The sequence below is a fragment of the Triturus cristatus genome, chromosome 4_2, assembly GCF_964204655.1.
Source record: "Triturus cristatus chromosome 4_2, aTriCri1.1, whole genome shotgun sequence".
NCBI lineage: Eukaryota > Metazoa > Chordata > Amphibia > Caudata > Salamandridae > Triturus > Triturus cristatus.
Genome location: NC_140586.1, coordinates 433,365,613 through 434,403,572, shown reverse-complemented (window position 1 = coordinate 434,403,572; position 1,037,960 = coordinate 433,365,613). Strand labels below are relative to the sequence as shown.

The following is a 1,037,960-nucleotide window of genomic DNA, read 5'->3' as shown; positions in this document are numbered from 1 at the left end:
GTTTTTAGGTCCGGCTTGACAGAGCAACTGTCACTGACCTTATCCATATTTATTCCCGGAATACAGAATTTGTATGCTTCCACAAATCGACTGTTTATTGGATGCCTTTTGGCTCTGACAAAGTTGATACTCTGAAGCAATGACTGAGTTGCTTATGCTGGCAAGAGAAAGATGACACCTGTAATGTTAAAGGAACTAGGTCCAATGTGTTTCTTGTGAAAAGCATATGTTGAAGCCCATATATGTTTAGGCTTTATTATAAAGTAATAACAATCCACACTTACAGATAGGTATTTTGGTACATGGTAAATGCTTACACTCAAACCTGTAGGCCTGAGCTGGATATGGTGACAAGGTATAGGCCTGATGAGAGAACTGGAAACGTTATGCCTGATGCAATAGGTCTGGTATGCATATTATGAAACATTTTGACAAAGGCAGTTGGTCTAGCTTTTTAATTGTGAAAAGCAGGTGTTCAAGCCAGTAAACCTTTAATAGTTGGTTGTTATCACATTGTGTTGCAGGCTAGCTTATAGACAGGTATGTTGATAAATGTAATCTCGTAGATTTGTTAAATGTAATCTCTTGGATTACCATAGTAGTTAAAGGTTTTGGTGTTGGTCACCTACTCTGACAAACGTTGAGGGTTTTCACTGTTATGATTCTTGTTAGGCCCTTCTGATAGGGGCTATATATTTTTCTACATATTTGTAATTTTAGAACTGTATACACAAGGCCACTGGAATTATTTGGCTGGGGTGGGTCACATTATGCGACAGGGTTGAGTAAATTATGCAGCAAGAAAAGGAAAATTATGCAGAACATTTTGTGATAGTATTATTTCATTATTTTGTCACTTTTAGACTTAACACTGTCTAGGCATTGGTTGCACCTCATTAGCTTAACCCACAAACATAGCAGTAAGTTACAGAAAGGGTCCAGTCAACCTTTGCAAAGAACCTTCCGCTGCGCTGCAGCACGTATGGCTGCTTTTTAGGTCGAGCCTAGAGTCAGCGTGCAAGCGCTGCTCTGGCGAAGATCTGTGGTAGTTCAGTACGGGAGAGAACCTGAACGTTTCAGTGCAAGACACAAATGTTTTGCCCGTGCACGTCTTTTACTTTTTCATATATGCAACTTGCATTTTTTTTTATCATGTAAAGGTTTTAATTAAATGTAAAATGAATAAATACAAATGCTATACCTGCACAGAAAATAACGTGCACGGGCTGAGCCCACAACCTGCTCAAACGGGGAGATCCTGTAAAATCTAACTGGGTAAAAAATAGCGAGGACACAATATAAATGTAAAGGAGTATTCCTTTTTGAAACCATATACTTAACTAGTGCGTCCATTCTTGGGGAAGGGGCTTTCGGGGCTCTCCCGCATATGATGTGTAGATAATTGTGCACATAATGACGCTACTGCCCTTAAATGTGCGTAGACAAGGGTGCATACTTACTAGCATGTGCTAGCACCCCCTGTAGCCCCTCTTTTGGCGTATTTAAATGGGTCTGTGCTGGACAAAGCTGACTGTAGCATGAATAAACATGTCCATAGAAGCAAAATAAAGTAAACAGTTTCCTTTACGAGGTAGATGTGGGTGACCCGTCCAAACTCTCGTCGCCTAGTTGTGCCAGTATTGTAAAAAAAATACATTCTAAAACCTACCAGTGCTCAGAGGTGTTTTTTTAGGTCTCGCCTAGCGTGACCGCGCATGCGCTGCTCGCTCGGCGAGATTTATTGGCAAGGAGGACTTTGAGAGAAGTACTTGAAGCCCCGCCCCTTATTTCCATTGGCTAGCGTCACCGTTTATGGTAAACAGTGGGCCGCCATTGGAAATAAGCTTTCTTGGTTGCCCCCCTTTCGCTTTTTGGTCCGGCCCACCCGGACTGGCTCATCTGCTTTCCTTCTGTCATGAAGCAGTTTCTTATCGCAAGGAGGCGTGTTATATAAACAAGCCCTGCGATCCAGTCTGGATGGGCCGTCCCAAAAGTAGACAGAGCGCCGTGTGTTTATTTTTGCATCGCGCTTTCACTTTAAAGTGAAAGCGCAATGCAAAAATAAACAGCGGGAATGGCGAACGCTTGTTTTACAACTCTTCATAGTTTTTGGCCTCACGGTTTCTTTTTAGGCGCTTCGAGGCCACCCGTGTCCCATGTAACGCTATGTTAAATTAAATGTAGTTGTTAACCTGTTGCTACCGTCCGTCTGCCCGTGTCTCATTCAGTCACTCCACCTTTCCTCTGTCTTCTTATCACGAAAGGCAGCAAAGCCTCTCATGTGTCTCTCCCTGTGCGCAACACACGCCTCATTAGGCACTATAACAATACTTTCCCCCAAAGGAATCCTCTCTTTCTCTCCTTCAGGTTCATCATTCCTCTCCTCGCTAATTATCCTCTGTTAGAAATGGGATCTCTGGTTGGCTAAGGCTTGCGCCAAAGCCAGACAGAGACTATCACTCTAGTCAGGGCAAGGGAGTTACACGCCAAAGATAACCCCTGCTCACCCCCTTGGTAGCTTGGCACGAGCAGTCAGACTTATCCCGGAGGCAATGTGTAAAGCGTTTGCGCAACACACACAAACAGCAGCAACACACAAGGCACACCACAAAAGGAATTCCACACAAGGTTATATCAAAAATAGCCTTTGTATTATCATAAAACACATTAGATGGTAATCACACAATATACACTGTGCCAACTGGCACTGGGCAATATTTACAGGGGATTATATTCAAATGACAGGGCCACATGGACCACTGTCAGAATCATCACTTAGTAGAAATAGTCAAAGTAAGATTTTTCATAAACGTAGAACACAAACAGTAATTGTAGCACACATAGTTAGTGTAGCACAACCAGTAATTGTAGCACAAATAGTAAGTGTAGCACAACCAGTAACTACTGGCACAATAATGACCTCTGCATTATCACATTAGGCATAAAACATATTAGGAGAACTCATTGCGCAATCTGCATCACAGTAGGCATTACCAGCATAAATACATTATGCAATAACCAGCATAAGCACAGTGTGTCCCAAGCGGGGGCACCACACCTTGAACTGGCCCCAGGCCACTGGCCACTCTCAGGGGCTCCAGCGCCCTATGTCTAACAATGTCGGGGCTGGCTGCAAAGCTATACCAAAGGGGATGATGGACGGAGCGTTTGAGCAAATCAAACACTCACCCCCAGTCAAATGATCTGGGTTTAATCCATCATCATTCTTTAGCTCACTCCACCGCCCCAGTTCAGACATGGCCATATGCAAACCAGTCTGACCCTGTGCCTCATGGGAACAGTTCAAACCGAACTGCCAAGCCATGTCTTCCCTGGACTGGAAACAAGCATCCTGGGACCGGTTTCGGGTTCATAACCCTCATCAGCCAGGCTATCTTTAATCCAGTGGCAACGTGAGCAAGGGACCCACGTCTGGGCATACCCTGCCAACTTAGGGCGCACAAAGCGATACCAAAGGGGCTGATGGACCGAGCGTTTGAGCAAATCAAACACTCTCCCCCAGTCAACTGATCTGGGTTTAATCCATCATCATTCTTTAGCTCACTCCACCACCCCAGTTCAGACATGGCCATATGCAAATCAGTCTGACCCTGTGCCTCATGGGAACAGTCCAACCCGAAATGCAGCAAAGCGCGCAGATGCACAGCCTAAACGTGGCAGCTGCCCACTAATTGCTGGGCAGCTGTGAAAAGGAGCATGGGCACCAGCGTGCCCTCTGAGCCCCTCTCTGGGACTCGAAATGCAAAGATGGCCCACACGTTGCAGCTGCCGGTATCTGCTGCGCAGCTGTGGCGATAACAAACTGCCCTGGCACTCTCTGTACCTCTGGTGCCCAAAACAATGCCCCACAAGCAATGAGGACGGGCACTGGGCACAAGGGAGTCCCGAGACTCGCTATTCCCCAAATGTTGCAGTTGCCCACTGTCATGCGGGGCAACTGTAAAGAAATGTTGGCAACACGGGAAAAGCACGGGCCTCTCGGGGGCCCCGCTCTGGGTCTCCGTGAACAACAATCACCCCCTACGGTGGAGATAGGCACGCAGCTGCCCACGACTGAGGGGCAGCTGAGAACAGACAGAAAGCCGCCACCAACAATGCGAGAATGGAGCCCCACTCACCGGGACTCCACGGCGCTCTCTCCGGTCTCCTGCGGCGGGACTCCTCCGGACTTCTCCTCAGCTGGGGAGGCTTCGGCGGCATCTCGCTCCTTGGTTGCGGGCCCCCTCCGCCTCACTCCTTGTCAGCAGCGGCACTTGCGGGACTCTGCACTTATGGGAGCCTCGCACTGCAATTAAGCCTCGCTTCACCCGGTCCCCCTCCTCGGGACCGGGACTTCGTTCTGGAGCCCGCGAGGCTCTCAGACTACTTCCGCCTTGTCACGCGGCCCCGCCCACATCCAGGCAGGGCCGTCTGGCTTCCAGGTCGCGTCGGCAGCGGCCCAGCAACCTTTCTGCAACTTCTGGGCCGCGGCGGTGACTTCCACGGCAGAAATGCGGGGTGGACACCCGCCTGTAGAAAGTACTTCACAAGGCGGCCATAACACAGGATGGGCTCCCGCTAGCGGAGCACAGATGCGGGATGGGCTCCCGCTAAGAGGACATCAAAGCGGCATGAATTCGGGGTGGGCTCCCACCTTTCCACGAAGCCCGGGGGAATCACTACGCTGAGGATTCCCTCCCAAGGAAGTGTAGCTCTCGCTGTAGAAGCCCCCACACGCTCCCGTTTCCTCTGGGAATAAGAAAAAAAAGCGCTCTCTAAAATGGAAAACAAAGCGCTCACAAGGCGCTAGAGCTTGAGTCCGAGGGGGGGCAGAGGATAAGCCCAGGCACGCCAGCACACGGGGTCCTCCAGCAGGGAGGCAGTCCCTTTTGTCGGTTCCTCCTGGAGTCCGGCAGCAGCAGGCCCCCCTCAAGTCAGGAGAACAACACAACATTTCCATGGGGTCACAGCCCCTATATTTATATTACAAACTCCCTTTGTATCGCAGCACAGGGCTTGTGGATACCAGTCAGAACTGGTTTAGGGGGTATTTGGAGCACTTTGTTTTGCCCAGCTCCTCTCCCCTGTGTCAGGTGGGGGCTCAGTGATCAGATGCACCACAGGGGGCGGAGCCAGCATTGTGGAGGGAAGGCACAGCCCTATTCAGGTCCCAGGTGCAACTCCTCCCTCCCATTTGCATGCAGATCTCTCTATTCATCACTGGGCTGACTCACCCTGTCTCCTGGAGCCACCCACACCATCCAGCCCCTGTCACTCACAAGCCAGACATGCAATTTACATCAGGCAGGCAGACACATAGCACACAGAAATGCCAACTTCTAAAAGTGGCACTTAATCCACCAGTCACCATAAATCTGCGCACACCATTGCACAGCATTTATTCTCACAACCTCCATACATACTAAACTCGCCCCTGCACTCCTCTCATACCAGGAATAACCATGGACACACATATTCCCCCATGCATTCCTATCGGAGGGCAGGCCAATCTCACCACACGCCCTCAGAGCGCTCACGCACTTTACACTGGGCCACAGTGCTAAAGTGCGCAGAGGCCAAAAACTATCAATATCCGGTCACAGAAAAGGCAAAAAGTTGAGGGGTGAACCTGTCAAAAGGGCCAAGTCCAACATCCTCCCTCTCCGCCTCCACCTTTATTCCCTTTTCCTTGCCTTCTCTTTAACACCCCGTATCCCTTTCCCACCTGCACTGGTTTTATTTCCCCCTCTCCCGAACTGTTGCTCTCTTCTGTCTGTCTCCGTCAGACCCTCTTTCTCTCATTTTTTCTTTATCCCTTTCACTCGCTGACACTCTTCTGCTGCACTCTTCTTCCCTCATTCACTCCTCCACCTCTGCCTTTGCCTTTCTAGCTTTCTCCTTTCCCTCCCTTTTACTTTGCATATCTCCTCTGTATAAACTCTGTGCCCCTTCAGTGTGTCTCTTAACCCTCTTTCTCTAGCTCCTCTCTTCGTTTAGTCTCTCCTGCCCGTGCCCTTTCTTTCTTCAGTTTTCCCTTTATTCAATCTCTCTCTCTCTGAATCATCCCTCGGCTTTCTCTCCTTCCCTCCCATCTTGCCCCTTCCCTTTAGCTCCTCCTTTCTCTACCGCGCTCTCTCTCTCTCTCTCTCTCTCTCTCTCTACCGCGCTCTCTCTCTCTTTCCCTCTTCCCTCTCCCTTCTCCCCTTTATTCTGTCTCCTTCTTCGCCCCTTCTTTCTTGCTCCCTCCTTTATTGCTCCCTCCTTTATTGCCTTCTTCCTTTCCCAGTCCTTAGTCCAAGTTTCGATTTAAACTTATTTTGTGGGAAATGGCACCGTTCCGGGAGGAGCTGTCAGGAGACAAACCACACTGCTGTTGGAGCCTTCGAGGCGCAGGGCCCACACCAGCGTGTGGTGGGGGTTGAGTGGGGGCAGTGGAGGGAAAGATGTAATGTAAACACCGCCTGCCCCCGCAGCGTGCACCTCGGCCTCTGTTTAAGGAGGGCCGGCTGTACCTCAGGGCGCTTCCTCACAGTAGGCAGCAGCTGTCTAGAGCCCAGTCTGCGAGGCTGTCGCAGTGGTGTAACACGAAATGACAGCTCCCCAATGCAGAATGCAATGTGGGCCCCAGAGTCTCTCAAATTGAACAGATATTCACTTGTCTTGGGCTCAATAGGGCCCCCGAAGGTGTGAGGTCTCCTCTAAAGGGTTGGAGGTCCCCTGTGCCCCTCCAGTGTTACGCCCCTTCCATGCACTTTCACTGGGCCTCTGTCAGGCAGCAATATTTACTTACCAGATTTGTAATTCTGTTTGTTATTGCTCGGGAAAGCAGATTGGCTTTCCTGAGCTCTAAACTGTTTCATATTGCTTGCCATTTTACACTTTCTGCTGGCATGCAATGGCAAGGCTAAAAGGGCTGAGGGGGCCCTCTCCAAAACAAGGTACTTAGGGCCCCGCTTCCCTTCGCACCTCGGAGGCTGCAGAGGGGTCTCCATTATGCCCACTGGTCGAAGTGGGGGAAAAAAGTAGGGGAACTGTGGGCGGAGAATCAGAGGGCAGGAAAAACCCGTGTATTGGGTCAGTGGGCGGAGTCAGAGGTGGGGCAGAAAGAGCAAAATCTCAATTTTTTGTATTTGTTTCCCATTTTACTAACCAGTTACAGCGTATTACGTTATTTAATTTAACCAATGGATACACATGTTTAATTAAGATTTAATATGAGTTATAGACATTAAAATACATTCATAAAGTGGCACACGTTTCCAATCACAGAATGTCCCAAACATCCTTAAAAGTGGAATCGCAAGCCATTTGTCTCTCAGCCATGGAGTTTCTGTCATCAGCACTTCAACTCCCTTTTTCCACAAGAGCAGTTCAAATATGAATGGCTAAATATCCTAGTTTGCAAATGTTTGCACATAAATATGGCTCTGCCACATAATACATCATTTGCTGCATAATCTGACGATTTCAATAGATTGTTTATACCTCAAATGGATGAAAAGTTCCTAGAAAACGTGACTTGTGCTGCTGTGAAGTGGAGGGCCCTTTGCAAAGGTTGACTGGTCACCTTTCTCACTGCTGCAGTTGTATGTTCTACTGGTACTCATAAGGAAAAATCTTTGCATAGTGTTAGCATGTGTAACAAGCATTTGCAATGCAATATGTCTCGCATTTACACGCGTTTAAGCTATTAGCATTGTAAATCACAATGCTTTTTATTTATGTTTTAAAAACGAAAACATAAATAAAAGGCATTGTTATTTTCAATGTCAATAGCTCAAACTTGTGTAAATGCGAGACCTATTGCATTGCAAATGCTTGTTTATAAATTAGGCGGCGCCCTGAGATCGGAACACCCTGTACGGTTGCAAGTAAACAGCTTAGAGCTGCAACGGAAATAAATGCACAGATTCAGGAGTTGCTTGTTATGCGACACCACTTTTTAGTGGTGTTAGAAAAGGAGGGGAGGGGCGTCACGTTTGTCAGCTAAGATCAGGCACGCTGGTTGTTAGCTTCCGGCGAAGTGCCTGGTGAGTATTATCAACATTTTTATTTTATGGTAGGTTTAGATAATGCAATCAAAAACGGAGTTGGAAACTCTGCTTGAGACACAGGTTTTACTCCCAAGGCATTTATAGGGATCCACAGGATGCACTGGAGCGGAGGCCAGTGACTCGAACTTGGGCCCAGCAGAGGAACCGTTCTTGTAAGTGTGCTGCTGCAGGACCGGGTGTCAGATCAAAGGCACAATAACTTGCTTTTCCCTTACCTGGAAGGCAATGCGCACTCTGGCAGGCAGAGAAGGCGAGACAGGGGTTGTGCCCTGTACTAGCAGCTCATGGACTGTGCATCCTCTGAGTCAGAGGAGACCAGTCTCTATCGCTCCTGGCACAGCGTGTGACGGCTCCTCCCATGTTTTTCCTGGTCGGCCATCGCACAGAACAGGAGTAGTATTTCACCCATTGTTCCTTCATACCGTTCCTGCTTGCAGGTAATTCAAATTGGTATTTTCTTGCCATTTTGTAGTGACCCCGGAGCACTCACCCTTTATAAAATGACGGCTGTTTATAAGCCTCTTGACTTAACTCAACTGGGTCGTGGTTGGTCAAGATAGCCACTGAAGAATGCTGCTGCAATATCCAATGCAGGCTTTAAAAGCATCCTTTCCAGCGCAACATTCTAGACAAAGATCTAATGCCTACTCAATGGTACATGTCTTTTACATATGGATTTCATTTAAGTGCAAGTGTTTGGTTTTTTAAAGAATTAACACCTTTCGCCTTTTAATTTCTTTCCTATTTACATATACACATAGTTCTCTGTAGGACACTCTAGTGTCCAAGATGGCAGCCCCTCGAAGACGTCCTGTTTTAGTCCTTTGCCTTTTGTCTATGGCAGAATCCGAGGCTCTCATCTCCCAGCATGCACCGCTCTTTTCCTTATTTTTACCTCCATCTTGAAGATCAGATTCAGACGGATGAGCGTAGTCTGTGGTTCTCTTGTTTATGTGGGTCAGGCTGGTACTCGGTTGGACATTGAGTTTTGGAACTGCTTAATATGTTTTGTCCTGTAGTTGAGTGCAGAGAGCACTACTTCTCATGTGGGCTCCTAATGTCGTTTCTTTTCATTTATCTACGGGGCTGCCAACAGCCATACTATAACGTAACAGAATCTCTGAAAGATAGTAAAGCACCAACTTGTTAACTAAATAAATAAAGTGGTTGACGATACTGGCGGACTTTCATATTATATGGCAGAATCAACCTGCCGCACCCATTCGCTCCTCTGACAGAGATGTGTCCCGGACCTGAGTAATATAACCAGACCGCATATTGCGCATCACTACCCTGCTCAGACATCTAAATGCAGAGTCAAATGCACCGACCCTCACTGACTGCTATCCAAGTAAACTCACATAATATCTGGCAAGTGGCCATTGCGCGATGTGCATGATGTCCGACAGGAAAAACTCTATTCACAACAAACCGGCGCGCAATAAGCCAGCGAGTACCAGTAGCAACAGGAACTTGGAAGTGCATCGCACTATCACGTGACAACCGTATAGTTATTACTACGCACAGGAGTCAATATGAGGATCCCTTTGGTTTATGTTCATGTTGTGGTGTGTACAGTTCAATTCATCATCTCCCAGGCTGCTTACTTTGCACCAGGCAAGAGTACCGCCATGTTGATAATGTACTATTGGTTAAACTAGATATGCATTGTTGGAATGCTACAGTAAATGTACTGATATGGGTGATTAAAAAATGTGTGATCATAATACTGTCTAAATTGTACTGAAATATTGTAAAAGTGCATACCCTCCAAACTTCAAAAATTAATAATTATAAAAACACATTCAAACAAAACTTAAATAAAGTGGTTGTACATTAGTTTTTGTCTAAACCATCTCAACAATCCCAGAGGCACCTTGGAGGCGAGAGAGGATGTTGCTGTCACTCTTGGATATTAGTGTGCAAACCCCAGCAGCAGTGTTATTGGTTTCTAATAGGGATTTGACATATTTGTTGCATCTCTTCTCTTTCGATGCTCATCATTCATCTACTGGTCGAAGTTCTGCTTTTTATCAAAGTTACAGAATGCATTTTAAAATCCTGTGTGGATGATGAATGCAGTATCAACTCAAGAATACTTTTAGTTTTGATGTCTTCTAAATAATTCAGACTGTGAAGCAAGGACAATTTTGCTCACTATAAACGTGGTCTCTGAAACCAGAAGGAGCACACAGCTGTTCTGAAAATAGGAGTTTAGTCACAGGATGAGACAGAATTCTACCTGGGAGAGCGATGCGCTCATGGTAGTGCTGGGTCGTGTGCTGGCTTTATCACATATCAATTAGTTTATGGTTGATCACTCTAAATGATTTCAGGTATCCTGGATCTTCTCAACTACTGCCATCTATCTCACTCTCCCGCCCCCCTCCATTGTCTGAACGATGTTTTATCGTTTCACAGGATGGGGTAGTGTGCTGAATGGCTAAACACTCGAAAGGTCCCAAAGAACCTATTGGCTATGCCAATGCCTGTTTACTAACTTTTAAACTGTTTGAGATAGAAACAATTCTTTTGTAATGTAATGTAATGTAAAAATTATTTGTAGAGCGCGACATTCACCGGACGGTTTCTTGGCGCTATTCACTTTAATCAACGAGAGGCAGAAGCAAAGGCAAGGAGAAAGAGATTTATGAATAGATACCGAGAAAGAGGTGGGTTTTTAGGAGGGACCTGAAGTGAAGATAAGAGGAGGAAAGTCTCAATTCCAGCGGTAGAGAGTTCCAGAAAGAGGGTGCCAGAAAGGAGAACCTAAGACCGCCGTATTTTTTGCGCTTGAAGCGGGGAGTCTGAAGGAGCGCAAGATGAGAGGAGCGGAGATTCCTAGAGGGGATATAGGGGTGCAGAAGGGAGGAAATGAAGGAAGGGCCGGTGCCTGCCAGAGATTTATGGGTTAGGCAACCAAGTTTAAACTTGCAGCGCTCCGAAATAGGAAGCCAATGGAGGGCCTTGAGGAGGGGACGGACGTGGTGGTGTTTCGGTTGGTGATAGATAAGGCGAGCTGCTTGGTTCTGAATAAGTTGTAGTCTGTTGATTTGATATTGAGGGATGCCAACGTATAGGGCGTTGGCGTAGTCGATTCGGGAGATGACTAATGCCAGTAGTACCAGGGTGAGGGCTTCAGTGGTCAGAAAGTGGGCTATTTTACGAATCTTCCGGAGCTGGAAGAAGCAGGAGGATACGGTGGCACTGACCTGATGCTGCATTGAGAGGTCGTGGGAAATGTAAACCCCAAGGCTTTTCACTTTATCAGCAGGGTGGGGGGGAGGGCCGAGGGAGGAGGGCCAGAAGGTGGAATTCCAGGGATTGGAAGGGCCTCCGACAAGAACGAGCTCCGTCTTGTCGGGGTTAAGTTTGAGATGGTGTGTGCCCATCCAATTACTGATGTGACAGAGGGTGGACTGGAAATCTAGAGCTGCTTCGTCCGAGGAGTCGAGATTGAAGACGAGCTGAATGTCATCTGCATAATTAAATGCTGTGACATTCCTACCGCGGAGGGAGCGGATCAGGGGGGTGAGGTAGAGGTTAAAGAGAAGGGGTGACAGGGAAGAACCCTGCGGGACACCGCAGGTGACTCTCGTCTGGTTTGCCGTGAACTGAGAGAGACGGACCGATTGATGACGGTCTGCAAGGAAGGAGCGAACCCAATTAAGGGCCGTCCCGCTAATGCCTGCCTCTTCGACACGGTCGACTAAGATGGAATGATCGACCGTGTCGAAGGCTGCTGACAGGTCTAAAAGCACCAGGGCTTGACTGGTGTTGGAGTCGGCGCCTCTGCGGAGTTCCTCCATAACAGAGAGGATAACAGACTCTGTCGAGTGGGCAGGTCTAAACCCAGCTTGCTGAGAGTCTAAGAAGTTGGAGTCCTCAATGAAGGAACTGAGGATGGTGGTCACGTGCGTCTCGAGTACCTTGCTTAGGTAAGGCAGGAGAGAAATAGGGCGGAAGTTGCCCAAGACCGTGGGGTCGGCATTGGGTTTTTTTAATATGGGGATAACTTCGGCGTTCTTGAATTGGCTGGGGACCACGCCGAGCAGCAGGGAGTTATTCAAGAGGGCCAGTGGGGGGCCAGGGCAGGACAAAAAAGCAGTCCGTAGAATTGCTGGGGGACAGCAATCAGTGGGGGAACCGGATGAGACTTTATGAAGCAGGGGGAAGAAGACTTCATCAGATATAGGAGGCAGCTGTGACAAGGAGTGAGAGTTAAAAAAGGGAGCAGCCTCTGAGGGAGACATTGCTGGTTGGCTAGAGGAAATACTGTTTTTGATTTTACTGATTTTGTCAATGAAAAATTGGTTAAGGGAGTCACAGAGTGCCTGAGAAGGGAGGGGTTTGATGGTCACTCTGTCCGGGTGTGAGAGTTCCTCCACAATCGCAAAAATGTCTTTGGATTTATTCACAGAGTTGAGAATTTTTGTGGAAAAGTAGATAGATTTTGCGGATGAGATTGCGAGTTTGTAATCTCCAGATAGTTTGAGGAAATGGGCTTTATCTAAGGGGTCGTAGTTTCGACGCCAGCGGCGCTCAGCTTGGCGAAGTCCTAGTTTAAGAGATTTGAGGCTATCGGAGAACCAGCGGTGAGCGTCGTGAGGACGCTTGGTTCGGATAGACTTGAGAGGGGCGACTATATTACTGGCAGATTCCAACCAATCGACGAGAGCAGCTTCCTGGGAATCTGGAGGGCCTAAGCCGGGTGGGACGGAGGATGTTAGGGAGGAAAGGAAAAGGTCAAGGTTGGCTTTATTCCAGTTGCAAGCCAGGAGGCTAGCGCCACGGCTACGGGAGGGCGGTGGGGGGACCAAAAGAAGGAAAGAAATTAAGGAATGGTCCGACCAGGGGCAAGGGAGGATTGTGAGTGCTGTAATGTCGAGGTTGTAGGTCCAGACCTGATCTAGGGTGTGGCCTTTAGAGTGGGTCGTCATGTGGACGTGCTGACAGCCATTGAGGCTACTTAGTAAGTCAGTGAAAGCCAGAGAGTGGGGGCTTTCAAGTGGATCAGACGGCCAGTAATTGAAGTCTCCTAAAACCAGGAGTTTGGAGTTGTTGAGTGTGAGCTGGGATAGAAGGTCACCAAAAAGGGGGAGGAAATTGGGCATGGGTTGAGGGGGACGGTATACCAGAACGCAGGTGAGCGGGGACACCGAGGATTCGAGTCTGATAACCAGGCAGTCGGCCTGGGGGATAGTGAGTAGAGAGAGGGAAGAGAATCTGAGAGGAAATTTAATAATAGCGGCTACGCCACCTCCGGATTTACCAGCTGGACGGTTGGCTTGGAGAATGTAATAGCCAGGAGGAATAGCTGCCAGAATGTCAGGAGAGGAGTCCTCTTTCAACCAGGTCTCGGTTAGAAACAGGATGTCGGGGCGGTCTGAGTCCAAAAGGTGGTATATATCGTGTTGGTGGCTGATAAGAGACCCGGTGTTGAGATATACAACTGCTAGCTCCATGTTAGCAGGTAACTGGGCAGGCTGAGTGATGGAGGATGGAAGGGCCCTGAGCTCAGGGAAAACGCGATGAGTGTTAAGAATCCCCAGTTGAAGGAGTTTTGAATGGCAGGAGAGGTCTAGCGGGAAATGTGAGTGTAGTGCAATCAAGTCCCTAGGGGCGTAGGAGGTAATTGGGGCAGAGTGACGGGCCCCGGGCCCCTGCCGGCCGCGGACGGGCGCATACGGGCTTGCCTTATGCGCGCCTTCGGCGCGCATTCGTCGCGCCCGCTGCGCTCGTCCGCTGCGCTGCCGGGAGTGACACATTTATATACCAGTGAAGGGAAGGGTTTGGGAGGGGGTGTGGCCTGCGCGAGTGGGCGTGGCCTAAGGCTCGCGGTAGAATGGCGGCAAGAGTGGTTCAAACACCTCACCCGAGGCAGCGAAAGCAGCGCTGTGCGGGGGTGTATGAGCCAGCAGGAAGAGAAATGCCAGGGGGGAGTTCCAGCACACAGGTATGGAGCACACAAAATACAACTTTTTTAAAATTAAATGCAGCGAAGCGCGCTACTCCCGGCTGTGCCTCAGGAGAGCAAAGTGAATCTGGGGGTGGCGCTCGTAGTCAGCGCTTAAAAGCAGTCCTGGTGGAGGGGGCGTGGCCTGCGTGAGTGGGCGTGGCCTAAGGCTCGCGGTAGAATGGCGGCAAGAGTGGTTCAAACACCTCACCCGAGGCAGCGAAAGCAGCGCTGTGCGGGGGTGTATGAGCCAGCAGGAAGAGAAATGCCAGGGGGGAGTTCCAGCACACAGGTATGGAGCACACAAAATACAACTTTTTTTAAAATTAAATGCAGCGAAGCGCGCTACTCCCGGCTGTGCCTCAGGAGAGCAAAGTGAATCTGGGGGTGGCGCTCGTAGTCAGCGCTTAAAAGCAGTCCTGGTGGAGGGGGCGTGGCCTGCGCGAGTGGGCGTGGCCTAAGGCTCGCGGTAGAATGGCGGCAAGAGTGGTTCAAACACCTCACCCGAGGCAGCGAAAGCAGCGCTGTGCGGGGGTGTATGAGCCAGCAGGAAGAGAAATGCCAGGGGGGAGTTCCAGCACACAGGTATGGAGCACACAAAATACAACTTTTTTAAAATTAAATGCAGCGAAGCGCGCTACTCCCGGCTGTGCCTCAGGAGAGCAAAGTGAATCTGGGGGTGGCGCTCGTAGTCAGCGCTTAAAAGCAGTCCTGGTGGAGGGGGCGTGGCCTGCGCGAGTGGGCGTGGCCTAAGGCTCGCGGTAGAATGGCGGCAAGAGTGGTTCAAACACCTCACCCGAGGCAGCGAAAGCAGCGCTGTGCGGGGGTGTATGAGCCAGCAGGAAGAGAAATGCCAGGGGGGAGTTCCAGCACACAGGTATGGAGCACACAAAATACAACTTTTTTAAAATTGTTGTGAAAGCACACAGATTATGCGTCAGATGTTGGATTATGTTGAAAAAGCAGCAAATCTACAGTAATGCGAAAATTGCCCCACAATCGCATAATTCAGGCGGCCCTGTGTAAAGATGATGTTTGCCAGTTTATGTGCAGTTGAATAGGCAGTGTTGGATTAAGTGTTAAGCCAGTGTTAAAGGCTTATTTGGGAAACGTTGATGCTAGATTTCATAAGTTTGATCTGTTTATTATGAAACGTTCTACCAAAGACAATAGGCATGACCTACCTTTTGTGAAAAGCATGCATTAAAGACGATAAGCTTTTAAGGACTGACTGTTGTAACAATGTGCTAAAGCCTGTTGGCAGGTATTTTTAACATGGAATTTCCCAGATAACCTTAGTCGGCAAGTGTTCTGGTGTTGGTGATCCACCAGAAAAACTGTGGCGATAGAGTATATTGAAGTACTGGGTATTTTAAGCCCAGCGGTGCAGGGGAACACACCCTATGACTTCGGGGTTCTTCCTGTTTCAGACCTACAGAAACACAGAGTCTTCTGGGTGAAGTCAAAGATCAGTTTATTGGCTGCAGACCAATTACAGGTATCCTAGAAGTACAACAGCGTGTATGTTCTCAGGAGACTGCTGAAAATCACAGAAACGGGCTTCTTCTTAAATACAGAATATCCTGCTTCAGGCATACATTCCTTAGTTTACGATATGGCCATTACATGTATACATTACAAACGAAAAAAGGCATAGTCATGATGACCATCCCACATTCCAGTTAAGCCAGCCCGCAATTATTTACACAGCAAGGCTCAGATCCCACATCAGATATCGATAGGCCCCAATAAACATGAGCATCTCCTGTTTGGAAAACAAGCCATAAAGCAGGAACAGTCAGGTGAGAAAGAGATTAGCTGGAGGCTCGTGTAGGATGAAAAGACTTTATGGTGTGTCAAGCCCTGATGCTAATCACAGGTGGCCAGAGGACGGGGAACTCGTGGGACCAGTTTGACCTGGGGCAGCGGAGCCAAGCTGCCCAGGTCACAGAAAAGTCAAAGAAAGGCACATGTGCTCTAAAAGGCCCGTTTTCGCTTCATGCTATATAGCCAATGTGAGGGCAACCATAAGATGGCCACCGCTACAAAATGGAACCCACGTAGTGATGTAAAATAGCGTATACACAGTGCATTCATAGCTAAAACGTTACACAAAGCACTTGTACATACCGCATTAACCATTCGCGGTACACTATTACCGGGATAGACAGGGGTAGGGCCCTGCCTCCTACGCGGTCCCAAATTCTAAAGTACGACAGACCCTCCTTTTGGCCTTACATAGGCAATAACTATACTCATTTCAATCCGAGTCTAGGTCAATATTCACGAAGTCATGGAGATGTTGCTGTAGCATCATCCTATTACTTAGCTCGTCCCTCGATACAGGTTTCCTTACACATAATGTAGCACAGAGGCCACATATCGCAGGAGCACACTGTATGCACAGACAGAACAGGAAAAGGATGGCTAAGATCATTCCAATGACCATCAGAACTTTCCAACCCCAGGCAGATATCAGTTCCCAGAACCACCCCACCAGTGACCAATCTCCTTTACCCACGTGTATGGACTCAGATATTTTATGTAGTTTGGAGATGGCTTGATAAACTGTTGGAGCGTTGTCTGGTATGAAAATGCAACAACTGGATTGGATAACCTTACATACCCCACCGCGGTCTGCAAGTATGACGTCTAGAACCATGCGGTTCTGCAAAGTCATGAGGCGATCCGCTTGGAGCTCAGCTGTCAAATTACCAAGGGCACCAGCCGTAACATTAACAGTGGATTCAACCACACGAGTCAGCTGTCTCAGGTTCCTACTATTGACCATAGGTCCCCAAAACGGCAGGAAACCCAAAAAGAAATCTCCCGCTTCCTGACCGGCAGTATCCTCCTTACTAATCACGCCTCTCACAACTCTGGTCTTGTGATAGTCGGAGGCGGCAGTACTTGTTGGCGGTAGCAGATTTGCAATATAACATGTGCCCGAGAAGTCAGGGGGCAACCATGTATATGCTCGATCATTGCAGATAAAATATGTACCCTTGGCAGCCAAAAACGCAGGGGAAAACTTTAACGGAAAAGTGTACGTTTCAGTACAGTCACTTCTTCCCAGTTGAGCTCTAGGATTCTGACCATTACCTTGCAAACAGAACCGACCTATGTGGGGTACGACCCAGATTGGGGATGAGATTTTCCGCTGTCTTTCACCTAGACTGATTCTATACCCCGTCGCGTTCCACCCTACATAAGCTCTCAACTCTTCTTTGGGAATGGATGAGTATGCATCGATATCTCTGCTCATATCGGCAACTCCTTTCATTAAAGCTTTATTATTGGTGCTAGGTCTGATGGAACGCGGTTGTCGCGGGGAGTAGGCATCTAGAGCATAGAGAAACATGGTCTGGAATGCCCCTGACGATCCATTGTAACTATACGGCAGCACTAGATAGGGAATACCCTTATTAATGGTATGTGGCATTAAACCGCACACCCAACAATTTGTTGTATTCATGACTAGTTGGTGCTGGTGCAGGAGCTGAATAAACAAGTTATTCACAAACTCTGATCGTCTAGCTTGTTCATGTTCAGGCAGAGGGTGAAAAGAGTGTGAGGAGATAGTAGGAGGAGGTATAGGCTGTACAGTGGGTGCAATGGGCTCTTGAGAGGAGAAGAATACAAATCCTACAGTAAACACTACCATACTACATAATACAAACAGGCATAAAAATACAAAACGTTTGCGCTTCATTATTTTACACATTCTTGTTTTAAAGTTCATTTCCTCAGCGGGTCTCTCCATCTTAAAAAACTCCATCCTCTAATCGTGCCGCTCGCGGCGGGTGAGTATCTTCTGCTAAGGAGTACGCCTGTCAGTCCAGGGAACGCCCTAGACCAACCAGAACCGTCGACCTAACGTCTTCGGCCTGTACCCCAAAGTCTTGGCACCGCCACCCTGCGGCTGAACCCGGATGGTGGTTCGAAAAACAAAAAATCAAGAAAGTCCTTCAGATGGGAGAGCTCTGGTTATCAAAAAATAAAAAGGTAAAAGGAAAAGAATATTTATTTGTCCATAGGCCTTGGTCTTAGATTGTAATGGAGACGGCCAGGTACTGTTTGATCTTGGAACAAGAGTTCAGGCTCTGTGGTGTCCAATCGAATTGACGGTGGCACAGCTTCTTGCAAAATATCGTCACTCTCCTGTGCTGAAGTTGTGCCTTTTATGCGTGCATCACTGAACGGCACGAAACGAGGTACAGTGTCTGTTTCAGAGTCAGCGATACCCTCCTGGACCCACTGGTCATACGGCAGCGGCAAAGGGATCCTCTTCACGTGGGCGCCGTGGATCCAGTTCCTTTTCCCCTTTACTCGAACAGCTGATCTTGTAGATAGTAGCACGAGATGAGGGCCAATCCAGCGGGGCTCATCGTTGGTTTTCCACTGGAAGTTTTTCACAAGGACCCACGTGCCAGGTTCGATAGGGTGTCCAGGAGCTTCAGAAGCCGGGGGGAGAGTATCATGCACCTGTTGGTGTACAACACGCAGTTTAACCGTCAAATCATACAAGTAATCAAGCAGTACTGGGTGTTCGATTTCACTGAATTTCGTCGGTCTTGGCACACCCCATACATTGGCCGGGCGGCCAAAAACGACCTCGTAGGGACTAAGTCCCACCCGTGAATGCACGGTCATTCTGGTGGACAGGAGTGCTAAAGGCAGAGCGTCAGGCCATTTAAGACCTGAGCTCGCTTGGATTTTGGCCAGTTTGAGTTTTAGAGCGCCATTGTAGCGCTCCACTAATCCAGCTGATTGGGGGTGATTTGCAGCGTGAAATTTCTGCCTTATACCTAGTCCCTCACACACATTCTTCATCACTTGGCCCACAAACTCACTCCCATTATCACTCCACACCATTCTTGGCATTCCAAACCTAGGGAAAAATTCCTTCACAAGGGCTTTGGCTGTGGATAGAGCAGTGTTATCTTTTAGAGGATTGGCCTCTATCCATTTTGAGAAAGCGCAAACAACCACCAATACATATTTCAGGTTGTTGCATCTTTCCATGTGGATAAAATCTAGCTGCAAAACTTCAAATGGATATGATGGAGGCGCAAAATGACCAGCTGGAGTTGGGGTTCCCCTACCAGGGTTGTACTTCAAGCATACCATACAATTCTTGACCACATTCTCTGCACACTTAGGAATTCCAGCATTCTGCCATACTGGAGCCAACAACTTACAGATTCCTTTCGTACTGATATGTGCCATTCCATGTGCCATAGTAACCACTGGAAGCACATATGCATCAGCTAACAACCATCGCCTATGTTCTGACAAATCAATCCAACAACCATTCTCATCCAACTTACCCATACTTTCTCTCCACTTGCTCAACTCTTTCTCTGTGGCTTCAGCTTGAAGGGACTTTACACTCTCTATTGTGTTTTCATACATTCCAACATCACCAACCCATCTGGCAGGGCCTGCAACATACTTTCGAGTCTTTACATCTTTTGCTGTTTCTTTCGCGGTTTCATCAGCAAACGCGTAACCACGACCAACATCATCAGTGATTTTCTTGTGCGCACTGCATTTCATAATCGCAACTTGTGACGGTAGGGTCAGCGACTCAAGGAGATCATTCACCAACTTGCCATTCTGAATCTTAGCTCCATGCGAAGTCAGGAACCCACGTTCCTTCCACAATCGCCCAAAACTATGAGCCACGCCAAAGGCGTACTGGCTATCCGTATATATGTTCACTTTCATTCCTTCAGACAACACGCATGCTCTCGTAAGGGCAATTAATTCTGCTGCTAGAGCCGAATTTTGTGGCACACGTGCAGTTTCAACAATCGTGTGCAAAGTCGTGATAGCATATGCAGCAGTCGTATCACCATTTGGAAGCTTGAAACACGAACCATCCACCCATAAAGTACCATCACACTCAGTCAGGGGAGTATCTTTAAGATCTACTCTCCCTTTCGTCTCTTCTTCTGTTCTGAACAGACAATCATGTTACTCAATCTCATCTAGGTCTGCTGGGATTGGTAATAGTGTAGCTGGATTCAACGTGTTGCATCTCTTTATGTGTATATGATTTGCTAACAGTGTCAGCTCGTAACCAGATAATCGCGCATTAGTTAAGTGTTGTGTCTTAGTCCTGTTTAACAATGTGTCCACAGCGTGTGGAACCATAACAATCAATGTGTTATCCATCACTAGGCCAGCAGACTGTCGAATAGACATAGCTGCGGCGGCTGTGGCTCTCAGACAACTTGGCAATGCCCTCGCTACCGGATCCAAGGTTGACGAAAAATATGCGCATGGACGCGGTCTGTCGCCAAAAGGCTGTGTTAACACTGATAATGCGCAACCATCTTTCTCATAAACATACAATGTAAAAGGCTTGCTGTAGTCAGGGGTACCCAATACAGGAGCTGAACACAATGCATTACGCAATTCCAAAAAACTTTTCTGACACTCTTCAGACCATGAGATAGGATTCGGTGTGTCTTTGCATGTTAATGCTAACAACGGTTTTGCCAACAAGGAAAAATTAGGAATCCAATGCCTACAGTATGAAGTAATGCCCAAGAAAGCACGCACTTCTCTCTGTGTTCTTGGCACACTCAACTGTGCAATGGCTTGAATTCTTTCTGGGGTCAGTTTACTTCCCTCCTTCGATAAGAGATGACCTAAGTAGGTCACTTCTTGTCGACAATATTGCAGCTTTGAGAGAGACACTTTGTGATGGAAGGCAGACAAATGACGCAACAATGACAAGGTAGCGTTTTTGCAAATCTTTTCAGTATCCGCGGCGATTAGTAAATCGTCAACATACTGAATGAGGATAGTGCCACTGGGTAAAGCCAGTGCATCAAGCTGCGCTTTTAAAGCCTGACTGTATATTGATGGACTCTCACAGTAGCCCTGGGGAGCGCGTTTAAAGCGGAAGCTTCGGCCTCCTAAACTGAAGCCAAAAATGTCTCTGCTCTCCTCTGCAATTGGGATGCTAAAGAAAGCATTCTTTAAATCGATCACTGAGAACCATGCAGCGGAGGCTGGAATCATAGTTAACAAGGCAGTTATATCAGGGACAACTGGAAACTGTGGCACAACAATCTTATTAACCTCTCTAAGATCAATCACAAATCAGTAAACAGGTGGCTATGAAGGGTCCGTTCGTTTTAAGACAGGTAAAACAGGACTATTGCAAACGTTGCCTCTTGTCTCTTCAATCACACCCTTTTTAATCAAATCGCTGACAATTTCTAACAACGCTTTCTGACCTTCATTGGAGATCTTATACTGGGGAATACGTGGCAATCTGACATTGGCCTTTAAAGTTACCACATATGGCGGTATTTCCAAGAGACCCACATCATTGGGCCCAGTAGCCCACAGGACATCCGGAAGGGATGACAATTCAGGCGGCATTGCATTTTTAGACAAATACATTGGGGAAATCACTTTCTTGCCTAATGTAAGTTGTACTCCTGAGGGAGAACAATACAGCGTGTCATGCAATCTTTTTAGCAAATCTAATCCTAGCAAATTCTCACCACAACCTGTTGTTAGGATGAGAGGTGCTTTTAGCTCGCAAGGTCCAACAGAAAGAGACATAGGACTAGAAATCGGGTTCCTAACTGGGGCACCAGAAAAACCTACTGAAACATTCAATTCGCCAGACAAAGGCGCGCCAGGGAGTTTTGAATGCATAATTGAACTCTTTGCAGCACCAGTGTCCAGCAGAGAGGGCTCCGTTACATTTGCTGTAGTTACTTTAACATAAGGTCCGCTCTGATCCACTGGCACTGAAACAACTCCCTCTCTCTGTCTACGGCTGTCCTAGTAATCATCATCTTCTACATTGTCGTCTTCCGCATAATAATCGTTATTGTAGTACTGAGCTGTATTACCAGTCGTGTTGGCTTGCTGATCAAAGCTATTTATGGTATTTTGAGGCGGAAGAGGACGCGCGTTCTGGGGAGCATTTCCACGCCCTCTGCCTCTAGGAGCTTGCTGACCACCTCTACCTCTTGCGCCATACGCATTACTGTTACGCTGCATTAATTTAGGGCAACTATATTTAAAATGACCTTCCTCTTTGCAATATGAACATTGGTTGGGACCTACAGGGATTCGTGGTTGATAATACCCATTCATTTGCTGACTATTCTGAAATTGTTGGGGTTGCTGATAGATACCTTGTGTTTGCCTATAATTACTCAGTCCTCCACGTGGTGGATAAGCCTGCTGCAAAAGGACCTTTGTCTTTATTTCTTTCGTTTTCTTATCTGTTCTATCCTTCTCATCTTTGTCTCTATTCTCATAATACTGTGCAGTAGCCAGTATTTGCGCTGAAGAGGAAACAGCCCAAGAACTTTCTGAGTCTTTTAATTTCTTACACAACTCAGGAAGTAGATTCTGCACAAATTTATCAACGAATAACCGTTGGCCACCTTCAGTGCTCATGTCTTGACCACTGTGGTCGATAAACGTTTCTTCAAACCTGGTGAAGAAATCGGACACTGTCTCATCTTTCTTCTGCTTGCATGCAGATAGTTTGTCCCAATTTACGCGCATCGCGGGCATTATGGTCTTCATGTATGTAATAATTCGACCAGGGAGTTCTGCCACTAAAGGGTCAGGCTTTGCGCCACCAACTTGTCTAGCGTCTGCAGCAACGAGATTAGCCCATGTATCACCCAATTCTGCAGCGTGATCTACATTACGAATGGATCCCCCTAAAGGCTGTGGAACCACATTCCCAAACAGCATATCTATGTCAGACAGATTCATTACACAAGATTCTGCAGTTTGTGACAACTCCTTATAATATCCTGCAGGGCTTTTACGGGGATCAGGCAATGTCTGTTTAAGTGCTAACACCTCAGATCGCTTCCATGGGACATGTACCCAAACACGCTGAAAATGTGCTGGAGCAGCAGCAATACCTTGAGCGGCATCAGCCGCAACGGCTTTCTTCCATACCGGAGGGACTTCTCTCATGGGGTATTGTCGCGCTTTTCCCTTTCTCCCCACAGGGAAATCTGGTTCAAACAACGACTGTTGACAATCATCATTCCTCAAGGATAATAAGATCGCAACTGCTCTATTGACATCGGGGCCCACAATCGTACCTTTTCCAAAATCGAATCTCACTCGACACAACTCCTGCGGGCTTGGATCTCTACCATGATCATCCAATTCCTCACAGAGGATTTCACACATTTTTTCGAACACATACCTCTGTTTCGGGGCATCCCATTGATGAAAAACATCAACAACTGATTCCACATCATAGAGTGATGAAAAAATAATCCACCTACGCGCCATATGATCTAATGTCTTTTTCTCTTCAGGATCAGGCAGCTGACTGCGCAATTGCTTACGCTGTATGGCAGGAGTCGCACTAGATGGCCCAAAGAGAGGCGACATTAGACTAGTAACTACATTAGCTAGTCGTTGTCGTGCTGAAGGAGAAGTTGAGGCGAAAACGGGGGGATAGACAGAGGGAAGAAAAACGGATTCAGATACAGGTACCGGGGTAGTGCAAGAAGAAGCGCCAGAGGAGGCCGCTGGCGTGCTAGGCAAAGTCGCAGGAAGCGCAGGGGTAACAGGTAACAAAACCGGCGGCCCTTGAGAGGGCTGCACTGCAGGGATAGGAGCCAGCTGAGGAGGAGCTGGCGGCTGTGGGAATGCTTGCGGCATATTTACTGGAGGCTGCGCATTTACAAAATGTGGAGGTGCGGTGGCATTTTGCGCATACGGGGGTGGCGAGCTTAACAAATGGGACATTAGGGAATCTTTCTCTTTCTCTTTTGTCTCATCTTGCACAAGGGGTGACAAAACAGGGTAACATTTATCAATCCCTAGTTTGCGCTGTCTATGTAACTGTTCCTTCATTTGTTCCTCCTCATTATCTTTAAATTTCACAGCTGCTTGCATCACTGACATACCTCTTTCTCTCTTATTTCTCTTCGCTAGCTTAATTTCCTTCTGTTTGGCTTCCTTTCACCATAGGCGGAAAGAATCAAACATCGCCGGCCGGGCTTTCTTTTTAAACAATTTAACTTCCAAATTATCTAAGATATCTGTATCGAAACTACCATTTTGGGGCCATTGTAAAACACCATCCTTTCTGGTGTATCGGATCCATACTTCATTATATGCAATGGGGCCCACGCCATGTTTTACATAAAGCTCATAAGTAGGAGTTCCAATTGGAGGAACCGGACATGAATCCTCTAACTGGAAATCCCTTCCACAACCCAAACAAACAATCTACAAAATACACTAGAACCAGGCATCTTCGCTCACTAGTCTAGTTTCAAACGTCAAAGGATTATCGAATACGATAGTTTCGTGAATACACGAGTCCTCTGGCTTTGGGACTTGCAAGCACCAAATCAAAATGATCCCGAAGGATACCAAATTCAAACTGGGAGACGCTCCACTTATACTTAACTGAATATTGATGATCGATGGCGTCACCAGAAGACTCTCTCGATTGTTTCGCTCTACCAAAATATCGTCAAGGGTCCAAAACAGGGCGATTAATCAGGGCAGCAGTCCTTCGTAGCCGTCGGGACGCGGAGAACCTCGCAGAAAAGACTTTTGGACCACGTCGACATGCAGGGGTCGATGAAGTGGCGGCCTTCCTCCAGAATTTCCACACGAAGCTCCTCACGAACCTCTGGCTTGGACCGGTACCGCTGAAATCGCGCCGAGTTGGGCGCCAACTGAAGTACTGGGTATTTTAAGCCCAGCGATGCAGGGGAACACACCCTATGACTTCGGGGTTCTTCCTGTTTCAGACCTACAGAAACACAGAGTCTTCTGGGTGAAGTCAAAGATCAGTTTATTGGCTGCAGACCAATTACAGGTATCCTAGAAGTACAACAGCGTGTATCTTCTCAGGAGACTGCTGAAAATCACAGAAACAGGCTTCTTCTTAAATACAGAATATCCTGCTTCAGGCATACATTCCTTAGTTTACGATATGGCCATTACATGTATACATTACAAACGAAAAAAGGCAGAGTCATGATGACCATCCCACATTCCAGTTAAGCCAACCCGCAATTATTTACACAGCAAGGCTCAGATCCCACATCAGATATCGATAGGCCCCAATAAACATGAGCATCTCCTGTTTGGAAAACAAGCCATAAAGCAGGAACAGTCAGGTGAGAAAGAGATTAGCTGGAGGCTCGTGTAGGATGAAAAGACTTTATGGTGTGTCAAGCCCTGATGCTAATCACAGGTGGCCAGAGGACGGGGAACTCGTGGGACCAGTTTGACCTGGGGCAGCAGAGCCAAGCTGCCCAGGTCACAGAAAAGTCAAAGAAAGGCACATGTGCTCTAAAAGGCCCGTTTTCGCTTCATGCTATATAGCCTATGTGAGGGCAACGCTACAAAATGGAACCCACGTAGTGATGTGAAATAGCGTATACACAGTGCATTCATAGCTAAAACGTTACACAAAGCACTTGTACATACCGCATTAACCATTCGCGGTACACTATTACCGGGATAGACAGGGGTAGGGCCCTGCCTCCTACGCGGTCCCAAATTCTAAAGTACGACAATATGCACTAAAATCATCCTTGTTGGGCTCTTGTAGGAGAGATAGCATTTTGCTTTGCCATATGTAATTTTGTGTTCTACGTAATTTTATGACTGTATGTCTTATGGAAAAGCTTACGCTCAGTAAAGGCCTTAGTTGGTTATGGTGATAATCCAGTGATAACAGCTGCTGGACTGGTTTGTTCCCTAATGGTATAGCTGTTGGACTGAAAAATCGTTCACTTTGTGATACAAAGCTAAAGTTTGTACAGTCATTTTTGTAATAGTATTCATATAAGAGCAAGACCCTAAGTGGATCTTGCCTATGATATCATATAGTCTAATCTACTTACTTCCTCAGGAAAGTGGTCATATTTGCCACAGTCCTCTCCCGTATCGATTACTGTAATGCACCCTTTTTGGGAGTTGATAAGCATCAACTGTCAAAACTTCAATCATTGCAAAACTCAGCAGCCCGAGTGTTGCTGAACATTCCTAAATACCAACACATCTCAAACCTCATCAGGGAGCTGCATTGGCTACCGATCAAGAAATGCATTGAGTTTAAGGCTTTGTGCTTGGTGCACAAGGCACTGTATGGGGGAGGGTCGGAGGATTTACAGAAACTCTTTCAGTGGTATTTACCAAAGCGGAAGCTTAGATCGGCAAACAAAGGACTAGTTCAGATCCCCAGGATCTATAAGGCCAGACGGCGTGGGAGAAGTCTTTTTCCGAGCAGCGAAGGTCTCAGAATTCATTGCGCTCTATAATGTCCTACTTACTTACTTTTAAAATCCATCATGGCAGACAAATATAAAACAAGCATTGGCAGGGCCAATAGGTCTCGCTTTTGGGACCTTATAAGTATTTAGTTATGCAGCACAATATCCTTGGTGCAACAACATCAACCGTTGCATGACTAAAGACTTATAAGGTCCCAAAGGCGAGACCTATTGGATATGCCAATGCTTGGGGGGTGATGCTGGGGCTATAGAGAGATGCTGTGGCGAGAAGGCGGCGCTAGGAAGAGGTCCTGTGGCTGTGGGGTGATGCAGCTGTGGAGAGAAGGCGGGGCTAGGAAGAGGTGCTGTGGGGTGATGCTGGGCTCTAGAAAAATGCTGCGGCGAGAAGGTGGGGCTGTGAAGAGGTCCTGTGGCTGTGGGGTAATACTGCGGCTGTGGAGAGAAGGTTGGGCTAGGAAGCTGTCCTGTGGCTGTGGGGTGATGCTGGGGCTGTAGAGAGATGCTGTGACATGAAGGCGGGGCTGGGAAGAGGTTATATGGCTGTGGGGTGATGCTGGGGCTGTAGAGAGATGCTGCAGCTGTGGAGAGGAGTGGCTGGGAAGAGGACATGTCGTTCTGGGGTGATGCTGGGGCTATAGAGAGATGCTGTGGAGAGAAGGTGGGCTAGGAGGACGTCGGGCGGCGGGCTGATCTTGGGGCTGTAGATAGATGCTGTAGTTGTGGAGAGAAGGTGGGGCTAGGAAGATGTCCTCTGGCTGTGGAGTGATGCTGCAGCTGTGGAGAGATGGCGGGGCTAGGAAGAGGTCATGTGGCTGTGGAGAGAAGGCAGGGCTTGGAAGAGGTCCTCTGGCTGAGGAGTGACCCTGGGGCTGTAGAGAGATGCTGCAGCTGTGGAAAGAAGGGGGGCTAGGAAGAAGTCCTGTGGCTGTGGGGTGATGCTGGGGCTGTAGAGAGATGCTCCAGCAGTGGCGAGAAGGGGGGCTGGGAAGAGGTACTGTGGCTGTGGTGAGAAGGTAAGGCCCAGAAGAGATCCGGTGGGTAGCTGTGGAGAGGAGTTAGGTTTAGGAAGCGGCCCCATGGCTGTGGGGAGATGATGCTACATAAGTGGGTGACAAACAACTGTTGGGCAGTAAAGAGCTGCCTGGATGGCAGGGATTAGGCAGGACTATAAACACAAGCAAGGCCTGTGGAAAGAAGGATGGAGCAGAGGCCGTGGAGACACAGGACAGTGGAGAAATGTGGCAGCTGTGGAAAGAAGGATGGAGCAGAGGCCGTGGAAACACAGGACAATTGAGAAATGCGACAGCCGTGGAAAGAAGGATGTCTATGGAAACACAGGACAGTGGAGAAATGCGGCAGCTGTGGAGAAATGTGAGAGTCAGCAAGACCCATCCCTGAAGTCTGTGCATGTCATCCTTGTGAATGAATAATTTAAAGTCAAGTTAAAAGTGGACATTTCTGCAGATCTCGGTGTAAATAAAAGGAACAAGAAAGTCTTAAGATAAACTATAATGTTGTTTCTGAGGGTAGTTGCCCCCCTCAGCTGAGGGCAGTTACAAGAATACGCCGCCCCCTCCGCTGAGGGCAGTTACAATAGCATGCAGCCACCTCAGCTGAGGGCAGTTAAAATAATACGCAGCCCCCTCGGCTGAGGGCAGTTACACAACCCCCTGCATATTATTGTAACTACCCTCAGCAACATCTCTATAGTTGTTAAAACAACTTGTCTCACATGACCTCCCCCGCACCAAAAGAGTTTATCAGTATCGGGCATGAGCTGAGCGGGGTAACATGGCCACGTCCCCCTAAAGGAATCCCAAAAGAGCAGTTCTACTTAAAGGACACATCCCGCTCTTCGGAAAGACCCACACAGTTATATTTTCCTAACTTCTTGTTAAGCCGGGCGTTTGGGGTTCAGATGGGGTCCAAGAGTCAATTTTAATTCAAAGCGTTCTCTACGGGAAGCGGGTACGAGTGTTTTCTGCACACCCAGCAGAGGTGCTCGTTGCATCCTAAAATTTACAGATTATAAAGAGAGCAGGGACTATAAAGAGAGCAGTGACTGGGGCAGGCAGGGGAAGAGGCAATCCTCTCCTCTGACCTCTCCGAGGGCAGGGCTGGGCTTTTTCTTGAGCTCCTCACACTTCCTAAACTTGCAGATCTGGTGTCCCGTCTTGCGGTTCCTGCTGCTGCTGCAGACGCCGCAGTAGTTGATGAGCCGCTTGCAGGGAACGCATACCCCGATTCCGCCAGGTTGGCAATCTGGAAGGCGCTATCTGTGACGGTGGCGGGTGAGTGCAGGCCTGTGAAATAAACAAGTGGGAGGCGTTGGGGGAGTGCGGCCGAGAGCAGGAACTGGGGCAGGCAGGTTGGCAATCTGGAAGGCGCTGTCAGTGATAGCGGCGGGCGCGTGCAGGCCTGCGAAATAAACAAGTGGGAGGGGTGGGGGGAGAGCACAGAACAGAATTGACGCCCTGGGAATGCTTTGTAACGCGCGCCCACAAAATACACAAGTGGGAGGGGTTGAGGAAGTGCACAGGCAAATGTGAGCCACGCTAATTACAAACAGATGGCCCCTGCGCGCCGCTGCTCGCTCCTGCAAGGTGGATGCCGCCACACGCACGAGTGTGAGGAAAAGTGCAGACTGATGTCTAAAGGTCATCTCCTAGGGCAGCGCATGCGCGTTGCGCTAGGCTCGACCTAAGAAGAATTTCCAAACCAGTATAGCTGCCAATATAGATGCCAGGAATAAGTAACACACACTGTAGTGAAAATAAACTTATAATTTGCATCATGTGTAGTCTTACAACACATACTATGAACATGGGGATAATGTTTTCATTGTAATTAAACAATACAAGATATATTAAACCCTGATAAAATTTCTATTATATGAAACAGTGATAATTCGAGTTTGCATACTGTCTTAATCTTGATAAGTTTCCGCTGCAAAAGCAAAGGTCGGTGCATGGGAGGCTTGCCTTTGAGCATTTGCATTGATATCAACACAACCTTTTGCACCCACATCAAATGGGTTCTATGCATGCCTTAGATGCCTCTGGAATGGTTGTTCAATGTTTTACCATTACTCCATTAATCTGCTTTCAGCCCCAATTATTTAAATTTGGCAATTCTTGCATGGGCACTGATGTCTAACCCCAAACATGGCCCCCTAGGTATGCTGATAGTTTAACACATTGAAGAAGAGCACCTTGTATACGTCGGATGTTTTCAATAGCTCTATTGCCACTTGCAGATATGCAGTGGCGAGCACCTTTTAGTCCATGCATGGAAAAATAGCAAAGACTCACATATATCAACACCTAAACTTGCGACAATACTTGAAGCTGGTATGTAGAGGAACTTTTTTCCTGTACCAAATTCTAACCACATTTCTTGACATCCAGTGTTTTTTTAATTTGCAATTGCAAGAACGACTACACCGGTGTCTACTGTACAAATTATTTTGGAATGACCTTCAGTTGCTGCATGGAAAGAATGAAGCATTACTCGTGCGTCTACTTCCTCATAATTGCGAGGCGATATCATTTTGAAATTCGTAATTGGTGTGGAACTTGCTACTTTATCCTGACAGGTGACAATTACTTGTTTCCCTTAGATGTTAATAAGTTGCACATGCCTACTCAGTAAAAAAAACTCTGTCTTGTTTTCGTCTTGTCTAAGGAAACTATGCCAATTTTTGGTTACAGGAGCATTAGATTCAACTTGCTCGCGAAGACCCTCACCTTTTTTTTTTTCTCTCCAACTCTTAGCTTGATGCAGCAGTACGCAAGATCTAATAGTTTCACGTTCTTTGCTTGAGTTTCTAAGTAGAGCTTTAAAACCGTTGAGGCGAATCATCAAATGTTTTATCAGACCTGGGAAGTAGCATATTTACTACAGCTGCACCATCTAATATATTTACATCCACCTTTGGAGTAGTGTTGTGTATGGTGGTGGTTCTTCTTGCGCTTGAAAAATTATTCTAAATTACCATTTCTTGCCTGATAACCGATATATAATTCAAACTGAATGCAATTACTCTTTAATGAATATAGTTTGTCTTGGTACTCAGAATTGTTCCGCAGGCTGGTCCTGAGTAGTTGAAGTTTGCTCCTTGGTATTGTATCTATTATGGGCTTTGAATACGTTTGCAACACTTTATTCAAAAACAACAGAAGAGTGTGCCTCTTTATTAAATATATGAATAGAGCACAAGTGAAGAATCTGAATAGGTTCGTGATAAAGCCCTCACTCACCAACCTGGTTGGTGACATACTTCCTCATCGGGCCCTACCAGGAGAGGCCGAATGCCACTCTGGTGTGCTTCGACGCCAGAATTACTGCGGAGCTGGTTTTTTTGTGTGTTCAGTGAAAGTGAGTTAAAAATGTCTAGATTGTGTCACAAATTACATTTTATTAATAGCCAATCAGACATGTATAAAAACAACCTGCGCAATCCCTCGTGTAACCGGACCCTGGAGGGATTGCGCAGGTACCAAGCGGGTGCCTAGCAGCGAAGGCGGTGTGCCACTGTGCTGCCACCCCCCTCCCGAGACCCATGGTGTATTTAATATTTACATCCCATAATAAACTCGGTTTCTCTCAACATGAGATCCCTTGAAATCGGCTCCTCTCAACACGAGGCCGCCTAAAACTATTTTTGTTTTAATATTTTTCATAGTTATAACCTATGGGCAGGGTGGGCCTTAGCGCGCCCACACCGCCAAGGTTCACCTTTTTCCGGTCCTGCGAATGCCTCATTAATGATTACACATAGGCTGAAACATGTTGACCAAACACTAGTGGATATTGCTGAACAATTTATTTAGTCACGCCGGCTCCTGCTAGCAGGACCCTGGAGCATTGAGCTCTCCCTTTTCAAGGGTTATTTGTTACTTTTCAAGTGATTTAAAAGTGTTAGTAAAGTCCTTTCCTTCTGGTGTTGTCAGCATGCCTGGCTTGTTCGACAAGTGTCCTGATTGTGAAAGGAAAAAGGCTAAGTCAGACCCACACAGGGTGTGCATTGTCTGCCTTCCCCAGTCCCACGTGCCTGAGGAGTGTGAGATCTGCCGCTCTTTTTCAGCCAGGACCCTGAGAGAGAGGATGAAGATCAGGCTCCAGGTCCTGGAGGACAGAAGGTTGAAGGCACGAGGTGGGTCTGGAGGGGCTGATTCTGCCCATGCTGAGGCCTCTGGGGGGCTCCCCAGGGGCAGGAAGACCAGCAAGCATCCCCACTCCCCGTCGACGTCGAAGGCGTCGATGGCGGCGTCGAGAGGGATGACTACGGTCTGTTCGCCGTCTCCCCAGGGCTCTGGGGAGAAGCGGCGTCGACGAGCGACGTCAAAGGAGCTGAACAGGCCGCCGTCGGCGACATCGGCATCTTCTGCGACGACGCCGTCGATGTCGCCGTCAAGCCATCGGCATCGAGATCAGGCCCGGCGTCGGCGCTCGCCGTCGAGGGGAGAGCGCCGATCACCGTCGGCGAAGAGAAGAAGGTCGCCGTCGAGGCGGCGGTCACCGCCGAGGCGATCGACGTCACGAAGATCGACGTCACGAAGATCGACGTCACGGAGATCGACGTCAAGACGGTTGCCGTCGAGGAGATCGACATCGAGAAGATCGACGTCAAGAAGATCGACGTCAAGAAGATCGACGTCACGAAGATCGACGTCACGAAGATCGACGTCAAGAAGATCGACGTCGTGGAGGCGGTCTCCGTCGAGGCAGCGGTCGCCGTCGAGGCAGCGGTCGCCGTCGAGGTGGCGGTCGACATCGAGGAGGCGGCTGTCGCCGTCGAGGCGGCGGTCGATGTCGAGACGGCGCAGGGGGAGCCCTGACGCCAGGAGTAAGAGGGGAACGGAGTCGCCGGGATCGGTGTACTCCGTGGTGTATACACCTCCTCGGAACCCTACGCCATCGCCGCCTCCGCCACCACCACCACGACCACCAACTCCTCCTCCACCGCCGCCACCACCACCGCCACCACCGCCTGCGTCACCACCTCCACCTCCCCCTCCTCGCTCTATACCACCTCGCACTCCGTTGGGGCTGCCTGCAGTTCCGCCGCGGTCGGTCTCCCTGCCCAGGTATCCGACTCCGCCGCAGGGGACGCCGAGGCCGCGACATCCACGGTCGCCGGGCCCGGCTAGACCGGCGGACAGGCCGAAGCCGAGGAGGTCGCGCTCCCGCTCCGTCAGGAGGAGAAGGTCGCAGAGCCATAGGAGGTCGTCGTCGTCGACATCAGGACGGCGCCATAGGAGGCACAGGTCGAGGTCATGCACACGGTCCTCGGCCAGGGATTTCTCACCGACGCTGTCAGACTCACCGGGGACTAGGGTGTCTGCTGTGGACGATCTAGTCTCCTTCCAGGAGGTGCTGCTGAGGGGGGCAGCCAAGTTGGGAATCACGGTGACGGTGCCGACACCCACGACGTCCATGATATTCGAGACTCTACACAAAAAACACCTGTCTCGCCCCCTGCTGCCTCTAGTGCCGGGACTGGTTGAGCCCGCATTGGAGTTGTTCCTCACTCCCGCGGTTACGAAATCCGCCCCCTCACGGCTCCTGAAAAAGTATCGGGCCCCGGACTCGGACCCTGCTTTTTTAAGGATGGACCTGAAGCCGGACTCTGTCATCGTGACGGCGGCGAGGAAACAGCATGCGACCGCACCTTCATCGACGGTTCCGCCCGACAAGGAAAGCCGCTGGCTGGACTCGGCGGGCAGGAAGGTGTGTGGGACCGCGTCTACCACCATGAAGGCGGCGAGTGCGGGGGCGCTGTTGGGGCGTTACGACCGTGCCCTGTGGGAGTCCCTCCAACAGTATGCGGAGTTGCTGCCTCGGGACAGGAAGGAGGACTTCCTGGAAACGGTACGAGAGGGTATGCTGGTTTCGAACCAGGTCATCAGTGCGGCAGCGGATGTCTCTTTTTTGGCGGCGCACGCCTACTGTCATGGCGTCCACCAAAGGCGTCACTCGTGGCTGCGCCTGACGTCGCTCAAGCCAGAGGCTCAGCACAGAGTAGCCAATCTGCCCTTCTCGGGGGAAACCCTGTTTGGTAAACATGCGGATGATGAGATGGCCCGCATGAAGGCGGAGGCGGAGACCCTGACGGCTGTTGGGTTGGAGAAGGCCGAGAAGAAGAAGCGCCCGTTCCAGAGACGGTTCGGGTCTACAGGCAGAGGGCGTGGGCAGGGTTCGGGACAGCAGCAGCACCAACAGCAGCAGTTCCGGAAACCCTTCCAGAAACGCCAGAGGGGTAGAGGATGCCAGCAGGCCGCTACCACTACTAAGGGCCCGGCCGGGTCTCGGCCCTGAGCGACTACTTCCCCTGCAACCGTTACCCACTCCAGTGGGGGGAAGCATTAAATTTTTTCCGGCAGAGTGGAGAAAAATTACTCAAGACAAGTGGGTGCTGAATATTGTTTGCAATGGATACAGTCTTCGGTTTATCAGCTCGCCTCCAGCGATTCCGCCGGTAAGCTCTCAGTTTCAGCTGCGAGAGCTCCAGGCGGAGGCAGACATCTTGTTGAGAAAAAAGGCGGTAGAAGAGGTACCTCTGTCTCAAAGGGGAAGAGGTCTGTACTCTCGGTTCTTCCTCGTTCGCAAGAAGGACAAGAACGAGTTCAGGCCCATTCTGGATTTGCGACAGGCAAACAAATGGATTCGCAGAGAGAAGTTTTGCATGCTATTGTTGCATCAGATTTACCCTCAGCTGCAACGGGGAGACTGGCTCTGTGCCATAGATCTACAGGATGCGTACTTCCATGTGCCCATTGCATGGAAGCACAGAAAGTTCCTACGATTCCAAGTCGGCGCCAATCACTATCAATACACAGTACTGCCGTTCGGGCTAAAGTCTGCGCCCAGGACCTTCTCGAAGTGCATGGCGGTGGTGGCGGCACACCTGCGGAGGAACAAGGTGTTTGTCTACCCGTACCTGGACGATTGGATGATCAAGGCCTCATCCTTCTCGGAAGCGCAAGAACACTTCCGGTGGACGTGCGTTCTCTTGCACAAGCTGGGGTTACACGTCAACATGTCCAAATCGGTCCCGACTCCGGTCCAATGCATTCAGTACTTGGGAGCCTCCATCGATACGCGGTCAGCAAGCGTGTCTCCTTCGGAGGAGAGACGGTTATCACTCCTTCGGAAGGCTCAGGACCTCAGGACTGCTCCATCGACGACGGTGAGGAAGGTGTCTTCACTGCTGGGATCGATGGCCTCCTGTATCTTCCTCACGCCTCACGCACGGCTGCACATGAGACCACTGCAGGAGTGCTTGGAGGATCAGTGGGATCAGAAGACAGGTTCTTGCGACGACAAGATACGGCTGTCTCTACATGCTCTTCAGTCTCTGAAGTGGTGGTGATCGGCGGAAAACCTCCTCGGGGGGGGTTCCCTTCCACAAGGACATTCCCACGAAGAGTGTCGTGACGGATGCGTCTCTCCAAGGCTGGGGAGCGCATTCCGGGGACTTGCAGATTCAAGGAAGGTGGTCCCCGTTGGAATCGACGTACCACATCAATTTCCTGGAACTCAGAGCTGTCTTCCTGGCACTGAAGGCCTTCCTTCCGTCCTTCCAGACCAACTCGCTGCTGATACAGACGGACAATACAACCACTATGTATTACCTCAACAAGCATGGGGGGTCGAGATCGCGCACTCTGTAGCAGGAGGCGCAGGCGATCTAGCACTGGCTTCTGGCCCAAGGACTGACGATTACGGCCACGCATCTGTGGAAATATGGATTTTCATGATCAGTTATGTCCCCTATCTTGGACCCCAACGGTTCTATATGCATGTTACAAGTACATGTATGTTCCCTCCAGTTCCAGTTTTTAAGACGCAAACACATGTGCGTCCACCGTTAACATGTCCTCTGTCAGATCCGCCATGAATGGGCTGGATATTCAATTCCTAAGTATGAAAGGCCACCGACTTTATATGGCTCAGTTACTTCATTTTGCAATTCAGGCGAGTAGGCCCTGATTCTGCCATCAAGCTTTTCCTTGCTCTCTGCCTCTGACAGCTTCAGCTTGAGCTCGCATCTGTATCCATGAACTTTGTCCTACTCCCTGTGCGGCTAACGGTGCCTGCCTCGGCCAGTTTTGCCTGCCTGCCAAGAACTGTATTTCACCTTCGAGTTATCTGCTTTGCTCCTCAGCCGATGCATTCCTGTCTAGTAGTTTAGGTAAACATTTCCTTCAGCTACCAAGCAAAGGGCCCGACTTCTCTGTCTTTATGAAAAGTAATTCATAGCCCTGACGTTATGGAAGATTTCTACTCTTGCATTTCATGTAGACACTTAGACGCTTGTACACGCACTCACAGTCAGTATAGAATAGATTCCGTCCAAGAGACCTTCTCTTTTGGATAACATAGTTCTTTAAACATAGGATGTTAGATATGATTTGGGATTAGGTTGACTTGACCCCCCAGACTTCTGTCTCCACATGTAGAGCTAAATGTCAAGTCCTCTTCACCCCCTAGTTGTACGTCAATCACACGTCATGCTGCTGCGCGCGCATCTCTGCCAAGTATTTCTGCTGACATTGCGAAATTTTTTCATAGACACGCCCATTTGTGACATCACATCTAAATGACGTTTCCTAGTTACACCCAGTTACACCCACTTTTTATTACGTTTGTATGGTTTATCAGTAACTATCAATTGTTACGCCTCCAGCATCTGCTTCACTGTAAAGATTATTCTATAAAAACGATTGCTTGTTAATAAAGTATTGCTCTTCACTTCCTGAACCTCCGTGGTGATGGAACATGGAGAAACCAACTCGAGTTGTTCATTGGAATAAAGCCCGTTCTTAACCTCTAATACCACGGATTCTGCCTCTTATTTTACTGAGCTGTTTTATTAATTTTCCGTATCAAATTAAGTCCAGGTAATTTCAAAATTTACCACATAAATGGCGCCCGAACAGGGACACTTTCTCATCTCACGCGCCGGCGGTGCGTTGCAGGCCCGGTCTCCTGCCACAGCTGGACGGACACTAACGCGTACCAGCAGGATTTCCTGTAGCTCCCTCCGGTCAAGCGGGGGCGACTGAGGCTGCGATCAACACCCAGACGAGGCGGTGAGAAGTGCGAAGTATCCCGACCAGAGCCTAGCTGAGAGAGCAAGATCCGAGGTATACAGAGGCCCACCAAGTTCCGATGTCCTGAAGCTTCCGAAGTTTTCGAGTCGAGTCCAGTCCAGGTCCAGGTCCAGTTCAGTTCAGCTCCGCTCCGAGGCCTTCCGTTCCGAGCTACCCGGTGAGTACCATTACTGGGGAGGCGTTCTGACGTGCACACAGGTTGTGCCGGTCAAGACGGATTTGGGTACACAAATCCGGTCTGCACTGTTTCAGCAGTGTATATGTACTGTCTAGCAGTATATCAAGTATTCCGAAGTATCTAGTTATTGTCGAGAATTATGCTTGGTGATTAGTTACGCAGACGATCATCATTGTTGTTTCAGTTAAATGTTTAAGGTTTAATGTTTAATGTGTTAAATACGTTCTGCATATTGTGGTATGAATGACTGTTCATTATTGTGTTTTTTGTATTAAGTGTGTTCAAGATTAAGTATCAGATCAGTTGTCAATATGCCGCTCTTTTCGAAATTAAGACAGATCACAACTAGAAAAGGGGTACTCGAAGAAGCTGTTCCCATTCCTCCTAGGGACACTCCAGGGTACTTCATGTATCATAAGCACGGCTTAGACGCCATATTATTTCTTGATTTATGGGTAGACTACACCAAGGAATTACCAGAAAGTCACAGGTGGCCCGCAGCTGGGACCTGGGATGCAGAGTGCATCATGAAAGTCGAAGAAGAGTTATGGAAAAGGAAAGTTAGACAGTCGCAGAAAGACGCCGTTGAATTATGGCGTAAGGAATCTCATAGACGTACAGAAAAAGCACTCAGACAAGAAGGGAAAAGTAAGGAGAATTCAAATAGAGTCCGAGAAAATCTATTGATTGAAGAAGGTACAAGAGTGAAATCAGAACAAGTGGTTAGACAAAGAAATGCCCTCATAAATGGCATGTATCCCCTTATGGCCGAAGGATTACCTAAGGCTACTCCGGAGATACCAAAAGACTTGCCACCTCCATTGTTTCCGATAAAGGTACACCCCAAAGGGCATCCCAGAACCGCAGAAGATGTTTTTCTTTCCTCATATTTAGACGATGCAGTTCCCGAGTATGCTAATCCCGTACCACATAGACCGTCTGCTGAGGGGGTTCAACGCCAAGACCCTATGTCTGTACCTCAGCAACAACAAATTTCAACACAAGTTCCGGCAAGCACATCTGTTTCCACACCCGTCCTTACAGCTGCTTCTACAGCTGTGTCCACACCCATAGTTGCTGTATCACGTTCAAGAAATCCTTTCACGTCCAGCACCCCAGAAGGTGCAATCGGAGGTACAACAGTCCCTCCAATACCCTCTTTGTTTTTTTCCACGCCACCCAGAACAAATAAACTTGCCTTTCAAGACTCAGTACATCAACGTACGCCCAAACTCATAAATTCCCGCACACTTAAGGAACTCCTTGTAGATTGCAGATATGATCCTGTACCCGGCCAAGAGGACGAAATGATCCTGGCATCATTACGTATCCGACGAGCTGCAATGTATTTAGGGAAGCTACCAGGAATGACTATACACTTAGATAATATATATCATTACGTCCAGTCAAGGCGAGATCCTGAATGTATTAACAGAGCTATGGAATACCAGAAAGTAGAGATACAGGGGGAACTGTTACGTTTCCTCATAAATTGTGTGATCAGAAATCAAGACCGACCGGGGGTAGATCCGGAAACAATGCAAACTCTTACCAGATTGAGCCAGAATATATCAGAAGGGAAACATGATAGGCAAGCATGTATAGTAGCCATGTGCCGAAAGATCCGTAAAGAAATAGAACGCATACACGAAGAGAGATTAGCGGTAGACCAGTTCGAACAAAACGAGGAGGAAGAATCAGAACTACCCACGAGACAGTCAGAAACCATAGCCTATGTAGGCAGAGGAAGATCCGGTAATAATACTAGATGTTTTGCTGATCCGATACGTCCGATATGTACAGATAATAACAGGAATTTCCAAACACCTATAATAAACCTAGACGTTCCCCACATGGGAGATACAAGAAATATAAGGTCTCCCGAGCATTCGTTCCAGGCCGCTGACAAACTACTCCGGGAACGAAGGGGTTATCATTTACTCGATTCTATGGATGAACAAGAATTAGCCAGGTCAGCCGTTCACTGGGTTGACAGTCCCGGAAAATATGGTGATAATACAGTAGCACACACGTTTTTGAACCTTACCCCAGATGAACAGCGTTTAGCTGGGATTTACATGATTCAACAACTCCTTATATTATACAAAAGTCAACATTCCGATCCTGGTCCTTTACCCGATATATTGACTGAACTACTCACGAATAGATGGAGAGGTTCAGGTACTAAGTTAATTAGAGAAATACTAGAATTCAGAAAGCAGTACGTCCTTTTTATATGTCCAGACCCTGTCCCACTGCCCATCAAGGAAAGACCGACGTACTACATGGATAGACAGAATCCCTTACGAGAAGTGCACCCAATAAAAGGGGAAGACAATGAGTTTAAACGTGTATTTGTATATACGCCTATATCTAAAATAGAATTGTTAGAAATGAAGAAAGTGGTACCCAGTCATGACAAAGACCCAGCGGGTTTCCACCGTGAAATTAAAGATATGTTACTCATGGGAGAATATACCTATCCCGACATTATGACAATATTAAAGGTATTAATGCCTGCTGGCATTTATGAAAAACTCAAGGAAAAAGAGTGGGAGGTGGGAGATCAAAAGATAGATTGGACAGCATTAGAAAATGAAGAAAAGGCCCGAGGTCCAGGTTCAGGACTTGGGGAAAAGACTAAAATGTTACCAGGTTTACTAGTACAGGTACTGCCACGTTTATTAACTACGAAAAAGGAAGACTGGGGTGCAATCTCAGCCTGTAAACAAAAGCAAGATGAAGACACTAGTGATTTCTATGCCAGATTCGAAAAATGTTTTGGTATTAATAGTGGCATAAAAGCCAGTAGCGAATCATATCCACATTTGTTTGTGACTAAGTTAGTTGAAAATTCCTTGCCCCAAGTGAAGAATAGAGTATTGAAATTTGAAAGTACCTGGCAAGGTAACACCCCGTCACAAATGTTACAAATGTTACAGTATCATCACAATAGAATTAGAGAGGAACACGAACATGAACAAAGACGCATGAAAGACACGAAAATGAAAATGCTAGTTTCCCAGACAGTTCCAGCTGACAGTCATAAAAAGGGAGTGACACAGTCTAGTGATTCAGCAAGTTCTGTGAAAGGGACATGCAACTATTGTAAACAGCCAGGTCATTATATACACGATTGTCCAGTCTTAAAGCGTAATATTGCCTCAGGTATAACAAAAGAGAGACCGCGTCCACCTAGATCAGACCAGAATGAACACGGAGCTCCGCAGCATGCACAGTCAATGCCAGCTCCACAACAGTTTGTGCCAGCTGCACCACCGTTGCCTGTTACTGCCGCACAAACAACGACACGACAATTGTACCAGACCGCACAGTACGACTATCCTGATTATCAGCGATACTCATGAAACAGCCTAGAGAGGGAAGTTGACTTACCCCTTATCGAGGTCCCTGTAGATCAGGAGGGACCTTATGTACATAGTGAATTATTAGGCCACGATAGAAATTTTTTACTCGATACAGGGGCAAGCCGAACGACCATAAAACGTAGTGAAGTCCCAGGGGCACCCCTCTCAGGCTCACAGAATATTTCCCTTGGTTTTTCAGGAAAACCTATTGTTAATGAAGTATCACAGCCGCTTCCACTTACGATTGGACCCTTGACACGAACTACAGATTTATTGCTTACTAAATCATGTCCAGAAAACCTGTTAGGTATAAAAACATTGAAAGCTCTAGGAGCTATAATATGTTGTTCTCCGGAAGGAGTAAGATTGTTTTTACGTGATTTTAAAGGTCACTATGTGTCCCAAGACATGGATCACCGACTACAGACTTTACCCACACATTTATGGGCACAAGGCCCCACTGATGTTGGTTGCATGACCATTACACCATATCGCGTTACACTAAAGGCAGGAGTGGTACTACCACGAATGCGACAATACAAGTTACCCCCAGATGCTGTAGTGGCTTTACTGCAAATCATTGACGAGCTTATTGCCCAAGGAGTGGTTGTGGAAACAGACTCCAATGTATGTAATTCCCCGATAATTCCGATTCTTAAACGAACTGATCCAAAGGCCCCGCCAGTATATCGATTGGTTATTGATCTGCGCGAACTAAACAAATGCATTGTGCCACAATTTCCTGTGGTCCCAGACATCTCGTCATTACTGACAGCTATTGATTCCGAAGCAACGTTCTTTACTGTAATTGATCTCAAAAATGCCTTTTTCAGCGTCCCAATAGATCCGGAAAGCCAATACCTGTTCGGATTTAGTTTAAATGGACGAAGTTTTAAATTCACACGCGCACCTCAAGGATTTACAGAAAGCCCCAGTATCTACAGCCAAGCACTGAAACGAGAACTTGACAGTATACACATGCCAGTCAACACTGCACTGCTTCAATATGTCGATGATCTGCTGATCACCGCCCGAAGCGAATCAGAATGTGAAAAAGCATCACTGACAGTTTTACAATTTCTGGCTGAAAAGGGGCACAAGGTGTCCCCTTCTAAGCTGCAATTCTGTGTCCAGCGAGTTGTTTACCTTGGTCACTCGCTGTCCAAGGAGGGAAGGCAGCTTACACCAGACCGCATTCAGTTAATTGCTAACATGCCGATACCCAAGACACAAAAGGAGGTGCGGGCTTTTATAGGCCTCACTTAATATTGTAGACAGTGGATTCCTCAATATGCATTTCTAGCAAAACCACTCATTCAGTTGACAACACAGGAGGCAGCCACATCGACTGTCCTCCCTTGGACTCAAGAACATACACAAGCCTTTAAACACTTGAAGAAAGCTTTATGTCAAGCACCTGTTTTAGCAACACCATGTTATAGGAAACATTTTACACTATTTGTTACAGAACGCGAAGGTACTGCCTTGTCAGTACTCACACAGGAACAAGCAGGATCACACAAACCATGTGCCTATTTCTCTAGTACATTAGATCCCGTAGCCCAAGCTTTGCCCGCGTGCCTAAAATCAGTGGCAGCAACAGCTTTAGCAATCAGACAAAGCGATGCCATAGTGTTAGGACATCCATTGACAGTACAAGTCCCACATGCAGTAGAGGTTCTTGTGAACAGAACGCAAACACAACATCTGACCATAGCAAGACTTACAGGGTACGAACTGACATTGTTTCAGCTACATATAGAAATCAGACGTTGTAACACATTAAATCCTGCCACACTTTTACCAGTAATCGGAATAGACCCACTAGCCCATGATTGTATTGAAGTTATTACTGTCACGACGAAACCCAGACAAGACTTGACAGATGTCCCATTGTCAGATCCAGACTTAACATTGTATGTAGACGGTTCATGTATGAGAACAAGTACAGGAGATTTAGTGGCCGCGTATGCAGTCACCACAGACACTAAAGTCATTGAAGCAAACTGTATAAATACTTTGTCAGCTCAAGCAGCAGAGCTCACTGCTCTGACACAAGCCTGTATTCAAGCTACGAATAAGAAAGTCAATATATATACTGATTCACGTTATGCATTCGGAGTTGTACATGACTTCGGCGTGCTGTGGCGAGAGAGAGGTTATCTAACTTCTCACGGTGCCCACATTCAGCACGGACCCCTCATTCATGCTTTATTAGATGCAATACATCTACCCACTGCAATATCGATTATGAAATGCAAAGCTCATACGAAAGTTACTGATGTCATTTCTCAAGGCAATGATTTAGCTGACAGAACAGCTAAACAGACTGCTCAGACTCACACATCTGACATGACAAAGACAATAGTTCAGACACCAACACATTGTATGACGATTAAGGATCCCGCTCTTGACGTAATTGACATACAGACACATGCTACACCAGACGAGATAAAGAAATGGACTGAATTAGGAGGGATCCAAACGGACCAGGGATGGATGACGAAGGGGAAATCTGTATGGTTTCTTCCTGACTCTATGGTACAAGTAATCATAAATACGATACACAGTCCAGCGCATCTAGGAGAGAAAGCTATGCTAGACAGTATTCAACACATTTGGTTCAACAAACATTTACGAACAGCAGCTAAGCAAAAAGTCCGTACCTGTATGATATGTTGTCAGTTTAACCCAGGTAAAAGCATTCCAGTAGAGCAAGGTGGATTTCAGCCTCCTGATCACCCTTTTGAAGTCCTCCAGATGGATTATATCCAGATGGAACGATGTCGAGGATTCAAATATGTTCTCGTAGTTGTCTGCGCTCTCTCTCGTTGGACAGAAGCCTACCCGGTTTCAGATTACACTGCCCCGACCACTGCCAAACAGTTAGTTCGAGAATTCTTCCCACGGTACGGTTTACCACGTGTCGTCTATTCAGATAACGGCCAGCCGTTCTCATCCGAACTGATGAAACACGTTTCACTTTTGCTAGGATATCAGTGGAAGTTTCATTGTGTCCGACACCCCGAGGCAGCAGGTCTCGTGGAACGACATAATCAAACTCTGAAAATCAGATTGTCTAAAATATGTAGGGAGAAAGGAGTTGATTGGGTAGTAGCTTTACCAGTTGCACTATTTTATATGAGAATGGTAGCACACTCTCGAACAGGGCTATCCCCGTATGAGGTGATCTTTGGTAGACCACCAAATATGTGGGGGACGCCTATACCCCGTAAAATAACTGATGTTGATTGTAATATGCTGACAGATTACCTGGCTTCCTTGATGTCTGCACTACAATCTTGTCGTTCACAGGTAGCTGCAGCCTTTCCCGACAACACTGAGGTGAAACCCCATGATGTAGTTCCGGGTGATCTTGTATTTGTGAGGAATTTTGACCGAAAGACTCAGCTGGAACCTAGGTGGAGGTCACCCCAGCTTGTTTTGCTAACAACAAGGACAGCCGTGAAGATTGAGGGCCGAAAAGGTTGGGTCCATTCAAGTCATATCAAGAAATTTTATGGACTACCTTCAGATGTGAACATTACGTCCTGCATTTCTTCACAGACAGACTCAAAACTTCCCCTGGTTGAGAAAACTGAACAAGAGACTTATAAACTAAAACTGCGGTCCAAGCAGTCAGACAATTTGATTGTTTAAGTCCTCTCCAAGGTGAAGCGGTTGAATTGTCTCTGACATGTATCCCTTGGACCTGCATAGAGAAAGAACTCGAAAAATGTTGAAACGACATACGTACTGTAAATCACTGCGTAGTCATTGCACAGTGACGTTATTAATTTTGTTTTTCTTAAGTCTTATAATAATTACTGCAAGTATATTGTTGCACATATATCATCCTATTTCTAAACATGTTTACAATGTTACTGTTGAACATTCTTTTAGTGAATTACCGCCGCATGAGTTGTCCTATAGATTTGCGCTGCGCAATAACACTTTCATTAGTATGTTACATCATTCCCATCAGACTAGTAATGCTACAAATTGTTGGATATGTGGCCGACTTCCTCCCTATCAGAATTATAAGGGAGTCTTGCCCCTCTTTCCATATCCGTTCACACACAATGGCTCCTGTGGAGCATGGTTTAGTTTAATTAATTCTTTAGATTCAAACTCAGTAGTTTATCAAGATAATTGGGTATGGGGAAACTTGAACTTAGCTTTACTCAAAGTCTGCTACCCTGACAAGGAGGGTCGTCCCAAAAGAACAGGAACTGATCTAGAAAATGAAGTATATGGATTAGGTAATTTTACACTTAATCTCATGATCCTGAATGTCGAATCCGAAGCTGCACCAATTTTGCCCGCTATGTCAGTATTTCCAGTTAAAGGTGAATTATGTGTAAGAAAGAGTGGTTCCATACATATGGGCCATAGTAGATGCACCACTGTAATAGAATTCAGTGATCAAGGCAAGTCTTCATTTAGAGCTTCTCGCCATTCCTATTTCATATGTGGTCAGACTGCATATATACGTCTGCCTCTAGATTGGGATGGTACCTGTTACATTGGATTCCTTTTACCACCTGTTTTTCTAGCTCCCCCTGATTACCATAGAAATATTCATTTAGTACACAATAGAGAACGGAGAGATCTCCCAATTGTCGATTACACTGAGACGGCATGGGAAAAATATACCGATTTTAATAAAGGACTCTTTCCCTATATAGGTACCGTTACCAATAGCAAGCTGATACGTAGATTAACTAGGACTCTTGAAGCCGTAGTAAATGAAACTATTTCCGCCTTAGGCAACTTGACAGAGGAGCAATCTGCGATGAGGATTGTTGTCCTTCAAAATCGTCTTGTCCTTGACGTCATCCTGGCCGATAGGGGCGGAGCCTGTAGGGTCATCGGATCAAGCTGCTGCATATTCATACCAGAAAATTCACCATCTGTATATAAAGCTATAACTCGCCTTCATAAGATTGTAAGCCAGATACACCAGAATCCAGGCACTTGGACTTGGTCCGGGTGGTTTTGGAGTGTGATATCAGCCTGGGGATGGAGAGTTCTATCCTTCCTAGGTATTGGCCTCCTTATACTATTCAGTTGCTGCTTATGCCTGCAATGTGGACCAGCGATTTGTGGTCTGTGTGCCACATCGTGTATTCCACATCAAGGTTTTTACTCAAGATCCCGAAAGAAGAAAGAAGAACAAATGATGCTATATGAACAGATCAATGGATTAATGAAGATTGATATTTCTTGAAGGGCAAGTAGGGGACAAGGAGGGAATGTGGAAATATGGATTTTCATGATCAGTTATGTCCCCTATCTTGGACCCCAACGGTTCTATATGCATGTTACAAGTACATGTATGTTCCCTCCAGTTCCAGTTTTTAAGACGCAAACACATGTGCGTCCACCGTTAACATGTCCTCTGTCAGATCCGCCATGAATGGGCTGGATATTCAATTCCTAAGTATGAAAGGCCACCGACTTTATATGGCTCAGTTACTTCATTTTGCAATTCAGGCGAGTAGGCCCTGATTCTGCCATCAAGCTTTTCCTTGCTCTCTGCCTCTGACAGCTTCAGCTTGAGCTCGCATCTGTATCCATGAACTTTGTCCTACTCCCTGTGCGGCTAACGGTGCCTGCCTCGGCCAGTTTTGCCTGCCTGCCAAGAACTGTATTTCACCTTCGAGTTATCTGCTTTGCTCCTCAGCCGATGCATTCCTGTCTAGTAGTTTAGGTAAACATTTCCTTCAGCTACCAAGCAAAGGGCCCGACTTCTCTGTCTTTATGAAAAGTAATTCATAGCCCTGACGTTATGGAAGATTTCTACTCTTGCATTTCATGTAGACACTTAGACGCTTGTACACGCACTCACAGTCAGTATAGAATAGATTCCGTCCAAGAGACCTTCTCTTTTGGATAACATAGTTCTTTAAACATAGGATGTTAGATATGATTTGGGATTAGGTTGACTTGACCCCCCAGACTTCTGTCTCCACATGTAGAGCTAAATGTCAAGTCCTCTTCACCCCCTAGTTGTACGTCAATCACACGTCATGCTGCTGCGCGCGCATCTCTGCCAAGTATTTCTGCTGACATTGCGAAATTGTTTCATAGACACGCCCATTTGTGACATCACATCTAAATGACGTTTCCTAGTTACACCCAGTTACACCCACTTTTTATTACGTTTGTATGGTTTATCAGTAACTATCAATTGTTACGCCTCCAGCATCTGCTTCACTGTAAAGATTATTCTATAAAAACGATTGCTTGTTAATAAAGTATTGCTCTTCACTTCCTGAACCTCCGTGGTGATGGAACATGGAGAAACCAACTCGAGTTGTTCATTGGAATAAAGCCCGTTCTTAACCTCTAATACCACGGATTCTGCCTCTTATTTTACTGAGCTGTTTTATTAATTTTCCGTATCAAATTAAGTCCAGGTAATTTCAAAATTTACCACACATCTGCCAGGGGTGCAGAATGCTCAGGCGGACGCACTGAGCAGACTGATTCAGGAAAACCACGAGTGGGTCATAAACGATGAAGTACTAGGAGAAGTCTTCGCAAGGTGGGGGACTCCAGACATAGATCTGTTCGCCACCGCCGAAAACAGCAAATGCCGAGACTTCGCATCCAGGTACTACCAGCGGGGGACGCTGGGGAATGCGCTATGGATCGACTGGTCGAACAGCTTTCTGTACGCTTTTCCACCCATTCCCCTGATTCCGGCGGTGCTCATCAAACTGTCCCGGTCAGGGGCTCGGATGATCCCGATTGCTCCGGAATGGCCCAGACAGTGGTGGTTCACGGACCTACTTCACCGGTCGCTCCTTCCTCACATACGGCTGCCGTGCAGGCCGGACCTTCTCACGAAGTTCGGGGGCAGATGGTGCACCCCAACCTCTCGTCTTTGAGTTTGGCGGCATGGCTCCTGAGATAGTGCAATATGGCCATTTGAATCTACCAGACGATTGTATGGACATACTGAAGGAGTCTAAACGGCCTTCCACGAGGACGTCCTATGCCTACAAGTGGAAGATGTTCTGTATCTGGTGCAAGTCCAAGAACTTTGACCCTACGACATGTAAGGAAGATGTCATCCTTCCATATCTTTTACATTTGGCGCAGTCCGGCCTTAATTTTCATTCCATTAAGGTTCATCTGGCTGCTTTGACTGCTTACAGGAAATGCCCTTCACAGACTTCCTTCTTTCAGATCCCTGTGGTCAAGGATTTCTTGGAAGGCTTGAAGAAAGTGTTTCCTCCTGTCAGACTTCCCTCGCCTTCCTGGGACTTGAATGTGGTGCTGTCCAGACTGATGAAGGAGCCTTTTGAACCCATTCACAAGGCTTCGTTGCAGCACCTATCCTGGAAGGCGGCGTTCCTAGTGGCCATTACATCGGCCCGCAGGGTGAGTGAACTTCAGGCATTATGTTGTCAAGAACCTTATACTGTATTTCATGCTGCTAAGGTTGTTATGCGTACTCACCCTAAATTTCTTCCTAAGGTTATCTCTGATTTTCAGGTCAACCAGACCATAACTTTACCTACGTTCTTTCAGAATCCCTCTTCGCCAGCGGAAAGGTCTCTCCATTCCCTGGATGTTCGGAGGGTGTTGAAATTTGACCTTGATAAGACCAAGGATATTCGTAGGTCAGACCAATTGTTTATTAATTATGGATCAGTCAGGACCGGTCTCGCGACCTCTAAGCAGTCCATCTCTCGGTGGATTGTGTCCTGCATACAATTGTGCTATCAAAAGGCTAATAAGACCTTAGGGGGCAAACCTAAGGCTCATTCCACCAGGGGCAAAGCTGCCACGACTGCTTTGCTGTGTAATGTTCCGATTGCAGAAATCTGCAAGGCGGCCACTTGGAAGTCGGTCCATACCTTTGCTGCGCATTATTGTCTGGACTCGGATGCCAGGGCTGATGCTCAGGTTGGGCAGGCTTCGCTGCGGAATCTGTTCGCGCAGTAGTGGTATCGTCTTGTATCTTCTCCACCGCCTTTTTTGTGTGGGGATGGGCTTGCCATTCTATTCACTAGATTATGACTATACACAGAGATCCCCTACTACAGAAAGAGTAGTTTCTTTTCTGTAACTCCAGTTCTGTAGTAGGGGTATCTCTGTGATAGTCATAAGCGCCCGCCCTCTTCCCCGGTGGAGAGATGATTATTCATGTGAAGAATGCTACAGGTCTGGCGTGCTACGCCGTCAAAAAGAACTGAAAGTAAAAGGGACCTGCTGTGCATTCTGGGATACTGGGAAAGTTCTGGAAAGTTTTCTTAAAGGCACAGTATCCTGTTCTGAGCCACATAATGGCAGCCTATGGGGCTTGTCTGTCCATGCCTTCCTCTCTATCATTCCAAAGGCTTTTGCTGGAAGAGGCAGGTTTCTTTCTCTATGGAAAAAGCTGGGCAGGCAGTGCTGTTAGTGGTTGCTGGTGGAATTCTTTCTAGTTGACGTTCTGGACAGTGTAGCCTGTGGATATAGGCTGCATTATCTGTCTTTGAAATTCTCTCTTAAGTGTGGATGCAGGTTTGCATGATTTGACAACTTAAGAGATTATTTGTATTGCTCCGGGGTCCGCGCACATGGGCGGGACTATTCACTAGATTATGACTATCACAGAGATACCCCTACTACAGAACTGGAGTTACAGAAAAGAAACTACTCCTTCCTTGTGAGTGGGCCCTACTTCAGCGTATATTCTGTGGGTCAGAGACGATCACATGTGCGATGGTACCGTAATGTGATTGCACGTGCGAAAGCATTTCACTTGCTGTGGTGCAGTACTTCAGGCTTTAGGTGCAGTGGCGCCCGACTTCAAGGCTTATTCCAAGGGCTGGGGATTTACAGCGCCGTGATGCCGTACCTCGACACTAAGTGAGGTGTCCACTTGCTGTTTAGACGCATGGTAGTGCGGCTGTCAATGAGGCGGCAGCTGAGTGCCTTTACTGTGCTTCCACATTCGACGACAGCGAGGGACCGCAGACGCTGTGGTGCGGTGATGGATTTGGCAACCAGGAATGAGGGTTGGGGGAGTGTTTGGGGGAGCACATCAGATTACCTTTGCAGTGGTGCTGTACTAAATTAGTGAGCGTAGCACTGGACTGTAGTGGTAGTGAGTGCACGCGGTACACACTTGTAGTCTAGGCCCTGTTGTTCTGTACTATTTGATTGTCGTGATATACACAGCACCAGTTCAGTCTGTAAAAGTGACTTGCAGGTGTCAAAGTACCGGGTGCTGCATGTTGTACTTGTATGGGTGTGCCTGTAAACACTCAGTGGGCTTCAATCCTCCCCGAAGAGCGACAGCAGGTAACACGGACAAAGGCTGCTTTATTCCAGAACGCTATAAACTTGAAATCTCCAAATTAATGTAAGATAAAGGTGCATGTTTATATGAAATCGACCCCCTTATGTTTACAGCCTGTCACCTTTGACCTGAAGCCCTCCACCCTCAGGATAGGCCTAGTGCTCTACGGTGTGGGGCATTCACCGACCGCTGAGGGGCTTTGCACTCTTTCTTGGGCCAGGCACTACGCACACGGGCTCTGCAGCGGTCACTGGAGGCCAGATGAAGAGCTGCTGTGGGCTAGACCGGCCTGCACGCTGCACTGTTCGGTTCAGGTCGATATCTCCCTCACTGACCTGGCGAGAACCTCTCCCATCTGCGAACCAAAATCCAACTTTCACAGTGCTCGATGTTTCCGGGCCTGGTGCGCTCTACATCATCAGGCACCCTTCTGAACCCCTGGCCACAACCCTGGGCCAGGCAAAGCAACACTGATTATCGAGGCTAAATCTCATCTGAAAAACACGTGCAGCAGAACAACGAGAAACCTGGGGCCGGCAGACCAGACGAGCTTCAGGGGCTGCTGTGCAAGTTGCTCGGCAAGCGCAATGTAAGTGGTTTTATTTATTTAAGTTTACCTATCCCGTGGCTATCGATTTCAAGCACTGCCCCTCCTCCCCACACCCATCCCCTTACCTTTGTCTGCAGCCACTGCATGCACCCCTGTGCTACAACTATATGAGCTCCATCAGATCCCTGGCTGATGCATAGATCACCTCTACAGGGCTGTTCCACAGGACCTCACAGTCTAAGCTCCTAAGCAAGGAACAGAAACTGACCAATCACTGGAGCCACGCCTCGGTCCACACTGCTCAGCATCACCTGTATTGCCCAACCTGAATATCTTAGTATTTCTTGTCTTAGGCCCCCATCTAGAGATTGCTAATGTGTAAACAAGGATGTTAAACTGGTGCAAAGTGGATTTCTGGTTGTGGAACTCGTCCAGGAGAACACAGGGAGTCAGGGGTTACTGCGCTCCAGTTGTGTCTATTGGAGCCTTTCACCATTGGTGCCCAGGGGCCACTTTCCCATTTGCCACAGTATTGAGCAGCAGGCACTGAACCTCAAGACATCGTGTGTGGGGAAGGAGAAAGGCCCCCTGCATGGCTCTAGAGAGCGTGTCACTCTGCCTTGGTTCATCATGCCAAGCAGATTCTTTGATCCCCACCTTAGCACCACAATGTAATACCTGTGTGCTGGAGGCACATGTGTAACAGGGTTTGGATGGGCTCACCATGTGCGTCCTCTTGAGCGTTACTACTGTCACCTCACTGAGCCATCGGGAATGACAGCAGTGGCTGTGATGATGGTTTTAGTGGCACGTCAGGCCGCATTACCTTTCTCTGCCAGGGGAGTCCCCTACTGGCCTCTCACATATGATTTAAATGGGCCTCGCTCTCCCCTGTGAACAGATTCTTCATCCATCCTTGTGGGAAATCGGTGTAGGGGGGCGTTTTTTATAGGGGTGGGCGGAATTTGCGTAATCGCGTTACGCAAATCTCCGCGAAACGGTAAAAAATCTCCGCGAACACGCAGAAATTCCGCGAACACGCGGAATTGATCGCGATACTTTTTGCCTGTTCGCGATCGCTGTGTGCGTGCTTGGGGTGAAATATCTCGCGAACACGCATATTGAGAACGCGAACAAGCAAAAAATTTCGCGAAGTCGCGGAACACAGATTTTTGGGCAATTTCGCGTTCTCCGCGGAACGCGAAATTACCCAAATTCCGCAAATTCCGCGAACGGAACGGAATTTACCGCCCAGGCCTAGTTTTTTACACAGCAATAACTCAGTAGCAGAAGAGGACGCATACAAACAGGAACAAAGGTAAAGCTGCGAATATCACTGAATCTCAAAGGTACAAGACTGCAAGGTACACAGGCGGGGTGCTTCCTTAAGGCAAGGTAAAGCAGCAGCTACAGAGCGCCACATACTCTCAGCACCGAATGACATCAATGAACCCAACGAAATGGAGCACTGAAAACCCCTCTCTGTCCCTGAAGGCAGACAACAAACGAGCAGAAAGAAGCAAGTGCTTGCACTGGCTATGTCTATGCCTTCTGGAACGTGAGAGAATGAATACTGGACAAAAATCTGGAAGAAATTAAGTTGCACATCAACTTGCATTAGACAAAGGAGTGTACATATAGATAGCGCAGCAGGTGAACATGTAATGTCATTTCAGCTTGCCATACATTGGGGCAAAGGCCACCAGAGACTGTTAAAAGGGTAATTTGGACAGGGCGTCAGATGCACGATTTGATGATCTGGTGGGGGCGGGGGGAGGGGGGCAGGTGGGTTGAAGGAGCAAGAGATGCCAACAAAGCTGAACTTATATGCTGATTTCTAATTAAGTAATGTATCCACAAGACCCAGAACATGGTGGTAACGTGTAGATGAGTTGTTCCAGAGACCAGTGTGGGAAGTGAGGGAGGCCTGTGCGTATTTGTATGTATGTGTGTGTGCGCATTACTGGGTGCATTTATGTGTGAGTTCTACATAGGTGCAGAGATAAATATCTTGAAATATGTTGGACTTGGTCCGGTTGCTGGCCGCTGAAACAAAACCGGAAGAAAATCCGCCGTGAGTGCAGGCATTGTGTCTGATTCCACGTGCGCTGATTGGTCAACACAGCACCCGTTTTGAACTTGACTAGTCATAATATAAATCTAGATGCATACACAGGTTACAGTCTGAGATGGACTGATGCTGTTGAGTGACGAGTATTTTAACAACTCGAGCAAGCAGGGCAGGTGGGGTACAGAACGAGGTACACCGACCCGAATCGGGAGTGGTAGGGTAATTAATATCCATCCTTTGTTAGTACTTGTCCTCTGGAAGGAAGTGAGTGATGTAACGTAGGTTGCTGCTGGGTTAGGGTACAAGTTGTTAAAGTTGTCATAGTTGGTTTCTTCCATCCTTTTTTCACTTGTTCAAAAGCTAACCTCCACATGTTCTCACTGGTGTTGACACGTGTCTGCACCGGTGTGCTTTTGGTGGTATCGTTGCTAGTGCTTCTGTCACTGCTCATGGTGTTGTGGATGGCGGTGTCTGCATTGGTATTGTAGATGTGGTGTCTGCACTGGAGTAGTGTATGGAAGTTAGCGATGTATATTTATTGAGTCTGTCTCATGCCTTTATGTGTGTCAGCTCTGTTCCAAACTCAGTTGTCTTGCACCTGTGCGCATCACTGCTTATTACATAACATAAAACGCAAACACTGGCTGCACATTTGAGACAGCTGTTGTAATCATTCAAACATTTCCAAGTCACCGTTTCACAGTGTGCCATGCAACAATTTTTAGAACTGGATATAAAATGTTTATGTAGCTAGATTAGATGTAATGTTTCGATAACTTTGAATATACCCTTGTATTCCACTTTCGGGAAGAGGTGTAGAGCTCAATGCATTATTAGTAATTTTTGCTGCTATTCTCTTTGTCATTATATGAAATGTGTAATATAGAAATATTTGCACTGTATCCCAAGCATATCAAAAATACATGGTTAAAAAAAAAAAAAGATGTGCCGGCTGGTTGTACGCACACTTAACATATACAAACCTGGAAACACTGTCCAATTTCCTTAATAGTAACCCTGGATAACGTTTGCTCAATTGGCTTGGTGTTTTCTTTGTTTTGTATTGATTTAAATGTTTGGGAACTTTTATGGCTGCAGACTGTAAATGTTCTGTTTGTCTTTTCATTCCAAGAGTAGTGCAAGACACTGGGCAAGCATTCATTTTAAAGGGCTGAAGTTGTCATGCAGAACAATTGACATATTACAGTAACTGTTGAACAAATTAATGCAAGAAGATACGGGGCAGTTTCTAATGTGTTTAATATTTCAAGACTATACGTTGCCATTGCTGCTTAAGCCTTGCTTTATCGCTGCATTCATTTGCTTTAAAATGCACCATTTGCCAATCTTTTTTAAAAAACATTCTCAGGAGAGGGACTCTCCCTAGACCCCAGGTTTGTCCATTGAACTTGTTCACATCGCTAACTAGTGTTTTCTATTGGAAAGGGTAGAGCCAAAGCAGTCTTGCTTTGCTTAGTACCCTATCCCTCTTCAGAAGTCAGACTTGCATGGCAACTCATAAATTCTCTGCAAAAATGTATGAGTTTTCTTTTATGAATGCCTAGAAGAACTGAATTTGTAGTCCATTTATCACAGAAATAGTGCTGAAACTCGCACCAAAAAGATGTCAATTTTTTTTAAATGTCTTCACGGGGGAGAACTCCCCCCCCCCCCGAATCCCCCTTATTACCGTCGGGCTCGCTCGCTGCGCTCTCTTGCATACGTTGATTCGTTCTGCATACGCCTCATCAGTTTCAAATTCCACCAGCCGCCCCTGCTCGTGGTATGTGTTCACAATGAACCTAGATCTTTGAAACCTGATGGGCCATTTTCTTTACTGCACAACCAGATGATGTGCATTGTGCATTCTGCATTTTCTGCTTTCAGAATTGAATAGGTTTCACATTTATTTGTTTTGGTGAAGTTTCCTTAAATAATATCTATTAAGATAGATGGGCAGAAGCCTTGTGACATTATAAAGTCCAGGCTATGAATTTCACTGTCTTTCCAACGTGCACCACCAGTATTCCAGATTTAAAACTTTCTTGGATCTATTACAATGTTAGCATGGGTTCCATCCATTGCTTAATACACTTTTATCATTCAGTTGCTGGTATTAATAATAGGGACTCAAGGGTAAATGGGACATTGTACTTTTTCTAAAGCTGTTCTACCAAGAGACAGTTGACCAGTTAAAAAACAAAACTGGCATTTGCAAACCCAGTAGATCTCAACTCTAAAGGCCAAGCTGTTGCTTTTGCCAAATCTTGTTTGCATTAGCATGATGCATGCACTTGCATGACTCGCAATTGCACAGTGGGTTTCCAGCCTGAGTGTATGCATGCATCATGAAGCATGAACACAAGAGTAGTGACATATAGCAGACTTTTTATTTTGAAAAAATACTGTAGAATACACTCCAGTTCTTCAGAGTTTATAAGCTGCTCAGAAGCAAGGATGTAGGGCGTGCTACCTTGGATCTTGCTCTGTCCCTGCGGGAGAATATATGAAACAACGCTCAAACCTCCTCAGGCTCTTCGGGCACCAGGATGTACAGCAACGAATTGTTAGTCAATATAACGTTCAAGCTTTTTTGGTTTATTTATCCTTTTTAATCCATAAGTACTCCAGTATCATTCATAAATTATTCATTTAATTCAACAACTGTTTCAAGAGGTGTCGGTCAGGCTTTCCTCTAAACACACTTAAGTCCACTATTCTTTAAAGCGCAGAGTGGGAAATTAACCCAGTGCTTTTCGGGTAAAACTACCCTTCCTCAGGGGTAACTGTGATCAAAGAAAAAAAAAATCCCGCTAATATCTACGGTAACTTAAATTTCAACATTAAACCTCTTGATGTAATTTCTGTCTAATTCAGTCAACAACTCAAATGCTTGCTGTTCAACCGCACGTCTTATGCAAATAATAAATGTGCATGATTGATAACTACCAAAGACCCATCTACTAAGAAAAATTGTGTGCTAACAAGTTGATGCCAACTCGAAATCAAACCAATTTCGTGCCAAAAACATTTATCAAATAAGTGCACGAAATACATGAAACCCGTGATTTGTCCAAACAAAACCTATAAGTGAATCCAATGAAACACAAAAAAAGGAACCTTAAATGTGCCCAAGTTTTAAATCGGTGTTACCTGGAAAAGCGGAAAAAAAACTGTGACATCCCATTCCCGACTCTGTGCTCAATTGAAACATGCTCAAATAGAACAAATGTGATGGTTGATAGTAAGCAGTTCTCATCCATATACATGGTGTTGAAAAAAAAAAGCTGAAAGAAAAATGTTACTGTCGATCTACACAATATATCCGGCTATGACTAAGAGTGAACTTCATGTGTTGTATTTTCAATATTTCAACAATGCATTAACTCTAGATGTTAACTATGGGCCCAAAACTAAAGAGTGGACGGGCAATATATAATCATGAAAAAATACTGTAGAATATACTCCAGTTCTTCAAAGTTTATAAGCTGCTCAGAGGCATGTATGTAGGGCGTGCTACCTTGGATTGTGCTCCGTTCGTGCGTGAGAAAATTTGAAGCAACACTCAAACCTAGTCGAGCTCCTCAAGCGGCAGGATGCACAACAATGAATAGTCAGTCAATAATGATCAAGCTGTTTTCGTTTAATTGTCTTCTTTAACCCGTTTGCCGCTAGGCCTTTTCCCCCCTCCTGTGCTAAGCCTTTTTTTTGGGCTATTTGGGGTAGTTTGCACTTAGGCCCCCGTATCTTTTTGTCCACATAAGGTATTCACGCCAAATTTGCATCCTTTTCTTCTAACATCCTGAGTATTCCAAAGGTACCCAGGGTTTGTGGATTTCTCTGGAGGGGCCCGAGAAATTAGCCAAAATATATCTAAATGTTGGATTTTGGGGGGGAAAGTGCTGCAGAAGAAAGCAGCTGTTTTTTTCTCCCTGCAAATGATACCAGCAACGAGTTTGTGGTGCTAAAATCTCCATCTTCCCAGCTTTCAGAAACAGGCAGACTTTTGTCAGAAAACAAAAATGTTCTACAGTTTTGGCATTTTACTAGCCAATTTTTCCTAGTTTTTGTCCTTTCAATCTCCTTCCAGTTATTGGTAGAAATGGGTATGAAAGCAATGATGCATCCCGGAAAGCTATTCATATTCGAAAAGTAGACAAAAGTCTGAATTCAGCAAGAGGTCATTTATGTAGATCCTGCAAGGCTTTCCTATGGAATCTAACATTTGAACTAAAATAACATTAAAATTGAGTTGAAAAAAGCAGCCAATTATGCCAACGTTTTCACCTGTAACTTCTTGTAAGTATGGCAGATTTTTTAATAGCGATGTACTGTTAGGTCAGCTGAAACCTTCTGGTTGCGTGGATATATAGGACTTGTAGGTTCAACAAAAACCCAAATTACCCAGAGCCAATAACTGAGGTGTGCCTTGCAATGGTTTTTCATTGTGTACTGGGTATATAGCAATTCATTTAGTAAAATTTAAATAGTGAACAATAGGTGTCAAGGAAACCTATGAATTTCCCAAATGGGAACAAAATATAGAGTTGAGAAGCAGTGGTTATTTGCACATCTCCGAAATTGTGGGTACCCATGCTAGCATGTAAATTAGAGGACATTTTTCAAACTACTTCTTTTTACACATTGTCTTACATTTGGAAGGCAGAAATGCATAGAAATTCAATTGGTAATAACGCTTGTTCCACTGTTCCGTGTTCCCCCAAGTCTCCTGATTATAAATTATACCTCCCTTGTGTGGGTAGGCCTAGTGCCCGCAACAGGAAAGGGCCCAAAACACAATGTGGACCCATCATATTTTTGTGAAAACTGACTCTTTTTTCACAATGTGACTAGCTGTGCGTTTTGGACCCTCTCTCAGCTGGCACCTAGGGAAACCTAGCAAAGCTGCACATTTGTGAAAACTAGACACCAAGGGTATCCAGTATGGGGTGACTTGTGTAGCTTTCACCAGGTTCTGTTACCTGGAATCCCTTGCAAACATCAAACTTTGTCAAAAAACACATTTTCCTCACTTTTCTGTGATGGAAAGTTCTGGAATCTCTGGGAAGCCGCAAACACCCACACACCCAGCATTCCCCCAAGTCTCCCAATAAAAATGGTACCTCACTTGTGTGGGTAGGCCTAGTGCCAGCGGCCGGAAACGTCCCAAAAAGCAACATGGGCATATCACATTTTTCCAGTGAAAACTGACCCTTTTTTCGCAATGTGACTAGATGTGTATTTTGGACCCTCTCTCAGCTGGCACCTAGGGAAACCTAGCAAACCTGCACACTTGTTAAAACTAAATACTCAGGGTATCCAGGATGGGGTGACTTGTGTGGCTCTCATCAGATTCTTTTACCCAGAATCCCTTGCAAACCTCAAACATTGTCCGCAAAATAAATCCTCACTTTTCTGTGATGCTAAGTTCTGGAATCGGGGGGAGCCTCAAGCTCCCACCCACCCAGCATTCCCTCAAGTCTCCTGATAAAAATGGTACCAAACTTGTGTGGGTAGACCTAGTGTCCGCGACAGTAAAATGCCCCAATACGTACTGTAGAGACTTCAAAATTATCAATCACAGAAAGACTTGGGTTTGTGAGGGAGACACCTGCGTTTTTGGTCCTGGGCTTGGCGGGCATCTAGGGATACATACCGAACCCAGATATTTCTGAAAACGAAAGACCCAGTGGATCCAGGGAGGTGTGACTTGCGTGAATCTCCCAACATCTTCCTACCCAGAATCCCCTGCAAACCTGAAATTTAGCTATAAAAAAAATCACATTTTCCTCACTTTTCTGTGTGCGAAAGCTGTTGGATCACCGCCTGAGACAAATTTCTTACCACCCAGCGTTCCCCCCAGGTCCCCCGATAAAAATGGTTCCTCATTTGTGTGGGTAGGCCAAGTGCCCGCCACAGGAAATGGAGTAAAACGTACTGTGGAAACTTCAAAAGTATCGATCGCTAAACTATCTGGTTTTGCGAGGGAGTCGCGTTCGTTTTTGGTCCCGGGCTCGGTGGCCATCTAGGGAAACCTACCAAACCCAGACATTTATGAAAACTAGACACCCAGGGGAGTCCAGGGAGGGGTGGCTTGCATGGATCTCCCAACATTTTCCTACCCAGAATCCCCTGCAAACATCAAATTTAGCTAAAACAAAATCACATTTTCCTCTCCTATCATTGTGGGAAATGTGTGGGATGGACCGAGCTGAATGCTAAACTGCATTGTTAGTCCTTAATATCTGCTTCATACCAGAACCATCATCAAGCCGTTTTAGTTCGATATTCATAGGTACTGTTACACCTGAACTTTTTGCATTGCTATCCTCAAAAGTTTTGCCTTCATTCACCTGTTTTTTCTGACCTTCTTTTTGTTAACGTTAGGACTCTGGCCATATTACCACTGCTAAGCAGTGCTAAAGTGCATATGTTCTCTCCCTAAAATGCAATGGCAATTGGTTTCTCCATGATTGACACATTTGATTTACTAGTACTCTTCTAGTACTAGTGCACCACATGTGTCCAGGGCCTGTAAATCAAATGATACTAGGGGCCTGCAGCAGTGTCTGTGCTACCCTCAAGAGTAGCCCTGCAAACATGTCTCAGGCCTGCCATTACAGAACCTGTGTGTACAGTTTTACTTTGACAAGGGCACCCACTTGCCAGGTCCAACCCTTCCCTTTTATTACATGTAAGCAACCCTAAATTTGGCCCTAGGTAGCACCATTGTTATATTGCGCAAGTAACATTGCAACCTTTCACCTATATTCTTTCCTACATTACATACATAATGGTTCTTAGGGACTGACCTTTTACCTAGATACGAAACTGCAATCAGAACGCAGGTTTTCCTTAGTTCCGATCTCATACATTATGCAAGAGGTTTCTTGGAAGCATAGCAGGGTTACCATCTCCTGTATAATATCTCTCTTTAAAGTTCAGGCCCAACGTCATCCTCTAGGCCGACACAGTAACACAGCAAGGCAGGACCCCTGGGGAGACCTGTGGGTATATATACATCATGCCTTGCTTTAGAAAGACAGAGGAGACCGTGACTTCCTGGCTGACACACTGACAAGAAACGCTGAGGTTCCTGCATGCAGACACTCCAGCTCGTAGTGGTCTAACATCCCTCGTGGGGTGTCCAACTCCGGACCAGAACGGGGTCCCATATTCTCTCATTCTTAGGTAATGGGGTTGACTAGATCCTAGAGGGATTCTTGGCATAACACCTACATAGATGCTCGGTACATTTAGGTACATCTAGTTAGGGAGGCATCGTAGGAGTATGCACTTATTATCATATATTTTATGTACTTGTATATGTTCATGATTACTGCAAAATGGTAGCACTGTATCATCCCTTTACTTTCGTAATACTGCTAATCATATATCTCTGCTACTCTCTAACGGTTGTTGCAGCTCATCTATTCTACACTAGAAAAGCAACTGTTCAATAAATTCTTATTGACAAACGCCCAGTATGTTTATTCTGTGCATCTCTGAGACCAACTAAGTGAGCACGAGTGACTGAGCGAAAGGTAGTATATTGTTTCCATGATTCTGAGGGATCAGGGTTGTCATGTTCTGAGGTTGCCAAAAACTATTCTCTCCCCAATAAGAGGAGATTCTAGTGACACTTGAGCTAGCTGATACAGACAGGCTAACGTATCCAGTGGGTATGCACGGAATCAGTCCGCCACCAATCCCACAGTTTTTATGTTATCCAAACACGCAGATCCTGTATAGGGTATATAGGAACTACACGATATGGTGCCGCCAACGTTGGTTGGGTACTTATTTAACAGTAGAATCTGAGTAGTTCAGTCGTGCTATTCTCAGAGACCCCTACTCGCAAAACACCAGAGACGTCTGGAATGGGTAGGCACAAACTTCGCCACAGCTGAGTAGGCGAAAAATCCTATTTATTAGCTGTTGGTTAATCAAGCTTGAAGGACACAGTGTTACTAAAATTGTGAAAAACACCTTATCTTAGTTTCCTGAAAAATACTTCTTTCTCTGAAAAACAATTACTGCAGGCGTCGAGAACGCAGGGGGAGTTGGGTGATATGAACTGCCATTTATGCCCCTTATTGTTCCCCATTAACGCTAATTGGTCAAATTGCCCAGTGGAAAGAGGCCCCCATTTTAGTCACTCATCGAATGGCGTAGAATTAGGAAAGCTTATTTCCTCTCACGATCTGGAGCATACGATCGACTTAATCTCATTGGGGCAGGATGGCACTTTACCACCCACCTTTAAAGGCAGAGGGTGCTCTTCCTTTATTGATTATATTTTTGTCCCCAGAGGCCTAAAGCACCGTATTACCTCAGTGGGAATTGAATGGAGCCCCTTTAGCGACCATAACCCTTTGGTTATGGAGTTTTTCTATTTGCCTAAACGAAAGTGGATCCCAGTTGAGGGCATCGCCGAGAAAGTAACAGACCAAGGAAGAAGATTAAGGTGGGCGAAATTGGACGGCGAAAGATTTTACCGATCCTTAATGGACAAAGGTCAATCATGTATTGAGAAATGTTTAGATTTGTCAGTTGAGGGGGTTAGTTTAACTCACGCTTTTGGCCAATTAACTAAACTGGTGGATGGATTGTTGCGCACTAAGGCCCCAGCAAAGACTACCCCAAATTTCCCGAGATGGTTTGATGGGGGTTGTACACGAGCCCTGAGGGAATTAAAAAAAGCTATCAGCAGCAAACCCAGGGACCCATCAAAAGTCCACTTGTGTAGACTCATTTATAAGAAGGAACTTAAAAGAAGGAAAGCTGCGCTGCAGGGGGAAGCGTGGGCGGCTTTGAGGGAGGCCTCTGAAAATAGGGACATAACGGAATTTTGGAAAATAATAAATACTCCTTGTTTTCAGGACAAAGCATCTCCCTCAGCTGCCACAAATATCCTCCCGGAACAGTGGACAGCGTACTTCGAGGGTTTATATAACCACGGGGAGGGGGACAGTATAGAGGAGAGGTGGGTGGTTATGCAGGGAGAGTCTCTAGAGTTTACCCTCGAAGAAATAGTTTTGGGCATAGAGGGATTAACTAAAAACAAAGCCCCGGGCCCTGATGGGACGCCCCCGGACCTGTTTTTGAGCAACGTGGAATTATGGGCCCCCATTTTAACCAGAGTAATAAATGCTGCTATCAGGGGGGGCTTGCCTAGGTCCTGGTCGTCAGCCATTATAGTACCCATTTTTAAGAAGGGCAACAGAGATAACCCCCAATGCTATCGCCCAATCTCCCTGATAGACATCCCGGCTAAAATTCTAGGAAGAGTCACACTGAACCGACTGATCGATTGGGCTGAGGATAATAATGTTATCTTGGATGTCCAGTATGGCTTTCGGTCAGGTAGGTCCACTACCGATCAATGCTTGAACCTTTATATGTTGGTTGCCAAATACACAAAGGCCAGTAAAGAACCCATTTACTTGGGATTTATGGATTTGGCTGCGGCAATTGACCACGTAAATAGGAACAAGCTCTGGTTAATGCTGAGTCATCTAGGGGTTGACCCGGGTATCATTTGCACCCTGAGGGAATTGCATAGAGAGACCTCTGCCAGAGTGCGCTATAATATGGATGGGGGGTTGACCGATCCCTTTAAATGTACTAGTGGCGTCAGGCAGGGTTGCATACTGGCCCCTTTTTTATTTTCTATATATATAAATAGTCTGGAACAGTTCTTAATTAATTTAAAAACAGACTGTCCAAGGGTAGGAACACGCAACATCCCGGTGCTATTGTATGCCAACGATGCGGTCCTTTTGGCACGCACCCCCAAAAGTCTACAGAATTTAATTGACGGGTTTGTTGAATTCATGAGTGCGCTAGACCTGTCCGTCAATCTAAAAAAATCCTATGTGATGACAGCAGGTCATAAACCACGGACCAGCTTTGCCTACAAAATTGGGAATCACACGCTAGATAGGGCGCAATCTTTTTCATATCTAGGTGTGCTGTTTGATGAGTCCCTGAAATTTGCCCCACTGATACAGGAAAGATGCGGCAAATTGGCGGCATCAAGCGGGGCAATAGCAGGATATGGGAGGAGAGTTGGCCGATGGTCCCCGGAACAATCAATGAACCTGTATGGCTCGATGTGTTGTTCCAGAGTCACGTATGGCTCAGAAGTATGGGGTTTCATAAATCTTGACCCGCTGCAGAGGGAAGAAAACAAATTTTTTCGCTCTATTTTAAAAGTGCCCAACTGTACACCTGCCTATATAGCACACAGAGAATTGGGAAGACCCTATCTAGAGGATCTGATTAAACTCAGACCAATCCTGGCGTGGTTAAAAATTTGGTGTAATCCGGAAGCTGCACTAAGCAGACAGATCTTAACAGATTGCCTAGGGAGGGACAAAAGCCTAAACATCCCATGGCTGAATTATGTGAAATCTAGTCTGGATAGTATGGGTCTAAACGATATGTACCTAAACCCGTTAAGGATTACTCCACAGGACAAGACGACCCTAAAGAGAAATTTCTGGGACCAAAGAGCTTGCGCCAGATCCATTGTGGAAGGGGCTAAACCCTCAGTGATTATTTACAGCAGACTTGAAACCAATGATGGGATTGAACCTTACCTTTGTGTTGTGCACAATGCCCAAGACAGGTTTTTAATGTCACGTTTTAGGCTCAATTTTTTACCATTTCTATTAGCTGAACCAGCTGGTTTTAGTCATTCAATTGAGCAGAAGGGTGCCTGCGGCTGCGACAATAAGTCTCCGCAGGACACCCTTCATTTTGTACTTTTATGTCCCTGGTACGCAACCCCTAGACGCAGATTTTTAAAGGAGATTTTAAAAAAGTCTAGGTTCACCCATGCTAAAGATGCACTGATCTTTCTACAAAGGGCCAGTGACCCGCTAACTTTATGCTCTGTTATTAGTTTCTTGAAATTTGCACTAAGACTTAGGACAACTAGAGAATAGCTCTATTAAAGATTCTCACAGGATTCCTCACTCACCAACTGTGATTAGGTTTTATGATGTTTGTACAGTGACAATGAATTTTATGTTTATAGTTTCATTCAATGTTCTTGTATATTGATTTAATGCTTTTTTTAAAAATTGTATAATGTACTCTTTTATGATTGTTTTTAACCACCGAATAAAGAACTATTGAATTGACACATTTGATTTACTAGTACTCTTCTAGTACTAGTGCACCACATGTGTCCAGGGCCTGTAAATCAAATGATACTAGGGGCCTGCAGCAGTGTCTGTGCTACCCTCAAGATGAGCCCTGCAAACATGTCTCAGGCCTGCCACTACAGAACCTGTGTGAACAGTTTTACTTTGACAAGGGCACCCACTTGCCAGGTCCAACCCTTCCCTTTTATTACATGTAAGCAACCCTAAATTTGGCCCTAGGTAGCACCATTGTTATATTGCGCAAGTAACATTGCAACCTTTCACCTATATTCTTTCCTACATTACATACATAATGGTTCTTAGGGACTGACCTTTTACCTAGATACGAAACTGCAATCAGAACGCAGGTTTTCCTTAGTTCCGATCTCATACATTATGCAAGAGGTTTCTTGGAAGCATAGCAGGGTTACCATCTCCTGTATAATATCTCTCTTTAAAGTTCAGGCCCAACGTCATCCTCTAGGCCGACACAGTAACACAGCAAGGCAGGACCCCTGGGGAGACCTGTGAGTATATATACATCATGCCTTGCTTTAGAAAGACAGAGGAGACCGTGACTTCCTGGCTGACACACTGACAAGAGACGCTGAGGTTCCTGCATGCAGACACTCCAGCTCGTAGTGGTCTAACATCCCTCGTGGGGTGTCCAACTCCGGACCAGAACGGGGTCCCATATTCTCTCATTCTTAGGTAATGGGGTTGACTAGATCCTAGAGGGATTCTTGGCATAACACCTACATAGATGCTCGGTACATTTAGGTACATCTAGTTAGCGAGGCATCGTAGGAGTATGCACTTATTATCATATATTTTATGTACTTGTATATGTTCATGATTACTGCAAGATGGTAGCACTGTATCATCCCTTTACTTTCGTAATACTGCTAATCATATATCTCTGCTACTCTCTAACGGTTGTTGCAGCTCATCTATTCTACACTAGAAAAACAACTGTTCAATAAATTCTTATTGACAAACGCCCAGTATGTTTATTCTGTGCATCTCTGAGACCAACTAAGTGAGCACGAGTGACTGAGCGAAAGGTAGTATATTGTTTCCATGATTCTGAGGGATCAGGGTTGTCATGTTCTGAGGTTGCCAAAAACTATTCTCTCCCCAATAAGAGGAGATTCTAGTGACACTTGAGCTAGCTGATACAGACAGGCTAACGTATCCAGTGGGTATGCACGGAATCAGTCCGCCACCAATCCCACAGTTTTTATGTTATCCAAACACGCAGATCCTGTATAGGGTATATAGGAACTACACGATATGGCGCCGCCAACGTTGGTTGGGTACTTATTTAACAGTAGAATCTGAGTAGTTCAGTCGTGCTATTCTCAGAGACCCCTACTCGCAAAACACCAGAGACGTCTGGAATGGGTAGGCACAAACTTCGCCACAGCTGAGTAGGCGAAAAATCCTATTTATTAGCTGTTGGTTAATCAAGCTTGAAGGACACAGTGTTACTAAAATTGTGAAAAACACCTTATCTTAGTTTCCTAAAAAATACTTCTTTCTCTGAAAAACAATTACTGCAGGCGTCGAGAACGCAGGGGGAGTTGTGCACAATTTGCGACTCTCGGATGAAGAAGATGCAGACGCAATACAAATTGCAGAAAAATTCAGAAACACAGTCACCCGGAAACTGCTAGAGTATGGTTTAACACCTAGGGGTGGCTTAGTAGGTTTCGTGATTGAGGCACACAAATCAAACAGAACAGAGGTATTTTATTTGTGGGTTACATTCCCAGCGACAAATGCAAGAACACAAACATTTCACTCATACACAGAAGGAGATGCATCAGCGGAATACTATCCATCTGAGGACATTGAGGTTCCGCTCACGTACCGGGAACACTCATACTGGTTTAAAGGTGCACTACCCCATAAAAGAAGAAGAGTAAGATTCTGCCCGCTCGGAGGAGAAGGGGCATCATGGCTGATATTAGCGGGCTACACAACACATCCTGACATTGAAACAATGCCAGCAGAAGACTTAGTCACACAACACAAAGATGTAGTTAAAATCTATAGAAACTTGACGCAATTAGTCATGAGGACATTTACAGTCCAACCAGCAATAGTTGCAACCAATGGAACTCAGGCTCAGGGTACAACAACTAAAATCACACCACAAACATTACACGCAGTGGGCAAAATGCCCACTAAACGTGAACAAATGGCATTCTGGGTAGCTCAGAAAATAACATAGCTTGAGGCAATATTCCCGAATACTACCCTGTGTGAGAAACACAGAATTCTATCAATCTGCTTGCCCATGGGAATAACACCACAAGTAGAGGATTGTACCACTTGGGGTACAGTCTTTGCTGGCATTTATACCAGAACTCATGGTATTCCGTCATATGCTGTGATACCAGATGTATTAAGACAAATACAGAACGTGTACGGAGCGGAGCCTGCTCTGAACATAGGGATGAAGTTACTAGGTAACTATGCCCAGGTATCAGCCATAATATTAGCTAATATTAAGGGGGAAGCAGCTTTGGTGGCTATCCGCCAACGCCTAATGCAGTTCAGTCCTTTAGAACTGGAACACGAACTACCAAAAATAATTGAAACAGCATATGCAGAATTAGGCAGAGACAGTGTGGGTGGGAAAGCTTTAAAACCACAACTGATGGCCAGTTCTGAAAAGGACTCTTCCAGCAGACACCTGCTTCAAATAAAAAGAAGTGGGATAATAAAAAACAACAAACATATAAAGAGAACAGATCTCAAGCCCAAAGTAGATCTCCTCCACAGTAGCCCTCCGAAAAGCGGTATAACCTCAGGAATCGTGATAATAGCAGGAAACCTGACAGGTATCAGGATACTGATACACGTTCCTCTCGTTCCTTACAAGGTTCATCGAAAAACTCATAGAGGGAAGGACGATCAGAAAGACTAGAAGAGCGTACAAAGTCGAGAGACAAGCAGCACGCTCAAGATTACACTTCTAAGAAAGAAGAGAAGCCAAAGCAAAAGCAACAGTTAAAAAAGAAGAAGGTTGTACGTCTAAAAGATCAGACATGCCCAGAATTTTGAGGACTCGACTACTGAACGGGGAATGGGCTCTGACGATGCTAGACAGTGCCAATCAAATTAACAAAAGGGGGAGGGAAGAGGTAGTGCTCGAAGAACATAAGAGGTGGATACGTCCTCCTCAGTTCAATATGTAACAAAATAAAGGGATCCATCCTTAAAGGAAAACAAAGAAGTGTTCCTCCAGATGTTGTGTGTCTCCTACAGTGGTGAAAAGCACACAACTTTTGTCAAAATACCCCTCACCCACCAAAAGGGCCCTTGGTGGCATGCTTCATCATCGGGGTCTTCCCGCCCCGCTGCTGGATGAGGCGTGCTACAACCTGCAACTACGCGGGAGCACTGTTTGTGAAAAAACTATGTGTGGTGCAGGAGTGTGAGTGGAAGGGTCAAAAGTGAGTGAAAAGTGGTCTAGGGTTAAAAAATACCTGGCTCGGCAGAAAAAAAGCTTAAATGTCCCTTTGAGCTGGTATTATTAAAAGTGGGGAATCAAATGGAGGTACTGTGCTTCAATGGGCAGTACTTCCTGTGTCAACATGTTTCAAAGCCCCCCTGTCTTCTCATCAGGACCAATAAAGATCCTTTCTACACTCAAAAAATAATAATGTTTTAAAAAGAAAATTGAAAAATCTATTAATGTAAGATCAGTACTAAGTGGTGCACATAACAATCCACATGCACAGTATACTATACCCCAGTAGGTATAATGCATCTCCATAGAACCAGAGCCGCAGTGAGGTAATGTCCAGGTGAGGTAGTGACCTTGATGACTGTCTGACTATAGGTGCTCCTTCCCTCCCGTTCTAAAGGCTCAAGGGGCATTATATGAGCTAAATGTAAACCCTTATCTGCATTATACCTACTGGGTTATAGTATACTGTGTATGTGGATTGTTATGTGCACCACTTAGTACTGATCTTACATAAATAGATTTTTCCATTTTCTTTTTACAAAAACATGCCACCAAGGGCCCTTTTGGTGGGTGAGGGGTATTTTAACAAAAGCTGTCTGCTTTCCACCACTTTAGGAGACACACAAGGTCTGGAGGAACACTTCTTTTTTTTCCTTTAAGGGTGGATCCCTTTGTTTTGTTAGATGCTAGACAGTGCGGCAGAAGTAACAATAGCTCGCCAGAACCTGATGGAAATTCTGGTGATAGCGGACTTAAATGATTATATCACAGTAGAAACACCGATATTAGGGTAAGTGTCCCACATAAAGTATATGAAAAAACGCCCCAGATGGAGGGGGACAAATGTAGAACAGTGAGAGGTCTCTTTTGGGACAACCTGATGTTTGGCTATGACATTTTGTTGGCTGAACGTGATTGGCCGCCAGCATTAGTCATGGATTGTCCTAAGGGAGAAATGGTAATTTTACAGGCATTCTCAGGTCATATTCCCAGGCACTTAAAACACACACATGCGCAGGAGTGGACGGTAGCCCAAGATCCAGCATTATACAAAAACCATGTTGGATGGGATGAGGATTCAACCCACCACATAATTCCTTTAAATAATACTCCTACTGCACAGAGGCAGTATCCACTAAAGCAAGAAGCTACAAAAACAGGTCAGTGAGATCATAGATCAACTTGAATACCAAGGGGTGATCGAAAATTGCACCTCATGAATGAACAATCCTTTGTTTCCGGTCATGAAACCTGACAATTCATATCGTCTAGTTTTAGGTCACAAACATTTAAACACTTGTACTAAGACATTTGCAGTTCAAAATGCACATAGTGCCGCATTAATGAATAATGTTATGCGGAAAAAATATAAAACGACACTTGATATCTTAAATGGATTTTTCTGCCAAAATATAGCACCTGGAAGCCGGTATTCAACAGCATTATCAGCGCTAGGGCCTCATGGTCAATTTTGTTGACTTCCCCAGGGGTATAAGTACCGCTTGGGGTTGATTTGGCCACAGTAACCGAGTTACTTCAGAAATTGTTCTACATGGATGATTTTTATCTGACGGACGATGACCTAGAGGAGCACTTGAGCAGAGTGAATACTATAATTTTGGGATTCGCATCTGAGGGCTACGAATTCAACTTTAAAAAATCAAAAATAGCCCACCTCAGTGTCCTGTTTTTCGAATGAGCTTTCAAGTGAAGGGAAATGCCTGGCAGCCAATTTTTTCAAAAAACACCCGCTGCTCCAACCTCCTAAATCATTAAAAAATTTACAATAAATCCTGGGATTCCTACATTTTGGTAGAAAAAACATTTTAGATGTTGGAAATATCCCTAAACTTTTTGCTTTTTCATCCTATTTTCTCCTGACCTGTTTGTGTTGGTTTTAGGACTCTGGGCACTTTCCCACTGCCAATCAGTGCTAAAGTGCATATGCGCTCTGTGTAAACTGTGTTATGGATTGCTATTTCCACTATTGGCCTATTTGATTTATGTGTCAGTCCCTAGTAAAGTGCACTGCGAGTGCCAGGGCCCATAAATCAAATGCTGTTGGTGGGCTGCAGCACTGGATTGTGCCACCCTCGCAAACAGCCCGTAAAGTATAACTCTGGCCTGCCATTGCATAGCTTGTGTGCAGCCTGGGGCTGCCATGTCAACTTGGCAAGTGCACACACTTGCCAGTCCCTAAACCATCCCTTTTCTACATGTGAGTCGCCCCTCAGGTAGGCCCAAGGTACCCCCATGAGCAGGGTGCATTGTATATGAAAGGTAGGACATGCCCTGGTGTGTGGCATGTCCTGATAGTAAATTACAGTCTACTTCGTTTTTCACTATTGCAAGGCTACCTGTTCCCCATTGGCCAGAATGGGCAGTTTGATTATAACATCCTATAATCCTAACTGACCCAGGGAACATGGTAGGAATTCAAGTTTAGTATGCCTGAACTCGGAATGATAAAATACATCTTTTAGTGAAGTTGGTTTTAACATTCTGTGTTTGAAAATACCACTTTTAGAAAGTAGGTGTTTTCTTACCTAACCATCCAGTCTGCCTCTGCTAGCTGTGTATTGTCTGTCTGGTTTGTGAGTGACAGGTGCTGGGGGATACTCCAGGAGACAGGGTGAGTCAGCACAGGGCTGAATAGACCTATCTACATATAGATGGGTGGGAGGAGTCGCACCTGGGTCTGAATAGGGCTGTGCCTGCCTTCCACAATGCTGACTCTACCGCCTGTGGTGCATCTGATGACCCTGGCCCACACTGACAAAGGAAGAACGTGCACACTGGCAGAATGCACCCAGAACTGGTTTGAACTAGGTGCAGGCCCCTCTGCCTTCAGAGGACAAAGGATCTGCAGATATAAATATTGGGGCCCAGAACTTTAGATTACTTCTGAACTAAGGAACCTGCCAGGAAGAAGGACCGGGAAAGCTGGAGGAGTACTGCCCCTATGCTGCGTGTTGTGGGGTTGGCCTGCAGTGGTTGCTTCTGTCTTGGGTAGGGAAAGGACTGGACTGTGATTTCATCATCCTGCTGTTAGAATTTTCTCCAAGGGCTTGAAGTCGAGCTTGCCTCCTGTTGGAAGTCTCAGGGATAGAAAAGACTTCAGTGAACTCTTTTGGATCAAGAAGACTGCCAAGAAGAAGAGCTGGAGAAGCTGTGAGGAGATCTACCACTTTGCTGTGTGCTTTGCAGTGTTGGCCTGCAGTGTCTGCTTCTGTCTTGGGCAGTGAAAGGACTGGACTGAACTTTCTGTAATCTACTTTTGTGAGTTTCTGCAAGGGCTTGAGGTAGAGCTTGCCCCCTGTTCAAGAAGTCTCAGGAACAGCAAAGACTTCAAGCCCGACGCCGTCTACGACGCTGCTGCAGACTACATGGCCTGAAGGCACCGCAGAGGGCGCCGCCGCAACATCGCACCGCAACCTTAGTGTCACCAACGATGCCTGTTGATGCCGCCACCGAGCCGCTGCTTCCACTGCGACCTGTGGGCACTGCACTCCGCACCGCCTTGCTTCACGCCGAAGCCTTGGCACCACAGAGAGCACCGCCGCAACGCAGCACCGTGACCCTGGTCTCACTGACACCCGCTGACGCCGCCACCGAGCCGCTGCTCGCACCGCGACCTGTGGGCACTGCACTCCGCACCGCCTCCCTTCATGACGACGCCTTGGTATCCCTAACGACGACGCTCCACGCCAGCCTCGACGCCACTGCTTGCATCGTGGTTCAAGGGCACCGCTTGTAAAGTTACACGACGCACAGCCCTCATCCCGCTCTGCAGCCTTGGCCTACCGACACCGGTGCCATTGACTCCAGTTCATCAGCCAACGACAGCGCTTCAGCAACGACCATGCCGCTGCTGCACCGTGACCTGCCAGCACCGTGACAAGCACCGCCTTGATCTCACACCGCGACCCTGGTCTCACCGACAACGCCATCTGACACCGCCACCGAGCCGCCGCTCGCATCATGACCTGAGGGCACTGCACGCCGCACCACTGAACTTTGCAATGCAGCACCAGACGCCTGCCGATGCCAGCGCTCCTGACTCCGTCAGAGAGGAGATCGACCTGCAACGCGAGTGACAACGAGGGGTCATCGCCGTCCTGAATTTTTGAAAGGTACTGTTTGCGGGTCTTCCTGACACCATAGCTGACCCACGACGCTGTGGTCAGCCAGAACTGTTTGGATTTGTTTGTTCACGACGCCGTGATAGCCCCGGACAGAGCTATCAACATCAAAGAACTGTTTTTCTTGGATACCTTGTTAACTGAAGATCTCTAAGTACTGTATTGTGGATTTTTATCATTTTGGTGTTGTTTTAAGTATATAAAAATATTGGCTATTTTTCTAAACTGGTGTGGTGTCCTTTTGTAGTACTTACATTATAGTACTGTTGGTATTGTGCAAATGCTTTACACACTGCCTCTAAGATAAGCCTGACTGCTCGTGCCAAGCTACCAAGGGGGTGAGCAGGTGTTATTTTAGGAGTGTAGCTTCCTTATCCTGACTAGGAAGAAGGGTCCCTATTTGAACAAAGGTGTAAGCCCTTGCCAACTAGAGACCACCATTTCTAACATTCGATTACACAGAAAGAGTAAAACCTTTGTACAACTTAATAAAACCTGATTTTTCAGTGAGAGAATGGACACAGGTACACACAGATAAACTTTGTTTCTTATAAGCTGACATGATAGCTTCCAAACACTTACAGACGCGTAAACGTACGCAACCTGGTGATCTGTATAATTGCTGGTCAATCTAGGTACACCTATCTGACATACAATGAAGGTGAAATAGTACCAATTGCATACAAATCACATTTGTACACAAATGCTGAGATTCGCTTCGCATCTACAGAAAAGATTCGGACGGCGGTACAGACTGCTGTAGTGCAAGAAAGAGCACTGGCACAGGGGAAACGAATGATAGTAGTGACTCCGGATCCAGCCTTAGAGGCTACGACAAAGGCAAGCGTTCCTAACGCTAAAGCCTCTCAGCCGAAATGGATACAATGGGCTAATTCTATCACTGTAACAAATGTAGAATACAGGTACAACCCAAATTTAAAGACACAAGCATTCCTGCAATACGAACAAGAATATCCTCTATCAAATGAAATAATGCCTCTAGATCAGTATGAATACATAATTTACACTGACGGATCTGCTCAACCGGCCATAGGGAGTAAGCAGCAATATAGCGCAGTATGTGCAATCGTTAAAGGTCGCATGCGGAATGGAAAGTTCCATCCAAGTTGCACAAAACGCAATTTCTAGGAGACTGCACAGCACAGTTGGCAGAGTTAAAAGCCTTGATACTGGCACTGGTAAATACGGATCGAGAATTCCCCACACTAATTGTGTGAAATTAGTTTTACTGTGTACAATCATATAATGAATACTTGCAACACTGAATTCAGAACGCGTTCAAAGATGCACAAGGTGGCACAATTAAGCACAAAATGCTATGGGAACAGGTAGTGGAGTTGAAAACCGAACTACCAAGGGCTCAGGTAATACATACACTGAGTCATCAGAGTCATCAGCATGAAGGCGTTCACGTTGAAAGGAATTCATTGGCTGATGAAGCCACAAAGGGGGCTGTACGCACGGCATCCAAAGCTGCAATCACTCGTTCTAAAATGAAAATAGACGGTGAGATTATGGTAGCTGTTATTGCTTCACGCAAAAACAGCGGCGCAGTACCAAAAAGATTTCCACTCAAATACTCCTACAAGTTAGATGCAAATAACATTCCATTTGCTCAGATTCCTGGAGTGGGGGATAGAGTAATTCCAAACATGGATCGTAGGTTAGGTTTAGTTCTAGCAGCACACAATGGGATAGGTTCTGCACATGCAGGAGTCATGGCGACAGTTTCTTTATTGAAACAACGTTATTGGTGGCCTGTATTAACAAAACAGACTAAAGACTATGTCTTAAAATGCGACATCTGCCAGCAGATGAAAGGTTCCACCGTAACATGCCCAGCGCAGACACCATTGGTAATATCTGACAAACCACTAGCATGTGTTTACTTGGACTACTGCGGCCCCTTAAAAAGAGATGGGGCTTACAGATATATCATGGTTGCAGTGAATTCCTGCTCAAGATTCCTATGGGTGTGGCCCCATCGCTCGGCTGATGCTCAAACTGTTATAAAAGATTTGCAAGTCTTCTAGGGACGTAGGCAATTGGCACATTACATTCTGACCAGTGCCCTGCGTTTAGCTCGCGGGCTTACAAGGAGGCCATGTGAGGATTGGGTGTAGCATTGCGGAACTCCTCTCTGTACCATCCCTAGGAAAATTTGGTCATGGAGAGGAAAACCGAGACTTAAAGCAGTCTTTAACTGCTAGAGTATTAGGCACGGGTGAGAGCTGGGTAAAACATCTGTACAATATGCCAAGAAGTTCGCTGGAGGGGGGCACTCCATATAAGTACCTATTTGGGACAAGAATGTGGGTACCGGATCTTGATTGTGAAGGCACAGTGGCGGACTAAAAACCTTTTGACATCCATGATCGTTTGGCTGTTTTAGAGGATCTAAATGAATCCAGGACACAACAAAGTAATGTCCACCTGAAGCAGACCGCCACTGGGGAAATCAAATCAGTCACGGCAAGACCCGTCTGGATCCCAAAAGTCGGGGATCTGGTCGGAGAGAATATAGCGGACAAGAAGGAGTTTGGGCCATCCTACAGAAAGCCTTTACAGGTCCTAGCAGTGAAAAGAACAAGAACTGTGCTTCTACCGACTCCTACTGGAGAAAAGGAGAAAAGATTTGTATCAATCGACCTAATTAAAACACACTACGTGGTCGATCCTGAGTAGTAGGCCATGTGGACTCCAAAGTAGCAGACGTCCTCCTCTCGCTATAATTCATGTTCGAAGAGTCGCCTATACGGAATGAAGGACTATGCAATAATGCTATGAAACTAGTTACCCTTGAACCTGAAATTCAAATTCAGAATCAAAATGAAACACAAATTGCTATTCGACCAAATACAGACGTCTAAGTCAACACGCCTCGACAAGAGCAAAGTACGATTTCTACAAATCCTGATGCAATAGCAACAATTGATCGAACTGCTTCTGGCTACTTCATAAACTTTGATACATTTTCTTTGGATCGCAGTGAACGTGAAACTATGCCAGCCCAAAAATCACACAAGAAGTGAAGAACCAGAAACCTTATGGGTCTGGCGGCGCAGGGTACGCCTTAATCTCCTGGGTTCACTTGCTTTATCTAACGGAGACACAGGACACTCTGTTGGGCGTAGAAGATCAGATTTATTAGCTGCAGCCAAGTACAGTTGTCCTAGAAGTACACTCGGTATGTTCACAGGAGACTGCCACTTCAATCCGTGGCGCACAATCTTTTATAGTACATGGATGACATACAGATTAACCAAGAACACTCCCAATACATACATAAAGAGCCAATAAGAAGAGCTCGAAAAAGTTTTACCAATGAAAAGAAGTTGAGAAATAAGGTATCGAGTAACTCGAAGAAGCCTCTCCTCCAACTGTGTTTGTCACCCCTCCCCACAGGTTAATTCATTAACGTGTCTGCAACTGACTTGCAGGTGGCAAGATACGTTTGTGTGTTTTGGAGGACAGTTGTGAAACGAGAGAATACGAGCAGAGAACGGCGAAGGCCAGAAGATAAGATAAAGTCAGGAAAGAATGGTGCGAACCAACAAATAGTTGAGACAGGGATTAGTCAGACCAGACAGGGATTAGTGGACTCGGCCAGTCCCTGACACCAGTTCGTAAACAGAGGCAGAAGGCTATTTTGACACGATGCCGCAGGAAAAGCAGAAAAGACCTCGTTCGCCGTGCTGCCTGAGTGAGGGCAACACAAAATGGCGGCGAAACACAAAATGGCGGCTCGATACGATCGAGATCGAAAATCGAGTTTCCTCAGACCCTCCTTTTGCCAGAACTCAGGCAAAATACACAAACTCACGTTAATCTGAGTCGATGTTGATGGCCATGAGGTCATCAAGCTGTTGCTGTAACATCATTTTAATGTTCTCTGTTCTCTGTGACTTAGGTCGTGGGATGCATACAGAAGCACAAAGGCCGCAGATGGCGTGGCCACAGTGCATATAGAGACAACAGGAGAAAATGATGGCCAAAACCATTCCAAGAAATGTTAATACCTTCCATCCCCATTTTGACAGTAGTCCCCAAAACCATCCCAACAACGACCAATCTCCTTCGTCCTGATGAATTGACTCCGAGATTACATGTAATTTAGAGATGGCTTGGTATACTGTTGGAGCATCGTCAGGTATATAAATACAGCAACTAGATCCGATCAATGTACAGACTCCACCACGTTCCGCAAGAATAACATCTAAGGCAACTCGGTTCTGTAATGTCATAAGACGATCCGCCTGTATTCAGCCGTAATATTACTTAAGGCTCCTACTGTGATGTCTATAGTAGTCTCTACAACACAAACCAGTTGTCTCATATTTCTGCTGTTGGCCATTGGACCCCAAAAAGGAAGAATTCATTTGAGGAAATCTCCTCCCTCTTGTCCTGCTGTGTCTTTGGAATCAATAATTCCTCTGCCATATCTGTTTCTATGGTGAATTGAAGAGGCAGTGTATGTAGGGGGAAGAAGGAAAGCTATATAGCATGTTCCGGAGAAACCAGTCGGCAACCATGTATAGGCTCTATCATGACAGATAAAATACGTGCCCTGAGATGGGACTAACGGCGGCGAATTCTGAGACGTGTAAATGTATGTGTGGGAACAAAAGCTCTTTTCTTGTCCAGTGTTAGCAGTCTGACCATTTATCTGCAAACAGAAATTACCTCGATGAGGTACAGTCCAAATTGGTGGAGAATTTCCCTGTTTAACTTTATCACTAAGGCTAGTGATGTAATGAGTGACGTTCCAATTAGTATATGCTTTTCTCTCATCAACAGAAATTTTACTATTCTCCATGATTTTAGCCATAGCTACCATTCCCTTTATCAACGAACTATGACTAAAATCTTGTCCACCAATATATGAACTGACAGGTCGTTTAAATCGGCTCTGATATGCGTTAGAGAATATTACAAAATAAGCCCAAGCGGAACCTTCATAAGAGAACGGAAGGACTAAGTATGGCATCCCTTTATCTGTGGTATGAGGCATAAGTCCACACACCCAACAGTCGGTTGTATTAATTACTAATTGGTGCTGGTGCAATAACTGGACAAATGAATTATTGTAGTATTCGGTTCTTCTTATGAATTCATGCTGAGGAAGTGTATGAAATAGATGTGGAGAGACAGTAGAATAAGAAGGCAAAGAGATAGAAGTAGGGACAACTTTTTGCTGTATAGCATAAACAATCCAATCTATACACGTCAATAAGATACACAATAATATAAAAACACATAACGTTACACCACAACGACTGTACATTAATTTACAATACTTTTCTCTCATTTTGTTCTTCTTCTCTCTTTCTCCTAATGTAGTCTCCATCTTCTAAGTGGATGCTCACGGCAATCTTCCTCAATCACTTGGTTATGATTATCTGCCGTCCTATGACACTGCACGTCCTGCAGGCCTATTGCCACTACTCAGGTCACAATCAAGACTCCTACCGTGACCCTAAAACCGGGATAGAAACTACATGGAAGAGAGAATCTCAAGTTTTCTTAATTATTCTTGGTCTGAGATTATAACGGACTTTATCAGGTACAGTCTGGTCTCGAAACAATGTTTGTGGGTTTGTAGTGTTCAAGCGGAGATGTGGTGGTACAGCTTCTTGAAGAATATCATCGTCTTCTTTTTCCGACCGAGTTCCACTCAGGCGTGCATCGCTAAAAGGTATGAACTGGGAACCTTTTCGCTTTCAGAGTCGCGTATACCCTTACGGACCCACTGATCAAAAGGCAAAGGCACCTTCTTGCAGTGCACGCCGTGTATCCAGTTTTTCTTTCCTTCAAACTTTATTGCTGCTCTTCGCGTCGCCAGGAGGACCTGCCGAGGTTCCCTCCAACGAGGCTCCAGATTCTTTGTCCTTTGGAAATTCTTCACGCAAACCCAGTCACCTGGTTGGATGGAAAGACCTGGGTCTGTAGCGGCCTCTGGCAAAGCGTTCTGAACCTGTTGATGGAGAACACGCAATTTTAGTTGTAAGGTCGTGCAAATAATCAATCAGCATCGGGTATGGTATGTCGGAATACTTTTTAGGGCGAGGGACTCCCCATACATTAGCTGGGCGCCCAAAAACAACCTCGTATGGGCTGAGTCCCAAACGAGAATGCACAGCTGTTCTGGTGGACAGAAGAGCCAAAGGTAAAGCAACGGGCCAGGCAAGACCTGTGCTGGCTCGTATCTTTGCAAGTTTAAGTTTGAGAGTGCCATTATAACATTTTACCAAACCCGCTGACTGGGGATGGTTTGCCGCATGGAACTTCTGCTTTATACCAAGACCTGCACAAACTTTTTGCATGACTTGGCCCACAAATTCACTCCCATTGTCACTTCTGACAATGCGCGGCAAACCAAACCTAGGAAAGAACTCTTTCAAAAGAACTTTGGCAGTGGACAAAGCAGTGTTGTCTTTCAGAGGGTAGGCCTCTATCCATCTGGAAAAGGCACATACCACCACTAGAACATATTTGAGATTAATGCATCGCTCCATGTGAATATAGTTGATTTGCAACACCTCAAAAGGATATGTCGGAGGAGCAAAATGACCTGCCGGAGTTGGGGTTCCTTTTCCCGGATTGTACATCAAGCAAATGATACAATGCTTTACCACATTATCTGCACATTTTGGAATCCCTTCATTCAGCCACACTGGAGCCAGAAGTTTACATATACCTTTCGCACTGATGTGGGCTGGACCATGCGCCATAGTAACTACAGGTAGTACATAGGCGTCTGGTAACAGCCAACGCTGGTGTTCTGACAACTCTACCCAACATCCCATCTCATCTAACATTCCTGTACTTTCTTTCCACTTTCTCAACTCTTTCTCTGTAGCATCGGCCTGAATCAATCTCACACTTTCTATTGTGTCCTCACACATCCCTCTTTCCCTAACCCAATTCGCAGGGCCCGCAACATACATGCGACTTGTAGCATCTCTGGCTGTCCTTTTTGCTACCTCGTCCGTAAAAGCATTTCCGCGACCAACATCGTCAGTAATCTTCTTATGCGCACTACATTTCACAATTGCTATCTGGGTAGGCAGGGCAAGTGACTCAAGAAGGTCAGTTACCAATTGACCATGCTGTATTTTAGTTCCGTGGGAGGTAAGGAATCCTCTTTCCTTCCACAAACGACCGAAGCTATGCGCCACACCGAACGCATACTGGCTGTCGGTATACACATTCACTCTATTTCCTTTAGATAACACACACGCTCTGGTCAGAGCTATCAGTTCGGCCACCTGAGCTGAATTATGTCTGATGCGTGCTGTTTCCACAATTGTATGCAAGGTAGTAACAGCATAAGCTGAAGTTGTCTCACCATTCGGGAGTTTGAAACAAGACCCATCCACCCATAGGATCCCATCTGGATCCGCTAGCGGCGTATCTTTCAAATCAATTCTACCTTTTGTCTCCTCCTCAGTACGGAGAAAACAATCATGTTGTTCTTTAATACCTTTCCCTTCCGGAAGAGGTAACAAAGTGGCTGGATTTAAAGCGTTACATCGTTTGATGTGCACGTGACTAGCCAAGAGCATCAGCTCATATCCAGACAAGCGAGCACTTGTAAGATGCTGCGTTTTTGTCCTATTTAGCAAGGTATCCACTGCATGTGGTACCATGACAATGAGAGTATTATCTAGCACCACTCCAGCAGACTGACGAATAGAAATGGCTGCTGCTGCTGTAGCTTTAAGACAACTAGGCAATGCCTTGGCTACTGGATCTAACGTAGCTGAAAAATAGGCACATGGCCGTTGTTTATCTCCAAATCGTTGTGTTAAGACTGACAACGCACAACCCTCTCTTTCATGGACATAGAGCGTGAAGGGCTTACTGTAATCCGGAGTACCCAACACAGGAGCAGAACACAGAGCAGCACGTAAATCAGTAAAACTCTTCTGACATTCGTCAGTCCAAGGAAGAGGTTGGGGTGTGTCTTTCAAAGTGAGTGCTAACAAAGGTTTGGCCAACAAAGAAAAGTTCGGGATCCATTGCCTACAATACGAGGTAAAGCCCAGAAAGGCACGCACCTCTCTTTGTGTGGATGGCACAGACATTTGCGCAATTGCTTGAATTCGTTCTGGGGTTAATCGCCTTCCCTCCTTTGATAAGAGATGACCCAAATAGGTAACCTCTCGACAGACATATTGTAGTTTAGAAGGCGAAACCTTATGATTAAGATCAGACAAGTGACGTAACAATGCAACAGTCACATTCCTGCAGACATCCTCTGAGTCGGCAGCAATTAACAAATCATCCATATATTGGATAAGAGTAGCACCTGGAGGCAAAGGGAAAGCATCAAGCTGACATTTCAGAGCTTGACTATAAATGGAGGGGCTTTCACAATAGCCTTGGGGTGCGTGCTTGAACCGGAAACTTCGGCCTCCTAGAGAGAAACCAAAAATATCCCTACTCTCTTCGGCAATAGGAATGCTGAAGAAAGCATTTTTCAGATCAATAACAGAAAACCAAGCCGCTGAGGCAGGTATCATAGTTAACAGGGCAGTAATATCTGGGACAATAGGAAACTGTGGTACAACAATTTTATTAACTTCCCGGAGATCAATCACAAAACGATAAACAGGAGGCTTAGAAGGGTCGGTGCATTTAAGAACAGGAAGAATAGGACTATTACATACATTTCCTCTCGTTTCCTCAATCGCACCCTTCTGAACCAAATCATAAATGATATCCAAAAGCGCTCTTTCACCTTCATTGGAAATTCTGTATTGAGGAATGCGTGGCAATTTAACATTGGGCTTGAGAGTAACAACATAAGGCGGAATCTCAAGACAGCCAACATCATTTGAACCCGTAGCCCAAAGCGTTGCAGGAAGAGAGTGCAATTCAGGTGGGAATTGATCTTTAGACAAATACATTGGAGAAGTCAATTTCTGCCCCAAAGTAAGATGTACACCAGAAGGAGAACAATATATCGTTGCATGCAATCTTTTCAATAGATCCAAACCCAACAGATTCTCGCCGCAACCAGTTGTTAAAAGAAGAGGAGCTTCCAAATCATAAGGGCCAATTGAAATAGGCAGAGGGCTAGAGACCGGATTACGAACTGGGGCGCCAGAAAATCCTACTGATACATTCGTTGAGCCAGACAAAGGTGCCCCAGGGAGTTTAGAGTGAATGATAGAACTTCTCATCGCACCAGTATCTAAAAGAAATGGCTCTGAAACACCCATTGTAGTGACATTAACATAAGGTCCACTCTGATCTACTGGAATCGATACAACTCCCTCACTTTGTCTATGGGTGTCCTAGTTAGCGTGAAGGCTTTCATTTTCACCCTCAGCATGATAATCATCATTGTAATACTGTGTAGACTGAGTATTTTGTTGATCAAAGTTGCTCATAGAATTTGGAGGGGGAAGAGAACGATGTTCTTGGGTCAACACACCTCGACCTCTACCCCTGGGCGCTAACTGATAGATTCCTCGACCTCGTAGAGCAGATAGTCCTTCACTACGCTGTAATAAAACCGGGCAACTATTCTTAAAATTACCTTCCTCTCTACAATAGGCACATTGGTTAGGACCTAATAAAGGTCGCGGAATAAAAGGCTCAGGCTTTTGATACACCCTCTGGAACTGTGGAGGCTGATGAAACTGGCGCTGAGCAAGACGAGGAGGATAAGCCTGTTGCAGAAGAACCTTCGTTTTTAATTCTTTAGTCTTTTTCTCTTGCTTATCTTTCTCTTCTTTATCCCTGTTCTCATAATATTGAGCAGTAGCCAATATCTGCGCAGAGGAAGAAACAGCCCATGAACTTTCAGAGTCTTTCAACTTATGTGACAGCTCAGGAAGCAAATTAAATACGAATTTATCGACAAATAATCGCTGTCCACCCTCCGTAGTCATATCCTGACCACTGTGATCAATAAACGTCTCCTCAAAACGAGTGAAGAAATCAGAGACACTCTCATCTTTCTTATGTTTACACGCAGCTAGTTTATCCCAATTAACTCTGTAGGAACCTGGGGTCACCAGGCCCTATAGGCGGTAACGTGGCGCGAGCCGGTCGGGCAACCAGAGGGCTATGTGCTAAGCAACCATACACCACACGCTTCTCATGGACTAGGGACACACACAATAAGGGACGCCACACCGTTCAAATTATGCAAATACTTCAAGTTTATCCAAGTATAGCTGGTCAGATGCAGTTCAGGAAATCACAAGGTAATACATGAATTATAATACCATCATAACATTACATTCGACACTCTGGGTGGTATTTATGCAGTGCCTACCCTTGTTCTAGCGCTGTGCGCGCTTACGTGAAGTCTTTCCCTGAACGAGCCGTCTAACTAAGCATGATACCTGAACGGGGACACCTTGGGCTCACTAACATGGCGCCTGTGGAACTGAGCGCTCCTCGTAACCGATGGCCCCTGATCCTGTGAAGTAAGCATATAAAACAAAGCGCTACGCGCAACCATTTGCAGGTAATTACAGTCGAGCAGAGCATATAATACAATACGTTACTCGTGATCCTGGTATGGCATTACCTTCGTGCAGAACATATGGTACACTGCGCTACGCGCATCCCTTGGCATGTAATTACTGTCGAGTAGAGCATATAACACAAGGCGCTACTCGCATCTCCTGGCAAACAATTACTTTCGGGTAGAGCATATAACTACTGTCGAGTAGAGCATATAACACAAGGCGCTACTCGCGATCACTGGTGTGTGAATACTTTCGAGCAGAACAGGTAACACAGTGCGCTACTCGCATCCCTTGTCACTCCGGCGGGGGAAGCAGGGTCGGTGGCGGGAAGCGCCACACGAGGGTAAAGTTAGTCAGTTCTTTAGGCGGCTTCCAGCGGGGAGACTGACCGGACTTGCGGAGCGGGTCCCTATGCTCCGTTGCAGTTCACTTAGCACCGCTTTCAGTCTTACAGAAGGGGGGACACGGACAGGATCCCTCGGCGGGGTCTCTCCGTCGCGCAGGCAGGGGAGGGGATTCCCACGGAGGGGACGACCCGGGCCAAGTGCGGTGCGGTTTCCGGACCAGCAGGGGGCGCACCAGGGGGGATCTCGGCCTCCGGGCTTACCTCCGTCTCGGCGTCAGCAGGCGTCCGTCCTCACGACGTTGGGGGAACTCGGCCCCGACCTTGCGCACCTCCTCACTCGGCTGCGACGGCAGCGACGGGGCCCCGGGCTTCTCCTGGGCCTCGCGACACAGCAGGGCACTCCTCCAGGCCTCCAGGCCGCAGCGGTGAGCGCGCTGGCTTCGTCGTCGCAGGGGGGGGGGCTCAAGTTAAGGATGGGGTAAAGTGCTCAGCGGAGCACGCTGCCGGGGGTCCCAGACCAGGGTAGGAAGCGCGGGGGTCACAGCGCTGGTACCTGGTCGATCCCCGGTGTCTTGGCAATAGGCTTAGTAGTTTGTTCACTAGGGTAGCTTGGACACGCAGTCTCAGCTTTGGCATTCACGGCTTACAGCTCGCTCTTGTCATGCAGTCTCAGTTCTTAAAGTTAGATTTCAGTTCTCAGCTGACAGATGAAGTCTTTTGGCGCAGATGTATCTGGCGCCCTTAAGGGGTTCTGTTACAGGGGTAGGGATGGAGAGGGCGACTAGATCCTTCCTAGTCAGGCTGGCAGAGAGTCTCTGGGTCCTCCTACTACTGGGCAAGATCAGTGGGATTCACAGGGCACCTCACTCACTTAAGAGGCAGTACCTAAATCCTGTCACTCTCAGAGGCATAAGTCCCTGGCTAGGCCCTACCGCCTACACTCCTGGTGGATTCTTCCAGCTCTGCTTCACCCCAATGGCCAACTCACCACACAAGTTTCCCTCCCACTCTTAAGTAGCCCTAGGTCAGGTGACCTCTAGCCAAGGCGGCAAAAGTAAAACCCCACCTCCCTTCTAGAAGGTTCCAGCTTCTTCCAGGAGCTTCCCCACTCTAACTATGGGACAAAAAGGCGGGCTGGTATCGCAACATTGTTGTGGGTCCCAGCCAGCTCCTGGCAGCTAGGGTGCTACTATGAAAAACGACCACCCTGCAGTAGCAGGGGTCTGTGGCAGCCATCTTGGGAGAAGGGAGCACCTGCACCTTAACACTGCCTGGCAATGAAAAGGCGCCCGGAGACCTAGTCCAACATAAAAATGAGGGTGGAAAAAATGAGGCACGATACAAAAATAGAAGGGGAGACCACCCTAGGGCTGACAGGTCCAACATGCGTCCCCCCCAGCCGAAAGAGGGGAGAGCTACCCAACCTCTAGGGAGTTCTCTTCACTAAGGCGGAAAAACCTGGAGAGACCGTCAGCATTGGCGTGGTCAACTCCGGGCCGATGTTCCACCCGAAAGTCCATCCCCTGTAGGGAAATGGACCACCTCAACAACTTGGGGTTTTCGCCTCTCATCTGCATGAGCCAGCGAAGGGGGCGGTGGTCGGTCTGGATAAGGAAGTGAGTGCCAAAGAGGTATGGCCTCAACTTCTTCAGAGCCCATACCACCGCGAAGGCTTCTCTCTCAATGGTGCTCCATCGCTGTTCCCGAGGGAGGAGTCTTCGAGATATGAAGGCCACAGGTTGGTCTTGGCCCTCGGTGTTGAGTTGCGAGAGCACCGCACCTATGCCGTGCTCTGAGGCGTCGGTCTGTACAATAAATTCCTTGCTGAAATCGGGTGTTGCTAGTACTGGAGCTGTACACATCGCATTTTTCAGCGTATCAAAGGCTTCTTGGCATGCAGCTGTCCATATGACCTTGCGAGGTTGTTTCTTTGAGGTCAACTCCGTCAAGGGGGTCACGATGGTACCATATCCCTTGACGAACCGGCGGTAATACCCAGTGAGGCCGAGGAAAGCTCGGACCTCTGTTTGGGTCTTGGGGGCTCCCAAGCCAAGATGGTTTCAATTTTGGCCTGGAGGGGTTGCACCTTACCTCCGCCCACCAGGTGTCCCAGGTACACGACAGATCCCTGTCCAATCTGGCACTTGCTGGCTTTAATAGTTAAGCCAGCGCGTTGCAGCACCTGCAACACCTCCTGGAGGTGTCGCAGATGGTCCTCCCAGCTGCTACTGAAGACAGCTATGTCATCCAAGTAGGCCGCTGAGAAGGACTCCAGGCCAGATAGTACCTGATTCACTAACCGCTGGAATGTGGCCGGAGCATTTTTGAGCCCAAAGGGCATCACTCGAAATTGGTAGTGGCCCTCTGGGGTGGAGAACGCTGTCTTCTCCCGTGCTCCGTCGGCCATGGCAATCTGCCAATATCCGGATGTCAGGTCAATGGTGCTGAGGTACCGGGCTGCTCCCAGCCGGTCCACCAGCTCATCTGCACGTGGGATGGGGTGAGCATCTGTCTTCGTGACAGAGTTCAACCCCCGGTAGTCCACACAGAACCGAAGTTCTGGCGTCGTACCCGGTGGGGCCGCTTTCGGCACCAACACCACTGGACTAGCCCACGGGCTGCTGGACGGTTCTATCACCCCCAGCTCCAGCATCTTTGCCACCTCACGCTGGATGCTATCCTTCACTCGGTCAGAAAGCCGGTAAGACTTGTTCTTTACCGGGGGGCTATCCCCTGTGTCCACATCATGGGTACACCAATGAGTGATTCCAGGCGTGAGGGAGAACAACGAGGCGAACTGTCCCAGGACATGGCGACAGTCCCTCTGCTGCTCTGGGGTCAAGGATGGGGAGAGGACTACACCTTCCACCGAACCATCCTTCTCTTGTACCGCAAGAAGGTCAGGAAGAGCTTCACTCTCTTCCTCTTCGCTCCCATCCGTCACCATAAGGAGAGCAAGCTCCGATCGCTCATGGTGCGGCTTCAGGCGGTTGACGTGGAGCACCCTGAGGGGTTGACGGGGGGTTTTTACATCCACAACGTATGTGGTCTGGCCTCGCCGCTCCACAATGTCGAAGGGGCCAGTCCACCGGTCCTGGAGGGTACAAAGCTCTCCAGGTTCCATAACCCACACCTTCTGTCCAACGTCCAACTCGACCGTCCGAGCGTTGCGGTCATACCACTCCTTCATTACGGTCTGGCTAGCCTCCAGGTTCTCTGTGGCTGCCTTCCACAGCTTGGCCATCTGGCTGCGGAATGCCAGCATGTAGCTGACAATGTCACGGGGAAGCTTCTGTGAAGTCTTCTCCCACCCCTCTTTCACTAAACTGAGGGGACCCCTAACGGGATGGCCATAGAGCAATTCAAACGGGCTGAACCCGACTCCCTTCTGCGGTACCTCCCGATAGGAGAATAACAAGCAGGGGAGGAGGACGTCCCATTTACGCCTCAAGCCTTCGGGAAGGCTTCGGATCATCCCCTTCAATGTCTTATTGAAGCGCTCTACAAGTCCGTTAGTCTGGGGGTGGTAAGGGGTGGAGAACCGGTAGGTCATTCCACACTCCTTACACATGGCCTGCATGTAGGCCGACATGAAATTGGTGCCTCTGTCCGACACCACGACCTTCGGGAATCCCACTCGGGTAAAAATTCCCAACAGTGCCCGCGCCACCACCGGTGCAGTGATGGTCCTCAGAGGAATAGCCTCTGGGTACCTTGTGGCGTGGTCCACCAAAACTAAGATGAACCGGGGTCCCGCTGCGGTCGGAGGGTCCAATGGCCCAACAATATCGATACCGACCCTCTCAAAAGGGGTCCCGACCACGGGGAGCGGTTCCAACGGGACTTTCAACTTTGTCCCAGTCTTGCCACTAGCCTGACAAGACTTGCAGGTCTTGCAAAAGGCGTCTGAGGCAATCCTCATCCTGGGCCAATAAAAATGGGGGACTAACCGTGCAAAGGTTTTGTCCTGGCCCAGGTGTCCAGCTAAGGGGATCTCGTGCGCTAACTCCAGCAGGAAGGCCCGGTAACATTGGGGGACCACTATGGCCCTCGAAGATCCATGTACCGGCACCCTGGGCTCACTGTATAGGAGACCATCCTCCCAATACACATGATAACCTCCCAGTTCCTGACTAGCCACTTGAGCGTCGGCCTGCCGCCGCATACCCTCAAGAGTGGGGCACGCCCTTTGTGCTTGACAAAACTCCTCCCGGGTAGGCCCTCCTTCCACTTGCCAGTCAGCAAGGGTCGGCAAGTCCTCCACAGGAACGACATCTACCTCCGCGGACTCCGGGGGCACCTCTGCGGCCTCCCCATCCGACTCACGGGGCATGTCCTCTACCTCCTTCTTCTTCCCACGTTTGGGTTTGGGTTGGGCCATGATTCCAGGCTCCAACTCCGGGTGAGTTCCATGCCGGGCAGCCATGGACCGCGTGCTCACGCAAGTCCACCCTGGTAATCCCAGCATCTCAGTGTGAGCGTGAAACTCGACGTCCTTCCATTTGGTGTGCTCCAGGTCGTTCCCTAGCAAACACCCCACAGGCAAGGCAGGGCTCACAGCAACTCGCAGTAGGCCTTTGACTCCTCCCCACTCGAATGGAACACGAGCCACTGGATAGTGACTCAAACTGCCGTCAGCCAATACGGCCGGATGGAACTCCTCGGGGACTACTTGGTCTGGGGACACCAGCCGCCGCACGACAGTGGTCATGCTGGCCCCTGTGTCCCTCAGAGCTTCCACCTCCTCCCCATTAATTTTCACCTCTGCTGATATTTAGCAGTGTTCGGGGGCAGGGACACTACGGGGACCACCTCTCTATCCCCGAGTGAAACCAGTGTCAGGCCTGTCCACTCCCCTTCCCTATCTAAGGGCAGCTCCAACCCAAGCGCTATACTACTCACCGCGGGACTCTTCACGCCCGATGGGGCTGGTGGTCGCTTGCGACACTTGGGATCTCCTCTGTAGTGTCCAATCTCCCCACACTCGTAGCACCGCACAATCCTTGGCTGCTGACTCCTGTCAGGGTAAGTGGGTCTTGTGGAATTGGACGGGGGTGGGGTTCCTACTCCCTTCCCAAACTTATTTTGGGGACCTTTCGAGAACTCCACCTTTTTATCTCCCCCCTCTTTCTTCTGGGGGAAACCCTGTCCACCCTTCGAGCCATCTCCCCCGGGGCCCTTGTGAGACACCCGGGTGCTCACCCAAATATCTGCCTCCTCCGCAAGCTCTCGAGGATCCTTCAGCTTGCGGTCCACCAGATGTTGGCGCAGCTCCGGAAAGCTCTTATCCAAGAGGTGCTCCCTTAAAAAAAGATCGTACAACCCTTGGTAGTCCTGTACCTCGTTGCCACGCACCCAACCATCTAGTGCCTTCCTTGCGTAATCAAAAAAATCTACCCATGTCTGGGTGGACAGCTTATGGCTGCCACGAAACTTCTGCCTATACTTCTCGGGGTTGAGGCCAAACTTCTTTAACAAGGCCTCTTTCATGGGGGCGTACTTAACCTGATCCGCCTTGGCCAAATATAACAGGGTGTCCCTAACAGTGGGAGGTATATACCGGTAGAGACCACCTCCCCAGTTACTCTCGGGTACCCCATGGGCCGTTAAGGCTACCTCGTATGCCTCCAACCACTTCATGATGTCATCCCCTAATGTATAATTGGCTATGACTTCTTTGGGTAGGTAGAATTTTGGTTCTTGAGGTTCCCTGGGTATGCTGCCACCATTGTCTTTGTTAGACGCATTCAATTGGAGGGCGCGTAGCTCCAGCTCTTTTAACTGAAGCTCGTGCGCCAGCTTCTTCTCCTCCATTGCCCATTTCTTATTCTCTCTTTCTTGTTCCAATCTGGCCAGCTCCCATTTTAATTGCCTCTCCTCCCTTCTGTCCTCGTACTCTCTTGGAGACGCGCTCCTGCTAGACCCTGTCTTACTACTGGCCCCAGAACGTCTTCCTGGGGGCACATTCTCGGACATGTCTACATTCAGGATATCTAGGACTTCCTGGGCGCTCTCCTCCTGAGGTGCATCTGGCGCTTCCTGTCCCTCATCCCCTCTCCCTTCTGGGTGGGCTTCTACCCATGCCCTAATGGCGGTACGGAGTTCCGGCGCTTTGGCCCTCCGCATCCCAGGCACCCCCAACTCCTGCGCGAACTCCCTCAGTTGCTTTACTGTGTACCCCTCGAGGTCAGCTAACCGGGAATCCATTCTGGCAGGTGGGGACCTAGACTCTAAGGAGAAAATTCCTAGGGTGTAGGCAACAGTCAATAGCTAACCAGGCTTCTTGCACTCTCTACCTGGACAGTGGAACTAATGATCCAGCAACAATGGTTTCTGAGCTGTGGAACAAAAAAAAATGTAGGATAGGCGTTTAATTGTGGCGCCCTTCGCCTCACGGAAGGGTGCTGTATGGTCACAAGTCCCAAGGATCCCACCGCTGGCCAACAATGTAGGAACCTGGGGTCACCAGGCCCTATAGGCGGTAACGTGGCGCGAGCCGGTCGGGCAACCAGAGGGCTATGTGCTAAGCAACCATACACCACACGCTTCTCATGGACTAGGGACACACACAATAAGGGACGCCACACCGTTCAAATTATGCAAATACTTCAAGTTTATCCAAGTATAGCTGGTCAGATGCAGTTCAGGAAATCACAAGGTAATACATGAATTATAATACCATCATAACATTACATTCGACACTCTGGGTGGTATTTATGCAGTGCCTACCCTTGTTCTAGCGCTGTGCGCGCTTACGTGAAGTCTTTCCCTGAACGAGCCGTCTAACTAAGCATGATACCTGAACGGGGACACCTTGGGCTCACTAACATGGCGCCTGTGGAACTGAGCGCTCCTCGTAACCGATGGCCCCTGATCCTGTGAAGTAAGCATATAAAACAAAGCGCTACGCGCAACCATTTGCAGGTAATTACAGTCGAGCAGAGCATATAATACAATACGTTACTCGTGATCCTGGTATGGCATTACCTTCGTGCAGAACATATGGTACAATGCGCTACGCGCATCCCTTGGCATGTAATTACTGTCGAGTAGAGCATATAACACAAGGCGCTACTCGCATCTCCTGGCAAACAATTACTTTCGGGTAGAGCATATAACTACTGTCGAGTAGAGCATATAACACAAGGCGCTACTCGCGATCACTGGTGTGTGAATACTTTCGAGCAGAACAGGTAACACAGTGCGCTACTCGCATCCCTTGTCACTCCGGCGGGGGAAGCAGGGTCGGTGGCGGGAAGCGCCACACGAGGGTAAAGTTAGTCAGTTCTTTAGGCGGCTTCCAGCGGGGAGACTGACCGGACTTGCGGAGCGGGTCCCTATGCTCCGGTGCAGTTCACTTAGCACCGCTTTCAGTCTTACAGAAGGGGGGACACGGACAGGATCCCTCGGCGGGGTCTCTCCGTCGCGCAGGCAGGGGAGGGGATTCCCACGGAGGGGACGACCCGGGCCAAGTGCGGTGCGGTTTCCGGACCAGCAGGGGGCGCACCAGGGGGGATCTCGGCCTCCGGGCTTACCTCCGTCTCGGTGTCAGCAGGCGTCCGTCCTCACGACGTTGGGGGAACTCGGCCCCGACCTTGCGCACCTCCTCACTCGGCTGCGACGGCAGCGACGGGGCCCCGGGCTTCTCCTGGGCCTCGCGACACAGCAGGGCACTCCTCCAGGCCTCCAGGCCGCAGCGGTGAGCGCGCTGGCTTCGTCGTCGCAGGGGGGGGGCTCAAGTTAAGGATGGGGTAAAGTGCTCAGTGGAGCACGCTGCCGGGGGTCCCAGACCAGGGTAGGAAGCGCGGGGGTCACAGCGCTGGTACCTGGTCGATCCCCGGTGTCTTGGCAATCGGCTTAGTAGTTTGTTCACTAGGGTAGCTTGGACACGCAGTCTCAGCTTTGGCATTCACGGCTTACAGCTCGCTCTTGTCATGCAGTCTCAGTTCTTAAAGTTAGATTTCAGTTCTCAGTTGACAGATGAAGTCTTTTGGCGCAGATGTATCTGGCGCCCTTAAGGGGTTCTGTTACAGGGGTAGGGATGGAGAGGGCGACTAGATCCTTCCTAGTCAGGCTGGCAGAGAGTCTCTGGGTCCTCCTACTACTGGGCAAGATCAGTGGGATTCACAGGGCACCTCACTCACTTAAGAGGCAGTACCTAAATCCTGTCACTCTCAGAGGCATAAGTCCCTGGCTAGGCCCTACCGCCTACACTCCTGGTGGATTCTTCCAGCTCTGCTTCACCCCAATGGCCAACTCACCACACAAGTTTCCCTCCCACTCTTAAGTAGCCCTAGGTCAGGTGACCTCTAGCCAAGGCGGCAAAAGTAAAACCCCACCTCCCTTCTAGAAGGTTCCAGCTTCTTCCAGGAGCTTCCCCACTCTAACTATGGGACAAAAAGGCGGGCTGGTATCGCAACATTGTTGTGGGTCCCAGCCAGCTCCTGGCAGCTAGGGTGCTACTATGAAAAACGACCACCCTGCAGTAGCAGGGGTCTGTGGCAGCCATCTTGGGAGAAGGGAGCACCTGCACCTTAACACTGCCTGGCAATGAAAAGGCGCCCGGAGACCTAGTCCAACATAAAAATGAGGGTGGAAAAAATGAGGCACGATACAAAAATAGAAGGGGAGACCACCCTAGGGCTGACAGGTCCAACAAACTCGCAAAGCGGGCATCATCGTTTTCATTAAAGTAATAATCCTACCAGGCAGTTCTGAAATCAAAGCATCAGGCTTAGCACCACCCACTTGGGCTGCATCTGCGGCAATTATAGCATTCCAATCACCACCTAATGCTAGGGCGTGATCGTCTCTCCGAATTCGAGCCCATAATGCTTGTGAGACTACATTCCCCATTAACATATCAATATCGGCTAAATTCATAATGCAGGCATCAACAGTCTGGGACAACTCTTTATAATAACCAGCAGGGTTTTTACGGGGGTCCGGTAGAGACTGTTTAAGAGCCAAAACTTCAGATCTTTTCCAGGGGACATGTACCCATATACGCTGGAAGTGCACGGGAACATCTAGATTAGCACCTGCTGCTGGAACCTCTTCTCTCCATACTGGAGGAACCTCTCTCATTAGATAATGTCTCGATGTCAGTCTAACAGCAGGATCGGAGTCAAGGAAAGTCTGCGAGGAAAATAAGGATCTAAAAGAGACAAGTGTCTTTACTGCGTCCTCAATCTTAGGACCCACAATGAGTCCCTTGTCGAAATTAGCCTGAACATCCAACAAACCTTGAGGGACTGAACCCAAATCCATATCCTCCCATCCTTTAACAAGAGTGTCGCACATAACATTAAAAACATCTCTGCGTGGGCGCTTCCCACTGTTGAAAGGTAGCCAAAATATCGTTCACACTATATAAGGGACCTTTCTCCATCCATTTGCGAGCGAGAGAGTCCAATACCACCCGTTCATCGGAGGCTGGAAGCTGACTACGAGACTGTCTTCGAGAAAAAGCCGGAGACATATTAAGAGTCTCAAAGAAAGGAGACAGAAACCCAGAAACAGTATCTGTGATCCGTTTTCGGACAGTAGGAGAATTGGACATAAGGACAGGGGACAAGGTATTGGGCGAACTAATAGGAGAAGAACTGGCAGTTATAAGAGGAGCCGAAGGCAAAGGAGATTGTGGCTCAAGAGATGGAGGTAAAGCAACCGGTGGCAAAGGAAGCGGGGGCGGTAATGCTTGAAGGGGCAAATGCGGAAGAACCGGAGCAGGCGGAGGCGCAACTAATGGCTGAACCGGTTGTAATAATAGGGGTGCATTAGCACCTTGTACATAGGGAGGAGGCAATCTCAATAGGTGAGACATCAAAGGGTCTTCCTCCACTTCCTTACTTTTATCAGAAGGGGAAATAGGCAACACCGGATAGCATTTATCTATCCCCATACGATGCTGTCTCTCTGAAATTTCCATTTCACGATCGATCTCATTATCTTTAAATTGCTGGGCAGCCTGTATAATCGTTATACCTTGTGCTTTCTTATCTTGTTTTGCCTGCTTAATTTCTCTCTGTTTGGCTTCCTTACGCCAAAGGAGGAAAGAGTCAAACATTGCCGGCCGGGCTTTTCTTTTAAACAAAACTGCTTCCAAATTATCTAATATGTCAGGCTCAAAGCTACCATTCTGTGGCCACTTTGAAACACGATCGTTCTTTGTGTATCGGATCCATGCCTCATTAAAGGCAATGGGACCAACACCATGTTTAGAATAGAGCTCATAAGTGGGAGTTCCAACCGAAGGAATCGGACAAGAGTCCTCCAGCCGGGAGTCCCTATCACAACCAAAACAACAAAGTTTCCTAAACTTAGTCAGACCAGGCATCGTTATTTCACTGGACTGTTCACAAACATCAAGGGGGTTAAATCAATTAACACAGCACAAATGTACTCACCCCTCGGATTCCGCTTTTGCAATAGCCGAATCAAAGACCCAAAGGACCAAACAAAATAGTGGGAGCTACCCACCACCAATACTTAACTAAGTGTCTTCTTACGCCAACAGAGACCTGTCTAACGTCTCGCCTTACCATACATCACCAAAGAAGGGCCAAAGCAAGGCGGCAGTCAGGGCAGCAGTCGTCAGTAGCCGTCAGGAAGGAGTAACCGTGCTGAAAAAGACCTTCGGACCACTTCGACATACAGGGGTCGCTTGACGTGGCTCGCGATTCCTCTGGTTTTTTCTTGCGGGGCTCCTCACGACCTTCAAGCAGAACCACTACCTCTGAAGCCGCCCCACGTTGGGCGCCAGTTGAAGATCAGAAACCTTATGGGTCTGGCGGCGCAGGGTACGCCTTAATCTCCTGGGTTCACTTGCTTTATCTAACAGAGACACAGGACACTCTGTTGGGCGTAGAAGATCAGATTTATTAGCTGCAGCTAAGTACAGTTGTCCTAGAAGTACACTCGGTATGTTCTCAGGAGACTGCCACTTCACTCCGTGGCGCACAATCTTTTATAGTACATGGATGACCTACAGATTAACCAAGAACACTCCCAATACATACATAAAGAGCCAATAAGAAGAGCTCGAAAACCAAGTTTTACCAATGAAAAGAACTTGAGAAATAAGGTATCGAGTAACTCAAAGAAGCCTCTCCTCCAACTGTGTTTGTCACCCCTCCCCACAGGTTAATTCATTAACGTGTCCGCAACTGACTTGCAGGTGGCAAGATACGTTTGTGTGTTTTGGAGGACAGTTGTGAAACGAGAGAATACGAGCAGAGAACGGCGAAGGCAAGAAGATAAGATAAAGTCAGGAAAGAATGGTACGAACCAACAAATAGTTGAGACAGGGATTAGTCAGACCAGACAGGGATTAGTGGACTCGGCCAGTCCTTGACACCAGTTCGTAAACAGAGGCAGAAGGCTATTTTGACACGATCCCGCAGGAAAAGCAGAAAAGACCTCGTTCGTCGTGCTGCCTGAGTGAGGGCAACACAAAATGGCGGCGGAACACAAAATGGCGGCTCGATACGATCGAGATCGAAAATCGAGTTTCCTCAGAAGCATGTTAAAGACTATGGGTAATAACAGGGATACTTTTCTTTTTTTTCTGGGTAGGCTTAGTAATAGTTTTTAGATTGCTTGTTATTGGGAAATATGTTGGACAAAGCTCTATAGCCCAAAAGGGGAATTTAATTATGAAACCACATCAATCATCTCATCGAGAACAAAGAGACCTGTCATCAATAAACATTACAGCAGTTGCTAAACCAGATGGTATAGTTTGGGACTAGGTTGATTTCGATATATTTGGCCCAACAGAAATTTTAAAAATTCCACACTTATTTAAAATATCGTTGAGTGAGATCATTACCTCAAGTACATTCTCCGATGATTGGGACTTTGAAACTGTAAAAAACCTGTTGTCTGATTTAGAAAAATCTGCTGCATTTTCTAATATTGAAACATTGGAAGGCACATCAGATTTTGAATCAATGTATTGTTATCAACATTTTGGTCATCATTTTCTGCATAAATCTGTTAATCCTAGAAATGTGTTCACATACCACCAGTGGGAACATTGTCCAACACTGTCGAAGGGCAGTTAAAAAACATTTACACAAAGGTTTCCATATTTTTCAGGGTTTAATATGTCTGACCCAGCCTCATATTATTATAAGGTTGCACCAACATCAGCACAGCTAAATATGTTGACAAACACCAAACAGATTTACCCTGCATCCTTTATTCCCCAGTTGTCTGAACGTGGTTACGACTTATGGAAAGACACCATAGACTTGAAATCAGTATGGGGTACTAGAGAATGGCAAGTTCAGGGAACAGAAGATTTGTTTGGAGCATGTCTTATCCCTCAGCAGATCATGTTTTTGAATGAGACAGTGCAACAGACATCTTGCCTTGGACTAGCCAAGAAGAAAGACTTGAACACATCTCGGCTGCAAATGCCATCACTGACTGACGGTAATGAAACATCACAAAAAGCGGTTACATTAGATGACTTCATACAATACAATAGATCAGACCACCATTAGGAAAAATGGTTGATTTGTCCCACAGACACCAATAGTTTTCAGGCAAGATTCATGGGTAAAACCGAAGGGTTACCTATTCATAGGCCAGATCCGCATTATGTACATAGAGAACATCCATGGGTAGTGACATCCTACAGTGTTTGGAAGTTGTGCATTGATTGGCTAAAAGCCTCAACACTCAGAGGTGAAACAACACTTATCCTTACTGTCAAAGGATGTGGATCTTCGTGATTTTTAACTAGGTCCCAGGAAGCCACGTCAGAAAAGTTTCATTTATGCTTGCATTTATGCTACCTACAATGAAATATAGAAAATATCACAGGAGGCCGCAGAGAGATTATGGGAAATAGACCGTATAAACCTAGAAAAATCTCTAGCAGTGGTAGACAATGGGTTAACAACATTGACCTCCAGGATATATTCTTTAGGCAACATTGTATCTTCTGTGATAGACATACTAGAACAAGATGTGGCCATATTACAACACGGGTAATCACAATTATGTTCCATCATGTTGTTAAGTTGGACACTGCAATCTTTGTGTGCAGACTATGTACCTTGGCGTTTTATCAACAGCACGTCTCTGTTTTCTGAATACAATCTAACGAATTAACAGATAGAAATGGCACAAAGGGGAGCAAAATATACAAAGTTGCATCTCGAAAAACTGGATAGATTACTATTTACAGTGTCAGAATCACCGTCCACAAAATGGCTAATCCATGGCCACATAACTCTACCGGTCACTACTTTTCAATTTCAATATTGCCTAGAACAAAAGCAGGAAGGCAGATATGAAAAAATGGGTAAGGAATACATTAAGGAATCATGGGAATTACCATACAGATTTCGATTTAGGAGTGGGGATCGAGAAGTGTTTCTAAGCGGTACAAACTGTGAGAACGCTTTAAGTGGATCACTCATATGTCAGAATATAATGCTGCACGGGGCTTGTAATGGTTCTGTAGCGAACCTCTCTTGTCATCTGAGGGGTGCCCCAGCTGCAGTGATTACTCCAGCATTTGGGATACTTTCGAATGGGAGTTACTTGATGCTGAACAGTCAAGGCTGCTGTGGAATGCTCCTGGGCATCGCATATCTGGTAACCGAGAGTTCCAGGGTTACTTGTTGTATGCAAGTATTGTTTCCACCGACACATACAGTCAGGGAGGTGCCGTTATGCCGTTCGCTGAAGGTTTCTTTAATACGGTTTGATACTCTAAGCAGAATGAAAGCCATGCTTTTACAGAAGTTTGTGCCCATATCCTCTGCTCGAGAAACTTTTGATCTCCAGATCGCAATGTCTTTGGCAGAGAGACACGCTCTTATCCATACAAACTGCCCTTTCCATTTCGTAGAAAGGGTAAATCGTATCTTTAACATGTCTGATACGACTGGCTTTATCCACCTATTTAAGACCATAGGTTCTGGACTTCTAGGCACCTTTCAGACGGTACTTGGAGTTATACCAAACTTCATACACTTCTTTTTCGGAAGCATCTTTGGAGGACTTCCGCTAATCCTGTTTCTAATAGCAGGTATCCTGTTTATATTCTATCTGCTACGCAATGGACGTCCTAGTCACCAAGGAGATGGAGAAAGCACTCCTTGAGTGTAAATACCGTGATCGCATGGTACAAAATCTAGGCATGCCTCACCTAAGGGAACTAAGCGCATCTTGGTTCTTGACATTTTGACCAGTCTGGATGGACTGCATCTTAACTGTCCTTTGATGACTGTTTTGCGGAGGAGAATACATGTTAGACCTATGTTTGACACTCCCATCATGTGCGTAAACGAACGTGAATGCTCTACTGGAACCAATAACGGCCCACGTTCTGCAGTGTACCTAGCGTATTCCTGTGTTGATGGCGGCATTCCTTGAGCCACCGCAGGTAGTAACTGCACCGATTGTAGGGACACTGCCTCCATTGGTATGGACACTGCCTCCTCCACGGACACCAGGCTTTGGACAGCGCACAGGCTACCCCAGCACCAGCTGCGGACAGCGTGGAACATCATCTGTGCTCAATTGATGTTCTCTGCGAGGTGCTACAGGGGCCGTCTACTGCTGAAGCAAGCAACAAAAATGTTGCGTCTACCAGCCAGGACACAAACAATTGACTCATTTTGGCTAGTCGTGTGCTAGAAGAAATTCGCCCTTTTTGAAACAAGCTCAAAATCTGGAACTCGAAAACAAAATTGACATTCCTTTCATTTATTGGGCCTAAATGGCTTTCTAATGCTTATAGTGGTTCAGACCATAACTACGGACACTTTTAGAGCTATACTTTGCAAACATTTTCTTTTAACATTTTTAAAGTTTTTTTTAGAAGTTTTAAACATTTTTAGCAAAAGGAATGTTTTATGTACTTTGAGCATACCTATATCTAGTTAGGCTAGTAGTACAGTAATAAGTTACATATGCCATCCAGTTGGAAGAGGAGTGGGTGTTATACTCCATATAGGAAACCTATATAGGCGCCGGTAACATTGCAACCTTTCACCTATGTTCTTCCCTACATTACATACATAAGGGTTCTTAGGGACTGACCTTTTACCTAGATACGACACTGCATTCAGAACTCTGGTTTTCCCTAGTTCGAATCTCATACACTATGCATGAGGTTTCTTGGAAGCACAGCAGGACTACCATCTCCTGTATAATATCTCTGTATAAGGTTCAGGCCTGATGTCATCCTCTAGGCCGTCACAGTAAAACCGCAAAATATGACCCCTGGGGAGACCTGTGGGGATATATACATCATGCCTTGCTTTAGAATGACAGAGGAGACCATGACTTCCTGGCTGACACACTGACAAGAGACGCTGAGGTTCCTGCATGCAGACACTCCAGCTCGCAGTGGTGTAACATCCCTCGTGGGGTGTCCAACTCGAGACTAGGAGGGGTCCCATATTCTCTCATTCTCAGGTAATGGGGTTGACTAGATCCTAGAAGGATTCATGGCATAACACCTACATAGATGCTAGGTACATTTAGGTACATCTAGTTAGGGAGGCATTGTAGGAGTACGCACATATATCGTGTATTTTATGTACTTGTATATGTTCATGATTACTGCAAAATGATAGAACTGTACCATCCCTTTACTTTCAAAGTACGGCTAATCATATATCTCTACTACTGTCTAGTGGGTGTTACAGCTTATCTATTCTACACTAGAATAACAACTGTTCAATAAATTCTTATTGACAAACGCCCAGTATGTTTATTCTATGCATCTCTGAGACCAACTAAGTGAGCATGAGTGACTGAGCGAAAGGTAGTATATTGTTTCCACGATTCTGAGGGATCAGGGTTGTCATGTTCTGAGGTTGCAAAAAACTATTCTCTCCCCGATAAGAGGAGATTGTAGTGGCACTGTGAGCTAGCTGATACAGACAGGCTAACGTATCCTGTGGGGGTGCACAGAATTAGTCCACCACCAATCCCACAGTTTGTTATCCAAACGTGCAGATCCTGTATAGGGTATATAGGAACTACACAACACCATGGGTAGGGTGCAGTGTATTTAAAAGGTAGGACATGTTCCAGTCCTGGTAGTGAAAAACTGCTTTATTTGTTTTTCACTACAGCAAGGCCTATCTGTCCCATAGATTAGCATTGGAGTTGCCTTGTACCATCTCCCAACTGGCAGCAGATTACAATGTGGAGTTGATGTCTCTGGACTCACAATTTAAAAATACATATTTTAGTGATGATGGTTTTTTTTAAGTTGCAGGTCTGAAAATGCCACTTTTAGAAAGTTGCAAAAACAACAGTTGATAGACAGAATGCAGAACAATGTAATACATTCACCCCAGTGAAGAGATCTGGGCCTAAATCCATTGTTTTTTTGCTCACCATGCCGTTACAGTTTGAACCCAGCCATATGCAAATCAGTCTAGACCCTGTGCCCAATGGGAACAGTCCAGCCCGAACTGCCAAGCCAGGTCCTCCCTTGACTGGAAATAAGCATCCTAGGACCGGTTTCGGGGTTTCACCCCTCTTCAGCCAGGATAGCTTGATTCCAGTGGCATGGAGAGCATGGGACTCACGTCTAGGCATACCCTTCCCATTCGGGGTGACAAATGCAAAAACAACAGTTGATGGACAGAATGCAGAACAATGTCATACATTCACCCCAGTACAGAGATCTGGGCCTAAATCCATCGTTTTTTTGCTCACGGTGTCATTCCAGTTTGAACCCAGCATTATGCAAATCAGTCTTGACCCTGTGCCTCAGGGATATAGTCCAGCCCGAATTGCCAAGCCAGGTCCTCCCTGGACTGGAAACAAGCATCCTAGGACCGGTTTCGGGGTTTCACCCCTCTTCAGCCAGGATAGCTTGATTCCAGTGGCATGGAGAGCACGGGACCCACGTCTAGGCATACCCTTCCCACTCGGGGTGACAAATGCAAAAACAACAGTTAATGGACAGAATGCAGAACAATGTCATACATTCACCCCAGTAAAGAGATCTGGGCCTAAATCCATCGTTTTTTTTGCTCACCATGCCGTTCCAGTTTGAACCCAGCCATATGCAAATCAGTCTTGACCCTGTGCCTCAGGGATACAGTCCAGTCCGAACCGCCAAGCCAGGTCCTCCCTGGACTGGAAACAAGCATCCTAGGACCGGTTTCGGGGTTTCACCCCTCTTCAGCCAGGATAGCTTGATTCCAGTGGCATTTTCTTACTTTAGCCATTCTGTGCCTCTGCCTGTCTCTGCAATACACGTCTAGATTGGGTGACAGCTGGGCTTTGTGCATTCCCTCTAGACAATCACTCACAAAGGGATCTTAGGTGTGCCCCTTGTATCCTGATTTCCCATCACCAGGCTTTTGAGCCTTCCTGAGCTAGAGTGGTGGAAGGAGTTGACACACCTGAACAGGGCTGGACCTGTTCCCACCCAAAGAAGTCTCCACCCCCTGTAGTGTGTCTGGAGCCAGGGCAAAGAAGGACAGGGTCTTGTGCACTACAAAGACCTTTCTTTGAAGTCTCTCTACTTCAAAGGCCAAAATGGGTCTAAGTATTGGACCCCTAACACCATATACTGAGAACACTTCTATACTTAGGACATGATGCTAGGAAGAAGAGCTGTTGTGTTGCCAGGAGGGACTGCCACTTTATTGTTTGCGTCGCTGTGTTTGCCTGCTGCTTCTGTCCTTGGAGTGACAGGACTGAACTCTCTACATCCTGCTTTCTAAAGTTTCTTCAATGGCTTGAGTTGCGCTTGCCTCCTGTTGGAAGTCTCAGGGCCATCAAAGACTCCACCTGTAGCACCTGGGATACTCTGCTGAGAGCCCTACTCACCAAGTTGTGCCAAATCCAGTTCCTGGGCCCATGGGATTGAGTTTCAGTGCTACAGGAAGAAACACGATGCCGAGCGACTTCGGAACCGGCGCCTGTCTGCAACTTTGATGCCGTGCTTCTGCCTGCACCGAAGCCATGGTCCTCGCTCTACGCAATGACTGGGACTTACAATGCAGGCCCTGACGATGACTCAGTGACACTGAAGAACCACCACTGTGGGAGTCCTGAGCACCGTGCCACCGACATCTGTGATTAACCGCTCCAACTCCGTGTCTGTGACCTAGTGGCTCGACCTCGATGCTGTAAACCGAAGCCTCGCAGCTTGACCTGCAATGTCTCATCGACGCTGCCCAGCAATAAAGAACCGAGGGTCATCTCTGCAATTGCTGCATCACTTCCCCTGTGCCTAGCAACTCCACTACTGCAGTGCCACCGGGAACCAACACCTCACTTGCTTCAGTGGCGCCTCACCGCCTTCGTGCAACGTGCTGTCCTTGAGTGATGACATGCCAATGTCCTGTATAGGAGTAAGGAAGCGACACCGTACTTGCTTCCCCCAACTCTTCACATTCCCTGCGTCTTGCATCGTCTTTGATATCTGATTCTCTATGCCGGCCCTTGCTCCATCGAAGTCGGACTGACATGGTGGATTTGCTGACATAAACCGTGACCAGATAGCCCTGTTGGAGCCCTTGTTTTCTTAAAAGCTATACTTGATTTGATCTTTGAAAATTCATATCTTGACTTGTGTATGTTGGATTTTTGTCATTTAGGTCTTGTTTTATTCCGATAAAAATTGGCTATTTTTCTATGGTGCTGTGGAGTACCTTTGTGTTTTTCAACTTTGTGTGCGTGTGTGTGTGCACGCGCAAATACTTTAACATTCCCTCTGGGGATAAGTATGACTGTCTATGATCAGCATACTAGCCCTAGTTAGCTGTGATACACCAGTTGCCTCTCTTGACCTACCAAATCCTACACCTCAGCCTCAGTTTCACTGACAGCTTTGTCCACCATCTCCAGATTTTTTTCTAACATGCTGGCTCATAGTTCCTTATTGTTGTGTTTGAATTTTCCTGTAGCCCTTACTGTACACATTGTCTCTTTCTACACCCAGAAATACCACCCCTCCTCATCCCCTGTTTACAAACCCAACTTAGATAGAACGAATTCATAAATGAAACTACCTTGGTCATCCCGGTACTCTGACATTGATAGAGCCCACCTAGAGCCATTGAACCACCATTCCTTCAACATAAACAATCCAACAGTGAGCGATTCCCTGCACTCGAACGTTAAATGAGTGATATCCCTTTTATATTACTCACTATAGTATTTTGCTGCCATGTGCCATTCATTCTTACGTACTTGTAATCCATTTGATGTAACTTCAGCACAACATTTATGCTCCAGTTACAGACAACAGCGGAAGCATACCCGGACGTCTTCCTTACGAGTGGCGGTATTCCACCCAGAGCAGTAACTAATTTCTGCTACTTGCAATTCTGAGTTGACCGGTGTCTCCAGGCCTCGAAATCCTAGGTATGCAAGCAAACTCCGTACTCGTTATTTCCAGGCCAGGTTTCTCAGTGTGTTGAATTTCACCAGTGAACCATTCATTCCAGGCGACATGGCCGGGCTAGGAACAATGCTTGGCCCCTGTCTGCCCCCTGCAGCATCAGAGAGATAAAACATTGCTCCGCCCAAGCAGGCACTGGACACCTTTATCTCCCGAAAGAAGAGCAGCTAATTCCAGGGTCCGGTGCGGAGTTACGGAATTCAGGGCAGGCGCTAAACACGGGCCGTGTGGGCAACTACTCAGGGCTTAGCGCTCAGCGATTAAACAGGGGTCCAGATTCACTGTGAAATGCCACACTTTCACAGTTAGCCCACCTGCTCCTCCAGGGCTCCCTGCCCCACACAATCACATTATAAATGCAAGGTGTCTTGAACTTGCTGGTCAGGACGTGGTGGCATTCCTGGGGGAGCAGGGGTGGGGGAACGGACAAACAGAGTGGGGAAGGTACAGCAGCCGGGCCAGCAATTATGTTGGTTCACAGTGTCAGGGGCGGGGCAGCACCTCTGTTAAGCACGGTCATTCCTTTTCTGCATTTTGTTTCTAGGCGACAGAAGACCCCTTTCTTTCAAGGACCAGCCAGATACAGGTAAGGAGAGGTGGGTGAGGGGAGGAGGGAGCAGCCAGATCCGCTGGCTTTTGTTAACATTTGCATCACCCATTTTTTTGATGAGAATGTGCATTTAAAATGTATGTAGAACTGTTGTGACCGTGTTTTACGAAATTCCTCGTTAAAGATTTGAGGCGGGGGGCGGGGGGGGGGGCGCCTTTCCCTGGGCCTCTAAGTACTAGAGCAAGCTCAAGGTCCAGGTGTGTGGGCCTCCTTCCCTGGGCCTTGTAGCCATTACTTCCTCTTTCCTTTCCTTTATTTGTTCCACTGTGAAATGGGTCCAAAAAAGAAAAACACTTTTGCTGGAAAAGGTAGTCTTTTTCGGACATTTTTCACTTCCCAAGTGCAGCCTGGGAACGGAGAGAAATTAAAGGTTCAAAAAGTGAAAATAACTAAAGCAAGACAGAGTGGGTCGAAAAGGGGCCAGATTGTTTCTATTCACACCCAAAACACATTTGCACCACTTTACAGAGTTTGCCAGTGAAACGCTACTTTTGTTTTCTTGTCTTTCTCCTGAACAGCATAGTTTTCCCTGGGTGGGGAAGTGCAGCATTCCTTGATGTACTGCAATACCAACTTGAATGGTGGATTGGAAAATAAATGCATACCGTGGCTCTGTAGTTACGAATTTGGTCTTTTTAAACCATACTGCTTTTGTTTTGTAAGGATATGAGCAATGGATATTGAAACTGGACCCTTCTGTCCCTGTAGTCATGTCCTTAACTTTTCATGCGAAAGCACTCATTGATTTCTGAATAATGAGTGCAAAAGCGTTAAGGTAACCAATTTGTTCTTTCTTACATTTCACATGCTTTACTTAATCTTGCAATCCCTATGAGTGTTTGATTTTTCGAGGGTGTTTTCTATTTGAATTGAGTAGCATCCAGGTGTTTATAGCAGGGCACAATTGGGGTGTAGTTGAAGGTAGTGCAAGTTTCTCTCAGTGGGGGAGAGGATGTGGCACTATGGTCAGAGCTGCTAAATTTGGAACTGGGGAACCAGGTTCCGCCTTCATGACCAGTCCACAGGACCACTCTCCTGAGGGAGCACATTCCTGTGCTAGACCTTAGAAGGCCCCTCATGACCTTAGAAGCCCTTATGTCTTAGCACCAGCAGGTGCACACTAGCGGTGGCAAGTGTGGGTTAACCTTGAAGGCCTGTCCACCATAACCCTTATTGAAGCTTACCTCAAGTCTTTTGGGCAGACCTACGAAGCAGCACACCCTAGAGCAACAGTGACTCTGTCACTGAGGTCACAGGACCCTTGAACAGGGAGTCTCTAGGGCGGTGCAACCAGTGAGATCGCACTGAGCACTGACTTCAGGTGGGGGCACGATGCTTGCAATTATATAATGTTTTCAAAAGCACTAGCTACCTCCTTCCTGGCCTGCAGCAATTTTCGGCAACAATAAAAAGGTCATGATAACTCCGGTGATTAATATTCTTCCTAAAGAGAGATGGAGTTTTAAGTGAAAGTTTTGACTCGGGGAAAGGTAGCGCAGAGGGTTAATGTGCCTGCTGCAAAGAACATGTACCATGCAGATCACAAAGTGCATATAATGTAAATAGGTCAGTGGGTTACTGCTTTTGTCTGTGAGATCCTTTTATTACTTGCAGTTTATAGGTCAAAATCCTAACATAGAACAATGAGCAATTAACTGTCATCTGAGATCTGCATGCAAACTGCAGGTATAAATTAGAGCGTTCTGTTTTTTTCCCAGTCTTTGATTATCCTAATGTTGCAAAAACGGTTCATTTGGATAGAAATCAATTCTGGTTATTAAAGAGAGCTCCCAACCTTGGTATTACGTTCTAAATTCAGAGGTGGTGTTTCTCCAGAGCAATCTTTATTAAACTATACTGCCTGCAAGTATGATTGTCATGTGACTCCTACACGGTGTTGTCCTTTGGCTTATGCAACATTTCCTATACAGTGGTTTACACATGTATAATTGATTGTCTTTGTGTAATGTGTGTGATATAAAGTTCTCTGACTCTCTACACTGGTATCAGTGGCACTGTAAATCAAATCAAATGCTTCTTAGCAGAAATGTGGTTATGGAGACTTGAGGGGCACTGTTAAAGGGTGGTAGTGAGGGAATCTGTGGCAAAGGGACTCATTAGGGGGTACAATCAAACATTGTCGCACAGGGCTCCACCAGCGCTAAAGCCGGCCACTTCCATTTCCTACAGTTCTAACACCAAATCAAAAACGTTGATTTGAAAACCCCTTGAATCTGCAGCATACCTTCAAGTCAATGTATGATTTGGCAGTGGTCTTGGTTGTTCTAAGTCTTTTCTTTATATACGCACAATCTTTATTTGTTTGCAATGGTGTCTTGTCATTTTGTATTATTTGTGTTGTGTTTATGCACTTAACATAATTCTGGCGAGTAAAGAGCCCACACACAAAATAGATTGTCCTACGACTCTTGGCATGTGCGTGTGGGATACTGGTGAGATGATTTATGTTAAAACAAATTTCTAAGTATTTATTGTCATACTAAGGTTGCACAATTATGGCACAGAAAGATAAGGGAGCCTTTTGAAATTTTAGATTATATCCATGGGGTGAGAGGTTTTCTCTTGTGTAATTTTATATTTTGAATGGTCCCGCCCCTCATTACCTCAACAGGATCTCTCCCCTTTACGAGACAGAACTGGAATTTTTATCATGCACTCATCTGGAAACAATCAGTTAACATGGAGTAAAAAATATCCATCTTTGTGAGACCTGCACCTAGCTTTCCCATCCAATGCGACAAATGTAATCTGTTTAATACAGTTTTAAAATATATGGACTTATTTCATTTTGTATATTTATCTTTTTGTCCATTTTACTGATATCCACGGTAGGTCTCTTCAGGGATGCCAAATAAGATGAATAGACCTGCTATGTCACTTTCTGTGATGTCACTTCTTGTGATGTCACATAGAAATTAGAGGGGCCTCACATCTTCCCTTTCGCCTGGGGCCCCAGAAGTTCTAGGACCGGCCCTGGCGGGATGCAGCATAAAGCAGGCAAACAGATCTCCACTCAGACCGCCCCTACCCAGCCCTGACCACGCCATCCTGCTGGCATTTCCTGTCTGACTCAGAAGTTGGATAATGGCAGCGGATTTGCTCCCAGAATTAGACCTAAGCACACAGAAGAGGACCCGTGGGGGTTTATTATTTTCCATTCTGGGGATAAAACTTTCCATTGCCAGAAATTGAATTCGGGATGGATCCCAGCTGAAATAGGATATTCCTGCCCCTGTGTCCTTGCACCACATTCAGGCTAGCCAAAAGGTGTATGCTATGAGTCATATAATTAACTTGTCCTTTCCCTGCACTACCAGTCTTCCCGGTCTCACTACCTGCAAGTCGCGTCAAACGCTGCAGGTATGGAAAAAGATGACATGACACTTTTTTGAATTTACTAATCTTTTGCGACACCTTCAGACTACTGAAAATGGCTCTGAGCAGAAATACAGAAACAGAGGAGAAGTATGTGTGCGAGTTCTATTTGCACATCAAGTATCTGGTTCGACCGTTTTAAAGAACTAGTCATTTAGAATGTGTTGAGATAATGCCGGATGAGTTGTGTAAGAGAGGGACGTGTATCTAAGTCCTCGTTTGCTATTCTTTGCGGTTTTCATTACCACTTCTTAATAAAAGACGTTTCCACAATTCACAACTATTTCTGCAAACATATGTTTTCTGAAGCTCTTCTATTCCTGACACTTGTGCAGTTTTTTTTTTAATGTTATTGATTTTGTTAATTAGCACAATTTGCAAGTGGAGTTTTGTGTTGATCATGCTTGTTAGCCTTCAGGTTGTTCGATGTAATCCCTGCTTTCTCTTCCTTTATTACCAAACAGACTATTCATGCTCCATTTACCATTCTGATGTGAATTGTCTGCACACCGAGTCGGTGAAACTGTTTCTTTTTGACACTTAAACCCTTTACTTTGTGCTCATGGTATTTGTTCACAATAAACCCAGATCTCTAATATATTTTTGCATTGAAACCTGATGTGCCATTTTCTCATTAATTTACTGCACAACCAGATGATGTGAACTGTGCATTCTACATTTTCTGCTTTCAGAATTGAATAGGTTTCCCATTTATTTGTTTTGGTGGAGTTTCCTTAAATAATATCCATTAAGATTGATGGGCAGATGCCTGGTGACGTAAACTCCAAGCTATGAATTTCACTGTCTTTTCCAACGTGCACCACCAGTATTCCAAATGATACCTTTTTCTTGTATCTATTACAGTGTTAGCCTGGGTGCAATCAATTGCTTAATACACTTTCGTCAGTCAGTTGCTGGCATTAATAATAGGGACTCAAGGGTAATTGGGACATAGTACTTTTTCTATAGCTGTTCTACCAAGAGACAGCTGACAAGCTTAAAAATAAACTGCCATTAGCTAAACCTGTAGATCTTGTCTCTAAAAGGCAAAGCTGTTGGTTTTGCCAAATCTTTTTTGCATTAGCTTGATGCATTCACTTGCATGACTTGCAATTGTACAGTGAATTTCCAGCGTGCGTGTATGCATACACCGTGAAACATGAACACCAAGAGTAGTGAGATATGGCAGGATTTTTTTTACCATTCTGACATGGTAGACGACCATTTTAGGAGAGTAAATTCAAAGTTGAGGTGTAGAAATGAAGTGAATGGCATGGGAGCGCTTTGCGCGCTGCCTGGCCCATGAGTGCTACCAGGCCCTTATAGGAAAAAAAAGACAAGATAGCAAAAATATTTTAGCTATGTTAGCTGGGAGCATCATGGAGGGGAGTAAAAAGATAGCAAGTGAGGAAAAGAGGAAGAAACCAATACATGCATGCCTATAGAGTGCTGAATGCAAAATTTAAACAAGCATTTGTAATGCAATAGGTCTTGCATTACTCAAAGTTTGAGCTCTCCCATACCTAACTGCATCTCCATTCGGCAGCTTCTTTTCTGTTGGTAACACTTTGATGCCTATGAGCGTAATGTGCTTTATACATTTAAATACAAATAGCCTGAATATTCCAGACTCATTGCTCCACAGTATAGGTGCGGAACTGCACTGTGTCCAGAATGGCTCCGATAAATAGAAGCGTCTGAGAGGGAGTCAGGTGCAGCTTTGACATGTTGATGGTTAACCCTTGTGAATGCAGAAAGGTTAAACACAGCCTGGAGGTGCACAGCGATGACTGGGGTGAGCCTGCCTTTAACAGCCAGTCTTTGAGGTAGGGGACAACTGGAACCCCCAACCTTCGCAGATGGGCTGCAATCACAGCTATCACTTTTGTGAACACCCAGGGGGTACTGGTGAAGCCAACATGGGAACACATCGGGTTGGCACCCGTTAGCTGCAGTTAATGCGGGGACTGGCTCCTGTGTTCTTTTTGGGCTCCATGGTCCAGTCCTCGAAAGGACTGAATAGGTTGTTGGACTGGGTGTGTTTGGAACTACAGACACCCGCAGTTTCCCCTTCCACATCCATGGTAGAGGTAGAAGGACTGTTGCAGCTGGGTAGAGAGGGAGAGGCCAAGAGATCTGGCAGTGACTCTGCTCTCTTGAGTGCTACATCAGCCTTGTCACCAAATAGGTGGGGGTGATCGAAGGGCATGTCAGTCAGTGCAGACAGGACATTCCCCGAGAACCCAATGGAACATAACCAGGAGTAGTACCACAGCACCACCACAGAAGCAATGGTTCTTCCCATGGAGTCTGAGGTGTACAGTCCACACCAGATGGCGAACTACGCTGCAACACTGATACCTACTCTTCAGCTCCCCTTTCAGGAAGTTAGGGCCTGTCAAGAGTTGGAAAGTCCAGAGGATTATGAGGCCTGGGTGGCGCAGGAATCTGAATAGTATCGGGATGATAATTGGCTCATCATCTAGCGTCACCAGCAGCGACTAAAGGGATGGAGCTGGGGTGGGTGGAGGTACCTATGGCACTCTAGTCCAGATAGGGTGCAGATCCAGAGGGCCTAGCTGGTGTCGAGGACACACCCACCGATAGTAACTCAGCAGGGGCACCTCTGGGCACCGTGGGGCCCGAAAGTGCTCCAGGACCAGGAAACTCAGGATAGTGCGGAGCAGACCCTGGCACCGACTTCGCATCTAGAGTCTGTAAGTGGGGCCTGGAAGCAAAATGCAGAGAAGGTGAAGCCAAAGAGCACTTAAACTTTTTCTTCTTGTGCTTTTTAACTTACCTGACTTCAACAAGGAGGTGCTAGGGCGGCAAGATGATCGACCACTGGAATGGGTCCAGGAATGACTTGAGACCTTCCATTGGACAAAGAACAAGACTGGGAGTGGTGTGAAGCCTTAATTTGCTGCCCAGCCAGGAGCTTCCTCGCCCGCTCGTGAATCGTCTTGGGGTGCATCGACTTGCACTTGACGCAGTCCCTAGGGGTCGTGTACCAGTACCAGGCACCAGAGATAAATCAAGTGTGGATCAGACACAGACATATGCCTGTAGCAATGCCTGCAAGGCTTGAACCCTCAAGGTTTTACAGGGGACTTTATGCCACATCACACTGGGAGCAAAGATGAAAAATGTCGACAAACATTTTTATTAAGTTGGCCAAAAAATTACTGAGGTATCTCTCTGGATCTACGTTGTAGGCACAGAACGAAAGAAACTCTTGTCTGCATGCTGGGGGGGGGGGGGGCACCTGTATAAGCACTGAAATGTCACTTCTGAAGCAGATGACGCCGAAGCAGACCTGAATAATGCTGCCTGCCGGCACGCGGAGGTACTCATCAAGATTCTCTGGATCTAGTGAATATTCTAAAGAGGAATCTGCAGTTAGAAGTCTCTATTGGAAACTAGGTTATACTCAAAACTCATACAGTACTATGGCTATCATTTTAGCATGATGATCGCAACATATTTACATTGGACCTCAACAGCTCTAGCTAGTTCTACATCCTGTGTGGACCCTCTAACATTTGAAGACTAACTTATTACCTGGGTCACTGAAAAAATGTGATTTTGTGGCCACAGCGTTTTTCGTAAATTTATTGATTTGCCACATTTGATCCATAATCTGAAGATTGTTTTAAAAAAAATGTTGTTTCGAGCTCACACAGATCAAACGTTAGTAAAAATATGGTGACATGTTTCTGTTCACCGGAAGGCCCTTCGGAAAAGATGCCTAAAATGACAAAATAATGAAATAATATCACAAAATATAACATGTTTTACTGCATACCTCACCTATTTTTGCAGCCAGTGCTTAATTTGTCAAATAATAAGTGGCAGATCCATAGTCAGAATGCCACTTCTGCTTGCACCACCCAGTGCCACAATCAATGCTGCCAGTTACAGTAACAACACAACTAAAAGCCATCACACTCATACTAGTGTGGTAATTCTGACAAAGGCCCAAAAAGTTGAAAGAATGGCTTTGGCAGTAAGTATTAGTCACTCATGGTGTAGATTGAAATAATAAACAATTCTTGTTGTGCTTGTCTCAAAATGAATCAAACCACGCCTCCATGTAGCTGACTGTCATAGTACCCGTGCTGACAAGTGCCGGTGCTGAGCACAGGAAACCACTGGCTCGAATTAAACACTATTTGCCGCATAATTTAGTAAACCTTGTGCAATAATTAGCTCCTCCTCTACCACATAATCAAGTGGCCCTGCTTATTACCTTTTACTCCTCTGTGTGGGTGGACGGGTATGCTTCCACCCTAGGTACCCCTTTGATCATTACTTACAGCGACTAAAAATGTGTCAAGGAGAAGCTTGCCACCTGCGTTCTATACAGGTCATGGAGCACAGGCAGCGAAGAATAGGTCAGGCCTTACTTTTGCCTGCAATGGAGTGTATTGTAATGATCAGTTTATATACAGTGATCAAATCTAACGGATTGCGTGCTGCCTAGTGCCCCCAGATCTAGACTAAAAGAGAAGCACACACTTCCTCCTTGTACCTCGTTCTGTCCATCATTTTCAAGTCCTTTACTTACCTCTCTTGTTGCTTAGCAGCGTTTCTAAGACGCCTAAATGTGGACAAAATTCTATCCAAGAAACCATCATGACATATCGTCAGGTACCCACTTCTCTCTCTTGTTACTCCATAGCATTTTGAAGTGGTGCCAGGGTGACCTAAGTCCTAAAAGACTAGCATGCAACAACTTACGGGATTTTACCAGCCGGGCTTAAAAAAACGCCCAGTTAGTTATTTTAACGAATCCTGTAAGCAAGCACCTGTCAGTCCCGTGTTGAATTTGCTCGGGCAGATAGTTGTCTGTGTTTCTTTTATGTGATTCGCACCAAGGGCCTTATGTAGGTGGGCTGGCATTTACCACTTCATAAATACCGAATCATACCGATTCGGTATTTATGAAGTGGTAAATGCTATGTAGGTAATTGGTCGGTAAATATTACCGATTCGGAAAAATTCGGTAATTACCGAATCGGTATTTACAGATTCGGTAATGAGGCATACCTTCCCATTGATGGGAAGGTATGCCTCATTACTGAATCGGTAAATACCGATTCGGTAATGGGGGAGCACATGCAAGGGTGGCAGGGTGTCACATTGACACCCTGTTGCACCCCTGATTCGGCCATGTGTGCACATGTGGCACACATACATGCCCTGAGGGCATGTGTGTCTGCCACATTGCACACATCTACGGGCAAAATATTGCATTTACACACATATTCGTCATTTACCACCAACTAATAGTTGGTGGTAAATAACGAATCCCCACACACACCACACAGTCCCCCTACATCTCATTTCTGTATTCGGAATTTACCGAATCGGTAAAATTACAGAATCAGTAATTTTACCGATTCGGTAAATTCCGAATACAGAAATTCTCCCCCTACATCTCAAAAGCCAAAATACCGGTCGGTAACGGTATAATTACCGAAAATCGGCCGTTACCGACCGGTATTTGGCTACCTACATGAGGCCCCAAGTCCTTTGCAAACAGTATGTGATTGACATGTTGCAATGTTTGTCAGACTATCGTGTACAGAAATATCCAATGGCATACTCCCCATGTTTCCGAAAATATCTTCCAATCGGATGTAAATTTGACCTAATGGAATTTCACCAAATGATGAGGCCTCCTACAGAATGGGATATGGGGTACTTGGGTCTCCCGTATCTCACAGATATTCATGGACTTTGTGCTGAATGGGGCCCCCCATGAAAGGTTGGGGAGTCCTAGAGGGGTCGGGGTGAGCCGCAGGGGCCTTCGTTACGCCCCTGCATTTAACTGCCCATTACACGTTCATTGTTGGTGGACGACAGACGCATGTTCAGCATGGAATGCAGTGTGTCACGAGGAGTCCAGGCTGCAGCGACGGTGTGCTCAGGCGCACACGGTTCGTTGGCAATGCTGTCAGAAGACATACGGCATGTGTTCCAGGGCTAACCTTTTCCTTGTGACACAAAATTGATGCCCGAATGGGCGGCACGCGCCAGCTGCGCCTAGTGGCAGGTGTATAGAAGCAGCTGCTAGTGCCCTTTTTACGCGTGTGTACCTGTTTCTTTGGTTAAAATTTGGACTTAGAATAAAATTAAGCCCTTCGGGATGGTCACGTGCGGCAGTAAGGAAGAACTCGCCACCAGTTCGTGATGCTCTATGCATCGGCCGGTGCACAATCATCCTGCACAGTACATGGATGTGCCTTACACCCAGTGCACACTAATAGCACAGCAGACATATGACGTGTATGGTGGGCATTCGTGCATGATACCCAGCAGAGGCGCAACTAGAGCCAAATTTCGGTGGGGGGGGGGGACTAAGAAAAAATTTCGGGGGGGGCTGAATCTTTTCAGCCATAGGCAGAGTGGAGCTGCAGGGGCTCTTAGAAGGGGTGAAACAACAGCGAGGCCTCATTAACATGCAAATGGTCTTTTAAAGACCTGTGAAGTGCTCGGGTGCGGCTGTGATGCGCCGGGAAGCTGTCTCGGCCCGCGCTGACACACGCGACAGGGTGGGGGGGGGGGCTGAAGCCCTGTGAGTCCAATGGGTGTTGCGCGCCTGATACCCAGTGTTCTAACATGCTTTAAGAAGAAGGTTGTAGCCATCCTGAACGCGTTCGTGTGCAGCTAATCCTACTGCATATGGTCTGGTACGGCCTACCGCCCCCCTCCTCCCCTGACTGTGACAAACCAAGATAACCTTCTTGTTTGGAATAGGGGGTTGTTGACCCCCGATCGTATTTATTAACAAACAAAACAAGTTATATTCATAAATACAATAACGCAGAAATGACAAGACAGGATTCGGTACATTTGCTTCGATCCTAGCTTTAACAAAAAACTCTAATACATAAATGTTCCTATCCTAGTCTAAAACATTGCTGATCACATTTCTGCATATTCCTCTGGGCCTACGGCAAGGTCAAAACGCTGGCCCCTCCCCTTTTACACCGAATTGTCCCGCGCACCCCAACCGGGATGCGCATGCGCAGGAGGCCCAGCTGACCCGGAAGTACTTACCCCCAGGCAACCCCCAAACGTTCAGGACTTACTCCATAAAGGGGCCATGCAGACAGCGCAGCTTACTTACGCCCGCGTGCGGGGTGGCCAACCAGCCAATGGAAAGCGTAACCCCCCCTTTGTCCCCGCACCGTTCCAACCAACCGGTTGTAACTGCCCCTGGAGTCTGGTGAGAGCCATATGTCCCTCCCCTCTGGGCGGCCCACGTAATAAGACGCCCCAAAAGATGAGTCAATTTAGTCTGTCCAACCTATGACCTTACCGCCCGCACATGGAATATCGCCTAAAAACACGACAAAAAAGGCGTAAACAACATATCTACAATTGGCATCCTGTGGAAAAAATACAGAAAACACACATTCTTCAACAAATTCTTATTTCAGGGCTGGTGGGTGGGGAAAAAACGATTAAAGATCCTCCCGAGGGAGGGGGTGGCACATGCAACGGATGTGCTGCCGAGGGGAGGAAGAGATCGTCTCTTGTGCTCCCCCCGGCCTTTAAGGGTCCCTGAGTGAAGTTTTCCTTCCACCGTCTATATCATCCATATGAGGGGCATTCTCTCGAGTCCCCCCAATGTGCGCATTCACAGATAAGCGAACCACATGTGAATGTAAGATGTTACGTGGTTGTGTCTTGTTGCACAGCCTGTATTAGTGAGAGGAGGTCACGGTGGGTGGGTGGTCGAGGGCCCTTTATGCGTATGCTGGTGCACCCACACGTCACCTGTGACAATGTATGGATGTAATTGTGTGGGGACTATGGCCTAGAAGGGTGTTGAGTCTGTGTGCAGACAGTGCTCAGAAGTGAAGGTGTGCGCCGCCAGAGCCGAGCATGGTATAGGAGGCGAACAGCTTTTTAGGTCTCGCCTGCGCATGCGCTGCTCTGGCGAGACATTTAGTGAGTGGGCTTTAAAAAGCCAACCACAGCTTTTTGTGTGGCCTAGAGCGTGTGGTTACTTGCACAGTAAAGCGCGTTCCTCGCATCGCTCGCGGGCCCCCTTACAGCACGCAATCAGGGCCCATCTGGCTTTCCTCTCATGGCTCATTAAGCGCATCCCTCACGGCGCGTGATCACTTTCACTTTTACTTTCGCGGCCGCGTCACTTTCACGGCCGCACGCGCGGCCAATGCTTATGTGACTTAACTTGCTGTAGCTCCCTAGCCCCTCAACTGCTGTGTCTGCTTCCCGACTTCTTCTCTGGAAGAGGCGTTTTAAGGATCTGTTCAGAAATTTATTTTTCTTTCTTCAGGAATACCACCCATTTTTCTTTTACTGTTGTTTTATGGAATTTAGCTCACTGGCTCCTCCCATGGGGGCACGCGGCCGTGCCATTTTCACGACCACGCGGCCAATGCTTGTTCTGGAAGGGCGCCTCATACACGCACCTCTGTCCTTGGCACTATGCCCTCACCTGAGTCTGGCGCCCACTGCACCAGAGTATAGCTCTGCCTCCTCACTGTCAATGAAGTTTCCTTCACTCACTGGTTCGCTCCCAAGAGGAAAATAAATCTTGAATGGAGTGCTTTCATTACTGACCTCGAAGCTACCTTGTGCAACCTCCGGCGGCGCCAAGGCGGTAGAACCGGGAAGGTGAGATCTGTTCTTTTGCTATAGGGTTGTGCACATTTTTCAGGTTTGTTTACCCCTTCCACGCCCCAAGGAACTTCCTGTTTGTTGGAGAGGTTCTTAAGGGTCTTTACTCTTCTGTAACACAACATCTAAAACACGATTCTCTACGATTAACCAATCAAGCTTTCTAACTGGAATCTGCTCTGGCTAGTACTCCGTTCGCAGCGTTGTAATGTATAAACCCAGCAGTCGCTCAGTCCGTCGCGCCGCTTCCTTACCCTCTCCGATCGCTGCCGTTCAACACGAGCTCCCAGAACCTCGAGCAGTGTGTGGCTGGGCGCTGCATCAATGTTGTCAGTGCGATCAGGCGCGTGCTGTGGAACCTGACAGACCAGTGTCGGGCCACAGCTCTGCAACTTCCACCTCATCTATGTCTTCACGTGCCACTTCCCGCCCCCCCTCCCCCCGGCCTGTGCCCTCCCTTATCCCTGGAAAGTCCCCAGCTCGTCTCCCATGCCCTCTCGCTAGAACAACTGGCATCATGTGCTCCTGGACAGACTGTGTTCTCCCTCAGACTGAGCTCACGCCCACCACTCAGGACAAGCCCGCTTCTTGTCACCCCCTTGCCCCTCTTTCCACCCCGGCAGCCTATGGGACCCCCTGAAAATGGCTGACTCCATGGTGTGTCCCCGCTAGATTACCTTTGCCCAACACCCACCCGCAGCCACACTGTGCTAGTCTCCCTTCCGTGCCACCCCATTATGCCTTGTCTAGGAATAGCTTGGTATCCGCCTGCTGCCAGCTTCGTGCCCCTCCGAGCCTCCACCCCCTCCCCTTCACTGCTTCCCTGCCGCCTCTCTGTCCCCCTTCTCCCGCAGTGCCACTCTTCCCCTCCCACTCCCCCACCCACCCACCACGCCACCCCTTTCTTTTCCCGTATCTTTCACCATATTTCTCCTGAGCCCCTGTCCTATTCTCTCCCTCATCTTCCCAGTCACCCACCGGCTCTCCCTTCTCTTTCAGCCCCTTTGTTCGCAACTGCTTCCTTCTACTCTCCGATCCATCTCCCCCTCTCCCCCTCATTGTATTGCTCTTCGCCTATTCATACCTCTTTCCTTCCCTCACTCTGTACACCGCCCCACCCGCCAGTCCCCACTGCCTCCTCCGCTCAACCCCCCCCGCACCCAGGATTTTTTATAATCGATAGGGTATGTTTTTGTCACAGCAGAAAGAGTCACCACCGAGGAACAACAATAAACACCTACCAGTGATGTGATTTTTGCATTTGACTAGACAACTATAGAATTCGGTCACGGTTAAATTACAGGTTGCAAGTAGAGTTCCAGTCATGCCTTTTGTGTAGGGGCTGTGGTGTAGGTTGAGTTTCATACTTTCATTAAAACCTTTAATGATACGGAAATGTGCAAACAACGCTTTTTGTGCCTAACAGCACGTATTTGTAGTGCATAGGACCCCCAGAATATTGTATCTCTCACTTCTTTTACTCCGTTCGGTCACTAGGTTGAAGTAAGATAATTTTTGGCCAATAGAGGTGAACTTTGTTTTAATTGAGATGTAGAATGGATGAGCGGCTGATCTCATTGGCACGTACAAGGGCATAACCTTGCTGGTAAATAGGGCTTAAATGTTTGACTTAAAGCAAGAATTTAATTGCAAGCGTTCACTTTCAGCATATTTAACCTAAGTAGTACAAAATACAATATTTACAGATAAACATTTGGCAGTATTTTGTTTATCTACTCTTCATGTTATGTACTCTTCATGAGAAGCTGGCGAGGCAGGAAAGTGATGCTGCGACCCATTCTAGAAAACAGAAACAGGTGTGAACCCGTTTACCCAGTTGAGACCGGGTAAGTATAGTAGCAAAAAGACAATGTCTCAACTGGTCAATCATGTAAGGGAACAATTACGTATCAGAATTAATCATATTGCACAGGAAAGGGACAAGGGAGACCAAGGAGAGGGTGAAGGGTTGTTATTTGTAGATAGAAGCACAAAATACAACTAAATTACAGTAACCATAACAACCATATGTGCACTGAGGGTGTCGTGGTGAGTGAACAGCGCAGTGACACAAGTGTGTAGGAAACAACGTGGGGTGGCGCATGGCAATCGAACAATGGGGGTCAAACAAAAAGATATTGACAAGATATTTACAATTACAAACATAATTTCATTATTTGTGAATGACCCTTCTCAATGCCGCAATTGGGGTTGTAGAGTCGACGGCGTTTTAACCTCTTTAGCTTGAGGTCATCATCAGGACTATGGTTACACGATTCATTAGGTACTTCTATAGGAACAGGAGGAAAAGGAGGGAAAGTAATTGGTAGTGGGACCCAGAGAAGTAAATTGCTACATAGATGAACCTGGGAGAAAGGGTAGAAGGTTACCTGGTGACAAGGAAGGGAGGGTAGAAAATTCCAAGGTAAGTCAATCACGGGGGCGCTGTGGCATCAGAGCGACAGTAGTCGGGTTACTGTGGTGCGTATCTGAACAAGGAAGGAAGTGAACAGGACGAATTACCTATAAACCTGAGGCCAAGAAGACCAAAATATGGAGGGGGAGCGGCGTCACGAGCTTACCAGTTAATGTGGGTTCAGGTACTTGTGAGGAGCTAGAGCGTGCGGCGTACTTGGCGGCGCTCTGAAAAGAAATGAATGGGCTCCGTTAGTTACCGTGGTGGCGTGTCTGTGTGGAGTTGGGGAGAAGTTAAAAGAGCAGTTAGTAGCTTACCAGGAGCGTTGGTACGAGGGTGAAGGATCCAAGTCCAGTTGTGGAAGGAGTTTGCGATAATCCAGAACAAGGGAACCGGGATCAGTCCGGTGGTGAGGGGCCGATTAGGCGAGTGAAGCGTCTCGGGCGTTCTGCGCAGGGCGAAACCAGGTTCAGTTGTGGCAGGCAGTGTCACGTGAGGTGTTTATGGGCGGGTCAAGTCCGTGCACTAGGGCAGGACTAGAGCGTGAAATGGCGATATAAGTGCCCCGGGGGATAGGTAGGGTGAGAACGGCACTTAGGAAGATGGCTGACAGTAGGTACCGTGATCAGTAGAAAGAAATACACAATTAAAGTTTGGGACATTTGAAGTACTTGAATTACGATGAATCAAGCTGTAAAATGTACATTCACGAGAATAAGCATGAGAAAAACATGAAAACACGTAAGAATTATATCGGACATTACAATAAATCAATGTGTACAGTGGGACATTCAAAGGAAAAACAAGAATTGTATACATAACTTGGAAGAGAATTTAAACAGAAACTAGCGATTCAAAGTCAGATTTGTTGAAAGGTAAACATTAATTTGGGACAATAAGGGTAACACTGTACAATCGGTGTAAGGCGGTTGCTGAAAACTGGTAAAGCAATTACTGGGGTTAACAAATGGAGAACCACAGGGTCAAAGGGAGGCTGACAATTGCGATCAAGGGAAAAATCAAGGAAAAATCTTTTGTCAAAAAATCATAGAAGGTAGGCATAGGTTGTTCGATCAGCATTAGGTGGAAAGGTGATCATGTATTGAAACAGTGTAACTACGTGCCTATAATGCTAAGCCAGGTGAAGGTAGAAGGCAGTTCCTATGAGTTGGTAATAACTGTATTCCACTCATCGAGTGAATTCAGACCATGTGACACAGAATTACAACGTGTGATCCATCTACATTCACATTTGTTTAGTAGAAGTTGAAGGTTTCCACCACGGATGGGTAGTAGTGGACAGTCTATGACCTGCCATGTCATGTCTGTCTCAGAGTGATTGTGTTCTTTATAGTGTGCTGCCAGTGGTGCGGTAGTAACGTTGCATCTAATGCGGCTCTTGTGTTGTGAGATGCGCTGCTTAACCATTTGTGTAGTCTGACCTATGTAAAGTTATTTACAAGGGCAGCGGATCGCATAAATAACGTTGTTGGTACGGCAATTGGAAAATTGTTTGAGTGGGTATGTGCGATCTTTGGTGACACTTGTGAGGTCACAGACATTACAGTTTTGGCATTTAAAATGTCCTATTATGGGTGGAAGACCCCACATGGTTGTTACTGATTGGTCATGTCTTTCCTTGGCGGGCCATGTAATGGCATGAACCAATTTGTCCGAAAGGTTGTCACCCCTTTTGAATGATAGTAAAGGGGGATCTGAAAAGTGTGGAAAGGTGCGGAGCAATGTCCAGTTTTTTCTGATTATTCTCCCATCCTTGTTGCTGGAAGGACTATAGGTTGAGACAAAAGGAATGCGTGTGTTGTTGTGTTTGATGGACGGGGCCAAGATGACCTCCCTGTGACTGTACCACGCACGTTTGAGAGCTCTTTTAACCAGGTGTTTAGAGTACCCTCTGTTGGTCAATTTATCCGAAAGGATAGATGCCTCCCGGAATTAATCCTTGTGCCATTTGCAACTACGCGATCCATGCTAGAGCCAGTCTTTAACACCAATTCACCAATATGCCATAGGTAATGTGAATTTACATACCTTATGACCCTAATGACCTCGGAGAAGGGTATTCATTCTCTCATGTGCCTTTACATTTTTCCAGTTTCAGACTCCATTTTCATGATGCTCATACACGACATTTACAACTGTGGCCTTGATGTGGTATATCCTCCAGACCCCTTGTAAAACATGCACAATAACACACCCAGATGTCAGTGCTCACCGCGTTGATATGTCAATCACTCTTCATTCATGCATGATCATAGAATACCTTTCTATAATAGACAGTGCCATAAGTCTGACTGTAGATCTCGCTCCAGTGTAGCTTTTTACAGAATACAGACTGTAATCGGTGTAATTAATGTTTGTGAACAGGGAGGGGAAGAGTGGCGACCCCGTGGTCAGAGTTCTGTGAATCAGCGCTCCGCCATTGAGCCGACGTTTGTGGGAGTTGACAAGACTTCATCAGAAAGACAAGCGTGAGAATGTCACCTATCGAGCCCCCTTCTACTGTCGTAATGTGGGACGGAGGTTCTGCAACCGGACTGACAATAAATGCAAGACAACGCGCTCATGACTCGTCGCTCACACCTGTGGCCTTCTTCCACCCTTGGAAAAATATTTCCTCTTGTATTAGTCTGGAGTACAACTCTGACCATTTTCATCAAACCGTTTAAGGAGGGTGTAGAATATGGTTTCTGATTACCCAGCCTGAAGAGTTTGTGGGTCTGCACCAGTGCTTAATTTATAGAAGAATAAGTGCTGGGGACCAAAGGTTTTCTCAGAAGCCGTCTACTAACACGGCTGAATTTCGGGGCTGTGAATACCAAGGCGGTCTAGTCCTTATTCCACCACATTACTCTCATCAACCACTGTACACTCCCTGCCCCTTTATTTCTCATGCATGTTCTTTTTCATCCCTTAGTTCTTCATTTAGCGCCGGGACACCCCTATTTGGGGTAGCCGCGTGCTTTATAAATTGTACTAATAATAATAATAATAATAATTTGTCACTGTTTTCCTGAATTTTTCTTCATCTGTTTTTCTCCATTTTCTGCAGCTTCCTCCTGCTCTTGGTCAAAGTCTTACAGTAAACAAGCATTGGCATAGCCAATAGGTCTCGCCTTTGGGACCTTATAAGTGTTTAGCCATGCAACGGTTGATGTTGTTGCACCAAGGATATTGTGCTGCATAACTAAATACTTATAAGGTCACAAAAGCGAGACCTATTGGCTATGACAATGCTTGTTTAATCCTCCAACTGCAACAAAAGAAGAGTGTCTGGAGAAACAAACACTCACACCCCCTCCCTCATCTCAATCCACTTACCTGCTACTGATCGAACAAAATATTTCAACGAAGGGTCGGACGCTGCGCCTAGGAAAGAGAGACCTGCTTTAGCAGGAGAGAGGGACAATGGAGAAGGAATGGCAGCACCAGCTGAAACATGCAGCTTGCGCGTCCCTGCTCGCTCCCGCAGCAATACCCCATGAACTTGCCAGAAAAGGTGGGACATGCACTCACCAGTAGCTATTTGTAGGCTACGACTTTTAAAGGCCACAAAAAAAGGCCAATCCTAATTGTGGGAGGAGTCAGACCCCACACAGTACAGACAACAGATCGGCTTACAGCGCTGTAAACTGGACCTAAAAACATTAGTATTAAGTCAGTGGTGGAAGGATACACCTCATCCAATCAGAACTATGTGTGACAAAAATGTTCTTGGGTGGAAAAAATGCAGGAATAGGGAGGAAAGCCGTCCAATAAAGAGCAGACATCTCAGATAGGCAACACAGTCCACTTGGAGTACATTTTATGCACTTTAAACAACAGGTCTGTCAAACAGCAGGGTTGTCAACAGACCGCTAATCCCCTAACCAATGGAATTACAAGTATTTGTAAAAAATTAAAATAGGTAATCCATCTTCATTAATAGTTTGAGTGACTCTAAGGATGTGAGTAGGGCATGAGGGTGGCACAGCGTTTTACCAACAATTAGTTCTGTTGCACTCAGAGCATACAGCATAATTTTAATGTTGATCTTGAACAATGTTATATTCTAACCAGAATCATTCAAGTGAGGAGTCTCATTAAAGTCATCCACAGACTAAAATGGCCAAACGTTTTCTCACTCAGAAGACCAAGATCTATGAGCTGGGAGAAAAAACTGGTAACCACTTTTCCCATTTCATCAAAAGGAATAAAAATTCCGCTACCATAAAGGCAATTATTCTTATTAGTATGTTGAAAACTAGCACCACAGGGGGTGTGGTCTGGCTACGAAGAAAGATGGCCGCTTAAATCCGGGTCTCCACGCTGTGGGGAGCCCCGGACGGCGGCTTGACAGCTTTCTGGTACAGGTCCTGATTTAAGACTTGCAGCACTTACAGCGGAGACAGTCCTGATTAAAATGATATTGGGCTCGTTCTCCGTGACCTCTCTTGAGCGATATTTTAGTTAAAGGAGCTGCGGAGGACTACGTAGCGGAAAATGGCGGCCTGACGACATTGCGACTTTGACCGGTGAAGTGTGCACACCGGTCTTGTGGAATTGACGCTGCCCAGGATCTACGCCTCGCTTCTCTTTCTCTTCATTTCCTGCATTTTTTGAAGTAGCAGTGACATTCTCCTCCACTAAGCAGTGTCTTTGCATTTCTGATGTGTTTTAAGGCTCCTGAGGTAATACAAGATGGCAGCCACTAAGATGAGTGCAATGAAATGCTGTTTGCACCTTTAAGCTTTCCCTGGCACAAAACGAAATAAGGTGTCTAAGTCTGGCTATTCTTGTGGCTTTTGTTGGAACTTTGAAGAACTTCTTAATTGCCTCAATTCTCTTTTGGTGATTTAGTGATATTTTTACAATATTCTTTATTTTTGTCATAATCATTTACCACTTGTCAGACTTATATTGGCAATCCAAGTCCCTTGCTTAATTTAAAATACGTTATTGCCAACAAAGCCTCCATATCACAACTCTGTCTTTTGAAGGGATAGTCCATGCTCCTGCATCCATATAAATTTCAAATATACTGTTTGTCATTGACTGTAGCAAAAGCAGGATCTGGCACTACGGCAAGATGTCTATTTGCAATAATAAGTAACCTTTACCTTTATTAGGAGGCTTAAAAGAGGTCCTCTTGTTAGAACTCACCCTTGATGAAAGTATACAGGATATCATTATTTGATTTAAAAATGTCATAGAATTAATCCATTATCTAAAGCATCAACTTATTCATACGGCGGAACATTATATTTACGCCTATAAACGATCATTTATCGCCAAATACTCCAGCTCTGCAACCACACTTACGTATCTAAAAACTGTGTAAAAGATCTGGTGATTCCTTCTGGCAAGGCGTCTAGTAAACCTGCTAGACAACTTATCTTTTCAGAAGCTTTAAACCAGGGCTGTCCTACTATAGACACAAGGAGAACTACTACTTTGACTCAGAAATCATCCATTTCTACGATGGCCACTTCGTCGGACACCCCCATGGAACGGATCCTCCAAGAAATCACTGCTGTGGGCCAAATATTGGAGGGTCTGGAGACCTCTATATCCACCCCCTTTTTGCATTTGTCACCCCGAGTGGGACGGGTATGCCCAGACGTGGGTCCCCTGCTCTCCATGCCACTGGAGTCCAGCTATCCTGCCTGATGAGGGCTGAAAGCCCAAAACCGGTCCGAGGATGCTTGTTTCCAGTCCAGGGAGGACCTGGCCTGGCAGTTCGGGCTGGACTGTTCCCATTTGGTGCAGGGTCAAGACTATTTCGCATATGGCTGGGTCCAAACTGGAATGGCATGTTGAGCAAAAAAACGATGGATTAAGGCCCAGATCTCTATACTGGGGTGAATGTATGACATTGTTCTGCATTCTGTCCATCAATTTGTTGTTTTTGCACTAAATCTATTCGTACAGACATAGCTGCATTCCAGAGCCAGATCGATGGCCTAACAACTCAAATAATAACGGTAGAGAATAGTCTTGATGTTATACCAGACTGAGACCAAGAGCTTCTCTTTCTCAGGAGCAGGATTGTGGATTTGGAAGATAGGAGTCGTCGAGATAATGTCAGTCTCTCTGGCTTTCCTAAAAAGATAGAAGGTTTAGATGCCAAATCCTTTCTTAGAGAAACTCTCTCAAAGCTTACTGGTTTTACGTTTGTCCCACCATTGAAGATGCAGAGAGCTCATCGTATAGGACCACTCAACACAGGGAAGAATGCAAGACCGTAACCGCTCATCGTTTGCTTTCTTTGTCATGAACAGGCCCGTCAATTGATTACTGCGGCTGAAACTCATGGCCCGTATGCATTTGAAGGCCACAACAGTAGAATGACAGCGGATTTTTCAAAAGAAACCAATGAACATCGTAAAGCTTTCCTCTCCCTGAGACCTCTGCTACGGCAGCTTGATATCAAATATGGCCTTTTTGAACTGGCATGTTTGCGAATCACTAAAAATGGGATATCTAAGGAATTCTTTATTCCAGAAGATCTTTGTCATTTTTTGGACAGTCTTTCTCCTCTAAATATTGAATGTACTACATCGTTACTAGAACATGGATCCCAAATACAGTCTTTGAACTCTACAATACCCTCAGTTGAGTCCTGACGTAACCCGGGCCGATCCCAAAGCAGAGGACGAAATCCAGATCAGGAGATCATGGGAGATCATGCACAGGCCCTTCAGGCTGTGGCTGACCTTACACAGGAAAAAGATAGAGACACATCTCTTTCTCCCCTAAAGCCTTGCTTATCGGAGGAAGGTGTGTCCTGATCTAGTTTGTCTAAAGGTTCTTTCGACTGTCGTGTAGTTCCTATATACCCTATACAGGATCTGCGCGTTTGGATAACATAAACTGTGGGATTGGTGGCAGACTGATTCCGTGAACCCCCACCGGATATGTTAGCCTGTCTGTATCAGCTAGCTGACAGTGCCACTAGAATCTCCTCTTATCAGGGAGAGAATAGTTTTTGACAACCCCAGAACATGACAACCCTGATCCCTCAGAATTGTGAAAACAATATAATACCTTTTGCTCAGTCACTCATGCTCACTTAGTTGGCCTCAAAGAATACACAGAATAAACCGTCTGGGTGTTTCAATAAGAATTTATTGAACAGTTGTTATTCAGGTGTAGAATAGATGAGCTATAGCAACCATTAGACAGTAGCAGAGATATATGATTAGCAGTACTACGAAAGTAAAGGGATGGTGCCATTCTACCATTTTGCAGTAATCATGAATATATACAAGTACATAAAATACATGATAATAAGTGCATACTCCTATGATGCCTCCCTAACTAGATGCACCTAAATGTATCTAGCATCTATATAGGTGTTATGCCAAGAATCCCTTTTGGATCTAGTCAACCCCATTACCTGAGAATGAGAGAATATGGGACCCCATCTTGGTCTCGAGATGGACACCCCGCGAGGGATGTTAGACCACTGCGAGCTGGAGTGTCTGCATGCAGGAACCTCAGCGTCTCTTGTCAGTGTGTCAGTCGGGAAGTCACGGTCTCCTCTGTCTTTCTAAAGCAATACATAATGTATATATACCCACAGGTCTCCCCAGGGGTCCTACCTTGCTGTGTTACTGTGTCGGGCCTGAACTTTATACAGAGATATTATACAGGAGATGGTAGTCCTACTGTGCTTCCAAGAAACCTCATGCATATTGTATGAGATTCGAACTAGGGAAAACCAGCGTTCTGAATGCAGTGTCGTATGTAGGTAAAAGGCCAGTCCCTAAGAACGGTTATGTATGTAATGTAGGGAAGAATATAGGTGAGGGTCATCTCTCTCCCTGGCAGCTCCACATTACTGTCACCACGCCGCAGTGCTGAGCCCTCCTCCTGGTGAGGGTTCGTGCCTGCAGTCTGATTCCTGTCTCCTTACTCAGAGCTGTTCCTTTCTCCGCCTCCCTGGTGCCCCCTCCTCGCCCTTTCTCATTTTAAATTCCTCTGCCTTTAATTTAATTTCCTCTGCCCTTATTTTAATTTCCTCTGCCCTTATTTTTACTTAATTTCCTTTGCCTCTTTTCCATTTATTTTCCTCTGCCGCGCTAGGTGTCTTATTTCCATTAGCCTTTAATTCCACCTAATTCTATTCACTGCGGTTTTCCCGCTGCTGCTGCCCCTGCGGCCCCTCACCCTGCACAGCCCCCACTCCCGCCTCCCAGCCTCTCGTCCCACCCCCTCCCCTACTTAATTGCGGCAAGCCTGTTTGTGCCTGACTGCGGCCAGCGCCAGGGACCCTGGATCTACGACCCCCCCACCGCCACACCATCGCCGCCCTCCTCTCACTCAACCTCTGGAGAAATAACAACTGCCAGAGATCATCGCTGAACACCACCAACAGCCAGTTCTCCCACTGAACCCACGCCTGATGTACACACCACCAAAGACCTGACGTGCATCCTCCTCAACGTGCGCTCACTACACAGACACGCCATGGAGATCTGGGACCTCCTAGACACCCTCTCGCCAGACGTAGTCTTCTTCACGGAAACAAGGACCAACGCCACCTCTGCCCCTGACATCGCCACCACCATCCCCGACGGATACAAAATCCAAAGAAAGGACCGCCCCACCGCCCAGGAGGAGGACTTGCCATCGCACACAAGAACTCCCTCCGACTCTCCACCTCCAACACGAACGACCCCCTCTCCAACACAGAGCACCTCCACCCTCCTAACCTCCCCCAGAGCCACAATACTCTGGACCCTCGTATACAGAACCCCTGGGCCTTGCGCCTCTTCCGCCACCACCATTGCTGAACTTGTCGCACCCCGCGCCATCGCCTCCATGGACTACATTCTCATTGGAGACCTAAATTTCCACCTCGAAAGCCACAGTGACCCTGACTCCACCACCCTCCTTGACAACCTCGCCAACCTCGGTCTGAAGCAGCTCGTCACCACCTCCACCCACAGAGCCAGACACACCCTCGACCCCATCTTCACAGGAGGGACTAACATCCACTTCAGCCACCCCACGCAGCCCCTCTGGACAGACCACCACTGCGTACACTTCACTTGCAACACCACCACTGCACCCAATCCCACCCTGTGCCCACCACGAAGGAACTGGAGCAAAATCACAGAGGAACATCTCAACACCACCCTCCTCCACGACTCCCCCAATGCCTCAACCAACGCCAACTCAGCTGGATCACTGGCTGCACTGACAATCTCGCACCCTTCTGCCATCCCATCAAACTATGCCCCCCGAAGGCTGCCTGGTTCACCGCCGACCTCCAAGAAGCCAGGCGCTCCTGCAGGCACCTCGAGAAACTCTGGTGGAACCAGAAAACCACCAAAGACCGGAACAACTACAGGAACGCCATGACTGAATACCAACAGCACATAAAACTCACCAAGCAGAACTTCATCAAGAACAAAATTCACACCAAAGAACTCTTCAACGTCATACAGCAGTTCACCAAATCCCCCAGCGAAGCCACTCATGTCACACCTTCTCAGGACCTCTGCAACAAGCTCAGCACCTACTTCCACCTGAAAATTAAGGCCCTCTAGGACAATTTCAGCGAACTGACGCCGGACACTACCCCCTCCCCACCACTGACAACCAACCGACCATCACCACCTGGAAACCTGCCACCACCGAAGACACCACCACGAGCATGAAGAACACCCACTCAGGAGCCCCCACAGACCCCTTCCCACCGCACATCTACCACAGAGCCGCTGCCGCCATAGCTCCCGAACTAGGCCAGACCATCAACACCTCCCTTGAATCCCGCATCTTCCCCGATGTCTGGAAGCGGGCAGAGGTCAAGCCCCTCCTCAAGAAACCCTTGGCCGACCCGGCGGACCTGAAAAACGATTGGCCCATCTCTCGCCTTCTCTTCGCAGCCAAAGTCAGAGAGATTCGTCGTCGCCCAGCTGACCACCTTCATCGAAAACCTTTAAGTGGATCCCCCCAACTGCAGAAAGACCGTCACCCATGCACTCATAACCAGCATATTGAACTACGGAAACACGCTCTATGACGGAATCAACAAAACTCTGCTACACAAGCTCCAGACCATACAGAATACCGCAGCCAGACTCGTCCTCGGAACCTCACGACACAAGCACATGACCCAGCACCTACAAGACCTCTACTGGCTCCCCATCGAGAAGAGAGTAACTTTCAAGCTACTCACCCACACCTACAATTCCCACCACAACATCGGACCCAAATACCTCGACAAAAGAGTCTCCTTCCACGTACCCAAAAGGAACCTCTGCTCCGCTTAACTCGCCCTAGCAGAGATCCCACACATCCACAGAACCAGGGCAGACGGAAGAGCCTTCTCTTACCCCACAGCAAAGACCTGGAACAAACTCCGAGTCAGCATCATACGCTCCCCCACTCTGAACACGTTCAGAAAAAGCCTCAAGACCTGGCTCTTCGACTGATCCGGAGCTGCATTCACCCCCCCCCAGCGCCTTGAAACCCTCACGGATGAGTATCCCGCTTTATAAACCCCTATGATTGATTGATTGAATGTTACCTGTGCCTATATAGGGTGCCTATATGGAATATAACACCCTCTCCTCTTCCGAATGGACGACATATGTAACTTATTACCGTACTACTAGCTTAACTAGATATAGGTATGTGCAAAGTGAATAAAACATTTGTTTTGCTAAAAATGTTTAAAACTTCTAAAAAATGTCTAAAAAAACTTAAAAAATGTAAAAAGAAAATGTTTACAGTATAGCTCTAAAAGTGGCCGTAGATATAGTCCGAACCACTACAAGCATTAGAAATCCATTTATGCCCAATAAATGAAAGGAATGTCAATTTCGTTTTTGAGTTCCAAATTTTGAGCTTGTTTAAAAAAGGGTGAATTTCTTCCAACACACGAGCCAAAATGATTCAATTGTTTGTGTCCTGGCTAGTTGACGCAACATTTTCGTTGCTTGCTTCCGCAGTAGACGGCCCCTGTAGCACCTTGCAGAGTACGTCAATTGAGCACAGATGATGTTCCATGCTGTCTGCAGCGGGTGCTGGGGCAGCCTGTGCACCGTCCAAAGGTTGGGTGTCAGTGGAGGAGCCGGTGTCCATACCAACAGGTGCAGTTACTAGCTGTGGTGGCTCAAGAAATGCCACAATCAACATAGGAATACGCTGGGGACACTGCTGAACATGAACCGTTATCGGGTCCAGTAGAGCATTCACGTCCGGTTGCACACATGATGGGCGTGTCGAACAAAGGTCTAACACGCATTCTTCTTTGCAAAAAAGGCATCGTAGGACAGGTAAGATGCAGTCCATACAGACTGGTCAAAATGACAAGAACCAAGATGCAGTTAGTTCTCTTAGGCGAGGCATGCCTAGATGTTGTACCATGCGATCACGGTATTTACGCTCCAGGAGTGCTTTTTCCATCTACTTGGTGACTGGGACATCCATTGTGTAGCAGATAGAAGATAATCAGGATACCTGCTATTAGAAACAGGATTAGCAGAAGTCCTCCAAAGATGCTTCCAAATACAGAGTGTATGAAGTTTGGTATAACTCCAAGTACCATCCGAAATGTGCCTGAAGTCCAGAACCTATGGTCTTAAATAGGTGGACAATGCCAGTCGTATCAGACATGTTAACGATACGATTTACCATTTCTACAAAATGTAAAGGGCAGTTTGTATGGATAAGTGCCTATATCTCTGCCGAAGACCTTGCAATCTGGAGATCAAAAGTTTCTCGAGTGGAGGTTAAGGGCACAGACTTGTGTAAAATCATGGCTTTCATTCTGCTTAGAGTATCAAACCGTATTAAAGAAACATTCAGTAAAGGCCATAACGGCGACTCACTGACTGTATGTGTTGGTGGAAACAATACTTGCATACAAGTAACTCTGGAGCTCACAGTTACCAGATATGCGATGCCCGGGAGCATTCTGCAGCAGCCTTGATCGTTCAGCATCAAGAAACTCCCATTTAAAAGTAGCCCGAATGCTGGAGTAATCACTGCAGCTGGGGCACCTCTCAGATGACAGGACAAGTTCTCTACAGAACCATTACAAGCCCCATGCAGCATTATGTCCTGCAATATGAGTGATCTACTTAAAGCGTTCTCACAGTTTGTACCGCTTAGAAACACTTCTCGATCCCTACACCGGCATCGAAATCTGTATGGTAATTCCGATGAGTCCTTAATGTATTCCTTACTGTTTTTTTCATATCTGCTTGCCTGCTTTTGTTCTAGGCAATACTGAAACTGAAAAGTAGTGACCCGCAGAGTTATGTGGCCATGGATTAGCCATTCTGTGGACGGTGATTCTGACACTGTAAATGGTAATCTATCCAGTTTTTCGATATGCAGCATTGTATATTTTCCTCCTCTTTGTGCCATTTCTATCTGTTTCTCCGTTAGATTGTATTCAGAAAACAGAAACGTGCTGTTAATAAAATGCCAAGGCACATAGCCTGCACGCAAAGATTGTAGCGTCCAGCTTAACAACATGATAGAATGTAATTGAGATTGCCCGTGTTGTAATATGGCCAAATCTTGTTCTAGTATGTCTATCGCAGAAGATACAATGTTGCCTAAGGAATATATCCTGGAGGTCAATGTTGTTAACCCATTGTCTACCACTGCTAGAGATTTTTCTAGGTTTATACGGTCTATTTCCCGCAATCTCTCTGAGGCCTCTTGTAGTGATATTTTCCATATTTCATTGTAGGCAGCGTAAATGCCAGCATATATGAAACATTTCTGATGTGGCTTCCTGGGACCTAGTAAAAAATCCTTAAGATCCACATCCTTTGACAGTAAGGATAAGTGTTGTTTCACTTCTGTGAGTGTTGAGGTTTTTAGCCAATCAAGGCACAACTTCCCAACACTGTAGGATGTCGCTACCCCTGGATGTTCTCTTTGTACATAACGCAGATCTGGCATGTGGATAGCGAACCGTTTGGTTTTACCCATGAATCTTGCTTGACACCTATTGGTGTTTGTGGGCCAAATCAACAATTTTGTCCCAATCGGGGTCTGATCTATTTTATTGTATGACGTCATCTAATGTAATCTCTTTTTGTGATGTTTCATTACCCTAGGTCAGTGATGGTGTTGGCAGATGAGGTGTGTTTCAGTCTTTATTTTTGGCTAGTCCAAGGCAAGACGTGTGTTGCACTGTCTCGTTCAAAAACATGATCTGTTGAGGGAAAAGACATGCTCTAAACAAAGCTTCTATTCCCTGAACTTGCCATTCTCTAGTACCTCAGACTGATTTTAAGTCTATGGTGTCTTTCCATATGTCGTAACCACGTTCAGGCAACTGGACAATAAAGGATGCAGAGTAAATCTGTTTGGTGTTTGTTAACATATTTTTTTGTGATGATATTGGTGCAACCTTATAATAATATGAGGCTGGGTCAGACATATTAAACCCTGAAAAATATGGAAACTTTTTTGTAAAGGTTTTTGAACTGCCTTTTGGCGGTGTTGGACAATGTTCACACTGATGGTATGTGAACACATTTCTAGGATTAGCAGATTTATGAAAAAAATGATGACCATAATGTTGAAAACAATACATAGTTTCGTAATCTGGTGTGCTTTCCAATGTTTCCCGATTAGAAAATGCGGCAGATTTTTATAAATCTGACTACATGCTATTTACAGTTTCAAAGACCCAATCATCGGAAAATGTACTTGAGGTAATGATATCACTCAACAATATTTTCAATAAGTGTGGATTTTTTTTTATTTCTGTCGAGCCAAATATATCGAAATCAACCTTGTCCCAAACTATAGCATCCGGTATAGGAACTGCTATAGTGTTCACTGATGACAAGTCTCTTTGTTCTCAATGGAATGACTGATGTGGTTTCAAAATTAAATTCAACTTTTGGGCTGCAGAGCTTTGTCAAAGATATTTGCCATTAACAAGCATGATAAAAACTATTACCAAGCCTACCCAGAAAAGAAAGAAAAGTATCCCTGTTATTACCCATAGTTCTACGCAAGGTGATACCAGGTAAATCTTTTTAAGAAAGTTCAGAAAGTCTTTAACTTGCTGCTTGTGAGATTTTAGGGCTGCTATAGTTTCTGGTTCACTTGGACCCAAAGAAAACATATCAAAGTTTATAAAGTAGCCAGAAGCAATTTGATCAATTGATGGTATTGCACCAGGATTTGTAGAAATCGTAGCTTGCTCATGTTGAGGCATGTTGATGTAGACATCTGTATTTGGTCGAATAGCAATTTGTGTTTCATTTTGATTCTGAATTTGAATTTCAGGTTTAAGGGGAACTAGTTGTAGGAGAGTAGGATCTCCTTCACATGTTTACCCCCACTTTTTCCTGGTGTTTCACTGTTTTTCGACTTTAGTCTGGCTGGGACCCTGCTATTCAGGGCCCCAGCCTAAAGGCTTCCTCTCTAAATTGATTGCATGTACTTTAGGTACACTCCAGATTGGATTCTGGGGTAGTCTTGTGTGTCCCTAGTATATGGTATACTATGTACCCAGGGCATAGGTACCCCAGAGGCCTACCAGGGGCTGAAGCATGTATTGTGCCACCCCTGGAAAGCCATTCAAAATGACACCACAGGTCTGCTACTGCAGCCTGGGTAAGGTGGTGCATTCACCCCTTACTGAGGTACAGGTTCACTATACCTCACCTATCACTGCACATAGTAACCTATCAGTCACCCCTATGGCAGGCCTTATCACTCCTGAAGGCAGGGTGCTTGGTTATATGTGAGAGGGTGCCCAGGCATGAGTTGAGCCCCTCTGCAGCCTTCGTAATCTCTTCTCCGGTATTGTCAGTGGTGCAGCCTGACCATATACTCATGCATCATAGCTTAAACTGTTAATGCTAACTTTGGACTGGCTGCACGGAAACATGTCGTGTTTGGTGTCAAACACCTTGGAATCATACCCCCACATCAGTTCTTGATGTGAGTATATGATTTTACCCTTCTAGAGGGAGAGACATGGCAGTACTGGTATACCCGGTAGAAATCTAATGGAGCCCTGGCATCACAAAATGGATGCTGCAGCCACAGACACGGGTCTGGCCTCCTGGTGCTGACCAAAACTCCGGCAGGGGAGGCCTAGACAATAGCTTTTCTGTCACAGGGAGGTGTAACCACCTCCCAGACAGGCTTATGTGTATTGGGGCTGGGAAATCCGGAACTGGGGGCACATTTGGTGTCCCTGTGCATAGTCAAGCTCAAACCGATTCAGGGGCTTCCAGCTCCTGCTCTGGCACGAAACTGGACAAAGGAAAGGTGTGTAGCAACCCCTCTTTCCAAACCCTCCCATAGGTGGGTCCCCAGAGTTAGTCCAACCCCTTCCTTAGGTATAAGTGCGGAACCTCTGTAACCAGAACTTTAGATATCCCGGGATGGAACTCTGAAGCTGAATCCTGGAACTTCAATGCTCTACTAAAGACTAGAGGACAGAAGAAATCTCCCTTGGGGTCAAGGAGTGACTCCACTGCTTGGCAGGCACCAATGAAGCATTTTGTCGGTTTGCATCTCCGAAGCTCCCGCCGGATTCTGAAGTATTTTCCGCCCAGGAAGAGGATTTCCAGACATCTCAGAGGCTGACCCGAGTCCCCAGCAAAGTTGAGACCTGCAGCCCTCGTGAGTAGCGGAACTCCTGGTCACCGTGCACTTTTGCAAGTGCATTGACTTCTTGACGTCTCTTGAAGTCGTGCTTGGGGTTACTTGTAGCCCCTACCTCAAGCAAAGAATCCACTGAAGCTTGTTGGCCTAGTCACCCGAGTAACCCGTGGGCTGCCATTTTGTGTTTTTTCTCGAGGTCCCTTCGCGATCTCTGGTCCGTCAACTCGTGGGTCCCTGAGGGGGTAACTTTGAATTTTCTTGGGCTTCCTTGGTTGCTCCAGGCATGCCCAGACTTCCCACCAAGTGGTGAGTCCCTCAAACCTTGCTGGTCTGCACCAAAGCATCTTTCTTCTTTCTGTGTGGGTTGCTGTTGCCAAGGCTTGTTGTGTCTAATCTGGGCACCGATGCTGCAGCACTCAACATCCTTTGGGGGACAGTTTGAATCCAGCTCCTGGTTGTCCTCGACGCCTCCTGGTCCTCGTGGCTGAAGAGTCAAGCTTCACCTTCTTCCCCTGAAATCACCCGACATCGGTGGGCATCCGCCTATCGCCTTCCTGGTCACTGGCAAGTGACCCAGACTCTGTCCCCTCTGCTTTCATGTTCTTCTCGACTTTGATACAGGCTTGGATCTCTTCGGACACTTCGCATCTTCCCGGCAGCAGCACTTCTTTGCCAGCTCCCATTGAAATCGGCAACCCGACACCATTTGACACCTATGCACCCGGCTTCCCTGGGTGAGGTAACACGAGTACTCCGGTGCTCCCGTGGGTATTGGCCCTAGAACTTCCTAAAGTCCCAAAGGGTTTGGTCCTGACTCGTTTCTAAGTGTCCCTAATCTTTAAAAATCTAACTGCGACTTTCCCCATAGAAGCTAACGGGAGCACGCAGCTGTGTTCTCACACTGCACACGGCCCGTGTTTCCCCTGTGTCACTACCTTGGGTGTTTCCTTGGGTTCCCAGCGATTCTACAGGCTCTAGGCCTTGTGTTTAGTTAAGTTGTAGTTCTTATACCAATATTTTAGTATATGGTTTGGCTCGCCCCTAGGGCCTAACGTGTATTTGTGCTAGTTTACTGTCATATTTGAAGTGTAACTTCTGTGTTTTGACCTCTAGCCTCATAAAGAGACTAGGAGGGTGTGTTTAGAAATAAAAACATATATTTTATATATATACCTGGTGTGGTTGTCTTTCATTTAGCCACTCAAGAGATTATAGACTGGTAAAACAAGCTGCTTTACATTCTTTCAAGACTTAGCCTGAAGGCTGCTCTCCATAGCTACCACTAGGATAGCTTTCAATAAAGGTTGTCTTTAACCTATAACCAATAAGGGGTTGTTTGGACTGGTACAGGGTGCCCACTATAACTAGTGGACAGCATATACCAGGCCAACTTCTCACACTAGATCCATAGCATTATTGCATAGTCCTTCAATCCGTACAGGGGACTCTTCGAATGTGATGAGTCTTTCCGTTTGAACTTCTTGAATTGTAGCGAGAGAAGGGCGTCGGCTACTTTGGAGTCCACGTGGCCTACTACTCAGGATTGGCCACATAGTGTGGTTTGATTAGGTCGATTGAGACAAATCTTTTCTCCTTTTTTCCGACAAGAGGCGGTAGAAGCACAGTTCTTGTTCCTTTCACTGCTAGGACCTGTACAGGCTTTCTGTAGAATGGCCCAAGCTCCTTCTTGTCCGCTATTTTTTCTCTGACCAGATCTCCAACTTTTGGGATCCAGACAGGTCTTGCGTGACTGATTTGACTTTCCCAGTGGTGGTCTGCTTCAGGTGGATATTACTTTGTTGTGTCCTGGATTCATTTAGATCCTGTAAAACAGCCAAACGATCATGGATGTCAAAAGGGTTTTCTTCCGCCACTGCGCCTTCACAATCAAGATCAGGTACCCACATTCTTGTCCCAAATAGGACCTCATATGAAGTGACCCCCCCTAGAGAACAGCTTGGCATATTGTTCAGAGTCCACTGCACTCCATACAGATGTTTTACCCAGCTCTCACCCCTGCCTAATACTCTAGCTGTTGAAGACTGCTTTAAGTCTCGGTTTTTCCTCTCCACGACCAAATTTCCCTCGGGATGGTACAGAGAGAAGTACCACAATGCTACACCCAATCCTCGCATGGCCTCCTTGTAAGAACTGGAGCTAAATGCGGGGCCGCGGTCAGAATGTAATGTGCCAATTGCGTATGTCCCTGTGAAGACTCACAAATCTTATATAACAGTTTGAGCGTCAGCCGAGCGCTGGGGCCACACCCATAAGAATCATGTGCAGGGATCCACTGCAACTATGATATATCTGTAAGCCCCATCTCTTTTTAAAGGGCCGCAGTGGTCCAAGCAAACATACGCTATTGGGTTTGTCAGATATTAACAATGGTGTCTGTGTTGGGCGTGTTGCGGTGGAACCTTTCATCTGCTGGCAGATGTCGCATTTCAAGACATAGTCTTTAGTCTGCTTTGTTAATCCAGGCTATCAATAGCGTTGCTTCAATAAAGAAACTGTCATCGTAACTCCTGCATTTGCAGAACCTATCCCCTTTTGTGCTTCTAGAATTAAACCTACCCTACGATCCATGTTTGGAATTACTCTATACCCCACTCCAGGAATCTGAGCAAATGGAATGTTATTTGCATCTAACTTGTAAGAGTACTTGAGTGGAAATCTTTTTGGTACTGCACCGTTGTTTTTGCGTGAAGCAATAACAGCTACCATTATCTCACCGTCTATTTTCGTTTTAGAACGAGTGATTGCAGCTACGGAAGCCGTGCATACAGCCCCCTTTGTGGCTTCATCAGCCAATGAATTCCCTTCAATGTGAACGCCATCACGCTGATGACTCAGTGTATGTATCACGTAAGCTCTTGGCAGTTCGGTTTTCAACTTCATCACCTGTTCTCATAGCATTTTATGCTTAATTGTGCCACCTCTTGCATCTTTGAACCTGTTCTGAATCCAGTATTGCAAGTATTCATTATATGATTGTACACAGTAAAACGATTCACTCACAATTAGTGTGGGGAATTCTCGATCCGTAATTACCAGTGCCAGTATCAAGGCTTTTAACTCTGTCAACTGTGCCATGCAATCTCCTAGAGATTGTGTTTTTGTGCAACTCGGATGGAACTTTCCATCCCGCATGCAACCTTTAACGATTGCACATGCTGTGCTACATTGTTGCCTACTTCCTGTGGCCGATTGAGCAGATCCGTCAGTGTAAATTATACATTCCTACTGATCTAGAGGCATTATTTCATTTGGTAGAGGATATTCTTGTTCGTATTACAGAAATGCTTGTGTCTTTAAATTTGGGTCATACCTGTATTCTACATCTGTTGCAGTGAGAGAATTAGCCCATTGCATTCATCTCGGATGCCATGCTTTAGCGTTGGTAACGCTTGCCTTTGTCGCAGGCCGGAACCTACTATTATTCGTTTCCCCTGAGCCAGTGCTCCTTTTCTCACTACTGCAGTCTGTACCGCTGTTAGAATTTTTTCTGTAGATGCAAAGCGCATCTCAGCATTTGTGTACAAATGTGATTTGTATACTATTGGTACCGTTTCACCTTAATTATATGTCAGATAGGTGTACCCATATTGACTCGCAATTATACAGATCACCTGGTTGTATACGTTTACGTGTGTCTGTAAGTGTTTGGAAGCTATCATGTCAGCTTGTAAGGAGCAAAGTGAATCTCTGTGTTCCTGTGTCCATTGTCTTACTGAAAAATCTAGTTTTATTAAATCGTAAAAAGGTTTTACTCCTTCTGCATAATCTAAAATGTATGTTCTACCAAAATTTAGAAATCCCAGGATTCATTGTAATTTTTTTAATGATTTTGGAGGTTGGACCAACGCTCATTTTTCTACACAATTGGCTGCCAGGCTTTTTCCTTCACTTGAAAGCTCATATCCTCAAATCAGGACACTGAGGTGGGTGATTTTTGATCTTTTAAAGTTGAATTTGTAGCCCTCAGATGCAAATCCCCAAATTACGGTATTTACTCTGTTCAAGTGTTCCTATAGGTCATTGTCCATTAGATAGATATCATCCACATAGAACAATGCCTCTTCATCCAATTTTTGAAGTAATTCAGTTACTCTGGCCGAAAACAAACCCGGGCTGTTCTTTTACCCTTGGGGATGTGACAAAATTGCTGTTGAGACCCCAACACTGAGAATGCAGTTAGATACCTGCTTTCAGGCGCTATATTTTGGCAGTAAAATCCATTTGAGATATTAAGTGTTGTTTTATATATTTTTTCACACAATGTTATTCATTAATGCGGCACTGTGTGCATTTTGGACAGCAAATGTCTTAGTGCAAGTGTTTAAATGTCTGTAATCTAAAACTAGACAATATGAATTGTTGGGTTTCATGACTGGAAACAAAGAATTATTCATTGATGAGGTGCAATTTTCAATCCCCCCTTGGTATTCAAGTTGATCTAAGATCTCCCTGACCTGTTTTTTAGCTTCTTGCTTTATTGGATACTGTCTCTGTGCAGTTGGATTATTTTTTAAAGGAATTATGTGGTGGGTTGTATCCTCATCCCATCCAGCATGGTTTTTGTGTAATGTTGGAGCCTGGGCTACTGCCCACTCCTGCGCACATGTGTGTTGCAAGTGCCTGGGAATATGATCTGAGAATGCTGGTAGAATTACCGTTTCTCCTTTAGGGTAATCCATGACGAATGCTGGCGGCCAATCTTGTTCAGCTATCAAAATGTCATAGCCAAACGTCAGGTTCTCCCAAAAGAGACCTCTTACTGTTCTACATTTGTCCCCCTTCATCTGGAGCGTTATTTCATATACTTTATGTGGACACTTACCCTTATTGTGTGTTTTTACCGTGTTATAATCATTTAAGTTCCCTGTCACCAGAAGTTCCATCAGGTTCTGGTGAGCTATTGTTACTTCTGCCGCACTGTCTAGCATCATCAGAGTCCATTCCCTATTCAGTAGTTGAGTCCTCAGAATTCTGGGCCTGTCTGATCTTTAGACCTGCAACCTTCTTCTTTTTGAACTGTGGCTTTTGCTTTGGCTCCTCTTATTTTTTAAGAAGTGTAATCTTGAGCGTGCTGCTTGTCTCTGGACTTTGTATGCTCTTCTTGTCTATCTGACCGTTCTTCCCTCTCGGAGTTTTTCGATGAACCCTGAAAGGAACGAGAGGAACATGTATCAGTATCCTCATACCTGTCAGGTTTCCTAATATTATCCCTATTCCTAAGGTTATACCTCTTTTCGGAGGGCTTTTGTGGAGGAGATCTATTTCCTTTAAAGTTTTGTTGTTTTTTATTGTCCCACTTCTTTTTAATTGAAGCAGGTGTCTACTTGGAAGTGTCCTTTTCAGAACTGCCCACCAGTTGTGGTTTCAATGCTTTCTCACCCAAACTATCTGCCTTATTCTGCATATGCAGTTTCAATTATTTTTGGTAGTTTGTGTTCCTGTTCTAAAGGACTGAACTCCCTTAGGCGTTGGCGGATAGCCGCTGAAGCTGCTTCCCCTTTAATATTAGCTAGTATTATAGCTGATACCTGGCCATAGTTACCTAGTAACTTCATCCTTAAGTTCAGAGCAAGCTCCGCTCCGTACTCGTTCTGTATTTGTCTTAATACAGCTGGTATCACCGCTAATGACGGAATACCATGAGTTTTAGTATAAATGGCAGCAAAGACTGTACCCCAAGTGGTACAATCTTCTACTTGTGGTGTTATCTCCATGGGCAAGCAGATTGTTAGCATTATGTGTTTTTCATAAGGGGTAGTATTCAGAAATACTGCCTCTTCTGCGTTATTTTCTGAGCTACCCAGAATGGCATTTGTTCACGTTTTGTGGGCATTTTACCCATTACTGCGTGTAATGTTTGTTGTGTGATTTTAGTTGCTGTACCCTGAGCTTGAGTTCAATGTGTTGCAACTATTGCTGGTTGGACCGTAAGTGTCCTCATGACGAATTGTGTCAAGTTTCTATAGATTTTAATGAAATCTTTGTGTTGTGTGAGTAAGTCTCCTGGTGGAATTGTTTTAATGTCAGGATGTGGTGTGTAGGCCGCTAATCTTGGCCATGTTCTCGAGTGGGCCAGGTCTTACTCTATTTCTTATATGGGGTAGGGAGCCTTTAAACAGTATAAGTGTTCCTGGTACGGAGGCGGAACCTCAATGTCCTCAAACGGACAGTATTCTGCTGGTGCATCTCCTTCTGTGTAGGAGTGAAATGTTGTGATCTGGCATTTGCTGCTGAGAATGTAACCCATGAATAAAATACCGCTGTTCTGTTTGATTCGTGTGCCTCAATCATAAAAGCTACTAAGCCACCCCTAGGTGTTAAACTATGCTCTACCAGTTTCAGGGTGACTGTGTTTCTGAATTTGCATTGCATCTGCACCTTCTTCAACTGAGAGTTGCAAATTATGCACAACTCCCCCTGCGTTCTCCACGCCTTCAGTCATTTTTTTTTTAGAGGAAGAAGTGTTTTTCAAGGAAACTAAGATAATGTGTTTTTACACAATTTTAGGACCACTGTGTCCTTCAAGCTTGATTAACCGGCAGCTAATAAATAGGATTGTTCCCCTACTCAGCTGTGGTGGAGTCTCTGAGAATAGCACAACTGAACTACTCAGATTCTACTGTTAAATAAGTGCCCAACCAACTTTGGCGGCGCCATGTCGTGTAGTTCCTATATACCCTATACAGGATCTGAGTGTTTGGATAACATAAACAATGGGATTGGTGGCGGACTGATTCCGTGCAGCCCCACCGGATACGTTAGTCTGTCTGTATCAGCTAGCTCACAGTGCCACTAGAATCTCATCTTATCGGGGAGAGAATAGTTTTTGGCAACCTCAGAACATGACAACACTAATCCCTCAGAATCGTGGAAACAATATATTACCTTTTGCTCAGTCACTCGTGCTCACTTAGTTGGTCTCAGAGAATACATAGAATAAACCATCTGTGCGCACTGGGTGGTCCTCTGTACAACCTCCCACATGTACCATCCTTTCCTTAAGCAGGCCTCCCTGCTATTTTGAGGCTCCCCAGCCTCAACCCCTTTTGACACCATGTTTTGTGGGCATCCCCACACTCCATAGGCTCCCTTGCCTCGACCCCCATGGACACCATCTGTATGCAGTCTCCCGCTGGATTGGCGCTCCTTGTCTGTGATCTCTTGTGGCCCCAGTCTATGTTTGCGTAACTCATATTTCATCTTTCATACCTGGCACCACACTAAGGTCGGTGCTCGCTCGGGGGCCCGCCATTTCACCGTATGTTGCTGCCAGGTCCTGTCTCATCCTGCCACTGTTGCCGAGCCCTTGATTCCTGGAATATACTAGGTACAGATGGATTAGAAGACCCCCCTGTAGCGCCATCCTGAGCTCATTGTAAGACTTCTGCCTGTGTATCTGTGACATCCCTCTAGCAATGACTACTCAAACTGAACACCTGGTTCTCTACGCGTAGTAGCATCAATTCAATCTAGAAATAGGTCAAGTACAGTCACATGGTAGTCCCCTGATAAGGGGGCCCTAACTTGCTCTCCCTACCTTCTAGCTGATGCGGGACGCATAGTCCCATAATCCAGCCTGGCGGAGTATGCCCTGCCTCCTTCCCCTGGTTACACCGCCACGGTTGTGCTGGACCTTCCTGTGGCTGTGATCTTGACATCCAGCACTGAATTTCAGCTAGCCTCAAAGGTGCGCTGTCTCTTCCTGTCTGGTCTGTTGAGCCGCACAAAATTCTCCCGAGTCTGGCCCCCAGCCAGCGCACCTACCTGAATCACAAATCTTTTGCTGGTAGCTGTAACCCCTTCATCTGTAAACTCTCCAAACCCCTCCCCCGGCCACCTACCTGGTGGGGCACTGTGGTTATGAGAAAGGCCCCAGCCAACTAACTTATCTTTACCTCCCCTCCCTTCCCACTGTGACCAGCCCTCTTATAAACCTTTCCCAATGGTTTCACTGCAAAAACACTCACTGCTCTGTGCCACCCTGAAACTGACCCCCTCTCCCCTTTAACTTCCATCTCCCCCTCCTCCTCCCCTTCACTCCATACTAAACTCTCCAGTGTAGCTATCTGGTAGGGCTTGCCCCCAGAGGTCCCCCGTGGCCTCATGTGCTTCTCCCTGCACTCTCCAGGGGCCCCTCCAACACCCTTCGATTACCCCTGAGCCCAAAATAGCCCGGCCCCAGGTGGGGCCCTGGCCAGCCATGCATCTTTACCCCAGCCAATATCATTTAGCCCTCCTGAAAGTACCTCCTGGCCAGCTGTCTGCTTTTCCCCACCCTCTGCCCTTGCTTCTTCAAGCAGCTTTTGCTGATAAATCTCCCGAAACCATGCCCCTGCACAGCTCCTGTATTGTCTCTTCTAACCCCCATGCTTCCCTGCCACAGAACTGGGCCTTTGCTGACCCTCCGCAGTCAAATCCAAAGCCCCTGCCCTCCCTCTCTCCAGCCCCTTCCTGTACTTGTGAGGCCTCTCGCTCACTCACAAAGGCCTCGAGCTGTGCTAAGGAATTCAGACCCTGCGACGACTCAAACATGGCCTGGGAGGTCTCGCCATGCTTAAGTCTGGCGGCCGGTGCTACGTGGCCCCCACACTGGGTCGTGGCCATGTCAGCTGACACCTGCCACTTAACGCTGGGGCCAGCCAAACCTGCTCCCCTGCTCGGGGTCACTGTTCTGGTACGAGAGCAGCCCTGTCTGCCTACCTGCTTTCTTGGCCCTGCGCTCAGACGCGCAGGCCAGAATCGCTGCCACTACATCACCGGCGTCCTTCCGAGAGGGCGGCCCCCTGCCAAGCTGGGCTCCGTCCCACAGCAGGTCGAGCTGACCAGCCTCTGCAAGCAGCTTAATGGCTTGGGTCACCCTGAAATCTCCTGTCTCTGCAGCCATAAGGTATTCTAAACCTAAAACTCACCACAGCCGCCCTACACAGAGGACATTATGGAAAGAAGGATTGGCACTTGCAAAATAAAAAAAAATGACAGCAAAGTGATATTCAGTGGACAGCGTGCAACAACAGACCTACCCGTTGGCTGCTGCCCCCTATCATTAAAACTACCTCAGAGGTGGCACCTCATGATGAGATCAGGAAAAACCAGAATTTGTGCACTAGACGGCCCTAAAAAAGACAGCACAAGCCTGCTCATTCTGAGCCAGTTCATTAAAAAAGAAATGCAAAGCGTCAAATGGCAAAAAGTACCTAAACTAATTGTAAGCTTCCACTAACTGAAAGGAGCTGTGGGAGTGAAGGGAGCAACCCCCGGAAGGGGCCGTGTGACTTGTTGGGGATTCTCCACGGCCCTCAGGGCTGGGAAGTCCCTCAAAGCTTTAAAGATTTCATATTTTTTCATATCTTTAAATGTCGACAACAAAAAGTACACTGACCACAACAGAAGCATTAGGATCGAGGACAGCCTGATAGTGATAACCCAACCCTTGAGTCCCACACGGATATTCCAAGTCAAGGGAATGGCCCTAAGGATAGTACAACAGAACTTGACCTTAGGTATTACCCCCTACCCTTGTCCCCAAAGGTTTTGCTTTTAAAAAGAAAGACTCTCAACCTGCCTACCAAGAAGGACATTAATTGGGGGCAGCATCCTAGGATGCCCTTTCGATATCCCAGGTCTCCTGCTGCCCGGCAACTAGACCAGGATGCTAACCTTCTCTCAACCTCAGGCCCAGTAACTTTTCCCTTTACCCTGAGCTAGTTTCCGGCATTTAGGGAGGTATTTGCCAGTTGCTTTCCTCCTCCCGCATATGCGTATGGATCTGCAACTTTTTCAATCTGGATCTTTGAGAATGGGTGCTTAGCACATTGCCTCTTTCAGGGTGTCAAAAGCCTTTTAGTAACTATCTGTCCGTTTTACCTTTTTAGGCATTTTTTGGGAGGTGAGCTCTGTGAGGGATGCCGCAATGGAACAATACTCCTGTATTTACCGAAATGTCCTGACTTGGGTCTGAGTGATTGGAGCTTCCCAATCCAGATTGGTCTGGATTTTGGATTGTAAGGGTTGAACTTGGCCTCCACCAACCAGGTGGCCCAAGTATCCAACTGCGCCCTGCCCTATCTGGCACTTGGATGACTTGATAGTGAGGCCTGCAGTCCGCAAGGCCTGCAAAACCTTGCCATGGTGGGTCAGGTGATCCTGCCACGTGGAACTGCACTAAAAGCTTCCAGCCCAGCAAGACGTTTCTTCACCAACTGTTGGAAGGTAGCAGGGGCATTCTTTTAGCCAAAGGGCATAACAGTGACCTGATAATGTCCATCTGGTGTGGAGAATGCTATCTTTTTTTTTTTTTACTCCTGGGGCTATGCCAATCTGCCAGTACCCTTATGTTAAGTCAAAGGTACTAAGAAATCTAGCTGTACCCAATTTATCTTTCAACTTATTGCCTCTAGGTATGGGGTTAGCATCTGTCTTTGTGGCACATTGAGACCTCTGTAGTCCACACAAAACCTCATTTCTGATTTTCCACCCTTGGTGTGAGCTTTGGGGACTGAACCCACTGGGCTAGCCCTGGGGCTGTCAGATGGTTCAATAATCTCTAACTCTACGCATCATGGGTACACCAGTGTGTCTGTCCAGAGGTTAAGGAGAAGTGCTCAGCATACTGCTCCAGGACTTGCCTTAAGTCAGCTTGCTGTTGGGCAGAGAGGGTGTTTGAGTAGACACCTCCATCCTTTGACCCATCTTTGGGGCTGTTGGAGAGGAGGTCAGGGAGAGGTTCACTCTCTGCTTCCTGATCCTCATCAGTGACCATCAGCATAGTCACTTCAGCCCTGTTGTGGAAACGTTTCAGGCGATTAACATGGATGACCCTCTTGAAACTCCTTCTAGTGCCAAGGTCCACCAAATAGATGGCTTCGCCTTTCCTTTTAAAGATAGGGTAGGGACCATTCCATTTGTCCTGGAAGGTCCTAGGTGCAGCAGGCTCCAAAACCCATACCTTCTGTTCTGGTTGGGATTCTACCTTGGCAGCCAGAGTTTTTGAAGCTCTTGGCTGGCCTTAAGCGTTTAGTTGACTTACCAATGTAGTTTGCTATCTGGGAACATAGGCCTAGTACATAGTCTACAGTATCTTGTTGAGGCTCTTTGAGAGGTCTCTCCCAGCCTTCCTTAACCAGACAAAGTGGTCCTCTCCCAGGATGGCCAAACAGAAGTTCAAAGGGAGAAAACCTATTCCCTTTTTGGCACTTCCCTGTAAGCAAAAATCAGTCATGGCAAAAGGAATTCCCATCTCCTTCTGAGCTTTTCAGGGAGTCCCATGATCATGCCTTTAATGGTCTTGCTGAATCTCACAACCAGGCTATTAGTTTGTGGGTGAAATGGGGTAGTGAACTCATAAGTCACTTCACAACCAGTTCACATGTGCTGCAGATAAGAAGACATGCTGTTTGCACCTCTGTCTGATGCCACCTCCTTAAGGAAAACCCACCTGGTAAAAATACCAATTAGGGCCCTAGCCACTGCAGGAGCAGTGGTAGTCCTAAGGGGAATTGCCTCAGGATACCTGGTAGCATGATCCACTGCTACCAGTGTAAACCTGTTTCCTGGTGCAGTTGGAGGGTTCTGGGGGCTAACAATGTCAACCCCCACCCTTTCAAAAAGTACCCCAAACATTGGTAGTGGAATTAAGGGGGTCTTAATGTGGCCACCTGCTTTGCCAATGGTGTGGCAGGTGGCACAGGAATTGCAAAACTCCTTCAACTTCTGGGACATGTTTGGTCAGTAGAAGTGGCTGACAAGCCTGCTCCACGTTTTAGTCTGGCCAAGATGCTCAGCTAGAGGGATGTCATGTGCCAATGTTAGGAGAAACTCTCTGAAATACTGAAGCACCACCACTCGCCTGGTGGCACTAGGTTTGGGGTGCCTGGCCTCAATGTACAGGAGCCCTTTCTGCCAATAGGTTCAGTGGGATCCACTGATATCTCCCTTTTCCTGTGCAGCAGTTTGTTGTCTCAGACTGTTAAGAGTAGGAGAGATCCTCTGTCCTTGGCATAGCTCTTCCCTAGAGGGTCCCCCTGGGCCTAGGAGCTCTGCTGTGTAAGACCCAAGTTCCTGAGGCTCAGTTCCGTCTGGGGCTGACAGGTCTTATCCCTGTGGAGAGGGGACCTGAGCTTGTGGCTGTTTAGAAGCAGTTTTCCCAGGCTTGTTACCTTTTCTCTTGGAGGGTTGGTCCATCATTTTAGGCTCCAACACCTTGTTTTCACCTTGGGTTTTGCTGTGTTTTGGGGTTTTTACACACACCCATTCAGGTATTCCCAGCATGGCTGCATGGGACCTAAGCTCCCTTCAGCCCATGCTGAAGAATCCAGATCATTGCTAGAAGAGACCACTACCTGTTTCAGGCCAGTGACATGTTAGACTTGGCTTTTTCAGCGGATTTTCCCCCTGACTTTGTGCTTTTTTGCCTCCTGTTTTTGACCCTACTTTTGTTTATTTAAGACTCTGACCTTTTTACCACTGCTGTTGAGTGCTAAAGTGCATATGCTCTCTGTGTATATTGTTATTATGAATTGGTGTTTCCATAATTGCCCAGTCGCAGCCGGCATGACTCGCGGGTTGGGGCTCGGGGGTTGGGCAGGGAGGGGGTCGTGTGGAGGGGGGGCGGTTAATTTAACCCCTTCAGTGCCCGCCCCTTTCCCCGCCCTGTGCCGGCCGTTTCATTAGCGGGCGGGGTTTATGACGAGCTGGTCTCGTCATGGGCACAGCGCAACCGCGGCCCATGACGAGACCAGCTCGTCATGGCCATGGGCATTGAAGAGGTTAATAAAATAAAAATAAAATAAAACGTACCTTCGCCTCCGGTCTTGCGTTGCATTTCCTGCTCTCTCTCTGCTCACAGGAAGCAGAAGCAGGCAGTCCCCAGCTCCTCCCCATAGCCAATCACAACACTGCAATGGCAGCGTTGTGATTGGCTAGGACGCCATCTATGGGGAGACCATTTTCTCCATGCAGGCTGCATGCAGCCTACATGGAGAAAACGGGAGAGTGCTCATGACTGGTGTGGTTGGCCCTGGGGCCGACCAAACAGTCAACGTCCATAACTTTGGGCTAGCCACTCCTTCCCACCCCGCCCCCAACCAAACCCTTCTTCTGCTTTCTCGCAGTGCAAGAAGCAGAAACATAAAATGTTATTTATACCATTTTAGGTTTCTGCTTCTCATACTGCGTGGAGGAGCCGCCCCTGTAACTGGCTTATTTGATTTACTACTAAGTCCCTAATATAGTGCACTGTGTGTGCCCATGGCCTGTAAATCAAATGCTGCTAGTGAGCCTGCAGCACTGATTGTGTCACCCACACAAGCAGCCTTTCAAACAGTTCTCAGACCTGCCACTGCAGTGTCTGTGCGCAGTTGTGGCTGTGATGTCGACTTAGCAAGTGCACCCACTTGCCAGGCCCTAACCTTTTTTATTAAATGGAAGACACACCTAAGGTAGGCCCAAGGTACACCTGTGGGCAGGGTGCGTGTATGTGAAAGGTAGGACATGTACTGGTATGTGTGACATGTCCCGATAGTGAAATACAGTGTATTTCGTTTTTCACCATGGAAAGGCTATCTGTCCCATAGGATAGAATGGGAGATACTTTGTATCATCTTACAAGTATAACTTCCCATTGGGACGAGATAGAGAAATGCAGCTTAGTATGCCGTAACCCAGAATGTAAAAATGCATCTTTTAGTTAAAATTATTTTCATGTTGGGTGTTTGAAAATACTACTTTTAGAAAGGGGATGTTTTCTTTCTTAGCCATCCTGTGTGCCTCCACTGCATTGGGGAATGACTGTCTGGCTTTGGAGTGACAGGGGCAGTGATGTGCAGTCACTGTAGACAGCCACTGGGGGGGTTGAGGTGTGCCCTGGCTTTCCTGGATGAGTCAGGGCTGGGCTGAATGGACCTAGGCTACATTCAGAGTAGTGAGAGGAGTTTCACTAGCACATGATGCCTGGTCTGCATTCAGAGTGATAGGAGGAGATTTCCCTTACACCTGAATAAGCCTGGTCTGCCTTGGACAATGCGGTCTTCACCTCTTGCCGGGAAGCTGGACCAGAGAGGGCAGAACTGGTTTGGGATGAGCACAGACACCCTCTGCTCAAAAGAACAAAGGGAAACAGAGTATAAATATTGGGGCCCAGATTCCAAAACTTTAGATTACTGCTGGACTAAGGAGCCTGCCAGGAAGAAGAGCTGGAAAAGCTGCCACGGGGAACTGCCACTTTGCTGCGTGCTCTGCTGTGTTGTCCTCCTACTTGCTGCTTCTGTCTTGGCCAGTGATAGGACTGGATTGTACTTTCATCATCCTGCTGTTTTCGTCAAGGACTTGAAGTAGAGCTTGCCTCCTGTTGGAAGTCTCTAGGAGATAAAAGACTTCAGAGAACTAGCTTGGATCAAGGAACCTGCCAAGAAGAAGAGCTGGAAGAACTGGCAGGGGAAGTACTGCCCCTTTGCTATGTTGTTGCTTTGCTGGGTTGGCCTGCATTTGCTGCTTCTGACTTGGGCAGTGAAAGGTCTGGACTGAGCTTTCTTCACTTGTTGCTGATGATCTCCAAGGGCTTGAAATAGAGCTTGCCTCCTGTTCACGAAGTCTCAGTGACAGCAAAGACTCCACTTTCCTCGGGGTACCGCCTTTGTGACCGTGTATCTCAGTTTCCACAGAGGGAAATTGCAACAGGAAGCCGCCAACAAAACCGCCGGCCGGTCTGTGACCTGAAAGCACCACAGAGGGCACCTCTGCGCTCTGCACTGTAACCCTGGTCACACCGAAGATGACTACTGCCGCCGCTACTAAGCCGCTGCTTGCACCGCGACCTTTGGGCACCGCCTCGCTTCACTCTGCCACCCTGGTCTCTCCGACGACGCTGTTGCCAGCTGACATTGCTGCCATGGTCTGCACCGTGGTCTAGGGGCACCACTCGTAAGCTACACGCAGCACCAAGCCATTCCACATTGCAGCCCACCGACACCAGCCCCTTCGACCGCCGATCCGCGACGGTCCGTGTAGCTTGCACCATGACCACCAGCCCCGCAGAGGGCACAGCTGCACTTGGAAATACAACCCTGGTCTCACCAACGACTGCCTCCACCACCGAGCTGCTGCTTGCACAGCGACCTATGAGCACCGCACTCCGCACCACTCCGCTCCGCTTCACAATGCAGCCTTGCCAACCGCCGCTGCCGGAGCACATCACTGAGGTCTGCCGGAACAAAAAGGTACTGTTTACAATCTTCTGACACTGACGCCGGTCCGCACTGACGCCGGTCCGCACCGACGCGGTCGACCTACCCTGGTGAATTTGGTCATTTTCAGCACTGCAGTAGCACCAGATGGAGCTACCGCCTTCAAGGAACTGCATTTTGAAGGTAATTCTTGCAGAGTACAGATTCTTATGATTGTATGTTGGACATTTATTGCTTTGATCTTGTTTTGCACAGACATAGAATGGTTTTTTTCTAAAACTGGTGTGATGTCCTTTTGTAGTGTTTTCACTGCATTACTGTGTGTTATGTGCAAATGCTTTACACATTGCCTCTGAGATAAGCCTGGCTGCTTGCGCTAAGCTACCAAGGGGGTGAACAGGGGTTATTTTAGGAGGGTATCCCCCTTATCCTGACTAGATGGAAGAGACCATATTTGGACAAAGGTGCAAACCATTGCCGACTAGAGACCCCCATTTCTAACATAACCCCTCCCCATTCTAAGGTCACCATTGCACTGAGATGGACCTTGAGACATTGTCAGTGTTGGTGACTGGATAAGTCTGTCCAGTCAGGTATTCTCCTGGAGAAATCAGTTTCTCTGTCACCATGGTCACACTTGCACATGTATTTTGTAGGGCTTCTACTCTAATTCCATGAATCAAGTGCTGCTGTTTGTATTTTTCAATGTTGGTAGGCCAAACAGCTATGGTTGCAATATCCACCCCAACCTCAGAGACTAGTGTAGCATCTTTGTGCACCTTGATTTGCTCAGGGAACACTGGGGATCCCACCTGGAGACTTGGTATACCAGTGCTAACTGGAGTAGTACTATTGCTGCCACCATTTATAGGTCCTAAACCCATTTCTGCCCTTTCACTTTCTATGGCCAGTATCCTGTCCTCCAGGACTATTCTGCGGGCCAATCTTGCCAACATGATTTCCTCCTTGGAGAGATTTTCAGGGAACCTTGAGCATCCTGACCCATCCTTACTAGAGGCAGGGGCCCTTGGCACTTTGGTTCGGTTTTGAGGGAGATGTACTGGGACCTCTACTTCAAGTGGGGGCATGTTTGGGTCATCCTCCTCACTCTCTCCACCCTGGTTCTCAAGGTTGGTGTTCTCATCCGTAGGATGGGCCAGCTCATACTCTACCAACAGCTTCTGAAACGTTACAGTGGTAGGGTTTGAGCCTGTTTTTATTTTATACCCTTTGCTGAGGGTCCTTAACTGCTTGAACGTAAATTGCAGATAAGGGGTAAGGTTGAGCTCCTTAACCATATCCTCTGCAGTATTCATCACTGTACTAAAATTGGGACCTTTTTGGAGCTAAAAAAATCCTAACGCAGGTTTTCTTAGTCCTAACTATAGTAAGTTTTTAATCGTAAACAGTTTTAAACTACAGGGAATTAACCAAGGCCCTAACAGTTAATTAAAAAAAATTAGAAAAATCGAAAAATTGAAAAAAATGCTATTCTAACTAAAGGCATTTTGGGGATTTACTCATGTACTTACTTATTGACCAAGTGGTATCAGCAAACGCAAAGTCTCAGACCCCATCAGTGATCCACCAATATAGGAAGCTGGCTCTTTATATAGTGTAGTAAAACAAAGTATTGTCCAGAGTCCAGTGGGTCCCCAGTTGGATTACAGAAGCAAAAGTAGATAACACTAATGCTTTCTTTTGTGGTAGTGTGAGAGAGAAGTTATGCTTATCAGAGGGTAGTGCTAAGCATTTGTTGTACTCATAGAGGCAATAAATGACACACACACTCAAAGAATACTTTTGAGACTAAATGAGAAAAATAACAACTCTTTTTATATATATATCTTTCTAATTCAAGAACTTTGTTTCAAGGTAAGTACAGTTTTCAATAAAAAATATTCACAGGTAAGTAAAGTGTTCAGACCCGTGCACTTTTACGCCCAATGTAATCCTATGGGAGGAAAAGTCAATGTGCAAAAAGATTAGATATAGTCAGTTTCAGTGGGTTCACCTTCTGAGACTGAAATAGTATTGGGCCAAGGTTCAAAGTACTACCAGCGGTTCGTCAGGAAGCACCCGGGGTCTACTAGGAACAGAGTGGTAGTGAGGCTCATAGCTGGTGCCCTATGGAGAAGGGGGGCCACCTGGAAAGCGGATGTATAGGGGGACTTGCGGGCAAATCCGAGGGCACCCAAACTGGGGCTCAGGTCACAAGGGATCTTGGAGCATAGGTGCAAAGCCGGTTCATCGCGAACCGGGCCGGAAGCAGAGTGGTTTTGGTCAGCTGGGCTGGTGCGCAAAGATGGACCTCGTAGTCAAGGACAAACAGCTGGCAGGAGCAAAATCAAAGCAGTTTGGCCATTCTCTAAGTGGGTCTCAGTGATGCTCATGTCCCTTGATGCTAGGTCCTGGTACAGTGCGAATCCGGACTGGACTCTTTCTGTTGATGTTTAGTGTAGGGTGTCCAGTACCCCGGGGGTTGGTGTTGCAAACTCCGGTTGGTCCTGGTGTCTTCAGCCTTGGTGGGGAGACAGATCTGACCTTCCAGAATAGGTGTACCTGCTCCTGGTCATCTGCAGCGTCGGTCATGCTGGGGAGCTGCAAAGCGGGGGACCTGACTTCTGCTGTCAGTGCCCTCAGACTGCAGGGGAGTAGCTTCCTTACTCCAAGGGAGACTTTTATATTTGCTGAAGTCCTGGCAGGCTGCCCAAGACTTTGATAGTTTTCCAGCTAGCAAGGCAAGTCTCTCTGTCATGATTGTCGAGAGAGGGCTGAACACAGCAGGATTTCTCACTAAAGTTCAATTTCTGCTGCAGTTCTTGCCAGGCAGTGACTCTTCTTCATCCTTTTTCTGTTGATCCGTCAAATCCCAGTTCTTGGGTTCAGGTGTGCCACCTAAATACTCCATTTAGGGGCATTCATGGGGAGTGACAGGTAGTAGCAATGGGCTTGCCTGCCTTAGGTTGTCTACACCCTCTACATGGCCACTTCCTGTGGGATGTGGGCATAACCCTGGACCTAGAGTCCTAATTCCATCCAACACAATTTGGAGGAATCTGAAAAGTGGGGTCCACATCAGCTGGCCCACCCTAGGAGTAGTGCTGGCTGAATGTAGGCACACCTCCTGATCTTACAAATGTTCCCACCTGTCTTGCAGCCAAATGTGGGTGCAGGGCATTGTGGTGGAATGCCTATCCTGCTTGGAGGCGGTGTGAACACCTCCGTCCAGAGAAGACTTTGTTCCTGACCTCTGAGAGCGTAGGCTCTCACCTGAGGAGATCAGAAACCTGTCTAGGGTGGCTAGGTGGTTGAGACCAGTCAGTCAACAAACTAGTAGTTGGTAGGCTTTCAGTGGACACCTCTAAGGTGCCCTCTGTGTGCTTTGTCTAATACATGCATCACTGGGGCATTAGTAAGGATTTATTAAGACAAAATGTTTGGGACCGAACATCTTGGGGTACAGTGAAGACATCATGTAGCTGGGGAACTGGTAATAACGGGTGTACAGCCCATGTACTCGTATGGCTTCTCTGCAAGCTCGTAATATCAGAGGGTGAACTTAGATATCACGGGGACACAATTGCTCAGGCAGATATGCCCACACATGGGTATAGTGAACCCTGCATCTGGGCTGTAATGCCTGCCGCAGTTATGACTTACCTATACCACATGCAGTGTTTTGCTCGCATGGCACATAGTGGTGTGTGCCATGTTGAGTCTTCGACTTTCTCTGCACTAAGACACACAGGCTGCATTGGAAGTTCGCATGAGCTTGGTGAGTGGCCCATAAATGTGCCACAATTCATGCTGCAGCACTTAGCGGCCCTCTTAAGGTCCAATGTCCTAGGTGCCAGGGGTACAATTTACAATGGACTTACATTGGGCCTAAAGGGGATGCCAATTGTATAACTAAATGTAGATTTTAGAGAAAGGACATTTGTGCTGGGGTCCTGGTATGCAGGAACCCAGCACACTCTTGGTAAAGTTGCATCAGATACCAGGCAAAACGTGGGAGGTAACCATGTCAAAAGGGAACTTTCCTACAGGGTTCAGCATACGAGATCTACCTACCGCATGTTCATAATGAGGTCCATGATGGGAGAACAGGAACTGTGCTGGCAGACATTGAGTCAGCCAGGATGGACCAACATGAGAGTAGCATGGAGTCACTGCCTCACAAAGAGGAATGTGGTCAGTCAAAGGCTTCCGATGAAATTGCAGGGTCTCTTGCAGTTGACCATGATAATGGGGAACAAAGGCAAGCACTCCGACCTCACGGAACAGAATGGCCACAAGACCAGTCTATTATGGATTCCACAATCCAAATTCAAGGGTATACATGCAATCCTAAACCGAGCGAACATCCTTAAATAAATTAAGGCCCTCCCAGGGCTGGTGCAGGTGGAGTCACAAGATATTTTCTTTACTAAATTCCTACCTGCCCGAGGTAAGTAGGCTCAGAACCCACCCTGGGTACACTTAACTCCCCATACTTTCAAGCAAAAATACTAGCAAATAAGGACTTGTTGAAGAGTTGGGGTATGAAGATAGTAACATGCTAGGAGGATCTCTACCCTTCCCTACTCTTACCACAAGATCAACCAGAAAAGGGACAAGGAACAACAACTTTAACAACCTCAATGCTGAAATGCACAGTGGGCTGCCTACCCACCTCCCGGCTCCTTGGGCTGGTGATTCAAGCATCAGCAGATCAAACGGCCACAGCTTTTAGAAGATCTGGGATCAAGCAAAGTGAAATGGATAGCTGGAGTTGGCTTCCATCAGCCCTAAGAGTGAAACTTCCCAAGGATTGACAAGAGAAGCAGTCGATATGTACAACAGAGCAGGGTAACTTGAGCATATGCTACTGGAACCTGGGAGGTCTTTTATCAAAATTGGAGTATACTTCCCTGTTGGAATACCTGAAAAATGTTGACATAATAGCGGTCCAGGAGACGTGGGTGCACTCGAGCATTCCATTAATAGGGTGCATAGAATACAGTAGGTTCGCACATAAAAGCAGCCCCGTTTGGAGAGCAAAAGGCAGTCTTGCCAGTCATGTGAGTTCCAATTTAACCGATAAGGTCACAGTGATGGACTTATAGGAGCCATGGCTATTGGCCATATGTTTGGATGGCTGGACGCGGCAGTTGGCAAATCCCCTGATTTTAGTCAACATCTGCATTAACCCAAGAGAAAAGCCTATGGCAGTGAAAACGTTGATTAAGCTTGTATTGGAGCTGAAAAGGGACTGCATGGCAGCCAACTTGCTACTCATCGGTGACTTTAACCTAAACCTTTCTTAACCCCCAGATGAGAACCATAATGATGAGCTTTGTCCCATTCTAATTCAAAGTTATCGATTCTATAGGTAACAAGCTAAAAACCTGCTGAGAGCCTGTGAATTAACTGGACAAATAGTTCTGAATGGCTGCCTCTCAGGGGATACCCCACTAACATGGACAAGGTCCTCGGACAAATCGTTGTTATACCTCAACTACACCATGGCAAGTTTTAGTCTATATAGTCGAGTCATTGACTTTAAAATTGATCACCGTGTTGAGAGTGATCATCAACCACAAAACTTTTGGATTAGAGAAAACACTAGTGTAGGAAGCTGACTCTGTATATACTATAAGAAAGTAAGGTATAGTGTGCACAGAGTCCAGTGGATCCCCAAAGGTTGGTAGAGGCTTAAGTAGATAATACCTTATGTTTAATCAGGGCATGAGAGCAGTTAATGGGCGTACAAAATCTGACAGGATGGGGAGGATGACTTTTGACAATGGCAGAGCAGGAAGCCGAATTGACTATATATTAGTCAATTTGGAATTGTGGGCGCTCATAGACGACATGGCGGTAGTAAGTAGAGTCGAGAGCGATCACAACCCTCTTGCACTGAGTATTAAGGATAATAGTTTTGCTGTCCCCCCTATTCCTTTAGATGGCCGTACCCCTATGGATGTTATCCTTACTAATGATCTCAGAAGGGTGAGATGGCCTAAAATTGCTATTTGTGAAATCTCACGGGCAGCCATTAGAAATTTAATTAATAATGCTGTGGTCTCACTTAATCAATTGAAGTCTCAAAGCTTGATTAAGGATTATATTCGGGATATCCATAATATGCTCTTTGCTGAACTCAAATCCTTCTTTGTGAAAACTTATCCTGCCACTAGTAAAGGCAAAGAGTTGAGACCTCGTACATGGTTCAACAAGGACTGCAGATTGGCCCAAAGTGCCTTGATACAGGCCATCAAAACTGGCCCTCCCTCTACGCTTCTAAAATGTAGATCCGTATATAAAATTGCCCAAGTCAAGGCTAAGCAAAACTGGGATGAGGAACGCTGGAGGGACCTATACCAGGCTTGCCACGACCGTAACATGGTCCAATTTTGGCACCTTCTTAAATGGGGTAACTGCCCCTCGGATATTCGTCCCACTAATCATGTTGAGCCACAACAATGGGTCGCGTATTTCGAGGAACAGTTTAAGGTTGGTGATATGATGGCTAACCACATCTTTTTTCCATCTGGTGTTGAAAACGCTTTAGAATTTACCCCTTGTGAAGTTAAGTTAGTGCTAAGATCGATCAAGAATGGTAAAGCCCCGGGTCCAGACTGTATTCCTTCTGATCTTTTCACTCAAGAGCAAGATGTATGGATCCCGTACTTGACCATGCTGGCTAATGCCATTGCGGATGGTGCTGCTGCCCCAGATTCGTGGCTCGGGGCAGAGATATTACCAATCTATAAGAAGGGTGATCGCTCTGCCCCGGGCAACTATAGACCTATTAGTCTTATTGACGCAGTACAAAAAATTATAGCCCGTCTTGTTCTGGGTCGTATACAAATCTGGATGTCTGATTTTGATGTGTTGTCACCACTCCAGGCAGGGTTTCGCTCACATGTTGGGACCCTGGACCAAGTATTCAGGGTAGTACTCCTTTACTGGAAGGAAGTTTTTGTAGGGGGTGGAAAGTTGTATGCGGCCTTCGTGGACCTAAGGTCCGCGTTTGACCTTGTGCCGAGGAACAAGTTATGGAAAGTACTCTCGGATATGGGCATGCCAAAAGAATTGTTATCCGTTCTGGTTACCATTCATGATAATACGTATGCCCGTGTTCGTTGGGGTAAACCAGGCGAGGTGACGGATAGATTCAAAGTGTCTAAAGGTGTTCGACAAGGGTGTGTGCTTGCTCCCACTTTGTTTTCATTATTCATTAATGGGGTTATAAATTATTTTTCCAACAACCCTACTGATGCACCCACCTTGGCAGGAATGAAGACTCCCCTACTCATGTTCGCAGATGACACCCTCTTGATCTCGAAGATGAGACAAGGCTTGCAGCTAGCCCTGTCTCGCTTCGAGATCTTTTGTCGCGAGCATGAGTTGGAGATAAATGTTGGGAAAACCAAGTTTATGGTTTTTCGTGGTTCCCGACGTATCAAGGCGCAGGTGTGTCTGGGTGGTGTCAACTTGTCCCAAACTGCTGTGTTTACTTATCTTGGTGTCACTTTCAGCGAGACATGCAGCTGGTCTCACCAGCTGGATCTTCTCGCTCTCAAACATGCTCAATTGGGGGGTGCTTTGCTGAAAGAGCATAAACATTCTTTAACAAAACCAATAGCTCCCCTAATGAAGATCTATGGCTCCAAGATTTTACCTGCCATTTTATATGGTGCTGAGATTTGGGGTTTCAGCAACCTGTCCAAGTTGATGACCGCCCAGAATAAATTCCTCCGGTCAGCTATTGGGCTCCCTCAATCCACCCCGCGCATCCCTTTATTATATGATCTGGGAATTCAGCCTATAGAGGATTGGGCAGGGTACAGACCCTTGGCGTTTTGGCGTCGCCTGTGGACAACTCCTGAATTAATGATTTACGCAAAAGCCCTCCTGGAGATCAAAGGGCTGGAGGGTTCTCACAGGATACCATGGCTGTCTAGTATTAAAACCCTGTTGTTTGATCTTGGGATGCGTGATCTATGGGCTAACCCAGATTCCACGGTCTTTCTGTCGAAAAAGGCCCTTAAGGATGCATACTGGTCCCTTATTAAGAACAGGAGATGTGCTTCCCTCACAGGTTCCACGATGACTGCCACTTTTTTAGTTTTTAAGGACGAGTCTGTTTTTGAAAGTTACTGGGATACTATTTTGAAGTATTTTGATCGTAAACTGTATCACCAGTTTAGAGTGGGTGCCCTACCACTGCGAGGACTCACCAAGAGCTGGAGTCCTCTTGGTAGTGATAAGTGCCCATTCTGTGTAGATAAGATCGAAACCATGGACCACTTCCTCTTTTGTTGCCCAACTTACCAACTTCCTCGACGTGTTTGGCTTCGACCTGTCTGCAGACTAATGAGTACATGTTCTGCACAGGTTGCTAGTAGATTATTGAAAACAGATACCTCAAAACCTATTGTAATAGGTGCTGCCAAATGTATTAGTTGGGCATGGATCCTTAGGGCAAAGAAACTTAAGTCGTGATTTGTGTTTGTTAGCTGCTATTAATTGACATCATATTATGGACTATTAGGTTTCTGGCATGTCCCTCATTGCATTTTACTGAATTTGACTATGTCGTGATTATTTTTAAACTTACTGTTTTTATGTAACATTTTATAGGTCTTGGAGTTTTATCTTGTATTAGAAAAATCAATTGCACTATATATGTATTGTTTTAACATTGTAGAATGTCTTTTATGATGTGAATCGAATAAAGACTTTTTGACTGACTGATAATACCTTATTCTCTATTTGTGGTAGTGTGGGCAAATTGTGAGGCTTTATCAGAGGGCAGTGTTAAGCATTTATTGTACACACTCAGACAAGAAAGGATGTCACACACTCGAAGACTGAACTCAGACCAATTTGTTTTTACACAAATATAATTAAGCTGTATTTTATTTCTAGAACCAAGTTTGGCCTGGTACAGGTAAGTTTAATAGCACTTTGCAAGAATAATGCAGTTTGATACAATTTGAATGCAGTTGAATGCAGTTGGATTGGGTACAGGTAAGTCACTTGTTCATAAACAGTTGGAATTACTTTTCAGTTACTATTGAAATTACTTTTTAAGTAACTTTTCAGAATACTTTTAAAGTTATTTTCTACTCAGTGTGATATGTCTAGATATCACACTGGGATGTTGCTTAGATAAAAGGTGAGTAAAACAGTTTATTGTAAGAATACAGATTCTTAAGGTTTCATACAATTTTCCAACTCCACACTTAGAACATTTTTCACAGAAAAGCAGTCAATCCAGCCTTTTGGGAGGACATGAAGTTATCAATTTATCTGTATGTACTTAGGTTTGAGAGTTGGTTTTCTTGGGTTAGAACAAGGGTTCCCTCAGGGTCAGGGATGCACTCTCAAAAACCCTCATCTGCACTAGGGTGGCCGGGTGTAGAGTGCTGAGGCCCAATGTTATCCAAATGGGGATAGGGGGCCTCCGGTTGGTGGCCGCTGCTCACGAGCAGGCCACAAGGTTGTGGGAGCAAAGCTCCTGGAATTAAATTTAGGGCAAAAGGAGGTTCAAGTGAGTACCCAAAGTGCACCCACAGTGGCAAAGGAGCGGCTGGGTGCAGGATGCTGTTTTGGCATCAGGTGACCTGTTGTTTTCAATGGGGATTTTCCAGTTGCAACAAACACTGCAGGCTCGGGATGAAGATCTTATGGAGGCGACTACCGGTTGGAGAAGTAAGTTGGGATGTCAATGGATGCCGGGACACTGTTGGTTGGGCCTCCCAAGGCCGTGGGGCATCCCATGCAGGGGTGTCTTTTGACATCAGGTTCTCCTTACCGGCTCCAGTCACGGTTGGGGGAATCATCCAGAAAGGCGCTTCACGTGTCATCGGGAGACTTGAGGCAGGTCAGGGATCACCAGATCCCAAGTCAGGATCGCTGGGGAGACCTCCTCATGGTGTTGGGCCACCTTGAACTTGGGCCATTGGCATCAGATGCAGAGTGGTGCAGACTCGTGGATATGGCCGGAGCGAGAGTCTGTTGGTGAGCAAATCCGGTGCTCATGGGAGACAAAGTCTGGTTGGGGAAAGCAGGGCAGATCCTCTGGATTCTGGGAGGGCTTCTGACTGCAGGACACACTGGGAAGATTTTGCTGGAGCAGGTCAAGGTTGGGACAGGCCGGTAGGGCCGGGGACAAGTGAGTTGGTGTTCTCCTCTTCTTCCTTCAGCATGGCTCCAGCCCTGGTGTGGTTCCTGAATGGCTGCCACCACCAGACAGGTTTCTGGACCCCTGGGTCGACAGCCTCTGCTCTATAGGTCCAGAAACAAAGCCCATCCTGGACAGATATGTGATACCTTCTCCCACAGGATGGGTTGGTCCACGAAGGGTAAGCTTCAAAGGCCTGCCGCCTTTGGTAGCTGTCTCTGCCTCTGGCTGCCCGCAGCAACTGGCTCCTGCCAGTTCTGGCCTCCACTTTGGGTGGGAGAATTGGCTGGAAAACCAAGTTAGGAAAAGAGGTGTGCCCACCTTTGCCGACCCCACCCCTTAGGTGGGGGAGCAGAGGTGAAGCACACAGCTCAGTCCCCTCCATCTTGGAGATGGGGGGACTCAGCCAATTAGGTGGAAGCTCCTGCCCCCTCCCACTGGAGGGTGGCATAATAGGGGCTGTACCCACTCCGCAGAAGGGATCCATTGGTCCTGACCTGCACACCCCTTTATCGCCCCTAAATGTAGTATTTAGGGACAACCCCAAACCTTGCCTCCTCGGATTCAAGAAAGAAAGAAGGACCAAAGGCATGCGGACCCAGGAAGAAGAGGACAACTACAGCTTTGGCCCCAGCCCTTCCAGCCTGTCCATCTCTGACCTGTCTACAACAAAGAAACCTGAGTCTCCAGCAGCCATGCAGAGCCTGGAGGACCTGCCCTGCACTCACCTTACAGACTCTTTCTCCCGTGAGCACTGGATTTGCTCAACAAAGACTCCAAAACCAGAATCCGATACCAGTGGCCCCGCCTTTCTGCACAACTGTGCACCCGACGCCTATGGACCAAGTTTGAGTGACCCAACACCACGAGGAGGTCTCCCCAGTAATCCTGACCTGGGATCTAGTGATCTCCAGCCTCCCTCAAGTCTCAAGATGACGCCTGCAGCCTCAAGCTGAAGGGTACCCCCGACCGCGATCGGAGCTGGTGAGAAAACGCAATGCCAGAAGACACCCCTCCACCCGATGCCCCACAGCCTTGGGTGGCCCAACCGACAGTATCCAGGCATCCCCCAAGAATCCAACTTACCTCTCCGGCTGATGGTCGCCTTCAGGAAGTCTCGCTGCCTGAGCCTGCAGCAACTTTGCCAAACCAAAGGTCCCCATTGAAAAGCACAGTGCCCCCAACATCTCCTTGCCACCCTGCACCCGGCCGCCACAGTGCCGCTGGTGGTGAAGTTCCTGTGCTGATCCTTGGACCCTGCAGTGCTGATCTTATTGCCCGGAGCTTTGCTTCCACAACCGAGTGGCCTGCTCGTAAGCAGTCCCTAACCAAAGGCCCCCTTAGCTCCACTAGCTAACATTGGACCCCTACATTCTGCACCTGGGTGCCCGAGTGCCACTGGTGGTGCAACTCAAGTGCCTATCTAGACCTTGGGAAACCTTGGTACTAGCCCCCAAAACTCCTATTTGTAAGACGTTTACTTACTTGCAAAACTGATAACCATTTTTTCTCACTGGAACTCATGTTATGAGATTTAGGGCCTAACATGTTCTGTGTTGAACTGTTGTTTTATATGGGAAAACAGAACCTTTAACCCCTTCTGTGACCATGACGAGATGGTCTCGTCATGGAGCACAGTCGCGCTGTGCCCATGACGAGACCATCCCGTCATGACACCCACCCACGGGGGAAGCACTGGCGCTCCCCCCGTGAGTGGTCAATCTTTTTTTTTTTAACTGGGAAGGCAGGGGAAGACCTTCCCCTGCCTCTCCCACCCCCTCCCCCGCGTCATCAATGACGTCAGCACGCGAGGCACGCTGACGTCATTGGAGGTGTCCCCTTTGCTCTCCGAGGCGCAGGAAGCCATTTGCTTCCTGCGCGTCGGAGAGTAAAGGTGAGTTTTGGGGCTGGGGAGGGGGGATTTTAGCGATCGGTGGGTGCTGCTAGCGTGGGGGGTGGGGGGCGAAATACAGTAAGACAGAGGGGTTGCAAAGTGCCCAGATTGATTTTATTTGCATCCAAATACACCAGCATCACAGAGTTTGCCAGTGAAGTGCTACTTTCGTTTTCTCGTCTAACTTTGAACAGCATTGTTGTTCCAAGGGGGGGCGAAATAAAGTAAGACAGAGGGGTTGCAAAGTGGCCAGATTGATTTTATTTGCATCCAAGTACACCAGCATCAGAGTTTGCCAGTGAAGTGCTACTTTCGTTTTCTCGTCTTCCTTTGAACAGTATTGTTGTTCCCAGGGGGGGCAAAATAAAGTAAGACAGAGGGGTTGCAAAGTGGCCAGATTGTTTTTTTTAATTTTGCATCCAAATACACCAGCATCACAGAGTTTGCCAGTGAAGTGCTACTTTCGTTTTCACGTCTTCCTTTGAACAGCATTGTTGTTCCCAGGGGGGGGGGGGGGGTGAAATAAAGTAAGACATAGGGGTTGCAAAGAGGCCAGATTGATTTTATTTACATCCAAATTCACCAGCATCACAGAGTTTGACAGTGAAGCGCTACTTTCGTTTTCTCTTCTTTCTTTGAACAGCATTGTTGTTCCCAGGGGGGGCGAAATAAAGTAAGACAGAGGAGTTGCAAAGTGGCCAGATTGTTTTTTTTTATTTTACATCCAAATACACCAGCATCACAGAGTTTGCCAGTGAAGCGCTACTTTCGTTTTCTCTTCTTTCTTTGAACAGCATTGTTGTTTCCAGGGGGGGCAAAATAAAGTAAGACAGAGGGGTTGCAAAGTGGCTAGAGCATTGTTGTTTCCAGGGTGGGAGAGTGTACCATTCCTGGAGGTACTGCAATACCTGGTTGATGGGTGAATTGGAAAACACAATGTGCACCATGGCTCTGTGTTTAAGGATGTGGTCTACCATACTGCTTATGTTTTGTAAGGATGTAAGCAATGGACAGTGAAACGGTTCCCTTCAGGGCCCTCTAGTCATGTCCATAACTTTTCAGGTGAAACCACTCGCTGATTTCTGAATAGTTAGTGAGAGATCGTTTAGGTAACCATGTTGTTTCTGCTTACATTTCACATGCTTTGCATTCCCTATGAGTGGTTGCTTTTTTTAGGCAGCATATTACTCTTATCAAGTGCATAATTTGAATTGAGCCACATCCAAGTGTTTATAGCGGGCACAATTAGGTTACAGCTGAAGGCAGTGCGAGTTTCAGTGGGCAAGTATTGTGTTCAGTGGGTTTGTGGCACTATGGCCAGAGCTGTGGAATTTGGAACTGGGGAACCGGGTTCCGCATTCATGACCAGTCCACCACACCACTGTACTGAGGGAGCACATTCCCATGCTAGACCGTAGAAGGCCCCACTAGACCTTAGAAGGCTTGATGTCTTAGCACAAGCAGGTGTACCCTAGTGGTGTCAATTGTGGGTTAACCTTGAAGGCCTGTCCACCACAATCCATACTGAAGTCCATCTCAAATTTCCCACCTCCCAGCGTTCCCCTGGGTCTCCCGGTAAAAATGTTGCCTCACTTGTGTGGGAGGCCCAAGTACCCGCGACAGACAAGGGCCCAAAACGTAGTGAGGTGACATCAAAATTGCCTATCTCAAAACCACCTGGTTTTGCAAGGTGGGACCCCTGGGTGTTTGGCCCGGTGCTCGGCGGCCATCTAGGGAAACCTACCAAACCCATACATTTCTGAAAACTAGACACCCGGGGGCTTCCAGGGAGGTATGGCTTGCGTGGATCCCCCAATGTTTCCTTACCCAGAATCCCTGCAAACCTCAATTTTAGCTGAAAAAATCACTTTTTTCATACATTTTTGTGTGGGAAAGTTGTGGCATCACCGGGCTCCCTCAAATTTCCCACCTCCCAGCATTCCCCTGGGTCTCCCGGTAAAAATGGTGCCTCACTTGTGTGGGAGGCCCAAGTACCCGCGACAGGCAAGGGCCCAAAACGTAGTGAGGCGACATCAAAATTGCCTATCTCAAAACCACCTGGTTTTGCAAGGGGGGTCACCTGGGTTTTTGGCCCGGTGCTCGGCGGCCATCTAAGGAAACCTACCAAACCCATACATTTCTGAAAACTAGACACCCGGGGGCTTCCAGGGAGGTATGGCTTGCGTGGATCCCCCAAAGTTTCCTTACCCAGAATCCCCGGCAAACCTTAATTTTAGCTGAAAAAATCACTTTTTTCACACATTTTTGTGTGGGAAAGTTGTGGCATCACCGGGCTCCCTCAAATTTCCCACCTCCCAGCGTTCCCCTGGGTCTCCCGGTAAAAATGGTGCCTCACTTGTGTGGGAGGCCCAAGTACCCGCGACAGGCAAGGACCCAAAACGTAGTGAGGTGACATCAAAATTGCCTATCTCAAAACCACCTGGTTTTGCAAGGGGGGTCATCTGGGTTTTTGGCCCGGTGCTCGGCGGCCATCTAAGGAAACCTACCAAACCCATACATTTCTGAAAACTAGACACCCGGGGGCTTCCAGGGAGGTATGGCTTGCGTAGATCCCCCAACGTTTCCTTACCCAGAGTCCCCTGCAAACCTCAATTTTAGCTGAAAAAATCACTTGCCGCCTGACTCGCACCGGCCAGCTTCCCCCAGACGATTTATTCGACTCCTCAAATCTCTTCCATTGATTGCCTCCTCCCTCATGAATTACCCCCTCGGACCTGCCCGTAGTCCTAATTGGCTTTTGCCTGCTTTCCGGCTCCGTAATTCACTGCCCTAAATATGTGTAACCAGTCCTGATGATGGCCTAGAAATACTACAGGCCGAAACGCCGTCGACTTCCACAGCGTTATTTCTGGCGCATTGTATCATGGGCTTTTACTCTAATGTTCCTTTATAATTTCTTCATCAATTGTGTAAATGCCCTAAAACTTTGACATAACCAATGTACCATTGTTCTTTTTGTTGCGCCCTCTCACCGCTGTATATACCACTTGATGTGTCACTTGCGCCGTCACAAACTCCACGAGCACTTGTGCACAGTATTTTGTTGGTTACACTTTCACTAAGTGTCACGCAGTGCTTCAAAACTTAATTGATATGTACATATGACGTAATATGTCTATCTTGTGTTGACAATACAACTCCCTTTCTGCATTCTTGGTCTCCCTGTGTCCTCTCTGTATGGATTCATTCCTCCGGTATTTGTTGATATGGTTCGCGTTCAAATAACTTGTCCTCCCAATGAATCCCATTATGAGACACTGTTGTTAGATATCATGTACTGCCCCAGTCTCACTATGGTATATGGGCTACCTCCTGTGGTCTGATACTGTCACTTGTGTGGGAGGCCCAAGTACACGCGACAGGCAAGGACCCAAAACGTAGTGAGGTGACATCAAAATTGCCTATCTCAAAACCACCTGGTTTTGCAAGGGGGGTCACCTGGGTTTTTGGCCCGATGCTCGGCGGCCATCTAGGGAAACCTACCAAACCCATACATTTCTGAAAACTAGACACCCGGGGGTTTCCAGGGAGGTATGACTTGCGTGGATCCCCCAACGTTTCCATACCCAGAATCCCCCTGCAAACCTCAATTTTAGCTGAAAAAATCACTTTTTTCACACAAGTTGTGGCATCACCGGGCTCCCTCAAATTTCCCACCTCCCAGCATTCCCCTGGGTCTCCCGGTAAAAATGGTGCCTCACTTGTGTGGGAGGCCCAAGTACCCGCGACAGGCAAGGACCCAAAACGTAGTGAGGTGACATCAAAATTGCCTATCTCAAAACGACCTGGTTTTGCAAGGGGGGGTCACTTGGGTTTTTGGCCCGGTGCTCGGCGGCCACCTAGGGAAACCTACCAAAGTCACACATTTCTGAAAACTAGATACCTGGGGGATTCCAGGGAGGTATGGCCTGCGTGGATCCCCCAATGTTTCCTCACCCAGAATGCCCTGCAAACCTCAAATTTAGCTGAAAAAATCACCTTTTTCACACATTTTTGTGTGGGAAAGTTGTGGCATCACCGGGTTGACACAAATTTCCTACCACCCAGCGTTCCCCCGGGTCTCCCGATAAAAACGGTGCCTCAATCGTGTGGGAGGCCCAAGTACCCGCGACAGGCAAAGACCCAAAACGTAGTGAGGCGACATGAAAATTGTCTATCTCAAAACGACCTGGTTTTGCAAGGGGGGGTTACTTGGGTTTTTGGCCCGGTGCTCGGCGGCCACCTAGGGAAACCTACCAAACCCACACATTTCTGAAAACTAGACACCCGGGGGATTCCAGGGAGGTATGGCTTGCGTGGATCCCCCAACGTTTCCTTACCCAGAATGCCCTGCAAACCTCAAATTTAGCTGAATAAATCACCTTTTTCACACATTTTTGTGTGGGAAAGTTGTGGCATCACCGGGCTGACACAAATTTGCTACCACCCAGCGTTCCCCGGGTCTCCCGATAAAAACGGTGCCTCACTCGTGTGGGAGGACTAAGGACCCGCCAAGGGCAAGGGTCCAAAACGTAGTGAGGCGCACTACGTTTAGGACCCTTGCCTGATGAGGCGCACTACGTTTTGGACCCTTGCCTGTCGCGGGTACTTGGGCCTCCCACACGAGTGAGGCACCGTTTTTATCGGGAGACCCGGGGGAATGCTGGGTGGTAGGAAATTTGTGTCAGCCCGGTGATGCCACAACTTTCCCACACAAAAATGTGTGAAAAATATGATTTTTTCAGCTAAATTTGAGGTTTGCAGGGCATTCTGGGTAAGGAAACGTTGGGGGATCCAAGCAAGCCATACCTCCCTGGAATCCCCCGGGTGTCTAGTTTTCAGAAATGTGTGGGATGGGTATGTTTCCCTAGGTGGCCGCCGAGCACCGGGCCAAAAACCCAAGTGACCCCCCTTGCAAAACCAGGTCGTTTGGAGATAGGCAATTTTCATGTCGCCTCACTACGTTTTGGGCCCTTGCCTGTCGCGGGTACTTGGGCCTCCCACACGAGTGAGGCACCGTTTTTATCGGGAGACCCGGAGGAACGCTGGGTGGTAGGAAATTTGTGTCAGCCCGGTGATGCCACAACTTTCCCACACAAAAATGTATGAAAAAGGTGATTTTTTCAGCTAAATTTGAGGTTTGCAGGGCATTCTGGGTAAGGAAACGTTGGGGGATCCACGCAAGCCATACCTCCCTGGAATCTCCCGGGTGTCTAGTTTTCAGAAATGTGTGGGTTTGGTAGGTTTCCCTAGATAGACGCCAAGCCCGGGGCCAAAAACTCATGGGACCCCCTTTGCAAAACCAGGTTGTTTTGTGATAGGTAATTTTTATGTCTCCTCAATTGGTTTTGGGCCCTTGCCTGACACGGACACTAGGCCTACCCACGCAAGTGAGGTACCATTTTTCTCGTAAGACTTTGGGGAACGCAGGGTGGGTGGAAATTTGTGGATCCACGCAGATTCCGGAACTTTCCACCATAGAAATGTGGGGAAAATGTGTTTTTTTGGACAATTTTTTAGGTTTGCAAGGGATTCTGGGTAACAGACCCTGGTGGGAGGCAGTCAAGTCACCCCATCCTGGATTCCCCTGGGTGTCTAGTTTTCATAAATGTATAGGTTTGCTAGGTTTCCCAAGGTGCCCGCAGAGCTAGGGTTCAAAAACTACAGCTAGACATTTTGCCAAAAAAGGGTCATTTTTCACTGCGAAATTGAGGTGTGACCACGTTGCGTTTTGCGCCGTTTCCTGTCGCGGGCACTAGGCAGACCCACACAAGTGAGGTACCGTTTTTCTCGTAAGACTTTGGGGAACGCGGGGTGGGTGGAAATTTGTGGATCCACGCAGATTCCGGAACTTTCCACCACAGAAATGTGGGGAAAATGTGTGTTTGTTTGACAATTTTTTAGGTTTGCAAGGGATTCTGGGTAACAGACCCTGGTGGGAGGCAGTCAAGTCACCCCATCCTGGATTCCCCTGGGTGTCTAGTTTTCAAAAATGTATAGGTTTACTAGGTTTCCCAAGGTGCCCGCAGAGCTAGGGTTCAAAAACTAGAGCTAGGCACTTTGCCAAAAAAGGGTAAATTTTTACTGCGATATTGAGTTGTGACCACGTTGCGTTTTGCTCCGTTTCCTGTCGTGGGCACTATGCCTACCCACACAAGTGAGGTACCATTTTTATCGGGAGACTTAGGGTAATTCAGATTTGTAAAGGAACTGTTATTATCTATTGACTTTCGATGCATTTCTGCCTTCCAAATGAAAGATATTGTGTAAAAAAGAAGTCATTCTAAAAAATGACTGATAATTCTCATGCTAGTATGAGTATTCCCAATTTCAGAAATGTGCAAATATCTATTGTTTCTAAACTCTATATTTTGTTCCCATTTCAGAAATACATAGGTGTCTTTCATACCGATTTTTCCATGTACACATTTTTACAGAATAATTACTATATACCCGGTCCATAATAAAAAACCATTGCAAGTTGCTGCTCAGTTTTTGGCTCTGGGTTCGTCGGGTTCTTGGTGAACCTACAAGTCCTATATATCCCCACAACCAGTAATGTCCAGCGGATGTAATGGTATATTGCTTTCAAAGATCTGTCATAATTAGACGAAGTTACAGGCGAAAACGTTGACACAAAATGCTGTTTTTTTCAACTAATTTTCAATTTATCCTATATTTAACTGTTAGTTTCTATAAGAAAGCCTTGATGGATCTACACAAATGACCCCTTGCTGAATTCAGAATTTTGTCTTCTTTTTGAAAATGTATAGCTTTCTAGGATCCATTATTGCTTTTGTACCCATTTCTGCCATTAACTGGAAGGAGGTCAAAAGCACAAAAAATAGCAAAAATAGGCTATGTCCCAGAAAAATGCCAAAACTGTGTAAAAAATGTTGGGTTTCTGACAAAAGTCTGGTATCCCCGAAAAGCTGGGAAAATGGTGATTTCAAACCCACAAACCCTTTTTTGATAACATTTGCAGGGAAAAACCCAGATGCTTTCATTTGCAGCCCGTTTTTCCCATTTTTCCGAAAAAAAACAAAATTTTGCTGTATTTTGGCTCATTTCTGTAACCCCTCTAGGAGAATCCACAAACCCTGAGTACCTTTAGAATCCCCATGATGTTGGAAGAAAAGGACGCAAATTTGGCATGGATACCTAATGTGGTCAAAAAGTTACAGGGGCCTAAGCGCACAATACCCCAAATAGCCAAAAAAAGGCTTGGCACAGGAGGGGGAAAAGGCCTGGCAGCGAAAGGGTTAACTCAAAGCCAAGAAAAGTTTTACTTACCTTGTATTGTGAGATCCTTAGGTGTAGTATCTAGGCATACTACCCCAGTACACAAAGTAATCTAAAAGTAGCTAAAACGTATTCTAAAGGTAATTAATTGTGTAATTTAAACTGCTTTTTAAAGCGATACCAACCTGTACCAATCATAAATACATCCTCAAAATAATTTCTGTGTAAAGGTTTACAATTGAAAGTATATTTTACCTACCTGTACCCAAGTCCGGTTTGGTTCGAGAAATAAAATACAAGTATACCTTTTTATACTTACCTAATTGGTCTGGATTCAGTCTCTGAGTGTGTGTATCAGTCTTGATTGAGTGAATACAATAAATGCTTAACTCTGGATAAGCCTAACTGCTCACCCACACTACCACAAAGAGATCTGTTAGCACTTACCTAATTTAGCCTCTGCTATTCGGCTGGAGTCTCCCTGGCCTCTGCACACACTATACCCTACTTTGGTGTAGTATATACAGAGCAGGCTTTCTACAATAACCATAAGTAATGTGTACATTTGTTGAGCAGAACTAATGAATATCTATATATTTATTAATATAATTAATATACACGTTTATACAAAGAAATACCCGTATCTAGGTACACATATAATCCAAATAAATGCTTATATACACAGGGATGTGCTGTATATTTATGTTTAAGTATGGGGGTTATGTGGAGAAGAGCTAACTCTTGAGTAGACTTCTGAAGATAAGGTATTTATCCACAGATCTTATGTTTGGGGGTAAAGAATTCCATAGTTCGAGTGCTTGAACAGAGAAGGATCTTGCTTGGTGGGATTTTGAGATGAGGTACCAATCTAGAGCGGATGTCCCATTGTTGTATGCATTTGGTGATTTTATTTCTGATTAAGAGTGGTCCTGTTCCAAGTATTGCTTTTTGGGTGATACAAAGCAGCTTGAATGCGGATCTTCGGCCTACTGTAAACCAATGGAGGGCCTTCAAGGCAGGGGAGATATGGATTTGAGGCTTTATATGTAAGAGTAGCCTGGCAGCAGAGTTCTGAATCCGTTGTAGTTTTTTCATAGTTGTTAAAGATGATCCGTGGTAGATGCTTTGGCGTAATTGAGTTTAGACAGAACAAGAGACATAGTATCCTGGACATTGTACGGAAATCCCAGGTAGGGAAAGATGCATTGCAGAGTTTCTCAAGAAGCTTGATCTTCCTAGTTTGTCAACTTGGGCATTTATTGATAGCTTGGCATCCATGGTAATTCTGAGGTGTCTTACTTCCTTAGATACTTTAGGCAGTGTTTCCAGATCGTAAAGCCAGGCGGCGAGTGGGTCATAATTTGTCAAAACGCCACATGTGAGTATTTCTGTTTTGGAAGCATTCAATTTGAGATGACTCTATGTGATCCAATGATCAACATCTCTGGAGCAACTGTGTGTGTTTCCAATGGCTTTGCGGCTTTCAGGTTTAAGGAGAATTTGTGTGTCAACTGCATAGTTATACCATGTGAGGTGCAATTAATTGATCAGTGCAGGTAATAACTTCATGTAGATGTTGAAAAGCATAGATGAGAAGATAGAGCCTTGAGTGACCCCTGCTTTTGTGAAGTACGGTTTGAATGAAAAAGGGAGAATATGGATGACAGCAGTTCTGTTTTGAAGGCAGGATGTGATCCAGTCTGGAGCAGTTCCCTCTATGCCAGCTTCGTAGAGTCTTTGTATTAGAGTGTAATGGTCAACTGTGTCAAAAGCGGCTGAGAGGTCCAAGAGAAGTAGTGCTGCAACTCTGTTTCGGTGGGCTGTGTCCTTAAGGTAATCCAAGATGGCAATGAGGATAGATCTGTGCCTCTTCCTTGATGGAATCCTGTTTGGAAGTCTGATTGTATCCAATGAATTGTGACATCTGGGTAAATGCTGCCTTTTCTATCAGTTTGCTCAGGAAAGGTCCATTAGTAATTTGTCTTTAGTTGTCGGGTTGAGTGGGTCCAGGTTTGTTTACTTTAGTAATGGGCATCTGTATGACTTTTTTAGGTTTTCTGGGAATATTCCCGTAGTTAAGGAATTGTTGATGATTCTTCTATCTGGTGTGACAGCAGAGTTAGTTAGGAGCTTATTCTTGAAGGCTTGTGGTGGACACGCTTCAGAACGGCTGCCAACAGGCCTGCTTGCTTTGATAAGTCCATTAATTCATTGTGGGATATTTGTTGGGAGTCATGCAGAGGCTGAGTTAGCCTACTCTTGGAGTGTTTTTTTGGGAAAAGGGTTGGTGCTGGTGGTTTATCTTTGTTTTAAATAGGAGTCCAACATGTCTGCTTCGGTCCTATAATGATGAGTAGTTTGTCTGTGAAATCTTGAGTAATGGGTTGAGCTCCTTCTAGGCAATTTGGCTTACAGAATTCGGTGAGAATTTAATACAATTATTTATTTGCACATTTAGCATTTGGAATACTATCTGAATAGGATTTTTTCTTAGCTTTTTGATTGCTGACTTGTATAATATATTAAGTAGGTGAAGTTTATCTTGATTGGAATTTATTTTAAGCCAAGTGCATTGCAGCTCTCTATTTTTCAGTGTTATCTCTTTTAGCTCTTCATTTCTCCCTAGTGCCTGTTTTCTTCGTTCTGTTGTGTTCTTCTTATTGGTATTAGGATATCAAAAGCTTCCTGTAGCCACTCATATAGTTTTTTAACTAAATTTATTGTGCCTAAATCTGTACTGGATGTTAGTTGTGTTTCTAAATGTTCAAATTGAGTTTCTTCCACGATCGATAGGTGGATGCAAGTGAAGTGGCTTTAGGTGTGTTGCTTTGTGTTGTTTTATGTTGGAAAGCTAGCAAATAGTGGTATGACCATGTGACTGGAGTAAATGTTTGAAAGGTAACTAGTTCTGGATTTGCAAAAATTACATATAGGATGTGTCCAGCGATGTTACAGGAGGAATATGGTGTACAGTTGCATCTGGGGAAGAGGGCCTCACAAAATTGTATGGAGATGTTGTCAGCTTTAATGATATTTAATGTTTGCTTGAATACAACAGCTAGGCTCCCTTCTCTTTTGCCTATATGATTTTGGGTGATAGTTTGATAGCCTAGCGGAATGGCTTCATTCAACACTTGAGCCATGTCCTCTCCCAACCATGATTCATTTATGAAGAGTAAGTCAGGTAGTGTGTCAATGAGGAGGTCGTAGATGTGATGCTTGTTTTTTTTAGAGTGATCGAGCATTTATTAGTAGGCAGTTTAGAGAATGTGTTTTGGTGATGGTGGGACTGTTTTGTAGAAGAGTGAGCAGCGTTTTGTGGACTTGGAGCAGGTGTGCCCTTAGTGCTCGTATTAGCTGTATGAGGATAGCAATAGTGTAGCTGTTCTGTATCGTATTCCTCATCTAGCAGGCTAAGAAGACATTTTGATGGGTCTGCATGTGTTGGTGGTGGAGATGGCAGTTGAGAGTGAGTTGGTGAGCTGTGTTGTTTTTGTAGATTAGAATAAACACAAGGAGATGATGGATGGAGCGTGTAAACTTTGCAGACACTCACCCTGTCACTATTAGATCGTGGTTGAATCCATCATTGTTCTTTAGCTCACTTCACCACCACAGTTCAGACCCAGACATATGCAAATCAGCCTTGCCCCTAGTTTTCATGGGAACAGTCCAGCCCGAACTGCAAATTGAGGTCTTCCCTGGACCAGAACCAAAACATTCTGGGACCGGTTTCAGGGTAACACCCCTCATCAGTCAGACTAGCTTGAATCCAGTGGCAAAGTGAGCAAGGGACCCATGTCTGGGCATACCTTGCCAACATAGGGTAAACAAAGCAAACACAAGGAGATGATGGACAGGGCACTGAAACTTTTCAGACAGCTACCCCAGTCACAATTAGATCTGGGTTGAATACATCATCGTTCTTTAGCTCACTTCGCCAGTTCAGACCCAGCCATAAGCAAATCCGCCTTGACCCTGTGTCTCATGGGAACAGTCCAGCCCGAACTGCCAAGCCAGGTCTTCCCTGGACCAGAAATAAGCATCCTGGGGCCAGTTTCTGAGTAACACCCATCATCAGCCAGGCAAGCTTGAATCCAGTGGCAAAGTGAGCAATGGACCCACATCTGGGCATACCCTGCCAACTTAAGGTGAACAAAGCAAATACAAAGAGATGATGGGCGGAGCGCTGAAGCTTTTCAGACACTCACCCCAGTCACTATTGCGTAAGTGTCTAAAAGGTTTCAGTGTTTCAAAGTTTCAGAAATCCTAACACAAACAACTCACAACACTAGTCCTAAACCCTATGACCAATAGGAGATTTGGCCCTTACAACCAATCACAGTCCTATTCCTAGCAGTCAGTCATAAATTAAACCCTAAGCCCTAGGTCCAAGAGATACCCTAGCTCCAGGAACCAATCAAAAACCCTAGACCTATCCACCAATTAGAAGACTAACCCTAAGCCCTACGCCCAATAGAATCACTAACCCAGGGACCAATCCGAACCCTAGACCTATAAGTCAATCAGAACACTACCCCTAAGCCCAATAGAAACACCAGATAACAGCAGTCAATGAGAGCACAGATATAGCGTCCAATAGCAAACTTATGTAAGGTGCGTGTTACCTCAAGCACAGGCTGATGGCCAGGGGGTCATTGAGAGCTGCTCCTGAAGTCAGAATCTCCTTGGATACAGACAAGCTCAATCCACACTTTTCAGGTCCTGTTTTAGCCAGCAGGTAAGGCACAAATCTAAATCTAAAACCACTGAAAAGTCTGCTTTTCGCACACTTAAACAAATCACTTTTCCAAGCCAAAAACGAGTGCTACATACACTTTCCAAATACAGTTTGAACCATGAAGCAGATTATGTAGTCTCTTACAAAAACTCTGCTTAGCCTCTGAGGGTGTAGTTTGCCTTTTTCTAACTTTAAGACACAAAGTGGGGGCTGGAGGGTTGCCCCTGCAGGCCTAAGCACAGTGCAGAGAAAACTAGGAGAGAAATTCAACAGTCACAGGTAGAGAAAAACGAAGTTTTAAAAGTACAGAGTGCATAGAAACAAAGAGTTCAATTTAAGCAGTCATGGGTAGAGAAAACTCAGCAGTTTTAAAGTATCAAGAATACACAGTACATACGTTCTTACCACCTTTTCTGTTGTTTGCTCAATGGACTGTTTAGGGCACAGAGAGGCTGGAGCGACAAGATGGAGGTGGCTGTCCTGGGGTTCCCTATACATACCTTAAGGGCCTACAGGTGTAGGGGGGTCATGGTTGCTTGGGAGCTAGATGGCCCATCAAGTAAGCACAGGATGATGGCCAGGGGGGCAGGGAGAGCTGCTCCTGAAGTCAGAATCTCCTTGGATACAGACAAGCTCAATCCACACTTTTCAGGTCCTGTTTTAGCCAGCAGGTAAGGCACAAATCTAAATCTAAAACCACTGAAAAGTCTGCTTTTCGCACACTTAAACAAATCACTTTTCCTAGCCAAAAACGAGTGCTACATACACTTTCCAAATACAGTTTGAACCATGAAGCAGATTATGCAGTCTCTTACAAAAACTCTGCTTAGCCTCTGAGGGTGTAGTTTGCCTTTTTCTAACTTTAAAGACGCAAAGGGGGGGGGGGGGCTGGAGGGTTGCCCCTGCAGGCCTAAGCACAGTGCAGAGAAAACTAGGAGAGAAATTCAACAGTCACAGGTAGAAAAAAACGAAGTTTTAAAAGTACAGAGTGCATAGAAACAAAGAGTTCAATTTAAGCAGTCATGGGTAGAGAAAACTCAGCAGTTTTAAAGTATCAAGAATACACAGTACATACGTTCTTACCACCTTTTCTGTTGTTTGCTCAATGGACTGTTTAGGGCACAGAGAGGCTGGAGCGACAAGATGGAGGTGGCTGTCCTGGGGTTCCCTATACATACCTTAAGGGCCTACAGGTGTAGGGGGGTCATGGTTGCTTGGGAGCTAGATGGCCCATCAAGTAAGCACAGGATGATGGCCAGGGGGGCAGGGAGAGCTGCTCCTGAAGTCAGAATCTCCTTGGATACAGACAAGCTCAATCCACACTTTTCAGGTCCTGTTTTAGCCAGCAGGTAAGGCACAAATCTAAATCTAAAACCACTGAAAAGTCTGCTTTTCGCACACTTAAACAAATCACTTTTCCTAGCCAAAAACGAGTGCTACATACACTTTCCAAATACAGTTTGAACCATGAAGCAGATTATGCAGTCTCTTACAAAAACTCTGCTTAGCCTCTGAGGGTGTAGTTTGCCTTTTTCTAACTTTAAAGACGCAAAGGGGGGGGGGGGGGCTGGAGGGTTGCCCCTGCAGGCCTAAGCACAGTGCAGAGAAAACTAGGAGAGAAATTCAACAGTCACAGGTAGAAAAAACCGAAGTTTTAAAAGTACAGAGTGCATAGAAACAAAGAGTTCAATTTAAGCAGTCATGGGTAGAGAAAACTCAGCAGTTTTAAAGTATCAAGAATACACAGTACATACGTTCTTACCACCTTTTCTGTTGTTTGCTCAATGGACTGTTTAGGGCACAGAGAGGCTGGAGCGACAAGATGGAGGTGGCTGTCCTGGGGTTCCCTATACATACCTTAAGGGCCTACAGGTGTAGGGGGGGTCATGGTTGCTTGGGAGCTAGATGGCCCATCAAGTAAGCACAGGATGATGGCCAGGGGGGCAGGGAGAGCTGCTCCTGAACTCAGAATCTCCTTGGATACAGACAGGCTCAATCCACACTTTTCAGCTCCTGTTTTAGCCAGCAAGTAAGGCCCAATTCTGAATCTAAAACCACTGAAAATACTGCTTTTTGCTCACTTGAACAAATCACTTTTTATTGCCAAAAAAGCAGATTAAGCAGTCTCTTAAACACTCTCTGCTCAGCCTCTGAGGGTGTAGTTTGCCTTTTTCTAACTTTTAAAGACACAAAAGAGGGGACTAGGAAGTGCAGTAGAGTTGAATGGCATAGTGTCATAGAGTGAAGTGGTGTAGAGTGTCATTGAGTAGATGATCCTAGAGTGTCGTAGAATGGAGTTGGATAGAGTGACCCGCCATGGAGTGGAGTGTTGTAAAGGGGGGTGTCATAGAGTAGGTCAGCTTTCAGTATGTCCCCAAGACGTCTTTAGCAACCAGACAATTGTGCTGTCTGGTAGGCTTTGACCTACAAGTGAAGGTTTATTCCTGGTAGGAGGTTTATTTTGCCAGGTTGAGTTGGCAGTATCTCAAACTGCATACCCAGGCTATAGGGGCAGGTCAGGAGACATACTTTTCATTTTCAATTTAGTGGTGGCACAATATGTGCTGCATTCCACTAGTGGCAGTATACTTACAGGCCTTTGGTACACTTTTGTACTATATGCAAGGGACTTACAGGCAAGTTGAATATGCCCATCAGGACTATAGGCAATTTTGACATCTGTTAGGGGTTAGAGCACATGCAATGTGGCCTGGTTAGCACTATCCAAGTGCAGAGTAAAAATTAAAGAATAGAACCATCAATCCAGAAAGGATTTGGGTGGCTGTATAACAATAGGCACTTTTCTACATTTGTACACCCTGAAGCTCTCCTGTGTGCTACAGTGCATCAACCTGGTACCCAAATTCCAACAATAAATAAATATAAACGTTGAACAAGACCCTGCAGTCAACCATTATTGTCATGGCTGTAGGGCATCTGCAGTGGTGGCGGTTAGCTGACCATGATGGGTAAGGCATAGAGCAAACACTATGCTGCTAAAAACTGAAGACTGTGAGCAGCGACAAGGTTGGCTGGGGTTGGGCGTAGGTTGCCCATGGTGGAGGCCAGACCCTCCTGTCAACTCTGCTGCACATGGCCGAAGGCCGCGCACAGTGTGGCAGTTGAGTGCAGGTTGGGAACAGTGGCCGTTCGCAGCATGGAGGTTGTACACCCTCACAGGTGTTGGATGGATGCTTAAATTAGAACATGCACAAAAGAAACACTGAAATTCACTGAACCAAGCAGAGGTTACCATTATTTTATGGTTAGCTATGGTAATAAGTTTGTAACATGCATGTTTTTTTTTAAAGCTGAAATTCACTAAAATAACCAAAGGTTAGAGTGACCTTATCGTTAGGTGCTGAAATGAGACTTTTTTTTAATGAATAAAGACTATTATTCACCAGTTATAGCTTAGTTAGCTAACCAGAACCTTTGCCCCCATTGTGCACTGATTATGACCTCACATGTTACATCACTCATGACATGTTAAATGGTATCATTAATGATGTCCCTGATAACAGGAGTACTACTTCACATACTTGAGAATGCCTTTGTGAATAGGCTGAACTTTGCTCAGCATGGTAGACACTCACAATGATTTGCTAAAGGGGAGAGAACCTCCGGTGCCTGGAACGTTGGGCTGTCACAGCATCATGTCCTTTCGCTTCAGAGGTGCTCAATGAGAATTGCAGTGGTGCTCCATGTGTTTGGGGGCTGTTGTGTTTCTTTTGTCCTACATTTAAATCCAGCAGACTCTCCATCAGAGCCTACAAAAGATAATTACCTCTCTAATATTAGGCTTCTTAGCCTTGATGTATACAAAATGACTGCTTAAAATTCAATTTAAAATAAACTGAGGTCCAATAATTATGCAGAAAACACTAATAAGTGTGTCAAATATTGTCCCAATATTATGAGTCAAAAAAATCTTGCAATGTACCAGACCTCACAGATTTCCCAATCCCATAACATATTTAGTCCATTGAAGTTTTTAGGTTGAGCCTTCTAGACAACGCATGTCCTACTGCTGAGCGGCATAGTGTGGCTCACCTAGAACAGTAAGGGGATTGGAGCTTGCCGTTTGCTTATCATTGGTTGGCTCCAGAGGCGCAACTAGAGCCAAATTTCGGGGGGGGGGGGCTACTACAAATTTCAGGAGTTGCTGATTCTTCCAGCAATATGCAGAGTGGAGCTGCAGGGGCTCTAAGAAGGGGTCAAAACACAACAAAGCCTCACTAGCAAGTAAATGTGAAGTACTCGGGTGTGGCTGTGTGTGTGCCCGGGAAGCTGTCTCAGCCAGGGCTGACGCACATGATGGGGAAGGGGGAGGAGGCAGAAGCCGTTTGAGCCCAATGGGCGTTGCCCACCTGGTTGGCTCCAGGGTTGGACTGAAACAAAAAATAGGCCTAGGCACCAAAATGAAAGTGCCTCCATTAGCTAAGCACATAGCGAAAAAAGTAGTAATACATGGGAAAACAGTAAAACAAAATGCCCCACAACTGCTGCACACTGTCCCTCACACTGATCTGTCAGACCAGCCCATTGGGCACTGCCTGATTGCCCTATTGAGTAGTCCGACCTTGGCTGTCTCTCGTTCTCACTCTCATTTGCCTATTTGTTATTCTTGCTCTAGCTTGCCAATCTTGTGGTTTTCTTTCCCATTGAGCATTGCCCCTTTAACATCACATTGATAGTCATGCATCTCTTGTTCTAATGCATACTATTCACGCACCACTTTTTTCTTTTGTGTTGAGCATTCCATGAGAGTAAATGTGTTTTTGAGCCATATCCTTCATGCCCTTTCCTCCCCCTGTGTTATTCTCTATCACCCTAACCCTCCGTGTTGCGCTCGCCTTCTGCATGTTGTGCTGTGATACCCACCCACTCCCTTTTGCACTTTCCCTCAAGCTTCTTCTCAATGCTGGCCGCCATCTGCGCTGTCCATATTGGTTACCTGTCCCTTACTCTCCCATTTTGTTTTCATGCCCATCCCCCATCCTCCCGTGTTGCTTTCACATTCATCCCCCACTTCCCCGTGTTGCTTTTGCGTTCTTGCCCCACCCTCTCCTGTGTTGCTTTCTCTTTCATAACACCCCTGCCTAGTGTTGCTTCCACACTCCCTTGTTGCTTTGGCTCTCACACATTGCTTCCGTTTCTCACCGTAGCCCCGACTCACTTAAATCACTTTAAAAAATGCCTTTGCCCACTTTAACCAACTCTGATATGTAACTAAATAGAAAAGAAACCCACAAAAAAAGCACCTCTTTCATTTTGTAGGCACGACATGCATGGTGCTTGCACGTCAATGATGATGTGGGCAGATGCCAAAGGCTTTTTTAAAAATTAAATATAACTTTAGCCACTCAGCACAGCGTCAGGGATGCTGTTCAGCGAAGCTAAAAAAAAATTGGCAAAGCCAGTAGTTCAGAATGACGAGACCTATTGGTTTTTGTCAATGCTTGTTTTCTCTGTATTTAGGTATTTGTAGACTAAATTCAGGATTATAGCTGCTGGAATTTAAAGCAAGCCCCCTGATAGGTTACTCAATGATCAGTTTGGGAAACGTTTAAGCTCTTTTCGTCTGTGATGCAGACCTTAGTATTTTCAGTGCTCAATTTCAGTCCGTGGATGCTGGTGTGGGCCTCGTTTTGGGGGACCAGCGCTTATTTTTTAGGTTTCGCCTGAGCCAGCGGATGCGCTGCTCGGTGAGACATTTAGTAAGTGGCATTTCAAAGTGCTTCCAAAGGCTTTTGCCGGCCACCATCTTGCAGTTACGCGCACAATGACGAGCAGAGGTGCCAAATGGCTTTCCCCTCTCGTCATGGTGCGCGCACATCGCACACCACTCACCAGCCTACTTTCACTTTTCCCATCGCGCGCGCACCACTCGCGTCCACTTTTTGCTTGCCCGCGCACCACTCGCGTCCACTTTTTGCTCGCGCTTCTTGTTTTTGTTGCTATTTGTTTTTAAAAACTACTTTCATTGTGGCAGGGCCATATTTTGTCACACGTGCCCCTTTGACCAGAAATGACTTGCAGTATGCCGGTGCCAGGATGTTGCCGTCAGTGGCATCCATTGCCATGGATGATGTCTTTTTTCAAAATATATTTTATTTGCATTTATTCATTCAAACCGGTTCCATCTCAGGCCAGTTTGTCTGCCCCATCTTAAGTCACTGTGGGTGTAAGGCTTTCATGCAAACATTTGACGTCAGTCGTCGAGTATGTTGTCATGCGTTCGTGTAATCTCATTCTCCAGTCACAGCGCTTCATATGATGACTTTCCGTTTGGTGTCTCTGCCTATCAAAGATTCCCAACTTCATTCGGACTGGGACAGTCAGAACCTGGTGTCTGGGCTTTCTCTGAGCTTGTCTCGTATCACAAGCCCCATAGGACTCCTAGTCAATGCCAGGGGAGTAGGGAAACAGCGAGTAAATAAAAGACAGAGGTGTAAAAAAGAAAAGAAAAACCTGAATACCACAAGTAAGGCTCTTGTGTTTTTTTTTTGTTTACGGAGTTTTATATAGTGCGAACTTGACAGGTGGTATAGGGTATCAGAGCTCTTTACACGAGCACCAGTTGCGTTACATGAAGACACATTAATTTTTTTTTTTAGGCACGGGGAGATTAAGTGATTTGCCGAGAATCACAGGATGTTGCGTCCCTGCCGAGACTCTAACCCGGTTGCCCAGTTTTGAGGACGACCACCCTAGCCATTAGGCCAACTCCTCTCCCCTGGCTGTCGACAATACATTTTGTGCAGTTTTGTCAACTATTAGATCCGTCTATGGGGGAGGTGACGTGTGTGTCCCATGTCGACCCAGTTGTGCGCTTGTATGGTATACGGTACGGCATTCAGCTCCGTCATCTAATCTCCTATTCCCTTTGGTGTGGCTCCCCATCACCTCTCTCCCCTGTGTTACCCCCTCCCTCCTCTCTGTCCTATTCATCCAGGGCACTTTCTTCAGGATCTGTGTCCAATCCCTTCCCCCCGTGCTCCCTGCGACCATGGCTCTGCCATAGGGTGCCTCCGGACTCCCCGACGTATTCTCGATACTATAGCTGACCCTTATGTTATAACATACCCCTAGTCTTGGAGGGCCACCAGTTACTCATGGCTGTCCTCCCGTATGCCACGAATTTCATCCCGTATGCCACGAATTTCATCCAGCATGCCAGGGTGCCCCATACAAAGAACTTGCCCCAGAATGTCAACACGAGCATTTCCCACAGATGCCTCTTTGCCAAGTACTTACTTCCTCTAGTGTGCCAGTGGGTCCAGTGACCGACCTGCAAGGATGACAGCTTTCTCACTCCCTTACGTGAACTCACTCATTCGTATTTACTTGAACTCATGTATTCATTGTAATTCACTTTCACTTTTTTGTGCACTCACTTATTGACACTCTGACTCAGTCATACTTTCTCACTCGCGTCCACTCCCTCTCATGCTCACCGTCTCATTCTGACTCTCTCATTGTCACTCATTTATTCGCACTCACTTATATTTACCTAGTCTCACTCTCCTATACTTTCTCACACAGTGACTTGCATTCGATGTTAAACTCACTCGTTCTCACTTATTCTTACTCACTGACCCACTCGATCTCACTCCATTACGCTCACTGTCACGCACTCCATCTCAGCCACACCACCTTGCACTCTTTAACACTCCCTCACGGTCATTCTAATGCCTTCTCACACTTGCAGCCTCTCTTTCATTCAATCAAGCTCACTAACACTCAGTCTCCCTCATTCTCACTCACTGCGTGTTCATTCTCTCATACACAAATTCTCGCATTTAAAGTCCTGTTCACGCATTCACGTGCTCTCCCATCCACCAGTATGTACACAATATTCACTGTATTTTACCTACCTCCGCTTCCAACCAATGTCCCGTCCCAGCTTCTGATGCTCCAGTTTAATTCAGCTATTACCTATTAGTATAATAACAAGCATTGGCTTAGCCAATAGGTCTCGCCTTTGGGACCTTATAAGTGTTTAGTTATCCAGCACAATATCCTTGGTGCAACAACATCAACTGTTGCATGACTAAACACAAATAAGGTACAAGGTTTAGCCATTCAACAGCTGATGTTGTTGCACCAAGGATATTGTGCTGCAAAATGAAATACTTATAAGGTCCCAAAAACGAGACCTATTGGCTATGCCAATGCTTGTCTACATGAGACATTTACCTGGGGCAAAAGAGCGTAAAACAAACACCTAGGAAGAGAAAGGTGGACAGTCACGAAGGAGAAGACAAGAACCTGCAATACTGGGATAAAAGGAGCAGGGAGTGTCCGGTAGGGGTAGGGCTGGCCTTGGGCATGGGCGAGCTGGGCCCCGGCCCGAGACAAATTTTCCGAGGGCTGCTGCAGGGAGCTACCTGACTTAATGTCATGCAAACAGCAGCTCCTCCCTTTCACGGGGTCTCAATAAATACATTGTAATCTCAGCCCTTAATGTGGCTCAGCACTCCATCAACCCCCTGAAACCTTCCCATTTTCCTGACACCTCCGGCCATCACACCCCATGGACTCCTCACCCCCACAACAGACAACAAACGTTGTTTCTGCCCAGGGAGTCTGTGCTCAATCTGATTTAGGGCCCGCCCTTGGGCCCTTGGTATTGGCTGCTGACATTTAATAGCTTTAGACGCAAGCTGCTACGGAGCAGTGCTTTTGGCACCGGCACTCATTCTTTGACAGATTAATTTGTTAGCACCTAAAATTACAATGAGGCCAGAACATCTACTTTTACAGGGACAGTTATTTACGAATATTCTATTGTTCATCCCAAGCGATAGTCACATTATTGAAGAGGAGCCATCGGAAACTGCGCTCACACCTTTCCGGTTTGTCCTCATTCCACACTGCACATTTGCAAAGGATTCAAACTACATCTTAGCATTTGTTTTTCCGTGCGTGCAAACATGAGTTGTTTCTGCCTTGCTGCAAGAGGCTACCCAGACTGCTGAGTCACGTAACGTTGACTTTCAAGTTTCTTTACCTTGTGTTCTCGTGCCTTCATGAATATCACACTTTACACATAATATTAAGTGCAGGGTATGGCTTAACCGCCTGAACAGCTGACCCTGGAACTGGGGATCCCAATTCGAGCCCTGGCGTCACCTCACCATCTGTAATTCTGGGCGAATTACCAAGCGTAAAAATAAACCAAAAGTATTTAAAAAATCTAAAAGTGTAAAGTAATCTGGTGCACATGTAATAGGCTCTGGTGTCTTAGGGCCAAGAAAGCGCCATATAAAAATAATTATTTAATGATCAAAAGTAAGTTACTTTGTTATGCCCCCCCCTCCGAAATAAAAATCTACTTTTCCAATATCTGAAACTACTGGATCGGGCAAGACACGAAGAGGCAGATATATAAGAAACTGTTTCATCTGTAGAGATGCGTCAGTTTCCCTGCGTCAGCCTGTGAAACCCTTGCACCACCATGGATGCGCCGTATGGCGCAAGGATTGACTGATGCATCAGAAATTCTGGCAAATCTGTTGGCGCAAAAGTCACACATTGCTGAAGTTGCGTCGTAAGCACGACGTAACTCCAGCAATGCTTGTTGAATCCTATTCTCACTGCACTGCGTCTCTCCTTACACCTGCTTCAAGCAGGTGTATGGTTTTGACGCAGTGGCATCCTAGAAGTGGTGCAGTGAAATCTTGTAGATTTCAATGCACCACTTTTACGAGTATTTCCTGAGTGGGAACAGCCACCCAGCATCATTATACGTGACGCAGGTATAATGTGATGCAGGGCTTTACAACGTGATGCATCTCGCTAGATGCGCCACGTTGTAAATTGGCCGCAATTTTAACGTCACTAAAGTGACACAAGGGCAGCGCAAAAGTGTTGCAAGGGGCTTGTAAATCTGCCCCAAAATTTGTGGAGAAATAAGGCAGGTGTTTTCTGTGCTGGGTCCTGGTTCGTAGAACGTTCCTGTCCACGGCATCAATGCACAACCTCTGATCTCATTTCGCAAACTGTTTAGAAATAAATATTGCTTGCTGGTGGGTAGACTCATTCTATCTGCTTCAACCTGCCAGAAAACAGTTATGTATTTTTTTTTGTAGTGTGCGCTCTAGTTAACTTTATTGACATTTGGTTTCGATAACAGCGTTGCCAAAAACCCAAACACATTATTAACAGAAATTCACAATACAATGTAAAATAATTTAATAGCCCCATAAGCAAAATTAACAAAATGTTCCTTAAAGACATAAAAGATTAAAATAATGTAAAAGTATTGCCGCAACTTGTCTGGTACTTATCTGGTACACATGTAGAGTTGAATTCATATTAAAATTTAGATCAAACATGCACATACATCCTGTTGTTACTTCACAATCTTACAATAGAGCCAGGTGTACAGATCCATAGTTGTCAACGTGCCCCATATCATGAGACAGACATCCAGAAAGCCATGCTATTAGGATCAGCTGCACCACGCCTGCTGGAGCTGATATGGCCACACTACAAGTACCAGCATGCTTTGTGCTGTTGACAGAAAGCAATGATTGGCTGAAGGACACCATCGTGGCAAAGGACAAGTTCACTTTGGCAACTGCATAGAGTTGGAAGGTATTGTGAAGCATACAAAGGCATTGTCCAAACTAGAGTAAAAGACACACAATTGATGGACGGAACGCAGAACTAATCAAAACATTCACCCCCAGTCAAAAGATCTGGGTTAAATCCATCATTCTTTTGCTCACCATGCCACCCCAGTTTAGACCTGGCCATATGCAAATCAGTCTTGACCCTGTGCCTCATGGGAACAGTCCAGCCCGAACTGCCAAACCAGGTCCTCTCTGTAACATTGATGACTATAATGCTTCTAGGCACCTCTGTACATACAATTGAGAATCAGTAATACGAGTTCAATTTGGTTATCTGAGTGGGATTCGTTGGATATCAGCTGTCTCCTGTTTTCTGGGGGCCACTTCTGTTTAAGACGAGAAACAATTAAGTAAAAGGTAAACGAAGTGCGGCTAAATTTACAGAAAAACACTACCACGTGCCACTGTCTCATTCTATCACAACTATTCACTCAAGCACTCGGAGGTATCCTTCTTATCTCCAACCAATTAGCTGGCGATAGGCGTTGTGGCCCCGCCCCTCGAGATTCTTTTATACGGGTGAGGCAGACAGAACAGTCAGGCACTGACCTCCAGGTTTCAAACGGGACGGGGTTTGTGCTTTTGTAGAAGATGACTGACTGACTGCCTCAGAAAGGTGAGCTTTACAACGACTTGCTAATAACAAACATGACCCGCACGTGTCGGCGTTGGCTACGTTTTCAGGTGTTGAGCTCTGATGTAATCTAGTTTGTTTGAAAGTTTAGCTCATGAGAATTGGTCAAAGCTGCAAGGAAGGGCCTCGTTATACCAGTTCCGTTGCCTGTCCAACTTGCATATTCTTGCGTGTAGATACCGTATTTTGTTTGCTGGTAGACCTCTTTAAATTACACGTACATTAAATACATTTATAACCGCTTTGATTTATTTCCACGTTCCTGTGGACTTTTTAACTAGCGGGCTGAGTTGACTTTTTCTTTCCGCCTTACTTGATGAAAGGTACCGTCTTTGTTTTGATGATGAGCAAAAATCAAAATATTTAATCCACCCTGGAATATTCTTTTGCTCGTCATAATTAAAACCAAAAATTGCACGGACGTTTGTCCTTTAAGTTTAACTTGAAATGGGCTTCTAGTGTTCAGAACACGAAGGGGAAACCAGTAGTCTACAGAGCTTTCACGTTTCTCAGTTTCATGTGTGGGTAGTAGTTAATACAGTCCAGGTTTATTCTTTTATTTGATGCAATTTTATATAGCGCAAAATTTACCCAAAGGTGTCGGAGCGCTTTACAATAGAAACAAGTAAGGTACATAAATTACTCGTGATGGAATTTACATATTAATAAGTTACATATACAATCGCGATTATAAAAATGAAAGGTGGCATAATTATGGTAATACAAGTATAGAATACATATTTACAATATTCAGCTCCCTTGAAGTCCCTGGGGCCATGAGGTCCTGGACATGGGTTGAATTATTCCTGGAAGTATTTTCGGACGAGAAGAGTTTTTTTTTTTTTTTTTTTTTTTTTTTTTTTTTTTTTTTAGATCTGTTTTGAAAGTCTTTGCTGTCTGGCATTTAGAGCATGTGTGTTTTTTTTAATACAAGGGGATTATTGGGAAACCAAGAAACTCGGCAGCTCTTAGATTCTTGACACTAATATTGGGCTTGCCTTGTCTTGGTCGGTCAGCTGGCCTGGATTTCATGCTTTACTATCACCAAGCACCATCTCAAATGGTCCATTTTAGCCAATCTTGCTTTTTCAACAAACCACACTGAGGCTGCTAAAGCGTGCCGGCTCGTGTACACATCAGTTTGCTGGTTTCTGTTGGTAGCAGAACCGGTTTTTGTTGATCAAATTTTTATAAACTGCAACTTGTGGTCCATTACTGAAACACAAGCCTCGAAGGAGGTATTGGATTTGGCGTTTTGTGACAGCAGGGACGACGTGAAAGGGGCAGGGCTAACCATTTTTGTCTTTCACATTTTACTTAGTAAACCCAGCAACTAATGTTTGAAGCAGGGATTGCTAAAGTGATATGCCTGGAGAAAGCTTCAGTTCAGATGTGTGTTTGTTGTGTGCTGCGCAGTGAGTGGGCGCCTTGACTGCTCGTGAGGCGGGTTCTGGTTCGCTGTCCCAGCTGTTTTTTCCTGAGTGCTTTATTACTCCCGGCTGCCGCTGCCCGAGGGGTAAGTAGTACATCAAGAATTAATGCTGCTGGTGTTAAACACAAGCAACGTGCCATTTATGACAGCATGGGGGGTAAAGCGCGTAAAGAAGACACATGCTGTCTTATTATTGTTACATAAAAAGTGGTAGTTTACAACTTTTATAACTAGATGCGACAGCTGTTTTACATCACTGCACGCAGATATACTCAGCATCAATCCTATTTCAACAACGGCCATCTTACTCAGAAAACGTATGCAGCAATGTACATTTTCATAGGATGGGCAGAATCAGCAGAGACGTCACACACTTTTTCAGGCATGGTCAGCGGTAGTGCATGCTTTCCATCTATTACCACAACTAGTACAGCGGACAATCTACCATTACTAGGTAGTACATGAGATAGTTTAAATCATTTTTATTCGTTTCATTAAGTAGACCTTATTGCAATAGTGACGAGTATATAATACAGATCATAAATGATGTGCACTACATATTCAGCAATTTGCATTAAAATGGTACACAGAGGTAGTACAGGAGATAAGACAGATGTGGATGTTCAACTAACCCCACATCCTACCTTTCGTTGACATTAGATATTACCAGCAGGGTAACCCTGGTGCACAAAATGGAGTAATATGACCAACAACTACAGAGAATGCACAGTTGGTGGTTGGTCTAATATGGTGTTGGCACTCCTAGGCAGTACGCAGCTACTATTGGGTGCAATATAGTACGAGTGTTGTGCAAAGGGGTAGGGAAGACCACCCCTCTCCCTATGAAGTGGTGAAGCCACAGACAGAAAACACAACAATCCCCTGCACACGCCTGCAGTTTAACCACAAATTGATGACAGTATAGTGATAACAACAATCCACTGCTTGGTTTTATATTTCAGTGTAATGTTCTTCTTGTATACGGTTTATCATAGTCTTAGCCAACACGTGTTTTGTTGTGTCTCATGGCAGTAAACCGTGACTTCTTCAGGGCTAAGAAAAATATAAGTATACACTTTGATTGGAGTGGGTGTAGGACAATTACAGTCATTGGAAAATCCCACTGTGACATGGTATCAAAAAGAACTCGCTTCATGTTTCCTAGTTGAAATAGTGAAAACCCATGCTTGGTAGTCCATGCCATGGTTGGGCGACCGGATAGTGATCTTATTTTATACTTAGTCATTCTATGGATAAACACAATGGTGATTGTGCAGTAAGCCAATTGCATGTCTTCTTTAAGGAAAAAACAACAGTGCTGCAACCAATGAAATGACTTTCCTCGATTTTAAACAATGACAGAACTAGGGGTGGGCAGAAAACTACGCTCCACCAGCGTAGCAGATAAAGCCAGCCATCCCTGCTCACCGGCACGGTCCCTGCTTCTGAAAGCAGCCAGGCTGGGGAGAGCCTACCCGGGCCCTGGTGGACCCCTGTCTCCAGCGCCCGGACCCTCAGCTGGCTTGCGGGACGGGGAGCTCCCGCAACCCCGGGGCCCACCGGACGGAGCATGGTCCCAGCTTCCGAACCCTAGCCAGGCCGGGGAGAGCCTCCCCGGGCCCCAGTGGACACCCTTCCCCAGCGCCCGGACCCTCGGCTGTCTTGCAGGACGGGGGCTCACGCACCCCGGTGACCGCCGGACAGACCACGAGCCCCGGGCCCGGTCCCAGCTTCTGAACCCTAGCCAGGCCGGGGAGAGCCTCCCCGGGTCCCGGTGGACACCTGTCCCCAGCGCCCGGACCCTCGGCAGGCTTGCAGGATTGGGGGCTGCCGCACCCTGGGACGGGGCACGAGCCCCAGGCCCAGTTCCAGCTTCCAAACCCTAGCCAGGCCGGGGAGAGCTGCCCCGGTGGACCCCATCCCCAGCACCCGGACCCTCGGCTGGCTTGCAGGACGGGGGGCTCCCACACCCTGTGACGGAGCACGAGCCCCGGGCCCGGTCCCAGCTTCCGAACCCTAGCCAGGCTGGGGAGAGCCTCCCTGGGCCCCGGTGGACCCCCATCCCCAGTGCCCGGACCCTCAGCTGGCTTGCAGGGCAGGGGCTCCCACACCCTGGGACACTGGGACGGAGCACAAGCCCCGGGCCCAGCTTCCGAACCCTAACCAGGCCGGGGAGAGCCTCCTCGGGCCCCGGTCGACACCCTTCCCCAGCGCCCGGACCCTCGGCTGGCTTGCAGGATGGGGGCTCCCACACCATGGGACCCTGGGACAGAGCACAAGCCCCGGGCCCAGCTTCCGAACCCTAGCCAGGCCGGGGAGAGCCTCCCCGGGCCCCGGTGGACACCCTTCCCCAGTGCCCGGACCCTCGGCTGGCTTGCAGGACGGGGCGCTCCCGCACCATGGGACCCTGGGACAGAGCACAAGCCCCGGGCCCAGGCCCAGCTTCCGATGCCCTAGCCAGGCCGGGCAGAGCCTCCCCGGGACCCGGTGGAACCCCCGTTCCCAGCACCCGGACCCTCGGCTGGCTTGCAGGATGGGGGGCTCCCACACCATGGAACCCTGGGACAGAGCACAAACCCCGGGCCCGGGCCCAGCTTCCGAACCCTAGCCAGGCCGGGGAGAGCCTTCCTGGGCCCCAGTGGACCCCTGGTCCCCAGCGCCCGGACGCTCGGCTGGAACCAAGGAGGGTTAAGCCCAGGCCACGTCCTCTCCCCGACAGCCTACCCGGGGTGCCCATTTTTCGTGACTATTAAGCCCCCACATAGTTTGGGGAAGGACAAAAGTTGGAGTTAGCCCGGCCGCCGGCCCGCGGGGCCATCTGGACACCCAGCCCGCGGGGCCATCTGTTCGCCCGGCCCGCAGGGCCATCTGGTCGCCCAGCCAGCAGGGCTATCTGGTCGTGCAGCCAGACGACCAGATGGCCTGGGTGGGTGCCGTACCCAGTCGCCCTTGCAGTCCAGAGAGGGTGGCCAGGCGCTCCGAGGCAGCCGCTCGGGAGGCTCCTTCCCCCGGGGCTGGGGCTGCCGCTGCTCGCTTCTCTGCTCGACTTGTCCGGGAGAAGCCAAAAGGCGAGACCCGATCGGGCCAGGCCATCTGGTCACCCTGCCGACCCGCAAGGGATGGTGGCCCCCATCCCCGCATCCCGTGGGGCAGGGCCGGGAGGGGGAGGCCCCTGTGCCGGAGGGCAGGTGGTGGAGGCAGCTTCCCGCAGGCCTGTGTTACCCCCCCGCACCTTCCGTGCGCACCCCAGCGGCCCTCCTACTCGTCGTGGCTTAGCCCCCGCGGCTCTCTGCGCTGGCGACAGCCGGGTATGGGCCCGACGCTCCAGCGCTATCCATTTTCAGGGCTAGTTGATTCGGCAGGTGAGTTGTTACACACTCCTTAGCAGATTCCGACTTCCATGGCCACCGTCCTGCTGTCTATATCAACCAACACCTTTTCTGGGGTCTTATGAGCGTCGGCATCGGGCGCCTTAACCCGTTGTTCGGTTTATCCCGCAGCGCCAGTTCTGCTTACCAAAAGTGGCCCACTAGGCACTCGCATTCCATGCCAGGCTCCACGCCAGCGAGCCAGGCTTCTTACCCATTTAAAGTTTGAGAATAGGTTGACATCGGTTCGACCCCAAGACCTCTAATCATTCGCTTTACCAGATAAAACTGGGGGCTCCGAGCGCCAGCTATCCTGAGGGAAACTTCGGAGGACACCAGCTACTAGATGGTTCGATTAGTCTTTCGTCCCTATACCCAGGTCGAACGACCGATTTGCATGTCAGGACTGCTACGGACCACCACCACAGTTTCCTCTGGCTTCGCCCTGCCCAGGTATAGTTCACCATCTTTCGGGTCCTATCACGCACACTCATGCTCCACCTCCCCAACGGAGCGGGTGAGACGGGCCGGCGGTGAGCTCGCCAGTGGAAATGCGGCGGGATCCCACCTCAGCTGGCGTACACCGGCCCTCACCTTCATTACGCCACAGGGTTTCGCTCGGCCCTCCGACTCGCGCATGTGTTAGACTCCTTGGTCCGTGTTTCAAGACAGGTCGGGTGGGTAACCGACATCCCCGCAGATCCCTGGTGCCCGGCGTGGGCCTCCCCGCCCAGCAGCGTGACACGGTCGGGGCGTACTGAGAACAGTTCGGCCCAGTCGACAGTCGCACCGGGAACAGGGGGCCCCGTCCCCCCTTCAACCGCCCGGCGCGCCCCGAAGGGGTGGCCGAGCACGTGTGCCTGGGGGAGGGCGCAGAGGCGGTCGAATCTCCCTCGGCCCTACGGACACGGCGAAGCTGCTGCCAGGGGTGCTGTAATACCCTCCGCCGGAGCGGAGGGCCACCTGCCACCCCAAAGCCTTCCCAGCCGACCCGGAGCCGGTCGCTGCACACCGCCGCAGAGGAAATGTGCCCTGCTGGGGCCAGGTAGGGCCTGGGCGCCGGTCCCGCTGAGGGGTCCGGATCTCCCAGACCACCGACCTTCCCGCCGTGTTGAATCCTCCGGGTGGACTGCACGGACGCCATCCGTTTATCTCCTGACGGTTTCACTCCCTCTTGAACTCTCTCTTCAAAGTTCTTTTCAACTTTCCCTTACGGTACTTGTTGGCTATGGGTCTCGCTCCCGTATTTAGCCTTAGATGGAGTTTACCACCCACTTTGGGCTGCATTCCCAAACAACCCGACTCTGAGAATACCTGATACCGGGGGCCGCTACCGGCCTAACACCGTCCGCGGGGTGAGCCTCGATCAGAAGGACTTGGGCCCCCTGAGCGATGCCAGGAAGTTGGTCTTCTGTACGCCACCTTTCCCACGCCCGGCGTCAGGCAGGGATTCGGCGCTGGGCTCTTCCCTCTTCACTCGCCATTATTGGAGAAATCCTGGTTAGTTTCTTTTCCTCCGCTTAGTAATATGCTTAAATTCAGCAGGTCACCACGTCTGATCTGAGGTCGTAGTTGGAAGAATAACGCCGGAGCGTCAAGGGGGATGCTGGGGAAGGCCAGACCCCTGCCGGAGCAGGGGCCTGGCAGCGTGTGCCCTCTTTCCCCAGATCGCATCTGGAGGGGTATCGTTCTCACCGGGAAGCCGGCAGCGGAGGTGGGCGCCCGAAGCACGTGCACACGGGCACCCGGTGGGACACCACAGACAGCCACGCGCGGCACACAGCCAGCCGCACCGGGACGGGCCCAGGGCGGACCGGTCACCAGACCCCTTCTCGGGGCCAGGCCCGCCGGCGGCGTACCTCCGTGGCTGGACCCGGCGAGGGACCCTGCCACGGGCGATCAGGGTTTGAACTTGTGGGGGGATGAAGGGGAAGCGGAGCTAACCCTGCGACGGCCCCAGCCGTGTCCCGGGGAAGCCCCGGGGCGATTGATGATCGAGCGACCCTCGGAGTAGCCCCGGGAGGAAACAGGGGCCACAAGGTGCGTTCGAAGTGTCGATGATCAATGTGTCCTACAATTTACACTAATTCTCGGAGCTAGCTGTGGTCTTCATTGACGCGCGAGCTGAGTGATCCACCGCCAAGAGTCACAGGCAACTTTTGGAAAACGTTCGCCCACCTGCAGGCGCAGGAGAGGCGGGAGGAAGGCGATGCCGTTCATCCGCCGCCCGCGCGGCGAGACGGCCCAGGCGCCCCGTTCAAGGCTTCCCCTCTGGGAGTCAGACTGCACTGTTGTGAGAAAAAAACAGCCCAGGAGTCCCCCCACCCACCCGCAGGTGAGGAAGGGTGCTCCCGGTGCATCAGGAGCAGGCAGCCCCACAGCCACCGGTCCCTCCCGGAGTAACCGGGAGGGTCCGCACGATTCTTCAAACCCCTCGGCCCGGCCGCACGGGACCAGGTCAAACTGGGTACCTGGCATCGAGGGAGGATCGCCCCACCTGCACCTCAGCCGGGCGGCCTCGAGCCATGCACCAAACTGGCTTGTACAGCCCACCCCACCCTTGCCCGTGCTAGAGGAACCGGAAGGGAAGAGCTAGGCAGCTCCCCATCCTGCATGCCTCCCACCAAGTGGAGACGGGGTCCCCTCGCAGGCCCTTGGCCCCTTCTCTTCCAGGCTGCCCTGCCACACAAGAAGGGCCCAACCTCAGTCGCCCGGATCTCGGTCGGGCCGGGACATTGGGCGAAGGAGGGCCCAGCCAGCAGCAGGTTCTTCTGGGGGGGTGGTACAAGCCCACTGCCATTTGGTTTACCCCCACCGCGGGGGTGGTGCCGGGTGAGCTTGGGTTCTGTCTCGGGATGGCCTACCGCTGTGCCCCTCCCAGAAAGGGAGAGGGGACTGGGGACGCCCCCCATCCCCTGTCCCTCACGCTTTGGTCGGGTCGTCCCCGATAGAAGGGCCCCGCTAGAGGCCCGGTCCTCACCCGAGTTCCCCCTGCGGCCGCAGACCGCTCTGCCGGCTGGGGTGCGCCAGGGCAGGGCTGGGCACCTGTGCCTTTGGTGTGTGTTTCCAGGAGGCGGCCGTGGGCTTTGGGCTGGCGCCGTCGGTCGATTGGGCCCCTCCGCCGTTTATTATCCTTCAGCAGGTTCAACTACGGAAACCTTGTTACGACTTTTACTTCCTCTAGTCAAGTTTGATCGTCTTCTCGGCGCTCCGCCAGGGCCATTGCCGACACTGGCGGGGCCGATCCGAGGACCTCACTAAACCATCCAATCGGTAGTAGCGACGGGCGGTGTGTACAAAGGGCAGGGATTTAATCAACGCAAGCTTATGACCCGCACTTACTGGGAATTCTTTGTTCATGGGAAATAATTGCAAATCCCAATCCCTATCTTGAATGGGGTTCAGCGGGTTACCCGCACCTGTCGGCGAAGGGTAGACACCCGCTGATCCCTTCAGTGTAGCGTGCGTGCAGCCCCGGACATCTAAGGGCATCACAGACCTGTTATTGCTCGATCTCGTGTGGCTGAACGCCACTTGTCCCTCTAAGAAGTTGGACGCCGACCACTGGGGGTCACGTAACTAGCTAGCATGGAGGTTTCTCGTTCGTTACCGGAATTAACCAGACCAATCGCTCCACCAACTAAGAACTGCCATGCACCACCACCCACAGAATCGAGAAAGATCTATCAATCTGTCAATCCTTTCCGTGTCCGGGCCGGGTGAGGTTTCCCGTGTTGAGTCAAATTAAGCAGCAGGCTCCACTCCTGGTGGTGCCCTTCCGTCAATTCCTTTAAGTTTCAGCTTTGCAACCATACTCCCCCCCCCCCCCCCCCCCCCCACCCCGGAACCCAAAGACTTTGGTTTCCCAGAAGCTGCTCGGCGGGTCATGGGAATAACGCCGCTGGATCGCTAGTCGGCATCGTTTATGGTCGGAACTACGATGGTATCTGATCGTCTTCGAACCTCCGACTTTCGTTCTTGATTAATGAAAACATTCTTGGCAAATGCTTTCGCTTTGGTTCGTCTTGCGCCGGTCCGAGAATTTCACCTCTAGCGGCACAATACGAATGCCCCTAGCCGTCCCTCTTAATCATGGCCCCAGTTCCGAAAACCAACAAAATAGAACTGGATTCCTATTCCATTATTCCTAGCTGAAGTATTCAGGCTACCGGCCTGCTTTGAACACAATTTTTTCACAGTAAACGCTTCGGACCCCCAGGACACTCAGTCAAGAGCAGCAAGGGGGCGCCGAGAGGTAGGGGCTGGGACAGGCTGTAGCTCGCCCCGCGGCGGACCGCCAGCTCGATCCCAAGATCTAACTACGAGCTTTCTAACTGCAGCAACTTTAATATACGGTATTGGAGCTGGAATTACCGCGGTTGCTGGCACCAGACTTGGCCTCCAATGGATCCTCGTTAAAGGATTCAAATTGTACTCATTCAAATTACAGGGCCTCGAAAGAGTCCTGTATTGTTATTTTTCGTCACTACCTCCCCGAGTCGGGAGTGGGTAATTTGCATGCCTGCTGCCTTCCTTGGATGTGGTAGCCGTTTCTCAAGCTCCATCTCCGGAATCGAACCCTTATTACCCATGGTCACCATGGTAGGCACAAAAAGTACCATCGAAAGTTGATAGGGCAGACATCCGAATGTATCATCGCCATCATGGGGACGTGCGATCGGCCCAAGATTATCTAGAGTCACCAAAGCAGCCGGGCGAGCCCGAATTGGTCTTGGTCTGATAAATTCACGCATCCCGGGAGGTCAGCGCTCGTCGGCATGTATTAGCTCTAGAATTACCACAGTTATCCAAGTAACAGATGGAGGGATCAAAGGAACCATAACTGATTTAAATGAGGCATTCGCAGTTTCACTGTACCGGCCATGTGTGCTTACACGTGCATGGCTTAATCTTTGTGACCAGCATATGCTACTGGCGGGATCAACCAGGTAGCTGCACCTGCTGACGGGGTGGGGGCCACGTGCCCATCTCCCCGACCGGCAACCTTCATGAACCCTTCCCTCTCGGAAGCCTGCCAGGAGCCCACCCGCCTGGGCGGGAGGGCTCACTGGAGGGGTGTGGAGAGGTACAGTCGCATGGGCACCGGCAGGCCCAGCTGTCTTTCCCCGGGAGGGAGAGGCAGGCCGAGGTGCAGCCTGAGTGAGACGCAGGGGTGCCGGAGTCTGGCGGCAGCGGCACCCCTCGGAACAGTTGTTCCGAGCTGCTGTGGAAATGTGCTGGGCAGAGAGGGGTGACGGCGTGGCGTGCGTGCCTTCGGTCGGTCTGCAGCAGCATCCAAGGGCCTGGCGCCACCCGACCCCTCCCGCTCTGGTCAGACATCTGGGGGGCATGAGCTGCCGGGGCCGCTCGGCCTTCGCTCTGCTGGGTGGGGTCTCCCACCAGGCGGCAGGCCCTCGAGTCGGACGGTCCACGCGGGGTGGAAGCGCTTTGCTCGAAACAGCAGCCGAGGCTGGCCAAGCAGTCCATCCCTAAACCGACCGAGAGTGCCCAATCGATCAGAGTACAGCTGGGGCATCCCCTGGCAGGCCACCCTGTGCAGGGGGTATGCTGGCTTAGCGTCCCTGCCTTCTCCTGGGCAAGCAGACACAGTGAAAAAGGACCATCAGGAAGGGGCTGAGAGGCAGGTGCGTAACCGGGCCCCTGGGGGCCCCGGCGGGCAGGCCCGGGTGCTGCCTTCCCCTGTTTCAGCATCACCGGACCTCACAGAGGTCTAACTGAGCAAACTCGGAAAAAAGGACCATCTGGAAGGGGCTGAGAGGCAGGTGTGTACCCAGGCCCCTGGGGGCCCCAGCGGGCAGGCCCAGGTGCTGCCTTCCCCGTCTCAGCATCGCCAAACCTCACGGTGGTCTAACTGAGCAAACTCTGAGAAAAAGGACCATCGGGAAGGGGCTGAGAGGCAGGTGCATGCCCGGACCCCTGGGGGCCCCGGCAGGCGGGCCCTGGTGCTGCCTTCCCAGTCTCAGCATCGCTAGGCCTCACGGAGGTCTAACTGAGCAAACTCCGAGAAAAAGGACCATTGGGAAGGGGTTGAGAGGCAGGTGCGTAGTACCAGGGCCCCTGGGGGCCCCAGCGGGTGGCCCAGGAACTGCCTTCCCCCGTCTCAGCATCGCCGTACCTCACGGAGGTCTGACCGAGCAAACTCGGAGAAAAAGGACCATCGGCAAGGGGCTGAGAGGCAGGTGCGTACCCGGGCCCCTAGGGGCCCAAGCAGGCGGTCCCGCCCAGCAGGGGGAGGCTCCCCGGTCCCGCCGGACCCCATCCAGGGCTGCCTGCCACACAGCAGGCCCAGGGACGGACCCAGGGCTGGGGCAGCATCCTGGCCCCTCCAGCTGCTGGCTGAGGAATGCTAAACCGAGAGGGGTCCTAGAGTACCCTGTCCCTAGTAATCCGGAGGAAGGCTACGCCCGGGGAGCCATGGAGCCCGTCCTGGGCACTTTGCCTCGCCGCGGGCTGGAGGAGGGAGCCCCGGATGCCGGGGAGGTGTCGTCTGGGCTTACCCTGCCCCTAGTAATCCGGAGGAAGGCTACCCCCATTCTGGTAAACCGTGCGCACCGAGTGACGCAGGGGACCCTAAGTGCTGAGACGCCCGACCTCCTGGAGCCCTGGCTGGGATCGGGGAGGCGAATGAGCACTCATCGGGACTTCCAGGCCGGCCCGGCCATCTGGTCGCCCCATTGGAAGGCATTGCATGTGACCAGATGGCAGAGGGGATTGGTGCGACCAGATGGCCGGGACCGAAATTACGCCAATCTGCCCGCCCGAGCTGTCTCGGGAGGCTGCAGGGCTCGGGAGGCTGCAGGGCTCGGGAGGCTGCAGGGCTTGGGGGCTCGGAGACCCCACGCTGGGCCTCAGACATGGGGAGGCCCACAGGAGCTCCCGGACGCCCGGGGACCCATGGAGCCCCTCTCTGGTCCCCACCTGAAAACCGCCATCCCCGGGAGGGGCGTCCCGGCATACCCTGCCCCTAGTAATCCGGAGGAAGGCTTTCTGGTAAACCGTGCGCACCGAGTGACGGAGTGGACACTAGGCGCAGAGGCGCCCGACCTCCTGGAGCCCTGGCTGGGATCGGAGAGGCGAATGAGCCCTCATCGGGACTTCCAGGCCGGCCCGGCCATCTTGTCGCCCCATTGGAAAGCATTGCGTGCGACCAGATGGCCGGGACCGAAATGACGCCAATCTGCCCGCCCGAGCCTTTGCAGGAGGGCTCCCACCTGCCCTTGCAGGGCTCGGGGGCTGCAGGTCTTGGGGGGGGGGGGGGGGGGCTGCAGGTCTGGGGGGGGGCTGCATGTCTCGGAGGTGCTGCAGGTCTCGGAGGTGCTGCAGGTCTCGGAGGTGCTGCAGGGCTCCGGGGGCTGCAGGGCTTGGGGGGGCTCGGAGACCCTACGCTGGGCCTCAGGCATGGGGAGGCCCGCAGGAGCTCCCGGACGCCCCGGGGCCCATGGAGCCCATCCGGGCACTTTGCCACGCCGCGTGCCAAAGGAGGGAGCCCCGGACGCCTGGGAGGTGTTGCCCGGGCATAGCCCATCTGGTCCCCGGCAGAGAACCGCCAGCCCGGGAGGGGTGTCCCTGCATACCCTGCCCTTAGTAATCCGGAGGAAGGCTACCCTTCTTTCTGGGAACCCGTGCACACCGAGTGACAGAGGGGACCCAGGGCGTGGACCAGCCCAGCCTCCTGGAGCCCTGGCTAGGATTAGGGAGGCGAATGAGCCACCATCGGGACTTCCAGTGAAGCCCGGCCATCTGGTCGCCCCATTGGAAAGCATTGCGTGCGACCAGATGGCTGGGACCGAAAGGACACCCATCTGCCCACACTGAGCCTTCGCGGTAGGGCTCCCGCCTGCCCACGCAGGGCTCAGGGGCTCCGCTTCCTGGGGGTTCGGGACGCCGGCTGCGCCTCAGGCATGGGGAGGACCACTGGAGCTCTCGGGCCCGGACGTCCGGGGGAGGACTGCCCGGGACCCATGGAGCCCATCCCGGGCACTTTGCCATGCCATGGGCCAGAGGAGGGAGCCCCAGGAGGGAGGGGAGGTGTTGTCCGGGCATAGACCATCTGGTCCCCAGAAAAGAACCGCCAGCCCGGGGGTTGGTGTTCCGGCATACCCTGTCCCTACTAATCCGGAGGAAAGCCACACATCTTTCTGGGAACCCGTGCGCACCGAGACACTCAGGGGACCCTAGGCCCGGACGCACCCAACATCCTGGAGCCCTGGCTGGTATCGGGGAGGAGAATGATCCCCCATCGGGACTTCCAGGGCAGCCCGGCCATCTGGTCGCCCAATTGGAAAGCATTGTGTGTGACCAGATAGCCGAGGGAAAGGTGCGACCAGATGGCCGGGACCGAAAGGACTCCCATCTGCCCGTGCTTAGCCATAGTGGTAGGGCTCCCGTCTGCCCTTGCAGGGCTCCGGGGCTGTGCACCAGGGACCCTTGTCCCAGGCAGATGGACACTTGGCAGGCCGCAGGACGTGGGCTCCCAGGCCCTGACCGAAACTCAGGAGGCCCGGGGCTGGGCCCTGCTTCTCAACCCAGCCAGGCCGTGGAGATCGGGGAGCCTGCCCAAGCACAAGGGACCCATATCCTAGGACCCCTGTCCCGGGCACACGGTCCCTCAGGTTGTGCGCTCATTTTCCACAATTTGTTTCAAAATTCTGCATAGTTGCGCTACGCCAAGTCCGCCCAGCCCTACTCAGGACGTGCGCTCGTTTTTCACAAATTTTTTCAAAATTCTGAGTAGTGGCGCTACGCAAAGTCCGCCCAGCCCTAAACAGAACTGTAGCTGGAGCAGGCAAAAGACCTCCCTTTAATGTTGCCCCATGTTTAGTGAGTAGTTAAGAAAAAGGGGCTACCTAAACTCCTGTATATTGGGTCCTAAAGAATGACAAGCAAAAGGAAACAGAGGTGTTAATACTCCGAACTGTAACCTAGCCGGGAGTTCGGTGAGTGCAAAAATATGAGTTTAACAAGCCTAACCCTTGCTTCGGTTTTAATTCTGTCCCAAAGGATATCAAATTATTACTGTCTCTGAGTACAGAGGTCAGTTAATCTTTCGTAGCACCTTGTAAGCGACAGTCTCTGTCCATGTGTGAAATAATACTAAATCGTTGCCATGTAATGGTTCTGAAAGTAAGAGAAAGGATGTATACAGATTCCTATGGCCAGGTATTGCAGAGTCCCCTTCCATCAGGTTGACACCCCACCTCCCGGACAGTGACCGCCGGGTATCTTACCCATCTCCCCCCTGCCACCTGAGGCATAGATAATAAACCAACATCCAAACGTCTTGGAATAGAGGTTGGATAACCCCAGCCATATTTTATTAAAAATGAAAACATCATATTTAAAATTCAATAATTTTCAATACACAGAAAACCTACCCCTATTCAGTACATTTTACAGTTTTCATATACAATGTATATACACTTCTTATTGCAAACCTTAACACGTATCTAATACATAGGCTTACCTATCTTAAAACTGAAATATGTACAATGTTTGTTCTCTACGTATCCCGTATAAGCCTACGTGCAAGGTCATGACTGGTCCCAAATACTTGCTAGGTCCCCCTTCTTACCAGAGTGACCTCGCACAGAAGGCCCGGTTGCCCATCAGATTCCTTCCCTCGGGCACCCCGTAGGCCCTCCAATACTACTTCGAAGGGACTGACTGTTATGCCAACTTGGCGCCCATGCGCATGTTCGGAGATTGGCCCAAAAGGCCTGCCGTAAGCGGAACTTCCTACCCCCTCACCCTTCAGCCTACCGGCCGTAAACACCCCCTGGAGTGTGATGAGAAACCACTGCCCCCCCCCCCCCTCCCCAGGTGTCCCCATTATTAATGAGATGCGTAATAAAAGATGGAAAAAATGACTGACCAATCATGACCTTACCGCCACTGGCCAGGATAGTTGACTATCTGCCCCCCACCCTTCTGACTACTGAAAAAGGTCATGCCATGTCTCTTGCCCCTAACATCCAGGCTAGCAAGTGCTCTATGAAATACTCATTGCCTAGCTTAGAGAGGTGAACCCCGTTCAGGAGAAAAAAACGGTCCCCCGGATTCACCCATGCGCAATGGTCTGTAGTCTTGGGGACTGTAACAATTTATCAATCCTGTTATTGATTCTCTTCATGGAATGATTCAAAGCCCACACCAACTCACCCCCCTGCAATTGAAACCTAGGGATCATGTTGGACCACACAAGGACTGCCTGTGGGCACTTCTTGGCCAACCACCCCATTTCTGTGATCAGCGCCTCAACCACTCCCTTCCTGCCCAGCTGTACCAGGCCATTACCTCCCAAATGTAATAGTACATTTGGGAGTCGCTGGAGTCCTAGCTAACAAGGCACCAAAAACATTCCCCAACTGCCCCAGTCGCAAACCTCCTTGTCAATGCAGTGACGCCTTGAAACCAGCCTGGCGGGCCCTTTACACAAAATTGCCTGTGAAAAAATATGTTTTCATCCTGCTCACATATGAGTAACTTATAATCCAGACTTCTCTTTGACCCAGCCCCCAGGCGGGGACCTGGATTGGGCGAGGCTCCGATGACCGGCGGACGATGGCTAGCACTCCTCCTGCGGCACAGGACGTGGAAACTGCAAAAAATTTAAATAAATTATCTATCATTAGCTAATAATACCTTATGGCAGGTGTAAATGCACATATTGTTTGTAACAGTCAGAAGACCAATGCCTAATCCTCTGAACCTCATGTCCCTGTAGGCCCCTAGCCATGGCCTCAGTGGCTGTCCCCATCCTGAAAGAATGGGTACCAAATTTTGGTGGATCCAAGCCTGCTGCCCCAAGTGCCAATGTCAATATCCTGCCAAACTGACATTTCGTGAGTGGGGTCCCATCCTGATAAATGAATCTGGACCTCCTGCGCCTTGTGGCCTGTAAGCCAGAAAAACCTCTAGATTGCTTATCGGACATCATGGGATCCCTTGGGCTTTGTGAAGAATAACATGGTCAACCCTCTGGTTCTGGTATGTCTTGGATCTCTAGGAATTGACAAGGATAAAGATCCCCCCTGTAATTCAACATGTGCAAATTGGAGCCCACCATGCCAATCTTGCTTGTTACGCGCCACCAATCTCCCACCCTGTAGGTGCCATAGAAGGCGAGGGAAAAGGCAGACCGGAAAAGATTAATCTCCCCCGTGGACCTATATACTCTCCCCAATGCCTCCATGAGGGCTGACAATACCTCCATGCTAATTGGGTGCCGGACGTCTGGCTGGGAACCTTGCAGGTGCTGCCACCCTTTCAGTGCCCTTTGGACTATGAAAGAGCCCGTGGGATCCCTCTGTCCCTGTATTTTTTGCAAAAAAGGCGATTGCCGGCACGTGGCATCTGGCGCACACCACAGAACGCCCCCATCTCTCAATTCCCTCATGAACGATATGATAGCAGATGACTCGTGCCATGCCCCCTCCCAGCCATCCCCAAGAAAATTGCAGTAGGTGGTAAAAGCCCCCTCATAAGCCCGCCCGGTCCTGGGTGCTAGGCTAGCTGTAACGAGGTTTGATATGTTGGGGCACCAAGTTGCCATAGTTGCTCAGGAAAAGGCATTGGACTTTCTGCTGCTCCTGGGTGGTAGGACCTGAAAACCTGCATCTTGAAATGAGACAGTTCATCCGCAGCGTGATTGAGTACTCCTGGGACATGCCTGGCCCTAAACAGTACGTTTTAATTTCATGCATTGAAGTACTATTTCTTTTAACAAGTGAAGCATCATCCTACATTAGCTGACTGCTGATTAATGCACTCCACTACTGCTATGTTATCAGACCAAAAAACCACAGATTGATTGCGGAACTGGTGAGGCCATATGGTTAAGGTCACCAAAATGGGAAATAATTCCAAAAATCCAATGTTACCTGTTAAGCCAGCGTCCCCCCACCAAGCTGGCCAACGTTGTGCAGCCCATTGAGGGCCCAGAATGGCACCAAAACCCTCACTTTCAGCAGCGTTTGTCATTAGGTCAAGGTCTGGGCTAGACCTCGCAGGGCTGGGCCACAGTACAGCGCCATTGAAATCACGCTGGAATGCCATCCAAATCTGCATATCCTGCTTAACCTCGCTGGGCAACAGAGTGTGGTGATGTTTCTCTTTTAAACCAGACATTTCTTATGGAATGGAACGCGAAAATAGGCGGGCCATTGGTATGATTTTTAGCACAAAATTAAGCATTCCTACTGTCTTCTGTAGCTGATGTAAGGTGACCTTTTCTTTGCCCAGGCATTCCTCCAATGCTAGTGTGAATCCCCTCACCTTGCCCTGTGGCAGACGTAATAGACCACCCGCTTGATCCAGCTCTATGCCCAGAAACTCTATTTGTGTGGCCGGTCCCACTGTCTTTCCTGGCGCCAGAGGGACCCCAAATTTGCACATGAGTACGCAAAATGCTTTCAAAGCTCTGCCGCACTCCTGAGACCTTGGTGCCCCCAACAACAGGAAATTGTCCCAATAGTGCAACACCCACTGGTGCCCAGTCACCTGCCTGAAAACCCATTCAAGGAAAGAGCTGAATTTCTCTGAAATAGGAGCAAGAGACAGAGCACCCCATGGGCATGCATTTGTCCATGTAGTACTTCCCCCTCTAGCCTGGAATACCAACATATGGAAGTCTTGTGGATGAACTGGCAGTAAACGGAAGGCTGATTCTATGTCAGATTTAGCCAACCACGTGACTGGACCAAGTGTCTGCAGCATTGCAATTGACTGATCCAATGATGCGTATCTCACAGTGCACAGGACCCCATCAATAGCATCATTCAGCGATTGACCTGTGGGAGAGGACTAGTTATGGATCAAGCGGAACTCCCCCCAGATCTTTTTTGGGCACCACCCCCAGCGGTGAGCAAACAAAATCTTCAACGGGTACCGTATCGAAAGGGCCAGCTAGTCTCCCCAGACGCAGTTCCTTCAACAATTTAGCAGGCGCCACAGACTTGTTCCTCACTGATTGCAGCAGTAAGAGACCCCAGGATAGCCAGGTGCAGGAATCCTAAAGCCATCCCTAAAGCACTCTAAAAGAGTCTGAGCTGAGTTTGGGCAACAGTATTTATTCAACCAGGGTATCAATGCCATTGTTTTTATCGGTGAGTGAGCCGTGCTAAGCAATAAGTCCTCATTCCTGCTTTTTACCTCCCTTTTCCTTTGACTTTTTGAAACATTTGGACTCGGGATGGAAGGAGAGGCCACAGAAGGAACACATGTGCCTGAACCTGCATGAGACTGTGGGCCTGGTGCAAGTCTGCCTGTTGAAATCCCAACATGACCCGTTCCCCTTCTTGCTTCCACCTCCCGCGCTCCGCGGTGTGCCTGATCACAAGGACTGCACTCTGAGTGTCCTGACTGTCAGTTTTCATGTGACGTAACCACATGATGACATCAATTTGATCCCAGGTTAAGCCCGGATCAGATGCCTTCGCCCTCCTGAAATCCTTGTCATATTTGTTCCATCCCACTCCCCCATATTCTTCATGCACACAGGTGATCCTATTTTGATTGCACACCAACTGCACGCCTAGCCCAGGGAAACGCTCCACCAGTATTGCATGATAATTGGAGAATGCCTTTATCCAATTTTTCAGAGTGTCATCAATCTTCTTCCTGAGGGGCCAATTGCCCCAATACCTGTACTCTTTTTTTTTTTTTTTTTTTTTTTTTTTTTTTGCCTCCTACTTCTCATCCTTATCGACTAACAAAGAAAACATGTTCCAGACTTTTTTTTTTCACCTCTTGAGAGATGTGTCTATCCAAACACTCTCGGGATGATTGCAGCTCTCCCAAGCCTAAACTCGGTGGCACTTGCACCATACCTGCTGTCGTACTGTCCTGCTTCTTGGCATGCTCTGCTTCTGTTGATGTACCAGCTTTTGAAAGGTCCAGGCCACTCTTCACTGCATCAATTTGTCCTGCCCCGCCGGTAGCCCCAGCAACTGTCGCTGATGGGCCCACCACTACTTGTTGCGACTCCCCCGCTTTGCCCCTTCCACTTGTGCTACCAATTTCCTAGCCCTCTCCACTGTATCCCCTTCGGCTAGTAGAACACCACTGCCTGCAGAAGGGATCACTGTCCCCGCCTTGGCTAACCACGGCACACAGCCGCCAATCTGGCCACCAAGTCTGGTTGCCCAGCCATACTACCTGCCGGGGCCTCACAGGGGAGTACTTCTGGCTGATTCGGGGCACCCTCTAAACTGGGACCCCCACTGTGCCTGGTTGACTGGGACCCCCCGCATCTCCTGGTGGAGTGACCCCTAATGGAGCTGCCCCATTCACCTCCTTTGGCTGGATCCCCCTGCTGGGGCTGAAGGCCCTGGGATCCCTGCATTTGGCAACCCTGGGGCCACGGGCCCCTGCCTCTGTGTTTGAATTTAGATCTTCGGGGTACCAGAGGGAATGCTGCCCTGGGGGCTACCCCAGCATGTTTAGGCCTTTCCTCTGCTTCCTCCTGCCCATCTACTTTTCTCCGTAACTCTGACAAAGACTGCCCCATTTCTGCCATTGTATGCATAATCGCCTCCATCCACTCCTCCATCAGAGTGGGAACCTGACCCCTCTTCGCCGTAGGCGCCATCACCAAAAACAGCAACCAGGACCTACACTAGTCTACCACACCAAACTAGGGATCCACGAAGATACGGCGGCTGGCCTAGTATCCCGGTATGCAGCCCCTTGCCATGCAACCACAAAATGTATGTACACTACCAATGTGTGCACACACAAAAACACAGAGCCCTATAATGGTAGCGCTGCCTATGGTTTCTAACTCGGAGACCACAACCATTAAAATCCAGGATTTGAACATATAACGTTTACAGTAAGAGTCTGAGACCTGAACCACTAGGCCACAGTGACTTATCCAGGCCGAAAATAAAATCCCCCACACCAACACCAATAGAGATGCAGTCCTATCCCTATCAAAAAACGGGGTCCAAGAACTCTATTGGAGGCCTATTAGGGCGATAAAATAGCCCCTTACCTCACTTTCAAAAACACCAGCTTACAATGCCGGTCGACCGACAGCACCAAACAGCCATAGCCACTCCCACAAGCCCAATCATGTGGGGCAGGTGAGTATACACTCTAACCTGTGTGGCTCCCAGCTGTTGTGCAGGTCAACAGAGAAACCCTGTCCTTTTGCAGCTCTGCCGACAATCGATTAACCGATGCTGCTCCGAGGTGCTGTGCCAACCTGTAAATAGAAAAAAGAAGAGAAAGTGAAATTACCTCCATCGCATGGATGGAGTTGTGTGCAATATGCAGAGCGGCGAGGAAGAGACCGTGACACCGCTCCGCGTTCCTTTTTAAGGGGGAACTCCCAAAAACTGCACCTGCCTTGCCTCTCTAACCCCGGAAGCACTTGAATGCTTCCGTGGCATCCAGGAATGTGCCAAATCGCTGCACACAGGGGGTGGGCGCCAGCCGCGTTATCGACTGTCAGTAGCCCTGCCCCCCCATGACACGCGTCCCGGGGACCACAACAAACCGGCGTGCCCGAGTTCCCGGTTGGTGCCTAGTGAATCGTCACCTTCCTTTAAATGACCCGGCAAAAGACATATTTCAACCTACATTTTTGTAGGGTTCTGATGGCCCCACGTGCCTCGTTATAGGCATCTGGTCCTACTATCCGGCACTCGAGGAAAGCCCTATGACACAACCCCAAAGCGCTCAATCGTGGTCTGTTATAAACAGTGTTTATACAGGGCCACAACTAAGAACTCTGGAGTTGAGGCTTAAGGCAGTGTGAGTTTCTCACACTGCCTGGTTGTTAGTAAAAATAAATAAAACAATATTGAATTTAAAAACAATGTACTTACCCACTCACCAATCCCGTCCGTGGCAAAAAGGCATCAAAGAGTCTCAGAGCCAACTCTCCTAACCAATCCAGACTCTGCTCTCATACTATTAACCAGCATGACAGAAGTACCAGGATTTGTTGGAGCGGGCTGGCTCAGTGCTCTTACAGGCAGACCCCCCCAGGATTTTGTGGCTTTTTGTGGCAAATGTGGCCAAAAAAAGCTAACTGCGTCCCAAAACCTCAAAATTTGCGGTGGCCAAAAATGTGCCTGCCACAAAAATACTGCAAGGCATGTGCTGTCACTGCTGGAGACTGTGCTTGGTCAGAGTATAAAACCTCACAAGGTCTCCAGCAGGTGACACCTCGAACAGGAGAATGTATGATGTCAAAGAGAGCAGGGGACAATGTGAAACCTGCTCTTTCTGTCACCAGACAACCTGTGATCCTTGCAGTGTACAGGACAGCAGATGGGGCATTTAAAAAGCATCCTAGGCAGGGGGCACACAAACTTGTGAGGCACCCCTCTCCCGTGCATCCACCCCCTTCCACCCTACCCACAAGGGCCGAGAGCCGTGACTTTGACACGGTTGCCCATGTTTGTAAATGACTGGTGGAGTTGGTGTCCATGCTCAGCACTTCACACGCAAGCAGAGATGAGTATGTATTTTTATTTATTTATTTATAAAGTTTTGTATAGCGTGAACATGACCCCGAAGGGTATCAGAGCGCTTCATATAATGAAGGGAAGAACAAAGTAAAGGGGAAATTGCGAAGGGGGTAACAGAGAATAACATAATTAACTAATAGCAATGTACCAGGATGAGAGCAAACATTACTTAGTATGGTATAACAGACAACCCTGAGCTTTACAGTTGTTAGGCCAAAAAGAGTGTAGTCAGGGGTCATTGAGAAAGCAGACGGTCCATGACCATTTAAGGCAAGAACTCGTTCATTAGGATTATTTTTACTTCATGTTTGTAGGCAGCCATGTGGCGGATTCTACAGACTTCCGGTGGGAGAGAGTTCTTGATCTCCGGTGCCGAGACAGAGAAAGCGAAAGGTCTGAGGTTTCGATAGGAGAGAATTTGCACTTCTTGATAGTCTACCCCCTCCTGAAAGTTCTAGCTTTTGAGCCAGGTAACCTGGGTTTTTTAAATGGAGGGCTTTGTGCATCAAACAAGCAATCTTTAGCTGTATTCTTGCTTCCTAGGGTAACCAATTTAGATATCTTAGGGCTGGGGATATGTGTTCATTTCTTTTTGTACCTCTGAACAATCTAGCAGGGGCATTCAAGGAAGCCCTGAGTGGGGCCAAGGTATGTTTGGGGAGGCCACAGAGCGTAGCGCTACCATAGTCTAGCCTGGGCAGGACAAACGCTTGAACCACCTGCTTGAAGTCCTCTTGAGGAAGGAATGGCTTTAGATTTCTAAGAATCCTCATTTGGTGGTTAGCACCCTTAAACATATTACTAATATGATTCTTCAGTTTCAAGTGCGAGTCCAGGGTGGTTCCGAGAGATTTAGCTGAATCAGTGATATGAGGGGAGCAGTTGAAGGCAGTGAGGTGTTTCATCCAGAGTTCTATTTTAGGGTGTGATTAGGAGGAGATATAAGAAGGAATTCTCTTTTGGCAGTGTTGAGCAGGAGGTTGTTCTCAGTATAGCCAGTTTTGGGTATTCGTTAGGGGCGGGCGGAATTTGCGTAGTCGCGCTATGCAAAGCTCTGCGAAACAGTAAAAACTCTCCACGAGCACGCTGAAATTCCGCAAACACGCCGAATTGCTTGTTCCGCCCATTCGCGATGTTTTTTTTCTGTTAGCGAACGCTGTTTGCGTGCTCGGGGGGAAATATCTTGCGAACACTAATTTTGAAAGCGCAAACAAGCAAAAAATTCCACGAACGGAATTGACCCCCCAGGCCTAGTATTCGTCAGGGTGGAGTTTGGTAAAGTGAAGTCTTCAGAGGAGGTGATTTTCAGGTAAAGTTGCTTGTCATCCGCATACATAGAAAAAGAATGTTCATGGAGTTTCGAGCATTCGCTAACGGATCCAGGAAAATATTAAAGAGTATGGGAGAAAGGGCAGACCCTTGAATGACCCCCATGGAGACTGTAGAAGGCTGGGATAGTGATGGATTCACCTTGACTCTTTGGGATCTATTGTGAAGGAAGGACCAGAACCATTGCAATACGAGACCGGAAAGGCCCATCCTGTGTTCGGAATGGCTAAGAGGTTGTCGTGAGTAACCGTGCCAAAAGCAGAGGAAAGGTCCAAGAGGATTAGGAGGCAGGATTCGTTATGCTCTAACATTTTTAAAATGTCATCCGTAATGTGAGTGAGTGCCGATTCAGTGCTGTGACCGCTCTGAAAACCAGATTGATGTTGATCCAAGAGTTTGAAATTCTCAATGTGCATGCAGAGTTGCGATTGCACGCATTTTTCTAGGAGCTTAGCCAGAGTGGGGATGTTGGAGATGGAATCAAAGTTGTTGAGATCAACAGCTCAGGGTGACATGCTGTATGGATTCGCTGATGACAAACCTGAGGTCCTTTAAAGCACTGCCCCCTCCCAGCTCTTTCATGTCATCTTAACCAACTGAACTATTTCAATCAGATTGCAACCACTGACACGCACATTACGCACACTGTTTTCATCACTTCAGAAGCTGCTCGAGTTACAGAGTTCAAATCCAGGTTTGTTTAACTCATAGCAGGGGCATATAAAACCCATCCAAGGCAGGGGGCACACAAACCTGTAAGACGGGCAGGGTGGCAGGCTCTTTCAACAGCAGAAGGGGGCTTTGTGCATTTAAAAGGCAGGCAACGGAAGAAGTTAACAGCTCTGCTGCCTGCTAGCCTGTTGCTCACACTTCCTTTACTGGCACAGCGTGGAGCAAGTAAAGAAGAGTGGGTCAACCCCATGTTATTTATTTTATTTTTTTTGCACAAATTGTGTGGTCCCTTTTGTAAACATCGTGTAATTTTTATAAATGTGCAGATTTGGCGTTTTTTCTTTTTGGCTTGTTTTCTTGTTTTTTAAATGCAAATCACAATCTCGCTATCCTTGGGGGCGGGGGGACTGTACAGGCAATGGAGGCCTGTGCCTGCTCTCCACCCAGTGCTCTAACAGCTCAGGTTGGAGAGGTTTAAAGTGTGCATGTTATTAGGCAGGATGCCGCAAGACAGCGGGCAAAATTGACATGCACACTTTAAACTTTAAATGTGCACCACTTCTCCTCTCTTGCTGCTAGTCAGCAGTAATGGCCCAGCTCTAACACTTGGCTCAAGCAATCATGTTTCAACAACCAGTATCTTGCAGAGAGATCTTATACACCAATGTAAATTTCTCTTGGGTGAACAGACTCGACAGAGACCTTACACGAATTCAGCATGTGCAGGGCCTCTTAAATTATGCGATTCTGCGGCTGCAGCGATTTTCGCATAGTTATGGATTTGCCACATAATCTATCATCTGATGCATAATCTTTAGATTTGGGCAAAAAAGATGTTTGTACCACAAACAGATGACAAGTTACAAAACATATGGCGACTTGGGTTCCTGCGCACCGGAAGGCTTTCGCAAAGGTTGGCTGGTCATCTTTCAGTTGCTAATTGCTGTATTTGAGTGTTAATTTAGTACAATCAAGGTGAACTCTTTTCTTAGACACTGTTGTCAGCTTTAAAATTGAGAAAATAAATACTATCACAAAATGAGCATAATTTAGTCAACTCTCCCACATAATTGTGTCCTCCTTTGCCACATAATTCCAGTGGTCCTGAGAATGGGCAGCTGTAGTGCATACTTTCCACATATACACACAACTACTACAGTGGACGATCTACCCTTAATAGGTGGTATAGGAGATCACCCCGAGCTGGATATTAAACTGACCCCCACATCCTAGTTTTCATTTAACGCTTAATCCAGGTGCACAATATGCAGTAATGTGACAAACTACGGAAGTTGACATGTTTTTCCAGAATCTCACTACTGTTCACCTCCACTGCGCAGAGCCGTAGATCCAACTACCCTACAAAATGCCACGAACAAGCTTTTTTCTAGCTTCAAAAACGCATTCATTTTTTTGATTTGTTTTTCAAATGTGAATAAAATATTTTTGGTTCTTTTAAATCCTTTATACTTTTTTTTCTGTTTTGAAAAATAAAACCATTGTAATACTTAGTTTAATAATTGAATGATATAATTTGTTTTTACCCAGGTAGATCAGTGTTGTGGTTATAAGCAAGCAAGCAAGCATTGATACATTGAATATGGTATAAAAATGAAAGCTACAGAGTTGATAACATATACCGGTGTTAAAATTATACTCCTGGATTGTAGATTACAGTTCAAAATATACAATATCTTTAAAGTATTTTCAAAGAAAGCAGGGCCATGAATAAAGTCTGCAAAACATGTGTTATGCAGGAGAACTGGTAATGGTATAAAGATGTACACAATTATGTTGCACAGAAACAATTACTAGCTACTTTAACTTTTGATTTGTGGCTTAGGAGACATGAAACAATTGTCCTTGGAATGAATTTGTTTTTCTGTTTCATTGATACGTCCATAAGAAAAGATGATTTGATAAAGAAGTGATAGATGTTAAACAAGTAACTCTTTCAATCGTTTCAATTCTCTGTTTAGGAGTATCCTCTGTTTTCTATGAAAAGAAATACATTTTTTATTTAGTTTTTTTAATTGTTCGGTAAAATTGCCTTTTTATGAGGCTGTTTTATTTGAAATTACACTTTTTCATGATTGACTTAATGTACAGTGACACAAGTTATATAGATATGGTCTTCATTAGCATGTGGTAATGTCTCTCCACGAAGAAATTTTTATGTCATTTCATTCTATAATAATTAATATTCCGAAGGCTTGTCTGTTATCCTCCATGGAAAACCATTTTTATTGGCACTCTCTACAGTAGTAGGCAAGAAGAGGATAGTTTGAGATTTTATTCATTAATTTCTCACCTCTACTGTTGTTCCTTGCATTGTTGACAGAGTTTTAATAGACTAGGTTGTTACTGTTTTAGTAGTATTGTTGTAGGAAGGAAGTTTTCAGCTTGTTTGGTTATTTGCTCACTTATGGTTAGTGGAGCAAATCTTGAGAATTTAGCTGAGTGATTAAGGGGTATGTATGTGTGTGTATATATGTATGTGTGTGTATATATATATATATATATTATCTACTGGCGGTCGCCAGTAGATAGTTATAGTTAGGACCGTGTTTCCATAGGAAATCCGCAACATTCTATTTGGAATAACTTTGGCGCCGGTTGACGAATCCTCGCGAATTTTTCAAAACTAATGGGGCGCTCCGCTCCGCTCCTACCCTGAAAGTCTCGGGGGGATTCGTCAAGCGCGGGCTGAGAAAAAAGGGGGGTCCCAAAACGCGTTTTCCCCATGCATTTTCCCATAGGACCTTTAGTCCGAGCTACAGCCCGAACGGCTGAACAGAATTACTTGAAATTGGGCAGAGAGGTAGTCCTCCGGTCAGGGATGTGCCTTTTGCAGGTCTGGTGTAAATCTGTTCAGTAGGTCCTGAGAAAATAGCATTTAAATCAATATATATATCTGTAAGCGCGCTCCGTGCGCTTACGGTAAGCTTACCGTACGCGTACGGTGCCGTGCGCGAGCTCAACTCTGATTGGTGGTTACATGACTGTAAACATTCGAATCGGTCGAAATCAGAAAGTATCGGCCGCCATTTTCTGTCTCTCGCACTGAAAAACAAAGGTAGATAACATGAAAAGGGGGCAACGAAGAGAGTTGCAGACCCCCTATCGTTCGTCAGGGGGTTCACGAAGGACCAAAAAGTATGAAAAATAAATTTAATAGTTTTAAAAAAAAATCGCGGAGTGCAATTAACAATCACATTTAATATATAAATCTAAGGACCCCCAAGGGAGAAAAAAACAATTGATATTTTGTAAAAAATGGCGAGGCGTGCACGGTACGAAATGCGCAACGTGGGTGCTCGGTGCGCGAAGCACACCGAGTGCCCACAGTGCGCGCACGGTGCGCGAAGCGCACCGTGCGCGCAAAAATTAAAAATAAATACATAACTTAGCATTTCAAAAAACGTACAAATTCACTGAAAAAACCATAGGTTTCACACACGTTATAGTTAGGAATTAGCATTTAAAAAACCTTGCAAATTCACTTAAAAAACCATAGGTTTCACACAAGTTATAGTTAGCTGTACATTTCACTCGTAAAAAACCAATGAAATTCCACGTTATAGTTAGATCAGGTAACTATAACTTGCGCGACCGCAATGCACAATGTGTCATTTCAGATGTCATCATTGATGTCATGAGTGATGTCACTGACCATGTCATAAGTGATGTAATATGTGACGTCATCAGCAGTTTATTGTGGGCGCGCAAGTTATAGTTACCTGATCTAACTATAACGTGGAATTTCATTGGTTTTTTACGAGTGAAATGTACAGCTAACTATAACTTGTGTGAAACCTATGGTTTTTTTAAAGTGAATATATATATAATCACTAAAAAAACAAAGGCACACACACAACCATAGAAATTCAGCAGTTAGTTACCTGAGCAAACTATGCCTTTCGGCTCCATACTGCACTGCTAATCACCTCAAATATTACATCACTCGTGACGTGTTCAGTGACATCACTGTTGGCATCTCAAATGACATCACTGATGACATTATCCAGTGAGTATGTGTTTTGTAAAAGTTTCTGAAACTCAAAGATATATACTAAGTTATTGCATAAGTTAAATTACAATTCTTTCTGTATTACTAACTAGTGATACTATTTCTATCACATGCCATCTGATATAAAATCCAGTTTGTAAAGCGGGTGCACTATTTATCAGAGTACTAGCCCCTACACTGACACATGTCCCCTGCTGATGTATGTGTATGGTAGTTCTTTGCGACAGTCTAAGCTGTTCGTTGAGACTTCACTCCACGGTGATGGCTCAGTATAGTTCTGTTTTATGGCATACTGTCCAGTTTCCTTAGAGCTCTCTACTTTGTGATGAATAACTGTAGTAGAAGATTTCAATAAATGTATCTGATCACTAAGACATTTCTCTAAGGTGATGGCTCAGCACAGTAGACATTTACAACAGACTCGCTTTTCTTCCCACACTTTTCTCCGGGATAAAGAATCATTTTAATAGTGGTTTGTCACACCGTTGCCTGTTCACTAAGTCCTCTCTACCGGTTGTATGTTGTAGTGGTTTGTGGAAATATGACGGTTGCACTAAAACCTCTTTCCAGGCTCACGAATGGTGGTGTTGTGGTTTGCAATAGGCTAGGCTATACAGATAGACGTTTACTTTGGTTGTTTAGAGTAGCACTTTAGAAAAGACATGTCTATTTGCAGAGAACTGTCTCTTACACGATAAGTGACGGTAGTAGTTGATAAGGTTAGATTGAGCTCTGTGCTGTATTTCTCTCACCAGTGTCAATGTCTTATTAAAAAATAAACTGTATTTTATGAAGTCTAGTGAAGTACACTTTGCTGGATGATGTCATCAGTGATGTCATTGACCATGTCATGAGTGATGTAACATGGGCGGTCATAAGCAGTACATTGCAGGGGCGTAACTTATAGTTAGCTCAGGTAACTAACTGCTGAATTTCTATGATTTTGTGTGGGTAAAATCTGAACCTAACTATAACATCCATGCAACCATTGTTTTTTTCCAGTAAACTTGAAATTTAAAACAAAAATCTATTTCCTAACTCTAACATTCCTGTAGCCTTTTTTGGTGAATTTCACCCTTTTTGAAATACCAATTGTACTACAATTGCCCTATAAGTTCAATTTAGTAATATACATTTTAACAAATGTATAAATAAATTTTGTTCACACATTTATTAATATACATTTTAAAATGAATAATTAACAAGTGAACATAACACAACTAACTAAACTTTCAACAATTGCAAAACACAAAATCTTTCTAAGTGTTCTCTTAATTTCATGAACCCACGGATCCGCCACAATGCCATAACAAATCTGTCCACCTATTCACATTGGAAACCATACCCTAAATCACATCTCTCTGGAGACAGCGTCAGAAACGCAGCTTCTTTTTTATTTTTTTTATTTTTTTATTTTATTTTTCATTTTTGCAGTGGTGGAAGAGAGATTGGTGATTTATACTTCATAGAAACAAGTACAAATATAAGTACAATACATTAAAAATAAACAACAAAAAAAAAAAAAAAGGAAATACATGACAGTTGATGATAAATAACAACTTATTAGTTTGCTAACCAATCCTGAAATGGAGCCCAATTTTTAGCAGCAATTAAACGTCTTCTCCTTCCCTGAAACTTACGTACAGCAGTTTCTAGTTTAAACCAAGCCAACATCCTGGCCTGCCAGTGAAAGAAGGTAGGAGGTTGAGGGTTTATCCAAATAGAAGTAATACAGAGTCTAAACATTGCCATTGCAATGAACAGAAAAGAATGAAAATGTCTTGATCGGGTGGTATCCATAGCATATTGATAGCCTGCAATCACCATTTCAGCAGAAATTTTAATTGAAGATTGAGTTATCTGTGTGAGAAACGTTTCAATTTGGTTAATGAAGAGTAATAGTTCAGGGCAGTCAAAAAACATGTGAAGAGAATCCTCAGATGGAAATTTGCATCTTGCACATGATAAACTTATGGCCCCAGGGGCAATCCCCCATCTGGCTAGTTTAGCTGGGGTATAATAAAGGTTAACCATAGCCATATAACTTTGGGTACGGAGAGTACCAGAGACAAAAACCGTCTTGGCTAACATAAGTGGTACCTTTAAATCTATAGAGGGTACCCCAAATTTGACCGCCCATTTATTATTAAAATCCGAGAGATCATCTGGTAATCGAGACAACAAAGTTTGATACAATGCACCAATTTTAGCTTTTTTTTTAACCAATTCAAATATCAAAATTTTCTCAAAGTGCTGGATTTTCTGAGAGTTTTTTATCGAGAAAACTTCTGATTTGAAGATATTTAAAAAAGTGATTAGATTGCAAATCAAATTTGTGTTGTAAAAAGGAGAAAGATGCTAGCATGCCAGAGTCAGCTAGGTCGCCTATATCAATAAGGCCTTGCAAGGCCCAGATAACAGTTATTGAATCTTGAAATATCACTGGAGGGAGCCCGGACGCATTCAATGGTGTATAATAATTAATTTTGTAATTAGAAAAAAGACGACAAATTTTTTGCCAGATCGTAAACAAGGCCCATGCTACCTTAAACCTCGTTTTTTTAAAGTAACTTGGTTCTAAAATACGTGTTAATATCCCTTGTGTAGCATCGCCTAATGAAATTGAGTATATTGAAGGAGCCAGAAATGGCGGTAATACCACCTTCTTACCAAATAGTGGAAAAGCAAAATGTTGGATCATCGCAGCTCAATAATAGTAAGTAAGATTTGGAACTGACCAACCCCGCGTTCTTGCGGGAGATGAGTCCATTTGGCAGCTCGTCGTGGCTTACGGTATGCCCATAAGAACCTCTGGCAAATTCTTTGTGCTTTTATTAGAGTAGAGTTAGGAACTAATAACGGGATAGACCTAAATAAATATAAAAATTTTGGAAGTACCAACATTTTAAGAACATTGCAGCGCCCAAATAAGGAGAGATGGAGGTGGTTCAGCCGTTCTAGTTTGTTATGAAGCTGATCGATAATAGGAAAATAGTTTAAATCTGAAATTTGACCAACATCCGCCGAGATCTGAATGCCTAGATATGTCGCTTGTGAGGCAATGGGAGCAATTGTTATTGGCATAGCTGACGATTGCAAGATTTGAGTTTTTGTAATATTTAACTTATAGCCAGAGATTGAGCCAAATTGGACTGCTAAAATCTCCAATGCAGGAAAGGAAACAGTAATATTTGTTAACACTACTATATCGTCAGCATATGCCAATGTTTTATACTCTGTGCCATGAACAATAATTGGAGAGATGTTTTGTGCTCTTTCTATCAGGGATAAAAAGGGATCAATATATAAAGCAAAAAGGAGAGGGGAACAAGGGCACCCTTGTCTGGTGCCGCGAGTAATAGGAAAATAGCTTGATTCCTCTCCTGAAATACGGATTTTAGCGATTGGGGAAATATACAATGTTTGCAAGGCTAGAATAAATTCAGGCGGTATCCCTTTCCAATGAAGAACGGCCCAGAGATAGCCCCAGGAGACCCTGTCGAACGCCTTTTCGGCGTCCAGCAGGATCACACCCAGGGGAGATTTTGTGATCTGAGCCCAATCTAAAAGAGCAATAACACGCTTAATATGATCGGTAGTATCTCTACCGTGAATAAAACCATGCTGGCGAATGGAAACTAACGGGGAGATAATTTGAACAAGACGGAATGCTAAAACCCTGGAATAAATTTTACTGTCGGTGTTAATTAATGCTATGGGCCGGTATGATGCTGGATTTAGTTAGTCTTTTCCTTTCTTTTTGAATAATACAATGGTCGATTGTCGCCAGGTTTCAGGAATGACCCCCCCTCTGAGCAAGTTGAAAAACTTCAAGCATCTGTTGTTTAAATAAATGTGAAAAAGTTTTATAAAATTCGAGATGTATGAGATCAGGTCCTGCCGCTTTGCCAGAAGACAGAGATTTTATGGCAGCTTCAATTTCTTCCCAACTTATAGGTTCAGCCAAGGTTAAATTCTGGTCGGGAGAGGACTTCCGAGTTTCAAGGGATTTTAAAAAATGATCCAGTTGTTTTTGTTGCTGCTGAAAAATGTTTGGTTCCTCAGTATATAAAGTTGAATAGAAGTCCACAAAGGTGTTTAACACACCATTAGGTGAATCTTGTAGAATACCAGATCGATCTTTGACCTTTATTATATGGCTAGCTATTGCCCTTTGTTGTACTCTTTTTGCCAAGACCTTGCCTGACGCTTCACCAAACTCATACATTGATGTACGAAATTGAAAGTACTTAGTAGCTATATCAGCATATAAAGGATCAAGGAGATTAGCCTTGGCAAGAGCGACCGCTTTCTGACAAGAAGTTAGATCTTCACCGATATGAATGCTGGTGCTTAGGTCTAGCTCAGCTTGTTGAAGTGCTAGAACTCTATTTTTAAGATTTTGCTGTTCAGTTTGCCATCGATAGGACACAATTCTCTTAGTTTCACCGCGTAAGGCAGCTTTAAAGGTATCCCAGACTAAACCTACAGATGCTGAATGGCTATTGATTGAAAAGAAGTCTGGAATCCAAGCTGACATCCGTTCCTGATATAGTTTATCCAACAGTAGCTTCCTGTCGAAAGTCCAAGGTCTAATATGATGCGGAGGTCGATTCCAAGGAAAACTAAAAATTATGGAATTATGATCGGATATAGTCCGCGGGTCAAGCCAAACCTTAATAGATTTCAAAACTTCGAACGAGGCGAAGGCGTAGTCTATACGAACCAATTTTTGATGGGGTATTGAATAAAAAGTAAACCCGTTAAGGGCTGGATTGCTAACATGCCATATATCTACTAAACCATGTTCGAGTAATAATATACGAAGTGCTTTATAGACCTGGGGTTTCCTACCAATATAATCGGTTGATTTAGTGATGTCTAGCCCGCTTGGAATATTAATATTGAAATCACCACAGAAGATTAACGGGTGCGGCCAATTAGCTAGTTCTACGTTTAAATCCATCAGGATCTGTGGATCATCCAAGTTGGATGCATAAATTGAACAAATCGAAAGTACAGATTTATTGATGAGCAATTCAGCAATTAACCATCTACCTGTGTTGTCTTGTTTAGTTCTCTTAACTTGGGCAACCCCTACTTTTGAAATGATAGCAACACCCCTAATAGTAGAAGTTTGTCTGGTAGTAGCCACTAAATCATAGCCCAAAAACTTAAGATAGTGCCGATTAGCCCAAGAAATATGAGTTTCTTGCAGGCAGATCAAATCCACTTGCATAGCCTGCATCAGCTTATAAAAGATCCTACGCTTCTTAAGATCATTTAACCCACATATGTTCCAGGTTGCACAAGTCAATTTACAATTTGCCATTTAAACATAATAAAGAAAGAGAACATCATATATATATATATACCTTGGAAAAAATCATATGGAGTATACCACCAACATATCAAAGAAAAACAGATAATTAACATCTTAGGCGAAATTGAAATCACACTGCCATGCTTCTTACTTATATCGCCAGTCACCTCAAATATCCACCACAGTACCACCCAGTGACCCCCCAACCCACCTTCCAACCCCCCCCCCCCCTACCCCTTAACCAAAAACGGGAGCTCAGGACCGAAGTCCTTGTGATGGTTGAGTGAGCGTCGCACCACACTCCGCTGGGCCTAGAACAATATACTTAATGTTATAGGAGAGTCGGTCCTATCAAAATCACATTGATGTAATAAAGAAAAAAAGATCAATTAGTTGATGCTATTACATACTATTAACACCCTTTTAACACATTAACTTGAGAAAAAAAAAAAAACAGATGCAGCAACATTTTTTTTTATATTATATAAGTCGATCCCCAAAAGTGAATGATAATCCCCATTCTAAACAGTGATTGCAGTCATTGTTTTTTTTTTTTTGCCGCTTTTTCCGCCCCTTTTTTCCCTACATTGTGTCCAAATAGTCCCTTGCAGTTATTTCAGAGAGAAAAAATTTAGTTTCTGACTTGTATATTATTTTCAGTTTTGCTGGGAAAAGCAAAAAAGCTTGGGCACCTTTCGCCTGAAAAAGAGGGATCTGCTGACGGAGATGCCAGCGGCGATCCACTGTCTCTGCTGCAAGATCGGGTCGAGCAAAAAATTGGCAGCCCTTGGCAGATCTTTTTTTGTTAGGTCGAGCTAAATCAAATATACATTCACGGGCGAGAAAGGTGTTAAAGCAAACCAGGTTAGCATTAGTAGAGGGTGTTTTCTTTCTTTTTGAGAACGGAAAGCGATGTGCTCTCTGGATTTCTAGGTTCCAATTCCATTGGGTAACCTCTGGAAATGCTTCGGTGAAAAGCTCAACTATGAATTGCCGGACATCACCTCCTTCAATATCCTCCTCAACTCCCAAAATGCGCAGGTTATTCCTTCTTGAGCGGTTCTCAAGGTCCGATAATTTCCATATTATGTCTTTTCGCTGTTCCTTAACCTCAGTGACCAAGTCTTTTTGGACAGCTGCGGCATCTTCAAGAGCTGAGATCCGCTCTTCAGCTTCAGTAACTCTTGTGTCAATCTCAGCTGTTGATTTTATTACACGTCGGAGGGAATTTTGCAATTTACGACACACTGACTGGGTGCGTAAGTTCTCTTGCTTAGTTGCTTCTCTGTGTTGAATAATTTTATGGTATATTGTTGACAGAGAAACCTCCTCCGGCACGTCAGGTAAAGCCCCCCCATTTGAAGTTAGTGAAATCTGAAGGTCAATTTGGGATTGATCTTCTAGAGGTTTGATGCCAGGGGCCTTACGAACTGTATCAGTAGCTAGAGCTTCTGTGGTCACACAGTCAGCAGCTTCGCTATCGTAATCTAACCACTCTAGATTGGGATCGCCCTCCTCATCAGACAGCGAGTGGTCTGATACAGAATAGAATTTTTCAGTTGAATCACTGATCGCACCTGTGACATGAAACTCCGCCGAGGCTCCCGAGCCAATAGCATCTGGGGATCGATGACCTGTAGAAACCACATCATCCATAATGCACTGGGGTGAAGCAGAGCCAGATGCGGACACCAGGGGAGCCGAGAGGAGCGGATCCGTCAGAGAAGAGGGGTACACTGTAAGCTGAGATATGTCGGATACATCAGGAATAGCCACTAAGGAGACCAAATGGGGAGAATCAATCGCAGCATGAGGAGGAGAAGCATGGATACCCGTCGGGGAAGGATTTTGCGCTGCGAGAGACAGAGTAGCGGAAGTAGAAGCTACTGTTGCAGATACCAATGTAGCGGATGGAGCAGTGGAAACAGATACAGCAGTTTTTTCCCTAGCTCCCAGTTTGGCAAAAATGTCAGATAAAGTCTGGACCTTACCCGGTATTGAAGATGAGGCTGCAGTTGTGACAGCTGATGACCCCTGAGCAGGGATTTTATCCGACATTGGAGCTCTGCCCCTCCGAGTGGTCCGTGCGATGTTAGCTTCAGCGTCTGGCGGGTGATTACGGGTAGGATTACGAGACTTCGCCGGCATGGGAGCTAACTTCGAGGCTTTTGGTGGCATCACCGATAAAGCAGAAAAGTCCAAAAAAGACCTGGAAGGGAGCCGGGAATCCACAAAGAAGGTAGGCTTTCTGTTAGACGCCGTATAGAGTACGTTAGAATTCAAGCACTGAGCAGCCCGCCAACGCCAGCACAGTCTTGATGAGAGGGCGGGTCTTAGGATGTCCAGGCAGAATACTAGTGCCATATGTATTGCGATGACTTTCAACTCCTCCGCCTTGTTTTAGATTTTTTAAATTGCGTTTTGTTGTGTTTTCGCCATGCTTCTGGTGAGAACGAACCCCAACCTCCTCAGCATCTCCCCAGCGACTCCCCGACACAACCAGCTGCCTGGAAGAGGTAGGACCGTTGGGATGTCAGCACGGTCCAGCGGAGTGAAAAACGCTGCCTCACTCGGCCAATGTCACGGCCGCCATCTTGCCCCCCAAAGCTCGCAGCTTCATTGTAGTTTTGCCTTTCCTTCAAAAGAAGAGAGTTTTAATGTTAAGATGTCTTGTGCTGAAGATAGAAGAGAGCAGGACAAAGAAGAAGGAGACATACCACCTCCAAAGTATTCCTCCGATGTTTGCAAAGATTTCTCTATCCCTTCTGGAGAAAAGAAAGTTCTTGCAAAATTTGTCCAATGCAATCAACATAACAAAAAACATTCAGGAGGTACTGTGGAGAGGTATTCACATTGTAGATCCTCTGTTTGGAAAACACCTGACACCCATAAATACAAGAACATATCAGAGGATGATAAGAGAGGGAAGGTGATTCATCCTCATCATCAACAGTTGGACTATCTGTGAGACCTAACAGGCTAAGCAGATACTTACCATCCCCACTGTTTCACCAAAATTGCAAGACATGATCACTCACTGTAGCAAATGCCATGTGAACTAATATGCAAACTTTTGCCCAGTTTATGGATGCTGCCAAGAAGCTTAATTCTTAATATTTTTTTCACCTCATTCTTCCATTCCTCTTTAAACACAAGTAGATATTTGAAAAGCAAGTATAGAATGCATTTAACCTGAGATTACATACTATTAGATTACATACTGTAAGCGAATGAGTAGCTACAAAAGTGGTTATGTTAGTATGTAAGAGGCTGTAAAAGTGTCTGAGTATGGGTGTAAAAATGGGTATATGAGTAGCTGTACTGGTGGGTGACAGGGTGTGTGAGTGGGTGAGTGGATATGTGAGTGAGTATATCAGTGCCTCTGTCACTAAATATGTAAGTAGCTGTGTTGGTGTGTGACTGGGTGTTAGTGAATGTATAGATGTCTAAATGGGTATGTAAGTGGCTGTATGGGTTGGTAACTGGCTGTTTAGTGGGAGTTTGGGTGGGTAACTGTTTGTGCAAGTGGCTTTATTACTGATTGATAAGTGCTCTGTGGGTGTGTGAATGTATGTGCAAGTTCCTCTGTCGCTGTCTGACAGTGTGTGTGAGTGACTGTATGGGTGGGTGACTGGGCGTATAACTGGGTGTGTAAGTGCGTGTGTAATTGACTGAGTGCTGGGTACATGAATAACTGTATAGGTGTGTGAGTGGGTGTGACAGTGCCTGTATAGGTGTCTGGATGACTATGTAAGTGGATGTAAAGGTGAGTAAATGGGTGGGTGAATGGTTTTATGGGTGTGTGAATCAGTGTGTCAGTCACTGTCTTGCTATATGAGTGGTGGGTACATAAGTACTTTTGTTAGAGTGTAACTAGGCATGTAAGCTCCTGCTTGACTGTGTGTGGGTGCATATTGGCTACTATTAAATTACATACTATAAGTAAGCGTCCACATCTGATTTCTAACACATTCATTCATACTGACTTGGTAAAACAACTATATACTTTCAGTATTGCAATTCCTCTTCCTCCTGTGCTGCATACTATATTTTTAGTTAATGTTCTCATCTCTCCCTTCTATTTTGCCTTTTGCTGTAAGGTCATGAAGCTACACATTTTCTATCAGCTTATATATACTCGCAGTTAAAAAAAAAATATGGTATTTTATAGTACAGCCTTATTAACATACATGTAAAATCTCTATAATATTGTCCAACTTTATTGTAATATCTGTTAACATCTGTTTTCCACTAAAAGTCACTGGTCAGAACTATGGCAGTCCTCCTCCACTAATTAGAAAAGTACCTAAAATGGCTATGCTTCCCCATGTGCTCTTAATCGTACTCCTGTACTTAGCAAATCAAAGACCTCTTTTCATCTTTTTTTTTTGTAACCCACTTATAAATGGTCACAATTTTTTAATCCTTTAAATGCCCAATTTGGTAGGTTTTTCACAGACCCGCTGATCCACTGCAGTGCTTAGCGTGGCACCCGTGCAAATGTGCAGTAGATCAGCGGATGCATGTGAAAGCCCTTTAAAGCATTCAACTTCCTGTATTTAAGGCTTTTCATTGGTGTTTCATTTTGTAGAATATTGTCAATTACAAGACATACAATCTCTACTGAGAAAACTTTGTAAGCTAGTCTGCTTTTCAGTTTCACACTGCAGTCATTTTTGTTCCCTTCCCCTTACACTCTTTTAGCTCTGTTTGTATAGTAACCATGTTTCCAATAGTCTCCGCCAGATGTCAAAAGACTTTCTCTAAACCGCATACTAGCTTCACATTATCTGTAGCAGGTGTGGTTGACTATTATCAATTCCAAGCATATCCCCAAAAACAGAACATGTTTTCATTTTTCTAAAGCCAATCACAGTTAGTTACTTTTTTCTTAAAGTCACAACGTAATTTTAGTTCCCTTCACATCTTCACCATCCAATCAAATATCTTTCGTTGTTTTACTTGCTGTCCACTATTTAAACTGCCTTTCATCTTCAAAACTGCCTCATTCTCCTGCAGTCTTTCCCTATGTGCTGCTCCTGCTTGTCTCCAAAATGGTGAGAGTTTGGATTGTGGGCAATAGTTTTGTGTTTTGGGCCAGAAAGAGTGATGGAAAGAGTGGTATTGAGAGGGACCTAGATTTATCTAATGTAAACTTTGCTTGAGTTGGCCAGAAAGGGTTAAAGTGTCAGGAATCATCACACTGTGCCCTGTATTATTTGACAGCATCCACAGGTATTGCAGATCAATCTTATTCCTGTAGTGGCCGCCCCTCCCCTGTTCGTATTTGTTATATTGCTTGCTGTCACTTTAATTTCATTTTGTCTGGACAAGAGCTTGTTGTCACTTTGATTTCTATTTGTACAAATGGCATGGCAATCATTGTAAAGGTACCAGGGCACCCTACTGTCTAAAAACGTACATTTGTTTTCTTTCATTGTTGACATGGTTCTCAAGGAGACGCTCGTGCTGCCATGCACATTTGCCGACAAGCAGGGCCACATGTGCTCAGCATGGGTAACGTGATAGGGCAACAGCCATACTGGATTGGGTGCTATAAAAAGCCACGCCGAGACCAACGCCTTGCTTTGCTTGTTTTGTTCCTGTACAGACCGCGTCCGCTTGCCACGAATCAGCGCTTTGATCGGCATCTTCTCCATCCTGTAGTGCTCTGCATCCCCGACTTTGGAGTGAAGTCAGGAATCGCATGAGACATTGGGAGCGAGGGAGGCAGATCAGGCTAGAAACCATTTTGTGTGTGAGAAAGGCCACTTTATTGAAACAGGTGCACATTACAATATCATACCTGGCAACTGCCTTACAAAACTAAAACCTCGCTATACATCCAATATCTAACACTTTACCCCACCTCTAGGATCCCCTTATCATGCCCCACACCCTGCAATTAACATATTAACAACATTACAATGTATTGCAGTTAAATTATACACTTCTTTAAACCAACATCCTATACCTGCCTTTCTGAAACTGTAAATAAACAAACGTCTACAACTGAACCCTAAACTACCTGCCTACCCTTTCCCTGCCCATGTTCCCAACTTCCAATGCTAACCAAAAAACATCTACCAACCCTGGCCAACTTTTCAAACCCTGTCTCCCTGAAAAATGGGGGGGGGGGGGGGGAAGGAGGGAGTATCCACTACCCCTTTTTTCTGCCCCCCTTTCCTGGTTTATTCCAATGGCCCTCTGCCCCAGCACATTCAAAGTCCTGGCCAACACCTCCCTGACCTCCAAAAGGTATAGATCCATGCCAGTCCCTAAAATATTCCACTGCATCAAAACGTATCTCTGTGTGGAATATTTCGGTATTCAACTTCCATCTTGCCCTATCCACAGCACGTGGGTTGACAGCTCCCCGCCACACTCTGCGAGGTACAAACTCAGTGCACAAGACAACAGAACCCGCCCACTGTTCTTTAATCCAAGGCAAATCTCTTTTCATGCTCCGCATCAAGACCGCACACTTTTCCTTGCACAGGTCATTCTCACCCAGGTGTAACACCAAAATATCCGGGCACCTGCCGCCCACCATCAATCCATTTAAACAAGGAACCAACTCCTTCCAGCTCATGCCTCCTTTGCCCTTCCAAACAATTTTAAACAAGCGTTAGTTAAATCCCAGATTTTGCCTGAAATAGCTCTGGCGCGCCTGCACTTGTGCCCATGTTATGAATGAGTGCCACACGACCCAAATAGTAATCTCCGCCTTTGGGCCTGACACAAAACCTGAAACGAGATAGATCAGTATGAGTTTCATACATTGTTGTCCACCACTCATGCATTCCCTTCCTCCCTTCTCACGTAGCGCTTCTAGCAATCCGAAGACCAGCGTCCCAATCTCATAATGTCGTCTTGCTCCCAGCCTCTGTTACTTTCCTCTGATGCTGCCCCAATGCGGAAGGAGTGTGTCCCAAAACCCGCTTTGTCTACCCCAATGTGGTGTAAAGCTTTTCGCAAGACTGCCAGCAACTGATAAGACGTTACTCTGTCCCCATTTCATGTTTGAATACCACCCCCCTGACCTTCTTGACAAACCGAACCATTGTATTGTCCATTTAAGCGGGCAAGTTACTGTGGGTTCAGCTGCCTGTAGGATCACCCATTTTCCTAGTCCCCTCTGATCTGTTTTGGACTGGCTCAACCATATCTGCACACCAGCCCTGAGCGGGACCACGTGGTGCCAAGGTACTACCCCCCCCGCCCTCTCCCTTTTTATTACCCAAAAGCTCTGATACTCTAAAGGCCCCAAGGAACATCCATGCCATCAGCGTTGAAAACATACATGTTTCTAACTCATCTTTGCAGATCTCTGGCACTACTGCCAATACCTGAGTCAGCATTCTCCAAGAAAGCGGCTTCCTCAGATTTCTTCGTTTCCCATGTTCCCTCGCCCATCCTTCTAGAAATCTTGTTCCTTATTCCCCTGCTGCTTGTGGGTAGCCCTATAGTGGCTTATCCATGTAGGTAATACCTGCTAATTTCCCAGCGATTGTGACTCTCGGCAAGCCCTTGTCTATGAGGTCCAAAATAAACTGAATGACATCCTCAGTTTGTCGCCATTCCTCCGCGCGCCGCTGGGCACTGGACAGCTGAAACTCTTTCCAGGCTAAACTGTAAGCTACCCTGGTTGATTGTGCTAGCGGCCCGACCACTAGTTGTAGCATCTTAGGTTGCCTATGTACTACAAATGTGGCGGCATTGGCGTGGGGGTTCCTGTCGGCATCCTTGGCTAGCCCACTGTGAACAAGACAAAGCATCCACTGTCTCATTGTCCACACCTGGGACGTGTTATGCCCTGAAAGCTATGTCGTGTCGCAAACAGCCCAGCACCAAAATTCTCAGCAACTTCAACACCTGCTCGTCCCTGGCGATTCACTATTTTGACTACTGCCATATCATACACCCGGAAAAGAACCTTCTTGTGTGCCAACTTTTGCCCCCACAGTGTCACCGCTACCACTAAGGCAAAATAACTCCAAAAAGTCTATGCTCCTGCCACTGTCCCTCCAATGTACAGGCCATAGTTCTGCGCACCACTTCACTTGCCAGAACAAGCCAAAACCCGTGCTGCCCGCTGCGTCTGAAAAGATCCCATTGAAGGACTGTAAAACACCTTCCACATCCTCAAATCCTCCTTCACACTGGCTGAGAGCCAAACCTGATGGTGAGGTAAATGTTGTCCCGACAGTGCACACCCCAATCTCTGACAAAAAGTCCTACCTGCCCTCACCATGCGAAGTTGAGATGACCTAAAAGGACCTGTATTTCTTTGACCTTCACTTTCTCCCGTGATATCATGTCCCGTAACAGTTCCAGCATTTTCCCTTTTTATCCTCGGGCAATCGGGCCCGCTCATTGCCCTAAAATCAATCTCGATTCCTAAAAAAGACAGTGCTGTGCTGGGGCCTACTGCCTTCTCCTGTGCCAATGGCACCTCCAGCTCCCCCATCAGCACTTGTAAACTTTCCAGTGCCTCCTGGCATTCCGTGGAGCCAGGGGAGCCCAAAATTAAAAAAACGTTCAGATAATGTGTCGCCAACTGGTGCCCTGTGCGCTGTGAAAACAGCCACTGTAACAATGTGCTGAAGCACTTAAATAAAGCAAACACAAGGAGATGATGGACAGAGAGCTGAAACTTTTCAGACACTCACCCCCAGTTACAGATCTGTTTTGAATCCATCTTCATTCTTTATCTCACTTTGCCACCTCAGTTCAGACCTAGCTATATGCAAACCAATCTTGACCCTGTGCCTCATGGGAACAGTCCAGCCCCAACTGCCAAGCCAGGTCTTCCCTGGATTAGAAACAAGCATCCTGGGGCAGGTTTCTGGGTAACACCCTCCATCAGCCAGGCTAGGAGGACCTGGCTTGGCAGTTCGGGCTGGACTGTTCCCCTGAGGCACAGGGACAAGACTGATTTGCATATGGCCAGGTCTAAACTGGGGTCGCATAGTGAGCAAAAGAATGATGGATTTAACCCAGATGTCTTGTCCGGAGATGAATGTTTTGATTTGTTATGCATTCCTTCCATCAATTGTGTTTCTTTTGCTTTATCGCCCGAAGCATGCAAACAATGTGCATGAAATAGAGCAGCCCATCTGCTGTGCTTTGTCCACATACCATTTTCCCTCGCAATGGATACCCAGAAGATTCCAGTCATCTGGATGCACTGGAAGCAAACAAAAGCCGAATGTATGTCGCATTTTGCCATTGGTGCAGCTGCGCCCGCCGTTACTACTAGTGACATGTCCACGTCAACCGATGAATATGATACTGTGGCCACTTCCTCATTGATAAATTCATTGACCGAGCTCTCTTCTGGCCATGACAAGTGCTGGATCAGTAGATTTTGCCCGGACTCCTTCTTTGGGACTACCCAGATGGGGGAAACGATTAAGTTTACCCCAAAATGCCAGTCCTCGAACGGTCCTGACATCCTTCCCTCCATCACCTCTTTGTAGAATTTTTTTTTTGCACTATCTGTTTATGTTCCTTAGCTAATTGCAAGTTTTCTGCCATCATTTTGTATGACCCATGTATCCCAAACAAATCCCCCATCTGAACCCCTCCCTCAAAACCTGTGCTACCCCTTGATCTTCATTGGCCTGCAACCCTGCCTCCACTTTCTCCAGTTTAACCGGAGTACAAACCTTTTTGCCCAGGCCCTCGGGGTCCCCTACCTCCCCGGGCACCTGCACACTTGTTGCTGACTCCCCGTATTGGCTCCTGCCTGTTGCCATTGTTGACCTCCCTGAAGGTAACTGCCCCCGCCTTGAAGCAATTGACCAGTGGATGCTGACCTCCACACTTCGAGCAGTCATGGCGGAATTTACAGAACTCTTGAGTGCACAAACCATTGTTTTTTTGTAAAACATTTTTATTGGCATTTATAAACAATAATACACGCAGGCATAGGCGATATCGCCAGCATCACAGAAACTTACACATCAGAGGCGCCCGGTCACAGCCCTTTCGGTCTCGCAGTCTAGTGGGCCCTCGGGCCGTTCGCCTCTACCCTGAGTGGGGCTGCCGGTGTGTGTCCGGGACCAGTCGCTGGGTATGCCTCACTAGAGCACGCAGTGATCGCCCCGTCGCAGGGGTGCCATGTAATGTGATTGATCCCCTGTGAGGGGTGTCGTAGAGGCTATAGGTGTGCAGCCATTGAATAACCAAGAACTAACTGGGGGCAGAGAACTAGGGAATGGGGGTGCACTATGTCGCCTATCAGAAATACTTGTATCTATGCGCTCAAGAGCTGGACCATCATGTGGGGGAAGGTCAGGGCGGTCGCGGAGGAGGGGAGGGGGCAGGGGGGGTGGGGGCATCGATCATAGCCTATGAGGAATCTGGCGGTGGGACCTGTGGTGTCTGCCTCTGCGAGGCACCTGGTGCTTGGACTGCCTGCGCATTTCCCAGGGTGGGCTCCGGAGTCGCGGGCGCCCCCGGGAGGTCAATCGGCCCTGAGCTCACCACAGCCGCTGTTTCCTGCGCGAAAGCGTGCATTAACATGGCCCAGGGCATGGAGATCGGGTGTTTGTGCATCCCCCGGGCCTCCTCCGTTCTGAGTGTGGTTTCCTCCGCCTTGCCCCACTTCTTGACTGCTCCCACCCATGCCGCTAAAGGGGGCCCCCCTGGCGCCTTCCAGTGCATAGCAATGCCTCGTTTGGCAAGAAGCAACACCAGGAAGGCGAACCTCCCCTCCACTTTCTGCGGTTTATGTCGCCCGTGAATACCCAACGCACACGCCTCCCATGTGTCCAGATCCTGTAACCGTTTTGAGGGCAGCGTGAATTGTGTGCCAGTAAATGTAGAGCGTCGGACAATCCCAAAACATGTGCTTAAACGAGGCAGCAGGCTCCGGGGATCTAGGGCAACCAAACACACCGTTAGGGAAATATTTCTGCAACTTTTCGGGGGTTAGATACGCCCTGTGCAATATATGCAATTGTATGTTCTTAAACCGATAGTTGCGGGACACTTTTTTGTGTATTCCAGAGCCCTGGTCCACTCCCAACGGCCTCTACATGACAGGGAGTCCTCCTCCCAGTGCTCTCTAAGGATCGCTAATGTGGGACTCCGCAGGGTCCTTACCGCTTTGTAGATCCAAGTGACAAGGTGGCGACCTACCCCCATCTGCAGCACCGCATGGATGACCGGGTGCGCGGGGGGCTCCGTATCGATTTTTCCCCCCCCCCCCCCCCCCACTGCCTGTGGCAGTCCGTAAGAAGCTGCCTGTGCCGAAGGAATTGCCCCCCGGGAAGCTCGAATTCCCCGATCAGTGCATCGAAGGTCTGCAGGCTCTCCCCGGAGAACAGCATCCCCACCTCAGTCACCGCATGATCCGTCCACACCCGCATCATTTGCTCTGTGTAATACGCCGGACCCCTAGGGAGCCCCACCAATGGTAGCAGCGGAGAGTACAGGGGAGGACCCCGACTGAGTCGGTGAACACGCGCCAAGCAGGCTCGCGCCGTCATGACCTGGAGGGGCCGGGATAACGGCAGTGCTGCACCCGGCAGCAGCATGCGGTGGACAGCGGGGACTGGAATCCGCCCCGTCTCCGTGAGCAACTCCTCTTGTGCCCGTCCTGCCGTCCAACGCGACACCCACTGTAATTGGGCGGCAAGGAAATACGCTTCGAATGAGGGAGCCACCAACCCACCCTGATCAAGGGGCAATTGCAGTTTTGCCAGGGAAATACGCCGGCGGCCGTTGCCCCAAATGAGGGTACCAAGCAGGGTATCCAACTCCCGGAACAGGGATCTCGGGGGAACCACCGGAAGATTGGAGAAGAGGTAAAGCAGGCGCGGGACCAGGATCATCTTCGCGGCAGCTATCTTTCCCGGGACAGCTAAGTGGAGGCCCTTCCAGAAATGGACCAGGGATCAGATGTTACCCATCAGTGTGCGGTAATTCCCCTCATAGATATCTTGCGGCGTATGATATAGTTTAACGCCGAGGTACCGAACCGCTTGGGGGCTCCACGAGATCTCAACATCTCCTATCCGTATCGGACCCTGGGGCACGACTTGCGTTAAGGGATAGACAGTAGACTTGGCCCAATTCACCCTGAGGCCCGTCACCTCCGCAAAATCATGCAGGATGCGTGATATAGGGGTCAAGTCGATCGTGATGTCCCGGACGTATATGAGTATGTCATCAGCGTACAGGGAAACTGTGTGGGTAGAATCGCCTATCGGGATGCCCCATTCCTCGCCCGCCCCGCGCAACAGGGCCGCCAGCGGCTCCATCGCCAATGCGAATAGGAGGGGGGAGAGGGCACCCCTGCCTGGTACCACGCTGGATCGGGAAGGAGTCCGAGATGAGAGGGCCTATGCGCACTCTGGAACTGGGCGAGGAGTAACTGAGCCGAGTGTAAGCCAGCAGTTTGGGTCCGAAGCCCATGCGTAGCAGGACCTGAAACAGGTAGGCCCAGGAGAGCGTGTCAAACGCCTTCTCGAGATCCAGCACCAGACACGCTGCCCGAGGGAACCGTTCTCGCACCTGGTCCTGCACGTGGAACAACCGCCGGATGTTAGAAGAGGTGTGCCTACCAGGCACGAATCCATTCTGATCCGGGTGGACAAGCCTTGGGAGGGTCGTGGTGTACCTGTCCGCCAGGGCCTTCCCATAGATTTTGTAATCCGCCGAAAATAGAGTTATGGGTCGGTATGAGCCTAGCTGATGCGGGTCTCTATCTGGTTTAAGGAGGGATACTATCACGGATTCGCGCATGGAGTGAGGTAGGACTCCCGCCTCTAGGGCGGCCTGGAGCTGTAATTCTAGTTGGGGGACCAGCTGGGATGCAAAAGTCTGGTAAAATTCAAGGGGGAGGCCATCCAGGCCAGGGGCCTTGCGATTGGTTAGCGCTTTCATGGCGTGCCGAATCTCGGCCGCCTTGAGAGGGCGATCTAGGTCCAGACTCGTATCGCGGTCTATGCGGGGAAGCTGTACACGGTCCAGGAACTCAGCCCGGGCGGCATCCGATACCGGGGGATGGGGCCTTGTGTACAAGCGCATATAATGCTCTTGAAAGGCCTTGAGTATCTGCCCCTGCGAATACACCAAGGCACCCTGGACGTCACGAATGGCCGTGATGGTCGGAAGGCTCGAATTCTGCCACACCAATAGGACGCCCGCGCGATCACCCTCTTTGTGGGCCCTAGCCGCGTATGCCGCGAAATTGAACCGACGCATGCTTGCCAATGCTGCGGCGTACTCCGTCTCGGCACTAGCTAACGCTGCCGGTGTGGCTTTAGCGGGGTCCATCTCCTTAGTGAGCGCGGCCAGTGCCCCTTCCGTCCGCTGAATGTCCCCCTCCAGAACCCGTCGGACCCCCGCAATATGACGAATGCAGTTGCCACGCGTTACAACCTTTAAAAGCATCCCATTCCGACGCTCGCGTACTGGCTGTGCCGGCGTTCTCCCTGAAATATTGACTGATTTGGTCCGCCAAGGTTTGTCGGAAGACCGGGTCTTCAAGACTGTCCGGTGGAAGGCGCCAAGCGGGGACGGGGGGGATGCGGCGGGCGCCATTGCAATGTGATCGCGTGGGCGTCATGGTCTGATATAGTTCTACCCAGGTAATCAGCGTCCAGAATGGTAGAGAGGATGGTGGGGGAACAAAGGAAACAGTCCAGGCGCACTCTAAGGTTATGTGGTCTGGAGTGGAACGAGTAAAGTTTAGCGGTGGGGTTCCGAGTCCGCCAAGCATCCGCCAGAGACCAATGACGCATCCAGGTTGTGAACCGTTTGGCCTGCGTGACAATGGGGGAGGTGGGGAGGGGCGGGTGAGATATGTCTAAGATTATGTCTTGTACGCAATTGTAATCGCCCCCCAGGATCCACGGCACCTGCGTGTATGTGCTCAAGGGGTTGGACAGCGTGTCCCAGAATGTGGATTGATCGACGTTCGGCCCATAAATACTGCCTAGTAATATCGTCTGGCCGTCTAACTGACCGAGTAGTAGTACATAGCGACCCTTCGGATCTATGACGTGTGACAATTCCTGAAACGGTACTCCCGGGCGCACCCATATGAGGGCACCGCGGGCAAATGCTGAGTAAGTTGTTTCATAAAGGGCCCCCCACCAGCGCCTACGCAGTTTCGTCACCTCCCCCGCCGTTAGGTGTGTCTCCTGCAGGATTGCAATGTGTGCCTGGTGACGCTTGATGTATGCGTAAATGGAGTATCGCTTGCGCGCCGTATGCATGCCTCGCACATTCAGTGTAAGAAGTGTGGTTTTACCGGCTTGCGCCATCAGTACATGTGTCTAGCGCACGTCTCAGGACGGGTCGATCGGGTCCCCCCAGGGGCCCCTGGCGCCAATCCCCGCGTCCCACCCCCGTGGGTCCAGCGCATCAACGCAGCAGCTCAGCGGCGCGTGGGTAGGGACATAGTGCAGAAGGTGTGCGTAGGAAAGGAAGGGGTAACTAGGGTGAGGCGAACATAACTTGCCCCAACACGGGGGACATATTGCCAAGCACGATACGTCCAAACTGACTCCCGAATTGCATGAGAGCATGAACCTAGTAGTGAAGGGGGGTCGGCTGGCGGCTGCTGAAGGCTCTACAAGCGGGCTATGTGCAAGATCTATAGCTAGCCACTGGGGCAATGTGAGTGCTGCAGGGGATGAAAGTGCCCGAGGCAACGGGGAGACGCCAGGAGCGCCGGGCCGGCAAATGCATGGTGTGGGGAATATCACCCTAAGCTGCGGCTGTGTGGTCCTCTATACAGAGCTAGTCATATCAGATCGTCAGCTGTTCGCGGGGTGACTGAAGGCAGAACCCCCGAGTCCACTCCGGACTGTGTCGCCTCACTGTCCTCTTCCTCCTCAGACGTGAAGACATGGGAGGCACGCTCCAGGTCCGTTGCCGGGGAGGCCGGGCAAAGGCCCGCCGCCGCCTTGAGGGCCTGGCGCCGTTCCTGGATGATCTGCTCCAAGTCCGGTGATCACTAAGTGTGTGGCGGCCCCCCGGGGGTACCCGGGCGGTGTCGTCTCCGCGAGCGCTGCCTCCGGTGTCACCCCCACAGTCGCTCGCTGTTCTTGAGGACACCCGGCCCGCCGGCCCACCGTACAGTTCTGGTCCGCCCAGTCGTGCGCCTCCTCCGGCGCCGCGAAGAAGTGGGTGACACCGCCGTGGATGATCTTCAGGCGGGCCGGGAATAGGAGAGAGTATTGGATGTTTTCTGCTCTAAGGCGCCGTTTCACCTCCAAGAAGGACGCCCGTTGGCGTTGGACTGCACGTGAGTAGTCGGGAAAGATCATGACAGTCTTATTCTCGATGCGTAGTGGGCCCGCCTGCCGGGCCGCCCGCAGCACCGCGTCCCGGTCCCTGAAGTGGAGGAATTTGGCTAGCATCGGGCGAGGTGGGGTTCCCGGCTGCGGCCGACGAGCCGGCACGTGGTGCGCCCGCTCGACGGAGAAGTAGGCCGTGCGGTCTTCGCCAGGGGTGAACGATTTAGTCCAGGTTTCGACGTACTCCACCGCATCCGCCCGCTCAATTCCCTCCGGCAGCCCTAGGACGCGAATGTTGCAGCGTCGAGACCGCCCCTCCAGGTCGTCTACGCGTTCTTCCATGGCGGACATGCGGCTCGTCAAAGCGTGCATCGATTCCCGGTGTGTGTGCACCATAGGTTCAATGTCGGCGACCGCTTTTGCGTTGTCCGTGACTCTATCCGCTAGTTTACGGTGGTCATCACGGAGGAGACTGACGTCCGTAGTTAGGGTGCCCAACTGCTGCTCCAAGGAGAGCCGCGACTGTTCAATCGCCTCCAGGACCTGATCCAGCTTGGTCGACAAGGAGGGCACCCCATTCGATCCTGCGGCCACCGGAGCCCTCCTCCACGTGTCCCCGGGCCAGACTTCGCCACCGAATCAGCAGTACTCTGCCTGGGAGACTGAGTCGATTTCAGCTCCTCGTGGATCTCTCACCGTCTCCCCTGTATTCCGGACAGACCCCCGGGGGGGGTCGCTGCTATTTGTGCGGGATCCGGGCAGCACCCCCGGGCCTCAAGAACTGGCGCACAACACTCTACGTTCTTGTCGCTCCACCTCCCAAGTCACTGTGCCAGGATGCCTTCGGCCGCCATCTTAGTAAAGGGCGGTACTTGGGTCAGTGTCCCGCGCGCCTTACACTGCTTACAAGGAACTTTTGGGCAGACCCTCCATGTTGAGGCTAGGCAGGTTTCTGTTGTGGTGCAAACTGCGGGAACACCAGCTCCTTTCAATCCCCAGGCACTGGTGGGCGCCGGTGCGGGTGTTGGCTGTGATCTCAGTTGGGGGGGGTCTCGGTGTGTGCTGCGTTGCCGTGTATCTCGTCATTGCAGGTCGCTATGAACTGCCATCTTAAAGTCAGGCAGGCTGCCAAACGGCCGCTGCCCTCGGCGGTTTTTGCAGGGTGAGCAGGGCCTCCCGCCAGTCTTCCAGTGCCGTCAAGTGGGCTCACCTGGACGTTGATTGCAGTCCGGGGTCATAGGAGTCCTCCACCCAGTTCGGCAGTCGAGGAGCTCGACTGCCGAACTGGTTTGGTTGGCGGCAGCGCTTACAGGCACTTCATGCCCGCCGGACCGCCACCGGTTCTTTCTGGCCGCTTCGAATCTGCCACGGATTGCAGGCAGGAATCCTCCGTCGCCTGCAGGGCGGGAGACAGGTAGGGCCCTGGGCAATGAATGGCAGCCTCGCCGGGGTTCCCGCCGCAATTATAGTGTGAGCGCGCAGCGCTCTTAAGTTCTCAGGGCTATCTATGCCCCCTCTGGTGTCTGCGGCTCATCCAGGTTGCTTCTGGGGTGTCAGGGTTCCCTCACGGAGCTGCAGGAATTCTGTGGGCTCGCGGCGGGTCAGTCACAGAGGCGGGGATGTTTGGGTGGGACGGGCTCCATCTTATGCTCCGTGCCGTTTCCCTGCCGAGAAGCCGGATTACTGCCGCTACAGGGCTGCACAGCCGTCGCAGGCGGTGGCGTTGGGTGCCTGGTGTAGTCCAGTACAGCTGAGTATAGCTGGAGACCAGCTGGGCTCCATGTAGCAGGTCGAGGTGGAAGCCCGATCTCCGAGCCTCAGAAAGGCATGTACGCCATGGTGGCCATCTTTGCCACGCCCCCGTGCACAACCCATTGTTGACATCCCAGCAAGCCCCCCCTACCCCTGGCTGACACTTTCATGTGCCTCCCACCCCTCCCCGGTTGGGTCTCCCCTGACGGGCGATAAACGATAGGGATTCAACTGGCCGTAAATATAGTCCTTCCCCCCTTTTGCTGCCCCCATGGTATGTTGCCACAAGTCTGTGTCCAGCTCCTCCCAATTAGCTTCAGGGTCCCATGCCTGTCTTCGGAAGCCTTTCCATTGTTTGTACTACACAAATTTACTACCCCTTGTGCTCTCTGTCTCGTCTGTACCCACTCTAATGTCTGTGATGTACTTCTCTTTCCTCAGCCTACCCTCTCCTCTCTCTTGCTCCCCCCATACTTAACGAAACCATTATGGGCTTCGCCCTTGCACCCATGGATGCTCCTTTGCATCCAAGGAGGGTGCCCGTACAGTTGCAGTCTGCCTCGCCAGTGGCACTGTACTTCCAGATGTTCTTGCTGGCCGCACCGCAGGCCAGACTCCTTCCATGACCTGTTTGTTGGTGTCTGAAACATACTAGTTGACACATTACTTTGTCCCCCCAAATCCCGGTAATCATCCTCCCGCAATTCTCCTTCTTAAAGGCTTTCTGGTGGGGCTGACTGTATCCGCTGGTACTCCTCCATCTCCCTGACCCGTTTATTAATGTTCTTCTTTGCTCCAGAGGTCCACCAAGACCCGCCGGGTATTGAGGCCAGCAAGGTCGTTCTGGGCCTACATATGAAGGCCGCGACGGGTACCCCTGCCTGTTATGGGATGCATCGTTCTAGGCTCCACCCTCAGTTCCCAGCTCTGCCGAGTCTGCTGCGCTGCTCCTCGCCCTGCAAAACAAACGTCTGGTCTGGTGTGCTGGTTCCCTGCAAACCCCCTGCCTGGTCTATCCTCCTTTTCTTGCCCTGTTGTAAGTTTCCTTCTGCCCCCCCCCCCCCCTTTCCGCTTTCACTCCATTGCCATCTTCCTGGCCCCCCCTCCTCATCTCCACTCCATTCCAGCATAGCAGCGACAAGCGCAGCCGCCTGGCCCTGCACTAAGCCCTGCCGTGTTCCTCCCTGTGCCCCCATTCCAATCTTACTCTCTTTCCCTGCCCCCCCCCCCCCAGTCCTGGCATATGAGCCTCCCTTCACCCTGCAGCAACCCTCCCCTAGCTACGCATGCATCCATCTGTCCTACCCTGTCTAAACCCCTCACCTTATCGTTCCAAGATGTAAATGTATCTAGGCCCTCCCAAGCCTGTGTGCCTCATGCAGGCTCCAGCTCTGCCGGTATGTCCTCTTACTCCCCCTCCTCCTGATCCACTAGCTCAACCCCCCTTGCTGTCCCTGGTCTTTCTCCCATGCCATGTTCTACTGCCAGCCCCTCAGGGCTCCCCACACTTCTCCCCGTCGCCTCCTCCTCTGATTGGGTCTTGTTCCTTTCCCCCCTCCCTGCTCCCATCAAAAGAGAGGCCTTCCCCCCCCCCCCCCCTTCCCATCTGTTGACCTATCTGCCGGCCGGCCCCCAGCGCTTGCCTTACTCACGGCTCCGCTCTGGGGCGTGGTCATTAGTCCCCGCCCAACCTTCCCTGTCTCATTTAGAGCGCTCGCTCCCCTTTTCGGGCCTGCTGCTGAGCCTTGCTTCAACTCCCCATACCTCAGGATGGTCCCACCCCTGCCACCCTGCCCGGATCCTCAGATGACGCTCTGAGTTCACCCTGTGCGGACGCTCTCTGGGCCATTCTCCTGGCATACGAGCGACCCCTTTCACTTACCACACTTGCCCTGTTCACTTTTAGCGAGGTGCATGCAGTGATCGCGACGGCTACTCCCATCGATACCAGCCGAGTCGGGCGCGATGCGCCTGTGGCCTCTGCCAACACCACAAGATCCAGACGGCCAGCCTCTCTCAACAGCCGCAGCACTTAGAGGACCCGGTAATCCTCCATACTTCTGGTAGGATGTTCTTCTTTTTTTTTTTTCTTTTTTTTTTTTATATTCCTACTTAAACTACACTACCTGTAACTTTTACCTCGCTTGACAAAATGTACACTACTGCTACTCTCCACTCCCAGCCACCAGGTCACCAAACCTAAAATGGTGGCTGAGAGCCCAACTAACTGGCACTTATACACTTGGGTTGCTATTGGGCTACAAATACATAACCCAGAATCTACAAAATGGCAGACGCCCTGGCCTGCCCCACCCCTTCCAATATGCCCAGGGGAAGACCTCCCTTCATTCGGCTGGCCCCCAAACCCCCATCGTAGAGACCCTTCAGAAACCTGAGTCACTGGTGAGCGTTTAGCTAAGCGCATTGCAGTTTTGAGTTACCAAACAGTTTAAGACTACTTAAACGCTGATCGTCAGCGCAACGTTCCAATCCCTGACCCAGTCCTGAGGCGGAAGCCGGGAGCTGGAGGTACGATTCAGACCTTGCAACCATCGTGTTTTTAAAATTGTGTGGTGTCACTGATTGATTTGCTTTGTGATCATTACTGTTCCTGCCACTAACAGTAAAAGCCTCTTGAAGCTCACAGCGGTGCAAACGCTGTCGCGCTATTGTTTTGATAAAGCGGCCGCCATTAGACCAGGCGCGCTCGCCGACCACGCCCACTAGAGGCCACGCCCCCTTTTTAGAATACTTAAATGCTGATCGTCAGCGCAACGTTCCAATCCCTGACCCAGTCCTGAGGCGGAAGCCGGGAGCTGGAGGTACGATTCAGACTTTGCAACCATCGTGTTTTTAAAATTGTGTGGTGTCACTGATTGATTTGCTTTGTGATCATTACTGTTCCTGCCACTAACAGTAAAAGCCTCTTGAAGCTCACAGCGGTGCAAACGCTGTCGCGCTATTGTTTTGATAAAGCGGCCGCCATTAGACCAGGCGCGCTCGCCGACCACGCCCACTAGAGGCCACGCCCCCTTTTTAGACTACTTAAACGCTGATCGTCAGCGCAACGTTCCAATCCCTGACCCAGTCCTGAGGCGGAAGCCGGGAGCTGGAGGTACGATTCAGACCTTGCAACCATCGTGTTTTTAAAATTGTGTGGTGTCACTGTTTGATCTGCTTTGTGATCATTACTGTTCCTGCCACTAACAGTAAAAGCCTCTTGAAGCTCACAGCGGTGCAAACGCTGTCGCGCTATTGTTTTGATAAAGCGGCCGCCATTAGACCAGGCGCGCTCGCCGACCACGCCCACTAGAGGCCACGCCCACTCTCCCTAGAAATGTGCATGCATAGGAAGCGCAGCGGACGAGCGCAGCGGGAGCGCCGTTTGCGAGCCAAAGGCGCGCGTAAGGCAAGCCCGTCTGCGCCCGTCCGCGCCAAGACCGCGCCAGGCGCAGGATCTCCTGCCCAAATTCCTCCCATCATCAGGTATGCTCCTAACGACCTCCACCAACTCCGAGGCGGACTCGGCTGCCCCTGTAAACTTGATCTATCAAAAGTACTCGGTTCCACCAGCTGTTACAAATGTCGCTGGACACTCAACTTTGATGCCGAGCGGCCAACCTCCCCCAAAATCCTGCGACCTTTCTTCACAGGTGGCCTGATAAACGCCAGGTCGATGTGTAAACCTAGCCAGGATATTCACCATCTCATCATTGACCATGACCTGGATTGTCTCATGATCACTGAGTCCTGGCTCACTGAAGACAGTAACCCAGACATAGCCGTTGCCCTCCCCCCGGGTTACTCCTTCCACAGACAGGATAGACAGAAAGGTAGAGGAGGAGGTGTTGCATTTATCCTAAGGAACACCTTTAGCTGCCACACCTTCTGCCTTGACCCTCTTACTGACGTAGAGGGACTAGGTTTTTGTATTAAACTCAGTGAAGCTCTCTCCTTTTCCGGTGGCCTGATCTACCGCCCACCTGGCAATGCTGCTAAATTCCTTGACTCCCTAAACGATGCCCTTGGACACTTCCTACTCCGTTACCCACATTTTACCCTGCTGGGAGATTTCAACCTACACCTCGAGACCTTAGCCGACTCTCACACCAGAAACTTCCTGCAGACATTGGATATCTTTAATCTACAACAAAGCGTCAAGCTGCCTACCCACTCCCTTGGCCATACCTTGGACGGCGTTTGCTCCGATTTCCCGTCCATCTCCACCCTGCTCCCCATTCCCCAGATTTGGACTGATCATTGTCTGATCCCCTTTCATATCTCTAGCTGTCACCCTCCTACCTGCAAAAAACGCACGCGCCAACACGTTCACTCCATTAATTGGAAAACTGTCCAGAAAAATTTTATTCTTCATCCCTTTTCCCCAACCAATGCCCCCTCTCCCTCTGGTAACATCGATATAGATGCAGTTTGTCTCAATAACTGGCTCTCTCAAGAAATTACAAAACGATGCCCACCCAATCAACAGGACAGTACTTTGAAGAAAACTAAAATCAAAGCCCCCTGGTACACGCCTGACCTAACAGCCGCACACCTCCTCTGCAGGAAAGCGGAACGTAAATGGCGCAGAACCTACAATAATGGCGATCGTAGTAATTACATTCTACAGAGGAAAAACTATCTTTCAACTATCAAATCAGCTAAAAGAACTTATGTAAACGCCATTAAGGATGCCAGCCAAAAGCAAAAAACCCTCTTTACAATAGTAAAATCCTTCACCAAACCCAAAGCTCTCCAACCGGAAATCCCCCCATCTCAAGAACTATGTGACAAGATTTCCGACTACTTTGATGATAAAATCACCTCCATCCATAAAAACTTCCCCCCTCCCCCTCCTGTTCAATCAATCCCGGATCTGGATCAACCGCGCCTGATTGCTAACAGTCTCAAAAACTTTACCCTGGTGACTCTGACTCAGACCTGAGAAGCGATCCTTTCCTGCAAATCTGGCTCCCCCTCAGACCCTTGTCCCCCAAAGGTCCTTCACCTCATCATTGATGAAGTTAACCCCATCATCAATGAAATAATCAACCTATCCCTCAATTCCGGTTCTGTTCCCCTCTCTTGGAAAAAAGGTGTGGTTAAGCCACTCATGAAAAAGGCGAACAAACCCCCTTCGGATTTGACCAACCTCCGCCCCATCACCCTGCTACCCGCGTTGGGTAAAATAACTGAACAGTTAGTCCACAAGGAGCTCAAGACCTTTCTGGATTCCCATAACATACTTCACCCCCAGCAATCCGGGTTCCGGTCTAAACATTCTACCGAAACTGCCTTGATCGAACTGACCGATACCATCAAAATCCTTCAGGATCAAAGGAAGAAGGCCATTTTGATCCTTCTTGACCTCACGGCAGCTTTCGACACCATTTCCCACTCCATTCTGATTAATAGACTCATGGACATCGGCGTTACCAACTCTGCTCTATCTTGGATTAGTTCTTTCCTCAGCGACAGGTACCAAACTGTCACCCTTGGCCCCTTCCAATCTAATGAGAAAAAGGTGTCCTGTGGAGTTCCCCAGGGTTCCATCCTAAGTCCCCTCCTCTTCAATATCTATCTTATCCCTCTTCTTACCCTTATAGAAACGTTCGGCATAACCGTCACCTCCTATGCCGACGATACTCAGCTTATCATCCCCCTAGACGACAATTCCAATATGGCAGAGCTCAATCTGAAACACTGCCTAACAGAAGTCTTTCAATGGATGGACGCTAACCACCTCCGCTGCAACTCGAATAAAACCGAGATCCTTCCCATTGGAAAGATGCCTCTTTCTGCCCTGCCCTGTGGTGGCCTGACAATTCTGCTGCTCCACCTCAGACAGTTTCATCGGCCAGAAACCTTGGGGTCCTTTTCGACTCTGAGCTCTCTTTCGATCTCCACGTCTCGACCGTAGCAGGAAAATGCTTCGGCATAATTAAGTCCCTGAGAAAGTTTTTTGATTTCCTCCCGCTCGACTCCAGAAAGACTGTGGCGGTAGCCCTTATACTCTCTCGAGTGGACTACTGTAATGGTCTTCTGGCAGGGACCAAAAAGTCCACTCTTTCGAAACTTCAAAGTGTTCTGCACACTGCCGCCCGTCTTGTCTTAAAACTTCCACGCAAATCCTCTATTTCTACAGCCCTTAAAGCCTTACATTGGCTCCCCTTGCACAAGAGAATACTCTTCAAAATTCTCATTGTAGCCTTCCGAGCCTGCAACAAATCCGGTCCATCCTACTTGTCTAGACGCTTCCCTCACTATACTCCGTGCCGCTCCCTCAGATCCTCACAAGAAAACCTCATGACCCCCACCAAATTCAATCTGAAGTCTAAAGGCGGAAAAACTCTCAGCACCCTGGCTATTAAAGCCTGGAACAGCATGCCAAGGCATCTCAGACTTCAGACACTCGAGAAGCCTTTTAGGAAGCTCCTCAAAACGTGGATTTTTAATCTTTCCGACGACTGGACTAAAGCTGCCATCTAGCCCCCCCCTCCTTTCACTCTGTGGATTGGTTACAGGATTTACAGCGCCATGATGCTCCTTCCGGAGCGAACGTCTGCGCTTTAGAAATACCCCTCCAAATTCCAAATTCCAATTAACACATGCTTGTGCGCATGAACAATTGTGTGGAACTAACTTTTGTATTTATGGGTGCAGTGACCCAGAAATTACCTGAAGGAACACGATTGTAGTAAACGAGTCTGCAGTTATTTATTTCTTCATTATGTTATTTGTTGTATTTTGTGTGTTGTGCAATGTACTTTGGAATTCAGCTCCTGCAATCTCGGCGCATTTGGAAATGTGTTTGTATTTTATTTTGGAAAGCAGCAGCAGCGGGGGCCTTGATCTTTTTGCTCATCAAACATTTCTGGGGTTGGACTTCATCCCCCAAATTGCAGCTTGGTGTGTGCAGGGCAGCCCAGGCTGGTGCACTCAAAAGTGTTTACAGAGTCCTGCAGTGCGGGATGTGCATGGGTTGCGCCCAGGTGCTTGCCCGGGCGATGACTGGGTCAAAAGCGGGCCCTTCTTCACCAGTCTGTGGCTGGATGTGGCTGGGCCCTGTCTTTTGGCTCTGGACCCTGGTGTTTTTCACATGTTTTGGAGCTTTTTGGCCCTTTCAACCTTTGTACTTGGGACCCGTGAAGATCAGGCAAGTCCTAAGTTCTATTTTTGTAATATCTAAATGACTGTATCTTTCTAACAATGGGGAAAAAGATTATTGCAACCAGGAAGCACAGAGGGGGTAAAGGGGCCCTTCATACAACCCTAATCACAACTTATTCAACTTGAGCGATGGGCACCATCTCTTCCAAATTGGAGATTGTAGAAAGCCGCATCAATGTGGTACAAAAGTTAATGGTCTCAAAGGACTTGCTAGACCCTTCTACAGTGTTGAATGCAAGTTCTGTGAGGTAGGGGGCTGCACACCCCCTGTGTTTACCCTTGTAACCAGTTATTGTAATTCAAAATCCACACACTCCTCTAGATAACTTAATTAATCCTCAGGCTACCAAAGTGCCTCAAGTCAAAAGGAAAAGGCTCAATGATACCACAATAACTTCAATGGGAGGGGAAAAACGTGCTCAAACCTAGTGCTATTCCAGTTGGTTCCGACTCAATATTCCTTTGGACATTAAAGCCTCTCTATTGTTGGTGTGTAAAACACCTTCTTCAAACCTAGAATCTCTTTAGTTTGATTTCTGGAATGAGATTTCTACCCAGTCAAATCTCTTGGGGGGATAAAGTTCAAGCGCTCATGGGGCAACATGCATCTTCATCCCGGGTTCAGCTAATCGAAATCTACTGCAGCCTCTTCTTTCAAATAGTACCACCTCTTTAAGTTTCGACAAGGGGACAACCGTTCGAGACCGGTCATGCTTATCCAACAGTGCCCGCTCAGCCACAAAGCCTTACTATGGGGGTTCCAACATCACCACCACCCATCTGCCCTTTAATGGCCCTGAAAACTGGTGATCCTTCAGTGGAACAAGTTAGTGTAAGCCTTGCCCATGAGAGGGGGTGCGTAGGGACTGTCTGTAACTTCCACGGTATTGTTCCCCTTAAGTCATCATCCTTGCTGGGGTCCCCTCAGAGCAGACAAGTGGACAAGAAAGCTGGTACAGAGTAAAAAATAAGTTTGCCGATTGGTGTAATAGGCATTTGGGTTGGCTAACAAATCTGGCAAACAACTTCGTTATGGTTGAAAAGGTGAGACGGGTAGGGCTTCCTAAGATGTCTATGAAAGGGGACTGTGTGGTTAGAAATTTTTGAAATCCTAAATTGGCTGGGCATCTTTTATATAGGATTAATAGCTCCTCAAAAGGCCATGGTGCCTAGATTCAAAATTGGTTTGTGCTATACCATTGGGCTTCTTTTACCCCATTCAGCATTGTCTCCTCCTCTCTCGGGGAGGCCTCTGAAGATTGGAAGCGAAGTAGCTGCTCCATCTTATCTCCATCCTAACCGTTTTGCGGTTATAGAATGGCTGTTGGAAGTTGATGGAGTGGGCGAGGTACTTGTACTTGAAACCATCTTTTTACACTGAAGACCCCCCCCCCCCGCCCCATGGTTTTGTACCTCCTTTACAGGACAGAACAATCTCAAATAAACTTCAATTTATATCATAGAACATTGCCGGCATAAAAAATAAACTGAGCAACCCTGACTGGCTAAAAGTTATCAAGGACATCGACATGGTTTGTTGTCAAGAGACTTGGTCTCAGGAAGACTTTTTTATTACCAGTTTTCAATCATTTTGTTTACCTGCTTTGCCATCTACCTCAGGTTGGGCTAAGGGGAGCTTTGAGATCTGTTTTTCCCTAACGAGTGGGCTCTTGAAAGTGGAAAAGTTATGGCGTTCACCTTGCTCCCATATTTTGTACCTCAAAATTCCAGGTTTTGTTCTTTTGATTAATTTCGATTTTAATTAGTTTGCATATCATCCCATCAATTTAGTTAAGGAGTTAGATATATTTGTGTTAGAATATCTTCTGAGTTACCCAGACGAGGAGCCGTTCTTATGGGTGGGGGATTTTATCTTGATTGTTCGCCTCTAGGGTATACCCTGGTGTGTGGTTTCTCTTATGGATCCAATGAGAATTTTACCTATTTCTTACACACCTTATATGGAGACACTTTGAACCAAAGTATCATGAAGTTCAATCTTAAATGTAGCTCTGACTTCTCAAAGGTTACGCCCAATCCCAGTCCCACATTCACGGGTAAAGGAAGAGGTTCTATAATTGACTTTGTTCTTTTCTCCCCATATAGTCCCATGTGTTCTTGATGCCTACACAGTGCCTTCTGTTTCAAGTGACCACAATCCTATTGTTTTAGTCCTTTCAGGCCCTACTATCAAATTACCAAGCACTAATTGCCCCATTGAAGTAGAATATTCAGTTAATAAGAATGTCCATGTTAAATGGGCCAAAATCGATCAAAAGACATTTTTGAGTATCTTATCTCCCAGAGCTTTCAGGACAATATGGTCTGCCTGGTATGTTGAGGTGGTCCAGAACTTTGAGGCTATTAGTAAACAAACCCCTAATCAATTTATAGTTCAGGGTAAACCCAAAGAGCCTCTTCCTTTTCAATGTTTTTTAAGTGCACAACAGCCTTAAAACTGCTTAAAGAGGCCCTCAAGGAATCCCCTCATAATGCTGTCCAAATTCGAATGCTTAGGACTTCGTATAAAGCAATTGTCACTGCTAGGGAACAGGAAGTGAGGGGCCAGGCTTGAGACTACTTACTCATGGCATCATCATTACGTAACTCTAAGGCTTTTTGAGAAGTTATCAACAGGTCTTATTTTAGTGACAACAATTCCCCTCAGATTGAATGTCATATCCCAGCCTTTGAATGGCTACACCATTTTTCAGAACTTTTTGGCAACACTTGTTTAATCCAATACCAGCAACTGGCCTCCCCTTCCCTGAATGAAGTCCTAGCCCTTAGCAAGGACATTACTGTTGATATGACAATTATAGCCATCCCTGAGTCTTCCTCAGGTAAAGACCCAGGGCCTGATGGGGTACCCATTGATTTTTTTTTTTTTATCAAAACCCCTTCTTTTGAGCACCTTTTTCAACAAATGTTTTTGTAGTGTAGTCAAATCCCTCCTTCATGGAGGGATTCTACTGAAGTTCCAATTTTTAAAAAGGGTAACATAAATATATCCACCTGTTATAGGCCTATATCCTTCTTGGATTCCTCGACCACAATTATGGGGAGAGTCATTCTCCACCTTCTTGAGGAATGGGCTTGCGATACAAAGTTTTTTTGGGAGGTTAAATTTGGTTTCCACCCTAGAATTGGAACTGTGGAACAATCTCTGAACCTCCTTATGATTTCAGGTAAATATGTGCATGCCAAGGCAGAGGCTATTCATATGACTTTTATGGATTTGTCCAGCGCTTTCAACCTAGTTGATGGGGAGAAGCGGGAATAAACCTAGAATTAATTGACCTTTTGACTAGACTACTTGAGGGAACGAAGACACAGGTTTGCATTGACACCAATGGAGATTGTACCCCTTTCTTTTTTTCCAATAAAGTTGCAAGACAGGGCTATATCCTGGTACCATTTCTTTTTTTATATAAATGCCCTAGAGAAAGAATTGACACTAAGAGGTAAAGATCTCCCATCGATCGGGGACTGCGTCGTCCCTGTGCTTTTTTTATGCAAATGATGAGATCCTCCTGGATCGCACAGCGAAAGGGCTTCAGACATTATTGGATATTTTTTTACGATTTTATGAGTAAATTAAATTTAAAGATTAGCCATGCAAAGTCCTATACTATGATTTGCGGGCCCAAAATGACCCCTTTCCACCTTCACAAAGTTGCAGGGACCTCCATTACTAGAGTTTATCATTTTAACTATCTTGGCATTTTGATCTCTTCTGATTTAAAATGGGGAAAACTCTTGACCCCGAGAGTAGGCAAGATGGAGGGGGCAATAGAGGTTATAATTCGCTTTTCAAAGAAATTAGACCAAAAAACAATTCAGGAGTTGATCGTCCTGTATAAGGCCAAATGTGTTCCCTTGGCAACATATGGGGCAGGAGAACCCTACCTGTTTCATTACAAACCATTGAGAACCAGTTTCTCTGTAGGTTATTAATTACACCATGGAGTACAGCCACTTTAGTTACCCACCAGGAATCGGGGTTTTTCTTTTCTTGAAGATGCAGTTTTAGCCACCCCTTTGCTCCTGTAGATCAAAGTATGGACCTCTCCGTTTTTTGTTTATTTTCCAAAAAGATTCTGGTGGATATCCTTAAACTAGAACAAGCTAACGCCATTCTCTGGCTGTCCTATGATAAAGAAAAACTTTTCTGGACCCACAACTCACTCGCTTTTTTCTTTCCTTAAATGAACTTGCGGGCAGTGCAAAAGACGAGATGAAATTTGTATTCTATCAATATAGAACTCCGAGGAGAGAGGTGATTAACTGGAAAATCTCACCACGGAGTTATAAGTTAATTGTCGTGCTCAAATTACCCATACTACCATTGTGCTCGAAACCTGTCATTGAAGGTGTGTTACTAATGAATGCACTTCTTGTTCACTAGTAGAACACTGATTGGTGAAATTCTGACCCTTTTCACTCCTGAAGAATCAGGTGCCTGCTGGACCAGGCATCAAGGCGTAGCAGTGTTTTCTCCCTCTTCCCAACACCCTTCCTTTTTGGGACACCTGCCGAGACTCCTGTGAACCTTCGGTAATGTCAAAGTTTCTCAGGAGGTCAGGGGGCATTCATCACCCCTGCAGATGACTTGTTTTTCAGGTGAGTGGCCGGAACATAAAGTGGCATCAATTGCTGCTTTGGTTGAAAGCATTCCAAATTACCAACATCCAGACCTCATGATTGTGCACAGTGGTGGCAATGACCTAGGCACAATTACTGGGATAGGACTGGAAATACTTATGAAGGATACATTTGGTAAATTAATGTCAATTTTCTCACATACTGCCTTGGTGTTCTCCAACAATTGCCAAAGACAAAAGTGGCAGTGGTCAACCCAATTTGTTCTGCAGATATAGAAAGACAAGAAACCGGTCAATAAAGCTGTTTCTGTATTTCTCCAAGACCACAACATGAGCACTATATACCATAACTACTTATGCTTCGATATGGATGGAATATATTGAAAAGACAGAGTCCATTTTCCAGACACAGGCAACGAGAGTTCCTCAACAACTTAAAAGATTGCATCCTGTTCTATATGGAATTATCATCTATACACTGTAAACATAAACACTCTTTTCAGAGCCAACCCTTTTCCTAACTGCTTCTTTTTGTTTACAAAGCCTTTTTCAAATTTCTCAATTGGATCAGCAGATAAGCGGTCTGCAAGCTATGTTGGGGGTGGCTCTGCGACAGATCCACAGATCCGTTCCCAACCAAAAGCACACATTCAATGCAAATCAACACTTTTAATATAGTTGCTGTGTGAGGGATTGTCTGAGTGACTATATGGGTTTGTGAGTGGGTGGGTGTGTGAGTGCTTGTGTGGGTCTGAGTGGGTGTGTCAGTGGTTCTATGAGTTGAGGTATCAGTGACTGTATGGATGTGAGAGTGGCTGTGTGACTGGGTGTGTGTGTCTGTATGGGTGTCAGTGATTTTTGGGATCTCTGAGTGGATGTGTGAGTGGCTGCATGGGTGTGTGATTCGTTGAGTGGGTGTGAAACTAGGTATGTGATGGTGGTTATATGAATGGGTGTGTAAGTGGCTGTGTGGGTCTTTGAGTGGTATGTGAGTGGCTGTATTACTGTGTAAGTGGATGTGTAGGTGGTTTTGCTATATGGGTATGTACATGGGTGTTTGAGTGGGTTTGTAAGTCCTGTTTGGCAGTATGGGTATATGAATGGACGTGTGTGGTTGTGTGGGCATGTGAGTGGGTATGTAAGTGGTTCTGTGGGTCTGAGTGTATGTATCAGTGCCTGTATTGGTGTATGAGTGACTGTATGGGTGTGTGAGTGGTTGTGAGAGTGTGTGAGAGGGTTTGTGAGTGGGTGTATGTGTTTTTTTTCTTTCAGTGGTGTCAGGATCCGTGGATCTGCCGCAGATCCACACTGGGGTCATGCTGAGTGCTGCATTGGATTAGCGGATCCTCAAACAAAAATATAAAATCTACAATTTGTTTTCCTATGATGGGTCCCTCACAGACCATCTATCAGTCCCAGGGGGGTCAGAATACCCCTAGTCTGACCCCCTTCTATCTTTTTTAGATTTTACCCTCCCCCCCCCCCCCCACCCCCCCCCTTTCTGGGAAGCATGCCCCAATTGATAAAATGGCGGCGGCAACTTTTCTCTCAGGTTGCGGCCAGACATTCACAACATTGCGTGGATCCATGTCTCTAGATTTACATACATTTTTTTTCTTTACTAACTCAAACTGTTGAACAGATTTACACCAATGTACAAAAATGAGATCTTTCTGCACCAAATCTAGTTTTCTGCTAAATTTGGTGTAATTCTTTTTGGCTGTAAAATCCCTATGGGAAATTGCTTAGCGAAAACGTGTTTTGGGAACCCCTTTATCTCGCCCTTCACTTGACAACTCACCCTGATACCTTCTAGACAGCAGCTGAAGTGACTGGTGTTCTAGTTTTGAAACTTTTGTCAAGATTCGTCAAACGGCACCAAAGTTTTATTTATATATATATATATATATTCCCCCCCCCCCTCCCCGCCCCTTCATGGATTACACATGGTGGTGTCAACATGATGTCCACAGCTCCGATCATTAATATTCTACTGAGCTTAGAGGAGTCATCCTTGCCTATTCAGGTTGACCTATTGGGTAGCTCCTGGTAGAATTTGGTTACTCCCTTCACGCTTCATTCAGGGCTGAGGATCGGCTGGGAGTTGGCAGAAGGTAATATTAAAAGGCCTTCTGGAAGCGCTGGCAGGCATAAGATATCTATCTATCTAAATGTTTTTTTTCTTAATATGTTTTTAAAATGCAACCTCACCACTGACTTAGATTTTTGATAACAAAATAAAAATAGTGCTGTCATTATTTTTCTGGCTGATCATATACCAGAGTTTGTATTTTAATCTGTAATTTGATTTTATATATTGGACAGCTAGATCTGCCATGGTGAAAATAGAGTTTAGGACCTTCTCACTGTAGGGACATGGTAATATTACTTTTCCAGTTGTCCCACTTTTAAATACCATGCACCCTGCTTTGTGGGCTGGAAGGTCTACATTGGAGTGGCTTAGTAATATTTAATCAAGGTGTTTTCCTGTCAAAAAGGGATATTTTGACAGGCTACACGAAGCAGGCCTGTAGTCATGTTTGCTTTGCCACTGTTGTGAATGGCACAATAGGTGCTGCACTCCATAAGTGGCATTTAACTTCCAGGAGTTGGGTGCACTTTCTACACCATATACTAGGGAAGTAAAGGCAATTTAAATGTGCCAATCTAACCAAGTTTAAATGTGGCGCACAGAGATGTTACTCCTGGTGAGCAGGGGTAATATGTAAAGAGTTCTAAAGCCAGGAAAGCAGTTAGGGCACAAATCTGAGGGGGGAGTCATGCAAAAGATGGTAACTTTATACATTAGTATTTAGATGTGATTCTTTAGATGCTTGTGAAAGTAGTTTACTAATGCCTTGTTGCTTATGTAAGATATAACGTAAACCATCCAAGCCTCCAAAATGTATGTTTATGCTTGCTTTCCAAGCTGATAGAAGGGTTGGATTGTAGTTGTCAATGAAACATTCTTGAGGATTTCTTTGTAGAAAAATGGAAGGTTTGTTAGTGTATTGTAGTTCTATATTCATCGTCTGTTAATGTAGTTTTAAATAAGAAATAATGGCATGTCATAGCATGTAATGTTTCTGATTTATTGGTATCATAAATGGCTCGGTAAGAGTCATCCAGCGGCATCGGTGAGTACAGGGCTGTGGTGCGAAGCGGGTCGGTGCACGATGCAGCGCTGACAGATCGCGCTCCAGGTGACAGAGCCGGTTGAAGAGTAGTAATGGTGTCGGTGAGACCAGGGCAGCAAGGTGAAGTGAGGCGGTGCAGAGTGCAGTGCCCACAGGTACCGGTGCAAGCAGCGGCTCAGTGGTGATGGTCTTTGGTGAGACCAGGTTTGCGGTGCGAGATGTGGCGGTGCCTTCATGACACGGATCCAGCGACAGAGTCAGCTGCTTTTCCCCCTCTGCGGCACCTGAAACCCACGGTTCCAGAGACGGTTCCCAGAGGGGAGTGAAGTCTTTGCTGTCCCTGAGCCTTTGCGAATAAGAGGCAAGCTCTGTTGTAAGCACTTGGAGATACTCAGCAGCAAGTTAGAGAAAGTTCAGTCCAGTCCTTTCACTGCCAAACTGCAGGCCAACCCAACAATGCAACAACACAGCAAAGGGGCAGTACTCCTCCTGGCAGCTCCTCTTCTAGGCAGGTTCCTTGATTCCAGCAAGTTCTAAATTTCTGGGCCCTGATATTTATACTTGAAATTCCTTTGTTCTCTTGTGGCAGAGAGTGTCTGTGCTCAGCACGAACCAGTTATGTCCTCTCTGGACCAGCTTCCCGGCAGGAGGTGGAGACAGCATTGTCCAAGGCAGACCAGGCCCATCCAGGTGCAGGGGAATCTCCTCCCACCACTCTAAATGCAGTCCAGGTCTATTCAGCTCACCCCTGACTCATCCAGGAAAGGCAGGATACACCTCGACCCCCCCCCGTGGCTGTCTGAAGAGAATGCACATCCCCAGCCCTGTCACTTCGAAGCCAGAAAGTCAATCCACAAACCAAGCAGAAGCACACAGGATGGCTAAGTAAGAAATTATCGACTTTCTAAAAGTGGTATTTCCAAACATAGAAAATAAAAATTATCTTTACTAAAAGACGCATTTTTACATTAGTGCTGGCATACTAAACTATGTTTCCCTATCTTGTCCCAATGAGAAGTTGGGTTTATAAGATGTTATAAACAAATTCCCATCCTATCCTATGAGACAGATAGTCTTACCATAGTGAAAAACAAAATACACAGTAATTCACTACCAGAACATGTCATGCACACCAGTACATGTCCTACCGTTAACATACACAGCACCCTGCCCACAAGGGGTACCTTGGGCCTACCTTAGGGGTGACTTACATGTAAGGAAAGGGAAGGTTAAGGCCTGACAAGTGGTTGCGCTTTCCAGGTCGAAATGACAGTTACAAACTGCGGGCAGACACTGCAGTGGCAGGTCTGAGACCCCGTTGCAGGGCTGCTTGGGTCGGTGGCACAACTAGTGCTGCAGGCCCATACGCAGCATTTGATTTACAAGCTCTGTCTCTCTCAGTGCACTTTACTAAGGACTAATTTGCAAATCAAATATGCCAATCATGGAAACACCAATTTACAACAGGAGCTCTTGCACTTTAACACTGAACAGCAGTGAGAAAGTGCGCAAAGACACTAAACCAGCAAAAACAGAGTAAACACCGGGAGGTCAGAAAGCAAAAAGACAGGGGAAACACACCAAAGATGTCAGGTCTAACAACCTCAATGAAATAACACAGACGCAATGTTTGAAATACTTCATGGGGATTTGGTCCGATAGATGTTTTTTTTTTTTTGGGACACAGGAATCTGTAAATTATTTGGGGAAAATGTTTTCTGTGACTTTCATTTGTAGAAAGGATTTTGTAAAGTTTCATGAACCAGTGAGAACGATTTCTACATCTTAAACTCTGGTCACAGAGAGACAGGGGTGCAATGGAGAAATTGGAACTGTGATGGTCAATGCTATGCGTTTCGGCACATAGGGACAGTTAATCCTAGGAGAAATCTAGCATTCTGTAGCTGGTGATAATTTGTGCAGCTGCTTAGAATTGTTCTCCTTAGCACAGGTTTTGCCGGACAGTTGTGCCATTATCTGAAAATAGGACTTGATGGCGTTCGTGCAGGTGCTTGCTTTGTGCATCCTGTAAGTTGATGCCCCTTTTGTACCATGTAGCAATGATTGTGAGTCATGCACCACACGGTGCTGTAGATCCTGATATGGGTACGTAAGGCAAAGCTTCACAAGACTATTTTATGTCGGTATGCTAATCTGATATATTCCAGTAGCCTAATTTTAATGGGGATTGTAATTCTTCAGGCAGATTTGCCTTGTATAACCAAAACATTAAAACGGACATGAAATTTCAACAGGACTCCTAACCTAATGTGCGGTGCCCATAAGAGAACCCAAGAGTGATCTGTAGTGGAAGAAACAAGCTGATCATTAGAATGGGGAATGTAGTAAACTCCCTCTCATGCTCCACTCCTTTATTAATATCTAGAACCTGGAAACAGGAGGGCGAAACATACTGAAATTCTAGTAACCTAAAAGGCGTTGGAAAGTTGAGCAGAAGTATACCTAGATGTGTTAATCATCATTGCTTTGAGCATACTGTCTATGTTGACATAATGAATAAAATAGCTTGGGTTATTTTTCTATTTTGTTGCACCAGATTCCCATGGTGCCACACACTCTTCTCAAGTCACACGTGATTTGCATATGGCAGAGAGACATGCAGCTGACCCAATAGCCGAAAGCCAGTACTGCGCATCCACCAGGGCTTACCACAAATTGATTCGTAAATCCAGGGCGGATTATGTTGCCTCCAAAATTAAAGAAAGCAGTAATCCTTCAAAAGCTATTTTCCCCCTTCTCAATGATGTGAGGAATCCAAAGTCGGCAGTAGAACCTACCATCACTTCTAATACCCGGTGTGACATGTTGGCCAGCCACTTCATAGGCAAGGTGGAGAATATTTACAAAAACTTCCCAGCCTTAAGTGATATTAGGAGTTAGACGGAAGGGGAAAAGGACAATGTGAACGGTAAAGGAGGGACACTTCTTTACTTTCCTTTACCAGCTCTCACAGAGGTTGAGTTTCGATGCAAAATAATCAAATCAGGCTCTCCAGCAGACCCTATGAAACGGGACCAGTTCAGTATATTTCAAAAACATATACTAGCGGTTAGTTTGGAGTTGATTACCCTATCTCTGTCCACAGTGGCAGTAAGTACCACTTGCATGGAAGCATGCCAGAGTCGGCGCATTATTAAAAAAGCCCTCTTTGGATGAATCCAAACCGGAAAACTACCGTCCTATATCCCGGCTCCCATTTTTGGCTAAAGCCACTGAATCCTATGTGAATTCCTTACTCACAAAGTCCGCAGAGACCAATGAGATATTGGACTCCTCACAAAACTGTTTCAGATCACGCCACAGCACCGAATCTGCCTTAATGGTGGTGATGGAGCAACTACGTAGCACTTTGGATGAAGGAAACTCCACGGCCTCGATTCTCCTCGTCCTCAGTGCCGCATTCAATATGGTATCTCACGCGATCTTACTATGTCGTTTGCAGGAGGTGGGGATAGGTGGCATGGGGATAGCTGGCATGGCCCTGGCCTGGTTTAGATATTTTCTGGAGGGCAGGACATTTCAAGTTACTGCACCCCCTTACTGTTCTCTGGAATACGCTGTGATCAATGCTGAGTCCTATGCTCTCCAATATTTACTTACAACCACTGGCGACAGTGCCAAAAAATAGAGGGTTGTCATTGGTATCTTACGCGGATGACACCCAATTTGTTATTTCTTTCTCCAAAACTGCAAACATAACCTCATCAAATTTAACAAAGATATGATGGCAATAGCAGACTGGATGAAAGCCAATTGTCTACAGATGAATGCCAGCAAATCTGAGATCTTGCTCCTAGGGAAAGATAGCCATCTGTGGACAGAACAATAGTGGCCAGGTGTGCTGGATCCCGCACGCCCGCCCAAGGAAGTTGTGAAAAATCTGGGTATCTGGGTGGATAGCTTTCTGTCCTTTGAAACCCAAAGAAAAGAAGTTGCAGGGGCCTGCTTTGGGCTTCTACGTGGAATCAAGCCCCTGTTAGGGTTCTTTGATTCACAAACTCGTCAGATCATTATACAAGCAATGATTTTATATTGACTGGATTACTGCAAATCTTTATTTAGGCGCAAATAAAGCCAGAAGGTACAAAATGCGGCAGCACGATCCCTTCTTGCTCTTCCTAGATTTTGCTCGGTATCAAAACACCTACCCAAATTACATTGGCTGCCAATTGATAAGAGAATATATTTTAAGACCCTATGCTTTGCTCATAAAATTCTCACTAAGCACGTCCCTTCTATTCTCTCTGTCCTGCTTGTGCCATACTCACCGCGACACACATTGTGCTCAGCGGATCTGCACTTAGCATGCATCCCCCGAGTCAATAGAGCACGAGCCGGGGGTCGCTCTTTCAAAGCGCTGGCAGCTACACTCTGGAACTCCCTACCTGTGTCCATCAGAAATATCGACAACCATCTAGCCTATATAAAGGCCATAAAAACCTGCCTCTTCCAGAACTAATTTTACAGCCCCTATGCTAGTCATACTGCAACGCTTGTTTCCTGGATTTATTTTAGCGCTGGGGCAGCCATGCGCTGTATAAATCTTCTAACTTAACATAACATTATTGCTATATTGTACTACTAAACAAGCAGTCACAAGTGCAATGACCTTGCAGCCACCAGGTTCATGATTTGAATGGTGCAGCAGGTGCAGTGGCACAGTGGCCAAAAGATCTAGGAAACCCACTGAACACTGATTATTGCTGTATTTTACTGCTAAACAAGCAGGCATAAGTGCACTTAATTTGCAAGCATTAGAGTCATGATTTGAGTGGTGCAGCAGGTGCAGTGGCACAGGGGCCAAAAGCTCTAGGAAACCAACTAAACGCCAAGTATTGCTCTATTTTGCTACTAAACAAGCAGTCACAAGTGTGATTACCTTGCAGGCTCTAGGGTCATGATTTGAATGCTGTAGCAAGTGCAGTGGTACAGGGGCCAAAAGGTCTCGGAAACACACTAAATACCGATTACTACTATTTTTTTACTTCTACCCAAACTTGGAACCAGCTCTGGACGATCTCTCCCTGCTCCCTACCAACTGTCTGCCATCACAGTACTCCCTGTAGCACAGTGCAAGTGCCGCCTCCTCCCCCGACGCACCTCCTGACCCTTCCTTTATCTTCCCTATCCCCCTTCCTCCTCCCTCTCAGACTTCATCTTCTCCTCACATAGGACACTGGCACACCTTAAAAGTGTACGTATCACCCTGTTTCACAGTATGCCCATTTTTGTTTAAAAAGCACTTAAAAGTACTATAAAGTAATTCATCTCTTTGTAAGAGCACCATTTATATTCCACAAATACACTTATTTATGGCACAGGGGGGATTCCAGGGTTTGGCCGGTATCGCAGGATGTTGGGCTGACGCAGATACTCAAACCCAGTGCCACAAGTTGGCAGCTCTTTCTGTTATTTCACCTTTTATTATAGTCCTTTGCAACATGTACAAAAAACATTGACAAATACAATGGATTTTGCATAGGCGAAATCTTTGGCTTTGCCAATGCTTGTTCTTTAATATTACATATAATACGATCTTGAAATACATACCTTCAGGTTGTGCACTGAACAACAACTTCTCCAACATTTGATTTCACTATGTAGAATAGCAACTCAGTCAATCCAAAGGTTGCACATAAGTAAAAAAAATACTTTTTGGGGGAGTCTTAAATAGCGCGAACTTGACCCGAAGATAACAGAGCACTTTACATGAGCACCTGTTGATTTAGAGACGGACACATTGATTTTGTTATACACAGAGGGATTAAGTGATTTGCCCAGAATCACAGGATGTTGAGCGTCCCTCCTGAAACTCGAACCCGGTTCCCCATCTTCGAGATCCACCACTCTAGCCATTAGTCCACATCCTCTCCCCATACTTGCACTGATGTAGCCTGATGTACTACTATTTCTAATATGAAAAGGTTCTGCATGTGAATAAAATACATTTTTGGTATTTGTGAAGCAACAGTTTCATATTTTAGTTTTACACGTTTGTTGCGGAATGTCTTTGAAAATAAGTGTCCCAAAAGTTAATCACTCAGAGTACCCTAGTTATTTACTTTCTTTCACGTTGATTAACTTGAAAATAAATGCTTCCCCGTCTTGAACAGAGGGCCACATGCAAAGGTTAGGAGAAGTATTTGCGGCCCCCAGACTATAGATCTACAGGGACGTTACATTATAGTTTATACCGTAGCGGTGTTTTAAGTGCAGCATAGCTGCAACTAAAAATCAAAACGCTATAATGCAGTCAATGCTGACTATTCCATAAAGCTTTTTTTCTTTACATTCAGCCATTTGCAACATGGCTAAACACATTGGCAAAGCCAATAGATCTCACATAGGCAAGACCTTTTAGTTGTGCCAAATTTTTTTGTTTTTTAGAAGGAATTCTCATTAGAATAATATAGTATAACCCTCTTTGTTACTTAGGGTCTGTCTATCAGGATGTGTTTTTGCTTGTCCTCTATAATGCAAACAAGCATTGGCATAGCCAACAGGTCTCGCCTTTGGGACCTTACAAGTGTTTAGCAATGCAACAGTTGATGTTGTTGCACCAAGGATATTGTGCTGTATAACTAAATACTTGTATGTTCTGAAAGGCGAGACGTATTGGCTATGGCAATGTTTTTATAGCATAACTATGTTTCTAAACACCACTACAAAGTAATGAATTGTGTGCTACTGAAAAATCTTGTTCTAGCATTTTTGCTTAAAAAGCAAATATGGAACAGCTTTACAATTAGTTTTAATGATAAAGTAGCCTGAAGGCTAAAAATACAAAATGTACCTTCTGAGCAATGTGCAGTAATATTTTGGCATACATAAAACACCCAATTAGAGCTTTAGCTTTGTTGCACACAATCTAGACCTGTGTATAATCTATAAGGCCTACCTTGTTTTCACACAAGGCACTACTGGGAAACAACCTTTTCCACGCATCCTTTACCACACAATGCCTTTACAATGCAGCCCTGAGCAACGCACCGCCTGCTAAGAGCGCCAGAAAGCACCCGAAAACGGACCAACCTTGTGGAAGTGGAAACACAGAGGGTGTTTGGTGCCGCCAAGAAATGGATTTTGGTTCTGGTGCCCCAGCAATACCAAAATTATTTTGTTTGGGGACTCCGGTTGTGGTAAAAGGAGCAGATAGCAGCGCCCACTGGAGGGTTAAAATTATATGGTCTACAGCGCACTACATGACCCAGCATGCCTAAAATCAGCTCAACGAGGCGTCCACCTGGGGAAAGACAATGTCCGTTTAAAAGGCAAGCTTCGTGTTGTGTACTGTTTTGACCTCAAGTTGCTGGCTCCCCTCTGACGAAGGTCAAGATGTGACCGAAATGCATCAGGTAATGCCACCCTTGAAATGAAATAAAATCCTTCATTACCGGATGGAGTGCGGCTCGTTCCTTTCTCAGGCAGAGAGGTTTGTTTGATATATATATATATATATATATATCAGGTAAGTGGAACCGCTTTATTTATATATATATATATATATATATATGTCCATGTATATGTGTGCACATATACATATGTATATATCATTACAATTCCAAAGTCACCAAACAGGAACTGGTCAATCAATCAAATTGGATTTATGAAGTGCGGCTAATCATCTGTGAGGGCATCCAGGCGCTGAGAACCTCGCTGCTATGGGAGGATTCAGTTAAACAGTCAGGTCTTGAGTCCCGTCCTGAATTCCAGAAGAGAGAGTGAGGTCCGAAGGTGAAGCGGGAGGTTGTTCCAGGACTTTACAGTGAGGTAGAAGGAGCATTCTCCACTGTTGCTCAGGCAGAAGCGGGGGGTGTGCACAAGTGTTAGAAATGGGGTTCTCTAGGTGACAGAGGTAGGTACCTTTGTCCAAATGGGAACCCTTGCTTCTAGCCCGGTTAAGGGGGATACACACTTTAGTTAACCCCTGCTCAGCCCCTGGGTAGCTTGGCATGAGCAGACTGACTTATCCCAAAGGCAATGTGTAAAGTATTTGTACTCAAAACACACATTACTACAGTGATAACGCCACAAATGGACCCCACACCAGTTTAGAAAAATAAAGTATCTTCATACAAACTCAACAAGACTGAAACGACAAAAATCCAACATACATGTAATAAGAAAATTACTTTTCAAAGGTTTCAAGCAACTGGGTCCATAGAAAACTATGGATGCATAATTATACACAAAGTACCTGTAGATGTGTAAAAATTCACAAGGCCAAACAGCCGCAGAAATGGGAAGCGTTGAGAAACCAACAGATGGGTCAGTTCCTGAGAACTTAGGGAGGCAATGCGACAGCTCTGCTGCACGCAGGAGAAGTGATGCGTCGAATCCGGTCTGATGGGGGAAGTGATGCGTCGACTCCAAGACGGTTCTGGTCCACAGGTGATGCATCGGGAAAACGTGCCGCACAGGTTGAATGCGTGGATATCCAGGATGCAGCGGCAATCGATGCGGCGACAAGCGGCGCTGCATCAATTTCTTCAGCCGCGATGCCACGATGCATCAGTTTTTGCAGCCGCGACAGGCGCTGCGTCTGTTCAGCAGCGACACAGCAATGCGTGGAGATTCTTCTCGTATGTCAGTAAAAACAGCTGCAAGAAGAGCGATGCATAGATTTCATCAGTTCTTTAGGTGTCATCCAGCTCCAAACAGCAGGAACAACCTCCAGAGGCCCAGAACTAGAACAGGCACCTCCTGGCAGGTAAGAACTCTCAGCAGCAGCGTTCAGGGGAGCTGAGGGTGAATTCTTTGTGTCCCTGAGACTTCAGAACAGGAGGAGGTCCGCACACACTGGCCCTTGGAGAGCTTCTTCAAGCTGGTTGAAAGCAAAGTTCCAGTCTTTGTCCTTTCCTTGGAAGAAACAGCAACTGAAGGACAACCCCACACAGCGCACAGCAAAGGAGCAGTACTCCTCCTCACAGCTCTTCAGCTCTTCTCCTTGGCAAAGGTTCCTCTTGAGTCCAGAAGTAATCTAGAGTTTAAGGTCTACTACTTTTACCCCATTTTGCCTTTGTTCTTTGTGCAAGGGTGTCAGAGTCCAGTCCAAACCAGTTCTGTCCTCACTGGTGCAGTATGACCACAGGGGGTGGAGAGAGCATTGTGCAAGGGAGACAGACCCTATTCAGGTGCAAGGAAATCTCCTCCCACTACATTAAATGCAGCCAAGCCCCATTCAGCTCAGCTCGGAGTCATCCAGGAAGATCCAGGCACACCTCAATTTCCCCCCCCCCAGTGGCTGTCTACGGGGAATGCACATTCCTAGCCCCTGTCACTCCAAAACCAGACAGTCCATTCACAAACAGGCAGAGGTACACAGAATGTTAGACAAGAAAATGCCTACTTTCTAAACGTGCCATTTTCAAACACACAATTTTAACACCATCTTTACTAAAAGATGTGTTTATTACATTCTGAGTTCAGGGAGAGTAAACTTTATTTCTCCATCTTGTCCCAATTGGAATTTATACTTGTAAGATGTTAGAAAGTACCTCCTATTCTATCCTATGGGACAGATAGCCTTTCAATAGTGAACAAAGTGAATATGCAGTATTTCACTATCCGGACATGTCGCACATACCAGTACGTGTCCTACCTTTTACGTACACTGCACCTTGGGCCTTCCATAGGGCTGCCTTACATGTAAAAAAAAGGTAAGGTTAGGGCCTGGCAAGTAGGTGCACTTGCCAGGTCGACATGGCAGTTAAAAACTATGCAGAGACACTGCAGTGGCAGGTCTGAGATACCTTTTCAGGTCTGCTCATGTGGGTGGCACAATCAGTGTTGCAGCCCCACTATTAGCATTTGATTTACAGGACCTGGCACACTTAGTGCACTTTACTAGGGGTTCACCAGTAAATCATATATGTCAATCATGGAAACATCAATCCATAATAAAAGTTTACACAAACAGTATATGCACTTTAGCACTGATTAGCAGTGGTAAAGTGCCCAGAGTCCCAAAGCCAACACCAACAGGCCAGGAAAAAATAGGAGGAAGAAGAAGAAAAAGGTTTGGGGATAACCCTGCAAAATGGGCCAAGTCCAACAATGAGGGAGGTGGAGCACAAGTGTCTGGAGGGTTGATGGAAGTTCATGAGGTGGTTGATGTATACTGGCCTTTGATTGTGAAGTGCTTTATAGGTATGTATCAGCGTCTTGAATTGACATCTCTTCTGAATGGAGAGCCAGTAGAGCTGCTTGAGGTAAGGGGTGATGTAGGTCCATTTGCGAAGGTTGAGGATCTGGCCGCTGAGTTCTGTATGGTCTGCAGTCTCTTCAGGATGTGGTTACCGATTCCTACGTAGAGTGCATTGCCATAATCCAGCCGGCTGATGACTAGGGATTCCTAGCTTGAAAGGCCACCAGGAGGCATTCCACGGGGAGGTGTTTTCCGTTTTGTCTGTGTTGAGTTTTAGGTTACCTGTTCCCATTGGAAATTACAGCTTAGTAAATGTAATACGGTAACTCCAATGTTATACCATAGGAGTGGTAGGTCTTGCTGTAATGAAAAACGAAATGAAGAGTTTTTCATTACCAGGACATGTAAAACCTAAAGATACATGCCCAACATTTTAAGTACACTGCACCCTTCCCTGTGGGCAGATCAGGGGTCAAGGGCTTACCCTAGGGGTGTCTTATATTAAAAATGCCAGTTTGGGCCTGGCAAAAGGTTTATTTTGTCAGGTTGAAATCACAGTCTAAAACTGCACACACAGGCTGCTGTGGCAGGCCTGAGATATGTTTAAAAGGCTATTTAAGTGGGTGGCATAATCAGCGCTGTAGATCCACTCGTAGCATTTAATTTACAGGCTCTGGGTACAGGTAGTACCACTTCACCAGGTACTTACCGATAAATTAAATGTGCCAATTGGTTGTAAGTCAATTCTACCATGTTTTAAGATGAAAACACAAGCACATTAGCACTATTTAGCACCTAAAGCCTGCAGAAATGAGATAAGCATAAAATGGAGGAGGAAGGCAAAATGTCTGGCAGAAGACCACCACAAGGCTGACAAGCCTAACAGTACACCAGAATTCTTTGGATTTCTGCACACTGGATGGAACTAGTTTTAATGATTGAACCTACAGAAAAGGCCAAGTCCAACAACTGTTTTTGATTGTATTTGGCTATGGCTGTTTGACTATATTTGGATGCGGGCTCTCATTTAGGGTTTGACTGGTTGGTCTGTTGCTGGGCTGGGCAGGTGGCAGGCAGCCGTAGTAGATGTAAAGGTAAAATGTTAGAATTGCTACCCTTAAATCAGAAAGCATGCATTTTGAATCTCAGCTGCCCCATATGATATTGCATGATCATGGGAAAATAACAATGTTTTATGCCTTAGTTTACAGGTCATATTATTAATAACTTGGGGCATTTTCTTTCAAACAACAGATTGAATTGCCCAAAGAATGATCACATTATAGACGAGCATCTAACCATGTCAGAGGAACATGTTCTAGAAGAAAGATTTCAGCACATGTTAAACTGTTTACATAAGATTAGGCCTTGCATTTTTGTGACTTCTAAACTTCCCTTAGCATGTCACAAACCACTAAAGCTATCATAGTATTTCATAATACAGTTAATTTTTTGTGAATAAGCTCTTATTCTGCATGATTGTTTTTGGAGATAAAGCTACTGTTGGAGATGGTCCTTTTTGCAAGGTTATCCCCAAACGTTTTGCTTCTTCCTCCTATTTTTTTCTGACCTGCAGTTGTTGGTTTTAGGACTCTGGGCACTTTATCACTGCTGATCAGTGCTAAAGTGCATATGCTCTCTGGGTAAATTATGTTATGGATTGGTGTTTCCATAATTGGCATATATGATTTACTTGTCAGTCCCTAGTGAAGTGCACTGTGTGTGACGGGGCCTTTAAATAAAATGCTACTAGTGGGCGTGCAGCACTGATTGTGCCACCCACATGAGTATCCCTGAAAAGGTAACTTAGACCTGCCACTGCAGAGTCTGCACGCAGTTTGTAACTGCCATGTCGACTTGGCAAGTGCACCCACTTGCCAGGCCCTACCCTTCCCTTTTCTTACATGCAAGTCACCCCTAAGATGGGCCCAAGGTACCCCTGTGGGCAGCATGAAGTGTATGTGAAAGGTAGGACCTGCCCTGATGTGTGTGGCATGTCCTAATGGTGAAATACTGCCAGTTTCGTTTTTCACTATTGAAAGGCTGTCTTGCCCATAGGAAAGCATGGGAGTTAATTTATAACCTCTTATAATTATAACTTCCCTTTTGAGACCAGGAAGAAAAATAAAGTTTAGTATGCCTGAACTCAGAATCTAAAGAGGCCTATTTTAGTAAGGGTGATTTTTACATTCTTTGTTTGAAAATACCACTTTTAGAAAGTAGGCAGTTTCTTGCTTAGGCATACTGTGTGCCTCTGCTAGGATGTGTATTGACTGTCTGGCTTTGGAGTGACGGGGGTTGGGGAGGTGCATTCTTTCAAATGGCCACCGGGGGTTGATGTGTGTCCTGCCTTTCCTGAATGAGTCAGGGCTGGGCTGAATAGACCTGGGCTGCATTCAGAGTAGTGAGAGGAGTTTTCACTAGCACCTGAATAGGCCTGGTCTGCATTTAGAGTTGTGGGAGATTTCCCTTGCACCTGAATAGGCCCTGTCTGCCTTGGCCAATGCTGTCTCTGCCTCCTGCTGGGAAGCTGGGCCAGAGAGGACCAAACTGGTTAGGACTAAGCACAGACACTCTGCCTGAGAGGACAATGGAATTTGGAGTATACATATTGGGGCCCAGACCCCAGAACTTTAGAACTCTTTTGGACCAAGAAGACTGCCATGAGGAAGAGCTGGAGAAGCTGTGAGGAGGAACTACCACTTTGCTGAGTGCTTTGCTGTGTTGGCCTGCAGTGGCTGCTTCTGTCTTGGGCAATGAAATGACTGGACTGAACTTTCTGCAACTTCTTTCTCTAGAGTATCTCCAAGGGCTCGAGGTAGAGCTTGCCTGTTCAGGAATTCTCAGTAACACCAAAGACAAGTTCTTCTGCCATCACCACTGAGGACTGTGTATTTTGTGTTGCATCAGAAGAAAAAGCAACCTGATGCCGTCTATGACACCGCTGCCAACTCCGTGTGCTGAATGCATCACCGAGGGCACCACCGCAAGGTAACCCTGGTCTCACCGACAACGCCATCTGATGCTGCCACCGAGCCGCTGCTCGCACCGCAACCTGTGGGCACCGCACTTCGCACGCCTCGCTTCACGAAGCAGCCTTGGTATCCCTGGCGACGCCGCTCCACGCCGAAATCGATTCTGCTGCTTGCACCGTGATTCGCAGGCACCGCTCGTAAGTTACATGATGCTCTCCTCATCCCGCACCGCAGCCTTGGCCTACCGACGCTGGTGCCATCCAGTTTGTCGACGACAGCACTTCAGCAATGATAATGCCACTGTTTGCACCGTGACCTGCCAGCACCGCGATGAGCACCGCATCACTTTGTATCGCGACCCTGGTCTCACAGACGATGCCATCTGACGCCACCACCGAGCCGCTGCTCGCACTGCGACCTGCAGGAATCGCACGATGCACTGCTGCACTTCATACCACAGCACCCGACGCCTGCCAACGCCAGCGCTCCTGACGTCAACCGCGAGGAGTTCAATCTGCAACGTGTGTGTCTTCAAGGTCCCGACGACTCCTGCACCGACCTCCGGAACCGACGCCTGCGGACGCCGTGCTTTCGGAGTTCAACAGGAGGCCACCGACGCCCCGCTTTTCTAAAGGTACTGTTTTGCGGGTCTTCCCAACACCGTACTTGGCCCACGACGCCGTGGTCAGCCAGAACTGTTTGGATTTGTTTGTTCACGACACCATGATAGCCCCGGACGGAGCTAATGACTTCAAGGAACTGTATTTCAAGGTTATTTTGATAACTGAAGATTTCTAAATATTGTATTGTTGATTTTGATCCTTTTTGGTCTTGTCTTAAGTATATAAAAATATTGGATATTTTACTAAACTGGTGTGATCTCCTTTTGTAGTGCTTACACTGTATTACTGTTGGTTATGTGCAAATGCTTTACACACTGCCTCTAAGATAAGCCTGACTGCTCGTGCCAAGCTACCAAGGGGGTGAGCAGGGGTTATTTTAGGAGTCTAACTCCCTTATCCAGACTGGAAGGAAGGGTCCCCACTTGGACAAGGTGCAAACTATTGCCAACTAGACACCCCGATTTCTAACAGCTGCACATTTGTTTTTGCACATATGGTGGATCTGCTGTACATTTGTTTTTGCACATTTATTTGCTGAAAGGGTTCATTAACAATTGTCTAGTTTACTTAGGTATTACATGACAACACTGACACACTCTGACATATCTACCCCTTTTCATTGGCATTAATATTTACAAATACACTCGCCATCTGCATCACTCCAATGCTCCCTTTGTCCCAGTCTATTAACCTGTGTTACATTTTGGCAGTAATGACACTTTAGCCAATAAGATTTTGCAGTCTGGGACTTCATGTTTACTATTCTCATTATGTTTATGTACCGGAAAGGCCTATCACAACAAGTGCTGCTGTAAAAAAGAAATCCAGGACTGTTTAAAGGTACTTAATTATCAGAGGTACTGCCAAAGTGTGGCACTATGCAGTACTATTTTTCATGTGTGCTTAAGAAACCTTTATACATTGAGGAGGGGTTCAGTGTTCATGCAACTGCAGATACATTGATTTAGCAATTTTCAGTTCTAATATATATTCTGATCTTAAATAAAAGATCAGAACCATGTCTGTGTGAGCGGATATGTTCAACTTTAGTAAATGTGATGCAAAAAATGCTAGGTGCAAATAAGCTGTGGAATTCTGTAAGAGCAGAGGTAAAGACAGCTTAGAGCTTCTGTCACATGTCTGAACAATGATGTTATAGGAACTTTGTTTTTTGCCCTGATGTTTTAAAAGTTCCTTTTGTACATGCCAAGTGGCTTCCTCGGTGCCATATAATTACCAATGCACCACGTCTTGAGCACACTTTTGGTTATGCCACAGAGACAAATGTTTGTGTCTAACATCTCTGTGCCATTAGTGAATTTGAACACCTGCTTCCCTGAATGTCTTAGTGAATCGGGGCAGCAATTCCTTCTCTATTTTGTATTTTTTAAACTCAAATGTTATAAGCACAAGAGAAAACAGAAAATACATTAAAAATGATGACCAACTAAATCTGCATGTATCACACGCAGTTCTTTCTAAAATGTGCTTTTGTTTCTTTTGCAGATGAGGGGGTTTGTATTCGTAGCTGTCGGAATGAGCACTCACCTGTTAGTGATGATTCATTGCTATCCAAGCGGGAGGGTCGGTGAGGTCTGTGACTCCATGTTACCCACTCACGGCCGCAGCACCCCACAGACTTCGCAGGCACCTTACACAATCACAGTTTCATCTACCACATTTAGTCCAGGAGACAGAATCACAGGTAAAACTTTCAAACTTATGAAAGAGTTGTGTAATTCTAAGCAAAGAAGAGAAAGCTTTGAAACGCTGAATTTTGAGTTGGGTGATGGAAAAACAAAATTGAACAAGCATTGGCAAAGCCAGTAGGTTTTATTTTTTTACAATGCTAATGTAGTGCGAGAAGGGGACAGGACCTTTTTGGTCCTGTATGTTTATTCTGTGACCGGATCTTTTGAAATGGGACATACAAAAGAAAAAGAAGCCGAGTTGTAAGAAATGTTATGGGTATTTTATTGTAATGTGTTCACGGAAGTGCAGGTAAGGTGCTAAGCACACAGCAGTGCAAGTGTTTGAAAGCATGGTTCCTCAAGGTGCTTATACAAGCAGTTAACTGAGCAAGGCACGCTAATCCAGATACTGGGTCTGTGAACAGGGACATAGCCATCAAGTCTGCTGCAGTTACAGTGGCACTTGGAAGTCTGAGGGGGCCACAGATCCCCAGGTCTAGCTGTGTGTTGACTACAAAACCTGGGGGTTAAGGACCCATTTTTTCTTCACTGCATTGAGGCCCACGGCACTTCTTTTTAGGCTAGCTGAATTAGTTAATCCTTCTCAACGACCCCGTCCTGGCTTCCTGCTGCCTTATTCGACCCCCTGGCATCCTGCCTTTCCTCTCAGTGCTGTCGATTTTACATAGAAGGGTGTAGGATTGTTTGGAAAAGCTGTGTTAAACTTCAAAACACCACAGCCTTAGGATATGGAAGAGGTGGGCGGACTATCGGGGGGATATATTTGGAACCTATCCCAGCTGGTTCGATAGACTAGCAATGAATACAACAGTCACGATGAGGGGTGACTACAGGTTTAGTGGCTTTGGTCTTCAAATGGGGGATGGTTTGGCATGTACTGTCCTGTATATTGGATTTATGACACTTCAGTTTATTGTTAGTATGAGATGTTTACTTGCATTCATCCTTCTTTGTCTAATTGGCAACAAAATGTCGACAGCATTATGGCTATATTGTATTGTTTTGGTACCTAGCCTTGTCGGGCCTAACTTGGCTGTTGACAATAAAATGTTGTTATGAAAAAAAAGAATGAATAAAGAGAACAGCAGACTCATGGACACAAGAAGCAGTGACGAAATAAATGGATAAGATCGTCATGAAAGTTTGGAAAATGCACAGAATGAGAGAACTGTTCAGCAAAAGCATCATCGTAGATTACATTTCATTTCGCCAGGTGTAATAGGCAGACACCTGGGCCCTCCATACAGGTCTGCTTGGTTGGTGCTGTAGTGAGTCTGTCGGTTCCCTTTGATCTTGGGCCCTGTCCAGTTCTGTACATTCCCCTTGAGCCCAATGCTCCATTGTATTTGTTGGGTCAATTACAAGGAACCAACGTGTTTTCTTATTTAGCGGATTTTCCTTTTCATTGGGACTATCTGTTCTGAGATTTTCCTGTGCATCTTTGACCTTGACGTCAGGAGTATATCGTTAAGGATGTGACTATCTGCAACTACTGGTCTGTACCTTGGCACTGGAGTGAAATGCCCACTGTAGATGGTGGTAGGGATTAAATATGTTCTTCAGCACACTGCAGGGCAATGTTATATTTCCTCAGTGCGGTCAGCACCAAACAGGGCGTAACGTGTCTGTGATTGTTGAACATGTACTAGCAAAGGCTACGAACGCCTTTGATAGAAAAATGAAACATTTTTAAGACAACACAGCATTTGAAGTGTGACTGCCTTTAAACTGTGTTAGTATTCTTATCTGTGCTCGTAAACACTGAAGCAAAAATGTTAATCTTGCCCGAGCATGTATTTCAAAAAGTTAATGAGGGTCAGTGTATATATGACCACACAGACGCCATCATTAGTTCTTCACCCTGCCACCCCATTTAGAAGCAAAGCGTCCGGAGCTCAACTTTCAAATCTTCAATCCCAGATTTTTGTTTGGGTTTTTTCCAGGGGCGGCTGGTGACATTTGAAAGTGGTGGGGCGTAAAACAATTGTCGTACTTCACTGTGGCGAGCGAGCGTAGCGAGCGAGCCTGAACCACCAACGGGGGGTTCAGGGAACATTTTGAAAAAAGAGTGGGCAAATGGTGCCTTTTCAGGCAACTCCAATATGCACCAACCTCAAATGGGCCAAGAGCCCTAGACTCCGGGAACCCTACCAAATCTCAAGCCTAAACCCTACAAAACTAGCGTCAGTCTTTTCTATTTTCTGGCTTTGCTACTGTTCCAGAACTCTATTTATGACGACTCCCCATTAAAACAGATTGAGACAAATGGGTGGTAACACAAAATAAAGAGGTGCACAAATCAACTCCAACATATAGTTACCACCTAGATGAAACAGGCGCTGCCTTCAACATGTGAGTAAAATTAAATTTGAATTTGTTAAAGCAAACAGCCTTTTATCATTTGGAGGACGATAGGGGAGTAAAAATAATTATGTAAAACTAACACCTCTTTTTTTACAGCGCTTAGGAGCAACAAAACAGTAACATGAAGCAATTTACTTGTTATTATAAATCTATTGAGCAAATTAATGATATGTGATGCCTTTAAGAGATACACAAACGTCACTCTAAAGTTTTCATAGAACGTGGAATCCTCCCTTGACTCCCACCACCCACCTGTTGCCAATAGCCAATTCTGTAAACTTGCATAGCCATGGTCCGAACCCCAAAAGAGATGACCACGTGGGAAGCTGATTCAAGGCTTATGGGACCAGAAACAGCGGCCATTTCAAACGCTTTCATAAACTGCTGACAGCTTGAAAGCGGCATACCTCCGAATTAAGTTGTGCAAAAAACAATAAATGTACAGAAACATTCATCACCGGTGCTCCTCACCATGCGCAGCGTTCTGTAAGATCGTTCTTGAATGCCAGAGCCAGTATTTCATATAAGTGTTCGGCAAGTGAGAGGCACTACAAACCCCAGAATCAAAATATCAAACCCCAAACTCGTGGAACTGGGAACCTCGAGAGCTCTGCAACGCAAACATACTAAAGGGAACTGATTAAATCATTTTGAACCGCATGCAGCTCAAATTAAAAATATCTACAGGGACCTAGCGTTACCATGTGAGTCAACAGGAGTGTAAGCTCAGTAAATAAACACGGGTGCCTCTGCTAGATGCCGCAAGGCTTACCACAATCAGTGCATTTCAATACATCTGCAAATACTGGAGGTGATTTCACCGCCGGCTCATCTGCCTCGTTCAGCTGTGCACAAACACTCAGTGCCGTTACTAGCAAGCATGTGACTGCTGTAATGACATTCACAGCAACTCTGCCTTAAACTAGGCAATATTAAAAAAAAGTTTTACCCATGTGCCTGCAGCTTGCGCACAGCAAACATTTAAAAAAACGCAAACCAAAAATGCCTGTAAAAATATTGCTAACTTCTTCAAAGGATGCGGGTGGACAGACCTAAGCAAAGAAAGGCTGGGCCCTCTGTGACATGCGACTCGCAGACTTCACATGCATCCGTTTCTTTTCTTTAATCATAGTCCTGCCTTGACCCAGTAGTAGCACTGTGACTCAGTATCCCTCGGACTACACGCACAAACCCACTGCTCAGACACACAAGTCCACTAAACAAATATACACTGCCACTGAACAGATGTACGAGCCCGTCAGAAACATACACATTAGTGCAGACACACATGAAACCCTGCACAAACGACATGGCAGATGCACACTTCTTGAGACACAGTCGCTCGTACGGTAACTCATTCATTCTCAGCCGTTCACTCCTGCCGCTATGACCTTCTGTTGCGATTATGATTTCCTCTTCATTCTAGGTTTTGTTAAATGTAAACGTCCCTGTAAAGCGCTTTTATGCCCGTGGTTTTCTAGCGCTATATATAACTGTCAAAATATATAAATACAAATGTTCTAAACACAACCTCATGCATCCTCCTACACGTATCTATCACCTGGACTCTTATACCCCAGACTTGTGTGCCCCATATACTGTCCTATCACCTGTCACCCTAGACTTGTGTACCCCTCTAGACTAACCTATCACCCTAGACTTTCGTGTGCTCTCTAGACTTACCTAAAACAGTCAATTCCAATAACGCTAAAATCCTGAATCTGCCTAGATGTATCTGTTACCCTCGAAGCGTGTACCCCATATACGCACCTATCACCTGTCCCCCTAGACGTGTGTACCCCAGGCTTATGTATCACTCTCAGTCGCGGCTCGTGGGGGGGGTGGGGGTCGCGCACGGGGGAATTAAATATTAGTAAACAAAAAACTTACCTCGCAGCCGGTCGGGTCCACGCCACCTCAGACCTCTGCTCCCCTGGCTGGGCGCCTTCACGAACGGAACTGGTGGGGGGGGCCTGCCAATCCCTCTCAGCCAATCCTGGCGCTGCCAGCAGCGCCAGGATTGGCTGACGGCACAGCTTACGCTACGCCCGCCGCCTGCCCATTAGGAGACCGAGGGGCTCCTAATGGGCATGCGCAAGGCAGTAAAAATACAAGTACGCATGACTGGGCACGGAGTAAAAATTAATCTCCATGCCCACTCATGCGCACTTGCGCTGCCTTTCCCTGGCTTGTGACAATGCATGTCAGTCAACATGACGCCGGACCGCCCACGGTCCGACGTCATGCTGACTGACATGCATTGTCAGTTAGTTCTCCCCACCCTCGGTGTGAGTGTGACGGCGTCTCTGAACTTAAGTTCAGAGACACCGAGGGAGCTGCGGGCGCGGGCGGGGCGGGGGGCTACGCCCCAACGCCCCAATGGACGATCCGCGCCTGGTTTTTTCTAAGGTTCCTAAAACCGGAACTATGTTTATTATGTGTGCACAGAATATGGTCTGCAGATACAAAACACAAGGCTTGGTCAGGGGCGTAGTATCAGGGGGGTTGTTTTTGGTGTCAGATCCCCAAAAATCACTGTATTTTCTGGTAAATATGTGGGCACAGGGGCTTTCCGTCGAATTTAACCAGGAATTTTACATACACCCAGACAAAAACGCACACACTTTCTTCCTCTCTGTTTATAAAGTCCTCAAAAATGTTGGTTATTTCACAAAAGATTGTGTTTTCTCTCACTTAGTCCCCCTAGCAATCCACACTCGTCTGCCTTTCCTCTGCAACTTTAGCCTCTAATGCGCCCTGCTTATCCTATAATGTATTTTACCATTATAAGCTAGCATGAATTGTTGGAAAATCTGATTCACCCACTGACAAGGCTACGCCCCTGGGCTTGGCGTTTGCGTTTCACTTGCAGATTATCGCTCCAATCGCCAAGTTATGCAGTGTGGTGAACAAGAAAAGAAAGAGGCCGGCCGGTGTCCCGCTCTCTGCCCGTTCATAGCAGAGAGTAGCGGGAGGCGCGAGGGGAGAACGTGATCTGCTTGTCTGGCCTGTTCTCCTGTAAGCAGGGTGAAAAAAGATCCTGTCTTGCGGAACGCGTCATCAAAACTGTTTGGAGAGCATGGAAACTGTTCTTCTACCTGCACCATGGTTATTATTGGCACTCAGGTGTGCCATGACGTCCTGACTGTGTGCCGCGTTAAAGACCAGGACGGAATTAAAGAAAACATAAACCCAAAGGCGAGACTGCCTACACTTGTGGCATTCCTGTTCAACATTGAGGCCTTCACGTACCTCGAGTAATTTTGCAGGAAAATTAATAATTCGAGTAATTTCGTGGGAAATTAATAATTCGCAAAATCGCCCAATGGTGGAGATTATCTACTATGACTTCTTAAATGGACATGTCCTTTGTAACAAAGGACGAGGCCAACAGAGTGGGCTAGAAACCTGGGCTGCACAAATTCATAAAAACTCATTACACAAAACCATAAACTGAAAATCGCAAGCAACAGTATATTTAAGTGTATGAAGAAACATTATGTGTCTTTAGAAATAATAAGAAAAGGATTTTTTTAGGTAAAATACTTGTATTTTTAAACTACTGCCACATTTTCTGGACTAGATACTACAGATTGGCCATTTTATGCACTGCATTCAAAAGTCTAGGACAAAGTTTTTGAGTTACTTATTTATTAGCGATCAGTTTGAAAAGGTTCTACAGAGATGTGATATCCAGTAGCCATCCTAAAGATTTTGATGGGGCGCACTTGTCCGTTAACTGCTGCTGCAGCTTTCCGCCTTGACTCTGTACCTCCACATAACTGCGACAGCCCCCACAGCAGTAGGAGGCCTGCTGAACCATGGACACAGGAGCTCCAGCCACGATGGGGAAAGGACAACAGCCCTCCACAAGATACCCAGCTTAGAATAGACAGATACTCTATTCCCTCCATTGACCATACGAAAATGGCTGCCACATCCCCCAGTCGCAGAAACAGCTGGAATCTCACAAAGAATTTGCAGGTGATCCAAACCTTCTGCGAAGCGGTGGAAATGAATAAAGAGGAGGTAGGAGTTGACGTTGCTCTGCTTCATCAGGACCTATGTAACGTGGCTGGAAGAATCATGGAGGTGTAAGGGTGAGCCTCGACTCTGGAGAACGACATGGTGGACCTAAACGCGAAGGTGACGAACCTGCTTCCCATATATTAGAGGTCTGCGTGGAGAATGCTGAGTTCCCGCCAAAACAACCTGTGCTTTGTAGGGTTCCCTGAGGGAGCTGGAACCCTGATCCCAGAAGCCTTCATAGAGACTTGGCTCAAGTCCAGGATTCCAGGGGAGAATCTAGCTCCTTGGTTTGTTTTGAAGCAGGCACACAGGTAATTGGCTGTGCACCCACCACCGGGGAAGACCCATGTCCCATAATTGTAGTGTAATTGCATTTACATAGCGCTTACTACCCCTGATGATTCGTCAAAGTGCTTTTTCGGTGAGTAGCATGCCACTCCGGAACCCATAAAGGATTAGTGGTGAAATTTAGTATTGTGAAATATGAAATTAATTTGAGCGGTGGATATGTTAGTCTATTATTTGGATTTAGAAGGAGAGTGGAGGTATAGAGGAGGGAAAAGGTTTGCATTTATATAGCGTTTGCCAGCCCCAAAAAGGCGTCTAAGTGCTTCTAGACGAGCAACACTCTACTCCGGAACCAAAAAGGATTAGTGGTGAAAGGGTCTGTCGGAATATGAAATTAATTTGGGTGGTGGACATATTAGTCTGTTATATGGATTTAAAAGGATAGAGCAGTGATGGAAGAGGGAAGGGTTTGCATTTATATAGCACTTGCTATCCCTGATGAGTGTTGAAGCGCTTTTTGACAGGTAGCATGCGACTCCAGAACCCAAACAGGATTAATGGGGAATTAGTATAGGAAAATATGAAATTATTTTGAGTGGTTGACATGTTAGTCTGTTATTTGGATTGAAAAGGAATAGTGGAGGGATAGAAGGGGGAAGGGTCTAGAACGTTTTTGTGTTTTTTTGGGGGGGGAGTTCATATCAGTAGGAGGGGGTTTGGGTTCAGTAAAGGGGGGTGGAGGGAGAAGAGTCATAGGGAAGGGTTTAGAAAGGCTTGTTTGTTGAGAGATCTGAATAGTAAAAAAGGTATGAAAAGATGCAAGGAGGGGTAGAGGAGGGAAGAGTCTAGAAAGGGTTATGTTGTAGATCATAGTAGTGGTATGGGGTTTGGGATGAATGAGAGAGTGAAGGTAGAGGATATATTGATAGAGGTATAGGATGAGATATAAGGTAGTGCATTGGAGAGAGTAGTAGAATGAGGTTTGAGATGTGTCAGAGTGGAGGTAGGGAATATATTGGGTGAGATATAGGGTAGTGCATTGGATATGCTGAATTTCAAGCAAAGTAATAAATATAAAGATACTTAAATACACGGAAGGTACATCATAAGTACAATGAAGGCATATATGCATAAGGAAGGTAATTTATGTAGATTAAAGTTTCATTTAATAAACTCAGACTTAGAAGTGTTGCTGTGCTTTAAATTAATGATTTTTTTTATTTTTGCAATTCAAAAGTGAAGCAGTTGTTAATAAATAGTTATGATAAAAAATGTAATTATTTATGCAGTCACTTATATACATGTTAAACATAGAATAATGTAACTATAAGCAACATGCACATTTTTAAACAAATAGCTACATCTTTAAAAATAATTATACATGTATTATTTATTCCATCAATAGCATGATCATGCACAACATAAAATAACTTGGCATACATTATTCATAAAATATTAAAACCAATAGTTTAAAAAATGTTGACTTCACGGTCCTATACAGTGATAAAAACAAGATTTCAGTTTTTGATTTTACCGTAAAATCAAGATATCAATTAAAAATACCTTCATTGAAACGATTAAACCTTATCATTCCCCTACTGTCCCATTGAATTACATTGTAGATGGCTTTCCCTGCATATTCAATAAGCCCACATCAGAATATTATTTTGCCACTTGGTTATGCAAAGCAATACATATATGTAGGTAAACATCTATAACCCAAATAAATGCTTATATACAGAGGGATGTGCTGTATATTTATGTTTTAGTATGATTATGTGGGGAGAAGCCAATTCTTGAGTAGTCTTCTGATGATAATGTGGTTATCTGTGGATCGTATATTCGAGGGTAAAGCGTTCCAAGATGTAGCTGCTTGAACAGAAAAGGATGTGCCACCCATGTTTTGTTTCTTGTACATTGGGATTTTGAGGCAAGGTGCCACACTAGAGTGGAGGTTCCTTTGTGGAATGTGTTTGGTCATTTTACTCCTGATGAAGGGTGGTACTGTTCCTTGTATCGCTTTGTGGGTGATACAAAGCAGATTGAAAGTGGACTTCTGGCAACTGGTAATCAATGTAGGGCTTTCAAAACAGGGGAGATGTGGACCGGTGGCTTTATATGTAAGACTAGTCTGGCAGCCGTGTTCTGAATCCGTTTGGAACATTGTAGTCTTTTCATAATTGTTAAAGGTGATCGTGGTAGAGGCAATTGGCGTAATCGAGTCTGGATAGAATAAGAGCGATGGCAGCTTGGACTGTGTGTGAGAATCCCAGGTAGGGGAAGAGGCGTCCCTGAGTTCTTATAGTAACAAAGCTTGATTTTGCAAGTTTGGTCACTTGGGCATTCATTGATAGCTTTAAGTCCATGGTCATTCCGTGGTTTCTTACTTCTTTTGATACTTTAGGTGGTATTCCCAGATCATTAGGCCATGCGGCGAGCGGGTCAAAACTTTTCCAATCGCCACACATGAGTATTTCTGTTTAGGAAGCATTCAGTTTGAGCTTTCTCCATGTCATCCATTGATCCACGGCTCAGAGACAACTGCAAATCAGTGATTTTTCAATGTCTTTGGGGCATTCCAGTTGAAGGAATATTTGTGTATCATCTGCACAGTGAGGTGAAATTGATTGATCAGTGCAGGTAATGACTTCATGTAGATGTTGAAAAGCATGAGTTAGATCATAGAGCCTTGAGGGACCCTTGTTTTCGTTAAGTACGGTTTGGAAGAGAAAAGGGGGTATGGATGACTTCAGTTCTGTTGCGAAGGTAGGATGTGATCCAGTCTGGCGCAGTCCCCTCTATGCCGGCTTCGTAGAGTCTTTGTATCAGAGTGTCAAGGTCAGCCTTGTCAAAGGCAGCCGAGAGGTCCAAGAGAAGTAGTGAAGGAACACCGTTGTGGTGAACTGTGTTCTTCAGGTCATCCCAGATGGCAACAAAGGCACATTCTGTGCCCTTTCCTGGACAGAATCCCGTTTGGAAGTCTGAATAAATGAATGAATTGGTTAGAAGGCTGCTCTCTCTATCAGTTTGCTCAGGAGAGGTCTATTTGTAAATCGGTCTGTAGTTGTCAGGGTTCAGAGGGTCAAGGTTTGTTTTCTTCAGTAATGGGTGTATGTCTAACTTTGTTAGTTTTTCTGCAAATATTGCCATAGTTAAGGAATTGTTGATGATTCTTCTTACTGCTGTGACAGCAGAGGTTGTTCGAATAATTGTCTTGAAGGTTTGTGGTAAACCGGGGTCAGGAGGGCTGCCAGCAGGCCTGCTTGCTTTGACCAGGTCCATAAATTCATTGTGTGAAATTTGTTGAAAGGAATGGAGAGTCTGGGTTAAAGTATTCTTGGATTGTTGTTTTGGAAAAGGGTCGGTGCTGGTTCTGCTTCTCTCTTCTAAATATGAGAGCAATGTGTCTGCTTTGGCTGTGTAATGTTTTGCCAGTTTGTCTATGAAATCTTTAGTAACGGGATGAGTTCTGCATAGGCAATTTGGTTTATGAAATTCAGTGAGAATTTTATAGAACTCTTTATTTGCACATTTTGCATTTTGAATTCTGTTTTAATAGTACCTTCTCAGCATTTTTGATAGCTGACTTGTATAATCTGTTAAGTTTCTGTAGGTAAAGTTTGTCTTGATTGGTGTTCGTTTTGAGCCAGGCGCATTGCAGCTTTCTGATTTGTTTTTTTTTTCTGTTTTATCTATGGATTTCTCCAAGGTGCCGGTTTTCTTTTGTTCGGTTGTCGTTTTTAGTGGTATTAGGATATAAAAAGCTCCATGTAGCCACTCATATTGTTTTTTAACAGAATTTATTGTGTCTAGATCTGTACTGGATGTTCGCTATGTTTCGAAGTGTTCTAAATTGAGTTTGTTCCACGGTTGATAGGTGGATGCAAGTAAGGGGGTTTTAGGTGCATTGCTTTGTGTGGTTTTATGTTGGAAACCAAGCAAATGGTGGTCTGACCATGTGAGTGGAGTTATTGTTTGAAAGTTAACTAGTTCTGTATTTGCCAAAATGACATCTAGGATGTGTCCAGCAATGTGTGTGGGTTTGTGGATGTCTGATAAAGGATCCGTGCGTCTAGGCCAGCGATGATACTTTTCTAATGAAGCATATTGGGTTTGTTAAACCAAATGTTTAGGTCACCCAGAATGCAAAGGTTGGAGTGTAGTGTTATCAGGTTCGAAACGGTGTCTAGAAGTGTGGCTGGGAATGTTGCATTGCTGGGTGGAGGTTGTAGGAAGCTGGCTCTGTATATACTATAGCAAAGTAAGGTATAGTGTGTACAGAGTCCAGTGGATTCCCAAAGGCTTACAGAGGTAAATATAGATAATACCTTACTCTCTATTTGTGGTAGTGTGGGCGAGCAGTAATACTTTATCAGAGGGTAGTGCTAAGCATTTATCGTACACACTCAGGCAAGAAATGTCACACACTCAAAGACTGAACTCAGTCCAATTGTTTGTATCAAAAATATTTCTTTGTTGTATTTTATTTGTAGAACCAAGCAGGACTTGGTACAGGTAAATATAATTGTACTTTTCCAGACAGATTGATCAACAAGCAAGCTGGATGAGAATGACTTTTGTTACAGGTTTGTGCGAGGATTCAATTACAGTTGAAATTACTTTTGATTACTTTTATAGATTACTTTTCCGATTACGTTTTCTACTCCGTGTGATATGCCTAGATATCACACTGGGACATTTCCTAGATAAAATGTGAGAAACCGTTTTTATCAAAACACAGTTTCGTATGTTTCCATACAAACATCCTCAGCACTTAGAAGTTTTTGAGAGGAAATCAGTCAATGCAATCCTAAGGAGAACAAGCATTGGCATAGCCAATAGGTCTCGCCTTTGGGACCTTACAAACATGTACCCATGCAGCCCATTATCCTGGGTAGTTCACTTGAAAGGAAGGTTTTTTAAAGGACAACAAAAGAAACAAATGCAAGTGAACTAGATAAAATTAGTACTATTGAAGTGACTAATAATAATACCTATTTTTAACTGGGTTGTTACAGGCTTAATTAAGGGAATGAACAGCACAACTTTGATCCTTCTGAAGAAAATACAGCCAGTAGTGTGGAAATGAGCCTTTTTAGGGGCCCACCGGTGCAGGGTTCACCCTTAACAGTCCACGGGTCCTTAATCCACCAAAGAAGAAATTTGCACTGAAGCTGAAATATCAAATAACATGTTTATTCATCACTCATGAGTGGGACGACATCAATACAGAACCCTCAGGAACTGTATGAGGTAGTACATAGAAGTCACAGAACACATGCCTTTATATACAGCTTTCTGCACTGTAAGCATTGAGACTCAAAGGGGAGCTACAGGCATATACAAAAATAGTTATTGACAAACATGGTCACACAGGAATCCCTTAGCCAGCAGAGTGGGAGGAGAAACCAATCTGCTTACATCAGTTAAAATAGCCTGAGAGTTACACTCTAAGACGGGTGCATTCTAGCAGCTACAGTCCTTTCTGAGCATACATTGCTCTGGCTCAGTGCTGAAGGAGTTAACTATAGTGGATGACTCAAGCAGAATAGAAAAGCAGGCCACAGTAAAGACGGAAGAAGCACATGTCTAGCACGTGGCTAACTAAAATGGCTATATCACAAAGTCATTCAAGAAGAGGGTCCTAGGGAGAATATTTAAAGACCAAACAGGATTAAGTCCCTGACCTTAGCATCAAAAAACAGAAGAAAAACTGTTGGTCTGAAAAAGAAGAAGTAAGTTCGACTCTAACAACAACTGGTCAAACTGAATTCATTGGGGGAATCTTTATTGAGAGGATAGAATCCCATCACCCAATGAAGTGGCATACTTCATCATTTGGGATTTCACTGGGTAACAAACCCTAGTGTATCTGTGCGCTACAACCTTCGCAACTATCAAAGGGAGCTGGCAGATATTTCATGGAATTGTAAAAGATGGAAGTTACAATGAACCCTAGATGAGTTGCCTTGAAGTTAGGTATTGGGTGAAGGTTGCAGTGCAAGTGAATAACGTGTATGTGCAAAAATGTGATATTGTTAAAATTGACTACTGGGATACTGGAGAATTTTTAATAGGCGCTATCCTAGTGTCAAACCTAAAAACAGTGCGTGTACAGTTTTCAACAAATAACTGTAAAAAGGCCAAATAGGATGGCAGGTCTACATGTTTCAGCCTGAGGATGCTATGATCCTGGCTTTCCTCAGGACCTTAAGAAAGGAAACATTACTGCAAAACATGTGCTTATGTGCAAAACAAATGAGATTACTAACAGAAAAACTGGTTGGATGAATACAACCTACGAATGCTGAAACATGTAGACCTGCATCCTATTTGGCCTTTTTACAGTTATTTGTTGAAAACTGTACACGCACTATTTTTAGGTTTGACACTAGGATAGCGCCTATTAAAAATTCTCCAGTATCCCAGTAGTCAATTTTAACAATATCACCTTTTTGCACATACACGTTATTCACTTGCACTGCAACCTTCACCCAAATACCTAACTTCAAGGCAACTCATCTAGGGTTCATTGTAACTTCCATCTTTTACAATTCCCTGAAATATCTGCCAGCTCCCTTCGATAGTTGAGAAGGTTGTAGCGCACAGATACACTAGGGTTTGTTACCCAGTGAAATCCCAAATGATGAAGTATGCCACTTCAGTGGGTGATGGGATTCTATCCTCTCAATAATGATTCCCCCAATGAATTCAGTTTGACCAGTTGTTGTTAGTCGAACTTACTTCTTCTTTTTTCAGACCAACAGTTTTTCTTACTAAAATGGCTGCCACAACCAAAATGGATTCATCTCATGCTAACAGTGATTTCTGTTGATTCCCACATCTGGCCCTTTTAGCATTAGCTGAAGACATCCCTATGATCTAGAAGGAATATAGAAAATATCTTGCACATTTATTCTCATCAGGTTATTGATCTCCTGATCTATTACTAGTTGGGCATGTACATTTTTATCTTTCTGTTTGTCAGGTATACACGAGGTACAAAGAGAAATACAAAGGGAACAGAGCATTGGGCCACATTGTATACAGAGGCAGCAGGAAAAAAGGATCGCAACAAATATACATAGGACTGATAATAACTTCCAGCCCCAGACAGAAAACAGTGTCCAAAGCCAACCAGTCCAAGTCCATGTTCATGAATCCTTGTGAATTTCAGTGGTTGTTTTAGGCCGATTGGAAATAGCCAACAGCACATGTCTGATGCAATGTCTAAATAAAAACATATTCTTGATAGACCTTCCAGTTTTCTTCTTTTTGAGGGCTAGGGTACCAATGATATGTTCAGGAGGAAGGTGGAGTAGTACTTCTCAAAGGTGTACACAAGATGTTTCTCTTGCAGAAAAAACAGTATTCCAAATACGAATATTAAAGCAAATTCACATATCACAAAAACAATCTTTGTTTTAGGGGACCAGGAGGACCAAACGGGGCCATGGAAATTAGGACGAGGAGCTGCAAAGGGCTGCTCCTCTTCAAAAATGGAACGACCAAAGTGGTACATTGCTAACAAAAAGGTACCTGGGGAATTGAAGCCGCTGTACAACCAGCCAGAGGGGAGTCTTCTCCCTGTGTCCGCCTGAGCCTCACAGGCAGGCTCTTATCGTTCATCAAGTGTTCACTTCCCCCCCCCACGGTGGAGCTGCACAACTTGCAACCCAGAACAACAATCACGGCCCAGGCTAAGGGAAAAGTTTCTTCTTTTCAGGATAGGGCAATCACCCTCCAGGGCAAACACCCTCAACAATCCTGTCCAGTGTCTCAGGCAGTGCACCAGTATTCTTCGCTCTAATCTAGCAGGCACAAGATACACAGCACCTGTACCCTAAACTCAAGTCCTTCCCTAACTCCTGTGTTGCTCCGCTGGCGCACTGCTCGTTCATTGGGCCACAGATTGTACCTAATGTTCCCAGGCACCTCTTGATCAACAAACCGAGGTGCAGACTTGCATTCACTTGGGGACCAGGACTCAGAGGCCTGATGCTGGAGTATCTGAAGCAACCCTTGTTTCAGAGGGGGTCACCTCAAGCAAAGCCTCCTTGCCGTCCTTGGCGGTCTGTGACTCTCTCAGCTGGGCAACAAAAACTGGATCAACGTAAAGGATCAATTCTTCGTCCTGATTTGTGACCCCGTCTTTCGCCCAAGACAGTGGTAGGGGTACACGCTTCACGTCTCTTTCATGGACCCAGTGCTTCCGGCCTTCTACCTTCACTGCGGTCCTAGTTGCCAGCAAAACGCCTGTGCTGGTTCCCTGGTTGGATCTGATGTCCTGACCCTTCTGGCAATGGTTGCAGGGCAGCAGATATCTATTGGTGAACAGAACAAAGATCGTTTAGAAAAGGCATGCACATAATCTATCAACAGAGAGGATACTCTATTACAGAAAACTTCTTTAGCCTCGGGGCGCCCCACACATTAAAAACACCCTGGACCTAATAGTGAGTATAAAAGGAACTTTTAGTGAACTGACAAGAGTAAAACGTTACACGATTTGATTTGTTTCTCCCAATCCGCCAAGGAAGTCTGTGTTTATTTACTAAATTCTGAGGGAAAAAGAAAACAAATACGGACATACTCTGAATCCTTACATTTGTATATTCCTATATTATTCATCTGAAGAACCTCAAAAAGGGAATTTTTAAAACAACTATTCTTTTGTGCTTCTTGTCTTAGCAAGCTTGAGTTTCATAAGTCATATAATTCACAACACTTCTACTTGTGAACCTTCCACTACTGTAAAAAACTGCAGACACCTCTAAAATTATGTTCCTTGCATAAGAACAACCATGTTTTGCCCTTTATGACCATGCTCTCATGTTTATAGGCGCAGCTTGAAAATCTAAGACTGCCAATTTAACAGGGATCCGTACTGCATGAATAACTGACACATTAAACCCAACATAGTGGGTACATGAATTTCTCTAGCAGAACTTGTTGTGGCAAACAAACTCCTTTAAAGCAATATTTTCCTTCAAAATGTTTGCTGAGGATCACACAGGGATCTTTCCTAACATTGTGAACCCTGTGCATCCTACCTTTCACGATCTGGACTATGTAGCATCATATTCAGGGGAAAAACCTATTCACCAGCTCTAATAAGGGCTATCAGCTCAATTACACAGACTAACTAATAAGAGACTATTGATGCCTCTGTAAAACTGTATATAGCATGAGAATAACATAAACAATAATGGTGTCATCGGAGATTTTTGAACAAAAAACACTGACAGATAGTCTCCCTTAAAGGTCAAATAAGAGAACATCAGTCTATTCTACCCATCCTTTCATCCTTATCTAATTCAAATGTTATCAGTTTACAGACAGGATGGGCAATAACATGGCATATTTATTTATTCATTTTGTTAATTCTAACAATTTGTTCAATCAGTATTACTAAATAGCCAATCAGACGTGCACTGGTGAGATGCTTTGTCTCTATTTATTCAAGAACATATTCACAGCATTCTGTGAAATGAATGACTAAAGCGAGCCCAACCAATTCTCTCATGGCCGTTCCTAGACCGCTTAGACAGGCGAGAGAGAGAGAGAAAGAAAGAAAGAAAGAAAGAGGGGTTGTGTCAGAGAGAGACAGCACAGCAACAAGTTGGCCTGCGTACTTTTCCACGCAGAATAGCTCACCAAGCATAAAAACTAAAAAAAAAAACAGTGTGTTTCTTAATTTTGCTTACCCTTAATTTGCTCAGGAGCTAGTCTCCTACCCCCCTTCGACAGTCGGTAAACCTAAGCAGATGACCTCCTGTAGACAATATTTACCCCCCTTTTTGGCAGCTGGGCACAAACGGACTTGTAGGAGGTAAATAGCTAGGGAAATCCAAACCAAGGAGGCCATGTCCAATACTATGGGACTGTACCACTTTGTAAAGTTTACTATACAAGCACATTGAGCTAACTATCAAAAATTAATCCAATCACCAACTACCAATTCCTTTAGCTATTGTACTGTTTTAACGTGATGGCGCGTGAATGCAAACTGAATTTCATTGCCTCATAATCTTAGCCCTGGCACAGTAATCTTTAAGTTAAAACTATTATTTCTATATGCCTGGCAGAGCTGCTCTCTGCACATGGCCCACAGATGCTGCTGCCCCTCCTTCTCTCCTATGACTTCATAGAACCTGCCTGGTCTTTTGCCAAAAATATTAAGCAAAGCTTCTCTCTCTCTCTGCGCCGTCACCCCCTCCTTCGGAAGGTTTTCCAAGGTCGAAGTGCCAGAGCGAGCCTATCAGAAGGAAACCCTCCTATGTGGGTATTTTGCTTTCAGCCATGCTAGTCTGCTAAATACAGAACTTGGCCTCTGACTCTAAAACCTATTGTCCCTCATCTAAGCAAAGTCATCCCCATGTGGCCATTACAATTTGAAGTAACTCTCGAGATGCAAGACTGAAGGGCATCCCTGCTCCGTACCTGTGTACAGATAATTTAAAGGTAGGATGTAACTTAAAATCTTTGTTATTTTTTCTTTTTCTTGTGAACTGTGCGTTCTAGCACCTAAAGAACTAGCTCAAAATTTTAGTTTTCATAATGCTTTAATGCGCCCAGAATTCATGTACTCTTCTTGTATAACTTTTAATTGTATTTGGGACTGCAGCCATTAGGCAATACTAGAAATCATATTTTAAGTTTGTCTCGAAGATACAGTAATATTGTCATTGCTAGAGAAACTAATATTCATCTTTTTAATTTTGATGCACAATATATTTAACCATTTAGACATTGAAATCTTAACTCAAACTTTGCACAGGGTAATTTTCTACATTGCGAAATATTATTGAATTTTCTCAGTAGTGTTATTAGACATTATAAATATCATAATAATGCAAAAACGATTTTAGTGCAATGACTTTTAACAATTTGTTTCATGTAGTCATTTTTTAAAAAATAATGATCACTAACCCTTTTGCTGTTTCCATATATGAAAAGCAAGCCTTATTCCTTCCCTTTTACCTTTAAATGCATTTATTGATAACACTTACAAAACGGCTTCTAAAACTAAGCACAGAAGCTTTACTGAAACATAGAAAGTTTGTGTCACTTTTTAGAAGGCAGTAATTATTTACCATCAGATCCACAGATGTGCTTATTAGGAAAGCATCAAGAAAGAAAGTCCTTACTTTTATCCTTTCTCTTTTATCCCAAATAATGAAGCTGTATTTCTAACTTTCAAAATCAGTAGTCTTTAATGCACGTGCTTTTATACCATTTTGTACTAACTAGCTTGCGCCTGGGTAAAGTCATGTGTTATTTAGCTGTGGTTTATGACCAGCAGGCGTTAGCTTCTACGCTTTTTCAGGAGAAAAGGCCTTGTGCTCTAGGATTAATAAATCCTGTCTGACATTTAATGGCACAGGGGCCCTTATAATACCATCTGTTTCCAATATGACAGCAATGTGCTGTATTCTAATGTCCTCACAGAAACCCCAAAAAGTTGATAAACCATTCATTACCTCTGTCTGCTCTGACAGACAGCTTCCTTCGGACAGACAGCTTTCAGCAGCTGTTAAAAAGCTCTCTTTCTGGTGCTGGGAATGAGGCTTAGTTAAAAAAAAAAACAGGCATTTCAAGCTAGTCAAACTCTATCGTTTACAGTGTGGTACAAGGAGGACGCTTTTATTTTAGCAGCAACAAATTACTCATATGTGAATGCCTATGAATATTTCATATGATGTATCTAAGGATAGTGCTGTAACATTTTGCACAGCTGATAGGCAGTAGTACCAAAATGTTTGGGCATTTGTTTAAACATATTTTATATAACTTATTCCTTTTAAAGTGTAATTCGTCCAATGGCATCTGCATAACATAATGACGATAACGAACCAAATTGAGCTCTTTCCAGACATTTTCAAGAAGGGGCCACACACCCATAAAACACAATACAGTTTGCTGAGGCAAGCCATTCTTACACAAAGAGCACAGTCTCTACTCACTCAAACAAGTACTTCACAAGCATCACCATCGGTGTCAGTACACAAACCACATAGACACTCAAACTCACAATCAACCCACAAATAAACACTTAGGGCAAAAACAAGAGATAGCCCACAGACTGTACTCAAACCAAACCAATTGTAAATCATATTTACAAACAAAAGAGCTCTCAAAAGCAATCCAGAGACTGCACCAAGACAAGTAAACAGCCCAAAGACTGTTCCATGTTCAAGAAGACAGGCTCTAGCCCCAGACCTTTTCCAAAATACGCCGCTTTACCAGTTGGTCTGGCAATGTGTTCGCAAACAGTCTGTCTTTACCAAATCATACTTATTCCAGAAGGCATGCCTATTATAGGGGTCCACATACCCACCCAAAACAAGACTAAGGGCCTCATGTAGGTAAATAAATTTTACCGGTTCATAAATACCGAGCCGTACCGAATCGGTAAATTAGAACCGGTAAGTTATATGTAAGTAAAAATTCGGTAACAGTTACCGATTCGGTAACATTCGGTAAATACGAATCGGAAGTCACCGAATCGGTAAATACCGAGGTGGTATCCACCGAATCGGTAAATACCGAGGTGGTATTTAGCGAATCGGAAAATACCGAGGACACTACCACCTTCCCTTAACTAAGTAGCCAATATCACAATCATGTCATTATAGAAGGTCTCTCAGGCTTGAATAGGGGACCCCATACCTCAAAGATCAGCTTAGTGAAATCACATCACAGGAGCATCAGGAGTCTCCTCGCAGGAAGGCTCGTCTTCGGTCTGAATAATAAACATGACGTCTGAGATATGAAAAGCACCAACTGTCAGGTATGTGCAGCTGCGCGTGTGCCATGGCTAAATCGTGGGTCGAACAACCTAGAGTGGAAAACATGCATTGTGTAAAATTCCAGACTGTGTGTCACAGCATGTACAGACCAAGGTCGCTGCGCAGAGCTTGGGATGGGAACAACAGAATGCACTCGTCTGAAGGAAGTCTCGAGTCAGCAGTTTATTCAAGAAAGAACATGTAAACGCAGTGTCGTGTGCAAAGACACAAATATGGCTACATAACATTCAACGTGGTAATGCCAACTGAACAATGCATGTACGTATTCAGGGAGAACTCACTACACGCCCCCTTGAGCGAAGCAATATGTAATAGGCAAGAAAAGAGAGAACGCAGAGTTCAGTTTCGTCAGAGCAGAACAGGGCGTAACCAATGCAGCGCCAAAGTCCTACAGTCCAATTAATTGCAGCATACAATTCCAAAAACACAATGCAAGTATAGTAAAAAACTCAAGCAGACCATCAGGAAGAGAAAAACGAGAACTAAAAGAAATAAATGTTGCGCCAGGGTGCTGTCCAGTAGCACAGGCGCAATGGACGACAATCCAGTTAATCCATGAATGTATAGGCAGCATATGTGGCCACGGCTTCCAACAAGCAATCGTTTTCAGGGCCACTAAAAGTCTCAGCCATCCAATTGAGTAAAGAAAAGGAACATACGTGTTCTCCAACCAACGGAGCCTCTAGCACAATCAGAGGGCACCCGGAATGTTCCTCCAAATAGCTCATGGACAAGAAGTCGTAGGCTGCCGCTGAGATGTCCCAATTACCCAGGATACCATGCGCCGCTCCACACGCCATGATCCGGACACCAGAACAGGACAACTCGTGAGACACTAAGGGCCTCATCAGTCGATCGAAATCCGGCACCGGAGACACCATGTTGGTCAAGCACAAATCCAGAGGCCATTCAAAGGGACAATCCAGGCAGTGTAATACAGGTTGTACGCAGGTGAAGTAGGAATACCTGAAGGATAATCCATAAGCCAGGCTCAAAGTCGCCAATGGCAAAGTACCATAGAAGTCAAGCATCCTATCACGAAGAAGATGCAGACGGGACAGGTGCTCGTGTGGCACAGAAGGAGCAGCCATTCCGTAGTATGAAAAGTGAAAGCAGCACACCTGCCACCAGCGCCAGAAGCAGCGGAACACCTCCAAAGATGCTCGAGAACAGTGAATGAACAAATGCCGGAATTACACCACAAATTGTTTGGAAAGAGGTCACGAGACCCGAGCCCCACATGTTAGAAAAAATTGAGCCAGGCCGGTCGTGGACGAGGCATTGATAATACTTTGGATCAAAGAGCCGAAATGCAGGGGGAGGTCAGTATTCAGAGGCGCCTGTTCCTCAGTGCGCGTAGTAGCAACGTGAAGGACAAATATTTTAACGAGAGGAAGTCAAAGGCACCTCTTTGTGGGACAATGGCGCTCTATTCTGCTCAACTTGTTGGACTCTGCTTTCAAGGTTGGAATCGAAGGCCAGATGGAAACATCCCGCCGCCCATGCGGGGGTGGAAAAAGAACAGTATTGCAGCAGACAACTTCATGCGAGACAGTTATGTACGGGATTACCACTCACATCCCGCAGCAAACTTCATTAATCATTATTAAATGAATACCGTTTGCAAGCACAGTGAAAGAAGGTGTAATCACAGGCACTGGGATACCTCGTAGGACGCACGCCAAAATCGGGGCTTGTACATTGCATGCGCCGTGTACTTGCATGTGCCTATTGTCTCATGTATGAATCCTAGAAGTGAGAGTGCTAGAGCTAATATCTATAACGGCTTAGGCCTTCTCCATGTTTGCTTGGTCAATAGCTCTCAGTCTGGAAGCCGCCTCACTGTGCGGCAACTTGCAGACCTCGTTGTAAATAGCATACGCGCACCTTTTGGTTCTGCCACCCACGGGACCATTCACAATATCATTCCATTCGGTATGCACATTGATGGAGTGGGTGGACTTCCTGATCCTGTAGATGTGCTCTGTGTCAGCTGGTGGACAGAGTGGGATGTGTGTCCCATCAATGCAGCCAATATAATGGGGGAAGTAATTCCTGAAGGAACGGGACAGGCAACTCTGGGATACACCACCCACCGCAGCTGTCACCACCTGAGAAATGCCGGATGCCAGCAGATGTGGGCTGCAGAGCACCTGCACATGTGGGGGTATGGCGTGCGCCCTTCTCATTGGCTGGTCCAGGAGTGGGTGCGGGTCCCTGATTGAGTCCATGATGGTTTCGGGGTGTAGCCTGTACCTCTCATGTATCTCTGCATCAGTCAGCTGGAATAGTGTGATGCGCTGTCTGTGGATGCGTTCCTTCCGTCGCCAAACCCTCAGTCCTGCTGCCTCTAGACGTAGGCGCATTGCAATGACGTACATAGCTGCCAGGGTGTCCACGCTGTTGCATTTTGGGATTGCTTAGCTGCACTGTTGTTGGTTACCACCTGCTTTCAATCCGTGTTAATTACCGACTCTTATTTACCGATTTTCTTGGATTTCTTAATTACCGAGTGCTCCTACATGTCATTTTGACTTTTTACCACTTCATATTTACCACTTCATATTTACCGATTCGTTAATTATGTATTCGGTAAATATGAATCGGTATTTACCGCCTCATATTTACCGAAAAGTGGTTTTTGGTCTCCTACATCTCACTTGTCTGAATACCGGTCGGTAACGGAATATTTACCGAAATTGGGCCGTTACCGACCGGTATTTCGCTACCTACATGAGGCCCTAAGTGAGTAGATCAGGATCCTTTTTTCATATATTTGTTCCACAGTGTACTATACATTATGGAAGAAATACCGTATTTGACATACATATGCCTGTTGGGTGTCCCCTCTGGGGGAGCCGGCTGACTTTTTTCTATATCCATTGTGGTACTACCAAGACAGCAACACATCCTACGAAGTGCGCTAATAGCAGGCATGCCAAAAATATTATAATAAATATAATATTATCCGTTAAATAGTACTATCCCCAAATATAGTACCGATCCGGATATACCAAAACTAGAGACAAAAAAAATCTCCTCATTACCTGCCCCTTTTTATTGCAATAAAAGGTCCAAACCAAACCAAAATCTTGGCCAAGCAAATCCAAAGTCAAAAGTGTTGCGACCTTACCAAACAAAAGTCTCCAGCTTCCAAATGCCAATCACTTGTGTGACCTAATGGTCTCTACAAACATACGCCACAGAAGGTCTCAGTCGGGACCGGTCCTCACCTGGAGGGTCAGATCGGGAAAACCGGAAAAACACGTCGGTCTGCAAAGACAAAGTGTCTCCTCATGCAGGGTACCTCCTAGAATTCTATTCCTCCGTCAAGACCACTCCTTCAGGTGGCCGCGTCTCTGATGAGCCCCAGGAGTTGGGCGCCAAACTGTGGAAATGAGCCTTTTGAGGGGCCCACCGGTGCAGGGTTCACCCTTATCTGTCCACGGGTCCTTAAACCACCAAAGAAGAAATTGGCACTGAAGCTGAAATATCAAATAACATGTTTATTCATCACTCATGAGTGGGACTACATCAATACAGAACCCTCAGGAACTGTATGAGGTAGTACATAGAAGTCACAGAACACAGGCCTTATATACAGCTTTTTTTGCACTGTTAGCATTGAGACTCCAAGGGGAGGTACCGGCATATACAAGAATAGTTATTGACAAACATGGTCAGACATGAATCACTTAGCCAGCAGAGTGGGAGGAGAAACCAAACTGCTTACATCAGTTAAAATAGCCTGAGAGGTACACTCTAAGACAAGTGCATTCTAGCAGCAACAGGCCTTTCTGAGCATACATTGCTCTGGCTCAGTGCTGAAGGAGTTACCTATAGTTGATGACTCAAGCAGAATAGAAAAGCAGGCCACAGTAAAGACTGAAGAAGCACATGGCTAGCACATGGCTACCTAAAATGGCTGCCACAACCAAAATGGCTTCAGCTCATGCTAACAGCGATTTCTGTCGATTCCCACAGTAGTTTGGTAGTGATAATACCCAAATAATATGGAGGACAAATGCTTAAATCCTCAAAGGTACATAACTCAACAAGGATCAGATAACTCAGACCTATGCAGCATGTGCTCAAACCACTAAGCATTCTCCCAAGATCTATTTTCAGGAAAATGTTGGTTTACATTTCCTATAGAAGCTTGTATTTTTGACAACTCCAATAAATTACATTTGTTTTTATAAGCCAGTGAAATTGGCAGATTGTTCACTGATGAGGTGGGAGGAAAATGTAAACAACATTAAAGTTTCCTTATATCTATACAACACAGGATTGATATAGCCAATATGTGTTGCCTTTTGGGACCTATTAGCTTTTGCAACTTCTTTTGGCGCGACCATACAGCATTGGGACACACAGTGAGCAGCATCTTTACTCATGTGGCCAGCGCCTAAAGGTCACCTGTTTCGGAGAGGCGCTAAAGAAATTACTGACAATCTCACTTGATGCAAGTGCTATTTTACAAGCCTTTAGAAACAGTCGGTCAGTTACAGATGATTAAGTAATGAAAAAGGGTGCGTACGTACTGGGGCTTAGCTGTATTTACTGCATATGGTGCAGTTGCACCTGGTACCAATAGTCTTACACGGCATCTGAACTGCAGTTATGGTTTCATTTTTATAGCCCGCCAGCAGAGAGGGTGCCCATTTTGTCTGCTTGCTCCAGTGCGCCTGGCACCCTCACTGCCCTACCGACACCTGCCTGCAGTAAAACACAGCTTATTGAATGCCACTGAATGGATAATAAGAAAAGTGTCTGCTTTTGAAAAAGAACGTTAAAAGGATCTACTGAGTTGTACGAGAAATAATACCTCTTTTTTTACAGTGGTTTAAAGTAGCATACTCTGGTACTCGTGTAAAGTGCTTTAATGCCATTGGGCCAAGCTAGCACTATATAAAATTGCAAAAATAAATGTATTATAATGCTACGGAGGCCCAAGAGTCACCTGGCATTCAGAAGCCAGTTATTTTTTTAGGACTCGCCTGGCGTTGGAGCGCGCATGCGCTCCTTGCCTGCGAGAGCTATAGTAAACAAGATAGTTTGGAGAAGGGTACTCGAGCCCTGCCCCTCATTTCCATTGGGTAGCTTCAGCGTTTATGGTAAATGCTGGCTTTACCATTGGAAAGGAGGGTTTTTAGTTGCCTCCCTTTTGGGTTTTTGGTGGACTGCCTCGCCTGATTCACGGCTGTCGTGTGAACTTTTCTTATCTGCTTGTTTATTTAACAAGCAGAAAAGAAAGGTGTTCACAACAGCTGTGAAACAGGCACGGAGCTCAGAGGCACACAGGGACACGGGGAGGACAAGGCAATGGCAAGTGCTTGTCCTCACACTGTACACAGGCCACAAAATCTCACATTTTTCCACGCTGCATAGTGTGCATGGCCTCACATTTTCTCACAATGCACAGTCTCATAACCTCACATCTCCTTATGCTGCACACAGTCCTCAGTCTCACATCGCCTTATGCTGCACACACTCCTCAGTCTCACATTTCCTCATGCTGCACACACTCCTCAGTGTCGCATCCTTATGCTGCATACAGTCCTCCTCGGTCTTACTTTTCCCCAAGATGTCTTAATTGCCTGATATTTCCTTCTGTCCTACTCTTCCTTAGAGAAGTCTGACATTTCCTCGTGCTTTCTGTCGTCACCACAAGCTCACAGTGCCTCGCGCTCTCTGTAGTTCCATTCGTTTGGAATGCCGCCCAGTGCTTGCTACAGACTCCACGAAATTACTTCCTCACGCAGTCTCCAGTGGGACATTTTCTTGTGCAGATTCCAATTTTAGATTTCCCCGCGTTCTTTGTTGAATGCAGTCCTCATGACGCTAGTAACAGGGCTCGTTTGTCAATGTTTGATAGTATTGCTTTGACAACAATATAAGTCACGTCTCCCAGTCCAAACATGCTGTGCCTAAGGAGATTGTCTAATGCTAGTACGTAAGATGACGCACAGAGAGGAAACCAGGTTGGATGTAAAGTCTGATTGATTACAGTGATTACACAAGACTGTGATGGGCACGCAGGAGCACACGGAGCAGGAAGTGCCGGGATTCCCCACATTCTTTCTTAAATGAAAGAAGAACTTGGGAGAGTGTGGTCCGTACAGGGCCCTTAATTGGGGTTTACACATACCTTGATTTCTTTAAACAATTTCAGGCCTGGGGAGCGAACAAAGCAAACCTAGTGCCTAGAAGTATAGCGAGTGTAAATGAACAGTTGCATCTAGCAGCGCTGGCTCTTTCTAACTAACTCCCTAAACGGCATGTAATGGTGGTGGGGGAGGGGTTAAGTAAGAGGAGCTAAGATCGATCATATTGGTTATGACACCAGAAGATCAAGATAAAAAAATCCGACAACACTCGACCAAACTTGTGATACTGACCTCGTGAGGTAGGTACTTTATCGTTGTATTAACAAGGTCTACCAGTTACTGTCCACAGGTCACTGTCCTAATGCAATAATACTGAAATATTTCTACCACACAAATGCGGGAACCTCCTTTTTTGGGCGTAGGCCCCAATTCTGAGTCAGTCAGTGCCGAATTAATGCCCGGAATTCGACTCTGTCTGATCACAACTGGCCTGGAATACTGGACCCAATTTTACAAGGCAGTTAAAATTGCATGAGGCAAATGATGTGACACCAGCCAAGCCCCGTCCTTGGGTCCCCTGCTGACCTTCAGTGGCTAGGGAGGAGACTTCAACCACCCACTCCTCCGGATCTATCCTTTCCCTTCCCACCCCTACAGTTCCCACCCCTGCCCCAAACAGATTCCTCTGCACACATTTACCAAACAGTTCAAAGCAGATGGCAAATGTGTGTGGTAAATACTAGGAATAGGGACTACTGTGTGGAATTCTGCACAGTAATTCCGTGACCACAGTTATTCTCCATTCGGAGAGGCTGAACTGGTAATAGATAAAATACCTTGCGGACATACTGACCGGAATCAGAAATTGTGTCTGCTGGAATTGCTGCATGGAATTCCATCGAACTCGTAATCAGGGCCCTAGAACAGGAAGGCCTTTCCCCATCTCTCAAACAATTACATGACCCAGATAACCAGCATCTAATGCAATAAATCCGCTCTCACTGCCCTGACGTTTCTCAAAACGTATCAAACCACACAGACCACAAACCTATCTCACAATATGACACAATATTGAATGTCAGTGCCCAGTCATATGCAGTTCCTACCAAAGATCAATCAGTGCTTACCAGTTTTAATTTTATTTATCACCGACTACAACCTACAAGTTATGACATATGGTTTTTAGACACTGGCTGATATCAGTTATGCTGTTATACCAGTAGGGCAGCAGTGACCTCTCCCATTAGTTACACTGTATTAAGCTAATAACTTGCAATGTGACATTTGTATCGGAGTAATAAATAACTGAATGCATGCCTATTAGTAAACTTTTTCACGTAATGTATGCAACCAAAGGTTGACTCCTGAGGCGGAAGCTGGGAGCCTTTTAAAGTTACTGGTATTCCTTTTAATTTAATTAGTATAAGTTGCGTCGCTGATCTTTCTCCCCCTAACCTGACCATCACCCAGGGCTCACCTGCAGGCGCGGATCGTCCATGGGGGCGTTGGGGCGTAGCCCCCGCACCCGCAGCTCCCTCGGTGTCTCTGAACTTAGTTTACTTAAGTTCAGAGACGCCGAGGGTGGGGGAGAACTAACTGACAATGCATGTCAGTCAGCATGACGTCGGACCGTAGGCGGTCCGGCGTCATGTTGACAGACATGCATTGTCACAAGCCAGGGAAAGGCAGCACAAGTGCGCATGAGTGGGCATGGAGATTAATTTTTACTCCGTGCCCAGTCATGCGTACTTGTGATTTTACTACCTTGCGCATGCCCATTAGGAGCCCCTCGGTCTCCTAATGGGCAGGCGGCGGGCGTAGCGTAAGCTGTGCCGTCAGCCAATCCTGGCGCTGCTGGCAACGCCAGGATTGGCTGAGAGGGGTTGGCAGGCCCCTCCTCCAGTACCGTTACTAGTGAAGGCGCCCAGGGGATCAGAGGTCTGAGAGCGAGGTGGCGTGGACGGGACCGGCTGTGAGGTAAGTTTTTTATTTTTTTATTAAATATTTCATTCCCCCCCGTGCGCGACCCCCCCCCCCCCACGAGCCGCGACTGAACGTAACCCCATAAAATCTTTGTCTGTGTTGATCTCTTTGAAGTTTATTGTGTCACTGAAACCTCTGCTTATGCCATGAGGGTTGTATGGCAGAGACGGGTAGCGGAAAAGGGCCTTCAAATTATTGTGCATTTGGTAGAATGATGACGGGGCAGTTTTGAAACATAGTGTGTCGGGTAGCAATCCCTTCCTCACCTCTTTGATTCATAAGGATGCCGGGAAAATTCTTTAACAAACCTTAGGCATGCGTTGTCCTTAAGACACGATACATATCATGTTATCACCTTATTTGTCTATCTCTGAGAACTGCATGTCAACGAGGCAAAGGGCGGGTATGCTTGTAGAGTAACCTTCGCTTAGCTTTTTTCAAAGTTTTGAGAAACTATCCCTCAGATGGGTAATTTGTCCATTCTTCAGTGTTTTGCTGTATAATTTCATTGCCTGATAGATACGCAGGTTAATGTGCCTGCTGTAGGGAATTGTAGGAAATCCCCGACAGGAACGAAAGGGAGCTTATTTCTGTAGTTTGAGGTATACACCAAAAGAATGCTTATTTTATTAAGGAACTTCTGTTTTTCATGTATACGTTTTTCGACATGACCGATTTCTTTCACATTTTCCTTGATTGTCAAGTTGGTGAGCACTTAGAAGAAATTCAAGTTTAGGATGTGTGGTATATACACATACAGTTTAATGTACAGTAGACTTATTCCATATATGAAACACTATTATTGAACATAAAAAGAGTGGTATGACAGGCTGACTTGTCTCTTGTTTTTCTAATGGTGTGTCCCTTTTGGTATGGGGGTGTTTCTTGTATGCCTTCAAGCTAATGTGTAGCAACTATTATATCTAAGAACTATTGCAGTGATATAATCTATTGTACTAAATTGGAGCACATGTTAAAAAAAAAAAAAAAAAAACAATTTTTCCATTAAAAAAAAAAGTCTTATTTTTGATTGACATCTCTCGCGGTTTTATCGTAGATTGACTCTTCCTAATAATTCAATCACTTGACAAAGTGGGCTGTGATATGGAAGGTGCTTTATGCATCCTCCTTTTAACCTTTCGCTCACAATGGAGGCTTGTCTACTTCTTCCATCCACTCAGCCCCCTATAGTAAGGTCTGTTAATGTCCCCATCCTCTAAATGACATTCAAAATGGCAGTAATTTGCAGCACCTCCTTACCATTACCACTGGATTAGTGAATGCCACATCCTTTTTTCCCAGCCCCAAGTGTGAAGATTGTATTGTAATTGCCTTTCTATAGCGCTTACTATCCCTACTGATCTGTGAAGATTACAGTACACACTAGTTGACCAGTGGCAACAGATGTGTATCTAATATTCAAGTTTCCCTACATATTTCAATGCAAGTAAGGCTTAATTTGTGCTAAAGTTTGCCGGTGCTCAGCAAGACACTTATTTCTTGAAACCGGCACATATTTAGAACAGTACACTGGTGGGCAGAAGTAACCTTCTTGTCTTTGTACATGGTGTCACTATCCCTTAGTCACTTCAATCATAACTAAAGAGGTCTTGCAGTGATGGATCCACTGGTACTGTAACACCAACCCGTGAAACACCATGATAGTGTGGGGTATGGCTGAGGCAGAGACCCAACTGCCTGAGTTTGGGAATCCACAATTCACTACGACAATCATTTTACGCCTCACCACTTTCAAATGTCACCAGCCGCCACTGCTCACCTGACTCAGTTGTTGCTGGCCATCCGGAACCTGCTTCGATCCTATTCCTCACACGAAGCAGGCAGGAGCGGGCGGACATATTGGGTGGGGGCCCGGGCACCGCTCTAGACGTTCCCCCTTACGTGGAGATAAAAGTGGATGATAGCGCGTGCGCGCAGCACCAAAGGTTGACTCCTGAGGCGGAAGCCGGGAGCCTTTTAAAGTTACTGGTATTCCTTTTAATTTAATTAGTCTAAGTTGCGTCGCTGATCTTTCTCCCCCTAACCTGACCATCACCCAGGGCTCACCTGACTCAGTTGTTGCTGGCCATCCGGAACCTGCTTCGATCCTATTCCTCACGCGAAGCAGGCAGGAGCGGGCGGATATATTGGGTGGGGGCCCGGGCAGCGCTTCAGACGTTCCCCTTACGTGGAGATAAAAGTGGATGATAGCGCGTGCACGCCGGTAGCGCGCCAAAGGCGCGCTAAAGGCAAGCCCGTCTGCGCCTGTCCACGCCCTCCCGGGCCCAGGGGCCAGTTGCCATGCCCAATTTCTCACATATTCACCTGCCACTCTGAAAAAGATGCACACTCTAAATTGGTGCCTTTCACAAGAAGCCTTGCCTCCTCTAGTCGCACATAACCTATTCCTCAAACGGAGTAGTTTTCCAGAACTACAGACCGCAACTGTTTATAACCAGAGACCCCGGAATCAGGTTAAACCTAGAGTTGCGCCTATGTCAATTTATCATCTTAACACGCGCTTCCTGGTCAAGCATCAGTTGGATATTTTTCTACTCCTGCTTACTGATAAACCTGACGTCCTGCTGTTGACAGGGACATGGCTCACTGCTGACTCTGCCCCAGATATACTGACGGCACTGCCCCCTGATTATTACATCATCTTTGCCCAATGGTGTTCGGGCAAGTCAGGTGGGGCAGTTGCTGCCATTATTCATATTAATTTCAGGTTCTGTTCCTTGACATGTCTTTCTCTTACAGACACCGAGAACATAGTTATAAAATTGGAATCAGCTAACGATTCTTTGGTCTGTGTCTTATTATACAGACCACCTAAGCAGATGTCTCACTTCCCGCTAGCACTTAGCGAACAGATGGCTAAAGTTGTGACTGAGCATGCCAAGGTCCTCCTTGTGGGTGACTTTAATTACTGGTATGGTGACCCTCAGGAAGGGCCCCAATCGGCAGAGATGTCAGACTTGCTCAGAAATGTAAACCTCTCTCAGTTAGTTTCATCCCGACACATTCGAAGGGTCGAATTTTGGATCAAATATGGGCAAGTGGCTTGACTATTTCTATCCCTATAGCCTCACCCTGCATCTGGTCCGATCACCATTTGTTAAAATTCACACTGACACGCTCTTCTACTAAGAAAATCAATGCGATTGAAGGAGGCCTTGCCAGGAGGTGGAATTTTATTAATAAAGATGACTTTCTTAACACACTAGCTGATACAGCTCCACCCCCTGGCCATGATGTTAACATCTCGGAAACGAAGGTATCCAAATGGTTGCTTGATGCCAGCAATAAACACGCCCCTTTAAAAAAAAGTCAAATTAGCACGCCAGGCGGAGGCACAAAGATGGTTATCTGATGACCTTAAGGCCCAGAAATTGGCCTTACGCCAATTGGAGAGACAATGGCGTCTGAAGTACTCTTCAGAAAAAAATCACGATATACTTCTGCTCGGAAAGACTACAAGGAAAGCATTCTTACCGCCAAAGCAGCCTATTTCTCCAATCGTATTCTGAAATCTAATAAAAACTCTAAAGAAATATTCTCTATAATTGATGAATTATCCAATCCTGAGCGTACTCTTCTGAAGGCCATCCCTTCTCAAGCTTTATTCAATTCGTTAAATGATTACTTTATTGATAAGATTGTCTCAATAAAAGCTAGCATCCCCACCCATCTCTCTTCACTAGACCCCCCTGTGGTACATTGTAACAACAGGACTCTTAGCTGTTTTCCTATCATCAGTAATAAGATCTTTCAAGACCTATTAGTGGAAATTAAATCAGGCGCTCCATCTGACTGCTGTCCCCCTCACATATTGAAAGACTGCCTTGCAATTCATTCTGGTCCCGTACTTACATTACTGAATGAATCCATTTCATCTGGCATAGTCCCCTTGGCTTTTAAAAAAGCAGTAGTGGTCCCCTCCTGAAAAAGCCTGGAGCTGACCCTGTGCTACTTTCCAATTACCGCCCGATTTCCTTGTTACCCTTTTTGGCTAAGATTCTAGAGGGCCACGTAGCGAAATGCCTCTCTAATTTTTTAGAGGCATCAAAATACTTGGACCCTCATCAGGCTGGCTTTCGGCCTGCCCATTCCACCGAATCTGTGATCCTGACGGTTGTGGACATCTTGCGGGATAATGCTGATAGAGGCTGTCCCCGGGCCCTGGTCTTGCTGGATCTTTCCGCAGCCTTCGACACGGTCGACCATATTATATTGGTCGACCGTGTCAGGAGGGCTGATGTTCAGGGGACTGCGGCTCGTTGGCTTCCTTCCTTCCTGGAGGATCGTTCTCAGGCTGTTCGTCTGGGTCAGTTTCTAGAACCCCCACGTAATACCACCTGTGGGGTCCCTCAGGGTTCGGCCCTTTCTCCCCATCTATTTAACATCTATATGGCACCCCTGATCCAGTCTCTTAAAGACAGGAATGTGCTGGTTCTCAACTACGCTGATGACCTTCAGCTCATCCTCAGGGTTGATAGCTCCCACAACTCTATCACTGAATTCCAGGATACCATGTTATATATCCAAAGTTGGATGGATCTTAAACTGAATCCTGGTAAGATGGAGATAGTTCTCACTGGTGACAGCCATAAGCACTGGGGGCCCCCACTACTGTCCCTCAGAGCTTGGCTCTCCTCCCGCCTCGTCCACGTCAGCCAAAACTTTAGGAGTATTTCTGGACAGCGACCTCTCCCTGAAAACTCAGGTTGGAGCTGTGGTGTCTAAGTGCTTTTTTCAAATGCGCAAAATCAGGAAAATTCACCGTTTCCTCACTCATGATGCCTTGAACCAGGCCATGATTTCTACGGTCCTATCCCATCTAGATTACTCCAATTCTGTATACTTGGGCTTGCCTCACTACTTGCTTAAGCGCCTACAGATAGTCCAGAACCAGTCAGCACAATTGATTTATCCTCAACCTAAATGGCACACCGCTACCCCTTTGTTGAGGAAACTACATTGGCTTCCAATATCACAGCGTTGTGCCTTCAAAACGGGTTGCCTCATTTTTAATCCCTGCATGGCACCAGTCCTGAGTTCATTAATAGCATGATACTCAGACACATTCCCACACGCAATTTAAGGTCCGCTCATCTCTCACTTCTTACAATCCCGGGTTTCAAACGGGTATGCCAAGGAGGTCGCAGATTCGCCACTCTTGCCCCCAAATTGTGGAATTCCTTTCCGCTTGAAATCTGATCATGCACCGACCTTCTTCAATTCAGGAAATCTCTGAAAACATGGCTATTTATACAGGGTTAGCTTCTGTCTTGTCTGTCAACCTTTTGAGCCTCAGTGCCATGAAGCCAATCGGCATACGTGCGCTCTATAAATCCCTATTAACATTAACATAACATTAACACTTTGTGTGGAGACACGGCCAGACTATTCAGGTGTAAGTAAAGCTGGGCCAAGCTCCTCCCTCCCATTCTGCCAGTGATGGCCTACTCAGTCACACCTAAGCTCCCATTGTGTATGGCTGTCTAGGAGGAATACACAAAGCCCAACTGTCAACTACCCATGTGACCCAGAGACAGGCTGCAGACACCAAATGGCTAATGAAGGAAAATGACAACTTTGTAAAGTTGCATTTTCAGAATTGTAATTTAAAATCCAACGCCACCATAACATAAGATTTTAAATTAGATTTCCAGAAACACCAAACTTGAACCTGTTATATCTTCCCATTTGGAAATTACACTTATAAAATATAAAAAGGTAATCCCAAATGTTATCTCATGGAAGAATTCGGCCTAGCAGTAATCAACAAGCATTAAAAATGCCTTTCATTAAGTTGAAGCCATTTGCTTTGCTACAGAATACCATTAGCAAAGCAAATGGCTTTAACTTAATCAAAGGCGAGACCTATTGCATCTTCAATGCTTGTTTAACTAGATGTCAAGTTCTGGGCACCCCGACAGGAGAGCGGGCCATAGTGCAAAATGAATGGAACAAAGGTGACGGCTTCAATTTCCATTCTGAGCTATCTTAGGCGAATCACAGGGTCAAGTACCTTTAACTAACCAATGACTGTGGTGCCACCAACAGGCTTCCCTGCAGCTAAGCCTTTACATATGTCAGAAAAGGTCACCATAGATCAACATTAAATTGGATGCATTTGTAGCCAATATTCTTTTATGCAAAGGCATGATGTTAAAGCATGCTGTACCTGACTAACTCACAATTGAAACAGTGTTTTTGTTACGCTGTCCAGGGGGCTTTATTCTGTGTTTGACAATGGGCCAGTCCCAGTCATAAAACTCAAGTCAGCCTTTGTTGCCCCCGTAAAAGCGACTGTGGATGTTTATAAAAGCTGCAGTTTGAGTCTTAGATTCCAGCGCCAGAGGAAGAAAAAAGGTTACACATGGTGTCCGGGGCACAAGAATGTAAGAGTTGAGCTGAATCTCTTCCATCTACTTACAGTTTACTTTACAGTAGCTCAAGAGACAGTAATGTGATCATGACAACCAGGGGCGACCACATCGGGTGTCCTCTGACGCAGGGATCTGAGACTCAAACTGCAGCTTTTCTAAACATTTACAGTTGCTTTTACAGAAGCGCACTATTACACATGGTGTCGGGGGCACAATCCTGTAGGAGTTGCGCTGAATAGTTTCCATCTAATTACAGTTGCCTAACAGAAGCTGAAGGAGTGACACAACAGTGCCCAAGACACAAGGGGAAAACGTGGGTGCCAGCAGGCCCTTGGAGTGAAACTACATTTTTTGAGACTGCTCACATTATGATTAATGGAACCACGAGAAATAGGGGAATGTGGTCCAGCAACCACACAGTGTGCCTGCAGCGCTTTCAAGCAACCCAATGTGAGAGGCTGGGGGTGGGAGGGATGGGGTGGCAAGCAACTACAGGTTATAGATCTTGATCTCGAAGGTTGCCTTACACTTAGGTTGTCTCAATGCTCACATAAACTTTCTCATACCTTTGCATTAATATTTTTTCAGTTCAAAAGTCACCCTTTTGTCTCAAATACTTCTAATGAACCTTTATGTTGTAGATGAAAACCACCATCCTAGTTAGGGCTCAGGACTAAATAGCACGCTGCTTCAGTCACCTCTGACGATGTTGTTCGGTCCGCACAAAACAGGCATCAACATCACAGCTCACGTGGTTCCGGTAAGAGGCACAGAGCTACCGAAAAAGAGAGAGGGCTGAGCATGCAGAGCCTACCCTGTGGGCTGGTGTAAATGTGGTGGCCATTTCAGCAGAGAAGACAGAGTGGCATAAGCAAAGTTAGATACTCTCTTTGAGCTGGGCACAACGTGGCACCTCCATAGTTAGCCTGAAATAGGAAGCCGGCAAACCATGCTGCACACACAATTATGAGGGATTTCCCGGAAAAAACAGCGAAGTCCAGGGCGAGATCCATCCAGCTGTTGTGTAGGCAAGAGACCCCACCGTCCCCATGCCCCTACGGTAACCCTGAGTGCTTCCAGGAAACCCATACAGACAACACACACTCACTTAGCACAATGTGCAATGCGAAAAAAAGAACCTTTGCTTATATGATAACAACACGCAGTCATTTTGCTGAACGGATTAAAAAATAATAATAAATACATACGAGCACACATGCTACTTTGTTGAAAACAAACAGAGTGCAGATGGAAAAAAGTTACAATACTCTTGTGAGCATTCATGGTTTCTGTGCTTTCAATTGGAATGCCACCGGCCAAGGGGATCATTGATGCAATTAATGGTTTGCCGGGGCTCGGATCTGCATGCTGCCGCTTGAGGAGCCTGCTTATAGAGAGGGTCGGTGAGGAGAGGTGACTCAGCAGCTGGCTAGGATCCGTCTCAAGGCAGTGCTAGCACCAGATGCACATCCCGTAAACTGAAAGAAAAGAAACACGGGCCATCACACGCTACACAGCGTGATGGCCAAACAACATAGTCACTAAGAGAAATCGCCGCAAGCACACAAGGGAGGGACAGTTGCTAAACAACACCAATAAAAAGCCTGCATTTCTGAATGGCAAAAGCAACAGCCAATAGAAACCACTTAAAGTTTGAATACACATAAAATACAATACAACAGGTCTTGCAGACAGCGCAAGCATTGTCGAGGCTCAACCTAAAAATTAGGTTATCCGTTTGCAGGTAAGTAAACAGTCTTGAGGGTTGAGTTTCTGGGTTAGAACAAGGGTTCCCCCAGGGTCCAGGATGCACTCAAAAAGCACCCTTAGCGGCACTATGGCGGCCGGGTGCAGAGTGCTGAGGCTCAATGTTAGCCTATGAGGCTAGGGAGGCCATTTGTTGTTGGCTGCTCTCGGGCAGGCCACAAGGTTGAGGGAGCAAAGCTCCAAGGGTAAAGCTCAGGGCAAAGGGGGATCCAACTTGGCACACAAGGTGCACCCACAGCGGCACAGGGGCGGCCGGGAGCTGGATCAACGTTGGATGTTCTGTGGGTTTCAATGGGAAGCTCCGGTCAGAACAAACACTGCAAACTCTGGCACAAAGATCTCCTGGAGGTGACCACCGGTTAGAGAGAAAAGTTGGGATGTAGAGGGATGTCGGGACACCGTTGGTTGGGCCACCCAGGACCATGGGGCTTTGGGTGCAAGGGTGTCTTTTGGCGTCGAGTTTTTCTTACTAGCTGCGGTCAGGTAACCCTTCAGATAGAGGCTGCAGGCATCGTCAGGAGGCTTGAGGTCACTAGATCCCAGGTCAGGATCATCAGGAAGACCTCCTCATGGTGTTGGGCCACTTGAACTTGTGCCATGGGCATTGGGTGTCTAGTGGTGCAGACTCGTGGATTTTGCCGGAGCCAGAGTCTGGTGCTTGAGCAAGTCCAGTGCTCACGGGAGACAAAGTCTTTGTAGGGAAGGCAGGGCAGATCCTCCGGGTTCTGGGAGGCTGCTGGCTGCAGGACACGCTGGGATTCCGCTGGAGCAGGTAGAGGTCGGGATAGGCCGGTAGAGCTGGGGCCAAGGCTGTTGGTGTCGTCCTCCTTCTTCCTTCAACACGGCTCTTTGGTCCTTCTTCTTCTTGCTTGTCTGAGGTGGCAAGGTTCGGGGTTGCCCCTAAATGCTCAATTTAGGGGTGTTTTCAGGTTGGTACAGATCAGGACCAATGGGTCCCTTCCTTGAGGTGGGTATGCTGCCCATTATGCCACCCACCAGTGGGAGGGGGGTATAAACCTCACTCTGGTTGGCTTGGTCCCCCCATCTTCAAGATGAGAGTTGTGCTTCACCTCACCTCCCACACCTGAGGGGTGGGGTTTGTAAAGGTGGGCACACCTCTCCTCCTATCTTTTTATTTTCCTGCTGATTCTTCCTCCAAAGTGGGAGTCAGAACCGGTGGAGGCCAGCTTGCTGGGAGCAGCAAATGGCTGGGTCAGCTCACAAAGGCGGCAGGCCTTTAATGCTTCCCCCTTCATGACCCTGCCCATCCTGGGGAGGAGGCTAGGCACCTCGACCCAGGTTGAGCTTTGTTTCAGGACCCCGAGAGAGGGAGGCTCTCGACCCAGGGGTCCAGAAACATGTCTAGAGTGTGGCAACTTGCAAGCAGCCACTCAGCAAGGACAATAGAGTCAGGCCTCTGAGTGCATTTGGCATTAAATACCACACTGGCATTAGTGTAGGTTTAATGTGCTAAGAAGGTTTATATAAAACTTCTCCAATTTCAGCCATTATTGTACTATGGAGTTCATAATGAAAAACTCCCAGACCATATACTCTTTATGGCTTTACTGCACTTACAATGTCTAAGAATGGACATAGATACTGTAGGGGTACAGGGCTCATGTACCTGTAACCTCATCAGTGGTAAAGTGCACCCAGCTAGAGAGGTGACTTACCTATGGCATAGGCAGTGGTTTGTAGGCATGGCACACGGGGATGTGTGCCATGTTGACTCTTCACATTCTCTGCACTAAAATACGCAGCCTGCAATGGCAGTGTGAGTGTGTTAAGGTGCAGGGCCTCTAAGGGTGGCACAATATGTGCTGCAGCCCTTAGAGACCTTCCCAAGTCGCAGTGCCCTTGGTACCCATGGTACCCTTTACAAGGGACTTGCATGTGGCCAGAGAGTTGCTAATTGGGTTTGAAATAGTACAGTTTTAGGAAAAGAACATAATCCCTGGGTACCTGGTTGGTAGGATCCCAGGACACACCTCAGTCAAAGAGCATCAACATCAGACAAACAGTGGGGGGCAACCATGCAAAAGGGGAACGGGGCACTTTCCCACAGAGGTCTGTAATGGAGCAAGAAATTACAGGAGGAAGATGGTGTAGGATTGCAGCTGGTGAAAAGGTGGAAGGTGTATGGGTTAGGGGTGTTGGTGCAGCATGTGGGTCATGCAGTAAGACTCCAAATTGTCCAATGGATGAGAAGAGGTTAAAAGGGCATTACTGTGTTGCTGTATGCATGTTGGGTGTGGGGGAAGAGAGAGAGGTTGGCTTTGGAGTTTGCTCATGGTGTGTATAATTTTTGTAGTCTGGAAGGTTGGAATGGGTGTATGTGTGTATTTCGTGGTGTAAAGTATTAGGAGGTGTTGTGTGTGTGAATGATTTTGCTGTGTTGATGTGTGTGTCATATTTTGTTTCTGAGGAGTATTGAAAGGAGGTGCTGATGTATTTGTTTTCTAAGAGGATTTGTATGTAAAGTATTGTTGGTGAGTGGAAGTTCCACAGTGGAGGGGGTGGTGATGTGTTTTTGAAAAGTGTGTATTTGGTGTGTGAGAGGTGATTAACAAGAGTTTGTGTTAGAATTGATTGCTGAAAAAGGTAATGTGTGGTGCAGTGGAATGTAAGGGTTATGTTATTGTGGTAAAATGAAGAGGAGGGTGCTGAAGGATGACAAGATGTCAGGCTGAGTATAGATTTGTTAGTGACAAAAAGGGTCTGTTCGCAGTAATTGGAATAGGGAGTTTGTGTCTAGATGGGATACAGTTAGGCATGGTGTGGAATTGGGTTGAGTTAGTGATGAGTGGATTGGTTAGTGGTATATGATAGAGTTGTGTATTGTTTGTAATTGATGGTGCAAATGTGTAGTAGCTGGGATAGAAGGGTGTATAGGTGTGTTTGTGGTTTTGTAGTGGATGATGTGACATTGAAATTTGTGTGGGGTTTGTTTGTAGTAAATGAGTAGAGTACATGTGCTGTGAGTGTGTTAATCTGGTTGTGGGTGGGGTAGAGTGGGTGTTGAGTGACTGAATTTGATTTTGGGCATGATTTCTGGCCCTAGTCCTGACCAGTCTTGAACAAACTCAAACAGGCAGCTGCCCTTGTCCTCTCAGCCCTTAGCCTCAATGCCAGGGCTGAGATGCCCTGAGCCCTGGCCTTTAAATAGCCCTAGTGGTCAGATGACCCCTCCAGCCAATGGGAACCCCAGCCCTAACCAGAACACTAGCCCTAAAACCAACAGGACAGCTGTCTCTTATAACCAATCACAGCCCTAGTCCCACCAACCAATCAGGCATGCAACCCTAATCCCTACATCCAATAGAAATCCTAGCCCCAACCCAAGTCCCAGCAGTCAATCATGCAGGAAACCCTAAGTCCAATAGAAACCCCAACCCTAGAATCCTCAAATAATCAACCAATGAGAAAGCTAACCCTAATCCAATTGCTCGAATACAAAACTTTTGTGATCATGATAATATCATGAAAGCAGCGCAGGCAAAGGGAACCCTACATTTTCAGTCAGCCTGCATCATAATCGTACATGATTATACCGGAACAGTCCAGATACAACACAAATCCTTTGAAACGGTGAAGTCTAAACTGAGAGAAATGTCCCTGCACTATATTTTGATCTTCTCTGTGAAAGTGAAGGTTTTACTCAATTCGCAAGATTACTTCTTTGATACTCCTGAGGAGGCTCTGCTGTCATGACTACCATGCCTCAATACCAGCCCTGGGACCCCGCCTGAAGCCGGTCGCCCATCTGCGGAGGCGTTCAATATCTTATACGGGGCGTAGATGACGCAAACAATCTCCAGAGACTTTGTACACCGACCAGTTTTGCCTCATGGATGATGATCTCCCCTCGCAATTACTTGATACCTTGCCCAGGGAGATTATCAAGGTTAATTATTCTCCCAGGTAGGGGACACACTGAAACATACGTGGTGTTGTCCTGCCTGCTGGGGGATGTGACTGACGGCTACAACCTGGTCTGGCTCCAGAAGTTCCATGGTGCATTGCTGACTCTCGAAACTTGATGGCACAAGATACTGAAGAAGAGCAGAATCACCTCGAATTCCCTGTAATGTCTTATTGAAACACCATTTTTTGGGGGTTTGGGGTGACAGAAACTTCTGGAGTAGAAGTGTGGGGTGAGGGAGTTGGGGAGAATGGTACAGTTTGCTTGTTGCACTCGGTTGTGCTATGCTTTTCCTTTTTGCATCCCAGTTCGCGTGCCCTGTGCCACTACACTATACTACAGGGTGTTGTGTGTCCTCCAGGGGTGCTCTCACAAATCACCAACCCATCCACTATGTGGCTGACTTCCAGATCTTGGAATGTATTCGGTCTCCTAGATCACATTAAGCACACAGCTGTCCTATGGTTCGCTAAAAGGAACATGCCTGAAATCTTGCTACTGCAGGAAACTCACCTAGTGGGTTCACATTGCCCCTTTCTGGGTAGATTCAGATATGGCTGCGTCTTCCACAATGTATTCACCTGGGGATCCAGGGAAATGGCCATCCTTTTATATAAACATTTCCCACTAACGGTGGTGCGCACCCTTCATGTCTCACATGGTTGATATGTGGGGATAGAAAGGACGTTGGAAGGAAAACACCACAACATCCTTAGTGTTTATGTAGCACCACTGCTACAAACACACACCCAGGAAGCCTCCGCTGATGTGATCGTAGGTCTACCACCTGGGATTACGATTCTTGTAGGAGGCTTTAGTGCTGTGCCCCATCCGGAGCACAACGCCTTGGGTCCTCCTTCTAAACACCACCTAGAGAAGTTTAAGGTTATCCAGTCCTGGATGGAGTCCCCGAAGCTCTGTGACACCTGGAGATCTTGGCATCCGCTGATGTGCATCCACACCTCAGCCTCTTCTAAAACCAGCTTGCGTATAGACTTTTGACTCCTCCCAACTACAAACATGCACCACACAACTGTAGCGAATACCTCCTCTAATGGTATTACCTGACCACTGTCCGTTCTCATTACACATAGGGGCTCCCTTATGCCACCGACGACCGATTTGGCATCTTAACGCCTAGTTTTTGATGGATTACCTGTTTGCAGCCCATTTAGCCACAGAGCTTCAGTCTTATTTTGACACAAATGACTGGTCGGTCACAGCAGGTGCTATGTTATGGTTAGGCCTGGGTGGGGCTCATAGAGTTTAACTTTGCAAAATTATGAAGAGTTACAAAAATCCCTGCAAGAGTCTGCAGAATTCCCTGAAAGGGTGGAAATAGGTATGATGTACTGCTCATGCTGTTACTTAGTGCCGGGATCTTGTTCCGTGCTGAGACATCAGCACAAATGGCACCACACGGCATGCCAGAGGGCACAGCTTCTCGAGTTGATTTTGCTGCCGCTCTAATAGATTTTCTGCTTGAGTGGCAGCCTTCTGATCACAAATGGTCTTGACCTCCTGCGACCGCCCAGATTGGAGAAATCTCCCCGGGCGCCCTCCCAGTGACCAAAAATAGTGTTGGGGGATGCCAAACCTTGCTCGTGCTTGCCAACTTACCATTTGTGAGCCATGCACTAGAAAAAACTCCACCACGCAGGGGTTGGCGGAATTTTGCCAGAAATATACGTAACAAGTGTAATGCGGAGTGGCAAAACCTCTGCCAACTCCACCGGCTGAGAGGAATATATCGCCCACCCCTAGTTATGGGTGGCCTGTAAGGCTATGATTCAAGACAAGTCTAAAGCATACTTATGGTAGGTCCATAGAGCTAAGTGTGACTGAGTGCCTGAACTTGAGTCCCAGATCCTGAACCTAGAAACAAAATGCCTATCTAACAGCTCAGAAATCCTCTGGCAGCAGCTAGAATTGGACCGAGCCGCGCTGTGACACATTGAACTGGAGGAGGCTCTCCAGTGCTGGTGGGCGACAACTATAGGTCCTTGTATGAATAAGGGGACAAAAGTGGAAAGGTCCTTTACTGGCTGGCTAACAAGGTAGGGGCTCTACACTGAGCCCCTACATTACAGATCACATTGGACACTGAAAATACACATCCGTGGAAATTGTGGAGGCGTTCACCACTTTCTACAAAAAACTATATGCCCATCATCCGAGCCCGATCCAAGAACAGTCTCACCTGCTTGCTGAAGTGTCTCTCCCTTGTCTCCTGACTTCTCAAGGAGTAGATCTAGATGTGTCCCTCACAATAGACCAGATTGAAGAGGCAATTCAGGATTTCCATGCAGTTACCTAATCAAATTGTACACAAAGGGTGCTTTTCCGCTCGATCTGGATCTGGCCACCATAGTGTTACTCCCTAAGGCTGGCCGTCCTATGGATGATTGCCTATTGCCTCATCTCATTACTTTGCCAAAATCTTAGCAAGTAGACTACAGCGTGCCTTGATACTCTTCTTTTGTCCACCATGACCAATGTGGCATCATGCCCAATAGGAGTGCCCAACACTGTATACTGTATGTGCACACTGCTATATTCAGCGTTCAGGCTCTCTCGGACCACTCAGTGCTTTTGCTGGTGGATTTCGACAAGGCCTTTGATACAGTGGACTGTGGATACTTGGATCACGTCCTTTGAGGTGTGGGAGTTTGACCCAGATACCAGGGTTATGTCAAGCTCTTATCTCATAAACCTGCAACTCAGGTCCTCATAAATGGGGTACTGCCAACCACATTACCTATCCAGAGTGATATTTTCTCCAATCCTCATGATTCTGGCCTAGAATCTTAGAACTCCTGAAGCTATACAAAGCGGCCTTTGGACTCTGAGTTAACTGGAGTAGTTCCCTCCTGGTCCCCCTGAAATGAAATCATGCTATAGTCCCATGACAGTTGGGCATCACAGTTCAACATCTCAGTTTTAAATACCTGGGGGTGCACATATTAATGAGACTAGAGCTTTCTCAAAATCTCAACCTCAGCCCCCTCCTGATTAAAACTAAAAAAGACCTTCACAGCTGCTCTTAACATCCACTGAATGTCGTGGGCAGGGTGGCCCTTGTAAAAAAAGTTGGTCCTCTCATGCTTTCTGAACTTTCTGTAGACTTTAGCCTTAATTTCCAGAGGTCCAACGCATAGGGCTGGACACATTCTAGACAGGCTTTTTTTCCAATCTTTCATCCATTACCACAGTACCATCTCTTCCTCTCACCTGGACCAACCATTGGGCAGTCAATTTGCAGATTAAGACCCCAAAAATCCCTACTTACAGAGATGTAGTACAACAAACCCCAAGTAGAGCCTGGCATCACTACAGCGGCCAAATTGCCAGCCTTCCTCACAACTTCATGTCAGGTTTGGAATTGAGAGGGTCAGGTTTCCCCGTTTGCACCTACAACACTTTAGTCAGGCAAGGTTTGGAAGAAGAAGGCGGAGATGTGTGTCTGCAAGATCGCTCTCCGCTTTCCTCCGTTTACTATTAGTTTAGACGATTCCTTTCTTTTCTTTCCCCCTCCCCTCCACACCTCCAAGATGGCCGCTGTTGGTGCTTCTGTTCCTCAGTTCACTCTGTGGCCGCGCTGCAGTGTTTCCCTTTTGAATGTAGTGCGCGCGCTGCCAATACGCGGCGCACTTCAACCGTCTATTTTTGCTGAGTGGCGGTTTCTTTTGGAGCTCCGCATTCCCCTCAAGAGATTTTCAGTCAGAAGTTGGGAGAATCCAAGTTAGGGTTTCTCTCTCTTTGTGACTTCCTTTTGGGCTCGGTGAGTGGAGCGTTCAGTTCGTGACTTTCTTTAGCAACTTATCCTTCAGAGTTTGTTCGGCGGATATGAAGAGAATTTCCAGGCTGCTCGATGAATGGGCAGTGTTCTTCTGAAGAAGGAGGCTTGTTCTTCTGAAGTAAGGAGGCTTGTGTTTCGCGAGGGAAGAATTCTTCTTGATAAGTAAGTGAAGCCTCTTTCTTGAATTTGCCGAAGGCAGCATCATCAGTGTCCTCTTCCAGTCAAAGAGAAGAGAGAACTCAGTTTATCAAACTCCGTGGGAGCACAGACTTGTTCCAGATTTGACCAGCAACGTATTTTCCAAGCAGTGTAGTGTTGAACTCAGACTTCAAGGCATACTTGCTTCAACAAGTGACTTGTTTGAATGGAATCTAAAAGCGCTGAGGGGTGTGCAATTATATTTATATATATATATATATATATATATATATATATATATATAGGGTATTCACAATCCTGCAACCAATCATTCTTGAGTCCAGATTCCAGAAAACTATCTCGCCCAAACTCATCGCTCCATTTCCAAGTTAGGTGAAATATAGATGCAAGGGTTCCTCACAGAAGGTAGACAGGTATGGTAGCCAGATAAGGAGAGGGTGGGGGAGTCTCTGGTTGGCTGGGAGTTCATGTGTACATTTTCCTTGCAGGAATTGTCTCTGCCATCTGTACGGCGCATCCTCCACAAATGAGGTTCTCGCTGAAAATAGAGAGCAGCTACCCACTGTATCAGAACAGGTATTTTGGTAGAAGGTTTTTAATTAGAGTGTAGAGAGAGTTAGTGGTTGGAGTTGTTGTTTATTAACTCTCATTACAGGGTCCAAGACGAAAGAAGTTACGAGGCCAGTCCTGGAAGAACATACAGTGCAGTCTCTCTTGTCTGTCCAATTCCCCTTTCCCCCTCACTGCTGCTCGTGAGCCCTGAGTTCGCGGCAGCGGAGTGGGGGAGTGGAGATCCAGCATCGGCTCCTGTGGAAAACAAACTTCAGCTTGAGGAACTTGACAGATTGAAGTGCCTTAAAACCGAAATTTCCACCTGAGCACGATGGCTGAGGGAATAGACGTTAAGGCCCTGGCCACAGTATTAGATAGTATACAAAAACAGTTAAGTGATACTATGGAAGAGAATAGGTCCCTTAGAGAAGAGGTCAGGAAGTCAGTCGTAGATTCTAGTTATTTACGCCAACAGTTTGAAGATTTCACTGGAAGTAGTCGCCCACCTGACAAAGAAGATAAATCCCCCACTTTTGCTCCCGCCCCATCTGCGGCAGAACTCACTACACAGGTGATCCATGCAATCTCACCAACTATTCCTTTAGCAGCTCCTGAGAGATATAGTGGGGATCCGAATAAGGCCCAAATTTTTCTCACACAATGCTCTTTACACTATCTCTGTCGGCCTATTATCTTTAAGGAAGATCAGTCTAAGGTGGCGTTCATGCTGTCGTACCTGAGTGGAGATGCCGCCGCTTGGTCCATGCCTTTGGTCAACAACAATGATCCAATTTTATATGAATTTGAGGAATTTAAGAAAGAATTTCTACGAATTTTTGACAGACGGTCCATTTCTCAATCCACAGATAATGAGCTACTAGATCTAAAGCAGGGGAACCGTGAGTTAGTTGCATACTTGGCTCAATTTAATAAATTAATTGTAGAAACTAACTGGCCAGAAGCAAAACGTGCGGCAATCTTTTATCGAGGTCTCAAGGATGAGATCAAGGATGGTCTTTCACAGATTCCAAAACGTCCCACAGAGATTTCTGAATTAATTGACCTTGTTCTTCAGATTGATCAGCGTCAGAATGAGAGGAAGAATGAGAGGCGCAAAGAAACTAGATATATTCCTCCTCGTTTCGACAGGATGAAAGCAGAAGGAGCCAAGTCTAAGGAAACGACTTCAGAAGATGAGCCAATGCAGATTGGTTCCGTGCGAGGACCTTTGTCGAAAGAAGAAAGAGAGAAGAGACGTTTGGGCAAGTTGTGTATGTACTGTGGGAACCCAGGTCATTTCTTGAAAGAATGCCAAAAGAGACCAAAGAACAATTCTTGGGTAAAAGATCGGCTCCACCAGTAGAAGGGGTTGCCCTGGTGGAAGCAAAGGAGCAGTCAACTCCAGATTTAAAATTGGTGGCTAACACTTTGCAATCTTCAGCCCCGCATCTAATTTTATTGGTACAGATAAGATTTGGAGGTCAAATCAAAGAGGGGATTTCCGTCATGATTGACTCAGGGGCCACAGGAAATTTTTGTGATATTGGTTTCGCTAAGACTCTTGGAATCCAGTTCGTGAGGAAGGAACGGCCAGAGCCGGTACGTGCAGTAGATGGAACTAGTTTGTCCTCCGGACCTATTGTCTACGAAACTGAGGAAATTTTGTTGTATGGCCCCGGTCAACATCTTAGCTCTGTACGATTCAGTTTGATAGATGCTCCGCAATTCCAATTTATCCTGGGTTTGCCTTGGCTTACGGAGCATAACCCTCAAATCGACTGGGCTCAACGATCAATTCGCATGAATTCCAATTACTGTTTGCAACATTGTTTTCATACATATTCAGATTCCTCAGCGGCAGCTCAAGCCTCCCAGTCCCAATTGTTGACAAGTGTGACTCAGACCATTTGTGCTTTAGATACTCAAGAAATACCCCAAGAGTATGAAGATCTCGCCTCAGTGTTTGATGAAAAGGAAGCAGAACGTTTACCCCCCCATCGAGAGTACGACTGTCGAATTGAGTTGGAGCCTGGAGCCTCACTGCCCTGTAGTCGAATCTATGCATTGACTGAAACGGAAAATGTCCATCTAAAGGAATATCTGAGTAAATATTTGGCTAATGGCTTCATCCGCCCTTCACAGTCACCGGTGTCGTCTCCACTTTTTTTCATCCCGAAGAAGGATGGCGAACTGCGTACATGCATTGACTATCGTGCCTTAAATTTGGTGACTAAGAAGAATCGTTATCCACTGCCTTTGATTTCTGAGCTTTTGGATCAGGTGAAGGGGGCGAAGGTATATACGAAATTGGATCTGAGAGGATCTTTTGGCGGAGCCTATTACCTGGTTCGTATGGCTGAAGGAGAGGAGTGGAAGACGGCTTTTCAAACTCGTTTTGGATTATACGAATATCAAGTCATGCCATTTGGTCTATGCAACGCTCCAGCCGCATTTCAGCACTTTGTAAACGACGTGCTCCGCGAATTTTTGGATCGTTGTGCAGTGGTTTACATAGACGACATCCTCATTTTTTCAGCCAGTTTAAAGGAACATATCCAGCATGTTCGATCCATCCTGAAGAAGCTGCTTGAGAACCAACTTTTTGTAAAATTGGAGAAGTGTGTTTTCCATTCCACCCGAGTTGAGTTCCTGGGATTCGTATTGTCCCCCACTGGGGTATCCATGGATGAGTCTAAAGTAAGAGCCATCAGGGATTGGCCCTCTCCGACCTCAGTGAAGGAAGTCCAGAGTTTCCTCGGCTTCGCCAATTTCTACAGGCGTTTCATCCTAAACTTTTCCGAGCGAGTCTGTCCCCTTACAAGATTACTCAAGAAAAAGACCAAGTTCGAGTGGAACGCGGAAACTGAATCAGCCTTCAATGATCTTAAGAGAATCTTTGTATCTTCTCCTGTGCTGCTTCATCCAAATCCGGAAGAACCATTCTTTGTGGAGGCAGATGCCTCCAATCTGGCAATTGGGGGAATTTTGTCCCAGCGCCATAAGCAAACTGGCCAGTTGCATCCTGTAGCCTTTCGTTCCAGAAAATTATCAGCTGCTGAGATCAATTATCCAATCGCAGATAAGGAACTGTTAGCAGTCAAGGATGCATTCTTGGAGTGGAGACATTATTTGTTGGGGGCCAGGCATGTTGTAACTGTATTTACGGATCATCGAAATCTCCAATTTTTGAAATCCGCTCGCACTCTAACTCCACGTCAATTGAGATGGTCCTTATTCTTTGCAGATTATGATTTTGTTTTGACTTATAAACCTGGAAAAGCTAATGGAAAGGCGGACGCTCTTTCTCGCCTGAATGTGAGTGAGGAGGTTAACACTAGTGAGAAAGGAGTAATCATCCCAGTAGACCGAATAGTTGGAACTCTCACCTACGCCGACATTGAAAAGAAATTGAGTGCTTTGCAGTCCCCAGAAGAGGTTAGGACTTGGACCGCCAAAGGGAAGAGATTTTAAGTCAAAGAAGGAAGACCCTATTATCTTGACAAGTTGTTTGTGTCAGATCTGGGTTTGAGAAAGCAGATCATTGAACACTTTCACGACGATCCTCTGGCTGGGCATAAAGGAGTGAAGAAGACTATGGAGTTGATGCAAAGAGAATTTTGGTGGCCGGCCATGGAAGCTCAGGTGCGGCAGTATGTAGCCACTTGTGAGTTGTGTATCAAGGGAAAGACGCCTAGAAGGGCTCCACAAGGTCTATTACAGCCTTTGCCTCCTGCCCCATACCCTTGGCATACCATTTCAATGGATTTCATTGTTGATCTCCCGTCCAGTGGAGGGCTTTCAGTTATTTGGGTGGTGGTGGATCTTTTTTCTAAAATGAGCCACTTCGTCCCTTTGAAAACTCTTCCCAATGCCACACTTCTGTCCAAACTGTTTACCCAACACATTGTAAGGGCACACGGCATTCCTAAGACAGTCATTTCCGACAGGGGCCCTCAGTTTGTCTCTCGATTTTGGAGATCCTTTTTGAAGAGGTTGGGTGTTGATTCTCGTCTGTCCACCAGTTTCCATCCAGAGACGGATGGACAGACAGAAAGAGTAAATCAAGAATTGGAACAATACTTGCGCCTGTTCTTGATGGATCAGGAAGGAGAGTGGCCAGACTTGGTCTGGGCAGCTGAGTTTGCTTACAATAATTCACAGCATGCATCTACGGGGTATTCCCCATTTTATTTGAATTCTGGTAGGCATCCAAACACTCTGGTAGATAGAGAAATCAGTAATGTTCCAGCAGTAGAAACTGTAGTACAAGAATTACACTTGGCTTATCAATCAGCTTCTAGAAATTTATCTAAGGCCAAGAGTTCTTTTAAGAAACAGGCAGACAAGAAGAGGCGTCCAAACCCAGTATATAAGAAGGGGGACCTGGTCTGGGTTTCCACGCGAAACTTACGCCTGAAAGGAAACCGGAAGTTTCAGCCTAGTGTTGTAAATTAAGGCAGAATGTGATTAAGCATTTACTGAAAACATTAATGTTTCCCTTTTATCGTGTTTTCCTCATTATGTTGACCGAAGTCTGGACTCCATTTTGTATTGACATGCTGCCACGTGTTCACCACGAGGAGAGTCCGACCTCTGTGTTAGTTGCTCTTGTAATCTGCCTAGTAACAGTTATAAATAGCTTCCTTGTCTATCTGGCGCATGCCCAGACTTGACCACATCTGTTATAATTAGCTTTGCTTGACCATGTGTTTTCGCGGGCCCAAAGAGTGTGTTGGCTCCGCCCATGTATTGATTCAGTATCGAGAATGACCCTAAATGGTAATGTTCTTCAACCTCATGTGGTATCCACCCACTTATGAGCCCCTCTGTTGTGTATAAAAGGGGACTGTGTACGAATGTTCTGTGTGCTACTCCTTGCAATACTGAAGAGTGTTGTGTGGATTGTAGGACCACCCTTAAGGGTTAATAAACGTTGTTTGTGTACTTTGCAGTTTCCGTGCCAACTTCCTTATAGATTTCGTTGCAGAAGAGCGAACCCTTGTCTCTTGCGGGCCTAGCTGGGGCTTGTATTCATCAATTGGCGCCCGTCACGTGGGGCTCATCGGCGACTCGGACGCTCGAAGGACTGGTCGCGACGAAGGTGAGGAGTTTGGCCGGGGACGTGATCACTGCCAGCGGCGTCTTAGCCCTGGCATCCCGAGGTTTTTCTTCCTTCCCTTCCGAGCTGACCGTCTGGGTGGCGCCGGTCATCGACTGAGACCTCTTCTGTCGGTCCTGCCGTGAGAGCCGTTTGGGCGATTGTGGAGCTTGGCAGTTGGAACCTGGACTCTTGATTGGTAAGAACCGTTGTACGGTACTTGCTCCGAGTTTTGAAGCCTGGTCTGGCTATTTGAGTTTGATTGATGGTGACTAGTCATATTTTGAATTTGTCTTTGTGAAAATATATGCGTTGCAACACATATAGGCAGGTAATGTGGAGAAATTTCTCCGGAGCTGTGTAAACTTTGAACGGCGCAACGATTAAGTGCCATTTTTCTCGGTAATACTGCATATTTTGCATTATTCCTAGCATGCCTGCTTTTAGCGCACTTCGTAAGTTGTGCTGCTGTTTTGGGAACCGGTTGAACCTCGAGGAATCTGCTCCAGCTCCCCCAGAGGGGACTCCTAATAGGGATATGTACGTGAAGCATGGTCTTTCTTCCATAATGTACAGCACGTTATGGAGGAAATATACGAGGAAGGATCCTGAGTTGCGATGGCCTTTGTATGGATCGTTTGATATACGTAAGATTGAGTATGTGGAACAGTGTATGTGTAAGCGACGTGCTCGTCAGGATATGTTTGAGTGTGTGCGATTATGGGTGAAGGAAGTGCGTGAGCAAGAGAAACGTGAGAAAGCGCTGTTTGATAAGGAGCAGCGAAAGAATGATCATGTGCGTGCGCAGGAAGCGTAGCATCGGGAGGACAAAGAGCAAACGGACAGACAAGAGAAAGAGCGTAGGCTACAAGTTTCGGGTCAATATGTTGTTCGTCAGCCACTTTATCCTGTCCTTAATAATCCTGATGACGATTTTTATTTACTAGATCGCTCTCCGCCCCCTTATGTTGGCGCATCTGCTCCGCGGCCGCAAGATTCTGGCCCGGCTTCGGGTAAGGTCGACACACGGTCCATGTTATCGACCGAGCATATGGCTGATCTTCGGAAACTTTCCCTCCGTGCACTTAAGGGCAAGATGTCTAAGGATGAGTTGTTCCATACTTGGGGGTCGTGGCAAGATAGAGAGAGGGTGTATTTTCTGTCTCATTTCGCGGATGAAGTAATTGCTGCTTTCCGAAAATATTCTAGTGTCCTTGAGCCTGACGAAGTGTCTTCGGATGCCGGAGCATTACGTAATGGTGTTTTTTCTCCCCCTAAGGCTCCTGAGGCGGCTCGGCGGCTGTTCGCTTTACGGGACGAGGTGCTGGCCCTTAGAGAGAAAGCACGTCAACAAACGGAGGAGGAGAAGCAGTCGGATTCGTCTGCAGCAGGGGGCCACCCATCCGCCTCCCAGTCAGATAAGGATGACATAGTGCATGTTAAACCAATGCGAGAGGCGGCGCCTTTGTATGTTCCTCCCAAGGGAGCAGGGACTAGCTCGGATATTAATTCTGTCGATGCTAGGGGATATTTTGTGTATAATTGGGTTTATACTCCATGGCATAGGGCCGATGTTATGGCATTAAAGAATGCGCTGCCTGACCCCCGCAAGAATCCAGCGGCCTTCTATGAAGAAGTCGAGGGGGCCTTGAATTCTTGCATTATGACCTTAGCGGATATAGACCTGTTCTTTGGCCTTATCCTACCGCCGGATACGTGGCGCTCTGTCCGAAAGGTAGATGATACGGTTGCCTTCAAGGCCCGGTGGTCTGACCTTGAGGATGAGGATAGGGAACGAAAGCCCGCACAGAAACCACCCCAGAATATTTTAGATCTCCCTGCGGCTATTGTGGCTAAGTTGAAGACGATTATCCCCCCTAAAAAGATTGACTGGAATATGTTAGCTGCATGTAAACAGAAAGTTGACGAGTCAGTCGCGGACTTCTTTACGCGCTTTGAGGAGACGTTTCATGATTTTAGTGGCCAGTCGCTTACTGACGACACGGGCCGCCACCTTTTCGCGGACAAATATGTGGCCAATCTGCTGCCGGCAGTTGCGGCCCGGTTAAAAGCGAGTGAGAGTTCTTGGTCCTCCGCGACACCGACGGCCCTTCTGACCATCGCCCAGTATTATGAGCGTCAGGAGCACGAGGCGAAGGGCCAGGAGGAGAAGAAATCGAAAGATCTCAAAACAAAAGTGATGTTAGCACAAGTATATGGCCCGCCCCGCCGGGGTAATAATAATAGAGGAAGGGGGGGATCAGCCCTGCATTAGTGTAGTGACACCCGTCTTGGCCCGCTGGTGAAGAAATCAACCGCTGCCCAAGGGGAAGAGTTCTGACAGACTTTTTAGTTTCAGGAAGATATCAGGGTATTGTTTCCTTTGACATGGAGAAGAAGAAAATTCTTTGTGCGTTGGGGTTCATGCTAACAGTAGCTATCGTTGGTATAACCACATGGTTTGTGGAGGAGGCAACTCCTGCTCGAAAGATGCTTGTGTTGACGACTCCAGTGCCTGCGGAGCACTACTTTTATACATTGCCATATCAAGAGTTGAAACATCGACAATCCTACTTGAATAACACTTTCATTCAGATGCTGCATCACACCCACGTTGCTACAAATGCTACGAACTGTTGGATATGTGGGATGATGCCAGCCCATCAGAAGAAAGGAGGTACGCCATTCATACCACTTCCTTTCTCTCACAATGGCTCTTGTAGAGCTTGGTACACTTTGTTGTTTGCCACTCGGAAACCGACAGTGGGACGATTGCTTTTTAGACTTAATAAAGAATGCCATCAGGACAAGAATGGATATCCACAAGCGAATGGGACAATTTGGGAATGGGAAGAGTACCGACCGGACAATGAATCCATCCCCTATATCTTCACAAACACCAGAGACACTGAGGGGAAGGACAAATTCGTAATCCAAGTAGCACAAGCCCAAGCGGACCTGTGTGTCCAGAGTGTGGGTTTTATTCCTGTGGGTGTCAGTGATTGTATAACCGTACTAAACATCGATGGGTTAAACAACAGCACCTTCTTAGCGTCCCATAATACCTACTTTGTATGTGGAAATAAAGGTTATTACCGTTTGCCGGCTGGGTGGTCTGGGGTATGCTATGTATCATTCCTATTACCTCCTGTATTCTTAGCACCCGCATCATATCATAAGGATTTAAAATTGTTGAATAATGTGACTGTAAATAGATATAAACGTACTCTATCAATTGATGAGGTGGATCAAACAGATACCAGCTTGCAACAGTATATTGATTTTAACTTAGGATTGTTCTTTTTTGTTGGAGCTGCTTTGAATAGTAGGAAGATCCGAAGATTAACGAGAGTGGTAGAAGCTGTGACTAATCAGACTGCTGCTGCTCTTGGGAATCTTACGGAAGAATTACAGATTACCAGAATTGTTGCATTGCAGAACCGTATGGTATTGGATGTAATGCTAGCTGATCGAGGAGGAGCCTGTAAAATTATTGGAAGTAGTTGCTGTGTGTTCATCCCTGATCATACGCCATCCGTTTATAATGCCATTAACAAACTGCACAAAATAGCAGCTGAAATCCACACAGAAAACGGCACTTGGTCCTTTTCTGGATGGTTTTGGGCGTTGGTTACTGCCTGGGGTTGGAAGGTTCTAACTGGTCTCTGTATTATTATAGCAATTCTGTTCCTTCTCTGTATGTGTATTCAATGTGGACCATTGTGCTGTTCCGTATGCATTTCACTCTGCATTCCAGATAAGAAAACTATTGCCGATGTTGCCCGCCAGAAGGGTCTAGCTAAAGAGGTTAAAGGAATGATGATAATTGACATATATGATGATTATTCTTGGAAACCGGATGTCTTCAGTAAATGCTGAAAGGGTCGTCTGTTGTAAATTAAGGCAGAATGTGATTAAGCATTTACTGAAAACATTAATGTTTCCCTTTTATCGTGTTTTCCTCATTATGTTGACCGAAGTCTGGACTCCATTTTGTATTGACATGCTGCCACGTGTTCACCACGAGGAGAGTCCGACCTCTGTGTTAGTTGCTCTTGTAATCTGCCTAGTAACAGTTATAAATAGCTTCCTTGTCTATCTGGCGCATGCCCAGACTTGACCACATCTGTTATAATTAGCTTTGCTTGACCATGTGTTTTCGCGGGCCCAAAGAGTGTGTTGGCTCCGCCCATGTATTGATTCAGTATCGAGAATGACCCTAAATGGTAATGTTCTTCAACCTCATGTGGTATCCACCCACTTATGAGCCCCTCTGTTGTGTATAAAAGGGGACTGTGTACGAATGTTCTGTGTGCTACTCCTTGCAATACTGAAGAGTGTTGTGTGGATTGTAGGACCACCCTTAAGGGTTAATAAACGTTGTTTGTGTACTTTGCAGTTTCCGTGCCAACTTCCTTATAGATTTCGTTGCAGAAGAGCGAACCCTTGTCTCTTGCGGGCCTAGCTGGGGCTTGTATTCATCACTAGGTTTGTGGGCCCATTTTGTGTGGACCGAATGGTGAATCCAGTCAGTGTAAAGGTCAGACTTCCCCCTAGATTGAAGATTCATCCGGTTTTCCATGTCTCCCTGCTTCAGCGTAGTCCAGAAGGATGTAGGCTAAGGAAGACCCCTTCGCCAATCAAAGTGCAGGGCAGTGACGAATTTGAGGTGAAGAGAATCTTAGATTCTAGGCTACAAAGAGGGGACATTTTCTACTTAGTGGACTGGAAGGGGTATGGCCCTGAAGAAAGATCCTGGGAGCCATTGTCCAATATCCATGCACCACGTCTGCTTCGAGAGTTCCATCACACATATCCCACTAAACCCAAGGAGGGGAGAGGAGGGGCTTTGGTGGGAGGTACTGTCAGGTTTGGAATTGAGAGGGTCAGGTTTCCCCGTTTGCACCTACAACACTTTAGTCAGGCAAGGTTTGGAAGAAGAAGGCGGAGATGTGTGTCTGCAAGATCGCTCTCCGCTTTCCTCCGTTTACTATTAGTTTAGACGATTCCTTTCTTTTCTTTCCCCCTCCCCTCCACACCTCCAAGATGGCCGCTGTTGGTGCTTCTGTTCCTCAGTTCACTCTGTGGCCGCGCTGCAGTGTTTCCCTTTTGAATGTAGTGCGCGCGCTGCCAATACGCGGCGCACTTCAACCGTCTATTTTTGCTGAGTGGCGGTTTCTTTTGGAGCTCCGCATTCCCCTCAAGAGATTTTCAGTCAGAAGTTGGGAGAATCCAAGTTAGGGTTTCTCTCTCTTTGTGACTTCCTTTTGGGCTCGGTGAGTGGAGCGTTCAGTTCGTGACTTTCTTTAGCAACTTATCCTTCAGAGTTTGTTCGGCGGATATGAAGAGAATTTCCAGGCTGCTCGATGAATGGGCAGTGTTCTTCTGAAGAAGGAGGCTTGTTCTTCTGAAGTAAGGAGGCTTGTGTTTCGCGAGGGAAGAATTCTTCTTGATAAGTAAGTGAAGCCTCTTTCTTGAATTTGCCGAAGGCAGCATCATCAGTGTCCTCTTCCAGTCAAAGAGAAGAGAGAACTCAGTTTATCAAACTCCGTGGGAGCACAGACTTGTTCCAGATTTGACCAGCAACGTATTTTCCAAGCAGTGTAGTGTTGAACTCAGACTTCAAGGCATACTTGCTTCAACAAGTGACTTGTTTGAATGGAATCTAAAAGCGCTGAGGGGTGTGCAATTATATATATATATATATATATATATATATATATATATATATATATATATATATATATATAGGGTATTCACAATCCTGCAACCAATCATTCTTGAGTCCAGATTCCAGAAAACTATCTCGCCCAAACTCATCGCTCCATTTCCAAGTTAGGTGAAATATAGATGCAAGGGTTCCTCACAGAAGGTAGACAGGTATGGTAGCCAGATAAGGAGAGGGTGGGGAGTCTCTGGTTGGCTGGGAGTTCATGTGTACATTTTCCTTGCAGGAATTGTCTCTGCCATCTGTACGGCGCATCCTCCACAAATGAGGTTCTCGCTGAAAATAGAGAGCAGCTACCCACTGTATCAGAACAGGTATTTTGGTAGAAGGTTTTTAATTAGAGTGTAGAGAGAGTTAGTGGTTGGAGTTGTTGTTTATTAACTCTCATTACAGGGTCCAAGACGAAAGAAGTTACGAGGCCAGTCCTGGAAGAACATACAGTGCAGTCTCTCGTCTGTCCAATTCCCCTTTCCCCCTCACTGCTGCTCGTGAGCCCTGAGTTCGCGGCAGCGGAGTGGGGGAGTGGAGATCCAGCATCGGCTGCTGTGGAAAACAAACTTCAGCTTGAGGAACTTGACACTTCATCCTGGTAACCTGCTGACAACCTGGAGCAGAACATCAACAAATTTCTTGTTCTGGCTAAATACCACTTTTGATATCTTCGCCCCGCTCAAACTAAAACTTTGACAAGGAAAGTCTCCCAGCCATGGTATAATCAGGCCCTCAGGACATCAAGGCGGGACTGCCGCAGGCAAGAGCAGAAGTGGAGGAAAAAGTATGAGGTCGAAGAGAGAATGATCTATAAAAACAAACAACATATAGTAGCTGCTAAAACCCCCTACTATGAGCAGATAAAAATAGCATGCGATGCAAATAAAACTCTCTTTCAAGTAATAACAAAATTTGCAGTACCGGCAAGCTCCAATGAAGCAGTAGTTAATCAACAGTGTTGTGACGCTCTGGCCGATTTCTTTCAAGAAAAGGTAACCAACATCTTCAGCAAATTTGCCGTAGACAGGACAGCCTCACAACCGGAGGAGCAATCCCCAACTATGGTATCGGGTCTAGCCAGATTCTCTACCTTTAGTGTTGCTCCTGAAAAACAACTCCTGAATCAAATCTGGTGCCCTGCAAGACCCTTGCCCTACAAAACTATTTAATCTAATTCCAGCACAAACAGCACAATATCTGGGGTAAATTTTCAATACAGTGTTTGAGGGGGGTGTTTTCCCTGCACACTGGAAATCTGCCTCAATCCTGTCTCTGCTAAAAAAGGATAATCTCAGTGCGCTAGACGTGAACAACTATTGCCTCAGGTCTAGTCTTCCATTTGCTGCTAAGTTGATTCAGACAGTGATGAACGAACATCTATCAGACTATATTGAAGAAAATTGTTTACTGGATGATAACCAACATGGGTTTAGGAAAAATCATAGCACAGAATCCACCTTGGTGGTGGCCACCGAAGAGGTTTGTGAAATGCTGGACAGGAAGGGGGGGCGGGACCACAGCTCTGATTTTGCTGCACTTCTCCGCGGCGTTTGACACAGTGAGCCATGAGCTCCTGGTTGAACGCATGTGGAGCTTGGGGTTAGAGGATACAGCATTAGGTCTCCTTCAATCCTTTTTAGTCAACAGACAACAAAGCATGGCACTGGGCAAGTTTACATTCAGGTCTTTCTCTTTGCCCTGTGGAGTTCCTCAGGGCTCGGCACCGAGCCCGACACAGTTTAATATCTATGTCATGCCACTGGCTGCTAAAACCAAATTCATCATCCTTGGCAGTAACCCCTCATGCTGGATTCTGGAGTGGTGGCCTCCTGAGCAAGGCATCCTTACTGAACCAGTAAATAAAGTAACAAAAATCTGGATTTTCTGCTAGATAAAGGGCAGAAATTAAAAGGTCCAGTGAATAAAATCACATCTGCCTCATTTTGCTTGTAAAAAAGATTGAACATTTTTTACCATCATCAGAACTCCTGAAGACAGTAATCATTGCTCTAGTACTCTCGAGGATTGATTACTGTAATAGCCTTTTATCTTAATCTTGCCTCAGGCTCTTTGAATAAACTTCAGATTCTGCAGAATGCAGCTGCATGATTTCTCTTTAAAATCCCGAAATACGAATCAGCTAGAGGAGCCATCAGGAAACTTCACTGGCTCTCAGTTAAACAGCGTATTAGGTTCAAGGCTCTCTGCCTGGCCTACAAATCACTACAGGGACTGGGGCAAGCTTGGTTCAAGAATAAGCTTAAATGGTACACCCCAGTGAGGATGCTTTGCTCAGGTTCAGCTATGAACCTGGTAGTCCCCCTTTTCAGGAGACAACCTGGGGTGGGAAGAGCTTCTTCAAGACTACTGCTGTGCTCCGTAACAGTCTACCATTGGAACTAAAAGTTGCTCCCTCACTATTTGCCTTTAAAAAGGCCTTGAAAACCTGGCTCTTCTCCCAGGACTAGGAGATATCAGAGCATCTGCAGGAACCTTTAGTTCTGTAGCAATAACCGTTTCTCTAGCGGCAAGATACTCTTGGGCATGAGATTTAGCTTTATAAATCACTTTCACTTCACTTCACAGACCTACCAGATTTCAGTCTGATGGAGGCCAAACTGCTTAGGGGTTGCTTAGAGCATAGCAGCTTAACTAGTTGTACTGAGCGTTTATCTGCAATGCACCTAACACACTCTGGAAACTCCACCATAGATGGAGCAGTGGGTGATTGGCTATGCTGAAATAGACGGGCGGGAGGCCTGTATGGCTCCCTGAGAGATTGCTATGTTGGTGCTCCTTCTAATGATTCAGCTACACTAACTCCATAATATACACTTCACGTCACAGCGGCTCAGGAGAGTTGGATTGCATGCTGACTCCACATGCGCCCCCTGCATGCACCAAGAGGCAGGTTTTCTTCTCATAATGTGGCAATGTACGAGTGCAGGTAGGCACTGGAAGCAGATTTCCAATACCCTAATGCAAATACTGGAAAGACCAGTCATCTAAGGGGGCCCTCCTAGGCCTCCAGGAGGATGTGGGAGGGACCGGAGGGGACTTCTCGCAAGTCATGAGGGCCATAATGGTAACAAGACATTGCATGCAAATGGGCTTCCTCACCTCCACCAACTCTGATTGAATGGAAACATGGGATGGACAGGTGTGCTAAACAAGAGGAGGCCATTTATACAGTCAGAGGGTGCTTGTTGGAAATGACACTTTATGCAGTGTCACTCCCAATTAAGTGGCCTTCCTCTTTTCTTTTTGGGTGAATTTGTTTTTGTTGGCTTTATGACTCTGGGCTCTTTACCATTGCTAACCAGTGCTAAAGTCCTTGTGCTCTCTCCCTAAAACGTGGTAGCATTGGCTTATCCATAACTGGCATATTTAATTTACCTGTAAGTCCCTAGTACTGTGCACTGTATGCCTGCACATTAAATGCTACTAGTGGGGCTGCAGCAGTGATTGTGCTACCCACGTGATTGCAGAGCCTGTGAGTGCAGTTTTAAACTGCCATGTTGAGCTGGCAAGATAATCCTCTTACCAGGCCCAAACCTTCCTTTATAATACATAGTCAACCCTAGGGTAGGCCCTGGAGAACCCAACGGGCAGGATGCCATATATGTATAAAGCAGGACTTGCACTTTTAGGTTTTGCATGTCCTGGTAGTTTTAAACTCATAAATTCATTTTTCACTATTGCAAGGCCTATATCTCCCATAGGATAACATTGACATTAACTTGTTATATTTTATAAGTGTAATTTCCAATTGGGAAGATAAACTCTTCAAGCCTGGTGTCTTTTGTCATTTTCTTGTTTTAGCCATTTAGTCCCTGCTCTGATCACAAGACTTGGTGTAGTTGGCAGTTGGGCTTTGTGTATTCCAACTAGACAGCCATACGCAATGGAAACTTGGGTGTGACTGAGTGAGCTATCCTGACAGGTTGGCTGAGAGGAGCGGGACCCAGCCTCACGTACACCTGAATAGGCGGTATCCTGTCTCCACAAAAAAGGGCTGCCAAACCCCTGCAGTTAGTCTGGAGCCAGGGCAGATTAGGCAGGACATCTCTGTACTTCAAAGGCTTGTCTTTGAAGTCTGCCCAACTTCAAAGGCACCACTGGGCATAATTACTTAGAAATGGGATAAAATAGGGACGCTACCATTTAAGTACACTTTAGGACCTGTGGATACTCTGCCAGGAAGGAGGACTGCTGTGCTGCTGAAGGACTGCCACTCTATTGGACTGCTGCTTTGCTGGACTCCTGCTTTGCTGTGCTGGCCTGCTGCCATCCTGCCTGGCTGAGAAGAACTGGACCTATATCTCTTGACCCTTAATCCTGAGTGACTCAACGAGCTAGCTGGCTGACCTCCTGTTCTGAAGCCTTTGGGACATAAGGGGTTTCCTACTGCTGTACCTGGACTTTGCCATCTGTGAGTCTACCCTGCCAAGTGGTACCACCTGATTACTGAACTCTTGGAATTGGGCCTAAGGTACTTGCTGACCCATCTTCTCTGCTGAGTGATGCGTCGATTCTGCTCAGGGATGCATCTCCTTGGCTGAGCCGCACATCCCCCGATCAGAACCGATGCATCTTTGCTGTTGTGTGGATTGCACCTGTCACAAAAGACGTGCATTGCCACCATCTCCTGCATCTAGGACCGACGCATCACCTTCGGGACCACCGTTTTGCAATGCTTTTTCTGGTGCAAGCTCCTCGCATCCCTCATGGACTGCAGCCTCGAGCAATGCACCGAAACTTTGCATCGCATCTTCCTCGCTCATCGTTATCGACGCCTCTCCTCTGTTGCACCTTGCATCCTAGACACCGGATTTCGTATCACAAGCCCTGTTGACAGGATGCTTGATTTAGATGCATCAGGACCTTGCACCACCGCCTTGTCACATCTCGAAACCCACGCATCACCTCCACTGCTGACGCATCTTTGACATGGATCCACACAATGCTTCACAAACAGGATTTAAAGTACTTTGTTCAGCAGGCCCAGCTGGGTCCCTGTAGCCTGAATGCGCTTTATCGTGGTCGGTCTGAACTTGTGACTTTGTTAGGGGTGGGCGGAATTTGCGAAAGTGACTTTCGCAAATTATCGCGAAAATGTTAATCTCCGCAGTCGGAAATATCGCGAAGATGCAGAAGTTTTTTTCCTGCCTGTTCGGAGTATTTTCTGCATGGTCGCGGCGCGCCAACTTACCCATGCGGTTGCTCGCGGGCGCGGCCATCTTGTTTTCACTCTTCTCACGGTGCATGATCGCGAGAAGAAAGACGTGATCACGCGACCAATGACATTACTGCGGGCGCGAACTGTCACGGGACAGCGCAAATGGCTACCAACAATCCAACATCTCGTGGAGAACGCGACCGGATGGGGAAAACTTGTCAGCGTACGCGGGGATTCAGGTAAGGCGATCGCGCGAGAAAGTATTATTTTACAGCGCGAGCAAGAAACAAATTATCGCTGAGCTGCGGAATGCGGAAATTTTGACATTTTCACGCTCTCCGCGGAACGCGAAAATGTCAAATTATCGCAATTTCCGGGAGCGGAACGGAAATTTAGCCCAGGCCTAGACTTTGTCCCAGTCTGGCATAACCAGATATACCTCAATAGCGCTTTGTGCTTTTAAGCGCTATTTTTCACTATAAACTTTAAATTTTAATAGCAATAGATTTACTAATTAGATCTTTATCGTTTTGGTCTTGATTTATTTATGTCTACTCTCTTTTTCTAACGCTGGTGTGCGATCGTATTGTGTGGTGTTTTCACTGTTTCATTGTTTGAAGTGTTGCACAAGGACTATAATTCTTGCTTCTAAATTAACCCTAACTGCACTGCCCCAAGCTACCAGAGGGGGAGTACAGGTTAATTTAGTGGTTGCCTGCCTCTTAACCTGACTAGGACTTTGGTTGCTGCTAGGCCAGGACTCGTATCCCAGTGAAACAGTAATTGAATTTTAAACAGTGCCTAAGGAAATACCGCAAAATATGGGAGACATGTTGGGGATAGTACGGACTGTTCAATTAACCATACCATGAACGTAGAGTTGCGGTGGGTCTGTCTGTAGACAGAGGGCTGCGAAGTGGAGGGCAGGATGGATGCAATGTCATTTTGTTGACTTATGTTCGATGTACATGCTTATATTAAAACCAACAGAAGGTGACTAAAAAAAAGAAATTATAAAAAAAGATTTGGGGCTGATTTAGCGTTCAGTGGACGGGTACTTTGTCACAAATGTAATGTTGTGGATGGGATGTCCATCACAAGTGTATTATATTCAGAGGCACAATGTTTGTAACAGAGTAGCCTGTCCACGGAACTCTAGATCATGCCCCTTTGTTTTATTCTGAAAGTCTTGCGAGCCACGCAAAAGTGAGAAGCCAGCAGCAATACTGGATGATGTGCTAAAAACACCACAAGGGAAAGGTTGTAGTAACAATGAGCACCCAGTGTGTACCACTGCCAGCGAAAGAGAGTTTAGTGGTAGCCACAGTGTGAGAGGCTAGGATTGTTGATGCATTTGTGCTGATAAAGTCCGTTTCTCTGTTCATCTCTAAATCAGGACTTTAGAGACAAGAGTTAATCATAGCAATAGAGTGCCGTGAACTCAAAATAAAAAAGTCCACCCTACAGAGCCTTTCATCAGTTGCAGTGAACGCTCTACGCCAGTAACTGTGGAGTAAGAGGGTTTTTTAGCAGCATGCTGTCCTTTTTAGGTCAAGCCTAGCGTTGCAGTGTGCATGCGTTGCTCGATCTGCGAGGCAGGCAGTAGTAGAGTATGGTGTGTAAGCCTCACCTACTCTCCGCCCATACTTTTCATTGGCTGGTGTCATTGTCCTTGGTAAACGCGGGCTTCCGATTGATAATGAGGCTTATTAGTCCCGCCTTGTTACCGCCTTGTCTCCATTTGTTCCAGCCCAAAACGACTGACCCTTTTACTTCGGATGTTACATGGTCCCTCTTCTTTAGTCTCTGAGCGCTGTTTCCTTTAATGAGTTTCTTCTGTAGGCACGACGTGCTCTGCTTACATTGAGCGCACCATGTACAGACAATACCGGCATAGGTCTCTCATTTAAATGCAAGACCTGCTGTATTGCAAATATCTTTTTTCCTGCCTGCAGCGATCTTCCCCAACGCTTTTTATTTATGTATTTATTTATTGAGTGCAGCTGTCTCTCTCCCTCCCCTCCCTCGGCCCCTTCCATTCATCCTCCTGTCCCCCTCTGTAATCGGATTCCCCGCTCAGTGTCTTCACATTCCTGCTCAATTAACACCCAGAGAGAAGTGAAGATGTACCGGACCCCCTCCCTCGGCCTTTAATTAGTGATCCCCTTTGAGGTGGGAGAGTGCTGCTGTTGCATGCCGCGCATTCCCGGCCCATCACCTCATGGGCTCCAGGCCCAGCCAGTGGCCAGCAACACAGAATGCTCATTGTCTGCTCCCCGAGGGGCTCTGGCCAGCAGAAAGGCACAAAGGAGCCCGAGCTGTCCTGCCTGCACCCCACCCCTGCCCTTGGTACGCAGCTCATGGGAACTTAAGCACTTCATGTGCACCATAAAATGCCCCCTCACTGAGGGCGCCCTGCGTGGCAGACTTGTGCGTGACTCCCCCCCCCCCCCCCCAACAAGCATTTGCAATGCAATAGGTCTTGCATTTGCGCAAGTTTAAGCTATTGGAATTGTAAATGACAATGCCTTTTCTTTGTTTTAAAAACCAAAACATTAATAAAAGGCATTGTCATTCACAATGCCAATAGCTCTAACTCGCATAAATGCGAGACCTATTGCATTGCAAATGCTTGTTTACACTTCTTCTTTAGTGTAATCAGCGGAAAATGTGTCCATTTTTGGTGCGCCCTCTCTCCTCCTACTTGCTGGACAGGACTATTATTTTTGTCGATGTAGTGCTCCATTAGGAACTTTAAATCAAACCCTTTGTAAATATATCATTTTTTGTTCATTTTGTGCTTAATCAAATTCTAAAGTTGCTAATGCAGGGCAGCAGCTCAAGCAGCCGCTTTTCTGACTTCACCATCTAATCACTGTATACGTGTTAGATTTAGAGACTGAGGTGTGCCCTCCACCCATATTGCCCGCATGTGGATTCCACAGCATGTGCTTTCAGACGACTATCAGGTGATCATATCTTCGCATTAGCTCCTGATCTCGAGAGCAAACATCAGAAATCAGTCTCTTTGAAGTTATTGCAAAGGCCTAAGATGGGTGGTGAGTTCAGATTTTTTCTTCATGTTGAGGGTAAGGGCGAAAATGTAGGGACTGATACGGACCTGTTTCACTTCCTGGTTTTTAGAATCGGGCACAAGTCAAGGGTACAAGCGGGTAGATGAGTTGTATGACATTCCATTATAATGCATGCCTTTACCACGCATGCGTTGCAACACAAATGCAATTCCAACTCAAACCTTTACCACGCATATATTTTCAATGAAAATGCCTTTACCATGCATGTCTTTACAACAAAATTCGTCGTAAAAGCATGTATGATGAAAGCATGTGCATGGTAAAGGTTTCCCTAACTCCTACTTCAAACCCTAATCCCGGTCCCTGGTGCACCGAGCCCCAGCCCCCAACCCTTATAAAAGTAAATCACTTTCACCTGCTCTAAACCCTACCCCAACGTGACTCCCTCTGGCCCCCAGCCCTTCCCCCTAAACCCTACCCCTGCATGAACCCCTGTGACCCCCAACCCTTTCCCTAACCCAAGCCCTTTACATACTACCCTAGCCTTTTCCCTACCCCCCAGCTCTTTCCTCACCCTTATCCCTTTTCCTACCCTCCAGCCCTTTTCCTACCCTAAATCACTACCTCTGCGCGACCTCCCCTACCCCCAGTCCCTAAAATAGTAGCCCTGCACCCCAGGCCCAATCACCTTTTCCTCAATCCTCGTGATTTGTGCAGGTAGCTCATCTGAGGGGGTGGTGCATGTTGTTGTGAGTCTCTCTATTTCCGCTAACAATGTGGACCGCCTACCAACACTTCTGTTTCCACGTATGCGCATATATTTTTTTTACTGCACATATGCCTTTACCTTGCATTCCTTTGCAACTAAATTCATTGTAAAGGCATGCATGGTAAAAGCATATGAGTAGTGAAAAAACGTGTATTTAAGTCTACCCACTTGCGTTGAAATGGCATGGCTGTTTTCCGGGTAGATGGCATCTACCTACTCTTTTCACAGGGTTAACACCATCTCACCCTGCCAAGAAATTGGGCCCCATAGAAATATATTGAACTCATCCAGGTGTAATTTTCAGACACCAGGACATTTTCAGCAGTGCCTGCACAGTGTCTGCTTTAATTCAGAGCAGTAAGGTGCAGGCAACAAGTTGGCTTTGCTATTTCAAATTCCTGCTGAGCCCAATACAAAGGCCGAACTTAAGGGGCCATCAGGCCTCCTTTTTAGGTCTCGCCTAGGCAGCACTTGCGCTGTCTCTTCAAGACTTGCTGTATTCAGGATATGGGCATAAAGCTCCGTCTACTTTCTACCCATCTTTTTAATTGGCTCCTGTCCCTGCCTTTGTAAATGGTGGCTTTTCATTGGTGAATAGACTTAGTAGTCCTTCCTTAGTACCACCTTGCCTCTTCTTGTAGCCTCCCATAAGGGCACCCCAGTTACATCTGGTGAAAAGAGCAGGAAGACTTGTACGGAAGACTCGTACTATCTCATCTTATCTGTGCAGCATATCTTTGTGACTCGCTGAAATACTCTACACATATAAAAAAAGAATACTTCTAATTTTGATACACTTTGTTTTGCCCTTTGTCAGTGGCGGCTGTCACAAACAAGGGGTGGTGGGGTCAGTAAACAGAAAGCGGGAGGGGACACACAGGGGGTTGCACACTGGGTGGGTGTTGGGAATATATATATATATATATATATATATATATATATATTACCTACTGGCGGTCGCCAGTAGGTAGTTATAGTTAGGACCCTGTTTCCATAGGAAATCCGCAACATTCTATTTGGAATAACTTTGGCGCCGGTCGACGAATCCTCGCGAAATTTTCAAAATAGGTGGGGCGCTACGCTCCGCTCCTACCCTGAAAGTCTCGGGGGGGATTCGTCAAGCGGGGGCCGAGAAAAAAGGGGGGTCCCAAAACGCGTTTTCCCCATGCATTTTTCCATAGGACCTTTAGACACAGTTACAGCCCGAACGGCTGAACAGAATTACTTGAAATTTGGCAGAGAGGTAGTCCTCAGGTCAAGGAAGTGCCTTTTGCAGGTCTGGTGTAAATCTGTTCAGTATTTCCTGAGAAAATAGCATTTAAAAGCATATATATATATCTGGGCGGAGCCTAACCACACATCTCATCCTGAGATCTGATTGGCTGTCAGCACTTCATCCAAGAAGTGTTGGCAGCCATCTTGGGACCAATATACATGATAGCACCTCATTAAAAAGCATTGCAGTTAATAGAAGGTTTTAAGACTTTAGTTACATTATAAATCATTTGTTGATGGTACCATACTCATTTTAGGAATTGTGGTATGTTCTAAGGTGATTTCACCATGTGAAAAAGCCTTCTGCTGGGATATCATGATTGAGAGAAAAATATTTTCTCATGCTTTTACCACAGAGGTTTGGAAGGTGATCTATAGGCTAAACTGAGAGCTTATTTTCTGTAAATTCACATTATCTTTCTCAGTCATGTGAGAATGAAGTCTGACATTCTCAGTAAAACATGTACATCCAACAAGGGCAGAGACTGTCAGTTGATTCCTTTGTGTTCTACTGCAGCTTCCCAGAGTGTTCCAAAGAACTACTAGAGCGCTAACAGTCCTACTTATGATAAACGTATGGCACACCTGAAGCCATCTTGCTTGGATTAAAGTGGTAACTCTTAAAACATTTAATTTAAAAAGGAACAAAATGAGGGGGTTCATTTTTCCATAAAAAGTATGATTAGTGCTGCAGAAAGAAAAATTAGGGCACATTTTGAGTGACTTCTCAAATCCTCTTCTATTTCATTAAAAAATTCTGACATGCAGACTGAAACATGCACTTTCAATACCAGCAGCAGTTTTCCCTGGTGAGCAGTAGCTTTACTACAGTGATCTAATGAGCAAAAAGAGTGCTAACATTCTGAATTTATGGCAAATGTGTGACACATCTGAATGCCTTCTTGATGGAATCAAAGTAAAAAACTGAAAGTATTTCCTACTGAGGAGACTGCAGTAAATGAGGAAATTAGGAAACTTCATAACAAATAAGTCTCCCAAGATGGCCACCAGAGACAAAAGAGCCCAAATGTAGCCCAAATATCACCCAGATGTAGCCCAAGTATAGCCCAATGACAGAATGTCCCAGAATGTTCTTAAAAACAACTAGAGCGCTTACTGTCTTCATTATGACAAAAGTATGGCACACCTGAAGCCATCTTGATTGGAATAAACTGGTAAAACTTAAAACATTTAATTTAAAAAGGAACACAATGAGGAGGTTCATTTTGCCATAGAAATTATGATTAATGCTGAAGAAAGAAAATGAGGGCACATTTTGAGTGACTTCTCAAATCCTCTTCTATTTCATGAAAAAATTCTGACATGCAGACTGAAACATGCACTTTTAATACCAGGAGCAGACTTCCATGGTACAGTAGTTTTACTACAGTGATCTAATGAGCAACTAGAGTGCTAACATTCAGAATTTATGGCAAATGTGTGACATATCTGAATACCTTCATGATGGAATCAAAGTAAAAAACTGAAAGCATTTCCTACTGAGGAGACTGCAGTACATGAGGAAATTAGGAAACTTCATAACAAATAAATCTCCCAAGATGGCCACCGGAGACAAAAGAGCCCAAATGTAGCCCAAAATCACCCAGATGTAGCCCAAATATAGCCCAATGACAGAAGTGTGCAAAACACTTATTATTTTGTGTTTTTGCAGTGTTATATAGTGCAGACTTGTCAGGTATTGGAGTGCTTTACATGAGCATTGGTTACATCACACAAGAATAAATTCATTTTGGTTGTAGACATGGGGAGACTAAGTGATTTGACCAGAATCACAGAATGTCGAGCTGAAGCAGAAACTTCAACCTGGTTCCCCAGTTGCAAAGTCTGCAGTTCTGGAAGTAACACCACATCCTCTCCCCTAAGTGCAACATTTAATCAAGTGGTCAACTGGATAAAAAAACAAAGATAACAAATAATTTAAAAGTGCTTTGTCGCTATTTGAAAACTCAGAAAATATGTCCTTATTTTAGTCTTTTAGAGCACTAACCATAATTTTGATGCCAATAAGACCCTCTCATATATGTAATTTCTAAAGGAAATGCTCTAGGTATTACAGTTTTGATTACATCAAGATGATGTCAGGCGTTCCACACTTTTGTAATAAATATAGAATGTTAGCAATCTAGTTGTTCATTAGGATACTGTTGAGAGGCAGAGGCCAGGGGCACGGACTCTGAAAATTGAAGGCAGGTAGGAGGGTGCAAAGGCAACAATTTAACCACACTGAGCAGGCAGGAAGGGCCGTGGAAGCACAACAGACTATGGAGGGCAGTGGAAAGGGGGGCAGGGGCAACAAACCAACAATACAGGACTTGCAAGAGAGGCTGTTGGAGGGAAGATCTATTACGGGTCAAGGAAGCTAGGGGCGGTCCCCAGATCCCCGGGAGCCACCACAGAACTGAGCAGGAGAGTGAGTCAGGGACAAAAGGGGCACCTTAATTTGAGCCGGGGTGCCTAGGAATGCTTGCTCCGAAAATGAAGAAAACAGACATATGAGACATGGAATTGGAGGCAGAATACAATGGCAGTTTAATGAGAAGATGCAACTTCAAAGAAACCGCAGAATAGAGACATAAAGTACAAAATACAGAATCCAGATAATCATACAGCTGTCATAATATTCTCTGTATCTCAATTAATGTACTGACAGAGAGAGAGAGAAAACACATCTATAAATGCATCATGAGAAACAAGTTACACCAAGGAAAATGTTACCTAGGAACACTCACGTTTACTCTTAGAGCAAGCATTCCTGCAATTACAATACAAAATCTTTTAAATGCAAAAGTAAAGAGAACAATGGTTAAACATAACATGACATTTCATATAGGTAAAATAGAATAAGATACTTCAAGCAAAGCAGAGCAAGACATTTTAAGCAAAGGAAGACAAGAGCTCCCAGCTCTTGGGGAAAACCTGCACTGCCTGTTAACCTACATACAGACGGCGAGGTAGTCCGTCGATATCTGTGGGTGCTCCCTTTTTATATCATTTTGTGGGCTCCTTTGCACGCTACATCTACCTACGTATGCTACCCAAAAGCTTTGTCTGCAGATTTTACCAGACATTTCGTCATTTACCCACTTAATGCTGACAATGGACTGGGTGAAAAGGTCAGTCTCTCAGGCCAATCGCTTATCGTAAGTTCCATAGAGCAAGCAGAAAATAATGGGTATTGTACGGGAATTCAATATATTCATGTATAAAATCTCCTCAGTTCTCCTAACTTGACGCTCTGAGGTTGCCACTTCCTTAAAAGCGGGAAACCTGCCCAGGAAGCAAGTACCAGTCCAGGATGCGGCCTACTGTATGTCGACAGCTTCAGGGGGATGTTGAACTTTGATACCGAGCACGGAGCACTCGGGTAGGGTGGGGGCTACTAGTTTGGATCAGAAGGCCTCGCAGACCTGCCTTCAGACTGCTATACACTAAAATTGCAGAGCTATGGTCAATTTAACAAAGAGGCCTACATATTGAACAGAAGGGCCTACACAGGGGTTTTATGCTGGCTGAGTGGTAAGGATGTCTCAGGATAATTATATAGCAACACAGGACCCGCTGGTCAATTTAATACGGCCTACAAATGCAGCTGGCAGGGCAAGGACAAGGGTCTCATACTTCAGGTGTGGACAGAACGGGCCAGGGGGCCCCTGTGATACAAAATCTACCCTCCTTCAAGGCTGTGGCAATGTAATAGACCATTGTGGGCAGAAGGAAGAGGCAATGGTAGTACAACCATACATGCCAACAGACCCGATTCAGCCAGGAAACGTCCAATGTTTTTAAGCTCAAATGGGCTTTATTTGATCTGTCTCCTGTCTACAATATCCTCTTTTTCAATGTAACTCAAAGGGGAAAATCAATACCCCAGTTTTTTTTCAAAATCTCCCTCTTACCAAGTTCAAAATGTTCGCAAGTATGGTACATTGGATCATGGAAGGAAATGGGATAGGGACATGGACTTGGATAACAGAGGACAGGAGGGACATGGAGAGGTGCACCAAACTGACCCTGCAGGGCAGGCATCAGGGTTTGCAGCAGCACAATACACCACACAGGGCATGCAGGACGGGAGTGCAGCACAACAATCCATAGAAAGCAAGAGGGAGGGGACAGGACCATGCACATGGACAACAGAGAACAGAGGGGCAAGAGGCAATGGTAGCTAGCTGACCATAATGGACAGACAGGAGAGAAAGCTGCAGCATAACAGACCATAAAGGGCAGGAGGGACGGATCAGGGGCATTACAATGGAACAGACAAGCCAGGAGGGAGGGAGTAGGGCTGGGGGCAAGGGGGCAGGGCAGGAGCAGCAAGATAGCCATGGAGGTCAGGCAGGATGGGCACTAGAAGCAAGACACACCATGAAGAGCAACAGTGAGACTGTGATGGTATACACACAGACCATGGAGGGAAGGTGGGAGGGGGTCATGGGCAGCTAACTGACCACACAGGGAAGGTGGGAGGGGCCATGGCAGCACAGAAGACCATGCATGGCAAGTGGGAGGGTTAGTGGCAGCACAATGGCTATGATGGGCAAGAAGGAGGGTGGAGGGGCATGCACAAAGGACGATGGAGGATAGAAGGGAGGGTCAGGACCTGTGCACAGACAAAGTTCAGGGGAAGGGACCTCACAACAGACCACACGGGGCAGGCAGGAGGAGCAGTTGCAGCACAACAGACCAGGGAGGGCAGAAGGGTGTGGCAGTACAATGGACCATGTAGGACAGGAGGAAGAGGATAGGGGCATGGCATGTGGACAGGCAGGGTGGAGGTGGCAGGGACAGGTTACAGTCATCTGACAATGCTAGGCAGGTGGGAGGGGAGTGGCAGCTTAACAGAACACTCAGAGTAGATAGGAGTGGCAGGTCCATGGGACATGGTGGGCAAAAAGGATGGAGCAGGGGCATGCACAAAGACATCGGAGGGCAGGGGGAAGGAGAATAGGGGCAGCAAGCTAAGCACAGAGTTTAAGCAGGAGGTCAATGATGGGGCATAGAATTGGGCAATGGAGGGCAGGAGGAGTGGACTGGTACATCATACTAAATTGAGGGCAGTGGCAGCACATCAGACCATGCATGGCAGGAGGGAGGAGGCTAGTCCATGGATTCACACAACAGAGGATAGGGAGGAAGGGGATGGGGCAGCAAGCTAACTGTTCAGAGAAGGCGGGTATTAGGAACTTTATTGTTTTTAAAACATTGTGTCTGTGCGAACTACTTAAAATATGAACAGGTATGCAGCATAATCTCACTTTTATTCAGGAAGAAGAGGACGTTTGTGACTGTGACTCCGGGCTCACTTGGCAGAAACACCCCCTGACCCTCCACCCCCTATCGCAAAATCTAATGCCCGTGAAAAGGGTAGGTGAACACAGTGTTATATAGAACATAGTCCTGAGAGCACGATTAAAAATGAAAACTAGATATAGTGTATGGTATAAACTATGCACCAAAAAGTGTGATACAAGATGAACCGGGCATGAAATATAATATGCAATACATTGTGCGCAATGACAGATTCATTGGAGAGCGCGAGATAGCACAGGCACTAGCGCGTGCTATGCGATATGCGCCTTGGAGTGTAATATGCACAGGGCAGTGTTGTGTAACCTAACTAGTCTCAAAAGTTGTAATATCAAATATGTGCTGGGGAGTGTAACGTTGCATATGCACTGTGACAAAGATATGGATCCCAGATTGTAATATGTATGGCATAGCACTGTGCGTTATAACATAGGCATCGAGAAAGGCACGTTAGATGGGGCAATATAACCCGTGCGAAGACAAGTGTGGCATGACATATTCACGGGTTGGTGTTACAGTGCACATGGACTAGAGAGTGTCATAGCATATGCACTAGCTAGTGGAATACAACACAGAGGTGTGTGGCACTCGGCAGGCAATGGTGGGTGTAACACAGCATTGGGCTCTGTCAGGAGCACGCTGTGACTCTCAAGTGATGTTCGTCCCCTTTCCAGAGAGTAAAATAAAAAGTATTACACATCCGGCAGTGGATGTGTGTTTTATTAACCGTGAGGGGGGTTTCTTGCATAGTTTTGGTCGAATTTTTGTCGAATCCCCTTTGAATGGCTTGTTGTGCATGTGTATTAAATGTGCCCGTCAATAGCTACCCATGTTTGTATAAATAAACGACAAGGGTGTCTACCAGGATTAGGCACGGTAGGGCATCAGACATGTCAGAGCTTCACTAGTGGTGTAAATACATTCCACGTGGATTCATTGCATGCATAGTCGCCTTTTAATGAATATCACGCAAATCGTCATGGTGATAGGTACGTACGGTTTGTCCAGCATGTCCTAGGTGTGTCTATAACAGGGGTGTGGAATTTTTGAAAAAAATTACTTGTCCAAGGGACAAAGTGCTACAGAAATCTTCTTGTCCTGTAATAAAATCCACTTGTCCCCTTTACTACCCTAAATAATTTAGCTGCTGCTTTTACTAAATCGGTTACACCCTCCTAAGTAAAGTTGCCCTCCGCTTCTGCCCATCAGTAGTAAGCAGCCACGCAAATCCCTTTACAGCAACCTATAAGCTTCCACATTCCTCTCACCATAAAGGCGAAACACATCTACTTTCCTCTCAATTACAGTACACAACCCTTCCACTGACTCATCATAGGCTCCATCCCATCACCCTTTGCTTCTGTTCCTTCACACTGTTAGCTTCATGTTACCCATTTCTCTCAATACAGACCGAATAGTGTTATCTCCCCTCTCTCTCTCATTACAGGCCACAGGTTCCATGCCCTATTCATCCACTACACAGAATACACGTGTCATGCTTGGCCCATTTGTCTCCAACTCACTACATGTTCTATGCCCCTAGGGGAGTGTAATGCTGTGGCTCGTGAGCATGTAGCATAAAAGACACTGGTGGCAGACTTACTAGCCAGGAGAAAAGAGACAGATGGTGGTGGCAGTGAGTGGAAATATGTGGGACCCGAAATGGAGATGGGGGGGGGGGGGGCAGGATGAAGTAGTGTACAAGAATGCAAGGAAGTGTACAAAGAGTATGCTGGGAAGAGAGGTGGTCAGGTTTGTAGAACAGGAGTTGAGGCGCTAAGCAGGGAGTGAGCGGCAGAAGGAAAAATGAATGTGATGAGAAGGGACTATAGCGACTAACAACTGAAAGATACAAGACAAACGGGAGGCATCTGTAAGATTATGGGTTCACTTTTCTTAGCAAGTAGGCAGGGGTCGGTTTATTCCGGGCAGAAAGAGAAATTTGGTTTAACCCATAATATTCTGGTTTATAGAAGCATCTTTCACCCCGGACTGCAGTAGGCCAACACCCTGAGAGGCTGAGGAAATCAGAATAAACAGCAAAACACAACAAAAGGGGGCCTCAGGAACATAAAACCCAATAACCATATATTTAAAGCAAATAACCTCAAAATCAAGACACAGTCAATACTCGCAGTGTAACAGACAAGCTCTGAACTTGATTATTCTGGGCGAAAGTACCAAAAATGCAAACTGAAATTGAAAATACTAAATATCTCTCTGCATATTTTGTGTACATTCACCTGTGGCATCCTTAGTTAATTTTTCGTGAGCCAGGACTATAATTCCTGTCTGAGCCACTGTCGAGCTGAGCAATATACGCAGAGGGAACAGTAAGACTGACTAGCCAAGCCAGGGACTGCATATATATGAGTTTTACCCCTCTCTCAGAGCCAGAGACTAGACTCAAACCAAGCTAAAGTGGTTATAATTACGGGGCCGGGCTGAGCCAATGAGGGGCTTAGTGCAGGCACCGCTGAAAAATGCAATGTTATTATCAGGATTAAAAGGGGTAGTATTAACATGAGGGGCCGTCGCAACAGAATACACACTGGACAAAAAAATAAATTAAAAAAAGACATGCCAACCCTCCCGATTCAGACGGGAGACTACCGATTTCAAGGCTAGTCTCCCGCCTCCCGATTCAAGCATCCAGAAGCCTGAGTCCTCAATGTTTCAGCTGACAGGGCTTGGTAATGTGTAAAGTGCTGATTCTTCCAGCAATAGTCAGAGTGGCGATGCGGGGGCTCTAGAAGGGGTGAAAAACCAACTCAGCCTCATTAACAAGCGAATTATCTTTTAAAGATCTCTGAAGTACTCGGGGGCGGTGTGTGCCCGGGAAACTGTCTCAGCCCGGGCTAACACACAGGGGTGGGGGTGGGGGTGGGGGGTTGGTGTATGCACTGCCAGCAACCTGCCAGGCCAGTGCACAACACTTGCGTCACCCTCTCTCTGCCAGCCATTGCGCTCCATGCTTCTGAAAGGTAAGAAAAAAAAGTGCATTTGCGTTTCAAATGTCCGATGCTGCAGCAGATCACTTTCAAAGCCCATACATGACAGTAACCCGATTCAAGGAGCCATTCTACCGATTTTTTTCTAAAAAATGTCCTGCTTTGCTCATCTGAAATGTTGGCATGTATGACACACTGACCTGAGGCTTGCATGTAGAGGGAAGACACACTTTGCAGCGTACCCGCTTTAGTGACGACTTGTGTGCTGCTTGCTGCTCCTCTAGTGTTCATCCCCTGGATGTTCCCAGTGTAACCACGGCTCCGGGCTGACCCGTAGATTGACCATCTTGCCGGTTGTAAAAGTTGTTGGGGGGAGGCGCGCTCTCAACACCAGCATCAGTAGTTTGTTCTGGCCACCAGTCACAGTAAAGAAATCCTCAATTGAAGGCTGCAGTCCAGAGCCTTAGTTAAAGCCAGTCAGATCAGTGCTACTCCGTTTCCCGTGGCGGTCTGTGCCTTTCCCGCCCTGCGGCCGCGCTGAAAAGGGGGGGAGGGGTGTTGGCGATTTCTCATGTAAGAGCAGAGGCAGGGGCGCCGCCCCCGCTATGACGTTACATGCCGTATCTTCATTTCCTTATGCCGGGTTTCAGTCTCCCCTGGCCCTGGACAATGCCCTCATGTTCTCCTCACGTGTGAGGAGCTTCAAAAGCAGAGACCCTCCTCCACCCGTTCCCGGATTTTACGTGACGACTTTGGCGGGATTGTAGAGAGCGGCTCTCGTCATTTGATCTGCAGAGCAGAAAACTTTCGAAGTGCCGATAATCTGCATTTGAGCTGCTGGGCCTGCCAAGCCCGCAACACAGACCATTTAACTCTCACAGCTCACAGATCGTTTATTATTGATGTGAGTTAATCTCTACTTGTCCGTCGGACAAAATAGACAGTGAATCTTCTTGCCCGTCATAAAAATCAACATGGTTCGGGCGTCGGGCGATATGATTCCCCCACCCCTGCTATAAATATATATTTTTTAAAAACAATAAAAAACAGTGGCCGGCCCTGGGGATTGGGGTCAAAAAAATATAATTAGGAGACTGGCCCTGGGGGATGGGGTCATCAGGGCCAATAAATTAGAATAAGAAGGGGAACCAAACAGCCCCCCTTCTTAAAAAACTAAAATAAATAAAAGACTGGCATCGTGCCGGAGGCCATGCCCCCTCCGTGCAGCACTCTGCAAACGCGCCCCCAACAGGCATCTCCAGTATGCGCCAGGGAGCTGCGCTGCAGCCAGGTGTTCTGAGGCCAAGCCCCTTTTTACACCTCTCTGCAACGCAGCTCTGTGGCGCTTACTGGAGGTACCTAGTGGTCTAGTTTGACCCTAGGGACCCTTAGGATTCAGGGGGACTTAATCTCTCAACTTAGAACAGCCACAGGGCGCGTTTACACAGTGGTGAAGGGAGGGGACGGGGCCTGAGGTGACGTGTGCAAACACGCACTATGGCACGTTTTAAATTGGGGATATAATTTCCCTTCAATACTGAGGGCCCCTGGGGGCTAACTAGCCCACCAAGTGCTTCCAGTAAGCGCCACTGAGCTGCATTGCAGAGAGGTGGTCCAGGCCGTGCCACTTTTTACACCTCTCTGCAACGCAGCTCTGTGGCACTTACTGGAGGTACCTAGTGGGCTAGTTGGACCCTAGGGACCCTCAGGATTCAAATGAACTTAATCGCTCAACTAAAAATGGACACAGGGCGTGTTTACACAGTGGTGAAGGGAGGGGACGGGGCCTGAGTTAACGTGTGCAAAAACGCCCTGTGGCCTGTTTTAAGAGGTAGTTTTAATCCCCATGCCCTATTATACACTAGGGGCTTACAGAGGAGGTCATGCTAATCACAGGGGGACCCCAACGCATAATGTTCCCTAGTGTATGTAGGTGTTTTCACTGTATTATAAGTGTCTTTTAACATAGCACTGGCTCTAGGACTGGTTAGTCAGACTCAGTTACCACCAGTATCCATCTGAAAAAGTTGAGGGTACAGGATGATTTTGCAACAAGGCTTCTTTCTGCTCTTCTTTTTGTTCTTTCTGCACGTTATCCTTCTTCCTGCACTTATCTTCGTATTTGAGGACTTCTGTTGCTTCTTTCTGCACTTCTTTTGTTTCTTTCTGTGCATTTTTTCTTCTTTCTTCACATGTCCTATCTCTGTAGGCATAGTTAGAAATTAGCATTTAAAAAACCTTTGAAATTCACAGAAAAAACCATAGGTTTCAGGCACGTTATAGTTAGGAATTAGCATTTAAAAAACCTCAGAAATTCACTGAAAAAACCATAGGTTTCAGGGGTGTTATAGTTAGCTGGACTTTTCACTTGTACAAAACCATTGAAATTCCCCCGTTATAGTTAGTTCAGCTAACTATAACTCGCGCGCCCGCAATGCACTGCTGATGACGTCACATATTACATCACTCATGACATGGTCAGTGACATCACTCATGACATCACTGATGACATCTCAAATGACATCACTGATGACATCATCCTTGTGATAGAGCGGCAGACCTCCTCTCACCCTAATATAACCTTTGATACACACATTCAAAAATAGAGACTAAAATTTTCAAAACAATGGACATACCAATACCAGTTACAACAACCTCTTCAGTAATTCTAAGATCCACATACACATCCACTCATTCACCAACAATCCTATACAGTCACTCATACATGTACTCACTCATCATATGTACTCATACACCTATACATCCTGTTACACAATGCCACTCATCCATAGAGTTACTCACACACATAGTCACTCATGCTAATAAAGAATCAAACATACATTTACTTGCATATACAGTTATACACACACCACCATACTTACTTCTACGGAAACTTACACATACTTAGTCTTTTAAACAATCACTTATACAAACACATACTTATTCATACAGGAACTCTTTCAATCTCTCACTCTCACATATACTCACATATATACACCAATAGTCACATATACTAGTTTAAAACATATGTAGTTACTCACAAAGACACTATTGAGACAGTCATTCACTCACTAACACACCCATACACACACTCATCCACCCATACAGTCCTGCACACATGCTGTGTTCAACACATACAAACAGTGAGTCACTCATTCATGCACCTATGCACTATGTAATACCCCCCACCGAACCATGCAGACACTCAGACTGATACTCAAAAAAACAACTAATAACCTATATAGACACCCATGTAGCTACTCACCAACCCATGCAGCCACTTATACACAAAGTGAGAGACTGATACAGATATTTACATATTTAAACATTACTCACTAAGCCATGTATTCACTATGATACACTTAATCAGTCAGTTACACAATCAATTTTTCAAAAACAAATCATCCATTTAGACACTTATATACCCATTTATTCTTCCATCGACCTTGAGATATACATATATAAAACATATTTAATTTTCAGAAAAACACACATTCACTGGATGATGTCATCAGTGATGTCATCAGTGATGTCATTTGAGATGTCATCAGTGATGTCATGAGTGATGTCACTGACCATGTCATGAGTGATGTAATATGTGACGTCATCAGCAGTGCATTGCGGGCGCGCGAGTTATAGTTAGCTGAACTAACTATAACGGGGGAATTTCAATGGTTTTGTACAAGTGAAAAGTCCAGCTAACTATAACACCCCTGAAACCTATGGGTTTTTCAGTGAATATATATATATATATATTTTAACTAGCTTTTAGTTGCCTCCAGCATCACGCTGCATCTCCTCTTCCTGGTCCCAGCAGCCCCTGTGACAGACTCCCATCCAATACCTATGCTGCAGAGTAGTGCGGGAATAAGACTGAGCGGGCTAGAAAGACACTCCTCTCAGGCCAGGGAGTCTGTGCGGGTTTCTCCAGCCCGGCAGCTCAATGCAGATCACACATGTGCTGGAGAAACGTAAGTGCACATGTGTGATTTGGTCGGCCTGAGACGGCCGGCCAAAAACACATGAACACCTAGGGAGTGCACTTAGCACTCCTCCCCCCCCCCCCTGCCTCAACCCTGCCCCTCCCTACAGCGCTGGCTCAGAGCTGGCAAATGCAAAATAAAACGATGCACGAACATAGTTTTATTTTTAATTTGCTGGCTGTGAGTCAGGCAGTGGGGTGATGCTCCTCTGCCATTGCGGATCAGCCACCCCTGCCCTTCATGCTGGAGCAGTTTACGGACTTGCAGTGGTCGAAGAGCATAAACTAAAGCATGGGAACTGTGATCCTGAGAAGAATGTGGGTTGGGGTGAGTACATGTGGGGACAGTCAGACATGTAGCTAACACTGAGAAAATATTCTTTAACTATTTTGTTGGCCTTTCACCTACATTGAAATGCATCTAGCATGCAATGCCCACATCGTAAACCAAAAATAAATGCAAGTTAAATGTAGCTTTGGGAAATGCACTGCTATGCTATTAAAGCTCAGTTTGTTATTGTTATAATTTCACATGTCCATTTGTGTGGCAGGAAGGTCACAGATCTGAATCCTGGTTGGAGCACTGGTGAATAGAGATGTGTATTTATAGTGCGATGATCGCCAAGCACTTGACATAAAGCATTGTGAACATATTCAACATTGGTTTAAACAAAGTATAAGAAACTGCTGCATTGATGAGGCCCGTGGGCCAGTTAGCAACACTAAGTGAAACGCATTGATTTGAACACTTGTATGATTCACTATCTCTCTATAACATATGCGTGTGATGTCAAATGCTTTTACAATCTACATCAGAATGAGTACCACCACACAAGAAATTGAATAAATGTGAGAGAAGGGTTACAAAGTTTCGAGGGGCACAGTTGGTAGTGAGGGGATCTGTGTAGAAGAAAGTCTGGACCTGGATGTTTGTCTTAGGCTCCCAAATTCTTCAATGGCGTTTGCTGAGACCATTTTGGTCTTGCAACAGGAAGTATTTCTTCATTTCAGCAAAATAATGGTTTCAATAAAAAAAGCTCAGAAAATGTCAGTATCTGAGGCCCTTGAATTTAATCAGCTGGTGAGAGGAGCCACACATTTGGGAGAACAAACACTCCACCTGGCGTTGGCACACAATAAATTAGACTAAATTGAAAACAGTAACACCTCTAAGTTGATCTGACCACTAAGTTGTATTGTTGGACTTATCCTTTTCTGTAGGGTGATCCCTCCTACCTCCTCCCATTTATGCTGAATTCTTATTTTTGGCCTTAGGACTCTGTGTGCTTAGCCACTGCTAATCAGTGCTAACATGCTTGTGCTCTCACCTCTAAAAATGGTAAAAGTGGCTTTTAGCAAATTGTCGTAATTAATTTATTTACAGGTCCCTAGTAAAGTGGCACTACTCGTACCGAGGGCCTGTAAATAAAATGCTACTAATGTGGGCCTGCAGCACTGATTGTGCCACCCACTTAAGTAGCCGTTCAAACCTGTCTCAGGCCTGCAATTGTGGCCTGTGTGTGCAGTTTTAAGCTGCCATTTCGACCTAGCAAAATAAAAATAAACCTTTTGCTTGGCCAAAATCTCGCTTTGTAATGCCTATAAGTCACCGCAATGGTAGGCCATGAGGGTAGTGTGCAGTGTTTTACATGTCCTGTTAGTAAATTTCTCTTAAATTGTTTTTTTCACAACCGAAGGGCCTACCTCTCGCATAGGATGCCATTGGAGTTACCCATTTAATAAGATTTATCTTCCAAATGGGAGCAGGTAACCTGTTCATGATTGGTGCCTCTTAAAATGTAATGAGAAATGCTCTCTTATGGCAAAGTCAGATTTTTCATTACAATTTTGAAAATGCCACTTAAGTTGTCATTTTCCTACCTTAGCCATTTGGTGCCTGCTTCCTGTCTCTGGGTCACAGGACTGGGTGTAGTTGACAGTTGTGCTTTGTGTTTTGCGCCTAGACAGCCACACACAATAGAGGGATTAGGTGTGCCTGGATGGGCCATCACTGACAAGATGGGAGGGAGGAGCTGGGCACAGCCCTGCTCACGATTGAATAGGCCCTCTCCTGCATCCATGCAACGGGCTACATATTCCCTGTAGTTAGTCCGGAGCCATGGCCAGGAAGGTAGACCACCTGTGCATTTCAAAGGGAACCTTCAGAAGCTTCCACCACTTCAAAGGCAAAACTGGGTATAAATATTGGACCTCAGGCACCAACTCTTCAGTTCACTTCTGGATCTGTAGATACTCTGCCAGGAACAAGGACTGCTGTACTGATCTTTGAGTGTACCATGCCAAGTGGTGCCGTGCCAGTCCTGGACCCTTGAAAGTGGGACTAAGGTGCTGTGCCAGTCTCCTTGGACCCAGCAGAACAGATGCATCCACTCTGCTAAACAGCCAAACCCTGGGCAAAACTATTGCATTGCCAATGTTGTGTGAATCGGACCTGTTGCAAAGACCCGCACCAACTCTGCAGCCAGCAGCCGTTTTGGAACCGCCATTGTGCGAGGCACCCTTGGTGCAGGCCCTCACATCTCTCGTCAGCAGCAGTCTCAACAATTATGCCAGACTCTACATTGCAGCCTTGCCACATCTCAGAACCAATGCATCGCTCTAGCTGTGCAACGCATGGTCGGTGAGGATCCTCGCAATCCTCCACAGAACAGGGTTTTAGGTACTCTGTTCACCAGGTCTAACTGGGTGCCTGTAGCCGGCCTGTGCTCGATTGTGGTCGGCCCGAACTTGTGACTTGGTCCCAGTCCGGTACGACGAGATATCCACATTTGGCGCTTTGCTCTTTTTGGTGCTATTTTCGCAGAAATCTTTGAAATTGCATATCTCCGGTTTGGTTGATTGGATTTGTGTTGTTTTGGTCTTGTTTTATTTGTTATAAATTACTGGATTTTCCTTAATCTTGTGTGGAATCCTTTTTGCGGGATGTTTTACTTCTAATGCTGTTGAAGTGTTGCACAAATTCTTTACACATTGCCTCTGAATTAAATTTGACTGCACTGTGCCAATCTAATAGGGGGTAGAGAACATGTTACTTTAGGGTTTTCTTGTGCCTTACCTGACTAGGATTGTGGTTGTTGCTTGACCAGGATATACACCCCACTCAACCAACAACCCAATTTTCTACAGACCGAACACCCTTAATAGGCTTTGTAAAGCAGGCCACATTGTTTACACTTAGATTATCTAACAACACTTGCTACGGGCAACTTGAACTAAAATACATTTTGTCTTGAGTGTCACAAAAAAATGTTTTGCATTTATTTTATATTCCATTGCACTTCGAGAAAGATTGTGGTATAAACGTGAATGCCCTGAAGAAGTGATGGTATCAATCGTGAAACACGCGTTGGTATAGAGTGCAAAGAAATGAGTGCTGGACATCATCTAACAAATAAGTACATGTACAAGCTGATATTTATAAGGATGGGAGCATCTTTGCTGTACTTGAATCCATTATTTATCCAACTTGCTTACGAAGGACCATTGACTGTTTACTGATTTCTGCAACAAAACTTCTGCTTTTTGTAGACAAAGGGAGTACTAATTACCTAGCAATCAAAACCTCAATTCTCATGGTAAAATATAAGCTCTAGACCTCATGTGACAAATGGGACCATTTTTCATTGATTGCGTTCTTGGATATTTTGCTACAGTTTCTTTGCTGTAAATCAGAATTACTTTCTAGTTATGATACATCATGCACTTTTGCCCCTTTTATCTTGAGTGGGTCAGCTCATATATTTAGGTGGAGTCTTAGGTGGGGAACATAATCTCTTATGGTATTGTATCTCCTATCTTGAAGAAACCCAACCATGAACCTACCGATGCTGCCAAATATCGCCTACCCACGCTGTTCCTGACTTTAAAGGAGATTCTGGAAAATGTTGTGGCTGGCCATCTTTGTTATTAAAATGAAAATAAGATCCCATCGGACCGACTTTTGCCCTGAGGAGGAGGCTGAGCCAGCTGCTGTTGGACTGGATGAAAAACAGGAAGGTCATCTCTGCAGGAGGTGATGATCCTGGAACTGTCAGCTGGTTTGATGCTGTTACATAGTATCCTAGCACGACAGCAAGAAAATATAGACATAGGTGGCATAGTACATATATGGTTTAAGTGAATACTAACCACTGGTCATCAGGCACCCTTCCTTTTGGCCTTCTTGTTCAAGAAGATCATTAGGTTGTTCTGATGTACTCCAAGAAGTATTCCTTGCTTATATTATTATTTTCTCACTGTATCTGCCATCTCTGCCTCCCTTTGTAATTGTTTTTCAAGTTCTCTATAGTCTTTGGTTGGCAAATAGTCAGTTGACATAATAGAAAATGCAGTGTCAACATCAACAAACAAACTGTTTAATTGTTTGTTGTTAATCATTGCCCTCTCATTACCTCCCTCAAAGTAACTCTTGAAAGTAGTCCAAGCTAGAGAATAGATAAACATTTTTAAGAGCGCTTTAGTTTGCGTTTGCTTAGTTCTCCAGGCATGGTTATTGTTGGAGCATCATCATCACATATGTGAATGTCTGTGGTCCTCCACCTTGTCACAAACATTTATTACATTGTCCTTCACTGATGAACTTGAAAAAAATTGATACTGTGTTCGTGCACTTGTGGGTATGTGATTTCTTTAGAGTAACTAGCTAGAAGTTTCTTCCTCTTATCACGTATGTTCCTTGTGCCGGCTGAAAGTAGCTTGTTGTAATCCAGCAGGAAAATGAGAACCTTGTTTGGTGGAAGAGATCCAAAGTTGATTCCTATAAGCAAGTGTAATGTAAGTACTGCAACACCCATAACGGAATGTGGGAGCACCGTACATATATTGATCTACTTGATCAGGTCTCCTGTTGACACTGATCAACAGCTGCAAGCAAATATGGTACATGCCTTCTACTTTACTAGTCAAACCGAAGTGATGATAGACTCTCCTTGTGTATTAAGCAGAATGTATTGCTTGGTTGCTTCAAGACACAGTAATGCGAATAGAGTCAAAAAACTGAAAAAGGTCCTTTCAGCGCAATCCTTTTTGTGAAGGTCACTGTTCAGCCTGATAAGTTGCTTAATCTTTCGCAGGAGTAGTAAGAGCAACATTACAAGAGATAAACGGTTACAGTAACTCTAAGCGACATGCATTCCATCATCCAAGTACCCTCTGAACAGGAAGGCAACACAGTAGATGGGTGCTGCAAATCCCTGCCATCAGCAGATGGCAATCAGCCACAACATTGTCCTTCAAAACATTGTAGACTATGTCAGAGTAGCCCACCAAGAGCAAGTCATTAATTATTCAGGTTTTCTTACCGTACCCTGTGGATGCTACAGAGCTTCAAATATTTCCTTTTTCTTTTTATTTCTCTGATTGTGGTGAAACAATGATATATATTCAACTCAGTTACGTGTGTTCCATTCTCAAAAACAAACGTTTTAAGCCTCTATGTAGCATGATATTCTTCTCAATGTTTCCAACTGCACATCAGGTATTCTAGTTCTTTAAACGTTTGCACCAACAAGCTCTTTTCCATTGTTTGGTAGCTGCATGGAACGTGGTATTCAGTGAAGTGTTAGAGGACTTTAGGCAGGCAAGTACAAGTGTTCACTATAGATATCTGGACCCTTTTTTCGCATCTATGTGGGCTGCCTTGTGCCAGCAAAGTATTCCTCAGTTATTAATTGGAGGATACGGGTGCCCGGTAAGCACAAGTGAACACTCATGAATGCGGGAACTCCTTTTATCTTGTATGCAGAGCATCTGGTGATGGCAAATTACTGGAAGTAGCTGTGCATCATATTAATGATCATCGCAATATCAAGAAAAATGAAAATGGGCTGGTTTCCTTATGTGTTTAGCTTCATGGGCCTAGTCTAAAGGAACATTGGTAGACCTAGACTGTATGGCAATTAATATTCAGTGGCAAGCTTGGGAGTATTCAGTGTCTAAAATAGGCATTTTTTATTGTATATTAAAAGGCATCTTATCTAGTACAAACATTGGACCATGCTCAAAACATGCTCAACTGGACGTATTCTTGAGAAATTGAGACATTGACACTATTGATATTAAAGATATACAGGGATTCACTCCAATGACAACATTTCTCCTAAAAGATAACGTTTTAGTCAACTCCGGTTTATTTTATCCATGATTCTTACAACATAGACAATATTTCCAAATTAAAGGCCAGAGCTGTAGGCTCAGTCAGCGTTTGCTGGACTTCATTGCCCCCCTTCCACATGCACAGAGACCAATATTCTACAAGTATGCACATTTGCAGCAAGTGAATGTAGAAGCTGATCTGTAACCTGCCAGGAAGAGATTGAGTACAGTTAGCTCCAGGAAAGCACAAACAATGATCATGTGTGTCTGCTAAAGACATTTTTGTAGCATGCAAGCTGACTCCTAGTGAGTCTAAATGGTCCTGAGGTGGTACACAATGTGCACTCTCCTTGTCGACAGTGGTGGACTCCATCTTGCTTCCCTAATCAAGTGATACCTAAGATGGAGGTTGGGAGGGAACCTCTGAAAGCAATCTGAATTACAGGACCTACAAGGGATTATTTGAAGTAGATCAATGTGGAGAAGAAGGGAACAGAGGACCACTTTGATTTTCCCATACCCTTTTGTGTCCCATTTTTCACTGTACGGGTTACATATTGGAGGCAAACAGTGAGTTACGTTTCACAGCCACACTCTCTCTTGTACCCTTTTGTGGATCTCTCTTGATCGGAGATACCCGACGGTTCCCTACCTTCCTGCTAACATCTGACAACAAAATCCATAGATGAACCTGTCTGAGTGTAAGGTGCAAAAAGCAGCAATAGCCCGAAATTGGTCTCTGCATTGACGGTTGGTCTACACAAATACCATCTGCCATTTTGGTATGTAAATTAAACAGAAAAGTCCTGCCAGAGTTCTAAGATTACTTTACCAGAAGCCATGAACTCCACATCAACGTTGAACAAGAAACTCTATATGCTTCTATCAACTCCCATTGACCGATGCAGGGCCAAAAACCCTAGAAACTTTGACCCGTACTTTCAGGATATGCTGCCTGGGCCCTGCTTTGAAGCAGATAACTTAATCACTGCTCTGGATGGACATTGGAGGTGCTCTTGCACAAGAAAGACACCTCTCCGGAGAGGAGCTCTGAAGAAGTCAAAGTGGGAGCAATTCAATCAGTCTGCTGCAAATCCGGAGACGGACCTGCACAACTCTCTGTGAAAGAGATCTGAAAGACCTGATGGTTATTCGCAGTGTGGACCGAATCTTATACATCTAGAGAGGGAAGGTGTTTTGGAACACCAACCTGCATGAGTTCTAATGCAGAACCAGAGTGCAGTGAAGCATTAGGATCCTCAATACCCCAACCTCAGTCTCCATATATAAGACCCAGAGTGTGTATAGGAAAGTCCACATTGACACAAAGGCCTGCACCGAGTTCAGAGTACTAATTGCTATGGCCAGTAGTGAGTGCCTTGCTTGTTTGGTTGGGGGTTTTATGATTGTGATGGAAGAAGAACTCAAGCTGGAAAATTTGCTGTACCACAAGCTCTGTGACCCAGACCAAGTTTCTGATTTTTTTGTGTTCTAAGTTTCTAACCCCACACTATCTTTCTGAGTATGCTCGGGACTGCAAGATTTTGCAACCATCAGTGTTAAGTACTAAAGGGTTGCACTTCCTGCTCAGTTTTGGGCTCAATAGCAGGATTAAGCCCAGGACAGTACAGGTTTGTTATTGTCACAATTTGAACCCTGTAGCCTCTATTTACCCATGACTACTAAAAAAGTATTCACAATAGGCCAACTATTATTTTAGAGCAGGATCCCTCATAAATGTAAATTGCCATAGGAGTATTGGAGCCATCATTCCTCACTACAAACAAGGTAAAGTGGACATCTGGTGATGAATGATGAATTCTCCTATGAGCAAGTGGTCAATGACACACATTTGGAGCATGTGGCAAGCAGTGCGATGAGTTACTTTGCTCCTATAGCAGGACCTGGTGTAGTGTAAATGTGCCCCATGTGAAACTGCAACTCTGACATCACAGTACAATGAGTCTGGCAGTCATCCTCTGTTTGTATTTGGAATGTAACTCTATTCAAGTGCTGAGGACCAACCATTTTAGTGAGGAGAAGAAATGAAAGTAAGATGCAAACAAAACACACTGTGAAATTACAATTAGTTAGTGATACTAAAATTGATATAAGAAAAGCAAAATAAATAACCGAAACACAAAGCTCCAAACGTCTTAGGGCCAGCAGTCTAACCACAATATCCATTTTAATGGTGGGTATACCAGGTGTAACACAAATCATAACCTGCAGATGATGTTGAACGGCCAAAGGATGAATGAATTTGGCTTAGGCTTCTTCACAAGCTGGGATTCTCACAACTGGAAAATGTGTTTAATTCCAGGACTGCACTGCGACTTTTTTTCATGTGCTAGACTTCCTGGCTATCAAAAGATTTCACAGGTGGTTTTCAGAAGGCTTCCACTCTGACATGGTACACTCATACTCAATGACTAAGAGCCAAATATTGGAAAAGTACTTTAGCTTTCTTGGGTGTCCTACGCACCGATATTTCCATCTTCATCTTAAATCCTAAAGGGAATAACAAAGCATAGACATGGCGATACTACCTGAGCTTCTACTGGTACTGCACTTTTAGCGAAATTTGCGCTAACACCTTTGCATTTTAACTTGGAAGCATGGACGAGATAATATAGGATGCTGCGAGAAATCCTTAACATGACTATGCTTGGCTTGCGCCAATTTCCCAGTTTTAGCATGGGAAACTCAGGAGCTATACAATCTGGCTTCGGAAGGGCACGTGGAGGTTTAGTCTGTGCACACTCTATTAACTTCATCCTGCCCTTTATGATAAACCATTAGTCTGCAAGTGTCCCTCGACAATGTATTTATTAGTTTTTGATCTTTTTTTAAATTAATTTGTAACATTCCAATCTCTATACTGTGTTGTAGGAAATGTAATGGTTTTAACTAATTGAAATAATTATACTTTGACTTGATTCTGAAAAACTGTCTGCAGAAACATTGACAAATAATAATTTAAAGCAGAGCGAAGAAAAAAATAATGTAGAGTAGCAACTAAGCATGCCACAGCCACGCCCTACCTCTATGGCCACTAATTTCAAAACATAGGCAAATGTCTTACCATAGGGAAACCTAGCTGCAAGTATAGTATTAAAAATAAAATCATTAAAATGTGAAGAATGAGGGTACTGAAATCTGCCGGTATATTGAAAACCCGAAGCAAATAAAACAATTAAGACATATGTTAAGCTCCTGTTGTGGAAGGCAAAATAAACAAGCATTTGCAATGCAATAGGACTTGTATTTACGCGAGACTTATTGCATTGGAAACTGGAGTGCGGGCGAGAAGGCACGAACAGGAGTGGGGGGCCAAGGGGGGGAGAAGTCACGGACTGAGGGAGGGGGCAGGGGGGAACAGAGAAGAAAATAGTGTTCGGAGTAAAGGGGCCAGGAGCTATGGAAGGATACAAATGACGACATGGCCGTCATGAGGAGGGACCAACAAGCCTAAAGCCAATCGGAAGGCAGCATTTAGGACCTAAGCCAATGAAAAAGATGAGCGTAGAGTGGGCAGAGCTTCCACGCTATACTGAATACTGTATGCCTCGCAAAGTGAGCAGCGCATGCGCTGCAATGCTAGGCTCAACCTAAAAATGAATCTGATGAACCTTTTCCTTAAAGAGATTGAAATTAGAGCTAATACATGACGTTGTTTAGAAGCAATGGATTTGCTTGGTGGAACAAGTTCAAGTCTGAAGATCGGAACTACCAAAGTGAAACTGATCCTTGACAGCAAGGCAACATGCAATGTGATGTGCATTTTTGAGTATGATCAATTGTCAAACAATCCTGGATTACGCCATCTTCCATTTACCTATCCCAGCGGGCCGGGAAATTCCTGTTGTCCAAAGTGATCAGGCATAAGTTAGTGGCCATGCAAAAAGACATCCATGCCCTTAAACGGAAGGTGGTGGCTTGGTGTCAACCAAAGGTACGGACCAGCACTTGGACCTCATGTCCATGCACTTCAACATGAACTGCAAGTAAATGGTAGCTGAACAGTTTCAGAAACACAATAGAATTTGAGGAACACTACATGACAATAAAACCCCTCAACACAATCTCTGTGTGCCTTTCCACCAATCACTGCTTGGAGAGGAAACAGCCCATACAAAGATTACATTATAGAATCAGTCATTATTCTTAACACTACGGGTTGGCCAGATACTAGCAAGGCCAGTGAGCGGTGCGAAAGAGATAATGAAGTGACAGGCGAGATTCACATAATCTGATTTTGTGTAATTATACAGAATTTCTGCAACAGTACATGAAATTATGCGTAATAACGTGAACTGCAAATCCATCGTTTACTGTTACATTTTAGCTCAAAATACACATTTGAGTAATTTTTTGACTTAAGGACTTATCTCGCTCTAAAATAGATCAAAAAAGCATAAACCCCAAGAACAGCAGCTCGCATTCTGTTGTTCCCATGTATTTGCAGTAAATTTTTACAGTGAATGGCATGTGCGCTGTAAATTTCTACCGAAAATGATGTGTAGTTACTCAAGTGGCGTAATGGTGAAACTGTGAGAATCTCGTGTAACACAAAGTTCCCCAAATTACTCCAATTATGCTGCATAATTCAAATTTCGCCCAATGCTTAGACATTCTTATACTAACCACATCAATAGAACAAGAGCAATGCTGAGGAACATATATTAATAATCTAATTAGCCATCCAGATGAAGTTCAAGTACTATTACAATTTTACCTGTACAAGGTATAAAACCATCTTGGGGTGGATTTTTGGTCCTGATGCATTACACATTCTCACGCATTTTGGGAAGTTGGGGACAAGAGGCTCTACTTTATCATTTCTTCTGTGGCTTAGATGTTTTAGTACATGGTCTGGAAAGTACAGTGATATAGCCTTTCCATTCCGATTCAACGACAGCAGTGACACATTGGGGTTTGAACGACGCACGCTGAACATTCAGAAATAAACTATAATAGATGTCTTTATTACACTGCAGCAAACATGACTCCTGTTAAATTCAGAAAAGTGTGAGTTCAGCAACCAGGTGCCCTTATTTCTTCGATCCTATGTTCCGGGTGGAGGGAATTCCAGGTTGAGCCTCACAGAGAAAAGGGTCAGCAACACTTCCACACCAGCTGAAATATTAGGGCTAAACTCCTTCCTAAGTTTGATACGTTATAGCTTCCAGTTCATCAAGGATTTCTTTATCAGCATTCTCTTCCAAGAGTTCAGGGAATTTGTAAACTTTCTTGGCTGCAGCTGCCACTGATTGCCTGAATTCTCATTTTTTTAGCTTGGGGATATACAAGTATTCGGGGTTCCAACCTATTTTATCACTTATTGGTAGGTGGGTAGATGGGACATATCGAGGAGGGGGAGAGTGATTAGATACTTTCCATTGGTTCAGCTAAGTCACTTGGTGCATAGATAGAAGACACCTCCTATAGCAAGCAGTGGTATGAGAAAATGGGTTGAGGAGCTAATAATGTATTTCACAGTGAGCAATTGAGCCTCTCTCATCATTTACATGAATAAAACTTAGTTCATTTATATACACTTTTCATTTGTTTTTCTCAAGTGACTCTACAAGCAGGCTCTGGTACCACGTTTAAAGGATTCTTACTACAAGCCCATACAGTTGTAAGGAGTGCCACCGTTGGATCATTTCTTGTCAGTGATTCAAGTGCTCAAATTCTTCAGTGTAATTCTGTGAAGGTATGTATTGCTTGTTTCTACAGTTTCTAACACAAACTTAAAATCCTAGTATTTGTGTGTACTTGCATTTGTATGCACAAAGGCCAATCTGAATAACTATAGGATAAGAAGCCACTTTATCTACATACACGTACTTGCATCATTCCTGCCCATCTCCCTAACACAAGGATGTCCTGCTTATGATCAAGAGGATATCAGGACTTGTAACACAAATGAAACATGAGATGCAAGTCCATTCACCCAACTCCCTCTATGAACCTTTGAAGGCCCAGATCAAGATCTACATTCAACCTGCTCTCTTCAGAGCAAACACATTTTAGGTTTTCATTTCCAGTTACATTGTTTTGATTTAATCGCAAAAAAGACTGGTTTAAAGATATGTGGTTCCCATATTAGGAGTTTGCTGTTCTGATCTCCAAGTTGGCACTGCTTGTTGTTTTTAGCCATCTAATGCTCAAATTGTGTCTGCAGAATCTGGCTTTGTTATCAGAAAGAACTCTTAGAACACCTTGAAAGACTAATTTGGAGAATTCCTTACCATGAGGTCCATGAAGTCCAGAACATTATGTTTGAACTAAAATGAAGGTGGACCATATTTTTCACAGGTTTTCCTCTGTGTGGGGGAGGTATTTTGTCTCCGCTGCCGTTGCTTGGACTGCTAAGGGGCAGAAAAATAGTCCAGGAGCAATCTGATAGTCAAGTCACTTGGCCAGAGTGACACAGTGGATGTGCTGCTATGGATTCCTAGGCAACAATAATGGCTTATCTATGAGCCACCTGCACTGCCGGAGTGTAACGTTTTGTGAAGCTTCGGCAGGGAAAACCACCAAATCATATTTATGAGGCCACTCAAAGATACTTTGCATGGCTTTGAATGGCCTCGTAGATATGGCGTAAGGCAAACGAGCGCATATCGCTGTGTTGCCTAATTCTGCGCTAGGGAGGGGTTCACTGGGTGTTCCCAATGCAACACCCATGGATTTTGATGCTTCCCCAGATTACAAGACCATGTAAACCTGGGAATTCACCAAAACCTTACGCCTCCTGAGGTGAGGCGTAGCAAGGAGAAAAACCCTTTTCTCCTCGTTTATTCCTCTTTCTGTATGTGCTGCATTCTGCAGCACACATAGAAAGAGGAACACACCAAAATGGATTGTTTCTGTGCTGGAAAGGGGCCCTTCCTGTACTTAAACAATCCTGCTTACAACACAGGCACCCTTGCACCATGGTGCAAGGGTGCCTGCTTTGGTGCTAGGATGCTGAAATGGTGCCAGCGCAGGGAGAAAGGGCAGGAATGCACCATGTTGGATGAAGACGGTGCATTCCTGCACTTTCATTTTGACATAGGGCAGCGCAGCAAGGTGACTTGCTCCGCTGCCCCACTCCAATTCCCCATAAATGTCGCCCCAAGTGTCCCAGGCTTACTTCTCCAAGGAAATTAGTTTAAACACTTTTTATTATTTCATTCAGCACACAACTACTCAACGGTGCAAAATGTGCCACAGTTACAATAGAAAAGACTGATCCCCAACTTTCTGCAGCTATGCAATTCAAGCGATAGTCTAGTAATGCACTTCGAAATGGGTATATCCATAAAATCTATACAGTATCACTTTCTACATCCATTTGTCTAGGGCACCAGATCTGTCCGAGTTATAATCTTGCATATGTGAACAAATGCATATCCATCATAAATAAAACAAACATTGATGTTGAAACATAACATACAAGGTATTTCTGAATGGGGTTTGCTACCGGAGTCTTATATCCACAAAGCAGGTGAGTCATCATCACTCTAACATAAAGGGGTATGGATTTGTATGCCAGTTATGTAGCTAAAATCCGAACATGTCATTTCGAATTACCCCATTCCCCCATCTCCCTAACAGAATATATGTTGATTCTTCGCCATATATTAGTGGGGGTACAATTGTCTCGATCTATCTATAGTTCAGCAGGAACTCAATATTACGTCCCAAGACACTGCTATGGGACTTTGTTGCAGTCCACAATGTTCTTCCGTTAAAGCATTGCACTCACATTCTGCCCATAATTCCAACTCCCTACAACACTTGTCCTTGTCCTCCAGAATTCTTCCAGCTTATCGCAAACTGTCCCCTAACCAGTACTAATCCCTGATCCAAGAATCCAGTAGAACTAAATGAGCCTTAGTTCTAGGGAAATGGCCCAGTAAACAAACTAACGGGCCAGAGGGATCTTGTGGTCTGTGGCCCTGTTTATTACCTTTAGTATTGTATCCCAATTCCCCGAAAGGGAGGGGCATGACCATACCATATGATAGAAATCTGCTGTCTTCTGGGTACCCTACCTTTACCTCCCGGAACATGCAATTAATCCTTTTAGGAAAGATGTATGCTCGATGTATGAAATTATGTATAACTTGAATTTGAGCATTTTTGGACACCTCTGGGGATTTTTGGGGACCACTTAAGGAGAATAGTCCACATTATTCAGTAATTTGAAGGTCGTTCTCTACAGCCTTCAAGAGTGCTCTAGAGAGGTGTGTGACTGCTCTAGTTTTGTATTCTATCATGAAAATCTACCAGAGGCACTCATGTCTAGAGGGTACCTCCATCCCCATTTTTAACCATTTGTGTTTTGCTCCCCTAATAGCCCCTTGAAGCAAAAAGTGTCCTTGTGGTATATTATATTCTTTGGACAAATCTGGGACTCCTAAGCTTATACCTCCATCATGTAAGTTACCCAATGATGCAAGCCCTTCTTGGCTCATGTCTGCTATCACCTCACTTTCTCCTATGAGGCCACCCTGTTAGTGATGCCAACGGAAAGTCGTTAGCAAATAGATAATGTGTATGTGCTTTCTGTAAGGCCCGGGCCCTGATAAACTGGACTGTTCTGACCAGTATGTCTTCATCTTTACCACTTGTTTCCTAAAAGACCTAAGAAGAATTTGAATCAAGAGTGCTTGGGAAGTTGCTCCATGGGCACCTGTCTTCGCTCGCCCCCCTGCCTCCACCGGCTGAATGCTCTTCATCCGGAAATCCATTGCAGCAGAGCAGCCAGGTAAAGATGCTCAAAGTCAGAGGCCACTAACTGCCCCCCACCAGATTTCTCAACTTCCTCATCAAAAAGTCCACTAGCATGCAATCAAGATCATTAAACACTCCTCTATGAATATGAACTGGCAGAGGGACTAATTTTGACAATGCTACCTTGTCCATGACATATAAAGGAAGAGTCTTCCAAAACCGTATCATCCCCCTAAGGGAAGTCATCTCAGAAAGAATATTTTCCTCTAGATTTATGTCTTCCGATCTCTAAATGTAAACTCCTAAGTACTTTATTGTAGTGGGTGACCAGTTGACCACTTGTCCCATTGCTGTCGGTCCGATTGTGGCATTCAGCCCCTTGACAGCATACCCACATTTACTTTTAGACCTGAGAGTCTACTAAATTCTAGTAGTTGCTCCCTGCAACTCCATCTCTTCCTAATAGTCATTTAGTCGCTTTAGGCTTTTCAAGACTTTCGACTGGCTTCCTCTTTCCACCAGTATTATACATAAGTTATTGAAGTGTTTTTTTAACTGCCAAAAATAATGCACGTGGGGACTGGACTGCCAGTGTATAATCCAGGATTCTCTACCACATATGGGCCTGAGGTATGGGCCTGCTTCAGGATAAAACCTCTATCTCTGAAATGCAGAGCTTGGCCACAACAGGTCTCAGGGGTGTGCCTGCCGTGGGGAGTCAGGCTAGCACTCTATGCACTCTTAAGTCATACTAGGTCAGGTTCTAAGGGGCTACCATCTTCACAGCCAATCCACCAAAAAGAATATCATTGAATCTCCCTTAACGTTTTCAGGGAGTCCCACTACTAGAATGCTGTTGAACCTTGAGCGTCCTTCTGAGCATCCACCCTGTTCTCCATAGCCTGGGTTTTTTCTGCATGTTCTTCAATTGCCTCAAGTTTTTTGGAGGTGGAGGTGAGTTTTGATAACAGTTGATTAATCATTTTTAGCACTCTGTGCCATCTTCCTTTTATCCTCCCTTAACAGGCCTAGTTCTATTATGACACATTTTATTTTCCAGAAAGTCTTGGTGGGATCTATAGGCGCTAATGGCATCCAGCACATCTTTGGCGGGAACGGGGGTGGATCTTCTTTCCCTTTCACCCTTGTATGCAATGGTGCAACTTTTCTTACTGCTTCCTCCATGTCTTATTTAGACTTCAGAGCCCTGCCCATCTTCAGAAAGTGTTCAAAATATTCACTCTATATCAAAATCTGTTCCTATAAAATGTTCTTAGTAGGTCTCACAAAGTAATCGCTCAGCTACCTGGACACATCTACCAGGATAGCGCAGGAATAATACATGTACATTGCTTTGTGCCTATAGTTTGTCGATTCTTTATACGTCTCCCTCTCCCCAGTATTCACAATCCCCTTCAACATGCAGGGAAATGCCATGCAATGTCAGTTTTGCCTAATAGTTCATTTCGACCCATCATTAGCAAGCACTCCAGTGCGAATTGTGCATTCAACAAGTCATTTCTTTCATGTCCAACCACATTTACTATGCTTCTTCCCCGAGTATCCGACCATTACAGTATATTTTAATCCTGTGAGGGCAGTGCCAGCAACATCTCCCACCTCAGTGCCGATCGCTGTTGCCTTTCAAGGGTGTTAACGTCCTCTAGTATAGAGTTCAGGCTCCCCCTCGTTAATCCCCGCCACAAGATCCCACCGAGTGCTCCGAGCGTAGCCTATAAATCTGACTGACCCTGCCACCTGCAAACATGTCTTCACTGTGGCCTCCAGCACACACCTCCCTCACCTTCTCTCGGCATGTGCAAGACTGCAGACATCAACAGCAGTGGCAGGTCAGTGTCCCTATCAACAGTTGGCGCTCAACCTATCAGACACAGTTGCACTTCTCTGCCACTCTCTCTGGATACCAAAGTCCGTGCGCTCACTCCGTCATGGCCACCATCTTAGTTAACTCCGGACTGCCAGCAGAACTCTGCAACTCTCTCAGCTCAGAGGGAGCTTTTGGACCAGAGTTCTCAATTCAGCTCCCTGCCTCCTCCGTTTAACTGCTCTTTCAAGTCATCTATGGGTGTTCGAATCCAAGAGGGTTTGCCTGAGGAGCACCAGGCGGCCAAGGAGCCAAAATCCCTGCTTCTTCATGGTGCCGCGGTTAGCTCCGGCCCTCCTGGAACAACCAGATTTGCTGCTGCCTTGTACCTTTTTTTTATCATATCATATAACCAAACAAATCATAAAAAAACGCAAATAAGGCAATATGTGTACTCTTGTGCTTAGGTAAACTGCACACTGGTAAATTATTCCTAAATGAAGCAGGTGCTTCCTGCTAACAAGAGGACAGGACTATCGTGTTGTCTCAAAAAGAGAGCATTTCTTATTTACTGTCCCACGTTCTCTACCATGTGCTATAAAAAAAAGCTTACTTTGCAGGGACATATTCCGAACTCCAAAATGACTTTCCCCACCCAAACTGGTTCTTTCCAGAGTATTAGGCGGTGTCTCCTTTAGTGCCCCAGGCAGTGAGGTGTCTGACATCGCTAGACACACTGCACTCATCCTTCCCTATGAGCGTAACTTGGAAATACAAGGTGGTATGAGTGGACCTTCCTACTTGCAGCACTGGACACACGTTCTCACCAGTTGAAAACTCCAGTCTTCCAAATCCATGGGTTGCTTTTTTCTTTTACACGGTCTTATTTTGTGAGGGCTAGAAAAGAGGCATAGATTAAAAGGAATCATATCCACCCCTCTTGGAAGCCATGTCATCCTTGAGTAATCCACAAACACTTTTGATCCTTGATTCCATTACAATAAACAGAGCTGAGTGTCATGTTCAAGTAATCCTGATAGCCACAGATTTTCAGGCCAAAACTTGTGTGTTTAGGAACAAATGGCAAAAATGGTAGCAGCTCTTGTGTGTTTGGAGCAATAGATGGGGTGGAATGGTAACTCATTTTCAGTGTGGTCAGTGGAGTGCAAAATGCAGAGGCTCGGTTTCTTCAGAAAAAGGGGAACTGCTAATTTAGAGATCTTTTGTTAAGTGTTAAGAAATTTAGAACCCCTCTTCCCAAAGTGCTTGGTGGGTGATATAGGCTTGCAAGAAATACAGGAGTGTGTTTAGTCTTGCTTTCTATGCATGCCGATTGGCGTAGTCGGCTCCCACTGCAAGCTGGGTCTTCTTGTCTTACAAAGTGCATGCTGGGACTTAGAGGGGCCCAAAGTGAACATGTTTGTATTTAGCCAATGATCCCATCTGCCTTGGGAATGAACAGGATGGCAATTGCAATTGATGACGTTTTGGTTAAAGCATGACTTTAAAGCTGACGCGCTTAATAGTTGGGTGGTTTTCAATTTTTTTAACCTGGGGCTGGCAATATTTCTCCCTTTGGTAGCGAAGGTGGCTGTGGCCTGGAGTCCAGGCCCTGGGGCTCATTTGGAGGGTCAGCCAGGCCCCTGCCATTCACACAGGCATCACAGAATTCCCAGTGCCGGAGGAGTATGAGAGTCCTTTGTGCTCTAGTAGCACCCTATACAGGTAGGGGAGACATCTCTGGATGGTCTCCAGAGCCCTGTCTGGGGGTGAAAGCAGGCCCCAAACATTCATGTGGCTTCATAGAGTTCTCACTGTGGCTTGTTCGAGGTCACACCTTTGCACCTCCTGGGGCTGCTAATACAGTCGCTCCTGTATGCACAGGGGTGCTATCTGCCTTCCTAATTTGAACATACTGAACATTTTTGGCCTACACATGGAGCCATTTCTCTTCAACTATTAAGCCCCCAAGATGGAACTAGGGAGGAGACACAAATTGGAGTTGGCTTCGAAGGCTAACTGTCCAGCAATATTGCCCTGGCCAGCTACTCACCAGGTGGCCCAGGCCCACAGGAGCTGGCTGCCTGAGTAGCTAACGAGTGCTGGAGTCTGTAGCTAGAATACCCAAGGCCCTATAGCCACTGATCACCTTACTTCCTGGTACCTCTGCCGGTGCACGCATGGGTTATCTTACAATTGAGCTGACCTGCATGGAGTGTGCTCCCTAAATAGCACCTGGGGCTGCAGGTGGAGGTAGAGGCCCATGTGCCATGCAGTACCTGGTGGCTTTTGTCCTGTCACTCCTCTGGTGGCCGAGGGATACCGGACAAGGTGCCTACAAAGACAAACGTTTGTTTCAGTGGGTTGCTCCAGTCTCAAAGCAAGGGGCTTGATTCACCAGCCCAGTTGTTGGCAATCCCAAGACAGCCAAAGTTTGACAGCTCTGTGGTATTGTTACTATTTAGAGGGATACTGACATAGAGGTGTTCAGTCAACGTTTGCAACACTCGCCTGCCTGCAGATGCAGGAGAGGTCAGAAGGCAGCAAAGCCTGTGCTGTGAGACATCATCATGGCCATTCAAGCTTCTTTTCTTGGAGTGAAACTCAATAGTTCAGGGAGGCAAGCATCTTCGCCGGCAGAGGAGGGAGGCAGGTCACCCAGATGGGATAGTAAGGGGACACCCAGATACTCGAGCCGAATAGCATGAGACTTCAATCCCATTGTTGGCTGCAAAGAACCAGAAACCAGGTAACTGACTAGAAGGTAAAGTTGTCCTACCTGCACATGTGCTCTCTACTAACCTGCCACAGCTGGAGGGATCCAGGACTTACCCCTTGCATGTCAAGAGTCGATTTCTGGGCGACAGCCCCAGACTGAGCGTTCTGCCCAGAAGTACTGGTGGAGAGGAGTTGGTTCTGCTGGAGCAGGGTTTTCAATTGAAAATGTATTGAGATTTAAACTCCAGTTTATGTCTATGTCATAATTAAAATTACTGATAATTAATTATTAAATATTAATCTTGTTGAAGTTTCTGATTAATCAACTTTACTAATGAAAGAATTACACACTGGATTGCATTTATGTTGCTATATTAATACGTGAACTAAATTGGTGAGCAGATTAATTAAATAAGTGTTGCTAAAGTGTTATTTGTAATGTGTTTGCGCTTTAAAATAACGTGCTTTAATGCTTTCTTGTGTTGCAGATGGCTAGGTAATCACATACACATAAGGGTATTAGTGGGAATTAACACTGTATAATCATTCCGATGTGGTAACGCTGTTTTGTGTTTCTTTTAATTAAGATGGTCCGTTTTGGCCTAGACAAAGATGGCCGATATTTACAGCCTGCATTTGAGTAGATGAAATACGACGAGAGGCCTCGCTGAATATGGTTGGAAACCACCTGACCTCGGCCTCTGACTGTATTAAAAGATTCCGTGAGGACAGCAGCTCTGGACTTGCCAGTTGCCCTTGGAGAAGAATAAAGCCACAATGAACTCTGATAAACTTGCGGTGGCTTCACTATGATTCCGAGGAAGAGCATTCATGGATGTAACCTTTTTTAGTTTGTGCTTCCTTCTTCCATGTTTTTATTTTTGAGATTTTCGAGAGCGGAGGTTTTCTAAATGTTGCGAGTCAACATCCTTTCCTGCTCGCTCTGCTCAATGGTTCAACGGACGTTTAGAGTTTGTTTGTTACTTTCAATGTTTAAGTTTTAGTATAAATATTGTTAGACTAGGGAGGGTCTAAGGCCACTTCTTCTTGAACCTATGCTCGAGAGGATCAACGCTGATTGAGAGGACGGCGACTCGGGAGACTTTACTGAGAGACCTGTCCTGACCCAAATCCTGACATTTAGCTAGAATAGGTAATTATGAGAATAATGATTTTGCTATTGATTGACTTTCATTTGAACTAATTTAGATAAAAGATAACCTTTGTTTGAATTCCAGTGTCGGGTGGTTATTTCTTTGTCATTTATTGAGTTACAAATGTATTTAAATCATGACTCAAGACAGATCTATTAGGTCGCATTGACCTCAGTTTAGATGCAGATTGCTTAGGATTTCTCTCGTATATTCAGTGTGGATAGAGTAATAGAATGAATGTTAGTGTGATGGGCCCTAGCGTATGATGTGTGTATGTGCGTATGACTGTGGAATTACTCTGTCCGTGGAAGTAGGGAGAATTTATATGCTCCGATCTGCAGCAGTTTCCTGGTAGCAGTATGATGGTTTTAGATTATTGTCTTGATCTGATAGATTGCTTGTACATAGGCTTTTGGATTCATTGATTTATTGATTGATGTTGATATATGTACTAATACTATATGTTGAAGTCGTCGTATTGAGTTATATGTAGTGTGTACGGCTTCTGGAACGTGGGGAGCTGGTGACGGTTCCGTAGTAGGGCAGAGGGAAGTGAGTGCTGCTCTCGGGAAAGACGGGATTGTTGGCCCTGTACGTATGCAGGGAAAAGCGTGTGACAATTGAAGTTGCGCGTCGCATTGTCTGGGTTCGGAATTGGTGACATCGTCGTGTGTTACTCTTAGAGACATATTTTCAGTATAAAATGAGTGTGTATGGTAGCGAAGGTTATCTGTGAAACTCTGGTCTTAAGTCCCAGGGATCCGTAAGGTTTGCCGTTAAAGCTTACTGCTAGAGAAGTAATAGGTATTCTCTGAGCATGTTTGAAGGACTGGGCAGAGGTAGGCGCTGCTTGGTTAACGTGTGTTATAATTCTGTAGTGGGACAGATTGTTCGCTGTTCACGGGAAAGGCAGGATTCTGTGTGGATGTACTACATTTTTCTGGTGTGAAAGTGCGTGAATGTATGAGCATTTAGTTGATTGTGAGACTCTTTGGAGCATTCCTGGAGGAAACAGTTAATGGATGCATGATAGAAGGGCAGAGTAGAGGGATGTGCTACTGTGTCAATGAAAGTAAGAATTCCGAAGTGGAGCAGAGGTAAGCGCTGTTCTTGAGAGAAGCGGGATTCTTGTGAGAAAGACTTTACTTTACTATTCTGTGGTTAGCGAAACAGACAATGGAGATGTTTATATGTTGTAACTAATAGATTTTGTAGAATCTGAAACTAAGTCTACTGAGAAGGTTTTGTAAAGGAGGGGTAGACGAATGACGGGAGACAAGAGTAGAAGCGACTGCAGCGACTACTGACGTCAGAGACAGACCGCGCTGTGATTGGACAGTGGATTAGAACAGTGCTCGCGCTGGGATTGGTGCGTTGGTGTGAGCCGCGCAGGGATTGGAAGGAGTACAGGGTGACGTAGACGCTCCAGGATTGGTGCGTTGGTGTGAGTCGCGCTGTTATTGGACAAAAGATCGAACAGTTGCGGAAGGGACTAGAGAGTTGTGGTAAAAGCGAAAATGTATTACCAAACGGAGGAAAAGAAGAAGAAATCCTTGTTCGGTAAAATTAAAAGATGGTTCGACAAGGATAAGAACATAATAACTAGAGAAGGTGAATTGCTACTGCTGCAGATCGGAGCATATAAATTCTCCCTACTTCCACGGACAGAGTAATTCCACAGTCATACGTACATACACACATCATACGCTAGGGCCCATCACACTAACATTCATTCTATTACTCTGTCCACACTGAATATACGAGAGAAATCCTAAGCAATCTGCATCTAAACTGAGGTCAATGCGACCTAATAGATCTGTCTTGAGTCATGATTTAAATACATTTGTAACTCAATAAATGACAAAGAAATAACCACCCGACACTGGAATTCAAACAAAGGTTATCTTTTATCTAAATTAGTTCAAATGAAAGTCAATCAATAGCAAAATCATTATTCTCATAATTACCTATTCTAGCTAAATGTCAGGATTTGGGTCAGGACAGGTCTCTCAGTAAAGTCTCCCGAGTCGCCGTCCTCTCAATCAGCATTGATCCTCTCGAGCATAGGTTCAAGAAGAAGTGACCTTAGACCCTCCCTAGTCGAACAATATTTATACTAAAACTTAAACATTGAAAGTAACAAACAAACTCTAAACGTCCGTTGAGCCATTGAGCAGAGCGAGCAGGAAAGGATGTTGACTCGCAACATTTAGAAAACCTCCGCTCTCGAAAATCTCAAAAAATAAAAACATGGAAGAAGGAAGCACAAACTAAAAAATGTTACATACATGAATGCTCTTCCTCGGAATCATAGTGAAGCCACCGCAAGTTTATCAGAGTTCATTGTGGCTTTATTCTTCTCCAAGGGCAACTGGCAGCAAGCCCAGAGCTGCTGTCCTCACGGAAACTTTTAATACAGTCAGAGGCTGAGGTCAGGTGGTTTCCAACCATATTCAGCGAGGCCTCTCGTCGTATTTCATCTACTCGAATGCAGGCTGTAAATATCGGCCATCTTTGTCTAGGCCAAAACGGACCATCTTAATTAAAAGAAACACAAAACAGCGTTACCACATCGTAATTATTATACAGTGTTAATTCCCACTAATACCCTTATGTGTATGTGATTACCTAGCCATCTGCAACACAAGAAAGCATTAAAGCACGTTATTTCAAAGCGCAAACACATTACAAATAACACTTTAGCAACACTTATTTAATTAATCTGCTCACCAATTTAGTTCACGTATTAATATAACAACATAAATGCAATCCCGCGTTTAATTCTTTCATTAGTAAAGTTGATTAATCCGAAACTTTAACAAGATTAATATTTAATAATTAATTATCAGTAATTTTAATTATGACTTATAAACATAAACTGGAATTTAAATCTCAATAAATTTTCAATTGAAAACCCTGCTCCAGCAATCCCCCCTTTGGTGATATATTATCACCACAAAAACCAAACCCCAAAAAAAAAATTAAAAATGTAGTCCCCATTTCTTAGGAGAAATTGAAATGTCTTTTTATGACTCTACACACCAGACTCTCTTTCATCATCCCTCTTCAACTCCAAGTAAACACTCTCCCTCAATTCCTCTAATTCTATTTCTTGTGGGTGTCTCTTTGACCTCTTTTTTGTTTCTTTTCAGTATTCTGTCCTATTATTTTCTTTTTCCCTCCCCTGTTTTTACAACACAAACACCCTAATCTAAGTATCAATAAAGCAACAATCACACATGTCAAAGGAAACAATATCTTACCAATTATGGTACTACCTATTTTAGCAGTGAAATTCTTAACGGCAACTATTCTATTAGCCATTTTAGTCCAGCTACTTTCAGCTTCCAGTGGTACTAATTCTTCATGCAAATCAGTAATATTTTTGATATAGACCTTTAGATCTTTGCTTTCGTCAGGAATGTAAGTGCAACAATGTTGAACTTTCAGCATTCCACAAACTCCACCCTCTTTGGCCAATAGAATATCAAGGGCAAGTCGATTTTGCATAGACATGGCGCGTAAGGCAACCATCTCCGTATCTACCAAAAGAAACCCTCCAGCGGTGCTTGTCGATAAGCGATCCACCACTGTTGACAGTTTCCGAATTCCATATGCATTTAAGGAAATTCCCACTGCTGGAATTAAAGCTCCAAAAATATCACCTACAATTTCTGACCAAGTTTCTCTCTTAAAGCGTGTTAGTAGATTAATCTGTTCTGCATCTTCTATCTTATCTATATGGAAAATCTTTGGAAAGACCAGGCCAACATAACACGTGCCATACCAATGGTCAGGCAACCTGTAATAAGCCTTACTCCCACAAATATAATACACTCCCGGGAAAACTGGATCTTCTCCCCCCTTGAATCCCCATCCTGTTGCAATAAAGTATGTATCATGGCACTCACTAGTCCCAACAAAATAACTATCATATTGGGATTTCCTTCTGGTAATGCATAGTTTACCCTTCTGTGGTGCATCTAAAGCCAAAGTGTGACTGGCCCCATTCTTCAACTCCTTTCCCATCTCAATATCCCATATTGTCTCACTCATTTTGTATTCTCCTGCCTTTTCATGCATACTCACTCTCCTTTTCTCTACCATGTCTAGAAAAGCCTTTTCTTCTTCTTTCAAACTGCAAGTTAAATTGTTTCTAAAAATGTAATCTAATGTTAATTCTTCTGTCTCAATAAAAATCTCACCAAAAATGTTAGCTTCTTTAGCAGGGTTCAGTTTCTTATCCATAGGCAATTGCCCAAAAATGATATCCTTGTTAGACATCTCATAATCTATTTTCCCTAACAAATAAAAAACACTACTTAACACACTACATGAAATCCCATACGTAGCTGGAAGATGGTGATAAGTAACTCCTTCTGAAACGGATGTAGGCAATTGCATACAAACGTAACAATCCCTTACTTCCATTGTCTTTACGTATTCGTACAACAACTTTGAAAAAACATTACTAGAAAAATCATTAATTGACCTATCTTTATGTATGTAAATGTTACTAATTCTAGTTGGCACTATTTTCTGCGAACTTTTCCCTATGTTAGTCATATTCTCAGTGTGTATTCCAAAAGTGTCTATTGTAACTCCAAAAGTAACTAGTAAAGCAAGTACACCCCATAGTAGCATTAATAATCCTGTACAGCAGCAGCACATTCTACACCATTTTTTCAAGAAGGCACATCTACTTTGATTATTTTCTGTGTTAGCCATCTTATTACTCTGGCAGTGTCTTTTGACTTAGCCTCTACTACTCCACCACTGAATCACTAGAACACTAGATTATTTCAAACAGCTAATTTTAGATTTTCTTCTTTTCACTTCTTTTCCAAGTGACTCTTTTAGTTCACTCAATTTGGATTTTCATCACTTTTCACTTCTTCTTCCGCAACATCAAATTGTATCAGATCTTCAATATGCTGAGCATCTGACTCTTCTCCAATGTCAGTCAAGATAACTTTCAGGATTCCAACAGTTTTCTCCTCCTCAACCACTCCTCGTAAGGTCTCCTCTGGATTTCCTTGACTTTCTGCCTCTTCTTCTTCAGACAGTGCCACGTACGTCCATTCCGGTGACCTATACTTCTGGTTAGGCTTTCTTATTCTCTTGATCTCCTCTGGTTCTTTTGAAACCTTTTGTTTATCACCCTTTGCTTGATTCTGACTGGACACCTCGTTCACCTGTTCAGCTTTCGATGAATTTGCTCGTGTCAGTCTGTATCTCAGCCTCTTTATCTTATTAGGCCAAAGATCTCCTCTCACACTCCTTTTTGGTCTCATTTCTTTATTATTTCTTTCTCCGATCCAAGTTCTCTTTCTCAGAACTCGACCCTCTGATTTCTCATTCTCACTTTCATCCGATTCGGTTTCATTTGCCTCTGGTCCATGAACAATTTTCTTTTGCTCCACAGTCTTTTTCTCCACCCATTGAGATTTCCCTATTTCTGTCCCTCCTCGGGTCTCCAACAAGCAGTCTTCTTTCTGTCTACTTGTCCCTTCACCTAGCTTATCAGGAATGTCCCCTACACCTCCTCGGGGGTCTTCCGCAATCTGTCCCTCTCTATCTTCTTCTGACCCTACTTCTTCATTAGTAATCTCAAGTGGATTTTCAATCTCTTCATCTGACTCCGGTGTAATCTCTGTGGAATTGCTCCTTTCTCCTCTTTCTTCACCACTCGTTGGAACTTCAGGCACTCTTACAGAATCCGATCTCTCCTCTGAGGCTCTCAATGTTTCCCTTGAAGTCTCTCTCGGAAAGAAAAAAGAATCACCTGACTCTGACTCTCTTTCTCCTTCCCCCCTTTCAGGATTCTTTTTTCTTCTCACTTGTTCAGTCTCTTCATCATCACTGGAATCTGAATCTTCAAAATACTCTTTACCAGTCCCATCCTTTGGATTCGGAACTCTCAGATTATGACTTGCATGTACCCAGTTTTTCACACCAGCACACTTTACTGCAGTTGTCGTAGTCAAAATAACTTGTCTTGGCCTTCCCCACCTTGGAACCAAGCAATTTCTTCTTCTGTGCACTTTTATCCTCACCCAGTCCCCTGGACTTAGATCATGGGCTTGCTTCTTTTCAAGTGTGGTGGCGTCTTCTCCAACCTGGTGAAACACAGAATGAACTGCGTCAGCCAGGCCTTTACAGTAATCCAAAATCATGTCATCAGTTATTGTCATCAACTTGTTGACAGGCACGAAAGCATGTCTCATTGCTCGTCCCATCAATATTTCATGTGGACTCAACCCTGTGGTTCTATCTGGAGTAGACCTAATAGTCATTAGCATTAGAGGCAAGACATCAGGCCATTTCATTCCAGTGGCTAAACACATCTTACCAATTCTGTTTTTGATTGTGCCATTCATCTGTTCTACAACACCAGAAGCCTCTGGTCTGTATGCACAATGTAGCTTCTGCTGTATGCTCAATGCTTCACAAATTAAACCCATGAGCTCATTGTAGAAGTGTCCACCTCTGTCTGACTCAATTGTCACTGGGAACCCGTACCTAGGAATCAACTCTCTTAACAGTAACTTTGCCACAGTTATTCCATCATTTCTCCTAGTCGGATAGGCTTCCACCCATCTTGAGAACAAACAGACTACCACTAGAACATACCTCAATCTATTCACTTGGGGCATTTCAATGAAATCTATTTGCATTCTGGTAAAAGGACCTCCTTCTCTGCCTATTGTTCCTAGGCTCACCACTGTCTTCTTTCCAGTATTGAACTGCTGACAAATCAAACATCTTTGACAGATGCTTTCTGCAATCAGCCTGAACTTTGCATTGTACCAGGTTTGCTTAAAGGACCTAATCATAGCGTCCCTCCCCAGATGTCCCTGGCCATGATACATTCTTGCCATTGTTGATAGCATCGAGTTAGGCATGACTGGTCTTCCATCTCTATAGATCCAAACATGATCTTTCTCTCTTGGGGCACAACCTGCCTTGATCCAATCCCTCATTTCCTCATCTCCTGCTTCATCCTGCAACTGTTTCACTTCATCCCATGTTTCCAAGACATTAGTAAACATCACAGAACAAAAAGACATTTCCCTCTCTCGTCCCCGGTTAATCGAATGATTGTTCTTTGCACAATACTGTGCTATGTCATTTGCAAAACGATTACCAAGAGTTACAAAATCATCTCCTTGTCCATGAGCAGCACATTCTACAACTGCTAGTTCTTTAGGCAGCTGTATCGCCTCAAGCAACTTCCCAATCACTTCAGCATTCTTTATAGGAGTTCCACTCGACGTCAAGAAACCTCTCTGTAGCCAAAGTTGGCCAACATCATGAACCACTCCAAATCCATACTGACTATCAGTCATCACAGTCACTCTCAAATTCTTCCCAATCTTGCAAGCTTTCGTCAATGCCACCAATTCAGCCACTTGAGCAGATCTAACTCCCTTCAAAGGCGAAGCTTCCATAACTTCTGAAACCTTGCACACCGCATATGCTGCACTCAGCACACCGTCATCAGTTCTCAGACATGATCCATCCACAAACAACACATGATCACTCTCAGGTAGTGGCAGATCGCTTATGTCTGGTCTAGGTTTTGTGCAGTAGTCAAGCACATCCAAACAATCCTGATCAACATCATCTCCCACACTCACATTTTCAGCATCTGGCAACAGAGTTGCTGGATTCACATTTACGCATCTCTCAAGAGTCACATTTGACGCTCCCAGAATGATTTTCTCATATTTAGTCAGCCGACTATGTGAGATATATTGAGTTCTGCTTCTTGTCAAAAGAATTGCCACATCATGAGGTACGAACACCCTTACAGGATATCCCATTATTATACCCTCACTCTGTTCCAAACTTCTGCATGTAGCAGCTACTGCTTTCAGGCAACCTGGCAAACCCACAGCTACAGGGTCAAGTGTTGATGAGAAGTATGCAATTGGCCTTCTCAGTCGTCCATGTTTCTGGATTAACACTGAAAGTGCACACCCATTTCTCTCACTACAATACAACTTAAACTCCTTCTCATAGTCTGGCATTCCCAAAGCAGGAGCTTCACACATTCTGCTCTTTAATTCTTCAAATGCTGCCATTTGTTCTGCATTCAGTTCCAATGGGTCTCTCACCTCACTTTTAGTCAATTTAATCAGTGGCTTTGCTATCAGGGAGAAATTACTTATCCACTGACGACAATAACCCACCATTCCCAGAAACATCCTCACTTCTCTCTCGTCATTGGGGCTCTCATTCCTCTGATAATTTTGATCCTGTCATTGGTCACTTTTCTCAGACCTTTCTCAATATTGTGTCCAAGATAATGTACTTCTTTCTTGCAAAATTGCAATTTGGCCGGAGATACCTTTAACCCTCCATCTGCCAGATGATTCAGTAAAGCTATGGTATCTACTTCACAAGCTTCACGTGTCTTCGATGCCACAAGTAGGTCATCGAGCTTTCAGGCATGATCAAACTCTCCAATGACTTTTTCAACCAGTGATTGAATATTGAAGGACTCTCTGTATACCCCTGTGGGATACGGCACCATGCCAAAATACGCTGTCCAAACCGAAATGCAAAAATCGGCTGGCTGTCATGATGCAATGGAATTGAAAAAGCATGACACAAATCAATTACCGTGTACCACTCAGCATCATGAGGAATCTGATACAAAATCACTGACGGATTTGGCACAATAGGACAACATGCTACCACAATCTTGTTAACCTTTCTCAAATCTTGTACAATCCTGAACTTCCCATTAGGTTTCTTTAGCCCCATTATCGGTGAATTACACGGGCTACTCGGTAACTCTCTCAAAACACCCTGTTGAATCATCTTGTCAATTATAGGGGTTATTCCTTCAATTATTTCTGGTGTCAATCTGTACTCTGGGATATTAGGATAAACGATCCCCTCTTTCACTGAAATCTTCACTGGATCTACATAATTCATCAATCCCACATCTTCTCCAGTAAAATCCCAAACTGCCGCTTTTACTGTGTGTCTCAACTCTTGAGGCAAATCATCTGGATTAAATACAGCATATGTTCCAACAATCTCACTTTCTCTATTATCTATAGTCATCCTGTACAGAACATCCTCATCTGGTGTCTCAAAAGCTATTCCATCCGGAGTACAGAAAATTGTGCAATTCATCTTACACAATAAGTCCCTACCTAACAAGTTCACTGGACTAGTGTCACAGACTACAAATCTGTGCATGTCTGAAAATTTCCCTATTCTTACCCTTACTGGTTCGGTAAGACGAGTCTTAATCTGTGTATTAGCTACACCAACCACTTGGATTGCTTTGTCCGAGAGAGGAAGATTTCTTCTATCTGCTCACCTGACAGTTGATCTCGTCGCTCCTGTGTCTACCAAAAAAGTAACACTTTCCCCATTTATTTTCCCATCTACAAATGGTCCTGCCTGGTCTATTTCTAGAGTTGCACCAAGTATGCACTCTTCCTCCTCTCTTCGGCACCGTCAATACTCCCCTTCAGACTCACTCCCTTCATTCTTTAACCAGTACTGTTGTACCGGGCTTGAACGTCTCGGTTTGTTTACCTGCTCATCATTGTAGAATCCCGAATCCTGGTTATATTTCTGGGACCCTCTATTCTGCGGCAAGGGCGGTTTTGGCTCTTGACTCTGCTGTCTGATAACCTTCTGCTGTTGCTGCTGATGATTACACCCCTCGTTCTGCACCTGTTGATTCAATGATTTATTCTCATTACTCACTAATGGTGGATTGGTACCCTCGGATCTCCAATGCCCCAATTGTCCACAGTTGTGACATGAGAACTTCTTCTTTGCTTCTTCTAGATTCCCCTTTCCCTTTCCTGTGCCATATCTGGGCCTATTTCCTGGATTATTTGCTTGTTCCACCATCTGTGCTTCTTGTCTTTCTGCAACTTTCACCTGTGCCCACATTGCTTTCTCTTTCAGCTTTCTCTGTTTTGCCTCAATTTCATCACTGAAGTATTTCGCATGTCTCAAGATTTCATCAATTTTTTTACTCTGCCAATCAACTGTGTGCTCACGAATCCTTTCACTTATTTCAGGTCTCAAGCAATATACAAATCTGTATACAAAATGACTCAAATCCTTATCACCCAGGTGTTCATCTCCACTGAACTCTTTAAAAGCCAGTATCAGCCTTTCATAAAAAGCATGAACTGATTCTTTCGCTTCCTGATGTGTCCTATCTATCTTAACCCAGTCTGTCTCTTTAGGGGGTACCTTATTTTTCAGGAACACAATAACCTGCTCATACTTCTTCATGACCTCTGGGTCTGGAGCTCCTGTTTTCTGATCTCTTGGGTATTCCTTAGCAGGCCAATCTACAACTATTTTACACTCTGTCCACAAGTCTGCTGGAACAATTATATCAAACAGACTATTCAGGTCAATCCACAGCACTTTTGACAATTTCACAAACCTGTCTACCTGCCTATACCACTCGACAGGCTTTTCTCTCAGTCGAGGGAAATCATTCGTAAATGACAAAATATCCTGTCTAGTCCATGGGACATGTACATATCCTCCTCCAGGAATCTCTCTCATAGGATAGGCATCCACTGTTTTTTCCTTTTCTTTCATGGGAAAAGCTGAAGTCCTGTCCACTGAATCTTCCCTTTTCTTGTACCACCTATCCTTCCACTTTTCCACATCACCCCATTTTCGCAATAAGGAGATCATTTCCTTAATCTGCCCTGTTCTGCCAACATCATTTAGATTCTCAATGTCTTTGTCAGAGAAATCCACCCTGTAAGGCTTCTGCAAAGCTTTCACCTTATCCATGTCAACTCCTAATTCACTCGCTATTCCTTTTAACCTCTCATGTGTACTCTTAGCCCTCCAAGTGATACTCTTGCACATAAATAACAACTCTCCATCATGATGATTCTTTATCATTTCTGTAGGAATTGTTCCTGCAATAAACTCCTCTAATTCTATGCGCAACCTGGCTACATCAATTGCCTGTGAATCTTTATCCTTTTTTTGAAGAACTTTCAACCAATCATTCAAATCCTCAGCTGTTATTTCTGTAGACCTTTTCACTGCACCCACTTGTTCTGCCATCCTCTGTGGTTCCAAAATTGATCCTCCTAAACAACCAGTATTCAATCCTGAATTAGGCTGTACATCTGATCCTCCACTACATGTGTCATGTCTCCGCTGTCTCAAATTATTTTCTCCCGTCCTCATTCCTGATTCCTCCAAAGAACAAGAACCAACCAAACCATTTCCTACATAGGGAACCGTCAAACCATTTTCACCCATTCTTTGCTTATCAAAAATAGGCATAACCGGACCTATGGTTACAGGCACTGTAACAGCTTCTAGATTTTTCGTTAGCTCTCTAATTTTCTCTGGCAGCTCAGATGTCGTTCTTGCTAATTCTCTTGTTTTCTCATCCCCGATTTGATTCTCTCGCTCGCGCTCTCTCTCCCTTTCCGTGAAAGAGCTACCACTCTTCAGATCAGGTGTCACAATCTCAGTTTTAACAATTCGCAAAGTATCTCTTATGGGAGTAGCAACTGGTGTTCTCTCTTCTGGTTCCGGTCTATATGGAGGTGGTTTCTTGTAAATCATGTCATCCAAGACCTCATCCTCATAATCATTAGCCCCATACCTTCTCACTTTTGTATCAGGCACCTTTTCCGTACCCTTCCTCCCTTCCTTCTCCAACTGTCCTCATAGGATATAGTCCCTCTGACATACTAGCATCTCGCCATCTCCTCATTCGATCATGATTAGTTTCGCGATCATATTTCCTCCTGCATCCTTCATAGTTGCGAAATATGGGTATCATACCTGTATATGGTTAGAGGACGGGAGAAAATAATTTGAGACAGCTGAGACATGACACATGTAGTGGAGGATCATATGTACAGCCTAATTCAGGATTGAATACTGGTTGTTTAGGAGGATCGATTTTGGAACCACAGAGGATGGCAGAACAAGTGGGTGCAGTGAAAAAGTCTACAGAAATAACAGCTGAGGATTTGAATGATTGGTTGAAAGTTCTTCAAAAGAAGGATAAAGATTCACAGGCAATTGATGTAGCCAGGTTGCGCATAGAATTAGAGGAGCTTATTGCAGGAACAATTCCTACAGAAATGTTGAAAAATCATCCTGATGGAGAGTTGTTATTTATGTGCAAGAGTATTACCTGGAGGGCTAAGAGTACACATGAGAGGTTAAAAGGAATAGCGAGTGAATTAGGAGTTGACATGGATAAGGTGAAAGCTTTGCAGAAGCCTTACAGGGTGGATTTCTCTGACAAAGACATTGAGAATCTAAATGATGTTGGCATAACAGGGCAGATTAAGGAAATGATCTCCTTATTGCGAAAATGGGGTGATGTGGAAAAGTGGAAGGATAGGTGGTACAAGAAAAGGGAAGATTCAGTGGACAGGACTTACTCAGCTTTCCCTAAGAGAGAAAAAGAAAAAACAGTGGATGCTTATCCTATGAGAGAGATTCCTGGAGGAGGATATGTACATGTCCCATGGACTAGACAGGATATTTTGTCATTTACGAATGATTTCCCTCGACTGAGAGAAAAGCCCGTCGAGTGGTATAGGCAGGTAGACAGGTTTGTGAAATTGTCAAAAGTGCTGTGGATTGACCTGAATAGTCTGTTTGATATAATTGTTCCAGCAGACTTGTGGACAGAGTGTAAAATAGTTGTAGATTGGCCTGCTAAGGAATACCCAAGAGATCAGAAAACAGGAGCTCCAGACCCAGAGGTCATGAAGAAGTATGAGCAGGTTATTGTGTTCCTGAAAAATAAGGTACCCCCTAAAGAGACAGACTGGGTTAAGATAGATAGGACACATCAGGAAGCGAAAGAATCAGTTCATGCTTTTTATGAAAGGCTGAAACTGGCTTTTAAAGAGTTCAGCGGAGATGAACACCTGGGTGATAAGGATTTTAGTCATTTTGTATACAGATTTGTATATGGCTTGAGACCTGAAATAAGTGAAAGGATTCGTGAGCACACAGTTGATTGGCAGAGTAAAACAATTGATGAAATTTTGAGACATGCAAAATACTTCAGTGATGAAATTGAGGCAAAACAGAGAAAGCTGAAAGAGAAAGCAATGTGGGCACAGGTAAAAGTTGCAGAAAGACCAGAAGCACAGATGGTGGAACAAGCAAATAATCCAGGAAATAGGCCCAGATATGGCACAGGAAAGGGAAAGGGGAATCTAGAAGAAGCAAAGAGGAAGTTCCCATGTCATAACTGTGGACAATTGGGGCATTGGAGATCCGAGTGTACCAATCCACCATTAGTGAGTAATGAGAATAAATCATTGAATCAACAGGTGCAGAACGAGGGGTGTAATCCTCCGCAGCAACAGCAGAAGGTTGTCAGACAGCAGAGTCAAGAGCCAAAACCGCCCTTGCCGCAGAATAGAGGGTCCCAGAAATATAACTAGGACTCAGGATTCTACAATGATGAGCAGGTAAACAAACCGAGACGTACTAACCCGGTACAACAGTACTGGTTAAAGAATGAGGGGAGTGAGTCTGAAGGGGACTATTGACTGTGCCGAAGAGAGGAGGAAGAGTGCATACTTGGTGCAACTCTAGAAATAGACCAGGCAGGACCATTTGTAGATGGGAAAATAAATGGGGAAAGTGTTACTTTTTTGGTGGACACAGGTGCGACAAGATCAACTGTCAGGTTAGCAGATATAAGAAATCTTCCTCTCTCGGACGAAGCAATCCAAGTGGTTGGTGTAGCCAATACACAGATTAAGACTCGTCTTACCGAACCAGTAAGGGTAAGAATAGGGAAATTTTCAGACATGCACAGATTTGTAGTCTGTGACACTAGTCCAGTGAACTTGTTAGGTAGGGACTTATTGTGTAAGATGAATTGCACAATTTTCTGTACTCCTGATGGAATAGCTTTTGAGACACCAGATGAGGATGTTCTGTACAGGATGACTCTAAATAATAGAGAAAGTGAGATTGTTGGAACATATGCTGTATTTAATCCAGATGATTTGCCTCAAGAGTTGAGACACACAGTAAAAGCGGCAGTTTGGGATTTTACTGGAGAAGATGTGGGATTGATGAATAATGTAGATCCAGTGAAGATTAAAGTGAAAGAGGGGATCGTTTATCCTAATATCCCACAGTACAGATTGACACCAGAAATAATTGAAGGAATAACCCCTATAATTGACAAGATGATTCAACAGGGTGTTTTGAGAGAGTTACTGAGTAGCCCGTGTAATTCACCGATAATGGGGCTAAAGAAACCTAATGGGAAGTTCAGGATTGTACAAGATTTGAGAAAGGTTAACAAGATTGTGGTAGCATGTTGTCCCATTGTGCCAAATCCGTCAGTGATTTTGTATCAGATTCCTCATGATGCTGAGTGGTACACGGTAATTGATTTGTGTCATGCTTTCTTTTCAATTCCATTGCATCATGACAGCCAGCCGATTTTTGCATTTCGGTTTGGACAACGTATTTTGGCATGGTGCTGCATCCCACAGGGGTATACAGAGTCCTTCAATATTCAATCAGTTGTTGAAAAAGTCATTGGTGAGTTTGATCATGCCTGAAAGCTCAGTACTAGTGCAATATATTGATGACCTACTTGTGGCATCGAAGACACGTGAAGCTTGTGAAGTAGATACCATAGCTTTACTGAATCATCTGGCAGATGGAGGGTTAAAGGTGTCTCCGGCCAAATTGCAATTTTGCAAGAAAGAAGTACATTATCTTGGACGCAATATTGAGAAAGGTCTGAGAAAAGTGACCAATGACAGGATCAAAATTATCAGAGGAATGAGAGCCCCAATGACCCAGAGCGAAGTGAGGATGTTTCTGAGAATGGTGGGTTTTTGTCGTCAGTGGATAAGTAAATTCTCCCTGATAGCAAAGCCACTGATTAAATTGACTAAAAGTGAGGTGAGAGACCCATTGGAACTGAATGCAGAACAAATGGCAGCATTTGAAGAATTAAAGAGCAGAATGTGTGAAGCTCCTGCTTTGGGAATGCCAGACTATGAGAAGGAGTTTGAGTTGTATTGTAGTGAGAGAAATGGATGTGCACTTTCAGTGTTAATCCAGAAACATGGACGACTGAGAAGGCCAATTGCGTACTTCTCACCAACACTTGACCTCGTAGCTGTGGGTTTGCCAGGTTGCCTGAAAGCAGTAGCTGCTACATGCAGAAGTTTGGAACAGAGTGAGGGTATAATAATGGGATATCCTGTAAGGGTGTTCGTACCTCATGATGTGGCAATTCTTTTGACAAGAAGCAGAACTCAATATATGTCACATAGTCGGCTGACTAAATATGAGAAAATCATTCTGGGAGCATCAAATGTGACTCTTGAGAGATGTGTAAATGTGAATCCAGCAATTCTGTTGCCAGATGCTGAAAATGTGAGTGTGGGAGATGATGTTGATCATGATTGCTTGGATGTGCTTGACTACTGCACAAAACCTAGACCAGACATAAGAGATCTGCCACTACCTGAGAGTGATCATGTGTTGTTTGTGGATGGATCATGTCTGAGAACTGATGACGGTGTGCTGAGTGCAGCATATGCGGTGTGCAAGGTTTCAGAAGTTATGGAAGCTTCGCCTTTGAAAGGAGTTAGATCTGCTCAAGTGGCTGAATTGGTGGCATTGACGTAAGCTTGCAAGATTGGGAAGAATTTGAGAGTGACTGTGATGACTGATAGTCAGTATGGATTTGGAGTGGTTCATGATTTTGGCGAACTTTGGCTGCAGAGAGGTTTCTTGACGTCGAGTGGAACTCCTATAAAGAATGCTGAAGTGATTGGGAAGTTGCTTGAGGCGATACAGCTGCCTAAAGAACTAGCAGTTGTAAAATGTGCTGCTCATGGACAAGGAGATGATTTTGTAACTCTTGGTAATCGTTTTGCAAATGACATAGCACAGTATTGTGCAAAGAACAATCATTCGATTAACCGGGGACGAGAGAGGGAAATGTCTTTTTGTTCTGTGATGTTTACTAATGTCTTGGAAACATGGGATGAAGTGAAACCGTTGCAGGAGATGAGGAAATGAGAGATTGGATCAAGGCAGGTTGTGCCCCAAGAGAGAAAGATCATGTTTGGATCTATAGAGATGGAAGACCAGTCATGCCTAACTCGATGCTATCAACAATGGCAAGAATGTATCATGGCCAGGGACATCTGGGGAGGGACGCTATGATTAGGTCCTTTAAGCAAACCTGGTACAATGCAAAGTTCAGGCTGATTGCAGAAAGCATCTGTCAAAGATGTTTGATTTGTCAGCAGTTCAATACTGGAAAGAAGACAGTGGTGAGCCTAGGAACAATAGGCAGAGAAGGAGGTCATTTTACCAGAATGCAAATAGATTTCATTGAAATGCCCCAAGTGAATAGATTGAGGTATGTTCTAGTGGTAGTCTGTTTGTTCTCAAGATGGGTGGAAGCCTATCCGACTAGGAGAAATGATGGAATAACTGTGGCAAAGTTACTGTTAAGAGGGTTGATTCCTAGGTACGGGTTCCCAGTGACAATTGAGTCCGACAGAGGTGGACACTTCTACAATGAGCTCATGGGTTTAATTTGTGAAGCATTGAGCATACAGCAGAAGCTACATTGTGCATACAGACCAGAGGCTTCTGGTGTTGTAGAACAGATGAATGGCACAATCAAAAACAGAATTGGTAAGATGTGTTTAGCCACTGGAATGAAATGGCCTGATGTCTTGCCTCTAGTGCTAATGACTATTAGATCTACTCCAGATAGAACCACAGGGTTGAGTCCACATGAAATATTCATGGGACGAGCAATGAGACATGCTTTCGTGCCTGTCAACAAGTTGATGACAATAACTGATGACATGATTTTGGATTACTGTAAAGGCCTGGCTGACGCAGTTCATTCTGTGTTTCACCAGGTTGGAGAAGACGCCACCACACTTGAAAAGAAGCAAGCCCATGATCTAAGTCCAGGGGACTGGGTGAGGATAAAAGTGCACAGAAGAAGAAATTGCTTGGTTCCAAGGTGGGGAAGGCCAAGACAAGTTATTTTGACTACGACAACTGCAGTAAAGTGTGCTGGTGTGAAAAACTGGGTTCATGCAAGTCATACTCTGAGAGTTCCGAATCCAAAGGATGGGACTGGTAAAGAGTATTTTGAAGAGTCAGATTCCAGTGATGATGCAGAGACTGAACCAGTGAGAAGAAAAAAGAATCCTGAAAGGGGGGGAAGGAGAAAGAGAGTCAGTCAGGTGATTCTTTTTTCTTTCCGAGAGAGACTTCAAGGGAAACATTGAGAGCCTCAGAGGAGAGATCGGATTCTGTAAGAGTGCCTGAAGTTCCAACAACGAGGGATGAAGAAAGAGGAGAAAGGAGCAATTCCACAGAGACTACACCTGAGTCAGATGAAGGGATTGAAAATCCACTTGAGATTATTCCTGAAGAAGTAGGGTCAGAAGAAGATAGAGAGGGACAGATTGCGGAAGACACCCGAGGCGGTGTAGGGGACATTCCTGATAAGCTAGGTGAAGGGACAAGTAGACAGAAAGTAGACTGCGTGTTGGAGACCCGAGGAGGGACAGAAATAGGGAAATCTCAATGGGTGGAGAAAAAGACTGTGGAGCAAAAGAAAATTGTTCATGGACCAGAGGCAAATGAAACCGAATCGGATGAAAGTGAGAATGAGAAATCAGAGGGTCGAGTTCTGAGAAAGAGAACTTGGATCGGAGAAAGAAATAATAAAGAAGTGAGACCAAAAAGGAGTGTAAGAGAAGATCTTTGGCCTAACAGGATAAAGAGACTGAGATACAGACTGACACGAGCAAATTCATCGAAAGCTGAACAGGTGAACGAGGTGTCCAGTCAGAATCAAGCAAAGGGTGAAAAACAAGAAGTGTCAAAAGAACCAGAGGAAATCAAGAGAATCAGAAAACCTAACCAGAAGTATAGGTCACCGGACTGGACGTATGTGGCACTGTCTGAAGAAGAAGAGGCAAAAAGTCAAGGAAATCCAGAGGGGACCTTACGAGAAGTGGTTGAGGAGGAGAAAACTGTTGGAATCCTGAAAGTTATCTTGACTGACATTGGAGAAGAGTCAGATGCTCAGGATATTGAATATCTGATACAATTTGATGTTGCGGAAGAAGAAGTGAAAAGTGATAAATCCAAATTGAGTGAACTAAAAGAGTCACTTGGAAAAGAAGTGAAAAGAAGAAAATCTAAAATTAGCTGTTTGAAATAATCTAGTGTTCTAGTGATTCAGTAGTGGAGTAGTAGAGGCTAAGTCAAAAGACACTGCCAGAGTAATAAGATGGCTAACACAGAAAATAATCAAAGTAGATGTGCCTTCTTGAAAAAATGGTGTAGAATGTGCTGCTGCTGTACAGGATTATTAATGCTACTATGGGGTGTACGTGCTTTACTAGTTACTTTTGGAGTTACAATAGACACTTTTGGAATACACACTGAGAATATGACTAACATAGGGAAAAGTTCGCAGAAAATAGTGCCAACTAGAATTAGTAACATTTACATACATAAAGATAGGTCAATTAATGATTTTTCTAGCAATGTTTTCTCAAAGTTGTTGTACGAATACGTAAAGACCATGGAAGTAAGGGATTGTTACGTTTGTATGCAATTGCCTGCATCCGTTTCAGAGGGAGTTACTTATCACCATCTTCCAGCTACGTATGGGATTTCATGTAGTGTGTTAAGTAGTGTTTTTTATTTGTTAGGGAAAATAGATTATGAGATGTCTAACAAAGATAACATTTTTGGGCAGTTGCCTATGGATAAGAAACTGAACCCTGCTAAAGAAGCTAACATTTTTGGTGAGATTTTTATTGAGACAGAAGAATTAACATTAGATTACATTTTTAGAAACAATTTAACTTGCAGTTTGAAAGAAGAAGAAAAGGGGCTTTTCTAGACATGGTAGAGAAAAGGAGAGTGAGTATGCATGAAAAGGCAGGAGAATACAAAATGAGTGAGACAATATGGGATATTGAGATGGGAAAGGAGTTGAAGAATGGGGCCAGTCCAACTTTGGCTTTAGATGCACCACAGAAGGGTAAACTATGCATTACCAGAAGGAAATCCCAATATGATAGTTATTTTGTTGGGACTAGTGAGTGCCATGATACATACTTTATTGCAACAGGATGGGGATTCAAGGGGGGAGAAGATCCAGTTTTCCCGGGAGTGTATTATATTTGTGGGAGTAAGGCTTATTACAGGTTGCCTGACCATTGGTATGTCACGTGTTATGTTGGCCTGGTCTTTCCAAAGATTTTCCATATAGATAAGATAGAAGATGCAGAACAGATTAATCTACTAACACGCTTTAAGAGAGAAACTTGGTCAGAAATTGTAGGTGATATTTTTGGAGCTTTATTTCCAGCAGTGGGAATTTCCTTAAATGCATATGGAATTCGGAAACTGTAGACAGTGGTGGATCGTTTATCGACAAGCACCGCTGGAGGGTTTCTTTTGGTAGATACGGAGATGGTTGCCTTACGCGCCATGTCTATGCAAAATCGACTTGCCCTTGATATTCTATTGGCTAAAGAGGGTGGAGTTTGTGGAATGCTGAAAGTTCAACATTGTTGCACTTACATTCCTGACGAAAGCAAAGATCTAAAGGTCTATATCAAAAATATTACTGATTTGCATGAAGAATTAGTACCACTGGAAGCTGAAAGTATCTGGACTAAAATGGCTAATAAGATAGTTGCTGTTAAGAACTTTATTGCTAAAATAGGTAGTACCATAATTGGTAAGATATTATTTCCTTTGACATGTGTAATTGTTGCTTTATTGATACTTAGATTAGGGTGTTTGTGTTGTAAAAAAAGGGGAGGGAAAAAGAAAATAATAAGACAGAATATGAAAAGAAACAAAAGAGGTCAAAGAGAGACCCACAAGAAATAGAATTAGAAGAATTGAGGGAAAGTGTTTATTTGGAGTCGAAGAGGGATGATGAAAGAGTGTGGTGTTGAAGAGTCATAAAAGACATTTCAATTTCTCCTAAGAAATGGGGACTAAATGTTTTTTTTGGGTTGGTTTTTGTGGCGATATGTCACCAAAGGGGGGATTGCTGGAGCAGGGTTTTCAATTGAAAATTTATTGAGATTTAAACTCCAGTTTATGTCTATATGTCATAATTAAAATTACTGATAATTAATTATTAAATATTAATCTTGTTGAAGTTTCTGATTAATCAACTTTACTAATGAAAGAATTACACGCGGGATTGCATTTATGTTGCTATATTAATACGTGAATTAAATTGGTGAGCAGATTAATTAAATAAGTGTTGCTAAAGTGTTATTTGTAATGTTTTTGCGCTTTAAAATAACGTGCTTTAATGCTTTCTTGTGTTGCAGATGGCTAGGTAATCACATACACATAAGGGTATTAGTGGGAATTAACACTGTATAATCATTACGATGTGGTAACGCGGTTTTGTGTTTCTTTTAATTAAGATGGTCCATTTTGGCCTAGACAAAGATGGCCAATATTTACAGCCTGCATTTGAGTAGATGAAATACGACGAGAGGCCTCGCTGAATATGGTTGGAAACCACCTGACCTCGGCCTCTGACTGTATTAAAAGATTCCGTGAGGACAGCAGCTCTGGACTTGCTGCCAGTTGCCCTTGGAGAAGAATAAAGCCACAATGAACTCTGATAAACTTGCGGTGGCTTCACTATGATTCAGAGGAAGAGCATTCATGGATGTAACATTTTTTAGTTTGTGCTTCCTTCTTCCATGGTTTTTATTTTTGAGATTTTCGAGAGCGGAGGTTTTCTAAATGTTGCGAGTCAACCTCCTTTCCTGCTCGCTCTGCTCAATGGTTCAACGGACGTTTAGAGTTTGTTTGTTACTTTCAATGTTTAAGTTTTAGTATAAATATTGTTCGACTAGGGAGGGTCTAAGGCCACTTCTTCTTGAACCTATGCTCGAGAGGATCAACGCTGATTGAGAGGACGGCGACTCGGGAGACTTTACTGAGAGACCTGTCCTGACCCAAATCCTGACATTTAGCTAGAATAGGTAATTATGAGAATAATGATTTTGCTATTGATTGACTTTCATTTGAACTAATTTAGATAAAAGATAACCTTTGTTTGAATTCCAGTGTCCTGCACTGGTAGCACAGTACTGCAATGGCGACTGGGACAAAAAGCTTGGTTAATTGGAAGGCCCTATTTTTTTTTAATTTTCAGCTTCACAGGGATCCTGTAACATCATTGTCCAGATACGCCAGGCTCTGTATGCCCACCCCAGGCACTTTTTATTTATTTATTGAGTTTTGTATAGCGCTGGCTAGACCCGGAGGTATCCGAGCGCTTTACATGAGGAACATGGTTACAAAGTTAGATCAGTTTCTGCAGCTTAGTTACAGGAATTGTATTAGAACAAACGCATAGCATAAACAAGAGGAAAAAAATAGGCAAGGGGATAGAAGGATAGGGGAGAGAGGGAAGGAACAGGTGAGGTAGGGGAGAATAATGGAGGGAAGAGGAGGGGGGAGAGTATAGGAGGCACAACGGGGAGACGAGAAAAAAAAGTGTCCGTCGTCCGGCTGGGTAGGTGACGGCCAAGGGGTGAACCAAAGCCAAACTCCTCTATAGCTCCGTGGAACATTTTAAATGCTAATTTCTGAAACTTCTGAAAGGATTTACACCAAATCACAAAAAGTTTGCTTTCCAAGTAAAATTCTAACTTATTATCAAATTTGGTTTTCTGTATCAGAGAGCAAAGATTCCTAAGGGAATTAACATGGGAAATAAATGTTTTGAGACTGCTCCATTTTCTTGGCCCCGGTGTGCTAGCTCATTGTGAAACTTCCAATAAAGAAGTTATTAGCAAAACAAAAATCACTCTTCCTATGTAAACTTTGACCTAAATATCACACACAGTGGCTACATTCATTGTGCAATTAATATGCATGAAAATTATAGAGGCGATGATGGCAACTCTGTTATGGTTAGGTCAGAGTTTAGCATTTAGGTAGTTTTCTGGTCTGGGCATTAACAGATTTCATTTTAGAGATATTGGGACCATTATTTTGCAGATGGATGTATTCTCTCATAGATTTGAGAATCTACTCAACAAATTAAAGTCATACCATAGGATTAGGAAGCCTTTTCTCCTGTCATCCATTGTGGTTTCAAATGATTTTTATAATGGGATGTGTGATTCACAGGCCGGATTCACAAATTCTGAACCCTCCCTGGGCTCTGCAGATTTTTCTGAGGCCTAACGATTTATGAATCCGACACAGGATGCATGAATCTGAAGAGAAAAATAATTACGTGCATTACAGTTATGCTTGGTCAACATGGTGGTGAGTTGGGGGCAGGTCCTGACCTCCGTTCCAGTCCTGTCCCCGCCACTGGGACTTGTCAGAGGCCAAGCATTGTGGCCCACCCCTTCAATCCATTGCCAAAGTTGGTTTGCAGCAGGGTTTGACAGCCCACGCCAGTCCTCACTCTGCATGGCTAGACATTGTTGGTTAAGCGCAGAAACCTGTTGCATTAGGTATGATAAAAAAAACCACTAAGATTAAAGTGAAGCAATGGTTAGCTTTCAATGTAACACATTAACGTGTGTTAAAAAACTAGAAACCCACTGAGAAAAAAAACACAATGCTAAAGTGGATTTATAGTTGCAAATGAAAACCGAAATAGCATCAAAGTTTACAAGCTAAGGTTTGGATCACAATCCTGAACTGGCAGAACAGACTGTCCATAACTTGAACACAAAGTGCAAGCTATGACCTCACAATATTTCTCCCAATTAGTAACAGCACCCTTGAGCACAACATAATGAATACCAATAGATACCCAAACCAATAAATAATGTTATAGTCATAGCGTCAGTACTAAGGATAATATAATATGTCATCTCCTCTGTGAGATTATTTAGAACATTTTAATTGCTTGTAACTCTTTAAGGGTGATGTCAAGACCATTGCATCTGGTGTGTGAGTTTCTGGTTTGCCTGTCTGTTGAGCGAGTTAGGGATTGCGGTTCTAACCATAACTTGTAAATTTCAGTGTTTTTCAGGTTTAAATTATATACATATTTTCAGCAAGCTCGCAGCGGGGTAGCGAACTTTTCCTATAAACCAGCACAGTAGTCCACCTTTACAGCACGACGTTCTGACAGCCGAATAAAGAGAACATGCCGCGGCGCCATTTCATTAAAACAAGTTTATTTTCAAAAGTCCAGCAAAAAATGCGAAAAAACAGCAATGCCTGCCTGACCATAATGTGGAGGGACTGATAACTCTGTTAAACATTTTCATCGAATTGCAGTTGGATATGTAATTTAAGATAAAAGTGCGACACAAACATAAAGAATTGTTTTAAATGTAATGTAACCAGAGAAAAAAAAGGGTGTGATTCCCTTGATCAAACTATTTCAATTTCAATGGCCACTGTTGTTATAATGGAAGAATTCAGTGCTAAATCAGTGATTCTATTTTGTTACAATGTTTTCTTGAAATTTTTTTTATATATATATTGAATTCGACAATTCTACAAACCCATACAATAAAATATGACCTCACAAAAGTTATCACAATTTATCAAAAGACATTTGTAATTTAAAATAATTCACATATCATGTTACACAGCACAATAGATATGAATCACAATTATGACAGCACAATAGATAGACATCTACGTAAGACTAAAAAGGTTACTATTCTTTACGAGTGCACATCCAATTGGACTTTACAACATAGCTTCTTGATACATTGATATAATCAGTATTTGACTTCTCTAAGTTGGTCCTTGGATTGTGCCTTCAACAGCGTCGACGCGTTTCGATGGCCTCAGATTATTCTTGCCATCTTTATCAAGACACAAATTTGTCTATCTCTTATGTTGAATCCTTAGTTTAAAATCACGGTTTTATTTATATGTAAACTCTTTCATTGGACCACTAATCCAATCCCACAGTTCGTTTGTCCGGTTGCCTATCTTTGGTTGCTTGTGCCAACCTTCTTATCTCATATATCTTTAATGTTATCCCGCTTTTAATCCTTCTTCCCTTATTATATTCAGTTTCTCCTTAAATGAAGGGTGCCGTACACTTTGGAGCTTCCGTTGCTCCCTTTTGATTGAGCGGATCTATATTCTTATGACCTCTGGTCCGGAGCAAAAGCGTCGAGTTTATAAAATGTTCACCAATTTGTCGATGTCCCCTTATTTTATGTCCTTCATTCTTTTTTGTGTTCCGTTTCTCGGAAAATGATTCCGCGTACTGTAGCACTTTCGTTGCTGCCTTTTTATCGTGCGGATCTATGTAATGAAATCATCTGGTTCAAAGGACGGGCACCGGGTTTAAAAAAATCTCCATCTCTGAGTGTAATGTACTCAGGGCGACGAAAAATATGTAGAAGGCAATTGTTTTCTGCTGGAAGGTAATATGATTGAGGTACAACACAGTGGTAAAAAGGCAACACTAAGTTCCACCTAGGCACCATTAGGGAGTCTTTTGTTTAGGTTGTTAACACAAATGTATCACATGGTGTACTATAATGAAGAAGTAAGTGAAGTGTAACCTGACCCGTGACCAAGGAGCTGGTAGTTCTGAAACGCATTGGGCTATTTTTGCTGCACTCTTGAAAATAAACACGCTTTAATGAAATGGAGCCGCTGCATGTTCGCTTCAGAAACACACACATATATCTGTTGCTTCCATGACACAACATGCAGTAGTATGCAAATCCCTATTTCACAGGAAGCCATGAAATATGGAAAATATAATGACAAAATATAATTGTGCCACATAATGGCACAACTTTAAATGTTGCAAGAAAGTTGCTTGCACAAAAAAGGAGTTGGAAGGCAAGCTGTTTGTTGGACCTAGCCCTATGTGCAGGGTCATACCCAACATTTTTGCTTCACCCCTCTTGTTTTTCTGAATTCGTTTTTGTTGGAAATGGTCCTTTTTGGAGGGCTACCCCCAAAGTGTTGCCTTCTTCCTCCCCTTTTTGTTGAATTAGTTTTTGTTGGATTTAGGATTCCAAGCAATTTACCTCTACAAACCAGTGCTAAAGTGCATGTGCTCTCTGCTTAAAACATGGTAACTTTGGCTTATCCACAACTAGCATATTTAATTTACTTACAAGTACCTAGTAAAGTGCAATACATATGCCCAGTGCCTAAATCAAATTCTGCTAGTGGGCCCGCAGCAATGACTGTGCCATCCACTTAGGTAGCTCTTAAAACATGTCTCACCACTGCAGATCCTGTTTGTGCAGTTTTAAACTGCCATGTTGACCTGGCAAGTTCACCCTCTTGCCAGGCCCAAATCCTCCTTTTTTCAAATACATATAAGTCACCCATAGATAGTCACTCAACATTTCAAGAGCATTGTGTATTTAGAACGTAGGACATGTACTTTTAAGTTTGACATGTTCTAGTAGTGAAAAACTCTTACATTCGTTTTTCACTACTGCTAGGCCTATCTCTCCTACAGGTCAACATTGAGAGTACCTTATTACATCTTATAAGTGTCTTTATCAATTGGGAAGCAATGGGACCCCCAAGTTCGGTGTCTCTGGAATCACAATTTAAAATCCTAATTTATGGTGAAGTCAGATTTTTAAATTGTAATTCTTGAAATGGCACTTTTAGAACGTTTAATTTTTCTGACTTTTGCCATTTGGTACCTTCTGCCTGTCTTTGAATACACTTCTAGGATGGGTGACAGCTGGGCTTTGCACATTCCCTCCAGACAGTCGCACACAAAGGGCACTTAGTTGTGACTGATGTGCCATCCACATTCTGATGGGCCATCCTAAGCAGGATGGGAGGGAGGAGCTGACACACCTGAATGTGCTGTGTCCTGTCCCCACACAAAGGGCTTCAGTAGTGTAGCTTCAGTAGCCCTGTAGTGATTCTGGAGCCCAGGCAGAAAGGGCTGGTCCTCTGTGCACTTCAAAGGCACCTCTTTGAAGTATTCCCCACAGGCACAACTGAGTATAAGTACTGGACCCCTGAAACCACCAACTCAGTACACTTCTGGACCTGAGAATATTCTGCCAGGAAGGACTGCTGTGCTGCTGAATGGACTGTCACTCTGCTGGACTCCTGCTCTGCTGACCTGCTGCCCTATTGCCTAGGAGTGGGAAGAACTGGACCTGTATCTCTCCAACCCAGAACCAGAGTGATTCAAAGGGCTTGTCTGCTTGCCTCCTGTCGGAAGTCTCCGGGACATCAAAGACATCACTCCACTCACGAACAGCACCTGGACTCCACTATCTGAGAAACTTGCCCTGCCAAGTGGTGCCAATCCAGTCCTGAGCCCTTGGAAGTGGGTAGGAAGTGCTGCATCTACCAAAACCCACTTATTGCCATTGTTGCGTGGCTTGGAAATGGTGTATCACCCTTGGCGCCAACACATTGCCACTGCTGCAAGGACCAAAGAAATTGCTGACTGCACAATGCAACATCTCCAGTTCCTGAGGCATTCTCGACCTGCATGGCTTGACAACGCATCGGCTACATCTTATAGTTTGCCGACGACGCATCTTCGACTCGTGAGCCTTGGATCCGGTGCATTGCCTAAATCCAAAGGGATTGATGCCAACGCATCGCCTCCGCTGTTACACACATCAGGTCATCGTCGACAACACAACAAGGTACTTTTCAGAGAGACAACGTTGGTCCATGTATCTGACCGGCACTCCATTGCGATCGGCTTGAACTTTTGGATTTGACCCTGTTTAGCATGAGCAGATAGCCCCAGTTGGTGCTTTTTGCTTTTAAGTACTATATTTCAAGATATTATTTAAAAATTCCTAATTATTGGATATTTGTCATTTTGGTCTTGTTTTGTTTGTTAAATTAAGCTCTATTTCTAACCAAGTGCGGTATCATTTTGGGCGTATTTACACTGTTTTACTATTTGAAGCATTGCACAAATACTTTACATGTTGCCTCTTAAGTTAAGCTTGAATGTTCTGTGCCAAGCTGCCAGAGGGTGAGCACTAAGGGTGGTGAACTCTGCTCCACTTGCGTATATTTCGGAGTTTTCCACACTCCATGTTACGCAGAGCTCACGGAGTTACAAAAAACTGCACTCCGCGGAGAGGAGTTTTTTTCCTCGCTCGTTTTCATAAACGTCAAGTTGATGAGCGTAAGCGAGGAAAAACCACCTCCCGGCGGATTTTTTCCTCATTCGCAATTGTCAACATCAAATTTGTGAGCGGGAGTGTGGAAAATCAAACTCCCGGGGAGATTTCTTAACCCGGGCGGTCAGATTTCTCATTGCGAGTGGTCGCGTATGCTTGCGACTATTCGTATTGAGAAACTGTCCGTACACGTTGAGAAAGCTGCAGCTCTGTAAAAATCTACTCGAGCGGCAGAAAGGAAGCAGCGCATGCTAGCGCTGTGCATGGTGCTGTTCGTGATGATTGCACAGTGCAGACAAGCACATGGCACTGAAAATCACCGTGAACGGCACTTATCTAATGCACTCCACTGCTTGCGGAGCTCCGCGTAGCGCTGCAGAGTTTTTTTTGCACTTAGTGAAACTCCGCGAACTCCGCCCAGGCTTAGTGAGCACAGGTTTTTTTAGGGTGTGTTTTTAGGGTGTGTATCTGACTTACCCTGACTGGGATTTTGGTTCCTGCTTGGACAGGGTACACACCGCTACCAACCAGAAACCCAATTTCTAACTGTTGGCCTTAGGACTCTGTACACTTTATCACTGCTAAAGTCCCGTAAACATGGTAAAATGGGCTTACGCCCAGCTGGCATGCTTAATTTACTTATATATCCCTAGAAGAGTGGCCGGTGTGCAGTTTTAAACTGCCAATTTGACTTGGCAAAATAACCCCTTTGCCAGGCATAACCCTTCCTTTTAAATACATAAAAGTCACCTCTAAGGTAGGCCCTAGACAGCCCTTAGGGAAGGGTGCACTGGATTTAAAAAAGTGGGCTTGTACTATTGAGTTTTAAATGTATTCAAGGTGAAAAACTCTCAAATCTGTTTTTCACTACTGGGAGGCCTACCTCTCCCATAGGATAACATTGGGAGACCTTATTACATTAAAAACATTATGATTTTGTTTGGGAACAGGTAGACGTATCATGTGTGGTCTGTAAAGAATTGCAATTTAAAATCCTCTTTTGTTTGAAAATCTGATTTCAATTCATAATTCTGAAAATGCCACTTCTAGAAATTTGGCTTTTTCTTGTTCTAACCATTTGGTGCCTGTGTCCTGGATCACATTACTGTGATTAGAGTGGCAATGGTCCTTAGCGTATTCCTCCCAGGCAGTGACACAAAGTGTTGGCAGGACAGGGCATTGTACCAGGATGGGAAGGGCGAAGCTGTTTCCTACTCCACTTGCATTTCAGCTGCATCTTCACACCCCCAAAGAACTTCACACCAGTCTTTTTTCACGCTAGATCTCTTGGTACCAGGGCATGAAGGAAAGAAATTCCAGACTCATCTGTGTGGGTAAAACACCAGAAGCTTCTTCCACTTCAAAGTTTGCACCAGTTGTAAAATAGGACCTTCAGATCCACTCTGCAGTTAACTCCGGACCTGTAGAGGACCCCTAGAAGGACAGCCTTGTACTTCAGAAGACTATCTGGCTGCTTGAAGCTTGCTTTGTCCCCTCATATGATTGCCCTGCTGCTCGAGGCTTGCATTGCTGATTCATTCCAAGACTATCAGAGTGACTCTAAGAGTCAGGTAGCTGACCTCCTTCTCTTAGCTACAGGGATACGACAAGCTCCAGAGGCCTCCCGCTCCAGAGGCCTCCTTGCAACTGCCCAGCTGATCTGCTGCACTGTACCAGTCACTGGACCTGCTGAAGCCCTGCTGGCCTTTGCTGGAGTGAGTTTCTGATCCCCAAGAGATCTACCCCAGATCCCGGACCTTTGGTTGGCATAGTTTGAGCTCCTTCTGTGAAGAAAGGAAGAAATCCTGAAATCTTTGGCTCTTTGCGACCGTGAAGGAGTTTGTTTGCACCAAGATCTTGCTGCCTACGACTACCAACAATGTGAGCCTTCTGTGACTCCGACTCTGCAACAGTTGTGCAATTTGTACAGTGCCATTTTTGAGCTAATTAATGTTATAAATATTAAACGGGATTCCCGTAAAAAACCTTATCAGTGCAAAGACATACATGCTTATACTTCAGAGAAATAGAAGTACCATAATCCCAATAATAACCATTTACTGGAGTACATTGCTCTGGCGATAGATCTATGCATAATACTGTACAAACTGTCAATGTTGTAAATAAGATCTAATGTATAAGAATAAAGGTGTTTCATGACCAAATACTATGAGAAAGTATTATAGCAAAAGATGTCACAGAAATACTGACATTTGGCACATTTGATAATTTGAAGCCATAATTTGGACATTAGGTGCATCAGTGGTTGTGCAACATGATGCAGACATCACTAGCAATTCGTCCCCACTCCAATAAAGCAAACTCCACAATTATAGTTTGCATGGTACAGTATTTTGGAAGACTTGTAATGTTTCTATTTGTATAATTTTTTCCTTTTTTCTTCTACAATCCTGGCTTACTTTATTGGTTTCTAAAGCATAATGAGTTTCACAATAGAATAGAAGTGAAGGGAAAAATAACAATAGGTCCTAAGAGTGATCTGTCTAAAAATATTTCAAGTCACTGAAAATGTCTTTATGTTGTGAATTAGTTGTTCACTGCATCTTTTATTCCCAGCTGTTAATCCTTAAAATAATTTCAGTTATTAGGTTGAAGATTAAAAATCATACCATGACTATTCAATAATGCTTTATTCGATTTCTTTACAAGAAAATCATAAAAGCACATGCTAGCATACAACATTATTATCGAAGGGCCCGATTCACAGAACTAATTTAAGACTAAATCCTAAACTTACTACCATTTTGGTATTCACAGAAGGCACTTACTCATTTTGGTATTCACAGAAGGCACTTACTCATTTTTGGTATTCACAGAAGGCACTTACTCATTGATGAGTAAGAGCCTTCTGTGAATGCCAAAATGAGTAAGTGCCTTCTGTGAATACCAAAATGGTAGTAAGTTTAGAATTTTGTCTTAAGTTAGTTCTGTGAATCTGGCCCAATGTCCTTACAAAATCTTTTTAAAAATACAGTCTAAAATATAATTCTAAAACTCCCTACTATGATGTCTTTTAAGTTTAATCAGGGGGAGTAGCATATTATAAAAATGTAAGTTAAAATAGTTTTCCTACATTTAATAACATTTTTAAAAAATACGGTTAGTGACCTTTTAAAATATTCATTCTCTAGTGATTGCAACACTAATAATGTGGGACGACATTGTCTGAGGCCAAGTGACCTTAAGATTGGAAAAATCCATCTCCTTCTCTGTATAGAAAAACATTTCTAGACCAATCATTCATAATAGGAAAACTAGTTAGTCTATTCTAAAGCGGGTCAGTACAAATCTATCATAGCCACGTTGGGTGTTTTTAAGCTATGGCTGAATACTATAAGTGATTAACATCAGTTGATTCGCCTGTACAGTTGGTTTCAAAATTTCTGCTGAAAATCTGGTTGTCTCCAGGAGCACCAACAAGCTTCTTTTAAAATCTTTTCTCATGACTTAAGTCATGGTACTTGGATCGTTGTAATATTCAGGATGCCCAAGATGGTTCATAAAATAATTAACATATTTTAGTCATGGTATTTTAAAGACCCGCTATAGCTTAAGACTATCATTTAAAAATTTCCCGATTAAAACTAGTTTTTTCAGTAGTCCATATCCTATGCCACAAGAAAACAGGTTTTATTTTTATAAGGTCAGATATGTGCAGCATCCCTAGTTCAGAGTTGCATGTGTAAATAGATGTACTGCTTGGGACTGCCAGCATGAATCTAAAAAATGCATTCTCAACTAGCTGTAGGGTTAAGGGTCTACATTGCCTCAGATACCTGCACAGTACATAGCCATGGAGACACATTTTGCCTGGTAGATGTGTAATAATTCTACGGGAGGTAGTCTACCCAGTATTCTAGAAAAGTTGGCTAATGCAGCAGTAGTTTTCATAAACAGTAGTTTCCTGGCTTGAACTGCCTGAGTCCATGTCCCCTTCTGATCAAAAAGAATTCCTAAATAAGAAAAGCTTTTAGTTAATTTGACCTTTTTGTTATCAATATAAATATCCCTACATTTTGTACTACCTCCCCCGCATTTCATGATAAAGGATTTTGAGGTATTCACTCTAAGGCCCACCATGTGCATTAACATGAAAAAACTTGTCACTAACCTTTGGAGCCCCAATTGCGTTTGTGACATCAATAAAGCATCGTCTGCATACGGTAGGGCAGGTATGGGATGTTTATCAATTTGTGCCGAATCCTGTGTAATAAAAAGGGTGCCAAGACACAGCCTTGTCTCACCCTTCTCTGTATTTTGAACGTGGCTGTGCAATCCCCGCTAGCCCCATAACGGACTCTTGCCTTCGCTTCACAATAGAGCTGCCTCAAGAAATGTATAAGTGAGGATTCCACCCCCATACCGTCCAAGATCTTCCATAATTTATTGTGTAAGACATAATCAAAGGCTGCCGTTAAGTTTACAAACGCCAGGTATAGCCTGCCGTGTTTAGCCATTGTGTACTTCCCCAGAAAGATGTTTAGGTTTAGACCCTGCCCAACAGTGCCTAGGCCCTGTCTGAAGCCAAATTGTAATTCTGATATATTAAAGTTAGCGGGCCCCATAGTGGCAAATTGGATTTATAAAATTCTACGGTGACTCCATCAGGACCAGGGGCTTTCCCACCCATACTGGTCATAATGGCACGGTTGGCCTCATCTTGAGTAAAGTGGACATCCATTGGATAGTTATTGGGTGACAATAATTCATGCTGTAGCTGGAAAATTTCCATGGGTGTTTCGTACATGGTGTTATTATACATGTTAGAGTAATGTTCCACCCATTGATCTTTGGCAATGGCTTTCTCTAAAGTAGGTATATGTCTGGTGACCAGGAATGGGGAATTTACTGCCTTCCAGAAGGCCGTATTGTCTCTGGTTAAAGTGGTTTCATGGAGAGCTGACCAAGCTTCTTCCCTTAACGCGCCTTTACGCTCTTTAAGGGCGCACTTATATATATTCCCCTCTAGCCATTTTTATATCTTGGCTGTTCCTGGTTGGCTTATGTAAAACATATTTTAATTTGGAATATGCTTTGGTACATTTGACGTCAAACCAGCCTTGTTTCCTAATGTGCAGATGTTTATTTTCCACAAATAATATGTTCAGATATCTGTGAAAAGAATTTTAAAATATCGGCATGAGGAGTTGTCTCATCAAGACAGGCTAAGAGGGTGGATTCACAATTAATCAATAATTTCATAGTGAATTCAATTGGGTCCACCTCGGGCCAACGTAAATAGTAGCCGTTGATTTTTTTCAGAGAGATATTCTGGACTATATCAGCTGTTTAGCCCTTGGTATTTATTGCCTTGCTGGACAAAAGAAAGGTTACGCTTAATGGAAAGTGATCACTCAAGGAATTCTTATGGGTGGTAAAACTTTTGAGTCTGGTTGAGTGTCTATTTGACATAAGAATATAATCAATAGTTGAGTACATCCCTCTCCCATTAAATGTAAAACTGAAGGGGTACATAGGTCGTTAGCAAATCTTAAATCAGACAAGAACATAATTTAATTTATGTATTCCCACATAATTTGTATGCGGGAAGTGTGTATAACTATTCCCATCATCAAACATAATTCCGCACACACCCCCCTTGGTATATAGGCACAATACAGAATTAAAATCCCCTCCCCAAATGACAAGCACATCTTTTACAATTTCATTCTGAATGAGATTTAAGTCGTAACTTAATTTCCTCAGCACTCCCACGATCTGATCAGGCAGTGCGTTATTATAAAAATCTAACGGTGCAATACAATGTAGTTTGTCAATGTGAGTTATAAAAAGTTGGTGATAGGTTTCTGATTTCTTAAGTTCAATCTTATTTACATTCACATAATTGGATACATATGTGCAAAGCTCGCCCTTAGATCTCCAATATACCGATGGTACCACAGCGGTATGTAAGGTTTTATATCCATTAATGTGTATAGTATCTTTTACCCAGGTGTCCTAAAGGCACAATATATAAAAATTCCCTACAAAATCCAACTATAGTGGATTTGTAAGCATTGTTTGTATGCCTGCAACATTCCAAAATAATAGATGACAGAGATTATGCCTGCTATTTGCTGTGTTGTTCACTTCCTTTAATTTATCTGGAGATCTCTGCCTGTGTAAGATATCTATGTTATTAAACACTTCGCTTGAGTAGCCATTGTACCATGCATAGGGGACAAGATATCAACATCTAGGCAGGTTGGGGGTTTTGAAATATCTAAATTAATAACTGAATCGGAGATTGTTTCTGGGTCGAGAGTATGAGCTTGTATGTCTGATATTATATTATGTATAGAATATCTTCCGTTATTTGTGTAATTTATGGATCTATCTTATTTAATCAGTCTACCTCCTCAAGAGTTGGGAAGCTATCAAATCGATTCCTAACCAGGACATTATATATATGGTGAAGATTATCATTGAAGTCCCTGCTAGTAGATCTTATATACAAGTCCTTTGGTGGTTAATAAAAGTAACCCAAAGGCACTAAGTTAATGCCCTGGGTCATAATAAAATGATTTCCTGCTCTCCTCAAAATGCTTTGGACTAGGTGTGGGGTTTTGAATGTTAATACCACACAATCACCATAAAGGCTTTTGCGATCTCTGCTAATCCAGCTGACTCTTCTAGCCATTTTAAACTCTGCAAAAAGTGCCTCAGTGAGCGCTGTTTGTGATCCCAGCCAGAACAAGGATTTGTTTCTTAAAGTGTCCCAAGACTCAGATACCTGAGCTGGTAATCTATGGACAATTGCCAAAATTACAGTGTAAGGGGTGGCAGCTGGTGGTAAATCCAGATATTCCATCTCTGGCTGGTGCCTATTTGGAGATAGGGGTGTGTGAGATGATTGTAACTTGGCTAGGTAGAGGTAAGAGCCAGAGGATTATTACCATTTCTAAAGTTAGCTGGGTTTATATCGGGTATAATAGGGTCCAGTGTGGTCCTTATAGGTTCTATTAGGGACTTTGGTTCTAACGTTATTTGGCCCTCTTTACAGTTTGTCCCAGCCAGTTATATATCCTTAGAAGGGGCTGCTTGTATGGGTCGGTATGTATTGTCCCTTTACCAGTTAACTTTGCTGGACCAACATGCATGTTTGATGTAGTGTCATTATAATTATTCTTCAGATTGTATATGCGTTTAATTAAGGTCTCTTCAATTAGGGCCACTCTGTCAGATAATCTAATTAGAGCGTCTCTTAGGAACTTTTTAGATCATCTATTTTTTTGTGGGTAGCTTTCTAAGATCATCCTGTGAGTTGTAGGGTTGACAATTGACAAGAGATCTTGCCCTGGGGCCTGCCTAAGAGCAGAGCTAATGTTTTACCCCATTTGATTGTTTTTTTTGCTCGTTTCTGGAGGTGCCGGCCTTAGTTCTACATGGGTATCCTCAGTTACTTTGGGAACACTCTCCAGATTTCTAGGGGGCTTTGATGGTGGTTGGGTGTCGTATTCCTGGTCACTGACCAATATATGGTTGGACACATTTTTAATACAGCCGTTTAAGATTGATTGGCTCTTTGAAACCTCGGATGGACATGCATGATCATCCTCACCTACTGTGGGTCTATTACTTGGAGCTACTAATGCCCCCGGTTTTTCTAAGTTCAGAGTTTCTTCCTCTTAGGTAATCTGCTGTTCAATTGCTTCCATAGCCCCTGTGAGATAGTTCATTAATGTCAAACGTGATTTCCCTGCAGTCTTTGATAGTGTCGTTGGTTGATTGTTGGCCACTTTTCTTGTTCCCATTATGCAGACCGGCTAAAGGACTAGATGTTATGTGTAAAGTTCCAGCAAGTTACTGGTACAAGTCCTAGAAAATTTGACAGAACCCGATCTTCTTGTTGAGATCGTAAACCAATCGCAATGGTCTATTATATTGTATTGTATTTGCATAGCGCTTACAATGTAGAGGGCCACTGTAATGGTTCTGTGTCAGAGATCAGTCCTCACTAACAGAAGGGGGTAGGCTCACAATGCTGCAGTAGCAGTAATTGTAGCGTGCTCTTGTGTGAAGGCTCGTGCAATATCCCCCTCCACACGATAATCACAATACTCACTTGTAGTGAGCCAAGTTTGTATCCTAAGTTGTGAGAAGCTAAACATGGGGCAACAAACTCACCATGGCTGACAAAACCAGGAGCCCAAAGACCAAGAGGGGGGTCCAGCACGGCCTCTGCCGGTCTACGAGGTGCTAAGACGGGTCCAACTTGGCCCAGTCTTGGCCCGGGCTTGCCCCGTGCACGTCCAGCCCTGCGCGACGCTTCTCTGGTCTTAATAGTGCTCCTGCACCATCGAGCAGCATGACCCCACCTCACAGGGTTGGCAAGGGTTCCTCTGTAAAGTGGAAGCGTGCAAAAACGGCTCCCCGTGACTAATGGTTACTATGAGATAGAAATAGAGTGAATTTGGTTCTAATTATGATGAGGATTGATCAGCTATTGCATTGTAATATTCAATATAAATATGGCCATAACTTACATTAATTAGGAACGTGTTTGCTTTAGTAATAAATTGGCTAATTCGTTAATAAGCTTTAAATATTCATATGTAGATAAATGTGCAGATTTGATAAATAGAATTCAATACCCATAATATGTATTATAAAGACATTTGGTAAACGTTTCAATGACATTTTTGTGAATTAGATGACGAGTCCTCTTAAAAGTTAGTCTAATATGTTTTCATGTCTTTCTCTAATGATAGGACTCTGCAGTGAGTCACACAAGTGCTACAGCCAAGTCAAAAGTCAGCGCTGTCTGGGTCGCACCTTCTGGACGGACGCAAATACTATTTAGGTATTTATTTTCATCTTAACACGTTTCCCTTTTTTGTGCCTAATTTTTCTTTCCTCTAATAATCATGGAGCGGATAAGGTGTACAGTGTCAATCCTCATAGCCAGAGAGTCCTGGGCCAAGCTTTTCCATTACCGTGTTATCTCTTAGCTCCAAATCTCACAATTTTCTGGATTGGCTCTTAAAGATCAATGTGTAAATGGGGCAGACTTAGTAACTCGACATTTTTCCTTCCTTGGAATCAATTCATTCATATTTCATCCTGCCGAATGTTCACATGAGTTGTTAATTCTTTCTTATCCCACCTCTATTCCTGAAAGTTGCAGAGACTTGCAGCATTTCAAAGGTAAAATACAGGTTTCTAATTGTAATGGGGCAAATGTCGAATTCTGTAATACCAACACTAAAGATCATATGTACCAATTTTGTTAGTGTGCTGTTCAGTGCTTAATTTGTAAAATATTAAGTGCCAGGGCTCTGACCAGGAGGCCACTGCAGCTTGCAGCACCCATCGCCCCTGTCATCGCTGCCAAAACAACTACTACTCATCTCTCTCGCATGTATATGCGACAGTTCAGATTATTCCAGGTCCCCAAAGCCAAAGGAATGGCTGTGGAGGCAGGTATTAGCAATTTATTTATGTATATTGTTTTCCTAAACAACTGTTATACTGCTCATCTCTACATTACATGAGCAGCGCCACCCTGTGGCAGACTGCCCTAAGTGTGGTGTTGACAATTAGGTGCCAGTGCCGAGCACCAGAAACCAATTAAGTGCCGGTGCTCAGCACCGGAAAGCACTGGCTCAAATTAAGCACTGTTTGTAACAGATGTGCTCTGTGGTGGGGGCTGAGGGGCATGGTCGATTTTACCAGACACCAGCTGGGGAGGAGCTGTTCAAGACAAGGATGATAGTCCACTCTTGTCATGTTGGTTTGCATGTTATCAAAATAGCATGTTCCATGGCTCACCACTGAGCCAGAATGGCCAAATGTAGACGGGCGCTCCAAGAGAATCTTTAGGAGAGAGGAGATGGGAAAAGGCCTTGAATGAGCTGCATGCAGTAATTAGGGCGTTTCCCCATTGAGGATGATGTGCAGAAGCAGTTAAAGCTTCTTTTCAAGAGTTAGAGCAGAGGGTAAAAGGGCATTCACTTAGGGCAAGCATGGAGGCACAGGGAGCAGCCATACTGCTGGAGAGAGTGGTGGACTGGAGAGGTAGGGGCTAGTCATGGCAGGAGGTCCTGGGGAAGTGAGTTGTGTGTTTCAACTAACCCTGGGCCTGGTGTGCCCGCAAAAGGACAGCTACTTATTGCTATGTGGATAATAATTATGGTAGATGGGTGCCCTGCCCTGCACAAGTCAATAGGCTCCTGGCATGTGCCAGAGTGCGAGCTGTAAGAGCTTTGGGTGATTTCATGCACTGGCATGAAGGCGTTGGGTCCTTGTGGCTTTGAGTAGGTGACCACCAGAATCATGGGTGGCACCAAATGGTGGCAGGAGAGGTGGATATAGATGGCCTTCCTGCCAGCCATTGCTGAGTGTGGTGTGGTGAAGAAAAGGTAAGGGAGTTGGAAGGTGACAAGTAAGTGGTTGGTGTTTTGATGGGTATAGGTGGTAAACAGAGTTTCTGTAACAAGTCTAATGGTGGGTGGAAGCTTGAGAAAGGCTGATGGGTGCCCTGCAAAAGGCCTGATAGTGAAATGTAGACAGCAGGGGTGAAGGTTCTTCACTCATGCTTTTTGAGTTGTTTGGTGCCCTCTAGGTCAATGGGAGGTGAGCTTGAAACCAGAAAAGGGGTGGTTGCCAGGTGGAGAAAGGAGGGCAAGTCAGAATGCCACCTCAATAGGTCATCGCCATGGGAGACTATGACGCTGAAAGTAAAAGCCCTTTGACAGCTATGAGGATGGAAGTAGGGGGGTAAATGGGAAGGGTATTTGGTCGGAGAAGTAGTGGAGGGTCCTGGAGGTAGCCTTCCATGGTAAGTAAAGGGCATTATAGTGGACTGAGTACACAAGGAGAGAAGGAAAGGATAGCTGGAATGGTCACAGAGCTGGGGGGCAGTAGGGGTGACGGCAGCGAAATTGCCATGCATGGAAATCACTGAGTATTGAGATACCAATTATTTGACTACAACCAAGAAGAGCTGTGTGATGGGGAGAGGAGCACAGAGAATAGGAGATGCAATGGTTGTAGATGGGAGTGGAGGTTGGAGAACGAAGACCTAGAACATCCTGCCTCTCCACCTCAGGCAATCACTGCCACTGCCTCAATTCAGGAAGGACCTCAAGACCTGGCTCTTCAACTGAACCAAAGCGCTTTCAACGGACTAGCAGCTTTAGCCCCTTCCCCCCCTCCTTGAGACACTTACGGGTGAGCAGTCGCGCATTACAAGCCATTGATTGATTGATTGAGAGTCAGTAATACAAGTGCCAGGCATGGATTACTGCAAGTATTTTCATCCCAACTATTGGGTGGTGATGGAGTAATCAACAGAAGAGGTTTGGATGGGTACTGAAGCGGGGTTAAAGAGAAGTGAAGATGAGGTGAATCAGAAAGGGGATGAGCATCAGAAAGGGGATGAGCAGCCTCGGTGCTTCAGGCTAGGGTTTGGAAGACCTCGATTGTTTTGATCTTGCGAGGCCAGATGATTCAGCTCTTGGAGTTCAACAGGGTGCAATAGTTAGGATCGTGGGTTTGCAAGTGCAATGGGGAAATGAGACAATATAGAAAGGCTGGAAGGGGTCAAGAGACGAACAGATATTAGTTTACAGGGTCATGGGGGCATTAGGTTGTCATTTTATAGGTCTTAGGAGGTTATCGGGATAGTATTTTGAGCAAGGTGCCCAGGTTGGTGCAGGTATATCCAGATGGAACAGCACACATTGATTCAGGATGGCCAGTTGTAAAATTATTTCCAAATGTTGAATATTCCAGTCTCATACACGAGGGGGTCTAAACCTTTATTTTTAGTGCTGGGTTGGTTTAAAAGTATGCGGCAGTGGCTTATAATGTATGTTGCTGGGCAGGGTTAGGCATAAAGGTTGCGTTTTCCGCTCTTCATGCGAATGGGAAACATAACGCTGTGGTGTTAAACAAAATTGACTTGAAAGATCGACCACTTCCTGCATGATGGACAGCTGAAGGGGCGGGGTGCTGGGCATTTTTCGGCTCCAGTTCAAGAGCTCTCTTCTGTGATACTGCAAAGATGTTCATGTCACAGGTAGATGCATGAGCTAGGGACGACGTGCAGCCGACGAACTTGGGTTTCTGTGTCTGGACAGGGATGAAAGTGAGGTTCGCAATCACATATGACAAGTGGGGAATTAAGTCGCTGTTTGGGTTGATTTTCATAAGAGTGGGAATGTTTAGACAGGCACAGTATTAGGACTTCAGGGCCTGCGTTGGATGGCATGAAAGGTCACACCAAGCTCACATAATGCGGGGCATGACTTGTGTGGGGAGCATCTCTTTGCAAGCCTATCAGATTGCTTGTAGCAATATCAACCAGACGCAGTAGTAATTGTTTGTATCTGAAGTTAAGGAAACTGAACACAGTAAATTGGAATTTGGTGAAAGGTGGTCAACGGAAGATTGAAATGTAATTTTTCATGGTTAGCACTGCTGCAGGTAAAGTTAGTACCGGCCGCCCCCCCCCCGTACCCGTACGTCGTCGTTACCTGTGGGCGTAGGCCGGGCGGCAGGGACTCGGGAAACAATGGCGACACACTGGCTTCGCCGGTGGGCCTGCACTGCCTTTAATACCTGATTAGGCAAGAGTAGTACTAGCACTACTGGCCAGGCTGCCGCACGCTAGGCTGATCGATGCTGCCAGCTGCCCTCAACACACCACCGGCCAACTTGGCGTTGACGATGACTCTCATCGTGGCAGGTGGTGCCATGCTGCTGCGCACGCTGCGGTGGTTATGCTGGCGCGTGGCACTGGCAATGTGCAAAAAAAATCTGCGCAGTGCGCACGTTGCCGCAGCCGCACCGCCCCTACCCCATCCTTACCAAATCTCGGCCCGCCCACCTATAGGCAAGTTAGTGGCACTCACGGCAGGCACTGGCAGGACTGACGGACGTCGGAACCACTGAGGCAGGGCCGCCGGCCGGCAAAGCGCGTACGCAGTGCGCGCGCCGCCCTCAACACATTTAAAATGTATTTAGATCAGCAGTGGACAGGAGGTATATGGTAATGCAGGAATCTCTTCCTCTGGGGGACTCAGCTCAGGTCGGGAGAAGATCAAAACACGCCAGCTGCACACACTTTAGGTAAATAAAATAGAAATGTGATGTGTGGGTGTCAGTCAGTGCCAGCCACAGTCTAGACCCGGCCCTGTCAATTAAGTGCCGGTGCTAAGCACCGGAAAGCACCGGCACAAATTAAGCACTGGTGCTGTTGTCCCTGGTAGTGTAGAGGTGGAAGAGGCGCTAAAGATCAAAGGCTGTGATGGAGTCCCTTTTGTCTCTTTTTAGTGGTGTGGTGGATTTGAGATATTTTCTAGCATAGCTCTACCATGGATGATTGGAGTAGAAGAAGGACAAAGCAATACAGTCAAGGAATAAAGAATATGCAGTCCATAGGAAAAAAAATCTATAGTGATGATAAAAATGTACCAATAAGATACAATTAAAATGTCATGAATAAATATACGATTAAAGCGGATACAACTAACTTGACTTTAATACAAATTGATAAAAACAAATGGTCTAATTGGTGTAAAAACATCTTAATAAGTTGTACCAAAAAAGAAAATAAAAGTGTTTAAAACATTTAAGAACACCAACTTAACCTCACTGTTTTGGAAGCAAGGTTGCCATAATTGGGGCTCATTGCGTCCTGGTGCTAATGCACCAGCTAGGCTATTGAGGAGTGCACCACTGGCAGGTATCTCATGCTAATGTATCTCAAAGTCGAACTGAACGAGCTGAAATACAGACACATTTCCAAAGGGTGAATAATCTATTCTCTTACAGTGACAGAAAAAAAAATATTGGCCTGTTAGAAAATTCTAGGATGGGCATGCTTCTCTGGTTATATAATGATAATAAGCACATTAAAGAAAGGCTAAGAACATCATTGTTTTTTACTTCGCCAAACTTTCACTTTGGAGAAGCCGTAGTTGTCAATACTTGTTTTATTAAGAGTTCCAGCTCTGCATTAAAATTCGCATCATCCAATTTGTATTTGCAGATTTTTAAACATTTTGAAAAATGTTCTTACTTGGCCATTTAGTCTTATGCTAACTCTGGAACGCTTGGGAAAAAGGGCACATGTAATCTTTTGTATTATAGCTTGGTCACATATTTAAAAGCGGTAGCAGAAATGTCACCTCCAGCTGCTTTACTAATTAACAAGTTTAGACCATAGTCGCTCCTGCGTTATAATTTTTTGACACAAATCACAATGCTCTGTCAACAGTGCATAAATCGTTAGTTCTTGCAATCTATTTCAAATGCTTTAATATGTTTTTTTCTTTCTAGAGCCACCTTTGTTCGAAGTTTCAATACATTCTGGACTCAAGTTGAAAGCAGAGCCCTTCTATCAGTAAGTTGGGGAAATGAAGGACATATCCTGAATGCATGCATACATTGTGAGAAATTCTAACCAGCGTGAGTATTTCCAGAGACGGGGGCATCTTATGGATAAGCCGGCTTAGTTTCACCATGGCCCGCAGAACAGGTGGCTGTAGCAGATCGTCCCAAAAAGCTGTAACAAAAACCTGAGAAAAAGTGCAAGAGGAAATGTAGCTTTGACTCAGACGACGATCCCTGAACAAGACCTGCCGAAGGGTAAAGACCAAGGCCAATTTACCAAAAAAGTAGTAGAACTACACTGCGATTTTTACATATTCAACCTACTTTTTCAAATTCATGAGTTTCAATCCGAATTTGAATGGATAGCTGTGCCTAGCATCAGTTTCCATGCAGATCAAGCCTGAAATCATATGATTTCCGACTTTGGAATCCATTTCCACTGTACAGTGTTCTCTGTTGCGTAGCACGCCACACACGGAGAATGGATCACTTTGTGCAAATGCACCTTATTTTCTTTTGTTTTTCTCCGTGGAGAAAATATTTTTTTTGATGGAGAAACCCCTTCTCCTACATCCCAACCAAATTTTAAGGGTGATCTATTCTCTTTGCCACCATGGAAATAGGTTTACTCCAGCCCTTGGCTGAAGTAAAAATCTGATCTTTTCTGGGATGGACAGGGAAAGGTGAAGAGTTTGTGAATGCCTGTAAACATACTTGTTTGTGAGCATTCACTAACTTCCATGGTCAACCGCACCTTGGACCTCCTTGGAACACCCTCAATCACACCCCTTGAGTGGGATTTATTACTTCATAAATCTCCATACTGGTGGCGAGATCTCTTCAACCATAGACGAGCCTACACCTGCCAGGAATCCCTTAATTAATTACTGGCAGGATTAAGTAAGCTAAATTCAGTCGTAATACCTTTACAACCAAATTTTCCTTTGAGAATAGGCTCCTTTATGTTTAGTGTGATCAGGTATAAATAATGCAACTCTTCAGTTATCATAAATACCTTGTCAATTATTCTGATGCTGTCCTTCAGAATATAGGAACATTTCTGTTGTAGAAGTGCGGCTGCCCTAGAACACTAAAAAGCCTTGTGCTGCTATGAGTTCCACTTGCTCTTTACTGGCTCTTGGGAGACAGTTTTTTCTGAGAATTACTTTGAGTCCAGCACTTTTTGGCTGCTTCTCCTCATAAAAGTGCAGCACTGAGTACTGTTCCCTTGGAAAGTTTGGACTTTCTAAATGTGCATTCAGATGCTCAGTCATTAAGTGGAACTTGGGATGGATAAGATAATATTCATAAAGTGCAGTACCAAGCACCTGCTCAATGCCCAGTTGTGTCCCTTGCTCCATTTAGTGGGTGAACTCTGCACACTAACTCCATGTCAAAAATTCAATAAATCTAGAAATATTCAAGCAACACTATTGAATGGTAATTCAGTTCTAACCAATGTGCTGTTAGAACTATATTCATTCATTCATGGAAAATCCCAAGTACATTTCTCTGCCTGATTTCATCTACCTCTCCCTACCGCCCTCCCTATACCTGCCTAAACTAACTATAAGATAGTTTGCTTTTGTCAGACAACAATAAGAGGAGTGAGAGGGTCGCCTTAAGCAAAATATGAAGACGTCGGAGATCTTTTTCAAGTGAATGGAGATCCATAACCAAATAGTTGACTTGCACTTAGTTGCTGGTTTAGAATCTAATCTAAAGATGGGGACTGCCGCAAGTTTGTGGGAGGAAGTAGCATATGATGTTGCAAACTTAGTTTGGTTAATTCCTGACTACGTTTAGTGGCTTGAAGTCAGAACCATCAGCCTTCCCTTTTATGTATGCCAGCTATAGCCTCCAAATTTAATATGTTCCTTTTAGTATAAGCCCATTTTTGCAAGCAAGAGGAATCTGTTTGTTAAAAAAACACTTGCAGGAGCAAAGATGGCTTTCTTTGACCAGGTCTTAATCATCATTGTAGACCACCATTTTGAATACGGATGTTACAAAAGCTGACGGGTCTCTTGATTGGAAATGCCATGCAAGACCTTTTCAATCAGTGCTTGAAAGATTTGTGGTTTCCCAGAAACCGCTTATTGAGAGATGTGTGAAGAGTAATCATTCATTTGTGTGGGCTTTCACAGAAGCTCTTTTGCAAAAAACATTTAGAGTCCTTTACTTGGTTACCCGAGGCACTCTGACCTGCTATTGTTAATTGGTATTGTTTGGACGCCAACTGCTAACTGATACAGGCCAACTCATCCTTTGAGGACATTGAGTTTCATCTAGAGAATGATGATTATGGGTCACCTGTCGGACTGGCGTAAGCTCTGTCTACTAAGTAGTTTCCCCACCTAATCTAGAGGCGGGCAACCCATGGTTTTCCAATGGCATAATCTCAGATTGCTTGAATATTGGAAGCACCTTCTCTGCAGGCCAACACAAAATTGCTGGCTCCCTGGTTTTGGAAACTGTCTTATTTATGGCAGGTTTTTGACATTTTTGTTGTTTTTAATGATCCACGAAGCATAGTGGTCTTAAGCAAAAACATTTTTATTTATATATATATTCACTGAAAAAACCATAGGTTTCACACATGTTATAGTTAGCGGAAATTTTACTGATAAAAAACCAATGAAATTCCCCCGTTATAGTTAGTGCAGGAAACTATAACTCACGCGACCGCAATCCTCTGCTGATGCTAATACTGTATTTAGACACTTATTTGCCCATGTCTTCTTCCATAAATTTTTAGCTATACATATATTACAAATATTTTTTTTTCATAAAGACACATATGTCATCAGCAGAAGATTGCGGTCGCGTGAGTTATAGTTTCCTGCACTAACTATAACGGGGGAATTTCATTGGTTTTTTATCAGTAAAATTTCCGCTAACTATAACATGTGTGAAACCTATGGTTTTTTCAGTGAATTTGCAAGGTTTTTTAAATGCTAATTCCTAACTATAACGTGTGTGAAACCTATGGTTTTTTCAGTGAATTTGTACGGTTTTTTAAATGCTAAGTTACTTTACGCCATTCGTGGCGTACGCGCCCACTTAACGCAGTTCGTTCCGTGCGCGCACAGTGCACAGTGAGCACGCGGTGCGCTTCGTGCACCGCGCGCCCACTTTACGCAGTTAGTGCCATGCACGCACGGTGGGCACGCGGTGCGCTACGCCTTGGGGGATCTTAGGGGACTCCCTCTACATGGCTAGGTGCTTTGGAGCTGGCTAAACAGCTCCTTTACATGTTTTTGCCCTTTGTTTTGTAATCCACACTCTGAGTGCGAGAGAGAAAATGGCGTCCGCCGCTTCCTGGTTTCGACCGATTCGAATGTTTACTAAGATCTAACAGCCAATCAGAATCGCGCTCGCGCACGTCACCGTAAGCGTACGGTAAGCGCACCGTAAGCTGGCTCAGATGTATATATTGATTTAAAGGCTATTTTCTCAGAATCTACTGAACAGATTTACACCAAACCTACAAAAGGCACTTCATTTACCTGAGGACTACCTCTCTGCCAAATTTCTAGTAATTCTGTTCAGCCGTTCGGGCTGTAGCTGTGTCTAAAGGTCCTATGGAAAAATGCATGGGAAAAACGCGTTTTGGGACCCCCCTTTTATCTCAGCCCCCGCTTGACGAATCCCCCCGAGACTTTCAGGGTAGGAGCGGAGCGTAGCGCCCCACCTATTTTGAAAAATTCACGAGGATTCGTCAACCGGCGCCAAAGTTATTCAAAATAGAATGTTGCGGATTTCCTATGGAAACGTGGTCCTAACTATAACTACCTACTGGCGACCACCAGTAGGTAATATATATATATATATATATATATATATATATATATATATATATATTTGTGATTTAATGTGCACATCCTGCACTGGGTCAGACCCCGCCCCCCAGGTCGGTGCCTCTCCTCATACTTTCATTGCCAAGATCCCTAATTACAGGGATCAAGACTGTATACTTAGGGAGGCTGAACAGGGAGAGGACCTGGTTTTTGAAAACCATACCATCCTCATATTTCTGGGACTATACGCGCCTCGAAGGGTTCCGATGGGCAAACTTTGGAGGCATGGACCACACGAAGGACAAACCAGCGTGGTCGGCAGGGTAGGCAGACATCGAGATCTACGCAATAAGTGGTAGTGCAGCAGGATGGCTCCTTAGATTTGGAACAATTGGGTTTGGACAGCAAAGGGGTGCAATCAAATTGGGTGACCCCTGTCCTGTTGAAGGCTGAATGTGAGGAAGCTAGAGCCCTGGTAGAGCTGGTGACCTCTGCGAGTTTGGAAGCAAGTATGGTGGATGTTGTGGAGGATACCCCTCAAACCACCAACACCTGAACACTCGGCAAACAGCTGGGACAGTGTGAGATTGTGGTACTATTGGAAATGGGAGTGCAGGTGATTGAGGAGTTGTGGGATTCTTGAAGTTGGCTCACTAGGCTAGATCCCACACTGGCGAGATGGGTGCAGCTGCAGTATGTTGCAAACAAATAAGGAAAGTTTGTGGAGGCAGGACCTTTTTAGATTGTATCTGCACCTTTGGGGTCCCTTTTAAACAGATGTAATTGTTGCCCAATAATAATAACAGTGGAGATTGTTTAATCCCACAGTCTACATGTCCAACATAAAGATTCACTAATTTATGGGATCGTTGGGAAACCTCTATTGTGGCACATGAAATCAAGGAGTGCCCTTCGGAGACGATACAAATATTTGCTAGGCACCATGCCTTATGAATGATTTCGAGTTGGGAGAAACATCAACTTTTTTCCTGATGAAGGTGGTTTGGATCATTTAATCCCACCGAAAAACGTCTCAGAAATATTAACACTAAATCAACGCAACTCTGGTTGTAACTAATGATCATTCTGTATACAGTGGTTTAACCAAGGATTTAAGTTTGATTAGTGGTTCTAAATGACAAATGTGAATGTCTATGATATTCTCTCCCCTATTTTTCATGTGTTAAATATTAATCATTATGTTTTTAGCTTGAAATTTCGACTCAGTACAATTTGAATGTGGTTTTAAATTTGCACACAGAACATACAAGTTGTATGGATAGACTTGCTTTTCACATATTTATTGTATATTGTGTTTCAATCTATGAAATTTGCTATTTTGTCTGTTTTTAAATAAATGTATACATTTGTTTATATATCCAAATCTTCTGGTAATATTGGTGGAATGCTGACTGAATGATTCTGTGAATTGATATTGATTTGCTTAATCTATATATATTTCCAAAGGGAAATGTTTTATTTTGACTGGTTGTCAGTTTGGTGCCCTGTTCCTTTGGCGTAGGAGGGTCCCTCTCTCGTTTTTCTTAACGCAGCTCCCCCATCTCCTTCTTTTTCTCTTCTTGGCTTCTTGCTTTCTGCCTCTTTTATTTTTTATTTTCTTGCCTCTGATTTTCCTTTTTGTGGTTGACTTGGATGAGACTGCAGTAGCTGAGTGGGTGTAATTGAGCGTGTGGTGAGGCTGGTGGTGGATAGGTGCACCCGTAGCTCAATGACAGTGTGGCGGGTGAAGCGCCTCCTCATCCCAGCACAGAGATAACCGTGGAATAGTTGTGGTGTGGTTGGTTTGTAAGGTGACTGAATACATGTTTATATTCTAGGTAGAAGTTGCTCTTGCAAGTAGCGGGTTACCTTTTGTTTTGATTCACTCCTGTCCTTAGGGTGGGAGTTAAGGGTGGGGCTATGATTGGAGATGGATGGTTTGTCTTTAATATGTTTACCCCATGGGTGGGTGGGGATGTTTTTGTTTATGATGTGTTTTTAAGATGGCAGCATTGGCGGGGTGTGTATAGCAGAATTTGCAAGAACTTGGATATATAGATATCTAGTTTTAACTTTATACGTTGTAACGTGGAATGTATGTGGTCTAAATTTATTTGTGAAGAGATATATAGGGGAACAAACTTCTCTTCGTAGGAATGGGACTCGCATAGCTATGCTACAGGAAACGCATTTGTCAGACTCTGAGAATCAGAAGCTGCATAAAAAGTGGAGAGGTCAGATGTTCTCTGCCACATATTCCGCTTATACTTGAGAGTTGGTAATCTGGGTAGCCCCACAGCTTCAATTTCAGGTTCTTTGTTGTATAGCAGATATAGTGGGGTGATATGTCCTGGTGCTAGATGGCATGGAAATGCTGAATGTCTACACCCCAAATGTAGATGATGATGATTTTTATCTAGACCTGGAGAAACAACTATTGCCATATGCTGGGATTCAAATTTTATGGGAAGGTGATTTTAACTCTGTTGGATGGCACATTGGATAGGCACCCCCAAAAAGCACACACAAAACCCAAAATATCAACTGCTCTCTGGGAGGTCATGTATCACCTAGGTTGTGTGGACCTGTGGCGATGAACAGGCTACACCTCCTATATCCAGAGCGTGCAGTCTTTAGTAGCTTAGATCATTTCTTGATTACTGGCGATGCTGCTGCGCCGCCCCTAGCAATACGGGTATTAGGGATATTCCTTTCAGACTGCTCCCCTGTGTTATTGGAATGGGTGAGCGGTCGGCTGAAGGTTCCTCTTTAGGGCCTGGAACCTTAGGCCCTGATAGATGACGTTTTTTGAGAGGAACTCAGGTGGGTGACCTGTCGATATTTTAGCACCAACTAGTTGTCCATTGCTGTTGGGAGGACAGAGTAGAATGTGTTGAAGGTGGTGCTGCATGGGGAAAGCCTGTCACAGGTGGGAGGCATGTGGAATCGGTTAGAGAAGGATCTTACAGAGGTGGAGAGCACATTGGCCACACTACAAAATAAGTGTTCTATTGTGGCATAGAGTAGGAGATGTATGGGATAGATTGGATTGCTTGGTTCACTGGGAATACCACCAGCTCCTGCACGGAGAAAGTGATAAATCAGGAAAACTATTGGCATGACTCCTTAAGCGAGAACTCCCCCCTCCAATTATACTGACGTTAAAGCGGGCTGACAGTGCCTTTGTATCTACACAGATGGCATCAATGCTTGCAAACAGTGTATAGAGAGGTCAAGGGGTTGACAGATCGGAAACAGGACGGTTCCTTGACAATATAACACTATCACGCCTTGCAGATGACCTGCATGATGAGCTACAGGGGAGATTCGAATTGAATATCTGGAGGCAGTGCAGAGTATGGCGCTGCAAGGCCCCAGGTCCAGATGGCCTCCAGTTAGATTACTTTCAGATGTGTGTGTATATTTTACTCCCAAGGTTGTTAGAGACCACGAATGAGGCCAAGCGAGTAGGGATTCTCCCTTCATCCATGTGTGAGGCCCAGATAGTCATGGTTCCCAAACCAGGCAAGAATCCAACTGCATGAAGATTTATGCCAGGCCGGGGTACTCACAATAATTTGCACAGATTCTCTCATATATTGAACTCTGCGGCCGACATGGCTATGCAGGTGGCTTCAGTCTCCTTGGATATTGAGAAAGTCTTTGATACCCTATGGTGGGACTTTCTCTTTTTTTTTTTTTTTTTTACATTATTTGTTTATTAGGTCAATACACAACATTACAATACAATCTTGTGAACTGACACGTAACATATGTATTACTAATAAAACACTATTCTTTTTAAACATGTTCTACTGAGCTGCCTTTGATCCAAGCTGGTACTAAATATACAAGTAGAAAAAAGGTAGAACATGAAAAGCAGAAATAGCTACATCAGCAAGGCCATAAGAACACTTCAGGAAGGATGACACCTGCTAGATCCCCAGTTAGCACTTAACAGCACAAGTGCAAATTGTACTACAAGCCCTACGTTACAGCATCTAATTGGGGGAAGGAAAATAAAAAAAACACTGGCCGACAGGTAAAAAAAGAAAAATGACCTGTATTTGGATATTGGAGTGCACCACTTAACATTCAGTTCTCTGGAACATCTTTGATCTCCTTGCTTTTTCGAATTTCTTCCAGTTTCTTATCCTTTTCTCGCAAACGTTCAAGTTTAGCTTGCATTTGTGCCTCTCGGTTCTCTTTGTTGGCTTCCATTTTGTGTGTCAGTTTTTCCTCTGCCATCTTGCTGAAATTGTTTTCTTCTATTGCTTTCTGAAGTACTTCTTTCTCATGTTCCCGTTTCTCAGCAAGTTGCATCAAAACTTCAGCTTTGTGAGACTTGCGCCTCTCTTCAGCGGCTTCCAACTTTTTCTGAATTTCTTCCAGAGAAAGATCCTTGTTCTTTGGATGGGACAGCAGATGGTCTGCACCACCGCCTGCCTTTGCAGCAGCTGCCGCCTTGTTAGTGAGAATAACCTCAAAAGACTGTCCAGAAGCACGTTTTTCTAGTTCCTTTACATGAATATCAAAACTGGTGCAGGTCTAAAATAAATCCAGCATCTGAAGACCCGGCTGCTCTGCTCTGTCTTTGGTAGGACTTTCTATGGGAGGTTTTGGCTACAATGGGCCTTGGACCAGATTATGTTTTGCGTTTGTCTACTGTATTGTCACCCAACTGCTAGAGTGCGTAGTGGGTGAGTGGTTTCTGCTATAGAGCGGGGTACAAGACAGCGATGCCCATTGTCCCCGCTCCTTTTCAAACTGGCGATGGAGCCGCTGGTGATCCGGCTGCACTGGTACATGGCCCGTTGGGGCTTAGTTGTTGGTGGGCGTACCCATGTCATATCATTGTATCCGGATGATGCCCTGATTTATATTTGTCACCCAACAGTGGCTGTGCCTGCCCTCCTGACCATATTGCCACAGTTTGGGACGCTGTCATGGTTGGATATCAATAGCCAGGAATCAGTTATGTTTCGCCTGTCAGCTCTATTTGGGAGAGAAATCCCAGATCTCCCTGCCTTTGCATTGACATAGGAGTGCAATCATTTCCGGTATTTAGCCATTCATACAGCCGAAGCCCAATACATCTTAAGTGCGGAAGCAGTCCTCACAGGCCTGGAGGCATAAATACGTTTCTGGAATCCTCTCCCTCTGTCTCTCATGGGGCGCATAACACTAGTGAAAGTGGTCTTACTGCCGCTCAGCCCCTATGTGATGCAGAACTCCTTTTGCCGAATCCCCAATGCCACATTTACCGCTGTCATGTAGTTCCTATAAATCTGTATAGGATCTGCACTTTTAGACAACGTAAACCAAGGGATTGGTATCCAGACAGATTCCAGATACCCCCACAGGATAGGTTAGTTTATAGACCTGCTAGCTCACAGTGCTACTGTGTGTTCCTCTTACCAAGGAGTAAATAGTTTCTGGCAACTATTGAACATGACAACCCTGATCCCTCCGAATTGTGGACACAGTACAGTACTTTTCGCTCAGTAACACGTGCTCACTTTGTCTAAGAGAGATACACAGAATAAACAATGGGGACGTTTTCAATAAGTTTTTATTGAGCTAGCGTCATTCTAGTTTAAAATACGTGTGCTGCAACAACCAAAAGACAATTACAGACATCTGTAAGCACCAACAGAGTAAATAGGTGGTAGAATTCTACCATAGTGCTAAAACAGTAGAGTTTATGCAAGCATATATATACATAACGATAAAATGAGTACTCCTACAATGCTAACCCTAACTAGATGTACCTAAGTGAACCTAGAATGTATGTAGGTGTATAGCCAAGAATCCTCCTAGGAAAGACCCAACTCCATTACTTGGTGTGAGAGAATGAAGGACCCTGTCTTAGTCTCGAATAGATACCCCGTGAGGGATGTCAGACCACTGCATGCTGGAGTATCTGCATGCAGGAACCTCAGCGTCTCACGTCCGTGTTGTCAGCATGGAAGTCTTTCTCCTCTCCTTTGCCTAACAAAGATGTGGTGTTTAAATACCCAAAAGGTATCCCCAGGGGATCTACCGTGCTGTGTTATGTCAGCCACGGATGACGATAGTGACGAACCTTATACACAGTTATTATGCAGAGATGGTAATCCTGCTGGGATTCTGAGAATCCTTATGCATAATAAATAAGGGAAGTTTTAGGGAAAAACCACACAACATTTTATGCAAATACCGAGCTAGGTAAAAGGTCGGTACAGAAACAGATATGTAGATTGATGGCAGGGTAAATGTAGATGAAAGGTTAGATGATTACCCAGGCCTATACTGGGGTACATAGGAAAACATATCACAACCCTGAAAAGCCTTCACATTTCCCTAGTGTGGGCCAGGAAACACAGTAGGTTGAAGCTAGAAATATGAAAGCTGGATAGGGACCAGGGGGGCCTTCCAGACCTACGTCTTTATTATTTTGCCTGACTCCTCCAATTTCCTGCACATTGGTGTGCTTCAGGGGCCAAATACAGAGAAGAAACTATTGGCAGGCGGGAGCACAGACGCCCCAGGATTGTCCATTTATGGTCCGTCCGGTTGCTTGGGCACGGGAACCTATATTTTAACAGAACTTTTCTCTCCTTTGCAGACACGAGCTAATGTTATGTCCTGGATGGTCACTCTCTACAGTACGCTAAACTAACACGCACTGTGTGGGGTCGCACATCCTGATGACAAACAAGGACCCAGGTTCCTTCATGGAATTGATCTCTCGGCAGGGACATCTTAAGGATTTTGCAGGCACTGGGCCAAACGTATTTTGGGGGCCGCTGTTCGGAACAGTTTTGAATTTATCATCCAAATGTCAGCTTTTTATCCATGTCGTTGACAGTACACAGGCACACTCCGAATTCTAAATGTGTTTACATCTAATATTCATGGATAGTGGCATGCGTTTTCAATACTGTAACACAGCAGCAGCTCGCTAATATTATTGCAAATAATCTCTGTGACCCCCTCCCATTTCTCATATGGTAGGTCCTGTTTTGATTTAACAGAAACTTAAATACATATTTTCTCTGCAAAATGTCTATAATAGACTCTCACACATCACCCACAGAGAGAGGAAATTAAAGGAAAACGGTATTTAAAACCATCTGTTTAAGAATTATTCAAGGTTACTAGGGCAAGACTCTCTGCAGAGCAGAGCTGGTTGTATTAAGGGCCCCCCACCAAAGGCTGGTGCCCTGGGCCCGAGCCCACTTTGCCCATGCATTAACACTTCTCTGTTTCTCAGTAGTATAAAGCCCTGAATGCGGAGCGTAGGGTAGATGTAGCAAGGGTCCAGAGTAGATGGCTGGAGGACTTCCCGACATCTCTAACGGAGGGAGAGTAGAAAAGGACATTCGCTCAGATACAGGAAATGGCCAGCATCGCTCATTTAACCTCATCCAATTTTATTACCGGCACTGTACCTACCTGACCCCCCTCCGATTATCATGATTTGACCTGGATCCTGGAATTGTTGTGAGACACAACAGGACTCCCAGTTGAGGTGTTGATCAAGCACTTCATTTTAGGAGTTTTATCATCCCCTAAATAAAAGACCCGTAAACAGTGCAAATTTGCTTCACTGGGGTTGGTGTTGGCGAGGCGACATATCGCTATACACCGAACACAGTCTGTGGCCCCTCGTTTGGTTCGATGGAAGGCGAACATGTGTGAATAGGGGGTAGCAGAGAAATACCGTCTGCTCTCAGTTCACACCGATGAAAATGCTGAACAAGACTTGGAGAGGTAGGGCATTATGCCAGAGAGACTACAGGCGACTTAGCAGCTGAGTAGAGACACAGTAGACCTGCCCCGGATAGTGACCACTTCCCAGCAGGTGCAGTCGTCGGTGACCCCATTATCTGATGATGACCTTGGCTAATGGATGAGCAGTTTGTATGTCAGAGTGAAGAGAGTGGACCCAAGGAGTAGAGCCTCATACTGCCACTGCATTCCCAACTTGTGGGTTTTCCGTGGGAAGAAGCTGGTTTACCCTTTGATTCCATGCCTAATCAGATGTGTTCTAACAGACCTATGTTGCCTGATAATAGATATTTAATAGAGACCCTTATGACATCACCCCCCCCCTACTTAGAAACTAGTGGGGCCACAGCTATCTGGAAGGGGATGGGGGACAAATGCTACCATATGGTCTGTCTAAATGTTTAGATGCTATTGTATTGTACCACTGCCAAAGTTACTGTATTATTCGGTTTATGTTAAAATAGTGAATTGAGCAACGAGTCAACACAATAAGTCTGAGATACAGTAATGTCTACTTTGATAGTGACTAAGGACGTGTTCTCGGTCTTTTATGGGCGAGATTATTCATGTCAACATGCGATCTGGAATATGTATTTTAAGCGATATATCAATCTGACGACTATAAATGCAATGCTTATGTAAATGCCCAGGAAGTGATGGCATGTACCACAAATTTGCTATTTTCCTCGGGCAAATGCCCAAGATACCTACTGTATATGTATTTGTGTAATTGTCCTCAAGGCTAAATGCTAATTAAAAAAATGGTCAAAAAAGTCTGAATACAGAGAATCACGCAAAGCTTACCATGCTTCTTACAAGTTTGCCCATGCTTCATTTACACAGCTAAAATCACTAAGGACCAGAATTGTTAGAGAACCCTTTTTAAAGTGGTAAAAGAACCATCGGATGTCAGTAATATCTTGCCCAAGCCTTCTCTTTCTCAAGAACAATGTGATGAGCTAGCTCTTTTTCACTCACAAAGTGGAAAATATTCACTCGCAGCCGGCCAAAGAGTCCCTGCTGCTAGCAGCAAACTTTGACGGCGATCTCCCTGACAGGCCTAAAGCGATGTTTAATTACTTGGCATCTAAAACGGTGTGCAGCTAACTTAAGGGAATGGTCTCCTCTGGACCTGTCATCCTATTTTGGTATCTTGTGATCAATTAAATATGGCTCGCCACTGGACTCTATTCCCCCACATAAGTATTGTCTGTTGGATTTGCCTGTCCTAATGACATTTCAAGAGGTTCTCAATACATATCTGAAAGAGGGGTTGGTACCTCAGGGATGGAAGCATGCTCTTGTCCCCCCTCTTAAAAAACAAAAAACAAAAAAAAAGCTGATTTGGACCCGGACTGTCTTTCAAACTTTCGCCCTATTTCCTTGCTATCTTTTTATCTCCAAAGTGCTGGAAAAGCATGTAATCGCCTATCTATTTGTGTTTGTTGACTCTTACTATCCTCTCCACCCTTCTCAGTCAGGTTTCAGGGATGGGTCCAGCACTGAGCCCACCCTTCTTGGAGAGACGGAACATCTGAGACAATACCTGGATGAAGGAGGCACTGCTGCGCTCGTCTTACTGGACTTGAGCACCGCCTTTGATACTGTGTCCCACTCTATCCTGGTTCATAGGCTGGAGTCAATCGGCATGACCCGTTCAGCCCTTGGTTGGCTTATCTCCTTCTTAAAGGACCATACGTTTCAAGTCTTCATCAAACGTGAGGTCCCAATCACAAGCCTTGACTTCTGGTGTCCTGCAAGGATCCATTCTGAGCCCCTTTCTGTTCAATATCTATGTACGCCCTTTAGCAGACCTAATAAAGAGATGTGGACTTTCTCATATGCCGATGATACCCAGATCATCTTCTCCTTGTCTTCGGCACAGAGCCATGACCCGTCCTTCTTGCTGCATCTGGGTATGCTGAAAATTGGCTATTAAGATCTTCAACCTCGGCTTTGTTTGGTGTTCCCAGGTTTTGCTTAACTCATATGAAGGACCATTCATTTCCCCATTTGGGTCCTAAGCTTTGGAACACTTTACCGGACAATTTAAGTAACTGTAAGTTGTTTCTCACTTTCCAGAAGATGCTGAACACTTGCGTATTCTGAACCTACATTGTGGGATCGTAGATCTGCTACTGCCTTGCACCAGGAATCCTTCAGGGTAGCTGTGCGCATTACAGGCTGCTCATAATAATAATCGGGTCTTGTAACCAGCCCACGCTTCATCTCGGTTGGCCTGAACTTGTGACTTTGTCCATGGCAGGCACAACCACATAACCAAAGTTGGCGTTTTGTACTGTTTGGTGCTAGTTTCAAGTAAATCTTTAACATTGCATATTTCAGGTTCTATTGATTTGAATTTTTGTTGTTTTGGTCTTACATTATTTATTACATTTTACTCTAGTTTTTCTAAATTGGTGTGGGATTTCTCTGGTATTTTGATTCACTTTGTTACTGTTGAAGTGCAGCATTAATACTTTCCGCATTGTTTCTAAGTTAAGGCTTACTGCTCTGTGCCAAGCTACCAGAGGGGTGAGCACATGTTAATATAGGGTTTGCTTGTGACTTCACCCTAACAAGGATTTGAAGTTGCTGCTTGAGTGGGGTTTTGCCTCTCCATGTAACCCAATTTCTTACACTGCCTACCTAGCTATGGCATACTTCACCATTGGCAACAACCCGCCCTGCCCTGTAACACTGAATAGTGGCTCAAGCTCCTCTGAGTTACAGGTTGCAAGTGAATCAAGTATAAAAGAAACTGTTAATTGCACAAGTTTGAGGTGGTGTGAGGCTCCTTTCTTGCCCTAGATGCCACAACCCTGACTTGACCCATATAGGTGACACCACGTTAACTTACTGCTTCCATCGACCTACCTCCTCCAACGCTTCTACAAGTATCTGTCCAGCCTCTCAGAGGTATAGGGTGAACCATTGGTTAGCTTAGTGTGGGCCAGAGGTCACTCCATTGCCGCCCCCATTAGACAACTGCTGCCATCCCCAGAGGGATTCACCTCTGCACCTCTTTTCCTGCATGCCTGCTAGGAACTTTACCCTTCCTTAGAGCATTCAAGAACACCTTTCTCCTATCGAGGAAACAGATTCTCCCACCCCAGTGCATTGTCCAGAGGACCAGACTGAGCGCATTGTCCTTTTAGGAAGGTGGGATCTAACTACATGGTTGCCCCCACTTTTTTCCTGGTGTTTTGATGTTTTTTGACTTAGTTTGGCTGGGAACCTGCTATTCAGGTCCCCAGCCTATCTGCTTTCTCTGATAAATTGACTCCATGTAATTTAGGTACACTCCAGATTGGATTCTGGGGTACCCTTGTGAGTCCCTAGTATATGGTATACTATGTACCCAGGGCATAGGTACCCTAGAGGCCTACCAGGGGCTTAAGCATGTATTATGCCACCCCTCGAAAGCCCTCCAACATTACACCACAGGTGTGCTACTGCAGTCTGGGTAAGGTGGTGCATGCACCCCTTACTGAGGTATAGGTCCACTATACCTCTCCTAACACTGCACATAGAAACCTATCAGTCACCCCTATGGCAGACCTTCTCAATCCTGAAGGCAGGGTGCTTGGTGATATGTGAGAGGGTGCCCAGGCATGTGCTGAGCCCCTCTGCAGCCTTTGGAATCTCTTCTCTGGGGTTGTCAGTGGTGCAGCCTGACCATATACTCTTGAGTGCATTATATCTAAAACGGTTAATGCTAACTCTGGACTAGTGTTCTGCTTGGGTTTTCGGATCAGATAGAACCCGCTCATCAGAGCCTCACTATCCCAGCCAGAACGTTACCCCCTCCCTAGGGCCTATTTACAATAGTGCAACCACATATATCTACCACCTAAGGACAGGGAATTCCTCCTATACATACCAGGACCTCTTATAATCGGCGGCCTCGCGATCCCATACGGATCCAGTATCGTGTACCTCACAAGACTCACCTTTGCTTGCGAGGTGATTCCGCAGAGACGACAAGAGCACCCGTCCCTGTACCCACCTGACCCTCGTGAATAGTAGGAACCAACGGGGATGAGATGGACGCAGGGAAGGGAGCCAGAAAGGACGTAGTGGCTTGGTGTGGAAGTATCCTGGGCCCTATGGAAGACAGGAAGGACTATATCAATAAGGAATCCTAACCCCTGTTCTACAGCACCCACGCCAACCCACACACAGAAAAGAAAGTCATTCCGGGGACTCACCGATGCTTCTTCGGATCATGGCAACCAGAATCAGCGCTGCTCCAGGCGAAGAACTCCTGGACACTACTCCTTCCGAAAATCAAAGTAAAGCGCTCCTGCGCCGGTGTGTTGAAAGAAATGTCAAACCATGCGCAAAGGTGTTCTTGCACAATAAAGCGGCAAACTACGGGGGCAAGCTATAACAATGGCAACGTAGGTGCTAGAACACAGTTCCAAAACGAAATGGGTACTTCGTCACAGTAGCGCTCCTGCGCTATGGACTCTTCAGTACCCCCTAAGCGCACCCACGCTGAAGTGAAGCAAAACCAAGAGTATCCCACCAACGCACCTGCGTTGTAGGATCGAAGAAAACCCCCAAGCGCTCCTGCGCTAAGTAAACTAAAGTGCTCCCTAAGCGCTCCTGATCTAAGTAAACTAAAGTGCTCCCTAAGCGCTCCTGCGCTAAGTAAACTAAAGTGCTCCCTAAGCGCTCCTGCGCTAAGTAACCTAAAACATCCCCCAAGCGCTCCTGCGCTAAACGAACAAAAGGTCTCCAATAATATAAACAAGTATCCCACGAGCACTCCGGCGCTCTGGGATTCAGGCAGCCTCTGCGGCGGGAATTCTCGATGACCAGTGGGGCGCTCCAGCGCAGTGAGAAGGAATACACAAGCACGCCTTCTACTTACTGGAACCAGGTTGCGGGAGTCGACTCGACTCGGAACTCGGCAGTCACGTCTTCGGGGGATCCGGTTGAATCCGAAGCACTGAGCCGGCGGGAAACGCGCAGTGTAAGCGTTTCCCCCGGAAGTGTTTCTCCGACCTCTCGTGCGCCGCAACCACTAGACCGGGACTCACCCTTCCAACCGGAAGTGAGTCTCCCGGTGTTTCTGTGTGCGCGTTTGCGGGGCACCTGACATCCAGACCTCTCTGCCCATACGACAGTATCACAAGTGGCGGCCTCGCGATCCCATACGAATCCAGACCTCTCTGCCCATACGACAGTATCACAAGTGGCGGCCTCGCGATCCCATACGAATCCAGACCTCTCTGCCCATACGACAGTATCACAAGTGGCGGCCTCGCGATCCCATACGAATCCAGACCTCTCTGCCCATACGACAGTATCAGCACAATCGGCGGCCTCGCGATCCCATACGAATCCAGATCTCTCTGCCCATACGACAGTATCACAAGACGACAGTATCACAAGTGGCGGCCTCGCGATCCCATACGAATCCAGACCTCTCTGCCCATACGACAGTCTCAGCACAATCGGCGGCCTCGCGATCCCATACGAATCCAGACCTCTCTGCCCATACGACAGTATCACAAGTGGCGGCCTCGCGATCCCATACGAATCCAGACCTCTCTGCCCATACGACAGTATCACAAGTGGCGGCCTCGCGATCCCATACGAATCCAGACCTCTCTACCCAGACGGCAGTCTCAGCACAATCGGCGGCCTCGCGATCCCATACGAATCCAGACCTCTCTGCCCATACGACAGTATCACAAGTGGCGGCCTCGCGATCCCATACGAATCCAGACCTCTCTACCCAGACGGCAGTCTCAGACAGTTCATCCTATGATCACCATAACATACAAAAGGGAATCAGTCTCACTATTCATCAGATCACACAAGGACTGCCAGTTCGAGCATAGCCTGTTCTCCGGTTCGAGGGGCTCCTCTTTCCCTTATTCAGTTACCACTTACCTGATCAGGGTTAACATCTGTTCATGTAGCCGCAGCTGACTAGAAGAATAGGCTACCCTCTCATACAAGAACACGCAGCACATGTTGGTTCACTACAAACTGGGTACTTTATTACTCATTACATACGCAATCACATAACATTACAATATAACACATAACCTGCAAAGAAAAGTGAAAGATTAAGTTGTACACTCTAATAAGAAAGGGTCGACATCACCTTAGTAGTGTGTAGCCTGCACTCAGTGGTCATCTAGGTTCCCTTCTCGTCTGTGCCTCGGCTCGCCTGGAAGTCACACCTCTGCAGTCACGGATACATGTCTGCACCACTATGCGCTGTTCTCTTCACCCTTCTCCGAGTCACTGGGACCTCTTCCTTATCGGCTACTCTCTCCTCTCTGGCTATTCTGCTAGGAGAGTATCTGTCTCTCGGTTCTTCTCCGCCTTCTAGATGGCGTCTGTCTTCCCTGGAATAAGTAATAGCTTTACTGCTAACGGCTAGATGCCGCCTACGGACTGAACATGTAACTGCCTCAGACTTTCACTAATATAGAGGTGCGTTTCCTCATGGAAAATTCCGGCCCGTAACCTGCCGCCCACCAAATTCTTGTACCTCCCCGTACCAAGGACACGTTCCCAGCCGGCCGGCCTGATGTAGTGTCTTCGGCATGAAGAAAAATACAATCCTTCGATAAGGGCCGGCCTGAACCGGTTCTCTCCAAGCGAATAACACCTCATAACTAAAACATTACATTTGACCTAGAAGCATCCCAAGCTGCCGGAGCAGAAAGAAAGATGGAGTCTCTCCCGTTTGAGGCCTACCAGGCCTGAATTCAGCACGGCTCCATGAAATACCCTCACTACAGGACAGGTTATCCCTAATACTAACGAATCTATCCCCTAGGCTATGTGTGCAAGCCCTGATCTATAGGGAAGAGCACAGGATCATGTCGAAGTGCCTAGTAAATAGGCTCCATTCACTACTCTAACCCTTAGACTTGAATGGTAAGAGACTGAAGTCACATTCGATCACTTTTCCTCACAAGAAGGCCGGGAAAATCGAGCAGAACAACTAGCTGCACGAAAACATGTCATGTTCCGTGTCAAACACCTTGGAATCATACCCCCACATCAATTCCTGATGTGAGAATATGATCCCACCCTTCTAGAGGGAGAGACATGGCAGTCCTGGTATACCCGGTAGAAACTTAACAGAGCCCTGGCATCACAAAATGGATGCTGCAGCCAAAGACATGGATCTGGCCTTCTGCTGCTGACCGAAACTCCAGCAGGGGAGGCCTAGACAATAGGTTTCCTGTCACAGGGAGGTGTAATCACCTTCCAGACAGGCTGATGTGTATTGGGGCTGGGTGGGCGCACTCTCCGAGTGCTTTGAAGTCCTGCACTGGGGGCACATTTGGTGTCCCTGTGCATAGTCAAGCTCAAACCGGTTTAGGGGCTTCCAGCCCTGCTCTGGCGTGAAACCGGACAAAGGAAATGGGTGTTGCCACCCCTCTTTCCAAACCCTCCCATAGGTGGGTCCCCAGAGTTAGTCCAATCCCTTCCTTAGGTATAAGTAAGTAACCTCTGTAACCAGAACTTTAGATATTCCTGGATGAAACTCTGAAGCTGAATCCTGGAACTCCAACGCTCTACTAAAGACTAGAGGACTGAAGAAATCTTCCTTGGGGTCAAGAAGTGGCTCCCCTGATTGGCAGGTACCAATGAAGCATTTTGAATGTCCGCATCTCTGAAGCTCCTGCCGGACTCAGAAGTATTTGCAGCCCAGGAAGAGGATTTCCAGATACCTCAGAAGCTGACCCGAGTCCCAAGCAAAGCTGAGACCCACAGCCCTCGTGAGTAGCGTGGAACTGAAACACCTGGTCAGCGGGCACTTTTGCAAGTGCATTCACTTCTCAACGTCTCTTGAAGTCATGCTTGGGGTTACTTGTAGTCCCTACGTCGAGCAGAGAATCCACCAAAGATTGTCAGCCTAGTCACCCCGAGTGACCCTTGGGCTGCCATTTTGTGTTTCTTCTTGAGGCTCCTTCGCGATCCCTGGTCTATCAACTGGTGGGTCCCTGAGAAGGCAACTTTGATTTTCCTTGGGCTTTCCTGGTTGCTCCAGACATGCCCTGACTCCCTACCAAGTGGCGAGTCCCTCAGACCTTGCTGGTGTGCACTGAAGCATCTTTCTCCTTTCTGTGTGGGTTGCTGTTGCCAAGGCTTGTTGTGTCCAATCCAGGCACCGATGCTGCAGCACTCGACATCCTTTATGGGACAGCTCAAATCCAGATCCTGGTTGTCCTTGACACCTCCTGGTCCTCGTGGCTGAAGAGTCAAGCTTCACCTCCTTCACTTGAAATCACCTGACTTCAGTGGGCATTCACCTATCGTCCTCCTGTAAACTGGCAAGTGACTCAGATTCTGTCCCCTCTGCTTTCAGGTTCTTCTTGACTTCGATCCAGGCTTGGATCTCTTCGGACACTTCTCATCGTCCCGGCAGCAACACTTCTTTGCCAGCTCCCATTGAAAACGACGACGCGACCCAACACCATTTGACACCTATGCATCCGGCTTCCCTGGGTGAGGTAACACAAGTACTCCAGTGCTCCCCTGGGTGTTGACCCTAGAACTTCCTGAGGCCCAAAGGGTTTGGTCCTGACTCATTTCTAAGTGTCCCTAATCTTTAAAAATCTAACCCCGACTATCCCCATAGAAGCTAACGGGAGCTCACGGCTGTGTTCTCCCACTGCACACGGCCCCCGTGGTTCCCTGTGTCACTACCTTGATTGGTTCCTTGGGGTCCCAGCGATTCTACAGGCTCTAGGCCTTGTGTCTAGCTAAGTCGTGGTTCTTATACCACTATTTTACTATATGGTTTGGCTCACCCCTAGGGCCTGACGTGTATTTGTGCTATTTTACGGTACTATTTGAAGTGTAACTTATGTGTTTTGACCCCTATAGAAAGAGTCTAGTAGGGTGTGTTTAGAAATAAATACATATATTTTATATATGTACCTGGTGTGGTTGTCTTTCATTTAGCCATTCAAGAGATTATAGACTGGTAAAACAAGCTGCTTTACATTCCTTCAAGACTTAGCCTGAAGCCTGCTCTCCATAGCTACCACTAGGATAGCTATCAATAAAGTTTGTCTTTAACCTATCATCAATAAGGGGTTGTTTGGACTGGTACAAGGTGCCCACTATAATTTGTGGACAGCATATACCAGGCCAACTTCTCACACTTCTCTTCTGTCTATCTTAGCTATCATGTTACCTTGCGAACCATGCTGCTCAACTGTTGTGCTGTCCCCTGAACCTTAGTTTAGACCAAGATGTTATGGGTATGGGTCATGTATGTGTGCATTTCTTTCCCGGTACTGCATGCTGTTACTAATAAAAACGAATAAAAAAATGCATGCCAAAAAATGCTAAAGTACACCCAATTGGTGGTAGAAATATCCACCCGTAATTTTGGGGGGTTTTGGTCACTAGGCACAAATATGTGCATCACCCTACAGCATGCTACATTTGAAGCACTTAGCAACAACATCTGCAGCATTTAAGTATTGCTATATTTGTAAAGACGTCTTAAGGCAGTCAGCATTCTAATTTTATATGACAGATTTAGACCAAGACCTTCGAACTTTTCAGTTAACTAGTATCATTGATTATAAATCTGGTGTACTTCCTAAAGAGATAATGACAATGCTGAACAAGAGTACCTTAAATCCAGGTTGCAGAGTCCATGCCAAATTGAGAGCCCATGCCAAGTATGCACCATGCAGTGGCTGCAGGCAGTAATGTGAAGTTCTGTGTCCAAGTTTCATTGCACAGTATTTCCAATGCTGAGTTCTGAGAGGCGATGTGTCACACAGTGGCTCCTATGTGAAGTTTCTGGGGGTGGTGATGCGTTGCACTGTGTTGGTTCTGCGGGGACCACAGTTGGGCTGGCATAGGACGTTTTAGGTTTACTTCCAAGGGTCTAGGACTGAGGTGACACCACTTGGGAGGGCAGGACTGACAACTGGCTGAGTCCAAGTGCCCGGGATTCAAGGTGAGTGAAGCGTGTTCTGTCCTTGAGGCGTCTGATCAGTAAGGCAACCAACTGGCAATTGGAGTCACTCTGTTGGTCCTGGGTTGAAGAACCAGGTCCAGTCCTTTAATCAGGCAGCAGAGTGGCAGTCCTTCTTGAAGAACAGCACCACAATCATTTTTCTGAGTCTCCCCACAGGTCCAGATTTGTACTGAAGAATTGGAGTCTGAGGCTCATTATTTCTACTTTGTGCGCACTTTGAAGAAGGAGAAGCTTCTGGGGGACTCCACCCGCCCAGAGGTGTTTGGAATTTCCTGTCACCCTGCCCTGGCCCCAGATTGTCTGAAATCGCAATGGACTAGTGCTAATCCCCATTGTGAGAGTGCTCAGGCAGGGCCTTTGTGAAGTGCAAATGTGGTAGATGACAGCTCCTCCCCTGGTTGACTCAGAGTAGCCCATCCTGCCAACACCCAGCTTCCCTTTGTCTCACTGTCAGGGAGCAATACACAAAGACCAACTGCCAACTACACCTAGTCATGTGTCACAGGAAAAAATTAGCAGACACCAAATGGTTGGGACAAGAACATGTTAACTTTCTAAAAGTGAAAAGACGTGGGTGAAAAGCGCACTCTAGATACAAGCTAAAACAATGTATGGCGATATGCGAAGTGAGAGGCCTAGACTCTGGGTGGTGACTAGGACTGCAACCAGCACAGCAATTTGATTTACTTACATTTAACACAATTTATTGATCAACATATAAATTTAGACATAATGAACATTAGACAGGTATGTCTCCAACATAAATCTTTTCTTTTGGAAAAACAAATAATTCACATTGTCGATTGAATGTGCCGTTCTTGATGGCCTCAATGACAAACTCGAGATGGCCTGCTTTCTCTAAAACACATTTACTAATCATGAGACCACTTTGGACCCCACACACGACATTATTATTAGAACTGTCATTCATACATTTAGATTACAGAAACCACGACATCAGACCACATTTATTCATTGTTTATTTTACATTTTCTTTTGATGCAGTGAATTTTCATGCTTAGTTGATTATGTCTGCATTCACATTCTGTATAAGTGTTTCCAACTGATGTTTTTTATATGATGACCATATGTTTAGATGAGAATATTTTAATTGCTGATCAGATGTAAGCATGTTAAGCTTTGAAACTTTTTGATATTTCATTTATCTTCTTTTCCATGGGTTTGTAAATATTCCCTTCACAAAACATCCTTAGACTGTTCGTGGCACATACTTGTCATTTAGCAACAGTGAGCACACACACAGCGCCTTACACTCTGTCTAATTTAAGGTTTCCTCTCACATTGACTTTATTTTAGTACGGAGATTGTTGATTCGTTTTAATTTCATTTTATTATTATTAGTTCACTCTCTGGATTCTTATTTTTGCTGCTTCATTGTTATTCACGTTTTGTATATCATGATTATAGTCCGTTTTCAGTGTCTTTCTATTGGTGCGCTTCTTCCGCACGCCAGCAGCCCTTTAGTCTGCTTTCAGTTTCTCGTTGACTGGACCTAATGCACATGCTTCATGTTTGAAGCTCTGTTTAACGCGTCTCGTACCTTACGGGATTCCGCTACCGTTTACTCCCAGAAGCTTGTTAGCCGCCTGATTCGTTTGTTGGATTACATATGCATGCTTCATCCAGGAAGCTTTGTTGAAAGCGTCGCGCCATTTCGCCAATACCTATTCTAGGAAGTTTTAGCACTCGAATTGGAGTAACAGCGCTAGTGAATCCCCTATGGATGGTATCGGCCTTCGGCTGTAGACTCATTATTGTCTTGGTAAGCATTGTCCTCGGGTTATATTTCATTTATTTCATTTCTTAGTATCATATTGGGAGTACAATTTTTTTGTTCATTACGTATTTCACAGGTGTTTCAGAGCACTTTTTTCACCTGAAGTAAAATCGCTCAGCCTACATTTTAAGACTCACAGCCGTCGGAAGTTCGAATCCACCTTGGGAGGTGAGTTTATCACCTACAGGTCCATTGTTGGCAGTTGTGTATTGCGTATATGCTAGTGATTTCTGACACATTTTTTTGTTTGGTATCCTTATTATTTCAGGTGTCCCACGGGACAGAATTTTATCTACACATTGTTTATTAATACGCACAGTGAACAGGTATGATTTTCTGATTAGCTTGACTCTTGGTAGTCTCTTCTATACTTGGTATTGGTTGTCTGTAGTTGGTTTCTTTCTTCTTTTTTTTTTTCTTCTTTTTCTTTACTTCGCTTCTCTTTTACACCCAGTGGGCTTAACCATTAAGCGAGTAAGACAGACTTCTGCTTTAAGCATTGTGGTGATGGGAGCACAACTCATACATACATAACACTAGCGATTAATTTTGTTTCTTGAACCTAGAGTGCATCCATTGAGAACAGTCTCCCATTTTTTCTTTACAGAATACCCCTGACGAAGGGACCTCGTGTCCCGAAATACATTGGGTTTTGGTGCTAATTTTTTGGCACACAAATAAAATGTAATGTGGACAATCGACAATGTGAATTATTTGTTTTTCTAAAAGAAAAGATTTATGTTGGAGACATACATGTCTAATGTTCATTATGTCTAAATTTCTATGTTGATCAATAAATTGTGTTAAATATAAGTAAATCAAATTGCTGTGCTGGTTGCAGTCCTAGTCACCACCCAGAGTCTAGGCCTCTCACTTCCAACTTTCTAAAAGTTACATTTTCAGAATTGTGACTTAAAATCAGACTTTACTATTCATGTACATTTTGATTACAATTCTTTCAACACCAAACACGATCGGTCTACCTGCTCCCAATTGACAGCTATCTTGTTTTAAATGTATTAAGGTAACCCAATGTTATCCTATGTGAGAGGTAGGCCTTGCATTAGCGAAAAACATATGTATGAGTTTTTCACTACCAGGACATGTGAAACTTAAAAGTACATGTCCAACATTTTAAGCATATTGCACCCTGCACTCTGGGCTGCTCAGGGCATACCTTAGGGGTGACTTGTATGTAATAAAAAGAAAAGTTTGGGCCCGGCAAAAGGTATATTTTCCTAGGTCAAATGGCAGTTTAAAATTGCACACACAAGCTGCAATGGCAAGCTTGAGACATGTTTGCAGGTCTTCATTGTGAGTGGGACAATGAGTGATGCGATCTCACTAGTAGCATTTAATTGCCAGGCGCTGGGTACAAGTAGTGTTGCTTTTCTAGGGACTTACAAATAAATTAAATATACCAACTGGGGGTAAGCCAATGTCACAATGTGTTAAAGCAGGGAGCACAAGCTCTTTAACAGTGGTTAAGTGTGCAGAATCTTAAAGCCAGCAAAACTAAATCAGAATACGGGAAGGGAAACAGTTGGAGGAAAACCATGCCAAACATGTTCAGTCCCACAGGTAGCCAACTATCTATGCTCATATGTTGTCAGGTCAGGAACGTTTGAGATATCATGGAGGAGTGTGAGGTGAGGGGGAGGATAGGATTGACGTTGCATTACAGCTACTGAGTAGGTCCCACAACAAAGCCCAGGAAGTAGAAAGACCTGGGCAGGACCATAAAATGGGGTACTGGTTGCAGCAATGTGCATTATACTTCCAAGAGAGGCCGTGGTGTAGTAGGTTTACCCTTTTGAGTTTCTAGGTGTCCCAGTACCAGTTAAGTTCCTAAAATACAAGAATTTCATGCAGGATTCTCAGAGGACTCTGCCTTGGTCAAGGAGTATGGAAACCTAGTTGTCTGGCTTATAGGCTGACCCCGGGAGCAGTTTCCAGTGTAATCTAGTGGCAGCAATGGTTGGAAGGGAATGGAGAATTTTGATGGCAACCCCATAAACGTTTGACAGTACTCTTCAATGTTGACCCAAGGTTCGGAGGTAATCAAGGAAGAGATTCGGGGGAGGGAAGTCCATGGTGGGGGACACAGGTGGCTCCAATGCAGTGAGACAACTGACAATAGTGCCATAGGTCAGTGGCACAGACCTCAAATTCAGAGCAGAGGGTGGTCGATCCACCATAACCCTCAGTCGTGCCAAGTCTTCCTGTAAAAAGGTTCATCGCCTATGCGGAGGGCCACATTGTGCCACAGAGGGGCCTCTTCATGTAAGAAGGGTGGAATCTCCACTCATTTGTGTGCCTTTTGCCATGTACCTGCAGGAGCAGCCAGTATCAGGTTCAAGGCTGTTGTCTGAATAGCTGTGGAGAGGTAGGGAGTAGGACTGGACACAATTTAAATTATGCTGGAGTAATCAGAGTATTTTCAGTGATTACTCATTACTCTTGGAATTACCAAAGTTACACAATTATGCCAGCTTGATTAATTGTCATTTAAGGTAGAAAATCCATCAGTAGGAGCAAAGAAAAATACACTAAGAGAGTGAGTGGCTGCTTGCTTCTACTGTTTGTGTCCTGTAGTATTTAGTGATATTTTCTTAGCGCATAATGCATCCTCCGGCCAATTTTTAGATGTGAGGGTGCATTTTAAAAATAGCACTAAATGCTTGAATACACTTCTCACATAAATACTCCAATCTATGAGTAATTTTGCTATAATTATCAGTAATTACACCAGAGAGAATTACACCAATTACCCCCACTACTAATAGGGAGGAAGCAGCAGGCCCAGGGAGTGGCGAAGGTGATGCTCTAGATGGGCCTATGATGGCATCTCGTGACATGGGTGCAGATACGGAACAAGCTGTGAGAGGTAAAACAGTAGGCTATAGGACACCATATGAGGTAGTCTCAGGCCGCCCTCCATCCTATCCACCCAAAGGCACTTCATGTATGTCCTGGGCTTATGCCCATTCTATTTGTAGGATCTAATGTCCGCTTCAATTCATCAGTTTGGTTACCCAGAGAAGAAACATGCGAAAGAGGTCATTGAAGTGGAGTACTACCAATATTTTCACAATTTGGACTTTTGCCCCACAGGCACACGTCAATGTTTTCTGCCTTCAAGAAACCTTCCTTGGAGTGGTTGATAAAGAGCAGAATATTATCCTTCACCAATCGAGAAAGCCCTCTATTGATCTGGACTCATCGGTACTGCAGTTCCTTTGGGACCAGGGGCATGTGACTTCCCTGTATGCATGGGCATGTGGTTGATCCAGTTACGGGGACGGCCTCGCTTTTGGACTAATTGACCCTGTAACCCAAAAAGGTGGAGAAGTCCTCATTGATGGACATCACTGCGGCTATGAAAGATTTTGGGCGGGACAGCAGAAGCAGGATGTTGTCAGTGTAAAGCAGTGCCTTAACCTCGCCCACCGCTGTGGTAATTCCCTCCACATCTGTGGTAACCCAGATGGCCTCCACCAAGTTTTTGATAGCCAAAAGGAAAAGCAAATCGAACAGCGGGCACTCATGGTGGGTACCCTTTCTGATCAGAAAGTGTTCCAAGAGGAAGCCTCCGGAGAATACTTCTGATGTCAATTAGTCATACATGAAGCAAACTTTCCCGATAAAATCATCACCTAGACATGTGGGACAGAACCCAGACAAGGTACTTCTCTGACAGTTCGTCTTTCACAGGCCATCGGAGATGAGCCAATGTCCTGAGGTAGTTGCCCAAGCTACTGCCCAGCACAAAGCCCACTTGGGATTCATGTGTAAGCTGAGGAATCGCCTTCCATAAGCAGTTCGCCAAGATCTTAAGATGAACATTAAGGAGGGAGATTGACTCATAGCTGGCACTGGCACAATTCAGAGGGTCTTTATTCTCTTTGGGTGAGGGTAATGACTGCTTTATTGGAGATAACCCCCATAGAGTTATCTTTCCACACCTCAAAGAAAGCAGTGGTGTAGTGGGGTATTACCAGGTATTTCACTGTTTTGTAAAACTCGCTTGGGAACCCAGTCTCGCCTGGCAATTTACAGGCGGTGTTTGTGATAGGGCTTTGGACATTTCTGTGATCTTCCCTGACAGCAATCTGTGTCCTTCCACCTTGAGGGTGGGCAGGTGCAGAAAACCCAAGAAGGCATCAACATGTGTGTCAGAGGCCCATGAATTTGAAGAGTATATGGAGGAGTAGACGGCCGCAAATCTGTTGACTATGTTCCTGGAGTTTACCGGGTTGTGGCCCGAGGCATCACGGATAGCGGAGGTTGCCAAGTGGAATTCCCTCTACCTGGACTTCGATCCAGCTTGAGCTATACCAAGTGTGTATAACATAACTCAACATAGTTTAGCATAGCATAGCATAACATTTGGGTGGCCAAGAGCCTGCCAGCTTTCTCACTGTGATCATAACAGCGTCAGCGGAGTTTGAACAGGGCTTTCTCTGCCGCCTAAGAGAAAAGGGCATTCAAGTGGATCTTTGCCCTATCCAGTAGGGTCCATATGGAGGGGACTGGGTCAACCATTTATTGTGCAGTCAAGGCTCTAACTTCAGATTTCAGGACAGCGAGGCCTGCTCGGGCTTTACACTTCACCAGTGCTGAGTCCTACATCAACCTCTCTTTCAGTGTAGGTCTTGACCTCTGCACATAGTCCTCTGTGGGAGCCCACCGAGCCCTCATTGTCAGAAAAGTAGGAATGGCTGTTGGAGCATAGCTGTTCCTTCCCTTCGGGGAAGTTGTAGGTGAATGCTCTTGTGCCATTGGGGTAGAGGAGGGAGAGTCCTCCTTAGGTCCAGCTCCAACCTGTGTGACAGGCAAGGCCCTCTATAGAATGTTACAGTTAATGAGAGCAGGCCACCCTGTATGAGAAAGAGTCAACATGGGATTGGATCCCGTTGGGGCAGGAGAAAAGGGTATATTCCCCATCGATGGGGTGAAGGTGGTGCCCCACCACCACTAATGAATGGTCCTCTGGCAAGGCACACAGCAGGGCCCTGTCTGCTTGATGACTGCCATATGAGTGGTCTAGGGGTGGGTCTGGATCGTGTTTCCAATTCCCCCCTTACTCTCCCAGTATAACCAGGGAAGGCCTCACCCTTCGATCCCTGGGTCCAGGGTCATACAGAGGTACAGAGAAAGGGGTGCCCAAGTGGGCTTATCAGCCAGGCCTAAAATAAACAAACGGGGTGCCCCAGTCAAGCCATGGGGGTGGGGGTCCACTTGCAAGGTGAGAGGTCAAAGGATACTGATGATATAAGTCAACTGCACTCTAGCTACCCGAGGCAGGGGACGAGAAAGTGAAGAAAGAAGGAATGCCGTTCATACAGCAAAGACATCACAAACAGCAGACCTGTTGCCACACTTCCTAGATCAGTGAAAGAATATGGTCATTCCGCCAAGCCACTAGTAGCTCCCCCAACTGGCTGCTTCAGCAGAAAGCTGGACTTGTCTCTGTCGCTCTCTTCATGGAGTGCCTCAACCATCTGATGTAGGCTAGTTCAGTTTAACTCTCCCCGAGGGCACCATTCTCTGTGATTGCAGCTGATGGAGTGGGGCTTTCCACTCTTGGTGCAAATCAGTCAGATCAGTGGCATCCTCCTCCTCGTCGTTATGTGCCACATATATTGGGAGTTCCTCCAATGTGTTTAGGAATAGTTTCAATTTCCCCGGGCAGAGGCATTCCTGAGTGCCACCCATGGGGATTAACATCCTCGCTGATGCCAGGAGTTTATATTTGATGTCTCTGCCGGGCTTGGAGTGCTAGGAATCTCTTCCTTTCATGTTGGTAGTCACACAGTAGTCCGCCGAGAAAGAGACCCGGTTCCCAAGGAGTGGTCTTTCGCTTCCCTAGCCACTGAGAGAATTGCCTTCATGTGCGGATTATAGAGCTCACAAGCAATAATAGGGCTCGGGTTGTTGGTAATGCAGTCTCGGAATGACCTAACCTGGTGAGCTCTTTGGAATTCTCAGGGGTCCGGTAGTTGAAACTGGAGTAGTTCAGGAAGTGTCACCTTCAGGTTTGCGATCTTGTCAGACTTCTGGCCGCCATCTGGAACCACATAGAGTTGGAAATTATGCCTCAGGGACTTATCCTCCAAATCTTCAACCTTTCATAAGAGGAATTCAATGTCACCCCTCCAGTCTGGCAGGCAATCGTATCAAGAATAGACCACATCTAGGCATTGGTACGCCACAGGCAAAGAAGGAGTGTATGGCAGACAAATCCAGTTGGATGGGTTTCACCTCGAAGACCCGATCTGTCATTTTTGCATCCATGGTGGAGAGCATGGCTTCTATGGTTGTAATCTGTCTTTTGAGCTCGGCCCACTGTTCCGAGAATAGAAGTTGGTAAGTTGGTTGCCAGCTGCTCATCATACAGGGTCACAGTTGTGTGCAAGTAAAGCTCCCAGGCACACTCCTTGTGTCGTAAAACTCCCCAGATGGGTTTCAGAGGAGGGAGCAAGTCTGGTGGTAGGTGGGGTGGGGGCCTGTGCAGAGAGACTCCACCTAACCCCAAAAAGGCTCCTGTGGAGAGCAAATTTATGCAGCAGCGCCCCTCAGAAAGTGGTAGTTATCCGGGGATGGAGCCCTTCCTGGTGTCTTGCTGTTAGAGGTGGATGTAGACCCTGTATGACATGAGTGGGTGCCAGGAGTTGATGTCACTAGTGGGGCTCAGGTGGAAGGGCAGAGTAGAACCATCAGTGACTTGTTGGAAGAACAGGAGGTCCTGATGGGTGCATAATCCACATGTACTAGGTCAGGCCTCACATCTCTGGTGGTCCAGTCAGACAAGGGTAGGTGTTGGGACCAGCTGTTTGGTGAAGACATGAGGAGGCCCCCTGGGGCTGGACCATGGCAGTCAATCCCCAGAAGTGTCACTGCAGGGAAGAGGGAGGTACCCAATGTTGAGAGAAGGCAGCTGGTTTATGTCCCCACAGCAGCTTGTTGTTGCTAACAGCACAGAAGTGTTAGTCAGGCTGCTGGGAAAAAGGGGAACAACGAGGCATTGCTGCATATGCCATCTGCATAGCTCTGCTGGATCTCCTGGTTAGAAGGCATTGACCACTGCAGCAGTCAGGGTGGGGTGTGGGCATGTTCAGGGATCTATTTACGTTAAAGTGTCACGGCCCGTAAAATGTAAGGCTGTTTCCACCCTCTGGGCTGGCTGCGGGCTGTGTGGAATAAGGTGGAGGTCCCCAGGAGGGTCTGAAAGGGGCCTAGCAACAGCATACTCTGAGCTTGGCTCCCACAAAGGACTCAAGGGTCTGGGCTCTGGTGTAGTCTGGGTGTGTGTGGGAAAGTCAGGGAACTGCCATCTTGGTCGTCCCCAAGCTCCACCTACACTTTTCCATTTAAAAAAAATAACTAACATTACCAGAATTATGCCTGGAAAGCTATGCCAGGCACAAGCTTCCAGGTGTATGCCTGTGAATGCCTTATGAAATTATTGTGAAGGCTGCAATCCACTTTTGTGCAGTTCTCTATAGCACAGAGCTCTGTACTGGAGGAATGGAGTCTCCTTAGCAAAGGTATTTTTTTTTCTCTGCGTTGAAAACATTTTTACCTCTGGAGAAAGTCCTCCCATTTACAACGCCACAAAATATATTTGTGGGCATGACCCATTTTTTTTTTTTTAAGTGGACATACTTCAACCCTTGTCTGGAGTAAAGCTCCAATCATTACGAGGGTGGAAAGGGGAATGGAGAGGAGGTTGAGAATTCCCACAATGTACACTTGTGGGTATTACCAAACTTTCAAGGCAAACCAGTGCTTGGAATATACAGTTCCCATGCCTTCAAGTGCGGATTTCTACGTACTAGGAACATCCATTAACACCCGCTAGAAATCCCTTTTTGAAATTCACCATGAATATGAGCGATGTGGAAAAGTCAATCTTGGACCTGCATATACACCATGAAGAGGGTATCTTAAAGACTGCGGTTTTTTATAAACCCACAGATAAAGGTCTTCTACGGTTTGAAAGTTTCCACCCCAAGCACTAAGAGAAGGCTTACCGATAGGTCAATTCCTAAGAATCAGACGAAATTGTACAGATATCAGGAAGTACAGACAACCTGCACAAATACTGAGCAAAAAACGGTGAGAAAGAAATTACCCAGAGAGAACTATCAGTCAGGCATGAGAGAGTGCCACAAACAACAACAGGGATGCCCTGTGGGCTCCAATAAAAAACCATGGGAGTTAAGCCCTCTTTGCATAACAACTTTCGCCCCGATCTCCAACTCGGTTACAAAGCGGATTATGCGACATTGGGCCATTCTTAATCCTGAGAATTTAGGAAAATGCACACCCTAGGTTCTCGATGATGCACCGGTACACACATGCCCCAAGAAAAGAACTGTGGAGACCTAAAGGATACTATGGGATACACCCATGTGGTGGGTGCGGGTGTGTCAGTTTATGAAGAAATGCAAAACTATTGACCTGGGCCTGACCACCCAATGAGTGTTTAAACATCTAACAAACTGTCTTTCCAGCCACGTTGTATATGTCCTGCAAGCTCCTATACATTGGCATGACCACTAGAAAGATACATGTTCAAATCACTGAACACAGGAGCACATTAGGTGCAGTAGACACAATATAAAAAGGACTAGACACTTCATTAAAAACCATCAAAATACTGATGACATTGAATGGTATGGGATTGAGAAATTGGAACATAGGGATATGAGCAAGATGCTGTTGAAATGTGAACAGCGCTGGGTGTTTCACCTCTACACTGACACTCTAGGACTGAATGATGAAATGTCATGGGGAGTCCTGGGTAATTGAATGTCATTAAGGTACACCGAGGGGGGTATAGTTAACCTCTACCCAGTGTATTGACCTGTTTTTTCTTGTCTGTCTCAAATAACCCTGTCATCACCTTGTGCCCTCAGCAGGACCCATTTGTGAATTGATACATCATTTCCATCAACAAAATGGCATACACCAACCGTTCTTTACCCCTCCCCCTTTTCTGTATGTATGATTTTTACTGACACAGCAGAGACAAATATTACATTGTGAGCTGGCGACAACAGCCTCCCTCATTAATTTAAGCAACACATGACAGTCCCGTCCTGCTCTCGACTACAGTATCTGCAATTAGACTTCAACTCCCATGATCCCTGGTGGAAATGGCAGCCGGCCATTGGATATCAGTGACAAGGCCTGAGCTACTGACACTGCCACGCCTACCGCTTTGCTGCCTTCATTATGGTCTGTGCTCCCCAAGTGTGGGGCTGGAGCACCGCACTGAGTGGGTTTGTCACACTGAATACGGCTCCACAGATTTCAAACCACGTGTCCGCTATTGACAGCGTAACCAGACTACTGGCGTTTTCCATGAGAGGAGCCAGAGCTCCACGCTTCCTCGATACCGGGTTTTACAGAGGTTACTTCCCAATGCAGGTGGTGCCGGGAACCATGAATATGGCTGATAATTGAAACAGCGTGTGTATTGGCTAGCCTGGGCAGCCTGTTTGCCTTTAAATAGAATCAGGTGCTGCTACCGCCCTGAGGGTAGCAGTCAACTGTTCGTCTGAGCATGGTAGGATCATTGTGGGCACTCTACCTTGATGTAGTAAGTGGCTTTTCGTCTAGAGAAAAAGGAAGTAGAGCCCACAAATTATGGGACACTGCAATAACTTGAACTCGTGAAAGACCTGAAGTGGTGTTCACTTGCATTCCGTAAGCACTTGGGGACAGCATATGTTCTCACTGTCTCCTGTACCATTGCTTTTCTTTTCCTCTTTCTCTCTGTATCAAATTGTGAACAAACCTATCAGAGTGTGACTATAGGAGGCGCCAACCCAGAACAGACCATGAGGCAAATGGCCCCCTGGCACTGGGTAAAACATGGCTTAAGTGTCATCCCTGGAATGATGTATGGCACTCCTCCCTCCATGTGTGCTTTTATCACTTGTGCATACGTGAAGTGAATGTTTGCATTTGTGTCACGTGTACCACATTTGTTACTGTTTTTACAAGATTAATGTGGACAGTTGTCACTGTGCAGTTTCTCAAGATACCATCGCAATTTAAATTGAGAAGGTTATGGTTACCAATATTAGTTGGCCTAATACTGCTGCTATATATCTGTTTTTTCTTCCCCCTGACTAGGTATTATTCCCTGGTGATTGCATAAAGAGAGGTAGGTCCTCTCAAAGTCTTTAATTGAACCCTTCACTATCATTTTTAAGTGTAGGGATATACATATCTAGCCCTGATGAAGGCCAGAGACCTCTATAGACTCTTATAGAAAGCAGAAACGTGTTAGCATGATGACTCAGCGGTACGTATGAGTCATAGAAACACAGTACGTCCTCTGAGATTACCATTTGGTTCATTTTTAGTCAAGCCAAATATGGTAGAAATTCAAGTTTAGTATGGCTTAACTCAGAATTATAAAATACATCTTTTAGTGAAGTTGGTTTTAACATTTTGTGTTTGAAAATACCACTTTCAGAAAGTAGGTATTTTCTTGTCTAACCATCCAAACCTGCCTTTGCTAGGTTGTGTATTCCTTGTCTGAAGTTTGAGTGACAGGAGCTGGGGAATTCCAGGGGGCTGGGAAATTCCCGGAGACAGGCTGAGTCAGCACAGGGCTGAGTAGAGAGATCTCCATGTAGATGGGTGGAAGGAGTTGCACCTGGGACCTGAATAGGGCTGTGCCTTCCCTCCACAATGCTGGCTCCACCTCCTGTGCCTTCAGGGAACAAAGAGAAACTGTGTATAAAAAGGGGGACCCAGACCCCAGAATTTTAGATCACTTTGGGAAACCAGAAGAAACCTTTGCTGAGGCGTGGAACCATAAGAAACTGAGGAGAGACTATCCCTAAGCTGAAGTGCTGCTTGGGGGATTGGCCTGTAGTGGTTGACTGACTGCCAAAGAAAGGGGAAAGGACTTTGTGTGCACTTTATTCAACTTGTGAAGGATCTGCAAGGGCTTGGAAAAGATGTTGTCTCCTGCTGAACTCTCAGGGACAGCAGACTTCACCCACCAGCTCCCCAAGAGTTCTTTGGAAGTGCCTGCTGTTTTGTGTGGCTTTCTGAGGGAATGCGTGTCGCAAGGAGCTGGAAGCACGACTCACGAACAAGAAGCGTGTCGCCGAACTGCCGCTTCACAACACGAAGCGCCTCGCATCGCCGGAGAAGAGGATCGACATCGCGTCAGACGCCGCCGCATCACCGGGAAGCATGTCGCAGAAGAATCGTTGAGTCATCGCAGGTCCACCGAAGTGCCTCGCATCGCCGGAGAAGACGATCAATGTCGCATCAGACGCCGCCGCATCTCCGGGAAGCGTGTCTCAGGGCCTGTCGTGGCTCATCGCCAGAGAAGAGGATCGATGTCGCATCAGGTGCCGCCGCATCTCCGGGAAGCGTGTCGCAGGGCCTGTCGCAGCTTATCGCCAGAGGAGAGGATCGACGTCACAACAGATGCCGTCTCATCACTGGGAAGCGTGTCGCAGGGCCTGTCGCAGCTCGCATCATGAGGAAACATCTTGCATCGCCGGAGAAGAGGATCGACGTCGCAGCAGACGCCGCCGCATCACCGGGAAGCATGTCGCATCAAGAAGAAAGCGCCATCTTTCTTTCTTTGCACCAGATCTTCAATGCATCACCGTCCTTGCAACACTTTCATTGTCTTGCGTTACACATCTTAAGATACATTGAACTCTGAGTGTCGCATTTTCCATCTTAAGAAAACTAAGCTAATCCTACCATTTTAAGTACAGTATTGTGGATTTTTGTCGTTTGTGTAAAGTCTATATAAAAGATACTTATTTTTTATAATACAACATGTGTGGTGTCCATCTGTAGTGTTGTCACTTGATTACTGAATGTGTTCACAAATGCTTTACGCACTGCCTCTGAGATAAGCCTGTCTGCTCGTGCCAAGCTACCAAGGGGGTGAGCAGGGGTTATTTTAGGAGTGTACCCCCCTACCCTGACTAGACGCAAGGGTCCCTATTTGTCAAAGGTACCTACCTCTGCCAACTAGAGACCCCCAAATCTAACACACTTCCCATTGCAGCAATACCATTAAAGGTGGCAGCTTTTGAACAAGCTGTCATCCATGATTTTGAATCCTTACAAAGACCAGAGGGACACCCATTTATGAATCTCTCCAATACCGGGACCGAAGCATTACAGAAGCTGAGGGAGAATGACTCCATGATCATTAAATCAGCAGACAAAGGAGGCGCGATTGTCCTACAGGATAAAGCAGCCTACAAAAATGCCTACGTATCCTCTCAGATGAAAGAAATTACAGAGTCCTAAGCAGAGCGTCTCTTGTTGAAGAAGGTCTGGCGAATGATTGGATTTCAAAACAGGAAGCACCTGTTACACCATATTTTTACACACTTCCCAAAATCCATAAACCAACATGCCCCCCACCGGCTAGACCTGTTGTGTCAGGGATTGGTTTCGTATTGGAACCCTTATCGCAATTTTGCGATTTCTTTTTTAAACCTTTGGTCCAAAAGCTACGAGCCTATTTACAGGACACCTGAGACGTGTTGAACCTCATCAGAGAGGTACCTTTTGACCCAAACCAGGATTTCCTGCTAGGCACTTTACACCGACATCCCCCAACAGGACACATTGACAGTTGTGGAAGATATTTTGTTAGAGAAAGAGTGGCTTCATCAAACTCCCAGAGCATTCATACGGAGCCTAGCGGAGATAGCCCTAGCGAGGTATTTCTTTGATTTTGAGGGCACATTGTATCTCCAGACCCACGGAACATCAATGGGGAGCATGTTTGCTCCCAGTTTGGCAGGACTGTATGTGGGAGCATTCGAGAAAATTAACATCTATCAAGAGGACAACCCTTGGGCCAACAACATCAAACTGTGGAGGAGATTTATAGACAACATTATTGTGATCTGGAGGGGTGATGAGGATTCAGTCAAGGAATTTTTAGAGTGGCTGAACAGCAGGAACCCCCTACTACATTTCACCTCCACGATAATGAAAACGGAACTGCCCTTTCTGGACCTCTTGATAGAACCCAGAAAGGGAAAACTTTCCACACAGGTTTTCCATAAGCCTACAGATAAAAACTCCCTTCTCTCCATCGAGACACTTAGGGAAAAAATCCCCGTGGGACAATTATTCCGTCTCTGACGCATTTGCATGGACATCATTACCTTCCACCCGGAAGCAGACCTTCTGGCGGAGAAACTGCAAGATAGGGGATACCCCAGATGAGTGGTGAAGAAAGCAAGGAAGAGAGCTGTCAACACCAACCGGGACAACCTTTTGGTGAAGGTGGAAAAACAGAACATGAACAAACCAGTTTGCGTGACCACTTTTAACACGGCCTCACACCATACGAGGGGCTGATGTAACTTTGGTCTTTGCACATATTACTTCGTACTGCTGATAAATTGTGCTGCTATATCGAATTTGTTTACTGCTATCCATTTTCGCCCATTTTTTAAATTATTTCATGCATTGCACTTTAATAGAATTTTTAAAATACCTGCCACTTCATTCCGCTCGTCGGGGGTGTTTTCCTCACTTCCTTTTACCGGCAAGCCAGTGAGAGACGCCATTTTTGTTTTCCCATGGCGGCCCGGGTGAAATTCAAATCTATTACCATCACCCAGTGTGCTCTGCATGGTCTTGGGCCAACCTACTTGCAGAAACGTTTCTCTTTTTATGTTCCAGGGAGACTGCTACGCTCCTCCGCTCTTCTTTTGGCAAAGGTTACCCATTTCTGTCGGCACAGGCTTGGTGGTTGTTCCCTCGCCGTTATGGCAGCTCAGGCATGGAACGCTCTTCCGTTTGCGCTTCGCAACATTAAAGATCCTGTGGCTTTTAAAAAATTGTTAAAAACTTACCTCTTTGTTTAGTATTGACAAGTGTCTCAATCCCTCTGTGCTCACGCCAGGACACTCCTTGGAGTAGCTGTGCGTGTTAGAAAACTATATAACATAACATATCAAGAAACTCATCCTGAAAAACTGGCGGATACTAAATTCAAACGGTTTGAGCATGGAGAAACCATTGTTCTCTTTTAAAATGAGGGCAAATTTAAAGATGTTAATCCACACAAGACCGACTGCCAAAAAACCAGCGGATACATTGCATCAAGGCATGCTACCGCCTGTCACAGGACACACCAGATTCGGTTGATGCTCTCTAGTTGTTCTGGCTACCGGCTCTATAAAGATGCACGCTGTGCATTTGTAGGTGCTCAAGGGGCTGATGTAACTTTGCTCTTTGCACATATTACTTCGTACTGCTGCTAAATTGTACTGCTATATCGAATTTGTTTACTGCTTTCTATTTTCGCCCGTTTTTAAAATTATTTCATGCATTGCACTTTAATAGAACTTTTAATACCTGCCACTTCATTCCACTGGTCGGGGGGGGGGCGTTTGCCTCACTTCCTTTTACTGGCAAGCCAGTGAAAGACGCCATTTTTGTTTTATTAGGCGCTCTCTAGTTGTTCTGGCTACCGGCTCTATAAAGATGCATAGTGCGCGTTCGCACCACTGGCGCGCCAAAGGCAGGCCCGTCTGCGCCCGTCAGCGTCCCGAAAGCGGCCAGAGCCAGTGATGCTGCCCGTCGGCCTATCGCCTCTTCGGACAGACTGTGCTTCACCAGTGAGTCGCTAAGGCTTTTAAGGTCAGCAATTTGCAGTCACCATGTTTGTCCTGATCTATCTCTAAAAGAGGATTTTCTATGTGCTGCATGTGGTTTTAGACTTTGTTTAGATCCTGCCTCCATCATTAGTTCCACTGGGGTGCCTACCATCTCGGCGGCACTGATAAATACCCGCTCGTTAAAAAAAATTACCTGGTTGTGTTTTAGTTGCTGTCCGACAATTCATTGGATCTTTTGTTTATTATGGAGACTTGGTTGGACAGTTCCTCCGATCCTATTATTTCATTGGCCTCTCCCGGGGGTTATAAGGTGTGTAGAGTGGACCGCATGGAGGGAAGGGGTGGTGGGGTGGCTATCATGTTTAAAGACAAGTGGGATCTTCTTAAGTGTGATTCCAGTGCCTGGAATTCGCTTTTCGGCCCATTTCACATTGGGAGGTTCTCTGATTTATCGACCTCCCAGCCCTGCGAAGGCCTTTCTTCAATCATGGAGCGAGGCAGTGACCTCGCGGGCTCTGCGTTTTTCCCATTACTTGATATTGGGCGATCTTAACATACATCTTGATCAGATGGATTCTAAGGACTCATTGGAGTTCTTTGATACCCCTTTGCTCGCCCATCTTTCTCAATCGGTTAATCGGCCGACCCATCAAGGGGGCCATATTCTTGATCCTATCTGCTCTATCTTTCCCATTACAGCTGTTGACCCCCTTCTAGTCTCCTCGTCCGATCATCACCTGACTTTCTCCTAGGAGGTGGCCTCAGCCAGCATGCCTACCCATGCTTCCCGTAAATCAGCATTTAAAAGAATTGAGCCTTCCAAATTTGCAATGGCCCTGACCGCCTGTAGGCCGGTACTTCCACAGGATTTGGAAGGGAGCCTCCTGGCTTTTACCAACTGGGTTTTGTCTACTATGACTACCATTGCTATACCTACTTCGGCTAGGCGCACCAGGGAGACTCCTTCTAAACCGTGGTATACCGCCCGGTGGCAAAGGGTATTCTTAGACGGAGCCAGAAAGTTTATTACGTTGCTATCTCCCAAGCTAAAAAGCACTATTATGCTGTCCGTATTGATCAGGCAAAGAACAACTCAAAGGAAATCTTTGCAATCGTACAGAGCTTCATGTCATCCATAGCACAGTCATACTCTCTCCCGGCCACAGATGCCTGGTGCAACACGCTGTGTAATTTTTTTTAAGGACAAAATCAGAGTTATTCAAGCAAGCTTTATACCATGTTCACCTGATCCTCTGTCATCTGCCTCTGCTCCCACCTCCCTTAGGCACTCTCTGGGTAATTCTTCCCCAGTTGATTTGCCTAGTACCCTGGAAATTTTTAAGGGATAAAAATCCTGCTCGACCCCTGCTCTGCCAGACTAATGGTGGCAGCAGCGGAGGTTATAAATCCTGAGGTGAATAACATTATAAATTACTCTCTGCGCGAAGCCCGAGTCTCAGACGGCTGGAAGCAGGCTAAAATTCTTCCTTTATTAAAAAAAGCCTGCTCATAATCCTTTGATTCCTGGGAGTTAACGGCCCATTTCTCTTCAGCCCAGTTTCACCAAAGTCTGTGAGAAGGTGGTGAATAGACAGCTGACTGAGTTTGTGGAGAGGGCTGACATTCTGCACCCAGCTCAGTCTGGCTTTCGGTCCTCTTACAGTACTGAATTGGCTTTGGTGGAAGTATCTGAGGCTATTCGAGAGTCCCTTGATGCCGGCGGGAGAGCAGCCTTAGTGCTGCTTGACCTGTCGAATGCATTTGACACGGTTCCCCATTCTTTGTTGCTTGACCGACTTTCGGAGATTGGTGTATCAGGGTCGGCCTGGGGCTGGATTAGGTCCTTTCTGGAGGGTCGGGTGCAACAAGTCTGGTTACCACCGGCAGCGTCTGCCCCTCTGCCGGTTACTACTGGGGTCCCTCAGGGGTCGTGTCTTAGCCCCCTCTTGATCAATATCTATCTTACTCCTCTAGTCGTGTTGGCTGAGGCTTTGGGGGCTAAGGTGATCGCTTATGCTGGTAACACCCAATTACTTTTCATCTGGAAAAAGGATGAGGAATCCGTGGCTTCCGTTCAATTTTGCCTGTCTTTGGTATTTAAGTTGGTTGCTAGTGCCCAATTAAAATGTAATGAAGATAAGTCGGTGATCCTCTTGTATGGCAATTTGTCCCCTGGTTTTAGAGATTTGATCTGGCCGTCTGAGTTCCCGCCACCGTCCTCTAGCAGTAGCACTGCTAAGAATCTGGGAGTTTGGTTGGAGGACAATTTATCTTTCGCTACCCAAGTCGAGACTTTCAGGGTGTTGCTTCAGTCTCCTCAAAATCTTGAGAAGATTTCTTCCACTTCTCCCATGGGCGGCGAAAGAGACAGTTGTCCGCGCGCTCATTCTTTCCCGCCTGGAATATGCTAATGCTCTTTATGTGGGGATTCCGGCATACTCCCTTAATTAACTCCAAGTGGTGTAAAATGCGGCGGCTCAGCTCTTGTTAGAGATCCCCTGAAGAGGCAGTGTGCGAGGTCATCTTCGCTCTCTTCACTGGCTTCCCATGGCGGCCCGGGTGAAATTCAAATCTATTACCATCACCCAGCGTGCTCTGCATGGTCTTGGGCCAACCTACTTGCAGAAACGTTTCTCTTTTTATGTTCCAGGGAGACTGCTACGCTCCTCCGCTCTTCTTCTGGCAAAGGTTACCCATTTCTGTCGGCACAGGCTTGGTGGTTGTTCCCTCGCCGTTATGGCAGCTCAGGCATGGAACGCTCTTCCGTTTGCGCTTCGCAACATTAAAGATCCTGTGGCTTTTAAAAAATTGTTAAAAACTTACCTCTTTGTTTAGTATTGACAAGTGTCTCAGTCCCTCTGTGCTCACACCAGGACACTCCTTGGAGTAGCTGTGCGTGTTAGAAAACTATATAACATAACATATCAAGAAACTCATCCTGAAAAACTGGCGGATACTAAATACAAACGGTTTGAGCATGGGGAAACCATTGTTCTCTTTTAAAATGAGGGCAAATTTAAAGATGTTAATCCACACAAGACCGACTGCCAAAAAACCAGCGGATACATTGCATCAAGGCATGCTACCGCCTGTCACAGGACACACCAGATTCGGTTGATGCGATGTGTGCCACCTGACCAAGAACACCAAGAGCGTGGAGGTGGGTTTACAGTGACCCTGGGAACTGAGGGTACATACTAACTGTAATGCTGATCATGTCATCTATCTCATCATCTGCCCTTGTCAGAAGCAATATATAGGTATGACCACGCGTAAGGTGAGAACACGCATTACGGAACATAAAAGCACCATTAGGTGAAAAAAAAACAAATACTAAACTGACAAGACACTTTTTGGAAAATACCCAAACGGAGAATGGCCTAACGTGGACTGTTCTGGATAAACCGAGATTCCACTCTAACTCGGGAGACAAAAAGAGGGCACTCCTACTTAGGGAACAGAAATGGGTGTATAGATTAAAGAGCCATATAAAAGGGCTAAACGACCATATCCCATGGAATACTTTGAATCATTGACATCATGGGTATCGCGTATGAAGGACTCTGAGACAAGTGGTTAGAACTACACTATTTTCATCCACAGCAATCGATTGTCAACCAAAGTGGGGATTGTATGACCATGATTTCAAATTTAACAAGTCTGTGGGTATCTGTCTGTTGTAGGGGTAGCTTTGTATTTGGCTGCAGAAATACCACCCTCAGAGGGTTTTTAAGCAAGAGTATCAACATATGATCTTTTGAGTCTTTCCCGACAGGGTGAGGGGAGCCGCCTGGGACATACAATGAAAAGCAGCAATCAGGCTATATATGTATATGGATATTTAGAAACTAATATTCCCATGAGATTTGTAAATGCACATAATCGACCTGTTTTTTTTCTTAAAAAAGAGCCCTCTACTTGACACCTCGCATGTTCCACTTTACTTTTCATGAAGCATATTGTGCTGCTAGAAATACAAATAAAAATAAAGCTAGGTTTGACAATGTTGTTTTTAATAAATTCCGCTGAATACTCTCTAACTTTGAATCCTACAATCACTGAATTAGAACTTTTCAGTACACCCTGTATACAATGATATATATATATATATATATATATATATTCACTGAAAAAACCATAGGTTTCAGGGACGTTGTAGTTAGTTGGGCATTTTACTCGTTCAAAACCATAGAAATTCCCCCGTTATAGTTAGTTCAGCTAGTTATAACTCGTGCCCCCGCAATGCATTGCTGATGACGTCACATATTACATCATTCATGACATGGTCAGTGACATCACTGATGATATCATCCGGTGACTGTGTGTTTCTGTAAAGTTTATATATGTTTTATATATATATGCCAAGGTGTATTGAAGAATGAGTGGGTGTATAAGTGTCTGGATGAAGGATTTAGTAGGTGTGTGACTGACTGTATAAGTGAGTGATTAAATGTGTCTTACTGAATGCATGGGTTAGTGACTAAACTGTCTGAATGTCTGTATCAGTATGTCTGTTGTGTAAGCTGCTGCATGTGCTGGTCAGGAGCCTCATGAGTGACTATATGGGTTATTGATTGGATGCCTGAGTATCTGTATGGGAGATGGAGTGTGTGTGTGTGGGAGGTGTGTGACTCTGTGCATAGATGTGTGAGTGGTTGATTCACTGGGTGTATGGGCTCAAGAGTGCATGTGGAAACAGCTGTATGGGTGGGTAAGTGTCCGGTCCACTTGTTAGGCCGCCAGGTGTCACCGCAGCGCGGGACGTTTTTTCCTGTGATCTGCCTGCCTGCTGTTCAAACGGGGACGCTTCTTCCGGTGACCTGCCTGGCTCCTGTTAAAATCACTCACCTGCCGTGAGGGGAACGGCTCTCTTCAGTGGGGTGCTTCCGTTTTGACTGTGGACGCTTCCATCATTGCCGTGAGGGGAACGGCTCACTCGGACTTCAGCCCCCAGCATCCTTGGTGAGTGGCGCTGGCGGTGATGACACCTGGCAGCGCCGGTCCACTAGTTAGGCCGCCAGGTGTCATCGCAGCGCGGGACGCGCGCGGGAAGCGCGCGGGCGGCGCCCGGGCGAAGCCCGGGCCAAGGGCGGGCCCGTCCTTGCCCGTCAGTGGCCGGTAGAGGCTGGGCTGGGGTCCTTCTCTTGGATTTTGAGTTTATTGTATAGTAAATTGTATTGGGGCCCGGAGGCTTTACTTGGTATTAGGGTACAGCGCTATTGGTGGGCTGGTTGTTGTGTAGTGTCTCCCTCAACATGAGTAAAAGGAAGTTGGAGGGAAGGATAGCGGGCACTCTGGATGATTACCTTACAAGGGTTGAATTAGAAATAACTGACAAAATCCTAGCTGTGGAACGGAGGCTGTCATTGGATCCATTGGCAACCTTGACCAGTGTTGCCCCTGTTGCCACTAATGACATCCTGCCGGACGCATGCTCGGCTCCCTGTTTATTGGGGGGCTCGTCTAATACGACCTCATGTACTGGTCATATTGATCTATCTCCTCCTTCTAGTCTCCCTCCCACTCCTGTAATGGTATCCACACGTGCGAATAATAGAGCAGCTGGTTCCAAAGCCAGAGAACCCCCTTGTAAAAAGAGGAAGAGCAGGGTACAATCTAAACTTCCCACTTCCAGAGTTCCCACAGGCCCACTGGATATGCAGCCCCCAACCCAATCCATTGCTCCTATAAGTACAAGTAACTTACAGTGTCCAGGCCAACAGAGCTTTGAAAGTTTAAACTCCTTATTGCGGGACCAATTAACGTTACTGATCCAACCAGTCCTTGCTAAGCTTGATACTGTGGTAACTAGACTTAACCACATAGAAGATAACTTGGCAAAACTCCAATTGCTAGCAGTAACTACATCCGCGCAGCTTACTGTGGAAGGGACTAGCAGTACTAGTGCTAGGCCTATGATGGCACAAAATGCTAAAGGATCCTACACCAATAATTCTGCGACCATAACTGCTCCAAGGGCTCAACCTCTCAGACCTCCCACAGCTCATAATGTTGTTAGAAGTCCTCTGACCAATCATCAGCCTACCGAGGAACTGACAAGGCCTGTACCACCAAACTTAGTGGCTTTGGAAGAACCAAGGAATCTTCATCTCCCCCCAGAAGCCACACCCTATACAATCATCTTAGCCAATGTCCCACATCTGGCGGAGGGGTCTAGTGAGCATTGGTCTAATTTAAAAAATAAAGCTTTGTACTTCCTAGGTAGGAAGTTTGGGGCGACCCAACCACTTTTTGAAGAGTTTAAAATGGTCAGGCGTGTGCCCTGGGTTGGGCATGATCAAAAGGCCATAAGAGGTGACTGTGTTGTACTAAGTTTCAGGTCTCCCCTACTGGTAGAACGTATCCTGGAGCAGGCAACACACCTTGCTCCCTCCCAAGAAGAGATTCTAATCCTACCCCTAGGTTACTTCTACAGGCCAGTAAGGGTATTGACCCATATGTCACTACGTGGGTCCCATTGTGGCCCTTTATTGGGACCTCATCCAATTAGGTTAACTAATCGCTTTGCTGCACTGTCCACTCTGGAGGACAACGATTGACAGGGGGATAATTCAGTGTCGACCTGTCCTGTGTTAAACGGGAGTTTATTGCGGGTCTGTAGGGAGCCAGTTCTTCCCCTACAATCCTTGTCACAAGACAACAAACTGGCCCCTTCTGCTACACCTGTACCCATGAGTGTATCCCCCGTCTGCCTTATTAATGACCCCCCAACGGAGGCACAGTTAGCAAATTCTTCAAATATTAATGCCTGCTCATCAATTTCTTCCTGGAATATAGCCGGACTTCATTCTAAACTGGCTTCTTCTGACTGGGTGGCGTTTGTAGATGGGGTCGACATTTGGTGCTTCCAAGAAACCTGGGCAGTTGACCCGATTTTATAGAGTAGGGTACCTAAACTTTTATAAAGCAGCTACGAGGGGTATCAGAGGCAGACCGGTGGGTGGCTTGTCAATATGGGTACGCCAACGTGAAGGTATAGAAGTAAGGGAAGTCCCTACGGATAGCCCTGATATATTGGCCATACCTATTTCCTCTACTAGGGGCCTCAACGTCTATATATTTAACACCTACCTTAGGGGTGTTCCAGGTGGAAAATGCCCTCCCCCCGTTTTTGTATTGGACCAAACTCTACGAATTTTGCCTAGAACTGGCCACAGGATAGTGGCAGGTGACTTTAATGCCTGTTTCGAACCGCTTGGCTTCGATGATGGGCTTCTTTCAGAGGCTGAGGATTCCGTGTGGGGCATTCCCCAATTAGAATTAAACCCCATAGGCAAATGGTCACAAATAGCCCTGTTCCTAAAAGGGCTCTGTTTGGAAATGGGGTTGCGTGCTGTCAATGGAAGAACACCATCGGATAGGGTTGGCAAGTTCACCTTTGATAACGAAAGAAGTAGGAGCAGAATCGACTATATTTTAGTTAACTGTGAGCTATGGGCAGATGTCATTGACATGGTTGTGACGGACAGGCTAGAGAGTGATCACAATCCCCTGATGCTGACCCTTTCCGATAGCAGTTTTTCAGGAGGTGCTACGGATGATGTATGCTCCTTTCAGGTCCAAGTCACCATGTCAAACGATTTGAGAAGGGTCCGTTGGCCTAAGATTGCCCCTGATCCTACTGCTAGGGCTGCTATTAGGGTACTGGTTAATGATGCTCTGTCTAAGTTGTCTAATTGTGACTCAAAGGAAGAGATTATTAACTGCACCCCAGACATACATTGTGAATTATTTACTGCTCTTAAAATCTTTTTCACTAAAAATGTCCCAGCCACAGTTAAACCCATTAGCCAGCGGGAAAACACGTGGTTTGATGCAGGGTGCAGAAAGTCACGTAAAGCCCTAATTCAAGCAATCAAATTAAGGGAGCCGATATTGATCAGGAGCTGTAGAGCCGCATATAAATCCGCCCAAAGGGCAGCTAAGTTAAACTGGGATGAATCTCGCTGGCGTGAGTTATTTGAGGCTTGTGTGGGCAGAAACATGTGCCATTTGTGGCACCTTTTGAAATGGGGCAGTAACCCGCAGGCTATGACCCCGGCCAACCATGTTGTACCTGACCAGTGGGTTAGTTACTTTGAAAATCAGTTTAAGTCCACTAATACCTCACTTAATGCCTCGCTGCATCTCAGTGATTCAGGTGTGTTAGAGTTTACCTGTAGTGAGGTGACTCTAATACTAAAATCTCTCCCCAACGGTAAGGCCCCAGGTCCTGACTGCATACCTGCGGATTTATTTAAACAGGACTTGGATTTATGGGTCCCCTATCTAAAGAACTTAGCTAATGCCCTGGCCTGTGGTGCGTCAGCACCGGAATGTTGGTTCGGGGCTGAAATTTTGCCAATTTATAAGAAGGGCGATCGTTCAGTCCCCGCCAATTATCGCCCAATTAGCTTAATAGATGCGGCCCAAAAAATTACTGCGCGGTTGTTTTTGGGCCGCATCACTAGTTGGATCACTGTTAATAATGTCCTGACGCCCCTTCAGGCCGGGTTTCGGTCACATGTTGGAACCTTAGACCAAGCCCTTAGGTTTACACTTTTATATTGGAAGGAAGTCTATTTAGGGGGGGGGGTATCTTTGCAGCATTTGTGGACCTAAGGTCCGCATTCGACTTGGTGCCTAGACCAAAACTGTGGGAGGCTCTTCGGGAGATGGGCATGCCTGCCGAATATCTGAGGCTTTTAATTAAATTGCACACTAACACATATGCACAGGTTAGATGGGGTAAGCCTGGGGAAGTGACTACGAGATTCAAAGTGTCTAAAGGGGTCAGGCAACGGTGTGTCCTGGCCCCTACACTGTTCTCCTTGTTCATCAATGGAGTAACTAGATACTTTTCTGACTGCCCGACTGATGCCCCCTCGTTGGCAGGAATGAAAGTGCCCCTGCTCATGTTCGCGGACGATACGCTCCTCATTTCTAAAACCCGACAGGGGCTTCAATTGGCCCTCTCTAGGTTTGAGTTATTCTGCCGAGAACATGAGCTCGAGGTCAACGTGGGGAAAACCAAATTTATGGTTCTTCGTGGCCCACGCCCTGTTAAAGCTAGGGTTGAAATGGGTGGTGCAAGGCTGGAACAGACCTCTACATTTACATATTTGGGGGTCACCTTTAGTGATAACCTAAGTTGGGGGCCCCAGATAGAATTGCTTAGGTTAAAGCACTCCCAACTTGGTGGTGCCTTATTAAAGGAACATATGCATTCCTGCACTAAACCCATTGCACCTGTGATACAAATTTATGGTTCTAAAATCCTCCCTGCAGTCATGTATGGCGCCGAGCTATGGGGGTTTAGTAATCTTGACTCCTTGAGGGTGGCCCAAAACAACTTCTTGAGATCATTGATAGGGCTACCCCCCTCTACCCCACGTATCCCCTTGTTATTCGATCTGGGCTGCCAACCCATAGAGGATATGATCCGGTATAGGCCCCTGGCGTTTTGGCGACGCCTATGGACTACCCCGGAGCTATCCATTTATGCTAAAGCGCTGCATGAGGTAAAGGATATGAGAGGCTCCCATAGAATTCGTTGGCTCACAGAAATCAAACTTATTCTGACAGAAATGGGCATGGGTGACTTGTGGTCCAACCCTGTGTCGGCTGTGTTTCCCCCTAAAAAAATATATAGGGATGCCTACTGGCTTTGGGCCTCACAAAAACGATTTACTCCTTCTACTGGTGGTTCCCTGACCTCAATTTATTTGTCTATTAAGGATCAATCATCTTTAGAAGTATATTGGGACGTAATAACCAAAAAGCTGGATCGGAAATTATACCACCAATTCAGAATTGGTACCCTTCCTTTAGGTTCCTTTACTTCTAGCTGGTCCTTAAATGGCACTAATAAATGCCCATCCTGTAAAAATTTGGTCGAAACAGAAGATCATTTTTTATTTGTATGCCCGGCATATTACCAACCTAGGCGAGTCTGGCTGCGACCTGTGTGTCGTGAACTAGGTGTCAGATCAGCCCAGGCCGCTAGAAGGACCCTAAAGACTGATACATCCTCTCTTGTGGTCATTGGTCTAGCCAAATATATTAGTTGGGCGTGGCTTATACGGAAAAGATGAAATTTTACCACTGGTTATACATACTATAGCGTAGCATTACCCCCAACTGTAGAATGAATTTCAAGTCAAAGTCTATGTATGTTTAATACTTTTTTATTAATCTTAACCTGTTATTTATTAAATAGTTTTTAGTCTCAATTGTTATAAATAATACATTAACTTTTTAATTGTATTTGATGAATTTTATATGTCTTTTAAGATGAAATACTCGAAATAAAGACTGTTTTGACTGACTGACTGACTGTGTGTATGGGTGTGTTGGAGAGAGATTGGATGTCTCAGTGGTACATGTCCAAGTAACTACATAGGTAAAAGGCAGTGTATGTGAGAGTTGGAGTATATAAATGACTATACGTGAGAGTCAGTGATTGTGAGAGTGCCTGTATGGATGAGTGTGTCCTTGTGTATCAGTGATTGTATAAGAGTGTAAGTATGTGTAAGTGTATGTTTCAATAAGTGAGGTGGTGTGTGTATAACTGTATAGGTGAGGAAATGGGAGTGTGATTGATTCTTTGCATGACTGACTAGGTGTGTGAGTAACTCCATGGATGAGTGGTGGTGTGTGTGTCTGTATAGATATGAGTGCATAGGATAGTGTTGATTAATGAATGACTGTATGTATGAGTGATTGTATGGGTAAATGAGTGAATGTGTGTGTAGACCTAGGAATCAGTGAGTGCGTATGTAGTAACTGGTATTGGTGTGTCGATGGTTTCGAAAATGGTAGTCAGTATTTTACAGTGGGTGTATCAAAGGTTATATTAGAGTGTGATGAGGTGCATAAGGATTTCACGTGGATGATGTCATCAGTGATGTCACTAACCATGTCATGAATGATGTAATATGTGACGTCGTCGGCAGCGGATTGCGGGGGTGCGAGTCATAGTTAGCTGAACTAACTAACGGGGGAATTTCTATGGTTTTGTACGAGTGAAATGTCCAACTAACTATAATGTCCCTGAAACCTATGGTTTTTTTTCAGTGAATTTCAAAGGTTTTTTTAAATGCTAATTTCTAACTATGCCTACAAAGGTAGGACATGTGAAGAAAGAAGAAAAGCGCAGAAAGAAGCAAGAGATGTGCAGAAAGAACCAACAGAGGAGCAGAAAGTCCTCCTGTGCCCCCATCTTTTTACTGACGGGTACTGGTGGTAACTGACTGACTAACCAGGACCGGAGCCAGTGCTATGCTAAAAGACACTTAGAATACAGTGAAATCACCTACATACACTAGGGAACACTATGCGCTGTGATTAGCATGACCGCCTCTGTATTTGCCATGAGTTAGTGCCTGTGTCATTGCATGAGTACATGGGTACTGAGTGGATGATTAGAGTACTGCAAGGAGAGTGCATGATGAATTTATAAGTGCTTGGGTTTTGGCGGAGTGATTGGATAAGTACATGATGCTGGATGGGTGATTTGAGGAGTGCATGGGTAGTGACAGGGATTTCTGGAGTGCATGGGTACAACCTGGGTAATTGGAAGAGTGAATCAGTACTGTGTAGGTGGTTAGAGATCTACATGGGTAGTGCACAGGGGATTGTAGCAGTGCATGTGTTAGTGCCTGGGTCATTCCATGAGTACATGGGTACTGACTGGAAGATTAGAGTACTGCAAGTAGAGTGCACAGTGAATTTATCAGTGCTTGGGTTTTGGTGGAGTGATTGGATAAGTGCATGGTGCTGGCTGGGTGATTGAAAGAGTGCATGGGTAGTGACAGGGCAATGGCTGGACTGCATGGGTAGTGCTCAGAGGATTGTAGTAGTGCATGTGTTAGTGTCTGGGTCATTGCATAAGTACATGGGTACTGATTGGATGATTAGAGTGCTGCAAAGAGAGTGCATGGTGAATGTATAAGTGCTTGGGTTTTGGCGGAGTGATTGCATAAGTACACACATGTCACATCAGGCCCGCCCCCTCCCTTCACCACTGTGCAAACGTGCCCCTTGGCAGGTTTTAACTTGGGGGATTAATTCCCCTTGAATCCTTTGGGTCCCTGGGGGCCAACTAGCACACCAGGTACCTCCAGTAAGCACAACAGAGCTGCGTTGCAGAGAGGTGGTCTGAGGCCATGCTCCTTTTTACACCTCGCATGGACCCCCTTCCGAGCCCAATTTCAGCACGGGACATCATCCCCTGGGGAATGGCCATCATTTATTTTTTATTTTTTTTAAATGTAGGAGGGGGGCTGCGTGGCCCCCCTTCTGAGGCTTCTATTACCCCCAGGGACCCCATCCCCCAGGGCTGTCTCTTTTTTTCTTTATTTGATGGAGGGGGGCCGCGTGGCACCCCTCTTAGGCCACTCATGGCCCCAGGGACCCCATCCACCGGGGCCTGGCCTCTCCGTTGGGGACCGTGGGGGGGTCCCCAATCCCCCCACAGTCCTGCCGGCTCCCCGCCTCCTGCTGGAGCCGGCATTGCTATTCCCCATGGGGGGCTGCTAACATGCAGCTCCCCTTGTCGAAAAGCAATGTGGTTTGGATTTTGTAAGCGAGAGCAGGAAACCTGCTCTCGCTTACAAAATCCAAACCAGAGTTTGCTATGACAGGGCGGGAGGCACCCCAGGACACTGCCGGAGCCAGCCCTGGGGGGTGGCAGTCCCCAGGGCCATGGAGGGCTCCAGGAGTGGGGCTGCGTGGCCCCCCTCCCAATGTGATAGAAGCCCCGGGGAGGTAGTGGTCCCCGGGGCTCGGGGGTCCGTAACGGACCCCCGCATTTGAATATTAGTGCCCTGGGGAGGTGGCGGTCCCCGGGGTGTGTGGGGGGCTCGAGCCCCCCACACAGGTGTATGTTTTTTTTAAAAGCCCCAGGGGGTGGCGGTAACCGGGGCAGCGGGGGGCCGTGTGCCCCCCTGCAAATAATTAATAAAAGCCCCGGGGGTTGGCAATCCCCGGGGCGGCCTTGGAGACGCCCCACACATTAAAAAAGAAGCCTCGGGGGTGGCGGTCCCTGGGGCTGCTGGGGGGCTGCGTGCCCCCCCCCCCCCCGCAACTCAGAAATCTTGCTCCGGGGAGGTAGTAGTCCCCAGGGCAGTGTGGGGAATTGGGGCCCCCACACATATTTTTCAGTGCCCCCGGGACCTGGCCCACCCGGGGGCTTAAATACAACTCCTGCGCTTCGTTTTGTAAAAATTTTCTTGGCTGGATTCGCGCACTCAGCGCGAATTCGGCTGATTTGTTTAAAAAAAAAAAGCAGGCCTAGGGGGCAGGATGTTTCTACCCTGCCCCCTTTTCTTTTTTTTCACCTTTTTTTTTCTGTTTTCTTGTGACTTGGTTCTACCGAGTCACAAGATGGCTGCCAACACTTTCTGGTTTGGAGTGTTAATTTTGTGAGTGAGGGCAGTATTTTTTCACTAAGCACATGACACCTCTCTCTAAGAGAATCATACACACTACTCCTCCCTGTTTGTGTTACAGTTGTGATTGGGGGAACTGGAGTAGTGGTTGTGTTTTGCCTCTGCCCCACTTGTGTGTTAGAAAAGGATGAAGCATGTTACATTACGTGAGTGAGCCTACCTAGTCCAATTCACCTACTAAAGTAACACTTTAAAAGCATGTCTCGGTTAGGCCTGAGCGGAGTTTTGGGAGTTCCGCTACGCAGATTTACACAAAGTGACCAAAAAACTCCGCTGCACTATGCCGAGTTTCACACGCAATGGAGTGCGTTAGGGAGTGCCGTTCACCCTGTTTTTGGCACCGGGTGTTTGTCCTGCGCTGGGAAATCCGCAAAAACAGCACCATGCACAGCACAAGAGGGCACTGCGTCTTTCTGCCGCTTGAGCAAAGGTTGTACTTGAGCGGCAGCTTCCTCAGTGCCAACAGATGGTTTCTCAACGTGTGCGGTTGTGACAATCTTCGAACGCCTGCGCTGAGGAATCTCACTGGGAGGTGCTCTAGTGTTGGATTTTCCTCACTTGCACTTGCCAACTTAACGTTGACGAGCAAGAAAAAAACTCCGCCTTGTGGAGTTGAGTTTTTCGGGACTCCGTGGAGTGCAGCAAACTCTGTGAACGGAGCATAGTTAACCTTCCTGGCCTAGTCTCAGGCCCATTACTGCACCCTGTACTGAAATTTTGATATGGCAAAATAAACCCTTTTCTAGACCTAGACCTTCCTTTTTAATACTTATAAGTCCTCTCTAAAGTATGCTATAAAGGCTCGTAGGGAAGGAGGGTGCATTGTATTTAAAAAGTAAGACGTGTACTTTGAGTTTTACATATCCTAGCAGTGGAAAACTCCTAAAATCATTTTTCACTGTTGTAACGTCAGTCTCTTTCATTGACTTACACTGGGCTACCATATTACATTTAATAAGTGATATCTTTAGGTTAGAAACAAATAGAAATGTGCTGTTCATGCTCACACAAATTGTACCTTACAATCCTCTTTAATTTTAAAGTAAGATTTGGGTCATAGTTCTGAAAATGTGCTTTTTGAAGGTTTGCCTTTTCTTGTCTGTGCCTTCTGCCAGTGACCTGGGCCCCATGACTGTGAATGGCTCTGCTGTTGGGGTTTGTGTATTTCTTTCATACAGTTACACAATGTGGGCTTAGGTATGGGCCATCCTGACAGGATGACTGGGGAGGGGCCTCACCCACCCCACTTACACTTCAAACAGATTGCCTTCTGAACACACAAAGGAACCTAACATCAGGTCTGCCCTGCCTTTTGTCACCCCCCCCCCCACACCCACACCCAGACAGTTTGGAGCCTTGGCAGGGGAAAGGGAAGAACTTTTTAGAACCATATGATGGGGTAGGACAGGGATTCCCCCACACAAAGTTTGGCTTAGGTAAACATATTGTACTTCTGGAGCCATGCTGCAAGAGGCTTACCTTCTTCCCACAACCCCAGAAGTGACTCCAAAGGTTAGTTGGCTGTCCTCCTGTTTGAGTTGCAGGGACACAACCAGCTTTCATAGGCCTTTTCTTGATTTCCAGCTGACCAGTCCCAACTGGACCTGATCTGACCTGGTCCCCTCTGCTGGCCTCTATGGGAGTGAGTCATGACCCCTAAGGTCCTAGATGGCTTCACCAGATTCAACCCCTAGCAGTACTTGGTCAACAGCTTCACTGGAATCGACACCCGGCAGCATCTGAGTAACGCCGATCACCCTAGTCAGTGGTTACACCGGACCAGACACTGAGCAATCTCCAATCAACTCCGAGACCTCATGCTGTGGCTCCCTGCAGTCGATAAGCCCTACCTTGGATCCAGTCAGCTACCTAACCCCTATGAAGGCTTTCCAGCTCTATAAAAGATTTTTTGTGAGAAAGTAAATTTGTGATCTGGATGTACCTGGTCTTTTTTATCTGATCCATGAGCCATCTCTGTCAACCTTAAATATTGCCCTTGTCCCAGTGCAACCATTTGCCTGCAGTTGTCATTTAGTGCTTGTTAGCGGTGTTTCTAATTGCAAACCTCGAAATTTCATAACTCTGGTTCTACTAACTGTTCTTTATTTTTGTTACATTTTATTTATTAAACTACTAATTTTGTAAATTGGTTTGGGATTTTTCTCGGATTATGTCCTCACTCTATCACTGTTTGAGTATTACATAAATACTTTACACATTGCCTCCAAGTTAAGCCTGGCTGTTCTATGCCCTAGCTGTCAGGGGGTTGATCACCGGTTTGTTCAAAAACATTTGTAGGCCACCTTAGCCAGGATTGTGATTATTAGTTGAGGTGGGTTTTCATCTCTCTTGCCTAATACTTACATTTCTTCCAATAATGTTGCCATGGACTATAACAGAAATACAGCAGTGCCAGGGCACCACAAGCTACAACCGGTGCATTTTCTATAACTTCACTACTCCGGTAGACACACAATGGAGCGTATGCACATCTTTTCTGGACTGCAGCACACCTCATAGCAATATCCAACCCTCCTTAGTTATGGTCTGTTGCCACAAAGCTATTCCTGAACTTGAATCCACATGTAACTCTGCCGACTCAAATCACTCCACAAATCCCTTTATTCCTTAATGTTGTGACCGACCTTTAACCAGTACCAAACGAACCTTGTAAACGTTTATCTTTGAGAAATTGTGGCCTCATCATTGTTTTGAAATTAAAAACGATAAAATGTCCAAACCAAGTTAGTTTTGAGGAATAACTTTCGTGAAGAGCAGTGAGTGACACTAAAATTAAGAAAAATCAAAGACATTATATTATAAGAAGCAATCAATTGAGAATCATACAAAAAGGGGCTTGTTGGAATACTATAGAAAATTTAAAAAACGTGCACAGGCCCTTACCTGTACCCTGATTAATGTGCTTGCAATTCAAAAACAAAGTTGTTTTAATATATTTAGATTCCTTAAAATATTACATAACTGGGAATAGTTCTCTGAGCCTTGCTGGGAGATTTAATTGTTCTTCTGCCACAACTGTCATATTAAATATCCTGGCACACACACACAGTAGGCAGGGAGATTAGCTTACCCTGGTAAAGGAAGAAGGTGGGTTGAAATCTACACAGCTGTCTATAACCCCTCAGCTTGGAGAATGTACCTCCTTGCAACAAAGGAAAGACAGTCAGAACTGGTTGCTATCACCATCACTTGATCTCTCATGCAAAGCATAGGAATATCGGGAAAGTGAAAAGAAGCATTCTCCCCCACCCAGCACCAGGAGCAAAGTGCCAGGAGGCAGGGAGACTGCGGATAAGCTTGCAGTAGCACCTACAGTCAAATAACCCAGCCAGTTGAAAAGTAAAGCATCAGAAAAGTAAACAATATGGATACAAGTTGTGGTGGCATCACACAGAAACGAGCATTGCCAAAGCCAACTGGTCTGGCCTTTCAGATAGCTACATTGCCTCCAATAATAAGTAGCTATCTGTCCTGAGGCAGATGAAACAGCGTGAAGTTTTTAACAAGACTGCATCCCTCCAAAAATTTTCAAAATGTCCCTCTCAAGTAAGAAGGAACTACTAAACAATTCTGGCACAATGCTGCAATATCTCACTAAATATCCCTTTTTAGTAAGATGTGACTGCTTCAAATGTCCTTCACAATGTTTAGGGGGCTGTGGCTTCAACATGAAAATGTACATATCTACTTTTGCTCCTTTAATAAATTGTACTTAATTTCAATAGGATAAGTAAGTATGCCAATGCTGGTATATTCAGTTGAATCAATGTTATAACTGTTAATAAATGTCTTGCTTAATATGGAGTATTTGTGAAGACAATCTTGTTCTAGAAGTCACTAGTTAAGTCAAGTGCCTTCAACTCTATTGTTGGGAAGCGATTTCTTTTGAGTGCCACTATATTTATATCCCAGCAAAATCCCCTGTGCCTTATGCTATGGGCTGTGGTAGGAAGAACTAAAAAACAAGTCGATAGATAAAAGCATTTAGTCGTTACTAGATGTCCCTCTCGAGACAGATTTTAAATCCTCAAAACGTTTTCCCAGAGTTGCAGTTTCTCAAGGTGTTATTAGAGCATACTCTTAAACCAGATGCAAAAGCATTGAAATTCTTTCATGAAGAAGCTGTTTCACAAGTCGTTACCTGATATCCCTCCTGAGTCAAATGCAAACAGATTGAAATTCTTAAATGACGCTGCAGTTCCACAAGTCATTACTAGGTATCCCTCACAAGTCACATATAAGCATTGGAATTCTTTCATGAAGTCGCAGTTCCACTAGCTGTTACCAGGTGTCCCTCTCAAGTCAAACGCAAAAGCATTGAAATTCTAAAATGAACCTGCAGTTCACAGGTTGTTAATAGAGGTCCTGCTTAATTCCAATGCAACTGCTTCCCAGGACCTGCACTACACTAAGGGGGTGTGGGTTTAATACAAAAATAGCATAAACACTTTTGCTTTTTAATAATTTGTGCTTGTTGTCCATAGTATTAATTATTTACAAAAGTTGGATCATAATATTGAGTCAAAATTACAGTGAGATTATTCTGTTGATGTTTACTGTTAGAAATGGGATCTCTGGTTGGCCAAGGCGTGCGCCAAAGCCAGACAGAGACCACCACTCTAATCAGGGCAAGGGAGTTACATGCCAAAGATAACCCCTGCTCACCCGCTTGGTAGCTTGGCACGAGCAGTCCGGCTTATCCCGGAGGCCATGTGTAAAGCGTTTGAGCAACACACACACACAGCAGCAACACACTAGGCACACCACAAAAGGAACTCCACACAAGGTTATATCAAAAATACCCTTTGAATTATCATAAAACACATAAGATGGTAATCACACAATCAACACTGTGCCAACTGGCACTGGGCAATATTTACAGGGGACTATATACACGTGACAGGGCCACATGGACCGCTGTCAGAATCATCACTTAGTAGAAATAGTAAAAGTAAGATTTATCATAAACGTAGAACACAACCAGTAATTGTAGCACAAATAGGAAATGTAGAGCACAACCAGTAACTACTGGTGAGATTAGGAACTTAGCATTAGATCCTGCAACAGAAATCACCTAGTGCAGTAAGCATCATATTTTGCCTAAAGCACATTCTGCGCCAATCTCATGGGTATAAATCACATTAGGTAATTAACTACATTAGGCCCAAACCTCATTAGCATTCCGCAATAGGCATCACGGCAGGCATTACAAGCATAAATACATTATGCAATAGGCATAAATCATGAGCACAAACACCATTGTCACATCAGGCCCCTCTTATGCACAACCATCACAGCTGCTGAGAACAACCAGTAATGACTGGTAATAGGGCATTACACTTAGCACTTCACAATATGCCCAAGCACCATGAGCAGCAGAAACGAATAGCACACCGCCCACAGGGTTACTGTCCCAAAGTCAGTGTTCCCCGAGCGGGGGCCCTGTCCTAGGCTCGCCCGCAGTGCCACTTCAATTTGAACTTGCCCCCAATAGTGCTAGCACCACTGTGCCTGGGGGGAGCCCCACTCTTGGGCCCTAGACACCAAAGTTGCCCCCACGTTGCAGCTGCCCTCTACGGCGGCGCAGCTGAGGACACCAAACTGGAATTCCACGTGACTAGTCAACCCGGAGCCCCTGCGGGGACTACTCCGGGGATGCGGGGAATGTGACCCAAATATCCCCAAGATGCAGTTTCCCGCAATGGCTACGCAACTGTGAGGGGCTGGAAGCACTTCACGATGCAGCTGCCCGCTGTCAGATGGGGCACCTGGAAAGCACAAATAAGCCCTGGCACAGGGGGCAGGCACTGCCACTGTGCCCCGACACCCCCCAACCACCGAAGACTGAGCCCCACTCACCGGGCTCTCTGCTGCAACGTCTCCGCTCTCTCCTCTGCAGGTAGCACTTCTCTCGTGGCGCGGGGCTGGGGCAGGCACGGCGCGTCTGCCGCCTCTCCCGGTCGCGCTGTGGCTGCCAGCGGGACTCCCTCTTCCCCACGGGGGTCCCGCCTGAAAGATCTCTCGGTTGCGTCATGCCTCACTGCACTGGCCGGCTCTCCCCTTCACCCGGGCCCCCTCCTTGGACTCGGGACTTCTCAATGGGGCGCGTGGAGGTGGGGTAGGCTCCCGTCCTCTCCAGCACGCCCCGGCGTGGGGTAGGCTCCCGCCCGGGTTTCTCAAAGCCCCTCATGCTTCCGTCTTGCGTCACGCGGCCCCGCCGACAACCAGGCAGGGCCGCCTGGCTTCCGGGTCGTTTCTGCAGCGGTCCGTCAACTTTCCTTCCCGCGAATCGAGTCGGCGGCGGGGTGGGCACCCGCCAATAATTAAATTCCCAGTGCAGGGTGGGCACCCACTGATAAGTCAATCCCAGAGGCGGCAAGAACGCGGGGTAGGCTCCCGCCCTTCTACAAGTACGGAGGAATCCCTACGCCGGGGATTCCCTCCCAAAGAAGTGCAGCTCTGTGCTGCAAAGCCCCCACACGCTCCATTTCTCCTGGGAGCCAGAAAATGGAGGGCTCTTCAGAAATAAAAATAAAGCGCTTACAAGGCGCTAGAGTGTAAGTCCAGGGGGGCAAAGGCTGGGCCCAGGCAGGCCAGCACACAGGGCCCTCCAGCAGGGAGGCAGTCCCTTGTGGCGGTTCCTCCTGGAGCCCGGTAGCAGCAGGCCTCCCTCAAGTCAGGAGAACAACACAGACATGGGGTCACAGCCCCTATATTTATACCAACATTTCCTTTGTGTGTAGGCACAGGGCTGGGGGAAAACCAGATGCAACTGGTTCAGGGGGGATTTGGAGTACTCTGTTTACCCAGCTCCTCTTCCCCTTTGTCTGGTGGGGGCTCAGTGATCAGACACACCACAGGGGGTGGAGCCAGCATTGTGTAGGGAAGGCACATCCCTATTCAGGTCCCAGGTGCAACTCCTCCCTCCCATCTAGTTGCAGATCTCTCTATTCACCACTGGGCTGACTCACCCTGGAGCCACCCATACCATCCAGCTCCTGTCACTCACAAGCCAGACATGCAATTCTGTCACGGGGACCACCCGGACTCCGTACTGGAAGGAGGAGAATGGTGGTCCCCTCCTGAACTGACCAGTGACTTGTTTTGTGTCCCTCAGGACGACCCGTGGCCAGCAGAGACGTCAGACGGCACTAGCACGGAACACTGTGCCTTTAATTGGGACGTCTTCCAGGATAGCCCCGCCCTCTACTCCACCGTAGACGGCCAGTCGCCAATAAGAACCCGCGAGAAGAAGACAGTGGTGTGTGACGACACCGGAGGACGGAAGGAGACAGAGCACGACGGTGAACCGGAGGAAGAAGACGGGACAGAGCGAAGCGAAGGACCGAAGAGGAGCAGAGGACGCGAGGAGGAACCGAGGCCGGAGGCAGGAGACCGCGGCATTCACGCTCCGCCGAGCCACGCCCCAGGAGGAGGTGCGTGGCTATCCCAGGTACGGGATCGCTTCACGGGTTGGGTCGGGAGGCGGGAGAGGAGAGAGCGCCACTGAACGCCGCCGCTTACCGCCGTACCTAGTACTGCACGTCCACCCTTTCACTCACCCCCTTCACGACCGTTCGTTGGAGAGCACCTTATCACGAGTCTATTACCCTCACTCCCCTCCCTTATACAGCGTGATAAACAGAACACTCGTTCCTAACAGCCACCTCTCCTTCTTTCTTTCCATTGGCACGGCGAGAGCCCTCCTTACGGGAAACCGGGAGAAGAAAGAAGAGGGACGCTAGCCCACGAGGACCAAGAACAGCGCCCCGACCCTGACATCCTACCACCGAGGGAAAACCCATCACGAACTTTATTGTGAACCTTCAATAAAACGCCTCACCCCATCCTCCCGTGTTCGTGTCCTCTGTGCGACCCGCTTACAGTGGTGGAGAATGCGGGCATAGAGGACCCATCTGTACACAGAAGATGGATGCGTTGATTCAACACATGATCAAGGGGCAGGAGAAGCTGGAATGGGCCGTCGAACGACAGATGACCTCCGCCAGCGCGGATCGGGAGGTCTTTAAGGATACCATTGCAGCACAGTTGGAGGGGCTACATAAGGCGGTAACCGATCCCCTCACCGGCTCCGGACTCGCGACAAGGTCCAGTCACCCCACCCCAGCCGGGATATCCTTGCAGAAATATGTGTCTGGGGACGACCCGGACGCTTTTCTTACGAACTTCGAGAGGGTCGCCAGGGCATGCAGCTGGCCGCTGGAGAAATGGCCCTTCTTTCTGGCCCCTCTCTTGACTGGAGAGGCCCAAGCAGCCTATCAGGTGGCAAACGCTACCGGAGACGCTCCCTATGGTTCCATCAAGACCCTCATATTGGACCATCTGGGCCTTGATGCAGAGGCCTACCGGGTACGATTCAGAAGGGAGAAGGGGGCGCCCGGGGAAAACCCAAAGACCTTGTATTTCCGGCTGAAGATGGCGGCCGACAAGTGGCTGAGCCCGGGTACTAGCACAAAGGAGGAGATCATGGAGAAGATCTACCTAGAACAGTACCTGGACGCTTTACCCTATCACACCCAAAGGTGGCTGCGGCAGCACACGCATCTTACCGCTGAACAAGCGGTAGAGATGGCCACGACGTTCTCCAGGGCCCAACCGAAGGGGTATGTAGGGGAACCAGAGAGACAGCGACCCCCGGCCCTACGCTCGGATAAGAAACCCAGAATCCTGGAGCAACCAAAGGTCAGGCCCCAGCGGTATGAAGTCCCCGTCCTGAAGGGCCCACAGTGTTTCGACTGCGGAGAGTGGGGACATATCGCCCGAGCCTGCCCCAAGAAACGACACACAGAAGAGCCCATGGAAGTGGGATATGTGCCCAAATCGATCCTCTACACCGCTGAAATGGGGTCCGCATATCACGTCCAGGTACAGGTAAACGGGACCCCCCTCCAGGCCCTCCTAGATTCAGGGTGTAGGCAATCAGTTATCCAAAGTATGTGGGTGTCCCCGGAGCAGATAGTACCGGACTCCTCGGTCCACATTCGCTGCGTCCATGGGGATGTCAAACCTTACCCCGTGGCCAACATTCCAGTAATTCATCCCTCGGGGGTCCATCGCCCGGTACGAGTTGGGGTCCTTGATAACCTCCCGGAGGACCTCATCATTGGAACCGATAACCCAGCGTTCCAAGATATGTTTCGCCTAGCCTTAAGCGAGGACCAGGGGGGGAGGACGCACCAAGGCAAGAGGGTCCCCACAGCGCCTGCCCTGATAACCCCCACACCCTGGGTGTTGGACCGCAGCTTTCGGTTCGCCCAAGCCAACGACACTACACTCTTTAATGCCTGGGAACAAGCTCACAGTGCACCCGAACGAGTTCCCTATACCTATCCCCGCTTCCTGATAACAAACGATTTGCTATATCGCCAGGGAGGTCCCTCTGAGCCCCATCAGCTATTGGTACCCCTATCCTTCAGGGAGCAGATTCTGTTTTTTGCCCATACCCACCTCACGGCAGGACATACAGGCTCGGAAAAAACCACGAAAAACATTCTCCGACACTTCTACTGGCCTGGCATCTATAAGGATACCAAAGACCACTGTCAGACCTGTTCGGTCTGTCAACGGAGGAACACACGAATACTACCAGCCGTTCCCCTTCAGCCTCTACCGGTGATTGGAACCCCGTATGAAAGAGTCGGGATGGACCTCATAGGGCCCTTGCCTCGAACAAAAAGGGGTCACACGTTTGTCCTAGTGGTGGTTGACTACGCCACTAGGTTCCCAGAGGCTTTCCCCTTAGGGTCACCCACAACCCGTAACATCGCCGACCGCTTTCTAGAGCTGTTTTCGAGAGTCGGTTTTCCGAAAGAAATTCTCACGGACCAGGGTACCCCGTTTGTGTCTCGCCTAATGAGGGAGGTGTGTCGACTGCTCGACGTCCGTCAGATAAAAACATCAGTCTATCACCCGCAAACGGACGGGTTGGTGGAACGCTATAACGGAACCCTCAAGACCACTCTCAAGAAGATGCTCAGCGTAGAAGGAAGAGAGTGGGACCAGCTACTGCCACTGGCTTTGTACGTCATCAGAAGCCAGGTACAAAGCAGCCTCGGTTGCTCGTCTTTCGAGATGCTTTATGGTCGTCAGCCGAGAAGTCTAATGGACATGACGAAAGAAGCCTGGGAAAGTGAAGAGAAGGTGGAGACCCGAGAGATGCTGGAGTACACCCAGGGCCTACAATCCAAACTAGGGAAGCTCCGTGATTTGGCCTATTCCAACCTGGAGAAACAGCAAGGTAAACAGGCGTCTTTCTACAATAGAGGGAAGAAATGGAGGACTTTAGCTGTCAATGACTGGGCGTTAGTGATGCTACCGATCGCTTCCCAGAAATTTCAGAAAGAGTGGAAGGGTCCATATAAAGTTATCGAGACCATAGGGAAAACCACCTACAAATTGCAGATCACCCCCCGGAGGACCCAAGTGTGTCATATCAACATGCTAAAGAAGTGGATAGGGCCACCCCCCCGATCCACCAACCTAACGGTACCCACGCAACAGAAAGAGTCGGAGACTCTTCACCAGCTGGTCATCAACAACGAGATAGGCACAGACAAGGCCCAGGACTTGAGGGAAGTCTTACAGCTCCACGCCTCGCTCTTTTCCAATATTCCTGGAAGAACTCACCTAACAGAACACCGAATCGAAACCAAGCCCGGGGCGATCATCAAACAAAGGCCATATCGAATCCCCGCCGCTCGTAGAGAAGCGATACGACAAGAGGTCCAGGATATGTTGCAACTGGGGGTGATACGTCCCTCCCGCAGTGAGTGGTCGTCGCCAATAGTTATGGTGCCAAAACCGGACGGAAGCGTCCGCTTCTGTATGGATTTCCGGGCTCTCAACACCATCTCAACCTTCGACGCCTACCCCATGCCTCGAATTGACGAGTTAATTGAGAAGTTGGGAGAAGCCGTGTACATCACCACGCTAGACCTAACAAAGGGGTACTGGCAGGTGCCCTTAAGGGAAGAAGACCGCAAGAAGACCGCATTTTCCACCCCGGACGGCCTCTACGAATTTACGGTCCTTCCCTTTGGCCTCCATGGCGCCCCGGCCACCTTTCAGCGCCTAATGAATCACGTCTTACGGGAACATCAGCCCTATTCATCAGCCTATCTAGATGATATCGTGGTCTTTAGCCCTGATTGGAAAACGCACCTGCAACATCTGCGAACTATCTTTTCCCCCTTGCAGGAGGCTGGGTTACACGTCAACGCCAAGAAATCCAGGATCGCCTTCCAGAAAGTGAACTATCTGGGATATGTACTGGGTCATGGTCTCATAGCCCCCCAGACCGAGAAGGTAAAGGCGATTCACAACACCCCTTTCCCCTCTACGAAAAAGGAAATGAGGGCGTTCTTAGGCCTGATCGGCTACTACAGGCGTTTCATCCCTAACTTTTCAGAGCAGGCTGCCCCCTTAACTGATACCCTTCTGAAGAACGTAAAACCCCATGTCTTCCAAACCCCCTCCCCCGAAATGAGAGAAGCCTTTCGGACCTTGAAAGACATAATCACCTCCAGCCCTGTGTTGTCCTCTCCTGATTTTACCAGGCCATTTATCCTACATACGGACGCCTCTAATCACGGCCTGGGGGCGGTCCTATCCCAGGTAGCGGCCGATGGTATTGAGCACCCCCTGCTTTACATCAGCCGCAAGCTGTTCCCCAGGGAGATGAGATACCCCACGATTGAGCGGGAATGCCTCGCTATTAGATGGGCCGTAGACAAGCTCAGATATTACCTGGAGGGGGGGCACTTCACCTTATATACTGATCACGCCCCTCTGCAATGGATGAGCCAGAACATCTCGAACAACCCCAGGGTGCTTCGCTGGTTTCTCACCCTCCAGCCCTTTTCTTTCACCTTAAAACATAGGAAGGGGGCTGAAAACGCTAGCGCTGACTATCTCTCTCGGACTTCCCCTCTCCCCGAGCGGGAGAATCCAGGGGTGGAGGAGTGTCACGGGGACCACCCGGACTCCGTACTGGAAGGAGGAGAATGGTGGTCCACTCCTGAACTGACCAGTGACTTGTTTTGTGTCCCTCAGGACGACCCGTGGCCAGCAGAGACGTCAGACGGCACTAGCACGGAACACTGTGCCTTTAATTGGGACGTCTTCCAGGATAGCCCCGCCCTCTACTCCACCGTAGACGGCCAGTCGCCAATAAGAACCCGCGAGAAGAAGACAGTGGTGTGTGACGACACCGGAGGACGGAAGGAGACAGAGCACGACGGTGAACCGGAGGAAGAAGACGGGACAGAGCGAAGCGAAGGACCGAAGAGGAGCAGAGGACGCGAGGAGGAACCGAGGCCGGAGGCAGGAGACCGCGGCATTCACGCTCCGCCGAGCCACGCCCCAGGAGGAGGTGCGTGGCTATCCCAGGTACGGGATCGCTTCACGGGTTGGGTCGGGAGGCGGGAGAGGAGAGAGCGCCACTGAACGCCGCCGCTTACCGCCGTACCTAGTACTGCACGTCCACCCTTTCACTCACCCCCTTCACGACCGTTCGTTGGAGAGCACCTTATCACGAGTCTATTACCCTCACTCCCCTCCCTTATACAGCGTGATAAACAGAACACTCGTTCCTAACAGCCACCTCTCCTTCTTTCTTTCCATTGGCACGGCGAGAGCCCTCCTTACGGGAAACCGGGAGAAGAAAGAAGAGGGACGCTAGCCCACGAGGACCAAGAACAGCGCCCCGACCCTGACATCCTACCACCGAGGGAAAACCCATCACGAACTTTATTGTGAACCTTCAATAAAACGCCTCACCCCATCCTCCCGTGTTCGTGTCCTCTGTGCGACCCGCTTACAAATTCACATCAGGCAGGCAGACACATAGCACGCAGAAATGCCAACTTCTAAAAGTGGCATTTCTCCACCAGTCACCATAAATCTGCGCACACCATTGCGCAGCATTTATTCTCACGAGTTCATACATACTAAACTTGCCCCTGCACTCCTCCTATACTAAGAATTACCATGGACACACATATCCCCAATGCATTCCTATGGGAGGGCAGGCCAATCTCACCACACTCACTCAGAGCACGCACGCACTTTACACTGGGTCATAGCGGTAAAGTGCCCAGAGGCCTAAAACCACCAACACTACACAGAAAAAAGGCTAGCAGACAGGCAAAAAGTTTAGGGATGACCCTGCCCAAAGGGCCAAGTCCAACATTTACCTTATACTGGGGTGTGAGGGAGTATTATTTGAGTGACTTGTCAAAATACCAATGATGAAAAAGTGTTTGTTGGAAGCGCCTCTATATGTAGGCATGTATGCATTTATGTATGCATTGTTGGTCAAACTTGAGGCTGGTAAAACAGTTAAAGCTGTCTTGGAGCCAGACCAAAAAAGTTTTTGGGGACAGTAGCACACCATCATGACCTTCCAGGATAATAATTTTCATGTTTTTGTCGGTGATCCCTTAGTAATAGGGAGCACCCACTTTATGTTGCCTATGTTACTCTATTATAGAGGAAGAAAGTGCACACATTACATCTTCTATCTGTAAGAATCCTTGGACCTAAGAGAAGCGGGGCTCTCTTTAATCTACACCTGGGCTGAGCTTTTGTGAAGTCCATGGGAGTAGTGGACCCTTCGGTCCTAAGTTGTTGCTAGGTAACCTTGTTTTAAAAAGGGAATTGTTTGATGAAAAGTTAACACCAATAAGTAAACTTTATTGATGGTGCCTGACCGATGTTATTTCTGCTTGGTGAGCAACAGGCTCTATCATTCTAAAGATTAGAACCTGTACTACCGAAGGCAGTAGGAGTGAGTTTGATTGCGAACATCTTGAAAAAGCCAGTAGGTCTGAACTTTTAATAGTGTAAATCCATGTATGTTTATCTATAAGCACATGTTTTAGAGTGTAGGGTCTCCTAGTTCATCACTGTTTAAAGCTGCTTTAAAAAAAAACAGTCTAATTTAGATTTAGAGGGTCACTTGCATACTACACCCTTTATTTCAGCTATGTGAAATGTACCTGGTCCGTTTGCAAAGGTCTTTAGAATGTTGCAGGAATTCTGCTTGGATGCAAAACTGTGCCTTGGTAGAACAGGACTTCAGAATGTAGGGACTGAGTCTCTCTAGCATGTCAGTACCTATAGGCCCAAATCCAACTACCTCACAGGTCCTCACCTGAACTAACCTTTCCAGAGTGGAAGGTGATTTTGGCGAACCTAGAACATGAACCTCTAGTCCCCGAGGGAACCATGAATACAGATCATCACCTTTCGTTTCTCACTCATGCATGTCCATAGTAAACAAAGGAGAGTCACGAAGAAAAGTTTCAATACTTTTATTGAAGCTATCGTAGTCTATTTTGAAGAAGGTGTGGTACTTTGAGTAAACCAATGCAACTGAGCAATGTAATCAACATTTCTAGCAGTCTGTATACAATGAATAACCCAACCATGGCAACTAATATTTCTATCTAGGCCTACTCTCACTATGTGAACACAGGGATAAATTGGTGAGCTCTGAGATTAGCAACAGGCCCCATAGCTGGTGTGTGTAGTTAGCTGGTCCGCATCATAGGCTGCTTCTTCTGTTCCAGAACGGGTCTCTGTACTGGAATGCTCTTCCCTGCTCCTTGAGGGGGCGAAACATGGTTTATACGATAAGAACTACTGTGTTAGAACACTGCAGTTGTTCTACCGTGTCATGTCTAAAAACGTTAGAAGGTGTTGCTGACAGGGCACAAGAAAACAGTACACCATGCTGTTCAACCTTGTATGAGATGTTCAGACTGAATCCCAAGAAGAGTCACTGAATAACAAATAATATGTGCTGCGTATTTCTAAAATAATATCATGGTGGAAAACAAATGTATTATGTGAAGAGTAGTTGCGGCCTAAAACAGCTAATACTCACAACTAAGGGAGAACCAAAGTGGTCCCTAAAGGGAAATCACTACAAGAAAGGGTACGGTTCATTTTTCCAGATTTAGTTTTATACATATTTGCAATTTTTTTCTGTAGTATTTAGTTGTATGAAATTACTTGTTCTTTTTAAACGAAAAGCACTGACAATGATGTGGGTGTTTTTTGTGCAATGCTCAGTTCTGAGTTTCTAGGCCACAGTACCTATGAGTTGGCCTGTGTACTGTTCTACCTTCCTAATCTGGGAATTTAAGTGCTTAAAGTGTTACTTAGCGCAATTGGAGGCCTGGAACGTCTGATTGCCCCGAGAACCCGTTGAACCAGATTTCTGACAGCAACCATTGTTTGTTACTTTCTGGATGTGCTGTGCAGGAGCCGAGCCACACACACTATATGCACTCACATATCTAGTTTAACTTGCTTGGCTTTAGGTAGTTTTACTGAAGGTTTTTTTAGTATGCAACATTAAATTAACATACTCTGGCTCATTCATGGTTTTCTGCCTTCTATAAATGTACATGGGCGCATTATCTTGCATTTTTCACACATACCTATACATTTAGCTTACTTTTTGTTTCTTAAATGTATCCCTCATCTCTCCCGAACGCCATGGTAGCATTTGCTTATTTCTTAATGATAGGTTTTGCAGTGTACATGTCAACTTTGTGTTGTTTCAAAGAGTATGAAAATACTCTTCATATTTTGTAATTTATGATTTTCAAGGTAGATCAGGAAGTTGCATGCGGGAATGGTAATACATTTCTCATCATAATCTTTCCTAAACCATTTTCAGACGCAGATCTCCGGTGACGACTGTGGCTTGGAGAAGTTCTGTTTTAGCAACTCCCAAGGATGTAACCCAGCAGATGCGAGCTGTTTTTTCATGTCCCTGGCTCCTTCTAATGGAGGTGGATTTACCTTCCAAATGAGCGCACTTTCTGATGGTTATGTCGCAGTTGGGTTTTCTGATGATAAAGTGATGGTGAGTGCAACTTGTATAAATACACTCAATTATCGTGAACAATGGAATGTGGGTGTGGCTGAATAAAGAAGTCAAGAAGATCTGGAAATATTGTTGAGACAGGGCTCAGTAGAAGAGTGGTTTAACCTGATCGGTTGTAGTGCTGGGACTCAATGTGTTATGGCTTGCTCATGGAATGTCACTGACCAGGTATGCTACTAGTGATGCTCCAATGGGACCATAGTAAGTGGGTGGAATGTTGGGAAGAGAGTGGACAGCTGTTGGGAGAGAAAGAAGCAAGAAGACTGTGCCCGCTGTTGGTGGAATGAAGATCTTGTACTCAGTACTATTGTCCAGTGTACTTTCTTAACATTGGTGATGATTAGGTCTGTGAGGGGCAGGGAACCTTCCATCAACACACACTCCAACAAGCTCTACTACACAGCTGTTGTGAGTTACATGCCACCAGATTTATGTAAGTAACTTGCGCAGCAAATTTTGTGACTGTACAAGTTTTGGGGGAACATTGTGAAATACATAAAACTGTCACTAGGCCGCAACAGGAGGGCAGCCATAATGCTATGCTGGCATGCAGCCATTGTAGAATCATTTAAATGGAATTTGCATGTTGCATGGGTGACCGCGCACCATGGCTAATGTGGAAATGAGTCTTTTTAGGGGCCCACCGGTGCAGGTTCATCCTTATCTGTCCACTGGTCCTTAAACCACCAAAGAAGAAACTGGCACTGAAGCTGAAATATCAAATAACATGTTTATTCATCACTCATGAGTGGGACTACATCAATTCAGAACCTGCAAGAACTGTATGAGGTAGTACCTAGAAGTCACAGAACAAAGACCTTATATACAGCTTTTTCTGCACTGTAAGCATTGAGACTCAAAGGGGAGGTACAGGCATATACAAATATAGGTATTGACAAACATGGTCCGACAGGAATCACTTCGCCAGCAGAGTGGGAGGAGAAACCAAACTGCTTACATCAGTTAAAATAGCCTAACAGTTACACTCGAAGACGGGTGCATTCTAGCAGCTGCAGGCCTTTCTGAGCATACATTGCTCTGGCTCAGTGCTGAAGGAGTTAACTATAGTTGATGACTCAAGCAGAATAGAAAAGCAGGCGCCAGTTAAGACGGAAGAAGCACATGGCTAGCACGTGGCTAACTAATATGGCAGCCACAACCAAAATGGCTTCAGCTCCTGCTAACAGCGATTTCTGTTGATTACCACACTAATGCCACTTACCCGCAGCCAGCACCGTGTGCTAGAGCCGATCAGTGCTCCTGTGACGTTCATGCAGCATGATCGCATTGTTACCAAGTTTCTGGGACATAGGGCAACAGTGAGAGGCATTGTTTGTGTGAGCCAATTTGCATCAACGTCACATTGGTTTGTGGGAGGATAGCTTCAACAACAGTTCCTGATTCAGCTGTGAGGGTTGATGGCAACCAGGAAGTGAAAGTTACCAACATCTCCTGCGCATTTGAAGCGCATTTTGTAAACACAGGCAGTTTTGAGCTGAGGAGCTCGCGGCAGCAAACAAAAAAACAAAAAAACACCCGATGTTCGACGTGCAGGAGGAGAGGAAATTTGTAAGGATGGTGAATTCTGGACACAGAGAAGCAGTCTCATTTAGACAGTAAAAGCGTGAATTTCATGATTTTATTTTATTAGCTTGTTTATTTGACTAGTTACTTTTACTTGTTGTTTTAGTTAATTTCCTTAGTTTATTGTATTAGGTTATTTTGCAAGTGCCATGACATGGCAGTAGTGAACATGTCTCAACCCCTGCATTTCGTTTCAGAATCCGGTGAGCCCATTTTGCCATTGAAAAGGTGGAAGTGCCATTTTGACATATATTTGGTAGCAATTGAGGGAAAAAACTTTGGCGGCAAGGAAGTAGGCTGTGCTGCTGCATACTTTGGACATGAAAGGGCACAACTTCTATGAGAGCCTGGATGAGATTGAAACTGGCACTGGACAAGGTAGTCCAAGAGATATTTTGGAAATGTCTGTCACCGTGCTGGAGAAACACTTTGGTCTACATATAAATGTTGTGATGGAGAGGCACACGTTTTTCATGAGGGCTCAGACTAAAAAACAGGTTAGCCAACCACGTGGCTTCTCTAAAAAAAAAAACTTGCACGGACCTGTGAATTTTGTGAATTGGCGGATTCCCTTATCAGGGATCAATTGGTGATTTGCACAAATGACCTGAGAGTGCAAGAAAAACTGTTAGTAAAGAATCCTTCACTTAAATAAGCCATCGAGATTGTGGAAGGCATGGAACATGCATCTGGTTGGGTCAAGAAAATGTTTGGGAGAGCACATCATTTAGTGGACTGAGTGTCTACATTCCCTGATAAGGTGTCTGCTGACAGGTTGGCAGTTGACAAAGTGCAGAGTAACAATCAAATTCCTCGGAAAACCGTGGGAAGGACTCTAAATTCTAATGATTTACATGTGGCAGCTCTTATCATTAATCGAACAGTCCTAATTGTATTGCCTGGAATGTTGTATGTAGCAGTTGCGGAAAAAGGGGCACTTAGCCCGGGTTTGCAATAGTGAGAAAGTGCACCAGGTGTGGGACATGCCTGATGAGGGTCAGAATGTCATCTTGCATAGGGTGTCTTCCTCCACAGATGTTAAGCAGGTGGAAGTTACAGTTGACAGTGACCATATACCGATGCCTGTGTGTGAAGTAGGAATAGGTGGAAAAACCTCACAGTTTTGGCAGATTCAGGGTCTCTGTTCATGTTAGTGGGGACAAAATTTAGGAGGCTATTTGAGGCAAGAGTGGCATTGCGTTACTACCACCTGACATTAGTCCAGAAGGATACAGAGGGATGAAGATAGACTTCGTAGGCTACACAGTGATGATAATAAATTTCAAAGGGAGGGAGACTGTGGGGAAAATATATGTGGCCAAGAGGGGAGACAATTTGGTGGGGTAGAGGCATGAAAGGGATTTGGGAATTGTCTTGAACCCCAATTCTCCCAATCAGGTTATGATTGTAGCCACCACTGGGGAAGACACTGGCTGGGTGACTGAGTTCCCGGACGTATTCAGTGATAAAGTAGGCCTTCCCAAAGGATTTGAGCATAATTCTTTTTCTTTAAAAAGCCAAGCCAGTTGTGCACAAGGCAAGGAAAATGCCTAACTTTATGATTAAGCCCTTGCAGAAGGCATTAAACACATTTTTGCAAAATGGGGCCATTGAGGAAATAGAGTGCTCGGAGTGGTTGGCCCCAATAGTTCATGCCCCAAAAGACAAAGGGGCCAAGATACGAATGTGCGTGGATCTCAGACATCTCAACCAATATATCTAGGTTGATCATCAACCTCTGCCGAAAATCACAGAGGCTCTTACTACTCTGAAAGAGGCCACAGTGTTAAGTGCTATGGATGTGTCTGCCGCTTACCACCAGGTTATGTTGCATGAGGAAAGCAAACACGAATAGATGTTGGACAGAGCGCTGAAACTTTTCAGATACTAACCCCCAGTCACAGATCTAGGTTCAATCCATCATCCTTCTTTAGCTCACTTTGCCACCTCAGTTCGGACCCAGCTATATGCAAATCAGTCTTGACCCTGTGCCTATTAGGAACAGTCCAGCCCGAACTGCCAAGCCAGGTCTTCCCTGAAGTGGAAACAAGCATCCTGGGACCGGTTTCGGGGTAACACCCCTCATCAGCCAGGCTAGCTTGAATCCACCCTCAATTATTTTGTCACACCTTTTGGAGCATATAGATTTAGGAGACCATCATTTGTAATGGCCTCAGTGGCAGCGTGCTTCCAAAAATTGATGAAATTGGTTTTGGAGGGCTTTGGGTCTTTAATGTATTTTCAAGATGATATCCTGGTGTATGGTAAGGATAGGCTGCAGCATGACAAAGTTTTGAGACCGGTCTTGACCAGATTGAAGGGCAGAGGTCTTACCTTGAGGAAGAAGTTTGCATTTGGGGTAGGGTCAGTTGCATATCTTGGACATACTATATCTGGAGAAAGAATAAGTCCTAAGATTGAATTGGCTGATTCAATCATAATGGCGCCATCTCCTTCCAACAAAGATCAGATCAGGTCATTTATGAGCATGGCGGAGTATTACTCTAAATTTGTCATGAATTTTGCCAGCGTTGTGCAGCTCATCTGGTTACAACTTAAGAAGGGAGAACCGTTTGAGTGGACTGATGAGGTTGAGGAGGCTCTCAAGATTGTAAAGGTTGAGATTGCAAAAATGACAAGCCTGGGTCACTTCAATGTTATGAAGAAAACTTTCCTATAGAATGATGCCAGTTTGAAGGGACTGAGTGCAGTAATATCCCAGGTGAAGGATGGTGAAGAAAGGTTTGTGAGTTTCTCCTCACACTTGCGTACAGGTGCTGAGAAAATGTACTCAGTTATTGGGTGTTAGGTAGAAGCATGTACCTGGGCAATACTTCACTTCATGGTTTGGTTGTGAGGTCTACCATTGGTACTCAGGGTGGATCACAGACCTCGTGTACAGCTGTTGGGGTGCAGCAATGTGGATAATACTGCTCCCTGAATAAAAATGTGGATATAGGGATTGATGGAGTTTAACTTTTAAGTCAGTACCTTCCAAGTGACAAGAATATTCCAGCAGACTGTTTGTCGACGATGTCTACTGGTAGATCTGACAGGGAGGAGGTGGTGATGGACCATGTCATGTAGGTTAAGGAAGTGGCAATTGGGAAGGCTGCCAAAGATGAGGTAAGGGAACTGGTCAACCTTCTGGTGGTGTCAAGGTGACCAAGTTTCAAGGATATTGTGGTGGAAGAGATGGTATTTTGGAATGTTCGTGAAAATGAGTTTTTGCGGGAATCAGATGATTCCTCCTGTCGGAATATGGTACAAAATTGTGAATCTTGCACACAAGGGGCATTTAGGAAGGAATTCCGACCAAGGCGAGAGTTAGAGAGCCATACTGGTAGACCAGATTAGATAGCCAAGTTGAAGATTGCATCCTATGTGCGGCAAGTGACGAACCTAAGGTAACTAGTACAACATCATTTTCACCAGTAGCTGTTCTGGAGGAACCTGGGGTTAAGTTGGGGCTGGATATTGTTGGATCTTTTGACCTGTTGCCACAAGGAAAAAGGTTTGTCCTGGTATTAGTTGATTACACATTAAATTGCAGCATGTTGTGTATGAGGACTGCAACAGTGTTGGAGTTTTTAAGGGATGTGTTTGCTTAGGAAGGAAGCCCCAAATCTGTGTATTGCAATGGCATATACTGGCCCCATTCTGGCCTGGTGTAACTGCGAGCCAAATATATCAACACTTTGTACTGGCTTTCAGACACAAAATTGATGCAAACAGGCAGAAAGCGTTGTATTGAGGTTGACTTTCCAACACAAAATTTGTTGTAATTCAAAGTAGCTCTATGCATTACTCTGCGCTACGTTGCATTAATTAGGCCTACTGTGGGTGGTACAGGGGCAGTCTTATGCAACCACCCATTGGTTTTGCTGCAGGTTCCTAACTACTAATATTGGTAGGCAGTGATTAGTGTAAAAAAAATTACACCTCCTCAAGGCAGGTGTAGAATTGGAGAAAAGATTTATTTTCCAACTTTGCATGTGTGCTGTACTATACAGGACACATACAAACTTTGAAAACTAGTAAATTAATGTCAGAACCCCTTTCAGAGGGCCATAGAACAAGCTGGATCTACTGAGTCCAACTGTGGGATTGAGGCCTTTTACTCCTGATGCCCCAGCACCCGACCTATTTTGGACTTAAAGCAACTGGGTCAAAAACTCCTTCAGCACTTGCCTCTCAGTTGGGTTGAGCAGTTTAAGGCTTTGGAGGTGGTGGGAAAGAGGTGAGTGCAAGGTTTTCATGGGCATGAGACTCAGAATGCACTCACGAACCACAATAAATGAACATCCAGACAGATACCTGCTTTTATGAAAAGAATGGTATTTTTTATGTGTAAGAAATTGGATTGTTGGTTAAGTGGGGGTGGAGACCCACTCAGGGAAAAACCCACGTTTGTCGTCATGGTGATCCACGAAAGTCACTAAATTAACCTGTGCTTAATGCTCTGATAGCTTGGCACCAAAGCAGTCAGGCTTAACTTGGAGGCAATGTGTAAAGTATTTGTGCAACACTCAAACCGTAATTAAGTGAAAATACAAGACAATAAAAATTTCACATCAATTTAGAGAAATACAGAACATTTTAGTAAATAAAATTACTCCAAAACAAATTCAATCCAATCAGTAGAACCGGAGTTAAGAATTTTAAATGTTTTAGGTGAAAAATAGCACCTAAAAGATCAAAGTGCAACCATAGGTATCAGGTCGCTCGAGACTGTGTCAAAGTCACAAGTTAAGACTTACCGCAATGGATTGTTGTTTTGATACATAAGGTGGAGGGCCCAGTCTTGGCTAACCTTGTGATTTAGAAAACTTTTGAGGCTTAAGTCCAGGAGAAGGTAGGGTTCAGTGGGGCAAAGCAGCAGGCTGTATCCAAAGAGACGTCAACGTTGATGGGGAGCCACTGGGCTATGTCTCAGTTAAATCATGGACATTGGCAGGAAAAAGCTCTGAGTGGAAAAGCTAGATTTCCAGGACAAGGAGTCGGCTGTCATCGATAGGGAGCCTGTCGCCGTTGAGCCCTTGAAAAATGTAATTTTTTGACTTGGACAACATTTTGGGAGTTGAAGACCTCCAGCGAGATGAAGCTGCAAACCATAGCCAAAAAGCGCTCCAGGAGGTCGGGCACCGTAGCTCAGAGATTCTGATGAACAGGATTTGCTGCTGAAGAGAAGAACATAGCAGGAGCTACAGTGAAATTCGGTGGATTGGCAAAGCTTTTTGGGCAGACTGTCTGGCAGGTATGTCCTGGTCTTCTGTCCGTTCTTCTGGCACTTTTTTCAGGATTTTGTTTTAAGTCTCTGTGTTATGAGCTGTTTATATTCTTGGCATTTTGGGCATCAACACTGTTTCCTGTTTCTTTAAGAGGTAGAATGTTAACATGCAATTGTATTTCCTGAGCTGTGTTCGAGATTCTATGTGGGACTGTTATTAATGGACTCGAACAGTCTCTTGAGGTGCATCTTGTGCTGTTTGCTGTTTGGTCCAGATAAAACTGAAGTTGTAGATACATTCACTGTGTCACTTCTTCTCCTCGCTTTAAGATGCTTCTCTTTCACAGAAAAGAATTACAGCACCATTAAAAGGGAGGTATTAGCATGTGTGTGGGCAAATAATCATTTTGCTACTTGTTTATGGGGTAGAGAGTTTTTTTGTTAGCAGAGCATACATATTGTTTGTATCTTTTGAATGAAGGGACTTTCAACTGCTTCAGCCCCAGACTTGTGAGGTTGTTTTAAGAAATTCAAGAGTTCAACGTTGGGGTTAGACACAACCATGGTGGAAAGAATTGTAGAGCGGACTTTTGTCATATTGCTCTGCTAATGGTAGGATCACAAGTGCTGCACTTGATGTTGTCGAGTGTATAGTGAGATATGTTGACGGTGTCAAGATTGCTGCTAGTGTAGTTTCTAAAGAAGAATGGGGGAGTGCGGTAAAGAAAGAAAGTTGTCAAATATTGTTGTAAATAAATTCATTAGTCTAAAGTGGCATAAGGGTTAGGATGTTGCAGATGAGGTGAACTGATTTTCTAAAGTGAAGGATGAGTTTACTTTGAAGGTGATTTGGTATTACATGATTGCTGATTCTGCCAACCGAATTCAGGAGTAGACTAGTCCTGTTTGCTCATTAGGGTCATATAGGTTTGACTGGCTTTAAAAAGAGATTGAGATCTTTACACTGGTGACAAGGAATGGATGCAGAGGTTGAGTATTTTGTGTTGGGTTGCATGAGTTGTGATGATGCTGACAAGCCTTTGAGCACTTAAATACTCCAATGTCCCCCTTGGAGTTCCCTATCAAACCTTGGGAAAAGCTGGGAATGTATTTTATAGGGCCAACATACTCTTTCAGTGAGCACATGAGGTATGCCCTAGTTCTGGTGGATTATCATTCTAAGTGGGTGTTTCACAAGTTTATGAAGTAGCCTAACATTGCGGTGGTAGTTGTAGTCTTGTGAGCCTTGTTTCACCTGGAAGGGATGGTAAATTGTTTGTATACAGTTAACTGAGTACAATTCAATAATCAGGCAATAAAATGTTTTCTTTCTTGTTTGGGCATTAAGCACCTGTCTGTTGGTAGAAAGAGTCAATAAACTCCTAAAGGAGAACAGTTAGTTGGCGTTGTTGTCAGGCAGGGTGTTTGAGACACAGGTTGAAGACAGGTTGTGGAGCTATCACAATACTCCACATGCTATCACAGTAATTGCTCCCTTTGTATTTTTGAGGGGTTGTGACTCTTTGAATGAGTTCTCTCCTACTTGGGTGTTGGAGACAACAGATACACTGGATAACCTTCTGGATGTGAATAAGGTTAGTCAATGAGTTGGAGAAGCAGAGAATAGAAGTAAACTCGGACAGGATGAGTTAAATAAAGTTAATGATGTTGAGTTTTGCTTTGGAGATCTAGTCAGAGCGAAGTGATCTTTGGGTAACAAGTAGGGAGGTTGAAAGTTTTATCTGAAATGTACTGTAATTCAGGTTTCCAAACATGCTGTTAGGGTCAGTGCTTAATTTGTAAAATATTAAGTGCCAGGGCTCTGACCAGGAGGCCACTGCAGCTTGCAGCACCCATCGCCCCTGTCATCGCTGCCAAAACAACTACTACTCATCTCTCTCGCATGTATATGCGACAGTTCAGATTATTCCAGGTCCCCAAAGCCAAAGGAATGGCTGGGGAGGCAGGTATTAGCAATTTATTTATGTATATTGTTTTCCTAAACAACTGCTATACTGCTCATCTCTACATTACATGAGCAGCGCCACCCTGTGGCAGACTGCCCTAAGTGTGGTGTTAACAATTAGGTTCCAGTGCCGAGCACCAGACACCAATTAAGTGCCGGTGCTCAGCACCGGAAAGCACTGGCTCAAATTAAGCACTGTTTGTAACAGATGTGCTCTGTGGTGGGGGCTGAGGGGTGTGGTCGATTTTACCAGACACCAGCTGGGGAGGAGGAGCTGTTCAAGACAAGGATGATAGTCTACTCTTGTCATGTTGGTTTGCATGTTATCAAAATAGCATGTTCCATGGCTCACCACTGAGCCAGAATGGCCAAATGTAGACGGGCGCTCCAAGAGAATCTTTAGGAGAGAGGAGATGGGAAAAGGCCTTGAATGAGCTGCATGCAGTAATTAGGGCGTTTCCCCATTGAGGATGATGTGCAGAAGGAGTTAAAGCTTCTTTTCAAGAGTTAGAGCGGAGGGTAAAAGGGTATTCACTTAGGGCAAGCATGGAGGCACAGGGAGCAGCCATACTGCTGGAGAGAGTGGTGGACTGGAGAGGTAGGGGCTAGTCATGGCAGGAGGTCCTGGGAAAGTGAGTTGTGTGTTTCGACTAACCCTGGGCCTGGTGTGCCTGCAAAAGGACAGCTACTTATTGCTGTGTGGATAATAATCATGGTAGATGGGTGCCCTGCCCTGCACAAGTCAATAGGCTCCTGGCATGTGCCAGAGTGCGAGCTGTAAGAGCTTTGGGTGATTTCATGCACTGGCATGAAGGCGTTGGGTCCTTGTGGCTTTGAGTAGGTGACCACCAGAATCATGGGTGGCACCAAATGGTGGCAGGAGAGGTGGATATAGATGGCCTTCCTGCCAGCCATTGCTGAGTGTGGTGTGGTGAAGAAAAGGTAAGGGAGTTGGAAGGTGACAAGTAAGTGATTGGTGTTTTGATGGGTATAGGTGGTAAACAGAGTTTCTGTAACATGTCTAATGGTGGGTGGAAGCTTGAGAAAGGCTGATGGGTGCCCTGCAAAAGGCCTGATAGTGAAATGTAGACAGCAGGGGTGAAGGTTCTTCACTCATGCTTTTTGAGTTGTTTGGTGCCCTCTAGGTCAATGGGAGGTGAGATTGAAACCAGAAAAGGGGTGGATGCCAGGTAGAGAAAGGAGGGCAAGTCAGAATGCCACCTCAATAGGTCATCGCCATGGGAGACTATGACGCTGAAAGTAAAAGCCCTTTGACAGCTATGAGGATGGAAGTAGTGGGGTAAATGGAAAGGGTATTTGGTCGGAGAAGTAGTAGAGGGTCCTGGAGGTAGCCTGCCATGGTAAGTAAAGGGCATTATAGTGGACTGAGTACACAAGGAGAGAAGGAAAGGATAGCCGGAGTGGTCACAGAGCTGGGGGGCAGTAGGGGTGACGGCAGCGAAATTGCCATGCATGGATATCACTGAGTATTGAGATACCAATTATATGACTACAACCAAGAAGAGCTGTGTGATGGGGAGAGGAGCACAGAGAATAGGAGATGCAATGGTTGTAGATGGGAGTGGAGGTTGGAGAACGAAGACCTAGAACATCCTGCCTCTCCACCTCAGGCAATCACTGCCTCAATTCAGGAAGGACCTCAAGACCTGGCTCTTCAACTGAACCAAAGCGCTTTCATCGGACTAGCAGCTTTACCCCCCCCCCCCCCTCCTTGAGACACTTACGGGTGAGCAGTTGCTCATTACAAGCCATTGATTGATTGCTTGAGAGTCAGTAATACAAGTGCCAGGCATGGATTACTGCAAGTATTTTCATCCCAACTATTGGGTGGTGATGGAGTAATCAACAGAAGAGGTTTGGATGGGTACTGAAGCGGGGTTAAAGAGAAGTGAAGATGAGGTGAATCAGAAAGGGGATGAGCATCAGAAAGGGATGAGCAGCCTCGGTGCTTCAGGCTAGGGTTTGGAAGACCTCGATTGTTTTGATCTTGCGAGGCCAGATGATTCAGCTCTTGAAGTTCAACAGGGTGCAATAGTTGGGATCGTGGGTTTGCAAGTGCAATGGGGAAATGAGACAATATAGAAAGGCTGGAAGGGGTCAAGAGACGAACAGATATTAGTTTACAGGGTCATGGGGGCACTAGGTTGTCAGTTTATAGGTCTTAGGAGGTTATCGGGATAGTATTTTGAGCAAGGTGCCCAGGTTGGTGCAGGTATATCCATATGGAACAGCACACATTGATTCAGGATGGCCAGTTGTAAACTTATTTCCAAATGTTGAATATTCCAGTCTCATACACGAGGGGGTCTAAACTTTTATTTTTAGTGCTGGGTTGGTTTAAAAGTATGCGGCAGTGGCTTGAAATGTATGTTGCTGGGCAGGGTTAGGCATAAAGGTTGCGTTTTCCGCTCTTCATGCGAATGGGAAACATAACGCTGTGGTGTTTAACAAAATTGACTTGAAAGATCGACCACTTCCTGCATGATGGACAGCTGAAGGGGCGGGGTGCTGGGCATTTTTCGGCTCCAGTTCAAGAGCTCTCTTCTGTGATACTGCAAAGATGTTCATGTCACAGGTAGATGCATGAGCTAGGGACAACGTGCAGCCGACGAACTTGGGTTTCTGTGTCTGGACAGGGATGAAAGTGAGGTTCGCAATCACATATGACAAGTGGGGAATTAAGTCGCTGTTTGGGTTGATTTTCATAAGAGTGGGAATGATTAGACAGGCACAGTATTAGGACTTCAGGGCCTGCGTTGGATGGCATGAAAGGTCACACCAAGCTCACATAATGCGGGGCATGACTTGTGTGGGGAGCATCTCTTTGCAAGCCTATCAGATTGATTGTAGCAATATCAACCAGACACAGTAGTAATTGTTTGTATCTGAAGTTAAGGAAACTGAACACAGTAAATTGGAATTTGGTGAAAGGTGGTCAACGGAAGATTGAAATGTCATTTTTCATGATTTCATGGTTAGCACTGCTGCAGGTAAAGTTAGTACCGGCCGCCCCCCCGTACCCGTACGTCGTCGTTACCTGTGGGCGTAGGCCGGGCGGCAGGAACTCTGGAAACAACGGCGACACACTGGCTTCGCTGGCGGGCCTGCACTGCCTTTAATACCGGATTAGGCAAGAGTAGTACTGGCACTACTGGCCAGGCTGCCGCACGCCAGACTGATCGATGCTGCCAGCTGCCCTCAACACACCTCCGGCCAACTTGGCGTTGACTATGACTCTCATCGTGGCAGGTAGTGCCATGCTTCTGCGCGCGCTGCGGTGGTTATGCTGGCACGTGGCACTGGCAATGTGCAAAAAAAATCTGCGCAGTGCGCACGTTGCCGCAGCCGCACAGCCCCTACCCCATCCTGACTAAATCCAGCCCAAATCTCTGCCTGCCCACCTATAGGCAAGTTAGTGGCACTCAGGGCAGGCACTGGCAGGACTGACGGACGTCGGAACCACTGAGGCAGGGCCGCTGGCCGGCAAAGCGCGTACGCAGTGCGAGCGCCGCCCTCAACACATTTAAAATGTATTTAGATCAGCAGTGGACAGGAGGTAAATGGTAATGCAGGAATCTCTTCCTCTGGGGGACGCAGCTCAGGTCGGGAGAAGATCAAAACACGCCAGCTGCACACACTTTAGGTAAATAAAATAGAAATGTGATGTGCGGGTGTCAGTCAGTGCCAGCCACAATCTAGACCCGGCCCTGTCAATTAAGGGCCGGTGCTAAGCACCGGAAAGCACCGGCACAAATTAAGCACTGGTTAGGGTTAAGAATTGGAAATGGGTGGAGCGATAGGAATATAGCCGAAGTTGTGTCCAATCCTCGGTTTTAATGTACGGTTTAATGAAGGGGTTTTGTAAGCTATTAACAGAAGTGGCTGTTATGTGGATGGTTGTTTGTTTGGCAAAGAGGTTTGCACTCAAGGAGAGAAATTCATTTTTGCTACTATGGATACACCAGTAGAAATGAGTAGGGATGGGAACTCCAACATGAATTGCCTTAAATCTGGTGAAGGTTTGCAGATTTCCTGTGTTTAGGATGGAGGCCGTTGGCAGAGTGTTGGTGTTCAAGCCAATGGGAGAAATAGGAGCACTAGCAGTGTGGTTAGGCAACAATATCTCTTTATAACCATGAAGTTTAATTTCTCCTTGTTTGGGGCACGACCTTTGGGTACAGAGCTAGTGGCATCTGCCTTTTTGGAGCAATTAACCTGAAAATTGTTTCCATTTTGTACTTTAATTTCGAGATTATAACAATTTATGAAGAACACATTTTGTATCACATTTACTTTTCTAGTTTTGCAACTTAAGTTTTACTGGCATTCACTATCTTGACTGCTTTAATTTCTGTAGGTGCAGATTTCTTGTTTAACTATTCTTCCTCTTCATTTTGACATCTTAGCTAAACCACAAGCAATTCGGCCTAGCAAGATTTGAACTATTGTAAATATTGACCATTTGCTGTCAAGAAGAATGCTCCTGATTACAAGTGCAAATCAAGGGAGAAAGTTGTAAATTTGTGACTCGCCCACCTATATTTACATTTTGAAATTTGAAATCTTTTTCAGTAAATCTAAAAGGTTGGGCTTTCTCCACTGAGCAATAGCATAGCTATATTACCAGTCCATCCATGCATGCATCTGTCCCCATAGTCTTGAGGGAACTTGGCACAGGTGATACGATGATCTAAAAAGGGTCCCTGGGTGCATTGCACCTCCACTATCCACTTGCACTATCTCCACAGATAATGAATACCATTTTGAATGAATATGCATCATTCAAACGCTGTCATGGGCTTGCCTCATTGTGCCTGCAAGAAAAGACTGCCTCTATCATGTCGCAAAATCCCACTGGTCTCAATAGAGAAGCTGGCGTTTGCAGGTTTTGCAGAGTGACATAGAATAGCAAGTAGAGGTAGTATTTGGTTCTGGCTCTCTAGGAAACCTTCGGTAGCAGTTTTAATGATAAAAGATACACTTCTTCTAAATTGGTATTCTCTCCGAAGAACCCATTTGAGCACCATGCGCAGAGAAAGCTTACCTATCGTTATCCTCTGTACGATCCACAAGGCCTACATCAACAAAGATCCTGGCTACATGATAAAATCTATCTCAATACCATAGCTAGGAATATTTGTTATGCTACCACACCTTCTTCTTAATTATTGTATTTTCCTTTTCCAACATTACATAGACATACATACACTTTTTACCAGAAATATAAAAACGGAGGTCTTGAAAGCAGACATAGAAAGCATTCGGCAAATAACTGATCAGCCACTGGGAGTGGACTCTGCATGTTACTGCAGCACAAGATCGACGCGAGGAACCCCACTGGTAACTTGCTGGTGAGCTTCGATGCAGGGTGGATTCCAGGTGACCAGAGAAGAGGCCGCGGTGGCCTTGGCAGTTTCACAAGTGTCTGAGATGTCTCATGTCAACTCTTAATCAGGGGCTACTCCTGCTTTAAGTAGTAAGATTCATTAGTCATTGATGCCTGGACTGTTAGATCGTTGCACCAGATAGGTTGTCCCATGGCTGCCATATTTCTCTGGGTCTGGAGAGGGCTGGGGGGGACGGGACAGAAGGCCCAAACTGTTAATTAAAATACAGTAAACCAGCAAGCCATTGCTTGAATTTGGCGCCCTCCCCCTGCCGCACCTGCTAGCTAACAGCTGCTTGGGCATCAACAGGCCAAGCGCCACAAGTAATATAATAATACCTATGCAAATGGAGATTTTTATATTTTTCTTCAATTAAAACAGTGACATTTAATTAAACATATTCAACAAATGCCTTCGCAGTAACACAATCACCCTACTTTAATAACTCTTCAATCTGCTTTTCTTTCAGGGGAACGATGACATTTATATATGTGTCACAAAAGCAGGGCGGATTGACATTCAGCGTGGCTCCTCGACTGTACAAAAAACTGTTGCCCAAACATCTCTGGTAATGTAAACGGTGGTTTTGTTGTGATATTAACGAATACATACCTTATCTAAAGCACTGACATTGAAAGGTAACATGAAATCCACTTTGGTACAGTCAACAGCAATCCATAATGGAGAAGTCTGGCCTTTTATTTACTAAAGATAAAGGGGTTTATTTACAAGCCCCTTATGCCACCGGTGCGTCACTTTTTCCCATATTAAAAGTGACACACCGGCGGCGCAGGGGCTTGTAAATAAGCCCCAAAATTGCAACGTGAGTTATGATGTGTCCTGGGCACGAAACGAGGTAGATTGCTGAAATTGAATGCAGTCTTCAGCCTCCTGCTCAAACTCCAAATTCTGCAGTTATTACCATTCCTTTGAAAGGCTGTTTGTGTAGAGTCTTCATCTCTCCAGATGGTCTATCTTGCCATACTAATGTGCAGCAGCACAATCTGTACCTTTGAACGTTCTGTGATGCAAACCACTGTGGTGGTCATGGCTCCCACAATGTCACAGCACAGCCGCCATCTGAGGATCACGCCGGCGAGCAGTTGGATAGCTGGTGCAGTCCAGTCCTCTGATTTCTCACTGTATCAAAAGAAGCATGCATCACATGGAAAGGTTGATAACCTGCAGGGTGCCAGCACGTGGGAAATATATATCTTCCTTTTTTGATTTGCTAATAACTTTGGCGCTGGTGGACAAATCTCCACAAAACATTTTATTTTTTTTGCCTATTTTGTGCATGGAAAGTTTCTGGGTGATCCGTCAGGCGGGGGCTGAGAAAATATTGGGGGGGGGTCCCAAATTGCAAAATCACTATGCAGTTTCCTTAGATCTTTTTAGACAGCCACAAAAAAACGCTGCAGTATGCCACATTTGGCAAGGGCATAGTTCTTGGTCCAGAAAGTGAATTGGTGTAAATCTATTCAGTAGTTTTTGAGGTATTACAGTTAAAAAGCGGTCTGATTAACTGACAGCGACAAGAAGAAACAGTTGCTGGCCCACATTACAGGACTCGTAGACTTAGTCCCCTGTCCTGCACATTAACAAAATAAGCATTAGTGTGCCTCCCATGGGCCCATAAATTAGGGAAAAACAATAGTTCTTGCTCCAATCTCGTGGGTCTCCCACTGGATCACGGGGAAAAAGTGAAACTATTTGTCCAACATTTTTGAATAAATTAATTGAGGGGGTGGGGCATTGGAAGGGCTCTCCTCCTAAAGTACAATTTGGGCCCTAGAGACCCCATTTCTCCACTCCACTTTAATTTAGGGGAGGGGTAGCGACCACCCTCCCTGAGCCTGTTAAGGCCCTGGGGAACCCCATCCCCCAGGGCTGAACTAAACTTTAATGGGAGGGGGGCCACACAGCCACCCTCCCTTAGCATTTTAATGTCCCAGGGACCCCATCGGCCAGAGCCAAACTAAAGTTTAACGGGAGGGAGGACAATCGCAAATGGCTGGTTCAATTGCTGTGTCCGAGGGAGACCACCCCCAGGACACAGTAGTTTCCCTGCCTGAGGAACCGCGGACAGGGAAACATATCCTGGCTCCTGCTGGGAGCAAACATTCTTTCCCTGCCTGCAGGAGGGTGAGCAGGGGGGGCATGTCTGTTCCCATCAGCGGGAGCTTTAAAAATGCTGCTTCCAGGAAGGAGCAAACTTTTGCTCAATCCTGTGGCATGGAAACAGATTAAGTCTACCCGGCAGGAGCAAACAGAAAGTGCTGGTCCTGCCGGGTAGGAGCAGTGCTGGCTAGTGCGTTACGTGGGCAGCTGGCGGGGGACCTGAGGCTCCCCCCACAGCCCCAATTTGATCCCTGGGGCCACAATATCCAGAGGCTGGGATCCCCAGGACTTATTAGGAGTCAGGAAGGAGGGCCCCATGCCCTCCTTACCTTAACATATGTGTTTGGGCCCCCTGAGATGAGGTCCCTTGAGTCACTATAGGCTCAGTGGAGCGGTGAGCCCCCTTGCGCTTGATTTAAAAAAATAAAAAATAAAAAAGCAGCAGGAGATGGTTCTTCTGGTTTAACTAGTGGCTCGGGTGGGGGTTCTGTGCACCCCCTCCTCCAATAGAAGGATTGTATGCGGCAAGGGTGTATCTTTATATATGGCAATAAAATATTACATTAAATTAAAAAAAAAATGAAATTCATAAAAAAATCTAAAGGTTAAAGTAATGTTACAGTTAGGTGACAATTTTGATGGAAACATACCCTTTTGAACTATGTTATAGATGTGTAAAGTAACTATAACTCGTGCCCTAAGGTAACTATGACTCACTCCGTCGCCCTGCACTTCTAATTACCCCACAAATAACATAACTCATGACATCTTTTACGACATTATTGATAATTTCACTGCAACATTTGCAATAAAGTTATTAAAGAGAAAACTGTGCATTGGGTACCCACCTCTGGCCCCTGGTGATGGGGCCCGAAGTTGAAGGAGGTTCAGAGAAGTGGACTGTGCACCCTCCTCCCCTCAATTTACAAAACTGGCCCAGGGGAGTAAGGAACCCAGGGCCCAAGGGCGCTCATGGAGGGAGCCAAGTTACCCCTTTCTCCTTAATGTTTAAAATCGAACCAAGGGGATGGCACCCTCGGGCCCCAGGGAGGCTCAGGGCAGGGGGCCATGCACCCCTTCCCTTCATTTTTAAATTTGGCCCTGGGGGTTGGGAATCCCCAAATACCAAGAAGGCTGAGGATGGGGCCTGCAGACCTACTTCCTTTTAATTTTTCAAATATGCCAGAGGAATGGAGTCCCTAGGGCAGGAGGAGGCTTGGGGAGGTGGGCTGCATACCCCCCTCCCCTTATTTAAAAATAATGGCCCAAGGGAATGGGACCCCCGGGCCGTAAAGTCTCAGGGAGAATATCTGCGCACCCCCACCCCAATAATTTATTTAAATAAGTGTGTTGGTGTGGTCATCGAGACATCAAACTGAATATTAAAAGAGCAGCAGGAGCTGTTCATTTATTGTTCACTGCTCCAGCGTGGAGCATCCCATAATGCCCTGCGAGGGCTTTTTTTGTTTAATTTTATAAGCTTGTGGTGCCCCTAGAATAGGCAGAGACACTACCAAGCATTTTCTATTGTTGCCAAGAGCTGCAGCAATTGGTGTAGCCGTCTAGCAACCTAAAAAAATCTCTACATCTCCTGGGTCATGAACACTCCTAGCTGGAGCTCTATGGTCTTCAGCTGAAGTGCAAGGCCCTCTTGTGGTTGTTGTCATGATTTAATTTTTCTGGACCGAAAATGTTGCATTTATTTTGAAAATAAAAAAGTCGGAGTTTAACTTTTTTTCATTTTTCAGCCCATAAATTTCAATAATAAAAACATTGATGAAAGAGACTCACAGACATGTTTATTTTATTAATAAGTTTATTAAACATTTTTATAGTAATCAATATTATCAATCCTAGCAGTGTTTGAATTACTGGAATGTACACTAGATTGAAAAAACATATTGGCGATTTTTGGAGAAAGGTATTAACCAGGTTACTATTTATATTTTGGTGGTGTTCTCCTTTGGCAAAGTCAGTAAGTCTACCTGTGTGCAGCCAGGACCTGCACATGGCAAAAGGCCTTTAGGGTGGGTGTTTTCTTTATGAATGGTAATAGAAAACATCTAGAAATTCACTGGAAAAAACAAAAATTAAAGTGATGTTATAGTTAGGTGTGAATGTTTGGTAAAACATGCCATTTTAAAAGTACAAAACCACTGAAAATTACCAGTTGTAATTATCTCAAGTAACAATAACTCGTGCCCTTTGCTCATTTTAATTTTTGCCCTCTCCATGCACTGCTAATTACAGCACATAATATCACGCATGACCTCTTCTATGACATGTTATTGTTAGGTTATTTTATTGGGTTTTTGAAGAGCGCATGGCTACTCAAGAGTGTCCCGGCAGTAAGAACTTTTAACTTTTAAGAACTTTTAACCACTAGTTAGGACTAGCTTTTCAGAAGGCAAGGTTGAAGAGCCAAGTTTTAAGGCTGCTTTTGAGGGAACCTTCATCTTTGGTTGCCCTCAGATTCAAAGAAAGAGCATTCTATCTAGAGGTATCCAGAGCCGAGAAAGAGGACCCGTCCCATTTTTCTTTTAGCTTTTCGTACTGCCACCAGCAAAGCCTCAGGGTACTACAGAGTTCTCATTGGAAGGTAGTGTCCCATCTCTTAGCCAAGTAATGAGACTGGAAGAAGACTCTATGCCCTAGTGCCAAACCCTCGAAGTGGATATGCTCATGTATCGGCAACCAATGCAACTCCATAAGGTGCAGGCAAATATTATTGTATTTACTGAGACCTAGAAGGAATTGGGCTGCTGTGTTCTGTACAGACTGGAGTTTCTTAAGCTGGTATGCTGGGAGACCCCAGGATTAAGCATTGGCGGAATCAAACTTGAAGTTATGAGATCATGAATCGCCACCTTCTGGCAGTATGAGGGGAGCAGAAGTAGAAACCTTTTTAAGGATCAGAGAATGCCAAAGCACAATCCTACTACACTGTCCACTTGGAAGCCAAAGGATATCTTATCATCAAATGTTACTCCCAAGTTACGCAGAGCCGTGGCAGGGGTGGGTGGGGAAGGAGCCAAGCTGGGTCAAAATTCACCTCCTCATGAAGGAGGGGTGGTGCCAAAAAGTAATATTTCAGTTTTACTGGTGGTACATTGAAGACTGCTCTCACACATCCACTGAAACATCTGACAGACATACAGCAAATCTGTTCTGAATATTGGGAATGTTGCCGTCCCAAGTAAGGAGGATCTATGTGTTGTCAGACTACAACACCACTTGCATGCCAGAAGATTCCACCAGGGCTGCCAGAGGAGTCATATAATCATTCAACAACTTTGGGCTTAGTGCGGAGCCCTGGGGAACACCATACACCAAAGGTTTGGGGTTGGAAGTAAAAGGTGGCATCCAAACTGACTGACTTTTGTCAGATAGAAAATACTGAAACCAAGCCAGGGCAGCCCTCCCTGCCAATATTACTTAATTGTAGTAATTGGATGGGGTGAGTAACAGTATCGAAGGCTGCCAATAAATCTAACAGTAGAAAGGCCACTTATTTCTCTTGGTCCGTGACAAGTTTAATGGTGTCAGAGACTTCCACCAGTGTGGATTTGGTGCTGTAATTGGGAATTGGGGTGGAAACTCGACTGGGATGGGTGCAGCAACTGATTAGAGTCCAGATACTTTGACAGTTGGGCATTTATCAGTTTCTCTAAACTTTTACACAAGGCTGGTAGTAAATATATGGGCCTGTAATTGGCAAAGATGGACTTGTGGGTTGAAGTTTTTTTTAGCAGCGGAATAAGCTCAGCCTTTTTCCAACAGCTGGGAACTGTGAATTGGTGAATGGAGTAGTGTAGAAGGGAGCTGAGAGTGGGATTAATAGCCACATAATTGGCCACCATAATGTGAGGAGGTGGGTGCAGGGATCCTCCGGAGAACCAGTTTTGCAGGATTTTCGAACTTTCTCAGAGTCCTCCAGAAAAAAATAGTTGTAAAACCAGTCCAAGAGCAGGATAGAACAGAGGGAACTGATGGAAGCTTGTTCGCCCCCCCCCCCATTACTGTCAACAGAATTGCCAGATCCTGACGTAATTAAGGTATCCACAATGCCCTTAATCTTGTTATTAAAGAAAATCTGAAAGCTGCATACATAGTTCAAGAGAGGCCTCAAGGAGCTGAGCTATGGCACCTGGATTAGAATTTTTGTTGTTGCAATTTTAAAGATCTCTCTAGGTATGGTTCTTGACATAGCAATTCCGCTGGCAAACAAAATGAGGTTGGGCCCTCCTGATTTCTTGATGATAGCCATTAAGCTCCTGTTTATAAAGTTCCTTATCTGCTGGAAGGTAGAACTTTCTGCAAGACCTTTTGAGTCTTTTACATTGCTGCTGTCTTTTCCTGAGTTCTTTGTTAAACCAAGGGGATGAAGGGCATCTTAGAAGGCCAGACCCCAAGTTCATAGGTGCTGTAAAGTCAGCCATCTGCCTTAGCCAAGTGTCAGCTGTCTGTACATCCACCTCAATTGATCCCTGCAAAAGAGGAACACTCTTGTTCATAATGAAAGTGATTTTCACGGTGGCGGTCCTTGCCCAACTATGGTGAGGTAAGGAAGGAATTGCTCTTCACCCTTTGGGACCCTGCTTAATGATCCAGCTAAAATATATCACCGCATTGTCAGTCCAAGTATTGCACTTAACATCCATTGCATTAACCTGACAGTTAGAAAAAATGGGGTCCAAGATGTGACTCGCTGAATGAATGGGCTGTTTGACAAATTGTGTCAGATTCCAGGCAGACAGATTATCAAGAAGGAGGTGCGCATGTTGATCATTAGTATTATCCAAATGGATATTCAAATCACCCAATCAGAATATTTTAGAAGATATTTTGAGAAATAGTCATCTGTGGAGGAAACAAATTCTCAGGCATAATTGGAACGGCGGTAAATTATGACTCCCTCAAGGGTTTTACTTGCCAAAGGGGGAGGCAAATACCCAGACATTCTTCCCTCTGAATCTCTGAGGTCTCAAAAGCGATGCACGTGAGGGTGTGCCTAAAGATCATGGCGACGCCCTCTCCTCTTTTTACCAACTCTATGTTGGTGCAAAATGGAAAAACCCTCTGGAATGGCTGATGCAATATCTGTAGCAGAGCTGACATTCATCCAGGTTTAGGTAAAAAAAAGGATGTCAAGACAATCCTCCCTAAGTATGTCATGAATCTGTAATTCTAATGGAGGAAGTGGGCTTTGACCAATGCTTCCTGAACCACATGGGTGATAGAAGGCTTCAAAGAGCTGTTAGATAAAGTATGTAAAGTATTCTTAGGCCAATTTAGCCCCAGTAACCTTGACTAACAAGAAGAGTAAACTGATGGCATAGAAGAAATTAAAAGCTCACACCGACCTGAGCATGGAGCAGCATGGTTTAAAGTGAAAATCTCAACAGAGGAATCTACTAACCGCTGGTTCTGGCCGGAAAAAGATTTGGCAACATAGCTAGAGATGAGCGCAGGTTGAGTTCGGACTGGTGTATATAACCTTTCTTTAGGCACCCCAGCTGCGCGCGTCTGTGCATTGGCTGTCTTAATATAGGGTGAGGACATCCCCCTCCGGTAACTAGACCGCTGACCTCAAAATGGTGGCTGAAATTAGGAAAGCGTCCAGGCCAGCTATATTAGACAAGAGAAATGTAGAAAGAATCCCCGAGCCTATTGTACAACTGCAGTTCAATTGCCCCCAAAGTAGCAGCACAAATTAAAGGTTGTTGCTCCACAAGTGAGCAAAAACATACGGAAGGCACTAACGCTCTGATCACAGCGTTTTTGTGTCCGAACTGCCGAGAAAAATGTGCAAAAAAATGTTAATCACAGATTGAATTGACAAATTACACAACTTATACCTTTAAAATATAGCACCAATCACACAAATTGAGCCTTTCATAAAGTAATAACAGCGGTCTGCGATTAAATTATTGCTGAGAAAACTGCGCAAGGTGAGGGCACAAAATGTGTATATATACATATACACACATATATTATCTACTGGCGGTCGCCAGTAGATAGTTATAGTTAGGACCGAGTTCCCATAGGAAATCTGAAAATTCTATTTTGAATAACTTTGGCACCGGTTGACTTATCTTCGTGAAAACTAATGGGGCGCTCCCCTCAGCTCCTACCCTGAAAGTCTCGGGGTGATTCGTCAAGCGGGGGCTGAGAAAAAAGGGGGGTCCCAAAACGCGTTTTCCCCATGCATTTTCCCATAGGACCTTTAGTTGAAGGTACAGCCCGAACGGCTGAACAGAATTACTTGAAATTTGGCAAAGAGGTAGTCCTCAGGTCAGGCATGTGCCTTTTGCATATATGGTGTAAATCCGTTCAGTAGATCTTGAGAAAATCAAAAGTAAAATCACATCTATATCCGGGCGGAGCCTAACCACACATCTCATTGTGAGATCTGATTGGCTGTCAGCACTTCATCCAAGAAGTGTTGGCAGCCATCTTGGGACCAATATACATGATAGCACCTCATTTAAAAGCATTGCAGTTAATAGAAGGTTTTAAGACTTTAGTTACATTATAAATCATTTGTTGATGGTACCATACTCATTTTAGGAATTGTGGTGTGTTCTAAGGTGATTTTACCATGTGAAAAAGCCTTCTGCTGTGATATCATGAATCATGTTTGAGAGAACTATTTTCTCATGCTTTTCCCACAGAGGTTTGGAAGGTGATCTATAAGCTAAACTGAGAGCATATTTTCTGTAAATTCACATTATCTTTCTCAGTCATGTGAGAATGAAGTCTGACATTCTCAGTAAAACATGTACATCCAACAAGGGCAGAGACTGTCAGTTGATTCCTTTGTGTTCTACTGCAGCTTCCCAGAGTGTTCTAAAGAACAACTAGAGCGCTAACAGTCCTACTTATGACAAACGTATAGCACACCTGAAGCCATCTTGGTTGGCATAAAGTGGTAACTCTTAAAACATTTAATTTAAAAATGAACAAAATGAGGGGGTTCATTTTGCAATAGAAAGTATGATTAGTGCTGCAGAAAGAAAAATTAGGGCACATTTTGAGTGACTTCTCAAATCCTCTTCTATTTCATAAAAAAATTCTGACATGCAGACTGAAACATGCACTTTCAATACCAGCAGCAGACTTCCCTGGTGAGCAGTAGCTTTACTACAGTGATCTAATAAGCAACTAGAGTGCTAACATACTGAATTTATGGCAAATGTGTGACACATCTAAATGCCTTCTTGATGGAATCAAAGTAAAAAACTGAAAGTATTTCCTACTGAGGAGACTGCAGGAAATTAGGAAACTTCATAACAAATAAATCTCCCAAGATGGTCACCAGAGACAAAAGAACCCAAATGTAGCCCAAATATCACCCAGATGTAGCCCAAGTATAGCCCAATGACAGAATGTCCCAGAGTGTTCTTAAGAACAACTAGAGCGCTTACTGTATTGCTTATGACAAAAGTATGGCACACCTGAAGCAATCTTGATTGGAAAAAACTGGTAACACTTAAAACATTTAATTTAAAAAGGAACACAATGAGGGGGTTCATTTTGCCATAGAAATTATGATTAGTGCTGAAGAAAGAAAAATGAGGGTACATTTTGAGTGACTTCTCAAATCCTCTTCTATTTCATTAAAAACTTCTGATATGCAGACTGAAACATGCACTTTTAATACCAGCAGCAGACTTCCGTGGTGAGCAGTAGCTTTACTACAGTGATCTATTGAGCAACTAGAGTGCTAACATTCAGAATATATGGCAAATGTGTGACATATCTGAATACCTTCTTGATGGAATCAAAGTAAAAAACGGAAAGCATTTCCTACTGAGGAGACTGCAGTAAATGAGGAAATTAGGAAACTTGATAACAAATAAATCTCCCAAGATGGCCACCAGAGACAAAAGAGCCCAAATGCAGCACAAATATCACCCACTGTCCCCTAGTGAGACGAGGGTAATTTCTGCGGGATCCCCACCCTCCTGTGGGTACCCCTCCTCCCCAAGCGCTACACTAGCCAACACCTTGGTCTGCCCACCAGTGGGTGGCTGTGTCCCCTTTGGGCACCTGGGGTCCCCCTTCAGGTGACCCACCTGGTCACATGAAAAACACTTGCAGGGGCCGGTCTCAGCAGGCTTTCCTGTAGAGACCCTTTTCTTCTTATCTCCTGGGGGATGGGAACCTTTACCCTGGGTATTAGTTTGGGCCCTTTAGAGAAGTCCTGCGCTTTACCCTTGTCCCCCCCACGTTTCTGCTGGGGACCCTGCCCACCTTTGGCTGAGTCTCCCCCAAATGCTTTCTTGTGGACTCTGGTACTCACCCAGCGGTCCGCCTCCATAGCAAGCTTCCTGGGGTCAGTCAGCTTACTATCAACTAGATGATGGTGCAGATCTGCAAAACATAGACTAGACAAGTGCTCCCATGCAATCAAATTGTAGAGCCCCTGAAAATCTGTCACATTACTGCCCTTCACCCAGCCATCCAGCGACCTGCAAAACATATCCACACATTCCAACCAAGTGTTGGCCTCAGACTTCTTACTGGACCTAAACTGATCCCTGTTCTTCTCAGGAGTGAGACCATACCTAGTGAGGAGGGCTTCCTTCATATCCGCATAGGTGAGGTTAGGCCCCTTACCCAAAGCTGTCAAAGTATCCCTGGCTTCCTCTGGAAACAGAGACCACAATCCTGCTCCCCAATTCTTCTCAGGGACCCCATTCATGTTTTTCGCTGCCTCGTAGCCCTGAAACCACCTCTGTATGTCATCCCCCTTTTTTAACTCTCTGCCCACATTCTTAGTGATGTGTACAATTCTGTCTGCCTGTTCTGATGAATTGCTGCCACCATCTGAGCTGGGTCTACTCCTTTGATCCAGCTCCTTTATTCTGATTTCATAATCTAACAACATTCTTTTCTATTCCATGGCTAGCTTGAGCTTCTCTAACTCAGTCCCTACCTTCCTTGCATCTCGCCAGTCCTCCAGCTCCTGGGGACAAGTTACTGTTGCCTAGCCTGGCGGGTTCCCCCCTCCCAAAAGCTCATCCACCCTAGAAATAGGCTCCTCCGCCTCTCCACTGAGACCACCAGACTGGTCGCTGGCCTGTTTCGCTGCTACCCAGGCCCTCAGCTCCTTTTGTAGCTCGTCTTTTCTAGTGAGGCCTCTGACTTGGACTTTCAGGTTCTTGCAAATCGCTTTCAATTCTTTCACATTGTAGGATTCCAACCTATCCCCCTCAAAGGCAATTTCCAGGGATGCAAAAGATGATGCTCTTGATTCAGGCATGACGAAGTAGCAAGTTTAACTGGCAAGCTCAAAAATAGGCCAAAAAGAAAATGAACCAGTATGTGGTACGTAATGGTCTCCGATATGGTAGTAGTGCACACAAATCACTAAGTCAAGTGCAAACACAAGTCCTATCCCATCGCTGCCACCAATGTTCGAAATGGGGGTCTCTAGTTGGCAAGGGCTTGCACCTTTGTCCAAATGGGACCCTACTTACCCAAGCAGCGGGGCTCACACAGCATGTTAAAGGACCGTCTCACCAAGCTGGCCACACCTTGGACGGTGTTTTTTCTAATTTCCCAGGTCTGTCCTTGGTTGGTCTATTGCCTTTGGTCTGGTCAGATCATGCCGCGGTTTTGTTTAATCTTAAACTGATAAAGCATAAGATTGATGGCAGAAATCGGAGAGAACAGATCGAACTAGAGCATGGAATAGGGTGGAGGCGGGGAGCCTGCATATCGCTCTGACCTCCTCAGGAGCCCATATTCCAGCTGGTTCGGAAGATGCAGCAGCCTCATACACGAAATGGCTTGCGCAGGCATGTGAAGAACTAGCTCCACATAAATTTATTACGCCTAAAAGATTTCTTCCTTCGGCCCCTTGGTATTCAGAGGAGTTAAAACGGTTAAAATGTACGTGCAAACGACTGGCGCGGAATTGGAGGAAGGGGTATCTCGATAAGGAGAGGCTGCTATACAAATCTAGTTTGCACACTTATAAGCAAACGGTACTGTTGGCCAAACAGAAATACTATGCAGTCCAAATAGAGTCGGCCAATAACTCCTCTAGAGAGCTCTTTCATACGGTCTCCATGCTGGCCACTCCCAAGCCAGCTACTATCCTGTCCAGCCTGGAGCTTTGCGAAGAGATCGTGTCGTTCTTTCAATCTAAGGTTACTAAAATCTACTCTAGCCTTTGTGATCCAATAGACAAGGCCTTGTCTGAAGGTACGCAATTGGTAGTATTGGAAACTCTGGAAGAATCCTTGCAGGTCTTTAATTCACTCACAGTGCAAGACACATTGGAGCTTTTAACTGGTGCTAAATCTGGATCACCTTTAGACCCATGTCCTGTGAAAATCATCAAAATGGTCCCGGCCCCTATTTCTCTATATCTAACCCCCATTTTTAACGGTATGTTTGAGGGTGGGCAGTTTCCTAAACAATGGAAGACGGCCTCCATACTACCTCTGTTAAAAAAGCCCAGTTTAGACCCTCAGGATCCGAATAACTTTCGGCCTATTTCCCGCCTGCCTCTGCCTGCCAAGCTGGTTGAAAAAGCAATGAATAGACAACTCAGTGCCTTTCTTAAGAAAACTCATAAGTTAGATCCATCCCAATATGGTTTTAGGGAAGGACACAGTACTGAGTCTGCTTTAATTAAAGCCACAGAGGATATTAGAGCAGCAGTGGACCAGGGAGGTAGGGCAGCCTTGATCGTGTTAGATCTTTCAGCCGCATTTGATACGGTCCATCATGGGCTTCTGATGGACCGTCTAAGGAAATGCGGGGTTCAGGGCAAAGCCTGGGAGTTGATTAACTCCTTCCTCTCGGACAGAAGCCAGATAGTTGCACTTGGTAAATTTCATTCAAAATCTTTCTCTTTACCATGTGGCGTTCCGCAGGGGTCGTCTCTAAGTCCGACCCTCTTTAATGTGTATGTAGCTACTCTAGCTCCAGTTATTAGTAGCTACGGGTTTGGGATTACTGCATACGCAGATGATACACAAATTGTGGTATCATTGCTACCTGGCAAGGAAACGGGAGTGGACACGCGTTTCCAGTCATGTATGGTAGAAGTAGGACATTGGATGGCAAGCAATTGCCTAAAGTTGAACTCGGATAAAACCGAGGTGATGTTGTTTGGAAACAACCCTAACTTCTGGACTCCCTCTTGGTGGTCGGCTTCTCTGGGGCCCCTCCCTACCCCAGTGGAGAAAGTTAAAAACCTGGGTATCATGTTAGATGTGAAACTTTCCATGGGTCCCCAGGTCAAGGCGGTTGTTTCCAAAACAGGTTACATCTTAAGAACATTGAAAAAAATCCTGAACCTGCTGCCACCAGATAGCCGTAGAACAGTGGTCTCGGCCTTAGTTTTATCAAGGCTGGACTACTGTAATAGTCTATATTTAAACATACAGCAAAAATTCTTGCATAAGCTTCAGATGCTTCAAAATGCTGCGGCCAGACTTCTCACGGGTACTCCCAAATTTGCCCCTATCTCCAATGTGATCAAAAAACTGCACTGGCTCCCGGTCGGGAACCGGGTTCAGTTTAAATCTCTATGCCTGGTGTTTAAAGCTCTGCATGGAGAAGGGCCTGACCATCTTAAAAAGCATTTTCAATGGTACATCCCACCTCGTCTGCTCCGTTCATTGGAAGCAAAGTTGATCACAGTCCCGACTACTAAAAAGGCCCATTGGGGCGGTCGTATTTTCATTTTCGGCGCAGTAAAATCCTGGAATAAATTGCCCTTTCATCTAAGAAATGCCAAAAATCTGCTTCGTTTCAGAAAGGACCTGAAGACATGGCTGTTTATAAATTAACCCTCCCTCTCTTGGTCTCGCCCTTGGAGAAGTAGTTTTTAGCGCCAGGACACCTATCGGGTAATCGCGCGCTTTAAAAATCACCATAACATAACATAACATACTTCCTAGTCAGGCTAAGGCAGTTACACTCCTAAAATAATCCCTGCTCACCCCCTTAGTAGCTTGGCACGAGCAGTCAGGCTTATCTTAGAGGCAGTGTGTAAAGCATTTGTACATAACCGACAGTAATACAGTGTAAGCGCTACAAAAGGACACCACACCAAAATATCCACTATTTTTTATATACTTGAAACAAGACCAAAACGATAAAAATCCACAATACAGTACTTAAAAATCTTTAGTTATCAAAATAACCTTGTAAAACAGTCCCTTGATGTCGATAGCTCCGTCCGGGGCTATCACGACGTCGTGAGCAAACAAATCCAAACAGTTCTGGCTGACCGCGGCATCGCGGGCCAGCTACGGTGTGAGGAAGACCCGCAAACAGTACCTTTCAGAAATGTAGGGCGTCGATGACCTCTCGTTGAGCTTCCAAAACACGGCATCCACAGGTGTCGGTTCCGGAGGTCGGTGCATGAGTCGTCAGGGCCCTCGAAGTCACACGCGTTTCAGATCGAATTCCTCTTTGTTGAAGTCAGGAGCACTGGCGTCGGCAGGCGTTGTGGGCTGTGGTGCGAAGTACAGTGGTGCGGCGTGCGGGCCCTCAGGTCGCGGTGCAAGCAGCGGCTCAGTGGCGGCATCAGATGGTGTCGTTGGTGAGACCAGGGTCGCGGTATGAGATGAGGCAGTGCTCGTCACGGTGCTGACAGATCACAGTGCAGGCAGCGGCGTCGTCGTTGCTGAAGCGCTGTCGTCGGCTGACAAACTGGAGTCGATGGCACCAGCGTCGGTAGGCCAAGGCTGCGGTGCGGGATGAGGGTGGTGCGTTGTATAACTTTGAGCGGTGCCCTCGAACCACGGTGCAAGCAGCGGCGTTAATTCCGGCGTGGAGCGACATTGTCAGGGATACGAAGGCGTCGGTGTGGAGTGCGGTGCCCACAGGTCGTGGTGTGTGAGCAGCGGCTCAGCGGCGGCATCAGTAGGCATCGTCGGTGAGACCAGGGTCGCGGTGCGATGTTGCAGCGGTGCCCTATGCGGTGTCTTCAGGACACGGAGTCGGCAGCGGCATCGGCAGCGACATCGTAGACAGCGTTGAGTTGCTTTTCTTCTGTTGCAGCACAAAACACACAGTTCCCAGTGCTGAGGGCAGAAGAGCTTGAAGTCTTTGCTGTTCCTGAGACTTCTTGAACAGGGGTAAGTTCTACTTCAAGCCCTTGGAGAAACTCACAAAAGTAGATTGTAGAAAGTTCAGTCCAGCACTGCCCAAGACAGAAGTAGCCACTGCAGTCCAGCGCAGCCAAGCACACAGCAAAGTGGTAGTTCCTCCTCCCAGCTTCTCCGGCTCTTCTTCTTGGCAGTCTTCTTGATCCAAAAGAGTTCTAAAGTTCTGGGGCCCCAATATTTATACCACCAAATCCTTTGTTCTCTGAAGGCAGAGAGTCCTGTACCTAGTCCAAACCAGTTCTGGGTGCATTCTGTCAGTGTACACCTTCTTTCTTTGTCAGTGTGGGCGAGGGTCCTCAGACGCACCACAGGAGGTAGAGCCAGCATTGTGGAAGGCAGGTACAGCCCTATTCAGACCCAGGTGCTACTCCTCCCACCACTCTACATGCAGATAGGTCTATTCAGCCCTGTGCTGACTCACCCTGTCTCCTGGAGTCTGCACAGCCCCTGTCACTCACAAACCAGACAGACAATGCACAAGCTAGTAGAGGCAGGCTGGATGGTTAGGTAAGAAAATACCTACTTTCTAAAATTGGCATTTTCAAACACAGAATATTAAAACCAACATCACTAAAAGATGCATTTATCATTCTGAGTTCAGGCATGCTAAACTTGAATTCCTACCATGTTCCCTGGGTCAGTTAGGATTTTAAGGTGTTATAATCAAACTGCCCATTCTGGCCTATGGGGACAAGTAGCCTTGCCATAGTGAAAAACGAAATTGGCTCTAATTCAGTATCAGGACAGGCCACACACACCAGAGCATGTCCTACCTTTCACATACAATGCACCCTGCCCACAGGTGTACATTGGGCCTACCTTAGGGGTGGCTAACATGTAGAAAAGGAAAGGTTTAGGGACTGGTAAGTGGGTGCACTTATCAAGTCGACATGGCAGCCCCAGGCTGCACATAGGCTCTGAAATGGCAGGCCAGAGTTGGACTTTACGGGCTGTTTGCGTGGGTGGCACAATCCAGTGCTGTAGCCCACCAACAGCATTTGATTTTATGAGCCCTGGCACTCGCAGTGCACTTTACTAGGGACTGACACACAAATCAAATAGGCCAATCATGGAAACACCAATCCATAACACATTTTACTACAGGAGCATTTGCACCTTACCACTGATCAACAGTGAGAAAAGTGCGCAGAATAATTACACCAGCAAAAACAGAGTCAAAACCGGGAGGTCAGAAAGCAAAAACTCAGGGGAAACACGCCAAAAGATGGCAAGTCTAACAATATATATATATATATATCCCCTACCGGCGGTTGCCAGTAGGTAGTTATAGTTAGGACCTTGTTTCTATTCAAAAAGCGTTTTTTTGTTTTCCCAATAACTTAGGCGCCGGTTGACGAATCTTCGCGAAATTTTCAAGACGTTGGTCTCGCTCCGGTCAGCTCCTATCCTAAAAGTTTTGGGGTGATTTGCCAAACAGGGGCCGAGAAAAAAGGGGGGTTCCAAAACGCGTTTTCTCAATGTTATTTCCCATAGGAAAATTTAGACACGACTACAGCCCGAACTGCTGAACGGAATTACACCAAATTTTGCAAAAAGGTAGCCCTTGGTTCAGAAAGAACTTTCTTTTAAATGGTGTGAATCAGTTCAGTAGTTGCTGAGAAATTCAAAACATAAGAGTCAAAAAATCCATTTCCCAAATGAAACTTTATGCAAGGATACAGCCAAAACTACTGAACGGATTTACCCCAAATTTGGCAAAAGTGTACTGCTTGACTCAGAAAGTAGCCTTTTTAAACATGGTGTAAATCCGTTCAGTAGTTGCTGAGAAAATCAAACATAAAAGTTTCAATATTTAGAGGCACGGAGGATCCGCGCACCCTCCCGATCACGAGCTGCATTCTAATTGGCTGTCAACACTTCTACTGAGGCAGCCATCTTGTGCCTCAGTAGAACCGAGGCACAAGAAATCAGTAAAACAAACACGAAAAAAAAGAAAAGGGGGCAGGGTAGAAACCCCCCAACCCCCCAGGCCTGCTTAGGGGGTCCCACAAGGACTCCCAGGTTCAAAAAAAGCATTTTTTTTTTATATCGTGGGATGCGTGGAGGATCCGCGGATCCAGCCGCGAAAATAAAAAAAATTAAGCGCGGGCTCCCGCGCTTCGTTATGTATTAGCCCCCGGGTGGGCCAAATCCCGGGGGCATCGCAAAAATATATTTGCGGGGGGCCTGGGGCTTTCTCTAAATATTTGTGGGGGGCACACAGCCCCCCACAGCCCCAGGGACCGCCACCCCTGGGGCTTTTTTTTAAAACTACCTGTGTGGGGGGGCTCGAGCCTCCCCACACGCCCCAGGGACCACCACCTCCCCGGGGCACATAGTATGTAAATTGGGGGGTCCGTTACGGACCCCCGAGCCTCGGGGACCACCACCTCCCCGGGGCTTTGCTAATGTTGGGAGGGGGGCCGTGCGGCCCCCCTCCTGGAGTCAGTGATGGCTCCTGCAGTGTCCCAGGGCGCCTAGCCCCGGGACACTGCTGTTTGACAGGGCAGGAGCCTCGCGGCTCCCGCCCTGTCATTGCAAAATCTGGTTTGGGTTTTGAATGCGAGAGCAGGAAACCTGACCATGTCATGAGTAATGTAATATGTGACGTCATCAGCAGTGCATTGCGGGGGCACGGGTTATAGTTAGTTGAACTAACTATAACGGGGGAATTTCTCTGGCTTTGTACAAGTGAAATGTCCAACTAACTATAACTTTCCCAAAAACCTATGTTTTTTTCAGTGAATTTCTAACTATAATGTGCCTGAAACCTATGGTTTTTTTCAGTGAATTTCAAAGGTGTTTTTTAAATGCTAATTTCTAACTATAACGTGCCTGAAACCTATGGTTTTTTCAGTGAATATATATATATTCACTGAAAAAACCATAAGTTTCAGAGACGTTATAGTTAGTTGGACATTTGACTCGGAGAAATTTGCCTGTTATAGTTAGTTGAGCTAACTATAACTCGCGCGCTCGCAATGCACTGCTGATGACGTCACATATTACATCACTCATGACATGATCAGTGACATCACTCATGACATCACTGACATCTCAAATGACATCACTGATGACATCATCCAGTGAATGTGTTTTTCTGTAAACTGTAAATATTTTTCTTATATATCTATGCCAAGGTCTATTGAAGAATGAGTCGATGTATAAGTGCCTGAATGGATTAATTAGTAGATGCCTGACTGACTCTATAAGTCACTGATTGAACGTATGTTACCGAATGCATGGATTAGTGACTAAACTGTGTGAATGTCTCTATTAGTCTCTCTGTTGGTGTGTAAGCAGGTGCATGGGTTGGTGAGTAGCTACATCAGTGTCTATATGGGTTATTGATTGTTTGTATGAGTATCTGTATGGGTGTCTGAGTATCTATCTGGGTGGATGGGGGTGTCTGACTCTGTGCATACATGTCTGAATAGCTGTTTCACTGGTTCTATATATTCAAAACTGCATCTCGGAAGGCCTGTATGGGTAGCTAACTGTGTGTACAGGTGTGTTGATTAGTGAATTGATGTCTCAGTTGTATATATGTGAGTAACTATATATGTTTTTAGACAGTATATGTGAGTTTTGGGGTTTATAATTGACTATACGTGAGAGAGAGTGATTGCAAGAGTGTCTACTTACACAAATGTGTACTTGTATTAGTGATTGTATAAGAAAGAAAGTATGTGATAGTATCTATATAAATAAGGGAAGTGGTGTGTGTATAAATAAGTCAGGTGATGTGTATATATCTGCATAGGTGAGTACATGGGTGTGTGTTTGATTTTTGGCATGACTAAGTAGATGTGTGAGTAACTCTATGGATCAGTAGCACTGTGTGAATGTATGTATAGGTGTATGAGTGGATATTATACTGATGTAATGATGAGTGACAGCATGTATGAGTGACTGTATCAGTGTATGTCTGGCTCAAAATATGTAGATGGGAATCAGTGGATGGGTATCTAGTATCTGGTATTGGTGTGTCTATGGTTTCGAAAATGGTAGTCTGTATTTTAGAGTGGGTGTATTAAAGGTTATAGTAGAGTGTGAAGAGGTGTGTCAGGCTATCACGTGGATGATGTCATCAGTGATAATGCCATCAGTGATGTCATTTGAGTTGTCATGAGTGATGTCACTGACCATGTCATGAGTGATGTAATATGTGACATCATCGGCAGTGCACTGCGAGCGCGCGAGTTATAGTTAGCTCAACTAACTATAACAGGCGAATTTCTCTGGTTTTATATGAGTCAAATGTCCAACTAACTATAACGTCTCTGAAACCTATGGTTTTTTTAGTGAATTTCTAAGGCTTTTTAAATGCTAATTTCTAAGTATAACGGCCCTGAAACCTATGTTTTTTTTTCAGTGAATTTCTAAGGTTTTTTAAATGCAAATTTCGAACTATAATTTCTGTAAAACCCATGGTTTTTTTCAGTGAATTTCAAAGGTTTTTTAAATATCGAACTACTATTGTGCTATTTGTCATTACTACTGTTTTTTCTAACTTTTCAACTACATAAAATAAACTGCAAAACTACTATGTAATGTAATATATTTCACAAATTACAGTGAGTTTTTAAATAATACAAAATAATGTAACATTCAGAAAACAATTTTTCTCCCTTTTTTTTGCTGTCATCAGCTACTACTTAACTTCACTATTCACAGTGATGTCTGAGTAGTTTCATCATAAACAGCAGGGGAAAAAAACAATCAACTAGATTGTTAAAAAAAATTCTCACAAATATAATACAAAATCAACTCAAATAATACATCTAATACTATTTTCAATCTTCAAATCTTACCTTTACTTCGTAGTTTCTGTGAACATTTTCCCAAATACACCAAATATTGTATAAAAAATTTCACTTTGAAAGCATCCAATATGAATTCCTTAAAGAATCTTTACACCTTCCCACAAAGCCGAATGGTGTATCTAAAATCTTTGTTTCAGAAATATCAAGTATGAGTTGGGTAATTCATAAGGCAATCTCGGTTTCATTTCCAAGTGTGTATCGTTGCAGTGACTCCAACCATTATTACACTTTAAATAAACTGTATAATGTCCACTTGTGGTAGTACTTCCAGCATGGAAAACAATAGTAGCTGTAGCAAAAGTTCTTCCAGAAATAGATACTTGACTAGCAACAAAAATTTTAATGTTGGTTTCCACTTGTCTTCCATTTGGTCTACAGCATTGTAGCATTATAATCAAATATTTTCCATATCTTTTTAGGCATAATGTAGATAGCATTGTTGATTTACAATGAGAACAGATCATCTCGTGATCTGCTTCTTTTATTAATTTGGAAAATGGTACAGATTTGCAGTCAGGTATTGTCAAATATAGAAATCGGTCTCTGTCAACTATAGTGCTTGAAGTTAACGAACACTGTTCACATTTATGTTCCCATTTATAACTGAGTCCAAATAAACTCTCAATCTGAATTCCTTCATCTTGTAGTACTTCAAGCATAGCTACCAAAATTTCTTGTGCATCTTGTTGTATATTAGCACTGAACGTTAAAGATCCAGTATATGTATTCAACAGTTGGCGAATAGCAGAAGCAGAATGGCTCTGACTTCTATCAGTTCTCAATTCTTGAAATAAAGTATAAAGTGCCAAACATAATCATTTTTCCTATTAACAATAATCCCGTGCACTCATAAAATATTAAACTACACAATTATTCCACCCCAATAAATCTAGACGGCAAACTGGAGCTGCAATTATATCCAACAATCTATTCCAGATAATGATCACGGTCTAAAACGCCAGTATAATTTCGAACGGGGAAAGTCTTCCCAGTCATCACAATCACGTATCTAAATTCAGCGTTCCATATTAATCATGTGGAAACACGTGTGCGTGCTTCCCGAAACTGCACTCCAACAAGAAAAAGCGTCCTGGCGTCTACAAATCCAACCGTGATCATTATATGGAATAGATTGTTGGATATAATTGCAGCTCCAGTTTGTTTATCGACAAGACTGTCAGTTGAATATTTCACTTTGCTGTCTAGATTTATCGAATTTTCATACCTTATTGGGGTGGAATAATTTCAGTTTGTTTTGGATGTCACTGATCTTGGATACAGTGATATAGCCCTGAAGAGTCAGAGATTTATGTTTTCTCTGATGAAACACGTGTCGGCTGGCTGTTTTGCTTTTCATGTGATGACCTATTAAAGAAACTAAAGATTTCTACGCTGGAGTGTTTCCATGTCAAACTCAAGACACACTAATATTGTGTAGTTTAATATTTTATGAGTGCACGGGATTATTGTTAATTGTTTATGTGTTGGGAGTTTCCATCACAGATTGAGGGGTTTTAGGCTCTTCCCCTCCCTGTTGGCACCATACCCAATTCTTTCCTTTCTAATTTAATCGCGTATATATAGGCTGAGCGCCATTATCTTCCTGTTTACGAAAAACCCCTTCTTTGCATAATCATTTTTCCTGACTTTCCATAATTTCACCATAAACATCTAAAAGATAAAATAGAACGTTTAGAATAACATTACCATAGCAGTTGACACCAGAAGCATTTTCTAATGGGAATCCGACAACATCATCACTTGTTTGTATTTTCTGCTTCTTTACATCTTTTCTTTTCTCTTGATATTTTTTCTGCTTTCCAACCATAGTTGATTCTTCACCATGTTTGCGTTTTGAACACACAACACGTTTCTCATAAATAGGATATTCACCGAAACTTGGAGCATAAATTCTTCTCAAACGATTATATTCTCTTACACAATTAACATCAGCACTAACCTTGTTCTCATTAAAATCAATTAAATACAAACCAGACAACGTTCTAACTTGAGATAATGCAACATATACCATTCCCTCTTTAAACACAGTTCTTCCTACATTTTTCAAAGCATTATCTACACTTAAACCTTGAGATTTATGAATAGTTATTACACATGCTAAACAGAAGGGAAACTGTTTTCTACAAACATACAAGTCTTTTACAAGCAAGAAACGTACAGCACAACACACAATCTGTTTTACCTCTGTAATCTGATCAAATTTAACTTTCAAGAATACAATTCCATTTCTATTTTGATATTTCACAAAATCAACAACTTTCATCATTGCTTCATTCACTAAACCATCTTCTACATTCAGATTACGCCTCATAATTACCCGACAGTTTACACATACATCTACATTTTTTTCTAAGCCTGCAGTTTTTGTTACAGACTTTTCCAAAGAATCCAATTTAGTCTGTAGTTTTTCTGAAAGAAGAATTGGTATTCCTTGATGCTCGATTATAGCTATAGCTTCAATGTGAACCATTTCTTCATTTTCCAATTTCATAAGCTCTCTATTAAATGTATAACACTCTTCCACTGTAGGCATTAAGCAAACTATAGACTTTCTTTCTGTCATTTTCTTGCACATTACTTCTGCTGGTGTGTTTTCATTTGTAAACAAGTTCTTTAGTAGAAGACTTTGAAAAGCTTCTTTACCATGTTTGCTTAGAACACCAATTCTTACATCTTTTAGAATATTTCCATAATCTTCATCTCTTTCTTGTCGTATATTCTGAGTGAGTTCTTTATATTCACAATTTAACCACAGATTCACATTTCCAATACTTACCAGAGATTTATTTGTGTCTTCATGTAGAAGAGTTTTAAACACTGGTTCTCCTTTTACAGGTGTTAGTTGTAGCAGATCTCCAAATACAATTAAATGTTTTCCTCCAAAGAGAACATCATAATCTGTTTTTAATACCTGTTGCAATCTTAAGTGTACAAAAGCAAGCATTAAGTTTGAGACCATGCTCACCTCCTCAATAATTAATAGTTTCATTTTCTTCAGCACTCTTGACACTTCATGAGAAGCTTCTTCAGACAACTTCTGATATTGTAATTTACTATCATGCTCCGCTCTCCCTCCCCGCTTCCCGCCACCGCCATTTACCCCGCCCCTTTCTCTTCTGTACCCTCCCCGCTCCCGCCTCCCAGCTGCTCCGCCCACCCGCGCACTTCGCCTTATATGGCGACCGTGCGAACGCGCAGCGGCCACGCGCAGCGGGTGCGCCGATTGTGCGCCGAAGGCGCGCCAAAGGTAAGCCCGTCTGCGCCCGTCCGCGACCGGATCGCGACCAGCGCCAGGACCCCTGGCCCACGAAGACCCCGACCAACCCGCCTGACGTACTCCGCCGCCACCCTCATCGCACTCAACACCAGCCGACTCCCAGGATGCCACCAAGCCACACCACGACGCACCCACGGACCCTTCAGCTGCCACGCCTGCAAATTCTCCTGCATCCGGACCTGCCTCGCACCAGCACCCGCCAAGTCGAACACCAGCAGCACCCACCTAAAGTGCATCCTGCTCAACACCCGCTCCGTCCACAGACCCGCCATCGAACTCTGGAACCTCCTAGACGCCACAGCCCCTGACGTTGCCTTCCTCACAGAGACCTGGATGAACGCCTCTTCAGCTCCCGACATCGCCATCGCTATCCCAGAGGGCTACAAGATCGTCTGGAGGGACCGCACCGCCAACCAGATGGGAGGAGGCATCGCCATCATCCACAGGAACACCATCCGTCTCACGACCAGCACCGACAACACCCTGACCACCGCCGAACACCTGCATTTCCAGATCCACACCGACCCGAACACCACCCTCAGAGGCACCCTGATCTACCGACCTCCGGGACCACGCACCCAATTCAGCGAGGACATCGCCGACTTCGTCAGCCCGCATGCCCTCCCCTCCGCTGACTACATCCTCCTGGGGGACCTCAACTTCCACCTGGAGAACAACAACGACCGCAACACCAGCACCCTGCTCGACAACCTCGCCAATCTTGGACTCAAGCAGCTGGTGTCCACCCCCACCCACCTCGCCGGACACACACTCGACGCAGTCTTCTCTTCCTGCACAGACATCGACTTCAGCCACGCCACAGAGCTTCAATGGACGGACCACAGCTGCGTCCACTTCACCTTCAAGAGAACGACGACCCACCACCACCAGCAACAGGCCGCCCGCAGAAGCTGGAACAAGATCACAGCAGACCAGCTCGCCACCTCCCTGAGCCAGCACCCTCCTGCCAGCTCAGCAAACCCCAGCCAGGCCGCCGACAACCTCACGAAGTGGATCAGCATCTGCGCAGACGAACTCGCCCCGCTGAGGACCCCGCCCAGCAGACCCGGCAGCAAGAAAGCCCCGTGGTTCACCGACGAACTCAAGAGCTCCAAGAAGAACTGCCGAGCCCTCGAGAGTCTGGAGAAGGGAACCTACACCGGACAACAGGACCACCCTCAAGCTGGCCACCCGGAAGCACCACCAGCTGATCCGCGCCGCCAAGAAAACTGCATTCAAGGACCGGCTGGACAACAACGCACACAACTGCAAGGAACTCTTCAACATCGTGAAAGAGCTATCCAACCCCAGCGCAGGAAACAACGACATCACCCCATCGCAAGACCTCTGCAACTCCCTCGCTTCATACTTCCACAACAAGATCGCGGACATACACAACAGCTTCAACAACCAACCAACGCACACCAAGACCGAACAACCACCCCCCACCACCACCCTCCACGCCTGGACCCCGATCAGCACCGAAGACACCATCCGCACGATGAACTCCATCCACTCCGGATCACCGACCGACCCCTGCCCTCACCACGTCTTCAACAAGGATGTCATCGCACCCCACCTGCGAGACATCATCAACACATCCTTCGACACCGCCACCTTCCCTGAGAGCTGGAAGCACGCCGAACTCAGCGCTCTACTCAAGAAACCCACTGCGGACCCTACCGAACTCAAGAATTACCGCCCCATCTCGCTCCTCCCATTTCCTGCCAAAGTCATCGAGAAGACCGTCAACAAGCAGATGGCCGCCTTCCTCGAGACGAATGGATCCCTCGACCCCTCACAGTCCGGCTTCCGAGCCAATCACAGCACCGAGACCGCCCTCATCGCCGCCACCGATGACATCCGAACCCTGATGGACAACGGAGAAACAGCGGCCTTCATCCTCCTAGACCTCTCAGCGGCATTCGACACTGTCTGCCACCGCACCCTAGTACAGCGCCTCAGCAACGTCTGAATCCTGGACAAGGCGCTGGAATGGATCATCTCCTTCCTCGACGGAAGAACACAGAGAGTCCGCCTACCACCGTACAAGTCAGAGGCCACCGAAGTCATCTGCGGCGTCCCTCAAGGATCCTCACTGAGCCCCACCCTCTTCAACGTCTACATGAGCCCCCTCGCGGCCATCGCACGCCAACACAACCTCAACATAATCTCCTACGCCGACGACACCCAGCTGATCCTCTCCCTGACCAACGACCTCGCCGCCGCCAGAGCTAACCTGCACGAAGGGATGAAAGAGGTAGCCGAGTGGATGATGACCAACCGCCTGAAACTGAACTCGGACAAGACAGAGGTCCTCATCCTGGGCTCTTCACCCTCTGCCTGGGATGACTCCTGGTGGCCTCCCGCCCTGGGCACCGCACCCAAACCGACAGACCATGCACGCAACCTGGGCTTCATCTTGGACTCCTCCCTCTCCATGACCAGGCAAGTCAACAACGTCTCCTCGGCGTGCTTCAACATCCTACGCATGCTACGGAAGATCTTCTGGTGGATCCCCACCGAGACCAGGAAGACCGTCACCCAGGCCCTCGTCACTAGCCGACTGGACTACGGCAACGCCCTCTACGCCGGTACCACCGCCAAGCTCCAGAAGAGACTCCAGCGGATCCCGAACGCCTCAGCCAGACTCATCCTCGACATCCCACGAACCAGCCACATCTCCGGACATCTGAGAGACCTTCACTGGCTCCCCGTCAACAAAAGAATCACCTTCCGCCTCCTCACCCACGCACACAAAGCCCTACACGACCAAGGCCCGAGCTACCTCAACAGCCGAATCAACTTCTACGCTCCCAAACGCCACCTCCGATCAGCCAACCACGCCCTCGCCGCCGTCCCCCGCATCCGAAGAGCGACTACAGGAGGAAGATCCTTCTCCTACCTGGCCGCCAAGACCTGGAACTCCCTCCCGACCGACCTGCGCCTGACCCAAGACCACCTCTCCTTCAGGAAGAAGCTGAAGACCTGGCTGTTCGAGCAGTAGCGGCACCCCCCCCACCCCCAGCGCCTTGAGACCCTACGGGTATGTAGTGCGCTCTATAAATGTCATTGATTGATTGATTGATTGAACTGGTAACATCTGTCATCTATGCAAAGTAACTCCTTTAACACTGTTTGCAGCTAACCCAGTTGGAGCTGTTACCACAGAACATAAATGTGAACCAGTAGTTTTTTTAAGATAACTGGTCAAAACTTTAATTAAAAAACGTTTACTTGTCCCACCTTGACCACTGATGTACATCAGAAGAGGTTTAAAAGATTAACACGCGCATTCTTTTTTTTCATGCAACAAACCATGTTCTATCTGTTCTCTCACTTGTACATATATTTCTTTCTGTTCAACATTTAGTTGTTCTAACTTTTCCAATGTAATATTCTCCTCGTGTGCTTGTTGCATTGCAATTTCGACTTCATGCATAGCAATCGCTGCTTCATTTTCCAGTACTGGTTGTCCAAGAGGATCTTGACTACATTGACCACTACTTTGACTATCTTGAGAACTTTCATTAGCTATTTCAGCTGTAATAGTCTTTTCCTGTTCAACTTCATCATTTTTAAATATGTAGGGAAAATCGTACATGCAATGCTATCTTTACATGTATAAAAAGAATCTTCATAGCAGTCAAAGTCTCCAAGTAATTCACTTTCGCTACGCCATGGTTTAAAGAGTTGGAGAAGTGCTAAATAGTAAAATTCTCGCTTATCTGGAGTTTCACAACTGAGTTTCTTGTGGTTTATAAGATTATCCTTTGCATGTTTTACTAAACAACCATGACATCCAACTACTGCATATTTTCCTTCTTTTAAATTCTGTTTAACATTTCTTTTGAAGCTGTAATGTTGAAGTACTTCATACAGACATAGCTGTTCCAGATGTTGACTCCTTTTCGGATAGTATGTGTCCAACATATTAGTTTTAAGAATGTCTGTACTGTCTGGTTCATTTGCTGCTAAGTATTCAATTTCTTCTAATGTGATTTCAACACTCTATTCCGTGAGCAGGCAAGACCTAAACTTACCCAAATGATTCCTCGAGACTTTGAAAATAAACTTGAAGAGCACAAGCGGGCTGAACATTCATAGGATCCAATTTCTCGGTGGGAAAGCATTTTCAAAGTAAAGCTGTACATTTTTTTGTTAACACTTTTTTCTTGGGCAATTTCTTCCCACATTTGTTTCATCTCTGTTTTTTCTGATTTTGTTATTTACGATGTAACATAACGGGCAACAGCAATTGAGTTATCCGCAACATACTGGATGTCCATGTTCACATTCCACATTTTTAAAATGACTGGATTGTAGTCATTGATATACTTTGAAACTTCTGTTCTTTTTAAGTTGTAGGTTTTCTTTGGAGATTTCCGAGTTATTGTGTGCCTTACAGAAGAAAAAAAAGAATTTACTCTTCCTTTACAAATGACTGGACGTGGAAAACCAAACCAACATTTGGTGTAAAATTTGCCTTTAGACTTGTATTTTCTTCTGCAGTACTTTCCACAATGGTGACTTTGGAAACGTAAAACTTGCTGTCTCAAGCTTCTATCTCCTTCTTCTCTCGGAATCTCACATGTCACATACTGTTCGATGAAAGACAATACTGTTTCATCAGAATCCGTTCCAAATTTAGATGCATCCTTGACCCATAGTGGCATATGTATATGAGGTGCACCTCTTGCTTGGTACTCCTTTCTCCAAAAGAAATCGGTAACTTCTCCAAGAGGTGGATTCTTTTTATTGCAGATAAAAGACATCATAGCTTGAAACCTATGATTAAAATATCTGCACACATTTACAGGATCCAATGGACACAGTTCACCAGGAGTCTTTATTGCAACATTTTTAATATTGGAATTCACTTCTCTTAGAAACTCAAGCAAATCTTCCCATGCATACTCTGCACAGCTAAGTGTGACAAACCATGTTGGTGTACCTAAGTTCCGTAACATACACTTGAGTTCTCCATGACGACAATGCCAATACTCATTTGTTCCACGTTGACATGCCATCAAATTGATTAACTGTGCTTCTAAATTTTCATCTGTTTTTTCAACTTTCTCCACAAATTCTTTCGCAGAAAGAAGTGATGGATGAACTCCAGTTTTAAGTATGTGGTTCACTGCATACGACAGAGAAGATACATCACTTTCAAACAAAAGAAGAAATATGTATGGAATGCATTGTCAAAATCTAGGATCTTCAGAATCTAATCTTGTTGACCGATATTCTGAAGCTGGAATACGTACAGGTCGGTCATTATATCGTCCAGCTTCTCCAGTAAGGAACAGCTGTGGAAAACAGTGAGCTTCCAAGCTCTTCTCCCATACACTCATTGGAGTTCCCTGTGCTTTTTTTCATTTGAAATAACTCAATGCTGCTTCCTATTACTTCTTTTGAATGCAAAGGACATATTGTGTAATGTTCATAAATCTCTTCAGTCCTTGACTTGTCCACCTTCTCTATTTGACCACTTGAAATTTCACATTCATCTTCTAAACGTATTACCTGTTCATCCACATTTACAGTTTTGTAATAAATATTGTTCTCTATAAGATATAAGGTAGCCTTTTCAACTTTATTAACATCCACAAATTCTTGCCATATTTTCTGACTCTTTGTTGGTACACCATTTACTAGAATGACTACTGCCTCATTTTCCTCTTTCTCTCCAGCAATAGTTTCAATATTTTTCTTAAAATCCAAAGGTAAGTACACCACTCTTCCTTTCAGCCCTCTTTGCAAGTCTGTTGGTAGCAGTTTACCTGTTCTAGGCTCCATCCGAATTATAGTTTGAAAAGGATGAACAGATTGAATTAGAACCGACTCATATGTATTCAATTCTGCCAGTTCCTCCAGAATAGCTACTAATTCTAAGTTATTATGTACTGCTCTAGAAGGCATTTTGTTCTCTTCTAATTTGTTGTAACAATATTTAAATATACGTTGATCACTACCTAACTCAAATCGACCTTACACCAACAAATTAGTTGCAAATTCTTCCCACTTACTATTGTTCCCCTTTTCACTTTTCAAATATAAATCAACATTCCTAGTTTGACTTTTATAACGAGTACGTCGACAACAAACACTAACATAGTTTGGTATTTCAGAGCTAATCACTTTCCCATCTCCTTCAACATCTGTAATTGTCAAACTTTCACTTTCTATTGACTGCTTTTCTGATCCAAAATATCGCATTTCAATATCATCACACTTTTTTAAACATCTAATAAAGAACCATATAAAAGAGCTGTATTCAGTTCACTTAAACATAATGCAGGACTTTTTACATAGTATAGTTTCCGCATTTCTGAATGGTGTACTGCTAACATCCTCAAGTGATGAAAAACACTTTTACCCACTTTTCTTGAAAGACAAGCCAGAGAATGCCCATGTTTCTCAGTATATTTTCTTACATTACATGGATCTAGTCCTTGTAACAACTTAGTCTTCTGTTTAATACTTTTCTGTGTATATTCTCATATCAAATTTTGCATTATATCAATAGATTCCTGTTGAATACTACAAATACACTTACACACAGGCCCTTGTGTATGTTTCCCTTGCACTTCTACAATTAATAACTCTTCTGCACTTTTACCAACCAATTCCTCTTTTGGAAGGGGACAACCATCCTGAACTTCGTAGCAACGACCTCCAGTATGAACTGCAAATGGTAAACTATTTTCCTGGAAGTAACTTTCCTCATTTAAAAAAGGGCTCACTACTAGAAGCATGTTGCCAATGTCCACTAAAGTTTTTGCAAAAGTTGGTTCTGTTCACAAGTCTTTTTCTTCTACTTTTCTCTTATAACTCTTTGATTACTTTATCTAATACTTTGTTCCTCTTCAAAATCACAATGAATAACTTTTGTTTTAAAGTAAAAGCAGTATCCACTATACTTTCGATATGCTGCTTCTGTTTTAATTGCAGCACTTTCTTTTTATATTTGCAGCATGTTCTCATTAAATTCTGAATCACTCTAGTTTGAAAAAGTCTCTGACGAATTTCTTGAAATTGTTTTTGTCTCCGGGTAACAAATACTGTTTCTTTATCATGTTTTCTTTTCCTTGTATTTGAAATTGAAGTCTCCTTCTCCTTACTTGAAAAATTCTTCTTTTTCCTTTGTGTGATGTTATTTTCATTAAATGTTCGTGATATTTTTTTCAGAAATTGTCTAGTGTTTTTACTAGAAGAAACTGTTTGTGTAGTGCTCTCATTTTTTTGTAATTGAAAATATTTTCTTTTCTGCAAATATAAATGCTTCTTTTCTTGTCTTTTTTCTCAGTTCTTTTAGGCATTTTCACATTTTTATCCAAACTAAATAATTTTCTGAAAAGAATTATTTTTTACATCAATTCAATATATTACAATAATAACATCCAATTACATAAATTCTACTGATGGCTTCCAGAGGAAGTGCTTCAACGTGATGGAGCATGGCAGGGGAGCAGTAGGATGACGGGTAGTGCCATAGAACATACAGCAAGTATGTATTTAATTATTTACATACACCTTTACAATTTACATGTAACTGCACTACCTCATACTTTTCACCTCTCCACCGCACCCCACCACCCCACACACTCCCTCTGCAACCCACCGCAAACAACTTTGTAGATAATATTTTTAAAAATTGTAATCTATACACTTAGGATAATATTATCAACCAAACGGGACACAGAAAACATACCATTATTAGCCTAACAATGTTATCTACAACTTCGCAAACATAACACTGTACCCAAAGATTTAATTGGAGGGGAGGGAGTCTGAGCCCCGGCAGTTTATTTTTGGGGGCCTGGAAACGGTTCTCTATGGGGCTCTAATTTCGGGCCTCGCAAAGGTAGTCCGTTGTTTTTTTTTTATTGGACTGTAGTGAGACAGTGAGACCATGCACATTGCTCACTACTAAAAAGTGGAGACATCATGCCAGGTGAGTCGCGTTGTAGGAGAAAAGAAGGAGCATATCATCAAGCCGGTGCAATAAAATTATCGCCGATTTAGCGAAAAGCGGCGAGAAATTTATCGCAGTATCAGCAAGGTCACGCTATCGCGTGAATCCATGCATTAGCGCCCTTTTTCCCAACGCCCAGCTATGCATCTGTAATGAGTTGCAAAGTGGGCGTTTCTTCCCAAAATAACTGGAGAAATGTCGCTAGCCGACATTTCTCCAATTAACAAGGGAATCGCTAAACTGCTTAGCGATTGGAAAAGAAGCGCTAACCGCGCTTAACGCAGGTTTCTGTACGCCTGCTTTCAACTGACTTAGCCATGTAATCCACCTACCATTGGATTACATGACTAAGTCCACCCTGCCCTATCAGCAAGTTATCGCCTGTCACAGTGCGATTAGCTCTGGATTTCCAGCGCTAATCGCACTGTTTTGTAGCTAGCGCATGGATTTCTATTGCTTTGGAGATAAGCGTTGCTGATAGCACGCTATCTCCGCGATAGAATCCAGCGATAGCCGGCGATAATTATCCTAGCGCTAAGTGCGCTTAGCCATAATTATCGCCGGTTGTTGCTGATATGCCCCCATATCCTTTAAAGAGAGCCATTTTATCTCTTATATTCTCTTTTTGCAGCGCAGGGGCAACATCATCGTGGCGTGATTAGCAGAGAGCCCACCAGGCGCACAACGCACATTGCCCCGGACTCCATGAGACAGCTTCCCAATAGCACACACGGAGCCGCACCCGAGTACTTCACAGGTCTTCAAAAGACCATTTGCTTGTAAATGATGCTCTGTTTTTTTCCATCCCATTTTAGAGCTCTACATCCCCACTCTACCTATTGCTGAAAGAACTAGCCTCCCTCGAAATTTTGCTCTGGTTGCGCCTTTGGAGACGACCACACGCAGCCAATTCCAACACAACCCTGCTCTCACCTTTCACAGCGTGTTGTTGTAGTGCTACGTAAACACACGCTTTGCCTGGCTCACTTAGGGGCATATTATCAAGAATGGCGTTAAAATTATCGCCGCTTTGGCGGCAGAAAACTGCCGCTAAAGCGGCGATAATGAGCTTGATAATATGCCCTGTGAATTCCCATAGAAGCCCAGCTTCACACCACAACCTGGCTTGCTATGGGAATTGACAAGGGCATATTATCAAGCCGATTATCGCCGCTTTAGCGGCAGTTTCCTGCCGCTAAAGTGGTAATAATTTTAGCGCCGTTCTTGATAATATGCCCCGTTATCTTTCTAAATTAACGTCTTACACTGAAAATCTGCCTTACATTTCGTTCCCTACATCAATCTTTGTTTAAAACACCACCAGAGAAGGGTGGTGAACTGTGGTCCACAAAGAGCAACTCAAAGCTTTCCTGTTCTTTATCAGAAACTTCATCTGCCTCTCAATGATTATCGCCAGCCTTTTCGGCCCCTTAAGAGGCTAGGTGCATGAGTATAATACGCAGTATTTACTTTCGGCAGCGGAGAGTGCACGAAAATAAGGACGGATAGTTGAATAAAGGTCGACTGGATGGATGGCCAGATGGATGAATGGATAGCTAGATAGATGGATGTATGGATATATGGATGGATGAATGGAAGGATAAATGGATGCATGGACCAGTACTTAGGATACACGGGTGGGCTGATAGATGCGTAGGATTGGTTCTGGAACAGATGTATGTATGAATATATGGGCGTATAACAGGATGGATGGCACAGTGCTTACCATAGATGAGTGGGCTGATAGATACTTAGAATAACTGCAGGGACAGATGTATGTAGGTAGGCATGTCTGAATGAATTGAAAGATGGTTGGATGGCGCAGTGTTTAGGATGAATGGATGCAGGGCTTTAAGTGGGCCGGCTCTGAGTACCGGCAGTTATTGTCAGAAAAACTCAAAACGGGTCTCTATCTGGCTCTATTTTCGGCCCTCGCAAAGGTAGATAACTTTTCTTTTTTTTTTTTTATTGGACTGCAGTCAGAGCATGCACATCGATGTGCGCATGCTCATTTTGCTCACTACTGAGAAGTGGAGACATCATGCTACGTGAGTCACGTAGTAGGAGGATGGGCAATCCTTTAAAGAGCGTGTTTCCTAAACGTAGGATAATTTGAGGGGATTTTCTTAAGCACACAATGCTAGTTATCTTTATGTAGACCACACCCCTACTTGGATAGCCCACACCCCTTTAACAGGTTTGCCCCGCCCCTTTTGAAGCACCCCCAGTTTTTTCCCTCTTAAAGCCCTCCCTGCACTATAGTAACAAAGAAATGGTCCAAGCTTCCATATAAATGTACAATGGCACCAAGTTTCATAATTTGCCATCAACGCTGGCAGCCTTCTACCACAGTGCAAGATTGTCTATCAGCACAAAGATTTGTTATCCACAGAAATGTTGTGTGATTTGAGTAGCTGTCTGCTGGAACACTCCTCACCAAAAGGTATTAAAACATGCAAATTTGCGAGAAAAATGTATACCATACCTTAAACCGCTTCATAAATGAGCCCAGTGCCACTACACCACCCTCATCCCCATTCTTGCTTAACCTTGCGAAATCAAAGAAAGAGCCCCAGCAATCCTGGTAGAGCCACTAAAGCAATACAGGGACTTAATTTGAACAAGTCTCTGCCGGAACGCCCAGCAACAAAAGGTATTAAAACATGTACATTTCCAGATAAAACCTATACCATGCCATAAAGCGCTTTATAAATTGACCCAGTGGCACTACATCACCTTTACTAGCTACACATATGCACGTTACACATGTCCGTGTTATAATCCGCAACATACCCACCTCTCCCACCCCCACCCCTTCCCTTGCTTAACCTTACGAAATCAAAACAACAAGCCCCAGCACTCCCGTTAGCGCCACATAGCCATACATAGCCTTAATTTCAACAGGTGTCTGCCGGAACGCTCATCAGCAAAAGGTATTGAAACCTGCACTTTTCCAAGTAAAACATACACCATACCATAAGGCGGTTTATAAATAGTCCCAGCACCACTACACCACCTCCACACCCGCCCTTGCTTAACTTTACGCAATAAAACAAAGAGCCCCAGCAAACTTGGAAGCACCACTATAGCCATACAGAGGCTTAATTTCAACAGATATCTCCCGAAACATTAATCAGCAAAACGTATTAAAACATGCTAATTTGCGGGTAAAACATATACCATGCCATAGGGCGCTTTATAAACGGTCCCAGTGGTACTACATCACCTTTAGTAGCTAGACATCTGCATGTTACTAAAGTCTGTTTTAATCACCAACATACCCACCTCCCCCACCCCTACCCCCGCCATTGCTTAACAGTACAAAATCAAAGAGAAACCGCCACCATTCCTAGCAGCGCCACTATACCCATACTCGGGTTTAATTTTTAAAGGTGTCTTCCGTAACGCTTATCATCCAAAAGTATTCAAACATGCAAATTGGCGGGTAAAACATAAACCATCCCATAGCACGGTTTATAAATGGGCTCAGTGGCACTACACCCCCTTTACTAGCTATTCATCTGTATGTTAATAAAGTCATTTAAACACTCTGTAGAGTGTATAGCTGAGGATGGGGAGAGTAAACAAAGTTGTAATTCCCAAGCTTTTGATATACCATCCCTTTACTGTATGTATATTAAGGACATTAAATTGAATGAAAAAATTGACGAGTGTCTCAAGAGATTGTGAAACTGAGCACCGGTAAAACCCGGACCACTTAAACACCTACGTATATTCAGCACAGGAACACAGTCTGACAATTACGATCACTTGTAATGACATGTACTTTACTAATGTCAAGAAAGTCGTACAGAAAATATACCGAACATTTTCATTTCTTTTTTGTCTCTCACACATCTCTTCTAAAGAAACACTCCCCAACCACTTCTATTTTCATAAGAACAGACAATAATTAATATGTTTACTACCATATATTTGAATATATCTACCTTCTTATTATTCACTAGTCACAAACTATACCCAAATGCAAACCAGAAACCATGTTCATATTATATCTCAACCTATATTCAAACTATCGTACATAGTAAAAGTGATACATTCCTTTTATATCTCCATCTCCTCTCCATGTAATCTCCAAACACTGTAGACGGCCTCACAGTACAACAACCTACCTAGACTTTCAAATCTACCTCTCACTGTCAAAAATGAGACCACAACCTGTCCACATAACATTTCTGGGTTTGGTTTTATCGCTTTTAACTTAATAACACATACATCTCCTACCCCCACTACTTCCACAAAAAGTATAATTTGCAAATGGGGGACATTTTGTTTATCTCGCCCGAATACATTAACAAACCCAAATTAACGCTGTACCTTATTTTCAAAACCACAAAAATACAGTCCTTTAAAGATGACAAACTGCATTTCTTCTTTGTGAAAAATTCCTAAACATATATAAAGTACTTATATAACAACAGGTCAAAATGTATGCATATTTTATAACCAATATGAAACACCACACTTTACTAACAGGATATTATTTTGAAATAAAAAATACTTTCAAACTTAAAAATATCACCTCAAATACTTAATCACTACTACGGAACACATAACACACCTTGTTCATTTCTACCTCACCTTTGTAGTTGGTATGCAGATTTTAAATGTCACACACGCATGCAATTCTTTCTTTCTCACACAGTACATGTAATGCACCACTTTCATCAAGGATGAAACCAGTAATGGCACAATTTCTCTGTCGCTCCACATATAAATACATGTAAACAACAAATCACAATACTTCATTCCTTCATCGACATTCCAAAACTTATCTCCATTGGTTATTTTTGAATTTTGCATCTGAAAAGCTACTTAATATTCCGCGCCACATGCAGGTCAGAAGTTCAACCTATTTTATCACCACACTTTCTGGAACATTCTACGACAGCTGCAGGTTAAAAGTTCATGATTTTTTAAAACGTAACCTTTTCTTTTTCAGCATATTCTCGAACATTTAACACCACCTGCGGGTTAAAAGTTCACCATTGTTTTAAGTTACAAATGTATCTTCCAAATGCAAGTAGCACGTCTGGTAGAGCTTTGCACATTTCATCCTATCGTATGTACTTCACGTTTAGACTGCTCTTTATTAACCAATGACAAACATGCTTCTTCACACAACTCATATGCACCCTAGTTTTTATTACCCAATGCTTCTTATCTTCCAATCAATTATCATTTTCTGTGTAGTTTGCACTTTACAAATACTGTATTGATTTACCTTCGCACTCGCTGTATAACACCACCTAAGCACCATATACAAATTGCCGTGTTCCAAACTTATAAAATAATACTGACACTACTTAGACAGGTGTGACACAGCGGCCAGGGCACATGACTTCACACCATAAGACACACAGTTTAGGCTCATGCTTTCATCCCCGCCTCCCGCACCAGCTCACCTTAGCAGCATCAGACTCTATGCAATGCCCCACTTAATTTCCGTACCCAGCACTTTCAGACCGGTAGCTATGAGTAGTTCACTTCGCACCCCCACTATAGCACACCCTAAACACCCCCACAAAGGTTACAGTGCTCCTACCATCCTCTTTCCTACTATTTTTGCCCTTTTTTCCCCTTACTCCCTTTGACGGAATCACAAAATGGCGGCAAACACTTCCTAGTTGCAACCGCTCGCAGCGCTCCCAACCAATAAGCAGCAAGCTCGTGCTCGTAATGCCTCAGCCAATCAGATGGCAGAATTCCCAAATATCAATATCTGTAAATTTCGATATTTCTCAAAAACTACTGAATGGATTTACACCAAATAAACAAAAGCGTGCTTTCTAGACCAAGACCCTTCTCCCTGCCAAATTTGGGGTAATTCTGTTCACCCGTTCGACCTGTAGCCTTGTCTAAATTTTCCTATGGAAATTAACGTTGAGAAAACATGTTTTGAAACCCCCCTTTTTTCTTGGCCCCCCCAAACTTCCCACATAGGAGCTGACATGAACAAAGAATTAGTTTGGATAATTTCATAAAGATTCATCAAACGACGCCAAAGTTATAAGCAAAACAAAAAATGCTCTTCCTATGGAAACTTGGTCCTAACTATAACTACCTACTAGAGACCGCCAGTAGGTAATATATATATATATATATATATATATATATATATATATATATATATATATATATATATATATATATATATAATCACTGGAAAAACCATAGGTTTCAGCGACGTTCTAGGTGGCTGGACATTTCACACTTACAAATCCATAGAAATTCGGCCGTTATATTTAGCTCAGCTAACTATAACTCGCGCAACCGCAATGCACTGCTCATGATGTCACATATTACATCATTCATGACATGGTCAGTGACATCACTGATGACATCACTGATGGCATCTCAAATGATATCACTGATTACATCGCGTCCAGCTTCCTGCTTGGCTTCACGTCTTTGTCCTTGCTGTGGAGCTTGAACAAAGTTCTGCTTCCAGTGGTCAGTGCCCTTCCACTAGCCGCCCACTTGTAAGGTGCTTAATTATTTTATCTCTAGCGTCCACATTCTGTTTGTTGTTTTGTCTATACCTCCCACCACCTAATTCCCTTGGTTCATATATCCTATGCCCCTTCCCCGTTCGTTGCTTGCAAAGCTGCTCTTTTGGCTGGAATTAAATATTTAGAAGTGTAAAACTAACTTGGTACCATCTCTCCAGGGGAATTATCGAGCCCCCTTAAAAGGTAGCGGGCAGAATACGGAATGCAGAGTGCTTGCTTTGCATTTATTTTTACGTGCAATGCATATCTGTGTTCAACGCTTATCTTTAGCAGGTTCAGTAACGCTTTGAGACATTTTATGAATATTCACCTGTGTAGCCAGAGAGTGCACACAAGTTTGGTCAGCATAAGAAATCACTCCGCTCCTCGTGAGGCTGCACTCCACTGATGATTGCCACCATTAGCCGCGGTCCATGCAGGTAACAGCGGTGGGGCAGTGGGGCCGGATGGGGGGGATTTCGAGGGTCGATGCAGAGGGAAAATTAAATAAATTCCACTTCCCCACTGCTGTTATCTACATGGTCCACGGCTGGACACCATCCATGTCATTGTGGGCTCTAGGGGTATTTTTTTTCATTTGAGCAATAACTGTGAGCATCTTACCCAAGACTCTCCTGCACATGACATTACACGCTCAATGACAGAAGCTTGTTTATGCCTACCAGGTGAACTTGCTCATGTGTACAATTAACCCTGGCTATTCACTGTTGTTCTGCCACCGCACTAGTGTGATCACTGTGTTATACTGCCCAGTTGCTCAGAGTTTTGCTCTTCCGGTACCCTGGAAAACTTGTTAACAAAATGCAGTTTCCAGTGTTAAATCTGCTTGAGTTGTGGGTGTGATCAGTGCTTTAAATGGGCAAGTACTGTCCGGTACTTATTCAGTTTGAAAGGGAGAGTACCTGCACTTCTCAGTACTTCTGCAGTGCATTTAATAGGAGAGTACCGGCACTTCTCAGGAGCAAACAGGTACTCTGAACAGTGAGTACCTGCACTTTTATATTTCCTTTTAAAGCACTGGGTGTGACCAAGGACCATGCGTAACTGACTGGACGCACAAGAGACTGAATACCCTGCCACTGAACTTACCTGACCACTGCCGTGAGGGCAACGGGCAGCAAGGGCAGCAGCAGTTCCTCCATCGCCATCTGCCTTCAGCGGAACGCCGTGAGGGGAACGGCCAGCGGGAACTACATTGCCCAGAAGCCCCATGCTCACCCCAGGCGCTTGCCTATGACGTCACTAGGCAGCGCCGGGGAAGCTTAAATCCCCACGGCGTGGGACGCGCACGGGCAGCGCCCGGGCCAAGGGCGGGGCCGTCTATGGCCGTCATAGGCCGAAGGAGGCTGGGCTGGGCCACCCCTCCAAGCTTGTTATCAGAAGTAAAGACATTGGGACATTAAAACGCAGGTGGTGTTCAAAGGGGGTGTTGGAGGCCCTTACGGGTGGTACGGGAAACCTTGTAGGGGTTTCGTAGAGTGTGTGGTGGGAGTACAAGCTGGCGAATATTGTTTGAAAGTACGAAGCTAAACTATAGATAGAATGGCAGGCAAAGTTAGAACACGCTCAACCAAAACCAAGCCTAGGCTGCTCACCCCGCTAAAGCTGCTTACACAGGAAAATGGTATACAGCCCCCACAAATTATTCAACCCACGGCAATCGATCGTATGCTACAAAAAGCAATTGGGGCAGTCTCTAGTGAAATCGAACGAACAGAGAGACGCCTTTCTCTTACCCCATTAACCGAGCCATTGAACCCAACCCAGGTGCTAGATTGTGAGTTTGTGGATACTCCCCCTTCTTGCTCGCATGAGCTTAGTACCCTGGACTTACATTGTGCCCAGCAGATTTCCGAGGGGGAAACAGGGGACTTGATAATGTGTACGCCAATAGAGGTATGTAGGAAACGCAAAGCCAGACCAATGAAATCTAAATTAAAGAAATTCAGAACGGCAGCGCCCCGTCTAACACGAGAACTAAACCAGGGGAAGGGAGGGAGGCCGAGCCAAAACAACACCCAGTCGCACCAATCTGGCTATCACAAATAGTGGCTGACCTACAAACACATTTGGAAGCTTTTATTGTAAGCCACATTAAACCACTTGTAAGCAGATTGGACAAAATAATTAATGAAATGAAAAATAGGTATAGGGCATATAGGTCAGCGGTGGACACGACTAACACCACAAATGCAACTGTCCCTAATCTAGCTCCTGCAATAGAGAGGCAAACTAGCAGACCTGAGGAGGGACAAGCTTTGGGCATACAGATGCCAATACGAGAGGCCCATATAATGCAGCAGACCGAGATTATTAGATCAAATGAGAAGGATCAGCATAAAGGAGGGAGAGGACAGGGTTTATATCCAACATCGAGGGATCACTCCAGTTCCCTGAATATAACTCAGACAAATCAGGCGACTTATCAGTTAGGGAGTGTGCCTAGGATAGTACCCACTGCCCCTCTACCGACGATTAATCTACCCCCAGAGGCGTGCCCTTTAGTGGTGATTCTTGCGGGGGTCCCAGACTTAAAGGGCGAACAGAAGGAGTCTCACCAGGAACTAAAAAATAAGATTATACATTGGTTGAGTCACAACAAACCGCTGCCAGAGGGGAAAGATGGGGAGATCCTCTTGGTCAGAAGGGTAAACTGGCTTGGAAATAGGAATAAAGACATCGTAGGAAATTGTATTATTATCAATTTCAGGGACAGTAGTGTAGTCAAACATATTCTCAGTGAAAACATAGTTAATTACACTGGGAATATAAAACCTCTGCCCCTGGATTATTTCTATCCTCGTCAGTTTGCCCCTATTGAGGAAACACGCCATCAGGAAGGACGAAGGGAGAGAATGTATACAAGCTCCCACATGAACCAGTGTCATCATGGAGAAATGAACTAGGGATGTGGGAAGGAGGTTCGGCTAGCTGGAGAAACAGGTTTACCCCCCTGATGTCCTTAGGGGATAATGACTGACTAATTTCCTCTCTCGTTTCATTGTCATCGCAAAGAAATGAGGGAAAGTTAAAAAATGCGGTGGCTCTGAGGGAGGGATGGATGAGCCCACTACAGGATCGCTTTCCTTTAGTTAATAAGCCCACGGATAACCCCGAATCACTAGTGACACTGAGGGAAGTAAGAATAGAAGAGATTGCTGACCAGTTAATTCCACCTACCGGAGAAACATCGCATCCTATTAGGGTGGAAAGGGAGATAGAGAGAGGTGAAACCCCCCAGGGTCGCAAGGGAATGAATAGGGTGTTGGGGTCTATGGGAGGGTTAAATGGGGCACAACAAAATATTCAAAGCCTGGGTCAGGCAAGGAAGGTAGAGGGAGGCTTAAGTATTATCTCCTGGAATACGTCTGGCTTAGCAAGCAAGTTTAATAACCAGGAGTGGAGGGAAAACATCGAACAATTTCAGGTAATTAGCCTCCAGGAAACTTGGGTGACCGATAATAGTTCCTTCCACATGCAGGGTTATAAATGTTTTTTTACCCCGGCTCTAAAATCTAGTTCAGGCAGAGGTATGGGAGGTTTGTTCCTGTATGTGGATTTAAGGGTGCAAGGTAAATGGTCCAACATAGCAAGCCCATCCCGCAATGTACAGGTTGTAAGGTTTGAGGGTAAGGGACTTGGACTGATTTTATACAACTTTTATAATCTGGGAGAAGGTAGGGAGGAAAATTACACCCTGGGGGTATTAGACTCTATATTGAGTAAGGAATACCCACATACAAATGGGGCAATGAACCCATTTAATATAATCATGGGGGATTTAAACATTCATTTATGCCCATTCCTGCTCCCAACAAATCCAGATTGGTCACGTTGCCCTGCCAAAAAAGGCCCTCATTTTGCCCATACACCAGAAGGAAGGGACCTAAGTAAGATTTTGTTTAGCCAAGATATGGAACACATGATAAATATGATGGCCATGGAGAGTGATGGCACCCTCCCCCTGACTTTTAAGGGGAAAGGGTGTTCATCAATTATTGATTATATCCTAGTCTCTAGGCCCCTCAAACACAGGATTGTAGCAGTTGGGATTGAGTGGAGCCCATTTAGTGATCATAACCCCCTAACAATGGTACTCCAGTATCAGGTTTTACCTAGGATACGTTCAGTGGGGGGCATTGTTGAGAGGGTGACAGATCAAGGAAGGCGACTCAAGTGGGCAAAAATAGAGAGTGCCACATTCTATAGAGCCCTGATGGAGCAAGGGAAGCAGCCCATTGAAGAATGCCTAGACCTTGAAACTGATGGGCCACAATTACTAAATGCATTTGGGCAGATAACCAGTCTGGTTGAAGGGCTTTTGACAACACGCACCTCAAAAAAAGCCTTTAACCAACCAAGATGGTTTGACAGGGATTGTTCACGGGTCCTCAGGGAGTTAAAAAGCTGCCTTTAACAGAAGCCCCGGGACATAAATAGGGTAATTCAGTGCAGAGCAAAATACAAGGTCGAGGTCAAAAGGAGAAAATTAGCACTACAGGGGGAAGTGTGGGCAGACTTAAGGGAGGCAGCGGAAAGAAGGGATATCACCAAATTTTGGAACATAATTAATAAACCCTACTTTCATGACATCAGTGCCCGGGAGATTGGTGCAAACATCCTACCGGAGCAGTGGGTCTCCCATTTTAAGAGCCTGTATAATCATGGCAAGGAGACCGCTGCTCCGGAGGAGGGTGCTGCCACTCAGGAACAGCTGGTCGAGTTCACCTTAGCAGAAATTACTGAGGGCATTGAGGGACTAACTAAAAATAAAGCACCCGGTCCAGACGGGTTACCACCTGACCTGTTCGTTAGTAACGTGGAGTTGTGGGCCCCGATTATGACTAGGGTGATAAACGCAGCCATCATGTTTGGTCTGCCCCGATCTTGGTCAACTACCATCATTGTCACTATTTTCAAGAAGGGTGATAGGGACAACCCTCAGTGCTACCGGCCCATTTCGCTGATTGATGTCTCTGTTAAGATATTGGGAAGGGTAATTCTTAACAGATTAATTGAATGGACCAAGGAAAAAAACATCATATCGGACATTCAATACGGTTTCAGATCAGGAAGGTCAACTAGTGATCAATGTTTGAACCTTTATATGCTAGTCGCCAAGTACACCAAAACAAGCAATGAAACCATTCATCTAGGATTCATGGACTTGGCGGCTGCTTTCGATCATGTAAATAGGGACAAACTCTGGCTAATGATGGGCGAGCTTGGCATTGACCAGGGCCTGATCACCATACTTAGGGAATTACACAGGGACACTACAGCTAGGGTACGTTATAACACCGAGGGGGGCCTTACTGATCCCTCCGTGTGTACTAGTGGGGTGAGACAGGGCTGCATTCTTGCGCCCTTCTTATTCTCACTATACATTAACAATTTAGAGCAGACCCTAATTAATCTAAATGTTGATTGCCCAAAAGCTGGTACACGCCACATCCCAGTTCTGCTCTACGCAGACGATGCGGTACTGTTAGCCCGCACCCTGAAAAGCTTACAGATTTTAATCAATGGTTTTGTCAAGTTTATGGGAACTTTAGATCTTTCCGTCAATCTTGGCAAATCATTTGTGATGACGGCAGGCAATAAACCTCGGTCAAAGTTCACGCACAGAATTGGGAGTCACATACTGGAAAAGGTGCAGACCTTCTCCTATTTGGGCCTACTGTTTGACGAGATGTTAAAATTCACCCCCTTGGTAGAGGAGCGATGTGGGAAATTAATATCATCAAATGGTGCAATAACTAGTTATGGGCGGAGGCTAGGGCAATGGTCTCCAGAACAAGCAATGAATTTGTACAGCTCCATTTGTTGTTCTAAAGCCATGTACGGCGCTGAAGTCTGGGGATTTGTAGATATAGAACAATTGCAGCGGGAGGAAAATAAAATTGACGGTCAGTATTAAGAATCCCCCAGAGTATTCCAGCTGTCATCGCCCACAGAGAGCTGGGGAGGCCATATATTGAAGATATGGTCAAGTACAGACCTATTCTATCGTGGCTTAATATCTGGACAAATCCAGAAGCTGCTATAAGTAGGCAAAGATTGAGAGACTGCTTAGGAAGAGAAAGAAGCATGAACATACCTTGGCTCAAGTATGTTAAGACCAATTTGGAGAACCTGGGCTATAAAGATCCCATAGCTCCGTTTAGACCACTGAGGGGATGGAACCTTATCTCTACCTCATGCATAATGCAAAGGATAGATTTTTAATATTCCGTTTTAGGTTCAATCTTTTACCACATTTATTAGCTGACCCATTAGGTTACACTGTTTCGATTGAGCAGAAGGGTGCCTGTGGCTGCGACAACAGGTCTCTGCAGGACACCCTTCATTTTGTACTTTTATGTCCTTTTTATTCAATGCCGAGGCGGAGATTTTTAATTGATATCATTAAAAGGGCCAAACTGACTCAAACTAAACCCGCGTTACTTTTCTTACAAAGGGCGGCTGATCCACTGACTCTGTGTTGTATATTGAATTTTATTAAAGTCGCATTGAGATTAAGAGCAACTAGAGGACAGGAGTAAATTGTGATTGTTATGAATTTTATGTACCTCTCCTGTGAATATGTATTCTTTTCTACCAGTGTTCTCATGAAAAAGTATTGTGTATATAAATCTTTTTATGGTGGTTTTTAACAACCGAATAAAGAACTACTGAACTGAACTGAACTGACTGGACGCTACTCTGTGGCATTATTTAAAAGATAAAAGGGTCTTTAATTGACACACATTAAGGCAATGGCAATTTTCAGCAAGAGACGGCAAAAACAAAGCCGTTGGCATATGTGACGACGCATCTTGGGACAAGCTTTGCTAGAAACTTCTGTGGGCCTCTGGAAAGGATTGGAATTACACTGAACGAAAGCGCAGGGATACAGAACGTGTGCTCACACTTTCCCTTTGGTTTAAAAACTTCATCCAGAGAATGCGATTCTTGTATGTCAACATCTGGGATGACGTGCTGCAGTGTTGGTCTGGAAAAATTCATTGTGAACCTGTATGTTAGTTAATCAACATTATTTATATAAATTGGTTTCAAGGAAACAGGTCATGTAAATGAGGGTTGTGGAATTTAAAGGGGTAGAGTTAAAATACGGATTTCTTTGCGTGCCAAAAACTTAGCAATGATCTAAACACTTCTTTGTAGGAGCATTAGTGTCCTTTATTGTCAGTGGGGAGCATTTCAAACAAGATGCTGTACGTAAAACACAATTTTGCCTGATTGAAATCATATCACAAAATCGGGGTGTGAAGAGAGGGGATCGCAATAGGTAATTGAAACAACGCTACACAGTATGCAATAGCGCTAGTGTTTAAATTGCACATTTTTAGGTTTCCCGAAATCTCCTATAAATAAAAACAAGGACTGGCAAAGCCAATAGATTTCACCTTTTTGAAATCTTTTGCCTTTGTATGATTTTCACATGTTGCACACAGGAATTCAGCTTCTGTGCAACATGGCTTAAAGTAAAAAAAAAAAAAAAAAAGTGCTATGATGCGGCCAGCATAATTTTTTTAAACTTTAAGCCATGCTACACAGCAGCTCAACTGTTGTGCAACAGGTAAAAAAAATATTGACAAAGCCAATACATTTCGCATAGACAAAACCTATTGCCTTTGCCAATGCTTGTTTTTAAATCTACATCAGAACAACCAACACATTTCGGTCCTAGAGCGAGTCATTGTCAAGGTCAGAAGTTTAGAAACCTCACTTCCTCTTAAAAGGGCATCATAAAAGTAAACCTGAAGACATAGCCAAGCCATAACAAGAAAAACATGCATTTGCAATGCAATAGGTCCCGCATTTGCGAGTGTTTCAGCTATTGGCATTTTTTTAAATGACAATGTCTTTTATTTATGTGCTTTGAAAACCTTCAAGTATAAACATGTACTTTGTACTTATAGTAACCCTGGGCGGAAAACTACGCTACGCTCGCAGAGTGTGTGTAGCGAGCGCAACTACGCGCTATGCGAATCGCACTTAGCACAGTGTAAAAACGCGTAGCAGGTATTTTTTGCTCGCTCGAGGCCCTCAACGTCAAGTTGGCGAACGCGAGCTAGCAAAATCAACATCCCGGTGAGACTTTTTCCTCGTTCGCGATCGGCAACTTCAAGTTGCCGATCGCGAGCGTGGTAAATAAAACTCCTGGTGAGATTCTCAACACGGGGAGATCAGGTTTCTCATTGCGAGTGGTCGCGGATGCTCCTGACTGCTCACAATGAGAAACTACTAGTCAGCGTTGAGAAAGCTGTCGCTCGAATACAAATCTACTCGAGCGGCAGAAAACGACCGCTTGCACTGTGCATGATGCCGTTCACAATGATTGCGCAGTGATTGCGCCCTGAGGCGGTAGCATCCATAGGAAGGCAGGGACCGTGATGCCAGGCTGTGTCTTTCAAAAGCAGGAGGGAGAAGGAGGCAACTGCAGCCAAAACAGACCTCAGTCTTTGAATGCACAGGAAATGTGGCAAGATAAGAACAAGATTTAAAGCCCTGTTTACAACAGAGCTCTGTAGCCCACAAGCACTGGTAAAGAAGGAAATAGTGCTCACAAGCTCTGAGTAAAAACACATGTAACAGAGGCAGTCCTTGAAAATGGGCAGAGCCTTTAAAGCCCGTATCCTAAATACAGCATGTCTCGCAGAGACAGCGCAAGCGCTGCCTAGGCGAGACCTAAAAATTATTAAAATAATAATCAAACTCCTAGCACTGTTCATGTTAGCAAGGGTTTTATGGGCCACAGGGCAAGCCAAACAAAAGGGGCTACTTTACTGTTTATTGGGTAGTACAATATACAAATTGCAAAGGCTGTTAAGCAGATGCCACTGCACCTGGTGCATCATTGATAACTATGCTCCTGGATGACATTGTGCTATGCTTAAACATTGTGTGATATTCAAAACCTTTGAAAGGTAAAACATTCTAGCAGCATAATGAGGATTTCCGATAAGATCGGTCTTGTCTGGTTGTCAACGTGAACAATAGTGCCATGAAGTAGAACGTGTGCTAGACCCTCCAAATGCCCATCTTTGGCCAGAATAGTAAAGAAAGGAGAGACTGAAAAGACACTTGCAGTAAAGACAGGTTACTCAGATAGAAGGTGGCAGTTGAGCTCCAACAGAAGCAGAGAGTATGTAACTGGAGTCAACCAAAGAAATACATTGATATAAGGTAGTATGTCTTCTTGATAGTGGATTTTACACTATGAGCATACCCAGGTGCATGCCATTTATTCCGATACCAAAAAGAATTATGGAGCAGCTTGTGCTGCCTTTCACTTGATTCTATAACTCTACATATAGTTTTTGCACACCCCAGGTAGGTTTTCTTAGTATTATGAGCAAAGTGGCCCAGGATAATCTAGCCCTGTCACTGGTGTAAACGGGTAAGCAGGATTTGGAGGATATGCTAAAGAACAGTGTCACTGACTACAATTCTCCTATAATTGCGCAGATGTTAGTGGTCTTTTCCTTTGTAAAGCTTGTACCTAATCCACGAAATACCAATTGACTAATGTTTACCATGAATTTACTTTTTTGATTGAAGGCAAAGTGCTCTAAATAGGGATATGAACACAGATCCTTTATTTCATGTAATGTCTCCTTGGTTTTCAGATCACTGTACCTGGAAACGTGACTTCTTTCGAAAGTGGAGTCATTAAATGTTCCTTCAGCACACAAAATATCATTGCAACCCCAGATGGGAATTCGAACGGTTCATACTATATTTTTCTGGCTCGTGGACCTTCACTGGATGGTAATCAATAGGAATATTTGGTTATAATTGAATGAGATCACTCCTAATACGGAAATAATATTTTCTTTGTACACAGAAAAGTTGGCTAACTTAGACATTTAAATGCTAGTGTTTTATTTCTTACAAAGGCATTCGAATCATAAAATATTTCTCTGGTATTGCAAGCCATGGATTTGCTTTGCTTCTAGGTGTAATTACCCTTCCTCTGGACTAATGGTACCTCATCTCTGGGAAAGACCAAAGCAGACTACTCCAGGTGCTAGTCATTTATGTCTTCTGCTTTAGATATAAAATATTCATATAGGGTATTCACACCTCACATTTCTTAGCATACTTTTAGGGATGGGCAATATATTCCTCTCTGCTGGCAGAATTGGCATAATTTTGGCGACTCCATGGTACAAGCCAAATTTTAGTGTGGCTCGAAAATGATAAGTCTGTGAGTGCAAGCGAGATTTGGCTTCCCCTAGCATGATTTTCAGTCGCTAGGAGGGCATCCAGTGAAATTTCACCAACGCGGGCGGTCACAAAAGCTCACAGTCAGAAAGCTTCTGCCCGACTAGAAAATCTACTCAAGCGGCAGCAAAATCAGCTGCAGGAGCTGTGCCCTCTGGAGCAGTGTGGTGCCCTTCGCACTAATATTTAGCATGGAATGAGCTCCAGACGCAAAATCACAGCGCGAGCAGCGCAGTGTGCCTATTTCCGCCCATTCACGGAATTCCACAGAATCTCACTGAGTTTTATTCTAACTCCCTGAGTTCTGCCCAGGCCTGCATACTTTATTAAAGGTCAGAGGTTCTGCTCTTCCCATCTGTTTCATTATTTTCCCGATGACTACTCCTTTAATGAATTTGAATTCTGCCAGTGTGCGCCATTTTCCAGAAGCTGTCATAACCCAATTTAAGTGCCTTTGAGGTAATCGGTTATTATGCTTGTGGTCTTATGTTTATGGAATTTATAGGGCACATGGCTACCCACAGGCATCCCAGCACTATAACAGGTACTGTTAGTTAAAAATCAGTCACAACTCTGGGTCCAAGCCGTTCCAGAGTTTGGGCCCCATATGAGAGAATGATCTACCACCCCACCTTGATCTCTTAATTCTGGTTGTGCACATCAGAAAATTCGACCCTGATCTGAGACAACGGCAGGGTGAATAGGAGGAGATCAAAGTTAATAGCATAACTGGGCCTCTGCCATACATGGCTCTGTGTGCCAGGCAGAGGGACTTAAATTTGATCCTGGTCTGCACGGGGAGCCAGTGCAGCTCTCTCAAGGTTGCTCTGACTGACTTGTTCCTAGGTATCTTGAGAAGCAGTCTAGCTGCCGCATTCTGAACAACCTGTAGCCTATTGGTGACGTATTTAGGTGACCCAAGGCATTGCGGTTTACGATTATCGAGTCTCGAGACCACCAAGGCTTGTACCACGGTCTTTCTTGAATTCTCTGGGATTAGGCTCAGAATTTTCCTGATCATCCGGTGGATACCAACACATATACCCGCCAATTTTTTGGCTTGCGTCTCCATAGTAAGATTCTGATCAAACCACACACCCAGATTTTTTATGGAACATTTCGGATGGGGGGGTGCCCAGTTTGCTGGCCAGGGGATCTCTAAGCGAGAGCTGAAGTTGCTGCCCAGGATCATGAGCTCGGATTTATCCCCGTTCAACTTAAGACTACAATCGGCCATCCAATTTCCTCTTTTTTCCAGACATGGCATTAGTTGCCTGTGGTTGGAATTGATAGTCTGCTATTGACACCGCTAGTTGGGTGTCATCGGCATATGACACAAGGGAGAGTCCAAACTCCTGTACTGAATGGGCCAATGGGCTCATATAGACATTAAAAAGAGTTGAGCTTAGGGAAGATCCCTGAGGCACTCCCCAAGGGGCTGATAAAGTGTCTGACTAGATGCCGGCCTCCATACACTGAAAAGATCTATCATTCAGGAACGAGGTCACCCATTGGTTGGCTGTACCTCTAATCCCAATGTTTTTTAGCCTATTGACAAGACGTTTATGGTCTATTGTGTCGAAGGCCGCGCTTAGATCTAAAACACAACAGCTGCGGACCTTCCCTGATCTAGTATGCTTTTTAGTTTTTCGTTGACCATAAGTAGAGCTGACTCCGTATTATGCTCTGGCCGAAAGCCCATCTGGATCTGGTGTAGAATGCCTTTTTCTTCCAGAAACTTTGAAATAGCACTGTTCACATGCTTCTCTGCAATCTTACCCAAAATTGGCAGTAATGAGATCGTGCAATAGTTTGCCATGACCGTGGTGTCAAGTTGAGGTTTTTTTAATAACGGTTTTACGATGGCATGTTTCCACTCCTTAGGTACTATCCCTTCTTCAAGAGATAGAGAGATGAGGTTGGTCAGTTGTGTCAAAACACAATTCTCCCCATGAGTAGGAATGTGGGTCGGTGCAGGGTCTAAAGGGGACCCTGACTTAATGTTTCGTAAAAAGGAACCCACCTGTTCTTCGCTTAATTTAGGGTATGAAAACATGGCTGGGGGAGAGGGTTGTTGTTTGCTCTGTGCTAGGGGAAAGTACCTGTATGCTCTTAGGGACTGTGATTGCTGCCGGCCTCTGGCTCATGTTTGAGTGAAGAGAACTATAAATCTTTTACACCTTACTCTTGTAGAACGTGGCCAGCTCATTGCATCTTTCTTTTGAATTTTGAGCAATATGGGTGCCTGATTCAACTGTTGTGAGCAATTTTACAATTTTAAACAGCTCCTTTGAAGAGTCAGCGGCCCTCTTTATGTTTTCTTAAAAAAAGACGGCTTGTGCTTTCTTAATATTTTTATGCTACTGCTGGATAGCTGCCTTGTATGCTATTTTGAGCTCAGGGGCATAGGTCTTCCTCCAGCTCCTTTCTAGCTTTTTGCAGTTTTTCCTTTGGGCAACCAGCTGGGGGTTGAACCAGGAGGACCTGTTGGAATTATTAGGTTTTATTGGACCGGGTTTCCTAAAATTTCTGTCTACAGTTCCATTCAGCCAGGTTGTCCAATTTTTCTGTGCTTGCTCTAAGTTCCTTGTTTCTGGTGGGTTATTCGCCTCAAGGTCTGTGCACCAGGTTTCAGGGACCAGCCTTGGCCATTTACGTCCTCGCATTGGGCAACTACCCTTGGGCTTTACTATAGGTGGTTTTAAGTATCAGATAGGGATAAAAAAAATGGTCTGACTAAGGCATCCCGATGGGAGCAAGCGCCTCACATTTAGGGTCGTTGGAGAAAATTGCATCGAGCATATGGCCCTTCTCATGCATAGCCTGATGCATCAGTTGTGTTAATTGTAGGGCCTCGAGATCAGCAACGCATCTTTTGGTTAACAGATTATTCTGATCATCGAGATGAATATTAAAGTCGCTTGAAGCGGTAAAGGCACTTTTCTCTGTCATCAGGCTGGCCAGGATATCTGGAATCGCCTCTAAGAAAGGCATACAGGTCCCTGGAGGCCTGCAGATAAGGCTGCCCGAATTAGAGGTGGTCAGGTGAGGGACAGTCTAAATGCAAAAGCTTCACAGTCCGCAATCTTGAGGGGGGTGATGGCATAAGTGTGCTTTACAAATAATGGCAATGCCACCTCTTATTTTACCGACTCTATCTAGCCGGTATATCTCAAAGCCCTGGGGGAGAGAACTAACAATCTCAGGGGTAGAGCAATCTCGAAGCCAGGTCTCTGTAAGAAACAAAACCTCGAGGTCTTTCTCCTCTATTAATAGCTTAATCTCTGTTGAATGTTTTGGGAGGGTTCTCCAATTAATTATCCCCATCTTCCAGTATTTTAACTGGTCTTTCCCAGTCCCTGCATGATAGCTTTGTTGGGCCCCTGTTTCGGTACAAAGCCACAACTCTGGCACTTCAGGGATTCATTAACGACCAGTGAGTGCAGACAGGAAGGATGGACAGCCTCCTTTAGGGCTTCAAGCTTTCTATTGGAGTATTTAATCAGATTGGCGGGAGCCCATGCAATTCGGACAGGGTTTCTGGCCCCTGGTCCCAGCCGGGTGTGGACGGGCGCAGACGGGCTTGCCTTCGGCACGTCCGCTGTGCGACGGCACCATCCCGGACTTAAATCCTGACCAGGGAGGTGCCAGTGCGGAAGACTAGACTGGCTACTGTCCCAAAATGACGGCCCACCGGTAGTGAGAATTCTGGCCAAAGACGTCTCCCTCCCCACAATCAGCTATGGAAGCTATGGAGGACCGAGGAGAGTCGAATGAAGTGGCGACACAGAGGCAGAAATTTCCCCCCAAAGGTACCGGACTGAGAGAGGTGAGTCGGTGTCTCTGTTGAGCGCGATAAACTTAATTATAAAAAGGTGCAAAGTGCAATGACATTGAAATAATTTTAAAATGACAGTTAGGTCAGATAGCAGAAGGATAATTTTTAAAATATCAAATCAATCAAACCGCAATAAAACAAAACGCGTCTTGTTACGCGGAAGCATCAATAATTGCCTGCTTTAGCACTAAAGAGGGATGTGACTAATAATAATAATAATACAGAATTTTATAGAGCGCGATCAGTTACCTCTCGAGGAGGTGTCCCGGCGCTAGAAGCAGAGCAGAGAAGCAGACACCGCCATGCAAGTCAGCCCGATTAAACCGGATGGTTGAAGAGCCAGGTTTTCAACATTTTTTTAAAGCAGGGTTCAGAGGGAGCCTGTTGGAGCTCAGCGGGGAGAGAGTTCCAAAGCCTTGCTACATTGGCCGAGAATGTTCTCCCACCCAGCCGAGCCCTTTTCACTCGAGGGACTGTTAGCTGGATCCGGTGGTTAGAGCGGAGAGCGCGGGATTGCGAATATCTTGGCAGCCGCTCCCTCAAATAGGTTGGGCATAAGCCAAACAAGGATCGGAAAGCTAGCGTGAGGGACTTAAATTTGATTCTATTGGCTACAGGCAGCCAGTGAAGTGTTCGAAGATGCGGAGAGACCGAATGTTTAAATGGAATATGCATTAGCAGTCTCGCAGCCGCATTCTGAACCATTTGCAGGCGTTGAATTAAGTATTTGGGCAGACCTAGGAGTAGACCATTCGCGTAGTCCAGTCTAGATGTAACTGTTGCATGGACTACAGCTTTCCTGCAAGTTACCGGAAGAAACTGCAAGATTTTGCGAAGGTTCCTGAGTTTGCCCAGACAGCAGCCCATCAGCTGTTGTGTATGCGAAATGAAAGACAGATTATTGTCCCATCGTACTCCTAGATTTTTTGCTGAGGGGCTGGGGGAAGGGGGGGAGCCCATTGCCATTGGCCACCAGAGCTCGGCTGAGGGCGGAGTGCCTTTGCCAAAATACAGCACTTCTGTTTTACCTGCATTAAGCTTTAGTTTATTGGTATTCATCCATCGTGCCACATCAAGGAGACAGCCTCTAAAACTTGACAGGGCTGCTTCAGACACCTCTGCGAATGGAAACACAAGCTGGGTGTCATCGGCATAAGATACTGCCTTGACCCCCCAGTTAGCGATAAGTGTGAAAAGTGGGGCCATATAGATATTAAATAATAGAGGGCTGAGCGCAGAGCCCTGTGGCACGCCGCACCACAGCGGCTTCGGAGTAGAGGAGGCGGACCCCAAAGCCACCTTCTGGGTGCGCTGGGACAAGTATGAATGCAGCCAGTCCAGTGCTTGAGCTTGTATACCCACTTCTGACAGCCGAAGCATCAACCTTGCGTGGTCGACGGTGTCAAAAGCCGCCGAAAGATCCAGGAAGACTAGTAGAACTGAGTCTCCCGTATCCAACGACCACCTTATCGACTCAGCCACCTCGATCAAAGCTGTCTCGGTACTAAAGCCGGGTCTAAAGCCCGATTGAGTCTCATGTAGGATCTTGTTGTCCTCTATATATTTGCTGAGCTGCCGCTGGATCACTTTCTCCAGCATTTTGCCTGGGGCAGCCAACAAGGAAATAGGGCAGAGGTTGCTGAGATCCTTGGGATCTCCGTTGGGCTTTTTCTTTAGTGGGAGCAGGGTGGCATGTTTCCACACATCTGGAAAGACCCCCGAAGAGATAGATGTATTCCACACATGTAGTAGGGATGGAGCTACAAAATCCGCGATTGAGCACCACAATTTAGGGGGGCAAGGGTCGTCCGGTGAGCCCGATTTACAACGGCTTAATTCCTTCATGGCCGTGAGCAGAGTAACTGGTTCGAAGCAAGTTAACGGGCCACTTGTCCACACTATGACAGGCTGATCTGATTTTTCTGTTAGTACCTCTGGGCCAAATGTGTCATAGACATGCTTGATCTTTTGGTCGAAAAAGTCCGAGATTTCATTGCAGAGGCTAACTGAGGCCGGTATCTCCCTTTCAATACATCTAGGTTGAAAAAAAGACTGAATCACTTTAAAGACTTCCTTGCTGGAGTGTTCAGCCTGTTCGATTGACTCTGCAAAAAACTGTTTTTTAGCCTGTCTGACAGACTTCTGAAATTTGCGGGCGGCCGCCTTATAGAGGGACCTTTCTTGGGACCCATAGTTTGCCCTCCACCGCCTCTCTAACCGTTTGCATTTAGTCTTCTCAATTCTGAGGTCCTGAGAGAACCATGGGGCAGAGGGCGACCCCCTCTTAGACAAAGCACGTTTAGCTGGGGCAATGGAAGAAATCATATTCCCAATCCAATGATGAATCTGCAGGGCATCAGAGTTAGTGTTCAAAGTCAGCAAGGGTTTGCTTTGTGCCAGCACGGGGCCCATGGCGGTAGGGACAAGTTTCGACCATTGCCTACTCATATAAACGCGCTTGATCGGCATTAGTCTGTCAGTTGCCAAGTTGATTGAAAAAGGTACGAGCATATGGTCGGACCAAAGTAGTGGTAGGGTTTCTTCCATCATCACCTTTTCAACATTAGACAGGATGAGGTCAAGTGTATGACCCGCGATGTGTGTGGGGCCATTGTTAATTAATCTCAAGTTAGCGGCATTTAAAGTGGCCCTGAGTGTCTCTGCTTGGGCACAATCCATACTATCCATATGGATGTTAAAATCCCCCACTACAAGGAAGTGAGGATGGAGGAGGGAGCTCTGCACTATTGCATCCATCAAGGTAGTAAGGTTAGAGTCATTCCCACCCGGAGGGCGGTAGATGACTAAGCCTGCTAAGGAGGTCTGGGAACCCACCTGAATGCAAAAGTGTAAACCTTCCATACCAACAATTTGCATAGGGGCCGATGATGCTAATGTGAACTGATCCTTAATTATAACAGCAACCCCTCCCCCTCTTTTTCCGCCCTGTCGGTTGGCGAAACACATTGTGTAGCTCGGGGGGACTGCAAGAGCTATTGCCGTCACATTATCCTCACTAAGCCACGTCTCAGTGAGAAATAAAACATCCCAGTCTTCCCCTTCCAATAACAGCCAGATATCATTGGCATGCTTTGGGAGGGATCTGCAATTCAGCAGCCCCGCTCTCAGACTTCTATTATTACAATTGCTGAGCGGTCTGGCATTGCGGAGCCTCATCTCCTCCTCATTATCCCGCCCTCCAAAGGATTTCCCACATGTCTCGCAAACGTGAATAGGGGGGGGAAGGCTTAGATCAAACCTGTGAGTGCAGCCGACGTCGTTTATGTTGAGACGCCACAAGTCAGCTCGAGACCACACGATCCTTCCCCTATCTGTTGCTCCTCGAGCAGCATGCCTAGCCCTGGCCGCAAACGGGTCGCGGACGGGCGCAGACGGGCTTGCCTTTGGCGCGCCTTTGGCGCGCCGCCGGCGCGCCCGCTGCGCGCGTCCGCTGCGCGTTGTCCAGGGCATCCGTTTTAAGCGTAGGGCAGTGGGACAACTAGAACGCTAGCTGCCGTGCACCGGAAGTGACAATCTCCCTCCACATCAATCGGGACGGCACCCGCGGTGGAACGGGGAGGAGCACCCGGACACGGTAGGTCAACAAACTGGATTAAAGAGCTCTAATGCAGTTGTATCCGTTTTAAAATACCTAAATGTGCAAAATAGCGTAACTTAAAAACCTGACTGTGCAAAAGCGCAATGCGAGAATCACCGTCGTAAAGTGTCAGTAAAAGGTATGGGTGGCAGTAATAAACAGTACACAAAACAGTACACCACACAGTTTAAAAATTGGCTAAAAAGGCTGACTCAAGCAACACATGGCATCAAACAGGACTTGGCCGTGAATAGCTTTCAGCGCGCGTCCCTAGACCTCTTTTAGAACATGCTTCCTGATCTGTTCTGTACAGACATATCTTTAAATTTGTAGAGGTACACTCCCAGCTAGATGATCACTTTCTACAAATAACATGCCACTGGAGTTGACTGCAAAAATTCCCTGGATGAAATAGCATTTGGGGTCATTGAGGTGAATAGGTTTCACATAGTCTGACATTGGGGCGTCTGCTCGGGTGCCAAAAAAGCTTAACATTGAGGTCCATATCAAGGTGCACTTCCATTTTCCAGTTGCCTACTGGCACTGCTGTGATCTATCAACCTTCTAACCGCTTCAGCAAGCTACTATTATCATTGCTTACTTTTCAGTTTGTTACTGTGTTGGACTATCCACAGAGGATGGGTGCAGTTTGTGTGCTGTCATGGTTTGATTATGCCACTGGTGATATCTGGGCCTCACTCAGTACTTAGTCCATCAACTGTAGAGACTTCAGACTGACGTGCTGTTATAGAATTTCTGTTTCAGATTGAGAAATCTTTGTTCAACTGTACTGCTGTCCATGCATTGGCCTATCATTAATAAGGAACCATTTTAACTTGAATATGTCAAGCATTCTATGTTCAGCATACTGCTTTCCTGAGTTGAAGAATGACATGCCCCTGTGTGATGGTGATTCCAAGTGCAACCCTTGCCGCTCCTGTTCCATCATGGTAAAAAGAAGACGTTGGTGTGAATGACTGAATGGTCTTGAAGTATTCTGTCATTCATCAAAACTGGGTAGGGTAGATGGGTTTAGCTGACTACTTGAGTCACTGGACATCTCACGGTATGAGAATTGTCTATATTTAAGGAGTCTACATTAATCAATGCAGCATTACACTGATAGTGGATTGTTATAGTAATCAGGATTTTTATGTAAGAGTAGGTTTTTTTCATTCATCTAGTTCACATTGTCTTACTTATGTTTAGGTCTCACATCATTAAATTCATTAGCAGTCTGATTGACGTTATCACTCAGTTGCTTGGCATTAGGAATCTGCCAATATTCAAAGATGCTTTTCTCCAATTCTAGTTGATCCACCTGCAATCTTTATGTTTGAGCCAAAATTGTTGGCATACCTGTGAGAAATTGAGAAACCTTTATATGAGGTTGTCTAAAAGGATATACTAAACCCTATTCTAAACGGAGAGATCAGGGAAACCCTATTTAAGTCAGGGAAGCAGAGAAATATGTCAGCAAAGCAGAACTTCTATAGAAGTTCTCTAAATGCTTCACAACAGATGTGTTGCAAGTAGAACAGTACCTCTCAGAGTCTAAAGGAATCTAAATCAAGCTAAAGTGCGTTCAACAATCATACTCGCAAAAGAACCTTCGAGAACCCCATGTCACACGTCTCATTGTTTTTCATCTTCAAACAATAAAACTTGACAACTACACTCGAGATTTCTATCCTTTGGTCCACACATTAGACCTCCCATCTCCTTATTCCACATGGACAGTAGTCCTCCCTTTGTTTGTTAAAATTCCTTGTCCTTGCAAAAGATACTTCTTTTGAGCCCCACTATCTTTTTCACACATGTGTCTTCCTTCAACGATGAGCTCACTCAACTGCACCTCCAGAGAAGAGAAAAACATTGCACCCAAAGAAAATACTCACATTATATTTAAAATATTTAGAAATCCTAGTGCTTATGGTCTTTGGTCAAGTTAGTGCAGCAAGCATCTTAATATACTTTTTAATGCATGATTATGGCTACGTATACGGTTACAATTTAAATCTAAAGCCCTATTTAAATGTATGCATTTTCAGTTATACAATAAATGCAAAGTATTATTTAGATGAATATTGTGAATATGTAAGAACTGCAACCCACACAAATACAGGTATATGTGAGAATCACAATTCGTTGTTACTGTAAGGGGAAACGTTAATATGCACACTCCTAAAAATGTCAACAGTAAGGGAACTTTCTGTGTCTATTCAAGTGCACTACATTACGTTAATAATGTTACATATCATGAGTACACATATATGTGGACATATTAAACTTAAAGGGTGGAGCCAAAATTACTCTGCTCCAATGGCGAATCAAGCCATCACAGATTACAATCTGATACTATCATACAGACCATCTAAAACCTTGTGATCTTCAGCATCTTTCATGAACCATTTGCCTACAGTAGAAAGTACATTGCCAATGGCTTCCCATGCACCGGTCACATCTAACTCTTTCAAATCCTTGTCAACCCAGATATATCCTGAATATATTTTTCCAGATCCTTTCTTTCGTCTGGGATGCAAGTACAGCATTGCTGAACTTTTAACATCCTGCAGACTCTGACCTCTTTTGCGAGTAAGAGGTCTAACGCAAGTTGATTCTGTAAAACCATAGACCTAATAGCAACCATCTCTGTATTTACAAGCAATAAAGAATTTGCAGTATTAGTAGCCAATTTATCCACTATTGTAGACAGCTTTCTAATTGTTAGATCATTCATCAATACCCCTACAGATCGGATTATGGCACCAAATATATCTCCTACTACTGTCGCTACTCTAACACCTCTTCTATTCTATACTTTGGGGAGAGGATGTGGCCTTAAGGCTAGGGCGACGGACCTCGAAGCTGGGTAACCGGGTTAGAGTCTCAGAAGAGACGCTCAACATCCTGTGATTCTGGGCAAATCACTTAATCTCCCGTGCCTTACAAAAAAAATGAATGTGACCGTCTGTAAGCAATTGGTGCCCATGTAAAGCCCTCTGATACCTTTGGGTCTAGTTCATGCTCCATAAAACTCCCACCCCAAAATTGTTTTCCTTTCCCATACAGGATCACTAAAGTGTTCCACATGGTAAATCTTTGGGAAAACTATACCAATATAACATGTACCATGACATGCATGGGGCCATTTAAAATATGTATACTGTCCACAAATAAAGTACACTCTAGTGTTATGTTCCCAGGTAAGGCCCATGTAGCGAAGCAGCTAATTTCTTACATTGCCCAATTTTTCAGCAGTAACCTTTTGCACATATTGTGCACGCGGCAATGTTGGATTGGTTTCTCTGAAACTAAACTTGTTTACAGATCTAGCATCGCATAACGTTATCACGATGCCCTGAACATCATGTGCAAGGTTTCTTTTCGCACTATGTACAAATGACGTCTCCATCTTCATCCACGGGGCGACAGGGCTATCTACATAACCATAACACCACTGATTTATATGCACATCGCAAGGCTGCTTTCTATTATGAAAAGATAAGCATCTCCATAGATTAGCAGAGGAGGCACTTCAGCTGACACCGAGGGTCCCTGCATGCTGAGACTTCACCACGCAGTGGTCTGACATCTCCTGAGGGGTGTCTAGTTCGTGACTAAGATGAGGTCCTTCATTTTCTCCCATCAGGTAATGGGGTTGGATCGTCCCTTGGGGGTATTATTGGCTCCACACCTATACACACTCTAGGTACACTTAGAGTAGGGTTCGCTTAGTAGGAGTATGCTTGATTACTTCCTTGGTTTACATGCCTGCATGTATACACTGTTTTAGCACCATGGTAGACCTATACCTACTATTTACGCTTTAGGTGCTTGTAACCACTTTTATTCGTGTCTGTCTATTAATAATTGCAGCACACATATTTTATACAAGAATAACGTTGGTTCAATGAACCTATTTAAAAAGTCCCACTGTGTATTCTCTGTATACTTCTTGGAGAATAAGTGAGCATGTGGCTTTGTGAAAGGCTCTGTACTGTTTTCAAGATCCCTGTGGGGTCAGAGTTGTCATGTTCAGTGGTTGCCAGACACCATTCGCTCCCAGGTAAAGTTAGTGGGGCTTACCTTGGCATTGTGAGCTAGCTGGTCTCTAGGCCAACATATGCTGTGAGGGAGGGGGTCCGGAATCAGTCTAGTCACCAAGCTGTTAGTTTGTGTCGCCCAGCAAACGTGGAATCACAATATCCTGTCCATCCAAGAAAATGTAATTCTTCCCTCTCGCCTAGAAAACATGTTCACATTTGCTCTTCCCTAAAAATAAGGGACCTATATAACTCTGATCAATGTGTATACATAGCTTTCCCTTATGTTGCCAATCTAAGGTCAAGGCGGGCAAATTTCCCTTCACCTGATGTCCAATTTTCTACACTGCTCCACTCTGGTGTTTCTCAAGATCTGTATCAGTTTCAGATTTGGACTCTAGGTCTCTCCTTCTGTCTTCTACTAAAATCAAGAATTAATTTTCCACATCTGACATTCAACTAGTCAAATTATGTCTGTGTGCATATGCAGTGTCTAGGGACTTAAGAGACACAAAACATTTGCCTGCAATCTCTGCACCTTTGAAGTAAGGATTCTTATGCAAATGTTTGAACATAGGAACGTCTGAGAAGACTAAATCATAATTCAAAAAAAATATTGGAAACTACCCTGTCTATAAAATAAGTTTAATAGAAGACCACAGGAAATTCCATACATTTTAGGAATATGAAAGTAACGTATATTCTCTGCAACAGAAGCAGGCAACCTGGTACAAACATAGTAAACTCTTGCATTCAACACTTCACAGTAGACATAAAGCAATCTAAAATAAGCATTTGAAGAAAAATCTCCCCTTGATAAATCTGTGTGCAGTTTCTTAGCCCCCACAACTTTGTCACATTAGCAGGATTATGATGTAGTAGGGGCAACAGTACCCTTGATCTCTCCCAAACTATATGTAGCTGAATATCACCTTGTAAGCAATACGATGAGTACTACAACTATTAGCGTACCTGCTATGATGTATCTACCCCTATTAGTATTAAAATTGACTTCTATTTCTTCATTGGAATCTAACCTTTGGGTGGAAAGTAGTAGCTTCAGTCTTCTCTGTCAGCATCCACCTGTGCAAACAGTAAAACCAAAGTTCAGCAGCAATGCAATAAAATCAATTTCAAAGTCTTCGTGACTCTTCCTTCTTCCCAACAAATTCTAATTAAATGTATCTAATAATAAAAGATTCTAGTTCATCTACAATCAGTTCCAGAATAAAGTGTTTTAGTTCATCGACTAGTACAGAAAACTCATTAACATTCCAGTAAGGAAATTCACCCTTATACAGAATAAGATGTCTAAAGGCACTCAATTTCACTTACAAAGGAAGTTCAAATGTAAGATCAAACTGAAGGTCAAGTTCCCAAAATTTCAGTTGGATATTCACAATGTTTCCATAATTACCAGAACTCGTTCTTTCTGTCATTTGCTAGGAAGTAAGTCCATTCAGGGGAAGAGTACTTCCAACAAGGCATTCTTGCTCGCTTTGACCTTCTGAGTGCGGTCTCATCTCCTCCTCCATCACTCAGATCAGTATCCTCAGGAATGACTGGGAGATAACCTTCTCACTGCGGGACCAATCTCCCCCTCTCCTGCTTTCTCAGGCAACACTCTCCTGCAGCCACTTGCGGTTCTACAACACTAGGTGCTTCGTCGTGGTCTGACTCTGTCCCTGTCACAACCACAGGACTAGCCCCTTCATTTACAACTACTTTTAATTTTTAATTACTAGCCCCTTCATTTACAATCAACTCTCCAGGACCCCTCTCAGGCTGAAAAGTGCTGTTTCAGAGTCTTGCTTGTTCCCAACAGCTTCACTAACCTGCTTCCATGGCCTCTCAACCACCAGTGGCACTTCTCACAGAGGTGCTGTTATATCATTAAGGGAACACGGAACTCGACTAGTGAGGGCAGCATGCACCCAGTTAGGGAGTCATCCACATTTCACAGCAGTCGTGATAACAGGGATCACCTGGAATGGCCCATGCCAACGCGGCCCCTTCAAACTCTTTTGCATGTGTTTTTTCTTCAGGACCCAGTCACCAGGGCTGAGGTCATGGCACTGCTCCTGGTGGGACTGGGCTGTAGCAGCGTCAACCTGATTTGACACAGCACGCACTACGTCAGCCAGTCCTTTGCAGTAATCAATTATCAGATCATCAGTAGTGAATTTACAGGCACAGCTGGCAATCTCATTGCTCTGCCCATGGTGATCTCATGGGGAGACAATCCTGTCTTTTGATCAGGTATGCTGTGGAGACTCATCAACACAAGCGGCAAAGCAACAGGTCACTTCAAGCACACACTTTTGCAAGCTGGGATTTCACAGTCACATTGACCTGCTCCACCAGGCCTGAAGCCTCAGGTCTGTAACCACAATGTAGTCACTATTCAAATTGTAAAGCAGGGCACAACATTCTCATGATTTCATTGCTGAAGTGCGTGCCTCGGTCAGATTCCAAAGAAGTCAGAAAAGCCAAACCTGGGTATTAACTCCGTCAACAAAAGCTTTGCTACTATATGACTGTCATCCCTTCTTGTGGGTTATGCCTCAACCCATCGTGAAAAGATGCACACAACAACCAACGAGTAACTCAATTCATTAAACACAGACATCTCAAGGGAATCCAACTACATCCTATTGAAAGGACCTCCTGACCTCCCTATATGAGTCAGTGTCACTGCTGTTCTCTTCCCCACATCTGTTAAACACTACAAATCTGTGGCACAGCGCTTCAGCCATCAACCTAAAACATGGATTGAACCAAGTCTGCCTGCACAACTGGACCATTGCATCCCGTCCCACAAGAGTAGGACCATGATAATACCTGGCCATTGGGGTGAAAGACTATTATGCAACAATTAGCCTCTCATCTCTTGAAACCCAAATCACGTCCTCATCTCTCTTGACACAACCTGCTTTGACCCAACTCTGCTGCTATGCTTCTGGCACTTCCTCCTGCAAACTCTTGACTTCCTCCCAAGTATCAGCTGTAGGTAGCAAAAGGTTTTAGCTGGCCTTGTCTGGTCCCTCATTTGTATGCTCTCCATTAAAGGCGCAAGCATTATAAGCACTGTCTGCATATCTGTTGCCAACGGTCACATAATCACCCACCTTACAATGTGCCACATGCTTAATGGCAGCAATTCATACAGGCATCTGTAGTACTTTAAGATGTTTTTGGACTTGCTCCCCATTCTGAATAGGTGAGCCTGAGGAAGTCATAAATCCCCTCTGGGACCATAACTGTCTGAAATCATGAACGACACCAAAGTCGTACTGACTGTCAGTGAAAATGGTCACTCTCAGCTGGTCAGAGACACAGCATACTCTAATAAAAGCAGTCAGTTCAGCCACTGGTGCTGAAAACACTCCCTGGAGCCACGAAGCTCCTACTGCTCCTGAAACTGTACAGACTGCATAAGCAGCTTGTAAGTTTCGTCCATTGTCTCGCAAACACGAGCCATCCACAAACAAGGCAAAATCAGAATCAGGTAGTGGCTCATATTGTATATCTGTTCTTGGGGCACAATTCAGTGGCATAGAGACAGTCATGCTCCTCCTCATTTTCATCATTAATAATGATTTCTGGAAGAGGCAACAGGGTGGCAGGATTCAAGACAGAACATCTTTTCAGACTGACATTTTCAGCCGCAGCATACCGGGTCAGGCGGCTGTTTGTCAAATGCTGTGTACGAGTCAACAGTATTTTCAAAGAGTGAGGCACATGCACTGTTCGAGGATGACCCATTATGATGCCTTCACATCGCTCTATGCTGACACCCGTGGCTGCCACAGATTTAAGACATCTGGGCAATGCCACCACTCCTGGATTGAGGGTAGCTGAAAAATAAGCCACAGGCCTATGGGCACTTCCATGCGTTTGTGTAAGCACCTTGAGTTCATCCCCCCCTCTCACTGTTTTATTATAATATGCATTTACAATATGCAAGTGTAATATGCTATTACAACCATTCCTAGTGCCAGGGAGTGGCAGGGACTTTCTTTCAACTCTAGGAAGGCAACCAAACAATCATTGTACAAATGCACAGGATGCAACACATCCTTGTGTTTCAGCCTCTGTAAAGACTTGGCCACTAGGGAAAAGTTGGGTATCCACTGGCAACAGTAGCCACCATTCCCAAAAATACCCCAACCTCTTTCTGGATGGTTGGCGGTTTCATTTGCAAAATCACCAATATTCTCTCCTGTGACACCTTGCTGACTCCTTTCTCAATACGGTGACCAAGATACAAGACTTCTCTCAAACAGTACTGCAGCTTACTGGGGGCACTTTATGTCTATTCTCAGCCAAGTGGTTCAACAAATCAAAAGGTGTCCATTTTACAAGCTTCACAAGTATTTAACGCAACCAGCATGTCGTCAATATACTGTACAAGGACAGAATTACAGGACATAACCAAAGACTCCAAATTATTTTTTATAATCTGATTGAAAATGAAGGGGCTCTCCGTATACCCATGTGGGACTTGCCACTATGCCAAAACACGACTGCCGAGCCTGAATGCGATGAGGAACTGAATGTACTCCTCCATGTAATCTGAAACAATATCACTGCAGGATTGTGTACCACGGGACAATGCGGAATCACAATACTGTTTATTTTGCAAAGGTCCTGCACTATGCAGAACTTACCGCTAGGCTTCTGCAGGCTCAGAATAGGTGAGTTACATGGATTCACCATAATCTCTTACACAATGCCTTGTTGAATTATTGTCTTGATTACTGGAGTTATTCCAGCAATCGTTTCAGGGGTCAAGTTATGCTGTGGTGTTCTGATATATTCTGCATTTGCCTTTATCTGTATAAGGACAGACTCAATTTCTTTAATGAGTCATATGCCTTTCCCTGAACAATCCCATACCTCAGACCTCTCAGGGTCTCTAACATGCAAGGGTTATTCTTCACGTGTCATCATTGGATAGAGTACAACAACTGGATTTTGAAATCCCATTTTTTTTTAGTCAATATCCTCATCGTAGGTCTGAAACTCCACACCTCTTGATGTGTAATAAATGGTGCAATTTAGCTAGCACAATAAATCATGTCCTAACAAACTCACAGTGCTTGAACCACAAACTATGATTATCCTAAAAAATTTCCTATTCTCACAGGCACGACCTCAGTAATGGGATTCCTCATTTGTTGATTAGCAACGCCAACAACTTGGATACTTCTTCCCAAAAGGGGTAGGTCTGAAACTCCATCTATTTGCATAGTAGAATGGGTAGCACCAGTAACAACCAAGAATGATACGGTGTGGCCATTTACCTCACCATCTACATATGGGACACTCTGGACGACCTTTACGACTGCTCTAAGCATGCAATCTTCCTACCACGTCAGGCAAGGTCAGGCAGACTGACTGGAACCAAAATTCTTAATGGTTTCAGACATGGGTTATTGCTGGTCAGGAATGCTACCCTTTAAAAAAATTCTGATTCCCATTCGGAACTTGATTCGAAGCAAATCTGGGACCATTGGCAGCTTGCTGTGGCATTGGGGGTTGTAGAACTTGCATCACTGTGGTTCAAAGCAAATCTGGGACCATTGGCAGCTTGCTGTGGCATTGGGGGTTGTAAAACTTGCATCACTGTGGCTTGGGGCGCATCAAAGTTTTGACTTCTCAGTCTGGGCACATTCTGCGGCTGCATAGAATTATTTTTCTGGAATTGTGTAAATCCTTTGCAGGATTAAGACATTCCCACTTCCAGTGCCCCAACCTATTACAATAGTGGCATGGATGAGACTTTTTCAATGTGGCTACATCAATTCCAGTACTTGGCTCAATACCTACCTTGTGACTATAAACCCCCTCTAACTTGCACATAGGAGGGGCTCCCTGCGCGTACACTCTCTGCATAAGGGGTGCATTCCCAACAAATGGCAGACCTTGACTAACCCTCTGAGCAGCTTTCATCTGAGCTACAATTAGTTTTTCCTTCAATTTCTTCTGTTTCATGTCAATCTCATCATCTTAGTGTATCACACGATATCATCAACCAACATATTCTGCCAACAAATCAAATGCTGTTGAATCCTCTTGCTAATCTCAGGTCTCAATTCTGTCACAAACCTAGGCACAAAATGCCAGCTATCCTTCGCTTCAAATGTTTCCATTCCACTATACTGTTTGAATACCTGCAGCAGACTCTCATATTTTTGTATGAATCATTGCCTTTAGGTTCAATCTTGACTCAGTAAGTTTGCTAGGGTGACACTTAAGACTTTAACCACATCATTACCTGATTGTACTTTCTGATTACTATGGGTAATGGGCCATTAGTTAAGGTATCCTTTTCTGGTTCTCTATCTGACCATTCTGTAGCTATCTTACATTCTGTCCACAAATAACTTGGAACCACAATATCAAATAAAGTATTCAAATCAGTCCAGAAAGCCTTTGAAATGTTCACAAACCACTCAACTTGTTTGTACCATTCCACAGGTTTCTCTCTTAACTTAGGGAAATCCTTAATGAATGATGCATGATCACTCCTACTCCAAGGTACTTGAACATAACCTCCCCTAGGTACCCAAGATAAAGTGAAGCATGTGACTCTCACTCCCCTCCCCCTCTCTGAAAGAAGGCAGTTCCCCCATTGACTTTTTGATACTTTTCCTTTTTGACCATTTGACTTCCCACTTTTCCAGTGCACTCCAAATCCGGATCCTTTGAATTAATTTCCAAATTTGCATTTTCAATCCTGGTATTCTCAGATTTTCTAAATACTGATCACAAAAGCAGAGCCAGTGGCTCTTCTGTAAAGCTTTTGCCTGCTCTATATCTGCTTCATATTTCTGAGCTATTTCAGATAATTTATCATGAGCTTGTCTTGCTTTCCTAGTGACAGCCTTGCTCATAAACAGTAGATCATTTTGTTGGTAAGTGCCTATTCAACCCAATTCAAAGCTTCCACTTATCTCATCTAATTCTAGTTTTAATTTAGCTAAATCCACCAAACTCACTTTCAATGTTGACCTAATCATTTTGTGACTTATTTCTGTACTTCTACTTTCATTCAAGGTGGCATTGAGAACCTTCAGTCATTCCTCCAGGTACTGAGAATCTAGTCTGTGGCACCTCTGAAGTCTTTGGTACTGGTCTGTCTCTGGGACTGCTACAATGCGTATTCAGGGATGGCTCCCAAATTAGCAAATCTAAATTTGGCAAACCCTGATATGACTTCAAAGTTCCAAATCTTGTCTGATTTGCCATTGGGTCTGCACTTGTACCACAAGGGGAAATTCTCATTCATTGGAACCAAGGGAATAAACCTCCCATTAAAACTTGTAGGAGCATTCTCTGGGGTTCTTGACTCAGTTGAAAGGGGCAAATGATGTGTAACACTCCCCATGGAGGTGGGATTATATATAGGAGCTACAGGGCCAACGATGACTGGGACGGTGAGAGCATCAGGAACATTCGAAGCAGCGGAGGGGGCAGGGGCACAAATCCCTGTACTCCCTTCCATTGTGTTTTGATTCACATTCACGAGGGTGTCCCCTATTGCATTAGAACTCACATTTACTGGTTCAGTAGCCATTCCAGAATTTCTACTAGTATTAGCACTTCCATCTCCCCAAGTATTGCTGTCACCGTTTTTACCTCCGTCAGCTGATTCCTTTGCCTAATTTCCTCTCTTTCTTCTCTTGTCTACCCTTCTCAAATTCATCACCTGTCAAGGCTGGATACAATTTAGCTACCTCTATCATGTTTTCTCTCCACTTCTTCTGTTCTTCATCCCACCAGCATAAATGCACACTGCCTTTCTAGCTCTTCCCTGATACCATTCCTTCTCTCAAGCATGAGCCGCATGCTCCCAGGCAATGAGCGCTTTAAACTGTGTAGGTCTAGATTGTGGTTTAATCTCCTACAAAATCCTCCTCAAGTTGTCAATGATTCTCACATTAAATATACCATAGCGTGGAAAGGCCAGTGCACCTTCTTTCTCAGTGACCTTGTGCCATTGTTTAAATCAAATACACATCTGAAGTCCAACATTTATTGCCACATAATGACCTGTGTTATCTTTGGGTGGTGCTTCTTCTCCCTCCATAACAGGTATTATTACATCTCCCCAAATCAAATCTTGTATGGCCTTAAAGCATTTAATTTTTCAGGTCAGATGCAAATGATCCAAATTAGAATAGCTTGTTTCAAAACAGGAAATAACAATCTTTACACAATAGGTGTTTAAAATCAGCAACCAATACCATTGGGACACTGACATGGATAACCAATAACCAGCATGGCTTTACACCAACCGACCAATCCCAGCACGGCACAATGTAACATCAGTCTCATTCCTTGCAGCGGTTCACCCTCCTTTATAAATTTCACAAATGCACTCTCTCCTCAGCAATTCGCATAAAAACAAATACAGTGCAATGGCAACAAATAATATTGTCTGCTTTACTAAAGAAAACCGAATTCAATCATGCAATGAACAATTCGGAGCAACGCTTTTCAATCTATTCTGACACATTTGAATGAAACTTCGACCAATGGGGTATCACCCTGATCAGTACAGTTTCCCACTGAGCAAAAGGTCCGTCACACTAATCATACCTCACTTTCACACATAAAGATAATAAATGTCCCTATCTCAATTGGGCTGTCAATAACATCTCATGACAGACACCACAAAACCTCAGCAGACAATTCCAATACAGTGTCTTCTACACATTTAATATCATCCCAAGACCTTAGGCTACGTCATGCCCATTAACAACTTCAACTTCTTCCCATGAAACACCACATTCATACAACATTCAAAATATCTCTGCCAAACATCACTTAAGTGTTATAACACCGCAGGCTAAGCATAAGCTGTATGCATTCAACCCCGTTAAAACTCACTGCTCAGCAGTTACCTCTCCGCCACAAGCCACTGGGGCTCAACCGATCCTCCAAATCAAAACCTGGGCTCTGGAACAGGGACTTGGAATTTTAACTATTTTCATATGAAAATCTCCTAACTCCTTATCTCAGGACCGAACTGTCCTCTTCTACCCACCTGACAAAACATTCAATTTGGGCTCCCTTTTCCATTGCCCCCTGTGGCAGTATATTATAGGTGCCTGGAGAATAAAGGAGTTAGAATCAACTACAATTTACCAATTACAGTGTAACCGATTTGGTCACACAGTAAAGCTCAGAGTTGATTGATGGGATTAAGTATGTATCTATTACAAATTCAAAGCCAAGAAGAAATAAATCAGTTGCAAAAACATAGTATAAAAATATAAAATCACTAAAGTATATCCAAAACAAAGTACAAAATGTATACCAATAACAAAAAGGAAATGTGGAATTCTGTAGCTGTTATACAGAGAATAGGAAAAAACGCCTGATGAGTCAATTAACAATGTTGATCTTCCTGCCTATACATGAGGTTGTCTAAAAAGATCTACTAAACCCTATTCTAAACTAGATTTCAATGAAACCCTATTTAAGTCAGGGAAGCAGAGAAAGGAATCAGCATAGCAGAACCTCTGTAGATGTTCTCCAAAGGGAATGAAAATCGTATAGCGTGAATCTATACAACCAAGATGTTGCAAGGAGGTCTGTATCTCTGAGTTGAAAGGGAATCTGAATCAAGTTAAAGTACGTTCATCAATTATGCCCATGAAATAACCTTCAAGAACCTCATGTCACATATCTCATTATTTTCCATCTTCAAACAACAAAACATGGCAACTACACTCAAGATTTCTTTCCTTTGGTCCACACATTAGAATGCCTTTGGATTCCTCCCATCTCCTTATTCCATATGAACAGTAGTCCTCCCATTTGTCCTTGCCAAAAGATACTTTGCTAAAAAAAACAAGTTTAGATGCAGCTCTGACAGAGAACTTCCGACCAATATCACTTCTCCCATTGAATAGCAAAAGTTTGGCGAAATATGTCAACAGAATCCTGCCAAAATTTCTGGAAGATCACCATCGGCTACACCCTACAGAGACGGGGTTCCGCCCTCAGCACAGCATGGAATCTGCTTTGCTAGCATTATCCGAAGAACTTAAAATGACTCTGGATCAAGGTGGATCAGCTGCGATACCACTCCTAGACCTAAGCGCTGTATTCAACACGGTCAACTATGCCTTGCTGGCTAACAGACTCCGGGAAATTGGTATCCAGGGCAAAGCCCTAGATTGGTTGGGGTCCTTCCTGGAGGAGAGGTCCTTCCAGGTTATGGAAGCCAACCTCTTCTCTGATATAAACCCTTTGACTTATGATGTGCCACAGGGCTCATCGCTAAGTCCTATGTTGTTTAATATTTATATGCGGCCATTGGCGGACATAGTGCAGGGATACGGCATCTCCGTGATCTCATATACTGACGACACCCAGCTGGTGGTGTCACTTGATTCTAGGACTAATGGTGAGTCAAGCCAGCTGGCGCCTTGTCTTGAACAAGTGGTTAAATGGAGGACAGGGAGCTGTCTGAAATTAAACGGAGACAAAACCAAACTGATGGTCCTCAGTGATGCAGGGGTATCCAGACCTCTAGTCAGCTTGCCAAGCTGCCTAGGGATCGCTCCTGTCCCGAGCACTGCCATTAAGAATCTCGGCTTCTGGATGGATAAGGAGCTGACCATGGAGACCCAAGCAAGGAAGGTGGCAGGCACATGCTTTGGGTTGTAAAGAATGCTGCGCAAGATCCTAGAACTAATCCTATACGGCTAAGGAAAACGGTCCTACATTCCCTGGTCATGTCACGCCTGTTCTATGGTAACTTACTCCTTCTGTTCGTACCTAAATGTGTCATTAACAAGTTACAGGTAGTCCAGAATGCAGCGGCCAGACTTCTGTGTCAAATTCCAGTGCAGGAATCAGTGAGGCGAGAATCAAGCTTAAAGCACTCTGCCTGACCCTTAGAGCCATAAACAAGAAAGGCCCAGTAAGATCAGAAATCTGGTAGGCCTATACCTCCCCAAGAGATGCCTGAGGTCAGGGTCTGAGCACCTGTAAAAAACTACCAGAATTAAAAGGGCCAGATGGGGTGGAAGAGCCTTTTCCCACCTGGCGCCCAAGCTATGGAACTCAATTCGGCAGGATATTAGATTCATAGCTTCAGAAGCAATCTTCAGAAAAAACTGAAAACCTGGTTGTTCAATGAGTGCGAATAATCTCTTTTCTCGCTTCACTGTGTCTCATGCCTAGTGCTGGGAGGACTTTGGTTATCCATGCGCTCTACAAATCCTCATATCATATCATACTCCTTTCTAGCCTCACTATCTTTTTTCACACAATGTGCCGTTCTTAAACCATGAGCTCACATAACTGGACCTGCAGAGGAGAGAAAAACATTGCATCCAAAGCAAACATTCATGTTAATGTTAAAATATTAAGAAATTCCAGTGAAGCCATTGACCTCCTGGTCATTTGCGCTGCTCCCCCGATGCCTAGCTCCTCCAGACTGTGCTTTGCTCCCAGCCCTCAATTCCTCCAGTTCAATTGCGCTGTCAGTTGAACGCTCGCCCTGATCACTTGGCAATTGTATTTGGGATTTGGTTTCCTTTCCTTTGCCCTTCGTTTGTCTTGTTTTATTTCGTAGCTTTATTTTATAGTTTCATTTTGCATCTTTTGTGTGCCTTGTTTATTTTGTAGTTTTATAGTCTTGTTTGGAATATATTTGCTGTTTTGTCTCTTTTGGCACTGTTAGTGTTAGTTACTGGCCCTGCCTGTCATTCCCCCCCCCCCCCCCCCTGCTAGTTCCTGCTCACAGGGTCATTGGAGGATAGATACACATTATGAGCCACAAAATGTTTTAACCTTAGAGAACACAGGGTGAACCGAAAATAGATCTAATCAAAGCTTGTAGATAATCCAACTGAGATAACCCAGTCTCAAGAATAACGGCATTTACACCTTTAAACGTGTAAAAAGCAATCTGGAACAGAAAGATATTCTATGAATTTTCTTCTACCTTAATTTTATTAACATATTCATCTTGAAAAAGTTATTTAAACAGTTTAGGTGAAATGGTTTCTCAGAATAGATATGCTGTGGATTTGTTTTTCTACGAAATTAGCAAGAAACATGAAATACAGTTTACAAAATGATCATTAGAATTTCCTGTCCCAGTACTGAGGTGTGACTGGCTGGGCAAAGCACTTCATTAAAAGGTATGATAATATTGTGGGCTGGTTCCCTTTTTTTACTCAGATAATTCAAAATGGAGAAAGCAGAGAGTGGTAACCGGCTCACCACGGAGGTGAAAATCTTTTCTGACTCGATTGTATCCGGTCTGCTGACCCCAACAGCACTTATGTAAGATGTTGTGTGAGAACCAGAACGGGAGTGCTTGAATAGTTTTGAATACCGTCTACCATGACTGGATCAACCTGTGCTTTGGATTTAGAAAAGCGGTCCTACAGGAGAAGCGAACTTTGAAGAGACCAACATTTGAAAACGGAGGCCTGAATATCATGCAAAGAATACTAAAGCATCAAACACCTTTTGGAAGAGAAAGCACCAAGAGGCTACAAGATACTTTTCAGATAAAAGCAGTAGATGATCGAGGCCATTACCCTCCTTTCTTGGTTTGTTTCTGTGAAAAGACAAGATTGGATAAATAAAAAGTTTTGGGAGCAGCCTTATCATGCTTTTTCACGGAATTTGGACAATGGTGGCAACTACCTTGGACGTACCAGCATTGTAGAGTGGATGGAATCATAATAAAAGACTGGTGGATACCTAGAGGCCTCACAATCTCAGGACATTGAATCACAACATTAAATGAAGGTATTTACCTGAATTTGATTCTCATTCAAGGGCAGGAGACATTTGAAACCAAGTGAGCGATTAAAGGATTCGTCCGAATCCTAGTAAATAAGGAAATTTGTTAGAGCTGAGATAACGGTTTTTTGCTTGACAGCCAAATATTTTGTTAATTTCCTTCTAATCCTGGAGCTTAATCGCATGAGGGTTCCTATAAAGAGGCAGATTAACCACATAAGTGATACATTCATGACAGTTACCATACACCAGGAAATGTTTATCCTAGTTACAAAATTATCAGTATGCCAGCATTGTAACTTTGACAACGTGTACATATGGGGTCCATGTGATGTTTCTAAACCTGACATTAATCGTATTGTACATTTATCTTTTCAGGGATAATACAAAAACATACCCAGACTCCTCTAATTACCAGTGACAAAGTTAATACTTCAGAAATCATCAGTGTCAGTGCTCAAGACTCTAGTTCGTCTGTTTCTACATCTGTCAGAGCCCATGGTATGTGTATTTGCAATCTAAATTGAAACATTGTAATGATTATACCACTTGTATTGTACTTTCAGGTAGTTGATGTCTCTAAATACTATTTCTGTTATGAATGCATAAAGAAAATAATGATCTACGGTTGATAAACCAACAAATCAATGAAACTTGGTTTGTAAAGGAGAAACTTCAACTGTGTAAGAAAGTGGAGTATTAGTTGAAGTAGATGGGAGTCCTCTTCAAGTAATAATGGCACAATTTTTATCTTGGTCCAGTTAGGTGTAAATAATTTACACATGAGCTCAACCCGTGGTATCTGTAGCACAGAGCAGACAGGCTTAACATAGGAGAAATGTGTAAAGCATCTATCAGTACCCAACACTTAAAAAGTAGAAAACACTACACAATAAGCTACTTCCACTACAATTTATAAAAATAGAGAAAAATGTAATGAACATACAGGCAGCAGAATTATAAAAATTGGGTGGAGGGAGCTAGAAATATGATTTTTCAAATTTTAGATGCTTCTAGCGCCAAAAAGCACAAAGTACAAACTTCGGGTATCTGGCTGCGCTAGACCTAGTTGAAGTAAAAAATTTAAGGGAGACTGTGATGAAGTGCAGGTTGGATACAGGGATCGGGTTTGGGTTGGTGAAAAGTTTACCTTCTGACTTAGTCTTTTTCTTGGAGAACATCCTTGTCAACATTTCGGGGTGCCAGCTAAATCCAAAGAGGGACGACACTGTGGAAGACTGCAGTGCAGGACTTCGATTGCAGCACTGCTATTGGCATTAAGTTCCAAGCAAGGCTCTTGACGTTGAAGGCAGGAAAAATCTTAGCGTGCAAAGTCTGAGGATCAGGCCCACAAAAGCGTTGATGTCGGTAAGGTGATGCTTTGCGTTTGTTCCAGTGAAGTCCTCTACATTCAGACTTAGAAACTTTTCTGAAAGTCAGGATCCTTTCAGCAGGGCAAACCAGCAAGTTGACTCTGACTGACTGTTTGTGATGTCAGTGTCTTTGGCTCATCTGGGGTCTGAATGTAGACGCTGGTTCTTTTTGTGAAAGTTCAGAAAAAGTTTCTAATTGCCCAGTCTTGGAATTTTGGAGGACAAACCAGCCAAGGTTCCAGGACGCTTGGGCACTACTTGGGGTCGGGACTCAATCTCCAGGAAGACACCAGCATGGTCTAGGGCAAATCCTGTTGGAACTGGTTAGCTTGGGACAGCAGAGTCTTGAGCTTCTTGTCACGTTAGTGTTGCTGGAGCTTAACAGGAGGCTAGCCCATAAAGCCCCTGGAGTCCACTTTCAGTCCTGGGTACAAGTGGGGAGCAGATCCAGCCCTTGGGGTTTCTCTCCGCTGGTTCAACAGCAGGTGCAGTCCTTCTGTTTTCCAGATGTCCAGAGAAGTTCTAAACAAGGTACCCAGGTGTGCCACTTTTATGCCTGGCACTACTTTGTGGGGGGGGGGGGGGGAGGCCCTGGCCAAGAGGGACATTTTTCCAAGGATAACCCTACCTACTTTGACATTATGTCCTGGGGTGTTAGCCCTAAACAATCACACAGTGCCCTGTTCTGCTAAAATCCAACATTGTGGAACCTATTTTCCCCTGGTTAGAGCTCTGGGCACACCCCTTAGGTGTGTCTATAGAAATAAGGGGTCTCCTCCATGCAGACCAGTTCTGGAACAGGTTCTCTCCCCACTGGGATTAATCCTACTCTGGTCACTTGGAATTTGGCGGGGCCGGGACTGTGGAAGAGTTACAGTTGCCTGTGACTGGGGATGCTTCTTTGAAGCTTGTGCAGTTGGTAGGCACATTCTGCAAGCCATCATGTCAGGAAGAGGTCACACCTCCTCCCATTCCAGGCCCTTTTGGTCCCATTCTTGGGAGCCATTCACTCCTCCTTCCACCCAGAAAAGGCTACTGGAAGCTTTAGACAGGAAAATGGCAAATTCATAACCGTAAAAAGAACAATGGATGAACTGACTGCTGACCAATGTCAAACATTCACCCCCAGTACAGAGACCTAGGACTAAATCCATGTGTTTTTTTGCCCACCATACCATTCCAGTTCAAACCCAGCCATATGCAAATCAGTCTTGATCCTGCTCCCTATGGGAACAGTCTAGCCCAAACTGCCAGACGAGATCTTACCTGGACCGGAAACAAGCATCCTGGGACTGGTTTTGGGGCATCACTCCTCATCAGCCAAGCTAGCTTGTATCCAGTCGCGTGGTAAACACGGGACCCAACTCTGGGCATTTCGGGCTGGACTGTTCCCATGAGGAGCAGGGTCAACACTGATTTTCATATGGCTGGGTCTAAACTTGGGTGGCATGGTGAGCAATAGAACAATGGATTTAACCCCGATCTTTTGACTGGGGGTGAACGTTTGATTTGTTCCACATTCCGTCCATCATTTGTGTGTCTTGTGCTTTCACAACCTAAGTGCACCGGGTATGCCCAGACGTCGGTCCCGCGCTCACTGTATGATTAAAGCACAAATCTGAAACGCATCAGGAGAGAAAGCTGCCACACTTGTTTTTAACCTGCAATAAAGCACCTAGAGTCTTTGAGAGCATGGTGTACGGCGCTTTTTTCTATATGTTTTATTGACTGAATGCTTCATTTCTGTTTTGCCGATGCCGCCCTGCAGGGTGCTGCCTCAACCAAAGATGCTATTGCTGGTGTTTAAATTTGCGGGCCTGACCCTCCCACATCCACTGAAATGCAAGAGGATTCATCCTAATATTATACAAGTGGTTGCCGGCAAGGGAACGAGAAGGGATATTTCATCGCTAATTGCCGCTTTCAGACGATGGGGCATTATGAAGATTTGGAACTTTGTGGCAGATTGACTATGTGACAATTACATTTTGCGCACTGAATATATATATATATATATATATATAACAGTACCATGGGGCTACAATGCATGGGATCTATCATTCTTAATTGGGCTGCAGCCCGTGTGAATCCAGTACATGTTTTCAATGTGTAAAGTTAAACAGAGGCAAGGACATGTTAATGAGACCATGATTCATCTTTAAAAGCAAGTATTTTCTTTTAACTCACAAAGACTGCTCACCTATGATTAAGGCACAAAGCTGAAATGCGTCAGGGAAGAGAGCTGCCACACTTGCTTTTAACCTGCAATAAAGCGCCTGGAGCCTTCGGTGCTTTTTTCTACTTGTTTAATTGATGGGACGCTTTGTTTCCAATTTGTTTATATATGTATGTGATATACATATATATATATATATATATATATATATATTCACTGAAAAAAAACATAGGTTTCAGGCCTGACATAGTTAGGAATTAGCATTTTAAAAACCTTAGAAATTCACTGAAAAAACAATAGGTTTTAGGGGTCTTTTAGTTAGCTGGACATTTCACTTGAATAAAACCATTGAAATTCCTCCGATATAGTTAGTTGTACAGACTACATCTCGCGCCCCCGCAATCCACTGCTGATGATGTCACATATTACATCATTCATGACATGATCAGTGACATCACTGATGACATCTCAAATGACATTTTATTGTTTTTTCAGTGAATTTCTAAGGTTTTTTAAATGCTAATTCCTAACTATATCAGGCCTGAAACCGATGTTTTTTTCAGTGAATTTCAAAGGTTTTTTATACACTAATTCCTAACTATATCAGGCCTGAAACCTATGGTTTTTTTCAGTGAATTTCAAAGGTTTTGTAAATGAAAATTTTTAATGTATTAATTGTTATACTGATTTTTTTGATACTGATTTACTACATTATTTAAACTATTTATTTTTAGATATTTTTTTTAAATTACATTATAATTACATTATACATTACAATACAAAATATACTTTCTCAGAATGAATTACTTTAGTTGAAATACTTTGCAAATAGGCAATAGACTTTTAAGTACTGTAGTTACAGTTGTTACAATGGGCAACACAATTTCAAACGCAATGCAACATTGAGCTCAATGTGAATTTCTAGTCAAATGCAATTAGTTACTTTATGGATTACTTTTCTAACCACAGGACTGGATCCTAGATTCAGTCCTTGGACATCTCCTGTAAACAGTTGAGTAAACGCGTTTTGGTTACAGTAGTGATTTTTAAGGAATATTATTGTATTTTAAAAGTTGACACTTAGAATTTTTTTTTTTCACATGGAATCACCAAAGTTATCCTATGGCAGAAAATTATCTTAGCAGGTAAGTAGTGTTATCATTACTTTTTCTTACTCAGTGGTGGATCCTGGATCCAGCACTGGTGAATCTCCTGTGAACAGTTGAATGAATGTGTTTAAGTCATACAGACGATTTTTTAGGAATATTTTTAGTTTGTGAAAATAGACACTTTGAAACTTTTCTGCTGAAAACCACACAATGGATTCCTATGGAAGGAAATACAAGTTACTGGTAAGTACGCTTAGAATTACTTTTCAGGGTCAGTGCTCGGCTAAAAGATGCAGCCCTGCGTTCTCTCCTGATAACAGGTGAGTAAATCGGAATTCGTAGTTCGGCTGATTTTAGAGGAATATTTGTACAATGGTGAAGGAAGGGGGCGGGGCCTAAGGTGACGTGTGCAAACACGCCCTGTGGCGCGTTTTAAATTGGGGAATTAATTCCTCTTCAATCCTACGGTCCCCTGGGGGCCAACTATTGAGACCCCCACACAAAATTTTTCTTTTTCTTTTGGCAAACGGGGTCCTTGGGGGTCCTTGTGGGACCCCTGAGCAGGCCTAGGGGGTCAGGGTGTTTCTACCCTGCCCCCTTTTTACGTTTTGCGACCTTTTGTTTTGGGTTTCTTGTGCCTCGGCTACCGAGGCACAAGATGGCTGCCAACACTTCCTGATTCAGAGTGTTGGCAGCCAATTAAAATACAGCTCATGCACGGCAGGGTTTGCGCTGGGTGCGCATAGGATGCGCGGATCCTCCCAGGCCATAGATGTATATGTACTTTTAACTGCGATTTTCTCAGGAACTACTGAACGGATTTACACCATTTAAGCAAAAGGCACAAGTCTGAACTGAGGACTAAATTTGGTGTAATTCCGTTCAGCAGTTCGGGCTGTAGCTGCGACTAAAGGTCCTATGGGAAAATGCATGGGGAAAATGTGTTTTGGGACCCCCTTTTTTCTCGGCCCCCGCTTGACGAATCACTGTGAAACTTTCAGGATAGGAGCGGACCGGAGCAGGCCACGAACTGCGTTAAGTGGGCGCGCACGCCACGAATGGCATAAAGTAACTTAGCATTTAAAAAACCGTACAAATTCACTGAAAAAACCATAGGTTTCACACACGTTATAGTTAGGAATTAGCATTTAAAAAACCTTGCAAATTCACTGAAAAAACCATAGGTTTCACACATGTTATAGTTAGCGGAAATTTTACTGATAAAAAACCAATGAAATTCCCCCGTTATAGTTAGTGCAGGCAACTATAACTCACGCGACCGCAATCTTCTGCTGATGACATATGTGTCTTTATGAAAAAAAAATATTTGTAATATATGTATAGCTAAAAATGTATGGAAGAAGACATGGGCAAATAAGTGTCTAAATACAGTATTAGCATCAGCAGAGGATTGCGGTCGCGTGAGTTATAGTTGCCTGCACTAACTAGAACGGGGGAATTTCATTGGTTTTTTATCAGTAAAATTTCCGCTAACTATAACATGTGTGAAACCTATGGTTTTTTCAGTGATATATATATATATATATTTATATATATGTATGTATGTGCACATATATATATATATGTATGTATGTGCATATATATATATATATATATATATATATATATATATATATATTCACTGAAAAAAACGTAGGTTTCGGACACGTTATAGTTAGGAATTAGCACTTAAAAAACCTTAGAAATTCACTGAAAAAACCATAGGTTTTAGGGAATGTTATAGTTAGCTGGACATTTCACTCGTACAAAACCATAGAAATTCCTCTGTTATAGTTAGTTCTGCTAACTAGAACTTGCGCGCCCGCAATGCACTGCTGATGACATATTACATCATTCATGACATGGTCAGTGACGTCACTGATGACATCACTGATGACATCATCCACGTGACAATCTGATACACCTCATCACACACTACTATAACCTTGCATCATTCACTGCAAAATACAGAGTATCGTATTTGAAACCATTGACACACCATTACCACTTACTACATACCCACATAATGATTCCTAAGTCTGCACACACAACTACTCATTCACCCACAAAATCACTTCTATATGCAGTCACTGATCAATAGAACACTATCAAATGCACTTATACACCTATATAGACATTGACACATCAGCAGTCATCCTAGTCAGTTATGCAGTCATCCTACTCATGAATAAAAATCAATCACAGTTACATTTACTCACCTACACAGTTATACACACAACTCCTCATTTATTCATACACATTATACCCCCATTTACTATGTTAAAAAATCACTATTACAATTATACACTCATCCATATAGTTACTCACAATCACTGACTCTTACGTTTATTTATTTATATACACCAACTCTCACATAGAATGCCTTTATTTTTGTACTTTGTTGTAGAGGTACCACTGAGACATATATTCAGTCACCAACACACAAATAAACACACTCAGTCACCCAAACAACTGTTTCCACATGCACTCTTAAATCCAGACACCTAGTTAATCAACAACTCACACATCTATGCATACAGTTACACACCACCCACCCAACCACATACCCACTCAGTTTCCCATACAAATACTCAGTCAACTAATCAATAACTAATATGGACACTCATGTAGTTAGTGACCAACTGATACAGCAGGTTATACAACAACAGAGACAGTGATGCATATATTCACATACTTTAGTTACTAACCAATGTATTTAGTGAGACACTTTTAATTACTCACTTAAACAGTCAGACAGCTACTAAATCCTCCATCTAGACAGTTATATATCCACTCAATCTTCAATACAGATTGGTATATATATAATACATATTTAAATTACAAACAAAACCACATTCACTGGATGATGTCATCAGTGATGTCATCAGTGATGTCATTTGAGATGTCATCAATGATGTCATCAGTGATGTCACTGACCATGTCATGAATGATGTAATATGTGACATCATCAGCAGTGCATTGCTGGCGCGCGAGTTATGGTTAGCAGAACTAACTATAACGGAGAAATTTCTATGGTTTTGTATGAGTGAAATGTCCAGCTAACTATAACTTTCCCTAAAACCTGTGGTTTTATCAGTGAATTTGTAAGGTTTTTTAAATGCTAATTCCTAACTATAACGTGTCTGAAACCTATGGTTTTTTCAGTGAATTTCAAAGTTTTTTTAAATTCTAATTTTTAAGTGTAATACTAATTACATCTATGTTTTTTATACTGAATTTCTGGAGTTTTTTCAAATATGTTATTTATTAAACATTATTATATGCTTTTCTGAAATTTGTAATTTAAAAAAAAAAATTAAAAGTAAAACATAGTATAATTATTTTGTTTTATTTTTTTATTTTTATTTTAATATATTTTTATTATTTTCTTTTTTTAAATACATTTTTTTTTTAAGTCGCGCACCGAAAGCGTACCCAGCATGGCAGGTACGCGTACCAGGTTTGGAGGATCCGCGTACGGTGTGCGACGGGTGCGTGTTTTGCAGTTACGTTATACAAGTACAATGTTACGTGGTGTGCGCGCTTGGTATGCAACTGGTTCGCGACTCCCTCTCCCGCGCCTTCGCGACACATGCGCATTGCAGTACGCGATGCTTGCACGGTGGCGGGCCCTACATGACATCATATGCGTACTAGACGCGCTGGGTACGCGACTCCTGCAAAAAATTTTATGTTCTAAAATGATATGTATGTGTCTTTCATATACATATTAGGGCTAGAGATTATCTAAGGTATTCATAAAAATAATATATTCCTATATCACTTTTAAATATATTTTCGCGAAGTCGCGTCGGGTGCATGCTTCGTAAGTGCAGGGTTCGCGGATCCCATGTGACCTCCAAAAAAAAAGATTTGATTGGTTTATAAAATTTCCCACTGTATCTATTGAAGGACCCCACCCATTTTCATCATTCTTCTTGGACCATCTTCAGAGAAGCATCTCTTCTCCAACTTCAACCTCGTTGTTTTTTTTGTGTGTTTTTCTTTCAACTCTGAAGAAAAATGGCATCTGGAGAACACCAGGAAGTGGAAGATCTTCGGATGAAGAATTCTTGCAGGAGGCACCCAGAAAGCAGAGACCAGAATCTGTAGTGTGGAAGTTCTTCACCTTTCCACCTGGACAGAAAAAAGTAAATGCCACAAAGGTGACATGCAAAATTTGTGAAAGAGTGCTGTCAAGAAGGAGTGAAAAAAAGTACTTGTGCGACACTGCCAGCATGTACAAACACCTTCGGACAATCCATCCTCTGAATCTTGCTCGGGAGGAGATGAGGAGAGCTGCATTAAATCCACCAGCAGCTGGAGCAAGTACTTCAGGAGCATCAACATCTCAAGCTCCAATGGATATTAGGTCTGAATTTGCCTTTTTAGAGCAGCGTTGCATCAAGTGCAAAAAACTGGTTTGCTACGGAGAGCAGTCGGTGGATGCTATTTGTGCCGCTCAACGCAACCACCAATGTTAATTTTTTTGATTTTTTGGTTGTTTTGGGAATAATCTTTAATTTCAAAAGTTACCTGTTTATTTATTTTTTGTTTTATTGTTCAGTTTTGAGAAAAACACCAAAAAAATACAAAATCGCTGAAAAAATAAAAAGAAAATATAAAAAAAAAGAAAAAAAAAGTTCTTATCAGAACTACCTTATCTGGTTAAAAAAAGAACTATTATTGCATGGTAATGTCTGAAATGTATAGTGACTGCATCCTTACACTGCTGGTAGTTGACTGCAGAGAAAGTTTATAAGTGCTCGTGGGTGGGCACAGAGATTAGATAAGGACATGGTTCTGTCAGTATGATTGCAGGAGTGGATAGAGACTGACAGTCTGATTGGGGCTCTACTTGAATACTACCTGGCTTATTCCAAGGGTGAATCAGTACTCTGCTGGGGGTTAGGGACCTGCATACATTGCGCACCTGTCACTGTTGCACTATGAGTCTTAATGTGTGACGCATTCTACAGGTGTATGGACACTGACTAGACAGTGAGAGTGCTGGTAGTTGGCAGGAGGGTGAGTTTTTAAGTGCTTGTGTGTTGGCACAGCGATTAGAAAAGGACATGCTTCTGTCAGGATAATTTCAGGAGTTGAAAGAGACTGATAGGCTGATTGGGGCACTGCATGAATACTACCTGGCTTATTGCAAGGATGAATCATTAGTCTGCTGGGAGTTACGGGCCTAAGCCATTTGACTGTAGCACCACTTGTCTTAATGCCTGAGTCATTCTACAAGTGCATGAATACTGAGGGAATAGTTACAGTGGTGGTAGTTGACAGCAGAGAGACTTTGTAAGTGCTTGTGTGTTGCCACAGAAATTAGATAAGAACATGCTTGTATCAGGATGATTGGAGGAGTGGACAGAGAATTACGGGTTGATTGGGGCACTACATGAATATTATCTGGCTTATTGAAAGAGTGATTCAGTAGTCTGCTGGAGGTTACAAGCCTTCATAGATTGCGCATATTTGACTGTAGCACTGCTTGTCTTAATGCCTGAGTCGCTGTAGAAGTGCATGGATAGTGACTGGATACTTACACTGCTGGTAGTTGACTGCAGGGAGAGTTTATGACTGCATGTGTGTTGGCAAAGAGATTCGATAAGGATATGTTTCTATCAGGATGATTGCAGTAGTGAACAGAGAGTGACAGTCTGATTGGGGCACCAAATGAATGCTACCTGCCTTATAGCAAGGGTGAATCACTACTGTGCTGGGTGTTAAGGATCTGCATACATTGCGCACATTTTACTGAAGCACTTTGTGTCTTAATAACTGAGTCATTATGTAAATTTAGAATTAGGATCTGTAAAAGAGAAAAAATACAGTTATAAAATATAATCTTATAATTTTTACAACACAATATAATTTTACCATTATATAAATTATTTAGTTTGCCTTTTTTGCTGTTGTCAGAATATATTGAATTTCACTATTAATAGTGATTTCAATGTTACTCATCACATAACAACGGGCAAAAAAACCAACAATCAATAAGATTGTTTAAAAAAAAAACAAATCTGTGTCAAAATATTTTAAACATAGTCAACTATCTCTGCACATTGCATATAAATACCATCCTCAATAACATAGTATATAATGCAATTCTCGTATATATAAAATGCTTCTTTCTAAGAGAATTTTGTCAATATAATATCAAAGAAGATAAACAATAATTCAATCAACAATTCTTTATAATTTCCAAATACTCTAAATGATGTCATTTAAAATATTTGCTGACAGAATATCTCTGAAAAACCGCTTAATTTATATGAATATCTTTCCTGTAGGCCAAATGATATTTCTGAAATCCTTAATACTGAAATTGTCCAAAGTATTGGTATTAATACATATTAACATATTCCTAATAGGCCGAATTATGTTCTTAGAACTTTGACTTGGGTATGAATTTTGTAATTCCTTAGGCAAACGATATTTAAAAACCAAATGAGCATCATTACAATATGTCCATCCTTTATTGCATTTTAAATAGACTGTGTAATGTCCAGATGTTGTAGAAGGTCCATCGTGGAAAATAATTGTTACTGCTACAAAAGTTCTTCCTGATATTGATAGTTGACTTGCTACAAAATTTTTAATTAAAGTTTCCAATTTTCTTCCGTCAGCTGTACAACGTTGTATCATTAAAGTTATATATTCTCCAAATCTTTCTATAAATAATGTAACATTTCTGAACTAATTTGTTGAAAGACACTGTTTTACAGTCTGGTATAGTTAAATATATATGAATCTCTCAGTGTCTATGTAAGTGGTAGAAGTAAATTTACAATTTTCACATTCATGTTGCCATTTATAATGAAGTCCAAATAGATTTTCAATTTGTATTCCTTCATCTTCCAATACTGCAAGCCTATACATTAGAAATTCCTGAGCATCTTGTTGCACATTCTGTGTAAATTGTGTAGAACCACTAAATATATCCAGAAGATTCCGAATATCAGAAACACTTTGGATTTTACTTTTATAAGTTTTCAATTTTTCAAAAATAGAATGCAACAAAGAACAAACCCGTTTTTCTTGATGCTCCATAATTTGCTCTTGCAGATATTCTAAAGAAAATACAACATTTACCACTACATTTGCATAGCTATTTTCTAATTGATATCCAACAATCTCTTCAATAGTCTCCTTGTGCTTTTTGCTTGGAATCTCAACATTATCTTTATTTTCTTTCTTCTCTTTAACTTCACTGCAGATATTCTCATATCCCCGTTTTCGACCAACTACACGCTTTTCATATACAGGATATTCACCTAAATTGGTAGCATATAGTCTTCTTAACCGATTATACTCTCTTACACAATTTGAATCTGCACTAATCTTTCTCTCATCAAAATCAATCAAATACAATCCAGATAAAGTTCTGACTCGGGACAAAGCAACATATGCCATACTCTCTTTAAATACGGTACTCCCGATGTTTACCAAAGCACTGTCTACACCTATACCTTGAGATTTATGAATAGTCACCGCATATGCCAAAGAAAGAGGAAACTGTTTCCTACGAACATACAAATCTTTAACTAGCAAAAAACGAGCTTTACTTCTTCAATCTGATCAAATTAGATTTTGCGCCGTTTACTAAACCTTTTTCCACATTCAAATTACGCCATAAAATGACCCGACAGTTTACACATACATATAAATGTTTTTCTAAACCAGCAGTTTTAGATATAGATTTTTCCAAATTATCCAAATTTGTAATTTTTCTGTTAAAATAATAGTAACTTCATGCTCAATTTTATCAATCGCTTCAATTTTTATTATTGGTTCATTTTCAAGCTTTAAAAGTTCTTCATTTCTGCAATTTTCTTGTATAATTTTTCAGGAACTATATTTTCATTTGCAAACAAGGTAGTAAGTAGCCGACTTTCCAAAGCTTGTTTGCCATGTTCTGTCAATACTCCAATTCTTATATCTTGAAGAATAGTTCCGTAATCTATATAATTTGCCTGTCGCATATTTTTAATAAGTTCTTTGTATTCAAAATATAACCAAATGTTAACATTTCCAATGCTTCCCAAAGACTTTCTGGTGTCTTCATGCAGATGTGTTTTAAATACTGGTTGTCCTTTTACAGGAGTAAGTTGAAGTAGATCACCAAAAACTATGACATGTTTTCCTCCAAATAACACATCGTATTCTGTTTTTAAAATTTGCTGCATTCTTAAATGCACAAAGGCAAGCATTAAGTTTGAGACCATGCTCCCCTCATCAATAATTAGAAGTTTCATTTTCTTTAGCACTCTTGAAACTTTATAACAAGCTTCTCCAGATAGCTTGTGAGATTCCAATTTATTTTCATGCTCTACAGGTAGCATTAGGAAACGATGCAATGTAATTCCTTTAATGTTGTGTGCTGCCAACCCAGTAGGAGCAGTTACAACAGAAGACAAATCTGAGTCCGTTGTTTTCTGTAGATAACCGGTCAAACTTTAATTAAGAAACTTTTTCCTGCACCAGCTTGACCACTGACATACATTCGGATAGGTTGAAATGATGTGCATGTGCATTCTTTCTTTTCATGAAGAAAACCATGGTCGATCTGTTTCACTTGCTGGTATATTTCTTTCTGTTCAATATTAATTGTTCTTCCAAGATTCCTAAGTCCATCATATCTTCTTGAGCTTGATGCATTGCTGTTTCCACTTCACTCATGGCAATGGCTGCTTCATTTTCAAGAATTGGCTCTCCTAGAGGATCCTGACTCCGTGGAGCAGAACTTTGACTATCTTGAGAACTGTCTCTTGCAATCTCAGCTGCAATAGTAGCTTCTTGATCGATTTCTTCATTCAACAATTTGAGATAATTTGTAAAAACTGTGCATTCAATGCTATCCTTACATGCATTGAAAGAATCTTCATAGCACTCAAAATCTCCAAATAATTCCAGTTCCGTACGCCAAGGTTTGAAGAGTTGTAAAAGTGCTAAATAGTAAAATTCTCTTATCAGGAGTGTCACAGCTCAGTTTTCTATGATTAATGAGATTTCCTTTTGTATGTTTCACCAGACATCCTTCTGAACCAATCACTGCATATTTTCCTTCACTTATATTCTCTGTAGTATTTCTCTTAAAACTGTAATATTGCAGTACTTCATAGAGACATATGTTCTCAAGATGAGGTTCTATTTGGATAGTATGTATCCAACATGTTTGTTTTGACTAGATCTGTGTTTCCCGGTTCATTTAATGATAAATATTCAATTTCCTGTATAGATTTAAGTACTCAATTTCACGTTGCAGCAAGACCTAGACTAACCCAAATAATGCCTCTTGACTTTGAATATAAACTTGCAGAAGATAACCGATCTGAACATTCATACGATCCAATTTCTTGATGTGACAGCATCTTCAAACTAAAGCTGTACAATTTCTTACTGAGAGTCTTCTCGTGGGAAATTTGTTCCCACATTTCTTTCAACTCCGTCTTTTCTGATTTTGTTATGTATGATGTTACATACAGAGCAACAGCAATGGAATTGTCCACAACATACTGGATATCCATATTAGCATTCCTCATTGAGAGAATAACTGGATTTTAATCATTGATATACTTGGATTCTTCACTTCTTCTCAAATTGTACGTATTTTTGGGAGATTTTCTAGTGATGGTATGTTTCACTGCTGACATTAAACTGTTTACTCTTCCTTTGGATATTACTGGACGTGGAAATCCAAAACGACATTTGGTATAAAACTTTTCCTTCGACTTGTATTTCCTTCGACTTGTATTTTCCACATCGATGACTTTGGAATCATAACATTTGTTGCCTTAAGGTATTTTCTTCTGTTCTTTTAGGTATAGCACATGTAACATAATCTTCAATAAAAGAAAAACAGTGTCATCCAAATCAGTTCCAAATTTGGGTGCATCCTTGATCCATAGAAGCATATGTATATGAGGAGCCCCTCTAGCTTGATACTCCTTTCTCCAAAAGAAATCAATAACTTCTCCAAGAAGAAGATTCTTTTTGTTGCAGCTAAAAGACATCATAGCTTCAAACCTATGATTGAAATATCTGCATAAATTTACAGGATCCAAAGAACACAATTCTCCAGGAGTCTTGAATTCAATGTTTTTAATGTTTGAATTTGCTTCTCGAAGAAATTGAAGTAAATCATCCCATGCGTATTCAGCACAGCTTAGTGTAACAAGCCAGGTTGGAGTTCCTAAATTCCTTAGCATGCAGTTAAGTTCTCCATGACGACGATACCAATACTCATTTTTACCACGCTGACATGCCATCAAATTAATCAGTTGAGATTCCAAATGATCATCTCTCTGATGTACTTTTTCCATAAATTCCTTTGCAGAAACATTTCGAAGATGTACTCCTGTTTTTAATATATGGTTGACTGCATATGAAAGTCCAGACAAGTCACTCTCAAACAAAAGATGAAATATATATGGGATACATTGTCGAAATCTAGGATCTTTTGCATGCAATCTTGTTGTCCGATATTCTGATGCAGGAATCTGTATTGATCATTCGTGATATCGTCCACCTTTTCAGGTTGGGAACAGCTGGGGAAAACGAGCTTCCAAACTCTTTTCCCAAACACTCAAGGGATTCCCCTTCGCTTTCTTCATTTGGAATAATTCAATAGTATTCCCCAACACATATTTAGAATGTAAAGGATGTACACTATAATGTTCATAAATTTCTTCACTTTTGCATATGTCCACTTTCTCAATTTGACCACTTGACATTTCAGTATCATCCGCTAAATGTATTTATTCTTCTTCCACATACACATTTTTGTAGTATTCATTATTCTTTATAAGATACAATTTTGCCTTTTGCACTTTCCTGACATCCACTAATTCCTGCCAGATTTTCTTACTCTTAGTAGGAACACCATTCACAAGAATAATTAAGGGTTCACTTTCTTCTTTATCTACACCAATAGTTTCAATATTTTTCTTTAAATCTAGAGGTAAATATACAACTCTTCCTTTTAATCCTCTCTGTAAATATGTGGGAGGCAATTTACCTATTGTAGGCTCCATACGAACAATACCCTGAAACGGGTGCACAGATTGAATTAGAATACACTCATATGCGTTTAAATCCATCAGTTCTTGAGGAATAGGTACCAAATCAAGATCATTATGGACAGCTCTTCCTGGCATTTTATTATCCTCTAATTTGTTATAACAATATTTACAAATACGTTGATTAGTACTCAAATTAGTACCCAAATCAAAACAATCCTCTACCAACAAATAAGTTGCAAATTCCACTTATCATTATTTTCTTTTTCACTTTTTAAATACAGATCAACAGTCCTAGTGTGATTCGTATAGTGAGTTCGTCGACAACAAATACAAGTATACAAGTATAATTTGGCCTTTCACACGAAATTACCTTAAACTTTGTAATTTCTTCTTCAAATTCCTCTTTACTAATCTTTTCCACGTTTTCTTCAACGCCTACTTCTATCAATGTCTCACTTTGTCTACTCTCTTCTTCAGGACCAAAGTAACGAAACTCTATTTCATCACAATTTTTTTTACATCTGATACAGAGCCATGCACAAGAACACTGTTTAATTCATTTAAAAATATTGCTGGACTTTTTGCGTAATACAATCTTCTGACTAACTTCCGCATTTGAGAATGATGTACTGCTAACATTCTAAAATTATGAAAAACACTTTGACATACTGTTCTAGAAAGACAAGCCAGAGAATGACCTTGCAAACCAGTATTTTTTCTCACTCTGCAAGGATCCAGTCCTTGCAACATCTTAAGATTTTGTTTAAGACTTTTTTTTACTATACTCTGGTAAGAAATTCCATAAAATATCAATAGATTCCTGACGTATACTGCATATACTGCTACAATCCCAAGTATACACTGGGGCTTTAGTACGTCTCCCTAGAACTTCATCAGCTACCACTTCTGCATTTCTAGGGACCATTTTTTCTTTTTCAATTGGACAACCATTTTTAACCTCATAAGCACTACCAGTGGTATCAACTGCATGCAATAAACTATTGGTTTGAAAATAGCTCTCTTCATTAAAAAAAAGGCTCTGAACTTGAACTGTGTTTCCATTCACCCCAAAAAAATCACAAAAGTTAGTTCTGTTAATTACTCTCTTCCTTTTACTTTTGGCCTTCATAAAACGAATTCTGTTTAATACTAAAATGAATAATTTCCTTTTTAATTCAAAAGCCTTTTCAACAATAGTTTCAATCTGTTTTTTCTTTTTATAAAATGCGGATTTTCTATGATATTTCTTCACATCTTTGAACAAATTAAAAACAACTCTATTGTAAAACATTCTCTTCCTAATCTCTTCAAACTGATTCTTTCTCCTTTTACCATACATTGATTTTTCAGAATGCATTTTTCTATTAACTTCTCCTTTTTTCTTTTTATTCTTCTTTGTTGTTGGGGCATTTTTTGTATGTTCCACATTGTGCACACTGTTTTCAGCACTTGAAAGTTTTCTAATAAATTCTTTTATTCTCTTACCAGGAGACTTTTATCTTTTTTCCCACATGTTGTAGTTCATCTAATTTTTGCTGTTGTGTTTTCTTCAAATAATACTTTGTTGTTTCCTTCTTTCTGTTTTTTTAGTCATGGTGACTTTTTTTGTAATGATGATGAACACTGTCTGTTTTGAAAAAAACCGAAATATAATATTATTAATATAAAACTATAAAATAATTTATTGTATTATTAAACAAATATCTTCTACATAAAACATATTTCTCTGCTTTGTTTAGAAATCACAACCCATTTACTGCAGTAATGTACTGTAGTAATTTGAAAAATGGAGGACTAAATAAGTAGTGTTTATGTGTTTAGAGGACTGCATGAATTCTGGATAGATGTTTGTAATATTGATGTATTACTACCAGGGTCATTGCATGAGTACATAAATACTGACTGAATGATTAGAGTACTGCAACGAAATAGAGAGGTAAATTTATAAATCCCTAGGTTTTGGTACAGTGATTACATAAAGACATGGTTCTGTCAAGATGATTGTAGGAGCAGACAGAGAATGACAAGCTGATTGGGGCACTACATGAATACTACCTGGCTTATTGCAAGGGTGATTCAGTAGTCTGCTAGTAGTTACAGGCCTGTATAGATTGTGTGCACATTTGACTGTAGCACTGCTTATCTTAATGCCTGAGTCACTCTACAAGTGCATGGATAGTGACTTGATAGTTACACTGCTGGTATTTATAAGTGCATGTGTGTTGGCACAGAGATTAGATAAGGACATGGTTCTGTCAGGATGATTACAGGACAGGACAGACAGTGACAGGCAGTGACAGGCTGATTGGGGCACTACATGAATAGTTCCTGGCTTATTCCAAGGGTGAATCAGTACTCTGCTATTGGTTAGAGGCCTGCATAGATTGTGCACATTTGACTGTAGCATTGCTTATCATAATGCCTAAGTTGCTCTACAAGTGCATGGATAGGGACTTGATAGTTACACTGCTGGTAGTTGACGGCAGGGACAGTTTATAAGTGCATGTGTGTTGACACAGAGATTAGATAAGGACATGGTTCTGTCAGGATGATTGCAGGAGTGGACAGAGAGTGACAGGCTGATTGGGGCGCTACATGAATATTACCTGGCTTATTGCAAGTGTGAATCGATAGTCTGCTGGTGGTTAGAGGCCTGCATCGATTGTGCGCATTTGACTGTCGCACTGCTTATCTTAATGCCTGAGTCACTGTACAAGTGCATGGATAGTGACTTGATAGTTACACTGCTGGTAGTTGACTGCAGGGACAGTTTATAAGTGCATGTGTGTTGGTACAGAGATTAGATAAGGACATGGTTCTGTCAGGATGATGACAGGACAGACAGTTACTGGCTGATTGGGGCACTACATAAATAGTTCCTGGCTTATTCCAAGGGTGAATCAGTAGTCTGCTAGTGGTTAGAGGCCTGCGTAGATTGTGCACATTTGACTATAGCACTGCTTATCTTTATGCCGGAGATGGTCTACAAGTGCATGGATAGTGACTTGATAGTTACACTGTTGGTATGTGACTGCACGGACAGTTTATAAGTGCATGTGTGTTGGCACAGAGATTAGATAAGGACATGGTTCTGTCAGGATGATTGCAGGAGTGGACAGACAGTGACAGGCTGATTGGGGCGCTACATGAATAGTTCCTAGCTTATTCCAAGGGTGAATCAGTAGTCTGCTAGTGGTTAGAGGCCTGCATAGATTGTGCACATTTGACTGTAGCACTGCTTATCTTAATGCCTGAGTCGCTCTACAAGTGCATGGATAGTGACTTGATAGTTACCCTGCTGGTAGTTGACTGCAGGGAGTTTATAAGTGCATGTGTGTTGGCACAGAGATTACATAAGTACATGCTTCTGTCAGGATGATTGCAGGAGTGAACAGAGTCACAGTCTGATTGGGGCACCAAATGAATTCTACCTGGCGTAGTGCAAGGGTGAATCAATAGTCTGCTTGTGGTTAGAGGCCTGCATAGATAGTGCACATTGGACTGTAGCACTGCTTATCTTAATGCCTGAGTCACTCTACAAGCGCATGGATAGTGACTTGATATTTATACTGCTGGTAGTTGACTGCAGGGACAGTTTATAAGTGCATGTGTGTTGGTACAGAGATTAGATAAGGACATGGTTGTGTCAGAATGATTACAGGACAGGACGGACAGTGACTGGCTGATTGGGGCACTACATAAATAGTTCCTGGCTTATTCCAAGGGTGAATCAGTAGTCTGCTAGTGGTTAGAGGCCTGCGTAGATTGTGCACATTTGACTATAGCACTGCTTATTGTAATGCCTGAGACGGTCTACAAGTGCATTGATAGTGACTTGATAGTTACACTGCTGGTAGTTTACTGCAGGAACAGTTTATAAGTGCTTGTGTTTTGGCACAGAGATTAGATAAGAACATGGTTCTGTCAGCATGATTGCAGGAGTGGACATAGACTGACAGTCTGATTGGGGCACCACATGAATAGTGAATCAGTAGTGTGCAGGGGGTTAGGGGACCGCATAGATTGTGCACATTTACTTACATACTAACTACGAAATTGGACATTCTAGAACCACAAAATCACTTCTCATGCATTTATAAAATCACATTTTCACTACCTTTGCAGTCCTCTAATGTATCAGGTACCTCTAATTAATTCAATAAATATACATACAAGTATATAAATACAATTTAAACAAATACATGACTCATGACATACTATCTACTTAAGAAGATAACTACTACATAACAGAAAGAATGAAATATACTGACTTTCTTTTGAACTACATATTGTCCATTAAATCTAGAAATATGCAACATCATCAAACTGTACCTCAAAACAGACTTAATGAGTAAGAGTAATAAAGAACACTTGTTTATGAGGATTTTTAAAACTGCACAATCTAATAACAGAATCATAATTAATAACACCTTACATGATAATCTTGCAAACGGCACAATTGTACCTCCTTTTTCCAAACTATCTATAATAATACAATATTTTCAAACTATACTTTTTTGCACAGAAGAAATAATCATGCATAATAAACTACACCTTTTATGAATATTTTAGAAAATACACCTTCTTAGTACATATTTAACCAACTAATAGTAAATAAGAGCCTTCATTCAACTATACCTTTCAACACACTTAAAAATCTATATATTACTATACATACTGTTTTTTAAACAAACTTCAAGTACAATACAAATAATCCCAATATCTCTCTGCATTTAACAATATATTTAAAAGAAAACCGTTTCATAAAAATTTCAAATCTTTTTGAAATAAACCTCAAAAATATGTAACTCACCTATTTAAAAAAATCTGTTGAACGCAAAATCTCACACACTCAGTCAGGATTTTCTTTTTCACACAGAGAATGTAGATCAACACACTCTGCAAGGTTGAACCAGTATTGGCCAACTTTCACTCAGTTTTTCAACACATATAGACATAATCAACAAATGGCATTGCTTCCCAGTGTTTTTCAAATTGAAAAACGATTTTGCATTGATCACAGAGAATAATGCTTCTCAACTGACATCTTCACCCCTTGTCCTTGATGTCAGTTTCCATAGCAACAGGTCATGCAACATTCAATTTAGCTGTCAGGTCACAAGTTCACCACACAATGTTGCAAATGACAATAGCAGGTGTGGTTGGCTTTGCAATGCTTGACCTTATCCTTTATGCTGTACCTTACCAACATATGTTAATAACCAATAAGAAACATGCTTTGTAAACAAAGATGGCTGCCAACACTTCCTGGTTAGGAGTGTTGACAGTCAATTAGCATTACGCTCGCGATCGGGAGGGTGCGCGGATCCTCCGTGCCTCTAGATATTACTATCTTTATTTCTTAATTTCTCAAACACTACTGAACGGATTTACACCATTTTGAAAAAGTTCGCTTTCTGAGCCAAGCAGTACCTTTTTGCCAAATTTGGTGTAATTTCGTTTAGCAGTTTTTGCTATAACTGTGTCTAAAGTTTCCTATGGGAAATTGATTTTTTGACCTCTATTTTTTGAATTTCTAATGAACTACTGAACGGATTTACACCATTTAAAAAAAAGGGTGCTTTCTGAACCAAGGGCTACCTTTTTGCAAAATTTGGTGTAATTCCGTTCAGCAGTTCGGGCTGTAGCCGTGTCTAAAATTTCGTATGGGAAATAACATGGGAAAACGTGTTTTGGGACCTCCTTTTTTCTCGGCCCCCGCTTGACGAATCACCCCCAAACTCTCAGGATAGGAGCTGACCGGAGCGCCCCACCAGTTTTCAAAATTTCGCGAAGATTCGTCAACCGGCGCCAAAGTTATCGGGAAAAGAATGTTATGATTTTCCTATGGTAACTAGGTCCTAACTATAGCTACCTATTGGTGACCGCTAGTAGGTAATATCTGTGTGTGCATATATATAATATGCTAAATAACTATGCATATTTATATATGTTTTGCGTTAATTGTTCAATTAGAACATATACAAACTGAATATTTGACTTATGCTTGATGCTTTTGGATTTTAACCTGTCATTGCATAATGTGGTCTAAAATGTAATTGTTTGGAAAACAGACTATCTGACTTTGAGTAATGTGTCTTCACTTTCTAAATGTCACATGGTGTAAAAAAATGGTGAAAAAAATGCAGCCAATTGAAAGCCTAAATGTATAAAATGGGCTCATTTTATTTAACTGATTGTCTGTGAGCAAGGTCGGATGCCCGAAACGCGTCAGATTTTGTGAAGACTCGGCTTTAAAATAAATTAACAACTACTATGCCTTACTTTGGATTTGCGTGGTTTCTATTTTCCGTTGATACGGATTGTTTGGAGACTGCAAGTGTGGGATTTAATGTCGGAAGGTGATTGTTTCTGAGGCATTTCCACTCCCGAGAAGCTGGCTGCTGTGTTCAATCAATTGCATTATTTTCCTTGAAAGGGATTTCTTCAACAGCAGCCCCCGTGAACATTTGGTTCGGAAAATCCAGGCAGAGGTGATTTACGAGCAGCATTTGTTTTCAGCATTACACAACCTACTGCAACAAAGTAACCTCTGCGGTGAGTGAACCATAATTATCGACACGGTGGGGAGGTTGTTTGGCACAGAACGTTAAAAGCCTGGAGGCGAGTTTCTGCTCCGGTTAAACAGCGTTTGATAATTTAAGCAATTCGAGTGTTTCACTATGTCAGAGGAAACTCTTCGTGGGAGAGAAGCGGCGGCGGCTGCACTCTACTCTAGTCTGCCTAAAATTACGACAAATTCTAGCAACAAGAATATTGCTGAACAAAGTGGAAGTGACATTTCTGAAGAAAATCAAATTAAAGCGGTGTTAAAAAGATTGGAAAAATAGATGTACCAGGAAATGCCGAAGTGGTGGGAACACAAGTCTTTAACAATGTATTTGGAAGAAAACCGTGTGCCTCGGGGTTTCGAATACTGTTGGCGCCGAGTTATGAGAAACCAAATCCAAATATGCTTAAGGAATGGGGCCATGCTAATTTGGAATCTTCGGCCAAACTACTGCAAATATTGGTTAAATACGCTACTATCGATAGGGAAGCATTGATGGTAGAGATTCAAGAAATCAATGACCTGTTGGCAAAATTTGAGCCTAATGCTCTAATTACTGAAACGCGCAAATCAATTAATGAAAGGCTCGTTAAACAGGAAAATAAGATCAAGGCGCGAAAGGTGTATAAGTTTGCCCGTGACAAGGAGGATTATGCCCAGGGCCGTATTTATACCTTCGCCAAGAAATTCGAGAATGCGAAAAGATCCAAATTTGCACAACAGTCACAGCAGACGAAATCTACAAGGCCCATAGATCGTGTAACAACGCGGAGTTCTGTAACACCTAATGAAGCAACCAATTTAAACCAAGAGTTGAGTGATGTTGAATCATTAACAAGTGGGCCTTCGTCTGACGAGGAAGGCTGCAGCTCATGGGACCCTAATACCATTGTTTTAGATTTAGGAGAAGAGGTGGATTTTTTTAGTGTCGGACAGGCTCCAAACACTTCGACCACGAACCAAACCACCACCGAAGGCTCAACAGCAAAAAGAACAAGATGTAATAAAAGGAGGAGTGAACGCCGGAAAAAGCATAAAATCGCCCAAAAAACAAAAAAAGCAATATTGGCGAAAAAAGTATTAACAAACAATGAAATTATAAATCTATCTACAGTCACCCTCACTGAAGCCGAGAAACAACTTTTAAGCCTTGGATTAACATACTGTCCGGTTTCAGACTTCAACTATACAAAAACGAGAGTTGATATTTATCTTTACATCAGAAAACTTAAATTAAAAAAGTTCTTTTGTGTCAAAGAGGGTCATAATGAGAATGAAAAGGATTCTACTATTGACACTGCTGTTGCAATGAACCCTTTAAATTTACATGCGAGAGACACTAAAACCTTTTTGACAATGCATCAACTGGCCACTAATGATACGATTGATCTTGATATGGTTTCCACTCAGGGGGAGCTCAGAATGGCCTCAGTTGAACAATTGGGAGCGAACCTGAGTCCATTCAGACCCAAATCGAAATGTATCCCCACAATGCCTAGGGATTCTATTGATGTTTTTCAAGATGTAATTGTGGACAATCTTAAAAAGCTATACCATAGGATTAAACACAAAAAAAGATATAAAAGTCAACATGAAAAGAACTATTCATTGTTAACCAAGAAATTGAGTGATGATCATAGGATTATTGTGGCCACTGCGGACAAAGGAGGTAACGTGGTTATCTGGCCACAAGAAGCCTACATCCTGGAAGCAATGAATCAACTTAATAATCCATCATGCTATTCCAAGAGCACCATTAAGGACTTTAATGAAGCTAGACAAGTATTAAAAAAACTTCTGTTGAAATGGAAAAGAGAAGGCATGATTTCCAAACAGGAATTTGAGTTTCTACATGTTGAGCACCCTTTACTACCAAAATTATATCTTTTACCCAAGGTCCACAAACAAGTTGTTCCAGTACCTGGGAGGCCTATTATTTCTGCCATTGCAGGAGTAGCGGAACATGTAACCGAATATATCGATTACATCCTGCAGGATTTGGTAAAAAGCCTTCCCACTTACATCAGAGACTGGGGACTTCATTTGTAAAATCAAAAATGCTGGTTGGAGCGATGATATGCTATTTATCACCTTAGATATCGAGTCGCTTTATACAAGTATTGACCATGCATCTGGGCTTAAAGCTTTGGAATTTTTCCTTGGCAAGAGGCCCATTAATTGTTACAACCATAACAAATTATTGATGGAACTTACCGGTTGGTGTCTTAATAACAACTTTTTCCTATTTGGTAATGACATTTATGTTCAAAAGCGTGGTGTGGCGATGGGGGCATGCTTCTCTCCCAGCTATGCATGTTTGCATGTTGGCTGGTGGGAGGAGCATGTCCTTAGACTAACACATCGTGATATATATAATGAGCATGTGGTACTTTGGATGCAATTTATTGATGATGTTTTTATCTTATGGCGTGGTGACATTGCCAGTGCGACTAATTTTGTTACTGCCCTTAATAATAATCAGCAAAATCTAAGATTCACCTCTTCCATCAGTGAGTGTGAAGCTGAATTTTTAGATGTTAAAGTGTTTGTACATCAGAATCATTTGGCCACTAAACTTTATCGAAAAAGCACTGCTGGAAATAATACTCTTCATGCCAGCAGTGCGCATCCCAGACATGTTATCGATAATATTCCGTATGGAGAATTATTGAGGCTCAAACGGATTTGCAGTGAAGCCGATGACTTTAAAATTTGTACAGCTGAAGCTCTGGAAAGATTCAGACAAAGGGGCCACAGGGAATCAATATTGAGGGATGCAGTTCTTAAAACAGAAGCTAGAACTCGCGAATCACTATTTTTAACAACATCTAACATTTCTGTTGACAGTGATTCTGCAAACAACAGCCAGACCCCCAGGCTTATTATAGCCTACAGTAAACAGGCGAGACAAATCCGGTCCATTATTCAAGAACGATGGCCAATATTAAAAACTGATTTGGTCTTAAAACCAAGATTACCGGATGGGCCAACAATTACATACAGGAGGGGACCCTCCTTAAGGACCCATGTCTGTCATGATTTTCCTGAGCTCAGAAAGCAAGAAGAGTGGTTGAAATCCCGGCCGGGGTTCAAGCGCTGCTCCACATGTAGAGCGTGCAAATTTGGTAAAAACACCAACCAATATTGCACACCTTTTAGCCCAGATCCATGTGATATACGTGGATCTTTTACTTGCAAAACTGAATTCGCTATCTATGTACTAACTTGTACATGTGATCTCAGATATGTCGGGAGCACCCGACAACCAGTACATGTTAGAATTCTTCAGCATTTACGTGCCATTGTAAACAATGATGCATCGTATCCGGTGGCGAGGCATTTTAAGGTTTGTCACAATAACAATCTACAATGCCTCAATTACTTTGTAATTGCCTCGGTTCCTAAAATCAAGAGAGGTGGTGACCGTGACAAAATGCTTAGAAGATTAGAATCTGAATTTATTTTAAAACTAGATAGCAGATTCCCAAATGGGCTTAATACAAATGAGGATTTACATGTGTTTCTTTAACATCATATTATGTATTATATATGGATAAGATTTCTTTAGAGTGTATTGCCCTGCCTGCTTCCACGTATATATAGTATGAATTTCCACTTTTGATCCCATTTTTTGTTTATATTCACATTTTATTTTTCCCTATGTGTTCAATTACATTATTCAGGGATATATAAAAGTAAAAAAAAATTCACTTTCACTTATTTGACATAGACTCTTTGATATCTCTGTTCAAACCACATAGTGAATAATAGTGAGTTCTCTCACATTATTTTATAACATTTTGGAATTTAAACATTCAAGCTTTTCAGCAAAACATAATTATTACTTAAACATGCTAATTGCATTATATGCTTTCATATACATCTCATTTTGACCTCCATGATTCGGTATCTAGATCCAGGAAATATTGAATTATTGACAACATTGCATTATTTGCACAATTTTTTGTGTTTACATCATTGCGTAATTTGCACATTTTTTGTATTCGTTTTTATAAATCAATGCTATAATAAATTTTAATCTACAATATTTGCACTTTATTGCGTAGTTTGCACAGTTAATTAAGATTGGATACCATTGAAACAATAACCATGGAGTATATGCATTAGATGCTAAATAACTATGCATATTTATATATGTTTTGCGTTAATTGTTCAATTAGAACATATACAAACTGAATATTTGACTTATGCTTGATGCTTTTAGATTTTAACCTGTCATTGCATAATGTGGTCTAAAATGTAATTGTTTGGAAAACAGACTATCTGACTTTGAGTAATGTGTCTTCACTTTCTAAATGTCACATGGTGTAAAAAAATGGTGAAAAAAATGCAGCCAATTGAAAGCCTCAATGTATAAAATGGGCTCATTTTATTTAACTGATTGTCTGTGAGCAAGGGCGGATGCCCGAAACGCGTCAGATTTTGTGAAGACTCGGCTTTAAAATAAATTAACAACTACTGTGCCTTACTTTGGATTTGCGTGGTTTCTATTTTCCGTTGATACGGATTGTTTGGAGACTGCAAGTGTGGGATATATATATATATATATATATATATATCTATATATATATATATATATATATAGCTACACTCATTTTTGGTTAGTGACTGAGAAAGGGGTAACCCTTTCTTGTAGCCATTGTGCCACAATGCACAGCTCATGCACGTGAATGTGCCTTTTACAATTGGCTCTAACGAAGGAAAAAGCTACACCGAAGGACAAATGATTCAGGCAATTTTGCTGTGATTAACATAATCTGAAAAAAGGTGCTGCTGAAAAGTACAAATCACTAGATTATCCCACGATCTACTGCAGACAAACGAGCCAGCAAAGGACTTCGTAACCAAGAAGTTTGCTGCTAAAAACAAGCATTTGCAATGCAATAGGTCTCGCATTTACACGAGTATAAGCTATTGGCATTGTAAATGACAATGCCTTTTATTTACATTTTATAAACCAAAACATAAATAAAAGTTATTGTGATTTACAATGCAAAGAGCTAAAACTCACGTAAAAGCGAGACCTATTGTATTGCAAATGCTTGTTTCTATTTCTATATGCTGGAAACAGAAGGCTTTGGAACCAGTTGACAATTTTTATTGAATTGGCACATGTACTCAAAAGTAAGGCGTGGGAGAAGGAGGGAGAAGAGGATGTCATGGGGCGAAAGAATAGGGTGATAGATTTGTTAAAATGGTTCCATTTCTAAGTGTGGTATTGCTGCCCAGACTAACCATCAGAGGCCGCGCGCGATTCATTATGGATTGTTATGTTGCTGTTATCACTGAGCGCCGACTGTATGGCTGCCTGCGAGCCCGTATGACAGCTGTGAGTGCTTTCGTTTCCTGGATGTATGTCACGCTGTTTATACGAACTGTGTTTACTGGTGCTTTTGTGCCTCTTTCAGGCAGATTGCTCCAATTGGTCAAGAACCATGTGATGTTCATAGTAAAGGTACGGGTAATGTGCCAAACTACACCAGCAGTGCAGCACGACTATTTTTGTACCCCGTGCCTACCAAAATCAAATGTGTCCTTGTGTTATATAACTGGGTCTCAAGAAAAGCGCTCCAATGTAAGATAACTGGTACTCATGTAAATCACATTATTAAATGTCACTCGCCGATTGTATGGCTGCCCGCGAGCACGTATGACCGCTGTGAGTGCTTTCGTTTCCTGGATGTATGCCACGCTGTATATACGAACTGTGTTTACTGGTGCTTTTGTGCCTCTTTCAGGCGGATTGCTCCAATTGGTCAAGAACCATGTTTCGTTCGTAGTAAAGGTACAGGTAATATGCCAAACTACACCAACAGCACGGCACGACTATTTTTGTACCCCGTGCCTACCAAAATCGAATGTGTCCTTGTGTAACGTAACTGGGTCTCATGTAAAGCGCTCCAATGTAAGATAACTGGTACTCATGTAAAGCACATTAAATGTCACCCACAAGTAAACGCACACCCCACACACAAACAAAACCCACCGTGTTCTGCAACCAGTAAAAGATCCAGTCCCGGGGGCGTGGCCAAAAGTGGACAGAGTGGCCACCAGGAGGGACTACAAAGCCTCCGGTACAATCATTACACTCTGTTCAGCATATTCAATGACGCCAAAAGACGCACACCAATGAAAAGTACGGGCGGAGCTCAGACATGACTTCTGGAATCGGATCGATTCCAAGAAGCCCTCGCATGGCGAGGGCAGGGCATGCGTGCTGCTAACGCCAGGCGAGACCTGAAAAAGTGACAAATAGCAGGGACAATCAGGAAAGCAAGTGGGTGACGAATTCAACAAAAATAAACTTCAAATGTTTTACAGTGCATCCAATCACTGTACAAGCCTCCGCATATATGATTTAAACAGAAAGTCAAGTCAGAGAAACATTTTATGAGTCCTCTTGGATTGCAAAGTTTATGATCTTTTGAAAGGCATTAAAGACCTGGCTCTTCCTCGCGTAATCTGGTCTGTGTTGGTTGGAGCAGTCTTTTGGCACTTGTTCTTTGGGAAGCGCTGGGACGCCCCGTGGCTGGGGCAGCTATGCGCTGTATAAATCCGTAAATAGATGTAGAATAAGAATGATAGAGATTCTTGTTTGTGAGAAAACAAGGGGGGCTGGCTGTGCACGCCAAAGATCCATGAAAATACTATTTCGAGTAGTAGTAGCATAATGCTTTATATTGGTCCCTGACCATCAAGCAATAATACAGATAAATACATAAATACAATAAAAAAAATTAAAAAATATAAGAATAAAATCCAACAATACATGAAGATAGAAAATTTCGAGTCTTAATGCCCCATCTCGGGCAAAAACTCTGGGACTGAAGCTGGTGGAAGGAAGGACGCCACTGACAACTTCTGGCCGACACCCATACGCGGTTGTAGCCTCAACATGTAACTGCATATACAATGCCCCCCAGAGTGCACTCAGCATATAGACTCTCCCTGCCACCAGGACACCTGAAGAAAGATGGGGAGGCCAGTGCTGTTCATGTGGTGGTAAATGGAGCTGCTGCCGCTTCTGCTGCCACAAAGGTTCTGTAGCGTAGGTGGGGTTCCTGTTGTGTACGGAATGTGTAATATGGGTGCTATGTAAATGAGTAAAAGGTAAAAGATTAGTTTTTAGTTTTAACGTTTCAATTCGCCTTCTCTATTAATGCAAGAGTGTGATCAAGTGAATCCCGGACACCCCATTGAACGGCATGTTATGACTGAACTGGACATGGTGCTACATTTGCTGACCAAATTGACCACATCAATGAATAAGAGGAAAATCCATATTTAAAGTGAATATTATTTGAAAAAGTCAAATTTTCATGGCTCTGATTTATGGGAAAATCAATAAAAATAGTGCTTTCCTTTTGAAGTGGGAATTGTATTATTTTGCAAACCACATATGATGACCGTCAATGGGTTAGTTTTTGAGTTGTTGATGAAAATCATAGATATGGAGGATTGCTACATCCATTTACCTTTCAGTTCTCCAACTTACTAATTACCACAGTTTTTCCAAAATTATAATATATTTTCTAGACTTTGCTTAGACTACTGTGTGAGGGAGATTAGTATCACTAAAATGGGACGGTCAGAGTAGCCAACAGCTATGGCTTGGGTTCTCCAGTTTTGCAAATGAAATTCAAACAAAACTACAGCTACCGAGTCACTTTGGCCCTGATTGAGGGCTGTTGAGAAGAATAACATGATTCAGATTGCCAAATATCACCCACAGGCTAGGATCAGGATGGCAGAATGATTGGATTAGTAACTCTGTATATAGCAGGCCCCTTCACAGTGTTACACCACGCAAATCAGTAGGCACAAAGTGTATTGATCTAACTTTCTCTTTTACTCATCCAATGTGGATCAGTTCTTAATGATATGCTTTAGTTTGTGCCATCATTGATGTTGTAGTTAAATGTCAGCTTTCTTTCACTGAAAAGGCAAATCATTTACTCCAAAAATATATAACTGTCTTAGTGTATTTTAGTCAATCATACACTTAATCAGGAGGCTACCATAAATATCCCAAAATAAATATACAATTACCTGTGAAAATAGAATAATATCAAACCATGGACGTCTAGATAACAGGGCGAACCATTAACATGCTTTTTTTCCATTACTACATTCAGCCCATCATCCTTGATGTTGCCTTAGTTATGTCTAGGCTCTATGTGCACAAACAAGTACACTGCTAGGAAAATAAATAATGGTCCAATTGACAGTGGCTCGTGCATGTGAACATTATGTCTTGGTCTGTTGTATACTTTGATATAAAACTAAAGTTACAGATGGAGGACAGACATTCCTTTCTGTCAGGGGAGGTGAAAACTGTCTCAGAAATTCTCAAGACGTGACTTTGATGTGTGGATTTCCACATACGGAACTAAGCAGCATTCTGCCAGAAATTTACATGCACATCCATAATATTATTGTCGTACCCTCACATTTGTAGTAAGAAAACTTTTCTCCTGGTGACAATATGGTGCTCTCGAACCAAGATTCTCCCTCTGCTTTTGGGAGAAACAACAGACCCGTAGAGAAACCCAAAGGATACCCTACTCAACTGATGGTTAACCAATATGTGGATTTCCTGTTGTGTAAAGGACACTTAAAAATAAATAAGCTGTAGTTTTTAAATGCCAAGGTGTGCGATGATGGAAGTCTATTTTTTAAGGATTAGAAGACACACTGCGCGAGTCATACTGCAAAAATAGATCACTGACCGGTTTATGTCATCTAGCTCACTTAATGTTAATTACTTCTCTGGTTTTTGCTTGAGCCCCTCAAGTGAATCGACTAGTAGGGTCCAGGTTTGCTATCACACATAATCTCAAGAGACATGCAAGTAAACCTCAGTGAATAAAATACACAATGCATTTACTTTAATTTAGCATCAGGGTCAGCAGATTAAGCCAGAGTTTGGTTTCTACCTCTCACAGGATGAAATAAGGCCAGGGTCATAATTTAGTCAGTGAGATTTGGGGAGGTGTGAATCTCAATTTTCCCAACTATAAACAGTGGGCCATAGGGTGAATTGATGAGGTGACCTGGGGCAGCTCCTCCGCTAAGGCAGAGGAGCGTTGCCCCACTGCCTTTCAGCACTGCAAAAAATGAAATATAAAATGATAACGCAAGGTTATTATCCAATTATTTTTTGTGTTATGGCAGTTTTACGGGGCTAGGCTAGGCAGCGCAGGGGGGAGGAGTGCTGGTTCCCTCTAAGTACCCATGACTGTTTGGCCAGCCATCGTGAGCCGGCCAAACAGTCATGCGCACTTTGCGTGTTCTCCACCTAGGCTGCATTACAGCCTGCGTGGAGAACATGCCCAGGCTCCAATTCCCTGGCTGAGAGCCGAACTATGGCGCTCAGACCAATCACAGCACAGTGTTGTGTTTGGCTTATGGATTCTGGGTGCTTCCTGATTCCTGTTCATAGAGAAGCCAGGAAGAGGGTGCAGAGGACGGAGGCGGCCGACCAGCCGGCTGGCCGACAGATATGTGAACTTTTTTTTAACCCCCTCCCCACCCGAATACAGCTTCCCGAGAGCAGCCGTCCCCTGCGTACTTTATTTAATATTTTGTTCATTTGAAAACACTCTGGTTTCCTGTCAAGGGACACAATATGCCTTAAAGTGATATGAAAAACAAATGACCGGTGTAGATCAGCCTCGCAGTGTCCTCTATTCATTTAATTTGAAGCCATCGATACCGCCTGGTGAGCCTTGAAGAGAGGTTCTTGGAAAAGTGGTAACCGCACCGTAGACATTTTTCTGTAATGCTATGTTCTGCATTCAGTATTGTCTTCGCATTGAAAAAAGTAAAAATAAATCACTGTTAAAGTACTGGGGTATGGTTAGGAAAACTCACTCGTGTAAGTAATGGCTACAGATCTGCTTTTCTCAAACCTTGGTTTCTTGCACCTTTATCCAGAAAAGATTAAATTAAAAATAAACAATGTATTAACTGTGTTCATGCATCTGTGTGTGGTTGTATACATGTGTGCGTGTTTGTAGGGGTTTAACTACTACTGCTGCAGCAGGTGGGGTTTGCCGAGGGGCCCACTGTATCCATACAATGTTGGTTTTGCCACCCCAACATCAGTTAAGGGGACCATTTCCTGGCTGGCCCCAGTGCCAATGGCATCCCTGCTATGCTACTACCTGCATGGATGCGTTTGTCTATGTTTCAGGAAAATTGTCAGCGAGCAGATATTTTCTGAAATTTAAGAGATACAGAGCCTGTTCGTAACAAAAAAGTTGGTATCTAAAACGAAGACTTAAAACAGGAAATCATTCTACCGATTCCCCACAGTTCCCATGATTGAAATGCCCCAAGCTAAAAAAAAATATGAAATGTGAGTGACATGCCACTGGAATTGCAGGTCACTCAGTAGGAAGACCCACTCCTGATGATATGCCAGTTGTCTACCACTCCAGTGCGCAGTTTTAGCTATGGTTACTGAAAGTGAATTGAATTGCCTGATAATCTAATGATTTAAATGCCCAGATTTGCTCAATTTCAGAGAACCCCCTGGCAGTGCCCTACTCTCTGTACCCTCCCCCTGCATTCCCTTGCAAATCAGGTGTGTGTGTGTGTGTGTGACGATCGGGCTTGCTTGCCACCGGTCACTCGCCCCAAACATTTGTGCCCCACCACTTTCAAATGTCACCAGCCACCACAGGAGATGACTGATGTTTGGGATGGACTGTTCTGGTGATGTGCATGGTTAGTATTGATTTGCATTAGGTGGGCCTCAAGGGCTGACAGATACTCCACTGCAACAGCAACAAAGTACCATGTCTGCCAAGCTCCAGGTCAGCCAAACCAATTTTGAGTCTGACAGACTGCAAGTTTTATGCTGATTGAGTCATTTACTTTTTCAGTGTAAAGCGTCCTCCCATGGCCCAATTGAATAAGGGCCGTCAAAGGTACCTCATTCAACCATATGCCCTATTTAGAGTGGACAGACAGATGGCTTTATTTTTAATTTTTTTTTACTGTTCCTCACTGCCAGGCATATCCTGTCTGTGAGTGACAATAAAAAAAGAAAAATTACCACAACACCATTGGAGAAAGCTCCCAAGGTGCTGGGGTTAATTCTTTTTTTCATTTTGCAAAATCAAACTTAACTGCAAGATAACTGCACTCGTGACTGCCTGTTTAGTAGTAAAATATAGCAATTTTAGGTGCTTATTGGGATGCCTAGAGCTTTTGGCCCTAGTGTCACTGCACCTGCCGCACCATTGAAATCATGACCCAGTTGTCTGCAAGGTAACTGCACTTGTGGCTGCCTGTTTTAGTTTTACATTTTAACAATAATCTGGGTTTAGTGGGGTCCCTAGAGCTTTTGGCCCCGGTGCCACTGTGTCTGCTGCACCATTACTGCAAAGTAACTGCAATTGCAACTGCCTGTTTAGTAGTCCAATATAGCAATTTTTGTGTTTAGAGGCGTTTTGACAAATTTGGCCCTGTGCTACTACACCTGCTGCACCATGCAAATCATGGCCCTGTTGTCTTCAAGGTAACTGCACTTGTGGCTTCCTGTTCAGTAGTAAAATATAGCATAGTTATTGTATATTAACTTTATTTTTAACGTGCAATGTTTATTACAACATTTAGAATTGATCGCAATGACCTAATACATTAAGTTGAATACATCAATCCAATAATGCCTACAAAATGGAAAGAAAGCTACCCAAGCATGAATAGGAAATTACCATAAACGTTCTAAGGCTAAAGCATCTGCTTTACATAACTAAGCTATAAAAAGCAAGCATTCCAAAATACTGTTAGAAACTGTCCTCCTTGTCTGTGAGAAGAGATCTTATCTTGACAGTGAATGGAGCTTAAACATTGTGAACGGCTTTAGTAGAAGTATGATAAATGCGTGCAGCCAGGGGAAGATAACAAAAAATGTTCCACACAAAAGCGAACAAACACATGAGAACTGATAAGAGCCCCCTTTTATGATATATTAAATGCAAAAGATTTCACTGTGCAGGCGCAACCTAAAAATGAAGGGGAGGCAGAGCGAATCTCTTCTGTCCATGAGACTTCTGTAGCGGAAACAGAGGAAGTCTGATAGATTGTGCACTCTGGCAGAAAGAGGGAAACCAAGCCCAGTGTCTGTCCGCAATCCCCGCCTCCCTCTTGACCCAGCAGGACGTCAGGCTCAATAGAGCCAAACGCTGCTGAGAGATCTACTATTGCACCACTCTCCTGAGGTCATTGAGAAACCAAGCATCAATGTGCTAAAATAATTACATTTTGAACCGAACACCATTTTACAGGAGTAATCCTTAAATATTCAATCTCTCTTCATATGAAAATCAAAACTCAGAAGTGGTATTTGACAATATATTGAGCTCGTTGTGGCACCTGACTCATGAGGATCCAGAGGCAATGCCAGTACTTGTAAGAAGAGTTGCTTACTTGCCCCCAAGTTCCCTAGACCTTCCAACACTGACCCCTGAAGTTTGGTAACATTGCAGCCACTTTGATATGCGCTTAAGATTACTGACCCTGATAATGCCAGTTATTGTACTATATTTCTATTCTGTGGTTGTAACTCGTATGTAGGGGAGGACCAATAACTAGCATTGTCTGGCTCTATAATCAGTAAACCTACTTTATCATCTTAAATGGAATGGCGAGGTTGGCTCAGTCTATCGGAAAGTATACAATGCAGGCATTGATTCCTCCTGTTTGCCTACATTCTAAGCCCACGCTTGGTTGAGTTATAAAAAGTGGTAATCTGATGTCACAGTTGTATTTTCTAGTAGGATGCCATAGTGTGATGTACTGTTGTTAAATTAAGTGTGATAAAAACGCCAAACCAATATTTTATTAACTTTAATTCCTCCATTTATTCCTGGCTAGGTGCTCTCATGCTAATTGCTTGGATGACCACTGGAAGTATAGGAATGGTCTTTGCTCGGTACCTACGTTATTCTGCTAAGAGAAAGATTTTTGGTAAAGAACTCTGGTTTCAGGTATGTTGGAAGTGATCATAAAGTACAGAGAAAAGTATATCTGTGCATATCATTTTCATGTCCGTACACTTAGCTATTTTTATGTTTTAGCAGTTTTGTTGACTATGTAATAACTTGCGAGTTATAAAGTCGGAAAGTAACCTGATTAGTATTTTCGTTATGTTGACATGAAAAGCAGAAATGATTGACTGGTAGGAGGATGGGCTTACCTTCTCTCTGTCATGGTCAAAAATGTTTCTTCTTTTGGTTGGGGTTGTAGCCATTGAGTATATGAGGGTTATGGCAATGCATGGGAGCACATCGTGTCAGCCCCTTTTAGGGTCAGCAAGGGAAAAGAAGTGTTGAGGCTCTTTTTACTGACTGAACACCTCCAAGATGGCTCGTCCTTCCAAAGTGGACGGTTGTTGATAACAAGTATCCCTAGAGAGTAGGCTAATGACCTCTGGCAGGCAAAATCATCAGCTCAAGCCAGAAATGTGTGTAGGCCATGGAGATGTGATGAATGGTAGGCTGGCAGTTATTCTATACAGACTAATGTAACCTAGCTTTCTTTCTTCACCGTTGGAAGTTGACCGTAGTCCACAATTAATTGATGTAGAGTAACCACATCTCCTCAACTTTGGCATAATTCAGTCATAATATTTTAGGGGCCTACACAAGCACTTTACATTGCAAAATATGTATATATTTTTTTACTAAATATTAAATTGACCTGCTCACTTTTTGTTATTATACACAGATTAAAGTAACTTAATTTCCCAAAAGCCAAGCCTATAGCTATAAAATAAAACATGTTATTTGCAGTATATGGCTATACAGCAAAGTAGCACATATAACCCTTACTTTGGCATCTTCTGGTGGAGTTTGAGATCGGGATGCTGACTCATCAATAGCAGTATATAGACCTAGATTTGGCTAGTGAGAGAAGGCTTCGACATTTGTCCACGTGATGGCCAATTACACTCCTGAATCAGTCCCTGCAATCTCCATCATCAGTCCACGGACCCTATATTTTTTAAAATTTCTTTGGGCAACCATGTACTTGATATATCGCCCGTTCATCCTACATGCACCAGTCCATATTTCAAGCCTGTTGGTCTGTGCGGGGAGGTTCATGCCTGTATGATGTCCCTCCTGGCCACCATGAGAGCTATATTACTGCACAAGGGAGAATACCACAGCAGCGTCTGTGCACCCCATAAACCCCAACAAACCACCCATGCTGATAGATCCACTGATTGCCCCTCTGCCTCCTCTAAGTATCCCTGTATGGTCCGCCAAAGAGTCCTCAGCTTTGGCATTCCCATAGGGTGTCTATCAATGTCCCCCTTTGGTGATAACACCTTGAACACCTCTCATCAGGCAATTGACCCATTTTGTAGAGTGTGGTCTGCATGAAGTATGCCCTATGTAGTATCTTGAGTTGGAGGAGGAGGAAACTCACCCTTATCACAACCCCTCCAGGATATCTACATGCTTCCACCCAGTTAACTTCGTCAATTGTGCCCAGGTCCTGTGCCCATCTGTCTTTAAGCTTATCCAGGGACCTCATTAAGTTGCAGACCAGTGTTGCCTAGGTTTCTCAGATTGTATGTCGATGAAGGGGGACTGCTTGGAGTCTCTGTTACATTGGGGTCTTTCTGTTAATTCCTCTGGATGTCTAATGTGACTATGTATGTTGATCCAGCAGATAGCGGACTCTCTGGGAGTCAACTAGCTTGTATTGGGGCAGGAGACTCTCAAATGACAATAGGCCCTCCCCCCAACATAGCTTCATTTCGGCCAACACATTGGAGTACCATAGTGGTGTTTTTAAGGTTATTTTCCTCTACCATCCTATTGCTTTTGTTGCATTCTTCCATCTTTGGAGTACTATGGCTGTGGGGGTTTGTCCCTCCTCTATATTAGTGCAGCTGTAGAGCACTCTTTGGTACCCCTATGTGGAAGTAGTCCCCTATGTGCAATGAATGCTGTATCCCATTGCGCCTCAAAGGCTCAGTCATTGACCACCCTCAGCTGTGCTGCCCAGTAGTATAATTTGAGGTTTTGCAGTTCGATGCCCCCCTCATATGGAACTCGTTTCAAAGTATCTAACGCAATCCTGAGTGAGCCATCGTCCCATAAACGTTTCCTGGTGACTGCCCGGACAGTCAGTAAGAATTCCTCTGGGATTAATACATATAGGAATTTTTGTAGCAGGTCCATCTTGTAGAGGGCTGCCCTATCCATCATGGCCTACCCATCAGGGATAGTGGCAGCTTCCTCCATCTGGCTCCATCCGCTTTATAAGAGTTAAGAATGTTTCAAGGTTTTGAGTGTAAACATCTATGGGGGCTATTGTTGCATAAGTAGTATCAACCGAGTGGAATGGGCAGTCCCAGTCCTTTGATGGTCTCTAACCCATTGATGAGTACGCCACACTTTATGCCAGTTTATGGTAATCCTTGAGTATCGTGCAGAGGCATTAAGGATGTCCAGCATCTGCGGAATTGAGTGAAGGGGGTCCACTACATATAAGAGCAAATCATCCATGTATAGGGAGATTTCATGCTCCAAGGTCAGGTCCCATCACAAGCCCTGCAGTAGTGCATCTTTACTCACCCATTCTGACAGGAGCTTGATTGCCAAAGCGAGCAATGGGGGGGCACAGTGGAAAACCCAATGTGGTTCCCCTGCCCATGGGGAACACTCACGGATGTATGACGATACATCGCGCACGCTCCTATCACGTGCGTTAACAACGCGGCGAATACATCGCGAAATCCATCACATCGTCATTTAGAACATCGTGCGCCGTTGCAACGCGAATGCGTTGCTACCTATAGCCAAGTATGAAACCTCGCCAACGTTAACATCGGACGTCGTAACATCGGACGTCATAACATCGCGTCCCCCCCCTTACCCATGACGGACGAACGCTGGACAAACATTACAATTACAGATGCTGTGAATTCAGTATTTCCCACAAATAAGTTTTGAATACTAATTTGTCGTTATAAACATTCCAAGTTTACCTATTGTGCAGCGCACGTAAATAAATGCCCAAATAAATTGAGAGATCATTAACACGCAGTTTTTCTCTGGACCCCCATGAATGTGTAAAGTGTCAACTTTGGTGCGAAGTAGCTGAACTCCCTTGTGTCCTCTGATTGCGCGTCATTAGAACACGTCCACTACAGAGCGGAGACACCTATGCTCAGCAGCTGTGATGAAAAGCCACGAAGGCGGTCCCTGCGCCGTAGATGATGATCCATGGGTTTCAGTCGGTTTTTCAGTTTCTGCTCCACCGTGCTATGTACACACGTGTGCATGCTGACGATTAGTTGCTTCTGTGGCACCTCACAGGCGGGGCTAACCTGGGATATCTCGAATACCTTCCTTGTCAACTTACTAAAGTAAACACCGTCAAAGCCAGTTGGTCTTGCCTTTCCTACCAGGCGTTGCACTGTGACTTTTTGTTGTTGCAGTTCTGTGTAGCGCGAACTCGACCCAGAGGTATTGGAGCCCATTACAAGCGCACCAGTTATACATTATTCAAGGTGACATACATTTGAGAGGCGCAGAGTGTTTAAGTTTCCGGAATCACTGGATGTTGAGCCGATGTTTAGAGTTGAACTAATCTTCACAGTTCGAGTCGGCAGCTTGGGCCGAAACGCCACATCCTCCCCAACGCGTGACTGTCCGTGCCTGTTTTTTTTTTTTACTGCTCTGCATTGTGCAGGAGGCAAAACATGGATCAATAGCGCCCAGCAGCAAAGGCGAGACCTAGTGGCTTTCCCAGTCCTTATTCTTAATCGCAATTGAACGAAAACTAAATGGACCCTGTGCCCTTCAAATTTGTGTAGAAGTTTTTGAGGAAACATAATTTCCACGTCATTGTAAAATAGCGAGAGGGAGTGTATTTGTGGTGAATGAGTATGCACTTTTATTTAGTCTGGAACGCAATAGTGCCTGAGGTCAAAGGGCTACTTAGCACTCCTCAGATTGCTATTCGATTCTTCATTTAACATGTTTTCACACAAGAGATGAAAATTGCTTGCTGCACACGTCATTATTTGTTTTAAAAAGCGTCTTGCTGGGCGAGGGTTGTCGAAGATCGGCCTTTCCAGACCTCGTGCTTGACTTTGATTGGCATATACACCAACTTAAAATAAGCACTATGCCATCTAACGTAACATTTTTAAAAAATCGTTTTATTAATGATACAAAAAAGCATTCAGCTGCAAACACACCAAGATAGACCAGGATAGCAACAGGGTATACAACATGCAGATTCATATTTCCACCATTAGGCAGGACTCCCCCGCCCTGTCCCGTCAACATGATCATCAAAGTTATCAAGTCTAAGGCTTTCAGCACAACTCGTCCTATTGAGGAGGCCATACAAGGCCTGAACTGTTCCCACTTTCTGAGACAACCTCTACTTTTGTAGACCACTTTATCGGCCACCATGCATCAATCCATATCTTTTTCCCAAATTCGAAGGGATGTTGCTGTGGGTGCTTCCCACAATCCGGCAGTGTTGCGTTTGGCAATAGCCATCCTCAAGGTTACTCAGGATTGCTCCTTACGGTTCTGATTGCTCTTCATCAGGCGACAGTGAAGTGAGCCAATATCGTCTGTCACTCGGTGCCACAGTGCAAGTTGGCAGGTCTGACTGTTGGTAACACAAACCTCCAGTATTACTTATGCACTCTTCTCTAGACAGCATTTAGACGTGTCCTGCTCATTTGATATGTTTGCACTGAGTATTTTACTGGACACTGTCTGTTATCTTGTGTTGGATACAAGTGGCAATTCATGTACTCTTGGGCTCCGCTTACAATAGGTTAGAAAGCCTATCTGTCCCTGTGGAATTGATAGACTCTCATTAGTGCCTGTTGTGCTGGGAATTTACAACTGCTGTTTTCCCTATGCTGCACGGTCACATGCACATGTAGTAGACTGTAAGATAAGTGACAACTATGATCTAAGACGCTTTTTCCTTTGAGAGGAGAGATGGTGACTTGCACATTCATCACGCTGTTTTATGGGAAGGACTGGTGACAGTGTGAGGGTCCGTTGGGATTGCTGTCTTCCTCAGGGCTTTCTATGTTTCTATAGTGTGTGCCTGCAGATATGCGCCTGTCCTGACATCCCCAAGTTTAAAGAAACTACTAAAAACCTGTGTGTTTTTATTCTTCTGTGCCGCCACTGAGTAGCAAGTGCCGAGCAGATACCATAATATAACAACTGCCACGCGTGCTGATCAAGCTGCAGGTAGCGCAAAATACAGCAGCACGATTATTCTGCAACCTCCACCTGCAGATATGCGCCTGTCCTGACATCCCCAAGTGTAAAGAAACTATGCCACTTTCTGTCTCAAAATTATGTCAGTTTAGCAAAGATGCAAAACAACTGGCACGGGACATTTTCGTCTCCATTCGGCCAGAGATTTAAAGTTCAACCGTCATACGCACGAGTTTCAGCGTCGCAATTGCTCGCATTGTAAACGGTAGCGATTTAAATGTGCCTGCGCATTACTAGCATGCGATGTAAAAGCATGCGGTGTGAAGCCTCCAGCGATGTAAAATACGCGTTGCGATGGCAGCGTGTGAACACGGAGTCGTTGTAATGGGTGTTTCCCATGGAGAACACTCACAATAGTGTCCCGTTTATTCATATTCTGGCCTTGGATCCATAAAAAGCAGTCGGACCCAGGCTATAAATGCCTTTCTGATGGCTATCTTGTTCAGCACCGTCATTAAACATGGCCATTTGTGTGAGTTGAATACCATCTTGGCATCCAGCTATCAGATCACTATGGGTTCCCGGAGTGTTCTGCTTCTGTCGCGTACCCTGCCAAGATGTCTTAAGTTATGCTGTGTTGATCCGTGTGGCATGAAGCTCAATTGGTCCTTGTGAATCAGCCTATCCCTTACTTCATATAGGCGAGTGGCTAGCATCTTCACTAGTATTTCTGCCTCTATAGTCAGTAGAGAAATAGGCCTGTATGAGTCTCAATCCTCTGGCCTCTTTCTTGCTTTGTGGATAAAAGCAATATGGGGCAATCTGATATCTTGGGGAGATGTCCCAATACCAACGCATTCTGGTACATACACAGAAGAGGTCCCCCAAATGGCTACCCAGACATTTGAAAAATTCAATGGGTAGCCCATTGAGACCTGGAGTCTTTCCAGCCTGGAGCTCCTCTATGGCCTGCATAATCCTGGTCACCTCCAGGTCCCGATCCCTCTGGCCCTTTATTCCTGGGATAGGGCTGGAGCAGAGAGTTCGCCTATAAACTCTGCAGCTCCCACTCTGTGTATATACATTTGGGTGCATAGAGGGTCTCCAGGTGGTCCGCAAATCACTGAAGTAGTTTTCCATAGCCTGAATAAGCCCCTTTTCGCATCCCTGTATTTGATGTAACAAGGGTCTAAGGGCCATGTTGGACTCTGGGTCTAGATCATCACCTCCTGGTCTTACAAAAAGCAATGCGTGTCCTGCCAACCTCCTTGGTAGGAAGGCAACTTCCCAGTATCTGTGTTCCTGGATATGGGGGACCAAGTAATAGTCCAGCCTAGACCCCGCTTGGGAGTTAGCTGCCAGAGGCCTGCTTTGTTCCCCAGAGAACTGCCCTGCTGCTTGAGGACTGCTGTGCTCTGTGAGAATTTATACTGGACCTGTTCCCTTCATCTAAGGCCAATCTGAGAGACACTTAGTGTCAGCTGGATGACATCCTGTTCTGAGTACAGGGACAGAACAATTTCCAGAGGCCTACCTGCAACTGAGCAGCTGATCTGCTCCACTGGACTTGCCTGAGCCCTGCTGGCCTCTGCTGGAGTGAGTCCCTGATCACCAGGAGGTGCTTCCCTGGGTCATGGGCCCTTGGCTCATATCAGAGAGAACGCCTCCTTGCCTAACTAAATGTTCCATCAAATCAGTTGTGAAGCCCTGCCAAGCCTCACCGCACAACTGCATCGGAACCAAGGTCCGGCGATTGAAGCCTCGCAAAGCAACGCGGTGCAGACCTCACACCATGGACTTAAGGTGCAATTCTCAGTGGGCCAAACTTGGTCCTGTGCCCGGCCTGCTCTCCCCTGGGGTCAGCTTGAACTTGTGACTTTGTCCCGGTCCAGCATGACCACATACCTGTAGTTGGCACTTTGCTCCTGGTGCTAATATTTATGAAATCTTTAAAATACAGTATCTCTGGTTCTACTGAATGTATTTTGGCTTTTTGATATCATTTTATTTATTAACATTTGCTCTATTTTTCAAAATTGTTTTGAGATTATGCTTCTCTTGTAGTTTTCACTTCATTACTGTTTGTGTGCTGCATACATACTTCACACTTTGCCTGTAAGGTAACCCTGACTGCTTTTGTGTGAAGCCACCAGAGGGTTAAGCACAGGTTAATTTTAGGAATTTTGTGGTTCGACCTGACTAGGATTGCAGTTGTTGATTTAATAGGGTTCCCATCCCCCACCACCTCCCCCTTCGACCACCAACCCAAATTCTTACACCTGTTTAACAGCTTGTGGTTGTAGTTCGAAGGTCTCTCTTACCAAGGGAGGGAGGGCTCTGCAGAGCATGCTGAGGTGTGCTTTCCAATCCGAGACTGTGTATGTCTGACAGCCATCTTACCAGGGATGAGGGGACATCACCTGGATTCTTGTCTCAATGAAGAGCTGTTCCTTTCACTTAAAGTGCCTGAAGCCATCCTGCCCTGCCAGAGAGGAAAGGAACCATCCAACGCTGCCGGAAGTGTGTTACTGTCCAGGGTAGATTAAATTTGCACGAACATATAGCTGAGAATCAGGGCTATACCATGGTGGTCATTGCCACCAAGACCCAACTGTGCAGTAGTGGTCATTGGTACTGAAAACCCAAGAACTGTGCCATGGAGGTCATAGCCACCAAACAGGCTGCCATCCCTATCTTATCAGAGTGTGCCTTGCAGTGGCAAAGATAAATGTGATATTTGAAGAACAACTCCAGTTAAAAATGGTTTGTTGTGGTGAATGAGCTTTATTTCATTATTGCTTACATTTAATTCACTTGTTTTGCTTCCCCGAGGTGGACATTTTTCTTTATGGTGAGCCTAAGTGGCCTTGGATCCATAAAAAGCAGTCGGACCCAGGCTATAAATGCCTTTCTGATGGCTATCTTGTTCAGCACCGTCATTAAACATGGCCATTTGTGTGAGTTGAATACCATCTTGGCATCCAGCTATCAGATCACTATGGGTTCCCGGAGTGTTCTGCTTCTGTCGCGTACCCTGCCAAGATGTCTTAAGTTATGCTGTGTTGATCCGTGTGGCATGAAGCTCAATTGGTCCTTGTGAATCAGCCTATCCCTTACTTCATATAGGCGAGTGGCTAGCATCTTCACTAGTATTTCTGCCTCTATAGTCAGTAGAGAAATAGGCCTGTATGAGTCTCAATCCTCTGGCCTCTTTCTTGCTTTGTGGATAAAAGCAATATGGGGCAATCTGATATCTTGGGGAGATGTCCCAATACCAACGCATTCTGGTACATACACAGAAGAGGTCCCCCAAATGGCTACCCAGACATTTGAAAAATTCAATGGGTAGCCCATTGAGACCTGGAGTCTTTCCAGCCTGGAGCTCCTCTATGGCCTGCATAATCCTGGTCACCTCCAGGTCCCGATCCCTCTGGCCCTTTATTCTGGCCATTCGAATTTAAAATAGTCTGTGCTAAAGTTAATGTATTTCTATAAGCAATTCAGTAGTACCTTTAAAAAACAAAACTTCTCTTGACAGTTAAATTAGTGTGAGTCTTTTTAAAAATTGACAGTGAGCAGGTTCAGTTCATGGAATGCATTTTGTGACCCGGAGACTCATTTTAAATATGTGATGGCTTCAGAGTAGCTTGAGCTATCCATAGATTGTTCAAGGGTGCAGGTATTTGAGTCATATAGCATGCAAAAAATGTAAATGAATGTGAAATGTTGTGAATGTTATACTGAAATTTGTAACGTCTCTTCTTTAGGTTCACCAAGCCCTTATGGTTTTGACAGTAGCAGCAACAATAACTGCCTTTGTAGTGATTTTCGCAGACGTAAAAGGATGGGTTTATGTAAGTTAATATAATGTTTTCTTTGAGCAGAAGATGCATCATCTAGAACTATCAGTAATTTTTACAGTTTGAATATATTTTGTGTGTGAAATCGCTTCATTGTTTCTTTTAACAGATAGTTTATGTAATTGGGGCTTTGAAAGCTCTATCAATGTTTTGCTCTATCACTACTCTGTCACAGAGACCCCAACTACCTTAATCTTCCTAATATATCACTGAGTACACTAATTCTAGAACAGGTAGCGAAAAATGTCCAGATGGCGGCATAGCCCTAAAACATTACAACTCTTTTGCATATAAAAAAAGTCTTAAATTACATTGCTAAAGTCTGCAGCCCTTCTTATTGAAACCTACTTTTAAGGCATAATCCATGCATCCTAATAAACAATAAAAACATCCTAGATGAATTTATCAAATAGACGAAAGAACAAAAAACAGTAGCGAGCTGACTTACAAAGTTATAGTAGTACAGTGCAAAGGGGTCTGCATTATGTCTAGCATATTTTTTGTACTGGAAAAGTGCCCTTCTTGTACAAAATACTATGTTAGAAACACTTAAAAAAATTCTAACTTTGGATGTGCCGTGCAGCAAACATTAACTCCTTCCCTGCCAGGGTGCACTCCTTGATACAAAGCAATACTAGTGTCACATTGTATTGCTATTTTCCAGTGCAAATAACGTTTTTCCGCTAGAAAGTAAATCCAAAAAACCATTTTGCGCTGGTTTACATCAATTTCGTGATGCAAATCTGTTGCAAAATGTTAGTAAATCTGACCCACTGAGCCCATAAAATTAAACATCTGTGATTTCAACCAAAATCATAGTAATCTGAAGGGTCCCTTCTTCCTCGCATAGACTAGAAATTCATAATATGAATCCACTACTAACCATAACCATGATGGTACGACTGTTGTTTTCTAATGAAAATTGTTCACCTTGTGAAAGAAAGCTGAAAGTTGGTAGAGATATTCGTATTTGTAATAGTAATCATATAAGAGTAAGACCCCAAGTGGATCTTGCCTATGATATCTTATAGTCTAATCAAAATCCAAGATGGCCAACAAATATTAAAAAAATCATTTTAAATCTTCAGATTTGTTTCGAATTTGGCACAAAAGTTCATGTGTACATGTCAGTGCATGCCATGTGCATGCTCACGTTGGATCTAGACTATGATGTCATAAATATAAATCCAAAATGGCCAGCAAAATCATGTAGAGAACTTTAAAATTCAAATCTGTTATAAATTTGGTGTATATATTAATATATTAATACTTATTGACCTGTATCAAACGGTATTAATATATATTCATATGTACCTTTCTTTTGTTATCAGCCTCAACACGTGTTCTGTAATGCCTGAAAATGAGAGCATGTCGAAATAATAGCTTATTGTCACACAGACAACCAGTGGTCAAGCTTCCAGCATGATGATGATGTTGCAAGACATTTTTACCATCTCTGTTCTTGGTCAGGAAGGTACTTCAGAAAGACTTATAACCCAGCAAATCTACACGCATATATTATGGGTCTATAAATAGTCTATTAGACCATAACCTGAAGAAATTTCAGAATTGTAATGCTTACCTAAGAATGTTGAACTAGAACAGCTTAATGATGGTTCTGTATTGAGCAGACATTAAGGACTAACAATGCAGTGTGGCATAAATCATGCTTTAACAAGTCAACAATCTACAGATGCAACAGGCTCAGAAAAGAAAACATAGTGATGTGAATCTATATGGTAGCACAGTTAAAACACATTGAGCAATTCCAGTTGTAAATAAAATTCCGGAAAGAAAAGTATGTTTCTTGTGCAATGAATCAGATATGTATTCCTGTGAAACAGCCAATACTGTCTATTTCCAAATTACGGATGTTTAACTGCAAGGAATTAGCTTACTTAACTTAGCCAATGTGTAAAGTATTAATTCAGAACTAATACAGTAATAAAGTTGAAATGCAAAACAATAAAACCCCCTGACCTTAGCTTCTTCATTTTCTATTCGTAACCTCAACAAAGGAACTCCTCTGTCTATTTACATTGCTTTTTCTATTCACAGTCAAACCAGAAATAGCAAACTTAAAGACAAGTTCCATAAACATGGTAAATATCAATAATTCAGAAATATACAATGCTATATTGGTAGTGGCTGTTTCACAGGAATATGGATCTCTTCTGTTGGACCCATCAAGTATAATTTTAACAAGGGCTAGAAGCAATACCAGAACTGATAGATTTGTGCAATCATCCCCAAAATCTTCATTGAAGTTTTCAGATTTCTGCATCATGTCCCTTCTAACAACGTTTGCTGCATTAGCAAAATTTACAGGATCAGAATCTGACTTGTGACAGGCAAATACTAATGCAGATCCTACATTTCTTCCTTCATTTTATGCCTTCCAACCTGTTGTATTTCTGAGAATGTTCTATTTTAGCCTTGTCAAGTTAACCTTATCTACAGTGGAATCAAGCTGCTTTATTCTGCTTGAGTAAAGGTTTACTGAATCTTAGAGATTGAAAATAGTATTAACATCTCCCTCTAGCAAATGCCTCAGATAAGATACAAGTTCAGCTAGAGATATTCCTTCTACTGAGGTCTCACTAGTAATTTGTTTTTATTCTTTCATACACTGCATGCTCTGGTATAGAGTCCAAATAAACATTTATGATGGTATTCAGCATCATGTGCGTGCATATCACCCACAGCCAATTTTGCAATACGTGCTGTATCATGACCTAACTCGGCACACTGACAAACATTAGCATTATATCATCTGTTTTTGCTTTGTGCATTACAGATATATCTGATTCTTTGCAAAAGAATCATGCTTTTCTTCCAGGTAGTTTATATGCAACTGGAATTGCAGAATGTGTTTTAACTGGGCTACCATATGGATCTGCATCACTATGTTTTCTTTTCTGAACCCATTGCAGCTTTAGATTGTTGCTCTTGTTAAACCATGATTTAGGCCACATTGCATTGTTAGTCCGTAATGTCTGCTCAATACCAGAGCCATCATTACGCCGTTCTACTACGATATTCATAGGTAAGCGGAAGTTCTTCAGGTAAGGGTATAAAACTCTATATCCAGACCCATAATGTTTGCGTGTAGCATTTGCTGAGCTAAATTGTTCTTTTGAAGTGCTTTCCTGACACAGATGGCCAATTTGTTGCAATACCATCATCGTACTGGACAGCTTGACCACTGGTTGTCGGTCTTGCAATAAGAAATTGTTTTGACATGCTACTCATTTTCAGGCATTACAGAACAGGTGTGAAGTTGAAAACAGAAGAAAGGTATATATTAATATATAATACATATTAATAAATGTTGATACATGTCAATAAGTATGAATATTTATACCAAATTTATGACCGATTAGAATTTTAAAGTTTTCTACATTATTTTGGTGGCCATTTGGGATTTATACTTATGACATCAGTCTATATTCATCATGGTCCTGGACCTTAATTTTTCAGGGGTGGGCTATAAGTCCTTACTTAGTGATATCATTCAAATATTCTGAGCTAAAAAGGATCAATTTGGGTAGCTCTTAGTATCCAATACAATGTTCATCATAGAATCAAACGTGCAACAAACCAACATCAAGAATTCCTATGGCATTTTATTCTTTTTTATAGTTTACTTTAGACAATTCTTTTTATCAAGGTTGCTCCAAGGGGAACGTGCAAATAGTAAGGGTGCTTGAGTATGAAAGAGTGAAAGGAAAAAGAAAGTATTCAAGAGATTGTGACATAAAATACTTAAAAGAATTAGACACTGGACTGGTTGTCAATCACCGTCCAAATGGAAGCCTGGTCACGTTTATCAAGTTATGCGAAAGATGAGTTAAACAATTGCAAGGTCAATTAGAAACCAATTCTAATATAGCACGTGGGAAAATCAGCGTATTCCAGGCTCATTATATAGGGCGTCGACGTTTCGATCCATCTCAGTGGCCTAATGAGGGAGTTTGAACCTTGGCCGTGCGGATCTTCATCAGGACTGGGGGCAACCTAGATAGGTGCTGGGCCTTGTCGAGTGCCTAAAATTAATTACCATATAATTGGCCCTTCAAAGGCTTACCCGTTGTCATGCGTGAAGCGATATCCCTTGGTTTAAAGTACAATTGTGATGGGCATCGTATTGCTAAAGTCCACTTGTGAAGTACCACTGAGTGGGTATGATTAATGGCTGCAAAATTAAAATGCCCGGCTATTAATTGCCAGGGAAATCCCACTCGTGTAGGAATAGTAAGGGTACAAAAGTTAATAAAGATTACTTTAATTTAGTGGTGCCAATCCACTTGACATCGTAATCTTGTAACCACAGCTGGAATTGATGCCAAACTAAAAGAATGTATAACACAGCGTAATTAGAATTAAGGTTACGCCGAAAATTGTGCTTAAAGAAGCGGGATTGGGGTGTTGGAAGTTTTACCTGAGGCCGTTATAATCTGGCAGATGTCCGTAACGCGTTGTGCTCGTAACCGCGCACCGCGAGGACGCCTAGTTAAGCAAAAGCGTCAGCGAGAGGGTGACGGTACCGGGACGTTGTGAAGGAAAGAGTTAAAAGACTCAGACCGGGCTGCCGGTGTTGAGTCTTGGTCATGTTAATTCAAGGAAAATTCGCAAACAATTATTTTGAGCAAACCAAGCACTGAATGAAAATTATTAACGCAAATATATGCTGTTACCGGTTCAATATAAGGGAAAGAATTAAAAGACTCAGACCGGGCTGCCGGTATTGAGTCTTGGACCCGATAACTCGAAGAAAGATTCGCATACATATAATTTTGGGCGAACCAAGCATTGAATGAAGATATCAAGGGACAATTTACACAAATTTAACCAACATTACATTTGTACAAAAAATGAAATTTGACGAAAAACCATTATATCAACACAGTCTTGAGTATTATACACAGAATGGTATTAGACAAAGCAAGGATGCATTCAAGGAGTAGTTATTTGTCATTGTGTACAACAAGAAATTACCGGGCACATGTGCTAAACGAGGTTACATGTATGCCAATCGATTATTGCATAAATCAAGGGTACCTATAAGGGTTAACTGGCAATTGTACATACTCTAAAAGAACCATACTCTAAAAGCGGGTACATAGGAAACCAAATCATATTGATATATCTCACCCACAGAATTGACAAAAAAAGGGGAGCATAGTATCTAACATCCAATGTCCTAAACACAGTGTATAAATAGTGGTTTATAGGTGGTAATTCTACATCTGGATACTTATTATACAGGGTGCAATCCACTAGAGCCCTAATGAGTTATCTAACAAGAGCACAACAGCCCCCACTAAGGGAGGTCTCAAGAAAAATTCATCCAGTATTCATAATCGAGATCTGTTTGCTAATTTCTTCAAATTCATTCAACCCCCTTGCAATTGTATCCAGAGAGTGTATCCACCTGCATTCTCGTTTACTCAGTATACTGGTAAAGTCTCCGCCTCTTGGGTTAGGCTTGACTTTCTCAATTACCCACCATCTCAGACTTTCTGCAGTATGTCCAAACGAAGTAAAGTGTTCCACATGGGGGGCACCTTGTGTCTTGCAGCGTATGCGGCGGCAATGTTGCAAAATACGACATTTGACTTTCTGGATAGTCTGGCCCACATACATAAAGTCACATGGACAGACAATTGCATTGATGACTCCCGTCGTGTTACAGTTGGTGTGTTCATTGAGTTTATATGTCTGATTGTTATGTGAGAAATCCGTGATGTCTTTAGTAAGTACACAGGCCTTACATGATCCACATTTGTGGTGACCCCTAATTGGTGGAATACCCCAAAGTGTGGTTTGGCTTATTGTACGTGGTAAAGGTAATAGAGATTTTACTACACGATCTCTTATATTCTTACCTTTCTTAAAGGCATGCAAGGGTGGTGGCATATTACCCAAATCTTCTGCTATTAAGTGCCAATGTTGGTTAATAGCCTTCTTGATAGCACTGCTCTTAGTGTTAAACGTAGTAACACATACTAAACGTTCCTCCTTGGTATTTATTCTTGGTTTAGGAACTAGTAAGAACTCTCTGTGATTGTGCCAGGCACGTTTGCGTGCTTGTTAAAAAATTCTAATAGGGTATCCACGTTCCAATAGTCTGGCTAGAAGACTGGCTGACTCCTCAAAGTAGTCCTCTTTTTTTGAGCAGTTCCTACGTAGCCTCAGAAATTGACCAAAGGGTAAATTATCCCGGAGGTTACGTGGATGGTGACTGGTGTATCATAGGAGTGTATTCCGTTCACTATTTTTTCTGTAAAGGCTCGTGTGTAGTGTGCCTGACTCAGACTTAATGATGATATGCAGAAAGTTAACCGCTTTTCTGTTAAATTCTATAGTAAGCTGAATATCGATGAAACATGAGTTAAGCCAGTGGTGGAACGTTACCAACTGTTCCTCGCTACCTTGCCAAATGATTAGTACATCATCGATGTAACGTCGCCAGAGTGTTATATTGGCCCTGTGTGGATTGAGATCACTGAAGACAAAGTGATGTTCATATTCATTCATATAGATAATGGCAAGATTAGGAGCGAAGCTTGCACCCATCGCTACGCCCTTTGTTTGGTTATAGAAATTACCTTGGAATGTAAAGTAATTTCTGGTCATAGCAATCCTGAGTAGTGAAATTATAAACTCAGTGGGGACAGTATGTGGTGCTGGTCTAGTGTTAAGTACTGATTCCATACAAGTAAGTGCTGAATGTTGTGGAATATTGGTATATAGGGACGTTATGTCCATAGTGGCTAGTAGATGTGTATTAGAGTCAAAGGGACGCTCATCCACTAATTGGATTGTTTGCATCGTGTCTCTGAGATAAGTTGCAGTATTCTCTGCAATTGGTTTCAAGAATACATCCACGTATTTGCATAGAGGTTCTAAAATTGAGCCACATCCCGAGATTATTGGTCTACCCGGCGGGTCCTGCATACGCTTGTGTATCTTGGGTAAGGTGTAAATAGTGGGCATTCTAGGATGTTTGTTATTGAGATAGTCATATTCAAGTTTGCTTAAGAAACCCGCCTCTAAAGCCACCTTGGTCACATCGGTTATAGTGTTGCTTATCTCTCGCGTGGGATCCCTGCTTAGTTTAGCATAATTACCTTCGACTGACAACTGTGCTAAGATCTCTTTTGTATAGTCATCCACGTTCTGTAACACAATCGCACCGCCTTTGTCCGCGGGTTTAATCACTATGTTTGTGTTCTTATTCAGGGTTTCTAGGGCCTCCCGTTCCTGTTTGCTCACATTATATTTCACATATTGTCGTTTGGTCAGTATGGAGTCAATGTCCCTCATAACTACTTGTTCGTACGCTAACAATATATGTGACATAAGATCAGTTGGTGGGTTAAACTTAGACGGTGGTCTAAGTCCACTGCCTGAGAATACCGGGTTGTAAGGAGTCTTAAGGAAGTAGTGTTTCAAGCGGATTTTACTAAATAATTGATGTAATTCAATTTTCAAGTTAAAGGTATTAGGCATGGAAGTAGGCACAAAGGAAAGTCCCTTCTCCAGGATTCCCTGTTCATTGGGTGTGAGTGTATAGTCAGATAAATTGACTATAGGGTTCTCAGGTGCATAGACTACCATCTGTAGTGTTGTCGTCGTGTCTGTATTTCTCCATGTGTCTCTTGTTGGAAGTGTGTTTGTTTCCTCATCTGACCTCTCCCCTGATTCCATATCCCGCCTCTTGTCCCCCTGGGTCTGGCCCAGGGGCGTCCTCGTCCTCGTTGGACCCACCACGGTTCCTCTGCTAAAAAAGACTGTTGGTAATTCTGCCCTGTGGAGGGTGTGCCTACGTTTGTGCCTGTACTTGGACCGGCACGTTCTGTATCACTATCAGAGTTACTACCTAGCGATGATCCGGAGAAGGTTGTGTACCTCCTGAACCCACTCCTACCTCTGCGAGCGAATGTGCCCTGTTGTTCCCTTATGTAATAACCTTCCTGAAGGTATGGGTAAGTGGGTTTTTTGTCATATAACTTGATATCCCTGGCTACTTTGTCTAGCTTAGTTGCTTGTGTGTAAATGTCAAATTCATGGATAGTTCTTTCTAACGTTTCCAATGCTTCCTTGGCATTAAGTAGTGCCTTATCCTCAATAATCTCTTTTTTTAATTCGAAAATTTATTTAGTTAAACGTTGTACTTCTTCCACTGCGGTTTCAATTCCAAGCACCATCCAGTCCCTGGGACAATTATTTGAAACGAAACTAAAGTTTTCTTTAAATTTAGGGTTATCAAGGAAGATAGCTGGTTCATTCCTTACTTGTAAGCCTACTGGGATGACATTAGATTTAAGATATTTGGCTAGGGTGTGTTCATGTAGTCGCGTTCTAATCAGTTTTTTTTCTAAACGCTCTAGTTTAGATACTTTCTCATTGAGTGTCAGATCTATATTGGTAGTAGTACCACCCAAGAAGGTGTTACCTCCTTGTTCTTGCAATAATTTGTCTATATAATCTTCGCTATATGACAGTGTTTCCTTATCTGACATAATGCGTGTAATATTTGTCAACGGTATAGCCGTAGCTATGATAATGGCTGAGAAGGTCCGTGAAACTCAAATCACAATCAAACAATTAACATCCGACATTTAACATAAAACATAAAACCCTCGCAGGACTTGCCTGCACAAAGGTAACCATTACAAAAAATGGGGTAACCCAAAAGTCAAGGACCTGGGTGCAATATAGTACAAAAAACAATGGTCCTGGACCTTAATTTTTCAGGGGTGGGCTATAAGTCCTTACTTAGTGATATCATTCAAATATTCTGAGCTAAAAAGGATCAATTTGGGTAGCTCTTAGTATCCAATACAATGTTCCTCATAGAATCAAACATGCAACAAACCAACATCAAGAATTCCTATGGCATTTTATTCTTTTTTATAGTTTTCTTTAGACAATTCTTTTTATCAAGGTTGCTCCAAGGGGAACGTGCAAATAGTAAGGGTGCTTGAGTATGAAAGAGTGAAAGGAAAAAGAAAGTATTCAAGAGATTGTGACATAAAATACTTAAAAGATTTAGACACTGGACTGGTTGTCAATCACCGTCCAAATGGAAGCCTGGTCACGTTTATCAAGTTATGCGAAAGATGAGTTAAACAATTGCAAGGTCAATTAGAAACCAATTCTAATATAGCACGTGGGAAAATCAGCGTATCCCAGGCTCATTATATAGGGCGTCGACGTTTCGATCCGTCTTAGTGGCCTAATGAGGGAGTTTGAACCTTGGCCGTGCGGATCTTCATCAGGACTGGGGGCAACCTAGATAGGTGCTGGGCCTTGTCGAGTGCCTAAAATTAATTACCATATAATTGGCGCTTCAAAGGCTTACCCGTGGTCATGCGTGAAGCGATATCCCTTGGTTTAAAGTACAATTGTGATGGGAATCGTATTGCTAAAGTCCACTTGTGAAGTACCACTGAGTACCACAGAATATTTGAATGATATCACTAAGTAAGGACTTATAGCCCACCCCTGAAAAATTAAGGTCCAGGACCATGATGAATATAGACTGTGATGTCATAAGTATAAATCCCAAATGGCCACCAAAATAATGTAGAAAACTTTAAAATTCTAATCTGTCATAAATCTGGTATAAATATTCATACTTATTGACATGTATCAACATTTATTAATATGTATTATATATTAATATATACCTTTCTTCTGTTTTCAACTTCACACATGTTCTGTAATGCCTGAAAATGAGTAGCATGTCAAAACAATTTCTTATTGCAAGACCGACAACCAGTGGTCAAGCCGTCCAGTACGATGATGGTATTGCAACAAATTGGCCATCTGTGTTCTTTGTCAGGAAAGCACTTCAGAAAGAACAATTTAGCTCAGCAAATGCTACACGCAAACATTATGGGTCTGGATATAGAGTTTTATACCCTTACCTGAAGAACTTCCGCTTACCTATGAATATCGTAGTAGAACGGCTTAATGATGGCTCTGGTATTGAGCAGACATTACGGACTAACAATGCAATGTGGCCTAAATCATGGTTTAACAAGAGCAACAATCTAAAGCTGCAATGGGTTCAGAAAAGAAAACATAGTGATGCAGATCCATATGGTAGCCCAGTTAAAACACATTCTGCAATTCCAGTTGCATATAAACTTCCTGGAAGAAAAGCATGATTCTTTTGCAAAGAATCAGATATATCTGTAATGCACAAAGCAAAAACAGATGATATAATGCTAATGTTTGTCAGTGTGCCGAGTTAGGTCATGATACAGCACGTATTGCAAAATTGGCTGTGGGTGATATGCACGCACATGATGCTGAATACCATCATAAATGTTTATTTGGACTCTATACCAGAGCATGCAGTGTATGAAAGAATAAAAACAAATTACTAGTGAGACCTCAGTAGAAGGAATATCTCTAGTCCTTTAATTCTTTCCCTTATATTGACCTGGTGACAGCATATATTTGCGTTAATAATTTTCATTCAGTGCTTGGTTTGCTCAAAATATTTGTTTGCGAATTTTCCTTGAATTAACATGACCAAGACTCAATACCGGCAGCCCGGTCTGAGTCTTTTAACTCTTTCCTTCACAACGTCCTGGTACCGTCACCCTCTCGCTGACGCTTTTGCTTAACTAGGTGTCCTCGTGGTGCGCGGTTACTTGATCACGAGCACAACGCGTTACGGACGTCTGCCGGATTATAACAGCCTCAGGTAAAACTTCCAACACCCCAATCCCGCTTCTTTAAGCACAATTTTCGGCGTAACCTTAATTCTAATTACGCTGTGTTATACATTCTTTTAGTTTGGCATCAATTCCAGCTGTGGTTACAAGATTAAGATGTCAAGTGGACTGGCACCACTAAATTAAGGTAATCTTTAACTTTTGTACCCTTACTATTCCTACACGAGTGGGATTTCCCTGGCAATTAATAGCCATGCATTTTAATTTTGCAGCCATTAATCATACCCACTCAGTGGTACTTCACAAGTGGACTTTAGCAATACGTTGGCCATCACAATTGTACTTTAAACCAAGGGATATCGCTTCACGCATGGCCACGGGTAAGCCTTTGAAGCGCCAATTATATGGTAATTAATTAAGTAGCCCCATGCAACATCCTCATTCTACTTTCATTAATTTTAGGCACTCGACAAGGCCCAGCACCTATCTAGGTTGCCCCCAGTCCTGATGAAGATCCGCACGGCCAAGGTTCAAACTCTCTCATTAGGCCACTAAGACGGATCGAAACGTCGACGCCCTATATACATGAGCCTGGGATATGCTGATTTTCCCACGTGCTAAAGTAGAATTGGTTTCTAATTGACCTTGCAATTGTTTAACTCATCTTTCGCATAACTTGATAAACGTGACCAGGCTTCCATTTGGACGGTGATTGACAACCAGTCCAGTGTCTAATTCTTTTAAGTATTTTATGTCACAATCTCTTGAATACTTTCTTTTTCCTTTCACTCTTTCATACTCAAGCACCCTTACTATTTGCACGTTCCCCTTGGAGCAACCTTGATAAAAAGAATTGTCTAAAGAAAACTATAAAAAAGAATAAAATGCCATAGGAATTCTTGATGTTGGTTTGTTGCATGTTTGATTCTATGAGGAACATTGTATTGGATACTAAGAGCTACCCAAATTGATCCTTTTTAGCTCAGAATATTTGAATGATATCACTAAGTAAGGACTTATAGCCCACCCCTGAAAAATTAAGGTCCAGGACCATTGTTTTTTGGTACTATATTGCACCCAGGTCCTTGACTTTTGGGTTACCCCATTTTTTGTAATGGTAGATTCATCATGGGCATGCACATGACATGCACTGATATGTACACATGAACCTTTGTGCCAATTTAATACAAATTGGAATATTTAAAAGAATATATTTTATATTTGTCAGCCATCTTGGATTTCGATGACACTATATGACATCATAGGCAAGATCCATTTGGGGTCTTGCTCTTATATGATTACTATTACAAAAAAAAATTCTGTACCAACTTTCAAATTTCTATCACAAGGTGAACAATGTTTCAGTCTAATAGCTATATTATGAGGGAAAGAACAGTTACAGCACAAGTTATTTTGTATAAAATCAAAACTCCGTATCTTATTTTTTTCCTTTAATAAATCAACCTGAAAAGGTAACGATGAAATTGAAAATTGGCACGGCCTTCTATATAGCGTACAAATGTAGCCATCTTTAGTAGATACCAACAATATTGTATTGAAATCCTACCACAGGTATGATATGTGTTAGCAAATTGTTGCAAATGAAAACTAACTGCTCCTTTTCCTTTAAAGGAGAATTTATCTGGGGAAGTGTCTGTAGCTAATTCAGAAGATTTTCAAGCTTGTTGAAATCATCCACGTCTGATGAGACAAAACTTTACAAGATTGAAATTGAGGCTGTAAAATTCTAACCTGTTCAGAATCATGAAATGACATTTTAAAAAAATCCAGATGCAGTTATAGCTGAAATGACTAAATGTTTTCAAAGAAAAGAATTACCTAAAGTGTCAAATAGATTCCAAAAGGTTCCACAGTCACGAAATGTTCCTTGTGTTTATTACGTGCGTTTGCACTCTTTTGTGAAAAGTAGAATTTTTTGCTTGTCTCATGAAGTGTGAGTGTTTTGAACGTTCCATAAGTTGACGCTTATATGGGTTTACCTATACCTCTACATTGTTACCTGTATTTATTTTCCAACTCTTGGACAATATATCTATCTTCCTTTATTTATGGAGTGAACTATCTATCACAGCTGGTATTTAGGCCTGATACATCAGCCATCTACAAAGCTGATATTTTGTTCTCACTTTGACCACCTTAAGGGGTACAGTGTCATTCATGACAGCAACAAGTGGTGGATTTAAATGATTAAGGTGAGCTGTTCCGTGACAGATTATACTCGCCCCTGCAAATTTCATAATGTCGAAAATGAAGGCGTCTAGATAGACATTTGATTACAAAGGGTGAGTTGGTATGTCTGCCTGACATGGGATACTAATATTAATAATATCAAGAGTGTGCCCAGCACAGCAATATGGTCTTTTTACATTCTGTATTATATTCTGACATTCTATCCAAATATTAATCAAACTAATAATTTTTCAGGGCTGAGTAACCTGGTGTAACATAAAGTTGTCAGATCTTTCAATGAAGACGTGATAGATTAAAGTAAAAGTATAGTATGGTCAACATAAATTCTGATGTAAATCAGAGTATCCAGTGAGTTGGAGGAATAGGATTACGTTGTTTACAGCCATCACGGTTCTGTAAATTAAACCCATTGGTTGGCCGTGCACATGCACTCAGTTCTGATGAGCTTGATTTTATTTTGGGAGACTCTAGATCTAGTAATTCCTCTAGCCAGGAAAAAATTACCCTTGAAGTATCAAATTCATATGAAGCTTTAAAAAACTCACAAGTTGTCAAACAATAAGAAACTTGCCAACTCAAGAAATGTGTACTGTAGTGCTGAATACGATACAAGCAGTAGAAGAGATGTCTTATCACTCATATAAAATAGATTGTCATATATCCCATGCAGGCTTATTATTGTTTTCCCAATGTTAGCATGAGCAAGTTGCAAGCTGCTCTCGGCTTTACGCACATTACTATACAAATGCATTTTGCCTTGTGCCACACTGTACTTTCACACAGAACCTGCTGTTTTCTGCATTCTGTTCTTTCCTAGGATTTCATCTGAGCATGGTAGACTCCCTGTTGTTCTGTCAGGATTTAGCACCTAGACAAATCATACAAATGCAGCTCTTTGGGAACACGTACTCTTTGTCATACAGGTATGCACAGACACGCAAATACCCATTTGGAGAAAGCTTTTTCAGAGAAGAGATTGCGACTACACCTGATATGTAGAACTATTATCTGTGCATGATAAGGTGCAGCGTCCGCTGCAAACACCCAGAAGTCCTCTGATGTATAATCGTTTGTCTCAGCAGAAGAGGAGCGGGGTTAGTTTACCCTGTCTAATATCACAACAGCTCCTTTTATGATTTATGGATTACTTACTATGCTGACTGTGTTTGAGTTAGGCATTTTCTTACTTATTGTGGCACATATACTACATACTAGAACACAATAGATAAAATGAACATTTTAAATGTTAAGTGTGTCTCTGTCAGACCTTATTGTGGACATGTGCGAGTGTGAGAGCGAAAGGATGTGTCCTGTAAGTGCAATTCCTGACCGAATCAGGACTGTTGTGTTTTGGGGCGTCTAATCACTTGTTCCTTTGTGGGTGAGTAGGAGGGCAAGTGAGACACTTTAGCTAGTCAGCCCTGGGCTTGTGGTTATTAAGGTGGTGGATAACTCAGTCCCTGCCTACTAAGGTTCTATGGTCTCAAGCATAGTTCTTTGACTCCACAGAATCCCTGCAACAGGACATGCAAGTTGATCTATTAAGTACAGTAGCTCTTTTCATACCTTGGATAGACTGTAAGCTAAACAATTTAAATAGCCTCATAATTCCAACACAAGCAGAATCATCTCAGATTTAACCACAATGCCATTGTTTGCCGATTCTAGACAAGTTAAGTATGTTACCCAGAAGCGCTTTATTAACAGAACTAAAAGGTAACTCTGACATTCACACTGACAACTGCAAATTACTCCAGGATCGCATCGCTGCCCAGAAGCCTATAATGCTAAAACTACCAACAAAAGCAAACAATAGCGAAAGAGTTTAGAGGGAATATCTAGAAAAAATTCGCCCCCCCCCCCCTCCTATCCCATCCCGCTGGAGCATTGGAGGGACTTAAATAATGTTGAGAACATAGTGACTACGTCGCCCTGTAGCTTAGTGCATTCGCAAATCATCAGGCATCCGAATGTACTCCGCATAGCAAAGACACATCTTACAGCAAATGTGACAATATTCCTGACCTCAAGTGCCCCAGAACCCCCAAGTTTAACCTGCATTGTCAATTATAAACACTCAGCAAAATCCATTGACTAAGATAGAGGAAACAGCTCCTGAAAGAAAGGAACAGAAGTGCAAAACCTTAACCTACTATAGTACTATTGTACAAGCAGGAAAATTGTTTCCAATCTTGTATCAAAAAAGAAATGATTCACGGAGGTTCGGTCCACTCATAATTTAGAGACTCAGAGAGGAGGGTCACAGGTGGATCCCATCAATAATTGTCATCATTTAAATCAAATTTCTGCTGGTCATGTGCAAGAGTAGGAAAAAACACAATAGAAAAAAACATCACAGAACAGGTGAGCTGTTACCTTCCAGTCAGCATAGAGGCTCGAGTTCCAATAAGACCAATGCACTGAGGAGATCACAACCAGGGAAGGCTCTGGTCATTGCTGGAGACTTAATCTTTCCAGTGTAGCCTGTAAAAGAAATGACACAAAGACATTCCCAGAATGTCCCAAACCCCAAGTGTAACACAAAAAAGCAGCTTTTGGTTCCAAAGTCCAAAGAATGGGGGATACAAATTTCAAAAATATTACTCCGACACATACCCAAATAATCTAATACAGGATTCCAGCTCAGCCTTGAATGAACCTGTGCACCGGCAGGCTCAATTGAATTCAGCCCATTCAATACTGTATAATCCAACTGTGATCACTTACGCCAGACAACTGGAGTGAACTTGCTGGGATTTTCACTAATCGAGATTTCAATTGAACAATTGCTGATGAGTTCTAACTCTGTAACTCTACAGAGGTTTAAAATATGCTTTTGGAAGACTGGGGGCATGTCGAAAAAAATGGAATTCCCAGAAATTAGGAATTATCTGGAAAGCCAACATCTAAAGGGTGGCACATTGTCAGTGCATCCCCTGATAGCAACCCTATCGAGGGGGGAAAGGGCTCCTATGACCCTCTAGATACCCCCTTGCAGGTGGGTGCAGTCACTCACTGCCCCCACCTGCAAGCGTATCTTTACTTCCCCTTCAAAGTGCAGGTAGGTTGGTGCCTGCACAGTGAACCATGGAACAGCTTCAAAGCAGCTGCTTCATTTTTCACCTCAATGCGCTGCCCTGGGGCAGCATGAGTTCACGCCTGTTCTGGGGCAGCGTATTCCTTTAATGCGGCGCATTGCCTGGTTAGCGCTGGGCGCACCTTTTGAATGGTGAAAGAAAGTCCCGCGTATTAAATCTGAGGTCGCCCAAGCTAGAAAAGTCTATTACGAGTGCTTAAAGAACCGTAAATCAGAATTAAAAGAAGAACTCTGGTCTGCCCTCCATAATAGCTCTAAAGCGAAGGACCCTACAGCCTTTTGGGAGGTAATCAATTCATCCTTCCTCTCAGCTCCAAAAAATCAAAACTCTTTAGAGGTGGCCATACCGGAGCAAGAATGGATTAATCATTTTTCCCAGATATTTAGTTTAACTCACTCTTCTCCATCATCCTCAAATTTCCCTCTGCAGGCTATCCAATCCCCCACCCACGATTCGCACCCCATCCACCTTGAATTCACCTTGGATGACATCACTTCAGCCCTGAAAGCCAGCAAGGGGGGAAAGGCTCCAGGAGCGGACGGGGTCCCTGTAGATTTATAGAAGTCCAACATCGACCCATCTCTCTGCTTGACTCTCTCGGCAAAGTGGTGGGTCGTGTTTTACTTGACCGACTTCAGTGCTGGGCAGACCACAATAACATCATTTCAGATCTACAATATGGCTTCAGAGAGGGTCTGGGAACAATCGACCAGGTTCTGAATCTAGTACTGATTAGAGGAAAATACGTGAATGCAAAGGGAGGCAATTTCCACATGGCTTATGTCGATCTCTCGGCAGCATTCGACTGCGTTTCTCACACAAAACTATGGTCAATCATGCTGGACATAGGGGTGGATAAGACCATAGTCAAATATATCCGAGAACTTTACTCTGGCGCCACTGCCAAAGTAAGATTCGGCACAGGGGGCCAACTTTCATCACCTTTTAAAGTGGAACGGGGAGTAAGACAGGGATGTGTCCTGGCACCCTTCCTTTTTACCATCTACACCAACGGCTTGGAGGCAGCCATGTTGGAGGGGAGCCAGGACCTACCCCTGGTCAAAAATCGACCAATCCCCGCATTACTATATGCCGATGATGCGGTAATTCTCGCCCGCACCCCACTAGAACTCCAACGCTCCCTGACCCGTTATCACAATTTCATGTCCAATCTCGATCTAAAAATCAATCAGAACAAAACTTTCATTATGTCCTCTGGTAAAACATTACTAAAGGACCCACGCATATACATTACCTCCACCAAGATAGAAACTACAATAACCTACCCCTACTTGGGAGTGGTGATAGATAATAAGGAGACCTGGAAAAGGGCAATTGAGTCAAGAAACCATCAGTTTCTAAAGGCCACCATGGCTCTAATGTCCTTTACCCAGAGACTCGGAAAGAGATCCCCGACGGAAATCCTGGAAATTTATCGCCCAAAATGCATTTCAACTGCCATTTATGGTGCAGGTATCTGGGGGCACGCCCGAGTAGATTCTATCCAAAAAACAGAAAACTCCTTTTTGAGATATTTACTATCACTCCCTCAATCCTCATCTACCTACGCTTGCCACCAAGAACTTGGTATACCATTCATAACCGATCTCATCCGTCTGCAACCAATCCTTCTCTGGCACCGTATCTGGACCTCAGACAAGACGTCATTAACCAAAGAAATCATTACTGACTGCCAAAAACTGGATCATTCTGAAAAAGTTCCCTGGCTAAACTTCGTCCGCAATTTCCTTAATGACTTGGGTTACCCGAATTTCTATTCCTTACCACATGACATGCTAAGAATATCCAGCAAATCACTCAAAATGGAATGTCTAAAACATCTTGACAACCTCCGGTTAACAACAGAAGCCAACAAACCTTCCGTCCAGCATTCCCTACTAATCCAAACTTCTTTCAAAATTGAGCCTTATTTGTCCTCCTGCTTTCCAATTTACGATGTTTTCCTACTCACCAGATTCAGATTTAACAACTTCCATCGATTAATTACTTTCCCGAACCCAAATGACTGGTCAAAGGTTCTTTCCACATGCCCCTGCGACGATCTTTCTTTACAGTCCCTTCTACACGTTACTTTTTTTTGTAAATATTTTATTGAACCTAGAAAACGGTGGTTGAAACCTGTTCTGAAACAATTGTCAATGCGCAAATGTCGTCCAGCATTACTGGTCCTACAAATGTTAGATTCTCCTGCAATTTGTTTTAATATTGCTATGTTTTTAAAATTTTGCCTAAGGCACAGATCAAACCTTTAAACATTAACCATTTAGTCCCTCTGATCCTCAGCTGTATATCATCAACCATCGCAAAATACAAAAACTAATTTATATTATTACTTAAATTTTGCTGATAATTAGGTTTTCATTTGAGATGTTCTGATGATCAACTATTCTCATTTTTTAAAAGTCTTTGATCTGTTAGATTTTTCTGTATGCATTGTTATAAAATGAATTTTTATTAAGTAGCTAAAAATGCTGTATTTGTATCTTGCTTATATGGAAGTGCTCTGCCTCCGAATAAAGCTTTTATTGAATTGAATGGTGAACCCAGCGCTAGCCTGGAAAGTGCACCGCATACGTAATACGGCCATTAGAATGTACCTGTCACTTTATGCTTTTTAAAAATTATATCAATAGGAATATGGAATACTGTCACACGTGCAAATCCAATGAATCTTTACTAAGTGGTCCAATGCATGAATGGTGGTAAATAGTTATATTGCATTGCGTTGCCAACCGTATTTTTGGGTGGCATATTCGAAACAGATAAAACCTACATTTATGCAATATCATATAGGTTATTTGCGGGCTCCTGTCCACTCTTCCAGAGTGTCCAAGGAAATAGATAATCAACTATGCAGTTTATGCAGTAAGGCAGATTTCTTGTTCATACATCTAATTGGGACCTGCCCAGTCTTCTTGAGGGAGAGGCTGCGACAACAGTTCACAAACAGACGTATATGAACATTCTGGCAAGCTTTTGTGAGCGCAATAAATTGATCCCATTAGAGATTCGTGCCTGGAATAAATATTTGACTATGGAGTCACTTGCTGGTCTGAAACTACCAGCCACTGTGTCGTGAAGGTGCGCACTCAGTCACTTTAGTTTATCGACCTTTTCATATTTTTTTTTAAATTATTTTTATTGAATTTTTTAATTTTCTCAACAAAAGTAAGCACAGTATCACTTACATTGAACAATTTACAATCTTCTCCTTAATTTCTGTTATATAGAAAGGTCAAAAAAAAAAAAAAGAATACCAGATTCTTCCCATCCCCCCCTCTATTCGTCCTTACTTTGCTTCTCCTTCCAGTTGCTTAATTGCTCCCAGATCCTTCTCCCCAAGCGTCTTCCTCTCCTCCCTTTCCGAGCATAGATATTTTGCTCCATATTGTATGCATACAATGTATTTGCTAACCACGTTTGAAACTTTGGGGGGTTTTTGTCTAACCAAGCCCTAGCTATTGTCAATCTATAGACAGCCATTATTACAAACAAGAATTCTGCGTGCTGCTCTTGCTCCCCTTCAGCCACTCCTAACATGATCCAAGATGGTGCTAGAGTGATTACTATACCCAAGGACCTTGCTAAAAACCCCTCTATCTCTTTAATCAATGTCTGTAACTGGGGACATGTAGCAAAAATATGTATACTATCTGCCTCTAACGCATCGCAGCGAGGGCAGTTAATTCCCGAACTCCCACCCCATTTTGCTATCCTTGCAGGCGTAAAATAAAGAAAATATAATGTTTTATAATGTTGAGACTGCAGAGGGGCTGCACTTAATATTGTGCGTCCTAAGTTCAAAGATTCGAAAAACAAATTGCATTCAACTCCTATTTTATCTGCCCATTTCATACTAAATTTCTCTAAATCATCCTGGCTTTCTTTCAGCAGGGCTGCATAAAGCGACCTTATTGAGCAATCACCCATCAACTTAATTTTCTCCATTATTTCTATTTTGTTAAAGCCTGCAGGGCCTCCCGTTTTATTTTTAAAGAAACTTCTAATCTGCAAATACTTGAAAAAACCCCTGTTGTCTATACCAAATGTAGTTCTCAAATCCGAAAATTGCTTAAAACCATCCCGGGAGAACAAGTCTCCTACTTGCGTAACCCCCCTCACTGCCCACTCTGCCATTATCTGATCAGCAAATATTTCCACTGGAAGTGATCTGTTATTAATTAAGGACACATATCTGTTATACCTCCCCATCTTAACTTTCTTTGAGAAAGCATTCCATACCGTAACTGCTGCCTTAACAGTTTTAAACCTGGTTCTCTTGAAATAACTGAAATCTGTACATTTTAAAAAACAATTGTAGGCATTTGCCCCTAACACAACAGCATAAACCTCAGTAGACCTGTTATGCATTCTTACATTATCAATATTCCCCCCTATTAATCCTTGTATATATTGTAAAACAGTTGCCATATAATACAATCGAAAATCAGGTGCCCCCCAACCCCCTTTTTCCCTAGGTAGTGACATAAACCTTTAAGCCCTCCGGGTCTTACCGTGTGCACAGATAAAGCTATTACATATAGTCTCTAGGCCATTAAACCAGCTGGCTTCAAACAGCAGGGGTATAGACCTAAAAAAGTATAAAAATTTAGGTAAAACCAACATCTTGATGATGTTTGTACAGCCTACCAGTGAGAGGTGTAAATTATTCATTTTTTCCAAATCCCTTTTGACTTGAGCATATTGTTTTTAACAATCTTATCTACGTCTGCTGTAATTTGCACCCCTAGATAGGTTGCTGCTCCCACCACCCTGTCATCATTGCATGTTACCCACTGGTTTTTTACTATCTGAGTTTTACCGTTGTTCAAACTATATCCTGAGAACTGTCCAAATCGCTCAGCTTCTTCTTCAATTACCCTGATAGCGTCTGAGGGTGTTGCAGTCAGAATGGCCACATCGTCAGCATATGCTAACGTCTTAAAACTACAACCATTTAAAACTAGCGGTGGAATCTGAACATTACTTTCTAACTTACGTATATAGGGATCAAGATATAAAGCAAAGAGGAGAGGGGAAGAGGGGCATCCCTGCCTTGTTCCTCTCTGGATCTTAACTGCGGATGATTGTCCTCTATTGACAGTTATCTTAGCCGTCGGATTTATATATAAGGTCTGCAGGGCCTTGATAAATCCTGCCCCTATACCATACCATCTCAAGACTTCCCACAAGTACCTCCAGGAGACCCTATCAAATGCTTTTTCAGCATCCAGGAACAAAGCTGCCATAGGGTCTCCTAGAGTACCTGCTGCATCAAATGCCGTAATTACTTGTCTGACATGTTGAGTTGTTCCTTTACCCGGGATAAACCCGTGCTGAGAAGGGATTACCAGTGATTCGACTACCCTAGATAACCTTTTAGCCAAAATTTTAGAGAACACCTTGACATCTGCGTTCATTAGAGTAATGGGGCGGTAGGACCCCGGGATGTCTGCAGGTTTACCCTTCTTCGGTATTACGATGATGTCTGCACCGCCCCACGATTCTGGAACAAACTCGCCCTTTTGGGCTAACAACATAACATTAAACAATTCTGCTACCAGAGACGATTGAAAAATTTTATAAAATTCTACCGGAATCGTATCCGGACCAGCTGCCTTCCCAGATGGTAAATCCCTCAAGGCCTCAACCAATTCATCCAACTGCAGTACCTCTTCTAGCCCCTTCATGTCATCCTCTGGTACCACTGAGGATTCTATCTCACTTAAATATGTCCTTACATCCTCCTCTCCCTCAGAACCATCCTTTGTGTAAAGCTCCGTGTAGAATTGTTTAAAAACCTCTCTTATCTGTTCAGGTTCCTTGACCCTAATTCCCTGAGAATTCTTAATCTCCTTTATATCGGCTAACGCATCCCTTTGCCTGGCTCGCACAGCTAATATATGGCCAACTCTTTCACTGAATTCATATACCTTTTCCTTGTTCACTATATACCTCTCTACTGTTTTTTTCCCCATCTCGTCCATAACTTCGTCCTTAAGAACGACTATTTTCAGTAAAATCTGATCAATTGGCGAATGCGTATGTATGGCTATCATAAGTGCTTCCTCTGCTTCCATGAGTAACGTAATAATTTGTTCAGCTTTTGCCTTCAACATTCTTTGATCCTTAATTACATAGCTCAGGGTTTCTCCTCTTATTCCTGCTTTAAAAGCATCCCATACTATCCCTGGCGATGATGTACCCCTGTTTATCTCCCAATATTCCGTAATCCAATTATTCATTCTTTCCCTATACCGTTGATCCTGGAGCAGTGTTCTATCAAATGTCCATTGCCTTAACTCTTTGTTCCTCCTTTGCCCAATTCTTACAGTTAAGACTAGCGGGCTATGGTCTGAGACGATCCTTGGTTGCCTATCTATTCTAACTCCATCCATCAGTCCTTGTGTTATTAAAAAATAATCCAGCCTTACCATTATCTGGTGAGGAGCGGAAAAAAAGGTGCTCCCATCTAGATTTGGGTGGCATTTTAACCAAGGATCTTCCAATAGGTTATGTGTTACCATATCCGCCAATGCTATACAAGTCCTCTTTTTCCTCCCTGAATATTTTCTGGCAGGGTCTAAAAAACTGCTGTCTACATCGTGTATATTCAGATCTCCGCATAGTATAATCGGCTCCGGCCATTGTGCCAATTCTGTATCTAGAAATTGAAAAATATCCGGATCATCTCCTGTGGAGCCATAAACCGAGACAACCGTAATAATTTCTCCCCTAAAGCTTAGTTCTGCCATAACCCATCTGCCCCACTGATCCTCCTTGTTTCTCTTAACCAACGTATCCTGTCTTCTACCTAGAATCACCACACCTCTCGTTTTTGTGTTTTGATTAGTTTTTGCCAATACAGTAAAGCCAAGCTGGTCCAGTAAATAAGCCCTAGTGCCTTCGATATGTGTTTCCTGGAGGCACACTAAATCGAGATTTAACGATTTTAGCAGGGCAGCGGTTTTGAGCCTCTTATTTAAGTCATTCAAACCACAGATATTTATTGAGGCTATCCTACAAGTCATTGTACTTCATGTTTTTTCCTACCCTCTATACATGCCTGTACCAACAATATTTTAATATTCATTATTTCCATACCTATAGTTTTTATTACTGAACTACTGCATAACCTGCATCGCCAAACTTCCTTATATGTACTGTGCTTACACCCCCCTCTGCCCCCCTCCCTTCTGGGTCCCACCCCCCCTAACAACAGGCAAATAGGTCAAGCCTGACCTATGCGTGGCACCTGTAGTCTGTAGTGTCGCTACTCTCTCCTATCCTGTCCTCACACCTGTTAGTTATATCTTGTGGCCTTTACGGAGTTTTTGGTGGGCTATTTGATGTCATTTTTGATGGAACTCTTCCTTTATCTAACTCCGTAATCTCTGCTAGATACTCTCCCGCTTTTATCTCAGACATAAACATCTTGGTATACCCCTTCCTAATGACTTTCAGCCTTGCTGGGAACAACAGATAGGCTTCTGCACCCTGCTTTTGAAAGGGTGCAATCATCTGCCTTAACTTCCACCTTCTTTCTACGGTGACGTGGCAGAAATCTGGCCTGGCAAAGAATGTGTTTCCGTCAGCTGTCTTTCTAGAATCTGGTCTAGCTTGATCAATTATTTCTTGCCTAGCTAAGAAGTTCCCTAGGAAAACCAACATTGCCCTTGGGAGTGCGTTCTCTTGAACCCCCCGATTTTTTCTTAAAAACAGAGGATATCTGTGAGCTCTTTGTACTTCTAGCTCCCAGTGCCACTTTGATTCTGGAAAGGCTTCTTTTAGTACCTTGACCACATACCCTCTCGGGTCCTGTCCCTCCCGTCCTTCCTAAAGTCCCAAAAGTCTTACGTTGTTCCGCCTTTGGCGGTTTTCAAAATCCTCTAGTTTCCATTGCAAGTCTTCCACTACTTTTCCTTGTTCCATTCTGAAAGTCTGCCAATCTGTCACCTCATCTTCCACTCTGCTAGTTCTTTCTTCAACTTGTGTTACTCTCTCCTCGACCTCTTCGTACTTTCTGTTTACTCTCTTTAGTGAAGCTTGTAATTTTTTTGTGTCTCTCTTTGCTCTTCTACTTTCTGCTCTGGCCTCTAATTGCATCTGCTTTAGTGTTCCAAATAACATTTCAAGAGTTACATTTAGAGGTTTTGGCCTCCCAACATTGTCTCCTTCTCCCTGATCATTTTCCTGATAAGTTTCTGATGTAGCAGAGTAGTCCCACGACAGTTTTTTATTCATATTACTTCTAGACCCACGACCCTCTCTTCTAATTCCAGCTCTTTTTTTCTGAGTCACTAGGTCCCTGGAGCCCCCACTTGTGTCTGAACTCGAGGTGCTTTCTGTGCAACTCTGCTCCTCCTCCTTTTCGGGATCACTAATATCCGTTGTGTCTGAGCCCTCATTGACTGAAAAAAATTCGGGGGAACCACCCCTCATACCTCTGTCTTCTCTGCCACTTTTAAAGCTGGCCCGATCGAGATCTTGATGCTCTTCCAGGCTCTGAGTGCTCCCCCAACTCGGCTCAGAATGCTGCTCAGGGTGTTGCAGAGTTATTTTATTCAACCCTGCCTCCACATTTAGTAGTGCGTCTAGCATTTGCACGTTGTTATGCCTTTCCAGCTCTAGCGCACTGCAAACTGAATCGTCTTTCTGCTTCTCCCCCTCGCTCGGGTTCTTGGCTCCGACGTTCTGTATCGCATGATGCGTGATGTTTCCTTCCGTGTTCAGCGGTTGCCCAGCAACCGGGAGTGCCGAGCTTGCGTCCTCGCGGTCTATTGCTTCTTCGGCTCCCGCGTTCAGGGCGGCTGAAAGCCGCGGGGCTCCTGCTCCGATCTGAGATGTGGTTGGGTGTCCGTTCGATGCGCCAGACTGCCGAAGATCGTCCGCTTGCTTCTGAAACATCGTGGCAGTCTTCAATACGAAGGATTCAGGTAATGTTGATTGGCGCATCTGCTCCTTTAAAGTAGCCGTTTGCAAGTGCTGTATTTTTCCTTCTGACGCCAGTGTCAACTCCCTTGCAGCCTTACTTGCTGCTGAGCGGGTCTCTGGTTTCGCCTCGCTTTTCTTTCCTTGCCTCTCAGTTTTCCTCGGCAGGGCTTTCTTTGTGGAGCGATTGAGACGCTCTGTTTGTTTTTTAGCAAAAGTAACTGGCTCTTTAGGGATCGCTCCAGAACGGTTTTCTTCTCTTGTTGCTGACCCTTTCGTGGGGCCAGCTGCTTTGTCTTTCTCTCTATCGCTGTCTTTGTTCTTGGCCCTGTCCAGCTTACTTCTCTGCGACATCCTAAAAAGTACTTTATCTCTGCCGAATATACGTCTCCAGCAGCCAGACAAAGTTTTCCTCACTTCAATTGAAGCTCTCCACAATAAGCCTGACCTTGATTCTCCTGCCGAGATGTTAACTAAGAGCCCACTGAGGAACCACATCCCAGTATTCACAAGCCACTTGACATCCTAGGATAGGAGAGAGGCGAAAAGCGACTTGCACCTACAGAGCTACGGCAGCCATCTTGCCTTCCCCGACATTTTCAAAGCTTTGTGATTTTGCTGCTTTTAAATTCAGCCGGTATACACTGCTGCACTTTATTTATTTTTAATGTCTGGTGATGGCAGAAGAGAAACTAATGTTATAATATCTAAGTATGGAGTCACTTGAAGGGACTATACCAGCCATTGGTCCACGAGGATATTCACTGTTACTTTAATAACATTTTCGAAATGTGATCTTACTGCTTTCAATTGCAGCTATTTTCCACCTTGTAGTTTAGTTATTCTTTGTTTTTATCTAAATTATGCAATGTTTTAAGTAACTAAGCATGAATACAAAATTCGGATTAGGATTACAATTTGAGCACCCTCAAATTGTGAGCTAGGGATGAGTGACATTGGTACAACATCAAGAACAAAGTTCATTGTGTCAGTGATATTTGCTGTCTTTCTTATTTAGGAAGTCAAGTTACTGTTTTAATACTGGATTGCACTAGATCATTAATAGACACTGCACCGTTCTCCACCTACCAAGCCTCCATAATGTACAGTATCTGTAAATCGTGTAATAAATTAAGACTTTTACTAAAGTGTATTTTATACTTCTAAGGATGCTTCCATTTTTCCTGCAATTATATAATCATATTTATTGCTGAGAAAATTTGTTGCTGTATTTGGAATTGTAGGAAACTTGAAGAGATATATGGCGATATACAGATTGTCTTCCCTGAGAGCCAGAGAGGTGTGATCTTTTGGGCTATTATTACAAAAAATAATGCTAACTGCTCAAGTGGTTAAAGTTTCTGGAAAGGCAAACCGCTTGGCTGGCTCCTGGCAGGATGAGAATGGGTCAGATTGGTTGTTCTTACTCACACTTTCACCTGCACATATGACAGCAGCCACCATTAAGTGCCACCAGCAATTAGTCACAGATTACTGGGGTAAAAGACTGCCTCCCTCCAGAAAAATCACGCATAATACATTTAAAATGTCAGGAATATCCAAACTAAACATAATTTAAAATAAGAACCACTAAGAATGAAGGATCAGGAATCCCTTCCAATAAAAAGAGTGTACAAAACCGCATATATAAACCCTAAAAAATGGGACCTGAGATCTCAGCAACACTCAGTTGTCAGTAAGAGGAATACGAAAAAAGACTGACCGGGCTTTGACAGATGTTTGGGTCACACAACTAGCACTAGTGTCAGTGACCTTTGATATCATTGATCAGTGTAGGCTCATATCCTAGTCAAAGACAACACCTAGAGATATGATCTTTTTTGTTTGATTGGGAGGAGGGGGGGCTTGCGAGTCATAGCCCCTCCCAGCTCTCAACAATGGTAATTACAATCACAACAGACTTTGCGCTTATTTGTATATGTACAACACTATCACCATTTTGAGCTTCACAATGCATACATTTAATGTTTTGCCTTCATACCAGATAGAATAGTAAACTTTCATCGAATGGTAGATGTAGAAATAATTTTGACATCCAAATATGTATTCCAGAAGCATGAAATACGAACAGACGTAGACACAATATTTCCTTTAATATTTTTGGGAGATTAAAGAGTGCAAACATTACCGGGGGTACCTTGGCGCTTTAGCTTGCAGAGGGATTGTTCAGCTGACCCGACAAACGTACCTACATAGCTGAGCCAGTAAATGGCATTAATACCATGGTAAATTTAAAAAATACCACTATTGACAAAATACTATCAGAATGCAAATAATACCTCTGTGGCCATTATAAGAACACTCATCTTTGAAACAATGGTGGAGAATAAGACAAAGCAGATGCAAATTTCAAAAAAAGTTTTGCTCACAGTCTAAAATACAGCTGAGCTGGCAGCAATTCCGGGGCTGCTTAGAATGCTAAATCAAGGATCAAACCGCAAGATAAAAGCAGAGCAGACAGATATTAAAGACATTAACACCCAAAACAGCATAACCTGACCTCTGTCACCTCCACCTCCACCTCACAGATTCACACCAAGAAGCAGGGATCATAGTGGATTAGTTTGTTCATGCTGACAACTGTAGAATGAAAGCAACTCATTGGTGGCAGTGAGGCGAGACTGTGTGAATGAATACCAAGAGAAGGCAGAGAAGCGGCAGAATACAAAGGGCCAGCATATTTGGAATGGGACTAGAGCAAGTCTATACACTACAAATATAACACATCATGTCATTTTTAGGTCGGGCCTAACAGAAGCACAAGCTGTCTGGATGCAAAAATACCCATTTCACCTTACCAGGAACTCAATAGAGGGCTTAACAGCATCCCAATTTCTTAACAGTGGTTGGTTTTATTGTCCCTCTCATTTGCTTACATCTTATTCATGGCCTTTCCCTGTCTATCTTGTTTGTCCCTCCCCGGAGCATATTCTCTTTGCAGAATGCATTGTACCATTCTCTTTTCTTGTGCCTTCCACTACTCGCTTTAAGAGAACAACTTCTGTGTTCTTGCGAAAACCACTCCACAACAGTGCATGTGTTTTTAGTTGTCTTCCCCCTGCGCTTCTCTGTCCCCTCCTGAATAATGTTGCTCTCTCGTCGGTCTTCTTTTCTCTTCCTGCACTGCTGTCTTTCATTTCATGTTGCTAAAGCTCTACACGAATGCATATGTTTTACAGCAGTCTCCCTTATGTGATTTGTGGCTCCCCCGCTGCGTGTTGCTGTCTCTTGTCTGTGTGCTTCTCTCCACCCCTCTGTGCAGCAAAGCACTCCCTTGTCTGTGGGCTTCTCTCCTGCACTGCTTATAGCTCTTTTCCCTTCCTTCCCCCACTCCCTCCTCCATTACCCCCACTCCAACACCCATGGTCCTTTTTATTTTTTTAGGTGTTGCCTACGCAGCGCGCATGTGCTGCATAGGAGGAGACCTTTAGGAATCGATTCACTTTTTGGGCAAAAAACGTGCACGCTTTGCATTGCTTTCAATGGCAACTCGTACACGTTTGGCGATCCCCTTGCGGGAGCGAGCTTTGAAACCATCTGTTTGTAATTAACTTGCAACCAGATGGTGCCCCTGCTCGCTCCTGCAAGGGTAACGCTTTGTGTGCTCTTGGCCGCATTCCCCCACCCCTCCCCCCGCAGCTGCATTCCTCGCATCCCACGGCATTTTGTCTGCAGGAGCGAGCAGTGCCTCCTTGTTTACATAGAAAGGGTCAGCTTGCCTGCATTACTGAGTATATCGTATGTGTTTTAATTAATCGCCCAATAAAGTATTAAACATGAACCCGCAGCTTTGTGCCCTAAAAACTGATCCTGGCACTTGAGCATTTTGATGAACTGCTCTACCTCTCTACCTCTACCTCTCTCCCTCTCTCTACCTCTACCTCTATACCTCTCTCTACCTCTACCTCTCTACACCTCTCTACCTCTCTCTACCTCTCTACCTTTACCTCTCTACCTCTCTCTACCTCTCTACCTCTCTGCCTCTCTCTCTACCTCTCTACCTCTCTCTCTACCTCTCTCTCTACCTCTCCCTCTCTCCCTCTACCTCTCTACCTCTACATCTCTCCACCTCTCTGCCTCTCTCGCTACCTCTCTTTACCTCTCTCTCTCTCTACCTCTTTCTCTCTACCTCTCTACCTCTCTCTCTCTACCTCTCTACCTCTCTTCACCTCTCTCTACCTCTCTTCACCTCTCTGTAGCTCTGTACCTCTCTTTACCTCTCTCTACCTCTCTACCTTTCTCTACCTCCTACCTTTCTCTACCTCTCTCTACACCTCTCTCTCTACCTCTCTCTCTCTACCTCTCTCAAAGATGGCTGCAGCGTCTACGTGGGATGCGGTGGACTAAGTGGCATCAGGAGCCTGATAGCACTGCTTGTCCTTAAAAAAAAAAAAGCATTGGCATAGCCAGTAGGTCTCCCCTTTGGGACCTTATAAGTGTTTAGTTATCCAGTACAATATCCTTGGTGCAACAACATCAAGTGTTGCATGGCTTAACACTTATAAGGTCCCAAAGGCGAGACCCATTTGCTATGCCAATGCTTTTATAAATTGATGCTTTCACAATTTAAAAAAGTATTTGTTCTTTATTTACCGATCCAAGTGTCATCCTACATCTTGGATTGATAAATAAAAAAGTGGAATGATGCAACCGCCTTCATGTTCTTTTATTTTTTATTTTGACGAAGATTTGTAGAATCCCAATGATGTACAGCATTGTCAAAGTTATGTGACACAGCCAGTACGTCTCAAAGGTGAAAACTATTGGCTTTACCATGGTTTGTTTGACATCCTTGATGAAAAAGAAGACGACTTTGCTAGACCATGTCAAGTCAGGGATGGTCATTACAGCACTTGTCATAATAAGAGTGAGGGGGCTAAATTAGAGCAGAATAAACTGGTTACTTGAGAAATGAGTGACAATTTTATATTGATAGCAGCATTCATACCTTCTGTTATAATGTGTAAAATAGAAATAAATGAAACAATAATTTTGACAGAAATCTGATTTTTGGTTTCAATTAATCAAAAAGTTCCAATGCTTAACTTGTAGTTTTATCCTCTGTTACCTTTAAAACATATGTTTATGCAAAAATGTTTCATGACGTAAATATAAGAATGGTACGTGGACCTAGATAATGGTAATGTGTGATGTGTATGGCATAAAGTATGACAACTATTGTGCAGGATGCTTTAAGAAGCTTTACGAATTTAATTGCTCTTGCATTATATAGTTATGCATTATGTATGCTGCGTCCTTTGAATGAAAAAACACATTACAAGTCAGATTTAATCAGACAAGCCAGCATAATAACAGTTAGATGAACAAGAGTATGTGGGTACATTAAAAAGTGTACTTTCCTAAGTATTTTATGAGAATTGCGTCCATCCCCTCTGAACAAAACCTTCTGATACCCTGTTGCTTTTAAGCAGGTTCTAGTTAATCAATTTCACACTCTTCTTTTGAATCCTGTGAGTCACAAATTGTGCGAATTGATCTTCGTCTCTTTTTTTCGTGCATGTCAATAGGCTTGATCGTTGATTTTGATCTCAAATGCCATTCTTTAATTAAATCTGCAGTAGGTTTAACTGTATTTCTTGCATGCCAAGTGTAAACCTATTTGAATAATAAAACTGAAATTAATTGAAAGTATAAGCTCACTTAATTTTGCTAGAGGGTGACACAGATGTGTGGGTGTGTGCTTTGTTTTATATTGCTCTATGCTTTGATAGAGGGAGTGATCAAGCCATGTGACTAGAACAGCCTTTATGAGTATAAAGGAGATGGTGTTAGGACTTGCAGACGGAGGGCCACTGGGGATAATTGCTGTTTGAGATCTGACCCGTTGGATACTACCCTAGATCTTGGCGTACTAATTGGCGGTCTGCCACAAATATCTGGTCTATCCCCAGCATCACTTGTATGTACCAGGTTATTCATTTCTTATAGAACATCACAGGTGGCTTGCCCTCAATGGCACAAATTTGATGGTGGATTATTAGCTACCATTGAATTGTACGCAAGCTAGTCATTCATAGAAATAGTCAGCCTTTGGAGATGAAGATATTTTGAGTGATAATCAGCTTATTCTGGATGACCCGGCAAACTAGATGATGAAGACAGGTTCCCATCATTTACCCATACTTTAAAGATCCACCCACATTTATCGAAAGAAGGTTTTGCAACTATAGGTAAGGCCATACTCCGATCTAGGCTTCTGAGTGGGTACGGCGGTATCCTGTTTGTCTGCTCTCCGGAACCCGTGACTGCCTCCCCCTTCCGGGGCTGCTGCTTGGCGCCCGAGTCGCTTTCCCCTGACTAAGCAGCGGGTGAAGTCCATGACGCTGCGGCCCCTGTTGCCCTGAAGAGCCGATTGAGGCCGGCGATTTTCCTGTCCTGCCCCCTCACTGCCCAGTGGCTGCCTCCCCCTTACAGTCCAACTCCTAGGGGTTGCTCCGATTTCTTGCTTGGGATTTCTTGTTGGATCGGTGTTTCCTCCATTTTGTGCTGGAGGTATTGTGGAACCGCCATCTTGATGGCACCGAATGGTTTCTCCGCATGCTCCCAATCTGCGTCTTTGTTGCATGCCTGACTTCCGCATCTTCTTTGACCCCTCCAGGATGCCTACACCCTTTCGGCGGGGTGGGTGACTGTGAGACATCCTTTCTTCCCTTCCTTTTAGCCCTATCTACAGTCAAGGTGCTCCGGCGCTGGGAGTCCGGCACCGGTTTGCATTGGAATCCGTTACCCCAAAAGGCCTCCGGGCTCTCTGACTTTGGACTTTTGATGGGTCCGCGGACATATTACCTTCTCCTTTGCCAGTAGGCCTGACTCTGACCCTTTTTCCAGCTCCTAGCTCATCTCCCCTCCCCTACGCCTCTCCTTGCTCCATGGGACCTATATTTATTTGTATTTGTTTCCCTGTGTAACCGATGTAATTTCGTTTTACTGTAACTGATGTAATAAGTTCAACTGTTTTATTCCTGGACTTCCATGTAAAGCGCTCTGATAACTCCGGGTCTAGCCAGTGCTATATAAAATTCGTCAAATAAATAAATAGGCTTCATCAATGTAATGGATCATTGGGAGGTGTTTCACAGGTGCATTCTCAATTGACTACAGTGAATTCAAAATCTATTGCAGTGAGTGGTCATAGACTTAAATAGACAAGTGTATGTCTTACCCATTACATGTAAATTTCTCTAGATTATGGTTATCAAGTGAGTAATGTCCTGTACTCTCACTGTGATCTATAAGTTTGTTCTTTAAGGAGGGCTGTTGTGCTTGAAGAAGAGAATCAAAACATACAGAATATTTTGATCACTCAGATTCTTGGACAAGGATTGGGAGGTGGTTCATAGCATCCCATTGGCAGCTGAGGAAGTGGGTTCATGGGGGGGGGGGGGGCTGACTCTTTTATGTTACTGGATTATTTGGTGGAATGCCCTCCTTTATAATGGACAAAAAAAATTTCTTCTAAGTAATGTAGGTTTGAATGGTCCAATGTGTCAACACATAGATGACTGCCTATCTTTGGGTCATAAAAATTGCTTGACCTCCATTCATATTCTAATTCACAGATTATCAAGCAAAGGGGTAATGCAGCCCAATGCACATAAATTCTCCCACAAACACATTTTGTATTTTCTTTTACTTTTAAACCATTCAGAATAATGTGTTCACCACGGTGCACATTATGAGGTATTTTATTCGACAAATATTAAAATTGGATTAGCCTGCACGTGTGAAATGTGAACTTCAAACATCTGTCTTTCTGTCTTCCCTAGGACTCTGGAGCCCATCCTGTTCTGGGATGTATTATCATGATTCTCTCCTTTTTTCAACCGATCATTGCTTTCTTTCGTCCTGATATCAATGACAAAAGGTATGCATTTTAATATCAATATTTTACCTGATTTATTGAACCTAACAAATGTTACAATATGTTTGGCACTTTAGTACCATCCAAGTAAGCCAGTGAAAGTCAACTATCAAATATAACACCAGTATGTTTCGGTGGGGTATTCTGTGTTTCCTGGTTATCACTGAAGCTTGGTTGGGCTTCGATAGAGACAGTAATGTCAGGAAAGGTGGACTCACTGCACAAAATCATGGTTGACTGCCCCCTCCCAAATGAATCCATGTTCTTACTCTTCTATTTAAAATATCAGTTGTAAATGTTTTATTATGTAACTGTTTATATTTTTTTATAAACTTTAGACAAACCTTCTTTTTAATTAATATGGTATTAATTTCAAATACGTGGATGCATTTTTGAGGCATCTGTCCGCGTCTTGTGGAAGGTGGCGTACCACTGTAATAATCCTACGAGAGGGTGCCGGGGTACCACTGTGTGTCGTACTGTCTGGAACCACGCCGCCTTCTATACACTTGGTGGACAGAATAAAGCACGAGTATGGAATTTTATTGGGACATCAGGAGCCGTATCACAATAAGTGCACAATAGGCGTTTGCGCCGCTTTACACACCCCCGGGGTACTTTGGTATTATATAAGGGGGCGCAGATGCTTGTACGTCCCCTTCCATAATACCGATTGCGCTGGTGCACATAAAGCACCAGCGCTACCTTCAGAGGGTGTCCCTTCATTTGCATAGGGGCGTGTCCTATGCAAATGAGGGAATTCCTTTGACTCTGCGCCAGCGCCATATTACAGAAGCGGGAGTCAAAGGAGCCCTCAGGAGTGCACCATTTACAAGGTCGGTGCGCCTCCCGACAGCAGCCCACTGCAGGGGGTAAAAGGGATCCCATGGACCCCCAGATATACCCTTGCAGGCGGGTGCAGTCACTGACTGTACCCGCCTTCAAGGGGATCTCTAATCCCCTTTGAAAGTGCCGGCGGGTGCCGCCTGCCCTGTGAAATCACGGAGCAGCTTCTCCGTGTTTTCACATGAATGCGCTTCCCTGGGGGCAGCACATTCATCATAATAGGGCGCATTGTGATTGTTTGCGCCCGGCACTCCTTTTGAAAGCTGCGCCGGGCGCAAACAATCAAAATGCATAATACGGCCCCTGTATTCATACCAAAGCAAGCACATCCATCAAAGTCTGAGTTGTTGTATGATGACATCCCTCAGATAAGAGGAATACCCAAGGTCAAGCAGTGAGGATACATGAGGTAAACATCTGAAAAGCTCTTGGGGTAGAACATCACAAGAACTCTTGCATTAGAACTGAGCTGCAGGAAATGATATCAGGTGGATCAAATCCTTTACTCTAGTAAAACAGGGTAATGCATCCCCATTAGTGCAATCAAAATCCGATCAGAGGTCACAAAGTAATGCCCTTGGATGATCTTACTTATGAAGCCAGTCTGTAGGAGTCGCCATAAAAGTCAGAGAAGGCAAGCTGCATCTAAGAGTACAGCATTTACCTAACTCAAAGAGATACTGCAGCAAGCACGTGAACAGTTTCCAGACCTAGATCTGGGGAACTGGAAGCTTTGCCTTTGCCAGGGTCCTTAGAAGTGCATTTGTGGTTATTGAGACACCTCGTGCTAAATAGCAGGTAAGAAACCGAGGGATTTTTTAATTGATTGAATTAAGGAAAGACAGAAATGTAACCTGCTTAGAAGGAAAATAGCACATTTGGTACTTGAAGTATGAGGAACTGTCTTAGACTGCTTCGAATTTGTGCTCTGTATCAGACTTTCTATAAACGAGAACATGCACATTTAACATCACAAAGTTTGTGAAAAAGTAAAATCAGTGGACTCCATCCCATCATTTTTTTTATTTACTTAAGAAGGCAGATACATAAATACTTTGTTTGTAGTTTTACTGTTGCAAGTTTCACAGTGTGAAGACGGAGAAGGCTCCACCGGTGGTGTGGCCTCAAAGTGACACAGGGGAGTGTCCATAAATAGGATTGCATCAGTAGACACTGATGAATGTGGGTGAGGCTACTTAGTCTACCACCCCACGAGCCTCAGGTGAACCATGTGCAAAGGCAAGGATTAGACTCTAGCTTTGTTGTAAATTCAGATTCACCCTGTCTGTGGAGGGATACTGCAATCGTGCTATCTGGCCTGTCTTGCCATCCATTGCTGTAAGCAGCCATCCCGCTTTACTAGTGGTACTTCTCAGGGCAGGGGCGTAACGAAGGCCCCCACCGCCCCCGCGGTATGGGGGCCCTACAGGCTCGCCCATACTGGAGGGGGGCCCCTCCGCCCCTACTCATGTGAGTGTGAGACGCCCCTTCAGCATATCTTGCAGGGTGGCCCCCCTCATGTCAGGGCCGGCTTTAGAACTGGTGTCTCCCGGTGCGACAATCATTTTTGGCTCCCTCCCATGACCACTTCCTTGGATTCCCTCACTGCCACCGGGCAAAAGTGCCCCTCATCTCTCCATAGCCCATCTCTCACATGCATTTAATTTATTTTAAATCACTAGTAAAGTCTGACTTTACTCATAAGAATGTATATCTAGCCAAACAAACACTTTTCAGCAACTTTGGGAATAGATAATGAAAGACTGGTGGGAGAAAATCACAGAATGTCCTATCTTTGATGACACTTTGTAACAGTCACTGCTCTATATTACGGTTATATCTTACGAACTGCGGTGACAAAACAATCTGTGTATCAAAAGCAGTAATCCACTCCGCTATCCCCATAAAATACAGATCTGTGATCTACACGTTACGCATTCTTTGCAGCAGGCATATTAACCCTTCTACTTTATGGGGGGTCAGAAGTGCCCCTAGACAAATCTCTGATTCCTCTTTCTAGCGGGAACATTAATCACACAAGTTATCTTGACATTTATAATGCTGCCTGAAAACTAGGAGCCTCATTTATGAGAAGTAACTCTTCGCTGTGTGAAAGAAGCGATGCGTCACTTCTCAGTGCGCCCTCCTTGCGACACCAATGATGCGTCATATTTATAATATGATGCATCATGTCGCAAGGAAGGACAGATACATCAGTATAACTGACGTATCTGTCGGCGCAAAAAGTGGCGCATTGCGGGAGTTGTGTCGGAAGCCTGACGCAACTCCAGCAATGTTCCTTTCACATGGGGCAAGCTCCATGTGAAAGGGCCTGCGTCACCCTTATACCTGCCATGATGCAGGCGTAAGGTTTTGACGCATTGGCGTCCTAGTAGTGGCGCAGCGAAATCTCATAGATTTCTTGCGGGGGTACGCCCACCCTGCATACATTATACCTGGCGCAGGTATAATGTAGCGCAGGGGTTTACGAAGTGTCGCATCTACCTAGATGTGTCACTTCGTAAATATGGCGCGACATGGCACATGGTTTACACCACTGAAAAGTGACGCACCGGTAGCGCAAAAGTGAGCCCCTAGGTTTCCTGGGGTTATGAAGCTTGCCTCTGCATGGGAGCCGTGTGCCCTGCTCTGATGGGAGCGGAAAAGGGGGATTAGGGGGTTCCCCTCTTCATTTGGACTATTTACTTCGGGGCTTATTTACAAGCCTCTTGCGCCACTTTTGCGTAATTTTTCCCATGTTAAAAATGACGTAAAAGTGGCGCAAGGGGCTTGTACAAGCAAAAGGCTTGTAAAGAAAGTGACTGTAGAGATGCGTCACTTTCCCTGCGCCAACATGCAAATCCCTTGCGTCACCATGGATGCGCCGTATTTAGAATACGACGCACCATGGCGCAAGGATTGACAGATGCATCAGAAATTGTGACGCATCTGTTGACGGAAAAGTCATGCATTGCTGGAGTTGTGTCGCAAGCACAACGCAACTCCAGCAATGCTCAGGGGTGCCCTATGCCTAACATGCAGCGTCACTCCTTACGCCTGCTTCAAGCAGGCGCAGGGTTTTGACGCAGCATGGACGTAAAAGTGACTCAGTGAAATCTTGTAGATTTCACTGCGTCACTTTTACGGGGCTTCCTGCGACGGAACGCCCACCCTGCATACATTAAACCTGACGCAGGTTTAATGTGGCGCAGGGCTTCACAACGTGACGCATCTCCCTAGATGCGTCACGTTGTAAATGGGCCACAACTTTTACGCTGCTGCTGCGTCACAAAAGTGACGCAACAACAGTGCAAAAGTGGTGCAAGAGGCTTGTAAATCTGCCCCTTCATGCACAAGGAACTCTGCCGCAGGTGTTTTTAAATCGTAAGTTATTGCTAAACACAGCGCCCCCCCGCTCCTCCAGGTCAGCGGCCCCTCCCCAAGTCAGCGCCCAGTGCGACTGCACCAGTCGCACTGCCCTTAAGCCAGCCCTGATGCTGCTGGTACCAAGCAAGCACAGAGTGTATTTTTTACTGGTTCCCCTCTTAAAGTCTGGCAGGAACAAATCACAGCTGTTTGGGTAGAGGGTAACCGAGCAAAAGACTTTAAAGTCTAAATATAAGAGCAATAGCGCCCTACACTAATGAAAGAACCCCTAGTGTAGACACTTTGATTTAAATTGTACATTATCAGGACCCAGATCCTCAAGGCTGAAAAATTACAAAGCTTCATCTTCTTAGTATCTATGAGAAATCATCACATAAATATAAATATAAATATAACTATATTTTATGCAAAAAAATACCATCCACCTGGCCGTCCCACAATTTTTAGATGAGCACACTACCCAGACATAGACTGTTTACTTTTCTTCATTGTTTGTCCTATGTCTGCCGGGGAAATATTAGCTGGTCATGTCTAACTTACCAGCGTATTATCACCAGCAGAGAATGTCACTGGCAGGAATCCCTCCCTTAGGCCATACTCCCATCCATTGCCAGCAGGGTTCAGACAGTGGTTGGTCTGGGGCCTTTGCTTGTAGACAGGATTACTGCGAGGTGGCGCAGAGCCCCCTCAGTAAGTTCAGTGGACACTGCAAAAGTTAAATATTTTAGTAAGCTTTCCAACCTTGTCCGATGTGTATTGTTGGAAACATATGATGGTGACGGGACTGTAAGTGGACAAAACGTCTGTCTAACTTGATCAATATTCATTTTTAAATTAGAAGAAATTGAAAAATGTCCTTTACCTAAAGATGTGTTCAGTGCTTCATGAGTTCCCTCTGTTTTGCAAGTTACCCAAAGGATATGCAAAATTATGCTCACTTTTCTTTCTTTAATTTCTTTTCCACAGACGAATAATATTTAACTATTTTCATGCTGCAAATGCACTTACAATAAAGGTCCTGGCAGGTAAGGTGTTTATTTGTTGATATAAAAATATAACTTTTTAAAGACCTGTTTTGAAGCAGTGTTAAATGAAGTCCCACTTGATGTTGTTGCTGATTCATTTTTGATCTATGCCAAACTTTTCAAACCACATGAACCCTTGCTATGATTCTGAAGGGTTCAGTGATGGATTCTCCCTGACTCTGTGGACAGCTATGCCATCCTGACATTTGTTACTTTTGAGATTCTCACTACTGTTATTCCTTCTTTTAACTCAACAAATATTAATTCAAGCAGAGTGGTTTTCAACAATCCTAGCAGAGTACAGTACTCCGTTGGCCGGGCCAGTGCTGGGCCTGGCTAAAGAGCATGGGAGGAAGCACTGAAGGAATAAGCTTCTCTGTTTGGTGTATCTGGTCCATCCGCCCTCGAATCTGAGTGCTATGGCCGCCTATGAACTACCCTCTTGGTCCTTCACTGGGAACTGTATTACAATCGCAGAGACCTTTCATTCATACTACGCTATCCCCTTTGGAACACGCATTACCATGAGTTGGTCACTGCTCCCACGCCTCATTTTCGTAAGGAGCCCAAAAGAATGTGCTCTTTCCTGGTTGGTCAGCGTTATGAATTTTGAACATAACACATCTTTGGGTGGTTTAACCTCACCTGCAGTGATTCCAGAATAAGATGAATACAAACTCACTGAATCAGCCGTATTGTTTCAAATGGATCTCTGGAGAGCCTTAGCTGAGCTAGATCAGGAAGGAATCTAATCTAGGACAGAGCCCTGAAAAATTGCTTACCCTACCTTTCTAAGAACCAGGGGTTAAAAGTAGGACTCCCTGAGAAATCCTGATAATGTTATGTTCCATGGAAGAAGAGTGAAGAGTCCTGCTTAGTGCATAAAAATGGGTTTACCCTGACCTGAAGGACAAGAGAAAGGTTATGCGAACTGAAGCTTGAGTACAGCTGCCCTTGAATCTTTAGCACCATGGCGCATAGCTAGCCAGAACCAAATGCTAGCAAACTTAAGTCCTTTAGGAAACATTCCATGAATGCATGTGTAGTGAGTCAGCATTGCCCTGACCCAACCCATACCCATAACTGCTGTGTGGTGGAGGTTGTAATACACCTTTTCAAGCAAAGTGGAGACAAAGGTGATATTTTGTTTTTTTGTTTTTAACCAAGGCTTTTGAATAGTGTTCTGTTGGCTGTGGTTGGACACCCTAATTCTGGAACTGTTTAAAGCAACTCTGTAACCCTTAATGTATGAGTGATATTTCAGTTTAAATTTACTAAAGTTCCCTACCCTTAAATCCCAATTTCTCAGTTGTACTATTGGGAAGTGGTGTTCGGTGTGGATGTTTTAGGTTCTGTCGATAGACAAACCATCGAATAATATTTGACTTTGACCAGTCATTGATGACTATGGGCCTCTAAAATTTAGTAACCAATTCATTACATCAATAGTAGCCCCAGTGTTGGATCATTTGACATTGATGAAAATTTGGAGTTATAACCAGTGAATTATGTCTAATGGCTCTGTCACAGACCTGGCATCCTGAATATGTTTGAAGTTTTACTGTTACAAGTTTACCAGTGTGCAGACGAAGAGGGCTTCACTGGTGACATGACACAAAGTGCCACTGGGGATATCCATGGATAGGAACGCATCAGTACACAAAGTTGAAGCTGGGCATGGCTCCTCAGTCTACTATTCCACATGCCTCAGATAAACCATGGGTGTAGGCAAGGATTAGATGCAAGCTTTAGCATAGCTTTAGTGCCGTGATATCCCCTGGGATGAATGTTGCGCTCTACAAGTTAAATAAAATAAAATAATTTCAGATTCATCCTGTATGTAGTTAGATACTGCAATCGTACTATCTGGCTTATCCTGCCATCCATTGCTATCTATCTATCTATCTATCTATCTATCTATCTATCTACCAATAGATCTTTAATTTTCTTTTTTTGCGGACTGAAAATTATTTGAGCGGTCACACTACAACGTTTTGCCTTTTGTTTGCTGAATTAGTTTTTGTTGGCTTTAGAACTCCGCACACAATTCTACTGCTAAAGTGTGTGTGCTCTCTACCTTAAACAAATTGATATGTACCTGTTTGGCACATTTAATAAACTGTTAGGTCTCTAGTAGGTGGTATGTGGTACCCAGGGCCTGTAAATTAGATGCTACTAGTGGGCTGCACCACTGATTGTGCCACCCACTACTGTAGCTCTAAACCTATGTCTCAGTCCTGCACTCCTGCAGTCTGCAGAGTAGTTTTAACCCCTTCAATGCTGATGACGGAATTGTTACGTCATGAGCATCTGTGCCCCTGTGCTCATGACGGAACCATTCCGTCATGAGGCCAGGGGCACGAAATCCCTCTGCTGCAGACAGCAGAGGGATTTCCTTCTCTCCCCAAAAGCCTCGGGAGCTGGTGAAGAGCTGCCCCAGCTCCCTAGGCCCCCTCCCTGGTTTATGTGCAATGACGATCAGCACGCACGTCGCACTGTCATCATTGCACAGGAACCAAAACTGAAATGAGCCTCTCTTTCTATGTGCTCAGGGGGCTATCTCAGCCCCCCGGGCATGTAGAAAGACGGGAGAGGTATCATTGGAAAGGGGAGATCCCCAAGCAGGGATCCACTCACTAGACACCAGGGAGGGGAAAGCGGCCCCTTGGGCAAGGGCTTTTGCTCCACCCAAATAAATTTGGTGTGACTTAGTCTTTTTGCCCCCCCGGGGGGGGGGGGTTCAAAAAGCCCACTAGACGCCAGGGACTTTTTTTGGGGGCGCCTAAATTATTAGGGTGGGGGCTGCCCATAAAGGGCATGTCCATGCCCTCACCCCGCAATATTTGAAGTAGCCCCCAATGTGCCACCCCGGAGGGGCATAAAGCCAACTATACGCCAGGGATTTTTTTATTGCTAAATTGAATTAGGGTGGGGGCTGCCCAAAACGGGTATGCCGATGCCCCCACCCCTGACCCCCGGGGGGCAAAAAGCCCACTAGTCGCCAGGGATTTTTTTGGAGCAAATTTGAATTAGTGTTGGGCTGCCCAAATTGGCCATGCCCATGCCCCCACCCCCTCGCCCACAAAAATTACAGCCTTCCTGCCCCCCAGGGGACAGATGGGGCAGTAGCCCCCAATCTGCCCCCGGGGGGCAAAAAGCCCACTAGACGCCAGGGACTTTTTGGGGCAAATTTTAATTAGGGTGGGGGCATTGGCATGCCCATTTTGGGCAGTCCCCACCCTAATTAAATTTTGCCCCAAATAATCCCTGGCATCTAGTAGGCTTTCTGCCCCCCCTGGGGGGAAGATGGGGGCATTATCCCCCAATCTGCACCCCCGGAGGGGCAGGAAGGCTGTAATTTTTGTGGGGAAGGGGGTGGTGGCATGGGCATGGCCATTTTGGGCAGCCCCACACTAATTCAAATTTGCTCCAAAACAATCCCTGGCGACTAGTGGGCCAAAACGCAACGTGGACACACCACATTTTCTCAGTGAAAACGGACCCTTTTTTGCAGAGTGCCTAGCTGTAGATTTTGAACTCTAGCTCTGCCGGCACCTAGGGAAACCCAGCAAACCTATACATTTTTTAAAACTAGACACCCAGGGGTATCCAGGATGGGGTGACTTCTCTGGCTCTCACCAGGTTCTGTTACCCAGAATCCCTTGCAAACCTAGAAAATGTGTATAAAAAACCATTTTCCTCACATTTCTGTGGTGGAACGTTCTGGAATCTGTGTGGAACCCAAAAATTCCACTCACCCCGCATTCCCCAAAGTCTTCAGCGAAAAATGGTACCTCACTTGTGTGGGTAGGCCTAGTGCCCGCGACAGGAAACAGCGCAAAATGCAACGTGGACACACCACAATTTCACAGTGAATATTGACCCTTTTTTGGCAAAGTGCCTAGCTGTAGTTTTTGAACCCTAGCTCTTCCAGCACCTAGGGAAACCTAGCAAACCTATACATTTTTGAAAATTAGACACCCAGGGGAATCCAGGATGGGGTGACTTGACTGGCTCTCACCAGGTTCTGTTACCTCGAATCCCTTGCAAACCTAAAACATTGTAAAAAAAACCACATTTTCCTCACATTTCTGTGGTGGAAAGTTCTGGAATCTGTGTGGATCCACGAGTTTCCACCCACTACCCCAAAGTCTTTCAAGAAAAATTATACCTTACTTGAATGGGTGTGTCAAGTACCCGCTACAGGCAAGGGCCCAAAACGTATTGAGAAGACATCAAAATTGCCTATCACAAAACAACCTGGTTTTGCAAGGAGGGTCCTTTGACTTTTTGGCCCCGTGCTCGGCGGCCAGGTAGGGAAACCTACCAAATCCACACATTTCTGATAACTAGACACCCGGTTGATTCCAGGGAGGTATGGCTTTCATGGATCCCCCAACATTTTTTTACCCAGAATCCCCTGCAAACCTGAAATGTAGCTGCAAAAAATCCCTTTTCCCACAGATTTTTGTGTGGAAAAGTTTTGGCATCACCGGGCTGACACAAATTTCCTCCCATCCAGCATTCCCCCAGGTGTCCCGATAAAAAAAAGTGCCTCACTCGTGTGTGAGGCACAATTACCCGCGACAGGCAAGGGCCCAAAACGTATTAAGGCGACATCAAAATTGACTATCACAAAACGACCTGGTTTGGCAAGGGGGTACCATGACTTTTTGGCCCAGGGCTCGGCGGCCACCTAGGGAAACCTACCAAACCCACACATTTCTGAAAACTAGACATCCCGGGGATTCCAGGGAGGTATGGCTTGCGTGGATCCTCCAATATTTTCTAACCCAGAATCCCCAGCAAACCTGAAGTTTTGCTGAAAAAATCACTTTTTTCACACATTTTTGTGTGGGAAAGTTGTGGCATCAACGGGCTGACACAAATTTCATACCACCCAGCGTTCCCCCAGGTCTCCCAATTAAAATGGTGCCTCACTCGTGTGGGAGGCCCAAAGACCCGCGACAGGCAAGGGCCCAAAACTTATTGAGGCAACATCAAAATTGCCTATCACAAAATGACGTGATTTTGCAAGGGGGGTCCCATGACTTTTTGGCCTGGGGCTCGGTGGCCACCTAGGCAAACCACTAAAGGCTAGACTATTCTTACACCTAATTGTATTAGAATTTAAAATCCTCTTTATTCATAAAGTTGGATTTGAGCTCCTGATGCTAAAAATATAACTTTTAGAAAGTTGGTACTTTTCTGTCTCGAGTCTGTGGGGCCTTTCCTGGGTGTAGTCTCCCTGCCTGTCAGGCTGATGACTGTCTCCTGTTGTGAATTTGAACCAGACACTAGACAATAGGGGCTGGGTTTGCTGAGTGGTGAACACTTGAGGCAGGATGAGGGGGTGTCACTGACACTTACACCACTTACATTTTAATGGTTTGCCTTCACTTCAAGGACCAGGGATCTTGGCATCTCTGAGGAACTGCTTAGGGCAGGGCTTGGTGTCAATACTCAGCCCCACACTTCAAAGATTTGCACCTGGATAAAAAGGCTCATCTGAGAGACTGCCTCAGATCATCTTTGGACTGGAAACAAGAAGAAAATATTGCACAGCTCTTTGACTTACTGCTTGAACGACTGGACCTGCTCTCTCTTCCAAGACTACTGAGTGACTCCAAGAACCTGTTGGTGGCTGGTTCCCTGCTTGAATCTCCAGGACTACAACAAGTGCCGGAGGCCTCACTTGCTTTTACCTGACCAGAACCTAGCCTTATCCTTGCTTATTTCTTTTCAGCCTCTTAAGGAGGGAGTCCTGACCCCCCCCCTTGCCTATTCTAAAGATCCAGGACTTTTGGATGGTGTCAGAGGGTGCTGCTCCCTGCAATTCATCCTATGTTCTGCTCATCGACTACAAGCGCCACCAAGATCTCCAAAGTGGTTCCGATTGACTACTTCAGAATTTCTCGATGCCCTGACTCCGATCGAAGGCTACCAGTGGTTCCAAAGTCTGACTCCAGCAGCAGCTATCGATGGCTCCCTGACTCTGGATCCAAAGCTGACCCTGATCCATGGCCCCAGCAGTGATGCCCAGTGGCTCCTGTGTGACATTGATGACATCGACAGCCACTCCAACACCTGCTTCAGCAATGACTTGTGGCTCTGATCCTCCATCACTGCAACTCCGACAGAGAGCAACCATTGCATGGTGGTGCTCCTGACTCTGTGAACTCTTCCATCTTCAGTGCCTAGCCTGAAGATAACTCTTTCATCGGGCCTTCCTTGGTCCTCGAGGATGGCACGACTCCTGTGTGCCCTTCTTGAACTTCTCAGCTCTGGCTTGACTCAGAGTGCTTCAGTACTGTCTGTTTCTGAGCGCTATTTTGCTTTAAGTTTAAGAGTTTAAAATTGCATATCTCAAGAGCTACTGACACCTGGGGCACGCTGAGGCATATTTATTTTTAGCAGGGTGTGGATGAGCCCTAGGGCTCCCGAGACCCTGCTGTCAGTCTTTTTAAAAAAAATTCTTTCTTTAAACTTATTACAATTTAACAAAAGCCATAATGCACACAATGCAGAGTATATTGACAAAATATTGACATGCAAAATAGCATGTAGAGTGGCGGTGGCTAACAGGACATCAAATACTTTTTTTCTCTTTAAAACCAACAGTGCAGGTACATACAATAGTGAATCTTGATGAATCAATTTGTTACAATCAGATAGCTGCTTCAGCAATTATTTTTGCAATGAGAGGCACATCAGTCAGTAAGTTCAGGAAGTAGCAACAAGTAAGAGCGAAGTGCCTGCCAAATATTTTTGGGTCGGGAGGCAGCAGAGACGCATAGATGTCGCTGGTGGTATCGCAATACATAAAGTCTCTCAACCAGGCTTTCACCATTTGGTGGTGTAACTCCGCCCCAATGCAGGAAGACCTGTCTCTTGGCCAACAACAGTGCAATTGCAGTAAAGCGTCTAATCCCAACACTCAAAGGTAGAACATACTCCAGCAGTGCCAGCAACAGCAAGGGCGTAAGTTCGGTCTCGACCATTAGTTCCAAATGTCCAAACACTGCATTCCAAAATGCCAGGACAGCAGGGCAATTCCATGTTAAATGAATAAAATCAGCTTGCACCATCGCTCAGCTCTGAAAATTGTCCGCTTTAGTGTGATCTATCTTTGCAAGCAGCGTGGGGGTGATATAAGTTCTATGTATATATTTAAAATGTATACGTTTATGCTTGACATTATTGGATGCATAGAAAAACAAAGGGAGAGAAAGGGTTTCTATGTTTGGGGTACTCCTAGTCCCCTGGAACAAATTTAACAAACAATGGAAGGAGTACACCCTCAAAGGTAATTCAATACCTCAAAGATAAAGAGAGGTGCACTGAAAGTAAAGATTTATCCTTTCTTATAGAAGACCCCTCACTCACCAACCTAGTTGGTGACATGCGTCATCATCGGGGTCCCACCCGGATAGCCGAGTGCCATCCGGGTGTGCTGCGACACCTGATTACAGTGGAGCTGGTGTTTTTTTCTTTTTGTGTAGTGCAGGTGCAGGAAGTGGATTAAAAATTGGTCAGATTTAACTCTCTATCAAAAATTATTTAATCCTGGAGCAACTGAACAATGTTAAAAGGATTGGGGGATACCATATGAGGTTAAATTGACCTGAGGTATCGACAAAAATGTGAAGGGAAAAAAATATGTGAAATAGGTCTACATGTTTCAACCTTAAGGGAAAGTTATACAGGTTTTCGTCAGGACCGATGTTGCTAACCAGGGCGGTCTACACACGCTAAGGTGTACCCTACCCTTGGTTAGAGTGAAAATCCCCTCCTGTATTTACAGTGGGGTAATCCTTACTTGTAATTCTTAAGGGAATATCCCTGTAGAAAAAAGAAGGAAAACAATATATGCACAACATGGTATGTTCTGTAAACTGCTGTCGTTTCAGGCTCCTCTCAGTCGTCAACCAATATTATTATAACGTGGTTGTAGGTGACTAACTCAACAGTCATACTGTTTTGCCAACTTCAGGAATTGGTATAAACGTGCTCCGTTGTGACTTACAAAACGTGAACACTGAATCGGGCTTACATTCACTCGTGATCACTCCATCTATCCAAATGAAACAGAAAAGTGATATTGTGCACTCACAAGGAAGGTACCGGGGTGCACATTTAAAGCGACTAGTGGACAGGTGACTAGCACGGGTGCCATTCGTCCCACATGAGAACACACATTGCCAGTAACTGATTCATACTGACGTGGGCGTCCTTAATTACAACTAAATGAAATAAACAACATAAAAGCGCTCTCAAAAGCATGCGTGCGTGGACGAGGGAATCCGGGATAAGACTAAAGGGAAAAAAGCCGTAAGGGCCAGCCTTACTAGCGTTGCGGGAAAAGCGTGCCTCGAGGATGCCGAGGTCACGTTGCCAGGTCCTACCACAATCTCTAAATGGAAGACACGTGGTAGGTGATTAGATAAAGCGGCATGAAGGGGAAGGACAGGCTCAGTGGTGCCCTCCCACATGAAGTGAAGTTACTTACTTCGTGGAGACACGGATCCGCTGTTCAGCCTAAAACCGTGACCCGCAACCGCGTCTCGACAGTGGCCGAGATACAGTGTGTGCCGGTGCAGAAGTCAAGTAATTCCGGGTGGATGGCAATAGGAGGGAAGGGAGCCAATAGGGATTGACGTGCTCCGGGAGGACGAACCAATGGCAAACGCTCATGAAAAAGAAGTAACATCCCACACACAGAGGGAGAGCGTGGTTGGTATCCAGGGACGCTATTAATTCACAAGCAAGTAGGGAAGCGCCCATCTCACGGTAACGTGAAAGGAATAAAATTAAATTAAAAGGAACAAATGTGCGCGTTGATAAACAGCGAGCAAATTAACCTATTAGTCAAGAGGGAAAATGAAGGATCTAAAATTAACATAATGAAGGGCAAAGGGTCCCAGTAACCAAGATAAGGGATAAATGTCCCAAAGAAAAAAGAAAGAAACCAGTTCATTCATCGGATGGGGATAATAAACCCCGGTGACCAAATCCAAGTCCAGTACAAAAAAGCCCTCATACAGGGAAGGAAAAGAAACAGACAGCCAGGACAGTCACTCCGATACCATGATTGTGGGTTCCAATGGGTAAATCAAAAACGGTATTATTAACAGATAGTCAGATGTGTCATCGTCTATTTTGGAAGGACAGAGTTCCATGGAATATTATCATTCAATCCGCTTTTGTGAGTGGAGAGTCTATACACCCAGCGTTGTTCTTTTTCAAACAATCGTTCTTGCATTCTCTCTCCTGTCTTAATTTGCTCTATGACGGTTCATTTCAGATCATTAGTTGTATGGCCTTTCACAAGGAAATGTTCCGTGAGTTTAGTCATTGATTTTTTGCACCTGATGGTGCTGCGATGTTTGCAAATTCGCTGTTTAATTTTTCTGCTCGTCATGCCCACATATTGAAGTTTGCAGGGGCAGATAAATCTGTAAACTACGTTTGTGCTGTTGCAGTTGGTAGGTGTTCTCAAGGTCCACACCTTACCAGGTTCTAGTTCCAAAGTTTTCACGTTGTCTGTAAGGTGACAGACGCTGTAATTGCCACATTTGTAGTGTCCAGTGATGTCCGGTAGACCCCATGCGTTGAGGACAGTAGTTTGTTGTGCTTGAACTACCATTTTGGGGCGTGTGTTCACTAGAGTGTCCTTTAAGCTTCTGGATTTCCTGTAAGAGAACAGTGGTTTCTCCCATTTAAGATTACCGGTGTTAAGAATTGTCCAATGTTTATTGATAGACTTAGTAACCAGATTAGATACCGTATTGTATGTAGTCACACAAGTCAATGGTGACGTAACCTCTTTATCTTTGAGGTATTGAATTACCTTTGAGGGTGTACTCCTTCCATTGATTATTGGATGCATAACAAGTCTGCTCACAGCAATAGGCCCACATCTTGTCTGTCAAAGGGTGTGCCAGATCCCCCTCCCACTGGAGTCAAGCTATCCTGCTTGAAGAGGGGTGAAACCCCGAAACCGGTCCTAGGATGCTTGTTTCTAGTCCATGGAGGACCTGGCCTGGCAGTTTGGGCTGGACTGTTCCCATTGGGCACAGGATCAAGACTGATTTGCATATGGCTGGGTTCAAACTGGAATGGCATGGTGAGCAAAAAAAATATGGATTTAGGCCCAGATCTCTGTACTGGGGTGAATGTATAACATTGTTCTGCATTCTGTCCATCAATTGTTGTTTTTGCATTTGTCACCCCGAGTTGGACAGGTATGCCCGGATGTGGGTCCCTTGCTCCCCATGCCACTGGTGTCAAGCTATCCTGGCTGAAGGGGGGTAAAACCCCAAAACCGGTCCTAGGATGCTTGTTTCTTGTCCACGGCGGACCTGGCCTGGCAGTTTGGGCTGGACTGTTCACATTGGGCACAGGATCAAAACTGATTTGCATATGGCTGGGTTCAAACTGGAGTGGCATGGTGACCAAAAAAACGATGGATTTAGGCCCAGATATCTGTACTAGCGTGAATGTATGACATTGTTCTGCATTGTGCACTCTGTCCAACAATTCTTGTTTTTGCATTTGTTACCCCGTGTGGGAGGGGTATGCCCAGACGTGGGTCCCATGCTCCCCATGCCACTGGAGGCAAGCTATCCTGGCTGAAGAGGGGTGAAACCCCGAAACCGGTTCTAGTATGGTTGTTTCTAGAACACGGAGGACCTGGCCTAACAGTTTGGGCTGGACTGTTCCCATTGGGCACAGGGTCAAGACTCATTTGCATATGGCTGGGTTCAAACTGGAATGGCATGGTGAGCAACAAAACGATGTATTTAGGCCCAGATCTCTGTACTGGGGTGAATGTATGACATTGTTCTTCATTCTGTCTGGAAACTAGATGTGTGCTGTTGGATGATGTAATTATTGTGGTGAGGGCTACAAACTCTGGGGGCGCCACAGCCAAGGGGCGCAGTGCTGCAACCTAGCGAAACCCGAGTTCTGTGCACCAGAAAAGGTCTAGTGTGGACATGTCACGGTCCTCTGTCAGGTCTGTTACCGAGCACATTTGTCCGTCTCGAAACATGTCACCTATGGTTTGGAGCTTACCGCGAATAAGTGTGCATTGTGCTAGAGCCTCAGTGGTAGGAGACAGCCACTATACCGGACTCGCTGTGACCCGGCCACACCACGACTGGGCCAGTCAGGGTGCTCTTGTTTTATTAGGCTAACAGCGTCTCACCTTCCCATCACGCCCAGGCAGGGAAAAGTAGGGAGATCGAAGCCTGCGGAAACATAGCTCAGTGCCACCATCGCCGACGTCCGTCCCCAGGTGTCAGCTGTATATATCTGCCATCTGGAATAACCCCTCGTTAGGCCTGCTGCTTGCAGGGCACCGGCGTCTTCATTGTAAGCAACGTAGGTGGAGTGAGGCGCCCCAGTTATCCAAGGGGCTCGTATCAGCTTGCACTACTCCCTGACACTTTTGGGTCTGGCCCCTCAGGAGGCTGCTGTTTCGCCGCTCTGTCTCTCTGGGCCTCTGAGCCCCAGTCTCGATTTTTCTGCCAGCCGTACTCTGCTGCGCCGGCCCTGCCCTCAGGCCGCCCGTAACCCCTACCATCGCAGGGCCTCCGAGGACCGCTTCAGGCCGCAGCAGCATCGTGCTTGGGGGTCACAGGCATTTTCACTGGTCCCACCGCACACCACCCCCGCGCCATTGTCCCAGGCGGCTGCCGCAGCATTCAGGAGCACAGATCTCCTTGATGAGACACCGCGAAGCAGTTAGTTGATCGCGGCAGCTTGGGAGCTCCTCGATCAAACCACCACCTTTGTGCTTGGTTAGGCCATACCTCCTGTATTTAATTTTTTTTTTTATTTAAAAGTGGCATACCCCAGTGCCCACCCAGTGCACACCACCACTACTCCCAGCATTTTATTTGTAAGTGGCTTGCCCCAGTGACCACCCAAGGCATGCCTCAACTAGTTCTCACCTTTTTATTAAGTGGTGTTCCTCGGTGCCCACCCATGGCATCCCACTTCATGCCCCTCGTTGAAGGCTGCTGGTGGAGGCCCAGGGCCCCACAGCCCCACCAGCTTCCCTGTTTGCACCTATCATGGGTGCTATGGGATCTGGCATTGCTCCAACCCCATGGGAGAAATTTTCTTTCTCTCCCAAGGGCTGGGAGCAATCAAAGCAGTGTGGGCAGTAAAATGCTTCACAAATGTGTCCCAGGGTTTGGGGACCCCGGGAGACAGTCACTGAGTGGGCAGAGGTGGATGGGATACCAAGGGCGTTGTATGGCTCAAGGAGTGGGGCAGAGTAGCCCCCCTCCTCTTTATGAAATGACCAGTCCCAGGTGAACGGGTCATCAAGGCCCTGCAGAGGCTTGGGGAGACCCGAACCCCTAAAATATACCTCATGTCTCTACCTGGCCCTGGTCCATCCAGGATAGTACATAGTGGTCTGGTGATGAGAGAGGGCCTCAGCCTGTAGAGGGGTAGCGTTGTCTGCTACCCTTATAGTGCATCATGGTTCAGGCGGGCTGTGTTGTACTACTGCCCACAGCCCTTGCCCCTGCAAAGTCTGCCAGTTCTGTCTCTTATTGAGTTCAGAGTTAATGGTCCCGATAATTCTGGGGACAGAGACACTTTTAATTGTGGGTGCCAGAGTTTCCCACGCTTACTGCTCCAGGTGACATTCTGACACACATAAAAAGGACTGTGTTAGAAAAGGGATTCCTGGTTGACAGAGGTCTGCACTCAGGCCAGTCAGGAACAACCAAACTAGTCAGGGTAAAGATAGATACACTAGGGGAGGCAAACATTTTAAAAAAAAATTCTTGGCACCTGCCTGTATGTTTAAAAAAAAAAAAAAAAATGTAGGCCTCTGGACTGAGCCCCCAGAGTTAGGTTGAGATCTGTTAGATGCATCGATCCTCCGCTGTGTGATATATATATCATTTTATTTAATAATAGTTTGTTCCAAAATTCTTATTGGTTTTACACCGAAACACAAGAAGCACTCTTTCTGGACCAGGATCTAGGTTTATGCCAAATTTGGTCTAAATCCGTTCAGTAGTTTGGGCTGTAGCTGTGTCTAAATTTCCAATAGAAAAATGAATGGTGAAAACGCATTTTGGAACTCTTTTTCTTGGACGCTGCTTGATGGGTCACCGTTAAGCTTTATATGTGCAAACTAGTAAAAGAAGTACCGTTTTTTTCAAAGTTTCATGGAGATTCATCAAAATTATTAGCAACACAAAAACGGCATTTCCTATAAAACATAATCCTAACTATGACTACCCATTTGCGACCACCACTGGGTAAATTACCCAGTACACTCACGATGTATTCCGGTTAGTTTTCTCTCCAGTTACAAGCTTATCAGGGCTTGGGGGCAGGTTGGTCTCCGTGGTATTCCACGGTTTCACCGACAGCATTGTTTTTGATTGCTTTTAAGGCTCACCATGCTCTACATATTATTCACAACAGGTGCTCGCTAATATTTGACCTTGTGATAGACGGGTTATTATTTGTGAATTTCTGCAGGTACGGGCATTTTTTATTGGAGCCAGCTTTAATAGACCACTGGGACTCGGGATCTCCACGTTGGGTATTTTTGCCTGCAGGTACAGAAACTCGTGGTGAGAACGGCGGGCCACAGATATCCTTATTGACACTAACATTGGTGCTTTGCATACCGTTCAGGATCCGGTGAATACTGTGAATACATATATGACTGAAACTCCAAATCTGATGTTTGCTTCAGAATCTGCGCATGTAAACTTACAGCCGGTTCGCTGTTCTACGGGGTGCCGGGTTTATGTGCCCATACACTTTAGCCTTGAAAAAGTCAGTTGGACGAAACACGTGTCGGCTGCCAGTGTGCTTTTGTGTTTGGATCTTTGAGAAGAGAAGAAAATAAAGGAAAAATAAATATTTTATGGACTCTCTGTGATTACTCTGTGGGCTACTACCTGCATTACAATTTGGACTGACTCAGGGTGCCTCAGCATATGTGCATGTTATTTGTGAACTCGATGAGGAAGCTTTTCCTTAGAGTTTGTTCCTGTCTCTCTGAGGGTGGAGGGAGACATTTTGCTTTGAGAGCACCACAGTATACTATACACAAGTGTTACTTTCCGGCAGATGCATTACTAAGATGTGCATTTGTAATAAGGCATTGCCACCTCTGGGGTTCTGTGGAATGACCTTACCAGGTTCCATGCACCATGTGTAAATAGTATCCATCATAACCTTATCAATCAACATCTGTACGTTCAGGAATGCTAATCCCTTACAATAACACAAAAACTAGAGAGAGGAGACTGCTTAATAATAAAGGAAGTGTGTATCACATACATTAGACTGCAGATGAGCTTTTGAAATTTGCACCTAAACAGATAGTGTGTACACTCTGCAGCTGTATCCCTGCGATTGCCAATGTATTCAGAAATACAAGCTCTTGGGATTCTTGATCATTTCCTTTCTCAATTGTTGTATTTGGTCAGTGGCCTTTATCTGCCAGTGCCTCCTTTGCTGCAATGTTGGTCATGGCTTCTTAGCCTTGGCATCAAACTATTTGGAATTTTTCCCTAAAACCTCGATCTAACCAAGGAATTTGTCTTGGACTGTCCAAATGTGGGCTACAATGGGTAGATCCATACCGCAATCTCAGAAGACTGACTTTAGAGTAACAGCCATGTGATAAGTCATCATGGGAATAATTTACAAGGTGATTATCTTGAAAATCTTTCATGGAACCAACCCTAGGGGACCCACATTAGTTACCATACATTGTAATGGCGTGCTACTGGATCTAAGTTACTTACATACAATAAAATGTATGCTAATGGCATGATTTGGGTATTGGAGGTTTTTGCTTTTGAATTCAGAAATCCAACATGTAATAAAGAGACATCAGTATAAAACAATGGGATCCTGCAATCCCTGAATAAAAGTTCATCTCTAATTTCCTTATTAAAGGCAACTTGTGACTCTGTTGTCACAATGCCTGGTTCCAGAGCCGGCAGCCAGGAGAAATGCAGGCCAGAAAGCATAATTGAAAGTAGCACTTTAAAAAACATAAAGAAAAATTAAACGTGGCTTTTCCTTCTTCTGCCATGTTTTTCCCATGTTAAATATCAATGGGGTAACCCTGTGTTCCTCAGAACCTGTTTGTCATACGTTGCATGGACACAAGTGGTTCTGCACTATCACCTGTGAAGCACCTAAATGTTTCAATTTATGAATAATGTCATTTAACCACTAAATATATTTCACTCAGTAACCAAGTTGTTGGGACCTACATGTTTCTTTTCTTCTATATAATTCAATCATACAAGCGACTGTGCAACCATTTACTTTGGAATCCAGAAGCAAGTACCAGTTCAATCCAACAGAAATACTTGTGTTTATGCTTTTTTCATGAACAGTGATAAGGAGAAAGGAGACATTTATGGCAACATGTTTAATTATTCCATATTTTAGATACTTAAAGGAAATATCGAACCTCTGTAAAATGTTCTACACATTCTGAGCTACTATGCTTTTAACTATGATATATTAAAATGATTCTAATTTTTTTTGTTGCACATATCTAACGGCTTTTTGGTGTTTTTAATTTTGCATTATAGCTTCCATATGAAAGATTACCACAAATCTGATCTAAGTGCTTTGTGGGAAGGGTTATGGGGTGACCATGTATTAAATAAGGAATAACATACTCCCTGCCATAACTTGTAAGAATTTTGCATTTCACCTCAGAGTTCCATGATCATTTAAAGGAATTTGGTCTGTGGCCTTGTCCTTCTGTAATTTCACGGAACTCCGCGAGCACTTACAATATATTTATCATGTACAGCAAGGAGTATGTTATCTCATATATGGTTTTCCAATCTTAGGCCCTCTTTATGAGTTTGGGGGATTTTTATGCTGGTCTAGTCTGCTTTCTTGCACCTAAATCCGCGGATTACATGTTTTCACCCTGGAATGGAGAATAACAGGATTGGCCCAGAGATGACGAATCTTCTGCTGTGCATTTTTCTCTGGTTACAAGATAATAAATGATGTAATTTGCCACTTGCTCTGAAGAGGTAGAAAGTGTCAGTGGGGAATGCGGAGTACATAGTGGTCTGGTGATGAGAGATGGCCTCAGCCTGTAGAGGGGTAGTGTTGTCTGCTCCCCTTATGGTACATCATGGTTCAGGCGGGCTGTGTTGTGCTACTGCCAACAGCCCTTGCCCCTGCAAAGTCTGCCAGTTCTGTCTCTTATTGGGTTCAGAGTTAATGGAGCCAATAATTCTGGGGACAGAAACACACTTTTAATTGTGGGTGCCAGAGTTTCCCACAGTTACTACTCCCGGTGACATTCTGACACACATAAAAAGGACTGTGTTAGAAAAGGGATTCCTGGTTGACAGAGGTATGCACTCAGGCCAGGCAGGAACAACCAAACTAGTCAGGGTAAAGATAGATACACACTAAAATTAAACCGTGCTCACTCTATGGTAGCTTGGCACAGAGCAATCCGGCTTATCGAAAAAGGCAAAGTGTAAAGTATTTGTGCAATCACACACATACACTCTCACACACACACTCACACTAACACAATGAATACACCACACAAAGATTCCACACAGGTTTAGAAAAAAAAACATTTATCTGAGCAAAATGAAACCAGAACAACAAAATTCCAATCTGTAGAAGTTGAGATATGATCTTTCAAATATTAAATACAAAAATAGTGCTTAGAAGTCACTAGCAGTCAAAAGGTTATTTGAGGTCACAAGGGACCAGTGCAAATCCAAAGTTCAGGTTGACCATGATGGAGGGCAGGCCGGCTGCAGGACCCATGCAGGGCCCGTTGAGAAAATACCTTGGATGGAGCAAAGCGTTGCTGCTAAGTGTGTCAATCTTTTCTATGCAGTCTGGTTGCTTTGTCATCCTAGAGCTTTGCGGAAGTGAAGGCAATGCATCGATGAGCCGCAAAGAGCGTCATCGTTGGGTTGCGCAGGCTATAGAATCTGTCATCGAACAGCTCCTGTGTCGAAGGGCTATGCGTTAGTTCCAATCTGAGCTAAGGTGACGAAGCATGGGTTTTGTAGCAAAACAGCTGCATGACTCACTTCTGAGGCCTATAATGTGGAGGGGGCAGGAGGCATAGTCTAACAGCACCAGCAGAATTGTAGGAAGACTTTTGTGTCCCTGTGACTTAAGAAAACAGGAGGCAAGCCAACAAAAACTTGGAGATAACTTGGAGGAAAGGCAGTGTCCAGCTCTCCTTCAGCAGAGTCAGGGAGCAGCAGACAGCAGGGCAGCAAGCAGAAAAGCAGTCCAGTTGAGTCCTTGAAGCAACACAGCAGCCCTTCTGACAGAGCATCACTTCAAGATCTAGTAGTGTATGATTTTAGGGAGACAGAGACCCAGTACGTATACCCCTAAGTGTCGTTGGTGTTGGGAGTGAAGTCAAATCAGCTCTCTGAAGTGCACAAGGATCCTGTTCAACCCAGTCCTGTCTGCCAGGCTATCTGTGGGTGGTAAATAAGTGATCTGTGTGTGGGAAAGGCACTACCTATTGAAGTGTAAGTGTCAGCCCCTCCCATTCCTCCCTGCCCAGGAAGACCCATCAGAATGCAGATGAATGTAGATGAGTGTTCAGAATGCAGATGAATCTCACCTTCCAGTGTTTGTGGCTATCTAGAGAGAATGCACAAAGTGTAGCTATCAACCATCCCAGATGTGTATTGAAGACAGGCTGTCAGGCACACAGAGCAGTAAGTGCAAAGAAATGTTCACTTTCTCTAAAGAAGCAAAAGGAACAAATGATGGACGGAATGCTGAATAATGCAAACATTCACACCCACTCACAAAGACCTGGGTTTAATCGACCTTTCTTTTGCTCACCACACCACCCCAGTATGGACCCATATGTAGGCAAATCAGTCTTGACCCTGCTCCTCATGGGAACAGTCCAGCCCAAACTGCCAAGCCAGGTCCTCCCTGGACTAGAAGCAAGCATCCTGGGACCGGTTTTGGGGCATCACTCCATATTAGCCAGTCTAGCTTGAATTCAGTAGCACAGTAAACACTTGACCCACATCTGGGCATACACTTACCACTTAGGGCTACAAAAGCAGAAAAAACAAATTATGTACAGAATGCTGAAAAATGCAAACATTCACCCCCAGTCACAAAGATCTGGGCTTAATCCATTGTTCTTTTACTCACCACGCCGCCCCAGTTTGGACCCAGTCATATGCAAATCATTCTTAAGCCTTCCCCTCATGGGAACAGTCCAGCCCGAACTTCCAAACCAAGTCCTCCCTGGACCAGAAACCAGCATCCTTGGACCGGTTTCGGGACATCACCCCTCATCAGCCAGGCTAACATGAATCCGGTGGCGCAGTGAGCACGGGACTCTCATCTGGGCATACCCTTCCCACTTAGGGCGACAAAAGCAAAAAATGATGGACGGATTGCTTGTTCCTGCACATAAACAACCAATGTGCTTTTGCTGTTGCTATGTGTGCTGCACAGCGCAGCACACATGGAAACAGCAAAAATTAGGAGAAATAAAGCATTTCTCTGCATTTCACCTGTTTAACATCAGGTTTTCCCTGGTCTTAATTTTGGCACTGCCTCCTACTTATGCTGCTCTGGTAAATAGGGGGCAGCGTCAAAATCGATGGGTGTTGCTGTGGAACGCCCACCACAACACCCATTGCCCTCCCCTTTCACACTAAGTACAGCGTGAAAGGGTGCCTTATTTACAAGGTAGCATTAAGTGGCTTAACACTGCCTTGTAAATAAGGTGAAACACATATCACCACAGGAACGTCACTAAAAGTGACGTTCCTGTGGTGATAGGGGCTTGTAAATATGCCCCATAATGTTTCCAGTGCACCAAACGGGCATATAGTTTTTCACTATAACCAGCTCCGGCATAGAGTTTCAGTGTAATCTTTTCCACAAGGCAACGATCAGAGACACAGTCATAACATTAGAAAGGTATATAAGTTTACAGTTGCCTAAGCAAAATAGCATCTCTCCTAAGAAGGCCTAACAAGGATTCTCACAGAGCAAACCTTTATCTGCGGTGTGTCACACTAGGTGACCAACACCGAATCCATTCCCAACTGCAGCAATCTGTGAGACTTCATGTAAGAAAATATCTATAGAGTAATAACAATCAAAACTTAACTACCCATCGACTTTAACATATGATTCTCACAATAAAAATGTCAGACCTACTTGCTTTATCATAACATTTCGTAATAAACAGATCAGGTCTATACCCATATTCATTGCCTTTCCACCATAACCAACACTGTCCTGTTGCATCAAGTGTAACTGTTGACTCAAACCAAAAGATGTGCAATACAGGCAGTCATTTTAGAGGAACCACTCAAATATGTCCCAATCAAGTCCCATACTCGGGGGAACCAACATATGGGTGGTGCCTAATCCCTTCTCTTAGTAGGACTCCGGAAGCTCTTTTTATTGATCACAAAAGGTCGCCCGACTGTTGCAGTGTCAAACCAGACTTAAGAATATTTGTAGATTATTGCAGCTCTAGGCTCCCAAACAGGAAATTCCACTCTGAATTCTAAAGTTAATGATTCCATCTTCCCAGCTATGATGCTGCCATAGGAGAAAAAAACTCCATAACGTTTCTAGTTATCTAAGGCACTTTAATATCATTACAAAGTCCTGTGTGCCCCTCAATGTTCAAGCTCAGGCATTCATTCTGCTTAGTTCTGGCTCAAACAGCTGGATAAATATCAAAATGATCACAGCTGTGTGGGGAGAAGGCACTTTTTATGTGGAAGCACACAACGTCTGCCTAATCAAAAGGTATATTCATAACTAAGCACATGTGGGTGGGGCCCAATATCCTGTCCTGGCAGTGCTTCTTAAAGCCCTTTTTTTAGGGTAATAACATAACATATCTGGTAATATCTGCAGTCTTTGTTAGAGACCTAGAAATGATTAAAAATGTGGCAAGTCTTGGTGAAATAATTTGAAAAGTAATTGCAAAAATAAGCTTACCTTTATTTTCTTTTTCCATCTAGTGGCAGCGTTGTTTTTAGGCCTGCAGTTGATTGACAAAAGTGCAAATTTATGGCAGGCTAAAGTCTTGGGAGGATTTGTTGGATGGGAAGCGCTAAGCATAATTATTCTTGAAGTGAACTTTTACTTGACACGAAAAGGTAAATTGCCATTTATTTTAGGTATTTTTTTCTGTTGTATAGAATATCAGAATGTTAACTTATTTCATATTTTTCAGGTTCAAGCGCTTATGAAATTGCAGATAAAAAGGTACTGTATTTTTTATGCCATTGATTTTCTGTCCCTCATTTCAAGTTTATAAATAAATAACTTTTAAAATAGACTGTCGAGAGGTGATACACAAAATCTGAATTTGTCTTCTGTTAACTTTGTACATGTTAATTAAAACAGGCAATGACAAAGCCAGTAAGTCTGGCTTGCATTTTCAGATATTAGCTATACCTATTATATTAGACAATGCTTATTCAAATAATGCGCCTTAAAATATATATTGTAATTGATTCTTTTACAAATGCAGGATCAAGAATGCATATTTCAAGGAGAAATAGTGAATTTATCAGGAGTTTCCGCTCAGCTTGTTGCGTGCATGGATTGTAGTTCTTCATACTTGCAATCTTAACTGATATACGAACAGTACATTATCAGTGCTTTTGAACCATCCCTGCCATTTGTTGCTTTTCTGTTTTTTAAATAACCTTGAAAGACCTTTCTGGTGCTGATTCACTAAGATAAGTAAACATGGTTAATTAAATCTACTCCTACACCTCGAAGCAGCCCTCCACTGTTTTGTTATTCACCATTTCCAAGAAGAGATTTACACCAAAGTGTACACTTACATGTGGGGGGGAGCTTCCTACAACATAATTAACAAGTGTTAAATTACTACTAGTGACTCCACCTTTTGGTGGAAATCTCTGCCATTGGGGGGGCAGATCTTCCTATGGGAAATCCGACAGAAATGCAATAAGTTTTTTATTTTATTAAAATATATATTTACAAATATTTTAATATGTAATATATGTAAAACCATTTACAATGTGTTATTACGTAGATCATTCATTTTAGAACCCAGCTCCCATTGCCTCTGTGCGGTTCTCTTGCCAATATCTAATCGTATTTGGTAATTAAAATCTTCAAATTCCAAAAAGCGTTCCTTCAGAGCATGACCCAGGACTAATTCTTTAACTGCAATTGTAAGGAAATTTACCAGGATTTTCCTGGGAGACTTCCTAGCAGGATTTAACTTGAATCTCACTCTCCAAGTCAATATCCGGCCTATCCTGAAGTAGTCCATCCTTCAACAATTTACATATGAAACCTTTGATATCGCTCTTTTCTAAACCTTCTGGAATGTTAAGGAGTCTCAAGTTATTACGCCTGGATTGTATTTCCAGCCTTTCCATATCCTCCTGTAACTGCTTATTTTGTGCTTTGAGATTTGCAATATCACTTGCATTCTCGGACAGGACGACTGCCATGGACTTCACCCCCCCTTAACACTAAAGTACGCTGTTCAAGTCCATCTAGTTTTTCCTCCAGTATCCTGCACTTCTCCTGAATACCCTTTTGGTTACCCTCCGAGATTTCAAACTTTACGAGAATGTCCTGCCTTAGGTTAAATAATAGATTTTCCACCAAGTTTTCCGAAGATGGTCCCACTTAGTTCGTGTTCTTGTCCCCAGGTCCATCAGCACCACCCAGAACCGAGTCTGTATCCTGTACAATTTGACCATCATCAGCCATCTTGATATCACCCAATACAGAAAAGTGATTTTTTTAGCTGTAAAGGCTCCTTATGGGGGAGAGAGTGGGTTTCCTCATTCCCTCCCCCCTGTGCAGTAACATGCTCCATAATCTTGAAATATGACCTGAGAGAGGGGAGAGGTTTCGCCGTTCTTTAAGTCCGCACCTCTTAGTTTTTACAGTCCCTTTGAGCGCTTTTTTAATAGGAGATACTGCCAGGGGCTCTTGCACAGACAATTCAGTTATTTTCCCAGATAAACCTTTTCTTTCTGGAACTGGTATCTATTTCTTCTGTGTGGGACTAGAAACTCTTCACCAGAAGAAACATTCCTATTTTCCGCGCCCTCCTTGGATGCCTGTAGTAGAATATCTCCAGCAGCCTGCACAGAACTTCCTCCAACCACAGCTAACTTCGGCGTTTCATTTACGGAACTCATTGATTTATGTTAATGTTATGTTAAGGCGATTTCTAGAACGCACGATTACCCAAAGGTGTCCTGGCGCAATTACCTGTTTGTGGGGAACTTTTTCCATCCACCCCTGCTGGACTGTACACTTCCTAGAGATTTGTCCTTCTCTCCCCTTTATAATGGTATCGGGCGCGTTCAGCTCTGTTCGGAAACAACATCCCTGGCCAGATTGATTGGCGTTTCACTGCTGAGGCTCTCGTTCTGCTGCCTGTCCCTTGGATGCAGTTGTCTAGTGCTGACTCTGCCAGATCCAGTGCGGTAGTCAGCAAACGCTGTCACAGCGCGGGACCTCCTCCACCAGGCCGCCACCCAACACCAAACCCCTCGGTACTCACCACTGGATCCTTGGTCTGTACCCATGCCCTTGTTCAAGCCCCTTCAAGCAGGTAAGTCTATACTCTGCTTATCTCTGCGATATTCAGTTTGCCGCCATTTTACCTCAAACCGCCATTAGATGTGCATTTTCTTCTTCCCTCACCCGGGAGCACCCGCGGCCGGCGTTAACTTGCCGCCATGTTCCTTGGTCATGTGACTACACTTGCAGCCCAGTAGCTCATTATAAACTAAAGATGTATTAAATAAAGTAATATAAATATAAGAATGTTATATGTGGATAATAATTATTAAATAATAATTTAAATAGAAATTAGCCACAATAACTGTTTTATTTTTATGCAATTTCAGTGTGTATTCATTTACTTTAAATACTATTTTTTAAGTTACTTTTTATGTGTTTGCTCAAATGAACTTTAAGCTTAAAAATAATTTGTATGCCAACATATATACATAAGTGTGTATATATATATATATATATATATATATATATATATATATGTGTGTGTGTGTGTGTATATCTACACACACACACACATAATTTCAATGGCAAACTTATTTAATTATGTCAACATTAGGATCTATGGGGTGTTACTTTTATTCACTCCATTGCGTGCAATACCAGTGGTTGGCCATGGAGTACTACATTAAATACTACAAAAATGTAGATCTTTAATCAAGACCCTTAGTATAGCATTTTCGCAGAGTTGTGCTCTTTGTGGGGTGTGGTAAAGACCATGCTAGGGCATTTTCTTCAAGATGTTTTCTTCAAGTTATTCATTTCAATTCAGCTAGGACAGTGGCACAAAGTTGCATGCCTTACAGTGAATGGTCTGTAGTGCATATATGGCTGAAGGTACATACCACCTACAACTGTTCTTAACAGCACAGCCAGTCACAATATATTAACACAATCATTACTTTAAATGGGAAAAAAGGATTTCTGAGCGCATGTGCCTCAGCGTTTTGTGGAAGTACCATTTAAGCAGTGGTTTGTTGAAAGAAATTGTCTAACATGGCTAATGGCTTTCTCATGGTCATGATCCTGTTTATTATTACACTGAGTCAGAAATGTGTGGCTAGAGAGTCGTAGAGAAATCTGCAGTTAGAGTATCCACCCTAAAAAATGTTACTGAAGGTACGTACATTTTTCTTCTGGTGATTACTTCTAGCTGCTGATTTTTTTCACTCCTGGATCAGTATCAAAGCTTTACATAATAGAGGTGTGTTTGAGATGGTGAAACGACCCAAAGACCTCGAAACAAAGATGGACCTACCCCAGCCTCAGAACTAACCTACCAGAGAAAAGACCTGAAGACACAAGCTGCTGAACAATGCAAAAGACATCCCCATGAGATGGTCACATCATATTAGATAACAGACCCCCAAACACAACAGGCATGACTGAGAAGAACAACCTTAACCAGCACCCTAGGGCATAGTCATAGACCTAGACATAGTCATAGAAATGTGAGCTCTAGCTTATGAACATAACATGACAAAATGCAAAGGCAGAAAAAGCATGGCACCCGGAAAGCAAAGATATACCCTATCAAGAACAATGTCATCAGCAGATGATGCCCAAGCAAGTGCAACAATAGGTCTCTGTACAACAACTGCAAGACATAAAGGAGAAAAAGAAGATTTTATTTGCCAAAAAAGTAGGCCAGCAGTAGCAAGGAAGAACACAAATCTCAGCTTGCATACAGTCTTTAGTACCAAAACAAGGACTACTCAGGAAAGAACCTTATCTAACCAACAAATAAACAACTGTTCCATTATTCACCAATAGCCTTGCTACAAGGTAGCAACAGAAGAAGAGATCATACTTCAGAAGAGTACAATTGCGTGTCAACCTCAGGCAAAACAGAAGGACAAAGAATCTGTCCATAGAGCAAAAAAGAAAATGAAGGAGTTGCTGCTGCAGCTGAAACTGTCTGATTGAAGGTGACCATGGTGAAGGAGACATCTTAATAAACATAAGTAACAAAACCAGTTACAGAACGCCAAGCCCTGGAAAACCATTCTAAATATGTTAGAGTTGGTAGAAGCAGCTGGAAGCCCACATATGGAGAAGTAGCAATTGGCAGCTTATTTCAAATGATGTTGTTCTTGCTGTTTTCAATTAAAAAAATCCAGTTTTGTCACAATAATGTAATGTTTCTTGGACCTTCTGCTAGCTCCCTCTGCCCTATTCATTCATATTAGTTTGCTGTTGTTCAAGTAACCAGTTTGTCCCACCACCTCCAGATTACATTAGAATAGAGTGGACAGAATCAATGTTCATGATGTTTGATAAGAGTGTGCTACACTTTGCTGATAATGTAGTATGTACCAAGTTGAGTGCCAATGCTGCGCAAGGCTTTCGCCTACTCTTATTTTGACTGTGTGTTTGAATTAAACAATCACATAGTTGACTCCTTTTTCGGTCAGATTTAATCAAAGAAGTAAATCAATTACATCATAATTTTCTTTTTTTACATTTTTCAACTACTCATGATCTCTTCATAATAAAACCACACCGTGTTTTAAACAATAATTTTGTGACACAATATAAGTACAAAATTGTAAGAATTCGACACCTTCCAAAATACAATTTTAAACAAAAAAACATTCAGCTCTTCAACATGCATACACATACACATACACACCCATTCATATTCTTCAATAAATATACAAAACTAAGTGAACACTGTGTCAAATGACACGTGAAGGCCATCCAGAAAAGTTATTTATACTTTCATTGCCTATACTCTTTCTTTTCTTGAAAATAGTTTTTTAAGATGAACGATTGGCCTTTATTCGTAAGGTCTACGCGTTTCGGAACCCGTCTCTTGCTGGGAACCTCATCAGGACCAATGTACTGAAACAAATGAACAGAAAATTGTTTACCCAATGTCCTATCTCTTAAAAACTGAGGTGATTGCGCTAAATTTTAAAGTTCTCACCTACAACTTCAATGCAGTCAATGCCTCACAGGGGACGTGTTTAGCCGTCTACCTCGAACTGTTGAGCCCGAATTATTCTGTCAAACCAAACAATATACAATAAGCAATCAAATCTGGTCTACCTTACCATGCAACAATAGATAAAACTCTCTCTACGTCAGCAGTCAGTCTGTCTAGTGGTATGGCGCTTACTTGAAGTGTGCGTCATGGTGAGAAATCACGGGGGTCTTTGTTAATTCTTTCCGACTCCTCGGTGTGATTTATAGTCTTTGCACCGGCCGTTTGTTTAAAAACATGACTCCAAGGTTTGCCGGTCGTATTCGTACCGCTGTGTGTCAAAAAGAAAGCGGAACTCGTAAACATAGATTCTTAGTTGTTGTTTGTTGTATCTGCAGAAATGCTGATGGTTCGGATCTCACCTTAGTGTAACGAATTTCCCGCGTCTCGTTGGGATTCTGTGGCTTCGCTGCTCTGCTCGGTGTCCGTTCTCGTGAATGTGTATTCATGGGTAATTGGCGCGTTACGTGAGGACGTCACGTCAATCTAAGTGCTTCTGGGAAATGTAGTTCTTATGAGCTCGTGGCCTCTTTTTTGAACCGCAAAACTTTGTTTTGTCAGGAAAAAGGAGGACGGTGATATTTTGTATGGATCGCTGAAGAATTCTTTGTTGTAAATTGCAAATTAATAATTGGATTCCACTTGTTGTGACAGGTCAATTATTGTGTTTATGAAAAGGTTGAAGTGTATTATTTGCCAGGTAGATGATCATGGCATATCTGAGTAGTGACCAGTCAGGCCCGTAGCTGTGACAGGTGACCCTCACAGTTCTTTGGGTTCAGTTTGTCTTGATTATGTGAACTTACATACTCGGTGGGGATTCCCGGAGGATCTTAAAGGTGTCATAGTGATGTGTATCAGCACTTGAAGTATGTCATCTAGTCGTTATCACCTTCCTTCCTGTTCTCTGAATCTATAGGTTGAAAATTTCGGAGAGTTCGTTTAATCCGTCAACTGACGTGTTAAATTTAATGATTAACATTGCTTCCCGTCTCAATAGTTTTGAGTCCAGGTCCCCACCTCTCGCGTCCTTTTCAACTTTGGAAATGATGGTCCATCTCAGCTCTCTTTCTGTGTGGTTTTTCAAGGTCCAGTGATTGACAAGTGGTGCATTCACAATGTGTTTGCGAATTCTTGATTTGTGTTGTTGGATCCTCTGTCTGATTTCTTGATTGGTCTTACCAATGTACAACTTCATGCATGGGCATAGTATTCCATATACCACGAATTTCGATTTGCAATTTGAAAACGTTACATGTTTCCAGTTGATACCATTGTGTGAGAAAAAATCTCCCTCGATGGTTGACTCGCAGCATGTACAGGTGCCACATTTGTGGTGTCCTTGTATGGGAGGTAAGCTGAGGAAGCTTCTGATTGTAGCATTTTTAGTTTTGGGCATGGCTGCCCGTACAATTTGGTTGGCGATACTTTTGTCCTTTTTGAAGGCAAATAGAGGAGTTTCTTTTAATAACGGATCCAGCTGTCTGACTAAGTGCCAGTTTTGATTGATTGTTTTCTTCAGCCAGTTTGACGTTGGGCCGAATGTGGTCACGCAGACTATCCTGTTGATCTTCGCTGGTGTTTGTTTTTCTAACAGTGTCTCTCGCGGGGTCCACCACGCTCTTTTTATGGCTCTTTTTAGGAGTTTCTTAGGGTAACCTCGTAGCAAAAGGTTATTCTTCAGGGTTTCAGAGTGGAAAAAATATTCGTCTTTAAAAGTGCAATTGCGACGAATGCGCAAAAATTGCCCATAGGGTAGATTTTCCTTGAGGCTTCGTGGATGATTACTAGAGAAATGTAGAGCCTTGTTCCTGTCTGTCTTTTTTTTGAAGAGTGTCGTGGCTAAGTAGCCGTCCGTGATGTAGATTTCAACGTCAAGGAATGCCATTTTAAATTTTGAATGATTCATGCTGAATTTGATGTCTTCTGTGCGGTTATTGAGCCACAAGAAAAAGGATTGTAGTTGTTCTTCTTCTCCAGTCCAAATCATAAAGATGTCATCTATGTATCTGACCCAACTTCCAATATACTCTGTAAAGGGATTGTTGTGGTAAATGAAAGTTTCTTCGTATTTGGACATGAATAAAACAGCTAATTCTGGGGCAAAAGGACAGCCCATGGCCACGCCTTTTATCTGGTAAAAGAACTCATCTTTAAAGCTGAAATAGTTGTTTTTCAGTGCAATTGTTGCTAGTTCCATTATGAATTGGGAAGGTACTTTCTCTGGTTTTGATCGTGTGTTGAGAAAGCTGTCCAGTACTGCTAGGCCTTCATCCTGCGGTATCTCTGTATATAGGGACACTACGTCTAGTGTCACTAGGAAATTGGTGCCTTCAACAAATGTCATTTGGTCCAATTTTTTGAGAAAGTCTGTTGTGTCTCGGAGGTAAGATTTTACTTCCTCCATAAACGGTTTTAAAAAATAGTCTACAAACTTTGAGATCGGTTCTAGCAGTGACTCACAGCCCGACACAATTGGTCTGCCTGGGGGGCAGGTTAAATCCTTGTGGACTTTAGGTAACACGTAGAATACTGGAGTGCGTGGATGTTTGTTTCTCAGGAATTCATATTCACGTTTGCCTAGAAAACCTTGGTCAAAACCTTTTTGGAGTATGTTGAAAAGTTTTCCTTGGAGTTCAAAAGTTGGGTCATAAGAAATTTTTTTGTAACAACGTGCGTTGTTAAGTTGTTTGTTCACCTCTGCCGTGTAACGATCTGTACCCCATACCACAATTGAACCGCCCTTGTCTGCTTGCTTTATTGTTATTGATGTGTCATTTTTTAATTCGATTAAGGCATCTCTTTGAGATTTCTATTCGAGACCGGAATCACGCAGGTTCCTGCCTGAATTTCAAGGGAGATCGAGGAATAACTTTATTACCTTTTCTGACACAACATCATCCAGTGGAAGTGAGGCAGAAACCCCGAACAATCGCCAAGAGTTTAACAGACGAGGAAACTACCAGCAAAACTTCCAACAACAACCGTCTTTTTTAGGAAGGGGCCGCCAAAAACCACGAGGCAGAATGCGATACAGCAACCAACCATGGGAAATGTCAACGAGGAGACACAACTACAAAAATTAGACAAATCCCTGATTTATAATCTATCAGACAAAATTTTGACACATGCGGAATTGAGCGTGCTGGAAAAGGGCTTGACTTTTGTTCCCTCTAGAGACACCAACTTCATCCAAATCAAAACCGAATTCATCGAATTCTGCAGAAAAATCCGTCTGACCACCTTCTTTAAAGATAACCCGACGATTACAAAAGTCGAAACCACAGGCTTAAAGAAAAAATCCACTTTCTGCCCTCCCCCAGGAAAGATTCCCAAAGAGGTCATCTTGTTTGAGAAAGTCGTACTATCTGCCATAACAGATGTTGAACAAAAAATGAAACGACACACAAGATCAAACATCACCAAAACTCAAAGAGATGCCTTAATCGAATTAAAAAATGACACATCAATAACAATAAAGCAAGCAGACAAGGGCGGTTCAATTGTGGTATGGGGTACAGATCGTTACACGGCAGAGGTGAACAAACAACTTAACAACGCACGTTGTTACAAAAAAATTTCTTATGACCCAACTTTTGAACTCCAAGGAAAACTTTTCAACATACTCCAAAAAGGTTTTGACCAAGGTTTTCTAGGCAAACGTGAATATGAATTCCTGAGAAACAAACATCCACGCACTCCAGTATTCTACGTGTTACCTAAAGTCCACAAGGATTTAACCTGCCCCCCAGGCAGACCAATTGTGTCGGGCTGTGAGTCACTGCTAGAACCGATCTCAAAGTTTGTAGACTATTTTTTAAAACCGTTTATGGAGGAAGTAAAATCTTACCTCCGAGACACAACAGACTTTCTCAAAAAATTGGACCAAATGACATTTGTTGAAGGCACCAATTTCCTAGTGACACTAGACGTAGTGTCCCTATATACAGAGATACCGCAGGATGAAGGCCTAGCAGTACTGGACAGCTTTCTCAACACACGATCAAAACCAGAGAAAGTACCTTCCCAATTCATAATGGAACTAGCAACATTTGCACTGAAAAACAACTATTTCAGCTTTAAAGATGAGTTCTTTTACCAGATAAAAGGCGTGGCCATGGGCTGTCCTTTTGCCCCAGAATTAGCTGTTTTATTCATGTCCAAATACGAAGAAACTTTCATTTACCACAACAATCCCTTTACAGAGTATATTGGAAGTTGGGTCAGATACATAGATGACATCTTTATGATTTGGACTGGAGAAGAAGAACAACTACAATCCTTTTTCTTGTGGCTCAATAACCGCACAGAAGACATCAAATTCAGCATGAATCATTCAAAATTTAAAATGGCATTCCTTGACGTTGAAATCTACATCACTGACGGCTACTTAGCCACGACACTCTTCAAAAAAAAGACAGACAGGAACAAGGCTCTACATTTCTCTAGTAATCATCCACGAAGCCTCAAGGAAAATCTACCCTATGGGCAATTTTTGCGCATTCGTCGCAATTGCACTTTTAAAGACGAATATTTTTTCCACTCTGAAACCCTGAAGAATAACCTTTTGCTACGAGGTTACCCTAAGAAACTCCTAAAAAGAGCCATAAAAAGAGCGTGGTGGACCCCGCGAGAGACACTGTTAGAAAAACAAACACCAGCGAAGATCAACAGGATAGTCTGCGTGACCACATTCGGCCCAACGTCAAACTGGCTGAAGAAAACAATCAATCAAAACTGGCACTTAGTCAGACAGCTGGATCCGTTATTAAAAGAAACTCCTCTATTTGCCTTCAAAAAGGACAAAAGTATCGCCAACCAAATTGTACGGGCAGCCATGCCCAAAACTAAAAATGCTACAATCAGAAGCTTCCTCAGCTTACCTCCCATACAAGGACACCACAAATGTGGCACCTGTACATGCTGCGAGTCAACCATCGAGGGAGATTTTTTCTCACACAATGGTATCAACTGGAAACATGTAACGTTTTCAAATTGCAAATCGAAATTCGTGGTATATGGAATACTATGCCCATGCATGAAGTTGTACATTGGTAAGACCAATCAAGAAATCAGACAGAGGATCCAACAACACAAATCAAGAATTCGCAAACACATTGTGAATGCACCACTTGTCAATCACTGGACCTTGAAAAACCACACAGAAAGAGAGCTGAGATGGACCATCATTTCCAAAGTTGAAAAGGACGCGAGAGGTGGGGACCTGGACTCAAAACTATTGAGACGGGAAGCAATGTTAATCATTAAATTTAACACGTCAGTTGACGGATTAAACGAACTCTCCGAAATTTTCAACCTATAGATTCAGAGAACAGGAAGGAAGGTGATAACGACTAGATGACATACTTCAAGTGCTGATACACATCACTATGACACCTTTAAGATCCTCCGGGAATCCCCACCGAGTATGTAAGTTCACATAATCAAGACAAACTGAACCCAAAGAACTGTGAGGGTCACCTGTCACAGCTACGGGCCTGACTGGTCACTACTCAGATATGCCATGATCATCTACCTGGCAAATAATACACTTCAACCTTTTCATAAACACAATAATTGACCTGTCACAACAAGTGGAATCCAATTATTAATTTGCAATTTACAACAAAGAATTCTTCAGCGATCCATACAAAATATCACCGTCCTCCTTTTTCCTGACAAAACAAAGTTTTGCGGTTCAAAAAAGAGGCCACGAGCTCATAAGAACTACATTTCCCAGAAGCCCTTAGATTGACGTGACGTCCTCACGTAACGCGCCAATTACCCATGAATACACATTCACGAGAACGGACACCGAGCAGAGCAGCGAAGCCACAGAATCCCAACGAGACGCGGGAAATTCGTTACACTAAGGTGAGATCCGAACCATCAGCATTTCTGCAGATACAACAAACAACAACTAAGAATCTATGTTTACGAGTTCCGCTTTCTTTTTGACACACAGCGGTACGAATACGACCGGCAAACCTTGGAGTCATGTTTTTAAACAAACGGCCGGTGCAAAGACTATAAATCACACCGAGGAGTCGGAAAGAATTAACAAAGACCCCCGTGATTTCTCACCATGACGCACACTTCAAGTAAGCGCCATACCACTAGACAGACTGACTGCTGACGTAGAGAGAGTTTTATCTATTGTTGCATGGTAAGGTAGACCAGATTTGATTGCTTATTGTATATTGTTTGGTTTGACAGAATAATTCGGGCTCAACAGTTCGAGGTAGACGGCTAAACACGTCCCCTGTGAGGCATTGACTGCATTGAAGTTGTAGGTGAGAACTTTAAAATTTAGCGCAATCACCTCAGTTTTTAAGAGATAGGACATTGGGTAAACAATTTTCTGTTCATTTGTTTCAGTACATTGGTCCTGATGAGGTTCCCAGCAAGAGACGGGTTCCGAAACGCGTAGACCTTACGAATAAAGGCCAATCGTTCATCTTAAAAAACTATTTTCAAGAAAAGAAAGAGTATAGGCAATGAAAGTATAAATAACTTTTCTGGATGGCCTTCACGTGTCATTTGACACAGTGTTCACTTAGTTTTGTATATTTATTGAAGAATATGAATGGGTGTGTATGTGTATGTGTATGCATGTTGAAGAGCTGAATGTTTTTTTGTTTAAAATTGTATTTTGGAAGGTGTCGAATTCTTACAATTTTGTACTTATATTGTGTCACAAAATTATTGTTTAAAACACGGTGTGGTTTTATTATGAAGAGATCATGAGTAGTTGAAAAATGTAAAAAAAGAAAATTATGATGTAATTGATTTACTTCTTTGATTAAATCTGACCGAAAAAGGAGTCAACTATGTGATTGTTTAATTCAAACACACAGTCAAAATAAGAGTAGGCGAAAGCCTTGCGCAGCATTGGCACTCAACTTGGTACTTATTAATCGACTTGGCCTTGCTGCCAGTTAGTCAAACCCAGAATTGTTCTTCCACCGATAATGTAGTATGACATTATTACATGGTATGAGATTTAGTCAGGTCATGATGAATCTGCACTATCAATTCTGTTCTATAAGAACATTTCTTACATGAACCCTTGATTTTGGGGCAAGCAAGAAGACTTTACAATGCTACTAGGAATGCTGTCTTCTTGCTATTGAGTTTGCTGCTCACTTGGGACCTAGAATAATTCTGATTTTGCACTACTCTGTAATGCTCTATTTGCCGAGTGCCTTCATGCCATAGACTTCATGCTGATTCTGTAGTGTACCTTTTTGCAATAAATCCTTTGCATTTTATTTCACTGATCTATAACTCAATCATTGAGTGCACCCTTACTTGATTTACTGTATTATTGATGTGTTGGGAGGTGCCTTAACTCAGGAACACATTGGCTCAAGAAGTTGAGGATTAACCCAGTCTACGATTTATCAAATCGTGGTCAAGATATTGAGGTGTTCAAATTTAGTGGTTCCTTGTACCCACATTGCCCACGCCAAAACCATCATGTATCACCTCAGAAAAGCATATGGTTACGTGACCTGAAAAGAAAAGGACCACTAACAGTGCCATCTCCCAGAGAACATGAGACACCTGCCATCAAACAAGTGAATTAAAGGAATAAAGGACCAACACCCAGAGGGGAAGATGTTCTCCCCCATTGTATCAGTACATCTCCAATCCCTTTCTGCCATGGCAAACTGAGAGGAAGGGTGCAAAACCCTGCCAATCTTTAAATTCATTCAGGCTTACTATCCAAGCTTGTTAGACACTGGGTCATGAACCTAAAGCCAGGGTTATCAGAAACCAGCCTATAGAGTTGGTCTGTGACAGATAGGTTTGATGAACTCCGAAGCACATCATTACATGACATTGGAGGCTCCAATGAGTAAGGAACAGGATAAGGGATGTCGATCAATCAGATTGACTTACGCTAAGTGATTAAAATAAATAACTCTAAAACTTCCATAAAGTCTCATGGAAGGCAGAAATATAATCAGAAGAAAGGCCTTGGAATGAGTCCAGGTCCGCCTCAGAAGGAGAGTCTGAACCACTGACATTTTGAATCATGATATAAACCCCTTAAGGACTCCGAACTAGAATCGCAGTCAGGACATTATTGTCCATCATGTATTTGCACACCAGGATGGAGCCAGTAGATGATCCAGAGGTACAATCTAAGGACCAGGTAATCTGGAGTTAACCCCACACAGGATTCAGAGAGGCCTCACATGGGACCACCTCATACTCTCTATTGGCCACAGCAAAAGAAGAATTAGTAGCAGAAGCGGGGAAGTTAGAGGATGCAATATCTCCTCTAACTACGATGCTGTCATGAAGTTAAAGGCAAAATGGCTGAGGCCTGTGGTTGCCAAACTGCACATCAAGATAGGTTTTTACCAGCTGCCCAAATCAAACTGTCAACATGGTAGGGACCATTAGCAGAGGGAAGACAGTGGGCCCAGAAGTCCCTTGTCGCCTTAAAGCACACCAAGCCAGCAAAGCGTCAGTGAATATGACAACTTCGGTAGGTATTTGGCTCATGTGTTTTGAAAATCAAAAACTGGTTTGGCAGCATCATAGCTTCATGCCAGAACAGATCTTGGCACCAGCGCCAAACCTCGTCCCAACTTAGCAGTAGTTGAATCTGATGTTGACATCAAGGTTGGAGTTGTGAAAAGTTCTGCTGACCAGACAACATGCCTGAGTTCGAAGTGACATGGGATTGGAGGAACACCTATTGGATACACTGACAAAAGGTGCCATGGAAAGAGGACCCTCATGCCAAGGATCAGTCCTTACAATTATTCTCTGAGCGAGATTCAAATTAAGATCTGAACCTACGTCTCATCAGCCTGCCAGATGAGTAATACTCTTGAAAAAGGGGTCCATTAAACAAAGGCCCACTTACTGTCCCAGGTCAGCCCAGGCACGACTTCCTAGCTAAGGACCAACAAATAAGTGTAGCAAATAAAACAAGATCACGACACTAGAAAAAGTTTAATTCATAAGAAATCTTCCAAAGAGAGCACATTAGATTGACATCAAAAAGTGTGACAAAAAAGAACTGACATCAGCATTGGATTGGACCATGTATGGCTTCCTATGTAACATTTGGAGAGGCACTGGAGTTGAGTCAGCGAGATTAAGACCATTTGCTGGCACACTTTTTCTAGATCCGGTCTGGTGCCTGGAAGAGATTCAAGAGGTGACGAATCTGTACGTAGAAGTATCCATTAGCAACAGAAAATAATCCATGTGCCTACTTACAAATGTCCATATGATAGTGCCCCACAAATTGGCAACCTAGTCCTCCAACACCTATCAGTATTTTATTGTAAAGGTTGTATAAGGAAGACCACTCAAGATTGCAGAATGTCTCCAAACCAGTTATAGAGACACCCTACTTCCTTTCATCAGTGAAACTGAGGTATTACCATGCTTCCCACCAATGTCTACATATCAGAGAAAAGACTAATGGTCCCTGCCAATATCAGTGACACCAAGGCCATCAAAGAAGCGATCAACAGTAGGAAAATTATGTTCATGACAATAAAACACTGCATCAACCCCTGCAGAGCTCACCAGTTCCTCACCTCACATAAAAGTGTACTAACATCAACCTCTTCTACATTGATAAAATACAGACGTTCCGGCAGCCCATCCACAATACCAAGCCTGCTTCATCTCTCACCCTCACCCCTTCCTGTACAATCCTGCAAAAGCTAGGCGGCAAAGCCCTACCTCTCCCAGGAATGCCTGACAGACTCAACGCCTTCAAAGCCATTTCTTATGATGTTTCACAGTTGTCCTTCTTCAATGCTCTCTCTGGGGATGCTCTATTACCTTTACCTACCATGGTCAATTCCTCCTTACTCAAGGCATCTTCCCAGAAACTCTCAAGACGGGCTAGATCTTCCCACTTCTAAAGAAACCCACAATAGACACGGGTGACCCTGCAGCTACTTGCCAATCGATTACTACAATTCATCAGCAAAATCATTGAAAAAAGGGTCAGGAAACCCATGGGTAGCTGCACGTTTTACAAATGGAAATAAATCAAAATCAAAAATAAAATGCAGTCTATGCTCCACTCCAAGATCACATCAATGCTAAGTGTCTCCTGCACAACTACCAACCTGGCTTTAGAGGAAGCTCCAGCACAGAGCACTCTACCTTACATTTCATCTTCAACCTTTGTATAGAACCGCCTGGTGCCCTACTCACATATGACAGCATCAAGATTTAGACAATATACTGATAATACACAACTCTACTTCAAAGTATCCCCTGCTTCAGACATCCAATGCTTCACACACTGCTTGCACCATCCAGACCTGGATGTCCAGTGTCTACCTGAAGCTCAACCCAATCAAATAAAAATCCTAATATTTGCAAAGACAATAAACACAATACAGTTCAAGCCTGGCTCAATTACATGAATCTTCACAGCTTCGAACCCCAACATGGACAGCAACCTCTCCCTCATGGAATGCATTGCCCAAATAAAATGGCCTGGCTCCAGCTCTCTTGTCTAAAGAAAGTCAAACCGTTTCTTCCAGAAAGTAACTTTCACTCTCCCATCTGGATGGTGCTAATGCCCTTAGTCCATGGCCTCCCAGACTACACATTGGTACCTCTTATTGGCATCCTACATGCCACAGCACATCTCATCCAGGGCTTGAAGAAATATTAACACATCACCACAATCCTGATGAAACTCCATTGGGTCCCCTTGCCAGCTAGCACTATGTCCAAAACAAGATGAATCATTACAAAACCATCACAACAAGCACACCCACTTATCTTGCAGGCAAGCTCACCATCACTAGTGGCTACTGCACTGCCAGGGCACCATCAGACTACAGACATGCAGACTTAGGCCCTGATTGTAATCCTAAATACCAACTAGCGCATATGATAAACAATGGTACGACAGGGTATGTTATTTATTGGGTATGATACATAGCACCTATTACAATTTATGGGTGATAACATGCGGATTTTGGTGTTGAAAGTACTAAACTCCACATCGTAGATTAAATACCATTTGATTTTCCCCATTTACATTTTGACATGGTTGGCCTCACGAAATTTAACAAAGCTTGAGTTATTTAATGCATCTGATAACTATTGAATGCATTATATAAAACCAAACTCATAATTCCCACCGGTGCGTAAACGGGGGCTTACGCACTGGTCGGAATACACTAAACAACTTGCAATCAGGCCCTAAAAAGTGTAATAAAATTAAAAAATAAAAGATGGTAAAAAGTATTTTCCACCTATGCACCCAGGATCTGAAACAACCACCTGGACAGCCCTAATGGTGCTTCAAATTAGAAGACGTTTGAAGACTTGACTCTTTAAAGAACACACGGTCACAATGCATTAATTCTTCCTCTCCTATTACTCATTGACTTTATGCTTACCTTTGACCATGCACATCACTCCTCTGCCTTTTGAATATACTTGCGCAACAGAAATAACGTACACATACATATATGCAGGCATTTTATACCGCCCTGTCAATGTCAGTGAAACAGAGGCTGGGATATATGCCTACACACTATACATGAAGCCTAGTCAGACATTAATTGCAACCATTCTCCCGCCAGATTAGTGCCTATGAAATGTAGACAGAGCCATCTGCCCCTTGTCAATGCAACTAAATTAAAGAATAAACAATTTTAGTTGCACTGCTCCTATAATTCTCTTTTGTTGCACCCATCTTTGTGGAATATTTTCTTTGTTTGCCAACTGAATATTTGCTTCGCCCCTCTAGCTGGAGACTGAGCAGTGACACATCTTTCTAAATAAGGGCTCCTGGTTTCCAGAGTCATCAGATAGCACCTCAGGCATGGGATTTTTTTCGCTATCTTTAGATTTACTGACACAAATACTAGAAACTTTGTATAAAGTTAAGCAGCCTGTGGAATATACATGCGAAAGCACCAGCACATGATATCACGAAAGAGGCCCATCAAGAACGAAGTTTCCAATAGAATAAGACAGAAAAAGGGTGCTTGTGTATGGAAAAAAGTCCTGCAACTCGGAAGCAGAACAATTGGGAGCTATAAGGAAAGAGAGGCGTCTGGCACACACGCATTAACTGACCATACAGACCAACCTATTGATAAAGGCGTATGCGAAAATCTTTCAGTGGCATCTCTGGAAGTGACTTTAAGGAGGGGCACACAAGGGGTCACAGATAAAATTGATAGGTCCACCCAGAATTGCCATTAGATAGATAGATAGATAGACAGACATTTTATGTAGATTGTGAATTAAAGAATTAAACATTACTATGGACTGTGGAAGGGGTAGTGGTCTTCGGAGTGCCTCAGCCAATCACATTTTCCTCTTCCCACCAGTCTCTTCTGCAGTCTGTCAGCTAGACAGTTGCACTCTTTTCCTCTTTTTCTACTCATACCATTCTGAAACACTTTATCTGCATAACTCACACCTCATCTCTTTTCTCTTTAGCACTCTCTTTCCTGCACATATGTCCTTGCATCTCCGTCACTTCACCGCCTTCCAAAACACAACACACCCACTCCCCTTTAAGCACTGGATATTTTAACTTTTGCCCTGTCATTATTTTGACTGTTGTGTACCTCTTTCACACATGTTCTCAGAGAATCGCCATAAGAATGTGCATGCCTAGTCATTGCTGTTGGATGAGAATATATTCTGAACCCTTTATATCCCATAAACAGGCAGTGTGAGAAGTTTGCACTGCCTTCATTCTGAACTCCACAGCTATCAATCGTGGCCAGTTATGAACAACTCCTCACTACCTGAAAATACAATAGATGCGACTCATTCACTGTATGCATAATACATGGATAATTTGCTGCATGAAAAAGACTAGAGAAACACATCATCCAGGAAAAAGCAAGTACTCATAGGGAACGCAAGAGTATGTAAAAGGAGAAATGTAAACAGGAACAACAGTGCCGTTCCCAGGCTGAGAGTGCAGTGTCTATGTAGGTTTCAGCTGCATAGAGCCAAATTTCTTGTATTAAAAAAATAATAATCTTAAAAGGGTCTTAGAGCCCACTCATTACTTACCATTAGCAATGATTGGCTTGATACAACGTGGCTCTCGTGTCACTCTGATTTCCCTGCTCCCTATTGGTTAGTGCTGCCTCCTTGCCTCTGTATTCATCCTAGGCTTCGCTGCTTTTTTGTCCTGCCGTAGAGCCTGGACCAAGTACTGCTTCCAGTGGCCAGTGTCAGTCTAGTGGAGCAGGCACTTTTTTGTTACTTTTCGACATGACTCTTATTTAGTGCATTACCCTGATTCAGAGTATGAGGGTGAGGCTAGAGAGAATAGATTAAGGGCCTCATTATGATGTCGGCAGAAAGCCTACAACCAGTGGTCGGAGGCTTTCTGTACGACATGGTAGGTTTACAGTCCAACCGCTGTATTAGGATGATGGTGGTTGGAGTGAAACCTGCGGGGGGGATTCTGACATGGTTCCGATGGGCTCAAGGAGCCCCTCGGTGGGTCGGAAACACCACATAATCCCTCAATGACGGCGGCTCCACTATTGGGATTATGATGTCAGTTTTTAACAGCCATTCCATGACCGCCTTTCTGACATGGAAAGGATGTCAGAAAGTGACATTGGGGGCCCCTAGCAGGGCCCACTTCCCCCCTGACCCTCCGCAATAGGGCCTGCGTAGCACCTATTATGCCCCCCCTATCCATCCCAGCACCATGTGCTACACGGTGCAGGGATGTTTCAAAACCTCCATTTTGCAATGGATCCTTGTGCGCGGGCCTTTTCTGCCAGCCGCACAAGCTTCCATTGATAAATGGAGGTTTCAAACCGCCCTATAGGTAGTTGCATCAAAATACTGCGGTCTGCACCACCGACCTGAGGTAGGGTGGTTCCTTTCCGCAGCTGTGTCGGGCAGACGAAAGTCTGCCCGACATCCTAATAAGGCCTTAAAGGTTTTAGGGAAGAAAGCATGTGTGGATTTGAAATGTGCAATGGAAACGAAAGATAGTAGAGATTTTTGGAAAGTAGTGAACGCTCCTTCTTAAAAGAGACTGTTGGCCCCCCCTTAGATAGCCACATTGAGGAAGTGGGATGGGTGGCACACTTTCAAAGTATCTTTCAAAGTTTTATAGAGACACCAACTCATAACTCTCAAGTAGAGGAAAATAATAAGTTTCATCTAGTATTTGAAATGGCTGAGATAACACAAGTATAAGTACAATCCAGCTCATTAAAAGCCCCTGGCCTCAATGTGTATTCCGGGAGCCCCAATAGCTATGGGTTGCTTTTGTGACTAATGTTTTTAATGTAATAGCCAAGATGTGCACCCTTAAATCATGGAAGCCATCAACAATTATTCCCATACAAAAAGAGGGATAAGGGCACCCCAAAAAACCTTAGACTATTATCTCTGATCGATAATACGGCTAAACTGATGGAACATTTACTTTTAAATATATTGGAGGATTGGGTAGAGGAGAGAAATGGCCAGACAATTGCTCAGTATGGGTTCAGGAAGGGAAAGGGGACCATTGACCAATGTCTTAACTTAAGTATGGTGGTTGCCAAGTAAACAGTGGCAAAGAAAGGCCATCTTTAAATGGCATTTATGAACCTCTCGCCCACCTTGTATTGCGTGGTCCACAGTAAGTTATGGGAAATTATGGAGTCTTTAGCAATAGACCCATTGATACTTAAATTTATTAGGCAGCATTATACAAGGGCAAAAGCGAGTGTCCGGTTCGGAAGAGCGGGGGAATGCACAAAACCATTTGGCATTAGGTGTTTAGTGAGACAGGGTTGTGTGCTTGCTCAATTCCTGTTCTCTCTCAACACCAATGGAGTGAAGATGGCTTTAGGAAAATGGTCCAAGGATGTTCCGTATAATGAGGTGGCTCCTCTTGTGATACATCTTTATGCAGAGGATGCAGTGCTTTTGGCTAGAACTCCCATGGCACTGCAGAGTCTCACAGAGGAGTATACTAGATTTATGGACACCTTGGATTTACGTGCAAAATCATATGTTTTTATTATGGGACCACACTTGAAGAAATCAGCGTTTTTCCATTTAGCCCATCGCAGGATAGAGGTGGAAGATTCGTTTTCATATAGTTGCATACTTTCTGATGGGAAATTTGTATAGAAAGATATGGTTTTGAACAGAGTCCAAAAATAAACCAAAAAGAGTCCACTTATTTGAATATGACTGTCCTATCGTTGTAATCCTTGATGTTTCAGGGAAAATAATGATTTTTCTTATAATAACCCTCACCCACCATAGCGACCCATGGTGGCATGCTTCATCATCGGGTTCTTCCCGCCCTGCTGCGGGACGGGGCGTTCTACAACCGACGGAGATGTGGGAGCACTTTGTTGGGTGTAAGACTATGAGGGAAGGGAGTGGGAGGGTCAAGAAAAATAGTAACTTTAAAAAGTACTTGGCTATCTGGAGTGAACTATTTATTAAGTCCTCTAGCTGGTACTAGTAAAAAAGGGGTTGTGAGACTTACACTAAAAGGGGTGCTTGTCTCCTGGTCAACATGTTTCAAGCCTTCCTCTGAGGCTTTTCATCAGGACCAACGGATATAATCCTGTATACCACTCCTATTATTACTAGATGGTCTCTATATGTGTTATAGTTATAAAACTGTTATGAATAGAAATACTGATTCATGCACTTATGATACCTACTAGGTATGTATTCTCTTACTAGAGACCTACTTGGTGCATACTTTCTGTTAATACCTATAACGATAGAATATCATAAAATCATGTCGTGTTAGCATTTAGAATGGTCAAGCACATCACCATTTGGTGGAAAAGAAGTGATATATTTTCACATGTGCACGACTAATCTATTAGATATATAAAGATTGTGTTGTGCTGCCCTTGAGACGTACAAGACAAGACACAACCGATAACATAAATCACACACTCTATATATATATATATGTATCTAGACCTGCTGCAACGAGTACAGGAGATTGGGGTTATTGTATAGTGACTGCAAAAATAAAAATGAGTTAGCAGATAGCATACATAATAGTTCTCTAATAATGGCCCCATGAGCTCTGTCCAGGAAGGAAGGAGCGCTTGTAGTCACACACTGAAAAAAACAAAAAGAAGGGGACCATGATTTATCATATTGTAAGGGGGAGTATGCTTGCAAACCGGAGTTTGCTTGTTGCCAAGGGGGATGGGAACGTCTGTCATTCCTTGCGGCTATGCCATACTTACATCATCAAAGCAGTTCCCTTGCTCAGCATAGTCTGCCTTACCCGTGGCTCCGAAGATGGTAGACAGATCGGGGAGACTTCCTGGTAAGGCATGCCTTCGCTGACGTCTAGAAGAGGGTGGTAATTTGCGAGTGTTTTGCGACCGCACTTTCTGTCACAAAACATTCATACATAGCATTGCGGACGCAATTAGAAAAGGAACGCCCCTTCCTAATAGCGACTTGCAATTCCTAAATAGCGAGCCTTAAATAAATTGCGACTCCCTATTTAGGAAATGTACATGGCCAACAATGATTTTGCATGCGCAAAGGGGTTCGCAAACCCGTTTGCGCATGCAAAATCACGTCATACATCTGGCCCTGGACTATGGATCGGGGATAGTGCATCCGAAGATTATGACTTTTTATGGTCTCCTGGGAAGCTGAAATTAACTGTTTCCAATTAATTACAACTTCCTCTCTTGTATTATCATTTGGCAAAAACAAGATGTACAAAGTGGCCGGAATAGATGACTATAAATGTTTTACTTTAACTTATAGGGCTATTGCCTATTAGCCTTCGAACACTAGATCAAGTGTTTGAATATTCATTAATTACACATGTAGTATGAAAGTTGTCAGGCATAGAGGAACTGTGTTTTATTTGTGTTAAGATGTTTTATTACCTAGTATGCATTTCAACTCTGATTGTTTTAAGATATATTGACGTTGCAATCTGGTCGTATTATTTGTGATGTATGCCCTTTTTATGCACCAGAAATGATGTGAAATAAAGTAAGTAGAGTAAACATTTCATGATTCTGGAGTCCTTCTCGTTCCTCCTTCACAAATGCTGTTGATTCACCCAACCCGCCCCCCCCCCCCCCCCCATGCATTTCCCACCCTCCTCGTCGTCTTGGTTCGCCTCCCCAACCCCCTCTATTTTTTTATTTATTTACATATTGTTTACATGTTGAAGGTTATCTCAGCCCTGCGCATTATTCTGGACTGGGAATTCACTGCCCGATAGCACTCTCTTGTACGCTGCACCGTTCACTCACTGTGCCACAGTAAATGTTTGACTGGTTTCACATCTGAACATCAGAAAGTCTGGATAGTGAAGAGGGAGACAATGAAGCCTTTAATGTTTTGCTTCTGTGCTGAAAATAAACCCGTTTCTAATGTTTCGGGGTTCTCCGGAGTGAACACCAATGTTATCGGCTAGTGTGGCCTTTTTTTATCCTTGGGTACGGATAATAAGTGTGGCCATTGTTGTGGGCATGCACATACTGGAACACTTACTTATCTGTCGCTTTTCATCTCCTTGCTGAATGCGGTGGTAGTCAGGCGCGCAACGCCCATTGGGCTCAAAGGGCTTCAGCGCTCTTCCGTCGAGTATGTCAGCCCGGGCTGAGACAGCTTCCCGGGCTGGCGACCGTCTTAGTGCAGCCGCACCCGAGTACTTCACAGGCCTTTAAAACACCCTATTCATGTTAACGAGGCTTTGTTGTGTTTTCACTCCTTCTTAAAGCCCCTGCATCTCCAGTCTGCCACTCCCCCCCCCCCGAAATTTGTATTAGACCCCACCCCGAAATTTGGCTCTAGTTGCGCCTCTGTTGATAATAGTGGAATAGAAAGCCGTGGTAATGGCCTACCTGTCAAATCATTACATTGTTGAATTCAGCTCATTGTTCTAGGATTTGGACAGCATTTGTATGCAGCCCTGCGGTTGACTCCCACATCCACGCCCCCACATCCACGCAGGCACTCACCGAAAGATTCACTGTTACTCACAATCGGGCACACATGCTCACACACTTGCACCCACAGCGGGCACGCACTTCCAAACACACATAATCAAAGCCAGACAGCCAGCATTCTCGCTCTCTCACACACACTCTGCCATGTGCACAATCCGATCCAGATTCCACCGACTCACACTGACGCACTCAAAACACAATGACACGCACTCACACAAAAAACATGCTAAAAAGTGATCTTCAAACGCATACAATTCCACACACCCAATCTGAACGTAGTGCTATGCAATATTTAAAAAACACATTGACAAACCAATAGAATTCGCATAGCAAAACGTATGGTCTTTGCCATGGCTTGTTTTGCTGGCCGTGGTTGTCACTGGTGATGGGACATGGGGACAAGGAAGGGGAGGGGGAATCAAGACATTTAGCGACGCCAATAAAGCGTGTGTGGTCTTGAAGGGCACACACATGCAAACAGGGATGCACAGATCCAAACACACTTCCCAGGGAGACAGAGTGAGCTCAGTGTTCTGAACTTCATCTGTGAAAAGTTAACTTTCAATTGAAGCTTCACTCTGCCCTCTTGCACGCGGCCCCAGAGCCCTGCTATTGGTTTCTGAAAGGGACGAGTAAGGCTGATAAAACTCTCCAACTAACTTCAACCTGATTTAACTACTAAATATATTATTGCTTGCTTTCTTGCACGGCATGCAGAGAAAGTATATTTGGGTTTAAGCGGACTCCCCATGTTTTATTTAAAAGGTGATCACTGGCAGATATGCGAGTCTATTCGAGGGCAGAGGTTCACAAAAGCATAGCCCGGCATGAGTTTAAGATCAGAGACGTGGCTGTACGGTTTGTGTGTGGCTGTAAAGGGTGCACAGCTGGATATTTCTTTGTCCTACCATATTCTAGGCACCTGATCATCGCCTCTATTAAAGCGTGTGTAAATGTGTTACTGAGCCACATTAGAAACATACCATCAGTCGCGTGTGCACTTTAAGCTGTCCATTCAAAGTTTAAAAGTAGAGCCATCTGACTTCGCAAGGCTCCTACAGCAGATTTAAAGAGATGAAAGATAAAAATGATGCAATTTGATTTCGAAATGTAATTTTGTGATTTGAGTGTTGACGTCCTGAAGCTGTCTAGTTGTTCTCACTCTGTGTATTACTTATTAAAATGTGAACCTACTCTGGATATGGTGAAATGTATATCAGACATCAATAGCTTCCGAAAACAGATATCAGCAATGATGGCATTTGAGTATCATCAGTGATGCCATCAATGATGTTGATGGAGCATCGATATCTACACATCAGTTTTTTGTGAAATCATCAAACAATATCCCCCACTGGTCATATGGACCTTTGATAGTCGACTTGAAGCTTACATCGGAAATACATTTCAATCTCTGGGAAACAAGTGTGGCGTCACAAGGATGACATAGAACTAGTTATGTCAACCATAAAGGTTCATTTTAAACTATTAATCCAGTCCTTATATATGCACAGCAAAAAGGTACATCAATACAATGTTAAAATGAAATATAAAATAGTAACTGAGGGACCTCATCAGGTGTTCCATAAAGAAACTTTCCCTTTAAATTCCAAGCATTTGCAAAAGCAGGGGACTTCTAGAGGGGAAGCATAGGTGTCAGCATGGTTTCGATCCTCAGCAGAAGTCTGAAGAGAAAGATTAGCATGAAGCTTTCCGAGTAACCCTAGCAGGAGACAGATATCTGTTCTCTTTCAAAGCTAAGATGTTGTCTGCCTAATTAACTATGAAACAACAACTAAAATCACAACTGAAAGCGCCAGAACATCCAAATTTCGTTTCCACTACTAGGAACCAATCGCTTAACCGCATTGGAAGAGGGACAGCATACTCCTTACTTTCCCAATCTCACACAATTAGGTACACATCTGTTGTCCTGGAGTGATGCATCTTCTTGGTATGCCGGGTAGAGGAATCTCCTTTCACCGTCATCCCATCACACCTGTTGACAGTTTTCTCTTCTCAGGCCTCACTTTCAATCTAACACACAACAATAAGCCTTTCTCTAGCTAACGAAGAACATGATAAAACACCTGCAGAGGGGAGGTAACAGCATGCGGGCAGCCTTTAAGCAAACATATTCAACTTTTTTGCACGAGAATCAAAATGGATGCATATTACAAAATTGTAAATCAATGGCAAGCAAATAAACAACATTGAGGGGCCGATTCCGATCTCGTTTGGAAGGGCTACAAATGCGATCCAGCCAGAAAAAGTACAAGCCACACGCGTGTTTACCGATGACTCGTACAGCTGTACGAGCGAGCAAGTACGATGCGTGAAATGCAAAATCGCCGTCCGACTCGATTTTGGGTCTGAACCGCTCCGTACCTCTCGTCCGTAAGCAAACCGTGCCATGCAATGGAGGCGATTTCCGACCGAGCCAGTAGGATGCACGATTCGGACAGCCAGATCGAGTCGGAGCCTCCAACATGTAAACGGTCTGGGAAATGGACTTCGGGGGTCCGCGCCGGACCCCCCTTCACGCGTAGCCTTACAAGTCGATCAGGGTCCCCCCTACACATGCATCTACGGTGCGGGTGGCACAGACGCGTCCCCACTACAGGGGGCGCCCTTGTGCGCAAAATACCTGTTTCATCAATGAGAGCCTATGTACCCGTCGTACAACAGGCTCCCATTGACTTCAATGGGGCTCCGAGCGACTCGTGTCTGTCAGCGCTTGTTCGCATCGTACTCGGGCCCTCGGAGCCCTGGAGCACGAGTCGGTTGGATAGCCCTCTGGATCCGAGTCAGGCGGAGCCTTCTCCCAGCGAGATCGGAATCGGTTCCTGAATGTGAATGCAGTTCCACTACTTATTGATCAACCTAATACAGCTATACTTAAACTCTTATTGATAAACATGATTATATACCACCATTCTATTCAAATGTAGCACACACAGGTTAATTAACACACGTTGAATATAGATGTTATATAGTGGTGTATAAATGCATATAAATGATGTATTTAGGGTGCAGCTATAATTATGCTGCTCCAATGGCATCTAACATGTCATGAGCAATGTCATTTGTGATGTCATAAGCAGTGCAAGACTGGGGCTCAAGTTATAGTTAGCTCACTAATCTACAACTGGCAAATTTGAGTTATTTTTTGTTTTTTTAGCATTTGTTCTTTTCTCATTTCCTTATCTAAGTAGAACAGCACAAGAACTTTTTTTCAGTCAATTTCTATGTTTTTTAATCATAATCAAGGTTGAGCCTACATCCAATCGCATCGGGCAGCCTGCAGTCAACCCCCCAGCTGCTTTCTGCCTTCAGCGATCCAGAGCAGGGGATTGGGGCAGGTCCTGGCCTGGTGTTTTGCCCCAACCCCATGGGCACAAAACCCTTCCCCTTGTGCACAACATTTGTCCTGCGCCCAACCCCCACTGTGTATAACCTTTGGCCGAGTACAGTAAGGGGTTGCAGCTATGGCCTTGACTCCATCTAGGCTCTCCACCCAACCTACATTCCCTTGTGGCTGACAAACCCCTGCAGCACATGGCTGCTTAACTCACTGAAGGCTCCCAATTCCCACTGCAAACAGCTCATACCTGTAAAATGGTGGTTGGCTGTAGGGTCTGTGACCACATGTTAGAAATGGAGGTCTCTAGTCGGCAATGGGTTGCACATTTGTCCAAGTAGGGTCCCTTCTTCCTAGTCAGGGTAAGGGAGTTACACTCCTAAAATATCCCCTGCTCACCCCCTTGGTAGCTTGGCACAAGCAGTCAGGCTTATCTCCGAGTCAGTGTGTAAAGCATTTGCACATCACCAACAGTAACCCAGTGAAAGCACTACAAATGGACACCACACCAGTTTAGAACATATCCAATACTTAATATATTTAGAACAAGACCAGAATAATAAAAATCCAACATACAGTACTTAAAACTGAAAATGCAGTTCCTTTGAGGCATTAGCTCCATCCGGTTCTACCGCGATACTGAAAACACAGAATCCAACAGTTCTGTCTGACCACGTGGGTTGGGGTGTTGGCAAGCTCGGGAAGAGTACCTTTTTGTTGCGGCCGACACGTTGGTGCAAGCCAGTCATGGCAACCATTGTGGTTGCGATGCAAAGTGTATCGGTGCAAAATGTGGTGCAGGCAGATGCTCTGTGACAGTCATCCAGCGGTGTTGGTGAGAGCAGGGCTGCGGTGCAGAGTAAAGGGGGTGTTTGATGCAGTGCTGACAGATCATGGTGCAGAGACAGACGGTTGCGGGGAGCTGGTGTCGGTCGGTCCACACCGCGGTGTGGTGGGGGGGTGCATCATGAGACTTATGAGCGGTGCCCCCAAGCCAAGGTGCAGTCATGGGTGTCGAAGTCAGCAGGCAGCGACCAAGTTGATGAGACCAGAGTGGTGAAGTGAAGCGAGGCGCTGTGGAGTGCTTTGCCCACAGGTCACAGTGCAAGCAGTGGCTCTGTGGTGGCGGCGGTCATTGTCGTTGGTGAGACCAGGGTTGCCGTGCGAGATGTGGTGTTGCCCTCTGCAGTGCCTTCAGGACACTGAGCCAGCGACAGAGTCGGTGACAGAGTCAGCTGCATTCACCCCTCTGTGGCAACTGAAACCATGGTTCCAGAGGCGGTACCCAGAGGTCAGTGAAGTCTTTGCGGTCCCTTAGACTTCAGAACAGAAAGCAAGCTCTACTTCAAGCTCTTGAAGATACTCAGCACACATAAAGAAAGTTCAGTCCAGTCCTTTCACTGCCCAAAGCAGAAGCAGCAACGGCAGGCCAACCCAACAAAGCAACTACACAGCAAAGGGGCAGTACTCCTCCTGGCAGCTCCTCTCCTTGGCAGGTTACTTGATTCCAGTGAGTTATCTGAAGTCTTTTATCTCCCTGAGACTTCCAACAGGAGGCAAGCTCTACTTCAAGCCCTTGGAGAAAACTCTAACAGCAGAATTATGAAAGTACAATCTAGTCCTTTCCCTGCCCAAGACAGAAGCAGCAAGCAGCAATCAGAAGGCCCCACAGCAGAGCATGCAGCAAAGTGGCAGTGCCTCCTGGCAACTTTTCTAGCTCTCCTTCCTGGCAGGTTCCTTAGTTCAGCAGTAATATAAAGTTTTGAGGTCTGGACCCCAATATGTATACCCAGTTTCTCTTTGTTCTTTTGGGAGAGAGTATCTGTGCTCATCCCAAACCAGTTCTGTCCTCTCTGGTCCAGTTTCCCAGCAGGAGGTGGAGACAGCATTGTCCAAGGCAGACAGGGCCTATTCAAGTGCAAGGGAAATCTCTTCCCACCACTCTACATGCAGCCCAGGCCTATTCAGCCCAGCCCTGAGTCGCTCAGGAAAGGCAGGACACACCGCAAGAAAATACCTACTTTAATATAAAAGTGGTATTGTCAAACACACTAAAAGATGCATTTTTATATTCTGAGTTCAGGCATACTAAACTCCATCTTTTTATCTTGTCTCAATGGGAAGTTATATTTATAATGAATGAATGAATGAATGGAAAAGCATTTATAAAGCGCGTAGCTACCCTGAGGCATCCCAGCACTAACAGCAGCGGCGAACAGAGAAGACGGCTTATTAGGCGAGATTTTGGAAAAGCCAAGTTTTAAGGAGTTTCCAGAAGGACAGAAGGTTGGACTCCCGACGTAAGTGAGGAGGGAGGGCATTCCAGAGCTTATAGCTTTATAAGAGTATAAGTGTTCACTGCTTCTTACTTTTCTTATTTTTGGAACAGTGGCGAGAAGGAGGTTAGCCAAGCGGAGGATTTTGTTAGGGCAGTAAGGGGAGACAATGGATTGAATAATTGTTGGTCCTTTCCCCTAGAAGGACTTGTGGGCGATACACACAGCCTTAAATTTAATTCTCTCTAATACTGGCAGCCAATGAAGAGCCTTCAGTGCCGGCTTGGTGGATTGCCAGTATGGGGTCTGGAGGAGCAGAAGAGCTGCACAGTTTTGAACAATCTGTAAGGAGGTGGTAGCTTGGGGAGCTCCTAGATAGAGGGCATTCCCATAGTCCAGGCGAGAGAGAATAAGAGCCTGGACCATTAGCCTTCTGACAAGAAAGGGGAGAAGAGGAAGGATTTTGCGGATCATCCTAAGAATGCCATAACAAGTGGCCAATAGTTTTGCCGCCTGATATTCAAAATTCAGGGAGCAATCCAGCCACATGCTCAGATTTTTTATCAGATTTTTTTGGTACAGGAGCAGGGCCAAGAAAATTTGGCCACAGTAGCCCCGATTCAAAGATGGGAGAGTTGCCTGCAAGCATAAGCTCCGACTTATCTCCGTTCAGTTTCAGATAGGAGAGCTCCATCCATTTAGCTACCTTCTCCAGACAGGGGCCCAGGCTATAAATAAACTCTCATTCTATCCAATGAGACAGATAGCCTTTCAATAGTGAAAAACGAAATACAATGTATTTCACTATCAGGACATGTCACACACCTCAGTACATGCCCTACCTTTCACATAGATTACACCCTGCCCCTGGGGAGACCTTGGGCCTACCTTAGGGGTGTCTTACATGAGACAAAATGGAAGGTTAGGGCCTGGCAAGTGGGTGCACTTGCCAGGTCGACATGCCAGTACCAAACTGTTGAGAGACACTGCAGTGGCAGGTCTAAGTTACATTTGCAGGCTGCTCATGTGGGTGGCACAATCAGTGCTGCAGGCCCACTAGCAGCATTTGATTTACAGGCCCTAGGCACACACACTGCACTGTACTAGGGACTTACCACTGAATCAAATATGCCAATCATGGAATCACCAATCCATAAACAAAATTTACAGGGAGAGCATATGCACTTTAGCACTGAATAGCAGTGGTAAAGTGCCCAGAGGCCTAAAACCAACACAAACAGGGTAAAAAACCTGAGGCCAAAAAGCAAAAAAGTCTGGGGGTAAACCCGCTGAAAAAGCCAAGTCTAACAACACACTTTTCTCATTTACTTTTTTTAAATGGGTTTTCAGTGCTGCAGGATCAGCACTAGTACTGCAGTACCTCACTGGGGGCCTCAGTGGGTACCAGTGAACTGGTTGCTGGCAACATGCTTCTGGGGTTGGACACAAGGTCTGGTCTCTAGCCAGGACTTACACACAACTCCCAACTGGCACCTAACCCCCTGGCTTTTGAATGTGCACAGTGGGGGAGTTGGTTTCTGGATCTTGCCTGGCAATTTTTGTTTCAGGACGTGGGGATCAAGACCCCAAGTGCTGTAATGGCGGTTGCATCATTTTGTTCAGAGTTGTGGTCAACCAATCAGATCCTTCGGTATCATGATTCTGGCACCAATACGTTGGTGCTGAAATGGCGACAGAAACAAAACCTCCTTTAGCCAATCAGAAGGACGTATTTTGTTTTAGTTTTTAGGTACTTTGAGACTACCGCAGAACCACACATCCAGATACAACTAACTTTTCATGTTTGCTAACACCTTCATGCCCAATCCAGTTCCCTATTTAAATGCTGATTTCTCTAAAATGGTTGAGCGGATTTACACCAAATTACAAAAAGCATGCGTGTTGGGTAAAGTTCTAACATTTTGCCAAAATTGGTGTAATGCCCTACATCCGCTTTTATCCATTTCAGAGTGTTACGTTTCCTATGGGAATTAAAATAGGAATACGTCAGATGGCACCAACGTTATAAGGGAAACAAAAACTGCTCTTGTGCACTTGGCCTTTCTGGTGAGACTGGCAATAAGAGTATGCAGGATGATGTGACTCACTGGCAGAAGTGTGCAAAGTAATGAAGCTATGATTAGCCCTATTGGGGACCTGACTGCGAGTGAGCAGTCTCTGACTTCATTGGGCATACAGAGTAATTCATCGACTCCTTGGAGGAGAACGGGGGCACTCATCTGAATGCCAACAAAAGCTTCATCCCTGACAAGTCTTTAGCTCATAGCCAGTGTAGGTATTGAGGAGAAACTTTGGCTCCTAAAAGTTTATTGCAGATACTTTTTGTTTCCTTCTTGCTTCACTGATTGTTTCAATTGTGGCATTGCAACTGACTTGGCATTAAAATGTATTTCACACTCTAAGTGTCATAAAATGAATGAAAAAAGACTTGTAAAGTGCAGCTCTTAAAACTTTCGTCAAAGCTCTGTGAAACTGGACACTTCATGCTCTTGTTTCCAATTGTTACAAGCAAGATCCTCTCTTTCCTTGTCGGGAATCAATCCTGTATCACAAATCAGAGATAGACATTGTAACAGTCGTGTGTACGATTTGCCTTTAGGGAGTAGGCTTGGACTGCTGTGGTCAAAAACATTTTTACATGTAAAGACTGGCCCAGCATAGCATTTCAGCTACAGTGCATCTGGCTCAGAACATCCAGTACTGCCAAATCCCACGCATCAGACGTTAGACTAACGCTTCTCAGTGTGGTGCTCCGATTCACCGCACTGAGATTCATTTTCACATATTATAGGCATAGCGCCTGGCTATCATGTGCTGTCAAAGCAAACTGGAGTGGCTAACAGTGTGTGGCATGTGCGCGCTGCTCCGGCAGGCTTCAAGTCCTGTAAAAAGCCTAAATCCATGTTTAATTTGCTATGTTGAATGAAATGCAGAAATGAGGGCTAGAAGCCCCCGACGTTGCTATGGTTGTTCACCTGGTAGCTTTGTGACTTAGTAGTGAGTAAGAACTGTACGCTGTGCTACAGATCTCGCTGTTTTCTCTCAAACTGGAATTATGTTCAACACCATGTGAAATGTAGACTGTATGCTCCTTCCTTTATACACCACCAGTATGCAATTTACTGACATTTTAAACACAGGTTGCCTCTTTGTGAATTTTGGGAAATACTCAGGTGTGAGAATTTACTAAATGACAATTGTCTTCTTCCTAGGATTGCAATTGAATAAATGCCTCTGAAGTGAGATAGAAGCTGAAGTACATCAGCACTTTTATTTGGCAAAAAACAGACCGAATCTCTTTGTAAATATTGCAAGCTGCCGTGCATGATGGGTGGGTTTTGTTTTTACGCAACAGCGAGAGCAAAGCATGACAATTATTTATACATGTATTGGGAATGAGCTGGAAAATGTATTTGTAAAGTCATTTGGAGTATGTTTTTATGAAGTAAGTGCAGATTTAAACTGAGCGCCTTCATTTTCTCTTTAGCGTGGTCTTCGTGACCACAGGGAATCAAATTAATGTCTAACACGGTACATTAGCATTGACTAGAGGTCATTTGGGTATAAATTATGTTATTTACAACGATAAATAATTTGCGCCAAGTTTTATCCCTTTATAGAACTGCACTTATGAGGTAAAAGCACATTATTTACTGTTCTAGGAATTTCCATAGTGGACATTTCTCATGTGTACCACGACACAAGTTGCCCCATAAAGTGGTAATTTTCCTCGTGTTTTATTCACTATCAGAGAGAATGCTGCGAAGACACTACTACTTCACCCTGGTCAACAACTACATATGAGGACCCTCCCACTTGGATAGTACGGCTATTGTAAAACAAACCTTTAGGTATAAATTCACAGAACTGCTTGCTAGATGCTTTTGTTGTTCATGGTACTATTTAGTTGGAAGGTAACATGAAGCATGCTTTTGGATTTCTTGGTGATGAAGCACCACCATTTTTGTTCAAGGGAAATGCTTAATAGCAAATTTCTGGGTGTTGAGGATCTCAAAAAAGAGGATGCCTAAAGGGAAAGAACTGACTTTAGGTACAAAACCAATCATGAATTGGTGACATACTAGTTTCAGCAACGGGGGTGAGTTCTAAGGTGATTTAAGGCAATATGATGTGCCACAGAACCTAAATCAGTAGATTCTTTTTAAAAACCCCAAAATCTTCCTCAATAATGTGAGAAAAAAGTTTGTTATGCTAAAAGACACATTTACCTCCAGCCAGTATCAACCAGAATGGCGCCCATCAGAAAGAAAAACATGGTTTTGTACAGCTGTGAGATTTACAGCTACTTCAAAATGTTCAACAGCATCTTTCAGGTGTGTCATACAGAAGTTAGGGGGCGGTACCCCCGATCTGGGTACTAAATTTTACATTTTAGATTGTGGATGGAATTTGTTACTGTGCTTTGTGAAGAAATGGAGGCATCAATTTCTGCTAGAAAATCATTGATCTGGAACCTTTTTGTCGTGAACTCCTGATGTTTCTTCTTCTGCATATTTATTTGAATAAACCATACAAGACTCCACCATATAAGTGATCATGTTTCCAATCTTTGCTACTCTTGATCCTTTATTTAAAAATATAAAGATTTCTTTCACAGGATTGCCAAAGGACACGGCTTCCTATCTTTTCACCACATTGTACAGCCAATCAATAACGTTTGTAAAACTTTGTAAAATCGTCTTTCACTTCTATGTCTTCTATAATCTTAACTTCTGCAACATTTGTCTGACTCACTGACAGCCCACATACTGTTTTAGAGCCGTTCACCAAACACAGCTTCAAAAAAAGTCAGCCCTATAATCGTCCCTTTGCAAAAATCCTAGTCTTATTATACACCAACAAATTGTTTTGTTAAGCAGTCCAGTTCTCACCTTATATAAAATGCAACAATGTCTGCCAAGCACTCACCATGATCTATAGCTGCCTCCACCTTTTACAGCTGGATCATACAGAGCTCTACCTTTGTCTCCTCTTTATTAACATCTTTATCCTGTTGCATAAATCAGCATGTTTTACCACACCTCACTTTTTAGGACAAAGGGGTTACCATTTTATATCACACTTTAAATGGATTTAATTCTGCAAACTAGAGAATGTTTATTAGAACATTGGAATGTTGGGAGCTCCATTGAACACAATTTGGTTCTCCAGGCTTCTAATGGCCGGTAGAAAACCGGAGCTTCAACATTCTAATGTTTGTTCACAGCTGTTGCTGTGAACAAAGACCTCATGCAGCCCGAGGTGATTTCAAACCCCTCGGGTTCTGTGAGGCCTTTGTTTTACATATTAGTACATTCTGCCCTCTAGGGGCGGAATGTTCTTTTAGCCTTAGAGCCCTCTGTAGTGGGCTCAACCAGCCATTAAAGGCTTGCTCCCTTGTCAAAGCTGGAGCGGGTCTTTAATGGCCGGTAGAGCCTGCTACGTTGAGATCTAAGGATATAATATGCCTCTCCACTCACAAATCACCTGTACCTGCCGAGTCTTCCCCACTCATCTGTTTACATGTATGCTTTCAATCGTTAGTCTGTCCAATTACCTGAGCAAGGAAGGTTCTATTCACTCATCGGTGTAGGATGAGCCTAGTATGTTTATACAGTTGAGTCAAATGTTGAGCTACATGGATCTGTATACACCTACACCTTTACATGCATATAATAGTACTTTGTCATGGACTCAACTGAATAGTGCCAATAACCTATAAGCCATATATATGTAGTCAGTGTAGGATAGGAGATGTATTGCCCCTCTGCTGAACCCATTATTGTTTTGTCCTCTGTAATTCCATTAGGATTTCTGTTAAGGATGTACTAATGTATCATCAGCACAATTTATATGTGAGCTTGTTGTCTGTCATAGCTATGCCACGTATCACCTTCCATATGTCGTTTGCTAGACTAAAGTGGCTGATAAAGAACTGTGGCAAGATTGGGGCACAATGGCATAGAAGACGTTGTTAGAAGCAAGAGTGCCAATTCATACTTTGTGACATTTATTCCAGGCTCATAGTTATGTGTGTGATAGGCTGGCTGGAAACTTGGTATACTTGCTTGCCATAGTTAAATACACATATGTTCTCATTATACATCAATGTTTCATTAAGGATTTCGCAAAACCAGTTATATATAATGTTGACTCATCCCAAGCTCCTTGGTAGGTTGAGGTAAACCAACATGGAATGAGGCGTTTTATTGTCAAGTCTGTATTCTTGTGGGAGGCTTGATGAACTATGAGTGACTAAGAGTGCTAGGCACTTCGGTGTTACATTTTCACCTAAATATGCACAAATTCAAGCTACCCTGGCTAATGAGGGGCAAAACAAGGATGATTGTTTCCTATTCAGGGGGGACTGTTCCCATAAGGAGCAGGGTTAAGACTGATTTGCATATGGCTGGGTCTAAACTGAGGTGGCATGCTGAGCAAAAGAACAATGGGTTGGGATGCTACCCAGAGAGATCACAGGTGGTTAGACAAATTTCAAGCATTCCTCCCATCACCTTTTGTGTGTTTCTTGTGCCTCACCCAGACGAGGATTGTGGTTGCTGCTTGACCAGGGCTCACACCCCAGTCAACCAACAACCCAATTTATCACACTTAACATAAATGGATTTCTGGTAACCCGACTTATGTTATGTTAAGTTTAGAGAAATTCTAAGCAATGACTCATACTTCATTGTTTGGCCATAGAAGATTACTCAATGTATGTGTGCAACCTCTTGAACTCACTTTTGTTAAGGCAGTTTTTCACCTGGAGATACACAGGTTTGGTCTTTGGCCTCTAGCATCAGTCATTTCATGGACAACACAAATTATCTTTTCAGCAAACAGAGGGACTAAAGCATCTGTAGCTCCTAAATCATAGTCCCATGAAATTAAGATGAAGTATAACTGTTACTCTAACGCAGGTTGGTATGACATTTAATCTAAGAAGACATTGTTTAAACTATTGTGGATATTTAGTTACTGTTTCTGTCTTTATTTGTATATTTAAATAACAGATCTTCGACTGATTAGGGAATATTTTATAGGACTCTGATTCATTGTGTGTGCAATGTCAGGATTTAAACACATTAACAACAATATGGAAGAACAAGTAGCTAGACACATGGCTTAAATACCAGGTTATCACAAATTAAATGTGGCCATTGTTTGGAGTAAATTTGGCATATATTCTATACCAATAGAGTTTGATGGCATTTTGCACCAAACATCCCCATAAATGGAGCGAGAGTTGGGAAATGGACCACACAGAAAAGAAAGTATTTGAGGTTGGGTTAGTATTGTCTTTTCCCAAAGCTTGTTTGGGATATCCCATCACTAGCCATAACTTGTGGACAGGTTAAAACATTTTTTTTTTTAAACATAAGAAACATTTTGATGAATTTAAATTTAAACCCCAGAGTTGCAGTGATAAACTGAATCATGACAGATGCGCTCTCTATCTCTAGGCAGTTCCATCAAAAGGACTGTGGCTAATAGACGCGATGTGGCCAATCAACCAATGAGGGTCATTTATAGTGAGCTCGAATATATTGGAATAATACCATGAATAAGATTATCCAGAGCTTTTATTCACATTATGAACATGCTTAATTCAAATGAACTTTCAGAATGAAATGTTATTAGTACCAAGATTTACTATTTCCTTTTTTTTGTCTGCAGGTGAATAAAGATTATATTGTAGTCAACATCTATGTGGTGGGCAACCTGGCATTTTTAATAGCACTGCTGGTGGGAATTGGCCAGTCTTGAAAGTCCGTTTCATGTGACTTGAAGAGGATCATGAGAGAGGGCTGCCGCCATTGAACATTCTTTTTAGAGCAACATTAAGTTTTAAGTACTTTCAGAAATGTTATTTGATCAAGAATCTCAAACATCATTTCAACCTACCTCTGGAGGAATTACATATTAGTGTTCCTGTGTAAAATATGTTTATGATCCCGTTGATAGGGTATTGTTTTATTCACAGTAAATAATTTATTTTCATGGTTTGTAGAGCTCTTACATTGCCAATGCTTACCCTATGAATTATACCCTCTATCTTTTATGTTTTACTTATGGTATGCTCGGTAGTTATGTATTTTCTAGACTAGGAAAAGTACTATTATGAAGTACAATACATTTGTCAGAATAATGTGACACCCCCACCCTTGGTTCTGAAATAAAGTGTATACTATTTTACAATCCGATCTATTTAAGTTACTTGTTTGCTCTAGTCACGAAACACGATTCACCAGGAGATTGTTTGGTGCAAATATAGAGTGAGTGCATTGAAAGGTCTTGAAATGATGGGTATTTCTGTAATGACGGCACTAAAATGTGTGGTGCCATATGCATAAATTCTGTTGCAACCCGTTTACTCTTTGTATCAGATGCCTCACCCTTTAATACTTCACCCCCATTTTGATCAACCCATCAAAATATGTTGCTTTTAGTAAAAAAATCCATCAATGTTTACTCATTGGGCTATTACAATAAACTATTTAAGACTACACTGATGCGTTACTCAGCAAATTACTTTCAGCAAGCCCCTTACTTATTTCACAACCTGCAACTGTTCCACTTCCTTTGTAAAAACATAAATAATGCTTGTACTACTCCTGTCACTCCTCTTCTGCTTCACCTTTTGTGCATACATAGGCAAGCACTTGTTTCCAATGAGTTACCTGCTCTGTACTCATGAGGGAGGCTGCTGCCATTCCCCCGTCCTTGAACCATGGGCGCTTTCACATGTGCTACTGCCTTACTTGCGGCTGTTGTATATGCAGGCATGAGAGAGGGAAGCTTGCTCTGCACTGCCCTCTGGAATACGACATGGTCAGCATTGCTGACATCTATCCAGGCAAGCATGGGGTGCTTGTGATGCTTTAGTCAGAAGTGTTTTTTTAAACCCAGGGACAATAAATAGTTCGTTTCTCTGACCTACACAACTAAACTAATCACAAGTAGATCAAAGGAGAATCCCACTCAAAAGTCAGGGGACACACAAATGCAAAGACAAATACCAATCATGTGCCCTCTTTTGAACCAGATCCTACTTCGGAAATGCATGCAAAGACAATAAGCACTCATAGTCACATATACATCATCCTATATTTCAAGTTACAAACAATCAATCATTCAGTTATCAAAAAGGCAAAACAGCTCAGGATGGAGCATATTCCACTGTTGAATATTTAACCATTAAATGTACATCATGTGATCTTTTATTAATTGGGTTGTTTATCGACATCTGAATACAGTGTTATCGTTTTAGAGGTATTTTATGATTTTGTATTAACCTACTAGAGCTTAGAGAATTATTGTTATTTGTGGAGGATTTTAATGTTTGCAGTGATGTTGATTATGCCATAGGCAAGGTCATTCTTAGATGCACTGGATGTGTTAGAGTTAGTGCAATCTAAAAGCCATGCACAGATCTACTAAGAAGGCAGTCACAAATTTTGACTCTTTTTGTGTCCATGTGAGTCCTGCGGCCCAGACTGAGAGACTGTTTCCCTTTCACAGACTTTCCAGAGCTGGAAAAAGTCCCTGATGGCCAAAGACCCGGAGAAGGCCGTGGGAGGGGGGTAATAGATGTCTGCGGTGGAATCGCAGGATGGGTATGAGAGTGCTTGGCCATGAGCCAGGAAAGGGGGGGTGGGTGTCATGGTTTGAATCCCGGCTGTTCCTTGACAAACTCTGTGATGTAAGGCATGCCGCCTCTCCTGTTTTCTCTGCACTAGAGGGGTCTTTCTGGGCTGTGTCCAAGTGCACGGATTCAGTAAACACCCTAACCGCATCCTCTCGAACTTACATAAAGCATCTGTAGTGACCTGGGGACAGGGCACTAGGACCCTGCAGCTGGACACTGGGGACCCGAGGGCAACTGGACACCACATCCGGTCAAGGGTGTGGGGAGGGGACAGAAAGGGGATGAGAGAGGACGTGGGCAGACTTGGGCACAAGGAGCTCTGCGACAGACAGAAATAAAGGAACGAGATAACCCCTACCTGTGTCCTTTGTCTTTTGTGGGGACACGACAACTAGCGATCGAAGGTGGGATCCACAGGAAACATAAGGAAGCAGAATCGTTGTCCTTCTGACCTGAAGCAGGTGTGATGAACCAGGAGCCCACCCTGGTCCGCTGGACGACTGGAGAAGAATCGCGACGATCGGCGATCATCGCGCCGAATGCCCGATCAGAAAAGCCAGGAGCCCACCCTGGTCTGAGGAAAGCAGTGAAGTGGAACGCGGCGCAGGAGCCCACCCCGGCCGCGGAAAAGTAAGGTGGTAAGCGCTCAGGAAAGCGTAACTTAAATAATTCAAGTGTCCGCCCGTGAAGCGAGAAGCGCCAGCACCATAGCGTGCAATAAGAGGACTGAATGAGAAAGCGCGCGTGATTCGAATGAACTCTGGCGAGAGCGGCGGCCATCTTTAAGTCAGGCAAAACGGGCCAATCAGAACAAAGAACAGCGCGGCGGCCATTTTGAAAGGTCAGGCATACTGGGAGAAGATAGAAACATCGAAGATTACGGCAGCCATTTTGAAGTCAGGCAAAACGGGCCAATCAGAACGAAGAACAGCGCGGCGGCCATTTTGAGGTCAGGCAGCCATTGGGGTCAATAGGAAAACTGAAAAAGAGAGGAAAAAGGCACGAAAGAAGAAAAAAGAACAGCAAAACTAAGCAGGATACGGTGGCAACAAAAGGTCAAATAAAGTAAACAAATAAATAAATACAAATAAATGAATAAAGAACAAGGGAGAAGGAAAATGAGCGACAATGAGAAGACGAGCACGCAAGCTATATTCCGCAGGCCTCTACCGTTCAGCCTATCGGAGCCACAAGCGGGCATCCGGTGGGAGAGATGGATCAGGAAATTTGAGCGCTACATGAGCGCCACGGATGTCCCGGATAGCAAGCAGCTGCACCTGCTTCTTGATCTTGCAGGGGATGAAATAGAGGATCTATTGTTAACATTCCCCGCCGATCAAACGGCGGATTACAAAGGAGTGATAAAGTATCTCACTCAGAAGTTTGACCCCCAACGAAATGTTGATTTCGAGAGATACACATTCAACGCCGCATGCCAACAAGGAGAAGAGAGTCTAGATGACTTTGCAACGAGACTAAGAAAATTGGTCACATACTGCGAGTTTGACAAATTTGACAATGAGCAAGCAATAAGACTGCGCATCATCCAAGGCTGTCAATCGGTGGAGTTCAGAGCACGCGTCTTGAAGGAACCAACCACGCTGGAAAAAATATTGACAATGGCTCGCACGGAAGCAAGGGCCACAGAGCACGCCAAGCAGATGGAGCTAGGAAAGAGAAGAAAGAAGCGGTAGCACATCGCGTCACTGGGAACTTCAAAAAGAAGGAATTCCAGGCGCAGACGGTACCAAAGAAGGGCGAGCAAACATGCTATCGGTGCGGCCTCGAATTTCCACATGTCGGTGCCTGCCCTGCCATGGGTCAAAAGTGAAGGAAGTGCAACAGGGACAACCATTTTTCAAGCACGCGCATGACAAGACAATTCAGAAGTGAAAGAGGCAGAACAATGAGACCAAGGATGACAAGTAACAGGTACGCACGACACATGGAAATAGCAAATTGCAGCTTCTCCGAAGAAGCAGATGAAACGGCAGCTCCTGTGTCGGAAGCAAGACTATTTCTCATGTCAGATGCACCAAGAGAAGAAAAAGAGACCGAACACATTCATCTTGTGGAGAAAAAACAATAAAGAAGACAGCCACGTTGGACATCGGCGTAGGAAGCCACCAAGCTAAGTTTGTACTTGACAGTGGAGCGACATGCAACATCATGTGCATGTCAGAATACCAGAAAATGAGAGTGAAACCACAACTATCACCGTCAACAGTGGATGTGTTCACTTGGGGTTCCAAAAGGCCAGTAGAAAACATGGGAAAATTCACGGAAATCTTGACATACAAAGACAGATTCTACCAAGAGGAAATACATGTGCTCAAAGGAGACATCCCAGCACCATGCCTGCTCCGCAATGTGGCGGCACAGGTGATGGGGCTACTAGCAATGACATACCACATGTCGGAAACAAAACACATCCTACAAGAATACCCAGCCATACTGAAAGGTCTTGGTAAGCTGAAAGGGAAACAAATAACATTGCACATCAATGAAGCGATCAAGCCGGTAGCTCAGCATCATAGACGAGTACCAATACATCTCCAACCACAAGTTGAAGATGAAATAACAAGTCTACTGGCGCAAGACCTAATCGAACCAGCGGAAGTACCAACGCCATGGGTGTCTCCGATCGTGGCAGTTCCCAAGAAAAACACCTCAAAGATCCGCATCTGCGTGGACATGAGGATCCCAAATACAGCAATCGCAAGGGAACGTTACCCGGGGCACACCTAAATGACATGATAAGCTGCCTCACTGAAGCGTGCCAGTTCTCGAAGCTGGACTTGTGCAAAGGATACCATCAGCTAGAACTAGATCACCAGTCCAGGTACATCACAACATTCTCCACGCATCTGGGCCTGTTCAGATATAAGAGGCTAAGCTTCGGAATCTCATCGGCAGCGGAGATATTCCAGGAAGCAATACGGCAAGTGATAACGCCAGTGCGAAACAGCCTCAACTACACTGATGACATCTTGGTATTTGGAAAAACAGACAAAGAGCATGACGCAGCATTGCGTCAAGTGTGCACACAACTGGAGCAAGCAGGCCTAACATTAAATGGAGAGAAATGTGAGCTGGGGAGAGGGGAACTAGTGTTCTTCGGGCACATTTTCTCCAAACAAGGGATGAGGCCAGATCCCAGCAAGGTTGAAACACTGAAGAACGCAACTCCTCCAACAAATGTTGCGGAAGTAAGATCATTCCTGGGCCTCGCTAGCTACTGTGCGCGGTACATACAGGATTTCGCCACAGTGAGCACACCACTAAGAGAACTGACCAAACTAGGGCAGAAGATCATCTGGTCCCAGGAATGTCACAAGGCATTCGAAGAAATAAGAAAAGCAGTAATGTCGGTGGAACACCTGGCCTACTTTGACCCACTACTATGCACTGAACTGACTGCCGATGCCAGCCCAGTAGGACTAGGAGCAATTCTAGCACAGCATTTGCCAGGGAGAGACTCACAGAGGAAAATTGTTGCGTATGCAAGCAAAAGCTTAACAGACGACGTAAAAGCATACTCACAACCGGAGAAGGAGAGCTTAGCAGTGGTATGGGCATGTGAACACTACCACATGTTTATTTCTGGAAAATCATTTACAATAATAACTGATCATCAGGCGCTAGTGACGATCTACGGCAGCCCATCAGTGAAAATGCCACCCCGGATTGAACGCTGGGGCATGAGACTGATGTTCTATGATTTCACGATTGTGCATAAGCCAGGGAAAGAACACAATCCGGCAGACTACATGTCGAGACCCCCGTTGCCGCAGGTCCATGAGACGACGACATCAATGGCCGAAGAGTACCTCAACTTCGTACTGAAACAAAACACCCCAGTGCCGATAACACTACTAGAGCTGGCAAAAGAGAGCAAGGGCGATGCCACGCTACAAACAGCTATGGACATCACGAGAAAGCAGAGATGGAAGAACATCAACAACAACTGCACCTGGGAAACAGGAGTATGCAAAGAAGTGCTGGCTCTCAAGAAGATCCATGAGAAACTGTCCGAAACAGACACAGGGATAATGATGAGAGGGACGAGAATTGTGATACCAAGCTCACTCCGGAGGCAACTGGTCAACATGGCCCATGAGTCACACCGAGGCGTGGTAGCCACCAAGAAACTACTAAGAGAGAAAGTGTGGTTCCCTGGCCTGGATCGCATGGTAGAAGAAACTATAGCTACATGCGACCTCTGTCAAGTGATAGGACAACCGGCTAAACATTAGCAGCTGATTTCTTTGGACCCCTAGACACAAGCAACTACCTGCTTGTGATCATTGACGAATACTCACGGTTCCCGATAGTACGACAGGTCTCATCAACATCAGCCACAGCAACACTACCGATATTGGATGACATCTTTGCAGCATGGGGCTCACCAGAAACACTAAAAACAGACAATGGCCCTCCATTTTCAGGAAAAGAGTTCCGCCGATTCATGGTCTATCTAGGGATAAACCACAGGAAAATAACACCGCTATGGCCTCAAGCAAATGGAATAGTGGAGAGGTTCATGGGGACCATCAAAAAGGCAGTTCAAAGGGCAAAGCTAGCTCAGATATCACTTAGTCAAGCGCTGTGCCAAGTACTACGTGATTACAGAAACACACCCCACAACTCCATAGGAAGGTGCCCAGCAGAGCTAGTACTGGGAAGAACGAGTCGGACGAGGCTACCGCAAATAGAAGCAACAGTGCCACCTGATCACAGCAGCATTGCACATAGGGACAGAGGCGAAAGAAAAAATGAAGAGATATGCAGACGCAAAGCGACACGCCATCCCGTCAAACATACAGGAAGGAGACAAGGTGGTTGTATGTCAACGGCAGCAAAGAAAATCAGACAGCATATTCTCCAAAGACCCGCTAACAGTAACAAGAGTGAAGGGCCCAATGATCACAGCGGAGTCAGAGCATCAGAGGATAACAAGAAACAGCTCCCACTTCAAAGGATTACAGGAGGAAGGAAAAGAAGCAGATGACACAGAGACAGCAGAAAAAGGAAAGCAGGAGCACCACAAGGAAGAAACAAGAAACAGAGAGGGACTAGAGGAAGAGCAACAGACGGAGGCTGGCCCAAGCAGAACATGCCGATGCCCAAAGAGACTAATAGAAGAAATGTAGTTCTGGGAAGCATACTGAACTATGCCACGACAGACCTGCATCTATCACCTACCTATACATCTGTGTATTGTCACTTTCTTGTCATTCTTTGTGACACAAGGGGGAGATGTAGTGACCTGGGGACAGGGCACTAGGACCCTGCAACAGGACACTGGGGACCCGAGGGCAACCGGACAACAAATCAGGTCAAGGATGTGGGGAGGGGACAGAAAGGGGATGAGAGAGGACATGGGCAGACGTGGGCACAAGGAGCTCTGCACCAGACAGAAATAAAGGAACGAGATAACCCCTACCTGTGTCCTTTGTCTTTTGTGGGGACACGACAGCATCTTGTTCGTGGTGTGAACACTTTGAAATGACTGTACATAAGAGCAACAAAAGGCTGCAATAAAATAGCATCTGGTGTTCTATGTATAATAAATAAATACATATGTTTTTTTCCCTTTGATAGGAAACTTGATTCAAAGTTACCATCACATAATCACTGCATGTTAAACATGCCTCCAAGTACATTAATTTTATTTTTTTACTCAAAATATCATGTTCGCTTACTACACACCTCCTTTTCATTGGAAATGGATCACCTGCAATATGCCACTAGTAATATTTCCTTGTACAAGTTGCTCAGTGATTAAGTTATTTGACCAGACAAAATCGGAATGTTTCTTTGTTTGGAAGAGCAAGCACATTACAAAACACAATGAATACGGTCACAGTAACTGCCTTGATGAAAACTAACAACATGCAAGAATAGTTCGTGCAGGCTGCAAGAAGGAAACAAGGGGCATATTTACAAGCCAGGCGATAAAATTATCGCCGCTTTAGCGGCAGAAAACTGCCGCTAAAGTGGCGATAATGGGCTTGATAATATGCTCTATGGAATTCCAATTGAAGCTCAGGTTAGACGTCCTTCACATCTAACATGGGTTTCAATTGGAATTCCATAGAGCATATTATCAAGCCCATTATCGCCGTTTTAGCGGCAGTTTTGAATTTTTTTTCGCCTGGCTTGTAAATATGCCCCCAAAATCGGGTCGAGCAGTAACATGCTCCTAAATAAACAGATAGAGGAGATCCCGTGCGAGGGGTGAGAGCACATAATACCTCTTTCGCAAAGGGGCAAACGCTGAAAGAACGAGGAATCCAATGTGCAACAACAATATGGTGCAGCTGCAGAGAACAGGGTCCCTGTGTGACTGTGTCTGTTGCTTCTGAGTGCGGGCTCGCTGCTGGGGGGTTTTGCGGAGCTGCTCCTGTTTTTTGTGTCACTCCCGGGGCTTCTGAGAATGCTGCCATAGCTTCTCCTGCTGCCACCGGGACACAGATGGCTCATAAAAAGCTGGTCCCTTCAGCCCCCAGTACTTTGGAACATGAGACTGGTGGGGCGCTGCAGCTGCCTCCTTGCACATAGGAAGAGGAAAGGAAGGCAGAGGTGGGGCTGTGGGAGCCCCATCAGACACAGGAGCTGAACTGCTGCTGGAAAGCCAAGCAGTGAGGCCACACACGCGCCGCGGCTACGGAGAAATGACATCTACTTTAGGGAAAGTAAAGAAAAAGAAACAAAATGCATTTTTTCCATTTCTTTACTCTTGAAGCAATTGCACAACTCCGTTTTAGCTTAAAATGTTTAAAGCTAAAGCAGGGGTGCCTGCATTATAAACAAGCATTTGCAATGCAATAGGTCTCGCATTAGTAAAAGTTTGAGCTTTTGGCGTTGCAAATAATAATGCAACACCAATAGCTCTAATTTGTTAGTAATGCGAGGCCTATTGCCAACAGACAGCTACACTAAAATAACGATCAACACAAAAATCACTCTTAATGGAAAACAACAAGCTCGAGACTCCAATGCCAACCAATGGAGTTGCTTAACCTCAGGGTGACGGGGTGCCAGGTCGAACATTCGCAAAATGTTTCAGTTACTCTCTCCATCTCGACGCCAGGATACAGTATTGTTGCATAATAACAAAAAAATGAAGCATAATTTGTAAAGCGTGAAAACTCGTGCCGTGGTTGCAAAAATAAAATTAAACATCAATTAAAGCAATTCATGAAGGAAACAGATGGGTTACAATTTGGTTGGAATCCATGGGGAAGTGCCAGGATCTGCACAATTCATACTCACTGTTCATACTGACTGGGGAGAGGGATCACTCCCAGAGGAGCCTATGGGCACTCTGTTTAAAGAACTTTAGAACACCTCAAGCTGAGATGTCTAGAGACTTACAGGTGGCGTCAGAATACGCCACATACTTTGACACATTTTATTCAATGGCACATATTATTAGACATTGATCTCTGGCAGATAATGGGATACAGATTATCCCACAGAACACAGTCTGAAAGTCATACTGTTTGGCACATAATCAGAATGGAATAATTTTGGGCACATATTTTCATAGGTATTATTCTCTAGAATATATTGTGATAGTTGTATCTGTCATGCTGAGAATTATCCTAATTGAGAATCATTGTCTGGAGTATATTCTGAGGGGGAAGTACATTTATTGGGGCATCATTCTTCGGCATGCTCTGAGGAACATTATTCTACATGGTACATACAAATTCTCCTGACGCATATTCTGGTGGTATAGTTTCACCTGTGCAGTACTTGTAATGTGACCGCACAGTAGCACAGAAGTTTCATTATTTTACCATAATACTTCAGTGCACTGCGCTACTCTTCATTTGACACAAGGACAAGCTGCAACTGTGCACAGGTGAAACTGTGCACGGGTGAATTTGTTATGTGTTTATCCAACAATCGGAGTGACATCAGCTGGCGCATTCAAAGGAGGGCAACTAGTAGCAACATGTATGGGGCCAAATGGGGGGATAAAACATTTGTTAATTGACTTCTGTGCACCCACCTCCCACAAACAGGGATACCCCATCCTCTCATGTACCCAACAATGCTGTCCACATAAAATGCACGCTTTGTGTCAAGCAATGGGTCCCACTTTCAGCCGTCTGCACTGGGTATGCCAGTGAGAGAAAATAGGCCCTTATTAGCTATACGAGTAGTTAAATACAATGTCCTGTTGATTTTAATTATGTTTTGTCAAGTGAGACTCATTCATGAATTTGCCTAACACAGGGTGCTATTTCACATGCATTCATTAATTGTGCCACACATCATGTAAAGGCTGCTCGAGCCACATCCGATTAAGGACCCCTCCATTTTTTATCTCACTTAAAGCACTGGTCTAAAGTGTATTTGGACCGGAGTGCAGCTCCTACCTCCATTCTATTAGTGTGTATATCCAGCACCGAGGTCTGCATCCTGCTGTCCCTGTCTATGGACAGTCCCTGGTCTTTGCTGGTCTGGCAGAGCATCTAAAAATAATACCTGGTCTCTAGCGTGTCAGTCAGTATACACGGTGCCCTTTTATGTATTTCCTTGGGCATGTGGGTAGATGCTGATAGGGATCCGATACAGGCGCTCTCCAGTTCAAGTATACGGCCCCCAGGCCTCTTTTGAACGTGATTGCGGCTTGCACCCGGCAGTGGTGCTGCGCTGCTGTTTTTCCGTGTCGCCAGATGTCGTGGTTCATACATTAACTGTTTGTTTACCTACAGCCAGGGGGCTGGGGCAGCATGGTGGAGGGGCTACGCGCAGCCAGAAGCTGGCACGCCAGGGCTTTCTGGGAAAGGGATAATCCGGTTATGAATATGACGCACAAGCTAGTGACAATGTGAAGAAGTGGGGGCACATCTGTGGGAGGAGGGCACACATGCAAGGAACCACGCAGAGGGCAATCATCAAACCTCACCTGCTGCATTATTCACGTCTCCCAAGTGCGGTGCAGAACTAACCAAAACAAGCACGGTATCGAAACCAGCGGTGCGCACGCACCACAGTGGAGCGGGGGCGAGGTAGCGCGGCAGCGAGGTGAACGCGCGCTGCTGCGCATAATAGACACCGATGGGAATGGGCGGAACAAAGGTGGGACATCCACCCGCATTTGCCCAATTGCGAGCCTTATTTAAAAAAAAAAAAACACGGTAAAGCCAATTGCTGCGGGCGAAAGCAAAACCACGCGCACAAGCATGTGGTCCGCTTTAGAACCCCCTACATGAGGTCTCGTGCTGCGCGAGCAGGTCTGCGCACTGCAACGCAAGGCACGAGACCTAAAAACGTAAACAAATAAAAAAAAAAAAAGCATGCGGCTGCGTTTGGCCATCGCAAGGAAACCAAAGGAAAGCCTGAGGCCATTATTAGCGATGAGGATGCTGGGCTAGTTAAATAAACAAGCATTTGTAATGCAATAGGTCCCCAATTTACAGGAGACCTATTGCATTGCAAATGCTTGGCAGCTTGGAATCACGGACAACGGGAGGGAGGGCGAGGGGAGGCATTTCAAAGACACCGACAACTGTAGGGCGGCGAGCGGAGGGGTAGGAGAGGAGGAGGCACAGACAAAGCTGCATGAATGAAGAAACGTAATGAAAGAAATAGTACACGTCCCGTGTAAGAACCAAGTAATGGGGTCAGTAGCCATGGGAGGATACAAATGGTGAGATGGCTGTACGAAGGAGGGAAAAACAAGCCTCATAATGAATCAGAAGCCAGCATTCACAAAGGACAAACACAGAAGTAAGTGAAAAATAAGGGTGGGGGGAGTGGGTGAAGCTTTTCTCTGTACTCAACTACCACAGCTCTTCGCAGAGCAGCGCTTGCAGGCTGGCTCATGCTCGACCTAAAAATATGTGGGTAGAAAATTGACTCCCTCTGATCACCTACAATCATAGAAATGGCCTGCAGAGGTCAGCAGACCACCATTTCTGAGATTGGTTTTTAAAATTGAAAACTTCTTTTCTTTTTAAACAGCCCGATTTTCCTAAAGGCTTCTTAAATAGCCTTGTAAAAAAGTTTAACATTTTTAAAAAACCTAAGTTAGATTTCACAGTAGTCTGATTAGCCCCATACAGAATACACCACAGTTCACAAAGGGGGGAGGTAGTTTAAAGAGGCAACCTATTGATACATAAGGAATAAAGTACCACCTGACATACATTATAAGGATATTGCAAGTCACTGAGGAGTTCCATAACCATAGCGAGGAACAAGGCCGAACACATATACTATATGGTCACACCATCATCTTTCCAACAAATGACTTAAAACCTTGGTGATAGCTCTTTCATTTGAAAGAGAGAACATGTTTGCAAACATGAAGCATACAAATTGAACCTCCAGTGCAGAATTAAACGCATCAAAAACCTTTAAGATATTTGTTGATTTTTTTTTTTTTAGAAAAAGTTCAATACAAGTCAGTTTAAACAAAACATTTAAAAAAAGCTGCATTAGTTTGGAATGAGTAGAAACATTCAGAAAGGTTCTAACATTTCTTAAATCTTCTAAGAAATGCAAAAAAACCCATATTATTTCTGCTAGGAAAATAGAGAAGAAATAAAAGCAACATTTAATTTTCATTGCCTTAAACAGCTGCTCCGAGCTTATGTGTTTTCTTTATATTTAGTGACTGGGTGTGTCACAAGTCGCCAATTTTAAAGACAGACAGCAGTTTATGCAGGGATTGCAGAATCCCATGAGTATATATGGTATTGAATAGCAATTTGGAAATGCCTCTTACAAAGTGGAATTCGGTATCCATTCTTGAATCCAGTTAAGGAATCGATAAATGTTTCCGGCTCCTAACATGGGTTTTGGGCACATGAAATAAATATTTAGCAATTGCAAACCCTCGGTTTTTGTGAATTGGAGGTTTTGCAAGAACTAAACCACTAGTACATCTGACCATTCATCTAAGGATTTAGTACTTTCACAAATGAATGAATTGTACCCCTGCATGGACGGATCATACTTTAATGAAATCTACTGTGTCTCTTGTACAACTTAAAACCATAGAGCACTTTCAGCAGCTAACAGTCCAAATCAGAAATACAAAGCATATTACATCGGAATGCCGATCTGTTACTTCTCTATCAATGGGATAATCCTCTGTTATAAGGGATAATTCCGCAATTATGCGGCAGAGCTTTCCCGTAATTTATGAGGCAACTCTAGGTTCCTTAGCCCCAATTTGAAACCAAGACATTGAGCTCCAATAAGCAGGCAAAGTCTTGATTTTCTGATGAACTCCTGAGTTGCAACTTGGAAAACAAGGCGTAAATCTGACAAAGCAGATTGGTAGATCAGCTGTAAAAATCACTACCACCTCTATAAGAAGATGATAGTAATGGCAGAGCAAATACTTTATAGCAATCAGATCAATGAAGTTTAGCGCTCAATTTAAAACATTTTTAAAATATTTAGAGCATTGACCTGATCAGCTGCTTATGAAAATCCTTCTAAAATAAAAATTCAACTTTGTGATGACGTAAGTGCATATTTTCAACCTCCAACAGCTGTTGGATAGAGTGGACCTGGCTAGGTCATGGGTGCGTCAGAATTGGGTAAATGACATTTTCCAATGTCGTTTTTTGCCATCTAATGTTGATATTGTTCAGGACTGGTGCATTCTTGCTTGTTATATTTTCCAAAGAATCTTCAGTTTAATCTGACCCAAAATTTTAGTATAAGAATAAATACCAGGATACATGATCTCATGTTTTTTGTTCTCTTGCTATAGTCTCTCTTTGAGATAAAGAGGATGTGGTAGCAAAACAAAAAAACAACTGAACTCAAGGAAGATATTTTCCAGCAGTTCTGACTTAGACTACTTCCTTTTTCATTGGATCGCTCATGTTGGTCCAGTTGGAATAATATACATCGCAGCCCCAACATTGGGCTTGCATGTTCCTCAGGACTCCGGGTTGTCACCTTTACTGTTGAACACATATATGAATCGTCATGCTCATCTAGTAACTGGCAGTAGTGATTGTTTGTCTTCATCAGAAATCATTGAATAAACCAGCAGCACAGGAGTGTTTAAAACTACACAATGATGGACGGATGCTAATCATCTTTCCTTAATTGCCAGCAATATTGATAGTTTGCCTTTAAGAACCAAAGAAGCTAGAAAAAACTTTTGGTAAAACTGTTCATACAGTTAACAAACCGGGGGGCATTGCATGACAGGGAGGGAGCAAGAGAGTGCCATATCATCAGAAATATGGATCTCTTCCCCCCCTTTCACTTGCACCAGAGCTGATTACAGCTGCTGTGTGCCAAGCACACACCTTAGCGCCATAGCGCTAGAGTGTGTGCATTAGTCTAGCATAGGTTTTTTACAGGAAGGGTACCCTTCCTCTACAAAATACGATGCCCAGACACATGCAAAGTTTTTTCCACTTTGTATGCATGCTGCACAGTACAGTGCAGCACGCATGCAAAGTCAGAAAAGGAAAGAGAAATGAAAGCATTTACCCTTCCGTGTGCCTACTTGTAAAGGGCTCCGTTTTCTCACGCTAAACCTAATCTACTTTATTTAGTAAATTGGGTTTAGCATGAGAAACCTTGGGTGGTTGCATGAGAGTGCCCTTGGTATGCCCCCATGGCACAAAGTAATGCGAAGCAGCGCTAAGCATGGCTTCGCGTTACTCTTCTGTTTAGCTCTGGAAAGTATATAATGAAAAAAAGATTTCGTGTAGATTTGCGTCACTTTTGTGACACAAACACGGTGCAAAATCTTAGTAAATCTCCCTCAGAGCTCTTTGTAACTCTATGCTATTCTTTGGCCGTCAAATAAACACATCTTTGATTGGTCTTAAATCAGCCCCAATCAGTTCAGTTCAAATAACTGTATTCGATTTGGTTGAATCATAAAAGTTTGCATGCATGCATAAAAAAAAAAGACAGAATTACATAGGACAATTTTGTGCAAAGTTTAAATATACAGTACATCTATTTTCTATTTCTAAGTCATATTATCCCAGCACTGAATCTAGAATTTTGAAGAAAAGCCTCCTACCTTTCTACAACATATTTATACAAGATATTAAAAACCCCTAAAATCACTGAAATTTATATTCATACAATAAAACATAAAAAAAAACATGGCTTAGTATGAATGGGGAACATTTTGTGCAAAGATTAGATATGTGGTACACCTAATTTCTTCTCCTAGGTCATATTATCCCAGCACAGATTCAAGGAATTTGAAGAAAACCTTCTACAGTTCTACAACATATTTATGCAAAATATTAAAAACCCCTAAAATCACTAAAATGCAAGTTCATTTTACGATTCATAACGTTTCCTAATTAAAAGTGCAGTTCTAATGAAGTTGAGTACAGCACTGCAGATGACTGCAGTAGATAATGACCGCAAATAATTAAAGCTCTCCTGATAGGAGCAGGGATGGATTTCCTTTAAAATGGGCTTGATAAAACGTGCCCTTGGGTCTTTATTATATGTGCAAAACAACATAAAGTGCATTGTGCTCTGCTGGGCTAAATTATTACAGGGACAGGGGGTTAGTCTCTCACACCAACCTGCCCGATTGGGGAAAGCCACAAGAAAGTGCAATGTGCAAAGACTGAATCTGGTCATAAGGAAACATGATTGAACATGCATGGTAAAAGACGAGTAAAATTGTGGTTGGCTTGGAAACGCACAGTCTAGAAATCCATGATTCGGGTTAGACATACATATTTCAGTATGAAATGCAATTTTTATTACCTGTTTCATGTTTTGTTGGATTCCCTCGGATTATCATAGTATTTTTCCAAGCCAATTTTTATAAAAGGTAACTTTGATATAACGTAGCCAAGGGATTGACATTGCGTTATCAAGATTCATACAATCTCTTAGGATACTTCTTGAAAACTAGAAGTCCTCTGAGGTCCAGATTTTCCACCATAAAATCAATGGGGCAATATTTATCCTATCTTTTACATAATCCAGACCCACTTCAGAGTGACAAAAAAATGTTGAAGAACTGCTGGGAATCACCAGTAAACTTTTTAAAAATGTGTTCTCTAGAATCTGGATCTGGGAACTTTTATGGTAGCCCCATACTCCTGTGCCAAAGGTGGCTACTGACAGACATTTCGATTTATATAATGTTAACATTTCTGCTACCGGCTTATGTCCGAGTTTACCAGCAAAGCAAAAAAGCTCCTCTATTATTCTGCTAGTATATTGACTCCTAGCCACAATTAGATTATCCCAGTTTAATTTATTATTAAATACATTCCCCAAGTAAGTAAAATTTGGCACCTTATCAATGATTTTTTTCCTTTTCAATAAATTTATTTGTTTTTGTTGAATTGGGACCGCATACCATAATAAATGATTTACTAAAATGTACCTTTTCACCAATCCACTTATATAATCCATCGAAAGTAGTCCTTCTATTACAAATTTCTCATATTCTTTTTATGATTGCAATTTTTTCAGCTTCTTAACTCTGCCAGTGTATGTTTGAATGGTGCCCACTATGCAGCTCCAAAAACAAATCCAAAATACAATACGTAGACTTGAGTATGGTTTTTACAAACAGGAACCATATATGCCTGATTATCATAAAAGGCTATTCGGGCTGTCAAAAGTCTGAAGTGGGTCCCATCTTTTTTTTTTTAACTCCGATATTAAATGCTGTTCATGCTCTAGACCCTGCCTAGTTAAGCAAATATTTCCAAACCAAATACTATTTCAGAGACCTCTGTGAATCATTGGATCCTTAGCTTTTCACTGTAAGATGGAAATCAGGTAAATATGGAGGCAAGATGGTTATCCTGGCTGGATCTATTCTTAGGAATACACTTCACTCAATTTGTGTCATATTACTAGGTTTACCTGTTAAAAAAAGTTTATTAAAGAAATATTCAGGAGATCGATTTGTTTTCCTACTATTGATATTGTATTAAATGGTTTTCAAGGGTTATGTTGATGACTTTTAGTTGTGTGTAATGACGGTTTGTGGAGTACGCACTTTGAAATTAATTCTCTGGAATTATATGCTAAATAAATAAATACATGCAATATAAAAACAATGAAATGAAAAGTGTCATAAATATTAGTAATGCTGCACATCAATTCCAATCAGACTTCTATATGAAAAAATTCTACATTGCACAGTGGCGATTGCCACTGTGTAGTATAGTCAGAGTTTCCATAGGACAATTTTTTTTTGTTTTGCTTGTTAAACTTTTGCACCGTTTGACTAATCTTCATGAAATTTTGCCCCAAAAAATTCATCCAACTCAACTCTTTCTTGGAACGTTTCAACGTGATCCTCCACGTGTGGGAGTGGGGGTGCAGAAAATTGGGAATCCTCCCCTCCCCCAAAATATCTTCATAGGGATTTTTCTAACTGTGATGCAGAGAAAACGGCTGGACAGATTTACATCAAATTTGGCAGAAAACTGGATCTTTACTGAGAAAGCATGCTTTTTGTGATTTGATGCAAATTTGTCCAGCCATTTTTTTAAATGAAGGTTCCAATAATAGCAGGAGTTCCATGGGAAAATTAGGTGTGCTGATTGGCTGGTTCTGTGAGACTCCTGCGGGACCGGCCAATTGGCTGGCCACAACATGAGGAGAAATGCTGCAGTTGCCATTACAGGACTCTCGAACTTGGTCCTGGAGTCCAGAAAAATTAATTTAAAAATATCGAAGGAGGCAGCGTAGGGATACCCTGACCTTCTAGACCTTGTGGAGGGACCTTCCAAGTGGCCAAAAAGATATTTTTATTTTTGACTTGTCACGGTCCCCGCAGTCCTCCCACAGGATCCAGCATGGCCCTCGTGTTTTCCAAAGCCTCCTGCGGGAGTCAGCATGGGTCCATATTCTCCTGTGAAACCGAAAATAATGGAGGCTATGGGGTTGTGGTCCCTTGGCGGTTGACCACTCATAGGTGCTTGACCATCTGTGGGGGCTTGAAGAAATGCTTATGACAGTACATATTACATCACTAATGACATATGAAATTTATTACAGAGCAAGTTATACTTTTTATTTTTGGGAGCTTTATATAGTGCAAATGAGACCCGAAGGTATCGGAGTGCTTTACATGAACACCAGTTATGTTACAGACGGAAACATACATTTTTTGCTAGGCATGGGGATATTCAGTGTTTTGCCCAGAATCACAGGATGTTGAGCGTACCTGCCAAGACTCGAACCTGGTTCACCAGCTTCGAGATGGCCTGCCCTAGCCTTTAGGCCACATCCTCCCCCCAATGTCAGTTACGTATAACTGATGACTTTCAGTGTTTTTTTTTTAAATAGTAGGTTTTTAATTACTACAACATCTATGTATAAGTCCACTGTAACCTTTTTCAGTACATTTTTCAGTTTTTTTTAAACCTAAGTTAAATTCTTACTTCCTTACTAACTTAAACCTTCACTTTTATTTTTTTCAGTGACTATATTATATACATGATTCTTCATAGAAATCTCCACACCTGAACTAATACATTAAAGACGTATTTGAAATAAACAGAAAGTTGGACTGCAAGATCTACCAAATACCCATAGAAGGCCAAACCTTGTCAATGCCAGCCAAGGGTCATAGATTTACTACAACAGTATTAGGGGACAGTTCCTTTCAGTTGGACATACATAGTTTATCGCCAGCCTTCTTCAGGACTGTTGTTTGTGGTTACTTGCGCAGATTTGCCTGCAGTCAAATAATTGAACGCATGGAACCACCTGTATTCATCCTAAATTTGGAAACAACAAAATTCCAAATCTTTGTATTATTCTATAACTTGTAAGAAGCATTAAAAAAAAAAATCAAACGTGAGAGAAACTGTTCAGAATGAAAAACACAAGAGTAAAAGAAGCAGTTCTCTGGACTTCAGTTTTAGTTGTGGGTGAGAGTAGTGGTGAAGACATGAACTATGCTGCTATAAAGAATGCTGTTGCAAAAGTGCAGTGTGTCTATCCACCCAGCAGCAGAATACAACATCTTTAAACAATCCTCACCATGCGCCAAGGTCCAGGAACTCCATGAGAGCAATCCTCATTTTTGGAACTTTGTATTTCTTCCTTGATTTGTTCGCATCCGTCTTGGATTGTGGTTCATGGATTATTTCCGAGGCTATGTGTCAAGTTCCTATATATAAAAGAAAAGTTTATTTTTATTTTTTCTTTTGAGATGTAAAGTGTTGGCGATTTAAAAGATACTAGGGGCACAACAATGATGTTTATTACATACTGAGAGGATAACTGCAGCAGCCATTGTGTCATTAATATCTGTTCAGAAGCACCTGCTGTACTGTCAGGCTTAGCCATACCACTGTTCTCTTCATCTGGAATCATGTGCTCATTTATTACTTGGAGTTACTCCAGTCATCATACATGAGGTAACGAACACTAGTGCTACCACTAAAAACATTAATTTATGGGCAGCAGGCAATTATTTGCAAACTATTAACTGACAGAGTAAATGCCATAAAGTTAGATTTAGAGGCGACATGCGAGTAGTGGCCCGGTTTTCATCTAGCTTAACTATATCAATCAAAAGCCCAGAAGATAACACTGTAGGTTAACCCTGGTACTAATACCCTAGTAATGATCTATATTGCCATACTAAATGGATAATTGGCTGAACTTAACCATTATTCGCACCGGTCAACACAATTAGGCCAGCACTGAAAGTGATCAGTAGAGTATGAATAAGTACCCAGTGTAGACAGCTAACAGTAAGGTTAGTACAAGGAAAGAGATGCTGAAGGATACCAGCATTGTTAGTCCACCATCAAACCATTAGGGTCAAGACCAATAGCGTGGACCTGCCTAGGTCATAATGGCTTCAGAATGTGGCACATGATGGTTTTGCAAGGGCATTTTATGCCTAATGTTGAGATTGTCAGAAACCGTGTCAGGACAGCATTCTTGTTAATAACACTTTTAGAAAGTTGTCATTTTCCTGCCTGGGACAAATATTTCTTTCTACCAGTGTTTACTTTCAACTAAGTGCTGAATGGCTCAATGATTAAATGCAAAGTTGCTCCTGGAGTGAAGATAAAGGGAGAGGGTTGACCTTCTTCAGTCAGGGCTGTGTTCAGAAACTGAATTAACTTCAAAGATGTCTACCATGTCAAAGCTGCTTGTAGCTCATGCCTGCCCACTCTATTGTCCTGCTAGTCAGCCAGGACCACTCCCAGTGGGAGAGGAGCTGCCCCAGAACCGTTTTTGATTTACCACAAGGGAAGAGTTACCTAAAATACTAGCCACACCTCTGAATGGGCACAGAGAACACTGCACGGTGAAGAAACGTTCTGCCATCTTCATTTTAGTTAGGGAAAGGCACTGTGGAATAGTTTACAGTAATATCAAGCATGCTATATTAGACACTGTTCCAGCTGGACCTGCTCTGGGCCTTGCTGGTGGCTTCTACTTCAGTGAATCCTGGCCTTTAAATGGTGTCCCTAATATTATGGGGCCCTTACATAAATGTCAGAGGGTACTCTTTCTGCCTAACCCTAAAACTTGGGACTTAAAAACGTTTTCAAGGATTATTGCCTGAAGAACTGTCAGAAGACTGTAATGAACCAGCCAAGCCAATCCACTGAGGGTGCATTACTGGTGGAATTAACTCCATTGCAGCTTCTGCTATGTTTTCCGATCAACTGGCCCGATTCAGAGCGGCATCCGAATTTATTGAATCCTTTCTGGGTACAGTCTTCAGCCTTCCCTGCTGAAGGACTCAGACTTTCAGGAAAGCAAGTAAGTTGTTAGGTAGAAACCTTCACGGGTTCTAACGCTGAGTAGCATCTGATAAAAACCGATGGCTTCGAGGGCACAAGCTCCGGACTTTTTATGCTCAAAGCTTTTCCTGCTTTTGGCGGCTGCTTCACTGCTGACTCTGCAATGGGGCGAACGCAAGGTAAGTTGTTTTCCTTTTTAAAAACAAAAATTATTCTCTCGTCACCTGTTCATTCCCCCCCAACCCGAACCCACCCCACCACTCTTACCTCCACCGGCCGCAATCCGTATCCAGGCATTAAGTGTTTTGCTATGGAAGCTCAGTTGAGCATCTGTCTGGAGCTGGCTTAGGTCCTTCTTGGAAGGGCGGGGGCAACATGTCTGGCTGCCGCCGGCCGCGTCAGCCCCTCAGCCGGTTACCACAGGGGTCCCGCAGGGGTCCTTCCATAGCCCCCTTCTCTTTAATATCTAAGTTACTCTTCTGGTCTATTTGGACAAGGTCCTGGGAGCTAAGGTCATTGCCTACGCAGATGACACCCAGATTCTTTTAACATGGGGTAAGGATGCGGACTCCGTTTCTTTGGCTCAGCACTGCTTGTCTTCTGTCTTCAAGTGGCTTGCTGCCACTCAACTTAAGTGCAATGAAGACAAGTCAGCGATTCTCCTTTACGGTAACTTACCCCCCAGCTTCAGAGACATGTTCTGGTCTCCAGGGTTCCCTTTACCGACATCTAAAGGGAACTCTGCCAAGAACTTGGGAGTGTGGTTCGAGGATAATCTATCCTTTTCTACTCAGATTGATTAAGAAGCTGGCAGGCAATTGCTTTGGACTTCTTAAACCCTTGAGGAAATTTCTTCCTAGGCCCGCAAAAGAAACAGTCATTCGTGCTCTGATCCTTTCTCATTTGGACTATGTCAATGCGCTGTATGTGGGCATCCCAGGATACCTGCTGAATAAGCTTCAGGTTGTCCAAAATGCTGCAGCTAGTCTTCTCCTTGAAAATCCCACTAGGAGTAGTGTGCGACATCACCTGCGCTCATTACATTTGCTTCCCGTGGTTGAAAGGGTTAGGTTCAAACCCCTAGTCATCGCACACCACACCCTTTATGGCCGGGGTTCCTCCTATCTGCAGAAATGGTTCTCCTTCTATGTCCCGCTGAGACAATTTCACTCATCAGCTCAGCTTCTAGCAGAAGTTCCACGCATCATTCCTCACAGGCTGGGCGGTGGCTCGCTGGCCGTGAAAGCTGCTCAGCTTGGAATGCCCTTCCTTTTGCACTTCACAATACCCAAGACCCCTTGGCTTTTAAAAAACTAAAAAAGTATATTTTTGTTTAGTGTTAATTTGTTGACCCCTCTTGGTTTGCAATGGGACACTCTTCGGAGTAGCTGCACACATTACAAAATTAAATAACATAACATAACATCCAGGTCTTGAGTCCTTTCTTTAATTCCAGCAGAGAGGGAGAGGTCCCAAGTGTGAAGAGATAGGTCGTTCCAGGATATGACAAGGTAGGTGAAGGAATGGCCTCTACTGTAGCCATGGTGTATCCGTGGGGTGGAAGCAAGGTGAAGGGAGGCGGAGAGTAGGTGTCTGGTGGGTTGGTGGAAGTTCAGGCAGTGGTTGATGTATGCTGGCCCTTGGTTGTGCAGGGCCATGTACATGTGGATCAGCATCATGAAGTGATATCTCTTCTGTATTGGGAGCCAGTGGAGTTTTCTGAGGTTGGTGGTGGTGTGGGTCCACCTGGAGAGACTGAGGATGAGTCTGGCCTCAGAATTGTGTATGATCTGTAGTCTTTTTAGGAGATGTAAGGTGATTCCTGTATAGAGTGTGCTGCCCTAGTCCAGTCTGCTGGTGATTAGGGCTTGGGTGGTGGTTTGTCTGATGTTGATTGGGAGTCATTTGAAGATCTTGCGGAGCATGTGAAGGGTGAGGAAGCATGTGGAGAAGACAGTGCCGATCTGGTATTTCATGGTGAGCTTGCTGTCGGGTGTGATGCTGAGGTTGCAGGCATGGTCTGTTGGCGTGGGTGAGGGTCTTAGTTCAGAGTGCCACCAGTAGTCATTCTAAGGAGATGTGTTGTTCCCAAAGATCAGAACTTTAGTGTTGCCATCTTTCATCCAGTCTTTCATCCAGCCAGAGATCTCGTCATGCACCTGTGGAAGTTGACCCCCATTGTGGTGCGGTCTTCTGAGAGCGAGAGGATGAACTGGGTCTTGTTGGTGTAGGAAATGATGTTCAGTCCATGTTTTCTGACAATGCAGGCCGGGGGGGGGGGGTGTCATGTAGGTGTTTAATAGGGTTGGATTGAGGGAAGAGGCTTGAGGGATGCCACAGATGATGCTCTTATGTTCAGCGGTGAGGTGAGGAAGGTGGATTTTATGAGATTTTAGGGTGAGAAAGGATGTGATCCATCTGAGGGCGTTTCCTCAAATTCAGATGTGGTGGAGCTTCTTGATAAGGGTGTGGTGAGATATGGTGTCAAATGCTGCTGAGTGGTCGAGGAGGATACAGGTCTCTGTTTCTCCTTATGCAAGGAGGACTCTGATGTTGTCGGCAGCAGCGATGAGGGTGGTTTTGGTGCTGCGGCAGGTAAAGAAACCAGACTGGGAGTTGTCTGATAAGGTTGCTTTTCTCTAGGTGTTCTGTGAGATGGTGGTTGATGGCTTTCTCAAAGACCTTGGCGAGAATGAGGAGCAGAGAGATGGGGTGGAAATTCTCAAATTTGCTGGGGTTTCTTGAGAAGGGGTTTGATGTCAGCATGTTTCCATTTATTGGTGAAGGTGGCTGTGGTTATGGATGCTTTGAGGATGGTGGTGAGTTCTTTGTTGATCAACTTGTTTACCAGGTTGAAATTCTGGTGGGAACTGGGGTCTGTAGGTGCTCCTGAGTCGATGGAGTTCATAATATCCATGGTGTTTTGAGCAGTAAGCTGGGCCCAGGTGGTTAGCAGATGGTTGGGGTTTGCATCTGTAGGAGCAACAAGACTGAGGATGTCGATTGCAGTGGGTTAGGGCTCTATGTTTTTGCAGATGTCAGAGATCATGTCATGGAAGAAGTCCACCAGGGTGTCAGAGTTCTTAGGATGGGTTGATGAGGTATTCAGAGGCTGAGGGGTTGGAGAACTATCTTTACCGCAATTGAAGCTGGCTTCAAGGCAGGGGGCAAGTGTGTTTCTTTGAGTCCTACTCAGGAGTTGGTGGTATTGGTTGAGTGAAGTTTTGAAGGAGGCTCGATCTCTGGTGTCATTGGTGGTGCAGAATCTTCTTTACAGTTGCTTGCTTTTGTGTTTTGTAGCTCTTAGTTCTGTGGTGTGCCAGCTGGCAGGTGTGGAAGGTCTCTTTGGTTTTGCGAACTTGACAGGGGCGACTTTGGTGGCGCATTTGGTGATCCAGGCAGAGAAGTTCTTGACAGCTTGTTCTCGGTTGGTTGAGGAGCTCAGATGGGAGGAGTTGAGGGTGTCAGTCCATTGGTTCTACAACCACTTTGCTCCAGCTTCGGTGAGGGGTGCTAGGGAGGTCTGGCAGTGGTGCCATGGGGATCTGAGATGGTGAAGTGGATGATGGCGTGGTCTGTCCAGGTGAGTTCGGTAATCTGACTGTTCTTAACTGTGTTGCTGGCAGTGAAAAAAGGGTTGAGCGTTTCCTGCGATGTGTGTGGGGTTGGTGACTAGCTGACTGAGGCCAAGGGTGTTCATTATTTCAAGGCAGTTGGCGGTGTTGGTGTTATCCTGGTCCTTGAGGTGGAAGTTGAGGTTGTCAAGGAAGATGTAGTGCTTGGAATCAATGGTGAGTGGGTGCTGAAATCGGGAATGGTGTTCAGAAGCTGGGACCTGGAGGTCTGTAGGCGAGGGTGCATCTGATGGTGGTTTTGCCGTTGATGTGGAGTTGGATTTTGAGATGTTCCATGATCGGGTGGCGTTGTCTGCAGTGTTGGTGCAGTGGATGGTTTCCTTGTGAATGATTGCGAATCCACCTCCATGTTTGTTGGTGTAGTCTTGGTGTGTTATTTTGTAGCCGTGGGATGTTGCTGAGGCAATGTCAGATGCCAAGGCAGGTTTGAGCCATGTCTCAGTGAGGAAGATGACATAGGGTTGAGGAAGGTGAACGTTTCCCAGGTCTCGTTGATTGTGGTTGGTGTGGCAGAGGATGCCTTACATGAGGGTACTCCAGTATTGCAGGGGAAGTGGAAGTGCAGGTAGGTGAAAGGTCCTATCATGGATTGAGCCAAGGTGCGATAGCAGCTGCTATTGCAAGCCTAGGGTCCAGGGTCGGAGCTTGGTGGCAGTCTAGTGACGGGTGGTAGGAGACCCAGGTTTCATGGTGCAGAGCGTGGTCCAGGCTCGGATGGGTGCAAATGGGCTTGACTTTGGCACACCATCAGCACTCTGGTCATACGCCCTTCATTAAGTAGGTCCTGGTTCGTGGGTGGGGGCTTAGCTGGAGGTGGGAAGTTCGGGGATGCGTGTGCAAAAAAACAGAGGCAAGAGCGGATGGTGAATGGGTAAGCGGTGGAAAAACAACAGAAAACTCTGGCTAGTGCAGGCAGCGAGGCACAAAGACATAATTTAATGACCACGGTGCAGGGAATAAGCAGTACACGCAGAGAAAAGTGGCTAAACAAAGTTACAATTTACAGCAGATATGCTGTTGCAGATAAAGGTGGCCAAACTAAGTACAGTTACAGCAGAAACACTGTGTGGAACAAGTACAGTTCCAACAGTTCCAATGTTATACTGCAATGAGAAGAACCATACGGCTGGGAGTGGGGCATATAGCAGTGAGGGGAATCTGGTGCTGGAACCTGCTCATGGGGTCACGCTTCTGCCCCCATTAAGTAGGTCCTGGCCGGTGGGTGAGCCTTAGTAGGAGGCAGGAAGCGGGGGAAGCGCTCGTGAAAAAATGGCGGCAAGAGCAGGCAACAAATGGGCAAGTGGTGGAAAAACAGCAGAAAACAGTCCAGCTAGTGCAGGCAGAGAGAGACAAAACAAAAGTCTAATGACGGAGGTACAAGGAATAAACAGTACAGGCAGAAAAATTGAAAAACAATGTTACGCTTTACAGCAGATATACTGTTACAGAGGGAGGTGGCTGAAAAAAGTTTAGTTAAACCAGAAACACTGTTGCAGAACAAGTACAGTTACAACAGTTACAATTTTATACTGCAATGAAAGGAACTAAGTGTTTGGGAGCGGGGCACATAGCAGCGAGGGGGAGCTGGCGCTGGGACCTGCTTGTGTTGAAATAGTTGAATCGGATCAAGCTATTGGATGATTCCATGTGCATTAACACCTTGACCCTATTTCTCTCTCTCTGCACTGATTGGAGGATCTTAAAGAACTCATAGGCCTCACATAACTCAACAACCACATAAACATCCACAAATAGACCAGACACCTCCTCTTAGCCAGACTCCTTCTTGTACACCCTTGCATATGCAGAACCAGATCCAATGGTCATGCCTTCTCCTACCTTACTCTTTAAGCATGGAACTACCTGTCCCTGCACATCAGAACTGCTGCTCAGTTCTACAATTTCACAAGAAACTGAAAAGACATGGCTCTTCACCTCACCCTGACCATGGCTCAGCAAATACAGCTCCTGCTTCAGTGCAAGGATACCCTATCAGGTGAGGTGTGCACTATGGAAATACACATAACATAACACAATATAGAATGCTCATAGCAGCCTGCACCTTTAGAGACGGCAACATTGTGATAGTCATATCACTTGTTCTTCCCAGTAAACATGATGAAAACATTTCCAGAAACTCATTTTGTGCCCATGTTAGAGGACTCTTAGCAGTGAAGTTACTTACACAGATAAATTATTATGCACCCTCAACTGAAGAATCTCTAAGTACTTGCCACTCCTCCCTTTTTTGTCACTAGCAGCACTTTTCCTTTTATGGAAATTTGAGACCTTTGGGTATTTTCAGAATATGTGGCCTATTTCCCATGATATCCTATGGATGAATAACATTTTGTTTCCTGGGAGCCTCTTGCATAGAAACAAGGACTTCCCCCCCCACACTGGCTACGTCTTAAAGTTTGGGTGGAGTTTGTTCTGGACTGTGATCTGTGTTATATAAACTGTTGAACAACTGTGCAATGAGGCTATATGGTGCAGAACAAGCTTGAGAGTTGCTAAATCTTATGATGGACATGGGCGATTTGTCAGCTACAATCTATCCTCAAGCTCAATTGTAATTATTCAACTTGCATGCCTCAGCCCCCTTGGTATTTTGGTGCAATTTCTTCAGTGGATGACTACGAAGCATGATCTGTTCACCCTTCTGTAGTGTCCTCTCCAGTCTAGGTACTCTCCAATGACTACACCACACACAGAGCTTAGTTTGTCTGCGTGTAACCGCAAATTCAACATTCTAATCTTGCATTCACTTCACTATGCTCTAACAACTATATCACAGTTCTACTTAGTCCATCAGGACCACAAGGTTTCCGTCATTGCTAACTCACACAACACTACATCTCCCCCTCTGTTAAATAAAAAAGTTACTTTTTTTTAACAAATATATACACAATCATAGCTCTTCAATGAGTCTTCATCGTGCTTTGATCACACGCACCGACTGTGTCTTCCAAAACTGCGGACAGGCAGTAGAAGTGTCCATGACCTGTGTTGGCTATGGAAGAGCAGCAGCAGTCAGGGGGTTTCCACTTGTCCTGTCAGACTCAGTCTCCACGTTGACATCAGTGCCTGATGCGCAATGAGTCACATGTCGGAAATGCGATGAATCTCGTATACTGGACTTCCCAGGATGTTGGGCAGTCACCATGTGTCCATTACTGGTCACAACATGGAAGGGTTCCCCTCCAAAGGGAGCATCAGATTTTATTTTTCTGAAACACCGGACAAGCATTCGATCTCCTCTAGTGAAAATAATGTCTTTTGCATGTCTGTGCTTGTCTGCATAGGCCTTCATTTTCCTTTTATGATACAAGTCTTTTACACAGATTTCTTACTCATTACATGATCTTCTGATTATCCATTCAGGTAACTTGGTCTTCGTGGCTATCTTGAACATCAAGGTTGAAGGGCTTTCACCTATGGTTGAGAAAGGGGTCAAAGTAAGCTCGAAGAGTAGAATTCAAGATAATTTAAAAGTCAAGCTTTTCCAGTACTGTGGGCTGAACAGTTTAATTAACAGTACTCGTGTAACTTTCAACAAGGCCATTGGCCTGTGTCCAAAGACGAATGCTTTTTTGATGCTTCCAGTTAAGATGACTGAGAAAGTTTCTGAATTCTCAAGGGTTGAAAGGTGGGCTTATTGTTGGAGTTTAAGAATGCAGGAACACTCTATGTTGCGAAGATGCCATCTAATCTCCTCAATGCTCTTTTTTGAGTGATAGATGAGAGATCTTCTATTAGTGGGAAATGGGAGTATTCATCAACAATCACCATCAGGTGATGGCCATTGTCAAGAGGACAGAAGAAGTCAACAGCAATCCTTTCCCATATATATTTTAGCAACTCTGAAATATGGTTAAGGACTGATGAGTGTTTTTTCATGAATGGCAGTAGCATAGATAACAGGCCTTTAATTCTCTTTCAACTCTCATCGAGATTCGGTGTTGGATAGCTCGTTTTGTGGCCACGAATCCACAATGTTCTTCATGGGCCTCTTTATTTATCTGTTGTTGCAGACTCTCCGAATAAAAATTCTCAAATGCCATCCTGAGTAATATACAGTTCACCATAGACATTTTAAAAGTTCTGGTACTCCATGTCACTGGTAAGATGTCAAGGTTGCTGGTGCCAAGACTTAAGTGTAATAATGTATTTTAGTTTGATCATATCACTGTCTTGGCTTGTGGCAGTGACAATTTGTTCCAATGAAATGGCAGTTAGCATGCTTGATTTTACAATGAAATGTATCTATGCTTCAGCCATCTTCAATGGGGTGGCAGGGCACTGCAGAGGTACTCTTGAGAAGAAGTCAGCAGGGTTTTGATTTTTCCCTGGACGGTGCACAATTGCATAGTTGCAGTCTTGTAATTGTAGACACCAATGTTCAATGAAAAGAGGCTTCTTGGCCTTTGGATTGCCAAAGATGGTCAGCAATGCTTAATTGTCTGTCACAAGCATGAAAGACTCCCTATATAAGAATACCTGAAAATGTTCACAAGCCCACACCACTGCTAAGTTTTCCTTCTCAGGTTGTAAATACGCACATTCAGTTTAGGACAAATTTCTGCTGGCATATGCCACAATATGTCTTCATGCATTTGAGTGTCCACTGTGCTGTGCAAGGATTGTACCTAACCCTACCAGGCTAGCGTATACAACAACCTCGGTATAAAACTTTGGATCAAAGTATACCATTTCAGTAGTGTTCTCAATAGCTTGTTTGATTTTCTTGAAGCTTTGCTCGCAGTACAATGAAATAAAACATTTTTTCATCAAATCTCAATGGAGCACTCTCAGTAGCAAAGTCTTGCATATATCTTGAACAGTAGATGGCCATGCCAAGGAATGAATGTAAAAGGTATGGCAAACATATTTTAACTTTGTCTTATGAAACTCAGTATTCAAAGTTAAACCTGCATCAGCGAGCAAACAACACACTTGCGTGAGAGCTTTATCATGTTCCTTCTGTGTACCTCTGAAAACCAATATGTCGTCAAGATAGTTGAAAATATTCATGACAGGCTGTATGATACATCGAATGATATCTTGAAACTGCTCTACAGGCAATGATATACCAAAACTTAGTCTTTTATAATGGAACAGACCAGTATATGTAGAAAAGTTTGTAATGTACCTGTAGTTGTCCTTGAGTTCCAACTGAGGTTATCCTTTATTCAAATCAAGGGGAGAGAATACCTAAGCACCATTCAATGTTATGTCAGCAATTTGTGGATCTAGATGCCATTCTCTTTCAATTGACTTGTTCGCTTTACGCATATCCACACAGATGTATACAGTTCCTTTACTGTCCTTTTTTGGTTCCACCACTTTGGGGGAAAACCCATGACGTTGATGTCAATGATGTAATGTTTGAGTAACGACTCAAATTCTTATTCATCATTTTCCTGTAAATGAAGTGCAATTCACCTGTGTCTTTGAGCATTGGGCCGGACATCCTGCTTCATGTATAATTGCACTTTTATAGTCTTGAGTTTTCCCAACTCATGAAACAACGAAGGGAATTGACTTACTATTTCACGATGAGCATTCATGTTATACTTCACTGATATTAGTCCCATATCAGCAGCTGTGATGAAGCTGAGCAAACACGCACTTGATGCCGTACCTTGTGGTACATGAATGGGTGCTTGTACTTTTGTTTTAATTGTCACTATAAATGAGCTTTGACTTTGTAATGGCATTGATGTAGCACATGTATACACTTTAGTTCTCAATGGCATAAGTCAAGGCAATGGAGAGAGTTCATTGTATTTCTCCTCAGACATAATGTTTATCCACACGCCACTGTCGATAATAAGAGGTATTGAGCAACCATTGAATTTTAGAGTAATCTTCGGACAATGCTTGAATGACGTTAGCGGTTTCCCATGTTGATTTTTCTTTGACCTGTATCTTTCCTCACATGCGACCAGTCCAATTTGCACATGATTCTTTGTGGTAGTCATTGCCATTGCACAACCATCTTCTTCACTTTCACTTGACATTGATACTGAAGAACTGTTTGAAGATTATTTAGATCATGAATGACTTAATTTGGTGTTGACTTGCCTCTTTTGTTGTTGCCGCTTGGCCATGTGGGCGTGTGTCTAATATCACTTCTAGAACGTTCAGGTAGCCATTTTGTGTTTGTGCTGTGAAGCACTTGCTCTTTCCTTCACCTTGCAGGGCTTTACAAAATGGTTCTCCTACCTACAGCCGTTGCAGATCTGTCCAATGTTGGGTCATTTACCTTCGTGTGGAAACGAAAATCCACACCTGAAGCACAACCTCTTTTTCTGCTGAGACAAAATTCTATGTTCCCCTGTCTAGTGCTTTGGCTTACTCTTCATTTTCATAACTGACTCATTCTGGGCACCTCTGGCCTCCATGTCAGCAGCTTACGATTGGCACACTCTTCAGTTCTGGTAGCCATGAGAACTTGCTCCAATCTAAGAGTTTCTCTCAGCATTCATCGTCGTAATGAATCTGGCAGGCATCTATCAATCACTCTGAGACGCAAAGCTTCCTCATCCAGAATTCAATGACCTTACAGTGTTTGAGCATATCCAGTTTCTCAACAAATTCATTTATGGTTTCACCAACTTTCTGTTGTTCTTGACTGAAAATATATCTTTCGTTATCTACATTTGGCATTGGATTGAACTTGAATTCATGGCTGCTTTGACTTGACAGGATGCAATTTCCTTAGCTTGCAGCATTTTCTTTATGACTTCTTTTACACCTTCACCAGCAAGATCCTTCAGATATTTGATAAGCTACTTCTATCACATCAATGAAATAATCAAATGTCTTTATTCAGGCAGTCCATCCTTTGCCAATATTCAGCTTTTTGACAATATCGAACAGTGGTGGTGGTTTCAAGAAGGAGGCAGCATTGTAACCATATATGAAATTGGCTGACACTGAGGTTGAAGTTCTCCCCGACATTGTCTGCTACCCGCTAGGACCTGCGTCATCCATACCATCTCTAAAAGCATGCGCTGCACTGGCCTGTATGTCATCTTGGAAAGTCTGTGGACCTTTGACCTCCCTCTTGGTCTGCAAGAAAACGCTTTACTTTTCTCTAGACCTCTGGAGCTGTTCTGAGCCGCCACCGGTGTTGTGCATCTTCGGGTATGGACAGCTCCATCAACACAACCCCAGGCATTTCTTCACCCAGAGTTGTGGTATAATGAATCTCATTAATCAGTTCTGGCAAGCAGATGACCATGTCTTGTATCTGGTTTGCTTTGCTTTTAGGCATCTCTGTGTACTCTTTAACACTTGGCTGATCTCTGCTTTGCAGTGCTTCTGTTTGCAGTGTAATCTTGCAATTTTCTGCTTTTACAACACCTAGTTGCATCTGCTTTTTGTATGATGTCTGGCTTTAGATGTCGTAGTAGATCGGTACCTCACTTTGCTGCCTTCTCAGCAGGTTCTCGGCCAATGATGTGTAGACTTCTCAGCGTAGCTTTCATTATCTTAAACTGCTTCACACGGACATGAGCTGTGTTTTGACTCCATATACACCAAACAGTGATTTCTGAATTTTGACAGAGGTATATGAGAGAAGTTTGCTGGACCACAGAAAACTCTCTGGGAGAGCACTGTCGATCTTCATGTTACTTATCAAATCCTTGTTGCCAGTTGTAGCATCCTCCCCAGCTTAGGTACTTGCCAATGACTACGCCACACATGGATCTTAGTATAACACATCTTTATTAATCTGCGTGTAACCATGCACTTAACATTCTAAACTTGCATTTAATTTGCTATGCTTTACGTCACAGTTCTACGGAGTCCATCATGAGCCACAGGGGTTCCGTCATTGCTAACTCACATGATGCGTACCAAAAACAAGAGGGGGGACAAGGAGCTCGTTATGGTCTAGTACCCGTTCTCCCTATGCTAATCACAACCCAAACAAAGGGCGCCCATACCTGGAACAGTTACTCTTTGTTTGGTTTGTAACTCACATGATGCTACACCTTTTAAATTTATCCTCAACCTCATCAAATCTAAGTAGCAATCCTCCCTTACTACATCTCTCTACTAACTCTCCTCCAGGCAGTCTGAGGCGGTATTTGCTACCAGAGTCCTGCAGCTCTTTACAGAGTGGCCTATAGTGCATCACTGTTTCATAGTAATCACCTGCTGCACTATGCCATCAAATGCCTCTTTCTTACTTTCTTGAGTTGTGTGATCTGCATCTGCAGTTTTCAACTCGTATCTTCGAGGATAAGCATGGCAAGTGTGCGATGCCAATCCCAAACCTCACCCCAGGTCTAACTTTGAAAGGTTTGATCAAAACTCTGTAACGGAAATATAAATGTACACTAGTTTCTGATATCATAGATATTTGACAGGTGACCTGAGTAGGGGTCTGGGAAAAGCTTTCCATTGATTGTAATTCGGAATACCCTTAAACTCTTTTTGGTCAATTTGGATGAGTAGATGTAATATTATGAACAGGAAGGACAAGAAATTGAAACATATTAACAGCAATACTATTAAGAACAAACCATTTAATAAGGAAGAGTGTGTAAAAAAACTTAATAAATAGGAATTTCAGATCGCAAAATATAGACACCCACCTGATCTGGCTTGAATTTGTAAACTGTTAGACCTGGCATCTTTTGGCGTGGTTACCCCTGACTTTTTTGCCTCTACCTCCTGTATTTTTGATGCTATGCTGGATGTCGTTTTTACTGGTATAGATGCTTTGGGCACTTTGCCACTGCTGATCAGTGTCAAAGTGCAAGTGCTCCCTAGGGAAATTGTGATATAATTGGCTATACATGTTTGGCATATTTGTTTTACCTGCAAGGCCCTAGTAAAGTGCACTGAGAGTGCCAGGGCTGGTAGTACAAATGCTATAGTGGGCTGCAGCACTGATTGTGCCACCCACAGGAGTAGCGCTAAAATGATGTCTTAGGCCTTCTTGCAGTGCCTATGTGCAGTCCAGGACTGCCATGCCGACCTGGCCAGTGCAACCACTGACCAGGCCTTATCCTTCCCTTTCTGTACATGTAAGGCATCCCTATGGTGGCCCTAGATACCCCCTGGGCTGGGTGCAGTGTATCTGAAAGGTAGGGCATGTACTGAGGTGTGTAACATGCCCTGGTAGTGAATTACAGCCATTGTCGTTTTTCACTGCTGAGAGGCTATCTTACCCATAGGACAGAATGGGGGAGGCTGTTTACATGCCTATCTTCCCCTAAAGGCAAGATAGAAAATCCAAGTTTGGTATCTTTGTGTTCAGAATTTAATTATACATCTTTTTAGAAAGATGGTTTTTAAATTCACTGTGTGAGAATAGCACTTTTTAGAAAGTAGCTATTCTCCTGTTTAACTTTCCTGTGTGCCTGTGTGCAGATTGGCTGACTGGTGTCATGTGATGGGCTAGGTGGCTCCAGGAGTCTGGATGAGTCAGCAGCAGGGTGAACAGGGAGATCTGCTCTAGATGGGTGGGAGGAGTAGCCCCTGGGTTTTAATTAGAGCTGCCTCTGCCAGCACAATGCCGGCTCCACCCCCTGCTGGCCAGGCTGAGGACTCTGCCTCTGCCAGCACAAAGAAGGCTCCACCTCCTGCTGGGCGTCCAACGACCCTGCCCCTCACTCTGAAAGGAACCACGTGCTCCAGGGCAGAGCACACCCAGGAACCGGTTTGAGCAAGGGAATCCCCCACTGAAACAAAGAGAGACAAAGACTTGGAGGGGTATAAGAAGAGGACCCCAGACACCTAAACCTTAGATCACTGTGGAACTAAGAAGGAACCTCTGCCAAGGAGAAAGCTGGAAGGAACTGAAGAGGAGAAGACTGCCTGCTTGCTGTTTTGCTTTGCTGCCATGGAGAGGGGAAGGATTCTGTGGTGTCCCCTTCTTTAGATTCTGATCTCCAAGGGCCTGAGGAGAGCTGGCTCCCTGTTAAGAAGTCCCAGGAACAAAAGGACTTCACCACCAGCTCCCCTGGAACTCTGCTGAGGGAGTTCTGACCTGCCTTGGAGTGCTTGCCTATTCTTGGGGCCTCAGGAGGTCGTTTTGCTGTGTTTGGGAGCTGGAAAGCAGAACACGTGAACAAGAGTAACTGGTACCCATCGCATCATCCATTTGAGGGTCGCATCATTCGGTTGCGAGTCGCAAGATCGAGAGTGCGAGAAGAATTTCATCGTGGCGTCATCGCAGCACCCAGAGTCCCCGCATCGCCGAGTTCGTCGAGCATCGTCCCGGTGCGTGAAGATTTCTGACACTGCGAAGGTCGTCGCAGAACCAGTTTGCGGGCCTCACCACTGCCGGTGCGTGAAAGTATCCAGTCGCTGCGTGCGTCGATGCAGAGTCCTGTCCCGTGGCGCATCGTGGGTTGCAGCGCCAGAAGTCAATGCCACGCCGCGCATCGTGCCACATCGAAGAGCGTTGCACCGTACCTGTGTGTGAAGCTTCCCCCTAAGAAACCTACGCAACGAAAGCCAAAATCATCGCATCCTTCCCCTACAGATTGGAGCCGGCGCATCCACCTCTGCTGCGTGAAGCAGGGCTGCTGCAAAGCCTCCCCAAGGTCTCAGGAGTATCGCATCGCCTTTGCCATCTTCATTGTTATCGCTTTTGGGAACCTTAGCGCAACTACAGGTACTGTTGGGCACGAGAGTGTCGCATTTTGTGCATTGTGAGTCGCATTGTGCAGGACACTGATTTTTACATCCTGGAGTACTTTCTACAAACTCTTGAACTATTTTAAAGTAACCTTTTTAATTGTATGTTGGTTTTTCTGTAGTATTTGGTCTTGTGAAGTTTTTAGTAAAGATACCTTATTTTTCTAAAACTGGTGTAGAGTAAATCTGTGGTGTTTTCACTGGGTTACTGTGAGTGTTGGTACAAATACTTTACACATTGCCTAGACTGCTCAGGCCAAGCTACCTAGAGGGTGAGCAGGGGTTATCTTAACAGTGTATCCCCCTTTCCCTGACTAGAAGCAAGGGTCCCTACTTGGACAGTGGTACATACCCTGCCAACTAGAGACCCCCAGATCTAACATATACTGTCTCCCTATTCATCTATATATTTAATGAGTAATAATAATGAAAAGATGTCTTTGATATATTAGTCATACGCCAGCTAAATTATTTATATTTTTGTTTATCCACTTTCCACTGATTTAGCATGATACTTTTCACATAAGATGCAGATATCTTTGTCTAATCGTATCTCTAACTGAATCATATACATAGATTTTCATTGATCTATGCAGTATCTCTTCAGATACACATGATCTCTTCAAAAGTCTTAAAGACTTAGCTAGTAAAATAAATTGTTTATTGGTGATTGTGTAGCACAGACTAATTAATCTTAACTCTCACCCTCAACGTACCTTAGACAACAGTTTGGGTCCTGGTACAGCATCACACAATTGGCTATAAGTTGAGTGTACCATAATAGGATTTTTGTTTTAACTAATTAATGAGACTAACGTAGAGACAGGAAAAAAATGTTCTACCCCATTAAAGCAGAGGTCAGTAGAGTCAATAAAGCAACTTGCGCATTTTGGAGTGAAGCAAGCCATCTTGTGAAGGAGTGAGAGATCAGCATCATTCTTACTCAAACATTGTTCAGTATTTTGTACAAAAGATTTATTACTAGAGATTTCTCAAGGTCGCAGTGACCTCTTCCAAGTCACATACTACCTTAGGTCATGCTATCTTGGTGTCTTGTTTTATTCTGACAGGGAAAGTGGATTACAAACCACTAGTAAGAGTTAACTCCCTCTCACATTTCTCTGTTGTAACACAAACATACATTACATAACCTAAAATGATTCCTTGGCACAAAAGTACATTTCTAGGTTACATGTGCTTTAAAATAACCTACACATTTTCATGAAAATATATACTCTTTTACCATTCCACAGACAGTTTAAATAGATTTTGCAGTTTCTAATAAATAATAATTGGCAGAACCAGTTTCATGAAGCAAGCAGGAGCTAATGGCCCAACCATGGTGGTTAAGGACTTTTTCTACTGATGTCCCTGGGCTTGACTTACTATGCGCTCTGAGCAACTGTGCTAAGTTCCTCTTCAGCACTTGATGCTAAATGATAGCATGGGCATAGGGGTTCATGGCTTCTCAGAGAGGAGGTAGTTGTAGGTGAACACGGGCACACAACTCAAAATGCATCCAGCAATTCCCAATAAATGATTGCCCAGTAAATTCCTTTCTTTTATATAAAATACATTATCTGAACAAAAGTATAAAATGGCACACCCCAAGTAATACACACAGGTTTCTCAAGGCAGGCCCTCTAGTATTCCCAGGATCAACTTTTCAAGTCCCACCTCCCGTTCTAAGGCCAGTTGTTATTCTCCAGTTACATGAGGTGACATCCAAGCTAGGCTCAGCTAGTGAGTTAAAGTCTTAGAAGTTCTACAATGCACGGCCAGACTGGCAACAGAAACCAGCCCTGGCACATCCTTTCGACCAGCCCTGGGGGAGGAGAGGGGCTGTGCTACTGAGAAGCACTGTTGCAAAACTGGCCCCCAGTAAGACAACCAGCTTCTACGGGTAAAAAATGGGCCCCCAACCTTCCAGCCCACTGGGAAAACACCCAGTGCGCACTACGTCCATTACGGCCCTGCTACAATGGCTTGGTGAATGTGTCTTTACGCTGTAGTGTGTAAATCGGATCAAGTTCTCCTGAGGCCCAGTAGCCTGGTATTCAGTCTTAACCCCTCTCACTGGATTGTATGCATGAAGTGTCCTAGGTTGTGTCTGTGGCCCAACGATGAGCAGAGATCTTGATCCTGTGGTCAGGGCGGCAGTCTTCCATGTCACTTCTCTGGTCAAACAGTAAGTCTTCCTGAATCCAGCAGCAGATCTTGGATGCTCCTGGATTCAAGCAGTTTAATCGTTGCTCTTCCTCCATGGGTCATGGCCCGCTCCTTCTTCATGGCTGCACACTGCTTTAGGATAATAGCTCTTTCACTTTCCCACAGCACCCCCTTCTGGCATACTGGGCATTGTGACTAGCAGCACACAGGGCAATGGTCCCTTCATGTCACAACACAGCACTGCACTGGCCGACAGCAAAGGTAAGGATAAGTAATACTGACTGGCATTGCAGATGGGAGACAAACAGGGGCAGCAGTAAGGACAAGCATTTTTAATGCATCAGTTTTGCCTATGTAATAAATAATGAGCGCTGTGCAGGCAAACCTAAAAAACGGCAAATGGTTGCAAGAGAACATGAACGAGTGATGCCCGCTAGTCAAATAATACCTCTGAAGTCAACCTGTCAAGCACACTAACAGGAACAAAAAGTGACACAAACCTTCTCGGGATGCATCAGCGCTGCGTGAGAGCTCGGTTTAAACATGCCTTGTTTGCACACACTTTAATCACTTCTCGGTCATGGATGCGTAAGCGACTGCATTTTTATATGCAGAATGAAATGTGAACTTATTTTTTTTTTTTTAAAGAAACCTTTATTACACAATAAAATACATACAAGGGCCTACAACCACCGAGGCCGGCCGCTACAGAGCCCGAGGGCCCACAATGAAACGCCACACATTCAAATAAACCAGAAGCGAAGCTCCCGGCAGTTCGTGAGCACATGCAACAGGCCGTGGCCATAGGCCCAGAGCAATCGGGAAAAACAGTTTCATTTTCTGTTAAATGCAAAACACACTCAAGGCAATGAGAGGCCGAAATAACAGCGTGCGCTTCCCAGGACGGGGGACAACGTAGAGTATCAGAAGCAGTTCTTGACAGGAAGTGGCAGCGGGGGGCAACGGGAAGACAAAATATGGAACACACTTCACACAATCCCGCAGAATGCGCGGCTAGGGGGACAAAGCAATATCGACCTCTAACGGCAGAGGCGGGGTGCAGATATGGCCACGATATGAATTCCATGGACCCCATACCTTCGTCCACTTCCCAGGCTTGCCTCTCGCCACATACACCGTCTTTTCCCTAAACATACACCAGTCCATATTCTCCTTCCATACCGCGATCGTGGGCGGCCTCGGGGAGCCCCACAGCTGTGCTATATTACGCTTAGCCACCATGTACCCCAGAGTCACCCACTGCGTCTGAGCCACATTATAGTCATTCGGTTCCCAGACATTCAACAAACACCTCCTAGCCTCTGGCAACAGAGCAACGTGCGTGACCTCCTCCATTACGGCGTGGATACAGTTCCAAAATCGCACAACCTCCGAACATTCCCATAGGATATGAAGAAAGGTACCCGACAGGCCACATCCACGCTTGCACATTCCATCCCTCGAGTAACCCATACGTAGCAAACCGGGCCCCGTGACATACACTCTATGGAGGATCTTCAGCTGTACGAATCGTAAGCGGGCTGGGATCGCCACCTCTTTCGGGGAGGCCACCGCCGATACCCAGTCCTCATCGTCCAGTTCCAAGCCGTCGCCCGTCCATGCCTCCCGCAGACGGATCAGCAAGTCCGCGCGATCATTAATAAGTTTTTTTGTAGATCAGAGAAATAGTGCTGTCGGGCACATAGCCATCCAGCACTCTATCCTCCAGCGGGGAATATTCGGGGATAGCAGCAACATCCGGAAAGACCGAACACAGCGCATGGTAGACTTGTGCATACCGAATGTACTCTCTATCATTTAATTTGTATTCAGTTTTAAGCATTTCAAACATTTTGAAAGACCCCTTCGCCCAAAGATCACCCACCTTACATATACCAATCATATCCCATTTCTCAAAGCCTTTCGTTTTCCACAAACAACCCAGCCGCCCGGAGGCGTACAACGGCGTCGCCCGAGTCAAGCGATCCCTCCACCCCATCGCAGCATTTGCCGCATGCCACACACGTACCGCGACCTGCGTGGGTCCTGTCAACCGCGCATCCGGGGTCACCGAATACAGCGCCCTATGATAATCTCCACCCGGGAGCAGTAATTTATCCATCTCGAAGGCCGGATTTAAGGCAGGACCGTATATCCCGTGGTTCACCGCCGCCAATTGAGACGGCCAATAGTATCTTTTAATATCGGGGAGGGCGACCCCCCCATCGTACCAAGGGAGCGTCAACTTGGCGAGAGCGATCCGCGGCCGCCCGTCCCAAAACAGTTGACGCTGAAGACCCTCCACCTCACGAAAATAACGGGCTGGCACGACATCTAGAGTGTTTTGCAAAGCGTACAAGAAGCGAGGTAGCGACATCATTTTAAACAATGCCGCCCGTCCGAGCGGCGAGAGCGGCAGTCGTCGCCACCTCGCAACGTCGGCCTTCAATCGCTGGAGGGGAGAGAGAAGGTTTCGCTCATAGCGGACCGCGGGATCCAGAGAGATAAAGATTCCCAAATATTTAAACCCCAGTGTAGCAATCTGGATAGGGCAATCCTGCGGCAGGAGGGGGGCCTCGCCCGAGAGGACGTAAACACATGACTTGGCCCAGTTGATAACCAGGCCAGAGTTGCGACCAAAGGAATTCAATACATCCACCAATACAATTAGCGACTGACGGGGAGAGGTAAGATACAGAAGGATGTCATCCGCGTAAAGGGAGACACGGTCCTCGAACTCCGGCGTCCATCTAATACCCCGCAGTGACGGCTCCCAATGCAACCAAGCGGCGAGAGGCTCCAAAGAAAGTGCAAAAAGAAGGGGTGATAATGGACAACCCTGCCGCGTGCCTCTCCCCAGTGCGAAGGGAGCCGACACCCTACCATTCACCGCAACCTGAGCCAATGGGTCCGTATACAGTAATTTTACCCAACCAATAAACTCAGGGCCGAACCCGAATTTCGCCAACACGGCCCAAATATACGGCCACTCCAAAGTGTCGAACGCCATAGTAGCATCTAAAGATGCCAAGATGGCCGGCTCACGTATAAACTCCGCTCTAGCGAGCACGCCGTGCAACCGCCTCAAATTCAGGGCGGTATTCCGATGGGGTATAAAACCGGACTGATCCTGATGAATCAGGTCGCCCACGACCCGAACCAGCCGATTAGCCAATACCTTAGCCAGGATTTTGGGTTCTGCGTTCAACAGCGAAATGGGCCTATAGGAGGCGCAGCGATCTCGCGGCTTCCCCTCTTTTTGTATCACAACTATAGTGGCGAGACGTTGGTCAGGGGGGAAGGAAACCCGCCGCACGCGCCGCGCAAAACATGTCCCGAAGATACGGCGCTATCTTATCGGGACGCAACTTATATAGTTCAATGGGAAGACCATTGGGACCCACAGCCTTACCAGACGCGATCGAGCGAGTGGCCAAAGCGATCTCATCTGATGACAACTTCGCCTCCATCAGTGTTGCATCAGCCTCCGATAGGGTTGGCAGTGCGATGTCTCTAAGCAACAGTTGAGAATCTTCCTCCGAACGCACAGAAACCGGAGAGTATACCCCGCGGAAGTAATCCGCGAAGCAGTCAACAATCTCCACGGGGTCAGTCACACGGACTCCAACCATTCTCTCCACCACGGGCACCACCCTGCTCGCTCTCTCCTTCTTATCCAACCAAGCAATCAGCTTTCCGGCCTTATCCCCCACATCATACAGTCGTCCTTGCTGCTCTCTACTCATCCCTTTAGCGGCATCCGTGACTAACGCCCTATAATCTGATTGTTTGAGGCTGAGAACGTGCAATTTCTCGTCAGTGACCCCCCGCGCCAAGTCCTCCTCCATTTCAGCTATTTCAGTTTCCAGGCGAACCACCTCTGCTCCCCCGCACCTCTTAACATAGGAGATAAGTGACAAAGCCTGCCCCCTGACCACCGCTTTATAACCCTCCCATAGGGAGACAGCCGACGATACCGACCCCACATTATCGTGGAAGTAGTGATCGGTGGACTTGACCATCGCCGCGCGGATCTTAGGGTTACGTAAATACCAGGGGTTAATGGGCACTACTCTCCCCTCTGTCTCAGGGACAACCTTCAGTTGCAACCATATAGGGGAATGGTCCGAGATACCTCGGGCCAAATGACGCACCTCCCCAATCATCCCAGCTTGGCTCGCCGGCATGAGCATGTAATCGAGTCTCGAGAGACTCCCATGGGCCCCCGAGTGAAAGGTGTACTGCGCCTGTCCCGGGTGCATCAATCTCCAGCAATCCACCAGCCCCAAAGTGTCCAGAAAGCCACCCAACCAGGCCTGAGTCCTAGGGAGATCCCTGAGGGGGCGACGGTCCTCCAAACCAGATACAACAGCGTTAAAGTCACCCCCCAACACCAGAACCCCCCCAGGGAGTCCCAGGACCAGACGCCCCAAATCAGCAAATGTAGCCGTCTGTAACCCCGGAGGCACATAAACAGCAATGAGCGAAACAGTCCTACCATCCCATCTCCCCACCAGTGCCACATAACGCCCCCTATCATCGTGAAGCACCTCGTCAACCTCCAGTGGAAGAGAGGCCCTAACCAAAAGGAGTTCCCAATCAAATGTGTCTCCTGCAGGAAAACAATGTCGGGTGAAATCCGTTTCAAAAACTGCAACACCACCCCGCGCTTGATCCTGTCCCCCAATCCATTCACATTCCACGAAAGGATTCTCAATCCCCTATCCCCCACCCCACTCCCGTGCATGATACCCAGGGCTTTAAGTGGGCCGGGTCTGTCCGAGTCTGAGCACCGGCAGTTTTTTTTTGGGGCCCTCGAAACGGGTCTCTATCGGGCTCTATTTTCGTGGCTACTAAAGGTAGTCCGTTCTTTTTTTTTTTTCGGACCCGTTTTGAGGGCCCAAAAAAAAACTGCCGGTGCTCAGACTCTGCCCACTGTTGCAGGCAGAGGCAGCTCTTAAGGTACTCTCTCTTGCCTCTCCTTTTCTTTATTTGTTCCCCTGTGAAATTGATCCAAAAAAGGCTGAACACTTTGGCTGTAAATGTCCTCATTTTCTGACCGTTTTCGATTGAAAAGAAAAACCTCGGAATGGAGAGAAAAAATAGTTAAATACCTAAATAAAGCAATACAGAGTGGACAGCAGACAGGCCAGACTGTTATTTACACCCACACACATTAGCGCCACTTTACAGAGTTTGCCAGTGAAAGCGCTAGTTTCTTTTTATCTTCTTTCTTTGAACAACATTGTTTTCCCAGGGTGGGTAAGTGCGCCATTCCTAAAGGGACTGCAATACCTGGTTGATGGGTAGAGTGGAAACGTTTAATATGATCGTTTCCAACTTTTTAATTATTTTAGCTTATAAAATGCGGCTCTGTGTTTGGGGATGTGGTCTTTTTTAAACCAAACTGCATACATTTTGAAAGGATATAAGCAATGGACATTGAAAGGGGTCCCTTCCTGGTCCAGTAGCCATGTCTTGAACTTTTCAGGCAAAATCACTTACTGATTTCTGAATAATGAGTTTAAAACCGTTAATGTAACCATGTTTTTTTCTGATTACAGTTCGCATGCTTTGCTTATTCATGCATTCCCTATGAGTGTTTGCTTTTTCCGAGGGTGTTATTCCTTTTTTTTCAGGCAGCATTTTACTGTTGCTTAGTGCATAATTTGAATTTAGTCGCAGCACAATTGAGTTGTGCTGAAGGCAGTGCGAGTTTCTCTCAGTGGGGCAGTATGGTGTTCAGTGTGGGAGAGAATGTGGCACTCTGGCCAGAGCTGCTGAATTTGGAACTGGAGAACCATGTTCAGACCTTCATGACCAGTTCACCATACCACACTCCTGACAGAGCTTATTCCGATGCTACACCTTAGAAGGCCCGATAGACCTTAGAAGCCCAGGTGTCTTAGCACCCGCAGGTGGACCTGTCCACCACAATCCATACTGCAGTTCAATTCCAGTCTTACGGGCAGGCATATGAAGAAGCACATCCTAGATCGACAGTGAATCTGTCACTGAGGTCACAAGACCCTTGAGGCCAGTCCACCTCACCCATTGGTACCTCCATTGGCCTTTTTCCAGCACTAGCAGTGCAACTTGCCAGGGGTTGGCAATGTAGGATTTGCATGCACACCAAACTTAGGGGGTGATTATAGAGGCTGTGGGACCACCACGTCACCCCGTCGGTGACGGTCCCACCGCCATTGGTGACTGCGTCACAGCCCGCCATATTACAATGGGGGGTGGTTACCTGGCGGTCGGACAGACCAACCACCACGCACCCGATGGGCTTCTTGAGCCCGCCGGTGTGGTGGAGGGGCTCGTGGTTCCTACAATGCTGGTGGTGCCTACCATGCACTGCAGCAGGGATTACGATGTCCCTTAGCCGCCAGCTTATCAATGGCGGTTCACCTGCCATGGAAATGCTGGCGAAAGGGACATTGGGGGCCCGTAGCAGGCCCCTTTACCCCTGGCCCTCAGACATGGGTCCTGGGGGCATCTATGATGCCCCACAACATATCACTGAACCATGTGGCAGGCACCGATATATTTAACATGTTCCTTTTTTTTTTTACTTTGCGGCGGATGATGCAGCCAGCAGCACCTGCTGCAATGTAAAAGATAGGCACTTCGAACACCGTAGTGGCAGTTGCATTGTAATGCCTATCGTGGGGCCTCCACCTTGAAGGCCAGCGGTCCCATTCCCCGATTCGATGGCGGTGGTACTGAAGTCCATTTGGACTGAGCTGAAAAAGGATAAGATTCATAAACTGTAATTTTACAAAAATTAATGTCACATCTAGCATGAATTGAATTTAACAAAAGAAAATTGTGTGTGTCCTCCTACTAAAATATTGACAGGAGTTAAAGTATATAATTATGGACTACAGCCATGTGACAGATAAAGGTCACAGTTAAGAAATCCTCAATTTATGTCATCTGGCCGTGTGTGAAAGAAAATGGAAAAATCTTCATGCCTATGGATAAAACTCAATGGTCCTCCATTTGAAACATTTGACCCAAAGCTGTATGTAAAGAGTTGGCTTGCAAAAGGTAGAAGGTCTGCTGAAGAAAATTGTTGTGAGAAACCCCAGCAAAACAAACACACTGAATATCTTCGAGGGTTTTGGGGAATCCTGCAATAGATTTCTAAGTAATATAAATATTCTTTACATGTTTTTTAAAGTGTTTGGTATTTTTATGGGTTATACTTAATAAATATACCTTTTTGCCTATTTTATTATCCTTTGCTGGATGCGACTTCATGATTTTCTTAAGCACACAGTGCTAGTTATTTTGATTTAGACCACGCCCCTACTCGGATAGGCCACGCCCCTTCAATACATTAACCACGCCCCTTTTAGAGCACCCCCAGTTTTTTTCCCCACTTAAAGCACTGATGATACCCACATCCCGGAAAGCACCACCCGGACAAGTCAGCAGAGAACTTCACATTGCCTTGCGAAACAAACGAACAGTCCCCAACAACCCCCCTCCCCCACAATCCCCAAACCACAACTCCCCCCTCCCTGCACCCCTGCATGAGCCCGAACAGCCCCCCCAACTCGCAGTGTGCCTGTCGCCCTAACATATACCACGAAAAGAACCCCAGAAGGAGGAAAGGGCCCCAATAAGCTCCCCACAACCTCCAGGCATTTGAAGGGCATATTGTGTCTAACTAGTGTTCAGTTGAGCCAAGGTACAAAACGTCACCAGTCTAGTCCATCACCAGGAATCAAGTTCTAGTCCTGCTCCACCAAATCCTCTCCGCTCTCCGCCATCCGAGTGTCTCGATCCTGTCCCTGAGGCAGGGCATCCAACCAGTCTCCAACCGCCTCCGGCCGATCGAAGAAGTGGGAGCGACCCTGGAACTCAACCCGCAGCTTAGCCGGGAATAACATTGCGTATTTCAGCTCCATGTCCCTCAAGCGCCTTTTGACGCCCAAAAATCCCAGCCGTTGTTTTTGAACCGCTTGCGTGAAGTCCGGGTAAAAGCTGACATTAGAGTTCTCAAACTTCAGCGGCCCGGCCACCCTCGACGCCTGAAGGATAGCATCCCTATCCCGAAAGTTAAAGAGTCGGGCGATTATAGGCCGCGGGGGAGCACCCACTTTGGGCGCACCACCCGGAATCCTGTGGGCCCGTTCCACCGCAAAGAACTTGCTCAGTCCCTTGGGCGCGAGACGATTGAGCACCAGATCCTCAACAAAAAGATCAGCAGCAGATTCCTCCGATCTTTCCGGCACCCCAATAATACGAACATTGTTCCGTCTAGCCCTGCTTTCGGAGTCCTCAAGTCGACGATCCGTCAGGTCACTGGCTAGCCGCAACCTACGGACCTCCGTCTGCAGGGCGGCCACATCCACAGTTAGGCTTGAGTCAAGGAGTCGACCCGCTCGTTAGTTTTGGACAGGTCTGCCCTGACCAAATTCACATCGATCAGGACCGCGTCCAATTTATGAGCCAGGGTATCGAACCGCTGACCCACAGCAGCCTTCATCTCCTCAATGGCGCCCATGACGTCCTGCAAGGTCAATTCTGACGATGGGCCCGAGACCTCTTTGGACCTCTCAGGCGATTTATTCGAGCCACTAGGGGATCCCTTTGACTGAGCATAACGATCCATGTTGTTGACCTGAGTATAGGCGCCCCTCCGGGTTGACTTAGGTTTCGACTTGTCTCTGTCTCGTCTCGCCGCCATCGTCTGGAGGCCACCAAGGCCGGCACCCACCAGCACCAGGGACAAGGACCAGGTAGTTAATTCAATGGAACACAGCAGTCGCAGACAGGAAGCCCGTGTATAGTCCAAAAGTCAGGCCAGACACTCCGCCATCCGCGCTCGTCTGAAACACCAAAGTCCCTCAGCCGGTATCAGAAAACAAACTTGAAAACGAAAGTGAAAGTGCGGGGTACGTGGCAGGTCAAGCCCAGCATGCCGCTGTTGTTCACTTCGTACCCGGGCACCTCACCAACTCGAGATCGGGACCAAGGCAATAGCAGGCCGCAAACTTCGGGGCGCAACCATTCGGGTTCCCGGCGTCCGATCTGAATTTAGAAAACGGGTGGCACCTCAGCGCAAGTTCATCAGCAAAAGCCCGTCAAATTAACCAGGATTTAGTCAGGATAGACGTGGGAGGTTGCGGAGGCCCTCGAGAGCCGTAAGCCTACGCGGCCATCTTGGTTGAGCGTTAGGTCTCCCCCGAAATGTGAACTTTTTAAGTACCTGGAAGAATGTTAGTACCTGTGTATGAGGAGGAGGGACTTGTGTCTATTTAAAGTAGGCACCTCAGACCTTCAAGACTATAAATGAGACTGGGAAGGTGGAGAATTCTTTAAGTATGGGGTCAAAGTAGGTAACTGGTATGTGAAAGAAAAAGTAATCAGGGGTCTGGAGGGACTTACTTGCTTCTGGCATCTTAGTTTAAGGGTTAAAAATGTGTGAATGCAGGTTCACAAGAAAGGAAGTAGACCCGGTGTTAGAAATGGGGGTCTCTAGTTAGCAATGGTTTGCACCTTTGCCCAAATAGGGACCCTTCCTTCTAGTCAGGATAAGGGGGGGGGGGGTACACTACTGATATATCCCCTGCTCACCCCTTGGTAGCATGGCACGAGCAGTCAGGCTTATCTCAGAGGCACTGTGTAAAGCATTTGCACACAGCCAACAGTAATACAGTGAAAACCCTACAAAAGAACACCACACCAGTTTTAGAAAAAATAACAAATATTTGTCTGTGCAAACAAGACCAAAACGATAAAATATCAACATAGAGTAATCAAAAATATGTACTTTGCAAAATTAACTTTAAAATGCAGTTACTTAAAGCCAGTAGCTCTGTTCCGGGCTACCGCGGAGATGAAAACAACAGTATCCAACAGTTCCGTCCGACGGTGTCAGTGCGGATCAGCGTCTGTTTCTGCAGACTTGTAAACAGTACCTTTGGTTCCGGCCGTCTGCATTGGTGCGGGCCGGTCCTGGCAACCATCGTGGTTGCGATGTGCAGCATAGTGGTTTGGCATGTGGTGCCCTCAGATCACGGTGCAGGCATCAGCTCTGTTACTGTTGTCCAGCGGTGGCGGTGAGACCCGGGCTGCGGTGAGGAGTGAGGCAGTGCGGCAGTGCTTGTTGCAGTGCTGACAGGTCACGCTGCAAGCGGCACTGTCGGTTGATGGGAGCTGGTGTCGGGGCAGTGCGTCGTGTGACTTACGAGCAGTGCCCCCGAACCACGGTGCAGTTACAGGAGTCGAGGTCAGCATGCAGCGGTGTAATAAAAGGGAAGGGTAGGGCTTGGCAAGTGGGTGCAGTTGCCAAGTCGCCATGGCAGTTAAAAACTGTGCGCAGACATTGCAGTGGCAGATCTGCGAACCCTTTGAAAGGCTGTTCGTGTGGGTGGCACAATCAGTGCTGCAGGTCCACCAGCAGCATTTGATTTACAGGCCCTGGCACTCTCAGTGCACTTTACTAGGGACTTACAAGTAAATCAAATATGCCAATCATGGAAAAACCAATCCATAATCCAATTTACAATAGGAGCACTTGCACTTCAACAATGAACAATAATGAGAAAGTGCGCAGAGACGCTAAACCAGAAAAAATAGAGTTGAAACCAGGAGGTCAGAAAGCAAAAAGACAGGGGAAACATGCCAAAAGATGCCAGGTCTAACACCCGGTAAACCTATGGCAAGCATTTCAAAGGTTCGCATTGTGTCTGGGAGTTGTATTATCGCAACTTCAGGAAGTAGAAGTTGCTTGAACATATGATTCCAATTAAAGGGAACATAGGAGTTGTAATTTGCGTTCCCCAACTGAAAAAAGTAAAAATGTAAATCAGTAAGTATGGTATAAACACTGAAAATGCAGTCAGCGTTACAAACTTCAAAGTAAGCATAAAAGTGAACATGCACCAACCATTACAAAGCTAACTGTAAATAGAGCTCGCATTACAAAATTCTATAAACGCATGAGCATTACAAAGTATGCAAGAACATCTGGTCCGAAAGAAAGGTAACATAGGAGTTGTAATTTTCGATCCTGGTTCTTAAAAAAGTGAGAATGTAAATAAATAGAGCGTTTGTGCTTGTGGTGCAGAGAACAACTGCATATGCCATATTGTTTTGCTTGTGGAGGCTGTTGGAGTGCACCCTGTACATGCAAAACATTAATTTAAAAAAAAGTTCAGTAAAAGCGGATGTTGACAGTAATTAAGGGACGAGAAAGTGATAAGACAAGCACACGAGGAGAAGCATTGGTAAATGCAGGATAATATGCTACAGCCAATTGAATTGGCGGAAATTTAAGAGTCAAGCACGGGCACCAATTAAAAGCCAGGAAAGAATTGGGGGCGGGGGCGGCTATGAAAGCCCCTTTTAAGTTTATATTAAAAACAATAGATTTCACAAGCACAGCGCAAGTGGCTGTGCAGGCGAAACCTAAAAAGAAACAGCATTTTGCAAATGTTAATGGGTAAAATGTGGTCTCCAGACCTGCTAAGGCCTCCATTCCCGCATTTGCAGCTATTTGGACGGATTTGTAAACCAAATCTCTGCCTCATTATTAATGGAGGATGAATTCTGTTTCTTTCGAGTGCCATTTGTGCGCCGTCATGGAATTGCACGCCCATTGAGAAGCAAAGAAAAACAAACAATCTCTGGTCGCATTGCAGATTATAAAGGCCCAGCAAAACTCAGGGAATGGAATCAACAGGATTTATTAAAAGAACAATAAACCAGGGAGGACTGCTGGAAGTTCCATGTGTCATATTTATATTAGAGCTACCCTATTCGAGATCAATATGAAGAAAAGCATGAAAAAAAGTACAAGAATTTTGAAACAAACTGTTCCAATAAACAAAAACATGTTTTGCTGCTGTTGTTCAATAAAATTCCGGAAGGTGGCAGTAAAGCATTATCTTTGCATCGTCTATTGTTCACCAAAACAACAATTCCTTTTTTGCTTGATCAATTTACTGTTACATGGCACAGAGACATTTAATTTCATAGAGACACAATAGAACATTTGTCCTATTTTATTTTAATCATTATGTTCTGATAAAGAACTGTCTATTCCTAGTCGTTAATAATAATCATAAAAGAACACATAAGTGCTGAACTTCCGTTGTACCTTTCTACCGTCAGCGCAATGTGATGTTGCTCACTTTAACTGGGCAATCTTGGAGGATAATGTAAAAACAACACGTAATGCATAACATTTTACGTAGCCAACACAATGCATATGTCATGTAATAGTTACTTAGCTAGATGTAACTTGTGTCTATGTGGGGGCCGAACCCCAATAATCACCTGAATCCTAATATCTGATCACCGCAAAACATTTACCAACACAATTCGGCTCCTGAAGCTCCACTTAATCTAGTGGTTAGAAGCTACACTCCTTATCAGGGAATACACGATTTAGCACAGTTAAATGAAATGGAATATTAGATGCATAAGTGTCTGAGTTCTAGAATAAAAACAGAGCAAAATGAAAATTCATTACAGAGAATAGTCAAGAGTGCGGGGCAGCGGAAGAAATGCATGGATTGCCATGAAGGCCCAATCCAGAAGTACAGATAAATGCAAAATCATAAAACTATAAAATCCCTAATTAGGCATATTCCAAGCAAAAATTCTAAGTGTCAGACTCATGAAGAGCACCAACAGCATGTCAGGTAGCCCATGAGGAAAATGGCTAAAGTATCCCTTAAAAAACAGAATCCTAAAGGTTTTATAGACAAATCGCACAAGCAGTTAACAGATTCTGCACATTCAGCACAGCATGATCGTGGTTAGGGCCGCATTTTGGCAAATCAGTATCAACAGCCTCATGAAAACTGTACAATTATATAGCACTAACCCATTTCTTAAGGAAAGATACAGCTTTCACTTGCTTCCTCAACAACTGTGCTCTGGAGATATATGATACAAATATAACATTTCTTAAAAATGGCTCATAGAACTAGCATCGACACGTCTTCAACTGAACCTCCAGCAGAAATCCTTGAAAATGATACTTTGTGTATATCATGGATGCTTCATTCACAATACATGCTTTCTAACAAATGTTGAGCATTGATAATATATTGATGTCATCCACTTAATTACTCTGCGGAAACAAGGGGAGAGATGGCTTTACAGTGAGACACTGATTGGGATGGGGTATGAGCAGGAGAAATTGAACAGAGCATGAGAAACTATCAATTTTAAAAAAATGCAGTTCAACGTAAAATGTGACATAATTATTCATAGCATTATTTACACTTCTAAGTGACCTAGATAATTCATTTCAAGTACAGGGTTATTAGTTCATCGGTTAATACTCTATGCATCACTCAAACTATTCAAAAATTATTTGGACATGATCTTTACACATTTTGCATATTTTGAAAAATTCTATAACATCTATCTGAGCCATTATTTTACCATATTTTCTTTCCTGGGTCAGTGTGAAGTTTATGTATAGCATTTTACATTGCGTTAGATCTACATTACACAATACATGCTTCTGATAGAAAGTTCACAAATATACGGAGGGACTGTTGCGTTGCGTCACAGTATCACACACACTGTACTAGGAAGAATGAATGCTTTTATGTTAAAAGTATTTATTTTTACAGGAATAATCTGTTTCACAGTACATCTAAAACAACTACAGAGAATATTATAAAAACAACAATAAGACACGTTCTAAATAACGAGAACAAAATGAACATTTCCAGCTTTGCCAACAACTTTTATCTAGAACCTAAAGCTCTGAAGCTTATTTCGGTGTGCTATACTGTGAGGACATGAAAGGCAGAGCAACTTGCAATCTAGAGTTTGTTAAGGAGAAGAGATGCACTGCATACCTTGTTGACAGCAAAGCCATCTTTATCAGCGGAGGCAAGAAGTCAGTGTTTCCTACAAAGAACAAACACCCCCTGCGGTAGTAGTCAGTTGGACTTTATCATCTGCTAAGTGTAAAGTGCACTGGCAGCGGGTGAGGCATTTCTTGGGCGATAATCTTGGTGAAGGACCTCTCCTGACAAATGTTCAAGTGGAAGTTTTTTATATATTAAATCGTAAATAATGTTTGATAAAGTATATACATGTCCAGATGTGCTTCCTGATTGAACATATAGGGCAAAAGGACATCAATTAAGACTACATTACTGCGATTATATGTCTATATTTGTTCTTATTAACCTTGACATGGTTAAGAGGAGACATTTAGCAGAGACAAATGTCACTTTAGATGTTGTATCTATGAGCCTGATTTACATTTCACCCGACAGGTTACTCTGTCACAACGGCCACGGATATCCCATAGAATAGTTTGGGATTTATATTTCAGTGGACAGGATATCCTTTACCATTGTGACGAAGTAACCCATCCTCTGAAATCAAAATCAGGCTCTTTGGTCATGAATGGAAGAACTTGATGATTTCACAGTTCCATGCAAGATAAGGTCTGGCGATATCTGTGTTAGGAGGCAGACATGCCAAGGATTCTGTATAAATTAGGAAATATGGCGGCTTCCATTGTTTAGGTTAGGAAAGATGGTGGTCTCCATGAACTAAGAGGGAGTCAGGGCCTACATACGATGGATTCAGACCATAGGACTTTATGTCATCCCTGGCTTGTACATCTGAATGTGATGTCATAAGGGTGTGTCATACCAACATGAATTTGACTAAGGTGTTCAGAAATTCATACTCTCAAGTTAATGTCTATATTTATATAGGATAGGATACATGTCTAACATGTCTAAAACATAAGCAGCATCATTGTAGTATAATAGAAGATAATATAAAAGCCATTAGTGCAATATCAGTATAAAAGTCAAATAAAACATATGTGATAATATATGGTTTACGTGGCGTAGCATGAATATTGGTAATCCATGCATTACAGCTATTAATAACAAAATTATATTTCATAATCTATTTAGAGCATTTCATGCATCTTGGCGAATAAACATACCAGTGATAACATAGATAGGTAAGATTACAAATACGTGGTATAAAAAGCAAAAGTTAAAGGTCCAAAAAAGAGTTCAGAAAGATTTTCTTTTCCGTTCTTAGTTCATATAGATGGTGTGGTACATTTGATGACTGCAGGCCACGATTCCTTGGTTGACTTGTTGAGTTCATTCCTCGTCAGAGGATATATCACCATCATTGGATGCACATGCATCATATGTGCGGTCTAAATCCATACAGAACATGTTCGTTGTTGACAGTTGATGTGCTAGATGGATCAGCAATTGGCTGCTCATCTGAGGCACTCTATTTTGGTTGCAGCTCTTCTCCAGTTGGTTCAAAGAGTAATAGTGACTCAAGCCATTCATCAAGAGCTGCGTTGAAAAGTACCACTGGTGATACTGCTCTGTCATATGCGGCATCCTGTAGAAGGGACAGGGGCAATGCTCAGCACCTCTGGTGCTATATAGAGGCTGAAAGATCAGTTCCATATCAGGATAAAACACTTGGGACTGCTCTAGATATAAGTCCAGAATTATGTCAGACAGTTTATGCACCAGAACACAAGTTTTACTTGTGTAGCATTCACTTTGTGAAAGGTGAGCATCCAGTGCTCGCTAAGTTCAGATAGCCAAGCATGTCCCATGTAGCATGCTAGATCTCTCTGCAACTTCGTTCAGTAGGCTATGAGTAACCCTGGGTGGAGACCTTCACTCTGCCCGCGGAGTGTGTGGAGATTCCCCTCCTCCGCGTTCCACGGAGAACGCAGAGAAGTCAAATCTCCGCACACTCACAGCGGAGCAGAGTTGACCAGCCCCCGCCTCCACCCCCTATATTAAAAATTACTTCTACGTGACTTTAAATTAAATTACCACTTACCTGGCATGCGGTGTCCCTGGGCTGCCCTCTTCCTCTTCCTCGCCATATGGGTAATTCTTTGAGAAAACTGCGCATGAGCGCACGCCCACGTATTTCTTGTGAGAAATGCGCATTAACAACCACATAATAATAATAAAAGTTCCTAAGGCGATCCATGCATAGGACCATGGAGGAATCATATACTTGTCCTGAAACCACTGACAAGCACGGAACTGTGTCAGGGTTTGAAAAATGTTTTGAGAAATATCCAGAGCCATGTTCAGCATTTTTGGTCTCAGGACACTTGAAAGGGTACCAGTTAAAACGGTGTAGCATCAGAAGAAATTTCATAGTAGACCATGGATTAGTGTTGGACAGTAGCTACTATCATATTGGCAGCATCAGCTGTGTTTGTTGCACTCAGTGTTCTGCGTAGAATGTTCAGCTCAAACATCGACAGGTGGGAAGTCAAGCTAAGAATGTTACTGCTTTGTTCAGGGTGTAGGATATTCAGAGTAGGGAGAGGCACTACTCAGAAAACGTCTTGGTGTCTGCGGTGGCTGGCTGTAGATGACTGGCAACATAATTTTTCTTAACGTAGTCAAGAGAAACCTGTCTGTTCCTTCTTGGTGCAAGCAGAAGAGTCAGGTTAACAGTTCTGTTGCCTTTTACCCTTAGAACAGTAACGGGTGGTCTGTAGGATGGCTCGAAAGCTTGCTTGTTGTGGATGTTTTCCTGAACTCGGTCCCCAGCTTGAGGAACCCACTTGTCAGTGTCAGTAATAATCTTTTCTTCACAGAGTGCCTTGCGTTAGACAGCTTGTCTCTGACCACTTGGTCACTCTGCAAAATGAAGAAACAATTTAACAAGTCAAATTTATGTTCATCCTGCATCATCGCATAATTATCCAAACCAGGCACATACATTAGAACTCCGAAGAGATCTTTGTATGTAGTGCACCTCCCAATACTCGTCTAGACAAGTTATTCAATACTCTCTGAAATCCATACTGATTATGGTACCAACTAAGACCTGACCTTAATCTGCTGACAAATCTCACTTTGTCTAAAAAAGTCCCTAGTCTGCTTATATCAAATAGTCCACCAGTAGAATTGCTGTTGCATTGCTAGGGTTGCATTTATTCCTGCATGTGCAGAGGTCAACCCCTTGTGTGCTTATTTGATTAATTCTAATGTGGACAGGTTATTAAGTATTATTCTGTTGCCCACTCCTTGTATCGTAACTGCTGGAATGTCATCTGAATTAAGGATGTAGGACTGTTTTTTTTAGGAAAACCTGCAGGAAGTTTCCCTGCTTGCTTGGTTGCATTTATGGCTGTTAAAAATTCTGTTTTAATCTTTGTTTGCATCTACCAATTGGTCAGCTGCAAAGTTCCCTTTATCATGAATACCACTACTCTTATGGCCCAAAGTGTGCCTCACATTGACAAATGGAAGCTTGTATTGTTGCTAAAGTGCTTGTGGTAAAAGTGGCTTATACCTAATTGGCATTTTTAATTTACTTATAGGTACCTAGTAAAATGCACTACACGTGCCCAGGGCTTGTAAATAAAATGCTATTAGTGGGCCTGCAGACTGATTGTGCCATCCACTTATGTAGCCCTTTAAGCCTGCCATTGTAGAACCTGTGTGTGCAGTTTAATTTGCAAAGGTGACATGGCAAAATAAATCTTTTTCCAGAACAAAAACTTCCTTTTTATATAGAAAAGTCACCCCTAGGGTTATTTCTGCACCACAGCCTAGAGGGAAGGGTGCAATGAAATTAAAAAGTTGGACATGCACTTTTAAGTTTATACATGTCCTGGTAGGGAAAAGCTCTTAAATCTGTTTTTCACTTCTGTAAGGTCTATCTCTTTCATTGGATAATATTGGGATTACCATATTACATTTTATAAGTGTAATTTCCAAATATTTGATGTCTCTTTAATCTCAATTTAATATCCCAACTTCAGGTGTAGTCAGATTTTAAAATACAATTCAGAAGATGCCACTTTTAGAAAGTTGGCATTTTATTGACTTAACTATTTGGTGCCTGCAGCCTGTATCTGGTGACATGACTGGGTGTAGTGGGCGATTGGACCTCCTGTATTCCTCCTAGCCAGCCATACACAATGAGAGCTTAGGTGTGACTGAAGGGGCCATCATGGAGGAACTGGAGCCAGCCTCACATACCCCATAATAGGTTGTATCCTGTCTCTACACAAAGGGCTGTATACCCCCTGCAGTTAGTCTGGACCCAGGGCAGGGAGGACAGGGCATCTGTGCACTTCAAAGGCATGCCTCTAGAACTTTCTCCCCACCTCAAATACACAACTGTGTATAAAAGAAGGCCCTGAGACACCACCACTTCATTACACTTCTGGACCCAAGGATACTCTGCCAGGAAGAAGAACTGCTGGACTTCTGAAGGACTGCCACTCTGATGGACTGCTACTCTGCTGGACTCCTGCTTTGCTGCCTGCTGCACTCTTGCCTGGGTGAGAAGGACTGGGCTGGCATCTCTTGAACCCACAACCCAGAGTGACTCCAAGGGCTAGTTGGCTGGTCTCCTGAACTGAGGCCTCAGGGACATAACAGGCTTTCAACAACCTTGTATCTGCACCTGGACTCTGCTGTCTGTGTGTCTACCCTGCCAAGTGGCATCACCCCAGTCCTGGACCTCTGAAAGTGGATCTAAAGTGCTTACCAGAGGAACCAACCCATCGTTTTTGTTAACCCCTTCGCCGCGGCGGGAATTCCGCCGCGGCGCTGGGGGAGGGGGGGTTTGGGGGCACTGCGGTGGCGCCGTGCTCATGACGGAACCACTCCGTCATGAGTCACGGTTGAGCTGTGCTCATGACGGAGTGGTTCTGTCATGACTCCGCCCACGGCGCTAATCGCCCGCACAGGCGGGGAATTAGCGCCGCGTGGGCGGAGCGGCCGCCAACGGCCGCAGCATGACGGAACCACTCCGTCATGAGCACACGGCACCCGTGGCTCATGACGGAGTGGTTCCGTCATGAGCAGGGAAGGGGTTAAGCAGCACTTACCTGAGCAGAACCAAAGCATCTCCATCCGCTGCTGCATGGACTGGGTCTGTCCCAGAACATCTGTTCTTTTGCAAGAGAAAGGCTGAATTACATTTTAAATTTTTGGATAATTATGAAATATGGCTTTCCTCCAGTATAAAGGGGAATGGATGTTTTTATTACCCCTGTTATTAATAGTACAGAGAGTACCTGAGGAATCCAATTACTTCTTTAACTACAACAAAATGGAATGTCAATTGAAGTAAGCAAGTTTTTATCATGCCCCAAATAAAGTTTGTAATAAAGTAATTGAAATGCCTTCAAAAAATGTGCAGTGAAAATTAAGGACTTCTCTTAAGCCCTGCAATTCAAAGTGCGAGGAATAACACTTCACTGGATGAGAAACTTGAAAATCCAAATCAATATCTCTTTATATTATTTCTGAAGAAAGGCACATAGTGGCATATTTATGATCCCCAGTGCATCATTCTTGCACCATGCAATGTGGTGCAAGAGCAACACAACTCAAAAAAAAGATTTATGAAGCCACGCAAGGCCACTTTACATGGCTCGGAGTGGCTTCAAAAAACTCGAGTAAATCAATGCAGCACAAATTACTGCATTGCTTTACTCTGCACCAGGGAAGCGTTCAGTTGGCATTGCATGAGTGTTCCCCAGCAACTTCCATATTTTTTTACTCATTTATTTATTTATTATTTAATTTTATAAGGCGCACAGCTACCAATAAGGTTTCCCAGCGCCGCCTGACAGGGAAGAGGAAAAAGACAAATTTAATAATTAAACAACTAGGTCATTAAGTGTTTGCAAACAAATTATTGGTTAAACTTCAATTTCAATTCATTTCTAGATCTAACAGAACTGGTAAATCTGGGATTGCACTAAAAAGATATCCCTTTCAGGTGAGGCATAAAGAGTAGAAATATATTTATTTCTCCTCGTTACTTCCTCTTTCTATGTGTGCTACATTCTGCATCACACATAGAAAGAGAAATTTACCTCTCAGGATTGTTTTTTGTGCGGGAAGGGGCCCCTTCCTGCACACAAAAAATCTTGACTACAACACAGGCACTCTTGCACAATGATGCAAGGGTCTCTGCATTGGTGCTAGGCAAAATGGCACCAGCTCAGGTGCAAGGACAGGAATGCATTGTATTCTTTTGATTGTGGCACATTTCTGCCAAACATATGGCTCTAAAAGTATAGCAGGGCTGGGCAGGTGGCAAGATATGTCTACCATCGCCCAAGCCGTGTCTTCCCAATACCCCTATTGGGCCTCTGCAGGTCTTCAGTTCTGAGGGTAGGTAGTACTCACCTGCGCCATGCTGTGGGGGGCTACAATGATGCTAAAATTTACTGATCAAAATGGCCGTGCATAGTAGAAACACTGAGCCCCAGAGGCCCTGTAAGGAGGCGAGACTGCCTGCAAAAAAGATGTCAGTCTAAGCAGTTCAGAGCTCCTTTCCTGTTGACTGTGTGCTCAAAGTGGGGAGTCTTTCCAAATAAGCATCTTCTCATGTGAGATGAGACATATTAGACTTTCCAATACTATTTGTTTAAGTTATTTCTTTCACACATTTGCTTTTATGAAGGGTTTTGGGAAAGGACATTTGAAATGGTGTTTTGGGTAGGTCTTTTTTCATTAAAGAACTTCCGAAAAGTTTTATGAGATGGCTTCTATCTGAAGTCATCAACATTGTGCCTGAAGGCACTGAAATAAGTTTAGGATATTTTCTCTCACTACTGTAATTTAAATCATTTTTCTGCTACTGTTTTTCTACATGTATTTTATCACTGCATGTGTACAGATATTCTTGGATGCTGAAAATTGGCAACCTGTGTTTCCTGTTTAATTTCTTAAATGGATGTCAATCATACTTGGCACTGTGCTCTCAGTACTAATGTATCAAATATTTTCACCATTCTGTTTCTAAGGGGAAATGTGTTGATACATAAGGGCTGTGAGAAATTTGGTTGTTGGTTGACTGGGGTGTGAACCCTGGTAATAAGCAACCACAGTCCTTGCCAGGGTGAAATACAATCCAACCCCAAATTAACCTGAGTCTAAACCGCTGGCAGCTTGGCACAGAGCAGTCAGGCTTAACTTAGAGAGGCAATGTGTATTATTGCAAAATCTCAATCAGTAATAAAGTGAAGACGCCAAAAATAGTGAAATGGGCCATTTTTCTTGCTTGCAACAGGGCCTGTGGCATCATTGCTACGGTACTGGACAAAGCTGCTGCACATAGCCTACTGTTTTGATTTCTGCTTTGTTCGTGATGTATTTAAGATTGATGGACCAGGTGGAGACATTTCTAAGATGATTAATGTTATGAAGCAATGCTTGCAACTGCCCCAAGAGACCCTCTCACATAGGTTCTAGGTGACAGGCAGTATGACACTCATGTTTTGGAAAACAAGAGGCCCTTTGTGGTACCGGTGTAGTGTAAGATGATTACAAGTAGCCATACTGACAACAAGACTACCTACACTGCAATGGTGTAAAGGTTAAATTCATGTATTCAATCAACTAGGGGCCAAATTAAGATGTCAGTCAGAGTTGCCTCTGACCGCCACTGTTTCGTTGAAGGAACCGCCCGACCATAGATTGCAAAACTTCAATTTTTTATTGGAAAAACTGCCCGCAGCACAAGCTTCCATTTAAAAAGTAAAGTTTTTAAACATGCCTGTACCCTGTGGCAGGCACCATGAGGTGCCTACCACAGGGTGCAGGGATGTTTAGTGGTGCACAATAGGTGCTACCCAGGGACATATGCGGAGGGCCAGAGGTGAAGGGGGCCCTGCTAGGAGTCCCCAAAGTCAGTTTCCAACAGTCAATCCATGTTGGAAAGGCTGACATGTCTTGGCTTTTGGAAACTGACATCATAATACCATTGGTGGAAACGCTTTCCTTATGGGATTATGAAGGCTTTCCAACTAGCCGACGGGCTCCTTGAGCCTATTGGAACCGCATCGGATTTCCCGGCCGGTTTAAACTCCAACCGCCGTCATCATAATACTGCAGTCAGAGCACTTTAAACCTACCATGACAGTCAGAAAGCCTCCAACCAGGGGTCTGAGGCTTTCTGACCGACTTCATAATCAGGCCCTAGGTGATCTGGCTGTTTTTTCCATTTTCAATACAGGACTTAGGGCATGATCTAGACTTCGATGGACAGATTACTCTGTCATAAACGTCCACAACATTACAAGTGCAATAAATCCATTGGCCTTTGCAATAGAGCTGATGGGTTATTTGACACGTTTGTGACAGAGTAACCTGTCTGTTAATACTCTAAATCAGGCCCTTACTATTTTCAATCACTAATTTTTTACATATTTGCATTGGATTATTCTATAAAAATTGAAGCAGGAATAAACCCATAGAAAAGGATAATCGTCATAAAACATCTTCCATAATTCATCTTTTTTCATTCTATGAATAGGAAAAAAGTACTGTACTCATCCTGATGAACAAATCACACACGTATATAACGTAATTCCACTAAATTACTAAATCAAATTTTTTTACCACTACACTCATCATGCAAATGCTTACCACACATTAGAATCTAATCAAAGATATGGCCTTTTCAGAAACAATATATGCCTAAAAACTTTCCAAATAGGTCTTTTTACTTTTACGTGCATTTTTGTGAACTCTCCACTTTTTTGTGTGCACTTTCAATTCTTCGACCATCTTCAGCAATGTAGGAAAATACATTTCAAATCAATTATATTTTTCTATTTCCCTATTTTCCTGCTGACTTGGTCAATTCCAGAAATTGTTAACAATTCATATTTTCCACATTTTCAGTATTAAATTGTGTATCAACTAGATACATTTTGTCATCATTTCTTATTGCAAGAAGGGGCTCTAAAGTACGTCTTCACTGGAAAATCTTACTCTCTAAATATATCTTCCTACATGGATAGTCCAGTATATCGGCCTAGTAATCTGATAATATAATATACTTGTGATTCTAAGGGTGTGTGGCTATCTCATACCTCTTATAAATGATTGTTTGTGCTTTTCTTGCAAACCTTACACTTCTGTCATCTGTAAGGTAAACTTTATTGCCAGTCTGTCTGTTATTTTTCTGTTTTGAGCGAATATTGCATCATAGAATAACTGACATAAGTCTCATCCAAACTATTTCACCCACATTACACAATATAATTCACAATATCCACGTATCAAATCCAAAAGAATTGCAGGAAGGTGGCTCTGTATATACTATACCAAAGTAAGGTATAGTATGCACAGAGTCTAGTGGATCCCCAGAGGCTTTACAGAGGCTAAAGTAGAATATACTAATGCTCTTTCTTGTGGTAGTGTGGGGGAGCAGTTAGGCTTATCAGAAGGCATTGCAAAGTATTTGTTGTACACACGCAGACAAGAAATGATTACACACACTCAATGACTAAATGATTACACACGCTCAATGATTAAATGATTACACACACTCAATGACTACATCTGAGACCAATGGTTTGTAAAAAAATTTCTTTTAATATATTTATTTAATAGAACCAAAGATACTTTGTTGCATGTAAGTATGTTTTGCAGTATCAATGCTTTTCAATGTAACAAGTGGACACTTATGGGCCGATTATGATGCGGCCCGTAAAGGCACCGACTGACGGTTGGAGCCTTCCTGGCTGCATCTTAATGGGTACACTCAGTTTACTTTCCGACTGCAGCATTATGATGCTGGCAGTAGGAACGTCAACCGGTCGGTCATTCCTGCTGGCTTTCGATGGGTTCATGGAGCCCGTCGACCAGTAGGAGCCAGCCTGTAATCCCAAAGGGTGGGCCTTTTCACCCTCTGTATTACGATGCACACTTTGGTTTCCATGCCACCTTGTCTGACATGGACAGTCGGAAAGCGTGTTTGGGGGCCAACAGCAGGGCCCCTTTGGGTGCACAAATTCCGGTTGGGGGCAGTGGGGGCACCTATGGTGCCCCCGTGTTGATCACTGCACCCCGTGGCAGGCATCTTAAGGTGCCGGCCCGGCTGCGAGGATGAACTGCAACTCCCATTTCCCTATGGGACCAAGTATTTGCCAGTTTATGGCCATAATGCACGCTCCCATAGGGAAATGCAGGAATGCGACCAAACAGTGTTCGGTTGCATCCTTATGAGATGTCGAAATCAGACCCTTAGTGCATTGTTCAACAATAGAATTTTATCCTAGGTAGGAAACACAATCAGCAATATGCAGGTAAGTAAATGATTTACGATATTGAGTTTCTGTATAAAGAATGAGTACAAGGCAAGGTGTAGGTAAGTGACAAAACTGCACCACCAGCTGCACTGAGGTATCTGGTGCCAATGTTATCTAATGGAGAAAGGGGACAATCGAAATGGTACTATTTACAGGTAAGCAGCACAGTTTGGTAACCCAGTCTCTGGGGGTTAAGGTAAACACAGGGGAGTCCACAAGGCAGCAACAAACGTACACCTCCAGCGGCATAGGAGACTGCCAATACGGCAATATGCAAAACAATGGGGAATCTCAAAGTCGGAAAAAGGCTGCAGGCTCAGGCCAGGAGGCCGATCGAAGGAGACCTGCAGCTGCACAGGTAAATTTGGATGTGCTGGAGCGTTGGGACACCATTGGTTGCTCCCTCCAAGGGCCAGCGGTTTGGGGTGCAAGGGTGTCTGTTGGCGTCAGAAAGCAGCATACTGGTGCAGCTCGAAGTTGGGGGGGTCATTATGCAGAGGCAGCAGGCGTCGACGTGGAGTCCGGCAAGGGGTCAAGCCATGGTGGACTCTTGCTCAGAAACGCTGGGGGATCTTTGCTGGACCAGCAGGCCTCCAAACTTGGGCTGTGGGCATCAGGTGCAGAGGTAGTTGGTTTTGTGGTTCTGCAGGCAGAGCTTTGGTCTTCAAAGTTGGTTTTCTTTTGAACAGGTCCACTGTTCATGAGAGATCAGGAGTCTTTATGGAAAGCAGGCAGTCCTCCCAGGGTTTTGGTGGTCGCTGGTCTGCGGGACGAGTCTTGGGGGCTTCAAAGTTCAAAGTTCACAGAAAAGGCTGGCAGGGCTGGGTCCAAGTCAGTGGCTGAAGCTTCTTTTCATGCAGGAATCAGCTCTTCTTTGTTGTCTTCTTTGTCGATCATTGGTAATCTTAGGATTAAGGTTCAGGGGTGCCTCTAAATACTCAATTTAGGGGTGTTACAGGGGTTAGAATGTAGTAGCCAATGGGCTACTTGCCTTTAGGGTGCCTACACCAGAAAAGAGTGGGAGGGGCTAAGGCTGACTACAGATACAAAGCCGCCAGCAGCGCCAGAGTAACCACTTTGAAGGTGCCACTGCCTGCGCTAGCGAGAACGCTCTACCGCCCTGTTACTTTAAAACTGTATTGCCTATGAATCTGATTGTCACAAACTACTTGCTGCACTTCGATTTTTAAAATTGAATCGCACTCACCGCGCCGATTTCCCGCTGTCACATCGGCTCACTCGCTTCCTGGTGGAAACGCTACAAGCGCCAATCAGAGAAGAGTGGGAGGGGCTAAGGCTGACTACAGATACAAAGCCGCCAGCAGTGCCAGAGTAACCACTTTGAAGGTGCCACTGCCTGCGCTAGCGCAAACGCTCTACCGCCCTGTTATTTTAAAACTGTATTGCCTATGAATTTGATTGTCACAAACTACTTGCTGCACTTAGATTTTTAAAATTGAATCGCACTCACCACGCTGATTCCCCGCTGTCACACCGGCTCACTCGCTTCCTGGTGGAAACGCTACTAGCGCCAATCAGAGAAGAGTGGGAGGGGCTAAGGCTGACTACAGATATAAAGCCGCCAGTAGCGCCAGAGTAACCACTTTGAAGGTGCCACTGCCTGCAATAGCGCGAACACTCGACCACCCTGTTATTTTAAAACTTTATTGCCTATGAATCTGATTGTCACAAACTACTTGCTGCACTTAGATTTTTAAAATTGAATCGCACTCACCGCGCCGATTCCCCGATGTCACACCGGCTCACTCGCTTCCTGGTGGAAACGCTACAAGCGCCAATCAGAGAAGAGTGGGAGAGGCTAAGGCTGACTACAGATACAAAGCCGCCAGCAGCGCCAGAGTAACCACTTTGAAGGTGCCACTGCCTGCGCTAGCGCGAAGGCTCTACCGCCCTGTTATTTTAAAACTGTATTGCCTATGAATCTGATTGTCACAAACTACTTGCTGCACTTAGATTTTTAAAATTGAATCGCACTCACTGCGCCGATTCCCCGCTGTCACACCGGCTCACTCGCTTCCTGGTGGAAACGCTACAAGCGCCAATCAGAGAAGAGTGGGAGGGGCTAAGGCTGACTACAGATACAAAGCCGCCAGCAGCGCCAGAGTAACCACTTTGAAGGTGCCACTGCCTGCGCTAGAGCGAACACTCTACCGCCCTGTTATTTTAAAACTGTATTGCCTATGAATCTGATTGTCACAAACTACTTGCTACACTTAGATTTTTAAAATTGAATCGCACTCACCGCGCCGATTCCCCGCTGTCACACCGGCTCACTTGCTTCCTAGTGGAAACGCTACAAGCGCCAATCAGAGAAGAGTGGGAGGGGCTAAGGCTGAATACAGATGCAAATGCCACCAGCAGCGCGGGAGCGCAGCGGACGCGCGCAGTGGGCGTGCCGGCGGCGAGCCAAAGGCGCGCCAAAGGCAAGCCCATCTGTGCCCGTCCGCGGCCGACCGGGGCAAGGGGCTATCCAATATGCTCAAAAAACCACCTACTCCACGGCCAAACTTATATCGCTCCACTCTAACACACTTGCAATCGACAAAAGGTGCCTGGTTAACATAGCCACGAACGGGATAATGTCTAAAAGATCCTCATTTCCCAAACTCAGTGGTCTCACACACCAGAATAAGAAACCAAACATCAAGGCCACAAACAGGGAACATCCCCTAACAGTCATCTATCTAAATACCCGCTCCATGGTCAAGCACCAACTTGAAATACACAATCTACTGTCGACCGACAAACCGGATATCCTGTAGTTAACAGAAAACTGGTTAACACAGGACTCCTCCCCTGATATCCTAGCAGCCCTGCCCATCGACTACTACATCCTGCAAGCTAACCGACTTCAGGGTAAAACAGGAGGGGGGGGGGTGGTAGCCATAATACATCAAGATCTACAGTTCTCTGCACTTACCCCTCTCGACCAACCACAAGAAGATAATCTAGTGATTAAACTAGAATCCGTCTCTGCCCCACTAGTATGTGTCATACTCTACAGACCACCCCAGAGCATGCCACAGTTCCAGCAGCTTCTGGGTGAACAGATGACACACATCACTACTAACCACGCAAAAATACTTATGATTGGGGATCTCAACTACTGGGCGAACGACCCAGAAGGTGGACCTCACTCAGCAGAACTAACCGATCTACTCACGGGGCTAAACCTCCGTCAGTACATCTCCTCCGCCACTCACATTAAAGGTCATATTTTAGACCAGTTACGGTCCACCAACCTGACCATAACAAACCCAGATGTCACTCCTTGTAACTGGTCAGATCACCATCTCATAAAACTTTCCATAAACAACCTTACCAAACCTAAAATACCCCTACCAGTACCTGGATACTTTAGGAGCTGGAACACCATTGACAAAGCCCAATTCCTTGAAACCCTGGCCAACACTTTTCCCATCAACCACTCCTCCATAGATAAGAGTGAGGAAAACCTGTCGGAATGGCTCCTGACAGCCAGCAATAAACATGCCCCACTTAGGAAGTTACAATGAGCACGTCGTCACGAAGCACAAAAATGGTTCTCTGACGACCTGAAAAAGTTAAAACTTGCCCTACGCCAAACAGAAAGGAAATGGAGAAGCAAATACTCACCCGACGATAAAAACGTCTTTCAATCTGCCCTCAGAATTTATAAAAAATCGATCTTGACCACAAAGGCAGAATACTTCTCACTTAAAACCATCAACTCCAAAAATCAATCTAAGGACATTTTTTCTATAATAAATAACTTATCTAATCCTGATCGAGTGACACCAACAACCACACCCTCGCAACCCTTATGCAACTCCCTAAATAACTTCTTCATTGACAAAATCAAAATTATTAAAGCAAGCATCCCTACCTTTACTAAGCCCATTTGTCTAACCAAATCAATAAACACACAAAGGCTAGAACAAATCCCTATGATAAACCGAGAAGCCTTCTCAGACTTACTGACCAAAGTTAGATCTGGCTCTCCTAGGGACTGCTGTCCTCCTTGGATCTTGAAAGAAGCCTTCACAGCCTGCCCAGAACCAGCCATGGCCCTATTAAACAAATCTCTATTCCAGGGACAAGTACCTGATGCTTTCAAAGAGGCACTTGTCATCCCCCTTCTGAAAAAGCCGGGAGCAGATCCCGGTACCCTCAGTAACTACCGACCAGCTCGCTGCTCCCTTACACGGCCAAACTACTTGAAGCCCACGTAGCCAAAAACCTATCCACTTTCCTGGAACAGTCAGACTACCTAGACCCTCATCAAGCAGGGTTCCGCCCAGCCCACTCCACCGAGTCAGTGATACTGTCAGTCTTAGATTCTCTGCGAGAGAAAGTGGACAGAGGCTCCCCCCAAGCCCTGGTGCTGCTGGATCTTTTGGCTGCCTTTGACACGGTCGACCATAACATCCTGGTCGACCGTGTCGAAGACGCGGGTATATAAGGATCGGCCCTTGAATGGATCAAATCCTTTCTTACAAACCGCTATCAAGCGGTCCGCCTGGGAAACTTCACAACACCCAAGATCAAGAACACTTGCGGCATCCCCCAGGGTTCCTCTCTTTCTCCGCATCTATTCAGTTCATACCTTCTCCCCTTAACCCACGCACTAAAAGAAAGAAAAGTCCAGACCTTCAGTTATGCAGATGACTTTCAACTGATTCTGCCGATCAATGACTCCCCCCACCACCATCCTCGAATTCCAGAGTACAATGCTGGTCATCCGCGACTGGATGAACAGCAATCACCTCAAATTAAATCCAGACAAAACAGAAGTGATCCTCACAGGAGGCCCTTCAAACCCCTGGAACTCCCACTTCTGGCCTAAAGAATTGTGACAGCCCCCCGCTCCCTCCACTTCCGCCAAAACCTTGGGTGTCATAATCAATAAAGACCTCACCTTGAAAAACCAAATTGGGGCCGTGATCTCAACATGCTGGCTTTCAACTAAGGAAAATAAGAAAAATCAGCAGGTACCTTACTCAAGAAGCTAAAACACAGGCAGTCCTCGCCATGGTGATATCCCACATCGACTATGCAAACTCTCTTTACCTTGGCATTCCGGCCTACCTCATCCACCTCCTCCAAATGGTTCAGAACCAAGCGGCCAGATTGATCTTCCAAGAAAACAGGCGCCAACATATCACCCCACTTCTGAAGAGACTACATTGGCTCCCAATACCTCAGAGATGCGCCTTCAAGGTAGGATGCAACATCTTCAAATCTCTGAATTGCAAAAGCCCAAAATTCATCAACAGTCTAATCAACAGATATACCCCGACCCGCAACCTACGATCTGCCCACATGCACCTTCTGAGCACCCCACCCTTCAGGCTAAAACGCGCCGGGGGGGTCAAGATTCCCCACCCTAGGACCGAAACTCTGGAACTCTCTGCCACTTGAAATCAGATCCTGCACCAACCTCATGAGCTTCCGCAAATTACTAAAAACTTGGCTATTTAAACAAGCATACTAGCAATATCTAGTTAACACCCTCAGAGCAGCCCCAAGAAACCAACCTGGTGTACGTGCGCTAAACAAATAAACTTTAACATAACATAACATAACGTATATCCACTCCCTCTGGGGAGGAGAGCATAGCCCCAACCCTATTGGCTAGAATCCTCTAAATCAATATAAAGGATTTTGAAAAGGGAGGGTCACTTAAGCTCAGGGCACCTTAGGGGTGGCCCCGGCTAAGAGGGGACACACCTCTGCTGCTTACTACTTTTTTACTACTTTTTCCACCGACCTTGCTTCTGAAAGTGTGGCTTGCTCAGAGAGGCGGGCATCTCTACTGGCTGGAGAGTCCCTGGTCAGCATGACAAAGGATGGGAAGCCTTTAAGGCTCACTGACTTTCAATATCTGCATGGGGGGAGGTGTGAAGCCCAGGGCTGGCTTTGTTTCTGACCCACGAGAGCAAAAGCCTCCCACATCAGGGGGTCAGAAACATGACTAGGGGTGGCAGGCTGGTGCAGACCAGTCAAGCACACATGAGTGGGTGAGTAGGTTTTTCAGAGGGCACCTGTGGGGTGCCCTCTGAGTGCATCTATTAATGAATCCAACACCTGTGCAACGTTGTGGGCTCATTAATCTGAGATGTATGGTACAAAACATTATGGAATTTGGTGAAGCCCTCATGGAGCTGTGGAACTCGTAGTGGCAAGCACCCAGCTCATGTACTCAGTATAGCTTTGCTGTGTAAGCTAGAGAAGGAAGAGATTTTCACTCAATATGAGTTAGAAAATCAACAGGAAAGAAACATTTATTTTCTGGAGTCCTCTTACTCACCAGGGTTTCCACATGGTGACATGCTTCATCATAGGGGCCATCTCAGGTCTCTGTGAACTGAGGCGTGCAGCGACTTGTGGTATTACGTAGGAGCACTTTAGTGAAGACTATGTGTAGTGCAACAGTGTAGTGGAGTGGACAGAAGTGAGTTAAAAATACCTTGCTAGTGGGCCAGATAATTTTATTCTTGCTCCTAATTTGGAATGTCTAAAAACGGGGTAGGATACAGGGAAAACTAGCCACAATGGGTTAGGGATCCCTAGTATATGTCAACATGTTTCGAGCGTTCCCCAGCGCTCTTTGTCAGGACTATACAGGGACCAGCCCTGTATACGCCACTCCTAGTTGGCCTTAAATAGGCAATTCTAGAAAGAAATTAAATTACGCTGCAACTAATAAGCATGCGTTAATACATACATATGATCAAGCATTGTCACGTAGTATCTGTGAGGCAAAGAAAAACATTTTTAGGGGAACAGAAGCCCCCCAATAGTTGGTGGGTTAATACAGTAGTAATTGCGTCTTCACACCCAAATGCTCCTCTATGGTGCGTGGTTTCTAGCAGTACTCGATGCATTTCTGTGCCTGATTAGGACGAGAAAACATGCTTATTCTCCAAGTGCCGCTAGTGCGTGACCTTTGAAAATAAAACCATAGAAGACATACCCCATGTGACTTAAAACACACATTACACACCTCCCGCGGGTATATAGATCGTTTTTCCAAACTTGTAAGGTAGCAACATTGTGCCCCATGGACTATGGGGGGGATGGGGGGTTCTCGTAATCCTAAATCTGGAAAGGAAATAGAAACTGGGAAGAAAATCTCGTTAGTGGCCTCCTACTCTATAGAACCAAAATCTGCTGAGTAGTGACTCTGGTGATCGGGACTGCTGTGTTCCCGGTTTGTTCATTAGCCTGTGGAAAAAAGGACTTACTGGGTGGGAGATCTCCTCACGGTATGTCACCTAGTTGGATCCCCTCCAGGCCCCATCTTAGCGTGTCTTGTTGTGGGAGCCAACTTTTATGCTTCCGATTCCACTCTGTCATTGTAGCTAGAGAACTAGAGTGGGGAAGCTGTTCCCAAAATGGCTGCCGTGTTTGGCTAATCGTGTCGACAATATTGGAGGTATAGAAAAAGGGAGACACGTTGTGCTCAAAGAGCGTTAGTGTCGAAACGATAATCAAAACTAATACATAAATACATTTTTTTTTTTTTTTAAGTGTTTCTTCAGCCTTGATGGTTATTTTGATCTAGTCAGTGGTTTCTTGATGAACTGGTGGTGGCGGATTCTCTAAAGGAGATGTAAGAAAATCATGCCACTCCTGTGTGTGGTATTCTCGTGGCGTCGTTAATAGCCGAATCTCTGGGACATTAGCGGCTGTGATGTTGCCGATGTAGTGAGCGGCTTGTTGTCATGGGTGGCCACGATTGTTCAGGTTCCAAAATAAATATAAATTGGATAGAAAAAGAACGTATCTAGCCTCCTGGTTACGATGTTATGGGTTATTTAATGCCTCATTGTTTCATAGACCATGGTGATATTATATGTGTCTATGAAATTGTCACGGGTTGGTAGGGACTACCCTGTAAGGTTGTTAATTCATGACCTATTGGTGTGGTCCAAAAGGGGCTGCAAAAAAAATGTTTAATATATCGGGTGTGTTTGCCCATTAGGAACCGGTTAGTTATTGTACACGGGATTGTCTTTTTTAACCAAACTGCCCCCAGGGGATATCATCATTAAGGCCCAGGCTGTCTGAACGTAGTTTGAAAATCCAATATTGTTCTTTCTCATGGAGTTTCCTCTCTATGCTTTCACGGCACTTGATGTGTTCCAGTACTACCCCACTTGATATCATTAGGAGTGTGTTGTTTCTCTAAGAAATGGGTTGTCATTCTAGTAGTTGCTCGTTTACACCTTGTGTTGCTGCGATGATCCACTATTCTAGTTCTGACCTTTCTAGTGGTCATCCCCACAAGAGCACCTCCTTCAAAATTTCCAGTGTTTCTTTGTGTGGCAGGCTGGTGTACAGGCTTTCCACATCCAACCCTATTAAGATGCTGGTCGTAGGGTTATACGTATGGGTCTTGTAAGTTCAACCAACTTGCAAACTTACTGGCTTCAGATTCACTTCCTTCCCAAATGAATAGCACATCGTCTCTGTACCTTATCCATAATTGGACATGTTTGATGTGTGGGTTGGTGTTGTTGAGTATTTTTTGTTTCTCAAGGTGGTGTACGTAGAGCCCTGCCACGCTAGGTGCAAAAGTGCTTCCCATGCTGATACCATGCTGTTGGCGGTATAGGGTCTCTTCAAACTTAAAGACATTTTCTGTTACTGCCAACCTGCAACACTCCAGGACAACGTGTCTGGGTGTGTGGTAACGCCATTGGTCTTCAAGGAGTACTTACTCCAAATTTTTCAGTGTTTCTGTGTGTGGCAGGCTGGTGTACAGGCTTTCCACGTCCAAGCCTATTAAGATGCTGGTCGTAGGGTTATATTTTAAGTCCTTTAAGAGGCAAAGGACTGCTTTTGTGTCCTGCAGGTTAAGTATCAGTACCTTGAATCAGGGGCCGTAAGAATGCATCTGCAAACTTAGGCAGAGGTTCAAGGATGGAGCTTATGCCCGATACGATCGGTCTCCCTAGTGGATTCTCCATTGATTTGTGGATTTTTGGGATGGTGTAAAAATAAGGAACCGTGGGGTTGGTATTCTCCAAGAAATTTGCTTCTTTCTTGGTTATCCATTTATTAGCCATGGATTCTTCTACTAGACCGGCGATCTCGATGCGCAGGCGTTCCATAGGGTCTTCTCTTATTATGGCATAATTTCTTTCGTCCGCCAATAATCATAGGCATTCTTCCCGATATGCTGTGGTGTTTTGTAGTATGATAGCTCCGCCCTTATCTGCCGGTTTTATCGTTATACTCCTATCGCTTGATAGAAGTTGGATTGCCTCTTGTTCTTGTCTACTGCTGTTGTGAAAGACTTTAATAGTTTTGGGATTGATCCCGGTCACTTCCTTCATTACGGCTTTTTCGAAAGCCAAAAGTTCCACTGGGAGGCTTGCTGCTGGTAGTGTGATGTTAGATTTTTTATGTAGTCCTGTTTCACTCTCACTGGTAGTGATAGGTGGTTTGTCTTTAAAAAATACTTCAAGTTTTATTTTCCGGATGAATTCCTTGAACTCACAACAAAGTTTGAACTTATCCATGATCGGTGTAGGTACAAAACCTAGTCCCTTCTCCAGGACCGATTGTTGGGTTGGTGTCAGTGTGGTGTTTGATAGGTTCACCACTAGGCTGGTTGGTTGCTCGTTGATGGGTTGTTCGGTGGGCCCATGCTCCGTGTGTGGCTCCTCGCGGATTCCATGGGTTGTGCCCATTGGACTTGTTGACCTCTACTACTTTTTCCTCTTTGGGATCCCTTGCCCCGTCCTAAAAAAGACTGGTTTTGTTGTTCCTGTGGTTGTACTTGGTCCCAGTAAGGGTATGGTTGCTGAGGGTAGGATTGTTGGTGGAACGGCGGTGGACCATAAAAGAATTGTGGTGGCGCACCATATGGTGGTGGTCCTTGGTATGGGGACCAGCCAAATTTTGGTGATCCCTGATTCCTATAGCGTCCTCCCCAAGATCGTCTGTTCCTGTTGGCATTGTTGCGGCTGTGGCTGGAGTCTGAGTGGTCTGAGCCTGTGTCCGATCCATCTCTGTCTGTGTTGTATCCGGGGTTTCTTCCTGATGGGGTATAGTCTTCTCTAGTGTAGGGATGTGTGAATGTGATCTTTTTTCAGTTTTACTTATTTTGTGTCTTTTAGACTTATTTCAAAATCAGTCATTGTTTTGTTCATTTCTTCAAGTCGTTTTTTTAACTCAGTAACACTTTGGAAGGCTTTTAGATGGATTTCCAGTGTGTGTATCACTCCCTTCATTTCCTCTGAAAGGCGTGCTGCAGTTTTTATAATCAGCACCAGCCAATCTCTGGTACAATGCCAGGAGAATAGCGACCAGTCCTTTTTGAAGTTTTTGTCTGAAAGTGGGTAGTTCTGGAACACATCAAGTGCCGTGAAAACATAGAGAGGAAACTCCATGAGAAACAACAACGTTGGGTTTTCAAACTACGTTCAGACAGCCTGGGCCTTAATGATGATATCCCTGGGGGCAGTTTGATTAAAAAAGACAACACGGTGTACAATAACACACCCGATAAATAAAATATGTTTTTTTGCAGCCCCTTTTGGACCACACTGATAGATCATGAATTAACATCCTTACAAGGTAGTCCCTACCAACCTGTGACAATTTCATAGACACATATAATATCACCATGGTCTACGAAACAATGAGGCATTAAATAACCCTTAACATCGTAACCAAGAGGTTAGATACATTATTTTTCTATCCAATTTATATTTATTTTGGAACCTGAGAAATCGTGGCCACCCATGACAACAAGCCGCTCACTACATCGGCAACATCACAGCCGCTAATGTCCTAGAGATTCGGCTATTAACGATCCACGAGAATACCACACACAGAAGTGGCATGATTTTCTTACATCTCCTTTAGAGAATCCGCCGCCACCAGTTCAAGCAACCACTGACTAGATCAAAATAACCATCACGGCTGAAGAAACACTTAAAAAAATGTTTGGGGTTTTTATTTATGTATTAGTTTTGATTATCGCTTCAACACTAACGCTCTTTGAGCGCTACGTGTCTCCCTTTTTCTATACCTCCATTATGGTTAACGCGATTAGCCAAACACGGCATCCATTTTGGGAACAGCTTCCCCACTCTAGTTCTCTAGCTACAATGACAGAGCGGAAACGGAAGCATAAAAGTTGGCTCCCACAACAAGACACGCTAAGATGCGGTCTGGAGGGGAACCAACTAGGTGACATACCATGAGGTGATCTCCCACCAAGTAAGTCCTTTTTTCCACAGGCTAATGAACAAACCGGGAACACGGCAGTCCCGATCACCGGAGTCACTACTCAGCAGATTTTGGCTCTATAGAGTAGGAGGCCACTAATGAGGCTTTCTTCCCCGTTCCTCTTTCCTTTCCAGATTTAGGATTACCAGAACCCTCATCCCCCCCAAAGTCCATGGGGCATAATTTTGCTACCTTATAAGTATGTAAAAACGATCTCTATACCTGCGGGAGGTGTGTAATATGTGTTTTAAGTCACGTGGTGTGTTGTCTATGTTTTTATTTTCAAAGGTCACTCACTAGCGGCAATTGGACAATCAGCATGTTTTCTCGTCCTAATCAGGCACAGAAATGCACCGAGTACTGCTAGAAACCACGCACCATAGAGGAGCATTTGGGTGTGAAGACGCAATTACTACTGTTTGAACCCACCAACTTTTGGGGGGCTTCTGTTCTCCTAACAATGTTTTTTCTTTGCCTCACAGATACTACGTGACAATGCTTGGTCGTATGTATGTATTAACGCATGCTTATTAGTTGCAGCGTAATTTAATTTCTTTCTAGAATTGCCTATTTAAGGCCAACTAGGAGTGCCGTATACAGGGCTGGTCCCTGTATAGTCCTGACAAAGAACGCTGGGGAACGCTCGAAACATGTTGACATATACTAGGGATCTTTAACCCATTGTAGCCAGTTTTCCCTGTATCCTACCCCGTTTTTAGACATACCAAAGTAGGAGCAAGCATAAAATTATTTGGCCCACTAGCAAGGTATTTTTAACTCACTTCTGTCCACTCCACTACACTGTTGCACTACACAGTATTCACTAAAGTGCTCCTACGTAATACCGCAAGTCGCAGCACGCCTCAGTTCGTAGAGACCTGAGATGGCCCCTATGATGAAGCATGTCACCATGGGGAAACCCTGGTGAGTGAGGGGACTCCAGAAAAGAGATGTTTCTTTCCTGTTGATTTTCTAACTCATATTGAGTGAAAATCTCTTCCTTCTCTGGCTAGGTTCTTTACCCGACATCTCAGGTTTTCAGGTCTACTATTGCATAAGGAGGGTGCCCCTAGCTGATACCTCTACCCCCCCCCCACCTTTCTTTCTGATTCTAAGACTTAGACACTATAGGGACATATCTGCTAATGCAGTTATGCCCTCACATGAGGTACAGTGCACCCTGCCCTAGGGCTGCAAGGCCTGCTGTAAGGGTAACTTACCATTGCCTCCTGCATTGCTGGTAGGCACATAGGGATGTGTTCCAGGTCAACCCTTCACTTTTATCTGCATCAAAACATACAGGCTGCAGTGGCAGTATGATTGTGTTTGGTGAGGGGTCTCTTAGGGTGGCACAGTGCATGCTGCAGCCCTTAGAGACCCTTTCGGACCACAATGCCCTAGGTACCACTACAAGGGTCTTAGATGTGGGGCAGAGGTGTGCCAAATGGGGAAGCAAAGGTACATTTGTGGGAAAGAACACAGGCACTGGGAAATCCAGTGCACATTCAGTCAAAGATGCATCAGAGTCAGGCAAAAAGTGGGGGGTAACCATGCCAAAAGGGGTTCTTCCCTACACAAATCTCTTAAATAAACTCATCCTTCTGTAAGAGCATGTTAATTTCTAAAGTACAGTGAAACCATCTCTGAGTATCATCCAAATTGGTTCAAATAATCAATATCCTTTTTATCCTCTAGTTGTGTAAATGGCCTTCTCAATTTCATAAGATTTCTAAAACAAGCCCACCATTGCTTTATCGTAGGTAAATCTTGTTCTATCCATTGATTGACAATGCATATTTGTAGTGCATACATTGCATTTATTCATATACTTCTTGTTGATTCTGGGACTTTCTCATCCAATCGTATCATTACAGCTCGAATGGTAAGCTCTTCTTCCAAACCTATAATTAATCTTAATTTCAAAATTACTATATCACAAAATATATTACATCTAGGGTATTTGATTTTTCTTGGCACAACCATTTATATTGTTTCAAAGATGTATCGTACAATCGATTGATCACTTTATAGTCATTTAGCTTTAGGTTAGCAGCTCTCAACATCAAATTCCCCATCTTCATTTAGGATAATAACAAAGGTGATAAGTATATTGCAATATCTCTGATCCAACTGCCCAATCCCTTTATTATAATCACCCAGAGCAGGTTTTTCTCTTAATATCTGATTTCAAAATCCCAATTGGTTAAAAAGAACCATATTTGAACATAATTTAAGGGACTTATCCGTAATAAATTAGACCTGTCAGCCAAAGAGTGGCCTATAAATTAAATGCTACCAGTGGGTCTTCAGAACTTATTGTCCCACGCCCTTAAGTAGTACCCTAAGACATGTCCCAGACCTGAATTCAATTTTAAACTGCCAAGTCAACTTGGCATTTAAACCCACTTGACAAGCCTTAAACACAACTTTTATGTTTACATATGCCACCCCAAGGTAGGCCCTAGGTAACCCATAGGGCAGCGTGCTATGTAATTAAAAGGTTGGGCATGTACTTTTAAGTTTTATATGTCCTGGTAGTGAAAAACTCCTATATTCATTTTTCACTACTGGGAGACCTACCCCTTCCATAGGATAACAATGGGGATTCCTCATTACATTTAATAGGCTGTAATTCCTCATTTGGAGCCGGTGGATATACCATGTTTGGTATCCATGGAATTGTAACGATAAACCCTCTGTAATGGTAAAGTTAGATTTTTCAGTACAATTTAGAAAATGCTACTTTTAAAAAGTTGCCATTTTCCTGCCCTAGACCTTTTGCTTGCAGCCTGTCTTGGGTCACATGACTGGGTGTAGCGGTCATTTCCTCCCAGACAGTCATACAATAGAGGGATTAGGTATGCCTCAATGGGCCATCTGCTGGCAGGATGAGAGATGGAGCTGAGCACAGCCCCACTTACACTTGAATAGCCTGTTGTCTGCCTTCACACAAATGGCCTAACAACCCTGCATTGCCACTATAGTAAGTTTGTAGCCAGGGCAGGAGATTCAGGAAACTCCATGCACTTCAAAGAACCTTTTCCAGAAGCTGCTCCCACCTTCCAGAAGAAGGGAAAGGGAACCAGTGTATAAAAATAGAACCTTCAGACCCACTCTTCAGTACACCTTTGGACCTGTGAATACTCTGCCACGAAGAAGGACTGCTGTACTGATGAAAGTAATGTCACTCTGCTAGACTGCTGCTCCGAAGGAACTGCTACCTTGCTGTGCTGGCCTGCTGCCTACTGCCCTACTTGCCTGCGGAGGAAGTACTGGACCTGCAACTTCATCTTCAACCCAGGGCTACCAGAGTGACTCCAAGGACTAGTATGCTGGCCTCCTGATCAGAGCCTCGGGGACATAAAAGGTTCCCAAGCCTCCTGCACCAGCACCCAGATCCAGATGAAGTGAGTTCCTGGCAGCTAAATGTTTCCCCTCAGTTTCTGAACCCTTGGTGTGCCTCATAGAGCTGTAATCAATCTTTTGGGCTCTTTAAAGCAAGTGAACGGGCCTGTTTGGATTGAGAACTTGCCGCTCGCATCGCACATTGGCACAAAGCTCCGACATCCTGACTCTTCACATTGCAGCATCGACTGCTCATGGGGACCACTAACACAAAACTCCTCGACAGCCTGGCCTGCTCTTCGAAATAGGCCAGCAGCCTCCCTTGACCCTCTCGATGCTACTTGTGATCCCCTCCAACATGAACAGGACTCTTGACATGGACTTTGAGAAGGTAAAATGTCCGCAGGGATAACCTAGTGACTGTAGCTGATCTGCGCTCTATTATGGAGAGCTTGAAAGTGAGACTTTGACCCAGTCTAGCGTGACCAGATATCCCCTGTTGGTGCTTTATGCTTTTTTATGCTAGTTTACACTTTAATCTTTAAAACCTCATAACTATGATTCTACTGATTGGATTTTTGTTGTTTTGTTGACAGATGATTTATTACAATTTGCTCTATTTTTCTAAATTGGCTTAGGATTTTTGTTGTGTGGTGTTTTCACTTTATTACTGTCTGTGTGCTACATAAATTCTTTACACATTGCCTCTGAATGAAGCCTGACAGTTTTTTGTGCCAAGCTACCCAAGGTAAAGTAAATGTTAATTTAGTTACTTTTTGTGGTTCACCCTGCAAGGGATTGTGATTGATGCTTGACCAGGGCTCACACCCCAGTCAACCAATAACCCAATTTCCCACAATATTCTACCTGCAAATCTAATAAAGATTTAATGCTCCCATTACCATATAAATCAGAAACTGTTGTAATCCCCTTATTTGATCATATTTGACAGTATTGCTCTTGAAAAAGGTTTGGAAGTAAATGCTTCTCTTCATAAAGGTCATTATCGCTAAATTAGTGCCTTATTAAACACCTTCTTGAGTTCTTTTTCAAAAATGACTACTGAGCAGCTATCACATAGTAATGTTGGTCATCTATATAGTTTGAAAGGCCGTTCTTAAATCAACTTGCCAATCCCATTGTGAGACTTAAGAACACCTAAATGTTTTCATAGAAAGTCTCAGTTTTTCAGAATTTTGTACTACTTGAGGGGATGAGTTAGATGTTCTTCAGTGTTTCACCAGTTTCCTTGACTTCATTCTGTTTGGACTGAATAACGTTTCAACATTCAGTGTATGAGAGCTAAAGGCTGTCCAACATTACTATGAGGCAGCGTGGTAGTTGGTTGCCAACATAGAAAGAGAAGAACTATTTTTCTGACCAAACAGAGATAGATCAAGGAAGGTGGACCTGCTGGGGAGCTAAGGTCTGATCACAGATGTGTCACTACTTGCATTCACGGAGGACCATCACAGCCTCCTTGTGTGTCTGCAGTGTACATGGGTTGACTCTTTTGAGACTGGCATTGTCTTCAGTTGACAGATTCGTTGTCTGCGTGCAGTGGAATGGCTATGCATGCAAGATAAGAAAATGTTTTCAAAGGAGAAGAATTCAGTTAGTTTGTTAAAGGATGTTAAGCAGGAAAAACTGGCAGTGTTTGTTGGAAGCATTCAATCCCCTGTAAGAGAGGGGTTGGCGTGTTCCCTTTTTGTGGGCTTGAGCCAAATAGGGGGTCTACCAGGAGATGAAACCGGACATGGGCTGGGCTAGCCAGAACTATGCTTTCTCCAGTGATCATGGTGCAACTTCCTCAAGGCTTACTTGGCCTTGAACCATCTTTGTAGCCTAGAATGGAGATGGAAACCAGAGGAGCAGGTTGAAAATCAGTTGATCTGGTAGAAAATCAGTTAAACTGGACTTCTATGGAGTCAGCAAGTGGTCACACGTTGTCTGTATCACGTAAGACATCACTAATCCAGGTGTTTTGGCAGGGCACCGGTGGGATCCTGCTTTGATGTAGGGGTGGGCCTGTCCAAAACCTTGCACACATTTTGGCAAGCACCAAGCTGCCATTCAACATCCTACCTAGGTTTGTTAGACCCTCAAAGCAACTAACATGACTAGCTAACTTATATATTGCGCAAACCCCAAGCTAGGTCGTTACACCCCCACATCCTTCTAAATAAGCTCTTCATATATTTTATTTGAATTGGGTATATGGAGGGCCACAGTTATTGCTGCTGCATTCAAGTTCACATTATCAATCTAGATAGATAATATCCCTGTAACCTGTGAGGCAGACTATGTTGTTGCCTGTCAGTGGCATCAAGATATTGTTGTTTCCGTAAAAGAAAACACAATGTGCCACTTTTCCTGATGTGCTTGTGTCTTTGTTCACTGATATATTTAGGGCTTCTGTACCCGAACGATCAGGTGGAGGTACTTATATGTAGTTATATGTTGTAATTTTGCAGTGGTTCGACTGAATCTAAAATCCTGCTATGCCCATTCACATGTAACTCCTGAGTGTTCATGTATCAAGCTGTTAGCGTGCTTCTATTTTTGGACACTTACAGGCAATATCAATATTTTGAAGGTCGCTACTCAAGGGGTGGGGTTCTATATTTGAAAGCAGAAGAGGGTACATTGGCCAACTGCTGCTAAAATACTTTTTAGCAGTTACAAATTCAGTATCACCTGAACTATTAAATGCAAATGAAGATGGAATTGTTGTGCGGGAGGACACTTGTAACATATTTAGTACATTAAACAACATTGATATACAGTACTGATGGCACAATATGCATCTAGACCATCCATATTTCATATTATGATTAGATAGATAGGTTACAAATGTTTACACAAAACCTAATGGTTCAAAGTGTATGTCTTTTCTGTTTTAAATGAAAGCCACACGAAAAATACTTTAGATGACTCAAAAACAAAACCGTTTTCTGCAGCCCGGGTAACAGTATCAATAAAAGTGTTTTTGCACTTTGAAATTTAGCTGTTAGGAAAAGACTCCCGCTCTTAATCATAATTGTACATTCTGCATCCTCGCGCCTCATTTAGAAATGAGAGCTAATGGAAAATCCCCTGACCTCAGGAAGGAGTACAGAATCCTCTTTTGGAAGATTCTCCATGTGGTGTCTAGCTCTGGTGCTCCAAGGAAACGCCAGGTCGTCAGGAATAGTAATTAGGATTAATGGCCGGCAAACGTTTTTGGCTTTTCAACAACTAGCTCCTAATTTGGGAATATGTTTTTGGGAAACGAAAATCTTTGCTGTGCTGGCACATTGAGCATGGTGCCCCGCATAGGAAAGCATTATTGCCTTCAAAGGCAGCACCGTTGTTGTGGTTCTTCTGAAGGTACAGAGATCTCTGCTTGCCTGGCACAAAATCTATTCTAAATATCACAGGCTGTACTTAGCCAGGCAGCAGAGCACATTACCTGGTGGAATTAAATATAGTCCTACAAACTCTGAATAAGTGCATTAGCTTGTAATTTTTTATTGGTAGTGTACTGAGAGGCACCTGCAATCAATTAAATCCGAAGCAGTTGGCTTTTTGCTATAAAGAACCTATTTGTATTTAATAATGCATAATCTTTTCTTACTTGGCATTATCTATAAACAGATTGAATATTCCTGATGCACCTGCAATGTATTCTCGTTGATTTAGTTCCTTTTCTCAAGATTTGTATTTACTTTTGGTTTAACCATGGCAATATTATAAAACAATATTACCAAATATATGCTTTCTAAATATGAAAATATAATATTACTTGTGTTATCACAAAGTAATGGTTACGGAGCTCAGTTTATGCTTGTTTTTACGCAAACTCAACATATCGTTTTGACAAGAACTGTTGTACTTGGCAACAAAAAATGTTACATAGGAAACCTTGGAAGTTTTTGTTGGGTGCATATATTTGGTGGTTTGATATAGTGGATGGTCTGTAATGAACAATAGAAGGAATCACATATGTATCATATAAACATGCATACCAAATTTCAGTTACAGATTAAAGTACAGATGCAGCATTTAGAAGTATTCTTGTAAGATGAGGTCTTTTGGAGAGCTGATTTAAATGAAGGAAGCAGAGTTATTGTATGCATTTGAACTAGAAGAGAGTTCCAGCATAATGGCCCTTTCAGCTGAAGGAACAGAACATGTATGCTGCAGAGTATGGTTTGGATTCAGCTCAGAGGTTTTTGTTGGCTAAGATTTTGGGGTGTGTGTGTGAGGTGGCATCCACTCAGTATTACATCGAAGTAGTGCTCATTAGCTTGGTGAGAGCACTGATTTTATCTGGTAACAAGATGACTTGGTGACAAAATTGTGAGGTAGGAATGTCTAGGGGGTTTGAAAAAAAAAACTTTTAGTGAAATTAAAAGAGTAATCCAATGGGGTAAAAGAATATAGGGTAGATCCACAGTAAAGTGTTACAGTAGTCAAGTTTGGAAAAACAAGTGTGGAGCTGGATGAGAAATTGGCTTGTTGTTTGAGGGGGTGTATGAAACCTTCCCAAGCAACAGCCACAATACTTGTCAGGGTGAACCACAAAAGTCACTAATTTAGCCTGTGCTTAACCCTCGAGCAGCTTGGCACAAAAGGAGTCTGGAAATGTGTAAAGTATTTATGCAGTACACAAACAGGAATAAAGATGTGGCTTAACGGCTAGAGCGGCCGGATTTGAAGCTAGGGAACCAGGTTCAAGTCTCGTTGTCGGCTCAAACATCCTGTGGTTCTGGGCAAATCACCGAATCTCCCCATGCCTAAAAAAAATCTGTAATGCAGCTGGTGCTCATGTAAAGCACTCTGATACTTCGGGATGAGTTCACACTATATAAAACTGCAAAAATGAAAAAGGAAAAACACAACGCAAGATAAATCCCACAACAATGTAGATACATAGAGTACAATTTACTGAATTATTTGACGGCTGTGTGATGGAACCACACATGCAATTACCACGCATGCCGGTTCCACACAGTCTCAACAATCCAAGTCTTAACCACGAATATGCCTTTACCACACTAGCCCTTACAACAAATTATTCATTGTTAAGGCATGTGTGGGAAACACATATCTATGGTTAAGACTTGACAGGTAAGTCCTAAACCCCCTACCCCTGCCTACGCTCTCAGTCCTAAAACTACCCCGTCCCTCCTCAAAACCAACCCCCTCCCCCAAGCCCTAGAAACGTCCCTGGCTCCAGTTCTAAAAACTACCCCGCTCTCACCTAAGCCCTAAAAACTAACTTGCCCTGAAAATTACCCGCACTCTGCTAATCCCTAAAAACTACCGACCCCCCGAGCCCTAAAACCTACCCTGCTCCCCAAACCCTAAAATGTATTATAATCCCAGCCCCCGCCCCCTGCCCTGAGCTCCAAAATGACCCCCAAGCCACCACCCTGACTCCTAAAACTATCCCCTCCCTCCTAAAGACAAAACCCTCTCAAGCTGTGAAAACAATTCAGCCCTGAAAACTACCCTGACCCTTGAGCCTTGAAAACTAGCTTGACCCCCCAAGCCCTAAAAACTACCCCGCCCTCCTCTAAATCCCTTAAAACTACCCCAACCCTGGAGCCCTAAAAACTACACTGCCCCCTAAGCCCTAAAAAGTATTATGTTCCCTGCCCCCGCCCTGAGCCCTAAAACGGCCCCCCCAATTCCCTGCCTTGACACCTGAAACTACCCCTCCCTCCTAAAAGACAACTCCCTCCCCAAACCCTGAAAACTACCCCCAGCCCTGAAAACGACCCCGGCCCAAAGCCCTGAAAACTGCCCTGACCCCAGCCCTGAAAACTATTCTGAACCCCCAACCCTGAAAACTACTCCAAGCCCCCCAGCCCTGAAAACTAGTCAGACCCCCCAAAACTTTACAAACTAACCCCCAAAACCCAGCCCCACCCCCACTTACCTCACTGAATTGCATCCTCTCCCCCAGCAGCTAGCAGCTAGATTGTGCACTGCCTAAACCAAGCATATACATGGTTAAGACAGGCATGGTTGGGGGCATGGCCAAGATGGCAGCGAGTGCGGCTGCACAGTGATCAGCTCCGCATTAGGCCCGCCACATAATCCTGCATGAAACAGGCACCAACCTGCCCTTTGCTGTAGTGAACGTTGCGGGATACTCCCAAGCATTGCACTGACCCTCGACAGTGAAAACTGTCGGCATCGAAAGCTGTTGGGCGCGACTGACGACGGGACAACTCGAAGTTGCAGGGGCCGACATGCCGAGGACCGGCCGTGCGTGCTCGATGCTGTCAGCAGAGAACTGCATCTGCCTCTGCTGGTGTACGATACCCCGGACAGGTGCCCCATGCCATGTCGACTGTGGAGCACTCACTGTGGGCGGATTACTCAGCATGCCCCCCTCCCCCGTCTGGAGCGTTAGGTGAGGGATCAGCAACCGCTCGTGCCTGCGAGGTACCATAGTGGCACTGCAGCCTCGCTGTGCCTTGCCTCGCCCCCGGTTGAGGTGAATCTTGAGGCTCCCTGGCCACTGCTCCTGCCCTGCATCCCCGCGGGCCTTCTGTGGCTGACTTCAAGAAATGGAAGAGTCTTTCCAGCCCTGCTAGGGCTGTGAGGGTTGCTGTGAGTGGACCGTGGGCAGAGATCGGCCGGTGACGTCGCCTGGGAAAAATGGAGAAGGCGCTCGCCTGGTGCCTCCCTGGGGCTGCTCTCCTCCCTCTGCACTCGACACCGGTAGTGCCATGCTGCTGCTCCCAGCTGAAACATGATAGGAACTTGGTGGATTGCCCATTGCCTGCCCAGTGTGACTTGTTGGGGCCTGAACTCTGGGAATGGAAGCTTATACTGGGCCCCGAGTTTGTGCCTGGGAGAGACGCTTGAATCCAAGGCGGTATACTCGCTGCCAGTGCCGCATGTATAGGCTCTGCTGAGTGCAAGGGGGGTATCAAGAAACTGCCTTCTGCCTCCAGGGTGACCTGATTGGGATCATCACCCCGGTTCTATTTTCTCCCCAGTTTAACTGCCACTGCAATTTGCACCCAATGGGACCTGATGCGCAAACTTGCACTTTCATTTCACTATCAGATGATGCATAGGTGGGGTACTCAAGCCAGCATCCTCACATAAAGTAATGACAGCTTATTCAATGTATGCGCTTTGTGACTCAATTGATGGTACACATTTGTCCTGCGCCATCACACTAAGACACCATACCCCTACTCAAATATGTGCCAGTTGAACAGGCCTTGCTGATACGCTACTTAGTAACAGGAAGGCAGTATGTTTTTTTTCAGGGAGCCATCTCCGCTAGTGCAAACACTTGCGCAACAACACATACTCAGACCTCAAAATAGGCAAACCCAGAATAGACAAGGCACAGCCCCAACCGACCGACACAACATCTCAGGCCACTAATGCAGAAAGTATTGCGAAATCAACGGCCCGAACCCTGGATCACTTGCACCGGTTCGATGAGCTGATGGCAGCGGTGTTGGACATTAAATTTACACTGGGCCCTAAGATAGACTCACTGTGTGTAGAATGGAGTTTCTGAGAGAAGACCACAACATTTTGAAAGAGAGAGTGGAGGAATTGGAATCGGCCCTAGCATCCCTGCGGCCCACTGTGTCCATGGCTAGGGAGCAGATCAAAAACCTCCAGCAAGAGGTGGAATACCTGAAGACCCGGGTGGAGGACCAGGAGGGTAGGTCACGCAGGAACGAGTCGAAGCCCTAAGCATGGAGTTGTATTTGGAGTCATGGCTCTCCACAGATATCTTAAAGGGCAAGATCTCCAAATTCTTCTCGGTTAAGAGGGTGCACAGAGTGCCGGGAGGCCCCCACACCCGGGTAACCCCTGCGGCCTGTGGTAGCGAGGCTGATCAATTATTGTGGTATGGATGATATCCTTCAGGTGACCAGGGCCCGCGGCCCATGGTAAGTGGAAAATGCTGTGGTGCACATCTACCAGAACTAAACACTATCGGTGCAACACCGCAGATCCTCCTACCTGGATGTCAAGAAATGCCTTCGGGACCACGAGGTACAATACTTGTTGCAATATCCTTCCAGGTTACTCATTTGATACAAAGACAGTAATATCTTCTGCTCCACCCCTTAGGAGGCCTGGTCCTGGATATACCAGAAAGGTCTCGCACATTCCACCCACACAACATCGGCGGACCCTCGACAGACATGTAAACTGGCAGGCTCACGTAGACGTCATGGCAGGGGAAGAGTACAGCAACAGATGAAAATCCAGGCGACAAGGGAACGTGAGCAAGCCATCAAACAGGCGGAACACCTTGGTAACTCCACATCAACTCCCAGATCTTAATCTGACTCGGACATGGCCTTGGACCAAATACTACCACTAACTTCCTCGCAGCATGCGGCACTGATGGAGGGAGGCCCGGTAGTCACCCCACAAACTTCTGAGGAACTCGGGAGATGTCTTATGCAACAACTCAAGGGTTTTTTGCAGGACACCATAAGAACCTTACCACTACAGAGACCAGTGCACTGCACTCTGGTGATTAACCATGCGCTTGCAATTTGCTTGAAACAGGCATGAGCTGTAAATGGTGGCCTTGATGCAGATGATGAACAGAATTGCTACCCCCCCATGCACGATAAGTGGCTGATAGAGCATTTTTATGCTTTCACCTTCTTTTTCTCTCTCTGCCCCTTTACAGTGTGATTCTCACACAACACATTGTTGTACAAATTTTCTTTCCTTTCCTTCCCTTCACTGTTACTTTTGGTTTTGCCTAATTGCATTTCAGTGCAGATGGCCAATTGCCCGTTGGCAAGCTGGCCTGGGGTGGGTTTTTGGGTATTCTTAATGTTTATTGTAATCTGTTCATCTCAATATGCCGTGCACAATGGACAAAATGGGTATTGTTACTGCAGTTGTTACTGGGAGGCAGGAACTGGGAGGTGGGCTCGGGTAGAGGGGGATGGCAGTCTGGGTTCAGTCTTAGTTCCGCTTCCTTACATGCTAACACTTAGATGGGACACAATGATTATCACTTTTTAACTTGGAACGTGAGGGGCTTAGATGGATTTGTTAAATGCCATAAGGTCTACCAATATTTACGCAGTCATGGGATTCAGACCCCCCAGGATATAGCGGCATGGATTAGCAAATTTAGTGGCACAAATATGGAAATTTAGCGGCACAAATATGGAAATTTAGCGGCAAGTTTGCGGCGTTTTATTTGGCAGTTTTTCCTACAACAAACACAGATCTGTTTGTTTTTTGAGTTATTTAACAACATGAAGCTATGTATATTTGGTTTATTTACAATGTAGACACTTTGTTTGTCTTCAAGACTACATATAGGACATAAACCTGTTACTGAATAAATGCCCAGGGTACCTGTATGCTTGTCGTGTTAATCTTGCAGTTCTTCTGAGCAGTCCAAATGTAGCCCAATATTGTGCTGCTGATTATAATGCAGGAACAATAATGCCCGGATGGATTGCTCTGAGAGGGACCGTCGTCTGGCTGACAAAATAATTTTGTAGATGCTGTTGCTCCTTTCAGCATTTGCAGAACTGGTCACACAGTCCTTGTACACAGCTGCAAGCTGTGAAAGGACTGGAATGCGGTCAGCCATCCCACACCAAAAAAGGTCAGTGTCAATCACCCCAGAAACAGATGCCTGTACTGCTTCTGGGCCTACATGTTCAAAGTAGAGGCAAAGCTCCTGATCGGGGACTTCGCTGAAACCAGGGATGGCAGAATATACACTCTTGTCCTTAGGCAGGATGCAGAGTCGTGCAGGATTGAAAAGGCGCACTTGCTTCAAGAACCCAATGCCCGGTTGGGCCTCCCCCATGTATTTGCCCGCCTTTTCCAGAGAATTTTCAAAAGCTTCATTGAGCTGAGCTGTTATCTTTTTTTTCTGTGTCAGAGTTAATTTAGCCCCTGCAGTCGTCTGCAGAAATGGTTGTAGTGACTCCAGAGTGAGGACTGAATTGTTTGTTAGGTCTATGTGAAGGTCCTCCAAATAATCATACACCTTCATTGTCACTGGTGTCTGACTCTGGAATAAGTCCATCAGATGCAAAATGTTTTGGCATTTTTCGGCCACATTGTCGAATTGCACTTTTATGCAGTTTCTTTCGTCGCTGTTCAAAATCCTTTGCAGATTTTCAAGGGAATCTGGGGGAGACTTGCTGAGTTGCATCTCAGACTCAACTAACCCAGCATAGGCCTCAAAATGCTTGCAATGGTACTGGACAGCAGCAAACCATGAATTCCACCGGGTACTGCAAGGATCAGGTGCCATCCATGGTTTCATCCCATGGTTCTCAGCAAGATGGTGCAGGTACCTTCTCTTTCTGCTCCCGGCCATGTAAAAGATGCGCGAGAAGTACAGGAGGAAAGCATTTAGCTCCACAAAAGGCTTCCTAAATGACTCTCCAATAAGGTTCATTATGTGTGCCAAGCAGGTGATATGTATGGAGTTTGTGTACAGATTTCTCAAAACAGTGTTGTATGCCTTGAGCATGTATGCCGCATTGTCAGTGTTGAAGGAAATAACGTCCTGAAAGGCTATGCTGTACTCTGTGAGCACCTTCACAACTGCTTGCGCTACAGTCCCATGGTTGCACTGTGAGAGGAACACTGTGTCCGCTAGGTGGGTGTGGATCTTACGGCCACCCTGCGCAGAGACAACCGCAAATAACACATTCAATACACACCGCCCTTCAACATCAGGTGTTTCATCAAATATAACACTGATCTTCTGATCTTGCAGGTGTTCTTTCAGCTCGTTCTTTGCTACTATATATCTCTCTGGGAGATAACGTTCTTGAAGCTGATGACTTCCAGGTATTGCTCCACCATTTCGTACTCGCTCATGGAGAAACTTGCGCAACACAGGGTGGTCGGTTTTGCTCAGCGGAATGTTCAGCGCTGTGCAGACATTGACCCACTCACTTATAATTTCCTGGTTTGAGGCACCGGCAGCTGTACTCTTTGTGAAAAGTGAGTTGACAGTCATCTGACGGGCACGTTTTGGCAAAGAGTGAGGGTCTGGATCATCTGAACAGCGCTTCAAGTGTTTTTGGGACTTCACATGCATATCAACAGTGTGTTTCCGGATGTGATCCACCGCCACATTGCACACACTGCAAAACAGCACACCACCATCCGCATGCATCACAGCGCTGTACTCTTTGGCCCGATCTGCTGCAGTTATATGGGTGGGTAGATGTGATCGGTGCTTCACAGTCTTCAAAGGCTGCATAAACTTCTCCATCGTGCTTTTGTTGTGGTGGCTTGCTGCCCGCTTGGAATTCAAAAGATCTCTGGCTTGTGGCACACTTGCGTTACTCACCTACAAATATATTTGTTGTTACTAGATGTGTTCCAAAGGGGAAAAGGACATTGCAGTTGTTGGATGGAAAGTTAAGCAAGCATAGGTTAAACATGGTTAGAAATGCATGTGACTCTGGAGCAAAGTTGCATACATGGCGCGTTAACATACAGGTAGGCAGAGGTCCTTCGAAGGGAAATGGAACACTTGTGTGGTCCCGCTCGGCAACTTTTAGTCTGTGGAGGGAAGTGGGGGTGCGAGGTAAACATAAAAAACATAAGCATAACACTTGGGCAAAAATGGGCAGAAGGGGAAGGATGAGCCACCTGCAAAGAAAGTGAAACCTAACCACGCGAAACAAATTTGTACAAGTTTAGTTGCAGGAGCATCTCCCCGGAAGTATCCAGAAACCAAAACTTAGTCTTACCAGTTCTGTGCAGCAGAAAGCAGATATTAGTTGCCAGACTGCCCAATGACTCTTGAACCAGCAGCTCCTTGCCTCCGGGACTCTACAAAAGAAGAAAAAAGAAGAAAATGGAGTTACAGCTGGCTTTGCTAGCCCTTCCCATCGCACACCCCCACTACGCTGCTCTAAAAACCACAGCACCCCCTTGTGCCCCTGGGCCCGCATAACCAGCTGGCCTCAAAAGAATGGCACCTGGACCTGCCGCACACCTTGCACGCGGCGGGGACAAAACTTACCTGTGCTCTGCACCGGATCTTGAACCAGCAGCTCCTTGCCTCCGGGACTCTACAAAAGAAGAAAAAAGAAGAAAAAGGAGTTACAGCTGGCTTTGCTAGCCCTTCCCATCGCACACCCCCCACTACGCTGCTCTAAAAACCACAGCACCCCCTTGTGCCCCTGGGCCCGCATAACCAGCTGGCCTCAAAAGAATGGCACCTGGACCTGCCGCACACCTTGCACGCGGCGGGGACAAAACTTACCTGTGCTCTGCACCGGATCTTGAACCAGCAGCTCCTTGCCTCCGGGACTCTACAAAAGAAGAAAAAAGAAGAAAAAGGAGTTACAGCTGGCTGTGCTAGCCCTTCCCATCGCACACCCCCCACTACCCTGCTCTAAAAACCACAGCACCCCCTTGTGCCCCTGGGCCCGCATAACCAGCTGGCCTCAAAAGAATGGCACCTGGACCTGCCGCACACCTTGCACGCGGCGGGGACGAAACTTCTGTGCTCTGCACCGGATCTTGAACCAGCAGCTCCTTGCCTCCGGGACTCTACAAAAGAAGAAAAAAGAAGAAAAAGGAGTTACAGCTGGCTTTGCTAGCCCTTCCCATCGCACCCCCCCACTACGCTGCTCTAAAAACAACAGCACCCCCTTGTGCCCCTGGACCCGCATAACCAGCTGGCCTCAAAAGAATGGCACCTGGACCTGCCGCACACCTTGCACGCGGCGGGGACAAAACTTACCTGTGCTCTGCACCGGATCTTGAACCAGCAGCTCCTTGCCTCCGGGACTCTACAAAAGAAGAAAAAAGAAGAAAAAGGAGTTACAGCTGGCTTTGCTAGCCCTTCCCATCGCACACCCCCCACTACGCTGCTCTAAAAACCACAGCACCCCCTTGTGCCCCTGGGCCCGCATAACCAGCTGGCCTCAAAAGAATGGCACCTGGACCTGCCGCACACCTTGCACGCGGCGGGGACAAAACTTATGTGCTCTGCACCGGATCTTGAACCAGCAGCTCCTTGCCTCCGGGACTCTACAAAAGAAGAAAAAAGAAGAAAAAGGAGTTACAGCTGGCTTTGCTAGCCCTTCCCATCGCACACCCCCCACTACGCTGCTCTAAAAACCACAGCACCCCCTTGTGCCCCTTGGCCCGCATAACCAGCTGGCCTCAAAAGAATGGCACCTGGACCTGCCGCACACCTTGCACGCGGCGGGGCCAAAACTTACCTGTGCTCTGCACCGGATCTTGAACCAGCAGCTCCTTGCCTCCGGGACTCTACAAAAGAAGAAAAAAGAAGAAAAAGGAGTTACAGCTGGCTTTGCTAGCCCTTCCCATCGCACACCCCCCACTACGCTGCTCTAAAAACCACAGCACCCCCTTGTGCCCCTGGGTCCGCATAACCAGCTGGCCTCAAAAGAATGGCACCTGGACCTGCCGCACACCTTGCACGAGGCGGGGACAAAACGTACCTGTGCTCTGCACCGGATCTTGAATGAGCAGCTCCTTGCCTCCGGGGCTCTACAAAAGAAGGAAGAAAAAGGAGTTACAGCTGGCTTTGCTAGCCCTTCCCATCGCACACTCCTCACTACCCTGCTCTAAAAACCACAGCACCCCCTTGTGCCCCTGGGCCCGCATAACCAGCTGGCCTCAAAAGAATGGCACCTGGACCTGCCGCACACCTTGCACGCGGCGGGGACAAAACTTACCTGTGCTCTGCACTGGATCTTGAACCAGCAGCTCCTTGCCTCCGGGACTCTACAAAAGAAGAAAAAAGAAGAAAAAGGAGTTACAGCTGGCTTTGCTAGCCCTTCCCATCGCACCCCCCCCCACTACGCTGCTCTAAAAACCACAGCACCCCCTTGTGCCCCTGGGCCCGCATAACCAGCTGGCCTCAAAAGAATGGCACCTGGACCTGCCGCACACCTTGCACGCGGCGGGGACAAAACATGACAACATTTGGAAAGGTATGAGGCTCGGTGCATTTTGGTCGTAAAGTTTGAGTCACAACCGTGTTTGCTAGTTTAAAATCCATTGCGAGATTTCTCTGATAGGCTGGTGTCTCCAAAAAGGATGCTACGGTCAGGCCAATCAATCATATCTGGCCTGCCTCAGATAGAATGTATTCTGCAAATACCTGACTAGTTGCCCAGACGCAATGCATTTAAGGAAATCTTCCTATTTTCCTCCAAGCCCAACAATCTGTCTTTGTTACACAGCTCTCGTTGTGGTTTTTCCCGACCAGAATATGAGAGTATTCCAAATCTGCCATGAGCCGGCCAATTTTGGTTGTTGGGGGCCCGCCGCACACTGGGCACGCGGCGGCCCCCCAACAACCAAAATTGGCCGGCTCATGGCAGCCGAGGCCTGCCGCGTGCCCTCTGTGCAGCGGGCCCCGGCAGAAATGACACCCGAGGGCCCGCCGCACACTGGGCACGTGGCGGGCCCCCAACACAGTCAATTTTTAAAACAAATGCCCCTGAAACAGTGCATTTTTAACAAAAATGCCCCCTTGAGGGCCCGCCGCGTGCCCTGTGTGCGGCGGGCCCCCAACACAGTCAATTTTTAAAACAAATGCCCCCGAAACAGTGCATTTTTAACAAAAATGCCCCCTTGAGGGCCCGCCGCGTGCCCTGTGTGCGGCGGGCCCCCAACACAGTCAATTTTTAAAACAAATGCCCCCGAAACAGTGCATTTTTAACAAAAATGCCCCCTTGAGGGCCCGCCGCGTGCCGTGTGTGCGGCGGGCCCCCAACAACCAAAATTGGCCGGCTCATGGCAGCCGGGGCCCGCCGCATGCCCTCTGTGCAGCGGGCCCCGGCAGAAATGACACCCGAGGGCCCGCCACACACTGGGCACGCGGCGGGCCCCCAACACAGTCAATTTTTAAAACAAATGCCCCCTTGAGGGCCCGCCGCGTACCCTGTGTGCGGCGGGCCCCCAACACAGTCAATTTTTAAAACAAATGCCCCCGAAACAGTGCGTTTTTAACAAAAATGCCCCCTTGAGGGCCCGCCGCATGCCCTGTGTGCGGCGGGCCCCCAACGACAAAAATTGCCACATCAAATACCAGCCGGGGCCCGCCGCGTGCCCTCTGTGCAGCAGGCCCCGGAAGAAATGCCTCCCGAGGGCCCGCCGTACACTGGGCACGCGGCGGGCCCCTGAAACAGTGCATTTTTAACAAAAATGCCCCCTTGAGGGCCCGCCGCGTGCCCTGTGTGCGGCGGGCCCCCAACAACCAAAATTGGCCGGCTCATGGCAGCCGGGGCCCGCCGCGTGCCCTCTGTGCAGCGGGCCCCGGCAGAAATGACACCCAAGGGCCCGCCGCACACTGGGCACGCGGCGGGCCCCCAACACAGTCAATTTTTAAAACAAATGCCCCTTGAGGACCCGCCGCGTGCCCTGTGTGCGGCGGGCCCCCAACGACAAAAATTGCCACATCAAATGCCAGCCGGGGCCCGCCGCGTGCCCTCTGTGCAGCGGGCCCCGGAAGAAATGCCTCCAGAGGGCCCGCCGCCACTGGGCACACGGCGGGCCCCCACCAATTCAGCGCTAACAGCAGCTTACCTGGGCCTCCCGAGACGACGATCGCACCAGCCAGGCAGGTCCAACCAACGATACGATGACGATGATGCTCCAGACCAGCAGCGCCGCTCCAGACCAGGTGAGTCGTCAGCAGGAAAGTGAGTGAAAGCACAGCAGGCAGGTGAGGGGTGTAGATCAACATCACAACATCACACCTCGCGCCTGCCTGCTGTGAGGACCCCCCTTCTATTGGCCCCGTGGCAGCACTGGCCCAATAGAAGAGGAAGAGGGGCGGGTCTGCTGGATGCCAGGATTTCGCGGGCACTTTTGTAAAAATCGCGGCATTTTTACAAAAGTGCCGATTTCGCGATTTTTTTGCAAGTCGCGAAATCCTGGAGGGTCTGGGGATTTCATTCGCCCTTATACAGGAAACACACCTCACCACACAAACCCTCTCATTGCTCTGCAAAAGATGAAGGCACACAGTAGTGGGAACTATATATTTGGGGTACGCCAGAGGCACTTCGAAATGGGTGGCAGCGGGCAATCCTTTGCCGATAACTCTTACCCGGGTAGACTCTCAGGGTCGCTATGCAATCTTGGAAGGCTTCTTGGATGGCTCCCTATTGACATTGGTTTCCTTACATGGTCCAAACTCAGGACAATCCTGGTTTCTGCAGACAATTACACGTCATTGCTCAGCGATCCAACGGCACCAAAGTACTGGGGTGGGGATTACAATTGTGTGCATGACCTTGCTTTAGACCACTCTTGTTCGCCACTTCTGGGTGCGCAATCCATTTGTTTAGCACAGTACATGAAAGACTGGGCCATTAATATGTAATTGTACGAAGCATGGCGTAGCAAACACCCCACAATGCCCACTTATTCGCACTACTCCATGATCAATGACCTCCACATGAGGATAGATGCTATTTACTGCTCTGATAATGCCTTGACTAGGGTGTCCTGTGCGGAGTACTTGGTCCACACAATCTCTGATAACAGCCCCTTGCAGTTGCAGTTTTTTTGAGGCCCGCATAAAGTTAGGATACCAACTTGGTGTCTCCCCATTGCAGCACTTAAAGATGCAGTGTTTCGAGATTCCCTTACGCAGTCCATTGACTCATGCTTCCAGACAAATGCAGGCTCCACCTCAAATGTGGGAATAGAGTAGGATGCCTTCAAAACTGTTCTCCGTAGACATGCCATTAAAATTGTTTACGGTTCTCGCATGACACTTGAGCCAGAACTCGAAAAACATGGGACTGAGGTGCAGCGATGCGAACAGCTCTACCCCACAGACCCACATATCATTCCCTCTCTGTCTAGGGCTCGACTAGCATATAAAGAGACATGAGACAGCCTTTGCGCGTTAGACTATAAACAATATCTGATCCAGTGGCACAGCTGCTTTAGACATTGAAAAGGCATTTGAAACTAGGGATGGCAATACTTATTAACAGTACTGTCCGGCTTTGGACTAGGCCCTAATTTTCTGAGGTGGGTAAAAATACTATACACAAAGCCACAGGCTAGGGTCAAGACTGACCATATCATTTCCCCAGCGTTCATTATAGATCGTGGGAGATGACAATGGTGTCCTATATCACCCATTCTATTTACATTGGCTATGGAGCCCCTGGCATGTAGGCTGCGACATAGGGTATTAGACTGGGGCATACAAGCGTATAGTCAATGGCACATATTCTCTCTCTACGCAGATGGTGCGGTTGATTTAGCTGCGTGGCCAGATTACAGCTTTGCAGGATTGAATGGGGTTGCTGGACCAACATGTCTGTGTCTCGGGCCTACGGGTTAACTGGCCCAAGTTGGCAATATTTCCGATGCAGCCGCTATCAATAGACCAGAGACATACTTTACCCTGTACACTGCTGAAATGGGCCTTTGATATCTTCATATATGTGGGTGTGCAAATCTACCACTCCCAGGCAGATCTCAGAGATGGTAATTTGGGGCCTGTGCAGCCCTCCCATTCTGGTTGGGTTTACCTTTATCCTCCATGGGGCGTTTCACCATTTCCAAGATGCTCTTACTTCCTCTTCTCAACACTCCCTTACAGACTACTGCGCAGGCTTTTCAAAGATTTAGAATCACTCCTTGTTTCCCTGATATGGGGGTGGCTTGATATCCAGAGTGGCACCCCATAAGTTGTGACTCCCCCTATGTGAAGGGCCTGGGAGCGCCGAACAACGAACACTACTATGCCGCTGCTCAGCTACAATGGCCTATGAGGTGGCTCGAGAACAGAAACCTGACCGAACTGCCCCCCTGGGCGGTGACGCTACGACAGCCAGCCATGCAAGAATGGCTATCAGGCTCTGCTACCACGCTCCAGAAAAAACAGGGCAATTTACTGATGCTAGCAGCAAGGTGCTGCTGGCTGAAATATGTGCTGCCTAATAGCCAACCCGCACCACACACTCCTAACATATCACTTGAGGTGCTTCCCTGAACTTACATCTGTCACAAGCTCCCGGAGCTTGAAGCTTGGAGGGCAATGTGTCTGGACATCTGGGTAGACCTGTTTGCAGACTCGCAATTGCAAGAATTTGCGAGTGTGATAGATGATTATGGTATACCACCGGGGACATTCCTGCTTCATATCAGCCTCTACAAACTTTTCTAACACATGGACGGGGTAAGCACGCAATGACAGCGATCTACAACTCTCTTATCTAGCTTAAAGAAAATCACATTTTCCTTGCATTTCTGTGTGGGATCACAATGCTGGCACAAATTTCCTACCACCCAGCGTTCCCCTTGGTCTCCGAATAAAAAAGATACCTCACCTGGTGCTGGTGTGGTGATCCAAGACAGAAATGTGAGGAAAATTGGATTCTTTTTAGCTAAGTTTGAGGTTTGAAGGGGATTCTGGGAAGGAAAGCGTTGGGGTATCCACGCAAGCCATACCTCCCTACATTTCCTGGGTGTCTAGTTTTCAGGAATGTCTGGGTTTGGTAGGTTTCCCTAGATGGCCATCAAGCCCGGGGTCAAAAACACAGGTGCCCCCCTTGCAAAACCAGGTCGTTTCGTGCTAGATAATTTTGATGTCTCCGCAATACGTTTTGGGCCCTTGCCTGTCACTGGTACTTGGCCCACCCACACAAGTGAGGTACCATCTTAATCAGGAGACCTGGGGGAATTCTTGGTGGTAGGAAATGTGTGTCAGCCCAGTGATCCCACAACGTTTCCACATAAAAATGTGGAAAAAAAGAATTCTGCTAATTTTGAGGTTTGCAGTGGATTCTTGATAGGAAAACATTGGGGGATCCACGTAAATTTCACCTCCCTAGAATCCCCCGGGTGCCTAGTTTTCTGAAATGTCTGGGATTGGCAGGTTTCTCTATATGGCTGCCGAACTCAGGATCAAAAACGCAGGTGAGTCCCTCGCAAAACAAGGTCTTTTGATAATCGATAATTTTGAAGTCTCCACAGTATGCTTTGGGCCGGTTCCTGTTGTGGGCCCTAAGCCTACCCCACACAATCTTAAATCCACATGTACCTAGTTACACCTTCGAATGCTCATATTGTCACAGCATTCTGCTTTTCTTGAAAAAACGTGATGTGTCCATGTACCGCTTTGGGCCGTTTCCTGTCGCGGGTACTAGGCCTACTTACACAGGTGAAGTACCATTTTTATAGGAAGACTTAGGGGAATGCTCGGTGGGCAGAAGTTTATAGCTCCCTACAGATTCCAGAACTTTCCATCACATAAATGTGAGGAAAATGTATTTTATTTTTACAAATTTTGACGTTTGCAAGGGATTCTGGGTAACAGAACCTGGTGAGAGGCACACAAATCACCCCATCCTGGATTCCCCTGGGTATCTATTTTTTAAATTTTTGCAGGTTTTTCTTGGTTTCCCTAGGTGCCAGTAGAGCTAGGGTCCTAAATTGATTTCCCTACTGTTACCTTTTTTGGAGTGGGAATGGTAATTTTAACCCCTCCGAAGTCCTACTGCTGGTTGGACTGGTGTGGGAATGATTAATTTCACCCCTCTGATGTTCAATACTTCCCTACTGTTGCACAGACTGGAGTGGGAATAATACATTTTAAACCTCTGAAGTTCAACACTTTCCAACCTGCAGCACTGTTTGGAATGGGAATAGTAATTTCACTCTCAAACAAGAAGGGGGAAAGGAGGGGCTTTTGCAATAATAAACTAACTAAATGATATTGCAGGTCCAGCATACATGCCCAACAATCAATACTTAACAAGAGGGTATGCAGTTCCTAATAATAACGTAGTGTGTGTTAGAATCACTAGGTCCCAAGGTGATGGTGTGAAACAGTCTAGTTACGCGGAGTAAAAGGTACTCCTACTGGAAATGAAGACCCTCACACACCCAACAAGCGGGTGTCTTGCTTCATCACCGGGTCTTTGCTCCTTATCGGGCCGGCGGTGCAATGCCTGATCAGGCACCCCAAGGGGGCCTTCCTGTCGAGATCTTTATTTCCAAACGCCGGTGAGTGAGGTGTGTGGGGAAAACGGTTAGTTGGTATAACTAGTGTAGGTGCAAGTGGAGTGAAAAGTAAGTGTACTAAAACAGGGTAGGTGATCCACTTCAAACAAATTTAATAAAGTATGGTCAACACCCTGATTAAAAACAATCTGCACATCTCTCACCATTAGGTGTATGAGTGATATGTGCTACAACAATAATAAAAAAGGTCAACATGTTTCTTGCCTGGATATTAATTAAATGGCAATTCTTCAGGACCAATATATACGGCTACCTGCACCTTTTTGGTGGTGGCCACAACCTCTAAGAGGTGTCAATGGTAGCCACACGTACAGCACCCTAAAAACGTGTGGTGCCGTGTAAATCAAGAACACACAACCTGTGAAGGAAAACACACAATTTTAAAAAAACATTGTTATTGTACATCAGTTCGAGGCATCTGGTTCAGTTAAAGCAACAAATTATGTCAAACATGAAACCGTGGCATGCGTCGAATGTGAGCAGGTATTAAAAGGACTTTGTCGAGGCAAACAGCAGAATCTTATAGGCGGACTTAATCTACACTTCTTAGAAGGCATGGTACTCTTGGTTATATGCAAAACTCACCCCATTAGGCTGTGGAGACAATGTGGTCAGGGTAGGAACACACTAATTATTAGTGTCCTAAAAAGGAGGAAGAGAAATAACAAACAAACAACAAGTGCGTCAGAAAAATCCGCGTCAAGTGTACTCAGAATCAGATGGAAAACCCATATGGTAATTATTCTCATGGGGAACAACAGCATATAAAGTTGTTTGAAACGCAAAAAGATATATGTAAAACAAACTCCCGGAAGCACTCTGGTAGATGTTTACCACAGTTATCACAAATACTTGAACATATTGAAACAGTGCCAGCCCAGTGCTAGTAGCGCGGGTGCAAACCCTGTCAGTGCTACTTATATAGCATCGCCCATGCATGGGACTTGAAAAGTGGCAGAATTGGTCTTCGCGTGTTGAAAGAAGGCGTACAGCGGTTGTAGCAGCCAGTAAATCAAAAGATTTACACACGCAATTGGTGAGGGGAAAGTAAAGATGGACTAATCTAAGCCCGAGACACGGGAGCGCTGTGGAAACCGCCGACAGCAGTGACTGTACATGCTCTCTACGAACCGTATCACCTTTGAAGCGTGGTGAAAACTAAGCTCAATGAGCCGCATACCAACTCCCTCGGTCATGCCGAAATTGACGAGAGAAACGAATTAAATATACTCACGGTTGCGTTGAACTAACGTTACCGTCAACCTATGACCCCGCCAGCCGCTCAAGTCTGGTGAAGGTCCAACAGGGAGGCTCCCACATATACGAGCCGTTAAGCGTGTTTCGTCACTCCGTCACGGACGGTAACCAGTGTAGGGGGCGTGGCTACGTCCCAGAAACTAGACCACCACCCGTTATGCCTGTACAGAATGTCCGAGACGCCGGAAGTGATACTATGGGGATTTTGTTACAAGAAAGTCTCCCCCTCTTCCGCGAGAATGACGCGTGAGGGCGGGGACCCCATTGACCAATACGGTGGTCCCCTCAAGGATTATCAAAGAGTGTTTACTAATGTGATGTTGTCATGTGAGCATAGTGGTGACGCGTGCTCACAACAACCAGACATTGCACCCAAAAGTGAGGTTAAATGATGTCTAACTGTACGCTGTAGTGCTTAGTAAATATCACGCGCAACATATACTGATGGAGCGCGGAGCGCAATATGCACACAGTCTTGGCAACCCTAATGTTCGGGAAAGGGCTCGTGAGTCCTAAATATAAAAATTCATATCAATATTTATTATATGACCACTAACCGACTTAAAAGTCAAGAACAACCGAAATCAAAGGCATGCTCAGCTATGGTTGTTAAAAATATCATAATGGCCAAAAAGAATACGCATTATTGTGCAGAGGAAAGGCTCATCGAGTATGGATATAAATAAAGTTACATTTACAGGAAAAAACTAGTCTAAGTCAAGTTAGACTACTCCACGGAATGTCCTCATTCAGGCCAGTTGTATCAGCTGTCAATCTCAGGACCCAACGTTGTTCAAGTCTGAAGAGGGCGTTTTTTGACATGTGGGGGTGAGATTCCAGAACCACCCATTTGAAAGAGGTGGGTGCATGACGTACCAAGTTGTAGTGGGTCGTCATTTTGGTGTTGGTCTTGGCGCATCTGAAATTACTTTTGTGTTCCAGCATACGCGTTTTAACTGCGCGTGTGGTCATACCTATGTATGGTAAGCCACATGGGCATGTCATCAAATAAATGCAATTTGTTGAATTGCAATTTGTATGCTTATTGATCTGCCATGTCACGTCATTAGGGAGTGCCAGTTCTTTACTGATTTGTGTCTGGGGACACATCGAGCACATCCCGCAGGGGTAATGACCCTTAACTGGGGGAAGGTTCCATAGTAGTCTCTGAGACCCAGTAGCTGGTTTCTTAGGCCTAGTGTGTATTAGAAGGTCCTTAAGGTTGCTCGTGCGTTTAAACGCAAATCTGGGGACTTCCAAATCTAGATCTCCAGTGTTGAGAATACCCCAGTGTTTTTTAATGATCGCCTTAATCCTGTTCGAATCAGGGGTAAAGGTGGTGACACAGGTTAAGGATTGATCAAGTTCTTTAGTGTTAACTTCTAACAGACTCTCTCTGTTGTTATTTCTCGCTCGTTTGCGAGCACGAGACACAACCTGTGAGGGGTAGTCGCGCTTGATTAAGTCATTCATAAGCGTTAAGGACTCTTTCTGATAATCAGCCACAGAACTGCAGTTCCTTCTGATTCGTAGAAACTGACCAAAAGGTAAATTTGCTCTTAACGCTTTGGGATGGTAACTGCTGAATAAGAGAAGGCTGTTTCTGTCAGTGGGCTTACGATACAGACTCGTGGAGATTGTACCCCCTTCCAGGTGGATGAGTAGATCCAAGAAAGGTACTTCTGTATCAGAGATGGTATGGGTGAATCTCAAATAGGGATTAAGAGTGTTGATCCACGTACAGAATTCTGTGCAAATCGTATAGTCTCCCTTCCACAGAACCAGGATGTCGTCGATGAACCTTTTCCAGAGCAGTACATTCGCAGAGTAGGGGTTGGAGGGATGATGTATCACCCTACTCTCGAAAGCTGACATGTACATGCATGCCAGACTCGGCGCGAATGTACTGCCCATGGAAGTGCCCTGGGTTTGATGGTACAATTGTGTGTTGTACTCGAAAAAGTTCTGTGTCAAAGCCAGGCTAGCACATTCCATGATGAATGATACTGGTGTGTTGGAGCTAATCTCACTGCTGCTTAATGCATCCTCGATAACTTGGAGGGTTGCTTGTTGGGGTATGTTGGTATACAACGCCTCGACATCTAGTGTCAGCAAGAGATTTATTTCCTGTGGGTATTGGAACCCTTCCAGAAGACGGAGAATATCAGATGTATCCTGGATGTAGGAGGGGGTTGCTTTAACCAGGGGCTGGATAAAATGGTCAACAAATTGTGATAATGGTTCCAAAATAGAACCTATACCAGAAACAATCGGACGTCCTGGAACAGGGGATATTCCCTTATGAATTTTAGGCAGACAGTAAAAGAAGGGGATCACTGGTTCTTTAGCTATAAGAAAATTGGCTTCTTTTTTAGTAATCCACCCTTCTAACTCAGCCGTAGAGACCATAGAGCCTATGGTACGTGTAAGGCGCGGGGTGGGGTCTTCTTGGATGGGTGTGTAATATCTAGTATTGGTAAGTTGCCTGCGGCATTCAATGTCGTAGTCAACTGCAGACATGATAACCGTCGCCCCACCCTTGTCAGCTTGTTTTATGACGATGGTGTTATCGTTTGCCAGGTCTCTTATGGCTGCCTTCTCACTCGTGGATAAATTCTGAAAAGGAATGGGACCAGTATCTGTATTGAGATCCTTCAAGACTGCCTTTTCAAAGGTCAGTACTTCCGGTGGAACCATGCTCCTTGTGGGCGTGAAGGTAGAAGGCCTATGGAGGCCAGAATCTTCGTGATTGGGCGGTGGATGATCTTGAAAGAATGCCTTTAACCTGATTTTGCGGAAAAGGTTCTGGATCTCACACGTGTCACGGAATCTATCTGTTTTGGGTGTGGGGACAAACCCTAACCCTTTCTGGAGCACACTTACTTCCACTGGGTTGAGTGGTCTAGAGGACAGATTCAGCATCAGTCTCTCTTGTCCCTGGTCTGGCTCCTGGTTTCCACTGTCCTCGGCGGTTGTTCCTGCCATTGGACTCTTTTTTGTTGTCGCCCTCTTCTGCGCCCTCTTCCTCTGCCCCAGCCTCTGTCTAAAAAAGGTTGATCATTCCTGGGTTGGAAAAAGGGCGGGGGGGGCCTTGGTGGTACATCGGATATTGCCAGAAGGGGGGTGGTCCCTGAAAAGGAGGCATATTGTATGCTGGGTAGCCTGATTGTTGGAAAGGTCTAGTCTTCCTATTGTTGTTATTCCAACTACCTGTACTTGAGTCACTGTTAGTTGAGGAACCTCGTCTTGAAGGTCCTGAGTTTTCATCTGATGAGTAACTAGTGACTGTGGACGTATAGTCTGCCTTCAAGTAGGGATAGACCTTTTCTTGCGAAAACTTCTTGATATCTTTTTGAAGTTTAGTTATTTTCTGCTTCATCAGATATTCCCTATTTTCAGCAAGTTCGGCGTTGATCTCAGCTAATTTCGTCTTGTATGTGGTTGTTTGAATAATGACTTTAATAGCTCCCTCTGCTGTTTGGATCTTAATTAATAAAGCATCTGCTATTCTTTTTGCTGTATTTATTATAAGAATAAGCCAGTCCCTGGTGCATTTCCATGCTACCAGGGACCACTCCTTCTTAAATAGTGCATCTTCCAAGAACAAGCGAGGAAAATTGTTTACAATGAGTCCATTGGAAGCTATATTTGCCCTTAAATATTCCGTCATCATGGCTCCATGGAGTGTTACTTTGAGCCACTCATGTTTGAGGTTAGACAGTGAAGTCCAATCTTCTGTATGGCTCCCAGAGGCAGCACTGCCATCGGCAGCCAACAGTGATGGTGTTCTAAGAATAGCTGCTGCTGCTTCATCATCGAAGCTCAGCCCTTGAAAGTCCTCCATCTACAACCGCGAGATGGGGTCCGCAAGGACCGATATTAAAAAGAAAAAAGAAGACAAGGACACGACTGAGTTCTGCCTACTAGTAAAATGGTCCAAACAGATACATTCAGCTGCTTGGTATCCTAAATTTCCCACGGGACGAACCCGTGCAATGACTCTCAAACAAGAAGGGGGAAAGGAGGGGCTTTTGCAATAATAAACTAACTAAATGATATTGCAGGTCCTGCATACATGCCCAACAATCAATACTTAACAAGAGGGTATGCAGTTCCTAATAATAACGTAGTGTGTGTTAGAATCACTAGGTCCCAAGGTGATGGTGTGAAACAGTCTAGTTACGCGGAGTAAAAGGTACTCCTACTGGAAATGAAGACCCTCACACACCCAACAAGCGGGTGTCTTGCTTCATCACCGGGTCTTTGCTCCTTATCGGGCCGGCGGTGCAATGCCCGATCAGGCACCCCAAGGGGGCCTTCCTGTCGGAGATCTTTATTTCCAAACGCCGGTGAGTGAGGTGTGTGGGGAAAACGGTTAGTTGGTATAACTAGTGTAGGTGCAAGTGGAGTGAAAAGTAAGTGTACTAAAACAGGGTAGGTGATCCACTTCAAACAAATTTAATAAAGTATGGTCAACACCCTGATTAAAAACAATCTGCACATCTCTCACCATTAGGTGTATGAGTGATATGTGCTACAACAATAATAAAAAAGGTCAACATGTTTCTTGCCTGGATATTAATTAAATGGCAATTCTTCAGGACCAATATATACGGCTACCTGCACCTTTTTGGTGGTGGCCACAACCTCTAAGAGGTGTCAATGGTTCCCCACACACCTCACTCACCGGCGTTTGGAAATAAAGATCTCCGACAGGAAGGCCCCCTTGGGGTGCCCGATCGGGCATTGCACCGCCGGCCCGATAAGGAGCAAAGACCCGGTGATGAAGCAAGACACCCGCTTGTTGGGTGTGTGAGGGTCTTCATTTCCAGTAGGAGTACCTTTTACTCCGCGTAACTAGACTGTTTCACACCATCACCTTGGGACCTAGTGATTCTAACACACACTACGTTATTATTAGGAACTGCATACCCTCTTGTTAAGTATAAATAGTAATTTGATGTCAGAAATCCAAAGAATTCACCGGGACCCCTACAGGAAAAATCCGAAAAGACTGAAACCCCGGAAGATTTTGGTCAACTTCCTCTCATACTCAGTAAAAGATCTAGTTTTATCACTTGGTCTCAAGGAGGGTTCCTTAACTTTTTCCCCCAATGGTTCGGATTCATTTACCTTTCAAATAAGGTCTGACATTTCTCACATAACGGCTACAAGGCAGTGGGAAATGGGCAGTAGAATGGAGGAATTGAGGTCTCTGGGTGTTAAGGTACAATTAAAATTTCCGGCTCAGTTGCGCACCATGCACAACAATCAGATGCACCTATTCCACACAGTCGAAGAAGTAGACCACTTCATGGTTGGATTAAGGGGGGCAGAGCAGGCAAAATGAGGTTTTTCATCTAAATAAGCGAGGGCCTCTCCACAGGATAGTATATCCTTTGTAACACCCTCTTTTTCTTATCCTGCCTCCAATCTTTTTCTCCAGTACATTATTTTCTCTTTTTCTTTCTTAAACCCGAGGTGAGCGTGACCTAATGGGTTCACCCATCTTTAAGGGAGGGTTCCTCAAGGGATTAGGGGCACGCACGGGGCTGTGGGAGGGGTGGGATCCAGGGGGAGGGGGGCACTACGGGTGGGTAAGGAATAAAAATAAAAATAAAAATAAAAAAAACAAAATAACCTCATCTCACTTTTGGGAATCAACTTTCAGTATGACATCAATGCGGGAGGGCGATGAATATGGATGGCAAATGTAACTATTGATCAGGCCGGTTTGGGTCTTCTTTCCTGGAATGTAAATGGGCTACGATGTATCAGGAGGCAAAGGCTGATTATGAAATACCTGGAGCTTTCAGAAGCTCGGGTTTGCCTCCTACAGGAGACCCACCTAACCACAGGGGAGTCGAATAAACTATTTTCAGGGGCACCCTGGATAAAAACCTTTGGCGTCTCGAATCAATGTATGAATAGCCGTGGGGTGGCCGTCCTAGTTAAACGGGGACTAACCTGCTCAGTTAAATCCATCCAGACGGATCAATCAGGGAGATGGGTGATAGTGGAGTTGGACTTTCGGGGGACTGTTTTGACGTGCGCCTCATTCTATGGGCCGAATATTGATGACCCTTCTTATATTGTCAAGCTACAATCTAAGCTTATGCTGGTGGCTCCCCCAATAATTGTTGGAGGTGATTTCAATGCCCTATTAGATCCTACTCTGGACCGGTCGAATCAGGTGCGTTCCATCTCAACCCCCCTTGTCAGACGGGCAATGAAGAATCTGATCCATGATCTCGGCTTGGTCGATGTGTGGAGGGTCACGAAAGGTGACAGGGCTGGATATACCTTCTACAGCAAGAGATTTCATCATTCCTCTAGGATCGACTATTTATTAGCCAGCAAGTCTCTACTTGGAAAGGATTCTGATGTATCTATCCTTCCTAGCCACCTCTCGGACCATTCCCCCGTTTTCTGTTCCTTCAAAAAATTATTAATAAAATCTCAATTGAGATGGACTCTCAGCAGGAGGAGGTTAGATGACTCAGACCTAATTCAGGCTATAAAAACGTCCTCTCTGGAATTCTTTGACACCAATATAGGTTCAGCAGCCATCGAGGTAGTATGGGACGCCTTCAAGGCTACACTGAGAGGTCGATTTCATAATCTTATATGTTTCAAAAATCGCTCTGAAGGGAGTGCGTTGAAGGCGGGCGAAGAAAAGATCAGACTGCTAGAAGTCGAGCATTTGAGGCTATTAAAATCCTCAGACGGACAAGGGGTGTTGCAGATAAATCTTGAACTTGAACAAGCAAGACAAAGATACAGGGGTATTTTAGAAGAGAAGTGTAAGAAGCAATGGGAAAGGAGTAAAATGGAGAACTATGAGTATGGAGAGAGGGCTGGGGCTCTTTTGGCGTGGAAAGCGAGATCCGAACGCTCGAAGAATGATATAGCCGAGCTGGTGATAAATAACCGAGGGGATAGATCCACAGATGCCGGTGACATCCAAAACACCATACTTTCTCTATTTGCAGATCTTTACGGGGAGAATTTATCCCCCTCCAAACAACAAATCCGCGGGTGGCTAAGCTCAAAATCCCTCCCCACGCTAACACAGGCTAATAAAGACCTCCTTGATTCCCCAATCACGTTGCAGGAAATAAGAACCCAAATAAAGATCTCCAAAAATGGTAAAGCCTCCGGTATTGACGCCCTCCCAAATGAAGTGTATAAATCCCTCTCCGAGGAAGTCATTCCGGTTCTGGGTTCTTTGTTCCATTCAATTTACAGCCCAACAGGCCTTGTCCCTAATTCATGGAGGGAGGCTATCATTGTTTTGATTCTTAAGCCAGGGAAGGATCCAGCTAGAGCGGATTCTTATCGCCCAATCTCCCTGCTAAATGCAGATTATAAAATCTTCATGGGCATTTTGGCAGGGAGATTGGGAAAATTAGCCCCGGGATTGGTCAATGCAGATCAGAAAGGGTTCATTACTGGGAGACACATTCAGGAACAAACCCAGTTACTTATTGGGAACATTGATCTGGCGATTTCTAGACTCGAACCCTTGGCGGTGGTCGCGTTAGATGCCGCCAAAGCCTTCGACAGGGTATGTTGGGCCTATCTTTGGGAGGTGCTGGAGGAGATGGGATTTGGTCCAATTTTTATACACACTTTGAAAAGGTGCTACCAGGATGCCTCAGCTAGAATCCTCATCAACGGCGAACTTACCCCTAGTTTTAATATTCAAAGAGGGACTAGGCAGGGCTGTCCTATCTCCCCTTTATTGTTCGATCTTTACATTGAACCTCTCGCTCAGGCTATAAGATTAGATGAGACTATAACCCCGTTCAAGACTCAGCAATATCGTTCTAAAATCGCATTATATGCGGACGATATAATTATCTACACAGATAACCCCGAGATATTACTGCCAAAGGTTGGGGCTCTACTGGAAGAGTTTGGGGCAATCTCTGGATATTTAGCTAACTCCGCGAAGACGGAGGTAATGTGCTGGAACATAGATCAGTGGAGTGGGGCCACCAGCAAAAAATTTAAATATCTTGGTATTGTTATCGTAAAAGATCTTGAAAAAATCCCATCTATCAATATAGAAAAAACAATAAAGGAAATTGATCAGTTATTTGCAAGGTGGAGGAACCTCCCTTTGACCATCTTTGGGAAGGTGAATCTAGTCAAAATGACAATCCTCCCGAAATTAACCTACCTATTTAATGCAATACCTCTAGGTTTTCCTAAACACTTTATCTCGAAGGCGCAAAGTAAAATCGGGAGCTTTATCTGGGGTGAGAAAGGGGTTAGGCTCTCCTGGAAAAAACTAAGACGTCGCCTAGCCAAAGGGGGATTGGCTCTCCCAGATATACAGTGCTACCTGGTCGCCTTTCAGTTTAAGGCCATTAGGATGCTCCTAGTAGAACCGACTGCATGTTCTTGGGGAAGGCTGTTGGGAGAGTTGGTTAACTCAGAATGCTGTGGAAATAGAGTCGGGTTTCTCTACAAGTTTGGTTCACCAAAATTTTTTAAACGAGTAAGGCTGAAGGTGATCAAAAATGCTTTGGAGGTCTGGTATTTTATTCGCTCTAGATGTGGGATAGGCTACTACTCCGATCAGGCACCGATTTGGGACTCCCCGGGGACTCCCCCTTGCCTCCAGGACAGTTTGGCCCTTCCAATTAAAAGAGCTGGGGTTGAGATCTGGTCTGAGTTGGGGGATGAAAATGGCATTCATCCTTGGGAGGTATTGAAAGCAAGAATTGGTATGGGGTTTTCAAGATTTAAGTTTATCCAACTAAAATCCTGGTTTGAAACAGAAAAGGAGAATTTAAGGGGGAATGGAGAGGTTGAAGCTGCATTAAAAAACATTCAGCATCGGAAAAAGGAGATCTCCATATGGTATAGGCTACTGATCAACGCGGATGATGTCGGTATCCCCCAACAGGTGTCAGCTTGGAACAATTCTCCATTTGAAGCCGATATCGGGAACCTCTTGGAACCCTCCGTGACCCTGCTTTATAAATACACCAAATCAGCTAGTCTGAAGAAAAATCATTTTTTTGTCACCAACCGAATCTACTATACTCCGGAGAAGATCTCGAAATTCGCCCCCAACCCTGAACCAAGGTGTCCCAGGTGCTTGCTCCCTAAAGCCAATGACATACATATCTTTTTTGATTGTCCCAAATTAGGATCATACTGGGAAGGGGTGTGCAGATATTTATGTATGTCCTTTGGAATTGACATTCTGTTGAACGGCTCTCTGATTTTCTTTGCTAATGATCAGGTGTCCACTGCTAGTATGGCTCAATCCGATAGAGGGCTGTTACTATGTCTGATTTTGTTGGCCCGAAGGGAGATCTGTCTAAGATGGAAGGACCCCCTTCCTCCGAAAATCGAGGACTGGTTAAAATCCGCACTTGCTATGGCCCGATTAGAATCTTTGAGCACCAGCTCTGGCCCCCCTACATTGTGGGCACCCTTTATACGTATGGGTCAGGAATTGAGACTCTGCTGATCCCCTGTTGCCGATGTTAAGGGTCAATAAAAACCATGGTCCTATGATTAACACCTAAATCCCGGACGATATAAAGGGATTGGTTGGATAACCTAAACAAGTGCAGGTGGTCGGAGGGCGCCCCATCATTAAACCGACCAGTCATGCCCTGCAAACAGTTTATAGGTGAGATGAGGACAAAAAGAAAAAAAAAAAAAAAAATAAATAAATAAATAAATAAATAGTAATTTCACCCCTACAAAGTCCAACACGTTCCCTCTTGTTGTACTGACTGGAGTAGGAATAGTAAATATGACCCCTCTGAAGTCCAGCACTTTCCCTACTATTGCGGTGACTGCTCCATAAACTACAGTTGGAATAGTACATTTAATATTCTTAAACTCCATTAATTTTCATAATATTAAATAGATCTTATAGAATTAATTGTTTGTTTTTCTATATTTTATTCTATTTGTTTTTATTTTTAAATTTATTTTAATGTTTATAGTATTTTTAGTAAATGTGTTTTAGGTGTTTTAATTGTTTTATATTTTGTTTACTGACTAAATTAATATATGTTTTGTTATTAAATTTCTGACATTTTCATGGTTTTATTGCATATGTAATATATACATTATATACATATATATATATATATATATATATATATACACACGTGTGTGTGTGTGTGCTCCTTGAGTCCATTGGAAGCCAGCCGGATTGTCCGGCCGGTTTCACTTACGACCGCTGTCATTGTAATGTGGTGGTCGAAAGTGAAACCGAAGATGTTGGTCGGAAAGCCTCCGACCTTTTTTCGACCGACATTAAAATCTATTTGTTTAAATATTTATAATGATATTAGTGTTAAGAATATTATTTTCTAATATTTTTGTACTTACCATTATAAGGTTAGGATCATGCTATTGTGGTAAACAATATTTTTAACATCATTTTTTTGTTAGTTATTTTAATTACCACAATATTGTGTCAGTGATCACTCTTACTGTGAATGCCCAACTGGATGCCCATTGAGGGTTGGATTAAAGGGAACTACAGGCCTGAACAGATGGCCAGGGTTAATTTATTTTTTGAAGATCTTCCTTTCCTAAATGTGTGGCCCGTGCAATGTCATAGGGTCAGTCGAGTTCAAAGCACAATGGTGCTTGTGTGGGTGGGAGAGAGGGCCTCAGTTTCTCAGAGGTTCTGCAACAAGGGCAGCACAGAAGGTCAGGCTAAGAATGGGTGGGGCAGCTGACTGATGCCACCCCTCCAGGTATACGACAAATTGATGTACTGGAGATGGCACTGCAATTTTATTAGCCCTCTGCACAGTGAGCCAAATTGGTGGGCACAAATGATCAATCCCTGATCAGAAGAACTTCCCTCCCCAATATAGTCTTCTTGGCATTATTGTGTGGTCAGGAAATGCCAATCCAGGATAGCAGCCATGTGGTAGGAGAGGGAGATGGCATTGATACCTGAAATACCAATCCACAAATGTGGGAGGTAGGGGGAGAGAGCCTCAGTAACAGAGAGGTCATGCTATGACTGCAGCACGGGGGTCAATTCAGAGGGGACTGTGGGAGCCAACGGCTTCAATTTTACCAGAGATGGCACAAAAAGTTATTTGCTCCATTGAGAATATGCCACAGGTGTGAGCAGGCAGGAAAGGCCAATCAGTGCTTTGGAAGAGCTTACCTCCCCCAAAAGTGACTTTAACAGTCTTTTTCCACTTAATATTTTGTTTTTTGATTTTAAAGAAATGTTAATGATGGATGACAAACATTAAACATAACTCACAATTAGCAAAGTCTCCGTTCAGACTGAGAGCAACTTATTTTCCCTCACTCATGTCTCCCATTCATCTTGTCTCACCTCTAAACTGCAATGCACTCATGCAATATCTGCCATGCTTTTCTCTCTCCCAGCGCTTTGTTCAGCTTTAATCAGTATTTTGATTTAATTTTTTCACTCCTGCAATACGTTTCTGTGTCGGCTTTCATACTTTTTGACCCTTCTAGTTTCTCATCCAGCTTGAGACATGGTGTCCTGTCTCATCCATCTGGTGCATTTTGCCCTGTTTTCCTCTGTGATTTGCCTTGCTCAACTGTCTCATTCAGATTGTTGCTACTCACATACGCAGTTTGTTTTAGTCACCAATCCTGTTCACTGACCATTGCATATGCATCTCCACTCACCCCTCACTCTTTCATGTTATACTTTGCTTCATTGACCAAATCATCTTGAGCATCGAGCACCTCTCATCCAGGTTGCTCTGTACTCCCTGCTCTCATCAATTAGTCGACTGGCCCCTTCTCTTTAGTTATGTGTACAGTTCATTCTCTCGCCCATCTTGTGCCTTTGCCCTTCATTCACTTGCCTTGTGACTCACTCCTTTTATCTAGCTGGCATATTGGTCTCTTACCCTCATACATTGCACTCCAGGTTTCCTATCTTAACCCCTTGAGTCTATGTCTACTTTGCCTTCTGTCTCTCCCTTCACTCAATTGTCCTGTGTTTCAATGGACCCTCATTTCACCCATGCCTTAGTTCCAACCCTTCACTTTGAAGCTTGCCCTTATGTCCAACCCTAGTGTACATAATTTTCATCCTTGTCCCTCTTGTGACTCGGTCATCTAGCTCTTGCATACCTCACTTCACAAAGCCCTCTAGATCGCAATTCTCATATGCCATCTCCCATTCCGCAGACCTCAAACCTTGCCCTGCCTCCTTTGAGTATCATTCCCATGTCCTTAATCCTCAGCCCCCACCTCCTGGGAGGGAGCCTGCCAATTCTCATCTATCCCAATTTTCAAATTCAGCTCTTGTGCCTCATTACCCCAACCCTCTTGCTTCTCAGTTCCATGTTGTAACTTGCTCCTCCAGTCCGTCTTGCACCTTGTTCTTGTCCCACAGTTCCTGTGCCTCAGCCATATAACTTAGTGCAACATTCCCATTCCATTATCTCAACTTCCCAGCCATCATGCTGTGTCTTATCCACATGCTCCAAAACTCTTGTATTCGTACCTCAATCTTTGTGCCACCTTCATCAATCATTTATTCCCTTACCACCATACCCATTTGTAATTTGCTCCCACCCCCATGTCTCATGTACCAGTCCCAAAGCCCACTTATGTTGTGATTCATTCCTATTTTCTCTAACTCGCTTGTGTGTTTTTCAGCTCCCCTGTCTCTCTTGCACCTTGGTCCTCTATCTTTCTTATCTTTCAGTCTCCCATCTCTTTTATGCCATGATTCCCCTTCCCTTTAGTGTGTGTTTTCTCCAATTCCTTATGTGTCTTGCTCCTTTTACCCATTCCTTCTATCTCAGTAACCAGCCCTCTTGTAATCTTCATCCCTACGTACTGCTTGATTTATTTCCCTATGCTTTAGACCTGCTACTCTATTATTTTGTCTGTTGACACATATCAATTTTCTTCCTTTGTACCATTATACTTTCAGTGCTTCTGTAACACATGCCTCTTGGATCTTTTCACCCTGTTCCTCTTATACTTTTTCTGACCCATCCCCACTACAGAATGACTGGGGACAAACATACATCCTTCTTGATCTGTGTCAACTGTCATCCAGTATGTTGACAACAGTACACAGCACAAGAATAAAGTGGTGTTTTCTCAATCCATCCTGAAGTTTACTTGATGGGGTTAAATTAACAGTAAGAGGGTGTAGAGAGTACTCTTTTTGTGTGAGAGCAATGATTAAGGAGTGAGCAGTTCTAATTTATGAAACTGGTTGTAGTATGGCCATGATTCTAGCCCTTCCAAAATCCCCACTTAAGAATTGAATCTAGTGGAGGACTTGTGAGGTGCAGGAGAATCCCTCTGGACTCTTTCTGATGTGGGTAGAATTATTATGATGCAACAGGCATATTAATGAGGCAGCATAGAAGTGCTCAATAGGCCACTTCATTAAGGAGTTTGCCAGAAAAGAGCAGCATCAGCAAATTCACTCTTGCCACCACACTTCAAAAGGCGTCCCTGAATCCCCTCAGGGGGAGATGGGAAAGAGAAAAATAAAACAAGGACACTCAGCAGGGTGCGGAAATAGAAAATTATGAATATTACGACATGTAGACATCCTACAGAAAACCCCTTAATGATGTGTATATATGGCACTAGGGCAAAAAAAAATAATAACTAAGATGTCCTTTAAACGGACCCACTGTTGGTATTAAGAATAAGTGGGAGTAAACAACCAGGAGGGTAACAAGAAAAAAGTGAGGCTTGTACTGCTGAATGTGAACATTTATTAACTGGGATGGCAAGGTGTACTGTTTACCCATGGAGTTATGCTTATCACAGCAAGTGCAGTATTGTGCTGCCTTCTAGAACAGTGTGTCCTATTTTTTTTCTTTCCATAGAGAAGATCGTGCAGAGTCATCCATGAATTCAGTGGAGCAGATGTCCTTGTTGTAGATGGCAACTCTTCCCCATAATTAGTTTTTTATATTTCATTTTTCAGAACAGTGTTTATGTTTGGCTTTCTGGTGCCTATTCATGGATACCGTCCAAACCCTACATTTGGAATTTTTATCTTTAACTGAGACTTTCATCATGGAGTAGAAATGTGACAAATTACTTACATACACCTACTACCCCTTCTGGTGTATTGGCTGTCAGCCAGGACTCTCCAGTCATTTCTGTGTTTGGCTTTTCTTTCAGTCTGACTCTAGGTGTAGCCCATCTCCTTGCAGTCCTCCATGGACTATCTAGTATGTCATTCGCACGTAAGAGTTCCTGATGATTCTGATTAGTTTATCTGGCACACCATAGTGGTGGAGTTTCCAAAGGGGCTCTCTGTCCACACAGTTGAATAGATGAAGTTGACATAGAAGGGGTGTTCCATTCCATTGACTGCTCAATGCTGATGCTTAGTGTATCAATCTGGACTATGTAGGATTTATCTTTGCAGAAACCAGCTTGCTGGTCTCACAACTGAGTATCAACTTGTTCCTTCATTCTGTTCAGCATGACTCTGTTATTATTATTATTATTGCAGCTTGTAGCGCGCATGATTATTCCATTCTGGAGTGCCCTTGCGCTGAATTCATTCAGGCTAAGATCATAGGAAAGAAACTAGACAAAAGTACGGCTAGGGGGTAGGAGAGTCTTTTTTTTTAAATAGCCTAAGATGTTTCCTAAAAGCTGCTTCTGATGTCTCCAATCTAAGATGCAGACGTAGAGAGTTCCACTGCTTGGCAGCAAGGTGCCTGAAGGAGGTGCCACCAAAACATTTCCTGTTATATTTTGGGATGCTAACCAGTCCGGTACCAGCAGATCTCAGACAACGTGTAGGGTGGTAGGAATGTTGAACACTTTGCCTGGGGTTGTTAGAAGAGTTATCCCACTGTAGTTTGCACAGTTGCTAAGGTCACCTTTCTTCGGAATCTTGATGAGAAATCCTTCCTTTCAGTCTGATGGCACCATTTCCTCTTCCCAATTCCATCCAAACATGGGGTAGAGCCTATTTGCTGATGTTTCAATGCCTGATGTTTCAGTGTCTCCATATGAATGTTGTCAGGGTGCTGCCTTCCCATGTTTGATGGCTCATTGTATTTCTTCCTTGGTTGGTCTGATGCAGTCAAATGGCAAGTCCTTGTCGGCTGGCTGTATGTCTGGTGGAGACTGTGGCTCAGCAGTTCTTCAAAGAGCTCCACCCATATTCGTTGCTGGCCTTTGTTACCCTTGATTATCTTCCCAGCTTTGTGTTAGGCAGGTATTTCAGGCCTGTTTTATCTGCCGGAAAGTTTCCTCATTATGTTCTAGAGTTCTTTCAAGTTTCCATGGCTTGCTTCTTCCTGGCCTTCTGTGTCAAGACCACTGATGAATCTTCAAATGTTTGATCTTAAGCTACTTTTTGCATCCATGTAGGTTTCAGTACATTTGCCCTGGGCTTTTGCTTTTTCTGCTCTTGTTCAGCTGTTGTTGACTGCAGCTTTCTTTTCCTTTCTCTCTAGGATTTTGGGGAGAGTCTTGGTAGATATCCATTTTTTTATAACTGGTGTTTCTTGGGACCCAGTATCTCTAGATGTGACATATTGAACATTAATATTTTTCTCGCCTTCTGGAACCATAGATGCTAGAAGTAGGGGTGGAGGGGTGCTCCAGCATACCCAAAATAACCATGCGGGAGTTAAGAAGGTGAATGAGCAATGAAAATGCCTTTAAATGTCATTATCTTGTCACATTTGCAGTATGTCCAAAGACAGAGGTCAAGTGTCAGCCTTCAGATAAATTGCTGCGTATTCTTTTACCATGGAGAATGATGTTTACTTTTCATACTCTCACTGCAAAGTTAGAGGATTTTGTGAAGTGAACTATCTTTTAATACTGTTAGGGTACAGGGATCGTGAATGGAAAGGATGTTGATTGTCAGTTTCTTCTAACAAAAAACTGCAAATATTTTAAAATATTTCAGCAGTTAGAAAAGCACAAATGAAGCACATTTTTTGTAAATTCTGAAGTATGATGGAGACAAATTTTTTAAAAGGATCAAAACAAATCAAGATACTTTACACGGTGATGTGCAAATGGTAAATATATGAATGAAAAATGTTTTTCACATATTATCGTGTGTGCTATGTAGTTTTGCCAGTAAAACTGCATATCAGTGCAAATTTTGTAGCAATTTCATTGGAAAAGGGTATTGTCTATAAATGACAGTATGCTACCACATCAGACTTTAATATATTTGGAAATGTGTGGTCCAAAATGCACCAACAGCTGCAATCCACATCCTTACTACTATCCTGTTGATTTGGTGTTGATTTGATCTGATTTTAAATTTATAGAGCACTGCAATTACCCAAAGGCATCACGGTGCTGTAGAGAACCATCCAGATAACCATGCACAGCCTATAGGAATCCCAGAAGAAATATCTATAACACATACAATGCATGTTGACACCAGAACATGGGCTTCTTTGGGAATTCTCTGGGGCATATTATCAAGCCCATTATCGCCGCTTCAGCAGCAGTTTTCTGCAACTAAAGCGGCGATGATTGTAACGCCGTTTCTTGATAATATGCCCCCAGGTTTTTAGTGCTTTCCTGAAAGGCAACAGCTGAGCGACAGCCCTCAAGCTTTGTGGGAGGTAGTCGCAAAGTTTGTTTGCCACAGTTGATAATGCTCTGTACCCCCATTTCTTATTTTTGGTTCCAGGCACAATGAGCTGATTTTGACGCGCTGATTGCAGGATTCTTCCTTGACGATACCAGCAAAACAAATTTTTCATTCTTGAAGGGCTGGAGAGGAACAGGGCTTTATGCACTATGCAAAGTGATTTAAACATAATGCGCTTCCTGATAGGGAGCCAATGTAAGACCTCTAGTACCCTGGCGGCTGACTGGCACCTTGGAGTATCAAGGATTAATCTGGCCTCTGTATTTTATACCACTTGGAGTTTGTGCTGGGTGCTCATTGAGCAACCACTCAAATATGGAAGGATCATCTACATTGCTACTTTACAAAGAGCATAAAGTAAATGTGTGAATCCCTGGGCCCCTGCAACCAGCAATAACCCACTGCCCCAGTGAATCCACTCAGACTTGGGTAAATTATATAGATCTATTATGGGATAATATTACAACCCCATATGTAAGAGTCCCTTGGGTCATTACCCCGACTACTCTATAACGAAGAGTCTTTAAGAGGCCTTTCTGTGTATCCTCTAAATGAGTTTCTTGCAGGCAGACAATGTCTACCTGCAACAGTTGCAGCCCTTGCGACACCATTTGTCTTTTTTTAACATCATTTAAACCACAGAGTTTTACCATAGCTATCCACAATCTCCCCGTCTTTGTGGTCCACTTAACCCAAAACAAGAAATGATTCTCCACTACATGAGCAAGCAAACCAAAACAAAACAACAAACCCCACAAAAGCCAGTGCCGTTCTTTGTCCCCCCTCAGTCCCCTTTGTGTGATCCACCCTCCCCCTCGCACCCTCACCCCCAGCCCCCCAAGCAAAAATGCCAGCAGGCATAGCCTGAGTGATGAGTGTTTGATCCACTGCCCCACCGTCCCTCTCTCTCATTACAACTACACAGTTTGCATCCGATTGCCTCATCTCAATAATCAGCAAAGCACCAGGAGGAAAGTAGCATAACAGCCAACGGTCATTTGTTCATTTGGGATAGTCTCTCCCACCATCCTTTCTCTTGATTTCCTCTAGATATTTTGGGCTTAGATTTCAGAGGTGAAGCTACATATGGTTCCTTTAAACTTAATCTTGAGCCTAGCTGGATTCTGAAGAAAGACTTCAGCTCGTGTTTTTTGACAGGGTGGAAACAGTTGCAGTAGATGTAATCCTCTTTCAACTGTTGCGTGAACAAAGTCAGGTTTAACAAAGAATGATACACCATCAAATGACTTTGGAGCATTAGGGCGGACTTGGTTGTAAACGAGTTGCGGCAGTAGAAAGTTGCAGAAAAATACCAACATAGCTCTGGGTCTTTCCTGCATATTTTGCTAATGTTTTTTCAAGGCTAACGAAAATCGATGAGCTCTTTTTCAATTGATCAGGGAATGCACTTTTCAAAAGATTCATCGTATAGGCTCTAGGGTTTTTACCCTCCACTCTTTCCGGAATCCTGAGAAAGCGTTAGTTGTTTCTTCACTGGCGATTTGTTTGTTCTTCAGGCTTGAACATAACGCCAGAAATAGCTGCCCCTTGAGTAGTGCTTTGTGACTTCATGGATTTCACCTCAGCTTCCAATACCTCAGTCCATGTTTCAACTGATGTTAATCACTCAGCAATTGCTCTGCATATTTTATTCAACTTTTGGATCCCCGCTTGCACTTTTGTAGACACAACTCCTGCTCTACATCCATCATTCCTAGTTTTCTCTTGCATTTGTTTGATACAGATAATAATAGCTGTCAGTGAGGGTTCTTTAGACTGTGTATCCATATTTGAACCGTTTTCAACACCGTCTTCCTTAGGCATTATCTGGATGTCTTAATAGTCCCATTTTAACTGTTTTCCGGCAATCCCCTTCTGACTTTCTTTCTTCTTTTTAGGTCTCGCCTGAGCCAGCGCATGCACTGCACTGGCGAGACATTTAGGAGTGGAGTTTTCAAAGTCCGACCACAGCTTTGTGTGGCATACAGTGTGCGGTTACGCACACAGGCACGAGCAGAGGCGCCATCTGGTTTTCCTCTCGCTTGGCCAAGCGCGCGAGCCTCGCTTCAATGCCCCTCCCCCACCACAGAGCGCGTCTCGCAGTTTGTTTTAAACGTTCAGCGCGCGCGTTTGTCTTTCTCTTTACCCATCTCCCTCTTGTTTCCCTTCTTTTTAGCACTCTTGTTTCTCTTTCTGCTACTGCATGTTTTTTCGTAGCTGTGCTTCTTTGTCGCTCTGTATTTATGCTTTAATGCCGCTTTTTGTCATCTGTGCTTCTTTTACTTTTTATGATCTCTGCCTGTCTTATGGACTTTTTGTTCCGAGCACTAATGTTTATGTTTTATTGCCAATTGTTTTGTTGGCTATGCTTTCTATTGGAGGTGGTATTTGTAGGCTACAGATCGGGTTGTGCTGCTTAGCTGTGATAGAGAGCTCTTGGTTGCTTCTCTGCTCTCTCCGCGCCATACGCTTCCCCTGCCCGAATTTCACATCCCTGCTGGCCTCTCCCAGCCTCTCTTCCAGCATTGCTGAACCTATGTGCTGTGCTCATCCTGTCCTGTGATCATCCATCCCTAGAGACAACATAACCCCCCAGACTCGAGAGCCCGGCACTGCACAGCTTACACCCAAACATGGTGAAGAAGGGACGAGCCACAGCGATTGCCGGCCTGCTCTTTCTCTGCCTCCTTTGTGCCATAAAGTCCACCAAACAGGAACACAAGATAATAGAGGGCTGATCACAGGACAACACCGCTCGAGCCTGATCCTCCGATGCCTTATCCATTTGCAGCCTGTATTCATATCCAGCTGCTTCATGCATCTTTCTACCCAGGGCAAGATCCTGAGCTCCAATAACTTCTGCATGCTGCCGCTTTCCCCTTGTATATACCTGCAGCCTCAGGCATACGGTGATGCCCCTGTGCACGCTGCCTCTTTCAGCCTTTCCAGCTGGCTTATGTTGGTTCCCGGTGCCCATTCATCTTCCACTACGTGTGCCCTATGCATGCTCCACCTGCCATGTGCACCTTTTATTATTGTTATTATATGTTATGATAATGCACATTGTCAAGAAAAAGGCAAAAGCTGTAGAGCATGGCCAAAAGGCATTGGCAATAGCTCCAGTGGGGAAACCTATTGGCTTTGCTAATGCTTGTTTTTTATGTATTTAAGTCTGGGCTCAAAATGCAAGCCTGGCCGACTGCCTGAATGCTTGTTGCATGATAGGCAGCGCATCGCTTACCTTTGTTAATGTTTGTTTACATCTGCTGCTTTCATTTTAAGGCCTGCAAATTGGAACATTTCGAAAGGATAGTGAAAGCCCAGAGATCAGTGATGTTTTTTGGTCACGACAAGGAAGCATTTCAGGGCAAACCATGCTTGCTTTCACCTCTCTGGGACCAATCCTCAACTAGTGCTTTCACGAAAGTGCATTTGCATAATGTGAATGCGCGCACACTGCCCCGTCTCAATTCTGAAATACTGCAGCATTCCTTTGGCAACAAACTTCTCGACCCCGCTCATGTTCGGCACGATCAATTGCCTTCAGTTACCATGGCAACCAGCAGATGGGGTTCTTTGACAAAGGTCAGCGGGGCGGCTGGAGGCGGAGAGGTTCATTTAAAAAAAATTTGAAATCTCTTTCATCGCTGTGACAGTTCCGCCGTGGATGCGGCGAGAGGCAGCTATCAGATTACTTGTATTAAAAGGTAATTAAGATGTGTGCCAATCAGTGCCGCATGGCTACTTAAATCGGTGATTTAGGTCGCCGTACGTTTGGCGTCGGCGGAGTACGCCAGAGCTCTTGAACAGGATGTTTTTAGCAGGTCTCGACCGGAGGTGTCACCACTTACTTAGCCAAACGCGAAGCATGCTTAAGTTCAGGGCCGCAAATGTTGCTGCTTCTCTTCTTCTCAGTTTGGAACAAAAACTGTACACAGTACGCACCGTTATGGTGCTTCGTGTGTGGGAACATTTCTATTATATTGGCGGGAGTTAAAAGAATAGTGCCTGGCTGAAAAAGTTAGGAAAACGTTTTTTGCACCATTTAATCACAACTAATATAGAATGCCTAAGGGACGTAAGGCGACAGAAAAAGTCGCCAAGTGCATGTGATGTAAAAAGCCCAACAAATCTTTTCTGACTTTAAGGGATCGAGGTCTCAATAAACGTGACGGTGTTTAGGCACTGGATACTTTTAAATGGCCATTTTATGTCCGCGTTTCAAACATCTTTGCTAACACAACAGTGGGCTTTAGTTCTGTCCTTTCCAACCATTGACTTCCTCTGATACGACTCATTCAGCCATTGTGAAGCACATCTCGCTGCAGCCTAGTAAACAAGCATTGGCATAGCCAATAGGTCTCGCCTTTGGGACCTTATAAGTGTTTAGCCATGCAACAGTTGGTGTTGTTGCACTAAAGATATTGGGGCCTATGCATCAACAATGCCATTTGCGATTCTTTATTAGCGAAAAATAAGGAATCGCTAATAAGGAATAGCAAAAGGCTTTTGGGTTGATGCATTGGGATTGGGTATTTTTTACTTAATACCGGGAGCTATTACCGATTCGGTATTTTACCGACTGGATTTTGGGTTGATGCATGAGGCTGATTGTGCTGCATAACTAAATACTTATAAGGTCCCAAAAGCGAGAACTATTGGCTATTCCAATGCTTGTTCTTTTTGGAGTGCCTCTTCCCGTGTGTCACTTGTATATCCTCAATTGATGTACTACTACTGGAATCTGAAAGAGTTGTACTACTTGAGGAAGTATTTTACTTCCTAGCAGAGTCTGAATTATCTGATAGTGAGAAAAACTTTTCTCCAGGTAGATCGGGAAAGAGGGTTCCCCTGTGCTGATGTGTGGAACTAAAGGACCCTGTACTCAAAGGTGTATCGAATTTCAGATCACCAGGGTCTCCCTTCGTCCTGCCAGCTTCCTTGCCATCATCTCCTTGGGTTGAATACTCCTCCGTGGTCAACTGGATGTGGTTTGAGAGGCTTTTTCCTCCCTCCTCTGCTGAACCCTCTAAGCCAGACTCTGGTGTAACAGCCAGGGGAACATTACTATTAACTTCATCCTCCCCTGTTCCTTGGGTTCTTATCACTAATGTACTCTTGTTGTTCGTGCCACAGTCCACAACTCTTCTGCTTGCTTTTTATCCCCCCTCCTCCAATAATAGGTTATTTTTGGGGGAATCCACTGATAGGAGAGGGAACATTGAAGCAACAGAGGTTTGTGCAGACCCACCTTCTACCTAAGGTGTGGTCTTAATTGCTGTCTTCTTTACTCCGGTCTTGCAATTCACTTTACTCAGTCCCGCGCCTGGATTCAGAAATCACTCCATTCGCATCCCCGTGCTGGCTGCTTCATGCGGGCATTGCCCCACCACTAGGGATTCCGGCAGTCCACGCCTTCCCCGTTTTTCTGCCTCTAGAAGCCATAAGCCAGTTCAATAATTCTCCTCTGCACCGCCGTATCCACCGTCCACAGCCAGATGGAAGTAAACCTAGCGAGGACGCACCCGTCATGGCTCGAAGCAGCACCTCCCGATACACGGCGCACAGAAGGTATTCAACCACGTTCAGACCATCATTGCCCTTTAGTCCACTGTTTTCAAAAACTTTAATGAAACAACAGACATCATTGGCCAAGAAAAGTCACACATTTTCACTTGCGATTGCACGAAGAGAGCCAAAAGAGCACCTGTGGAGCTTGGAGCGTAAGGACACTGGCAACCAGAAACAGTAGTTGATCCAGGCTCCACAGCATGAAGAAGAGTCAAGCCCAGGATGAAGACAAGGGTAAGGAGGAGGAGGTGCTGGCCAATAGGAAGCAAGGGAACGAGCCAATAGTAAATAAAGTGATGTGGAAGCTACTGGGACCAAGCCAATGATAAGTGAAGGTAAGTAATGGGCGGGCTATAAGCACTTTTAAAGATTTTTTTTACAATACAAGAAATTTCACAAGTACAGCACAGAGCTGTGCAGGTGAAACCGAATAAATGATGTGAAAATGCGTAATACAAAAAGCTTAAAAAGTGGAGTGAGGAGGATTTACCATCAGAATTCCTATCACAGGCATGACTGACAGGATCTGTGGGGGGTTTTGGTCTCCGCAGCGGGGTTTGTCCATAAGATCTGCATGCAGTATCCCACACGGCCAAGATTCAGTGGAGTTGCCCATATGGCTAACCCCCTCTGCACATGGCCTTGAGCTGAGAGCAATGTAGGTTGACCACAGATAGTGATGGAAAAAAGACAGGATCTGGATCCCAACGTCCCTTTCGGGCAATCCCTGAATGTATTTATTGGTCACATTTTGAAGGTACATGGACCTAGAATGTTAGGAGGATACTCTACCTGCCCCTTCATAGCCACTTGAATTATTTTTCCCAGTGCTGAGACTGAAATCTGTGTTACATGATGAAGATTGCAACAGAAATATTCCTGAGACCCAATCAGATTGCTCGGGTCCGCATCTGGTCACGGATCTCCATTTAATGAGGGGATAAAATGACCCACAAAAGGGGTTGGTTTAGGTTTTAAAATTTGGATTTACTACCATCCACGAATCCATCCACGAATCTGTGTCTGCAAATTGTTTGCAAACTCACAACACCGCAATCTCTTAAGAAATGTCGCATGAGGAAAAATAAGTGCCGGTGGCCCCCCATTGGCAACCACTGGCTCAAAACCACCGGCTTAAATTAAGCGGTGTTGGCAGTGTGTGGTTGTCTTCAATTACATCTCCCAGCTTGTAAGCTTGTAAGGCCTACCCAAACTATGGATTCCTACACCTTTATCAACAGAGGGGTTATTTGGAGTTTGGCTGATATGGGACATCGGACAAAAAAAAATCAGGAAATGTCCACCACAGTTGGAGGGTATAGCCATATGTACATGCTAAATAGGGCAGGCGGGATATCAACTGTTTTTTTTTTTGCCAGATGTCCATTAAAATTCAAATAACATTTCAAACGTTCAGTCCACTATGTACTTCCATACCTTCATTAAATACATCTTTTGTAACATCACCCACATATATTGAAATTAGACCATAGTGTAGCTGATGAACTCGTGACTTTGCTTCCAACACACTCCTTTGTTGTAACCTCTTTTTGTGTTTTGTGTCCTCAATAGTCATATTCCTCTCCTCATGGCCAGGTGATCTTCACACATACCTTTGTTACATTAAAAGACAACCACATACCTCTAACTCCCACGAGCATTTGCACACTCTTCGAATATATACGGTATCCACACATGCTCAGATGTATGCCACACATTATACTGTAGGCATATGCCAGTTGGACATACTACTGGCACGTGTGCATTTCATATAATCACTGACACGTGGTGCCCTTCCTTCCTCGTACCCTATGCACTCTTAAGAATCAAGGTTCTTGTAAATGTTGCTGGCAAGTATGTGGCTTCAAAATAATCATCTGACGCCTCTGTGCTCTCCACACATTTGCTTAGAACTCCATTCGCTATTTACACTAATGCTATGATTACTTACCCAATCCCCATTACTCTTAGTCCTACTCGTCCTCGACCCAGTCATCACTAATGAGGTATTCCACTTGACAGGAAACAAAACAGGAAACGCTTTTAGGCTCCACCCACCCTCCTGCCAGGGGCTATAAGTACATAGCCAACAGAAAGCACATCCTGACATGCCAAGCAACAAAAGCCTGAACAGGGTGGGTGGGTGGTAAGTATGACTGGGTCGAGGACGAGTAGGACTAAGAGTAATGGGGATTACCGGTAAGTAATCATAGCATTACCTCTACGTCCCACGTCCTCAACCCAGTCATCACTAATGAGGCATATCATAGCAACCCCACAAGCAGGCCTTTGGCAAATCACACAGAGAACAGAGAACGAACACAGAAGTGGAGTGCAGCAAGTAAAAAAACTTTAATAAACACACAGAATCAGGGGGGGGGATAATCCCCGCAGCACGCAACACACCACAACCAAAATTGGTCCGGTCAGACAGAGCACAATTCAGACGATAGTGCCGAACAAAAGTAGAATCAGACACCCAAGTCCCAGCCTGACAGATCTCATCAAGGGAAACCCCATGAAAAGCAGCCCAGGAAGCAGAAACACCCCTAGTTGAATGGGCCTGAACCCCAGAAGGGCAAGGCAAACAGAGCCCTGATATGCCAGAGAAATACCAGCCTTGATCCAGTGACCCAGAGTAAGATGGGAGGCATCCTTACCTCGACCAGCCAGACCAAAGGTCACAAAGAGTCTGAAGAACGAAACCCCGCAGTGCGGGCAATATAAACAGACAACGCACGCTTCACATCCAGAGGGTGAAGCAACAACTCAGCAGGTGAGGAAGGAGAAGGGCAGAAAGAAGGAAGAATCAACTCCTGAGAGCAACGAAAACAAGAGCGAATCTTCGGAACAATCCCACGATCCAAAGAAAGGACCACCGCGTCATCCAAGAAACGCAAAAAGGGAGGAGAACAACGCAAGGCAGTGAGCTCACCCAACCCCTGAGCAGAAGTAACAGCTACCAGAAAAGCCACCTTAAAAGAGAGGACTTTAAGGTCAACAGTCTCCAAGGGCTCAAAAGGAGAGGACTGCAGAGCACCCAGGGCCAAAGAAAAATCCCAAGGAGGAACCGGAGAACGAGCAGAAGGAGAGGGCAGAGAGAAACTACGGAACAACCGGGAAACCAACAACCCATCTGAAGACGGGAGCCAAGCCGGATCCTGTAAAGCGCGAACAGCAGCCCACTGCCCCTTCAGAGTAGACAAGGCATACTTCTTCTGAAACCCATCCAGAAAAAACTGAAGGACAGAAGCGATAGGGCAAGAGACAGGAGACAGACCAAGCCCCGAACACCAGGAGGAGAAAGAAACCCAAGTTGTGCATCGGTCCTCGAGGCAAACAAGTCCAGCTGGGGAGTCCCGAACCTCCGACAGGTCAACCGGAAAATCCTGGGGGAGAGACGCAGGGTCAGAGAAGATGGAAACCTGCGACTCAAGACATCCTCCACCACATTGTCCACACCCCTGATATGCTGAGCAGAGATGGCCAGAAGATGACACTCCGCCCAACCTGCAATTGCACAGGCCACCAGATTCAATGAAGAACTGCGAGTACTGCCCTGGTGGTTGATGTAAGCCACAGCTACTGAGTTGTCGGACCTCACCAGGACATTGCACCCCAGCAGACGATCCTGGAAGAAAAGAAGAGCACGGTCCACCGCAGACAGCTCCCTCCAATTGGAGGACCGGCGGGACTCCGACCAGAGCCAACGAGCCTGAACAGCCCACTGACCCAGAGTCGCCCCCCAACTGGACACACTGGCATCCGTTGTCAACACCAATGGAGGTGGCAGGCAAATCCACATTCCCTTGGAGAGATTGGAGGAATCCAGCCACCACTGGAGAGTGGACACAACCTCCAGAGACACTGGCACAGAGAGAGCATAGTCCCGAACCGGAAACGGCACCCAACGTTGAAGATGCCACATCAGAGGTCGAAGATGAACCCTGGTCCAGTGCACCGTGAAGACAGTAGCAGCCATATGACCCTGAACCTCGAGCCACTGAAGGAGGAGAGCCGCAGCCCACGACAACAACCTCCGCAACAGGCACTGAAGTCGCAGAAGCCGGGAATCCGGAAGGAACACCTTGCCCAGGACCGAATCGAAGACGGCCCCTATGAAAGACCTCCGAGTTGCAGGAAGTAGCTGGCATTTCGGAAAGTTCACAAAAAACCCATGCTGCTCTAGCTTATGGATGGTCAAGGACAGGTGCTGAGACAGGACCGCCGGGGAAGGAGCCTGGAGCCGCCAATCATCCAGGTAAGGGAACACGGACACACCCAGGAGGTGAAGATGGGCCACCAAGGGAGCCACCACCTTGGTGAACACGCGGGGAGCGGACCGGAGACCAAACCGAAGGACACAGAACTGCCAATGACGACCCTCCAGGCAGAAGCGCAGGAACATCTGATCCTCTAGAGCCACAGGCACATGAAGATAAGCGTCCTGGAGATCCAGCGTAGCAAACACCCAGCCGGCCTGAATAAAAGTTATCACCCGTTGCAAGGTCTCCATCTTGAATGGGATCATCCGGACAAACAAGTTCAGACTACGGAGATTGATGACAATCCGAAATCCGCCCGTGACCTTCGGAACAAGAAAGACAATCGAATAGGTCCCCAGACCCCACTCCAACCGGGGAACGGGCACAATCGCCTTCTTCAAGTGCAAAGTGTGAACACCTTCCACCAGAGACTGACGTCGAGACTGGTTCAAGGGCGTCGGAGTCCGCACCACGCCCGAGGGAGAAGGAAGGGACAGAAACTTGATCCGATACCCCCGTACCAGGACATCCAGCATCCACTGATCAGAGGTCGTCCGATGCCAGCAAGAAGGAACAACCGCAACCTCCCACCAACCTCGGGCGTAACACCAGCATGACCAACCTACGGGAGGCATAATCAGGAACGCTGCGGCCCCTGTCCAGCATCACGGGGAGGCTTCTTTTATGACTTCTGGGGGAAACCCCCACCAGCACCTCTCGGGCCCTTAAAGGAGGACTGCTGAAACCTGGAAGGCTGATGAAAGGTCTTGGCATGAGAGAAAGAAAAATCCTTACGAGAAGGCTGTCGACGGAAGGAAAAGGAATGCTTGCGTTCTTTGAACACCTTATGAAGCTTATCCTCAAGAGCGTCCCCAAAGAGACGAGGGCCAGTAAAGGGCACACGCAAAGCCATGGACCTCTGCGCGGTGTCCGCATTCCAACCGCTCAGTAACAAATTCAGACGAGCAGCAATAGAGGAACCACAGGACAAGGCAGAAGCATGCATAGAATCGAAGGCAATGTCCGAGAGGAATTCGGCCTGACGTTCCATGGATTCCAGCAAGTCCGGGCAACTGCCCCCCTATTGCATCGTGGAAAACAGAGTCTTAAAGTCAGTCAACAGTGATTGAGCGACATAAGCCCCATAGACACCAGAACGGATAGCAAGGTGAGAACCAGCATAAGACTTCCTCAACGCAGAGTCAATCTTCTTATCCACACCATCACGTACAATGTTATCATCCACCATAGAAGGACGACCAACCAAACTGGCGACAATGGAATCCACATGCACCGACTCAGGAAACGATTCCTCCATGTCCTGTAAAGGAAATAGTTTGGACATGAAGCGCGGCATCATAATGTGATCCAGATCCTTCCATTCTTTCAAGAGGACATCCATCACAAAGGGATGAATCAGAAGAGAAGTAGTAACAGGCTTCCGAAATTGCGGCAAAACAGCATCCGAGGAAGTACTGGCCACAGCATCATCAGGAAACCCCATGTTCTCACGCACATGAGAAAGAAGGTCAGGCAACAACTCCTTGGAAACATATTTGCCATTCAGATCCACCGCCCCCAAGGAAGCGTCATCAGAAGAATCGGAAGAATAAATGTCCGAATAGAGGGCAACACCCCCACCGGAACAACTCCCAGCAGACTTCTTGGAGGACTTCAGGTCAGACAAAGTCTCCAAAATCAGGCGCTTCAATCTGCCGTCATCCAACCTGGCTCGCTTTACCGCAGGGGCAGAATCCCCACTGTCAGCAGGGGAAGAGGAAGAGGAAACAGGAGACACATGCACACAACCAACATAGGCAGGAACAGACCAGAATGCGACCCCCCCTACTTTAAATAAAAAAACAAGCCGGTAACCGCCCGCAATCAACTGGCAAGGGAAAACAGCTGAGCAGAAACCAAAAGCGAGGCGGGAGGGGGCGTGGCCAATCCCTAAACAACAGAACACCACCCATCACGAAGGCTGAAAACTCGCCAAGCCCCAGCACGAAGGGCACGGAGCACTATGGAGCAGCAGGGCACCAGGAGCCCACCCGGGCGCACCACATCGGCAGCGGCACATAGGTAAGCAGGACGGAGCATTCTGAACCCAACCCGACTGCTCCTAAAGAACCGCGGCACAAGGAGCACCTGGACCCCACCTCGGGTGCTCCACAAAGGCCATGCCAGAGCGACCCAGAAAACAGCGCAGCGGAGCACTCGAGGCCAAACCCGAGTGCACCTAAAAAGAAGCAGCCGCACACGGAGCGTCCGGACCCCACCCCGGGCGCTCCGTAAAGTCTGCGTCCGAGCGGTGACATTTTAATTGTAGAAACTCCGGGGATTGAACACGTAAAGTTGAGAGCAAGAGTCCCAGCCCCTAACCATTAGGCCACAGTGTCTCTTGCAGAAATGAGTCACAGAAAGGACACCCGTATGATTGGCGGGCTCAAGGCTCCTGGAAAAACTTGAGAAGCCACAGTCTTTCGCTCCCAAGGACGGCAGAAAAAAAGAGAACACAAAGCCCCAATGGAGGCGCAGCAGGGAAGGACTCACCCGACAACAGGACCCCAGGAAACCAGTCCAGCTCAGTAGAACCGGTAACCAGGAACCTGAAGGAGTCCAGGAAGCCAAGCAGCCCGACTCAAGTAGCTCCCATGAAGGCCCATGAGCACCCCCAGAGCCCAGCAGAGGAGGAAACTACAGGACAACACGAAGCAGGTAAATGCCCAGCACCTACCCCAGCGTCCCCGTCAGGTCCACTGACAGTAAACAAAACAGGATGTGCTTTCTGTTGGCTATGTACTTATAGCCCCTGGCAGGAGGGTGGGTGGAGCCTAAAAGCGTTTCCTGTTTTGTTTCCTGTCAAGTGGAATACCTCATTAGTGATGACTGGGTCGAGGACGAGGGACATAGAGGTAATGTGCTCTCCTCTGGCCCCTTTAGTGTCCTTTCACGTCTGCCCCTTCGCCACGCCCATTCTTAAGCACCCTACTGCCCTAGGTAGGTGCCATCTCTCCTTAGTGACTCCTAGAAGAAGAAACTGCAAGAATTGGAAGCAGGGGACATTTCGAGTAACATTTTGTTCCATCTAAAAAAAACTGTAAAAGTAGACATTGTACTTTTAATGAGGAGGCAGGCTGGCATCCTTTGAGGTATCTTCTGCCTACACCATGGACTATACTACCTTCTAGAAAAGTAGGAGAGAGCGTCAGTCAAGACATTGCTCGCTCGAAAACATGTGTGCTTTCATCCATGATGTAGCTGGGGATGTTACCTGTTGATGTCATCGGCAATGGCATTATTTAGGTTATGATGTGTTGTCACTATAGCTGGAGTATATTAAACAATTGCATCTTGTCTCTGCCTTAACATCGAACCAATTGATATTTTTCTTTGTAATATATTTTATATCTTATATACCAAACCCATGGCTGAAGCTTAAAACATATGTAGATGAATGCAGTTTTAAAGCCTTAGGCAAGAAATGCTTTTTTGAGTTAGGACCCCGTAATGTGGCCTGCTAGTAGAATGTGTGCTTATATCGTGCACAGGCTTCAGCCCTGCCCCCATACACATCGCTCTCTGTTTATGCATTTATATTTATTTATTCATATCTGCTACAGAGAGGAATGTGTGCGACTCTCAGTAGGTCTATATAAAGCAAGCAAAAAAGGTAGAGTGGATTTACAACTCATATGCCGATAACCATTAGATTAAAAAAAATATAGAGCCTGATCTGTCAGAGCTCAACGATATTAAAGCAGATAACCACTCCATTTCAAAGCATCCCTTGTGTTCAGAGCTTGAATAAAATAAACACACAGAAAACGCATTTAAATTCAAGTAGAGAGAAAAAAAAAGTTTTCACCTACAAAACCGTTCTGAAGTTGAAATTATTAGGAGACCAGTCTTTTCACAGTTTTATGGTATAATATGAGTCTTACCGTTTCTGACCTGCAGGGGTCACTGTTGGCAGAGAAATTAACTATTATTTAGCTTTTCTTTTGCGGTTTGTTCTTGCAAACAGAAGCAGTAGTCCTATTTCTTTTAGTGAAATGAAGCAGCAAACTCCACTTGGACGGAAATGAAGTAGTTGTGACAATTTATGTGTTCTTCTTTTATGTGCTAACTTCTTAGACATATAAAGCCAGCCCGCTGGCTTTAGTTCTTGTGACACTGACTGCGTTTTAATTAGGGCGGCACTGTGTATTTTTATTTTTTTAATATTATCACCGCGCTGGGCTCAAACTTCTTTTCGCTTAGATTGCTCCCAAGAGTACGGAATACGCAGTCTGCCTGTATCACGATATCACCTTCCAGAGTCCAGCACGGTTGCCTGGAGCCTTCCGTCCCACTGACATTAATACGCTCTTCCAAACAGAAGGCAATCTGTCGATTTGTGTACATTCTGTTCTGCTTATATAAACACAGCCTCAATCAATTAAAGGCCTATTCGTAAAGGGGCCTTTGTGTGCAGCTCCATTCTGACACCGTCGAGCTGCCTTTGAGGCTGCCTGTGGTGAAGCTCTGCTAAGGTGATGGGAAAGTTCAAAGCGCCTAATGCACCGTGCAGTAGGAGATTTTTTGAATGCGGCATTATTCTTTCTGATGAATAAGGCTGCACAACCAGAAGGTGGCTTGTCACTACTCCTTTGTCAAGGAAATTCAGGTACATACAGAGCATTTAAAGGAGCAGAAAGTAACTCAATGCAGGGAGGATTGACACGTTTCTATGGAGAAAATCTAGGGAAACCTGGCTTCTGAAATGTTTGTGTAAGCCTCCTGTGCACACCATTTGCTGGGCGGTGGTGATAAGGCACAACACATAGAATTATAGATGGGTAATTGTGCATAGCAATGCTGTTTAATGGCTACTGTTTCTGAGTGACATCAAATAAATAAGTAAGGGTTTATTGTGTAAGTTACCTAAAATCGATTACAAAAATTGAGTATTTCCCATAACAAGATTTACAAATAGATACATTTATTGTTAAAACTTCATAAAAGATCAAACTCTTGTAAACATTTCATTACTTACCTTTGTCTGATCCTATAATTCTACCCTAATTCCAACCTCTCTGTATTATTTATACTGTAAGCGACTGGCTGCTAGAGTTAAACATTTTATTGTACAATCAATGTACTTATTTGTATGTCCACTGAAACACGAGAGCCTAACATCTTTACCTGGCTGTACTCCACTTCCCAGAAATATTGTTCTTAGGGACTTTCTCCCTATGTCCAGCAGTCGGGGGCACTAGCATAGAATGTGCTCTATTGTTTCCTCTTTGACATTATATAGGCGGTATTTTGTTCCCTGCTTTTACGGTGTAACCAAGAGCATTCAAACTGCAAAAGCGGATTATAAAGCAGTTTAAACCTTAGGAATGTTTATTCGATTTGTTTGTTGATTCTTGAGTCTAAGGAACTTTGCCTTTTCGGGACATCAAGTAAAAAGCACATCTCTTTATTCACAGTTACACTTATATCATCTTATGTTCTTTCACACAGTGGTGGTTGGTGACATTTGAAAGTGGTGAGCGTAAAATGATTGCCATGCATACTGCACCGCAGCGAGCGAGCGTAGCGAGCAAGCCCGAACAACCTAAGGGGGGTTCAGGGGTTTCTCCCTCCGATAAATATTTGAAAAAAGAGTAGACAAATGGTGCATTTTTAAGCAAATTTGAGAAAGCAGGAAGGTTAATAAAGCAATTGTGAAAGTGAAGTTCTTACAGTAATAAAGAGATGTCATATAACATAGGTAGCTGCTTATTCAAGCTTTCTTTCACCCCATAGTCCAGCAGGGTCTTGATAAAAGACAGATAAGAGAAAAAGCAGTGTGGTCCTCGACCAGGAAGACACTCCTATTTTGTTGGTAAGAAGTCAAAAGATTGGTCAAATTGAAAACCTGAAATGCAATACCCAATCCAAAAATTTGCAAGTACATCTCATCTATGTTTAACAAGCCATGTTTTACTCATGATTGGAATTGTGAATCACCAAATAAACTGAGCCACTGCAATGAAAATCAACCAAAAATGTGGCTAAATGTTACATATTGGCAGAAACAGTATAAAACAGAAACACAGTCTAAATAACTATGAAAGTGACACATAAATATTGACCATGAAACTCAAACTCAGAAATTCCAGATCCAATTCACTGCCAAAGCAGGCCTCCCATGTGTCATTTCATGTGGGCTAAGTGCAGTCTACAATGCATGACTTGCCAAAGCAAAATAACATTCTCTCATATTTAAAAATTCCTGTAGCAGACAAAATGTTAAGTTACCCCAAAGCGTGACAAGATTTTACATTCCAACATTCAATGGTCTGTTCCAGTGTCTGATTATAGTAGAGATAACTGTGTACGTATGCTCATACCTATATCTGTCTTACTTCCTATGTCCCTCTTTTTCTCTCTCTAGCTCAACATACTCATTATACCCCTATCTCTTTCTGCCACACTCTCTCATTCTGGCTCTGCTTAGCTCCATCTCTCTCTGTTTCACCCCCTCTCTCTCGTTCTCTCTAACAATCCATCGCCTCTCTCTCCCACACACACACTCTCACTCTCTCCTCTCTCTCATTCTGGCTCTTCATCTTTCTTTCAATTTCGCTTCATCTCTCTTGCTTTATTTATCAATCTATTCTCTCTGTTATGTTACATTCAGGTTAGTTTCATTACACACCAGGCATGACATTTTGGTTTACAGGTTTGTTCTGTGTCTCTTTTCTCTTTTCTTTCCATTGACTTTATCTCCAAGTATCTGTTTTCTCTCTTTCTAGGCCTGTATCTCTTTCTGTCGTTTTATCTCTATCTACATCCATATTTCTTTAGGTCTGTCTTTCTCTTCTTTGCACTTTCTTTCACTCTCTGTGTCTGTCTCTTGACTTCTTGCTATTGTCTCTAGCACTCTATTTGTTCTCTCTCAGTCCTCCGTAGTCACACTCTCTCTTTTGTCACTCGCTTCATATCCTTTATTCCGTCCTTCAGTGGTCCTCCCTCCTTGAGGCTATCCTTCCGTTCGTCTCTCTGCATTAACTAGCTAGTTATTTATCTAACTATAGAAGCCCCCCCTCTTCTCTACCCCTTTGTCATCTATCTGTAAATCTACTCATCTCTCCCATCCCCCTACAGTCACAACCCCTCCTCCCTTTCCGGGTGCTTTATTTGCAAGTCTGCTTTCAAGGCTTCTATCCCGGTGTGCCCCTATTTGCATGAACAGTTTTACTCAAAGGATGTGTAGCAAGGATGCAGGCTTCCTCGCGCCACCAAATCTTTCTGTGCCTGCTCATAAATCCTTCGGTTCTGTGCAGGTTGCATGTTTGGGATGAATTATGCAGAGCCCAGCCCAGTGCAGGCATCAATAGATGCCACTGTCACCCATTTCTGTTATCATAGTGCGCATGACCGGGCTGGTCGGAAAAATTCTCCGACCTTCACCAGTCATGCGTACTTGTGCTGCTGCCTGCCCCTGGTCTGACATGTCAGTCAGCATGACGCCGGACGGCCCACCCCCTTCAGATTCTGAAGGGGGTGGGCATTCTGACGTCATGCTGACTGACATGTCAGTTCTCCCTCAGCGTCTCTGCTTTCACACTATGTCCTGGAGAAGGCATATTTTACTCAAACACCGGGAATAATATGGTTCACAACATTTAAATGAAAGAGTCATAGATAAGCAACCTGTTTACCCTACCATGGTAAATGGGGATCAGTGTAATTGGCCAGCAGGTTTCTTCTCTTTCTGTACTTGTTCTTCTTCGATGATGAAACTGTAACACAAGTAAAGAATACCCCAAAGGTTGTTTTCTCAGAGAAATGATATCAACGCCTCAATTAAAGCTTTCCAGATAACAGAGTTGACATTTTCACCATGAGGTGCAGCCATTTTGGAGGTACTTTCTTAAGTGGTGTTCCAATATCCAACACTTGCTATTGGCTGCAAAGACCCTCCTACCGCACACATGTAAGCACATTTCAATGGATATATACGGTTGAGCCAAAAAATCCCAAAACAACAATTGATTGACAGAATGCAGAACAATGTCATACATTCACCCCAGTACAGAGATCTGGGCCTAAATATATCGTTTTTTTTGCTCACCATGCCATTCCAGTGAGAACCCAGCCATATGCAAATCAGTCTTGATCCTGTGCCCACTTGGAACAGTCCAGCCCGAACTGCCAGGCCAGGTACTCCCTGGACTGGAAACAAGCATCCTAGGAATGGTTTTGGGGTTTCACCCCTCATCAGCCATGATAGCTTGACTCCAGTGGCCTGGAGAGCACGGGACCCACGTCTGGGCATTCCCATCCCACTGGGGGTGACGAATGCAAAAACAACGATTGATGGACAGAATGCAGAACAATGTCATACATTCACCCTAGTACAGAGATCTGGGCCTAAAGCCATCGTTTTTTTGCTCGCCATTCCAGTTTGAACCCAGCCATATGCAAATTAGTCTTGACCCTGTGCCCACTGGGAACAGTGCAGCCCAAACTGCCAGGCCAGGTACTCCTTGGACTGGAAACAAGCATCCTAGGACCGGTTTCGAGGTTTCACCCCTCAGCGAGGATAGCTTGACTCCAGTGGCATGGAGCGCATGGGACCCACATCTGGGCATACCCATCCGACTCGGGGTAACAAATGCAAAAGAACAATTGATGGACAGAATGCAGAACAATATCATACATTCAGCCCAGTACAGAGATCTGGGCTTAAATCCATTGGTTTTTTGCTCGCCATTCCAGTTTGAACCCAGCCATATGCAAATTAGTCTTGACCCTGTGCCCACTGGGAACAGTGCAGCCCAACTGCCAGGCCAGGTACTCCTTGGACTGGAAACAAGCATCCTAGGACCGGTTTCGAGGTTTCACCCCTCAGCGAGGATAGCTTGACTCCAGTGGCATGGAGAGCACGGGACCCACATCTGGGCATACCCATCCCACTCGGGGTAACAAATACAAAAGAACAATTGATGGACAGAATGCAGAACAATATCATACATTCAGCCCAGTACAGAGATCTGGGCCTAAATCCATCGTTTTTTTGCTCACCATCCCATTTCAGTTTGAACCCAGCCATATGCAAATCAGTCTCGACCCTGTGCCCACTGGGAAGAGTCCAGCCAGAACTGCCAGGCCAAGTACTCCCTGGACTGGAAACAAGCATCCTAGGACCGGTTTCAGGGTTTCAACCCTCATCAGCCAGGATAGCTTGACTCCAGTGGTATGGAGAGCACAGGACCCACGTCTGCGCATACCCATCCCACTCGGGCTGACAATTGCAAAAACAACAATTGATGGACAGAATGCAGAAAAATGTCATACATTCATCCCAGTACAGAGATCTGGGCCTAAATCCATCATTTTGTGCTCACCATGCCATTCCAGTTTGAACCCAGCCATATGCAAATCAGTCTTGACCCTGTACCCACTGGGAACAGTCCAGCCCGAACTGCCAGGCCAGGTACTCCCTGGACTGGAAAGAAGCATCCTAGGACCTGTTTCATGGTTTCACCCCTCATCAGCCAGGATAGTTTGACTCCAGTGGCATGGAGAGCACGGGACCCACATCTGGGCATACCCATCCCACTCGAGGTGATAAATGCAAAAACAACAATTGATGGACAGAATGCAGAAAAATGTCATACATTCATCCCAGTACAGAGATCTGGGCCTAAATCCATCATTTTGTGCTCACCATGCCATTCCAGTTTGAACCCAGCCATATGCAAATCAGTCTTGACCCTGTACCCACTGGGAACAGTCCAGCCCGAACTGCCAGGCCAGGTACTCCCTGGACTGGAAAGAAGCATCCTAGGACCTGTTTCATGGTTTCACCCCTCATCAGCCAGGATAGTTTGACTCCAGTGGCATGGAGAGCACGGGACCCACATCTGGGCATACCCATCCCACTCGAGGTGATAAATGCAAAAACAACACTTGATGGACAGAATGCAGAACAATGTCATACATTCAGTACAGAGATCTGGGCCTAAATCCAGTGTTTTTTTGCTCACCATGCCATTTAAGTTTGAACCCAGCCATATGCAAATCAGTCTTGACCCTCTGCCCACTGGGAAGAGTCCAGCCTGAATTGCCAGGCCAGGTACTCCCTGGACTGGAAACAAGCATCCTAGGAATGGTTTCAGGGTTTCACCCCTCATCTACCAGGATAGCTTGACTCCAGTGGCATGGAGAGCACAGGACCCACCTCTGGGCATAACCATCCCACTCAAGGTGACAAATGCAAAACAGCAATTAATGGACAGAATGCAGAACAATGTCATACATTCACTCCAGTACAGAGATCTGGGCCTAAATCCATCGTTTTTTTGCTCACCATGCCATTCCAGTTTGATCCCAGCCGAATGCAAACCAGTCTTGACCCTGTGCCCACCTCGAACAGTCCAGCCCGAACTGCCAGGCCAGGTACTCCCTAGACTGGAAACAAGCATCCTAGGACCGGTTTCGGGGATTCACCCCTCATCAGCCAGGATAGCGTGACTCCAGTGGCATGGAGAGCACAGGACCCACATCTGGGTACATCCATCTCACTTGGGGTGACGAATGCAAAAACAACAATTGATGGACAGAATGCAGAACAATGTCATACATTCACCCCTGTACAAAGATCTGGGCCTAAATCCATTGTATTTTTGCTCACCATGCCATTCCAGTTTGAACCCACCCAAATGCAAATCAATCTTGACCCTGTGCCCACTGGGAACAGTCCAGCCCGAACTGCCAGGCCAGGTACTTCCTGAACTGGAAACAAGCATCCTAGGACCGGTTCCGGGGTTTCGCCCCTCATCAGTCAGGATAGCTTGACTCCAGTGGCATGGAGAGCACGGGACCCTCGTCTGTGTATACCTATCCCACTCGAGGTGAAAAATGCAAAAACAACAATTGATGGACAGAATACAGAACAATGTCAGTGATTCACGCCAGTACAGAGATGTGGGCCTCAATCCATTGTTCCTTTGCTCACCATGCCATTCCAGTTTGAACCCAGCCATATGCAAATCAGTCTTGACTCTGTGCCCACTGGGAACAGGCCAGGTACTCCCTCCTCTTGAAGCTAGCATCCTAGGACCGGTTACGGGGTTTCACCCAATATCAGCCAGGATAGCTTGACTCCAGTGGCAAAAAATCAATAAGAACCTTATTTGAAAAAGATGGTTCACATCAAAATGTTTTAAAACAATGATGTTTCATGTACAAAAAGCTGAGCAAATGTTTGTAACTAACTTTGAACAAAAAGACCCACAGGGAAACTTTTATGGTTAAGAATGCGCCCGTTTTCTCCTATCCTCTAGTTCAATGAATTGGTACATTTTATCAAACAGAACCTTGGCTTAAAATATATTTTCCAAATTTTTCTAGTCACTCAAAAGGGCTTGCTGCTTGCTCAAAATATTTTATTGAATTTATGGCAAGACAATAGACCAAGCAAAAAAGAGCACCAATAAGGTACATTGACATTTACAATAGTACATCAATATAATAATTGTACCTATACAATGAGAATTGCAGTATAAAAGGAACTAACATTTAAAAATAGAATGGGGGAACTCAATAGTTATTATTGACAAGAATATCTTAACGGAGCCACATATTAAAATCTAACAAACTTTACTTGTTATATACTATAAAACATCTAATAGTATAATGCTATACAATTATCAATTGGTTTCCAAAACGAGTGGTAAGTGGTTTTGTTATGAACAACACCCAACATAGTCAGATCAGCTCCCTTTCTGGTAAAAATTAACCGTAACCGTCATGCATGAACTGATAATAATGAAGCTTCTTTCCAATTGGCAGTAATTGATTTCAGAGCAGCAGATAGTAAGAAGTCAAAGAGCTTGTTATTTGAACCTGACAGTTTTGTTGAAAGCAATATCGATTTACAAATCAACATATATGAAAGTTTATCTGATAAATGAAAATCTTTTATAATAACATCCCAAACCTCATTCCAAAACTTAAAGACAATATTACATTCAAAAAGCATATGTTTTAATGAACCTGGAAGCCAATGACAGTGCCAACAATTTGAAGAATGTAGTAGTTTTGCATTAAACATTTGCAATGGAGTCCATAAACAAAATAAATAATATGAAATAATTAGTTTGATATAAAGACACAGGTAACTATCCAGAGACACTATTCCTCCATATTTTCCTCCAAATGTCTTGCGAAATAGATAGATTGAGATCATTATTACAAAAAGAAGGGATAAAATTGATGTTATTTTTCTCAAAATTATTCAATTTTTCATAATACATTGACACAGCATGAGATGAATCAACTATTGTTTGAATATACATCTCTAAATCAGATACATTTTCCATTGGAAAATTGCTGGGAAATGAATCAAGGCTGGAATTGCATACCAATTTGTATTTAGAAATATCTGAGGGAAGCAGGATAACTTTTTCTTGTAGTTACTCAAAAGATAAAAAAAGATTTTAAAAAGTGTTATTATGATATATATCTTTTAAGTAAATAATATCTACATTTATCCAAGATTGCCAAAACTGTATATTTCGATTAAGTTTTATAACAGGACTATACCATAAGGATATATATGAGGTATGAGAAATAGGTTTTTGAAAGAGAGAATATAGATCCTGTAATATTAATTTTGTAGATTTCAATATTGCAGATCTTCGTATCAAAGAATTAGAAGAAGAAATAGTAAGTAAAGTAAGCTACTGAAACGGTGATATCAAACTTTTTTCAATGAGAAGCCATGAAGGTGAATTATTAAAATCTGTATTGGTGAACCAAAAGGTGTTCTGTTTTTAAATAAATGCTTTATGATAATTTAAAAAATCTGGTAAACCAAAACCACCATTTCATTTAGCAATTTTCATTTGTTTATACCCTTTTGCTATTCGAAATACATTTAGAGATTAGCGTGTCTAAAGATTTATTAAACTTAATTGGAAGTTGGGTAGGTATCATAGATAAGAGATGAAACATTATTGGAGCAATAACCATTTTAAAGAATCGATATTTCCCCACCAAGAGAAATGTAAAGCCTACCACTTATCAATTTTGCATTTGATATCATTAAGAATATATTCACAGTTCAATGTAATCGATTGTTTAATGGTATAAGAGAAAAGGATACCAAGATATTTAAGTTTTTCCGTTTGCCATATGATTTAATTGTTGGGAAGCATATCAGGGGTACAATGCACATTTAAGGCAAAACATTCTGTCTTATTAGTGTTTAAAGTGTTACCTGAAATCTGAGAATACGATTGAACCATTTTTAATAGGAGCGGGATAGAAGAGGATTACAAATATATGATAATACATCATCAGCATATGCTGAAGTTTTTATAGTAACCTCATTGATAGTAATAACCTTTATTTCTGTGGCATGTCTAGTGGTGATGAGTAAAGGTTCAATAGCAAGGAGAAAAAGTAAAGGCGACAAGGGACAACCTTGACGAGTGCCGATAAAAAGGAAAACTTTATTAGAGAGTTAACCATTGATGAAAAGTCTAGCAGATGGAGCAGAATGGAGTGCTGAATTCATCCGAATAAATAAACTGCCAAACTTAAGTGCAGATAAAGTCGAAAAAGATACTGCCAATGTACTTTGTCAAACGCTTTTTCAGCATCTAAATCAAGGCCACCAGCAGGAAGAGGTCGAGATGACACAGCTTCAGTTGCATCAAATAATAATCTAGTGTTATTTACAGAATGTCTATGTTTCATGGAATCACATTGATCAATGTGAACAATAGTATCAAGCACAAAAGCAAATCTGGTTGCAATAAATTTACAATCTTGATTCATTAAAGACATGTGGCGGTAATTTGAAACAATAGTGGGATCTTTATTAGGTTTTGGAAGAACTATGATCAAAGCTTCAGTAAAAGATCCTTAAATAGATCTGGATACAGTAAAATAAGTAAGTAACTTAAGTAAAAGAAGTAGCCGATAAGGAGAAAATTCTTTATAAAATTCAGCAGGTATACCATCCGGGTCCAGGTGATTTACCCGGTTTAAGAGATTTAATTGCGGAATTAATTTCTTCTAATGAAATCGGTACATCCAATTTTTCCCTCACTAACTAGATAATTTTAAGTAGGCCACAGAATTGTAAAAAAGTATCAATACTGAACATATCTGTAGCTGGGCGATAACTATAAAAAAAGTGAATAGTAGATAAGAAATTCATTAACAATTTCTTTGTGAGATATGCCAATTTAACATTTAAGCCATGAATTGCATTAATTTAAATTTTATCTTTTTTAATACGAAAATAATTTGCCAAAAGTTGTCCAGATCTATTGGCTTTGAAATTAAACTAAGCCTTATTGTTTGAAATTTGTATACCAGCTCTTCTGCTTAACAAGGGGCCCGATTCACAGAACTAACTTAAGACAAAATCCTAAATTTACTACCATTTTGGTATTCACAGAAGGCACTTACTCATTTTGGTATTCACAGAAGGCACTTACTTATTTCGGTATTCACAAAGGAGTCCTAACTTTAGGACTCCTAAATGCCTTCTATGAATACCGAAAGTCTTAAAGTTAGGATTTTTCTCAGTTTAGGAGTAGTAAAGTTATGACTCCTAACTTTAGGACTCCTAAATGCCTTCTGTGAATACCGAAAGTCTTAAAGTTAGGATTTGTCTTAGTTTAGGAGTAGTAAAGTTAGGATTCCTAACTTTTGCACTCCTAAATGCCTTCTGTGAATACCGAAAGTCTTAAAGTTAGGATTTTTCTCAGTTTAGGAGTAGTAAAGTTAGGACTCCGAAATGAGTAAGTGCCTTCTGTGAATACCAAAATGAGTAAGTGCCTTCTGTGAGTTACGATGAGTAGGAATTCTATTTGCCTTGTCAATTTCAAATGTTTCTGGGAATTCTATATGTAAAAAACCAGGTGTCAAGGTTTCCAAGTATTGCCTACAGTTATTGCCTTCAACACCTTCTGGCAAATTAAAGATGCGTTATTATCAACTAGGGGAACAGTTGGGCATTTATGAGAGGTCCAGCATACGTGCCCTGTCAATTATTCCAAAAAGAAGAATATGCAGTTCCTCAGGGTAAAGAGAGAGAGTGTATGTGATAAGGAGACCGTGTACAAGAGGAAAGGAGTTCCTCTTGTCGTAACTAGGGTCCTCACACACCATGCAATCTAGGTGTTATGCTTCATCATATGGACCTGCTCCTCGTTGGGTCAGCACTGCAATACCCGACGGGCACCCACGAAGGGGCTCTTTAGCGGAGATCATTTGTTCCTGGCCATATGGTGCAGTGCATGTTAGGGGTCTAGTGGTGTAGATGTGAGTGAATGTGAGTGATTTATAGCAAGTTGGATAGTCCAAAATACGACTTTATTGGGGCTGGCTATCCACTCGGTTAAAAACAAGATAAGTGTGGCAGCTTGCTGACGTGAGGGTTCAGCTCAGCTATACTCATCTCTGGTGGTCAACATGTTTCATGCCTCGCGGTCCTAGTGATCCTCGGCAATTCTTCAGGACCTATTGAAATGGAACTATCTACACAGTGTGGTGGGTGCAGTTGTTACCTACCACACTTAATACTATGGGAAACGGTCTCTCCATGTATAACTGGTAACCTAAGAGAAGAATAAGGTAACCATGACATGGGTCAGTGTAGAGAACAAGATACTCTCTCACACATTTCTTGCAAACAAACTCTCTCTTCTTGCAATAGTGTGCAATTAACACATAGTGATGGCATAGGAGGTACCAAATGTTAGTCTCCATGCGGAATGAATAACATGTAATCAGAAGTGAAGTGTAAAACTAACTACACATGAGAACAAAATTAAAAACAAAATTAAAAATGTAAAACAGAAGACTAGGTGTCAAGTTGTCAAATGGAATAGAAAGACTAGAATTAAAAGACACAGAAGTGCATCTGGGGCACTCACCTATTTAAGTATTACCCCCTGCTTCAATCCGTGTTCGATGCGGTACCGGGACACCTAGATTCTGGTGTCCTATTGGCGACAAAATTAGTGTAAAGGAGATCAAAAAAGGGGGTGGTATAACCATCATGTGGCCAAATACAGGTATAGGGAAGCCGCCCTTGAATCTGTCGTACCGTGTGTTCAGGGGCAGCATGAGGGTTGTGCCTCAGATACATAATCAAGTACCATGAGGACCCCATCAGCCAATGAGGGTCAAAAAAGGCGCATAGATGGTACACCTCCCACCCAGCCTATACATCATGTCGTCAATCAGATGTTATGAAGCCTTTTGCAGGCGCCCACGATCAACCACATACATTCATACACTCTTGGTATTGTCAGGAAGTCAACCGGTACTCAACTAATGCATCCAAGTGTCACCGGTGCTCACATGTGCAACATGTGGGGTATTGTATTGTATTGTATCGCGTATTTATATAGCGCAAAAAACTGTCACCCAAAAGGTATCCTGGCGCTTTGACTTTTTACCAACAACACGCGATGTTACAATATCCAGACAAGTTAACCTGACCTAGGAAAAAGATGAATTTTTAATCCTTTCCTAAAGGAGGAAAGATCCCCCATACTTCTCAGCGACAGAGGTAGGGAGTTCCAACATTTAGCTGCCACAAATCTAAAGGACCGTCCGCCCATCCGGGCCCTCAAAACCTTCGGAACCACCAGTAGATAGGCTGACAATGATCGGAGAGAACGTGCGGGTACATACCACGCGAACATTTCCTGCAGCGGGACAGGGCCTTGCCCATAAATCGCCTTAAACACCAAACACAGTGCTTTAAAAACAATCCGCTGCGAGGTAGGCAACCAATGAAGGTCCGCCAGTGCCGTAGTGGAAGAATCAAAACGCCGCCGAGAAAGGGCCAATTTAGCAGCCATATTCTGCACTCGTTGCAGTTTACCCACCAAATTGGGGGGTGCTCCTAACAGCAATACGTTGCAATAGTCCAAACTGCTCAATATAATGCCACGCACCACCTCTGGCCGAGCATGGACCGGTAGCAACGGAAGGATTTTCCATAGCATACGGAGCAGCGCCATACAAGTGGCCACAGTCTTGTTTACAAATACGTCTAGCTGAAGATTGGGCCCGAACATCACACCCAGGTTCCGGACGGAACCTGCTGCCTAAGGAGCATCCTGGAAGGAGGTGGGCCAGAAATCAAATGGCGGCGGACGGGGGACACGATCCATCGAGCAATGCAGTACCTCTGTTTTGGAGCTATTGAATTGCAGGGAGTTTTGCCTCAACCAATCTGCAGTTGCTGCCATGCAACGTTGGAAGGTCTCCAGAGGCACCGCGTCCTTACCCTCGATAGAAAAAATAAGCTGCGCGTCATCAGCGTAGTTAGTGACCGCAATGCCAAATGATTTAATCAAGCTCACCAAAGGCCGAAGATAAAGATTAAACAGAATGGAGCTGATGGCAGACCCTTGAGCAACACCCTGCCCAACCACCTTGATGTCAGACTGAAACGGTGGCAAGGCTACCACCTGACGTCTGCCCCCCAGATAAGAGACCAGCCACTCACGGGCCAAACCCGTCACTCCAATTTCCTCTAGTCTACTGACCAGGATGGCGTGGTTGACCGTATCGAACGCAGCCGACATGTCGAGCAGCACTAAAAAGGCTGCCCGTCCAATGTCGACTCGCGAACGAAGATCGTCCAGGACGGTCACCAAGGCGGACTCAGTACCGTGAGCTGGTCTGAAGCCAAACTGGGTCACGTCCAGACAGATGTTAGTCCCCATAAAACCGGACAGATGTTTAGTGACCAGTTTCTCCAGAATCTTAATGGGAAAAGGGAGCAGCGATTTGGGTCTATAATTCGCTGGACAGGTGGGATCCAGTGTTTCTTTCTTCAGCAATGGGGAGACCACCGTGAGTTTCCAACTATCCGGAACTCGAGCCGTGGTAAGGGACTGACAGCAGATAGCATACAGCGGAGGAAAAAGCTCCGCTTGGAGCAATTTCCAATATTTATGTGGCAATGGGTCCCGGGGGGAGCCAGAGGATACACTGTTGGCCAAAGAACAGAAATCCTCAAAGGACGGGGGTGGAAAGCTGTCCAACCGTACCTGTCTGCCATCTACCTCTGCGGTCTCTGAATCAGTCACCGACACGGGAACAGGCACAGGGTGAATGGCAGGCGTGGTCAACAAAGCAAGCTTGCTCAAAATCAGAGCGATCTTATCTTCAAAGGCCTGCGCCAGGGAGTCGCACAGAGCCTGAGAGGCTGGGATGTCATTAGCAGCACAGACTGGTCGAGAAAGGTCTCTAAAGATCTTAAATAACGTCTGTGATTTATCCGCTGCTTGTAGTAGCGACTCCTCGAGAAATCTCGCTTTGGCACCCTTAATCTGCGTCTTATAGTCCGTCAGTGCCTGTTTAAAGAGGACTTTTTCCGGTTCGAGGTATTGTTTTCTCCAGGTCCGCTCTGCCCGCCTGCATCGAAGTTTCAGCTGTAACAATTCAGCTGTAAACCAAGGCATAGCGATTTTGGACCTATCCCTAATTTTCCGCAGGGGAGCCAATACTTCCAGAGAGTCTAGGATTTTCCGGCTAAGAGACTCATAGCTCTCATCCACACTATCTCCTAGAAGGATACCCCCTCCCAACAGAGACGGCAGGCAAGATTGTTTCAGTAGCCTCGACCACTGCCTACCAATCTTGGTCATAATACCAGTGCTCCCACTCCTAGATGTCTCCATAGGGAGTGCGATGGAAAAATGGACTAGGGCATGGTCCGTCCAACACTGGGGGAGGATGTCTCGAACAGAAACCTGGCTGGCATCTGCAAAGATCAAATCGAGAATATGGTCCTTGATGTGAGTCTGTGAGGACACCAACTGCTGCAGATGAATGTTGCTGCAGGCCTGAACTAGGTCCGAGAAAGCAGACCTTGTAGACCCATCTGGCCGTAAATTGAAGTCTCCCAAAATCAGAATCCTGGCATGGGTATTAAAAAGATCATAGATGGTATCGATTAGCTCAGGTACTGCTGACAAAGTACTAGCAGGGGGTCGATAACACAACAACCCCGAGTAGAGAGTACCTCCCTGTCCTTTCAGGGAAAAGCCTAATACCTCACAGCCAGAGATAATCTTAGTCTCAAGCTGGGAGAAATCCAAAGACTCCCTATAAATAAGACCCACACCACCTCCTCTAGCTCCCACCCACGGATTATGCCTGATCTTATAACCAGGAGGGCAGACTAAGCCCAGTTACACCACACAGTCCACTCTAGTCCATGTTTCTGTCATGAAAAGAACATCTAACTCATAGGACTCTATGAGCAGCGCAATTTCCATGTGGTGTTTGCTAAGAGATCTAACATTAAGCAGACCACAGGACAGGTACTGATTCCGCCTAGCAGTGATGAAAGGCTGGCGGCGTAGTGATGTACCTGGATCAAGGCTCAGTAGCATGTCTCTGGAATAGGTTAACCCAGCAGGAAGAGAAGAAGCAGCATCCCCGGCGCCCGTCGCGACCTTTGCGTGAACAGGCGCAAACGGGCTTACCTCTGGCGCACCTCCGGCATGCTGCCGTCGCGCCCCCTGCACGCCCACGCTGCGCGCTTGTACGCACATCTCCTTATGTACTAGGATAGTAAACCGCGCGGGAGTCCTGTGAGGAAATCCTCTGGACCCGCGAAAGATGGCGCCTGAAAACGGGCCGATCCAAGGACCCTCACCCAAGATGGCGGCCGGGACGCCGCGTTCGCTTTCAAAGTAGCCCCCCGAAGTCTACCTAATTCCCGCAAAATGCAGATGGGTTTACAATTTTATAGTGCAAGTCAGAGCTGACTAGATATCCCCAAATGACGGACTGCAAATACGCCTATCGCCGAGATGGCAGCGCGAGTGACAGGTAACGTTTAAAATATAAATTATAAAAAAGCTAAATAAGGCTGCAAGGTTCGCGTTAGCGCAGTGGTAAAAGGTGTGCCACAGATACATAATAGAGCACCATGAAGACCCCGTCAGCCATAGAGGGTCAAACGTGGCGTGAGGTTGGTACGTCTCACCCCCAGCCTATACATCGTGTTTCCAATCAAATGTTATGAAGCCATGGCAGGCATCCATGACCAGCTACACACATTCATCCGCTCCTTGGCATGGTCACAAAGTCAGCCGGTAGTCAACTAATGCACCCGAGTGTCACGGGTGCTCACATACACGTCCATAAGCGTACACTGCATGGAGATAGAGGCACACACACATGGCTGTCATGCTCACGTGTCTGATAGTACCGGAGTGGGCCGTTAAACCTACCCAAACGCCGCTCGAACTGGGGAGGACAGCAATGCTCAAGGAGGGGATCCTCCAGTAGTGATTTAAGCACAGGCAGCTGGGGGAGTAATCACCAAAAGAGGATTGACCAACCCTCTTACCCCCACTATAACAACACACCAGCCTACACAGGCCCACCACAACCACCCTTCTGGCAGTTCCCCATTTACCTACATGGACAACCCCAGTTCTATCCCTCAGGCAACCCACCTTTTTTAGGCAGAGGCTGGGGCAGAGGAAGAGGGCAAAAAAGAGAGGCCCAAAAGGCAGTGCAGTGGCAGGATCAGGAACAATACGCAGCAGAACCCAGGGGCAGGAACAGAGGGAAAATGAACTAATGGTCAATTTGTCTCATAGACCATTGACTGATTTGAAACAGACAGTACTTGAAAAAGGACTGGGATATGTCCCAACGCCTAGAACAGACAAGTTTAGAGACAATTGCGAAATCCATGAGTTCCTCAGAAGAATACGCTTAAAAGCATTTTTTCAAGACCAACCATCCATAGAATCTACAGACACTGGCCTATGCAATCCCTCAACATTTACACCTACTAACAGTATGGTTCCTCCAGAAGTGCTAACATTTAAGAAGGCCGTTCTCCGTGAATTAGACATGATTCCCACTAAGCACGCCTTTCACAACATGTCTAATGCTGAATTGTCGGCTGCTAGATCTCTAGCCAATGACAACAGCATCACTATAAAACAGGCAGACAAGGGGGGGTGCCACTGTGATACAGACTACCACTGATTATGATCGTGAGTGTAGATGACAACTTGACAACACCTCTTACTACACTCCCATCTCGACTGATCCAACATCGAGATTAACCTCTAGGATTGCAACCATTACTTTTGAAGCAGAAAGCAACGGGTGGATCAATAAGAAAGAAGCTGACTCTCTTATCACCAAGAATCCTAGGACTCCCTATTTTTACATGCTACCCAAAATTCATAAGGGCACCACACCAGTCCCAGGACGTCCTATTGTCTCTGGAATAGGGTCACTTCTGGAACCCTTGTCCAGGTTTGTTTACCATTTCCTGCAACCTCTAGTAAAATCGACTATTTCCATGACATGACGGATATCCTACACATTATAGAGGAGATACACGACACCAGTGACATTGACCTACTGGTAGCGTTGGATGTGGAAGCACTATACACTAATATCCCCCAACGTGCCACATTAACAGCAATAGAGACCGTTCTCATGAGAAAGGAATGGACTTCCCCCAACCCGATCTCCTTCATCATGGAATGTGCCACTTTGGCACAAACGGAGACTTACTTTGAATACAACAAACAATTGTTTCATCAAACCCAGGGTACTTCAATGGGGAGTACCTTCGCCCCTAGTGTGGCCTGTATTTACATGGCCACTTTTGAGGAGGAGGTCATTAGACATCCTAAAAATCCTATATCAACAATATGACCATGTGGAGGCGATTCATAGATGACATACTGATCTTTTGGAAGGGGAATCGTCAGACTTGTCTGGCCTTTTGCGAGTGGATAAACACACAAAACCAATATTTGAAATTCACGAACACAATTTCAAACTCCCACGTACCCTTTTTAGATCTCAATGTGATACTCGGCGATACAGGACTAAGCACTACACTATACAAAAAAACCAACAGACAGGAATAGCTTGGTGTTATACAGCAGCCACCATCCCAGGGCTCTCAAGGACAACCTGCCCTTTGGGCAGTTCCTCCGTATCAGGAGGAATTGCAGTTCCAGTAGGGATTACCTGACTGAAGCACACCACCTAAGTTCTAACCTTAGACATAGAGGTTACCCCGAATGACAGATCAGAGACTCACTCAAGAGGGCACATAACAACCAACGTGAGGCCCTATTACTACCTGGCAACAGGGAACAAACAGACACCCTGACATGTGTTACATCTTTTACTCCTTATTCCACACGCATAAAAGGCATAATAAAAATCATTGGGGATCTTAACCACTGGTGACCTCAATATCCCCCTTTAAGTGAACACAAAACCTGAAGGACATCCTCATCAACACTAGATCTAAGAACACCTACAACAAGGAGCAAAGAACATTATGGGATCTCCTCCGGTGACAGGTCACTGCCCATGTGGCACATGTTCGGTGTGCCACCAAACTTCAGTGACTAAAGAAGTGATTTTTTCAGACACCTTTACTTGGAGAATCTTGAGACACACTAATTGTAACATAACGCATTGTATGTACTTAATCACCTGCCTGTGTGACAAGAGATATGTGGGGATGACCCTTAGATCAGTCAAAACATGCATAACAGAACACAAAAGTAATGTAAGATGCCAAAGGGTCACCACCAAACTATACACTCACTGCAGGGAGAACAATCATACACCGGACTCCTTGAGATGGCTAGTACTTGAGACTCATCCCAAGAAAAAGCACTGTTCAAGATAGAACAGAGATGGGTACATCGTCTCAGGGCAGATCAGGAAGGTTTGAATGACCAAATCCCATGGGCAGCACTTATTGATAGATAACCCATTGTTAACCCTTGGCTACACCGTTTTTTTGCTGTACTCCTACAATGGATGGTTTCCATTTTGCTATTCATGAGTTACACCGAGTGCTCCCACGCCTTTCTGTTGAGTAGGACTTAAGATAACCTACTTTTGAAATAAAGGAGGAGCTACTTTTTTGAATAACACTACTAGATGGCCCATGACCCTGACGACTTGTTATAAATACCTTACGTTTGGTCACCACCTGCACCTTGGTCGACCACATAAGACAGCACAGTTGTGCACTCTAGTTCTTGCCAGTGAAATCTGCAAAAAAGACATCGCAACCGGTAGCCCATCTGTATTGAGTCTGGTCCACTATCGGTTCAGTAATACTACAAGATGGCCGCCGTTCCCCACGGGCGGTCTATACGCTATAAACTTACCACCTACTTTGTTTAGCCACATTAGATAGCATCTTGTTCACTCTCGTCCACACACCCCTTTCCGGTAACTAAGCACATCATAACTGGGTTGTCTAGTTTAGACCGTATCTCTGTTGTAGGAGCTACACTGCAAGATGGCTACCGATGTCGATGGACCATCTAGGTGCTCTAGACTTATCCGTCCCTGACGCACACGACATTACCTGGAAATCAGCCCCGCCCCGCCCACACCGGCAAGTATTTCAGCATGGTTTTTCAGCATTGCTGTCCTCCCTGGTTCGAGCGGCGTTTGGGTAGGTTTAACAGCCCACTCCAGTACTACCAGACACGTGAGTATGACAGCCATGAGTGTGTGCCTCTATCTCCATGCAGTGTACGCTTACGGACGTGTATGTGAGCACCCGTAACACTCGGGTGCATTAGTTGACTACTGGCTGAATTTGTGACCATGCCAAGGAGCGGATGAATGTGTGTAGCTGGTCGTGGACACCTGCCACGGCTTCATAACATTTGATTGGCAACACGATGTATAGGCTGGGGGTGAGACGTACCAACCTCACGCCACGTTTGACCCTCTATGGCTGACGGGGTCTTCATGGTGCTCTATTATGTATCTGTGGCACACCCCACTTGTAGCACATGTGATCGCCGGTGACACTCGGATGCATTAGTTGAGTACCGGTTGACTTCCTGACAATACCAAGAACATATGAATGTATGTGGTTGATCGTGGGCGCCTGCAAACGGCTTCATAACATCTGATTGTTGACATGATGTATATCCTGGGTGGGAGGTGTACCATCTAAGCGCCTCATTTGACCCTCATTGGCTGATGGGGTCTTCATGGTACTTGATTATGTATCTGTGGCACAACCCACATGCTGCCCCTGAACACACGGTATGACAGATTCGAGGGCGGCTTCCCTATACCTGTATTTGGCCACGTGATGGTTGTACCATCCCCTTTTTTGATCTCCTTTACACTAATTTTGTCGCCAATAGGATACCAGAATCTTGGTGTCCCAGTACCGCATCGAACACGGATTGAAGTAGGGGGTAATACTTAAATAGGTGAGTGCACCAGATGCACTTCTGTGTCTTTTAATTATAGTCTTACTATTCCGTTTGACAACTTGACACCTAGTCCTCTGTTTTTAATTTTTAATTTTGTTTTTAATTTTGTTCTCATGTGTAGTTAGTTTTACACTTCACTTCTGATTACATGTTATTCATTCTGCATGGAGATTAACATTTGGTACCTCCTATGCCATCACTATGTGTTAATTGCACACTATTGCAAGAAGAGAGAGTTTATTTGCAAGAAATGTGTGAGAGAGTTTCTTGTTCTCTACACTGACCCATGTCATGGTTACCTTATTCTTCTCTTAGGTTACCAGTTATACATGGAGAAACCGTTCCCCATAGTATTAAGCGTGGTAGGTAACAACTGCACCCACCACACTGTGTAGATAGTTCCATTTCAATAGGTCCTGAAGAATTGCCAAGGATCACTAGGACCGTGAGGCATGAAACATGTTGACCACCAGAGATGAGCATAGCTGAGCTGAACCCTCACGTCAGCAAGCTGCCACTCTTATCTTGTTTTTAACCGAGTGGATAGCCAGCCCCAATAAAGTCGTATTTTGGTCTATCCAACTTGTTCTAAATCACTCACATTCACTCACATCTACACCACTAGACCGCTCACACGCACTGCACCATACGGCCAGGAACAAAAGATCTCCACTAAAGAGCCCCTTCATGGGTGCCCGTTGAGTATTGCAGTGCCGACCCGACGAGGAGCAGGTCCATATGATGAAGCATGACACCTAGCTTGCTTGGTGTGTGAGGATCCTAGTTCCGACAAGAGGAACTCCTTTCCTCTTGTACACGGTCTCCTTATCACATACACTCTCTCTCTTTACCCTGAGGAACTGCATACTCTTCATTTTAGAAAAATTAAAGATGCACAAATTATACTGCCTAGTACAGTTTTCTAATTCAAGGAATAGAGTATTCATGGGTGCGATTTTTGCAGTGAGAGGTGACATACTGTCATTTTTGCCTTATTATCCTTGATTTTTATTGTATTGTCAGAGACTTTCATTGAGAAACCAGTCATGTCTTTGCGAATATTTCTAATTTCTAAAATGATGTTGTCTCTATTAGAGACTACGGCTTGTAACTCTTCCACTAAAGTAATTAAAGAAGGCTCATTAGAATCCACACATTTTCACTTTACAGGTGGAGGAGAAATTGATTGTTTACGTTTGTTAGTTGTAATATGCCCATTCTTTTCTTCCACATTAGTATTTTCCTTGCAAAATATATATAAATGATGTCAAAATCACTTCAGATAAAGAGAAAATAAAGGTATAAAAGATATTACCAAAGCAGGAAACTGTGCAGCAGCTAGAACCAGCTGTAGGTGTGGTTTAGGCCTCAGCCTCGCCCTTTCCTTAATACTTCTTAGCCCTCCTGACAGGAAACTCCTGCATCACTCCACAGGACATCTCGGTGGAAGGACACACCACAACCAAAAGCCCCTTAAACTGGACACAAAGCCACAAAAATAACGCTTTCCAGGAAGCGCTGACCACAAAAAAGAAAATATGACACTCTAAACAGGTGGGAAAAGTCTAAAAGCACTACTCAACTGCAGATCAGCAGTGAAACATGCGGCCGACATACAGGACATATTACTCAACTTGGACCTGGATCTACTAATTCTCACTGAAACTTGGCTAAATGATTCCTCTTCTACTATACTAGACATCCTGGTTCCACCCAGTTACTCTATCATCCATCAAGATCGCGCTATCCGTGTTGGGGGCAGTATTGCTTGTATTTATCGATCAAACCTCTCTGTTAAACAATCACTTTCCTCTCCAACATCTGGCTGTGAATATTTGATGATCAATGTCTCTACCAAAGACAACTCCACCTGCACTCTGAACACTTTCTACCATCCCCCAGGTGATAATCTTACCTTCATTGAACAAATCATGGAGATCATCATCACCAACCTTACCCCATACAACAACCAGATTTTCCTAGGTGACTTCAACATTTACTGGAATGACACTAAGGATCCACTAGTGAATTGCTTTAAGGCTTTCCTCCAGGATCTCAACCTGACCCAAGTCTGTAATCGTCCTACTCATATAAAAGGGGCAAAGGAAAATACCATACTATTGGATTCTATTTCACCCTGCGACTGGACCGATCATCACTGCATCACCTTCTCCATTGTTGTAAAGGTAACCATCCACAAAAGGCCAGCCTGTGAAAGCTAAACATTGGATCAGAAACATTCTCGATCTCAATCCAGACATGATATCTGCCACCAGCCTTAACCTCCTGTCTCCTCTCACTGATATGGTTGATGCTCATGACCTCACTAAGCACTACCTTAGCTCTATGTCTAACATCATGGACTCCCTTGCCCCCAAAAAACTAAAGAGAGTCGTTCCCCAAGGTTCTTCACTTTGCCCACCCTGTTTAATCATTACATGGAACCCCTGACTGAAATCCTCAAACACTACTACATCTCCTACCATATGTACGCTGATGATACGCAATTGTACATGAAGATTACCTCTCCTAACGACATCAGCACTCTCAATAACATCTTGAACAAAACTCAACACTGGTTAACACTTAACCAGCTCAAACTTAACGCCCTCAAAACTGAATTCCTATTAATCTCGCCTCCCAACACCACCTCTAAGATCAAAGACTGGCTCCCACTACTCACTGCCTTGAACTGTACCCCACATATTGTTGATTCAGCCAAATCCCTAGGAATACCACTAGACAACAACCTCTACATGATGAATCACATCAGCTCCACAACCAGAGTGGCCAATTTCCATCTCCACATCTTAAGAAAACTAAAGCCTTTCCTGCCCAATGCAGATCTCAAGATGGCTGTTCAGGCTCTTGTGATCGCCAAACTTGACTATGGGAATGCTACCCTTGTTGGCCTACTGAAAACAAAACTAGCACTGTTGAGGGCTACCCTCCATGCTGCTGCACGGCTCATCACAGACGTAAAGAAAAATGATCACATCACCCCAGCCCTCCACTCTCTGAACTGGCTAACTTATGAATCTAGGATCCACCTAAAAATAGCATGCATGACATACAAAGCTATCCACCACAACACTCCTCGCTACCTGGCTCAGAAACTGTTGCTATCCGGAAGGACTAGAGCTTCTCGTAGTACATGCTCCCTACTGCTGAAACCCCCAAAAGTTCACAAAAAGGAAACCTATAACAGATCTTTCTCTGGAATTGTCCCAAGAATTTAGAACTATTTTCCCCCAGACATCAGGACCATCCCTTCATTCGTTCTTTTAAAAAATGAAGTAAAAATGAGACTACTGAATAATGTCCTTCCTATCTGAGGCGACTATCCATGCCAATTTGATTTATTTGCTGATGTTTTCATTATGTCTCTTTGTATTATCTTTTCATGCTGTATTTTCTATATTTTGCTCCTTGTATATTTAAGGCTATTTGTTAGGTTGTACAGCGCTCTGAGACCAACATTTTGGTCATGTTCACTCTTTATAAAACTTTATAAATACAAAAAAAAAAGCGGCTTCAAAAATTGTCAAAAATGCAGGCTTTGCAGCAGGATTATCGAGAGGCAGCTAACTTGTTAAGTGCGCAAACCCCCTAAAGGGCTCACTGCAAAATGTGTAAAACTGGCTGATCACTAGATGTAGGTGGCAAACACTTGGCTAGTTAACTGAGCTTGAATATAGACAAAAATAGAAATGCCAAGGAACAAGCATTACAACCTCCGGGCAAAGGTTTAAAAAATGCACTAAGGCTTGGAAAGGATGGAAACTAAAAAGCAGAGCAAAAGCCTTTCCTCCAGGAAACCGAGGTCCTGCGAAGAACATATGGAGAGAATGAAGATTTTGAGTGTAAGACTAAACAAAAAATCGCAAGAGTGTTAGGCATAATGTGTTGATTTGCCACTGCTGCATCCCAAGAGCATAACTTTCTGTACGTGCAGAACCACTGAGCTTCTACACTGACATTTGATGAAAGTGAATGCAGCTCCAAAGATATGAGAGTGATACTAGGAGAAGCCAACGAAGAATATGTGATAACTATTGCATCCAGTGAAAACAAAACATATTTTTCCACTCTAGGCCCACTTTCTGTCTTCTTTTTATCTCTTCCCCATTCCTTTCCATTCTCCCTTCTGTCACTTCAACCTACCCTCTTTACTTACTTCCTTTGTCCTTGTTTACTCTCCACTGTGTCTCTCCATTCTCTTTTATCTGTGCTCTAAACTTTCACTTTCTCATCTGTACCCCTCTTTAATTTTCTTTTCCATTCTGTGTGATATTTCTCCCTTAATCTCTATTCTGTCCCGTACCTCTATACTCTTCCAATACTTCATTGTATCTTTCTACCCTCCAGTTTTCTAAATTTCCTGAATCTTGCTAGCCCTCCCTTTCCCAGCATCTATCCATTCACCCCATTATATATTTATAGTTTTAGTTATCTCTTTTCTTCCCTCTCTCCACTCTCCCTTTGTAGCAATCAATCAATTAATCAATCAATCAATCAATCAAGGTCCTGTATAGCACCGCCAATCATTCATGAGGGTCTCAAGGTGCTGGGGGAGTGGGGTCGCTGGTCGGGCTGGGTGGAGGATCATTCAAAGAGCCAGGTCTTGAGGTTCTTCCTGAATTGGGTCAGCAATGCGGATTGCCTGAGTTGGAGGAACAGGGTATTCCAGGTCTTGGCAATGACGTAGGTATTCTCTACTCTCCATTGTAATCTCTCTATTCACTCTTGCATCTCTGATTACTTCCCTATGCCTCTCCCCTTTCCTCATTTCTATTCCTCTCTCAATGGCTGTTCTTTCTGATAATGGGTCTCGGGCACTACACAATAAAATTCTGCATGAGTGTTTATAGGTGTTTTGTTTTCAGCTGCAACTGCTTACAAGTGTCAGTATTCATAGGTCACTCAACATGTTTAAAGAAGGTCCATCAAAGTATATTTCCTATTCAGAAAGGTTTTTTACTCTTTATGAATCTGCACTCGTGGCCGAGGCTCCATACATAAAAAGATAGGACAGTCTTATCTTTTTATGTGTGTAGTACCTGCCACGAGTGCAGAGACTCAGAAGTTGTAAAGATGCTACTCGTAAAATAGGTTTGTAAATAGGAAAAAATCATAAACTGACACAAATGTGTACGTTTATCTATACCAAGCAGGCCCAGAAAGAGGTACAGGGACAATGAGGGACATATTTAAAAACAGAATAAAGGAGAGGTACAAAGAGATACAGGGTTGGAGGGGACAAGGGACGGAAAGAGGGACAGAAAGGGTAAGTTAGATAGCCAGAGAGATATATATAGGTATAGATAGACATGTATAGGTATATAGATAGAAAAGTATAGAGAGGTATAGATAGATAGGAAGATAGGTATATGTTAGACCTGACAGCCTTAGGGTGTTCTTCCCCCCAACTTTTTGCCTGCCTCCCTCCATTTTTCTGACCTTGTTTTTACTGGTTTTAGGACTCTGCATACTTTACCACCGCTGACCAGTGCTAAAGTGCTTGTGCTCTCTCTCCCCTAAACATGGTAATATTGGCTTAACCCCAATTGTCATATTTAATTTACTTTTAAGTCCCTATTAAAGTGCACTACTTGTGCTCGGGCCTGTAAATTAAATACTACCGGTAGGCCTGCAGCACTCATTGTGCCACCAACTTAAGTAGCGCTCTACAATGCAAGCTCAGGCATGCCATTGCAGAGCCTGAATGTGTAATTCTATACTGTGACTTTGTCCTGGCAAGGTAACCCTTTTGCCCTAAGTTGACAGGGTATACCCAGACTTGTGTCCCTTGCTCACTTTGCCACTGGATTCAAGCTAGCCTGGCTGGTGAGGGGTGTTACCCCGAAACCGGTCCCATGATGCTTTTTTCCGGTACAGGGAAAACCTGGCTTAGCAGTTTGAGCTGGACTGTTTCCATGAGGCAAAGGGTCAAGACTGATTTGCATATAGCTGGGTCTGAACTGGGGTGGCAAATTAAGCTAAAGAATGATGATGAATTCAACCTAGATCTGTGACTGGAGGTGAGTGTCTGAAAAGTTTCAGCACTCCGTCCATCAGCTCCTTGTGTGTGCAAGGTAACCGTCTTGCCACGCCTAAACCTTCCCTTTTTACACATATAAGTCACCCCTAATGTAGGCCCTGTCTAACCCACAGGGCGGGGTGCAATGTAGTTAAAAGGGAGAGCATGTCATGTAAGCGTTAAAGGTCTTGGTGGTGAAAACTCCCAATTTTGTTATTCACCACTGCAAGGCCTATCTCTCATAGGATAACACTGGGATTACCTTATTAAATTTTTAAGTGTAATTCCCAATTTTGAATCGATGGACTTTTCAAGTTTGGTGTCACTTGACTTGCAATTTAAAAATACCAATTTATAGTGAAGTTGGATTTTAAATTATAGTTTGGCAAATGCCACTTAAAGAAAGTTGGCATTTACTTACTTTAGCCATTAAGGTGCCGATTCCGATCCGGTAAAAAAAAGTTCCGTATGACTCGTATCGTAAGTCCCGTCCGACCGGTGAAGTACGATTCGTACGTGAAAAATACATACAAATTGCTTCGGAAAAAGGTCTACGAGACGTACCCGGACAGTTTTCCATACAAATCGTAAAACTGAAGTCCGAGCGCACAAGTACGATCCGTACCGCCCTTCCGAATATCCAAGCGTATGTAAAACGTCTTGTATGGAGCGAACTCTGTAGAACTCGTATCCCGGGTAAACTTGTCCGCACGTCCCCGCCCATATGTCAGCACCGTACCCCCCGTATGTCAGCCCCGTACCACCCCATGTCCGCACCATACCCCAGCCCCGTACTTGTACGCACCGTGCCCCAGCACCGTACCCCAGCCCCGTACTTGGACGCACCGTACCCCAGCACCGTACCCCAGCCCCGTACTTGTACGCACCGTACCCCAGCCTCGTACTTGTATGCACCGTACCCCAGCACCATACCCCAGCCCCGTACTTGTACGCACCGTACCCCAGCACCGTACCCCAACCCCGTACTTGGACGCACCGTACCCCAGCACCGTCCCCCAGCATCGCGTATGTACGGACCTTACAACAACATTGCGTATGCGAGCACTGTTAGAATCCGGGGTCTCTGGTTGGCGCAGGTATGCACTTGCGACAAGCAGGGACCCTTTCCTCTAAGTCAGGGCGTAGGATTACCTCTCTGAAAAAAAACCCTGCTCACCCTCTAGGTAACATGGCGCGAGCAGTCAGCCTAGATTTCCAGAGGGCATTAGGTTAAGCGTTCAAGATATCCCACACAATAATCACCACCCCACCACACAGGGACACAAGACTGTATTTATCAAAAATAGAAGTCTTTATTATAAAAGGTTTCTTTCAGGCAGGATATCAAAAATACAGTCTATCACTTCAAATAATGTTCCAGTTACTTGTAATGCTTATAGGCAGTCCACAGATGTTAAAAAGGGCACAGTTCTATTCAAAATAGGCTTCTTAGGGGTTCTGAGCGCTTCGTAGCGCCTTTGCAATGCGTGGGACAAGTTTTTAGAGGTGTCTTGCCGTTTCTCACGCTTCTCGCGTGAGCACGAGTACGCTTGCCGTTCCTCACGCTTCCCGTGTGAGCGCCGGCAATGCTTTTCAATGCGGTACGGTTCAGACCTTAACCAGTACGGTTCGAACTACGGCACCGGACCCAGGCTCCTTTAAATGCAAGTACAAACAGTACGGGTCGAACTACGGCCCAGGGCACAATGATCTTAAAGGCAAGTATGACTCGAACAATTGCAAAGGCAGGTACGGCTCGAACAAAGTACTTTTAAAGGCAAGTACGACTCGAACAATTGCAAAGGCAGGTACGGCTCGAACAAAGTACTTTTAAAGGCAAGTACGACTCGAACAATTGCAAAGGCAGTTACGGCTCGAACAAAGTACTTATACAGGCAAGTACGACTCGAACAATTGCAAAGGCAGGTACAGCTCGAACAAGTACTTTTAAAGGCAAGTACGACTCGAACAATTGCAAAGGCAGGCACGTACAGGGCAGGTACGGGTCGTACAAACAGCGCACAAAAATCCCAATTACTTCCAATATCGGTACGGCTCGTACGAAGGTCAGTACGGGCCGTGACTTAGCGCGCGAAGCCACCAATACCTTTTGTTCTTCACGGGGATGGTCACGGCGGCCTCGGGTTTCGACGGAGCGGTGTCCCACGTCGCGGTGTCGTCCCTCGCTGTCAGAGGGCGGCGGTGCTTCGTGGGGCACCCGAAGAAGGTCTTAGCCACACGACCAAGGGCAGAGGAGGGGAGAGCAGCCCCGGGGCAATTCCCAGCGCGTTTGCAGCGTGATTGGCTTCTCAGTTGATGACAAGGGTGCACAGGGCCTCACGGTGATCTCGACGGCACAGGGTCGCCAAGGCTCGGTGCGCAGGCCTTCAGGTGCCTTTCTCCGCGTTGCGAGCTACGGCTCGGAGGGGCTGGTACTTGCGGTGCTTGGATCAGGTAGGCAGGTCCTTGCGGTGCTCGTGGTAGTCCCAGGTGGCAGATGTCGCGGTGTAGAGAAAGGGGGAGAGGCACACAGGTTCTCTGGGGATCAGCGTCATGGAATTGCGTCCAGCTACTTCTCCTCTTCTGGGGGTAGGTTGCGCCCACTGTTCCTGGGGCGCAGATCAGGGGGCAAGTTCACAAGCAAGCCCTTGGAGATTGTTTAGCACAAGTTGATTCAAAGTCTTTTTCTGTAGTCTTTTCCTCTCCTTCCAGCAGACAGGCACCCACTGCAGGCCAGTCTCTCAGGCAGAGAGACAGTATTCCTCCTTCAGCTTCTCCAGGTCCTTCTCCTTCAGGCAGAGGTTCGTCGTTGCGTAAACAGGATCTGATTTCTTAGGAGCAGGGCTCCCTCTTTTAAAGCACAAATCCTTTGTTCTTTGTCGCCAGGGGGCCTGGGCCTGGCTCAGTCCAGTTTTGGAGCACTTTGTTGTGGTGACTCTGCTCTTTCCTTTCAGCAGCAGGGCAGAGACATCAGCTGCTCCACATGGGGCGGAGCCGGCTTTGTGGAGGCATAGCACAGGTCTATTCAGGAGTCAAGGTGTACTCCTCCCACCCATCCTGGTGTAATCTCTCTACCCACCACCTGGCAGCCAGCCTGTCTCCTGGAATTCCCCAGCCCTGCTCCTTCCCTGTTACTAGGCAGAACACACACACACAGCGCAGAGGCGGACTGAAATGGCCAGGTCAGTAAATACTAACTTTCTAAAAGTAGTATTTACAAACACAGGATATTAAAATAAACTTTACTAAAAGAAGTATTTTATTATTCTGAGTTCAGGCATACTAAACTTGACTTTCTACCATGCTCTCTGAGTCCACTGGGATTACAGCGTGTAGTAATTCCAGCAGCCCATTCTGGCCTATGGAGAGCAGGTGGCCTTCAATAGTGAAAAACGAAAATGGCTGTAATTCACTATTAGGACATGCCACACACATCAGGGCATGTCCTACCTTATACCTACAATGCACCCTGCCCTTTGGCCTACCAGAGGGGTGACTAATATGTAGTTAAGTGAAGGTTTGGGGACTGGCAAGTAGGTGCACTTGCGCAATCAGTGCGACAGTACCAGACTGCACGCAGGTTCTGCAATGGCAGACCTTAGACACATTTTACTAGGCCGCTTCTGTGGGTGGCACAACCAGTGCTGCAAGCCCACCAGCAGCATTTTTATTTACAAGCCCTGGCACTCCTGGTGCACTTTACTAGGGGCTGATAGTAAACCAAATAAGCCAAACGTGCACACCAATTAATTTATACATTTTACCATAGAGAGAGCATATGCACCTTAGCACTGATCAGCAGTGGTAAGGTGCCCAGAGTCATAAAACAGCCAACAACAGGTCAGAAAAAATACTGGAGGAAGGCAAAAAGTTTAGGGATCACCCTGCAAAAAGGGCCAAGTCCAACACAACCCCCTTCCAGCCAAAACGCAGGGTAGACCAATCACCACCGTGATGGTCTTCCCTGCTTGGGGCGATAGAACAAGGACCTGGCCCGCAACTGCAGGGGCAGACTCCATTTCTATGCCACTCTGAACCTATCAGACTCCCTCTGTCCATACTCTCAGGGCCCACCAAGCCAATCCATGGGGAACCCTTCTCCTCACCTGTGGACACCACCTGTGCAGCACCTAACCTTAACTGGCTCACAGGTGTGTCCCAACAGACAGATAGCAAAATGCTACAGTGGCCACTGACAGTAGTCAGGGATGAGACCCAGGCCGTATGCCTCTCAGGGCTCTCAAACCTTTGTGGCCCCAGGGAGCGGGGGGCAGTAGCCCCAGGTGCTTGGCACCCGTTGTCTATTCTCCCTCCTGTAAGGTCAGGTATGACATCCTGGCACTGACCCACCAGCCCCAGGACAGTACCCGGCGGCTGGAATAAAGACTGGGGTGGCCTCTCCCACACCCGGTCCTCCTCCTTGGGGCTCTGTACCCTCCCACCTGGAGTGGTACCCCCTTCCAGAATTGCCAGGGCACCTGGGGCAGGTGTCCTGCGCAATTCGCCCACCAGTTCAGGGGTTCTATCCTGCAACTGGGCGTCCAGGTCAGGGGGGACACCATGAACCTGGCCCTCCAACCTAGGGTCTAAACCCTTCAGTTGAGCCGGGGTCAGAGGCGAGGACTCCCTCCCTCTGCACCCCCTTCCAGATGGCTGTACCCTTCCACCTGGAGTGGTACACCTAGAAGACAGACTGGTAGGGACACTAATTACAGATGTCCCTCCCTCCAGGTCAGACAACACCTGACCCTGGCTCTCCAGTCTAGGGTCTAAACCCTCAGGCTGCACCGGGGTAAGAGGCGAGGACTCCCTCCCTCTGCACCCCCTTCCAGAGTACTGCACCCTCCCAACTGGAGTGGTACCCCTAGAAGCAACTTGGGTCAGGTCACTGATTACAGTCATCCCACCCTCCAGGTCAGATAACCCCTGAACCTGGCTTCCCAACCCTGGGACCAACCCATGCGGTTGAACGCTCGCCTGGCGCACCAGGACTTCCCGGGGAGCACGCATGCCTTCCCTGAGGGTGACACATAACTCATGTGTCGTGTGACAGTCTGCCTGGCGCTAATCTCCCGACCCCTGTCCATCTGACAGTGCCTGAAGATCCCCCAGGACCGAAGTGGTGTCACCATGGTCCTTCACTGGTGACGCAGCCCTCCTGGCTCGCCCCTGACCCACTGGTTTTTCCACTGGGGACTCTTTCCCCCTCTCACCCCTCAATCTGGACCTCTGCACCCTCCCAACTGGAGCGGTACTGCCAGACACCAGAACTGATGGAGGCCTGATTACAGACACTCCCAGCTCACCAGACACTAGGAGATCCCCCTCAACGGGCGGCCCATCAGGACAGCCTAGGCTCCCCACCTGGTGTTCCCTTAAAGAACCATCCAGGCTCTGAGACTGGGTTTTGGGCACCTGGGGGCACGCAGACCCACACTCACTCCTTCTCCACTGAGACAGGACGTGAGCCCCTACACCCCTCCCACTACCATGGGACCTAGCTGGGCTACTCTGCACCACTTCCACCACTCTGGGTTGGAAGATACCTGAGCCACTCCCCACGGGGTCACTCCCCAATGCCTCTCCAGACCCTCTGGAATCCACCAAAAGGTCTGCCTCCAATGTGAGCTCCCTGCGGTCAGAGAACTCACTCTCCAACAGGTGTTGACATAGCTCTGGAAAACAGGGACTTAAAATATGCTCTCCCACAATTGGATCACACAGCCCCCTAGCAGGGTTAACCAAACTAGCCTTCACCTTACCATCCAGTGCCTCACACACGTACTCCACACCACTCTCCTGAGACTGGCAAGACAGTATCTGACTGTCTCTGTCAGACAACCCACACTGTTCGGGGCGGTCTTCGCACTCACCTACCAGGACTTCAATTTTGGGGGAACCCCTCTCCCTGCACCTCTCATCTAGAGTCAGTAGAGTGTCCCTCCCGCCACTAGGTCCATGAACCCCTGCGCCAGTTACCCTATTCCCTTCAGGGATACTGCGCACTACTGGAGCTACCTCATGCCCTTGAACCTCCTGGTGTGTGTTAAACCCCTCCCTTAAGTCAGACGCCACATCTCTGGGTGTGCGTACTACTCTCTCAGCACTAGAAAATTCAATACTGCTGCCACCATCTGAGCTGGATTCCTCCTCCCACTCAGAAAAGCTCAACCTCTGAGCTACGCACCTTTCTTGCTGCTGGGCTGAGACACTCATGGCCTCAAGCCTCTCGAGCTCCATATCATACTTCCTCATTATGAAGTCATGCTCCATTTGCATTTTCTTTTCTTCCAGAGCCAGCTTCTTGCTTTCTAGCTCCAATTGGGCATTTACTTCCAGCTCTGCCAACTTCAATTCATGATCCCTGGCGGCCTGTCTGTCTGCCAGCTCCTCTGGCGACAGGTCTCTGCCAAAACTGCGAACGCTTCCCGCTGGATTCAATGGTGTAACTTCCTTGGTTGCACCCCTTGATTCAATCCAGGCTTTCAGCGCGGTTTTCTCTATGCTGTTTGGGCCCGGCATGACTCCAAACACAAGGGATCTTCTTCTCTTGGCAAGCAAAAATAAAAAGTTCTGTGGCTCAAGCTACTGGACTGTCTTTACCGTGCAATGGTTAGTAATCACTGCGCAGACACCAAGAACGCAAATCCGTAAATCCCACCGCTGCCACCAATGTTAGAATCCGGGGTCTCTGGTTGGCGCAGGTATGCACTTGCGACAAGCAGGGACCCTTTCCTCTAAGTCAGGGCGTAGGATTACCTCCTTAAAAATATCCCCTGCTCACCTTCTAGTTAACGTGGCGCAAGCAGTCAGGCTAGATTTCCAGAGGGCATTAGGTTAAGTGTTCAAGATATCCCACACAATAATCACCACCCCACCACACAGGGACACAAGACTGTATTTATCAAAAATAGAAGTCTTTATTATAAAAGGTTTCTTTCAGGCAGGATATCAAAAATACAGTCTATCACTTCAAATAATGTTCCAGTTACTTGTAATGCTTATAGGCAGTCCACAGATGTTAAAAAGGGCACAGTTCTATTCAAAATAGGCTTCTTAGGGGTTCTGCGCGCTTTGTAGTGCCTTTGCAATGCGTGGGACAAGTTTTTAGAGGTGTCTTGCCGTTTCTCACGCTTCTCGCGTGAGCACGAGTACGCTTGCCGTTCCTCACGCTTCCCGCGTGAGCACCGGCAATGCTTTTCAATGCGGTACGGTTCAGACCTTAACCAGTACGGTTCGAACTACGGCACCGGACCCAGGCTCCTTTAAATGCAGGTACAAACAGTACGGGTCGAACTACGGCCCAGGGCACAATGATCTTAAAGGCAGTACGACTCGAACAAAGTACTTCTAAAGGCAAGTACGACTCGAACAATTGCAAAGGCAGGTACGGCACGAACAAAGTACTTTTAAAGGCAAGTACGACTCGAACAATTACAAAGGCAGGTACAGCTCGAACAAAGTACTTTTAAAGGCAAGTGCGACTCGAACAATTGCAAAGGCAGGTACGGCTCAAACAAAGTACTTATACAGGCAAGTACGACTCGAACAATTGCAAAGGCAGGTACGGCTCGAACAAGTACTTTTAAAGGCAAGTACGACTCGAACAATTGCAAAGGCAGGCACGTACAAGGCAGATACGGGTCGTACAAACAGCGCACAAAAATCCCAATTACTTCCAATGTCGGTACGGCTCGTACGAAGGTCAGTACGGGCCATAACTTAGTGCGCAAAGCCACCAATACCTTTTGTTCTTCACGGGGATGGTCACGGCGGCCTCGGGTTTCGACGGAGCAGTGTCCCACGTCGCGGTGTCGTCCCTCGCTGTCAGAGGGTGGCGGTGCTTCGTGGGGCACCCGAAGAAGGTCTTAGCCACACAACCAAGGGTAGAGGAGGGGAGAGCAGCCCCGGGGCAATTCCCAGCACGTTTGCAGCGCGATCGGCTTCTCAGTTGATCACAAGGGTGCACAGGGCCTCGCGGTGATCTCGACGGCACAGGGTCGCCAAGGTTCGGTGCGCAGGCGTTCAGGTGCCTTTCTCCGCGTTGCGAGCTACGGCTCGGAGGGGCTGGTACTTGCAGTGCTTGGACCAGGTAGGCAGGTCCTTGCGGTGCTCGTGGTAGTCACAGGTGGCAGATGTCACGGTGTAGAGAAAGGGGGAGAGGCACACAGGTTCTCTGGGGATCAGCATCACGGAATTGCGTCCAGCTACTTCTCCTCTTCTGGGGGTAGGTTGCGCCCACTGTTCCTGGGGCGCAGATCAGGGGGCAAGTTCACAAGCAAGCCCTTGGAGATTGTTTAGCACAAGTTGATTCAAAGTCTTTTTCTGTAGTCTTTTCCTCTCCTTCCAGCAGACAGGCACCCACTGCAGGCCAGTCTCTCAGGCAGAGAGACAGTATTCCTCCTTCAGCTTCTCCAGGTCCTTCTCCTTCAGGCAGAGGTTCGTCGTTGCGTAAACAGGATCTGATTTCTTAGGAGCAGGGCTCCCTCTTTAAAGCAAAAATCCTTTGTTCTTTGTCGCCAGGGGGCCTGGCTCAGTCCAGTTTTGGAGCACTTTGTTGTGGTGACTCTGCTCTTTCCTTTCAGCAGCAGGGCAGAGACATCAGCTGCTCCACAGGGGGCGGAGCCGGCTTTGTGGAGGCAGAGCACAGGTCTATTCAGGAGTCAAGGTGTACTCCTCCCACCCATCCTGGTGTAATCTCTCTACCCACCACCTGGCAGCCAGCCTGTCTCCTGGGATTCCCCAGCCCTGCTCCTTCCCTGTTACTAGGCAGAACACACACACACAGCGCAGATGCGGACTGAAATGGCCAGGTCAGTAAATACTAACTTTCTAAAAGTAGTATTTACAAACACAGGATATTAAAATAAACTTTACTAAAAGAAGTATTTTATTATTCTGAGTTCAGGCATACTAAACTTGACTTTCTACCATGCTCTCTGAGTCCACTGGGATTACAGCGTGTAGTAATTCCAGCAGCCCATTCTGGCCTATGAGAGCAGGTAGCCTTCAATAGTGAAAAACGAAAATGGCTGTAATTCACTATTAGGACATGCCACACACATCAGGGCATATCCTACCTTATACCTACAATGCACCCTGCCCTTTGGCCTACCAGAGGGGTGACTAATATGTAGTTAAGTGAAGGTTTGGGGACTGGCAAGTAGGTGCACTTGCGCAGTCAGCGCGACAGTACCAGACTGCACGCAGGTTCTGCAATGGCAGACCTTAGACACATTTTACTAGGCCGCTTCTGTGGGTGGCACAACCAGTGCTGCAAGCCCACCAGCAGCATTTGTATTTACAAGCCCTGGCACTCCTGGTGCACTTTACTAGGGGCTGATAGTAAACCAAATAAGCCAAACATGGACACCAATCAATGTATACATTTTACCATAGGGAGAGCATATGCAACTTAGCACTGATCAGCAGTGGTAAGGTGCCCAGAGTCATAAAACAGCCAACAACAGGTCAGAAAAAATACTGGAGGAAGGCAAAAAGTTTAGGGATGACCCTGCAAAAAGGGCCAAGTCCAACAAGCACGGTACAACAACATCACGCATGGACGCACCTTACATACGCGAAAATGACTCGTACTGAACCAGGACACTGTAACACAGCACAAGGAGGGTCAATTTGACTCGCACAACACCACAAAACACGTCTACAGTACAAAAAACATCAATATGACTGACCTGGCACATCCAAAACAGGTAAACAGAGGCCAAAACTCACAACCACCTCTTATAACACAGCCACCAAAATTTGAAACTCAGGCCCACCCACAAATGGACCAATAAAAAGGGCCCACACACACAAACCATGAGCCTTTGCAACAGACTCACAGCAGCTACAGAGCACACCCCAACAACTGCACCCATACACCTTAACATATACACCTTCACACACACTCCTTCACACCTTCACATTCACACCCACACACCCACAACCATCCACACCCTCACCCCACACCATGCCCACAGTCAAGAATCCAAAGTTCACAAGGGAGGAGCTGGACATCCATGTCAACGAAGTCATCAGAGTCGAGCTACAGCTCTTTGGGACATTGGTCAGACAGACCAGCATACTTGAAAAATCACGCCTGTGGCAGAGGATCGTCGATAGGGTGAATGCTGTTGCGCCCATCGGAAGGACCAGGAATGAATGCCAAGCCAGGTGGTACGATCTGCGGAGGGCAGTCAAGCGGAAAATGAACGAGGACTACGCCCAGAGCAACATCACTGGAGGTGGGCTGCCCCACAGATCGGTACATTACCATCCCTGGGAGGAGAAGGTGATGGCCCTGCTTCCGTCGGTGGGAGTACACGGAGTCGAAGGAGTGGCAGAGCCTGGTGAGTACACAAACAACTTATGTAACATGGGGTAATGGGGTAATGGCATCCACACCCCAACTACACCAAATGCACACAACTACCCCCAAGCCCTCACAGGACACCACCACACTCAAAAACAATGCTCATGCCACTAACATGTGTATGCCCCATCCACAAAGCAAGGCCATGCCATGTCCCAGGCTACACGAAGCACAAACCCAAGACTGGATGTCCGGGATGCTGGGAGGGTGGGCCTCACAAAACACATTGTTCAACTCTGAATCAGACACCATTGCCCTCAGCCCATATGGCCCAGGTACACACCCATGCACCATGCTCAATGCACAGGGACTGGCAAAGTACTGACAAGGTAGCTGACACTTGGCCCTGCTGTAGGCAGCACAAGGCCTTCCTGTGACCACTGTAAACTCAAACACCAACACCACAAGCTCAGATATCTAGGACAGGAACTCACACTCACTGTCATGGCAGCATGCACCATGAGGGGACAGATACATCACCTGGGAGACCCACTGCCAAATCACACCACACCCACCAGCAGGCCCTGTCACACACACCCCTTACACAAGCACACACCCCCGGGGGAGGCAATGGATTTACCCACTCTCACAATGGACATGTGACACAACAAGATAAATCCATAGCCAAAGAAGCATCCAAGCCAAAAATCTACATGTCAAACACTCAGGAGAACATGTCAAACTGTCCCCCACACATACCCATCCACAAGTGAACAGTGAGGGGAATGCTAGGCACATACAACTACCTGGAAGAACTGTGCCAACTTGAATATGTATGAAACATGGATGTCGCATGAAACAGCATTAACATTGTCTCTCTCTCACACACAGGGCAACGTCATGGATCTCCCCCCAACAATGGGGGGGAAGAATCAAAGTCCCAGGCTCGGGAGGAACCTGATCCCACCGGCAGCAACGCCTCTCAACACTCCGCGGATGACCCCAACCCACCTGGACCTTCTGGTGTCCAAGCCCCTGCAGCACCTGCTTCAGGTACATCTGTGCCAACCACCACCCCCATTCCTGCCACATCCCAGGAGACACCCAGGAGCCCTGCCCGCACTGAACAACTGAGCAAGTCTGACCTGGAGGGACAAGGTTCGCCGGGCACCCAGGAGGAGGCAGACAACCCCGCAACTGCCATCCCTCAGGGGTCCCGTAGACCTGATGTGCCCACAACGGCAGGCCAGGCTCGTGTGGGCAGGGGTGGTGGGAGTGGAGGCAGGCGGAGGCGAGAACCTGACCAGCCAGCTGAAGGGACCGGTATGTCACACATACGCAACATCATGGACGCATACCGGCATGACACCAGGGCCATCAGCCAGGTAGTGGAGACCCTCACAGAGATTAAGAACCAGCAGGCCGAGCAACACGTCAGTCAACAACAACACCAAGGACGGATGGAGGCAAAACTGGCTGAGCTCCTGGCGGTGCAAACGGACATAGCCGTTCACTCCGTCGGATCGCCGACAACATGGGCAACCCTCCCTGTGCCACCAGGCGAAGACCACCACCAACCACAGGGAGGGAGGAGGAGGAGGAGGAGGATTCCCAAACATCGTCAAGGCCTGCATCTGAGGGTCCCGCGAGGAAGGTGGGTCATCCACGGAAAAGATCGTGCGAGGCAGCGGACCAGCCACATCTCCCAGGTCACCTTGTCTGGCACCTGGCCTTCATGCGCAACAGCAGCACCTCATTCACTGACATTCTCTGCCACATGGACTTGCTGGTCACAGTCTGACCAATGATGACAAACACTGTGTCCTGGACTCTGATGACTTCAAATGCCAAGGATCCCATCTCCCCCTGTGAACTTTGGATTCTAGGCACACTGTATAGTACCTATTTTCCCCCACAATACACGCCTCCCACCGAGAATAAAACAACATTTCTTTAATTAGATGTTGCAGTCATTTTGCATGAGTCCACAACATATGTGTGGGGAAATTTCAAACTATGCCTGAGTGTTGAACTAACTCCAGCCATCCATACCCTATGATCTGAGTCCGGTACAGGACACACATGGGTCACAATGTATCATCCAATACAGTCATGGAGCACAGTACTCACCCATGATGGCCTCAACCTGCTGAGGGGGGGCTTGCAATACTGTGCGGACAGACCAATTTGGAAGAGTATCATTAAGGTGTAGAGGTCATGGCTCATGTGGAGGTTCCCGGGGAGGGAGTCCCAGGTATGTTTAGCCAGGTGGGAGAACTATGTCCTGCATGCTGGAGTTCAGTGGATGTGAAGAATGTTGGCCAGGGCAAGGTTGGATGCACGGAGTTGGCCCAACGGGGTCTTGGATGACAGATGTCCAAGGTTGGTTTGGGGCCTGGGGTTGTGGACTGCCTCCTGAGTGTGGGTGAGGAGTGTGAAGGTAATCCTGCAGCAGACAGTGATCCATTGCAGCTATCTCAGGTGGACGGTGATGTGGCTGGGGCGCGGGATGTTGAAGCTGAGGTGTGCAGATGCACCCTGGATGTGGACAAGTTTTCTGGGAGTTTGGCTGTACTTGCTCCGTAGAGGGCGGGGCTGTAGTTGACATGGCTGGTGTCGTGGACCTGGGGGACGGTCTGTCTTGCCTTGGAGTGGATCTATCTGTGGGTCATGTGCATCATGCGGAGGGTGTTGCAGCATGAGGTACAGATGCTGGAGAGTTGCATGGCAATTGTGAGCGACGAGTCCATGATGCACACCATCTTGTGTGCGTGGCCACTGGGTGCTGGTGCAGTGCCCTTGTTGTGGGTGGGACACAAAGAGTTGACCCAGCTGTTGATTACCTCAGTCCTGTACAAGTCCAGCCTCAGGTGGCTGATGTTCAGCCATTCATCAACGGACCTCATGCCTTCTTGAAGGTTGGAACTGGCAATGGCTGTGTCTTTGGTGAGGGTGAGGAGCAGCTGGCTGTCAATGGCATACGAGATGATGATGAGGTTGTGTGCGCATGTGATGGTGGAGAGGGGGGTCCTGGACACATTGAAGATTGACACGCTGAGAGACGAGCCCTGGGCCATGTGCCAGATGATGCCACTGTACGACATGCTGAAGGCTTGAGTCCCACTCCCATGACCTTGCTGGTGAGCTACTTGGTGATTTCATCCTGGTCCATCCCCTGGATACCAGTGTTGGAGATGTGTGAGCTGACACTATGTGAGCACATCGTGCATAATGCTGTGGAGAGGTCAAGGGGGGTGGCCTCACCATTGTTGAGCAGGGCAAAGTTGTCGGTGTTGGTGGCAATGATGACGGTTGCAGTGGGGTGATTACTGTGGAAGACAGTCTTGTGCAGGTTGCCTGGAGCTCTATGCGTGGAGGAAGTTTGTCAGTTGCTCGTTGACTGTCTTCCTGATGACATTTGCTGGCTAGGGAAGCACGTTGAGGTTCCTTGAGAGCCAGCGTTCCTGCCGTCCATTGTCTAAGAAGGACCTGGGTCACTGCATGCCTCTATCTACCATGGAATGTGGCTAACTCCAATGATACATACATGACGTGCTGGACGTGGGCTACAAGGATGGGGAATGATGTGGTTGAGATGTTGTGTGGGAAGGGTCCTGATGGAGATCCCCAGGCGATGTTGCACATGAGCCGGGTGTTGTATCTGCTGATGATGGAAGTCCAAAACCTGAGGGTGGTTGGTCCCGCGTATAATAGTGCGTTCTGCCTCTGTGTGCCAAGGCTTGCGTGTATGTCCATGAGCTTGCAGTGGTAGAAAGTTGCAAGGGATTGGCTCAGCCTTGCAAGGGTGGGGTGTCTTTTGGATGGAGAGCTGATGTCAGTGCACTCACTATGCGGATGAGCTCCTTGATGTCGTGCGGTTTTTTGGCCTCGGCCCCATCTGAAGGATCTCCAATTGTCCTTGCCGATGATATGGTGATGGCTGTGTGTGCCGTTTTCCAGGGTTGTAAGGCCACTGATGGTTATTTGTGTTGCAGCTGTGCACAAGAGTCCTGCTAGACGTATATGAATCCAGTAGGTCTGCTTTGTCCCAGGTGGCTTAATTGTTGATGTGCGTCACAGGAAAGTCCGTCAACGTGGCTAGATTGTTGGATCAGTTGCTGATCCATTGTGTGAGGTTGCAGGGTGTGGCGGTGGTGTTGGTTCCAGTGTCCCACACAGCATGTCTGTGTTGACTGACATCAAGCATCTTTGGGGGATTGGTAGCGGGGTGTGTGGCAGTGTGTTGCCCATCGGAGACGTGGATACTAATGTGGATGGACCAATGATGGCTGCTGGTGTGGTTCTCATCCAGCCAGAAGTTCCTGGCCCACAGCCACATGTATCCTGTGGATGTGAGGGAGTGCGTGACGATGGACGTGTTGATGGCTTTGCGGAATTGTGGATGTAGGCCTGGAGATCTGTAGATGAGTGTTACACTGAGGGTTTGCAGGGGGTTTGTGGCAAACCGGATTTGTGACCCTGAGAGCGTACTTGGGAATAGATATCAATTCATCCTCCGGGATTGTTAGTGCCGTCCCTGCGGGTGCTCTTGTATCCGTCTGAGATGGCAATGAAGAATTAGTGTGCTGAGGATGCTTTCATCCAGGTCACTGTCATGAACGTGATGTTTGGACCTGTTGTGTTGAGGAGGTAACAGAGTCCAATGGCGTGCTGGTGGACGGAGCCGGTGTGGAGTAGGAGGGACATCACCTGGTTGGTGTGACAGGGCCTGGAAGGTGAGGAGGCACTGTGTAGGCAGTTGGAGTTGCGCACTCAGCATGCAAAGGTGTGGTGTGTGCGCTTAGGGCAGAGGTCTTCAAACTTTTTGATGCGGCGACCCCCTTGTCAAAATTGTTTAGGCGTAAGGACCCCCTTTGACAAAATGTTTTAGAACCTGGTACTCCTCATCATCGAAAACCATAAACTCCCCTAATTCCCACAGCAAATAACTTTTACGGTAAGGAAATAATATTAAATAGTGTGTAGCAAATCAAGGTTCAGTGAGCTTTGGGGTGTAGTCAAAGGTGTAGCTAAAACAAAGGGCCTAATTTATGAGGAATTGGCTTAGGGCAGCACCTCACGTCTTCTTGCTGCGCTGCCCTACGTCAATGTGAAAGGGCAGGAATGCACCGTATTTATAAAATACAATGCATTCCTGTCCTTTACCCTTGTGTTGTCGCACAACTTGCTGCCTAGCACCAGCATTGGCAGGATTGTTTTTGTACAGGAAGGGATACCTTCCTTCACAAAAACAATCCTGAGAGGCGTTTTCCTCTTTCTATGTGAGCTGCAGAATGTAGCACACATGGAAAGAGGAAAAGAATTCGGAGAACTGAAAACATTTCTCCTCGTTGCACCTCCGCTGGGGAGGCGTCAGTTTATGGAGCTGCCCCAGGTTTAGGTGATTTTGTAAATATGGGGAGGCATCGAAATCCATGAGTGTTATGTGGGAACCCCACGCAAAGCTCATGCAACCCCTCCTTGACGCAGAGTAAGGCAGCACAGTGACTTGCGCTGCTATGTCTTGTATCTATGAGGCTATGCAAATCCATGAATGTGACTTTGCACCACCTCATAGGTATGGTTGAGACGCTTGCACTGCAGGAGCCTCAAAAAAAGTGATGCTCTGGCGATGCAAGCCTCTCATAAATAAGCCCCAAAATACTCTGCACATTTTTTTAGTCCTTTCAACATCAGATATCTACATATAAAATAATGGGCAGCGTAAATGAAAAATCAAATTTAAAAAGTTGTTACTTGGTGGGAAATGCACTGTAGTACATTATGAAACTTGTATTAGTTAATGCACTTAGAGGTCTGTGTGTAACCAGAGAGCCACAGAATTAAATCTTGATTTGCGCAGTGGAGAATAGTGACTTTTAGTGCTACAAGGTCACAGCATGTGACTGAAAGCGCTGTGAATATGTAAGTCATTATTTTCTACTTGCATTACACACAGTGTAAGATAGACTGCTACAAAATGTGCACAACGTTTTACGATAACATGGAGCTTCCAAAATGTAGATTTTAGTAATACCAGTGCGTATGTAATGCGATTTTTTTTTTCTTTTTTTTTTAACATAAGTGTCCCTTCAACACCTCCTTTGGGGTACTAAGGGCTTTCTAAATACAATTGCAATTAAAATAGCACATCATAGCCCAGTTGTTAACTGTTTGCATTACCACTCCAAAAACCCAAATCTTTTCATCCCAAATCTTGGAGTGATTGCATCAATTAAAGTCAGAACCAGCTCCAAAACACCCTTTACACTTGCAGATTAACTAATAGAGCACATTTGCACTTCATTCAGGCAAGCAGGCTTCCTGGCAGAAAGCTTTTCACACACTAGACAACTGGTAAAACTTCAGATAACAATCTAAATTAGTGCAGGCTGCCTTTTTTTCAAAAGGAAAGCAAACATTTTGAATTGCATGCACACGTGAAGCTGGGGAATGCGGGACCCCATTCACGGGACTCCACGGCCCCCCTAGGGGTCGCGCCCCACAGATTGAAGACCTCTGGCTTAGGGTATGCCTGAGAGCAGGTGGTTGATTTTTGCTTGGACATTGCTTGGAGGTTGGCTGCAACATGAGACTGTTGTGTGATGTGGGTCATGCAAGGACATGAGGGTCGTGCAATATGCACGTTGCATGCACTGACAGTCCTGCCTTTGGCACCGCGTGGCCGCAACAGTGGCACAGACAAGCTGATGACAGCCTAATGAATGGGTGGAGGGAGGAAGGGAGGAGCATCTTGGAGGCGTGTGGGTTGCAGAATCTGGGAACTTGGTGGGCCCTTGCCGCAGGGCCCGCAGCAGCAGGCGGCATGTACTGGAAACTAGGCCGAAAGTAGCACACAAAGACAAGGATGTCAGAAAGGACAACTGCAACAGGCGTATGTATAGGAAGGAGTGTCAGGTTACTCATGGCTCACCCAGAGAAAATGGATGAACAATCACCAAAGATGACTGACACAGAATCAGGAAACAGAAGGCCGAGCTGCGCACAGGAGACACACCCTCAGCAGGCGTTGACGGCCCGTTGGTGGGAGAAACCTGCCCAAATACATACACAACCATGGACTTCATGCACAATAGAGATTATTAGCTATGAAGAACTGCATGCATGTTGCCGAACTACACATACACTCATATGCACAATCTTTGACAACTATGGCAGAGATGACGCATGCAAAGTGGCAAGAGACCTGCATTGACAGAGATGAGGCACTTCGGAGGGTGAGGAACACCTTTATTACTCAAGATCACACTAAGGGAAATGCATCAATATGAACAGACTCACAGGTCATTTGAGTGAACATGTGGGACCTATGCTGGACACCCCCTTCACAACACGGATGTTGTAAATCCAAATGAACTGGCACACAAGTTAAGGGGATGAGCCAAAAACCTCCTGCTGCACACGGAGAGGCTGCAATTCCCCATTGAGCCTGTCATGGGGATGTCCCACACTATGTCCACCCGTAGCATCCCGTATGTTTCAGAGGGAAGTTTTACACACATTAATGCCTTCATCAGAATCCAAAAACCATTACAGATGACTGTCACGAAGGGTGACTGTCAATTCATGGGAGTCATGCTACATGTTATGTGCCCCATGGTGAGTCGACATGTATGCATGGTAACACAACATGCACAGAAGCAGTCTCCACACATTCCAAACATGTACCACCCCCAAAATGCCTTGCTGCAATCCTTACCCAAAATGACATTTCCCCATGTCCGTGCATGGAACGCTGATTCAGCACACGTTGCAATACTCATGAGGAATAGCAGGAGGACAACGAAGACACGAGCAGACAACATGCACAAGAACCTGGGAATGACAGACACACAAGAAGTCAGCTAAAAGATTTTTCTCCGCAAACATGGGAATATACTAAGCATGAACAATGTTGTCCCCATGCTAATTTAAAAGAAAGTGTCTCAGCTAAAATGTGTGGAATGACATCATCACTCGAGTGACACATCAGGACACACATCTAAGTCACTTAGCATACAGTCAGCTGGACACACACATTGCAACACATGTCACCCAAGGCTACAAGCGTGCACACTCAGACCCAGGGATTCACCATTATGGGAAGAAGTTGCATATGAGCTGACTCCGGATATCCTCCTCCTCTTCCTCCTCCTCACTTGCCTCATGAGCAAGCCCTTCATCCTCCACGGGTGGATGTTCCTGCTCATCCTGCTCCAGGATGAGTGGCACTGCCTTCTCCACTGCCATGTCGTGCAGCATGCAGCACACGAGGAAGATTTTGCAGACCTTTGCCGGTGCATATGGGAGGGACCCGCCTGTCTTGTGAAGGCACCGGAATCGGCTCTTCAGGAGGCCAAACGTCCTCTCAATCACTCGCCTGGTCTGCCCGTGTGCATTGTTGTACCAGTGATCTGCGGCTGATCTTGGGTTGTAGAGAGGCGTCATCAGCCATGGCATGTTGGGATAGCCAGAGTCCCCTACATGGAAACATCATGTAAATAAGTGGGTCAGGAGATGCCGTAAGAGCCAATGATACTGCAACACACAGGACAAACAGAGTATACCCACCAACAAGACATGCTCATTCGTTGTGCAGCCGCAGCATCATTTGTGGCACCCTGCTACGCCTCATGATGTAGGCATCGTGTGCTGACCCTGGAAAACGTGCACAGACATGGGAAATCAGCATGTTAGCAAGACACACCACAAGGGCATTTATAGAGTGATAATGTTTATGGTTGCGATAGGCTACCTCCTGTGCCTGTGGTGGTACCAAAGCCACATGTGTCCCATCAATGGACCCAATGACATGGGGCATCCCTCCCAGGGCATAGAAATCACCCTTGACACCTGTCAACTCGTCAGGAGTTGGAAAATGGATGAATTCATCAAGGTGCTCCAACATGGCTGCTAAAACATCATGCAGGACACGGCTGAACATTGTCTGTGACATGCCACCAACATCAGCTATGGTGAATTGAAACGTACCTGTGGCAAAAAAATGTAGGGCTGCCATCACCTTCATCTTGGGGGTCAGCGCAGTAGGATACCTGTGTCGCGGTTGGAGGTGTGGTGCCACCTTGGCGGTCAAGTCCTCAATCAACTGTTGAGTGAATCTGTAACGTCGGATGCAGGCACGTTCCCTCATGGCACCCAAGTCTGGCATTGGTCGGGGGACAGGCGGTGCCCTGCAGAAAATTGTGATGAATGACGAAGATTACATGCCCTGAAACGAGCTGGGGGCCAGTCTGAGTGAACAGCCAGAGACATCACAGGAGTGACATACATCCATATAGCTGCATTTAAAGGATGTCATCTCATACAGACAGCTGACGGCAAGCTAGACGCACAGGTCACATGGAATGTCAAATGTACAGATCCAACACATTGCGATGAAGGGGTACACGTGAAAACTGAAAACACAGACATTGAGACGACGCAGATATGTCCTAATGTGAATATATCATGTCCGATGCATACAGACCCTGCTTACGTGGGAATCCACATGTGGCATGGTGTGCCTAGATGTGTGCCATGCCCATCTCCAAACACACACATGTTGGATGCAGCAACAGCAGATGTAGTTGACGGAACACTAACAGCAAGCTCTTGGGAACACATGACACACACATGACATAGTCACATCGGGGCACGCTGATTGTGAAATGTCAGTTGTTAGTGTCCCAGTCCCTGGCATCAGGGGACAGTTGCGGGTGGTGGTGACTGTGCCATATCAGTGATGCTGTGCTTGACAGGTTTGTACTACAGGCACACATGTGCAACGTGTGAAGGGGAAGTGTGCCACATAGTGCCCCATCACACATGACATGTGTACACTGGTCAACACAAATCAATTGTGCAACTACATGAGGAGACATGTGCAATATCACTGCCTAACACACCTAGGCCCTGCACATGAAAGTCTGCAATGACAATGACTTGATGTCCAGCCTTGTGCGAGTCGAGGACTTCCATTCCTTTTGTGTGCGCCTCCTATCACCAGTGTAAGCGTGTGAAACGCACCGTACACACGCTCTCAGAGCGTGTGTACGGTCCGTATCACTATTGTGGTGGTGCCGTAGGTGTACACGTGTTTCGGACCGTACACACATCGTGTGTATGGTCTGTATCACTATAGTAGTGGTGCCGTAGGAGTACATGTGTGTGTACGGTCTGTACCACACGTACTCCTACGGCACCACTACTATAGTGATATGGACCATACACACGACGTGTGTACGGCCCGTACCACGCGTACTCCTATGGCACCACTACTGTAGTGATACGGACCGTACACACGCTCTGAGAGCGTGTGTATGGCCCGTACCATGCATACTCCTACGGCACCACTACTATAGTGATACGGACCGTACACACGTCGTGTGTACGATCCGTATAACTATAGTAGTGGTGCCGTAGGAGTACGCATGGTACGGGCCGTACACACGCTCTCAGAGCGTGTGTACGGTCCGTATCATTGTAGTAGTGGTGCCGTAGGAGTATGCATGGTATGGGCCATACACACGCTCTCAGAGCCTGTGTACGGTCCATATCACTATAGTAGTGGTGCCATAGGAGTACGTGTGTGTGTACGGTCCGTACCACGCGTACTCCTACGGCACCACTACTATAGTGATACGGGTAGCACACACGACGTAGGTATGGCCCGTACCACGCGTACTCCTAGGGCACCACTACTATAGTGATATGGACCGTACACACGCTCTGAGAGCGTGTGTACGGCCCGTACCACACGTACTCCTACGGCACCACTACTATAGTGATACGAACTGTACACACGTCGTGTGTGCGGTCCGTATCACTATAGTAGTGGTGCCATAGGAGTACACGTGTGTGTACGGTCCGTACCACGCGTACTCCTACGGCACCACTACTATAGTGATACGGACCGTACACACGACGTGCGTACGGCCCGTACCACGCGTACTCCTACGGCACCACTACTATAGTGATACAGACCGTACACATGGTCTGAGAGCGTGTGTACGGTCCGTACCACACATACTCCTATGGCACCACTACTATAGTGATACGGACCGTACACACGACGTGTGTACAACCCGTACCACGCGTACTCCTACGGCACCACTACTATAGTGATACGGACCGTACACACGCTCTGAGAGCGTGTGTACGGCCCATACCACGCATACTCCTACGGCACTACTACTATAGTGATACGGACCGTACACACGTCGTGTGTACGGTCCGTATCACTATAGTAGTGGTGCCGTAGGAGTACGCGTGGTACGGGCCGTACACACGCTCTCAGAGCGTGTGTACGGTCCGTATCACTATAGTAGTGGTGCCGTGGGAGTACGCGTGGTACGGGCCTTACACATGCTCTCAGAGCGTGTGTACGGTCCGTATCACTATAGTAGTGGTGCCGTGGGAGTACGCGTGGTACGGGCCGTACACACGCTCTCAGAGCGTGTGTACTGTCCGTATCACTATAGTAGTGGTGCCGTAGGAGTACACATGGTACGGACCGTACACACACGCGTACTCCTACGGCACCACTACTATAGTGATACGGACCGTACACAGGCTCTCAGACCGTGTGTACGGTCCGTATCACTATTGTAGTGGTGCCGTACATGTACGGGTACGTGTGAAATGCACCGTACATGTTTTTTGGAATCAAAAATTACATAGGGGACAAGTATTAGGCCCAAAATGCATGCTGGTTGTCATGGATACAGAGATTTCAGTTGCAATGTGGCCATCATGTGTGCTTGATAAGTCAGTTGGGCCAAAAATACAATGTTGCAAAGTGGTGTTTGCCTTGCTCTGATGCTCAAAATTTGAACCATGCAAATTTGTGTCATTGGTGTATGTTTAAAGGGATTGGAGGAAACGTAGGATGCAAATGAGTCTGACCAATCACTCTGTACTCCTGTCAATGAAAGCCCCCAGCAAGACAGATATAAGTCAGCCAGAACCCATGAGAGGGCACTAGCCTGCACAACTTTCCTGTCGACCACACTGCTGCTGTCTGTGCTTCCTCTGGCACCGTGTCGCGGACTGTGGAGAGGGCCCAGCCATTCACACTTGAGGAGAATGAGGCCTTGCTGAATGTCCTCCTCCCACAGTACCCCAGCCTGTATGGGAGACCAGGGGAGCAGGTGAGTGATGACCCTTTGACTGTGCACCTTTTTTGTGACTGTCACTTCTGGCATTGTGTCCAGGTGTGACAGACATGCAATGTGGTTTAGAATGGGTCCCGGGGGGGGAAAGGCTTATGTCTGTCATGCAGAGCATGAAGTAGTTCCTGTGTGCACTCCTCACTTGCATTGTGCTTACTGTGACATTCACTGCATAGTGCATGACACATTTAGCCTGGAAAATCCTTGGTGGCATTTTTAGGCTATTGTCCTGAGGTGATTCAGTGGTTCCCCCGGTGTGACAGGTGACTGTACCCACAGATGTGTATGAGTTGGGTGGAGGTGTGGTGAGAGTGTCCAAGTAATGTATACGCCCTCCTGGACATTGATGTGTGTGAAGGTTCCTTGTCATGTGGGTGAGTGTCTATGTGAAGTGTTGCACCACAGCTGCATGGAGGAGGCAACAGCTCTACCCATCTGATGTGAGAAGTAAGCCATGCTGTGTGTCTGACTTGCTGAGCTAGCCCAACACCTGTGACACCCCACAGGCAAGTGGCACATGTGCAGAGTTAGCTATATATCCGCTGTTGCCAATGGCCGGTGATTGATCTGTGCCTGTGTGTGTCTGTGTACTCTGCTGAGGTTGTGTCAGTGGGCTGGGGCATGTAACTGCTTTGAGGTGCTGTCCATCGGCCTGGTGTTGCATGTGATGCACAGTGTGTGCCATGATCAGGGAGTGTGTCGCACCCCTCCTGCCACCTGTGTAGTTTCAATGCCATGTAGTGCATTGGGGCTTCCACAGAGGCCAATGTCTATATGAGTAAGATGCTATTCCTTGGCAGCATCCTATGCCCTGTTCAACATATCATCGATGTTCAAATGTGTGTCTCTGTGACATGGAGCAGGTGTAGTGATGTTGTCTCACTTTGTCATCCTCACAGGTAACTGCCTACGAGAAGGGGAGGATCTGGAAGCAGATCGTCAGGGCCGTGAGAGTGGCGGGGGTCGCAGTCAGCGCCTAGCCCAAGTCAGAAAACCATGGCAGGACATCCGGTGCTGGACCCGGCGGATCGCCCGGGTCCAGCTGGGGCTCTCACCTTCACGCCCCCACGGCGGGCGCCGACGCCTGACCACCCACATGATGCGTGTCTTGGCGGTGGTCTTCCCTGACCTGGATAGGCAGTTACAGGAGGGACAGCAGCAAGGAGGGGGTAGGTACCTGTCTGTTTGTTGTGTTGTGTGTCCCCAGCTTTTGGAAGTGCTCTGTAGCCTGGATACACTGCCATGGTTTATATGTGCAGTGCATATTCTGTTCCCCAAAGTCAAGCGGTGCTCCTATTCATCCCTTCCCCTGCTTGACATGTGTCCCCTGGTCTGTGTGTAATCACAATTGCACATGGTCATCTAGCCTTCCAGTTGATCCAAGTGCACATTGTTTTCTGCATCATGTGGGAGGGTGGTCTGTGACATGTGTTGTTACCTTGCCTGTGCCCTGTCCTGTTCACTCTGTTGGGGGTCCATATTTGTTGGCACTGATGATGAGTCTCAACATGGGAGTGTAAGGTTTCAAATGAACACACTTGCAGCATGCATGACCAATGTTGTGGCCTCGGACATGATGTGCATGAGTGGGAGATATGCATAGTGCCAGGACGGTTGCTCATGTTACAGTCAGATCATTCCAGGAACAAGGAGCAGTGTGCCCACTACAGTCCCCTGAGACACCCTTGCCTCGTAATCATGTGTGTCATCCAATACTGTGTCCATTCTTAGTGTGTTCAGCATATGTTTGCCTCTGTGGCATTGTTCCCTGGTCTCATTTGTATTTATCCAAAGTGTGCTACATGTGTCGACTGGGGTGAGCAGTCTATATATCGACTTTTTAATATCGAGGGACATAAATATCGAGTCAAAAATATCGAATGTACAAAATATCGAAATAGATAATATCGATGTGAAAAATATCGTTTTTTTTTTTTACTTATATGTCGATGTAAGTAATATCGTTAGTAATAATATCGACATGTGAAAATATCGTCATTGTGTGTTTAGTAAATATTTTGAAGTTGTTTGTATAAATAGTTAAAATGTATATAATATGAGAAATATTTATATTGTTTTAGGGGCGGGATGTTGGGTTATAGGGGATAAGGGTGGGGAGTGTTTTAAAAAAGTTAATTTATTTTTTTAATATATTGTAAAATTTAATTAGTAAATTTTATTTAAAATGTGAAATGTATATTTAATTTTAGGAGCGGGATGTTGGTTTATAGGGGATAAGGGTGGGAAGTGTTTTAAAAATGTTTATATATTGTTTAATTAAAAAAAAAAAAAAATTTAGAAATTGTAAATTAAATGTAGAATTTTAAAAATAATTTTAGGAGCGGGATGTTGGTTTATAGGGGATAAGGGTGGGAAGTGTATTAAAAATGTTTATATATTGTTTACATTTTTTTAAAATTTATTTAGAAATTGTAAATTAAATTTAGAATTTTAGAAATAATTTTAGGAGCGAGATGTTGGTTTATAGGGGATAAGGGTGGGAAGTGTTTTAAAAATGTTTATATATTGTTTAATTTTAAAAAAAAATTAATTGAGAAATTGTAAATTAAATGTAGAATTTTACAAATAATTTTAGGAGCGGGATGTTGGTTTATAGGGGATGAGGGTGGGAAGTGTTTTAAAAATGTTTATATATTTGTTAATTTTTAAAAATATTTATTTTGAAATTGTAAATTAAATTTAGAATTTTACAAAAAAAATTTGGAGTGGGATGTTGGTTTATAGGGGATAAGGGTGGGAAGTGTTTTAAAAAAAATTATATATTGTTTAAAATTTTTAAAAATTAATTTAGAAATTGTAAATTAAATTTAGAATTTTAGAAAAAATTTTAGGAGCGGGATGTTGGTTTATAGGGTATAAGGGTGGGAAGTGTTTTAAAAATGTTTATATATTTGTTAATTTTTTATTAAAAATATGTATAAATTGTAAATTAAATTTCGAATTTTACTAATATATTTCGGAGCGGGATGTTGGTTGATAGGGGATAAGGGTGGGAAGTGTTTTAAAAATGTTTATATATTTGTTAATTTAAACAAAAAAAAAATTAGAAATTGTAAAATAAATTAAGAATTTTACTAATAATTTTAGGAGTGGGCTGTTGGTTAATAGGGGATAAGGGTGGGAAGTGTTTTAAAAATGTTTATATATTTGTTAATTTTTTATTAAAATAATTTAGAAATTGTAACTTTTATTTAGAATTTTACAAATAATTTTAGGAGCGGAATGTTGGGTTATAGGGGATAAGGGTGGGAAGTTAATTTAAAATGTTTATACATTTTTTAATTTAAAAAAAAAAATATTTAGAAAATTTAAATATATTTTAGAATTTAACAAATCCCATAATTAAATATAGATTTCAGTCAGGATAGTAAATTAATTAAGTTCACTGTCCAGCACTTATCTTAATTAAATATAGACTGGAGTGGGAATAGTAAATTAATTAAGTTCACTGTCCAGCACCTACTCTAATGTAATATAGGTTGGAGTGAGAATAGTAAATTAATTAAGTTCAGTGTCCAGCACTTATCTTAATTAAATATAGACTGGAGTGGGAATAGTAAATAAATTCAGTTCAGTGTCCAGCACATACTCTAATTAAATATAGGTTGGAGTGAGAATAGTAAATTTATTAAGTTCAGTGTCCAGCACTTATCTTAATTTAATATAGACTGGAGTGGGAATAGTAAATTATTTTAGTTCAGTGTCCAGCACCTACCCTAATTTAATATAGGTTGGAGTGAGAATAGTAAATTAATTAAGTTCAGTGTCCAGCACTTATCTTAATTAAATATAGACTGGAGTGGGAATAGTAAATTAATTAAGTTCATTGTCCAGCACCTACTGTAATTTAATATAGTTTGGAGTGAGAATAGTAAATTAATTAAGTTCAGTGTCCAGCACTTATCTTAATTAAATATAGATTGGAGTGGGAATAGTAAATTAATTCAGTTCAGTGTCCAGCACATACTATAATTAAATATAGGTTGGAGTGAGAATAGGAAATTAATTAAGTTCAGTGTCCAGCACTTATTTTAATTTTATATAGACTGGAGTGGGAATAGTAAATTAATTTAGTTCAGTGTCCAGCACCTACCCTAATTTAATATAGGTTGGAGTGAGAATAGTAAATTAATTAAGTTCAGTGTCCAGCACTTATCTTAATTAAATATAGAGTGGAGTGGGAATAGTAAATTAATTAAGTTCATTGTCCAGCACCTACTGTAATTTAATATTTTTGAGTGAGAATAGTAAATTAATTAAGTTCAGTGTCCAGCACTTATCTTAATTAAATAAAGTTTGGAGTGGGAATAGTAAATTAATTCAGTTCAGTGTCCAGCACATACTATAATTAAATATAGGTTGGAGTGAGAATAGGAAATTAATTAAGTTCAGTGTCCAGCACTTATTTTAATTTAATATAGACTGGAGTGGGAATAGTAAATTAATTTAGTTCAGTGTCCAGCACCTACACTAATTTAATATAGGTTGGAGTGAGAATAGTAAATTAATTAAGTTCAGTGTCCAGCAGTTTTGTTAATTAAATATAGAGTGGAGTGGGAATAGTAAATTAATTAAATTCAGTATCCAGCACCTACTCTAATTTAATATAGGTTGGAGTGAGAATAGTAAATTAATTATGTTCAGTGTCCAGCACTTATCTTAATTAAATATAGATTGGAGTGGGAATAGTAAATTAATTAAGTTCTGTGTCCAGCACATACTGTAATAAAATATAGGTTGGAGTGAGAATAGTAAATTAATTAAGTTCAGTGTCCAGCACTTATCTTAATTAAATATAGACTGGAGTGTGAATAGTTAATTAATTAAGTTCAGTGTCCAGCACCTACTCTAATGTAATATAGGTTGGAGTGAGAATAGTAAATTAATTAAGTTCAGTGTCCAGCACTTATCTTAATTAAATATAGACTGGAGTGGGAATAGTAAATTGATTCTGTTCAGTGTCCAGCACATACTCTAATTAAATATAGGTTGGAGTGAGAATAGTAAATTAATTACGTTCAGTGTCCAGCACTTATCTTAATTAAATATAGACTGGAGTGGGAATAGTTACTTAATTAAGTTCAGTGTCCAGCACCTACTCCAATGTAATATAGGTTGGAGTGAGAATAGTAAATTAATTAAGTTCAGTGTCCAGCAGTTATCTTAATTAAATATAGACTGGAGTGGGAATAGTAAATTAATTAAGTTCAGTGTCCAGCACCTACTCTAATTAAATATAGGTTGGAGTGAGAATAGTAAATGTATTAAGTTCAGTGTCCAGCACTTATCTTAATTTAATATAGACTGGAGTGGGAATAGTAAATTATTTTAGTTCAGTGTCCAGCACCTACCCTAATTTAATATAGGTTGGAGTGAGAATAGTAAATTAATTAAGTTCAGTGTCCAGCACTTATCTTAATTAAATATAGACTGGAGTGGGAATAGTAAATTAATTAAGTTCATTGTCCAGCACCTACTGTAATTTAATATAGTTTGGAGTGAGAATAGTAAATTAATTAAGTTCTGTGTCCAGCACATACTGTAATTTAATATAGGTTGGAGTGAGAATAGTACATTAATTAAGTTCAGTGTCCAGCACTTATCTTATTTAAATATAGACTGGAGTGGGAATAGTTAATTAATTAAGTTCAGTGTCCAGCACCTACTCTAATGTAAAATAGGTTGGAGTGAGAATAGTAAATTAATTAAGTTTAGTGTCCAGCACTTATCTTAATTAAATATAGACTGGAGTGGGAATAGTACATTAATTTAGTTCAGTGTCCAGCACATACTCTAATTAAATATAGGTTGGAGTGAGAATAGTTAGGTGCCAATTCCGATCCGGTAAAAAAATTCCCCGTCCGACTCGTATCCGGATTTTTTTCCGTCCGAATCGTCAAAGTAGCGTACAAACTGCCAAGTACGATTCGAACGGAAAAAAGTCCATACGAATCGCATTGGGAAGATTTCCCCACACGTCCTCGGGTCGGGAAAAGTCACCGACACGTCCCCGGGCGAGAAACCCACCGTGCGGAAAAATAAAGTCCGACTGCGCAAGTACGATCCCTCCCGTCCTCCCCATTTCACAACCGTACGCAAAAAACACCGTCCGAACCGAACTCCCATAGCAACCATGGAGACATGTGCCCGCATACGCGCCGAACACCCCACCACCCCCCGCCCGCGTATGTACGCCCCGAACCCCCACCCGTGTATGTACGCACCAAACACCCACCCGTGTATGTACGCCCCCGAACCCCCCCCAGCCGTGTATGTACGCACCGAACCACCAGCCGTGTATGTACGCCCCCGAACCCCCCCCAGCCGTGTATGTACGCACCGAACCACCAGCCGTGTATGTACGCACCAAACCCCCCCCCCAGCCCTGTATGTACGCACCGAACCACCAGCCGTGTATGTACGCCCCCGAACCCCCCCCAGCCGTGTATGTACGGACCGAACCACCAGCCGTGTATGTACGCACCAAACACCCACCCGTGTATGTACGCCCCCGAACCCCCCCCAGCCGTGTATGTACGCACCGAACCACCAGCCGTGTATGTACGCACCAAACACCCACCCGTGTATGTACGCCCCCGAACCCCCCCCCAGCCGTGTATGTACGCACCGAACCACCAGCCGTGTATGTACGCCCCCGAACCCCCCCCCAGCCGTGTATGTACGCACCGAACCACCAGCCGTGTATGTACGCACCAAACCCCCACCCCAGCCGTGTATGTACGCACCGAACCACCAGCCGTGTATGTACGCACCAAACACCCACCCGTGTATGTACGCCCCCGAATCCCCCCCCCAGCCGTGTATGTACGCACCGAACCACCAGCCGTGTATGTACGCACCAAACACCCACCCGTGTATGTACGCCCCCGAACCCCCCCCAGCCGTGTATGTACGCACCGAACCACCAGCCGTGTATGTACGCCCCCGAACCCCCCCCAGCCGTGTATGTACGCACCGAACCACCAGCCGTGTATGTACGCACCAAACCCCCACCCCAGCCGTGTATGTACGCACCGAACCACCAGCCGTGTATGTACGCACCAAACACCCACCCATGTATGTACGCCCCCGAACCCCCCCCCCAGCCGTGTATGTACGCACCGAACCACCAGCCGTGTATGTACGCCCCCGAACCCCCCCCCAGCCGTGTATGTACGCACCGAACCACCAGCCGTGTATGTACGCACCAAACACCCACCCGTGTATGTACGCCCCCGAACCCCCCCCCAGCCGTGTATGTACGCACCGAACCACCAGCCGTGTATGTACGCCCCCGAACCCCCCCCAGCCGTGTATGTACGCACCGAACCACCAGCCGTGTATGTACGCACCAAACCCCCACCCCAGCCGTGTATGTACGCACCGAACCACCAGCCGTGTATGTACGCACCAAACACCCACCCGTGTATGTACGCCCCCGAACCCCCCCCCAGCCGTGTATGTACGCACCGAACCACCAGCCGTGTATGTACGCACCAAACACCCACCCGTGTATGTACGCCCCCGAACCCCCCCCCAGCCGTGTATGTACGCACCGAACCACCAGCCGTGTATGTACGCCCCCGAACCCCCCCCAGCCGTGTATGTACGCACCGAACCACCAGCCGTGTATGTACGCACCAAACCCCCACCCCAGCCGTGTATGTACGCACCTAACCACCACCCCACCAGGGAATGTACGGACCGCACCCCCACCAGTGCATGTACGGACCGTACTGACGCCAAAAAAACACGTACTGAACCCGGACAAACCATATTTACACAAGGAGAGTCAAGTAGAGTTTCCCCACACCACCAAACAGGCCCAACAACCCCACAAACATCACATACACTCACCTGCAACTGCCAAACTGCCAAACAGAGGCCCAAAACTCAATCACTCCTCATAACACACCCACACAAATTTCAAACACAGCCACACCCACAAATGGACCAATAAAAATGGACCACACACACAAACCATGAGCCTTTGCAACAGACCCACTGCTGCCAGAGCCCACAGACGACCCACACCACCATACTTGAACCTCACACTTGCATACCTTCACACAACCACCTACACAAACACCCCCTCATCACATTCACACACACACCTCCACTACCACACCCACACACCCACAGCCATCCACACCCACACCCCCACAACCACACCCCACGCCATGTCCACCACCAAGAATCCAAAGTTCACAAAGGAGGAGCTGGAGATCCTTGTCGACGAAATCCTCAGAGTCGAGCCACAGCTCTTTGGGACATTGGTCAGACAGACCAGCATATCCGAAAAAACCGCCATGTGGCAGAGGATCGTCGATTCTGTGAATGCTGTTGGGACAACCAGAAGGACCAGGCACGAGTGCCAATCCAGGTGGTACGATCTGCGGAGGACGGTCAAGAGGAAGATGACTGACAATCACAACCAGGGGAACATCACTGGAGGAGGGCCGCCCCCCAGACCGGTACAATACCATCCCTGGGAGGAGAAGGTGATGTCCACGCTGGCGGTGGAGGGACTACACGGACTGCCAGGACTCCCAGACCCTGGTGAGTACACAAACAACTCACCTCACATGGGGGGGATGCCATACACAATCAATCATGCATGCCACCCCCCCCAAGCCACCACCGGACACAACAACACTCCACAAACACACACATGCCACTGGCACCTCCATGCCCCATGCATCAATCAGGGCCATGCCAAGTCACAGGCCACACAAAACACCAACACAACACAGGATGTGGTCGATGCTGGGAGTGGGGGCAGCAAAACTAACATTGAGCAACTCACAAGCACACAACAATGCCCTCAGCCCATATGGCCCAGGGCACAGCCATACAAACTGTGTGTACCCACACAGTACTGTCTTGCCTGCAAATGATGGCTGCCATGCAGGATGCCATGGGTCTGAAGGCACAATTTGCACATAACAGCAGACAATGAAGATGCATCGCTCTGATAGAGTCTCAGCACACACCGCCACAGCAGCAGCCTACACTCAGACACACTGCCCAATGGGTGCCCGGAGAACAGGGACTAACTCACATGAACAAGCCAATGGCCATTCAAAGACCGGCTAACTGTGTGTGCCCAGGAAGCTGGCCTGAGGTGACAGAGAGTGACAAAGAGAGGGAGGGAGAGGGGGAATGAGAGGGAAGGAGACAGAGGGGGGACACAGGGAGACAGACAGAGGGAGGGAGTAGGGTGACAGAGGGAGACCGACAGAGGGAGGGAGGAGGGTGACAGAGGGAGGGAGGAAGGGAGACACAGGGAGACTAAATCACCCTTGGGTGGTGTGGCCATGTCCACTCGTCAGCCGGTGGACTGTGTGCATGCAGACCAGGTCTGGCAGTGCCTCAACCCCCCCTTCCGTAGATGAAGACCGGTCCATGTGTCAATCTGTGCACGAGTCCATCCGTGCTGCAGGCACAGACCTAACCACACACCCAGTATACCCACCCACCGTGTCGGTAAGAACCCTGTCACAAATGCTTCAGTCCCCTACCTGCAACATCAAATTGCCTTGCCAAAACACCATTTGGCCACGTACAGTGCAACACGTAAGGCGCCTCTGCATGGCTCGCTACGCCCGCACACCACACTGCTGACTGTGTACCCAAATAGATGCATCAACTAAGATTGTGTCTCACACATGCGTAAAGCCCTGACAGCTGTGGCCAAGGGACATAGCCATGCACAAGTGCACTGTGAGAGGAATGCAGGACAGATCCAACTACCCAGAGGAAGAGTGCCAAATCAGAAATGCATGCAACATGGATGCCACATGTGACACTGTTAACATTGTCTCTCTCACACACAGGTCAACGTCGACGAACACCCCCCAACACTGGGGGGGAAGTCACACAGGACCAGGCTCCGCGGGATGATGACCCCACCGCCAGCGATGACTCTCACCACTCCGTGGATGACCCAGACCAACCTGGCCCCTCTGGTGTCCAACCACCTGCAGCACCTGCGTCAGGTACAACTGTGCCAACCACCACCCCCATTCCTGCCACATCCCAGGAGACGTCCAGGAGCCCTGCCCGCACACGACCACCCAGCCAGTCTGCCCAGGAGGGACACGGTCCTCCGGGCACCCAGGAGGAGGCAGGCGGCAACGCAGATGCCATCCCTCAGGGGTCCCGGAGACCCGATGCACCCACAACGGCAGGCCAGGTGCACGTGGGCAGGGGTGGCGGGAGTGGAGGACGGCGGAGGCGCGAACCTGACCAGGCAGCTCAGGACCCGGTAGTGTCCCAGGTCAGCAACATCCTGGATACATACCGGCGTGACACCAGGGGCATGGACCAGATTGCGTCCACCCTCAATGACATCAAGGGGACCCTCCAGGAGATGAAGACCCTGCAGTCCCAGCAACATGCCTGTCAACTGCAACACCAAGGAAGGATGGAGGATAGACAGGCTGAGCTCGTGGCGGTGCAAACCCAAATGACCGGTGTACTCCGTCGGATTGCCGACAACATGGGCAACCCTCCCTGTGGCACCAGGCGAAGGCCATTACCAGACACAGGGAGGGATCAGGAGGAGGAGGATTCATCCGACGGAGCGTCACAGACATCGTCACGGACTGCTTCCGAGGGTCCCCGCAGGAAGGTGGGTCGTCCACGAAAAAGACTGTGAGAGTCAGCAGAACATCACCATCTCCCAGGTCACCTGGCCTGGCACCTGGCCCTCTGGCCCAATAGCAGCACATGACATTCTCTGCCACATGGACTTGCTGGTCACTGTCTGACCTATGTTGACGAAGACTGTGGCATGGACTCTGACATTTTGCTACGACAAGGATACCAACTCCCCCAGTGAACTTTGGATTCTACACTCCCGCTGTGCACCTCTTGTCATCCCCACAAACCCGTACCCCACCACAAATAAATTAATCACACTTACAAGATGATGCCGTGATTCTACATTATTACAATACATGTGTGTGTCGTACAGTCAAAGCATGCCTGATCTCAGAATTAACTCCAACCATCCAAACCGTGGGGTCGCAGTCTTGCCCAGGACACACATGGGTCCCAATGTCTCATCTGATACAGACATGGAGTACCAAACTCACCTGTGCTGGGCCCAACCAGCTGAGTGGTTCCCGCACAACTGTGGCTACAGACACATTCAGGGGAGCAACAGTCATGCGCAGAGGTCAGGGATCATGTGGAGTGACCTGGCTTGCCGCTCCCAGGTATGTCTAGACATGTGTCCCTACAATGTGCAGCATGCTTGCGTCAGGCGGATGTTGAGAATGGTGGCTAGGCCAAGGTTGGATGCATGGAGATGCCAGAATGCAGTTTAGGATCACTGTGCCACATGGTTGTGTTGGGGTTGTGGGCTGCATCATGAGTGTGGGCGTGGATCTAGAAGGTCATCCTGCAGCTGGCTGTGAAACATTCCCCCCATCCCGTTAGGACGTTGATGTGGCCTGGTTGCCCGACGCAGTAGCAGAGCTGTGCAGATGCACTCCGGATATGGACAAGTACCATGGGAGTCGTGAGGCACATGTCCGTAGACTGCAGGGTAGGATTCTACACAGATGTTGTAGTTTCCCTGGGGGATGGTCTCTCTTGCCTTGAGGTGGATGGAACTGTGCATCTTGTGCATAATACAGTTCCCACTCCCTGACAAACCCCTAGCATCTTGTCACTCTACACATAGACACATATGCACCACCTATGAAAACTATGCCAGACCTGCGGCACGCACAGTGGCAACAGGGCACCATTGACAGGGAAGAGGCACCTTGGAGACAGAGGGACAAATTTATTAGTCATGTGTGTTGGAATGACAATGATACTCTGTCAACACATACACAGGTCATGTGGATGTACATGTGGGAGCAACACTGGCACCCCCCATTGCAACACAGATGCTGGCATCCCATTGACCTGGCACACAAGTGACGGATAACAGCTAAACACCCCCTGCTGCCACGGAGAGGCCGCTATACACCATTGAGGCCCTGATGGGGCAATCACACACCATGTCAACCCGGTGCAACCTGTATGTTTCCGAGGCCAGTGTTACACACAATGATGGCCTCATCACAATCCCCAATCCCCTGCCACATGACAGTCACCAAGTCTGAGCATGGCTCCAGGTGAAGCCTGCCCCATGTCATGTTCCCCATGTATGATCACCATGTATGCAAATGGAACACACATGAACCGGAGAAGTGCACACAGACTACAAACAATTCACACACCCAAAACGACGTGAGGCATCCCTTACCCTGAGGAGATTTCAACACTTGCCCGTGCATGTGACGCTGAATCAGCACATGTCGCTGTGTTCATGAGGAGTAGCAGGAGCACAACAATGCCACCAGCAGACAGCATGCACATGGACCTGTGGAAGAGAGACACACAAGGATTCAGCACAAAGGAGCACATCCGCAAGCATGTACTTAACACGTATCATGTTGTTAACATGACAGGTGACAATGATGACCCTCAGACAACATCCTTCCATTGCGCCATCACTTGAGTGACACTTCAATACACACCACTGACTCACTTGGCAGACATGCAGATGGACACACACATTGCAACACATGCCACACACGGCCCAATGCGTGCACACTCAGACACTGGAACTCACCACTAAGCAAAGAAGTTGCGTATGAGCCGACTCCGCATGTCCTCCACAGCCTCCTCCTCCTCCACATCACTTGCCCCGTCACCAAGCCCTTCATCCTCCACGGGTGGATGGTCCTGGTCATCTTGATCCAGTATGAGTGGAACAGCTTCCTCCACTGCCATGTTGTGCAGCATGCAGCAGACGATGATGATCTTGCACACCTTCACCGGGGCATATGGGAGTGCTCCGCCGGTCTTGTGGAGGCACCGGAATCGGCTCTTCAGAAGTCCAAACGTCCTCTCAATGACTCTCCTGGTCCGCCCATGTGCGTTGTTGTAGAGGTGCTCGGCAGCCGTGCTGGGGTTGCGGACAGGCGTCATCAGCCATGGCATGTTGGGATAGCCAGCGTCCCCTACAAGGAAACATCATGGACAGAAGTGTGTCAGCACAGGCAGTGAGATTGGAAGATGACGCCAAACACTGAACTGCCAGAGTCTACCCACCAACAATACATGCTCGCTCGTTCCGCAGCTGCAGCATCATTTCTGGCACCCTGCTACGCCTCATGATGAAGGCATCGTGTGCTGATCCTGGAAAGCGAACACAGACATGTGAAATCACCATGTTGGACAGACACACCACAAGGGCATTAATGGAGTGATAATGTTTGCGATTCCTATACACCACCTCCTGTGCCTGTGGTGGTACCAACGCAACATGTGTCCCATCTATGGACCCAATGACATGGGGCATCCCTCCCAGGGCATAGAACTCACGCTTGACATCTGTCAACTGCTCACGATTTGGGAATTTAATGTACTCATCCAGGTGAACCAACATGGCCTCTAAGAAATCATGCAGAACACGGCTGAACATCGTCTGGGACATGCCCCCGACATCAGCAATGGTATGTTGGAACGTACCCGTGGCAAGGAAATGTAGGGCTGCCATCACCTTCAACTTGGGTGTCAGTGCACTTGGATACCTGTGGCGCGGGAGGAGTTGTGCTTCCAGCCGGCCAGTCAACTCATCAATCAACCGTTGGCTGAATCTGTAGCGGCGTATACAGTCCCGTTCATGCAGGGCAGCAATGTCTGGCATACGTCGAGGGAGAGGCGGAGCCCTGCAGTGAAATGGAAGGAACACCTAAGAGTGAGCACTGTACAACAACATCGTCAATGCACTGAGCACATGTTACACAGCCAATACACATATGCCACGTTGTGAGTCAGGTCTGTGCCACAGTTCCTGGACACGAACGCCAGTCAGGTTACACTCCTACCAAGGGACAGCCACTAACGGAGGGGGGCAAGATCACGATGACATGGCATGAGACTAGCTGTGGGCCAGTGTAAGTGAACATGCACACGCATCACAGGATTCACAGACATCCACACATGTGCAGAGGTAGTATGCGTATGGTACAGACAGGTAGTTGGATGCGATATGCACTGGTCACATGTCATAGGAATAGGACAGGCCACACACATTGCCTTTGAGGAGTACATGTCGAGACAGAACATACATAGGGAGCATGTGGATATGTACTTGTGTTGATACTCCGTGTAGTTGGATACATACACACCTCATGGCAAATCACATATGTGGGCTGGTGTGCGGAACAGTGTGCCATGCCCATCGACACACAGACACATGTTGGCAGCAGCAACTGCTGACACATTGAATCACACACCTACAGCAAAATCATGGAAAGACATGCCACACACATGACATGGTTGCAGCATGCAACGCAGCCATACACGTGTCATATGTAATATTCCGTGTACCTGGCATCAGGGGACAGGTGCGGGTGTCCGTGACTGGGACATGCAAGTGACTCATGGCTCCACTAGTGTGTACGACATGCACACATGTCAAAGGAGTGCAGGGGATGTGTGGTACAATGCGCACCATCACACACGACATGTGTACACAGCTCATCGTACATGTGCTTTGCCCACACCTCAGGGGTAAAGTGCCACATCACATCCTGACACACCTGTGTCACACACAGGTGGTATTGCACAGACAATGCATTGGTGTCCACCCTTGGCAATACCTGTCCGCTCCATTCCTGTCTGTGTGCCGCCTGTCACCACTGACAGTTGTTATACGCACCGTACATACGCTCGGAGCGCGTGTATAGGGTCCCTGGGCCAATATTGCCGCTGGCGTATGCGTACGCCACAGTAGTACGGACTGTACACGCGCTTGTGCGGTCCGGATCACAATATGGGCGCTGGCGTATGCGTACGCCACAGTAGTACGGACTGTACACGCGCTTGTACGGTCCGGATCACAATATGGGCGCTGGCGTATGCGTACGCCACAGTAGTACGGACTGTACACGCGCTTGTACGGTCCGGATCACAATATGGGCGCTGGCGTATGCGTACGCCACAGTAGTACGGACTGTACACGCGCTTGTACGGTCCGGATCACAATATGGGCGCTGGCGTATGCGTACGCCACAGTAGTACGGACTGTACACGCGCTTGTACGGTCCGGATCACAATATGGGCGCTGGCGTATGCGTACGCCACAGTAGTACGGACTGTACACGCGCTTGTACGGTCCGGATCACAATATGGGCGCTGGCGTATGCGTACGCCACAGTAGTACGGACTGTACACGCGCTTGTACGGTCCGTACTACTGTGGCGTACGCATACGCCAGCGCCCATATTGTGATCCGGACCGTACAAGCGCGTGTACAGTCCGTACTACTGTGGCGTACGCATACGCCAGCGCCCATATTGTGATCCGGACCGTACAAGCGCGTGTACAGTCCGTACTACTGTGGCGTACGCATACGCCAGCGCCCATATTGTGATCCGGACCGTACAAGCGCGTGTACAGTCCGTACTACTGTGGCGTACGCATACGCCAGCGCCCATATTGTGATCCGGACCGTACAAGCGCGTGTACAGTCCGTACTACTGTGGCGTACGCATACGCCAGCGCCCATATTGTGATCCGGACCGTACAAGCGCGTGTACAGTCCGTACTACTGTGGCGTACGCATACGCCAGCGCCCATATTGTGATCCGGACCGTACAAGCGCGTGTACAGTCCGTACTACTGTGGCGTACGCATACGCCAGCGCCCATATTGTGATCCGGACCGTACAAGCGCATGTACGGTCGGTATCACTGCTTGTGGGGTGCCCTAGGGCGTGGAACGCACCGTACCTGTGTGTAAATGTATGAAAACACATAGGGGACACATGAGGGACAAGTATAAGGGCCTAAATGCCTGATGGTTGCCATGGAGACTGAGTTAAATTTTTGAATTTGAGCACCAGGTGCACAGCAGAAGTCAGTTTGAAAGAATCTACATTGTTGCAATGTGGATGTTGACTTGACATCATTATCAAAACTGAAACCATGCAAAGCCACACACTGGGGTAGGTTTGAAGGGATTGGATGAAACGTAGGATGCTAATGTGACTGACCAATCAATCTGTACTCCTATACATGAACAGGCCAGCCAGGCATATATAAGGCAGCCAGGTCCCATGAGAGAGCACTTGCCTGCACATCCATTCATCCATGACCACTGCTGCTGATAGTGATTCCTCTGGCACCATGTCCAGGACTGTGGAGAGGTCACAGCCATTCACCCAGGAGGAGAACCTTGCCCTGATAGATGTGATCCTCCCACAGTTCCAGAGCCTGTATGGTCGACCAGGGGTTCAGGTGAGTGCAGACTCCACTAGCTTAGACTGTGCCCCTTTTGTGTGACAGTGACTTCTGGCATTGTGTCCATGTGTGACAGACATGCACTGTTGTTTGGAGTGGGTCCCAGGGTGTGGAAGGCCTCATGTCACCCATGCAGAGCATGCTGTGTTTCCTGTGTGCACTCCTCACTTGCATAGTGCCTACTGTGACAATGAATGCAAGGTGCATGCCACATTCTGCCTGCATACTCCTCCTGGGGATGTTGTTTCCACAGTCCTGATGTGATCCTGTGTTCCCCCCAGTGTGACAGGTGTCAGTACCCATGGATGTGTGTTTGTTCAGTGTACCTGTGCTGTGAGTGTCCAAAGGCCGTGTTCGTCCCCTGCACATTGGTGTGTGTGTTAGTCCCCTGTCATGTGGGTGAGTGCATATGGGGAGTGTTGCACACAAGCAGCATGAGGGATGGATATGGCCTGGCCATCGGATGTGAGCAGGGAGCAGTGCTGTGTGCATGCCGTGCTGAGCCAGCCCCACACCTGTGACACCCCCGTCTACTGGCACATGGGCAGAGTGAGGTGTGTACCCGCAGTTGGCAATGCCATGTGATTGTCCTGTACCTGTGTGTGTCTGTGTACTCTGCTGAGGTAGCATCAGTGTGCTGGGGCAGGTGACTGCTGTGAGGTGCTGTACATAATCCTGGTGTAGCCTGTGAGGCACAGTGTGATCCCTGGTCAGTGAGTGTGTGGTACCCCTCATGCCACCCGTGTGCTTCCACTGGCACGTAGTGCATTTGGCCTTCCACAGTGGATAATGTCCCTATGACAAAGGTGCAATTAGTTGCATGCATACCATGGCCTGTTCATAATGAGGATTGTTCTATATGTGTGTCTCTGTGTCTTTGCTCATGTGGATTAATGTATTCTCTCTTTTGCATCCTCACAGGTAGGCGCCATTGCCAAGGGGGAGATCTGGAGGGAAGCCGTCAGTGCCGTGAGGGGTACAGAGGGTCGGAGGCGGAGCCTGTCTCAGGTGAGGAAACGCTGGCAGGACATCCGGTGCTGGACGAGGAGGATTGCACGGCTCCTGCTGGGGGACTCACCTGAGAGCCGTAAGAACCGTGGCCGCCGTCGTCTGACCCACATCCAGAAGCGTGTGCTGGCGGTGGTCTTCCCCGATATGGACAGGCGCCTACAGGAGAGGCAGCAGCAGGAAGGGGGTAGGTACATGTGTGTCAGTTGTGTGTCCCCAGCCAATGTAAGTGTGCAGTTGCATGGATACACTGCCAGGGTTTGATTGTGCAGTGCGTCAACTTCTCCACAAAGTAGCACAGTGCTGTTCTCACTCCCTCCCTTCCCCTCCTTGCAATGTGTTCCCTGGTCTGTCGCCACTCTTGCACAAGGTTATTTATGCAGGCAGTTCATGCAGGTGCCCTATGCTATCAGCATCATGTGTGGGGGTGATGTGCCACAGGTATGGGGACCTTGCGTGTGCCATGGCCAATTTCAGTCATTGTGGTGTCCATGTCACTTGGCACTGATTGTGAATCACGACATAGGGGTGTGTCTCCAAAATGTACAGCCTTCCAGCATGCATGTCCAATTGTGTGCCCTCTGACATGATGTGCCTGAGTGGGAGGCCTGCTAAGTGCAGGGACGGTTGCTTAATTTGCAGTCATGTCCATCCTGGACCATGGAGGAGTGTGGGCACTACTGTGCCCTGGGGCACCTCTTCCTAGGTATCATGTGCGTCATCCAACAATATGGCCATTCACTGTGTCTTTGCCATGGGTTGCGTAGGGTGGCATTGTACCCTGGGCTCAACTGTTAGGACCTACAGGTTGCTACATGTGTCCACTGTACAGGGGGACCCATTTTGCTTGTGCATACTCACAGTGGGCATTACCTGTGTGTGTTGTTGAGACAATCTGATGATGTTTGCCTGTCAATGATGTGTGGACATGGCCACCAGGGGCTGTGTGTTTACAGTCATGAATTAGTGGAGGCCATGTGTTTCCATCCCAGAGTAAGAGGTGTACATACTTTCTCCGTCTCAATGAGATTGTCTCAGGTGTGGGTGGTTTGTGCGTACAAGGCCTACATGTCAGAAGCTTCATCCTCCTTGCTGGGTTTAGCCTGTGTGTGATGTTTGACTGGACATACGCTCAAGGTGCAGTGACCCTGTCATGTGTGGCCTGGTTTCATGTATTGCCTTTGCAGCATGCGGCAAGAGTAAATGGATATGATTCATGCTCATCCCTTTTTGACGACGCAGTGTGGTGCAGGTGCTGTGCACATTTGTCCCCAGAGGCTGACTCCTCTCTAAAATTTCAGGTGCAGTGATTTGCTGTTGTGTCATGATCTCCATTGTGTCTCAGTGGCATGGTGGGTAGAAAAACTGTGTGTTCCATGGCCTACATGTGTACATTGTTTTGTAGGTGTTACTCCTGTTGCTTTTCAGGCTATGCAATGTGACCTATGTATATTTGACTCATGTGACATAAGTGTACAGGTGTCTGATTTTCTCCTGTCTCTTCACCTTGCCCACAGCATCGCCGGGGGACACGGAAGGAGACACTAGCACGGACCGGGAGGAGAGATTGAGCACCAGTACCAGCAGTGCTGTCCTGTCTGGCACATGGAGTGGCACGGAGGCCGAAGGGAGTGAGGCGGAGGACCTGTTGACTGCCAACACAGACTATGACGCAGACGGGTCCGAGGCTGAGCTCCCAGAGGTGGCGGAGTCTGCCCCCCCAGCTGATGGCAGCCCTCCACATCCCCCCGCCACCTCAGGTTCCATCACCGGCCTCCCACATGCTCGTGGCCCTTCCCTCCGTGCTCGGTCCCCACATGTCTCCTTCCTGCCAGGCACCGCACCCCCTGCCCCTGTCACCACTGCTGCGGTGAGTGCGGAGTCTGTGGACATCCTGAGGCAGTTGCAGGTTGGTCAGACTGCGATGCTAAATGTCCTCCATGCCCACACCCAGGTGCTGACCCAGATGGAGGCATACATGGAGGGCATGTCGGCTGCGCAGTCTGACCAACGGCAGTTGCTGAGGTCCATAGACTCCACACTGACTGCAGCACTGGATCTCCTGCAGCGCTGCGTAACACCCCCTACCCCTGCCCCATCCACAATTCCCACTCCCGTGCCTGTCCCACGCACATCCAGACGTCAGCGTGCACGCACCCCAACAGACACAGGCACCACACCACCAGGGAAGTCGAAGCGCACACCTCCTGTCACGCACACACAGGGTGAGGAAGGCACACCCACTGGGTCGGGGGGGAAACGTAGAACACGCAGCCACAGTGGGAGTCCGCATTCCACACAACCCACTCCCTCCAAATCCACTCCCCTTAGCTCTCCTGGCCAACAGTCAGTGACAGCATCATCCACTGCGAGTGTGCCCCCCAGCCCCAGGATGACACCACCCCGCAAGCGGTGGAGGCGGGACCCGGCCAGGGGAGTTGAGTCCCCCACCCTGTCCACACCCTCCCCCAGTGGCGCTGCGACCCATCCCTTTGCCCCCCCCCCCTCCTTGGGGCCTGTGGTTGGATTGGGTACGGGGGAGTCGCTGGGGGAACTTGCCGACGTGTGCAGCGCCATTCTGTCCTCCACCTTTGGCGCTGGCACCCCCCCTGTGGCAGATTCATCCCTCCCTGCACCCACAACACCTACCCTTTCCCCTCCTGTCCCTGCGGTGCCTGTTTCCACCCTCCCCCCTGATGCCCCCTCTTCTGTGGATGAAATGGACTTGTGAACTGTGCAGGCAAGCTAGGGGACACACGTCCCGATGTGTACCCCCCCCCCGGACATTGCTGCTGGGCTGGCCCATGGCCCTTGTACATAGTGGACATTTTCTCTGATATATTTTCCTGCTGAATAAAGCCTTTTCTTTTTGTTTTGCACACTGATGCTTTCCTGGACTTGCTGTTGGTGCTGGTGCTCCCTGCGTTGGGGTGGTGATAATGTGTTAGGGGTCTGTGAAATGTTGGAGTGTGCTGCTCATGGGGTGTACCCTGCCATCTGCGTGCCATCACAAAGGTCTCTGCAAATGGTATTTGGTCATGTTTGCTCTCACTGTATGGTGACATTGTCCCAAGGTGTGTTCCGTCCTCTGTGGCCCAGGCCATTTTTCCTGCAGGGTGTCTCCCAAATGCTGTGCTGTGCTGTGTCTACATTTCCTGGATGTGTGAGGGTTGCCTTTCAATATAGCCATGCTGGCTCAGCGATGGCTCCGCCTGCATCTGGGGTATCACCCTTGTAGGTCACTGAACTTGTTGATGGGGTATATTGTCCGATGTCTGGGCACTGCTGGGAGTGATAGGTACACACCCCTCCTGTGTCTGGGCACTGCTGGGAGTGATAGGCACACACCCCTCCTGTGTCTGGGCACTGCTGGGAGGACCCTGCACCCACCCCTCCTGTGTCTGGGCACTGCTGGGGGTGTTTTGCACACCCCATTCTTATAGCAGGTTCGGTGCGTACATGCACGGGTGGGGGTTTGGTGCGTACATACACGGGTGGGGGTTCGGTCCGTACATACACGGGTGGGGGTTCGGGGCGTACATACTCTGCTGGGGTGGGGGTTCGGTGCGTACATACACGGGTGGTGGTTCGGTGCGTACATACACGGCTGGGGTGGGGGTTTGGTGCGTACATACACGGCTGGTGTGGTGGTTTGGTGCGTACATACACGGGTGGGGGTTCGGTCCGTACATACACGGGTGGGGGTTCGGGGCGTACATACTCTGCTGGGGTGGGGGTTCGGTGCGTACATACACGGGTGGTGGTTCGGTGCGTACATACACGGCTGGGGTGGGGGTTTGGTGCGTACATACACGGCTGGTGTGGTGGTTTGGTGCGTACATACACGGGTGGGCGTTTGGTGCGTACATACACGGGTGGTGGTTTGGTGCGTACATACACGGCTGGGGTGGTGGTTTGGTGCGTACATACACGGGTGGGGGTTTGGTGCGTACATACACGGCTGGGGTGGGGGTTCGGTCCGTACATACACGGGTGGGGGTTCGGGGCGTACATACTCTGCTGGGGTGGGGGTTCGGTCCGTACATACACGGGTGGTGGTTCGGTGCGTACATACACGGCTGGGGTGGGTGTTAGGTGCGTACATACACGGGTGGGGGTTTGGTGCGTACATACACGGCTGGTGGTTCGGTGCGTACATACACGGCTGGGGGGGGGTTCGGTGCGTACATACACGGGTGGTGGTTCGGTGCGTACATACACGGCTGGGGTGGGGGTTTGGTGCGTACATACACGGCTGGTGTGGTGGTTTGGTGCGTACATACACGGGTGGGGGTTTGGTGCGTACATACACGGCTGGGGGTTCGGGGCGTACATACCAGGGTGGGGTGGGGGTTCGGGGCGTACATGCACGGGTGGCGCTTGGGTGCGTACATACACGGGTGGGGGTTCGGGGCGTACATACCAGGGTGGGGTGGGGGTTCGGGGCGTACATACACGGGTGGCGCTTGGGTGCGTACATACACGGGTGGCGGTTCGGGGCGTACATACACGGGTGGGGGTTCGGGGCGTACATACACGAGTGGGGGTTCGGGGCGTACATGCACGGGTGGGGGTACGGGCCGTACTTCCACGGGTGGGGGTACGGTCCGTACATACCCCTGCCCACGCTCTGCGTGCCTGGGTACGGGCCGTACCCATGCCTTTGGTGTGTGGGTACGGTGCGTCCCACCATTGTTGCGGGCCGTGGGGTCCGCACCGTACACAGGCCTTGGGGGCGTGGCTACGGGTCGTACCACGCGTACCCCTACATGACCCCAGCAATGCTGGTACGAGCTGTACCAAGGCCTTTCTGACGTGGGTACGGGCCGTACCGCTATTGTTGGAGTGACGTAGGGGGACGCGTGGTACGTTCCGTACCCACGCTCTTGCGGCCTGGGTAGGGTACGTACCGGTTCGCGTGACCATCCACTTCCGTTGTGGCGGACGCTTGCGTTGCTGGCCTTGCCCCCACCCCCTGGAAGTGACCAGGCCCTGATGGTCAGGTATGTCCAGGCCATGTGTGATTTGGTACCATGTGTTGGTGTTGTGTGTCCTGCCCCTGCCCCCCCCTTTGCCCCTGGTTGTTGTGCTGACCTTCTGCGGCGTCTGCGTCGGTTCCTGTACGCCAGGTGGACTGCTAGGAGGGCAGGGATGGCACGTAGGTTCGGGTCCATGTCTGTTCGTCGCGTCCAGCTGCTCCTTGCGTGTGTCGTCCTGATTTCCCGGCAGTTTTTGGCAGCCGGTAAATATTTTCCGTGCGGGATGACGTCGGTTCGAATCGTACTTCCTGGTTCGTGAAACGTAGGCTGGATGCGTACCGACGTCACGTCGGCTCCTTTCAGGATCGGAATTGTGTTTAGTTTCTGTTCGGTCGGTGTTTTGTTCGAATCGTACGGAAATGGTGTTTCCGTATGAATCGTACTTGCATTTTCGGATGGATTTCGCACCGGGTACGAGTCGGACGGAGAAAAGGCTCCGTCCGACGGTTCGTACCCGGTTTTTACCGGATCGGAATTGGCACCTTAATGTATTAAGTTCAGTGTCCAGCATTTATCTTTATTTAATATAGACTGGAGTGGGAATACTAAATTAATTTAGTTCAGTGTCCAGCACATACTCTAATCTAATATAGGTTGGAGTGAGAATAGTAAATTAATTAAGTTCAGTATGTAGTGGGAGTAGTATGTTAATTAAGTTTGGTAAATAGCAAATATTAGAATTAAATATAGAGTTGAATAGGAACAGTTAAATTAATTGGATTTAATTTACAAAAAATCTGTAGATTTTAGTTTTGGTTGGATAAAAGATAGAAGTTATATCAGAATGCAAATTCCAATTTTTTTTTTAAAATAGTAGAAAGGAAAATAAGATTTATTTTATAGTTGTTGGAATGTATATTCATTAGAGAGAAAATGTTGTTTATTATTACGCATATTCTAATAATTAAATCATTGAAATAAACATGAAATAAAATAATTAATATTTAACATTTGTATTATAGTTATAATTTTTTTTATAATGGATATATATTTGTTTAATGTATATTTTGGACATGAAAATATGAACACACAAAATAATTAAAAATAAAAAAATCAGATTTTTATAGCTGTATAATATTAATACATTTATATTGTGTACTCTCAAAATTTTTAGACTTTATTAGAATTTATAAGAAATTGTATGTTTTGAAATATATGACTAATATATTTTAATTATTAATATTTATATTACATATTTAATATTGAAATTGTTTAAATTTTAGAATATGTATTTGTTTTAAATTTTTTTGGGTATGTTGTAGATACAATATATTAATTATATCATGTTCATCTATTCATTTTGGTAATATATACTGTTTTATTGATATATTAATAAAAATATTTTATTTATTATATTTATTTTTATACGTTAAATAATTTTCACATTGATAAAAAAAATAGGTATTCTTTTTGAGTATTTTATTCTAATGTTTTACAAATTTTTAAAGTAATGTGTAATGTTAAATAAATAGTTAGGGCATTTATTGGTATTTTTTTAGTTGTTATGTTTGTTTGGGTCTTTTATTTTGTAACCGCTCGCTGTTGTTTTGGGTTATTTTGGTCGAATCCAGGTAGCGGTCGGGAGCTGTTTCGCGTTTGAGAAGGTAAGAGTTATTTTCTTTATTATTAAATAGTTTTAAGTGTTTTGTGGAAGTAGTAATGTTGTAATAAGTGTGTATTGATTGATGTTTTAGAAGTTAGGGTGTTAGTAATAGTTTGTATACGGTTTTATAATTTACGTTGTGTTCCGTGTTTGTGGCTTTGTTAGTGTTTTGTTATTTTGGTGTGTTAAAGTTTTATAGTGTTTGAATAACGTTTGTAGTGATATTTTTAGGTGCGTTTTGTGTGTTTGTGGGTGGGTGGGAATGTTTGTTTCTCTTTTGTAGGTTTTACGGAGAAGATATTTTCGTCGGTTTCAAACACCTTATTTGTTTTAAAGGAAGTGTGTATTAGTTGTGTTTACTAATGTTTATTTTACACTTCCTTTATTGTTCGGGTTTCCAGGAGCGGTTATTTACCTTTTTAATATTTTTCGGGATTTTTATGGTTAATGGATAGTCGTTTTTTTCCGTAGACGTTGTTTTCGATAAACAGTTGTATTTTTACATTTTATTGGGATTTTTTTTTGGATACCTATGGATTTTGAACTACCTGGATTTATTTGGAAGGAATGTTATTATCCCATTGGAGCAACTACACAGGTAAGTTCATTTAAATATTTTTATTGTTGGTGGCCAAACCTTATATATTTAATATTGTTGTTGTGTACTTGGTTTGTTTAATTATGTTGTCTAAATATATGTCCATATAATTGATTTATATATTTTAGACCACATAATTAAATATGTGATATAATAAAGTGGTTTATTTATGTTGTGATAGTTGTTTTAGTAGAATTGTGGGTTAATATTTAGGAAAGGGTTTAGAAGAGAGTTTGAGCTATTATATTTAAGTACTCAAGTCCTCTTGTGGATGGGTATAGCTGTACCTGTTGTTGTAGGTAATTATACATTTGAGTAGTTTGTCTAGACTGTTTTGGTTTTAATTGTAGGACAGATTGTTGCATTCTTAATTCTTGGAAACTTTGTTCCTTTTGTATGGCAATTAGTAGTTTTTGTAGTGTTGGAGTTGTTCTCCCAGTAGAAGTTAGGAATGCATTATGCCAGCCTTCGACGGCGTTGTTAGTTTTGGCTTGTTGGTTGAGTGTACTTACATATACATTCCACCAAGGTATTTGGAACTTGGGCTGACGTCTATGGCCTGATCTGTGTAGTCTCCCCACCCAGGTATCCTCAAAATAATCTAAGAGGGGAGATAACTTTACTTCATTTTGTTTGTAGAATGGACTTTCTAATAAAAGATTGTAATGTTCTGCAACATCTGTGGTTGGTACATAAGCTAGGGCTGTTAGAAGTTTTATTTGATGTGCAAAACTTATGTTAGTGGCATATTCTACACTTAGGTGCCGATTACGATCCGGTAAAAAATTTCCCTGTGCGACTCGTATCCGGTCTTTTTACCGTACGAATCGTACAAGTGCCGTACGAACTGGCAATCACGATTCGCATGGTAAAAAGTCCATACGAACCGCATTGGGAATCATTCCCCACACGTCCTCGGGTCGGAAAATGTGTCCGACACGTCCTCGTACGATTTACCGTACAAATGTGAAAGGTGAAGTCCGACCGAGGAATCACGATCCATCCCGTGCGTCCGAGGTTACAACCGGATGGAAAAAACACCGTCCGCACCGAACTCCCATAGCAACCATGGAGACATGTGCCTGCATACGCGCCGACCCCCCCCCCAGCCCCCGTACGTACGCGCCGACCCCCCCCCCAGCCCCCGTATGTACGCGCCGACCCCCCCCAGCCCCCGTACATACGCGCCGACCCCCCCCAGCCCCCATACGTACGCGCCGACCCCCCCCAGCCCCCGTATGTACGCGCCGACCCCCCCCAGCCCCCGTACGTACGCGCCGACCCCCCCAGCCCCCGTACGTACGCGCTGACCCCCCCAGCCCCCGTATGTACGCGCTGACCCCCCGTGTATGTACACCCGTGTACGTTCGAGTCGAACCCCCCGTGTACGTTCGAGTCGAACCCCCCCGTGTACGTTCGAGTCGAACCCCCCGTGTACGTTCGAGTCGAACCCCCCGTGTATGTACACCCGTGTACGTGTCGAACCCCCCGTGTACGTTCGAGTCGAACCCCCCCGTGTACGTTCGAGTCGAACCCCCCCATGTACGTTCGAGTCGAACCCCCCGTGTACGTTCGAGTCGAACCCCCCTGTATGTACACCCGTGTACGTTCGAGTCGTACCCCCACCCGTGTATGTACGCTGCGTACCCCCAGCGAACGTATGGGTGTACATACAGGGGGGTTCGACTCGAACGTACACGGGGGGTTCGACACGTACACGGGTGTACATACAGGGGGGTTCGACTGGAACGTACACGGGGGTTCGACTCGAACGTACATGGGGGGGTTCGACTCGAACGTACACGGGGGGGTTCGACTCGAACGTACATGGGGGGTTCGACTCGAACGTACATGGGGGGGTTCGACACGTACACGGGTGTACATACACGGGGGGTTCGACTCGAACGTACACGGGGGTTCGACTCGAACGTACACGGGGGGTTCGACACGTACACGGGTGTACATACACGGGGGTTCGACTCGAACGTACACGGGGGGTTCGACACGTACACGGGTGTACATACACGGGGTGTTCGACTCGAACGTACACGGGGGGTTCGACTCGAACGTACACGGGGGGTTCGACACGTACACGGGTGTACATACACGGGGGGTTCGACTCGAACGTACACGGGGGGTTCGACTCGAACGTACACGGGGGGGTTCGACACGTACACGGGTGTACATACACGGGGGGTTCGACTCGAACGTACACGGGGGGTTCGACTCGAACGTACACGGGGGGGTTCGACACGTACACGGGTGTACATACACGGGGGGTTCGACTCGAACGTACACGGGGGGTTCGACTCGAACGTACACGGGGGGTTCGACACGTACACGGGTGTACATACACGGGGGGTTCGACTCGAACGTACACGGGGGTTCGACTCGAACGTACACGGGGGGGTTCGACACGTACACAGATGTACATACACAGGGGGGTCGGCGCGTACATACGGGGGCTGTGGGGGGGTCGGTGCGTACGTACGGGGGCTGGGGGGGGGGTCGGCGCGTACGTACAGGGGCTGGGGGGGTACGGTGCGTACCGGGCCACCGACTCTGGTCGATTCGCGCCGTACTTCGCTTTTCCGGCACTTTTTGGGTGCCGTGAAAATATTGCCGTCCGGACTGCTGTCGGTTCGAATCGTAATTCCTGGGTCGTGAAACGCTGCCTGAAAGTGTCCCGACGTCACGTCGCAGCATTCCCAGATCACATTCGTATGTATGTTTTCGTCGGTCGGTGTTTTTTACGATTCGTACGGAAATGGTGTTTCCGTGCGAATCGTAATTCCATGTTTGTAAAGTTTTACGACCGGGTACGAGTCGGACGGGGAAAACGCTCCGACCGACGGTTCGTACCCGGTTTTTACCGGATCGTAATCGGCACCTCTGTGAAGATTTTTGTAAATGTCTCCATATACATTGGTTTAGATGGAAGTAACATCCTTGGATAGCTGTATGGGGGTACAGTTTGAGAATGGAATTTATCATGGCTTGCTCAAAGTCTATGATAATTCTTTGAGGGTAAAAATCATTTGATTCTTGTTTTAGTTTTCCTAGCATTTCATTATATGTTGTGTTTTATTTGTTAGATAATAGTGCATAAATTAAAGGTATGGAAGTGTTGTGATATTGACCGTGTATTGTGTAAAGCTGGTAGAATGGTTTTGGGCATATTGTAAAGGTGCCATCCATCATCCATGTTTGGCATTGTTGCAGTTTAGTTATATTGTTTGCAGTAGCAAACATTATGATTCTTTTTTCTGTGCTTTTGTTATAAAAAAAATAAAAGGTTCATTATTGTGGGTGATACTTAATTCTGGTGGAATGATGATCTCTTGAAAAGTTTTAGGGGATGGTATAGTTGTCGTGGTTGCTTTTTTGGTCCTAGCAATAGTTCTTTTTATAGAAGCAATTGATGGTAATTGGCCTCTTGCTTCTTTGGGCACTCTAGGTAATAGTTCTTTTAGGATTACACTTGTAGCAGTTTGTGAACCAGTGCTTAATTCTTTGATATTTTCAAGGGTTGATCTGACTTCTATTTCAGAGAGATTGGGTGGATGGTTATGCTCTCTTGTATATAGTACAGTTGTTTCTCTTGTTGTTGCTCGTCCGTAGCATTTGTTAGAATAATATTTAGTACACTTCCAGTTCACTTTTCGGTCCGTCTGCTTTTCTTGGGTGTATGTGTAACCCATGTAACACAATAGGAATTTTCCTTTCTGCGAAGTTATAAATTGGGCTTCTTCTGTCATCGTGATGTGTTAGAAATCTGGAAAAAATGTATATTAAAATATATGCAATAGTACTTTATATATTTAAATGAAAATAGCAAAAAAGCATTTTTTTATATATACTTACCAAGTGTTTTTGGTTGTATTTGAATGAAGATGTTGTTTGTAGACAAAATGCTGTTTACTTGATGTAGTCTCTGAAAGTTAAAGAAAATATATTGTTGTGGTTGGTTTAGTTTTTTAAGTGGGGTGGTATTGCTGTTTGGTATAGACCATATTTTTTTTGTTGAAACGTATTTTATTGTTTTACAAATCAACAACTCAAAAAACATTCCCCCGCCTTCACCTGTCCCGGAAGTACCACACATTTATCATCAAGACCAATTATTCAGGAGAATGAACAACCTTCCCACCCAGTTCTCTACCCCCCCCTTCCCCACCACATGTCAATGTACCCCCGTCCCCTACCCCTCTTACTATGTGCCCCTCCTCCCTAATAAATAAGATGCAGTAGCCTAACCTCTCCCTAAGCAAACAGAGCCTACCCTCATGCCCAGTGGTATAGACTATAGGTGTTAATTTATACAGGTTTTTAAAAATTTAATAAAGAGAACATGGATTTGTTTAGGGGTTTAGGATGTTTTGGGGTTTGAGTAGGATTTAATTAATATTTTATAAAGTATTTTGATAGTATCCTTACTTTTTAGCGAGTCTTTTCTGGCAATCTTCAATATTTTCTTTAGCTGTTTGGAGTAATATCTGTAGTGGAAACATAAAGAGATGGAATATATAAGTTAGTTATTTATTTGAGTAAAGATAAATTAGTGTTTTAGTTTAATTTGGCAGTTTAGTTAGAAAAGAATATTTACTTACGTTTTTAGAATAGTAGTAGGATGTAGGTTTCTTCTGTTTAGTAGAGTTTCTTCTTCGTTCAATGCTTTGGATTAAGGCACAGTAGAAGACTTGTTTTATTTGGTTTATATAGTGGTTTCAAATTGTTTCTTGAATGTTATTGGTTGTTTTCTGTATGTGGCCTTTCTATTGGATGGTTTGAATTTTTTTTAGTTAATTGGTTTCCTTTTATGGAAAATGCTAAGTAAGAGTATATTTAGTTTTAAAGGAGGAGAGTTTTAAATCATTATATATAAAAAGATTGTTTATAATGTGTAGTAATTTTATTTAAATGTGTTCGAAATGCCAATGTGATAATTATTTCAGTGTTTTTTTATGTGTTGTTTAATATTGAGATCGCTATAAATGTTATGTTTATGTTTAAGTAGAATCTAATTTGAAAATTTATGTTTTGGGAAAATATTGTCTTTATGTTGTTGAAAGTATTGGTTTTATTAGTATTAGAATTGTCGATATATTTTAAAAAAACGATATTATTGATGTCTATATTTTGGTTATCGATATTTGTGACATGTGTCATATTTATTAACTCATGTCGATATTTAGTATTGCGATATTTATGTGTGCGATATTTGTGTGATCGATATAATTGTATTACGATATTGTAGTGTCGATATTAGTGTAGTTTTTTAAATAAGTATACAATGTCGATATTTTTGATGTCGATATATTTGATGCGATATTTGTGTAGTTCGATAATGTGTCTGTCGATAATATGTCAGAGATCCGTCGACTGGACAGGGAGACCCCATTTGGCTTGTGAATACTCACACTGGGCAGGGCCTGTGTGTCTATTCACAACTATCTGTCGATGGTTGTTTGTCACAAATATGTGTTGGAAGCCTCACAAGGTGATGTGGAGTACATTTGGGAATTCTTGCTGCACATTTTTGTAAAGCCTGATTAAGAAGTGTCTCTTCTTGATCTGTCTCAATCACATTGTCTCAGGTATGGGGGATTTGTGCGGGTGAGGCCTACATGGCCAGACCTTATGTCTCCTTGCCAGGTCTGACCTGTGTGTGATAATTGGCTGGACAGAGACTCAACGTGCAGTGACCCAGTGATGTTGTGCAGGGTTTAATGTTTGTGCTTTGCAGCATGTGTCAATTTTTTAAATGCATGATTCCTGCTCATTCATTTTTTGCACCAGTGTGTGGTCAAGATGCTACGTAGTTTGGTCTTTGTGTGCTGACATCTGTGTGGACATTCTGGCTTGCCATGGGGGTGTCTCCTCAGTGCAGGTATGCCTTTTTACAACACAATAGCAGGCCCATTAGCTTATGCATTGTCCTGGGTTTGGACATGTGTGCCACTCCACATGACAGGCAGTGGGTCAGATGTGTTGGCAAATGTGTCATCAGGTAACGGATGGCCATGTGACAACTGACATAATTCAAGTTGCTAGTCACAAGGTATTGTACCTTGGCACTCACAACACTTGTCAACAGGTCTTCATGTTTTCTATGCTTTAGTTTGATGTTTTGGTATTAAGAACAATAATGTGCCTGCATGACAGATGTCTCCCAAGGAAGTGCACAACAAACCACCTCTACACTTTCAGGGAACACGCTGGCACAATTTTAAAGAAGGCACTGTTCTAATGAGACTGTTTTTCAGATTATACATATACATGTTCCCCCAGTGTTGTGGAAATTGGGTAAGTCCTTGGTTGTTGGTGATACCAACTTACGAGTGTCAAGTCATCAAGCCCTCCGTGGGCCCATGGATATATACTTTCTGCAACAACATTACTTTATAACAGTGGCTTCTTTAAAGAAGGCTGCCAGCTTCTACATTGACTGGGTAAATGTAGTTTTGTGTGCACCTCCTTGGGAGCCATCTGTTATGAAGGCATGTTAGACCTGGCACCTTGGCGTGAGTTTCCCTTCCACTTTTTGATGGTGTGCCTCGATTGTTTTGCTGGTGTTGTCCGCTCAGGGCACTGCGCCACGGCTAATCCGTGCCGCAGTGCAAGTGCTCCCTAGGTAAAGTGTACCTGTAATTGATGTCCATGATTGGTTTATTGGATTCACTGTCAGTCCCCAGTAAAGTGCACCAGGGGTGCCAGGGCTTGTGAATGCCAATGCTGCTGGTGGGCTTGCAGCGCTGGTTGCGCCACCCACAGAAAGCGGCCGTGTAAAATGTGTCTAGGGTCTGCCACCGCAGACCCTGTGCGCGGTCCGGGACCGTCGCGCTGACTGCGCAAGTGCCCCCACTTGCCAGTCCCTAAAACCTTCCCTTACCTACATATTAGCCACCCCTCTGGTAGGCCCAAGGGCAGGGTGCATTGTAGGCATAAGGTAGGACATGCCCTGATGTGTGTGGCATGTTTTAGTAGTGAATTACAGCCCTTTCCGTTTTTCACTATTGAAGGCTACCTGCTCTCCATAGGCCAGAATGGGCTGCTGGGATCACGCCAACGCTGTGACCCCAGTGGACTCAGAGAGCATGGTAGAGTGTCAAGTTTAGTATGCCTGAACTCAGAATAATAAAATACTTCTTGTAGTCAAGTTTATTTTAATATCCTGGGTTTGTAAATACTACTTTTAGAAAGTTAGTATTTACTGACCTGACCATCTCAGTCCGCCTCTGCTGTGTGTGTGTGTTCTGCCTAGCAACAGTAAGGAGCAGGGTTGGGGAATCCCCAGAGACAGGTTGGATGCCAGGTGGTGGGTAGAGAGATGACACCAGGATGGGTGGGAGGAGTACACCTTGACTCTTGAATAGACCTGTGCTCTGCCACCACAAAGCCGGCGCCGCCCCCTGCGGAGCGGCTGATGTCTCTGCCCTGCTGCTGAAAGGAAAGAACAGAGTCACCATAACAAAGTGCTCCAGAACTGGACTGAGCCAGGCCTAGGCCCCCTGGCGCTAAAGAACAAAAGAATCATGGTATAAAAGTAGGAGCCTGGCTCCTAAGAAATCAGAATCCTGTTTACCACAAAGAACCTCTGCCCGACTAGAAGGAGAAGAAGACGCCGGAGGAGCTGGCCTGCTGCTTGCCTTGCTGAGAAAGGAGAGGAAGAGACTTACTGAAAAGACTTTGCTACTTTGTGCTTGAACATTCTCCAAGGGCTTGATCTGAGCTTGCCCCCCTGAACTGAACCCCAGGAACAGTGGGTTCTCTGTGCTTTTGCTCGTCCTCCAATTCGAGCTGTGTGTGCATCCCGCTGGAAAGAGACTGCGCCCCTCATCGCCCCTCCTAGGGCCGTGACACTCAGAAGCTCGCCTGCCTCAAACCCGTGAGAGCCCCACTCCGTCCCGAGCCGCTCTCTGTCCCCGGGCCAGGCCGCTTGCATCCCTGTCACCGCCTGCTACTGGAGCGCGCTGACCGCGCTATCACCCCTCCCGCCGGAAGCCGTCCGACGACTGTGATCTACGCCGGGTCATCCAGCTGCACTGACCGTGCCCTGCGACCCCGCTTCGCTATCCCCGGACATCTCGGGCCGCGCCGCCCCCGCTGTGGAGACCCTCCTGCACCGCCGTGCTAAAGGGTCGCTGGCCGCGCCTGCCTACGTGCCCACACCTGCTGATTGAGGACCCAAGAACACTTCCCAAGTTGAGAGTCGCACCGACCTGTGCCGACTCCCCACATCACGAAAGAAGTTCCAGTATCGGGCTCGGGGCCCGCAACGCCTTATTATTTCCCCGTTCGCAGGAGCCGATCTCTGTGAGTACTGGAACCACAAGTAACATTTGCAAGAGACTACAAAGTATCCATTTGAAGCTACGAACAAAGAACATTTGCCTGCTTTACAACCTGGTGGCCTAGCGAAAACGTTATTGGTCTTGTGATAAGTCTGCTGAGATATATATACCTATTTTTACATAAAGAAGCGTATTTTTATATATATCCAAGTCTGGTGTCCGTTTCTGGCGGGATTGATGTATTTACTGTGTGTATGATTGTAAGTGCTTAACCAACAACGCCTGAGGAATCGCCTTGGCTGCTCACGCCACGCACCTAGAGGGTGAGCAAGGGTCATTCGCGAGGGGTTATCCTGCGCCCTGACGTGGAGGAGAGGGTTCCTGCTTGACACAAGGGCAACCTTGTGCTAACCAGCGATCCCCGACTCTAACATTGTTGGCAGCGGGTGGGATTTCGGATTTGCACTTGTGATTTGCATACAGTGAATTATTAATCACCAGATAGTGAGAGCAGACCAAATAACGCAGCCACAGGTTTTTATTTGTTGAACTTTGTTGAGACATCTGCCATTACTGCAACCATGCCTGGCTCACTCTCTGCTGGAAGAGCGCTCTCTGTGATTTCTGGAATAGATGAGGTGGATTGGGAGAGACTGGAAGGCTACACGATAGAGCAATTGAAAGGCTACAGTGTAAAATTCCGAGTTCCCCATGCTGGATTCAAGAGGAGAACCCAGTACGCCAAGGCGCTGAGAGCCTGGAAGGAGTCACGAGACCCACGGAATGCGGGGGACATCGTTCCACCCGACAACCTTGAGGAGCCCAGCAGAGTCCGGTCGCCAGAGGAGCTGGCAGACAGGGCAGCCGACAGGGCGCATGCAATGGAGATGGCAAAGTTGGCAGGACAAATGGAAATGGAAAAGCAGAAGTTGGCCCTGGAGGCACAACAACGCCAAATGGATCATGATATAAGATTGAAGGAGTTGGAGCTGAAGGCGAAAAGTTTGGACACCGCTCCTTCTGGTGGCAGCACTCCACCAGCGCAGGTAGAGTCCAAGGTGTACATCCCCAAAGATGTAGTAAAGGAGTATTTTAGAAAGGATGACATAGGGCAGTGGTTTAGAGCCTACGAGGTGGCCATGTCCTCACACCGGGTCCCTGAGAAAGACTGGGGAGCGGGGTTGTGGGGAAGGTTCCTTGCGGAGGGGCGGGACACACTGTTAGATTTGCCCTTAGAAGTCCAGACCTCATACCCCCATATGAAGGAAGCTTTAATGACCAGGTATGGGTTAACTCCTGATCTATATAGACAGAGGTTCAGGGAGACCAAGAAGATCCCTGAGAGTACGTATGTGGAGTATGTGACCTTTTTCTGCAGAGCGCTGGATGGTTGGGTGAAGGGTAGCAAAGTGAATGATTATCAAGGGCTGCTTGATTTAATTGCATGGGAGCACTTGTCCAGTCAATGTTTTCCTGAGCTACGCCAGCTCCTGATAGATAGCAAGCTGTCCAACCCGAGGAAGCTTGCTGAGGAGGCGGACCACTGGCTCAGCACCAGGGTCCACAAGGGTCAAGTGGGAGACTCCGCCAAAGGTGGGCAGGGTCCCCAGCAGAAGAGTGGGGGGGACAAGGGTAAACAGAAGGGGTTCCAAAAAGGCCCCCAAAGTAATTCCCAAGGGAACCAGCAGAAGGGTTCTCAGCCTCCCCCACCCCCGCAGCAGAACGGGGTCCCGACAGGTAGACCTGTTCCAAAGGGGCCCTTCAATTGTTATAGGTGTGGTGACCCGGGTCACATTGCCTCTGATCCTAAGTGTCGCCTGTTTGGTAAGACCGCACCCACTGGTGCTCCACCCCGGCAAGTAGCTAGTGTTAACTTTGGGGAGGAGGTAGCAGTCCAGGAGGGTGGGGGTCCCGGGCAGATGACCCTAGTCTCGCTAGGAGACAGTGAGATGGTCCCTGTAACCTACCTGCCCTCTAACACTAAGAAATATGGGCAAGTGGTGACCATCAATGGAAAGAAGGTTGAGGCTCTTAGAGATACAGGAGCCAGCGTGACCTCGGTGAGGCAACACCTGGTGTCTCAAGAGCAAATTGTACTCAATGCCTACTGTAGGGTTGTCAATGCTGACAACGTAGAGAGTCGTTGTCCAATGGCTCAAGTTCCCATTGAGTGGGGGGAGGTCTCTGGTACTCTACAAGTCGCTGTGAGAACTGACATGCCTGTAGACTGTCTGCTAGGGAACGACCTGGAGAGTTCCCCTTGGGAAAAGGTGGAGAAGACCACGCATCTGAGGATGGTGGGTCTACCCGACTGGGCGTGCGTGACCACCCGGTCCATGGCAGCCAGTAGGGGTGTTGAGAGGGTCCTGGAGCCTGAGGGAGAGGTCCAGGAACCGGCCTTAGGGAGGAGGCGCAGGAGGCGCGGGAAACCGGCCCCCAAAGTTCCCACGGCCCAGGAGGAAGTAGACCCTGAGGGGGATGCTCTGGAGCCTACCGGGGAACAGATTGCCGAGCTGGGAGACCTGCCTGAGCTGACCCATTGGCAGCAAGAAGGAGGTCCCTCCAGGGAGGAATTCTGCAGGGAGCTGAAAGAATGCCCTTCTCTCGTGGGTATGCGGCAACAGGCTGCAGACCAGGCCAATGGTGTTCAGGCCAAAACACACTACGTGTACTGGGAGAGTGACCTCCTGTATTCCGAGCCTAAGGCTGCTGAACCTGGGTCAGCCCGTGTGCTGGTGGTACCCCAGAAGTTCAGAACCTTCCTACTGGGGCTGGCTCACGATGTGCCGTTAGCAGGACATTTGGGGATGGACAAGACCTATGACCGGCTTGTCACCCACTTTTACTGGCCCCAAATGCACAAGAATTCAGATTCCTACTGCAGAACCTGTCAGACTTGCCAGGCAAGTGGTAAGAGCGGAGGGAAGCACAAGGCTCCTCTGCAACCTTTCCCTGTGGTCGGTACGCCATTCCAACGAGTGGGTATTGATATTGTGGGGCCTCTGGACCCCAAGACAGCCCTGGGCAACAGGTTCATCCTGGTCTTGGTGGACCATGCCACCCGGTACCCCGAAGCCATCCCTCTGAGGACAGTGACGGCCCCCGTGGTGGGACGGGCACTGATGGGAATTTTCTCCCGAGTGGGATTCCCTCTAGAGGTGGTGAGCGACAGGGGGACCAATTTCATATCCACGTATATGAAATCCCTGTGGAAGGAGTGTGGGGTAACTTACAAGTTCACCACTCCTTACCACCCCCAAGGAAATGGGTTGGTTGAGAGATTCAACCGAACCCTCAAAGGCATGATCATGGGCCTGGACGGTCCAATGAGGCGTAAGTGGGACGTCCTCTTGCCATGCCTGCTCTTCGCTTACCGAGAGGTGCCACAGAAGTCTCTAGGATTCAGCCCCTTTGAGCTTCTGTATGGCCACCCGGTAAGAGGACCTCTGAGTTTGGTAAAGGAAGGCTGGGAGCAATCTCCCAGGAAACCTCCCCAGAATGTATACAGTTACATGCTGGCCTTCCGAAACCAGATTCGGCGTTTCAGGCAACTTGCTGAGGCAAATCTGGAAGCCAGCCAGGAGGAGATGAAGCGGTGGTACGACCGGAATGCCACTCTGGTAGAGCTTCGACCTGGACAAAAGGTGTGGGTCTTGGCCCCAGTGGAGCCGTGTGCACTTCAGGATAAGTGGACAGGTCCATTTGAGGTTGTGGAGCGCAAAAGTCCTATCACCTACTTGGTGGACATGCAGTCTCCCAGGAACCCTCTGAGGGTCCTACATGTTAACCGCCTTAAGCCCCACTTAGAGAGGACCGAAGTGGGCATGCTGCTGGCCACTGATGATGGAATGGAAGAGGAGACCGAGCCTCTTCCTGACCTCTTAGTGGCCTCTGAGAAAGATGGGTCAGTGGATGGAGTTAACCTCTCACCCACCCTGACGCCCGAACAACAGGAAGATTGCCGCCACTTGCTGGGGCAGTTCTCCGATAGATTCTCCCTGGTTCCTGGTGTCACAGATTGGTGCGTCCATGATGTGGACACAGGAGACAGCTTACCTGTGAAGCACAAGTCTTACAGGGTAACTGACAGGGTCAGAGCTTGCATTAAGGAGGAGGTCTCCAAAATGCTTGCGCTAGGGGTGGTTGAGTCCTCCAGCAGTCCTTGGTCCAGCCCCGTGGTCTTGGTCCCCAAAGCTGCTGCGCCGGGAGCCACACCTGAACTCCGGTTCTGTGTGGACTACAGAGGACTCAATTCAGTAACGAAGACTGACGCGCACCCCATCCCCAGAGCTGATGAGCTCATTGATCGGCTGAGGGCTGCCCGGTTCCTCAGCACGTTTGATTTAACGTCTGGGTACTGGCAGATCGCCTTGACCGATGGGGCCAAAGAGAGGTCAGCATTCTCTACTCCAGATGGGCACTTCCAGTTCCGAGTCATGCCATTTGGGATGAAGAATGCCCCTGCCACCTTTCAGAGGTTGGTCAACCAGGTACTGGGTGGGCTGGATGCGTTCAGTGCCGCCTACCTGGATGACATCGCAGTGTTCAGTGCCACCTGGCCCGAACACCTGCGCCACCTCTGGGAAGTGTTGATGGCTCTGCGCCGAGCAGGCCTCACGATCAAGGCAAGCAAGTGCCAGATCGGGCAGGGTTCCGTGGTGTACTTGGGACACCAAGTGGGGAGTGGCAAGGTGGCACCCTTGCAACCCAAAATTGAGACCATCCTGGCTTGGGAACCCCCCAAGACGCAGACCGCAGTGAGGGCCTTCCTGGGGCTCACTGGGTACTACAGGAGGTTTGTCAAGGGCTATGGAACGATTGTTGCCCCCTTGACAGAGCTGACTTCCAAGAAGCAGCCCAGGAACGTGATTTGGACTGACACCTGTCAGAAAGCTTTCGACACCCTGAAGACTGCCATGTGCACGGCGCCCGTGCTCTTGGCCCCTGACTTCTCCAAGGAATTCCTAGTACAGACAGACGCTTCAGAGCATGGTGTATGGGCTGTTCTCTCGCAGATGACTGAGGAGGGCTGGGACCAACCCGTAGCCTTCATCAGTAGGAGGTTACTTCCACGGGAAAGTAGGTGGAGTGCAATTGAGCGAGAAGCATTTGCTGTGGTCTGGGCGCTGAAGAAGCTAAGACCCTACTTGTTTGGGTCTCACTTCCGGGTTCAGACGGACCACAGGCCCCTCAGATGGTTGATGCAAATGAGGGGTGAGAACCCAAAGCTGTTGAGGTGGTCCATCTCCCTACAGGGTATGGACTTTACGGTGGAACACCGTCCTGGTACAGATCACGCCAACGCTGACGGTCTGTCCAGGTATTTCCGCCTTAGTGATGAGGAACCCCCTGGGCAAGGGTAGTTCTCCCCACATTTCAGCTGGAGGGGACACGTGTTAGACCTGGCACCTTGGCGTGAGTTTCCCTTCCACTTTTTGATGGTGTGCCTCGATTGTTTTGCTGGTGTTGTCCGCTCAGGGCACTGCGCCACGGCTAATCCGTGCCGCAGTGCAAGTGCTCCCTAGGTAAAGTGTACCTGTAATTGATGTCCATGATTGGTTTATTGGATTCACTGTCAGTCCCCAGTAAAGTGCACCAGGGGTGCCAGGGCTTGTGAATGCCAATGCTGCTGGTGGGCTTGCAGCGCTGGTTGCGCCACCCACAGAAAGCGGCCGTGTAAAATGTGTCTAGGGTCTGCCACCGCAGACCCTGTGCGCGGTCCGGGACCGTCGCGCTGACTGCGCAAGTGCCCCCACTTGCCAGTCCCTAAAACCTTCCCTTACCTACATATTAGCCACCCCTCTGGTAGGCCCAAGGGCAGGGTGCATTGTAGGCATAAGGTAGGACATGCCCTGATGTGTGTGGCATGTCTTAGTAGTGAATTACAGCCCTTTCCGTTTTTCACTATTGAAGGCTACCTGCTCTCCATAGGCCAGAATGGGCTGCTGGGATCACGCCAACGCTGTGACCCCAGTGGACTCAGAGAGCATGGTAGAGTGTCAAGTTTAGTATGCCTGAACTCAGAATAATAAAATACTTCTTGTAGTCAAGTTTATTTTAATATCCTGGGTTTGTAAATACTACTTTTAGAAAGTTAGTATTTACTGACCTGACCATCTCAGTCCGCCTCTGCTGTGTGTGTGTGTTCTGCCTAGCAACAGTAAGGAGCAGGGTTGGGGAATCCCCAGAGACAGGTTGGCTGCCAGGTGGTGGGTAGAGAGATGACACCAGGATGGGTGGGAGGAGTACACCTTGACTCTTGAATAGACCTGTGCTCTGCCACCACAAAGCCGGCGCCGCCCCCTGCGGAGCGGCTGATGTCTCTGCCCTGCTGCTGAAAGGAAAGAACAGAGTCACCATAACAAAGTGCTCCAGAACTGGACTGAGCCAGGCCTAGGCCCCCTGGCGCTAAAGAACAAAAGAATCATGGTATAAAAGTAGGAGCCTGGCTCCTTAGAAATCAGAATCCTGTTTACCACAAAGAACCTCTGCCCGACTAGAAGGAGAAGAAGACGCCGGAGGAGCTGGCCTGCTGCTTGCCTTGCTGAGAAAGGAGAGGAAGAGACTTACTGAAAAGACTTTGCTACTTTGTGCTTGAACATTCTCCAAGGGCTTGATCTGAGCTTGCCCCCTGAACTGAACCCCAGGAACAGTGGGTTCTCTGTGCTTTTGCTCGTCCTCCAATTCGAGCCGTGTGTGCATCCCGCTGGAAAGAGACTGCGCCCCTCATCGCCCCTCCTAGGGCCGTGACACTCAGAAGCTCGCCTGCCTCAAACCCGTGAGAGCCCCGCTCCGTCCCGAGCCGCTCTCTGTCCCCGGACCAGGCCGCTTGCATCCCTGTCACCGCCTGCTACTGGAGCGCGCTGACCGCGCTATCACCCCTCCCGCCGGAAGCCGTCCGACGACTGTGATCTACGCCGGGTCATCCAGCTGCACTGACCGTGCCCTGCGACCCCGCTTCGCTATCCCCGGACATCTCGGGCCGCGCCGCCCCCGCTGTGGAGACCCTCCTGCACCGCCGTGCTAAAGGGTCGCTGGCCGCGCCTGCCTACGTGCCCACACCTGCTGATTGAGGACCCAAGAACACTTCCCAAGTTGAGAGTCGCACCGACCTGTGCCGACTCCCCACATCACGAAAGAAGTTCCAGTATCGGGCTCGGGGCCCGCAACGCCTTATTTCCCCGTTCGCAGGAGCCGATCTCTGTGAGTACTGGAACCACAAGTAACATTTGCAAGAGACTACAAAGTATCCATTTGAAGCTACGAACAAAGAACATTTGCCTGCTTTACAACCTGGTGGCCTAGCGAAAACGTTATTGGTCTTGTGATAAGTCTGCTGAGATATATATACCTATTTTTACATAAAGAAGCGTATTTTTATATATATCCAAGTCTGGTGTCCGTTTCTGGCGGGATTGATGTATTTACTGTGTGTATGATTGTAAGTGCTTAACCAACAACGCCTGAGGAATCGCCTTGGCTGCTCACGCCACGCACCTAGAGGGTGAGCAAGGGTCATTCGCGAGGGGTTATCCTGCGCCCTGACGTGGAGGAGAGGGTTCCTGCTTGACACAAGGGCAACCTTGCGCTAACCAGCGATCCCCGACTCTAACAAGGCACATGTGTGTTCTGTTCACAAAATGGCACATTCCCACATTCTGACCATGTCAATTGTGTCAAGTATTGTGATTCCCAAGGGACCAACTTTTTTTCGTTTTGTGTTCCAAAGTACTTACAGGTCTCTGAGTGTGGGGACACCTTTGGTATTGAGGTGTGTTACTTTGCCTTGGGTGCACCACTACTGTTTCTTTCAGGGTAAACAAGAGTTGGCATGACTTCATTGTATTGCTGTGCTCACCTGTTCCCAGACACTAGGTCCTCAGTGTTTTCTCATTCAAGTTTTGGGCTGGTGTGTCCATTTGTTCCTTGTGTCCAAGCGGCATGGTGGGTCTACCAACTGGGGAGTACAGGGCTTACATATGTGCGGAGTAATCTAGCTGTTACTCATGATGCATTGCCTGATATGCACTGTGACCTATTGTTTTTGTACTAATGTGTCAGATGTATACAGGTGACCGATGTTTTTCTGTATCTTCACCTTGCACACAGCATCATCATTGGAAACCGAGGGAGATACCTGCACGGACCTGGATGAGGGACCCAGCACCAGTGCCACCAGTGCTGGCGAGTCTGCAGGAGCCAGTGGCACGGAGGGCGAGGGGAGTCAGTCAGAGGACCTCTCTGGTGGCGATTCCAACTATGACGCAGACGGGTCCGAGGCTGACCTCATCGAGGGGGCGGAGGCTGTTACAACACCTGGCAGCAGCCCAACATCTGTCCCCGCCTCCTCCATTCCCATCACCGCCCTCCCAGTTGCTCCGGTCCCTTCTGTCTGTGCAGGGAACCACCATGTCTCCTTCGGGACAGGCACCGCACCCCCTGCCCCTGTCACCCCTGCTGCCCTCAGAGTCTGTGGACATACTGCGGTAGTTGCAGGTTGGGCAGGCATCGGTGCTGACTGTCCTCCATGGTCACACCACACTGCTGACACAGATGGTGTCATTCAAGGAGGGCATGTCAGCATCGATGTCTGAACAACGCAGGTTTCTGCGGTCCATGGACTCTTCACTGACGGCAGCAGTGAGTCTCCTGCAGCGCTTCATCCCCCCCACCCCAGCCCCATCCACACTTCCCTCTCCCATACCTGTCCCATGCACACCCAGACATTCCCAAGCACGCACCCCACCAGACACAGGCAGCACACCACCAAGTAAGGGCAAGCGCACACCTCCTGTCACGCACACTCAGGGGGATGTAGGCACACCCACTGGGTCTGGAGCAAAAAGACATACACGCAGCCACAGTCTGAGTCCGCAGGCCTCACAACCCAGTTCCTCCAAAAGCACTCCCCTGCCAAACTGACACCCAAAGAGGTCGACATGGGTGAGGTGCTCATCACCCCCACTGTGACACCACCCCGCAAGCGGGCGAGGAAGTCCCTGGGCAGGGTAGTCAAGTCCCACCCCCTGTCCACCCCCTCCCCCAAGAGCGCTGCACCCCATCCCTCGGCCACCCCCCTCCGTTAGCCCTGGGGTTTCTTCAGGTGCAGGGCTTACCCTGGACGCCCTGGCAGCAGTGTGTAGCGACGTGCTCACATCCACCTTTGCCGCTGCCCCACCCCCTGTGGTGGAGACGTCCACCCCTGCACCCACCACACCTGCCCTTCCCCCTCCTGTCCCTGCGGTGCCTGGTCCTTCTCCACATGATGCTCCCCCAGGTCGACGAACCTGAGGGTTCCAATGTGCAGGCAAGCTAGGGGAGACGCGTGCCCATGTGTCCCCCCAAGGACTTCTATTATGGACTGGCCATTGGCCTTTGTATATAGTGTCATTTCATTATTTGTTTTTTAGGCTGAATAAAGCATTTTATTTTTACTTTGCACACTATTGCATTTCAGGTATTGATGTTGGTGCTGAGGCTCCTTTAGTTGGTGTTGTGGTAATGTGTTATGGTTCTGAGAAATGTTCTACTCTGATGGTCATGAGGAGGACCATGGTATCTGCGTGCCATCACAAGGTCTCTGCAAAGAATCATTGGTAGTGTGTGTTATTTTGGTTTTGAGACATTGTCCCAAGGAGTGTTCCTTCCTCTGTGGCACCTGACATCTTGCCTGCAAAGAGTTGCACAATTGTTGTGCTGACCTGTGTCTACATTTCCTTTGTTGGTGACGGATCCCTTCAACTATGGCCATGCCTGCTCAGCAATGTCTCCGGCTGCATCGTCTGTGCCATCCTTGCTAGTCACTGTACTTGTGTATTGAGTATGTCGAAATGCCTTCATGGAGAAATTCTCCCTTTTCAGCACTATGCATGTGTGTACTCCCGGCCTAGCACACATATGGTACTTTTTCTGCAGGGTATTTGGGCACCTGACAATTGTGGGCATTGTATCTGTGGGAACTCCACCCTAGTCCTTCCATGAGAGACAACATCTTGGTGGCTGGCCCAGCACCTGAACATTCCTATCAGTCCTGGGATGTGCGTGACAGTGTGTGTTCCCTTTGGCTCTCTTAGTTTAGTAGGCAGTGACATGAGTATACAGTCTTGTGGCATGATCTCAGTGTGTGTATTGTGCTGCATCCGCCAGGGGTGGGTATGCATGTGTTATTTGTCCTCACACACACATGTGGTGTGTCATGCAGTGGGGGAGTGACATCCACCTCCTGGGAGTGGGACACTGCTGTCAGTGATGTGTTGTTATGGTACTATCATCATTGTCCAAAGTAAGGGATGCATACATACACCCATGGAGTTGCGGTCATGTGATAATGATGTACACCCCCATGTCTCTGTCCGCTGCTGGGAGTCCTCTGCACCCACCCCTCACATGTCTGTCCACTGCTGGGAGTGATATGCACCCACCCCTCATATTGCAGGCCACTGCTGGGAGTCCTGTGCACCCACCCCATGTCTCTGTCCACTGCTGGGAGTCCTCTGCACCCACCCCTCACATGTCTGTCCACTGCTGGGAGTGATATGCACCCACCCCTCATATTGCATGCCACTGCTGGGAGTGATATGCACCCACCCCTCATATTGCAGGCCACTGCTGGGAGTCCTCTGCACCCACCCCTCACATGTCTGTCCACTGCTGGGAGTGATATACACCCGCCCCCATGTCTCTGTCCACTGCTGGGAGTCCTGTGCACCCACCCCCATGTCTCTGTCCACTGCTGGGAGTCCTCTGCACCCACCCCTCACATGTCTGTCCACTGCTGGGAGTGATATGCACCCACCCCTCATATTGCAAGCCACTGCTGGGAGTCCTCTGCACCCACCCCTCACATGTCTGTCTACTGCTGGGAGTGTTATGCACCTACCCCTCAAATTGCAGGCCACTGCTGGGAGTCCTCTGCACCCACCCCTCACATGTCTGTCCACTGCTGGGAGTGATATGCATCCACCCCCATATCTCTGTCCACTGCTGGGAGTCCTCTGCACCCACCCCTATGTCTCTGTCCTCTGCTGGGAGTCCTGTGCACCCACCCCCATGTCTCTGTCCACTGCTGGGAGTCCTCTGCACCCACCCCTCACATGTCTGTCCACTGCTGGGAGTGATATGCACCCACCCCCATGTCTCTGTCTACTGCTGGGAGTCCTCTGCAACCACCCCTCACATGTCTGTCCACTGCTGGGAGTGATATGCACCCACCCCTCATATTGCAGGCCACTGCTGGGAGTCCTCTGCACCCACCACTCACATGTCTGTCCACTGCTGGGAGTGATATGCACCCACCCCTCATATTGCAGGCCACTGCTGGGAGTCCTCTGCACCCACCCCCATGTCTCTGTCCACTTCTGGGAGTCCTCTGCACCCACCCCTCACATGTCTGTCCACTGCTGGGAGTGATATGCACCCACCCCTCATATTGCAGGCCACTGCTGGGAGTCCTCGGCACCCACCCCTCACATGTCTGTTCACTGCTGGGAGTGATATGCACCCACTCCTCATATTGCAGGCCACTGCTGGGAGTCCTCTGCACCCACCCCCATGTCTCTGTCCACTGCTGGGAGTCCTGTGCACCCACCCCCATGTCTCTGTCCACTGCTGGGAGTCCTCTGCACCCACCCCTCACATGTCTGTCCACTGCTGGGAGTGATATGCACCCACCCCTCATATTGCAGGCCACTGCTGGGAGTCCTCTGCACCCACCCATCACATGTCTGTCCACTGCTGGGAGTGATATGCACCCACCCATCATATTGCAGGCCACTGCTGGGAGTCCTCTGCACCCACCCCTCACATGTCTGTCCACTGCTGGGAGTGATATGCACCCACCCCTCATATTGCAGGCCACTGCTGGGAGTCCTCTGCACCCACCCATCACATGTCTGTCCACTGCTGGGAGTCCTCTGCACCCACCCCCATGTCTCTGTCCACTGCTGGAGTCCTCTGCACCCACCCCTCACATGTCTGTCCACTGCTGGGAATCCTATGCAGCCACCCACCCACCCCCTTGGTGCAGTACACTGCTGTCCTAGGCCTACACACACACCAATATAGAGGTAATATGCTGCACCAGGCCGTAGGCATACATTCGTGGCGTGTGTACGCCTTGTATCCCAAATGTACTGGTGCCGTAGGGGTATGTGTGATACGGATTATACCCCCGCATTCATGGGGTGTGTACGGTCCGTACCACGCGTACCCCTACGGCCCAAATACAATGGTGAGACTGCTCGTACCCACGCTATGTATGTGTGGGTGCGGTCCATATCACTATAGTATTGGTGCCGTAGGAGTACGCGTGGTACGGCCCGTACACACGCCCTGAGAGTGTGTGTACGGTCCATACCACGCGTACCCCTACGGCACCACTACAATGGTGTTACAGACCGTACACATGCTCTGAGGGCGTGTGTACGGTCCATACCATGCGTACCCCTACGTCACCACTACAATGGTGATACGGACCGTACACACAGTCTGAGGGCGTGTGTACGGTCCGTACCACACGTACCCCTACGGCACCACTACAATGATGTTATGGACCGTACACATGCTCTGCGGGCGTGTGTACGGTCCGTACCACGCGTACCCCTACGGCACCACTACAATGGTGATACGGAGCGTACACACACTCTGAGGGCGTGTGTACGGTCCGTACCACGTGTACCCCCACGGCAGCACTAATATAGTGCTATGGACCGTACCCACGCTATGTATATGTGAGTATGGTGCGTATCACTATTGTAGTGTTGCCGTAGGGGTACGCGTACACATCCACTTCCGTTGTTGCGTGACAATACAATAATCTGAATCAATTAGAAGCACATTTGACTAAAAAGCATTATGCACAGTGCAAACCCATGTAAACCTCCATACCAGGCAAAACACTTATGCTGCATGTCTTTTCGAGTTTAAAACTGATCCAAACAAATGGCAGTTTTTTTTACATATCTAATTCACTAATGCGGGTCACTTGTTCAGGTGCCCAGCATATTTTCTGCTGAGACACCAGAACATGTCCCAAAGGACATTACATTCCTCCCAAACTTTCTTGAAGAACAAAACTAAGTCCAAACTGTGGAAATGAATGAAAACAACTAAAGCAACACAGTCTCACAGCCACGAGAGGCAGTCCGCAGGACAGCGGTGGACTGGTGCAGCTGGGAGCACTGGGGCATCTCGGCACACATCCATAGTTTAATCAGAACACCTCTTGACATGATTGCTGTGCTGACCAAATCCTGATCCCTTGGCTTCATGTAAGTTGGGTGACAGTACACCTATGTGATGGTGATCAGTCCAGTGTGCTCTTTCTGTGATGAAATGGGTGTTAAAAGTTCAAACGTTGGGCATCAGGAGCACTGTGGAACCCGCTGTGGAGCTTACTACTGTGGGGTTTGGCTGCACTTGGGTATTGACATTCATCTTTGGTGGTTATGGTGATACCCATGGCACTGATGGATGTGCTTTCCATTTGGGTGACCTGGAATACAGGTGGTGATGACTCGCCTGGAGTGAGGATGATTGGGGACTTTGCAGTCATGTAGCTCGGTGTCTCTGCTGGTGCTTTTCTTCTCCCGTGCAAGTGCGATCTCGAGCAGGGATGCCACCTGTCTCAAGCAGCCTACACTTGGGAACTGACAGTTGCACTGGGCAGCGTAGGGGGAGAGACGTAGTTTGCACTTGCTGGTGGCTTACATGTGGTTCTCCCATTGAGCTTTCTCCAGGGATGTGACTGCCTCAGTAGCTGGCTTGTGTCTGCGGGGGCACTCTTGTAGTGGTGTGAGTCCTCATTCTTATCTCGTGTTGATCTCTCCAGTGCACCTGTGGTCATCTAGTTCTTCAGGGTGATAGGATTGTCACTCTTCCTTTTCTTCCTGATGTGGCATTGTGCCACATTCTCTTTTTCGTGTGGCGCTGGTGGCAGCTTGCCACTTGGGGATGTGCAGCTCCCCTCATGCCGGTAATGAGGCGATGTGCAACGCAGACTCTGAACTCAGCGCTGGGACACTCCCTGATTAGTGTCTGGTCCACTGCAGGGCTATGCTATTGCAGTTGAGGTGTGTAAATGCTCTCTTTCTGCATTCGGGGCATGCTAGCCGTTTCCTGAATGTTTGCTGTACATGCACACTTCTGTCTCTGCTGTGGCTTGCCTATAGGGGGTGCATGATGCGCTCCTCCCCTATCACGGAAAGAGTCAGTCCAGTCCTCCTTTCTTGCAGAGGCATCCTGCTGTGGTGGCAGACAGCAATTTCTCAGCCAGCCCAGAGTTTCTCCTTTCTAACCCCGGTCTCCACTACAGCATGGGCGACAGGAAAGGGAATGTCCAAAATGTACAGGAAGGTGCTGGGTTAAGCACCTGTTGTGGGGCATTCTGCCGCTGCAGGCAGTGTTATCAGCGCAGTGGGGGGTGTCATTTCTCACTTTATAGACCCCCATGCTGGGGTGTGGTAAGTAGCCGGCAGGCAGTGCTTCAGCAACTTCAGGAGGCTGCTGCAACTTTGCTGATTCTGCAGGCCTCACATAAGCTGGAGATGCAGGTGCAGGGTTTTGCTCACTGCATGAGCAGCCACTCTTGTTCCTGCAGGCAGGCTGCTGTGGGAGATCTCTGCACTTCCTGGCAGCGGCAGGAAGATGACTGCCCAGGGTGTGTATTGCTCTCAGAGCCCTTCCTTGCTTACTGTGCAGTATCTGAACCGAGAGGTGGTCTGCAGAAGCGTGTTGCTCTTCTTCTGGTTATGGCCTCTATACCTGATAAGTGCAATCTTGGGCGCTACGAGGGAGGCTACTCTCACTGCTGTGGGCATTAAGTTAAAGTATATGTGGGCACTTTGGGCTTTTCATCCGTGACTGTTGAAATCACTGTTGACCCCATTGAGGCCGCTTCCACTCCCTTTCCTGCCGGGAGCAGATGGTGGCAAACACTTCACCAGGTAGGGACATGTCTGAGGCCCTGGCATTCCTTGATAAACCATGAGGCATCTGTCACTGGCGTTCAGCTGCCAGGGTTGCTGTTGGTTCTCCACGCAGCTTGCAGAGCCACACGGTCACTGAGTGGGCAGGCTGCAGAGCACCGCTTCCTAGAATGCTGTATCTCCTCATTGCACTATATGGTGCACAACAGGTCAGTGAGGTGGAGGGCCTAGGAGTTCTGAGGGCCTGCTGGCTGGGTGGCAGCCGCAATGCAGGGGGGCTGGTTTGCAGGCCTTACTGGGTTATGGCATGTGTGGCTTCTACTGGGTGTGCACACGGGAGGAAGCGCTGAGATCACCCTCCCCTTTCCCTCCGGTGACAGTAGCCCACTGTTGGGTGCCTGCCTAGAGCTCTGCAGAGTCTGTGCTGGCTGCAACACCTCACCTTGTCATGGCAGTGAGCCTCGCCAGTCTTGTGTGCCGGCGGGCAGAGCTAAATGGACTTCTTCATACTGTTCTCCAACTCGCTTAGCCTCACAGCCGGTGGAAGGCAGCAGTACCGGTGGGGACAAGGTACACCGTCTTCTTGGGGCAACGTATCTTCTACCACGGGCAGGCTGCAGCAGCAGTTCCAACTCTGATCACCTCCTCAATCATGGAGGTGAACTTCTGCGCAGCACGGCATGGGGTCAGACCCCTCATCGTCATTGTAAAGTCATGGGCTCTTGCCCACATACTTAGTAATAACTGATGCAGACACCCTGGTGGTGCTTACTTAACTGGCCTTGAGCATGTGCACTCGGCCCCTTTAATTAGCAGGTTCACATCACTCGTGTCGCCTGTGGTGGATGGGTATGGGGTGTTTGTGTGGCCACCCCACGAAGGAGTTGCTGGTAAAACTAGTACCTGCTGAGACATTAGAACATGTCCAGCAGGACAGCACAGATATTTCCTATATTCCTCCAGTGAAAAATACTGATATATCAATTCTTAATTCTTCACAGCTTAGTTCTAATAACCAGAACTGCTAATTTATTTATGTAAATAGTAAGTTAAATGTCCATATTATAGTTATATAGTGCTGTAAAGGATGTCTGCTATCCAGTGGCAGTATGATCTAAAATATAAGTGTCACCTGCATATTGCAGAATCCAATATCGGGCTTTACCTACTCTAAGTGGACAATACACTCCCTATGCTAGAGCCTCTGCTAAACGTGTAGTGTGCAGGTTAGTGAGTAACTGGGCCAACACACATACTTGTTTGCTATAATCATCCTTGATATGTGGCCACCGTGGGCTAATTTCACTTGATCCCACATGTTCCAATACAATGATTGTATGGCTCTTAGTAAAGGAAAATAAATCCCTCTATATAGATAATTTGGACAAAAGTATGACACTATCCAGCTTGTCAAAGGCCAAATAGTCATCTATGAGACTGACAGATTACTTTTCAAATTGTAAATTAGCCATAAATCACTATTGATAATACAAGTATGTTGTTTGACTTGTTAATTTAGCCTCTAAAGCCTGTTTGAGTTGGTGTATAAAATAAGTTTTAAAAATCATATTTGGAAAACCCTTAGGCTCCAGGGAAGATTTGGAGGATCTAATGATTCTATGGATTACACCTTCTTCGAAGGTACCCGTAGCTAAAGATGAAATGTAAGGGATTCACCTAAGTCGCATTGTTGATTAAATATAATCATGCACTTAAAATCACAACATTATCTTGAACATAGTACATGATGAGGGCCACAAATACATAAACACATGCATATTCTAAAACAGATGACTTCTGATAGAAATGTGCATATTAGAACCAAATATACTCTACAGAAGAACTCAATGTGGGCCACCCTGCAATGCTCAGGAATCAAGTCTGGCCATTCAGTTTTTTTGCTGCATGGCCAAATTTGTATAACTTTCCACATTTTTGGGACAACCAGGACTGCAGTTTTCAGTGATTTGTAGCTACTGTCCTTCTTTATAGGCCATCCTTACTTCGCAGACCTGGCATTTGTATTTTTTAAAAAAACCTTTTGGCTTCATCTAAGTTACAAAAAAAATCATTTCGCGTTTTGGTTGTTGTTAGAAATGGGGCTTCTTTTTGGTAGCCTGGCATGGAGCAGGCAGGGTTATCCTACGAGGCAATGTGTAAAGTATTTGTGCAACACACACAGTAACACAATGCAAACACCACAAAAAGATTCCATAAAGGTTTATAAAAATATGCAATATTTGTATATGCACAATACGAAAACAATGTAAAAAATCCAACAGTGCTATTTAAAAATATATGAGGATTTGCAGAATACTTAATATGCCACAGTTTTAGAAGCCAATGATCTTTACAGTCATATGATGCTGACGAGTACTGGGAAAGTACTCTGGACTCTCAGGTGCCGTGTGGTCTTCTCGACCAGTTAATGAGTACTAATCCAGCTGGGAAAATCACCCGGTCAGGTACAACCAATGATCACTCTCACTCCAGCTCGAAGAGTGCACGGGTAACGCAGGATGAACCAGAGATGACTTGTGAAAGTTGCACCAATAATGCTGGTTGTGGAATATGATGCTTAGAATAAAGTTATTGTGAAGGTGTTTTCCAAAATATAGGGAATGGAATATGGTAATACTGGGACCTTTCAGGTCTGATTCAGGTTCTCCCCCAAGCCCCTACTGCATATGTGTGGTGATCTGGCATCCATTCCATCATGGTACTATGTCATTGGAATGTAGAATGTACTGTGTGAGGCTGCAGTGGAAAGATTCCAGGTTACACAGTTAAGAGAATGCCAACACAAAAGTGGTCATTTGTTAAATATGGACAAAATAGTGAGACCAAAAGTTGAAGTTTTTCAAGGTAAAATGAAAAACCATTACGACACTACACACAGAGTTAGATCTGTAGAAAATAAACTACAGGTAGGAGACTGGGTTCGTGTCAAGGACCCCAATCATGTTCCCAAGGGAATGTCAAAGTTTAAACCTCCTGTCAGAATTGAGATTGTGACTAGGAATGCAGTGAAAACTAGCAAAAATGAATGGTGGAATAGGGGAAGGGTGGTGAAGGTGCATAGTCACGATGCTATTCCTCATGATTCTTGTCTTTCACCCAAACCGTTTTTGCATTCTCGTGTCCCTTCACCTTCCACTTCTGACATTGTTGTTTCTGAATCAAAGTTTGTCTCTCATCCTGAACTCGAGCGTAGGAGTAATAGACGGAATTTTATCAAACCTTTAAGATATTGCGATTGATGTTCATTTGTATTAATTATTAGATGTTCATTTATGAATTGATGTATTTATGCTATGTTATTCTATTTATTGTGTCTCTGTTTTTATTTGTTGTAAAGAAGGGAGATATTGTGGTGATCTGGCATCCATTCCATCATGGTACTATGTCATTGGAATGTAGAATGTACTCGGTGAGGCTGCAGTGGAAAGATTCCAGGTTACACAGTTACTCTGGGACTGCAGCAGCTGTGGCTAATAAAACATATTTCTTGAAGTATCCAACTCTCTCTCCATTTACTCCACTATACTTCACTACAATATGGCCATGGGGCAGAGAAAGCCTCTAAGGGCCACAGGACATAGGTCATGCAGACCAGACAATACAGCACCTCAGACCAAACAAGGCAGGGCTGCCCATATCAATCACCGTACACAGTACCTTTGTAAATGCTGCTGCCGGGGGTCATTTATGGCCTTTGGAACCAATGTCCTGCTCAGGTGTCCTGGGCTGGAAGTCGGTATAGATGCCTTTGGAGTCACTCAACCAGCGCATTTGAGAAGGAAGGCCGGGCAGAGGGAATCTTGAAGGGTGGCATCCTAATTTGACACAGCTGTAAAGATTAATCGGCCCTGCTGAGGGGGTTCTCACAGTGCGACAAGTCGTTGTAAGCAGATGAATGGGCTGATTGCTGTGTCCTCGTGGTGTGGGATTGGGTACAGGTGATGAGCCAGCTGATCCCTGCAGGTCTGAGGAGAAGGCAGTCCCAAGCAGAACAGACCACTGAGAAGAGTCTCAGATTTGAAGAAAACACTGTATGCACGTGGTTGCAGGAAAGCTTCAGCTGAAGTGAAGCAATTGAAGCAAGTAGTGAGCCATTGATATCTATGAAACATTGGGGAGAACAGGAGGACAACCAGCAAGCCTTTGGAGTCACTCTGGCTGTAAACCTTGGTATATTTAGCAGGGCAGAGGTCATCAGGAAGCAGGCTGCTGTTCAGCTCAATCAGGGAGGGCAGCAGTTCCTGGAAACAGTCAGGTACAGCAGGATGTCAATCCTTCAGCACAGCTGCCTGTACTGTAGCGTACTTTCTTTCAGGAGCAGTAGTGTACTTACTTGATAGGGTCCAGAGCCCAAATACATATACCTCCAAGTGCCTTTGATATAGGTGTTGACTCCAAAAAGCCTGCAGAAGTGGATAAGGATCCCTTTCAGCCCAGCCCCGGTTCCAGACTACCAGTAGGGGGTAAATCAGCCAGTTGGGTGAGAGCAGGACACAGCTTATCCATATGTAAGTGTGAGCCACCCCTCTCTCTCTCAGCCCAGGAAGTCTATCCATTTGTAGATGAATGCAGATGCGTCTCCTGTCACACCCAGCCAATCCTGTGTTGTGGCTGACTAGAGAGTATGCACAAAGTGTAGCTGTCACCCAGGTCAGATGTGTGTTGGAGGCAGGGTGCAAGGTACATAGAGAAAAGTAAAGAACAGAGAAATGTTCACTTTCTAAAAGTGGCATTTCTAAAATAGTAGTTTTATATCCAACTTTACCATTAAAGAGGATTTATCATTACACTTCCAACCATACTAAATACGATAAAGTTACTCCTCTTTGGTCAGGAATCACCACTTACAAGTATACAAGGGAATTCTCAGTGCTGACCTATGGAAGGAGTAGGTCTCACAGCAGTGGAAAACGAGTTTAGCTGTTTGTCACTGCCAGGACATTTAAAACTAAAAAGTACATGTCCTGCCTTTTAGTTACATATCATGCTGCCCTTGGGGTTACCTTAGAGGTGATGTATGTGTAAATAAAGGGGAGTTTAGGGCTTGACAAGTGGTTTTAAATGCCAAATCGATGTGGCAGTGAACTGCACACACAGACCTTGCAATGGCTACTTGTGTGGGTGGTACAACGGGTGGCACAACCAGTGCTGCAGGCCCACTCGTAGCATTTTGATGACAGGCCCTGGATACATGGTATACCCCTTTACAGGGACTGAAGTAAACTAAATATGCAGTTCATGTATATACCAATGTCACCATGTTTTAAAGGGAGAAGCACATGCACTTTAGCACTAGTTAGCAGTGGTAAAGTACTCAGAGTTCTAAGGCCAACAAAACGATACAGCAAAAAGAGGGAGGCAAAAAGCAAAAAAGGGGGAGAAGACTTCCTAAGGATGGCAGGACCAACACTTCTAATCCTTCTTAAACGGTGAAAGGAACGATCCGATGGAAAAAGAAGAAGTGCTCAAATGCATTATGGATTTAGTATTTTTAATCTCAAACAACACCACATTTGGAAAATTGCTTATGTTTTTCCTAAAAAAATTTGAGATAAGAGCATTTCACCTAGCTGTTTCTATCCATACATCTCTCTTTGAGCATCAGAGCATGAAATGAGTTTAACTGCTGACCCGCATTACTTTGCCTATCACAGTGAGAAGCATGTTTTGGGAAGCATTGCCACTCTCTGTTATTGTGATAATTTCAAATAAAAAGAACTGTCTCAAGTGCTCAGCAAAAACAAAGGTGTAATCTCGTACCGGTTTCATTATTATTATGAGATATGTACATAATTCATAGGGTTATAATATTAAAACAAACATTTAATAAGCATAAATTAACACAACGTAAACAACTTATAAGGTTGAGCTGCTTGGCTCAGTCACAGTTGGGATGCTCCATATGAAGACCCAGATTTACTATTCTTTGACACAAGGCAACTCTGCACTAAAGTTGCTGTGTGACTTTGCATCAAAGGAAGGTTGAACAAATAAGCTGTTTCTACTAAGAGAGGGTGCATTTCTTTACTCCCTCAGTGCTGGTGCATTTTTTGGTAGCTATGTACCAATGCACATACTCTCGCACCATTGTGGAAAGTCCGCTAAATTGTCCATTTTTGGACAGTAATGATAGGAGGCAGCTTTCTGGTATCCGGTCTAACAGAAGTAAAGATGACACATAAAGATTCCAGATGTATCAATTGAGGCCAGAAAGGTAATCTAAGTTTGAAGAATCATATCTGACTGCTAGTTTAAGGGTGAAGTAGTGGGTTCCAACGAACAACATAAAGTAGACAACACTGCAGTAAGTTCTTTAGATTTTCTCTCACGCCAATAGCTAGACTCTGTTAATATTGCCATAAAGTGCTACTATGAAGATTTCGATTTGCTTGCCTGGTTTTCAGAGCAATCGAACAACTCCTCTTTTCTTTTCAGGATGGTGGCTCTAATTTTAGCCTCATGCTTCTTGGGAGAGATATAAAGAGAGTCACCTGGAGAATGCTAAATGTTCATTAGAAAGGATTGAAGTGTTAAGTTCTGAAATCTGTGTCTATGTCAAAGGACTTGTTTCTAAGTCAAAGGACTGTACTTGCCATGCCCTCCCATCAATAGGAGCATGAACAGGGGAGTAGTTTCAGTGGGGTTGTTTAGGGTGTAACACCCCGCTAATAAATGTAGTCTCTGGAAAATAGTTTGGTACATGTTTTTTTAGTGGGACATATTGAGGAGTGTCTCAGATATTTTTAGGAATTTTTACATTCACACAGACAAAAACGCACACACACTCTCTCCTCTCTGTATAGAAAGTTTTCAAAAATATTTGTTATTTTATTACATTTTGTGTTTTCTCTCACTTAGTACCCCTACCAATCAGTATTTCTCTTGCTTTCCACTGCCCCATATTACCCATGCTTATCGTAAAATGTATTTTAACATTATATGTTAGCATGATTGTTGGAAAATCTTAGACCCCCCCCCCCCCCTCATCATACTGACCAAGCTATGCCCCTGAGCATGAACGTCTGCTGTGGACATTATTCGCTTGTGCACAGGGGCACTAAAGGATCCCTATTTCCCAAGAAAAATGTTGTTTGTACTGATATCCTAATTCTCACTGATCTTTGGTACTGGGAAGGTTTCTAGTTGTTGATTTTCTTAGGTGGAAAGAAAGACAGTCTCCTAACAGGTAGATGTTTTGATTTGCTTGATAAAGTTGAGGCAAGAGGTACTGCGTCACAACGTGACACAGAATCGTAATTCATACAGTGTGACAATGCTAAAGGCAGCGTCAATCAGATACAGAGAAGCACTAGAGGCCGTGCTAGCCGAGTGCAAGGAAGCGCTAAAAGAAGACACAATTCTAACATCAAGAAAAGCCAAAGGCAGTGAAAACCAGTTACGGAAAGTGCAATGAGTGGCGACTGTGAGCAGAAGCAGTTGAACACAAAGAAACACTACAGGCAGTAGAAACCCAATACAATGCAAAGAGATGAGAAGGATGAAGAACCCATGTAAGACGCAAAGCTGCTAATCACCGCCAAAGAAGACAGCACTGTACAACAGGAGAGCGTACGTAATTACTCTAATGTCAGCATGTGGCTGGTGCATGACAAAGGTGCCGGCACAAGCGGGCAGCAGATGCCGCTGGACCAAGCACCGCTCTTGGTAGCAGAAAGTTCCACAGGCTATGATGCTGTGATTCATAAAACCACTGCTTCCCTTTGACACCGCGCAAAAGGCAACATTTTGATGATAGATGGACGGCCTGGATCAAATCCTTTGATGATTTCCTTGATGTTCTGAAAGAAGCAAATGACAAAAAGGTCATTAAATAGCTGAATAATTTAGTAGATGATGGTGTAGAATAAGTGAGAAAGAAAATACCATGAAGTTATGAAGTGACCTACCATCAAATCAAAGAAGCGTTAAACACCAAGTTCAATCCAGTGCCAAATGTCAACTATGAAATATACGTTTTCACTTCAGGAAAGGTAGGGAGCTGGTGAAATGATGGTTGAGTTTGTAGAAAGACTTGATTCGTTCATAAAGCATTGCAAGTTCAATGAGTTTAACAATGAAGAAGCTATGTGCCTCAGAGTAATGGATGCCTCTCTAATTCCTTTAGCCGATGAATGCTGAAGGTGACACTCAGTCGTGGCTGCCAGAGTGGAGAAGAGAGCTGACAGACATGCTGCAAACATGGATGGCGGAACAGCACAATGGAATCCGTGCTGAGTATGAAAAGTAAGTTGAAACACATGGCAGAAGGCCATAAAGTAATATTTCCAAGAAAAAGAAGTTGTGTGTACAATGTGGATTTTCCTTTCCATGTGAGGGTAGGTGTCTTGCCATTGGACATGTATGCAAAGGCTGCGGGAATGAGAACCATTTTGTAACAGTCTGCAAAACAAGAGAAAATCAAGTGTGTCACATTGAGAAAAAAAAATGCATGCCAGTAAGTTCCAGAAGCGACATTCTATGCATGCCCACAAGGCAAGCAGCAACATCAGTTGAGGCAAGTAGAAACTGAACGATGTTGATTGTTGGCAAATTCATTGTCTAAACGTTTGCCACTGTCATTGTCGAGCAACAGTGAGGAAGATGGGTGTGTGATATCAATACTGACTGCCGAACGACGTACACATGCAGGGTTAGTTTCTTGCAAAGAATAATGCTGGTCAAAGCTAGGTCGACAAGCAAAGGTGTGAAATTCATTTGGACACTGTCCCAAGATCACACTGAAAGTGAATGGTTTCTCCATACCTTTTATCATAGACAGTGATGTGTCGATAAACAGTATGCTGGAGGAGAAGTACAATGAACTGTCTCCAGTACCCAGTTTAACTCCATTGAAAACCAAAATGTATATGAGGACTGCTTTGATGCCACTGCAAAGTCAAGGTTTATTCATTGCCACTGTGAAGCATAATAATATGAAAAATCAAGTGCTAATTCATGTCTTACCGGGCATTTCTACGGACGATTGTTTACTCAGTTTCAGTACTGCTGCTGACATGGGGCTGATTGCTATAAACTACAATATCAATTGCCTAGTATGAGATAGTGAATCAGTTTCCATATTTGTTGCATGGATTAGGAAGACTTAAGACCATGAAAGTTCAACTTCTTGTAATGGAGGAAATTTGTCCTGTTGCTCAACAACATTGTCGAATTTCATTTGTTGAGAAAGAACTTGAAAAAGAAGAGTTTGGTCTTCCGCAGAGTACTTTTTTTAAGTACCTACAAATTAGGGACTTTTTCTTAAGAGGCAAAAAGTTATTAGCAATGCCAAACCCTTCAGAAATACTGTCTGGAATATATAAGAGCCTAGGCTGTGGTGTAATCGGGGCAGTGTATCAGAAGCTTCTTGCAGTAGCTAATGACGATAGTTATTTAAAAAAAGAAGAGAGTTTCCCAGGTTTTACCAAAAGGGACCGGGTATTGTAGTCATTCAAAAAATAATTTCCCTTTTGTGTTGTTAACTACTCCTATAGTAAGAATTTATATATACTACAGTGAACCAAAGAAAATGAAAAGTTTTTATATAAAAAGTGTTTTCATAAATTTAGCAACACGTAATCTGAATATATATTCTTGTTATTTTATTATTTGTACCTTTATGAAAAGATTTTCTCTCTCAATATAATATCCGTTTAAAAACACTTTACATTACAAATCATTGTGTACATTTTATAGACAAACATTTAAAGATAATATCTTCTACAATAATTCTTTATGCAATTGTTAACATTAATCCAATAAACTTTTTATATAAAAACTTTTATTTTTCTTTGGTTCACTGTAGTATATATACATTCTCACTATAGGAGTAGTTAACAACACAAAAGGGAAATTATTTTTTGAATGGCTAATGATGATAGTATATAGGTTGATAGCAAATTAAGTCTGATTGTTGAGGTTGAAATAACAGCTGAGGAAATACAGGAGTCAATGGGAACAATGGACCGTGTGGTAACATCTATTAATTTAAAATTAAAACAGCATCGGACAGTATATACCTTGTATTATACACCGGCAATTATATCGACGTGAGCTGTATCTCGATCTTCAGCTAAAATATTCTGTCCCAAATGTAAATTATTTGCTGCAGATCTAAGGCATATGTTTATTGACTGTGCTAGGCTTAAAAGGTTCTGGAGTGAGGTTTCTAATATTCTTATCTTGCTGCTTGGCCAAGACTTTCAGCTTAGTGAAAAGGAAATCTTTTTGGGGATCAAATGTGATGAAGCTAGGTATGTGAGCTTGCTAGCTACTATTATTATAGCATATGCCCGACTATGTATTGCTAGAGTGTGGATTAACAATGTCGGTCCAAGTGTTAATGAAGTCTGGGTTCTGCTTAGGCAAGTGTATGAGATGGAACTCGCTCTGGCTATGGCCAGAGGGCCTCATTTTTGCCTTAAATTTAATCGGATCTGGGCTGATCTCCAATGGGATTGATGATGCACTGTCACTCTATCACATACGTTCCTTGTCATGGCCTCCGCTACTGAATGAATTATGTGATGTCAGCATTTCCAATGCTTGTGTACAATCTACGTCTTATGTACTCCATACTTTCTCGTGTCTTTCTTTTTTCTTTGATTGTACTGTACAGTAATATACTTATGGCTAAGAAAAATAAAACATTTTAAAATTAAAAAAAGAGAAAGAACTTGACACCTTATTAAAGCATGACATCATTCAGCAATCTACTGGTCTGATGCCATGGGTATCACCATAGTGGTAGTGTTGAAAAAGGATAGTGGAGGAGCTGTATGCATCTGCGTTGATATGCACCAAGCCAAGAATGTGATTGAAAGAGAGTGCATCCAGGTTAGCACATCATCGACATGATCATACAGCTGAATGGAGCTAAAGTCTTATCCCGTCTTGATTTGAAGAAAGGGTATTACTAGCTCAAACAGGAGAATTGCAGGTATATTACTACCTTTTTGACTCATGTTGGTTTGTTTCACTCTAAAATGCTAAGTGTTGGAGTGTCGTCAGTTGCCAACATTTTTCAAGATGTCATTCATTGCATAATACAGCCAGTCACACATGCTTTCAATTACGTTGATGACATACTAGTTTTTGAGGCCACACAAAATTAACAGGATAAAGCTCTTACACAGGTGTGTCATATACTTGCTGATGCCGGTCTCACTTTCAATGTGGCAAAGTGTGAGTTTCAACAAACCAGACTCAAGTTCTTTGTCCATGTCTTTTATGATGGGGGAATGTCTCCAGACCCAAACAAAGTACAAGCCTTCATATCCACTTCTCCCCCACAAGATGTAACTATGCTTTAAATGGTCAAGTGAATGTGAACACAGATTCAAGAACATAACTGAAATGGCATACTTTGATCCGAAATTGCAGACGAAGGTTGTTGTAGATGTGAACCCAGTGGGGTTGGGTGCCATCCTTGCCCAGCACACTGGACTTCCTGATGCCCCAAGATACATTGTGTCTTATGCTAGCCGAAGTTTGTCAATAACAGAACATGCTTATACCCAACCCAAAAAAAGAAAGCCTAGCTGTAATGTGGGCTTGTGAACATTTTTATGTGTTTCCGTATGGAAAAATGTTACAGTTGTCACTGGCCACCAAATGCTGCGCACCGTTTTTGACACTTCTAAGGCCAAGATGCCCCCTCGAATTGAGAGATGAGGGTTGCAATTGCAGGCATATAATTACACAATTGTGCATCATCCAGGAAAAGATCAAAACCCTACTGACTACTTTTCATGTGTGCCAATACAGTGTCATGGCAGGCTGGTGCCTATGTTAACTTCATTGTGAAGTCCAGTCCCCCTGTTGCCTTATCGGTAGAACAAATCATGTTGCTACGAGTCCTGACAAGGATCTGCTAATACTCAAAGACATTATTACACATCAATCATGGCGAAAGCATATTGACCTCTTCTTGATGACTTTGAATGGCAGAAGTTCAAAATTGTGCAAGAGGAACTTTCAGTTACACCAGATGGCAACATTTTTCGACCATCAAGAATTGTCATACCAGGGAGTCTGAGACAACAAGTCAATGAATTGGCCCATGAAGGACACCATGGGGTTGTTTCTACGAAACAAGCTCTATGGGTCCGAGTGTGGTTTCCACCACCTTGATGAAAGAGTTGAAAAAGAGTTAAAGGCAAGTCATTTGTGCAATTGTTTGTCACCTAAGACCTCTTGACAAAGGACAATCTTCTACTAGTAATTGTTGATGAATATTCCCATTTCCCTCTGGTGGAGGATATGTTGTCAACTGCTCATGACAGCCTCATTGAGAGACGAGAAAGTATGTTGGCAACTTGGGGCGCTTCATCGATTTTGAAATCTGACAATGGCCTGCCTTTCAATAGTAGGGGATGTAAATTCTTTTTCCCTCATTTAAATATCAAGCAACAGAAAAGCACATCTCTCTGGCCTCAGGCGAATAGTGTGGTTGAGAGATTTATGAGTTCCCTCAAAAAGACTGTCAGCGCTGCCCTGGAAAAACCTGAATTCAAATTAGTTCTTCAGTCTATGCTTTGTGCATACAGGTGAACTCCCTATTCTACCATGGGCGAGAGCCCTGCCACCTTAATGTTTGGGAGAGCCATGGCACCAAAGTGTCAGTGTCATAATGGACTACTGAGAGATCTATTGACTTTGATAAACTATGCACCACTGATTCTCACAAATGCAAGAGGAAAACCTAAGCGAACAGACGCCACCGTGCTTGAAGCACTATGTTCAACAGAGGAGACAAGTCAGCATCAGGCAGAGAAGGGAATACAAGTCTGATTGTCAGAGCCTCCCAAGTCTTACCTTCCACTTGTGAGGCCATCCTGCAGAGGCGACAAGAACTACCACCACTGTCTCCCACCTCACCCTAGTTGGGTGTGAATACTGACTAGGATAGAGGGGGTACCAGGGGTAGAAGCCAGACACGGTGAATAAGTCAGGTGGTCTCACTACGTCTCGGAAGTCTTCCTCGATACTGGTCTGTGTGGGGCGATAAGGGAACACTATTACTTTAATGCATTCCCAGCCTCCCCACCACTCTGAGTAGTGCCAGCCCCATGGATCACGGGATTACCTCTGTGGTGCGACTCGTGGAGACATCCGTGGCAAGTGACACCAGCACCCCTGCGCCCGTACTCAATCTGCGGATCTGCGGATGGGCGCACAGGGAAGTACTTCAGTGTGTGAGAACCAAAATAATAAAACAAAACCAGCGCTCCTGCGCAAATAATAAAGTAGGACTCCTGAATAGCCACCCCCAACACACTCCTGTGTGCCCGTGGCTAGGAACGAGGAATAAGGCGCCCACCAATGTATAACAGGCTTGTAAAATGCCTGCGCAGAATTACAATCCTGGCCAGTCCGTGCTGTTGTCTGTGTGAACCACAAAATAAGAAAACCAGCGCTCCTGCGCAAATAATAAAGATGGCCAGTAAGGAGCCCAGCCCACCTAACACACCCCTGTGTGCAAGTGGCTGGAGTAAAAGACAAGGCTTTTACGGGGGCACCACTGGCGAAAGGCAGGCAGCAGACAGTCGTCCCAATGACCCCTGATAACGAGAAACCCTTCAAGGGTCGATACCTGAAGGAGGGAGTGATCCGGATCAGCGTATCTTCGGCGGCGGCATCGGCGTGAATCCAAGGCGCTGGGGCAGCCGGGATACCCGACAGTTAAGCGCGTCCACCCGGAAGTGAGGCAAGGTGACTTCCGCTTCCGCCTCTCGAAGCCTAGACCGCTAACCCGATTCCCCTCGGGCAGCAGTAATGTGCTCGGAACCATGACACTGATGCTCCTTTTGCTGAAGGCCCACTGAGGGTTGTTACCAGTAAAGGACACATGGTGACTGCTCACCATCCTTGAAAGTCCATTACGTGAGATTCATTCCATTTTAAGACCCTGCCTTGATATTTGCCAACCACAGATGTCTGGAGTGAAACTTGTCCACCAGAGACTCTAGAGAGCCCAGTGACTATTCCAATGTCTCTGTCACCAATGCCAGTCATGGACACTGCTCAGTATCTCCCTGGCCTCAGATGATCAGATCTGGGTGATTGATTTGAGCACCGAAATGACTTTTTGAAGAGTTGCGATGTATATATGTATCATTGGTACTTTTTATTTAACAAAGGAGGGATGTGGTGTCTTGTGAGTTGGAGATAACAGGACCTTTTTGGATCCAGATGGACTACGTAGAATAGAGATGTAAGTGCATGGGTGTGGGTGATTGAATCCATGATGTAGAATGTTCAGTAAATAGTTACACGCTGAGGAAGAAAGATGTGTAGTACCAGGCTCTGTGAGTGTTGTGATCATTCACAAGTACCCTGGCTGGGGTAGGATGCTATAGTATCTAGAGCAGCAGACCCAAGGTCTTTACCTCTACAGTTTCACTAAGTCAAAGTTTGAGTACAGTTGCATCCGAATAACACAAAGTGCTGCTAAAAGGACACAGAGCAGCCAGATATTCAAATGTTAAGCAGCTTGAAGCAACCTACAATTACCTAAAATGAACAGGTCCATAAATGGTTCTTTAAAGAGCAAAACATGGCTCAACACTGAGTGACTGAATAGGCATGAGTTTGATCGATAAACCACTCTTGCGCCACCTTCCTGCCTCACAGGGTACCACCTCTGCCAAGCCAGGCTGCTCTCTGCCACCCAGCAAACATCCAGCTCTCTGCCTGTCAACCTCCAGAGCTCGGAACACAGTACCTACATGCTCGACTTAGTGCTCACCTACCTCCTAAAGCTTCAGCTGATTCGACAAGGCCTAGCCTGCTCCGCTTAGTTGTTTTGGGACAACACTGGGTCAGCAGGAAGATGTTCTGGTCAGAGCATTGAGGTGTGGACACAGAACAAAATGGCCCACAGGCCAGAGTGTAAAAGGTGCCTCCAGGTGCCAAAGAAGCACCTGCATGATTACGCAGTGAGTGCCAAGCACCCAGGCCCCTGAGACCTTCGACCCGCTCAGACCACAAAAACGCAAGCAATTTTGTTAGACTAGGCAAGCTGAACAAGGAAATCTTGGCAGAGCTGGACAGAGCAAATAAAAAAGGCAAGGAGCAGAAAGCTGAAAGTTGGGATGCCCGCCAGTGAGCAACAGCAGTCCTCACCTGCAAATGAAAAGGGATCGGCACAAACATGCACCTATTTTTTTTTTTTTTTTTTAAAAACCTTTATTGTGCACATTTACATCATCGTACAACGCACAGTCACCGTCCAAGCGGCGAAGCAGTTAAGCAAAGCGTACGCTTCCAGATATTAGAACACAGCCATGTAGCCGACAACCCGGGGGTCCGGCGGCGTCGTACAGGGTAGCATGCGTACAGAAGGGAGGTGCGTGCGTTGTGGAGGGAGTAGGTGTGTGGTGCTGTTTATGTGCTTTTGATTTTTTTTTTGTGGTGTCCCAGGTGCATGTTATCGGTAATAGAGGATGGCGCTGTGATCCAGCCCACTCCACAACCACGCCGGCTGTCACCCAGGCCCCGATCCAGAGACCTATTGGACGTCGCTGCTACCCCAAAGTGTAAAGGCCTCCGGGCAGCCGAGCGCCAGCAGCGTGCCCAGAGCGTGGGCCGAAGCGCGGCAAGGATAGCGCAGTATAGCTCACAGCGACCCATATGGCAGCGCATAGATCTGGCGAGTCTAGTATGCAGCATCATAGTCCATATCTATCCCGTGTATGCATGGCAATAGTATGTGTTAAGGTTAGGGTCGTGAACTTAAGGAGGGTCAAGGGGAAGGGGGGAAGAAGGGAGGGGGAGATCATTCTGCGGTAGAGCAGGAGGGTCATCATCCGCCAAACGGGGCACAGCAGGACCGCGTAGCATGCGCAGGGAGCCGCAGGCCAGGGGAGGGGGACAAAAGGAAAGAGGGCTTTCAAGAAGACTGGAATTCCCCAGTGTCCGTGTCCGCACCCGCCCGCCACCACCCCCGGGGCATCGGGGGCAATCAGGGGCAAGTAGGGGGGGGTGTAAGAGCCGCCCTCTTAGTAGTCCCGGGGCCGCCGCCGCCCCGCCAGCAGAGGTGCGACAAGCCCCAGGGATTCAGGTTATCCCCCTGTCTTGGCAAGCCCTCTGGAATGTCCCGAGGAGATTATCCCAAAGTTGGGCGATGGGGAACTTCCGGAGCCCTGCAGTTTCCTCGCGAAGGAGCACCGCGCTCTCCGCCTGCGCCCAATTAACAAAAGAGGCTCTCCAATGTCGAACGTGTGGGGGGGCGGTTGCCTTACAGTGCTTGGTGAGCAAGCGTTTGGCCGTTATAAGACCCATGTCCCAAAAGCGTGCCTGTACTTTATTGTCTTTTGTGCGCCGATAGAGTCCTAGTATGCATGCCTCCCATGTATGCGGGAGCCGCCCATCGGCGCCGCGCGCGAGCAGTGTCAGTACCGCGTCTCAGTACGCCTGTATCTCTGGGCAGTGCCATAGCATATGTAAGAGGTCCGCTCCCGGCAGTAAGCATCGCGGGCAGGTTGCATCTGTCCTCGCAAAGTACCTGTTAATTTTGTCGGGCGTGAGGTATGCGCGCTGTAGTATGTAGTACTGTATAATTTTAAAGCGGGGGTTGCGTGGGATGTTCGTCGGGCCGGTCAGTATCAGTGCCCATTCTTTGTCCATCCAGTCTCTTCCCCTGTCTGTCGTCCAGCGCTCCCTCAGTGTTATTGTGGATGGCTGCGAGTGCGCCTGTAGTGCCTGCGCTAGCCAGTGTACGATGTGCGCGCCATGGCCCATAACGTGTAAGTATTGCATGAAGGTATGTACCGGAGGCTCCTCTGTCATGTCGCCCCAGGAAGCCGTGAGTGTGTGCAAGAGGGAGGCGTGTAGGAGGAACTGTCCCGCCGGGAGAGTCGTGTCTTCAGCCAAGTTGGCGAACGTGAGCAATTCGCCATCAGCATACAAATCGCTCAGTGTGTCCACCCCCGCCTGATCCCAGCCAGCCAAGTGGACCTCCGTGAGCGGCCCCGTCGGGCCAGGCATACCCAAGAGCGGCATGCTCGGGGCATAAGGCTTAGCAGCACGCGTGAGACGAAGGCTCCTCAGAAAGCATCTGCGCGCCACTGCCAAGTAGATCTGGGAAGGGCAGGGTGCGCGGGTTATCGGGTGAAACAGCGCATTAATTTGCGTTTGTGTCCATGCAGCCATATGTGTGGCAGTGTCCTCGAGTTGCTTGCCACTCAGCCACCCCGCCACCCATTGCATCTGTGCCGCGAGGTAGTACAGTTCCAGGTTAGGAACCGCCAGGCCCCCTGAGCCTGTGGGCATATATAATTTAGTCAGCGCCACTCGCGGCCTCCCCCTGTTCCAGATGAGGGAGCGCAGCAGCGCCTCTAGGTCACGAAAGAGCCTGACGGGCACATACAGAGGCATATTCGCAAAATAATAGAGGAGGCGAGGCAGCACAATCATTTTGGTCAGTGCCACGCGGCTGGGCACGTTAAGGGGTAGGGTATTCCAGAAGCCAATTTGCGCCCGGACAGAAGCGATCGCTCGGCAGAGGTTCCCTTCCAGGATATCTGCTGGTGTTCTATATATCCGTATCCCTAGGTATCGGAAAGTGGTGGGATGCCATTGCAGCCTGTCCCCTCCCAGCCGGATGTCGCATTCAGGTACGTCCGGGTTAAAGGGGTACGCCCCCGACTTGGCCCAATTAACTCTCAGGCCCGACATTCCCTCAAAGTTGCGGAAGATGTCAGCGAGGGAGGCGGGGATGGCAGTTATGTCCCTGACGTACAGTAGCAAGTCATCTGCATACAGTGACACTGCGTGCAACCCATCCGCCAGCGGGATTCCCCATTCCAGCCCGTGCGTTCTGAGGGTCGTGGCCAGCGGCTCCATGGCCAATGAGAACAGTAGTGGCGACAATGGGCAGCCCTGGCGGGTGCCTCTGCGGACTCGGATGGTGGCTGAGAGGAGGCGGCCCGTGCGGACTCGGACTGTCGGTCTGCCATAAAGCAGATCAATCATGGCCCGGTATCCCCCCCCCCAGTTGATACTTCTCTGTAACCGCCCGCAGGTACGGCCACTCCACAGAATCGAAAGCCTTCTCCAGATCCAATATAAGGCATCCCCCTCTCGGCCACTGCTGCATAGCGTATTCCTGTACCCGGAAGAGGCGGCGTATGTTGAAGGAAGTGTGGCGTGTGGGGACAAACCCATTTTGGTCGCGGTGTACTAGGGTGGGCACATGGGGGGCCAGTCTCCTGGCCAAAGTAGAAGCCAGGATTTTATAATCTGTGTTCAGGAGCGCCAACGGGCGGTAAGAACCCACCTGTGTACTATCCTTGCCCGGTTTAAGAATAGATACTAGTATGGCCTCATTTAATGTTGGGGGTAAAGCGGCATCTTCCGCTGCCGCGGTATACATCCTCAGCAGCTCCGGAATGAGAACATCCGAGCCGGCCTTGTACAGCTCCGCCGGCAGTCCATCCGGGCCCGGCGTTTTGCCATTTGACAGATTAAAGATGGCTTCTCGGAGCTCGTCTGGCTCCAGAGGGGCACCCAATTCGTCCTGCTGCGCAATAGTTAGTTGCGGCATTTGCAGGGGGGAGAGGTAGTCAGCTATGGCCATAGGAGAGACCGCCAAGCGGGAGCGATACAGCTCTTCATAATGAGCCGTGAAGGCATCGTGGATACCAATCTGTGTGTATACCAGTTCCCCCCCCCCGTCCGTACAGCCGCTACCGGGGTCGAGCGGGTTTCCTGAGAGATTAGCCACGCTAAAAGCTTGTCAGGTCTGTCGCCAAGGTGATGTGTTCTCGCCAAATGCGCGGCATAATTTACGTTTCGGAGTCGCTCTAAGAGGCGTGCATGTTCCGTGCGGGCCTCATGTAGCGGGCCCTCGTCGCCAGCCACAGCCCCCTCCTCCCGTGGCAGTAAGTCCGACTCTAATCTAGTTAAGTCCCTCTCCAATTGACGCCTTATGTGTCCCTGCGCATGCAAGCAGTGTCCCCGAAGCACTACCTTGAAGGCGTCCCACTCCGTCTGTGGAGTGGATGCCGTGCCAGCATTGTCCTCGAAGTATTGCGCGGCGCGTGTAAGCAAGTTATCCCGGAAAGCCGCGTCTAGCAGCAGCGCAGGCTGTAGGCGCCAAGTGGGGACAGGAGGGTGCGGGTGCGCCCAGGCTATTGACATGAAATGTGGGTTGTGGTCCGAGTGCGTGCGGCCCATGTATTGCGTGTCCGTCACGTGGGGTAAGAGGGCAGTGGAGGCCATGAACCGGTCCAGTCGGACATGTAAGTCGTGAGCGCCAGAATAGTAGGAATACGTCCGCGTCCCCGGGTTGCGTTGTCGCCAAACATCATGGAGGTCCCATTGCGCGGCCCAGTCCAGTAGCGCTTTTGTGGCTCCCCGTGTAGAGGCATTAGCGGGGGGTGGGAAGGAGCGGTCCAGTGTCGTATCTAGAGTGCAATTATAATCGCCCCCTATTATCCACGATGTTGCGTGCCAGGGTGCCATGACCTTTGAGAGCCGCGCCAGGAAGCTGCCCTGATCTACATTGGGGGAATAGAGGGATACCAGCGTGAGAGGCTGGCCATCTAATCTGCCCTGAGCAGCCGCATATCTGCCCTCCCGGTCCACTGCCACCTCCGTGGTTTCCCAAGGAGTCCCAGGGCGGACCCATATCAGTGTTCCGCGTGCGTAGGAGGAATACTCCGTAGCGTATAGCTGCCCTCGCCATCTACGGCGCAACGCCTGCACTTCGGCTCCGTTCAAATGGGTTTCCTGGAGTAGCGCTATGTTGATTTTATGTCGCTTTAGGTATGAGTATATATGGTAGCGCCTGGCTGGTGTGTGCATTCCCCTGACGTTCCAGGTGCATATTTGTATGTTAGCCATAGCAGTTATGCGTGCGTGTGTGCCTTCTCCCCCCCCAAGGTGTGGCCCCCCGCTCAAGGGCCCCCCAGCCCCAGCGGTCCGTCTCAGCCACGCAGCCATCGCAAGTGTCGTGTTCGCAGTACCATGATCTCCAGCAGGGTAGTGGGATAGGGAAAAAGGGGAATGTAAAAGGCCTTAACATGGCAACAGAGTTCAAAATACCAAAAGGTCGGCCGCACAACAGGTCGCCGTCCAAACACTCAAGTGAGCTCGCAAGCTATACAGTCTAAGGGGGTGCTTGTGGTTACGTTCTAACAGTAATCAAAACAGTGCAGTCGTGGATGTGCCCAGTGTCTCTCCCGGGTGTGGTGTGCAAGCCCCCGCTGGCCAGCGGACGTCCAGTGTCTCCTGTTCCATGCGGTGGCGGCTGCACGCCCAGGTATCAGTCAAGGGCGTGCAAGGGTGCCAGGGGGGGTGCAAGTCCCCTCCCAGCCAGGTCAAGTCGCAGCAGGCTGGCAGTGAATCGCAGCGGGGCACACCCTTGTTTCTGCAAAGTAGGTGTATGAGTCGCATATGGATAAGCAGAAAAAGTACTTACAGTGGCCAAGTCCGTGCTTCGGCTCCCCAGGGCAGCGACAGAGTGAGCGTCGGCAGGCCCAGGACAGCCCTAGGGTTAGGCGGGGCAGCCAGGCAGGAGCCCGGGCGGGTTCGCGCTATGCGGTAGACATCAGCCCGGTCCCAAACTCCGTCAACCAAAGAGATCCACCGTCTGGGGCGTGACCTCCGGGGGTCCCCCAGAGCTCTGCGTGTCCGGTAGTCCATAAATCGCCTCGTCGTCCGTAGAAGACGCTGCTGGGCTAGCGCCCGGGTGGAGCGACGGCGCCGGGGAATTGCTGATTGCCGCCACCTTGCGCAAGGCATCCTGTTGTTCCTGTTGGACTAGGGCTGCCGGCGGGGAGCGGCGTATTGCCTCCCCGAGCAGCGGCGGCGTGGAAGATCTTCGGCGACGTCGCCTCCCCGGTCCTCTGGACCTCTCCATCGTGTTAGTTCCCGGCGCCCTTCGCGGCGCGTCAGGCATTCCTCCATCCAACCAGGCCTCAGCCTCCTCAGGGTTCATGAAGAAGTGTGTTTTGTCACGTATCACTACTCGTAATTTGGCAGGGAAAAGTAGCGAGTACTTGAGGTTCGCTTCGCGCAGCCTTCTCTTTACAGCCAGGAAGGAATGCCTCTGTCTCTGCACTCTTGCAGTGTAGTCCGGAAAGAACATCACCGCAGCGTTGTCTATGGTGACTTCCCCTAGGTTCCTGGCTTCACGCAGGATCGTGTCCCGGTCGCGGTAGTTGAGTACTCGAAGGAGGAATGGTCTGGGGTTAGAGCCCGGAGGGAGCGGCCGCATGGGCACGCGGTGGGCTCTCTCCACCACAAAGTAGGGGGATAGCGTGCCATCCGGCAGTAGGTCTCGCAACCAGTCCTCAGCCTTACGGGCGGTATCCGCTCCTTCCCATTTCTCCGGGATGCCCACGAGGCGGATGTTGTTTCTCCGTGCCCGTCCTTCTGCATCCTCGGCCCTGCCCTCCAAGAGTTCCATTCTGGTTAGGAGGTCTTGCACCTTTTTGTCTGTCTGTACCGTCAGTGGTTCAATCACTGCCACTCTGTCTTCCAGGGTCTTGGTGCGATCTTGCAGCTTCTTGTGATCAGCTCGGAGGTGGGTCAGATCTACCGCCACGCCATCAATTCTGGTCTCCAGAGAGGTGCGCGTCTGTTGCAGCGATTCTTCCATCCGTTCCATGGCCGCCAAGATGCTGTCCAGCTTCGCCGCCACGTGGTCGGTATCCATCTTGTGTGCCGTTTTCGTTTGTTTCCCCTTTGTCGCTGCAGGTCCCGATCCAGTACGTGTCCGCGCTCCTCCAGGCATGGAGCTGGTGGCGCGCGCAAAGTAGCGGCTCCTGACGTTGTGGGGCAGGGGCCCGTCGTTCGTGGTAGGTCACCCCAGCGCCTCCGGGGTCGCCGCTGTGGGTCCCGCGGCGCCTCGCCGATCCGAGCCGTTAGGCCGCACGCAGCGCGTCCCGGCCGTCGCGGATCCAGAGGCTCCGAGCAGCGCAGGGCAGATGTCTCTCCCCAGAGGATCAGGGCGCGTGTGCGGCTCCTATCCGCTCCGGGCTCGCGTAGCTTCGTCGCGGCGGGCAGGGCCACAGGTGGTGCGCTGTACTGGTCTGTGGGAAACCAGTATGGGGGAGGCCGAACTATGGTGCATCAACTGCCAGGCCAGAGCGGGGGGAGGGGGAGGTGAATCCCCTGCGTCCCGTCGCGGTTCCAAGGATCTCTATCTTCTCCGTGGATCCCTGCTCCCGTCTTCCTCCCGGCTCCACCCCGCCGGCCCCCAGGCCCCCGTCCGCCAACTCACGCGTATGCTGGGCGTCACAGATGGCATCCGTGTGGCTGCTCCAAGCCGTTCCCAGCCCACCGTCGTCGTCTGACGGCTCCTCAGGGGGGAGGGGGGGCCTCCAGGCGCCCTCGGCCACTATGCCCGTCTCGCGGGGGTTCCTCGGCAACGGCCGCGGGGCTCCTCGTAGGCCGCAGTTCAAGGCCTGGTGAGTCGCCCCGAGCCGCGGGCTCACGTAGGCGTCGTCTCCAGGCGCGGGCTCACCAGTACGGCTCCAGGCTCGCCGTCGGTGCCGGTGCTGCACGTTACCTCCGATGCGCCCCAAATTCAGCCAGGGCATGCAGCAGGTGTCGTATCAGGTCCGCCGGCAGTTTCGGGTCGTGAAAAGGAGTTTTCGACGGATAAAAGACCCGGGGTAGGCAAGCTCGGGCGGGAGCTCTACCCGGGCATGTCCGTCCTCGTTGCGTGCTAAGCCACGCCCCCCACAAACATGCACCTATGCTTCATCTCACTGAGGGTAGGAGCAGGCAAACAACCTCTGACTTAAATAAGACAGGGTATCTGTCACTATAACCTGACGGCCACATGACAGACGGGCAATCCTGTCAAGGTTTTCACTGGCAGTGCCACCCTACACACCACAATTGGAAGCCCATTGCATGTCCCTACTCTAAACTATAAATTATCTATGTAGTCTCCTAAGGTTGATCTCCTTCTTATCTAGCTCGGATCTACAGTGTATCCTCTCCGTGCCCACCAGTACCTCTTGCAGCATTCCAGAAAGGCTGCCACTATCCATCTTCATTCCCTACATGAATCCACTTACAAATATCCTTCGCAGCTACAATCTATGAAAACAAATTGGGCTCAAGTTCACATTATTCAAAGATTTAGGAGAAGGTAAGCAAGTCAAGGACTGCTTGGCTCTGCTTCAAAGATGGAGATCCCACTTATTACATCCTACACCTCAAGATCAATGAAACTGCTTCCCAAGTGATCCCTCTGCTTCTAAAGCAATGCCCTCACCCACTTATTATAGCATGCTTCATCATAGGTCATGCTTCACACCCATTACATGTTTATGTGTATAAAGGTGGAGATCAGTCCATTAGAAGCTCTAAATATTATACCAAGGGATCTGAACCTAGCTTTTAAACTAAAACTGTCTAAGTAACATTCTTAATTTTTATTCATCCTCTGATTGATTTGCGTGGATTAAAAACATAATATTTCAGATGCTCCTGTGGTATTTTTCACCCTACCATTTCTTTACTTTCGCCTACATGTTTTGGGTGTTGTCAATGATCCCAGTTTTGTCCAGTCTACTATGTCGAGGAGTGGTAGTTATACACAATGATCAGAAAATACACTGTTATATTGCAAAAAACAACAAGAGATTTTTCAGCGGTCAGAAAAATATTTCTTGCCCTGTAGTCACACATTCATCAAGGACCTGGTGCTGTCTGGTAGCCATGTGAAAACCGATCATAGTGACTAATGTCCTGTTTAAGAGTTGGAAGTGAAAAGTTCTGTGATTTGTGACAGAAGTAGTGAATTCTCTTTTAGAGGATTCACCAGTACCAGAGGAACTTACAATGGAGGATGAACACGTTCCAACACAAATAACCATCTAGCTCAAAATCCTGCACTTCTTTTGTATGTGATCTTGTAATTAAATTATTGTTTTCTATCATCATCAAATGGAATAGATACACAACCATATAATTTGAAAAAGCTCTTTTAGACAGGGGTCACAATGTTCCAAAACTATAACCATTTTATTTAAAGTTTGGGGTATTCATTTAGTGAGATTTGTAGAATGCAATCGGTTAAAAAGCAGGGGTAACATATTTTCTTCAGTGCTGCTGTTGCTACTGATGGATTATCTTTTGATTATTTATCGTCAGCATTTAATTGCTTTTAAAAGGATTATAGTTTACCACCTTTCTTTACATCAAGCCATATATCCCAACTTAATACATTATTGTATAAGTGAAGGGCACCAGAAAGATATGCTCTCAATGTATTGACTTCTATTATATATGTTTCTCATAGAGTGCACATTGACCCTGTGTCTTCTATGCGCGAAAGCCATAGGGCCAGCCGCTCACTGCAGTAGACATGTGTTGTAAATAAGTGAGGATTGATGGCCCTTCTGAAGACCAGATAATTAGAAAGATAGCCTTCATAGTTGTGCTGTGCATTCTCCCAAAAAAGTGCTAGAACGACGGAAGAAGCAGGTCCTCCTAAAACCCCTCTGTGTTCGGATGAGACAGTGTCAGTAGGTGACAGTTCCAGAACACAAGACAAGACCATCAGTTAAGTTTGGACTTCAATAACGGAGGGTATGACACAAAACAAACATTCCAACTGGTATCATGTTCTCTGTATGAGGGATTTTTCTGTCTTTCTTTCTTTCTTTCTTTCTTTCTTTCTTTCTTTCTTTCTTTCTTTCTTTCTTTCTTTCTTTCTTTCTTTCTCTTTCATATACATTGGTTGTATAGCTTTCAATTGCATTGAATACAATTATATATTGTAATGGTTGTATTGGGCTGGTTCACTATTTTTGTAGCTGTATGGCAACATATATGCTACTCTAAGTTAGAGGGTGGTACAGGGTATATTATCACGATTCACTCTTGTAGTTTGAGTGTATTTTTGTTGTGGTTGTATTTCCTAACACAAATATGCTTATAGGTCATTGGTGGTGTGGTAGTACAGGGCTGTATATTCCATATGATGATAAATGTGTTGCAGCAGTATGAGTGTTTTAATTGTAAGAGTAGTTCATGGTATATTTTGATATTTGAGATGGTGGATGTGTGGCAGTGAGATGTTAGGAGTTTTTGTCGATTTTGTTGCCATATGGTGGTTTATAACTATTGCTGTATGACTTAAAATTGTTGTATATGCATTTTAATGTAAATTATTGTTTTAATATGGTTGTAGGTGTATTAGTGTATTAAACATAATTATATTTATGCCCTAGTGCTTGTATCAATATTATTTTGTGCATTTATAGGCACATTCTCAAGTTTAATGCACTGAACATCTGATTAGTATGTTATAGTAAGTAACAAAGGGGCATATTTACAATGAGGCGATAATAAATTATAACCACTTTACCAGACGTTTTCGGGCCGAAAAGCGGCGATAATTTTATCGCTATATTAGCAAGGTCACGCTAACGCGTGAAACCTTGCTTTAGCGTGGGGATTTCTAACGCCCAGCTTTGCATCTCTAATGAGATGCAAAGTGGGCGTTCCTGACCTGACATGATAGGAGAAATGTCGCTAAGCGACATTTCTCCTATCATCAAGCCCCACGCTATGAGGCATAGCGTCAGGAAAAGTAGCGATAACACCTGTTATCGCTACTTTCCTAACACCTGCTTCAGGACTGACTTAGCCATGATATCCTATGGAAGGTGGATATCATGGCTAAGTTTGTGAGTCCATATCAACAAGGTAACGTGAGATTATCGCTGGGTTTCCAGCGATAATCTCACGTTAGCCAGTTAGCGTGAGGATTTTTATCGCTATTGAGATAAGCGTTGCTAATAGCACGCTATCTCAGCGATAGAAATCCGCGCTAGCCGGCGATAATTATCCTAGCGCTAAGTGCGCTTTGCGATAATTATCGCCGGTAGTTGTAAATATGCCCTATTGTAAGTATTAAATCAGTTCCTAATCATTTTCTTAATGAAATGTATGCTAATAGTGGTACCATTGGATGATGTTATCGTAGATATCATCAGTGATGTTTCTGAGATGTCAACAGTGATGTCATCAATAATGTAATTTAACATTTCATGAGTGATATAATAAGTGAGGTCTTAAGCAGTGCATAATTATGAATGTATGTGTTTTTTAAGGTTTTGTTATGTAACCATAGCTTCAGCTTAACTGTGATTTTCAATAGATCTCAAAGGTGTTTAAACATATTTTAATGCCCTATAGCCAATGCAAATCATAACTTCACTTTAACATTGGCTTTGTTGAATTGATTTCAAGATTTTTAAATCATATACTACATCCAACTGTTGCATTTAACCCCTTTACAATCAACCCCCACTGTGCTTGGCCTTTGACTGTATGTAAACGGGTTTGGCTGTTGTGCCTGGTATTCAGACCCTGTGTCAAGCTTTGTATGGGTATCCAACTCCTTCTGTGCATGGTCCACTGTCCCTATTATTCATTTTTTTATTTTTTTATTTAAAATGTTTTTTTTAGAGAAGTCAACAAGATTATCAGCCCTTTTGTGGGCTTCCTGTAGGAAGTGGGATTCGTGGACCGATTTCATGGTCTCTGAACCTCTCCTTAAATCCAGCTAGGAACTAGGACCTCTTGCTACCTGTTTGTAGATCTATAGTTAGGTTCAGATTTCTCGCGTTCAAAACCATTGAAATTCAGCACTCACAGTTACCTGAGCTAACTGTAACTTATGCCTCCGCAATGCACTGCTTATGACCTCACATATTACATCACTTATGACATGGTCAGTGACATCACTGATGACATCACTGATAACATCTCAAATGACATTACTGATGACATCACTGATGACACTATCAACAGAACCCTCAACAGACCCACTCACACACCCATACAAACACTCGTACTCCCACTCACAAACCCACATAACCACTCACATACCCATTCACTGACCCATACAAGTACTCACACAACCACTCAGTCCTCCATAGAGCCACTCACAAGCCCACTCACTCACTCATACAGCCACTAACATAATCATTCACTCACCCATACAGCCACTCATATAACCAGTCACTCACCCACACAGCAACTCACACACAGTGGTGACTCCTCTGCTAAGACGGAGGAGCGTCGCCCCACTGCAACGCAGCAGTGAAATGAAGGAAACATAAAATGATAACATCTTGTTGCTATTATCACTTTATGTTCTCCAGCTTTGGCAGTTTTGTGTGTGGGGTGGGCCAGGCTGCCCACACAGGAGCCCACACAGGAGCAGGGGGAGGAGTGGTTTGCTCACTCCAAGTGAGTATGAATGTTTGGCCGGCAGTCTCGGGCTGGCCAAACATTCATGCGCACTTTGCATATTTTTTTCACCCAGGCTGCATTACAGCCTGGGTGAAGAACATGCCCAGGCTTCCACTGCCTGTCTGAGTGCCGAACCACAGTGCTCAGTCCAATCATAACGCTGCGTTGCAGCGTTGTAATTGGCTTGGGGGAGCCAATCACAATGCTGAATTGTATATATTGTGATTTGAACAAACAGAAACAAACTACATATTCCAGAATGCTTCATTGAGAGCACATGGGAGCAGTAGTATATAATGGAAAGGTTTAACAGACTTCTCTAACCGTGTACAAGCCTTGATGGTGAAACACGTTAGTGGCAGTGAGAAATAAAATACCTCTGATTAAAACAAGTCTGGAGTGCGACATTTCTTTGTTTAATTAGATATTATGGGACTGGATTCTACCCCTGGATGTCAGCACCGGATGGGAGAGCGTGCTGTGAAACAAGAATCATTTTGTTTGCTAAAAAATATATATATATATATATAAATATATATACACATATATATATATTTATATATATATTGACGCTCAACTGCCCCTTCAACCAGAAAGGACTCGCAAACTGGTGCCGGCGTCGTGGAAGTGTGCCGCGATCACATCAAAGCTCCTCTGTTACCATTTCCAAACAGAAGCCAGCACTCCTGGGGAATAGTTGCAGAAACCTTTATTGCTGCAAGCAACAAAACAAACATGTTTCCACGTAGCGCCTTCGTCGGTGTTACTGACGTGCGCGCCGCAGCAAGATTTAAAACACATTACCATGGTCATGAAAAACTGACTCACACATCGATGTTGCCCTTTCCATGGGCGCCATGACAGCCTAGTCAATATTGCATTACTTTTCGTCAGTTTGACATTTGACTGACAAATACTTACACCTTAAAATACCACCATGATACAGATCACTTTACCATATATTGGTTGGGTATCCAACATAAAATGCAAACTTTCATCAATATATTTTAACAACATTTTGCCGTATATCTGCTTTAAAGACACGAGATGATATCTCACGTGTCTCATTTGCTTAAGCCATCAAAAGTTTTAGAAGGGGTCCTAATCCCATGACATATTACTTTTACGGACATTATTTTGACCAGACACTTTGTGCTTGTGAAGCTGTGTATTGGCCTACATTGTGACCAACATTCACAGATGAACTGCCAGTTCTTCCCCGCTATTTAGGCCGTTTGGAAATGTTGTTTGAAGATCAATTATGTAACGGGACTCTAGTCTCCTTAATTTCTGGATTCTGTCTCCACCTCTTGGATTGATGGCTACAGAATCTAAACCAAAGTACTCTACCAAGTCCCTGTTGCTGTTATGCCTTGCTGCAAAGTGCCTAGCTACTGCGTAAGATTAATCTCTTTTCACAATGGCCCGCATATGTTTCAAAATGCGGACCTTTACTGGATGGATGGTGCTGCATATGTATCTCAGCCCGCAAGGGTACACTAGGCAATATAGAACATGTGAGGTATTACAGGTGATATTCTTTTCTGTTTACTGATATCAGGAATCTCATAATCCAGAACACGCTTGCTTTTACTGCAGGCTTTACACTTTCCGCATGGAAAGAACCCTCTCATGTCTTTAATGGTGCCTATTTTTTGTGCATCTTTGCCCATTTGACTTCGCACTAGTGTGTCCCTTATAGATCTTGCTTTTCTAAAGGTTACCCTTGGGGACCTAGCTATATCCTGGCTGATTGTTGCATCTGTTTTAAGGATGTGCCAGTTCTTCCTTAGAATTCTTCCCAGTGCATTGGCCCCATCTGAGTACGTGGTTATCATCCTAAATTTGTTTTGAACAGTATCTTTCTCAGAGTTTTTTTTGTCTCTGATCTTCCATCATTTTATCTTTTGGAATGGCCCTAATCCTATTCAGAGTGCCTTCTAAAAGCTGGGAGTCATAACCTCTTTTTCATAACATCTTATAATTAAAGCTCCCTGTGTTCCGTTTTTACTGATTTTTACAGATAAATACAGACAGAAAAACATTTATTTTCTTGTCTGTATGTATTGTTAAATGTGGATAAAAATTGAAATCGGGTGGTTTTTGAGTGATTCTAAATACACTTTGCCATGACTGCCAGGCCAATAACTGTGTGAATTGATAGGAAATGGAGTTGAAAAAGAAAGGAATTTTAGTAAAGAGGCCTAAACAGCAGATGATATGCACAAAGCTGATACTTAAATGTGCATATTTTGGGGGGGGCATGGCTAGGCGCCCGACGAGATGGCGGCATCGGCGTGAGGGCTCCGTCCGCGCCAGAGACTACGGGCATTCTGTGAGCTCGGAAAGGGAAATGACGGACAGTCTTTCATTTCGGAAGGGTCCTGGAAGACTCTGGGCTCCTTTTTGAAGACGCGGTAATTCTTTTTGAGCACTTTTACAACTGTTTACTCTCGGTCGCGGCTCTGCATCGGCCGCGACCGCCATTTTGATTGCTGTGCTCGTTGCCCGAATATGCAGCGCGTCTCACCTCCTTTTCGCTCCTGAGTACCACACTGGTCCTACTATGCCTCTACCACTTCTGAAGGTCTAATCCCTGGATTTTTCAGCGTTTTGGGATCATTTTCATTGTGTTTGGACAGATTTGGCTTCTCATTCTCCTCACAGATGGCGGCCATTTTAAACTTGCAAAGCCTAGTTTTCTAGACCTCTGTTTTGGCTCTTTTGCCCATCAAATTGCCTACTTTCCACGTCACGTCTGCTTTGATCCTGTATTTAACCCAGTGACTTTTTTTTTTTCTTTTTTTTCTTTTTTGTGCCTATTTTTGGTCAAGCTCTGTCTATCTGCACTCCATAGCCGCATCTATGGCTGAAGGCTCTAACAAATTTCAAAAACGAAACTACATTAAAAACTCTAAACTCTTCACAGAATTGGCTAGTCTGGAAGCCTCTCAACCTCCCCTTATTAGCGAGACGGCGCCGAACATGGATTCCTCCTCACAGTCTTCAGGAAAAGCCATGTCTAAACGTTTAAAAAAAGACCCGCCTTCTCCTCCCAAATCTTCTTCGACCATCTCGATGGAGTTGCTTCTTGAGGAGATACGTGCTTTGCGCCCTTTCATGGAAGAAACCATTGATAAACTGCAGGTCCTTACCGATAATTGGACCCAGATGGATGAACGTATGTCTTCGGTGGAGAGGGACGTCTCTTCTCTTCAAGATTCTGCAGTCAAGGTCACTCATATGCAGGGGCAGATCTCCTCTCTTCAGAAGCAAGTGGAGGACTTGGAAAACCGAAACAGACGCAATAACCTTCGCCTTTACGGCCTGGCGGAGGGCTGCGAGGGGAGTGATCCCATCACCTTCTTCAAATCCTTTCTTCCCAAGCTTTTGCATTTGCCGGAGGGCACCCCACTTAACATCCAACGTGCCCACAGGCTTGGTCGAGCACCCAACTCTCTATCCACACCAGCGAAGCCTAGAGGTGTCATAATGTACTTTTTGGAATATACGGATCTATTGAAAGTTCTCTCTGCAGCTAGAGCCTCTCCACGCATTACCTGGTCTGGTTCCAATTTGTTCTTCGCACAGGACTATGTCAAAGCGACTGCAAGCCGCCGTAAAGCCTTCTTAGACATGAGACCAGACCTCCGTTCAATTGGTGCTAGATATGGCCTTTTCCATCCCTGCTTATTCAAAGTCACCTATATTAATAAGACCACGACTTATGAGGAGCCTACACGACTTCGGAGCTTCCTGAATTCTTGCGGCCATGCAGCTATGGAGCTCTCTGGTCCCTCCTCTTCTCCTCCAACTTGACTTATTCCTGAAGCCTTACATTGGTGTCCATGTTTCTTCTATGCGTTGCTTTTATTTATTTGTTAGTCGATTTGTTCTTGAACATATCGGTTCTTGATGAATGTTTACTTTCCATTGCAGCAGTTTTCACTGCTGTTATATTTCCTTGTCTTGTTATACTCGTGGCAAGTTTTATGCCCTTGTCATTTATTGCTCTCTAATCTCGTTGTTTGTCTTTCTTCACAGATCAATTGTTATGCGTTTCGTTCCGTCTCTCTGGTTGGACGTTTTCCTGACCCCGAGTGCCCTGCCTTCTCCAGTTGGCCCTACCTTCCCCTCTCCACTTCCTCGTATACCCTCGTTTATCCCTGTTCCACGACTGTTTCTCCTGCTCTACCCCTTGTGAGTATTCCTCGTTCTTTTTTTTGCTATGTCTGTTTTTGTTTTCTTCTTTCTTCTTTTAATTCTTTTCTTCACATTTTCCTGTTTCTTCTTTCCTTCCTCCCTCTTTCCTCTTTCCTTTTTCCTATCTTTGCTCACATGTTTAAATCTTACTCTCTTCTCTCCGATTGACATCTTTCGTATTTGTAAGACTTGCATCTTTTGTTCTTCTAGTCACGCTTCTCTCTCAACTTCCTTCTCATTCCTGGCTTTTTGGGCTAATTTTGATACTGTTGCCTTTTATTCTTTCTTCCTTGCTATTGTTCACACTGTCGACTATCTGTCTTTGATCCTTTATTTCAGCATGTCTATACTGGCTCTTTTTCTTTCTTTTTGTTTTCTCTCCTTTTCATGGGTTTTTCTTTCATTGGTTCTGGTTTACATCTTTTTTGATAATAAGCTACTGTTATGTCGTTGAATATATTGTCATGGAATGTGAAGGGTATCAATTCTCCGATTAAGCGTCAACGGATTTTATCACACCTGGCCAAATTGAATGTTGATATTGCATTCCTCCAAGAAACGCATTTAACTGATGTAGAGTCTCTTAAACTTAAACGTGGATGGGTGGGTGAACTATTTTATTCACAGGGTGATGGCAAACGAAATGGTGTGGCAATCCTATGTCGCAAGTCTCTCCCCTTTCAGATCCTCACCCACGAATCGGATGTTTCTGGTCGATGGGTTTATGCCAAGCTGTCACTTAGAGGTGTTCCAATTTCCCTGCTCAATGTCTATGGCCCAACCGCGGGTGAACCTTCTTTTTGGGCTGATTTTTCTCCACTTTTAACAAAATTTGTGGACCACAATTTTATTTTGGCGGGGGATTGTAATCAACCTCTTGATCCCTTTGTCGATAGGGCGTCCATGGCCCCCCACATTCCCAATAGGCCTCACAAGTTATTTAGCCATGCTATTTCGCAGCATAAGCTAGTAGACTCCTGGCGCCTTTGCAATCCAAAGCTACGGGAGTACACCTTTTACTCTCCCTGTCACCATTCCCAGTCACGACTTGACTACATATTTGTCTCACACAACCTCGCTCAATCACTTCTACATTCTGAGATAGGCCCAATACTACTTTCCGATCATGCTCCTGTTCTTACAAGTGTTGACATACTCCCCAAAATTGATGCCCCTAGAAGATGGCGATTTAATAACTCTCTCCTCGCCGATCCCAAATTTACAACCACTTTTACCTCTTTTTTTGACGAATATTTTTTGATTAATACAGATGATGCCCTCCCTGATCACATTATCTGGGATGCTTTTAAAGCAGCTGCACGTGACTTTATTATCCGTTACATTGCAGATAAACGCAGGACTGCACGTAGTTTCACCAAACAGCTCCTTTCTGACATCAAGAAATTGGAACACGCCTACTTTACATCTCACTCTGCTGACAGCTTGAATACCCTTGTTGCTGCAAAAATGAAATTCAACGAGAAGTCCACGGAGGACGCCTCCCTGTACTTGTTGAAGTCTACTGCTAAATTCTATGGGGGAAGGAACAAAGCAGGGAAGCTCCTAGCTAATTACTTGAAGATCAAACATAATAAGTTAAATATTGAATCTGTATTTGCCTCTGATGACACCTTGAAGCACACAGATGTTGATATTCTTGCTGAATTCTCACGCTTTTATAAGACTTTATATACATCTGAAACTCAGTCCTCTCCCAGCTCCCTTGCTAATTTTTTCTCCACCATTCACACACCACCTAATTTTCCCCCTGATCTTTCCTCTTTAGAATCTGACGTCACACAAAAGGAATTATTCGCTGCATTGCAACACCTCAAACCCAATAAGGCTCCTGGTCCTGACGGTTTTACCGTCGAATTTTACCTCCATTTCTCCAAGTTATTGATTCCACGGCTTCATTCCCTTCTTCATACTTTTATTGATCGCGGCGCCTCCTCGGGGACGTTTTCGGATGCCCACATTTGCCTAATACCTAAGCCTGGGAAAGATGTACAATATTGCAAAAACTACAGACCCATATCCTTAGTCAATATTGACTACAAACTTTTTGCTAAAGCGCTAGCGATCCGATTGGATCATCTTCTCCCCGATCTTCTAGGCGAAGAACAGTCTGGGTTTGTCAAGGGCCAACATATCACGGACAACACCAGACTTTTATTCAACATCCTGTCAAAGTCCTCCCGTTGTCAACACTCGCTTGCAGCGATTGCCCTTGACGCCGAAAAGGCGTTTGATCGGGTCGAATGGCGCTATCTCTTTCATACCCTTACTTGGTTTGGTTTTGGCCCTAGATTTATCTCTTTAGTTTCCCTGTTATATTCTCATCCCAGAGCTGCTGTCTTTGCGAATGGTCAAATCTCCTCTTATTTTGATTTAGGCCGTGGTGTTCGCCAGGGCTGCCCTTTGTCCCCCTTTCTCTTCAACCTTGCTTTAGAGCCGTTTCTGTCCAAATTGCGTCAAAATCCTGCTATTTGTGGTTTTCAGATTGCAGATTCTCACATTAAACTTGCTGCTTATGCGGATGATATTTTACTCTTTCTTTCTAACCCTGCAGAATCTATTCCTGCTTTTCTGAATGAAGTCCGAAATTACTCCTCCATTTCTGGGTATAAACTTAATCATGACAAATGTGAGATTCTTCCCTTGACCAAATTTACTTTTAAGCAAGATTTCAGTGCCACCCAGTTTACTTGGTGTCCTTCCCATATCAAGTACTTGGGTTTATATATCACCCCCTCTATTTCGGACACTGTCTCCTTATGTATGTCCAAATGCGCACAAAAGATCGCTGATCTCACTGCAAGGTGGCATCCCTTATACTTGTCCTGGTGGGGTCGTCTTGACACTATTAAAATGATGATCTCCCCTATTATTCTTTATACGCTTTCTAATATTCCTGTACCCATCCCAATGAAATTCTTTAAAAAAATCAACTTAACGTTATCTTCATTTTTATGGAACTCCAAAAAATCCAGAATGTCTCTTGCCAGACTTATCCGTCCCGCCCTTGAGGGTGGTGTCAATTTCCCTGATTTCCCTGCTTATCAGAAGGCCTTTTTATTACGTCAAGCTTCCCTCTGGCTGCAGGATCCCACTTCTCCTTGTCCTCTTTGGATTAAGGTTGAACGCGCTCTCCTTTCTCCGTTTTCTTTTGCAGAATATCTTGCTTTCTCCCGCAAACCCTCGCTGCTCCCTACTTCTATTCATAAATACACCCTTAAGCTCTTACTGTCTGCGACCCCTGGTCCCCCTAAAACTGTCGCTGATTTCCTTTCTTCTACCATCTGGCACAATAAATATCTCTTAATTGGTCGTAAGCCCTTTTATTGGAAATCTTGGAGAAGCCGAGGATTGATTTGGATCTCGCAGCTCTTCTCTGGTTCCATCTTCTTCTCTTTTCCTGATCTCCGTTCTTCCTTTGATTTGCCTTTATCCTTTTTTTCTAAGTATCTTCTACTCAAGACTGCGGTTTTGGAGGTTTATGAGCGACTCTCAGTTTCTCCTCCCTCTCCTGCTCCGTCTACCCCCATTTCTCTACTTCACTCTGTCTTGCGTACTGCTCCCAAAGCATCCCTTATTTATAAACACCTTCATGCGCATGAACTACTTAGACCTAAGTCCAAGGTTGAATCTCAATGGGAAGTTGACCTCGAAATAAATTGGCCGGTATCTCTATGGGACAAAATTTGGACAAAAATCCGTAAAACTTCTAGAGCTGCTTCCTTGACACAATCCTTATTTTTTATTTACAATAGACTACTTCACACTCCTTCTACATTACACAAGCGATTTCCCAGTACCTCAGACAACTGCTGGTCATGTGACTCTCCTAATGCTACATTACCTCATATGCTATTTCATTGTAAGCATGTACATGATTTTTGGCTACAGGTGTGGGCTCAAGTTAATGTTATTTTCCACACTTGTATTCCCTTTTCTCTCACTCAACTTTTCTTGGGCAGCTTATCCCCCAGTTGGGACAATGTTGATATGTATATTCGTATTGTTGATTTGCTATTTGCCATTGCCTTTCAGCAGATCACTGTTAACTGGAAAAATGCATCCAATATTTCTTTCAAAGCGTGGTGGTACAATGTCTGTCACAATCATAGACTTGATAATGCTTTTGTTTCTTCTGTTCACTCAGCAGCCAAACGTGCAGACTTATGGCACCCCATTACGTTATATTTAGATAATTGTGTTGCTCGCTCCTCTCGTCCATCGCCTGCTCAGCAAGAAGTTCCTAAACCCCCATGATACCCTTCTAATGTCCATAATTTTTCAATACACTGTTTTGTTTTTACTTTTTCTGTACTCAGTTGTTTAGATATGATTGATGCTATTTCTTTGCTTCTTTTAAATTGCCCATGATTATTATTATTATTTTGTTGAAGACTCTCTCCTACAAATTTTACTTTGTTGTAAATTCTCTCTGACATGTTGTATTCTGCAATCTGTCCCCCTCCCCTCCCACCCCTCTCCCCTCCCCTTTCCCCTTCCTACCTGATATTCTGTATTGCATTCTCACTTTCCTCTGCCTAATAAAATTCTTTTAAACTTAAAATAAATGTGCATATTTTCACATTAGTACATTGATTTATCTTCTGTGGGTGTTCACAGCATTAAAACCTGGCAGGCATTCAAGCATGACTGCATATTTATTGGTTAAATAAATATGGAAATATATTAGTTTCAGCTTTACTTTTTCACAAAACCCATAATAAATATGGATAAATACAGACGGAAATTACAAAAAAAGTAAATACCATATAACCGGGAGCCCTACTTATAATCCTAACTGACTCAGGGAACTAGGTAGAAATTCGAGTTTAGTATGCCTGAACACAGAATGATAAAATACATCTTTTAGTGCAGTTGGATTTTTCATTCTGTGTTTGAAAATACCACTTTTAGAAAGTAGGTATTTTCTTGCCTAACCATCCAAGCCTACCTCTGCTAGGTTGTGTATTCCATGTCTGGTTTGTGAGTGACAGGGGCTGGGGTCGCTCCAGGAGACAGGGTGAGTCAGCACAAGGCTGAATAGAGCTATCTGCATGATGAGTGGTGGGAGGAGTAGCACCTGGGCCTGAATAGGGATGTGCCTGCCTTCCACAATTCTGGATCCACCTCCTGTGGTGTGTCTGATGACCCTGGCCCACACTGACAAAGGAAGAAGTTGTGCACTGGCAGAATGCACCCAGAACTGGTTTGGACTAGGTACAGACACTCTCTGCCTTCGGAGACAAAGGATTTTGGTGTATTAAAAAAGGGGGGACCCAGACCCCAGAACTTTATATCACTTCTGGGAATCAATACAACCCTTTGCCAAGGAGAAGAACCAAGGAAGCTGAAGGAGGAGACTGCCCCTGTGCTGTGCTGTTGGGGTTGGCCTGCAGTGGTTACTTTATTGCCAAGGAAAGGAGAAAAGGAACTTTGTGTGTACTTTTGAAATCTTGAAGAAGAATCTCCAAGGGCTTGAACTGTGCTTGCCTCCTGCCTGAAGTCTCAGGGATACAAGACTTCACCACCAGCTCTGCTGAATTCCCTTGCCGTGGAATTCTGCCTGCAGAGAGGTGCCTACTGTTGTTTGGGCCCTCTGAGAAGACTGCGAGTCGCTGGGAGCTGGAAGCGTCACGCAACAAGGTAAAGCGTGTCGCTGCTGCAGCAGTTGCCATCGCATCATCGAAGAAGCGTGCCGCCGCTGCAGACGAAGCGTGTTGCATCACCGGAGAAGCATGTCGCCGCCACAGAGGTCACCAGCGCATCACCGTAGAAGTGTGTCGCAGGGCCTGTCGCAGCTCAGAAGTTACCGAGTTCACCGCACGGCCGTCGGGCGTGCACGCATCGCATCCAACGTTGTCACATTGCATCAAGACGCCATTTTCTTGCATCGCACCATATCATCTCACCGCATCGAAGCGCCATCTTGTCGCATCGCACCGGATCACAGTAAGAAGCCAACGCATCACCTCCTCTCCGGTAAGGAACCGACGGATCAGCTCCCCTGCGCTGCAGTAAGGAACCGACGCATCACCTCCCCCGAAGCAAGGAACCAATGCATCACCTTCCCTAGGACCCTCTTGTTTGTATTGCGTGACGCATCCAGGGTACTTTGAGAGTAAAGTGTCGCATTTACCATCTACATTGAACTAAGCCATTTCTACCATTTTAAAATCTATTGTATTGTATTATGGATTTTTGTCGTTTGGTCTTGGGTTAAGTATAGTAAAGATTACTTCTTTTTCTAAACTGGTGTGGTGTCCATTTGTAGTGTTTTCACTGTATTACTATATGTGTTCACAAATGCTTTACACACTGCCTCTGAGATAAGCCTGTCTGCTAGTGCCAAAGCTACCAAGGGGGTGAGCAGGGGTTATTTTAGAAGTGTACCCCCATACCCTGACTAGAAGCAAGGGTCCCTATTTGGTCAAAGGTACGTACCTCTGCCAACACGAGAGCCCCAGTTCTAACAGTTCCTGTAATGTTTTGTTTTTAAGTACAGTTTATTTCTAGTACTAAGTATACTACAATTTATTTTGCTTTTAATTTAGTAATATATTTTTGGTAGACATTTTGTTTTTAATAAATATGTAATTGAACAAGTTTTTTTTTTTTTTGATACCACGGTACCTATGCGGGCTCAAAAATAAAGATGGGACCACAAATACTTAATGATTTTAATTCCAATCACATGATCGGGATGAAATTGTGAAGTCGGATCCACAGAGTCACGGAAAATTTTGATGATTATTTCACATAAGTATCTCCCTCTATTTTCATTATTGACATCAGTGTGAACATATTTATAAGTATATATATTGCCCCCTTTATCTGTTTTTCAAGAAAATTACTTATTGTATGAGTTTTGTGAATTCTCAAATCTACGTACCAGATTTGTGAATTCGCTCAATGACTAACCCAATCCTTGCCGTTTGATTGGGTACATTTGGAACCCACCCATATTCATGTAAAACCACACCCAAAAACTGTTATTTATCCAGTTAACTCTATAGAAAAAGGATTGAGAACCAGTAGTGCTCTGCTTTCATAGAATGTATTTAGCTTCATCTTCTATCCAAGATGAACATCCAGAATCTGTTGAGGATGAGGAGGAAGGGGAAAAGATGGATATAGCTAATTATATGCACAGGGGCACTGGCCAAAAGTAATCACATGGGACAAGATCCATGTGGAAGTACTTAAAAACAATTAATGAAAGGGTCTACAACTGAATGATGTGGGAGAAAGCAGGTGCAGCAGGACAGTCCACCTCTACAGCACACTTGGGAGAACCGTCATCAGCTGCACTCATTACAATACCAGCTGCCTGTGAAGAACTGAGTGAGATGGTTACTCACCATGTGAAATGCCACATGCTTGTCGTTGTAAAAATGTCTTCTGTGTGTATATTCTTGGATACAGTGAAGAAGCATTGCTGTTATTTATTTATTTATTTTTTCGCTTCCAGTTACCACATAATGTTTTTTGAAGACTGAAGTGAGTTGCTTCTTTGTATTTCCCTATCCTTACTCTTTTCTACCCTGGTCACTTTTTAATAAAAAAAAACAGGAAAAAAATAAAATACTTAAATAAATACTAATTCTGTGTGTGTGGCTGTGTTGGTGTGTGCCAGAATGTATTAGTCTCTGTATCGGAGTGTGGCTGGGTGTGTTATTACCTATGTCAGTGTGTGCCTAGGTGTGTAAATTGCTCTATCGAAATGTGAGTGGGTATCAATTTGGGTGTATAAGTGTGTTCCTGGGTGTGTCAGTGGCTGTATCAGTGTGTGTCTTGGTGTATCAGTGGCTATATCGATGTGCGCTTGGGTGTGTAAGTGTATGTAACAATGTGTGCTTGGGTGTGTTAGCGTCTGTATTTGTGTGTGGGTCAGGGGTCAGTGGCTGTATCAGTATGTCTATGGGTGTTTGATAGGCTGTACCAGTGTTTGGCTGAATGTCAAAATGGATGTATCGATATGTGACTGTGTGTTATTGGTTATATGAGTATGTGCCTGGGTGTGTCAGTTTCTGTATCAGAGTGTGGCTGGGTGTGTCTGTAATTGTATCAGTGTGTGTCTGGGTATGTCAATAGCTGTATCAGTTTGTCCCTGGGAGTATCAGTGGTTGTATCAGTGTGAGCCTGCTTCCCTCAGTGGCTATATCGGTGAGAGCCTGGGTGTGTCAGTGACTGTATTAGTCTATGCATGGATGTGTCAGTCACTGTGTGGCTTTGATAGTGAAGAGGTAGATGTGTGAGTAGCTGTATTGGTGTGTTGGGGTGTGAGTGGGTGTTTAGGTATATAGCTGTGTGTGCGAGTGGCTGTATCAGTCTGTGTCTTGGTGTATGGGTGTATGAGTCTATGTAATTAGGTGTTGGCATGTGTAAATGGGTGTGTGACTGACTGTATGGGATTATGAATGGGTGTGTGAGTGTATGTGTAGGTGTGTCTGTGCGAATGACTGTGTGTGTGTGAGAGTTCATGTATGAGTATCTGTAAGGGTGTGTTTGTGACCCAAAGGTTAAATTAGTAATATATGTTTTCATAACTTTACAAATACATTTATTAACACATTACAATACATTTAAACCAAACAATAAACAAACATAATGTATTTAACTATTTACAAATACAGGAACACACCGAACCCTGAACTTTGGATTAGCTACACTAGGACCCCACCCATGTACTTGCAGGGCTTCTGTCTATTTACTTTACCTCTCTAAATTTGTTATATTTAATAGTATGCCAATATGGGATCATGGAGTACCGGTATCGTCTTCATGGTGAGCTCAAGTGCATGTTGCAAAATTTAGGAACACTAACTTGGTTTCTAACCCTCAGCTGTGCCAAATATCCATTGGATGACTTACATGACTTTTTGGGAGAGGCAAACTCTAATATTAAAAGCATCAAATTCAAGACACCAGGAGAACTTAAAGTTAGAGTTAAGTATTGACCAGGTTTGTGCTGTATAAAATCTGTGGCAAGCTATTATCAAGAGAGACTGCTAAAAAGTATTCGTACGGGACAAGTTAAATGTTAATGCATGTGAAATCCATCAACGAAAGGACATACAATCACTTCATGTGAAAGAAGGCAGCTAGAGGAGAATCACCCTCACCATCTGTAGTAGTCTTGGGAGAACCTTCAAATGTTCAAATCATAATAGTACCAGCTTACTGCAATAAGTTATCTGAGATGTTAAGATTATACACTTTAAATCAAGCAATAAACAAATAAACATATCTTATTTGACTATTTACAAATATACTTTTGTGCATAAGTACTTCAGATAGATGCAGGTACGTCTTTAGACCGGCAAGAACAAACTGAGCCTGTACTGCATGAGCATGAGGTAATGTCACCTCTAAAAAAAGAGATTCATGTTTAGAAACATTTCAGTATTCCTTCGGGAGAGAAAAAGATTAGTGCTAAATTTGCCCAGTTCAATGTCTGCAGCAAGCAATTGTCCAGACAGACTGGGAAGAAGTATTCCCATGTGACAAGTTCCACGTGGAAGTACATCAAAAGTATCTATCAATGCATTTACCATTGCATAATGGGGAAGAAGGCAGGTGTAGCAGAAGAACAATCATTATCTGCATTAGCCTAAGGAGGGATCATTGTTACTCGCTATCATAACTGTTCCAGCTGTCTCCGATAAGTTTTCCGAGATAGTAGTTCACTGTAGCAAATGCCAGATGCCTATGGCTCTAAAGAAGTTGTCCGTGGCTGCATACCTGGAAAAGGTGAAGAATCACTGTTGTTAATTATTGTTTATGCTCTTTGTTGAACGTTCATGATTTTCACAGACTGAAGCCAGTTGCTTCATCCTAGTTGCCTTCCCTCACACCTTTTAATACCTTGTTTATTTTCTTCCTAAGCAATTAAAAAAATATATAAAACTGTTAGTGCTGCAGGGCCACCACTAGCATTTAATTTACAGGCCCTGGACACCCGTAGTGCACTCTACAAGAGACTTAAGTTAAATGGTCTAATTATGGTTAAGTCAATCAAACCATGTTTAGAGGAATAAGCACATATACTTTACCACTTTTTGGCAGTGGTAAACTGCTCATGTTCCTGGAACGAACTGGGTGTCCCTGTATCTGACTGGGGGTTATAGTGATTGTTTGGGTGTTGAAACGAGTATATAAGTGACTGTATGGGTTGGTAGATGCCTGTGGTAGTGGGTAATTGGGTGTGTAACTGTGTGTGCAAGTGACTTTATTAGTAGTGTTAGTGATTCTGTCACTGAGTAGATGTGACAGTGGCTATATGATTTTTTGACTCTATAGTTGGGTGACTGACTGTATTACTGGGTGTATTGGTCTGTAAGTGCATGTGTAAGTGTCTGAAACTTAAAAGCACATTTTAACTACAGATCACCCTACCCACTGGGCAAACACGGGCAAACATTAGGGATGACTTTTGTGTAAAAGAAGGAGAGTTTACACATTGGCAAGAAGTATTAAATGACAACTCAAAGTGGCAGTAAAGTGCATACACAGGCTCAACAGTGGCAGGCCTCTGTCAGGTGTAAAGGGTTACTTAAATGGACGACTCAATTACTGCGGCAGGCTGACTTCTAGCATTTAATTTACAGGTCCTGGGAATAGGAACTTACAGATCAATTAACTATGCCAATTGTGCATAAGTCAATGAAACCGTGTTTTGGTGAGACGTACATACACTTTGCCACTATCTAGTAGTGGTAAACTACTCAGATTCCTAAGGCTAACTGACTGTCTCAGTATGTGACTGGGTGTGTCAGTGACTGTATAAATGTCTAAATGAGCATACCATCTGCTACCTCATCAAGTTACCCGACATGACCAGACAGTTTCCAGGAAGTAATGAAGGATGTGGCATCCTGGAAGAGCTGCAGCCGCCTGAAGTTCAAGTGAGAGAAAATGGAATCCTCGTCCTTTGATCCACCCTATCTGCATGGGACAACACCTGATGGCCCACCACCCTCGGCAACCCTCCCACACCCACGGACCACGCCCACAACCTCTGTGTCATACTCGACTTCTCCCTCACCATGAACGGACAGATCAACACCATAGCTTCCACGTGCTTCAATACCCTCCGCATTCTCCGCAAGACCTTCAAATGGATCCCCCCGAATCCAGAAAGACGGTCGCCTACGCACTCATAACATAGCCGGACACGCCCTCGGCATCCCACGATAAGACCACATCACCCAGCACCTACAAGGCCTCCACTGTCTCTCCTTCAAAAAGAGAGTGACTTTCAAGCTGCTCACTCATGCATACAAATACCTCCGTAACACCAGACCCCAATACCTCAATGAAAGAATCTCCTTCTACGCATACTAGAGAAACCTTTGCTCCGCCAACCTTGCCCTGGCCGAAATCCCTTGCATCCGCTGAGACAGATTGGGGCCAAGACCTGGAACAAACTCCCCCTCAGCATCAGACGAACCCCCACACTGCAAGCATTCAGGAAGAGCATCAAGACCTGGATCTTCGGATGAGATAGAGCTACTCAAAACCCCCCCTCCCCCAGTGCCTTGAGACCCAAATGGGTGAGTAGTGCCCTTCACAAATCCTTGACTGATTGATTGATTGAGAGCACGGCCCCCAGCCCTGAGCCTTAAAAGGCCATGGGGGTCCCATCCCTTGGGGCTGAACAAAATGTAAAAGGAAGGGGGCTACACATACCCACTCCCTGAGCCTCTTAAGGCCCTGGGGTTCCAAAACTGCATGTCGACTCAATTACTCTGTCCTGGGGAAGCCACCCCGGTACAGAGTAGGTCCCCTACCCGCATCATAGTGGGCAGGGAAATATATTTTAGGCTTCATCCTGGTAGGGACATTTTTAAATCTCCCGCCAGGTGGGAGCAAACAGGACTTCTTTGCCTGGAATGCACATATGGAGAAAATTACTAAATCAATATACACCAAACTAAGCAAAGGCATTTCAGTGAGAAGCAAAGGATACTTCTAAATGGACTTGAAATGGGAAGTGTCCCTTTTTGGAATCCTCTTTTTACCCCTCTTGTGATGGATCTGCACAAAACTTCCCATGCTGAACCAAAAGAGAAAGATTGTTTTTCAATTGGAAAGCATGCACATTTGGCAAACAGTGCCACCATCATTAAGAAAACTGAAAATTCTTTAGCAATCAAAACTCTGACCTAACCATAACAGTTTATCCTAACCTGTGTAATGATTTGATTATAATTTCATTGCTGTATGAAAACTTTACATGAAATTTGCGAGACATTTAGCAAATTAAGCTTACTCTTAATATTTTCAAATTTTTGCTAATTCATGGGGATGGGGGTCAAAAAGTGTTCATTCTAATAACTGTGTGATTGTTTCACAAATCAACATAAAACCTGGCAAGACTTTAGCATGTTTAGTTTGTTGTTGTTATGTCAAACTTCATGGAGATCAATCAAGGGGGAATATATTTAAAGAGAGGGGGTCAATAAAATCTTTAATTTGCTAATAACTTTGATGCTTCATTACAGCCTGGCACGAAAATGTGGTACACCCTTATCATGATTAGCTTACTCTTGATATATTGAGTTTCAAGCAAAGCCATCAAGGGCGGGCATAGTTAAATGTGCAGCAGGGGATCAAAAATGTGTTCATTTGCGTTGCATAACTTTGGAGATAACATGGTTGCCGACATGAAGAATAAAACCAAAATTAAACCCATCAGAAGTTACATTAATAAAATGCTGAGGCTCAATATGTGTAGAAAAAGGCAGAGACATTGTATTTTTCCTGTCATGATCTTTAGGGCGCAAAAAATAAACATGTTGTTGTAAATTTCCTGTTTCTGTTCATCACTGTAAAGTCAGAGGTTTGCAAGTAATTATCTTTATTGAGTTGAAACAGCAATACAAGCCAAAGCCTCGATGACCTTCCTTCCAACTGCTCCAAGTATACTGGCTAAAAGCTGCAGAGCACTCAACTTGCAAGTAGATGGAATGGAAGCAAGGTTTACAAAGAAAAACAAGAATGCACGCTGGGTCACGTGTAACGGAATATATAATTAATTAAACAACACATAACACATCCTTTTACCTTCAAATATAAAACAACAAAAAAATATGGAGGAAGTATAAACAATGGTTATGGTTCTTCCATATAGCATACAAAATCAGTCATCCACTTGGGTTTAGTTCGAACTCTAAAATGCCCAACTGTAAGTTGTGGGTTTATAACCACTGCCTCATTCACACACACATTCTGAGCCTCTTTGTTTTCACTATTAGGATCATTGCTAGATTCAAGATCAACACAAATATTAAAGGAATCGGTAACCATTTCAGTGCTGTAACTGTTGACCTCTGAATTCTTCCTATTCTCCTCTAACTTCGCAATCTAAGAGTTAATCACCTTTTCAGGACCACCATTGTTGACTTCTGAATTAAATATTCTCTCACTCCTTACATTTATTGTCTGACCCTCTCTGTCGTAAACTTCCTCCTCAACATTTCCATAATCATTATCAAAATCATATCCACTGGAGGACATAGAAGAAAAACCCTCTCCAAATCGCCCAAAACCTTCAGTATACACACCATGTTCTCCTTTTCTAAATGGCAATTCTTTTTAGGTTCCAAACCTTACCATCATTAAGACGGACAGAATTATGTAACACCTCTGTAGAGGTTGTAAAAATTGTCTTTCTTCTTTTCTAACTTTTCAATGAAACCTAACTTTTACCCACATACCTTCACAAATTTTTAGATCTTTTGAACCCCTTTTTTAATCAAATGAGCTTTTATATTCGAGGGGTTTACTGATAATCTTGTTCCTTCCATTTTTCATAGAAAATTTGGATTCAGCACTTTAAATGAAGCATTCTGGATTGCATTTGGTTCTTGCATTTCTACATCGCATTACCTCAAAAGGTGTCACACCTAATGCATCCTGAATGCTTGTTCTGTTCGCCCAAACGGATTTGTGAACTTGATTGTCCTAGTCCATGCTATTCTTAGTTGCCATTTGTGTGCTCCCTTCAAAACTCTGTGAAATCTCGCAATCAGTCAATTCCCACTGGGATTGTAAAGAGAAGTAGTTCTATGTTTTATGCCCAATTTTTCAAAATAGCTTCTAGCAATGTTGGATTTGAATTTTACACCATTATCATTGACTACTTGTATTGGCAACACTTCATTCACAAATACCATGTGCCTGAATTTAAGCACTTCCATAGAATTGATGTTCTCAATAACTTTGATTATAGGCCACCTAGAAAAAACATCAATCATAGCGATTATGTACCTGGAAGGTGATCCAACATGCCCCATAATATCTATCTACACTGCATGCCATGGTTTCTCAGGAAAAAGATGTTGACACATGTTTGGCCTTAATGGTTCAAGCAATTTGTCAGAATTTGCACATAACAAGTAATTTCTTACAAGCCTTTCCACGTCTATATCCATTCCTGGCCACCAATACCATTTTGACTCCTTGTTTAGTTTTTACAACACCAAAATGGCCATCATGACAGAGAGTCAAAGTATTACTTCTGAGAGAAGTAGGGGGGAACTGCTCTTCCACCCCTGAAAACTGTTCCATTATTTACAGATAATTCTCCTCTAACCTCCGAAACATTCCTCATTTGATCACCCAAACAAGACTCTTTGGGCTAACCCTTTCTTATCCATTCAATAATTTGTTACATATTATCCTCTAATTGTTATTTCCTCCAAACGTCCTCACATACTATGGGAGCTCCTTGATTATGTATGAGTGCCACACTTAGATCGCCCCACTAATTTTTCTCACATTCTTGGATTCAGTGGGCATACGAGAAAGGAAATTTGCTAAGACATTACTCTTCACAGGGACATATACCATGCTATATATAAAATATTGGAGGCGCATGGTCATTTTTGTAATTCTAGGCAATGCATTGAAATGTCCTTCGGTGGTCAAAAGTCTTACAAGGGGTTTGTGATCTGTGCAAACTGTTTACCCCAAACAAAAGAGAGAAAATGTTCCAAACCCCACACACACGCTAGTGTCTCTTTTTCAATAACAGAGAATTTCTCCTCTGTAGGGGATAATGCACATGATGCATATGCTATTATACTTTCCTTTCCTTCACCATCAATCTGGGTTAAACACTTCCAAGTCCCTTATTGCTTGCATAAATGGTAATAAAATGTTTAAGATCTGGATCATATCCTTTAAGTAGCCTTAGGGAAGGTTTTTTTAAATCATAAAATTCCTCCTTGCATTTGTGAGACCAAACAAACCTAACATTGTTTTTTAGCAACTGTCTGATGGTATACATCCTGCTGGAGAATCCTATCACAAATATATTGTAGAACTCAATTAAACCCAAAAAGGATCTGAGTTCATCCTTATTTGAAGTATGAGGGGCGTCAAGGATTGATTTGACTATCCTGGGCTTAGTAGCTATACCTTCACCATACAGTACATGCCCTAAATAAGTCACGGATCTAACTGAAAATGTTCATTTAAAATGCTCTACTGTTAGTCCATTCTTTTCCAGCACCTCTACAACATCTTCTAGAGCTTTGTCATGTTCCAATTTGTCCTTACCAAAAACTAAAATATGGTCTTGGATACATTTTACAGTAGAATATTTTCCAAAAAGAAAATACATGACTCCCTGAATGATAGCTGCGGCTGAAGCCAACCCAAAATGTAACCTTTTGTATTGGAAACAACCTATAGGTGTAATAAATGCTGTAACAGGTTTGCTCTCTTCCTTAAGGCAAATTTTGTGGTATGCAGCTGAAAGGTCTATTTTAGAGAATCAATTAGCACCTTTCACCAAGGTAAGCATTTCTGATATTTTAGGAAAAGGAATTTATCCACTACAATACTGTTATTGATATGACACAAAACCTGATTTTACCATTGTTACGTCTTGCAATAACAACCGGAGAAATCCATTCTGAAGATTCAATGTGCTCTATAACATCTGCCTCAACCAATTTTTCTAGTTCTTTCTCCTCTTCTTCCCTTAGAAGTACAGGTATATTTCTTAATATGTACATTTTTGGACAAAATACATTCTTCAAAATTATCTCATATTCAAAATCTTTAAGCATCCCAATTTTTCCACTGAAAACTTGTGGGAATTTCTTAAGCATTTCTGCTCCTATATTTTCTCCTTCATCAATAACCAATACAGGTTCAGGACTGTTTGGATTAAGAATTATATCCAGATCATGTTGATCACTCCAACCCAATACTGAGGGACATCTTTTCGCAACATATAAGTTACCAATGGACTCTCTATTCTTGAACCTGAAAACTAATGGCCTAAATCCTATTAAGTCAGTCTTTTCACCAGAACATCCTTCAGGATTAATATCAGGTTTTTGTACATTGCTGCTTATCGCTCCTACAAACTTGGAAATCCACACCTCTTCATTAACTATGGTAAATGGCGAATCTGAGTCCGCTTACACCTGCACATCCACACTATCTATGGTCATCATGCACACAGGTTTTCTTTTGTCACCAATAATATTATCATTGATATTCAAAACAAAAGACTGTTGTTGAACTTTGCTGTTAATGTCACAATGCATAATTGTTCTGAGCATATCATCATCCTCACTGGATGAACTCTCATCTACACACTTGACTTTAGAAACCTTCTTTTTCCTGCAAACGTTTGCAAAATGTCTGTTCATACCGCAATGCTGGACACCTCTGTCTAAGTGCTGGGCAACACTTACTTGAAGCTAAATATGAAGCACTGTCACACCGGTAACATCTGAAACCATCGTTTTTTTTGTCGTCATATAACTTAACCTGCTCTTTTTTTATTAATTTCTTGTATCCTAAAACTATCTTTCTTAAGATTGTTAAAAAAAAAATTCTCTCTTGGATTGCTGTGTCGCCAGCATGCATGACAATTTGATCTCGTGTAAATTGCTCTTGCAGATGATCAAATTTGCAATCATCAGCTAATTTTTTAAGTGCTGCTACATATTCATCTATGGTCTCACTACGTTCCTGTTTTCTTTGAAAGAATTTAAACCTTACAATACCAATGCACACTTTGGGAGCAAACCACGTAAAGCATTTTCAAAAACATTTGAATCCTCGCCCCCAGCACATTTTTTCTTTTGTTCAAAAACCTTATACCCTTCTGGCCCCAAAGAATGTAGAAAAAATGTATTTTTCCTTTCAGTTTCCCTTTTTCCATCTTTGTCAAGAGTGTCTAAAAAGTTCAAAAAGTACAACTTCCACTCACTCCATTTCATACATGGATCAGCTCCTGCTAGCCGAAATGTTTGTGGAGGCTGAATAGCAAAGTTTTGGCTTTCCATGGTAGATAAGGATAGAAAGGATAATATTAAAATAATCTACCAAAAATATATATATATATTTTTTGTGTGTGTTATCCACAAAAGTGTCAAATCCAATTAAGGCGATAAATCCACAAGATCAAGTAAATACGTTTATGCCTTGAAAAAGGTGAAGTTAAAATATAAACTGCAGTGTCCACTCTTCACCCAAAGAAAGAGTCTAGTCCACTGCTGAGAACGGATAAAATAAAATGATGAAAACTCTGTCAACCATGAAATCACGCAAAGTATATCTGGGAAGAGTATCTCACACAAATATTTGAATGTAAAAACAAAATAAAATTACTTGTGTATTATCCCGACTCCACCCCACAAATAGCACGAAGAGAGATCCGTTTTGCCGATAATATTCAAGATGTGACATAACCCCTCGGAGGGTGTCGGGAGGAGACACAACAGGAAAGCAGATGCAGAATGATAGATGCATTCCAAATAATGTACCTCCAAAAGCTCACTCCTTTGTGCAGTTGAAAGCGAAGAATGTTTACGGAATCAAGAGTTGGTAAGCATTCCTCATGTTTAAAAATGCGCTGCCTGTTGCAATGAAGAGAGCATCCTTAGCAAAGTACTCAAACAAAAACTGTAATGTAATACTCCGGTACGCTTGAGTAAACTTTAAGTAGCTTTATTGGCAACTCCGTATAGCAATATAGTCAAGTACATCTTCTCATGCCAACATTCAAAAGTAACTGACCCCCCAAGAACTCCCCCTCCCATAAGTTCTATATTACCTCACAGTAATGCAAGATGCATTCCAGACATGGAATGCATCAACACCACACATCCCCCTCCTGTATATAGTGAACAACAGTGAGAGAGGAAATAGCTATATACAATTTATCCTACAAAAATAAAATAACAATAAAAGGTTAACACAGCACAAAATCTTTGAGTTTGTTAGGGGTGTGAATTACTCTTCCCATTCTACCCAATCTCCTTGTACCAGTTTCCACATGTTCCTGTATTTCTGCAGGTGCGTTAAAGGTTTCCTGTGCACCCACTATCTGTCCTTGCTGCATACCATCTTCAACGTCATCCTTCCACAACCAATCATCAGGGACAGGATATCCACCAATATCCTCCCCTTGTGCTTTTTCAAAATTACTGCATTTAGCAATACGACTCATGTGTCAGACAGGGTTGTCACTCAGCCTGGCTGAGTTCCTCAAACATTCTACAACTCTTAACGGTGCATAAAATGCACTCCCCCCTTAGGTACTTTTACCCATTTTTTTGTTTTTACCCAGTCCCCCACTTTCAATTCTTCCATCCTAGTGGCAGTCTTTTTGTCAAAATTCCTTTTGTAAATGTTGTTCCTTAATAATGTTTTCCTTGACCACTTTGGGTGACCATTCCACATGCCTAGTACTATCCATCCATCCCATGTTATCTTGTGTGAATGGTTCTCTTCCTCGCATGAGAACAAAAGGACTAAATCCTGTAAGAGATGGTGTTAACCGATAACCCCACAGCATTTTTTAAATCTCTATTTCCCAATTCTTCCTATTTTCACAAGCAATTTGAATAGTTCCTTTGATTACACGATTAAATCACTCAACGACACCATTCCCAGAGGGATGATACACTGAAGTTCTGACATGTTGTACGACATTCCTATTCAAAAACTGCTCAACTTTTGACGCAGTAAAGTGTGTACCATTGTCACTTCAAAGTCTTTTTGGTAAGCCTTCCTTCAAAAACACATCGCTTAGAAATGTAACCACAGTATCCGCATCTGCCTTGTTAACAACCTCCAATTCTACCCATTTGCTAAAATAATCTATCAGAACAATAATAAATTTACTTCCACCATTCTTCGACTGCACTGGACCGACAAACTCTACAGCCAATAAATCCCAAACCATCTCAGGATATTCCATGGGTAACAACTGTGGTCTCATAGTCTTTAAAGACTTATCAGAATCTGCACATTCTTTGCACTCCTTTACTACTCTCTCCACTTCAAGATCAACTCTTGGCCACCAATAAGAACATTTCACTCTTTTTTTTTGTCCTGACAATTCCAAAATGCCCTTCAAGACATAGTTCTAACACCCTTTTCCTAAATCCTAATGTGTGTACAATGTTTCCACTGCTAACTACAAATCCTGATTCAACACTCAACTAATTTCTTACCTCCCAGAAACTTATTTCTTCAGCAATGTCAGGTTTCTTCTCTCCCCAACACTTAAGAATCCTCTACTTAATTTTTTTAATCAAGTCATCATTCTCATATTCTGATATCCACTCATTTTTCCCAATTGAATTCATACTATCCTCTTCTACAATTGCAATTTGATAATCATCCCAAAAGGTTTTTGGTACTTCTTTAATTGATAAGGGAATTCTACTTAAACAATCTGCTACTTTGTTTGGTGGCCCTGGTACATACTGTATTCTGTAATTGTAGTCTTGTAACCTCATTGATAGTCTTGCTATTCTCGCTGATGCTTTCACCATACCACCTGTAGTGATAAAAGTCACCAAAGGTTTGTGGTCTGTCCTTACGTCAAACTCAGTTCCCCATAAAAATGCTCTAAAGTGTTCCATTCCCCACACACATCCCAGTGTTTCTTTTTCTATTACAGAGTATAACTCTTCTGTAGGTGTGAGACTTCTGGATGCAAATCCTATTACAACTTCTTTTGTGCTACCATCATTTTCCGTGAGTACAGCACCTAACCCTTTTCCACTCGTATCCACCGTAAGTACACTTCTCAATTCTAGATCGAACCCCTTAATTGGTGTTGCATTACATATTTCATTTTTTAAACTCTCTAAATTCTCCTTACATTTTTCATCCCAAACAAATTTGCTCCTTTGTTTCAATAACTGTCTCAAATCATAAGATTTCTCTGCAAAAGTTCTTACAAATTTGGAGTAATATTTCGCAAGACATAAAAACAAAGTTCCTCTTTATTCTTTGGTTCAGGTGCATCTCTAATAGCTTCAACTAACTCTTTCCTTGGAGAAATTCCATCTTTTCCAATATTATGACCCAAGTATGTTACTTTGTTCTTAGCAAATTGACATTTCTCGTATTCAGCTGTTAACCCTCTGCAATTCAACACATTCAAAACTCCTCCCAACCTCTGATCATGTAGTTCCCTGTTCTCTCCCATTATCAAAATGTCATCTTGGAAATACAATACTTCAGTAATGTCCTTCAGTACCTCGTTCATCAGTCTCTGAAACACTGCTGCCGCCGAAGCCACTCCGAACGGCATTCTGACATACTGGTAGCATCCAAAAGGTGTTATAAACGATTTTATTTTCCTGCTCTCTTCATGCAGTTGAATCTGATGGTAAGCGGACGATAAATCCACTGTTGGGAACTATTTCATTCCTTTTGTTTTTGTAAGAACTTAATTAATCTTTGGTAATGGAAATTTGTCTACTTGAATTTATTTATTTACACCTCTCAAGCCCACACATAGTCTACTTTTTCCATTCGACTTGCGTGCGACAATTGGAGACATCTACTCCGAGGATTCTATTTGTTCAATCACTCCAGCTGTCTCTAATCTATTCAATTCTTTCTCCAACTCACTCCTCACTACAAATGGTACACTTCTAACTTTGAAATTTTCTCCTTGAGTATTATTTTATGCTTAAATCACTTAAGAAGACCAATTTTCCCCGAGAACACTTCCTTGTAGTCCTCACACATCTTCTTACCCAAATCATCTTCTTCACTCAATACTATAACTTGCTCTTTACTGTTTGGGTTGAGAATGATCTTCAAAATTCTCTGATCTTTCCTACCTAAAACACATGGACCATACTCTGCAACATACATCCTTCCTTCAGCTTTAAGCCCCTTGAATATAAATGTGACATCTCTGTACCCCACCATAGGAATACTCTCTCCGGTGAAACTCTCGGGTCTAACATCACATACACTAAGTTCTTCTCCAATTTTACTCACAAATATTTCCTTCCACATATCTAAATTTATTATTGTGTAAGGGGACCCTGAGTCTGCCACTAACATAACTTGCACCCCAGCCACTGTGATCTCACAAGATGGTTTACTTCTTCCTTTGCTTTTCACCTCTAGGACAGCATCATTTACCATGATGACCACATCTTCCTCCTCTGAACCTTCTTCATCTGCCTCGCTTTCTTTTTGCTTTTCTGTCACACATTTAATCTTTGTAGTATTATCCTTCCATCTACAAGCTCGTGCATAATGTCCAATTAATCCACAAACTGTACATTTTTGATCTCTTGCCCTGCAAGTCCTACTATTTGCTAGATGATCATAACTTCCACATCTATAGCAGGTTAAAACATCTTGAGTTTCTCTTCTAAATTCTACTCTAGCAGGGTTGTTTGTCTTCCTTTGATCCTTAAACTCCTTTACTCTCTCCTTCTCTGTTTTTTTTACTCACTTTACTCAGCATCTTTTCCTTTACTGCACAAACCTCTTCTTTTTCCTTATCTTCCTCTAAGGCTGCTTTAGCACATCTGACTGAAACGTCTGCTTTCCTCACGACAGCAAGTACCTTACTCAACGTACCATCCCCATTGGTCCATAATCTTGCTTGCACTTTTTTAGTGTTAGTGAGCATAATAATCTGATCTCTTATTAATTCTTCCTCTATTTGTCCAAATCTACAACGTTCTGCCATTTTCTTTAGATTAGCCAAATAGTCGTCAATTTTCTCATTCTGTTCTTGTTTTCTACTGAAGAAATTATATCTGTCAATAGCAACACAAACTGTTGGTGTGTAGTACTTTTCTAAATCTTCTAAAGCATTAGCATAAACATCTTTTTCTTCCTCACTCCTTTCTTTCTTTTCCATTTGGTAGTACTGTTTAATAACCTCTGGTCCTAAAGAATGTAACAAAATTCCTTTTCTAATATCCGGTGTTAGGCTTTCATTGTTACTAGTGACCATGTAATTTAGAAAATAATCCTTTCATGCGTGGTTCACCTGTGTCTGGCAAGAATGGAATTGGAGGTGTAAGTGTAAAAGTTTGAGCAGCACACATTCTCTTTCTTTTCCACTTTTAGTTACTGTTACAACTTCTAATATTCACTACTAGTAATATTTTTCTTTCTCATTATAAAGTGTGCACATCACTGTAATGAATGCACACTTACTATTTCAATTAGTCTTGTATTTCACTGTTGCCACAGGTGTGCGTATCACCGTAAATCTACGAACTAAAAAATATTAAAAAATCATCTTCCAGAGACAGTACTCACTTCTACTATCATCAAATTCAAACAGGTGTGCACATCACCGATATCTGCAATCCGTCGCTTTCAGTCCTTTCTTCCTATGCGATCACCTCGTGTTTGTCTCCTCAATTATCCTTTGTGCACATCACCGATGTGCATTAAACACTCCCCGTTATTTCCTTGAAGTGTTTCTTCCTCTAAACTCAACTCCGACCTACTAAAAATGGCCGCTCTATGCGTGTGATGTCATCACGTTATCCCAAACATTGATGGTGATCCCATGTCCATTGCGCTTTACTCTCGCAGGCAAGCGTACTTCGTCAGTTTTCTTTTTGTACGTCAGAGCCGTCTCCTGCGCCTCTCCGCACGACTGATCGCATGCACCCTCCGTAACTGCACACTCTCTTGCGCTTCAGCTCGTGACAGCTACTTTTCAAAGTCAGTCTCTTCCCTTATTCTTTATCAATCCACTCACTGCCACACGACGTGCATCTTTAACAGCTGGCTCACTTTACTTCTTTAGGTAATCGGCTTTTATGGCAATTCGTTCTTCATTTTCTCTTACTCCGTTCTCCTTTCTCTTTTCTTTCCCACTTGCGTAGGTTCCTGCAGAGTTGCTGCTCACTCGTTGCCAATTTGTAAAGTAATACTCCGGTACACTTGAGTAAACTTTAAGTAGCTTTATTGGCAACTCCACATAGCAATATAGTCAAGTACATCTTCTCATGGCAACATTCAAAAGTAACTGACCCCCCAAGAACTCCCACTCCTATAAGTTCTATCTTACTTCACAGTGATGCAAGATGCATTCCAGACGTGGAATGCATCAACACCACAAAAACAAATACCTTATTTTTCAGTGGCCCCGATCCAGTACAAAATCTCGGGGGCAGATCAAGCAAGCAGGAAAGTTGATAATCCTGGCAAAGCAAGTCGGAAGGTTAAAGATCCAAATATTTTAAATCCTGTTGGGTAGCGGCTTGTAATCCAAAATTAGTAGAAATAAATCCTGCAGACTGGTGCTACCGCGGGGTTCAGGTGGTCCAACAACTCGTTGCCAATTTGTAAAGTAGAAGGATTGCAAGTAATTATCTTTATTGATTTGAAACACCAATACAAGCCAAAGTCTCAATGACCTTCCTTCCACTCCAAATGCTTCATGTATACTGGCTAAAAGATACAGAACACGCAACTTGTGAGTAGATGGAATGGAAGCAGGGTTTACAAAGAAAAACAAGAATGCACGCGAGTCGCGTGTAACAAAATATATTGTTATTTAAACAATGCAATCACTGTTTGTTTTAGAAAAAATAGGTTGTGCGAATGAGAATCTAGTTTTTGTTGTATTATTTGAACTGCAGCTATAATTATCCTGTGTGACCTGCCTTTCAACTTGGCTGTGACACCGGCAGGAGATATTATTACATCATGAGTCAAGTTTAATAACTTATTACAGTTTAGTAGCGCCATCATTTTGCTATTACTGGCAACTATAGGCATCAAAGGTCTCCTGTGATAGCTTCAGGAGAGCATTATTGAAGCAGGATTTGGTCGACTTTATCATCTCGAGTGTAACATTTTGATGTATTATATAAAGCTAATATCTTGTTTCATTTCGTTGTTCCGCCCAGCTATCTTCGATATCACATTTACTTCCTTGCCGGCCAGGCACAGCTCAACTAGATTATAAGTACTGTTTTTAATGTGTTTTAACTGAAATATTGTATTGTCATGGCTAGTCTTTTAAAATGTTTTAAATAGATAGGTAAAGGTTTTGACTAACTATGCATGACAAAAAAAATAAACTTGAAACCTGTAATAGGATAGTCATGTATTATATATGGAGAGCATCTGTGTGGTTATGGTAAGGTCATAATTTTCATAGCAAAAACATCTTTCTTTTCCCTTAACAACGATATTCAACAAATCTTCATGAAATGTTCCCAAACAAAGTACAACCACTTTGGGTTCTTCAAGGGAGGTGTCATGAAGATCTGTCAAGTGAGGGCCAAGTAAAAGAGGGAAGCCCTAAAGTGCCATTAATCTTTTTAACTACTAAGCCCATCAAAGAAACATTTCTGTTGCGCAAGCAATAGCCCAACATGGTGCTCCGAGCAAAGTATTGGATTAAAAAATGTGAAAGCTAAGGCCATAAATTGGGCCAGTACCTACCCTGACCCCAAGGCCAACCAAGTGTGGGGGCTCAAAGGGACCACTGTGGTATGAAAATATTGTATATATTTTTTTATTACTTTCAACTCAGTATTCACAGATCCTGGACTATTTATGAGTCCCATGGACCTACCATGGCCACAGTATTTAAAAATCCATAGGACTCACGAATATTGTAAAAACTAGAAAAAAAATGTTTTTAAAGTATACATGCTGTACTTGTCCAACGGTTGTTGACATGTCTCAGGGTAGAAACAGGGCCCAGCTGCAGTCCAGGCTCAGTGGTCAACCACACAGCAGATGGATGAAGCTTTGTGCAGCAGGAGTTGGCCACCTGCGGAGGATGGGGTGCAGGGCCAGGCCTCTGGCAAACCTATGCTGTGCACATTTAAATGCCCTGCATTGCAGATGTTGGCTGCCTGTGGAGAAAAGGGCACAGTTCCTGCCAGGAGGGTAAGCTCTGGAGCTAAACCACCTGCACCAGGTCAAAGCTGTGGATCGGGTTTGCAGTCTGTGGTGGGTTGGCTGTAGACCCTGCAACCAAACCCCTTCTGCATACAGATGAGGGTTGTGAGTGTTAACTGCCCACAGAGAGTTGGGCATGTAGTTTGGTAAGACGCCAGTGCCTACAGCCAACACACAGCTATGAGGGGCTAAAGGCCATGTACAAATAGGGTTACCCACCAGTGGACAGTTGGACACAGGGCCTGGCAGCAGGCCAGTCTCCATGGCCAATTCTGGTTTTGTCCTGACAATCGCCATACACTGTGATTGCTGGCCAGCTATTGATAGTTGCACACAATGGAAAGTCTTATGAACAAAGATGGGTAGCTATTTCATCTGGAGAAGATTAGAATTAATAATTGTTTAGGAAATAGTAGAAGTGCTTCTGTGTACAGCAAGATTACAAGAAGTATACTGGTGGCGGGCAAAGGGTAGAATGACTTGAGGAGCAAGTGGATTAGGGTGCTTGTGGTATTAAAATTTTATACAGTTTCTTTCTACATCAGACACTCATCAAAAACAAGGTTCTGACACAGAGAAAATGTCCTGTGGGATGAGTCACATGGCAGGGAAAATGGCAGCACTCCATTGAAGCTCTGCTCTGACTCGCTGTAGAGTCACGGTTTTCTGGATTCTCAACACACAAGGGCACCAAACCTTCATTTGTGCAATGTAGTGAGCTATTTTGTAAGGAGAGACTTGATATTAAAGTCTGTGACAGGCCTGAGCACGGTCGTACAACTGCACCAAGACTGCCCAGGGCACTTCTTAGATTTAAAAACTGACTGTGATTACCAGAGCAGCGATTCCTGCTTTGTAGACGATGAACTGAGTTACACTAAGTTGCACTGAGTGGAGAAAAGCTGAGGAGCCCAGTCAAGAAATCCAGGAATAATAGCAATTGTAGCCATTGAAAAAAGAGTGGTAGACCCAGTTCCATTACATTGGCCATCTTGGGGCTGATCATGTCAAGCCACATACTGTTGCCTAATCCTCAATGCCTGACGCTTTCTGGCATATACTTCAAAGACATTTATTCTTAATAACTGTAATTGCAGTTAAGGAGCCTATGAATGGCATATGCTTTGGGTTTCTAAAGCACATGACACAGAAGATTCCATGACATTTATGTTTAGACATGTGTCTCAGTAGTCTTTACGCCTGAGGGACTATTGCTCTGAAGAAGGAATGCTGAAAAGTAATAAGTGATATGACCACATGCTCCTGGATTGCATTTGTCGAAGGACCTGAAATCAGGGTCCCCATTTTGAAATCAGCCAACATCTTTTATTCACAGAAGCAGTGAAAGGGGGGACCCCCACTGACCCTTGCAAGAAACAGACAATATGGTGTACGACACGGTCCTTGAGACAATTTTAAAGGACTTGCCAGATTTCAGGACAACCATCTCATGAAAAGAACACTTTTATCTTGGTCTGACGTACTCTCTATATGAACAAACCTAACTGCATTCAGTTCGAGACTGCAGATTTTGGAAGATAGACTTGGAGTACAGAAATAAAACATGGTTACTGTGACTGACTGGGAGCAAGACTACTGGTATATGTTGGCAAAACTTACTGAGATGGAGGATAGGAACACATGCAACAATTTATGATTTTCTGGAATTCTGGAAGGTGTTGGTAAAGACAACATGATGGTGTTCATGCCTCAATTTATCCCTGTGAAGAAATCAAAACCTTCTCAGGGGTTTCACTGATACACCTGGTCCTTTTAAACCAACAAAGAAGAGATTCCCTCATTCAGAGCCTTGCACATCCTCAGAAGGGCCTAGCTAGTAGAATGCACCTGTTCCTAGTATAGAACTGTCAGGCTGTTCTAACTGATGTCAGCAAATTATTACTCCTCCTACTTGTTGACTATGCATTTACTGTATAACCATCTATGTGTGTAACTCTTCTCATGTGTACTTGTACCACCTTCTTTTGAGCCCCTGTGTGGGTATATAAGGTATATAAGGCCTTAATACAAAGATTAGAAGAAGTGACGAGGAATTGAGCTTAAGTTCACAAGCACAAATATAACAAATTATTATACACCTATCAGGACTAAATTAAAATCATGCTGAGAAATACATGGAACAGGATGCATGAGTGACAGGTTGCTTGTGGGCTAGAGTGTATATTTGATGGTGTGGATGTGATCGGGAAGGCTACATTAAGGGAGAAGTGGGGTTGTTAAATGACATTTTTTAATTCCCTAGGGTAGGACAGCATAAACACCAATCACTTCAGATAGAAGTTTGTCTATTTAGTGATTCCCAAGCACCACCAAAATGATTTTTCTATAAGAGAGCTTATCTAGAGTTCTTTAGGGCAGAGCCAAATCCTGGTTGGCCAACATGTGGCTGAATATGTATCCTGAGCACTTGAGATTATTGCTATGTGTTGTGCCTGTGGCAGAGAATTTGGGCCTAATTATGGCTGCGGCTGTCCGACCCCACCGGCATGGGGCCACAGCAACTGCCAGGGATCAGACAGGAGATGGAAGTCTTGAGGCTGCAATATGCTTGCCGTGCCACTGCGGTATCGCCAAGCATATTACGAGTTTCCTCTCTGCCATGGTTTCATGGTGGTGAGCCTACAATGAAAACTGTGGTGGAGAGGAAAGAAAGGAGGTCTGACTGGGCCCCTGTTGCCTCAGGGCCATGGGCTGCATGCAGGGGGGGCACATGTCATGCCCCCCTGTGTGCATACACCTCAGTTCCTGCGCGGCATGGACTGCACCACTCCATGCCGTGCAGGAACCGCCTTTGACACTCCCTTGCAGTGCCTTATTCATAGCCACCGCTGTGGGACCACCAAACAACCGCCCGCCAGAGACTAAAAAAGTAATAATCTAGCAGGTGGTGTCAGTGCAGGTTTGGCGGTCTTGTAACAGGGCGCTGGCATGGCGGTCTCATTCCAAGACTGCCAAAGTCATAATTAGGGTCTTATTCTTACATCTCTCAGCATTTAATAGATCACTGTTGGAAGACAGTGCCACATTCCTTGGCTCTCACTAACTCATCTGGCTACAGTGGCGAATTCCACATATACATGAAGAACACACTGAGGTAGTTCTCACATTGTCCAGAGTTCCCAGGCCCTCACAATTGGAATTATAACTGTTAAAGTAAGGAATAGTTCCACTTAGAGGTACACTGTTGATTCTCGCACTCTTGACTCACCACCCTGGACATACCTTCTCAATCTAGGCCATCCTTAACACGCTGCATATTTTAGGATTTCAGTCTAGTACATCTATCCAAACAATACTCAATTCATATATGAAAGGTGTTCCTGTCCTCCCCATCCTACCAATTTCAGGACCCTCATGCCCACTGTAAGATTAAAGTATTAGTTGAGGGGGTGAGCACCCACCTCAAATATTAACAATCCTTGTCAGGGTGAACCACAAAAGTCCCTATATAAACCTCTGCTTATCCACCTGTTAGCTTGGCAAAGTAGCAGTCAAGCCTAACTTAGAGGCATTGTGTATTTATGCAACACTCAAACAGTAATCAGGTGAAAGAAAGAAATTGACACCAAAATAACAAAAATCAAATCAGTAGAACTGGAGTTATATATTTTTATAGTCTAGGGTTCGAAATAGCATCAAAAAGCGTTAGGCCCCAAATGCGGTCATCTAGTTGAGCTTCACTGAGACAAAGGCAAAAGTTAAGGCCAAATGCGATGGGTCTGATACAGGTTCGTCCCAGTGAAAGGTTTTACCTTATGACTTAATGTTAGAAATTGGGTTTTTGGTTAAGGAGTGTGAGAACCCTTCTGAACAAAAGACATAATCTCTGTCAGAGTGAACCACAAAATGTCACTAAATTAATCTGTGCTTAACCCTCTGGTAGCTTGACACAAAAGCATTCAGACTTAAATTAAAGTCAACATATTTAAGCAGCACTCAGCAAATAAACTGAAGAAACAACATAAGAAAAATCCCTTTACCAATTTAGAAAATTATAGTAAATTGTAATAAATTATTCGACACCAAAGCAACAAAAATCCAATCAGCAGAACTGGAGTTATGAATTGTTAACATTTTTTGTAAAAACTAGCGCTTTAAAGATCAAATTGGCAATTGCAGAGATCTAGTTGAACTGATCGGCTGCAACCTGAATCTTTGGCCCAGTGACGATGCACCTTTGTTGGATCAGCTTGACTGGTTGGTCCCAGTCCTCCATTGGATCTCAGAGGAAAAAACTAAATGATGTCAAAATGTTTCTGAGTCCCAGGTTTTCAGTAATGTTAGGAGGAGTACACTTTGACACCAACCATGGGTCCAGGACCACGGGGTTAGCACTAAGGGGTCAAGACTTACTCCAGCAGAGGCCAGAAGCAGGGTCCAGGGAATGTCCAGTTGCAGATGGTCAGCTAGTCAGTTGCAGGAAAGGGATCTGGAAGTTTGTTATGTCCCTGTAGCTAAAACAGGAGGTCAGCCAACTGAATCTTTGAGTCACATGCGGGGTTCTGGGTTCAGGGCAAGCAAGCCAGGTATTCCTTTAGTATCTTCAGACAGCAGAGCAGTCCTACTCATTCTTCACAGGTCAGGAGTATTCTGAGGAGGGTACTGGGTTGCCACTTTAAGCATTCTAAACTCTTATACTGTAACCTAGTGTTTTCCAATGGGAGGGCCAGTCTTGCCACAGTGAAAAATGCCTCAGTAGATTTTTTACTGCCAGGACATGCAAAATGTTAAATACACAATCCCTGCATTTTAAATCCCATGCACCCTGCTCTATGGGCATATTTCAGAGGTGACTTATAAGTACTAAAAGGGAAGGTTTTGGCCTGGCAAAAGGTTAATTTTGCCACATCAAAGTGAGAGTTTAAAACACTCAGGTTCAGGGCAGGCCTGAAGACGTGTTACAGTGCTATTTTAATGGGTGGCACTTTACCATTGGTTAGTAGGAGTAAAGTGCAAAGAGTCCTAGGGCCAACAAAATAGGTTCAGTTAAAAAAGGCAAAAATCTCGGGAAATACCATGCAAAAGATGGTAATTTCTAACACTCATGTTACATGGCCTGGTAGTAATCACTCTCAATATAAAGGATTCAGGCAATACATAAAAAGAAAGAATCATTTGTCCTTTCTACACAATGGCCGACCAGACATCAGCCTTTTACACAAATCCCACTTTGCACCAGAGGGATGTGGAAAACATAAATGAGACTGTAATGGGATTGAATACAACTTATGTGTAGGCATACAAATAGATGACCAAACATCTAAGCCCTATTGTGAAGGGGGTTGGCTATCTTAGTCCATAAAGAGGTACCTCTCACAGTATGACGGGCATGGGCAGATCCAAAGGGGCATTATATATATCTCGAAGTCTATACACAGTTTCAAGTGTTAGTACTGGCTCAGTCAATGCCCCAGTGGGAAATAGGAGTGTCTCTCTCTGTACTATTGGGAGAATCCTCTTTCCCAGGTCCAAGATAAAGTTTTAATTAGTTGAGAATGGACCCTAGTACTGGACTAAATGCAAGATAAATCTTGCCACCCAACGGTATAACGATCCACTGATAGGTGCTTATGTGGAACTTTCAGGATGATCACTCCCTTCAAGACCCTAGATGGCTGATGTACCCATCAGAAAAGCAGTACACTTTCACTTCTAGCACACATGGCATGAAAACTCATATTGACCATTTCTTCATTTTCCTATTCCTCTCTTCTAAACCTCATGGCTGACACTGAGATTCCCCAAATGTTACTTCCAATCATGACATGGTGAGGATATGCATAGTCCTAAGCCTTATCAAACCTCCACTAGAACGCTGGAGTCTCAGCACATTGTGTTATAAACTTCACACTGATAAAGACCACATGTGCAACATGCTCTTCCCATACCTAGCAGAAAATGAATACTCAGTATCCTGCCCCCTCATGTTATTGGCAGTGAGAAAGGCAAATGTGCAGTCGAGTCTATGTGCAACTCAGCATGTTGTAAGCAAAAAGTGGAAGCTGATTGGAAGGTCCTTGAAGCAAAGGTCGGAACCTTAACCAAACAATATCAGATTACACATTTCTTAGATCTGTGACGCACCTTATTAAGAGCAAAGTCTGAACGAGATACATCTCTCAAAAGCAGAAAAATCCCTATTCTGTCTTCAGTAATGTCAATACAAAAGAGAGGAGAAGACTGAAGACTTATTAGCTCACCAATCACACCATCTCTGCTATATGGATCACCAGGGGTCAATTAGTTACCCACCTGTTGCAGGTACTTTCTGTCATAATGGAACATTGGTCAGATACAGGTTAGTTCCGGTGGAGACTTATTAGCTCACCAACCACACCATCTCTGCTATATGAGACACCAGGGGTCAATTAGTTAGCCACCTGTTGCAGATATTTTCGGTCATAATGGAGCATCGGTCGGATACAGGTTAGTTCCGCTGGAAAAGTTACCTTCCAAAGTACGGTGAAAAAATGTCCATTTGCAGGGGAAATGGCTACGAGGAGTGGGGAGAGCGGCATGGATGTTCATCGCTGTAGTGCAAAGAGCATAGAGGGCATTGCGGACCGTCACCGCTGTAACTCAAAGATCCTGTTGGGTGTCCTGGACGGTCAAGCTGCAGCTCTGCATTAGTGGTCATGGTGGACTATCGATGCTGTAGCGCGAAGTGCAGCTCTCTCGTTTCCTGTCATCACTGTTAGTCGCTATAGCTCGAAGAGTCAGTTTCATCAGAGTACAGGCAGCAAGATCTTGGTGCGAATCAGCAGGTCTCAGGCAGGTCCAGTTGCAGGTCCAGTGCTAGGCAGTTGCAGGATGACCACTGGAGCTTATTGTGTCACTGAAGCTCAGAGCAGGAGGCTATTAAGCTGACCCTTGGAGTCGCTTCAGCCTGGTATGAAGGGTGCAGGTCCAGTCTTCCTTTTGAGATAACAGAGTAGTCCTCTGGCAGCAGGGCAGTCTTTCTTCTGTATCCACAGGTCCAGGAGTGCACTCCCTTTTTATACCTGGAGCCCATTTTGAACTGGAAGAATCCACCTGAGTCTTTTACCTACAGAAGTGTCTGGAATGTCCTGCCTCCCTTTCCTGGTCCCAGTCTGCAGGCACACTAGGCTAGCATGTAGTCCTTTATGTGTGAACTGAGGTAGTGTCTTTGAAGTGCAAGTGTGACGGCTGACTGCTCCGCCCCTTCATGAAGTCAGAATGGCCAATCCTACCAGCAATCAGACCCTCTATTGTGTGGGTGTCTGGGAGGAATACACAAATACCAACTGATAACTGCTTATTATTATGTGGCCCAGGAACAGGCTGCCAGCACCAAATGGTTAAAAAAAATGCCATATTTCTAAATGTGTGAGAGACTGGAGCGGGACGCTCTAGACAGGGACTGCACTACCACTAAACACTCAGTGATGAGTATGTAACAAGTTAGACGAAATTTGTCATCTGTTTAACATATCAGAAGATTGTAATCATCATCAAAACCAATATTGATGTCTAAACCATCGAAAGACATTCGTGAATATGAGAAACAAATCAAAGCTTCTTCTTGTTGAAGTGTTCTTTAATCACACTCCAATCGTGCTGAAAAAGTTCATGTTACAGAGTACTATAACAAAATGAGGCGTAGCTTGATTTTCCCAATGCATTTCGGGCATGGTGTTCGCCCTTCTTCAGGGGATATCTATGAGTAAAACATAAAACAATTACATTCAAAGGTTTTAAGCTGATAACTACGTAGAAAATTGGAAGGCTTTACGGCGTCACACAGAAATTTCAGGCAAGATCAAAGATTAAAGCCACTGGAATTGAGCAAATGAATTGAAACGTGAAAGCACGTCACCAAAGAGTCTGAGAAAAATCTGTTAGACATCTGAGGGGGAGAAGGGTGGTCCAGAGCATGAGAGCGGAAAAAAGAAAGGAAGGAAAAATCACCGTGTGCTAAAAATCAAAGATCGCTGTACGCGAAAGATTAGACCCAAGACGTATCCAGGTGGTAGAGACTATAATACCTGAAAAAGCTAGCAAGGCTGGTATCTGTTTAAGGATGAAAGCGATGGAATGAGGTTACCTGCAAAAATGCAAAGTGTCTCGTAAGGTGTTGAAAAGGACTCTGCGAAGCAGTGTGGGTGCTCCGACAATGATCGGACATGCAAGGGAAACATGCTAAAAAAACTCACCGAGCGTCCGAAGAACGCTAAGGATCACTTTACTGGAAAACAACAGTGCACTATATAGTACACAAGCGGAACGGTGAGATAAGGAGGTGGAAAACCTGCGGGAAATAGGTAAATGCAGGGGGTTAAAGGGTGTGTGGTGCGTGCGGAAAGACCTGACAATTAGAACATGTAAAGCAGGGTACCTGGGAAAATACTCTCTGTCTCCGCGCTCTGGGTCCGAAAGTTGTGTGAGCTGCTGAATCCCGCCCGTAAATATCGGCGGTGTCCGGGTTGCGTTCACGTGGGGAAGTCTCAGTGTAAAACATGAAAGAAGGACTCGCGATGAATGTGAGGTATAACCAGGGGTGGCCATCTTGAGTTGGGAAAAGAGCTCTGACAGACAGAATGAGCAGGACAAAAAGTGCACGAAAAGCGGTTGCGAGTGAATGACAGAGTGAAAGGACAAGCTTATACGGCCTAAACAACGGAAGTGCTCCAGAGGTGAATGGCACCTGTATTACGGAATAACAGCATACGAAAAACTGAATACAAAAAACTTTAAATCGTCAATGTCAAATGAACAGTGTTCTACCTATATACATTCTAATGAGTGCTAATAGTCCACAAGTAACATCCTGCCTATTTACAGTCTATATTGAGTTAACGTTCTGACATTGTGTCTTTAACAGAAAGGTAAGAGCGTCAAACAAATAAAACGCGCTACTGGTATAAATACATTAAATGAAAAAGAAAAACATGACTACTAAAAATTCACTACAGTAATGTGTACGAAACTACTACTGGAACTTGATCTCTATGAGATGGAAAAGTGTTGTCCTGGCAGTTACCACGGAGTGAGTGTGAATACTAGTGAATTGAGGTGAGGGGTAATGCATAATGAGACCAATCTGTCATGTGGTGTGATGAAAGTGACATGGGACACTGGGCTGTTGACAAGAACAGTAAAGTGATAAAGTGATAAAATGAAATCGGGCATAAATCAAGATTAAAGCTCTGGTGCGTTGTAGGACGACACTGTCCCCCTTCTGTTCTATGTGAAGGAAGAGAGTAGGAATCACAGGAAACATGCAAACTCAATTTTGTCGTTGAGACCCTTGGGACTTAGGGTATTGAGATACCGAATCCAAAAGGATTCCCTTTGAACAATAAATTTGCTCATGTCACGGTCATTATGAGATGTGATGACTTCAATCACACTAAATTTAAGTTGAGCAATTGTGTGGTGTGAATCACACCAATGACTGGCAAGTGGTGAAGATAAAGTTCTAGTGCGAATGCGACTTTTATGTTCCGTGATACGGGTACGTAAAGATCTCTCAGTTTTGCCTACATAATATAGGCCACAAGGGCATCGGATGATGTATATGACATTTGAGGTGTTACAGTTGGCAGTAAAATGAAATTTAACCGGCTTACCCGACCAGGGGTGAGCTATCGACACGCCTGTAATAAGATTATTACAGTGGGAACAGTTGTAGCATTTAGTCATACCCTTGGGTGCCAGATCAGTGGTGAGTTCTCGTCTCTTGAGGAGTTCCTTCAAGTTATTGGAGCGTTTGTACGAAAAAATCGGTGGATTTTTAAACAGGTTCCCAAAATCTGGTTCAGTCTGTAGTATGTCCCATCTGTTGAGGATGGTTTTTTTGATGACAGGAGAGAGGGTCGAGAACTTGGATACATAAACTTCCCTTGTTTGAGCTGGTTTTATGTGTTTGTCAAGTAGTGTTGACCTGGATACCTGATTGAGACGTTCAACTGAAGATTCAATGAGTTTTTTGGGGTAGCCACGCGCCAAAAACTGAGTTTTGAAATCTTCAAGGGTGGTATGAAGTTGTGTAGTATCAGAAGTGATGCGCTTGATTCTCAAAAATTGAGAATAAGGAAGATGTCTTTTCAGGGATTGTGGATGGAAGCTATCATAGAGAAGCATGTTATTGCGGTCTGTGGATTTTTTGAACAAAGAAGTGACGATGTTATTGGATGATAATTCAATATGTACATCAAGGTACGAGATGGAGTGTTTGTCCAATGTGTGTGTAAACTGAATTCTGGGATTGAAATCATTGAGCGCTGAGAGTTTCGATTCCAAAATCTGCTTGTTGCCTTGCCACATAATGAAAATATCGTCGATGTATCGACGATATATGATGAGGTTGTCTGTCCATTCCCTGTCATTAAGGATGTTCTCCTGTTCAAATTTCATCATATAGATATTTGCGTAGCTGGGAGCTCCCGCAAAACCCATAGATGTTCCGTGAGTTTGTAAGAAAAAACTGTCTTTCCATTTGAAATAACTGTGGAATAAACAAAAATGCAAAAGTTCTAAAAGGAAAATTTTGTTGGCTGGGATGGTGTCCATTTGGAGTAATGCCCACTCAATCGCTTCGATACCTTCAGAGTGTGGGATTGAAGTGTATAAGGCAACAACATCTACTGTCAGTAACCATATGTCATCGTGACTCTGGAGGTTGAGATTATTGAGTACTTTCAAAAAGTGTGTGGTGTCTTGTACGTACGTGGAACATGCCTGAACAAACGGTTGCAAGAAGTAATCTAAGTATTGACCAAGAGGGTCATGAATGGAGTCACACCCTGATACTATAGGGCGAAATGGTGGATTGGAAAGGCGTTTGTGTATCTTAGGTAATGCATAAATGAGTGGTCTGCGTGGATGTTTATTATACAAAAAATCGTATGTTTTGGAATTAATCCACTCCATGTCTTTGGCATGCTTGAGGATGGTGGTCAAAATGTCTTGAAACTCTACTGTTGGGTCGTGTTGCAGTGGTACATAAGTAGACTCATCAGACAGCATTTCACTGATTGCAGATTCATAAAAACACGTGTCCATTATAACCAATGCACCACCTTTGTCAGCTGGAAGAAATGTGATGGATGACAATCCCACACTCTGAAGGTATCGAAGCGATCGAGTGGGCATTACTCCAAATGGACACCATCCCAGCCAACAAAATTTTCCTTTTAGAACTTTTGCATTTTTGTTTATTCCACAGTTATTTCAAATGGAAAGACAGTTTTTTCTTACAAACTCACGGAACATCTATGGGTTTTGCGGGAGCTCCCAGCTACGCAAATATCTATATGATGAAATTTGAACAGGAGAACATCCTTAATGACAGGGAATGGACAGACAACCTCATCATATATCGTCGATACATCGACGATATTTTCATTATGTGGCAAGGCAACAAGCAGATTTTGGAATCGAAACTCTCAGCGCTCAATGATTTCAATCCCAGAATTCAGTTTACACACACATTGGACAAACACTCCATCTCGTACCTTGATGTACATATTGAATTATCATCCAATAACATCGTCACTTCTTTGTTCAAAAATTCCACAGACCGCAATAACATGCTTCTCTATGATAGCTTCCATCCACAATCCCTGAAAAGACATCTTCCTTATTCTCAATTTTTGAGAATCAAGCGCATCACTTCTGATACTACACAACTTCATACCACCCTTGAAGATTTCAAAACTCAGTTTTTGGCACGTGGCTACCCCAAAAAACTCATTGAATCTTCAGTTGAACGTCTCAATCAGGTATCCAGGTCAACACTACTTGACAAACACATAAAACCAGCTCAAACAAGGGAAGTTTATGTATCCAAGTTCTCAACCCTCTCTCCTGCCATCAAAAAAACCATCCTCAACAGATGGGACATACTACAGACTGAACCAGATTTTGGGAACCTGTTTAAAAATCCACCGATTTTTTCGTACAAACGCTCCAATAACTTGAAGGAACTCCTCAAGAGACGAGAACTCACCACTGATCTGGCACCCAAGGGTATGACTAAATGCTACAACTGTTCCCACTGTAATAATCTTATTACAGGCGTGTCGATAGCTCACCCCTGGTCGGGTAAGCCGGTTAAATTTCATTTTACTGCCAACTGTAACACCTCAAATGTCATATACATCATCCGATGCCCTTGTGGCCTATATTATGTAGGCAAAACTGAGAGATCTTTACGTACCCGTATCACGGAACATAAAAGTCGCATTCGCACTACAACTTTATCTTCACCACTTGCCAGTCATTGGTGTGATTCACACCACACGATTGCTCAACTTAAATTTAGTGTGATTGAAGTCATCACATCTCATAATGACCGTGACATGAGCAAATTTATTGTTCAAAGGGAATCCTTTTGGATTCGGTATCTCAATACCCTAAGTCCCAAGGGTCTCAATGACAAAATTGAGTTTGCATGTTTCCTGTGATTCCTACTCTCTTCCTTCACATAGAACAGAAGGGGGACAGGGTCGTCCCACAACGCACCAGAGCTTTAATCTTGATTTATGCCCGATTTCATTTTATCACTTTATCACTTTACTGTTCTTGTCAACAGCCCAGTGTCCCATGTCACTTTCATCACACCACATGACAGATTGGTCTCATTATGCATTACCCCTCACCTCAATTCACTAGTATTCACACTCACTCCGTGGTAACTGCCAGGACAACACTTTTCCATCTCATAGAGATCAAGTTCCAGTAGTAGTTTCGTACACATTACTGTAGTGAATTTTTAGTAGTCATGTTTTTCTTTTTCATTTAATGTATTTATACCAGTAGCGCGTTTTATTTGTTTGACGCTCTTACCTTTCTGTTAAAGACACAATGTCAGAACGTTAACTCAATATAGACTGTAAATAGGCAGGATGTTACTTGTGGACTATTAGCACTCATTAGAATGTATATAGGTAGAACACTGTTCATTTGACATTGACGATTTAAAGTTTTTTGTATTCAGTTTTTCGTATGCTGTTATTCCGTAATACAGGTGCCATTCACCTCTGGAGCACTTCCGTTGTTTAGGCCGTATAAGCTTGTCCTTTCACTCTGTCATTCACTCGCAACCGCTTTTCGTGCACTTTTTGTCCTGCTCATTCTGTCTGTCAGAGCTCTTTTCCCAACTCAAGATGGCCACCCCTGGTTATACCTCACATTCATCGCGAGTCCTTCTTTCATGTTTTACACTGAGACTTCCCCACGTGAACGCAACCCGGACACCGCCGATATTTACGGGCGGGATTCAGCAGCTCACACAACTTTCGGACCCAGAGCGCGGAGACAGAGAGTATTTTCCCAGGTACCCTGCTTTACATGTTCTAATTGTCAGGTCTTTCCGCACGCACCACACACCCTTTAACCCCCTGCATTTACCTATTTCCCGCAGGTTTTCCACCTCCTTATCTCACCGTTCCGCTTGTGTACTATATAGTGCACTGTTGTTTTCCAGTAAAGTGATCCTTAGCGTTCTTCGGACGCTCGGTGAGTTTTTTTAGCATGTTTCCCTTGCATGTCCGATCATTGTCGGAGCACCCACACTGCTTCGCAGAGTCCTTTTCAACACCTTACGAGACACGTACCCTTCTTTGCATTTTTGCAGGTAACCTCATTCCATCGCTTTCATCCTTAAACAGATACCAGCCTTGCTAGCTTTTTCAGGTATTATAGTCTCTACCACCTGGATACGTCTTGGGTCTAATCTTTCGCGCACGACGATCTTTGATTTTTAGCACACGGTGATTTTTCCTTCCTTTCTTTTTTCCGCTCTCATGCTCTGGACCACCCTTCTCCCCCTCAGATGTCTAACAGATTTTTCTCAGACTCTTTGGTGACGTGCTTTCACGTTTCAATTCATTTGCTCAATTCCAGTGGCTTTAATCTTTGATCTTGCCTGAAATTTCTGTGTGACGCCGTAAAGCTTTCCAATTTTCTACGTAGTTAACAGCTTAAAACCTTTGAATGTAATTGTTTTATGTTTTACTCATAGATATCCCCTGAAGAAGGGTGAACACCACGCCCGAAATGCATTGGGAAAATCAAGCTACGCCTCATTTTGTTATAGTACTCTGTAACATAAACTTTTTCAGCACGATTGGAGTGTGATTAAAGAACACTTCAACAAGAAGAAGCTTTGATTCGTTTCTCATATTCACGAATGTCTTTCGATGGTTTAGACATCAATATTGGTTTTGATGATGATTACAATCTTCTGATATGTTAAACAGATGACAAATTTTGTCTAACTTGTTACATACTCATCACTGAGTGTTTAGTGGTAGTGCAGTCCCTGTCTAGAGCGTCCCGCTCCAGTCTCTCACGCATTTTGAATCAAGGTGGCAGGGTGGAACCACCTCAGGGCCAGCACACCAAGCTTTATATAATTTTTAGAACACGTTATTTATTTGATTTTACCGTTTAAACCTGAGTGCACGCCAGCTGTTTCTCTTTCTCATATTTCTAAATGTGGCATTTTCAGAATTGTGACCTAAAATCCAACTTTACCATTAAAGAGGGTTTCAAATGACAATTCTTCAGACACCAAACATGGTATTCCTATCTTCTCCCGAACAAAAGTTATCACTCATTTAATGTAATAAGGTAATCCAATTTTATATTATGAGAGAGGTAGGCCTTGAAATAGTGAAAATCTATATCAAGAGTTTTTCAATACCAGGACATGCAAAACTTAAAAGTACATGATCCATTTTTTAAATACAACACATCCTGCCCCATGGCATGTTTAGGGCCTATCCTAGGGGTGACTTATATTTATTAAAAATAAAGCTTTAGGCCTGGCAAAAGCTTTCTATTGGCAAGTTGAAATGGTAGTATTACTTTACTCTGGATTTACAAATAAATTAAATAGGCCATTTGGGTATATGCCAATTTTACCATATATAAAGGAGAGAGAACAAGGTCTTTAGCATTGAGTACCAGTGGTAAAGTGCGCATAGTCTTAAGCCAACAAAAACAAATTCAGCAAAACGGAGGGTTGAAGGCAACATATTTGGGGGTGCCTGTGCAGAGAGGACCAGGTCCAACAGCCAATGAAACCTCCCAGTAGAAGAACAATTTCTCTCTGCATTGCACTTGCCCTTTTTATCCTCCGCTGTGCCCCAACACTTAGCGGGTGTATAAAGATTGAATACCATAACCAGGAGATTAAATAAGCAAGGTTCAGTCAATAAATATGAAGAGACACAACAACATATGTAAAGGGCCCAACAGTACTATCATGTATCTATTTTGTACCAGCAAAGACAAAGATATCATCTTGAAATATAACAACATTTGAAATGGTTTCATACTTCTTGGTCATTACCTGGTGAAAAACAGACAAAGCAGCCAGGCCAAATGGCATGTGACAAAACTGATAAGTGCCTTCAGGTGTTTCAAAAGCTGTGAGAGGGCAAGATTGTTCCTCTAAAACTACCTGATATTAAGCCACCTGAAGATCCAATTTAGTCTTCAATACGTGGTAAAGGAAAGCTCTCCAACCAAATGGCATGGTTAGGAGACCTAGGTTCAATACATAATCGTAATTCACCAGATTTTGTCTTGGCTACCACCACTGGTGAAAGCCACACGGTGGCATCAACAGGTTCAATAATGCCATCATCTTGCATTGTCTTTAAAATTTGAGTCAATTCACTTCTTACACTATATGGCCCATTGCACAGTCTATGTTTGATAGGAATAGCACATTCCTTGACTTTGATGATGTGAACATAGTTCTTAATCTGTCCCACTTTATTTTGAAAAACTAAATTAAACTTATCTTACACATGTGACCCATGACACAGTTGAGCAGAGAAACAGCACACCTCTGACCTGGTCTAATAAAGTTAGCTTGGTCCTACCAGCCTAGAACATTTATACCTTTGTTAGTCACAAACACTTTGCCTTTGATAGTTTTGATCTCAAAACAGATATCTGTCCAAAAATATCCAACCAGATCTATTTTGCTGCTTTTAAAGACAACAGTGATGACATCTGAAGATGACAACCCTTTATCAGACCAACTCTCTTTGATTTTTTTATGGAATTAATGGTTATCCTCACACCCAAATCAAGAAGAAGGATAATGGAAATACCATCAATCTATTTGGATATATGGGTGACACTATACTTTTTCTCATTATGTACACCACTTATTTCTACACAATGCACTGAAAGCTAGTTCTTCCACTTTTTTATCAACATCGTCCAAACAATCACTCACATTTTGTTCTAGAACACTCCTTATACCTTTATGTTCACCACCTCTACAAATTCTACTAAAATGCCCCACATTTTTACATTTCCAACACTCTTGTGTGATTGCTGGGCAATTGCTGAAATCAAATAAATGTGTCAAAGAACCACAGTTAAAACACATGGGTTTTGAAGAGGAAGAAATAAAACCTCCTCCTCTACTAGAAGTATCAACAGATGATCGTGCCTTTGTTTGGCAATTTGACTCGGATTTCCCTTGAGAACTGATATTAGACATGGATACATGTGAATGGTTTATATCTAATTGCAAAAACAACAGTTGATGGACAGAATGTAGAACAATGTCATACATTCACCCCAGTACAGAGATCTGGGCCTAAATCCATCGATTTTTTGCTGCTGGGGGTGAGTGCTTGCAATGTTTAACCCTCCGTCCATCATCCCCTTTGGTTTTGCTTTGTTCGCCCTAAGTTGGCAGGGTATGCCCAGACGTGGGTCCCTTGCTCACTTTGCCACTGGATTCAAGCTAGCCTGGCTGATGATGGCTGATTAGCCACAAACCGGTCCCAGGATGCTTGTTTCGGGTCCAGTAAAGACATGGCTTGGCAGTTCAGGCTGGACTGTTCCCATGAGGCACAGGGTCAGACTGATTTGCATATGGCCATGTCTGAACTGGGGTGGCGGAGTGAGCTAAAGAATGATGATGGATTAAACCCAGATCAGTTGACTGGGGGTGAGTGCTTGCAATGTTCAACACTCCGTCCATCATCCCCTTTGGTTTTGCTTAATATCTAATTGCTTCACATTTTGCTGAGAACACTCTATGCTCTTAGCCTTATCATGTAATGGATTTTTGCAAGCTAAACGTCTCTTTTGTATTTTCTTTGAATAACATCTAGATTCAATTTGATCCTGTTTAAATTGAGAAATGAAACCCTCAAACTCACAGTACACGGGCAACATTTTAGAGCAGTTACATAAGAATCAATAGATTTATTTGAACCTTGAACATGTGTGGAAGATTTGCGGCAATAGACTGCTAATGTTACTGTTAGAACTGGGGGTCTCTAGTTGGCTGAGACAGGTACCTTAGTCTAAATAGGGACCCTTGCTTCTAAGTCAGGGAAAGGAAGGACACCTTCTCAGATTGCCCCTGCTCACCCCCTCGGTAGCTTGGCACGAGCAGCCAGGCTTATCTCCAAGGCAAATGTGTAAAGTATTTGCAACCACGCTCTCAGTAACCCAGTGATAACTCTACAAATGGACTCCACACGAGTTTCATAAAAAAACTATTATATGTTTATAAAAAAAAGACATACGATGAGACCACATGATAAAAATCCATCATATGAGTATTTGTAATATTTCACCTTGCCGGTTATTAGACCAGCAAGCCCTTGTAGGTTCTTGCAGTATTATTGAGCAATTCTCGATGATCCAATGCAGTCCTAATGCAATGCTATGCGGTTCGTAATGCAAGAATCAGGTACTTCGTAATGTAAAAATAATGCAGTTTGTAATGCAACAATCAGGCAGTTCATAATGCCAAAATAATGCAATTCGTAACGCAACAATCAGGCAGTTTGTAATGCAAAAATAATGCAATTTGTAATGCAACAGTCAGGCAGTTCTTAATGCCAAAATAATGTACTCCGTCACCGATCACTGTGCTCTGGATGGTCTCTATGCCACTCCTCGGCAAGTACGGGCCACCATATGGACTTGAGCGGAGGCTAGCACTGCAAAGATGGGAAAAGCCGAGATCGTTTCTCTCATAGCCAGCACCCTGCCCCAGACGGTGACACACGCACGCTCGCTGAGCGTTACCTGGGGAGTACGATCTCACTCTCCTCTCCTCGCGGCTTGGTCCTCCGATGCAACTTCGTTGATCTTGGGCAGTGGAACTTGGACACCTGACGGTGATGGTTCGAGATCTCTCTTTGGCAAAGGCAGGCTCGGGCCAGCCGCTGTGAATTGCCACAGCTCCTCTGGGGATGCCGGTCCGGACCGATGGCAATGACGATCGCAGCACTTCTGGACACGATGTCAATCTAAGCAGAGAAAAAGACTGCTCCTGGACACACAGTCACGGGGTAATCCTCATGAAGGTCTCAGGCTGCACGCAGCACATGCACACAGTCGCTGAGTCTCACTTGGACTCCGGGTGCACACGATCACAGGGCAATCCTCACGAAAGTCTCAGGCTGCACGAAGCACACGCACACAACGTCGCTGAGACTCACTTGGACTCCGGGTGCACACGATCACGGGGCAGTTCTTACGAAGGTCTCAGGCTGCAAAAAGCACATACACACAGCGTTGCTGAGACACACTTGGACTCCGGGTGCACACGATCACGGGGTAGTTCTTACGAAGGTCTCAGGCTGCAAAAAGCACACACACACAGCGTTGCTAAGACACACTTGGAAACGTTTATGTTCCTGAGTTTCCACAACAGAGAGCCAGCTCTCCTCAGGTCCTTGGAGACACGTTTCTTTGGGACACAGCACACAGCAAAGTCCTTTCAAGCAGGGGGACACAGCACACAGCAAAGTCCCTTAGCCTCTCCTTAGTTAAATCAGCAAACTGCAGGCCAGCCCCAGAACACACAGCAAGGGTCAGTCCTTCTCTTTAGTCTCTTCAGCTGTTCTTCCTTGGCAGAGGTTCCTCTTGACCGCAAAGTAGTTTCAATCCTTTTCAGTCTTGATCAGTCCAAAGTCCAGGGGTTTCAGCTCTTATAGTTATACCCCTAAATGTATTTGAAGTCTTTGTGTTTAGGGGGGCACTGACCCCTGTCCAAACCAGTTCTGGGTGTCTCCCTGCCAGTGACACCTTCTTCCTTTGATAGTGGGGGTCTGGATCCTCAATCACTCAGCAGGAGATGGCGCCATTGTTTTATGGCAGCAGCCCAGGCCTCTTTACCTCCAGGGGCTACTCTTCCCCCTACACTCCAGATGCAGGTCAGTCCGTTGCTGTCTCACCTCCTCCCCTGGGTCAAGACATTTCCCAGATCCTATCACATTCAAATCCAGACGGTCAATCCACAACCAGGCAGAGACACACAGAATTGTTAGAACAAAGAAACTAGCCCTTCTAAAAGCGTGGTTTCTAAACACACAATTCAAAAACCATCTTCACAAAAAGATGTATTATTATATTGTGAGTTCAGGCACATTAAACTTCACCTCTCCATCTTAAGCCTATGGGGAGATAGGCTGGAAGCATATTACACAGCCTCCCCCATTCTGCCCTATGGGCAAGATGGCCTTGCAACAGTGAAAAATGAATTTGACAGTTTTTCACTGTCAGGACATGGTACACACCGTAGTACATGTCTTACCTTTCACATACACTGCACCCTGCCCAGGGGGTACCTTGGGCCTACCATAGGGGTGTATGATGTGCATAAAAAAGGAAGGGTAAAGCCTGGCAAGTGGGTGCACTTGTCAGGACAACAAGGCAGTTTAACAAACTGCACTCAGGCACTGCAGTGGCAGGCCTGAGCTCTCTCTTTAGTTCTACTGTGTGGGTGGCACAATTAGTGCTGCAGGCCCACTAGTAGCATTTGCATTACCAGCCCTGGCACACATAGTGCACTTTACTAGGGACTTTACTAGTAAGGCAAACATACCAATCATGGACAACCAATTACCATTACACTTTACACAGGGAGCACTTGCACTTTGACACTGATCAGAAGTGGCAAAGTGCCCAAAGCATCTAAGTTGGCAACACCATGTCAGAAAAAAGGTCTAGGAGGAAGGCAAAAAATGTATGGAACTTTAGCCACAAAGGGCCAAGTCCAATAGTTACCATACCTTCCAAATATATTTCTAATTGTTTCACAGCAATTTGAAACTCATCAAGAACTTCATCTTCAGTATACTCCTAGGTAATAGAGTAGATTTCATTTTCCATCAGCTTTGAATTTTAACCTATCAATAGCGCCTACATATGCATTGAATGATCTAAACCATAAGCACCTTTCACTGGAGGATCACCTGGCTCTTGGAGAAAAGGATTGAGCGGTGTAACAGAATACACATTGAATATATCACACAACACTATAATTGAATTAAATCAGAACTAAAAATTGCAAGTAGAATAAAATGGAAAAAGGAAAAGAAATAGGCAGAATAAAACTGAAAAAAAGACTGCCTTTGTTATTTTTTTTTCTTTTAAGCTGCCAATCACTGCTGGTACAGTCCAAAATAGTTTTAGAGAACAAAAATGCCTTTGTTTTTCCTTTTATATTGTGCCAGTCGCTGCTGGCACAGTATGACTGACAGTAACCAAGGGCTTTCCTCTCCCTATGTAGTGTGCCAATGGGTTCTCCTGGCATTTCATTTTTCTGTATATGCAGAAGGAAACAGGTGTTGCAGTTTTGCTATATGATACTTCTACATATTCAGAAATCACATCCCAACTTGGTAGATTGGTAGCCACAGTGATGACAGTAGCCAAGCATTGTATACTGTGGTTACAAATTATTAATATAGTTTGCTAATGTACTATTGAGGTGAAGGAATGTAGTGGAGTGAGGTCTTACCAGCTGAGTGTTGTTCAGCTGAGAAACTTGGGCACCCTGTTGATAACTTACAAATTGTTTTTGGTTTTAATCATTATTACTGTTAAACTAGATTGCCACGAATAATATGTACGTAGCAGTAGCGTAACCAAACTTGAGGGGGCCCCCCCTGCAAAGTACATGGAGGGGGGGCCTTGTTCCAGGCCCAGTCAGGAGCTCTCATTCCCGACAGAGGGGGCCCCCCTTGAGCGGGCGGGGGGTGGGGGGGCTCGAACCGCAGAGGCTCTGCGAATATTGTTAGCCACTGGTATGTGGGCGAAGCCTGCCAATACTTTCCTTTTCCCTTCTAGTGTTAATAGTTTGCTTATTATGGGGGGGGGGGGTGTGGGGAAGGGGAGGGGATGAAGGGAGGCAAAGAGGGGAGGGAAAGGTAAATAGAAGAAACACGAGGACAGAAAATGACAACAGGGTTTGGTTAAAGCAATCACTGGTGTCTCTGTTAGTAACAATGTCAAAAATAGATCTTAATGACTGTTCTATGATGTTATTCATCGATATCTATCAGGAAATAAAGCATTGCTAAAACAGAGAAAATGTGCCCAATATCTTGATAAAGAGAAAGTCAAACTGGTTGGTTAGGAAGGTAAATTAGGAAGCGTTTGTAGGAAGGATCAACTTTTTAAAGTGCTGTTGTTACACCAGAAAAATGTAAATCTCCCGTGGATGGAGTCTGCTAAGCACACATATTTGAAAAAGATGCTGCCCCTGAGCCTTTCAGTGTCATGCGAAGTTCATCGTCTTTCTGGAGTTTGGATAAACGCAGCTGTGGATCAGGCCGGGCACTATTTGATTATTTTATTTTGTTTGCCAAAAGTAAGGGCAGATGGGACATATGTGCTGCGCTTCTGGCTGGTTTCAGAAGGCCTTGACCCTTGGTCTATCAAATAAACAAGTGAATTTAAATACTGAAATGAGGCACTATAACAGAAGTGAGCAGACAGTAGCTAGAAACCTTATTTGCTTGCATACTGAGAGTATAGTGCACGCCATGCATATTATAGTGTATATGGCAGACTAGCTTTGAGGCTCAGAGAGATTCCATTAAATATGACGCATTTGCACAAATTCGCTAAAAAATCACCAACTTGCAAGTAAGAATCACTTAACAAGAGACAATACAATCTTAATTGAGGGGAAAACCTTCCAGCAGTTGTTCCTGCTGCTACTCCTTGTAAATAGCAGGTGTTAAATTAGCCCAATTCGATTACGTTCAAGACCTCTTTTATGAGAGTGTTGAGTCATGTTTGCACCATGCAACCTGGTACATGCGTGACGCAAACTCCTAAGTCAGATTTTTGAAACCATGCAAAGTCATTGTTTGTGGCTTCAAAAATGTTGAGTGACACAACGCAGTGCTAATCGCTGCATTGCGTTACTCTTCCATGGGTAGGCGTTCCATGGACGTTGCGTGGGTGTACTCACGCAACTTCCACGGATTTTGATACATCCCTAGACTTACAAGAACTTGTAAACCTGGGGATGTGCCAAAAATGTACACCTTCCTGGGGCGGCGTAAGGAGGAGAAATATCTTTATTTCTCCTCGTTTCTTCCTCTTTCTATATGTAATGCATTCTGCAGCACACATAGAAGGAGGAATATGCCTCCCAGGATTGGTTTTGTGCAGGACTGTGCCCCTTCCTGAACAAAAACAATCCTGCATGCTACACAGGCACTCTTGCACCATGGTGCAAGGGTGCCTGCGTTGGCGCTACGCTGCCAAAAGGGCTTCAGTTCAAGGGAAAGGACAGAAATGCACCATAGTGACTTGAATAGGGTACATTCCTGGACGTTCCCTTTCATGCAGTACAGTGCAGCAAGATGACTTGCTGTGCTGCACTGCGCGACTTCCTCATAAATGAGGCCCTCAGTCTATTGACTGCAGAACGATAAAAGCCTGTTTTTGCTTTGACAGGTTTCAGCATTGCCAATTACAGATCACTTTGTCAGTAGTGCGCAATTAAATCACTGAGCTATCTGCTGGTGCCATACAGTGAAAATAGTATTCAGACTTGGGGCCTTATTTAGAGTTTGTCGGATTATCGTCACAAACGTGATGGATGTCCTGTCCACTATTTTCAAGTTCATAAAATGTAATGCACTTGCAATATGGTGGAGGGTACATCCGCCACGTTTTGAAGGAGTATCCTGTCTGACAAACTCTAACTTGGGCTTTTAGTCACAGTGTGGGAATGTATAACAATGTGGAGTTCACTTTGTTAGGATTTGTTTTGTAATTTTGAGAGTTAATATTTCAGAAGATCTGTCAATATTGCATTGTAGTATTTGGCCTACAATTTAGTATGGCTTCAGCTGTCCATCCCCTTTGCTGGTCAATTTAATAGTGGTACCCCTTACAGATAACCTTTAAGTGGAGCTGGCAATACTGAACTACTATGTTTACTTGGGGACCAAGTGAAAGCTCTGTCAGTCAAAATATATACATTCTTCAATGTAGCTTGTAGTGTGGACTAGGTTTATAAAGTCTGGCCAAACCTCTAACTTATTAACAGTGGAAGAGATTTTATTAGCTAATGGAGTGGAAAGATAATCAGCACCTGGCTTGGCAGTTCGGGCTGAACTGTTCCCATGAGGACCCGGATCAAGGCTGATTTGCATATGGCTGGGCTTAAACTGGGTTGGCATGGTGAGCAAATGAAGGATGGATTTAACCCAGATCTCTTGACTGGGGCTGAATGTTTGATTTGTTGTGCATTCCATTCATCATTTGTGTGTCTTTTGCTTTCTCACGATCAGTGCACCGGGTATGTGCAGACGTGAGTCCCGTGCTCACTGTGCCACTGGATTCAAGCAAGTCTGGCTGATGAGGGGGTGATACCCTGAAACTGTTCCCAGGATGCTTGTTTCTTATCCCGGGAGGACCTGGTTTGGCAGTTTGGGCTGGGCTGTTCCCATGAGGAGCAGGGTCAAAACTGATTTGCGTATGGATGGGTTTAAACTGGGGTGGCATGGTGAGCAAAAGAACAATGTATTTAAGCCAGATGTCTTGACTGGGGGTGAATGTTGATTTGCTGTGCATTCTGTCCATCATTTGTGTCTTTTGTACCTCAGAGGACTGCCCTGCTGCTTGAGGACTGCCCTGTTGCTTGAAGCTAACCTTGTACCCTCAGAGGACTGCCCTGCTGCTTGATGCCTGGCTTGCTGCTAGAACCGAGGACATACCAAAGTGACCCAAGGGTTAGATGTTCTGAGCTACAGGAACACAAGAAGCTCCAGCAACCTTGAACCCTGCACCTGGACCCAGCCAGAATTGGGTCCTGCACATCAAGTGGATCCTAACCAGTCCTGGATCCTTGGAAGTGGTGCTAAAGGTACCCAAACAGCCAAAAACTGAAACTTAGGACTTTGAAAATTTGAATGAGAACAGACGGGAGACAGGGATCTAACTGCTGGCCGATCCACCTGAGGTGCATCGCCGGGTAGCCTGAATTTGCAGTAGCTCTTGCTACATTCTTCACTGCAGCAGCAAATAGTGTTAAGCAGGGCCTCTCAGGAAAGGTATCTGGCCTTATGTAGATTTCATTGGCTACATCCTGCAGCTTCACTCTACAGGAAATGTATGGCTTCCAAACATGTGACAAAGTCTGAATGTAAATATTTTCACTTTCCAGCGGCTCACAGGTGTCGTCCCATGCAGAGGGGTTGGATCCGAGGATGAGGACTTCTGTTTTCACTGAGTTGAGCTTCAGGCAGCTGCTGCTCATCCAAGATGAGAAGTCCTTTATTCCTTCCTGGAAGTTGTTTCTGGTGATGTTGGGATCCTTGGCGAGGGAGAGGATGAGCTGGGTGTCGTCGGTGTAGCATACTATGCTGAGTCCATGTTTTCTGATGATGGTTGCGAGGGGGGCCATGCAGATGTTGAAGAGCGTGGGGCTGAGGGAGGATCCTTGGGGTACTCTGCATCTGATTTCTGTGGGTTCGGAGAGGTAGGGCGAGGGTCTTATTCTTTGGGTTAGGTCAGCGAAGAAGGAGCGGGTCCAGTTTAGGGCAGTTCCCTGTATGCTGGGTTGTGGAGCCTGGTGGATAATGTGCGGTGGGAGACGCCATCAAAGGCTGCTGAGTGATCTTGTAGAATGAGGGCTGCAGTGTGGCCTTGGTTGAGGAGTGTGTGGATGTTGTCTGTGGTGGCTAGGAGGGTGGTCTTGGTGCTGTGGTTGCTGCAGAAGCCGGATTGAATGTGTTGAGGATGCGGTTGATTTCTATAAAGTTCGTTAGCTGGATATTGACGATCTTCTCGGTGACATTGGTGGCAAAAGAAGGCCCCCAAGTAGTGGTTACAATCATATTGTGTCAACTGTCAAGCGTATCACCAACTAAAAGATAAACAAATGAAGTGTAACACATGTTTTACTCAATCTCTTTCTTTCTCCATCTCTCTTTATGCCTGTCTTTCTCTTTGTATCTTTTTACAGGGTGCCACATGCTAGCCCTCCTGGCTAATAACTCAAGGGAGGGGTATTAGTGGGGCCCTGCCTGGATATGTAGACTACGCAGGCTTCTGACCCTACTCTGGGTCTACATCACTGAATACCTTTATGTTTATAGATTTATAGAGAGAAAATCAAAAACAAAACCTCTTTCAAGACCTACATTTCTTTGAATTTGACCTGTTCAGGTTCTATCCTACCAACAAAACTACTGACTGACTATGTAATCAAGGAGAAACTACAGAGGAATAATTGAAACTCTTTTATATTCTTTATTTCAAGAATTTTTTTTATATGTATAATTTTTTTTAATAAAATCATATGTCTAATAACACATCTCTCATTGTAGTATTATTTCAATCTATGAGAAAAACACTGTTTTTATATACATATGTACAGTATCTACAATTTATACAAAAAACCAACATTGGTTACAGCTAATACACAGTAACAAACTGTAAATACATTAGTTGAAATGACCCCACAGCTACAAAAGCATAGCTAAACACCATACACACTGCTACATACATACATCAGTCATCCACATACTTTTAAAAAATAGCAAAAGATTCAATCCTGTAGGTGGTCCAGACTGATAGATAGGAGAAAAAACAGGAATGAACTGTTTCTGATGACACTGTATCTCCAAGGACCATTCCACAGGGATAGCACTTGATTTTTGGTCTATGCGCGTTTCGGTGGGAACCACCTTCCTCAGGACCAATATAGATGGAAACGAATCTCAAGCCCAAACAAAAGAGCTGGAGGCTATCTTCGGCTGTAAATGAGGTTTCTTTAATAGTAGTCGAACTATGGCGTTTACAATTTTTGGTGAATGACCCTTTTGTAAGAGAGAGGGAGAGTAGTTCAGATGTAGTGGTGAGTTTTACATAACCACTCTGCAGTAGGATGTGTAGGGGAACCGGGTCTTGGGGGTAGCCTGATTTAATATTTCGCAAAATCATGGTCGTGGATCCCTCACTTGACACCGGGAAATGATATAAGATTGGCCCTTTAGCCATTCCCAGAGGATCATAGATTCCTCGTTGGGCATCTGTGCTGTCTGTATCAGTGCTCCCTTGCATGGAGGTATAGATCTTCTCCACCTTGTTTTTGAAAAAGGTCGCAAGCTTGTTGCATCTCTCTTTGGAGGATGATTGAGAGTAAGTCTCCTGTTCAGAGGAGGTTAGGGATTGAACAACCTTAAAAAGTTCTAATGGCCTTCTTACACTGACTTTTGGTATTGGGGTCATATGTTCTCCTCCATATTTGTTCTATTTTCTTTATATGTTTTTTTCAGTGAGGCTAGGTGTGGGTTGAACTGTGCAGATTTTTTCCTGGGTCGGTTGATTCTTGGCCACGGAACTGGCAAAAGAGTCCCTACCTTTATTTTAGGTTCATTGGAGAAAATTGCATCTAATATGTGCCCTTTTCATGCGTGCAAGATCTCACAAGTTGTCTGAGTTGCATGGCTTCCATATCTTGTGTGAATCTATTGGTGGAAGTGTTACCCTGTTCATCTAGGTGTAGGTTAAAGTCCCCTAATACGGTCATAGATCCTTTACTGGTAATAGTGGTTGCTAAGAGGGCAGAGAAAGTCTCTAGGAATGTGTTGCAGGAACCAGGAGGCATACAGCTGTATTCATCTTGATAGATGATGGCCACCCCACTCCTATCTTTCCCACCCTATCTTGTCTTCTAATCGCATATCCCGGTGGCAGAGTAAGGACTAGGTCAGGTATGGAGCAGGCTTTCAACCTGGTCTCTGTTATGAAAAGAATGTCTACACCCTCCTCCTCGATTAGAAGCCTAAGTTCTATCTTGTGTCCAGGAAGAGATCAGTTGTTTATAAGCCCCATTTTCCACTGTGCATTTTCTGCTGGCCTAGGTGATTGTACATTTTTGTCTGTGGTACCCTTACTTACAGTGGTCTTGTGATAGCTGCAGATGATCGTCTTGCCAATTAAGCTATCTGCCGTAAAGATGTGAGCACACTGAGGGGCAACTGTTGGCCTCAATAGTGATAGCTCTTTCGCATTATATTTTATGTGCCTTGGGGTTCCTGGAGTAAAAAGGGCAGGGTTCCTGGCCCCGGGCCCCATCCGGACGCAGACGGGCTTGCCTTTGGTGTGCCAGCGGGGCGCCTGTTGTGCGCGTCCACACCATGGGCGCCATCATTAGGCATTTTTAGGAGATAAACTAGAGCGCTAACTTACTCCCTCTAGTTACATGAGGACCGGGTCATCTTTATGGTTTTTTCTTTGCCTGCCCTGCCCTGGACAGCCGCCCAGATCCTCGGCATGGAGTCAAGCCAGCTACCCCTGATTCTGAATGGAACGCCAATCCAGTGAGTACTACGACAATCAAATTCAATACAACACAGTCAATAGTTATAGCAATTCAGTGCAATGTTAAAATGTGTAGCAGAATAAAAGACGCTTAGAAATACGCATCTGACCCTCTGTCAGCTTCTCCTTTGAACCACAGGAGGGATAATCTGAGTGATGACTTGGGTAGTGTAGATGATTGCAGAGGACTTAACAACTGGAGATCTAAAGTCAACTGTTATATTCCACTACTCAGTTTCCCGTTAGGTTTGTCTGAAATGTGCTTGAAATCAATCAATTAGGATCTTTACTTTGGGGAGCTTGTAATTGGCTAAATAATAGTTTCTGTTTGAAGAAATGTGTCTTTGTTTGAAAAAATTAGACAAGTATCAGCGGCTAATATATTATAAAAAGAACACTGAGTACTGCTTGAGGGCAAACCATCTCATTAGAATTTTAGGAAAAGCTGAAAGAATTTGAAAGCAAATAAGTAGACTGGAATTGACTAAATGGCAGCAGTGCACAACACTGGCAAATTATTTGGAGGAGACTCGACTACCGAAGGATTCAGAACCTTTAGGTGTCCTAGTTGCGCAGATGAAGCCCAATGGGAAGAAGTGATTCAACAGTCTAAAGTGAAATATCTTTCAAATCATAGTCAAATTTTCTAGCCTTCCACAAGGAATACTTAGTAAATGATTGGATGAACTATGGACAAATATTTCGATGACAACTTCGAAGATAAAACAGATTACGCTTTTAAGGAAGTTGATAAGGATTTAGTATGATTCCAAGAATAAATCAAAACCATTTTCAGTGATAAATGGGTTTACGAACGTAACACAGTGTATGTGTTTGCTCACAGAGAAATACAAATGAAAAAAACTTCTGAGAGTTTTCAATTTTGTGAGTGTTACTCATTAGCGGGCAGTGCGGGTCATTTGGAAAGTGAAGAACAGATCTCGGAACCCAATTCTGCATCTCTATTTTTCTATCCTCAGAAAGACAGCAACATCAGAGAAGATTTTAGTTTGATTAAATCAATGGGAGAAATAGAAGAAGCAGAAGTCAAGGCAAAAGATTAGAGTAGTGATGAATAGGGTGAGGTACAAGAACCCAAGACTACGATGATAAACCTCTCAAGTGGAAATTATAAAAAAAGTAGAAGAAAAAGTGCTATCATGAGACCTCTGTTTTGCCTTTTCAGACATGTTTATCTAAATAAACAATAGTAGCCCGATTTAGAGTTTGGTGGAGAGGGTACTCCATCGCAAAGGTGGACGGACCTTCAGCAGTCCAACGGCGGAGATCACTCCCTCTCCACAGCTGACATACACCTCAATGGCCCTCAAAAAAGTAAGGGACGTCAGAGGTTTTGCCATTTGTCCCTCCAGTCTATTTAGAGTGGGTAGACAAATGGGAATTTTTACTGCCCATTACCGCCACGTTCCGTAAAACCTGACGGTAAGGGGCAGTGACAACTACGATATTGCGCCCATGACATGTGAGAAAACTTCCATGGTGAGGGGTATCAATGTTTTGTTCAAATTTCATAATCAAAAGCCCACTTTCGAATTTTGTTTTTTAAAATAAAAAAAGGTTAACATTTTGACATGTGACTCCATCATGTTGATGGCGTCATCCAGCAAACTTTCAACGCATTTAAAGAAACGGCTGTGATGGCAGTTCCTGGAAATGCAATAGATGTCCGCTGTGCCGGTGGACATCTCTAACCTTGGCAGGTGAAGTACCCTTGACATTGCTGGAGTAAAGTACTCCACCATGGCAAAAGTGCAACCACTGGGGCATATTTACAAGCCCCTATCGCCACCACAACATCAATTTTCTCGACTTTGTGGTAGCGATAACTGCTTCGCCTTATTCACAAGGCAGTGCTAAGCCACTTGACGTAGCTTAATGGCGCCTTGTTAATAATGCACCCTCTCACGATATACTTAGCTTGAGAAGGGCGGGCAATGGGTGTTGTGGTGGGCGTTCCACCGCAACACCGATTGATTTTGACACTGCCCCATATTTACAAGGGTGGCGTAAATATGGGCCAGCGCCAAAATTAAGACCAGGAAAAACCTGATCTTACCCTGGCACAACAAGGAGAAATATTTAATTTCTCCTCGTTTTTGCTGTTTCCATGTGTGCTGCGTTGTGTAGCACACGTAGAAACAGCAAAACGCCATTGATTGTTTGTGTGCAGGAAGGTGTCGCTTCCTGCACATAAACAATCATTAAAAAAAAAATATGTTTTGATATTCCTATGTATGCTGCATTGAGCAGCACACATAGAAGTTTCAAAATGCCATTTAAGATTGTTTATGTGCAGGAAGGGACACCTTCCTGCACATAAACACTCATTCCCTTCAACGCAGGTACCCTTGCAAGGGTGCCTGCATTAGCGCTAGGAAGGGAAATTAGCTCCAGCACATGGGGAAATGCAAGGCTGCACCATATTCATGTAAATACGGTGCAGCCCTGAGATTCAGAAGTGGCGGAGAGCGGCGTTAATCTAAGGCGGCTAACACTGCCACGTCCTTGTAAATATTCCCCAGTGTCCTCTAAAATCTAAATTAAGCCCTTGGTCTCTTCACGTATGGCAGAAAGCTGAACCGTCAGAAGGCCTTCAAGGTGGAAGGCTTCTTCTCAGAAAGAAAAAAATATTAACATCTCATAACCTGACTGATATTTATACTCAAGATCTTGAATTCATGATTGTCCCAGCATTACTTGATAATGACAACCAATTTAAAAAGTTGTTAAACGACTCCTTGAATAATGACATAGTGGTATCATAAACCGCTTCAATTAGTGATTTCAATTGATTGAACTCTTTGAGTAAAAGGTCATTCAAAATTTAAAATATGAAGTAAGAAATGTGTGATAACTAAAATCAAACAGTGAGGAGAAAATGTTACTACTTTGCGGATATCTTTATTGTGATGATTGTAAAAATATGTATGAAGTGAAGGTAGGCAAAATATCATTTTTAGGGATTTATAGGGCAAGGAACTCTTACAATTAGGATGAATGAGAAGATGACATGATTTGTTACTGAAGCAATAGATTTGTCTTCTTTTTTCTTTTCTCATTTAGGACAAACATGGAAGACCAGGGCCAAAATACATGGAAAAGGGAAGCCCCAGGCCAGTACTAGCATCATCAGTGCACCCACTACTTCTAATACTGAAGGCATATTTGCTAGTATTAATTTAGGTTTATTTATAATTCTTTAAAATCAAAACAATAAATCACACATCTTTTTATTCATAATGACCTCCTATATTTTTGTCCTTTTTTTAACATCATATTTAGTTATTTTAATCCATGTGAACCCTTTCTTTTTCCTCACACTATTTACCCCTCTCTCTTTTGTTTTGTTTTCCTTTCCATTTTTCCCATTTTGCACTGTAGCAACCTCTCCACTACCCCTCTTTTAAATGTCTCTTCTCCTCTACGTTTCCATTTCCACTTTCCTTTTTTCATTGTTTTCCTGATCTTTCGTTGCCGTTTACTCTCATTTAAAAACATGTTTTACAGTTTTGTTTTTGCTATATAGACGTCTAAAATGTAGAATGAAATGTTTCTAAGTGATAATTTGGTAATAAGGGCCATATTTAGAGTTTGCTGGATGGTATACTCTTGGGTGGCCTGTTTTCTATGTTATAAGTGCATCATAGCCTATGGCATTTTTGTGTTAATGTAGACAGGAATTATTGATAGAGTATTTCATCTGCCAAATCTAAATAAAGTGCTACATTTTTTTAAATATATGTTTCTACTGTGGTTGGTAGAGATTCCTTTATTCTAGGGCCAATCAAGGAGGAGGAGGACCAAAGCAGGAAGGGTTACAGGAAGTGATTGTGAGGGTGAGTGACAACTCAAGTTCCAATTTAAATGACAACTGCTTTATTCATAAACCCTAAAATTGCATTTTTTCTAACTTGCCCCTTACCTCAGCCTCCAATACCTATTAGTCATCTTACTAAATTTGTGTCTCTGCCTTTCAGCAATTTAATGGGCACGTGCAGGCGTGCTGCTCGCCCATACCTCTCCCCCGCCTTCTTACTTAGTTCCGTCTTATTCCATTTTTTAAACCAGTCTATCTACTCCTTTCATTCATCTAACTAGTCCAGAACCAAACCTAAATCTAGCCTAAGCCCTGGACTGAGGTCAACCTTACCTAAAAACCACTTCCTCCCTTACCCAAGAACTATATTTGTAGTACTGATAACGGATTAGCAGGTGTGCATCCTGTGGGTTTGAAGTCATGTAGCCAAGGACTGGCCACTGGAATTATTATCATGAGGCAGTAGGTGAAGAAAATCAAAGTGACTGGCTAGCTCAGATATTTATGGTGAATGAAAAATTAAACAAATTGTGCTGTAAAAATGAATGCACCATACACCAAGGTGAAGGATGGAATGCTTGATTAGATATTTGTCACTGGTGATCGCTCGTGTTGCATTCCACTCCATCATTTTCCACACACCTTACCACTCTAGACAGAGGTCCACTTTATGCAAATCTGTACTGACCCTAATCCTCATGGGAAGAATCCTTAGCTACTGGCAGGTTATGTCTCCTGTAGAAGGAATCTCAAACGACCCCAAACTATTTTCATCCTATTTGGGCCTCAACTATAGGGTGCAGCTAGAGTTGTATTGTAATGACGGGACCCACATCTGATAATACCTTTTACAGAACGCAACATACATCAATGTAATGGATGTTACAATGTTAAAATAAAATATTAGCAATTTTTAATTCTTGTGTATTCAAATTCTTCAGTGAGATAGAATAAGTCAAAAACAGGAGCCATGTTTCTGTTGAACTGTCTCACTAACTGTTTACCATTTACATTAGTGTCTCACAGAGAAAAGAAAGAAACTAACAATCAATCACATTGGTCCCCAATACTAATAAATTCACACATGTATTTTACAGTCTTTGGATTTTTTAAGGTGTCCTTATAAATTTCCCATTTTAAGGTCACAGTTTTTAGTGTGACCCCGTTCCGTCACGGCTGGTGCCGATTGAGCGGAGGGTCATCGGGGCTGGTACTCACTTCCGGTTGACACCGGAACCTGAAGGTTAGCGCTTCAGCCTGCACCCCCTCCTCCCTACTTAGTTCCGACTAGGGTGCGGACGCGCGCAGCGCTGCTCAAGTCTTGAGGCCGCTGCTCGGTGTTTATACGGACTCTGACGGTATCTATTTCTAGTATTCAGCTCGTGAAATAGAAACGTTTTTAAAGTGTCTACCCGCTCATGAAAGATTTTTAATGTTAAAATTGCCTGTTTTGCACACTTTGCACACTTTGATGTATGCTATATTTGCACATTTGTTTCTAAGCCATTGAAAACTGTATTGTACTCACGCAAACTGTTGCTCCACCCTGCCTAGCCGCCCCTGACCCCGTTCCATCACGGCTGGTGCCGATTGAGCGGAGGGTCATCGGGGCTGGTACTCACTTCCGGTTGACACCGGAACCTGAAGGTTAGCGCTTCAGCCTGCACCCCCTCCTCCCTACTTAGTTCCGGCTAGGGCGCGGACGCGCGCAGCGCTGCTCAAGTCTTGAGGCCGCTGCTCGGTGTTTATACGGACTCTGGCGGTATCTATTTCTAGTATTCAGCTCGTGAAATAGAAACGTTTTTAATGTGTCTACCCGCTCATGAAAGATTTTTAATGTTAAAATTGCCTGTTTTGCACACTTTGCACACTTTGATGTATGCTATATTTGCACATTTGTTTTTAAGCCATTGAAAACTGTATTGTACTCACGCAAACTGTTGCTCCGCCCTGCCTAGCCGCCCCTGACCCCGTTCCGTCACGGCTGGTGCCGATTGAGCGGAGGGTCATCGGGGCTGGTACTCACTTCCGGTTGACACCGGAACCTGAAGGTTAGCGCTTCAGCCTGCACCCCCTCCTCCCTACTTAGTTCCGGCTAGGGCGCGGACGCGTGCAGCGGCACGCCGGTTGCGCGCCAAAGGCGCGCCAAAGGCAAGCCCGTCTGCGCCCGTCCGCGCCTGACCGCAGCCAGGAGCCAGGTACTATGGTAGTTTTGGATGGTATACTGTATTAGCACCCTACTAATTCTGTCCTAGTGCCTTACTTCTGTTATCTTAGTGCGCTGTTAGAAATATGGGTTTTATCCAATATACGAGCCAAGAGATTAAACATTTACATCCCTATGCAGGCAGCTTTTCCGGCACATGGGAAACCGACCCGTCTAAGGTCCAGGATATATGGCGTTCTTCTGCATCTCTTCGTCACAGGACCCCAAAACGCCCTCATTGTTGTGGCAAACAAAACCCCCTCCTTAAGGCGATCTACTTAAATGCTCCTTCTATTCCCAAACACTCAACTGAGGTATGGGATATATTGGACTCAAATAACCCTGACATATGTTTCATCACTGAAACCTGGCTCCACGCAGATGCTGGCCCAGATATATATGTCGCCTTTCCCTCACAATATAAAATCATTCGAGTTGATAGAAAAGGAAAAAGAGGGGGTGGTATACTAATAGCTCACAAAGACACCTTAGCAATTACAATTCTGGATAACATAATGAATGCTCAGATGGAAATATGCGCCGTTAAGATTAGCGGTCTCTTAAATGTTATCTGGAGAGCGGCTTTGGTCTATCGACCTCCTGGTGTTAAAGGCAATTTTTCAAACCAAATACTAGAGTTTATAGCACCACACGTATTAGCCTCGGATAACTTTCTCCTGATTGGTGATTTTAATCACCATGCAGAGGTATTATTAAACCCTGATACGGGCAAACTAATTACAAATATGAGTTCGCTAGGTCTTGCACAGCTGGTTGATGGTTCTACTCACCAAGCGGGGCATACTCTAGACCTTTTGTTCACTAATATACCTGACATTGTTATGGAACCTCCAGAAGCACTGATATGGAACGACCATTACCTACTGAAATTTATCATCCCCACGGTCTCAATAGGGAAAAATAATCTGGAAAACGAAACTGTCCTACGCAGATCTTGGAGTAAGATCACTCCCCATCTTTTCCAAAAACACTTTGGCGCAAACCATAAAGTTGCAGAAATCGGCACTAATCAAAGGGCGTTAAACTTGAATGAAGACATCTGGCCACTCTTGATAAAATTGCCCCTTTTAAAAAGGCCAATCCTAAGGCAAAAACAGCCCCTTGGTTTACTGATCAATTAAAAATTACTAAAAACCTATGTAGAAGGGCCGAAAGATTATGGCGGAAAAACAGAAGCCTTGCAAATGAGGAGAGTTATAAAAAACTGCACCACCTGTACATGAATGAAATAAAACAGGGAAAAAAATCCTATTTGCTGAACCGAATAACTAGGGCAGAGAACTCTTCTAGAGAACTTTTCCACATTTTAAAAGATTTCACAACCTCCACAAGCCCACCTTCCATACCCGTGTCTCAAGATTGGGTGGATTCGTTGTCAAATTTCTTTGAAGAAAAAGTCATGACTATCCAAAAGACTTTTCCCCCTATACCCAACGATAGTCATCTAACTGAACGACCCTGTTTCTTATCAAATCCATTGGGCCTTTTAGTCAAATTTATCGAATGCGATCAAAAAGCTGTCATTTCTGCTATGCAGAAAATAAAGTCCGGCTCCCCGGCTGACGTTATCCCTGCTAAATATTTTTCCTCAATTGCACCTACTGTCCTCGACAGTCTGATTGCACTTTTTAACCAATCTTTGGCTGACGCGGTGTTCCCTTCTGTTTGGAAGGTAGCTAGTGTCAGACCAATTTTAAAGAAACCAACAGCGGACCCTAAGGTACTCTTGAATTATCGTCCCATCTCACTGCTCCCATATTTTGGAAAAGCGCTGGAATCCATTATAAATCAGCAACTAGTGGGACATCTGGAGAGGTACGAACTTCTGGACCCCTCTCAGTCCGGTTTTCGGGCAGCACATAGTACAGAAACGGCATTGGTCGAGGTCACCGACAACATCAGATTGACAATTGACAAACACCAATCTGCTGTGCTTGTCCTGCTCGACCTTTCCGCGGCTTTCGACACCATCTCCCATAAGATTCTTGAGCAAAGATTATGGGAGGTTGGTGTCAGGGGAAATGCTTTGAGGTGGTTCATCAGTTACCTATCCGAGCGCACCACTGCTGTCCAGCTGGGAAACTTTGTTTCCAGTGCGAAGCCAATGAAAATGGGAGTTCCGCAGGGGTCAATTTTAAGCCCGACTCTTTTTAACCTTTATATGACCCCTTTGGCTGAAGTAATTAGATCACACGGGTTTGATGTCATATCCTATGCGGATGACAGCAGATTCTGGTCACTTTTGGCCCCGACCCAAGTGATACAAAAAAGCATTTTAAGGACTGTCTCATCTGCGTTGACAATTGGATGAGATCAAACCATCTTCAGCTAAATGGGGCCAAATCAGAGATCGTGCTTTTTGGAAAAGCCAGTAATTATTGGTCACAAGATTGGTGGCCTTCTGAGCTCGGAATTTGTCCTGTTCCAAAGAAAACAGTCCGAAATCTAGGCTTTCAGATGGATGACTGCCTATCTATGCGCAACCATGTTAAGCACGTTATAGGGACCTGCTTCGGCGTCATGCACAGTCTCAGAAAGGTTTTTAAATGGCTCCCCGTGGAGGCGCGTAAACCCCTGATCCAAGGACTGATTACAAATAGAATAGACTACGGTAATGCCCTATTGTTATCCATAAATGAAGACCTCACGGACAAACTCCAGGTTCTGCAGAACACAGCTGCGAGACTGGTCCTAGACCGTCCACACAGATCACCTTCGGCGGCCTGTTTGAATACTCTCCATTGGCTCCCGATTAAAAAACAAATTCACTTCAAAGTATTGTGTCTTACACATAAGTCTATTTACGGAATTGGCCCAAAATACTGGTGAAAAAAGTTGAAATGGTATCAGCCGGCTAGAAGGCTACGTTCTAGTGACGCGGCATTACTAACTCCGCTGAAAATTAATACCGCTAGACAAGGAGGCCGTTCATTTTCCTTTCTTGCACCGACTCTCTGGAATAAATTACCTTTCCATCTACGTACCATAAAAGAACATGGTAGCTTTCGTAAACAGCTGAAAACCTGGCTATATGTTGCTTAGCCTGGTCCTTGCTCTCTTGAGCAGTCTGCAGCGCCATGAGACTCTTCTGAGTGATATGTTGCGCTATATAAATTTCCTTTGATTTGATTTGATTTGATTTGAGTGTGTCTTTATGACTCGGCAAGATGATGCTCTGATGCAGAATTTGAGCTCTATCTCCATATTTGTGGCGAACTGTATTGAATAATTAACTAGAAACATTTATTTAAATATAACTTTTAGAAGAGCAAAGGAGGATGGTTCAGTATTAACATTTGACAGAATACTTGGAGGAAGAATGCGCAATCCTCAAAGCATTTTTATTTATTAGTGCATCAGAGTGCAGCAACCGAAGTTTCTGTGTTACATGGTGCAAATGAAAGAAAGCAGCACAGAACTGTATTTATTAAAAAGAATTGACAATACTAATAGGTCTGGGCTTAAAGAAATATTGTATGGTAATGTGAAGCATTGCAAGTAAAAATTATGGGAATGGATATGTATTTGCGTGGAAATTAATAATTGTAGTATAATAATGGTGTAGGGTAAAATGTCAGGAGCCAGTTGCACTGTCAAGCCGGACCTAAACATTCTTGTAGGTTAATGGCTGCCCTCCTCCCATCTGTGCTGCTGTCAGGGAAAAACACAATATATTATCTGGTTATCTATGACGCTTTGTTGGAATTAAAATATCATGCATGTGCCCCTGAAAATTCAAGCTCAGGCAGCTGCAGAAATAAACAATATGATTAGAGCTGTGTGGAGGGCCTGCACTTTTTTTGTAGAAGCAGACAACTTTTGTCCACTCAAAAAAAACATCTACTCCTGACTCCAAACATTTGGGTGGAGCCAAAGCACCTCTCTAGTGATGTTCACTTAACTGTCTGGTGAAAGCTGCCCTGTCAAGCCAGACCATAAAAATAGCCTTCTACATCTGTCATCCCCTGCGTTTATGTTCTTTAAGGCTGGCTAATATCCCAAACAACCCCTGCACCATGGGGCAGAGTATATGCGTGCCATATAGATTAGGGTTTGCACTGGAAGCATACCCTTCCAGTACAAAATCCTATGGCTAGACACATTCTGAAATATTCCACACATTTTGTGTGCTGTACAGTGCACATACAGTGCACATACAGTGTGTGAAAAATTTGGAGAAATGAAAACATTTCTTCTTGTTAGCACCTGCTCCAATGTGTTATTTGTTGATGCAAAGTCCATTCTGAGTCTCTGAAATCTAAATACTTTACTGTCAAAATAGAAACCTCAACAAATTCCTCCAAATAATTCTTTTCTGCTGTAAAGAAAACTGTTCAAACTACCAGAGGAATCAAACTTATCAACCAACCAACAGTTTTGTGACACCCTGGCAGATGCGTTCCAGGCCAAGGTAAAAACTATATACGACTCCTTCTCTACCTCTATTTCTATAGGCCATCAAATAACCAACCACATGACAGGAAACAGTGTCTCCCCAAAGAATGGATCTAATACTTTGCCAGGAAAGTCTATGCTTACTACCTTCATAAGAATCTCAGAGGATAACTCCCTTAAGGGCCCTGATAAGGGACCAATCTTACACCTTGTCCAGTCTTCCATCCCTAATGGAGGACAAAATCATGTCACTTGTTAATCAACTTAAATTAGGGTCACTGTGGGATGCCTGTCCTCCAAGGGTCCTACATATGGCACAGGAAGCAATAACCAGTTACCTTAGGCCCTTAGTTAATGAAATCTTTTGCTCAGGCTATTTTCCTAAAGAGTGGAAAAAAACAGCAATTACCTCACTCCTAACCTGAACAATTATAGGCCGATATCATGCCTACCAGTTTCAGCTAAAGTAGTGGAGAAGGCCATAAATCAATAACTAACAGCCTTCATCTACAATAATCACATCCTTCTCTCCTCCCAGTTCAGGTTCCCTGCTCAGCATAGGACGGAACTAGCCTTAATTAGAGCTATGGAAGAATTGAGGCAGGCACTAGATCAGGGAGGGAACGTGGCCCTGATCCTATTAGATATGTCTGCAGCATTTGATACGTCAATCACCAAGTGCTGATTGACCCTCTAGCTTCCGTGGGAATCAAGGGCAAAGCCCTTGCTCTGCTAACTTCATTTTTTGCAGATCATACTCAATCAGTGGCCTTGGGGGATTTTCTATCATCAACCTTCTCCTTGTCATGTGTGGTACCGCAGGGGTCATCCCTAAATCCCACTCTTTTTAACCTATATGTCACCCCCCTTGCTGACCTCATTAGATCCTATGGATTTTCTTTACAATCATACGCCGACTAACCCTGGGCGTAGTTTGCGTAGTAGCACTACGTGTAGCTACGTGAAGTGCACTTCGCACGCTCTGCGTAGCTACACGCACTGCGTAGTGTGGTAGGGAAATGCTGTTCGCACTGATTGCACAGTGCCGGATGCTTGTCCGCACTGTGCAATCATTGTAAACAGCATCTTGCACAGTGCAAGCGGTCATTTTCTGCCGCTCGAGAAGATTTGTACTCGACGGGCAGCTTTCTCAACGCGGACTGGTAGTTTCTCATCACGAGCGGTCGCAAGCATACGCGACCACTCGCAATGAGAAACCTGACACCCCGCGTTGAGAATCTCGCCGGGAGGTTTATTTTCCACGCTCACGATCGGCAACTTGATGTTGCTGATCGCGAACGAGGAAAAAGTCTCACCGGGATGTTGATTTTGCTTGCTCGCAGTCGCCAACTTGTAGTTGAGGACCGCGAGCAAAAAAAAAATGCCCGCTACGCATTTTTGCACTGTGCTACGTGCAATTTGCGTAGTGCGTAGTATCGCAATCTACGCACACTGCGCGAGCGTAGCATAGTACTACGCCCAGGATTAACGCCGACTATACTCAAATCATTGTGCCAGTAATAGGCAATCCAGCTGCCACAGCAACTCAATTCCATAACTGTATGCTGCACATCGGATCCTGGATGCGGGACAACTGTTTAAAGCTTATTTAATCAGAAATGGAAGTCCTATTCTTTGATAATGACCCATCTTTCTGTTCTACTAAGTGGTGGCCATCTGAATTTGGAATTCTCCAAATACCTAGCGTCAAAGGAAAAAATCTTGGAATAATCTTTGACACAAACCTATCTTTTGAAGGACAGATCAATCATGCAACCTCCTCATGTTACTTTATTCTCAAGGTTCTAAGGAAGATCCTGCCGTATATACCATCGGCTTTGCAAAAAAATGTAGTCACAGCACTTATATCATGTAGAGTGGACTATTGCAATTCCCTCTTTACTAGTATTCACAAAAGTGGTGGAAGAAAGCTGCAGGTTCTTCAGAATATGGCTGCCCATCTCCTGCTATGCATCTCAAGACACAAGTTCAGCAACCAAGGCCCTAATCCACCTACACTGGTTACCAGTAAAAAAAGCGTATCAAATTCAACGCCATGTGCATTGTTTTTAGTTGCTTACATGGCCTTGGCCCAGCTCAACTCTCTCAATCTTTTCTTCCCTATGTCCCATCCAGGTCTCTTTGCTCTTCATCTAGTGGCAACCTTGTTGTCCCCAAGGTCAAAACTGTCCAAATTTCATCTATAGCACTTTCAGGTTGTAGAATTCGCTACTATCTATGGTTAATTCAGGGATTTTAAAAAAAGTTTAAAAACCTGGCTGTTTAATCAGTAAATGATATAAGGGTCTCACCGTTCTCTGTGGTTACTCTAGAAGGTAGCATCTAGATACCTCTGGGTATTAGAGGAGCTTAATAAATTCTACTTTCATTTCATTTTCATTTCAGTAAATCAGGCTTTGCGTCAAAAACTATGGGTGCCCAAGTTGCATCAAAGTAAGACCCCCTTGTAGCAAAGTGGTGAAAGCGGAACAAATAATTTTTTGCATTGAACAAAAGGTTCTTTCCAGCACAAAATACCTTTTTAGCTGGAAACTAAATAACCTTAAAAGAATTTGCACTGTTTTGCATCACTTTGCATGTCTTTGCACCGAAGCAAAGGTTTGGTAAATCGTGGTGCTGGTGGGAGCCGTCTCACTTTCTCTGCTCCCTCCCCGGGCAGGAGCAACATTTTTCACTACTGGAAGGAGCAAAATTGTGTTTTCTGCCTGAGTGCAAGACTGAAAAGAGTAGTGTCTTGGCAGGTGGGATCATCTGTGAACTCGAAAAATAAAATGTAAACAAATATATGTTTTTATCCCCGTTGGAGTCCCTTTGAGACCCCCACCATGACGAGTGGCACTGTATCCATACTCAGCCCCCTTAAAGGTTTTTAATACTTTTTTGTAGGATGGACTAAGTCCCTAAGTCCTAAATTGGCTGCTGCCACATTTTTTTTGATGTGGTGGCAACCAATCAGATTTTATCTTGAGATATGTCTGCTCTTCGGATCCTCCACTGCATGAAATATACAAAGATTTTAAACTTTATTTTTCAAAAACTATGGAAATGATTTGCACCAAATTAGATAAAAATGCTTTCTGGACCAAGATCTAGCTTTCTAACAAATTTGGTGTAATTCCTTTCAATCGGTTTTGCGAATATTGCCATTCAATTTCCTATCGAAAAATGGGGAAAATGCAATATGGGACTCCCTTTTTTCAGCCCCACTTGATTGATCACCCCAAAACTTTCCAGGGTGGAGCTGAGGTGAATAGGACTTTTTTTTGGAAAGGTTTGTGAAGATTTGTCAAACAGGACCAAAGTTATTAGCAAAGCAAAAAAAGCCACTTTCAATGGAAACATGATCCACCAATGGGTACCATATTATAATCATGTGAGCAAAGCCAGGCCCGTTATGGTGGACTAGTTGCACACATAAAACCTTTCAGCAAAAATAACGGAGTTGGTACTTGACTATGATTGATCTGAGCAGGCTGCCAGCAGCATTGATATATATATAAATAATATACATATATAAATTATATGTCACCTACTGGCAGTCGCCAGTAGATAGTTATAGTTAGGGTGTAATACCCATAGAAAGAGCGTTTTTTTCATTTGCCAATAACTTTGACATCGTTTGACGAATCTTCGCGAATTGTCAGAACTAATTTGCCAGTCACTTCAGCTGCTCTCTTGAAATTTTGTGGTGATCCGTCAAGTGGGGGCCGAGTTAATTTCCATAGGAAATTTCAGACACTGCCACAGTCCGAACTGCAGAACGACATTACACCAAATTTGGAACAAAGGAAGATCTTGTTCCAGAAAGGTACCGTTTTTTTTACCCCGTGCCAACTCTGCACTCCGTTAAGATCGTGAAGTTCAGGCAAAACTCTGACTCCGCAGCAGAGAAGAGTTAGCCAGCCCCTGACCACACTCAAAGCAGTAAAAAGAGCAGGAGGGCAGCCTGGAGACACCACAGCAGGTAAGTGATTTATTTTGTTGCTTTAAATTAGGGAGTGTGGAGGGGAGCGGAGTTCCACAGAGTTGTTTTCCAACACCGTGGTACTCCGCGTAGTGGCACTCTGCCAACTCCACCCGGGCTTAATCTTTTGTGATTTGGTGTACATTTCTTCAGCAGTTTTCGAGATGTTAGCTGAAATCCAAAATTGGACAAAGATCCTCCTCAGATTTGGGAATCCGCGTGCCAACAGCAATGCCGCGATTGCCTGGCCGCAACCTGAGAGGAAAGTTGGGGCCATTATTTTGTTAATAGCGGCTCAGTTCCCAGCGGGGAAAATGAAGTTAAAAAGTGATAGAAGGGGGTCAGGGTAGAGGTACCCTGGCCCCATGGGATGAATGGAGGGGTCTGTGAGCAACCCCTCATGGGCAAGAAATTGTCCAAAACCCTTTTTTTTTTACCACGCAGGGATACCGAAATCCTAAAGTCATTTTTCACTATGGCAAGGACTATCTCTCCCATTGACTTACACTTGGTTACCTTATTACATTTAATAAGTGCTACCTTTGGATTGGGAGCAGATAGAGTTAAGCTGTTTAGACTCAAATGAACTGTCATTTAAAATCCTCTTTAATAGTAATGTCTTATTTGAAATCACAATTCCAAAAATACCACTTTCAGAAAGTTGGTATTTCCTTGTCCCAACCATTTGTGCCTTCTGCCAGTATCCTGGTCACATGACTGTGAATGGCTCTGCTGTTGAGGTTTGTGTATTCCTCCTTGTTGGACCTGATACTCGTCAGGTAGCATTCCCTGAACTTTTTATTTTCTGCCAGAGTTTTGCTGATTCTCTTATGGGGCCTACGGGCTCTGGACAATTTCAAACTGTAAATACGAGTAAAAGTGCATGCGCCCTGGGAAGGCGCCGATTCCATGTTCTGAAACACAGGACAATCTGTCATTTTAGACCAGTGGATGCGCACTGGTATCTATCGAGAGTAACCTCATGAGTAGCTTGCCATTGTGGGCCACTGTAAGTGTGCACCAACACCTATGGTTCCCGTGATTGCTTGTGCTGCCTGCCAGTGCAGGCTTGTGCATGTGCACAGACACAAGTATTAGTTAAGCGCATGTCCAGTCTGCTGTGCTGACTCGGGCAGGTGCACTTGCACCACAGGTGCTGGGAACTATATGTCCTCCCCTGCCATCATAGGTTGGGGTGCACAATAGCGCATGTGCGCCCAGGTAGAGGAATACCTATGTGTGTTTTCACTACCTATGAGGCCGGCTCTTCCCATGGGTTAACATGGGGAACTAGGTGACATTACTTCGGACTGCCATAAGTGTATTGCTATGGAGCAACTTCATGATGTTTCACATCAATGGATTTGCAGTGCCAAACCCATTCCATTGGTAAAGGCGGTTTTGGCAAATGCCACTTATAGAATATGGACATTTTTTATACTCCAAGAGTCTCAGGGTCCATGGTGTCTAGCTCCAATGGACACCAGGGATCAGGGGGAGCACATCTGTGCATTCCCCAATTGACTGCCATAAACCATGGGCATCCCACGGGAATGGAAGACCCCTGCCATTTGAGGGTTGACTGGGATAGAATGAAGATAGAGGTTGTGACACACCCTCTAGAGGCCAGATCATGGACCCACTAAAGATTAAGGTCAGCATTCCAAGACCCTATGGCAGACAGGCCTACAAATTATGGGAAACATTTGTGGTTCAATTGGAAAACCCCCTAGACCACCCCAACTTCAAAGACACACGACAGTATAACTATGGGTGCCATCCTTCAGCAAAGGTTGAGATGCGCTTGTTGGGATTTAGGACTGGAGAACCTGGACTGCATGGTGCACATTGTCAGCGGACTTTGTTGTGCACGTGAAAGATAACTGTCCGAATAGAGGCCGACCTTGGCCAACGACCTGCTGAAGTGTGGTGCCCTGAAGTGTGCTCTCCAAGGGCCCGACCGTGGGCCTCCTGTTCTCTCGGAGATCTTAGGGACATCAAATATCCCCCGCGAGGGACCAACATCATCTACCTGTGACATCTGGACAGCGGTGCTCTCTCAAATGCCCACCTCAGCTACTGAATCCCAAAAGGTAGCGTTGTGCAAGCATGGAACTAAGACTTATGTCTGGAGACCGGATTGTCTAGGGCAGAGCCCCCAAAATCTGGCCTGTATCTAAGATGGGTGGTTTCCATACTGCAGGGACCCCAATCTACTGGTGGTGAGCAAATTCACTAGTTACGGTACCTTGCATGACACGTTTCATCAATTGTGCTGCATGTCTCTTGTGCGACAGGCCAACTGCATGCTCATTGTCTGTAGTGCCCGATTCACAGGTTGAGACCCTTGGAGGCAAGGTTAGATCTAGAGTAGTGCCTCATTCTTACTCATGTGGCTCTGCTGAACTTGAGCCTGTGTGTGTGACCGGACTGGGCTGGTGCAACCTGTATCATCCAGCACTGTACATTGTGCTTCATCTCCAGGGAGGTATGGGATTGCAACTCTTCGCTCGGTGTGTGACCTTATTTGCCTGATGCAACCCAACATGCACCTGTCAGTGTGCCTCATTTCCAAGGAGCTGCGGAATTTGTAACTCAGCATGTTTGAAATCTGACATGCCTGGTGCGACTCATTCCTTCACACACCAGACGTTGTGCCCAGATCATCTGGGCATGACCTGAAACATTGTGTACCAATTGGGGTGCCTCATCCTATTGAGAGACTCCACTTTGTTACTCCTCATTCATCGGTTGTTACCTTGCTGACCCTCATTGTGGCGGATCAACTGCTCTCTCCACACCTGGTCCCTCCCGAAGACATCTTGGCTCCAGGTAATAGTGAGATACATTGACTGGGATGAAGAAACAATTCTGAGACAGTTCAAAAGTGGGTCAAGAGACTATGTGACTCCTTTGTGTTTTGAGAACTGTGGGTGAACTTCCCAAGTAGCTGCTAATCTCTCCCTTGTTTATGTCTACCTCCTAATTAAAACTGCTACATATTCCCACCAACTTCCCAAGTACCGAGACTAAGTGTGACTTCGGCCGAATGCGGCCCAGTGTCTGGGAGGTGGGGTTGCTTATATTTCCTCCGGGAGGGATATAGGACAATTGGGCTGAACTAAGGGGTGGAGGGCGATGGGCCACGGAGTCTGCAGAGGGTTAACCATTGACCTGCTGGTAAGCAGTAGCACCGTATTAGGGTGCTGAGTACATATGTGTGTGTAAGAGCGTGTCATAGATACTAGCTGATGCCTGTCACACAGCGGAGTGGTGTGGAGTGAGTGTGTGTGAATGGGAGTGATCGCGTATGGACTGCCTGTGATCCCCGACACTGGCCAGCAGTGCTACATTATATGTTAATAGTTGCCAAAAGCACAATACCTTTTGACATTGTGTTTTCCTGCATGGATCCGGCCCGCTGTGCTGCTAACAATTCTGATATCATGCATCACATAAGGGTGGTCTCTCTCAATCTGTGGTGGTGGGTTAGTTTGTTTAGAAATTGTCCACAGTGTGCATAATATCGATGCTATAACAATATGAGCGGGCCTATTACTGCTAATAGTATTTCCAAATGTGTTTTATGTCCAAAAGTATATGATGGTTGTGTTAAACTGATTGAATATGTGTGTTGAATATAAAAAAAATTACATACATCCTGTGTGAAGTCTCTTTTATGACACTCAGTGTATTTATTGTGAGTTGCTTTACACATTGCCTCTGTAGTTAGCCTTATTTCTCAGTGCCAAGCTACCCAAGTGTGAGCACAGATTATACAGCAAGTGTAATCACCTGCCCTTGACGGCAGCGGTAGTCCTTCCAGACTGAGGGCATGCCTTCAGCCAACCAGATACTGCTGGTTCCAACACTCCGAGACAGTGACAGAAAGGGGTTTAGGTGTTGTCAGGATGGGCCATGCTGCCAGAATGGCTGGGGGGTGAATCTGTAGTCAGCCCCACTTACATTTCAAAGGGCTGTGCCTCCTGTCACACAAAGTTATTTCACCCCAGGCCTGCCATATCTTTTGTTATCCCAGACAGTTTGGGGCCTTGACAGGGGAAAGGGGAGACATTTCCAGAACCAGATGTGGGGAAAGGAGAGATAATCATCCCATACAAAGGCCTGCACCAGGTATAAATATTGGACATTCACAGCCACTCTGAAGAGTGCTCCTGGATCTGTGGAAGTTACAGAAGAAGGACTGTCCTGCTGCAAGAGGAGTGCGCTGCAGGTTCAAGACTACTTTGCTGTCTGAGAAGGAAGAATGGACCTGCTTATCCCAGGCTAACCGAGAGTGACTCCAAGGGAGGGCTGGCTGACCTCCTGTATGAGGTACCAGGGACATAACAAGCTCCAGAGGCCTCCCATTAAGTGGCTAACTGACCTACTGCAACCGTACATGCGTGTACCTGCAGCTGGACCTGCCTGATCCCTGCTGCAGGCCTTTGCCTGGAGTGAGTTCTGATCCCTAAGAGGTGCTCTCAAGGTCCTGGATCTTGGCTCGGCCTCAGAGTGTATTCGTTCCTGCCTAAATGTGGTTTCCATCAAATCAGATGCAGTGTGATGCAAACCGATAGCTCACTGCTAATGATCAAAGGCTTCATTAGAACCAACACAGTGTGAAGCAACTTGATGCAGGACCTTCCAATACACCCCATACAACTCCTGATCAAAGCTGATGCTGCATAATCAACTAGATACAGGGCTTTGCATCACAGCTCAGTGCAACACCTGATCAGAACCAACTCAGCGTGGCGGGAAGTCTTGCATCAATGACATAAAGTAGAACTCTCTGCGGGACATACCTGGTCTCTTTATCCAGCCCACACTCCATTGTAGTTGGAGTGAACTTGTGACTTTGTCCCGGACTGACGTAATCAGATAAGCACAGTAGGCACTTTTGCTTCTTGGTGTGATTCCAGTGGCATCCTGAGCTGGAACAGGACTCACCCAGGCTCTCCTGAGCCAATCACAACCCTGCAATGCAGCATTTTGATTGATCTGAGCACCGTGGTTCGGCGCTCAGCAAGGGAGTGGTAGCCTGGGCATGTTCTCCACGCAGGCTGTAATGCAGCCTGCTTGGAGAACGTGCAAAGTGCGCATGGTCGTTTGGTCAGCCGGAGAGGCCCAGCCAAACATTAATGCGCACTTCGAGTGGGCAAACCACTCCTTCCCCTGCTCCTCTGTCATCGGAGCAGCCCCAACCCTGCCCGAAAACCTGCAGCAGCAGGAAAACATAAAATTATAATAACCTCAAGTTATTATCATTTTATGTTTCCTTAATTTCACTGCTGCAAGCGACGCTCCTCTGCCTTAGCAGAGGAGCCACCACTGTGTTCTACTTACTTACGACTTTAAATTTAATATTTCTGTGTCTACTGATTGGATTGTTGTTGCTCTGGTATCATTCTATTTATTAAAATGTACTCTATGTTGTAAAATTGGTTGGGTATTTTTCTTGTGTTTCTTTTTAATTTAATACTTTTTGAGTAGCGCATACATATTTTACACTTTCCCTCTAAGTTAAAGCTGACTGCTTTTGTGCCAAGCTACCAGAGGGTTAAAGACAAGTTAGTTTGGTGACTTTTGTGGTCACTCCGGCAAGGATTGTGATTGTCGCCTGAGTGGGGCATCCCCTCCCCTCAATCAATTACACAATTGCCTTCAGGTTCAGATATTTCCCAGGGTTGGCTCTTCATAAGAAACCATTGAGATACAATGCCACGTTTAATAAATATTATCTCTGGCTAAGAAAAAGCTACAAATTATTTTTTTTTGACTTTTTGTAATATTTATCACAAGCCCAATTCAATGATGAAGATAGATTTGTAATGAATATTTTGGGAAGGTGACCTTTAGAAAGTTACCTTTGCCCTGCCTGAAGCCCCTCTCTGCTAGATAGGAATTAGCATTTAAATAGGCATGAATGTGGTTTGATCTTGCTCCCAGGAGCAAACAATAGGCTGACCCGAATAGACAGAGATGACCCATCTGAACTGACACAATATACAGGATGAGGCTGTGAGGGTCCTTTTTGACATTAAATTGTCAAATCCTTCTTGAATGTCACATCATGCTTGACAGGTCTGCTGGGTTTTTCATGTGACACTTGGGGCGCACTTCAGAGGTATCCCTTGTCACATGCAAATGTTAGCTGACAATTGAATAGGGCTCTTCTTTTGTCTCCCCTCCCAGAAGGGCCCCAATCACAGTGGCTGACCACGGCTTAGCTTCAGCTCAACCACTGCCCCTGCCCTAGCCCTCACAAGAACCAATAAATGGTCCTACTGTTCCGGCTTTGCCTCAGTTTTGCAATAACTCAGGATGGAAATTACCAGTGAATCGCAAATGGGGCGTGAAGCTGTGATGCTGTACACTGCCACAACTACAGGCATGTTGAGCTTGCTGGACCTTGGGGGGTGGGAAGCAGCTTTAAGCTTCAGGAAACAGAAGTGCACAAACAGGAGTGAAAGCAAGGCAGGTAAGCAGCCAACTAAGACCAGTAGCGCAGTGATTAGCAAACGCTGTTTGGGTTGAGCCCAGGACCATGAAAGCAGCCCAGGTAGGCCAGGGTGTGGCTTGTGGACTGATGATTGTTCCCCACTACCTGCCTCTCTGCTTCTCTGTAACTTCTGCAAATCATCAACCAGGTATAGCTAGCTCTTCCACACCGGCTTTCACCTGCCTGAATGAGTCCTCGCCTTCCTCAGCCGCAGCATCCTTCGCCGGCCCTCACATCACGTTTCACTATCACGTTGGGAGCCCCATTGCTCCTCTCAGAGGGCTCACTTGCCCCCTTGACAGCCACTTTGAGTCAGGGAGAAGGAAGGCCAGGTGGGCATAGTGCAGCTGTGCAGCTGACCAGCGATTGACCAGAAGAAGCTGGGTTCCTGTAGTAAGCCGGGAGGGTCTCCTTGGTCAAAGACTGATCAAGGAGAAATTGATAAACAGGCAGTTTTGGGCAGTACTTTTTTGACTACAAACAGGCTCCATGATGGAGCGCCCTAAAAAATCAAAAAGCAATCCTAAACCTAAATTAATTGAGCCATAAATTATGAGGCAGACCAGAGCCTGGTCTGAAAAAGTGCACACTTTCTATACCATATTCTGTGAACAGGATGGCCCACAACAAGGGATCTGAGCGTCATTTAAATCCCCATGCTAAAGAAGAGGTGAACCGAAAGGACAAACTGGAAAAAACTCCGCTCCACCTCAAGCAAGGTGCTGTCTCTCGATACTGAACAGCCTCAGATGTTTACATTCAACAACTGGAAACCACCCCTCCTCTCTCGGAAGCGACAAACAATTTAATGAGCAATTCAGTGAGTGACAATGGCACTTCACCCTCAGCACTTCCGGTAGATCTTGATATCTTCTCCAGTCCCCTCTATTTATCTGGAGGAAACCAAACCTGGGAACATTCTGTGTGGCAAAGACTGTTTTGCACCCTGGATGCAGCTTCCAGGGCATTACAATTTCAATCAAACAAGCTCAACATCCAAATCTCTCTGCTGGAAACACTTGCTCTGCACATTACGTCAATAGGTACAAGATGTGTACATCTCCATGCAATAGTGAAAGAGCTCTTAAAAGAATCAACCAAAACCCCTGCACCCTTAAACACTGGGTGCTCTTGCAAACCAGTTTTGGAAAAAATGACATCTTTACCAGCTTTTTTTAATCGTCTTGGTTGATGAGGTAAACAATTCCAAAGTAACATCACTAGTACTAGCGAACAAAATACTTCTACCTGACAAATCGCTGTCTACAGTTTCGCTAAAACAAGGAAATTTCCACGCTCCCAATGATCAGCTCTTAACAGGGAGCGCAAAATGAGAAAACAAGCATTTGCAATTCAATAGGTCTCGAATTTGCGTAGATTTTGAGCTACTGGCAATGCCTTTTATTTATGTGTTTAAAAAAGCTGTAATAATAAAAGGCATTTTCATTTACAATACCAATAGGTCAAAGCTTTGAAAATGCGAGACCTTTTGCATTGCAAATGCTTGTTTTCCCTGCCAGAAAGGAGCTCTGGCCTCCTTCCTCTGTCCCTCTGTTACAGAGGGGCTGTGGCCTCTCCTCCCGCTGCCGGGGGTCTTCTTTCTGAGTCGAGGTGGCGAGACAGTTAGCTCGAGCCTGGCTCGAGCCTGAACCCTGGCTGTGATTCAGCTCGAGCGCATAACCGCCCGAGCTTTCCGGTTACTTCTGTCTGCATCCCTCCGTCCACCCAGGATGTTGCGTTACGGGCAGCGCTTCCGACCAGGAGGTGTTGATGGGCAAATCACCTAACCCCCTGCCTACAGAAAATGAAGGTGAAAGTGTAATGTAACTAACGCTCATATAAAGCTAGAGTTCCTGCCGTATAACAATGTAAAACCATGCACAAGGAAGTAAAGCCTTAACCTACGGAAAGAGAATACGTTGATTTGTACAAAGTAAAACCAGAAACGTGGATGAATCAGGACTTACCCGACTAAATTATATGATCTGAGGCAAATAATTTATTTCACCAAAACATTTGTTTCTTCGTTCTTAACGTATGAAACCATTTCAACCATGTGAGCTCAGAATACCAGTTGTACAAAAACCGAATGTGCTTTATTTATTAGACTGTAATGCCACAAATGAATTTGCCCGTTGACTGCATACATTTCTATATATATATAATAATGATTGCAGCTACTATATGTGGTTTTTGGAGAAGCTATCTGGAACTGAACCAGATCACATTAAGTTTTCACCAGGGCAGTGCACTTTCGTACCAATTGCACTACGCGACTTGTGAAATACAACATTTCCGGTCATTCACTGGTGTGGAAATGAGTTTTTTGCAGCAGTTGTGATTTTGAATATTTGTTTATTAGTAATTACTCAGGGAAAATATTTTTCCACCTGTCAGTGGGCAGGTGCAAATATTTTGGCATCTGGCATCAGGTGCCCAGTAAAACTTTAGATTATGTGAACTTGCTGATCAAACAATGCCATGTGCACACATATAGAAAAGCAAGCAAGAGAAGACGAGATGGACAGCACTACAAACACAAAAGGAGAAAATCTGCTGTAGTGAGTGAGCATCTAGAGGCCCACTGTAAGAGTGGGGTACTTACTCTCAGTATCGAGATAAAAACAGCACTCTCAAACCCACCCCCAAAAAAGAAATATTGAAAATAAAATGTGGAGAAAAATTGTATTGTCACTTTCGAGGTTGATATGTTCACGCAGAACTGTATTAAACCTAAATCAGCAATCTGCAGAGGCACTGGCAAAAGTGGCACTCGCGTTATCGATCTCTTAAGGAGAAAAAGGCTGAGTTGGCTTAGCGGGATGGCACACAAGTGTCTGCAACAGGAGCATCAGTCTTTTCTAAATGTATTAATTGTTTACGTTCACTTTATAAAACCAATGTAAGCGAGCCACATAATTTACCACTTTCACCATATAGTATTTAAACAAAATAAAAAGGAGGAAAGACATCAAAACTGTTAGTCCAATACAATAAATAACGTTAAAAACGAAATGCAGCAGCACAATGGGAGCTTGGGGGGCAGCCGAGCACAGCGAGGTCTGCCCCCAGGGCAGATTGGGAGGGGGAGGGGGGGAGTGGCCGTAGCGGCCATTTGGTAAGTTTTGGGCTACATTTGGGGGATAGCCCAAATGTAGCCCAATTGCGGCAAAAGTAGCCCAAGGGCTTTATAGGCCAGTTATGCCCCTCCCCAGCCACCATTTTAGGTTTGGTGACCTGGTGGCTGGGAGCGCGGGTAGTAGTCGAAAGATTTTCGGGTTTTCTGAGGTGAGATCGGCGCTTCTAGGGACTCGGGAGCCCTCCTCAAGGGCGGTCGATTTACCGAGAAGCAACATGAGTTTTAAGGAATGGTGGATGTGGTATAATTTTATCGTTCTGTGACACATATTGCGACGTGGGTGAGGTGAAAACGACACGAGGAATATTGAAGTATGGCCTATGAGGCCGGCGCTGAATCTAGTAACCTTGACAATGGCAACTGCGATTATGCGATAGTAGCTTTATCACAAGCTGGTCGCGTGCATCTGAGCGGGGCCTGGGAGGTGACAGGTTCGCCCCCGGGAGAGCGAGAGGCGGGAGTCGGCGACGGCTGGGCGTCGTCGGGGCGGGGGGGGGCGAGATCGGGGGGGGCCACCTCGCGACGTGCTCCATTTTGGGACGGCCGCCCCAGAAGCAGGGGAGCGGCGGCGGAGCGGGGGGGGCGGGAACGCGAGGGAAGTATTGGCGAGGGAATAATCGGAGTGTTATTCTGTACAGAAAGGGGAACTGTATCCGGATTTTCACCTGGAATACTAGAATTGTTTGGTTATTCCGCATTTTGTGGGGTTTAACTGCCCTAAATTGATTTAGTTCTAGAGATAGGAGCCAGAATCTTTAATTCCAGTCGCCCGGTATTTCCGTCCAGAAATCCACATCAGGGCATCATTAAAAGTGGCCGAATATGGGAGGTGATTGCACCCAATTAAAGCTGACACCAAGAGGTTTGTAATTAATCAATTAACTCGCTTAACAGGGGCACGGGGCCCAGAGTGGAGCGGAGTCAAGAGCGAATGGGGGAGGCGCAAGGGGGAGGGTGGGGGGGGGCTCGCGTGGAGAGTTGGACCGGGAGTCGGCGGGCACGGGGTTTCCCGCCAATGTCAGGTGGGGGGTTAGGCGAACGGCGGGGATGAGGGGAGTGTAGCAGGGGGGGACTCCCCCGGTGCGGTTGGTTTCGGACGAGGGCGAAGGAGGGGCGGACAGCCGGGGGGTTGGGTGGGGGACGATGGGGGGGGCGGGGGCGCGCGGGCAGGTGGTGGGGGGGTTGGGTAGGTGGGTCCGGAGCGGCGGGGAGGTCGGGGACCGAGGCGAGGTGGGGGGGGGATTTGAGCGCGGTGAGGCGGGCGTGGGTAGCGGATACGTTGGGGGCGGGTAAGCGACGATGGGATGGGAGTCGGGAAGGTGGTAGGCTCAGCACACCAGACCATTCCATTTCTTTGCAGGCGGTGGACCAACAGTTTTACCGTCGCGGGGTGCCGGATTTGGTAGGGCTGGGAGCGGCTCGGCGGCACCAAGGAGAAGGGAGGGTGGAGCCTTGGGCGGCGTATCCTGTACTGGCGAGGGAGCCCCGGCGCGGCTGGGAAAAGTAGGCCCGGTACGGGCTCGCCAGCCCCAACACCCACGGGGTCACAGCGCCCCGGGGGGCATCGGCAGAGGAGCACCACAGCGGAGAATGTTTGTCTACCACTCAAGCAGTGGGCGCCGCCAGCGGGGAGCGCTGGGGGTGCGGGGCAGGAGAAATTGGATTCTGAGGAGGAGAGCATGGAAGAAGGGGAGTTGCGTGAATTGGACAAGGGGGCGGGGGGCCAAGTAATGCTGTGGTTAGTTTCTTGCAGGTGTCACGACGCCAGGCGCGGCCCACGGGTCGGACATCGAGGTGGGAAACCAGCTCGGCCCCCAGGACAGGACGCAGGGAGGAGCGGCGGACAGAGACACTGGCGCCAGGTAATAAACGTTTGCTCTGGCGCCCAGTGATGGTTTCCAGAGGGGTGGAGCGGGCTGTTGAAGAGGGGAGGGGGGTCGGGGGGGAAGCTGCACAAGGGAGTGTACGTAGGGGATGGGGCAGTGGGCCCGGAAGGCACAGGAAAGGGGGACGACGGTAAGACCACTGAGAGTGTGACGGACTACAAGACGGCAGCTGACACAAAGACAGGGGAGGGTGAGGCTAAATTGGAAAGGAAGGAATGGAAGATCGAACGGTTACCGTATATGGGGGTAACGAAGCCCTTGGGGGCGCATTTGAGGTTGGCAACAAAAGAGAGGATCTGGAAAGGGGGTATATGTGGAAATGCTCAAACTCCTGCACAGGGAGGTCAGGGCAAAGGAGGGCTCCAAGGAGGAGGAATTCGAGTTGGCAAAGAGGCCTCAGGTGCCTTTGACGGTAAGAGAACTGGACAGCAGCTTTTCTCATTTACGCCAGTGTGTATGGTGAGAAGTTTTCGGAGAGGTCAGTGGACATGTTTAAATACATGGTCGTCATTCGGAAAGTGCGAGTACAGGGGGGGGATATGCCTGGGCTCAGTATGATGAGGAATTCCGGGCGCGCATGGCGTGGGATACGGAAGCGAAGCGGGAGAGCTGGACATGGATTTGTGGCAGCACACGATGGGGCTCGCGGGGTCGGAGAAGACTATTTTGATGGCCAGAGGGCTGCCGCTCGTTATCAGCCTTTCGGGGGGGGGGCCACCCGCGGGGGGTGGGTGGGGCAGGCAGGGGAACGACAGGAGAGAAGGGGCGTGCTGGGACTATACCAGAGGACTATGCACGCGGGAATATTGCAGTTTCGGCACAGATGCTCGGGCTGCGGCCAGCGACGTGCGTTAGTCAAGTGGGGGGGGCTCAGGGTCAGTCATACGGCGGTCAGCAGGGGCAGCCCGGAGCCTTTAAGGCTGGGGGCTAGCAGCAGGCACAGCAGGCGGGAGGGGGGGGGCTCAGGGGCCTGGGCCACAGAGCTCTTACTCCGGGTAAGGTGGAGAAGTTGTTGGGGGTATCCGGATAGGGCAGCGGCGGAGCGAATTCGGTGGGGGTTTCTGGACGGGTTCAGGTTGGGGTAGGAAGGTACAAGGGTGCGGAGATGGGCAGGCACTTGGACACCGGCGCGGGAGCGCCCACAGGTGGTACAAGCGAAGCTGGATGAGGAGGTACAGGAGGGCCGCATGGCGGACCCCTTTCAGGAGTGGCAGTTGCATAATTTGGTTGGGTCACCCATTGGAATGGTGGTGCCAAAAAAAAAAAGAAAGAGTAGGGGCAGTTGGGCTGCTACAGCAATGGTCCTGGCCCAAAGGTGGGTCGGTCAAGGACTTTTATTGAGGAAAGTGCGGCCACTGTGTCTTAATCCTCTGTTGACGTGGCTATGTCACTGGTGGTGACCATGGGCGCAACAGCGCAGATGGCAAAGTGCGACATGCAGTCAGCTTTCCGGCGGCCGCCTGTTCATCCAGATGACTTGGATCGGTTGGGCATACAATTCGGCGGTCACTGGTATGGGGACAAAGCGTTGCCGATGGGCTGCTCCATGTCTTGCGCACTTTTTGGAAGGTTTCAGCACGTTCCTACAAGGGTTTGTTTACGGAACGGACGGGTCACCAAGGCGCGATGCATGACTTGGATGACTTCCTTTTGTCGGCACCTCAGACTCCGCGGACTGCCAGAAGGCGCTGGACAGTTTCCATGAGATCATGAGGGAGATGGGGTGCAATGGGCACCGGAGAAACCACAAAGGCCCAGTATGGTACTGGCTTTTCTAGGCATGGAGCTGGGCTCCGTTTTGACGGAGGCACGCCTTCCGGTGGATGAAAAGCGGAACATGTGAGAGCTGCGCAAGCGCGTTGATGTGACAGAAGGTGATGGTTAGGGACATACACGGGTTGCGGGGACATCTCAAGTTTGCGGTAGGGTGGCAGAGTAGGGCGGACGTTCTGGGGGCGACGGGGGAGAGCTTTGGAGGGGCAGAGGCCCCCACACCATCCTTTTCGGCTGTCAGCCGGGGTGAGGGTAGCCTTGAGAATGTGGCAGTTTTTACGGCACCAGTTTCATGGGGTGCCTTTGATGAGGGACGCGGACATGGTAGGGTGTGCAGATTTACTCAGATGCAGAAGGGAGCAGGGGATTGGGGCTGTACTGGCAGGGAGGGTGGTGAACAGTAACTTGCCCCGCAGAATAGTTGGAGGGAGGTAGGAGCATGGCCTTCATGGATTTCTGTCCCTGAGTGGTGACTGTCACGCTGTTGGGGGCTTTGTTAGCTCACAAGAAGGCACGTTCAGGAGTGACAACATGGCAGTGGGGCAGGTGGTCAACAGGCAGTCGGCACGGGACGAGCAGGTGCTCAAGTTGTTGAAGGTTTTGGGCTGGGGCGTTGAGTCAGGATGGGACGTTCCGCGCGGTGCATGTGCCAGGTGTGGACGATGACATTGCGGATGCCTTGCCTAGTTCAAAGGAGGGAGATGCCGTGGGCTCGCCTAGGACGCGGACGGGACTCCGACCAGATGGAGGAAGCAAAGATGGGAAGTAGGCAACAGAGGATGCTACAATGGGTTTTAGGCGCTTTAGCACGGTCTATGAGGGGGCATACCGGGCGGCGTGGGAGGAGTTTGTCCATTCAGAGGCAAAGCGGGTTTCCGGGATGGCAAGAAAAGAGGCGGTTTGCAGTTCATATTGGGCTTGGCGGAAAAGGGTCTGGCCGAGGTGACGATTGTGGGCAAGTTGGCGGGGGGCGCTTTCGTCGGGAACTAGTTGTGGGGAGATCTCGTTCGGGGCGGAGGTGTTTTGGAGTTGGCTCAGGAAGGGGGCAACCGGACCACAAAGCTGGGGGTAAGGGGTAGCGGGGATGAGGGCGCGTTCGCCGCCGGTTTGCCTTTGCGGTGGGTTTTTGCGTTGGAAATCTTGTTCGGGGGGTTTGGGGGGACTTGGTCTGTTCACATAGGCAGGGGCGGGGCGTTAAGGCTTCGTACTGTGGGCGGTGCGGCATAAAGCGATGAGGAGACGGGGTATCTAGGAGAAGGGTTTTGGCACGCATTCCTTCCACATGGGGGCGGCATCAGGGGCACAGGCGAGGGGTTGGGAGAGTAGGGACATCAGGAAGTTGGGCAGGTGGTCATCGAATTGTTATCAGCGGGATGGGCGCAGCAAAAAAAAAAAAAAAAAAAATGTTTAGTTGGTGTTTTCCTGGTTTTCATTCTTGTTTTCTTTTCAGGTTCGGTTATGGGACCCCTCGCCAGGGAGATGTTCATCGGGATCGTGGGGTATTCTTTTATGAGACGGGCGCGGGTCCAGGCCCGGGAGAGTTATTTTGGGGGACAGCTGGGGGCTCAAGAAAGATTTATTATCTGTGGCGTGAAGAGGTAAGGGCGTTTTGAGCGGGACGGAATTGGTGCTAGTGGGGAACGCATTTTACGGGCGGGAAGGTGCCCGGTTGAGTTGGTATTACAGCTGGGGGAGACTGACAGGGCAGGGAGACAGGTTTGGCACTGAGGCGGGTTATGGAAAAGGACCTGGTGTGGATCAGGGGGAGATGGGTGGTGTTTTCCGTTGTCCGGCCGGAATTTGTCCCCTGGAGGTGTTGCAAGGGGGCGGTAAACCCTGGGGCAGTGGATAAAGTGAGGAGGAAGTTAACCACTGAGATGGTGCGGTTTTGTAGTCATGTGGGGATAGGACGATTGGCTCATAGGGACATCTGTTGCGATGCGCATGTGCTGTGCAGGGATGGTGGGGTACACTCGTCGCGTAAGGGGATTGCCCCTGTACCGTTTGGAGTTTTCGGGGGGTTTTAGCACGGTTGCTAGGGGTCTACATACGTTACGTTTCACATGCGGTTCTGTGGGGATTGGGGGGGGCAGAAAAAGGGGAGGAAGAGGCGTATCCGCCTACATTCCCCCCCCTTGTTTCTGGGTGGCTGGGTGGTTGACAGTTGGCCGGGATTGGCTAGAGTTTGTTGTTATAAGTTTGGTAGTTTGGGTCCAGGAACAGGGAAGGGTAACCAGTTTGGATAAGTTTAGATTAGAGGTTGGATAGTTACAGTTGCACAGAAGGCAGGTAGGGGTTACGGTCAGGGGAGTTTGGGAGTGGGAAAGGCTACATGGTGTAGGATTGGGTTAATTGTTGGTTATGGAATGTTATGTTGTATTTTGGGGGATGTGGGAACTGATGTTGGGATCGTAGGGGTGGGGGAAGGAACAAGAGGTCAGGAGATTATTGTATAGCGAGGTTTTAGTTTTGTAAGGCAGTGGCCAAGGAGTTAAAATTGTGATATGCACCTGTTTCAATAAAGCGGCCTTTTTCACACACAATAAAGTGGTCTGGTGTTGGCTTGCCCCCCCCCTCCCCTTTATCTCCCAATGGGAGCTTGGGGGGCAGCCGAGCACAGCGAGGTCTGCCCCCCGGGCAGATTGGGAGGGGGGGAGTGGCCGTAGCGGCCATTTGGTAAGTTTTGGGCTACATTTGGGGGATAGCCCAAATGTAGCCCAATTGCGGCAAAAGTAGCCCAAGGGCTTTATAGGCCAGTTATGCCCCTCCCCAGCCACCATTTTAGGTTTGGTGACCTGGTGGCTGGGAGCGCGGGTAGTAGTCGAAAGATTTTCCCCACCCGCCCACCCTAATTTTTGGGGGTTGATGGGGCGTTAGCTGTTAGGGGTGATGGATAGCGCTTTGGGAAGTCTGGTGGGCAGCATTTGTTGGAACAGGTACATAGGGACAGTTTGATGTATTGTCGCTTGGAACAGGTGCAGGCGGGGTGGTTGACAGTTGGCCGGGATTGGCTAGAGTTTGTTGTTATAAGTTTGGTAGTTTGGGTCCAGGAACAGGGAAGGGTAACCAGTTTGGATAAGTTTAGATTAGAGGTTGGATAGTTACAGTTGCACAGAAGGCAGGTAGGGGTTACGGTCAGGGGAGTTTGGGAGTGGGAAAGGCTACATGGTGTAGGATTGGGTTAATTGTTGGTTATGGAATGTTATGTTGTATTTTGGGGGATGTGGGAACTGATGTTGGGATCGTAGGGGTGGGGGAAGGAACAAGAGGTCAGGAGATTATTGTATAGCGAGGTTTTAGTTTTGTAAGGCAGTGGCCAAGGAGTTAAAATTGTGATATGCACCTGTTTCAATAAAGCGGCCTTTTTCACACACAATAAAGTGGTCTGGTGTCGGCGTGCCCCCCCCTCCCCTTTATCTTCCAAGTCATGAAAAAATACATTCAGTGACCGATTAGTTAATCTCACTCTTGTAAAGCCCACTGCTTCTCTCTTTACACAATAAGCCCATTGCTGGTACTGTGTTGAAAAACAACACGTAATAACAGCAGTGCGGCCAGCCACCATGTTAAAAGGGCGTCAGGCGTTTTTTTTTATAATACACAAGTGCAGCGCGGCCGCCTTGTTAAAACATGAAGCGCGTCCGGCGCCTGTTTAGGTTAAAGGTGGAGAGAATGGCAGGTTAACCTCCCCGCGAGGTAGGGCGTTTAATATGTATTCATCAAGCTTCTTTCTGGAATGGACTCGGGGATCAGTTAATGGATTAAACCGATCTCTGCAAGATTCCAACCCAAGGCCACAGATGAAACCCTCTTACTCACGTGATCTTTAATAAGAAGAAAAACCATCAGTGGCGAGGTCGGAAAGGAAACGGCTGCCATTGTCCCGTTGCCTCGAAAGTGAAAGTAGGCGTGGCCGCCGAAGGAAGCACGACATCATGCTTGAGTTTGGAGAAACTCAATAAAGAAAATAAAACAGGTCGGGTGCAACAACCAAGTAAAGGGGCCAGTTGCCATGGGAGGAATCAAATGACGACATGGACGTACTAAGGAGGGACTAACAAGCCTCATAATCAATCAGAAGATATCATTTAGAAGGACATACACACAAGCCAATGAAAATTATGGGCGGGGTAGTGGACGGGGCTTCTCTCCCGTACTGAACTACCCCAGATTAACCCCAGAGCAGCGCTTGCACGCTGGCTCAGGGCTTGAACTAAAAAGTAGGTGTTGGAAGCTGTAGCGCCGCAGCACAGCATCATCGCAACTCTATGAATATATCAACATGATCGGGGAAGGAGCGCATTAGGGGTGGGAGGAAGGAGAGGGGGCTAATGAGCAGCGAGAGACCGGCCTAGGAGCCGGAGCACCCCCCACACCTGGCCCAGCCGGCACAGACGTAGGCTCAGCTCTCACCCTGTGCCAGCCCTTCACAAGTCCCGGGCAGATAAGGCAGTGAGAGGAGGCAGGGTGGGCAGCTTTTTATCTCCCCCTGCACCTCCAGCACAGGCTGACCTGTGTTTTAACACTCCTGCCCAGGCTCCCACCCGGCCCTTTCAAGATGTTTGTGCAGCCAAGCACTTTGGGGGGGTCAGTCTTGACTCGCATGTCTAGTGGTGTGTTTACAAATTTCAGATTGCATGAATATTTAAGCCAGATAAAAGGTACCACACTCATACGCAAATCACAACACAACATGCACACAACATTGTTGACTTATACACACACGTACCCACACCCTTGCCACATACTGCACACAAAAGCACCCATCTACACTATCTCACATACACACTACACACTCAGACACAAACACATACCCATCTCACACATACAACAAGCAATCAAACAACCCACTCCCTCTCACATGCCCATGCACAACACACACAATTCTACAGCCACAATTGCAGCCTCTGGTAATATAAGAATACAGTACCAGCATTTTGGTGAGTAATATATTGAAGTGGCCTGGATTTATGCACATTCATGTATACACACACACACACGCATAGTGCAAAGCAGTCCGTATCTGTACATCACAATTACTAAAAAACTAAAAACACCCATACCCGCCGGTTAATCATCGTTAAAGCCTCCGTGACTGTGCCAATCTGTCACTCCCCATAGTGCCATCTCTCACCTCTTACCCAACAAGCAAACTGCTACATATACAAAGACACCTTAGGTGTGTCGGGTGGAAGGTTGCAGCGCAACAACTGCGAATAAATTCATCAATATTTCATCCTGCTTCGAGGAGCTGGCAGTCTTTGTATGCTACCTATACCAATTGTATAGTAAACACACCATGGTGCATTTCTGTAAGGGTTACGCTTTTGCATATGTAAACAAGCCTATTTCTGTGACTTGAGCGTGTTGCCTCTAGAGCAGAGCCCGTCATTGTGATGTGTGATCATTTATGAAGCATTCATACATTAAAAATTTATGTTATTGTGTACTTGCTGATAAGCATTTACTGTTGGCTTCTCCAAGTAAACAGGACCATATTCCTGCAGCGCTATTACACAGAAAGCCCTTAGAACATTGCACGTGTGCATGTATGTGTTTGCCTCCTCTGTGGGTGATGGGAAAGGCCTCTCTATAACTCTTGTGGGTGAAATGACTGAATAGTTTTATCTTCCACCACACTTTTAATTGGTATGGTAGATGAGCGCGCGTAGATCTTTGTCTCTGTCTGTATGTGTTGCACGTGCTCCCCGGTGAACCTTCTCTGGGAACACAGAATCGAGTGTGTACTCCACCGCAAACCACACCAGCAACACCTATATTAACACTTGTGGCAGCGCTCGCGGGTACCTAGGCGTGCAGGAGTGTATGTGCTTGCATACAACAACACCTCTTGTCATGGTTCCAATGAGATATCTAGCCCTGTATATGCATGTGTGAGGGAGAAAGAGGGGGTGTCCCTTACACACAGTGCACATTTCCACGCAACACAACCGCAGGCTCTTTGTGCTTGTGTGTGAAATATAGTTTTGTATAGAATCATGTATATTTCATTTTCGCCTTTCTAAGTGGGCTAACTGGCACTCTGTGTCTGTGTTTATTTCTACAACGATGTCCTCGGTCGGGCTACCTGACTGTGTGTGTGTGTTTGTGAGAAAGATTCATTTTTTTGTCCAGTTGATGTATATTTCAACTCCCTGCTAGTCTGCTATCTGGTCTTGTGTGTAGCTAGATGTGTGTGTGAGTGTGTATGAGAGAATGACAGAAATGAACATTTCGCATACACAGTGCACTTCCCCTTACTGTTCTTGTGGTTGCTCGTCCACCGTGTATGTTTCCGCGTGCCTCTCTGCAGATGGACTATACCAGAGAGGTAGGTAGAGAGAGGGGGTGGCTTTCTTGTACTCACGGTGTGTGCATTCTTCCGCCTGTATTGCCTTTGCAAGTCGGCTGTCTGACTTGGTTTGTTTGGATGTCGGTGTGAGAAGGAGAGAAGCATTTCTCTCACCTTTGGTTATTTCATCTGGTGTGTGGGGTGTGTATTTTGCATGGAAAGGAAGTGTATTCCTTCCACACACTGTAGGCTTCCACCTGGCTCTCTTCAGATGGAATATCAGACAGTGTGTGTGTGTGTGCGTGTGAGGGAGAGAGAGAGAGAGAGAGGTGCACTTGTTGTAAATATGAAT

The 1,037,960-nt window shown here is 45.2% G+C and overlaps 1 protein-coding gene and 4 pseudogenes across 3 annotated transcripts; 1 reads left to right on the top strand and 4 right to left on the bottom strand.

Annotated features, from left to right (window-relative positions):
- Nucleotides 1-101,367: 101,367 nt before the first annotated feature.
- On the top strand, nt 101,368-695,915 carry LOC146834526 (ferric reductase 1-like). 3 transcript variants are annotated; one of them, XM_085601923.1, is made up of 17 exons: nt 101,481-101,498; nt 134,352-134,455; nt 261,978-262,176; nt 351,399-351,535; nt 396,137-396,228; nt 401,712-401,775; nt 468,951-469,139; nt 483,818-483,916; nt 530,879-531,020; nt 556,120-556,242; nt 590,910-591,022; nt 600,019-600,105; nt 632,878-632,975; nt 638,172-638,230; nt 658,270-658,407; nt 658,485-658,516; nt 695,114-695,915. In XM_085601923.1, the coding sequence occupies exons 3-17, from the start codon at nt 261,978-261,980 to the stop codon at nt 695,201-695,203; spliced, it is 1,662 nt and encodes a 553-aa protein (XP_085458049.1). In that variant the 5' UTR covers nt 101,481-101,498; nt 134,352-134,455; the 3' UTR covers nt 695,204-695,915. The 3 variants fall into 3 exon arrangements, with proteins under 3 accessions (XP_085458050.1, XP_085458049.1, XP_085458048.1); XM_085601924.1 differs by lacking the exon at nt 134,352-134,455 and having other exon boundaries at nt 101,368-101,498; XM_085601922.1 differs by lacking the exons at nt 101,481-101,498; nt 134,352-134,455 and adding an exon at nt 181,987-182,111 and having other exon boundaries at nt 695,114-695,914.
- On the bottom strand, nt 186,743-187,581 carry LOC146834530 (28S ribosomal RNA; annotated as a pseudogene; the record flags this gene model as incomplete).
- On the bottom strand, nt 188,929-189,077 carry LOC146834529 (5.8S ribosomal RNA; annotated as a pseudogene).
- Nucleotides 190,055-191,881, bottom strand: LOC146834528 (18S ribosomal RNA; annotated as a pseudogene).
- LOC146834527 (stathmin pseudogene) lies at nt 409,593-415,567 on the bottom strand (annotated as a pseudogene).
- Nucleotides 695,916-1,037,960: the final 342,045 nt, after the last annotated feature.

Bases quoted from the DNA above. Each gene is read 5' to 3' on its own strand.
- LOC146834526 (XM_085601924.1), top strand. From the start codon at position 261,978: ATGAGGGGGTTTGTATTCGTAGCTGTCGGAATGAGCACTCACCTGTTA. The intron at 351,536-396,136 runs GTATGTATTGCT...CTCTAATGATAG, and splicing joins TTCAGTGTAATTCTGTGAAG to GACTCTGCAGTGAGTCACAC. The intron at 632,976-638,171 runs GTATGCATTTTA...TCTTTTCCACAG, and splicing joins CCTGATATCAATGACAAAAG to ACGAATAATATTTAACTATT.